At 39.1% G+C, this 1,153,433-nt stretch overlaps 2 protein-coding genes and 2 long non-coding RNA genes across 24 annotated transcripts; 3 read left to right on the top strand and 1 right to left on the bottom strand.

The window, feature by feature from the left end:
* The first annotated feature begins 188,507 nt into the window (after nucleotides 1–188,507).
* Nucleotides 188,508–512,614, top strand: NLGN1 (neuroligin 1). Of its 8 annotated transcripts, none has more exons than XM_064720775.1 (8): nucleotides 188,508–188,525; nucleotides 214,856–215,661; nucleotides 216,121–216,180; nucleotides 310,541–310,600; nucleotides 320,421–320,573; nucleotides 501,450–501,662; nucleotides 506,581–507,370; nucleotides 508,350–512,614. In XM_064720775.1, exons 2-8 carry the CDS (start codon nucleotides 215,169–215,171, stop codon nucleotides 509,170–509,172), a joined length of 2,592 nt encoding a protein of 863 aa, XP_064576845.1. In that variant the 5' UTR covers nucleotides 188,508–188,525; nucleotides 214,856–215,168; the 3' UTR covers nucleotides 509,173–512,614. The 8 variants fall into 8 exon arrangements, with proteins under 8 accessions (XP_064576845.1, XP_064576846.1, XP_064576844.1 ...); XM_064720776.1 differs by lacking the exon at nucleotides 188,508–188,525 and adding an exon at nucleotides 202,870–203,420 and having other exon boundaries at nucleotides 501,450–501,635; XM_064720774.1 differs by lacking the exon at nucleotides 188,508–188,525 and adding an exon at nucleotides 202,870–203,420.
* Nucleotides 512,615–529,584: 16,970 nt separating this feature from the next.
* Nucleotides 529,585–939,802, top strand: NAALADL2 (N-acetylated alpha-linked acidic dipeptidase like 2). Of its 7 annotated transcripts, XM_064721336.1 has the most exons (19): nucleotides 529,585–529,829; nucleotides 570,169–570,227; nucleotides 606,321–606,397; nucleotides 606,533–606,566; nucleotides 607,129–607,265; nucleotides 630,070–630,148; nucleotides 725,838–726,339; nucleotides 770,478–770,751; nucleotides 789,527–789,646; nucleotides 814,184–814,334; nucleotides 844,832–844,975; nucleotides 853,282–853,374; nucleotides 857,527–857,732; nucleotides 859,228–859,347; nucleotides 874,894–875,040; nucleotides 887,865–887,960; nucleotides 917,475–917,568; nucleotides 923,724–923,922; nucleotides 938,387–939,802. In XM_064721336.1, the coding sequence occupies exons 7-19, from the start codon at nucleotides 725,846–725,848 to the stop codon at nucleotides 938,583–938,585; spliced, it is 2,337 nt and encodes a 778-aa protein (XP_064577406.1). In that variant the 5' UTR covers nucleotides 529,585–529,829; nucleotides 570,169–570,227; nucleotides 606,321–606,397; nucleotides 606,533–606,566; nucleotides 607,129–607,265; nucleotides 630,070–630,148; nucleotides 725,838–725,845; the 3' UTR covers nucleotides 938,586–939,802. The 7 variants fall into 7 exon arrangements, with proteins under 7 accessions (XP_064577406.1, XP_064577407.1, XP_064577408.1 ...); XM_064721337.1 differs by lacking the exon at nucleotides 570,169–570,227; XM_064721338.1 differs by lacking the exon at nucleotides 606,533–606,566 and having other exon boundaries at nucleotides 606,601–607,265.
* On the bottom strand, nucleotides 541,773–545,348 carry LOC135451804 (uncharacterized). Its single transcript, XR_010441443.1, has 3 exons — nucleotides 545,230–545,348; nucleotides 544,570–544,788; nucleotides 541,773–541,869 (listed from the first exon to the last, which is right to left on the bottom strand). It is a non-coding gene; the product is annotated as an uncharacterized LOC135451804 (long non-coding RNA).
* Nucleotides 939,803–957,221: 17,419 nt separating the features above from the next.
* On the top strand, nucleotides 957,222–1,058,716 carry LOC135451803 (uncharacterized). Of its 8 annotated transcripts, none has more exons than XR_010441435.1 (10): nucleotides 957,222–957,292; nucleotides 996,056–996,204; nucleotides 1,010,113–1,010,198; nucleotides 1,010,308–1,010,520; nucleotides 1,011,917–1,011,976; nucleotides 1,024,784–1,025,107; nucleotides 1,026,900–1,027,015; nucleotides 1,044,858–1,044,968; nucleotides 1,052,370–1,052,415; nucleotides 1,057,745–1,058,716. It is a non-coding gene; the product is annotated as an uncharacterized LOC135451803 (long non-coding RNA). The 8 variants fall into 8 exon arrangements; XR_010441437.1 differs by having other exon boundaries at nucleotides 957,226–957,292; nucleotides 996,061–996,204; XR_010441439.1 differs by lacking the exon at nucleotides 1,010,308–1,010,520.
* The last annotated feature ends 94,717 nt before the right edge of the window (nucleotides 1,058,717–1,153,433 follow it).

Genomic DNA, 1,153,433 nt, shown 5'->3' with positions numbered 1-1,153,433 from the left:
CCTTTGTCCTGCCCAGCTCTACCCTTAAGAGACTGAAAACCTGTCTTGGGTGGCCTGAAGCCTCTCCAAAAAGCTTTCCAGGGAGGTCAGGTTTATGATTACTACACGACAAGATACAGACAAGAGAGTGAGAGCCTGAGCCCGACGTGTGATGTACTGAAAATATTGTGCCCTGGAGAAAAACCCATCACTGAAATATGTACCAATAACTCAAGACCCTTTAGTCAGCCTTGAAATGTGGGCCTGCTGAAGTTTAATACCAGAGAACTTGAATCAAAAGGAGAATGTCTTTTAATAACACAGTTTCTTTGCAATGTCGTTTCCCCTTATCTCCAGCCCAGACTTCAAAGCCTGGCAGCCACCTCCTGCAGTTGCAGGCTGCTGCTCCTCTTCCCTAAAGCAAGCTGCTGTGAAGCTTTAATTCTGCACAGCTTAGGAGCTTTGCAGGACTGCAAACAAATGGCAAGGGACTGGCTTTGGGAAAACCAAGAGTTTTTAGTTGGATCATCAGAATTGGACTGTATTTAAATGCAAGAGCTGTGGAGGGACTTTTTTTTTTTTTTCCCCTAGAATGAAATGCTTAAAATTTACATGTACCTGAGCTCCCTCTTTTCCCCCTTCACAAAACCTGAGAGCCTCGAGGAAGAATAATCATATGGTGCTTTCTGATTGCAGTTTATTGATGTGCTATCAGGCCTTTAATGACTGCAGTCCCAGCCCTGCTGGCATCACTGCCCTCCTCTCACAAAGGGAAAGCAAAGCATGGCAGGCACACAGGGTTATTCAGAGACAAGGAGCAAGCCATGGATGGAAGGAGGAGAGGAAACCTTTCCTTCCCTCCTCTGCCCAGCTGTAGCTGGATTGGGCCTGTTTTGCAGCAGGTGGCTTCTGAGGTTAGATAACTTAAAAGTAGCACAATCTGAATAATTGCAATCATTTTCCCAGACTGATTTGGGGAGGTTTGGGGGAAAAGAAGAGGTTTTAAAAATATGCCCACAGATGAGTCATGCTGGTTCTATAAAAGTCATCCTTGCAGGTGATCAGCACCTCCTCTGATAAAGCACTGGAGGACGATTTAAAAACTACTTCAGGGCTGCACATTGGGAAAATGAGTTACAGAGCACATTGCAGCGCAGAGCTCTGGCCCAGCCCTTCTTCTAAAGGCCAAAATAGGTGTTAGAAATAAAACCTGAGCAGGTCTGCACCCTCCCAAGAGGCTTCCTGCAGGCAGGGAAGCTCAGCCATCGCTTGATTCATCACCTGGGGCTGCTCCTCCTCCCCCTGCCAGAGGCCAAGGAGGTTGGTGAAATGGAACCTCTCCATCACACTGGACACAAGCTGTGCTGGCCCTGTTATCCCAGCAAAAGCTGGGAAAGGCTAGAGGACAGTCACAGGAAAAAAATCTTGTCCTTTAAGTCCTGCACCTGGAGGCTTATCAACCCCTATATTTGTGCTGTTTTATAAGCAATATGATATCCAGCACCTTAAAGATAATGCTGCTGACAATCTCTGAAGGGGGGGGACAAAAAAAGATGGATTTTCTTGCCACACTCTCTCTAGTAGTAGTAGTAGAAAAATAAATATGCAGTCATAACATATGTGAAGGGGGGACAGCAGATAACAAACTTGAGTGCAATTTTCTCATTTGGAAATGGCTTTTCCATAATCCCCTCTATTAAATATTACCTAACTTCTATGGATTGCTTTGAAAGTTTCAGTGAAGAGGTGAAGGAAAGCGTGCAGTGTGTCAGCTTATGGTTTGTTTGCAGACTAGGCAAATCCAGAGTTTTCAAATATATAACCTTGAGGGCCCAAAACCTGCAGAGGTGGTCTCTGATCCTCCAGGCAGCCAGGCACATGGTAAAATTTAAGTGTGTGAATACAGAAACTCAGCCAAATGCTTGCATAAAATCTCAGCACCTGCTGAAGTGTTTGATGGATGGCAGCCTTGCCACCATATTTTCAGAAGTGTTCTGGTGCCAAAAATGCAAATAAGCACCCTACTGAGATTTTCAAAAGCAATTTGGCCTAGATTCCCGACGAGATGGAGCCATTGCATATCTGAATGCTCAGCCCTTCAGAGTGAAATTTCCATTCATCTAATCAGGGTTTTGAATGCACTTAAGTGCCTGAAATTCCAAGAATTGGCATCCATTTTCACAACCACTTCCAGTATTTTTAGCAGACCTTTGTTCTGGCAGCTCCATATGGTGGCACCCTGATGCTGCCATTTCCATGCACTTCAGGTAGGTGATTCTAGGTCCAATCATGAATTGAACACACTGAAAGGAAAGTTTGGAATGACATTTATTTTTTCAGCAAACTCCTGTCCTGTTTTTAAATCGAACCTCTCTTCACAAAGTATCGTCATCATTTGATTTAGTCTTGATCTTGGTTTTGCAGAAATTTGCACCGGGCAACCATCAAGTGTGAACATGGTTCTTTTATCAAGGCTAAGAATTTAATAACAACTCTGATCTTGCTTTCTATACCTCTTACAGGAACAGTAATGGAAAAAAACCCTCAATTTTCTTTAACTTTAAAAAACCACAAATAATCCTGGTACAGTTAATTTTACACCTTTTAATCTAACACCTAAGATAATTGTGAAACAGTGTGAAATAAAAGACCATGTGCTGGAGACTAGCGGAGTAATGGAGTTGTAATCTGGGAGCTCCAGATGTGAGAGCAACTGGAAAAGGAAGAGCTGAGGCAGTGGACTGGTATTTCCATTAGCTGAAGGAGAGAATCAGGCGGTGCACAGGGAAAAGGAGCTCTGGTCAGCAGTTCTCTGGAGGATTGCTGATAGCTCCATCAGCTGTGTTTGGAGAGGTTAATTGAAACCCAAGCATCACAGAGCAGAGGAGCCAGCACGGTAGGAGATACCTCTTTTGAGAGAAGTGTGCTTTGATTAGTCTATTAATGAAAATGCCAAGAGCTTATTATTCTTCTCAATAAACATAATGCAGGGCTAAATTCCAAAGAGAGCAAACAACTGAAAAGGAAAGGAGAGATAAAAGACAATGATAGCAGAAGGACCATTATGTAAAAATAGGTACAAGCAAGATAGTTAAGCTTGTGATAATTTGGGTGGAAGGTCTGCAGTGTGTTTCACTCAGAGCAGAAAAGAGAAAGCCTGGCTAGTTCTAAGATGGATTTTACTGGGTGTATGAGTGAGATATTTGGTGAAACAAAGGTGTACAACAGCACATGACTTGAGGATGCTGGAGAGTCCTTCCAAACCCATCTTCTCATGAACTGTTAACCCAACTCTAACAGGGGAGTCTGGCACAACCTCCTTACAAACTACATTTATCACTCGAAGAGTCCTTTTCTGAGGACCTGACCTAGCATTACTAGGAGATACCCAGCAAGTAAAAAGTTTTCTGTGCTCTCTGATATGTGAAATTATAACTCTGAGCCCATCTAGTTAACATGGGGCTGAAGCAAGGAAGAGAATGGAGCTCAATCTCCACCCAATCCTTGGTCTCTGAAAGCCCCAGGCAGAGCTGTGTGCATTAAAGGAAGGAGAAGCAATCAGTTAATGAGGGAGAAAGAGAGCTCTTATCAACACCAAATAGTCTCACGACATTTGAGATGCAGCAAATGGTTTTTCCCTGCTATTCTTGAAATCCGCCCAAACCCTTTTTGTGCGAGCACTAAGAAATGAGAGTGTTGAGTCATCAGCTCAGAAAGCAGGTAACAATCTTCTCTCATCATGCTGAGTCTGTTGGGGGCTTCTCCAGTGATTAAGAAAGTAAAGGCTAAAAGAAAACAATTTTTTCTCTGCTTGACTCTTCAGAAAAATATAAGGGCAGGTCACGTAGCTCCAGGAAACAAATTTGGCATCTGAGCCAGCGCTCACTCTGTGGACACAGCAATACTGTTTAAATTTAGAGTAGGTTGGAAATAAATAAATAAATGACTGACAAGTGGAGCTTTTTTTCGTTTTTTTTAAGGGATTAGAGGAGGTTGAACATTGTCAGAGGTGGTGTTTCAGTGACAATGAGAAATGCAGAAAGAGAAAGTAAATAACTGCCGCTGGCAGGAAGAAAATTTCCACAGGGAGCTGATCCGCATGATGAGAATTACATGAACTGTAGCAGAATTCAAGGGGCTACTAAGCTGCAGTAAAAAACATAATAAAGTGACCTGGCAATCAGATGAAAGTGAAACCAGCCCAGGTAGCCACAGTGAAGGTCAAGCAAGCAGCAAACTTAAATGGAGACTCAGGGGAAAATTCAGAGGCAGCAACTCAGAGGAATTAGGTAGCAAAGGAGCCCAAAATGCAGTACCTAGAGTAAGAGCTGTATTCTGGTGAGAATACAGACTTCAGTAACAGAATTCAGTAACATCTTCAGATAAGAAACAGGTAAATGATGATGCTGTTACTTTCTGGATGTTTCTCATCCCTATTGACTGGTATTTCAAGGAGAATTGAAAAGAGAAAGTAAAAATAAGCAATTGATGGATTTTCTGTTGAGGACTTAACTCACAATGGGCAGCCTCACAAGAGGGAGCATTCCCTGGAAAACTTTTTGCTGCACAAATTCCCTTTAAACTAAAACCAAAAAAGGTGTTTATTCCTGAAGGCATCTTTGAAGACCTTCCTCTCTGGGAAGAAAGGAGAGAATAAGGTCCTGCTGCCTGAGGATCAGCCCTGTGACATCCTCCTTGCTCTGACCTTGGGAATGGAAAAGCCCCCACACAAAGCAGATCAGGCCCTGCTGGATGGAGCTTACCTTGGCTCCTGCTGAACACCCAGCACTAACAGCCAGAACAAAGCTTTCCCTGCAGAAAGGAGCTGCAGAGCATGTGAGAGAGTGAATCATGTGTCCTTTCATCTATTGAGAACTTCGGCGTGATACCCCCACCTTTTCCTTTTCTTTGCATGCAGGAAAGGAGTCATCCCTTCTGCCACTTCTATCTATAAATAAAGTTAAATTGCTGAGTGCTAAAAAAACATAAAAAAATTAAAAGGAAAGCAAAGTTTGGTCAGCCTGGATTTCAAGCAGGATGTGTCATACCCAACACTCAGGGCATGTTTGAGTATCAGCTTAAAGAGCACCACTTTGCAAAACTCTGGAATGCCCCCCAGGAGTTCTTGTCTATTATAAAGTCCTCTCAACTGTTTTTCAGCTCAAAAATCTGAATGAAGCTATGCCTTGAAAGCAGCTCTGTAGTGCATTGCAATAACAAGCAGGAAAAACCCATCAAAATGTTTCTTTAATGCCCCTGGTATCCTTCAGGAAGTGTTTGTGCTGAAACCTGTCTGTAGTAAATGCTTTCCCTCCACTTAAAAAGTAGACAACAAAAGAGTGAGATCTGTAAATGCAAGCATCATGCTGTGAATCATGTGGTAGCTTTTGCTCACCTTTATAGTATGAGGAGTCTAATAAACCCCTCTGGCCACACTTTCTCCTCTTAAGTAGCATCATGTGCCATCAGCATGGGACTACAGCAAGAGAAAGACAAACTTGGTGTGTGTAAAGCAGCAGAAATTACCCCAGTGAAATCACTTAATAGAATAACTGCCTGTCAGTGCTGGCAGCCTTGGCTGGGGTCTGAGTAGCTGCAGGTCTGACCAGCAAACATCTTTTATGGCAAATGAGATAAGCCTTGTGCCAGGGTAATTCTGGGTGGATGAGGTTTATGGCATTTCCCAGATGAGGGGCAGACTGTGACATTCTTTCTCAAATTGCTTTCCAATACCCAAATGTCCCCTTGATTTAAATGGGACTGGTTCTTTTTGAGAAAGGTGGGGGGGCAAGAGAAAATTCTCTGCTTTTTAAACCTCTAACTTCACATCATACCAACACTGGTATGTGTGTGTGTATAAAGCACATAATTAACTCTACGTTGTATGTCTCCATAGCTGAGGTGGCAGAATTGCCTTGAATATTAAGTGCTGATATGGATTAGTAAGATCTTCTTTAGCCCTGAAATGTTTTTGTCAAAAAAATCTGATCAGGACAAGAATTTGGATCGCACATTTGCATCTTCAAATGAAAAAGAAGACAGAAAGGAATGTTGGTTCTATTAAAAAAAAAAAAACAAAGATATTCTTTTATCTTCTTAAAGTATATTGTAAGTCTGGAGATGAAGTTTGTCTTGATAAAGTTTTTAATTTAGTTTGTGTGTGACAGAAGTAAGATGGAGTCATATTTCTAGCTTAAAGAAAATTTTGGAATACTTTTAAAGAAGCAAAATTGGCCAAGTCTGTCAGCACCATAGAGATGCTATCCTCAGCAGCAGAGCAGCTCTGGCTCTGTGTAATTCCCTTTGTCTTTTGCTCTTTGGTCCTGTTTGAACCACATGGTCCTGTTCCTCCAAATTCATTTACAGAGTAGGACAATTTTGGAAAATACAAAAGATAACCCTATTTCAAAGTTTCTTCTCTTCCTGATACTCTTCAGAGTTGTACAACTGTGACAGAAGAACCTTACCTCTAAAAGCTCTGTGTCATACCCAAAGAGAGAATTGTGGACTCCATTATTCCTTTCAAATTGCACTTTCACTGGGGCTTTTAGAAAGGCCAGGAGTTTATTCTGCAGCCAGCACCCAACCCACTGTCTGTTTGCACTTGTAGCTCCCTCAAGTGCACTGAAGTGCAGTGCCCACAGCAGTAACAGATATTTCACCCTCCCAAAGATGCCACTTCTATCAGCCCACACATCAATAACCCAGGCTCTTGGTCATCCAAAGCCAACAGCACAGGGCTTCAGGAGAGAGCTGCAGAGAAGCAGCTGTGCTTCCCAGGGGATGTCTGACCCCTCTCCTGCCTCCCAGCCATGCAGACACTCGGTGAGCTCCCGTTTTGGGGAAGCACTGAGCACCTTCCCCTCCCACAGCCCTGTGGGTTCAGGCGCTTAGCGCCGGTCCAGCAGCTGCTCTCTGGAGCTGAAGGAGACAGAGCTTCCTCAAATACCCAGCTAATGTTTCCTCCTTGCTAGGGGTTGCTAAGTAGCAGTTTTTGTCAACCTCCAATCTAAGAATATAAATCCTGTGATTTGCTAAGACACTCCTGACGAGGAAATGGCTCCGATCCCCTGAGCACGGAGAACTCCAACCCGGTTATTGCTGGGGAGAAAGCATTAACATTAGCATGCACAATCTGGGCAGGAGGAGAGGCTTCTTCCTCATATTTTCAGGAGAATAATTTAGGAATTGCATTAAAACAGTCTAGTCTACATGCAAATTTGATTTTTGACCTTTTGTGCTAATCAACAGCCATGCTGCTAAAAAGCTGTGTACATTATTGCAGAAAGTATGGAGTGGAATTAACTAATATACATTGCATGTGGCTGTAGCAGAATTGAAGGTTATTTCACATACTTCCCTACACAGGGATCAAGATCTGAATCATCAGAAATGCTTCAAGGAGCAATTATTACCTCTTGATGGAGATCCTGGTGGAATGTGTAGTATACTATGGGTATTAAATATAGTGGATAGTTTTGGTGGTTATATGGACAAGGGATATGATACATTAGACTATAAATATTTGAGAAAATTGCATGTTAAATGATTTAAAATAAACTGGGTACTGTTAAATAATTAGGACTACTTAAAAAAAGTATCTAAACCTCATTTGATCTCAGCTCCTGATGCATTTCACGGGGTGTTTCTGGACATGGGAGGAGCAGCATTGAAGTACCCACCTAAAAGCACAGCATCATTCCCACACAGAGGATTCTGCCACCACACATCACACACCAAAAAGAGATTTTTATAATGGTGCTTCTTATAAAATCCATGACAATATTCCTCAGTTCTTTCCCCAGATTGTTTTGTTTTTTCTTCCATGGTAGGACTGAAAGGTGCCTTCTGGTCTAGGAAATGAAATAAAAATACCATAGACTGTGTTTTTTTTCATATTCATTTTCTGTAGAGGAAGGTCAGGTGAGGACAAACTGGAGGAGTGAGGAGGATGGGGAGACTTCTCTGGCCAAAGAGAGAAGGGCCCTGAGAAACTCACCAACCCTCCTCATCCAGAAGGGATTCTGGAGATCACCCTTGAGCCATCCCAGCCTCTAAGCAAGTTGGTGCACCTGAAAATATTGGCAGTTTTCTAGTTACAGACCTTTCCAGTGTTTTTGTTTCTGAAGCCCACAGTCAGTGAGCACTGCTGGGCAGGCAGGCAGAGATTCAGCCATCTCTGGCCATGGGTAAATTCCATGAGGATCTGGAATAGCAAAATGAAGATAATTTCCAGTGTCACATTTCAGCTGTAAGAGAAGCCACTTGGTTTTGGGGGAAATAAAAAAGGGACTGAAATGGGTTCCAGAGCTAAAGAGACCAAACCAACCCACCCAGCTCTAACAGAGTTTTGGAAATCCAGACTTTGCAACCTTCTGCATCTTAACAGAATGCAGCTTAAGTTTTGCTGATGCATAAGATAAGGCATGTTCTTCCCATCCATGCACTTTTCAGTGCTGATCATCCAAAGCATTAGGAACTCCACCCTTCAGAACACATCATCCAGATCTTTTAGCCGCAAAAGGAGCTGGTGTGTTGTTCCCTGAATTCTTGAGGTTTAATTTCCTACAGATTTGTGCTTCTGCCATCAGCAGCACCAGCACAGCCCCAGGTTTCCTGCACGTCCTGCCTGATCTGCATGTGCCAGCTGTGTCCAGCTGTGTCCAGCTGTGAGTGCTGCTGTCACCCCTGTGTGTCCCTGGCTGGGTCTGCCCCCACCCCAGCAAGGACAGATGCTCAGAGCACTTGCACAAAGCACCTTTGTGTAGGGAGCTGGACCAGCTCTGCCCTCCCTTCCCTTCCCCTGCAGAAAATAAACCTAGATTGAATGTCAGTGTCACTTCTCACAAAGGAGTGCTCTGTTTGCAGGGAGCTCTGCTTTTAAGATGCCAGGCTGTGTGGTCACAGTGACAAATGGAGAACCCCACTCAGCGCTCTCCAGACTTACCCTGACATAAATCAAAGCAAGTGGACCTGATATTTCCCTTGCAGCATATTCTGCTGCTGATGGATTCCCAATTTCGTGACAAACTGCATTGCACACTTGGACTTCGATGTGTATCTGCTCCTTTTCCTTGGCAATAGGAAAACTTTGAAGCCAATTCAGACCTTACACTCCAGCAGAACTTGGACTAAAATTGGACAGATATTTGTTGCAGAATAGGAAGGGTATTTAAAAGAACATGTTCGTGAGATGCCTGGTATTTCACACCCACTGATAGAATAGGATTTAACTCCTATTTTTAATTTCACCTATGAGAGATTCAGACCTGCAGTTTGAATGCTCTCAGTACCACACTGACAGAGAACTAAATGTGTGGCTTGTGATTTTTTTTTTTTTGGTGGGCACTATGATTTTAGATTTTAGATTTTTATTAGATCTGAATAGATAAGTTGAGTAAACACTACAGACTTGGCTGACTTCACCTAAAACTGTTCTGACTTACCTCAACATCAAGTGAAGGACAAGGAGCTGTATCTGCTCTGCCTGAGAGGGCTCTCAGGACAGCCCTGATATACATATGTATTTTTTCTTTGCCTTTGGTACCATTTAAATCCCAGAAATTTCAGTGATCCCAGAACCTGTTCTCTGAAAAAAATTAAATTGAAGCAATTCTTTTAACTGATAGATTTTTGTAAAAAAAAATATTTGAAAGCAGAACTGGCTCTAGTCTGTCTGCTTTAGAATTGACTAAACATCTATAGGACTGGGATCTTTTATCCTTCCTTTTTCTTACCTTCTTCCTTTTTGTTATTGGAACAAGAGGAGTAAGAAAGGAGCTGGTGACACTTTCAGAATCATTCAGTGATTTATGAACACAAACTGAGTTTCAGTGCAACACTTGCACACTTTTGTTGCTTATGTTCTCCTGAAAGTCTCACCCTTGCTGTAAATTGAGGGAGTTTTATTTTATGCTCCTTTTAATGCCAGTACTTTTGTCCCAGGGAATTCTCCACAGTCCCATCAGCAAGTAAATGGAAGACAGGGATTTTACAACTTTCATGATAGATAAGTCCTCATTTTCTCTCTTTGAACAAGCTCAAAGCTCCTGCCAGAAATACATGGGTGGCCTGCAACTTGCAAAACATGATTTAGAGTTGTACTGGTTTTCTAAAGCTAAACAAGAATGACCAAAACAGGTGTGCTTGGGTTACCTTCTTGCACAGTTTTATGGTGAACAATAGGTTTCCTAATTCCTATTTGTGTTTTAGAAGGAGATTTTATTTTCTTCTTTTCTCCAAAGATGCAGCCTGTCTCCTTTTGGAAGTTGGGCAGGGTTAGGGCCATCTCACCTGCGGTTTGCAGGAATTGGGCAGCCCCTCAGCCTTTTGGTCAGCTACACTCAGTTTGTCTGGCAAACTTTGTAGAGGCTTTCCAAAATCTGACCTGGAAAATGTACTTTTCCCTTCGTGTTTCTCAATCACCAGCTCAGAGCCAAGTGTTATCAGGGACAGCTCTGCTCCAGATCAGCAGGTTAATGACATGGAGAAATGTCTTTTATCCCCCTGCCAAAATGTCATGCCCATTCCTCTTGAAACAAGGGCACGGTCACCAGAACCTGGGCATCTGTTTAGCCCAGGAGAGGCTGCTGGAGTTCACTGGGATGGGAGGTGACAACAAGATAAAGCTCACTCTGGGGTGAGCTTGTCTTCTCCAGGCTGAAGGAAGCCTGGCTCTCTGCTCCTATCCCTGGCTCTCTGTTCCCATCCCTGGCTCCCTGTTCCCATCCCTGGCTCTCTGCTCCCATCCCTGCAGCTCAGGTGTCTCAGAGGTGCTGGTCAGCCCAGCAGAGCTCTCAGAAGGGAAAGGTGAAGGCTCTGCTGCAGGGTGACCATCAGTGGTCACAGATATCCATGGGGCTGGGAGTGAGTTTGGCTCTCCCTGCCGCCACAGCACACTGCAAACCTGCCTTTGAACAAAAGATTGGTTGCAATAATGAGATTCAGTAACACAAATGTGGCGCTTCACGGGTAAAAAATGTGTTTATGGGGACTTGCAGTGTGAAGTCTGTGCTCTGCCTCAGAATTCATTTGATTACCTAAAATCATGGACAATCACAGAGCAAATCTCAGATGACAGTTTTCCCTCCAGAAGTGCAGAAATGTCTGAAGCTCAAGCTTCAGGCTCTCTCAGCCTCCTTTTAAGACACAATCACAAACAAAGAGCACACAGTGCTCAAGACATCTGCTGTTACCTGTGAATAGGTGCTGCATGTAATCAGGGTGCTCTTTAGCAAAGTTTTTATTTGCCTCCTTTATTTTGTCAGCCTTGTCTCCTTTCTCAAATGGTGTGTACATAACCGAAAAAGATACTTCTCTCTTGAAGGCTTCTTGAGCTGCAGCCTAAAAAAGGCAAGGAAATGATACATTTCTCATTGGGTAATGGCTAGTTAAAAAAACCACCAAAAAAACCCCTACATTCTCTGATGATATTTTCCCTTTAATAATTGCACAGTCATGCAAAGATAACATATTTTGGTCCTGAATATTAATTAGAGAGGAATTTAAATTAGTTCCAGAAAACACTGCCTATCTATACTCAGAAAATCAATTTAATGGGGAAAGAACATTTGTAAACAGTTTTCAGTGCAGCGAGCCTCTGTCTTCAATGAGGAGAAAAGTATTAGCTAAATTATCTCCTAGATGAAAAGAAAGAGTGATTCCATGCTCTTTGAAGGTCACAGCTTTCATCTGAGGGCTTTATTCAGTCCTTGGGAGCTGGTTAAAAAACACTAAGCATTCATATTACCCCTTGGGTTGGCACGAATCAGACACTGTGCCTATACGGAATATTAGTCTTAAAATATTGCATTTAAGCACCGTTTGCATTAAGAGTAAAATTCACTCCTGTGCAGAGGGCAACACGGAGCTTATGAACCTTCTCATCCCTGAGAAATGACTCAGATGATGCATTGTGCTGGGCTGGTGCAGAGAGGTGGATTTCACACTCGGTGGGCCCCAGTGGTGCTGGAGCTGCCAGGAGGAGCTGCCAGCCTGGGAACAGCCTTGCTTGGCATTTTTACCCACCAGAGCAAGGGAGGCTGAGCTGCAGCTCCTCCTGGGCTGGGGTTTGGGTCAGAGCATGTCCAGCTCTGCCTTGGCTGCATCTCCTGCTGTCTTAGGTTGGAAATTGTGTGTATTCAATTCCCATCTGTCAGAGGTGGGGCAGTTATCTCTGTTCATTGGGCAGTTTTCTTTATCTCTTCCACACCCAGTTCTCCCTCCCGGAGACCTCTTCTGTCCATGGGGCATTAATTATAAATTATCTTCTGTCCATGGCCAGTGAGTGTCCCTGCATGGCTGATCCAATCCCATCATCCCATGGGGAGATGCTCCACCCAGGGGAGGAGCCAAGCATTCCTAGCTGGATACAATCTGAGGTTTGGGACAGCACAGCAGCCTTTGCCCCCTGCATTCCCAGAGGAGCAGCTTTGTGCTGCCCTGCACTCCCAGAGGAGCAGCTTTGTTCTGCCCTGCATTGCCAGAGGAGCAGCTTTGTGCTGCCTGCATTCCCAGAGGAGCAGCTTTGTGCTGCCCTGCATTGCCAGAGGAGCCCAGGCCCATCTGCAGCAGCCCTGGAGCTGCAGAGGAAAACTCCCCCCTTGTGCAGGATCCCTGCTGCAGCAGAGCCACAGCTGGCACTGCAGGAGGGCTGAGCCCCCATGGGATGGGGCTGGGACACCACCCTGACACACAGGGGGTCAGGTGTGCTCTGACTCTGGCAGTGGTTTCTTTTCTTGTCTGTACTATTGCATTTGTGTTTTTAATTTTCCTAGTAAGGAACTGTTATTCCTGCTTCCATATCTCAGCACTATCACAGAGTTAAGAGGGATGGTCAGGCAGGCATGGGAGGAACGGATATCTGCATTTCAACGGGAGGTATGGATCTCCCAGGTCCCCTGGGGTGATTCACAGAGGGTGTCACTCTGGGACCAGCTCTGTGTGTTGTTGACAAACCCTCGTTTTTGCTCTGCAGTCTATCCCCAACCTGGGTAAAATTTTCCAAGGCACAGTGTGGCTCCATGAGTCATCCCTTCAGCTGATGACTGCTCCCACCACCCCAGGATGGGAGGCTGGGAGTGCCAATTAGTTAAGTTTCCATGTCCTTCTTTCTAATGGCTTTAGACAACAGGGCTCTGATAAGGATTTATGCCAGTTTGTTTCCATCCTGTTGATTGGTATGGGGCATGCAGAAGTGCTGTTACAGTTGGTTTGAGTAGATTTTAGGATAGGCTGCCACACGTGCACCCTGAGTGCTCTTAACACTGATTACTCTGCCTGGATCTCGAGGGTACCACTGGGGATTTGTTTATATTTTGGATTTCTATATTTAGCCAGCACATTATCCTGCGTTTATTGGAATGGCAGCAGTCTAGAGTGGCCAGTTTAGCCCTGGAGAATTAACAAGCCTCAAATGTGTGTAATAGTATCATGGCCACCCGGGGCAATAATGACATTCCACCTAGGTGAGGAGAACATCCAGCTTTCCATGGGCAGAATTGTGTTATCCATGGTTAATGCCACAGATCTGGAGGTATCAGACCAGAAAATAACAAGTGTGTCCTCTTGCCAAGAGCTTGGGGGACACACAAGGGGATCTGTTCCCATTCCTGCCTGTGGTGAACTTACCAGTCTGCACTGATTGACAGGAAAGTGATTTTAATTTTCTTATTTCTGTGGGTTTTAAATATCTTGTTGTTCAGGGCCTTTAGAGGATCATGTAGCAAACAATGCTACCAATCTGACTTCCTAAGATACATTTTAAAACAAACTTTTCCAAGTTTTTCTGAATTTCACGTGTAAATTTAGACATGGAATTAGGTCAGCCTAATTTTGTGTGAGATGCTGGGTATTCTGCTTATTCTCTGTAGGCTGGCAGCCCTTTCCTAATCCAGATTGATGTGAGCATGTGAGTGTGGGTTTGGGTGTATGCACACGTTTCAGGTTTAAAATAGGTGGAGTGAGGGAGCGAGGTGGAGAAGTGAGGCTGGACCAGGCAAGCTCTGCAGTCTGCAAAGTTCACTTTTGGGTTTACCATCCTCAAGATCACTTCAAGGTCACACTTTGGGATCTCTGCATTGCCTGGTACCTGTGGCTGCTCTGCGCACCAAATAGGGAGTAGCTCTGAGGGCAATAATGGTGAAATGTCAGCCAATGAAGAAAAGAACGGATTGATCATTTCTGGTCAATGCTGTTACTGAAGGCATTCTTCTTATTATTACCCAAGAGCATTTTCCCCCCAGGCTACTGACTCTGGACATAGACAGTATTTGTTTTACAATCTTCTTGGATTTTTATGGGGGTAAAGCCTTTAAAGATATAAAAACCTTCAGCCCATAAAAACTTTGGAGGAGAAAACTTTATATGAGGAAATCCCAGAGGATTTTTCTGCTCACGCCTTTATGTACTGAAATCTGTCACTGTGGATGAGTATCTGGCAGCATGTCCAGGAAGCAGAGATGCCTCCAGAACATTTGCCGTGCTGTGCACATGTCACTCAAGATACAGACACGCCAAGGAGAGGATTGGAAGGGCTCAATGGACTTCCAGGAATTCCTTGCAGAGAGGGTTGGGCAGCTGTTTTTTCCCTGTTTTCATGTGTTTTGGTGTCCTTGCATCAGAACAGGCCTTTCTACACTGTCCTGTCAGGTGCAAGAAGGAGGATGTTGCTTTTCTGGCCTCAGGATGGAGGGAGTGTGAGGCTCTCGTGAGTGTGGGGGCAGCTGCTAAACTGACAAAATGGTAAAGAAAGATGATTTTTTTTTTTTTTTTGCATATCTTGCAACTGAGCTCTGCAGCGAGTCTCATCACATGGAGCTACACTCCAGCCCTTATTCTAGAAAAATTAGAAAACATGAAATCCTTGAGGTGATCTTAAAACATACAGAAGAGCTCCTCTAGCAAGGTACAATGATGAATGTAAGGGCTGTGACTGACACGAGGCCACTGAATGTGCTTTACTTCAGCAGTGGACAGAATCTATTTCTCCAGCAAAGATGCAAAAAGTTGCTTTAAAAGAGTCTGCAGAGTAACCTGGTGATGTGGAAGATTTCTTTTTGTAGTTATGGGACTGACTCATGCTCTGCTGTGTCAGGAGGTTTATATCCCTGTTTTGGAAGTGTGGGGAATCAGAGAAGTTCTGCAGAGAAGCCATATGGAGACAAAGTGTCTCAAGGGGTATTTATATTGTCAGCACTTCTATTAAAATACCAATTAATTCCTTCACGAAGCACAAGCTTGAGGGATGCCTCAGTTACAGGTTTGAGGCACGTACTTTGCTATAGTGAAAAATAAAAAGCCAAAAGATATTCTTAAACAGCAAACTTCGTTTTGATCGAGGTTTTAAACCCATATTTGACCCAGAACTGTCTCATACTCTTCTCTGAACCTCTTGGCTCTGCAATATCCAAGGGTTTCTTCCCTGTGAGGGTTGTGAGGTCCTGGCACAGGTTGCCCAGAGGAGCTGTGGCTGCCCCATCCCTGGAATTGTCCAAGGCCAGATTGGATGGGGCTTGGAGCAACCTGGGATAGTGGAAGGGAGTGGAATGAGGTTGGATTTAAAGTCCTTTCCAACCCAAACCAGTCTATAATTCTGTGACTCAACACTCACTAAAATTCTGTTAAGAACTCATAAAATGAATAGGTGCATGCACGAGAAAAGAACCTTCCCTGTGCCAGCTTCTGATGGCAAATGATGTAACTGCTTCAATATTTTTATGAAGCTCTTGCCATTTTGCATTAGAGCAGACATAGAAGAAAAATGGCACTGTAGTGAAAAAGTCTTCATAACAGTGAGAGTAGCTTTCCCTGCCACAGTTCCTAACCTTAATCCTCTTTAACTACAGAAAGGTTTAATTTGGAAAATCCAATTATCTTGACATCTAGAATTAGCCAAAAATTTAGATATCTTTCTAGTGCCTTATCTTGCAGCTGCAGTGCATACTCAGTCCCTGTCTCATTTACAGTACAGCAGGAACTGATGCTTTTATTGATGATTTTTATTAATGCAATGGTATCAGACAGGGTAAAGCCATTAGCCTCTTCTATGAACTGCTTCCACTCCTAGGCTGGTGGTTAGAATTATGGGTGCACTGCAGTGCAACCTATGTGCTTTTCTCTATATCTTTCCAACCATAAAAAAGTCTCTGGCAGTCCTGCCACTAAGTCTGGGGCTGTTGTGATACGAATATCTTCTCAACAGCATGATCCTCTTACATAATTTTTATTTTATATTTTTTTCTGTGGGAGAAAAAATAAGCAGCCGGAATGCCAGAGCACATCCCTTTCTCAATATGTTTATGGTATTAATAAATCATGTATTGCACAATAGAAGAGAACTTTCTGCTTATCTGCCTTGTAATGCCTCCCCATTAATGTAGGTCACATCAAATATCAGCTTATTTGGGGTTTTAAGTTATTAAGGTATTTAAGTCTCTGCGAGTTAGTTTGGATGCAGTGTGTTTTGAAAGGGGATTTGAGGAGCAGATCTGTGTCTTCCCAAAGGCAGAGGTGCTGCAGATGGGTTACCTAAGGCTTCAAGGCCTGCTTGATGCTCTAATAAAGGATCTCTTTATGTTTGGGAAGAAAGGAAATCCATGTTTTATATCCTTTCAAAGAGCCATTAAAGAATAATCCTGGAATGCGCAGCGTATGGGAAGGCTGGAGGCTGCTCTGGAAACTCCTTGCCTGTGGTGTCTCTGAACAGGCCAATTATCCTCTACGTGAAGCCAGTGTCCAAAACCTGAGTTTTTAACCAGTTTTGTTAACAATGTTCCTTTTTAAAAGATATTTTTGTAGTGAGGAATACCCCAATTCCAGTGAGGCAATTCCCTGTGGCTGCTCTGGAAGAAGCCTTTTGCCATTCCAAGTCCCCAGCTGGTGTTGGGACAGTTCTGCAGGGCTCCTGCTAGGGAGGTCACAGCTCAAACAGCATACTGTTTTTGTGAAAAAGAAATAAATTATAAACTGTGCTCAGCTGAACAGCTTTGGCAGCCTGGGCTCAGATATCTGAACTCAGACAGGCAGAGCCAAAGGTGGAGCATCACTGAGTGATTTAGGGAGATGCAGTCAGCATCCCCTGGCCAACATCTGGATGCTGCATCCATCAGGAGGTTCAGGGAGAGACAGGAGTGAGCCTGGCAAGGGAATACTCCTGGGAGAAAGATGGGATATTTGCTGTAAGGGGTTTTCAGGGCTTTTAGCCTGAGGAGGAGGGAAAAAAGAGAAAAGAAGAAAAGGAAGCTAGAATACAGAAACTAACTGAAGGAGATGCCAGTGCTTCCCAGCACAGAGCTCAATATCTTTTGGGAACTTAAATGTGAGGAGATGAATCAGACAGCCTGAGACGGTGACTGATGTGGTTAGCCTGTCAAATGGACAGCGCTGCTCAGAGGGTCAGTGGAAAATCATGCCTGAGTCATTGCAATAGCAAACTACTTGGTGTGCCTAAATGGCTGGTAATTTAGTAGAAGCCGAGTTGACTGTGTATAGAGATGTTTCTGAAAAGTGCTCTGTCTGTTTTTGCACGGTGTGCTCTGCAGTTCTTCAGAGCAGGTGTGCAGGCAGAGCCACATCACCAGTAATGATCCCAGGAGCAGCACACGGTCCTGCCCGCAGCTTCATTTCCCAGAGAAAGGGGCAGGTACACAAAGAAAGGGAAGGGGATAATGGATGTGCAACTTCTGAAGGACCTTTGCAATTCAAGGGAACAACGAGGGCCTGAGAACAGCACAAAATGGGTGGGGTTTTGCACTCGTTTTTCAGCTTTCCTTTGTAAATCTTAAAGCTCTGCTTTGCAGCCAGTAAAAACTAGAATTAATGGAAAATTCTGCTTTTGAAATATGTGCATTACTTTTGAGCTGCCCTGTGGGTTTTTTAAATGGTCTAGAGTTTTGCTGACCAGGTTGTTCCTGTTGAGCATCCTTAAGACATGATTTATAGGTCCCTGTTAACAATTACAATCCTAATTGGGTTGATAATTTGTTTAATATTGGGATTTCAACAGCTAGCGACTACAGCAAGGTATGTGTTGCCTATTTCATTTAGCTAGTGTTAAATAAATCCATCTCTCCTCAAATCAGAGACAATTAATCCATCTGCTCTAATAGTTGTGACATTTAAACTCATACCTTCTCTTAGCATTATGATTCAAGCAGTATTTATTCTATCATTAATGATTTAGTACCAGAAAAGTGGAAGTAGGGAGAAAAATATGTGGAAGTAGATATTATTAAAGAAGAAAGGATGCAAGGAAACTGTTTAATTCCTTGGTTTTGTACATGTAGAATTGTTTCTGAAATGGAAATATCAGCAGTAACAGCAGCAGGGAAAAGCTCCCAAATCAGTATCAATATGATAGAAACTCTGTTATGTTATTTTATTTGCCTTCTCAATCCAGTTTTCAATTACTCCATATTTTTACTACCGTACCTGAGAGCAGAATGATGCTGATTTTCTGCAGCTGAGAGTTATGTCTTACAATGAGTGTATTCCAAAGGCAGACTGGTCTGAATCCCTGAAATGGCACATATGGGAAGGGGCCCATCCTGTCCTGACAAAATTTTATTAATTTTAATTTTAACAAGTTGCTTCAGTCATGATGCAATGGGACATAGGAAATCCACAAACTGGTCAGAAGCTGCACTGAGATCATCTGGACACCAGTGAGATGTTCTTTAGAACAAACTGATCTTCCTGCTTAAGGGAAAAAATTGTTTTTTGTTCCAATGACCAGGGTAAGAAATAATTGTGTCCAAATTTACCACCAGGAAATTGAAAGTTCAGTGCTTCAAGGCAAGAGTTGGCCTTCAATATGGCCATGGATACAGAAGAGGGAGGATTACCTGTTAGTGTTTGTGAGGAGCTGTAAGGGAAATGTTCTCTCTTTTCTGGCATGAGAAGATTCAAAATGAATTCTTAAAGCAGCAACAAGCTCCACAGACCTCTGGGACAATACAGACCCAGGCACACCACACAGACACCAAATTCTGCCAGTGCACCCAAGAGCCACTGACCTTACACAGATTTCCCCCCGATTTGATTAAAGAAGAGACTTTGCTGCAGTGAAGAGTGGCACAGCATGAGCTGCTAAAATAGCTTCAAGAACTAATGAGAAATAGGTTTTCTAAGTGATATGATGGCCAGGCTGCCCAGAGAGGCTGCCTGTCAGCTCCTATCAGTCATTCCATCAGGAGGATTGCAAAACATCCCTGCTGCTGCTGCTGCCAGCTTGGAAAGCTCCTGCTCCATGGCAGGGCAGGGTCAGGTGTGAGCACCCAGCGCTGCTGGCAGGCCTGGGCACCAGCTGGGGCTGCACAGGAGGCCCTGGCTACTTTCCTTCTGCACATCCTTGCCTGGGATGTTCACCCTGAAGGTGTGAGATGAGGCTGAGCTCTACAGGAGCTGACAGGTGCTTGGCTGCCTTCAGGGCTGGGCTTTATTTGCTTTTTTTGGGTGCTTTTTTGCTTTTTTATTTGCTTTTTTTGCTTTTTTGCGTGCTTTTTTGGCTGCCTGCAGCAGCCCAGGATTTGGGGTGGAAGCACCTGGTGTTCACAACAGTGACCAGAGTCCAAAGCAAAGCTCTGAAAGTACCCAGACCTCCACGAGCTGCTGGAAGCTTTCTCTGTGGTGCTGAGTTTAGCTGACAGAAATATTCAAGTTGCATTTTCTGCATGCTAAGAGCAGCTCTGTGGTGGCTGCAGTCTTGCCCAGAACACTGGGGTAGAACAGGAATTAAAGCTAAAAGCCCAGTTTACTCCAATGCAAATTAAAGGCCTTCACTTGAGCTGCAGCAAATACTTGCTGGCTACATCCTGGAATTAAGTTTTTTGAGTACAGATGGCTATGGAAGCGTGCAGATATCAGCACACAAGCTTTGAAATGCTTTCCTGGGGTTCTGTTAGTTTCTGCAACATATGCCCGGCTGGCGCAATGGCATTTAGTGTAAGGCTTTGGCTAGGTGGGATTGACTCTGGATCTAAGTGCACAGTGGATGCTACAGCTCAGCTTTTAGCATACAATAGGCCACATTGTTCTCACAATGGAATAATGAAAATAATTAGATTTGTAATGTGCTAATGAGTTAAGACTGAGATATTTATAAATGAGGTAATAATTTACGCTAAAATGGGAGTGCCAGATGTTGGTCAGGCTGTGACTTTCAAGGTTTTGACCCTCTTTGTCAACACTGGGCTATTTTTGACATTGTCAGAACATATGGGTGTGGTATATTTTCATTCACAGAATTAAACATCCAGCTCATATTGCACAGTTTTTAGCCAGTGGGATTGTTTGCCAAGGTGTGAGTAAAACTGGACAGTCTGGAGAGGGATTCTTTCTGTGGGATGAAACATTACAAGCCTACTGTTTGTTTTGTTGTTACCAGCTGAGAAATTGCATTGCAGACAAGAAATGCTGGGGAGCTTACATGACTATAGTAATAAGTAAGTTTAAACTTTGTCTTTCTGCTACCTCTCTGAGGATATTTGCTATAATACATTTAGTTTTTCCATTATTATTTATTGCGGTGAACTCTATTTAATTAATGTGTTTTTAATCTAACAGCCAATAGACAAATCATCCAGTGCATATCTCTAGTGGGTTATGAAAAGAAACCCATTCATTTGATGATATGTCAACTTAGAAAGTATATTATTCAATCCACAGAATAAAATATTTGAACAGAGAAAAAGGCCCAGCTTACTGAATAATATTATCCATTGCAAATTACTTTTCCACCACTCATTGGCATTATACCTTTGTCTTAGAGTAGAATGGAAGTTGGGTATTAATATTCAAACCCAACACAGGGCATTGGGTATTACATATCACTGTACAGAAGATCCAGAAATAGATGATTTACTTTAAAGGGGACAATCAAAGAAAGCTAATCAAAAAGCTAATCAGAAAGAATATTTAAAGTTGCCTTGATCATGATCCATTGGTACATATACAGGGAGAAGGTAGGATGTGCTAAAGGATCTTTAAGCTTTCAGAAATTAATGCATAATATAAGTTGATGGAAATTTTAATTGAATGAGTAAGGTCCCAGTTCATAAAATGGGGCAACACAGGGTAAAAAACCTGTAACAAATAATCTATTAGGTGGTCAATGGTAAATATTCTGTTCCTAAACTGTTAGAATGGGCATTGGGTAACTTCCTCAAAACCAGTTTCTGATTTCCTCTTGTGGCACCAATGCAGGAAAGCAGGGGTGCAATTCTGTGGGGGTTTTATGGAGAAAGTCAGATAATTCATTAGTATGAGTTCATGTGGCCTTAAAAATTTAGCAGAACAAACCTTGCAATGTTCCCAAGAGGAGCTACACAGTCACAAGGAACAGGTTAGTGTCAAAGAAGAAGAAATATATAAAAGTTGATAACGAAAGAGAAAGTAGAATGTTTTAAGAATGGTTTAAAGAAAGAGGACTCCTGGCAGTTGATGACAGGGGATAGGAGAAGTTCAAAGGAAAGGATAAACCCCATATCAGGAGAAGAAAACCAGAGGAGATACAAGATAAAGACTGCTCTGAGCATGAGGAATAGATCAGGAGAGAAAACACAGTGATTTAGAAGTGGGATAAATATTAAAGAGCTTTGCAGTTGAGAATTAAGGTCTCGAATTTTTTGCAGTAAAGATGCCAACTGAAGGATTCAAATGGTCTGTACAATATTTTGAAGCCATGACAGAAGTAGAAGTCTTTTCCAGCAGTTAAAAGAATCATGATATGAAGAAACAAAAGTAGTCAATGCCATGCCAGAAGGTTTTATACCTGACCCACTGATCAAAGCAAAGAGTGACGTATTTAATCTAAAAATCTTTCTTCACAGAAGGAAAAAACAAACCATCCTGTCCCCCATCTATTCCCTTTTCCTTGGAAAATGTTGCTCATGGTTGTGAGCCAGTGCTGGGGCAGAGGAGTAGTTAGCACGAAGCGTGTGCATCAATAGCTGTTGCTTTGGTTACAAAGGCACATGAGCATGTATAGTTGTGACAAGTTATTTTCAGCTTTTACACCATGAAATAGAGAGAATATTAATAATAAAAAAAAAGAGATTATGCTACCTCTGCTCAGTCTCTCTGTGGTGGAAAGTCCCAGTGTGGTGTCACATGCTGCATCATCCTGATAATTGCTGCTGTGTGCTCTGATGACATTGGAGTGAGCCCTGGTGCTGAGTGCATTGAATTCAGTGCACTGAGAGGGGAAAGGTTGCTGCTGGGAGGGGAAATGCTGCTGCTGGTGCTGGGGATGTGTCTGCAGGAGCTGAGTGGGAGCAGCACTGGGGCCCCAGCTGCCTCTCTTGTGTGTGTCAGCATCTCGGTGAATCCCTCACGGAGCCCACGCGCACAAAAGGCACAAAAATCTCAGAGCAAAAAGCCCAGTGCAGCAGGGGATCAAACAAATGGTTTGATCTCTGCTGACATTTCAAAGCTTCTGCAGTCGGAGATGGCAGCGGCTTGGGAGGAAGGCAGGGGGTGGGAGTGGAGCACGAACACCAAGGTGGTGCCTCTGGTGCCACAGGGGCCTGGCTGGGCCCACATAGGAAGAGAAATGAGCAGTGAGATCTGGAGCTCTGAAAGTGTTCATGAGCCAGAGTCCTACCACTGCCCTTTGGGCCTTGCTGTTTAGCAGATGGTGGTAATGGCTGGAAGCAGTTCAGCTCCCCCTTTAACTTCTGGTTCATTCCCACCTTAGGCCAACCACAGCTTCTGGTTTAGACTCTGCATGGAGGCGCTGGGGTGAATCTTGTCCTTCACACCGCTTTTCCAGCCCTGCTGCATAGCAGGATGGCCTGAACCCCTGGGGGAGAGGACAGCTATGACAGCTTCTCCTTTAAAGGGTTATTCTTTGAAGCTTCATATCCATGACATCAAGAAGGGAAGTCAATGGATACCACTGTAAAGAGACAAAAAAAGACATTCCATTTGAAGAAATGACCCCTTCACGAAATGTGTTTGTGAACTCAGGATTTTAAATGAGTCTGACCCAGTGGGGAAAAAAAATCAAACTGTTCTGTACAGAAGAAATTCTCTGCTGGAAAGTATATACAAAAGTTCACAGGCACTGCAAACACTAGCCCAGTGGGTAATTCTCTGAATGAGATGCACTTTGCACTCACAGCAGTACTGAAATTCAGCAGCTCCTGAGACTCAGATTTATTCCATTTTTACCAATAAGAGTGTAACTAATAATAGTTTAAAAAAGGAAGATTTTGCCATTTGAGGGAAGATTTAAAAAATCACATTCTGATTTTTATTACTCTGGCTTATGTCAGACATATTTTGCACCACTTCATATGAAGTAGAGATGTAACAGATGTCGTCACAGATTGAGCCAAAATAAATGGGATCAGAATCAAACCCTGCAATTTTGTTCCTAGAATCCTTAAATTCTTTGTATGGAAAAAGAGAACCTGAGGACCAGGTCCATTTTGGGAGGCAGGAGGGTTTTCCACCACCTGAGGCCCAAATGCTGCATTCCCTCTGGGGATGGAGGCTGGGTCTTCACTGGTGGTGCCAAAATCCTGTAGAAATGAGCCTTTCCAAATAAAGGATATTACCCCAAAATTTGCTCCTGAGGAAGGAGTAGAAACTCAAGTAGAAGGAAGTACCCTTCAACTTGAATTTGTGCTGATGGGGCTGAACAGCCGTCTTAAGTAAGTATCACTCAAGACACGAGTCGCATTAAAGTCAATGGTCTACTCCTCACATCAGTAATCTTGGTAGAGTGGGGTCTTGCCTACTCATCCTTCACAGAGCACGGCAGGTTCCTCTGAGACTATTTGTTACAGCCATTTTTTTGCTCCCCTTCCAGTTGAGGAGTTTGGAAAGGTGTCAGAGGATTAGTACCATGCAAATTGTGAGAGGAAAGTGTCACTAAGGTAGGAAGACTTCACAAAAAAATAGCTTAGGGGGCTATACAGTATCTGGAATTAAATTTTATGGCACTCCATAAAATTGAAGTATGAGTCAAGGGTTAACAACCTTGAGTTTTGCCCTTAAAATTAGTCCAAGAAAATCTACTTCGTTATAAATACGGCGGCACTGTATCGTGTCCTGTTGATTGATATGCCCAAGAGCTACCTTTGTCGGCAGTCTTTTAAGCAGCAATCCTTCATTTTGATCTTAATAGTGAGATAAGCACCTCCTTCCTCATTGGGCTATCAATTTTTAGCTGCCAATACAGATGGATGGGGTGGCTTGTTGCACACACGGTGCCTCCCGTTGTGATGAATGTATAGTCAGCAATCAGGGCCCTCCTCGTGACAAAAGCAGAATAAATGAGTGTGCAGGGAGGGAAGGATGCTTATAGCAATATTTAATGCAGGTGATGTTAGAAGAGTGCAACATGCGTTTTTTTTACCAAAAGATTACACATAACTCTTAGTCTTTGTCCAGCCTTAAGACAAACGTTGGTAAATTTTTTAAACCATCTGCCAAAAAGTGACATTTTATTTTAATAACTTCTCAGTATTTTGCTCTGAGGAAATATTTAATGGGTACTATACAATATCTTAGTCTGGCTTTTCTCTTTTTTTTCCCTTTGAAGTATTTGGGAATGAAATATCTTACATTTAAGTACATTCTTTCTAGGACAGCATTAATGTGTGCAGTACTCTGTATCTTGGCAGCGTTGGAATACCACTTGTCTATGGCAATCTCAGACATAGCTCACCTTTGATTAAACTATAGCTTAAAACCCACCCCAAAATAAAAGTAATAACCTAATTGAGTATGCTTTAGTACTCTCACTGTCTCTGACAATCATTGCATTTCTCTTTCTAGGCTGTAGGATATTAAAAAAGTATTGTGCAAAGGATATTAATGCAGAGTCTTAACAGACTTTAGAAAATCAGTTTGCTTTTATGGCTGCCTCTCTACACTGCTCTCTCTTTTCTCTTCTCTTTCCTTTCCTCTAGAGATTCCAAATCCAATTAAATGTGACTAGATGTAATTCCAAATTGTCGCTTTAGTCAATTAAACATATAATAATCTTGTGTACCTAATTACTAGCTCCAAAAGTTTATTTGTTGATGTAGTGCTATCAATGTGTACTTCTGCATGTTCCCCTTATCATTGCCTATATATTAATTGTGGTTTGACATTACTGTAAATTGAATTTGAAATTTCCCCCTAGTTAAAAGTCTCTCACAAACAGTAATCCCAATCCGGTTGTAATACCCTTTCAGAATGTACTTTCCAAGGCTGTATTATGTTCTTAATGAGATATAACCAAAAATACACGGATTTAACAATAAACATTTCAAAACAGGCCCAGTATCAGGGGGTAACATATTGTTACAAACAGGAACTAAATCTTCCCTTAGATGTTCTCATACAGCTCCCACTAATTTCACTGGGAGAAAAGCAATTCAGTAGAAATCCATGGATTTTTGCATAAGGACTGGATTTAGCCATAAGCTTTATCCAATGCTCATTCAAATCATTGGCAGGAATCCTCCTGACTGTGCTAGAACAAAGAGCAGCTTCTAATTGAACATCGTCAGCCCAGCCGGCACAGGGTGAACAAAGGAGAAAATCCTCATTGCCTTGGAAATAATTGGCAAACTGCTCATGGGCTCCAAGTGGTTTAATCTCAGGAATGACATATGGACCCTGTGGATGAAGCAGAGGAGGTGAGCAAAGCACCCGGCGTTGCCTGCTTGAGCTGGTGGTGGTTTTGAGGAAAGACCTTCAGTGTGTCCTGAGCTGCAAACAAGAAATAAACCTGCAGCACAGTATGAGGGAAGACTGAATGGATGTGTGCTGTAATTCCATGCCTTTGATCCACTGCAAAGCTTCCAGCTCCCATGGCAGTGCCAGTGGCTGATCCACAGCTCTGTACATGTGTGGTGGTTGCTCCTGCAGCCATCCTAACAGAAATAAGGGGGTTGCAATCCGAATATAAGCCAGTCTGAAACACTGAAACTTTGTGTGTTTTTGCAGTCAGAAGCCATATGCAAATGGTCATTTATAATGTGGGATCCCATAGTTGTGTTGCCTTCTTGACTGCTGTCATTCCAAAGGTTAAAACTCTCAGGTCCTTAACCCTGAGCCAAGGCTTGCTTCTCCAGCCTGGCACTGCTTCCAGAGGTGCACAGAGCTCTGGACAAACCTGGCATCAATCCTTGGACAAGTTGCTTCATCTTTTGCTGTTTGTCAGCATCAGCTGTGAAATCCAGACGCTCATATTTGACTGATTTACTGATTTGGTGTGTGAGTCCCCCTGGCTCCATCGTTTGCTAATCTTTCACAGTCTGCACAGCACAAAGTCGCTCTGATCATGGCAGAAGTCTCCAGGCATTGCTGCACTCCAGACAAATGCCTTTTCTCTTTATTCTTTCCTTCTTAATTTGCCCTTGTTTAAACAACCAGAAGCACGCTCACATTCCTGGTGTTGTGATTAGTTTTTCAACATCTGCTGTTATCCCTGGCAGGTTGCCCCTGTACTGCCCTGCCTGGTATCAGGAGGGGTGAGGAACACACACAAAACCCCTCTGAGCCTCCTGGTGCCCCCATCCCACTCTTGCTTCTCAGTTCCTTGGTCACAGGGAGCACAACACACAGGTCAGGACCAATGCTTGCTACTGTGACCTCAGGGCTTATAAAGGAAAATTCCACTACGTAGAAAAATTCCATTTATTAGGAAAAGAAATTTCAATTTCTTTTGAAAAAAGAAACACAAGGATTAAAGCTGTATGTGTATGGCCTGTGTCCATCCCCAAATGCACTCAAGTAAGAGACTTTTTGTTGAAGGTCTTCAAGGCTCAGTGCACAGAATCAAAGTGAACTGTGAGATAGGGAATTATGAATTTCCAGAGGCAGGGACACAGGTGGAATTACACTGTCTGAATATGATTACAGGGCTGGGCACTGAAAAATACTTAGGGACCTAAACACTCAAAACCCAAAGGACCACTTGAGAAGTTCAGGAAAGTTAAAAGCCTGTCTCCCACTGAAATACATAAAGGCTTAAAGCACTGAGCTGGGGTCCTGATTCCCGGTGAATTGAACACCTCTCCATATGGCCCATGGAAATCCAGGCAGCAAAGATTTCCACTGAGAGACTGATGAGCCTGTGAGACACTCTGAAATCAGATTTTACTTAAGGAAATACTATTTATGAAATTATAATTTATGATCATCAAACAGTGACCCAACTCTGAACATTTTGAAAAAAGAAATCTCCCAGTACATGGACTGATATTCCAGAATGAGGGACAAATCCCTGCCCCATCACAAATCAATATAATATATTAAATGTTATGTGTAATGTTATGCAGTAGGATCAGCTGCTCTGTCATGTGGGGATTTTGGACAAGTAATGTTGATCAGCAGCAGACCTCACTCTTTGTACCTTGAGAGTGACTAAACGAGAGTTCAACTGAGCACAAGGAGCATAAGGTACAAAAGAATGGGAAAATCGCTCCTATTTAGACCATGTAATGCATCTTTCTGCATGAAATGCCATATTTCTTTTCTTTTTTTCCCAGCATTTAAAGATAGAGGGATTAATCTCTAAAGAACAAAAATATGAGCTTTCTTCTTACTTCTGACACAAGCACTTCATTGATATTCAGAAATATTTGCCTCGTATTTACAGAACCATCCACCACTAAATTTGAAATCCGTAAAATGTGACTGAATAAGAACTGAAGCAGTTTTGACAACATAGCTTTAGGAACACCTTAGGAGATGTCATAAAATAAAGGGAAACTTTCTTCTCTCAAGATATGAGGCATGATATTCTGTGTTTTTTCACTATTTGCCAGTTCAGGGCAATGTGAGCTTCCACACCATCACCAAACCCAAGGAGGTGATGTGGCAAGCCTGGATGCAAAGGTGCTCTGCAATCTCTGCTCCATGTGGCCACTTGGTGGTGCAGAATAATAAGAGATATTTCTCTGAGTGCTGGAGAGGAGCAGAGCAGGGATCCTGAACCATCCCTCACCCATCTCCAGGCAGGCACAGGACCAGAGCAGAGGCCAAGGCAACTCTTGGTGCGTGACAGCTGCTGACACCAACAGCCCCTGCCCAGCCAAAGCCTTGCCACGCAGGTCTGTGACAGGAAAATGGATGGTGGGGCTGTAGGAATACACAGAATTTTCTGGAATGCACCAAAGTGTTCCCCTTCCAAAGAAGACAAGGAGTTAGCGTTGCTGTTGCTAAATGTTTGTGTGTTCATTTCCCGTGGTAAACATTGGGAAATTCACGGGGACAGGACTCAAGGTCAGCTCCTCAATCCTTGGCTGCTCCCCTTGAGCTGCAGAGAAAGGAGAGGAGCCCAGAAGGGGAGAGGAGGATTTCTCTGCAGATGGCAGAGCCTCAGGAATAATCACAGCCTATGCACATTAGAGTAACTTTCACTCTCCTGTGCTGCCCAGCCCTAATTGCTGCTAAAACCAAGAGGCTGATAAATGGCTGAGAATTACCTGAGCATCTCCTTCAAGTGAGCTCACCTGGACCTGCAGGCAGTGGTGCTAACAGAGGGCCACAGCCACTGCACTGTGGGGTTAGTCCTGTGCAGATCTCTTTGGAAAGGGTAAGTATAGCTCTGTTTTTTCAGTTTAACAGCAACTTTAATATTCAGCTCTGATGCAGACACCTGGGCATTAAGAGATCTCTAATACAATAGCACTGAGCCTGAGATATAAGATGTGAAATAAGATATAGCTCTCTTCTGGATGACCTTGCTTATTTTCTTCTGAGATTAGAAAAGGAAAGTGATGTTTATTACTGAAATAAGCAGAAAGTAGTAATTTTAATGCAATTATGCTGTTTGAAATGTGTACAAAATAATAACACTTAATTTTAAAAGACCTTCTTATATTCTAATTACATGTAACCTCATTACTTTGATGGCATGGAGACATTTGGAAACCATTACATGAGAAAAGATAGAATACTGAGCAGGTATGAAATTGCAACTGTCTGGTTTGGCTTGTGTGTAGACTAGCCCCAAAATGGGGAAAAACGTTATCATATGTGTTCAATATTTGGATGTTGCTAATTCCTGCAGAGGACTGACTAGAAGTTCCTTTCGAACATTTCACTTATGAGCCTTAAATGCATTGGGAAAGTGCTATGAAACACTTCTGTCCTGCCAAGCCCTCCCAGGCTGGTGATGGGTATACTTGCTGTCTGTGCTGGTGTTTGAGTTGTTAGCCCATTGCTAGAAAGCAGAAATATTTCATATGAGGAAAATGACCCCTGCATTTAGAAAAGATTTATTGTATTTTTTATTCTCTGTCCCAGCTTTCTGCATGGTATTGAGATTGCTCTGCAATGATAAAAATTGTTTCTCATTTAATGGCAAGTGCCACTTAAGGACACAGAAGCTGCTTTTCAAACGTGAGCTGGGAGAGGCACAGGGAAGTCAGGAGCCTTTTAAAATGACAGGGGATGATCAGAACAACATCTCCCTAAACCCAGTGAGACTGGGATCTCCATGGCCTGGCAGGAAACAAGCACTGAGGGTGGGTGTGAGGGACAGAGCCCAGGAGGAGTGGGAGGAACCTGTGCCAGTGTTGGCTGCACAGTGGAGCCTTTTGGGAAAGGGATGGGATGGGATGAGCTGCTGGTGCCAGAGATGCAGTGAAGCATCCAGAGGGACACGGTCCATGCCTGTTCTGGACTTGCTCTGCTCCCTGAGTTAGGGACAGACCTTGAGCTGTCAAAGGTTGGGTTTATTCTGGTTTATTGTGGAAACACTAGGATTGATATTTTCCTCTTGCCCCTGATGGGATCCTGTCTGATCAAGCTGCTGTTTGACAGTTTCAGGTGATAAAGAAGAATATGTGTGGCACAGAGATGATGTTTGGTAAATTTTAGACATGGACTAATGTTATATGTTGGTGTAATAAAAAATAATAGGCCATGTGCTCTTTCCTTTGTGCTTTGACTGATCCCAGAGCTGCTTCCCTGGGCCGAGCTTATGAAGGGCTCCCAGAAGTGCTGCACTTCTGAGGATGGAAGTCACAAACCATCAGAAGATCTTGGACTTTCCACATGGGGAAGACCAGGTCCAATTTCATTCATTTTCCCATTTCATTCTTAGTCCTGGGTCATGTGTCCATGTGGCACTGGGTTTTGGGATCAGGGCTCTGCAGCCCTGGGTGATCTCTGAGCCAGCAGCTCCTGGAATAATGGTGTAAATGAGCCCTCCCCAGCTGTGGGAGCACCCCCTGCCCATCCCTGTCCTTGTGGGTGAGCCCTGAGGGATTCTCTGGGATCACTGGGGGGTTCTGTTGCTATGACAACAGATGTGTTTGGTTTTCTTACTAGAACTGGGTTTTTTAAATATTATTTTTTCAGTTTAGAAAAAGTGAAACAATTAGGACAGAGACAGAAGATAAACTTTGCTGTTTTCCCAAGAGGAGGCAGGATGCACAGGCAGGGAGCAGGGTGGCAGGTGTGGGCAGGAGGCAGGCAGCTGCTATCCCCAACCCCAAGGATTTACACATCTTTCCTTAGCACAACTGTGTGCCTCATAAAACAAACCCAGGCATAAAAACGAACCCAAATAATTCACCTTGCTTTCTCACACTGCCTTTTCAAGCCTGACTAAAAGGGGACACAGACCTGAACCCTTACAGAGGGATGAGGTGTACAGCTTGCAGAGCTGGCTTGCTTTTCAGCTGATGGAATTGTATAGATTATGTGATTTTTAATTTTTTTTTTCTAACCAGAATGTCAAAAAGCTGAGTCAGCCATCCCACAGCTATTAAGATCCTAAAACTTCTTCCTCCTTACGGATTGCTTACCCCTACTCTGTGCAGTCAGATGAAGATGAGTTGTTTGTTCTGGCAGAGGGACAGACAGTCTGTTTTCCCCTACATGTATACAACTAATTTCAAGTCACTGGTGTTCCAACTGGTGATAAAAGAGCTATCTTAAGCTTTTCACAGAACACAGTGACACTGTTAAATCAGCACAGCATTTTGATTAGCAGAGAGATGAGAGCTATACAGCTTAATGAGAAAAAGGGGCAAAATGCCTTTGGTACTTGGGGGTTTAGACCTCTAGTTTTAAAGGGAATAGGTGCCTGTATTTTTCTGTAAGTTGCACATTTTCACCTTGCTGCTGATCCAGGGCTATTCAGTGTCAGCAATAGCCTGCACTGTTTGAGTAAGGAAGAAAAATTGCTCCCATGTCTTGCTGCTCATCTGGTTAGACCTTTCCTTGTGGATGTGTAGCAAGCAGCTGTGAGAGCACAGCCCATGGGCTTGGGGACCTGAAGGACACACAGGCTCTGCTAACTCCTCCTCCAGGAGCTTTGAGGCTCCCCTTGTGGTACATGCTCATTTTCTGGGACTCTCATCCTTGCAAGTCGGGTTGGGTGGTGTCTGTTCTGTCCTTAGACACAGCAGGGACCTCTGAGGCTCTTCTGTGGCACATACCCTGGCACAGACGTGTCCCTCATCTCATCTTTCCCTGGGCAGCTGGGAATTATTCAGGTTGGAAAGGGCCTCTGAGATCACTGAGACCAACCTTTGACTGATCCCCACCTTGTCATGCAGAGCATGGCACTGAGTGCCACATCCAGCCATTAAACACCTCCAGGAATGGTGTCCTTACATTGCCAGGAAGGTCAGGCTCTCCTTGGCCTTCTCCAAGAGCATTTTCTTGGTTTTAAGACAGAAATGAGCCCAGGACCCTTTCCAGAACCTTCCATTCTGGTGTCTGAGGGGTTTTTGATCAGCTGTGAGAATGTCCCTTGGCAAGACACTCCCAGTTGCTGCTGTTGGAGGCTGATCCTACAGCTCAATGCCTCAAATTTCCTGGTAATTCCAGTCCAAATTTATACACAACACAATTATCCCCACTTGTTCAAGGACCAAGGTAGTCTTTCCACTGAAATGGGTTTTCTCCCTGCTGAGATTTAAATCTTCACTGTGTTTGTCCAGAGCAGTCTTCCAACATGAGAGATACCAAAAAAAGGGGAAAAATATTTACCAAGTGGCACCTTAGGGGATGTGGTTGCAGCTCTTTGGAATTGTTTGCAGATGCTGTGACCCCACAGTGCTGTTTTGGGACTGCCTTGTGCCAAAGTGCCTTAGGCTGCAGTCTGCATGGGGCATCACATCCCTGTGCTATCCCAGAGGGATCCCCGAGCAGCTGACAAAACTCAGAATACATGCAGATATCAGTCTTTGCATTAATTCGGACCCTCTTGCATTGAGGCTCCTTTCTGTGCTTATTCTCCTGGTCCTGGGCTGTGTGAGTGAAAACTGCACTCAGAGAACTTTGAGAGAGGCTTAAATTACAGCTGATCCCTCTCTAACCTCTGACTTTCTCTGAACCAGAGAATTCAGCCTGGCATGTCTTCAGAGACAAAAATCTCAGGGGATCTCAGCTTGATGGGTAGGCTGAGTCAAATGTGATTATCTGTGGTGTTTGTGCCAAGTTGAGCTGCTCCCAGCCAGGCACTGCTGCTCACACCTCCTTGTGTGACCGTGTTCACAGGGGTTTTTGGATGAGGGAAGAAATGAGGATTTGATTCCATGTTTCAGAAGGCTTGATTTATTATTTTATGATATATATTACACTAAAACTATACTGAAAGAATAGAAGAAATGATTTCATCAGAAGGCTAGCTAAGAATAGCAAAGGAAAGAATGATAACAAAGGCTCTGTCTCAGACTCTCTGTCTGAGCCAGATGACTGTGATTGGCCATTAATTAGAAACATCCAACATGAGCCAATCACAGATGCACCTGTTGCATTCCACAGCAGCAGATAATCATTGTTTACATTTTGTTCCTGAGGCCTCTCAGCTTCTCAGGAGGAAATATCCCAAGGAAAGGATTTTCCATAAAAGATGTCTACGACACCCTTGCACTGCCCTGGGGGTGCTCCTGTGCAGGAACTCAAAATCCACATGGGGGGTGAGAAGGCAATGGATGCCCAACAGCAGGAAAAGGAATAGAATGACCAGTTTGTCATTGAAAAAAAGGCAGGCAGAAATAGCTGCATCAAGGGAAATACAGGCTGGGTATTAGGAAAAAGTTTTTTATGGAAAGAGTGATAAAGTTCTGGAATGGCTGCCCAGGAAGGTGGGAGTCACCATCCCTGGATGTGGCACTGGGTGCCAGGGTTTAGTTGAAGTGCTGGGGCATGGTTTGGACTTGATGATCTTGAAGGTCTCTTCCAACCTCGTGATTCTGTGAATTCTGTAAATAATGGCTGATGCTACCAATGCCCAGGTTTGTATTTACGGAAGGGTGACTGAGTGTCCCCATGGGCTGTCTGCGATGAGCAGAGCACACTCTGCACCATGAGCAGGGTTTGACTGAGCCCAGTGACTCCAGAGAGATGACAGAAGTGGTGCTAAGCTTAGTTTAACACAATCTGCAGAAGCAGCTCTGCACAGTTGCTATAACACTATGTTAAACTAGGCTAAACTCTGAGTACTGCTACAGTCACTGCTTTTGGAACCACGCTGGAGTCAGTCTGTCAGAGTGTTCCTCTCCTTTACAAAATACATCATCTCCTTGAAAATCATCTAGTTTCCTGAAAGCTACTCAATGTGGGGAAAAAAGGCTGACAGTGTTCCCTCCTGCCTGCTGATGTAGTAAATTTACTGATTCCTTATCTGCAGTGACACCAAGCACAAATTTATATTCATTTTTGAAATCATATTTATGAACAGCTTCTCTGTTCACATCATCGTCTCAAATATGCCCATGTATTTGTATTACTTCTCAAGAAAGCTCAGTCTTTGAAAGCATATTTTGAAAAAAACCCCATTTATTATTGTGACTATTTTTAAACATCATCAACCTGACTTAAAGGGAAAATCCTCCTTTCCTTCCCAGCACCCCAAACAAATCCCCTTTTTCACTTTATCTGTTGGGACACTGGTGAATTTGGGGGTTTGGAAGTATCCCAGGCAGGACTCCCCACCTGTCACAAAGCAACACATGATCCTAACAGAGCTCTGAAACATCTGGCTGGGCTGTGAGCCTCACCTGTTGATAATTCAGTAGATGACAATTTCTCTCTGAATCAGCACGCCAACAAGATTTCAGGAAGAAGGGACATTTCCCAGATCTCCTTTTACATCTCACTGATAAAAATCACAACACTTTGTCACAGACATCTTTTATAAAAAATCCTTTCCTTAGGATTTTTCCTCCTGAGAAGCTAAGAGCCTCAGGGACAAAATGTAAACAATGATTATCTGCTGCTGTGGAATGCAACAAGTAAATCTTTGATTAGCCCATGTTGGTTATTTCTAATTAATGGCCAGTCACAGCCCAGCTGGCTTGGGCAGAGAGTCTCAGCCACAAACCTTTGTTATCATTTTTGCTATTCTATTCTTAGCCAGCCTTCTGATGAAATCCTTTCTTCTATTCTTTTAGTATAGTTTTAATGTAATATATATATCATAAAATAATAAATCAAGCCTTGTGAAACAAGGAGTCAGATCCTCATCTCTTCCCTCATCCTAAGACCCCTGTGAACACTGTCACAACACTTTATTCTCTTTCAACAGAATGTTTCTCTTCCTTGGCTTGGAAGCAGCTTTGTCTGAATAGTGAGCTGTGTTTTGAGATTAAAGAACAAAGGTTGGGTGGGTTTGTGGTCAGGGGAAATATTCCAGATGTATCTGAAATTGCATTTCTTAAGAAATTTAGAAGAAGTGTTTTGTATTTCTTGCTTTGGAGGTGATTTCTTCTGCCTGTACTATGGAGTGAAAGCCAGGGGAGATTGCTTTGGCATAATCTCCATGTGTGTCCTGCTGAAGGAAAAGTGCTTGTCCTGGAGCCTTTGGCTGAAGTCCCGCATGGAAAATGGAAGTTCATCTTCCCAAATCCTCTCTGCAAATCTGCTCGTCTGCCTGGATCAAGTCTCCTTCCTCTTGCTGTGCTGTTCTGCTGCTGTTTTAGTGGCTCCAGAGCTGCACCACCAGCATCCATCCTAGAGGATGAGCAAAGTGACCCCTTCAGTCTCTGTCCAATTCACACTGGCTGCTCTGCCATTAGTTACCTAATGATTTGTGAAACATTTTGTGATATACCTTGTGGTCTTCAGCTGAAAGTCCCTTGTAAGTGTCTAACGTTAGCAGTAATGGTGATACATAGCAAGTCACTGCTGCTTTTCCTCATGCATTCCTCTTTCATTTAAGCATCTGAGGTGGTTAAAAACTTCTGTTGCATGGTGAAACTTTGAGGGTTTTTTGGCAGCAGCAGTGGAAGCACACAAGCAGAGCTTCCTCTTGCAGGCTTTCCTCCTGCCAGCAGTTCCCATTCACACCAGCAATCTCTTCAGCTGCACACAGCTAAATTTTGCAGCATAACACAGTGTACCCTGAGATCTTGATTATTTTTTTTTCTCTCTCTTTTTTTTCCCCCTCTCTCTCCACCCTCGATTTGGAGCACATCTGAGCATCTGCCCAGGGTTTCAGGGAAACCAGGGAGAGGAAGGTGCTTGTGTGGGTGTAACTTTTATGCAGCACAGCTCTGGGACCTGATCAGGGCTCACACCAGTGCCCAAGAACGAGTGAATGCTCCTACAAGCATTTGCCTGATCACAACTAGGGATGTAATTAGGATTATTCATGTTATGACAACCAGGAGGATTTGATCATGTGCACAAAGCCAGCCCAAAACCCCCACTGATTCTGGAAATGCCTGGATCTAGGATGACAGCCTCACTACTGAGAGCTGGAATGAAAGGGATGGAGAGAATCCATTCAAGAGCCACCAGCAGTGTGATTTGCAGCTTCAGAATCTCTCTATAAGCACCAAGAGCAAGCAGCTTGATGTATGTGATTCTGGAGAGAGGCTGGGTTCAGAATAATGCTCCTTTTAAGGGCAAGAAACAAATAAGTTCATATTTTTATTTCTTAAATCATTAAAATCTCCCGATTGTCACAGTTCAAGACACATCCTGTATGTACTTATTTAAGACATATTGTATGTACTTATTCTATACAACTCTTAAATGATTAAAAGCTCCTGATAGTCACAGTTCAAGACACATACTGTATGTATTTATTCTATACAGCTCCCCATTGTCTCAAATGCAATGTGGGCTCTTTCTCTTGACAGCTGTGACATAGGAACAAGCATTATTCAGATTTTTATTGAGGTTATATTATAAATGCAATTTCATTAGGGTTTTGTGTATTGCTCCAAGGGAAAAAAAAATCCTGTGGTAATATTTTATATTGCTTTTAGCTTGTAGTAATCAAAACTGCTGCAGCACAACTTGATTGTAAGCCCTGCCTCTGCAAACAAGAGTGGCAGGTGCCTGACCCATCTACCTGGAGAAACTGTGCATCTGGAATGTATTTAATGTTAACTTGGAAGACTCTGAAACACTTTCTGCACAAGTGATAGGCTCTACGTGGGTGGACCTTGGCATGTTTCTTAGACCTTAACTTTAATAGATGCAGCTCCAGGTGTAACAAATTACAGGCTTTAAGTCAATATCAGGAAAGATGAAAGGGTAAAAATAGAAGCTGAGCAGTTAGATTGGCAGGCAGGGTGGCCTTTTGATGGGAGCAAGGGGAGGGCAGGAGTGACAGCTCCTTCTACATCCAATTAGTTCCACCTGTGGGATCTCCAGAAAGGGACTGCATTCTCAGGTCAGCAGCACTTCTGGTCCTCGGAAAAAAGATAAACAGATGGTGTTCTAACATGCAAAGTTTAGTGTTTATAATTTCATACATGCTTTAAAAAGTACTTAATGATAGATTAGGACTTCAGCAAAGAGATTAGCACTACATTCTGATACAATGAAAGCCTGCCAACCAGCTATTGTTTCCTCAGTGAGAGTTTTGAATATCGTGGTAACATAAAGAACTACTGCCTTTATGATTTCAGTATATTAATAATCACAGACCTAATCATTTTCCTAACCAAATCATCATTCATCTTGAAATTCTGATATAAGTGTAGATGCAAACACATTCAGTTATGAATTCTCATTTATGAGAACACACAGAACATTTTAGAAGACCAACACCTGTCTCTTCTCTGTGTATCCAGCACTTGTGACCTGCATGCCTGTAGCCTTCAGATGGAGATTTTAAAATAAGTTAAAACCTAAAAGTACCTCCAAGATGCCACAGACCTGTGAATCACATGAACTGTGCAGGTTTCCTCCAAGGCACACAGGAGAAGGCCTGAAGCTCTGAATGGTTACATTTGCATGTGCCAGTGATTGGATAAATAAGGATATTTCTGTTTTGGCACAGTAAACTTTGTCTGAGCAGAGCTGCTCTGTGCCTTGGAGATTCAGTCCTGCTGAAGACCACCCTGACCTGGTGTGGCATCTCAGAATTGTGCTTTCAACATGTGAAAAAGATGCTCAGAAGACTGCATGGAGAGAAAGCATCACCCTGCTGGGGAGAAGGCGTGTGTGTGTGTGTGGAGAATCAGTGACAAATGAGCTCATAACTTCAGGCATTACTGGAGGAAGCACAGAACTTACTGACTGGGGGCACATCTGAACACTCCACTAATACACAATGCAAGAAACAGCACAGGATGTTAAAAATTAGTTGCTCTTAATGAGGGAATGAATCACTCTCAGCAGTAATGAAAAGGGAATGCCAACAGCAAATACTGCAGCTCTCGGCCAAGGATGGTTTAGATGTGAGGTTTGGGCAATATTGATGGTCACCAAATCTAAATGACCAAAACATGAAATAATATCTGCATTTAATAACTTGGCCAAACCAGTAATACTTTATGCAGATGACAACTGGTACTTCTGCAAGCTGTTTCAAAGGAGATTATTGCTGCTGTAAACTGTAGTCACCACTTGATAATGATAATATTGATTTTTTTATTATTATTTTTTTTAATTTTACCCCTCCTCTCCAAGTTATGGCTTCTACAGCAGATAAGCAATAGCACTATGAGGGGACAAATTAAAAAATCAATGATTCCTTGGTAGTTTGCAACACATTTTCTGTAAGACTTTGAGCAGGATGTGCTGGGATAGGCTTATCATAAATATAGAATTGTGGCAGATTTTCATAGGATTAGATATCAGCTCTCCATTTTTCCATCTTTATTTTTTTTTACTTGTCTCAAAGAGCTCAACTGCTTGTCTCAATCTATAACTTCTATACTCAAAAATAATATAGCCTGTCCTAACAGCCTGAGCAAACAGCAGAAGGCTACCTTTGACTCCTGGTGTTAGGATTGATTTTGCTACACTCTCTGAAGCCTATGGACTAGAAACAATTTCTGCTGTGTTCCTGCTTTCTCACAAAGTGCCCTTTGCTGTGCCGAGGCTGCTCCAGACCAGTGGCCTTTGTGCAGAGCAGGGCTCATCTCATGCCAGGTGTGCACCAAAACTGAGGAGCTGCCACTCTGGCTCTTAAATCCTACTCTGATGTGCTTCAGGTGATTTTGGTGAAAAGGCAATAAAAGCAAAAACCAAAAAAGAATGGAAAGAGGAAGCAAAGGATTGTACAAACAAAGGTTAAGAGGAAAATCCCAGTTCCAGGAAGTTTTCCTTCAAACAGGAGCAGATGGTGGACCCATCTGGCCAGGCAGAAATATGCCAGGCTGGGCACACTGAGAATGGGCCCATGCTCCAAGATCCACCTCCAGCCATGAGCATCTTGATACTGGGCTGGTTAATCCAGTAATTAATTAGGAGGGCTGAGTGTCAAGAGTGAGGCTCAAAAGGAGAATTGGGAAGGGAAGAAGGTGCTGGACACATCATTTGCAGCATAGTCAGGGCAATGTCTTTATGAGCTTTGTGCCATGAGCAGAAACATCTTTGGTCTTTTGACTCATGTGCCTTTCACGGGAGCTTCATGTAAAAAATAAAATATATATTTTCTACAGAAAACATCTGGAAATGCTCTGAAAAGCTCTTATTTTGCCCTGAGAAAACTTTAATCCCAGCAAAACTGCAAATAAAGTCACTACATCTGAAGATTAAAACTTGTGTTCTTGCCAGGTTTCGCCCTCATCTGTCAAATGACTGGGCTAAAGTAAACTTGAAATAGATTTTCATTTATTTTTCATCTTCACTGTAATCCAAAGACTGCCCTGTTAAAAGCCTTTCGTAAATCATTTGGTCAGTTTTTCTCAACAAAACCGTCTTTAAGTAATGCTGTAGATCAGCCTTTTTTTGAGGTTTTCATTTTTTCATCTTGACAGCTTCTCTTAAAAATAATACAGGGTTTGTCCTATTATCTTTTCTCAAACTGTGAGGAGAGGGGAAGAAAGCTTCAACTCCCTCCCCAGCACAGCAATTGGAGTATGCAAATCAAAGAAACATCACTTTGCAGTTTTCTTGCCAAGTTTTCCTTTGAGCCTCACTGCCCAGTGTCAGGAGAACAGGTGAGTCAAGAAACCTGGATTGCTGCATCAAAACTGGATGATGGAAATCACACTGCCTTTTTTCTAAGGTGCACAGTCTCTGTCTCACTCCTTCCCAAATGCAGCTGGGGTTTAACTCTAATCTGGCTGACCTGAAGAATTGTCTCTGCTATGATCCACCACATCATTTGTGTTTGGCCTTTGCAGGCCAAGAAAAAGTCAATGATGATTTTATAGATGAAACAAGTGAAAAAATGCACTTCACTACTCGATCAGATAAACTCATTTTTCTTATTAGAGCTGTGAGTAAAAGCTGGCTGGTTTGTGGAAGTTATTTCCTTATAAGAGTAGCAGACTTTTCTTTTTTCTAGTTATCCTAGTTTCCTGAGATGCTGTGAGGTTTAATAGTCGAGGCTAATTGACTGTTAGAGAGGAATTAGAGGATTTATCAGAATAAAACTGCATTTTTAGCACAGCCTGTGCTGCTGCAGGGGTGGGTGTGCGTTTCAGGATGCACATCCACGTGCTGCTGGCACGAGGAACTGCACCAATGCAGGCACTGAGCTCTTCCTCACCACCCCAAAGACAATGTGAGTGCAAGAAATGAGTCAGGAGCATTCAGCAGGGCCATGTCTGCAGCTGCTCTAGACTAACACAGTGCCCTTATCTCCAGTGAGCACTGTCAATCAGTGCAGCTGCTGATCCAGCCCCAGTATTCTCATGGATGGACCTGACAAATCCTGTGTAATTACACTGAACTTCAACTTTCTTCTTTTTCCTTGTTTCATCTCTGTGGCAGGCAGATTACTGTGTGCTGTGTAGTTCTAGTCTTACATCTGTTGGAGTCTGCTCTGATCCCAAGGGCAGGTTTGAGAGTTCAGCTCTCAAACCAGAGACAGCCAAATTCCTGAACCCCACAGACAGCAGTCAGGAATCAACGTCATTGTATTCTTCTGCAATTTGCATGTGCAGCAATGTTGAAATTTTCTTTAAATTTTATTTGAGGCCCTCATGGCTGTACACTTGTTTATAGCCAACTTTGTGTCCTAAACCATTTCTCTTCCCAGTGCTTTTGTGGGGAATTAAGAGGGATGTGTTTTGGAGACACAAAACTTCTCAGCATCCTTCCTCTGTGTGGGTGTTAACCAAAGATGGTGTCTTGAAGAGAGGAAACCCTCCCTGTTGAAACTGTAAGTGCTGCAAAGTGATGGAAATATTTTGTTGGCTTGTGAGAGCAGAAAAATTGCCAGAGGACAAGAGTGAGGTGGTTTTGGTGCTGGTGGGGATTGGCAGCTAAAGGGAGAAGTGGATGAGGGGAGCCCCATGAGGGAGGCAGGGCCTTTCTCCCAGGCTTGATTTCAGCCTCTTGGTGCCTGGACAATGTCAGGACCATTGGTCCATGGGGAGTTTTCTTTCTGTTGCCCCCAAATGCCTCTCTGGGACTGTGCCCATCCTGCTCTGTACTTGTATGGATGTTTTCCCCTGGTCGCTGAAGGAGGGAGTGCCCTTCCCTCCCTGCCCTGGCCACTGCTTTTAAAGAAGTGATATGAAAAACCAGATAACATCTGGATTATAGAGAGAAAAGCTGGAGGACAAAGGGGGCAGGATTGGTTGGCAGATGTATCTACAAGAGGAGCTGCATGGAACACTGCTTATCCAGGCAAATTTGGCAGAGTCCTGAATGAGAGTCTGGTAATCTGATAAATCACTAGGAATCCCTTTTAATATAATCATCATCCCTGAACAAAACAGAAAAGCTTCTACCAGACCTGGGTGGATGAAGGAAGAGGACCAAATCCTCTCACACTGAAGACGGATGCTTGAATTGTCTTTGTGCAGTTGGATTTTTTTTTTTTCTTTTTGCACAACCCATCAGAAATGAATGCAGTTATGACATCTATGGGCAAGGACTGTCAGTGCACAGAAAAAACCATCTCATGATGTTTTCATATTTAAACAGACAGGAAGGGAGGAAGTGTGGGCTCCCAAAAAAGGTTTCTCACAACGCCTTTTCTCTGTCAGTAAAGTGAAATATAACTGCCATGCTAAAAGGTTTTGCAGCAGCAATTTGCTTTGAATTGCAAGCATAAGATAAATGTGCCATACAGGCCTCGATTCCTGAGCTGTGAAGGTGGTAAAAAGGAGAATGTTCTCTGGTCCAGAACAAAAAGATATTTAGAAATATCTTGCTTCAAAGCTCCCAAAACATCTTAGCACAAGTGGAGATACTCTGCATTTCCTGTCTTGTTCTCATAATGTGTTGCCCTCTTGTTTTCCTGCTGTGCCACCAAACTTCCCAGCACCATTAGCACTGCTGTCATGTTCAGTGTTGTCAGACTTTTATTTCCACAAGGAGCTGTATGTCTTCCAGGTTTTTTTTTTTTCCCCTAAAATGTGCATTTTCTTAATAGTATCCCACCACAAATTGTGCAGATAAAAGTTTTTGCAGAGTAGCATCATCAAAGTTAAGGGGAATGTAGCCTTTTACTACAAAGGGGAAAATTTCAGCCCATAAAATAAGAACCATGTCAGTGATATGTCAGCCTGGAAATAACACAAGTCAGGGCTGAGAATCAGAATCCAGAGCATCCAATGATGCTCATTTAAAAAGTAATAAAAAATTGAAGTACATAGAAATATTTGAAATGCTGCACGAGAAGGAATTATTTCTTTAAGAGAATTTCTAGTTTATATTATCCAGAGCATCTCAATGGAATAGCTCTATATTAATAATATCTCATCTATTATGTATATTGCAATATGCCTGATACAATGGCTGAAGAAATTTGGTGCTGCTAATTCTTCTCTTTCTTTTTATTCCCTTTTCTGAAGGGGTAAAAAGATGAGGAGAGTCATTTAGAGCAAAGTATACATTTCACTACAGACTTCCCACAGATTAGGAATATCAGTCATTGCATTTCTTGTTTTTATATTTCAGCCTAAAAATCTCTGTTTTTCTAGAGCTCTTCTATTCTGCCTCCATTTTAATGCCCACTGACTGCACTGTATCATCACATCATTGCATTATTTATTTTTGATTATTTAATATTTCACTAGAATTCCATTCTCAAGTTACTTTAATATAGTCCTATTTTAAAGGTGCCAAACGAGGAAGCTGGGAATGCAGAAGTAGCTGACTATTGAATTTTCAGTCTGAAATTCTGAATAATCTGGGTTAAAGGGTCCTGGCTGATCCAGTCTATAATACACTGACCAAGATCAGATGTCTTTTGAGATGTCTTTTCTTCTGACAGATAGTGCACAAAGCTTGATCACTGTTAATTATTTTAGACCTTTTGTAAGTGTTTGAAAAGTCACTGGGAAAAATGCAGAGGATTTAGAAGTAAATCTGTGAACCTTCATCTGTTTTAGGCTTTTCCCCCCACTGTGCCTCCATAAGAGATTCCCTCTGTTAACTCATCACCAAAGCAATCGTGTACTGCTTAACAGAGGTGCTATTTTCTACTTCATGTGTCTCCCTATGAATTGTGCAGGAGGCATTAGAGAGCCCTGCCTTCCACTGAACACATGAAAAGGCAGAGCAGGAAAAAGCTTTGCAGATTTATGGCATTCTCTGTGCATAGGGAGGGAGGGAATTGGCATGCTGTGGAGCAGAGTCTGCAAGGACACAGGGAAATCTCTGCTAACCCCCAAAGATCTTAAATAGCTCCTTAAAACACTCCTCATTACCATGAACATATTTCCCAGGCATATTTTCCAGAGGTAATACTGAAGAAACATGTCATAAAACCTGCTGCTTCTTCTTCCTCCCCTCAACCCTTACATCCACAATTTCCAGATCAAGGGAAGGAGGACAGGGAGTGAGGTCCAGGGTAGGAGGCAGCTCACAAACATCCTTCCAGGTGGCACTTCCCAGTGCACCTCCACCACCTGCTCTGGGCTTCCCAAGGCAGGAGAGCAATCCCATGGGATGGAGGTGTCCCTTTCCAGCCCATGGTGAGCAGCCTCTCTCTCCTGCTGATTCCCAGAGGAGTCCCGAGTGTGCTATGGGCATCAGGTGATGGAAAAAACATCTTTCCCATAGAAAGGTTCTGTTTGGTTTTCCCAGGTGCAGACAGCAAGGCTCTCAATGCAGATTTACTTTATCTTGCTTGAAGGGTGAAAAAGTGAGATTAAAAAAAACCACAAAACCCATAAGGGGATATAAAATCTCATTGAAAAAGTTTATGTTGTGACGGATCTCCATCTTCAGTTGTCTCAGAGTTCAGCATGGCTCTCTCCAATTTCCAGTAAAACTGAGTGTTAATGATTGCTGAGCTGTGCATGTGAGGCACCAAAACCAATGTTTTTGTTTTCCCATGTCTGTCCTGTGGCTCTCTGGGTGTCTCTGTGCCTGGCCTCTGCAGAGCAGGTGGAACTGGGGACTGTTCTGCTGAAATGCTGTGCTCTGCTTCAAGGCTGTTTTCATCTGGGGCAGAAGTCTTGCTTGGAGGGTAAAAAAATGAGATAAACAACAACAACAAAAAAACCTATAAGGAGATTTAAAACCTCATTAAAAATTTCATATGTTTTGAAGAATCTCCATCTTCAGTTGTCCCAGAGTTCAGTATGGCTCTGTCCAATTTCCAGTAAAACTGGGTGTTGATGATTGCTGAGCTGTGCATGTGAGACACCCAGGGCTGTTTTCCCATTTCCTGTGGCTCTCTGGGTGTCTCTGTGCCTGGCCTCTGCAGAGCACAGGTGGAACTGGGGACTGTTCTGCTGAAATGCTGCAAGGGACTGCTCTGCTTCAAGGCTGTTTTCATCTGGGGCAGAAATTTCAACCACTGACATTATTAGGCTGAGCAACATAAGGCCTGAGCACTAATCTGAGGTTTCTTAGTCAGTTCTTGACTTCTCAGACCTTCACTGTTTTGCCATCTGCTATAATTGAAAATTGCCTTCTGCAACCAAAGGGAAAATCTAATTTCTCAGCAAGCCATATGGGGTTATTAAGATCATTAAACCCTGGTATGCCATAATGCCTGGGCCAAAAGGACCACAGGGCACGTAAATATCGTGTGATTCATTTTATACCTTCAGACTGAGAGTTAGGAATTATTTTGATGGCTATGTTATGATGAAAAGTGCTGGTCAGGTAGGCTGCAGCAAATGTTGCTTGGTGAGGTCAGTCCATGGCAGGTTTGCTCAGAACTGTGATGGATGAGAAGTGGTTTTAATAGTTTTTGATCACAAAGGGTAAATCTTTTGCATCAGCCTGACAAATGATCAGCCAGTGTCCTCAATCGTATCAGTGATGCTAAAGGCAGCCTTGAATATTAAGAAATCAGAGAAGACAATTTCCACTTTTTAGGAGGATCCAGACTTGGCTTCACATCTAGGACCTAAAACTGATGATATAGTTTGGACTCCCTTTCTTAAGAATAGGAAAGCTGTTCCCCTACAGATGCCTATTTATGAACACTTTAAAACTGAGTTCCTTAATTTTTTGTTCTATTTTCTGTTTCTGTAGATGTGGTATTTCACAAGATTTCTCTCTAGCAAAACCCACTACTGTGTATTTGATACAACTGTTGGGGAGAATATTAAAGCTGATTTTTTGTTAATAGGGCTTCCAAAATGAATGCAGGAGCTGTGAAATTTACATGAAATTAAAGAAAGAATAGCTCAGTAAATGCAAATAAATGCAGGAACAAATATTTTAATTTGGATTCATGATTAACGCCAAAGGATTACCAGCAAACCATTACAATGTGGTGATGACATAAAAACTCAATGGGAATAAAAATTCTATATGCACTAGTTAACTGATGGCAGGAAGCTATTTTTAGCAGGATAGCTCAGACTAATTTAATCTATTCTTTTTAAAAAAAAACAAAGCAATTGATTGTATTTCAGGTTTTGTCTATGTTAATTACGTCTCAGAATATTTTTTACTGGTATAGTATTGTATCGGTTCCTTCATTATAAAATGCTCCCTACTATGATCAATAGATTTCTTCCCATTCTTCAAGTTTTTAAATGAATTTTATTGAAAATAGGCATTAGTGATTGCCATTTGTCCTTGTGCTGTGTAACTAAAGGAGTTAAGAACAAATTGCTATGATTATATCCAAGAATTACAGATAAAGAAAGAGTGAAAAATGCTTCCCTCCTTCAGTTTTCCAGTGATCTCCATCTGACTGCATTTATTTTCTCACTGTGTCAGGGGTTTCTGTTTCAAGACAATAGAAACCAAAGCAGGTCTGGATAGGCTTTAGTTTCTGTAGCACTGGGGTCATCTTATCTTACCATTTTGAAATCAAGATAAATCAAATGAGTTAAAAAAGGTATTTCCTCTTCTATTTTACCTGTCCAAATGGCTTTTGCATTTTAGTGTTCTTGGAAGTCGTAATTAGAATAAAAGAGCAATACTTATAATTTTCCTCAAAACTGGGAGTCCACTCAAACTTTATAGGAGTTTTTTTTTTTTCCTTTTCTTTGGAAACCATGAAAAAGCATGGTTGGTTTTTAATTTGCACAATTTGCATTTCTTCTGAAGTTTTTGTTGCTTTCTAACTACTCCTGAGCACTGAGGCTGCCATCCCAGAATGGTACTTGGGAGTGGTCTGAAGGATGCTCACCCACAACATGTGCAGGTAGGAATGGCTTTCCAAGGAAGAACTGTTGGGAAAGGGATGGGAGCTGAGGGCCTTGGCACTGAGTCAGGATGCTCAGACATGCCATGTGTAGGTAAATGAACCTGCATGGTTTACATTTCCACCCCTCACGTTATCCCTCCCCTCTGCCAGAGCCTCCTGTGCCTCCTCTTCTGCTGTGGCTGCACTCATTTGAGATTTCTGCATGAAGGAACCCTCACCCTGCACTAATTGCAGTGTCCATCTTAATCCATCTCAAACGTGGGGAAAAAACGAGCAGAGGCCTCAGTAATGAAGTGTTTGCTGGCATGACGTGCACACAGAAATGATTGTTGTGCCTGATTGCTAATTAAAGGCAGCACAAACCCAGCGAAATCCCAACTCATCTGAAACTAATGGGATTTTTATCTCCACCATGTGCAAGTTTTGTTTCTGGCTTCTCTATGCACTGCTGGTAGTGCTGGTCTTTGATGTGGAGCACAAGTGAGCCCATGAGGGATTATGCAATGGAAATAATTTGAAGCCATCCCTGACCTAATCTGGCTTGAAGGAGATGAAGTGCTCATAATATTGTTACTGTCATATGAGGCTGGGCATGTTTGTATGTGCCTAACTTCAGTCTTAAGTGTGCCATGAACTATGGATGTGCCTTCCCTGCAATATCCTTCCCCTCTGCATTGTCAGAGCAGTGATGTATAAATGGCTGTTGTGGCTGAGTGTCTCAAATTCTGAGAATCAGTCCAATCTAAGCACCAGTGCCATGGGAAAGTTGTGTTTTATTGATCCCTCTTTTCTCATTATTAGACTGAGTCCTCCTGCACAAGATTTATTCATAGGCTTTGCTTAATTTTTGCTTTCAGCCTAACAGTGTGTCAAATCAATATTTATTTTCACCTGTGTGAATGATTCCTAGCAATACCAGGCTTCCCCAGTTTCCAAGAAGCAGATTAGAAGCTCTGCCTCAATATCAGGGGCAATAGTAGAAACATCATCTGGAGATGTCTTCAAGGGATCATCTGCTGCAATGCCTTTAGAGCAAGGCTGTACAAGAAACAAAACCACTATAAATTGATATTATAAGGCACCATTTCTTAGCTAGAAGCACTTTTTGTAACTGATAAATGGAGAAAACTGAAGTAAAATATACCCTGGCTTTAACCAAAGTTAACTACAGAAATCAGTGCAAATATATTGGAACATAACACAAAATATGGTGTGATCTTCCCAGGAGAGACAGACAAGAAAGCAGAGAATACACTAAAACCTTAAAAGAACTGTTGGGGAAAGATACAATTTCTTTCTTATTTTCAAAAATTCAGGCTCAACTTCAGGCTCCCCAAATCTGTCTGTCTTCAGGTCAAGGTTGAAGGGGAAGTCGGAGCTGTTTCCTTAGTTCAGTAAAGCACTGGTGAACCCTGCCTTGGTCCCACAGGTGGGAAGGCAGAGAATGGAACAAGGCAAAGAAAGCAGAAAATCTCCTCCTCATTTAATGGGAGGACTTGTCCTTCCAGCAAACTGCTGCAGAAATAAAAAGGATGAGATCAAACATCTTTCCTCTTTCTTGAGCTGTACAGAATTTAACAGAGAGAAACACTATATTTTCTGTTGAAAAAAATACTCTTTTCCTGATAGATAAATCACCTGCTGTTCACCACAGCTGGTGGCTTTCTCATTAAATAATGTTCTATTTAATAATGTGCATCATTAGACTTAGATAATCCAGAACTTCTTAAAATTTCAGGGAGCTCCCAGCCCTGGCAGAGTGGGCAGGGCCACTTTCAGTCCTCAAATCTGTTTTATCGATCTGCAGGCGACCTGATTTCGTATTGCCAGAAAGTAGTAAAAATTAACTTTTAGTTCTTGAGAGAATTCAGCCCTAAGAAAATAGATTAAGTCTAAGAGCCCTGTCTTTAAGGACAATAACCATATAGTGCTGCTAATGGAAATGCAATTGAAGGCCCTTTGCTTGGGTAAGCATCCCTAACAGGATTGTTTAGTGTGCAATGATTTTGTCTGACTAAGTGACTTCACTGCAAATCAGCTTCAAAAGTAGATTTCTAATGAAGATTAACAAAGCAATATTTATCTGGGCTGTGTGCTTAAACTCCTGGATCCTGCTGAGGACCTGGAGCCTGGGGTGGGTGAAGGCAGCCTCTCCTTTAGAATTATTGCCAAGGGGTTCTCTCTTGGGTCTGCTTTGCTCCTCACCACAGCTTTGAAGTGTTGAAAGTGGGAGGAGGAGCATCTGGCCTGTTTGTCCAGCTCCTCATCCCTAACAAATTTATTTATAATAATTACTTTCTTGTGCCTCTCTAGCTGGAATCCAGTGGTTGATCTTTAGGAGGTACAATGTCAGCTCAGCGGGTTGAGATCTCTTTAGATGATTAAATCTGTCAGGAAGAAAAAGCTCTTCAATATATGCATTTTCCTCCTTGTGTGTGGTCCTTATAAACTGAGAAGGGTGGGAGATTCATACCCACACTTGGCACCTACAGAGCTAACCCTTTATTTAAGATTTTTGTCCATTGGTCAGCTCAATCCTTTACAGGCAACAAGGGTCATTCTAGGAAGTGTCTCCCCAGCTCAGGTGTGAGAAATGTTTTTGATTTCCCATCCCTTATCTGCTGAGTGAAGTTACACTGTGTATATAATAACACCTATATTTTTGAGATTTTCTATCATCTTGTTATCAGTAGAAGTTATAAATCAGAATATTCATCACTTTTAACTCTGCTCATGGTACCATATATATCTGCTGAAGTGTCTCTGTGGATAAGGCAGGCTATATGAAGCTAAAAGACCCAGAGAATTATGTTCACATCAGTGAACATAAAAGTATCATCAAGTTTTTCTGTAATAACACTTTTCAGCTGAATTGGCCATGCTGTGACCTCTGTTAAATTTATGGGAATGAGAGATTTGAGGCTTCTCCCTGGACTTTCAAGTTCTTGAATGATTGTGAGAAGAAAAGAATCATTTAGGGATCCCTTCAGTATAAAGTGCTGCAATTCAGAGTTTCCTCAAGCCTTGGTGCTGATATGAAGAGTTATGTTTAGACCTGAGTAACCCTTCAGTTATCTCTGACAAAAACCAAGACATGAGTCTCTCTGAACCATATCTGGGCAGATAAGGATTCAGAAAATATGTATAAATACAGTGGAGATTGGGCTCTGTCAAGCCTTCCCTGAGACATCTCAGAGTAAGAGTTCAAAGAAACTAATAATAACTCAATCTTTAATCTCCCAAAATCACAGTAATATTTTTACAGGGATGCACCCATGTTTGCAACCATCTCAGCTCTACACTTTTCATATCCCAATCCCTCTCCTGGTTTCTGTGTAGCATTTCCACAGTGATCCAATGCATTTGAAAGATATCACTCCACACTTGTTCCATACAAACAACAGCAACATGCATCCAAAGTAAAATTCAGCTTAGTTTTGTAGCAATGGTTCTTTCTGCAGTAAGCAGAAAATTCATGGACATACAAAGTATCCCTGGTGTAAGTGAAATGCACAATTCTGCTCACTGCTGCAAGGTTTTTTGGTAGCAATGCAGACAGCACTGGAAAAAGCTTTTGCTGGTGAGCCACCTCTGCACAGCTCCATTTCCCTGATGGAGAGGATGCTTTGTGTGTTTGTGTTTCACCACCCAACACTGCATTTTCCTGGCCCTTCTCATGAAAGGACTTGGCAATGCAGCAGGGGAAGGAGAGTTCTTCCCTGGCATTGTCCGGTCTGACACTGAGTATTGAGTCTGCGTGAGTGATTTTGGTGGGTGAGGCCATAAAGCACCTGAGGAAACTCATCTGGGGAAGTTCCCAGGGCAGGAATTAGGAAGGAGAGAGGAAGCTGGGTTTGGCAGCATGGGAGGTGTGGAGGAGAGCTGTGGAAGGACTCAAATCTGAGTTTCAAAGGGGAAGATAAAAAGGGAATTTCCTAAGGATCCAAAGGAGCTTCTGTAGCTACAGACTGTTACCCTGGGAAACCTCGCTGGACTGAGAGCAAGGGAGGAGGAAAGGCTGTGCCATGCACAGACATAATGAGCAGGGATGAGATTTGGCTGCAATTTCCATGTTTCACCTGGCAGAACCAAACTTTCTTTATCCTGCTGTAGTCTGCTGTCCAGCAGCACTAACTTTGAAGTTTAAAAGTGCTGTTGGTGTTTTGGAGTGCTTTGAGCAGAAGGTAAGAACATCTCCATCACAGTCCTCTGAACACCTTAAGGTCTTGTCACAATTTAGGTGTGGGCTTGGAGATTTTGTGCCATTGAGGGTTTCTTTTCCCAGAGTTATGTTACAAAATTTATTTTAATTCCAAACTGGGACATTTGCAGCTATGTCTTGCTTAGGACTTTTGGTCTGCAGAAATCTTGCCAAAATCTTAAAGTTTATGGAGGCCATGAAATTGAAGCAAACAGCTTTAACATTTGAAGCTTTACAGCCAATTTGGGGTTAATAACTTGAAATCTAACATTTTATATCCTTTACCATAGCTAGCAAACCTAGCAGCATTTTTAACTTTCAGACTTAGTCTACTTGAGAGTAGTCCATAAGTGCAGTGTTAAGGAATATCTTTTCAAGAAATAATTTAATTTTAAAAAGGGGGTTTTGATACAGCTGGAGGTCACTGTGTAAGTTCTGTGTACACACATCCTTTAGAAGACTGCTGCAGACCCTTTAGAAGAGCATTCAAAGAGTTACCCAGTGTATAAATGAAATGGAAGGAATGAAAGAACTACCTGGAATTTTTGCATTAGTGGTGAATGACTCTCATTATGTTTAACTTTCACTGATAAAGGAGGTTCCTCTTGCAGTATTAGGACTCTAAAAATACACTGCTGAAACCACAGTTGTGTAAACACCTGTGATAAATACTTTCTCAAAGGTCACAGAACAAGCCTGTAACCCTGTGACCTCAGCATAGATTTGTTGTGGTATTATGGCTTGCATTTTGGCAGCAGCAGGCAAGGCAATTTCATGAGTAAGGATCTCACAGTCATTAGTTAATAAGAAAGAGAGGAAAGGATCTCTCAAACCCACCATGGCTGTGGTGGAAGCCCAGTGGAAATGCTGATCATTAAGGCAGCTCTAGATAATTTTCCCTAGTGTGTAATTTGCAAGACTAAAATTAGAGCTGTGGTGATGTGTACATTGACACATTGGAGGTTTTTTCACTGAAACCAAGGTGAAAGGCTCAAAGGTCAGAAAGTGGCCATGGAAACAGTTTACTGATCAGTGCTATGGGTTTGGTGTTGCTCAACTCAGTACAGGTTGCCCTAAGTAGATGTGCCAATGGATATCCATCTCTTGGCTATCCATCTGTATCTACATTTTGATAGCGAAATCATCTCGGGAAAACAAGCAAATTTGGTCAAATGGTGTGTGGCAATGGGATTCTTTGGCAACTTCCATAAGATCACTTTCCCCTGCCTGGCTGAAAGGCTTAAGAGCCAGTTTGAATCCAACAAAAACCTGCCAGCCTTGCTGGAGCTGCCTGCTTTCCTTATCCTTCGGTATTTTTCTGTTAGCAAAGGAATGTTTAATCATGCCTCTCTGTTTTAAAGATAACTGTGTGGCTTTCCCCTGGAGTGATTTTTAAAGTGGTTAATCAGAGGGACAAACCTGAAAAGGCAAGAAATATTTAATTAGTGCCTTTTCTTCTACCAGCCAGCAGTCCTAACCAGATGCCTTCAGTTCAGAGCCATCCAAGTAATCAGCCTGGTAACGTCACTGCATCTCACATCAGGCACCTGGCAAGGCCAACACTGACTGCATCCCAGAAAATGTCTGCTGAGGAAGGCTACTCCTGAAAATTACTTTCAAAACCTGAGAGTGAGCTTCACACAGGGCTGAAAACAAACCTGAGCTGGTAATCCAGCCCTTACAACAACTAGGCACTATTATCAAAAATCCTGCAGGAAACCAGCATAATGAAGAATTAGTTATTGGGGGTTTTGTTTCAGTGGAGAGAGGAAAAAAAAATGTCAGTAAGGAGAATAAAGAGTGTGAGGGATTTCTCTCAGTGATGTGATTTCATGCAGCACAGCTTTCCAGCTTCTATTCAAAGTCACACTGACATCTTGGTATGCAATTTCAGTCAGCAGATCAGGAATTGTATATAAACCCTCTGTCTTTATTCTTAATGAGATTTGTGTAAATAACTTGCTAGAAAACATGTTGAAAACATATAATTCACTCCTAAATGTGAATGCAGATGGCAGGTAAGAGGAGCTGAATTTACTAACCTTCCTGCAGTGTGCTGTGCAATGGATAATTCAAATATATACCTATGATATTTTTGGCATATTAGCTGCTCTATGCAGAGCTAGCACTGGCTTTTGCAATAATGATGGGTGTGCAGGACACACACATTTACTATCTTGGGCACATTATTAGTTACACAGGCTGGCTGGGAGCCAGCTATACCTCAGATATGTTTTAAGTTATGAGAAATGAACCTTATTTCTATCAGAAAGCCATTGCTTTCCAGAAAAGCATGGATCTGGAGAGTGCTGACTTGGGCATGTGGGGTCCCCAGGCTGCTTGCTCTCAGTGGGGCTCAGCCTGCCCTCCACACATGGTCCTGGGCTTTATCTCCATTCCTGTCTGTGTCTACGCCTAAATTCCCCTTTCAGCTACAACCAGCAGGACCCAGAGGCAAATGGAAGGGATTTGGTGACCGGGTGGGGTTACCAAACCAATGTTAGAGAAGTTCAAAACCAAATTTTATGCTCCCCAAAGGCTGACAGGTTTTACCTATCTATCACTGTTCTAGCCTTTTTTTGGAACCAAGAGCTCTCTGCAAAAATGAGATTTCCAGTGCCCACCAAATTCAGAGGATATAGCATTTTAGTCTGTGCTCATTTCTAGGTGGATGCTGCTTTATAAAAATAAACTTGACGTGAATCTCTCCCTCCCACAGGAGCTAACGATGTTCCCTGCAGCACTCCTAAGCCCAAGTCATTCCTGTTTTATTGGCCCAACTTCAGACAAAGGTTTTCCCTCCCTCCCCCTGCAAACTTTGAAGCCTTTCTCATATAGTAAATATTTTGCTTTAGAAGCATTAAATCAGGAACAAAGATATTAGGAAAATATCTGCTCGACTTCAGCTTAATCTGTGTGCTGAGCTGTAAATCTCTGCCTCTTGTTACCAATCCCTATTTCATGGACAATTCCTGTTATATCAATTTTATCAGGGTAAGAGGAGTGAACTTCTTTGACTATAGAAGCAAAAAAAAGAAAACCAAAATACCCCAAGCTCTAATGAAACATATATTGTGCAATCAATATACTACTGTCGTTTCTGAGGAAGTTTATATTCTGTACAACAGACCAAAATCTCCTTTATAGATTGCCCTTGCAAGAAAGAATTTGTCAGTCCATCCAAGATGCAACCAAGGCAAGAATGGTGTAAATATTCTCCATGTGAGAACCAAACAAGCAGACAAAAGTCAAAAATGAGACCAGGGCATCCCCTTGATAGGGTTTGTAGTTCAAAAATGCCTCTTGGACTCTGCAACAGGAGCATCAGTGTGTTGATAGTGCTCACAGGAGGAGCTGGCCAAAATGAATGGGTTTTTTTAGAGGCAACTGTCAGCTGGTGTGATGTGAGTATATTGTAGCAAGATTCTGAGAGCTGTCATGATTGCTTGGAAAAAGCAATATAATTTCAGGCCAACTAATTTAATCCTTTTGATGCCAAGAGATTTGCTCCTGCTAAGTCCAAACACAGAGATATCTCACCAGCACTTTTATTAAGGCAAACTATGTGAAAGGTTCACTCCATTTTGATGGACAGATTATTAGGGAAAAGCAATAATTTGTTGAAGTCCTATTTTCATGCCAGTTCTGGGGATGATATTAAAGTTAGCTTCAAGGCCAGCTCTCACCAGCTCAGGATGGTGTGGATTTGGTAAACTCCACCAAGAATCCTCTCAGCAGTGTTGTCGGTATTAGAAACACAGCACATATCCATGCCTCAGGAATAAACAGAAATAAAGCTCTTCCCTAAAGTAACCTAACCAGAATTCATTCCCCCCTACTTTTTATTGTTTGGTTCACCTCTGTAAAGCTTTTCAGCATTTATATTCATTTCGCACTGTCAAAAGCTGAACAGAAGTAAGATAACAAATGGTTCTGGTAGCAGCTGTCACCACCTACTGTCTGTGTATGCCTGTGTGAGTCTCTAAATGGAAATAAAGTACTTTAATAACACATTTTCTCTAAACTGTCCTCATGGATAAAGTTACTCTCAAATCAGTCCATGAACACTTTCCAATTCGGTGCCCACTTCAGGCTGCATCTCTGTCTCTCCTCTGCAGCCTGGGTAGGTATGCAGCACTGTGATTTAAAGACATTTCAGATGAAAAATACTTTACCAGCACACCTTCTCTGGCTGCTGCTTGTTGTGGTGTTTGAGCCTTCTCCCAGCGTGCCTAATTTTGTGCCTATAAATTAACCTGCCTGCCTATTGCATTTTATATATTTTTTTTTGTTTTTGCTCCCTTGGCTCAAGGCAGGAGGTGTCCAGAGCCACAAATTACACACGGGGTGCTGTGCCCTCCCTGCTCCTGCAGATCCCTTCCAGGAGCAGGTGGCAGCTGGGAGGATAAATCCCTCCAATTTCTGAGGGCCCTGAACAGAGCAGAAACTCCATTTCAAGGTGAGCTCTCAGGTGCTGCTTTCCACGGAGAGAGGTGAGGCAGCACCACAATTTGTGTTTGTCTGTCCTCAGGTATCACAGTGCCTGCAGGAGGGGCAGGGAGCTGTGGCGTTCAGGTGCCCTGCAGGATTTTTGGCTTGGAAAAAAGCTCTTTTTGGGTCCAGCCAGCAGAGACATGACATGCCCTGATCACTCATGGTGGTCGCTTTGGAGCCAATCTCTTTCATGCCTCCCCCAAGGTTGTTCTAAATATATAATTTCTCTTTTCTCTCTCATTTTTTCCCTCCCTTATGTACTGAGCAATCTAGCACACAGTCCTTGCCTGTGTTTCTTGGTGATTGCAAAACCTGTGGTTTGCATCTGCTTAGGTCAATGAGGCTTTTGGTTGTAAGTGACAAGTGGTGGGTGATTATTTTTCATCAAGTATCCTGCTTAACATTTGCGAAGCATGGAGAAAATGCTTGGTGCTTTTTGAGCCCCTGTCACCTCCAGGTAAATAATTTAAAAGCATGTGAAGAAGCCAATTAGTGTTAATTAGAAATTGACTGATCTTCTTTGGCATCAAAATTATTGGGAAATATGGCTTGTCCTTTCTGGAATACAGATTTTGCTCTTGTACACACACATGAGTGAGGAAAGATGTTGTTTTATGGTCAACTTGTAGTATTCCTTTGAGGAAAAAAGCACTTTATAAGCCATATATGTAAGAGCAGTTCAGGCAAGAGCAGGAGCATGAATCCTTACTGACACAATGCAGTTTCTCAGCTTTATTTCACAGTGATGGGCATGCTGGAAATGTCTGCAAGATTAATAGATTCAAATTCAGTGATCAGAAAATGGGAGCATGTCCAAATGGATCATTACAACAGATCCCCACTTTATCTGTTGCACAAGCCAGGTTTGAGCCATCTGTAAGCTTCAGCCTGCCCTAAAATCTTCTGCAGCTATAAAAGACAATAAGTATCAGTAGGGGAAAAAAAAAATCAATTTCTTGGCTTTGCAGCCTAAAATATAGTGATGGGACTATAGGGAGAGAAAAACTGCTGATTTTTTTTCCTTATTTTTCTTTTTTTAAGCAAGTGAAATGAGTAGGCTGTATTTAGGAAACAACTTTTTTTTTTTATTAGAAGTTTAAAGAATATTTCTGGAGAGTAAAGTCAGCATCTCCCACTCAGGCTTTGGGGAGGCAGGGTCACTTTTGATGGAAGTTTCTAGTTTTGATGGAAGTTTCTAGAAATGATCTTATCATCAGCACAGTTTCATCTGTGCTGATGATAAGATCATTTCTGAATCTGATTTTTAGCTGCAGAAAGTGGATTCTCAAAATCAATTTATTGCCTTTAATGTGCTCTCCCTTGAGGATTTTCATGGTGTTGGGCGGTGTCTGGTCACTGCAAGGCTCCTTCAGTGAGAGAGGGCAGGGAAACTCTACAAAGTTAGTCCCAATTTCTACCCTTTTTTTCCCATTGGATGGCCAGGAATTCCAGTCTGTGTGGTGCAAAAGGAGGGGAATACAGCTTGATTTATTATTTTATGATATATATTACATTAAAACTGTACTAAAAGAATAGAAGAAAAGGTTTCATCAGAAGGCTAGCTAAGAATAGGAAAGAATGATAACAAAAGCTTCTGTATCCAACAGAGAGTCCAAGCCAGCTGACTGTGATTGGCCATTAATTAGAAACAACCACATGAGCCCAATCACAGATGCACCTGTTGCATTCCACAGCAGCAGATAACCATTGTTTGCATTTTGTTCCTGAGGCCTCTCAGCTTCTCAGGAGGCAAAATCCTAAGGAAAGGATTTTCCATAAAAGATGTCTGCGACAATGGAGATGTTCCAGCCTGTGGAAAATGCTGGGATACCTCCCCAACATTGGTTGATATGAATATTGATATGAATACCTGGTGGATCCATCAGGCTCCCTTTGCTCACACATGGGAAATGTTTCAAGCGTTTCCTGCCTCAGAAATTCCACACCAAAAGCTGTGTGCACACGTGCTCTGGGCTTCCCCCTGTGCACAGCAGCCTGGAACCTTTCTCATTCATTTTCAAATCACAGGGCAGGATTACTTGCAGAACAACGGGGTCTGAAATATAAATCTGGACAGGTTTTAAACAGGCTGATGGTTCTGAAGTTTGTTATGCTGTCTGATATTAGGAGATTAGTGTGAGACAAGATCTTTTGATCCTCAGAAAGGTTTAATGTTATTTTGTGTCTAAGCTGTTAATAATTGTCTAGAGGTCTTATAGAGATACGTACATTATGTGGTTTCCACTGAGGTTTTAAGCTACAGAGTGATTTCTCATACCCTTCCAGATGTTCAAGTCCTATTTCCCTACATTCCAACAGATGGATGCCAAAAATTTAGGGAAATTTGCAGTGTTTCTCAATGTGGTGTATTTATAATATTCTCTATTACAGAAAAGTGAAGACTTTGTCCTAATTTCTGCAGTTATTTTCCTCACCAGCAACACAAAGCACTTAATTCTTAAGCCTTAGCAGTGAGAGTTCTCCAAGGGAGCATTATTTTTTCCTCTCTCAGGCCAACTTTAATGAAGCTGACTAAGTCCCTCCTGATTAATTGAATGGTAGCTAAGTAGTGCAGAAATAGTGAGAAACCACCAATTCTTCTCCTGATAACTCTGCCTTCCTGATGTCAGTGGTAATCAGCAGCATGCTGTCCAACATATAAAAGCTCTAAATTAAACAAGCATTTCTATTTTCATTTCTAATAAATTTGCTTTGGTTTTTTTCTTCCCAATCCTATAATTTTAGTGCTAGATGTTCAGAAATGCCTGTTATTTGAATGTTTGCAAAACAACATGATCTAAAGAATGATAATATGACATGAATACATAGATTGATCTAGGAAAGACATTTTGGATTAAAGAAGAGCCAAGAGCTGCATGATATTTGCAACATTTAAGTTAGCACTTGCTTTAGGGGTATTATTCAAATTTAATGCAATGCACACATTTTTCTGGATCAGGATCTCTCACTCAAAATTTTGCAATGTCAGACTAAAGGCCTAATTTCCTCAAGTCTGAAAGATCTCTGGAAATATTTTGCACCAGCAACCATAACTTTGAATTTCCTGACCTCTGAGCTTATTTCATGTCGTGTGTCTCTTCACCCCCACAAAATGCAGAGAAGTTTTTGTTTATTTCTTCAGAAAACATTGAGCAAAACAACCACAGCTCCAATCCAGCAGCTCAAGTTTGCTGCTTTTCTCTGCACCATCTCCAATTTGTCTCCATCTGAACAAAGAGGCAAATTGCAGACAATACAAAGTAAACCAACAAAAAATACAGAGGTTTAGAAAACCTGGCCTGGGAGGAAATACTAAGAGCACTGAATTTATTTAATTCAGAGAAGGCTGAAAAGAGATCTGCTAAGAGGTTGCAGAGAGAATGGGGTGGCTAATTGCCCTTCATGTCAAATAAGGATACAAAACCATCATGGGCTGTTTTGCAGCATGAAAGATGGGGAGAAATTCTCTACCAGTTTGCTGATACAGAGAAGTCTGTCTCACTGGAGGTTTTTAGAAAAGTGCAGAAGTGTCTTTCAGGGATGTTCTGTGTTTTGCTCCAGAGGAGAGCTGGATTAGGAGACTGCTGAGAAACCCCAGCCCCACAATTCTGTGATTCCCCAACCACTCTGTCCACAATTCCAGGAAGAAATTCTATAATCTCCAGCTATTCTCTCACCACCTTTTCATCTCCTCTTTGGAGGAGTCAAGTCCTTCTTTCTTCTCAAGTGACAACTGTTTTTGTCCCCATCACAGCTCATTTCTTCATGTAAGGGGGGAAAAAAGCACTGGGAAAGGGTGACAATTTCTGACCTCACTCACTCACTGCTATAATATTTATTGCTTTAAAATAAAGTGCCTTCAGTATGGCGAAGAAAAAAGAAAAAAATAGAAATAGGATATTTGCTTGCCAGCTGAAAACCTTTAACATTTCACAAATTCTTTTGAATTAAGTTTGGCAGTACAGTGCTGAAACAAGTGTAGTTGGACCCCTTTTCAGGATGTCAAGTGCAGAGCTGAAGTGATTGGGGTCAGAGTGGAGATAAAACATTAGAGAGAGTCCAGAGAGTGCAGCTTGCAAGTTCTCTATTCTCATCACCAGCCATATTCCTGTAAAGTAGAAAGTGGCTCTTATTTTTTTTTTCCTTTTTTGTTTTATTTTATTTGAGAGGCAGACACTGGCCTTTAAAAATCCTTACAGCTACTAAGGGGTTTTTTGCATCATGTATTGTGGAAAAAGTCAAGCCCTCATCTGCACAGTAAATGTTAGCAGCCAGGTTAATTGTGAGGATATAGGGCATCTTTCAAGGTTTATAAGACAGCTGAGCTCTTGGAGATATTGTTTGCACAATGCTCTAAATGCTGCCTCTTTGAAAGCAGCCCTTGGCTGCAGAGTGCTACTATTTAACAGGTCTAACACTGCTAAAAATCGAGACACTGATGCCATTATTAAATTTCATGCTGCACACAAGCAAACAGTTTATCATAGTCTGTTCCCAGCATTTGTAATCCAATTTTTGTTATCTTACATTGTTTAAAAAAGAGGGAGAGGGAGAGAAAGATACCGTGCATCAATCTGATAAAAATGTTTAAATAACTGGTACTTTTTTGTGATTATGTTGGTTTTATAGCAGCATTATGGAAACACGACAGGGTAACTAAAATCTGATTACGTCTAAGTCCTTGCCCATTATGTGATTATTATGAACCATGACTTCTGCTGGCACATTATGAATTACATGGTCATAATACAAGGGATTTCCAATATAATTAACTGAGATTAGCAGCACTGGAGAAATCTGGGAATAATGATACAACTTTGAACAATCAGTTTTACTGTAAGTGCTGCTGGCTCTGGCTTCCAGGAAACAGGAGGCTGGTGGCTGGAGCAGTGACCCACCTGCTGGGCTTTCCTGCACCTCCTTTCTCTTCCCTCCCCTCTGTGAAATTAATTGCAACCTTGCCAGGGTGGTAGGTGCTCACTCTTTTACTCTTTTCTTCTCATATTATACTGATAAAACTCCAGCCTAGATGAGATATTTTGAATAAAGTCAAAGGTCTGTGGATCCCTCCTTTAGGGGGCTCAGCCTGAAACTGGAAAGGACTCTGCTTTTGAAATCTGAGAAATAACTACTTATCAAAGAACAGGACTGCTTGAGACAGCTCAGGTTTGAGTACTTAGAGGCAGAAAGTCATGAAAATCACAGATTAGTTTCAAAGATCATTGCCAAAGTCGTATTATTCCTTGAGTATCTCAGGCAACCAAGAAACCTTTTCTCACAAAACCTCAGCTCTTGGATTCTTGGCTGCTGGAGACAAAGCCATCTGAATCCAAAGGGGGCTGCTCTCTATGGGAAGGGAAAGGATTTAGACCCAGCAGCCATATTCTGGCTGTAGAGGGAAAAGGGAAACAGAGGGCATGATGGAAATACTGTAGGGAAAAAAAAAAAAAGGCTAAACTGGACTTTTGTTTAACCAAAGGATTAAACATTTGGTGCACTGCTGTGTGGACAGCTGGGGCAGAGTGGGAACTTCCCTGGATATTGAGATATTGTTTGTCCCTGATAGAGCTTGGATTAAAAAATAGAGCATTTATTTTTCACTTGGTGTCCTTTTGATTTCCCCTATCATAAATACAATAAGAAACCTAGAGAAAAATAAAAACATTACCTGAGATTTTTTGGTTCAGCCCGGTGCCCTCCTCCTTCTGCTATTTATGAACAGCTCTAAATTTTGGGACTTCTCACGCAATTGCATGCCATAGACATCTTTTTGTGAAAATCATTTCTTAGGATTTTCTTTCTTTTCTGAGAAGCTGAGGCCTCAGAAACAAAATGTAAACAATGGTTATCTGCTGCTGTGGAATGCATTAGGTAGATTTTTGATTGGCCTATCTTGGATCTTTACAATTAATGGCCAACCACAGACCATTTAGCTAGGGCTCTCTGTCTGAGCCATAGATCTTTGTTATTCATTCTATTTATTCTTAGCCAGTCTTCTGAGAAGAAATCTTCCTTTCTATTCTTTAGTATAGTCTTAATGTGACATATATCATAATATATATTCAGACCAACTCTGCTTCTATTTCCGTTCGTTTTGACACAGCAATATGAAGTAGAAGTCTTGGGAATATCCACTTGCCAGTTTCTAATGGTGTTTCTTCTTTTGTCCTAGCTTGTTTTTCATTGTTTTCCGATTTCTGTTCAGGGTTTGCTCTGTCTGCACCATTTCTTTTGTTGTTTTTCTTTCTGTTTCCCTGCCTTCTTCCGTGACTGAAAGAAAAATAGTGAGAAATGAGGGGATAATTGTGTGATTTAAGGTAATTTCAGCAGACTTTTTTCAGCGATGTGCTGAGCAATCACAACCCCCATTGAGTTCAGTGGGGATGGAAAACCACGGGCCCTTCCCAGACAGTGCTGTGCTCTTGTCAGAATAGAGCTCCAAGGAATCATATTTATAGCAAGCTATTTTGAATGGCAGCACTAAAGCAGCTGGAGAAGGCTAATGTACTTGAATCTGGCAGCAATTTTACCTGTTTGCAAGACATTCAATCCCTTTTTAAAACAAACCATAGCACAGCCTAAAGATTGGAAGCTGCGTTTTCCAGTCCTGGCTTCAGCACTGGGTAATTTAGGAAATTCTGATTTATCTTGACTGTGCAGTGGAGACTCCAGGCAGCACAGCCCCAGCTGAGGGTGAAAAAACCTTTAAAACCTTGCGTTTTAAGTTTTTCTGTTCTGTTTTGATATGCACCTTTAGCTTTATATTAAGTATCACTAGGATCTTTTCACAGGGTGGTGAAGACAAAACAATCCCATTCTAGCTGGAGATTGTCAAGGACAATCTCTTCAAACTTCAGGCCCAAAGCATGAACAGTGTGAGAAGAGGAGGGTGGGCAAGCAAGCAAGGAGAATGAAACTTCATAACTTGAAGCTATTAATTGGACAGTTAACTTCTAGATGCAAATGGACTAAAACTTATAAAAATGTGAGATCTTATAAAATTGTGACCAAACCCTCATTTGCTTCCTTCTTGGAGCCATCCAGGCAGAGACAGGACTGTGGCCTTTGAAGGTAGTTCAATAAATATCCACATTTATAACTCTTAGCTCCATCCAGCCTCTGTTCCAGCTCCTTGAGGCATCAAGGGGATGAGCCCTGGTGATCTTGGTGCCAAGCCAAGGACATGGACATGGGCATGGCTGAGATCATGGGCAGGACTTTCTCAGCCTCCTGGGTGGGCTCCTCTGAGGCTCTGATGGAAGTCTGGAAAATGAGTCTGCATTATAGCAGATATAAGTTTGCAGGAGTTTCCCCTCAGAGCAGCCACACAGCACTGAGGAGCCTTTTGAGGAGAATTAGTGGATTTTCCTCCTTTTCCAGCCAGAATGCTGCCAAAGGCAAAGCTCTGCATCTGGTGGGGGGCTGATACCAGTGTGAGTGGAAATTGGCTGGACCAAACTGAATTTTAAAATAATTTACCACAGAATAAAACAAAAGAGGACAAACTGTGAAATGCAGACCAAGGGTTCTTTGGTCACTTGCAGACATTTCTCTGATGGATCAGAGAAGTGACCTTTGCTGTATCAAGTGGATTTACACTGTTCCTGTTATATCTTTAGCTATTCAAGCTGATTAGCTTTGAGCTGTTCAATGGATGCACATTGTATTAGGCAGCCTTACTTTAACCACTATCTCAATGAAAAAACCCAAACCCATGTCCAGGGCAAAGCTTTTAGAAAATCATTATCTTTATCAGTTTAATATTTTCCCAAGGCTCATGTTAAAATATCTGGTTTTTATTTTGCAAGTTTACTGTAAGTTTGCTGTAAAATGCTTCCAATGAATCACTAGGCAGGGGAATATATCTATTGACAATTCAGTGCTGTAGTAGAAGGAAACTACTCTAAATTTGGGAGCTCTCAGGAATGATTTTCCTGATCTATGATAAGCAAATTCAGCTTTCTGCAAATCTGAGGGTTAATCTTTGCTAAGAGATGTATGAACCTGGCATCACCAGCTACACCAGACAAGTGTTTTTTTGGGTCTATCACTGAGGAAATCTCGTCTCTCAAAATGGAGAGGCTTACATGGAAAAAATATCTGCATGCAAAAGGAAAATAACATAATTTGTCTTCGAAAATCTTCTGGTTTTGTCTCTTAATTTTCCAATCTATCTAACAAAACCTTCTTGGGGAGAGTGGCCTGCCTACTAGATAATGTAAACTTACTATGTGCATAATTTTATGAACCCTATTACTTATGCTTTTTGTTCTGTATCTGGTTTGATTCTGCTTTCAACACCTTTTCCTATTATCTCACATCAGATTAGGGAAGAACCTGCTGATAAATCACACTGGCATTTCAGCTGGCACCTAGTTGTTAAATTCTTTGCCAGTTCTTTGATGAGCCCTTTTTTCTTCCGAATTTAAACTTTGATTTCAACCAAAAAAAGCTTCTGGCCTTGCAGATGTGAAGGGAAACCTTTCTAAATACCAAAGGCTGCAGTGCTTTCTTCCTGAATCTCCATACAGCAAGGCAGAACCTTTCAGCATTGATTGGAGTGGAGTGACAGGAGAGAGGAATTTCTTTCTTTCAGTAGTTCCCAGAGGGGATTAAGCTGCTTTGAAACTGGACCATTCCATTGTTGTTCCCAGCTCTTTGGGACGTGAATTCTGGGGGGGCTGTGCTGCAGAATAAAGTCTGTTTTACCAACCTCAGCAGAAGCTGTCAGCAGACAACACAAGCTGCTGTTTCTGGGGGTCACACTTGCCTGTCACGGCAGAGATTTGAAGCCATTAATTGGACAGTTATCTGTTATATGGAGGAAGAGGTAAATGGAAGGAGGGATTCCCTCTGGAATCATACTGCTGGATCATACCCTGCCATGATTTGTAGGTCTGGGGAGGCTGGGAAGCCAAAAGGGGACTTTGAGTACATTTCTTACTCTGAAACACATTCCTTACCCCAACCGAGTGGCAGCACTCCAAGGAGAGCCATGATCCAACTTGGAATGCACCCCATAAAATGCCCTGCTAGAGCTCAGAGACAAATCAGTCAGTGGGGAGAGCAGTAATTCTCCCTCCCCCAGCCCTGACCAGAGCTGGCAGGGATTGCTGGTGCCAATGTTTGGGTTTGTTTTCCCTTCCCCTGCAGCACGAGCAGGAGCTGCCTTGCTTGGGGTGGCCTGGCTGGACCTCCAGTGCTTCCCCAGTCCCCAGGGGCCCATCTGTGCTTTGTGCTCTGCTGTGAATGTCCAGTGCTGCTCAGCTCCTTGGGGATGGCATCACAGCGTTTCTCATCCCCAGTTATAGATGCATAATGAGATGATTGGCTCTCGCAATTAAAATATAACTATTGTGTGAATATTAAGAAAAGCTTTAGTGATGTATAGTTATGTTACTGTAGTTTAGAAGTGCTCTGTTCTCCCCATAGTTCTCTTTTCCCCTCCTGTATTGTTGTCTAGGAGAGGTAAAAAGGAGGCTGCACATGTTCCTTGCATGGGGCAGTGGGAATGGAAAAGCTTGGGGGTGCTTAGGGGGTGGGCATGGCAACACCTGACCTCCAGTCCAGTTACAAGAAAGCAGTTTCCACTGATAAATGGCAAAGAAGAGCTGACTGACAGACTTTTGGAAGGGCCAGGGCTGGCTGATGCAACCCCCAGGGGTATAAAAAACAGAACATGAACTGGGCACAAGGGGCAGTTCCCAGCGCTGCAGCTTTTTCCTTATGGAGTCCTTGTTGTATTTTTGTTAAGGTTTAATAAACCTCTTTAAATTCTCAAAGTGAGCAGCTGTTGCTCACACCTGCAGGGCTGTGTCTGCAGCACAGGTGCATTTTGTGCAAAGGTTCCCCATCTGTCTGCAGCTGTGTTGCCCACACCCCAGCATGGCCAATTCCCCCTGCCCAAGGTGTGTGACAGCTCCCACCTTGGTGGAGTGCTCAGGCAAGGATGGGACTTTTCCAGAAAGTTAAAGCAGCTGAAGTCTTTCATCTCTAACAGCCCCTTTCTCCCAAAAGGCTGTTTGAAACCACAGGGCAGTCATTGCCACAGTCCATTTCAGACCAACTCCTTGGAACGGGCAAAACTGCGTCTGAAACTGGAGCAGGAGCAGGGAAATGGCCCCACTGGTGCTCGTGTTATCCCACTCCCTCAGTGTCCTCCAGGACAGAAACACAGAGCTCGAACAAAACACATCCAAAGCCCCACAACACACAGGTCGTTAGCTGCCCTCCTCCATAATAATTTCACTTATATTGAATTCCAGATATCCTGATCCATCTCTAAAGGTGAGGATCGTCCCGTTTTATCACTTAAAAATGAAGGAAGATTTATCTGAATTAGATTTACAGGCAGACTTTCTGAATGAGCATGTGCTCTGACAACAGCTATGCTGAGATCTGAACTGGAGATTTTTCCAGTCCATCTTTCAGCGGGATGACTTTTTAAGCACTTCCTTTACTGCTGAATACCACAAAGGCTCAGACAATCTATTGATGATGAAGGTCAGCACCTCCTTAGCAGCCCATAAAGTGAGTCTCTCACAATCAGGTTTCAGACTTTTTAAGATTCTAGCCATTTCTTTAGGCAATGAAGCAACCTACTTCTTTTATCTTGCTATTTTTATTGTTTGAAAGCCTGAGTCACATCTGATCTTTTTTATTTTTAGTTTTCTTTTGGGGGAAAAAAAATCCAACCCTTAATGTATCTTTTTTTTTTTTTTTTTTTTGTTCAGTAGTCTTGTTTCTTTGTGATAGACATAAGTAATGGCTCATTCACTGCAAATTCAGGACTCCTTACATTTTTCTTGCTGTGATAAGGGCACACTTGCCATTATTAGAGCTGAATTGTCCACGTTGCTGCAGTAAAGGTTTTGTCAGCACTTCCACTCTAAACACTATTTTTACTCACTGTATTTAACTGGTTTATAAAAAAGCCCCCCAATAAATTCGGCTCTGGGCTGAAATTTGGCAAGGTTAATCGTGGTCTTTTCATAGTAGTTTGCTGGGTTTTAACCATATTAACCTAAATGTTATTTGAGGCTGAAACTTCTGTATCAATTGTTCATGTGGTGCTGAGCAGAAAAAGCACTAAACTCATTAGGCTATAAAGAGAAATATTAAACTATGTTAATAATTACTGTTCACAGCTACCAGATAGCTCACTAGGCACCCATGCAAAGACAGTAAGCTGAGAGTCAGGGTTAAGCTTAGGCTTAATATTCAAATTAAGACAACTCCGAATCCGTCTGTTGCTCACAATAGCTTGTGGTAGTTAACTAAAGTGGAGGGTAAATGTGACAGAACCAGAATGTAAGAAGCAAATCCTGGCTAAAACACCTATGGTGTCTGTGAGGATAACATGAAAAATGAAGTGGGAAATACAATTAAAATAAGGGAGAGAAGTTTCCACCAGGGGTGTTAATAATGTGGCTGTCATTGGCTTCTTGCACAGTGCTCCAGTGCAGGAGGGAAAGGGAGCATGGAGATCGTGTAATGTGTGCAGGAATCCATGGTGCCCCTATGAAATACTTGGGCACTGTTTAGGCAAAAATAGGAAAATAGATAAATCCCTCTTCCTGCTAGCATTGGATCATCTTGAATAGTAATGTGTTTGTTTCCTTCCTCTGAATTTTTTCCCTTTTCCCCCCACTATGTTTTATCTGGCTTATCATTCCTTGAAGGAAGGATGCAGCCAGCCATGGTCCTGCAGGGCTGTCCTGATTTTAAAAACGGGATTTAAGAGTCTGCTTCTTCCAGCTGCCCTTCTCTCCCAGTGCTGCAGCTCCTGGTGCATTTCTGTGCTAATTACAGCAGCTCATGGCAAACAGATTCACTAAAGTACCTGGGATCCCAGTTAATCCATTTCATTTGCACTGAAGAAAGATGAAATGTATACTGACCCAGGATGGCAGCCATGGGAGAAAGGGAAAACCAGGAAACTTCTCCTTCTCTGCCCAAAACCCATCACCTGCATTTCTTTGGCTTGCTGGCTTAGACAAGGCTGCATGTTTGGGCACATGGCTGCCAATCTTCAACCAGCACCAAGACAATATTTTTAAGCTTTAAGAAAGTTGAAACCAGGACAGGCAGCATCTTTAGAAGTTCTAGTACTCACTGAAATGGGTGAGCCAATCTCACAAAATGGCTAAATAAAGCTCTTTAATATTTTCAATTTCCTTGGAGCCTCTTCCCCTGCATGTATTCTTTAAAGTGTTATTTTAAAACTTCTGCTGTGATGCTCAGTAATATAAACTGCCAACAATTTAACACAAAATTAGGCACCTCAATTAACTATTTATTGCTGTGGAGATGCTCAAGGATCTTACTAACAAGTTGTTTGAATAAAATTAGAGCTGTAAAAGGACAGTAGGCTAACAACTACAATTATAATTCAAACCCAAGAGGAACCAGCACGTCTCAGGACAGTGAGGCAAAGCAAACACAAGAAACAACACCAGTGATTACAACCTGGAGGAAGGAAAAGGAAGATTCAGCATGGATATGTGGTTGGTAACTGGTGTGACTAGGGAGAAATAAAGAGAGGAAAATTGAGGATGTTCTCTGCGTATGTTTTTCAGGCACTGTGTCTTCCTTACACTCCCTCCTAGGGATGCACTTCCTGTAAAAGTGTGGGAGAAAAACGCCGGGAGACAAAAGAGGCAGCAGGGAGAGCACTCCAGCCCCTGCAGTGATGTCATCCCAATCCCATTAGCACAAACCCCGCTTTGTCAATTAGGGAAAAAAGGTCAGCGCTGCCTCTGCCGGGATGTGAACGCTCCCTGCCTGCATCCAGAGGGAGCACAGCAGCTCAGTTCCATGGCTGAAGGGCCACGGAGAGGAGAGAGGGAGAGGAAAATGGAAATTTTAAAATGGGGAAGGATTTTACGGTAGGCTCCTGAAAAGTGGAGTTGTGAGAACGAGTAATTGCGAGGATGTGTGTGCGTGTGTGCCTAAGGTACAAACAGAGCTGTGAGCTTAGGGTAATTCCTAAATGAAAAGAAATACAAAGATTGGTCCTACCAGTGAGACTCTGTGCTGAAAAAACCTGAGATTTCTTTTCTATATTATTTTTTTTTGGGGGTACTGCAATATTTCCTAATTCTGTTGGGAAGACAAGAAAGCAATTTTTGAAGAGATTACAAAGCAAACGTCCAAGTGTCCTACTTGCTCTCGTTCTGAAGGAGATGAAGAACTATTGATTTTCTGAAAGATTGCTTTGAAATGGTGGGAGCTGAGTACTTGTAAGGAAGGAGTGCAGAGGGGCAGAGCCTGGTTTAGGAGGGTTGCTGCAGACTGTGCTGTGGGCTTGATTAGGTCTGCCCACACGCTATTAAGGAGGCTGAATCTCACAAGTGCTCTGGGCAGCCCTGCCTCCGGGATGAGCAGGAATTCAATGAGAGCTCACAGAGCAGAGAGGGCTCTCTTCACATCCCTGTGGGAGGGAGGGAGGGAGGCAGCCCTAGGAAAGCCCAAACCTCAGGGAGGTGTTTCCACGCCTTGTGCAGTGCAGCAAACGCAGCAGCTGCCAGATCTTGGCAGGGAAGGTGCCTCCCTCCTTGCATGGCCAGCACTGGGCTCAGACACACAGAACCAGAGGGCTGGGCTGGGCACAGCTCCCTGTCCTGCCCCAGGGCCTGACCAACAGCTCACCCTGAGCAGCCCCAGGTGCTGCTCACCACCCCATGAAGGGTGTCCCCTGCCTGTCCCCTGCCTGTCCCCTCAGCTTGGCTCATTAACCCTCATTAATTGAGAAAAGATGTGTGAAAACCCTCGTTAATTGAGGTGTGTGAGGTTAGAGCTGCCATTTTAGCTGTTTCTGCTCACCAAATGCAAACCACCACCACTGAATCTTGTGAGGTTTTGTATAGTAAAAAGTTAGCTGTACCAGCCAAGCTCCTGGCTAGGACCACCCTGTCGCAGACATCTTTTTCACTAAAAATCCTTTCTTTAAGATTTTCCCTTCTGCGAAGCTGAGGCCCCAGAAAAAGAATGTAAACAATGGTTATCTGCTGCTGTGGAATGCAACAGGTAGATTTTTGATTGGGCCATCTTGAATGTTTATAATTAATGACTAATAAAAGATGGAGCTATCTCGGACAGAGTCTGAGAGTGCTGCCTTTGTTATCATTCTATTCTTTTCTATTCTTAACTAGCTTTTGAAGAAACCTTTTCTTGTTCTATTTCTTTTTAGTATAGTTATAATGTAATATATATATATATATATATATCATAAAATAATAAATCAAGCCTTCTGAACATAAAGTCAACATTCTCATCTCTTGCCTCATCCAAGAACCCCTGTGAACACGGTCACACCACCCTATCAGAACAAAGGCAATTTTGGTGGAGGTACTTCCTTCTGGTTACACTTTGGATGGTGCTGGGGTGTACAGAAACTTGGCAAATCGATAAAAAAACAAAATAAAATCAAAACAAGGGTGTGTAGTGATAGGACAAGGGGGAATGACTCAAACTGAAAGAGAGTAGGTTTAGATTAGATATTGGGAAAAAAGATTCTGTATTGTGAGGGTGGTGAGACCCTGGAGCAGGTTTCCCAGAGAAGTTGTGGGTGCCCCATCCATGGAAATCTTCATGGCCAGGCTGGATGGAGGAACCTGGTCCAGTGCAAGGTGTCCCTGCCCATCCCATGGCAGGAGGGCTGGAGCCAGATGAGATTTAAGGTCCCTTCCCAGGCAGGCCATTCCATAATTCTGTGATAAATCTTCAGTCAATAATTTTATTGGAAAGTAAGAAATCTCATATCTTCCTATAACAAAATAGGAAATAATAACAAAATAATAATAACAATAATATTTTTATTAACAATAATATTGTTATTATAAAAATATTATTGTTATTATAACAATAATAACAAAACCCACAAAAACTCCCCAAATCAAAGTCAATCAAAAGAAGCAACAGGGAGAAAAGGAAAGCATGAGAGTGGGAAGAAGGAAAGGAAGCCAGCAAGTAAGGCACTGAGAAACTAAAGGAAAGTTTAAAAAAGGCCATCATATCAAGATGCAAAGTGAATTTTAGTGGGCAGAGGGTCTATCTTCCTTCTGAATGCACTTCATATTGCTCCACTTTCCCAAAGGAGGAATCTCCCTGGATAGATGTCATCAATGGCATTTCTATTTCTCATCTTTTATTGTTGCAGCCTTTATTTCTTTGGTGCTGCTGTTCTTTATGACTGCTCTATCTGATTTCCAATGTAAGAGCAATAAATGGAAGAAAAAGTGTAAAAGGCTAGCAGGGTACAATGCAGGGTGAGGGAGAAAGGGAGCAGAATGGGTTCTGGCGGGTCCCTACTGCTCTTGTCTTAATAAGGATGCTCATGCCAAAGGGATCCATGGAAAACACATCCTGACTGAGAAATCAGAAACCTCACAGAGCTAGTCCAGGTCATCCCATGGTATGAATTGACATTGATCTGTCCCAAAAATGTTAGCAAGTCCGAAAAAGGTGGCAACAAATGAACTTTATGTCTACAAAGGAGCTGCTATGATCAGAAATTTATCTTTTCCAAGAGGACCATTCAAAACACCACACCTTTATCCCTCAGCAAACAAAACTAAGTTCTCTTTTGCCAAGTTAGCTACTGAATTTCTATGACCTCAGCAACACAATTTGTCTTGAAGCTTCTACTCAGATGACCCTTAAAAGCAGTAGTGAAATTGTTCTGCTTGGGTTATGGAGCTAATAAAGGCTCTGAGAACTGGTGGGAGGGCACTGGAGCATTCATGCATATGAAATCCCATGCACAGCTATAACCTGGGAATTCTCTGATGCCCTGGAAGGAAATGCAGAACTCCTGGTGCTTAATTCTTTTGAATCTTCAGAACTGTTTCTCATCTCTTGTATCTCTGTGAATGATGGTTAAACAGGACGTTTATTAAAAACCCCAAATAAAATGAGGTGGAGGGGTTTATTTCCAAACAAAGAAGCCTTTTTTGTCACCTACAACAAGTTGCCTTAACAGTTACTGCTCCCTGAAGGTAGAGGCTCACCTGGAGCCTAGAGCTGAGTTTATTGAGTGTGTTACATAAACAGCAATGAAAACTCTAGGGAGAAACTTTTCTGGTGGCAGTAAAATCTGTTGAAATAGCCAAAGCATCATCATCAGGGACTAATCTGGCTTGGAGCCTGCTTGATTAAAAATGAGAGACAATAATTTTCTTATGGCTCTGTAATTCAATTGAATAACTTGGTTTGTTATCTAATCCTACTTTGTCATACAGAATGATCTGTATGTTGAAAGCCCTGCTCAGGCATAAACTAATTAATTTTCATGGCAGGACCAGCCCTGTGAAGTGCTGTGCTTCCACAACCTAAGAGGAATTGAGGAAGTGCAATAACTCACGGGGTGAGGTTGAATTTCACATTAGATATGTAATTAAATCTGATGAGTCCCACTGGGGGGCAGAGATGGTAAGCAGAGATATTAAATGAGTTAGCCATGGCTGTGCATCCGTCCCTCTTTGGCTCCTGGCTCCCAGCACAGTGGTGGCAGCTCCCCCTGACCCATCCCCTGGACCCTTCCTCATCCCACCCCATCTGCCTCCTGTCCATGGCACAGCTTACACTCAGAATTTCTGCTGTAATGCTGGACAGAATGAGGAAAATTCAGGGGTCAGAATGTATGGCAAAACATTTGGAAAGTTCATCTATGTACTTCTTTACTTCATTAGCTACTTTAGCAGGCACTCAAGTTCTCCTTATTCCATTTCTCACAGTGTGAAATAATGAACTTTGAACACTCACAGGCAGAAAAGGCCTGAGAGGAAGGAGAAAGAGAAAGGTGGAAAGATAAAATGCTTACATGACACCAGGTAAAGCACATGTCAGTAATTTGGGGATTATATTAATTAAAGAGATATTTTAATACTTTCCAAAGTCATCATTACAAACCTAGAAAATGTAGAGTTAGGGTTTCAGGATTTTTTTAACCTGTGTAATACGACTCTGCATTCTACCCTAATTGCTTTGTAATTTGACATGCAAGGGTTTAATATGGCAGCTGAGGCAAATCCAGCAACAACTGGGAGCTGAAGCACAGAAAAGAGCTCCTGACAGGCAGAGCTTCAATTCAGCAACTCTGCACAGGCAATGGAGCTGTAACATAAAAGTTAGCAGGAAAGAAAAGGTGCTGAAAAAGGCCTGGCTAAAATAGCTCAGATTAATATTCAAGGCAGTTCTTTGACAGCTTTTAGCTTCTTAATATGGCTTTTGCTTTTAATTTCTTCTTTTTAGCTTGGTGTCTTCATCTTCCAGTGTAATCCCCGTGAATGTTTATTACCTCTGCTGCATTTTTTTTTTGGTCAATGTGGGTTTTAACCTTGAAGTGGTGCAAGAATAGTAGGGAAGTTTTTCTTCCCTTGATAAGCAGAAAGGTACACGGCACAAGTTCTGTGGGCACAAATTTCTCATTCAGGGTGTATGAGCTGGTCTTTGCCATGGCTTTATGCAATGACACAAATCTGCAAGAGCAGTGACAGCCAAGGGGAATCCAGTGATGGTTGTGAGACACTGACAAAAAAAAACACCAACCAAACAAAAAAAACCAAAACAAAAGAAAATCAGATCCAAAAGCTGATCCTAGCATGTTTTTGTTGATTTTATTAAATGTGTGGTTGGTTCTTGCTTTTATTTTCGAAAAATTACACTGGGACTGGAGCCAGTGCTGTCACAGACTAATGCTGATTGTGTAGCCCATGCTTTTGTAACCTCTAAGTTACACTACTCTAATGTTTTATTTTATGACCTTCCTGAGAAAATTCTGCAAAGCTCCAATGGATGCAAGGCACTGCACCCTGAATACTAACTTGTGCTAAGGTGACCGAGCAGCTTCCAGCAGCTGAGCAAGAGCTGCAGCCGTTCCTTTTATCCAGCTGCTTTTGCCAGGAGAAACCTGAAGAGTTTGGTGTGGCTACACCTGGGCTTTGCCATGAGTAGAGATTTTCCAAGGTGTTCTCTTAGCTCTGAAATGAAGAATTAAATTGGAGCAGGGGTTTACAACTGCTGCTTTGTCCTGAGTAAAGGTCACTTTTGGTCGGTAACAGAATCTACTGAATTATCAGGTACATTCAGATTTGCGATGTGGATGATGGTCCTTTGCTTTTTTGGATCATCTGTTGTAAGTCTCCCTGGGAACTGTTTTTCTGAAGGCCTTACAAGATGGCTATGAAAGACTGAGGGACATCATTTATTCCTGTTGGGTTTAAGTTATGTGTAAAGCTCGAGTTCAAAATTATTTAAAATTGTTTTTAGCCAATATCAACCTGTCCATGAAAGAGCCAACAGGAACCAAAGTGTCAGATATCCTCCACAAACCTGAGAGTAAGGAAATGGGGTGAGGATGGTCTCAAATGCCTTTGGGGTTGCCAAAATCTGTGTTTGCTCAGGGCCCAGTGTGTGGCTGCTGCAATTCCTGTCACCTCTCTCTGTATAAATCAAAAAGCAGAAGGGGAGGATGCTGGATTTGCACCTTGCTCCAAACCTATCTGCTGGCCACACCAAGACAAACACTCTGAGGTGTCAGCCTGTGAGTTCATCAGCTCCTACCCAAAGGCAGAAATGTCTTTTTAAATACCAGAAGCATGGAGATGCTCTTGTACACCTGCACACCTGTGAAGTACCTTTCCCCCTTTTTGATGCTCTTGTTTTACTGTCTTGATGTTGACCAACCCTGAAGTGTTCATTGTGAGAAAACAAAAATACAAACCAAAACTAACCAGCATTTTCTGCTGTCAGAGTGAGTCTGGCTTGCAGAAAACAGTAAATTCCAGGATTTTCATTTGTGAGGCAAAGCAAAGCCATTAAAGCTTTAACCCTCAGTTATTCCCAGCAAAGCCATCCCACCATTTCAGAGGATGCTGGAATTAAGCTAATAAATAAGAGAAAAAACAATTCCAGTGCAGAAAGCTAAAGGCAGGGACTTTGATCAGAGCTTGCTTTGCATCCTGGCTTCTGTGAATTCTTGCTGCAGCTGCAAGAGCAGCTGCATTATTTTCACCATCAATCTGAGCAGTGCCATGTAATAGCCTCGTTACAGAGGGACTAAAGAGCTAACAGAATCCCGAAGTCGTCAGACTTTTTATGAAATTTACATTCAGAAATACCATATTTAAGCTATTTTTCAATGTTTGAATTTAAATGGGCACAATTGGAGTTGATTTTTGTTTTGTTTCCCAACTGGTAGTTACTACATTGAGCGAGTGTTGCTCGAGGTCACAGCCCTGCAAATGCACAAATGCAGCATCTGAATTCCATAGTGAGGAGACTCAGAGTGGCATAACATTAAACATGCAAACAAGGAGCTACAGAGAGAGAGAGAGAGGGAGAGCTTGTATTTACAAGGAGGAAATGTGGAATTCAGCAAAACATTTTACATACATTGAATTTTCTGCAGATTCTTTCAAAACAGCAATGATATGCAGAATTTTCTCATTTTTGGCCTCGCTTACCCCTTCAAATGGTTGTTAAGAGCCCTAATGACTTTGTTAGAGCAAAGATAAACTAATGCAAAACACTTCAAAAGACTCACTTTTACATGTGGCCAGAGATTGCCCAATAAAGTTTGTCAGTGGTCACATTTGAATACTATTATCACAGGATTTCTCTATTTCCAATATAATTTTGCAAGCTTAGGAATGGATATTCTGGCAATATTAACACTTTGCACAGATGAAATTAATGACCTTTTAAGGCTTAGGCACCATAAAGGGACCATATCTAATCAAAAACTTGATTTAAACTTGATTTTTAAAACTTGATTAGAATGTAACACATGACAATATTGTAACTCCTGAAAAAAGTACAAGTACCAAGGTTTGATCACCCTGAAATACAAACAGGGCTCCTTTCCTTTAGCAGGCTGCTTACAACTCAGCTTCCACAAGGTATGCAATTAGATGACAATCTCAATGATATTTTATTTCAGTGGTACTATAAAATAATTTCTCTAGTCCTCATGTCTGCAGGAAAGAGCTTGGAAATGTAACTCAGGTATTGAGTAAAGGCTCAGGAAATAAAAGGAAAGAAGTCAAAGAATGCATTTATATAAAAACCCTCATTTTATCTAGTTAGATGTCCCTGGTTGACTGAAGATGTTTAATGTTTCAGGTTAGAAGTACTGAATGACAGAGGGAGCTTTTCGCTGGTTAGGTACTGTAATAAGAGAAATTTCTTTTTTTCATTCTAATTATAATTTACATGCACCTTTCTGGTAGGTGTGGGCAGATCAAATCATTTCTGTGCCTCATGGAGCCAGTAAGACTTCCCTTCTTTTCAGCTCAGCATGGATCAACTTACTAATATTTGTGAAACACAAAGGAATTAGAATGATGAATGCCCTATAAATAAATAAATGTATCTCCATTCATTAGCCAGAAAAGCTCTGTTTTGTTTCAAGAATTGATTTCTGAAAATGCTTTACCATGTATTTTATCAGCAAACAAGATGACATTAAGTGGCAATATGTTAAAATTAGTTGCCTTTCATTCTTTTAACTTTACTGGAAAAAAGTTACATTTTCTTTTCAGATTGTATTTCCCCAAGTATAAAACAGATGCATTTGGATAAATAGATTTGAAACATATTATTAAATTAAATGAAGAAAAGGAAGCATAATGAAATAAAATCAAAGTATCTGAAAAAAAATTCTTTTCACAGGCCTGCAGTAGAAATCTAATGTTCCTTCTCTACTTTATGCTGGCATTGAGATGACAGGTATTCTATCATCTTTCAAAGTACCATCTGAGATGCCTCTTGTGATCTGAACAAGAATGGGTGTCCATTCAGGAGAACCAATTTCAAAATCCAGTTACATGTATTAAATCCATTTCTATGTGGAGCACACTGTTTGTGCTTAGTACATTTATTACCATTATTACAATAAAATTAAATAGTGCCATCTGAGATCAAGTTCCTGCTGTGGTTCTCCATATTCATCGCACCAGACGTTTTAAAGCCGAGGGAAGAAGCCTCCTTTGAGGTGAAATGGGGATACAGAGATCAGGCACAGAGAAATGAGCCCCTTCAGGGACAGCAGCAGACCCATGGCAGAGCAGCTCCTCCCTTCCAGGGTTCCTGCAGCTGCTTCCCTCAATCCCATTTGAATCCATCCCAAGCCAGCTCAGCACGATTGTTGTGACCATCTCCAGGGATGTCCCCACTGGGGGAGCATTTGGGAAGGGAACCCCTGGCTCAGTCCAAGCCCTTGGGTGTCCTGGAAGGACACAGGAGTGAGCACACCAGGATTGCATGGCTGTCCCTGGGGCACTCACAGAATCACAGAATCACCAGGTTGGAAGAGACCTTCAAGACCATTGAGTCCCACCCATCCCCAACATCTCAACCCTGGCACTCAGTGCCACATCCAGCCTTGTTTTAAACATCTCCAGGGATGGTGACTCCACCACCCCCTGGGCAGACAATTCCACAACTTTATCACTCTTTCAGTAAAAATTTTCTCCTGATATCCAACCCGTGTTTCCCTTGGCACAGCTTGAGGCTGTGTGCTCTGGTTCTGTCATCTGGAGAAAGAGCCCAGCCCCACCTGGCTACAGCCACCTTCATTCCTAAATGCTTTACACCCTGTCCCAGACCAGGCATGCCAGCTCAGCTCCTCCTCAACTCCTTGGCAACACTTTCAGCTCAATATTTGAAAAGAGGAAAAAAACAACCTGCTGGAAGGTGTCTTATTTTATATACCAGAAGGGAATATCCATGTCCTGACAACCTTTCTTGTACCACTTGTGTTTCAAACCTTTCCTTCCCATCCTGGAGCACTGGAGAAGGTATATCCATGCTCATCAGGACCTGAGCTCCACTAATGTATGTGGTTAAAAAAAAAAATCTATTTGTGGTTAAAATCTATGTGGTTAAAAAAAAAAAAAAAAAACAAAGATATTTTAGAAAAGTGTTTTGAGTAAAGTCCTTATTCCTTTTCTAGGAGACAAAATTGCTGAATGTACTTAAATCAGAGCAACTTGATAATAATAATTTCTAAAGAAATTCTGGTAATGCATTTCAAAAATGCAATAGATTATGAAGTCCCTGGTGCTTCTAACCCAGACAGATAAACCTTGTAACTGCAGGCCACAAAACAGAGCTGATGGAGGAAAACATGCTGGAGTTATGTTCACACCTTGGAGCACTGCAAGGGCTCAACAAGCATTTCAGAGCAGAGTGGGAAATGGCATAAACACCCCAGACAGCAGTCCCACCCCTGTGCCAGGCATTCCTCTTAGGCACTGAGGACTAAAGAATCCCACAACCAGGAGGAGACAAATGAATAAGAAACACAAAGTGAAATCAGCACAATTAATCAAGTAACTGAGACACAAAACCTTGAGACACAACAAATGTGCCGTCTTGCTAAAAATGTTGTTTTGCAGATAAGTGAATAAATTTACTTCCAAGCCAGGCTTTTTTTATTTTATATTTTTTTCCCCCAGTAGCTTTAGCCTTATTGCTTCCACTGCACATTTGCTTCCCCAGGTACAGCTTAGATATGGCATCTAATTTCCCTGCTGTAGCTGTAGCTGTACAGTTGAGGTGAGAGCTAGAGGAATGAATCATTGCATCCTGCCCATGCTTGCTGATCTTCTGCCTCTAAATGCAGAGCAAAAAACTGTGGGGAAAAAGAGAGCAGGGCTAAAATAACAGAAGGGGGAAAGAAGTATAATGGAAATGCCTCAGGACTCAGTAAAGAGGGGAGAAGCACTCAAGATCTGAGGAGGCAATAGATGAATAAGAGGAGATGATAGAGTGTGAATTGTGTGGTTGGATGATGTGTAGAGCTAATGAAACTGAATTTCCTGAGCCACTGTAGCTGGGCTCTCACATTGCCTGATAGTGTGATCTCTGATCGAGCATTTCCCTGCAGTTGGAGAATTCCCAGTGTCTCTCCCTTGTGTGGTTTCTGTTTAGAGGGTTGTTCATGGTTCAATAATTAGAAGATAGGATCCAGGGAGATGCAGATAAACAAATAATTAAGCCTTTTTCCTCAGGAAAAAAAAAAAGAAAAAAAAAAAGGAAAAAAAAGGAAAAAAAGATTAACATGTTGTGGTTACAATGAAATGGGATTGGAAGGAAAATGCAAAATGGCAACAAAATTGGAGTAAAGAAGAAGGCTCTTCACCTAAATCTTCAAAGCTGTGCTTTGAAATGACTAAATGGGAGAGGGAAATGACTAATGACTAAATGACTAATGGGAGAAAGAAAAAACCTCTGGTTGGAGGCACTGGAGAGTGGCTGAGACAATCACTGTTGCCTGAGCAGAGATGGCTCAGATGGAAAGAGATTGCTTCTGTGCGATGGAAAGAAACCAGGGATTTTGGTCAGGTAGAAAAGAGGAAGAAACTCATTGCTGTGCCTGGAAACGGCTGAGGCTGGGCTGTAAATTGGGGTGAGGTGGAACAACTGAGGAGCTGCTCCCCCATGAGTGCCCACTCCCTTAAATAGGAAGGCATAATGTTTATAGTGGGCCCTGGCTCTGTAAAGGGTAACAAATGTGAAATCATTATAAACTTGGTTGAGGTTACTGCTGTAAACCTGCTGGCTGGCAATCGAGATCTGATCAATTCTTTTAAAACATTTTAGCTGTGTGCTCATTAATAGAATGGAAATGTGGAACAAAAAGAGGAATGAGAATTGCAAAAGGTGAAGTAATTAGCAGGTTTATTGTAGGCACTGTCAGGTTTCTCATGTCCCCTGATTTAAGTTAAAAAAAGAAAATAAAAAGTACCAGCACAGATGCATTACTCATAACATGTATTCAAAGTTGCTAGTCCAAACAGCATAATTTTTAAGTCTAAGCATTCCCTATACAGCAATGTTAGAGCTGAATGCTTTTTATGGATGCACTTCATTCGTAGAGTTGTGTGATTATGCATGTGGGATCTGATTCACAGAATTTCTTCTTTCTTCCTTGATAAGGAAGGTAAGAAAAAGCCTAAAAAGGTTTGTGCTGTTTAAAAATACTCATGAAACATAAAACTTCAGGTTTGGAAAAGCCACAGAAGGAAGAAAAAATTGAGTTTCTGTATCTTTTGAAATTTCTACTGTGCAAAGAGTTGTAGTGTTTAAGGCTCATAAAATAGATTAAGAATCCAGTGACACACAAGGGTGGGTTTTTTTCCTCTGCTCTCTATTTGGTGATATATCAATAGGTCTTCTAGGCAGGAGAAAAGTCTTGCTGACTGCATCAAAGATTCCTCACTAGGAACAGACCTTAAAAGAAAAAAAGTAAGACTACTTGAAAAACGTTCTCCAGGTAATTTTAGCAGAGATTTTGCTTCTTCCCTAAAAATTTGTAGCCCTGCAACAAATCTATTTTTTTTCCTGAAAAACAAGCATGAAAAAAAGAAGTAGTTGTGTTTGGTTTAAATTTGAGTTGTCTGAAAAACAGGCTGCAGTTTTCTGTGTGAGACACAGCCCAGGTAGGAAGCACAAATTAAATAAAAGCACACGAAGTGTTGAGACCGCACTGCTCAAGAGAAATCAAAATTAAATTCTCAAATCAAATTGTGGGATCTCAGCACTCAGACTGAGTGCCGAGCCACGAGACACCCTTGGGCTCGGAGTCCTGGAATGTTGCCCGAAGTGTCTGTGCTGGACTTTGATCCTACACAGGAGACGAACCTGTATGAGGATAGGAGATTTCACCGGGTGAATGGTGAGGGATTGTTAATTAGAGGGTGAGACACAGGTTTAGGATTCTGTACAGGGGGTTTAGAGAAGTAAGATGGAGGAATTGGGGCGTGTCCTGTCTTCTTCTTCTTCTTCTTTCCTCCATCTTCTGTGGTGATGGTGGCACTTTGGGATGGTCATTACTAAAAGTGCACGACAATAAGAATAAAAGGTATTGGGAAAAATGTAAATATTGTACACGTAACTTTGGGTATAAAGATAGGTGACTGTCGGAGGGCGAGACAGTGTGCTCATGGCTGGCTGCTGAGCAGACCTCTGTCGGGCGAAAGAAAATCTTTAGATAAACAATTAATAAACTTAGAGACGAAAGAAGAACTGAAGCCTTTCTCATCCTTTGATACGCGGGCTGCCCAAGGCCACTCCAGGCCTTTCCAGGCCGTCCAAACAGCCGAAAACCGGACACAAAATGTTCTGCTTTTCAATTCCAAAACGCCAAGTCTTAAATACCTCAATTTCTAAAAATTCCAGGCAGTCCAAGGTGGTCAGGGGAGGGCTTTGGAGAGAGGTTGGGAGAAGCAGCAGAACGTTGACCTCCAGCATGGATGGGAACATTGCCCTCCCAACCTTTGGGTGGGAGCTCTCACAGCCCTGGGTGAGGTGGCTCCTTCATGTCCCTCAGAGAGCACAAGAACAAATAAGCATTGGCATCACGTGCTCTTGCAGATCATTTCTAGTCAAAAGCTGGGCTGCTTTTGACTGCTTACTTACTGAAATTCTGTCTTTTATTGCTCTGGGATAACTACAGGGCTCCTCCTCAAAGGCTAAGGTGAGTTTGGCATCATCACCTGGGGAGGCTCTGGAAGTAAACAGTAAAGGACAACAGGAAAATCCAGTGACTGGGAATTGGAGATACGATGTACTGGACAGGGAAGGTCACAAATGTTTCCTACCAATCTGTCTGTGTTTATATCACAGCGTTTCCTGCTGCTGGCTGGTTCACTTTCCCTAGGTGATTTCAAGCAGGCACTTGTTACAGACCATACACCAGCAGCAGCTTGTGTTTGGGCTTGGAACCATCTGAAAAGCTCCTGTTAAACCCTCAGGGAGGCAGTTACCTCTAGTAGCTGTGCCCTTCATAAAGCAAAAGCATTATTGGTAGATTTGCATGTTCCCATATCCCATAACTCTGAGTAAGTGGCATATTTATAGCATCTATCATAGCATTAAGAACAGGTTTCTGCCATGCTGTAGTGATGGAGAACATTTTGTGGCACCCTGGAATTGAATTCCCCTGTTCTGAACATTCCCCCTGGCTTTGGATACCTCCATGCTTACTTCCTGGAAAACACATTAATTTTGGAGGCTCATTTGTTTTAATGCCTTCAGCTGCCCATGTCATTCCTGGGAAAGGATGGAGCTGTGATACGTTGGCACATTAGTGCAAAAATCAGGATAATGCAGGACCTAGGTGGAAGCAAGGAGTGTCACTAACACTTGGGTCAGTGAAGAGGAGCCTGAGGAAAAACAAGTTTTGTTGTCTGCAGGATTTTAAAAATTAATGATAAAAAAGATCAACAGAAAGTTGAAGGAATTTAGTCCTGAATGTAACCAGGATTTTGCTGCTTCCCTGGCTGCAATTTTAAAACAAATTACTTTTAATATTACCTAGATATTAATGTTTTAGATTGGGTACTTTTCATGCTCTAAAACTGCTTTTTATAAATGAATGGGTGCAGGCCCAATCCCACTGAGGTCAATTGGAAGATTCCAAATAAATCTTTCCTTCTCCTCCTTCCATTACTATGCAGCCTCTAAGAGGCCTGACACTGGTCTGGGCTTTTATCTTAAGATAATCCAGAAGACAATTTTCCTATGGGAAGAAACCATGTAATTTGTGGGTGGTACTTAGAGGGATGTTACCCAGGTAAAAACACTTATCTTTAATTTAGAGCCCAATTTTCAGGCATGCTGAACACAATTCTACCTGAAGTTAAATATAGACTTGGGTGGTCAATACTTTGGGAAAACCAGAGCCATAATTTTTAACATATCTCATTTTGTCTCAGGCTTGTATTGGCCAGAATTATGTTTAAAGTGGTTTGGAAGTGCAATTTCAATGTGTTCTATCTGTAAGTATTGCAACAAAATAAAGTGGTATATGATGGTAAAGTATGTTTTATTTATTTCTTCACTTCGTGCCTGTGAGTATCTGACTTTCATTAAAGTAATTTTTAACTGGACCTCAAACTTTATATAACTACAACCATCTTTCTTCCCAACAAGAATATAGTAGCTCTTTGGTAGGATATGCCATAAAAAATTAGAAGATGAGCTGTAAAATACTTTGGGAAATATTGATTTTTCTTTTGTTTGTTCATGTTCTGGGTGGTGAACTGGATAAATACTGCTATGGCTTGGTTCAAAATTCTGTTGTACCTCTGAACTTGGAGTATGATCTAGGGCAAATGTTTATTGGATAAATCCCTGAGCCTTTGTCCTGTACCTTTGGGTTCTGAGCTCCAAAGGTCTGGTGGTAATCATAACTACTTTGAGAACAGTCTTTAATGCTCTTTAAATGCAATTTTTATAAGTACTTTTTGACATGCTTTAACTGCAGCGTCTCACATTATTTTCCAAGATGTTTTAAGAAATCAGAAATGATTTCTGGTATTTGAAACCAAGCTTGAAATTGTGCTGAAAACAGTTCTCACAGAGACTTTTCAGCTGAATTAATTACAATACAATCAAGCTGTGGCATGTGGGACAAGAAACATCTGGTGCTAACCTTGGCTGATCTTCCTGTAGATTGCATTCATTAGTCTGAATAGTTTTCTCCATGTTTTGATCTAATAATTTTGCCCTTTTTCAATTTATGTACTTCTGATGGCTTTGGCCATCTTGACAAAACAAATCCCACACTTGGGTCAAGGACTCTGGAACCATCAGCTTTCAGTGATAAATTACTCCTGGACTCATTATATGTTTATTGTCTAAAGGTCCTTGTAATAGGGATTCTGTTTTGCACATTAAAATTGTACATCATTAGCTTTCTAAATTCCAGCTGAAACTATTACATCTTTCTCCATGAAGATAACTTGAAACAGTTCAACAAAAGACATAAGAAATCAAGCTGTACTCTTCTTTTCTTTGTCTTCTTGTTTTGTTACCCATATATGCATATATGTACTGAGGAAATTTAATGGCTAAATAGCATCAAGTAAATTCTGCCTTTTTAAAAGCAAATTTAAAAATCATCACTCTGTGATGCTGAACCAACAAAAGAACATTGGGAAAAGTCCACATGTGCCCAAGACCTACATTTCCTCTTTTATTGTTGGCTGCCCTGTGCATCAGCAAAATGTCACCTCTGCAATTTGGTAGTGCTCTCTGTCCACACTGGACAAAGCATGAGAAAATCTGCAAACAAAAGCCAGACAGCTTTAGATACTATCTTCTGAGTGCCAAAGTACTTCTGGTGTTCTAAATTTTATAAACTTACAGTTCTCAAACTTAGACAATCTGAAAATTGAAAACAAAGACGATTTAATCATGCACATAAACATACTAACCATCAACTTTCTAACAAAATAAGAAGGCCTGAAATTTGCTGGAAGAATTATTTTCAGTTGATACTGCCACTCAGACAGTGAGGAGCAGCTTCATTGTACTGTTCTTGTCTTCTGAAACTGCACTTTTGTGTCCACTTCTGAAGCATGAAACCATCTCGAGTTGGGCAGGCTCCAGCTGCAGCATGGACAGCCACTTTCCAAAGGGGAAATCCTATGAAATGGGCCCATTTGGGATGTGTCCCTTGCCTCCCTGCTTTCCTCATGCATGGCAGGTTTACAGCACAGGGAATTATTCATGGCAGGAGGAGCCCAGCTCTGGGATCCCGGTGCCGGATCCATTCACTCCTTGTGTGGTTCCACTGCTCACCTGCTGCTCCTCCCTTTCTTCCCTGGCACAAAACCCAGCAGCTGGGCTTCTGCAGGGCCACCAATTTTTAATGGAAGAGGTTCAAAAAGCCTATAACAAATATTACAACCTATTGGCAATAGTTATCACGTGGAACATTCCTCTGGCTTTCTAGAGGCAATTGGAAAGGGAGGGATTTTGGCTTTGTATAGAAAATCTATACAAATGTTGCCTCCTCTGCCAAAGAATTATTTTTTTTTCTTAGATCTTCAGATCTTAAATTTCTGTCTACCCAGATTTATGACACACTGTATTTATTGTAAATTATAGGGGTTTTGCTTAGTTGCAGGTAGCTACAGGGTTTCAACAATGAGTAAAAGTTTATTATTGATGCACTGCTTAAATAAGGTAAAAAAGTTCATAAAATCCCTTTGACCTTCAGGGAATCCACAAATACAGCAAACTTGTTTTACATGTGGTTTTATAGATACCAGGGGCATATGCATTTTAAATTATACAGTCAGTCCAGGAGATGACTGGTTTTCCCTGCCTTTCATATACATCCATACATATATTAAGGATCTTCTGAACCCATAAAGAAATATTTCTACTTAATAAACATGGGCCTGATTCTCTCAGTTTCACTGGTGTAATTTCACTGACTGTCAGTGAACTAGTGCTGCATCAGGTCTATGGAAATGATGAAGCCAGCACTTCTGCTGATCACAGTGTGTAGCCTAGAGATATGAGGGAGACTTTACTTAAAAGTCTCATGGCAGTTGCATTAAATCCTGGTGCAAAACTGAGAGTTAACATTGTAAAAAATGTGTATTATAAATAGTTTATGAAGAGCATTTTTTTCACTATTTCAGCTACTGGTATTCAAGGCTTCATATAATTTGTGAGTTTCAACATAAAATTCCCAAATATGGTGTTAATATTTCCCTGGGGATTTTATGTATTTATGTATATGAAGCCTGTTTTCTTTAGCTGTATTTGAAAGCCATTTCACAGTACAATGAGGTCCTAATTTTTATAGCCAATCAAAGCTGTGCCTTCCATGTAATCAGCTCTTTCCTTGTACAGCAGAACAAAGCAATGCCCTATGAAAAATTAAGTTGTATTTATTTTTTATATAGTACTCAGAATATTAGGCATATGAATCACAAAAACCTGAATCTAATTAAATTATCAGTTCCTACAGCAAGTTCTGCATCTTTTACAAATACATTTGTAATTGTGTTAAACATATCCCTGCCTAGGAATTCCCCAAGCTAAAGCTTTTGATGTTGCCTGCTAAACTCTTAGTGAAAATTACAACAATCCAAATACTAACAGGGCAACTGAAACCACTCTGTTGGTTAAGCAACAACAGTATTTTTAAATGATGAATTCTGACTCTCAAAGTCTTGCTCCTATCTGCCTACCAAGTATTTGCAAACATGGCAGGGTTTTCTGCTCTCACTGGGCTCTGTCTGGCACAGAACTGTGCAGCAACAGGGAACAAACTCATCAAAAACCCGTGCAGGTTTTTATGTGTGCTTGTCAGCCTGCATTTTTTTGCCTAGGCCAGCGGGATTTGGTGTTAAGGAGGTGTTTGGAAGCTGAAGAGCTCGTTCTCCAAGCCCATTAATCGTGGCTGGATGTGCAGCAGGTCTCACACAGCTCCTCACCTGTGCTGCTCTCCGGGCTGTGTCCTGCACTTGGACTTCCCTCCTGGTGTCCAGGAGAACTCTGCACCCTAACAAAGCTACCCACCTGGCACTGTCCCAACACTGATTTTTAAAGTCTAAATGGAGAAGGGAAATCTCTTCCAAAGCTCCTGCTCTCTCATTTTCCCCCTGGCTAAACCTCAGACCTAAGTTCAACAGCATTCCTATCTTTAGTTCTGTGTTCAGCTTTGCCGTTTCCTTCCCTTTGCAGTCTTGAGCCAATGGCAGGAGAGGTCCAGCTCCAGAAGAAAAGAAAAAAAACATCTTTGTTAATTTCAAATTCTTGAAGTCATTCCCTTTGTACTCAGATAAAATTTCTGAATGGAAAATACATTCCAGTCATAGATATAACATGAACATAAAACCTGGTGAGTAACAGCAGCAAATAATCCTCAGACAAACATGCAGGTCATGCCTGCACAATAAATGATGCTGATTCAGGTCCCATCAAGACAGTAAAAAAAGGCTTCATTTATATAAATAATTGCCTTACAAAATATATCATATAAAGCTATTTATCTTGAAAAAAAAAATTATGTTAAGGTTTGGAGAGTTCTTCTCTCTTTCCAATCATCTTAATATAGCAAAAGTTAAGCTGCTCTTAAGTTAAGCTTAAAAGTTAAGCTGTCTGCACTGAAATGGAATTTTCACGTGTCAAGGAATTTTATATGTGCACACAAAGGTCATAGTCAGGTCACAAACACTGTGGCATATAAAGTGATACAGGTGAGATTAAGTTTATTATTCTCATATTCTCATAAATGATACTGGCCTACTGAATTACTCATATTTAGCTGAGACATAGAAACCAGTGGTAGCTCTGCAAGTGATGGTAACTTAGTTGATAATTTGAACACACCCTCAAAGAACATTTTGCTGCAAATGTAGTTTGGGTTCTAATTTAAGGGTTGCCCTCAGCAATGTTTTGTCTGCTGGCAAAACTTTGAATATGAGCTTGATGTTACTGTTAATTTGATTTGCCTGGTTTCTCAGAGGGTGTGAACTAAAGCTGAACTTACTATTACTCATCAGTGGCTAACACAAGCACTTTACAACAAATAGACTAACTCCACTTGAGCACATTTCAGGGATTTCCTTTGTGTATTCAGAAAGGACAGGCAAATTATTTCAAAATTAAACATGTAGAATGACCCAGTTTATTGCAGCTTAAATAACTGTGGAGCACATCCTTGAGCAATCCCAGATCCATAGAAAAAGACATTGCCTGCAAGGGTGCAATAATGCTGAAGGCTGGCCAAGCTGGGCTAATTCAAGAGGAGTAAAGTGAGTGCAGCTCTCTTGCTTTTCTCTGTAGTAAAACACAGCCCCACGTGCCCGTGGTCACACAAAAAGTCTGTGATGGGGCATGAAAGTAAATCTGCAGCTTAGTCCCTCTGTAGCATCCTAACCACTGAAAAAGAGGAGCCAGCAAAAAAAAAAAAACAGAGTAGAGAAAGCAAGTAGAGAATAAAGGAACTTCCCTAGTTATCCTCTCACTTTTTATGTCTTTTATGTTTTGAAGGCCTAACAAAAATTTTTCCTTGTAGCATAGTTATTTTCTACACGAAATAATCTGATACCACACTTATCTGCAATTTTAGAAGCTTTCATCTACCACATTCATATCTAGCAATTGTTAGAACGATGATTTTATCAGTTGCCAATATTTGTTCATTCAGCACGCAGCGGAAAGTAATCTTAGCTCAAAGAGTTTTTAAAAATACGAGTTAGCGCCTGAAATGCATGAAATAAAGTTCAGTATAATTAATATAGTAAAAGTCTCAGTCACCAAAAGGAAATTGCAGGGTGTGGGTGTCTTGCTGCTACCTGTTGCCTAGCAATGCTGCATACGTGTGGCACAAGATTGATAGATATCACCCACTCAGATCGCTGCATTCAGACCTTCACCGCCGCCCTGGCACCGGGAAAAACTGCCAGGAGGAGACACAGAAATAACAGATGGCAGCAGCGGCCTCACACAGTCCCTTTTTCTCATTGTCCATCACTGTACTGCTCAAAAGATCAGGGATGTTCGATTTTATCGAGTCTGCGTTTTGCTTTGTGTAAATGTGCGCTTCTGTATCAATAAATATATATATATATATATTAAACTTTCTTCCTAGCTAGGTGTATCTGGGTCGTGCAAAGTGCAGGCAATGATATCCTGAAATTAAAATGGCAATTCAGTTTTATAATTTTTAGTGACTCACACTGCATTACCTTTAAGTAGGATGAACAAAAATTTCTCAGATATTATAGATAATTATAATGTTATTACAGCATTCCTGATAGCAAATGCTAAAGTTAAGAATAAGATGCAACACAGCATTTTAGGCAACTCATACCTTCTCAAAATACACTTTTTACTAAAATTTTCCATGATCCACTTGGCTTCAAAGTCAGCTTTTTTTCTGAGAAATCTTTCTGTGGAATTAGTTCTGCCATTTTTGAACCGAGTCAGGAGGCTCCATATGTTCTATTTTAAATTCTGGACTTGCATAATTCCAACAAATGACTAAAGATAGAAGCTTCAGACCTGACAGGTTTTATAATACTCATTAAAGGAAGAAAATAATCTTGGTTTGAAGAAAATTACTTGAGTTTTTAAAAATAATGGCATCCAAAACAATTTTCTGCACACGCACAAGTAGAATCTGAAGATGGTTTTCAGGCCAAAATGCTTTTATATGAGAAGTCCTGCTCTTAACTATTAAAAATCATTACACTTGAGAGCCTTTTTTGTTTAGCCCCATCCATTAATAGGGATTAATTAAAATAATACAAAGCACCAGAAAAAATCTAATTATAAAAAGCCCAAACAATCGGTCCAATAGAGCATGAAGTGAGCAGCCATCTGTTGAACAGTCCTGCTTGCTAAGAGCTCAACATCCATCTTAGTCATGAAAAACAGAGGAACTAACAACACAGAAACCAAGGAGGGCTTGGTAAATAACAACAAGTGAGACAAGTGAAATAAATGGGAATTACAGTTGATCCTAATGCCCAGAAAATGTGGAGATTGCTTTCCTGGGGAACACAACAGCCAACCATTGATGGATGATGAAGAGAGTGAGAGTTCCAGCCCAGACTTGCAAAATTCACTGGGTAATATGGAGAGGGATAGGATGGGATGGGATGGGATGGGATATAAAGCATCAGATAGCTTCTACCCTCAGCCTGTAGTGTTAGACTTGCACTAAGCCTGTTAATGCCTCCATATGACTGACAAATATCTGCTTTTCAGCTCATTTTAGGGTGAAAACGCTTTTTGTGCTCACAAGGATTATCTCCATTGCATCCTGGTTTTGCTCACGTTTGGTGGTGTTCAAAGCACTTGGAGAAGATTTTCAGAAGTTATCAAGTGACTTAAAACCCACAAGTAGCAGAGAGCTGCCTCCCAGCCAGCTCCTGAAACACCCACACAGCAGTTGCTGCTCACCACACTCAACTCCCACACCCAGTTTGGGACTTGGGGTCGCTTACACTGAGCCTAAGACCCAAACAAGGCAGGTGCAAGAAAAGTTATTTAGAGCTAATTAACAGCAAATTTTAAAAGGAGAGGTGTTCAGGGGGCTCCACCTGAGCCAGCTGGGGTGGTGGACTGCAGCTCCCCTTGTGAGGATCAGAAGCCCAGCAGTGCTGTTGCAGGTAGGTAGTTACGCTGCATTTTTTGAGTGAAAATTACTAGTTATCTCTCTATTTTCTTTTTAAAACATAGCAAGAGGAAGAATTTGTTGTTTTATTGCCTGTTATGTACCCTTCACAGTTAAAGTGGCTGAAAAAATTGAAGATTTTGTTTGTTTGCACGTGTTGTGAGTGGTTCTGGATTGTACCTTTGAGCATGGGGCTTTGACCACAAGGGAAAATGAGGAGGGCTTGTCCTCTTTAGTGAGACATCCAAGCTTTGTGGCAGGGCATGCAAACTCATGGGCTTGTGCAGAGAGCACACAGGAGAGCTGGAAAGCTGAAAAGGAAGGGGAGTTGTTGTATTCCCTACCCTATTTTTAGCTAATACTGTTATAATACAAAATGTTTTCTGCAGACGTGAGAGCGGTTTTAGAAACAGTAAAACACAGGATTACAAAACTATGAAGAATGGGGATTAGGGCTCTAATGAGAAGATTTTGCTGACTTTTCTGTGGTGTTTCCTGACCTTGACATGACATTTGTGCTTTTTTTATCATTAATATGCATCTTCTTGGCAGCTGATGATAAAAAAAATTATGGCTTTTTTTTTTTCTTTTTATGTAACAAAGGAGAAAGTATTTCTTTTTGCTTATGGCTAAGGGAGCAAGCCTGGTTTTCTCTCCCACAGCAATGTGGGTATCCTGAGAAAGCTGGGAGGCTCTGTAAGAGCAGGTGCCATTACTCTTAACCTCTCTGTGGGTCTGCCACTATTACCAGGCAGAATTCTAGCTTGGAGTTATTATTCCCCTCAAATGCTGTGATAGCATTTGCTTTGAGAAGAAGTGAGGCAAGGGAATGGAGCAGCCCAGTCTCACTTCAGCCTGTTCCAAGGTACCCACGTTCCTGGCTGGAGGAGCGCGGGGTTTTCAGCTCCGTCCTGATGACAGGGAAGCCTTTTCTCCACTCAGAGCGTGGAAAGGTGCCAAGAGCAGCCCCATTATTTGGCAGGCAGGAGGTAACCTTACAGTAAACAGCTGTCAACTTCACAGTCTGGCTGAATTTTAATAGCTCAGAGACTAAAGAGAGTTATGGCTGTGTCTGACCCCACGGGGTCTGGGCTGAATTACTCCGGGCTGCACTGGAGCTATCACATTAGGGTCAGGTGACTTGTCTATATAAATTCCTCAAACGTGCCATTAAAATGTCAGTTCTTAACTTAGCTGGAGCTATAAAGCACTTCAGCACAGTTTAAATCTCTGATCTCGAATAAAACAATCAAAACAGAATAAAAAGGATATTGTGTGGCTGGAGGCTATGTCACTTTTAGCCAAGTGCAGGTGGATGCCATTGCTCCTGAGCATTTTTGGTGAGGTTTAGTCCAGGTAAAACAATGTATTGTTTCATAGAAAGCATAAAGAATGTACCTTTCTAACTTCTCTCCAGTGTGTCGATCCCTTGCCTGTTCATTAAAATATAAGAAGGATTCCCATACACACAAAATATGGACAACTACTTAAAAAAAAAAATCTCTATTTTAAGAGAAATACTCATGGAGAATATTAGGGCTCTTAGAATATTGATAGAGATTGGTAAGCAGGAAGGACCTTTAAAATTGGAAAGCAGAAAGTAACTTTTAAATCAAGCTTGTGGCAAGTGCTAGTCTGAATCACAGCCTGGAAAAAGGGGGGAAAAAGTCCCCAAACACACCATTTGGAGCAGATTGTGCTGAAGCAGTGATTTATAACCATTTCTTAAGCATAAAGAAAAAATAGTTAGGTCTGTACTGTAATTCTGCAGTTAGGCAAGTACCTTCAGTTGTGGAGTAGCACATGAACTCACCTATCTGTCAGTGACAGCAGACAATTAAAGCAGTAATTTAATTGGGGATTGTGGAGCAAAGAGTGCTGGGAAGAATATTGATACCTTAATAAAGGCTCACGCTGTGGTAATGGGTCCTGGTGGTAATGTGCAGCATGATGAACTAGGGTTTTGATTTGAGGAAAGTTATACAGAGATGCAGAACAAGTGAAAAATTACAAGTCACAGGTGACTGGCTACGTGTGGTGTCAGAATCAGGCTGCACCTGGCTCCTGAATGCACACCTGCACCATAGTGCTGCTTTTCTTACACTTTGCAGTGAGGCTGTGCATTTTCTAACAGTGATCTGCACACCAGAGCACTGTCTGTCACAGAAGGTGAGGGCAGATATACTCTCCTCTACTTATGTTTTAAGCTCTAATCTTTATATTATTCTGATACTCCTGCTCCCTAGGAGTCAGAAATCCTCCAGCACTTCTTCAAAAAAAAAATTATCCTGCAGTGCTGATGAGTACTTCTTCAAAATGGATGCTGTTTGGAAGATAAACTTGTGCCCTGCAGAGAAGATAAAATGTAGATTTATTGAAGCAAACAACAACAAAAAGCTGTATATTGCAGTTTGAGTCCTTTTTATATTTTAGGATCTATAAAATCAGGCTCCTTGCCCTTTATACAGTGAGTCAAGCAGGAAAAAACATTGAAAGTTTTCTTGATTACCCATCTTTTATGTCCCCTATAGACAATCATATATTTGTGTGATTTGAAGAGAACCATCATATTTCTTTAATAAAAACAAGGCAGAGATATAAAATTCCTCTTAATGCCTTATCAATAACAGTTTTCTTTTGATATCAATGTGAGTTCATTTTCTCAATACCCCACCAAAGTCATGGAGGCACCTTCAGTACTCCAAGTTGATTTCTAGAGGCTTGGAGCTCTTAGGACTGGATTTATTGCCTCTGATAAAATGCAGGTGAAACAGGCTTTGTGCAGAAGAAAGTTTCCTGCAGCAAAGCAGGAGGATTGAGAAGGGGTACCCATGGAAAATGCAGAGCAGCTCCTCCATAGCCAATCCTGGCTGAAAGCAGCACTATTATAGCTGCACTCCCATATGTTTAAGCACAGCATTCCTACTTCCAAGAAACTACTTAGACTTCAGGTGTCCTTGTTCCTTTCCGAGCTGGATCCAAATTCCTCCCTGTGCTGCCCTGAGTGGAGCTACGATGAGCCTCAGTGTTGTGTGGGGTTTGTTCTGCTAAACTGGGTGTGATAAATCACAGGCAAATCACGACACTGAACACGCCAGCGTTAGTTGGAAGCTCAAATATTGAGAGCTTAGCTTACTTATTGCCATGGCAATCACCATTAAAATTATTTTTAGCTTATATTAAAGGTAAAAAAAAAAGAAAAAGGAAAAAATCAAAAAGCATTTGAAATGTGAAGTACAAAGACTTTAATTTAAAAAAACCCCATTCTGTATCCCTTCAGTGAGGGGACCTTTTATTAGTGAGCCCTGGGTCTGACAATTTTGGATGATTAAATTTTATATTAAGTGTCTTCTTGGGGACAAGAAGAAAAAAAAAGAAAAGTGCAGCTAGGCTGGAGTTGCTGCTGGTCATGGTCTGATCTTGTTTTTATGAAACAACTGATCATAACCTGAGCATGATGCAATATCTCTGCCTTGGATAACTCTGGTGGCCCCTTGCTGCCTCCTCCTATCTCTCAAACACAGAAGTGAGCAACAGGTATTTTAATGCACCAGAGTGCTGTCGTTTAATTAATAGTTCTTTTTTAGAGAGGCCAACAATATTTGTCAATGTTTTTTTCTGCTAGGCATTTCACTTTTTCATTCCAAGCTCACAAAAGAAAGATGGCACCCCCAAAAGTATTGCGTAATAATTTATTTCAAAATATAAAAGTAATTAAAAACATCTCTGCATTCCTTGTTACAGTGTCTGTGAAATGTACAGTCTAAAAGGCATGATAAAAGAGAACTCTCTTACTAGGGATGTCATAGGGGATGGTGAATAGATACAGGTAATTACTATTTCAAATGTCTAATGACCTTTTCACTAAAGCACAATGAACTTCTATCATGCTCTGCTGCTCTTGGTAGAATATGTGATCTTCATGCATACAGATGCACAAAAAAGTCCTTGATTTCCTCATAGAGCAGCCTAATTCAAGAACTTGCACTGTGGTTACTATTTCTCCCCAGATGTTGGAGTGGGATGTTTGAGAAATAAATGCCTTAAGTCAGTGTTGCTCAGACTGTGGCCAGAATTTGCAATGCCTGGTGTTTCTGCATCATCTGTGCTGAAACACGGTGAGAATTGATGGATGCCAGCATAAAGTGTAAGGCAGACATGGGTGGCAGAGGCAGATCAACAGGGACATTTGCACCAGTGCAATTCTCTGCTCTTATGAGGAGACACAAAACAGTGACAGGTGCAGCATCTGCCAAATTGAGTTGTTTGTAGTGTGGCAGCCAGGAATATACCTCAGTTTGCTCAACAACAAAAAGCGTTTAAATAAAAAAAAAGTAGCATTCAAAAGAAGATCAAAAATACCTAATTACCATTCAAACAATAAGCTACAATACTGAAATGTTTCATTATAAAACGAACAATAAAACTTCTGTGGTTTGTGTTTAGGGACAACCTGGAAAATCAAGAGTTCTGAGACAGAAAAATCAAACATATTGAAGGCTTTTGTGCTCCAATTCTAGGGGAAATGACAGTGCCTATTGTTGCTGTCTGTGTTGTGAAGATGTAAGTCTGATGATTAGGAGGCAGCAGTCCCTGCCAAATAATATTAGAGCGCTTTTTTATACAGAAGTATCAGAACTACTCAGATGCTTCTGATCACGCCATTTCTCACTGCTTTCAGGTCTGGGCTAAGTGGGAAATAGAAAGGTGGAGTCAAAATATCCTGTCAAAGTAGAACACTTTTCCTTGCTGCTTACATTAATCACAATATATGGAGGCTCAACAGCTTGACCATGACTCAGGTGTGTGGGAGAATTGGGTAGAATCACATCAGATTAGTAAGTGGTTCCTTCATTCTGGCTGGTGCTGTATTCATGCTGGAATGCACTGCAACTATAATGCTTTTCATTTACAAAAAAAAAACTTCTCTGACTGTCACAGTTCAGTCTTAGAAAAGAGTGGGGGGAAAACTCAAAGGATTTCTCACCTACTCACAGAGAAATTTTGCTCATTAGCCTTTGATTATTGCAGAGTGCAGTGAGAACAAAAAAGCCTCAGCATAAGCCATTTTTTTGGCAAATGCAGAAGTACATAATTTCCTGTTTTAAATGCATGAAGCCAAATTTGAACCACTTTGAGTATTTATATTGAGAAGGGGAAGGCAAAAGGTGTCTTGGCTGAATGGCTCCACTTTAACCTTCTGTGCTGGAGAACTATCTATAAAGGTGGTGAGTTCTGGACAAAAGGATTAATTGAGTTAATAACCTGAACAGTGAGGTAAAGAGTAATTTACAGTCATAGCTGGTGTGGAAGCCCTGTTGTTTCTTTAATTGTGGTATTGACTGGCATTGCACTGCCATAAATTGTTCTGCAAGAATATACGTACACAAGCTTGAAAGTTTAGTCTGTTGTGATTGAGACAAAAAAAGACCCTACTTTCAGAACTTCACTGGTCTGTAAAATAGCTAAAACATTTTCCAGGGATGAGAAAGATGGTGTGATTTGATACACATTTTTAAAAAGAATATTGAAGTTATACTTCCATTTAATTGAGCCATTAATCCTAGAAAATTGGCTCCCACATGTAACCTGAAACCATACCACATTCTTCTACTTATTTTCTGATATCACCAACTGAACATAGATCACAGAAAATAAATCTGCTTTCTTGTTCAAAATATGAGCAATTTCAAGAGAAAGCACCAAGTGGAAGAGAAACCTGAAGGAAAAAAAGAAAAAACAGTAACTGCAACAGATAAATAAAATGCCTGCCTCTGACTAATAAACCGAGAACCTGAGTACTGTGCTTGACAATAATATAGGAACTATAATTTGGCTCACAAACCTCTCAAGAAGCAGTAAAAACTGGTATGTGTTTTCTCTAGGAGATGCTGGGTATGTTGTTGACCTCATCATTCTAAGATGTTTCTTCTGTGGATATTCAGAGCACACAGCACTTCATCTGAAATGCCTTGTTCTGATTGCTGGAGTGTTACACAGCTATTTTCTTGTACAATTGAAGCTATGCAGGAACCAAAGCACAGATCCCAAGCACAAAGTGCTGAAGGGTCCTGGGGAAGGAGTCAGACAATAAAATGTGTGCTGCAAATGCTGAGTGGGGCAGTGGAATGTGGCCTGTTGTCCTTCTGCTAATACCCCCCAGGCCATCTGTAAGTGGCCTTTAAGAACCACCTGTCATTTAGGCAATGGATAGCTCACTAATTAGCAGGATAGCCACCAGACCATGCTGCTGGACTGGCATTTTCTGCTCATGCTGGTGTGCAGAAAATACACAACTCTTGGGTTTCCAACTGCAGGGAAATTCTTTGCAGAAAGCAGAGTGCTAGGAGCTTTTCTCATAAAACAAGGTACAGACATTGACAAGCCAACATCCCAATAACTGAGTTTTAGGGCTGAGAGCTGGAGGTTTTGGTGTTCCAAGCAGAGTTTTAGCTTGCAGCCTTTAGGGATGCTGCCAGTGAGCAGCGTGGTGCAGCCCAGTGTTGGTCAGGCTGGCAGCAGGGCCAGCTGAGGAAGGAAACCTTGTGGTGGTGCTGGAAACAAAATTGGTTCTTTCACTGCATTCTAATGACCTACATAATTTTGCTTGGCACATGACTTGCCTTGGATCCACTCAGTTGCTCCTGATCTTGGCCAAATCTCAGATCCTTTCATTGTCTCCCACGGCTTTGATTCTCCTTTGTCATTTCTCACTGGCAAGGGATGGGTTTCTTTCCTGCTCATTTAATGCTAGATAAGGAAAGGTATTCAGGCACCTAAATCTGAAGAAAGAATGAGTGTGTTTGCAATTCTGGCACCTAGTTTTTCTGTTATGAACCAGAAAAATTTCCTTACTTGTGGTGAAATTGTCTGCCTTTCAGAAGGAGGCACCTCCATTGATTTGATTGTTAGTTAAGGTCATTTAAACCACATTAAAATATATGTGCATTCACTGATTTAGTGTGCTGTGAATTGCCCTAGGGTTTCAGGACTCACTCTTTAACTGATGGACATCTGGGAAATTTCCTTTACCTTTCAAAGAAGCCATGTCAATTTATATTAGCAGGAGATTTGGTCTTTAATTATTTTCATAATAGAATATCAGCTCTGAATACAAAGGTCCATAAATATCATCAGTAGGTGGGGGTGGGATGCCCAAAGAGGTTTGAATTGTCCTTTCCTGTCTATATCTCTTTATGCAGAAGAATTTCACTAAATATTTCCCTAAATGTGCATGGAAAATTTGAGCAGCAGATAGAATCTATAGTGGAAAGACAGTTGTGGATTTTCATGCAGAATTGATGACTAGTTATGGGAGGCAGAATTACCAACTCTAGAGAACACAGATGTTAACTGGCATAATGCCCTCTTGATGCAAATAAATACATTAGATGCTATAAAAGATTTTAAAACAGGAGAGCTCATCTTGGCAGGAGATATATTTGCTGGATTTGTGCTATTCATTTTGTTTTATAGAATTGCTGTGGGTTTGGAATAGACTATTTGAGGAGCTTCTAAATGCACCAGTGGAATGAGACTTTAAATTCTTTTTATTTCTGATGTTTTGTAAAGGGAAAAAAACATGCTTAATTTGTGCACAGACACTTCACCTCCCCCAGTACCCCAAAGTGTCTGAGCCACAGGCCTGGTAAATGAAGCAGTGACTTTATCCCAGAGTGGTGGAAGGCTGGACAACTGTTCAAGCATGCAGGGTTCTTGGTGTGGATGGAGCACTGCAGAAGGGAGTGCTCCCTTCCCATTCAGAAGCTGGGCTATTTTCATTCTCCCTCCATCATTAATATTCCTTATGAGCAAAATATCTCTGTTATCCCCATCAAGTTTTTACCACCTGTCACTCAAACTCTTGCTTTGGTTCCCATGTGATTGTTTGAATTTCTTCCAAGTAAGACCTGGCAGAATATAATGTGACCCAGCTCCTCCTAGAGATCTTTTTTTTTCTGACAAAAATACAGGAGGTTTTTTGTAAGTCCATCTTTGTATTCTTTTATAAGCTGGGGAATGTGGGCATCTATAAAGGGCAACCGATTTGAAGGTCAAAAATCTGTTTACAACTGTGGGGAAGCATAGCCAGGGTAGTTTAAGGAGTGCTATATGTGCTGTTTGCAGTGGATTTTTGTTCTATATTATTTTTATGAAGACAGTGAAAAGGACCCACACCTCAACTGCCCAGTTCTGTCCCAGGGTATGAGAGCAAGCCCAGAGAGAGGGGACTGGAGGAGGTGGACACTGCTTTGATTTGTGGCAGCATTTTCAGTCTTTGAGCCTTGCCATTCACTGGGATGAGTACAGCAAAAGGCAGTAGGGTTTTTCCCTCTCTCCTAAGTGGCTGTCACACTCCATAGCAGCTGCTCTTACATCTTGCAGTAATTTTTTTTCCAGGACAGGTCCCTTTTAACTTCCTGATCTCATTTGTCATTTTTCAAGCGATTTGAAGCATTTTGCCACCTCCTATTGTCCCTCCTGTTTCCCCTGATGTTGGTAGGTTTTTCTTTTTGTTCCATGCTGTTGTTTTATGAAGCCTTTGTCTCCTAATAGTTGTCTGTCTCCAATACCTGCTACTGTGAGCTCCCTTTACTACTGTCTGCCTTTCTGTGTCACATCAATCTTGCAATGTGACAGATGCAAATCTGTCTAAAATAACCTGTGCATGATGCATGCAACCTGAAAATAAACATTTATTTCAGTGTCAGGTGCATCATACCTGCAAATAACCTCATTTATCTAGACACATTTATTTTAATGCCTATTGTATAAATACCAGTATCTCAGCATACTCTACAATACCATCTGCCACTTGCTCTTCTATTATGCATAATTTAATATAGTCCTACATTACTCCAAGTTTTTATGTTGCTGGGTTCATGCATAGCTACAGCCTACCACAAGGATGGAAGTGTGGTGTGGAGATTACAGAAAATATTACACTGAGGTTTAGGTGGGGCTTTTGGGCTGGAGGATGTTAATGCAGACAAGGTATCTGACACTTGCAGTTGCACAATGTGGCTTGGTGCAGTATTTTTCCATACTTGTTTTGAATCTTCTCAGTAACTTTTAAATAACCAAAGGTAAATTGACAGAATTTTATGATAATACAGGTATATCCCCACTTACTGATTTTCCAGCTCTCCCCAAGCTAGACAACTGAAATAGTGTGTTCAGGTGAATTAAACTATGACTTCCTGGATTGCTGGAGTGATTCTGTGAACCATTATCACTGACAGGGCACTAAAATGCCTACATTTGATCACACTGTTAATGTCTGGCTCTTGAAGAAGCCAATATACATAGCAAGGAGATAGAGCAAGTTGTGTGGTAAGCTGTCATTAACTGGAATTAATTTCTCCTGCTACCACAACTTGGTTAAACTTTTGAAGCCTGAGGTCACTTGTGCCTTTGTTTCACACCCCAGGACATGCTGGGGTGTTTCCATTAACTCCAGATTGTTCAAAACACAGTTATGCCATATTAGCACTCTGAATAATAAGAATTTACAACAGCTAAATCTTGGTGCCTGCTTCCAAGGAAAGCACTGAGTATCCCAAATCCAGCCTCTAACCATGAGCTTTTTGGGTTGCTGAATGCCCTTCCTCTGGCATATTGTTGCTCCTCCAGAAGTTCTCCAAGACATTTTAGAACCTGGGAATTGGATATCGGGTAGATCGTGTGGTCTAAAAATAAGGTGAATCTAGTGACAGGACAGGAGGACAGAGCCTCAAGCTGTGCCAGGAGAGGTTCAGGTTGGACATTAGGAAAGATTCCTTCATGGAAAGGGTTGTTGAGCGTTGGAATGGGCTGTCCAGGGAGGTGGAGTCTCCATTCCTGGAGTCTCCATTCCTGGAGGTGTTCATGAAAGGACTGGGTGTGGCACTTGGAGCCAAAGTTTTATGGATAAGGTGGTGATCGGTCAAAGGTTGGTTGACTTGATTATCTTGGAGGTCTTTTCCAGCCTAAATGATTCTATGATTCTAAATTAAATCAGTTCCTGCTGACTTGAATCCCTCTAATTTCTTTTCATACCATTTTACCTCTCTGCTGGTTCTGGTGTCATGTTCCAAGGCCAGAGCTAAAATCCAAGAGCTTCACTGAGGACAGGACTGCCATGAGCTGCAGCAGAGCATAGAGCTCTCCCAAGAATTCCCACCCCAGAGCTCACCAGCTGGCTCTTCATGGCTGGGCTTTTCAGCAGAACTTGTGCTCAGCCAACCTCCATCAATTCTGAAGCACTTTGTGCTTGATCACTGGTAATTTTTCATGTTTAAGATAAAGCAGTTCTCATTGCCCCCACTTTGCAATCAAAAAAGTGATGTTTAGAGGAATTTGAGAGCACTTGTGCTTTTTTTTCCATCAGTATTACAAGGAACTGTATTGTTGAAGCAGTGGCCAAAGTCTGCTCCTGTTTTTGATAAAGAAAGGGCTGATTTGATACAAAAAAAACCCAGTCTGTGGAATTAGGAAGTAAGACTTCAGGATTCCTATCCTCATTGACCTCAGCAGAGCTTTTCAAGACTCCATTAGTAAGTATGAATCTGAGAAATGCGTTAGCAAATTCAGTGCCAGCTAAGCAGTGGGTAGGTTTGGCTGATCTTAGAGCCCTGATCTTATTAGAGAGAAGCTGTATATATTGAGCAGATTTTTCAGACCAGAGTGTGAAAACTCTGGATATTAAGGTGCTCAGTTGTGAATTACACTTGGCTCTGCTGCTGTCCTAAATGGTTATTTTTTTCCTTTGTTGTGATCCAGAGTCCCATGTTTCTTTTCCTCTCAGCTCTATAGTGGATTTTAGGGATAATATGGAGAGTGTACAGAAAGAAAAATGGTGCCAGTATACAAACTTGAATTATGGGTGTGTCTGCAGTGTTTTAGCACAGCTGTTGAACCAGGATATTTCTTGAGGAACATGGTGTGGAACAGAACAAATATCAGCTTAACTGGAACAATATTCATATAAATGCAGATAGTGCGAAGTAGTGTAATGGTTGCTTCCATACATGCTGAACTCCTCTTTCCCCCCCTCCATATTTAAGTGTGATTTTTGGACATGATGCATAGTATTTCAACTGAAGTAAGAAAATGCCATGCTTTTGTATACTTAGCTACAAGTTAGAATCTTTTAATGCTCAAAATGACTCTGTACAGTATTGATGAAAGCTTAAGTGAAACTGCATGAAGCGTTGTAACTATAATGAAGAATCAGAAATTACACATAAAATTAAAAAAGAATGGCAAGCTGATGTTCCTTATTGTTTTATCCCTTCCTTTTTATTTCTAAATTTTGGTCTTGAAATTACACTGAGCCTACTCCCAAAAGGCAGAAAACTAAGATTGTGTGCACAAGGAACATGAATGGACTGTGCTGGAATGTCCTTTTGTGGGTCTATATTGCTTACTGAATACTTGTATCACCTCTGCATGATCATCATACTTCTCACAGTACAGAAGAAGAGAAAACTAAAGCAAGATTTTCAGTGTATTTGTGTTTGCTTTGAAGCGATGCCACAATATGCTCTCATTTCCAAGGGAGTGACGTTTTGTAGATACTTTCTATTTATATTCTGATTTTTTGTTAAATAACTCAGGCAGAAGAGCTGGGCTAAGGCATTTAACACCATGTTCCTCATGGTCTTTCAGGTGGCAGAGGAGGGTGTGACTGGTGTGCATTGCAGAAGTCACACTCACAGGTTTTGCATAGTCAAGGGCAGGATCTCTCTGAATTTTTCAAAATTGTTGAGTATTTACCAATCTCAAAAAAAATGGAATTTTTTTCTGGCTTTGATAATTCACTTAATTGGAGGTTGCAGCTTGTTTTCTACAGGAATATGAATCTCATTTTACTTAAAATAGAAAGAAATTTGTTCTTCTCCTACCTTTTTTTTTTTTTTTTTGATAGGGTGCTTGACTACTGTATACCCCTAATGGGAAAATATTTTGCTTAAGTTCTATTTTTATCTCCTGTTTGTTTATTTTTAATTACTACTTCAATATCCTGGGATTCACCATCGATCTTCATCTGCCTACACAATTATCCCTAGCTTGCTGAAGGGTTTGTTTATTTTTGAAGTTATATGAGTTATATGTGCTCTGTTAAGGTTATTTGTGAGTGTGTCTAAGTACTGGTACCAGGAAGATTCTGATTTACAGGGAGGAAAGATAAATTGATGTTACTGGTGTAATGAGGGTGTAACTCAAAGAGAAGATGTCTGAATGCTGTTGCTGTCTTGGGGTGATTTTCCTTCTAACAGCCTCTTGGGGAAGTGCACATCATGGAGTGAGATGTTCCTGCCCCAAGGTTACCTAGGGAACACTGTAACATAAAATGTGGGAGGTTAATGCCTTTAAGAGTGTTTTAAATGCACCAAAGTTCTTTGCACAGCAACTCCCACTAGCTCGAGAAGTATTTCATAAATTTATGAAAATGAATCTGCAACTTCGCAGGAAGAGACAGTTCTTACTTCTCACCTTTCTGGAGGGTCTACTCTGTGTAGGTTTTGCATTATCACTTAAAAATGAATTCCACCATTTTGTTTTAAGTTAATGAAACCCTATCTTTGATCAGTAGATCAGTATATTTCAGCTGATGTAACCTAAGGTTCTGTCCCAAAATTAATTTTTCTCCATCTGCAAAGAAATTACTTTTCCTCTATAACCAAATAGGGAAAGCATTTTCTGTCCCAGTTAAGGCAATATTGGCAGCAAAACTCTGTACTTTTCTTCAGCTCTAAATGTAGTTGATATATTTCTTCCTAACTTTTAAATGCATAAAAATGTTCAAGACTGAATGGGGCTCTGAGGAACCTGGCCTAGTGGAAAGTGTCCCTGCCCATGGTGGAGGGATTGGGTGTGGATGATCCTTGGCATTCCTTTCTACCCAAACCAATCTAATTCCATGATGTATAAATTTGTCTGGTGTTGAAAAGGGTTAAATATGTGCCTCAGATAGGATGATCTGTGGCTCACAAGGGGACTCCTGCACCCAGTGGCTCTCCCTGACAGCTGGTGCCATTGCCCTTGGGTTCATATTTGCAATGTATTTACTGGAAGCAACTTTAGTCTGTAAATATTGGACATTTCCCATGCAGGTACAGGAAAATGACTTTACTCAGATTAAAAAAAACAAAAAAAAACAATTCAAGTGAAATTTTAACTTGCAACCAATACCCATGGCCAAAGCTAAGAAACCAGGGTGTAACCATGATGATGCTCCAATGGTGTTTAACAGGTTATAGGTTTGTGCTGGGGTACACGTGAGTGTTGACCCAAACCTGGATGAATTTACACAGTTTATAACACTGTTGAGACTCCCTAAAAACCTCTGTGGGTTGAGGTCTCCTGTTATATGGGTGTCCTGTCTGTTTTCCAGGGGATCTGCTCCTTCTCATTCCCACCATCAGGAGAATGTGTGGGGTGCCTACCACAGCCTTGGGGTGGGGAAAGGCTGGAGGCTGTCAGGGAGCTGTGCTCTGTAGGGAGGTGTGTGCTCCTGACAGCACTGCAGTAATAAATGGTAACTTCAGGTTTGTGATCAGCCTGAAAGCTGCTCTGAATCTCTCCCATATATTTGCTTTCCAAAACTGAGACCATTTCTAAAAGGCCTGACAAAGAATGTTGATCATTGAATCATCCTGTAAAATTTGAGAGAACTGTAATTATAAGCAGTAGGGAAAATCTATAGAAAAGAGATAATTTCCCATTAAATTCAACGGGGCAGTTGTCAGCTGATATAAATCAATGAGTTTATTGATTCAGTGGAGCCTGTTTGCACAATATAAGGGTTCAGCCCCACTGGGTTTGGGAACAGATTCCGTAGAACCCATTTCGTGTCGATTATATTCATTTTTATTCTGTTCAATATGACTAATGACTGCTGTTCCCTCAGTGTGAATGGACCAAAGGGCTCCTGTCAGAGCCTTCTGCTGGAGTGACTCACCCCGGAGAGTGAGGAGCAGTGACAGATCCTGCAGCTGAGCGGGGAGGGCCGCGGGGATTTGTTGTCAGGAGCGGCATCACACGTGCAGGAGAATCAAGAGTCTGCCAAGTGAACCCTGAGTTGGGTTCTCCTCCCTCTCTGTGCTGTGTGCTGCCACAGAGCTCCAGTCTCACTGCAGGCTGTAAAAGGTCCGTGTGCTGGGCAATTAATCTAAATTATGTGTGCATTTTTGAATGTGTCACACTGCATCGTTTGAACCGTCGTACAAACAATGACTGCAGTTCAGGTGGAGTTCACTCCCAAAGCTTCCACTGGCCCTAAGTAAAGAACCTTTAATTTTGTAAAAGAAACAGTGGTACAGACCCCTTTATTGTCTCTAGCACATGAAGCCTGAAACAATTGCAGCTTACTCTATAAATCCATTTCTCCTCATTCTCCGCAATCCTCAGATTTCCTTATGCTCCCCTGACTCAGGGGAAATATTCATTAGGAAAGCACGTACATTTTCCCTAAATATATCAAGTTTGAATTGCTGAAGCTGGTGGCTGGCTCCCTTCCACACAGTTTGTTGGGAATTTTTAAAAGAAAATGCAACAGCTGATCATGCAACTAATCCAGATTTTCATTCTTTCATCCTAAGTGAGGAAAAAAAGTGCTGACAGCTGAAGTGCCTCCCTTAATTCCCTTCTGCAGTATATTATTGTGGGGCACGATGGTTTCTGCCCTGTGCTGTGCTGCTTTGGGCTGTGCTGAAGGGGTGCACAGCACTTTAAAAGCCATTCACTCTCCCAGGGCATGAGCTCTGTGCCTGAGGGAGTGTTTGACACTCGTCCCTTGGAGCAGCAGTGCTGGAGGGTGGGAGAAGGAGGAGATGGAGGGTTGGGGTTTGCTCAGGTTGGTCCTTGCACATCACTGAAGGACAGACTAAGGTGCTGTAATCTCCTTTGAGCCACGTGCAGTGAGCTTCCACCCCACATCAGCATTTCTGATTGATTGATATCGATGCTTCAGGTTTTAGCTTTTCTATTTTTCAGATTCTATTCTGCTTTAGTGTGTAAGTCTAGGCTTCTTATTAGGTGATGGTGAGCTCTGTTCACAGAGCAGGCAGACAAAACAATTCCTTTTCTAGCTGGGACCCAAGGACAGCCAATCCAAATCTCAGGCCCAAGAGCATAAACAATGGTGGACTGAAGAGAGAAAACAAGCAGGATGGGTCTTCATGGGCTAAATCTGTAATTGGACAATTAGCTCCAATATGTAAATGGACCAAAACTTATAAAAGTGTGAGACCCCCTGACCTGTTGTCCATTTTGTGGCCATTTTGGGTTGCATTGCTCAAGGTGGATCTATTTGAGGCCTCTTAATAAACCCCTACTTTATTCTTTAGCTCTGTCTAGTCTCTGTTCTAGGTCAGCCTTCACAAGGCATCAATATATCAGCCTTTAATTTTCTACATTTTTCTCTTTCTTTTTCATCTTTTACTTAGAAATATGTACATTTTCTTCAATTCAAATGGAATTTAACTTCTCTTTCAGTCAGAGCTATTTCCCAGGTGAAAAAAACCAAAGATGGGGAACCTGGTGGTACAAGGTGGCTCAGAGTTGTGGGTGATTTTGCATCTGCAAAAACACCATCAAGCAGATTTAAGGCTGCTGACACACCTGTGAATGGCTCGTGATTGAGAACACCTTGCTCTTGGGTGCTTGGGCTCAGGATAAAAGGCACAGGGTGCCTGTGGTAACAAGGATTTTGGGTTCCCATTTGTTGCCAGACAGGCTCTGAATGGTTCTTTTTTCCGCCCCGTGCTGTGTTAACTGCGGTGAACAGCTGAGCTCAAGTGTTGCTGTTCTAATTCTTTCTTCAGCAGCGTTTTCCCACTCCTTTACTGTCTATATTACCCTCTTGCAGTTGTCCTTCCTTCCTTCCATCAGATCTCATAGTTAACAACAAGAAACTAGAGTGCACAGAGGTTTGTTTCCCCCACTGTGGGAGGCAGAGCACCCTTCCCTTTCCCCCGAAACACAAATCCTCCAACTCCAGCAGTTAAACCGCAATCCAGAGCACTAACATTTGGATTTGGAAGAATTTTACATGCACAGATGGGGCTCCACAAGGTGCAAAGCTGTGAAGAATGTTGTAAATTGTCGAGTCAGGTTAAATTTAAAAAGTGAAAAGGGGAGGAAAAAAGCAAAACTGAGTGAAATGAAGAAAGAGACTCCAGATGTGGGTCGGATGGGATCTGACTGTGTTCCAAAGTTTCTTCAAGGCAAGCAGGGAAAAGTCAAGTCTTCAGGCGATGTTTTTTGAGAGCTCCAGAGGGAATGAATTAGGGACTGTGTTTTGGAGGCACATCTGCCCAGGAGATTCATCTGTCAGGGAAAGCTGGAGGCTCATCACACCAAAGCTCCTTCCCACCTGTGCTGAGGTGATGCCTGGGTGCTGGCTTGTGCCCAGACTGAAGCAGGGGAGCAGGCAGGTACCAGGGAAGGCAGGGATGCTGCCAGGGCCTGCAGACCATGCTGGGCTTTGTAGGGTCATGACTGGCAGGGCAGGAATGACTCTGCTCCCCACTGATGGGTGTGAGCCAGCACCTCTGCCATGAGGGTGGTACCCAAGGACTGGGCAGGTTCTAGGCTGCTCCTGAAATGAAGGGAGCTGAGGGTTCACCCCTTGCTTTTTCCACAGCTCTGTGTCCTGAATGAAGGTGAAAGTAATTGGTAGTCTGTCCCTCACATCCCTCTTTAATACTGCAGTAATTCCATTTTAACCAAGCTGTGTACTTTTATCTTCCTAAGGGATCTCAAACAAGCTTTTAATTTTCAGCAAAACCTTTGCAGATCACCTCTAAGATCAGGGTCGGAGCTCATTTTTTTTTGGTGTCGTGCCTGAGGGAGATGGATTGGGAGGGGTTGTGGTCTGGGAGATTTCAGGAGGGCTCCTCATGAGTTGGGTGGTTGAAGATGGTGCAAAGCACAAAACTTGGTGGAAAGTGTAGCTCTGTTCACGCAGTGAGTTCAGAAACTACTGAAACATGGTTGTAATGAAGCAATATTGTAAGAAAAATAAGGAACAATGGGTCATGCCATGGACCTGGTTTTCCTCTCAAGCTAGGAAACTTGGTGGACTTGTTTAGTTTCATGACAGCACAGATGAGAATTTATTTCTTCCCTTCCTTCCTCCTGCTGCTGCACTTTTATCTCACAGGTTGGCACATTGTGCACACCTCAGAGCTTGCCTTGGCTCTGGGCTTGGTTTTTGGTGTCCTTTAGTGGAAGCCATAATCCACTCTGCACTGGGGTTACAGCTCCTGCAGGAAACCCCAGCATCCCTCCCAAGCCCCTCTGTCCTGTCATCTGGTGGAGTCTGGGAAGACAACAAATGTAAATAGGAAGTGAATCACCAAGCTCTCAGAGAGATGTGAGGTTAGGATATAACAACAAAACAACCCCCTCCTCCCCAAACCCCCACCCTACCAAAGAGAAATCCCAAACAAACTAAAACCCTGGAAGAAAACTCCAAAAACATTTTGGTTGGTGATGTACAGGGGGAGAATATGGTGTTATAAATGTAACTGTGACTCAGGCAACAGAAGCGGCAAGAATTATGTAGAGCAGAAGAGATTTTAAGTTGGAAAAATGTGATTGAGTTAAGAGGAAGAAAAATTTAGGCTGCATCTCATGAGAAAATAGACTAATTGTGAAATCCTCTACTACACTTAGATCTGGGCCCCTTGGGAAATAATGGAAAAGAGTGTTTCTTGGCAGTAGAAGCCCCTAGACAAAACAGCAGTTCTTTAGGAATAGGTTATGCATAGCTGCAATATAGTTCATCAGCAGCAACCCCATTCCTGCACCAACAGGAAAGAAGCAGCTAATTTATCAGTGATAACTTTTGTGTTTCACTGCTTCCAAAGACACTGTGGTTGCTGACAGATGTGTTTGGGTGCAGAGGTGATTTTACAAAGCGAGAATTTATCTAATAGGAACAGGTCTAAAACTAATGGTTCATTTTGCATAGGCTGCCCAGCAGTAACAGATAGGAACAGCTGTTTGCTTCTACTCTTCAAATCTGCTAGATTTGAACTATTAAATGAAAGGCAAAATAAAATGTGAGGTATTTCTTTAAACCATTCAGTCCTCCAGGGAAGGATTTGCAAATGCACACTTATTTATCATATTGAAGCTTTCCTGTTGCTTAAAAATATCTATTTTCTTGAGACACCTTATTGAAAAAGTGCCTCAGTGCTTTTCATCATCCACTGTAACTTGTTTTCAAAGCAAAAGAATATGTGCCTTGAAAATAGTTGTTCGCAGTACTGTTTGGCAAGCTTCAAAATGCACCTAAGGTTTAAAATTAAAAATACTAATCAAGAGCATGAAATGCAATTTCACAATTTGAAATGATGTTTCAAACTCTCCTGCCCATCCTAAATTTGTCACCTGTCTCAGGCTGCTGCCATTTCTATGACAGCAACCAGAGCAGCTCAGAGGCTGCCTGTGCCTTCTACTGTGGGGGAATGAGGTTGGCTTTGCCCCCAGTGTCAGCTGAGACTTTCCACCCTCAAAAGATCCAGGGCTGGATGGTATCCCCAAGCTCCCTGTGTTTGACTTTGGCTTTTAGGCTGGTTTGAGCTGGAATTCTTCTTAATGCTCTTTATCTTGGTTTTCCATCAGTGGCATTTTGATGTTTTTGCATGAGCTCGAGCTAGGAGTAGATTCCATTTTCTCCTCTGTCCTCATTCTTCCACCCTTGCTCTCTGGGCTTATCAGCACAGTTGGTGTCAGCTGTAGCTTTTATCTCTACCTATCCTTGAGCCAGCTCAACTTACCAGGCCAAGGGGAAAAAAAAAAAAAGAAACCCCTACAAAAAGATGAATAATTTTATGCTGGGTTTGGGAATGGAATTGAGAAGACCAAATGATGCCAGTGCTGGGCAAGGTATGGGCAGAGCATGGTGAGCATGGGAGGAAGGTGAGGAATAAGAACTGCTCCTTTCAGCAGCAGAGAAGCAGAATTACATAGCTGATATTGGAGGGACAGACCTTTAGGAACAGCTCAATGACAATACCAAAATTCTCACATTTTTTATTTTTTAATCAAGAAATGATCTATATAGAAATAAAGAAATGTTGCAATACATACATAGAAACCTGCTCATATATCCTATTCATTTGAGAAACAAGAAACTTGTCACTGAATTAACATGTAAATATACATATTATATTCACATTAAATAAGTGGATTTATGATATTTAGTTTTGTTAAGGAGCTTTTGATGTACAATTTTTGCCCAGAGTACAGACAGGACAGCGTATCTGCTGTTGTAGCAGCCAAAGGAAGGACAGATACTGACTGATTGTAATTAAATGTATTTTAGTGTGTTGCCTAGTATGTATTACTTAATTTATGCCTGTTTCACACCATTGCAGTTATGCCTGCAACAGAATAAAAATGAAATCTAAATTTTCCAGCACTTCATATTAAATATATTTCCATTCAAAAAAAAAATCCCCAACACGTAGCAAAGCTGTAACTATGTGTAAGGTATGAAAAGAAATGTCAAAAATTTGTTCTTTCTGGCTATGATTTATTATTTGTTTGTTTCCCCTAGTGAAATAGCAGGAAAAATATGAGAAAGAGACTGAGAAATGGCAGGTTACCCATTCTTTTTTCTTTACAGCTATTAAGAAGAATTTGAACTGTCAAAGTTTACTGAAATATGTCTGTGCATATTCAGCTTGAATGATATGCAACACAAAAAGTACTTTTTCAGGTAGACAGTCCACCTCTGTTGCCAAACTGTGTAATTTTAGATCATGAAACACCACCATCGCAGCAGGTTAAATAATGCTGCAGGTCATATCTACATTCCAACAGTTTGCTCAGTGTAGGAGGGTTGGTATAGTCAAGTTGAATTAGAAAAACAAAAGCAAAATTGCCATGTGCTTGATCCAAAGCCTATTGAAGCTTACAGGAATCTCTCAGCTGGCTTCTTTACTTCTGTAAGTTATCTGTTATTAGGACTGAATCAAACTTGGTTTCTTCATGCTTAGCAAAATTGGGTTTTCAGTGTCATTAACAAGGTGGAAAACAAGCTGGTGAGACAGCATCATTTTTCCTCTTGAAAACCTGAGTACTTGCTTTAGAATTCTCATTAATTTCTTGTGCAATTAAGTGTTTACATGCAAAGATAAACCATGTCTAGTCTTTATGGCATATCTCAATCATAATGCTGAAATTAGGGAAGACAGTTCTCATAAGCTGGTGGTTCTCTGTGGTGAAGACTATCCTGTGTAAAACAGCTGGCTAAAGGGCATAATTAATTTAATGCACAACAATTGTTGCTCACTGTCTAATTATTTCAGGTTCATCTTGATCTGCTTTGAAAATGTTATGCATTTTAACATAGAAGAATTCAAAATTTTATAAGCAGTGGCAAAAAGTACTTATTGCTTGCTTTCATTACTTTTTAATAGGAATATGTGGCCACAGGACAGCTGCAAATATAAAAAATACTTTATGGATAATCTTTCATGAAGTAACTCTTGAAAGTAAACTGTAATAATGCAAACAATTTTAAAACAGCTTTGAAGCAAGTGATTTCTTCCATCATGGTTCATCCTCATAATCTTCTTCAAGTATTTAGAGAGTCAATTGCTCTTAATTTTAGATTGTTATTAAATTAAGTGGTGATGATGACTGTGGGTAGGATGTCTTTTACTGTCTAGAGTGTCACAGTAGAGTGTAATAGTCCTAGATTTGAAATGTTTTCATCCTATTAAATGGCTGTGTTAAGTTATCATGGAAAATGAGCACCTAATTTATTTTAATCTTTCATATTCTGTGAGCTGTTTTTCTTCCTAAGTGTTTTTGAGTCACAAATGAAAATCAAAATCTGCTGTTGATGCTTACTTTGCAGTTATATCAAGAAGACCTTTATCTAGAGCTGACAAAACCCAGCTTTCCTTAAAGTTTCTTTATCTCAGAAAGACAACATAATCTATACACTCTAGTTCTGTGTATGTTCTTGTAAATCTCTGAATATAAACCTTTCTGTAGGCAGTTCTTTACATATGTCTGTCAAATAGAATTCGTGTTCTGCTCACACAGAGATCTCCATTTTTGTGCCATTTATTCATCATGTGCCTCCTGGCTGTGTAACCTGTGTGTAAATTACTAACAATTATTGACTATTTGATAATTTTGGTGATATTAGTGCTGTTTGTAGGCTAGACACCTTCTGTCTTGAATTAGAGCCTATAAATGTTACAGGAGCAGAAACAATTGTATAATTTTTCCTTGCAGCCTATGTTCCTTCTTAGACCATGCTTAGCTGATTTTGTTATATATCTTACATAAGTGTGCAACCCTGCAATGGAAGAGATTCACATCCCCACCCTCCAGTGTGGTATGAGGCAAACCAGGTACATCACCTGCACCATCCTCTGATCAAAACACCAGCATGTGCTGTAGCTTCATTTTAGGAGCACTGCAACCTGAGCCTCCTTTCATTGTGAAAGAAAATCAATCCTTCATACATGAAAACAGTTAGTAATGGTCTTTCTTGAGCTTAGCTTAGACTGAATTATTCATGACTGAGTTATCCATGGTGAACATTACCTGTGCAGCACACTGCCTGAATCTCTTGTTTATTTTCATTGGCGTGATTTACTTTAACAAGGACTGCAGGACCAGGTTGTGCATTTGCTGGACATGAAACTATTTTCTATTGAGATTTTTCTTTCTGTTTGATTTTTTTATTTTTCCTCCCCCTCCCTCCTGGTGGTGTGTTTGTTGTGATGGGTGGTTTTTTTTTTTTTTGTTTAGGGCCCCAGCAAGGGGTCCCAAAGAGAATGTTAGTGCTTTTGAATCTCGATGGCTCCCCGTTGGCATGCCATCTGCAGATGCTCATGTAGAGTATGTTTTAAGCAGCAAACACCTGGGGTGCTGTATTAAAAAATGCTCAGCATTTCAAAATCCTGGTGATGGAGAGTGATATGCTCTTGATATGCCTCTTGCTGTTAGAACTATAAGCTGGATCCTGCTAAGTCCTAATGCCTCCTGTTGGAGTGAATGATAGCAGAGAATACTTAGGACTTGAGAGATGCATGACTTTTCAGGTGTATTAAAAGGAGTTTAACTAACTATGTCAAAACTCTTCTTTTATTTAGACACAGTCATTTTACACTCATCTCCTCTGCTGTCTTTTTGAAGGACTACTGTAATAGCCCTTGAGCAAGGGGATGAGCAGGAGTTGCTACCAGGCCTTTAGACTCATATGACACTCCTTATTTTAGTGATTCGAGTTTGAAAACACTCAAGCCATGTCATTTTATGGTGAAAAAAAATTTCAGCAGAATGGACTGATTTTTGATGGATGTATTCCCAGGAGCTAAGCTGAGGCTCATGGAGGACAGAGAGCACGATTAGACACAGCCAGCACAGCTCCACCAAGGGCAAGTCTTGCCTGCCTGATCTCGTGGATTGATGGAATAACTACACCAATGGACAAGGGAAGAGCTGCAGGTGCCGTCTGTCTCTGATAAGGCCTTTGACATGGTACCCACAACAACCTAAATGAGACACAGAGGAATTTGATGGGAGGACTGTTGGGTTGGATGGTTGAATCCAGAGGGTTCAGTTTCATCAGTTTCATCAGTGTCTGGATGGGCACCAGTGATGTGTGGTGTGTTTCAGATCTGTACTGGGACCAGCAGTGTTTAATATCCTCACCAGTGACCCTGACAGTGACTCACCCTCAGTGAGATGCAGGTGACACCAAGCTGGGTGGTGTGATTGGCACACCTGAGGGACAGGATGCCATCCAGAGGGACCTGGGCAAGCTCCAGGAGCAGCCCTGTGAAACTCATGCAGTTTAACAAGGCAAGGTGCTGCACCTGAGTTGGGGCAATCCCTGGTATCCATACAAGGTGTGGGATGAAGGGATTGAGAAAATACTCACAGAGAAGGACCTGTGGGTACTGTAGGATGAAAAGCTGCATGTGAGCTGTCACTTTTAGCCCAGACATAAAAAAAATTCTTTAGAATGAGGGTGGTGAGGCACTGACACAGGTTGCCCAGAGAAGCTGTGGCTGCCCAATCCCTGGAAACATTCAAGACCAGGTTGGATGGGTCTCTGAGCAACCTGCTCTAGTGGAAGACGTCCCTGCTCATTGCATACATGACTTCTAAAGGCCTCTTCCAACACAAACCACTCTATGATTCTCCAGCAGTAAAAAGTAAAAAACACCTGCAAAGAGCCCTAAAAACATGGGGTGTGTATAAAAACAACAAAAGATACAATTATCTAACATGATTTTTATATCCCACTTAATGGCCCAAAATGGTAAAAATGAAGTCTGTATGTATTGAAGTAATTTTCAGATTAATTCAGAGAGAAGTAAATACAATTTGGGTCATGTTGCTTTTCATGACCCTAAAACCCCATTCAAATAAGCACTATGGATTTTAAAGATCTACCATGTCTTTGTTGATGTATTATTGATCGTGGTTAGTCAGCAGTTCAGCTCTTGCTGTTCAAGACTGCCCAAGGCACTAAGATCACTTGTTAGCAGATTATATTGCTCAGGTTTATTTTCTCTGCTAGATTTATTTTCTTTCTTAAGGTATTTTGGTTCCTAAAAATTATGAACTGCCTTCTTGTTTAATTTTAACCAATGATAATATGGTTAATGTGCTGTCGATACTTGTGAGGAAATGCCTTTGTCCTTTTTTTTTCAGTCACATCTAAAGTTCATTACCTGTGTAGGTTAAATTTCACATGCTTTACAACTCAATTGATAGGAAATATAGTGGACAGAGGTCTTTGTGATAAATATGGCAAATTTCCCCTCTAGAGTAAGTGTTGTGACTGCAGCTCCTGAGACTGATGCAAAATGGATCATATATTTGGTTGGTTTTAGGGGTATTTTCCATCTAGAATATTTGTGTGAATCTAAAAAGATCAAAGTAAGGTATTGGAAAGTTTTGGTGATGGTTTTCTGTTTTGTTGTTTTGTTTTATTAAAATGTTTTGTTTTGCTGGTTTTCTTTGAGTTTGTGATTTTGGTATATTGGCTGACAGTTTGCTGCTTATAACTTCACGGCTGTTGGCTTGTGGAGGTTGTTTTTTGGATCAAAATATTCTCTTTTAATGAGGCTGTGTGATCTCTATTCTATTGTTGTTGTACTAATTAACTTTGAGTGTTTTGAGCATTTTTCAGGGATGTCATTTGAGTTTTTCTTCTAAAAACCACCCATTATTTTAATAAGTGAAATTGCATGTACTGAAATAATTCAACTCTTATGCAGAATTAAACCAGGCAGTTGTTATTATTTGAGTTACCAACTCTAGGGGTAAATACAGCCCCTGAAATGTTGGCAGCCCCAGTACCTGCTTGTGCTAGTAAACAATAGGTGCAAGTAGCAAAGCAGTGGGTAGACAATCTGTGATAATATATGCAGTAGTCTTCTTTTTCTTTTATAAATCACAATTTAAGTGCTTGGATAACGTGGTATCTCAGCAACAACTTGACAAGAGACATATAATACACTCTCAGAGAATAGAAAAAACATCATTTGTCACCAATAAAGGTGTTTAGCATTCTGATCCTTCCAACATAAATTAATTTGCAGTTATACTAGCAGTGTTTTTACATATGTATCTGGCATTTGCATCAAACTACTTCCAGTCCTTAGGAGCACTGGCTGCTTTTCTGAGTATTAACTGTTCAGGATGTGGGTACAGGTTAATGTACTGCATGCCTTAGGATCAGCTCTGGTTTCTCTGTTACACAGTGCATTTAGTCTTCAGGGGATTAAACATGTTCTTCATGAATAAAAATGAATATTTATTAAATGTTGTATCAGGATATACTTACTCATACAGAAAATTCAATATATTACTTGAATGGTGTACAGGAATCTGAAGAAAACTCAGGGAAGCTTTTTATTCCAGTAGAAATTTTGTGGATTTATGTATTTTTTTACTGTTTTAAGACTTGGGTGTGCACTTTGAAAATGGGTTTAAGATTTAAGAAAAACATATTTCTAAGTAGTCATCCTTTTCAACGGGTGACAGATTTAGAAGATAAAGCATTGCAGACTTTGTTCCCAAATGTACCTTGGCGTATGTGACAGATAAAGAAAGTTACAGAACCAGGCAATTGTTTCAGCTTGGTAGATGATTGCAACTTTTGCAAAGAACAACTTTTTAGGAAAAAACCCTCAAACATGAAAGCAAAGTAAATGTTATTTGCTGTCTTTAGTATTCATGGGCTGTACAATAACGATTGATCGTTACTGGGTATTGTTTCTGAAGCTTTGTGAAGATAAAAAATGCTAGGTCTGGTGGTTTGATAAAAAAATTTAAACATTTACCACAAAAAAATGCTATTGTTTTCTCACATCTGTAGCAGTATTTATAACTGCATTGTGTTTTAAGGGGATGGGAAAGAGAATGAAAAAATGAAATAGAATTAGTTCAAGGCCTAGACCCTTCTTTGCTGAGGTCCTACATATGTTTTTGACACTTAAAACAAAGGATGGCAATAGGAGATATATTTCAAAACAAGCACAGAGACTGACTCTATTAAAGCCATACCTGCTGTTAGCCTCAACAGTTCTTTGGGTTGAATATTTTTAGTCTGATTCTATGCCAATTTACTTGTATTATTTTCAAGCTGTGTAACCAATGTTTCAGCAGACCATCATGAATTGACATATTCCTTTTTAATTATAACCTCTTTTAAGTTTCTAGGTGTTTACATTGATTGTGTAGCCTTGTGAAATCAGCAGCAGCACCAAAGCTGGGTTCTGAGGGTAACAAGCAGCAGCTGTAATAAACACACTCTGCAGACAGAAATGGGAACATGCTGGTGGGGGATATATGAATCCTTGTTCAACTGTGACATGTGGTTATCAAGATGCAGAATGAAATAATTTTGCACGTAGAATCCAGCAAGTAAAGATGGAGGGGGAAAATGTCTGATTTTTGTGGTGGCTGCTCCCTGGCTGTCCTGTGTGCTGCTCTCCCCCAGGTGCTGAGGTGTAGCAGAAAAGGACAAGGGCAATCAGTTTAATTGCTGTGGTTTGTTCACCTGACATCTCTGCAATTATAAAATATAATCCTGGCTGAGGGATGTTTGCCTCTTGCTGCATGGTTTATATGAATAGATGTGAACTTACTGCAGACTAGGCCAGGCAGGCCTTGTGTAGCTCAAGGCAGGAGGCATTGCTGTCACAGGCACCAGGCCTGCAGCGGCTTTACATCTAGAACTGGTGAGGGAACTGTAAAATCATCCCAGATCGGGTACAAAACACATTTCCCATCTTTGTCCCATGTCTTGCTCAACTATGAAGGAAAAAGGGCTGCTGGAAGACTTCTTTTGAGGTACTGCCTTTGCTGTTTCTGTAGGGGCAAGTCAGAAAGGAAACAAAACCATTAAATGAGGTTAATGACACCTATAAGAGCATTGCTAGGGAATAGATGTGACTGTGGAATGCACAGGAGTTTTATGGTACCCCTCCCTGTCCTATGGGATGCAGTAGGGATTGTGTGGAGCACTGGGCCACAGAGCTCTCATCCTCTCATGTTAGAGACACAACTTGAATGTCAAAAGTAATAAAAGAATTATGTAAATGAATTATTATAAATGCATCTTATGAGAATTGTTTCTCCATTTTGGTTATGTGATTCAATAGGAAAGAGATAATCCTTTGTGGAGCCTTGTGGAGAGCCTGGGATCTGATTCATCCCTGCTCCTTTAGATAATTCACTAGTTCCACTTATTTGAGATTTGAATCAACCTTTAGGGCTGGCCCTTCCAGTTTGAATTGAGAGGGGTGTGAGGTGAGCAGGCTCATGGTTTAGGGTTCTTGTTAGGTGCATAAAGCTAGCCAAGAGCAGAGCTGAGCAAGCTAAGAATAAACTCCAGAGCTTGGCTTGGGCAACTGCTGGAGCATCAGCCACACTTGGAAACAGCATCAACAGATTGAAGGGGTTTGGCCTTCAAAACTGCAACAGATTGAAGGAGTTTGGCTTGGGAAAACTGTAGGAGCAGGAGCAGCAGTTTGTGAGACAGCCTGGCTTATGCAAATGTAGAAATGGCAGCAGCAGGTTCTGATGGGATGTGTTGCTGGGGTATCTCCAAAAATTTTTAAACTGGCTGCTCATGTAATACCAGGGCCCTATCACCTATATGCTCAATTTATCACTGCATCTTGGAACTTCTCCATCAGAGTAGTAGAAAGCAAATGTTATCCTGCCATATAAGAGAGAGAAAAAGCAAACCCACTCAGCTTATTATTTACAGACCTATCTCACTGCTTCCAACTCTATCCATAATAGATAATGAATAAATTGGTTCACAAGCAACTGTTTAAGTACTTGGAGTTAAACAACATACTGAATGATGCTCAGTCTGGATTTCATTCTCATTATTTCACTGTCATTGCACTAAGAAATTGTTGGAGATGTTTTCTCAGCCATGGATCAAAGTCTGTTTTTGGGTGCAGCGTTTATTCCTCTGTCAAAGTCCCTTTTGACATGACCTGCCATTTCCACATGCACAAATTCATTTGAAATCAGTTCCAATAAAAGTAGAAGACAATTGTTTTCAGTCACATTTGCCTCCCAGGACTCAGATGGATTGCATTAGCAATGAACAGTCACGTATGCAATATATTACTGAGAAGTCTTGTAGCTGGGTACCATATTGGCCATTACATGTTCATTAAAAGCTGTTGAGCATGTTAATGGCAAGATACAGTTCTTCGTGGTTAAAACACATGGAGTGGAGCAAAATGTTGATTAAAATTGAAAGCAAGTCTGAAATCAGAACCTTCTCTCTTACCAACAGCATCTTGCCTTTAATTTCTTCATATGTTTCTGGACATAGAAACAGATATCCAGGAACAGCATCAGTGGAATTCTGTTGTAGAAAGCAAAAAATCTAGGAGGAAGGAGAGATTTGAGTGAGAATGAGGTGCTCCAGTATACCCATAGAATTTCTTGTTCTCACCAGGACATTAAAGCAATATTAAAACACCAAATATGCCACAGTTTTGCCACAAGAAAAATGTGTAGAATTGTCTTTGTGTGGTCAGGAGTATATAACTCATAGCATAAAACAGAGGCTTGACTTCTGCTGCTCATTGTTGAACCATTAACCAGAATCTTATTGAAGTTGAATAATAGTCAATAAGACTTCATCACAGCTCCTTAGGTCTAGTCTTAGTTTGAAGAAATTCTAGGTTTAGTATGACTCGGGTAGGCTGTGTGGCAAAACTGAAATACAGCTCAGAAGTACAGACTGGAGGGCTGAAGATTCAGGTGATATTCCCGGTTTCACCAAAACCTTGAGAAGTAGTTTTCCTCTCTTGCTCTTTTTCCCCTCTTTTTCAGTGAGGACTACAGGTTTATGAAACATTATTTAAATAATGTTAGATGCTTAGACTACTATTTCCCATTGTCTGTCTGAATACTGTTGTGGGAACCCAGTGGATGGGTGGCAGTAAGGGTGGAAATAGCTGGAATTTAGCCTGTGTGCATTTATCCATGATTTCTGAGATGAAGGATGGACATTGATACGTCACAACTCTCAATTTTTGTTTAGATGTGTATACATATAGGATTAATTCTAAGGATTAGGAATTCTGGTCAAAAGTTAAAAAAATTGTACTTAAAATACATGTGTTGCATTTCCTTCTTCTCCCTTTCCTTCACACACATCTGTCAAATGAGATGCAGATGCATTGCTATTAGATTTAATTTCTATCTCTTAAAAAAAATAAGGCTGTGATTGCAGTGCAGGAAACTTGGAAAAGGAAAAAAAAAGAAAGAAATGCCCTTGCAGATTCCTTTTAACTTGTGTTTGTACATCCTCTGGCTTCCTTAGGTCCAGACTCAGGTTAACTTGGTGGCTGTACTCAGTAAAGGGCATGGGAGGAATCCATCTCCCTCCTTCTGGACAGAACAGCTGATTCTGTGCCAAGAAGGAAATTAATTCTTCTAATACAAGGCAACAACAAATTATGGTTTCCAGCCACAGAAAGTAGAAGGGAAGGGAGAGGTGTGCCTCTGAAGAGCCATGTTTCTTGGGATTGTGATTGTATGGTGTTTCTGGGGGCTGTTCCTGCCAGTGAAACAGAGTCCTCCCTCTCCAGGGTGGGTGTTTGGGGCTGCAGCTGAGCCATAAAGAGATCAGACTGCTGCACAAGAGCCACGTGTCACAGCAGAAGCTTTACTTGAAAAAAATACCCAGGGCCAGGTCTCTGTGCTTAAATACTCTGAACTCCTTTTGTTTGGTTTTGTTCTGTTTTTATTTTTAGGGAGGGGTGTGGGGTTTTTGATGTTGTTGATTTTATTTTTCTCCCCCAAGGAACAGGCATAGAATTGTTTTTAATCTATCTGTGACTTGGGTCTGGATAGGAGCACACGTGTGTACATACCTGAAGAAGGAAAAGGGTCAGATTTGAACAGTAAGAACAGGGGTTTTGTAAATTCATCTTTATTTTGCTGATGGAAAGCAGTAGTACCTGGTGTGTCAGAGTTAAAAATAAAAATGGAGATGTCTGTTGATCTGTTGTACCTTATGGACTGTGGTGATACTGAAAGGACAAAACCATGATGGTTTTTGGTTTTTTTTAGCTTCATTTCTCTCCTTTGAATTCTCAGACTAATTCAATAATACCTACATGATTTGTAGGTTTGTGCTTTTCTCTGTTCTGTCTCTTTTTGTGTCTGTCACTGAAATATATATGCAACTGTAATGGATTTCAGTACAGAATGTGTATCACACCTCTTGCTTTGTATTTTTATTCAGTGGCCTGTCTGTTTAGGCATCCTGGGAAAGATTCCTTCTTACAGACATCTATACCTGTTTGTTCTCTGAGCCTCCATAATGAATCTGGTTTTGTGCTATCTAGAATTAATATGAATTGTAAAACAGCTTTGTCAGTTCCTCTTATTTACTTTCCTTGGATTTGTTATATTTTGCCTTTGATGTAATAAATTTCATAAGCTTAAACACCTTAAAAGTTCATTTCAGGGAGTTTATCAGCAGAACATGAATATCCTCTATTTTTACCTAAGTTACCCAGTCAGCTGTGTGCTCTATCTTTATGCTTCTGTACTTGTATTCTCTCTCCAGTGCTGAAAGGATAGTATTTATATACCAGTAATTAATTAATGCTTAAGTGTTCTTATTGAAATATTTGGTTTGTAAGGGATAGTGGAGTATTTCAGTCATGGATGCAGATGAAATCAAGCACAAAAAAGGTCTAGGTTTTTGCTCAAAACCTATTCTGAAAATGGATTCTGTTATTCTGAGGAATCCTCATGAAAGGCTCTCCAGCAGGTGCAATATCTTGTGGAGGCATTTCCTCTCACTCTGGGTTGGCTAGCAGGAAAGACAGAATGGAATAATTGGCCAGAAGTCATGCCGAAAAGAACTAAGTGGGCAGGTTGTCACTCAAAAATATTTGTTGAGTTACCAATTCTCTTTCAGGTAAAGAGAGGTTATTTTAGCTTTTTTAGAATGATGCCCCAAGTAACAGGGATAATGTATTTCATGCAGGAATTTTTTAGTAATAAAAGGAAGGTTTCTTCTCCATTGGCTGAAGTTGAATTCTTGAGCATTTCTTTCCATAGCATCCCATGCTTTAAGCAGTGCTTCTTTTCTCTACCATCTTTCTTCTTTAAAAAGTCTGGCCAATAAGGAGCATGTGCTCTAAAACCAGACTCTGAAAATACGATAACAGGGCTTTGCTGGCAACAAAAAAGTGGGAGATATGGAGAAATGGGAATTGATTGTGAAACAATCCTTTGATGTTGGGGAAGTGAAACGCCTCTTCCAGCAGCAGTAAAAGATGGACATCTGATGACATGCTTTTGTGTCTTAGAACATTTCCTCATGAAATGGCTTTCTCAAGAACAGCACAGTCCCACTGAACATTGCAGTGGCTGTAGAGACTGGGTTTTGGCGTCAGTACTAGATTTTTTCCCTCATTGTCCATGCCTTTGTGAGAAGCTCATGGTTCTTTTTTGAGTTTTGTGCTTTTTGCATACCGAAGTTTAAAACCAAGAACAGAAGGTCAAGAAAGTTGTGTTTCAGTGGATATGAAAGTTGTGTTTCTAGTCTGTATTCCCTCAAGAAGACTAGTGCTTGGAGACATATCTGGAATTTTCATATCACACTGCTAAAATATAATTCATTACTTTAGGAGACCCATCCAGACCATATCTTCATTGAGGATTAGCCACTCATTAGTATAAAAATAAACTTAAATCTTTCTTGATTTGGGAAAGATCCTGGGTTTAAGGGGTTTGTGGAATGGATTTTCAGGAATGATTTCTACACAGACAATTCAATGCAAGGAGATTCCAAATTTCTGTGCAAACTCCTGTCTCCTGAAAACTAGACAAAATATACAAAGGAAAATCTTAAGAGAAAGGGAAAATCCTATTCTGCTTTCCTAACATTTGAACTATATTATTAAAAATGTATGAACTCCCTGAATACAAATCATTTGCTGAAGGAAGGATGACAAGTCAAAGTTCTGACTCTCATCTTCCAATATTTTTTTACATACAAGGTTTATAGGAAGAAGTAAAAACTTTTATTATCCTGAATGAAACAGTTGAAAACAGCAGGCAAGGATTTTGGACCTTCAAATCCATACTTGCACAGTTATGAATTGAATGTGCTGGAGAGCAATGGGCAAAGGGCTTGGAAATTTGCTGACATTCATCTCCAGTTGCAGATTATTTAAAAGGCAGGAAAATTGGCCAAACAGATTCAAAGAGAAGGCTTCACCAATGAAGAGCTAATTCCACATGCTTGTCTGGTATCCCTGAAAAGAAGTTGTCTCCCTTGGCTTCTGCTGGCTGGAAAAACACATTACCGCAAGAGCTGACATAATGAAAACATCTTCCTGACATGGTTTCAACTTTGTCTTTTGCTGTGAAACATGGAGCAATAGTTGCATGCTTAGATCAGGGGAGCCTGTGTATTAATCAGCTTGGGTTTGTGGTTAGCAGCATATGCTTTCCCTCTGGAACAAAAGCCCTTGGGAGCAGTGTGTCAGCAGAGGCTGTTTCTGAGGCAGGTTTTAAGGTGAGGTTATTTCACGTACAGAATAAAGATTGAGCCTTAGAAATGCAGCAACTGAAAATGGCTGGATAATGTTTAGTGCTTGAAAATACTTCATAGCACCAAGTATTGAAAAGGTGGGGTGTTTTTCTTGTTTCTTTCATCTCTGGTGCCATGAATAAAGAGACTATATAGAAACAATGGCAGCTTTTTTTAGTTTTGCCTTTGACATCAGTGGAAGGAACATTGGGCCTTTTGGCAGAGAATAGACTTTAAATCTTGCAAGAGACCATATCACAATTACCTTTCCAAATGGAAAAGTACAGCTTGGGTTCTGTAACAGAAACAGGCATGGATTGTAGGCTATGCTTTATTCCTTTGATTCCAGATATCAAACAAATTAAAGCTGGCTTTAACAACTCCATCACCCTTGCTGGTACTTCTATTATAAAAGAGATGCTTTCCTCTGTTAAGCTCCTGTCAATTACCATTTCTCTTTAAAAATAAAAAAATCGTGGAAAACAGTTGATAGCCCACAAATATATGGCCATCGAATTGCTGAGGTAACTAATGTCAAAGACATCTAAAGCTAAGAATTGGTGTTAATCTACTTTTTGATGTGGTTATAGATTGAATAATAATTTATGTTGACCTGCTTTCCCAACACCTCATATTTATAAAGATTATAAATAAATTGTGGCTGAGCATAGAAGTAAATTAAGTGTTCAGATGCAGTGACTTTAGAATGTATTTATGGAATTAACTTCCTCTTTGATATACGTGTGCCAATGTTTCATGAACTGTAGGCAGTTCCCCTCCCTACACATTTGTCAGGACATGACCTCCAATCTTGCAAGTTTATTTTCTTCACAAAACCTTCCTTCCTCATAGCTGTTATGACACCATCCATATAAAATCTGAAAAAAGTTTTCATCTCTGTTTCCTTCTCTGTAAGGCCAGAGGAAAAAAAGCAAAGATTTCTGGACCTCGTTGTGACGTGCAGAGTCATTTGCTGGGGGAGCTCATGCTGGTTTCTGTTATGCTGGTGAGTTTTGTGAAGGAGGATGTTTTCCATTATACACCAGCTTGATGGCAGTAATATATTTAGCATAAAATCTCAGGATTTTTTTTTTTTCCCAGCAGCCCAATTGCAGCAAAACCAGAACACATAGATGGTGGTAGATTTTTATGAGACTTTACATGCCATAATATTTTGGAATAGAGGTTACAAAAGGGACAAAGGAACACATCCCTGCATGGACCACGAGTGCTTCTCTCTGAACAGGGGTCTGCCACTTGCTCTTCTCTCTCTTTAAGGAAAGAGGAGTGAAAAAGTGGGTCTTGCTATAGGACAACATGGATGGTTTTAAACTGAAGGAGAGTAATTTTAGATTAGGTAAAAAGAAATGTTTTACGATGATGAAACACTGGAGCAGGTTTCCCAGAGAGGCTGGGGCTGCTGCATCCCTGGAAATGTCCAAGGCCAGGCTGGATGGGGCTTGGAGCAACCTGGGATGGTGGAAGGTGGCCCTGCCCATGACAGGGGTGGGACTGGATGATTTTTACAAGTCCCTTCCAACTCCCCCTGTTCTATTTTATTAACTCCTCAGTCATGGCTGCTATAACCTTCTACTTGATCTATCACAACTTTCTAGATCTGATGCCCCACTCACTCTGAACCTGAGAATGTGATTCATTTAAACTTTTAAAGAGAGATAATAGCAATGTAAATAAATTTTACAGTAGCTCATAATGCTTTTAATAGCATGAATGTTGATAGAGTTTTTCTACAAAGTCCCAAGGCACTATATACAGCTGCACTATTAAAATAGGAAAAGTCATAAAATATAGAAGGCTTATGTGGCAACAAAAGGATCTTAATCCTGTGTGAATCTGTGAAGTGCAGGTCAGGATCTTAGGCATTATCTTCAGGCTAAGCTTTAAATCACAGGTGTATGAATAAAATATTTGTTGTTGCTTTTGTGAATCGAGGCTAGGACTTAAAAGCATTTATTTTCACTAACAATCTCTGTACTCAAGCCATTAAATAGGCAGCTATTAGTCATAAATTATTTCAAAAATCTCTAGTGCAGAGTTTGAAAGAGGGTTTGCCCAGAAAATTGAAGCAAGATCAGAAGTTTGAACAATGGTCTGGCCTTAACTGGATGTTACAGGGTGTTCAAGAAGGCTCCATTCCATGGTACCCAGTTGTGTCTGAAACTTCATGCAGGTTTTCTTCATGACTGTAGTTAAAGATGCATTTTTTCCTTTTATTTCCAAACCTTTTCAGCTTCTCCCTTTCCATTCTACATCTGCTGGAGCACGTCCTGTGTTAGTGCCTGAATATCTGATTTAGCAGCCAGCACAAGATCTATCCCCAGAATTTTTAATACGTACCAAGTATTTGACTTAGTGTAGTAGATCCTTGATGAAATATGCTGGAATATTGATAGAAAAGAGATAAATCTTATTTGGAAAGGTCAGGCAAAAAAAAAGAGTGTGTTACTTTGAACTCCATCATTTGGCAGATGCAATCTTGGGAAAAGGAGGGAGGGGGACAGGCAAAAGGAATTTAATGGATTAAAGATATTAGGACTTCTTGGATCAGATGGGACTGTTTAACTTCTATCAAGGACAGCAGACAAATGGTCTGTAGAGATGTGGAGCCATTACTCATCAGGTGTAACAAGCTAGCAGAAGGTGGATGAAAACAGACTAGAAAACAGAGAAAAAACCAAATGCAGTGTCTGTCTTCAGAAATTATGCAGCTCAGCCTCAGCTGTCAAAAAAAGGGGAAGAAATAATTAAAGCACTCTGAAGTAACTCTAACATTGCAGAGAGATACATAACTGCTGGTGTGGGTTTACTGAGACCACATCACATTGAATGAGTCTAATTTTCTTTTACAACCGAGCAGCTTCTTTTGTGGTCAGGTAAGGAGCTGTAGGTGTTAGAGACTGACAGGGCTTTGCTGAGGCTGGCCTGCTTTCATGGCATTCTCACAAGGCAGGCAGGGAAATGCTGGAGCTGTGCTTAATGGAGTGCAAGACCAGCTGTATTAATGCACTCAGAGACCTTAGCAAGAGTTCACCTCAAAGTGGGGGACAACTTGTCTCCAAAGACAGAGGTAGGAGTTATGTTGGGTCATGAACCGAGCAAGCCAAGGCTTTGATGAGCAAGATTCACAGTTAACTCTTGCAGGTACAAGTAATTGCCCTGGTAAAAGCTTGGTTCAATATCTACTGTTTAATTTTGTGTACTGCACGTGGAGCAGGATGCAGAGCAGCAGCAGGAGTGACCAGAGCCTCGAGAACAAGATGTACAATGACTGACTGATGGACACAAACCAGACCTTAGAGGATGGAGGAATACAGAGTTTCTGAAAACTTTAAGGATCTTGTAGGATAGAAGGGTTTAAGCTGTTTTCTGTATTGCAGGTGATAGGGCAGATTGCAAGGAGCATCAGCTCCAGCAAAAAATATTCAGACTAGATAATAAAAAAAAATTATCTGTCAAATGTGTAATGATGCAGAGTTTTCTGAGGTGGTCTGTAAAGCGTCATTAGACATCTTTAATTAGCCAAACATTTATCTAATGCAATGTAAAGTTATTTGAGCCTTCCTTAAGACAAGGAGATACACTGGATGACCTTTCTGAGTCCATTTTTTGCCCATTTTACTGTGATTCTATTAATTACTTTATTTACTAACATAATTTTCCTCACATTTTGTTAGAGACTGGTAACAAATTTTCCAATTCATCATACTATCCTATGAGCTGGCAGTGATATCTCTCTGCTAAAGCATTTACAAAATGCAAAATGAGTAAATAGTCTTTTAATGAAATGTATCTATGAAATGTAGGCCATTTCCTCTCAGAATTGAATTAAGCATTACAAGTGATCAATAACTAGATTTCTGCATCTACTGAAAAGCTCTGCTGTAGAGTTATATAAATAGTTCAGAGTAAGAGAATATGGCTGATATTTTATCACTGTGCCTCTGGAAATGTCCAAAATCTGCTGGCTGTCTTAAAAGATGTGTGGCTGGATAGACTGATCCTCTTTCATCTCTAGGCTACTGGGTCAGCTTTAGCTTAACCCCAGAATTTTGGGTCATGTCTTTTATCACAGGGTACCAGAGACCTCTGCAAAAATCTGAAGAATTCTGGGCAGATTTCTGAGGCTGTGGCAAGTATTCATCATCCCTTTTAAAAGCACTGAATCAAAATCTGCAAGAATTAAGGCATGTAATTGGATGTATCAGAACAAAAGCAGCTTGACTCTAGATACTGTGAGCCTGCTCTGCTTTGACTTTAGTGCTCTTCCCCCAAGCTGGGTTTGAACACTTAGTTGTGGACATGTGTCAAGTGACTGTGCTGTTCCTGGTGCTGTGTGTCCTTTACATACAAGAAAATCCCTTCAGAAGAGAATAGCCGTGTGCCACTGGTCCCTACAAGTGTCAACTCAATATCCAAACACAAACTTCCCTAAACAGGGAAGTGCATCATTTTCTGTAATGAAAAGCTTCTTGAAAAGATGAATCCACTTTGTCTGGTTTGAGGTAGACATTGTGTGTCATAAATGGAAATATTTTCTATTTCAAAGCTTCCCATTCAATCAGAGGAAGCTTTAAAAAGTTACTTATTTGTTAGTTAATTGAGAGTCAGAAATCTGCCTGCTATGAATATAATGGGAACCTAATATCCATCAATGTGACCAGTAGAGACAGATATTCCTCCTTTCTTTAGGTTATACATACTTTTAGATTTTAAAACGCTTTTATTGCAGTACTATTCAGATTTTAACACTCATGTGTTTCTCACTGGCCTCTTCTTCAACTTTTAGTCTTAGTGAGCTGTGTGTTCCACAGTGTAAACAGGGTCTGTTTCATCTACTGCTATTTATGTGGTTGTTTTCATATTCCATTTCTTGCTGTCAAAGTTGCTTATTGTGCTGAAAGGACCCTGTTTCAGTTCTCCCAGCTCCATAATGTTCTCACATCTCGTACTTTTTCTAAAAGGGGCAGGTGAGGTCAGAGTGACTTGGTGGGGAAGGAAGGACAAAAGGTGTTTGGTGACAGGATCTGTGTCCATTTCAGCTTTGTGTAAGCTTTGTACTTAATGGCAGTGCAGGATTTCAAGACTGTGGATGCAGTTGCCCTCTTCCTTTAAAACAGCTTCAGAAAACTTCATCTTCTCATCCCCTTACTCCTCACTCACCAGTGAGCAGGGCATGAGCTCTCAGAGACCTTTCTTGCCCTATTGAGAGCACTGTGCTTAACTAAGTTTTCCAGGCTTCTGTTCATTGTTTCCACCTGACCTGCACAGTTGTCTCTTCAATTGCTTCATGGTGTATACCAGGGTGTTTTAAGCTACCTGACTATTAAGGGCTGTCTATATTTTGCTACAGTGCTTCTCATTTTCCTTTCTGTTTTGTCGCTGTTATAACTGGAAGCCGTAATTAACCACGTACTTCACATGTGTTACCTGTTACCAAGGCAATATTGTCTTTAAATCTGAGGAGGTGGATTTGCTTTCTTTATATCCCAAGTGCTCTATTCTGATTTCAGATTTGCACCTGCTTAGCAACAAGGCGTGTTTGAGGGGCCAGCTGTAACTTTGGCTTAAAAGTACAGCTGAGTCGAGATGTGATTATCCCTAAAAACACCAAAGCTCAGGCTCTAAGTATTTAGCAGTACATCTGTATATTAGAATTATATTAGACTCTTAGACCCCAGTGGGGTCTATTTCTTTCTCAAAAAAACTTATTTGTTTTGCATACAAAACTGTAAGTGTTGGCCTTTGCATGGAGTAACCATATTGTTATGATTTATGGTTAGTGGGGTGATCTATATATATTTATATATAAGTTTATTTAGATATATATTAAAATTTATTTATATTTATATTACAGTGTGTAAGAAATCCCCATTCCTGCTATAGTCTAAGTGGCTGAAACATGTAACATGTTTTACCTGGTGGAGTGTAAAAGAGAGGTAAACATTCCTTTCCCATCACCTCCCAATATTTTTTTTAGTGTAGGGAATTCTTTCTTCGTTGCATTGTGTCCATCTGCTATTTGCTGCCAGGCATCCCAGCACATGCACAGTTATACCAATAAGTTGCCCTCCACCTTATCTTATGCTGAAGGGCCCTTCTGGCTTCTCTAGTTCTCTACTTTGAGGTATTTAACTAAACTCTTCTGTGCCAGGGAGAAATTCTGCACAGATGAAAAGCAGACTGTAGAAGGACATAATAATTATACCAGCAGAAAAATGTCAGCAGACTAATGTAGGTCCCCTATAGGGGTTTGAATCATCTTATGAAAAGTGAAGCCATTAAATAAAACAAAATGTTAGAGATTTTGTTGGGAGTGACAGAAACAGCAAAATGTTCTTCCTGCTGTATCTCTGACGTTCAGCAATTTTTGGCTGAGTGAAAACAGCAGGCTATCTTTCTGAGTTAGCAGAGCTCAGATGTATATAAAGGTTTCTTAAGGAGAAAAATGTGAACCATGCCCTGGCAGAAGTACTTGTTGGGTATTTTATCATAAATTTTTAAAAAATAAAATAATCTGCAGCACAATCCTGGGAACAAATGAACTCAGAGGAGCTGCAGAATCTTGCCAGAATCATCTGGTCTTTTGCCTTTGAATGCAGACTCAATTAAATCTCAGAATTACAAGGCCAATCTATGTAGTTTTGTTAATGGGGGAGAAAATAAAATAATCAAGTGCTGGGAAAATACCTAGTGATGTGTGACCCCCCCTAATTCTTACAGAATTAGTATTCATGGTTTTACTGTGTTTATCCAAACTTACTGTTTATAACTCCTTTATTAATAGTCTTTTGAAACACTCCTGACATTGCCCATGTTCCACTGAAGGAGAAATGGAGGCTCTGTTCACAGAATTTCTGTGAATAGGCTCTTGCTATTTGAAGAGGAAAAGACATATTCTTTGACAAGTGTGCAAAGAGGAAAAAAAAAATCTGTCTGTGAGTGGGAGTCCAGTTTTTTTCCCCTGTATCTCACTGAAAGACTGTAAGAAAGGATTCTTGCATTACATCAACCACAAATGACATGAGAATTTTTTAAAGTTACTTCTGAAGCTGATACCCAGGAGAATTGTTCATGCAGAAGATATTTTTAAATTTTCAAAGAAAAGTCAGAGTGTAACTCTCGTTTCATTCTCAGACTTCCTTTTTAATCTGTCCTGTCTCTGCTAGGTCTAATGATCTAGATGAGCCTTTTCTGTCCTTTTGTCCTTCCTTCCTAATGCAGTGTTAATTCACTGACAATAAAGCCTTTGATGCTGAGGTCTGTGTAAGGCAGGTGTTCCTTCACCCTATGCCAGGTAGCACCAGCTCTCAGAGGGATTTTTCCAGAGAACACAATAGCTTGAGGAGAAACTGCTGGTTGACCCTTTGGAGCATGTACTGTGTGAGCTCTTAAATCCAAGCTGTTAATGGTGAGGATGTAAAAACTCTTGGAGCACTGACAGTGCCAGGCTATCTCACAAGAGCTGCCATTCAACACAGTAATTAGGAGTTGTTAGTTAGGGTCATTATTTACTGCAGCTGTAATTAAACTGTGGCTGCAAGGGTGCACCACAGGGTTGATGGTGAGAGGTGGATTTGAAGGACTGATAGAAGGTGGGCCAGTGCTCAGTCTGTGAGACTGTGCAGGAGAAACCAGTGGCCAATTTTGTGGAAAACACAGCCTCGTTTCTACCTTGAGGTTTTTCCTGGACATTTGGTTGTCTTTGGAAATGACTTCATTTGTGCTGTGATACCCTACTGGTAGAACCCATGAGGCTTGAGCAAAGAGAACCCAAGATCTGTTCTGGCTTAGCTATCAGTACTTGGCTCTTTACAAGCTTTGTGTTTTCCCATCTCTTATTTGCAGCACGAGGTGGTTTCTGCATGCTGAACTAACAGAGTTTGGATCTGAAATATCTTTATGGCAGTGACTAATGCAGGAGCCAGAAAGCACCATTTGGTCTGAAGGTCCCACAATCAGCCACAGCCTCATCTCAGCCATGTTTGTGTCATGTAGTAGAATTCCACCAAAGCAAATGGTTTTATTCTGAGTCTTATACAATGTAATTGAAATCAGGCTCTGTCTCAAAGCATACAGAATTGACATTAAAAAAAGCAAAGAACCAGAACTATACATTTTTAAATTAAGCAGAAGATGCAATGTAGCAAATACAATCACCAGCTCCTTGGTGACAAAATGACATCTTAAAGAACCTTACAGCATCTTAACTGACCTCAAACCCACACACTTGCAGTAAGTTAAAACCTGAAAATCAACAGCTCAGAGTGGCCTTACCCATTCTTTCTTTTTGAAAGAAGGCTCAAGAGACATAAAGACCATGTGGTTTTCGTTGTCTGCTCAGGGATGTGACAGCTTCAGGTATCTTCCAGTTCCCATAAAAATAAATGAGAATAATATGGTTGGTGTTTGAATGCATGGCCTAGGTAGGACCCTGCTGCAAGAGCAGTTCAGCAATGCAGGGGAGTGAAACAGATTTTCCTATGCCTGGGCTGGAAGGTGTTCCAATTACAAACTACATTTAGCAGAATACAGCTAAATAAAAATTGCCTACGTCATATACTGCAGCTAGATATATTCCTGAAGTGCTTTAAATTAAAAAGCCTTTACGATTCTAAACAACCCATATGTCTGTCAAAGCTGTCATTGTGCTGCAGCAAGTAAAGAAAACAAAACTTAATTTGTGATGAAGCTTCCCCTGGCTGAAAGCACAAGTCTTCCCCATCCTCTGCTCACTCTGCAGCTCGCTCTCTCTGACTCCTCATAAAATGCTTTGCATTTCTTTTTGAATCACGTCAAGTTAATTTTATGGCAAACAATCTCTGTTTTCTGAAACACAGAGAAGAAATATAATTATTGCTGGGTGGAGGGTGAAGGAGAGTTGGAAGCAAACTGAACAGGATGCTGGTAATTGTTTTTTGGGCACTGGTGCTGGGAAGATTCCAGCCACCTAAGCAAAAAATATCTCAAACATGTAATTAATTATAAATGGGCAGCTTTGTAGTGTAATTCCAAGATCAGAAGGAGAAAGAAACTTCCTACTATCAAAAATAATAACAAAAATCCCCCAACAAACATTACTCAGCAGATGGTAATTTTGGTAAATAATCCACTGTTTTGCTCATTATCATATGTAAGTAAAGAAATGTTCCCTTGCTTTAGTTTTCCAAGGTGAGATTTTAGGATGTTGAACTTTGACCTCATTCTGTTCCTACTTTGACCTCATTCTGTGATCAGTGAGGAGTTTGTTATAGGGACAATCTGCTGAGGCCAAATCAACACATTGGCAGCTCTTACCCAAAGGTGTGATCCTCACACCAACATGCTGTTCTTGTTCCTGTAAATCCATCCATCCAGTCAGTTCAGCTCTACTTGCCTGTGTGGAGGCAACACACGGCTCAGGACTGACTGAAATACCCACTCTGCTTCCTTTGCTCGTGGAGACAGTTTTTAACTTGTTTGTTTTGGTGTTCCTCATGTACAATTGTTTTCAATTACTTTTGATGTAAGTGGCACTACAGGCAAGCGAGGCTGGCAAGATTTGGTCCTCATTGCAAACATTTCACACTTGTAATCATCTAAATTGCCTTGTGAAATTGTTCATTAGATAAAAATTAATAAATCCTATAAACGAAATCCAACACACCGTTAGACTGTTGACATTAAATTTGGCATAAAAAAACATAGTTGTAAATGAGTCATCTGAGTACACATTGATTTGGGGCCAAACCTTGACGTCCTTGAACAAATTTTAAACCACTGTTTACTCTGGAAAGTCTATTGACTGGGAGGGAAAACAGTGGTCTAAGTTGTAGCAAGAAGAGTTGTTGGTGAAGATTTAATTTTTATATGAAAACATCCCCCTGCTCTGTCTGGATGAGAATGGACTTCATTTTCTTGATTCTGACTATCAAAAAAAAAACAACTCAGCGTGTAAAATAGCAACATTAGAGTGATTTCTGTGCAAAACTTCCTGTCTGGGACCTTGGAGAGACAGTGTTTGGTAGGGTGATATGGCACTGAAACTGGCTGATGGTGCAAAATTAGTGGGTAGCACTCAGCACTGTAATTATTTTTTGTTCTCCCATTTGAGAAACCCAGAGGATTCAGGTTGGCATTGCAGGTCACCACTGGCTGTGTTTTCCCCCACCAAATATTTCAAGTTTTTATGCACATATACCTACTAATGTTCTATTGGACCCTAGGGTTGCTTCAAGCTGTAGTTGGTAAGAAAGATAGGGAACTAAACTAAAAGTAAATAATTAATTGGAATAGTAATGAGAGGAAAATACTTTCCTCATTCATTACAGGATGAAACCCAAATAACACTTTTCAAATCGATGGAGCTACTTCACAATCATATCAGCAGCTTTGAAAACTCAGCTTGGCCTCAAGCTTTGGGGTTTTGTCGTCACTGTGGGGAAAAAAATGGCTGTGAGTTGTCTTGGATGAATTAAAAAAAGGTTAGAAAGTGAGTGGTTCTGTAAACATAATTTTAGTCTATCGACAGATGGGAGAAATTGCGAACAGGTTGTAAAAGTATAAGCTCAAGCATTATTAATATTGTACTGTTGCTGAGCCAACTCGTAGAGGAACTGAAAAAAACGTCCCATTGGTTAAGTAATCACTACACATATGCTTTTGGAGATTAATACTTGGGAGTTTTCAAAGCTTTTATATGTGACAGTTCTGCTAAAAGGATAAAACTGCAAAAATGCACTGGTAGCAAGTTTAAAGCATTAATAGTGATGTCAGATGCACTTTAAGGATAATCACGACTCTTTTACATCCAGTAGACCTCGTAGCCTCAGATATGGAAATCAGACTTTTGACAACCAAAAAGGTTTGAGAAAGTGGGAAAGGACCAAAGAATGTTGTATAGTATTTTCAACTCTGGTAGCTATTTCATGCTTTGGTTTTGAGTGCTCTGTTCTGTGCTACACACAAGTCCTACTGGTGATCTTAAAACTGGTTGAATAATTACTGTGGCTTTATCCCTTTCCTGTCATGGTGACTGAATTTTTAGGATCACCTTTATTTTTCATTTTCTTTTAAGCTTTATTACAATAAAGTACTAAAATATTTCAATAATCACAATTAGATGTAACTTAGAGTCTCAAAAACTACCTCCCTGGAAGATACATCAAATTTGTGTTTGGGGTAGGAACATTGAGATTTACTTACATTTGCATGATTTACCCATGTGCATAATTCTAGATAGAATTTGGAGGTGTGACAAGACGTGCAGATGTAGAAAATCAGTTTCCTATCCACAAGATCTTCTATAGCTTTGGAATACCTTTATTCCATGCTACAGTCACTGCTGGGCAGCTGAACTCTTCCATGATTAATGAAGAAGGGGACAAAGCTTAGCTACTGGCCAGTTTGAGTTTTAAGATATGTGATTTGAAAATCACCATGCAAAAGGAGGTTTATTTTGAGTGAGATCAAATTTGGCCTCGATTTAAGTTTGTTTATTAACAAACTTGAGTCCTTTGTGGGAACCAGATGGGGAAATCACCAACACCTCACAAGCTCACACCCCCTGCTTGAACACTCGTGGTGTCAAGCTGTGCTCGTAGAGATCTGTCAGATGAGAACATATTTTACTGTTTCACCAAATATAAATGTATTAAAATATAACAGTAAAAATCTGGGGTCTTATTTTGATTGTTAATGACTAGTGCTGACTGGGGCTACTCAGGAAACTCTCTGGGTACAGAGGTGCCTGCAGTTGTGATGGAAACTGGGTCAAAATTATCAGCTTTTAAAAATCCCCTGAAATGTCTATTTGCCTTACTGGCAAAATATTAATCTGTGAGGTTTGTTTCTGGATATCTGGATTCAATGCCTGAAACCTGTAGTGGGAGACTGCAGAGTCCTGATTACATAGGAGGCAAATCAGGCCCACAAGAAGCCTTTTCCTTTTTCTCCCCTTACTGTACCTAAAATTTCAGACGGAAATTTAACTTGTGACACAATTGACCTAAGGACAATATTATTGTTTAATATGATTATGGGTTGCACAAGTCTAAAGAGTTATATTTCATATGTGAATGTGTCCACTTTGAACCCTAATGCTTATCTGGGAAATAAGAGCAAATGCTAGATCTGTGAATTAAGGAAAAAAAGACAAATTCGCTCAGAAAGCCCCAGGATCTCAGCAGTAGAATATTTGCAATTTCTTTATTTTAATGCTTCCATTTATTATTTTCCTACTATTCAGTAAAGGCCCCTTCACACGTACAGAAGGAAGAAAATGTTCTCACACTGTTAAAACAGTGGCCACTAAATACAGAAATATCTTTTTATAGTATGTCAAATGTATTCCATTATATTGATAGAACAATATTTCAATCGTTATTTGAAGTTCCCTATAAAGTTGCTCAAGAGGTTGATTTAACTCTTGAAAAAAACTTTGATATTAAAAATAATCACAGAATGGATTGTAGTAATTCAAATAAGATTTTTAATTTTCTGCCCTAGTAATATATTTCTTGAAATTTTAACACCTCAGTATTTCATCCATTCTATTACTCTAGATGCATCTTTGATTCCATTCAAGGGAAAAAAACATGGAATATGTTTGGAATCAAACCTGCTTCTACTGGAATCATTATAAGATTTTTTTTTTAGAGATTAGTATGGATTATTCAAAGAAGGTGAAGTAAATATTTATAGTCAAAAGGAAAAAAAGGGAAAATGAAAACTGAAGTTTAAGCACTTCAAGAAACTGCTGGGCATTGTTTCTGGGCTAAGCTGTCCCTCCATTTTCCGCTATTTACTGTCAGATGGTCTTCAGCTGCCCAGAACCCTTGAAAATCAAGCCATTTTCACAGAGTCCAAAGTATGAAATTGCACTCCTTTTAATATATATGCCAATAACTTATTGATATTTAATATGCATACTTATGTACCTCTTACTAATGTAACTCCTGCTGTTATGGAACTTTAAGCTACAATCATGTAGTGACTAAGTAACTAATCCAAAAAGAAAACATGAAGGTCTTATTCTCTGTCTCAAAATTCCCAGGCATCTGCACTTTGCTTTCCCTCTAAAGGTTGTGGATGAGGATGTGAATTTTGGAGCTAAGCAAGCTGACAATTTCTTTTCAAAGTCATCCTTTCTGCAATTCATTTTCAGCCTTTTCAGTCTCCCTTGGACAGTCACAAAAGACAGCTTTATTATGCAGTTCTATTCCCCTATTTTTGTACATATCATTTTCTGTTTGTCATGTTTAGGGCACCTTCATTTCCTCTGTCTCACAGAAGCAGAGATGATTACATTAAGTGTGGAAGTCTTCTCTTTTTACTTTTGGTCAGTAAACCATAGAACTATTTTCCATTATTCTTTATACATTTTGGTGGGGTGGTTCTGGTTGAGTGTTAATGTGGCAAGACCCACGTGGTAACAAAGAACTACTATTACAAGCTGGGGAAGGGTAAACTTGTATTAATAAAGTGACTTTATGTTGTCCTTGGGAGATGTATTAGGTACTTGCTACCTTACAGCATCTTCCATATAAATCCCCAGCAAAAGATGTAGGAGTTAGAAGAGACTAGAATATGTTTTCAATCCTGTTTAATCACTGCAAGTAAAGGGAAGGTATTAGAAATACCCCTGAGGCTAATCCTGACAAATCACCCTCATTCTGAAAGGTAGAACTGATATGTGAGGCCGTGTTAAATTTCAGTTTCCATACCTTGCAGAACCTGAGTGAGGCTGGATCCACAGCCTTACACAGGGACTTTGTGAACTTGATCATCTGGATGCCCAGCTTAAAGCTCTTAAGGAATTCAGGCATTGCAGTGGTGGGGATTATGTGGATAATTTATTGGCCAGGAGGTTAAATCTGCTTCTCAAGATGGGAATGCCAAATTAACAATCACTTGAGAAACGTGTCTGACTCACCTTCCTGACACACAGAGCTCTCCCCTACAGCTCTCCTGTCCCTCTGTGTCTGCCCCAGTGCAGGGCCTCCCCTGCTGCCAGTGCTGGCTCTGAAGGGCTGATGGCTGATTTTCCTGAGCTAAAACAACTCTACAGATTGCCAGCTGAAAATCCCGTGCTGCAGAAGGTACTGTGCTGTAGGAACCGCTGCTCCCTGCTCTGTCCTTCTCTCTGGAGGTCCCCTCTGCTCACAACATCCATGGCTCCACCTGAATGTGTGGAAAAACGTGCCCACCTCTGTTTGTGGTGCCCATGTGGGGAGGGCCTGCCTTTCCCAGACACCCTCAGAGCTGTGGTAGAGGTGCTGCATCTGCCAAACCATTTTTGGGGCTTGTTCTGCTCCACCAGTGCCACACTGCAGATGGGAGCATCTGCCCTTGCTGTTGTAGCCATTCAGCAGCAGCTAAAGATGAGACTGCATATTCCAAAGTCACAAACATTGCTCCAGAGGATAAATCAAGGTCTTGTTTAATTTGAAAACAGAAACAAATCAAAGACTTTGATGCACTGGACTTTGGGGAAAGCATTCTGGTTTGGAGCCCTGTTAGTCACACTACCTGAGGACTTCAGAACTGCATCATGTTTGACAAACAGGTGCTGTCTTTGGAATCTCTACAGGATTTCCAGATGGTTCTGCATCCAACATGGCCATTGAGGAATAAAACTCTTCTTTCATTTGCACTGATTTCTCAGGTGTGGTATTTGGATTTTACTGTAAACATGTGTGTTTCATACAAGAATTGGCAAGAATCTTTCCTGGACTCAGCCTTAAATTAATCCTTGATTTTTAGAGGGTTTTTTTCTTCTTTTATTGGAGAAAATGGGTTTAAGAGAGTTTAATGCTCTTCACCTTCAGCCATCAAAATTCAAATGCACAATTTCTGGGAAGTGATTTTGATTTCCTCACTGGAAAATAGTGTGTAAATAGTCCTTCAAGAGGACATATTTCCCAGTTGAGGAATATCTAAAGAGTTTACCCTTTACATCTGTTTCTTTCCACCCTTCCACTTTGCCTAGGAAGACCTCACTGCATCTCTTGCCTTTCCCTCTCCTTGTCTCTGCCTCCTGTGCACCCAAACTTAAGACCTGTTTTGAATCTCATACTTCCCCTTGAAGTTTTTCCATCTGCTTGCACTTCGCTGGTAAACTCTCCCATTATGGGGGATAAAACAAGTTATAAATGCCACTGCCTGTAGAGTACATGTGTGATACCCCAGGCGAGCCAGGAGGTTTGCTTCCTGCCCAAGCTGGATGGATCCATATTTTGTCTCCATTGCCCAGGTTGCCATTTTGTGATTCCAAATTTGTCAAGGAGGAAAAACCCCAAACACCTTCTTTTCATTTGTTGAAATATGCAAATGATACGGGTATAAACCACTACTAGTTATGAAGATTGTGAACTTTTTATTTTGTTTTGCCTTCCTATTCTGAGTGCAAGCTTGTAAGGGGCTCACAGGAGAGACTTGTTATGGTGCTGTAAACTGGGGCTTGCTCCAGTAACCTGGTGATCTACTGACACAAGTGGCTCCCAGGGAACTTGTTTTTAAATTTAAAAAAATCTTAGAATAACCTCTCTAGAAAAGCCCTGGTAAACAAGACTGACCAATTCTGATGTAGCTTTTGCTATGCCTTCAGTGTGCAATCTGCTCCCTCTCTAGCCCTTGCTGCCTGTGTTTACATCCCTGGACTGTATATTGCTGTTTGCCTAATGAAATGCTGCTCTGGAAGATTTATGGGCACACATTAACAGAATAATTAAAGGTCTTGGAAAGTCTCCGATGAAATCTGTACCAGGTCAGGGGGGAAAAAGGAGAGAGGGGGAAGTGAGAGCTGGGAGGGGATGTGCCTGCATCCATGGCCTGTTGGGTGCCCTGGAAGTGAGAGCTGGGAGGGGATGTGCCTGCATCCCTGTCTCGTTGGGTGCCCTGTTAGTTTGGGGTGAGGGCTGCGGGCATGGGAAGCACATGGGTGGTTATCACAGCATCCTGGGGCGTGTTTGCCCTCGGGGGTGAAAGCAGCAGCGCCTGTCTGACCTTTGCTACCCAGGGCGGGAGATGGGGAGGGAGGAGCGGCGGGAGCATCAGCGGAGCGGAGCTGCGGCACCGAGCGCGTCCCGCTCCTCCTCACCGCGGGCACAGCGCGGCCAGCTTGGCGCGTCCCCATCCCCGGCGGGGCCGCGCATCCCCCGCGGGGGCGCGCACGGGCGCGCTGTGAGCGCGCAGGTGCCGCGGGGAGCGGAGCGCGGCTCCACCGCAGCGGCGGATGGATGGATAGACGGATGGATGGATGTGGATGGCTGCGAGGCATCCCGCCATCCCATTTGTGCTCTCCTCCCTGCTTTTTGGGTTTTGGTTTTGGTTGGTTGTTGTTTTTGCTTTTTCCCCCCCCTTCAAAATCTCCCTGGGAATTTTGATTTGCAGGGTTTTCTTCGCCTCTCTCTCTCTCCTTCCTGCTGAGGATACGTTTTGCTTGCCAAGTTTGTAGTGACACCTCTCAGATTCCCCCGCTCCCGGCTTTTTGGATCTGTTACAGTGCCCGGTTGTATATAGACGTACTGTATTTTTTTTGCCTTTTTTTTTTTTTTTTAATTTTTACAAGAACATGGGAATTCTTTGGGAAGCTAATGGATGCTGAGGAGGACGATCCTAAAAAAAAAAAATCTCCTTTTAATCTGTAAATGAGGTGTACGAAGAAATTCCTAAATTCAGCCATCAATTTAGCTCCATGTTAAGCACCTCGAAGTATTTATGATTGCAGAGCAGGTGCAAACAAGGATTAGAAATAAGGTAAGGGAGCTATTTCTGTCTTTGAGGCAGCAGCATTTGCTCAGGGTTATCAGCAGCTTTTCTTTTTTTTTTCCTTCTGTAGAAATCTGAGCTGATTTATTTGCATTTTCAGTGCTGTTCTCCCGTCCTTCCGAGTCATTTCTAATACGTCTGCGTGATTTCCATCACTAAAACATACGTTCCTTCTCCCTGGCTGCTCAGGATTTGGGAGTTTCTTGACTGTGCACATGTCTTGGCTGTTATTCTGTAACTGCTTAAAACCACCAATCCTCTGTTTAAAATTATTTCTTGCCTTGCACTTTCTCTACCCGGCAGGATTCATGAAAAAGAACCCACCAAAGCCATAAAAAATTGCAACACAAAAGCTTTTTTTTTTTTTTTTTTTTTAAGATTTGCCTTTAAAAAGGAGAGAGAAGTAGTTAAAATTCCCTGAGGGAAAACCGGGGCGGGCTGGGGGTGGTGGTATATAATAATCAGGTTCTCCCTCTAAAAGCGAATGAACTCTCCTCCCTGCTGCCTCCCCCTCACCGGCAGAGTGATTTCTGAGCCTGATTTCTGCCCGTGTCGGGGCTCCCCGGGCTCCTGGGATGCACGGGGGCAGAAATTCCCGCTGGGAAGGAGGGACGGATCCCCTGCTTCCCTCCGGGATGCTGCAGGCTGCTCTCTGTCAGCACGCTTTGCTAATTTTTGTTTTATCAGCTCCATTTAGGGATATAAATGGCACGAGCAAGGGTATCAATTACCAGCTAACGGCGGCGATAGCCCGTGTTTTATGGGATTTAATGATTTCTCTTGTTTTGAAAAAGCTCTTGTGACGCTAACAATAAAGAACTCCATAAATCATCTAAATGAATCGTGCTCCAGCAAAGGCAATTTTTAGTCTTCTGCTGGGTATCTCCTGGTCCCGATAATTAATATTGCGTTAATAGTTGTGAGCGTGTTTGTGCTAATAAAGGTGCCATGACTAAAAAGTGGCTCTCTTGCCGAGGGTCCCACGTTTAGTGAAGTCCCACGGAGTGCCTGAGCTGTGGTGGCTCAGCTGTGCTGTCCTCTCCTCTGGAATCAGATCAGGTGATGGGAAGTGAGCAGGGTGTGTGAGCCTACCTGTGTGGGGAAGGGACACCTTCCCTGGCACTGCCGAGAGTGAAGCCCATGAACAGCCTGCTCCAGTCAGGCTGAAAGCAGGAGGTAATCATCACGTAGGCCTTCTGATTACATGTTTTGATTAAAAGACAAGGAAATGAAGTTGTTGATTTTTTTCTTCTTTTTTTTTTCCTTTTAATTTTGCTTATTTTATCATCAGCATTTTAAACCCTCTTAAAAACAAGCAGGAGCTGTGGATATCAATCCTACAGCAGAGTAGAGCAGTGTTCCTGCAGTGCTGTGAGGAAAGCTCCTCTTTCATGTTATCCTTTTCTGTTGCTTTATTTCCACCTTCTTCTGCTTTCATGAACACATATTTTTTTCAGCTGTTATTTACAGCCAAGCTGTACTGAAAGGGCTGGAATAAAACAAGGCTGATCTCCTTATGAAGCAAAATGTGCTATGAGAAAAGGACTCAAGTTTGGCGATTTTAACAGAATTTTAAAGCCACAGAGTTCGTATTTACCTGAGTTCTTTTTCCACTGTCTTTAGCATGGTCTGCAGCTGGTGATGCAAACCCATCTGTAATTATGTATTTCACCTATGTAGCTCACTGTGTTCAGTCAGAGACACACTTAAAGCTGCCCATAAATTCTTCACTGTGCAAAAAACAATCAGAGGTTGAACAGGTGCTGGTTCAGTTCACCACACCTTTGTGTCAATAGTTGCTGGGCATAATACCATTCTATAGATATGCTTACCATTCTATAGATATGCTGAGTCTGCCAGAAATTGTTGCCATGGTTTTATTTTGTTCAGTCTGGTAAGATTGAACTTCTTGTGGCTGCTGAGTAGGCATTTGAGTGAAGTTAATGGAACCAAATCTGAGAAGTTATTTCATGAAATGTATGTAGATTTTAGTGCTTTCTCTGAGCTCCTCTGAATGGGGAGTTTTATTACCATGAAATAGTTCAGAGATGCTGAGTTCAATCCTACTCTCCTTATTCAAGCACAAATTTTCGTAGCCTTCATGAATCTATACATAAAGATGTTTTCAATAAGAATTTCTGACTGTGCAATCAGGCAATTTAGATGGGAACTTTGATGCCAGTGTTTCTTATTTAAAGTTAATTTGCCAGGGTTAGGAAGTTTGCTGTTTATCTCCATAAGCTGGAAAGGGTCAAGAAGTGTTTCCTGTGGTGTCATTGGTAGAGCTTCTGTCATTCCTTCTTTGCCAAGGAACAGCCACTCAATGAGAACAGACTCACATTTGAGCTTTTAAAATGTCTTTCCTCTGAGCATCAGGAACATTTAGAGAATTGAATTGGTGACTCACTAGATGGGTTGTCTGCATCCCTCGTTACTGTTCATTATCGTTTGTATTGTGTGTGTATTTGAGCATAATCTAGCTCTTGAAGTGACAGGTCATTGCTTGAATAAGTTCTTTGTTTATTTTCCTGTTTGCTTTTCTATTTGAATGTGCTTGTCCCCATACACTGCAATAATGATAATTCCTTAAGCAGCAGTGGGTTTCAAGCAAATGCTTGGATTCATGGGTCAGCAGTGATTCGTGACTGTTGGATCCTAGTGCTGATCAAGGTGTATGGCAAATCAAATCTGCAACCATAATATCTGGGAGAGATGCCATACACTTCCTATTTACTTCTTGCTGTTAAATTAGCCTTGGGATATTTTTTTTCAGGTGGTAAACAGCATTTATAGAACTCTTGTACTTTAATCCATAGGATGAGAGTCTGTAATTTTGCAATGGGAAATCAGAGATAAGAGTCTTTCAAAGAAGAAAGTCCATGCAGTTACTAATGGCACAGTTTGATCCCACTTCAATTTTTACTTGAAATCTCCTGGTGATTTTCAGCAGTGAGGAGCTATCCAAATCCTAATTATTTCTGATGGAAAGCACCTGAAATAGGAGTAATCTGGGACTGTGCAGTGGTTCAGTAGTCAGTGTAAGTAGCGGACCTGTGGCCTTTGTAAGTCTCTTCCAGGCTGTAGCCAGCAGACAGGTATGAAACTTCTACAAAAGTTGCAAATGTTTTTGTCGAAGAAGAATGAATGGGCAAAGAAATAAAATGTTTGCTACCTGGCAGAAATAAGCTTCACTGAAAGAAAGAGAGGTATGCATGACAAAGTTTTTCTACTTTTGGCAATGGTTTTGTGAGTTCCATGAGTGGTATGGGATGTCAAATGCTCATTTAGTGGTTGTGGAGATGCTGGCCACCAGCCTGGCCTCTGTCACAGACCTCCAGGTGATGACCCCTCCACTCTTTGGAGCAGTGGGACACTGTGGGCACCTGCACAGTCAGACCCCTTCAGTCTGGGTGTCCTGCTGGCTGTGTGATCCACACTGTGATGGGCAGGAGGTGCAGAGCACACAGCTGGGATGTGTGGCTGGACTCTGTTACTTCTGCAATCCCATTAGAGTCAGCAAGACGAGCTTTGTAAAGTTGTGACCATTCCATGTGGAGTTTGTCTTGGTTTAGAAACTCCAAAACTGACAAAAACTGATTTCCCAGAGATTTGTGTCTGCTAGAGTCAAACCCTTCCCCAGTTAAAAGTCTGATGAGGGCTTTTTCTCTTTCTTGCGCCCAGTAATGTGCTGCAGCTGCTCTTTTATTTATTTTTCTTTTAAGAGAAGTTGACTGAAGCATTCAGAGTCTTGCAGAGCTCCTTGTACCTGTTCTGTCACTTATCTGTCAGCAAATTTGCATGCTTCTCTGAGAGTTTGGAATGCATCAACAGCTGATTAAGAGATGTGTAGAAGTGCACACAAAGCCTGGTTGTGTACATCTTGCTGAGTTAGAAAACCAGAATAAAACTTCAAGCTTGCATAGGATGTGCATTTTCTCATGTAAAAAGTTGGAAAACTCTGTTTCACTCATATCAAAACTTCTCAGTGAACAGCATAAGAGTTTGCTGTTGCTGACATCTGGAGAGATTTCTCCCGGGCTCCATGTTTTGGTGGACCAAGCTTTAAGTTCAACATCTGTCTGGGGAGGTCCATGTGGGGAAGAGGAGTAATTGCCAGAAATCTGCTGTATATCCAGTTAAGGCTATATCTTTGCATAAATAGGATTAAATATTCGCAAGAGACCAATTTTAGTTGTGGAAAATACCAGATTGTTTTGATACTAGATGTGAGGTTGATTTCTCCACATTTCTGGGAAACAGCAATACCTGTGCAAGAGTCCTGTGGGCTGTAGAACCTTTCACAGAGTCAGAAAGAAGAATGAAATTATTTGAAGACTTTCTAGATTTTTAAGCATGTGTCTACCTCAAGTATATTTCCAAAATGAATTTTTGTATTTTTATCAACATGAACTGTAGCTTTATCAACATGAATCTGGACTGTGGTTTGGGGGAGGTTTTCTTATGTATTTTCTCTGTGGAGGAAGGGGCTGGTCAAGTAACCTGCACAGTAGGAAGAAGAGGATGGAAAAGATGAGGGGACTGAAAATAGTGAGAATGAAGCTAGAAAGAAGTGCCAGAAAAGATGATATATTGAATTTTCTAATGATAAATTGCTACTAATTGAGCATAATAGTAGGAACTGGTTAGCTGTATTGTTAATCAGCTTACTAACTTCACATACTATGCAGAGGGGAGAAACACTTCTATCTGTGGATTCCAGTAAAATAATATAAACCCAACTATGTTTTCCAGAGCCTTAGTAACAGAACTGCAATTAGCATAACATTTCCAAGGACTGGGATAAATAAATACCAGATGTGCTTATTTATTTATTTAGGATTTGAACCATTTCCTATCAAGAGGAACTTTATTATTCACAGGAAGGAAAAGAGGGAGAGTGAATTGTTCCTCTGAAGTGGATGGGAGACTTTCCATCCCAGTTGCCATAAAACAGCGCAGGGGTTTTCTGAATTTTGAAATATGAATTGCTGTAGAAATTTTGTTAATATTTTGTAGAGTTATTTTTCAGCATTTGGTATGGTGGAAGTTTGTCTTAAGGAAATAGGGATATACTTATAGGTATTTATTTTTGACTTCAGCCTTTTAGTTTACTCAACAACTATTCAGAATTGGCTTCTCTGTTGTTTTTGGTAAAACATCACCTCTGGCTGAGACATATTTGAATTTATGAAAAAAAACCCCAAACTCCTGAACTCAGAAAAATTTGGACTGGCGCCATTTGAACATATTTATTAGAAAATTAAAAGCAGATGAAGTTTTACTGAAAGACATAGCCATTTATATCGCAGTAAAATGAAAATTAGCTATTACTAAGTTATAGATGAGTTATAGAGTTCTGAGGTTTTATTAAGTATTGTTTCCATCCCTTGTACAACCAGGAAGTTCTGCCAAAATCATCACCTTCTTGTGCAAGACAATGCACAGGAAGGTGATGAAAATAGAAATACTTCTTGTGTTCCAAGGAATTTAGGCTTCACTGAGTTCTTTTCACATGATTTACCACAGTTTCACTGAGTCTGGGTGTTCACAACATGGGAAAGCGCCGTAAATTGTGGGAGAACTGGAAAATTGTGTGAAAGTACTGTGGTCAGAAAGATAAATAGAGCATGCTCAGGGAAATAAACATCTGGAGACACTTCTGAAAAGAAAATCCTCAAATATTTGAGAACTTTTCTCATTTTTGGTAGGCTCAGTAAAAGCAAAAGTAATTATATATGTAGATATATACTTGCACAATGCTTTATGGTAGTGCAAAATTACAACAGAAATGATGTGTGGTCTGATTCAAATTTCAGTGTGAATACACAGAGATTGCAGCGCTGTTATTGGAGTTAATAGGTACAACAAAAGGTTCAGCAAGTGTGTGGAGAAATCGCATTTAATTTAATCACACAATGGCTTTGTCAATTTTTCTGTCTTTAATGAATTAATGGGAAATGCATGGTTAACACTACTTTTCTCTGCTATATAATTTGCTTGTTCTCAAAAAAATCCAAATATAAAAATGGAGATTGACTTTTTTCCTCTGTTTGGCACATTTTAGCCTATGTAGAGACAAATACCACTTGGCAAGGGAAAGCCTTAGCACAGATTGACCAGTACTGAACTACAAACATTGCTTTAAAGAGGCTATTAAAGAAAACGAGATTTTCTATTGTTTTGGAACATATGCTGCAACTAACATTTAAGAGCAGGGCAATTTTTAGAGTATGCAAACCCTGCTGACTTCATTGCTCTTTGTTTCACATCCATCATTTTGCACTCTTGTAACTCTTGATGTTTTTGAAGCTTGTTGCTGAGGCCAAACTTGACACATAACTTTCTATATTTTAGTAATTCACTAGAATAATGAGGAGCAAGATCACTACCCAAACATAAATTTTCTGGCACTTGGAACCTTAATGAAGACCTTGAAGGGTGCCACAGCTTTCCTTTTTGATTGTTTAGCAACATTTTACATCACCATCATTCTTGTATCTTTTTTTTTGGTCCTTTTTTTTCCTATTTTTCTTTTTCCCCCTTTCACCATATCCATTTCACCAAGGGATGCAGAGGCTTTGCTTTCCATATTCTACCCAGTTTTTAGGGCTGAGATGCAGCAATGATGCTGTGCCAGATTTCTGCAGCAGCCCCATGTCCAAGGCTTCAGCTGCTGCATGTCCACAAGGAAGAAACACTGGGAGCACTTTCACTCCCATTCCTTTGCTTGGCACTTACATTAAAATGAATTCCAGCGCTCAATCTATTTTGTTTTCCCATCCATAAATTGAACTGCTACCCTGAGATGCGGTGAGGATTAATGAATGCTTGGAAAGCTCGCTGCAGATGGAAAAAATACAGTGCTGCCTCCTCAAATCATTATGTACAACACTGCATAGTTCAAAAGTTGGGAGAATTTGTATAAAGGCTCTGGCAGATGAAGCAAGAAAATATTAAACCTCCTATTAATGGGGGAGCCACAGGTCTGTCTTCATTTGGCATGTCTTCGTGGTTCAGACACCTGCAGAGCAAAGAATGATCCCCTCTTGAGAGCCTGCCCTTTGAAATGATCTTTGAGAATGAGGAGAGTTTGACGTGGGGAAATTGTGTTGGACCCTGATGGATGCTGTTCAGCTCTTGTGAAGCAGCACTGTTTAACTCTTTTCAAGCATGTTTTTCCAAAAATAACAAAGCATCCCTATGTATGTGGGTCTGGCCAGTCATGAAATGACTATTTCTTAAACAAAATAATTTTATTCTAAACCTACATTATATTTGCGAAAACGATCAGCATTTGTGATGAGTTAGAATCCAGTTAGGTTTTTTCAACCTTTTGTTAAAAGGTACTTAAAATTTCATTTTCTCCTTGGATATAAACATATTTTACTGAGAATTATAACTTCCTAGGCAGAAATTTATATGTGCAATTTTTTCACATTTTAAAAATAGCTCTGAATAATAAGGAAAATGTAATGAAAATTGTGACACAACTTTAACTACCATAGAACAATGATAACATCTGTGATGCCAACTATTGTACCTCTTCTCCATATTTTATGTATTATGGTCAGAAATTCAGAGAAATACTAACTGCAGTACTACAGTGACTTAGTGACACTGGGTGAAAATTCTAGTAGAACTAAAAAATTGTAAACACTGAGTGAAAATTCTAGTAGAACTGAAAAATACCTAAACACCAAGATGTGTAATTCCAAGCACAAAAAGTTATGCTTGGTGTTAGTGCAGCAAGCTACTTGACATTTGGCTGATAATATACTTGAGCTGCTGTCTCACTTTAATTCAGAAAATATTTGATATTTTGAATATTCAGGCTGGTTCTTAAAGCAGTGGGTTGTGTTGGGTTTAGATGTGTCACATGATGATACCATAGTGAGTGGTGTGGAGCTTTCAGAGCTCTCTGAAGACAATTTCACTAAAGCTAGGTATGAAAATAAATGATTTTGCAGACTATCAAAGCCAGTCTTTCTTAATTCTGAGTCTGAACAATCAGGTTCCAAATGGAATGCAGACAGCAAGGTCTGTAAAAGCTGGAGAGCCTCGTTGGTTCAGCACCAGAGGGAGCCGCTTGCCCAGCTCTTGGCCATGTCAAGCTCAAAGGGAAGAATCGATAAAATGGAAAAAAAAAAAAAAAGAAAAGAAGGTAACTTGTTAAACACTGTCCACACATGAAAAATAACATTTGAAAATTGAAGCTCTGCTTGGTGTGCTCATCTTTCTCCAAAATCTGATTTATTTTTTTTTTTTGATTGAGTACTCCTAATGTATTACATTCAAATTCTAATCTAGCCATCTTTTTCCCAGGTTGTTGTCAGAAAATTATTCTGTGGCTCATGGATAGGATACTATAAAAAATTATGATTTTCAATGACAACTGTAACTTTGAATCTCTCTTTGCTATAATAATGTAAATAAAATGTTTGCAAATGTAACCCTTCCATTTGTATTCTTAGCTGGTGTAGTGTAATACCTGGTAGGAATACAGATCCTGCTAATTATCCTTTGCTCAACTACCATCCCCCCTTCTTCTCCCTCTTAGTAATCCCCTACTTTATATGGCATTAATGTGTATTCTCTTAGAATACTGAGAGCTGAAATGTGATAGGACAACTCTGGTCCTTGTTTGTAAAGTGCAATTATTTAAGTATTTGTGTGCCACAGAAATTCATAGGTGCAGGGCTGAGTTGTGTAAGATGCATTTACTCCGAGTAAAAAACCTCAGAGACTACCTTTTCCCACAGCTCCCAGGAGCTGGTGCAAAGTAATCTATGTGCAAGTACAAAGGAGGAGGGAAAGGCAAAGCTACCCTTGAGACAAAAGGTGCCTTGAACATTTGGTTAACTCTGAATTGTCCAGGGTCGTGGAAGCAGCCTCTTCCTGAGCCTCATTGAACCTGAGCCTCTGAAATCCTAGCCCAAAACCTTGTCCATAGGATGCCCTTTCTCTTGTCCTCACCACCATAAAACACGACCTCTGTGCACTGAAGATGATACTCTTGAAGACAGATTTGTAGGTTCTACTCCCCCTGTAGTAAAATTCCCTTATTTACAGGCGTGCACACACAGGCAGACGCACATGCACGCAAATCCTTTCCTTTGACAGGGGATTTGCTGATAAGGCAGTATAATAGCACTAAAATCAATTCATGTGGAGCTTCAGAGTTATTAAGCTGTAGCAATTTAAGTGTGTTCAATCTGTCTGCTTAAGAGACTGCCAAGGCAGGTGCCTACTCACAGGGTATGTATGTAGGGAGTAGGTGTATGTATACACATACATACATGAATTTTTAGGATGTTTATATAAACATGTATATACAAATAGCTATTTCAAATTCCAAATTAAGAGTTGAGTTTAGCTGAGATGTTGTTGGGATTGGAGCAGCTAAGACATTTCAGTACTCATAGAGTGGTTTGGCTTTCTTTTACTTGATCAGAGAGATAAGAAAAGCCCAATTTATGAGCTACTAGGGCCTGAGTGGACACACTTCCCAGTTTCCCATTTGGATTAAATTAATAAAATTTTTCTGCAGTTCAATATTTTAGAAATTGTACTGCCAGATACAAATGGCAAATTAAATTATTTTTCGAATTCCTTCTTTGAGAAGATACAGAACAAAAGTTTGTTTCAACAACGCATTTCCCCTTTTATACATCCTGAGATGTCCCCCTTATTGTACCATTGGAAAATAAGTGTAACAGATAATTCAATTAGTTTGACTTGCAAATTGAGAATAGGGCAGCATTATGGTCCTGTAATAATGCTCAGTGTGAGATCCCTTCCTGGCTGAAACAGGATCAGGGAATGCAGGTGACAGGAGGTATTTGGACATCGACATCTTGAACTCAGGGAATGAAGTCCTTAAATGAACTCACAAAGGAAACTTGGCCAGAGCAACAAACTGACCTTAGGCACCAGTTAATTCACCCAACTGGTTCCTTTCCTTTCCAAGGTCTCCTGGAAAGTTGTTTGTGTGTCAGTATAACTTGAGCTTGCTACTGGATAAAATAGCAGCCTTAGCATCAGTAATGGAGGAGCTGCAAATTTCATTATCTTTTCAATCTTCATAAATTTCAAGAGCTAAAGTTTTCCTACTTTGAAACAAAGGAAAGATGTACTCTTTGACAGTCTTTTAAAATAGAAAAATGAAAAAGAGGCATAACCCTAAAGTCACAAGTTTTGCTCTTGGGTCTTTCAAATGCACTCTTTCACTCTGCTTGCAAGTTCTGATCCTAAATATTTGTTGGAAATGAACTAAGCAACCCAAAACAGCTGAGAGACACTCCTTAGTGTGTTCTTAATGTGATTGATTTCATGCTTTTGGTTATTGATTCAGTCTTTGCTTTCTCTTTGTTTCAAAAACCAAACACAAATAAGCAATTCATTATGATTTAGCTGGTTTCCCGAAGGACATTTGGATTGCAAGTTTCAATAAAAAGTCTTCAGTTTTATGTCAGGTCGAGTACAGTGTTCTTAAAGCACCATTTGAAACTGTCATACACATGGCACTTTCTCAAAGGCTTTTGCAAATATGTTTTCTAAGTGAGGTTATTTATCCAAGTACCTTCTCCCAGCCAGGCTTTCAAAAAGCAGGAGCTGTTGTTTGTGTCTAAGAGGAAATTATTTATTACTAAGACAAAATGACTCTGCACTAATATGATTCCCAATGCAGGGTGATGTATTAAAATCTGGAGGATTTTGATAAATTCATGGTGGAATAACAGGGCAGCAGAATGGTACTTGAAATCCAATCAGTGTAATTGTAAATTGACACACCTTGGTGGAAGTGCTCCACGCTGAGACAGAGCCTGCTTTGTGGGGTTGTCTGGGGAAAGATCTTTAGCGAGGTTATGGTTCATTCCTTGGTGGTTCACCCTAATTTAAACAGGACTGGGAATCATCTCTTTCAGCTACAGCCCAAATAGGCAGTGTGATTCAGCTCATCTGAGGTTTAGCCCAAAGTCCATTGAAATCCATGGAAAATTTCCCATTGGCACCAGTGGTCTTTGGATCACTTTTGAGTAGATCTGGCAGTGTTACATTCCCATTAAATAATGCCTTAACAATGAAAAACCCTGTGTCCCTATCTGTAGTGTTTCCTTGAAGAAACCTCACAAAGTGCTCAGGTTTTGTACTCATGTCCTGTGAGATCCATGAATACAGGTGACCACATGACAGCTAAGCCATTCAGTGAGACAAAAGGAACATTTGGAATTTGCCACACAGAGAAGACATCCAATCAAAATTTCAGACTAGATTTTAAATTTTTATTTTAATCTGGATGATTTTATGACCGTTAATAATATTTGTAGCTTCAGTATGCAAACCAAGATAAGAATAATCAAATCTCATGCTTCAGGGCATAAGCTAATCACCTGCTGGGTTTGGCATAATTGATTTAGTGCATTGTACTTGGAAGGGAGGTTCACTTTCTCTGAAACTTAGCCACCCCCAGTGAAAGCATTTAAAAGGCCAGATTTTCCTGATCCCCTTTGACAGCTCCTTTGTCTGTACAATGATGTGTAACCAGTGTCAGTGAACATTAATATTACAACCTTATTTTTTACTTCATGATTTAAAGCTGTTAGTAAGAGTTATTGCAGTTTATGTGACAGTCTACATATGTATTTAAGGGTTCCTTGACATTTTTTGCTGGTGGAAAAGATGCCAAAAGATGTAAGAAACAGACTTGCTGATAAATTTCTGAACAGTGTGTGCTGACACAGACACACATGCATTAATTCATGTGTTAAATTGCAAAATAATCTATTTATCTATCTGCCCTGGTATCTGGACATAGATAATTGGTGTGCTACTTATGAATAACTCGGAAATGTTTACAATGCTTTGCAGGCCTCAAATTAAACCAGTAATAAGTTATAATAACTATTTGATTAACTCCTTGGCAGTAGAAGTTGGATTTACCTGATGTGGAGCCTGTTTCTGGCACTGGATTCACCAGAAACCACCTGCTTGAAAGGATTAATTCTGTAATTGAATCTCTGCTGATGTTAGTGTGTTTTGTTTGCTGGCATGTGGGTGTGGAGCAGGGAAGCACAAACGTTTTCCCCTTCCAATCCCCTCAATGGAAGCAGACCATGTCTGCAGCCTCTGCACTCTAGTGAACAAAGACCAAGTCAAGACTGGTGTCTCGTTAAGGAATAAAATACAGTCTCATGCCCTTTAGCAAAATCAAATATAAAACAACAGGCAACACCATACCCTAACCAGAGTTCTCTAATATGCTCAAAACCTCCTAACTGATAAGATTCAATTCCATTGATTTTTGAGTAACTTCCGTTGAACTCTATTTGTTTTTTATTGCTAAATTAGATTTGGGGTTTCCCAGGCAGTGCAATATGTTCTTTGAAGGCTGTTTGCCCTGCAGCTCCACCAGTACATTGGATGACAAAGTTTTACTGGGTTGCTTTATGCTCTAACACTTTGATAGGCAGCAGCCTTGGCTGCTGTTAACACTTCACTTTAGCTGGGCTTTCTCTTCTAGGAATTTATGAGCACCACCCAAGTTTTTACCACTACAAATAAGTTTCAACTAAAAATAGGGCGCTGTTTTCCTCCCGGGTTCCAGGATTAAGTGTAAGTGACTAAAATTTAATGTAGCTCTATAGTTTATCCTGGAGATCAAGAGAGAGGCAACAAAGGATGCAGGAGTTCTGAGCCTTCTGAAAACACGATGCAAAGCATCTCCCTTGAAAGCCTCAGGCAGCCCTATATATATATATGTACATTTACAGAGGAGGATTGTTTTAAGCTGGGGAACAGAAAGACACAATATTGTGTTGGGATTTTGCACTGTCCTTGCAGGGCAGGAGGGTCAGGGCTAATGGTAGATCTGGAACTCCTTTAGTGCCTCAGCTGGACCTGCAGTAAATCGATACCTGTCACTGGAGGGAGGCTTGAGCTCAAAAAAGCACAGGAGTGAAGTTAAAACTTGTGTTGCAGTTTTTATTCCTTTTGCAAACAAGTCAAGACGTTGGCTGATACAGGAATAGGAAAGGAAATATTATTCTCTTAAGAAAGCAACAGTAAAAGCACAAGCAAGTTTATGATCTGAGTGAGGTCCTCATATGCAGGCCTGCAGGAAAGCCTATAGCACTGCTGAAATGTAGGCAGCAGGGGCTTTTTTTCCGGATGACCACTTTTAATATAACATTTTCATAATTTTCACACAGTGGTAATAATTTTATTGCTTTTCTTTATCTGTACCTATTACTGTTCATAGAGTAGCTGCTCAGTTCTGATAACCCAGTGGAAATGCATTCCAAGTATAACTCAACATTTGCAGAATTTCATAAAATTCACTGAATTTCCACTTCAAAGTACACTGAAACAGTTTACTATGGCTCCTAATAGACATTTTTAGGTTTAGTATTTTGATCTGAAAGCAGTTATTTCATTTCTTGGTGATTTATGTTTCTTTTCTGAAAGAAATTAGGGTTTTCAAAGTTATCAGTCCATAATTAAGATTTTACCATTTGCTAGCCCATCACTGTAGTAGCAAAATAGTGGCCTATGGGAATACAGAGAACAGCACTGGATGAAATAATCAGCCTTGCAGAGCCAGACCCAACTGCACAGGCAAGATTTTGCTCAGAATTTCAATAGTTGTTACCAGATCACACATAAATAACTTGAAAAGGAAACCTACCCCAGCCAGAAATACGTTTATCTGTAGGCGTGCTTGCACTGGTTCTTATCCAAATTTTGTCTTTATTAAGTCAGTCAATCCTTTAAACAGGACCTTTAGTTTCAAGACTGAGGCTTGGGTTTTACCCTCCTGAGGTGCAGCAGTCACAATAAAAGGTATCTGAAATGTGTGGAAGTGATAAACACAATTCCCACTGGTCACCATTGATATATTCAGGCCCTGTCCTGTGTTAAAATGAATTTATTGTGTACATCTTCAGAAGTCAAGCACTTTAAAAATAAAAAAAGCTTATAAAAATAAGCCTCAACTTGAATCTACAGCAGGCTGTTAATGATTGTGATGGTGGAGTTTCTTTCCAGTAAACCTTAGAATAAAGCGTTTTCTTGAGCTGGCTTTTTATAAAGCCTTTTGGTCTCTGCTCAGGAGCTCTCTGTTGCCTTAGAGATACTCTTGTATATTGTGTGCATGAAATAAACCCAACAGAACAGCCCAGGGATTTTGTCACAGTCAGTAAAATAACACCCAGGTCCCACCACCAATGGCTCCAGCTCCTGATGGTTTGCCAGGCTGGTTTGGACAGGGTGCATTGTAGATAAATGGAGGCATTTATGGTGTACTTTGAAGAAATTAAGGAATTAAGTATTTATTGTGAATAAATACTTAAAAAAAAAAAAAAGGTGAAATGATGGAGATTTCTCGTCTGCAGTTTTTTCATATTTTTTTCCCTCTGGGTTACATTTGCTTTGATTGAGTGGTAGAAGTTATTTTGTATTTTTCTGTATTTTGTTACCTTGGATATAATTTTCATAGTTTCATGCAGTCATAGAAATCTCCAAAGAATAAAGACATAAATCTCTATTTGATACTGCCATGATGAGGGAAATAATTTGTCATTTTCCTTAATTTTGTTTGTTTCCACTAGAACTGCTTTTAAGGAAAAAAACCCCAGCCGTGTAATTTGTGTATAAAACCCTTCCACATTATCTGTGCAGCTTCAATGATTCTAATGGCACTGCACGAATACACACAAAAGCCAAAAGCTGTCTTGCTTATTTTAGCAGTACTTTGGTACTTTTTCAGGCTATCAGACGTGATTTTGTATTTTTATTGTCATAGTTTGAGGAGTGAAGCTCACATTAATTTCCACCTTTCACCCTTAAAATCTGCTCTGCAGCAGAGCACAGATATTCTCACATTCACATTTTTTAGGTGTAAGAACTAAGATAGAGGGAGACATAGAACTGCTGAGAGTCCCAGAGAGAATATTACCTAGTGTCCCAAAGAACATATCTACCTGCAGGGATGCATTAAATATGGCATTAACTCCTCAACCCACACCGACTTCACTGCAAGTCAGCTTCAGTCCAAACTTTGCCTTTTCAATAAATTAAAAGTGAAGCTGGGAAAAATACATGCTGAAGGTTTTGACTTTGGCAGGAAAGGCTTTCATTACACAGAGTTCCTCTATAAAGTATGAGCAGCTGAAATTTGCTAGAAAGAGAAATATAAATATTCTTTACTCCTTGAAGATTTTTCTTTAGGGTTCTCCCAAGAGATAATGATTTGTGTAAGATTTCTATGACCATATCACTAATAATTTAAGTATTTCAAACATTAATAAAAAATTCCATTGATCAAATATGAAAGAAAGCTTTTTTTCTTTTTTTTTTTTTTTTTACCAGCTGTGGAAAATGTGTCAAACCTTCCAATAAAATTGCAATAGGGCATGATTCTGCAAGATGTCAGGTATCCTCAATCCTTGTATTTTCAGGAAGTATAAAGATTTTTACTATTTTTTGGAAGGCTCTGTTTTGTTTTAAAGGATCTATTACTGGTGTCTATAAGATTCTTTGCTTATAAATATTTAAGGACTATTTCAACATAGGCATGTGATTTAATGGGAGTCTTTCACACATAATTAGTCAAGTTGTAGTCCAGGTTGGATAAGTGCTACAGAAGAGTCTAAATATTGAGCAGCCAAAGCAAATCTGATTCTAATGTAAGCAGCTGCTGCAGCTCTTCCAGGAGGAATCTGCTCTTTGTTTCTCTTTGGTCTAGCATGTTTTTCTGGCTCTTTTATCCTTTTGAGTAAACAGAGTGTGTGAGAATCTGAGTGTCTAAGTGCACATGTATAATTTAATTTTTACAAGAAATTTCACTCTTCCTAGCTCAAAGTTAAATGTATGCATGTATGCAGAATCAAAGCTTTGGATTACACTCAGAAAGTGTCAGTAGTAGTCTGGCTCTGGAATGAGTTTTAATCTTCCCCTTTTATTTGACCTCACATTTATTTTGACACACAGAGATATTTTCCACTTAAAACAGGTTTGTAGTGCAAGTATCCAGCTCCTCCATTATTTCTGACTGGCTTTATTACAAGAGCTGCAGAGAATCTCTAGTTGTGTGTGCATATATGTGTTACAGTTTAAATAAATAATTGGAAGCTGGAATAAATATTGAGACAAATATACAAGCTTCTATCCCCCATATACGCACAACATAGATTCTTTGTTGATTTCTGAGGAGAATTAGGCCTCTCTTTCCATGCTCCAATATGGAACTAACAAGTCAGAGTTTTATTCAGTGCACCATGCTTCCCAAAGCAGCCCATTAACTTGAATGCAGGTTGCATTGGGGTTTCTTATCCCAGATAAGTGGTAATAGCTATTAAAAATGTGGTTGGGCCTAGGAAACACTCTTGCAAAGATAAACCCACAAAAACCTGTCTATATCATCCTGTGGAGCTCACCTTCTTTGTTGATCCTACAAGCCAACTGAGCTGACCCACCAATTATTCCTCTGGTCCTAGTGAATTCCTAGGCTGATAAATCTGTGCTAGTAACCTGTACAGAGATGAACTTTGTCCCTACAGAGATGTGATTTTAATCTATCATTTAGAAGGTATTTGTAGCCAGCTTTTTGTGCAGTGGATTATTGATGGTGCCTCTTCCTTTATGCTTGGGATGTCAAGTAAGTCAGGCAAACTCTACAGAATTTCAATGGACTGGCTCAGACCTCTCTGAGGCAGCAAATAAACTGCACAGTGGATTGTGTTTTCATATATTTTGCAAATGCTTCAGAGAAAAATAGATCACCACAGACACTGAGACATGTATATGATTCAGTCTGAAACATGGACACGCTTCCAAAAAATGCAATAAAGAGCTGTCTTTTTATTTGGAGATGTCAGGCTCCTGGAAACGTGTGAGCTACGGTGATCTGACATCAGTTACATTATGGCTGCTTCCAGACTCCTCATATTTGGGTAGTATGATTGAAGCTTTAACACAGCGTGCTCTGTACAAATGACAGTACTTTGGGCAGAACATGACAGATTTTAGCAAACAGATTAAAGGAGAGTTGAAGTGACTTTCTGCTCTTCTTGATTGTCTTTGTGTGTGTGGTCTCATCCTGTCGAAACACGTATGGAAAGATGTTACATATCATAATCTCTGGTGCAAAAATGAAAAGCATGAAAATGAGCGGAGACGGTTCTTTTCATCACATGGAAATTGCTGAAAGATGCTCTGTTGAGGATGGTCCAATCACTTTGTACTCCTCCTTATCAGTAGTGTTGAGCAGGGATATAAGTTGTGGTTCAGTTTAAACAGCATCAGTTTTGCAAGCTGATTGAGAAAAGCCATCCTGTGTGCCTGGTTTGGAAAATTAAACTTCCTAAATAATGTCTTGGTTTGCATGTGGGATCAGAAATCCATTTAAACATAAGAAACTCAGAATTTATTCCTCTGAGTCTGGGTGGTAAAAGTGCTTAATATTTCAGGTGGGATTGGTGGGAAACTTTCACTCAGGACTGTAGAAGCAACGTGTATCTTCTGGCACTGTAGTTTTTATTTTTTTATTTTTCTTACCCATGCAATAAAATTTTATTGATGCAGTGTCTATTGAAGACCTACTGCAGGGGTCCATCACAGGAAGATAAATCAAGGTTGATGTGTCTGGTGTGTTCTTCACTGGAAGGTTTTGTTCTATGGAAGCAATCATGATTATCATGTTTTTGACACCCAGGTATTGAAAACCCCAAGAAACCTTATGCTCTTGGCCACTGAGTCACCAGGGAGTTGCAGGTGATCCTGTTGCCCTCACAGTGATGTCCAAGCCATCCTGACCACGCTGGCTGGTGTGACACTGAGCCCAGGAGGCACTGTGAGGATTGTGTCTCATGTGCAGATACAAAAATGCCATCCCATTGCCTTATAGAATCAATAGTGGGATGGTGGAATTTAATATCAGTTCAAAAGCCTATAATCTCTGTAATGTCAAGACTGCAAACAGGAAAGCCATCCACTTACCAGTTGTGGTTGGAACATGGATATCACTGGAGAGGAAAATAGTGAGGCACAAACCAGATTATTTCCTCATAACTCCGAATGCTTATTAATGTTAACACTATCATTGATTATTTACCTTTTCTGTATTTAATCTCTGACCTAAAGTACTTTATAATCAGGAAGTAGGTTTTACCCATCTAATCCCCCTGGTATATCAATATGCTCAATTTAATAATATTTAGGTAATATTTCTTTACTCATTACCAGTGTAATACTAAAACCGTATTATAATTGTTAATGGCCAATTAAAGCAGATTAGGATTTTTCAACCTGAAAGATATGAAAAGAATTTCTTAGTATGGAGATTAGAAACATTTTATCATTTCAGTCAACACTTAATTTGCTTTGCTTACCTCATCATTGATTTTGAGAAATTTCATTGCTAAAAAAAAAAAAAACCCTTAAAACAAAAAAGTGAACTTCAGCAAGTTTGATACTCCAAAAAATTAATACAGAATTCCGGTTGTGCATACTTTGATAGCTCTGTTTTAGGTTTTATTCCTCAAGTGGAATAAATATTTTTTGCAAGTCCTGTGAAAAGGTTTGTGGTATGATGGATAATGCATTGTGAATAATTAGACAGTGTGAGGTTGTAAATTCCAAGCAGAACAATGCATCTCTCCCATTAGCTGTTTCTCCTGTAAAGGGCAGTGTACAATGATGGAGCAGAGCCATTCATTTTAGATACATTCCACTTGGAAGTAATCTTTCATGTGAAAGGAAAACTAGATGTATGATGGTTTACATGTCAATTAAACCATGCTAGGAATGAATGAGCAGTTTCAGAAGCTGGAAAACAAAGTTTTTCAGATGGAGAATTAGCTCTTGGCTAGAGACTAATACCTGAGCAGTGGCCTCATTATGGGCCTACCTTCCTTGGCTTCTGGCATTTAACAATGAAAATGAACGGGAAGGACTTGTCTGGTAATTAGTGTGGGTTGGGACATCTGAACTGTCCCAGCAAGAGCGTCTGAACTTTCCCAGTGTAATGAAAGAAAACTTCAAAGAAGTCATTATTCTTTCAGTTCAGTTGGTGGATTGGCTGATTGGGTTGGGGTTTTTTAAAGGATTAGCTCCCTGCTGTGGCAAATAAGTATTGAAATGCTGGAAATGCTGATTTTCAGAAAGACTCTTCAGAATGAAAGCTGCTTTTCCTTTCTATTAATCTTATTCCCATGTGTCACTAGAATGTAGAAGGTGGGGAAAACGGGGAGGAATCTGCATTATGATAGGAGTGCACTTTGACCTGCTTGTGATATCATCTCCTTTGTTGGATTGTGGAGTTTTTCATGCTGCAATGTCAATCAGCTGCCTCAAATCCATGGGTCTTTAAAATAATTGAAGTGGATGAAAATGCGCCGATTAGGACGACACTCTGGAATGGAAGGACATATTCACAAGTAGAAAGTTCTTTACTTTTAGCTGTTCTGTCAAGTCTCTTTAAAGCCACTATTTCTGTGCTTCTTGTCCAAAGAAATAATTTCCTATAAGCTGCTCCAGGTTTTTGCCTTTAGCCACAAGGACAGGCATGCTGCATTTTCCAGCGCTGGTAGCATGCCAATAAACTAATAACACAGTGTTCTTCTTAATGAGGTGGCAGTTTTCCTACCTCTGAAAATTAAGAATGCCAGTCTGCCAGCAATTTGGCATGAGGCAGTTCTGCTCATATCACTCTCTTCCAGTAGCAGCAAGAACAAAGTGTGGTTATTATCCATAAGCCCAGATCGAACTCAAAGTTCTATGTGTCATATATCTCCAGCTCATCCTCTAATCAGCAGTTAACCTATAGAGGTGAGAGAAGCCTTCCCATAAGTATTTCTGCCCAATATCACACAAGTGGCAGACAGGAATGGGAAGGACTAGACAAGAAATAAAACATTAATCACCTCCTCACCACAGCCTGTAGATATTTGAATATGTATATTATTGTGTAAGCAAAACGAAAGAGATCAGCTTATGAATTTTGAAAAATTAAACCAACCTGTACTTAGATGAATTATTTGTGCTTTTAAACTAACTAAGACTCAGAAGAAGCAGGATGCTGCAAGATGCAGCGTAAAAGTGCCAATAATTTTACATGGACCTGGTGTGCTCTTTCTGACAAAGCACCCCTTGAGTAATGACAGCAAATGCTGTGGCAAGTGAAAAGAAAATACTTGTTATTTTAAAAAATGCATGAGGTCAGAGAAGCGACTGCAAGAAATGACAGCAGATCTATGTCCTGTGTATTTTCAGTCTTTCTGCTGACTCTTGTGGAAAAATAAGTATGTGCTATTCTTTACACCAGTTAGCATTGCAGAGCCATCACATCCCCGGGAAGGGATGAGCTGATTTCTGACCTGGCTGTATTAATTAAGTCCCAAATGTAGACTCTTTATTGTAGAGGATGACACATGGACCATAAACATCTCAACTTGATGTTCAGATCTCAGGCAGATTTTTAGTGTTAAAACAAGAAAACTTAGTAAGTCAACTAAATCTCATCAGGAGTCACAGCGATGAGCATTGAACTTACTGACACCACTTACAGACTCATTTTTTCATCATATAATTACATTTTAACAGAAATTCCTTTTGGTCCTTGTCCTTGAAGTCCTGTTTGTTCATCCACAAAACAGATGCTCTTCAGTCTATGGGTAGACCAGCTCAGCACAATGAAGACTTCTTTAACTTCTGTAAGAAAGGTGGAACTTTTTAGTTCCTTCCTAATCTACCCCGACATATTAATGCTACTTAGGTATTAAAAGAAAGGGAGAGGAACTTCCCATTCAATAACTATATATATCTTTTTCCTTGTGCATTTGCCTTTTCTTTCCTCTTTCCATGCTTACACCTCTTTTTCTTCTCCTCACTGTTTAAAGAAATCTAACTGGAGATCGCGTTTTAAGGAAGTGGGACTATTTCTGAGAACACTAGAAAATTACTGCATGATTAAAAATGGGAATTTACAGTTTTGTCCACTGATAATGTTTAACTGTCCTGTCCTGCTGAGGGCTTATTTAATTTTAACAGCTGGCACTCTTTTTTATCATTGAAATCATAAACCCTTATGTAATTGACTTACATATAATTTGTATTTATTTCCTCTCACATTATTAATTTTTGGAATGTATTAGTTCTCAGTGGATTCTGCCATGTAGCTCTATACTGTGCCAAATACTCAGCATTGATTTTCATATTGACTTATATCAATTGTGCCGTTGGTGTGAAATGGATGGGAAAACACATTGAATGTATCATTCTGAATGTTTTCATTCTTCAATCTGATATTAATAATTCAGAATGTATTTAAGAGACAATATGCATTTAAATCTATGCCAAGAATTGAAAATATATTTACCACAGGCCCTTTTGACTATATTGGTTATGTTTTGGCTTATTCACTGTAATTTTTCCTTTCCCTCTCACTGTCATGTGCATTCCCTCCTTCTATCCCATCCAAAGCACTGCTACAAAAGTCTGTCCTACTCAACCCCATGACTCATCAAACAAAATCACTCAAGGCCCCAGCTGATGTACTTGTATAATCTAAATGATTCCTACTCTCTCTATTCCACCAAATACTTTCTGCCCTAGAAAAAAAAAAAAGCCATGCTCTTTGCAGCAAACTTTTTCCACACTGATGCAGCAAATCCCTAAGAATTTTCAGCCTTCATGTGAGACAGATGGGAAATTTTGTGACAATTTCAGTTACATTTGAAATGGCAGTTTTGGATGAATTCAATATGAAAATGAAATTCTGACTGAAATAGAAATTCTCTGCTTTTATTTTCAGCTTATCTTGGATTGTGTTTTCACTAGCTTTGTGTTTACAGTTCAGCTGTGTCAACTGTACTCTGTTTTCCTGCTTGCCTAACCTACTCCTCGCTGATAAGAAACATTTTTCAAATGTATATTTTATTGCATACATGCAAGGTGAACCTTACCCTCAACTCCACCCCTACAGAGCAAACTTTTCCAAATTATCTCCCCCCACTGTTATTTTTCTGTGGTTCAAATGTGTGTGGCTTTTGTCATTCCTGTGCTCTGTTTGTTGTACATAGCTCTGTGCTCATTCCCCTCCTGCCATTTCCATGTTTTTTTCTCAAAATGTAGTCATGCCAGAAATCTTTCCTTCTCAGCTGAGTGTGCCAGTAATCACTCCTCATTCAACATGTTCTGACTGTCATTCTGTGTTTTCTCTCATGTTGGTTCTTCTTGTCTCCTTCTGCATCCAGGCATTTTGGGACAGCAGGTTATATTATTCCATATTGGTAAAACACCATGTGAATATATAAACTTATATACATGATTTTCAAGAATTGTGCAGAGATGAAGAAATGATATTTTAAAATTCTTTGGGATTGATTTCAGTTTGGCATGTGTTGACTTGTGCTGCAATTGCAAATGTTTTTTTTTAAGTTGGTTGATACTTGTGTAGTTCAGATGGTGAATATCTGACAAGGAGCAGTACAAGACAAAGTGAGGCTGAGTAGTATTTGGGACAGAGAGGTGTGAAAATGATCAGTTGTGTAGGTGACACAAGCAAATGATATTATGCCAGTTGATTTTTGTTTCTTTGTGAGGTTACAGCTCTACATGAACAAGCTACTTTGCTTTTGCTGTAAAGCATATCTTTGATATTGATTTCAGAGTTGCTTTGTCTGCATCTTTTTTACCTTACTGGTATTACAATATTTTAATTTTCATGGTGGATATCTTTTAAACTAGCAAGTCTGTTGAAGTTAAGTGGACATGGTGATATTTCTGTACAATTTCGTTGTACTTTTTTCCTCACAGAAGATGTCAAGGAAAGCTTTCAAGCCATTTTTATGACTAATCCTCTGTCAATTTATCGTGCATTTCCCCACCTGCTTTTCTGATGGGTCTTAGTGTTAATGGCTGTTTGTTACCTTCCATACTTGTGCCCCAATGTCAGAGATAATTATGGTTCTGTTTTGGGAGCTGGGCATGACACTTTGGTGCAAATACTATTGCTACAGGAAAAAATGTGTTGGCAAATATCTGCTCTGAAGGATATCCACAACCACTGCCAGCACAGGATGGGAGTTTTTACCCCAGCAATGTCTTTGAGACCAACATGCCCCTGCATGGTTAAATCCATGGATTACTCATCTGATAATCACTCAGTAGTGCCATTTCCTTCTTTTTGGATGTAGCTCCAAGAGCAGAACCACGCAAACTCTGCCAGGCAGAACCCTCACAAAAATTAATGCATGGTGTTAAGGTCTGACAAGTGCAGGCCTATAGAAAGATTGATCTACAGAATTTTTATAGTCTTGAATTCTACAGAAGTGGCAATATCAGCTGTTTCTGAGATGCTTATCCATTCTCAAGATAGTGCCTTTGGAACCACTCTGACCAGGCAAATTCAGCTGTCTTTTTTTTTTTGCTTCAAATTTTCATAATTTTACCTCAAATTAGTTGAAACACAAATCCAGTTGCTTCTGAATGTAATCTTTTGAGAATAAAAATTGAGTAGAAATCTTCTTATTAGTCACATTAAAATACTTTAAGTCTGAACTGAATGTCTCCAATTCTACTCCAAATTTTTCTTGATAGTATATTATTGAAGTGCTAATATTAAGTTAACTTTCAAAAATAAGGGGGTTGATAATCAAGGTATATTTTCTGTGTGTAAATTGTAGTGCTATATTTATGTGTTGTGTCATTGGCTGATTTATGATTAAAACAGCTTTCCATTGCTCATGTATTTCCTGACTGGATTTGTTTCCTGATGTGCAGAGTCACACAGCACAGTGTACAGCTAGAGTATTTACTTTTTTTTTTTTGACAAGGTAATACAGAACATTTTCTAACTTATCTCCAGAAAATCTCAGAGATCTGACAAGATGATAGCATTTGCCTGTTTCCTCTGCCTTTTCCTCTTTAGTTATTTAGTCTCCTATCTGGTGCTGTGAGCTCCTTAGCTAAGTGCTACTTGATTGTTTAATAACTAAGGTGCTTTTCATAATGCCTATCATGCTGCCAGCAACCATGCTGTTTATTTCATTCATGCTCTGATCAATTGAGTACTAACTAATTACTATTTTGGGTTATCTCCAAAGGCTCTTTGCCTCTGCAGTACCCTCCATTAGAAAGATGCTGTATCCTGGCACTCAGTCCTGTTGAGGTGTGTTGTAACTAATTAATGGAGAGCAGTAACAAATCAATTCCTTGGTCCACAGGACCCAAGTTGTGCAGATTGCCAGCAATGCTGAACCATGCACATGAAACTGCTTTGTAGATCTTGAAAATTATTTTGGTTTCTCTTATGCTGGATATGGCATAATCCTGTTTAAAATATCTATTGTGGTGCCCTAGGCCAAACATCTCCACCAGGCCTGTGGTTAGAGGCTGTGGAAATGGCCAAGCACCCATCAGGGGTGGAGAGCACTTACTCTGCACCTGCACAGAGCAACTGCTTTCCTTTCCTCTGCATGGAGCCCAATCCACTCTTCCCCAAATCAAGCTCTCACACCAGCCTGCATTAAGTAGGGAAGAGCAGGGGATTTGCTTGAAAATTGCTCTGCTGCTCTGGGCCCAAATGTGAATATAAAACCAGCCTTTGTATTGGTATCTCTGCTGTCTTTTCTTCCCTTTCTCTTTGTGCTACTTGTAGCAAAGACAGATCTGACAGAGAGGTGGCTTTGTGATCACAAGCTTGTTAAATTTGGCTTGCTTGTTGGTCAGTTACGAGGAGCTCCCACGAAAGAAATGACTCTGAGGGAGTTTTAGATCTTGTCCTCCAAAGTGTTTCCTGGTTTTCTGCTTGCTTTTTAAAAGCTGGAAGAAAAAGCCCATTCAATTACACCCAATTCTCAGCCATTGCAGGAGGCACCTGTAACCACTAACTTCAGTGGGAATATTTGTCCTGCAAAGATGAAGCAGTAATAAAAGCAAGTTACTGGTGGAGACAACCTGAAAGGTGACCAGGGCATGCTTTTAGTGACCGCAAATGTGCCTGAGCTTCCATGGAGACAGATTGAGCATCCAGAGAAGAGCAACAGAGGTGGTGAAGATTCTAGGGCTCATGACTGATGAGAAGCAGCTCAGGGAGCTGGGGGTATTCAATCTGAAACAGACGAGGCTCAGGGGAGAACTTATCTCTCTACAACGCTCTGAAATGAGTTTGTGGTGAGGTGGGGATTGGTCTTTCCTCCCAGAAAACAAGAAACAGGACAAGATGAAATGGCTCTAGCTGTGCTAGGGGAGGTTTAGAATGGATATTAGGAAAAACACCTTCACAGAAGGGGATGTTGAGGACTGGAACAGGCTGCCCAGGGGAATGGTGGAGTCACCATCCCTAGGGGGATTTAAAAGACCTGTGAATGTGGCACCTGGGGTCATGGCTTAGTGGTGAGTTGGCAGTACTGTGTTAACAGGTGGACTTGATGATCTTAAAAGTGTTTTCCAATCTGAATGATCCTATGATTCTATGATTTATATTAATAACTGAGATTGTAAAAGGGATGTCAAAAAACAAGCTTCGAACTCTACATCTCCTTAAATGAGAAACATCAGAAATCATAATGGAATTGGGAAATGCTTTGAATTTAGTTCTTTAGAGAGGAATCTAGTGATGTTCCTTCAGGCAGTTCATAAGAGAGGCTGCTAAGAAAAGAATAACAGGGAGTGATTTACATTATCACCAAATTCAATCTTGAAGCCAGTAATTTTGGTGTCAACCTACAATTACAGGCAATCACTTCCACTTGGCTGGTTGTTTCAGTCTGTTACTGTTTACAGTGTGTTCTTACCTAATGCTCAGCATTGTGCTGAGTTGGTTCTGCTTTTGTTGCAATTAATCAGCTGTGTTATACTTTCTTCATGATGTAAAGTTGCTTCTGTGAAAAGTTATAGGCAGATGAAAATGTTTCTAGATTAAAGAAGAAAGTGGCTTTTTCAATTCTTTCCCTGCTCTCCACTGCTCATAGAGATTGTGTGTATCAGCTTGTGATCTGGGAAGATTAAAAGGGTTTCTCAATATAGGTGTGATAGCCATAGAAAATCCTGTCAGCACCTTCCACCTGGCTTGGAAATTTCTGAAAGAATTTTTGAAATACACTGCCCCAGGGCTGGAATCCCCAAGGCACATTTCACTGGGATTTCCAGGCTGTGCAGGAGCTGGAATGTGCCCCAGAGGCTCCTGGACCCACTGTGGCTGGTGGAAACCTGCTCTCCTGACAGGACAGATCCTTGGAGGAGAGGCAAAGGACATGACACATGCCAGATTTCACACTGCAGAGAACATGCCATGGGATCAGTCCTTCTGCTTCTTGTGTAGAAGCATCAGATTTGTCAGCAGATCTTTTAAAATGCTCTTTTACCAAAGGTAATTGAGTTTGAATATAACCAAGCTGTAAAATTTAGTTTCTTTAATTCTTGGCAAAAGGCTGAATCTGTTTAAACTGGTTTTCAGGTACCTTAGAGTGTGGAGATGTGACTGAATTCCCCCAGCCTTAAGAAAGCTTTCTCATATCCTCCTTTCTGGTGCTCAGAAAAAACAAGAACAGAACTTATTGGATTGCTGATGGTCCCAATTGCTCATGGATTTGTTTGCTTGCTTTGGCAGGAACATACCAGGGTTTGATGCAACAGCAACAGTTTTCTCTTGCATCCTGCAAAGATCCCAAATAGAGCTGATAGCCTGAGGCTCCTGTGAGCAAGGTCCCACCGCTCTCTTCAGCCAAACAGTGATGACAGTGACATTAATGTAATAACAGCAGTGACATTAATGTAATACCAGCAGTGACATTGATGATCATGCTAAGACTGAAATGGGACCAAGAAAATCCTAAGCAACCTGTACTGGTGAATTTAAAAATCTCAGCTGCTTTGATGTGAATAATTTCATTGCATCATTTTAAATGGTCCTGGACCAGTTTCAGCCTTGCTTTAGTTGTGCATGTCTGGAAAAGTGAGAAAATAGGTTTTAGGCTTTTCAGTGCAACAGCTTACAGACAATATTGAAGTTTTTGATAATTAATAAGAGTTCTGTGTGACACTTGATCCTCTTGTTTTCATAAGGATTTCTAGCTTTCTCAGGAACAGAAGCCTTTGTGAATTCTTGCTGTTACAGCTTTGTGTTTAAAAAAATAATCTAACCTTTTGCATAAGTTTTCTGTAAATTCTTCTCATTAGGCAAAACATTATTTGATTCATTTAACCCATCTACTTGTGTGATATGGCAGCCACTTCATTAAACATCTCAATGAGGATAAACAGAAAGCAAGCTGTCTTGCAAAACCAAGCTTTTGTGCTATGTGCTAAACTTATTAGTCTTTCCAGTTTTCCATATTAAAAGATGATTAGTACTCATAGCATAAAAATTATAGCATATAAAAAACTGAAAATGTTTTTATAGCAGGCACACACAGAGATACACTTAATTCTCACACAATGACTAAACACCTGTTAAATATCAGCTGATATTTTCACATAATTTCCTTTCTCTTAGATAAAATCTCATCTTTCTTATCCAAATCTGCAATAGTAAGTTGTGCAGTGTAGCACTATGAAAATAAGACCTTACAGCATAAATTTAGGCTGAAGAAATGAAATCTTGTAGTCAAAGAGCAGCACTCCTAAAGGAGCCATACCTACCTAGAAACTTGGGGGAGATCATAGGGCAATCATGGGGAGCTTTGCATCATGTCACTGTTGGGAATGATGGGGTCACACATTCCAGGCAGCAGCTCCTCAGAAGTGTAGGAGTTTTGTGTCTTTTACAGCCACATTTGGATGCCTGCAGTGTTTTGGTTTCCACAATCACCGCACCTGATTGGGCTACAACTCCTTGCAGAGAGATGTGTTGCTGTCTCTGGGAATATTTCTACTCTCAGTCTTGGTGTTCCTTATTTTAGGCCACAAATCTTATGAGTCTTTCTCTGCCTTGTGACAAAGGAGTGAGGACAATTTTAGGCCAGGGGAATTCAGCCTTTGAGCTGACAGAAAGTAATCAGGAAAACAGGTGAAGTGGGAGTTTTACAACTAACCCACCCTGAAACCCCTAAAAGAACATGATTTTGAAATTAAGTGTGTCACTCATACCTTGCCCACCCCTGCAGCCACCTCTGAGCTCCTTTGTGGTGTGATCACACCATGCTGAAGGTCCTTCACTCCTTGTGTCCTGTTTCAAAGCTGAACAGACATTCCAGCTCACCCTTTGATAGAAAGGTTCATTCCCTTTCTTTGATAGAAACAGAGGGTCTTCCTTACTTTGCATTTAAGGTTGTTGTGTGTCTGCAAAAGAACCTCCAAGGGTGATCATGATGGCCTTGCTTCTGGCCAGGATGCATTTCTGCATGACTTTTACTTAGATATGCACTCTCAGGTATTGATAAATTGTTATTTTCTAGAAGTGCTTGCTGACTTAGTGACAACTCTTGCTTTGATCCTGATCCTGTCACCACTGAAAGGCTGTTCCCATGTGGATGAATGATGTTCTGGAAGTATCTGGGGTTTGAGGTGCTGTATGGTGAAGGTGAGAGAATCCAGTCCCCCAGGACTGGGGCATTGCTGGGGAGATGAGAAGGACTGAAGATAAAAGAAGCTCACTGCTTTATAACATTTAAAAACAAGGTTATATTTATTCTTCACCCACACAGACCCTGTCCAGGCTGTTGTGCTCTGCTGCTTAGCTCAAGGAAAAGATTCTTCACCCTTGTATTTCTGCTGCTTTGTTTTCTTGGGTTTTGGCACCTGATTTTGTTTGGGTTTTTCTTGAGTTGGAAGAAGGAAATGGAATTAGAGAGAGATAATGAAAGCCTGTTAGGTGTGTTATTGTATTATTGAAATAGAAACACCCACTAAGTGCCTGGAAGGTGTTTTTATTTTCTATCTTTAGCACAGAAAAAGCAAACAGTTCACAACTTTTCCCAAACACAGGCCCAACTTGTGCTGGATGCTCCATTTCAGGGCTTTATCTAATCAGGACATGGAATAACAGGAAGCCTGAAAAATCATCTCCCAAAACAGTATCAAATTATCATTCTTTTCATCCCTGCAATGCCATTCAACTTTTCAGTGCAGCTCCACTGCATAGGCCTTTTTTGGCTGCAAATGTAGGCAGCTGTTGGCTTATGATACCAGAGCATAGCCAAAATTATCAGTTTGGTGGTTTCATGAGCATTGGTATTCATCCTCAATATTTTAGGAGGCATAAAGATGTATGCTGTAGTGCAAAACATAGAGGTATCTCCCCTAATTAATAGGGATTGCACTAAAAATCAGAAATCTTAACGAGTTTGGGTGAGTTTCTGTAGCCAGGCTTTTGACAACATTCTTTTACAACAAAATCTGCATAAATGTTGTGGTCCAGCAAGTAGTGGGTCTTGTCTGATTTAAAAGCAAAACTAGCAGATGTTGACACAATAACTGTAGGAAATACAGTGTCACTTAATGTATTATATATTAAATGTTGGGTTATCTTGTAATTTGAGTCTTTACTTTGTCAGTAAGGTGTGCCAGAGGCATGAGTGTGTTAGCTGGATAAAATTTGCTTTTAATAAGCTTTAAATGCTTTTGAAATTAGACATAGCCACACTTCAGGCAGAAGCTTCCCTTCTTATTTGGATTACCTGTCCTCCAGTTAAACAGTGAGTTATTTTTTGTCAAGTAAAGCAAAAAGCCTTTTGGGTATGGTAAAGGCAGAGCACATGGACCCTTTGGGTGGGTTCTGGAGTTTTTAATGTGTGCAGGGCTGTAAATGATGCACAATAAAGTAATGAATGGCACCCAGGTAGGCTGAGTGGCACATCCCTGCCAGATGGAGCCCTTTGCATTATTGGTCAATGGAGCAGGATTTCCATAAGATAAAAGGGGCTAATAAAGCACAAAGCACTCGTAGCTACCCAGTGTCTTGTGTGTGCTTACAGTGTCAGCATGAATTTTGCAGTATTAAAGACCACCTAAACATGAAAAAATTCTAAATTCTAGCTGGCTGCAAGCACGAGAGTAGATTAACTGATTAAAACAGCCCCTGAAAAAATGAACATATGGTAGTTCTCAGTCATAGTAACTTGTGACCTTACATGTTATAGAAGTTAAACATTTGTCCTTTTTCATATGCAAGTTTAAAAAAACAAGACATTTGTTCACTCCTATTTTCTCCCTTCATTCATATAAAACCTGTTAATAAATTAAAAAAAGATCACTCATTTTTCCAGCATAGGAAACCATATAATCTCTTTTTAATGTCATGTAGCTATCATTTTCATTCATTATTTATATGAGGGATAAAATAGCTGAGATTACATTAAGCTGGCTGGCAACAGAAGTTGCACTTCTAGAGCTAACCAGAGAAGATTGTAACAGAAATGAGTAAATAATGAATTTCTTCTTCATTCTTCAGTTTACATTTTATTACAGAACCTATTTTTTTCTTCATTTTATTAAACAGTTGTGATAAATTACTGTAAGAACATGCCTGTATTTTTATTTAATTTTAAAAAAGAAATGTTTTCTTTATTACCCTTGAATTATTACCTTTTAGAAAGTTGACACCTTCTTGGTCTCCCACAAGTTAAGCTCATTAATTCTCCTTTTGTTCTACCTTACAAACAGAACCAAGTCAATACTTACATGAAACAGCCCAAAGAAATGCAAGCTGAGTGTTGAATAGCATTGCCTGGCATTTTCTTATTTGGGGTGACTACCAAACACACAATCACACTGTTGGGAATTCTTTCCCAACAGCTTCAGTGTCCTTGTTCAAATCTGTTGGGGTGCTATTCCCTTGTGTTAATGTAGAAACCTCATTTGGTTCTGTACTGGTTTGCATTTCTCCTGACTTCTCCATGGCTATGTGTCCTTGTTCTTCTCTGTGGTCCTTCAGTAGGAAAAGACAGTAGATTTTTCTTCTTTTTGTTTTTAAGGCATTTTCATTCATCTAATTTTTTTTGGTGAGCCATAATTAAGGATTTTGAATTGCTTTGAATATATAAAAGCTATTTTCTGTACAGGAAAATATTGTATATATTATGACAGCAGGATTTTTGTAATTTCTCTGAGGTAGCTATGGTGAGATCATGGGATGCTTATTGTAATTTTTAGTCATGGGCAACACTTGCTGAAATCCAAGCTTTCCTCTCTTGCTGCTCTGTCCATCTACCTTGTCAGCATCATGTACACTTACCCTCAATAAATCCATCAGGAGCTGAGAACTTTTTTTGCCAATCTCAAGGACTTCTCTCCTTCTTGAGTTTGAAATTGTAGCATTCAGCATCATCAGATAAGCTGTTATTTTGATATTGGTTTTGCATAATTTTAATGATGAAATATTAATAGGTCACAGTTAATTCTTTCCATCATGACAAATGATTGCCTCCAGCAGAGCTGATCTTATGAGCGTAGAAAGCAGAGGATCTGTTCTGGTATTATTTGGACAAGTTAGCTGGCCTGTCAGTTTTGTTTGATTATCACAGCAGCCATTAAGAAGCAAATATTAAATGTCAGAAGATAACAACCCCCTAAAATGCCATGTGAAGCCAGTGCTTTTTACATGCCAACCCCTCTCTGTCTGAAAGCAATATTGGTATATAAATAGTACCTGAATGGTCATCTTGCAGATTGCATCCAACAGTAAAAAGGATTTTAATACTTTCCCTCCCCTGTAACTTTTCCCACATCAAATCTAGCCCAGTGTCCAGTCTGATGGGTTTCAGTGGCAACAGGATACCTTGTGTTCAAAGCTGATTGCTTGTGAGAATGTGTGCTTAGGATAATGAGCGTGTTTCATGGTTTAATTAAAGGGAGTGTGTAGGGAGTGCTGCTTCCTTTCCCTTGCTAAAAGTGGGGAGAGATCTTGCCTCATTTGTTCTGATCCTTGTTCCTGCTCCTCTTTGCCTCCTTCTCTCCCTGTTAGTGCAGTTTACCTCTTGTGAAGCAGGCTCTGCTCCTGGGAGGGTTGGCTGTCCTGGCTCTGAACCCCTCCTGCTGTGGTGCATCATTAACTAACAAGCACTGACACGGGGAAAGTGGAGAGAACTTTGAATTCCCAGTTTTAAGACACTGGGGAGCCCTCACTGTCCTTGGCTGAGCTGAAGCACAGTCAGGGCTTGCAGGCAAACCTCAGGGGCAGGTGGAAAAGATCAGGGGAATGAACTTTCAGGAGCTGTGGTGCTGTGTGCCATTTCACCATGGAATGTGGAATAAAAATCTGTCCTTGTGTCCGTGTCTAGCAGCATGGTGCTGGTGTGCACTTTAGTTAATTGCTTTTAGAGCATTTAATTATGCTGCTTACCAACATAATGCCATTACTGTCTCAGTGAAATTTCAGCACAGGCAGGACTTAAGGATACATATCTGCTCACAAAGCCCCAACAAATTAAAAAAATATTAGTAATAGGTTTATTGTCTAGGAGATTTCCCTAAGGAAGTGTGGGCTGTTGCTTCCACACTCTTTCTCTGCCCTAACACCATAAACAGATCGTGAGTGAATGCACCTTATACTTATTAATATTAGATTTGTGTCACCACAGATAACACATGTATATATCTCCTTCATTTATGAGTGCTCAATAGAGCATGGATCTCATTTGGAAAGGGACAATATCCTTGAGCTGGGGAGGATGAGCTGTGCGGGATGGCTGCCCTAATTATGGAGCAGCCCTCTGCTCCTCTTTGTGAACCAAATTTCACCCTGCACTGAAACTCTGACCCTCTGAGCCCCAGTCCAGGCTCTGTGGGGGCATCTTTGGTACCATTGCAATGTCCCTGGCCTTGAAAGCCACAGGAGGAGTGGTGCAGGTTTCTGGCAGTAGGAGGTCATTTCTGCACTCCTCACACCTCTTTGCAGGCAGCAGGGCAAAGGTAATGGCCCTGTCCCTGCTGCAGTGAGCTTTTTGGCTGATTCTTTTGATGTTAGAGCAGAATACATCAACTTTTAACCACGCATAATACTGCTTCATCAACAGTACTTCACTGCACTCTCCATGCTCTGTATTTGAGTATTTTATCTGCTAATTATAGTGTTCCATTATCTAATACACATGAACATGCTGTAATGAGGATTAAAACCAAATAAAAATTATAAACACCTGGGACCAGCTCCCAAAACTTTGCCACATGTAAGTCTACTTCATATATTCAATTAAAACTGTTAGTTCTCTTTTTTTTCCATCTCAACTAATATATAGGACTTGTACACTGCCATGACATGACTTTGAAGTGTTTTGCCTTTGAGAGCCAAAGCAACCTTATAATTATAGCCAGATCACTTAGTATGAACTGTGATAATAGTTTTAATAGTGTTGCCTTCGATACCTTTGTGCTATTCATCGTAGATGAGCACTTAATCCCTGGAATCTTCCACCAGTAAATTCAAGTGATTATTATTTTTTTTAAGGAGAAGTCCTACATAGTTGCTTGCTGTACAATAAGCATTTTATTATCTCCAGGCAGTTTTATTACCCCACTGTGTTTTCTGTACAGAGCCATGACCCTGTACTGGGATAGAAGCCAAAGGATGAGCAGCATGAGATATTATAATTTGGTTTTATTTGAGACCCTTTAAACAATATAATAATTTATGATAGCTAAGCTTTCCTTTGGGAGAATGTGTAGGAAACAATTTTATCTTTAACTCACTTTTAAAAACACTGGTTTGGACAAATAATTTTTTCTTAAGAGGTATGTTTGTAGGCAGCATAGCTAATTAATCTAAATATCCTTGGGTTTGTGGCATTTAGGTATAAATGAAGTTATATATCTCCTAGCAGGGATGTTGAGTGCTTTGTTTAGAAAAATGTTGGAGTCAGCACTGTTCTCTGACACGGTGTCTCGGTGCATCCGCAATATTCACATACCCAGAACCTATTTTGCTGAATCTAATTGATTCACACATTCCTCTCTGAAATTATTTAATATCTCATGTTCACAAAGATAGCAACTTTTACAGATCATTTCATTTAAAATGTAGGATTCCAGTTTATACTTGATAAGCCACAATGCTGGGAAGTGCAGCGTTTTCATGAATAATAGCTGGAGTACCTGAAACCGTTTTTTAAACAGCTTTTTTATTTATTTCTTTTTTACAAGTTTAATTGGAGTAATCTAATGCATGCACATACCATGAAAATTATATTTTGTGGCATTCAGCTTTCAAGAGGGAGCTTTTAATTTGTTTTAAACCAGGACTCTACCCTGCTGGTGGGTTGCAAATTGTTGTCTGCTGTACTTACAGATCATTCCAGCTCTTCTGTGCTCTAAATAGAAGACAAAGTGAAGCTTGAAACAAATCATCCAACTTCAGCGTGCACTGGGTTCTCTGTGCCACACTACTTCTAAATAAAGATAGGCATTCCAGGTCTGCTCACAATTGAGTTTCAAATTGGATTTCAAATTGTTGCGCCCTTCCAAAGGGAACATCAACAGGTCTTGGTTTCTCTCTTTAAACAAAAGTTTTAGGCAATTGTGATTGTTAAGAAATGGCTTTAGCCATGCATGTCTTATTTGAGTACCCATATCTATTAAATTGTGATTTCTGAATATGTAAATGGGATGTTTTTTGGCTGATTTAACATGGTTTTAATAATCTTGTTGGCCATTCAGAGGGCTATTTCTTTAATATTGGAGTTAGTCTTCAATAGTGCAATACACGATGTTTTTGCCTGTTGCAATCCTCTTGAAAAACAGTGCTGTCATATTTGAATGACTGCTCTGAGATTTCTGTCAAATGCTGTTTTCTGGCTGAAATAACCAGTGAGGTGTAGGTTTTGTCCACAAATGTTTTTAAGGAAGTGTTCAGGTCACCATCTGATTCCAGTTCTGCTGTTATCTTGTGTTAACACCTGAAGTAAAGGAGCTTGGCATTTGATTTACTTTAAATAAATGTATCCCATAGCAGTGCTTGAAGAGTAAGCATTTATTAAGCTGTTCTTATACCAAATTGTTCTTATTAAATATTAACCAAAGTTATTTTTAAACTTCTGGGATCTACATTGCGTGTTCCATGGAATAAATCTATTATCTGTCTGTAGGAAGGTAATGAGAAAGATGTGGTAAAAGTCAGATTTGCTATTCATATAATTATATCATTGTATTTTGAGCATTTATATCCTTGGAGTTGGATGTACCATGGGGAAATTTTTTTATTTTCTGTAGACTTTGGGTGTGGAAGAATAAAGAAAACCATTTAAAAATTGACACAGCTTGCCAAAAAGGGAGATGGATTAGTCTGAGAGGAGCACAGGAAACAGGGAAACTGAAGAGGTCACTGAGCAGAAAGTTGCTATGAACCTGTCAGGTGTTTTTCCTTGTAAGGCCAGAGATGCTCTACATGATGCTTTAGCATCTGTTCTGTCAGTGAACCACACATGTCACAAAAATTGTAATGGAAAACTTGAGTTGCCTCACAGCACTTGAGAACTGGCTTCCCTGCATCCTCGTGTCCTTCTGGGGTGCTCAAATAGGCAAAGATTTCATATGGAAATATTCAAAATTCCTGAAGTAAGGATGCTTCACACTGGCAAGGCCCTGAGGTGCACATTGCAACCTATGAGTGGGTGCTCCAGCTTATGCTACATCCTGCTACCTTACCCACACAGAAAAATAAAATCACAATCATAGGCACAAAGAGGCAAAATTGGCCAGTTTTATTGTACAGCTTGCTTATTTCAGTTGTGCCTAAAGATCAGCTGGGATCCTTCAGACTGGAAACATGGGGAACTCAAAGCAGCCAACAGTTCCTGAGCTGAAGTTTCACATTAATTTAGAAAAAAAGCAAATAAATGTGGGAATTGCTCCTTTTCCTTCTGCTGAGTTTTGAACACAAGCTCATCCTCAGCTGCTCTATTCTGTTATTACTGAGATGATGTGAATGAAATGATGGCAATTTTTATCAGTGCCAATGTGCCCCCGTGTTTACTGGAATTTTCTCCAGTGAAAGTACAGCTGAAAGAAAATTTCAGCTACTGAAGAACAACTTATCCACATATTGGAAATGGAGCATATTAATTGGATATGTATGAAATGAAAATTGCCTTGCAGAGAAACAGAAATCAAACCTACTATTTCCCAAGTATTAATTTCATCTGTTATTTTATTTCATCTGCAGTGATAGGGGGATGTCTTTTTTGCATTTAAAAAGCCAGAATCACTCTTTGGAGTTTCCAAATGAAAACATGCCTATCTTTTAATGTGGGTTGTTAAACTGAGACCTGAATGGCCTATTTATTTGCTTTGTCTGAGTGGAAACTGGATCTAATCTGTATGTACACCAAGGGCTCTTCCTCCCTCAATTTCTCTAAAAAACTGCAATTAAATTTGAGACATAATAGGATTAAAGCATTATATTGCATATGACATGACATTTGTGAGCAGAATTATTGGATTTTATATTCTCACTGATATTTTACTTGAATATAGAGATAAAAAAGATGACCTAATTCATCTTGTATATCTCTTTCAGGCCTATCCCTCTGTTTTATGCTTCTTATGCTTTTTCCAGTTTCATTTTAAGTCTACCATTTCCTTGGAAGATTATTTCACAGCATATTAGACCTCACTGTTAGGTGGATTTCTTTTTTTTTCCTGGTATACAGTTTTCTTATATCTTTAAAATACAGAAGGCAACAATTTTTTAATCTATTTTGAGCCTGTGGAGCATAGTAAAAGTTGTAGTGAGGCACAATTCCATGAAAAAAAATAATCAAATACAACTGAAAAATAAGTATATTTAAAGAGAATATATTAGTTAGCTTTGATTTTAGGGTAAATGAGTACTAAATACTTGGGGAAATAGATTTCTAGAATTTACTTAATTTACTTTTTTCTTTATTTCTATTTCCTAGTTTGCCTCCTGTACTGTGTTAGGGAAACTGAGGGCCACTTAGAAACTAAGGGCCACCTTCCTTCATTTGGAAAATTAGCTAATTTATTATTTTAAAAATATTTTTAGCCCCATAGCTCTGTGTTCAGGGCACCTGTGGGGCAGTAAAAATGCTGTAGATTTGGGGCTAACATGCCAGGACTGCTTCCCTTTAACCAGCCAGGATGTGCAAGAGCTGAGCCAACATGCCAGCACTCCCCTGATGAACGGGGAGGACAGAACAAAAATCTGTTGATTAAACACTCTGGCTGCGAGACGAGGTTGCAGATGCACAGATAATAAAATGATTGCATGAAGGATTTATGTGGCTTGGTGTTAGGGATGGGGTTTTTTTCCTCCCAATACAAGCAGAAATGTGTGGCTGGTGCTTTCCTCTCCTGCAGAGGTGAAAGTGAGCGGCTTTAGGGTGGAACAGGGAATCTTCACCCCCAGCCTTATCCAGGGCTCCGGGCAATGCCTTGGCACCAAATTCCTGCACATTTATCCTGCAGTTTCCATTTTGGAAGAGACCAGTGTAGAAGGAGTCCATTTGGCCAAAGGCTCAGGAAGAAGGGGCGTCCAAAAGACGCGGCAGGTCAGGAGCAGCAAAGTGAGATCCCGATCCCACCCCGTGAATCCTGCAATGAGCTGGCAGAGCTGGAGCTCCCTGTGACACTGCTCACAGGGCTTGCAAAGAGCCAGGAACACCTCTTTTGGGAACAGGGAGTACATCTCGGGAAAGCGGCGGGATTAGCCAGGATTTATGGACTTTAATCGCCTTCCAAATACCCGCTTTCAAAGGGGCGCCTTCAGATTTACCTTCCTGACAGAAAAATTATGGCCCGTGCCATGTCCCAGGGATGAAACTATAGGTAGATTTTCCACTGGTTGACAAATGAGAGTGATTTAAACCCCTGGGTTTAAGTTGAAAATATCAAGTTGAAAACGAGCAAAGAAAAAAGCAGTTGTAAATATTTAGTTCCTTTTTTTACAGAAAGACTTGAACAGAAAGACTTTGATTTCACAGCACTTCTTTTTTTTTTTTACAGAAAGACTTATAACAACAAAAGGTGATTTTCAAAACCCATGTCTTTTATTAAATATGGAGTTGGTTTTGCTTAGGCAGAAATACATACCACATGCTCATACTCATCTATCTGTATGTAACTTAACATGCAATTACTCAGAATATTAATTTTACAGTCTTAACACAATTTATATTATTTTAGTTTTAGGGTGTTAAAAATGATGAATAATATGACTTAATTCAGTATATTAACTTCCTACTCTAGTTCTGTCAACCATGTGTGATTAGGAATTTAGTTTAGATGATAACATATAAAATATAATTTTAATTAGTTGCATAAAACTGTCCTGAGAATGCTGAGATGCATTAAGAATCAATAAAAGTAAGATCATCCAAAATTTATTTTGGATTACATGCTTGTTAGTAAAAAACAAACAAACAAAAAATTTCCATCAATTTTGATGGTAATTAGGGTTTTTTTGTCATCATTTGACAGAATTTCCATGATATTCTGACATCGGAAAATGGCCATGCATGCATAGCACAGTTGTCAGAAGAGCCAAATTAGATTAAAGAGGTAGGAAATGAATTGTGCAAAGGCTGAACACCTCACGAGTACAGAGAGAACTCTGCCTAACTGCTTGATATTCCAGAGCCACTTCTTCTAAATTTTTGAATTAATAGATGACATATTTTTCCTCCTAGTTTCTTGTCATAAACTGAAAGAGGAAGCCTGCTGGCTTTTCAGCTCATAGCCATTTTTCCAACATTCAAGGAATTAATCTGAATGAGAAGATATTCTTCAGCTCATTAAGATTTGTGAGGCACTACTGGTTCAGTATAGTTTTAAATGAACATTTAAAGGATTTTAATAGGTTATCAGACATTTATATTTTAACATTATATTTTAGCATTGCTAATCACAGTATCATGTAGAAATTTAGATGTGATAATTTTTAAAACAGAACTGCTTGCAGCCTAAATTAAGTAGCATTGATTCAAAATTGATTTTCACTTTTGCTTGAGGTACAAATACTGGTAAAAGTGAATTGGGAAAGGAAATAATACCTAAACTCGTCAGAGCAATCCTCCAGCCCACATCTGCATGGTGCATATATAATTCTGTGTAATGCAAGTTCAGTGATATAAGTACCTCCTCATTACAGTGATACACGTGGTAATGAAGCATTGCATGTTGTAATGCAAACTTCCCTCCGGGGACACGAGGCTCATTTTGAAGTCTCGTATCACACCACCTCTCCAGGCTGAAATCTCTGCAGAGATGAGATGGCTTTGCTATTCCCCGGCCTCCTATAAACTATTCCAGGAGATCAGCTGGCTTTGATGTTGCAGAATTTAGTGGAGAGGCAGGGAGGTGATATTTATGCCAGTATTATACGTGACACCATGTCTGCATTTCACATTTGGGTCACTGATTAAGTGGATTTGTTCGTTGGCTCACAAAGGTGTTTCGTGTTCCAGGTGGGTGGTGGGAGAACGTGTGAGTTAATCTCCTAGAAGTGCAGGTAAGCAATCCCATAATTTGTGTACTTTACAATGATCCAGCTGAGAAACTCATCCAGGAGCATAAAAGAGCCCTGATGACAAAAAGATAAGCAGCATATGTAAGTACAATCTTAGAACAGAGCCTTTAGCATTAATAGAATATGTTGTAGGAATCTCATTAGGCTGTAACTAGAATTTACGTACTGAACAATACTGTACTAAATCTTCCCTTTAGGGACAAAAATGAAATGTAAACCTGGCTTCTTCCAGCCTTAAGATATTAAATGGAAATAATTTTATTTTTTCATCTTAGACAGCAGCCACAGCCTTTCTTTTCCTTCCTTTGCTGCCTTGACTCTTTCTGGCGCTTTGAACCCACAGTCCTTTGACCGTATTCAAACCAGTCCTCTGTGGTGCAATGTATACAAATCTGTCCAATCTTCATTTTCTGCCACCCAAAAATCTCCCTTTTCTGTGGGAAATCTTTTTTGCCAGCCATTCAATCCTCACTGATTTTCTGTCACTGGAAAACAAAATATGCTGTGAAGTTCTGGAAAATGAAGAGCTCTGCAACAAGGAGGGGACAGAAAATATTTCAAACAATAATTACTAAAAGAGGCTATTTAAGGAGCATAACTGAAATTGTGAAATGCACACATACTGCCTATGAGTTTCAGCAAACAGGAAATCAATTCCATAGTTACATTTCCAGGGTTTGCAGCAGTCTTTTGCACTACACCCATTGAATGCTCCATTTCTTTCAACTATCGAGGTTACTGAACTTCAGATACACTTCTCCTACTGCGTTTACAAATCAATTAACTCAAAAGAACAAAGCTTTTTGCCATGCTAGAGAAGTAATGCTCATTAAATTTTGGGTAAGGTGCAAAGACAATTACTTCTAAAAATGGATGAAATTAATTGCACTCTTGCTTGCTTTTGATCTTGTGCAGCTTACATTATGCTTGTTGGTTTTCTTCCCCCTCTCTTGAATGTGTCGGTGTTCTAGAGACAGATATGGTGATTTAGTGATTAAAACAATATTTTTTTAAAATAAATTTCAGTGTGCCCTGGCTGCTCTAAACATAATAAGGCTGCATCAAATAGTTATCTGAGGTTTGATCAATCCTCGCTCATCACTGTGTTATTCAGCAGAGCATTATGCAGTGTGGTCACTCTGAATCCTAACATTGATTTTTCTGTGGTACTCTTGGGGGTTTTTTGAACCTGTGATTTTGGATACCTGGTTATTTATCCCTGACTAGGGCTGTACTCAACCCGAATTTGCCTTTCATTCAGCTAATTTGGGCACAAGCACACACTGAGGGTTGGGCTCTAGGCAGCCCCATGTCTTGGCAGATGGGAGGGATGGAGATTTTGCTAATATTCCTGCAAAATGGGGTCAGGCAGCAAAGCCCAGATGACCAATGGTGATCTCTTGTTTAGTGCAGTGTGAGATCTGGAGGCAGCTGATCCATGGTCATCCATTCCAGAGACTGGGACTTGGAAGGGATGGTCTGAGAATCCAGCCTGCATTGACCTCCTCAGGCCTGTCTGTTGCCAGTCAGTCTTAGCACAGCTTTTAAATCTTAGTTTCTCCCACTCTAAAGAAACAAATACCCCTTATTTCTGGGGATTAATGAATGCTTTTGAATTTATTGTATTCATGTTAGATACTAATTAGTGTTGTAGATACAATACTCTTGCTTTGGTATGAAGTTTTGCAAAGTGGCATCCACATGTGTTGCTTGTTTAAACTTTTGTAGCACCCAGTTGATGGCTGTTCAGAAATGCATAATGACCTAGCAAGTATCTTTTTGAAAGAGCACATTTTTGTTGTTACATGGTGGTTTAATATGAATATTTATTGAAATCAAAAACACTCTTCTCAGTAATTTTTTCCCTGCAGTCGAAGTGTGGAGAAGTGGACACTTCTTGATTTAGCATATAATTATTAAAGATCAAGACAATGTCCTTTTAATTACACACAGGAAGAGGAGTAATATCACAAAACCTAGTGCTAAAAGGATAAACATTTTTCTGAGAGTGGCTGCTGTTTTCTGAGAGTGTTCCTGCAGTGAACTTCCTGCTTGATGACCAAGTGCCTGTGGTCAGTAGAAATGTTGGCTGAGTATTTAACAGGATTGTTCTTTTGCTTTGCCTGAATGTAGGCAAGGTGTAGATTTCTGTGGATACACTTGGTTATTGAAAAAAGACTTGCAGATTGTTTCTTTTCTCTCTGTGTAGTTGGGGACAGAAGCAGGAATGGGAACCTCAGTGGGTGTTGAGTGGGGAGGAAGGAAAGCTTGGGATTGCATAAAGAATATTTTCCATCTTGAGGTGCTCAGAAATGTTTGAGGACCATAGGTTGTCAGGACCACTTTTGAATCAGAGAAGAGTTTTCTAGGAAAAGAAGTAGTGTTTAATTCCTGAGTTGAAGGACAACCTGTCCTTCCCATGATCTGATTTTGGACTCAATAAATTGCTGGGGAGGTATTTTTTGTGTTTATATTATGACATTCAGTAGTTATTAAACTTTTTTTTTTTAATTGTATTCCTTTTCCTCTCATACAATTACATAAAGGAAAGGAGGAAGGAAAGCCCCAACATTTCTCCCAGTGAATTTTACACAGAAATAAGAATGTTTCAAAATAAGGAGATTTTCCTTATGAAGTGCTAATCCAGACTAATGATGAGAATTAAAATTTTTTCATTAGTCTCAGGAACCCTCCATCTACCCAAAATGTAATCATTGCAATCCAGTGAAAGATCTCAAACTACACCAGTAACTTATTTTAAGGATGGGGAAACCTAGACAAAAATGGCTGTCCCACAGAGACATAGTTTAGTAGCATTACAGTAAAATGATTATAAAATCAGAGAACTCTTAGGTTTGAGTCCAAACATTGTGTTTTAATCTATATTTGTGGTGAGGAGCTATAGATATAGGGCAAAGGCTGAATTCTCCTAATGCAGCCATTAATCATAGAGCTTCACAGATCACAGCTCCCTTTTCTCTACCAAGTGGTTTCTGCAGGCAAGTGTATTAGATGAGGATGAGGCAAATGCCTGTTGATTAAGGGCTGATCTTGGAGTTCAAGTCTTCATCACCATGTTCCTTTGCTGTATGATTGATGAAGCTCAACTATAATTAAATTTAAAGCCATAGATTTGGCAAGGAACAGTATCCATTAACTGGACTGATGTCATTTTATCTCCTGTGATTCATTAACAAGTGGCACTGTGTGTTTCCTGCAGTTTACCTTATGTCCTAGGACACTAAAGGTAATGGTAAAGGTCTTGGGACATTAGGTTTGTTTATTTTCTTAATATCAGAGATGTCAGTTTAGGTTTGACTAATTTTTGGCTGTTCACATAAGAGGCATAATGTTCTTAGAAGGTTTAGTATTCTGTTTATGATTGTTTAACATTCAGCATCAATGATTTTATTGCACAGACGTTGACATTTTACTCATTATCACTTTGGTGTTCATGCCAGGCTCTTGCAAGAAGTGTATTTTATGCCAGGTGCCAAATAACCTTTTGTCATCCTGCTGAATGAGGCACTGCTTTTGTCCTACAGTCAAAAATTACATCCAGATCTTATGAACATTAAAAAATATCCATCTTCCCTTCTGCCTTCCCCTCTGACACACACCCAATTTGGCAAGGACTAGCAGTGCTTCAGAATCCATACGTTCTGCTCAGAGTGAGAAGAGACATGCCCCTCGTTTCTTGAGATCATCTCAGGCCAATTAAAGACCTGTGTGAAGGAATAGATTTTTTTTCTGATTTATCCAACTCTTGGCTCTAAGGATGATTACCAGACTGTACAGCCATGAGGGCTGCTTAAGTAAAAAAATGTGTTAGATTCTGGGACTTGAGGAGGTCCAAGACATACGAAATTTTGCCTATAAATAGCTGTGTGCACTAAACCCACCCCTAAGGCTCCATGTGCCAGGATGTGTAGGATGATTGTTCTGAGTCATGCTTTCAAAAAGAAAAGCCAGAAAAAAAGAACATGAGACAAACCTGTAAATCCTTTAATTAATTCAAGAATTATTTATGTTAAATTATCATACATTTGCAGGATTACACATCTGCATTTTTCTTAACACACTCAACTATTTTAAACCTAGCAGCTAATTCCTAATTTGCTTTCATATATTCTTTGTAAAGGCAAAGAAAAGCTTAAGAATTCTTATGTAAACCAGATCATTCCAGTGCAATAATTTTATTACAGCAATCCATTACACAGCACTTTGGTGACAAAAGAATATATCTTGGAAAAGCAAATCTTGGAATTTGTCAAGTGTTGTGGGAGGGGGCTGTTTTCTTTCAAACCTGTTTTATAAGCTTCCCTTTCCACTTGGCTTTATTCTAAATAAAATGAAGTGGGGGAAAAAAACCTGCCCATGTATAAATCAACGTGCTCTTTTTCTCTACTTAATTCAGCCAAAGAAATGACTTAAATACTCTTCTATAGTACTTTACTGCATTCCAAGAAAAAAAAATGTTATGATGCAAATACTACCATTTCTTTCTGCAATAAACCTGTCATGGGATTTGAGTTATTTGCTTGCCCTTTCAGAAAAAATAAAATAATAATAAAAAAATCAGAAGACCTTAACACAGAATGCAGCCCTGATTCATTACAAATCCCACATCCCTGTTTCTTAGCAGTTGAGCCAAGTTTAGGAAAAGCTCTCATCAAATCAGGGTATAACGTAAAGTTATGAAGCAAGGGGCTTGGCTTCTGTAAATGGCTTTACTTAGTGGAAATCAAAGGAATTAGATAAACTAAGCCCAGCTGAGGAACTGGCCATCCTAGCTGCAATAAACACTTGTGTCTTACTTTCATCTCCCACCTTTGTATTTGACATTTCCTTCTAAGTTAACTCCTTATTCCTATTTTATTTTGGGTATATATTTTGCAATTCTTCCCACAAGGACAGTTTCTCAGCTGTTTGGGTGATAGCTGTCTGTTGTCCCCAGCTCTGTCCTTCCAAGCAGAGGAATTTTTTCCAATATTCCAGTGTGACTGTGGTCACATCCAGTCATTTTCCATACAGGTATGGATCATGTGCACAGCACAGTGAATAGAAACATCCATTCCTAGATAGCAGCCATCATCTGCACCTCCTGTTTTACTCTGAGTCCTTTCCCAAGAGTGTCAGAAATTGCTGTGTGGAGGTGATCACAGACCAAAGGTGGGGCTTTATCAAATGTTTGCTGACAATCTAAATAACCAACATCTTTGACATTTGGTGCACCCCTCTGCCAGGCAAGGCAGTAACAGGCTCAATGAAGCCTGAGTTACTGAGGCATGACCTGAAACAATATTAGCTGTCCTTCATTATGCTCTGAGTTTTCGTGTTCCCCTCCTCCCAGTGTGATCGTTTTAATGGTTGTCTAAGACTTGCTCGACAACTAATGGGAAATGAACTGACTGGTAATTTCTTGCTGCGTGTCTGCTTGGCCCCATGCCAGTCTCCTGGAATGATGGTGCTAAATATAAATTTTCATTACACCTTCTTCAATTTCTGTGCTTGCTTCATGTAGTATTGTTAGATGAGCATTGTTTGGCTCTGGTCTTTTATGGCTTTTATGAACAACAATCAAGTTAATTGACACTTTGGGTATCATCACCTTTTCTTTTGACTCCTCACCATCATTTCCATGTGTTGAGTCTTAGGCAACTGTCTGCCCTCTTCAGTTTTAGAGATAGCTACAGGAATAATTGCTGTATAGCATTCCTTCTCCTTTACACCCCATCACCTTTCTTGCCTGTCAGTTTCTGGGTGTATAATTATGCCTAAAATATCTTTTGGTATTAGTTGAGATGCTTTGCACTATTTGATGTTCATTTTTCAATTTGAAAAATGAAAGTATTTTCATTTTTCAAGTATTTTTTGTTGCCTCAGGCTCTTGTTATCATTTACATAATCCTCCTGTATTCTGGATGCCTTCTACCTTTTGGTGCTGTCATTTAATCCTTGATACAGTTTTCTTCATCCTCTGCTTCTGCACACCAGCTTCAGTTCCCATTTGTGACATTCTGTAAATGTTTTATTGGAACAAGCATAGGCAGTAATATCCTTCCTTTACTGCACTTGATTTTCTGGACTCTATTTAATTCACATCAATTTTCTTATACTCACTTCTCCAAAATTTAGCCTTTATAAAGCCCATTGTTTTTCCCGTTTTTTCTTAGCACAATCTAATGAATATTTTGTTTATGCAGACATGGTTTGCTTTCTAAATCCACAAGAGGCTTCAAGGAAATGCTATCTCTTCTCAACTGTCTATTTTTATTCAAAAACCAAATAAAGTGGGTTGCACATTAGGCTCTCTCACTGTCTTAAATCAGGAAATAATATTTGTTACATGTGAACTACAGCTGAAAGTGGCAATAGCCACCTAAGGTAATTCCAGGTGATTTAAATTCACTGTAGCTTTAAATAAAAGGCAGGGTAAAACAGTAAGGAGATTTTTTAAAAATTGAAAGCAGAGTTCAGTAATAGTAGGTTAATTTTCATACATCTGTTGGGATTAGATTAGTCACTAGTACAGGAGTATTTTGTTAGGACAGAATATGGATTATTCCCAATGTGATGTGCAAGCAGCCTACTCTCATCTAGGAATATTTTGCCACAGTTGCTGGCCATAAGAAATACAGAACAGTGCTGAATTTACTCCTAACTCTCAGAACAATATCAAGTTTAGTTGCAAAGATAATTTAGTTGCAGATAATTAAAAAAAAGTTTTAGCAAGTGAGAAGTATAACTCAAGTAATAACACTGACATTTCTTTCCCACAGTTCAAATCTCCTTCTTGGTGTTGAGGTTCTGGGGGATTTTAATGGTTTATTTTTACAGCCAATGTGATGCCTTGCAGCAGGGAGAGGTGAAATTTACACTGTTGTCACTGATGATCTGTGTTTTCCTATGGTCTGCTGCACATCCCTGACAGGCCACTGAGTGTGTTCAGAGATTTGTATCTGAGATCTCTTCCGAAATTACTTTAATTTTGCAGTTTGCTCTTACAAAGTATCATGTGCTGAGTGAAAGAAAGAATGATTTTAACTTCCTTTGTGAAATGTAATGAAAGTTTGAGAACAAGACCCCTCAGAATGTGAAGTTACCATTAAATTAACAGCCTTAATGTCATTGCAGAGCAATGTTATCAGCTCTAATTCCTGAGAGAGATCCACTGTTTTGCTCAGTGAATATTTGTGTTACTGCAGTTTGATGGTTGCTGGTTCTATTATTCTTTCAGATATGCTATTTTGAGGGATTTTCCACTCAAAAATGAATATTTTGGTATAAGACAAGGCAAAAAAAGCCAACCTGACTCTAAAGAGAATATACTAAGCTCGATGCTTTTGCAGAGACAAAGGCAAAAGTGGAAGCAGGTGCTTTAGTCACTCGATGTTTGGTAGAGCTGTTTGTAGTAGCAACTTCCAAAATAATGAGGTGTCACTAAGCTCCTGCTGATATGAGAGAAGGGCAAGCTTTGCCTTCTTTCTGTAATGAGAAATCAGCCTCTTCCTGCCTCCCTCCACTTTGTATTTTTCTGCTGTCTTCAAAACATTCTGTGCCGCCAAATAATTGTTCAAAGTTATTGCCTGGGGATTTTTGTTATTTTTATCCCCCTCACCTATTTCTGTGGATAGAAAGCATATTCAGGACTCATCACCACCTGCTCCTTCCTGTAATGTCACTTCAGCTGTAAACCACCTGCAAGTGACATGGCTTTTGCTCATTACTGGTTTAGGTGGTCAATGATTTAATCACTTGACCCTCAGTAGATCAAGAATTCCATCAATGAGCTGTGAATTAACTCCTATGTGCTCTACTCAATTTCCTTCTCTGTCTGTGGAAAACACATCTTTTTAATGAGGACATAAGGCTCAGCTCTGCATATAAGGATCAGTGTTACACCATTCCTTGAAGTGTGAAAAATGGGGTTTTTTTCATAATTTCTTGTTTGCTTTGCTAGTTTTAGACATGTACTTCTAGGGAACAGTTTTAATATTTACCCCAGTGGTTGAGAGCACTGTATCTTGAACAGGAAGATGAATTTTTTCTGTGCTACAAGTGGGGACTAATACACTATTTTAGAGTAATTGGATATGATATATTGCATGTGTCCCTATGTCTACAATATCTAAGTATTTTTTACATCCTCCTAAGCTATTAAGCGAAGTATTTTACAATGAAAGAGTGTTCCACAATTTAATTACACATTTTGTACAAAATATTTCCATTTAACAGTTCCAAACTGTCTCTTCCCTTTAAGTATAACCACTTTGGCTCAGCTCCCATCCCTAACAATGGGAGTGTCACATGAAATCCCTAAGTGCTGAAATTTTTTTTTTTTAGTCTCCATTTATAAAATATGTCTTCCACTCTTTATCCTGCACTCAGTGTTTAAATTTCTGGGATGGGCTCTACAACAGTTTTCACAGTGAGAGCAATGCAGTCAGCAATAACTCTGTTTTTGCCATGGTGTCTTTGCATTCCCAGCATGGTTTGCAAATCCCAGCACCCTTGCTAGAAGCCCAATTATTTTTTTAATCTATTCTAGTTTAGCTCATTTAGCCAGATTAGGAACCCCTATTCCTGACAGCCATTCACAAGCAGGTATTTTGCTACAGAAAACTGACTTGAAAGTAGTTCTTCATACCAGGGAGGGGAAAATTGTGTGGCTAACAGTAAATATGTCCCTAAATATGAAGGTACAACTGGTTTCCATCTCACTGGTTTTGCAGATGGAAGAAAGATTTTTATTAGACTGATCCAATATCTCCAGGAGGAGAATTCTGGGTGGAAGAAGGAAAAGATCTTCATGTGCAGACAGAAAAATATCATAGAGGAGTTTTTTAAATTTATCCTCATGCATTCTTGAGTCTGGACAAAAGGAAGCTTGTGGGGACTTTATTGCTCTCCACAATTACCTGAAAGAAGGTGTAGGCAGGTGAGGGTTGGTCTCTTCTCCTGGGTAACAGAGTGAGAGGAGATGGCCTCAAGTTGTTCTGGTGGGTAAGCTTGTGTTTAGATGGAATATGAGGAAAAAGTTCTTCAACAAATGGTCTTGGAAGCATTGGAATAGGCAGATGGGATGATGGAGTCCATCTCTGGTGGAACTTAAAAGTAGATGTGGCACCTGGAGACAGGGTTTTGTGGTGGACATGGCAGTGCTGGGTTGGCAATTGGGCTCGACAGTCTTGGAGATCTTTGTCAACCTAGAGGCTTCTGTGATTCTGCAAAACAGAGCTGCCTTGGCAAATCAAGGTACTAAGGCAGTACTATGCTGTTGCTAAGCAATAACTACACAGGTTTTGTGCAATTTTCAACCTTTGGATGGGTGTTGCAGCTGGTCTGGGTCTGTTATCTCACAGAAGTCCTTATCTGGACAGTTAGTGGCAAGAGACAAGGGCAGTGAGATAACAGGAGCACTACAATTAGTATTAATTGACCTACCTCATCAAGAACACATGCCTTATGTTGTTTGTTTGACAAATCCTGGCTGCATGCTCCAGAATCGAAATGCAAACAATTTAAGGTATCACACTGCTTGGGAGGTGAAGCAATCACTCAGTTTCAGATGCTAAAAAGGTAATAAGATGGGAGGAAGGAAAATAATTAAGCAAGGAAAAGGAGATAAAGATGTGAAAATGTTTTAAGGATTAGGTTTTTGTCAATGTAAACATCTATTTCCAAATATTAAGAATATAAGGTCCTCTATAATTAGTAATGTCACAGGTTGGACTATGTCACTCTGACTTCATCCTTAGTATATATTCAGACCAGAATATGCTATTTACCTTTTCAAAACCAGCATTATGCATGTTATTACATTTGCTGATGCAATACTACAAAGTCTAACATACAACTTAGCAAATATTGAGTAAAATGGTAGTGATTCCAAAGATTATGGGCTCGCTGTAGCCAGCGGCAGGTAAAATGCACATTCAGTGGGCTTGAATTGTTTTGTGCTGTGGTTATTTGATCCAAAGGACTAATTTCAACTTCGACATCAGATAACCAGAGGGGTTTTCTTCCAGAACATGAACATCAGAAGGGCTTTATAAATCGGGCCTGGCGTGCAATTAAAGCTTTTGGAGATGCTAAGTAAACTTTCCACTTGGATGCCGAGCCGACTCCTTCTGACATCTGAGCGTGCCTTTTGTGAGGCTCATTTTTTTCAGTAGGTCAAGGGATCTAAGCCTTAAATGAAGCAGGCTCTATGAGACACAGCTTTTCATTACCAGCAGGATCATGACCTTGCAGTGTATATTGAATTTAAGTTTAATACTGTAATGGATGGGACTTGTAATAAAAATTGCTAGATGTTTTGTGGATGAGTAATAAAGAGTAGATTAGAGTACAGGACTTCAAGAGTCCATTCAAACAATACTGAATTTATACTATCTTTTGGCATTGCTTTTATGGTTTGGAAACCTTATAATAAAACTCAGGCCTTGTCCATTATTTAATTACTTTGCTGCGTTTTTTGGCACTTTCTTAGTAGCTTAATAGGTAGTTTGCATAAATGCTACCACTGTTAAATATCTGTTTGTGCAGCAAGGAAAGCAGTGGTGTTCCTTCTGTCCTAATGTATCACTTAAATGGAGATAAAATAGTGATTACACTTACTCTTTAGGACCATAGACTTGGATTTACTTGCGGTTCCTGCTACATATGTAACCATTTTGGCAGACTCATTTAGGTTTTCAGAAGATCCTGGTACTTGCTGCTACGCTTACTCTGACTTTAAGTGGAGTTTTATTTTATGGTCCTGTCATTAACCTGCTAATCCCTCACCACCTGTAAGTGTGAGCAATCCCTAGTGGAAAAAAAGAAAAAAAAGAAGAAAAGTAAGATGTTTGAAGCCTTTAAAAGGGCATTAAATGCTGTATGGGATTTTTCTTTTGTCATGATGTCCCATGTGGAGGTTCCCTGTAGATTAAAATATGAAGGTCAAGCAAACAGACTAAAAATTAAGGACCTCAGTTATTGAGTTTATTCTGGAGTACTAGTGACAAGGAAGCCTTCAGAATTGCAGAGGAGAAATGAGCTAAAAGAATTACATGGCAATACAAATTCTTCAGACATCAAAGCTCACATGCTCATAGGAGGTTTCCTTTTATGCTGGTTAAACACTTCTAAAAACCAGCAAGATCTCCTTAAAATAGGTACCACTTCCTTGAACTGTACAGATAGTTGAATCTCTTGTTTGTATTTCTATTACTAATATTATTTTGTTGTGTTCTGCACTGCATTTCGTGTCAGGGATCACACTAATGAAAATTCTTGAAGTAAATTGTTATTAATTATTACTGTAATATAGTACGTCATAAATATAATACTTCCTCAACAGTAATAGCAAACCTAAGAAAGTTAGTAACTAGCTTTGGCATGGCATGAGATCACAAAGGAGAAGGACATGTTAAGATCAGCAAGGTAAAAGGAAAAAAACTTCAAGTTTTCAGTGTAAATTCAAGCAACCATGACCTTTAAAAAGTTTTCAGAAATTTGTCTGTGCTCAGAACAGACATCCTGCAAGTATATCATAGTTCTTTATTTCACTTCTCCTCTCTCACCCTCTATCCATATACCTTTTCAGCTCTTGAAAAATGCCAGTGTAAATGTGCTGTGAAATATGTCTGCCACATAAATGTTCCTTTTCTTTTTATCCTTCATTAGGACATTGTGATTTATAATGACCGGCTGTTCCGGATTGTGTCAATGGCTCTGGAATGGTGGCATTACTCTTTGGATTGAAGCACAGGACAGGTACTGGCAATACAAAGCACATTTGGCTTGGCAAACATTGCTGAAGAATAGCTGTGTCCTCCTTTGGGATGGAGCAGTGAGACTGAAGGGGAGATTTAAGGTGTCCTTTCGGTTTTGGACTATTCCAGTAGAGTTCTTGTGTGAATATTCCAGTAGACTTTTTGTGGGAATACTGTAGCTTGTACCAGGGAAAGGCTTGGAAGAGGAAGAAGAGGGATTGTTTTGGCAACTTTCAGGTGGATATCCCCTGGAGGATTCAAAAGCTCTCCTGGGAAGGCACACTGTGCTGAAAGGAGGGAGCAGAGACCTCTCCAAGCCCCTCCATCCCTCTCCTACCTGTGTTAGGAGCAGCACAAGGCATTTAGACTTCTGCAGAGTACAGCAATGACAGGCTTGCAGATGGAGAATACTAAAAAGAAGTTTTCTTGCATTTTGGATGGAAAGGGAAAGGTAGCTGCTAGCCAATTCCACTGGTGGAGCTTCAGAGCAGCTGCTCATAACCAGCAGCACAGCCCGAGAGGTGAGGACCTCTGCAATCTGGTAGTGGCACTGCTCAGCTCCCTGCTGAAAGGACCAGAATTCTGCTTTTGGGAATCTAATCTTCCTTTTTCTGCAGCTAATTCTGTAGCTGTCATGTTTTGATGGTAATGAATTGAGATGGCAACCAGTACCTTGGTCAAAAAGGGACAGAAATGTTGAGAGGAGCCAGTTGTGATGAGTGCTGTGTGAAGGATGAGGAAGGGCTGGGTCGTTAGTGATGACTGATGCCAGAGCAGAAGCATATAAATGATATAATGAAGTCATACATTAGGGCACAATATGAAGCCCCTCTCGACCTGGGAAATGCATCACCAATCAAATTTCTTTTCTCTTGAAGGTCTTCTCTTAACCTTGCAAGGAGGGCTTGATGGGAATTTCTGTCAACTCTCCGCTTGCTTAAATGTCACTGGATGTTTTAATTTACAGGCATTATCAGCCTGGGAGTGGTAATGGTCTGGCTGTTAGTGGAAAAGAAAGCTTGTTATCAATATTAGGCTCTTTATTTGGGATCATAGGTTTCTTTGATATGGTTTACTTTAGAAGAATAATTCTGAGATATTTAGAGGAGCACAACACAAGGTCACGATGAATTTCAACACAATTATTTAATGATTTAAGACAGCAGGAGAGCCTAATGTGAAGCCCATTTTACTTTGTTTTCTTGAATAAAAATGAGCTGTTGAGAGGAGCAGGCTGAAGTTTCTGATGGCTCCTGTAAATCATCTCAGCTGTCAGTGGCACACAGCAGCTTTCAAAGGAGAATATCAGCTGCTTTTTGTACTTGTTTAACTATTAAAATAAAGTCCTGCAGGCTCTGAGTGGAAGCTGTCCTGAGGTATTTATGCGCCCTTTCATGGCTTTATCACCATCCATGCTGCCTCCCTAGGTGGATTAAAGCTAGAAGAAAAGGAATATTTTCCTTGTATTGGTTTGGCTGTCTGGTCTGTCAGGGCCAGGGGGGCTTGGCCCATACTGATATGACTGTGACACTTGATGCAGTCAGTGGCCACCTTCACTTGCCAAAAGCTTCTGACCCTGTCCCTGGGGAGCCCTGCAGAAGGGAGGCTGTGCTGGATTCTGGAGCTGGGCTGGGATTCAGATGCTGTGCAAAGGGTTCAGATTTCTGTCATAACACCTGACAGTCATTTCGTGTCTGCCTTCCTGCTCACTTGTGAAGTTTTCTGCTTCTTGATTCACTCAGTGTTTTTAGCAGTTAGCTTAGATCATTCCAAGCATCAAACTATCAGGAGAAGGCATTTGTTGCTTCTCCTCATGACTTGGACTTTTTCTGGTGGACTACTATGCTCCTTTTGATATTTTGCGTATACTGAATAACTATGTATTAAGACACAGCATCCTAACATTGTAAATACTTTGTACATTAGGTATATATATCAATATTAGTATATTTGATCTTAATGTATTATTTACCTGCTAAGTTTCACTTTATCTGCCTGTTTTTATTGCATTAAGGCCACCGACTTTAATGAAACTGGTGTCTTATTTTTGGTATGTCGCATAATCTGTGGAATTTAGTTTATTTAAAAATTGATACAGCATAAAAAACTATCTTGTACACATAATAACTTACAGTAGAAAAGGAGGTGCAAGTTTGGTGCACAGGTTCTAAATTATTTACATTTTCCATAAAAAGGATTGCAGAAAAATCCTGCTTGTAACTTTCTCCTCTGAGTTTACCATTCTTCTGTCTTCATCCCATTTTTCTTGTCTTACACAATTATGTCAATGGAACAATCAAATATTAAATCTAGATGAGGATAAGGATTTATACTTTCCATTGTAATTCACTTAATATTTTAATTTTCTGTCCTTTTAAACCAAGCATCATCTTTAAAGAGCTTTGTGGTGGATGGGCTAAGGAATCACTGAAGACATTAGGGTCTGAAACAGGAGCCTGTTTTCAGTCTGGTCATTTCATCACTACAGAGCTGAAGGGGAGAGGTTTGGGCTATGAATCACTGGAAACACCAATTTTCAACAGGAAAAACAAATATACAAAATCCGATCTTGTCTCAGTAGATGTGTTTCTTTCATTAGGAGCCAGACACCTCCAGGTGTCCTCTGCTCTCAGTTTGATTTGAGTCAAAAAACAATTTGAGAAACACATGTTGGTTGCAATAATGATTGGTCAGAGTGCCTTTTACTTGGTTTTGTGGGGTTTTTTTTGCACTCAGGAATTTTATTATGAATTTAGCAAGGTGTTTGTATAGGAAACGTGTTGCTACCTTTTTTTATTCTGCAGCTGGTAAATCTATGTACCTTCAAAAACTTGCAGTGTAGGCTAAGATACATTTTAATCCTCCTTCGCGAACAAGTTCATGAATATCTTGAAACTACCCTTCACTGTTAATGATGTAAATTTCCTAAAGAACCAATAATGAGCTGATAGGTTTCAGGGAAAAGAAGTTTTATTTACAGGGATTTGTTTAGAGAAATCTTTTTTCTGGCCAAGTCAGATCAAACATGCTGTGAGTTGCAGGAAGTTTGATCTAGGAGCTGGTTTGCTCTTTTATTTATAAAATGCTTGCTTTGGGGATGTTTCAGAAGGCAGGTGTGAGATGGAGAATTGTGTATACGTGTTGTTCAACACTGGTTTAAGATTTTTCCTTGATTTAATAAGTTATATGACATGATTTCCCTTTTTATTAACTGTCTTTTTTCTTTCACATAAAGTGTAGGTAATGTCACATCTGTATAAATCAATATAACAATGACATTATGTGTGTATATTATTATTTAAACATTGCTCTCTAGGGCATAGTTTTGTCAGTCATATTTTATAGAGAGTTTCTGTAGATTATTATCATCATTACAATCTGTACAGTGGAAAAATCCTGCAAATCCCCAATTTTTGGGTATTTTGTGGGGTGATGCTGTAGTACAGGTAAATAGTGACAGGGTCTCTAACACAATCCTATAAGCATTACAGGAAATAAAGCATGAAGAACATGCTGCTTAAAACACTGAACAAATTAATACTCTGTAGAGAACATATTAGTGCACAGAATTTTTCAAGTCATTTCCTGTGAGAGCCCCCTGTGAATTTATGCCTGGAAATGCAAAAATGTTAAAATGCATTGGTGTCTTTTGGAAGCCTGTCAAATGCACATTTTGTGCTGTCTTGAATTATTACTTGTGTGTATATTAAGCAGGCATCAAATTGTGCTTAAATCAAAGATAAATGACTGCTGGTTTGGATGGCTTTTTTCTGAGAACTGCCCAGAAAGGAGGGTGAAATTGGAAGTTGTATGCAATCACGTTTCTCCAATGTACAATGGCGTAGACCTTATAATACATAAATCTTCTTTTGGGCGCTATCTAGTTCAGAATGAATTCTCTAAATTTTCCTTCTAGTAAAATTCTTTTACAAGCCAGATGTAATTTATTCTAACATTGATTTGATGAGCAACATTTTGTAGATCTCAAATAATTTTCACCCAAAATTTTATTCATGTGCCCCAAACACAAAGAGGACAGAGATGAATAATTGTTTTCCCCCTTTCACATTGTTATCTTATTCCATCAAGGCATTGTTAGGTGAACATTGTGCCCAGGTTAGTTTAATTGCAGCAATATCTTGTACCATATATAATCCTTTCTCGTTCATGATATTTTTATGGAACCTAATACAACCTAGAACTTGTGGAAAATATTTATTATACTTGGTGTCCTCAATAATTCTGTTGTTTTAATGCACTAAAAACGTACAGATTTTTTTTTTCAAAATTTATTGATACTGTCCTAACAAATGTGAGAACTTTTAGCCACAGTTATGTTTAATCACCAATTATCATAAGCTTCTATTCCATCTTGTGGAAGCACAATCAAACCATTCCCCCTTGTCCTATCACTTGTTCAAAGTCCCTCTCCACCTCTTTTGTAGCTCATTTAGGCTCTGGAAATGGCTTTAATCTCTCCTCAGAGTTTTTCCTCCCCAGGTGAACACTCCCAGCTGTCCCAGCCTGGCTCCAGAGCAGAGGGGCTCCAACCCTCAGAGCATCTTTGTGTTTTCCTCTGGCCTCACTCCAACAGGTCCATGTCCTTTTTATATTGGGGGCCCCATCTCACTTCTTCGTTTCTTTCCATTTCAGCTTCTCACAATGCAAACCTATTTCATATAGGCCCATTGCTGACAGTATTAACTATACATATTTTTCTTTTGTTTACCATAGAATGAAAGGACTGATGGGGATGTTTGGTGTAGAAACAGAGCTGCCAGCCTGAAATGCTGAAAAGTGGTGGTTGTCAGCAACAAGCTTCAGTTACCTCCCTTAGGATGATTGCACACATCACACTGACAGGACATTTCTGCTGATGCTCAGTCTAAATATTCATGTGCTGTCCTTGGTTCTTACCAGTCCTCCCTCTGACACTCCTCATTACTTCTGGGTGTCTTTACCTTTGGAACTGCTGCTCTTTTCCATTCTCAGGGCTTTATTCCTTTCTTGATCAAAATTCTTGGCTTTCTCTTCTGGAGACAAGGCCCAACAGATTCCATATTTGCAAAACTGAGGGTTTTCAAAGCCGGTTCTAGAACCTTTGCTCCTTGACAATTTGTCCACACCCAAAACTCCAGCACCTCCCATTTTCTAAAGAATGAATGGAACATAGTGAAGAGATTGGTTAAAGGCTATAAGAATAGATAGAAAGTAACTTCAACTTTTTAACTTAATTTTTGAATTATATACAGGACTATACACCCCTTTGGTATATCTTAATTGCAAATTCAAGGGTAAAAATTCAAATAATGATGATAAGTGTCTGTCCCTGAATACATACACCTTTCATTATGAAGTAGTGCCTCTGCATGCCATTCCATGTTCTATATTTGCAAAAAACATGTCATAAGGATGACTATCTTTGGATGTCTGGAGTTGCATGAATCAGTAAATTGTTTATTTTCTCAGTGGGAGTTCACTCAGGACATTGAGGAGCTATTTCCTCCTAATTAGTTCCCTTGAGTCCTCTTATAAAAAAAACACCTTAGGCTTCAAGGAGTCTGTTTGGGGTCATTATTTTCCTGATAAATGTACTCCCCACCACTCCAGATTTCCCAGAAGGGAGACTGCAGGGTAGAAGAATGTTGTGCTGCACAATATATTCCATGATTGGTTCAAATTACTCAATTTACCCTGTATTTTCAAAAAAACCAATCCGAAATCATCAGTCAGCCACATCCTACTTCCAGTGCTGATGCCAGGCAGTCATTTTCCCTCAGAGCATCATTGAACATGAGCTCTCCTCAGCTTGTTTCTTACTTTGATGAACTGGATGGCTGCAGGGACTGTTCTGAGATTTGAGACATTTCATTTGAGATGTTGCTGGGTTGTTTCCATCGCTGATAGCTCTGTAGGAAAGGAGTGGACAACGCTGATTTTGCTCATACCAGGCAGGGATTATTGACCTGTAAAATTTACCATCATATTTTATCAAGCCACTCTGAGATGTCGTTTTGTCAGATAGGTGTGCTAATGCAAGGTGATTTATCTTGTCTAATCTTTGAAAGGTAACCCGCAATCAAACCTCAGACAATGCTGAAAGATATTGTCAGTTATGTAGTACATGCTGAAGAGACAAGAATTTTTGTTTTGGTCTTTAGATCAACAAATTTTTGCTCAAAAAGAAAACTATATCTTTCATTTTAGACTCAAATTTTAGCTGCATGTGGTGTAAATGTGTTCATTTTCACCTGTCAAAAACCCTTTCATGCTCTGTATCTTGTGATTATTACACTGTGATCATTCCTTGATGGTTGCTCACCTCTGTGATTCAGAGTTGCCAAGTTCAACCTTGTGTTTTCATTGATTCTTCTGGTGCTGAGCTGACTCTAACAGAGTTTTAGGCTGATTGAAACACTGGGCTTAGGCTCCCATGGCCTAAATCCCCCCTAAATCCCAGTGGAGCAGACTCCAGGACAGTTGGGCAGAGCAGGCATTGCCGGTGGAATTGCAGATGTGAAACTCTGGACTGCAGCAGGTGTGTTCATGGGCTCCTGCAGATGTTTGACACATATCTGTGCCTGCCCCACTGCAAAATATGGACAAACCTGCTCTGAAAATGCTGTGGAGCTGGGACTGCCCACCAGCAGCCCCAGCACCCAGCAGTGTGTAACCTGCAGGGGGCTGGGGAAGGGAGAAATGCTGCTTTGGGATGATTCTCCCTTTAACAAGGGCTGCTGCAACACCCCCTCTGCACACAAATGCCTCTTAACCCCTCCCTAACTGACATCCCCCTTGCAAGCTAACATCCCCAGTGTCAGAGAAACACTTCTGGTTTGTTTCAGTGGAAGTTTGTTTGATTGAAGCCTGAATAATAGAAATAAATCTTTCTATTGATAGGAGATGCCCCTTTTTTTAAATTCTGTCACTATGAAAGTATCATCCAGACATCTCTTAGGTTTGCAGTGTGAGCTTGCAAGCCTCCCTTGCAGTCTGAATTTCACGTGTGCAGCACAAGCCCAGCATCACTGTAAACACTGAGAACAGCTGTGAGCAGAGAAAACAAAAAGCTGGGGAAACCAGATGCCTTTCACCTTGTACACATTATTTAATACTGAACTGACCCATAACACAGCTTTAGGTGCTTTATTGTATTTGCCCACCTTAGAAAGCAGCTGGAGCAGCAGCAGCAGCCGGCTCAGGCTGTGGGGAATGCAGCCACAATTCCTGCACCCTCTACTGGCTGATGCACACACCTCGGAGGGGCTGCAGGAGGTTTTTTTCTCAGCTATAAGAATAAATTTCTCAGCTGGAACAATAACGTTTGCCAGCAAAAATTTTATAGCATCATAATTAGTAGAAATAGGAAATTTGGGTGCTGTAGTTGTCTGGAATAGGAAAGGAAGTCTGAGAAATAGAAAACTAGTGAATTCTTTCATTTGCCTGAGAAACCAGTTTTTGAGAACCACTGTGCTCACTTTCTACAGCAAGGGAATGCCAAGGTTTGGCACACAGGAGGAGACTAAGCTGTATTTTGCTAATTCTGAATTCTAGAGGTATTGTTCATTATATTCTGCAAATGCCAGATGTAAGGGGAGAAAAAGTAGTATTCTGCAATCAAGACCTAGAAATTTGAAAATTAAAATTCAAAGTCATGTCTTTCTGGGTGTGGGATTCACTTCAGCCACAGATGAGTATTACAAAGTATTTGTCTAGGTTTAACTTTCAGATGGTTGTAGCTGATCTTGCTATAAAAAACAGCTGGAGTTTCAAAGTCCACGTAGAGAGCACTCTGTGGCATGACCATGGTGTAGAGGGGATCATACACTCTCCTGGGTTATGACATCAATTAAATAATAGACTTCTAGGCTGCTGCAGTTTCTCTAATGCTGGGTTTTTTTTCTTTTGTATTTATATTTTACTTTTTCTTCCTTGTCTGACCACATGGATGACAGCTGAGGCTTCCTGTGGTTATATTGTTCCTGCCACAGCAGACAGGGGTGCTTTTGGTGTGTCCAGTGTTCCAGGGTGCCTCACCATGTAGATCTGGTGCTGTCTCATGTCTGTGTGTAGCAAGAGACACAAAGGCTCATAACCTAACATGCACCCATTAGACAGCTACAATGAAGAATTTTGATGTTGCTGCTTTGCTATTAAATCATTTGGACTGCTAGATTTTAGACAAATAGTATTATCGGGCTATAAAAACCAGCTTGCTTACACTACAGTGAGATTTTCAGAAATTACAAGTGATTTGACTTGCCTTCAGTTTATTTTCTTAAAAGGAGTTGTATTTTCAGAAGGATTATTGCCCCTCTCATTGCCAGTCAGAGATGATGCGTCTCTGGGTCCTTCAGTTCAGGAGCTCTTCAGGTGTCTTTGCCTTGGAGATCATTGGAAATTTCTGTTCTCCTTGCTTTGCCTGCATGTTCTTGCCTGTACATGTCAATTTTGTGTCATTTGTCATTGTGCAGTGAATTAGATTCCCAGACATGACAAGCTTTAAGACTTGCTAAGATAAGCAGGTGAATGTGTTATTTTCACATTGATATCATCTCCTGGACTTCCCATCACCAGTGATGCTGATTAATGCCTGCAAAATACAGGAATATGTCCTTTATCAAGTGTTGCTCTGTCTGCTCTTTATTTCCTATTCCTTATTTTGGCAGAATTTCACAAACACTCCTCATATTGATTCCTCCACATAACCAGTCAGTCCCACACAACCCTCTGGGGTGCCTGGGCTCTTTCAGACGTCTCTCAATTCCCTGCAGGAGCATGGATGGGTCAGTGCCAAGCAGCTGGGGCTGGCAGAGGCTGCCTCTTGACCTCCCTCTCCTCCCAGATTGGGAATCCCTCCATGCCTTCCCCCTTCTCCTTGGTATGGGAAGATTCTCTGCCCTGGTGATTAAAAAATCAAACTGGATTAGACAGAGTTAAAGAAAGGCAGGAGAGATAAAAGAGTTTGCTCAAGGTCTCCCCCTGCTCAGTGGCAAAGGCAGAGCAGGGCTCTGTCCCTGATCCCAGCCCAGCACCCCAACCCCAGCACACCCCAGCCTCTTTCAGATGCAGCTCACACCAAGCAGATTGGAAGTGATTTACTGCTCTTTAGGAGTGTTTTCAAATTGCATCTTTTTCAGTTGTCAGGAATTAACTGCAACTGCCTGAGTTTTAATTAATGGATCATGTTATTTGGTGCATCTGAACAGAAAATTTAGGGCACATCCTTGGCTCTTTTGGCCAGTAGCCATGATGAGAGCCAGGCTAATTATATCGGTCACCAAGTTATCGGCGCAATCCTAACTGGAGGCAAACACATGCCAAGAGAGGCTGGTAGTAAAATCATGATGTATTTCACAGTCATCTTATTACTGACTGATTTAAATAAGGGCCTAAAATGCTCTGTCAGTACAGAGAGTGTCAAGGTTCCAGCAAGTCTTAATTCACAGAGGTTCAAGCTTTCCTTGCTTATGGAAAGTGGCTGGTGAAAAAGGAAAAGGTGTGCCACAGCAAAAGCATGTGGAGAACAATTCACTGCTTATGCTTGCAAGTGCTGACAATCCAGGTCACATGCTCTTTTGTTTTTTTCTTTTTACTGAATTTAAGTATTAGGGAAGAACACTCTCTGATGAGGTTCCTCTGACTTCCATTTCATCTCATGAAGTTGGCCCATAGCTCTCTGTCATTTGCTTGCTGGGTCTAAATGAATATAAACTGCATGTAATAGTGACTAGCAGCAGCTCCATCAGGGAATGTCCCTGTGTGCTTTCAAACTCAGCACGTTGGAAGTAGAATACAGTATGTACTCAACATTAGGCTTCAACTAATTTAATTAAAAAAACTAGAAATTGGTTGCTTTTCACACAGTATGAACAGAAAACCCTTTGTCTAAGTGCTTTCCATAATTTAAAAAAACAAAGTCTAGCCCCATAGTTTCCTCTACTGGGTCACTGCAGACCAAGGTACTGCTGGATTATGGCTTCAAATAATAACTGAAATTTTGGGAAGGAACAAAGTCATAAAACTCCTCTCTAAATGTATTCCCAGCCACATAAACAAGGAAATGGATTTTATAATTAATTCAGAGTTCCCTGGCAAGCACAGTGTTGTAATGTGTTGTAATCTACTGATTAAGTTCCAGTAAGAACACTGGCAATGGCTTTTTTTATCAATATCTGTCTTTTAACAGCACCCAAAAGAACCTGAAATTCTGAATCTCAGAATAACCATGGGTGGATTGTGCTGGATCTGAGCATCCGGTCAACACTTGGAGAGGGGTGAGTCTGTAGGAACAGGGTTTGTGTCATCCTTGGGTCCTGTTTGCTTCCTCCTCTCACGTCCTCGAGCACTGTGTTTTGGAAATGCTGTACTTTACAGAAAATTGCTTTTGAGAAGTTCAGGCTGAATGGGAGTTTGAAACATTCCAGCAAAGCTTTTAATCCAGTAGGATTCTACTTCACAGAACGCTTTGCCATCCATCAGGCCACTGGTCATGGCTGTTAATTAAATGAAAATGCAAAATAAATCTACAGTGCAGAGATACAACATAGCCAATTAAACATCCCAGTGCAGGGTGCTAATGATAAAAAGCGAAAGTCACCAAGGACGACCTGTGTGATGTCAGAATACAAATCCCACCAGATTTGTGCACAAAATGCAGGGCTCGCATCGTGGGTGGGAGGAAGAGGATGGGTGTCCCTGAGCACTGAAGGCAGCAGAGGTGCTGGTGAGGCCATAGGGGATGGGAGTACTGGGGACTTGTAAGGGATAGAGGCAGCTAAAGCCAGAGCACTCAGACTAGTGCTGCTAATTTTCTTGACTCTTGATATGTGAAACTCTGACCAGTCTCAAGTGAGCCCTTTGCCACACAACAAAGAACTGTATTTTTTTTAAATGTGGTTGTTTTAGTACAAAAGAACAATACTGAAGAAAGCAAATGATAGCCATGTTTGGAGTGCCTGAAGGGCTGTCAGGGCCCTTTGTGCAGATGTCAGGGCATCTTTGTGGAGATGCTCTCTGAAGAGGGATGGCCTCTTTAAGTGGCTCTTCTTGGCAAGGTTCAACCAAATGAATGGCAATAACTCAGCAGCTACAGCTAACTACAGCAGCTCATAGGCAGGCATTATAATTTCATTAAAGATCTGGCAATCTGGGCAATCTAACGAATATAAATGCACAGAGATGAGCAATCTTTGGTTTCGTGAAATCAAAGAAAATATTTAACAAAGTTATTGGAACACACAACTTAATGAGCTATCTTGAGACAAACAAATTAATGAATATTTAGTATTTTGTGTATGTAAACAGTTCCGCCTGTTCTACCTATAAGAAAGGTTAATTTATTTTGAGAAACACAGTCTGATAAAATTTATATTTGAAAGAAAAACTTGACTGTCTTAAGCTACATATTTCAATAGCTCATGAAACTTGTGTTGCATCAAAAAACTTGCCTACCTTCAAAGCCTTGGTGCACACTTTATGTACCTCAGTGTGCATTTTACCTTGGACTGCTAGTTGGGAGCTTCTTTCTTCTTTTTAGCTTTTGATTGTATGTTTTGCTCTTTTTGGAGGTTAGTTGCTTACAATGAGGGTTGTATGAAGGGTTTCATGTTCTTAAAATAGAGAAAATGGAGCAGAGGGGAATTTTAGACTATTGCAGGATGCTGGCCTTTGAAATTTCTGTGGATTTTCAGTCCATGAAAATTTAGCTCTCTCCTCATTCTTTTAATAAATGCAGATAACAGAACCCTATCAAGACTCAGCCAAGCTAAATATTAAATAATGCCAGTCTTTAAACCAGTTTTGCATTGCCTAGATTGCAATGAAAGTGTAATTCTTTCTGACATGCAGGGTTCTGACAACAAAGTTCTAATCAATTACAGACACTTCTTCCCTTGTTTGAAATGAATCTAAACACTCTTTACACATTTATATGTAGGCATAAATGTGTGTATATCATATAATGGTTTGGATTGGAAAGCACCTTAAAGATCATGTCGTTCCAAGCTTATATAAAATATTTATATTTATATATATATAAAAGTATGTGTGCAAGCCACTTAGCTTTTACAGGCAAGGATGTCCTGGTTGTAAACTGCTGGTTGAATCAGACACTGCATGGATACAGGAATGTCATGTATTATTTTACTTTATTAGAATATAATATATTATTACCACATATGAAGGCTCAGCTATTGCTATCCCATGTCTGTATAGAGCATTTGGCCCTATACTTTGTTTTCCCAGCCAAATATCCCTTCCTGGACCTGTACAATTTTCTAGAGCCGGAGACACATCTTGTTCCCTCCCACAAGTCAGTATCCCTCTTTCTCCAGCAGTGTTTTGGGTGAGAGGAGAGCTATTGTGGCCCCTGGAGGGAAGGAGGAGGGAGAAATGTTTGAACACAGTGCAGGGAAGCAGAGTGAAAAACAGTGGAAAAGTTCTGCAAAGGGACCCCAACCTTGGGGACAGGTCAGAGCAAAAGGGGTGTGTGAATGAATTGGTATCACACATCTCTGCTGTGAGAGGGAGTTGAAGAACAACTGAACGTGCTCCACAATTTGGTGCCATTCCTGCACGAGTGGAGATGGGTTAGGACCAGATGGAGACTTGGTGGCCGAAGGTGGGATTGTTGCAAGTTGGGTGTAAATTGTCAGCTCCTGCCACCCACAGAAGGCATGGTAAAAAGATAAATGGGTTGATTTCCCCCCACAGTAAGTAGGGGATCATCTGCTTAAATGATAGTCAGAGCTCTCCAAGGAGATGTTCACGTGGTGGCTCAGGGAACCCAGGGAGGATTCTCCATCCTTCTTGAAGGAGGGAGTATAAAATTTTGCACACTTGGATTCCAGTGGCTTATCTAGTGACAAGGAGAGTGCTGTTACTTTATTTCACCTTTGTTTCTTGCTTTTCAGTATAAAGAACAACCCAAAGATAAAGCTCCTCCAGGGTTTTGTGTGGATAAAGAATGGCAGAATATCTCACCTGGTATTGCCTCTTTGGTGATAGTTTTTAGGCTGTTGGTTGATCTGTGGCTGGTGGCAAGTGATTGATTTTCATATACAAATTTCATTTCTAGTTTTGAAACTTTCTTTTCCCCATGTAGTATTCCCTTGAGACTAACATAACAACATTCATGGGATTGCCCTGTCAGCAGAGTATGTTCTGCCTTTCCCTCCTGTACCTGAGAGCTGCACGCTTTTGGTGACAGCAAAAGAGTTAAATTTCAGAGTACTGAAGGATTCTGGACTTTCCTAATTAACCATGGACTGGAACAGTTATTGAGACAGGCAAAAAATGTGCCCAGGACAGGATTATTCCAGTACACGGGAATGCCACAGGATGAATTCCTGCCATGGGCATTTAGATCCAGGTACTCAGTGGTACAGGGAGACATAAATAGCCCAGCATGGCTGGGACTGACCTTCCCTCCACTGGGATGTGCTCTCAGGTGAGGGTGTAAAAGCTTATCAAATTTTCGGGCACCTCCAGACCTTGCCTGGGGCTGTAGGCTTGAAAACATGCGTGGGTTTGCTTGCTTGGTTAGTGTCAATATTTTAACCTGAGGTGCCTGTTAGCAGAGAAAAATACAGATTTTAAACACAATGTGAAGGGAAGCCTCTCCTAAAATAACAGGAGATGTTAATGAGCTCTCTGCAAGAGGCTTAACTTGGGATGTTTTAATGTGTGATTGTGGCTGTTCTTAAAAATGAATAGACCTATCAGCATTCAAGGGCTATTCTCCTTTCCCTTCTGATCTGGCCTTCCTTTCTCCCCACATCCCCTGAGTCGTCAACTTTCATTGTCTGCTGTGATCCTAGAAAGCATGAGGGCTGGGGTCGGAGAATACTTTTATTCCTCAATTAGAAATAGAGAGAAAGCAATGAGAAATAAGTAAAAAATTTCAAGAAACAGCAAAGGGGAACAAAAAGAGTCACTTATATCCTGTGTGCAGACAGTGATGATCCGAGCAAGACAGACCATGGCTTCATCTTAAATCACACCCATGTGAAATATTTGAGTACAATCCACATCTCTCTATATAGACTAGGCACAAATTACACATTTTTGGGCACAATTTAGCAAGAGGCAGCAGCCCACCGGCACGCAGGTGCGTGCAGCATCTCCACCCTGCTCCGGCATCCCTTCGTGCCCCGGTGCTCGGGGGGTTCCGTGCTCTCCGTGCCGCTGCCCGCGGCCACCGGAGGGACCCCCCAGCCCCGCGGAGGGCCCGGGGCGTTGCGGGAGGGTCCCCCCGGAGGCCGGTCCGCCCGGGGCGGTGCGGGGCGGTGCGGGGCCGGGGCTGCCCGCGCTGTTCGCCGCGCCGCCGCTGGGGGTATCTTTGTACCATTTTTCATCCAGCAGCAATTTGGAGTGGAAACGTGTAATAGGGGAAAAAGCAGGGATCTCGGCGGTTTGAGCGAGCCGTGCATCCAGGAGCCAAAAAAGATTAACACCCCTCCGCGCCCCTCCGCGCATCTCCCGCGCCCCTCCGGGCACGGCCGCGGCTCCGCGATCGCCCGCCGGACACCGAGAGAGAGGGATTCGTCTGGAGGGCACTTTCGGATCGGGGGAGATCTATTGGATTAGTGGGATTATCTGCCTGCAGACGGAGAGAAGTAGCGTTTGATCATTTCCATTGCCTGCCTGATGGTCGGATTTACATGGAGGTGGCTCGGCACGGATGAGGCTGGATTCCGGATGGGGATTTCCAGCCCCCCCTTCCCGCGCCCCGATCCCAGGAAAGGGCAGAAAAATATATAAAAATCGGTATAATTGGGAAGTGTCCGGAGCGCTATCGGGAGCCCTCCCGCTCCCAGCGGCTGGGAGAGCCGGAGGAGGCGAATCCAGCGGATTACAGCTTCGGCTGCGATTGCGGGAAAGCGGCCGTGAACTGGTAAATACTTTGATGCTCCCGGCGTGCGGGGCGAGCCCGCGCCGGGATGGAGAGGAGGGAGGGGGCGGCCGGGCCGGGATGCAGCAGGGCGGCCGGGATGGAGGAGAGAGGAGAGAGGGATGGAGAGAGCGACCGGCGGGATGATGATGGAGCGGGGCCCCGGGCAGGGCAGGGCAAGGCGGCTGCGGGGCTGAGCCCGGGGGCGCTCTGCAGGGCCGGTTTCCCGGCCGTGTGTGCGTGTCCGCGGCCGGGGGGATGCGTGCGGGGCTGCGGGTGCGGGGCTGCGGCGGCGGCGAGCCCGAGCGGAGCCCGCCCGCCCGCGGGGATGCTGCGGGGGTGTCCGCGGGGACACCTCCATCCGCACACACGCGTTCGCGCTCGCTCACGCACGCACCCCCCGCACCCTCCGCCGCCGCCCCGGCCAACTTTTCCTCCCTCCCTCGCTCGCCCGCCGCCCCGGGGCCGCCGCCCGCCTCGGGCCGGGCGCGCAGCTCCGCGGGCGCTCCGCAGCCGCCGGTGCCTCCCGCAGCCCCCGCGGCCGGGCCTGCCGGGGGAGGGCTCCTCTCGTTTCTTCAGACATCTTCTTTCTCGCCCTGGTGCTGAGCGCTGGTTCTTCTCCTTCCCCCCCCGTCCGCCTCCCCCCCCCCATCCTCCTTTCCTGACGATCGCACTAGAGCATCATCTCTTCTTGCGAAAGGAAAATCAATTTTCAACAGGTTTAATTAAAATTAATCAGTCAAATTACTTAATATTAATTGACTTATAATTAAAGGCAGAAAGTTACCTTGGAATCAGGAGAAAGGATGTTATCTGGAATCGTTTTAACGATGCATATGGTTTCAGAGCAATTACATTCAAATAACTGTTTAAATAAAACAAACCGGAGCTTGATTATAGTGTTGTGTTCTTGCTGGTTCAGGTGACACAATCTGGACTGGCCATTTCGTTCTGTAAATTTGCTGACCTTTTGAAGGAATATCATGTTAGTTTGACACTGGGTTTGCTTTCTGGAAGGCCAGTTTGTTTTAGCTCTAACAACTATGGCATTAAAATCCACTAGTATAAAATGGAAATATGCCTTATAGAAGCTATAAATATCAAAGTAAATGTTTTTAGCACGTTTACATGTTCTGTGAATTTGAAATGAAGCAGATTTTTCTTTTTCTCAGCATAAGTGTAAGAAATTGTTTTAGGAATTATTTTTTTGCCAGCACTGCCATCCACTGTGGCAATATTTGCATTTATTCAGAGCCTTAGTGGGACAAGACCATACTGGTAAATTCAGAGATAATTCACATCCAAAGCCATGTATTTTTGGCAATGCTCACAGTAACCTTTTCATGCTCCCTTAAGACCTAGGTCGGTATTTTTGTTTGTTCGTTTTTTACAGTAGCAGCATTTTTGGTGCATCCACAGACTATTGTTATTGCTGAAAGAACAGTACTGTGAGCCTTGGGACATTTTCCCCTACTTTTCTGGGCTGGCTTAGTCGAAGCAAAGGATACTTATGAAATTGCACGTACTTTATTGCAGGCACCTGACAAGAGAAAGACCCATGCACAGTATAAATGAGCATTTAAAAATAGAGCCCATTATTCAGGGCCCTGATTTTCAAAGATCCTGATTCCCATTGACTGCACTGAGACTTGTGTGGGCTCCACAGCTGTAGCACGCAGACCACTTCTGCATCTTGGAAATTAGATTTGCAGATTGGGAGCCAAATGCTAAGTAGCCATGTTTGGGAATGGTGGTTGGGGAGGATTATTTCTTTTTTCTTCTCCCCCCCCAACTCTAATACTGGTGCAGGGTTAAAGAAGACTGCTTCTTAGTTACTTTTTGATAAATTACACCGTTTTCCTTAGGCTGTGGCCACAGATTGCAGTGATGTTGCAAAAGCAGTTTTGCAGTAAATGATTAGGAGATCCTCAGGTACCCACAAAGAGATCCCATTTATCCTGCGTGTTTCCTGCGGATCATATGCAGGCTGTGGGAAGAAAAATGAGGCTGAGGATAATCATGCTAAGTGTGCTGGGAAGCAGGATTTGGCTGAACACCTCTGTTTTGTGATTAACTGAGGTAGCAGTGAAAGCCATGAGAGTGGCTCACGCAGTTTGAGGCAGTGGGTGTAGGAGCGAGGAGAGGAGCTGCTGTCCTGATGCTGCTTTGGTTATCTTACCCCTTCTCCTAGAGTAGGGTAAGAAGATAAAATCCTGGCTGTTGATACTTAAACATCTTTCACAAAGTGGGTTTTCTCTGGATTATTTGTCTGGAGGTGGAGCAGTCTGCTGAGGAGGGTTATTTAAAGACTGGGACAGGGCTGTAGGCAGATAAATTGATTTGCAAGTGAATGGAGGAATTTGAACATGGTAATGGTGGTAGTTGTATTTTTTATCAGTTTACATTTTTAATATCCGCTGGCATGCACACCAGCATTAACCACTCTAATTGTTCAAATGGAGTCTGGGGAAAAGGGAAGAAAGCAGAGGCTTAGATGTGGTCTCAGTTTGTAATGGATTGGCTTGCCTTTCTTTATTAAAAGCAAATATACATTCCTTTGTAATAGAGATATAAAGCTGTATTACAGACCCTTGGCTAGCTCTGAATTATTTGTTTGATGTCATATTTATTATGGTTTTTTAATCACATGAAAAAGAAATTATTTAAAAATTAAATACTGGAAAAAGAAGGGCAGAAGGAGACAGACATTCTTTGAAAGCAAATAATGAAAATAAAACATTTTTTCTAGAGGTCCAGTAGAAACCTCTGTGGAATTCTTTTAATAAAGGATGGGCAGTTATCAATCTGATCCAGTAAATGATATAGTCTCTGATTAGTCCCAGATATCCCTCCATGGTAAGTATAACAGGTGATAAAATAATAGATAATGGTAAAAAATAGGTCCTGAATGATGAATAAAGGCTGTTCTAGAGGCATGTCTCCATTTCTGTAGCCCTGGTTCTGAGCTCTGCATTGTGAGGGAGCACGAGCACTCAGAGGGGATGGCTGCCCTGCTACCCAGGTGTTGCACAAGAGTTTGCATGCAAGGGAGGGAGAGGGAGTTAAGGGATGCACAAAACCAAACCAAAGCAAAAAAACCCACCTAGTGGGAAAACTTCATCATGTGTTGCATATCGAAAGCACATCCTGTACTTTTAATAACAAATAATGACATTACATTCCCCAGGATTACTATTGAACTAGCAGAATTACAGGGGGAAATAATTTTGGCTTCTTGGTGACTCAGCTGCTCATTTCTACCTGCCTCTGAAGACCCCACGTGTTTTCCAGCAGACTTTGTTTCCATAACTATTAAACTGCTCATTATTATGTTTTGTGTGCTCTCTGGGGATGGAAGGTGGCTGGTTGGCTGCTTGGTCCCATGTTGGGTTTTGCTGTGCTCCCTCTCCACCACAGCACTTCCCACTAGGAAACAAAAGGTGGAGTGAGGGAGCAGCAGCTGTGGGAAACCAGGGGGCACAGAGTCTGTGCTGTAAATATCCTCATATCCTGTAAATATCCCTGGTAACCACCAAGCCATGTAAAGAGCTGGGCTGCACACAGCAGGGTAACATGGCTTTTCCACTGCTGTGGTCAAATAAAACATGAGGCCATTAAAGGAAAAGCAATTTGAGTTCTCTTTACCCCATTTGTTGAATTCTTCTGTTTTGTCCTCATAATATTTTCTGCATAATCAGTTTTAGTGTTGCCTCTGGGTAGCCTGTTACCTTCTGCTGATGCTTGGTTAGGTCTTTTGCGCCATATTAAGGGAGAATGTAATGCTTGGAAATTAGCAACACGTGACTGTAAAATCGTAAAAGTGGTCAAGGACACTTTACAACTATTGCATTTCAAGTAACTCATATTCCTTTAACGAAGCAGAGAACTTAAATGGCAATTTAAAAAGATGTTTTCTAAATCTCCTCAATCACATCCTGCCTAGAGAAGCCATTAGCTCACTTGTTGAACTGGTTCTGGGAATTTAATGAGGGGAATATATTTATGTTGCATTTTGTACTTTTATTTAATTACATTTTGTCTGAAGCTTTTAGGTTCAATATCTGAATTTAAAGTTGTTCCTTAACTTTTGCCTTCCCAACCCTGTCCCCCAGTTTCCAAAACAGTACTTGAAAGCAGTAAAGTGTTATGTAGGCACACAGTGTCAGAAATATTCATGAGGAGAAAACGACAATTTAGTCAGGAGAAACCTTACAGATAGACTGAATATTTTGACATCCTCAAGCCTGTGCAAAACAGGCATTGTGGGATGAGGCTTTTGTTCCTTCTATGGTTTCACAATAAAGGTTTATTTCTGTGTAGAATGTGGGCCCTGGAGCAGCCACCATGGGATGCAGCTGCTGGGTCAGGGAACCCTCTGGTCACTGGAGTCGTGGTCAGTGTGACCAGGACATGACCACAGGGACACTGAGCATGGCTGCTGGAGCTGGAATGAGTCTCTTTCTCACAGACAGGGGCAGAAAATAGAGAGAGGACAAGGAGCTGAATAATAGGAGCTACACATGAAGTCAGATGGAAAGAGTAAATCTTTGTAGACGTTTAATGGTGTTATATTCTAAGCTTTTGGGAAATTTTATTTGAAATTTTTTTACAACGGTAAATATAGTCTGTGCTATATCCTATTTCTATTTCATGTGAGAGAAAAATTCCCCATCTATGGCACAACACTTTACTGCTACCATTACTGCAGACTTTATAGATCAGAGATGTGTCAGCATGTTAGCTTTAGCTGTAATGCTTTTTTTTTGTGAAACCTTATGGGCCTTGCAGCCACTTTCTCATACTGACACTCATAAAACGTTCAAGTTCTCATATTTATTATTTAATTTGCTTCCTATATAAAGCAGCAGAGCTCTTTGGTACGTGAATATGAAGCCAAAAATGACAGGCAGGCATGAATGGGACTAATGAGTTTTAATAATGCACATATTAGAAACTGTTAAAGGAAGTTTAATTAAGAAAAACAAGTTAAGCATGAAATTCATTTTGGAGCAAATGCAAGTAAAGTCACAGATGTACAGAATGCTAGATCACAGGAAACAACCTCTTCAAGCTGATAGATCCCTCTAATGCCAATATTGCACTCAAGTTGTAGTGTGCTCTCTGCAGTTGTGGAAAGCCTGGTAATACCAGTCAAGAGCACTTTCAGAGCTGAGTTAGAGATGCTGGGTTTGTGATTAACAAATTATGTTTATACGTCTGTGAATTTCCTGATGAGTTGGAACTTGATCTCAATTACCCTGATGAAATTGGGACCATCTTGACCATCTGATCAAGAACAAAAAGGCATGGGTTCATTTTTCTGCCACAAGGAAGTTTGCTGGTCTTTTTCTTAAAAAAAAAAAAAAAAATCATCTTGTTGAAGAGGTGGTTATTGATCTAGCTCTACAACAAGGGTTTTGTATGCTTGGAATTGTTACTGTATTGTATCCAGCTAGAGCAACAATTCATGGACAAATCTGAGTTCATTCAAGCATCTTTGTTTGCAGAGTTCTCCCTCAAGAAGTGGTATTATCTGTATTCCAGCTTTTTTTATCTTGAATTACTATTTCCACCAGGAAAATACAAAAGTGATATCTTTCTTATAAATCTGATATGAAAGCTTGCCTTAGGGGCTGAACTAGCATTAAAGGTAGTATTATTGTTGATATTATAGTTGTAATAAAGGTGGCAAAAAAAATCCAATTAATTTTTCTCATACGATTACCCCCAGTGAAGCAAGGGTGAGCCACAAATATATATCGGGTGAAGATCTTTGTTAACAATTCTGTAGCTAAATTTATCACCTGAAAGACACAACAAAAGCACAGTTAGTTTCAGGTGTCTCTGGGTGGGTTCTGGGCACTCTGCTGGAGTGATCAGATGAGAAGCACATGTATATTATATGAAGTATTAATCAAAGCAACTCCCACTTGACCTGATGAAATGCAATACACAGATTTTGATACTGAAGCTCTCCAATGAGAAACATCTGGGTTATTTTTTCCTCTGGGATGACCTCTGATTAACATGAGTTCAGTGGAATTTCTGCAGTAGGTCAGGGAATCTTTTTGTCCTGAAGCACAGAGCAGCCACCAACAGAATGGCCATTTGATCATTTAGCTGAATAGTTACAGTACTCAAAAGTGAGGATAATGTGTGGTCCATTTAAGAGTTAACTGTAAGCTGCTAAAAGGAATAAAGGTTCACTTCAGTGCCCATTATATTCCAAGCCAGTGCATCTGTCATTTTTAATTTAAATCTGTATTACTTAGCTGTCTAAAACTTTACACATAAGTGACAGAGTTACCCATTCTTTCTGTTATGGGTAAAATCACCATTTCGTTACCTACTTATTGTGCAAAATGTCAGACAGCTCTAGTCTGCATTAAAAAATTGTAGTCAACTTCTGCTAATACAAACAATTACTTCACATAAGAAGTAGAACTATTTTAAGAAAAATGATTTATTGATATGAGTAAATGGAAGATTATAAGACTTAACAGATCCTCTCCTCATAGGCTTAATTTGTCTGATTCAAAACAGTTTAATAGAAAATTTTGATTAGAAGTCTTCCTGTTTTGGCAAAGAAAGATGTAGAAATTTTTCAAAGTGATTTTTGATCATGAAAGTAGGAGTTAATAAGCATTAGTGAATATACCCACTAACAGCAAAGAACAAAAATTTGGTGCAGTTGAAAAATACATACCAATTTAAAGGAGTCTTATGACATCCACCCATTTAAATTCAACTTTTCACTAATTTTGAAGCACTGAATGGAATACTTTATGCTACAATATCTAAATATTATATTTTTCACAAACTAGTTATGAGGCTCAGTGGTCAAAACATCATATTAAATCTGGGTGAGGGCACTCAGGAATCAGTTTCTCTGATCTAGGAGTGATATATTTACACAACTTGTAGCATCTGGAAATCCTTTCCACTGGGTTGTTTGTGTTCCTGTGTAACATAACCCTTGTAATCTCATCCTAATGTGGGGTGGGACTGTGAGCCCGGGAAGATGATGTCTTATTCACACCTTTGTTGGCCATTTTGGCAGAGGTTCTGCATCTCAATGGGGCTGGATTTGGAGCAGCTTTGTGGAGCTACCAGATCTGTGGCTGCTCTGAGGTGGAGGGGGTGCTGGCGTGTGGGATCTGACCAAACCCCCCCAGAGCTGTACCCTTCTTACACAAATTATATATTGAATTCATATACTATCATTTCATACACCTGTTTTTTTAAATGAATGTAGTTAATTTGTTGAACTAAACCCATGCAAATCCCATCCTTTTGAGAAATTATTTAGGAAAGTATGCAAGAGCAATATCTGTTTTAGAATATTTCACAGAATGGATTGGGTTGGAAGGGCCATCTAAAGGTCATCTAAGTTTGGTAGACCTTCCCCTCCAGGCTGCTCAAAATCCCATCAACATGGCCTTTTTTTACTACTAAGTTGAGAGAAAATACAGTGTATTTGCAACTTGCTTTCCTTGCTAGCTGGAAACACAAAAGAAGAGATGGGGAATTTTGTGCTGCATCTCCTGAGGGTTTGTCTACCCATGTTGACAATTGGTGTGTCACACCAACACAATGTTCACCCTCATCTTTCCTCTAATGGTCTCTGTACCACTGTCCATGTTCCTGCTTGGCTTCATGGCATGTTTTAGGACAAGGATTTCTTCTTACAGACATGAAACATCTCTGGGCTCTTAGTTCTAAGGAGAAACTGCTGTAAGTAAAAATGGATGCAAATGTAGCTGGTTCTGCAAAACAGCACTTGTGTTTTGAAATGAAGTGGCATTGTGTGGTGTTCCAAACTCTTGCAATCACTTTGAGTATTTGTGCAACTGGGATTTACTAGCAAAGTGAAAGTGGAAAGGAGCTTTTTAGCAGGAATATCAAATCACGGAATACACCTTCAGCTGAAAAGAAAACAGCATTTTTGAGGGTTTGGGGAGATTTTTGTCTAATCAATAATAGTTGTTACGTGTGCTATGGCTGATGTATGGCCAGAAGACTTGGGTGCCACCAAAGGTTTTATTAATCCATTGGAGCTATTGATAGGTGGTACAGATCAAACCATCCCTTAAGATTTGAAGGTCTGGGCATGAGTAGCAAAGAGGAGTTGCACTGCTGCAGATTGCTGCAGATGTGACCCATTGTGGGGTGCCCTGTGTCATTGGAAATGCAAAGATGCATTGAAGCTCTCTTGGATTGTTCACTCCTCAGAATACTAAATGCTTCTCTAAAGTATTTCAGAATCTGAGCTATAAAGTAATTTGAATTCAGAAAGGAAGATAATAAAATAATAGATAGAAAAAAATCTCTGTATAGTATAGACTGTTTGAAAGAGCATGAAAGTCTTTATCAAATACCTTTTACAGTAGAATTCATTTGTGTTACCACAGGGAGCAATTGTGATCCTCAAATCAAGACAGCAGAAAAATCTGAAAAGGTTTCTCCTCCTCCTCAGATCCACATTATTTTGATGCGGAATCTTGTCCCAGATTTATCATTGCTACTCTTTAGTTTATTTGTCTGCTTCTCTCCCTGATCATTCCTGTTTATTCCTTCTCCATTTTTCCTCCACTGTTTCCTTTTCAACTGAGTCCAGATACCAAGGGAAAGTTCTATGCAGATCACCTGCAGAAATACTGGGGAGAATTTTGCCCAGCATTAACTCTCAACATGCTCCTGGCCAGCTTCCCTGCTTGCCCTTGCACCTCCTGCTCAAAATGAAATTTTGTCAGGAAAGTCTCAAAAGATTTGATAAATCTCAGTCTTTTTATTTGCGTTGAGTTTGTGGTTTTGATGTGATAGCTTCAGGGCAGCCAATGACAGGCCTGAATGTCTGACCTCTCAGTCTTGAAAATAAGCTGTTACTTAGACATTTAAAAAGAAAGGCTTGAAAAGAGCAAATCCAAAATTCAAGTTACAAATACAATGAAAATATGTTGATTGAAATTGTTGACAATTTTCTGCCCTTTATAGCCTATCCATCAATTCATGGAGGCTACTGCCCAACAGTTAATGAATTAGGAGTAGCAAACACAAAACTGAATTATATTTTTACCTTTTTAGCATCCTGTCTCAGAGTAAAACCTTATCCATGGGAGGCAAACCAGAACTGCAGATCACAGCAGAGCTGTTCAGCTGCAAACACAAACCAAAAGCAGATGGACAAGCTTAGAATTATAGCCCAGCTTTAGAATGGGCTTTGAGTTTACATTGAATTTACCATTTGAGGTATCAAAATTGTATTACAAGGTTTCTTTAGAACTGAAAACAGGTGCTAAATAGAAAATAGAGGCTAAATTAGTAGCATCTTGTTAATTTTGCACTTCAAACAAACCCAGCATCTTAAAATGAAGAAAGATGTTTTTGGCTTGGCACATCTATGCTGCATTTGTTGAACTCAGACCTTCCCCAGGCCATGTGAATTAGCTGGAAGACTACTGAGATAAAGTTCCTGCTATTTATGAGTTTGAGTTTGAGAAAGAAGAGAAAGTACATGTTTCCATTCCTGAGAGGAAAGCAAGCCCTCATGGGTTTTAAGACCCAGTGGAAAAGGCTGTGGAGATTTTTGAATACCACTAAGGAACAGGCTTCCATCTCTCCATGTGCATTGCTCAGAATGTCTGTCTGCCTACTCTGTCTTTACTATTTCTCAAGTAGTACTCTACTCCCTCCAAAATCTGAAATGCTACAAAGCAGTAATCCTCCATGAGGGGAATGTCTGCCATTCCATACAACTGTGTTAAAGTAAATGTAAACACACACATCAAGTTGGGGGAATTATGTTCTGCAGATAATTGGTGCGTTTCCAGCAAATACTGAGAATATACAGCTGGAGGATGAAGGACATAAGCCTGTTTGTTAATGCAGTTTCACAGTGAAGGTGTTAGAATTAGCAGAGAAAGAAAGGCAAAGAGAAAATTGCAGAAAAGCTTCATCTATCTCCTTATTGCCTCCTGAGATAGATTGTTCAGAGCTAAAGGAACACTAGACATGAACCAAATCTCCTGCTGTCCTATATAGCTTTTACAATCTCCTTTTTAATAACCCAAACTACAGGGTAGTCTGACTATTAGACAAGCCGTTCTTTTGAATTCTCTCCACAATGTGTATAGACATGATAAAAAAACCAATTCTCATTAAAGCTGCCAATGCTGTTTCAAAAGCAGGTGGTTTAAAATGTTTCCTATACAAAGCAAAACACATTTCTTGTGCATTACACACTGCTTAATAGGGAGTGTAAGATTATACTGCTATGTTGTGTATAACACTGCATCTTAAATAATAGGATATTGTAAGTCGTGTTGGAAATATGTTTCACATGAATATGGAAGATATAATGATATGCACTGAGCAATTTTCAGAAGTGCTGGAACACTGCCTTGTGTGACAACCTCTGAGCTAAAGTAGTTGAAAATAGCATCTGGAATTTCAGATTATAGAGTCTCTGATCCTAACTGATTATTTTTTCTAGGATATTGTTCAGTCAGCATGTGGATATATGAAAGATAAGACTCCTCCTCTCCTGTGGGAATGCTTACTGTTTATGTTATAAATTAAGGATGGTAGGAATTGAGTGCTCTCAACATGCATTTTCATTTTTCACTGAAGTCAGTCTTTTATGAGGAATGCAGGATTGATCTGACGTAAAAAATGTGATATACAGCTCCTTCCCTAAGCTGCCTTTTCATATCCTTTTCCAAACCAGTTCTGAAAAAAAACCCCAGCAACCTACAGAGGTCCAGTTGTACTTCTGTGCAAATTCAGTGTTTGCCATTCACTTCAGCAGAAGCAGACTTTGGTCCTTCATTGATGTGAACATTTCAGTCTATCTGTGAATTTCATCAGCAATCAGAAAACCACATAAAGCATGGTAATTCAGGTTATTATGAATAAGCACAGTAATTCATATTATATTTTAAAATGAACAAAACATATTTGTATGTATTATAAACTGCTTTTAATGAAATAAAATTCATTTGGGTCTTCAGTGTGCCTGCCTATCTTAATTTCTCCATCTTCTGCTTTAAGGAATAATTACTTCCTTTCTGATAAATCAACTTCTGCAAACAAGGTGAAAATTGATTATGAGCTGATTAAGTTAAATAAAATATTAACATAAACACTTACGTAATGTAGCTTGGCAGTGAATTTCTTATTCTTGAACAGGTGGATTTTTAAAATGTATTTTCTGTGAGTCCTGTTTCTCCTGAGAAGTCTCTGTAAATTCAACAGGTGATATTACAGATAATCCAGTAATCAGAGTTTCACCTGCCATTTCATGGACCCATAAACTACTGCAGTTTAACTTACATGACTCTAGCCAATATTAATGTATGTAAATAACGTGTTAAACACCTAGTTATCACTCTGCCCATATTAGCTCTTTCATACTAATGATTTATTTTCATTTTCTCCAGGATATAGACCTGCGGCTAACTGGATTTGATTTATAAGAGGGGATTCTGCAGTAAATGGCTGCTCTCTTCATATTGCTGCTATGGAAAACAGAATTGTCAATAGGATGTAGTCTGATAAATAGTGCTGAGTGAAGATGCAGCTTCAATAAGTGTGAAATCAATGGAAGATACTTACCGCATGAAAAGCCTTTTGAGATTTTTCTGACAGGCGCCTATTTAGGAAACTTGATCTGTTTCCTCCGGTCGCCCTGTTTTTACACCAGTGGATACAAATCAGATTGCTTCACTGTAGTTACACAACTAATGTGGGACCATGGCCTTTCCAAGATCCGTGTGGCTGGACTGTGTATGGAGAGCGACGGCGCTCCGCCTGCTGCACACGGGATTGAACGCCACTTTCGCTTTTTCCATACTTGGATTTTTGCTCCACGCCGCAGCTGTGTCCTCCCAAAAATTGGATGATACCAACCCAGTGGTGACCACCAACTTTGGCAAGATAAGGGGGATTAAGAAGGAACTTAACAATGAAATTTTGGGGCCCGTTATCCAGTTTCTCGGGGTTCCATACGCTGCCCCTCCAACAGGGGAACGCCGCTTTCAACCTCCTGAGCCTCCATCTCCCTGGGCAGACGTCAAAAACACCACCCAGTTTGCTCCAGTGTGTCCCCAGAACATTATAGAGGGCAGGTTGCCTGAAGTCATGCTTCCCGTGTGGTTTACTAATAACTTGGATGTAGTTTCAACCTATGTGCAAGATCAGAACGAAGACTGCCTCTATTTAAATATCTATGTCCCAACTGAGGATGGTGAGTTAATAGCAGGCAAAACAGGGAGATCTTTTTATTTTCCTGTTCTACTTTCTAACAGTATTAATTCACGTGTACTGGTAGCATGCATGGCTTTCTCTGTTTGCATGCCAGCTTACTACATGTGTGCATGCTGCTTTTCTCTGTGTGCGTTTGTCCTTGCTTTTTGATTTTTATTTTCTTTAAATTTCTTTCCTTCTTTCTGTGTACACTCATTTTTTTTCCCCCCACAGCACGTGTAATTTTTAGGTCAAAGTTGGTGCCTAATTCTCATTGCCACCCACTGACTTCTGGGAAGATGCATCAACATCTTTTCCATTGCATGTGCAGGCACAACAAGTTGAGAATCTTCCGCACCTAATAAAGCAGGTCATATTTAAGTTAGATAGTGGTGTTGCATGCTCCTACTGTCTGTGACGGAGCTCCATGTTATTTTCTAGTCTTCTATTCATTTTTCAGTCAAAAGAATATCCAAGGAATGTGCCAGAAAACCCGGCAAGAAAATTTGTAGAAAAGGAGGTATGTATAAAGTGGACAAAAAAAAAAACCAAAAAAACCGGGGGAGAGATCGAAACCTTGCAAAAGGAGAAGGAATAATACAGGTGAAAGAGACTGATTGCTGGTGCTGTGAACTGTTAGGGACTGTCTTGTCCTGGTGGAGAGGTGTTTAAAGAGAGGTCCATGTATGACAGATAAGATAACTTTTGTAAAGCCAGGATCCAAGCATCTCTGCCTGGCACTCTGTGCAGTGACAGTGCTGGCAGCTTCTCTCTTGGCCCCCAGGTTCTGGGCAATGCCTGCAGTGGTACCAGGGGATGGGATGGTGTGTGTGGATGCAGAGGAGGGAGCTCTGTGCCCTGGGATGGGCACTGCCACCACTGGAGGGGCTGGCACAGCCCACAGCTCTCCCTTCCAGAGCTATGGCATAATGGCTGAGAAGCACTATAGCAATGCAAGGCTGAGACCTGCACTGGCTTTCTCCAGGATATTCCCTGTTTTCTTGGAACAGGGTTAACTTTTCTGGAGTGTAGATGTGAAAGGTTTTTTTCTTTTTCGTTTACGCGCTTCTAAAAGTGAGCTTTGATTTCCTTTATTCTGTGATTACAGCTCTCTTTGTCAAAGCCCAAAAACTCTTAATAGGGGTGTAGGGAACTGTTAAAATATTGTGACATGGTACTTTGGGAGCTAGACTGCTTTTGGAAGCTTTGGAAACTTGGCTTCTCCCCTTTCTGTGTTAAATACTATGGAAGAGTTTGCAGATTTCTTTGTGAATATTTGCAAATTCCTCAAGCAGTTGACATGCAACAGAGAAGGTCTATTTTGGTACTGATTCAAAGGAGGCATTTGGTGCTAGTTTTGAAGTACTAATTTTGTACTATGCACGTTTATTTTTGCATAAATGATTTTCCTTTATTGTTTTCTTTAAAATAATGTGTTACCTTAGAGCTGGACTACATGTGAATTAGAATGCTTTTTGGGGTAAACAAAGAGTACTGTGGACATGCACAGTTGCCTATTAGCTGTAATCCCTTTATTTTTTATCCTGTTATTCCAAAACAAACACATTTTAGGAAAGCACATAGCAGAAAGGTTTAGAGCTGGGAAAAATTTAACACTTTAAACTCTGCATTAGTTTTTAAGGCAGTATCCAGGCTCTAAATGAGGGTGGCCTTGTTCCCAAGGCTTTAGCTCTTACAGCTCCTAACTGCTGGTTGCAGCTAGCTGTTAATTATTAATTGTTAATTGGAGTTGCTCAATGCATGCTTTTTTTGAGATGTCAAAATCCACTTTCAGTGACTTAAATCAATTTGTGTTTAAAGTGTCAGGCTTTGAGGCATCCTCTGTTTTCTGTTAGGGAATTTTTGCTTGGTGCTGTAAAAGTACAATTGGTTAAGCTGGGTTCCCAGAGCTGGAAATGAAGATAATCAGGGTACTGTGAGCAACGTCACTTCTTCACACATCATTCAAGTTAGAATAACTGCTGTCATTTATATGCATTCAATTAATGTGCAGTGCTGCAGCAGTTATTACGCAGTTCATCAAGCGTGTGTAATTAGCTGAGCAACTTTCACTTCCTATCACCCAGACGCTGATTCACAAAGTCATAAATAAAGATGCAGATCCCCATCATTGTTCTCGGAGAGCATCTTTCGTATGAGAGAGTATTAAAATAAAAATAATCAGAAAAATAGCAAAAGTCAAAGGAGGGAGAGCCCAGTAGCTGAGAAAGTCGTGCTTATTGTCCTGTGGGCCTGAAGGAGAATAAAGAGAGTTACTTGAAATTCAGTAGGTACCTTTCCACTTAGATTCACTGCACACACAGCACAATAAAAAGCCTACCTCTTGCTGTTGACAAGTGCAGAGAGCTCCTGAATACCTTCAGCTGGGCAGCTGAGATATCTGTGGTAATGTCTGTTCTCTGAGTAAATCTCACTCTACTCACCTGTGCAAAACCCGGATTTATCCTGGGCTGGGATTGCCCCCACGACCAGGGGCAAAAGGAGTTGCAGGACAAAGTTGCAGTAAAGTCACAGCAACTGAGCAGCACCCACAGCTGGGAAATGGCAAAGAAGAAAGGCCCTACACTCTTCTCTTTTGCTGGATTTTTAGGTTACAGTCATAGCATCACAGTGATGAAAATTATTGGAAGGAGAAAATCTGGAAATCAGAGGCAAACTCTTACAGCATCTTTTTAATTCATAAAGGATATGTAAGATGAAAGTGATTGAAGCAGCAACCATATGCTACCCTTACATGGGGTTTGATTCCTTCTTACCACATGAAATAGATTGAATTAAATAAATTAGTATTTATACTTAATTGTCAGCTGAGGGACATTAGAAAATTAAAAATTTTGAAGAACAGGGAGCAATCTGATTAAAATAGATGTGGAAATGAAAGGAGTTCTAGCCATGAGTCATGCTAGAGATGGTAATGAGCATTATATCCATGACCTCCTGTTGGGATTTGGATGTGCCCACTGCAGAATGATAGGCTGAAGCTGGGTGAAAAGAAATGACACAATTCAGCATGTTTTCTGCAAAACATGGAGGCATGTATTCCAGTTACTTGTCCTTCAATTTACTCATTCAAAAATAAAGAAAGGGCATCTGGTTTTGTGTCTTTCCCTTCAGGTACGTCAAGGTCAGAGGCTGCTAATTCTGTTTTGGGTATGCAGAAACTTGTGTTTGCAAGGGCTGGTTTTGGAAAATCAATGCAAAGGCATCTGCAATTCTAAATTTTAATAGATCCTGTTTATAATGTAGGTTATAGCATTTTAGTGGTTGATACTAATTACATTGTCTATTACCTGGAATTTCCTGAATTTCCTGACAAACCTTTGCAGCATTTCTAGGGATTACCTGAATAGTATTCGACTATTTGGCATTTCAGACCTCTAAATTTACCTTATAGTCAAAACACAAATATTTTACTTGTGATCCAGAATGTTTCCTAATCTCTTAGGAGGGCAAGTGCATCCTGCTTTAGCGGCATACCTGTGGTGTTTTAATATTGTATATTAATTTCTTTCCATTGCAACGGTTTGCACGAGGAATTTGCTAACTTGATGACAACTGCATAAAGAAAATTTGGAAAGGATCACTTATATGCCCACTAAAAGAACCCCCAGGTGTTGTGTGCTCTGCACTTGGGATGACAGTGTGCTCTTTCTTAGGAACCTGTACTAAATCTTTCATGCTGCCTGAAGATGCCTCAATGTGAAAATGTGGAGCTGTAGGTGGTATATCCTCAGTGTCATGGAGCCAGGCAGATGCAGTTTTGGATAAATTAGTATTTGTAGGAGATTTAGGTGTAGAATAAGGAAAGAAATCACTTGATCCTTACTTTTATGTTTAGGAATTATCGGTGGCTCAGAGACCGCCCAATATCAGTGACTTCTCCACATGTGGATTCTGTTTCTTATTCTAGTCAGGGCAGTGAATAAATTTTAAATGCGGAGACTCATGATCTGAACTACCTCATTTGAGAGTGTAGGATTAGACAGCTCTATTAATATTTATGCCTCCTAATGGGCTACTTGATTTTCAGAGCAAAGCTCCCCACACCATACTTTCTGGGTTATGGCTGTGGTTACTATGGACGCACGGGAGCAAATGTACATACACACAAATATATTCATGGAACTGAAACACAAATCACACTGCTGTAATCTCATCCTGCTTTGATCTCCCTTTGTTTTCAATAGAGAATATGTTACATCAGCTCTGTTTTGTAAGAGGCTCTGATAACCTTAGGGCTTTAAGCTTAGCAATGTGAAATATTCTTTAGAGGACTAAGCAGAAATTTCACCTGTTACCTTGTGTTTCTGTAGAGTGATTGTTCCAGTACTCCATTTAACTACAATAGAACTGTTTACTTATCATCAGATCTTGGAAATGAGCAATTAATAGAACTTGTGCAGTTCCTGTGGACTCCCTTAAATGAAGATCTTTCTCTAAACCCATTTCAGCTCTGAAATTAACCAGAAAAGGACAAGCTGAGGCCTTTAAAGTGTGTATTTCCACTGGCAAAGGTTGAGAATTTATTTTCAGTATTCCTTTTTTCTAAAGATATAATTTAGAAAATAATATCAAAGTAATGGAAGAGTAGATGGTAAATTGTCCAAAATTACTGAAATATTCCTTTCTCTACAGCCATGTGAGTGAAAAATATGAAATCTAAGGTGTAAGCCTCCATCACAGTAGACAGATCTCTGTCAAAATAAGTTATGTTTTCAGTAGACTAAAAATATGCCTTTGCAGTCCATTGCCAGAGCTCTGGGTCTCGTAAGAATGAGTTCCAAAGTTACAAAATATTCCTTTGTGTGTATTGTGGGAGACATCAATGCTTTAAAAGGGTTTATATCTTCATTAGGTGGCTTTGAAGATTCCTAACAAATTATTAGCCTTTAGTATATTTGTGTCAGTATTTGGCTGCACATATTTGAATTTTCACCCCCATCCATGCTGGGTCCTGGCTGGAGAGCCCTCATCCTTACTCCTTGTAGTATCAGCAGGCCCAAGTTTAGTCCATACTCCCTAACTCCACTGCTACTCACCAAGACACCACAACTGTTCCATTTTTCCGTTCCTTTTTGAAGCCCTGTTCATTCCTCCTCCACCACTGCAGCATTTCCTGTTATACTGGTAATACACGGAAGAGGATAATGAAGCAAACATTGTCTTGTACAGACCTTTTCATCCTTGCACAATCTAAAGCTGTTAGTGTCAGTTAGCAGCATTTTCCAAAGATGTGCAGTAGGTTTATGTCATATTTGAAATAAAATGCTTGAAACTCTGATGTACTTTCTCCAGCCCTCTTTCTGGGTGAGCCAGTGCTTGACAATAGAAGACTCTGCAGACTGTATTTTAAGGCTCCAGTCATCTTAAATGCCATCAGCACTGGTCACAGTCCCCTGTAAATGTCTGGCTGCTCGGGCTCTGGGCTCTTGCTGACCACACAGCCACGGTGCTGTCACTGCTTTGTTCATATACCTTGACAGTGCTTATAGCTCTAACAGGTCTTAAATTCTGATCTAATTCCATTCCTTGTCCATTATTTTACTGCTTGCTTTTCATTTTCTGCATCCTCCCCCACACAGGCTCTAAAATAGCACTGCTACCCTGATAATGCTAAGTCGGATAAAACTGGTTTGTGCTTCTTCCCCCGGCCTTTGTTGGCTTGGGCTGGTTTTACTCAGTAAACATCTGTGAGATGGTTTTCCTTTCAATCTGTTAGTTTCTAATTTATCAGTTAAAGCCAGAATGGATAAATCTTATAAAAAAATAACTGCATAAGTGTATTTGTACATTTTCAGGAGGAACTTTTGAGTAACTAAGATGGCTTTTGGAAAACTATTGTTTTGTGCTTGTTTTTCCCCTCCTGTATTATAGTATTATTCCTTTACTCTTCTCTGTGTTAATGCTCTTCATCTTTTTGTTTCCTTATAATACACATGGATACAAACATTTTTTGTATTCTTTGGATATTTTTAAAGCTTGAAACATGGTGCTTACATGTGTCAAACTATTCTTAAGGATCATCTCACAATGTTAATAATCTGCTTATAACTTGAATATTGCTCCAGTATAATTTCTTTTTCTTTTCTTTCCAAATTATTTTCACTCATAATTCTTTAGCCTTCTTCATTTTTACTTACTTTATGATGTCAAATTTACATGTCTTCTCCACTTTGATATGTATGGTATTAATAATTATGCTCAGCATTCAAAAATCAACTGCTTTAATGAGCTTACCGTAAATGAGATTTGGTTTTGGGATATCAAACCATTTCCTTCTGTTTTAATATTAATATCTCTTGTTTTACTTTCTCATGCTTGTAATAATGGGATTTATCCAAAGAAGGAGCAGCACTGAACAATGCAAGGCTAAGGGAAGTGGGACAAAGCTGAATTTATGCCATGTTTGCACCTCTATTCCAACACAGTGCAGGGACCAGAGTGGTCTCTGGCTGCAGCTGGAGCTTCCTCAGGGCTGCTCTTGCAGAAGTTGGAAGAGACATGGAAACGGCAAAGTCCAGGTGCTGCAGCTGATTTCCCCTTCCAGAGCTGAGCCAAAGTGTTTTGGAACATCTCAGCAGCAGCAGTAAATCATGCTGCTAATTCCTCTGCTGTGGGAATTCTGTTAATATCCCTTAGTGCCATCAGAGCAGGAATCAATCTGCCCTGGCAGAGCTTTCTGCATGCTTTTTATGAGGCTGGATTTTGACTTTCCTGTTTGTACTGGGAGTACAGTCAGCACACAGCAAGTTCAGTCATAGCAATGTGTTTGAAGGGAAAGGAAATTCCCTGGTTGAAGAACTGGGGGTTTTTTTCCAGCTGAAGAGGCTCTGTAAGTAGTTCCTTCATTGAAATATCATAGCCCTGCTGAGAATGCATCTTCTGCTGGGTGTCTGTGTTAATGAGGGTACAGCCAGTGGGTTTGACCAAAAGGACACATTTTGGAGGATACCAGAACCAGCAGGACAGTGTGTATGTTGTTGTAGGCACAATTCACATCTTCCTGCCATTGACAGTCATTTACAATTCAAGTGAGATGCTGACCTCTCCTAGAATCATTAAGTTTGGGCTATATTAGTGCCAGTAGATCAGGCCCTGCAGAGGCAAAGTATTGAGGTCTCTTGGTATGATTTAATATTTAACTAGTTTTTAAATTCTTATTTTATAATCTATTGAAAATCATAGATATATATATAGAGAGAGAGAGATAACCTCGTAAGGCAGAAATGACAGGAGAGAGGCAGCTATTTATTATTTGTATTTGTTTTCTGAAAAGCTTCCATTTGTTAAATTTCCCCCTTTTTGTAAAGGCCTTCTTTAATTATTAGCTGAAAATCAGGTATTTATGTAATTACCATAATTATATCTACATATCTAGTGTACTTGCAATTATTTCATTAAAAATTGTAATTATTATACAATTATAGGGGATAATGATGCCCTTGTAACATATTGCAGAAGCCCTAATTAAATGGTAGCATAAATGAGTTGGAAGAGATTTTGAAGTTTTGAATATTGTTTTATCAGAAATATCAGAAGTGAATCATCCACATTATGAACTGGCAGTAAAACCCCTGCAAAGTTATTTTGAGAAAATATTTCACAAAGCTTGTGGAAAAAAGATTTGTCTCTATTGCCTTTCTGTCTTCACTTTCTGTTCTCCATATTTTTACAGCAAAAACTGTCTTCAGATTTTTAATGGAAAGGTGCATTGTGTGGGAAGAAGATTGCACAGCTTGCTGAATGTTTCTAGAAGGCTCAGCCCAGAGCAAGCACAGTTTGTACTTAGACATCCTTTTTCTAAACAGAGGCAGAAACTTATCCAACAGTTGGCTGAAAATGATGAAAAACCTCCACCCAATATGAGATTTTTATTATGTGCTGAGATTCAAAGATCTCCTTATATATTGGAGTGTCCATATTTTGCACCTCCAGGTGTTGGGGAAAGAGGATAAAAAAATCCTCTTGTAGTACAGGTTCTTGTGATGCTCCAGGCACAGGAGATGGACTAAGCAGCATGGATAGAGAGGATCCCTGTGGAGCATCTCCCTTCTCTCCTGCAGAGTGGGTGGGGAATAACTGGCAAGGATAACATATGCTAGAATCTACCAAAACCTCAGGATCACAGATTTCTCACCCTTTTTTGTGTCAACCTTCTGGAGCATACAGATGATCTCTCTCCTCTTCCTTCAGCTAATTTTAGAAGTAATTTTAAATGGCAGTGGAGTTTTTCAGCTTGTTTCCTCATGCTGTGTTTCACGTCTGGCACAGGGTGCTGCTCACTGATGAGTGCACAGCCCTGACCCTGTGGCAATGAGGAGCCACCCTGACCTTGCCACCCACCTCTGTTCTGCTGGGGACAGCCCCCCAGTGATGCTGGGGGCAGGATGGGAGCCCAAACCAGCTGGGGGGGCTCCCATGCATCCCCATCTTCCATCCATGTCCATCTTCCCTCCCACCCACCAGCTGGGCTCCTCCTGCAGCCCCTGCTCCCAGCTTGGGCAGGGCAGGGACTCATCCACAATCTCCCCACTTGCTTCAGATGCAGTCAGGCAGGTTGGACAAACCTTCTGTTTAACTCACCTGATTCACTCAGCTCGGCTCAGGAGGGCTTGCAGGGTTTGCTCTAATGCAGGGATTTAAACTGCTGATTTTTAAACAAAATGGTGAGAGGGAAGCTCTGAGGAATAGGGGATCTTGGGTCAGCAATAATGTCTTGCCATGCCCGGAGCTGAAGGAAGAGATCCACCCATGGCCTGGAGAAGAGCCAGGATAAAACTTTCTGTTTATCCCACCTTGTGTCAAGGTTCCTTGCTGAGGCTGCCATGATTTTCTCGTATTTTTGGGGTGTTTTCCTGAGGATTTGCTGCCCTTTAACCCAAAGTTTTGCACCAGTCTTCTTGTCAACCTCCCTACAGTGCCCTTGCAGGAATTGTTTTTGTTTCCTGCCCACATTACTCTTCTCTCTTAATTTAATATTCTCTAGTATATAACTTTTAATGCAGTGAGCAGGGAAACAGAACCAGCTGCATGTAGCTGACCCAGTGAAAACTCATTTTCTGAGAATCCTCATTCCCAAAGCAATAGTCCTAATGAGATGGACTCAGTGGAAAGGGAATATGAAACCTGCATTTGTCTGCATATATATGTACATCTAACAGCCATAATCACATCTGAGAGCTCAAAGAAAAGCTGGTACAATTTGTCTTACTTGATTGCAAAATTGATATTGACTCATATGTTTTCATATTTATTTTAAAGTAGCAAAAAGAAATGGACTTTAAAAAAAAAAAAGACTTTATAACTGAAGGTCATGTCTACCTATGTGAGACAAACAGAAGATTTTGCACATTTACCAATCCCAAGACTGTTTTTATTAATAAGATTTTCTGTGCTCTATACAATACTTTGGATCCATGAAATATTGCTGTATATGGCTGTTGGAGAGGTAGGTTTATTTAAAGAAATTTCACAAGAAATCTCGCTGTAAACCTAGATTTTAAAATCTTAATCCTTCCCCGTTTCTCTCTGATGTTAAATGCAGATGAAGTAGCTCTCCATATGAATCAATTAATAGCTGTGCTATGTGGAACAGGAGAGCAAATTAAGTGTGTTTTCTACACTTTTCAGTCATTTACTGAGCCATTGGTTAATGAAAAATAGATTACTTTTTCTTGAAACAATGACTTCTGAAACAATAAATAATTGCTATACTTAAGAGCTGGAGCACCTGCCATCTCTATTAGATGGAGTCTCCATAGATGAGGTCTCACACAAAGGAAGAAAGAAAAGGGGCATCTATTGTTTTTTCTTTAAAGCACCATGAAACCCCTGATTAACTGCAATCCTTGCCTTGATGCATTTGCAGTTCAAGCACTGAAGGCATCACCTGGCCAGAAGCAGATTGTGATACAGGACCATGCAGAATGGGTGCTGGAGTTTTACAGAGACACCAATGATTGCTGAGGAGGTGAAATTCCACGCTCCACCCGGAATCTGGGGCTGTTGGTGCAAACCCCTCACACCCCATTCCGTGCCCATTTCATTCTGTGCTGCTCAGGTGTGACAGGGACCATTGTCCCTTGGGCTGTGAGCCAGGGACAGGCTGATTTTGTTTCTCCTCCTGACACCTTTGAAAGATGGATGCTGAGATGTGCTCAGGCAAGATGGGACGCTGGGAGACAGATGATGAGCTGGGAGCAGCAAGGAAAGGGATCTGACAGCAAAGGAGGCTCCTGACACACATGTTGAAGCAGGTGTACACTGCCAGGCACTGTGCAAACCAAGCAGAGAAATGGGATTAAAAGGCTCTTTCCCTTTAGGCAAAATAAGGTGAAGAAGAAGGCAGTGCACAATTCCACCCTGCAGTTTTTAGTGGCAGAAACTATTTTTCTCTCCAGAGTTTGCTAAGATATATTAGCTGCTGTTTTTCTGCCCAGAGCTTTGACATATTCAACTACAAGCTAGTTTGGCTGAGTATCAGCACAACAAGCAAGCAGCAGTCAAACAAGAGAGGAAGAAACAAATAACTTCTCAGAAATGCTCCATACACAGTCCATGCCTGATATTTGCACTGTGCAAGTGGCCTGGCTGTCAGCCCTCTCTGTCCAGCCACCTGTGTTAGAGGACATAGCACAAAATAAGTTTCACCTAAGGCAGAGCAAAAGCCAGCACTTAATATTGCTCCATTGAAAATAGATAAACTCAGCAGTAAGTCAGATTTTGGCCCGTTGTTTGAATTATGAATATTCTTCTAACTGCTGTCACTTCCTTGAAGAAATACAGTGGTTTCCTTGAATTTTAAGTGACTTTGGATTGAAATTCTTTGTGAGTGATTATCTGGCTCAGTGAATACTGTTGTTATCATTAGCAATTTTGGGTGTTAACCTTTTCACTGCTAAAATCTCTGAGTGCTGCCTGACACTGTCCCTGCTCTTGGGAAATAAAAAGGTTAAGAAGCTGTTGAAATGCATTCAGGAAATGTCATAATTTTCAGGCTGATGAAGGGCTAGCCTGGAAGAGAACAAAGAGCTGATAATAATAATTACAATTACTTTGTGCATGCATAGAAGACAGGTTGAAGGAGCATGGGCCACAGACAGCAGCTCATTTTTGGTTCTGCCCCCATTAGTTATGTCACATTCCTGCTTTCTCTCTCTGACCCCAGAAATGGGCTCCTTTGGTTGCACCTTTCCAGTGACTCTGGACCTCAGTAGCTTTTTCCCTTTCCCTCCCTCCTCCCCTGGCTAAGCAGCATCTGGCCCTCTCCCTCTGCTGAACTTGTGTGACTCTATTTCAAGTATAGATTTAGTTATTAAATCTGGAGATAAAGTATGGATCTGTTCCAGTAATCAGATACTACAGTGATTAGAGCCATGCAAGTACTGGGAGAGATCAATTAGATTAAATTATCAAATCATTATAAGCAAACTCTTAAAGACAAAGCAATAGAAAGTAATTTTGTGTCAGTATTTCTTTGGAGAATATTTATATTCCCTTATTGTTTGTTTGCATCTGTTTTCTTTGTGTGTGTGTTAAGATCACAGTGGCATCAAACCTCTTGCTCAGAGCTGGGCTGGAGGACAGAATGAACCAATTCTGCAATAAAGCTCTCTCTATGATGCTGGTCATAGGCTAAAACACATTATTGCTTGTACTCTGGGTGAAAAAAATACATGCACATGGTAATCTTACTTTATAAAGCAATTGGGCAGTTTCTTGGGGGAGCTCATTTCAGATCCCTGGGGTTAGGCAGAAAGCATTCTGTTCTCTCACCAGCCTTTTATCTCTCTCATCCCATTCTGTATTTATTATTTTGACTGTGTAATCTTATTTTGAATACTTTTATTGCATAAACCCAGTGTTATGAACCAGTGCCGGCTAATTCAGATAAAGGTTTGTGATTCATTCTTTAGTAGCTCGTTTTCTGGGCTCCTCTGAAAATGGTTTTCTAGTGTATAATAGCCATTTGTGTCACTTCTGAGCCTTGAAGTTGTGTTTTCTGCAGTCTGCAATGTCATCTTCTTAGCATGTATATATATAAGCTTTTCTTTATTAATCTATATTTTAGTAACTACTCCAGCTAATGCTAATATACTGCTTTCATGAGAGAATTGGCAGAATGGTATACATCAAAGGCAACAATTAGTGTATTTTCATTTGACTTGTTCAGCCTATTAGGTTGTTAAATTTTGCATAGAAAATCATTAGCATGTTTAATTTGGGAAAGAAGCTCTTGGAAGGGGAGTTGTGGATGTAAATCAATGGGTGAGGAGGCTTCCGTAAAACAGCAGCTACAGCTCTGAAATGTCAAGAAATATTTCCCATATTATTAACTGTAAATGCAAAGAGATGAAAAAAACTGCAGGATTATCACTGGCTTAGGAGTTAACAAAGATGCTTCTGATGGTTCTGTCTAATATTAAAATCTGGAGCAGATTGTATCACATCCTTTTCTCACTGAATACTGCCATAAAAGTGCAGGTTTGGAATTTCAAAATACCTGCCCTTTTCTCAGGGAAGGTGAAGGACATCTGAATCAGACTTGACATTAAATATCGCCCAGTTTTTGGGTTTTTTGCCTTCCTTAATACCAGCTGAAGAACTGTTGCACTGGGAGTCGTGTTGCAGCTGTTAAATAATGTTTTTTACAACTACAGAATTAGCTGAACTTGAAGAAGCGACAGAAAAAACCATGAAGTGCCTTTCCCCTCCATCTCTTCTGGGAATTTGGCAATTCAGAAACTGTTGTCTGGTGTTAAATAAATTTAAAAAGGTTTGGATCTTGACCAATTAAAGTCAAAGAAGAAAGGTCAGAAATTAACGCCAAAATAGAATTGAATATTCCCTCAGACAGCAGCTAATCAGTGCTTTTGTGTGGCCTGCTGTGCCAATATCTATTCAGAGGCTGGTCATTATGCCTCTGTTCTAGGAGAGTAATAATTTTGGAATCTTCACTGCCCTAAAATCAAGCAATTTACTGCCCTTTTTTTTCCCCTGTGTTTTTGTGATGTTTGCCTGATAAACATTCAGTATTAGACAAAGTGTCTTTTGGTTTTGTCCCTGCACAATTCAGGTTCAAATTTCTTTAAGTGCAGTTACTATTATTCTTTGGTGCCAAAGTACTTGATTGCCTTCATAAACCAGGAAATTTAGCAGCAAAACTGACATAAGCATCAGGATTATGTTATTGATTATTTGGAAGACAAAAAATCCATACAGTCCTTTGCATTGTGCTCCAGTGGAAAGCACCTGGAACCATGTGCACTCAGTGGGTAAATTCATGGCTACAGAAAAGTCAGCCTTGAAATTCATATCAAGTTGTATGAGATCAAGCCCGAATTCCCATTTTTAAAACATGAACCTACATAAGTTTAGAGACAGATGCACGGAATTTGAATGTTTTGTAGATTTTGAAAAATTTGCCTGAGATACATGAACATCTTTTTATTTTGTTGCTTTTTTCTCCGTTCTAATTTTCTTGATATGATTTCACATCTGTCTCATATCACAGTTTCTCCTATAATAAAAAATCTCTTTTATCTTTTTTATGTATTGTTTTCTTTTCCTGTTTCTTGCTCTCGTAGTCTTATTGTGTCTTATTTGTCTTTATTCCATGTTTCCACCTACTTTTTTTGTTTTATTTTATAAGTGTTTCCTGCTTCTTTTGGACTGCAAAATCATGAGCTAATATTTGCCATTATACACTTTATTTCTTTCTATTGAAAATGGAAAAAATAGGGTAAAGAGTGGACTTCTGCAAAGTCAAACCCACACAGAGGGAAAGAGAGAATATCGTTGTAGAGCTGAAATGAAAACATCCCATTCTTTTTATTGTGGTTGATTTTTTGGGGCTGGGCTGTTTATGATGCTCCTGGGTCACTTTTATGATCGATGTAGCTGAAAAAATGCTTCTTTTCTTTAATTCCTGCACAAATTAATCTGGCTCTTTCCTAAGTGCAAGTGTTTGTCAGTCAGCTACCCCCCATAGGGGTGCGAATCACGTCTAATCTTAGCCCATGAAATATTTGCTGCCTCCCACTTGTCTTGCTGCCTTTACAGTCTCCAAATAGGGAAAAAAAGAAAGGGCTGCTGCAGCTTTCATTAATTATTTAAGCCCTGTTATCAAACATTCCTAGAGTGCCGTAAATTTACCGGCTTTAGTACAAACTTGGAGAAAGCAAGTTCCCCGCTCTGGAGAATTTACAGTGAAGGAAAGACAAGAGAGGTGAAGATGTAAAGGCAGTGGATGTGGTGAAGTTGTGCAGAGCAGGGGAGTTTTGATAAGAAGGGATTGCCACAATCCAAGGAGTGAGGGAAGGGAGAGCAGGAGCGCCGGGTGCATGCACAGAGAGCCCGAAGAGGAGAAGGCAGCAGCAGTAAAAGCCAGCAACAAATAATGCACAGGGATTACAAGGAAAGCAAAAGGATTGACCTGATTTGTGTGTTTACCACTCAGCATCTTAGCAGTGCTCTTTCAGCTCCTGGATGTAATTGTTGGGCTCAAGGGGAGGCAGAGCTTTGGGATGGAGATGGATGTGGTTGAGATCTCTGTCCCCACCACGGGGAGCTCATGTGTGAGCTGGGTAGGGACTCCAAAAAGACACATGAACAGTGAGAAATGGCCTCTTCAGGGGAATTAGTGACACATCCAGCCCCCAGCTCAGGGCTGCCTTTGGGCCACTGCAGTTATGTCCCTCAGAGAGGCAAAGAGCAGCATCAGCTGCCCACCAAAGCTGGGTTTTAAACTCAGCCTGTATCCTCACGTAGAACCAGCACAATTTTCTTTGTTTTTCTAATATGGTTTTATTTTTAGATGCGTGAGCACAAAGAGTACAAGTGCATCTAAACAACACAGGGTAAGCAGAGGTGAACAGGGAAGACTCAGCTCACAGAAACCCACAGATGATATTTGCCAGTGACTTTGTTATGTTCCTAAGTCTTGTGTAGCACTGCTCATTGTGTGGCAGTCTGCCACTGCCCCACGTGGTGCAACTGCTGCTATGGAGATCCCTTGAAATAATGGAATATTAAAAGGTGTAATCTACAACGGAACTATCAAGCACCACATAAAAAAATGTGTTCAACTGCACATTTTTTCCTAGGGAAAAAACCCAATGTATCTGGGTGCCATACATTCACACCTGTTCTGCTCAGTGTAAAGGGCTGACCACATGGTTGGGAACTGCTCCTTTTCTAAAAAAATGCTGTTTATTGCACTGAAATGCTGCAGAGTATATTCAGATACTCAATCCATGTGTGTTTAAGGCCCTCATACAGGCATGTTCCTATGGAGAACAGTTGTGGAACCTGGGGTTTATCCAGGGATAGCTGAAGGCAGGTGTTGATTTACAGACTTGCCTGGTGGGAGCATTGCTGTTCACTGCTATAGGAGCAGGATTTGTCCCATAGTTTGTTGAAACTGGAAGGATGACTCCTGGGGATCACAAAAGTGGTTTAAAGTGGTTGTAAAATGTCTGCAAGTTTGGCTATAACGTTGCTATAAAATAGGCATAATTGTAGTCACTGCATGAATTCTGAGCAAAACAAAGATGTGTATGGTCATGTACTTTCACCCTGAGCTAAAAAGGTTTTTCTGTTGGCCTCCACTTATAGTTGCATTTATTTGCTTATTTACTGTAACTTTTTTGTCACAAGCTTTAGAAGGGAATACTTTAAGGTAGAAGAGAGAGATACATATACATCTAAGCCTGTGGACAAAAATATCAGCAAAAAACTCTACATGAGAATGACTACATAATCAGCAACTTGTACTTGTCTGTTATAACAAAATAGCATTAAAGAACAGAACGTTGAGTGTAATGTAAGTTGCAGTTCCTTCCCTGCCAGGGCAGCAATCCTCTTGAGGCTGTCATCTATTGCAACCTGAGCGATTGCTAATTGCTTTTATGAAAGCACCAGCTTCAATTATATTTTTAGTGTGTCACCTGTACAGCTTTATATTTGCATCTATTTAGAAAGGCGTTCATGCAAGGCTAAAAAAATTAGGAAGGGATCCTGCAAAACTGAGGAGGTTCAGGTTGGAATTGTGGCATTAAATAGACTGAAGGCACAGAACAAACCTGGTGTGATGATCACACCTCCTGCATGGGAAATTGGGGAAAATGCAGTGTTTTGCTGACTGCCCACACCTCCTCAGGTGTGCACCTGGCTCCACTGAAGTGCTGCCCCACCCTGATGTCCCTCACAAGTGGCTACTGAAAGTAGAAATGTCTTAACACACCTGGGGATCACAGAATCATGGAATGGTTTGGTTGGAATGGTTAAGATCACCCAGTTCCACCCCCTGCCATGGGCAGGAACAACTTCCACAATCCCAGGTTGCTCCAAACCCTGTCCAGCCTGGCCTTGGACATTTCCAGGGTTGCTTCTCTGGGCAATCTGTGCCAGGACCCAACTGCAAAAAAACCTTCTTCCTTAAATCTGACTTAAATGTTCACCTTGAGCTTTGCCACACTTCAGATTTGGACCCAGACTGTCTGGCTTGAGCCAATGCCTCCTTCAAAGAAGAGATAATTAAAATGGCTTTTATGACTTTCTCGGAGTCATCATGTCATTTGTTCTGGCAGCAGATGTGACAAAATTACTGCATTTACTTTAATTTTTCTATGTTACCTTAATGGCCCAGGATTTTTTTACAGGAGGTTTAGAGTGTGTGGCACCCAATGACAGCTGCACTAACGCCAGTGTCTGTAGGAGCATGCCTTTAAAATATCCATACTCGTTTTATGGTCTGTGGTAGGCAGCCTTGAACTGCTTTATCATTTTGCTCTCTTTTAGTGAATCAGAGTAATTCCTCACAGTAATAAAGCAGAGACCTGAATTAGCAAAAATCTGATCCCTAAGTGACCTTATCTTGCTGCCAGTCTGATGTAATCCAGATCCTGACGTGATCGTGTCCTCCTTTCATGTGAATAGTGAAAAAGTGCTCACCACTCTCATGGACTGAAGAGCTAAGTTTTCTTAACAAAAGCAAAAAACCTAACCAAACCAAAACAAAACCAAATTCTTTCAGACAATTTTCACATTGGAAATATATTCTACTACTTTCCACAATCAAAACTACTTGAAATTTTTAAATTGAATATTATTACTGATATACTACTGATATATTACTCTGTATTCTTGGATATATCTGTGTCTTTGTTAGTGGGAAAATTCTGCTCCAAATGCAGCATAGTAGATGAAAATACTGGTACCAGTTCAGGAGGCAGATGTAGGTTTTCTTTCTTTCTATTTCTTTTTTTTTTTTTTTTTCCTAAGCAGGGAGAAAGGAATTGTGTTATATATTTTTAACGAAATGGTATTGAGATTAAATAATTATAAGACAGCCTCATAGTAACCTTCTGATTACTTTGTGCCTGAGAGTTAGCCTTGTAGTAGCTGAAATCATTGGTAAAATGATGATACAGAAAATAGATGTTGTTAAAGAACCATTGTTAGATGAAGTTAAGATGAATTTTTAGGCTTTGGAAATCAAAACAAACTAAAAATAAAAAACAAGACTACATTTTCATGGATTTTCAATCCTATTAATATTTATTAAGCTTCAATTCTTTGGGTTTCTGTGTCTCAGATAGTCTGTCATGAAATAACACAGGCTTGTCTGAGACGAAAATTAGCTTGGACCCAACTGAAATCAAAGTGAACTGATTTATTTTCCTTCCTCAGACTGACAGTACTGCATAAAGCAGAAAAGCCAGAAAAACATAGTAATTAGACTTGAAAAGTCCTTGCTACTTTATACATCATGGATAGTTTTGGGAATAAAGATGCGCAAAGTTCTTAAAAAAGAAAGTAAGATGAAAAGCCCTATTTAATCTTGTATTGCTATTAAAATTTAAAAGCAATGCAACATTGAGGATTACAATCCAGCCTTCCAAAGAGCTACTGCCATGTTGTGTCAGTCTTCTTGTCCACATCCTCTACACTGTTCTGGGCAGTAACTTATGGAACTCCAGATTTTCCAGGAAAAACAAAAAATCCTCACCTGTGTGTTGCAATTGCATGGAAGGCATAATTGTTGGTGTTTTACCAGCAGTGGGGCAAACAGGTATTTCATATCAACACAAAGGCATTCTCTATTGACTGATTTCATTTATAGATCACTATACGTGTGTCTTTTAGTGGTTTCACTACAATAATTTGAGATGTGCTGGGTGAAGTACCTAACATAAATATTCAATAGTAATTTTATATATTATTTGAGAAAAAGGGGAAAAATGGGACCATTATTTTCTCTATCTGTGTAAATACTGTTAAAAAGTGTGGAAATCTACTGCTTATTTTGCATAAAGGACAATATTTGATTTAGCTGGTCGCAAAGGTTTTAGGGGTCAGGAAACAATACCCCCCTTATCTATACTGGGATCCTACCTTTAACTAAGAAAATAGGGTTTAGTTGTCTAAGATATTTTGTTGTTCTTAGTTGTCTAAGATATTTTGTTGTTCTTAGTAGTCTTCATTTCAGATATTAAATTTGACTCTCTGCCCCTCATTTAATAAAATCTCTTTTTTTCCTCCTGTAGGCCCCTTTTTCTAATGTGAAAAACAACAAGAGGAGCTTGTGAACTTAGAAAGAGTTTTGAATACAAAAGCAAACTTTTTCATATATAAAAGAGAGGGAAAAAGGCATAGCCTCTTTGTTTCTTTTCTTATCCTCTGCAGATCATATTTGAAATTACTCTGCCTAGTCATATTTCTTCTTAGACTGAAAATTTTGGTTATAAATCAAAATTAACGTTGGGGCAGAAACAGTGAAAAAAACCCAGTTGTCTTTTAAAGTGGGAAATGCAAGAGTACCATGAGCATAGGCAGCAGCAAATTGTGGTGCAAAGCTGAGGACTGGGGTGGGAAGCAGCTTCTTCTTTGAGCAATAACCATAAATGTTTGTGCTTCTGAAACAATTAAAAATTTGTGATATACAACAGCCATGGAACATACTGTGTCAATACTTAGAGCTGTATTATTTTTAACCCCTTTTTAAAAAAACAAACCAACCCAACACCTTAAATCCCAGGGTGCTTTGTGGGATCATTTTCACTCATGGCAGATCCAGAACATCTTATCCTAGTGCACTACTGTGATATTTTTGGGGTCCCCTGGATGGAGGAGGAATTGAGAACCTCCTGACTCCACATTCCTAGAAGGCTAATTTATTATGATATGATATGATATGATATGATATGATATGATATGATACGATACTATACTAAAACTATACTAAATAATAGAGAAAAGATATTTACAGAAGGTTCAACAAGATACTAATGAAAAACCTGTGACTGTCCCCAGAGTCTCAACACAGCTGGACCATGATTGGTCATTAAGTAAAAACAATTCACATGAAACCAATCAAAAACCACCTGTTGGATAAACAATCTCCAAACCACATTCCAAAGCAGCAAAATACAGGAGAAGCATATGAGATAATATTGTTTTCCTTTTTCTCTGAGTCTTCTCAGCTTCCCAGGAGAAGAATCCTGGGCAAAGAGATTTTTCCAGAAACTATGACAGTGACACACCACCTTGTGCCAGCTGGTCCCACGTGGTGTCCATGGCTCCTGTGATGGCACCCAGCTCCTCCCCAGGATCACTACAGGTACTGAAAGCAGGGATTCCTGTAGCAGCCTTGCTTTACCCATTCCCTTGTTTTTCTTATTTTTCCTCAATTCCATTTTGAGCGATTAAAACAATCCAATGCGGCTGGATTTTGTGGGCACAGCCTGGTGAAGACCTTGGAGCTGTTTGCTGAGTTAAGGCAGATCTGCACTATTTTGCCTTGCAAAGAAATTAGAGCTGTTTTTTGGAGGATCCAAGTTCCCCCATGCTCTGAAGCAAGATGTAGACGGGAGCATGTAATTATGTGACTGCAGATTGTTTCATGAGGCATTTGCATAAGGAGCCAAATTCGATTAGTTTAACTTAATTCTGGTGTTTCCTAACCTCCCGGTCTTTGACTCAGCAACCTTAATGTTATTTTAATGTAGTTTCTGGAGATTAATACAGACAAAGAGTCCCCGTAGGTCCTACAAATCTGATAAGCACATGGAAAATCTAACAGGAGATATTTCTGAGAGAGAAAAGGAAAATGCTTGCTCACATGGAAATGGTGGCTTTCAGAAAAACTCCTGCTAACCACTGCAAAAAGGGAGTGAAATCTTCATCTCTTTGAAATCAAAGGGATTTACTTTGTGATTAACACACAGAAGATATCTGCTGTAGTAGAACCAGAAGGATTTTTTAAAAGACCTTTTAAAATGACATGGTAAACTATTAAGTTCTGTAGATTTCTTAGTAGTGTTGATGGTAGAATCCCATCATGTTTCTCACTGCAGCAACTCAGTTTTTAAATATGCTTATTTGAATTATTTATATTCCAAAGGCACATTCTAGACTGTTTCCTTCAAAAAACCCATCATTTTCATGTGTTAGTTGGTGCCTGAATGGTTCTGCATGTTCACTTAAATTCTGGGTGGCGTACTGGGGGGATACTCTATAATTTCCTTACAGATTATATTAACATTGTATTAAGAAATCCACAATAAGAATTATCTACTTGATCTTCTACAACAAAACATTAGTCTGGTGTAAAGGTTTAAAGTATCAGACAGTACAGCAGTCCATGTTTTAATTAGCATTGTAGCTAATGCATGTATTGGTGCTCACGTGACATAAACATGCCAAGGGCCATAATACCTGTATTATTTTAATGCTTGTGGGGTTTCATTGTGATGTTAATTATAAATCAGGATGACAGGAGTTATGCAGATGTTATTCATATTAATCAAAGGAAAATACACTAAAAAAATTTCCTTTCTATGAGAATAGAAAATTGGAAACAATTTGCTGTTTTTGAAATTGTAGAAAAAATATATTCAGCTACCTTGCCTCTTTCCATAAGCTTTGACTTCAGCTTTGCAAGGCATTTTTAGAAATATAAAAGCTGAAATTTTCATGTAGCTTTGGCTTCAGGAGGCTTGAAAAATGACATGAAATATGGTAAGGGCTGTGATTTACAAACAAATATGTCTGGAGCATTAGTGTGACAGTGATAATCTGTCACTGCAAGGGTACAGCCTGCACTTCTCCCCAGCCCATGATGGCCCTTGGGTGTCTTCCAGCTTTGGGGATGGCGCAGAAGGGAAAGTGCACATGGTTTTCTCCCAGAGATTTTTAAATGGATCACTGCATTTTCAGGAGTCTCTGGCCTGGAGCAGGGACACCCCTGCTAAAGGGAGGTGTGACTGCATGAGTCCACGTGTGGACAGGTTTATGGCAGGGAATACTTCTCTCTCAACTTAGCCAGAGCCAGTTGCTCATATTGCAGGTTCTATTAGGCAGGAAACCCCTTTGGCTGCAAAATCTCCATCCCTTCCTCCTCTCACTCTCCCTTTCTTCCCTTCCCCTCAGCAAAAAGCACATCCCACCAGCAGAACTAGCAGTGCGACTTCAACTGCAGAGCTGCAAGAGAGAGAAAGGAGGTTAAAAGCCCTTAAAACATATGGCAAGCTTGGGCTTAATAGGGAGTAGGTGGCAATCTCCACAGGGATGCAGCATGGTTTTTTGAAGCATTTGTTTCCCAAATACCTTTTTATGATTTTTCCAGCACAGGCAGGCAGTAAGGGAGTGTAACTAGAGTATAGGCTGCGGCGTAATAGGCACCTTCTGCAAATGTGACAGTGATGAATTTGATGAAAGAGGAAGTGGCAACCAAAACAAAGACAAAAAAGTTCTGTAAGGGCTATGTAGAAATTAAATGGAGGCGCCATTTAGGGTATTACTGTAGAGCCTGCTGATACTGTTTACCTCCCTGCTGAGGTAGAAATCTTTCTCTGCTAAAAGCCTTCATAAGAGCACTGAGGATATGCCTGTGCAGCAGTGTATTACAGGACACACATCTGAGAGGAAAACTGTTAAAGCCCTCTCGTAGTTTTATTGAATTATTGCTGCCCTGAGAAAAAATACACTTTAAGAAAACCCCAGCTGTTAAACTCAGCACTTTTGGAGTGACTGTGTTTACTTCAGCATGGCATTTAAACTCAGTTTATCCCAAAATCAAACAGCAAAAGCTACAGCACTGGATGCCAGAAAAAGATTTACAGGTGTGGGTTAGTTCTCCTGCACAAGCTGGCTTTGAGGGCATTTCCTTCAGTGCAGAGAGAGCAGCTGTGGCTGACCCTGAGAGTGCTTGGACTGAGGCAGAAGCAGGGGGCTCAGCAGTGGTTCCCACCCTGCATGATCAGAGTGGGTTTCTGGAGGATGCTGAGCTCTCCAGGGCTGGCAGAGCGCCAGGGGGGTGCTGGGATCAGGCCAAATGCCAGGTTAGAGGTGGCTGAGTTGCTTGTTTACATCTCTTGCCTCCCTCCCTCCCCATTCCCTCTCTCTCTGAAACGCCTCTTATTGGTGCCGAGGCAGGATCGGGGAGCCTGGAGCATCCCGCAGCAGCTCACAGAGCACTGTGGCAATTAATGTTTCTTTCATTACACAAAAATTAAGGGCTCCCATTTCCCCACACCCTGTCCACACACAGTGTCTGTTTCTCTGGATAAAAAAGGTAGAAAAGGGACCGTGTTCCTGTAAAAAAAGTAGGTAGAAATTTCCGCCATTGTCTGGAAGCCGTCACAATATTGTGACTGCCGTGGCAGGTGAATAATGAGCCACTATGCTGGGCTTCCAGCTAAATGGGGCTTTGTCCTGGCTATGCTGCAAAGGCATCCAGAAGAATGCAGAGCAGTTTTCCAGTATACAATGAATCACTCAGTGAGGCCAAATGACACTCTCCGAGCACTCGTCCCAGATATTACAGCTGTTGAAGGAAGCTGCTTATGAAACAAGGGTAGGCTCAGTGGCTCTGTGACCTTACAGTTCCTGTGCTGTAGGAAATAGTTGGGGTAACTCTCTGCAGGAATAGAGTTGCTTTTAAACCCGCAAAGCTCTGCAAATGGAATTACTGGGGTGTTAGAAAGATGTTATGTTGGAGCCTGACCTGGCAGGATGTACTCTGAAAACACTGTAGGAGCCATTTTTATTGACTGCACAAGGTTCAGGAGAGAGAGGGCAATTTAATGCTGCAACCTGGCAAAACCAAGGGAAGATCTACCAGGAAATGGGATTTTTGCCTCGCCTCAGCCAGGATAACTATTGCAGGTGTGACACAGAGGGAGCTGTGGCAGTATTTAGATATATAAGTGGGAATTTGGGGCATTTTACAGAAATTTTAAATGGTACAGCCCTAAAACAATCTCCTGGATGGGTTTACAGGGTGGAAGGGCTCTAGGTGTTGTTTCTGTGACTGCTGTACTATGGTGAAATGCTGTAATGTAGCTATTATCCCTGGTTTTGCTGCTCCCATGGCCAGTCACTTAAGCTGTATTTCATATTGCCCTGTATAAGCTCTTGAAATGGTCTGTGAGCAGCAAGTCACTCTCATGCATTAGAGCAATGGGAATATATTATTTACAGGTTATACTTGACTTCAATTTCTGTCCATTTTTTCCCCTGAAAATTTCATGTGTTTCCAAAGTAAGTACAGGCATAGGTAAGACTGTTTCAGCTAGATTTGGGAAAAAAGGGTTTAGTATTTGACCAATTTCCACTGTGGCGTCCATTTCTTTAGTTCATGGATAATCAGTTTGTTAGTGTTTATGATCTCCATTGTTAAACTTCACTTCCATTCTAATGAATTTCTGTTAAGAGAGATTGTGTACAGTAATTCACAATATTTATGTGCCTGCATAAATCAGAAAACAGGAGATTGTACTATCAAGGGAGTTATATTTGTCCACCGCCTTTTTCATGAATAAATACTTACCTGTGAAGTAATGAGAATATGTCATTCCTATGCAGACACTTTAGGTAAAAAAAACCCCAGAATTAATGGTATAAGCCAAAATTAATGGTCATTGGTTAGGTCTGTGCTAATCACATATGAGCAGTTTCTGATAATTAGAAATTATTGTCTATGTCAGTAGCTGAGTGAGGTCTTGCACTTTGCTTCTGCCCTTGGGATTTAAACACAGTGCACCCAGCAATCCTTTCCCTTGCCTGTGCTTTGCTTGTTTGTCACAGATCAGTTTCATTTCCCTTTTACTCCTCCTACTTGGGACACAATTTTTCTGCAATCCTGTGGCCAGATTGTGATAAATTACACATGCACTCACAAACAAAAACAAAGATCAAGGTGGTACCAGCCATGAAAAATGTACCTGTGTACCCAAACTGTGGTGTGCTCCTTTCTCTGGTGTGTAAATCTGTGCCTGTTTCTGCGTGAGCTGCACAATATGAAGCTGCTCATGGTGTTCATTAGGGAAAAGGAAAGGATGCTTGGGGTACCTGCTGTCACCCTCTGCAGATTTAGGCTGTGCTGCCCACCTGGATGCTCTCCAGAGGGACACAGACATCCTCCAGGTCCTGCGTGCTCTGCCAGTCTCTGCAGATGTCCTGGACACCCTGCACTGTCTAACAGGGTGTGAGAAGTTCCTGATCAGATGTTCCTGCACTGTCTAACAGGGTGTGAGATGTTCCTGCTTCAGGTCCTGATCCATCACAGGATCCCTGTTCCTTGAGCTCTGGGACGTGGAACTGAACTTTTCAATCATTCTGCCCTCAGAGCAGTGACACAGAGTGAGCACAGATGTGAAACTGGGAGAATTTTTCCTCCTGTGTCTCAGTCCCCTCCTGTGCAGCAATCAGGAGCCTTTGGAGGCATTTCAGGTTGACTCTGCTGCTCTTTCAGCTCTGTATTGGAATAGCTTCATTACAGTCAATGGAACTATTCCATTGAGTAGCTTATTCACTGAGGTGAGAAAGAAGCTCATAATGTGGCCATAATAAAAGGCTCAATTTTGTCTTCTTTAAATGCACAAAATTCCATTGTCTCCAGCTTAAAAGGAAACAGGGATATCAGGCCTAATGCTGCCTGCCTAAATGTAATTCTACCTGATACCTCTGACCTTTATTTTTAGAACAATTCTGCTTTTAAAGGAAAGTGCAGAAATATAGGAGCATTTTTCTATTTATATAGGGAAAAAGTGAAATCACTACTTTTGTCTGGGTGCTGGAGCATGACAATGTGCCTGCCAAACTCTATGTGTAGCCTGGCCTTCAAACCAGACAGCAGAGCCTTAAATGAACAAAAGACACAACAAAAGCCTTGTTTGAAGAGTAGCAGGAGGATGTTGGGCACTGGAATTATGTTTAAGGATATCAGACTCTTTTTTTTTTTTAATGTCGTATTGAAAAGATAAGTCATATTTGAAAAGATTCAGATGGGACAGAGTTAAATCTTGGACCAAAATGATAAGGTCATCTGTAATTTTTTATATTACAAGAGGCATGGTGTGTACTGTTACAGGTATTGGCAATGCCCAAGAATTGGTGCTGGAAAGGCTGCAGGTTTCACTTTGGTGAGGATAAAGGAGCAGTTCAGCGCTGTTGTTCTCTGATGTTTAATTTTTTTTATTTTTTTTTTTTTTTTTTTTGCATTTAGTTGAGTACAGGGATAAGCTTGATGCACAGAGCCTGTTCTGGTAGCCAGGGCTGCAGTGAGGAAACAAAACACGAGATGGCAGCCGGGAGTATTCCTGGGAGTGACTGCCGGGGAAATGGGGCTGCAATTGGGTTAGAACAAATAAAACAAAAAAAAACCCAAAACAGCCTCCTCCTCTCGCCAATGGTGAGCGTGTTTAGACCGAGCCCATCTCTTATTTGACTTGTTTCTTACAGCCCTTCTCCTGGATCGGTCTTGGATGCTTTTCAAAATGATTGTACTCAGTGTTATAAAAAGCCCTGTATGCCTGATCTCGTAGCTCTACAAAAATCAATAAGCTGCTATTAAAAATGCCGAGGTACAGAGTGAGAGCCTGTGGGCACGGGCCCAGGAGCTTCCCTGGCACTGCGTGGGTGAGTCCCTTTGAGAGCAGCTTGTGGCAGGATGGGACACTTCCATCCAATTACACTTGGATTGTCTCTACCGGGAATTTCCTGTCCAGCTGTGGGGATGTGGTTCATACATCAGTCATGCCAGAATCATAATTCTGTAGTGATATCTTGGTATTCTCACAGTCTAATAGCTCTCCCTCTTGCTCATGTAGCTGCTTCATAGGCACTGTGTGGGCTAAGCCTGACATCCCTCTGCAGGGCAGTGGGCAAGCTAAACTCCATAAAGGAGAAATGCCGTTTGAAAGATGTGATGATGTAATTTTATTTTTTTTAATTGGTTATTAATTAAAATCCCTTTGTAAAAAATAAACTGCAAACCAGAATTTTCAATCTAGAATTTATAAATGAATTATTTCCACAATAATAATGCAATTTATATGGGCTTTGCTCTTTATATAATGATTGTCACATCTGTCTCACTTAACATATTGGTATATTTTACCAATATTATATTCTATTTTATTTTTGTTGGTGTTGGTTATTTTGGAATAAGCAAGCTCATTTCTCTGACAGTAAGAGATTAGAAGAAACTTTTAAATTAATTTAGGATCTTGAATCACAGATATGAACTGTAATATCTGAATGTGTTTTGATATACATTTGACAAGAAATCAAACAAATAATACATCCTAATGATGCTGAAATTTTTTAGGGCTGGGATCACTATGGATTGAATTTGAATATATCTGAGACAACATTTCACCTCTTCTATGAAGCACTAATACATGTGGACTCAACCTGGGGCTGAAATACTGCCCAGTCAGTAAGTGGCCCCCTGAGCTGAGCTTAAATTAGTGCCATCCTTGTTTCCCAGAGCTTTTGATCCACTGTATGACTTTTGGAAGGTAATTTGTAATATCTGTTTCTCCCACCTCATTGCAAGCTTAAATACTTGGTAAAATCTGCTGGGGAAATGCGATGTTTTGTGCAGTGTTGAGTCTATCTTAGCACAGCATAATAATTACTCTGCCAACATTTTAGCTAACCCTACGTGCTGAATGCTACCCCACTGTGAGTGATTCTAGTTTTCACTGTTGTCTTATTAAATCAGCCTGTAGTTTGTACCAGAGCCAACACATGACCCAGTTTACCTTCAAGATAATAAAGAGCTCCTTAGATTCCTCTCAGACTATTATCAGATCCATAGAATATCCTGTTGTTACCCTGATAATGGGAAAGCAGTCATTTGACCTAGGAGAACTTCAGGAGGAAAGAATAATATGGGCAGTCTATAGGAGCTCTGAGTCAATCAGATGACAGTCTGTTTTTTAGAACTAATTTAGTGGTTGCCAATAATATGGGACTGAGGTTCTCGTATTCCCCATAAACTCACACAAAAAAAGCTCTGGCAGCTTCCTCACCCAACTCTCTCTACTCACTGAATTCACCTGCAAGGATCTTATCTATTATTGTGTCTGTACCTTTTCATTAAATAACCCCAGAAAAGGCTTTTTTGTTGTTGGGGTTTTCTTCTTGTTAGGTTTGTTGGTTTTTTTTTTTAATTTTTTGGTGGTATTTGTGACAGAGCCATCTATCAAATACAAAGCAGCTCCAGGCCATATTCTTGTTTTGCATGAAGCCTTGGGTAGCTCCAGTGGTATCTACTTAAAGTCACCGCAAATATCTTTGCAAGTTCTTGATCCATCCATTTGCCTAATGACTGTACTGCTTAAGAGAACACAGACAGAAAATAGCTTGCTTTCACTAAAAATAATGCTGCAGTAATTAGGTGTTGTAAGTCACCTGAATGCTGTGAGAGCCATTAGGCACATGAAAGCAGAGCAATGGGAAAGCTACTTTAGAAAATCACATATAAAACATATTCAGAAGTTCTTTTCGAAAGGTATTGCAGAAAAGCATACTTTTTATACATTGAAGTAATAAGTAGTTTAGCAAATCCTTTGCAAACTTGTCAAAATGTCACATCCAGGTACTGGATTGGAAAATTAGTAACTGCTGAAGTGTGTGAGTGTTTAAAGGTGTCACTGTGTGTGGCAGGCTGGCGGATTTTAGCTCCTGGCTTTAAGGAGAGATGTTAATCATTATGGCTGATATTTAAAATGTCAGAAGACCTTAGCATGAAGATAAAGGATTTAATATGAGACTCTGCTGTGCCATGTTTCCTCATAGAGAAGGAGGATAGGCACCTGTTCCTTTTTTCATTTTTTTTTTTTTAATTTAAATTCAGTGGCACTGTAATAGCTGAAGCAGCATCCCAAAAGCAGAGTGTATGGAGGTGTGTGGTGGAGAAATGGATTGCTTGGTGTTCTTTGCTTTTTTGGTACCATCCTGTTAAATCCTTCTGTGGCTCCTGTACTGTCTCAGCAGCACCTGGGAATCACTGCACCCAGTGGCATTGGCAGGGAAGCAGGGCTGGAGGAAGGGAACCTTGATTTATCTCTTCCATCCTCACCTGCCTTCCTTCGCTTCAGCTTTGGATGAGGCTCTGAAAAAATAAAGGAAAATTTTCTTTTGCAGCAAGTTTTTTGGCAAGCATTTCAACTACCTCTTCTTAATGTTTTCTAAGAGAATACTAAGTAAGCAAAGCTGCAGAATTGCTTTGCTCCCACAGCCAGTGCTTTTAAACTACTTAGTGAGAGTGGTCTTAGTGGCTGAAGAAGTCTAAAAAAGAATAAAGAGGCAAAGTAATTTATGATTTTTGTTTTGTGTTGTTTTTCCTATTTCCTTTTATTAAAAGGCTACAAATGTACTCAGGTAGCTGAAGCTTTACATTATTTGAATTTAAGCATAGAGTTTCCTCTCTGTCTTGTTAATTCTGCCCAGTTTGCTAAAATTAAGTAGTCATATATGAATTTCTCTGTCTTGTTCACTTGGATTACCTGCTGCACTGGCACACCTGAAGGATGGTATTTGTTAAATGTTAATGACATGAAAATGATCTATAAACATTGAATAACAAACTGTAATATCCCATTAAGGAAATATTTAACCATTATGGATAAATATATCATTATATAATCATTATGTTGGTGTAAATATTTTAGTTCAGGTTCTGGTTTTTTTCCTACCAAATCTGATCAATGGTATGAACCAAGCTGTCACCAGATAAAGTTATACAAAGTCACATAAATTTTTCATTTTTAAAGATGACAGAGTTCAGAGAAAGTGTTTTGTGTACTGAGTAGCATTTTATATGCGAGGAAATAGAAGAAAAGACAAAATTTTTTGCTTTTGGCAAGGTAACACAGAGGCTTTGTGGTTGGTGTTCCAGCTTTAAAAAGAGAATGGAAGAAGATTGATGTCTTGATGAATATTAATTGATGCCTTTCCACAATTTTTCTATAAAACATGTTGTTTCCTAAAACCAGTGATGAACTTTAGGGCTGTTACCTTGGTAGTGTTGTGAAGAACTTTTGATTCCCAGTCTTTCATCAGTATTTCTAACAGAATGGGTGGTTTTGTGAAGAGAAAAATTGTGCTTGGATCGGAAAATTTGGCATCTGGGTTCACAAGGTGAATTCTATATGATTTACTTACCCAGGAGTTTCTGATGACCTGTGGATAAGTGAAAGGTCATTTTTGTCCTGTGGTCTTTTGTTTATGCTCTACAGCAGAAATTGTTGTTAGTTAATGACTTCATGGGCAGCTTCAGTGGAGAGACAATGAACAATCCCAGGATGGAGTCCCTGAATTTGAGCATTGAGCTGGGACATACCAAGGCAGCAGTGCTCCTTTTGACCTTATTCATTGAGGCAAAGGTTCTGGTGATCCAAAGCTCTGAGGCACCCAGATATTTCCACCAGGCAATGCCCTTGTCTGTCTGCTCCAGAGGGAGCAGGAGCCTTTGTTAAAGGGGATTTTCCAGTGTGTTTTAACTTGTTCCACGTGTTCTGCACAGCTTCTGCCATCACCCCCCAGCTGAGGCACCACTGCTGGGACCCTCCTGGCTGGGACCTGCAGGGTCAGGTGAAACCTGAGCTTACAGTCTCCATAAGGAATTTAGTTGTGCTTGTACCACTGTAGATGGAGGTTTTGGTTGGTTGTTTCTTCTGTTTCCTCAATGTGATGTGGAGAAGCTAAAGGCACACATTTCATTATGGAATGCTTCACTTTCAGCTGAGGCTTTTTAGGGCTCAGCCTTATAAAATTACATTTCAATGTGTTTAGCTTTCCCTGCATGCATATGCATTTCTTCCCATTGCTTCCTCAAAATAAAAGAAACCTGACATGATTCTTTCTCTCCTGACAATGTGCTGCCTGTTTCTCTCACTTTCTTCCCTCCCTGTAGCTTCTTTATCTTTTGTTCTCCCAGTCATGCCATTTACTTTCCCAGTAGCTGAGAAACAGGAGCTACAAGACATGCACTATGAAATTCTTTTACTAGAAAACTCAATGAAAAATCTCAGTGATCCTTCACAAGTTATCACACATGAAAAAATAGTGCACAGTCTTATTAAACACGGGATAAAGTACTTGGCATGTGGCAGTCAATACACTGATGGAAAAAGGTTTTTACCCAACATGAAGAAAAGTTGAATAATTAGTAACACAAAAAAGGCAAAAAGAACTTTTCCTTCCCTCAGTGATGACAGTGGATGCTCTAGGTATGAGTTGCACTTCTCAAAGAAGAGAAGACAAAGGAAAGGCAATTTCTGCTCGAGCATCGTCAGGATCAAAACATCATCTATAATTTCTTGGTGTGTAAGGCAGTTTTGACGAGCACAGATCTGACAGTCAATGGTCAGAACACATTTAATACATCTTTCATGTGCCGAAGTTAGTAGGTCTAAGGTCTCCCTGGGGTAATATGATGTAAAAGATGTTCATGGCACTAATTTACTCACAGACCATTAGCTCTCTGTAGATGCAAGACTCTATAGACCCATGTGCAAGGAGAACACCCCTAAGATCCCCATATTATACTGCAATCCTTCATTTTCTTAATGCAATTTCCTGCAGCTGTTGGTCATATGGGATGCAATGAAGAGTAGACCTCGGCAAGCCATAACTCTGAGTAATAGGTCTTCTTATTTTGCACTAAATATTTTGAGTGTTTCATTCCTTAAGCAAAGAGGGGAGATGAAATTTTAAATGTAAAAATGATTTGTTGTAGTCAGTTTTGACAAACAGTATTCTCTAGTGTTTGAGTGCTTTAAAGGAATTGGCACAGAAAAATGAAATGTGAACTCTCGTTATGGAGCTTTTTTATGGTTTTCTTGCCTCTGTTTTCCAATTTTAATAAGGTGCCTGTAAAAAATGAATAATGAAGCAATATATAAACAATGTTACAAAGGCAGCATTTCCTCATTAGGTTGAGCATCCTACTCTTTTATAGATAGATTATTTTTTTTTTAATATTCTGAAGGTAAATTTGGGATAAAATGCCAAGAATCCATAGAATGATGTGCAATGATGGAGAATTAATGTCTCACAGCAAATTGTGTTGCTGTTTGAATAGTATATCATGCAGTTTAGTGCCAGCAGATTTAACAAATGTGTCAGCCATCATTATTCAAGCATCCAAAAGGTCATCCTTCTATCCCAGCAGGGCTGTCCAGTAGCTTACAGCATGCACATAACAAAAGATGATGTGTGGGATCTCCAGCGATCTTTTTTGATCAAGAATCAATTGAAATAAGTTGCTGTTAATGTGACACTAGATATAGACAAAGTGTGATACATTTGACAGCCACTAATTACAGCAGGCAGCCAAAAGAGCTCTGTAGAGATATGGGGACAGAAATGGCTAAATTAGTAAACTGTGTTGACACAATCACTCAATATTTTTTGATGTGCAAACACAGCATATTCCCAGGTCTGTTGAACCTGACAGGCATGAGTTACTGAAACTTTATGAAAATGAAGCTGAGAATATGATTTTTTTTTTCCCAGATTTTACAATTAGAGTAGCTCAAAACTAATTATCCCAGCAAAATGGAATGAGCAAGCAGTCCCAGCAGGGGAAGCTTGCACTTGTCAGTGGTGCTGCCTGAGTTTAAAAGCAATCTCGAACAAGATGCTTTTTAACCTGAGGATGCCACCAAGAAAATGTGCCTGTTCTTTAAAGCAAATGGATCCTGACTTCTGTCCCACTCCCTCACTCCTTGTGGCGCCCAGTGGGAATGCTACATCACCTTGCTTTAGAGCAGGAATTAAAGAAATGTAAATCTGGGGTAATTGTGCCCAGCTGGATCTCAGTCCAGAGCTCGGAGCTCCCTCGGCATATGCCCTTCTTTGGGACAGTGTCCAAGAACAGCCGTGCTCAGATGCCTGGGGTGGAGACAGGGAGCTTTATTTTGTTGGGTTTTTTTCCCCCTCCTCCTTTGATGGCTTATGAAAAGTGCCAAATGATCTTGTCATGTTCCGGGTGATTCGGTGTGCGTTTCATTTGGAGCTGTGTATGCCCACAGGAGGTTAACTGGTGCCTTGTAAGATGGATCCTGATAAAAACCTAACCCAGCTGTGCTGCTGTTTTGAAACTGAATTCTGGATGAGAATCCCAGGGTGTCTTATCTTCTGCTTTGCCAGAACATTTGTGAACATTTTTTAAAATAACTCAGGGATTTTATGAGACTGAAATTGTTATTCTTCACCGCATCATGAAATTTCCCTACATTTTCTTAGCAAGCATTTTTTACAGCCTTGGACTTCTAATTGGGAAAATTGGGACTGCTTTAATGCCAGGGCTGTATTTCAGCTAATGGAAGAGCCTGACACAGCACTGAGGTCAGCACTTTCTAGTGTGTTTATCATATTGTTTTCAACCTCGGGTTGAGCTCAAATCTTCCTCATTCCCTTGGTCAGATTTGCCAAATCAAATCTGTGGGTTTTTTTCCTTTTCTCTGGAAACTGATCATGTCTCACTTTCATCTTCTGGGTGCTTGATGTCTCTCACAGGGACATAACTCCCTGTCTATTTATTAGCTTGACCCCAGCCTCACCTTGTTTTCTGTAAGCTCATTTCTGGTTCCTCTGTGTCCCATGGCCCCTAGCTCTCCCCAGAACAGAAGGGCACCCTATTCTTTCTTTATCCAAATGTTTCAATTCTTTCTTTCTGCTGCATAAACTCCCAAGCTTGTAATTTTTTAAGTGTTGTGTCCTATTCCCCATGCTGGGTGCATGCAGAGTATCATTGGGCTAATGCCTTTTCCTGTCCCTTCAATAACAGCCAGAGTTTCTTGTAAGGTTTATCACAAACTGTCTGAGGTCAGGTTTTCATCTGGTTTCATATTCCAAAATTTTTGACTAAATCCTCTCTTACTGAGCTGAGCATGAAATAGCAGCATAAATTTATTTAAGTCAGTATTGCAAAGGCTCTTCCAAAGGGTTCCTTCAGGATCAAGGTAACCCCTGAACAGCTGTGCATCATGATTCCTTGCTGAAATTCCAGTGCTTTACCAACGAAGAGGAAAGACACAGACCAGTGGTGTTAATAAAAATATAAATGGTTTTCAGCCCAACATCATGTGCGAACCAAAGCTGAGGATTGAATCACAAATTCATACTGTAAAAGATCAGAAGGAAACATCATAATCCAATTTGATTTTCTGTCCACAGACCTTCACCCAATCAATCCTGTGGTATAAAGCTGCTGTTTCTAACCTAGAAAAACCCAAGTTAATAGGCTGTGTTGCTGTTGCAGACTGAAGCCCAATTTTTTTCCTATCCTAGGAAAGGATTCTATAGTTTCTGAGGAAATTGAAAGTATCTCACTAGTTGATTGTTAAATTGTTCAACAAATTGAACATGTTTTGAGCTTGAAATGTGAGATACCCCAGAAGAAGTGGGAAAGGTGGAATGCAGATGATAGTAGTACTCTTTGACCAGGAATTTACCTTTTTCACTTATACTGAGCCAAAAGCAAGCTAAAACCTCTGCATGCACTTTCATTTCTGCATTAAATATGAGTCTGAGAAGCCTGCATTGTATTTTTCATTTCTCCCAAATGGGATATATGTAAAATGCTTTTTGCTTTCTATTTTGATGTAAAGAGCTCTTGCTATACATTTCATTTTTCTTTGCAATACAAAATAATCTCTCCATCTCTTGAAGTTTGAAGTTTTGTGGAGGTCAGGGGTAGTTTTTCCATACAAATGCTTTCCTTTGCATTGAGTGAGCTCTGACTGTGGTGTTCTCTGACATTTTCCCCTCACCACAGACTGTTCTGTATCTCTTAAAGGCACTGAGCCATTCTAGGACTGATGTGACAAGACATGACAGGAAATTCCACTGAATAAAACAAATTATACACTAGAGATGTGCTGAACTGACTGAAAACAATTTGGACACCAGGGGCAATGGAAGGTGCTGAGAAGGCTGAGAGTAATGACATTTTCTTTTGGATTGTATTTAAATTATTTTGATGCAGAACTTGATGTAAATCAGTTTGTGGATTCTTTGGGTTGTGGCCCTTCAGGTTGTGCATGTATGGATGTGAGTGCACCACATCCATTAATTAATTGTAGCCAATAATGACTCATTATGTTTAAGAGTCTTATTGGAAAATGTATATATTCAAGTCTTCAGTTTGTGCCTTGCTAAATAACATTTATGAAGAGAAAAGGGTGATGTTTGTACCCAGGTTTTAATTCACAGTGTAATCAAGCAATCACATGCTGTTGCAAAGCAAATTGTCCAACATGTGTGATGTGATCAATGGAAGGATGTTGTTGAAAGTTATTTTACTTTAAATAGTGGTAAAGAATTTCTGTCTATTAAACACAACAATGAAAGACATAGATGATGTGGGAAAGTATTTAAATACCCCCAATAGGGAATAGTAATCTAGTAAATGAATTAGGATTGTTTGTCATTTATGTCTGCCAGCTTCAACAATGAGGAAAATTTACTTGATTGGTCCTTGGCGTCTGTCAATTTTAAATCATTGTGTGTCAGCTCCTTTTGTGAGGCACTTTGTAAGTGAGACACAGGTGATGACTTATTGCCAATAAACCAGGATTGCCATTTGGGCCGTACAGTAACAAAACATAAATTTTGCTTAATGTGCCTTTAAGAATGTGAGCTGAGTGGATGCGCTGCTGGCAACGAGTAATGATTCACAGCATCAGGACGAGGATCCGTTTGTCTGTCTCATCTTGTCATGTAAATGTTCGAAGAACCCCAAGCAGCTAATGCAGCAATCTGGCAGCAGTCTGCACCGAGCTCCGTGAGCCAAAGGCTCCTGCAGCAGAGCAGGGTGTTCACGTGCAGGAGACTCTGCTTTCCCTGCTACCCTTTGGATGACAGATGTGGGAGCAGAGCAGCCTTTGTGGAGCCAGGCGATCTTGCACCCACTGGCAATCGGTCAGTGCTGCTGGGAATGGCAATGGAAAGAAAACAGAGGGGTGGAGATATTTTACACTTTATTTGAGGCATTTTCCTATGGGATGCTGAAATTAATCCCTAGAATGATAGAAATGTTTCAAGTAGCACCCAGGGAACATCATTTGAGCTTTACGCTGACACCTGTTCAGAAGGAAATGTCAGGAAAACATTTAGGCAAGAGCAGATCAAGCTTTGTGATTTGGAGTTTAATTAATGCTTGAGATTTCTGCCCTGCATCGGTAGAAATCAGCAATGACCATTAGTGAACCTGCAGAATTCCTGCCTTGAAAGTCAGGCTGGAATATTGTAATCGTTCCTGCCTTGATTTTCCTGTGTGTATTGCCAGGAAACTGTTCCTAGTAAGGCTGGGTTTACACTGGGATTTGACTTGCCAGTCTTAGTGGAATGGCTGAGTTTGATGACAGGGATCCTGTTGGGGAGGCTTTATCAGCATCAATCCAGGCTACCCATTATTACCCATTAATTCAGTGCTTTGGTATTTATTACGGTATTCCTAGACTGTTCCTTTCATATGAAATTCAGTAAAACCAACAGATTGAAATATGCTATTGCATATGGTGCTGTAATATTTAGATTTTAATTGCATTACTGAGAAAAAGTACAAACTTAAGTGCTTGTCTCGACGGAAATATGAAGTAGATTGCAACCTTGAATGAACTGCAAAACAGCTGAATAGAAGATGCTCTTGGAAAATACAGAGATACAATTATTTATGCATATGGATATATTTGCATATGCAAATTATCCTGGTAGCACCAATTATTATATCTATAGGCAGATATTCAAAGGTGTATCCTTGGAGGTCAAGGAGCAGGCCCAGGACAGCTGTAGAAGGGATGATACAACCACTTGCTGTGGTCAGTGCCAGGTGCTTCATGAACAGCACAGCTTTTTATAGCAGTGTTTTACTATCACTGATGGTCAATTAAATTAATAATTCACACATGGGTAACTTTATCCCTTATTCTTTGGTAAGAAGGAGCTCCTGGAATTTTTCCAGCCATTGAAATTGGTTTTTTTCTTTCGTAATCAGAATCATCAAAATCTGTTTATTTTGTCTTCATAACAATTTTGCATGGGGAGTACAGAGATAAATGTATTCCCAAAACACAGAGATTTATTTTTGTTAAATTGTTCAAGTTTTTGGTTTTACTTGCAGTTGAAGAATGTCAGATTTTGTGAGGTTGGTAAAAATACTGGTGCCCCTGAATGCGCCATTTCAACAGCGCTGGGCATGGTTCCCCTCCCACACGGCGTTCTGGGAATGAGCTGCTGGTTGTGAGCAGAATTCTCAGCTTTTGCAAGTCAGAAACCAGCTCCAGCCATCCACAAATGACAGAGAGATTTCTGAGCATCCTCATCAGGGAAGACAAAAAGAGAAGGGATTTGGGCTGTGCCTGCATGGGCGTATATGTGTGTGCAGTGTGAACGTCCACAGAGCGAAGAACATTGTTCCAAGTGGGTGTTTGCACTTCTCAAGGGATTTAAAATACCAGACACTGAGCACAGGAACATACTTTGTGTGCCAGGAAACAAATCTATATTAGCAACTGCAGAAAAATCAGTAGAATGTATAGGACTGATTTGATAAAAAACTCCTAAGGCAGAATGCATCTGAGAAGAATTTTCATAATTGCAAATTAGATATTGAAAATATTTTTTCCACAGACTACAAAATTTTTTTTCTGCTCCTGTAGCCATTAGATTTGTCATTAAGCTATGGAGGTTTTGCTTTGTATTAAGAGAAAGAACTTCCAAGAATGAAAGGAAGAAACAACTATTGCAAGCCAAATGGTAGAACACAAGATATTTCTTCATAGGTTCAGTAAATAACGTTTCTGTGACCAGCTACAAGCGCTCTGTATAAAGGAAATATTTAACATTTTTGCTGCCATTAGAATGTAATTTATTTGACTATGTAATGGAGGTTTTTTTCTGTTTCATGATCATCTTTTACATCAAGTCTAATTATACTTCTTCCTGGTATTGCTAAGAGCCCATGTCAGGTTCTCAGTTCATTGTCCTGAACCACTTGATTTCCTTTCCCCAAGTTTCTTTGGTATTTGAATTCTATCTGGGGGCAGCATCTGTATGCAGCTCATATTTTGGGGTTACTGAATAGCAAACAGTCATAAGGCTCTGTCCTCTAGCTCTCCAGAATTACTTTTTTAACATTTAAACAAAAGAAATAACCCCAAATGTCGATATTAATTCACAGTGGCGTTTAACACCCAATAATAAATGCCAAGTGTTAATAGTAAATCTGTGGAGACAGTGCCATGTTTTGTCATCTAAATACCTTTAACTACCACAAGGTCTTTCAATATAATTAGTAGAGAATATTGAGCCCAGCCAGAAATATAGGATTCATCATTAAATTCAGAGGCTTCTTTATCTCTGTGAGTCTAATCATGTGTGCAGACAAATTGTTAATGGCATGGGTTTTATTGCTCTTAGATTTCCTCTATTTGAAATGGAATAGCCTGCTTTGTGAGAAATAATTAGGTTTCATTGTTCTACCTGCATCAAGTCTTGTTGATAATCTTATGGTTTTAGCAATTCAGATTCAGAGAGCAGTTGGTGGTGGTGATGATATTTCATTTTAAATCACAAAGTATTGTTATTTTTCCTCCTTCCTCCTCTATATTTTCTTCCCTTTCCTGTGCCAGTAAGAGATGTAATATCACTAAATTTCAATGGCTGAATGTCAATAATTAACAAATGAAAACCATTTGGGCTTGCAATATGCAGATTTGAGAATATATCTCCTTTGGTTGACACACACTGCAATATTTTGTAGGACACCTCACCTATGCCTATGCAATCAGAAATATAAAGCCTCAAGGCAATGGCAGCCTATTACATAATAATATACAATTCTCAGTGATTTGCAAACTCATTGTTTGACCTTGTTTTTTTTGGTTGGGTGAGTTATGATTATGCTTAAGGATTAATTAGCCTTCTGGTACTTGTTCACATAGAAGAAAGAATTGCTTATCTGTAGCAAGGGTCATTTGCTGTGTCTTGAAGTCTCTGGAGAAGCCCCTCTCATGTCTCTCAGTTTTAGAAAGTCCCAGAATTAATATAAGCTGAGGTTTTATATGAAACCAAGGGACTGTGTGTCAGGGACATTTAACAGATTTGTTGCTTGTAGCTCCAGAGGAGGGATTTTGGCTCTTTTGGCATTAAGTACCAGGTCTCTTGTTGACTAATACATTTCAAAATGATTTTTAGAATGAGATTCTTGTCCCAAATGCACAGTAGGAAATAATAGCAATCTGACTGAGAAGTCACTATGAGATGCATTTCTCTGTCTACAGGGTGGAAGACTATATATCTTTTGTCCAGGTCTGCATTTCACATTTCCAAACACATTCCTAAGAGACTTCCAAAACTGTTCATTGGTATTGCATCCTCCACTGCTAGGGTGTACATCCTTCACAGTCAGCGCCCTCTGGCTAGAAGAGTTCTAAAGCCCCAGGAAAATACCTATTTTTTTTTCCTTTCTTGAGGCAAATTCTTTGAGAATTTTTAATTGTACTAATTCACCCTGTATTAGTGTGTCCTGACAGTGGCCTAACTATACCCTGTTGACCAAGTCTCAGATAAATTTTAATTTAGATCTATTGTCATCCTAAGGCCAGGACACTGCCAACACTTGTGGGAGTTATTGAAGAAGTAGCTCCAGAGGGGGGTTTTCAGTCACTAGACTTGTGGGAAGGTTTTCCCTATTTTAATGCCTGTAGTGTAAACAGACACTGACATCTACTTACAAATACTTTCATTAAGTTACAACTTCCCTGGGAAGATGGGGAACATTAAAACATCACAATGAGAGCTGTTTGTTGTGAAATATTGGGTATTGGCTGTATGAAATGCAGGACTCTGAGTGCATATGAGTGGACTTTAAAATCCCTTGCCCAGCAAGAACAGATTCTAATCTATTTTTGCAGTACAGTCCCTGTGCTCCTGAAGTGCTGCTTGTTCCATGACACAGATCCATCTCCAACCCAAGGCTCTTTGGGATCCTCAAGAGAAGTGATGTTTTGTCTGCATCTCCTCAGCTAAAGCGTGGTTGATGTGATGCCTGCACAGTGTATAATGGCCGAATCGGGACTCCTGAAATTTATACAATATTTCAGTAGATAGAGCACTCATCCAGGCTTGCAAGACTGAAACTCTGGGCTCTTTGTAGCCTGGGGGAGATCAAATCCATACCTTTCATTTCTCATTAAAGCGCCCTAGGTATGCAGCACAGAGGGCATTGTCCACTCCAGTTACATCTCTGTCATTCTGCTAAAAACCCCTGCAGGTCCTGGGGCTGAACAGACACAGTATGTCTGTGGCTCACTCACCGAGGCAGCCTGGGTCAGCAGAGATCTTGGCCCAGTTACTAATCCAAGTTCAAAGTGCCTTTGGGCAAAACACTCCGTGTAAAAATTGTGAGCAGTCTCCAGAAGAGGGCTCAGCCTCCAGCCCTCTCTTCCCGCTTGTCCTAAATAGGTGTTCTCATCCTGGACTGCAGATTGTGCTGCCCTGCTTTGGCTCCACTCACAGAGGTGTTCCATGGGGCTGTGGAGAGCAGAGAGTGCCTCTGCCTGAGGGCAGGGGGCTGCAGCATTGCAGAAATGGGGAGAAGAGGAGAGTTTGAACCCTTTTGTGCTCACAGCACTATGCAAGATTCACCTCTTTTTCTCCACAGTGTATAAAAGAGAAGTGACTCATATTGCTTCCTTCCATTATGCTGGGGTTTTTTTATAGGAATGACCCTTGCTCACTTTGTTGAAAGGAATTATTTCAGTGCATAAATGTAGTAGCAGATGATTATTTTGGGACTGGCTCTAGCAATACATGAAGTAACCACCACGCTGCCTTTCTGCATTGTTACCTATTCTCTCTGAGAGATTACTGCCTCCAAAGCTGAGATCCTTACTCCCTGTCAATCCAGAGTCAGCCAGGTTAGCCTGAACCAGCATTAAAAGTGATTTAAACTAATCTGTTTGACTTGTTATTAAACTGGCCTTGTAACACTCACCCAATCTGACAGGAGGGCTCTGCTCTGTGAAAGGCAGAGCCTCACTGAAGCAGAGGCAGCGTGGAGCAGTAACTCCTGCCAGGGTTTCAGCCTGTCTGCTGGCTCCCTAAATCATGGAGCCTGTTGGAACTCTGAGATCCTGTCTGACTCCTGCAGCCCAGAGTGAGACACCTGAGCCCACAGGGAGCTGGGATTTATGGCACTCATTGCTTCAGCATCCCCCCTGAGCTACCTGAGAGTGTGAGGTGCTGTGAATCCCTCACAGAGTGCCCAATTCCCCTTCGTGCACTGCCACAAAGCACCTCTTAAAATGCCACAAGTTGCAGCTTGGAAGCCAGTTCCTTAAATTTAAATTGTTATGTGAGCAGTGTGGAAGTGCCCAGATTTTTCTCTATATTCAGATCTTCGTTCTCTATATTCAGATCTTCATGGTTTCCTCCTCATTTAGTGCATTTATCATATAGTATTTAGTAAAAACAACGAGGGAAAGAAAAGGGCCAAACAAATAGGGCTGTTCCATCCCACCAGTATGATGGAACAGTTAAATTAATGGCTAAATCTAATTAGGAAATGAAAAATTACAGCTTGTCTGCTGCCAATACTAAAGCAAATGGACTGTGAGATAGAGCTATGGTTACACTCCAAAATTATCTTCCCATTGTTGAATCTTAAGGTGGCTTTGCTGCCTGCACTTGGAAATAAAATAATCCTAGCAATTATGGTTGGCAATTTGTGAGTGGTTTGAAATGTAGTGGCCTTTACTATAATAAATGGATTATTGTGTGTTGACAAAGTAAAGGTTTAATTAACAGTGACAGATAAAGCTATTGCATTTAAAAGCTGTTTATATTAGAAATTACCTGATAAAAAGAGGGGTTTAAGCATTCTAAATTCTCAGTTATGCATTACCATCTTGATCTGCTACCATATGTATTCAGCATTGCTTGGAATCACAGCAAGTTTTTCTGAGACAGACTATCATAATAACTGATAGATCACTGGCTTGATTTACATATTTATTATGGAGCAACTGCTTGTTTTCATCAACATAACTTAGATCTTGTGCATCCTTTGTCTAAAGTTAATTTGAAAATATTAATTTTCCAGTGACAGCTCAGTCTCCTTCCTGGTTAATCCCTTAATTTCCCATCTACCTAGGAGTGACATTTAGTGAAATGAATGAGAAATGGTAGCTTCAGGATGTCATTGTCCTTACTGACTAAGAACAAACAGGCAGCCCAAGAGAGTCTGGGTAGCTGTACAAAATATATCAATCACAAAAAACAAAAGCTAATTGCTTTCTATTTTTATTCCTTTACGTAAGAACATAACTTTAAAAATATCTCCTTCTTTGGTTTATTAATTTTCCGAAGCCTAAACCCACATATTTTTAGAAAAAATAATCCTCAAAATGAAAAAAATGTGCCATCTGTCAGAACTAGGAATGTTGTTTTACTCTGCACATTTTGTTTTCAGCATCATATTCAGCATCATCTGGATCACAGTGTCTTAATCCTTCAGCACAGGAATTTGCACAGAGGCACTCTTGGATCCCAGGGAAAATAGCTGCTGAAATATTTTAATTATTAAAAAGTGTTTGAGTTTCTCTATTTGTTAATTCCCCACTTTTCCCTAATTTTACCTATTTCTGCAATTCAAGGTAGCAAAGATGTTCAAAGGAATACAGACAAGCTGAGAAGAAGGAAATTGCTGAAAAGGAGTGGCTACTGCTTTCTGTGTTGTTGCACTTTGTATGGTAGAGCTGAATGGACAAGGTAGGGAGAAAAATAGAGGAATTACAATAAGGAGGTTAAGAAATTGGAGTATAAAAGGACAGAGAGAGGAGTGGACCAGGTAAGAAGCAAAGGATCACAGTCTTGGGGATGTTGGTAGCTGGAAGTGTTGGCAGGTACTTCACCCCTTGGCAACATGTTTAGATCTCTTAGAAATTAGAAAAGCTTTAAAAAGTCAGCTTGAATTTCCACTGCTACTCATGTCTTTGCAGATTCCTTCCAATAAGGTTATTTCTTATTTTATTTTCTGCTGGTGTGCATTAGACTTTTCTTTAAAACTGTGCTATTATTTGCACAATGCATCAACACTGGGAGTTCTGCACATTGCCTATGATGATTTACTGTGCTGCTCATTTTTATTTTACTGATGGGACCCAAATACCTAGTTTGTTTGGTAAATGGATTTTAAGAATGAAAATGAGATTTTTTTGTTTTGTTTTCATGTGCCATCAGTTTAGCACCATACATCAAGTGTGTGCTGATAGGGACAGTGAACATGATTTTAGCCTCCAGCCTGTTACTAACTTTAGTTTGGTAGAGGTTCAATCTAGTTCACTTATTTAGCTTGCCTCTGTTGCATGACTAAAGATCTAAGGGAAAAATGCTTAAAGTCCCAGCATCTGTTAATTTGAGCTATTTAAAGTACAAATGAATCAGAGGAAAGGATTTTTTAAATCCAGTTTCTTAGAGGGTTTGCTCCACTCACTGTGTGTGCCTATGTTGAAAATCACAGGAACTATTTTGAAATTACAAGTTACAAAGCAGCCATTAGAAAAATGATTTTGAGTCAACAGTTTTCATCCCTCCCATAGTACAGTAATGTGTTCCACTGGTGGGAAGGTGTAGTGGTGAGCCTGGAAATGCCTGTAAGGTATCATTCTTCCTCCCAGACAAAAACCCCGATGGCTGCTTAAAATTGTTGTATGTTGTGGATGCTACACAGGCAGTTAAAGTCTCCCTGAAAATGCACTGCTTCTGGAGTTTGTAGGCACTACAGGAAATTTAATTGAAGCAGTTTGGGTGGTGTTATAGGACATAAAATCAGAGATGTTCCTTCCTCTTATTACATACTTAAAAATATTATCTTCGAGTGTTCCCTAATAGTGTCTTATAATTTTGCCTTGGTTTTAAAAAGCAGCGTCTTTGAGTACAAATAGATGAAAATTCCCTTGGTAACTAGGGTAATTACAGAGATTTTCAATTACCAAACTGCACGTTCACTGACTTTTCATTTATATCTTTCTCTTAAAATGAAGCTGTATTACAAGATAGAGTAGATGCATCCTCTGTTTTGGCTTCTCTTCGTGTTCTTGAGAATTTGTTTTTCCTTTGGGTGCTTTTCTGTTGGCTCTCTGCTTGTTTTTTTTCCCCTAAGTGTTCCATACTGTGAGAACAAACACGCCATGACTGCATTCTCCTTATGCAACCCTAACCACTGTCTTTCACTGTATCTGTGTGATGTGGATGTTTCTTTCCATTTTGGATAAGGACATGCATTTTTATTTGTGTATGTTCACAAACACATACTCAGAATTATACATATACATTATGTTTTCTTGTCTACACAAATCTATAGCCTTGCACATTTTACAGGAGCAGAAATATACAACAAGCCCCTCCACAGTAGGTTAATGTGAGCTGAAGAAGCTGAAGTAATTGCCACAGATACACTTTCAAAATTAATGTTTTTGAGCTGCATGTATTTAGGGAATATTCTGAAATAAGAGGAGTTCCACATTAAGCCAAATGAACCGATTATGAAAATTGGAGGATAAAATAAATTTTAAATTTGCAGTGTTGGCAAACTGATGGTACCAATAAAATAAAAAAGCCAAAAATGTTGGGGGCTAAATTCAGGGATTGTGTGTAAAGCACCTTGTTATAGCCCAATCTTTTCAAAATTTACTAATGCACTTTCAAGCATGTTTTTCAATTAGCTAAATATCACAGCTGCATCTTGCACCTCAGGAAGTCAGTGTTAGCTCTGCTTCCATGCTGAGAGGCCAGAGGGCTTTGATGCAGAAGGGAAAGGAAACCAACGTGAAGCTTTAAGGCAAGACAGTTGATTGCCTTTTTTTCTTTTCTTTTTGTTTGCTACCATTCCTCCATCTTTCTCGACATGCAAATAACACCAATTTACATTAAAAATGTATGCAGATAATTTTTACTCCTGTTTATGCCACCATTAAGTGTGACTCTCTGTGATTTACCGTTGCGGTTTTAATCTCACATTAATTCGTCTGATTGTAATTATTTTTCTTTTCAATTGAAATAGAGTAGGGAGGTTTCCTGAATTTGTTACTTGCACAAATATTTCTACACTGGTTTTGATGTAAACATCTTGCTAGGGTGAGAGGGAGTGGAGGACAGAACAGCCCCATGTAACTGCACAGTTTGTTATACAGTTGAAAATCTCAGTAAGGGCATAGCCCTGGAAAAAAATTACAGCTTTCTACCTGTGTTGCAGTGGAAGAAACAATCTGTGGAAATACCGAACTACAGGATAAGGTCTTTTTTTTGGAGCAGAATTATTTAGTTAGCCTTGCTTTACTTATTTTGTAGTGGTACACAATGCCTATTTTTATTTTACTATATTTATAGTGTGCAGTTATGATTGTCTTTAAAAGCTGTGGGGTGTGAAATAGGAATATATGTATTTTTTACATTAAAGGGTTCAGAATTGCCTTTCCTGAGGAAACTGTCAGTGATGCCGGAGAATATCAAAGTCAGTGTGAAGCTGTTATGCTAAAAACTTACTTTTCATTCAATTTTTCTGCTTCTGCATTTGAAATCTTGATAAAGGTTGAAAGTTTAGAGGTGACTGATACAGTTATGAATGCAGTGACTGTTTAGCTAATTGGCAGCACTTTGAATAAAGGTACCATTTATAAATTATTCATTGATCTATATTCCATGATTAATAGGTGGAGCTTGGCTCTTCAGCCCATTGAAAAGCATATTCAAATTGTTTTAGAAAATCCGTTAACAGATGCTACTCTAACAAATTGTTATAAAACACATTATGTGTAGATATAACTGAAGCAATATATATAATTTCAGTGTTATTCAGTGTCACTGTCTTATATAATTTCTCACATCACTGTGACACTGAATAAAGTAGTTCTTTTTTTTTCCTAATGAGGAATAAACCCATATCCTATTTGTGAAATGCCAACTCCATTAAATCACTGGTGAAATTTCTACTGGCGTTACATGTTCAAGAGTACAGTTCAAATTTCAGTGCTGTAAATTTGTGTGAGTGTCCTGATGTCACTCTAAGAAAAGGTTTATGGATAAAATAATAATGTTTTGGTTAATGTGTATTAAAGTTACTTCTTCATTGCTACTCCCAAGCCACTGATTTGAAAAAAGAACTGTTTTCAGTGGTAGTACAGGTCTTGATTGTACTAATTCAAACTTTCCTCTGTCTTTTTTTGAGAAAAATCATCTTTTGTGAGTATCTCAAGCCACTACAGGCTTTCTTGCTACTCTATCAGTGGGGGATGATGTGGACAATATTTTCTGCTGTTGTCAGTCTCCATCCTTTTTCTCACAGTCACCCAGGTTCATTGCTAAAGAGGTCTCATCCTGCAGATTTGTGAACTGTACTGTCCTTTGTAGGATCCTACTGAGGAAATAATCACATCCATATGATGCAGGGATGGCAGGAGGACTGAGATCTTGGTTTGGGAAGTCGCATTGCTGTGGTTAAAGTCTGTCCAAACACACTGAGAATCCATAAGTCAGAACTATTTTGGATTATTTTCACATGAATCTTCAGTTGTCAAGGATACTGAATTAACCTATGACTCAGAGAACATGAAAATTTGGCAGTTCAAATAGTTGTACAAAGTTGTTGTATAGATTAATATATTTGAACTTTTCAAGGGTCCCACAGGTTATTGACAGGCACATTCAGGGAATTCAGAAAAACAGATGGTCAATATTTACAGGAGAGACTAAAACAAGGTGATTAGAACAACAAAAAATGTGATACAAAATTCAGGCTGCCTGTGCAAAAATGACTGTGGAGCCGGTGGGGAGAAAATCACAGTGTGCCATTGAAGCAAAAGCTCAGGCTCCTGCTGCGGCTTGGGGGTGATTACTGTTTTGAGGAGGTGGGTGCAGTGATGTGCAGCCTCCCTGCTGGACACCACTACTTTTACAGAGAGGAAATTCGTGTCATCAGCTTCACAGACAAAACCAGACATTTACCTGAGAATTCCAGAACAGCCTTGCAAAGCTGTAATACACATTGGCTGATATTTCCCCAGAATTTCTCTTCATAGCTTTCAAAAGCATCCTTGACTTGCTAAACTCATCATTGGGAGCCCACTTGCAGACCACCAGCAACCAGAGGAAGGCAGCCCATGTGGAACAACCAGTGTAGCACCTGCCAATGCATTTCCTGTAAGAAATAGTTTCTCACCCCACAACTATCACAATTCATGGATTCTCTCTCTCTTTATCTCTCTCTGTCTCCGACTCCAACATATTTCATCCCGTGCACCAAATGTCCCCAGGGAAAGTGTGGGTGAACAGAATCCTCCAGCACTAAAATGAATTCACACAGACAGTTGGTGAAAAAATATGAAAATCATATTTTCCCCAAGACAAGAACTCCATTTCCAAACTCTCTTACAAATCCTTAGGGAATGTCTACAAAATACCTTCAAGAGGCTGTGTTGGGAGAATAACTCACATCTGTTGGACACGAAACCCAGGGACTCCGCAGAGGTTTTACTGCACTTTATAATTTTGATTTCCATTAGTTTCTTGTATTCCAGAGGCAACAATTCCCTGCCTTATTCCTCTGTCCTGTTGTCCTGATCATCTGGTTTTAGTCCCTTCTGTGGACTGTCTTTTTCTGAATTCCTTAAACGGCTTAGGTGAATGTGAACAATTTGTCTTAACCCCATTCTGCTGTTCCCGTAGCAAAACTGAAAGAGAGCTTCTGTACAAGTCTCTTCTTTTTTTTTCTCACAACCACATTACCTGTCCTAATGAAACTTTCCTTGCAGCCCTTATTTCACTTAAATCCTTAGAGGGTGTTGATTAAAGAAACAATATTATCACATCCTTGGGAAGAGAGCAGTGAGCCCTTTTCCCTTCTTTCAGCACTGTGCTGTGCAAACACACATGCCTATATGAATATCTATCTATCTATCTATCTATCTATCTATCTATCTATCTATCTATCTATCTATGTATTTTCAGTGGCCAAATGGAAATGCAGGTGTTTTAAGTCCAGAACTTGTGGCTGAAAAGCTCCAGTTTTGCTTTTGTGAGTGCATTGCTATGGTGTGTGGACAAACACCAGTCACTTTCAGCTGCGTTAGTGAAAGCACTTTTTTGTTAAAATACAGAAAAAGGGTGCCCAGAAATGGCTGACACTGTGTGGGTTTGGGTACTGAAGGCATTGCTCTGCTCCAAATGCTGCAGCTGCTCACTGAAAACCTTGGGGCGTCTGTGCTGTGACTCAGCATCTCTTTTTTAGGGGTTTTAATTTCCAAAATTATGTTTATAACTCTATCAAAAAAGGGATGGTTACACAACAATCCAGTGAGTTTTCAAAGACAACAGCTAAATGCTAATTTTTAAAATGTAAGAAATATTTTTCAATAATTCATAGTGTTAAATAATGAGCTTATTTCAGGAATTTTCTTCCTGATGTAATAGGGTAAAAATTCCCTTGGTATATTCGGAGTTCTAAACACAGCAAATTTTTTATATATTTTATGAGAAATCATAACTACCTGTTATGTCTTAAAAGCAGAGCCTGGTACCTTTATACAAAAGACAGTGGCAATATGGCTCACTGGAGATTATGGGACTTTCTTCAAACCCATAGAAGTAAATTTTACTTAAAGGCAATTAGGTATTTATGAAATCAGAACTTGAATTAAGCCTCCAAAACATTCAATTTTTTCTTCATAGGATTTTTTGGAGGAAAATGGTTCATATGAGTGGGAAACTCTCTAAATTACTTAAGGTTGTCTCAAAAGTCATTCTCTGGCTTCAGTTTGAGTGTTTTGTTGGAGGTGCATTGCTAAAATAACAGCTCTATAATGTTTCATATTTCAGTTATTTCCAGGGCTCTGTTTCCAAGTTATAATGCTGGTTGGTGGGACAGAATAAGGATTTTAATTCAAAGGTTTTGTGACAACTTTTCACTATAGGTACAAGAATAATTTAATTTTGATATTAGCCAATATTTGTTAGCCAACCTTTTTAATTAGGATTTATTTTTTGCTTTTGTCCTTTTTCTGTCTGGAGCTCTCAGATGAGCAATTGCCACGTTTCTTTAGAAGGATATCATAGCAACCAAGACATGGGGAAGGCAATACATGAGAAAGCACAGTCCAGCAGTTTGTTTTAGCAGAGGTTAATCAATGGAACTGCAGCTTCGACTGCAGAGTCTGAATTCATTTCTTGTATTTGATTTTCCTTCTAGCCAGCATTACAATTTACTTTATATTAAATGACTTCTGATGAGAAGATGACTTTAACCTCTTTCCAGTCCCGTCCATTCAGTGTATTATTGTGGACTGTAGATTAAACAAAACCTACCCTGACAGAAGTAAATTTAGGCAATGTAGTTTCATTTTGTGATGCCAGAGTAACTCTTCGTTACCAAGTACCTTTCTTCATTAGTTGAACTTGATGTAATCTCCCCTGAAGTGTTTATTTTATCCTTGTATGGACCTATAAAAGATTTACAGAAGAATGAAAAATATCATTGGTACAAAAAGATATAATGAAAGCCTTTTCCAGGACTGAGGCACACAGTTTTATAATATCCAATATTCTTTTTCCTGCCTTCCTTCTCAAAGGAATTGTATTTTTTTCCTCAGATGTTTCATGGAGGCACAAGGTTGCAGGAACAGTCAGCTGGGTCTGTATTTTTTGTGTTCCCTCGTCAAACTTCAGAGTAACCTGCCCCTCTGAGGTGGCTCTTCTAATTTTTCACTAGATCAGCTGCCAACAAGATATTTTTTTAATCTCTGTACAGGATGATGATGATAGAAGTATTCTCTACATAGGACTGATAAGAAATAAATAATCTCACAAATGAAATATATAGCCTTTCCAAAAGGCAGGATTATCACTTGTGTCAAGTAATATTGGGGAAAGCAATCAATTGAGATAAAATAATCTGTGGGCCAGGAGAGGGAAGTGTATGGGACCCAGAATCACCCCTGGGCAGTCAGAGAGAAGGTGTAGGACACTTAGAACAAATTAAAAAACATGAGTAGTAGCAAGTTTGGCAGAGCAACCAGTTAAATCTCTGCTGTGAGTGGTTTTCCTCGAGGATTGTTGTTGTTCTCCATCAGTGGGAGCCCAGCTGTGGCTCCCTGGAGCTTTGCAGCCCCAGCAAAGCTGCCTGGTCTGCTCAAGGGAAGCAGAGCTGGGCTGGGGAGTGCAGAGGTTCCTGCCCTGGCTGCTGTGAGAACAGACATTTTCTGCTCCATCTTCTGCTTTGCCTTGCCATGGATTGCCAGCAGGGAAATGGAGTGGAATCCTCTCGTGTTGTGTTTGTTTCTCCCAACCCTTCCTACCTGCTCCTTCATTTCTACAGCTGTGCATTGCTGTCTTCCCCCTCTTGCTCTGCCATCACAAATTCTCTGTTTCTTTCACCCATTGACAGAGATGAATTTATTCCTTCCATTGCCTCTTGCCACTTGGCTAATATTCTACTTTTATTCACCATTTTTCTTTCTTGCCTGTGAATTTTTTTCTTTGGAGTTTTGTATCTTTTTCTTTTCTTGCCATAAGTTGGCACAGCTGCCATCTGACTTTTCTTTTGTGATGTATCTTTTTTCTCTATTCTCATGTTCTGCAGTGTGTGAAATGCACTGAACTGTGGAGTTGCCAAGAAGCATCAAACAGTGAGGAAGAGATAAAAGTATTGAACTACAAGAGTGTACTTTAAGCTCTGTGTGCTGCCTCAGACAGGACTCGTTCCCTGTTGTGCAGCTCTACTTGTGTTGTATAAGTTTTAGGACTAATTATGACATATGTTGCTCATTCAGTTTTGCTTTCTTGGGCATACAATCCAATTCCATCTGGGAGAAATGTTCTTTCTGAACACGCTTTTCACCTGTAGAGAAGCCCCAGAAAGGAAAAGAAAAGCAGTGAACCAGAACAATTTAAAATCCCAGCTTTGCAAGCAAATCCAGTAAAATCCAGTAAAATACGTTCTAATTGTCTATGCATTTTAAGACTTGACTTTAGTCAAATGCACATATTGTTAATAGTAGGATGGTAGAAGAATTTATCTTCAAGGGGTTGTTTTGTTGCTTGAGTACCACTTGCATAAATATTTCTAAAGCAAGACTTTAGAGTTTGCAGAGACTTTTCCCATCCCTGTTACACTTTAATCCTTGCTTTCTAGCCAATTTAGAAAAAGAAACCTACTACAGTTAAAGCATTGCCATCACTCTAAAAATGACTTTAACTTGTATTTACTGAAAAATTGAGAGGGAGCTTGCAATGAGGATACTTTTTTTTCTAAATTTATGAGAAGAATAATTTTAGAACTACCCATATTGCATAAAAGCAGTTTTATTTGCCTTGTATTGTTTACAAGATGCAAGGGAGGTTTAAAAGAATAAGATGCAAGGAAGTTTGAAAGGAATATCATCTAGTGTACAGTAGCAGAAGGCAGGAAATTAAATTTATTGCAGAGTTCCTCCTCTTTGTCTCTTTCCAGAGGTAAACATAAAATTTTCTACCTGTGCAAGTGAAGCTTGAAAAGTTTAAAAAAAAAAAAACAAAACCCTAACACTTCCCCCTTCATTCGTAATTCTTTTTTAGAGTGATATATGAACTGCACTAATATAGGCACTTTTAAAAATAGATATTTTATATGTAATTATTAGGAATACTCAGTTGCAAAGAACAAATGTACAGTGTTAAAAGTCATAATGTGGGTTGTGACTGTGAAAAGACAAAACTAGTGGGGTTCAAGAATGTATAGGAAACGCAGCAGTGAGATCTGAAGTATTGGCCAGGCACTGAGTGCTCCTGCCAGCCACGAGGGACAAGTCTGTGCCCTGTACTTGTGTGTTCTGGAGTGGCCTCATCAGTGATGATTTAGATGCTCTGGGCTGTTAAACAATTAGGAGGTGACAAAAGCACACCTGAGCAGGTTATTGCTTCCTGCCAGCTGAGAAACTCTGCCAAACAGAGCACCAGGGAGGAATGCTGAGGCACTTGGAAGAGTCTTTAAGTTTCCTCCTTGACTGGGTAGGGATGGCTGCAGGCTGGTGTCTCGGTGCTCAGGATGTGTCTGTCCCCCTCGGGACCCGTTCTCTCAGCTGCTGCTCCTGCACAGCTCATCCCCAGCATTCTGGTCCCAGCAGACCCACTCCCTTCCCTGTCTGCTGTGCTGTTATCTCAGCGTGTGACTCCTCTGTGCCAGCCACCTCTAGCAAGTCACTTCATTTAAAAATCACTTTTCCCACTTGGGGAAAAGAGTGGTGCCTAATTCATAAGCGCAGCGCGCAGAGTTGTTGCAAAGCAAAGTTAAATGAGGAGGTTCGTAAGAACTCACTATGCTCCATTTACTTGGCAGAAATGCATCACATTTATAAGAGAGCCCATAGTTGTAGGAGCTGAATTTGGGTAACTCAGCCCTCTAATTCTCTTGGAATAGCAGAGCATTGCTTCTTCATTTAGCAAACACTCCGCTGCTGCTGACCTCCTGGCCATTTCTTTCTCTTTCTTTCCCTCTGGGAGATTTTGTCCTCCTTCCCTTCCAGCCCAGCCCTTACCTGACCTGTGCCCCCAAGGCCAGTTCTGTTCAACAGCATTCAAGGTATGGTTTAACACTTCCTGCTGCTGCTGGAAGTGGCAGTGGGTTGGTCATGCTGCCATTTGGAACATGGCATCTCAGATGTGATTGTGTTTCATTGCTGATTGAGGTCTCCCTTTGCATCTCAGAAGTGTTTTCTGATTAGGTGCAGTTTTAAGAGTGAACTCAAGAATGGGTTGAAAAAGCTCAGTTTTTCCCAAGTTTTCCCCATGGTAATTCCCAGGAATATAAAAGATTTTTAGCTTGCCTGCCACCATTCTCTCTGGTTCTTCTTGGTTTCTGTATTTGTAGGATCATCATGGATATAGGCAGTGCAACAGGAATTTTCATTTCCAGAAGAAAGTATTATTTTCTATTCTGCACATGTTTTAATAGGTGCTGAGGCCTTGCTGAAAGTCTGCAGGGGAAGAATTTGCCTGAATAGATACAGTAACTCCACTGGTCTTTTAGATATGAACTCCAGCAAGAACAACAAAAATCCTTTTAGTTGGTTTAAGTGTCTCAAGAAACAAAGACTTGAACTTGACTTTTGTGTTCTGAAATACAAAAATGCAAATCTGCAAACAGCTTCTCACAAGTTTTTCTTTGGAAGTTGATACCCTGGGTGCATATTTATTCTTTAAACTGCAGTAGCTAGCAACAGAAGCTGTGTAGGTGTTAAGGAAAAGAAAAACAGATTACATTACAAAGCAAGATGCACACTGTTTGAATGCATCAATAATTCCCTTTTTCTTCTCTTTTTGCAGCAGTCCTGAAAAAGATGCAAATACATTCTGCAATTTAGACTTGCACTGTTTACGGCAGATGTACATTAATATAAAACCCTTTTCTTCATGCATACTTGGATGAGCCAGATTTTTTACAGAAATAATTGGGCTAATTAAAATTGAGTGAATGTTTTAATTTCCTTTAAATACAACAACATATTTTCTACCTGTATCAGCTATATGCCTTTCTTGTTTTGAAATACTGGGAAGAAGGCAGAACTGACTGCTTCACATGTAAGGAGCTAAAATTTTTCCAGCTCTTTAATATTGCTTCATTTAAAATGTCCTGTTCAATCAAAATAATCTCATCTTAGACCTTTGCCCCTGTCCCTCTCTTTATTTTAATGTGCACCTGGCATGGACATTATTTAGGTTAATGACAACCTTGGCATAGACAGTGATTTAATTTGTAGTGTTTAGTAATGAATGATTGGGCTTTAATAAGGGACAATTACCTGTCAATAGATTTCAGATTGCTATGCAGGTTGGAGACACTTGGCTTGCTTTGTGTTCTTCCTTGGGCTCGAGACATTCAGTCTTGGAAAATGCAAACTTCACCATCTCTGGTTGCTTTTTAAATGAAAACAGATTTACTCTTTAATTTCGCTTTTTCCAAAATTGTTTTGTCTTGCTCCTCTTCATAGTGGATTAAGAGGATACTCAAACATCTATTGATTTCAAGAAATACTGTATCAAATACTCATTTATATTGTGCTAGCATCTGTTTTTTCTTACAAAGTTATTCTCCCTGCCCATCTTTTCCACTTGTACTGTGTCTTTGGTTGCATCAATATCATCCAACTAACATTTCACAGCTTTCATCAGTCCTGCTCTATTCCCAGCATTATACTTAGTCTTTTTCTTCAGTATTTGCTGCTAATGATGATTACCTGAGTCCTGGTCTGTGTGGGAGTTTTCTAACTCTCATTAATGACTTTTCATCTCCGTCGAATCGTGCTGTTGGTGTTCAATAAATATGAGCAAAATAGAATTATACAAGGTCTTTTTTCCTTACTGCTTCAACAGGATGTAAATTCACCTTAAAGGGTTTGTTCATCTTGCTTGGGTTGAATGCTTGCCTGTTAAACTCAATGGAAGCTTGCCATTTTCTTATGCAGAGCTTTGATTTCCTTTGCTGTTCTCTCCATCACCCCCTTTCTTTTCAAATAAATTACCAGTGTGATTCACCCCAGCACGGTCCCTGGAAGCCCTCATTTTCCTCTTTCTCCTCTTTACTTATATTATGCTGTTCTCCTCTTCTCCAAAAGCTGTTGTGAGCTTTCCTGATCTGTGTTACTGCTCATATCAGAATACCCTCGGCTTTTCTCTGTCTTATCAATCAATTTAGCAAGACTTGAGTATCCTTCCATCAGGGTGTTCCTTTACATTGTATGTCCTGTGAACAGGGAGACTGTTTAAGAAATTATTCTGTTAAAGACAAATATCCTCCATTGAGTATCTCTAAAAGTCACTTGGATCACTGTGCAATATTGCTTAGGTTTGTGCAGGGTCCTCTGAAGAGATTAAGGCTTCACATGCAGAGACAAGGTACTTATCTCACTCACAGTGAAGTTTTGTAGCCTCTCAGTTCAGATTTACACAGTTTTCTTCTTCAGACTCCTGTCTGCATCACTGCTCAGTGAATATTCTCCTGCTAAGATCAAGATGTGTTGCTTACATTGGGGAGACAGAAGAAGACACACCAAACCAAAATATATTCTGTGACTGGGGAAAAGTAAACAACTAAACAGAAATTCTGCTTCAAGCTGCCATTGCAGCTCAGCATTTCTATTTGGATGAGAGGGAGTTTTGTACCCTGAGCATCTCTTTGAAAGGCTTCAACAAAACTGCTTCTCATCATGGCTGAAATGCCATGGATGAAAAAGCAAAAAATTGCATCAGTGCAGAATGAAGAGATGTGCAGCACCTCGGCTGGAAAGTGCTGCACAAACAGGGACTGCTCATTTTGGGACTGAGAGTTGGGAGTTTGAAAGGAATTTACAGTCCAAGGCACTGTAACTCTGGTTTTCTTTAAAAGAACTTTGATGAACTTATTTTCCCTTTTAATACTTTTGCTGTAGATATGAAAAAAGAAAAAGCCTGTTACTAAATTCTTCTCTATGGAACTGTTGCTATCTCTAGGAGCATTTTTGCAAAGAAATCTTATAAGAGAATCTTCACATTTTTCGTTGGGCTATGTAATACACGGAACCTCAGGAGATATTAAATGTGTGTCTGTGGGAGAATGCAGTGTTCCTTGCATAATTTAACCAGCATTATTACTCAGCAGCTGCCTTAAAGGAATAACAATTTCAAAGCTCTTTTGCTTGTTCTGCATTCTGTGATGTGGTGCTTTACTGCATCCTTTGCTGGTTAAATTAAAAACCTTAGGAGTCTTGAACCAGCACTACTGTTGCAGCACAAACTAGACAAGGAGAGATGAAAGCAGAGTTCTATCTGGGCCTTCAATTCAAGAAGTTACTGAATAGAAAAATGCATAGTGATATCAGAAATTATTTTTTTCTGGTAATATCACTTTATTATTCAATGCAGGTTTGTGGAAATGTATTTCTGTAAATCAAACATGATGGGTAAGAACTTAACCACGGTAGATTTCTGTTAATCATTCCTATTTTTCAGTTGATCCTTAGTAAATTAACCTTATGACAGCACTCAGTGCAGTAGAAAGCCTCCCTGAGAATCTGAAAAGCTATTACCAGGTACCTGATGATCTCTTCTCCACTGTGTGCAACAGAGTATTCAGGGAACAAAAAATATTGGACTTTTCTTCTTTCCTGTCATTTTTGATCCACTTTTAGTGGACATGGCAGAAGTGTAGAGAGTTGTGTGTGCTCGAGCTTATGTGCTCAGTTCTGTGTGTGGATTTGATGCATTTATCTGTATTTGAGGCAGGCTGGAGGTATTATGCTGTGAGATGAATAATCTGCTTAAACAGTAAAGCACCGGTAAGCAGCATTGAAAGCAATGAATGTCTTTCTTTGATGGCCATTTCCTATGTGGCCTGAATAATATTGCTAAGAACTGGCAGCCTGGCATTTCGGGCTCAGAGGAAATTTCTTCTGGTTTCGTAGGGCGAGTTTGTCAGGTATGATGTGACAACACTTCTGTAAGGAATTGAATGATTACTTTGTGCTGACAATTTGGCTGGCTATGAAAGGAGATGGTATTGACTCTAGTTTAGGTCAGTATTTTAGGTCTCTGTGGGAGCTGCTGTCTGGGTTTTAATTTTGAAGTTTAATTTACAGCAAGGCATGTTCATTCTAAGGTAGATTTTACATCAAGGCTTAGAAAAGGGAAAGAAAAAAAAAATAAGGTAGAGTTGGCATGATGGACAAACTGTACCAGCAAAATATTGCATTTGTAGAAACCTGAGGGGGAAATCCAGAGGCAGATTAGAAGAATAAGATTAAACATGGTAGAGTTGCTGAGTGAAGGAGATGGGTCAAGGTTTCTCTGCTGACAAATAGGCAGAGCTTCATGCAGAATAATTGAGCTTGAGATCAGCTGAAAGCCTGGTCATAAGGTTTGTTTTTCTACTCTGTGTGGAAACTAGGCACTAATTCCATGGGTGTTACACCTGCACAGGCGATAAATGAACCACATCTACAGAAGGTGCCAGAGTCACACCTAGTCTGGGTGGCCCAGAGCACAGGAGTGAGGATCCTGTGCTTTATTCCTTAAAGAACTGGGTGCATTAAGGCCATAAAACATTAACAAACTTAAGGAGTCTTTCCAGTCTGCTGGATAAATATGAGCAACTTTAAAACCTCCCTGTATTTGGCCTGTTAGGTTTTTGTATGATTTCTGGATCTTGGTGAAAGTGTTAAGCACTAAATAGTAGCACTGCTCTGAGGGATGTTAACAGGCTCAAGAGTTTTGTCGAGCTGAATGGCATGCTTTGTTCCTGATTACACTGCTTTGCTAGTCTTTTGCATGACTCAGTTTGCAATTGTGTGCCTTTGAGGGTGTCTGGATGATTTGAACAGTGATGAAGGTGCTATTGTAAGGAATATGTGGGAGTAGTCATCCACAGGAACATTTAAAAATATGTGTATACACACCATCTGGTGCAATGAGGTGTATTTCAAAGGCAAAATATTTGCTCTTTGGAAGTGTCTCTGAGTTAAGAATATTATTTTTTTTTCTTCAGAAAAATGCTTTGGCAATTTCTAGAAAGAAATTCTTCATTTGGGGAAGATACCTAACCAGGAGTTGGACATTTTATAGTTCATTTTCTGCACCCTCTCCATATATTCTAAAAAACTCTTTTAAAGTACCTATTCAAGAACTGGAGGGTGCTTGAAGAATAGGATCATTAAAATTTCATACAAACGTAATACCATTTAGCTATGGCTTCTTGATGTTTGTTTATACAACCAGGATCTATGTGAGCTCTCACAGAAAATGTTGAATTGATTATCCCTTTTGATGGCCTTTTCAGAGCTTTCCAGCACAGAAGACTCCAATCAGGATTCCCCTGTGTGAAGGCTTTTTGTATTCATGGCTCTACAAAACGTGCCATATTAGGCTATATGACCTTATGATTTTCTTGAATTACTGGTAAAAGTACAATGAAATTGTATAGGGCCAAGAACAGATGTTCAAAGACCCATAGTAGCAGCACCTCTAGTGAGCAATGAATATCTCACAATAACTTTCAGAGTTGTCAGCCTAGCATAGTAATGTGCACATTTAGCACATCTAAATGTGCCACTTTAATTCTGTGTAATGCTATTTTTTTATTAGAACATTGTGTGCTTCAACATTAAATGTCTCACAGAGAGATTTTTGTTGTCAACTAAAGCTGAGAGCAATCTTTTTTTTTTTTTTGGAGAAGAGTTAAAAACATGTTTTTACATAAACCAAGGTGAATGGCATGATTTTTTTTCCCCTTCCAATTTCTTTACTCACTTGGCAGCTGGTACCTGTTTTGCTCACAATCAAAGTCAACCCGAGGAGTTGCAGGTACAGATTTCATTTGCTTTGCACTTCACAATTTTTTGCCCAAAGAGTTTAATTTCTGAGTCTCCTGGAATATCTGCAGTATGCCAAGATGTATTAGAAAGCAGATAATTCTTGTAGATGATGTGAAACATTTTGCTCATTTTTAAAATCTGCCATTATTAGATGACTGGTTTTTTTTAATTACTGTAGGCATAAAGCTCCCTGTAAATGAACTGTGTAGCATAACCACATATCTTTTATTTTTCCAGACATAAACAGGAGTGCTTAGTGAATAATCATTTTTATGCATCTTTATTGATATTCTGAAAATCCTAATATAGTAATGGATGTATGCATCACTGATAGATTCAATTTCCTTATTATGCCACACTTTTTGCTACAGAGTTTTTTTTATTAGAGCTTGCCAGCTATCTTTTAAACTTAATTTTTAATGCAATGCAATCAGGATTTTTTTTTTGTTTGTTTTAGAGGCATATTTTTTGCAGTGTAGCTTTCCCTTCACCTTTTATTCAGGGTGGCTTTTCAAGTCAATCAATCTTCTCTTGTAATAATGGAATTTGTTGGGTTTCTTCCTCCTGTAAGAATTAACAACTTCAGTTATCATTTATGTTTATGGATAGGCCTTGTTGGGCATGAGCTGGTCTGCACACAGCAAATGTAACCAGGCTGTGATTATTTATACCTTCTTTAGGGATATTTGAGTAATGGCAGCATAGGATAACTCAGATATGTCCTCCACACTGATGGCATCTTGGATAATGCATTTTTTCCTCTCTATCATACATGTTAAATGCTGCTCTTTGATCTGATGATGGGCTCTGTACCACACGTTAATGATGCTGCTGTCAGATAGGACTTTAATCCATTCCAGGATGTCTGATGTGTGAATAATTTGGAGCAGTAAGGCTTTCTCTCCTCAGCCCTAGATGGGCTTGCTGTTCTGATTGGGCATATTTAGAGACTTATACACTGCAGTCATGAATCCTCCCACCAGATTCTGGTAATTCTGATTTTTGTCTAATTTCTCCACAAATTGAAGTTTTCCCTCGTTTTTGGGTGGACATCAGGCGAAGGACAACTGATTACCTTTACATCCCTCAATAATTTGATACATCGTTCAGTGACTGACTATCAGCACTTCATTTAACCTCTTAATGTTCTTAAGTTTTGGGGAAAAACTAATTCTCTCCCAATTTGTGCAGCTGGTGAGGCATGTGAGGGATTATGTGTCCTCCTGCTGGGAGGTGGATTATCAGCAGATAAAGCATTTCCAGTTGCTCCAGGGTGATGTGAGATTTCCCTATATCCAAACCAACCCCTTGCAGGGTACCTGGGGAGGCTGGAACTCTTCTCCCTCCCCGGGACCCAAAACAACCCAAAATCTCTGCAGCCTGACTTGAGGAGGGATGAAATGGAAGCTCAGCCACCCCAAGCCCTTTCTCTCCTCATATCAGAGCTGCTCCTTCTTTTTCCACAGTGGCTTTTGATTGCTTCATGACTACAGTTAAGTGATGCCAATAACTAATCCAGTTTCTCCTGTTCAAATTGCTGCTCCTGATAAAGCTTATTCCAGTGGAGTGGTTTTGCATGTCTCCTGCAGGCCCAGGAATGCCAGTGGGAAAATGAATGCGCTAAAATTATGTGAAACTTCTACTCTCTATCTAGAACAAAAATGTGTTTTGCCCAACTGGGTGCAGGATTTGGCCCAAAATCCATTACCCACGAGGTTGCAATGGCTACTCCAGTCTGTGTCATAAATCTGTTGATTATATTTCTTTGGAAAGGAATTACTGCTTTAGTCAGACATGAATCTCTCATCAGATTTTATTAGCTTTATTTACATTCCTACTTGGATTAAAAAGAGCAGTTAAATAGCATGAATTAGCAGTTTGTCAAATTTAAGTTTTCATGGGCCAATAATTTTCAGGACGAGCTGTCTTGCGCTCTGCCTTTCACACTCCCTTGCAAGAAGTTTAATTCTGACTTGTAAACAACAGCAACAGAGGGAAAACGAACAGAGACTGGCCCTTTGTGTCAGGGGTGAGCTTTTCCAGGCTGGCTGCAAAGCTCTGGAAGCAGGGGTTGGTACAGAGGGGCCCAGCCAGGCCCTCATCCCTGTCCACACCACCTCTGGCTGTAGGTGCTGGGCCCTGTGTCTAGCTCAGCAGGGCTCTGAGCTCTGGCATAACACCTGAGACTTTGTTTGGGGTTAATCAGGAATGGAGGGATGTGGTTTTACTGAAGTGTTAGCATGAACTAGCTGTAGGTGCTGGGCCCTGTGCAGTTGGCCAGAGTGATGTTGGTCCCATCAGCCACAAACACTGCTCATGCTTGGACTCTACAGGCTGTGCAAAGTGCCTCAGAGAGAAGGTTTTTAATACTAAAATAGTAATATGTGTCACCTGTATATGAAAAACCCAACCCTGCTGTCCGCCCCAGGTGTGACAGTCACTGTTGTGCAGGACAGTCTGAGCTGAAGGGACAGAAGGGCCTGTGTGACTTCGCACCTTTCTGTGTTTGTCTTTCCTCTTGTGAATTGGCAACAGGGAGATGTTAACCACTGCCCAGGTGGGGAGTGTCACACTGGTGCATTGGTGTGTGTCTAGCTCAGCAGAGCTCTGAACTCTGGCATAACATCTGAGACTTTGTTTGGGGTTAATCAGGAACGGAGGAATGTGGTTTTACTGAAGTGTTAGCGTGAACAAAGTATCCAGGTCAATGCAATTCCGGGATCAGCAGATCCTGTGGGCACTTTTTGCCCCCCGCCTTTGTTTACAAACAAAGAACAACTTCTGAGATGGCTTTCAGCCCCCAGGAGAACAAATTAACTGTTCAAACAAATGTGTTTTCCCTTCAGTTGCTAAATTGCAACCTCTCTGGTGGCAGGGAAGATCTCTTTACCCCTGGTAGTGGTAAAGATTTTTAAATGCTGAATGTTAAATACTTATTAGTTTACCTGAACTCGAGCTACCTGTGCACCTGGGAGCCCTTGGAAGGAAACATTTCACCTGAGCATTATGGCTGCAGGGACGTGCTGAGCTCCCCACAGGCCCTTGCCTGTGTTTGACCCCCTCCTTGCCTCACCTCCCACTGCCTGAGGTTTGTGCTGTGGAGAAGTTCCTTGTCCCTGCTTGACAGCTTTGTTGGAGGCTATTTCTGCCTCTGCCCTGGCAGCACCCCGTGGTGTGGGATGGCATCTTCTCAGCACTGGGGTGAGCCTGAACATAATGCACAGTGCCTGCAGGGTGCTTCACAGCAATGGAAATACTCTGCAGTCAGAATCCATTGTTGCACTTGGTGCCAGCTTTTGTCTGAGTGCCACCAGTGTTGCACACAGCTATATAACAAAGACTTGGAATTAATGATTATTTTCCATAAAAAAGGAGGGGTGACAGTACTTATTTATTTCTGTGGATGTGAGTGAAGAGATCTGCCTTTTCTGGCTGCAGTATTCTCAGTGAGGAATGAAGATGATTTGCTGTGCAGTAAGTTGAAAAACTGGCTTTGGGGAATATTGTGTAAAAACAAATCCTGACTCCTTCAACATACACACACTAAGAAAGTGTGATTATAAAAGGTGCGGGGCAGCTCTGGAAGCAGATCTGAGCTGGTACATGAGGCTTTGGAGCAGATCTCTCTTGGAATATTATCCAGGACCTTCCAACCTCAGGTTGTGCTGGTGACCTCCAGCAACCAGAAGCTGGTATTGCACAATTGCATTTATGTTCAGGTTTCTCTGTTCCTGCTTCAGCACTGCCTGTCAAAAAGCCCAGCTCCCATGCTGGGAAAATGACTGGATGGATTTGTCCTAAAGCAGGCACCAAAGCTTTTGTTCATGGGCTGGCTGTCAACAAAATGCTGAGATAAGCTGGTTGACACTGGAGTTTCTGTCCTGCAGATCAATTGCAATAAGGGTGCAGTGGCAGAATGAGAGCTTTGCACTCTCATCTGCCCCATAAATTGCTGTCTTTACATTTTCTGCTTGTCTATTTTACCGTCTTGTAAAATTTGCTGTAATCGCCATCAATTGCTCTTACTGCTTCTGGAATGTGCTGTACAACATCCAGAGTTAGGGGTTTTTAACACTGAGCATTTCTGAGGGGAGTCTGTAATGTGCACAAGGGTTTGCCCTGGTGAATCCAGTCACAGAAAGGGGGTGCAATTCTCTTAATGAGGCCAAAGTGCCCAAATTGAAGATGAGGACTGCTTAGGGAATTATAAAACAAAGTAATGCTGTTACTGCTGTTGTCATCTGTGATGCTGCTCTGCCAAAAGATTGCTGTTTTCAATAGCTGGAGGGTTTAGTGTAGATGAGGCACAAATGGAAATAAATAGGTGTGCATTTAATATCTAGATATTAGCATTGTGTTGTCTGTGTCTTTTATGTGATAGCAATCTCAATAGCTAGTAATCTCAATCTCTTTTTTTTATGAAACATCCACTTTTTGGTGTATTGCTCTCACATCTCAGTCTGTGTAGTTTTGCTACAGGGATGTGCTCATAAATGTGGACGTCCCATAAATGTGCTCAGGTTATTAATTCCTTGTATTTTTACTTCTCTGAGCAAAAGAGAACAAGGAAGTCTAGCAAAGTAAGAACATTTAGTGCCTATCAGTGATACAGAAAGAGAGCACATACACCTCCCTAGCTGGGTGATGATATCCCAGTAGCAAAAAGAGAACTACTGCCAGCTACAAGTGAAGAGGCAGAAATTAGAGCAACTGCTGAAAAATCACTGAAATTAAGGACCTGCTCGTTTAGTGTGATTGGAGCATGTAAATATTAACTCTAATGATGACAACACATAAATTGGAGTGCTCAATAAAATTTGAGCACATGAAACTGAAGTGCCACAACCTGCTTTATTGATAATTTTTAGTCATCTGCATTTAATTTGCTACACTATTTACATGTGCTTCCTGTTTGTTTCAGTAGAATTTCCATAAGGAAACCACTAGTCTTCCAAAATTCACACTTACAGGTACATATAAACAAAAAAAAAAATCTATCTGCAAGATATCCTAAACTTGGAAGATAATTAGGATTATGAAATTCTTGCATTTAACTTGTTCTATAACAGCTTCTGGCTTTGCAAAAAGATGGGAAACAGCAAGATAGTTACAAGGTAAAATATTTCTGACATAGCCAGCTTTCATTTATTAATCAATAAAGATAGTAAAGAGAGGGAAATACTTCTCAACTAGCCAAAATGTAGTTCATATAAATAGATCCTAAACCTTACAGGGTCTAATCTGCAGTGAATTTATGACTGCAAATGAAAAGTGATTGAGGTGCAAGTATCTGGGTTTTTTTAAATGACCAAATAGGGTTTGAAGTCTTTCTATGGGCCTTAATTTTTCAGAACTGAGCTTTATACACACAATATTATAATGCTACCTTTTGGTCCCTGACATTCTCTCAAGTGCAAAGGCAATAATTGAGGTGACATTTTCACTGTGAGGATTCAGCAAACAAAGAGCAAAAATATCACAAAAGTGCATCAACAATGAGAACGCTTCTTAGATCATTCAAGCAGCATCTTTAAAGACATTGTGCACTTTGTTTGGGCAGAAGCCTTTGTGTTTTTGTAAGACTTCTAGATCACAGAAATTGTTATTGAAGAAAATTTTCAATCTTAAAATTGAAAGAGTTAACTTTCCAGGTTATTTCCCTCATTAACATGCCATTCCTTTTATGAATGATAAGCCGATGTGAGTGTGAGATTGTCTGGCATGATTAGAGACTTCTTAGGTAATCTTTGTAATACAAGAATCTTTAATCTGCCTTTTAAGATTTAAAAATCCTACAAACAGGAACGCCAGTGGCAAAATTGTGTTTTAGGATTGCAAAAGGACACAAAGGCTGTGTGCCCAGGTCAGGAGGCTGAGGGGCCTGGGTGCTGCATCTTGGCCGGGTTTCCAGCAGTGGCCCTGTAACAGAGCAGCTCATCCTGGCAGATGATGAGGTTTGCTTCTATTAGCTCATGATTTAACAAAAGACAGGGAAAATCATGGGCACCTTCTGTCCTCTTGTCAAAGGCCTTGTACAGAAGGGACTTCTTACACTGAAGGAGAGATTTCTTGAGAATCCATAATTAAGTGCCAGACTGGAGTGGGCAGAGCTATGCGAATTAAAAATGAAAACTCTTTGTACAAAAGGAACTACGAAAGGATTTTTATAAATCACTGAAACTTGTTGACAAAATATGAGCACAATCCTATCCTTTTGCAAACATTCACTCATCCTATTAAATGATATTATAATACTTTGTGTACAGCAATCTCACTGATGATTGCTTTTATTAATTCAGGTTTCTCATTTATAGAGATGTAATTTTTGCTCATCCTCAAGATGTAAAGTGTTAAAAACCTTACAGCATCATGACAAACAATGAGAATTACTTGGTTTCTCCCATATCAATATTGCAGCCTTTGAAACTGCTCAGAGGTTTGCTGAAAGGTGGTGTTCTGTTCTCTTCTGCAGTACTGTTATTGCAAAATAAAGCTGCTGTCTCTTAAAAACCTAATGGAAGTATGGGATAAATAAGACAAATCACTGACCTGCTTGATCTTTAAAGAGCTGGGAAGAGGTCTGTGCAATTCAGGATGAGATTGATTGTATTTTATGCTCTCAAATACTAGGTGAAATATGTGGAAAATAATGTGACACAGGGGACTTTGGGGGTTATCTCCGTTTTCCTTCGGGCCATGCTTGAACAAAGGCAGTGGTTGCTAAACTTTGTGCGTCTCTACTATTATAAATAAAACCAAAACCCTCACAAGACTAAAACCAAAAGCAAAGAACATGTCAAACCCTTCAGATAGTACAAACAAGGCAGAAGCCTTGTGCAATCAGACTTGTAATGCCAGTCCTTGTCTGGGGGTGCAGATGTTGAGCGCGCCTGGAGTTTGTTGCCTGCTCAGTGCAGCGCTCTGTCAGCAGTGAGAACACTGAGGCTTGCCTGGAAACCCAGCAAATAAAAGGATGGAGGGAATTAACTATTCTGGAAAGGGAGAAAGCTGAAGGAGAAAAGGAGATAAAGGAGGAAGCAAATGGGAAGGTGAGAACTGCAAGAAATGCAAAGGTAAAGGATGGGAAAGGAAGAATAGAGTGGGGCTGGAAAACATGAGAGGATGCAGAGAGGTGCTGAGGAGGCAGTTGGAGGGATAAAGACAATAGAAAAGGAAGTCTATAACACATAAAAGAATTAATTTAATTTTTAAAAAGCTGGGGGAAAAGGAAAATTAGAGGAATTAAGGAATATAGGATGCATAGAATCCCTCCAGAGTCCAACATGTTTCACGTGTTCTTGGAAAAGCTCTTGATTTCATCTGCTTCAAGACAATTTAATATGTCTTGGAAGAAGCTGATAACTTTTGTGGTGACCATTTCTTGTTCAGGAAGATGTGTTCTGCCTTAGCCTGTGTGGAGACCTTAGCCAGGTCTCAGAACCCTGGGTTTGCTGCACTCATTTGATGCCCCCATGTCTTAATCCCTGGAGATTTGCAATTTGCACTTGATGTTGGCATCTGTGACTTGTGCTTGAATGGTCTAAGATGAGAGGCATTGAAAATCTATGAAATTACAGGATCATTCTCCTCTGTGCCAGGGCAGAGTAGCTTCTTGCTATGGGTTTTGTTAGAAAAGAACATGAAATATTAATTTAGCCGTATATCCTTCAATAATTTGAAAACTAAACTCACTGTAGTGGGCTCTAGATAACTTATTACCCAGTGGAAAGTAAAAAGCTGTGTTTCCTCTTCAACATTTCAGTTTCTAGTGCTGAGACCAGCTGAATGGCCTGAAACTTGCAATTCCCTTTAAAGAGTGTAATAAAACCTGTGATATAGAATATTTATCTTGGGAAAGCTTGCCTGGTTTTCATGGGGTGCAAGAACCTGAAGAATCCTTCCCTTAAAAAGCAAGAAAATTGTTCAGGATATGAGACATATTGGAATACTTAGGCCAGATTTAGAGAAGTCCTTACCAAAATATTCCTTGTTCTCATCAGGGAGGCAGAGTTCAGGGCTGATTACAGAACTGGGATGTGCCCTTTGGCACTACAGGTATTCCATGGTAACTGGCAGGGCTGGAAGCAGTAATTCTGGTTTTGGTGCATTTTGTGAGTGTGTATTTTATGCACTGCTTTGGGAAGGGACATGTTAGTAAGTAATAAGCTCTACTTTAGTACTAGAATGTTGAAAAGTGCTTTTGGGTGTCGAAAATTTATTTTTCTCATTTAAATTTTATGTTGATATTAATATTTAAACTGTATCAGCTAGCAAGAATGGTTTGAATGAACAGAATAGAAAGTCTTGTCTAACTATGGAAGACAAATGCTTCAATTTTTCCCATTTAAGGCTTTTCTGATAAACCATATTATTTTGTCATGTTGTTATACTTAGTCATTTTAATATCAAATTCAGTATAGTTTTGGCATGTGAATTTCAGTAAAAATTAAATTTATTTAACATTTCACTGTATTCAATTTCTTCAATAGCTAGTTCAATGTATGTTCAAGAACAGTAAAAAATGTATTTATAATGTATTTATTGTATTTGGGGCTGTATTTTTCTTCTTCTTCCATGAGTTGGCTAGCATTAATGTATTATATTTCATCAGATAGCTATCCAGTGCTCATAATACCTACCACAGTAAATTTTACTGTGGTGAATTTACTTATTTTTGTCAATTTACTTATTTTTGTCACATATAGCTGGAAAAATGTTAGTGTTATAGATCCTTTCATAAGTAAAAACACAATGGCCAGAGCTTGCACCTAACTGGGGAGTTTTATCAGATCTCCCATCTCTGTTCTGTCAGTCTTTCTAAAATAACTGATCTAAAGGTTAGTGAAGTCAATGAAAAGACTCCTATTGACTGCAGCGGGTTTGGTTCACTCCCTAAATGCCAGTGAATAAATGTGGACTTTGCAAGATGCCTAGAGAATTAAAAAAAAAAAAATCCTGGGAAAGATGAAAATGTGTTGCAAAGTCCTTCTCAGCAGCCCAGTCCCATGAGTTCAATTCCCATCTATATCAAAGGAGCTCCAACTCTGCTTCCTCAGTTAACCCTGCGTGGTTTTTCTCATTTCAGCTGGAAAAATGATTGACAGAAACAATCAAGAAGTGTTTGTCATCCACCTTCATTTTGGTTTAGCTGTGAACTAAAAGCAATGGGGGATTTCCACTCATGACCTTCAATTATTGCATCCTGGAATGTAAACCCCCAGCCTACAGTCATGGGCCAGGGCTCCAGTGGAAAGAGACAGTTGTGAAATTTGTTTTCCCTTATTCTTGCTTGATATTTCTTTATACATATATATATTTACACATATCCCTATATATGTGTATATATATTTTTATTTTTTTCTTAAACCATAAGCTGTGTTTGCTAGTACTGACTTTTATGTCTGGCTCTTCATTGATTAATTTTTTTTTTTTTTTTGCAAGAACTTGTCCTTGCATTTGCAAGACTTTACTTTGTTATATACCTCTCAAAAAGTGGAGGTTACCAGCAAATTCCAAGTACCTTTCCATTTTAAAGTGCTTTTAGTTTATCTTTCAAGCCTCTTACATTCTAAAAAGTCTTCTGTTCAAGTGTAGCTTCAGAGGCACTTTCTGTGAGCAGTGAACTTTTTGTGAGAAGCCACTAAACACTTGCTGAAAGCTCGTACTTTGTGTTCCAGGCTGTGCTGTTTATGGGGATTACTCTACCAACCTAAAAATATTTCCTTTTAAAAGAGCATTTAGTGCTATGAATAATGTCCCTCACATCTGGGCAATGGTCTCCTTGCTTATCTGACAAAGCAGAATTTAGCGTTGCTCTTAGTGGGGGTGTTTATTTTGTTTTCAAAACATAATTTTAATCTTTTGTGTATCTAAAGAGATATAGGGGTTTAGAGTTGAGGTTTTTGAATGTTAGGACGGTCATTAGATCATGTCCAAGTTTCTGTCCTTGCTTTCATTGTTGTCACAGATGAAATTTGGTACCAGTAATATATTTAGGTAGATACTTTATTTTTGCTGTGTATAGGGGGTGGAGGTACATGAAATCACACAGATGTTTTTCATAGAGTACGTCATCTCAATTTCCCATTTGTAAATGACTCATAAAATCAGAAATACACAATTGCCTTTTAATTTTGTACCTTAGCTGTAAATCTGGTAATGGACCCCAGCTCCTGTGTAGTGAAGGAGGAGGGTTGGGAATTATTGCCTGGCATTCGGGGAACCAGATTAGCATTAGTGAGGTATAATGCTAAAAACCAGAAATTAGATTTTGTTTCTTTCCCTAGGTAAAGAGGAAATTTAGACTGACATCTTCCTACGTATGAAAGTATAGGTAACAGCAGAGTGCTATGTTTCTATATATTTTGTAATTTTTATGTATTGTGTTTTTATGAGATCTAAAAGGTTGGAATTATATACACTGCCACAACCAGGGATGAGTATGCAACTGTGGAAAAAGCTTTTCATATAATGGGTTGAAAAACACTTGTTTTCACCAATTTTATTTAACTACTGAAAAACTGACCTTTTGAAGATAAAAAGGCAGTTATGTTCTGTTCTATGACAGGTTTTCAAACAAACTTTTGTATAGGATAAATGTAAGAATAGGTAAACAGGTAAATCCATTGTGTTTTCCTGCTGTATTGGTTTTTTTAAGTGAGTCTGGGATGTTGTTAGGACAATTGGTAAACAACGTGGATAAACTTAACACTGTCAATGCAAGAGCCATAATAATCATTTAGGATCTGCTACTCAGAATTCAATTGGAGAATATTGGATTATTTCCTACCAATAATAGGAAATATTATTCCTGATAATGTATACATATTAGCTGCATTTCATAATCTGCTGCCTATGGAACAGAATTGTGTATATGGAATATATTTTTATAGAATATCAAAGCAATCCAGCCCAGCTGCTTCTGTCATTCTGTGGTGGGCAAACACCAACAGATTTAAGGGAGAACACAAAAAAAAAATGATTGAAAGATCAAAACCTCAAAGGGTTAAAAGCAGGAGCAGACTCTATACAGCTATCATTGCTGTAGCATGAACTATTTATGATTAAAATGACATTTTGTTCTCATATGAATTCAAATGGTGAGGGGGACATTTTGCCTTAGATTCACATACAACCTGGCATGCAGTTACTTGGCTTAGATTCATATGGAAAACACTGGAAGCATCAGTTCACTCACAGATTATTTTCAAATGTATTTATACTATGTATATACAGCACTTAAGTTCATTGACTCCTGTCAGCACAAACATAATATATAAGAAAATTGCTTCACTATTATTCAATTATTACAATTATGACCTTATTACATTGAATCGGCTTTTTGCTCACTGCAGTAAATAAATAGCATTCAAGGTTTGTTTATTTTTTCCCTATGGCAGTGGAAGCATTGCCTTGTGTAAGAAGAAAAGAAAGAAGCAGAGAGCAAATAAAATATGCAGGGAAAAGGCCATTGAGAAATTTTAGTGATGTGGTAAAATGAAATGAGGGCTCATTTACTTCTGCATGGCTTTTCAAAGCTTGACTCTGTGTTTGAGGATTTGTGACTGCTATCAATTTAGCATAACTTCTCCTGGTATAGTCTTAAGGAAAAAAAAATAAGGTGAAATGCATGACTGGTAGAATATTTTAGGAAATGCAAGCTTCTACTCTTAGTTCATTGCTTTATTTCTGTACTCTTTCCTCCTTTACCTTGAAAGTTCATGAAGTGATAAATAGTTACTAAATTACAAGGTTACTTTGGCAATGATAGCCCACGATTTTTGCCTTCTGCTTGTGTAGTAGGGAAAAGAAGATAGGGTTTTATTCAAGTGTCCTTTTTCCTCTGGTCAAACTGACATCTAACTCCATGCTAAGTTAAAGCGGGAAAGAAAAAATTGTGGTTCAATTCTGTGATGTTAAACAGTTGTTCCAAATCGCAACGTGTTTTAAATTTATCTCCTTCTTTTTCCAACAAGCCTGCTAGGCCTGTTAGAAGATGCTACCATCTTTATAAACCTTGCTTTTCTAATATCTGATTGTTAGAGTGATACAGTGTTTGTCTTAGGTGAGTATCCAAAAGTGTGGATATCTATCTGAAATATTGATGAAATTCCAATTCTCCCATATGTAGATGTCATCTGTGGTCCGAGGGATTATACAACAGCTCCCATCAACCTTGGTGGTAGTGATAACAGATCCTACAGTTTTTGGATCCTGACTCATCTTGGGTTTGGTTTTAATGCTGCATAGCACAGTCTGGAGCAAAAAAAAAAAAATAAAAGAAGATCCAAATTGCACCTAAATTTAATGTGAAATTATTCATCCTTGATCAAAGCTGAAGGGAAAAACTTAAAAGCATCATCATGGTATTATAAAGTAAAATAGCAGTGAGTTAGCTCAAATAATATTGCCAAATTAATCCAAGTCAGGTATTTCATACCAAAAAAGGAAAAAAGAAGAAGAGATTCTGTTGAACAATTTATTTCCTTCCCTGATTATTTTCAGGTCTTGATCTATCTGAGCTGAAGTTTAACTTTTTTATCACAAATGCTCCAACTAGTTACATCCCAGATGGTTCAAATCTGACCTTTTAGAAGCTGAAGGAATACCTCTTAAGAGAAGACAAAATAGCCTGGTGATTCCAGATGGTATGTCATGATCACATTACCTGCTGGCTTTGTAGGAAGAGCTGGATTTCTGGCAGGAACACATCACACATGTCACTGTGCAGGCTTGGCTGAGGCACAGCCTTGGGTTAGATGTTCTGTCAGTCAGGTGGCAGAGGTAAAACAAGTGGCTGGCACAGAGAGGCGCAGGCACTGGGGAGAAGTGGCTTGTGAATATATATATATATATATATATATATATATATGACACATAGAGACTCTCATGTACACACACAGTGCTACTTTTAACAAGTTTGGCTCCTTTCTCCTACAACTGAAAGTAATCTGAGTATGTTCCCGATATGAAACATTTCCACATGGCTTTGTAGAAATAGGATAGAATAGGCCAGTAATGAGCTTATATATTTATCCTATATGAATAAAGGGATGAGTGTCACCATTGATTTGTCATTTTGCCTGGTTTCAGTAAGGGCTTTGCAGCACCAGGTAACAATTCTGGCTGTACCTGTGGTCCTGGTGGGTGTTTTTCTGGGTGGATTCTGCACCATTTTGGCCATGTCAGATAACAGAGTGGATCCACTGCACAGGGCCAGGGGAGGCTGCAAAGCTCTTGCCTGACCCTGGTAAATCCAGAGTGCAGCTCTGCAGTGGAGCTGCAGGGAAAAAGTGGGAGAAAGAAAATAGATATAACTTGAAAACTGAGAAGTTTCCACAAGTTTTTGGTATAGCAATGCTCCCAAGAAAATACAACCTTTGAGTTATGTGCTGAAATCCTAACTCCTGGAATACTTGACTTTGCAGCTTTGCCTGGAGCATGGTTTGTGTGATTGTATCAGCAAGCACTCTGAGGCAAAATAGACAACTAATTTTAGGCAGAAGCCTTTGGTGGGTCTTAATTTGAAATAGCTAACCATTTTTTGGAAAGAAAAAATTTATTTGTATCTTTGTGCATTTTCCGTGTAAAGGAGCGAAGATGGTTTTTCACCTTAGTGCAAACAAATGTGGGTACAATTTTGTATCCTGTCAATAGCTCAGCCATGTGTCTGCTCCTTTTGTGGGTTTTAGTAATGCTGTTCCTGTGAATATAAAGGCCACAAGAAAAGTCTTTGGCATTTCTTTGAATAAAAGTCTCATGTTGAGTAACATGAATTGTAAAAGTCTCAGTGCCCATTATTGTTATAACAAGCCACAAGAATCAATGCTACTGATTAATGAAATATTGCATGTTAATGAGCCATGCTCCTGTATCATGTAGAAGGTTGTATCCTTGACATATATTTAAATAAATAACATTAAGAAGAAAGAAGCCTTTAAATAAGTAAATGGTTTTAACTTAAGTCCATAAAATCAATGACAATGGAAGCTAAAGCTCTTGCTTATCTATTAATTCTGCACTATGCCTTCTCCAGGTCAGTGTTACAGCACACATGGGACAAAATACCCTTGAATGATTTTGTACAAGATTACTGCAATGGCCAGACACAGGGAGATAAGGTACAGATAGACTGATAGGCTTAACTCTGAAATGGCCTGGTTTCATGGCTTTATTTCAAACCCCTCTCAACGAGCAGTTTCTGTGTTGTTGTATCAGTGCTATAGAAACCTTTGCTTATTTGGCCATTTAATTCATAAAGAAGGCAACCTTTAAGCTGACAAGCAGCTTTAGAGCCTTTCTGGTCCCAGTACCAGGGGGAAAATATGGGCCAAAGTGTGACCCATGGTGTAAATGGGATGTGTCTTAGTGATTATGTTTGTAAAAATCAGCAAGCATTTGCTAAAAAATTCTGTTTAATAGAGGCATAAGTTTTCCTTACAAAAACACTTGTTTTTAGTTTGCTTCTATCTGTATTTGTGGCTCTTTATATATCTTCACTGCAAAACAGTTTTCCAAGAAATAACAGAAATTGCCATACTGACCTGTGTTGCATCCCACATAATATTTGGGGCCATACAGCTTTTAAATTTCATTTTTCTGTGCTTTCCTTCTGCTAATAATATTCCTCTGCTAATAATGCCCCTCCTTTATCCTTACATCTTTCCCACCTATAAGAACACCAAGCTATAGAAGTGAATTTTACTTTGTTATATTTATTGTTATTATTTATTACTGTAAACTTCTGTGGTGTAGACCCAAGCTGAAGTCCTCTGTGGAAACAGCCCTGTCTCCCATAATCATCAGTGTCATCTTTGAGGATGGCAGCTTCAGAGTTCTGGGGAGCATTGTTCTTGTGAGATGTTAGTGTGGTGAAGGGGAGAGCTCCCAGGGGTGTTTTAAATCATTTCCTTAGAGACTTTTGAAGTGCAACAGCAAGACCTTGAATTTGACTGAATATTCTGTGGGGAATTGGTGTAGAGAAAGAAAGAAAGAGGGCTGGTATGTTGTAAGCTGTTGGTATGACTGAGGAATTAAATAGCTACATTTCAAACTCATTGAAACCTTTCATTTGTATATATGTATAAAATATATATTAAAAAAGAAGTCATGGCTTAGCCAAGGGATCACAGGCATCAAGGAGTTGATGGTTTTTAAATGCTGGACCATGCCCAACATGGTGTATTTACTTTCACTGCAAAGATAATAATTTTGGAATGGAACTTACTATGAGCTTTCATTGGTGGGTGCTCTCAGAGAGCTCTTGGTATGGCAGCCCTTTGGTGTATAAAAGATGCTGGGCTTTTACTTCTTGTCATCTTGACAGTTTTTTGGCTTTTTGGTGCTATTAGAGCTCATAATTCAATATTGGTTTAGATTCCTTTCCCTCCCTCCCCCTGTTAATTGTAATTTCTAGTTAGTTTATGGAGGGGTTAACACTCACTGCCTCTGATCTTTATGTGAAAAGTATTCTAGAAGGAAATGTGACTTTGTAGATAGAGTTATATATTTCTCATTTATTTTGTAGAAAATCCATGCTATCGAACCAATAGTAAGGTTCTTGTAATAAAGAGCAAATTGAATAAAAATGAGTGTGACAGGTAATTTAATACAAGCAGGAAGGACAAAACCATTTCTTTAGTAAAATCTGTGTCACGAACCTGAATCTCCAGCCACAGTAATTGCAAGTGAAGTATTTCTATTCTGGACAACCAGCTGATGGAATGGGTACAAAAGTTGCATTGTTTCTCTGATAGTCTCAAATATCTGCCTTGGACACGTCTCTGTGCTGTTGCAAAGTGTTACATGGCATCACATTGTGATTTTAGCAGTTGAAAGGGGAGCTTTGAGGTCTCTAATCTCACCAGCCAGCTGGCATTTAGACCCTCTTTGTTTCAGCAGGGAAACAGCATCCATTTGTTTCCACTGCAAATCTGATCTACCTTGGAAGAAGAGTCTTTCAAACAGGAGATGGTTTCAGTGATCGACTTTTAAACAAATTTCTGCTCTGGCAGCTGCATTGAGAAGCCACCCATGGACGAGTTCTGCTTCTCTGTCCTGGTGCTGGTAGCACTTTTTTGGGTCCACAGGATGTCAGGTGTCAGCTCCACAGCCCATGGAGACCCTCTGGGCTGGGATGATCCACTCTGCTTTGTCAGAGAAGCACAGGGAAATTTGTGTTTTGGGGACCGTGGAGAAATGCTGAATTGCTGTGAGAGGATTATTTTTAACCTGAGAGGTTTAGCATGTCTCAGTGCACATCACATGGATTACTGCTCTACTGCAAACAGCACTGTGGTGTTGGACTGGCCCTAAAAGGATCAACAGCAATGCTGTCATTACCCCACACCTGAGTGAGGAATTTTGCTGTCTGGATGGGAAATTGGTAACAGGGAACAACCAGGCAAGATCCTCCCTTAACACAGCAGTGAGGAAAAATCCCTTAATCATGATGGACTGGATAAATACAGAGCCAGGTTTGATTTTTGCTGGTTTAGGAACAGCTACATTGTAATTGACTTTTATAAGCTCTATAGAGTGACAGGGGAATAAATAAGAGGAGTAAGAATCTACAGTTACACTGTTTTATTTTTTAGGGCAAGCAATATTAGTGACCCATTAACATTTTGTATTCTATGAGAGCTTCAGCTTTCCCTTTCTGAAAAAGATATTAAAAATCCATTGTAACCATGCCATGAAATCACCAGGAGTCACAAGAAAATAGGAGTAGGTTTGATGGGGTTAAAAGAATAAACATTTATTCCTTAAAATAGATATACTTTACAGTGACATATAAAAGGACTCATAAGATGCAAGGCGTAGATATAACTTTCCTAGAACCTTGGATAGGACTTTGAAAATCAGCTTAAAGGATAAGATTAAAAAAAAGAAAAGGAAATGACCATACAACTTTGGGATCCCCACAGGGAACTTTTGTTTGAAGATGGTTTACCAACTATAATGATGAATTGAAAGTTAATCGTCAATTGCCAGGATAAAGTGTTCTGAACCATAATGATAAAGACCTGGATTTAATTCCCAATATCTTGATTCCTTTCCTTATCTGTCTGTGCTTACCCTTTCAGGGAACTGAGCAAACAATACTCTCATGTGCTCTGGCAAGGGTAGTGTAACACTGCTTAGGATGGGACTTCAAAAGAGGCCGCAGCACACACAGATTAACCACTGAGATTTCCCTAAGGGGGCAGGAAATTGCAAAATACAGAACCAGAATCGTAAGTGTGGTGAGATTTGGATTGAAGTGGGACTGAGGCATGGAAATATAGGTGAAAGAATATTCTATTGACATAGTAAAATGTAATTGAAAGCAAATAGAGAAGGATTAAAATGCTTTAAAATTTAAAATGGTTGTAAAGACACTGACAGACATTTGGAAAGGTTCAAGTGGAAAGAGAAGGAGAAAGGAGTGGGAAGAATGCAGTATTCAAAATTACTATCTCTGTTCATTATTAGACCCTCTAGCAGAGATTTGTCTTGCCTTTATAGGATATGGGAAATAAAGGGGATATATTAATTGTTTTTTTTTGATGCATCCCTTTTAACATACAGTTTTCAGAAAAACTGGAGGTTTTGCTTTATTTTTCTTCCCACTGTAGTGACACTTAGAGAATCAAAAACATTACAGTAGCTTTTTCTCAGCATACCTAGTAAAATACATTTCAGCCAGTTAGCAGGAAAGGAAACCCCAAAAGCTCTTTTATCCTAGGTGTTACCAAAAGTGTATAGGTGCTAACAGAGGGATTTCTCCAGGACCAAAGTGTGAGAGACTGAGGCCAAGTCTGAACGAGAGGAAAGCCTCCCCTTTTGCAGTATCACCTGTACCACCTTTGCATTTAGATACAGGTGCAGGTCTTGGTTTGCTCAGGCAACTCTGAGAATTTTTTTTGTCAGTTTAGCAGTATATTGAGCTTAGAATATGCTTTCTAGATGCTCCACAGGTTCTCAAAATTAAATCCTAGAGCTGGCAGGTGAGAGCATAGATAAAAGAGGGACATACAAGTGTGTGAGCATGGTGCTGTCCCCAGGGCAAGGCACATCCATGGCAGAGCCACCCTCTGCTTCCTCTTGGCCCAAGAACCTGCAGCTCCCAGCAGGCTGTGGCTGTATTTAGTCACAGAATATTAAAATATTTTGGGCTGGAAGGGACCTTGAAGGTGACCTTCCACCAGCCCAGGGAGGAGCAGCACTCTGGTGTGTGCCCAATGCACAGCAGCAGATGTTACCCATGGAGGGCTGTGCAGTGACTGCATCTATTGACACAGAGCAAGGTGAGTCTGTGCTGATGTCTCTGGCTAAAACCAAGTGGGAAGGCGCCGTTGTGTTGTCTGAAGGGAGATGAAGCAGTACAAGTAGCAGCTGGGATGTTTACCTTTTCAAAGTGATCATAATTTTCCATTTGGGGAGTAGGAAATGTAGTACTTAGAATAACTTGAAATATTTCAGTTGTCAAAAGATTCATAGAATTTAAGCCACACAGATGAAGAAAGCAATTAACAGCAGAGAAAAAAAAGACAAAGGGCATCCACTTCCAGTGAATGTGAAAAAACTTAGTTTGCACTGTTTTTTTATAATAAAGAGGCTTAATTATGAGGCTTTGTGAGAAAGCATTTAGACTATTGTTTCTTCCTGAGGTCTGTCTTGTATTTCTTGGTTAATCACGAAGTTACTTTTCCCAAGGTCACCAAAAAAAATACAGAAAATGTCAAAGCTTACCATAAATGACTGAAAAGAAATGTATTCACTTGTGTTTCTTAGAAGAAAGGACTTAGCAAAAACAAGAATAAGAAAAAATATACTACATAATAACACTGCTGTAATATTTTGGTCCAGGAAGATAGAGAAAAGGATGTTGAACACTTTTCCCAGAAACAGAATTATTTAAAACTGATCACTGATGACCTGAACATTTTTTTTCTTTAATTTTTTTCTTTTTTTTTTTTTTTTGCAAAATGGTGCACAAATAAACAGCATAGCATTAACCTTCTTAAGGTTTGGGGTTTTTTTTTGCAAATCAGGCAGATGGTGGGTATAATGATCTCACTTTTCAGTGCTCAGAATGTGTGCAGGCTTGGTGAAGAGGAATGCACAGTGACGTGAGAGATTTTTAAACCACTTCTGCCACACTTTTATGTGGCCTCGAGCAAACCATTTCATCACTCACCTATTTTCCATTCTCCAGATGGAAATGCAAAAACATTGGTACCTCAGAGGTGAGTTGTGTTGTAAAGTCATTCATTTCTAAGATATACTCACACACACAGGAGTGCTGTAAGAACAGCAATAAATACAAGAAATGTTGAAGCCAGAAAAGAATTGAGGCTCAAAAGGCAGGGAAAACAAGAGTGCAAAACTCACTTCTGGGCCTCTGAAAATTCCTCCTATGGTTCTAGCTCAGATCTCAGAAGTCCCCGAGTCTATATAAGCCCATACATTGCATTTAGTATTAAATTTGCACAGTACTTGAATCTTTGACTTTATTTCCCCCTGCTCAGCCTTTAAATGCTGCCCAAAGCTTCTGTTTCTGACCACTCAGGGAGAATTATGCTTAAGTCACCTTGGTTCAGTACTTAGATATATTTCCCTCCTGCTATTCCACTTTCATCATGTGATGCCAGTATGTTCTGGGTAATCTCAAGCAGTTTACTGGCATACATGTTTATTTTCTCATTTCTGTTACATATCTGTTCAGTTTCCTGTTTTCTGAACTCTAGAAATTAATTTTAGCATGGTTGTATCATGTCTTGCATTCACAGAACCTGACTCATTTCTGGTGCCATCTGTTGCACACTTGGAATCTTTGCATTGTACTGCCTGAAATCTGATAGTCAGAAACAGCCGCATTATTTCCATACTGCCTCATATGTACTTATCAGGCCCAGAGGCCTGCCAGGTAGTGTTAGATTTCCTTTTCTTGTACAAAAGTCATGGTACCACTCTGCTTTTTGAAATGCTTATGGAGTTTTTTTCTCTAACTTTGTTATTGTGTGTAGACTTAATAACAAGGCATTAATTACAGCAACGTTTTTGACAACTTTTTAATGCAAAATTCAAAATAATGGCTTGCAAAGGGCATAGCTCAATATTTTTAGGAGAAGGCTTTCAATCCCAAATGGGGTTAAATGCAGAACTTAAAAAGAAACTTGGTTATTGCAATGCTATGTTCACTGTGTTAACAGAATTTATCAAATATTCATGGGGTAATGGGTTCCCTTCTTTCAAATGTGGAATTTTCTCTTTTGCTTTGCTGCAGAAGAGCAGTGCATCTTGCATGGCTTCCTGACATTATTTGTACAAAGATGTGTGGTAGCAGTGGAGGGTTTCCCAGTCCAATGGGACTTATATGGGTGATTGGAACAGGATTCTTATTTGTCTTTGCAAGTCACCATTACACCTGACAGAGCTGGGGTTTCCTGAAGATGGCTGAATACCTCCTGCCATGGCAAGCAGGCAGTGAATTCCTTGTTTTACTTTCATTTATTTCACTTGTTGTAGAATCACAGAACCACTTTGTCTGTAATAACTTGAATTGTTCTAAATCCAGTTCAGTTTTAAGCGCAGAAATCTCAAGGAATTCTGGCAATCTTCTTTTTAATATATATTCCCTCCAAACAAACAGCACAAAGCTGCCTGATGTACATTTCTCAGCTTTATTCCAAATCCCCTAATAAAACAAGGAGCACGAGTCCTGCCCCGCTGCTCCAGGAACTCTGAGCCTCAAGGAGCTGGGTTTTACACTAAACCAAATTCTGTATAAAGGACATCCAGCCTTAGCCTTTCTCCTAACAAAGAGCACAGGAAAATCCCATTTTGACCGTGCTCATCCTGCTGCTGGAAGAACTGTTGGGAGCAGGCAGCGAGTGGTCAATCCCTTTTCCTCCTGCAGACACCTCTAACCACTGCCTAGGGAAAGGATAAGCCACATCCAGTTGTACTCTTATTCCCATTTCTTCTTCCATCCTCCTCTTGTGACCTCTGTTAATCCCTTTGATCCTCCAAAGCCAAAGGAAACCTACATCTAAAGTTTCTCTTATCCTTTAACTCTTCCAAAAATAAAATGTTGCGGCAGCTTCTGAGAAATGCTTTTAATATATGCTTAAGTGCCTGTGATATTCCTGCAATGATCTCAGACATCTGAGTGCTGTGAGAACTACTTATTTTTAATAGCAAAATATTGACCTAGGACTGTGGGGTGTGTTTCAGAAAACAGGAAAACAGGAATTCATCCTTTTACAAAAGGCTACCAAAGGCTTATGAGCCACGTGATTTCCACTTAGCCTTGTAAAGTAGGGCATAACTGCAACTTGCTTTTGTAATGTGGCCTTGTACTGGCTTTCTGCCTTTCTCATTTTTAGAAAAGACTGTATTTATATTTGTTTGGGGGCATTTTACATAATCAGGGAGTCATGGATTGCTAAAATGGATCTGGAGTTGTAAATGCAACTCCAGGGTTTCAGGGCACGGGGCTGAGTGTCAGATTTAGCACTAGACACAAAATTTCTGTGATTCTCCTTCATTATGTCAATCACTGTTGGTAACAAGTAAATAATCTTGTAGCACATTCCTAATATTCATCCAAGTGTGTTTTTCATGTTTTTTTTTATTTTTCTAAAAGAATCATATTTCCAAAGTTGCCAGTGTAACTGCAGTTTTCCTTTCACAGATGCTAATTAACCTTTGACTAACTTAAGTATCAGTAGGTGTGGGAATTTTTCATACATTTAAATTAATGGTGATTTTATTCTCATGCATTTGCCCACTTGAAGAGCTTACTCTGCTATCAGAAAAGGGAAATGATTTTATATAGCTTGAAATATTAACTTGCTTTTGATAGCACGTCCTAAAGTTTAATTAGCTCTTTTGGAATTTTTTTCTAGGTTGCCTAGGATTCTGCTGCTATGCAGTGGCTTAATCTCTGCCTCTGCAAAGTATTTAAGAAAAAAGTGTGGTTAAGGTATAATTTTACAACTTTACATTTATTTTTTTAGAGAGGTCTACACTGAGCTTTAGGCACCATAATGCATAATTATTAACCTAACTGAAAAGCACCAGCATTGGTAAAATAATTAAAAGGAATCAGCTGGCAAGTCTCTACAGACTGTATCTGTTCTCTCCTTTTCCTCAAAGTACATTTTAAGGCTTCTCTGAATTGTCTTCTCTGAAGTGTTTTCAGAAGATCCTGTTCATGTAAGCAGGATGAAGTCAATGATGCTCACAGGAGTTACTTGTGTATTTAAAGCTGCTCAAATGCTTATGTCTTAAATGTTTTGCCACACTATTACTGTAGCCTTGATTTCCCATCTGTACAACCTGCCTTAGGTACATGAGGTGATTTTCATTTCCTCATTTTACTTTCTATGAGAAACTGCTCAAAGAAATGCCTCCTTTGAGCCCGAGTTGTACTGTTTTGAAAAGTTTGTTTTCTTTATAAATTGAAGACAAAAAAATCAACAGTTTTAAAACAGCTTGATGGCTTATGATGGTAATAAAACATACTTTCTCTTAATTTTCAACAGTTCAGTCTTCTATATTAGCAAATAAGCAAGTATGTGATCATTATGGCATAATGTTCTTCTGCCTAGTACCATTTTAGGAGCTGAGATTTGCCTCTGATTACAATCTCAACTTCTTTTTCTACTCATTAGCACTATTAGTCACCCAATTAGTCACCTGATTATCTTAAATTAATGCTATCAATAGATATGTTTTCAGATTTGAGTTTGAAACGTTGTATTTCTGGCGACGCGCTGTGATAATTATTCAAATGTCTTTGTTAGATGGAGGATGACTTGATGCAAAGTGCCCTCATTTTCCTGCCTTGCACTGAAAGCAAGGAAATCCAAAGGCTTTTGATTCTACCAGAATTGTTCTGCACAATTTTGCTCACAACAATTTGAGAGGGAAGCTTTATTGATTTGTACCAGGCAGTGATTCAAGCGATCAGTGTTGTTCAGTGCCTGATCAGGATGGACACGAGGAGGAATTTCTTTAGAGAAAGGAATGGGTGTCCCAGGGAGGTGGTGGAGTCACCATCCCTGGAGGTATTTAAGGAAAGACTGGGCATGGATTCAGTGCCATGGTCTGACAGGAGGGTGTTTAGTCAAAGGTTGGACTTGACCATCTCAGGGGTCTTTTCCACCTGAATTATTTCTGTGATTCTGTCATGAGCAGATGCAGTCACATCCCTGCCCTTTTCCCTTCCTCATTCTGCCCACCCTGCCTGCCCCCCACGTTTCCTCCTGACACAAAACCAGGTACACCCAGGTTTACAGGACCCAGAGGAGAGAGCACACATGTGCTGCAGGATGCCTGAACGATTCCCATCACTCAGAGCCTGGTTTATTGGAGCTGCTGTTTTGTCTGCAGCAGGGCCTGCCCCGTGCCATGCCAGTCACAGGCGACTTTTATGGAAAATCCTTTCCTTAGGATTTTTCCTCCTGACAAGCTGAGAGGCCTCAGGAACAAAATGTAAACAATGATTATCTGCTGCTGTGGAATGCAACAGGTAAATCTGTGATTGGTTTCATGTGGTTGTTTCTAACTGATGGCCAATCACAGTGGGCTTGCTTAGACTCTCTGTTTGAGACACAAGCCTTTGTTATCATTCTTTTCTATTCTTAGCTAGCCTTCTGATGAAGCCTTTTCTTCTATTATTTTAGTGTAGCTTTAATGTAATATATATAATAAAATAATAAATCAAGCCTTCTGAAACGTGGAGTCAGATGCTCGTCTCTTCCCTCATCCAAGACCCTCTGTGAACACCGTCACACCATGCCATGGTTTTTGTGTTCTAAAAAATGTTAAATTGGGAAAATCTGTTACATTCAATATTTGCCCCCTTAGAGGATATCTTATTTCTGTGTTCCATCAACCAAAATCATGAGAGCAGTGAGGAAGATGGAGCTGTTAATGTTGGCATCCATTCTTCTGGGAAGACATTTGTGTTTTAAGAGTGATTTCTATGTTATACAGCTTACTAGTCTAGTAAGAAACTTGGATACATATTTACAGACATTCATTGTGACTCATCAAGTAAATCACACTCATTTTCCAAATTAGTACTGTATGCCTATCAAATGTGTGCTTTCCAGACAGCTGTGGTCCATTAAATATATAATTTTCTTCTTAAGAAAATTAAAATTCAAAGTTGAAATGAAACTTTGGGGAAAATTTTTAGCAAAATTAAATTGGAGTGTTTTTTCAAGGGAGAAATTTTATTAGGGGGATATAAAAGGACAGGTTATCTTGGCCTGAGCAAGTGGGTGTAACAAGACAGATGTAAATGTAACCTCTTGCTGCCAAAGTGATGTAGGTTTCTAGATATTTTGTTTCCCTTTCATAGGTAATGTTATTTTTACTTTGAAGGATGATGGGAGAGGAGGATCTTTATTTCAAGCTTGAAACCCAAAATAGACTCTGCAGTTTAATATTTGACATAATAGATATGACAGATGCAACTAGTTGGAAGACTTTAAATGTTCTGTGAATTTTGCATATGACACACACTGATTTGAATCACCCATCTGTGCTTTCAATGACGTGCACTAATTGCTCAAAACAATAGAATATCAGACTATTATATAGGTGTGATGCTACACAATGCACTCATTTTAATGAGAGCTTATATTCAGTCCATCCTGTCTGCATGAAATGAACTGCACAGAAAGAAATTAACAATGAATTAACTAATTTTATGGAACTATAGAATTGATTGTGGCAAGTAATGAAATTGGAGGGATCTGCAGTGATGTGGGCTGTATTGTCTGTATGGTCTGTGCTTGCTAAAATCTCTTATCAAGGTGGTCCTTGCTTATATAGCTCACATGTGGGGAGCTACATTTAGAGTTTATAGTTTGGATGTGTCACAGTAGTGCTAATGAAGTGAGAATGCATTCTGGTCACATTGGGACATAAATTTCATTGCTCACCAGTGGTTCCAGTGGAAGGCCCAGGGGAGGGCACCTAAGAAAACAAAGGATTCACTGACACTGCTGAGAATGATGTATTTCATTGCAGCATTTATTACATTCTTTGAGTAGTTGTAAGCCAGTTCTTGTGGTGTTTGTGTCAGCTCCTCACTGTTACAACCACCAGTGGAATTTTGGGTTGTGTGTGTGTCATTCAGAGCAGAGGAGGGCCAGCTCAGGTGGGATTTGCACCGATGTCAGTCACACACCTGGTTTTGGGAAGCAGCCTCTTGCAAGGAAGGGCTGCAGCTGGCTGGAATCCAGAGCCAGTGGAAATCTGCCAAAGCTGCTCTTGCACTGGGGTCATGCAGTGGGTTGGGATGGAGTCAGAGGGTGAAGTGATGGGGAAGGAGAGTGGCCAGGGAAGAACCCTGAAACTCCTGTGAGAGCAGCTCAGCAGGCAAACACTGCAACCTCATCCAAACCCACAGTGAATTGTGACTTTATGCAAAAATGCTTTTAATTTACAAACAGTGCTAATTGCAAAGCTAGTTGATTGCTTTATGTTGAAATATAAAACAACTCTAATTTTTCACGCTTTCTGACAATACAAAACTATTAAATTTCTTCCATTAAATGGACCATTTCATTCATGTTTGTCCATTTCTACAAACCATGTGGAAGCAGACAAAAGTCTTTGTCTATTCTGCAAACCTTTCAACACAAAGAGACTTACTGAATGCTATTGATCAGTAATGCTGGCTGGCGTGTTTTCCAGGAAACCAGGTTTCACCAATAAAAGACAAGTAAACACAGTTTATTATTTATTTTTGGGGAGCTGATGTCAGTAAAAGGTTCCTTTTCTTTTGATTTCAAATATTCTGTCTGCATCTAGTCTTCCTCCAGCACATATACATAAACTGTGCAAAGAAAATCCCAGGAGAAAGAGAATTATTTTTTTAACTCTCACTTTTGCAAAAATATGTGGAAGCCATCTATGCCCACATACATTTCCAAAACTTTCTCCTACATTTAAATCACAATGTTAATATACTCTCAGTGCATGTATATCTCTGAAGGCATGAGTTAAAAGCTCTCAGAAACAATTGAAGTTAATTGGATTGTTCCCATTTGTCTACATTAAATACCCTGCATTTACAGTTCAGTTAATAATCCCTTAGCTAAAGAGCTGGAATGAATCTGTCTAACACTGCCAAACATTATTGAATCCACAATGCTAACAAACTAACTAATTGTACAGGAAAACTGTACATTTTGAATTCTGCCTCCTACTATGGAAATTACTGATTACTGCAGTGGAAGTGAAAATGAGAACCAAGATTGCTTTTGCTTATGGACCCAACAATCTTTGCTGCCCCATAGGAACAGGCCAGCACTGTCTGTTACAGGAATAACCCTCTCTACCCTCAGTGGTTTTGGTAGTTTGATAATCTAAAGTACAGTCCTGGTGCCAGTAGTTGGCTGTGTTTGCTGTAGGCATTCATTGTGCCCAGCAGGATGGAGATTGGGTACTCTGCTATTTTATTCACTGACTTTGGTTGACTTGGGAAAGGCTCATAAAGACTGTTTGCTCAAAAAGTCTCAAAAATATACCTCACAGATTATTTTTTTTTTTTTACATTCTAAATAGAAGATGCCATTGGCCACTCTAGAGAAATCAACCTTAACAATTAAGGAGTTGACAATTAACTCACTAAAGGGTTAAAGTGGTTATAAGTACCTGCTGTGTGTGTAGTCTTTGCAAAATGCCCTGTTTAATTTAGCTAGTGGTTTTGTTACCAAAAGGACTTATGCATGAAACCTTGGACCATCAATGTAATTTAGTAGTGCATACTCTTTATTTCATTTATCAGTATTTGATAGGCAAAAGAAAGTACATTTTTCCCCACTAGTCAGCTTGAAACTCCTGGTAACTGTGCCCCTACTGTGATCCCAAGCAAGCTGACTTCCAGAAGGAAAATAAACAAAAACAGAAGTGAGAGTACCTTTTGTCCAACGCTGAGAAATGTTATGCCTTTATCTGCTCTGCATTTTGTTGCTTTCCTCCAGAGAGCAGGGTTATTGTGAGCAGATAAAGAATTAGAAATGTCATATTGTCCCAAACCTGTCAGCTCTCACCTAAGTGGCTGTTGTGAAAATGGAAGCAAGGGCTACTCTGACATTTTGCTTTTAAATTTGCTATGCTTTTTGTAAATAATATATTGTACTTCTAGACTTGACATTTTTTAGATCTGTTTCATTTTGATGATCATTTTCTATTCACCAGCTTCTCTGTTAAGATACTCAATTATTAAACAGGAAGCATGAAGGCAAAGTTTCTACCAGAAGGGTTTGGAGCCTTCTGTCCATATAGGAGTCGACAGGAGCTGTGTAAATAAAACCCAGTAAAACTGGTCCCAAGTATCACTGCCTGTCTGGAGTTCTGCTGGATTAGAAGTGATGTGCTGATTTCCTTTCATGCTCCATTCAGTATAAGGACTTATTTTTCTATTCTTTTGGGAATCCTTAATATAACATGCAGAGCAAGTCAACTGTACTTTCAAAACAGGTACTGTGCTAACACTGAAAACATGTCAAAATGAAAATGATTTTCCTTATGACAAGTATTTGATCCCACTAATCTTCAAGTGCTGGCTGTGCTGTTCTGGTTTTGTGACTGCTTCATTGCTGAGATGTTTTGAGATCTCCTGCCTAAAATTATGCTCTTCTAAAAATACAGAATGTAAATATGAGAGGATAAGTGGGGCCAGGCACTTTCCTTCTGACAGCCTTTTGCATAAATGCTGTCCCCTCAGCTCTCCCATCACCATTTCTCAGAGCTATGCACTTTGATTCTGTCAAAAGGTGTGGTAATGAGAGCAGATATAATTATGTTTCTAAAAGCTGGTCACCACAGTCCAAATAAAGAAAAGCTTAAAGAAAGCTTTGAAAGCATCAAATAGCAGAGAAACATTTGACTTAAAGTATCTTATATTCTTTCTAAGATCTAAGTTAATGGAAAGACTGTGGTTCTGAACACCAGGTTATTAGTATCAGTATTAATTTCTTTAATGTATTTCTGTTTCAGTGTTGCTCAGAGCTTCAGAAGTGTAGGAAGAAATCCCTGTGTCAAAAGGCACATAGGAAAGCCTGCTTGTTTATATATGTACACGTATATTTATGTAGCCATATATAACTAAAAGGAAATCCTTCACCTTACAGGAAGAAACTGTGTTGGGTGAACGTTTTTCAAAGCATTTGGACATGACTGTACATGCAAATATAGGAAATTTATCAGAAGTGTTATTTCTGCCCTTGAGATCAGAGGAGACCAGCAAGGTCCTCAGCCCTGTGACTTAGGACCAGCATCAGCATTAGGCTGGGAAATTCTGGCTCCTGCTGGAGACATTCCTTGACATTTGGTAACAGAGGGTGCAGTTCTGCCCAGTTTAACCTGCTGGGAATGACTCAGAATACATGACCTCCACTGTGGTTTCTTGCTATAGAATCAGATTTTCTTTATGCTATTCAGAATGTGGCCAGAAATGCAGTGATTCAGAGCCAGCACAAGGGCATTGAAAGGGTGATCCATAAGAGCTTTACCTCTAAACTCCCTGCCCCTCTGTCTCCTGAGCATTTGTGAGGACAGGGTTGGATTACAGTCAGCTGTACAAGACAAGATGCTTCTCCCCTTTGCCACTTTTTAGAAGAAATTCAGCCCTGTGAGGTAGCTGGATTCCTTTGATAGTGGCTCCCTCAGAAAATGGAGAAAATGAGACTTGCATATCACCCCTGATGTCTGTGTTTGCAGGAGTGTGAGTTTCTAGATGTAAAACATTGCACAGGTTGCAGTGAGTTACACAGAGCTCCAAGCATGTGCCTTGAAACCAGATGACATGAAGTGCACTGGGAAGAGGGGTGGGAGAACTTATTTCATTCCAAACTCTGTATGAAAATATTATGCACAATTAACTTCATTTTCTCTGCAATGTTCAATTACATGGTTACATGAAGACCAATTTTGTTCTGCTATTTGGGTGTTTGAAACTGGGCCTTGGGAGAGCTGGACTGTATGCTCAGCTGTGCCATAAACAAACCCATGGAGCTGCTGCAACACCAGCCCTGGCAGTTAGCAGAATTAGTCAGGAAAAAGGTTTTTCCAGTCCCTAGCAAAGGAAATGACTTGTGTAGGAATCTCAAAGTGATCTCACCTGTCGAGACTGCTGTTCTGGGATCTTTTCTTTGCAGAGAGAGATTTGGGGACAAGATTAGAAAATTTATTTATTCAGTTGTTTTGGGCTGAGAACAGAAGGCAACAATGAAATAAAAGTGAAATAATATTTTAATGTTATTTTTGTATGTAAGTATATATTTATTTTGTATTTATTTTTCGTAGTGTAGCTTATTGCTGTAGGTGACCCACCCAACCCATCTGAATCAACAAAAATTCCCCCAAAAAGCAGAAAAAAAAGACAGAACAAACCTTACCAGTTGATTACCTAAATTGATGGGGTTTTTTTCACTTGTGTCTTTGTATGTCCTTATATAAAGGATGCACTGTCTGCACTTATTATACTTATTACAACAATGCTGGAGAGATCTTCAAGGGAAAGTGAAGATTAATGTTGATATGTTAATGGCAGTTGTAAGTCTTCCTTTGGGAACTGAAAATTTGGATCTGAAGGTTACAGATCTTTAGTTCTATTGCATGAGCTAAATATGATCAATTTTTATAAGCTGGTAGTCTAAAACAAGTTCATATCTTCTTTAAAATTAGGAAGCAATTTGATTATGAGAGCTGTGGAAAATGAATGCAGAATTTTATTTGTATGTACACAGACTAAGAAGCAATGCATTTCTAAAAAGACAATTTAATTTCATTGCAGAGCTTTGCAGTGTGTTCAAGAGATTGAAATTCTATTTGTTGATTAGATTTATCCACAGAATAACTGAGGGAAGTTAGAAATTTGGGATGCTCCTGTCTGTTTATCTTTTACTCCTGAGCTGACCTTCTGGCCCAGATGCAAATTGAGCAGTTCTGTTAATGGTAGTGAATCTGTCTTAATATTATTGGATTTAGCCTGTTGACTTCAGAGAACTTACTCAGAGGCTTAAAGTTAAGCATGTCCGTAAGTCTTCATTAGGTCTGGATTGTGGTCATTACCTGTAGAGAGGGAGAACTGATTCATGATCTCAAAGCTCAGGTGGTGGCACAGCCATGCAATGCTGCATTCAATTCCTTACAGCAGAGTGTCACCCTGAGTAGGAGCGTCTGTAAAGCAACATGAATTATTAATGCAAACAGAATGGTGAAATCTGTGTGAACTTGTGACATAAGCATGTGAGGTGGCACTGGAGTTGTAAATGCTGATGTTAATGCCAATATAACAGCTTGCAATTTCCATTTTCCATGTCTCTCACCCACCCATCCCTCAGCTCTGCAGCACTCCAGCTGCACTGCTCCTGGCCAAAGGCATGGGCTTTGCTTCTCTCTGCCAACCTAGGCCAGCAGAGTCTTGATCCCTTTGAAACATTCCTTTTCTCATGTCTAGTTCTGGTGGGTGGGACACCCACTCCTTTTTCCTGAGTGTCTGCTCCTTTCCTTACTTCCACTGGGATAAAAAAGTGAATAAGTGTCTTTCCTCTTTCCCCTCTGTAGCAAATTATTTTTCCACTGGCTAGAGCCAAAGCTGGAGTGTCTCAGAAATTAGGATGTGTAGAATAACTCCCAGGGTTTTGGCTCTTCCATGGAATAGCCTCCTGTCCTAGAATTCTCTCCTGTGCTAGATGCTAGATGATGTAGAGGCATGAGCTGTGTGCTCACCCCAAGCCTGTCAGGATCACCCAAACATCCCCAGGGCTGACCTTGTCCCCTCTGTGTGTGGGGGCACCTCACCCACCCACCTGCACCTATCCTGCTTTCCCTGGAATGCTGCATGCCTCCCCATCATGGAACCAAAACCCCTGGAAATGGAACTGGATTTATGGAGTGACCTGTTTTGAAGGGAATGGGATTTACCAAGGGCCTGTTCCCAGGACATGTGAACATAAAGTGCCTGAGCCTCTGAGAATGCAGAGAATTTCAGCCTGCATCTAAAACAGGAAGCAGAAGTGAAACTCTCCCTATGTTCCCAGATTCTAATCTTATTTAAATTCACACATATCTAGCATGCAGTAATGAAACTCCTTCAGATTTAAGGGAAATCAAGATCCAGCCAGTGTGATTAATCTTGTGAATAAAAAGGTTTGGGATTAGATATTCTTTCTGTGTGACACTTCAGCAATATGCTGTTATAAAAGACACAGCAGGAGTTAGTCTTGAAGTGTCAGAATAGCTTCTTTAGTGACAAAGCATTTATACATGTAAATTTTCAAAGAAAGTTGGCAACCCTTTTGTGGGTTCAATTTGTACCTGTCACTCACTCGCAGATGCAAATTTGAGTTACTTGCAGCTCTAATTACAGAGCTTGATTGTCATCGCAAATCAGGTAGTGAGATGTGAAACTACTGAGGCTTGTGCCATCATTTGTTGTTAAAACATGAATGCAAATGTTGCCATCAAAAAGCAAAGTCGGCCAGGGCTTTGCCCTGCTGATAAGTATGAATATTACAAATAAGTGCAATATGGAAATAAAAGGAATTTAATGAGTTGGGGGGGGTGTGTGAATAACAAGGAAAGCAGTGAGTGTGTGGTGAAATCAGGATAGTAAAAAGAAAAATAAAAAAGAAATCAAAAGATTGTTTTGTCTGTTGCAGCAAAGTACAACAAAAGGAGAATTTTTTTAAGTGTTTCTTAGACCCAGCTGCCTTTTGTACCTTCCAAATTTATCTTCTCTAAGGAATCCTTGTTCTTTTATTTTTGCTGAGAGCTTTCTAATTTTCAAGTGAAAGAAGATGACTTTATAAAATTATTCATCAGATAACTATTGTGCTGTAACTTTCTCTTCTGTCATCACATATATGAACATGTAGAGAGAGTTATATTTCCATCTCAACATATACAAATTTGATTTTTCTTCACAGAAAATGTTGAGGTGTGAAGATTGTTAATTATAACCTGTCATTAATTTCTTTGAAATTAAAAACTAGATATAGGTGCAACATATTATTGTGCCTGAGCTAATATCTGCTAGACAGCGGGAATTCAGTACAAGTTTGTGGGGTTTTTTAGTTGGAGAATCTATTGGACAAAAATGATGGTAGAAATAACAAAGAATTGATTATTTTATATTTGGAACCAAAGGTAGAGTCTAAAAAGATGAGGTAATTTCACTTCACGGATTTTCAATGCTTAATTAAGAAATGGGCTAATGAAGAAGAAATAGCAGTAGCTGGCTGGGGACACATTGCGCAGTGTTGCAACCTGGTGAATTTTTCTACAAGTATAATTTCAGCAGTCAGCCTCAGCCTTGTCTCTCCCCCTTTCCATCCAGCAGAGACACCTTACCTCAAAGAATAATTATTGCTATGGTGATTTCTAAATTACTGGATCCATGGAGCTTACTTAACCTGATGTAAAAGGTCCTTTTTTCTTCCCCACTTTCCTCATTATTGAAGGAGAACATTTTGGCCCGAACAATGGCTGTATACATCAGCCCTGATTTATTAAGTTTAGAGGATTTGCACTGTTGTTTAACAAAATGGTGTCAACTTGCAGCATGACTCTATTTGATGATGAATAGCTTTCCCAGGCCAAAGAGCTAATGGCACCCAGAGCTTCCCTGCCTCCCGCACTCCCGCGGCCCGAAAGGCCACGGATAATTTCTGCCGAATCCAGCCCATAAAGAGAGAATTTATAATCAGCTTTAATGTATTTGGGAGCTAAAGTACCTTAGTCCTTCATCAAAGGAAATGATAAAAACCAGAATTAATATGGCTGGATTTAATTATTTCTGAGAGCGTAATTACTCTTGAGCTAACTGGACAGGAGGTGTGTTATTTCTCTTACTTTGAGCAGAGGAAAGGCATTTACAAATCACCATCAGGATCTAAAAATGCATCATGTTAGTGCCTCAGCACTGATTGCAATACAAACAGAATAAATATTTGAATAATAATTTAAATAATGCAAGAACTATTTTTAAATTAAGCAAGTATAGGCTTGGTTAGGAGTGCCTCTTGCTCTCAGAGTTTCTTCAGCTTTTGTAGCAAGACTATTCCTTGCCTTTAGGAAACATAAAATGCAGTAATCACTTTCCCCCCTTTTTAAAGTGACTTAGGGGTCTAATTTCCCATTAACATTAATGAGACTTATGGGTATGTACCAACATGAGACTAAACCTTAGAGAGCCTTTTGATAAGTAAATCATCTTTGCATCAGCATTTTAGAGGCTTTAGCATCCTCTTTTTTCCCCATTAGTTATGGTACCTGATTACTTGGTTGATATTTAATATTTATTACATAAACTTTAGCTAAAATTTAGGCTGGCATAGTAAGGCAGCATTAGATGTTTGAAGGCTTGTGAGTTAAGCATAGTAAAATCCTTTTTTTTTATTATGGATGCCCATTTTTGAAAGTGAAATGCTCAAAAAGTAAAATTAATTGGGCCTTCACAAAAGGTAAAGAGAAGGCTGGAGTAGAACAACAGTGAAAAGTAACTGAGGACAAAAGACTTCTGGCAATCATAGTTTTGTAAAATATTCCTTTTTGTTTCATTGTCTCATAGTCCATGGTGTCTTAGTATCAATATTCTTAAAATTAGTTTCTGTTACCTGAAAAGAATATTAAAATGATGAAAGAACCCTAAAATATCATATATTGAATGAACAGTTGGTGCTAAAGAAATAAACCTAGTTGGGGGATACATTTAATTTACAAAATCATAAGCTATCTGTAGAATATTAATTGAAAGCTGCAGGAAATATCTAAGAATTATACACTTACTAAGCAATTTTAGTTCTGATTTATTTTTACTTAAAAAGGCTATTGCTGCTACATTTTGCAGGTTCTTGCGATAAGATTTTTATTCTGTTTATCTGCTTCTGATTTCAGAGTATTTTCCTGTGTGAGGACTCAAAACATCAATCTTGCTTTATGATCATCCAGACACAGCGAGGCTGTTAGTCAGAGTAATCAGTTATCTGGAGAATCAGAAGCAAAAGCCATTTCTTACTGATTTTAGAATGAGAGTTATTGCTGAAAGGGGTGGAATTCTAATCCAGAGCTTCTCTTAATACCACTTTCATGACTTCGGAAAGTGTCTTCAGCATCTGAACATGGAGCAGGCAGCACAGATCATAACAGGGCTCAGTACTTGAAACAAGGAGTTCAGCTACTCCTGAACCCCTTGATTTTGCCCTTTCAGACAGCCCAGAAATTAAAAAAAATATAAATTAATCTTCACAGCACCTTTTTGTGTTTAGATAAAATATGAGGAGTTCACACCTGCTACGTGAGGGCCAAACTCTGCTTTGGTCCCTTGGACTCAGAGCATTGCAGTTCCAAGAGGCAGAAAACCTCTCTGAAGATGCAATAGATGATATTTGCAGGCCAGAGTGAACCTGTGGGAGAAATAATCTCTCATCTGTTTCCCAGGCCCTGTGAATGGTGCCTGGTGGCTCTGCCACGTGTCTCCACAGGGATGAGCCCTCCTGCTCGGGGGATGAGGGGAGCAGAGCCCTTGGATTGTGAAACAGAGCTACAGCTGTATTAAAAAACATGTTTAATTTATGACAGCTTAAAAATAGGTCAGCCCCTTTGCAAAAAGGAATTGTCAAGCACTGGAACAGGCTGCCCAGGGAAGTGGTTGAGTCACCATCCCTGGAGGTATGTAAAAGATGTGTGACTGTGGCTCCTGGGGACATGGCTTGGTGGCTGCCTTGGCAGTGCTGGGTTAATGCCTGAGCTGGATCTTAAGGGTCTTTTCCAACCTTAACAATTCTATGATTTTAAGAAACATGGATGGTCCAATTTTTTTTTTTTTTTTAGTGTTTTTCAGAGAATTTCAGAACTGCATAAACATGATAAATATCCAGGTCATTTTTAAAGCTAGCCCCAGTCATGCTTTACTACATTATAAAATCAGAAATGGTATGAGACTAGACATTTACTTTGAGATGGTTGATGCACTTTGTAATTGAAGTTGAGATCTGGAACCATGATCTACACAAAATACCTGCCAAAAGCCAGCTATTAAAGAATTGTAACATACACAATCTTGGTTTCATCTAGAAAATAAATTGCCCATCTCTATGCAAGTGGTTTGGAGAAATGTGTGTTGTTTGGCTTTCCAGATGTCACTTTGTACCTTTCTGGTGACTTTTAAAATTCAAAATATGAGAAGCTACTAAGAACGTGTGTGTGTGTGTATATATAAATACATATAACCTTGCCTGTGTCAGCATCTCCATTCTTAAGTATACAGCTCTCACCATTCTTAAATTAACCCTTCCTTTTCTCTATGCTGAAAACCCATCCTGAAAATATTGTCATTCTTTGCTTAGAGTTTTTATTCTTCTGATTTTACTCTTTTAGAAGTAAATTTGTTATGGTATGAAAATGCTAGGCAGAGAGGTATTTCAATGTGTGTGTTTGGATCAGGACACATTATTCAGATACCAAATATTGCAAAGATTATACCCAGGACTTGTAGGAGGAAAAACCTGCATCACCAAGGCTTTCAACTGAAGAGAGTGATTGTTTCAGGTGTGATTATAAAAATGCTTGTGTTTTCTTTATGATGTATAATTCTAGTGTTCTGTATTTAGAATGAGTTAAAAACTATACTCCTGACTGATGCAGGAATTAAGGTACTGAGCTTTGGCTTTCAATAATACAGTCCAGTTCCTACATTCACAGTTAAAGTCTCATGGTACTTCATGGTTTTTTTTTCTGTTTCTTAAACCCATGCACCTGGTAAAAGCATTTTATGATTTTTTTTTTAAAAATGCATCACTCAAATACATGGTACTTTGCCTATAAAAGACAAGTTTAATGCTGAATAACTAATATCCTGTAAAATAACAGAGAGCTTTTTAAATACAAATGTTTTAATACTCCACAGTGCTTAGATTTAATGCATGTCTCTTGCCTACATCTACTGCAAATATCAACACATACTGTTCATCTCTTTTTTGTTGTTGTTTTTGTCTATTGCTATTTTATGCATGAGGAAGTTCTTGTTTTCTACTCTGTGCTTGGCTGGCTTTTTCTTTTTTTGTTACTTAGCCCTGTGTTTCTACTGATTGCTTTTTCGCATGCAAATTACAGAATGTCATGGAAATGAGAGAGCTCTGAAAAAAAAGGAAAGATAATGCTGAGTTCCAACTGTCTTTTGTTTGTGCGTAAGTGTGTAAAATATATGACATGGAAATATTTTCAGAATGGCCTTTGACTTTCCTTCTGGTGTATATTTTTATTTCTCAGTAAGACAGTGGGCGTTTTTCCCATTGGAAAACATGATAAATCTATAAATACTTGTTAATAATACAGGTGTTGGGCATAAAGGAATTTTGTCTCATCATCCTTTCATGGAGATAAGGAATTATGAACCTGGGTGCTTTGCCCAAGCTAAAATTTCAATTCAATGCAACTTTTTTGCATGAAACTAACTCTGGCCCATTGAAATCAATGGCAAAAGTCATTGTCTTCAGTTGGTCTGGGATTTCACTCTTGTTTCTGGTTTACATATGGATTTTCATGTTTCTTTACAAATATCTCAGCAGGTAGTCAAAGGTTTCAAGGATATCTACAGTTCTATTTAAAAGAGAATGTGATGAATGTGTCAAAAAACCCCAAAATTAAACCTGTGCTTATCTTTATATAAAGCATGAGCTTAAATGGTTGAATTTAGAAACGTGAATTAGCATTTGACAGAAAATATTGTTTTAACCAACTGTCAAGCCTTTTATTAACCACCTTATTGCATCAAGTGCAAGAGGTAATTTGGCAGTTCTTGTCTCCACTATTCCTAATAACAGCAACAGGAAAAAAACCAATTAAATGAAGTGGATAACTACAGTCTATGGCGGGGTATGCTTTTAGTAAACAAGCTTTAATTCTTCATTTAAAAACAATAAAGCACTGGGCACTCTCAGCTTCTTTGCTGGATGTTTCTAATAGCCATACCCCTGAGGGAAGGTTTTGCTGTAATGTTTGAAAAACTTAATGAAAAATGGGTTGTTATAAACTAAGATTTCCCTCCCTGAAAATGTTTTTCTTGAGACGTCCGTGGGAATTTAATATTCACTGTTTTTTTCCTCAGTCTTGTATATTCTTGAATTGTCTTTTTTCCTCCATTTTCTCCGTTCTTAATCCTAGGTCCCCTTACAAAGAAACAGACAGATGATTTAGGTGATAATGACGGTGCTGAAGATGAAGGTATTTTTTGCCGCCAAACTGATTTGCATGACAAGGATCCCTGAAAATCTTTTTTCTCCCCTCTTTTTTTGACTTCTTGTCTTCTTTTGAAGAGTTTTTTTGTTTTTTTAATTCCCATTTTTGATGTGTTTTGTCTTCTTGCTTGTTGTTATACATATATATTTTTAATTTTTTAAAAGAAAGAATGTTGTTAAGTTCTACGTTTTGATACAAAACAGTAACAATATTTAAAAAGGAGGGTTTTTGTTTTCTTGAAATGGACTTTTGATATGTTGCATCCCACCTTTTGACTGAATTTTGTCCATACTCTTTAAACTAACACTCTTTTAAAGTTTCTCTGTACACCTTTTTGCATGTTTTCTAACCCTATGTATTTCACCAAGTACAAAGATGTTTCTTTTTTTTTTTTTCACTGACTGATCTCAGTTTGATAAACATAGAAAATATTGTGTTTATAAAAGGAAAAAATTCAGAACATTCTTTAAAAGTGTCTCTTAAGCAACAGAACTTCCCCAAATGCCAACCCATCTGCATTTAGGCTGCAATGAAAAATATTTAATATTAAAGGCTACCCCACCTCCCTCCAGAAGGGAGGCAGCATTGCCTGCTGGTGAAGCTCTGTGGAGCTAAACTAAAACTAAAAAAAACCCTCACCACGTCTGTTTTCTGCAAGCATACAAAGATGTTGATCTACTTGAGCTGACCCTTAGAAAACCCTATTACCAAGTAAAATCAAAACTTTGAAATGTCAAGCATATTATTCTGTTCATAAATTATGTCTGTTGATCATGAAGCTATGCAGATTTGATATTTTTTCAGGGCTATGAAAATGGTAACAAGGGGCTCTTTTCCTGAGCAGTCTCATCCCTTCAGGTAGATGTGCTTCAGAGTTCTGAATCTTAAACACACACTTGGAGTGGTTTATGGTCAATGAGTAAAACAAATTACCATATAGGACTGGTAGAGTTGCTGCTTGCTTCTCTCTTAATATTTGGGGTCGCAGGGGGAAGTTGGCCAGATGAAAATTCACTTGTAGGCTGAAAGGTTCTTTACTAAGAAATTTTTCATCACAGATAACATCAACTACTTAAACAGAAGCACAGAGTCTTTCCAGAAAAGATTAAGGAAGGCAAATTTGAGCATTTAACTTCTTACCCAATAATTGAACACAGATTTTGTCACAATTTTATGACTGTTTTATGATCCTTTACTGGATCTGTATGTTAAGCATACGAATGAAAGCCCACCAGCTGGGCCAAAATTTGCTAGATTTGATGGTTTTGATAAATTGGAAATCTCCTTTGAAAGCTCTCCTGTGGTGGTTTAAGCCAGCAGGCAGCTAAACAGCACAGAGCCAGTCACTCCTCCCTGGGGGAGAAAACTGGGGAAGGAAATATAAAAGTAAAATTATTAATTGAGATAAAGACAGTTTAATATGACAGAAATGAAATTAAATAATAGCAGTAATCGTGATAAGACAATGAGGATATGCCAAACATGTGGTGCACAGAGCAACTGCTCACAGCCCCTGGCTTAGATGTTCAGCAGCTCCTGAGCAGTGACCCCCAGCCAGCTTCCCCCCAGGTTCCATGCTGAGCATGAGGCCATGGAATGTGGAATATCTGGAATTTCCCTTTGGCCTGGTGGGCTCAGCTGTCCTGGCTCTGTCCCCTCCTAACCTCTCATGCCCCCCCCCCAGTTTATTTGCTGGGGGGTGAGGAGCTGAAAAGTCCTTGCCTTAGTGTGAGCACTGCTCAGCAACCACTGAATATCAACATAATTCTCACCCTGAGTGCACAAATTAACTCTATCCCAGCTGAAATCAGGCCACACAGAGCTAACTATGACAATTCAGATCCTCCTAGCTCTGTGAAATCAGGACATTTGTACACAAGTCCAGGACAGAAGGTTGCAAGGGCCATTCCTATGAAATCTCAAAAATAAGTGATAGTGAGTTAGCTATTACAAAAATGACTGAATATCAACATTATTCTCACCCTGAGTGCACAAATTAACCCTATCCCAGCTGAAATCAGGCCACAGACTATTCAGAGCTAATTATGACAATTCAGATCCTCCTGGCTTTATGGAGTCAGGACATTTGTACACAAGTCAATGACAGAATATTGCAAGGAGCATTCTTATGAAATCTCAAATATCTGCAATACTGAGTTAGCCATTACAAGAATGACAGTCTTGTTTTAACAACATGTTTTAAGAAACCATTTGAAATTTGGGCTATTCACCCAGTGGGCCTTAATAGCTCTCCTAAATTGCTGTATAATTGCCAAGACAGATGCTAATAACATCAGGTTTGTGGAGTCCTTCTCTGCAGAGAAGAGACTCCTCAGTTTACTGAAATTCAGGAGAGAGTGGTTGCTGTCAGAAAGTGCTGGAGTAGGCAGGCTCAGATGAGAGAAGGGATCTCAGTCTGCTGAGAACAAGTGTCCATGTCAGGGAAAACCTGTCTCCTGCTCTGACAATTGCAGGAGGGAGAAGAAGGGCTGTAAGAACACAGCACTCAAACTAGAGGGGAAGAAGCACATTTACAACACTAATAAATCTCTGTAATTTATAGGACTGGGATTAATTTTCTCTGGCGTACAAGTGACAGTTTTGTTCTCCTTTCTGTGCCAATAGAAGAGTGCAGGCAGTAATTAGACTTTTACTGCTTCCGAGAGGCACAGAGAGACAAGGAAAATTTAAATTTTTATGATCACCAGACACTCAAGACTGCTGGGGTGTCTGCTGGGTTGATAGAAGCCCTCTCTGCTGAGACCATGCATTTCCCAGGGGAGGAGCAGGATCAGGTGTCCTGCGTTTTTGTGAACTCCTGCATTTTTGTGAACCTGTCTTTTGTGAAACTCCAGCACCTGTTGCATGTGCAGAACTGAAGAGTTCACAAACTCAGTCATGTGTTTGGGTATGAGTAGCAGGAAAGAGAGAGGCCAAGCAAAAGCTCACCTTAGCTGGCTAGTTTTCTGCCAAGCTGTCCTTCAAAGCCTTCCCTCTTTCTAGTATGGTAGATTTTAGGCAGTGTAAAATCCTTCAAATAGCTGTAGAAAAAATAAAATAAATGCTAAACTGAATGAATGATGAAAGTGGAGCATTTGGGAGAATGGGCTGTACATAGTGCAAAACAACGGATATCAGATATCTATACAGTCCATGCTATATAAACAAGGCCCAGTGATTTCTAAAATGCCCAGGATGGTCTCTACATCAAAAAATCCTAAGATCTCATGTCATTTATTGTATTATATCTTTCTGAACAAAGATCTTCCATAGCAGCTTCTTGTAGCAAACATCTGGAGAGCATTTTGTGTTGTGCCACTCAAATATCTGAGCTTGATTAGAAGATTTCCCTTTAAAATCCAATAATCCTACTTCCATCAGCTGCTGCATGCCACTGCCACAGTGTTGTGGTCCAAACCTTGCCAGCACAGGCACTGGAGTCAGCAATCAAACTTGGATCTCTGGTATGTGCTGCAACCAGTAGACCAGGCTTAATTAGATCATTTTTCATTTTTGTTTTCAAAAGACCCAAAGGCAGTAGTGCACATTACCAGCTAATGATCTGCAAATTTGCTGTTTAAAAAATGAAGGTGTTTTCAAATTCTATAAGTGTGAAAAGTCAGAAATCACATAAATGCCTTTTTTCCTCCAGTCTGGATGCATTATTCTTTCTGTTTAACCCTTTCATTTCTGCACTTCTATTGCTTACCTGTTTTCGGTAAATATTGAACAACTTGAGCAGGCACCAAAACCAAAAGTGGCAAAAGGATTTGCAACCAGTGAGCACTGGGGCTTTCCCTTTTTGTAGCAGTGGTGGATTTGCCCATTTGCTGACCTGCAGGTATGCAATATCTAGTGTAGATGCAAGATTTGCCTTCAAATTGCTCAGCAGTTACACAAAGTGCACCTTCCCCAGTCTGGAAACAAGGCTTAGTTTTAAAAAGTAAAATATTTTAATCTTACTGTCTTCTCTCAATCTTAATTTTGGTCAGGTAATAATTTTAATTGGCAAAAATTTAATAAATAGCAAAAATCAGTGGTTCTTATGCACCCTTAGTTCCTATCCACTAAAATTCTAAGCATGACCTAAAATATGGCAACACAAACCATTAACCAGCCAATGTACTCTGGGATCAGAGCTGGACTTCTAAGCAGTGAGTGTTGCATGAAATATCCATGAAGGATTGCTCACAAATGAATTCTCATCCCCTGCTCTATCACACACACCTTGCCTGGCACATCAACCTGCAAATCTTAAATCCTTATTTAGTCCCCAGAGCTGCTTGAGCATCTCTCAGTTTTTAATGCATTCAGCCTCACAGCATCCCCCTGCAGTACAGGAACGCTGCTCTTCCATTTTTAGAAAGGAAGAGCGCAGATGCCAAGTGTGAGGAAGGCAGACACCAAGGCTGTTGCTGAGAGCACATGCCTCACAAGCGGGGCCTGCACTGCAGCTGATGGATGCTTCTGCTCTTCCCTCCTCCCTCTCAATTTCTCCTGTGGAAAAGGAGACAGATTAGGAGCAGATGCTGCTGTTTGCTCACAGGCTGTAACTGTGATGATTCTGATAATTTAGTCTGGTGCTCTGTCTTGTATGGGCTATTGGACTTTGTTGACAGAAGGACGTTCTTGGTCCAGAGCAAGTTTTAAATCAAAAAAGCCAAAAACCAACTCAAATTTTAAGTTGCTAATGATGCAGAATTTGTCTACAGATCCCCCCTTATGCTTAACAGCCTGCAGTGCCATTGGTGTGAAGGAGCACATTGCAGAGTTGAGGCTCTCCACAGCCCCCTATCGCTCCATTGCTCCTAAAATACTCTGGGATGCCAAGTTTGGCATTTTATCTGCCTGTCATGGTAAGAAGAAGGGGGAGCAGCACTCTGTCTGTCTGGCACTGGTTGCATGTTTTTGGACTTGGGAGATCAGCAAACAGCAGAACACATTTGTCTGTCCTTCAAAGCAATCACATGCTCCAGCCTTGAAATTACAGTTTCAAATGGTTTCTTAAAACATATTGTTAAAATGAGAGCCAGCCAGGCTAGGGCAGCACAGATCTGACCACTTTGGGTGGTTATTGACTGATGCACATAGCCAAATTAATGATTCCTGTTCCCCCTGTCACCCATTCATGTTAGCTTCCTGATTTCCTCTCCAAAGCACAGCTTCCAGTGCCACTTGCACATTAAATTGTGCTGATTATATTTTCCCTTTATGCACAGACACTCTGTTCAAGTTGTGTCAAATTTTTGTGGTGATGTTATTAATACTTGAAAACATGCATGATAAAATCCTGACAGACCTTTAATTTAAGTACCTCTTTAGGGCTTCATTTCACTTTCAGCACTGCCAAGCATTGCTTGTACAGTGAAGAGTCTGTCAGCTTTTGCAGTTCTAATCATCTTTTAATAATTTAAAATGAGTGCTTACCTGGCTATTGAGGTCCTACTCTAATGGGAATCTGCTCCAGATGTTTACCTGTAAAAGTTTTGGCCTTTTTCATGCTAGGATAACGTTTGTATAGTCCTCCATCAGGATCTCAAATAATTTTCAGGTGAAGGTAGTTAAGGGTTTGAGAGTGCACAAAATGATCCCCTGGTTTGACAGGCAGGAAAATAAACAAAGGGAGAGAATTCTATTTGTCAGAAGCCTGATGGATGCAGGCTGTATTTTAAAATAGAAAACATATTGGAAACTCCTCACAGAAGCTCAATAGTTACTTTGATAATCTCAGGATTCTAGTTTTATATCTCATTTTAAAAACATGGCATTAATGGATGTTTAAATATTAGGACTGAGTGCACTAGTTTATTAAATGGTAGTGCATCTATAAGGCATCTTATGGATTCAAACTGAAAGGTCAAATGTTGTTAAAAGGCTTTAAAATTATTAGGAGTAGCAATGATTGGTACCATGCTCTACTTAAATATTTTCTACAGAAGGTTATGGAAGAGTTACACACATATCCACATAGCATCCTATGGAGGGCACACACAGGTTTTGCACTCACCAATCTGAAAGTTTTCCACTGTTCTAGTTTTTTTTTCACATTCAAAACCCAAGATTTACTTAACAATCTGCATCAAGCTGTCACAGTTTTTTCATGCCATCTAGAAAAGCAATGCTTGTGACATCAGTGCTAAAGTAATTATCTTTTTGTGTGAAGTTGTCTCAAGGTAGGCTTTTTTTCCTTTCCCATTTTGGTTTTCCAATGCAAATTATGCTTGTTAAGTCACATGGCCAATTCACAGCAGTTTTGAATGACTGAAGCTATAATTATGTTTTGTTATATATGACAATTGTGACTGATATTCACAGTCAGACCTGGTTCCCTGTTGTGTAATGTAACAAACATAGAATAAAAGTCAGCCCCATTCCTAAATTGTCTGTAACACAATTAAGATGAGACATAAAAAGTAGATGCAACAAACATTAGAAAGGTACAGAAGAGAATGAATAATAGAAATAACTACAAGAAAATTAATGTATATGTAATATAAATAAGGTTATTCTCTGCTGTACAGTAAGAACTACTTAGATGTTTTATGAACTAGCAATTTAAAGCCAAACAAATCACAGCACTCAAAAATGATCTTATGAGTGACTGAAACCAGAACTGAGTTGAATTTGAGAAGGATTTTTAACAGTGCTATCCTTGCATATGTCTTTGAAAAGATGAATGTGTCTGTTTTTAATTAAACCAACACTTAATAAAAGGCAACAAAATTGCAGAACACAACTAAATTAAATCAGTCTATAAATCTACCCTTGGCAGAAATGCCACATTTACATCTAAAGTCTTCAGGTTCAGAATAAGGTACAAACACAAATAACTGTTAATCTTCATCCATGAATAACTATAAATCTGCATATGAAAGTGTAACTACAGTGTCCTGAGATCACTCCAGTACGTGCATATAAAGGACTGCAGGAAAAGAAAAAAAGGATTTATCATTTATGGTCAGGTTTTGAAAAGTACCTGAGTACCAAAAATATCAATTATTTACTTCATTGAGTTGGATACTTAGCTTCAATAATCAATTTGAAAAGTGCATCTTTCTGCCACTTTTGTACTAATACACAAAGTGTTCTCCTCACAGAGTATTATCTTAATTCTTCCTCCAGTTTAGTTTTAAAGGTGAGAGTTTTCATGGAGGAACATTTTAAGGTAGGAATCAATTCTTGATTAAAATTCTTGATTTTTTGCTCTTCCTTCAATCTTATCATTTAATAACCTCAGCTGCTAATAACATATGTACTTAAGCAACACCCTCCCAGCTGAATATTTGCACCTTTCAAATACTCCTGGCTGTAGACTGCAACTGATATGAAACCTCTGACCAAAATGCAGTGATCTTTCTTTTTCCCAGGAAAACCTTTGTATGATCCATAGCCCAAAGTGCCACCAGCCTCAGCTGAATGCTGCATACCCTGGCTGATGTCCCCAGCAATAGATCCCTGCCCAAGACACTCAGAGGCAGAGTTTTCCTCTTGTGGGAGGGATTCCTCTTATGACTGATGGTTTTGGCAAAGCAGCGTGAGGAAAATTCATTCTGCATGTCATTTGCTCTGACACGGCACAGAGGCAGAGCTGAAAACTGGCCTTCCTTTATCTATCTGATCTGTAATCTTTACAAGGATATTAGTAGTAGAAAATAACAGTATTGTAGAGACAGAAATTACTCAAATAATAACTTCCTTATATATGAGATTTTTATTCATGAATGTGTGCTTCCTTTCTCTGATAAAGGACTCTCATTCTTTTCTAAATATTCCAATATTATTTTCCAGATATACAGGCCAGTGATACCAACATTTCATTGCTGTTCACAGTTGGTGCTCTGTAATTCTATGTAATTTTAATTAAAGAAGAATTCTGAGACAGTTTCCCCCTGTGTTACCATCAAGCATACAATTAACTGTGTACAATTTCTGCTGGGAGCAGTCACACAGTGATTTCAGATTTATAATTTATTATTGCTTCCATATTTGTATCAAAAAAAAAAAAAAGGACAGCATAGACTAAGAACAAGCACCTACTAGAAACAGCATATGAATTTGGAAAGAATTTTTTTCAGTGTAGATTTTAAGCCTGAGAAGCTCATAACTCCATCCTATGGATAGTGAAGATAAATAATCTCTGTAGCTTTACACTCGGAAAGTTGTATGTTGTAAAGCCCTCACTAAAAGCACAATCAAGGAGAGCAATACAAGCAATTTCATGCACAACCTTTCATCATCTTTTTGGTCTTGAATAAGTGATTTTTCTAGTACTTCCAATATTGAAGGTCCAATTTCTGATCTTGACTGTTCTGGCATTTTCTTCAAATCAGAATCAATATCAAAGTAATAGTAGCAGTTGGCTTTTTATAAACAGAAACATCTGTGCTGCTGTTTTTCAACTCATTCCAAAAGCAGGGTTTTTAGTGAAGCTGCCCCCACCTGCTCCTTCAGAAACAATTCCAACAGTTCTGCAGAGAGCTCCCTTGAAAGCTTCTAAACTAAGATCCTCCCAAATCAAAGGAATAAACAATACATCTGAGGTTTCTTCAAATGCTGAAGGAAGCAATCAGAGAAGTTACTTGAATACTGTCATAATGACAAAAAAAGTGGTTTTGAATCAGAATGTTCAGAACAGTTCAGCACTGGGAAATTTTCCTATGCTGTCTTGCTATTGGCTTTTTTGGTTTTGAGGGACTGTTATGGCATATTATGATTTGGGTGGTGGAGGAGACTCAGGCACCCAGTAAATCAGAACAAAATGCAATTTAATCAGATGTAAGAGTTTAAATTTACCCCTAAGTTGATTTATTTCCTGTCCAACAGAAAACCCTCAACTTTTTAAAACATATCAGCCCATACTAACTGTTTTCGATTGATACTCAGGAGCAATTCTCCTCAAGAGCAGTAACACTGTTCATATATTCAGAATTTTATTCTGAGTAGATGCATCCGTTTGCAAATAGGACTGTTGAGGGGTGGAGGGATACCTAAATCAAACTCAAAACACTATGACAATATCTAATTTTTTTGTCAGAGAGAATGGCAGAGCTTCTATCATTTTAAAACTGTTCCCTGCCTTTGATGTCACTTTTGATAGCCTTGCATTTTTTTGTTTGAATGCAGGATGGGGATTTTTCAGTATTGTTTCAGGCAGTTATTTTTTCAAATATTCAGTCCTTTTCATGATTTAGGAAACTAAGAAGTACCCAAGAACTTTAAACTTCAGGATATTCTGAAATTATCAATAATCTTAATTCAAGATCTAATTGCTAAACAACTTTCAAGTACTTTTTGAACTCAAACTGCAGACCCATGCAAAGACAGCTTTTGTACATGACTTTTACAAATTAAGGGAGTGGAAGAAATCAACACTTTATGTAGGAGCAGAAATCTTGTTTATCTTAATATGTTGGACTTCTCTTAACTAAGATAACAGAAAGTTGCACTGAGCTTTAGAAGTGTTCAGCCAAAATGAGCTCACTCTTATGTTACACAAGACACCCAATTCAGCAGGGTCAGAATCAGAGCAATGCCTCACTGCATTTGAGCAAATGTGTTACCATTTTCAGTTCCTTTCTGCTTTTCAGAGTGTTTAAAAAAAAAACTTTTAGTTATGAGCAAGCCACAAAGGAACACTTGCTCCCACCTGCCCATTTCCTTATGTAAAAGATGTTGCTTGAGAAACACTTGGACAAAAAAATAACCTCACTAAAAAAAAAAAAAAAAATTAAAAAAAATTTAAAATATTGCATGTATCTTCTTTGGTGCTTTCTTGAGATAAAATGTGTCTTAATATTTTTTCCAGACATTCGGGACAGTGGGGGACCTAAGCCTGTCATGGTGTATATTCACGGAGGGTCCTACATGGAAGGCACTGGAAATTTATATGATGGCAGTGTTCTAGCAAGTTATGGGAATGTGATAGTCATCACAGTCAACTATCGCCTTGGGGTGCTTGGTAAGAAGCTTTCAGCTTTCCACTAATCCCTGCTATCTGCAATGCAATTCATATTATATGTGAGAATGTACTTTAAAGGAAAAAAAAAAGCAGAAGAGAGGCATCAAGTATTTTTAAATTTTCTGTGTCAAATATAAGGTTTGTATGCTGGGGATGGGATATAAAGACATTGCAGGTATTTTCTGGAAGAGCCTGCTGTCATGCTGCATGAAACAGGTGTTCCCATTGCTGAGCTGTCCAGGCAGAAGAGTTTCTCTCTTTTATTTCCTTTTTTTCTTTTTCTACTTTTTTTTTGTTTGTTTCTGTGAATAACCCTGATGTTTTAATTCATAGATAGGTAAATTAATTTTTTAAGAACTTTTAAGCCATAGAGGGTAGAGTTTGCTTGTGGAATGGAAGAGACTAACTTTTAATTACCACAATTTTTTTATGCTTTGAAAAAGTGAAGGATGCTATGAAAACATCATTTTACCTGTTTGTTTTGAGCTTCATTGTGGTTTTGAGAAGTGGTATGGGTGTCATTCAAATACATCCAGTATTTCTTTTCCAGGTAATGAATTAGAGAATGAGAAAAAGTTACTTTTGATTGTTTCAAATACATTCAATAGAATGTGCTCGTGCTGTTGGTAGAGGTGTTTGGTCTCTTTCTGTTACCTTCTATTTATGGTAAAAAAAGCCTACTCTGCTATTTTTTCAGAATAGTCACATGCATGATAAAGCTCTTGAGACAACATGATTGTTAGGGGGTTCTTTTGCATATTCTACCAAAATATTGCATGCTAAGACTCCTGAGAGCAGGAGCTGGGTCCTGGGATATGATGGAGATCAGAACAGTAACTTCAGAATACTGACATAGGGGTATTCCCTGGAACATCTGTAACAGCAGGGAATTTATTCTGAACACCAGTCAATTTTATTTTCAAGTGTCTGCTACTCTGCTTTACTTTTGGATTGTTGGTTTTTGTCATTTCCCTGTTCTTGGTGTTTTGAATTTGGTCAGCTCAGTCCCCAAGTGGATTGGTTCTGCTTTGCTCATCTGGGTAATTGTCCTCCAACAATTTCATTTTTGTTAGAAATTCTTATCCTGATTTCTTAACTTCAGGGGAAGGGAATGAATTTTAACTTTAGATTTTGAATTTCTTCTACTGTGATTGTGTTTGACAAGGGACTGAATAATTTCCAGAGAGATCATAATGATTGTTGTCCGGATTTATTTCCTTCGTACTGGAGGTTTCATTTGTGGTGTAACACTTTAAGTAAGGAAGTTCTGGTATTTTGTATGGTTTTATTCCTCCTGTTTTCTAATTATGTGGTGATTTAAAGTCGTGGACACATATTAGTGCAGCAGTTAATAATCTGCTACCTGTGCCTCTAATCAACATTTCAGTTTTGCACCAGTGCCTGTCTTTGATGTCTCCAACAATATTTCTCTTTATTATATGCCAGTATAAAAGAAAGTATCTATTTTCTGAAAGGGTTGTTTATTTTTGTCTATTATTTAGTCTGATTCCTAAGTCATTAGTGATTGCAGTGTTTAAAAGGGCTAGTTGCTTGAAAGATGAAAATTAATATACTTTTGTTGATGATAATGATTTTTGCACTTGTAAATTAACACTGATCACTTAGGCAACCCACAGTTACCATCTCATCAGCTTAGAGGATTTCATTTTTGTTTGTATCTTTGTGATTCTTTGGGCTTCATGGTCTTTACTGAGCCTCAAGGGTCAAAGAGTTGATTTTATTTTAAGTGGGACCTATTACTATAAAACCTCTAAAATTCACAGCAGAATCCAGTGATTGGTATGAATACATGATATGATGTTCTGCAAACCTTGTAACGGGTTTTGGAGTTTCCTTAGTAAAACCAATGCTGTTTATGTAGAAGTCATACAAATCTACTGTATTTGGTGCAATGCCTATCTGTCATGTAGTAAATTAATAATGATGATATATGATTAAATAGGTAGTGGAGAAACAGAGCAACAATCAGAAAAGAAAGTTTGAGCAGTTTAAATTTTTCCTGCCTTTCCTTGTTTTCTTATCTACAGATACCATCAGAGTAGGACTGTGCAGAATCACAGTAGATATCAGCTTTTAACTTTTTGATATTTTGAAGCTCTTGTTCCTCCTTGTTCCAGCAGAATGTTACCCTTTGCAGTTACATTCAGATATGGATTTACAAAAGCACAGGGAAAAAATTCTCATCTTCCCTTTCCTGGTCATATCCCACAAGGTGAGAGGTCCAGCTCCACTGAATGTTTCCTGTGGGATACCTGGATATCCCTTCACCACTGTGTGAAATGCCTGGCTTTGCAGGCAGAAGGAAAATTTAAGGAATTATTAATCACATGAGAAGATGTAGGGATGAAATAAGGTCTGTCTTCTCCCTTACACATGACCTTTATTGATCTGGTTTCTTGTATCAGACTTTTGTGGATAGATGTCTTTATATAGGTGATCTCTGTGAGTCCTCTGCCATCATTTCACCAAGGTGTTGACTTTTCTTAAACAAATAATCTGATAAATCATTATCATTCAATAAATGTTTAGAGCTGAAATAGTAACATCATCATCCAGACTTGGGGGCTGGGGATGTATTTTGGTATCAGGTTCCTCACAGTATTACTATTAAGTCCACAGTAGACAGCTTCAGATTATTTAGACAGTTCAGATTATTTTCCTGTTTATTCTGAGTTGAAAGATCCCTTGTTTTATGGACTAATTTTTTATGGACTGTGTTTTTTGGAGATGAAAGATTTACTTCTAAATAAAATGTTAGAAAATGCTTAAAAGTGAAATCCATTTAGTAAAGAGAAAGCAGTAATAAAAATTAAAGAGTGATGGAGCAAGTGCATCTAAAATAAAACTAAAATCCAAAACCAAAAAAAAATAGCAAAATATACTAACCAAATAATCCAACAAAAACCCAAAGCCCTCACAAGGGCTTGTTCCCTGGTCCAATTTTGACTTTGAAACAAGTCTGAGGATGAAAGTTTGTTAGAAATTGTCGTTGGATAAAGAAGATGGAAAAGAGAAGTTCTTGCCCTGGGAAATTGGAGACTACTGAATAAGAAATCATTGGAACCACACTATGTCTTCTTTAGATTCTTTCTGAATGCAAGTCTTGTGCAAGCAATTTCACCAGGAAGGCCAGTGCAGAAGCAGTCTAACAGCCTTGAAGGACAGTGCAGATACATCTTTATGGCTTCCTTTTGGGAAAGAACACATATGAAGACAAGTTTGGTTTTTAAACTCAGCTGATAGGAGATGGCAAATGTTTACTCAATCTATGTCCACCTGGTAAAAAGCAGGGGCATTTTATTTAATTTTCATTAAGAAGATGGAAAAGATTTATAAAAGGAGTCTATTCAACATCCAGGAAAGATCATGATGGACAGATTTAATACTGCCAATGCTATTTTCTGTGTTCTTTCTTATGAAAGGTTTATTTAGAGAAGGAGAATGCTTTGGGTCACCATTGGCTACTACTGCTTTCAATTTCAACAGTGGAGAGAAAGGAGAGAGCTCTTTTATGCTAACTGGGAATTTGTTTCTTCATTTCATTAATTTATACTCTTTGTTCTTGGTTATCTTTAAGCCACAGGACTTTAATAGAACTTTAACAGAAAAAAAAGCATTTGTATTGAAGCTCACAAACTGAACAGGGAGCAGAAATAATGACTTAGAGAAACCTCTAGTTTGAGCACTGCTTTAAATGTCTCATTTTTTCCTCTTTAAGAGGCAGTGGTTGTCCCTACAGAAACAGTAAATTGTCATTCCAAGGGTCTGGATCAAAGGTGGTAATAAATAAAAAGGAAAAATGGTATGTATTTTGTATTTTCTGTAAGGCATTCATAATGTCTGCCTTGGGAAGGCAAACATCCTAAACTTTTAGACCAAAATTCATGTCAAAATGGAAGCAAACCCATGAGTGAGATTGTCCTCCTTATGCCTTCTTTAATTATATGAAATTTTCCCTTTTGAGGGGGATGTAGGAACCTTTACTGTCATTAAGCTTTGCATTTGTACTGTCTCCCTCTAGTTTGAGAATATTGTCTGGGATTACTGACTAGAAAACACTTATCCAGGTGTTCCACCACTCCAATTTTTTTTTTCCAGTTGGTACTTTTAATGCTGCAAGTAAAGTCACTGCAGCAGGCTGAAAGCTCTGATAGCATTACTCAGTACATTATTTCCCAAATAACTGCACTGAAATCAATGGGGCTCTTCAGTGCAGGGCATCCCCTTGTGACAGAGCCTGGTTGCCCATAATTTGAAGTGATGTGATGGAGAACAAGGGTACTGGAAAGGTATTTGCTCCTCCTGCACAGAACTGCTTCTGAGAATTAGGATTCTGATGTGTTTTCCAGCCCAAAATTCCATTTTTCAGTAGTGTGTTGTGTGAGCCAGCTGTGCTGGGCTGCAGCATTCATGCCAAATAAAACACACATTGGTGACAGAAAACAGAACAAAGAGAAAAGCACTGTCACAAAAGCCTTTTCTTAACTTTTTTAGTGACTGTTGCAGCTTTATGGATAAATTAGTGACAGAGTGAGAATTATTATGCCATAAAATATTTTGCTGCTGTGTGTCTGGATACATTAGGAAAACACCTCAGCTTTGAACTTGCTGCTGTGCAGAGTGATGCCAACCAACAACCTCTGATTGTCCAAAGAGGTTCATGAAACACAAGGGCACAGCCCTGCAGTGAGTGCTGGGCAGCCTCTGCCAAGCCCAGAACTCTGCCCTCATCCATCCTGCTCTCAGCAAGCAGCTGCACACTCCCAACAGGCCAGGAAAAATAAGGCACAACCTTTCCTTTATGAGCAAGTTTATGTGCATCAGCACTATGGCAGTTCCAGGATGCAGCCTGGTGAAACCTTTCATGAGGTGAAGAATTATCAGCTGGCCATTTGCAGGTCACAGAGATGAGAATATATTCTAATGAAAGCTGCTTCAGTGCAACTTGGAAATACCTGCCTATTTCAGGGGTCTAATTCCATTGGGATTGACTAGAAGGTACTGTCTTGTTTTGTTTTAATACTTTTATCTTTTTTAATATAGTATCATACCATCATTTTTTGCCCATTGCGTTCAAACTAGATCTGCTTTTTTCACTGTTACTCTGATTTGTCAAATTTATTAATTTGATTTGCCCTAATTTTGGTAATGATTTACTTTGTATAGTCTCCATCACAGACTTTGGATGGGTTTTTTTACTGCCTTGCTCTTTATTTTGACAGCATGGTAACAATACTGAAAATATTAAAAAGAGGACTAAAATATTATTAAAAATAATGTATAAAAGTTAGATATTAAACTTTCAGAAATTGCTTCATATGACATTAAAAAGCTTTGGTTAACTTTATAAAGGTACTGTGATGAACTAGCGTTTTGTTTCACTTGAGTATTTCTGCAAAGAGAGCCTATTATGTTCTTTTTCTGCAACCTGGAGACTTGTGTCTCCTGAGGAGAAGCCTTTTCACTTCAGTAAAAGTAAGCATCTCATGGCATAGTGGCTATTCAGTGAAAGTAACAGTGCAATAAGAAGGTTTATGTTAGTTAGATATCAAAGGAGATAAAAAATGTACAAAGACTCTTTTTCCTGCATTTCTTAGACTGTGGGGTTTTCTTTTATAGTTCACAATTTAATATCCAGTAAAAGTGGGAAAATGTTTGATCATTAGCTTTGGTGACAAGCACATCCATTATCTTTTTATGAAACCTTAAAGGTACTGTCAGGAGATGGCATTTTATTCCAGCCTTGCTGCACCTCTAAAGGGTCTCTGATGAGCCTCTTCTCTATTATCCATTTCCAAAGATGTTTGAGTAAAAGTGATAGATGAGCAGAAGATTATATGTTATTGGCTAATTAAAAGTACATTACATTGAAAGTAAAGATGGAAAATTAATAGCAAAACACATCAAAATGTGCAGTCAAAAATCATTCAAGTTTCCTGAAGTGCAAGAACATGCAGGGAATGTTAATCCACAAATACTTTTAGGGATCCCTGGCAGCTTTATAACAGTTTTCCTTTAGATATAAATGAAATTTTAATATTTTAGGATTGCAGAGTAGAGAAGGTGTCCAGAAGGCCTGATCTGATCCCACCTTAGCCTGAGGCATCACAGAGTCTTGGTATGAAGCCCTCCAAATGAATTTGATTCTAGATAAATAGAAGGAGTTAAGATAGAGAGAGTACTGCAGTTATCTATTCCCCCTGGTGCTGTACTTCACAAGAGCTGATTTACACATCCTTAGAATTCTAAAAATGTATTAGACAATTCTTATTTAATCTAGCAGGTAACCTCAGGGCAGCCCAGTTTGCAGGAGGCCCAAGCACAGCTCATCTAGATTTGCAGTGTCCTAATTTCATAGGTCCATTAATAGAATTAGCATTCAAATCTCAGACCTGCTGTCATTAATGATATTTCAGTGGGTTTTTTTTGGTGATTTAGAGCCAGCCAAAGGGAGGTGGGGAGCAGAGAAAGGGAGATTTCCACACTTGGGTCTGCACCACCAAAATGACAAAATGGATGTGAGATAAACAATGGGTTATGGAGTAGAGATCTTTAAAGGGTCAACTGCAAAGCACAGCAGGCAAGATATTTATGAAATGGGAACCCTGAATAAATAGTGCACTCTTGAAATGAACCATTTATTTTCTATTTGTGCTTTTTCTAGCACAGCCAATTGACATTATCCACCTGCTTGGATAGATGCATGCACACACCAGTTCTCTATTTTTTAGGACACAAAGACATAATTTTATTTGCCATTGAATAGGTTTCTATCTTGGTACAGGTACATTTTAAATAACATGTTTACTCTGATGTTCTAGACATCTTTTTGGGTAAACAGAAAAATAACAAATAAACTTTTAAACTATTCATTTTGGCATAAGAACAGTTTGTGTCATTTCTGTCAAGAAAAATTACTTTTTGCTAAGATAAACTTCCTTCATCAATATTTAATCATATAATAAAATTATCCCAGTTTTTCTAAATAGCAGATTTATCTTTGAGAGCCGAATAAACTTCAGCATGATAATATTTGCAAAATAGGAAGGAGAAATATCTCACTGAAGACAACTTATAAATACCTCACAGCCTCAGAAAAAAAAATCAAAATCTTTGAGACCCTATTATCCTACATGATGTTATTTGTAATTTTTATCATTTAGCTATGTGTAACTACCTTCTCTTTGCTCCAAGTAATATCTGACCAAGTTACTTTCGCAATATTCTGTTTTTCAACCCAAGCAGGGAGACATTAGGAAATTCTCTGCAGCCAAGTCAGGTCTGTGCCCAGCCTTGGTGGGTCAGCAACCCTGCACTCCTGAGTTTTATGCAGCTGTAATTCATGCCCAGAAAAACAGGTGAATGAAAATTCTTTCACCATTTATGATAGAAGTAGTGGGACAAGTAGATAGAATATTTCTAAATTCCCAGTTGACGGCATTTAATTACATATATTAAAATAGTTTTCTGAAGCTTAAATTAAGCACTTCTGTATACTGTGGGGCTTTGGAAGCAATAGATAACTTGACAGGGATTTCCATTGCAAATATTGCTCTCATTTTTCACACATTTCAATTGCATAAAATTTCTCATTTTATGGGTTTTTTCGTGTGCAAATTAGTTTACATATATGGGTACTAGATCAAATATTATTCTGATATTTTCTTGATGTAGTACCTCGTGATATTTTTGAGTCAGTTGAACAAGATCTGTATTTTAAGGTTGTAGCAGCACTTTTTAATGGTTAAAAAGAGTAATGTGAACAATAGATCTAAAGGTGCAAAACTCTCTTGGCAGCAGTACTGGCAAGAGAGAGAGTCCTAAATTTTTTCTTCTATTTAATCTGTGATCTGTGTGTAAATGCCTGACTCAGCCAACCTAGAAAATACTACAGTAAAAATGTTGCAATTTGCATTACCTTCTAATGGAGAATATATAGAAGACTGTTGTTTGATACTGATTTCTTATTTCCCAAGATGTACTGGCAAATAAATATTATTTTGGCAAAAACTGCATTTGAATACATCATTGTATGAAAAACTGCTGTATGAAGGTCTCTGAAAGGCCAGAGGAAATGTTGTATATTGGTGAATATCCCTTGTTAAGCAAAGTATGAAAATTGCCTTCCAGCAAATATAAATGCTAGCTACTAATGCATTTGTAAAAGTAGTTTGAATATGTCTTGTGTTGTATATGTTGCAAGCTAAAAATATTTTTGAGAAAAGAAAGATCACTTATACTTTAATTAAGAATTTGAAATATATCCTCCATGTTTCAGGGGGTTTATTGCTTGAGAAATAAATCTTACTGGCATTTTTCATTGTTCTGCAGTAATTTCTCACTATTTTTTCAAGATCCTAATGAAATAGAATGAAAGAAATTTGAGCAACCTTTGTATGGGAGACTCACTACATATTCAAGAATCCTACTAATTTAAAAAATAATTTTAGCTGTATTTTTTTTGTCAGATCTTGTAATTTTTTTAAATGAAATATCCCTTAGTCATCATAATTTGTTCATTTTCTCAAGGCTTTCCACCAGAATTTTGGTTGAGTGATCTTAAATTGCCATAGGTATGCTGACAAATTTCTTTACTATTTATTTTCCTATTGAAGAAATATTCACTATTGAAGAGTCAATTGTTCAGTACAGAAGCACAAAATATTAAAAGAAAGGAGGTAGAGCACCATATAGCTCCAAATAATTTCAAAAATATTAGGCAAACATATCCCTAATCTGTTTTGTTTGCTTAGGTTCCAACATCCAATGAGTTTGGTAAGCACTTATTTGTGACATCTCACTGCTTCCAACAGGAAACACATGGAGAAATGAATTTCCTCCCAAAATTTTTGTTCCCATCTCTACTTGTTGGTGTAGTTTATCACCCGTTAATTGCTTTGCTTCTCTGACTGAAATTTTGCTTTCAGCTGCAGGAAAATGCTGTGTCTCCACTGGAGATGGGTTTGCATTTCATCTGTGAGCCTTTGCTGCAGCAGTGACACCATGGGGTGTCCTTCCCTGGGCCCCCTGTGTGCTGGGGGGCCAAAGGCCATGTGCTCTCAGCTACCCATGAACCACACTAATGACCCTGGAAAATGCACTCCTGAGCACCCTGGGGATGTTGTAATTACTCACTTCGTTATTACGTGCCTCTTGAAAAATGTTCTCTAAATATTTTCCCTTTGCCATTATATAGTTCTTAACAAGGATGGCTAACTTATGGTGGACTGGAAGGGAAATGTTCACATTAAGAGGAATATTAACTTTCTTTCCACCATTTTTTTCTGATCATTTACTTCTCCTATGGGGAAAATTGAAAGAATTGGGTTTGCTCAGCTTTCAGCTCTGAACCCTTCAGAGTGACCTAATTGTGGCCTCCCACCACCCGAAGGAGCTGCAAAAATGGAGAGGGACTTTTGACAAGGGCCTGGAATGAGAGAACAAGGGGGAATGGCCTCAAACTGAAAGTAGATTTATATCAGATACCAGAAAAAAAATTCTGCCTTGTGAGGGTGGTGAGGCCCTGGCACAGGGAGAAGCTGTGGATGCCCCTGGATCCCTGGAAGTGTCCAAGGCCAGGTTGGATGGGGCTTGGAGCAACCTGGGATGGTGGAAGTTGTCCCTGCCCATGGCAGAGGATGGAACTAAATGATATTTTAGACTCATTCCAACTCAAACCATTCTATGATTCTGTTACTTAAAATTTTCTCTTTTGATATTTCATGGGTTTGCACATCCTTTATGTTTAAAGCTTAGAGCCCCTCTCTACCATTATTGAGTTTCTCCTGTTGTACCTGATAGCTGATTGGATGCACATTGTTTGGATTTTGATTATCATTAGGTTCTTGAATTGTTATTAAAGATAACTTAAAGGTACTCACTATTTCATAAAGGTACTCACTATTTCATCTATTTTCTTTCTGATAACAAAGAAATCACTTGACAACTTCCTTCCTAGCACAGAGCTTTTCTAATGTGGGTTCCCTCCAGCTAAAGAGGTGCTTTTAAAAAGTTATTGAAAAATACAAGATATAACCTGCATTTTCCAGCAACCACATAATTCAGCATCTGTGGAAGTGCCTGAATTTCATCCTTGCAGTTTTTCTAGGTAGATGCTGTAGAAGTAGTGATCACAATTTTAGGTTTAAGGTTCCATTCTTAAATTGCTTTAAAACAATGCACACATTTCTTTTCCTTACCCCATCATAAGCGCATAATGTTGCTTTTTTATCCTTTGAAAGTTCTATATAGTTGTTGGCTGGTTTCTTTTTATAAATATTTCATAAGTAGTGTTTTGATCTCTGGTTCAAATTCAGTCATGGCAGCAGATGTTCTTGTTGATAGGTTTCTTTTGAAAGTGCTGTGTACAGACAAATTTACAAACAGGAGTGTATTCAGTAGGTGTTGTGGAACTGATAATATTGAAAAAGTATTATGAAGAATAAATTCTCCGTTTTAACCTTTTTTTTTCTTTTCTTGAGACGTGCAAAATATGAACAAAAAATATCATTGCTTGGCTATGATCAAAGATCATTGCTTGGCTAGTGTATCAAAGATGCAGCTGAGGATTAGAAAAAAGTCTGGATCATCTTAAAACATTGAAAAAAGCCCTTGTCTTGCAGAAAATGTTGTCTTGCAACCAGATCCAGCCCCAGGCTATCACAGAGCAGGTCCTCTTGCAAGGTGGAGGTGAGCAGCTGTCATTAGGAGCCATCAGCTTTGCTAGAACCTGATCTATTCTTACCAGGACAAAGCCCAAACAGGAAATATTATGTTTGTACAGACAATGTTTGGCATCTGTAGAAGAACAGCCTGGTGCAGTGTCTGTGAAGGAGGTGCAGGTTTTTATTCTGCTGCCTGGAGCACCAAGGAAAGCTGGCTCCATGTGTTTGTTTCTGTCTCTTACTCCCATTCTTGCAGGCACCTCTGTGGCTCAGCACTCCTGGAGTCTGCACCGTTCCAAAAGACTCTGAACAAATTCTGGGTATTGCATTCAGAGTGTGTGAGCCTTGCTCTGCTTTTATATGGTTCCCTTACAACATTCCAACAAAACAATTTTGAAAAATGAGCCCGAGAGGGTTTATTTCCCATTAATGACTGAATGCTGGCATTTGGATGATGGAAATAGATATGTTCCTTTGTGTGAGTGTACAGATGAGAGCTTTTGTCATGAGATTGTGCTTTTCATTTACATGAGCTCTTCCTTTTCTGCTGCTAAAACTTTGTAGTCCTTTAAAAGCTTTTCCTATCACATTCTCTGCAGTTTCTCAGTGTTTCCTCCCAGGAGACCTCTATGATTTAGGTAAAGATAATCAATCTTGCTGAAAGAAACAAAATTACTTGTGGTGATCAATGTGTGCCAGCAGTTAGCTGTTAAAGTCATCCTGCAAAGTTGCAGAACCCAGCAGAAACATATTCAGAACCTGCTTCTTAACTTCTCCCTGCCAAGCCAGCAAGATGCAAAAAGCCAAAGGGAATGAAAACAAGCATGTGAAGGTGTGTGGCTTTCACTGGCTTCAATGAGAGTTTATAGAGAATGAGGAAGATTTAAAAAAACAAACTCAGACCATTGGTGGCATCCAGCAAAAGGACAAGTGGGCACCATGTATAGAGGAAAGTCCAAAAATAAAAACCTTGTTTATTCTGAGGGTGGCCAGATGCTGGATCAGGTTGCCCAGGGAGGCTGGGGAGTCTCCAGTGCACAGAGCTACTCAAACCCTGAGTAACCTGGTTGACTTGACCCTGGCCCAGCAGGGCAGGTGATGAACTGAAGTCCCCACAGGTCCCAGCTGTGATTCTGTGATGGTGAGGCAGAGCAGTGGGTCCTGAGTACTGTGAGGAGCAGATTAATCATTCTCTAGACATCTACCTGGTCTTTTAACAACTGATTTTATTTTATATGTCTTTACTTATCTTTTTTTTAACACCTGAATATCTTATTAAACCTTCTCTCTGCATAGTCTGGGCTGGCCTGAAAACGAATTAGCCCATTATATTTGTATTAGGAAAAAAAAAACCTTTTCGGCAAAGCAATAACCACGCTACTACCTATTTTTTGATGTATGATCTACTCACATGAGCTCAGATTTCAGCCCTGGCTCATGGGCACAGGAGGGATTATTTATTCCACCCTCCCAATGGAGAAAACTGGCTCTGTTTTGACAGCCTGGCAGTGAGAGATAATGATCTGTCTCCTGCAAACTTAACCAGGCTTATGCCCAGAGCAGAGATGCAGAAACATTTTCACACCTAAGCCTTCCCAGGCCTTTAGGTAAGCCCTGCCCTCACTGCAGCATCAGCCAGGACTTGAGCAGGAGGAAGGAGGTGGGTAGGAATCAAATGGTCACAGGCTGGATCATGCCAGGGCTTATGCTGGAGCTTTCTCTGCTGGAATTTGGGTTTTCAGGAATGGAGCTCCTGATTTTAAGGAATCCTAAAGATTGCCTGCCTCCAAAGTTATAAGACAATGGAAGACTACATTTTCTCTCCCTTGTCTTTTTTTTCCTCTTAGGAAAGGATCCAGTGCAAGCTGGATGTTGGCTTGTTTGGCTTGGTGCCATTTATTTAGGTTCAGCACCCATCCACCTGCATCCCGTTTTTCTGTGTTTTTGTCATGCCCGGGTGTTTTTTCTCTGCTGTCACTCATCTCACTGTTCCTTTTCCAGACAATTTGGCAATTCCTGAGGACATTTTGTTTCACATCTCTTGATGCATATTGAGAAATCACATTTTGATAAAGACCAATTCCTTAAGTAAAATTTGCCTGGGCTATGGATGAATGCATTGCTTAGGGTACACTAGTGAAATTCTAAAACCTTACTTTTTGGAAGGTGATCATACACTAAAAGCAGAAAAAAAGGGGAAAAAATTAAATTTCCAATTACAGCTAATAGCTTGCTGCAATTGACATGAATGAAGCAGATTGAAGGTACTTTTAAAAGCAGCTTCTCAACAAATCCAAGTAGTGAAAAGCTTTGGAATGAAGCAGTTGCAAAAACGAGGTTAAATATCCTGTGCTTAACAACTTGCAGAACCCAGAAATCTGTTTTAGAGACGTCTTTGGGGATTTCTCTGTAAGAATACAACTGATAAATGGGTTTGTTTTCACTTGAGAGTGTTTACATATATCTGATATTGTTTGCGGCATCTCCTTAAAAAAATCCTCCCTCCCAAAATTTTAGTTTTAAAAGACTACAAAAAAATATAACCCAATGCTAGTGACAAACCTTATTATTTCATTGTCTTTTCCATATTATCAACTCTTTAAACAGCAGCATTTCTAAGGTGAATCCAACAAGTTGAAGTACTTTTTCTGAAAGCTGAAAATGTATTTTGTATATTAAGTCACTCATTTTTCAGAAGGAATATTATAGTAGTTTTAAAGATGGAAGAGTTTTAAAAGAAGCAAAGAGCTTGTTATAGTATGATAGGTAAAGAAGTAAAGATGAGTCACCAAAAGAGGGCTTTCTGAACATTTTTTATATTTATATTTCTCAGCACTGTGTAAAGCACAGATGAAAGGTTAAGAGAGTAATAAACAAAGCTGAAATGTGATTTGGATGGGTAAGCTGCACTTTGATCTTCAGACTATAAAACACTGCTACCTGGGTCAGAACTAACACCCAGCAGGACAAACAATCACTTGTTTGCTGTGCTATAAAATTCACAATTCCTTTTTCTATGCCATACTAGCAAGCATTCTTTGGCACTAAAGGATGGAAAGAGGGAATGTAGGAGTTTTAGCAATTTGTGTAATTTAAAACAACCTTAAACATGTGCTAAAGTTTTCTTTGAAGTTCTGTGATCTTTAACAAGTGGCACTATAGGAATGGATTTGCAACAAATACTGAGCAACTTTAAAGATCTTAAAAATACTAACAATATATTAAGTATTTTAAAACCAGGAATGAAATTGTAGATTAAGTGAAAAAGATCAAAATCAGTGCTGCTCTTATTTCAGTTAGACAAGACTGCATTTCCTACTGCACCAACCTGATCTGCCTTATGATTCCACAGAAACATTGAATATCCTGAGCTGGAAGGGACCCACAAGGATCATCAAAATCCAACTCCTGGTCCTGCTCAGGACAGCCCCAACTTCCACTTTCTCCTCCTCATTCATTCCTTCAGGAAGATGTCTATTTCTTTTTAAGTTTCTTGGTTTCTCTGGTATTTTCCAAGCACAATTTGTGCTCTCAGATGTGAAGCTGTGCCATTCCTGTCCTGGGACGGCTCAGAAAGAGGTGGAGCTGTGGCACTGGGGATGTGGTTGGGTGGTGAACGCAGCAGGGTTAATGGTTGGACCTGATGATCCTGGAGGTCTTTTCCAACCTTAAATATTTTGTGATTTTCATGTTGCCCCACAGTCTCACATCAGCCTGAAGGTGAGAAGAGTCTGATGTACAATAAAGTCTATCTCAGCAGCAGGGTAGACAGAAAAAGTACAGCAGGAAAGCTGGACCCTTTAAAAAACATCGGTTTGATGTGTCCTTTCTTTTGGTGTGCCTGGCCTTTGTTGCTAAAATAGTTATTGTGGGTTTATAGCCTCTGTGATTTCTGTTGGTCCTGGTTAACTATAAATATGAGTAGTTCTGCTGATTGCAGTTAGGTTGGTTACATGGATAAAATTAACATGGAATAGATTTTTATCCAGTCTGACTCTTCGAGAATACAGCAAAGAAAATAGTGAAGGTTTCCTCTGAAGAAAACTGGGAAAATAAATATTTTCCCCTTGGAATCTCAGTGCAGGAAAAAGTGTGATTTCCACTTGACCGATATTTGGCTGATGTATCAATTGTGTAATAAATATTAGTAATTGTAAGGACACTTATTCTTGTTTATCTTAAGCCATTTTGGCATTTTACTGGATCACAATAGTATTATTTTTTTTAAAGTAAACCAAACCCAAATATTGAAAACAACTTTTATTTTCCAATGAGAACTACCTCATACTGACCTTTTTATGTACAATAGAGTCACGCTATTATTACATACTGTGAATAGGGTTATCACAAATGCATAGATTGTGCTTAAAAGTGCAACCATATCTTTTAATTATGTCCTTGATTCTAGCAAATTTCAGGCAATAAAAACCTCATTAATTTTAATAGTGTTGGATCAAGCCCCATATTTATAATGTGATGTAATTGTCCACTGCATTCCTGACATCTGGCAATAAAATTCTTCATCATAAAGCACTAGATTATATTTATTGGTGCAGGATTAGCCATCAGGCAATGGTTAGTCAGGAACAAAAAGCTATTCAGAGAATTCCTTCATTAATGATTAGGAAATTGAGTCAGAATATATATTTATTTATATTTATTTAAAATTTACATTCCTCCTGTCACAATGATAACAACCTAAAGCAGACACAAGCTGTTGTTCTTGACAGAACAACTTCATTTCAATCTGTTAAAGGTTGAAGGATATGCATATTTATTCTTTTTTTTTTCTCTCTTTAGAGATTTCCACCACTGAAAATTTGGCTAGCAGGAAAGAATTGATATGCCATAAGTTTGAGCTGGCATGTTGTATCACAATGCTGGGGTATCAAGCCTTTCTGGCTTGATTTATCTGGTAAAAAATAAGATTTTTTGTGTCCTTTACAATTATTTCCAAGCAGAAGGGACAATACTGGAAATACCCAGATTTCTAAAACTACTCCGGATTACAGAAATCCCACTGCATGCTATTTATCTGTTTGTTAATTATACCTGACTAATTAATTAATGACTTTCTCTTTGATTCATTATGAAGAGATTGATGGAGCTTTCGACTCCGAGACTTCCAATACTGTATCTATGTACAGTCCAAATATTTGTTTCCTGGGATGCAACAGGGAGATTAAGGTAATTTATCTCATCCCACACTTTTCATCTCCATGGCATTTGTTTTGTCCCTCAGCCAGGGAACACTGGCCTGGCTGTGCTCAGCTGAGTGGAGCCTAGGAAGGGAACAATTATTGCCCACTTCTCCCTGGTTTTACACCAAAGAGCAGGGGGTGGTGGCATTTTCCCTTCCCTTGATCCCCCAGCCAGTCCAAGGCACTTTACACCAGTGAGTAAACAACACTTAGAGCTGTTGTAGCACCACACACCCTCAGGGATTCCATTCCTTCTTGTCAAGGAGCTCGAGAGCTCTGAGAATTGTGTGACACACAGGGAAGTCAATAAAGGACCTGTGTCACTCTGAAAGCCAGAATTTACTCTACCCTTACATCTAGTATTAGAGGAGAGATCAGAGATCTGACATCATGATCCGTTTGGTTTTCAGGAAGCTTAACCTCTTGTTCTTCACATTAAAAAAAACTAAATCAAATATCACAGCAAGTCATGTATTGTCCCCGCTCTGCTGAATAACTCATCAAAGTCTTTAAAAAGTAAATAATGATGGTTGGAAAAAGTGACTTGATGACTTATTTAATCAGTTTAACCTGTTGTAAGTTTTTATGGGACTGACCTTTTCTTGCTACTTTTTTCAGACTCTATATTTGCATCTGATTTGTATTAACGGAAAACGGACAAAGCAAATTTGCAATTGAGTAGTTTTTACAGAGAGTCCTGTTTCTGTACAGCTTTTGGCAATATTTTCAGAAACTGACTATGCCAGTATTTCCATTTTTGTTTGAGAGGATAATTTTATTGTAATGCATAAGGCTATCTAAAAATTTACCAGTAAAGTAAGTAGCCAAAGTGATATGCTTGAGTGATGGAGCAGAGGGAATAGAACAGTAATAATGGAATTATTCTTTAATTTAGCTTAGATTCATTGTTGTTTCTGAGCTATTTGGTTCCTAAAGACAAACAGAGGGAGGTGAGTGTAACAGGGCTGTATATACATGACACTCAATGGCAGATGTGGCTTTGATGTCATTCGTTTTGGTTTGAAAGTGTGGTGTTTCTTTCAATGCCTCCTTCTCTTCCTCTCATCTCAACCATTTTTAGCTCTCCTTTTTGATTACAGAAGATCTGTACCTGAGAAGAAAGGTTCTTCCACCCCCATCAGCATCAGTTCAGTAAATCTAGGTGTCATCTGCCTAACAGCATAATGAGCAGTAATAACTCATAATGACCATAATGAGCACTAGCAGCTGAACATGTCAAATATACTGGAAAAAAGAATAGTTCCCTATGGGACTCCAGCCTCCTCAAAGTGAGGTACAAAGTGCTCCTGCAGTTAGCTGTGAACTACTGAACTGCAGTGCAACCACAGCTTGTTCCAAAAGATCATTTCTAGAGGGAGACAGCTTTTGTTGACATTTTTTGACATTATATTCATGCTAAAGTTAGACTTCTCAGATGATTTTGAAGCAAAACAGCTGTTTAAATTTCTAACCAAACCTGAAGGACAAGTTCTTTTCATCAGGGCAAAGCCACAGTGCAGATCTCACACTGGGCACAGGGCAGGACATTGATTAAGGTGGGACCAAATTTTGTGAGAGCAGCTGGGGCATTTCAGGTAAAATGTGACCCAGTGTATTACTGGGTAACTCTGTGTGTATAACACAACCAGGTTTTGGGGGTAACTGCAATCAGGTAGGCTGTCTAGCATTCCCACCAGTGTTTGCAGCTACAGATGTCCCAAATTATTTTACTTGATTTATCCTCCACAAAAGTTTGTTGATTTTGCAGTTCTCATATTTTAGGCCTCTGGGAATATTCTGACATTCTGTATGAGGGGGTTTTTTTTATTGGGCTTTTGGGGTGGTTTTTTTGCTTGATTTTGCTGATGCACCCAGGAAAATATTTCTATATTTACTTGGAAAATTAAACTGCTACAGATATCATCATGCTTCCCTTGATACTGGCAGATGCTCTGTGCAGGAAATGGTATCAGTAGCACTATTTTCTTGTAAAATGAGCTTTTATACCTCTGTAAAAATTCAGCCATATTTTGATCCATTCTATTTGAATCTTTATGTGTGAAAATTTCTATATGAGACGATGAAAATAAAATGAAGCACACAGCTTTCAATCCCATGATTAACAGTGAGAGAAACTGTAGGAAACAATGGGATGTGTTATCAAGTGTATCTTCAAACAGATTTTGGGCATCAAAGATGTTGCTGAAATAAGGCTGTTGCCTAAAATTGATGCAATGTTCTTTAGCTGAAGTACTCATCAAGTTTTTAAGTGCATGCATATTTTTCTCAGTGAGTGGTCCAGTTTGTTTCACCTCAGTTAATTGCAGTCATGGGGATACGTTTGCCACATCAGAGCCTGAGAGGCTGAGAGTATCAATATTTGTCAAACAACAGGGAAAAATAAGGAAATATAGGGAAATATGAAAAATTGTTGCTTTACTAATCAGCAAGAAAAGCGAGCCCAAATGTCATCATCTCCTCAACAGTCAGTGTGATGTGGTACCAAATATAGACAGCTACATGCACCCTGAGCCACTGCCTGCACTGGGTTTGGAAAACATCTTTCATGAGACCTGTGTGGGTGGAGATTTCTTCAAGGAATGACAGTCTATTGTTCCTGTAATGGGAAAAACTATGGCTGATCTCAAAACCATTTTTTTGTTTTGTTTTTGTTTAGCTCATTGTTTAGCCCTGAATTCATTCCAACAGGGCAATCCCACAGGGATAATGACCAAATCCCTGAAAACATTGGCCCAAATGAGCCAGGTTGATCAGCATCCCACTGGTCCAAATATCTCATGAGCTGGACTCATAATTCCTGGGTATTATTTTGCAAGTCCCTCAGCCAACAAGAAGATAACACATAATTTTCAGGAGATGGGGACTATTAAAGAAAAAGCATTTTTAGTCTTTCAGTCAGTCAGAAAGGGATGTCTTTTAGAATTGTAATTGATTTATAATTAAACTTATTATTTTTAGAAGAAGTATAGGTTAATCCATAATACAAATAAGGTACTTTAGGTGAAATAATCTATTTTTGGAGGATTGAAATGTTTGCTATGATTTTTTTAACCCCTTCACAAGTAGCCATCTGCTTCAAAGCAGTTTTTCACACACTCTTGATCCTGACCAGGAAAGGATTTCTTATAATAGTGTCCTATTTCTGAAGCATACACGGACTAGGAATGCATAAAAGTGAAAAGGGTTTTAAGGGATTAGTAAAAATGGATAAATTGGGTTCCTAGCTACAACCAAGTTTTGCTTTGTGCCTTTAAATGATTACTTGAAATGTGAAAAATCCATCCTACAGTAGCTAGTGACCAGTCTCTGAAATATCAGTTCTTTACAAGTCATTGCCAATGGACAAGTGTCAGTAGGAAAGAAATCCCCAGCAGTCTGAGTTTTTGTATTTTTGCCTTGAATTCTTAGGTTGGCAATGCCCTGCTCAGACTTCTCTTCATCTCTAGGTCACTATTAGAATATATGGATCTGAAATGTAAAATTTTTTTTCACCTTCAGCCTGTTGTAAACCAGATATAAATCATATAAATTTATGTCCACTTTTCCCCCAGGAACTTAGGAGAGAAAAAAGATTCCAATTGTTATTAAATTGTCCTGGCAACACCAAATCTAATGGTATCACTTGGCCTATGAAGCACCATGAAAAAGTTTTGGTGAATCAGAAAGTCCTTTCTTGCTTACTTGAATGGAAAACTTCAAATTCTGGGCATTACTTTGCTTTTAACTATAAAGGAAATAAAATAATACAAAATTAAATGCTGAATGGAGTCAGCTGAAAAGCAGAGTTCTGTAATCCAGGTGATGCAGAAATCCAATGAAACCTGGATGAGTCAGGCCTTAAAAATAAATGTGAGTAGCAGCCTATTAGGGCAGCAAAACTGGCTCGCAATCAGCCATATTAGGATTTTATCCTTGGTCCTATTAACTTTTGCAGATACTATTTGACTTCCTCTCCTTTTATTTTTATTCACCTTTCTGAGGCAAAAAAGGGTAAATTAGGGATTCTGTTAAAGACAGATTTTACAAGAAAAAAAATTTCTGCTGACCCTGTTCATTGTGAGGCAAAACCCATAATTTTTGTTTGTAAGTTGTTTTTATAAACTGGGAGGATTTGGGGCAAAAGAGTGTTGGTTTTGGGTTTGTGTTTATTTTGTGTTGCTTTTGCCTCTGGCTTTTCTTGTGTTCCATGACAGTGCTCAGGATAAATATGCAGGCTAAAAGGATAACTTTCCTTCTGACTCATAAAAATGCTTGAGTAAATTACTCTTTTTAGGTTTTATGATGCTACAGAATATACCAAGTGGCTGTAATATTTTTCCTTGGGATTTTGAGGGGTTTTACTTGTTTCTTTGTTTGCTTGCAGTGTTTTTGGTTAGATTTTTTGGTTTGTGGGGATTTTTTTCTGTTTTCCTTTGTTGTTGTTGGTTGTTTTTGTCTTAAGGGGAAAATTCTGAATAGATGTTTTTTTCACTTCCTTTCTCCATTTGTTCCTCTTTGATGTTAGTTTTTAGTAATTTGTAAAAGAACAGCATATGAAGAATGGTAGCAAGAATTTTAATGCCATTCCTTATTTATAATTAAGAAAAAAATGGGAATATATTTCCTTGTGTATGTCATTTATAACAGCTTGGGCAATTTTCTGGTGTGCTGCTGACTGATTACCTTTGGGGATATGAACTCTGCACATGCCCTAGTCAGACTCCAAACTTCCTTTTTTGAGTTTTTTGACTCTGTCTCACCACTTACCCTCTCTCTTGAGCCATATTAAGGGTTTCCAGCAGTGAAACCTTGACTGAAGTGCTATTACCACTGAAATATAATTGTGCATGACAGTGGGTTGCTACCACCTACTGCTGCTCACAAGGCTGAGCTGACAGGAATGAAGTTTTCTGGCAACAGGCATCTGCCAATTTGTATCATGACACTGTGAGCGCTGGTCACTGGAGTCACCTGAAAAAGCCTAGCAGCTAATGGCAGGGAAGACCTTGGGCTACCTGACATTATGGAGAGCTCAAAAGGAAATAAGTCTGCTTGGGTCATGGCCCTGATGAGAAGGGTTCTGCTGTGGAATGAGGCCTTTGTCGGGGTCAAGCCATTTGTTGGTGAGGGGAGACTCGGACACTCAATATGAATGATCAGCAAGTTCCATTTATTTGAGAGAGCATCAGACACTGATACAGCGAGCAATAAGCTTATGAATACTCTGTAAGCCAAGCGATCTATTGGTTAAACTTTACCATCAACTCTTCCTCATTCCTTTGGGCCTACATTCCCTATTTCCCACGTCTCTCTGTCCACTTGTTATCATACCCAGATAGGCCCAAGGACACGCTATCTTGCAGGTGCAGTACTTGGAATTAGCCACGGCCTTGTACTTTCCCAGTGTCTAGTCAGCTAAATTCCCAACAGGGTTCCCCTTTTTTCGTACAGCAGAGTGTTCAAGAGAGCCTGAGCTGCACAGAAGAGTGTTGTGTTTGGGAAAGCTGTTATATCCCAGCATACATCTAAACTCTAAAGAATTGTATCTCCTACTTTGTGCTGAAGTAGCCACATCTTGTGCTTTTCATTTCCCTGCCAGATTTGCTTTCTGAGTGAGGAAACTCCTTTTTCTGGCAGGAAATGTGGGTGCAGTTTCTGTCAGAGCAGCAGAGCCTTTCCCAGCCCAGCACCTCATCCCTGTCCCTGCTGCAGGATGTGCCTGGTGACTGCTCAGGAGCTATGGCAACCCTCTCTCACATCCCCCTCAGCCTGCTTTTTGCACATTTGTGTTTGTACAGACCTGGGAAAGTGCCCCAGCCCACCCCACTCATGGCTGCTCCATGGGCTGGCTCCTTGTGGGATTTCTGGGGCTTTCACAGAGACCTGGCAATCCTTGGATAACCATGGAGTGAAGGAATTCTGATCCTCTTTTCCATCACAATGAAATGGAATTTATTACCTTACCCCATTGTTGTTCCTCTAAAAATCCCTGTAATAACAGTGAATAATTCTCTGGTTTGAAGTCTCCCAAGAGAAAAAGAAAGCTTCTTTAACAGTCCTTTCTGGTTTTGAAAGGAGAGCCTTCATAAGCACTTGCAGGCACCTGACTTGGAACTTTGCCCTTCCAGGAATGATCTGGTACAAATGCATAACCCCAACTGTTTATATTTTCCTCAAAAAAATAAAATCAAATCTTTCATATCCAGACCTGTCAAACTAAATGACCTGGTCATAAACCTCACTTTCTTGACCCATATAATTGTAAATTCACCCCCTCTCCTAGCCTGATAATATGTTCCCATATCCAGTTTTTATTATTCTGAGAGTTCTATCTCTGCTTTACCTGAAAGAGATACAAAAATTTTCTCGTAGCAGACTGGACTTTTTCAAGATTTTGCACATCTCTTCATCCTTTTTCTGATTAGGAAATTTTACTGCACTTACTTGTCTCAAATTACTGTCTGGTATGAAAGGCCTAAAGCAAAAATGGACTTTCATAGTTAGATATATATATAGCTAGGAAATATCACAGAAATTGTGCTAAAAATCAAGAAGTTATTATTCACTTCCTTAAAGCATATTAAGATCATGGACACTTATTTTTGCCCCTATAGATTAGTACTGCTCCCTCACAAACTCCTGAAATCAATCCCTAGATGCTCAATCATGGCTTGTGAATAGCTCAATCTAAGTTTCATGGGGTTTTTTTTCCAAAAGAATATACTGCCCCAAAATTACATCTAAAAGGCATAATTTCTGAAAGAAATGTGAGGTAACTAGCACTTCAGCAAATGGCAAAAATGAAATATAGATTTGCATGAAGGTGAGCTGTAAACAAGGTGATTTCATTATTTTCTTTGCATATTTCTTTAATATAAAAATAGTAATTAGAAGAACATATTAATTTTTATTAACTTTTTGAGCACCCAAGGCCACCTTCCTTTTTCTCCATCTACTCATCATGAAATATCTCCAACAGGGCATCTTGAATACAAGACATAGAATACAGTTTTAAAAAAAAATCTCTGTATTTTTTTTCCCCACTTCTTTCAGAATTATTTCTAAGAATGATAAGGGCACACCATCCTCACTATGGAGGCAATAAATGGTTCCATATCAAACACAAAAGGAAGAACTTTCTTTGTAATGCAGAAGGAATAAGAGTTGGTTTCGTTTTGCTTCCTATCCACTTCTTGTTTAAAAAAGATTGTAGTATAATTTATTCTTCTGTAGAATAGAAAATTGTTACTTATAATAAATTTTTATAAAGCTGTCATCATTCATTACTATTTATAAAGTGTTTTGAGATCCCCAGAGAGCTGTATCCTGTAAGTGAATTTTCACTCCCTCTACAACCAAAAAATATTAATAGTTATTAATACTATTTAAAAATTTCCTTGATCACCTGAATTGGAATAGTCTATATTCTTTTTAATTTAAAAGTTTTCATCTTTGCATTCTAAAGGCTGGATAAAGCAACAGTGCTTGTAATTTCATTTTTTGGGGTATATCCACAAATTCAAAAAGGGAAAAAAACCATTTAATTCTCCTTCTAGGATCTTCATTATGCCAAATAACAATACCCTTGGACTGAACCACTGCAGTTGTTACAAAAACTTAGCCTTTGTTATACAGAGATTTGTTTTTAAATACTGCCATTTAAACAGGCATTCAGGGTATTCCACTTTCCTTTTTCCCTCTGGCTGTTTCTTTCAATAGGCTCTGTTTTTTATCATGGGTTATCCTACTGTAAACACACAACTTTAATTTCCAAGGGCATTTTCCTTCCTGACTCCTATGGTAATCCTCAACCTGCACACTATTGGTTTTCATTTCCTTTCAAATGTCAACTTTAAACCCTTAAGTATTGAGTCCAAATTAATATTTTATATGGACTCCTTATTCATCACATGCAGTAAATTGTCTGGAATAGATCATTTATGTAATGCTGGACATTTCTCTACAACAATAACTCTGGAAAAAATATTCTCCCATCTTGCTTGGTCTCTGCTCCAATAGCAATTTAGAAATGGTTAAAATAAGGTTAAGAAAAGCCCTTTGACAAAACTTTCCTGCCACTTTGGGAGCAAAGTGTGGTCTGTAAAATTCTAATTGTTAGGGATCATGTTGACTTCATGCTTTTTCTCTCTCAGTTTGAATACACTGATGGAAGGTCTCGAGTTACTAACCCTGGAGATTGGTTATTTATTCTGAGACTGGTTCCTGATCAAGAAATCACAGTAAAACCTTCCATGAAGCATCTTCTCTCCTGCAAGTGAACTGATCTTGAGTGACTTTGCTTAAAGGGAAAATGTAATTATGAACGACAACAAAAATCAACAACCAAATGTTTGTCCATCCATTTTGTTTTAGTATGGACACTTGGGCAGCTGGAAACAGAAAACACAACTGGGTGAATGCCACAGGCAGTGGGTTATGCATTCACACACCTAGCCAGGATCTATGCAGGGTAATTAAGAGATTTGGAAGGTTTTGTTCTGATTAGTATTGATATCAACACTTCACAATTAAATTTGAAAATTAAAGAAGAGTCCAGTAATACTCAAATATTACAGTAATATTTATTGGCTTTAAGGCTTACTTTCTATAGAAAAAAAAATATTTCCTCAGTGTCCTGTAAAGATTTTTCTGTGCTTCCTACAACCTGAAGTTTAGTACAGATTTTATTTTAATCAAATTGTCCCTGAAAATTCAAATTATTCTTCCATCATTGAAGACCTGTTGTCAATATGCCACCAGAATGCATAACAGGAAAATAAATCCCCAGCTGCTAGATTTTGAAATAAGATATTCTGAAGTTTTCCTGTGAGAGGTTAGAGGATTCTAACCTGAGTGCAGTGTTTAGCTGTGCAGTGGGCTGGAATTTGGAAAGGATGAAAGGATGGGTACTGTGCAGCCAGTTGGCTCCTGTGTCTGGTTGTGAGTAGTTTCAATCACTTTTTTATAATTCAATGAACAAATCTGTCTACAAAAAAAATGTCTTGAACTTTTCTCCATTCTGTTCCATGGAGCTGGTATTGAAAGGGAACTATGGAAAACTTGTCCCAATACTGGTCTTATTCATTGCTGTGGTCATTTGTGGGAGCTTTTTCTTCTGGAATTTTTGTCTGTTTGATACCAGCATGGCTGGGCTGTTGGGGTGTTTTAAACAATCACATTAGCTCTGCCTTTATCTGTGGACCGCACATCTCAGCCTAAATCAAAGAGAAGCTCTGGTGGACAAGAGCCAAAAGGAAGAATAGATGGAGAAAATAACAGCAGGTGAGTATTATAATAACTGTATCATCTTTTACACAGTACAATTATAATAAATTACTAATACATAGGATTTTAAACAAAAGAATTCACAGCATAGGTCAATCTGACCTATAGTAGGAAGGTAGACTGACCTATAGTAGGAAGGTAGACTGCCAAATTTAATTTTGAATGGACAAAGAGCATTTGAGTGTTGGTCAGGAATTCCCATAAACCCCCAATTTTAATTGTGAATTCACATGAAGAACATCTTTGTCTCTCAGTTGACAAAATACAATTAGTTACTAAATTAATGACTGTAAGTGGCCCTTGGTGCAGTGGTTTGCTTGACATGGTGGTGTTTGGTCAACAGTTGAACTTGATGGTATTTGAGGTCTTTTCCAATTTAACTGATTCTGTGACATTTGTCTGACAGCTAATAGATGCACACAATGGCAATTTGCTTAGTAGATTATAATTTACTGTGATTTTTTAAATTCAGAATGTGATCTTCCATTGTATTTAATCTACTTGCTCATGAATGACAAATTTCTTTCCTCAAGGGCAGTCCCTTATTATAATAAAATGCTTTTATCAAAATTGTAACATGAAGAGAACACCTAAAACTGCAAGAATTTTAAATTCTAGAATTTAGCTATTTGTTGTTCATTCTTAGAAAAATACATTTTTTAAAATAACCACATTTCACTCCAAATACAGAATGGACTTTATAACTGCCTTGACTCTTCAGATCTCTCTTTACATGATATATAACATAGGAAATTATTTCTTTTACTTCTCAGAACAATATGACAGGGAAATACAGTGCAGCTTATTTCTTTTAATCCTTGGGAAAGTGTTCTGGCAGGGAAGAGTTTACAATATTCACATCACACAAGAGTGTCTGCTGATTTTGCATGTTCAGCTTGAAAAAACCAAGGGGAGACTCTTGGAGATGTTACCTGGCAAAAGTGGTAATTAGTTGTTACCTGGTAAAGAATGGTAATTCTTTCAGCTGAAGTCAAGAGTGGCAAGTGGATAAATCTCACCTTTGCTGCCTCAGTTTACTTGGTTTTGGAACACATGGATTTCAGGCTGGGGGCTTTGCTGATGAAAAAAAAAAAAAAAAGAGTTAAAAACAGAAAACAGAGTCTTCCTAGCTGAAAACTGAAAATCTAAGGAAGTTCTGCAAGCACTTACAAATGCAGCAGTGAGGAAGTGGTTTGTATGGAAAACCTGCTGGCATAGCAGGTGCCCACTGGGAAGTAAAAAGAACTCATTTCATGGCAGTGCTTTACCACAAACTGCCTGGCTGTCACAAGATGAGCAGCCAGTTTGCCCTCTTTAGTCCAGATGACACCACCAGGTTTAAAATGGCATGAAGCAGAGTGTTTTACTTCCAACAGGGTGCTCTAACCTACAGGAAGAAATATTCCATTTCTTCACAAAGAAAGCACTTAGAAAACAAATAGAAAAGAGGTGATATTCTCACTTTGTGCTTCACTTGGGCCCTAGCTTGAATAGGCTGGAAGGGATGTGCTTTGTGAAAACAGTGTATTAGAGAAGATAAAATCATTTGAAGAAATGTCATCTGGGACTTCATGTAGAAGAAAAAGCGATGGCACAATCCTGTCTTTCCTTCCTAGGGATGTTTTCTATGACGTGAAAGGGGAAGCAGAGCTGTCCCCAAAGGTCATGGAAAGCAAAAGGAAATATTTTCTTAATGAAAAGGGCAGTGTTTTTCTTAAATTCTCCTTCACTGGCCTGATTTTATATGAAGCAACTCTGAGTACCAAATAGTAAAAGTAGCATCTCAGGAAGATCTTATTTGATGTGAAATATTTGCCTCTTCTTTAACAACAAAGTCCTGCAAATGTTAAATCTTTTGGCAAAATTGTACCTAATTCAACATTATATAACACAATAAAATCATTCTAAAAGTGGAAAGTATGAAATATATAATTTTCCCTTGGCTAAAACAAGAAAAGCAGCTCCTTTTGCCTCAACAGGGGGTATGTGCTGTCTCAGAGAATTTGTTTCTAGTAACTGTGAACATATTGCAGAATCAGAGAACAGGAGCAAAAAATGATTTATTCTGTCCTCTGATCTCATTTTTCACATTCATATATATTAACACTAGAACTTTCAGCTTTTAACACACATAATGATGAATTTCAAGAGTATAACACTTAATTCAACATATTGGTGCATCTGTTGAAGCTTAGTCTAAATGTTATTTTTATGAGTAGCACTAAATTCAGTGTCTCAATATCTATAGGAACTAGACTTATTAATATCCAAGGGGAAATCATAAGAAGCAGATGCAAACTGATATTTTGGTTTCTTCTAACAACATGAACTGAGCTTTATCAGCATGTTTAAACAAGCCAAAGCCTTGTTTTGATAAGCATTATTATATTTTCATAAACGTGTCTAATTTAATTATGCTAACATCAGGAAATCATGTAACCACTGTAACTGAATCAGTGCTGGAAATCAGCTTTACTATGCTAGGACTAAAGACAGAAGAAACTGAAAAATCCAAACTGGGGACAAGAGTTTAAATTCTGACTTTTAATCCACTATGATTGAGGTCGCTTTTACTTGGAAAATTCTCAGAATCAAAGAGCACTTTGGGTGTAAACACCTTTCCTTGGCCTTATTGCTGTCACAATAATATGTCATCACAGGGCATTCTACAAAACCTTTATGCAGTTTGTTCTTGACTACACAACATTTTGGCAGAGAGTGCAGCCAAAGTCACACCTCACAATCTCTTTGAACAGGCACATCTTGCCACTGACACCGCCAGAAACCCTCAGGTCACCTTCAGATGCACTTCATTGGGGCTGTGCAAACTCATTTGTCTAAAATGCTGTGAAGCTCATTTATCTAAATGAAGGAGTTTCTTTAAGCATGACAGTGGGAGAGGAGGGATGGCTTGTAGTCTTTGTTTGTTTTACTTTACTCTCATCCCTCCTATTATCTCATCCTGTAACCTTGGTTAAGTCCATTAACCTCTTTATGGCTCTGTGTCATTTCCCATGTGTTGTCCTTTTAGTCTGAGTCACTTAGAGCAGGTCTGAACACTCAGCACAGGCTCACCAGGGCCCTTAATGCCTCTGCAGGAGAAACTGCAAATAATTGAAGTAACCTATCAACACCCAATGCAGAGCTACCCAACCATCCATGCCATTTAATTTTCAATCTAGTTAATGTTTTAATTGCTTTACTCCCTCTCTTCTGCTCAGTGTTGTCACTGTGGACGTGGGAATATTCAGCTTTGTTCCTGCACCAAGCCACCAAGTGCTCTGGTGAGGATTGAACACAGGGCAGAGGTGAGGTGGGACTTGATGGGAACAAGGTGACATTGCCAGGGTGAAGAATATTCCCTAGAGAAAGGCTTCACATTTCTGACAATTGAACAAAGCTTCACATTTCTGGCAACTGAACAGTGGGAATTTCTCCATGTTGGGTATTTGTAACCTTGCCTTTCAAAGAGGTCAAAAATCATCAAGGCAATGATGTCAAAAATCATCAGACCCAACCATTGGGTCCCCAAATTCTACAATGGAGCATGTGGCCATTTGAAACAGCAATTCTAATCTTACAAATTTCCCTGCTCCATTCTGTCCTGAGTGGTTGTTTCCACCTCCTCTAACAAACCATCATAGTAAGTAATTTGATGCACTTCATGATTTTTATCAGATTTTTTTATGGATAAAGGAGTTCTTTTCATGCTTTTCTGAATTAAGACATGCATTTTAATTAAGATTGAGAATTAGTGATTTCTGTGTCTTTTTAGGTTTAATTTTCCATTTTTTAACCTTTTATGCTACTATTTCTTGATATTAATATTCATAACACAACGTTCTGTTTTAATTACCTCCTCCTTTCACTATCTCGCCTCTGTATGCATGGCTTAAACATGTAAATAAAAAGTTATTATAGGAAATCTAAAGAAAGAAATTAAGAAAGGCATTGTCGGATTTGTTTTTAGTTCTGTGTTCTTTATTAGGTGGTTTGTTGTTCTATTGGTTTTCTTTCCTTTGGCTTGGATATGTGCTATTTCCTTTAAATAGTTCATCTTTTTATTAAGTTAGTGAGGAAACTGTCCATATCTTACAGCACTGGATAAGGATAAACTCTACCCTGTTCACCTTGTTCAGACTAAGAGATTCGTCTCACTTTGTCTCAGTATCCTAACATGATCTTTCTGATTTTATTAATAGTTCATAAAACCCAAATTTATTTGCAGGGGAAGGCCCAGATATCTTCTTGGGGTCATTTCATAGACAGAGGTCCAGGGTATGCCTTTAAATCCAGGCTTATCATCTCTTTTGTTGAGGTTTTTATTTCTACAAAACTTTGTAAATCACTGCTTGAGATTTCCAGTGTTTATGTGCATGTTTGCACTTTTCAGTGTAAATTGGTACCTCCCCAGTCAAAGCAATCTCTTGCAATGATGAATTACAGGAGCACTTTGAGAATACAGCTTCAAAGGCTTTGTGCGCTTCCTCTGTTGAATGAGAACAGGCATCTCCCTGCCTAGAAACACTTAGGTAAATTGTAGTAAATTAATTTAATGTAGACTAATATCATACCCAGATTAATTGATTGGTTATATTTGAAATTGATTATTTCTCCCCATTTAAAGTCTGGAAGATTTGGTGGAAAAGATCTAGCAACTTTGGAATGGTTATATGGAGTATTTCAATTTTCAAATCCCTGTTTCTCATACCCAGACATTCATATTTTGAAGGGCAGGTTCACTGGTACAGTCCATTTAGCCCCAGTTAGATAGTGACTGAGGCCACAGAGTAAGTACAGAAGATTGGAGTTCATTTCTGTCTCATTTACTCTGCTCCTGCCACAAATATATCTCATGTAATGGCCTTACCCAGAAGCAAGAATTTTAAAACTTTTTAGAATTTCTGACCTCCGGGCTTTTTTTCTTCTAAGATAGTATAAAATATTTATAGCAACTGCCAATATGAAAAAAGAAAAAGTGTGGATCATTCCTAGCTCTGTTCATACAAAGTTGAGAGCCACTCTTCCAAGCAGAAACACAACTGTTCATCTTTATATCATATTACAAATAAGTCAGCTTTGGTAGCTTCATTCTTTATTCCAGCTCAGCTCCATTCCTGAAGACAAAAAGGACTTTCCATCCTATTTTTGTCCTTCTCTAAAGTGCACCCAGAGCCCATGAGCTCCTTGAGCCTCGGTGGCAGTGGTGCTTGGTGCAGAGCTCCCAAATATTCAGGGTGAGCTCTTGGGGTTGCCAGGACAGCTCCTTGTCCCCCTGACAGCCCTGCAGCTTCCAGGATTTTCGTCTTTTACTGCAGCGTGTGTTAAATTTTAGCAAACAAATAGAAGGTCTTCAAGCTGCTTACTGTTTAAATATTTCATCATTTTCTCCCCCCTCATAAATATAGATGTAGTCTAAGTGTGGAGAAAATAGAAAAATCAGCAGGTGTAATATTCTGCCCAAGTCAGTGGAACTGCTTTATGGCACCTGGGCTTCCTTTGTAACCTTTATTACATTATGGTGCTCTACAGCACACTATTAGAGTAAATCTGGTCTCTGGTTGCAGGTTCATCCTGCTTTTTCACTGAGGTTTCTTTTTTTTTTTTTGTACTTTCTTGACTAAATTGAAATATAACAAAGAGCTTTTAGGAAACCACACTGCTAATAAAGTACATGGTAGTTCATGAAAAAATGATCTACTCTCCTGCCAGCAGATTATGGTTTGAGTGGAAAAACAGGAGCAAGCCTGAAGGAGAGCCCTGACTGGGCTTTTAAGACTTTCATTTCACAACTGCAGGATCTGTGCTAATGTCCCAGTGTGGGCAGTGCTCACCCTGGCATTGGCATGTCAGCATTTTAATTCTGATGCCCATGGATTGCCATAACCCAGTGCAATTGGAGTGTTAACAATGCTTGCTTGTTCCTTTTTGAATTCCAGTTTCAAGGAGTCAACCAGCTTGCAACTAATGTGAAATATTTATTGCACTGAGTTTTGAATCATTCCACTTTATTAATAAAAATCTCTTGTGGTGCTGTAGCTGTATAATATGTCAATACTTTAGAAGCCAAACTTAATTTCTCTAAAGGTTGTCAAGAGAAGTTAGATACAAATGGTTCTCTGTATCTCTCTCTACACTAGCATTAGCACAATTTTGACTTTGTAATAGTTGTCTTGAATTTTCTCAATAACCAAAATGTATTTATATATTTTGATAATACATTTAGCATACATGGCCCACTGTGGTTCTGGGGTGATGGTATGCATGAAAGCTGTCCCACTGAATTTCTGCTTGTTTATGCTGGAAAAATATTTTCCATTATGTTCCTCTATGGCAACAACAAGTTGGTTCAAAATGTGAAAAAAAATACTTGAGTTATTCTGCATTTTCATCTTTATTATGGTAACTGCTCAAATATTTAGATCAATTTTAAGAATCTCTTCCTCCCTCACATACTTCATAATTTTCTCCCATCTTAATCAAATCTGCCAGCCCTTGATTTTATATTCTCTGGTTTCCTTGAGGCCCTACTTTTATTTTAAATCTATTGCTATTATCCCTTTTCCCCACATTTGCTGTAATAATATCCTTTAACATTGCCTAAATAGCTGCATTCACTTTTGCTTTGAAACACATTGTTTTGAGTTTGCCATCAGTTTTTAGAAAGCTGAGTTTTGCCATTTTTGGTGTCTTATTTTGAGCATAGAGGAAAATGCTCTTAAGCAGTTGACAATTATATTTCATTATTTTAATGTGGATTGAGAATCTACTAAGTCTCTTTATTTTTTCCCTGCTTAGCTCTTTCTCCAAAGCTATTTGATTCATAATATTTTAATCTTTATGCAATTAGTGGTTTTAACGAAAAAGGCCAGGTGAATTGTCCTTACTCAGGAGCAGTAATCTTTTCCAGAAAGGACTGAATGTAGTTCAGGTTGAGAAAGAAAGGAAATGAAGGAAGGAGATGGTAGCCTTTCCAATCAAATCTGTTTTCCTCAGGACCCTGACCTGCCACTGCAGCCCTAATACATTTTTTTGAGGTAGGAGACCTTCTCCTGTAATTTCCAAAGTTCCACTTTGTTTCCAGCAGTGAATTTCCAGACCTTGACCTCTCAGATGTAGCTCTTCCACAGTTGTACAATTGTCTTTGTGCATATCACAGTCAGGTTTTTGATGTACCCCTTCAACACACCCCCTGGGACTTTTGATGCTGTGTAGCAAATGATAACAGGGACCTTATCATTTGTTCGGCTGTAGTGTGCACCCACAAGCATTCCAGACCTTCTGCTTCTCTTATTTAGGGTCCATAAGTCAAATAGAACCTTCTTTTAAACAGTTCTCCCATGGCAAAATACAATGGGATCACAGAGTGCTATGGGATCTTCTGATTGTGTCCTTCTTCTCTGGACTCCTTCCAAGTAGATTCGGCACAGAAGTGGCAGCCTCAAAACAATTGGTTTTCTGTAATTTGGGCTCATGTTAGCTAGGAAAACAGTTATTCAAGAAGGAGTCTAGCAGTGCCTATTTTATGGGATGCCAAAGCATCCCCATGGAGGAGTTTTTTATAAATGGTGACCTGGAAAAAACTTTCAGCCCAACCGATGTAATCTTAGATAACATCAGTCACTCACAGGAAGATCTCTAAGAGCCCAAGCTTCATTAGTTATTACAATCACAGAAATACCTCACAAAGAATATTATTATGCCTCCCTGTTGCCCCACAGCCCTCTCCAAAGACTTATTTTAACATCACTTCTGCAATTATATTTTTCCCACCGAGTTTCAGTGGTGCCAGCCTGGTTACAGCTGTGTTCAAGAGGCAATTCCAATGGTGCTCCTTCATTTCTCAGGCATCTCATGGGGAGATTGTCTTTCCAAATTCCAGTGTCCTGGGTATATTCTGTTCTCAAGATCTCATTTAGGCCAAAATTAATGCTTCTTATGCTCTTTTTTAAAAATTATTTTTCATTTTCCCATGTTTATGTTTCCAGAGAAGCTTCTGGCTGCAGTGAACCCCCTCACTTTCCCCTGAGTGTTTATCCTTGCAAGTCTCACTCACTGCTCTGTTGCTGCCATTTGGGAGTCCAGGTGTTTTTAGGATGTGCTGGTGCTGTGCATGTGTCCTGTACATTTCCTTCTGTTCCACAGTGAGGATGTGAAAAGTTTATTGACCCCAACTCCTTCTCAGGAGCCATGGTAATAAGTAAAATATTTTCACTTTGCTGTTTTGTTTTGTTGGGTTTTCTTGTTTGTTTGTTTGTTTGTTTTGTTTTTCTTTACTGTCGCAGATCTTATTTAGGTTGAAATTAGGAGGTTTTGGGAGCTTTAGGGATGCTTTTGGGAAAGCATCATGTAAATTCCTTTAGAGTTAAATTCAGTGAGAGCCATGCTGGGCTGGCACAGAAACCAGGACAAGTAAAACTGTGTTAGTACAGCTCTGTCTGAGTTAAGTAGCTTTGCTGAACAGCAGGGCAGAGGAGGCTGATCAGAGGACTGTGCTAATTCAGTTAAATCCTTTTCCATTTTGGAGATGTCACATTTAGAGCTCGTGTATTTCTGTGTAGTGCTGTATTTTCTCATGCAAACATACCCTGATAAATCTTTCAATTCTAAGGTCAGTGACCCATTCATGGATGAAACCACATTTTTTTCCTCAGCTAAAGCATCCAGATAGCATTGTACAGAACAAAACACAAAGTGCTGAAGCCAGGCCCAAGGGCACCACTTTAGCTGATGTCTATTATGTATGTACATGTGTGAAGGTACGTATCATGCAATGACAGGCTTTTAGAGGCTTCTAATCTACATTTTCCTTAGCCCAGAAATATATGAATAGGAGCCTGACTTCATTTTCTGAATCCAAAAAGCACATATCTTTATCCTATGCTTTTAAGCATCCTTTCATTTGTGCTCATTTGCAGTCTGTTACAATTTTTCAAGAGTTGTGTGCATACATTTCAGAGTAGAATGGTGGCTTTTATTTTTGCCTGGACTATTTTCTCCTCCACATTCCAGAACAACTGCTCATGTGGCAGGAGGGCACAGATATATCTCCATGGATCTAGATAATCTGTGCTTATGAAAGGTATTCAAAATGTTTCTCAATTATTTTCTTTTTCTATACTGTTTCCTGTACAATCCTTTTTTGTGCACCTGGGAAAGTGTTGAAGCCTTTATGTTTCACCCTCAATATGAGAAATCTTCCAATGAACAGAGTGTTCATTTTGAGGGAGGAATGGTTCTTACTGCAGCTTCTGTTCAAATCCCAAATGCAGGTGTATGATCATGGCAAGGATTTGTGTTTGTTTCTCTGCCTGGGTGTTTTTAATGTTTTAACAGCTGAAAATCAGATTGCTTTCAATTTTCGCTTTCTGAATCCCACATAAGCAAAGGGATTTATTTTTCTTGATTGCTTAATTAAATAGGATGTTCACTGTAGAAACTGAAATATTCCAAATTCTTAACAGCTTAGAAAGCTTTTAGAAAACTTGTGATTTGATGTGAATAGAGTCAAACAGAGGAAACTTACTTTCTTTAACAAAATTCAATTTGGAGGGCTGTTAAGGACTAATTAACTAAATTAATTGATATTGGTTTCACTGAAGCAGATGATGATAACAGTTGTGTGTCTTGCAGTCCTGCCACTCTTATTCCTGTGATGCCAGAAGAGCTTGTGGGATTTTTTAACCAGAGAGATAATAAAGCAAAACAAGTCTTTGAAACTATTTACTTACTTTACAACATGTCGCTGCCAAGCTTGCACAAACCACAGAAAACTTGTCTGCTTTTGTCTCGCCCAGCTTCAGCAGCACAGATGTAAAATTTAAAATTATTTTAAAATTATTCTGAGGGTGGTTTGGTAGGGCCACATCAGCTATTACTGAGCTGTGCTTCTGCAGGAGTAATTCTTGAAGGTACATTTGGAAGATTAAATGTTAAAAAAATAAATTATACTGCAGCAATTCTGCAGACATGGAGAGATAGATTTACTGAGGACTATACCAGATAATTCTTTGAGAGTGTTAAAGGAAGGAAAGTGTTGATGGTTACTTTGTGAAGTAAGATCCCTTGGGAATGGTGTAGGGATGCACTTCCCTTAGTAAGGTGCTGGAGTTTGAATTAGAACTGACTGAAGCCACTATTCTTAAATGTATTTGCACACACACACACATGCACACAAATATAAAAACCAGAAACCAACCTGTTAACAGTCAGAGAACTAAAGCAATACAATTCCCTCCTACATCTCTTCTTTTTATCTCAGTTTTATCCATAAGGTTGGTAAAAGTATCTGTTGGTTTTTTTTTTTTCTTATGACAACAGTATTTCCTGGATGTTTTGAATTGCTTTTGCTAATAGCTGCCTAGATTCCCTCCATGCTTTCCCTTTTCTTTCATCCTTTCTCAACTCAACCTTTTTCTCCATTGTCTCCTCCCTCATACTCTGCTTTTTGAGCTCTTGGCTACAAATACAAGATTCAAAGGGCAAATCCATTAAAAGAAATGGCAGTGCCTTTATGGCTCTCTCAGAAAAGAAGGAATGGATGTTTCCCCTCCTCCCACTCGAGTGATTTACCTGGGAAGCTGACAGATCATTTGCACAAATACACCTTACACTTCCCATGGTTGATGAAGGCAGGGGTGGCAGAAAGGTTTCAGGATGTACCCCACTAAATGTGAGAATTGCAGAAGCCCTTAATTCCTTCAAAAGAATGTCCATTAAATAAGCAAACAGACAAATAAATGCCTTTAGTTAGGTGACTGCCTTTTCTGCTTCCTGCTCCTGGAGTTTGGCTTCATGCAGTGGACAGGAGCCTGGAGTAAATTTCCAGCTGAAGAAAGAGTTGTCTTCAGCTTTTCCAAGAAGCCCCCAGCAAAAGCATCTACCTTGCAGAAATAATTTTCTTCTGATGTGTTTTTCCTTTATTTACTAGTGGCCAGTGCTAAAGCCTTGGGCAACCTCTAGGTTTTTGGTTTTTTCACTTTCTGAACACCTCCCACAGCTTCAGTTTTTTCTGTTGTTCCTGTTGGGCCTTTGATGATTTGTGCACTGCCATTGCAGCTGGGAAGTTCCAGAGACTCTGAAGCTGCTTTTTCCTGTGGGGTTGTTTAAAAAAATTGCCAATCAAAAATAATCTCAATCAAAAATATTTTATTTCACACATCAGTCAGAAAAAAATAGGCATGATCATGATCATAAAGGTGGAGCACAAAAATAATTATTTATAGGGGCTTTCTCTACTGCAAATTCTGACCTTGTAATATGTTACACCAAAGTGATCATGCTAAAAATTACTCATATTATAAACATGATAATCTCTTGCCAGCACTGAAGTTTGAGTTCCAGCCTGATTTTATGCTTTGCTGGGGTCTCTAAGAAGCCTCAGCATTGTCATTTTTGCATACCTGCTCTGCTATACTTTTGGTCTGCCTATAAATCTATACAACCATGACACCATGAATATACTTTAAATTGCTTTTACCTGAGCTGAATCTCAAGGATTTTCCTGGAGCAGAGGCAATATTTACCCTAGGTACTATTTCTAGTGTTTTTACTGCAAAGAATTGGTTTTAATTTTGAACACAACTTGCTCTATCAGCTCAGTGTAGTAAACTGAATGTTTCATGAGTCTCTGCACTGATACTGACAATGTATTTTGCAATAAGGTTCTGCACCTTGTTACATGCCAGCCTGGCTGCTCACTATTTCATAGCAATCACTTTTTAGAATTGGTAAATCTTCATGCAGAAAGAGGAAAATACAGTCAACATTCCAGTAATTGTTGTTTCTCACTGCATAGGGGGATTTACAAACAGCGCAACAGCGTTGAAGGTAAAATTATTTTTAGATGCTCTGCTGCAAGTTCAAGCAAGCTCTGGCCTAAAATCTATCAACTGGAAGGTCAGGCAATGGTTTATGAATGTAATAGAGCTTCAGTTGTAAAAATCTGCTGCAGGAATCAGAGGCAGAGATGGAGGGATTCATCCAAGAGCTGCACTAAAAATGCAATCCAGCCTGCAGCTATTATTCTTAAAGAGGGAGACATAACCCAGCCCTGACATCCAGACTATTACACCTAGCAAAACTAGTTTATTTTTGAAGCAGTTTATTAATTAAGTCAGAAATAACTGAGAGGGGGAAAAGGAAGATATTTTCTGCAGGAAATTAAAGTAGCAATATAAACAAGTTCTGAACACTCTATTTATTTCCAATTAATGAAATTTAATTTGAAAGATAGGATGAGCTTCCAATCCATGATTCTTATAGTATGTTGTCTGGAAACAGAATTCATTTTAATTAGTAATAAAAAGTATTTAAAATGTTCTAGTGTCAAACCCCCATAAATTTGGGAATGTATTCAGAAAACAAGGATGGCACTGCTTTTTAAAAAGACTATGCTGAAGATTTTTAGTAATGTTAATAATAAAAACACAGATGGATCATATATCCCTAGGTTTTTAAGATCCTCCTAATATCTGCAGCAGTTGTAAACCTACTCCCATTGTTGTTACATCATGGAAATGTTAAATTTTAATCTTCTTTCCAGCAACCTTTGCAGGTCCCTTCCAGTTTTTCTATCACTTTCTGCTACAGGAAAGTTCTTGGGCCTAGCAGAATAATTTAAGATAATCCTCTAGGGAGAAGCAATATTAATTACCTGGTTGCATCTGCCCATTACACAATTAAGTCTGTGCCTAACAGGAGACACTTTCTAAACCCCACGGACTCTGTCAGGCACCAGGGGCCATCAAAGAGTTTCTCAACCTGTGTTTTCAGTCCCTGGAGCTCAGATTCGCCTCATTTTTCACAACAGCCTGCACTGACTCAAAAATCAAACATCCCAAAAATCGTTTCCAAGCTTTAGCCTTCCCATATGGCACAACATGGCATTACCAAGTGCACCACGGGAGAGCTCTAATGGCTCCTGATGCACAACATCCCAATTAAGTGCCACAATGAAAGCAGCAATTTCAGCTTGTTTAATAACAGACTTTGCCCAAGCAAGTCTTTGCTTCAAAGAATCTTTTAATAAATGTGAAGTAAAGCTTGAAAGGAGGAAAAAGCTAAACAGAACTATAGTTGCTTTGTTACAGATGGTTAAAGTGGAGAATTGTTGGCTTAAAAATGAAGCTTTTAGTAATTGAAGAGTCTCTCCAGAGACACCCCGTGGTGTTGCACACACACACACATGAACCAGCCCTGGGATCTGCACACTTGTCTAATTCACATTCCTTGATTGTTTAGAAAAAACCATTCTTGAAACAACAACAATAAAATGGTTTATATTTATATTTCATTGTCTTGTACTGCATCACAGAACTCTTCAGACGTGGTGGGGTTTTATTACATGGCAAGCAAGCTGAAAGCAAAAACTTTCTGTGGAAAATCAAGCACAGTTTTATTCGGAAATTACAATTCTTGCTGTCATCTCACAACTAAGACCTACTTATTCTTCTGAATAGACAGGTCTACTGTGCACAGTAGTTCCCCTCTTAAAATCTGCATTTGCAATTAACTGCAGAATTGACATAAGGTGGTAGCAGGCCTAATTTTTCTTACTAAAGTACTTTTTGATAGTGATTTTTTGTATGCACATACACGTTCCTAAGAGATAACTCTGCTCTTCTTTCCATGAGATCATTCCTTAATTACTTTCACACAGCTGAATAACAGAAGCATAGCAACAATAGATCAAGAAAAGACATTAAAGATATTCTCTATAAAATAGTTCCTTTCTAATGGATGGTACTGGGGAGCCCATGGAATGTGGCAATAATAAGAGCTAATTTACATTTGGCATAATTTAGAGGCCAGAAATTAAAAATATTCTTTATAAAATAGTTCCTTTCTAATGGATGGTACTGGGGAGCTCATGGAATGTGGCAGTAATAAGAGCTAATTTACATTTGGCATAATTTAGAGGCCAGAACAGCAGCCAGGAGATCTGTCTGGGCAATATGACAAGATGTGCCCACCTACCTTAGCAGCCCCCTTTCCTCTCTGACCTCAGCTGTGTGCACATAACATGGTCCACAATATACATTTCTATTTCTGTGGACATTCTGGGAGAGATCCCTAGACTTCTGCCTTCTCTAGAGAGAGCTGAGAAATTCCAGGACAAACAGGGAAGGCAGAAATGAATTTGTAGCAGCAGCATGGTGATTACTGAAAGGATGTCCTAGTGTGGGAAAGCACATTTTCATTTTCTCAGTGTTGATTTCAGTTGCTGATAACATGGAAAAATGGTGCTTCTTTTTCACCACAGTCCATCTAAACAGCTAAAGTAATAATTCTACATTACCTGAGCTCCATAGCATCCTTGTGGAAAGAATTGATATAATACTGTGCATATACTTACAGTGAAGCACCATGGGTCAAAGCTAAATGATTAAAAATTGGTGTTCACAAACTATATGAGGACCTCAGAGAGATTTAAATGAACTCTGTGCAGTTCTTTGCCATAGAATCAGGTTGCAGTGTTAAAGGCCAAAAAGCATCCCAGAAAAAGGAGTGGGAAAGATGCTGGAAAAGCAGTGATTAGTCACTGCAGCAGGTACAGGATTAGCAGAGAGAGAGAAAAGGGGTCATTTATGAGGAGCACCTGTAGCTCTGACCTTACAAAGGCACTTGCTGGTGCTAAAACTACCTGAATATTATCTTTAAAATGCACCTTCCAAGAAAATGTAAATCTGGTGTGGGAATGCTGTGTGAGACCAGGCTCCTTTGCTGATTTTTTGTAAGCCTGGGCTACATCTGCTTAATGGTTAAAGGATTACATTTAATTAAGCTTAAATTGGGACCTGTAGTAGTTTCATCTTTAGCTGCAAATGAGTATCACTTCTTGTCCTTGTGCTCCAATATGGAATGGTAAATCCTTTCTGTTTGACTGTTTTATAGTTTGGATTGTAATAAAATATCTCATAGGCAATAATTGGTGGGTAAACTGGGGAAGGTCACACAATTTATGGGATAACTATAACTTCTGGAAATGGGAAAAACCTCCATCAGACTGCATGCAGACCACCCAGTTTACCAACACGAGATGCTGATATAAATGCTTATGCTTGAGGCAATTTCCAGTCCCAGCTGTTCTGAAATGGGCTCAGCACAAGGGGAAATCCTGATTCTCACCATTTCCGTGAGTTAAATCACAGTGCTGGGCTGTGGTAAGGGTTATTCTTTTACTTTCTGAATTTCTGCTATTATAATTGCAGGTCTGCTGTTCTGCCTGGCATAAAATGAAAACATTTAAAAGAGACTTTATAATGTTTCAGCTCTTCCTTTGGATTCTTTATGTGCTTTGTGGCACTAGAAGATATTTTTCACTTCTGTATTTCAGTGTTTAAAAAATCAGGATGATACATGAGAGAAACAAACACTGTTCAGTTCCTTTCCTATTCTGAAACTAGCTGCATTGACTTAAGACTGTGTTGCTTTTCAAAAACTTCTGCATTTTAAAGCAGTGTTCAAAGTCTGAACTTTTATGAATGCCTACACTTAAAAGGACTTTTCTATTTTAAAGCATTTGTGTGATGGATTTGTAAGGGAAATATTGACATAATGCTGTTAATAAAAATGACATCAAAATCCTAATAGTGACAGAGGTGCAGAAATCCTGTCCTTGTGCCTCACTGGTTAAAATTACTTCTTCAGCACTGCAGGCTCTGGCACAGAGCTCCCTCTGCTAATTGTTATGATGGTACCCCTTGCTAAAGGATCTCCACTAACAAGCTATGGATGTGCCTCTTTCTCCCCCAGGAGTCTGTTAAGTTATTTGAGAAGGAATAAAAAGTCTCTCTCAACATAGGAATTATCACTGAAAATATTCAATAGGAAAAAAAGCTGTAATTGTGGGTTTGCAATGGCAGCATGTAGATATGAAACCCTTGCAGTAAGTGTGGGATAAGAAACAGCAAAGGAAGAAAAATAACATATAGACAGATCTTTGCCAGGACAATCATGCTGGCTGTCAGTGAGACAAATTTGTTTTACTGTATGTTTTTACTGGTTTGGGGTTTTTTTAGTATTTTAGCACCTGTTTTTTACTTAAATCTACTTCTACTTACAAGAGCAATGAAGCTGATGAAGGGTCTGGAGCACAAGTCTAATCAGGAGCAGCTGGGAGAAAAGGAGGCTAGGAGAGACCTTCTCAATCTCTTTAATTTTCTGATAGAAGTTGTCACCAGCTGGGGCTCAGGCTCTGCTCCCAAGGGACAGCTCCGGAGGAAACAGCCTCCAATGGCACCAAAGGGAATTTTAGATGGGCTGTCAGGAAAAATTTCTTCACCAAAAATGTTGTTAAGCACAGGAACAGGCTTACCCAGGGAAGTGGTGGAGTCACCAGCCTTGGAGGTATTTACAAGACGTGTGAAGGTGGCACCTGGGGACATGGTTTAGTTGTGGGACTCAGATCTCAAACAGCTTTCCCACCCAAATAATTCTGTGATTCCACATATCTTCTGTCTATCCAGAAATTTTCCTCTGTTGACTTGAGGCTTTAATCCCCATTCTCTATTGTCCTCACTGCTGTTTACATTATTTATGTTTTCTTTGCTCAGGAAAGGAATCAGACAACACAGCTTAATAGAGTAAATATGTTACCACACTGTGATACGCTGGTAAATGTATAAGGTGCATCTCAGCACTATAATGGATGAGGAAGGCAGGATATGCAATAAAAATTTTACAGCGGGGAAGTTGTGTTTACTGACCTGTATAAGCTTCAGGGATTTCATGCTACAAGTGTGGCAATAGATTTGTTTTGTGGCGCACGGACCGCTCCAACTCGGAATCAATACAAGAGGGGTGGGGTGGCACTCTGGCATGGACTGGATTAAGCCATCCCAGCAATCAGATTTACATTCATAAAAGTTTTGTTCTGTGCTTTAATGTCAGATGGTAATATAAATGATTATGAAAAGTACAGGGGGCTGCACAGCCCTCTGCGAATGGAGGGATCTCTCTCGTTCCAGCCGCTGCACGCGGCGTGTGCAGCAAGAGCTCTCGTTCCAAGTGCATCCATTGGAAACTGGAGAGCCCCAAGGCACTGAGCACTACAAGAGCCACTGGTGGATTTGCATATCCATCTCCATTACCAGGGAGCCAAGGGCTAGGTTCTGTCAGACAGAGCAAGGTGTGAGTCATATCCCCACTAAATGGATTGCTCAAGGAGCACGTCATCTTTGAGAACTCCTCTTATAACTCTCAATTATGCCATTAAATGTCCACAGTAGTCCACAGATGTAGTCTCACTTCTTGGAATATCCAGTTTCAACAAGAAATGAGAGGTGAGGGCTTTATACACCTGCAGTGAAGCAGAGCAGGATTTGATCTGTAATCTCAGGGTGAATACACTCACTGCAGAACAGGTGGAGCTGTTTTTGCCTGTCTAAGGCTGAGAATCCCCTCATCATCACCATCTTCTCTCCTAGCAAAGGCTAGTGAGCTGAGCTTGCTGCTCTGGAGAGTCCAGAAGCTATTTTTACCAAGGGATTCCTGCAGTCTCACAGAAATCTTTGCCCTCTTCACCTCAACTCTCATTTGGCACAGGCAAAGCTGATTTTCCAGGGCTAAGCACTGCTTTGTTGCTCATTTTTCATCTGTGCTAGAAAGTTACCAATTTAGCTAGAGAGCATAATGAGGTCTGGCAAAGATCTTCACAATGACACCTGTCTCACCACTAATTAAATTACCCTGTCAATGATGGAATTTGGGGCTTCTTTCTGGGGCAACTAGATCCTGTAGTTATCAGCCCTGGCAAAGCAAAAATGGAGGAGATGAGACTTTCCCCACCCTTGCTCCTTTTTTGTTGTACTGGCTTGCATTTATGGAATAGAAACATCCAAGGAGGCTGAGATTGATGACCTCTAAAGCACTAAGATGCTGGCAAGAAGATTTATAGGACAGTTTGTCAATTATATGAAGTTAAACAACACAACAAACAGAGTGGAGATGAACACAACACAGCTCCTGACATAAAAAGGAAATTGTGTGAAAAAAATCTTGCATCTTGCTCTCCCAGGATTCAAAAAGGTCTTTACATCTGTTGCCTGCATGTGTGTGTGGCCTTTGCAGCCAAGAAGAGGCTCTGCATCTGCTCCAAAGGCTGGATCCCCCCTGAAAATGCTGCCCCAGCTCTGGCAGATGGAAACCAGCCCTCAGCTCCTGCACAGATGTTGGCTCTGGGGCTGGCTCTCCCATAGCTCAGGAGGATGGACCTCTCCTCCCAGCACAATTGTGTCCACTGTGCTGGAGATGCCAAAATATTCCAATTTTTTCTGCTGAGTTTCCTGTTTTCCCTTCTCTGACCAACCTCCTTCACTCATATTGGCTGAGATGTGTGCAGGAGCCTGCTCTGAGGTGAATGAATTCTTCATTTTGAATCTTCAGCAGCACATTCTTTTAGAGGGCATACACATATATAACATGGATAATATTTTGAGTTTGCTTTTCTACAAAGTTATGTACTCACCAGTCTGTTAAATGAAAGCAAAGCGGTATCAGATAACTTACCACAAAGATAATATAAGATTTAAATAACTAACCACAAAGCTCTGGTTACATGAAATTATTACAGGAAAGTTAGAAAAAGGTTTATTAAAGCCATTAATTGCTATAAAGATTTCCTGCTTTTTATCTCATGGCACCTTTGTTGTGTGTACACAGTGCTAAAGAGGTTCCTCTCAAAGAGGGCGTGTTGTTTTTAAGACACAAAACTTGAAAGATGAAAAAGATGTAATATCACATTTCTTCCAAAGTGATGGGTTTTTATGCTTTGAATTTTTTTTTTATCCAAAGAGAAAAGAAAAATGAAATTAAATGAGAGATTATGTGGAAGGGATAGAAAAGAGAAAGAAGGGGATCCACTTAGAGCAAGGGGAAATGAGATAAAAATATCAAGAGGGTGCCTCAGATCAGATGTGATCATGACTATGTGCATTTCTAAATTCCTAAATTTTAATTATAGTCAGAACTGCTTTAATATCAGATGAGGTTTTCTAAAGAATGCAAACACATCTAGTCTTGCAAATAATTTGAGTTTGTGGTGCAACTGGTGTCTGTGAAATATGAACATAGATTTCATATGAGTGTAATTTTAAAGAAAGGATTGAATAAAAGTAGAATTACTCCACATAACCCAACACCATCCAAATCCCAATAATTTGGAAGTTGTGGCAAATGGCTTTGTAATAGAAACATGGACTGGCTGCAGAAGTCACGAGTCCCTGTGGATTCATGTGAGCCAAAACTTGTTAATTCTGTTTGCCATGCACTGTGCACTGAAGGCAGTATGCCTTCACTTACAAGTTTCAGCCCTACTTTAAAAAGTAGTGAGTACAGTACATGCTCAGACATGAGCCCTAAAAGCTGTGTAGCTATTTTATAACTAACTTTCAGCACTTCATCTTTGGAATTTTGTGCTGGATACCGAGAAACTAAGTGGTACCCATGTTACCTGCTGGGACAATTTTAGTGTAAAATGTGTACTTAAAATGTGCTGAGACTCACATGAGGAAGTGCTGCAAGCATTAGGATTCCCAAACAAATCTCATATGTATTAATTAAGATCTCTTTTTAAAGTGGTCTGGCTTGAAGAGAGAGAGCATCTACCTGTATTTTCTCCTGCATGAAACAGCAGTAGTGACAATTTAGACTCCACGTGAGGGAAAAACCAGTTCGATTCAATTCCAACCAATTCAGAGTATAATTCTTTTGATTTTATGGCTAATATTGCATTCTCATGCATTCAGCTCACCAATCCAAATGACTATATATCTATTTATGAAGGGAAAAGCATCCATACAGGGAGGCTTCCCTATCATTGGAAATTGCTCCCACCAGTGTGTACTGGATCTGGGCTTAAAACTGATGAACCATTTACTTCAGAGAAGATTAAACCACTGGGTTCAGAGAACCTGCTATCTTCCTCAGAGCTTGCATAACTTAGCTGATATGGAGAAGTTGCTTTTTATCACAGAGTTGTGTGTCTGCAAGGGGATGGTTGGTCTGACAAATTTTACTCTGGCCTCCACAAAAGCAATAACAACTCCCAGGTGCTCTCCAGCTCCTGAAGGTGGAATATATGGGATGCTCCAAAGGTTTCGTGAGGTGGTGGGTGTGTAAATTGCTGGGTATGATGCTGGATCAAATGGAACGAGTATTAGTTAATTAGTTAATATTAGTTAACATGCAAGTAGCAATATGAGTGGAATAATTAGATTCCTTTCTTTTACACTGGAAGCATTAGTCTTCTGGGAAGCTTGTAACTGCAGCAGCAAGGTTATCTCATGCTATCTCTGGATTAATGCACAGGTGTTTACTTAAAAAAAGCTTCAGAGACAAAGAAAAATGGAAAAGGCCTCACTTACAGAAACAAGCGCAAATTAAGATCAAATTTGGTGACTCATATGAAAGTTATCTTAAATAACACAGCAGGAAGACATTAGTCTACAAGAAATAATTGTTTGGGCCATTACAAGCACCAACAGTGCCCCTGCCCAGCTCTAAATCGAGCAGTTTATCTTCATTATCAGCCAACACAGAATTGACTGGACTGAAACCAAATCCCCATTAACCTCTCCTGTAATGTGTCTTCCAACACAGACCCACAGCTCCTCAGACCACACAGAAACCTGCTCACAAGGCAAACAGCCCTCCCCATATTTGATAAGCTGTAATTCAGCAGCTGAAGGAATTTCTCTCCCCTCAGTGTACAGAAACAACAGGAAGCAGTAATGCCCACAGAGCACTGAAATCAATTACTTATTCACATATTTGGTATATTTGTTACTTCCACCACACCTTTTTTTTTTTTTTTTTTTTTTTTTTTGAATCATTATTCATCCAGGACATAAAATCTCCAAAATACATGACACCTTTTTTTCCCCCTTCTAAAAAGCTTAATAACAGTGTTAATCTTCTGGGGGCTTTTTAAATTTAAGCTGCCAAAGATAAAAATTAATGAGGTGTGAAGAGATGCAGTCTTTTGCATCTGTCTATCAACAACTTAAATATGGGAAAAGAAAATAATCTACTTGAATAGCATCTGATTGTGGGCTTTATTTTGATTCCTATCTTTGGTTCTGAGAGGCACTTAGTGCATAGAGAAAGAGAGCACTTAATATCTGGCAAGACCAGCCCGTGTGTGTCAGTGGCTCACAGAGCATTAATTTTCAAGGACAAAAATCAGAAAGAAATGTTGCTAGGAATGTTTCTTTGAAAGTTCCAGCAGAAAGCAGATGCAGAGGAGCAGGGTGGCGCCCAGGGACAGGTGCCATGGCCTGAGATGCAAGTGCTGGCAGCTCCTGTGGGACCTGACACTGGAGCTGTTTGCTCTGCTTTGTGTCTCAGTTGGATCTGGTTTTAATTGCTGCTACAGATTAAGGGTTCAACCTGAATCAGCAAACAGCTATGTGTTGGTCTGAACTGTAAAAGGTCTCTGACAATTCCCAGTGTTCCTCTCCAAATGGTGAAATTCTCTAGGCCGAAAACTTTCTTTTTAGAGATATTATTTTCCTTTGAATAGTCATTGTTAAGATGCAGTAAAGAGCATTCTGGATTTTCATTCTTTTGCCTCTGGAGCTTTGTAAAAATCCTGAAACATGTTGGAGCTACTGTTTTGGGGCTTCTTTTTAATTCTGTATTTATACATGAAGCACATTATTCATCCTTACATTGCACCAAACCCCTCAATTTTAATTAACTTCTTTAAGGACTTCAGTCTGTACCCACTGACATTAATTAAGACATTTTAGCTATCAGTCACTGCATTTGCCTGGGGCCAGAATCAGCCAGGGGAAGAGTTACCCATTGAAACATCTGAAGCCAGGAAGATGAGCCTGAACTTCCCCCTGCCTTGCAAACACAGCTGCTGGGCTCAGGGCTCTCCCTCTGCAGCACCTGAGTCTGATCTGGTGAGAAGCATCCTTTAAAAGGTGCTGAACTGGTGCCCAGAGGCTGTGGGGGACTTTTAGGGCTGTGGCTCCTTAGCCCTTCCAGTCAGTGGGGCTCACTTTGAGGGCTGCACCATTAATATTTGCTGGCTGTGCCCCAGCTGCTTTCCCTGTCTCTGCTGCCCTTCCAGGGATCTGTTGTGCTTTCCTGGCTGCAGGGGAGGATGCTCAGGTAGAAAATGTGTCCTGTGAGCCTGGCAGAAGGTGTGGGAGAGGAGCCTGGTTTAACAGTTAAAGCCTTTACCTGAGAAAGATTAAACTAAGTTTTGGTCTGAGCTTATTGTAGTAACTGTGGGCTAAAAAGCCATTGGGCTAAATGATTTCCAAATGGACTGAATGATTTCTAAATGGACTAAATTTCTGATGATGGAGAGAAGAGCTTGTGGATCCCTGGTGGAGATGGAGCAGTTTGAGCACAGAATTGGATTTACTGCCTGGATTTACTGCAATGTAAGTAACCAGTGGTTTTTCTTCATTGATTTTTTGGTGGAGGTGGTGGAAGTTCAGCTGAGCCTTTCATAGCTCTGACTCCAATGTGTGTTGTGTTTTGGGTGTTCTTTCCTGCCTCAGCATTGGCACAGTGTTTTTGGGGAGGGCTGTGGTTAGTTTTAGAGTTTGCCTCCCTTTCTCAGGGCCAGATGGAATGTTTGCCTTGCCAAACTAAGAGATTGGAAGCTTCGTGTGCATGTGTAAATAAGTCACTTTTGAGAAGTGAGCAAAGCAGTCTGTCCTCTTAGGGAATTTAATAAAGGTAATAAGTATTTCAAATGCACTCTTAATTTTACCTGTAGAAAAAAAGGCCAATAAAGTAGTATTTACCCTAGGCAGCAGCAATAATTGTTTTAACTCTTTGTCCAGCTCTTTTCTGCCACATAACAAAGATAAAGCTCATAATTTCTATTATTTAATTACTTTTATTTTATTTTAAAATCCACATTTTTAAACAGGCTTGTAACTTTCTTGAACTGAGCTCAGCAGCAGTTGTTTAAGTGTATAAAGATTGCAAATATTTTTTGTAAGTGTCTTTAGAAAGTGATGCCTATTTTGGAAAACACTGAGAACTTTATCTACTGCATATGGTGGATGTCACAGCTAGCTGTTTTTTAAAAGTTGAAATTATTCTGTGGTTATTGTTTATATCCTGTGTTCATTACCAGAGTAGCTGTTTCTTTAAAGCAAGGCCAGTTGAATTGAGCAAGAGAGCAGAATAAAGTTGAAGTCTGTACTAATTTTGTCCAACAGCCATTAATCAAATGCACTTGGAAACAAATAGTGCCCTGATTTACTTATGCAGTATTATGCTGATGTAATTGCATCAAATTTTGAGGAGGTTCTCTCATTTACACCAGTGTGAGTAAAAAGGAAAAGCAGGTCTTGGATCTACCTAGCAAAATGCAGCTGGTTTGCCAGGAAGGCTGGATCATATCACACAGCCACTGTGCCTCTAGCTGCTGTGCTTACCACCAGCAGCTCAAAGAGAATTATTTAATCCTTGTTTGCATAATAACTTCTGATAAATAATTCAAGAACGTATGGCCTAAAGTTTTTTTAAGGCAGTGCCTGAGGGAGAAACATGATTCTGTTCCAGTTTTAACAAGGAACCAGGAACCCCAGCAGAGTTGTTAGAGCCCTATTCAGGCTCCTTGGACATGTTTTGGTGTAAAAGGTACAGTGAAATGCAGAAGAGGACTTCAAGATATTTCATGGGGAGTTGTCACAGGAGGAAACACACCTCTGTGCAAACAAATATTGTGTGCTTGTAGTGGGAGAAGTAGCAGCAGGCTGGAAGGTCCCTCTTTAGTAACAGCACTTAATGGTGTAATTAAATCAAATGTCTGGAGAGTGGTGTTCTGCAAAAGGAATTTTTAAAATTATATTTTTTATGCTTTTTACAACAAGGTGCTTAATCCTGGCTTGCTGTCAGTAAGTGCTTCAAATTGGCTTCTCTCCTTTCTTCTCCCCTCTCTCTGCTTATCTTTATAATGTTGAAGTGATCCTGATTAAGGAATGAAAATGTTATCATCTTTGGCTTCTCCTCGCCTTCATATTTTGTATTTGGGGGAAATTATTTATTTATGGGATGAAACCAATTCTGTTAACAAACATAATAACTTGAATTTATCTCTGTCAGATGGAGTCTGATACTGCAGTGAGGTTTGCTCGGAGTTAATAAGTTGCTGAATGTGAATAAGGAGGGCAAATGTGGTCCTTACATCATTGATCTGTAAGGGGAAAAATAGTAATTATTATCCCTGAGAGCCCAGGGGATATCATGGCTGTTTGAAAGCTATTTGTTCTCAGTCTGTCGTGGGTTTTGACATCAATACCTACAGTGCCCCATAGAAATCTCATATTTAATAATTTCAGTATCAACAGGTGCTTGTTTGGATTTTATGCAGTCTTGTTTGTTTTCAGCCAATTCTCTGACCTGATTTTTGTTTGGTTTGTGTTGTAGGGGAGTTTTATTTGACCATACTCTTCCACCTGTGTTTGCTTCTCTGTATAAAAGATATAAAAATCAGTAAAGCTGATGTTCACCTTCGTAACAGTTGGATCCATAAAAATTCACCTGCACCAATTTACTTGAAGTTTTCAACTCCTTAACAAGTGCAACAGTGTGGTCATTTCCATACTGTTGTTCTGTGTAGGGAGTTCTGATTTATATTTTGGTTATCTCAAAGGTTTTCGTAAAGATGGATGTTAATGAAACATCTTAACGAACAAATTATTACTTTTATACTCATGATATATATTTTTTGTAGAAATTAATGCTGGATGAACTTTTGATTGACTTTCTATCCCATACTAATTTTAATATAATACAGAAAAAGTGACTTACCACTGATGTTTTATGGTTTAGTAGAAAAAGCAGGATTCTTGGGAATGTGCTGTTTGTTTTTATCTGATGCTGATAAATGCCCTGGATGTTTTGAGAGCTTTTTAGTCTTTGTTAGGGTGCCTGATTTTCATGAACTTTGAATGGAAGTGAGCAATTTGGCAATAAAGTAGTTGCTCTTGCAGAAGGCTCAGAAATGAAAAAAGTGCAAATCTGGCAGAAGGACAAAGTGGAATGTGACTGTAGTAATTGTTCAAAGGTTTTGCCAGGCTCTTCCAGGCAGGCTGCTAAATGCAAGTGCAGATGACAGCTGTGTATCTCCAGGTGAGGTTGATTCTGTTTGAAAAATTGGTTTTGTTCTATGTAGGCAGTTTGGCTGTTTGAATTCCAAAAAGGAGAAACCTTATGTGTACCATGCTTTATGTTCAGCTTTTTCCTCTGTGTTTATCTGCAGAATTCCCATTGAGACTCTTGTGTTACAATGTTCCCTGGAAAATCCTTTGGTATCTCATGCTGTGCTTCTCTCAAATCTGAGGTGTAACAATACCAGTTTAATCTCTCCATCTGTTGATGGCAGAAGATCAATGCTGTAAAATCGTGTGTTCATATAAACCTCTGGTGTGTTTTGCTTGGCATTTGCATTATTTCTATCTCTCTGATTATGAAAAGGGAGTCTGCCATAGGATCTGGTTATGCCTGTAAGTAATTTTACAGCCTTGTTCTTTCTGCAGCCTTGATCAGTTAGATATTTTACCTATATTTCATGTTAAGGATTAGGGAATACCACTGAGTTTGGGAACTAGATGTCTCCTAGCTCCTTAATAAAATAGAGTATACATTGGGGAAAAGAGCACATTAGGGAAAAAAGCACATCGACTGCTTAGGCATTGTTGTTATGTATAGAAAACATGTTTTATTCTGTAGAAAATTCTTCCTTGGTTACTTGGAAACTAGACTGTATCTTACAGAGTTTGTATATTAAGAACCAACACTTTGTGCATAACTAGATTGATAGCCATGGCTTTGCCCCTGTACTTTGTTCACAGTTTTGAGACCCATTTTTGTAGAGGTAACTCAACAACAGGAAAGCACATGAGATGGTTGAAAGAGAAATACAGGAACTGGTTGTCTTTGTTGGCTTTGCTGTTTAGGGCAGGGGGAAAAAGTTTGTTTCAGTTTCTTGTTTTTTTGGTTTTTGTTTTTTTAATGTAGACCTTAACATTAAAACGTACTCCTGTTCTGTCAGTTTCAATGACTTGCAATTCCCTTGTCCATTACACAAGTGTTGAGCTTACCTGAGGTATCATTTTAACTCATGTTTTAATGACTCCAAGGACTTTTGTCTCCTGGTTCTCATTTGTGTTCATTTTACTCTGGTTTAGCAATAAGCTAAGAATGGGCCCATAGCCAGTTACTCTCTGGCTCAAGTGGCATCTGGAACTCCTGGCTGATGTTTGTCGTCCAAAGCCATGTTCGTGTCCAAAAAAATTATCTCACATTAGAAAGGAAGGCTGCAATTTAATAGAAATTCCAAGAGCAATTAGGGATAGCTGGCTTTAACTGTACAGTTACAGTTGTAGGATAAGCATTTGTAATTTTTCCATGAATAACTGCTAGGCACAGGTTATTGTGAAGCCCTATTGAGACACACACTCTCAAGGGATTGATGTTGTCTACAGGTTCCAGCTGCTGAATTTGGATAGCAGACTTCTCCTCAGTCTCAGCTGTAAGAATAAAAGAAAGCCCTCCCCATAGAATAGAAAATACTGGAGTGGCAAGAGTTAAAATATTGTGGTGAGCTTACAAATCAAACATTGATTGCAATTTGAAAGTCAGATTATATTGTATCATTTGCATCTGCAGTATTTCCAGAACTGGCAAATGACAATGCCCAGTTGTTTTTTATTTCAAGTGAATATTCTTTACTCTCATTTCTGTGAACTTTCTACCCAGGAGGTTATGCAATGGAAATGCTGCTCTTCCCTGCTCAAACCCCGGGTGGAATGTGCATCTCGCCCTTCAGAAATGATGTTTGTATATATGTATATAGCTTAAGACAGCTAAGGCTGTCTAAATAAATAAACAAAAGAATACTTTTAACATCTTCCATAGAAATTCTGCATTACAGGCAGCTGCAACCTATTCATGGCCCACAGGGATGGTTTTAGTCAGAGAAAACAAACACTCCTGAGCAAACACTATAAAGTATATATGTTTGAAGCTCTGTCTGACACCACAAAAGTTTTGTTACTGTATTCACACCTTTTACTACTCTAAAGAAAATGAGAAATAAACTCAATTTAACTTAACCATTAAAGAAATTGAGGAACAGTAAAATCTGGTTTTATGGTATTTTGTCTTTTTTTTCCCCACTTCCTGCACTGCTTTACTTGAATTGATTGTGTTTAAGTTCATCTGGGACTGCAGCTGATTATAGAGAATAACTTGTTGCTTATTTTCTGGTTAGCTACATAGGTTTGTGTGAATTGCTTGGGTCACTTCCCTGTTTTAGAATAAACGGACTCTGTTCTCTGAATGTGGGTGTACTTTTAAATAAAATTAGATCAACTTACCATGTGCAAAGGTGAAATTAATAAAGGGATACATTCAGACAATTTTAGTTGTCCCTGTTCGTTGCAATGGAGCAACTTCTTTAAGTGTCCATTGTGAGCTGGGAGAAAATTTGGTATTTCTGGGCCTGGCCAGCACTTGCACTGCCCTGCATCACCACTGCTCAGCTCAACAGCCTCTGAGCAGTGCCTGGGGAAGGAAAAACCTCAGAGTTAACACTGTTTATCATGTTGTGTACAGCTGTAATGAAGATCTTGTCTTCTGATCACTTATGCAAGTGAGTAATTTTATTCACACCAGTGAACCCCGTGACTTCGGGGAGGCTGCTCACAGTGGTTTGCCAGCTCGAGGCTGCTGGGTGTAAATTATGGCTGCTGGATGTTTTATAATTATGTATTTTTAATTAAATATTGCATATCAAAAAATAAATTATATTTCTCTAGAGCCAAAGAATAACATCATACATAACATTACTTGGATGAAGGGGCAGGGGTTGCAGGAAGAGCTGTCATCGTATTTTCTGAGTGACATCGATTTGTGTGGCTAACATTTCAGTAATAAACCCCAAAATGTAAATCTGTAGCTTGCTGTGAAGGGATGTTCTACAGTTTCAATGAACACTGCAGGATTTGCTCATAAATATTCATTAAACAGGGCTTTGCTGAAAATGAAACTTAAGTACTTAAGGTAATGGAATAAAAGTAGTTGAGAAGCTCTTTTAGGCATGTTCAAAAACAGGGATAGGCAAGAGAAAAGTTAAGTAGCATGAAGTTTGACTTGCTTTTTTGTGCTGAAAGAAGTTAAAAGCACTATAGAGTCAATGGCAGTGAAATACCTTGTCCTACTGTTAGTGAAGCCACATTAGCTTTTGAGGGAAATGCTGTGGAACTTCTGCCTCCTTGGACCTGTGCTCAGTTACATACTTCCATGGCATTATTGTGCCAGGATTTTTGCTTTTTTACATCAAGAATACAATACATGTGATTGTGTATAATACATGATCATTGTGAAGGCCATTAGCAAGGTTGTCTACACTCAAAACAGCAAGGTTTTGTTTACTTGTAATATTTTCTTTTTAATTAAGACCCCCAGAAAGAGTATAATTTTTGTTTTTGTGTCTCAGAGTGTGCTGCATATTTAACCAGATGGCATTTCTGGAAGTTTTGACAGGATCCTGAGATAGCCATGGCTTTGAATTGTAAGTGCCAGCTCTGTTTCCTTAAAATAAGGGAATTGTCAGCTGCTGCTGGGCTGCTGATCTCCAGAGATTGGCTTTCTTAGAAAGGAGTGACTTTTGAAATGGGGAGAACTTTGCAGGATGAGACAAATGCAAATAAAAGCTGAGAAGGGCAAGTTTCTTTGCTGTGCCCTAGAATAAGGAGATTTTTTCCTTTCTCATATCCAGTTTTCAGTGGCTTCATATATTGAAGCTGTGCAAAAATTTAGTTTCCCAGGTGAGCATTTGTCCCCCAAGAGCTGACACTGGTTCTGCTCTCTGCTTGTCTTGGATATCCCAGTGCCTTGAGTTGTTGGTGCCTCCTGTGCTTTTCCTGCATTTTGTGCTCCAGAATGTCTCCAAGCTGAGAAATCCCCTATTCATTGCAGTGTGATAACCTGAAAGATGATGGAAAGGACAGGTTTTTAACACAATTTAAATCTGGACTTTTTTAGAGCTGACTCCCCTAAATTGCAGGAGCACCAGAACAGGTGTCAGAGCTGGTTGGCACTGAGGGTCTTCTGCTGCCAAATCAACCTCATGGATACCCTCACCCTGCTTGGGAAAGGTGTGAGGGAGCTGAGTCTTGAAGAAAATATTTTTGGACAAATACGTGGCATCCCCATGGCTGAACTGAGACATTTTCCCCTGCTTCTCTCAAGTGAAAAGCTGTCTGCTGAAAGAACAGGTGGAGTCGGTGTTTCCTCTAACATTTCATCAAGTTGGCATTGCTGCAGTGTTGCATTTAATCCATTCCTGATGCCTTCATAGCTGGTTTAGTCTGTGTTTAGATAAAGGATGCACATGTTGTGTCATGCTGTCTGGAGATAGAAAAGGAAATACTCATCTTCCATATAACGAAAAAAAATACAGAATTCTGTATCTATTAGACCATTACTGCTCAACTTTGACACAAACTATGAGTAAATAATATATATTTGCATACCATGTAACTCTTTAATTATTTAAGATGCTGCCTTGGCTAAAAACTCTACGTAAATCTAATTAAATGTTGCAAGGCAAAGTGATTCTTATTCTTAGTTTAACAAGAAAAAAAGAAATTAATAGGGACTATATTTCAGCAAAACTTCTATTACTGAATTTGCTGTATTTTAAAAATAATTGCCAGAGAAAACAGCTTTAAAAAAAAAAAAAGGAAAACCACCTCCTGTTTAAATCTCACTGACTTTTTTGCTGCCCAAGCAAAAAAAGGTGAGGGCTGAAAAATCGAGGGCAGACACAGCTCTTCCCTGATGACAGCTCTTGGTGGTTTTGCTATTGCTCAGCCCAGGCAGAGACTTCCTGTGTGCAGCAGCTCTCACAAACAGCATGGAAGTGGTGGGAGAGGACCTGAGGTCGTGGAGCATTGCTCCTGGTAGGGATTATTAAAATATCTGTCTTGAGACCTGATGGCAGCTGGCTTGGCAGAAAGAGACTGTGTTGATGGGTTTCCCTCTTATTCCACACCAGTGTCTACATAATAGAACTGAACTTTAATTTTTGTAAAGTTTCTCTAAGTTTTTAGTTCTCTCTCAATCTCTTTGCATTCCGTGCAAACTCATATTGCTAAATAGTCATGACAAATTTCTCTTCCTTTAAATATTACAGTGTCTGTGCCAAATTCTCTTTTTCTCTCTGTATATATCTCCTGCAAAAACTCCTAAGGGAGGGGCTGGGGGGGACTCATGAGGATTTATACTCTTGGGACAAAGACTAACAGATGCAGTATTTTGAATCCTTAATTACTAATCCATGCTGTGTCAGTTTCTACTGCCCTTTGGAATTTTGATGCCATCATTTTGAAACAATCGCAGGTGTTGTAATTATGAGAATAAATTGATGCAGGTAGTTCATCCTTTTCCTGTCCCTCAAAACAAGAGTATTATTGATTTTTGAAGTCTTCATTTGAGAGTTACTGAATTTTGAAGTCCTCCTCAGTGCTCTGTTTACCTGCAGAGCTGCCATTTCAGCTTGCTTGTTGACTGTAGCATCCTAACTAAACTTTCTAAATTGCCATTCTCAGCTGAAGATGTATCACAGGATTGAGCAAACGACCTTTACGGTGCAATAACATCCTTTAGCCATCAGGAATTAGTGTGCTGCATCTATCACTGCTGCAGGCCTTGAGGTGTGTGCCTGGCTCTGTAGTGCCATTCCTGTAATAATGTTATAGCCTGGAGAGAGACACCTCTCCCTTCAGTGCAGCTGCCACTGAAATTGGTACTCTTGTTTCAGCATTGTTATCACCACTGTGTTTTATGTAGGTGATCAAAAAACAAAATGGATTTTTGAACTATTATTGACCTAATTGTTACTATTTTTTTTCCCCCAAGTTCATTCTTACCCTGGTTGTTACCCTGTGAATAATCTTTTGCTTAGATTAAGCAAGAGAGCTAAAGACTTGAGAACTTACTGTGAGGCTTTGCACAAATAATTAAAACACTCTATAAACTGCTGTACACAACAGGATATTTTGGTGCTCTAAAAATTTACCTCTAAATTGGAAAGAGAAATATGTACTAGTTGCTTCAAAGAACAATTAGGGGTTTTTAATAACACACTCGCAAAACTTTACATGCTGTAACTAATAAAATGGAATTTAGTTTACTAAGTACTTGTAAATGAAAGACAAAGCTTTTATCTGCAGCAATTTACAATGTATACAGTAACATAAGACAATGATTCACAATGAGAACTTCAAAGTGTCTGATTTAGGCTTCTAATTTTCAAGTCAAGAGTATTTAGCATTCACAAATGAAAGTGTTAGTTTGTGTAGATTGATCTTGTAAGCTAATTAAGGTACACAACCCTAGGATGATATTGGCCATCTTGTGGCTGTCAGTTGTTCTTTAGTAGAAGTGTGATCCTGGCAAGGAATACTGAAATGGATGTTATGCCTCACCTGGGAAAGCACCTTTAAAATATGGACTAATTTTAAGGGAAGGGAAGTGACAGAATGCTTCAAGGTCCGACCATTGAGGAGAGAAACTAGAAATACTGCATTGGTGTTTGTCATAAATGCCCAGCTGAAACCAATTGGAAGGAACTGATCCATTCTGGGAGTTAGCTCAGATGGTGACAGCGCATCCTCTGTCACCAAGGGCAGCACAAAAGGCAGAGAAGGCACTTTTGAAGGCAGAGACTGTTGCTGAGCTTTGTGAAGAGGAGTGGTAAAAATGTCCCAGAAAATAAGGAGAGCTGCTCTCTCAATGCCTGCAGGGTGCCCATCTCATTGTCCTCAGGGTGACAGCCACACGTGGGTAGGACAAACATTCCCTTGCCCTCTGTTCTTTTCCCACTGCACTTACACAGCCCAGTTTATACAAATTCTTCAGTATAATCATTATCTTTGTGATAACTGTGCTTCTGCACTCTTGGGTGTGCTTCAGGAGTTGTTACAGCTCTAGCTATGTAGGTTTCTGAAATTCAGTTCCTCTTAGAGATCCCTGTTGTTCCAGTCACCTCCGTTACCATACCCACAGCTGACTTGCTGGAGTCTCAATTTAAATCAGAATTTGTGAGGTGTTTCAGTGAGTTTACATCAAATCTCGTAGCTCAGGACTTGCATATCCATAGGATTTGAGGTCCTGCATTTCTGAAAAGGAAAAGCTGGTTCTTTCACTTTGCAGTGACTCTTTTTTTCTCAGTAATTTGTGCAATCTTTGAGCCTGAAGGAAGAGAGACTAAGAATAAAGTACACCTGTGGATTCATCACAGAGCCCGAGCAGTCAGAAGCAGTGAGAAACATCAAAGAACAGTCTTATTTACATTTAAAGCTAATTTGAGGACAGTTAAACTGCTGGTGACATTCCTGGTGTGTTTACTTGAATCTGAAATGTAGCTGTTCCTTAGTTTGAGAACACACTGAGTGTGACTGAGTGTGGGCATTGGCAGCATTGTGATTTGCTTTCAAGCAAAAGGGAAAAATGAACAAAGAAAGAGCGAGTCACCTTAAAAATGGGAGAGTGACAGGAGAAAAACGTGGACAAGTATCTCTAGCAATAGAAAAAAGTCAGGGAGGGTATGTCACTGAGAATAATATTATATTTTTATTTCCACGTAAGAATAAGAACACCATTGGAAAGTTGGAACACCCATTGCAAGGGACTGGAAACTCTTTTGGCTAAAAGAAGGCTGAGCTTAGTGCTCTGCGGCTTCTCACAAAAGTGTAAAACATTTGTGTTTTGCTCAATTCCAGTTGTGTTTTGTTTGGGAACCAGGTGTGGGAAGAGAAGACCTCATGCATCTCACTGATTTTAGAAGCATTATTTTGTGTGTCTGTAAGAAGGCACGTGCCAGAGCTATCAAACCCTGAAACAGAAATTATATTGACCTGAAATCAGCTCCCACATGAGACTGTCTGATGGTGCAATATGGAGGGCTCTGGCGGAAGAACCTGACCAGGAGATGCTGCATTTGCAGCCCCTTTCCGTTTCTAATGTTGCCATTCAGCAATGAGGAAGCTGGAGCTGTTGCAGCTATTAAGTGTACCTCTTACAGCCATTCTGTGAAATTCTTCTGAAAAATGGAAAAATATATAGAACTAATAACTAAAAATCTTTTAGCAATCTGGGCAACAAAACAGCAATACAGGAGTTATTTTTTATTATTTCAAATTTATTTGTGGGGTAGCAGCTCAGACATATTGCCTAATAGAATTCTAATGTTTGGGTTCAGAAGTAAATACTAATTAGCAAGGTGGGATAACTCTGTGCACCTCTCCTCCTCCTTTTGCTATGAGGAGGATGAAATGGAGTAGCTCTTAATGTGTTCTCATCCAATTACATTTGGCTAAAATTATTCATTGATCACTAATCACTGGCAGTTGTTTACACAAAACAGTGCTCGTGTGCAGCATGCAGCATATTGAGGATTATTGCTATAATAGGAGCTAATCAATGAAAACCACTTGTGACTCTCTTAATGAGGTGTTAGTGAAAGGGTTGGGTTTTTGTTTTTTGTTTACTGCAGCAATAGATTTTTCAAACCAGTCAGAGCTCTTTGCATCCAGAAGGAAACTGGTTTTCAGCATTAGATCACAGGCACCATTTTTCTCTTTCTCTCTAATAATATTAAAGTTGAAAAACGATTATTCCGGTCCCCCTTTATTAAACAAGCTATTACAAAGCAAGTGAAGGATTTCTGCACCTTCAATTTTCCACCTAATAATAGTAAAGTATTTTCATTGTTGCCTTGACAATATTAATGCTATTTTTTTTCCCCAATGCCTAAAGCAAGGAGTCTCGCCATTTTCTTTGCCAGGTTGAAACAAATTGTGGCTGTAAACTTTAATATTAAAGACAGGTTTCTTTACTGGTTTTCACTATGATTGGTTAATTTACAAGCTTGATATTCACCAGTAGACGAGATGTAGAAGCTAACTAAATCTTCACAATGGTCTTTGGATTATTCTTAATAATACCAATATTTTGCACTGAAAAATATCTTAATTCTAGAACTCCTAGGTAGCCTAAAATAAGCATATGTCAGATATTAGGCATTTAGGTAGATTTAATGTCATTGGCCTACATCTTTTCTAGTTTATCAAGCCATGGTGCTGCCTTAGAGCTTCAGAAACACTCGCTCTGGTATTTTTGCAGGTGCTGTGTTCTCAAAGATCTGCTGATTTATTAGAGAACAGTGCATTCAGCACCCCTAAAAATAGATGGACAAAGTTTTGACTTCAGAGAACGTTCCTTTTTGCAATCAGGAATGGGATGCAGAAATAGCCCTGCTCAGGCTGCAGCTCACTCAGCTCCACCTCCAAACAGTGAGAAATCCAAGATGGAATGCTCTTCACTGGAAGATCCTTGAGTTAATTCTTTTTAATTATTTATGCTGAAAATATTCCAAGTGCAACAGGAAGCTGAAAAGTTCTTATATTATGCAGATTCAATGAGACTTTGGGGACAGCCATTAATATTTGCATGCTGGATAGTTTGGTTTGCTGCTTCAATTATCTGAAGCTTGATCACTGTGTGTAATCATAATTTGTTCATAAAACTACCCAGGCCTGTCAGCAGAGTGCCTGAAATTAAGGTTCTTCTGCTTGTGCAGAGCTTATGAAAAATTGAATGGCAGTTCATTTTCACAAAACATGACAAACATAAAAGAAATTATGAATTAATTTTAAACCCTGCTTAGCAGAGTCTTATCAATTTGATGGAACCCTTTGTCTTAGAGAAGTCTGGCATTAGAGCTGATAGGCTTAATTAGTATCAAGCATCTCAAAATGACTGTGACTGACAGGTTAGATCATTTGGTGTCCTCCCCCAGCCTCCCTGTGAATTGCAGTCTGAAATCTCACAGTTTGCATTAGGGAAGCTGGCTAACATAACTTTCACACCTTTACATCAAATTAAACACACGACAATGCTTCTTCTGCAACAAAGGCTGGCACAACCCACCAAATCAAAGATAAATAAAGACACATTTCCTGCTGTGGAGTCTCTTTAGATGCAAGATTACAGTGTCTTGCTGTGGGAAAATACTTTGGTTTGAATGTGAGCATCGTGGTTTTGGTTAGCTCTTGGAAAAATTAACCCATCTGACATAATAAATCAAATAGGCTTCAATTAGGTTTCTGGACATCTCCAATAAGCACTTTGGAGGAAACATAAATTGGAGTTTTTAAATTAAAATTCTGTCTCCTGTCAGTAGGATTTAAAAGCAGTAGGTACCTTACCCAGGTATTCTTCAAATAATTATCTGCCTGGATTATGCTGAGGTAGGGGTGTCCTTAGTGCGAAAATAAGGATTTGAGTCCCAAATATTTGGATAAAAGGTATTAACAGATATTATCTGTCTCCTAGAGAAAGGAGAGAAAAGGTAGAATGATAATAATTCTTAGGGATGTTAGAAGTGATTGTCTGGATTCTCCTCTTCTCTCATTTAATTAATTGTAATTAATTGCACCAATTTCCTTGTGGTAATTCCTGGACTGTGGTGAAGTAACAGGAGCATTATTAGACACATAGAATGATAGAATTACCTTAAAATCTTTGCATTTCTCCTATCCCTACGTATTTTAGCAATATCTAGAAAAGGATTAAGCTATACAGAAAATATTCCATAAACTAGTGCTTAGGGAAAAGTTATTAAAGCTTAGTTAAATTTGGACTGTAAAATCTTAAATGTAACTATGTGGTAGTCAAACTGTACTTGAGTTTTGGGTATTGATCAGTTAATCACAGTGGTGTTGAACCCGTGGTCTGTGATATGTTTTGAATCCTTCAGTAAAGACATTTCCATTTTTTTCGATATTTTCTGGACTTTCAGCCAGGTTCAGCTATGCTTCATCATCTTTGCTCCTACTGGCATTTAACTCCCATTGGAGTTACTGGGATAATTTGCTGAGGAAAGAGGACAAGTTTAGACCTATTTCATGTATTTCTTTTTCATGTGCAAAGAGAGGGAGAAAGAATGAAATTGCCCTCAAGTATCTGAAAGGAGAAATAAGGTAATATTTTTTTTCCTCAGCTCTCTAAAATGATTTTTTCTTCTTTTTCTTTTTCTTTTTTTTCCATTTTTTTCCATGAGTCTTCTGGCTCTCAGTGTCTCAGATTGCCTTAAGTTCACATTGCTCTGGTATAAATGGATGGGGTTTATACTCCTGCAGGAGCCAGGACTTTGAACAAAGTGTGATCATGTTTAGGATTGCATTGAGGAGACGTCTCAAAATTTGTTCTGCTATCCTGAGCTTTCCATAAAAAATGTCTTTACCACCTTGCCAGGGCATTAATACACCTCAAATAAGCAACTTTTCTGCATTCCAGGTTGATTTTTAACCTACTTCATATCAGTTTTGACAATTCTGGGCTGTATCTAGTTTTCCTCTCACTATTAAAGTGAATATATTGTAAACTGAGGAGAAAAATCTATTTAGAGAGGGCTGGATTCTTTCAGGACAAGAACATTTTTATGCTGGTAGCTGTGATCTCCCCAGAGGAACCTTGGCTTAACTCTAAACTCAGTTGTCACTGCTAGTCTTCATTTCTCATCATTTCCAGAATTACTGTACTGTAAAAGTAATTTCTGAAATATCATTACTGATTAAGACAAAGTTTTTTCTTTTTATATCCTATAGCTTAGGGAGCCTTGGTATGTCTAAGAGACATGTTTGTGTCAGGAGAAAAATGGTCTTTTACTTCCATTTCAGATTTAATAGCAACTAAAAGCATTTATTCATTACGCAGCTACCAGCACACAAGAGTCTTTCCTATATATATTGTTGGTAATGAGAAAACTGCTTTTTAAATTTTTTTAAATAATGAAATGACAAGAAATGCAGCTAATGAGGCACAACTTGGCAAATCAGTAGTGAGTTCTAGTTCGGCCCATGTGCTGCTCACTGGTGAAGCGTTGTCCTCATCCCATGCCTTTCATTTCCAGCAGCAGGGCAGGGATGGGTCCTGAGTGTGTTCTCATACCCTGAATCTTTGAAAATTTGCTACTCTGCAAATTTCAGGGCTTTTTTTTTTTTTTTTTGCCTTTGTACATGAAAAACTGCTAGGATCATATGTTAGCACTAACTTCTTTATTTCTCTCAGGCCTATGAAATAAAGAAGTTGAAATTTGCACAGCTATCATTCAGGAATATTTCTTTTATTGTGGAAAATTTCATACCTGCTTACACAAGCTCCCTTGTTGGAACTTGGTGGAGATGTTTTTTTTCCTTTAGGGAAAGATTGGATTTGACTGTATTTGTAGCTTTCCTTTATTCACCAGAATTACCCTGCTAAAAGCAGTTTGTTTTTGCTGCATCTCAGCAGTGTAAATGACATGCTTCAGAGCAGTAGTGGGCACTCCAGCGTGGTCAGCCTGATGTTTATTAGGATTTTTATATGATCTTGAGTGGCATGTGATTAAAGGGATGATTTTGAAGTTTCACACTGCGGCTCTGTTAATGCACTTGGCATTTTTCAAGTGGCACTAGTGCAGGAGTCATGGAGTGGTTCTCGATGCCCCCAACCCAGCAAACCTCTAATGAGGAGCCCTTTTCCCTCCAACTGTTGCTATATGTAGTTCAACTTTTTAAAGGAAAATAGAGGACTTGATGATAGCTTCATGTTCAGCCACAAAAACTGGGTTCTCCAGTGCTGTCTTGAGTTTCCTTCCTGCCTTTTAGCACTCCTGGATGTCAGACAGGAGATGTGCTAACCCAAACCTCCCCTCGGATTATTTACTTGGCTTTCTGAGTCCTACACACACAAGTGTGCTAAAGTCATACTCCTAAAGATGTCTGCCAGCCTTGGCCTCAGTGGGAACGTTCCCTTCCAATCTCTAAATTGTCAATTTGTCCTGGAAGTGGAGCTTCTGTGCTAAACAACAGGGAGTAGGAGAGGGCAGGACAATTGCGCAGAGCAGGAGACTTGAAGCACCTGGCAAATATTTGGCTGTGCAGTTCTTCCCACAGGAACATAATCAGCTCCCATCTCCCACCATCTGGAAGAGTGAGCATTTTTGCCAGCAGAGGAACTTGCTCTGCAGTCCCCATCCTGCCTGCCTTCTGTTCTTTTCTCCACAAAGAGAGTTTTTTTTCCCTTTCTTACTTCACAGGCTGGTCCAGAATCCCACGTGAGGCAGTAAATGGAGGTGGCAGTATTGTGGGATGGATATTTCTTATTTTGTCAAAAATATAGAAAGAAAAAAAAGGAAAGAAGTTACATTCTGCTCAAGCTTTTTCAAGGTTTGAGAGTGTTCAATGTGATGACCTGTTGAAAATAATGGTCAACATTAGCTTTGGAATGAAGCTGTGCTTTTTGCTATTCCAAACCATACCTGAATAGCTTCCAAATGATTTGGTAGAGTTTCATGGATAGAGATGAAACAGAATGGGGTGCAGTAGCTTGGGGGTTATTTTGTTTTGTTTTCCCATCATCCCATGGCCAGAATTTCTATGCAGTGGAGATTCTGGTTCTGTTTGAAGCCGTTCTTGTTCATGTGTCAGAGAGGTGGGCTGTGTGTAATACAGGCATTAGTGAGCTGCATCAATGCATCTTGAATTCTGCTGAGCTGTTGCTGTCAGTGATCAGACAAGTGCCTTGTCTTTCAACTCAGAGTTGATTAGAGGTGTTAGTCCTGCAGTATTAGTTTTGAGACTTCCTTGTGTCATATAATTGGTGTTTCATTAAGTTCAAGGTTTCTTAAAATGTATTTAAAGAGATGAAAGTAACTTATAATTTTAGATGTTATTGATGGAGTATGGTGAACACACTTAAAAGTTTTTTATTCTGTCCCTCAGTTTAGGTGGGTTCTTTATGTAACCAGCAGATTCTGGTTATTGTCGTGATGTTACAATGTGTGTGTTTACAAAGTGTGTGTAAATGCACGACCCCAGGCTGTGTTTGTTGCAGGGGCAGGGCTGCAGGTTCTGTTCATGGCTGCAAGACATCTTCTCCCTTCTGCTTACACAGCTGGGACCAGGGAAAGGCCATGAGGATCATCAGGAAGGTGTTAAATGTGCTCATGGTTTAGCCTGTAGCCTGAAATGGGTGCTCTTGGCTCCTTTTCAGCACCCAGGCTGGTTAAGTGAATATCAGGGCTGAAGATGGGAATGGGAACCTCAGAGTTAATGTCACAGCAGCCCTGAGAAGTCAGGTCAGGAGCAAAACCCTGGGTTTACTGCCAGGGCCAGTTAAACAAGGTCTGAAGGATGTGATGCACTGTAGCAAACTAAGGGGGGAAAATTAAGTTATTTAACAGCATTTAATTAAAATGCTTCCCATAATAACAATGCATGCATCTTTAATGATCTTGAAAACCGTTTCCATCGCTTGTTCTTCATTTTGAATACCAGTTCTTACAGAATTTTCATCTACAGGACTTAGAATATGTGATAATCAACAACTGCTCAGATGCTCAAAGTTGGTGTTAAAATATTAATATTAACAAATCAAACAGTCTTTTCTTAAAAATAAAAAAGGGACACTTACTCCAGAGCAAAGCTCAATTGAAGCAATGTGATTCCTCCTTGTCCTTTTGTCCATAAATAATGGATTTTTAAAAAATGTAAGGACAACTTTGTGAATTGTTAAGGGTAAGAAATATTCAAAGATTCAAATAAAGTATTATTTAAAGTAGTTAATCAGATGTTTGTTCTGGGGATTTTTCTTTCTAGCCTTCACTCTTTCATTGCTCTCAATGTGCCATTTAGTTCTTAGGGAGGATTATTTCATTTTCAGAGTAGTGTAGGGGAGAACTAAATCACTTCTGATTGAGTATCTACCAAAGAAATCCTGGGCAAGTCAGACACTTCTTATTTGTATTATTTCCCCTTCATAGGGAGGACAGATGTGGACCTCTGAGAGGGGACTGGAAATCAGTAAAAGAATAAAACCAGCAGATGCTCAAATTGTCAAGCTGAAGTGGCTAAATCTTGAAAGTGTAACACTTGCAATCCCAAAGTCAACACAATCTGCCAGAGAAGCTGATGGTTTAAGTGTTCATTTGTCCTGTACCAGAAGAAAATAAAGGGGGATGGAAGGCAGTTAGTTATTAATTTATTATTCTGGAGTTTGAGGCAGTCCATGCACCTATCCAAGTCACAATGTCCTGAAGTTCTTTCTTATTGGCTCTGAACACAGGTTTTATATATGTCTTTGTGCACGTGTGATTTTGGGTTGTTGTGTTGTTTTTAACCTCCCTTGCTGGAGTGATGAAGCTGGGACACGTTGGAGTGCCCGTGGGAAGTGAAGCTGAGGCCTGTTTTACAATCACGGTCCTGAAAATCAAACACCCAACGCTCCTCTGGGCCTGCTTCCCGCCCACCAGCTGCTCTGCACCTCCTTTGAGCCATGCAGAGCATCTCCTGCTCATCTCTCCTCACAAAACAGGGGAGGAAAATTGCTGCAGGATCAGTGTGAGCCAGCCAGGGCTGCTGCTGCAGGGATCCCTCTCTGCTGAGCTGTGCCCGTTCCATGGCAGCCTCCAGCACTGGATTCACATGACCAGAGACAAAAAATGGCTGTTAAACTTGCCTTTTTTCTCTTTTAAAAGCAATTGTTGTAAAATATTTTGCAAGCAAAGTGATGCTGGTTAACCAATACTTGTCTAACTCAAAGCCTTTTAATACTTACCTTTCTTTAAGGAAAAATTATTTTGATGAACTGTCCTTGGGCAGTTAGCCTGGACTTGTAAGTTTTACATCTTATTTATATAACAGAAATTTCAGATGCAAAAATAATAACTTACACTGAGTCACTGAGTTATAATTTTAAGTAATTAATGGACATGGATATGTAACTTGGAGATCAGTTTCCATCTTCTTCCCTAGTTTTGAAAACCTCTGACTGGTGTATTCCAGAACTCACAAGTTTGTCTTCATTGAAATAACTGTCAGAAAATTTTGTAAGGCAGTTTCTGATGCAGAAATCTGAAGCAGGGCAATGAGAATGGGTGGTGGAAGTGGCAGAAATTGCCACAGTGGATTTCAAAGCCTGCATGGCAGGTTTACAAAAGGAGAGGTGATGGCATTAATAACATTTTGCATTACTGCATCAATTACCTGATTCACTGTGCCACTGAAGAATAGGATCTAATAAATTCCATCTCTTCCTGTTGAAGCATATTAGCCATCCCTTTGATAGAGGTTTTAATTTGCAGAGAGATGAAATGCTGTTTGACCCAAGTGCTTGCTGAATACAAACCAATGACAAACATATATGCATCATCTAACTGCAGTTTTCAAAAATCTTTTCAGCAAAAACCTTCAGTGCAATCATTTGATGCCTCCAGTTTGAATCACAGGATGTAAAAATTCGTATTCACATTCTAAAAGCTACAACTAAGCAGCTAAGATTTTCTTTTCTCTGCCTCTTGGATTCAGGTTGAGACAGGAAATACCAAGTGTTCACCTTAAAAAACGAGCATAGTGACCACTGCATGTCTTTTTTAAAAATAAAATTAAGTTGGTAAACTGAGGAGGACATTTTCAAAGAAGAGTCAAGTTTAGTTATTTGAATTTACTGTAGCTATTGTTATCATGGAATCATTTCTATGATAAGGGACAAATTTTTCTGGAAAGATATTAATGCACTGAAGTTCAGTAGGAGTTTATAGCTCTGTGTAAAGAGCAAAATGTGTGTTGAAGAATGGTTCAGAATGAGCCTCTTTGGCACTTACCTGAGAAATCTGATTTTTAGTGTACCTGTGTGCTGGAATGGAAATGATCTGACCCCCTAGCCTGAGCCATCCAATATAATATATGCAAGGATGTTACACTTCGTGGTCCTTTTACTTGAATAAAAGTTTTAATTATAAATCAGAGAAAAATATAAATATTGCTAAAATAACTTTCTGAATTCCATTCAGTCCCAGGAACAATCACCAAAGAATTTGATTAAAAGAGTCAGAGCTGTGCTAACGGCAGTTTTCTCCAGTGTGGTAAAGCCTTTATTAAAATTCCAATTAAAATTCACCAAGAGGAAGGCTGCTGTTTGTGCCTCTTGTCCTGGGAGCCACAGGCATGTCTGTCCACCAGAAAGGATTTTTTGCTTGTTAATTGCATTCACATTTTGTACCATTAATGTATAGCAAGGTATAGAAGCAGGATTAGGGCTGGAGGGTTCCTGGATAAATTGTTGGTTCCTGTAATGGTGTTTGGACTACTTGTATACAAGGGCAGGTTAATGTATTTAATAGGAATTTTTGCCCTTTGGTATGGGAAAGGATTAAAATAAATAAGAGTAGATTATAAAAGAGAACTTTTGCTGTAGATAAAAGTGAACCTTCTATTTTGGTGACAACTTTACATGTACTTGAATTGTTTGTAAAGGATATTCTCACTTTGAATTACCCTATAAACACTAATGAAACCAGGCTGTATTTTGTTGAGATTCATGCAAAGTTGATATTTGAGGAAGCTGACTGTGAGGTACTGTTATGGAAAAGCAGTGAGGCTGTAATTTTTAAGGGTGTACAAGGGTTTTTAAGGGTGGAAATGCTGCCAGTGGATGCTGGTCACAAAGCTCTGTCCAAGGCTGGCTGGAGAGAGGTGTAGGAGAGGCTGCCAGAGAAATACCCTCATCCTAAATAGTAATATCAGGGATTTCTTTCTAATGTACTGCCCTCAAAACCAAGGGGATGAGGAGTATTATTGCAGCCCTGTAGAGTTTGCTCATCTGAATGTTCATATGATATTAATAATAAGGAATGTTAAACTCATAACTCCTGCTTTAAGTTTGAGGATACAACATTTCACTTGGAAACTCAAATTGTTGTCTAGCACCCCTCAGGAAGATGTACCTTAGGACAGGAATAGAATATCTTCTTCCCAATTGCAGAGGGGCCCTTTACAGGAGAATTGAGTGACAGGGCAAGGGGGAGTGGGTTCAAACTGAGAGGGGGCAAGTTTGGATCAGATATTAGGAAAAATATCTTCCTGTGATGGTGGTGAGGCACTGGCATAGGCTGCCCAGAGATGATGTGGATGACCCATCCCTGAAATGCCCAAGGACAAGTTGGAGCAACCTGGTCTAGTAAAGGTGTCCTTGTCCATGGGAAGGAGTGGGAACTGTACAATCTTTAATGTCCTTTCCAACCCGGCCGTTCTGTGATTATATGACTTGTTTTCCCACAAATCTACTTGTCTGTAGCAGATCTGAATGGCCCCAGGACTGGATGGGAAGGTTAATGAAAGCTAATTTTCCAAAAGGAACCACTGTAGGTTTGGCAACTACCAAACTTCTCAATGCCCATCATGGCTTGGATATTAACAAGCCACATCATTAGGGATGTCAGCCCAGGAAGCTCTTTCAGGTGGTGGCACCTAAAACTTTGAGCAGGTCATGGGGATCTGGACATTTTGACCCTGCTGCTTTTTGGTGATTGCTGTGGCACATTCTGTGTGACCAGAGGTTCAGAGCTGTCCTTGGTGGCCGTGACCCATCCTGTCCTGGAGGCCAGAGCCACCCCAGTTCCACCAGCCCAGAGAATCCCACACTGAGGAGAGGCGATGCCCTGACACCCCAGTGATATTCCTGCTCCTTGCTGTGACTAATTGCACAAACCCTGTGCTGGCTCTGATGAAGTTTACAGCACACTCTACACAGAGCTTGCTGTAGGTGGCAACGGGAGGATTTGCTGAGCTCACAGGTTTGTGAAGTGTGGCACCGACACAGCTTAAGGCTCCATCAGTTCTAGTTCTGCCATTAAGCATTGCCCCAGTCTGCACAATGAATATGGATGACACCCGAGAAGGTTATGCTAATTAGTCTGGTTGAAGTCATTCCGTGGCTCAGATTGCGTAAATTAATATTTTTAACTCTCATTTTAATGGGAGGAGTAATTGAAAGCAACTCTATAACCAGAACATTGTAAAAAGCTATTGCTAGCATGTAGACATGGCTCTAGATGATGATGATGCTAATAAAGAGGGGATAACATGTTTTCCTAAATATCTTTCTCAAAAAATATGCATATTAAATCTAATACATATATTTCAGGATTTAATTTCTATGTATTTATTCTACTACTGTACTAGTAAAAGATTCAAATTTTCTACCATATTTATAAATCACAATGTTATAAGCACTAATTTTTTTAGAAAAACTATTGACTCTTTTTAGTGTTGAAATTAGGTCTTTTAGAGTGATAGGTGCAGACCAAATTAATTTCAAGTTTTCTTTTTCTGTTTCAGTGTAGGTGATCTGCTCAACTGAGCCAATTCTATCTGCATGTTAGAAACTACCATGAGTGTGTTTGCTTCTGAGATATTTATATACCCTGCTTTTTCTGCAGTATCATGTGAAAGACCCTGGTTAACTTTGTTTGCTTCACAGAGATGCTATTATGCCTTTTGTATAATGCTATGCTTATGTATTTCTGTTAGAGGATTTTGGAATTTCTAGTCATCTCTTCTATAATTTCTGGGGTGGAAGAAAAAAGTCCTAAGTCCTCCTCCATCCCACTTAGGAAGCCCCTTAAACACTGAAATTTCCAAGGTTGTTGTTAAAGATGGAAAAATACTTCTACTTTTACATAAAATTTTGGAGGGCACAGCATTGCTTAAAAGAATTTAAATGGAACAAAGAAAAGTAGGTTAAAATGAAATCTGCAATTATTTTGTGCTATTCTCCATGATTTCATTCATCAAAACACTGAGACCTAAATGTGCATCAAGACCCCACTGTCATAAGGAACCTCAGGTCTAGGACAGCAGGTATGCCAGGACATATTTGAATATCTTTGGAAATGTGTGCAGCACATTGAGACAAACTTCTACATTATTTATGAGTGATGGGACTAATGATGGAGCAACTGAAGTTTCATGTAAAGTTGCGCGAAAAGAATTTTGCAATTTATGAATTATTTGGCCAATTTGTGCTACAGCATCATCACTGAATTGCCACCTAAGGGAGCTCTATTGAGGGTTCAGGTACGTGTGCCTTAACCCACACGTCCTTGTGAACGCTCAGAAAGAGGTTTTGAAAAGAATTCAAAATCTTGGTAAGACAAAATGTGAAATCAAATGTGAACTTTGATTTTCATCTTTTTATCTCTGGCTTTTGACATGTTTTCCCTTGGCTTAAACTGTTGTTTCAAGGGCAGTGGTTATGTGTTTTTTCTGTGTGAATGTTTGTGTGGAAAAATGTCTGCTGGGTTAACAGACAACCTGCATAGTCTGACACACAAGTGTTTATCTCTGTATGAGGCAATCCAGCAGGATTTTTTTTTTAAAAGCACAAATTTTCCCAGTTTTGTTTTGGCTTTGGTAAATGGCTTGCTTGCATTGAATTTCTAATTAAGCTTGGGTTTATATTGAGAGATTATTTCCAATAATGCATCTCAGATAAACAGGTGACAGCAAACCACAGACAAATCCATCATGAATTCTGGCATTATCAATCACTTTTAGCTAATGCCAAAATCTCCAGAGACAAGCATTTAACTCTGTTCAATGTGTTACTGTATGTCAATTGTTGATAGAGAGTTTTTTTTAATGATCTTGGATGTGTCATGCTCCACTTAGAATTCTCTAGTGTTTCCACTGATAAATGCTGAGGCATAACTGTCATTTGCATGAACAGAAGCTGTAATTATAAATGTACTTATGGTCTGTGCTGAAGTCAGGAATGCAAAGAAGGGTGTTTGCTAATGTAGAAATATAAATAATGGTTACTAATGTTCACTGCTTAGCATGGAAATTATATTTCTAATCATTTGAGATGCATTTGGTTTTTTTAAAAAAATAGTATTAGGAGGCTTGATTTCTAATATTTGTTATTTTGCAGTTGGTGATCATATAAATAAGTTTGGTTAGAGTTGTGTGTCCAATTATGAAATTTAAAAAAAAGGGTGAGAATTAACTTGGCTAATTTAAGATTTAAGTTTAATGAAGGCCATTTGAGAAGCATCTGTAGCACCTCAGAGCTGTATCCTCAATTTTTTTTTTATTTATCTTCTTTGAACTCATAGTTGAGGAAAGATTCCATTGCTCTCAAAACATGAAGCAGTTTTTGACCTAATCAGAAGCTGCTGTTTGCTGGCAGGGAGGCACTGGGTTTCAGTTCAGTTTATGTTCACTTGGAAAGGAAATACTTGAGTTCTTCTCAACTACCAAAGCACGGAGGCACTGGGATGGCTGCAGGAGATGAGGAGATGCTCTGAGCTGTCTCTCCTGCCCTGAGGAGCAGCTGAGCTGTGATGCTGCCCCAGAGGAAGGTGTGGAGCTGCATTTTGCTGGCATCATTCAAGGGATTTTCCAGACTGGAGCAGCCCTTTAGCTGCTCCAGAGGCTTCAGAAACACCCCCAGGCCACCAAGACTCAAAAGTGCTTCTCTTTCTTAATTACTGGAGGAGTAGGAGTGCTGATGGTTCTGGTCATGATGCAGAAAGATACCAAGAACTAAGATATTCACCAAAACTTTTGCAATCCAATTTCCCTCACAATCATCTCATTAATGTCCTTTTACTGAAGACAGATAATTCCATATAATTTGTAATTAATACTATCAAGATAAAATGATTTTCCAATGAAAAATATTTTCCTTGAGTTAAGTTTGATGAAATGAATGAGTAGTGATGCTATTTGTCTGTTGATTTTTATTTTTAGCATTAATTCATATTATCTTCTTCTATATCAACTGTGCTTTGGCAGTATGTGAGTTTGTCATCTTTGGATGACAGCAGATGCATTTTGGGGGCTCTTTTTAAAAATGTTTGATTTCCTAGATCAGTAGATTAAAAGTCATGAAATAGTTTCAGTGTGTTACGCATTGGATCAATTCTATGGCCAGTAATTTAGACTCTGTAGAATAAAGCTCTGTGGGTAAATTACTATAATAAAAGACAAAAACTAAAAGGGCTTTTTTAATTTTTTAAGTGATTACAGTAAACAAAGGTCATGTAAAAACTTTTAAACATATTTTAGCAAAAAACTTGTTCATAGGCTTTTTTTAAAGTTAAAAATTACTTTTTAATGGCAGTCAATGTTGTTTAAATTGCTTCAAATGCTGAGTACAGAATTTCTTCACTTTTGCTGGGATTATCTTACCCAACCATTCAGCACATATATATTAACTATAAATTTATCTTTGGTGCATAGATTCTATATTAAATATGCTATTCATAAGCAGAGGAGACTGAGGGTCATTTTAGTTAGGAATAAGGAACTGAATTCCCAAAATAAGAAGTACTGCTAGAATCCTATTTCCAGCTCTCTGAAACTTTGCCTGAGAAGTTGTTGCTAAGGAACACCATGAAGTGTGCAGCTGCTCCAGAGCAGCTCCTCCTTTACCCTTCCTGACACCTTCAAAATGTAAAAGAAGATTCTGGGTTTTACCAATATTTTTAATAGTTGTCTGTGTCTTTACTGGATTTTTTTAAGGAATGGACAGAGAAATGCTGGATGTTGTACAGATGAATAAATTACAGCCCCTTTAGAAACATGGGGGTTGTATTGTCACTTTTGTTTAAAAATCAGGTTTTGTGACTCAGATTGTTGGAACAATTCCTCTGAACCAAAAAAATTCCATTTCCAGCTTCCAAAATCCATTCTTATTGGTTTGATGCATGAGCTGGAAGAACAATTGATTGACACCAAGATCGGCAGGCAAAGATTGAGCTAATAGAATCAGATTAATGGGAACATATGGTAATTACAACTGTGAAAAAACAACTTAGAATTTATAATGTTGCCTTGGGGCACATAATCAGATGTGTTATCAATGAATAATTAGAGTTGATAAAAATCATCTGGTATGTATAGGATTGCTGTGCATAGTTACAGATGTGTGTTAAATGAAAGATTTATTGGAAGTTTCCTGCCTGAAATATGCGTGACATGTAAACACATTGTTTGTGATAACAAAAAAATCAAATCAATTCCTGCCGAATACTTCGTGGCAGAAGATCAAAGTTTATGTATGCTCGTCATTAATATTCCATAAAAGATTAATTTCATGCCCTTTATTGCATTATATTAATCACTTTCCCTAATATGTGTGTTAAATGAATATTCCTGTAACAGCTGGCAAAATACTGGTATGTTAATAATGGAAGTAAAAAAATAACTTTATGGATAGGAAAACCTCTGCAACAGATTAAAAAAAGTAGTAAGTGACAAAATAGAAATAGGAAATACCTACCACATAAAACTAGAAATTCAGTTCCTGAGGAAAAGTGGTTCTGAAGAGCCAATGGTTTGAGAAGTTCAGATCTTTTTGCATCCAATATTCCCATTCCTCCAGTATAAAGTAGGGGCTCATAACACTTTCAGAAGTACAGTGGAAGATACAGAGAATTTTGTATGTGTGTGTGTGTATATATATTTTTGTTCATATAAAGCCAGCTTTGCCCTGAAATGGTGAGAGATAAAATCTAGGAAAAAGGGAGGCAATGACTAGAGAGTTCCCCATTTTAACAGCAGACAAATTGCTGTTAGTTATTCTCCAAACTTATTTAGGAAAAAAAAATGTAGTTTATTTGTTTTCTTTTGATGTTTCTCTGACCGGAAAACAAAAAAGGACTTGTCTTAGGAATCCCTATGCAAAAACATGGTATTAGTGTTTGCGCAAGGGCTGTCCATAAGAAGGTCTAGGACTGGGGTCTTGCTTGAGTTTGCTGTCCATATAGACTCAGGTGTTGAGCTAAACTCAAGTACTGAGCTAAATTCAGGTACTGTAGCTAAACTCCTGAGAAATTCTTTTACTAAAGTGAGCAATAAAGGCTTTAATGTCATTACTGTAATGCAGCTGGGACTGGAACTGGACTCCTGCAGCTTTCAGAAAGATATGCAAATGATCCTAAGCCTACCTTCAGCATCATTCCCATAATCTTAAGGAATACGAGTCTTTAGCTTCCAAATATATCTTAGCCTTTAATTATATGCAAAATTCTGGGAATGTGAGACCCAGAATTCAGTCCTTCAAGACTGCTGTATCTCAGGTTTTTGTAACTACTTCTTAGGACTCTTTGTCAGTCCTAAAGCTTGAATCTTCCCCTGCCAGGCTCTGGGTGTTCTCTGGCATGGCAATGCCACTGTCCCATCACAGGACTATCCTCTAACAATTACTGAGGTTTTATTGGTCCTGAAGTGATCAAGTAGAAAGATGCAGAATTCAAGGATGTCCAGACAGAATCAGTGGTACATATAGTTCCTGTATGAAATCTCCTAAGTTTTTGAGTGCAAATGGAAAAAAAAAAAGAAGAGGAAACTTTGAATTTAAAAATCAGCTGAACTCATGCTCTTGTAATTCCACACAGTCTTGTTTTCATGTAAGGGTATGCACAAATTCTGGTAGTGAATCTCATTTGGCAGAGGCAATCGTGTTCTAGTACAGGGATCAACAACATTAAAATAATAATTGACTTGACTAAACAACTGTGCTATTTAGAGCTGTCCACTGCCTTGCATTAAGTGCATAGTTTATTTTATTTTTAAATTTAAGGTCTCAACAAGGTGAAAACCACAAGTCCTTCATTTTTCATGCTCCCATCATATCTTCTGCTGTAAATTTTGTTCTGTTCTCAGAGTCTGCATTGAAACGTGTCTGGAAAAAAATATTCCTTGAGACAGTTGAAAACCCTTTTTTGTTTCTACCTGTTGTGATAGCTACATCAAAAAAAAAAAAAAGAAAATTTTTGCTTCCATGGAAATTTGAATTCTACATTTAATGACAATTTTTTTGGCTTTCAAAATCCTGTGATATTGGCGGTGATAATGCCGTTGTTTACTCCATTGGCTACTTGATTAAGCCTCATTTTAATCATAGTTAGAGCCATATTCACCTCTTCAAAATAATGTCATTATGATTTAAACCAGGAATTAGTAAACAACTCACAGCTGTTGTGCAAAATGTTTGTATAGTAATGCATATTCATGAATATTTCATACAATAATGCTTATTAATCTGATTTTTGCAGAGAAACAACTAAATGATACTTTATAACTTGATGTTTGGCAACTAATGCAGTTTGTTTTCTGGTGGTGTCAGTGATGTATGAATCTCCCTACATTTACTTCATCACTAAAGATCACAAAAAGCAGCTTTGCAGAATCTAAATATCACCGAGGAAAATGTTGGTGTTTTTTTTTTTTTTTGTGCTTGGTATGGAGGGGCTAAAGAACCAGGGTGGCAAACTGTGGAATATGTCCCCTAGGGGTTCATTTCTCTTCCCAAACAGAGCAGAAGCTCCCAAACTCTTCCCATGGAATCTGCTCTTGGTTTCAAGCAGGGGAGATACCAGTAGTTGGAAGCAATCTGTTCTTAGAGCCAATGAAGCAGATTTTCTTTCCTAATGTATAAATTCAAAGATGTAACCTGATCTGTCCTCTTTTGAGGAGGTTACACCAGATGATTTCCAGGACGTGCAAATCTAAATCATTCTTTTTTATCAAAATTTCATCTCTGCTGTTTAGACTGTTATTTGCCTCATGTCCATGTAAGATATGGACATTTTTTTTTTACCCTTTCATCTTTTCAGCCACATTTTGCATATTTAGATGTTGCTGCTCTGGCTCCTCTTGGTGTGATCCCATTTTAACAATAAATATCTTCTTGGAGTCTGTTTGCTTAGAGGATGTTTTCCAAACCTGTGGTTGAACTGTGCCTTCTGAGGAGTGCTCAGGTTGTGTGGGCTGTGTTGCAGCAATGGAATTCATGGGATGGGATGGAAATCTCAGCTTGTTTTTCCTACAGCCTTAGCCATATAACCCATTATGATTTCTATTTTGTCTGATACACCTGAGGTATATTTATGATTCATTGTAGTTCTGACATTTGGGGACTTTTTTGCAACAGTGGAGGTCCAACCAACCCTCTGGTATCTTGTGTATGTGCAGGTGGTTATTTTTGCTGAAAGTGTACAAATTTATGGCTTGTCCTGGAATTATGTTCTGCTGTTTCCTTCTCTGAGACTTAAACTGTATTTCTTCATCTTGGTCCTGAAAGCATAAAGTGTGATTGAGAGAATATAATTTCTGAAGTCAGAATATGAAATTAAAACTTCCCTTCTCACCTGCAAGATATGATTGACTTTTGAATTGAAATAGCCTTGCTCAATATACTTTTTCAAATGCTTGTAGGTAGTTTTATAATTTTGATTACTTGAAAATCAATAAAGTGAAGCAGCCTAAAGTCAATGGTTCACATGTTCTGCTCTTTCTTGAAAAAGAAAAAAGTTTAGGTTTACTGAACACTTAGTGTTTAGTAACTTTGCCTTTCTTTCCCAAGCTCCCAGAGGATATGGATCCAATTAGGTTCTCACAGTGTGTTTTCTCTCAAGTGGCAGCTGAGAAACATTTGGAATCCTTGACTTAAAAGAATTGTTGATCTGGCATAAAGTTAGACAGCTGAGATGATGGGTTTTATTTTATTTTTCTGGGGGAGCTTGATTGTGAACACCAGCACCTTCAAGATTTTTTTCAGTGCTGTTATCAGCTTTGAGGGGGAACAGGACCATTATATAAATGAATTTAATTTAGGTATAACTAGATTTTGTGGGGTGGTCACTAAGCAAAAGCTGTTATGCAGGTAATGAAGACTTCCTTGGTACTAGTTTTGTTACTAATTTCATTTAGGGCAACTTCAATGAACTTTGAAAGGAAGAAAGCTTTTCCTTGAGAAGTTTCTGCTTAATCCTTGCTTAACTAGGGATCCTGTCCTGGAAGGAATCAGGCTGATTTTTTAAATTTTTTTAATTTTTTTAAAATCACAATAATTAGATAGAGGAATGTTGCATTTCATGCTGAGGCTATATGTCAGGTTTCACTGAAGTCTATAAAATCCTGTAAATTTTCAACGGGTATAGAAGAAAAGGAACTTCAGCTTGAATAGTTAGGTTTATATAAAAGCCCCTAAAAGAGGTAAGCAAGCAGAAAGGAGGAGTGATGTGCCTAAATTGGAGCATCATTTAGGCTTTTTAAGAAGTTTTTGGGCAGCATGAGCTCTCAAGTTAGGTCACCATATGGACTGTACATCCTATACCTCTGAAGAGCATAAGGCAAATCCCCACCCAACTAGCTATGTTTATTGATTTGGGTTTGCAGGCTGGCACAAAGTCAAATCTGAATTAGAAAGTCCCTTCATCACTGACTTTATGCTCCTGGTACACTTCAGGCTGTGTTGTGCTGATACCCAACAGCTCCTGATGGCACTCCTGCAGAATCTTTCAGTAGCTTTTTTAGTGTAATAATTTTGTTATCTAGAACAGCCTGTCTGTAGGTTCCCAGTTGGTTTGTGTGACTTTAGTGGTGGTCTCTTGTCCCTTTTTCCAGCTGTAAAAAACAGGATTTTATCCATACCATGTAGAGAGAGAAACTGCATTTGGTGATATCTCTCTAGTCATTGGTAGTGTCTCTGTATCATGGAACAAATTAATTGTTCTCATCTAGTTATTAACCAACCCATTTTGTTGGAATTTGAAATGCAGGGAACTCTCAGAACTTTGGGCCTGTAAGCCAAAGCTTAGAAATAAACACAGAATTTCATTTGAGACCTTGGAAAAGGCTTCCAAACTTAGGTGCTAGAAGCAAGAATGTTGATTCACAGTTTAAAGCAGAGATGTATTAGGCTAGGTAGAAGAAAGTTTAGAGTTTTAGAGTACAATGCTTTAAGTTTGTGTGTAATAACAATTAGCCAAGAAAGCTTACACTGTAGCATGAGTCCATAAGATGAAATATTTAAAGATTGGATCAAAACCATAAGCATCCTTATTGGCATTGTTTTATTGGTTAATAAATCCTTAAAAAGTCTTGTAACTGGAGTTCTTGTGACCTTCTGAGCCATGCAGTGAAGATGTGAGCTGAACTCGCCCTTCCTGCCTATGTAGAAGACAAGAAAAATAAATCACATCATCTAAAGCAACTCAGATGTCCCATCTCTAATTCATTCAAAATTCCTTCACAAATCCTCACACCATTTAAGCATTAGCTGATGGGTTGTGGTGCAGGGTTTGTTTTGCTCAGCTTTGTTAACCTCTCCTGTAGCTCTGTGCAGGCTGCCATCAGCTCTAGGAAGGGTGCATGCCCTTGTCAAGTGTTTAAAAAGCTTTTCCTTTTCACTTTACTGATGGAAGTGTTATGAATTTGGGTTTGGATCAAAAAGTTACTAGTCTCAATGTTAAAGATCCTTAATGTTTTCGTTTTTCAATAATCTATAGCGTTGCTCTCCTCTTTTGCCTTACTTTTCCTATTTAAAAGATTGGAAACTCTAAATAAAATTAGGTGCCGTTTTTGCCCCCTGAATTTTAATTGAAATAGCTAACAAACTTGTGGTCATAGCATTCCACTTGTAGTGCTGCAAGGCAGTGTTATAAACGAGAAAAATTGTGCTTAGTTCTGGTGTTTGATAATCTTTATGAAAAGTCACCACCAAGACTGGTGAATATAGATTGGAATTAGAGGGCCTAGGATTGCTTACAAATGAAGAATATAAACTATTAAACCTTTTTCTTCTTTCCTTCGACCCATTAATGTTGGCAAGGTCAATGAAATTCATTCATGTTTCCATCCTTGCAAAACTTGTACACAGTACAATGAGTCCATTTAGTAATTGAATAGCCAAGCTATGCACATTATGGCTTATACTCTTACTTCATAAACTCTTCTTTCCATTTTCATAATTACTTCTTTTGCCTTACAATTTTCTAGTCTCTTCCTTATATATACATAGCTGGAAATAAGTGCATTCTTTGTGTTGCAGTTATGCTGCTGCTCTGTAAAGAGGGAATAATACTTTTAATGTGTCATGTGCTGCTGCATCTTTCCAGCAATCATTTGGAAGGGAAAAATGCTCATCTGTAGTTACAGAATATCATTATGGACAGTTTGGACTTGCAGTATGTATCTTCCTCCCTAGTGAAAAAAGCGTCTTAGCTGATTTTTCTATGCTTTTCACTTTTTTTTTTTAAGTGAGTCAATTACAATGAATAATTGTAAAGCTTCATAGAACACGAGACTCTCCAGGCTCAATGGATTAATGGTCCTTTTCTTTTTTTCTTGGGTTTTTATTTTTAAAATGTCAATAAGTAGGAGACATCTTACAGCTGCTTTTGGTGTCACCAAGGAAAACTCAACATTTTTATGGTGTGTGACTTATATACAGTGAAAAGGTGACAAAAGGTGGAAAGTTTGAGTTGTGTGACAGCTGTACCTTAAAGATCCAATGAATAATTCCCATTAAAAGTGTTTATGGGTGGTTAGCTATTTCGAAATTTAGTCAAATATTAAAACAATTTTAAAAACCCCAAAACTATACCTATTTCCATATAGAACTTCAAGCAATTATGGCCCACATACACGTACTGTTTGATTGCAACAAAATCCAATATAACAGGGTCATCAGCAACACCCCTTAGAGAAGCCAGTCTATCATACATAAACCTGTTATTCTCTGAGTATATTCTTTGGCTTGTGTAGCTTTTTTCTGAAGTCTGTTGTAGTATCTTTTGGTCAGTAGATGGTGCAGCAGGTTACAAACATGTTGATTTTCCTATGCGACATAATTTTGAGCAGTACTTGAATTAATAATGTAAAGTTATTGTTAGGACATGTTTAATTTATATTAGTAAATTCAGATGAAATTCATTAGACTTTAAGTGTGATGAGTTACTTTTGAAATTCATAAATAATGCCTGAGAGTAGCATTGGACATAAATTGGCAAATTCACAGCATCATAAGGAAATGTGGATAAAGTGAATGGGAATGTCCAATAAAGTGGATAGATGCTACCTTACTGATATACAGAATATGGATTTGTTAAATTTCTCTGGAGAGACATTTGTCTAGAGGAAACTTGGATTAGCAATCATTGCTACTGGCATGAATTGTATCAAGCTCTGCAGGGAGTTATACCAAAATGACTCCAGTTTATGTCCCCCTGTAAGCACAGCCCTGTCAGTCACATACTTTGGTTAGCTTGGAAGAGAAGGAAGTTAGTTCATCTGTTATCTAACACCAACCCAAGCCATCCTATGACTCTGTGTTGAAGAGCACTGCAGTGAGATGCTGCTGCTTGATTGAATCTCAAATTACATGAAAAGGCCCTTATGCTGTACTCAAGCATGAACTCAAGAACTTGCAAGTCAGTTTGGTGTTTAAGAATCAAACACATCATTTAGAGTCTACTGAAGTTCGGCGTCTCAGCCTTGTTAATTAAAGCTTTGTTCTCCAGCAGCCACATCTGTACTCAGGCAGCTTTTCATCTCCTCGAGTGCAGGGGAGCAGAGCTGCCTGTAAGATGTGTGATGTACTCAGCAGAGTTGGAGTTTTCTTTATTTGGGCTGTCACAGGCTGGGATGTGACACCAGGACAGTTTTCTGCTGTAGACACCACTCTGGGATGTGCAGGCTGTGACGGTGTTCACAGGGGTTTTCAGGTGAGGGAAGAGATTAAAATGTTGACTCTATGTTCAGAAGGCTTGTTTTTTTTATTTTATTATATATATTACATTAAAACTATATTAAAACAATAGAAGGAAAAGTTTCATCTCAGAAGGCTAGCTAAGCTAAGAATAGAATAGAAAAGAATGAAAACAAAGGCAGCTGGCTCATAGAGAGAGAGAGAGAGCCAGCTCTGCCATGACTGGTCACTAAATCTAAACATCTACATGAGACCAATCACAGATCCACCTGTTGCATTCCACAGCAGCAGATAACTATTGTTTACATTTTGTTTCTGAGGCTTCAGCTTCTCAGAAGGGAAAAAATATTAAGAGAGGATTTTCACAAAAAGATGTCTATGACAGGAGGCATTTCTTTCCTCTCTGCAGCAAGGCAGACATGGAGATGGAACACCACTTGGCAGGGGGCTTTCTTTTTTTTGTAATAGTTTTGGCTCAGAGGAAGCTTTTTCTGCTAGACAAATTTGCATGACAGACCTTAGGGCCAAGAAAAATAATTGTTTCTGTGTAACATCAAAAAATACCAGTGGATAAATGCAGCCAAGAGTTCATTGTGCCCACGTGCTGCACATTCCGTGTAGTCAAATGTAAAGCACAAAGCTCTAAAAGCCCCCTGAAAATATCATACGGCCCAGACTTTCCTTCTTTAAATAGCAATAAGGTGTGTATCAGCAAACCTACCTGCTGAATGCTGCACATGTTTCTGAACTGCTTCCTGTAACACAATACAGCAACAAATTCTCCTCTGCCAGATTTCTGAATTGCTTATTAGTTAAAATGTTTATGTTTAGTGAAACACACAATTAAAAAATTGAATCTGTGTGAGCTAAGGCTCAGCTTCATCCATTTTTCTAGTTTTTCTGAATGAAAATTTATGAACTTATTGATGAATTATTGTCTTTTTCCTTCACGTAATCAATTTTGTGCCAAAAGACCATTGCAGAAATCACCAGATCCAGTTTGTATTGAAATGAACCTCAATTTTCTAATTAATTCCTGTGAAATTGCATCAGTTCTAAACTACTACTAAAATATGAGGTCTATTGCTGCCTCCCCCCTTTTAAGAAAAAGAGCATTACAGGTGACTTTACATCTCTTTTTGTGACATGGTGGAATAATCAAAATTTAAAGCTGCAAGGTCAAATGTCTTTTCCTGACTCTGTTACTGCTCAGTTTGATGCAGTAGAGGAACACAGATGCTTGAGCTGCAAAATTGCTGGGGTTTCATTATATAACTGCAGCATATTAACAGGAAGCCATTAAATACAATTTATGTGTGAATAGCCCAATTGGTAGGCACATTGGCTCCATTGTGTGAGGGATTAAATAAATGTAATACTTTCCCATTATTATTCACTGAATAGCTTTTATTTTTTATTAAGTTTGGGTTAAAATGTGTGTGGTCATGTTGTTAGAGTGACATGTCTGTTTCCTTAAAAAATGAGTCTATACTGAAACAAAGTGTGCTGTAAATTTTATAGTGCTATTAGTACAATTTTAGCTTTTTTTTTTTACTATTGCCCCTACCCTGTACATTTGCATTCTGCTGAGTAGTTTGCATGTTTGCAATTTTGACCTAATAAATTGTGTGGCTGTTGAGGAAAATGAGTCTTTTGTAAATACTTTCACAAATCTCTAAATGTGCACTTGGAAAACTTAGAAATCATGGAAATATCTCAGTTTCCAAGTAGAGAGAAACATGAATAAGAATTGTTTCATGAGTTTAAAATTTTCTCAGCAACATGCCAGAGGGCCATCACTGGCATCACATTCCATGTCATAGCCGTTTTTAGGAGCTGGATTCTAAATTGCATATTTTTCAATTTATGCCCATTTTCTCTGCCTTTGTCCCATTTCCTACTCTATAATTTACACCAACATTTGTCATCTCTGTTTCTGATCCAGGGCCTTTGCTAAATATACTTACACTGAGTAAACGAAGCAATCTCTGAATTGTGCTTTTTTCTTTGGTGGGTTGGCAGGGGCACTCTCTGTAGCATTAACTGAATGACTTTCTTTGGCAAGGTGTTTGTGGCAGTTATTAATCTTGTTTTGTTGTCACTGTCATCTCAGGATCCTGACATAAATTACTGTATTTTCATTCCCTTGAAGGAAAGCATGGGAGTATGTCTCAGACATCTTTTTATGGAAAATCCTTTCCTTAGGATTTTTCCTCCTGAGAAGCTGAGAAGCCTCAGGAACAAAATGTAAACAATGATTATCTGCTGCTGTGGAATGCAACAGGTGGATCTTTGATTAGCCCATGTTGGATGTTTGTAATTAATGACCAATCACAGTCAGCTGGTTCAGACAGAGTCTGAGGCAGCTGCCTTTGTTATCATTCTTTCTGATTCTATTCTTAGCTTAGCCAGCCTTCTGAGATGAAACCTTTTCTTCTATTCTTTTAGTACAGTTTTAATATAATATATATCATAAAATAATAAATCAAGCCTTCTGAAATATGGAGTCAGATCCTTGTCTCTTCCCTCATCCAAGAACCCCTGTGAACACCGTCACAGGGATACGTTCTAACAAATACAACTTTTGAAATGGTCATTCCCATGTAAAAAATGTTCAGATTTCTAGCAGAAGGTTAGCCCAATCAAAGGAAATATTGGTTTTTAAAGCAGAAATGCTGTGTTCTGGAGACTGTGGGTGTACAAACAGTAAGAGCTGCTGCTCACAGTGGAGGCACAGAGAGCTGGCACAGGTCATTGCCACACAGCTCTGCTCAAGCATCCTCCCCTTTCTGCTCAGGCTCCTTCTCCTGGTTTTGCGGGTTTTTAGTAGGAATTTTCAAGCACGAACCTCTCCTCTGGGCTTGGCTGAATTGCTGTTTCTGGCCTCACACCAGGTCCTGATGCAGGTCCAGGTCTAGCAGACACTGAAGGTTGTTATGATCCTTCTGCCTGGCAGATGTCCCCCCTTCTCCACATCTAATAACAATTCCTCATTAGCATTTCAGTGGAGCTCAAGCTGAAAATGTGAAGTAGCATTCTCACAGAGAGCAGTACTAAAAAAAAATATTGTTTTCATTCTCCTTCAGCTCTGGAAATAACAGTGTAGACACATAATGCAGCATTGCTTAAAATAAGTGTAAAAATCTTGAGAGGCTTCATATCTATAATCAAATCTGCAGGCTGTTTCTTCATAATTATCTGGTATTTTACTAGTTTCTGATGCTTTATATGCCACATCTGAATATATATGTTCTTGAGCCATCTTGCATAGATAATAGAATTTGATATGAATAGATTTCTTTTTACATTTACAGTCTTGTTAGAAAATTCTGCTTGTAGTTGATACATGTTCTACTTTACATTTTAAGGACTATTTTGGTGAATAAGCCCTTTTGAAGGATCAGAAAATTGGCACATGTCCTTTTCCTCATGTTATATTTCCTTGTAGGGCATGGAAGGAATGGAACTGGAAAAACAGAAAGATCATCACTAGGGAAAAAAATAAAATAACCAGAAGAACAGTCTCACAATCCTCAATGTCTTTATCATTTTCAGTATTTCAAATCCTCTATCACAAAATAGCCAAAAGGTTGACTTAAAGCTGTGTTTATATTCATTGATTGGTGGTCACTTCAGAGCATTTGTGAAGGTAAAACTGTGGTAGGCTTTCTTGATGCACATCTTTGACAAAAGATTTATAGTTTATGGGGTTTTTTTCCTTTGTTTGTGGGTTTATTTTGCTAAATGTGGTCACTTACTTGTGGACTGTATCAAAGAAACTCCCTTTTAACTTGTCTCAGCCAGTAATCTTTAAATAATTTTGGTCCTTCATTTATCCCTAACAAGCACAAAAGGAAAAGACAGAAAAAATTCCAAATGGCAGGGGGAAAAAAAGAGCATTGAGCACATATTACATTAACTCTAACATTTGATGGGTCTTCAAGATGTAATATTTTGGCAATATTTTATTGTCTAATGGCTGCCAAAACATTTTGGCCTCTTCATGGTCACTGCCAATAAAAACAACAGAAGTTCAATAAAATGTTCTTCACATTCTTTAATTGGGCTAAGAAGTAAAATCATGATAGCTTTGATTGCTTCCACTTTCTCTTTGTTGCTGTGGTTTCTGTTGGAGTCTGGTCAGTAAGGGAAGAGATGATGTGCAAAGGATGCCTTCTGAACCTCAGCCAGGCACATTACCCAAAATATTTTGATCTTCCAACAAGCCTTAAACTAAAGCCAAGATTCAACTGAGTAAATTCGCATTGCCTTCATGAAAATTAGCACATGCATTCTGCAGGTTTCATTCCAAGTGGATTCTTCAGCATTCTGCTGGCACAGAGCTCCTTAAGTTATCCCTGGTACAATCTACCCTTGGAATCAAGTGAAGGTTTTAAGGTGTCTTTTTTTCACTGATCAAGTCAATTAGCAATTTTATCATTCAAAATTAGCTGTATTCCTGATTCCCTCTGTAAAAAAAACTTGTGGCTGAAATAAAATTTACATATTTTTATATTTTTACCAAATTTTAAACGTTTTAGTGAGGGGACAAAAAAGAAAAAAAAAGACTGGCTCCATTTTGTTGCAAGAATTTCTAGTGTCCTTTAGAAAAGAAAAGTGCACCAAATAGATTTTTTGTTTCTTTTTTGTTATATATATATATTTATATAAACTGATATATTTTTATATTTATCAGTATAAATTTTACCTTTGCAGACTGGTTAAAACAGCCCTTACTCTTCAATCTGTCTGAGGTATTTAATACCATAGTTCAGATAATATTTTCAATGTAGATGTTTACTCCATGGTATATTCTTCTTCCCAAAGTTACAATCAGATCTGCTTTAACAAGGAAACCTGTTATAGTAGCTATGTGAGGAAATCCATACAAACTTGTAAAGGATTAATTTTACATCAGCATCCATGCCATATTCTGACATAAATGTTAATTGGAATGCTGCAGCTGATTTTAAGTGACCGTGAATATGCTGCACAGTAGAGTGACTTTCACCTTAATTTTAGTGATCAAATTAAATTCATTGACTATTTAAGCACTGCTCCCCCATCCAATCACTGCCTGAGCCTGAATCTAAGGGGCAGAAAAAACAGCTGCAGAAATCTGGGTAGGAAAATGGATTCAGATGTGGTGACTTGGAAGACTTAGTTTGTGCAGGGAGTTGGAGTTCCATTGAAAAGATAAATGGGTTGGTAATTTATGCAATAGCTTTAATTATTGAAAACAAGAGCCAGATTCTCTGCTGCCTGAGCATCTAACTGTGCAGGAGCTTGGATTTTCATAAGGTATCTAACCAAGTTAGGGACGTAATTCCCTATAAAATCAGTGTCTGTAACCTGTTCAGCTGCCTTTTAAGCGTCCCAATTCCTTCCTGTTTACCTTTGAAGCTGCTCCTGGGGTCCAAATCCTGTAATTCACTTAAGGAAACTGTGGTAGGTGTCTGTTCATGTTGGTAAAGGACTTGGATTGTTGTTCCAGATCAGCTGCAAAAGCTTCCATTGTGCCAAAGCAAACAGATCAGTCACAGTTTCCTGATTTTTGTATGCTGCACAACACAAAGGATGGTGTGCACTTGGTGCTGCAAAGGAGCCCAGTTCGATAAAAATTGTATCAGTTTAATCAATAGTAATGTTTTCTCTGACTAAAACATGCTCATAAGTGTTGTTTTGAAAGAACAGGCCTTAGCAAAGTCTCTGCCTTTTAAGAGCCTGGGTCTTGTTGGCCTCGTGCATATTTAAGTATCTATTGCATCTTCTGCCTGCCTGTATTAACATACCATGGGTTGTTCCTGGAAAAACCACTGCAGAAAGATGCTGTTTCTGGGAACAGGGTTACAGAGCTGGTAATGTTGATTGGTGACTAATTAGTGTCATTCCCAGAAGTATTATCTCAGGAGGAATTTCCGAGAAGGGACTGACAGCGTGGCGTGTGTTGGTATATGGCAAAGTCACCCCAGTGTTTTGTTCCCCCTCCCATAATACAAAGTTAGGGCTGTGACAAATGGCAGTCATGAAGTTGTGTTTTTTCCCTAACCATAATTAGCTAAAGCATAGCTCTGCTCCCTTCATTTCAGCCCTTTATCATATTTTGTGCTTTTGTTACAGGAAAAACACCATGAAGCAGAGCACTGATGGGTTTAGTTGGCTGTCTCTGCATTATTTCTGTGCATGCAGAATTAGGAATTATTAAATAGGCTGTGGACATTTGCGTGTCTAATTTACAAAAATATCTACTCGTACATGGAAGGACTGGTCTTGTGACAACTCTAATGAGTCCATGATGGATGAAAATATCTTAGGATAATTAGTGGAAGAATCTAAGCAAATAAAATGTAAAGAATAAATATCAAAAGATCAGGCAAGCAAAACCAGCATGGCTAAGGAAAGGAACAGTAATGAATGATGTTCCAAAATACAGTATAATTCCTAGTTGGTTGGAAAAGAAAATCCAGAAGATGGTCTGGACTTTGTCAGAGGTCAACTTCCTTAGTTAAGAAGTGATAGTAATGTTGCTGCCAGTGGCAATTGTGAATTGTGTGTTTTTGGGTTCTTGGACAAACTACTTTGGATATCCAAATCCATTTTTGTCTTATTCAGAAGCCATCTCTTGTAGGATGTTGTGTAATTTCAGCTCATGGTCTTCATTTGAAGGTTCTGTTGATGCAGCCATGCTAACATAGGTTTAATTCCAAAACATGTGCTGTTCATCTGCTCTTCCCTAAGGACTTTTGAAGATATGGCCATTTGGATCAGCTGTGGATATGATTTATTTATCTGTTTGCTTATTGGCAAGGTATAAAATGAGCAAATCCAGATAGACTGGATACAATTTACACAGCCCAGAGCCAACTCCCCTCCTCCAAGCAAATTTTTTAAGATATCTTAACATGTTTAGATGACTGGGATAAAATGCAATGTCAAATGTGTTTTGCGAGTACCTCTGTATTTAAACTCAAAGTCTAGGTGTTCATAAGTTAAAGTACCTGAGTCCAATATTGTTGTGAAGGCACAGGTTTCAAGGGCATGGGATAATGATTCAGGGTTCCAGGGTATTAAATCTGGTTTTACCATTAGTTTGTTGAATAGTGTTTGGTTGAAAAACTCATAATTTAATTTTGCCTCAGTGTGCCTGAGAATTTAGACTGAAATGTTCATTGCATGCAAAGATAAATAGATCCTCAGCATCTCTGTATTTGTGTCCCTCACCTGAGGGTCTCTTTAACCACCAGCAACCTTGGCAGAGCACATCATGATCACAGAAGTTTTCCCCCCTTGCAAGGACACAACCTAAGTGATGAGCTGACTTAGCCAAATTTTTGAGCAGGTAGCAATGGCACTGAAACTTTTTAAAAGAATGGAGCTAGCCTTCTGTCCTCAGCCATTTGCTGTGGAAAGTAACGAAATAAAACAGTGAAAACGGTTGTGGAGAATCAGCCTGGGTTGTGTGCAGCCTTTGCATTTCAATTGCCACGAGGCCTTCTGCAGTCTCCCCAGTTATCACTTGTGCACATGTTCAGCCTCTGCTGCCTGCCAGCAGCACTTCAGTCAGTTGTGCACAGGATTTTCTCCTGAATCAATCCATTCTGAGCTGGTAGTAGAGCTACTGATGTATTTTAATGAATTCTGTTTCACATTTTCCCATTTATACTGCAGTTTATATACTGTCCTTAGAGATTTTGGTATTCATCTTATCCGGCTTCAGAAGAGTGCTGGAGAATCTGGTAAATGACAGCTGCTGTGTTTTTAAATTTTACTGTAAGGTTTCAGCAAGATAATGTTGCAAGAGTGCAGAGGTTTGGGCTTGAGTTTCTTTCTTTTTGTTCTGCTTTGGTTTGGGTTTTTTTATCTTTTTTTTTTTTTTTAAACCAAAGCCTAGGACAACTTATTCTGTTGTTTAGCAAGTACCAACACGTGTATAAATGTCTAACAATGCTCAAACCAATAAGCGACATGCTTCATGTTACATCAAGTGTAAAGGTCATTTTTCCAGTGAAATAGTTGATTTTAGGATAAATGCAGTGAAGGTAGCACCATGACTCATGAAGTTTATGGTCTGCAGTGGTGCAGCCAACCGAGTTTTGAAATGAGTTGCCTTTCTTAGCTCCATCACTTACAGAAAAGCTCCTGGAACTTTGTTCAGACCCCTAGTTTTATTGCCAGCTGGTGTTTATTAAAGACTACTTATTCTTGTGCTTTAGTTTTTCACTTCCCCCGCCAGTATTTATTCCTTTCTTCCTGTCTTCAACCCACAGTGTGTTATATTTATAAAATAGGTCACTGGCAATTTTTAAGAAAATGTCCTGTATAGATTAGGGAACAGATTGATAAACTGCAAATTGCAATAACAGCACAGGACCTCCAAAGAAGGAGAGTCTCCCTTACAGCAACTGAATATTTGGTTATTTCACTCTGGAAGACAGAACCAGTGACACAATTAATATTATAAAATCTTAGTGAAGCTTCTAACTTCAAATTTGCCATGACATTGTGCAGGAAACAGTGATGCACCATGCTGCAAGGTCTAGATATGCTCTAATTCCTCTGTGGCATACGTCCCAGTAAGAGCCCTTCTGCTTCAGATCTATAGCTTGACAGGGAACCGTGTCAATGCCGAAGCTTTCTCCTCATTTCTTTGTTTTCTTGCAAAAAAGCTTCTTGGTTTTACATTTTCTTTGATTTGTTCAAGAAAAACAGTTTTCTTTTAAATTCTGCAGAAGGTCTCAGATGAGGGAATATTTTCCTTTATGGCTTTTGAATAACAAGTTTCCCTGATTTAACCCACAGAGAGCAGTCTTGTGTCTGTGAACGCTCAAGTTCCCTCAGTAATTTGTGTTTCTCCACTATTAAACCTTCCTCTTCCTAAGCTGCAGGAGTTTCACACCTTTGCCCAGGCCAGGGGTAATCTTGGGGCTTGTAAATTTGAAGTTTGAAAGACACAGCTAATAATTTCATCACTTGTATAGCTCATTAGTTATTAAAATGCTATTTTCTATGTGTATTTTCTCATCCTGCCTATGTCCAATCAGTGTAATTGAAACTGGCTCTCCTGAAAGTGCCACGTGGGAGGATGTGATCAGTTTAAGAGCAAGAGACAGATTGGAAATACCGTCATGGGCTTACTTCAAATTAAAACACACAGGGTAAAAATCAGATCAGGACCAAAATCCCAGCATTTTGCATCTGGCCATCCCCATGGTAAAAAAAAAGAGTTATCCTCAAAACCAGAATTTTAATAAAAATTTCTTCATATTGGCTTGTGTTAAGCATGGACACTCCTTATTTTGGTTGTTCTCCATTTATTATGACAGTATTTACATATTCTTAAAGTTGATTTGCCACTTAGGAAAATATTAAATGGGCAGATTTGGGACTGAAATAGTTTCCATGTAGAAGATGGACAATACAGGCAGAAGTGCTATTCCCACTGTTCTGGCAGGTGTTTCCAGAAGCATCAATCCCTGCTGGTGAAGGGGTCTGGGTGTCTGCATCAGGTTCATTTGGAAGTTTGGTGACATTTGGTGGCAATATCTGTTGCACCTGAATGGGCAATTCTTCTCCATTGACCATGGAACTAGTTGTATTTTGTGCTTAGTGTTCAAAGGTGTCTTTCTTCTCAGAAACAGCAAAACAATACAGTTCTTTATTTTGGAGCTGATGCTTATTTCCCAAAGAGCCTGTGAAGAGGCTGGGTTAGGGATTATCTCTGAATTTCCTGAGATTCTGAGTTTTTCTGAGGTTTTCAGGGCTCCTGGTCCTGGTTTCCTGATGTAGCAAAGTCTCACATATCCAGGGGAATGCCTGAGGGAAAGGGACAGTAGCATGAGTAGTCAGGGATAAGCAAAAGGAAGATTTTACATAATAAAATGATCTGTAATGTATCACATTTTGGAAAAAAAAAAGCCCTGCAGGCATTTAAAAATTTTTTAAAAAGCAGATGAGTTTGTGAAGGATCGTAATATCTTTAAATAGTAACAAGGGGAGCTGAACAGGGGAAAGCTGCGTGTACCTCTCATCCTCTGCAGCATCATGTAACTGCAGGGCCTTGAGAGAAGATACCTGGGGATATCTCCAAGATATTTACTATAAATCTGAAAATTACTTGCTCATTTTAACAAAAAGCTTCATCTTAGAGGCTTATGGTTGAAGGATCAAAGCAATCTCTGTTTTTCTTTTACCCAGAATATCTGTGGGTTTTTTTCTCCTGTACACCTCTCCACGTACAGTCACAATTTGAGGGATGCTCTTAAAACACATATTTTTTAGGAATTTCTCTCTGGTTTTGTGGTGGAGTCAGTATTCGTCTTGTACTGGATTACTCCAGGAACAGACAGAGATAAAATGACAAAGTAGAGTTTGAGGTTTTTCTTTTTTTCCCCTAATGAAAAGAATAGAGAATAATGAATCACTGCATGATAAACTTCCTTAGGAAATCAGTTTTCACTCTTGTTGGTTTCCTTCTTATCAGACAAGGTAGGATTTGCAGTTTGCTTCACAGCCATGCAGATATTTTAAAGGAAACTATTCTGGGATGAATAATTTTACTCTCCTTAAATGATTTACTCTATTTAATGAAACTGCAGCTTCTCTTTGTCCCTTCCTATCCCTAAAATGTTGAGATGGATCATTATCACAGCAGGGAGGCTCCCTGACATTCCCAAACACATTATCCCAGACATATCCTGGCCTGTTGCTTTGTCTACTCCCTAGGAATAATTGGTGTGTCTTTCAGAAGAGTGTGTATGTGTTTTGTATTAAATTTGTATAATGTATGAGAGAATATTTAAAGTATTACATAGTACAATGTGATTTTTATACTACATATCATTGCATTATATTTTTAATTTTATATTTCATACTATAAATGCTAGCAGTAAGGTGTTTTTCTTAGCAGAAGCCTGGTGGTCTCTCTCTGCTCAGCACACACTGGGTTTTCTGTGTATGAGGCTGGATTTGCCTCCTGTTTGTGGTCACTGGGTCTGGAATTCCTTTATCAGCACCACATTGGGGGTCTTGCCACTGATGGACTCAGGCTTTCATTTCCAGCTGCCTCCTAGAAGATGAATAAAAGCAGTTCTTTAAAGTACTCTTCCATTCCCCTTTATCAGCCCAACTCTAGACAACACATGCAACAGGGACACAAATAATCATCTTGCTTTTTAAGCTCTCTGCCTTCTATTGCTCAAGTTTAAATAGTGGAAGTTACCAACTTGCTACCTCCTATCTGTTCCCTAATGAAGGCCAGAGGGAATTAACCCTAATCATTTGTTTCTTTCCTGGAAGCAAATGAACTTGTTATCAGTGAGGGGGTTCTGGTCCTTACCAGCAAGAATGAACTTCAGAAAATTGCCACTTGACGTTCTGCCCTCACAACCAGAAATTGAAGTTGAAGCCCCAAGAGCAAAAAGTTTAATAATGCAGCAAGTCTGTCAAGCAATTGAATTTAAGTAATGCTATAATGCAAAACACTAGTTGCTAATTACTACAAGGAAGGAACTTTTCAACAGTTTGTTATTATACTGTGGCAATATTATGAGATTGGCTTGGTCCTGCAATATAAAATGCTGATTTCAAATTGATTTTAACAAATGAAGCGAGCAGAAAGCCTGTTTTGACTCCTGAAAGTCAATACTTTTAGAAAGTATAAACTTTTAGCTCTTTAATAATAAATACAACAAAAATGATGAATAGTTTTTATGACACATGTACACTGTGGTTCTAAGTAAGGTTGAGCTCAGGTTGTGTTCCAAAATCCCAGCTGATTCTGCTTGCACAATGTGTGCAAAAACCAACCCCCAAGTAAATGTGATACAGAAGGATGGTTAAAAGGTGAAGCTGAGAATCATAATTAAACAAATTTAACTCATGAAATTAAAGGAATTGTTTGAGTTTGAGTGTCTTCTGTAACCAAGACCGCTTTTGTTTAAACCATGCCAACCAGTTGCATTTGAAGAACTCTTTTTGGCTAACATACTCAATATTTTTTTCTGTGCTTCAGTTTTTGAAGTGTTTATTGTGCTAAAAGTCTCAAACAATTGCAATATAAAAATAAATGTCCATAACATTGAGACGTGATGTTAGTGGATTCTCAGAGTGAGAGGGGAAGGTGGAAACAAGACACAGCTTAAGAGGCAGAGTAGCAACAAAGCAACAAGTAAAAGAAATCAAGTTATTAAATGGAGTGGGAGAATGGAAGTTGGAGAGCCAGGAGGTCAGGTTATATTGCTTTCCTCAGAGCAAGGATGAATAACAGTACTGCAGACAGGCAAGGTAACACTGCACTATTGATGCTAAGGAAAGGAGGAATGGAAAGATAATGTGAACCAGAAGAATAAAATATGAAAACAGACTTGACCATTAATTCATGAGAACAGTTTCTATTCTTGAAATCAGTTCTGGCTTTTTAGAGTTAGAAAATTTAACTCTCTTGATATGGGGCAGGAGCACAAACAGTTTAAAAGGACCAGACGCTGAGAAAGCCCAGATTTACAATTTTCATTTTCCAACACCTCTACAAAATGGTTTCCTTCCCTTTCTGGAGAGCACCACCTGTGCTAGACAGTTTTTCAAAATGATCCCAGGCAGCCCTGCCATAAGATGGCAATTTTGTCTCTAATTTCCAGCTGTATGCTCTTATTAAGATGTTACTTGGTTTTCCCACAAAACAACTGCTGACAATACCAGCTGGGAAAAGTGGGGCATGAATGCTGTTAAGCCTTTTCTCTTGTCTTTTTGGCATGAGATAATTTGCTCAGTGCACTAATTTGCAACAAGGTAAGACACAGCTTTCAGTCAATAGGGTCAGTTCTGAAGCTTAGAGCAACATTTTTTCTTTTGTTCCTCAGAAAATTGTCGGTTCTGTCTGGGGACTTCATTAGGGGAGCAACAGGATTCTTTCTGCCAGTTCTTCAGCAAGAAGGGAACCTCATTACCAATTTTTAATATGAAAAATTAAGGGATAAGTTTGAATAACAAAAAATTGAAGAGCCGTGTGAAAGCTCAGCCTTCCAATGTGGTACACAGCCTCGTGCAAGATATGGCTGAGTGGTTATTGCAGTGTCTCTATTAATGAAAAATGTGATTTATTATGGTCTTACAGATACGGTGTGGATATAAAATTATAGATGTTATCAATTTTACATATGTGAGTATGAGCACATACATAGTCTTGATGATCTGAGACTGCTATAGCAAGTATGGAGTCAAGTATATATTACACATGTTACAAAAGTCTCATCCACCTTCAGGAGGACTAACAGTAGAATAAAATACAATAAAATACCCCAGATACAGATTAGGCATCATCCTGTGTGTGGGTGACTTCCTGTTCTGGAAAAAACCTCTTTTAGTTAGGAAAGGCCTTCCTACTTCTGTATCTGAAAAGCAGTAAGCACATTCTGGTAATTAAGGTAATGTAAAAATCAATGTACTAATTATTGGGTTTTCCCCCATCACTATATACACTAATAGTGAAATTCAAACTAAACCATATTCTAATTCAGTAAACTGTTTTGGCTGCATCCATGTGTATATTAGCTGTACGTTTTCAAAAGGTTCTAATCCTGTAGAAGCCACTTGAGCAGATGAAAGGCAATTTTAGTGCAAGAGATTTAGGAATACAGATGCTTCTGGCAATGCACAGTTGCTTTCTAGAAGAGAGTAAAGAGACACAAGGCACTGAGTTTGAGAATGTGGCCATGCCAGTAAATGTTTGATGCTTGTGCAGGATCTTCTGAAGTCATTGTGTGTACAGGTTTGCTCCTGTGAGGTGGCAGAGTGAATTTCCAAGATCAAGACTTGCAGGAAAAGGCACTTCCTTGTGTTTTCTGGTATTCAATACAAACCATGGCTTTACAAGACTGAAGAGTGGGTTTTTTTCACTTCTTCAAAAGACATGGCTAAAACCACCAGACTAAAATGAGAATTAAAAGAAAAGAAAAACAAACTAGGAGACAAGATGACCACATTAAAGAAAAATTTTATAATGGCTCCACAGTAATTAAGTCTGACTCTGGTTAAAAATAATTTTAAAATATTATCACTGCTTTGGTATGAGTGTGTTGTTAGGAGTAAGCCACTAGCCACAGAATCATTTAAGACAAACAGGACCTGCAAAAGTCTCTTTTTTTCCAGTGTTGTGCCAAAACGGGGCTGCCATCAAAGTTTGAGGCTGCTCAGATTCTTGTCTGGGTGGTTGTGTAAACATCCAGCAATGGGATTTCTTCAAGGTCCCTTAGGGTGTTATGTGACATCACAAAGCTTTAGAGAAGGTATGTTATGTGATGCATGCAAAATTCTCAGTAAATTGGACCATTAAATCGATTAACCACTTCTTTCCATAGTGTAGTTTTATACAGGTTTTAATGTTAGTGATTTTCATTGCTTATTAATGTAAAAAAATAAAATAAATCTCATTACCTGATATCATGTGCAGCAGATGCAGGTTTCCAATTTGCTCTCCATGCTTTAGACTGAATTTGAGCTTTGTTTTCCATGAAGGTTTGGACCTTACTTCCCAACCACAAATAAATCTCCATTCTCTGTCCTGCCTCCAACCTCTCCATTTCCTCAAAGCTACTGCACATCTTCCTCCACTCTTAAAAAAGAAATAACAATATTTATCCCTGAATTTTCTGTAATCAAATGACAAACTGAAGTCCTTATATTCTCTGTAGGGGTATATATTAATATATATCACTTGATGCTCTCTTTTTTTCTCTATCAAAAAAGTGTCTCCCAGCACATTAATGTATTAAAACCTTACCATTGTGAACTGCAATATGCTGTAAACTTAGGGAAGTCTCAGCTTCATCAAATGACAATTTTTTATTGTCCTTTTGTATGTGAAACTGATAAAATTAATAAGAAATGAACTTCCATTATACTTCAGAAATGCCAGGTCCTTAAGGGAATGTTTTGATGGTGTAAGTTTTTTTAATAACAATTGCATTAAACCCCACTTACTGTTTCCTGTTTTTGTACATTACACTTCATTATTTGCTGATTGACACTTTGAGTTGTTTCTATTCTCCTCCTGCTTAATTACATTCAGTCTCTTTGTCATTCTGCTATAATTTCATGGCCATGCTAATGAAAGTATTGGGACTGTGGATTGATTTATGTGGAGTCTTATCTTTTGGTAATTTAGAGGCTGTTAACAAAAAAAAAAACTTCAAAATTTGCAATTGAAGACTAATTTCTATCTAATTAATTAAAAGACAAATCCTGGTACTTCCATTATTAAAAAACTCCGAAGTTTTGAGCTCTTTGGTTTCAAGATCTGCAGATGCAGACCAGACATATCCTGTGAAATGCATCCAACTCCCACCTTGGATAGAGATGCACAGCTGGGGGCTACTAAGTATATTTTTAAAAATGTGAGGAAAGTGAAATACAATTTTCCAAATATGGAAAAGAAGAGGAAAAGTTTCAAAAAGTGGATTGAGGCATCTGCCTATGGCTGCTTTATACAGTGTGTATGAACCTCCTACTGTCTGAGTGGCATATGGAAAGTCTAGCTGTAGTCCCTAAAATAAAATCCTGGATTTTTCCCTTAGAAGCCATAGCTGTAGTAGTCATTCTAGCAAGAAACTTGTAGAACATTTTGCAAAGTAACTCACAGTGAACTTTTTTAGTCTGTTGGAGGGTTTTTGTTAGTTGTGGGATTTTTTTTCCAGTTCTGGAAGGAATTATGTCCTTTACTGGTTGTCTTACTGCCTCCATATCGTGTATTACCTTGTGCAGATGCAACTCTAGTTACAGGATTGCAAGATCAAAATCCAGCCTTGAACTTGAATTTTTTTATTAGTGGCTGTGTCAGACATTATATTGAGCTTGCCTTCTTTTAAAAAATAATATATTTCACATGCATATTTGACTCCTACTACTTCAAATTAATTCTCTGGTATAAATAGCAAACCAGCCAAATAGGACCAAAGAGGGAAGTAAGAAGAAAAATTAATTATTACTGATCCATTAATGATTTGTAAACATCAGTCTGCCTCACAATGTTTGAGCTATGCATTGCTGGAGGCTGGGTGAGGATTTTGGGGCAGTGTGACAAAGGAGCCTTTGGGATTCTCTGGCCAGACTTAGAGACCAGATTTTTGGTTTTACCCACAGTGCTTGGTTGGTTTTGTGTGTTTGGTTTTGTTTGGTGTCATTTTATAAGTGCATTAGGTGTGCTGCTTTTCAAGACTCTTTCAAGGGCAGTAAAACTCACATTGTATTCTTGCACCAAATCTGTGTATTTGTACAAGCTGTTAAAAGGATCACAGCCAGTATCTGCTTTTATTTATCTTGTTGTAAATCCAGAACAATTTAGTAGTTACTTCTTTGAAAGTCATGAAAAGAGAGTTTGACCCTGGCAGTCTTTGTCCAAAGGAAGCAGAGTTCAAGTGTCCAAGATCAATGGTTTTTGTTGCTTTGGGTTTTTTCCACACTGTTTCAGATCCAGGGCAGTATGCCAGTAGTAAAACTGTACTAGTATCAGGGATTGTTTGTTTCTTGATGTTTAATAATAGACAAATACCTACAATCATAAGCATGGCATTTTTAGATTGCTGTGTGTGTCCTAGGATTTCAGACATCTTCATGACTTCAACAATCATTAAATTATGCTTTTCTATGGGTGAGGAAAACATGTCATGTAATTTTACAAATGGGGAAATGGAAGTAGAATGAGAGAGTCAAAAGTGTCAGTGGCAATTCAGGGAGTAGAAAGTGACCTATTTAATTCAATTAATTGATCCTCAGGTTGAGAGAGGTGATCCTGCCCCTCTGCTCTGGTGAGACCCCACCTCCAGTGCTGCACCCAGCTCTGGGGCCCCCAGTGCAAGAGAGATGTGCACTCATTAAATGGGGTCAGACAAGGGATAGGGAAATGCTCTGAGGGCTGGAGCACCTCTGCTATGGAGAGAGGCTGAGAGAACTGGAATTGCTCTGCCTGGACAAGAGGGAGACCTCATTGTGGCCTTTTGATATATTACAGGAGCTTGTAAGAAGCATGGAAAAGAGACTTTGCCAAGTACAGACAGGACAAGGGGCAATGGTTTTAAGCTGAATGAGGCAAGATTTATACTGGGCATTAGGGAGACATTTTTTACAATGATGGTGGTGGAACAAGTTGTCCAGAGAAGCTGTGGATCCTCATCATTGGAAGTGTTCTGTTATTTCACGAACATTGTAATTTTAGTCATGAGATACAGGTTAGTTTGGTGCTGAATCTCCTCACAGATTAGCTGCGCAGTGAATGTCTGGCTGCACTGAATTGCTTGTTATTCCTAATTTCCCCCATTGTAAGAGAAAAGAGCTGAGCAAGGCAAGTGCACTGAGTGTACCTTTGCATGCAGGTACCTGCACACAGTGAATGGAAATATTTATTATATATACATATATATGTATTAGAAAGAGAAGATCAAAGTGCCAAAAGTAAAGGAACATGCCATTGCCTAATAGGTAACTTTAGATGGAATTCTATGGGTTTGAGAATTAATTGCTCCATATACCAAAAGCATAGAAGGTAATATTAAATATTCACTTGAAACATTGTTCTGTGCTTGAGCAGTAACTGAGGTGCAATATATGCATGTATGCAGTGACTTTGCATTAACCAATACTGAATAATGTGCTTTACAGTCTACATGCTTGAATAGCAAGATGCTTTGAATTTATATAGGACTCTCAGTACAAAACCCTGAAATACTTTTGAAATAGGCCTAAACATTGGCATCCCTGCATCCCAGTTGGAAAATTGCAGAACAGAGATTGAACTGTGTTAACAAAAAGCGGGTGATTATTTGGTGTGGAATGCATAACCTGACTGCTGAGACATTAGAAAAATTTCTGGTATTCTAGATGGATGAGTGTTTCTATCCCCTCTGTATATTTTTTTTTCTATTTTTAAGAATTAAATATTTTTTTTATACAGAAAAGCGCTGCAATTTTCCTGAGTTTCTTCAGCAACACATTTTATTCATTTGGTCACTGATGGCTTGAGATTTTGACTTTTATTAAGAAAAACATTTTTGGGGAGCAGATACTCCTTTTATGACATTTCTGGTGGGTATTAGTAGCTGCTGAGACTCATGCTAAATTGTAAATTTGGCTGAACTGTCTCTTTAAATGCAAACTCTTTGCCTGTTCAGGAGGTGTTGGAGAAGTTCTCACTGGGGACGTGCTGTGACCTTGGTGTTGTGTGCCATTTGTGCATCATTAAAAGGTTGTAATGAAGCTCTGCCACACACAGATTGTAAAAGGTCAAGCAGAAAGTTGGGAGCCAATGAGGTTGGGAAGAAAAATTGTGCTAGCAGCAGAGGTTGAGGGATTCATTATATTGATGCTATGGGGTTTTCAGCAGAGTAATAACTGAGTTAGCAATAGAATGTAAATCTTCTCAACCACTTAGTCTGAACCTGCTTCTTCTTGATTTGTGGGGATATATTTTCACTAGAGTGCAGGAAAAGTCATTATGCTTTCAAGAAAGCCACTGGAACTAGTTAATGCATTGTAGGTAAAAAGACAGAAGATAAACAGAACTGGATGTGGCTCATCTGTAAAAACAGGGTATTGGTGACAGAAACAGAAGGATTGTACCAAACAAAAACATTTACAGAAATAATTGGAGTTGCTGCACTGGATAATTGTAGGTTTGCAGGTTTTGGCTGGCAGGTTCTGTCATATATATGTAGAATGTTGGGATAATAACTATAAAAGTTGCTTTTTTGGTTCATAGCATAGGAAGGGGCAGTGGCCTTGCAGAATCATATTTACATGGGAAGGTATCATTCAGTTCCACAGACTTCATCATTTCCTGTTTCTCAGAAAAACAGCCCCAAGCTCATCAGAGCAACACTTAACAGACTGTGTAACTTCCTTGCATTATAATTGACTTGAAATTAATAACATAGAAGAATAAATCCAAATTGCAACTGCTATGCCTTTAAAAAAATGTGAGTAACGAAACTATAAATTATATGGAACAATTTTGCTTTCCAGTTCTCTGGATATACTGAATCAAATCCTGGTGTGATTTGTCAAAGTCTGGACATAGGCAAAAAGTCATATGAAAGGCTGTGGGGCTGTTGTATTTTTAGTCTTGCATACAGGACTTTCCTCAATTGGTTTGTAAAATTAGATAAATTTGGATACATATGGAAAACAAAGTAACTTTTAATTGTTTACCATGTTATCAACTTGATTTTCTAGGAAGTGGTTTCTTTAACATGAAAGGCACTAACCTGGCATGACCAATCTAAGGCATTATGTGTTAATTACTTAAAGATTCTCAGTTGGGGGAAGTAAAAAGCCAAATATATTTATTTCTAATCCATCATTTACGGAAGTCATCAAGAGCCTTTCTTTGGCTTTCAGTGACCAGAGCCTGCAATGTTCCCAGCCTGTCCTCCAAAGTCTTTGCATTTCATCCAAATATTTATTAATTTGTATATATTATTTAGGGAATTAGTTCCCAAAAGAGGAAAAGTGTACAAAAGCTGCTATCACCCTCACTGTTATTCACATGGAGGCTCATAATTTTCTGTACTTGGATGGTAGAGGAAGGATCAAGCTCATTGCTCCTGAATGGCCGTAGCAAACATAAACATCAACGTTCATCACTTTTTATTCCTTGCAGGTGGTCTAGTAGCTAATCTAATGTGTCAATTACAGCCAGCTTTGAAAAAAGATACTCAAAGTATCTGCAAGACAAAAAAAAAAGTGACTAAGCCAGGTTATTTGGCATTCAGTCAGCTTCCATCAGATCACTGTAAATTACCCGTCACATTATTCCATTGCTGAACATGCTTTGTTTCAACATCCCCAGCTAAACAGTTACATATTGTGTACCTTTCTTCTGTCACACTTTCACACTTGCCATGCAGCTCTGTTTTGTTCTAGAAAATACCATCTCTCCACAAACTGTGATTAAAGAGCTCAAAGCGGTTTTCAAAGCAAGCTTTAATCAATATTGGAGGTTTATTCTTTTGTGCATTGATTATTATGCTAAGGTGTTTAATTAATCAACAGATGTTATTTTAATAGAGAAAACATTACTGAAGAAGTGATAATGGAAAATTACAGACTTCTCTATTTTATTTTTTTTTTTACCAGCTTGAAGATTTCTTTTAACACTGGCCTGCCAATCCTATGAACTTGAGACAGTCCTGCTCATCCAATATTATCCCTTTTGGAGGCTTTTATCTGTTTAGTCTCAAGATTCATCATAAATAGTGTCTGAGAATTTCAACAATCTCAAATAACTGAGAATTTAAATCTTTATTCAGTATTTCTCTCAAATATGGAAGGAACTCATATCTTGGCATGGCTCCTCTTCCTTAACAGTATTACAAAATCAAATCCCTGAAGTTCTTTGCAGTGCTGTTGAGCCCTTTCTGTGCATTTGGATCATGTTTCAAAGACACCCAGTTTGCAGGTATTTCAAGTGCAGTCTCAAGAACCAGGCTCCCTGAGGTTGTCTGATTCATTCTTTTGTACCCAAGAGGATCAACCATACTGCTGTCATTCCTGACAGCTGTCAACCTCACTTCTAGGGAGAAGATGTATATACCTCTCCTTATCTTTAGATTTTTTTTTTCCTATTTATTAGCCAAAATCTTTCTTGCTTCACTTATTCCTGGTACTGCCTTCCATGAAAGAGGGATTAAATGAATGAGTCATTTACATATTATCAAATCTCTTCTATATCATCTTCCTTAACATTAAAGCTTAAACATTTCACATTGTTTCTTGTCACTACTGCTGCTCCTTAAATAATTCTCCCTCCTTTAATTCCTGTTTGGAAGGTGGTGTCCAAAAGCAGAGGCAGCTCTCTAGCTGAAGCCTTTCCAGTGCTTATCAGAGCACAAAGGATCATTCTGCTTGTCCTAGAGGTACTAACTTCTGTTTTGTGCATCTTGTTTTCTGAAAAGGCTTCTGCAGAACAAGTGAGTGTTGGATAAAGACCAAGCTGCAGATCCATTCAGGGCAGGGAGGGCACTGATGCCACTGTGTCACCTCATGCCTGCTGCTCCCCTGTCATTGTCATTGCAAATCTGTTTGGTTCTAAAGCTGCAGAGTCTCAAACTCTGTCCCGCAGCTAAAATGCATTGTTTTTGTTGGGGTTTTTTTTTGTTTGGTTTTTTTTTTTTTTTCATTTTAACCCAAATCTAGTACAGGCAGTATTAATTATCTGCAAATGCTTTCTTTGAAACTTTCAATGTGGCATTTTAGCATCCAGTTGGGCTGCCAAGGGTTAAGAGTCTGGACTATGCCAACAAAACCAGCATATCCAGGTAGAGGCTTCATTAGTTCTACCCTGCTTGCTCTGACCTCCCTGTTTAGGATCTGTAAAGCATGAAAGGAATACAAGGCTGTAGAGAAGTAAAAAATGAAGGAATTACGAGTTGCCTGTCGCTCTGTGCATTCACATAAAACTTCTGTTGAGTAAGTAGGACCTTCTTGTCTCATTTTCTTTCTAAACCAGAATTTTACTTGGTTAAGGCTGGTTGTTTGGAAAACTTAGTTGCGTTGAAGAACGTATATGGCACTGTGATAATATTGTCTACTTATATTCACTTCTCAAAATGTCCAGTGCATTAGGTAATAAGGCTTTCAGTTCTGTGTATCAATTCTCTTTTGCTGGCATGTTGTAAATGTTTTGCTAATTAGAATCAGTTAAGATACATGAAACATTATGTCATTATTCCCATTACAGCATCATTCTTTCAGGGAGTTATCTCTGCTATTGACAGTGCAATTATTTCACTGCTGGAGAGTGCAACATGTATGAAAAACAAGATAAGTTATCAAAAATAGCACCTTCAGAATAAAAATGAATAATGAATACATGTGCCTTGAATTGTGTAGAATACATATAATCTGTTTTCTCACAATCACTGGAAACTAAAAACTACTTTTTGATTCCTTTTTTCCCCCCTCTTATTTAAAATATTATTTGTACCCAAATAAAAATACTTGGCATGTATATTTAGAGAAACCTTAAGTACAAACTTGTTTTTGAGACAGAAACATTTGTTTGGGTTCAGTAATCAGAGAACATTGGGTTTGAAACTGCAGATGATTTCTTTTCCTAGGGTTCTTTATAAGATGGAGATTTGCAATACCTTTGGTTTGGAAAATGCAGTTTCCTTTGTTCTCCATGAAAACAGATGCAATCAGAATTTTTTAGGATGCAAAAGCATTGTTCTCACAGTAACTTTATACTTCTAAATTTAGGTCAATATTTTGGGATAGACATTATGAAGGTGGTACTGACCAGATTGGCCAAAATATGGACTGTTTTCTCAGACCATTTTTGGCATAGCAACTGTGGCTAGGATTAAATTTAGCATAGTGGCCCAAAAGGAATACTATTCAGATGAATTATATGGCAGAATTTTTATCTATTCTGAGTTCTCCATTTTGAATCATATGTGATATTTTGTAGTTGTTTTTGCTTTTCAAAAACGTATCTTATTATTTTCAGCAACAACTTCTGCTGGGGATTGTGAGTCTTGGAAAATGACTGAGCTTCAGTTGAGGCCAATTTTTGCAACAGTACATTAATGAAGCTTGAAAAAAGTCTCCATTTTCATGTTGAACCATATAATAGAGTTAGCACTTCAGTGCCCAAATTATGTAAGTGCCAGAGAAAGGGAGGAATCAAGAGCCCTACTCCCAAAGCAGTGGGATTAAACAGGCTGCAGATCATACTGGGAATCTGTGCTTGTGCTCCTTCTATTATTAGGCAGAAAATTCCTTCCTGTAGGGCATTGTTAATGAGCCAATAACTTGTGGAGTTACTCATTATCTCTCCCATCACACTGGTGCTCCTCGGGTTACCCACCTTCCGCGCCCGGCCCGTCCGCGTTTCTGCTGAGAGAGTCAAAAGGGAATAATGGTGTTACATTTAATGGAATTTGACAGCTTTACCTTCACTAGCTCTGGCTGTGGCCTTCAGGAGATCACTGAGCTTTAAGAACATCCACTTCTTCTGGACAGTCTGTGTGTGCCTGTGAAAGTCTCCTGGAGATTTTTTCGTGGTGTTGAAGGATAAAGCTCTTAGCTGCAAGTACTCACGCTAGCCAAGTGCCTCACCTAACCCCTGTTTAGTGGGGGGCTATTGCAGATGGATGTTTTTATTTATGGCAGCTTGTCATCACTCTTATTGAGATTTAACGGTGTATTGCTGTGAGATGGGGTCATCAGGCCACTTATTAACTTGCCCGGCAGGAAAATAAAAATGCCTTTTGGGCCCCATTGGCAATATTTCTTGAGTACCTGCTATTTAATCACCTTCCTGATCTGTCTGGGATGTCAGTTATCTGCACTGTGTATTTTATTGAAGTGTATAGAATGAGATGTGATAATGATTTCTATATTCATAGTAATGAAGTAGTACCTTCCCCACGGTATCTGAAATTACTGTGGCTCCACAGCATCAGGGATACTTATGACATCAAAACCCAAGTTGCTGTTTTTTATACCTTTGCTGCTGGCACTAAATTTCTACATGGTTACTCAACCAATTAAACCTGGTTTATTACTTTTAATTACCTGTCTAGTTTACTTTGTTTTCTAATATATCAAACCAGGCTAGAATATTTTATACATGGTTACTACTTTGCTAACAGGCAAGGTACCTACATGCCACATTATTTGCACACAGTTAATGCTGCCTCTGAGAAGAGCATTATGAGAGGTGGGAAGGACATTTTTAAAATATCATTTCAAGGATCATAGACCCAAATTGTGACTCTTCTTAGAGTTTCAAGTGCAGCCCAGTCTGTAAATAGCAATATTTGCAAAACCCCACACTGACATCTGAGAAATCACATTCTTTTCCTTGAAGCTATTATAGGGGAATCATTTGGCACTTATTTTCTTGCTGAATTCACAGCAAAAATAGTTAAGTAAGAGGGTGCTTTTCTCAGAGTTGTGTACTTACTTCTGACAGTCTTGCTGATTGGAGAAGGCACGTGAACACCAAGAAAAGACAGACCAAGTGGAGTGTGCAGAGCCCCATGGATGTGTGCTGAGTTATTTCTCACAGCTTCTCCACCTCCCTCTTCTCTTCATCTTCAGCTCATGGCCAGTGTATATCCAAAAGTTGTCTAGGACTTCTCTTCTGGAACTCTGATAGAAATGTCCAATTTGTATTTCCTTTACATTAATGAAAATATATTAATTTCCTAGGCAAACCTCAGGATGAATTCTTTCTTCATAGCCTGGATGACTTTGCAGTTGTCACAACAGCTGATTCCTTCTTTTTCTTCCTCTTTCTCTTCTTTTAGACTCCTTTTCAGGAAGCTGTTCTTTGAAGCCATCCTGCTTTCTGTGAGGGTTTTTTGCAGCTATATGTCCTGTTTGCTTTCTTTTTTCCCAGCATGAGTCATCTTTGATTGGTTTTATTTGCAACACGCTTAAAAAAACATGTTCTGTGCTGTTGAATCAAAACCTTATCCATCATCCTGTCATCTGTCCAAACTAACACCCCAGCAATGCCAGAGATCTTACGTGACTGTTCAGTTTTAAACTAAATTCATCATATCTAAAAGAGAATTCCCTCACCCATTTCTATTCCTTCCTGGTGAAGATGAATAGCACTGTATTCTGCCTCTAAAAGAGCATTTAAAATTACTTGTAAGACTTTTAAATAATAACCCTACAAGTGAGAGGGCAGCACTTAACTCTATGGAAAGGTTTCTAGAATATTTTTTTTCTCTCTTGTTCTCCTTTGTTTTATTCCCTTGTTGATTATAACCAAGACTTCCAATTCTTTGGGGAAAATCTGGCTGCACAGAGCTAATCAGTCTGGGGTTTTTAAACAAAGTAGAGAAAGTAAGTTAGAATATACTAATGAGTCTGCATGAAACTATAGAAAATGATTAATCATTGGAGAGCTATTGAAACTAAAGCCTTACTGTGTAGGATTTCAACGACAAACTGAAGCTGAAAGTCAAGTGAAATATGTTCCTTTAATTTTCAGTTGCCCACAGATTTTATGTGTGTGCTTGCTGTAAGACAAAGAGACACCATATAATTCCTCCTTATTGCATGGGAAAACCTTCAGCTGAATCCTGCAGGGTGGTGTGAGCCTTGCTCCCAGACCTGCTGATGCTCTTCAGTGTGGCTTGAGCTTGAACTAACAGGGCTTGCATCCTTGGAGAGCTCTGTTTTGGCACGTTCTCTCCTAGTTTTCAGTAAGATCACTAAGAAATCACGGCCTCGGTGGTTTCAGAGAAAATATTTCACAAAATCGCTTGCGGAGCGTTCAAGGCAAAGAGCCAGGGAGTCTGCAGAGATAAGTTCCCATCCTGACAGATGATGCCTTTTTAGAGTGGGTTTGCATTGTTCCCGTGCACCCTCAGTACACAGCACTGGGGAGCCTGCAGCAATCTCACACAGAGCCGTGGTTACAGCCGAGCTTCAATATTTCACAGAATCTGCTGAGAAAATGGGAGTGGGGGAATAATTTGCAATTTGGGGCACTCAGGTATAAACTGTGCTCTCTTCTGTGACTGACAGAGCTCAAGATGATAAAACTTTTTCTGAACTCTAAGAAACACAAGATTATATGCCTGTTCACATATGTACAGCTGCTTTCTTAGTGCTGTGCAGCAAAATGTCACGAAGAATGTACCAACATGTTGGTGCAATGACCTGTAACAGTAAGAAGTCCCAGAACTGGCAACCAGCAGCCTTCAGAAAGCTCTAAGCTGTCAGTTGCAACTTTTAGGCAGCAAATTTCCCAGTAAATAGACTATTAATCAATTTAGACAGCAGGAAATGTGACTGATCAGAGCAAAGACTGGCATCTTGATCAAAATACACATTTTATTTACTTAATTTCATTGGTGATGTGAGCTAATTTGAGCTGAGGTAGAGCCTCTTAATTTGAAATGTTTTGAGCACAGAGTTTGTAGGAGCCAAAGAAACTTCTGTTTGATGGCTCTTCATGGATTTGCTTATCTTGAAGTGAATGGGGAAAAAACCCCAACCTGTTTATTTGTTTATTAGTATTCAGACTTGCAGACTGCTTAAGGCTGTGGGTATATTGGTCTTTCCAAAGCAGAAACACTTCCTTTTTTTTTATGATCCCAACATAAAGGCCTTAATAAAGACATTTTGGTTACACTTCTAGTGCTTTACCTGAAAAATAAACCTTCAGGATTATTAGCCTGGTATCATTAGGAACAAAACCAATCCCTTTTAAAAGCAAATTGAAAGGTACTTTGCAGGAACAAACAGGATTCTGCTGTGTTTTCTGGGTAATAGGCACTATTTCTTTTATTGTGCTTTATGAGCAGCAAGACACAAAACTTGGAACATTTTGAACATGCTGTTGAGGGACGGGGGCAGATGAGGAGCAGGGCAGAGAGGTTTGGGAGGATTTGTGTCTGCTGTGCTGCAGGGATGTGGTTGGAAGCAGCGCCTGCTCTGTGCTTTATCAAGCTCTGGGGCAGGCTGCCTGCAGAAATGCCTCCTTCCAGTTTGTCCCCTCTCTGCAGTGTGTCCAACCCCAATGTGCAGAGCTCTGCAACAGGTTCCAGCTGCAGGCACAGCAGTGCAGAGCCTGAGAAAATGATAAACATCCAAACCCTGCTCCTCAGGTGAAATCCCAATGCCACTGGATTAATGAGATCTATGTTTTAAATTCAGGTTTATGATTTAATAAGTAAATATCTTAGTTTCTGAATAGGGTAAAATTACAATAAACCTTATTTGCTAGCCACACCATAGACTTGGGCAGCTGAAGATATCAAATTTCCTTTTTATTAAATAACTAGCCCAGTATCCAGGTGTATTGTAAGTGCAGAAGGACCTTATCCTGCAGGTGTTTCTGCTAATTTCATGCACTAATTGAGCAATGAGGCCTATACAGATCCTCTACTGTATTCAATGTAATAGAGTGGGAAGTGGAGAAAAGAAGCAATCCAGCTCCTCCTACCCCTTATTGCTCAGCTCATGTATTTCATATGGCAGCACGTGAGTTCTCAAAACTTTTGGAGAAGCATCTGCCTGCTGGGCACTGAAGTCAACTGGGACATTAATATTTTGATGTAATTACTAATCCCTTCTGCTTCCTCCAGGAAGGATTTGTCTCATGGCTGTGCCAAAGCAACTTATTTCAAATTTGTGACACACACTAAGCATGTGTGTTTTCTCTTTTATTTATGATTCATACGTTGCTCTGTCTCCCAGCTTACTGCTGTCCTAATGTCTCTTTCAAACTGCACTGTTCTAAATTACAGGAATGAAATAATCAGTTGCTTTAGGACTCATCATTTGAATGATAATATAATGAATGAATAAAACAGATGATAAAATATAGGTTTAAATGAGTGGGACTACATATTGTTCTTTCTCTCTATAAAGTGCTCAGAAAGGTTTTCCATTCCTGACTTGCAGCCTCCAGTGAATCTTTGCTACTTTGGTCCTCTGTTCATGATTTTAACAGGTACCTATGGTAATAACCCTGCGCATGACTCCTGTATGGAGCTTTTATGATTTTTATTGTTCCAATTCAAGCAATTTAGCTTTATTTCCAATGGGTCCAAAAGAAAGTTCACCTCTGCTTTCTCTCTTCACCATCTTGAAACTTCAAATTGTTGGGAACAGCCTCGCATTTGTGAGTGAATTCTTTCATGGATATTCTCATCATAAGAGCACTTGGTATTACTATAGAAATATTATCTCCATTGAGGCTCATCTCCTTGAAATATTTTCTCATTTTCTAAACACTGAAGACAAGGTAAACTGCACTGCCTAAAAGAAAACACTACAGCAATTCAAGGTTATTGTTCTAGTTATCATTAGGGAGTTTCTCATGAGTTGGTATTTGGATTTCTTTAATGAAAATCAATGAGTGATTTTAAAGCATTTTCAGAACTTATTAGCTGCAGTGTAACCTGGTTGGAAACTGCAGTGATGCTGGTATGAGCAGACTAAATGTAATTTAGGAGTAAACTGCAAATTTATTTGCTTTAGTTCAATAATGCCAATCTATTCCCATTACTTTATGCTGACATGTAGGAAGAATACAGGGTAAACCAATGCTGTTTACCCCCTTCTCACATCTAAAGAGGTTGCTCAGGGGTCACTCTTTTCTTTTCCTGCAGCAAGATTTCCAGTGTCTACAGCTCTTCTCACTCAGGAGTGCAGTGGCAGCCTTGCAGCGAGGAAAGGGGAAATAAATGTACATTTACTTAAATGGTACATGTTAACCCCTTAACCCTTCTATATGTAAATTTTTAGGTGTTGCCCAGTTACTGTAATGTTATGATGTAGAAATGCCAATGCATGAGGCACGTGGCCCTGTAAATGGTTTCTGTGTGTTTTCCTGCTCTCCTCTTTGTTGTTGTGGTTGAGGTTTCTTTGTACCCAGGTAACCTCACATTTCACAGGAGTGCCTTTTAAATTAAGTGAGATGAGGATCAGTGGTCTCCTACTTTGGGGCCAATTTTGCTGGTTCATCTGCTAAATTGTGCCTTTCTAACTTGGCAAAATCACTTTAATTCCAGTTAAACTATTTCATGTTATTAGTGACCTCACAATGTGCTATCCTGGTTATACAGGATAAGGTTAAGACTTTTCTCTCTGAGCTAGCTCATTGAATTAAGGGGCAGATTCCGAGCCACTGGAAAGTGGCATAATAAAAATTGATCTTAGGGGAGCTCTGCTCCTTTGCATCGAGTGAGGACATAGCCCTTCCTAAATCTTAATTCTGATTTTTTTTTTTCATTAGCTGTGTTATTGTAAGATAGCTATTACATGCATCTAGCTGCTAGTGCCATGGAAAGCCTACAGTGTACTACAAATCAGAAGCGAGCAGAGGCTTTAATTTAGTCAGAGACAAGCTTTGAAGGCAGTCAAAGAGCCACTGATGGAGTTCAAATGCTCTTTGTCCTGCAAAAATAAAGAGCCCATTTGTTCTGCCTTTTTACATTAGCATCTTTTACCTTGCTGGAGGAAAAGCAGGAAGAACTGTAATCCTAGCACTTGGGGTATTTTTTTTAAAGAAAGGGAATATTGAACTCATAGGCCTTACTAAAGCTTTAGCTATATGAAAAATATGTTTGCATATTTTTATTAATATATAGCACAGGATGGATAGTTTGTGCCCCACTGTTGGGTGGTAACTATTTTTTCTCTCTTATTTTCTTTTTATTTCTGCCACCACAACACAACCACAGCAATGTAGTGCCAGGACAGAGGTTGCCAGCAGAAGATTGAGGTTGGAGATGTGCTGGGCACAACCCTCCACACTGGGCTGGGGCTGCTTGACTGTCAAAAATTCTGTGATAGCAGTTCTTGCTTCCTGAGGAGGACAGTAATTATCAAGAATACTTGATCCTATGACAAATGCAGCAGGCTAAGTTGCTTCTTAAATGATAAAAAACATTTTGAGTTTTAAACTACTTTTAGCCCTTGTTTTGTTCTTTTTGGATCTGTTAATTCCTGTGCGATTGCAAGGATCTCTCTGTGTTAAAATGAACACATTCTTTCCCATTCTACATCCTACTTCTGCACCTAATAAAACCCAGTATCAGGCAAGCACCTTCCCCACCACCCTCATCAAATGTTCCATTAATTTGGAAAGTGATTGGGAGATTTTAATTCCTTTCTCTTCTGCTTTGAGAACAGGAAATAGTTTGTGTGCCACTCTTGCTCTCCACAGCACTGTCTGATAGCAGTTTCTCACCCTATTCTCTTTGCAAATTACTTTTATTCCCAGCAGGATTCACAGATGGTGAAGTCTCTCTGCTTTTCCCAGTGAATAGATGCAGTTTAATCTGTACAGCATCCAGCAGAAGACAATGCCTTCATCATCAGCTCCACCTTTAGCCCATGGAATAACATTTATAGCCCTGTGGTGTTCAGTGCTTTTCAAGAGTCCTCTTTGAGCTGATTAAACCTGTTGCAAAGCTCAAGAGGCAAATTAAGTTCAATCATTATCTGTTCACTTGTCTTAGCCACCTATTTCTTGAGGAAATTGTCTTTTCTGTTGAAAAGACATACATTCTTACATATATAGGTATTCCTATATATATATATTCTATATTTTATGTACGAATGAGTGGATTTTTTTCACTAAAAGATACTTTCAGAGTAGATTTAAATAATAGATGCCATATTTACTAGCACTGAGACTGAAAATAGAAGGGTAAAAAAAGTTCTCAACTAAGAGAAATTTTAAAATGTAAAAAGAGTTGCTGTGGCCAAAGTTAAGACAACAAAATGTCATTCCATCAATACATAGTGCTAAAGACTGTTAGTGGTATTTAATACTACAAGTTCTTCCTAGAATCTTAATTTTTCTCAGCATCTCATAATGCAGTAAAACAGGATATTGTCATCATGCACTCAGTCCGGAAGGAACTGAGAATATGGTAGTGCTTTGATTACTTGAATTGTCAAATTACCCAAAATTTATTCAGTTCTAAGGTTTTTTGGCATAAAAATTTCTTGCTGACTTCAACAGCATTTCCCTGTATTAAACAGCCAGAGTGCCCTTACTCTGTTAACTGCAGCAAAGCTTCTCTTTTGTGAGTCCATTTTGGAAAAAGCATAAATTATTCTAAAAGGCTGCTCAACACATTTATTTAAGGTGTGATTTTATAATTCATATAGAAGAAAAGCACTCTGATTTTCATAGACCAAAGGTTTGGAAAAGGGTATCTATTGCTTTCAAGTAGAAAACACTATACCAAACTCAAATGTACTTCTTGAGAATTCCAGCTTGAAGGAGAACCGATTTCTGGAATTTATAATCTCTCATGTTTGCAAAATGTGCAAAATCAAATATAGTAAACTGTGGCAATATTTGAGCTATGCATAGTGTCTACCTTAAGAAAAACAGGTTAAAAACTGGAATATGATAAACAGGTAGCAATAACTCGTATACCTTTAGTGCCACCTATATGCAAGGAATGGTGCAAGGAAGTTGCAGCCCATTCCTGGAAAGTGTGTTGGTTGAATGTCAGTAACATTCACCACCAAAGTAATAGCAAATAAATTTATTAAATGGGAAGGTGCCAACTTAGTAATAAGTTATTGTCTTCTAGTGTAATGACATGAAGTTATTTTCTGTGGTGAAGAGCACTTCCAATTATTACACCAAGGCACAGCATTAGCTTTCTATTATGTTGCCTTGAATCTGAGGTCCTTGTGTTAAGGTTTTGAGGCTGCCTTCAACTTTTTAAAAGAAAACTTGAAAATCAAGCCTAAAAATAATCACAACAGTTGTTGCATAAATGCTAGTTGGCTTATCAAATTTTGATTTATCATGGGGCATTTGAGCTGGCTTTTATTGCATTTGTTGCATCTGATTTTTCATTTAATTTTGTATTCATCCCTTGCAAGATTTAAATCTCTGCACTTTGCTATTGGAGTTCCTTTTTTTTACTTTCTAAGATCACCTAATAACTGAAAGATGCTGAGTGAAATCTTGCTTGGTCCTGCTTTTAAAATGGTACACACAAACCATCAGGCTTTTACAGGGAGTGGGTTTCACCAGCAGAGGTACCTGGTTGAGTGATTTTATTTTATATTCAAGTAGCAAGAACAAGTTGATAACCCTGCCTATGCCACCTGCATGTAAAGCCACAAAACTGCAAGCCCTGACATGAATTTTTTTGCTGTCTTACTCAAAGCTAGGAAATACTTATACCATTTCTCCAGAGACAGCAGGAGGGGGAACCACACAGTCCTGCCAAAGACAAGTGATTCAGACTATTGATAAAACAATTAAATTGGTGTTTTCATATTTCAGGGTCTTTACCACTCTATATTACTATTAATGGGTTTGAATTCAACCACCACACGCTGTAGAAAATCCTGTATTTTAGTAATATAGTTTGAAATTTGGTCCTTGTTCAGAGCCATAAGAGTTGTGTAGGATTTTTCATGCAAATCACATGACACAATAATTTTTGGAGCAGATGCAGAACCGAGGATGTGGGTAGGTCGGGGTGTGTCAGAAGAGCAGCAGTGTTTGAAATGGTTGTGAGATCCATTGTCTCTGGTCCCTCTGTGGCTGTTGGACAAGAAATACAGATATCCACTGTAAGAATGTTACGCTATTAAGGCTGCAAACTAAGGGGAGTATGTTTGTAAGAAGTCTGAATATAAATGGCAACTATTGAAGGGTTACTGATGTACCCTGTACCATTGCTTTCTTCCCCTCTAGAGAAAAAGAGAAATTCAGTGCAGATATTAAACCTTATTAAAACTTCCTCAATCCTACAGGCTTACCTGGTATTTCAGCTTCACATTGGGGCAGTCCAAATCATATTAGGATTTCTTTCCTCTGTGCACTCATAGATTTAGAAATAAAAACCTAACCAAACAACCCTGGGGATAGAAAAATGCCAGTGACCTCACTAGGGTCAGGATTTCAGCTCTGGGATTTAGACACCGAAGTGACTGCTCTGTCTAGGAGCTCAGGCTGGAATGTTCCTCAACCCTTCCTCAACCCTTCCTTGAGATGATGCATTCAGCTCTGCTCAGATTATCACCTTCAGTGTCTAACAATCAAATTTCTTTTGAGAATAATGAGACAAGGAAGCATCTTACAATGTTGATTGCCAACCTGCAAAGAAACTCCTTATTTAAAATTGAAAAGATTATAATAAATGTTCAGACTTTTAAAGGAAGACTTTAAACACATCAGTGATGATTAAGTGTTGTTTAAGTTATCCTGTAATTTAAGGGGATTTTTTATGACAGGTCTGAAATAGATCTCGAGTAGGCCATAGAAAAAGAATACCATTCCTTTAAAAAAACCAATAGCTTTCAAGGCCCAGGATGGCCTCTGTGCTGAGATTAATAAAGCTTGACAATACATTCTGAATGCAAGCAATGACTTCTATTACAAGGGGAAAAATGAAAAAGCTGCTATTACTGACACAGTCAATAGATTGCACCTCAGTGTATACTGTACTTTCTACATTTTTAATATAAATGTGTTCAGTTTCAGAGGCGGGAGTGTTATCAGCATTCATTTTACTTGAGGCAATAATGTGAGAAGTTGTGTCTTGTGTAATAAATAAATAACCTGTCTTTAAAACCATTTACTCAGATTGCTTTTCCCAAATGCTTATTTAGAGGTGCTCTGGAAGGTGTCATATACCAAGACAGCCATGTTATAAAGAATTTATTAAATGCATTTTCTTTATTTCACACATAATCTAATTGATCATGGGGCACTTTTTGCTGATTTTAGAAGCAGTATAAATGCAGTGTGATGGTGGGATGGTGTGGTGAGTTGTAAAATGTGATTTGAGTCTCCCCCATTTCTCAGAGGTTCTTGGTGGTTAAGAAGAGCTTCCAGTAGAGGCCAGAACATTTTCCATCATTTAGAGAATTGCTTCTCTTGAAATTTCAGACTTATCTTTTTCTTTCATCATGTTATTTTGGACTTGAAGCAGCAGAAGAAATTGTCTTTTCTCTATAAATATACATATTCAGATCCTCATAATCTCTGTAGCACCCACTCACACTAAGAAACTATTTTCTCCCTGTAAATGGATCACATTAAATGGCACTTAAGTATAAAATCAGACAGTGAGTTAATTCATGCTTTGTGCCGTCTCTTCTCTGTCTGTGTTGGCACATACATTCATGTGAACAAATCCTTTCCAATCTCTTTAGAGGGTTAGGAAATTAAATATATATTACAGAGGTAGCTCAGACAAACATGAAAATGAGGAATAATCAGCAAAATTTGAAGTAATATCTAATACCGAAGGAGGTGTTTTGCACTCATCTGATGTCTGACCATAACTGATTTTTCATTTTTTTCCCTTGCATAATCTGAACAATAGGTCTGATATATCTCTAATGCCTATTTTACATCAGCACAAATGTGCTGATTTCATTGGAGTAGCCCTTGATTTATGCTGTTGTAAAGAAAGGAGAATCAAGCTGTAAAGATAGGAGGGAGGGAAAGCATAACTGTCCTGGATGTCCAGAGAGTCTAAGTACAAAATAGAGTGAGATTTATCTGGAGTGGCTCAGGGGTTGTAGGCAGTGTAATAGGCTATAACAGAGCACAGGAAATTTAGGGAAGAACAGGGTTTACTGTTCTGTGGCTCAGCCATCTGTGGCTCAAGGTGAAAGTTCCTCTGGTTAACAGAGAGACACATTTGTGGCTGTAGTTAAAAGGAACAGGTGGAGGTGAAGATGTACCATTTATGCATTCCTAGTTCTCTGCTCTCTCAGTGCTAGACCCGTTTTGTAGCTCAGAAAAAATCTCCTTCTGAGACTTCCCACTTCAAAGGGTGGATTTTGGAGTTAAATCTAAAAGTTTGTTCTTTATTCAGCAAAGAAAATCTCTTTTCAGTAGTACCAGGTGCTCTGCATAAAGTCTTCTACAATGCTTTCTTTAGGTCATACAAGGAAACTTAATTTAGAAATATTACAGAAGACAAAACTTCTCATTTTCTGTCTTAGAAATCAGCATGGATCTGATTACTTTTGACTGTGATTCCAGGTTATCTACCTAATTTGTCTACAGTATTATTACCAACATGTGTTTTCCCATGAGGAACATATTAATTTGGTTGTTGCCCTGGGGAAATCTAAACAAAAACACCAAAAAAAAAATTTACTACAAGAATGCATTTTCATAAAAAGGGATGCCATATACACAATAAATGACAGGCTTGTGTTTAGAAGAGTGGCAAAATCAAAGGATTTTCAGCCTGCACTTTCCAATATAAATTGCTCATTTCAAAACATAATGTTCTGCATAATTAGATCACATAGTTTGAGCATCTGGCCTATCAGTCTGTGAAGTGATGTGGTAAAATCTGGGGGTGGCAGGAGCTACAATGAACAACAGTGATGCCCACCTATGGAGCATGGGCTGGCCAGAGTCACTCTGCATTTCCCAGTTCCTGCTGGACAGGGCTGTGTTGGCTCTCCTGCTGCCCTTTCCCACCTCTCCTCTCTGTGCAGCTCCATTGCCCTGAACTGGAGCAGGGGTGATTTCTCCCTCCCCTGGCAGGGTGGCAGTGAAAGGAGCCAGCCCTGAGCTGCAATTATCCATTGCCCACTCATTCCAGCAGAAGCTCAGTCGTGTAAGGAATGACAGCTCCTCCAGCTGGAGGTAACGTGACGGAGGAAATGGGCTCTGTGAATCACACCAGGGATGCACACAGGAAGATTATTTTAATTTCTAATTTAGCAAGTACGTCAGACCATCAGACCTGAGACTGCTTCCAGCTACTTCCACAGAGGGAGGACAATGCAAGAAAATTCCTTAGCAAATCCTCCCATGCTGCCCTCGCTGCTGTCCCTTTTTTCTTTCCATTTCCTCTGGGTGTAATGAGTAAGCAGCCAGAAGCTTAATTGTGATAGATTGGGTGCAGCACAAAGTTAAATATTGTAAAAGAACATTGAGACGTTGATTGTTAGCACATTTTTCAAACACTTTGTAAAGGTACAGAAGGTGTTGTATAAAGATGATTTACATGGATAAAAATTTACTCTCCAGTTTCTTCAGCAGACATATCATGATAAAACATCATGGTTGTTTTAAAATACAGCTGTATGAATCCAACTTTGGATTGATTATGTTGAAAAAAGATTTTGGAAATGTGAATTTTTTGAAGAGAGATATACCATAAATATAGTTGTTGTTTTCATTAAATTCCTGTAGTTTGTGGGTGCAGTTCTGTCACCAATGACTGAACTTCAGTAAAACTGAGAAGTGACTTTCAAGTATTATTGCAAATCCCTTAGTCTCTTGGAAGCAAAGTGTAAATGAAGAGCCTGGGTAGCTTCTGCTATACCAGAGAACCAGATAATCAAAGATATTGAGCTTTTTGAAGTATAGATCTATTTCTTCATATTTTAAAGAAAAAAGCTCTTTTGAAAATGTGATTTTTAGCAAAAAGCAGGGTGATGGTTTAACACTCTACTGGATTCTGCCAGCATGCAGGCTCAGAGAAAATTGTTGCTTATCTAATTCTACATACCCTGAAAGCAAGTTTGAAAAATAGGAGTCATTGAGTAATATCTTTACTGGTGCCATAAATCAGAGACTTATTTGCATACAAATGAAAATTCAAACCAAAGTGCAGAAAAAAGTAACACTGCCCTAACAGTTAGGGATCAACATTAAAATATGAACCCAAGTTTCCACCCCTGAAGTAAAGCAGAAATCAGACAGGATCTTCTGTTGGGAAATATCTTCTATGTACTTGTTGTTGGGATTTTGGTTTGTTTGTTGTTTTAATTCTGAACACATTCACAGACGGATGAAATTATTCACTGGTCTTTGACATAAGGCTTGTAAACAATTCATTAAAATCTTATCACTGATAGCATCAAAAATACATGAAATATTCAGTAGATAAATCACAACAACAAGTTGTGGTTGTAACCTGTAGCAATGCTAATCAGAAATGTGTGCTCAGGTGTGGGGAACAGCACTTTGGAGAAGATGGAAGTGAACTCTGTGCTTTCTATCAGCCAGGTTTTTTCAGTGTTGTTCAAAAGAAACAGTGATGAATTCTGAAACAATAAAATCAAGGCTCATCATAGAATTATATTGGCCTTCTTAGGAGAAAACACAGTGAAATGGAACAAGGTGAAAAAAAAAACCCAAACCAACACATTAAAACTCTAACAAATTCTGAGACAAATTTGTAGGGTCAATACAGGAGCACAAATACACAAGTGGCCATTTTAGAATCGGAATACTAAATGAAATTTAAGCTACAGTGGTCAAGGCAACACCACCTAATTAAAGGTCTAAAGACTGAGTTCCACCTACAGGGAATAGATGAAACAGCTTCCAGATGAAACAGACTGGGAGGCTGCAAATGAGAGATGTAATTTTTATTAAAAGAAACACAGCAATTTTCCCTATGGTAAGGTCAGGAGATGAAAAAGGACTATGTGCAAAGTTTTTAGAAATAGAATGTATTATTTAGAACAGTCCCTCCCTTTAATTTTTCAGTCTCTGGATGAGATTGGAACTTTAATTACACATTTGCTTCTTTCAGGGAAGACTTCTCTCTGGGCTCATTTTTTTTTTACCTTAGCTCATTTTGGTAGTCTTTAAGCACCCCTGTAGTCCAGTTAACTTTTTGCCTACTTAAGTACGTGCTACTGAATCTTAAAGATGACTGAATCTGGATGAAAGCTGATTATAAGTGTATAATAAAATCTGTATACACAGATATAAAGTCTATTTTGATGTAAAGGCTAATTTTACAGAAATCAAAGAACAGTGGATTTTAAAATTATTTTAATGATTTGCATATTGAGTAGATTTGTTGGTAACTGTATCATTACTGCTTTAAATTGCATCTCCATTACAAAACCTATTCTTATATATGTAGGTCATCATAGCAAATCCAATGAAATTGGTTTTATGTGGTCCTGTTTATTTTGTCTCAGGTGACACAGTTCATTGGTGGCACCATGCTCTGTCCCTATTGTAGACTGGGCAAAGATAATGTCAGTGATTTAAAGGCTGCAGGGTTTCTCAAGAGAAATAAAAATTAAAAATCTGAACAATAGATTTTCTTTGGTTGGTCAAGACAAACCACCTCTGGTCCCCTCCTCCAAGAAAAATTATGTAAGCTCTGGGCTCTTTATATTCAGCTAGAATCCAGTTAGAATTCAATGAGAAAAAAAATTATTAATACCAGAACTTATCACAGAATCACAGAACAGTTTGGGTTGGAAGGGACTCTTAAAAATCACCTTGTTCCACCCCCTGGAGGAATGGGAGTGGATGAAGATGTTACAAAATTAAAAAGCCTCAGTTTACCCTAAACTAGGCTGTGAGGTGTGAACAATGTATCAAAATTTGAGGGTAAATAGGTCTTTTTTCCAGAATTGTGCATATAGTCTTCAAGTTTTGCTAACAGGATTATCTTAAATTCAGGCCACTCTGAGGGGTGTTTAAGGGAGCTGCTGTTGATATCTTGGTGGATCTGATGTGCAATTTAGGGATGAGAGTAATTCTGCAGTTGGTCAAACATTTACCATAGGGTACAGGCATTGTGTAAATTAGTATTCTGTGCCTTCATAGAAAGACTTGCTAGAATACAAATGGGCTGATTGTGACAGTCTCATTCTTCCCAGTTCATCATTTTCTGCATCTCAGTAGAGAAATGTGCTTCACTAGGTTAAGAATTCTTTTTTGAAGAATCCTAGGGAGAAATTAATAGAGGACATGAACACTGTTTGAGGTGCATTCATTTGGCCAGACGAGAATACTCCTAAGTATTTGATTGTAAGATGCATAAAGTGTAATATAGAGTTTGTTACATCCCTCATCTCTGGGATGGAACAGAAAATCTGTTTACAAAACTAGTTAATTGCAAATGCAGTCTAAAACTGTTACAGATTTCTTATTAATATTACTACTAATAAAAGAAAGCATATATATAATTGTAAAAAAATTAGTCTACATTCAGCATGAGGTGTGTAAAACCATTTGTTCATTAAAGATAAATTACATTTAACACTGAAATAGCTGCACGTCCCCCAACAAAGAGCTAAAATATTTCCACACGTCATGTACATTATCCAAAGTGATCAACATAAGTGCTACGTGCAGGGAGGATGCCAGGCAATGGGATCAGCAAGTAATTAAAGGTGGCATTTTATAGGTGGCATTATACAGAATTAGGTATCTGTTACAATTTCAGTTGTGAAATATTTGAGTCAAATGTAGTGTGGAAAACAGAACTTCAGTGAACACGAAATGATTCATTTCTCATGGAACGCCACAAACAAAAAGCTTTAAAGAATATCACATGAGCCTTGTTCTATTGTGATTAGAGATAAACACAAAGAAAGCTGATTGGTTTTGTCAATCTCTAAAAGAAACAAAAAAATAGCCCTTTTTTTTTTTTTGCATTTCCATATATCAGATAGAAATTTACTTACATTTCCATATATATTTTATTTGTACAAGGAATTCCTGTGAGCTACAAGTGTTTTCTTTGTGTCCATGCCAAATTGTGTGGATGTGCTTAACAAACTGAGGTCATCCATGCCACAGTTGTTACAAGCTATTAAAACTCAGAGTTAAATGCTCAGAGCGCTCATTTTGCAATTGGCAGAAATGCCGTGGGCTGATAAGTACTGGTGATTGTCAGCACTTAAAAAAATAAAGAACAGGTGTACCAATAATGTGGAGTTAATTTAGGTAAGTGTACATTTTAATGCCAAAATGTTGGAGGGAAGAGCAGTTGTCAGAGAATTCTTGACCATTCCTTGTAGCTTCACAAAACAGACCAGCTACTAAGCAAGTGGAAACAATAAAAAATCATCATCCTTTTTTTCTGTTCACCAAATCTTGAGTGGTCTCTTCAGTGGGCTAATCATGCCTGACTGAGATTTTTGAAGTGGCAGGACAGATTGCACTGCTAAGTTAATGAAGAACTCTGAGATTTGACATATTTATTTCCTCTGACAAATAGCAAGTGTTTATGGTGCTTGCCTTGGTTTTGAGCCATTACAGATGCAGCAGAGATGTAGGAATAACTTCACTCAAAAATTATGATTTTTTTCCTGGGAATAACACAATCATCCTATCAATCAGAAAAAAAATTTTCCTTCAAGTGCAGTAAATAAATAAGCAATAGTATTATTAAGTTGACAAAAAAGAAATAGGAAAAAAGGAGCATAAACTTCTTAGGAAGTGAAAGAAAGCAGAAGGTTAAGACCTGGGCTATGGTCTAGGAGAGGTTTGTAATTGCGTTGTTGTCTGGGTGTTGACTGGCTGATTGAACAGCCTTGGAGGTGTTCACAAGCTGTCAGGCCAGGGAATTGGAGTTAATGGACAGCTAATATCATGATTGAATGGCAAAAGTGGAGGCTGATCTCTTTGAGGATGGAAAATCAATAGTCTATTAGATTTGTCAGGCTGACAGGGAAAGAAAAGAGTGAAAGTCTGCTGTATTTACTTGCATTATGGGGGCTGCTCTAATTAAGCACCCACCTTGAGACAGAGGGGGACCTGTGGAATTGAAGTAGTAATGAGATTCAGGCTTGAAGTAAATGCAGTAACTGCAGTGTAAGGCATGCTGACAGACAATTAAATCTCTTTATCAATGCTGCTTCTTTCCAGAAATAAAATCTCATATGGCAGCTGTAAAATAAGCCTGAGCCTGGTATGATCATAAATCTTGCATCAGCTCATGGTTGTGCACCTTATTGTTCACGTTGGTTTGGTGTTGGCTTCACAAAAATTGTAGATGAGCTTTCTAAATGCAAGTTTCTGCTCCTGTGAGTGTGTATCTTGCTTAGAATGACTCTGCATCAGAGCTGCACTGGTGCACTCCCAGCAGCTGATACCAACTGTGGCTTGCTGATAGCACAGCGTATCTGGGGACATGCCAGCCAGCTCAGTGGCACAGGGCACCTCCCAGTCCCCTTCCCTCTCCCTTCTTGCCATCAGGAGGGAGCTAATCTGACTGTTTCCATCGGCATGTGCATATCTCCTCCAAACCTGAGAGCAAATGTAATGCTTCTGACACAGGGAACGTTAGGATGTGCCCACATTCACTGGAGCTCAGTGCTGCATGAAATTGCTGATTTCGATTAAACCTGAGATTTTCAGATGGCTCACACATGTGCAAATGTATAGTGTCATTATTTTTGTTATCTCTTTCCTAATCAGAGGTTGAGTAGATGAAAGGTTTTAGCCACAGTATTTCTTGTGGGAGAACATTTTATTCTGCAGTAAGCAGTGGCAATTCTACCCGTGTTTGCTGTTCTTCTCCCAGCATTTCAACTTGGCACCTCTGGAGGGTCAGGTGAGTGCTCAGAGACTGATGGGCACTGCTATGCATAATTTTTTGGCAGGCAGGTTTATAGGGAAAGAAACTCCTTTATCTTGCCCGACCTCCTTGCTCTATAGCCACCATTGGCTGTAGCAGATTAGAGTCAAACTGTTGCATGCTCAGTGGGTATTATACATAGTTAATTGCAATTGGAAATTGATAATATATAATTTGGGTTCCTAATACCTTCAGCCTGCCATTTTGATTAGGCTCTATCAGTTGCTGAGGGCTCCAAATGTCCAATCAAGGGTTCTATGGGCACAAATCTGGAACCAGAGATTTTCCTCAGACTTTTGCAGTCACTTGTGAGACAATTTGCCAACACTTGACAAAACTTGTTCAACCAAGGTTTTACACTGAGTGATTACTTTGTCAGAACTCTTCTAAGTGGTAGCATACAGTAAATTCCTGAGTAGATTCACAGGCAGGACCATGCTGATTATTGCACTATGTTGTGTTTCTGTGAGCACATCGTTCATGTAGAACCAGGAAAACTTTCTATAAATAAGGTCATTGCTGCCTTTGTTTTGGTTGTTGTATTTGTCACCCTTTCAAAATGAAAAGCGAATTCTTCTACCCTGCTCTATGTTTCTGTTATTGTGCCAATAGTGTAATATTTATAAGAATATTAATTTAGATAATTTTGTATATCTAAAGAGGTAGAGGAGCTTTTTGTAAGGGATAAACCTGTGTATATGAGCCAGCTGTCTCTTTCACAAATGTATGTGTTCTTTGTAGCTGAATGCTCCTCTGATTGCTTTCCCTTCATTATAGATTCAGCTTAATTTGAATTTACTAAATTATTTCTGCTATTTACTATACCTTATTCTACTTTACATCCATTTAAAGATCAAGTGGTTCTTTGTCTCAAAATTCATTTTGCTTTGATAATTATTTCTAAATTTACTTCTATTATCGCATTGGTTATATTAAGTTTAATATTGAAATATTAGGACTTAGCTCCCTTCAGTCTGGATTCAACACAGGTTCAGAGGGGTTGGCTGAAAGATATTCATATCTTCACAAGAAAATGCCTTGTCATTTGATCTCCTTTTCATAAGGATTTTATTATAGATTGTGGTGATTGTGCTTTAAAATGCATTACATAGGTGCATGTCATATAAGAAGAACACCATCTGATTTTGAAATGTATATTGAAGGTGTTTCTTGCAGTATTCCATCAGCTTGTTTCTTTTAGTAGGTTAAATAAATGACAGGGGACAGAGGGGTTTAAAATGAATACCTGGTACAACCTTCCTTCACATCTGCAGTGAATGAAACCAGAACAGAATAAAAACAGGTGTCAGTACAATGACCTTGATTTAATACTTGGGGAACGTTTGTAGAGCATTAAAAGTTCACAAGATGTCATGATTAGGAACCAATTGACTCACGGGAGGATAAAGAGCAATTGCTTGACTCTGAAAGAGTTTGACATTTTCTGGTGTGTTGTGAGTGTCTCGCTGAGGAGGCTGGGTCTGCTGGGAACCCAGGGCTCTGAGACACTTTTTGGCACTGGTCAGCATTTCATTAAGCCAAGGTTTAAAGGAGCACAGATTTAAGTTCAGGTCTTACTGCAGAGAGCTGTAATATATTTTGGATACTGCTGACTCATCTCCTCGCTGAACAGAAGCTGATCAATGCGTTGTTGCCGCGTCATTTGAAATATAAAACAAGAATTTGGTGCAGTGTGGGATTAGATTTTATTGTTAAAAAATCAAGGTTCATCAGTCTGAGTCTGATGCCTTCTCTAAAGAGAGAAATTTTGAGCCTGCACTGGTATCAGCACATCTTGATAAGAGACTGTGGTCTCCATGCAAAAAATTAATACTTTAAATCATAATTGTGCACAGTAGAACAGCAAGGATGACTCCCCATAGAAGGCATAGGGCTGCCACACAGTTACATATTCTTTAGTCTGAAATGGGCAGAAATTGAAAATAAATAAAGGACTTCACCAAAGTCCAACAGTTCCCTGAAATTATCACATTGAAGTGTATTATATGAAATAAATAAACATACACTGTAAGAGCCAAACAGATGAGCTTTCCCTGGAGGCAGCAAGGCTCAGGACATCTTTTTAATGGGGAGAGTTAGTAAAGAGAAGTCAGAGACCCTCATGGACAGCAGCACTGAGAGCCTGGCAGCAGCTGCCCCTTATTTATACTGCAGCCTTGCTCTTTTTGCTTATCTCAGTTTGGCACTTGAGAACTTTGGAGTGGAGAGAAGCTCCCTGGTGCATTCGTATTGATGCTGGCAAGAGGCTGGCAGAACACATCCATTTCAAATGCAATACTGATTTTTTGGCAGCCTGGCTGAAATCTGATCCATTGCAATACATATATGATTGTGGGCTAGTGCAAATGTGGCCTTGTAAATCATTCTTTTGACGTACTGGTGTGTCAGTGATATTTCTTAACATTCCAATTTTCAGTCTCTGCAGTTCAGAATTAAACACTGCTGGGGCAGGGGAACTGTGGTAGTGCTTAAGAGGAATTCAGAAAAGCAGATCTTCCATTGCTTTGATAAAGTAGCTAATACTTGCTATTTATTTAGGATACACCTTTAAAATCAGGAAAAATTAGGGTAATATTGAAGAACCTCTAACTTATACTTCTCAAAGTTTTAAAACTGTTTTGGCTTTTATTAACTAGCAATCCCTTGGCAATCTTCAGTAAGGTGGTTTTGATTTTGTCTTTGCTTGCAACTAACGTCATAAAAGTGATAAATGTGAACAAGCTCTACCTGATCATTCTATCATTTTAAACAAGAGAACAAATATAAATTAAAAGGTTTTCCATTTCAAACGCTGGTCTCTTTGGAATTGGTTTTCACTTCAGTCCTTGCTAAGCCATCACTAAGGCTGAGCAGCACCACAGGAAGGTATCACACAGTCCAAAGCAGAGACTGTTTAAACAGGCCAGAGCAAAAGTCTTCCTCTTGCTTCACTACTTTTCAGACAACATACACAGGTTTTAGTTTCTATATTTGCTCTTCCTGATGCCCAGGAATGTGTTTTGTTATGTGCTTTTATTTCTTTTTTCCCCCAAACTCCTAGATCATTATTATCTGTTGACATTTTTAAAGTCTCACTTTTAGATTTAGATCTCAGGAGTACTGATGAGTGCAGGTCAGATGTGGTTGTAAATAATGCCAAGAATTTCCATTGCCAGTACTTGGAAGAATTGAAGTAATAAAAAAGATCAGGCTGTGAGTGACAACTTAAAACCTTACTCACTAGACTGAAAAGGTTATAAACTTCCAATTTAATTGCATATACTCCAAAAATTTAGAGCAGAATATAGAGAATTCCAGTAGCTCTATAAATACTTGACTGAGCTGTTCAGGCCTATTTTTCTGATGCTACATTCATTGCAACTATAAATTTAAACTAGACTGTGTCAAAGGAACAATTACAGTTTGTCACAAAAGGGAAAATTTAAGCCCATGTCCTTTTCTTTATAAATTATTAGACATATAAAATATATTATTTCCCCCCTTAAATTTTAAATTCATTTAATGTTAAGTTCACTGCCATCTGGATACATGGTTTTATACACTTCTCAGGAGGGACTTACTCAGCTAAATTTTTGGTTCATTTCAAACAAAAAAATCTTTATAAAAGAAGTTCCCACTGTCTGCAGAGAGAGACATCCTGAGCATTCTGACCAATCTGTGTTTAGGATCATAAATCACATTCCATTACGCATATTAGAAAACAAATTGTTCTTTTCTGAATGTACTTTCTGGAATATTAGACATGTGTCAGCATAATGGAGCTAAATCTTCAGTGGATATACTGTGTGTGAAATGGATCCAATTTTTGTTTAAGGAAGGAGGAAGTTTAACATTCCCTTTGCACAGGACATTCTGCATTGCAATTTATTAGCATTGCAATCATAGGGGCTGGACTTTTTCCAGCTGCATTCATCTGACCTTGGATTTGGGTTCAGACAGTCCATCCTCCCCAGTGTTTTGAGTGGTTTTGTGCTCTCTGCATCTTTCAAACATACAATATATATTTGTATAGGTTGTGAAAACAATACCTGAAAGCATTTTGCCACGTATGCTAAAGTAATGGAAATAGTTTATTTCATTGCTTTCCCAAAGGCTTCTTTTGATATTGCACATGCTTGTGTTATCTTTAGAGTGTAGCCTTAATAAATGCTTTATCTTTGGCAGTAATGTGCAGAGCATAAGTGGTATTGGCCTTGGAGGGATTTTTGACTTAATTTGCTGGATGCAAAGCCTCTGTTTCCAATAATTTATTATGTTTCAAAACCATCTCAGGGAATACAAAATGTGCACCTGAGGCTAGCTTTTATTTATTTCCAATCATTTTTGAACCTGTGCTGTTTTCTGGCATGAAAAAGTATATATCAGTTCACCTTTTTTTCTGTCCCTCCCCCTTAACCTGAATATTTAAAGCACAAATAAAATCAATATGATCATATATTGATTTGTACAACATCTTTTGTGTGCTTCAAAGTGCATAGCAAAATTAGAAATCGTGTTAAACTCCAAAAATAATTTGATGGCAGATTATGCTAAGTATTTAATCACTCCAAAAAACCCCAATCCTAACAAATACCTTGGCTGATTCTCTCATACCAAAATTGATTCTCTTGTACTGGATTTTAGACTCTGTAAAGTATATATTAAAGAGCTTAACTAGTAAATTAGAAGACAAGATAACTGCAGTGCAGATAAATGAACATTGCATAGAGAATTTTAACCAGATTTTTGCCTAATTATTTATTCTCTACTGTGTAGTAAAAATGAACAAAACTGACTCCATGGAAATATAGGATTTTGAATGATTGTTTTTATATAACTGGGAGCAGAGGGTGCATATCTGCATTAATTTGCATCTCATGTATAAGTTTCAAGGTATTTTTGGCAGAGTTCATCATTTATTAGACTTTTCTTCAGTGCTTGGTCTATGAGGAGCATTGTCTTGATTGGGAACCCAGCCCTCTCAGTTGGGACTTAAAAGAGAAAAGAAAGGAGCACAATTCTTCTATAAATATGAGAACTGAAATAATTGCTCACATTCCTGCACAGTGGAAGCCTCCTCACTCACTGACCAGAGTTACTGTCCAGCTTTGGTCATTTTTCTACCCAGCTGGACAAATGGGGCAAAAACCCAGGTGAAAAAGCAATGCTGTAAATCTCCTTTATCACCTGCTATGAAAGCTAAAGCTCCAGCCTGCAGAATGGATGGGCTTTGCTTCCCGTGCCTAAGTCACCCTCCTGGAATGGATGGCACTCCTGAGGGACATAGATCTCAGCGGGAGCCTCGCTCCTCACAGGCCCTCCAGAGAGATTTACGGGGCACCCTGTGCTCCCCCAGGACACCTGGGCCACCAAAGCACACCAGGATCCCTGCACTAAGGCCCCATGGCAGCTCCTCCAGGTTATTTGTGCAATCCATTCATCTACAGACAGGGCAAGACAAAGGTGGAGATGTCCCAGCGGTGCCAAAGGGCTGTGGGTGAAGGCCGTGAGCAAGGAGAGATCCCACAGTGCAGGACAAACAGAGATGCTGAGCCAGGCTGATAGTGGAGCCCTGGAAAATGTTAAAGGTAGATTCTGAAAATGTTAGGCTTTGTGTTTTCTCAGATCACTGCACCTGCATTTTTGGGATTCATAAAATTAGAGGGTTTTGAGAAAGTGGTAAAAAAGACAGGCCTCAGACAGCAGATTTGTGAACATTGCTCATACAGCAAAAAGTTTTCTAAGTAGAGCACATGTGAGAAATAGAAAAATAAGCCTCTGTAATTTGCCCTTATCGGTTGCAACAGGTTTATTTAATGTATATCTTTAGAAGGTTAGTATGAATGAGTCTCTGTGCTTTGTCTCTCATAAACGAGACATTGTGTTAGAAAATAAGTCCCTATTGTGTTAACTACCGTTATGTGTGTTTCATATGATTGGATAGAATTATTGTCAATATGTTTTGCTCTATGTGTGATTGGCTGAAACTTAGGCTGAGATGGCTTTATGCTACCCTGTATTGTGACGTTTCCTCAGCATTCCATTTGAATCAGCGAGCTGTAAACATGTCCTGTCTCCATTGTCCTAACAATGTACTGAGACTGATGTGTGAAATAAACAGCTCACGACACTGATTCAGAGTGTCCCGTTCCCCTTTGTGGCTGTATATAGCTTGCTGACGGCACTGCGTAAGCAGTATGATAAATTATATAATTGTTAGATGTGATGATTGTTTAGTAATTAAATATAATTATATAACCATAAGAAAAATAATGAGAAACTATGTTGGAAATTTAAGGGGGGGCTATGCTTGGCTGAAATCTATGTATACAATAGAACAATATAAGTTTAATAATTAACATGAAAGTTATATAACGATAGAACATAAAAACATGATCATATCGAATGTATGGTCAGAGTCAGATTTGGGTGGAAACTACCCCTGATTCCCAGAGCTCTTAATGAAAAGCACCGCGTATAATCGCTTATGTGATTATGTGTTTCTGAACGCTAACAATACTGGGAATGAAAACCTCCAGAGCTCTGGAAATCAGAAGAGAAATGCTGTTAGGAGCTCAGGGGGCAAGCAGTGTTTGCCACAGTCCAAAAAGCTACACCAAGATTGGAGAGAGGAACAGCCAGGAAGGGCAGAGAAGGACAGGAAAATTCTCTCCTAAAGCTACTTTCCATGTGTTCTCAGTCTAATCCCTTTGAATTTTCTCTGTCCTAAGGAGTCAATTATTCTGGTTCTTATTTTAATGATATTTTGCCTTTTTAATTTTAAGAGACTGCCTGTCTTCTCTGTGAACCCACTGTAAGGCAAAGATCTAGGCAGATTTACCTCAAAGCCTCAGCCAAGTTAAAGTCCTATTACAAGCCATTGAAGTGATTTAATTTTATTACCTGAGGACACTTTTTCTGAGGAAAGTTAGTACATGCTGCAGTGCTCTGCTGAGTCTGGGTATCCTTCTTCTTCAGCCCTCTCTGAGCCCTTGGTAGGCAAACACCATGGCTACAGCTCTAATACACACTGATATTTAAACTGCAGTGTAAGGATAGAAGATTTTAAAATATTGATTTGGATTCATCTGCTTAGGTGACCTCTGGCATGGATATCATATTTAGCTGTGAACTTTGCCTTTTACTTCTTTTTAATACAAAGAACTCAAACTATTCTGATTTTTTTTTTTTTTTGGTAGCATAAGCCTCATCTGGCACTACTTGGTACAAAAAAGCTCAACATCAGAGAAACAAAGTGTAGATTTTTTTCCTCCCAACTCCTATCAGAATGAACACTAGGACCAAAGGCTCTTATTGAAAATAATTCCTTAAATAATCACTTACCTTGAAGGCATTTGATCTGTATGATCTGAATGCAACTGCTGATAACTTCAGAGAAATAGAAAACTGTGTTAAAAATCACTTTCTCTTGGGGACTGGAATCCTGTCCGTCACATGGCGGATTAGAGGCTTGGCAGCTCGCCAGCCCATCAGACAGCACGTAAATTCTTTGATGCCAATTGCATTAGCTTTCCTCTACTAATGTGTTGTAGAGCTTGGAAAATAAAAGAATGAAGGTCAACATGCCAGCGTGTACCCCTGGTCCAGCAAGGGCTGCTTTTAATGTGCAGGAGAATGAAAAAGCTTCAGAGCTCGAGCTGCAGGCTCTGTGACCTTCTCCTGTGCCCAAGGGCCTGAGATTTTTGTCCTCAAGTCCTGAGTGCAACGAGTGGCTGTCCCAGGATGCAATTTGCTCTGAAATTCCCAAATGGACACAGTTTGCCTTCAACCATGATGGCCTGTTATTTATGTGCAGCTGCTGTGGGCTGTGAACCCGGTGCTGAACTCTGCTCTGGCGCTCACGGTTCTGTTCACTGGGAGGACCAGAGCGGGCAGGAATCAGCTCAGCTCAGAGGGAAAAAGCCAGATTTTGTGACTGATTTGAGCACCAGACAAAACCCTGCTCTATGTGCATCTTCTTCCCCAGGGCTCCTGCTGGAGCTGTGTTGCAGAGACGGATGGCAGGCCTGTGTGCTGCTGCCTTGCTCTCATCCCAGCACAGCAGAGACACTGCACAGGTGATGGATGAGCAGGGCTGCTGCTGTGCTTGCAGGGTAATTAATTGCTACACCCTCCTTTCCCCCTCAGAAACGGGGAGGAAGGACCCAACCACTCCCAAATGCATCTGAAGGATGACGCTTGCTGGGAGGTGAAGCTTGTGTGTTGGAGCAAAATCTGTGTTAAACCTGAGAAATTACTGACCTAGGTGTATCTAATAATCAAAAAATAATCAGTTTTATTATTTTCAGTGGAAATCCTGCCACAAAAATTGTTAAAGCCCTCTGTGACCGTGTTCACAGGGGTCCCAGGATGAGGGAAGAGATGAGGAACTGACTCCATGTTTCAGAAGGCTGATTTATTATTTTATTATATATTATATATTATATTAAAACTATACTAAAGAATAGAAGAAAGGATTTCATCAGAAGGCTAGCTAAGAGTAAAAAAAGAATGAATAACAAAGTCTTGTGTCACGGACAGAGTCTGAGCCAGCTGACTGTGATTGGCCATTAATTAGAAACAACCACATGAGACCAATCACGGATGCACCTGTTGCATTCCACAGCAGCAGATAATCATGGTTTGCCTTTTGTTCCTGAGGCATCTCAGCTTCTCAGGAGGAAAAATCTCAAGGAAAGGGTTTTTCAGAAAATATCATGGCTACAGCCCTCCAGTTTAATCTCCATCCTACCCAGGGTACACCTAAGAGATTTACACCCCTTTCTTACTCCTCACCCTTCACCATGTTGTATTTTTCCCACTGTGTGTGCTTTGGGTGGCTCAGAAGGCTCCTGCCCCACTGCTGACATGGTGCCACAGCCCTTCAGTTCACACTTTGCTGCTGAGAAGGAGAAAACTGTGACTCCCTGGGTAGCAGCTGGCACAGGGATTGGCATCAGTCAGCTTGTGAAACTGGGAGATTGACACTGAAACCTGCCTTGTGCCTAGTGAAGAGCTAGAGGAGGATAAAACTGGAAAGAAAGAAAGCTCTTTTGTATGGAATGACAAAAAAAAAAAAGGTTATATTTGTTATATTGGACTTAAGCTGTTTTTGGTCCAAAGATGGAAGGGTTTTTTTTTAACCTCTGGTTTTTCAGTGTTATGCTGTAATAACCTCATTAGGAAGACAGGCTGTAAAGTGGGGAGCAATTTGTAATATTTCTCCATGACTGTTATGTGATCAATTTGCCCTTCAAGCTTGAAGTGAGTTTGGTTTTAAGTCATTAAAGGGGGACAGACCTCTCAAAGCAAGGGAACTCTGCTGTACTTCCCTTCCCTCACTCACACTGATGATAATTGAAGCTCATAAACCAGAGGCAAGGGCAACACTGCAACAGCTACCCTTGACAAGCTTGTAAGCTTTTAAGAAAACTCTCATTGCTTGTCAAAACCAGGGCTTGATTACACCATGTTATCTGACATGGAGTGAAGAAAAGCTGCATTACTTTGCTGGGCTAAAAATGGGAACAACAAGATTATGTATGAACAACAAAGGAAGAGCGTATTTTGATAATAAATGAATGGGACAGATGATGGATGATGAGGAGATTAAAGTGAAAGAAATATTGGAGTAATTTTTAATTGCCTAATTTTATCCCTTTTGAATGAGAAAACATATATTTCATGACTTCAGTGGTGGTGAAATGTAGACTGTATATAAAACAGGGATTTGGCATGAGGTTAAATCCTTAGGTATCTACAAATCTGGTTCTCACTTTTGCTCTAAGATGTACTAATAATATCAAGAGAAGGAAATATTTCCTTTCTGTAGGTCTTGGAGGTGTTTTGATCAGTGCCAAGATGAGTCATGCACCTTTGGATGACTGATTTTGCTTTGTACATCCTGCCCAGGTCTTCTGTAACCATCCAAATATTCTTCTCATTTACAGGGCCTCTGGCTTTTCAAGGTTCATACTGAAAAAGTAATAATATGACCTTGGATGTGCTATAGGATAATTGCAGAATCTTGGTCATATAAATCACAAGTAAATTTATAGGATTCATACAGGGTATTCTGGTACATAACACCCTTTTCCTTCTGGCTTCTCTTCACCTGAAGTTTTTAAAGTAGTCTAGTAATGGTTTTTCATTTTTGCTTTTAAGCAACTAGTATGAAAATTTGCAGAATTTAACCAGATTAGGTTTTTTTGTTCCAATATTATTTGAGGTACTGATTTGGGAGAGTATTCACAGATTCCTGTAAACAGATTGGTGTTTCTATGTAAAGTATAGACAGAGAAATTAGAATTCCCCTTTTTTGATATTTGTGATGGAAAAATGTTTTTTTCCAGTTGTTTTAATAATTTTTATGCCTTGTGTGTGACAGAACCAACAGCAGATTTTTCTCAGGCTAAGCTAAGAGGGGAAATTGGACTGACTTTTAATCAAAATATTAATCCAGAAGAGAAAAGAGGTTTTGCTTACATTGTCTTAAAAATGCAATCTGTGAAAAAAAAAATTGCCTACATATTTTGGCACATGGATTTGAAGACTAAACTACGGAGAGGTAGCTTTGCTTCACCAATGGCTGTTTCTGAGTCCATGTATCAATTCCTCTTATTTCACCTTTCAAGCAAGTTCAGTAAATAAGATGAAAAATTTAGTTTTGTGTCTTCTAGTTTTGTATGTGTTGCACTGAGGAGGATGGAAGGAGAAGCCATGCCAGTCTGTCATACTAGTTTTCCTTATTTTGACTCATATTACAATAGTAAATGATCTTCTAAAAATTAAATATAATTTTTCAATTCAGTTTTTTTCTGCAATTTTCTCTTCTTTATTTCACACTTTCTCACTGAGGATGTGGTCACATAATTCATTGATTTCTAGAGTGGCTTAAAGGAAGGGATGTAAACATTCATGAAGATGGCAGGAACAAATGTAGACAGGTTACAATTTTCTAATTATTTTGCCATAAATGGAGGTTTTTATGATCCACATTAGGAGATTTGTCTCTCAGGTCCCAAACTTCTCACTGGTCGTCATTGCTAGGCTACATTTCACAAACCTCTTTGTTTTAACTAATTCATGTTCAGTTCTTACTGAAGGGGTAAAAACTTTTAGACAAGTAGAAGGAAGTAGCCAGAAGCAAGATCTCTCTATTTTTTGGGAAGTAAACAGATTTATCCCTCTTAAAGTAGTGATTAGTAAATCCCTCAACATTTAACTCCCCTCTGGCTAATGTAATAAAATTACCGTTTATCCCAAACCAGAAATGTGACAATAAAAATGTTTCTCATAGTGACACTGAAGTCATTAAGCATTTTTTTTCTATAAGAAAGAATAGCTGAGCTAAAAATCCTACAAATATACAATAGCACTTGGATTATTTGGAAAGATACAGGCTCAGTTCAAGTAAAATAACATTCCCTTGTACACATGAACACCTAAAAGATGCCTTAGTTTATAGGATATTTTATTGCTGGTGTTTTTTGTCGAGTTGGAGACGGTAGAAATAATGAATATGAGATGCCAGGGAGCAGAGATGCTCTGAAGCTACAATGAAAATAGAACTTAACAATGACAAGGGAATTTAAGAGGTGGTTTAAGGGCACTGGAGGTCAGGGGCTGAGGGGAATTGGGGATGCTCCCACAAGGTGACCAAAATGAGGGTACAAATGAGGGAAAGGGAAATAGGAAGGTGAATGAGAGGGTGGACTGTGTAGGTGACAAGGGGACAAGAGGAATTGTTTACATTTCAGCAGAAATCTAACAGAAATTCAGCAGAAAATGCAGGGGAGCAGAAAGAGTTTCCCTGGTAGAGTAAATGATGCTTTGGAGGCTGCGAGGAGCCCCTGGAGAGCTCCCTGCCTTTCACTGCCACTGAATATCTGCAAAGCTCCTGTCAGATTGTCCTGTTCTTCTCCCAACCCTGAAAATTTCCTTACTGGCTTCATGAAGTGGCTGTTTCATGGGTATGTACAGGGCATGTGTGGTGTATATATAAAGTGAATTCCCCATTTCAACTATCAGATGCCTCCCTGAACCTATTTCTCAACTTTTTCATCCTGCTTGCTGCTTTCACACCAGTACCTGAATGATCCATGCAGATTGGAGACTGGGAAAAGGATGGATTTGAGCTTTTTCTTTTTTGTTTTTTCTGGTGGGAGGAGAGATAGAGTGGGGGGAAGAGGAACTGTGCAAATAATTAAGGCAAAATATTACAAAACCAGCATCAATTCCAGGCATCTTAATTTAAGTGCCTGGCTTCATATTTAGACAGCTCTTATTCCCACTGACTTTACTGCCAACTTTATCTGCAGACCAGCATTTCTGTGAAGAGGAGACTGTTCCTCAGAGCTTGAGAATGGGATATATTTTATAGTTTGGAACCTGGATTTACAGGTTTGCTCAAGAACACTAACCTCTCCACTATAAGAAACACAGAGTTTCTTTCTCTTCAAGGGCTCAATCTTACAGGAGGCTGAACATTATTGACATTAAACTCGTGGAGTTCAAGCTTACATAATCAAAGTACACAACACTCTGAAGGATTGAGCTGTAAGCACAGAATTCACCAGCCTAATGCATTTGGAAACACTTTGCTTTGCATATAGAGGGTATGATCACACATCAGACACCTGGCAATTTTGATGATCCTGTTTTCAATAGAATAACATTGCATACTCTATCACCAGAAGAGTAATAAATGAGAACACTGAACAGAAGTGCCAAAAGGAATTCTTAATATCATTTTTATGAACATCTGTCATTTGTTTAAGTATAAAGAAAAATGAGCTTATGCTGAATGAAAAATCAGTTCTAAAATGGAGATTATCAGTACCTTTTGCAAAATATTCTTATTTTTATTGAGCATTTTACTGTATGCATGAGAATTCCAAGCATTATTTTTATGGCTCTGCACAGCCTCCATTGCCCATTCTTGGTGTAGACCTGAGAGGAGCTGGCTTACACGTAAGGACAAAAAGAGGTGTAATGAATCATGAAACAAGCCTGTTTTATTCAATAAGACATTGTCTGAGCTTTCTTTCCACATGAAGAACTGGCCATTCAAACAGAAATGACCTGCAGAATTTTTGCATAGAAAGGAAGCTAAATTCATTGGGGCATATACGGTAATAATTCTGTTGTTTCACTATACTATGAGATTAAATTAAACAATACTAGCATTTGGAAACTTCCCTAGTACACAGAACAATGAAGTATTTTCCCCTGAAAATGTCATTGATTCCTTTCTCCAGTAATTTTTTGCAGTTCAGTAACTGCAAGACCTTTGTTTTCAAGACAAATGCAAGCAGAGGTGTCTGGCACAATGCAGAATAAAGGCTTTAAAGGTTTTCTCAGGAAAGCAAGGTCCAACCTTACCTGTGCTTTACCACAAATAAAATGCTGCACATGGGCAACAGGTAAGAGATGCCACCAGCACACCATGTGATATCTGACACGAGCTGCTAAATGGAATTTCTGTAGTTCAGGTATCACCTTCAGCCAGGGAGGAGATGAAAAAAAGCTGATTGCACTTAATAACATTTGTGGGCATCAGTGTTACCATGCTACCTATAAATTCTTGGCCTTTGTTGTGCTGTGTGCTCTGAGTCTCAGGATGACACTGGAGATGTCATTATTTAAGAGGCTGATGAATAGAGTAATGACATTTTTTCCTTTTTATTTTTATTTGCTACAATTAGTGTGTGTGGAATAGGTCTTAGTGGGAGGAAGGGAATTTTGGGATTTGAAATTCTTGTACACCTAAAGGTAGTCTTTGGGCTTTTTGTCTTTTTTTGATCAATAATATGAAACTATGAAGCACTTACTTACAAAAAGCTTTTCTTCCTTCATACCTTTGCACATCCCAGCTTTAGAGGACTGCACAGATTTTTCCATTTAGCCATTCCACACAACAGGTCTGGCAGTTCAATGAGCACCTTTCCCTTTCTTCTCTCTGTGCTCAATGATGCCTCTGGTTGATTAATTTTAGAATAAAGCATTCCTAGAAGAGCTCTTCCAGAGAGGGTTTTCTGTGGGCGTCTGTTCTTTACATCCAGGGCAAGATGGTCCCTGCATGGCCAGGCAGGCTGTGCAGCTCAGTGCATGGGAACTTTGATTTTTACAGTCTTTTAACTTCTGGATGTGACTCCTTCACGCAGGAAACACTTGCTGCAAGTCAAAGTGCAACAAGCGATCAAGTCAAATTAAAACTCGAAACAAAAACGGGGAATGAAAGAATCTTTCTTCCACCCCAGAGTAGAACAGTGGCACATCAAGGCCTGACCTTAAAGCTTTCACCATTAGGATTCTTTAATAGAGCAAGGAAATGAGTAACTGAGGAAGGGAGGAAAAAAGAGAGAACTGCAACCCACAATAGTCCTTTGACTCTTTTTTGCTGCTGGAGGAGTCAATGCTGGACATGCTGCTGCCTCTCTCCTCCCTTTTATGCACTTTACTGGGTCTGATCTTTTGCCTTTTTTTTCTCTTTTTTTTTAATGTGTGGTTAGTCATTTTCATTATGAAAGGTCAGTCTACTTTTCTGCTGGAACTTGAATGTTGTCCACATTTTTTCCCAAATGTCATTACATCGGCTAACATTTTTATCACCAATTATGACAAGATTTTGTAGCATTTCTAGCACACATCTTTAGAACACATTCTGTCTGAAGAGTTCTTCCTTTTGTAATTAAAAATGACCTGGCTACATACTAAATGCTAAAATATTGTGAAATGCTAATGGCTGGCTTCAAGGTTTGAGAACCTTCTGTTCCCTGTAAATTATGCAAAATGTGAGTTTGAGGTCTTTGAAAAATGTCTTTTCCCCCATGTTCATAAATTTCTGTTAATTTAAATGGATAAGGTCAGTCAGTTTGTCTGGAAGACCATTTAAGAATAAATGTTTCTGAAAACTTAGTTCCTTAATCTGTCACTATCAGGCTCTGCACAGCCCTGATGCATGTTGCTTTTCTTGCTTTTCATATTGACTGATTCCCCCCATTCCTGCATTTCTTTCCCCAGAGTATTTTTATAATTATAGAATCAGTCACTAGCTGAGAAAAAATTGACCCAGGATGTGTAGCTGGGTGGGGGATGAAGCTTGAGCTCCCTCCTGACACTGCTGCTGTCTCTGAAGCCAACCTGTGGGACACCTTTTATTTTCCCCTTGTCTGCCCCAGCTTTGTTCCCTGCAGATGGAGTTAACAGGCATCTCAGAGCACTTGGCACCTCCCGATGGAAAATATTCATTTGTTGCTATCGGTGAATTTTAGCAGTTCTCAATTCATAGCCATTTAAACCACTTGGAAAACTGTTAATTGCATTTCGGCTCTTCCACGCATCCTCCTCCTCCTCCTCCTTCCATCTGCTGCAGTTTTCTCCCACCTTTCCCTATCACCTCTTCCTCTGCTGAAGGTAGAGCTCAGACATTCCTGCCTGTGTCCTGTGCTTCCCTGCTCTCTGCCTCTGGGAATGCTGATATCTCATTTAATTATTTTCTTTTTTCCTTCTCTTGGTAGTTTTAGGCCCAAAGTGAATAGAACAGTGAGGTTGGTCCCTCTGTGGTGTCCCTGGGCCCTTTGGAGCTGGGATCTTGCACCCACAGGTGGGAACCACATGGTGGAAAGGTCCCACTCATCACCAAGCCCAAGATGACTCTGTGAAATCACTAATTACAAAAACCTCCCACATTTAACAGTTTTTTACATAACAACCATCAAAGTTTGCACTGCACTGGCTATTCTGAGGACATGGTAAATAACCAAAGTGGTGTTGTATCAGATAATCCAGAAATTATATCAACTTTCTGAAGGAAAAATGAGATTTTTTTTCTCCCCTCACCTATTTTAATGGAACATACGGTGGCAGAGATTTTATTTTTCCAAGTTCAGTTGGACTTTTTCTTACTATTAAAAGCCAAGCCAGGTGTCTGGTTTGAAATGCACTTACCAGTTATAGGGACACTTTGAGTTGCTAAGTACATATAATGGAAAGAAATGAGAGAGGGGAGCTAATCAGAAATTTTTCAGCAGAATGCTTTTTCCTGGAAAATGGTGTTTCAAGGAAACTCAGTGGTTTAATGGAATTTCTTCAAGGTTTCAATATGAACTTCAGCAAAAAAAGATAGACTGTGACATTGCAGGACTTCTCTGTGCTGCTCTTGTCATGACATCATATCCAAGAGAACAACTGAAATACTTGGATCTACTTCTAAAGTCATTTCAAAGACAACTGGTTTTTTTTATTATTGATTGCAAGGCATCAAAATGCTCCATTGTAAACTAAACCAGGATGTGTTTCAGTCTAGCAAAAAATGATGTGTTTTAACCAATGCTGGGTGGCAGATATGTCTTCGCTGGCTCAAAAGTAAAATAACACAGAATCATGGAATGGTTTGGGTTGGAAGGAACCTTAAAGCTCAACCAGTTCCAGCTCCCTTCCATGGGTGAGGGCATCTTTCACTATCCCAGGCTGCTCCAAGCCCCACCCAAGCTGGCCTTGAGCACTTCCAGGGATGGGGCAGCCACAACTCTTGTGCTATAAATGACTTTATCTCTCATTGTGAAAGCACAGTAACATGAACAAAGACTAGAAAAGACAGCATCAAAATATATGTTAAAAGGAATTTAATTTTAATTCCAAAATTTTCTAAAATAACAAAGCATTGTTTTGTCAAAACCTGGAATTTTTGTAAAGTTGTTTTTTTTTTAAACATTAGGATTCTGAGAAATTACCATTTTTCATTTTGAAAAACAAGTTGATGGGTAATTTCCAAGAAATGCCTTCCTGGGAGGAGAGACTGGCTGGGGCAGCTTTCTGTTCCATCCTGGTCTGCAGCAGGAGCTCTGGCTCAGGCTCCATTGCTGATTCAGGCAGCATTTAGGAACTCTCACATCACTGACTTACCTCTTTAACTTCAGACACTTTACTATGAAAGATGGTTGCACAATTTGCCATATGTAATTTTTAAACCTAATTTAAGTAAATTCTGTATGACTTCTCATCAAAGCACTTTCAATTTAATTTTTTTTTTCTTTTAGGACTGGTTTAATTAAATTTAACATAAGTCAATTCATATTGATTGAAATTACCTTAAATGAGTTTGGCTTGAGCCCAAATAACAGAGTCTTTTGCACCTGTTTTAACTTAAATTGGTTTAATTTTATACCAACAGTTCTACTGTTGCCACCCATAAGTGGCAGCCAGCACACAGAAAGCTCCCACTTCTGGGCTCTTATGAAGTACCAAGTAGAGAAACAATCTGAGATTACCTACATGCACTCATCTCTCAATGGCATCATTTGTAGAGTAAATTATCATTTAATTTGTATAAGCTTCTGAGAAACCTATCAATGCCATGTCTTTGAGCTTCCATTCTTCATCACTAATTTTGCTATATATTATACTATGGAATAAATGGTAATTTATATATTATTTCTTTTTTATACACCAGCTTTTATTGTGACTCATTAAAGCTCATACTTGCTGCTTTAGTATTCTAGTGTTCTGACATGGACATGCTTTCCTTTCTTTATATAATTTTAATGATAAATACCAAATTAATGCAAAGTGGGCTAAACTCAAAGCAGGAAAAACAGGGGAATTCTCTGTGATGAGCAAAGACAGCAGTAAAGGTGTGATCCTCCTTTTGCCAAAATTTTCTCCCTAATTCCAGAGCTCTCAAAAACAAGTAGAAACTGCCACTGAGTGTCATCTGAACTTTCCCTTCTGGCCCTTAAAATGTTATTTAGCAGAAAGGCAGGTAAAGCTGTGTTTGGGACCAGGAGCAGGGTTTTGCTAATGTAATCATAAGTCCACCAAGTGTGCAGGTAAATATTGGAGCTAATTCTCTTCTCACATCACTATAAACTTGGAGAGATCAAGTGAAATAGAAAATATTAGCTCGGGATTTTCTCCTATGTGGGTTGTAGGTGTGATGGGTTTGTTGCTAGAAGAGAATAAGCTGGCCTCCCTGTCTGCCTATAACCTATAGAGAGGAGTAGGAGTAAAACTGAGGTGTAAAATAGCTGCAGAGGTGAGAAGCAGATGTTCTTACCCTGTTCACAAACAGGGCAGGTGTTTGACAGGACTGTGCAGGACAGGCTCACCTGGGTACCTTATTACCACCATAAAGTGGAGAAGACATCTAGAAGCTTAGTAATTTCCAATGTAAGTAATTTTTTTTTTTTTGGTGTATTTCAGAGGAGGAAAGACAGTTTATTTCATTTTTACTTTTACCCATTTTTTCTCCTCAGACTCTTTACTACAGAACTAATTTTCTGGTGCAGAGCTGTGACCGATGTAACCCAGTGTGCGTGAGCCATACAAATTACCAGGAAAGGAAAATAATGCATAAATATCTATTGCAATGTAAATATTACTGTTTAGAAAATGTTTGACCCTTTCTAATACAGGAGGCCACACCACATTATATCAGACCGTGCTCTGTCATGTTGCAACATGAGATGAAGTAACAAGAAGTGACATGAACCTTTGTAAAATGCCACAGTGCAGTAACCCATTTTTAATGCTGTCACTATAAACCATGGGAGCAGGTAGAAACAAATCAAACATAACATCTGAACGGGAAAATATTGTTAAAATTACCTAGAGCCTTCAGTTAATATCTGACTGTCAGGCCATCTCTGGCTGAGGTATCAATTCACACCAAGGGATCGTGCGGGTTTGTGACGAGAGCCATTGTGAATCTCATTACAGGGATTGTCACTTCAGCCTTATTTATCAGCACCTCACACAGCATCATGGTTGAGTAAACAAGATGAGTTTTGTCTTGGTAATTTTCTTGAATAACAGTCCCACAGGCCCACCTCACCTCCCTTCCCAGGTCAAGAGGAGTGAATAACAGAGGGCTGATTGAGCATTCCAGAGCCATGCTCACCAGTTCACCTTGCGGTACTTTTACTCCCTCTGCTCTCAAGTTTTTCTCCTCCTAAACTGCCCCAAAACACATTCCTGCTGGGATGAGAAGGCTTTGCCTGGCTCTGCTTTACTACACTTCCCTGAAGAGCAGCAGCATCCAGCATTTATGGCCCTGACATTTCAGCAGTCCTTGGGCCTCTCCTGCAAACCAATCTCGCACTAGATGCCAAATTATATCCAAAAAGGAAAAGCAGTGCATTTCTCATGAATTTTATAGGGCACTGTGGAATTAAACTGGACAACCAATTTAAGAGTGTAGAGACTGATTCACCAGCATTACTGCTGAGGAATCAAGTAGCAGATTCATTGAATCTGGTGGTTTGGACATAAATAATGTTTAAGGCAATTAACTATGGATTTCAGGCTTGTCCTAAGGACTTTATCAAACTGCAATTTTGCAGCACAAAGGAGGTTTTTTGAGTTCATGCATGGAAATAAAAATTCCAGTGTCACAATGAGATTCTTTGGTGTATGTTATGCAGCAAGCAGGTCTTGATGACACCACCCTTAATGTGTATGAATAAGCACTATCATAATAAAAGTGATTCTTCTAGTGACACTGGTAAAAACTGCAAAATATTAGGGATTTCTCTTCCATGTGACCTTTCTCTTGAAGTTTTTCTTCTCTTAATGTTCTCCCCACTGAAAGAAAGGTGATAGCAGTGGAGGATATTCAACAACAAACAGGTGAATCTTGAAATCTGATCCAGTATCAGACTCTTGGGATTTTTCCCAATTTAAGGAATTTTTCACAAGCACATATAGGTAGGGAAATTTCCCACAGCTCTCAGCTTTCTAAGGGATGCTGGCCTAATAAACCAGTGATGTAACCTGAGACACGTTGGGGGAGACTTCTGTCCTGTTAAACAGCACAAGAAATTAAGCACAGGCTGGAGCAAGGGAGGTTCCAAGCAGATGTAAGGGAAAACATTCAAAATGAGGGTGATCGAACATTGGAACAAGTTGCCCAGGGATGTTTTATAGTTTCCATCCTTAGAGGTATGAAAACCAACCAGATTAAGCCCTGGGCAATCTGACCCAACTTACGAGTTGGGTTCACTTCTACCCTAAATCATTCTGTGACTCTCAGCCAGCAGTTTCACACTGAGCAGCATTTGGTGACCTCCCCTTTCCCACTGCTTTGATACAAAGACTGACTTCAAGGGGTTACATGCATTTTATTTAGGGATAGAGGATGAATATGAACTGCAGATCCAGAAGAATCACATGCTATTGGTTCATCCACTACATATTTCCTGATATGAATGCTCCTAAATGTACCGTAAAGATATTCAAAATCGTATTAATTCTTCATGTTATCTTAACATCTGGTCTGAAATTGTAAAGACATATTCTTTTTGGTTCATTATTATTATGTGTACACTGTGAAAGAATTGAGGACTAGCCCAGCTTGCTGCAGGTCATCAGATTTCCTCTTTGACCTTGTCAAAGGTATCATCTCATCTGTTTGTGTTCAAGACTGCTTAAAAGCCTAAACCTATCCTGCACAAAATAAATATAGGAGGGAAACTCTTAAGAAATGTTCTTTATTCTAAGCCCAATGGGCTATCTTTATTCAATAGAGCTAAGTATTTGACCAGTTTTGCAATAAATAGAAGCTGAAATGTAATTTACCAGCTCTTCATGAATTGTTTATTCATACCCACCCTCGGGATATTCTAGTACTATTGAATTACTCAGTATGATGTTGACAACTAGTTTATTTTTTTTTTTCTTCTAATTTCTGCAGCGTGCTGTTATTAGGTATTTAGATCTGAGAACTAATTACTGGGGACATGTGAGAATTTTGCAAAAAAAAAAAGGCTGTAGACAAGTTAAATAAACCAGGACAAATTCTACCCTGAATTATAATGGTGCAGCCCAACTCATGACAGCAGAAAGACAGAATACAGGCAATTAACTATTACTGCAAAATTATTTTTCCATCTGTGACATTGCTTTCTAGATCTCCTAAAAATACACCAGGGTTGGGGGGATTGGTGTGTTTTTCTCCTCTGTTGATGTGGTGATACAATAAACTTCTCTAATAAGGAAGGAAAAAGCATGGGTTAAAAATCTCTTGGCACAAAATGATTTTTCAGGAGGTTAATAGGGAGTGCTATTTACTTTGTCAAAACAATTTCAAGTACAGCTGCATTCCCAACCCCTTGTACAGGACAGAACAAACCCATGATTTCACCAAGGCTTCAGAACAATGAGTTAGTTTGGTGAAGATCCTGGTCCCCTGGACTACAGGGAGATTAATAAAGGGTTTCACTGGGACAAAAACCTCTGCCTAAACAGAGGGGCTGAAAAAACCCTACCAAACATAGTCCATTAAAATAAAAAAGATGTTCTTTTAAAAGGGGGAGGGCACTAATTAACTGAAAACCATAGCGGCTTTGGTGTTTGACGTGGAAAGATGTAGGTGTGAATTTCAGAATAGGCAGAACGTGCTTGCAGCAACAAAAGGTACAAAGGTGAGGAGGGGTATGAAATATGAAGAAGAGAGAAGACTTACGTGCTTATTTTCAGTTTATTTTGTGACAGTCAGTGTTGAGAGACTTGGCAGGTTAAAAATAACATTCTTATTTTGTTACAATTTTAACTTGCAGCATTCCTTTTTCAGAAACAGTGACAGCACTAATTACTTAATTTCCTTAAATATTTATGCTCTAGAATAGTGTAATACTTTATTAAAGGGTTAAAATTAAGGATGATTTTGTGTGCTTTTCAAAAGCAAGGCCCTCTAGTACACAAACAAAGGTAAATTATAAAATGAATATTCTCATGGCATCAGAGCCTCTATATTGCCTATGCCCTACATACTGCAATGCTAAAAAAAATAACCACCCTCATTTTGTGTATCAGGATACCAAGATCTGTATTGTGCTGTATATTTCCCATAGTGGCACACATTACATTACTGGAGTTCTCTCTGATCCTTCCCTCCCTGTCAGAGTTGTAGAATAAACTGAAATATCCATGTGATGCACGAATCACAGAGGGAGCTCTGAAAACTCGAGCAACAGCCATCATTCACTTGTGGCGCTTAAAAAATTTTCATCCTTGAAATGAAAAATCCTCCACCTGAAAAAAACAAACTTGAGAGGGAAGGACCAGGTCCAGCTCCTAAAGCTCCCCATGTAAATAAATGATGGACAATGCTGAGCTGAGCCCCTCTGTGGCACTGCCTGACCCCCAGGCAGGCTCAGGGGATGTTTGCTCACATCCAGCGAGGCCAGGGTTAACAGCAGGGATTTTTATTTCAAAGAAATGCAGTTGTTCTGGCATGATGTGGGCAGGCCCTCATCAGAGAGCTCTGTCACAGCTGCTCTCTGTGCCACCCCATCTCTGTCTCCTGGCGAGTCCCACAGCACCGGGGCTCCTCTCACAGCTGCTCCCTGGTGAGGGTGAGGCCTGCTCAGCTCTGCGCATGGAGGAAGCTGCACTGGGGATCCCAGCTCAGCCTTTGCCCACCGACGTGACCCAGAGCTGCTTCCCTTCCTCTCCCTTTGCCAGAGGCACCTTTGGTCACTCAGGTGTCCCTGTCAGGCTGTGGCACTGCTGGGGACATGCTGGCGCCAGGCCCTGTCAGGGTGGGCAGGGTATTAAAGCCCTACAGCTCTTCTGGTTCCCAAACTGCTGCCTTTGTGTCCATGCCATGCATCTCCTTGCACATCAGCTGTGTTAACAACAGGCACTTTTCCTGCTGTTTATTCCAATATTTAATGAATTGCTCTGCTTTGTGTGGAGTTCTGTGACGGTGTTCACAGGGGTTCTAGGATGAGGGAAGAGATGAGGATCTGACTCCATGTTTCAGAGGGCTTGATTTATTATTTTATAATATATATTACATTAAAGCTATACTAAAATAGTAGAAGAAAAGGTTTCATCAGAAAGCTACCTAAGAATAGAATAGGAAAGAATGATAACAAAGGTTTGTGGCTCGGGCTCTCTGTCCGAGCCTGCTGATTGTGACTGGCCATTAATTAGAAACAACCAACATGGGCTAATCAAAGATCCACCTGTTGCATTCCACAGCAGCAGATAACCATTGTTTACATTTTGTTCCTGAGGCCTCTTAGCTTCTCAGGAGCAAAAATCCTAAGAAAAGGATTTTCCATAAAAGATGTCTGTGACAGAGCTCTCCTCATGACGCTGCCCAGAGGTTCCTCGGTTACTCCATCACAAATCTCCTGCTTCGTTGCATTCTGCTGCACTGATTGGATCCCACTTCTGCTCAGATTCCTAATCCCAGTTATTTTTATAGTCAAATGGCAAAGTGTGGAGGTTTTTCTTCTGGAGCTTTGAGCTGGTAGTCCAGAAGGGCACAGCTCTGCCTCTGGAATTCAAGTTTTAAACAAAGCAGAGAGTTTTACAGATGAATTACAGAGTGTGAGAGCAAGCAAAGCTGTCACAAGTCTTAGTAGCCACGATTAACTTGTCTGTTCATTATGAAACATCAATATTAATATTTTATTCACCCATAACTTCAAAGCATGAAAGGCAGCCTAACAAAAAAAGACTAAACATCTTTCACATCTCTGCTGTCTCGCTCTGATTGCCCACCAAGAAGTGGCAGTGTGTCTTTGGGACATCAGTCTAGGATTCAGCAAGTCTCTTGGCACTCCAGGAGTCAGAAAGCTCTCCTTGGTCCTCAGCAGGTGCCAGCAGTGAAGCCTGTATCCCTTTCAAGTTTCAGATGACATGGTACACAGCTCTGAAGTTCAGGCTGTGGAGTAATGCAGATCTGGCCGGAAGGGAACCATCATATTCATCATTACAGCTTTAGAACTCCTCTCACCCTTCAGAGCTGTTGTCCTCTATGAAATGCAAAGTGCCTTTGAGAAAGCATCATTTATTAATAAGATATATTCTTTTAGATTTTGGCAGGTTCCATTCCAAAAAAAGGCCCTGTGTGTCCTTATGTAATGAAACACTGCACAATTCATGTCTCACCTCCTGCCAGTGCTTTAGAAATAGGTGGAAATGAGTAATTACCCATAAATGGTAGCATTCCTCCATTACTTACAGAGAGTATTTGGCAGGGAGCATTTAGGCTTAAATGTTTTTTTAAAAGGTAATACCATTCATGGACTTGTCATGTTCAGAACTTTAACGTGTCCCTTAAACTACTCAACCAATTTATTACAAAATTACTCCTTTTTTTTTAAGTTAGCTCTTTTTACTTCTGTTGCTCTGTCTAATACATATTTAAATCACTATTATTAAGTTCTTTGTATATGCCAGGGCATCAGAATATAGAAATAAAGATTGCTCTGAGTGGTAGTTTAAAAGAAAAAAAGGTTATGCAGTTATTTTTCATGTAATAACGTTGTGGAAGCCTCTGTTTTAGAGATCTCCTCTCTTCCACAGTGACCTCATATGCAGCCACTGGCCTGGGATAATGTAACTATAAATTTCATAAAGCTGCATTCAAGCTGCAGTCACAGATTTGGGAATTGATTTCTTCTGATGGTCTCAAAAAGCTGGACTTTTCAGGAAGAGTGAAGAGTAATTTATATTATCTTAGCTTTACCTTTTAGAAGTGTGTTAGATGCTGGTGTTCTAGTTATAGAGTTAGAAGAAAATGTAGCTTAATACTTAAAAGAAATATATTTATAATTTTTCTACATTTCTCAAAGATGCATCAGATTTTTATATAACCTCTTGTAATATAAACTAATATGCTACAATTCAGCTAAAAAAAAATAACATTGTGCTTGTGCCAACGCAGCTGAAATGTCACTGAGCAATGGTGTCGTTCAAAGCCCAAATCACCAGTGCAGTGCAAATATTGTGGGGTTAAGTAGCAGTTCATTTAGTTTTGCAGCCCTAATTTTGTTCAGGCAGAGGATGCCTCTCAGTTTGCATTTCCATTTTCTACAGGATGTACACATGGCAGTTTTGTGAAATGAAGGACAAGAACAGGGCTCTTGCTTGATGGATTCTGGAAGCTGTAAGAGCACCTTCCTTAATTTCTGTGGGCACTGAACCAAAAGGCTGCAATGCACTGCATTGCAAAACTGCCACAGGGAAACTTTTTTGTTTTAAAATATATAATGAGACCATATAGGTGTGCTAGTGGAGTTTTGAGTCTTCTCATCTTAGTAGGGTGTGGGTATAAGTAAGGGAGTTCTCTGCTTCCTGTCAGAATGCATAGAAAAAGTATTTGAAACTGGTGTAGTTTGAACTATTTTCTGCAGTTAGTACTCAAAATAAATAATCCTCACTAACTTGGTGGAAATGACTGATTGCTCCCCAAGCACCACTTTGTATTTGGAACATGGACTCTTGCTGGTGTGCTTAAAACAGCACAAACAACCCTTTGCTGTAGAACTTCAGCTAGGCATTAATCACACAAGAGTTTTACCACTAAATGTTTTGGTATTGATTAATAGGCTGGAATTTGAAAGTTTTAAAACGCTCTCTGAATGTCCACACAGTGCATGTCTGGGCACATGGGCAGTGCTCTGAGCTCAGGTTTCAGTGCCCCTCCCATTAACTCTCATTAAAGAGCTCCCCACCTTCCTTTCTTCCAGGACCTAAAGTGACTGCAACAGATTTCACATTCAGAAATAAGTCTGATAGGCACGATAATAGAAGCCCCTTGATTTAGTATGTTAGATATGAACATAAAAGACATCCATAATGAAAAACATGGATTTGGGGGGGCTGAAGGAGAATGTCCTTCATGGGCTGGGAACTAAATGATCCCATTTGCTCTCCGACTGATGAGCTCCAGCAGTGACAATTATCAGGGTTGTTCCTGACATGAGTCCCCTGCCCCTTTCCTTCCTGAAGCAGCAGATCAAGATGAGTTTCCCCATGTGTTGCTCCAGTTCCTGAGCTGGTGGGTGACCTTAGCCAGCAGTGTGGTGTGTTTGGGCAGAGGCTGTGCCTCCCCCATCCTGCAAGCCTGCCCTGCATTCCCTTCCCTTGGGTCACCAGATGTGAGTCAGTGTTCCCTCCTGGAAGAGTCTACAGGAGTTACTGAAACTTCCTAAAAAATCTGTGATAAGGCTTGGCTGGAAGGAAATAAACAAAATCCCAAGTGCCATGAAGCCCAGTGAGCTGTGCTGTTTCTCAGGGACAGGGGAAAGCCCAGGTGGAGCTTGGCTGGTGGCTGGGCTGATGAGGCCGAGAGCATCCGTCAGGGAAAGGGGGTGAGGACAGAGGACCAATTCACAAGAAATTTCCACAAAAGCAGTGGATATTTTAAAATGTCAGGAGAGAGAGGACATTTCCATTAAAAACAGGATTCTAACATTTAAAATAACTATCCCTGCCATAGTCCTCAGCAGAAGATCAAAGCACCATCACTTTAACATCAAAAAACATATTCAGCTTTTTCTTTTTTTTTTCTTTCTTTTTTTTTCCCCAGTGAAAAACACCCCTTGGTGCATGCAGGGTTGTTTTCCTTTTTTTTATTCCTCTCCAAAAGACTCAGACATTCAGACTCTAGGATAGAGGCTGTTCCCATCCCTTTTTTTCAAAAGTTGTTTGACAGCTGATCCTGGGAGGATCTCTCAATATATTATATTATTATATTATATTATATTATATTATATTATATTATATTATATTATATTATATTATATTATATTATATTATATTATATTATATTATATTATATTATATTATATTATATTATATTATATTATATTATATTATATTATCGAATTTATTCTAATTTAATATAATATTTATTATAAGCTGCAATATTTGGAATTTTGAAGCTGAATTTTAGCCTTTGAGGAGGGAGAGTATTCAATGACATGAATCTTTTAAACTGCAGTGGTGTAAGAGATTACTTCAGCAATTTGCCACAGACCATTTTTCAAAGAGACAATGAGGCATTTGTGAGCAATATATGGCAGGAATAAGCTTCAATTTTTTCATGCAACAATTTTGGAAGAAACACTGTTATGTATATGCAGTTTACATGGTACTTAAAATAGCTCAGCCAACCTACAAGGGTATAAAGTCAATTTTTCAAATATAAATCTCAATTTCAGGTCAAGCTGGAAAAAGAAAATAAAGCAATTTAGAAATACCACTCACATTTTTTTTCTCTGAATTTGTAAGCTTGTGTGTAGCTGAAAGCCAAGCTAAATTCTGGGCTACTTTAAGGAATTTGTTCTAACCCATCTGGTATACAAACACTGCCATTTAGTGTCTTTTCAGCATTTTCCACAAGGTCAGAGTTGCAGCTAAGACTATTTTTCTAAGCTAAATTTTCAGTGTAAAGTCTATATGAAAAAGAGTAAAAACAGGAAAGAAAAAAAATCCATGTGAAATTTCTTGTAAACCGCCTGTACTGCTGGGATACCTCCCTGAATTTATCCATCATCAGACTGACCAGAACAGCTTTTACTAAACAGAGATTTGTATGTGGTAGAACTAAACACATCCAGGTAAGGGGAGCTTCAGTGCAAAAAATCAGATAGATTCTTCTAAAATTTAAAATTTTTGGAGGTTACTGATTGACAAATATTATGCAGATGCTTCATAGCAATCACAATGCTTAATTTATATTCCAGAGGCACACATTTGTTCACCATGATTTTCAATGTCTAAGCTATAATGAGTGTTTTGATGATGCAAATGGCATCCAGATCTATTCTATTCTATTCCATTTTGTTCTGTTCTAAAATTCTGCAAATGATGATGTTTGGATTTGTGGGGGAAAAAAAAAAAGTTTAAATTGCTTTGTGTTCTCACTCTGTTCACTGCTGATGTAAAACACTGTGTGGTGCAGCATCAGCATGGACTGCAGATGAAACAGAGGAAAATGAAGTTAGCAGTGTTTTCCCTTCTTCAGGGAAGATCTGTGGTGGTAAATATAGTGCCAATAGGAGAAAAGCCACCATGTTAAGCCACCTCATAATAATGGCTTCTTCATTCATTACTAAACCAACTGTTCTGCCCCTTGCTGTCACAGCAGAAGGGAAATTTCAGCTACCAGGGCCCACAACATCTTTATCTGTTTTCTGTCTTTGCCCAGACCCAAATGACACAGTGACAGCCCCTGGTGCTGGGGACTGAAAGTTTCAGCACCCATCCAGTTCTCCCTGTCACTTCAAAGATATGGGCTAAGCAATTTCTTGTTATGGCTGAGGTGAAGTTCTGAAAAATAAATTACTGGAGAGGTAGAGCAAATTCATTTTGCTTACAGATAAGTATTTTAAAAACTAAGCTATTGCAAGAGCAGTGATCGGCTTCCTCCAGCTTACTCTGGAAGTGGAAGAAATGCACAAGCATGTTTTTGGATCTTAAAGCTGTCCAGGCAGCCCAGCTCATTTTCCTGTAGTGCAGAACATCCTGCTGTAAGTGCTATATATACACATCACTGCAGTGATTAGACTGGCTCAGGTTATTTTAATTCCAGTATATTCACCTTCCACTACACCAGATCTAACTGAACGCTTTATGATGGACAAATGGAAGTCAAAATATTCAAGGAAAGCACAACTTTTTAAAATTTTGAGCTATAAAAATAAATTTTAAAATCTGTCCAATTTCATTTCTGAAAGTTTTCAGCTTTCTGTTTTTATTTTGCTGCTGAAATCCTAAAAATCTGCCAGGCATGCTGCTGACCCTGCTCAAATCACACTTTTCTGTGTGCAAACTTTTATTTTTAAGAAAAAGCAATATCAGCTGGAGAGAAATCACCTATTAGTCTGTGAAAAGTGAGGTTCAGTATTTATAAAGACATGCACCCTTTGTAGATTCAGATGGAGAAATTTTCAGTGTGCCCGGCAACCTGCTCCAGATGTGGAACTGAGAACTGAGGCTCCTTGAGGTCCTTTCACTGAGTTCATTTGGAAGAGGAAGGGACTGAATATTTCCTCCCACAGCTTTGTTGATAAAACTGAAATCAAAACTTGTCAGTTGCTCTTGAATGTTGTTTGATGTTTTCCTACTGAACTTTGCCTGTTCCCATTTGTTTCAGACAGACTGCTGAGACTAATAAGGGACTTTGAGAAACCTGGAATTTTCTCCTTTAGGCTCATATGTGAGCTTTCTTTACATTTAGGAAAAGTGAGTTAGAAAATATCCCACCCACATCCTGTTTTGTGCTGCATCAATCCCTTGTGCCTAAATTATTCAATATATTTTTTGTAAGGATGGGCCCTTTCATTTTTTTAATCTTTATCTGCTTTTGTAGCTTTTCCAGCATGGGAAATCAGTCTATAACAGCAAAACCCACACTGGTTATTTTTCTCATGTGTTCCTAAACACATTAATGTTTGTCTGTGATTTTCGTATCTCTACAAACTCTGTATTATTTTGCTTGTTTTCCCTTTTATATGTGCCTGGCTATATCAGTTGCAGGTGTGTTATCAATTATAAAAGTGTTTAAGACTACAGAAGCACATTTTTATCCTTTTCCTCCCCTCTCACCTGTTATACCTCATTCCCATTAATCCAACAGCCATCTCTTTTCTTCTCAAGTCCCTCACAAGTCTGAGCTGCCTCTCAAAGACCTTCCTTCTACTCTGAGGAGACATTTGGGCACAGCCCCATAGCACGAGTGTCCTCTGTCCATCCTCCTGGGATGTCCTTTGGAATGGAGAGCTTTAGGAACAGGAAATGTGGGCTCACAATTGGCTGTTTTCCACCTCTGTGTCTCAAATTACTCCTTGGCAAACTTCCACAAGGTTCAGACCTTACCAAAGCAGATCTGTATCCCAGACTGCATTTCCAATGTGCTCTCATGAGGAATCAAATAATCCTTAGTTGATGCAATGCATCATCACAACAGTGTCAAGCAAGAAAAAATGTTCTTTAAGCAGCTTTCTATCATACATGTTGTTAAAATGAGATTGTAGTGATGCAATGGAAAATATTCATGGTGAGTTCTCTGTATATCATTGAAATCATTATTAATGCAGGGTGATGTCATTTATTGTAATCTAAGACACAATAATTCAGGTTCCAGCCCAAGTTGTTGAAAGCTATTCCATTTTACCCAGATAATTTTGTTGCTTTTATTTATTTAGTGCTACTATTGTATTTTATTTTTTCAGTCAAGTCTTACAAGCAACAAAGAAAAAAAGAACAAGACAGAGTGCTTTTTATATTTGCAACTACAGTATGAGAGTATTTTTCTTGTCAAACCTGAGTTGAAAATTGAACCAAAGGAAACTTTTAGTTTGGGTTGCTAAAGAAACAAGGCTTAAGTGATTATGCTGTCTGCTGTTTTTATTGTGCTGCCTCCTGTCTGCTTTCCCATGCCAGTAGCTTGTTAATCTGCTGGGCAATTTCAAACAAATATGACTGGAGGTAAAGCTCTAAAAATGTGTTAGGTATGTGCATGCCTTATGAAAGTGAGAAGATAGGGCAGGAAGATAAAGCTTAAAGCCCTAACTGAGGGGAAAATGGCCCTGTGAATTTAACCCCTTCACCAGGTCTCACAGAAGGGCAGGTTTCATAATTCCTGCTATTCTTTTGAAGTATAAACATAAAAGAAGAGTTCCTCAATTGACATTTCCTGAGTGTACTGTCCACAGCTATTAATTTTATAGTGTCTAGCTGCCTGCCAAAGGTTCATTCAAAGCATTTGCTTTGAAATCCAATTCCATTATTGATGACCAAAACACCAGTGCATGGAGCCCATGGAACATTCTGTCTGTCACAACAAATCACTAAGTGACCCTCTTGAAAATACCTTTAATGAAGGAGTTCATGTGTAGTTGCCATCTCCTCACATGTTGGCTCCTTTCTATTTTGACCTGGATCAGAAGTTTGAAAAATAAAGTTTTTCATCATGTACAATATAAGTTTAAGTAGTTTTGGTCTTTTTACTGGACTGGTATTTTTCTTTTTTGACAATAAATCTGGGCATAGATTTCATCTGGATCTTGAACCAAAGATTCATAATCCAAGGAGCTGTTTATTATTCTTCTTATTATTATAGGTTTCCAAATTAAAAACTGAAGCGGGGTACAAATGTGCATTTTTCTCCCTGTGGTATTTTTCACATAGGTGTTCTCAGTTGTATTAAAAACATTAAAAAATGGAAGACAGTTTTTTTAGATTTAAAAAAAGGCAGGAAATCTAAGTAGCATCTCTATACTGGGCATGCAGTGACCTGGGTGGTTTAATATCTGTGGGATATAGAGTTGATATTCAGCATTTTTTGAGTAGCAGCAGCAAATTACATCATATCTGCAAGCTCAAAGTTGTGTGTATTGGTTTCATGTTCTTTTCTTGAAAAGGAATTAATTTTAGTTGTTTATTTTAGTTCGGGCTTTACAAGGAACTTTTAAAAATCCACAAGGCTCTTAATTGCACTCAATAAATGACTCATTCATTCAGTATTAATTCATACATAGTATATCAACCTCTAATTTCTGTTTGATTTTAATTATAATACTCCTTGGGCTTATTTCCTCACAACTTTAAAAGTGACATTTGCATTAACTTAATAACCTTTAGAAAATAAATGAGAAAGCAGCAATGCCTTTAATAAATGTTGTTCATAAAGTACCATTGTAACAGGATGCTTAATTAGAAATATTGTGTGGTCAAAATGAGAACAGAAATGAAGGAGACAGAGAATGTTTCCTTGCTGGTAGCAACATCTTGAATAGTCACAGTAATGCTAATAATTCTTGCTATAGCTACCCAGACATGCTGCAGGATTTTCAGTAATATTTGCAGTTTCCTAACTTATAAATGCAGGAATTGGTGAATGTGTCAAAAATATCAAGTGCAGTGGTTTATTGTTGGTCCTGTATTCACTGGGGGAGGCAAAGATGTAGTTAATGAACTTTATGGTACTTTGCCAATGTCTTGGCCATCTTTTATGGATGGGAATTTCCTTAGAAACATCATTATCTGGGGATTTTTAATTTTTTTTAATAAGAAAGCAGTGCAGAAGCCTGGTTTATTTGCCAGGTAATATTCATGTTTCATAGTGATTTGGGCATAAAGTACGTATTACTTTCACAAATGGGCTTCCTAGGTGAGTATTTCTTAATGAGATTTAATGAAGACATTGAATCAGGAGGAGAAGAGCATTTAGCATTTGGGAGCAGAGCAGTGACAAAGATGAAATAGCAAAAGGAAAAGAAGTGCTGACGAGTGAAGGATTTGATAAATGAGAGCTTGAGATCAGCACATCTGACAAGAGAATGGGGAAGGAATCAAAATGTAGTTTTACAGAGTTCTTGTTCAGTTGCTGAGGTGCACTACACTAAATGTTTATTTATGGATCCATTTTTCCCCCATTTATTTCCCTGTGTTTGGATTTACTCATTCAATCAGATAAATCTGCTTGCACATAATAAATGGAAGATAATCTCTGTGTGAATTGCTTTAGTGAACTCTGTGGGGGGATAGCACTTAATTGTAACAAATGAAATAAAACTGACATAAAAGACAGCAATCACTTCAAAGTAAACACACTATCCTAAGCAACTTCTGTGGCTTTAAAGTGAAGGATAACTTCTACAAGGTGTTGGTTTTAATTGGTTCTTTGGGAGATTTCTTTATAAATTTCTTATAAATTATAAATTAATTTACATTTAAATGCCTCCATTCGCTGCTGAGTTAGCCCAGAACTTGAAAAACAGCAATATCATGTTCTTAGAAGTGTCGCTGACTCTGCTAATGATTAGAATATTTCCTGAGCCATCCCGCTCTTTACTGCTTTGTAAAATTTCTAGGCCAAATGTTTAGGTCCCAGTGAGCACCATAACATACTGCTGATGGCTTAATTCAGGATCTGTAGTGCTGCTTGACTCAACTGGGTGGAAGAAACATAAAGAAAAAAAGCTCAAGCTCAGCATTTTATCAAAGAGAAGTGTCAAAAGAAGAGAAATATTTACATTACTGAAGTGTTCCTCCAGCTTAATGGCCATACATAAAATACAAAAATAACCAAGAATATGTAATTAAACAGGAATAAAGTGTATAAATTAATTTTGATGTTCTTTTTCACATTGTATGTCTAGTCACTGAGATTTTGAAAAATTAATCTTGTAAATAAATCCCAATGACTACAAATAGCGAGGCAAACAGGGGAGAGTCACATCTATCTCCTTCCCCATCTTTTTAATCTGAAAGATTGGAAAAATCAAAGATCTCTTTCCCTTTTTTTTAATTATAGTCTGTGATCCAAAGCAGGGAAAAGTATTTGCTGCTGCACACAGACAGCTCCATTCATGCTTTCAGGAGGTGCCTTGTTCTCCACAGACCACAAAATAGAAATACATTTATTTAGCTGAGACGTTCAAATGGAAATGCCAGCCAATATTAGTGAAGTAAATCTAAGCAAAGATAGATTTTGTGCAGAAGTGGCTTATGAAAGGAAAACCAAACCACCTGCAGCAAGCCATGCTGAATAACAGAAAAATATTGATGCCTCAGTGTAAGAGCAAAAAGGTTAAAAATCCAAGAAAAGACATAATGTGTTTATATGATCTCAAATTTCTATTTATGTTGAAGAGGAAGCTTTGTGACCAGCTCTGTTACAGCAGCCTCAGACAGCTCAGGACTGTGTGCTATTCCCTTCTTCCTCCAGAATTGGAAAATCCTGCCACAAGATACTGAAGCCAGGATGGACTGCGATACTTTAAACTGTTGGGGGTTTTTAATATGTGGTCAGAATGAAGTGTAGGGAAAAGACTTTTTTTTATTACAGAAAGGCTTTGCAGATAAAATTATTTAATTAGTGGGAATGTAAAATATTCAGGTGTTCCATATGGGAAAAAAATTAACTTTGAAAAAAAAAGAGAAAATACTTTATTTGCCAAAAGAAAATGTAGCCACAACTGAAGTCAGTCTTCAAGGTGGCTCCCTCTATGTGCTCTGAGGGTACTCACCCTATGGCAATTAATGAGGGAGATGGGATTTCTCTGCAGAATTTTGTTATTTCCTTTGAAAATGCAATCAATCATGAGCAGTGCAGAAGTTCCAGTATTGAGCAGATGCTCTGTACAGAGTTATATAAATGAGGCTTGTCCACTTGAGAGGTTTCTGTATATGTTCCCTCTATTTTCCTATAGAAGGTGGTTAGAGTCTCCAAAGTAAATATGCCTCTGGTGAATAATCTGGATACATTTGGTCTCAGACCCTAAAGCTCTATCTTTACACTTTAAATCAAAATTGTAGTGGTGAACCATGATAAAACCTAATGAATGGACTGTAGGGAAAAGACTTTTTGTTTACAGAAAGTCTTTGCAGATAAAATTATTTAATTAGCGGGAATGTAAAGCATTCTAGGTGTTCCATCTGGAAAAAAATTAACTTCAGAAAAAAAGAGAAAATACTTTATTTGCCACTTTGTATTGTACTTGCCATGGCCACTGTGTTTGCACAGCCAACTAGTGTAGGATAAAACAATCAAAATGAAAAAGTATTTAGAAAGAAAGTAATTTTTTCTGGTTTTCCTACATTTATTTCATGAAATACTACTACAATATAACTGCCAACATTTGTGTTTATTGAAACCCCTATTTATTTCCAGATATGGGACCTCATTACGCTAATAGTATACTATTATGTAAATGTATTTTCTATAAATGTCTAGTATCTGTAAGTAGTTTAGTCTCAATGTCCCTAATGTAATATATCAAACAATAACTCATTTGTCAAAGAGAGACAGTTCATTAGTATTCAGCAATCATTTGGACAGAATAAAACAGCAACAGTATAAAAATTGATGTTGCGAAACTTAACAAATGAGGGAATAAGGAAAGTGTGATTCAGGAAATTGCAGGCCTGCCCTCAAGGGCCATTTTTAGGTCACTTGTCTGCATTTTAATATTACATCTGTTTTACAGAAAGTCTCCAAGTTATTAGGTTGGGAGGGAAGCCAATTTGCAACCGTGACATCAATATCCAGGGGGTTCAATAAATGGGAACATAACAACACTTGGGACAGAGTCTGGGTGAAAAGGTGTCACACTGCCAACTGTGGCATTGCAACTCAGTTTTGCAATTAAATTATTGAATCATATAAACCTTAACTTTTAACGTTTAAATATTGGGAGATGTGCTTTTGAAATCTCTTACCTTTTGAGACAAGAAAGAAGTGTGTGTGTGTATGACCTAAATTATGGCACTTTGTGCATTAACTTTAAAATTCAGTCACTGCATGGATACATCCAGGTGTGGTTTATCTACTTGTGGGTAAGCTGGATGAGATGCCAGCTCCACAATTTGATGTTAGCCTCTCTGCACAGCTGTCAGGCATGTGCTATTCTCTGTTTCTTGCATGGTGTTCTGTTTCTTCTCAGATCAGTAATTTCTGTTGTTCTCACGTGTGTGGGTCTGTCTTAACACTGGTTTGCATCACCTGATTTGTAGAGATACAGAACTTTCGCTGGCCCAGTTAAGTGAAGCACTTACAAGGGATTTCAAATTATCTGGAAGCACCTGGTCTATCCTTACCACTGTAAGGGTTGCTTGAATATGAGTCTCCTTTACATGGAGAGTTTGAAGGATGCTCTGTGTGGCCTTTAAATACCTTACTTGGCAAAGTTGCACCTTCCTCTCTAACTCACAGAAAATGTCAGCAGCAGATTTTGTGGATCTGTTTGTATTTCTCCATAATGTTCATCTCAGGTCAGAGAACAGCACTGGTGGAGTGAGTACTGTTCTACTCTTTAGTTGTTTTTGCTCCAATCATTGTATTAAAAAGAAATGGGCATATTCTAAAGCAATCCATTGGTTTTGAGATGGGATTTGTGCATGTTACTTTTAATTTGGTTTTTGACCTTAAAATAAATGAGCCAGATAGGTGCTCAGGTACTGAGAAGTGGATTTCCTGTAGGCTTAATCCAGGCCTCTATTGTCAGGCTTATTCATGAGGATGTATCTGTTCATTTGATTCAATATTCTGTTCCCCTGTTATTTTTCCTTCCAAAAGCACTGTAACCTCCATTCATCAAGTCTAAGATTAACCATCTATGGCTTTTCCAAAAATACCAAGAGCTACACAGTTGCTTTTGAATCAGAATTAGAATAAAACCTTCTTATAATGCTTTCTCTTTTATATTCAGCACCCTCATTTCCATCTTTCACAGCTAAATCAGGTTATTTAGATTACAGCAAGGTCTGAACCAACTCAGAAGAAAAAAAATTATCTACAGAGCCTATTTACATTTCTTTAATGAAACACTACGTTGGCTTTGTATAAAAAAGATTTTTTTTAAGACAAAAACCTGAATGTGATAAGCATAATACTATTGTGAGGTAAAGATAAGCCTAAGACTGAAGCTAGTTTTTGAAGAAAAGAAAAAAGATTGTTCAGAGCATGTGGATGACAGTTAATTGCCATGTCAGTGGTCACTTTAAATAACACAGAGAAGGGAATAATTCCACTGTGGTATTTAAGGCACTGACCACACCACAAATCACCTTCCCCATCTCAAAGTGCAGCTGTGATAACAGATGTAAACACTGGGCTTGTTCTGTGTTTTCCAAGCACAAAATAATCTGATAATTTATTTTTTTTAACTATTATTATTTTACAAAAACATGGAAGTTACCCCCAAATCTGAATCAACAGCATTTCATTGGTTGGTAGATAGTAGCCAAAATATGGCCCATTGATTTTCTCTCTAGCAACAATAATTTCCTTTCCATATGGAACACCTACAGAATGAATTTAAATAAAGCTGTCACTCTTTTTTATAATAAGGGACTATTATCTGTCTGTGCATAAAGAAGGGAATCCTCCAGCTTAAGTCTGTGTTTTTGCAGCCTCTACTCTCATGATGGGAAAGACGTGCCTGCCCAGCCAATCTCCAAACCCAGGGAAAAAAAATTGCAATTTGATGCAGCCCATTCTTTTAATGGTGCAGTAATTGACAGAGGAGGAGGTTTCCAATATTGTGAGAATGTGACATGAAAATATCTGATACATGAGAAATAACCTGCCATTCCTGAGGTAGTTTAAAACCCAGGCATTGAGAACAGATGCTATCTAGTGACACTCTTTTCAAAGCATCATCTCTGCTGACAGGCTGCTGTGCTGCTTTGGTGAGCAAACAAGAAGTGTTACAAGTGCAGCTGATGAGCAGGCACAGATTGTGCAGCCATGAGACTGAAGCAGGATTTATCTCTGGGTTAATACAATGCTGAAATATTAAAATCTAGCCTCATAAGTACCTGTTGGAGATGTAATGAGTCATTCATCAGCAATCTGCTAATGACTGACTGCAGATATCAGGTGTGGATTTACAGGAGCCCTAGGATAGCCATGCTAATGATGGGGTTTTTAGTTATTATAACCTGTAATGTTTCTTAAGGGCAATTTTGGAGTCTGCATTATCTCTTGTTACTGTCATTTTAGAACTTCTGGGGGCTTGAGCTTGTTTTTTCTTCCTTTCAAAGGACCTCGATGTAAGTGTCTTAAAACAACCTCAAAGATTTCTGCAAACACATGTTGTTAATGATATGTACATCATTTTATACCAGTAGACATCAAAATAATCCTCAGCAGAGACAATTGTAATCCTCATCTCTTATGTGGGAATGGTGAGACTTGGAGCTGTGATCTGCCTGAGGCTCAGGGGAGAGGATGCAGCTGACAAACCAGGAGAGGTTTTCCACCTGCTGCTAGAGAGATGCTGTGTATCCAAACATGCTCAGGCAGGGCTCTGGAACTGCTGCTTATTTCTCAGTCATGGGCTAATTGAAACAACAGACAAGAGGAAAATCCAAATTCAATCCATGTATAGTTATGCAGACAGCTTGCACGTGTTACACTAGGTAGGAATTTAGCCCTAGTTTGACTATTGATAAAAACACAGTCCAAACTCAGAAATATGTATTTGCCTCCTCTTCTGAATGATTTGTCTTACCTTCCAATAAGGAGATTAATATATATGCCAGATTTTGGGAGGAGTTCTTTGCACTGTGTTTCTGAAGCTGCTTGTGCAGTCATGTTGTGTGACCAGTTCAGAGCTGCTGTAAAAGCCACAGCTGCCTTTAACCCCAGGGATTATTGCTTACTCACACAAAAATATGCACAAATATATGGTCTATGTGTTTGTGTCTATCACAAAACAAGGCACACAGAACTGAAGACCAAGCAGGAGCTACCAGGTTATAATGATAGGGAAAAAATCACTGGTTAAAACAGAACTAAAACACAGCCTGGAGGTGCCTCTGGTAACATTTTTGACCTTCCTCTAATTGGATCCAAACACTGAAGCCTTTGCTTGATTCTTCAGAAGAATTTTTACCAGTCCTTCTCTTAAAGTTTACCAAGCCAGGAAGATAAGGAGGTGAAAGAAATACCCACACACCAAATCCTCAGTTTATTTGTGCTTTGGCATCATTACCTGTCAATACAATTAATGTGATGTCCTTGGTGCTTTACAGTGTCAATATGAAGGCAGGCTTAGACAGAATGATTCTTCAGATATTTTATATATGAAAACTTGAAAATATCAGCTTACTTAACAACAAAATAGTTTGCCTTAAAACAAAAAAAAAAGAAAATAAAAAAAGGCACCAAAAAAACTCAACAAAAAGGTAACTGGTAGTTAAAGTGTCCAGAAACTGTCCCAAACTAGGACAGCATTCTATAACCTCCAAGGCCTTTTGGAGCTCCCCAGCTGCTGGCAGACAGCAGTGCCAGCCAGACACAGAATGTGCCTCTCCACCTTCAATAACAAATAATTCTCCTACAGAGCCAGCAAAGTTCTACCAATTGCTGCTGTAGATTAATGCAGAGGGAGAGTAAATAGGGCCTGATGGTCCAGCAGATGAAGGCAGAAGGCCCAAAGTGATAAACTGCACTTCTGGCATGGGAATAATTCAGTCACCCTAATCAGGCACTGTGCATGCAGAGTTATCCATGCTCAGCACCATCCCCTCAGCTGGAAGTCCATAGAAAGATTATTTACAGTGAATAAGACTTCCAAGTTGTTCATGTTTACAGACTTCCATCTGATAGAGCTCAGTGCATTACCAGCCTCCAACTTTCCAGATCTTGAATTTCCTGGCTGGTGAACTATTAAAATGCAGATTAACTAAACTTCAAACAGATTTATTGCAGATGGCTCCTGCAAAATCCTTTTGGATTACCTGCCTCCGGACATCATTTCCTAGTCTGTAGGGGTTCATTAAGGACAGATTTAAATGAGTTAGCTGGGAAAAGGCCAGCAGGAAGAGTATGTTGAAAATTATTCATATTATTATGCTTGATCTAGTGATATAGATTTACCTTTTAGGAATATTTCAAGTTTCTCATTTGCAGTAATGAATAAGGCATGCAAGCGTGCCTCGTGGATCGTGGTGTTGTTTAGGAGTGCATTTCATAACCTCTGAGTTATTTGTGGCAAGGAAAGTCACCCGTGCTGAGGGTGCAGAGAGGAACAACAGCCTCAGTGCACGTCCCTCCAGTTCTCAGCTGCAGCAGCTCCATCTCCCTCTGAGCAGAGCCTTCAGATTCCAAACATGGCCATGGAGCATTTTGCTTTGTTTCTGTCCTCTAACCCGTTTCAAAATAAAATTAGCCTGGGGGTTATAAAAACAAAAATAGCAATGTTTAGACTTACATGATTCACTAATTGTGCTGCCATTTGGTTCTTGCAAATTGCCTCCAAAGCTCTGAAGTTTTTCTTTTTTTTTTTTTTTTTTTTGGAGATGTAGTTAATCTAAATTTATGCAGGAGCACTGTAATGACTTCTCCTTCAGACTATGAGGGGTTTTTAATCACTTTCAACATTTAGCCCCTGATTGGGCAAAGCACTTAAATCTAAGCACTTGGGTGCTCCAGCTCCTCGCTGAATTGGGACTGAGGACTAAATGCTGAATTCTTGGCTGCCTCAGGTTTTTAAAGAAGCTGGATGTGCAGCCCTGTGAACAGGCATAATTTTGAGGCTATTTAGCAGATGGGGACTAAACTGGGGCTCTGGATGTGTCTGGCAGTACCAATGGAGCAGCAGAATCCAGGATCTCTCTAGTGGTCTCAGGTACCTCCCTGCTTGTGCCACTTAAATGGCACCATCCAGCCTCTAGATTTTATTCTGTACTTACACAGGCTAAATACTGATAATATGAGCTATATAATACTGATAATATGAGCTAATACAGTGCTCATAAGTTGTTTGAAACCACTTTCCACTTCAGATCTCTAAATGTCTTATTCATTACCACAAATTAAAAACTTAAGAGTATTTTGACAGTGTCAAGAGCTCAGTCCAAATACTCCACATGGCATCTTGATCCAGCTCACTTTGACTTCAGTGGGTACAGAAAACAGTTTGGAAGTTCCATCTATTTCCAAGCTGGAGCAATGTGTTCCATTGCCAAAAAAGCTGCCAAGCACTGAGGAGTGTTAAGGGCTTTGGGCTGACTTGTGCATGAGCTGGCTATAGTCTAACAGATACAGTTCAGATATTGAACCCTGGCCTCCAGTGATGAAAATTCAGTGTGTTAAGAGTGACAGCAGCTTGCTCTTCTGACTAGAGCTGACCCTCACACCTGCTTCAGCAGTTTTGTATTCAGTCTCTGTGTGCTCAAAACCAAATTTCCTACCACGTTTCCATCTAAAATGTGCTCCTTCACTGCTGCAAACAGATGTTTTTGCAGCTACGCTTGTGCAGGTTAACAACCACAGTAGTAAAGTGCATGTGGGTTTTAGATTTTATCCCCTTGAGCTCTCATAAATGCTCTTTTCAGGCTCTAATGGCATTGCTGATGTGTGTGTGCAGGTGTCAGTTGTGTTGAAGTATTCTTGCAGGCATTCATGGCTGCACAGGATTGATGAACATGGCAACTGGGGGTTGAATAGCAGGTGCTGAAAAACTACCTCTTTTTCTTCCAGGTTTTAGTTTTCTAGAGCTCTTTGACTGCAGAACTATTCAATTGTATTTCAAATACAGCTTTCTTTTTTATTTTTATTTGTGGCATTATAAGCATAACTTTCATTATCACAGTTTTAATCTGTCAAGGATTTTACCTAGCCATCCAACAACAACAACAACTACAAAAAGTTTCATTAGAGGTATTTTCAATAATGTATTTTTAATCCTGAATGGTTGCAAATAGGAGTTCTTTGCCAAATTCTGACTGGTAAACAGCACGGATGCTTCATATGCTTCTGTAGCCACTCTCAAAAGATGCTGCCAAAGTACATAATGCATCAAAGTTTGCACTGAAAAAGGAAAATCAATCAGGTCAGATACTGTTTCAGCCTGAAGCTTGTTTGGATGTTTTCTTACTTTCTGAAAAGGTTGGGAGCCATTTCCTCTCCTGGTTTGGGAAAACTTGCAGGACTGATCCCTGCTCTAATGGTTATGTGACCCCTGGAGGATATCTGTTTTACTTTCAGTGAATGAAGAGCAGTAGATATATAAATGTCAGTAGGAATGGACAAGAGCTACTAATCAGAGTTAAATCTGGCCTGGCTGTGTAATGGGTTGTCAATTTTGCTGTCCCCAGAAAAAAAAAGGTAGGCATGAAGGGGAGTTTTCCTAGAGGGCAGTTCATGACAGAAAATGCAAAATTCTTCAGAAAAGCCTGACCCTTGCTTCTAAAGCTTTATTGAAATCACATCGACATCCTTTATAAAAAATTCCTTTTTCCAGAGAGCCATTCAGAGGATCTGAAGCATATTGTGCACTCACGTTCCAGGTTCTCTAACCTTCTGCAGTAATTGGCAGCTAGCCTGCTTCAGGAGGAAATTTATAAAGCACAGAAAGTCTCCCATATGCTGCCCTTTTAAGGAAAGTCTTCTCATTACTGGAAAGCATGAGCACAGTGATGGTAAAGTACTGTAGGGATCATTTATCAGTCACACTATCAGCAAAGCTGCAGAAACACAGAACTAGAGAAATTAGACAGCAAAAAGCTCTATTTCTGTCATCTTCATCTCCCTATTTTCACCAACACAAAAAATTTCTGGTGCTTTGTGTCTCTTAGTTTCCAGATTTCCATTCAATGAAGTATGGCATCATTTCTCACATTTTTTAGCAGTTGTCATAGCCAAGTGTACTTACTTCTTGTCCTTATTTTGGTGCTATCATGTCTAGGGGTAACCTTATGTGGTAACCTGAATAATTCATACTGAAATGTACCTGCTGTCTCTGGGGTGGCTTTGACCAAACTATATTCATTTTACCTTGTGTTGTTTACCCAGTTTTTAATCTTTTCTGAACACTCTCCCTTTGAGCAACTTATCATTTTCCCTTCTCTTGTGAGCTTATTCCCATTTGTTATTCCTTTGTGTTCCAGATAAGAAAGACACACTGTGACACCTGTGTTGTGTAGCACCTTTCAGATGCTAAGCAAGAGCTGAGCTCATTTGCAGAAGGATCACTTTAGGCTGCTCTGTGGCAATGCAAACCTGTGATGGATTTAACTGGGGTGGAAGTGAAGAAATCTGAGATGTTGTTATCCCATCTTCTCCCATTTCTTCAGAGGTTTAGCAGTCTTCACTTTTTTCTGAAGCTAAGCTTTCTTCATCGTGTTTTTATACTCTCTGCCTCAGTTTTATTGCTGCTGTGTTCACAAACCCCTTTCCTTTTTAGTCTTATTGGTTAATTTAACTGATCCTCTTCCCCATTACTTGTTGGGGTTTTAAATGAGGCGCTGACCCCATTTTTTGTGGTGTTCACTTCAACACCCTATCACCAATGTGATCCCCAAAATCAAGAGCTCATTTGCTGTGAACTTTTGAAATCTTCCGGTCATGAAGGAGCTGTCTGATGAGAGAAGCAGACAATCATAAGCAAGGGACAAAATTCAATAAACAGCATCCAATAATCTCAGACAAATACAACTGTCAGCTCTGTGCTGATGAATCTCAGACGTGTTCCCAGCTTCTCGATTTCCCCTTCCTGACTCTCAGCACTCTAATTATTGGCAGAGTGAGGTTGTTACTTTATCTTTCCAGCTTCTTTCTATTCCTAACAAAAATATAAATGCATTCCCAGTCTTCTAATATTTCTTTTGTTTCAGATTATTCTTCTCACTAAATAGTTGCAGTATTCTTTCCATTTAATGAAATGGTTTCAGCTTTCTCTCCTGTTTAATGAGTTGGAAAATTAGCATTGAATGAGAATAGTCCATGGCTTTGGTCTGTAGTTTAGGAAATCTGTGAGAAGGAAAGGAAACGCTTGCAAAGGCTGTCTGCAAACTCAGGAATGGTCTTCATGTTGCTTTTTCTTTAGCGTATATGTAAAGAGCTTGGTAAATGAAAACAGACTCAGCTCAGCAGAAGGCAATGCTGTTGAAATGCTCAAGTTTTTTTTCCTCAGACTATTGTTTTTCAACAGTAGTTTTATCTCTTTTCATTAAGAGATTTGAAATTTTTTTTCTCAACTTTACTTACATTTTTCTTCAAATGTGCCTATAATTATGGCTAACAATCTCTAAGATCTCAGACAGTTTTATTTAATTTACTTAACCACACATAGATTTTTGCATTCTGGCTCTTTTGTTGTTCTTAATAAAGAGCTAATATGCCAGTATGAGGTGGCCATTAGTGTTGTATTGTGTCCTGCTAAGTGATGAGATTTTGATTTTCTAATCTACACTGGTGTCTAAAGGTCACTGCAACAGCTCAGCTCCCCAGCACCACAAGAATCCGTGTTTTATGGATAAGTCCATTACATGGAGCCACACGTGGGATGAACAGGCAGCACAAGGAGGCTTTATCAGCCTTCAGCCCCCAAGGGCTGTGCACAACACAGGAAAATCCAATTAGAGCCACAGGGAGTTTTTCAATCTCTTAATCGGCATTGCAGCACTGCAGATGGATATTATTGCCCACTACTTAAACTTTATTACTCCATTTTTCTGTCTGTAGCCCTTCTCCCTGCCAACCCACCTTGAAGAGACGGCAGGCTCAGCCATATAAAACTTTTTATGACCTTGGCATCTGCACTGTTTTGTCGCATGAAAGATAAGTACAACTGTGACAGAGGAGCCCTGCAAGGATTAAAGCTAAATTCACCAGTGCAGGCTGCTCTGCCTCCCAGTGTGGAGAGCCTCACCTGCCCTTGGTGACAGAATGTGCAGGACCAACCTCTTTTTGAGGCTAATGCCTTCCAAAGGAGAGGCAGGATGATTTGGGATGAGGGAGCAGGTGCTGGCTGCATTCGAGCCCTGGTTTGCACAGAGGTGCAGATTCATTGTGTGACCTTGCATTGAGTCACTTGACTTCCAGTGTTTCAGCCGTGCTGTAAAATTGACTAAAAGCAGGACTTAAACCAGGCACTGCATCCTGGGTAAATAATAGGCTCAGGGAAAACATATAGGAGGAGGGGATTATGTTTTTGTCTTAAAATACCTTTCCTGACAGAGGGGGTGGGTTTGCCATGGATGAATAATCCGTTAGCATAAATTACTGTTATTTTCAGTGTTAGCTTACCAGGTATATGTATCAAAGAGTGATACAGTCTGCTTGATTTTATGGTACATTAACTTTGCCAGAACGCATTTATTATATTTAAAACCTACTAGGTACCTGCAGTGGGAACAAAGATTGCGTAATTATTTTTTCTTTAGCTTGTGGGAAACCAAATGCTTTGAATATAAAAGATTCTAGGGGTGAAAAGTTCATTCAGTTCACCCCCCCATAGGGAGAGTAGAGACAAAAAGAATCTGATTACTAATTTGAAAACAGATGAAAGGGACCAATATAGTGATGAAATAACTGCTACTTCCATTGCTACCCTTTGTGTTATTTGAAACGGTAAATAGATGCAGTAATTGAGCTGTGAAGAAAATTTTGTATTATTTTATAATAAGCATCTTCCCCAATCAATTAATCACTTTGGAATAGCTTCAGGTTTTGATTTCAGAACCTCTATGTGAGATTTTCTTGCAACAGCAACAAAGAGTAGGAAATGTCCCAACGTGCAGTCCCTGTTTTAAATGAGGGATGCTGAGTCTATGAAATTAATGGAAATATCTTCATTAAATTCATGGGCTTTGCTGCTTCAGAAAACAATAATTTGCTCTGGAAAGCATTGCAAAATCCCCATGAGCAAATTCACAGGTAAGGATTTCCATTTTGCAAGGCTTTCTGATACAGGTCTTGGATGTGTTCATTCTTACACTCCAGCTTAATTACTTCATTATCTGATCTCTCATCATTAATGAAATAACTGTGCCTCCTTATTCTCTCTGGTTTGTACACGGGTCAATACCTGCTCTGGGTGGGGAGAGAGTGTCTGTGTGGATACTGTGGTGTGCAGAAGGCTCTCTGATCTTCATTTGTCAACAATGAACAATAATGAAATCCACTGATCCTGATATATAAGTATGTATATATTACAAAAAAAGAAAAAAAATCACTCTGTATTTTGAAAGCAGAGAACACCTTCCTAGTTCTACAACTCGTCCTATGCTTTGAACAGAAAAGGGATTCAAATTATACATATTTAAAATGTAAGAAGCCTGGAGATCTCAAGCAGCAGCAAGATTTTACCTGTCCAGCCACAGAATTTTTTCAGCCAACAGATTTTTTTAGTGCATTAAGCCTTTTCCCCATTTTCTGTATCTATTTTGGCATAGCTCTGGGAAGAGGGACAAAGGTAGAAGGAAGCATAAACTCTCCTACATGGCCTGTTCCCAGCAGCTATCAGGCAGTGATTTACAGTATTAAAGTAAATATTTTTCATAGCTTGCACAGCAGTGTTTGTGTTTAGCCACTTTTAGTGTGAGATATAACACATTGTTGACTGTGATGAATCCACACTGGGAAACAATAGCTTGGGCAAAGCACAGCGGTATTTAAAAAGGCTTTAGAATGAAGCAGCAAATACAGAATTGGAAAAGTATGGAGAAGATTGGGAAAAAGAAATCAGTTCAAGGTTAGATTAGATCCACCCTCACAGAGACTGTCATAGCTGGGCATTGAGTTATTGACAGCAGAAGGGAGCACAGTATTCCAGCCACTGAAATGCTTTTAAGTGTCTTCCATAATGCTGCTAGCCTTCCAAACCTACAGAAAATAATTGCAATTTTGAGAAAAAAGGATACAGCAGAAGTTCTGATTTCCATCCTAGAAAGACATATGTTGTCTCAAACTACTGAGACTAATTCTAAATATTTAGGGACTTATTCTATGGGGGTTTTAAAATCACATGTGATTTTGCCATTAGAACAAGCAAAATGATTCATATGTTCTTTGCATTTGACTGATGGATCATTGAAAAGCAAAAACCATGTGGCACCTTTTGTTCTGATGGAGGAGAACAGCAGTGGCACACAAAATAACACGAAATGAAATGGCAAATCATTGAGCCACTCCCTTTGTACAGTCTGCAGTCAAGCCATCATTGCTGTTCCCAGAAGTTAAATGAAAAGAGGCGAACTTTCCTTTTTCAGTACTCTCTCCTGAGTAAAGCACAAGAACACAAGTACTTTAACTGTCAAGTGATGATCTGCACTGGTGACTACAAATACAAAGGTTTGCACATGTTAACATGCTAAAGTTATGTTAGAAGCTGGGAAATCATATAAAGATTAATCAAGGCAGCACATCACCTCATTGTATCCCACTGATCCTCCCCTGAAAACAGCTGGTATTTTGCTAGAAGTTCTCTGCCAGAAATGGGACGTGATTCAATATTGCAGCATCAGAGATGCCTTTGTTAACTGCAGCAATCCTCAGAGTCAGCAGAATTACTGTTGAGTATAAATACATTTTCTGACAAATCTCAAGCAGGCTAAGAATGCAATCCCTTGCAATCAGCAGATGTGCTTTACATTCAGTAACTTCATCAGGATGTTGCTTTAGATTGATGGTAATTACTGATGTGTCATTTGGGGTGTGTTGTTGAGCAAAGTCCATTAAAACTCAATTTGTTTCATCAGTTAGCACCCAGCTTGCATTATGCAGTATGTTCAAAGAACATTCCCATTGGAGTTGTGAAGGTGGACATGAGGCTGGGAAAAAAATCTTCAAAATGCAATGGCACAATAATTCTGGTTTTCATGGCTGTGGTCTACCAGATCCTATTTCTGGCCTTGTAATTCAGAGCCAGGTTCTACTCCTTCTTCCATTACAGCTTTCCTCTACAAACTTTGTCTATCACTCCTCTCTTTGTGCTGTTTCCTTCTTCCTATAAATTGAGTATTGCTATTAACCTATTATTCAAGGTGAGGATAAAAACATAACGTTCTGTAAACCATCCTGATTTCCAGAGCAATTCAGGGCAATGTTTAAAATGTCATAGAAGAAAGAACAGTAATAGACCATTTCTATTTTGTTCCCTCAACCTTCTCCCTTAAGGAGCAGATCGTGACTGAAATCAAAGATCTTGGGACTTGGGTCTGGCTGTGCCATATGGAAATGTCTGACTGAGAGGAGGGAGAGGTGGCAGGTGTTGTGCAAGAGCAGCTCCAGGAGAACACAGTGTCCTCTATCTGGCTACTGCAGCATTTTGGAATTTTCTTTTTTTTTTTTTAAGATTATGATGCTGCAACAGCATTGGCAGAAATCTGCTCCTCTTAGTCTACTGAAAAGCTGTGAATTTAATTGGTTTAATAAGCCCTATTTTAATGCTGTTTTATCTTCCCAACTTCTCCTTTCCACATGTTGATTCTCTTCCTTTACACAAACCCTAAGAACACTTTCTGTTACTTCTCTCATACAGTCAAGCACAGGACTATGGTGAGGTTTTAAGCCTTTTACAGTAACAAACATCTAAAATCACCTGTTAATACTTACTGTCTGCAGTCTTTATTTTCAGATGAGATTGTCTTTAGTCCTATGAGTTCATACCTCCTACCTTCAATTCAAGGACCTGAATGAGATTTCCATCCTGTTTCCACAACTAATGACATTTCTTGGATGGGAGTAATATATTTTCCCATTGTAAATAACACAGATAGCACTGTGCTGTCCGTGCAAAAAATACTGGGTTTAGTGACAAGCTTTGAATACTTAACAAAATCCCTTGAAGGCCCAAATTCCGTGACTTTTCTCCCCTTGAGTGTCTCTTCCTGTGCAATTAAGGAGGCTGTTTTCAGTTACTTAAGAGAAATAAGTGGAGGAGAATAGAGCCCTAAGAAATGAACATTAGTTATCCCAAAAGGGACCTAGTGAGAATTGAAGCTTAAAAGGGTCTACACAGTTTAATTCATGTACCATCTGTTTTTGGGAAAATTAGCACAGATTAGATTTTCTAACTCATCTGAGGCTAAGAAAGTGCCTTTAGAACCTGTAGTATTTGCTTAAGTATTAAAAACAAATTAGCACCATTTTAGTTACTGTGTGAATCCTGTGCCTATCAGCTCCCTTTGGAGTAAGCCAGAAGAATTGTAACAGCAGAATACCAAAGTGATGCCTCTCAGCCAGCCCCTCCTTGTCATAATGTTCCTTAGCTGCTTTATGGAAATGTTTGACATTCCTGTGCTCTTCTGAGCACTGTTTTGTTAGATGTGACCATTCTGTATAAATCCAGTTATTGCTCAGGGCTGAGAATCTGCTCACTGTGACCTCTGACTGGTGTTCCTGCTCTCAGTTTGGCTGTAAGGGGGTGTTGTAAGCTTAAAGACATCTGATTTAATGCAAAAGAAACAGAAAAATATAACTCAAAGACTGTGTAATTGTATTGTATTAAAGAATTACATTATAATTATAGGATAGCTTTCAAAAAAGGAAAAAAGGGTTACATTTTAAAATACATGACAGAAACATGCAATAATTTAGGTTTTCCTGGTTCAGTTATCCCCACTTTGCCACTGACCAGATTTCTGTGTTCTGATGGCCAACAGGTGGACCAGCCCTGCTGAATGAGGCTGTTGTGATACTCTCCAAGTAGGCACTATTGAACACCAGGCTTCCTGCTGTGGACCAAATATAGGGGCAGTAAATGCAAAGTTAGCATCTTTAACAGTGTATTTACCTCAGCTGGACTCCGTTTTTCTTCCACTCTATTTGTTGCAAAAATCTTTAAATGTAGGGCAGTCTCAGTTATTGTGGGTTGGATGTACACACATTTTTCTTTTCAGAGAATTCGAGGCTCTTACTTCAGCTTCCAGTCATCTCACATACTGAATCATGTCACATGCTCAATTCTGTGAAACATCAATTATTTTATGCTACCCATTAAATATTACTTAGTTGAGACACTTTGTTGATGCTGTATGTTTGATGCTGTGCCTATGAGTGTAGTTAATCATGTGTTGATTTTACATATCTCAAAAGATGAAAGGGCTGGAATTACACCCTTGGTTTGAACAGGCAAGTTTTCTTGACTTGACTAGAATTGGATTTAGCAGAGCAATGACCCTGGTCCATCATTTTCAGATGAAGTTGGGGTATTGCACAGGACACTCCCTGCAGAGTAGGAGGACAGGATGCAACATCCAACAGAAAACTGGAGCTCTGCATTTAGTTGAGGTTGCAATAGCCTTTCAAAGAATGTTCCAATTGTAATCAGAGTAAAAATGTGAGCAAATAAAGATTTTAGGTTGGTACTGCAAACAGAGTAGGTGCTCTTGTGCTAGTACTGGTTTGGGGAATGGAATTTCAGTTGGTGAAACCTGGATATCAACACACTGATAGAACCAGTCTGTGTGTGCCCAAGTGTTGAAGCATTTTCTACTAATACCGCAAAATAAAGGTATTCCAGCTTTGCTTTTGTGGTACCAAGGAGTGAAACTCAAAAGGACTACAAGGCTTGTTCTTCTGCTACTCCAGAAACCCACTGGGAGTTAATCGGCGATTTTTCACAGGCGACATCTAATCTATAAGTATAAATTACTTTTCACTCCTATTATGCCTTAATTGAAGAGCACCAATGTGAGACTGCAATAGATGGAGCTTCAGTAATTCTAGCCTCAATTAACTTTGTGTGGATTTGAGCCTTTTTTCCTTCCTTTTCCATGGACTAAGGATAATTCTCTGACATCTTGTATTTATTGAAATTATTGCTAGAAAAGTTGGGGGATATGCATGTGATGAGGGATTCTATAAGATAATTCTGAAGACATAGGCAGGAGTTGTGTGTATGATTTATAAATGAATACATATCTTTTATGTCCTACTGTTTTGTTTAACAGCTGTACCATCAGCAGTAGCCAAATCCCTCAGGATTCTGCTGGGGAGGAAGAGTTTAATAGCAATCATCTTTTGGGTAAATGGCAGTTACCATCTCTGTAACAGCTACCCTCATCCCATCCTTGACTTTTCTTCAGCTCCCTGCCTTTAAGACACAAAATGTGCGTTGCAGCAAAGTAAAATCACAGTGAAGAAATAAAACACCTTGCTGTCTGGAATAGGAAATTCAGACACAGCAGAAAGCAAAGAATTATTCTAGGAGAGGCAGGATCCTGTGTAGGAAGAGAACAGGCATATGGTGATGCAGTTAATTCTTAGTTCCTTCATATTTTACCAGAAGTGATATATATTTACCAGAAAATTAGATTTGATGCCTCTATCTGGGCATATATGCTCTTACAAATGTTTCTGGTGTTCAGCTAATAGCAGTGAAAACAGCATAAGAATCCCACTAGCACAAGCCTGTGGATTAAAGTAGTTGTTTACAACACATTTTTGTTACAGACCTCCCCAAGTTTTCCCTCGTGGCTCAGATAGTCAAAAAAGCATGTTTCTGCTTGCTTTTAATTGGTTTGCACCTCTGAGAGATCTTTTGCCACTGATAAAAAGCCCAGAGACTCTGAGAGGTCAGCAGGTATGAAGTGGAAAGCCTGCTATGGTTTTTAGCTTTCTCACTGTTGGCCAAAGTCCTTTTCTCTAAATAAGAATATTCGCAGCGCCCCTGGTGCTGCAGCAGGGCAGGTGCGGGGTGGTGGCACAGGTAGGACAGGGAGTTTGTCACCCCCCGAGCAGATGGACAGGTTGTTATCACTGGGGTAAAGACATTGCCACGTGTTCCTGAGGATTTGCTAAGTAATAAATGGAGAATGTACCCCAAATTTACTTCAAGGAGCATGGTGAACACAGAGAGAAATCCACATGAATAACAGAGCTCCAAGAATGATGCTGATGCTGCTTAAATAGGATTAAGCTTTGCAAAGAGAGAAGGGAAAAGGAAAGGTGGAGGAAGAGAGAAAGAAGGAAGATAGAAAAGTTTTATTTCTCAGGCTTTCTCAAAACTTATTAAAATTCCCAGTACTGTCTTCACTGAGCAAGCCACACAAGTCAGATCTTGATTATTTAAATCTGATGTGTTGTTTAACTCACACATTCAAAAGCAAGGCAGGATTTTGGTGACCTCTACCTGTATTCTACTGTTCATAAAACTTTCCTGAACTGAATCTTATCTCAACAGTCACACATTTCAATGGCCTCGGGTTGTGATTTAAGAATGCAGGCAATGACATACTGAATGGAGTTCTTCATAAATTGGTCCAATGGTTAATCTTTTCTATTTATTTTCAAATATGGACATTTGAGTTCACAGTAAATTAGCACCATAATTTCTCAGTTCTGATTGAAAGACTGTGCTTCCAAATAGCTGCTAGGCTTCTAACTAGTGATTTGCATATGCAGTTTTACATGAAAACTTCTAACTTCCTTTTCATCAGCTCATGGAAAATATATTAGCATTGATTGGACCCTCATTGCAAATCTCAATCCTGGGAAGAAAAATCAAAAATTATGGTGCTGTCCCTCTAAAGTATGAATTTTCCCTTCTAGTGAAATTAAACCCATCCTTTCTCTCAATTACCACACAGTCAAAATTCTGAGAAACTGCTTGGTATTATTGGGGGAAAAAAGCATTAATATGGAGCCAGAGTGACCATTATAAAGTAAAGATGATTTCCAGGCTCAAGTCAGAAAAAATGTTCTCTGGCATGTAATAATCAATTAAAATATATTACCTAAAAGATGTGATCTGCATGCAGTTCTAAGTAGCTGCACATATCACACAGCTTATTACACAGAAAAAAATTCTCAGATATTTTGAGTAGAAAGATCTTTAAGTCCTATATGGGCCATCTTCAAATAAAGAACTCATTTTGCCCGAATCTTGAATGAAAATGGAAAGCAGAGTTTCATGGGGTCAGTTTTCATCTTTAAAACCTTGCACATTAAGAACATTGATATTTGTTAGCTATCCTCTATAAAATCTCTTCTGGGTTTGTAGCTGCTGCCTTGAGTTGTATCATCTAAAGTGAAAATTTATGGAATATTTCATGAAAGGCCAGCATATCTCAATGGCTGAGCTTGCTGCTGGAAATGGGGGTGCTGAGAGACCATAGGAGAGGGCAGATTTTTGGTGCAATGAGCTGTGGGCTGCTTCATTTTGCATATTGCACTACTTGAAGTAAGTGGGACTGGAACAGCTGTGCACTCAATCCTGGTGAAGATAAAAATCCCTCCCTCGGGGCATTGCTTTCTTCTGCCAAGTAGGACAATCAAGTGTTGGATTTGGCTGTGGACTCTTCTGTTCTCTCATGTAGCCCTTCCTTTCCGTTTGGGCTTCGGCTGAACATTTCGAAAGGATCAGTCCTTGTTTGATTTTTCGTATTCCACACATTATCCTGTAAGATTTTGGTTTGTCCAGGCTGTCTTTCAGGGATGATTTTATTTATATTTTTGTAAAAGTTCTCAGATTTTATAAGAGCACTGCTAGTGAATTACTCAGTAATATAATGTTCATTTCCTGTGAAGACTATATGCAACTTACAAATACTTTTAACCAAAACTTTAGTTGCCCTAGAGCATGACCCAGCCATATACCATAGCTTTGATTTTTACCTTGTGGAAGGCATTTAAGAAGACATTCTTTGATAGCGGTAGAATTTCTTGTGTTTTTTTCCAAAATAAGAATATTTATAGATATTGCTATTTTCTGTAGCAAACCCCACCTTTTTTCCTTGTATTTTCCAAAGAAAAGAACACATTCAAATCAAAGGTGTTCCAGCTGCCTCTTGTGTCCACCCATGCTATAATGTCATTCATCAGCTCTTAAGGCTCACTTCTCCTTTCTAATATGTGTCAGCACATATCACTTAAAATCTTGTAGAATTAGTATCTGCAGCTGTATTTCTGAGCCTGGGCTCACCTCCTCCTTTTCATTTTGCTTTTACAGCGAATCCAGAAATCTGTATTAAAGATCTCAGCTCGTGGACTGGCCCCATTGCTTATAGAGCTCTCAAAGCGTCTCTGGGATTGTTATCAGCCTTTCCTTTGACTTCAGTAAAGATCATCAGCAATAAGTTGCTGCAGAGCTGATCTCCCCTGTGGCTGTGCTGTGCTTGGAGCAGGGCTGGCAGGCAGAGATCCCCTTGGATCCCTGATCCCTCTGCCAAAGCCTGCCCCACACCACAACCCCCTGTGCAGCCACGGGATGGGCACAGGACAAGGCTGAAATATCGATATCATGCACGCAGAAAATACCCAGAATGTGAGAGCCTCCCCACAGCTGTCCCAACATGACAGAAAAGGCAGAGTGGGATAGAAGCATTGACAATGGGAAGGAGAGGCAGATACAGATTTTTCAAAGCACTCTCAGACTCCTATCATCTCTTTACTGAAACTTAAAGGCAGAGTCACCCTCTTCTCACAGCCTTCAAGGAATGATGGATTTATAATGTGTTTCAACATCTACAGGATGCTTGGAATTGTAGAATCGTAGAATGGATTGTGTCAGACCTTAAAGATTATCCAGTCCAACTCCCTGCCATGGGCAGGGAAACCTTCCACCTATCCCAGGTTGCTCCAAGTCCCTTCCAACCTGGCCTTGGACAATTCCAGAGATGGGGCAGCCACAGCTTCTCTGTGCCAGGCCCTCACCACCCTCACAGGCAAGAATTTCTTCAGATATCCACTGATTTTGTAGGCTCCAGTGACTTCACTACTATTAATTCAAAGGATTTAGTGCCCTGGGAGGGATGTTTAAAATTGCAACAGTAGACCAATGCTGAAATAGCTCATCAGAGTTCATAGAACATCACACACTTTCTTCCTTGCATACTGAAAAAAATGCCAAATTATATATTGGCAAGCTTGTGCATTTACTGATTCAACCCTGTAAATTGTTTACTTTGGTGGAATGGTTGGGAGTTTCTGAAGGCTGACTGCTGGGGCAGCAGCACTGACCAAGGAAGTCACCATCCCTGGAGGGATTTAAAAGAGTGTAGATGTGGCACTTGGGGACATGGGTTAGTGGCTGGCTTGGCAGTGCTGGGTTAATGGTCCCAAAGATCTTTTCCAACTTAAATGATTCCACAATTCTGTGATTCCTGGGTCTGAAACAGCCAGGAAAGGCTGCATCATGATGCAGCATGGTACTACACACATTTCATGGAGTTAAGCTAAAATCTTGAACTTCTGAAATCATTAATCTCATTACTGATATGTATGTGGCAGAAAGCTACAGGAGCAGACAAGAACTTTGCTAATGCTGCAATCACTTTTCTGTATATGAAATGCATTTCACACAAAACACCTGCTTGAGCAGCACTTTCAGAACACTGGCTTGTCTCATTCTCAGGCAGAGGTACGCTGCAGATGTCTGTAGAGGAATGAATGTTTTTCATGCACAGAATAGTTCATATTCTCCTACATTTTTCTTATGGGAGTTCCTAGTCCTTTTAGCCACCTTATCCCCTATCCATGACTAAAATAAGCCATTAAAATTAGGAAGTGCTGGTCAGCAAAGCAAGGAGCAGTATCCTCTGCTTCATGAATATCATATGCACATTAATGCTCACAGTGCTGCTGCCCATGTAAATCATTCAGATTACTTAGCTGATGTGAATTCTAGAGAGATGGCTAAGATGAAAACAAATGTGCTCTTTAAGTTTAACCATCTCTCTTAAAATTTGTTTATCTTGCTCACATTCCTATAGTTTAAAGGGCAGTGGAAAATTTCAGTACCTGGCAATTACCATTCAATATTAATAGAAGGTGTTGAACTAAAGTCCTAAGCAATGAATCCAGAGGGAATACAAATTCTTTCCTCAAAAACTGCTCTGTATTCTTCCACTACGCATTGGTGCATTTATACTTGTGCAATCTAACATTTGCTTTTAACAAAATTAAAGCTGGCATTTGGCTGCACAGGGAATTGTAACTGGAAACCTAGCTAAATTATTATAACACTTGCCTAAACAGGTGGGTAATATTAAAGCCTGAAATGTTACTGCTTTCAGAGACACAACTCTTGGAAAAAGCCCTTTACACGTCAGACCAGCTTCTATATGCTCTTGTGCTTCATTTTTAGAGTAGCATTTGTTGTTGCATATTTTCTCACAGGCAGATATTTTTCTGTGTGTGTTGTGCCCAGCAAGACATTCTGCCCCTGACTTCCATCCAGCCACGAAGGTCACTGGGCCATCAAGCACTCACAGGGACAGAACTCATTAGAGGCATGGTTTGGGTCTCCTGTGATGAGAAATGGCACTTTCATACCCACCAGCCTGCACCTGGCCTCTCACTGCATCACTGGCTTGTGGCAGTCCCTTACATTAGGAAAAAAATCTGTCTTGGCCTCCCTCTCTGCATTAATTTGAATTTTCAAATTAGGCCAAAGCTTAAAATAATTCAAGCTACATAAGGTTTTCAGTTAATATTTTAAGTTTCCCAAGTCCATTATTTTATTTACTCTTCAAAAATGCTGGAATCATATTAGAAAAAGATTCATCTGAATGGCAAGCAGAAATAATTACCCAGGCAGGTAAGCCTATAAAGCATTAAAATTTGTCTTAATACAAAATAGAGGGCTTGGTTGTGGCAGTCTGCATATTTGTCTAACAGACATGTAACAGAGAAATTGTCCAAATGAGCTTAATAAATCTCTTTCTTATACTCACAAAAGACCACATACTCACTTCCATAATTCTATTAGAGTCTGCTCCTCTGGAGGAGATAAAAGAAGAGATAACCTCTCCATTCAGAATATAAAATAGCAATTGTTCAGCTGATGATTGGAATATTTCCAGTAGAAGGACTTAATTATGGAACAAAATTAGCTCAATCTGACCTTTTTAGAGAATAATGCAAAACTAAGTTTTTTGCAAATGTCTTCCTGGAATAACTGAAATAAGAAATAATTTACTTCCCTCTTTTTACAAGAGCAAAAGGTGGCAGAATATGATAGCAGTGTTCTTGGTGAGATGACAATCCAAAGATAATAATAAGACAGTATGTGCAGAAAGAGATAATATATTTTAATAGACTAGCTGATACAGTTTAAAAACAGAGAAGCTTTCAGACACACAAGACCTTTGCAGCAAGAGCAGGTTTCCCTCAGTGACTCAAAATTGCAAGCTTAATAACTAGATGGTGTAATGGTTGTGTCATAGGACTGCACCAAAATGTGTGGTATCTATATCCATTACACACTGAAAGCTCCTCTTGGGATAAAGACAAAACCTATTGTTCCAATCTCTGCTTTATCTCTGTGATAAATAGGAATAAGTACCTGCACCCACAGACCAACAGGCTGGGGATGATGCTGGTGTTAAAGCATTTCCCTCCAGGTGTTTAGTTCCATGCATTTATCTGTATTGAGGCACTCCTCACTTGGAAAAGAAGAAAAAAAAAAACCCACAAACTGGAAAGCAAAACCTTATCTGTTTTATCAGTTCCATCTCTGATTTCATGACATTCTGAATGCTCCTAAGCCATGCTGATACCACTGCATACAAGAAAAAAAGGCATGAACAGGTGGTGATATTAACAGGCTTCTTATGGTTCTGAAAAATGAGATAGAAATGTTTCATGTCATGAAAGTCAACATCAATCATCATCCATCTTGTGCAGATATGGAAATCAGCCAGTGTGGTTCTTGCTGAGGAGGTGTGAGATATTTCTTTTGCATCAGAGCTGTTGCTCTGGACACAAGTCATAATTTGTTTAATATAGATGAATGAGGAGAATAATACTAACACTGCCTTCCTTCCTTTTTTTTTTTAATTTTTATTAAACTGAAAGCTCCCCCTCCTGGCACATTCCCTGAACTGAATGCAGGGTTCCTGACATCTACTTTTAGCAAGAGATTCATGAAGATTCTTTAAAAGTGGTATATTTATAGTCTCCCAAGGATTACCTATTTCCCTATCCAGCTATGAGACTTGATATGATTTGACACCAGGGGTTTGCCCTAAGGCTTTGTCTGTAATTTTAATCTGTTGCTTTTCCAGGCAAAGACTTATGGTTTCTACTTTGTTGCATATCATACAGAGTAAAGAAAACAACTTTTTCAGAAAGTTTGAGTGTTAACATTTCTGTTCAGAGTGATCAGTGTAGCTCAGCTATAATCACACCATCTAATTTCCTAATAAATGCCTTGGCATAATTCTGAGAAATCTCCTGGATCTCTTGGAAGCAATGCTGCAGCTCTGCTGAGGGCAGATCCTGACCAGGCTCAGGGAATCTGAAAGCCAGAGAAAGCAAAAAGCAAAGAGGGACTATGTGTTTATGTCACAGTTTTGGTAAGTGCTGTGACTGCTCCCTTCTCATTGCTGCCTGTGCTAGGGACTGCCAGTCCCTCTGATCCCCTGAATCAGTGCTGGCACTTCTGTGCTTAATGTGATGAACTGATTTCTCACTGAATTTCCACAGCCATACACTTAGGCAAAGAAAGGGGAAGGCTTTCCCAGCGTGTACAGCCACATTTATGAGATCCTGTAGCTCCCATAAATGCCTACATTTTAATTTTGTTCCAGCCCCTGGTACCATCCCTCAGCTCCAAGCAGGCTGGCAAAGGCAGTGACACTGGTTAGGGAGCTTTCATTAGATTTGCCATCGTATTCAAAGACATCATCTCCCCGTGTCCTTAAAAATTATTTATGGAGACAGCATTTTACTGGAGCATGAAGCCAAGAAAGAATGTTCCTGTGCATGCAGGATTGTGCTGGGGCAATGCTTTCACACAGCCATGCTCACCAACCCTCTGGCCACACAGAGCAAACTGAAGGAATGTGAAGCAGAGTAAAATAACATCATAATGATCTCAACTCAGTGCTGAGCTGTAACAGTAAAGTGAGAATGAATGAATAAATGAATGAATTCATTATGTCTTCCTTTCCTAGGCTTCTCCTGAATACCAAGGGGTTATTTTCTACAATGGTAGTGGTGCTACTTGCTCTTTATGCAGTTAGGTAATAAACATGGCAGGTTTCAGTTGTAGAAGAGTGGTTATTTTAAAGTCTAGCATAGAGTAACAATTCACTACAGATACAATGAATGAAGTATGTCGATTAGACTTGGTACATTAGGTCTGGAAGTGGGAGAATTGCTGGCCTGGCACCTTATGCCACTTTCCTCTTCCCTCTCTGTGGTTACAAAAATCAGGATTGTGACCTACACAAACAAAGCTGCTCGCCCTAAATGAAGCAGAGCTCAGCTGCTGGGGCAGGGAGGCCAACGAGCTTCCAGTGCCATTTACAGCAAAGAAGGGCTGTCAGTAGAAATGTCTCTATGCATAGGGCAGAACATCAAATGCAAGCTTGCCATTTGGAGCCAAATCAGAGTAATAATAAAGTAAAAAGTGACACATTCATTATATCCATGAATATAAGTACACACATGCACCTATCTGTATTCTTTTTAAATCCTTGCTATATAGATATATATACGCGTGTCTTCTTAGTAATGTCTTAAAAGCTGCTTTTATTGTCATAATGAAAGAGTAGGACTCCTTTGAGAGCCATTTGTCTGCAAAACTACTGTAAACTTCCTCTGAGTAGGCTGTCTGCACTCAAGAGAGTTGAATCAGTAGAACTTTGACGAGACTAGAAGACCCACTGATATCTAATTAATGTGGAAATAATTGTTGTAATCGTTGCATTTCTCTACAAAGCATGTACTGAAAAGCAGTTACACGATTTAGTGAGCATCAAATCAGTTTGATATGCAAATGGAGATATGGACTACTTCATAATGCCGGTGGTATTTAAACATTTGTTTATTAAGCTGAGAAAATTCAAAATGTCAACAAATGGGGTCCAAAAGCGATGTCTTTTATCAACAGACACTTTCTTCAGAGTTTTTACTGTACATTTTACTGTGCTCTCCAGATTACCCCCGAGCTCCTACCTTTTTGGTTTTAAGGGATCATGGAAACATTGACTTCATCCATTTAATGTAGATTCAATTAACTCAGGTTAATGGTTATGGCATGGAGCTCAGGGAGCTGAGAGCTGCTCCCATTGTTCAGCTTGTGACATAAGCTGCATTTTTGGGTGGAGAAAAAAGTAAATGACAATGAGTTGCCAGGGCAGGACCAAAGAATCTACAGGGAAATGGATTCACTGCATCTCAAGCATGTGCAAAGCTGCATCCAAGTACAGAAAAGCAACACAGACTTGATCAAATAATGTACAGAAAAACTGCATCTTATCTGTCTCCTAAACTTCTACTCTTAAAATCAGTACAATCAACAAAAAGTCCTTGGGAGGACCTTTTCAGATCCAGATGAGTGTTTTGCCTGGGATGTATCTTTGCTGCATATATTTATCATGGCCAAAAGAGTGGATATCAAATATATTTTATTTCAGGAGAAGGGTAAAATTACAAATTGTTCCCAGGGACTATGGAAAAGTATGTAGTTGCGTGATATTTAATAGCATATACTTGTGAAATCTTGGAAGATTTTAACAGGATCACTCAGAAGAACCCTTGCTAACCCCTTCTCTTTTCATTTACTTTTACAGGATTTCTGAGCACTGGGGACCAAGCAGCAAAAGGAAACTATGGCCTCCTTGATCTAATTCAAGCTTTGCGATGGACTAGTGAAAATATTGGGTTCTTTGGTGGTGACCCATTAAGAATAACTGTTTTTGGATCTGGGGCAGGCGGTTCATGCGTCAATCTGTTGACTTTATCCCATTATTCTGAAGGTAACCGTTGGAGCAATTCAACCAAAGGTATTATACAGGTTGCAAATTTTGACAATTTTGGTGTCTGCATGCCACCACCATTAGTACTATGTGATGTTCTGTATATTCTCTTTGTTTCTATGAACTGTTGAGTTCAGCTCAGTATTAAGAAACTTTTTAAAGGCTGTACAAACCTCCTTCTCCCTCAGCTCTTCTGTGCATGTTTAAATTTTGGGTCACTTTCTTCTTTTTCCTAGGGAGCTTTGTAGAAACACTTTATAGCAGACATCTGAACGGCATTTTTCTTGGTGCATCATTTTTGTCTCTTTTCTTTCCTACCTAAGGGTGTCTTTTTTGGAAAATCAGTCAGTCATGCTCACAGTAGATGAGGTCATCTATATTCAGACAGTTGTGAAAGGCGTGTTTAGTTTCTCCTGAGGAGCAGAATTTAAAGAAAACTAAAATGACAGAGTTTCTCTTTTCAGGCTAACAGCTGAATTGCTTAAAACTATTATTTTGTGTGAAGGAAACAATAACTAGTTCAGAAATCTTTTGTCTGAAACTGCATGGACTTCACTTGCTGTCATCTAATAAAAGAATGGTTGAAAGTTTTGCATGCATGATCCAAAATTGTCAAAGCATCCAAGTTGCAAATGGACTTCCTTCTATATGTTTTTTCCTATTCCATAACTAACACCTTTTCTCTCTAGTTGAGGCAGGTGGCAGGGAATCAAAATCATGCTGTTTGAGGCACCTAACTTATTCTTTCTATGATTTCTGCACCACAGTTTCACACAGTGTCTCTCATTTGCATGGCTATTGCTTATTGATCATGTTACTTTTGTCTAACTGTTTTCACATATTTTTATCTGTATTACTTTTATCAGGGACATCACACCGTGCCCTGTGCATTTAATCCTCCACTAATTTATATTGCTGTATCTCCATGGGGGACTAATTGGCTGGTCATAAAAACATAATTCTGCTGACATTAAAAGAGCTGCATTTCCCCAAAGTCATGTTACAAAGACCACTGAGGTCAATAGAAGTGAGAGATTCTTTAGACCATGCCATTATGCTTTTTTAAATGAGAGAAAAATATAACTTCTACAAGAAGAGTCAAGTGGAAAATAAGACTGTGGTCTAAATTTAAGTCTATTTTCACAATTTGATTTTTAGTGTAATCTTTTCTTCTTCCATAACTACCTAAACCTACATAGGAGATATTTAAAAGAAGATGCTTGTAAAATCAAGATGTAAGCATTACCTCACTGCACTGTGACCTGAGGGTGTCAGTGCACCATCTTCTTTCATCAGAGCTCTAAAAACCAACTTTCTCATTAAGGACTGACTCCAGGTTGAATGAGGACACCTGGTTTATCTTCCCCTAACTCTTTACTTTGTGTTAAAATCAATCTTCTTGGTGTAACATGACATCAATGCAAAATGCCACATTGACAATATTTGGACAGTCATGTGTTGCCTCTCATCAGCAAATGATACCTTGCCATATCCCAACACATGGCCAGAATTAAGCCAGGACCAGACCAGAATTTATTTGGGGAAAACTGAGGCACTTTGATGCCAACACAGCAGATCAAGGCATTTTAGAGGGGTCTGAAGAAGGTTCAGTAAAAGTAAATTTTTGAGGATTTCTTTTAGAAGCAAACTCATGCTTTGATGAAATTTGGATTAAACAGAACAACTCACCACACTCCCACGTTATGTTTCATTTGGAGGTGGTTAGATCTGCCATTAAAAAAAAAAATGAAAGAAAAAAGAAAATATAAACTGGTCAGGTTCAAAGAAGTAGTTATTTCTTAACATTTCCAAATCTCATTTTGTTTTATGTTGTTCCACATTTACATATGAAAGGTGGAGAAGGACATTTTACAAAAGCATGCAGTGATAGGACGAGGGGGAAGGGCTTCAAACTGCCAGAGGGCAGGGTTAGATCAGATATTATGAGGAAATTCTTCCCTCTGAGGATGGGGAGGCCCTGGCACAGGGTGCCCAGAAAAGCTGAGGCTGCCCCTGGATCCCTGGAAGTGTCCAGGACCAGTTTGGATGGGGCTTGGAGCAACCTGGGGTAGTGGAAAGTGTCCCTGCCCATGGCAGGGGGTGGAACTGGATGAACTTCAAGGTCCCTTCCAACCCAAACCTTTCTGGGATTCTGTGATTATCAACCAATCTCTCTCATAAGATGTAAATTCAGAAGCTCTCTTTGCTTCTGTCATGTCCCTCTGAAAGATTCCCTTGGCAGTGAGAGGAAGAATTCAGCCTATTTCAAGGTGGAGCTGTTCACAGCCTCCCACCTGCAAGTGGGCAGAGCAGCACCCATCTTCACAAAGTGCTCTCAAAATACAGATGAATATATGCAAATTATTATTATTTACTGTGGTGAGAATCTGAATAAGGGTCACAAAGCACTGTGGCCCATTGAACATTTAAATCTTCTTTCCATCAGTCTGAAGCCCATGAGCAACAACAACAACAATAATAATAATAATAATGCACATTATCATATAAAAATGTAGTTCTCCATCCTGTGAGGTACAAATTTCTGCCACGAATTCTGTGACAGAATGAAAATAATTTTTCGTACTGTTCATTTTTCACCAAATGGTTTGAGTGGAGGAATAGCTCTGTCAGCATTCTTCAGCACAAGGAGGGAATTTTGGTTTCATTTCCTCAGATGGTTTTATGGCCAAAGGACTTGACCACTTTTACTTAATCCAGCATCTGATGTTTATGTAGCACTTAGTAAGCCACAGTGTTTGTATCAGCATTTTCTTACACATAGCTTACACTTTCTGTCGTTGTTCAGACATATTTAATAAAGTAATAAAGTTAGATTTATACAATATGCAAAAACCCACACACATTATGAATTATCATGAAATACATCATGGTGAAAATTCAGCTTTGTCATTTAGCTACATTTATTACAATGCCTGGATCCTCTGTGGTAATTCTACTGACTTTGAGCTGATTTATACTAGCTCAATATCTGACCTTATAAACATGCAAATATATTTTAGCTGTTTATAGCTCAAGTTCATTCTTATTTTTACTCATATCTTGCAAGAAAATATTGTCTTGGATATGAGTTTTCATAAGTTTAAGAAAGGGCCTGAGTTTATACATTTCAGTCTCTATATCTACCTAATTTGAAGAATTTTTTTTTTTATTGGGACCTAATACAATGATTTAAATCTTTGAATGATTTAAAATTCCTGAGGAGCTTGTAAAATGTTTCCTGCCAGCAACAGATTCCAACTTATTTTTGAATGTACAGGGTCTGGTGCTGCAACAGAAGCTATAAAAGCATTTCTGATTTGATTTAGAGGCTAGGGAGGGATTTTTATCAATAGAAATATGTTGCTTATCAATGCAAAAGCCGTCTTGTGGATAATTGGAATAAATTTCTGAGGTAAGCTGAGAGCCCTGACTCCAGTTCCTCTGGTGGGAGCATCCAGCTATTCATCAAGCATTGGAGAAAGATTCCTGGTGGAACTGAGTGAGGCCAGGTGTCACTTTCAGTCCCTAAGTGACTGCACCAGAGATTGTGGAATGGCTCCAGGTGCCCATTAGCACCAGTAAAACAAAATTTTGACCCATCTATCTTAAATCAGCATAATTTTTGAACACTATAAACCATTTTGTATTACCCAGAGTGACCTATAGGAGGTAGGGTCCAGTATAAAATATTTTCCAGTAGTTTGTGCAAAAGTTGTGATACTGAAATGAATTTATGTGAAAATGAAAAAAAACCAAACTCCTCACAAAACAGCAGAAAGGCCATCATTACCTAAATACTGTCTAAATATCTATTAAATACCACCTAAATTACCTAAATATAGTTTCTGAGCAATATTTTACACAAGGTTCAGACTTCTTCTCTCTTTCAGAACCCAAAGTACCCTCCTTAAATGGAGTGGAAAAACACAAAGGAAGCACAAGAAATCAAAGCAAGGATGGAGTTCTGATTACATTGAAGCCAATAGCAAAATAATTGTATTAATTCACTGACTACAAGAGGGTGAGGCTATCATCCAGGACATGTTTTAAAAATCATTACAGAAGGGAGAGGAAAACATAAATTTTAATGCATTTTGTTATTTCTTTGGGTAGAATTCCTGGTCCAGGATGATACTTAAATCAGCATAAATTCAAGTTAAATGCACTGAAGACTTAGTGATTTACTGCAGGTTTATATGCAGTGCCAGATCATTCTCTCTCCCTTAACTGAATACCTGAACATATGTTTAAATATCTGAATTACAAAGCTAAACAGTGTAAAATACATCATTTCCCTTTTTATGTAAGTGTGATCAATATAAACCTGCCTTAAAAAAGCTCCTTACAAGAAAAGATTTTGACTTAGACACTTCTAAATTTAATAGCTGCCTGGTACCTTCTCATCTATTACTCCAGAATATAAACTTTTGCAGTGATACGCAATTTAAAAGCACTGCACCTGTCAAACCAAGTTCAATTCCAAAGAAAACATTTGAAAGTGTAATAGATTAATTTTACACGTAGTTCTATGCATGCATGCTGATGATGGCTTGAACAATACCAAAAACTTCAACCCATTTCAGAGACTTGATGGTTTTTACTCCAACCTATATGGTGCTTTAATTTTAGGAATTTTTTTTTAACCTGATAGTTTTGTCCTACAGAAGGTAATGCCACTCCTTTTTCTTTCTGAGTTTCTTTTGAAAATCTGGAGTGTATTGAGGGAGAATCATTTGCTTTAGCACATATTGCATTTATTTTTTGCACATTACCTGTAGGTACAACAGCAGTCAGATCTCACCACCCCTTATATTTAAGTACTATTAAGATTCAGGTATCTCTTCTGTTAAAGTTTTCTATTGTTTCAAAGACCACCTTTGAATCTTTCAAAGTCTGTGGCTGTTTCAAGGTCGCTTCAGTAGTTTTCAAATATTTCTCCCCACAGGACTTTTTCAAAGAGCAATAGCTCAAAGTGGAACAGCTCTCTCCAGCTGGGCAGTAAGCTTTCAGCCCGCAAAATACGCCAGGATGTTGGCTACAAAAGTTGGTTGCAACATGTCAGACACTGTAGAACTGGTGGAATGTCTGCAGAAGAAGCCTTACAGAGAACTTGTCGACCAGGACATCCAACCAGCAAGATACCACATAGCCTTTGGACCAGTCATCGACGGCGACGTGATACCAGACGACCCTCAGATCCTGATGGAGCAGGGAGAGTTCCTCAACTATGACATCATGCTGGGAGTTAACCAAGGGGAAGGGCTGAAGTTTGTTGAAAACATTGTGGATAGCGAAGATGGCATATCAGCCAGCGATTTTGACTTTGCCGTTTCTAATTTCGTCGACAACTTATACGGATACCCCGAAGGCAAAGATATCTTGAGGGAAACTATTAAATTTATGTACACAGACTGGGCAGACCGGCACAACCCCGAGACCAGAAGGAAAACACTGCTGGCTTTGTTCACTGATCACCAGTGGGTTGCACCAGCAGTGGCCACAGCTGATCTTCACTCGAATTTTGGATCGCCTACGTACTTCTATGCCTTCTACCATCATTGCCAGACAGATCAGGTACCTGCATGGGCAGATGCAGCCCATGGAGATGAGGTTCCTTACGTCCTAGGAATCCCCATGATTGGTCCTACTGAGTTATTTCCTTGTAATTTCTCCAAAAATGATGTCATGCTAAGTGCAGTGGTGATGACGTACTGGACAAACTTTGCAAAAACTGGGTGAGTACCAGATAATGAATGGTCTTGTAGGCAAACTTTGGATGGAATGGTGCTTTCCATTTGTTATTTCCCTTGGGAGTTCCTCTGTACTTGTAGGATGAATAAGAGATTAGGAATTGAGTTGGATATTTATGTTTACTGTAATGTCGCTTGGCTCACTTACATGTTTTTGGAAAAAGAGGGGAAAAATATCTTTGCAGACTTTCTGTGAGGAAATTTTAAAATATATACAAAACTAATTAAGGAAACTCTGGAAAAGTGTAAAACTAAGCATTTAACATCTGTGTAGAGATAAAATCAGCTGCATTAGTACCTGCCTTTACCCTACCACTGATACTTTCCTTCCATGAGATAGAAAATGACATAAATAATGCTTTGAATATAATACAGCTTATTTTAGTAGCACATTTTGTCTTAAATTCTCACTTCTGACCATAAAAAATGTGGCTTCAAACTTGGAAAGTTTTGCCATTTTCATTAGCTCTTTTTTTTCACTGGAATTCAAAAACCTTTGTTACATTTGCCTACTTATTTTTGATTATGCATTGCAGTGAGTTGTGCTCTGCCTTGATCCTTCCCCTCTGGAAGGCCACAGATGATTCACAGGAACAGAAATGCAGAGCTGTACGAACTTTATGCTGCTAAAAACAATAAAAAAATCTTAATGTTTTCTCTGGTGTCTCACAGACATTTGGCCACATCACCACACCCCAGGCAATCTTCCTTCAGCAGCAAAAGATTTCACTGTGAGACACCAATATTTTGGAGAACGAGGAAAGTTGCTGAAGTCTGTGTAAAAGAAGGATTCTTTTGCATAATGCTGTTTCTAATCAATATTATTAAGGCCTCTAATTTTAGGGAATAGCCCTCTACTCCGTCGAAAGGCAGTCTTAAACGTTTAGTATAAAATCTTAATTATGTTAATTTTACAATTCCATTTGAAATGCTTTGTAACATTGGAGATATCTTTTTCTTTCAGTGACCCAAATCAACCAGTGCCGCAAGACACAAAATTCATCCACACAAAACCAAATCGTTTTGAAGAAGTAGCATGGACCAGATATTCTCAAAAAGACCAACTGTATCTTCACATTGGATTAAAACCACGAGTTAAAGAACACTATAGGGCCAATAAAGTGAACCTTTGGTTGGAACTGGTACCTCATCTGCACAATCTTAACGACATTTCACAGTATACCTCTACCACAACTAAAGTGCCATCGACTGATAATACTTTCAGACCCACAAGGAAAAATTCTGTTTCAGTTACTTCAGCCTTTCCTACAGCCAAACAAGACGATCCCAAACAGCAGCCAAGCCCATTTTCAGTGGATCAAAGGGACTACTCAACAGAGTTGAGCGTTACCATCGCAGTTGGCGCATCTTTGCTGTTCCTGAACATTTTGGCCTTTGCAGCGTTGTACTACAAAAAGGACAAGAGGAGACATGATGTCCACAGGAGATGTAGCCCACAACGTACCACTACCAATGATCTCACCCATGCACAAGAAGAGGAGATAATGTCCCTCCAAATGAAGCACACTGACTTGGATCATGAATGTGAGTCCATCCATCCACATGAGGTGGTTCTCAGGACCGCCTGTCCCCCAGACTACACGCTAGCTATGAGGAGGTCTCCTGATGATATCCCCTTAATGACACCCAACACCATCACAATGATCCCCAACACTATACCAGGGATTCAGCCCCTACACACATTCAACACATTTACTGGAGGACAGAACAATACTCTGCCCCATCCTCATCCCCACCCCCATTCACACTCAACAACCAGGGTATAGCCAGACAAGACGAAACAAACTTTTATTTTTTGATGGATTACAGTAGGTGATATTACTGAAGATTACTTGGCTTTCAACCTACAAGACTCTTACTATTTAAATATGGAGGAATATTATGTGAATATACATATCAAGAACATTTGGGGTTTTGAAAAAAATGAATTGTACATATATCAAATGAACTTAAGAAACAAACAAAACAAAAGAAAAAAAGAAACTAAAAACAAAAAACCCAACTGTTTGCAATTGCTTGAAGCAGTTGTCCTGAATGATACTTTTTCATTCACATTCAAGTATTAATTTTTTGAAGATTTAAGTTACATAATGGAATTAGGCATGTGCAACACAAACAGGAAAGAACTATGACTGAAAATTTTAAAAACCTATAAATATGCACAAGGGACACACTAATGGAATGTCAGATAATTTTCACCAATTTTTATTTGGACCTGTTTTCTTGTGTAGACCATATTTACATATTTGAATAAGTACACAAAGCACCAATGCTGTTAAGGCCTTAGAAAGGGGCTCATGCTGAAATCTGCCAGTCAGAGAAGTTTTACAGCCTGGCAGGTACAACATTATCACATAAGTGCTGTCAGTATAAAAGTTGTGGGAATAAAGGAAACTGGATATTTTTAGCACGATGTGCATGATAATTTATATGCTTGGTGGCTGTGCTGCTGATTAAGCCGTAATTAAAATTCTTCTCATCCCATTGGAGTTTTTAATAGAAGCTTTCTCCATCAATTGGCACAACCTAAGGAAGTTTTTTAAAGGGGCAAAAGTAATCACAGTAAAATATTTCATGGTAGCTTCTGAAAAAGAAGGGATTGCAACAGTTCTTAAAGGTATTTATGGCATTCTAGGTATCAGTGGTGGACCCTCACTGATATGAATCCCAGACAAAAAATTGTATACTATTCATGTTCTTTTTCCTTTCCACCTATATAATTTCTGACTTTGAAATAACTATAACTTTAATGGAATCTCCTTTGATGAAAGATTTATAATTTGCTGTGATTTAGTTTCAGAGTATTTTGTTCAAATTGATGAGGTAAAGTGTGTCCAAAAATTTAATTGCAATGACATTTTGCCATTTAAAATTGCCCCAATATTTCTGCTCTGATTACACCTTTCAGTTTATTGTTTCAACTCATGTTGCATGTTTTAAAGTTTACTTATAATACTTTAATATAATGTTAATTCCCTTTTTGCTATACATTAGCTTTGTCATTCCAATTAATTCTCTAGACCAGATGGCAAGAGTGTAGAAAAAGAGGGTATATGAGAACGGGGAGAGAGCCAACAACTGGAAATTTAAAAATCTGGATACTACATATGTTTGTGTGATTTGAAGTGAATGTTCTAAAATCACAAGAAATTTTTCATTCCCCTGTTGCTTTCCAGTAATTCTATACCACGGTCCTTTCAAAACGTTTGTATATGTAATCAGATGTACATTTATATAAAAGAAATAATTGAGATGGACTTAAGAGCACATCCCTGATAAATACTTTCTCTCTTACCTGTACTATATTTCTATTAGACTAAAGTTATGTGATTTTTTTTTACATTTTTTCAAATTACTAGCAATTTTGATAGTTTGTAAGATAATGCGAAGAACTTTCTCTGACAAACTAACTGCAGTAACAGAAACATTTCTTTTCAGTTACTCTTTTTCAAGAATGAAAGCTTATTACACACAAAAATTGTATACTACTTGATGGAAAATTACTTTGTATTTCTTGGCCATATTACTGGTCACTGAGTGAAATAAAGATAATCTGGATAACGAATATTATTCCAATGTTAAGAGACCTGATCTTTGCTCATTAAAGAGCTAAAATGTTTATTGCTGTTTTGTCATTTTTTAATGAAGTAATGGTAACTGTCTCAAATAAAGAGTAATATCTTAAGACCAGTCTGGTTTTTGAAGACATGAGGGTGCCTTCTACAATTAATAAAACTGCATATTTATAGGCCAGCCCCATCATAGCTATTTCTTACAGAAATATTGACATTGTGACTGTCATCACATGTAAATCTCCTCCAGATTTCAGAAATGAGTTAAAAATGAAATACTGATACCAAAAAAAAAGGCAAGGAACAGGCCAAATTGAAATAAATCTGCAATAGTCCATGATGAGAACAAAAAAAAAATCACCTGGGTTTTTTGGGTGATTGAACTTTTATTATAAAGGATTGCTGTGAAGTTTAAAGTATGTTTGCTAACATCGAGCATAGACATTAAAAATAAAGATGAAACCAAAATAAATACTGCAATTTCAGTTATTTTACATCCCTATTTAACAAAAAAAACCCAAAAAAGACACAAAAACAAAACCAAAAACCCAAACATGTACTTAGTACTTGTTACAGTCCCCAGTTTTAAATCAAGGTCTTTTTGTAGAAGCATAAAAAATAGTCTTCAAAATCCAGGGCGGTCTGTGTGCAATTTCTGCCTGATGTGGTTGTGCTTTTAGACTGTGACCTGCCAATGTAAACCAATAAAAAGAATTGTCTGCCATCTGATAATTATTGTTTAATAAGAAGATTGTATTTTGCTATGTTGATGAAACAAAAGAAAAAAAATACAAAAATATTGATGGCCATAAAACAAGATATTAATGAAATATGATTTTATGTGCTTTTCTTAACTTTATCAAAACCAAAATAACTTTCTACTATAGTTTCTTTGTGGCCATATATCTATATATCTCTATATATACAGTATCTGGTAATTGTTTACTTTTATTAGTTACAAAATAAATGATTTAGGTAAACCAAGCATGACACTACACTTTATTTCTGTCAGCCAATAGTATTTAAAATGTGAAACATGAAGGCAACAACACAAATTTTGTCACTCCTGTTTGGGAAAAAAAAAAGTCCATTCCTGTGATGCAGATACTGTGAATGATATTTTAGTGGCTACTTTATACTGACATTACAGCAGCTGGCTTTCCAAAAGTAAGATGGTGTCCCACGTTTTAACACAACATTGAGAAAGAGCAAGAGATGTTTTAAAGCTGAAATGAAAAGATAAGAATTGGTTTTGGAATATCTTCATGTGCTTCATGGAATATAAGTTTGTTATTTTCAAGATATTTTATCTATTTTATTTGTTTATCATGGTAGCATACACAAAAGCAAAATTGAGTGTAATATTTAATTTCTTGTATCATCCTTGGACCAGATTTCCAATAAAATTAGGATATCAGTCAGTCTTTGGAAGTTCAGTAAAAATATAAAGAGCCTGCATTTATTGATTTCACACTTTTGTAAATATGTTTGCAGACCTTTTTAAGAAAATGTATTCTACCATTTTGAGAAAAAAAAATAACAATGGAATCATTGTCTCGTTTATCTATTGAAATTACAGGCAATATAATGTGCTGTGCTGACATTTCTAGGAGAAATAAAACCGATAAAAAACGCATTTTGCTCAATGGTATCTCAGTTGGTTGTTCCTGGTGTTCTCCTCCCACGGAAGACTTGCAAGGCATGGATGAACCTCCTGGATAAAATCCTTCATAGGAAAATGCAGTTATTTTTGTTGTCTGTACTAAACATGGATTCCTGTGTCACAAGTCTTTAATTATTGGATGTTTTTGTTGCTCACAGCCCCTGAAAACCGGATGAATAGAGGTCTAACAAATAAACAAGTTACAGTTTTAAAGACACCACTGCACAGAAGATGCTGGAGTTTCTGTTGCAAACATCACTAGGAGATGAAACAGCTGACTTCATAGGAAGCTGTCAAACATCATGGTATTCCTTTGATGTTTGGAAGTTGTTGCTTTTTCCCTGTGATGTTAGTTTAAAACATTGGCCTTTCCCCCCACCTTTTTTCTAGTACTGAACAGTTACAGATGGTCGCTTTTTAATGTAAGCGAACGTTAGATAATTTAATTATTATTGTGAAAATGTGCTTCCAAATAAATTAGATTAATGGGAAATTCCCTTCAGAGGTTTTGTTATTTTTCATTCAAAGCTTTTGTCAAAATATCTGTTGCAGCAGTTCTGGTTGGTTTTTTTTTTCCCCTTCAGTCTGCAAGCTAAGGGACTTTCTTCAAATAACATTAAAAATCTCCTTTTCTATTTGAAATAATAACACTATAAGATTAAGATGCCCTCCTGAGGCCTCCAAGTAAATATGAACAATATGAAACATGGCAAATGAGCTTTTACTCTAAACATTCTTATTTGATTACATTCTGGCACATCAATACATTTGTATGCAGACCAAAAAATTAGCAGCATTTGATAAGGTGCTCACGAGAACTTTGCAGCAGAATCGATGAGTTCATCACCAGCCATGCACAAATTCCCTTTTCTCTTAAGTTCTGTTCATGCCACTGTATAATCAATTTCTTATATACAGGTTCAGTAAAACCTTAACTTTGTGAAATGGGAAATTGTTAGAACAAGATAATGAACTTTATCTGGTGGAAAATGTTTAGAAAAAAACCTGTTGAGAGCCACCTAGGAGGTGTAGATTTTTATATGCAACCTGGCTTCGTTCCTTTTTGTTGATATTATAATTCTCAGTAATTTGTACACCTGGGAAACTATCATTTCTGTAATAAGCTTTAGTTTTGAAAAAGAATGTGAGTATTGTATGTAAATCATGGATTAAAACCTGAGTTTCATGACCCTTTGGCACTGGGATGAATGAAAAACCTCATAGAAGTGCAACAAATTTGTACAAGCAAATTTTATACAGTCTCTTGAAATTTATTTTGTTTTCAATTGAAGATAAAAGTACCATCACAGCAGTAGAAACTGTGTATTTGTTTCAGAAAATGCCTTCTTGTGTATATATGCATTGTCTGCACATGCATACCCACATGCAGCCAATAAAGGAGATTCCAAAGCATGAGACTAACCAGGGAATTTTACCTTTTGGCACCACTCAGAGGTGTGGAGGTAAGGTGTGCCCCTCATTCTGCATTCTCCAGTGTCACAGAGCAGCTGATAAGATGATGGCAATGTTTTCAGCTCCAGCTGAATTAGGATTTATTGTGGCACCATTTTAATCAATGAAGCCCTGGCAATTGACACCAGCTATCGATCTGCTTCCGGACCTTTAATGTTCATCACGGCTCATCTCATTGTCCAGTTTTGCATATCTTCCCATGCACAGGAACACCCACTCACAGAAATTATTACAAGCATCACTCTACTGATTTATGAGCACTTCCAGGCTTTAAAACGTGCTTTTCAATATGCTTATGGATATTTGCGTGTAAGGCTAAAATTCAGGGGAAAAAAAGTCTAATATATTAAAAAAACCAAACCCTGAGGTTACATGGATGCAAAGAAAAGATAAGTACCAGTTTGCAGCCTTAGCATGCTGTAGTAACTTTTATGTTAAAGTCTATATATAGAAAGGAACATTCAGTTCTTCCTGATCCTCAAATCTATATGTTGACCTATATGTCAAAGACAATGACACTTTACAGCAGTTGGAAGTCTGCTCTGTTCTTCTCCATTCTGGAAGGGAAGAGACAGACAACTGGGCCACATGTTGCTATAAATTCAGGACAGATTTTCTCTGTCATCTGAATTTTCCCCTCTCAATGTCAGCAAGGCAACAGCATCTGTGAGCTGAGCTTTATAATGATGCCTTAAAAAAAAAAAAAATGGAGTTTTTGAGCCTATAGGGATACACAGGCTTTTTGCTTTACAGCTATATGAGTTAGCAACTTTTTTTCAAATGGAAGTTGATACTGCTGGCACTCAGACGTGATAATACCAGAGCTCAGTTAACAAAAGGTTGGTGAAAGACTCTATGAGCTGATAACACTTCAATTGCATTATTAAAAATACAAAAAAAGGGAAAAGATTTCATCTAGTGATTTTGTTCAGTTAGTGGGGAACTCAGGGAGCCTCACTGGACCTCCTGGGCAAAAAGGATAGAAAAGGAAATTCTGGGATTGCAAAGCAATTGTGGGTCAGACCCTGTGCAATACACTTGATTTATACACTTGATAAATTTTCCGTGGAAAAAAATGAGGAGTAGGGCAGAACCTTGTGGCCCAAGGCAGTTTGGGAGGGTGAGGTGTACCTGTTTCATCCACTGGTTTGTAGAAACAACTTCAGCAGTAATTTTAGGCAATTAAGACTATACAAAGGGTTCCAGAAATAATGCTTGGTTCATCTGACACCACATGCATTTTCAGAAAAAGCCATGCAATATTTCATTGATTGATGACAAATGTATGGTTGCGTAGTGTTGGTTTTTCTACATTTCATAAGGTTTCTCCTACACAGAGGTGATATTCAGCTGAACTAATGAATAAATTTTGCTTTTATTTGCATAGAAGTCTAGAGCAGTTTCATGAAAAGTGAAAAGTGGGACCTTCACTATGGTAAATAACACTCAAAACCAATTACTCTTGGTCAGCTAGTAGAGATTCCCTTGTTCAATCCCGTGCTGATTTTTTTCTTTAGCATCCATCCATTTGCCATAAATATATTTGTCTCTCCCCAGTTATTAACTGGAATAGGTGTACCCTGCTCTCCACAGAAGATGAAGATTACAGGAACCATTGGTTTCCTCTTCACTCTCCAAGAGCAGAAAATGTAATAGAAGACAAATAACAAGCCAGGGTTTGGGGGCTGGGATTTGGGTTTTGAGTTTGTTTTGTTTTAGTTTGGTTTTTCTTTCTTTTAGGCTATTTTGAGTATCTTGATTCTCTGAAGGCTGACCAGAACCAGCAAGAAATACAACATTTATTGCTGCAGCCAGGAACCTTTTGGGGCATTTTTCTTTTGCCTTGTCCAGGAGGAAAGAGCAGGGTTAAATTCATGAAAAGAGATTTCTCTGGAAAAGCACTCCCAGCTGTACTTCTGAGATACACCACGGAAACATGAAAACACTCACAGATTTTGCTGTGTTTGACAGAAGAAGAAACATAAAATTTAATACAATACTGATAATAATGACATATCTGAGATGATTTTTTTTTTTAATACAAGTAATACTTTTTCAACAATACGGTTTATCTGAAGTCTAAAAGGGCTTGTTGGTTACTAGAATTTACACTGTATTGTAATACTGCATGTGAATTCCCCTTTGTTGAATTCGTACTTGTCCTGGCTTCATTCTGCATTTCAGTTTCATTTTAAAACTAGAATCTCTCTGTTTTTTATTGAGTTGGTGTTGCTGTATGGACTATTGCTAGGTGCAATTTGCTGTCCCTAATTCATTTATCATTTACTTCAATGTCATAATCCTTTCATTTATGAATTTATTTTTTCTTGCTTCTTTACAGGTTTTGTTAGGTTTTGTTAGGTTTTTAAAAAATTGTCTCTTGTGTGATAAGTGCAATTTTGTTCTTCATCCCCTCTCAAATTGCTTCTACTGTCTCACACAAATGCAAATATTTGAAATAATTTAAATGTTTTCTTCACTTTATCAGTGTTCTTCTTCCTTCAGGTGAGAATTTTGCTTTAAATTGTTTTTCTTGTAGTTGCGTATCTATCCAGGGATATTAATTTATCAACTCCCAGCTACAAGGATTGCTGCTCAGGGTGGGAATGGAAATCCAGGCTGCTCTACCAGCAGAGGCAAGGCCAGCCTCTTGTGGCTAGGCACAAGAATGCCATCATCCAATAATGACAGGCATGTGCCAGGGAGTTATCCACCACACACAGATGGCAATTTTTGCCTTTGAAAGATGCCACAGGTGGAATTTCACAGGGAGCTTGGAGCTAAGGCAAGTGTGGGCGTCCAGACACGAGCACAGCCTCATAACTCAACTGCTTGCTAGATAAAGAAGCTTAAAAATGAACACCTTGCAGCTCATGGCCACACTTCAGACAAGTGCTGCTGGATTTCTGGGGCTGTGCAGGCTCTCAGAGCTTTGTTCTCAAGTGGGTTTTGTGGCAGTGCCTTTGTGCCACAGCTGCTCCATGGAGCTGAGCCCTGCAGGAAACAGCCAAACCTCTGCTGACTGCGCCTGGGAAAGATGAGCCCCTCTCCTTGCAGGAGGAACAAAACACAGATGGGCAGCATCAAACACAATTTTCTACTCATTTTTAACTTGGAACAGCCCTTTGCTTCCCTTCTGAAGGGAGCAGGAGGGTTGAAGTTGTGGGTATGACTGTAGGAGGTGTTTTTGCTGTGGGTCTGTACTGGATATTGAAGGTTATCAGTAAGAATTTCTTCCTTCCTAAACCAAACCACCAGTGTTAAGTGCCTAGTGGAGGAATTTTAGTATTGGATAAATCAGTTTACTGGTTATCTGTTTTTCCTTGTTGCCTAAGAGAGAACAAAAAGGAGATGAACAAATTTACTATCGTTTCTGTCTTTCAGGTACACTTAACTATGAAAGCCTGACACGAGCAGATATTTATACATACACATATGTTATTAACCATCATTATTTTTTTAGTTGCATCAGACTAGATCAACTGATCAATTCTGATCAGTTTAGATCAGAATCACAACTTTTGGTACCCAGTTTTTATTTCATTACAGTAGGATACTTCCTTTATTTTATTACAGTGAAATACTTACTTCCTCAGGCTGAGGAAGTAACACCAGTAGTAAGATCAGAACTGAATGGCATGAGGTAGTGAAAAATCCTCACTAAAAAGACTTTATAGTGCAGAAACTTTATGATATTAAGCATAGTTATGACTGGGGGAAGATGCACATGGTTTCTATAGCATGGAATGCATTTCAGAGTGAATTCTGCCTTTGGATGGTTAGATGGCTGGAGCTGTTCTTATTTCTTCTATCTTTATAAATGGCTCCAAAATGAGATAGATGCATCCAAGATCAGGCACAGTGATGAGGTTTACAACAATTGCCAGCTCCACAATGCCTCATTCCCTGTGATACTGCTTTGTGAGTGAGTTAGCAAAGTGGAAATGCAGAACAGAGAAATGCCGTAGGGGAGAGAAAGCAGGGAAGAGGAGCTGGAGGAGAAACACCCGCCCAGAGCAGTGAATTTTGGAGATCAAACCACTACTGAGCAGTCTGGCACACCAGCAGAAATGGGGCTTCTTGCAGGATTTGGTGAGACTGCTGTGTTTTGCCAGTTTGAGCTTCTTTGATCAAATGGGCTGATTCTCCTCAGAAGTTAGTGTGAGTTTAGACACATTTAACACACAATAGCTGTACTCAACAAAAAGGACTGGCTGCCTGCTCTGGTGCAAGGGAGTCCTTATTTTATGCAGTCAGACATCCCACTTTCTCCTAGTTTTGAGAGTGTTTGCAGGCTTCAAACCTTTGTCTAAGGACTACCAGAGATGATAGGAACAGCAAGTGTTCACAAGTGAAAAGGATGAGATTTGTATTTTCAAAAACTGCCCCAAAGCACATGGGGCTTTATTAGCTGTAAGCAGCATAATAAATTATTTCTGTCATCTTAGCAGCCCCCAGTAACACTGTCACAGTGAGTGGCACTATTTTAACCTGTGTTGAGCATGAAAATATACAATAGCTGCATTGATGTCACGCATTTGCAGAAGGGTTTACATGAGTATTTTTAGACTTCTGTGTGGTCTCTGACATTCATGTGACAAGCACTTAGGACCACAAGATTTATAAAAACGTACTTTAGAGCAATACTACATATAAATCATTGTAAACTTATTTTACCAGAGAGAGAACTGATTGTCCTGTAAATCATTAGTGCCATTAAGAGAGCTATGCAGAATATGATCACTTATGTCTTAGAGAGGAGCTACATGAATGCCTTGGCTGCATTTGTTCAAGCCTCTGAAGCTCATGCTGTGTGTTGCAATCAGATTAACTGAAAAGCTCAAAACAAACAGAATAAACCACATAAAGCTGATAGCAATATTTGCCCCACGCTGAGGTCAAAGAGGTGTAAATCCTGACAGGTATTGATGGTTTCATTGCTTATGAAGCTACTAAACATCATCCATTTAGAGGAGAGATCAATAGGAAAAGCACCAGCTGAAGGGGACTACCTGTGGTGCAATCAGCAGCAAGTGCATGTCCATCCATGTCCATCCTGTTGATGTGTAAGGCTTCTGTAAAGCTGCTTTCTCAGATTAGAAGTCAAAGCTAGAAAATTATGAAATTCAGATAACAGCTGTGAGCATTCCTTGGACTCATTGACTCCAAGATTTTCAACAAACACTCATTTATTTGAATAATTTGCCAAGAAGTTGCCATTTTGTTAACCCAGATACTGGGCATAGCAGACTTTGGTTTGCAGTAGAGGTGTTTGGGTTGGTAAGATTAAACATGGCTCACATCTGATCAGCAGCAAATAACCCTTTTCAATATTGTGACCATTACCTATGTGTCTTTACCTTGAATCCTGCAATTTCAGAGGAGGAGAGCAAAGGAGCCTGTGCAGAACACTTACCTGGATATTAGCTGTTTGACTTTCACAAAGTTAATGAAGAGCACTTCTGGGAAATGGGACATGTCTTGTCTTTCATCCTTGACAACAGGAATTTCCCTGCTGGCATTCAGACAGCTCCTGCAATTAGATTTGCATTAATATCTACTCTGGTTTCCATCTCCATTCTTATAGGTACATGCTAATGAAAAAAGAAATCCTGAATGTTCTTGTTCAACTTCTGAGTGTAAAAATATCTTTGCCTGGCTGATGTTAATGACACACAACCCTGGGATGTTGTGAGGCTGTTGCACAGGTACACTCCAACTTGGTGACTGGAATGCAGCTGCTCTGCACAAGCACTGTGAAGTTTAAAAAAACCTTCCAGCTTTACACCACAAACATTGCAGCTTCCATAGCTCCTCCAGCTGTCTGGACAGTGCCAAAGTCCCACTGAAAAACCAAGAAAGGCCATCAAAAGGCAGCTGGAAAGCATCTCTGTGCAGGTTGGTATGGATAGGTGGTCACAGCCTTCCACAGGGAATTTATAGGCAATGGACTGAAACGCAGCAGGAGAGAGCAACCAAGATGCTTATTTCAGGTTTTATCACTGCCATGATGGTAATGGAGCTAGGTCTGTGCTCTGGTGTGCGAAGGAAATAGAAACAGCAAATCAAATCTTGGAAAAAAATCTTAAGGAAAAAACAAGCAAATATTTTCTGAGTTTAAAATGTTAATCTGAGCTGTTGGCTCGCTGGTGACCTTAACTCCCACAGCTGTTACCTCACAGCAGACCTTCTGTGGTTTTGCTGCACACTAGGTGACAGCAGCTTAAATCTTCAGCTGTTTGTTTCCAAAGTAGAGCAGATCTGCAGCTTCTTCATAGTTGACATAAATCAGCTTGTGAAGGTGGCTTCATAATTTCTGTGATCTGTCCACAATCCCCCAGGTAGGTGCTGAGTTTATTTTTTCATGGGTGTTCATCCTGGGTTTGTGTTGCAATGGTCAGAACCTGGCTGTGGGTGGTGAAAACTGATCATATGATAAGGAGCTGAACTTGGAATTTGCAGGCTGCAAACCTTTCACACCCCATCTAGCAAGCTGTGCTATAGATTATGTTTTTCCCATAATGTGAAACTATTTTAGGAGGGGATCAACAACAGATGCACAGAAAGAAAAGTCTCATTAAAAGTCAAAGAGAAAGAAGTGCCCTAATAGTTTTACCAATCATTTATTTATTGGTTTAGGAAAAAAACAATTCATATTTTCTTTGGTCAAATTTAGTAATATATAGAAAAACAGTCCACATTTTTCAAAATGTTCACAAAATTACATTGCAATTATTATTTTGAATGAACTAGTTTTATTTCACATGTTTTCACCAAGAAAAAGGAAAGATAGCGATAAAGCAGCATGATTTGTAGCCTGCACTGAGCATTTACCCCATGCAAGCCTGAGATGCCTACCAACAAGATAAATCCTCCAACAGCTACAAGCTTGTTCAGCTGCAACACAAGCAAGTGGAGAGCTGCTCTGGGTCAAATTGGCAGGGAGGCATCCTGTTCCAAAATCTGGATTTTCTGCCCTGTGGTGGTGCCTGAGAGCTGGGCAGCAGTGGCAAGGGGACAGTGGTACTGAGATTTTTAACCTGCAGTCAATGGCAGATGAGGGACAGAAGGCACAGACCCATTTTGTCACTATCAGCAACTGCAGCTCCTCTCCATGCAGTCCCTCTCACTTATCTTGGACAGATCTCTAACAGCATGAGCTTGTGCCCCATTAGGCAAGAGTTAAAACCTGCAATTAAAAATACTAACATTTAATTTCAGAAAGTGGAGGCAGGCCAGAATAACCCAGAGCAGACAGCAGGGTCAACAGCAGGCAGGGTCTGTAAATTGACTCTGTCTGGCATGAGCAAACTTAGGTAAGTGCTGATTAGGCAGGTCCTGTGCCTTTTGTGGAAACAAATTCAGGCTGCAGCTCCCATACACAGCACAGCTGATGATGGGTTGTTACTTAAAGGTCTGGGAAAGCAGCTTTCAGATCCTGAGCTTGTCAGAAAAAAACAGCAGGAGGGTGCAGGAATAATGAAAACAAATGTACACTGAGAACTGGGTGGGTAACAAAGGTGCAGAAGTCAACAGTGTGACGTGCCCCAAAAGGTAAAGCAGGAAACTGCAAAGTCAAAGCTGAACCAGGACACCCAAACAGCTTCTTTCTGTTCATTACTTGCTGTGCTTAGGTCCTGACAGGGCAAACAACATAAATTATGCTTTTCTTCCCCTGTGCAGGGGGGCACAGCTTTAAGATGCTTCCTCTCCTTGGAGAAAGAGGCTGCAAAATTGCCTGGGCTGGTGGAGCTGGTTGGAAGGAGAAGGGAAAGCAGCAGTGGTGCTGTTACAGTGCAGGGAGCCTGCAGTCCATTGACAAGTGGCATCAGCAGCTGGAGCAGAGCTGATCTGCAGCACAAATAGATGGTGGTGGGTGTTCAGGCTATTCCTGTAAGCCCTAATGACCACAAAGCATTTTCCTTCTATTCAGTATGAAGATGGTTTTCAGACAGCACTTAATGATTCACTTCCCTTATAAATGAATAGAGGAAAACATCCTTTAATCAACAAAACCCTCTCAGTGCTGTTGATAACAGGTTTTTTCGGAGGTGTTTAAAAAAAAGTCTCATTTCCAGCTGTCTCATATGCACAATTCTCAAAATAGCTGAGAATTTGGAAGCCATTTTATGTATTTTTAGGTTTTAGAGAACTTTATGACTACACTCATGAGCACTAAGACTAATTCTTATTGTTGTTATTTAATTTCTGGCAGTAGGTACTAATTAAAAAAACAAAAAAGGAACTGTAGAAAACTACTATAGTTATTGCTTGACCTGCTCTGCAAAAGGTAGCTGCTGTAATTTTACAAGCAGCTCCAGCTGCAGCTGTTTATCTAATGAGCTTTGGAAGACCAACTCTCCCATCCTGACAGCTCCAAGAAACACAGAAACATGGCAAGAAGTGGCATTGATGTTTTAATAAGTGACATTCTTTCCTCCGAGTCAGCATGAATGAAACGTGTTGGAAGAGTGGTGGAGGCACTGGGAGACCACTTTAATTAAAGCTTAAAGCCAGCACCTATCTTTGTGCTAAGAGTGAGAGACTCTCCAATGCACAGATGATAAATAAGTGTCAGTGGTCGCAGACTGCAGGGAACCTACAGAAGACAGAGGCATTTTGTGGCAGAAGAGAGTCTGCCACAAAGTGGGGTCCTTGTTATACATGTGAGCTGTATAAATGCTGTTGGATATTTCTGCTTTGCATAAGCTAGGTCTAAACAGAGCATTTCAGATCCCTTGAACAGGAGTCCTGTGGTAGCCCTGGACCTTCATCCAGGAGTTCTCTGCCAGTCCATAGGATGCTGCTGCTCCAGTCTAGTGCAGGGTAAGGCTCACATCCCTACAGCACTGTACCACAACCTCCTGCTGTTGTCACCTTCATGGTTCAGCCTCTAGCCAAGTCACTTTAGTGGTCTCAGTGTCTTGCTGTCAACAGCTTAACCCTAGAAAAATGTGCATATTCAGGTTTGGGCAAGGAGGAATCACAAATTGGAATTAAAGCTGAGCTTCCCATTTGGCTTTGTTCTGATGCACAGCCATTTCCAGAGTACAGTTAAAAATAAAATGACCTCTTTCTTTTCCGTGCTGCTGTCATGATTGTCATTCCCCAGCAGATGCCCTAACTTCCCCCTGCACCCCGCTGGCTCTGCTGCCCCTGTTGTCTCTCAGTCCAAAGAGTTTCTGAACAAGAGACAGGCTTTTATGGAGCCTGGCAAAGCTTCAGAAGGGAAAAGGAAAAAATCAATACGGCTTCAAAGCCAAGTCTTTGCTTCAGTGATTATGACACTTGCCCTTTCCTCACTAGTGGGAAAAACAACAAGGACACTTACACCAGCAATGGAAATAGAATGAACAACAACAGAGAGACCTTCCAGGTTTCTTGTAAAGGGAAATAACTTTATAGTCATTGTCCCTGTTTGGTGACATCAAAAGCAGGTATAGGGTGTTAGGCGGTGCAGCCTGGGAATGAAGTGGAAAGTAACACAAAGTCAAAGAGAAGAGCTGAAGGAATCTGGATCAAGAGATAATGGACTCTGCTGAAGAAACGGGAAGAAAAGACATGACACAAAGGTCAGGTCCATCGTGGCACAATCAAATCTCTTATAAAATGTCACCTGCAAAGGTGGGCCATAACAGTGAAAGGACCTTCCAATAAGTTTTACACCATTTGACAGCTCTGCAGCAACTGAAAATGGTGACAGACCCTCACACTTTGCTAATGAACAGATTCTCAATAGAGTTGAGCAGGTCAGAAATTTTCTAACAGAAGCTGAAAATGCCAATTAAGGAAATTAATGTTTCTGCAAAATCAAAACAACTCTAAAAGACTCCCACTGATTTTTTTAAGAGGATTTGAAAAAATATAAACTAAATGTAACTCTCAGAAGTCTCCTTCAATTATTTTTCATATTCAAATTTTTATAATTTGTTTCCAATTCCTTTTGTTTCAAAACTATACGCGTGTTCCAAGTTCTTAATTGCATTCTGGTCTGACTATGCAACTTCTTAGCTGGTTTTCCAAGCTGTTTTGTTCTGATGTTTCTATTTCTGTGCCATTCCTCACATATAACTTTGTGGACCTCTTTCTTTTGGAACTCAATGCATTGTTTCGATAGACTTTGTGTAAATGTTTGAAAATACTCTTTTGTCAAGGCAATTTTCCTTAAGTGAAGCTGTGCCTTCAGCTGCAGCTGCCACTGGATTTGTTGGAGATTTTGGCCTGTGCAGGGGATAATTTGCAGGACCTCCAAATTCCCTTTGCTGGGAGGGACCCCGGGCCAGCTGCTGTTGTTGCAGTCATGTCAGGGAGCAGCTCCATCCCTGGTGAAGCCCAGAGCAGATTTCTGAGGATTTCTACATGGATAGTGTGGCAGGGCAGTCATGAACTCATTGCTCTCACCCCTGTACTTGTGCTTGGGCGAGAGTTCTGCAGCTACAAGAATCAATGAAAATGTATTGATTTCTCCTCACCATCATAAAGCTTGTCTACTCCTATCTCCAGTCTGCAAGCTGAGAAAGGAGACTGTAAAACTACCATTGTCTTACACTTTTTCTCCTTTTTCTTCCCCCATCCTGTGTTTGCCCAGGAGACCAAGATTTGAGTCTGACAGAGCCACCTGGTAACTGCATGACAGCAGCCAGCTCTGTTAACACTCAGGTTGTGAAAATAGCTGCTTTTGAAGCTTTCTAAGGAAGGAGAAGGGCAGAGTGGGATTGCCCAAAAGGCAAAAGTTGAGTGACTTTTCTGGCTCTACTCATCTCTCTACAAGCAACAGCAGTCAAGGAGATGTAATGTGAGTGAATAGGTCAGTGCACCTCTGGATATTCCAGATTCACATAAAATTGCTTTTTCAGAGTAATTTCAGCTCCCTCTGCTTGATGTTTGCTGTTCTAGGAAGAAGATAGGTAGCCCTCATTCATCTGAAGGACATGGAATGTCCACAACTGTTAAAAACTGTCTCAGTGGTAAAAGAGAAAATGTATTTTCAATAATATTTATTTTCACAGAAGCTGTGACTAAAGGCATGCCTGTCAAAAAATGAGTGGGCAGGTGTCTCTTTCTGGTGCTCACACAGACTGCCTGGGCAGTTTGGCTTTTGACACCCAGCTGTTCCAACTGAGAAAACTTCCAGCTACACAATTTTTATTAAAATAGGTGCAGTATGGCAGGTAAAACTGTAATGGCTGTCAGATATGTGTAAACACTGAATAAATTACCAACTACATAGCTGTTATTATCAATATTGAAATCTGCATTGAAATTTTGTGTTATTTAAGGCATAACATTTGAGTAGCTATTGCTTTCTGCTCTGCCAACAGAGTGAGGCAGACCCAGTGAAAACCAAAAAAATGCAATGTGATTTATCTGCCACAGCACTGTTTGTGACTTTCCCTACCCTCATGGCTTCAATAATTCCCATAACTCTTATTCACACTGCTGGGGCTGTTGCATGCAGGGTGTTGAGCCACACTCAGAGTAGTGTGAGCAGGGTCTGCAGATGAGGACAGGGGAAAGGAGAGGGAAAACTCCTCTGTGGGTGGCTGGGAAGAGCAGTGCTGGGGTCCCCAGCCAGGGGTCCTCTGGGCTGTCTCTCATGTGCAGCAATGGTGAGGATGAAGAGAAGAATGATGATTTTCCTTGTACACCTTCCCACTATTTTTATATGCTTTTTTTCTCAGTGGGATCAAACTCCCTCTTGGATGCTCCTCTTTGTGGCATGATTACAGCTGAGTGCAGTAATTAGGGAAATTGTTGCACATTGGCCATTAACCTCCTGTGCCCACGTGTTATTGGCTAATATTTCAGTGTTTAAAATACTAATAGTACAGAGTACACAAACACTGCTTTGTTGTTTCAGTTGTCTCTGACACAAACTAGCACCTACACAACGAGGAATGAAAAGGCTGGGGGAAAGGGCTGATTTTCACACCAGTGCTAATGGCTTCCCATGAGAACCTGCCATATAAAATTATTGGGGTTTGCAGGTGCACGGCCACGGGAACAATTAAACAAAGCTGTGAGAACAACAATGGCAACACAGCTGCTGTGGAAGAGTCCAGAGCTTAAAAGAGCTGCAAAGAGCAGCCCCTGAGCACTGGGGCACCTGAGGCACAGCACAGCCCAGGCCAAATTCAGCTTCAGCACAAGCTAATGGGGATGTTTTAGTGCTCAGTGTCTCATCCCAGCTTCAGATGTGAACCCAAGCCTTGCAATAATGTAGAACATAAAAATATACATCTGAGCATCTTTTGCATCAAAATATACGTCTGAGCCAATCTACACTTTGGGTTTTGTTCTAGAATGGTGTTTATTCAGAGAGTGTAATCCTTCCTAAACAAACACACACAAACTCACATCTCTCCTCTCCCTGTAGCCCACAGATCACAACGTAAATCATGCTGAAGTACAGAAAATAAGCCCAATCAAGCTGGTGAAATGACCCAGATTGGAGATATGAAGGCCTCTAAATTAAGAGAGCTCTGCTGCAGACCCCCAGGCTATTAAAGCTCATGACTGTTTGCTCCAGCATCACAGTTGCTATGGCAATTCATATAGACAAACCCAGTAACCTGTCAGGATCCAACCAGGTAAAAAGCTAGGACTTAAATTATATTCAGAAATAAACAGGAAGCTGATATAGATGCCAAAGAACCTATATACTGTATTCTCTTTGTCTAATACCATTTCACAGGCAGGCAGTGCATTCTGTACAAGCTGCACATTCCCAATGCTTTTGAACACTTCCACCACACAGAGCACATTGCAGCAACTCTGACTTGTGGGAAAAAAATAAAATCAAAAAACTCTTGTAAAGAAACTGGGAACAGACAAAAAGTTCTTAAACAGACCCAGACAATGCCTACTTGGAGGCTACTCTAAAAAAAAGGCAGATGGTGTCTTATTAGGAGAGAGAAGAGATATTTTTCAGGTTCTTTGACATGATGCTGAGACGAAACCTAGGTACCTTGCAAATGACAAATCTCTAACAGCAGGGAGACAAGCATGTGGCTGTGATGGGATCTGCTGTATTTTAGAGATGTCAGGCTGGACCTTGTTTCCATTTAATTAGTGAATCCATCTTGTTCATGTTCCTAGTACTATAGCACCTTAAATTGCATTATAATATGCTTCTCAGTAGAAAAGGCATTGAGGGAAAAAAAACCCTCAAAACCACAAAAGAATTGTCAGGAGCTGCTTTTACACAATTTCATAAACTTAGTTTTGTCATCTCCAGTAATGAATTCAGTGACATAAGTAAGGGATTTACCAAATAGAGACCACAGCTTTATCACATTGAAACTTTCTTGTCACTCACAAACAGACTCACAAACTTTATAAAATGCAGAATATCACCTCAAACAACAGATAAAACAGATATCTAAAGATGCATTTCTGAGAAGGACTTTCCTTATTCCTTTTTGCTCACCTGGAGGTGCAAATGACTGAAAATGGGCTGCAGATACTCCCTTCCCTCCCTCACCACGCAGTCAGAGACCTTCTAGATGGGCCAAACCAGAAACACTGTGACCCTCACAAGGCTGTGACATCAGAGATGTTCCTTTGTGGGGCACTACCAAGGTAGCAGCAGTCAGTTTTACATTAGGAAAAATGAAAAACACCGCTGTGAGCATGGAAGCCTGTCAACTGTCAGAACAGGAATCACAGAAAAGACCTTTAAGATCATTGAATCCAACCATTGCTCCAGCACTGCCATGCCCACCACCAAACCATGTCCCCAAGTGCCACATCTCCACGTCTTTTCAATACTTCCAGGGGCTGTACCAAGGATTTGACCAAACCAATATTAGAGTTAACACTGCCTGCCACCACTGCAGGGAAGAAGGGGCTGTGTCTCCTGTCAGGGACAGCTCCTCTCTCCTAAAGAATGCACTGGCACAGCTCTGTACTGTAACATTTCATTCCTTGCCCTGCCTGCACATCTCCCTTCTCGGGGAGCTGTGGACACACCAAGTAAATCAAAGTGATAAGAATTTATGAAACCCAAAGCAGCCCTGGATTTTGGAATGACAACATGATTGTATATGGGTACCAATAAAAGGCAAAGGTTCCCTGAAGCCACAGGCTATGAAGTGGAGTAGAGCAATGTGATTAAGAGAGAGTTAAGAGGTATTAAACTTTGAAGGAAAAGGCATTCCACAGTGACATGTTAATAGATCCCAGGAAAGATTTGTTAATGGACTAAAAATTGAGAGGCTCTTTGCAGGCAGCACTAAGTAAAAAATAAATCACAGTTTCTCCATGGGGGAGGTTCACTGAGAACTGGGAAAAGGCAGGAAAACACCCAGGGTACACCCAGGGCTGCCTGGCTGGGGCTTGGAGGCCTGGACACAGGGACACAGGGCTGCTTCCAGTGGTGCTGTAACACAGCTCTGCACAGCCACACCTGGTTCATGTCTTCCTTCCCATCACACTGAGCACATGAGTGAATGAAATCTTATTATTTGGGTCTACGAAGGTGGTTAGGGATGCAGTGATCTCCTGAAAACTTCTTCTGGGGTGTGAAAAACAAGATATAGCTAAATAGTAGCTAATTTTCAATTAAAAGACACTGCAGTTGGGCAATAGCTGAAAAATGAAATACGATCTCATCAAAGTCTGAGCCTTGTAAGGACACTGAGCCCAGTAAAAAACTTCATCTGGCTGGTATGAGATACTAAAATTTCCTGATAGCAACCCAAAAGCAATCGTAATCAGGGTGGAAAAAAGGGCAGTAAACTGTTTGTCTTGGCCCGATCTTCTTTCTCCTTTCCAAGCTGACATATTGGAAGCAACAAAAGTGACAATATTTCAGAGCACACTCCTCTCTGAAAGGCAGAGAGCTCCAGAACATGTAATATTGTCTCTCCTTGATAATGAAAGGCTGATTTATTCTTGCTCCATTATAATAAAAGGCATCACATATTTTGTGACATATTGAAATCAGTGGGGAACCTTTACCTTTTACCCGTGGGGCAATTTCACTTCTCCATAGCCTTGTTCAGATGCACCTGAGATTTTTAGACTTTCTAACACAAACTCTAACCTGCATTTCACAGGCAATGCAAAAGTGGCTGCAGGAACTTTGGATGTGGCTTTGGAGAGGACTGGATGTAAATGCACAGTTGTTATTGCACCATCAAACACAGCTTTTTTCTGCAAAAAAGGCAATCCTGTATTATTTGACGACAGGGAATGGTGTACATGGTGACAAAAATTAACAAAACAGTTGCCTAAATTCTGTTTTGGACTTTTTTTTTTCAGACTTGAGGCCCATCAGGAGGCTAAAGATGAGCACCAAACAAGCATCAGCTGATGCTTTAGTCACTCCTTGTGTGTTCAAGCCCTGGGTCAGTCCCAGCCCTTTCCTGCCCAGGTGTTTTTCTTTTGGAATCCCAAACCCAGGCTGAGCCCTGGTGACGCAGGTTCCTTCAGCTAACAGCAGCCAGGAGTTTTGCATTTGGGAGTTCATGAACTACATAAAGTTGTCAAAGGGCATCAATGTTTGCAGCTGGGACTGTACTCCCACAAGTCTCTGCTGAAAGAAACTTCAAGAAAGAGGGGGAAAAGCAGAGCTGTGGGATAGCAAGGGAAGATGGGTGCAGTTCTTGCACTCTGACTACAGTTGCAAAGCAGGTTTGGAGGGAAGGCTGAAAGGAGCGAGACATCCAGGACATCTTCAGTCTGTGGGGAAGAGCTTTTCCCATCAATGGAGGTGAGTGTCTGAGTATCTTAAAGGGAATGGAATTTATATGGTTGTTTTGCAGGTACTGCTGAATGGATGTGTTTGAAGGTGGGGATAAACCAGGGGAGTTAGAGGGAGTACAGCTATGGAGGTGTACCCACTCATTGTGCCTTTCAGACAGCAAAGCAATATGAAAAGTACCAAGTGAGGATTCAGAACTGTTTGGGAGAAATATTTGGTTTTTTTTAAAAAGTCCTACATCCTTCTCATAAAGTCCTACATGGTAGAAGAATGCCAAACTGTTGATTTTCTTGGAATGCTTATGATCCTAATTACTTTGTTGATTCAATGCCTGTATTATATGTGGGTTTTGCTCTAACTTTTTGTTACCACTTGTTTTTACTATACATCGCACTAAAATTGAATCTGTGTGAGATGGAACTGTCCTAGGGCTTTTTGTTGCTTTAAGTCATAGGAGGTTTTTTTAGACTATTTTCATACTAATAACTGCTTAGCTTTTCCTTCTGGCTTTTGTTTTCCATGAGGAATACCCACCCTCTCCTTGTGGAAGAGGGGGAATGACATATTTGTTTGGGAATTTTTGATTATTTTTATTTCAGATTTATTTGTTAACTGAGAACAGTCCTCCTTATATCTACTTTCTGGTGAGCACAGTAAATCATGAAATTATGTATTTATCATCCCTTTTTATTTTTAAAGGTATAATAGAAGGAAAAGTCATTTAGCAAATCGGGTACAAAACTAAGATCTATGTTTTAGGAGCTGCAGGGGAGTTGGAAGAAAATTGGCTCTTATGATGAAGCACTATTCAGTCCATCACACATGTGAAGTACAATTTTGCCCCTGAGGTGAAGAAATGGGTGATTTTTCCCTTTGTATATCACCTTAGAATCTGGAGGATTTTCCTTGTGTGCATTACTGTGCCACGTGACAGTGCTTCTTGCACTTACATTTGGGATATGCTGAGAATGGCAGGACAAATATGTGTCTACTTGCAGAGTGAGGCAGGTAGAGGAAATAGGGTCAGCACTGTCCCCAATTCTGCTTCCCCCCAACAGCTGCTTCTCACAATGGAAGAATGGGGGTTTTATTTTTTGGTTTTGTTCTGGATCTGTTCTAATACTATTTTCTCTTGATAGAGAATTAATAAAACTCAGTGGTTTAATTTCAAACAGGTTTGAATTAACCTGTCTGTATGCACAGGAGCAACCCAGAGGCTCTGAGCTTTGTGTACACCTTGTCTAAGCTATTAGGAAGCCATCAGCACTTCCATAGCATCCCAACATTGCCTGGGCTTTAGGGCTATGTCTGTGGTTAGGGCTGCCTCATGCTCCTTAGCAGTGACTTCAAGGTAGGCTAAATTAGCCATTAAATTATAAACTCAGAGACTAAGTGAGCTCTGGTTATTTGAAAGAGTGTATTGCTATAAACTATCAATAAATATATCCTAAGAGCTGGTAGTGGGTGCATGGTGGGCAGAGGTTCAGCAAGCCAAATTTTCAGTATCCTTGGAGTAATGTTCAGCTTTGGAGGGCATGGAGAGCAGGAGGAAGGGGGGATGTGCTGCAACAACACCTTTCCAGTATTTCCCTTCTTTCACGTACAGCTTATTACCTTTAGTGTCACTGTGATGCATGAGAGTGACTGTGAGTGATGTTGATTATGTGCTGTGGGAAGGATGGAGTTTGAATTCTCCTCTTTGACTTTCCAGCACTTCATTCTGGTACAGAGTAAGATTATTTTCTTGCCTTTTCCTGTTCCTCTTCAGAGCACTCCAAGAATACTAACAGCGTTCTTGTTCTGTGCTTTGCCGAGCACGGGGCTGTGAAATCCAGCTGGCACTTGCACAGAGATTCATATGGAGAACTGTCCTGGCTTCCTCCTCTTAACCCTCTAGGAGGCCAGTCACTCTATTTTTTAAGATATAAATTAATAAAATAAAACAAAAATGCCAGAATAGAATGTAGAAACTGCTGTTACATCTGACTGATGTGTTAAGACTGCAGCTTGAAGACAGAGTGCAAATAATGTAAAAATGCTAGTACTGTAAGAGAGAGAGCAAGGTTTGGAGAGAAGGAAAAATAATTTAAAGAATATTCTAAGCAAAAGTGCCAGAAGGAAGTTGTACATATTTCAGAGAGACAGATTGGGCAAAGAAGCCTGGCAAAGCAAATCCTTGTAGCAAAGCTGTTAAAGTGGCATTGTCTTAGAGCAGTGAAAATCTGCACTCTGCATTTCTCTGCATGAGTTAACCTGACCCCCAGCCATTGTTTCCTACAGGAGTGGAATAACTTGATAGGCAGCAGGAGGCAAAATTATTTCAAGTCTTTTGGCATTGCTTCCTGTAACCAAAAAAGTAAACATGGACATCAGCATGTAAACAGGATGCTCAGCTGTAAGTTAGAGCAAGATGTAGCTTGTTCTACATTCAGCTTTTCTAAAAATAATTCTGCTTTAGTAAATAAGACATTCTGTATGTGTATCCTGCTTCAACACATTTCAGATTGCCGTCAACAAACTGTAGGGTTTTAGTAGAAGGTGTTTGCTAAATAATAAGTAAGGCAAACTGGATTTACTAAATCAGACCTTCTCTGTTTTTGTTGCTAAACTTCTGTATGGAATATGCTTTTCTGTATTTAGATAAATGCTGCTAGGGATTTACTGTTCTATTTGTGAATGTGGCTGTTCTTGCAAAGCAGTCTTAGTCCTGAGATACTGGGAAAACCAGGAGGTGGGTGTTCTACTTCTAGCGCTGCATTACTCTGTTTTTCAGCCTTTTATTTTTTTTTTTGGAAGATGTGTTTTGGCAAGCAAGACCATTTTCTTAACCAGATTTTTTTTTTTTTTTAGTTTTGCTGCTGGCAAAAATGTGAGCTCTTTGGTTTCTAGATAAAAAACTGCTGCAGTTTCTGTCGGAGGTCATAATTTGGACATGTAGAGCTGCATGTCATAAAATAAACCATAGTCCCGCAGCATTCTGGGTTGACTAGGTACAGGGAAACTGTAGCTCTATGGGGGACCTGACAGCAGCCTTCCTGTGCCTTTGAGCAAGTTAACAAGAAACAGAGCCAGGGTCTTACAGCACTGTATGGCAGGAAGCTGAGAAGCAAAGGACATAAAGTGAAATCACAGAGGTTTACATTGAATTTAAGGGAAAAACTTTTTCATTGTTAGGCTAGTCAAGCAGGTTTTGCCCAGTGAAGTTGTGGAGCCTCCAACTGTGGAGATTTTTCAAAATCTGGTTGAATAAAGCTCTGGGCTGCTGTGGCAGACACCAGTTTTGGATCATAATCTAATTGAGGTTTTATGTCAAAATCTGATGCACCTGTATAAACTTCTTTTTGACCTACAAAGATATAGGAGAGGGCAATGCGATCTATAGCCTGGGAGATTTCTTCTCTTGACTTTCCAGCGGAGATGGTCTTCTTAACATTAGATATGGAGCAAGAATACAGTAGGAGCAGTGCAACAGGGTGACTTCCTGACTCCTCAAATAACAGACCCAGATTACATAAATTACACTTGAAAATTTCCAAAATACAGTTGTCATTAGATTATTGGAAGGTAAGCCAGATATAACCTGGCAATAAAGGTTGGAAATAGAGCAAATAATCCACCTTTTTCCCTATCTAGATACAACACATTTTATAATGTGCTGCAGATGTAGTGTCTGGTATTAGCAGTGAGTGATGGTGTTTGGAGGGTGAATTCAAAGCTTTTAAGGACAGTTGGAAATACAAGGAAAGTGTTAATGGAAAAAGGGTAGTTACCTCTGGCTTGGACTTTTCCTCCCTCCACCCGTACACATCCTGTGTTATACTGCAGTTATCAAACAGCTGCTTACTGTACCTGTTTGCCTCTAACCCTTTAGCTTCAGAGGCACTCCAGAGAAATGTGATTAGGCACAAATCAGTGGGTTAGGAAGACTTATTTCCTTCCTTTTCAGAAGTGTGTGCACATCATTGCAGACAATGTACTCTAGAGCTTTAAGTGGTCAGTCTCATCACAGGTAGGCAGTGAGATCAGGTGAACAGGCTCCTTGGTATGGGTTTATGTCACCTGCGATCTTGGTGTAATGTGCACCTTGTCTGCACCAAGAAGTAGATACATCTGAGGAGTGGGTGATTTCCCGCTTCTAGAAATGTAAGTGCTGCACTTGCCCCTATAGCAGAGATTTTGTGGATTTAAATATCCAGATGGTGGTACTTGGCAAAAGTCATATCTTACACGGTTTAATTCACGCTGCAGTTGTTCATTTTGATGCTGGAGATGACTTCAGAGTAGAAAGTGTTTAAGATGAAAATGTTTGTCCCAGGCCATTTCTATTTCAAGTCTATGAATAAAAAGAGGAAAGGGGCTGAAAGGAGAAGCTGCTGGCTGTTAATGGTGGTCTGCTGGTGTGACTATTTTAAGTGAAAAGACCATTGAAAACAATGATGATGCTTTCAGTGCAGAATATCTCATTTTAAAAAGCCAGACAGTTTTTAGAATTGCTCTGGACACATGCCATCTTCACCTTAAGCACCATCCTCCTGGCTGCTAAAGAGCATTGTATTAGTAGTTTAAAACTGGATGCTGTAGATGTTGGGGAATGCATTTAATGTGGGGGTACAAGCTGCAGGTTGAGCTGAGGCAAGAGGCTGTGAACTGAGGGCATGGGGACCTGTGGTACAGCCAGGTGAGGGACAGGGACATGGCAGGAGCTGAGGATCCCTGGAATTTCCCACCCAGAGACTGGAAGGGGATAAAAGCCCAGAGGTTCCTTTGTTTTCCATCCCTTCTTGGAGGCACCAGCCCAACCTGTTGTTTGGTTATTGCACCATGATTAAAATGTTTTAAGGACCTGCATGTGTGTGACTTTGCTATGGGAAACCTGGGGTTGAGCTGATGAGGAAACTTGATCTGACTTTGAGTGTAGCTGAGAAAGGGCCTCAGCTCCAGCTGAGATGGTGAGAGCGACTCCTGGATGGTGGGACAGGGAAGTTTCCTTAGCCACAAATATCAAACACTCCGGTGCTGAATTGTTTTCTCTGCATGCTATGGAAAACACTTTAGTGAGGATATTCTTCAAACAGTCCTGACTTTTGCAAAAGATGACAAGAAATCCCCACAACCACACAGTGTGAAACTGTCCAGGAAGAGGCAAAGGCCAGAAAACCCTCTGCGAGTGTTATGCAGTACTTTCTTCAAGCTTTATATTCTAAGGATTTTGTTCTCTGGCTGGGTGGAGCTCTGAGCAGTGCTCCAAGGGGATGACATGGAGCCTTCAGTATGAAAACTGGCATGTGCCTTGCAACTGAAAATGAAGGCAGATTTTTGATATGCCAATTCCAGGTTCAGGGTGCTCTGATGGCTCAGCAGCTTCTGAGGGAGCGTCTTCACTTAGCAGTGTAATGCCAAAAAACAGTGCTGGATTCATTTTATTTATTATTCATTTTATGGAGTAATTTTCCCTCACTGTATAGAAGAAAATCAAATGTGGCACTACAAAGGAGGCTGGTGATGCTGTGTGTTCTGTTGGTTAGTTGGAAAAGATGCTAAAGCCAGTATAAACTCAATGTGAGTTAATGAGTGTAACTATTTGTTTTCGACACTTATGCTCTAACAGAGCATTCATGCTATCCTAACAAGCTAAGTTGCGATGAAAATTGTTATTTGCATCTCAAATTTTGCTAGTCAGAGCCACTGGAGCTCTGCATGAAAGGCAAGGAAGGTCAAACTGCACGAAGCTTAATGTGCCATCTGAATTCCAGGTACTACCTGGAAAGGAATGAAGATGTCTGAGGGAAAAGGGTGTATTGCTCTAAAACATTTAAAGTGCAAAAGAAAACAGGCTGTACTCTGCTATCCTTAAAATACAAGAGGTAAAACCCATAAATATAGGCTGTATTTTTATGGGCAAGAACAGTGTGTTTCTTGGTCTGTTGCACAGTCAGCCTTTTGCCATACTAATTCCAAAAATCATAAACATCCATAGTTTCAAGCTGGTTGCTGAAGTTACCCACTAAATCTTTATACAAAAATTTAAGCAGTAAAAAAACCAATACAAACTATAGCAGCTTCTTCCCAAATTCTCCTCTAATGACACTGTGGTTCTAATAATGTGATTAGACTTTCTTACCCCAGCTAGGGGTGCTGCTAAACCAAGTTGAAATACCCATCTTGCTGGGATTACCCTTCAGGCACTATTTAAATGATGCACCAGCAAATACATCGACTTTAACTTGACATTTGTTGTCCTTGCTGCTTTCCCCTACTAGTTCTGTAAGACACTGAATTTTTCCCTTGGAGTCATGAGTAGTGTTTAAGGAAAAAGAAATCTGTCTTTATTCTCAGAAATGACATTTTTGTTGATGAGCCATCCATTTTCTTTCACTTATGAACTTTAAATTGTATGCTGCTTTGACAGCATTTTTACTCATGGAAGTATCCAGCTACACCATCACACTTCAAAAAAATTCCAACTGTTCAGAGCCAAATTGTTGTCTTGCTCCATGCACTGATGCTTGGTATGAAAGTGAACCAGAGCAGTGAAAAGCTATTTATTACATGATGGCATCTTCAGGCCTGTGTTAGTCTGAAAAGGTATTTTATTCTACTGACATTGCTACCTTAGCAGTCTGCAAGTTATGTTTTGCTTAAAAACTTAATCACCCTTAGTTTTAAAAGTTTTGGCCATGGGAATTAAAACTATTACCAATCCCAAAATACCAACTAAAATGAGAATAAAGGAAAATACTAAGTGCTGAAGCAGTGCTGCCTCTCACATGGCTTTTCTTGGACCCCTTCTGTCCAGAATTAAAAAAAGGCAATATTTTCCTATACATTTGGCACGTATTTCTCTGTACCAGTCTCTTTGTTATGGATCCTGACTGGAATTAAAGCCCATGCACTGACAGAAGTAGTGTGAAGAGATCAAGTGGGGTTCAATCATGTGTTTTCTGTTTTCTTGTAAATTGCAATAGCAGAAGTATGTTTGAAATTAGAAGGTTAAATAACATACTCTTTACAGTAGCTGCATTAGGACAAGTGAATCAGGTATAAGATGTGCCATAAATAAAGTGTAAGCCCTGGACAAACAAAACCCCAATTTATCCACTTTAATCTATATTAGGTGTTTTACTGGCTTGAGTTTGCTTTTGCTATATGCAACAAATGGGCAGCACTGACAGGTGCAGGTAAGATTTTGATGAAATTCTGGTGCCCTCTTAGGTTTTCAATTATCTTTTAGTGTTTGCACTACTTGACTCCCTTTGCTGGAGTTTGCTGGGTGTCTGGGAAACAGGGAAGAATTACAGCCACCAAATTAGAGAACAAGCTTTACTGTATGGATTTCATAGCAGCTCATGAGAATGTTTTTCCTGTAGAGCTGAAGTGTGACAGGATTAACACCCATCCTCTGAAGCTACCTTTGAATCAGCAGTGAGCTGCCTTCTGTTCCTGTACCTTGTGTAGTCTCTTATGTCAATGCAAAGGACATGAAACCAGTGTTGTAGCGTATTTTAACTTTTTTAAAGAAGCTTAGGTTGGATCACAAGACCAGGTATGGATTTAAATGCAAGTTCCATGAATGCTCTTCTTTAGAGGACTTGAGTGTAGCAGAACCTGCTTTGCTGTGGGTGCAAGGCAGAAAATACCGGGGAAACAGCAAAGAGGGTACAGCCCTGGGGTGTTCTCCAGGCTTTTTAGGTATTTCAGTCTGAATTATGGCAGGCACCGGCCTCCTGGCAGCGAGAGAATCAGGAATGTGTGAACTCCTTCAGGTTTCAGCAGGTGCAAGGAAACAACCCCAGTGCAGCGGGATGGACCATCCCTGCTGTGGGTAGTGCTGCTCTGTGAATCAGTAAAAACTGTCCTGGAATGGAAATAAGTGATGACCCATCAGTCTTCACTTGGATCTGTGCTGAAAGTAACTCCACCGTGGACTTACAATGTGAGCAATAAGGCAGATTTCAGTGCCTGTGCTCAGCACTGCACTGACAATAGGATGCAGCATGAGCTGAGTGGCAGCTTCCCACCAGATGCACCAAGGCTTCAGTCTGACTCTGTCAGCACTCCTAGAGTGTGGTTTTGCTCTAATTACCATTTTTAAAATATTTCAGTTTTTTACACACTGGTTCCCTGGAGAGGTAAAACTCAAATGTCCTTGATTCTATTGATTTCTGTGAAAATTGTAACATCATTTTATCAGGTTTTGATTTAATTAGTCTGCTTCAGGGAGAGAATTATCATAGCATGTATAGCCCCTATTTAAGTGTACCCAGAATTGTATAATAGTGAAGTTTGTGCCAAACAAACAGCTGGGCTCTGTCTGGAAAAGCTTATATTCTGGTGGCACAAACAAAAATACACGATAAATACAAACACAGAACAGCATGTGGCCATTGCAGTTGGTAGTAAATGGAAAGAAATTAAGTTCTTCTGTTTCTGTGATGTTTTTCTGCTAAGTGCCTCAGAATTATAACAACTTGTTATTGTTTCTTTGTATGGACTATCTCTTGACACACTCCCCTTCCAAACAGAGCTTTTGTTCCAATACTTGTTCCAATATTCATCAGATTTCTTCTTATAACTTGCACCTTCTTTCCTTGTTTAAGACTCTCCTGATAATTTTGCTTCCAAGTTAAAGTATCTCTCCATCACTGGTGGTTCCATATGGTCACTCAATTCATACAGTTAATTTAATTAGGTTTCTCTACGGTGAAGCACTGCACGGGCATAAGCTCTAGTGTCTCTCCTGATTGATGACTGGGCAAAAGCCCTCACTCATGGGGACTTATATTGGAATGTGGCTTTAAATATTTACATACTTAAAACCACTTGAAAGCTACATTAAAAAAGCAATGTTATACATTTCTTTAAAAAACAGTTGTAAGGAGGTGCCTACAAGCTAGTGAGGTTTACATTTAATGTAATGAAAAAAAATCTGATTTATTTATAAACAAGACTAAAATATCTGCCCTCTTAAATATTTTCTTATTTTTCTGACAGCAAACTTGGGAGGAATCCTTTCCACAACAGTGGAACTTTTTTTTTTTTTGGTGTCTTGTCAGAGATAAGGTGACTGTGTGGAAAAACAATGATGATAGAGATCTGTAATTACTTGTGACTGATGAGCATATCTGACACTGTTTCCTGGTATGCACTGATAATTCTCTGAGGTAAGAGGGAAATAGACAACTTCCTTTGCTGGCAGTAGATATTTTATGTTCAGGATGCTGCTTGTGGTGAGGTTTTGGGCACGATTGCTACACCACAGCGTGAAAATATTAGGAAAAACAATGCGTGTCTGGGGAGCATCTGTTAAATGTTTCTGTCTTTCAGGTTGGTACAGTATGAATAAAGAGAAAATGAGTCCTGGGAGACAGAGAGCTCTTTCAGATGTCAGTCCTCCAATTAACTCTGTAAGGGCACACCAGAGCATCTCTGGGTAAAGGCCATCTGTCTTTTTCTCTTAATATGAATGGTGGCAATATAATTATTTTGAGTGGTGAAAGAAGATTCTCTCTTGGGAGAAATTTGTCTTGATTCAAAAGTACTGATTTATGCAAAGTCAGAACTGGACCCTGTAGCAGCTTTATTTTAAGCTGAACATTTAAAATGTGTATGATGTTTTAAAGTTTCTGAGAAGTTTTTGAAATGTGAACTAGTCTAAATTATGCAGAGGTCTTGGAGCTGAGCTAACTACAAGCAAGCTTTCAAATCTACTACTAACCCTCAAAACTACCTCTACCTGAATGGCTTAAATGAAATACTGTGCTCTGGAAGGCGAAGAGAATAATATTTAGCTCAACTGCACTTTATCCTGTGCTTCTCAAAATGATCAGTTGCAGGACAATCATTAAAATCACAGGCTATACGTTACTGTCTTTGGAAGCAAATGATACACTGCAAGATTTGTGGGTCTTTGTCTTCTATCACAGCAAATCGAATGTGTCTGTGTCAGCAGGGGTTCTTTTTAGATTGTTCCTTATTTTGCTAGACCTGCTACTTTTAAACAAAATGTTTTGAGTTAATAAAGAACAAAAATGCTGATGTTTATGGTGGTTTAAGAATTGCTGTTTGGTTTAAGTCTCTTTTCTTGCTAAGTGCTGGCTATAATGCGGCTCCAGATGAAATCAACCAGTAATTAGGGGTTGCCTCCTCTTTATCTTCTCCACAATCTTCAGCAGTTACCTCTTTTGTTCAAAAACAACTGGAAGTCAGGTTATGTGAAGAAACCCCGGGATGAGTTAAACGATCAAGACCCAGAAAAGCCTGGAGCACTGCAGCCTGTAGTGTTCCTCCTCCATTTGGAACAAATTACCCATCCCAGCTTCAGACCTCAGTGGGGGAGAATATAAATTGGTTTTTATTTAGTCTTAATGTTGTGTTCGCCGTCCTACCTGCGCTCAGAGTATTTGCTGTAAGTGTGAGCCCTGCAGGTTGCCAAAGGGCCACTTGCAATGCTCTGTCTTCTGCTCCTGCTCCAGTTTTGCTGTTTTAGACATCCTGGAGTAGAAGCCTAAACAGGGCATAGAGCATCAGAGGGAGAAACCTGGAGAGGGGGCAGGGAAGTCTGGGAAATAACAATGCATGTATTTCATGGTTAAAAGGTGTAAGAGGATCTGAAAGTGTCAGGCTTTGGTGAAAAAAATGGGTAGTTAAAAAAGAGGATATATGCTATAAACAAGATTAAAGGAAATTAAATTGGAGGATTAAAGCTTAGCTTCTCTACCTGTTCTCATTTTCTGTTTCAATTCACAAAAACCTCCTAAAATCCACCGGTGATTATTCTTTAAATAATGAAAAAAGCAAGAAGCATGTGTTCTCCATAATCTGTGGCTATAGTCTTTATCATAGAAACTGTTTCTCTTGTGGAACGACTTTGGGTGTTTACAAGGGATGTTGATTATATTCACACTCATCTCTTGAATGAGTGGGTCTGGGATTCTCTGAGTGCTGTGTCCAGCTCTGGGGCCCCCAACACAATGATGCTTTTGACCTGCTGGAGTGAGTCCTACAAAGATGATCAGAGACCTGGAGCGTCTTTCCAATGGACTCGGGCAAAGTGGGGGTTGTACAGCCTGAAAAGGTTCTAGGAGACATTAAAGCCCCTTACAGTACCAAGACTTTGAGGAACTATGTCCTGCTGCTTAAGGATACAGCTTTATTGAGTGGGAGGGGAAATGTGGGGAGAATCCACTGCAGGAAAGCTTTGATAGGAAACAGGACTTCCATCTCATTTCAATATGATAGATTTCAAAGTTTAAAGAAAATGCGATTAAGTAGGGAGTCATTTCCTTTACAGAAAGAATAATAATGCTCTAGTTTAAGCTTGGACAAAAATTAGAATTTCCTGCTTCTGCTAGTTATTCTCTGTAAGGCATGAATCAAGGGATAGAAAAATTTCAGGTGTACTACAGAACTCCAAAAGAAATTAAGCTTTGCATCACTATGCACTACTTAAACAGTACTTGAACATGAATCAGACCAATTCTTCCACTTGTGTAAAGCATGTGTGCTTAAAGGCCATTTTAAGTGAGGTATTTCACTGCCTATGGGATGATGAATAATAATGGCTTGTCTAAGTATGTTGCATTCCTCCTTGTTTAGTTGCCCTTTCCTAAGTACTTGGGGAAGCCATGGTAGCCATTCTAGGCCTAATTTTGTTATCTTCTCACTTTCTTAAAACTGTAGAACTGTGCACTCTTGTCCTCTGGATCAGAGTACTTGATTGTAGGAGGGTAGAAACATTCCCTGAGCTAACCAGGAGTTACCTCAGGAAGTGCAGTGAGGCAGTTCAGCTCTTAGGATACCTGATACAGGAACATCAGCTCCAACGAGTTCCCATGATCCATTTAATGTCTTCATTCTTTGGAAGCTACTGCTATTAGCAGACTTTATAGGTAGGTAACGCTCATTTTTGTTGCTTTGTAGTGTTATTTTTCCAAATTCATTATTTAAAAGGTCATTTTCCAAGGTTGCTAGGTCTGAAATGACTGTTCTTGGCAGCAGCTCCAACTGTCTCTTCATTTCATTAATTTTCTTGCTGAATCGTGGATTTGTTCTGTAAAATACATATATCCAATTAATTTTTCAGTATAAAAGGCAGAGACTGCCCATAAAAAGGAATTTTAGTCTTTCAAACTGCATTTAGCAGATGGTTTTAAAGGTATTTAATTTCTTGTTTCCTCAAGTGGGGCTTCTGTTATTTAAATGTGTGGTGCCTTTAGCCTGTGTAAAGAAGCAGGACTTGACATTCCAGGCATGCCTACCAGTCCTCTTGGTCTCAGAATCTTCCTTGATTAAAAGCTGCGGGAATGGCCGATAAGGGGCAGGACTGTAGGTCCCTTTCAGACATTTAAAATGACAGTTTTAATGCTCTCCTTCTCCTGCACTGGAATAAATAGTCCTGCCAACTACATTGATCAGTGTCCTCCAGCAAGGGAGAGGACATCACCCTTCAAAGTGTCAGTTCACCAGCGTGGCAACCAGGTAGGATCTTTCTTATATGGGTCATAGGCTGAACTCTCTTAAAAATTAGATTTTTCTGTTAGTTAATCGAATACAACCCAAAAACTCAGCATCAAACCCAGCAAGGATTAAGGGAACCACGAGGTGGCAGTTCTGCTGCACAGAATGCCTCAAGCTCAATCACTTTGCAGGCTGGTAAAAAATACAAAAAGAGACAAACAAACCAACCCAACTTTCACCTATAGAAGGAAAGTAAACTTTTTCTTATAAACAGACATTTAAACTCAGGATTTAAAACCATCATGTGGATTCCTTTCAACCTAACCAGGAGCTGGGCTTCGATGATCCTTGTGAGTCTCTTCCAACCCAAGTTATTCTATGCTAGACTTTCCATAAAACAACTCAGAAACTGCCTTATCCAGGATCTCAAGTCAATGAAATCTCTTTAAACTTAATATTCCATTTTCCCATGTTTCCATGGTCATTTCCAAACTATCAGATTTTTTTTTTTTTTAATAAGGAATGGTGTGCACCAATTCTGGTGTTCTAGGGATGTAGAGTTTTCATGCACTGTTTCCTTTCAGGAAAGTTTTAGGGAAGGTTTTAAGTTTATACTTGATTATCTCGCATGTCCTTTTCTAGACAGGTCACAGTAAGTTTTTGCAAAAGGTAACTGCTTGGAGGCTTGTTTTTCTTCATAGTGTAAATCTATTTCAGTTTCCCTGAATGTTGGGGCACCACTCGATTTTTTTTTGTTGTTGTGGTTTTTTTTTTTCCTTGTGACTTACTTCTAGAGTGTGTGGTTGTGATTCAGTACAAAAAAAAGCCTTGCCAGTTGTCTAAAACTTTTCCCTTTGGTTGCAGCTCTGTACCGTGGTAAGCAAATGTTCTCTGCCTGTGATCTTAGATGATCTTTTGCCAATCCTTGGTAAAAATGTTGGGGGGAAGGGAGGAATTCTTGCAACAGCAGCAGCAAGACAAGGGTTTGGGCAGCAAAGCTAGCCTGGCTTTAGCTAAAAGTTAATGGAATTTTGTATTTGACTGACTGTTGGCTATTGCTTAGTAATTAGGAGACCTGTCCAGGAATTTCTAAGATGCAGCAGAGTCAGGAGACTGCAAACAGCTTTCTTAACAAACTCCTCATGAGTTTGTAGCCCTGTGTGAAAGCATGTGGAGTCATGGCTGGTGCACTTTGCATTTAGAGATGATTTCTCTGCTGCAGTATCAGCTCACACTTGTGCCAAGCTTGGGACTATCCAGAAGCAGTTCACAGCTGAAGCAGGGAAATGTGGAACTGTGGTGGTGTCAGATCTGTTTTAAACTTCAGCCTCAGCCCTTCTCACGGAATGGGCATGACTGGCTTAAGCTACACAGCACAAAATCTCAAGTCTGGAGTGATGAACAAAACCAGTCTATAGCCGTGGCTTGTACCTGGGGGTGGTATAGAAAAGAGAAGAATGTAGGAAGGAGCAGAGTTATAACATGTTATTGCAGGAGATGAAAAAATTGTGAATAAAAACTGATGAATCATGCTTTGGGCGAATGCATTTGTGCACCTACAAGCCTGACAGATTTCTTTGGGCATGAAAAGTACACCTCCAGCTGCAGCTGTTTTACTTCTGCTTAATGTTGGAAAAAGTACTTTATTAATGAGGATTGTAGACTAGTTCACCTGCTCTGTAGTGACCACATTGCTCTGTTTTTTCTTAAAATTGTTTTCAGAGCTATGGCAGTCCAGCCAGACTTTCCCATTAATACTTTATTAGCAGAAATCAGTTCTGTTATAGATGCTTGGAATTTGCTTTTCTGTCTGCTTATATGTGCACCATATGCCTGGAAGACTTCTGGAAGACTTTGTTTTCTGCCTTTTCTGCAGCAGCTGCTGGGCTAAGATGCCTTTATTCCAATAGTAGTTTTTATTCAGTATTCAGTAGGGAAAACATTTTAAAGGTACTTTTTTTTTTTTCCTTTCATAAGCGTCTTTCTGGGAAACGTGGCTGGACATATTTCTGCTTAAAATGAACATTTCTATCACTAATTCCCTTAAACAATACTAACCCTGACTTCAGAGAGTGAAATTTACCAGTCTGATGCTTTTCCTGCCTTTGTTGAACAGCTGAGCCCTGTACCTTGTGCGGTAGCATCCGGGATTACAGGACAAATTGTAGATTTAGGGACAGAATTAACAGCAAAACGCTTCCAAGCAGAACTAAGTCATTAATCTGGGTCGGGGAAATTTGTTTTACTAAGGAGGCAGTATTGTAATGGCAGTGCATTCGAGATCAAAGTTTACCTGTTAAGAGGCTTTGTGCGAGCAGTGTAATTGCAGCAGTTCAGACTGTAGGTACAGAACTGCGCTCTGGTGTGGCTCGATCCTTCAGGGTTTGGTTTCAGTGTGCTCGGATATTCAGGGATGTTCAGGGATCCACAGGGATAACCTGGATGCGGATCCTGCCTGGCCAGGGGTGAGCTCAGCTCCTCTCATCTCCCCTCCCAGCTCCGGGGCTGTGACCTGTACAAGCACAAAAAGCTGCACATCAGAAATTATCCCCCCACAAAAGATGTAAAACAAAGCTTGAACACCACCATTATCTGCTAAATGGTGCAAAAGGCTGAGAGACTTTGGGCTGTTCAGCCTGGAGATGAGAAAACTCCAAGGGAACCTCAGAGCCCTTCTAGTTAAAGGGGCTAACAGAGGCGTTTTGACAAGGGATGGATTGATATGATGGAGAATACCCTCTCTCCACCAAAAGCTAGACTTAGATTAGATAAATGATAGAAACTCTTCCCTGTGCGGGCGGTGAGACCCTGCCACAGGTTGCGCACAGAAGCCGTGGCTGCCCCATCCCTGGCAGTGCTCGATGCCGGGCTGGACAGAGCCTTGCGCGCCCTGCTCTAGTGGAAGGTGTCCCTGCCCGCTACACAAGAGTTGTAACAAGATGCTCTTCACAACCCAAACATTCCGCGGTCCCCTGAACGCCCTCCCCTCTGTCCCGTCCCGGCGGGGCCCGGCGGCTCCGGCGCGGCCCCGCGGGCGCTCCCCGGGGTGGCCCCTCACGGCCGGGGCCGGGCGCGCTCCGCTTTACGGCTGCTGAAAACTCCCTGGGCGGGCCGGGCCGGGCCGTGCGGCGCCGGGCACCGCGCGGGGCAGCGCAGGTACCGCCGGGCACAGCGCGGGTACCACCGGGTACAGGCATTTACCGCCAGGGACCGCGCAGGGCAGCGTAGGTAACGCCGAGCACCGCGCAGGGCACGCGGGTGCCGCCGGGCACAGCGTGGGTACCGCGGGGCAGCGCAGGTAACGCCGGCTCGGGCGGACCGGGGCGGGCGGGACACCCGGGCTCCTCACCCCGACCCCGCGGAGGAGAGCTCGGTCAGCTCCGTGCGTGTTGTTTTTTTTCTAAAAGTAACTCAGAACTTGGGGAAATGAAGGGATCCGCGGCTGCTCCTGCGGGGCTCCGGGCTGCAGCCGGTTTGGGGTAGGACAGGTAAATTTACTGTGCGGACCGTCCCGCACAGCCCGGGAGCTCCCGCTCTCTCTCCATCCCTGGTTCCCACTGCCCGCGGGGAGCCGCTCCGTGTTCTGCTCTTTGCTTTCTGTTCGCTCAGAAACGGGATACCAGCGTGGTGGCTTTCGCTTGAGTTTACAAACTGAATGGTGTGTTTACTAAATATTGAAACAGACCCCCAAAACACAGTGAGCTGTGTCACGGGTTGGAAGCTTTCTGCAAGGCGTGAGCGCAGTCGGGAGGATGGCAGGACGCGCTCCCCTCGGGGTTTGGGGGTGCTCAGGGTACCAGAAACGCAGCCGGGAAATTTCACAACTTTCAGTCTAGGACAGCATTGTCATTGTCGCTGTTCTGTGTGATCCTCGGTGTCTTGGTTTCTGCATCCATGCAGAGCTCTTGACTTCGGCAGGTGTTCGTCTCCTGTAACTGAGACGGCCTCAAAATTGTAATTAAAATAAACTCCGTAACGAGCGTGGAGTTGACACTTGCAAAACAGCACTCGAGGCATCTCGCTGACTTCAGCTGAAACTTGCGGAATTGTTGCTGAGTCATCAGGACAGAAATATTCGGGGAAGAAATAAAGAATTTAGATTTTTAACCCTGATATGAACGGCCTGTTTCATGTTGGCTTATTTATTACTCGGTACATATTTCTTGCATTTACAGGCAAATTTATTTGTTCAGTGGTTAGCATATGGAAAGCATTAGATGACTGGAACTGTAACGATGCCAGTCCTGTATATCAAGCAATAACTGTATTTATTTTTAGAATTTTAATCTAAAGAGCTCTTGTATGAGTCCCAGTACATCCATAACACAGCATTTATCTCTGCTATCATCAAAATACTAAAGAGTGTCTCCTGAATTTTGGTCATGGATCACATTCCTAGTAGATGTCTTAACTGTATGATAATCTACCATAAAGTTAATCACCTGAAACAAGCCTAAGAGTGATCTTTTGTAGCTTACCTTCAGCAGTTTTTTTTCTGCTGGAATTTTTTAATTAAAAACCCTAGAGCTATGCACACAACATTTTCTTTAAAAAATTATCCCGCAGAAACACACTTTTTTCCAAGTTTCATCAGGTATTTCTTGGTTTTAGTGTCTATCTGAAATTAGTTTTTTTACGCATCCTTAACATTTGTTACTAACAAGTCACGTTGTTTGATGATGAAGCAATTCTTCTGTTTGTGATAATGGAAAACTGTGGTTTTTTTTGCATTGAAGAGTTGAGTCCAGGTTGTTTATCTGGAGCAGAAAATAAGGTTTAAGTGGGAAGAAAGTCAGAATTGTCTAAGTTAATAGAAGGATGCTCGTGGTTCACATGCATGTCACAAGCTGCAGTTTTTGGTAGCAGCTCCCGTAGTCATGCTGGATCATATGACTTCCCGCTCTGTTAATCCTCATAGCTGAAGTCTTTGCTTGTCACTGCTGTGGTATATACCTGCATTATTTTTTCCCCCTTTTTAAATAACCTCAGGGTATGAACACAAACCAGACAAAAATAGACCTTCAAAGTGGTTTATCTCCCCCTTAATAAACAGATTTATTTCAGAAGTTCTTTGTGATTCGTATGTAATCCTCTAGGGAACGTGTGCTGTAGATCTTCATTATAGCAGTCTGTCAAACAAACATTTGCAAATCCTCAGACTTTTTCAGTGGCTCTAGATCTTCTACTCTAAACTTAATTTTGTTGGCAAGGCCAGCATTCCTGCAGTATAGAATTGCCTAAACTCTTCTTGGGAAGTGTTATGCTTTCTCATTTTGTTTGGTTTCGTTTTCTTCTTTTCCAGTCCTCTCCTCCCCTGTGATGTTTGCTTTGGTGTTTAGACACATGCATTATAAATATGTTTATAAATGAGTTCATTAGGAGTATGCAATGTAATATGAGGACATAATTGATAGATGGCTCTAAATTAAAACTTAGTGGAACTGGGATCCTGTTTGGCATTTTTGTGCAGATCATACTTTGGTTTGCAATTAATCCAGCTGTGAAATAGGCCTTGTGTGCAGCTGTGGGATCCTGAGCAGATAGTAATGTAGAAATTGCTTCTGCTAAGTAACTCAGTGTTCTGACTGGGAAAGGAGTGTCTAGCCAGGTGAGGGTCAGTCTCTTCTCCTAAATGACAAGGAAAAGGACAAGAAGAAACTGCTTATGCCTGGGGGTGTTTAGATTGGATGTTGGAAAAGAAATCCTTCACAGAAAAAGGCTGTTGAGCACTGGAACAATCTGCTCAGGAGAGTGGTGGAGTTCTCATCCCTGGAGGAATTAAGAGGATGTGTAAATGTGACACTTGGGGACACTGTTTAGTGCTGGGTTAATGGTTGGACTCGATGTTCTTGGAGGCCTTTTCCAGCCTAGGAGGTTCTGTGATTCTATCATCAGTTGAAAACAAAGCATTGTGTTCTCAAAGACTTGGCACCATGTGCACCACAGCACTTTGTTCCTCCTCAGGCGTCATCTCTTGGGTCTGTCAGAGTGCCTGGTTAATGCTGCTGTGCAGGGAAGCAGCAAAGGTCACTGTTCATCCTCCAGTACCTGCACAGTTTCAAAAAAATAATAATCAAGTGCACCTGTCACAGCCCAGGCTGAGTGCAGAAAGGGGTTGTTTTCTCTCAGCCATCTTCTCGCCATGGGAGCTGTTGGTCAGTTGGGATCTAGCAGGGAAAAATAGCAAGACTGCATATCTGAAAACATAATCGAGGAGGCAGATGAAGGTTCACCAACACTGCTTCTTCTGGCTTCTTGTACAAATGTGTTTATAATTCTTGTGGATATCTTAGGCACAGAATAGGAACAGGAACCGAATAAAAATGTGAATATGCTGTTATTTATTACTGATCTGTTACTTGTGTTGAAAATCGATGATACAGCACTATTGACTTGGGTTGTTGACCTCAGTAAGCCTTGATGTTGAATTCAGGCTGGTTAACTCTATACACTGCTAAGTACATCAGTCCACCTTTAGCCACAGCCAAATGATTCAGCAGTCACACAGTTGTTTTGGGTTTTCTGCTTGAAAATCAGAGGGATGTGTCTCCCAAACATGTGTGGGGAGGGGGATATATGCAACAGGGAAGTTGAATTGGTAAATTGTTGGGTCTGTTGTTTAGTTTTCTCTGGATTGCTTTTTAGCTTCTCAGTTAGCTGTTTTCCATGTAAATACAGATTAATTTGAGAGAACGTGTGGAAAAGCTCCAGTATGACCCAATCTCTATGTGACTGGGCAGGAAATGTACTGTGTCTTTCATTTGGCATTAGTGAGATCACACCAAGAATCTTCTGTCAAGTTTGGGTGTTCATACTTCAAGCAGGATAGAGTCAAAGAGACTTCAGAGAAGAACTCTAAGAATGAAAATAAGGGCTGAAAATTTCTCCTGAGGGAGAAATTCTAAGAGCTCAATATGTTAAATATTATCAAAGAGAAAGGAGGGGAGGGACTTGATTGCAGTGTTAAAGCATGTGCCTTGTGAACTGAAATTCTGTGATGAAGCAGAAAATGATGGGATATCAAGATCCTGTGGCTAACATATGAGCCAGACACATTTGCAGTAGAAATAAGAACTGCATCTTCAACAAGAGGGTAATTTATTGCACATAATGGTAGGGTATTCATCAAAGGACAATTTTAATTCAAATACTGTATTATTCCTTTAAGATGTACCTAAGTAAAACTTAATTGAGGGCATATGTCCATTTGCTATACAAGTCACAGCAGATGATCAAAGTATTTTTCCTGTATCTAAATACTTGCATCTACATAAAAAGACAATCATAAAATATGGTTAGCCCAGGAGACTGTTGAAATTAGAACAGAACTGGTGGATTAACTGAAGACTTTTAGATGTCTAAAATGCCTGGAAATGATGAATCACAGAATAGTTAGAGTTGGGAGAGATGTCTGGAAATCCTATAGTCCAACCCCCAAAACAAAGAATTCTTAAACAAGAATTTGTTTTAACTGTACTGAAGGTTGAAAAATTGGGCTGGCTAACAATTCTTTAGCAATGCAAAGATGTCATTACACTCAATTTCTGCATTAGGAGGTCTTGGCCACTTTAAATACTAAATTAATACACCAGTTGCTAAGATTCCTTACAGGTTTTATGAAAGTGCTGTGGAAATTAAGGAGGTTGAAGTTCAGAAAGAAAGGTGAAATTAAAAAAAAAAAAAAAAACCACAAAAACCTGCTGTCATTAAGTTTCATAGAAGAGAACACTTGGGCTGCTATAGAAAATTGCTGGATACAACAGGGTGGTAGCAGAGCATACTGTGTGTGTGTGGGAATTATTGGAGGGTTTGCAAGGAGGGATTTGTAGATCCTGCAGAGATTTGGGGGAAATCTGTGTTATAATGCATTATCTCCTGCAGTGAAGAGCCAGCAGGAATGTTCTGAGGTTTTTCCTGTGCTCAGTTTTACATGCCTTTAGCAGTCAATGCTTTCAGGTCTTAGGCTTAGTGGAATTGTAGGCAGCTGTGCTGGTTTTGCTGGGGATAGAGTTAATTTTCTTCCTAGTAGCTGGAACAGGGCTCTGCTTTGGATTTGTGCTGGAAATGGTGTTGATAATAAAGGGATGTTTTGGTTAGCTCTGAGTAGTGCTTGCACAGAACCAAGGCCTTCTCGGCTCCTCACCCCACCTGTGAGAGGGCTGGGGATGCACAAGGAGTTGGAAGGGTCAGAGTTGGAATATCTGATCCCACTGACCCTGGGAATATTCCAGACTAAGTGGGGTTGTGCTCAGAATAAAGCAGGGAAGCAGAAAAGGGGGACATTTGGAGTGATGGCATGTGCTTTCCCAAGTCATTTTTAGGTGTGATGGATCCAGGCTTTCTTGAGGTTGTCCATGGGGAGTGGGGAACAAATTCCATGTTTGGTTTTGCTTTCATGCACAGCTTTTACTTCACCTGTTAAATGGGTTTATCTCAGCCCGTGGCTTTTCTCAATTTTCTGATTTTCTCCCTCTTCTCACAGTGGGAGAGTGGCTGTGTGGGGCTGGGTTGGACCCCCTTGCTGGGGGTTAAACTGTGACAGCAGCATGAGGAGAAATAAAAGAATGGAACGTCAAAATAGCAAACCTCCCTTTGACACAGTTTGACAGGACGAGCAGAAGTCAAGCTGCAGCACAAGTCAAATAAGATATGCCTGTCTTGTATAAACTCTTCAGCTTTATGGAGAACATGTCAGGAATCAGCCTTCAATATGATGAGAGATCATCAAAATAAATGGAAAGGGCCAAGCTAAGAGCACATCACTCAGTGAAACCAGTCTTTTTTTCTTAAATCCCAGAGGATACTGAAGCAATGACCAGGGGATTGATTAGGGAGCGGGGTTTGGTGAACCAAATCATGTATATGATGAGGACCAGCTGGTTATAAAACTGCAGCAAATTACAGCAGGAAAAGTCTGCAGCTGGAAGGATTTTTGAGTGTCTGAAGGTGATTGTGCTTCTTGTCTCAAGGGATTATGTGCAAGTATCCAGAAAGTTTCATGATACGTGCTGAAGAGAGGGCTGGATATTTGTTGTATTGCTCAACGTAAGTGTTGGAAAAAGCTGAAAAAGTGGAGGTTTTGGGGCTCAGTCCGCAAATTTTAAGCCACTTATTTTGATTGCACATTTCCTTACAAATGTTTAACAGCTTAGAAACAGCTGGATGATGGATGATTCTGAAGGCTGCAATTACAGAAAAACCTGCAGCAGTGAGTGTGCAAGACAGAGATGTTTGACCATGTGTTGTTTTACTAATAGCAGAAACTAATTCATAGGTGAATTCATACTTTCCTTCAGGACTGTTTTTAGTTATTATTCTTTTTAGGCATTTATTTTTATGTTCCAAGTAGTTCTATAAAAGTTCTGCATTTATTTTGTATTTCTGTTCGTGTTGGAGATGACATAAATTTGTTTTAAGCTTTGTCTTTGCAATTGTGGTAAAAATTTAACTTTTATAAAACTTAAGATTTTTTCTTTGTGCACTGACTTAGGCTGTTAATATGTGTGATATAAGGTGTCACGGGCCAAGTTTGTGGTTTAAAAAGAGTAACTGTAGTAAAACTGTAATGTAGAGTGATGGGTGAAAAAAATTTTTAAAAAGCTAATTATTTGCAGAAAACCATGTGTATACTGGCAATTTCCAAGTAGACTTGGGTGTATTTATCTGCCCATTATAGTTCTTATTTTACAGATGAATATGCTAAGTGCTATTCAGAATTATTTGGCCATATGTTCCTGTTTTTATGGAACTTCATTTTGCGGGCTCTTTATATAAATAAAGTTTTCTCTTCATGATGGAGTATACTAAGAGGAAGAGAAAAGAATGTTATTTCAAATGTTATACCTTTTGCAGAAGAGCAGATGGTGTTTGTATGTGGGGCTTCGAGGAAGTTTTTACACTTTGAAACTACTGCTTTATTCCAGGTTGTCTAAGAGAAATGTGGTTTTAGCTCCTGTGGAGCATCCCAGGTTGTGTCACAGCTGATGTCAGTTCAGGTTGTGTCACAGCTGATGTCCGTGTGTTCTAAAGCCAGCAGAGATGTGGGTTACACTGACCCTTTGTCACCGTGTTTGTATAATGCGGATTGTTCCCAAGTGCAGGCAGAAGTTGCTTGCCTAAAGTTTATTTTGTGCAGTACTTTGGTAAGAGCGGTCCTGAGTGAGGTGACACAATGATTTTGAGTTTCTGCATTATTATTTGTACCTTTTCTGACTTGACTCTTCCAGTTTTCAAATTGCAGCTTTGGAAGCTGTTGGGGATCAGTCCCCTGTGACACAGGTGAGCTCCTTCAGCACCTTTGGACAGCTCACCACCACCACCACAGCTGGTTCTCTGCAGTCAATTTGATGCTTCATTGGCACTAAATGTGATCCAAAATCCCCTGGGAAAAAAACAGTAGGCAGATGATGAATTTTCCTAGTTGTCTTTTAATGTGAAATTTGAAATACACTGGTCATGCCAATCGTGAGAAAAAATGAACTTGTTAGTAAAGTCTCAGAGGAACTTTTAGGTGGGTGCTGCAGGCTGCATTGACACATTAAATTATTAAACATGACTTTTTACAAATGTGTTCCAAGACATTTACATCTATGAATCACAAACATCACGCTGGGTGAGACTAAAGGCAGGGATTTATGTTGTTTTGCTGTCCACATTAGTTAATTGTTTTTCACTATTCCCTTGCTTAGTTGTGGGGATTTTTATGACAATATTTGGGCACAGTAAGAAGCGTATTTTCCTCGTGGTGATTTGCTTCAAATAACTTTGTTTTAGTACTACTTTGGTAGGAACAAATCTGTATGGGCTCTGGCACAGAAATAATCTCTTGCATGAATATTTGAAATGTAATTAGGGAGCAGCAAAAAATACTGAACTGCTGTAGATGCACACCTTGTATCTACAACAAATAAAGCATTATGTTGGGGGCTTAGAGAATTTTGTAATCTTCCTGTTGACACTGCAGTTGTTGTGAGAGCCACTGCTGCCTGAAGGAGCTCCCTGTGAGGGGGAAACTGAAACCTTGGGGGTCACCTGTGTACAAAAATGAAATTTTTGTGCACTATGCCTCTGGCTGTAGCCTCTGTCTGAGGCTGAGCTATGGAAGCCCAATAAGATATTATGGATTTACTCATTTAGAGGACTCTGACAATACCTGTGGACGAAAGTAATGGCTTGATCAGGCTCTTGCTTCCTTTAACTATTAAAGGAAGTTGTGCCTTCATCCCCATTCTGTAAGAGAGCCACTGCAGCCATGCATTAAGGGGGAAAAACTTAAAAGTGTTGATTAGACAGGGAAGATACTTACATGATGACAGAAACATGCCTCTGGAATTTTTATTTCAGTAGTGAGACATTGCATTTCTGCATAGTTTTACTGTATCAACTGAGAATAAAGCCTATTCGATATTATTTAAGTAAGTGCTTCCACAAGAGAGGCAGTGCTGGGATGCTCAAAGCCTGGTCTTGTTTTCAGACCCAAGTGTTGGCCCAAGATGATGTGTGAGCATGTGCTCAGCATGTTCAGTGCTCTGTGGTTATTCAGCCTCTCTGAGCTGCAGATAAGTATGCAGAAGTATCCAGGCTTCTCCTGGGATGGAATGGGAACAAATGCAAAGATATTTTTAAGTCAAAGTGAATTCTTGTTTTCTTACCAGCTAATCACATGTATTAGATGCTTGATGAGTTTCTGCTGTCTGAAAAACAGATACAACATGTCTGGCACAAGCCAGATGGTTTGATTTTTGTCTTCATGGAAGGAGTAGGAAAAAATGCATGTAGAGAGCAAAGAGGCTGTGGAGAATGGGGTGCTTCCAGGGAAAAATAAAAATTACTTCTCTATCCTGATCAATTACTAGACTATGCAGTTTTAATAAAGAGCTTTTCTTGATTGCCAAGTTGTGGTTTCTTTTCACTTGCTTCATCCACCTACTTGTAATGCTTTGAAAATGACTATTTTGGGATGTGTTCTCTTGCTTTCATCCTTAGTCAAAAAAGGCTTTTTTCCCCTCATGTTTCCTAACAGCTGTTTTTCATAAGTGTGTGTGTGGATAAATACTAATTTCCCCTGTGGTCTAGCTGGCTTTTCTGCACTGTTAATACTCCACCACAGCAAAAAGTGATTCTGTATCCACTCTTCATTCTTGGTGTGTTTTGTATGCCAGCAATTAAGTGTAGATTTTGAAGTTGAGTGGATGGTTAACTCTGAAAGTGTAAATTCACTCACTTTGCATGTGTATTTTACATGGGTTTCACTGTCTAACCACTTCTTGAGAACTCTTCAGTTTTTCTAGAGCAAAACATGTCTGCTCTGCAGGAGAAGAAACAAAACCAAAAGAGATTTCAACTATTTTTTTAAAATTTAATTAATGTGAATGTTCAAAGATCCAGCAGTTCAGAACCAGAAAGTCCCAGGAACAAAAATATTCCTGGAATGTGTGTTCCAAGGTAGGATAATTCTATGGCACAAGTGTGGAGTTTTAGCTTTGTTTGTTTGTTTGGGTTTTTGATCAAGTTGTTGTTTTGCTTTTACTTTTTGTTTGTAAAATGAAGCATCTGTTGCTTTTTTCTTTTGAGCAATGTCAAGATGGTTCTTGCAAATAAGAATTACTGATGTACTTTTGAGTACAGGGAACTGAAATGAAATACGTATTTTCATATATGTAGCAGTTATACACGGATGTACGGAGACAATAAAGAGTTTATTTATTTATGTACAATCTTGGTCAGCTAGGCTTGTGGCCTCTGAGTTTGTAAATAGTTTCCAGAAAGGCTGTAGAGAATAGTTATGGGAATTTTTCTGAGTAACTATTCTAAGAGGGATCTGAGGTGTATTAAAGGAAGTGTGCATTTCTTAGGAAACAGCAAGTTTGAAGAATTATGGAATTGTTATTTCAAGTTATGTGCCAGTAACCTGAGACAGTCTCCCTTTTGAAAGAAGTTTTGGTTTTCTCTTGCACGCTCCGTGATTGAAATGTGTTTGTTTTCTGGCTGCTGACAGATCAGGGCTTGCTGGAGCTGTCCGTGTGTCAGAGCAGAGGGACTGACAGCCCCTGGCAGGGTGGGGTGAAACTCTGGTGTTCCCCAGCCTTCCTTCCACTAAAAGACCTGTGTTCCAATACTTGAAAGGAATGGAAAAAGCATTAGTAAATATCAAATTATAGTTGAATTGTTGTGAGTAAAATGCTTGCTCTTGTTGCTACGTCCTAAGGTAGAATTTTTGTTTGCTGTATTTTGCCCATCGATGAGAAACTTGAAAAAACTTAATCTTGTGAGAAACAGAAGTGTGTTTTTGAAACAAAGTACTGATGTGTAAGGACTACTTTGTGCTCTTTGTTTTTCTTTGTTTTTTCCTTATAGAATAAGATATCTTTCTAGATCTAAATTCTTCTAATCTCTGAAGTGGCAAAGCCTCAGTAATTTTCTCCTTTTTCTAGCAGATACTCTGTGTGATTCAGTTTTGAAGTCAAATTCCTTCTGTGTTTAATGGAGACATTTGTTTTTCTTTATGTTGCTTGAAAGGAGTTATGACCCTTCCTAGAAAGATGAGATAGAAGTGTTACCAAAAAAAGAAAAAAATTTTCTTGACCTTTAGTGCATATTTTTTTTAAGTATTGGTTCAAAAGTCTGAATATCCCTGATGTCCTAAGGAGGCATAAAAGTGTCAGTGTAAGAAATGTATCAAAGTAATTTGGTTTTTCAGGATTGAAATAAATGTGATTTAAAGGGAAACTGTCAAGATACTTAGATCTTAAACTACTTTTGTGGGAATTTGATTTTTATTCTGTTAGAAGCTTGCATTTACACTGTTGGTTCTAGAATAAATTAAGTAAAAGCTGTAGAGAAACTTCAAAGATTATTATTACAGTGCTCTGTAGGGAATATTAATCCATTTATTGTTTATCTCTTGCCTTGGAGGAATTCCTTGTAGAAACTTTTACTCAATTATCTTGTGCAGTGTGCAATGTTCTTACCTGCTATGTGAATGTTGAAATGATTGACTGCTGGCTGACACAAAATTCTACTGGTTTGTGAGGAAAAGTGGCGTGGCAAAGAACAGAATTTTCTTTGAAACTGTGTAGAGGAAATTGCCTTGCAGTGATATGAGATGTGCCTCACAATCTGCCTTAAAATGCACACTGACCCTTTTTCTGATATTGAGTGGAAACTTGGGCAGATATTTCTCAAATAAAAAGCAATCTGGAAATGGATTAAACCTGAATAATTATTCACTGATGGGAATCTAGATATAGGAGCTTCTGTATGCACCCAGAAGTTCCTGAATGTACAGAAGCTAATATAAATATTACCTCAGTCTTTCCTGGTAATCTTTTCTCAATCTAGGCTTTGCTTAAAACCTAATTTCTGACAGTCTATAGGCACTGACTATAACTTGCAGGCCAGTGTGTGTGATTTCTGTTTCAGAGCATTTTTTTAACCCTGGCATACTAATCAGATTCTGCAGAGCTCTCTGCTGTATTTTGTCAGTTATTGCAGCAGGTTAAAAATTAAAAGGAAGGGCCAATGGAAACTAATTTAATCAGGAGCACTTTGTGCAGAGTCAGTACTGAATGTGGTTTATCAGGGCTTTGTAATAAGAACACCACTATGAAGTAAAGAGGGATTCAGTGTTTATCTAAGATTCTGTTAAGATGAAAGAATTCTAGATCTTTTCCAGGGAACATTTTTGAAGACTTGTTATTTTTGTGGTATTTGTGTTTTCATATCCTCAGTTGGCTGTGTGAGGTGGACTGGACAGCAGGTTAGACTTGAGCAAAATAAATATACACAGCCTAAAGTATGCAAGATTTTGCAATCAATGTAATGAAGCTAAACTGCTGGGGAGTTGTGTGGGTTTTTCTTTCTAAGATTGGTTTTACCTTCATGAACTCTATATTAATATTGGATTTTTTTTTAAAATACCTTTCTACTAAAGTATATGCTGAAATTGTTTTCATTGATAACTTAGTGTCTTTCTAGGCAATATTTATTCCTCATCCTCAGCCACTAACCTTTGTTTCTTTAATTTAGGCTTCTTCTGACATTGTTTTAAGCCCCATTTTCCAGGGATGGGGATGTTTGGTGTGTTAGAAAAAATAAAAGACTTTACCTGGAGCTTGTACTGATCCAAAAAGCGCTGAAATATCTGAGGTGCTTGGCTTTTGTAGTGATTGCTTTAATCAAGCTAATTTGGGGACAATGAAGTTTAGATCTCTGGATTTACAGGTGACTTACCCAGTGCTTAAGCCAGGGCTCTTGCTCAGCAAAGCATTAATATTGGCGATTATCTGCTTTCTTCTGCTAATTCAACAAATTAATGAAGAACGTTTGCTGAAATCTCACAGACTTCACTTCCTTGTGAGGAGATAATTGCTTTTTTTTTTATGAATAAAGATCTGCAGTCGCTGGCAAACTCAGATGACTGTAAATGCTGCACAAATGGCTGGAACAAAATCTGGAATAGTCAGGGTTGTCCATTTAGTGCTGGGCTGACTTTGGCTGGCTGAAGGTCAAGAGCTGAAGGAGCAGCCCCAATTCTCACATGTTCAGGGCCCCTTCCACAAGTTCCTTGTGCATTTTAGGGTGACCTGAGAGCTGTATTTGGATTTTTACAGTGACACTGCCACACCAATGTGACAGCACAAAACTTATGTTGCCCTGCATCAGCAGACATCAAAGAAATCTTTTTATTTGATAGTAAAAGATGCTCTGAGGAGGAGAAAGTGGATTCTTTGTCTTGTTGGACAGATAGAATATCATATGCAGAATAGATTGTTGTACAATAATGAGTACCTAAGAAAAGTCTGAGTTTTTCAAACATGTTGCCACAGGGCAAAGCAGGGGTGGGATATGGTTAAAAAAAATCCAGTAAAGGAAGCTGGAACACATTTATATTGCATTCTTTGCTTCCAGAGTAGCTTTCTTTATTGGATTCCTTATGTATAAGTAACAAAGATTCATGAATAGTTTATTTGAATTTGATTTTTTCCTGATCTATGCATGAGTTTATTCGCTTTAGGCAGGTGCATAAAGATTCAAGGCTGTTTTTTTGCTAAAATTCAGCTCCTAGTACTACATCAAATTTTGTTTCCTTTTAACTAGCAGAGGTTGCCAGAGTGCTGTAGCTGCTTACAGCTGTAATTCATGTCTGTTCCAGACGTGTCAGCTGTTGGACTTCAGTGGGACCTGAGGTCAGACTTGATGCAAATTTGGTTGTTTTTAAGAGAATTAATTTGGTGGAAAGAAATGCATGGAAAGACCTGAGCATTTTGCAGTGATGTATTTAGAAATTCAGCCTAGACTACTGCAACTCAGTTGTGTCCTTTTTTGTTTTGTGTTGTCCCTCCATCACATGATATGCTTTGACTGGCACGAGTGGTCACTAACAGAGCTAAATTAGCGTTAATCAGCTTATGGAGCAAGTCCAGTTGGAGAGGTGAATAAAAAAATGTAAAACCCAAGCCCCAAATAACCCTGCTTAAAAAGGAACTTATAAAAGCATATTTATGTATTACTGAAATATATATTCTCCAACCTAGTTCTGAGTTAATTGAGAAAAAATATATTTTAGGGTCAGAATTTTATCTGGGAAGGAAGTTCTATAGTTCTGCAGACTCTGTATGGTGAGAGCAGCATTGCACCTCCATGGAGAGGGGCAGGATGGATGCTGCTCAGCTGAACTCCTTACCTGCTGCAGCTTCCCCTGGGCATGGAGTTCCCTGGGCTCTCTGCTGATTCCGTGGTGTTGCTGGATGTGTTAATGGAGCAGCAGATGTTAAAAGCAACTTTCCATGGGTTGTAAGCCAGGAATCGCATAACTAGGAGCTCTGTCAAAGCCTGGAATAGGCTCTTGGGGAGCTCCTGAACATTATCTGTTGTTCTCTGGACTGTGTAGCTGCTGGAAATGCAGTTGTGAACTGAAGGGAAATTGTCTCACTTGAAGAATGGAAGGCTTTTTTGTTATTTGGGGTTTGCTTTTTAACTATTGTTATGTTTTTAAAACTTTTTGCATAAATATTTTCTGTCCACAATGAAAATGTCTAGAATATATTTGAACACAAGTGGGAATGAGCTTTGATTTTGAAGACTTGGTCACTATTAAAATACAGCCACTGTTCCCCTGTATGGCCTTATTTAATGCTACTTTTCTTTCCTGTGCTTTCAGTTCCCTGCCTATAAAATGAGTGGTGTTATGCTGTCTTTCTAATGATGTTTCAGAAAATGCAAGAAGAAGCAGTGAATTAGATCTGAGTTAATAGTTTTATATAGTCATAAGATTTTAGAAACCTTACTATGTCACTCTAGTTATCAGCCAAAATTTTAATCTTTTTTGACTGAATGATGAAGCTTATTTTCAGTGGCAGTCTTGCCATGTATTTCATTCTTGACACAGTTGTTAGCATAATAAACACTTGAAAATACTTGAAAAGTTGAAAAAGAGGCAAGATAACTAAATGTGAGCTTGTTTCTCTCCGCACTCAGGTCAGTGATGGCTTCTTTGTACTGAATATGGATGGTTTGAGTAGGAAGGCTAAAAATGGATAATTAAGAAGGCAGTGGCATGTTTTGTCAGATTGTTTTATTACCTTTTGGGCTGTATCCAGTAGTGAAAACCTCATATTGTCTCCAGCTTTGTTTGAACTGTGGTTTCTGGTGGATGATGATGCCTTGTGTGGTGACTGATGCAGCCTTTGATGTGTTCTTCACCTTCCCCTCGCCATTCCCTTCCTGCACAAACTCTGACTGGGAGAGCAGCAATAGAAAAATCCTTCCTGATAATGAGGAAAGCGCTGCAGATATTCACAGTGTGTCATGTACAATTCCTGGCTCAGAGTTGCTGGGGGGACAGGTATTTTTAGTCAGAGAATTGTCACAAAATGGATCTTCTGGCAGGAGGATGCATTTGGTTCACCACCAAAGGCAGAACAACTTAATAGCGCATGTTTGGATCTGTTCATGTTCAGTCAGATATTTGTGTTCTGGACACTCTCATTGTGAACAGAGGGTATTTGGAGTGAAAAATTAAACAAAAAGCCCCTAAGAAATAGGAAGTGTTGTTCCAGGATGATCACTGGGAGGAGCTGTTCATTACAGTTTTTATGCATTAAATCAGTGGCAAAGGAATAATGAGAGAGTGGGAAGGTGATGTGGAGGCAAAGAAACTTAGTTATGAGTGGGGAATACTCTTAGTAGAAAGGGATCAGTGGTTAAAAAAGAAATAAATTGAAGGAGCAGTGACCTCAAGGGAAAATACCAATTCACTAAAGTTTTGAACTTCTCTTGTATATTAACTATTAAAGCAGAAGTGAAGTTGGGCCACATCATTCCTGGTGGGAATGCACTGAGCAGGTAGCAGTTGTCCAGCTGGCCTTTAATGCACTGGAGAGCCCATGAGTTCCAAATGAGGGGAGAACTGTTCCTGCCATTGGAATACTGAGATGATCTTTGTCAGTAATCCTGTTACAGAGGTAACCCACCTCACAGAGACAGTTTGTGTTTGAATCCTTATATGATTGAGTGAAAGGGGAAAAATCTTTGTAAAAATTCTTCACCACTATCTCCATAATCTCTACTTGGGTGAGCATCAGCCAAGTGAGAAAATGAAAAATTATAACCTGCCAAGCATCACTGGCAGACTGAAATGAAAAAATTGCAAGTTAATAACAGTGATGCCTCCAAAAATTGTGCTGGCCAATTTAACATTGCTTTATCCAAGGTCACATCTTGCAACTGATTATTTTTAGCAATTTGCAGATGAGGATTTTCTACCTTTATTATGGGAAGTGAAGATCAGGGAAACACCAAGTACAGTTTTAAAATTCAAAGTTATCAATCTCTTCATATCAAAAGTAAGTCATGTTCCCTGCTTGTTTGCTTAAGACTGGGCACAGAAATTTTTTCCACTGTAATGAAATGGGACATTTATGCTATGCTCTGTGACAGTGATGAAGTCAGTGTGACATGAAAACTCAGAGTGGAGTGAGGTTGGTTAAAGAATTGAAAGCAGGAAAAATTAGAATTTGCCTGAGTTTGTTCTGGAGCATTCTTGGTAGTGTTTATGTGACAACTTTGACATAATAGTGTTAAAAGAGATTGTTGCCTGTTTTTGAGGTTAAAGGATTGTGAACCTATTGCAGGCAAGTACACAAGACAATTAGTATAAGCTGTGTCCTGTGAAATGACCAAGGCCCCTTAGTGGAATGTAAGGTGTGAAAACCATTAGTGAACTGGAGCAGCATTTAATTTCCTCCAGTACAATCCACACCATCATTTTAATATTACAGGGTAAACCTTGGTACAACATTTGCAGAGCATTGTCACACTGTCACTTGTTTAAAAAACACCATTCTTCAACAACTGGAATGTATCATTGGTGTGTGGAAACTCCTGCCCTAGGCTTGCAGTGCTAGGGGAAACCCTCTGCTGTTTTCATGTGGTTCTGTGGTCCTTTTAATGAAGGATATGCAACATCCTCATATGGTGAGTGTACACAGCAGTTCTAGGGAGATTTTGTGGTCTGGTGGTTCAGAAATCTTGGCTGTGGGTAATTGTTTGTCACCCACTCAGTGGTTGCAGTGCAGAAAAGATTGCAGCACTTCTGGCTGGCATGGAAAGTGAAGGGCGTTTGTTGGAAGACTGATGAACCATTGTTTTTGTGACTGCCCTGATTTTTAACCAAAAAGGTCTTACCTGTCATTAAAATAACAAAATTACCTGAGTGGCTCACTCAAGCACTCCCCAGTAGCATTTATTTTTGTTCCTATGTGAGCTGTTTTGTTAGCTGGAGCTGTTCTGTGTTAAGAGAGGGGATAAACGTGCAGAAGGTGCCCCTGGTGTTTGTTCAGGAGCCTGGGTGAAGCCTCAGCCTCCAGAACCGAGTTTGCTGAGCACATGCTCAGTACAAACAGGAGCTGAATTCCCAGCTGTATTTTCAGCTCTGTGTGGAAGTTCCCTGTTAGATCACTCACGTCCTGCCAGCCTTCTGAGATCTGACAAGATTGCAGCTTGAACTGTTTAATTTTTCTTGCTGTCATGCGATGCATCGCAGTGAGTTAGCTCAATAGCCCTAATCTCATGCTTACTGCAATGAAGCTGGGAATGTAGCCATCAATACTTATTTCAGTAACAAAGCAAAATGAAATATTTTTTTGACAACTTCTGTCCATTTCATTATCTCCTTTTTAATCACAAAACTGTCTCATACAGTTTTCATACTTCCTTAAACTTTGTAGCCTGTCGGCTTTCATATACATCCGGCTGATGCCAGCATCTCTCTCCTCTCCCAAACAAGGTTCCATCCATGCATTAGGTTAATCTGTTGCATTCCTGCAGCAGAAGGAAGCTAATTCTTTCCTGATGTGTCCAGCCACCTCTAGAGTTAGGAACAAAAATTTCAGGGAGTAGAAGACTTCAAACAGATGTTTTATTGCCTTGCCTTTTTTTTCTTATTCAAAAGTAATCTTGTTTAAGGATATTTGCAATGAAAGCAAAATTGAGAAGCTTTAGTTTTGCCATTCTTTAGCATCACTCAGTCATGCCAGATTCTGACAGGGTGTGCTCTGTCCCAGGCCAGACAGAGCTGCAGTTCCTGCTTTATGCTCACATTCAAAGTGGAATTTCCTCACTGAACTCTGTGATATTTCCCCACTTATATTAAGGCTACTTTCTGCTTCTGCACGAAAGTGTCTGTGTGTAATCTCTGTAAGTATACATGCCCTTTCCACCATTTTTAGAGAAACAGAGTGGAGATTAAACTGAGTTTTTTCTGTAAAACACTCGGTTTTCTAGGGTAATAGTTTTCTTTTAATGTTGCAGACATTGAGAGAAACAAATAGGTAGGAAGAAGAAGAAAAAAAAACAGAGGATAGAGAAGATAAATACACACAGCTAGGCATGAGTTTTTCTTCACACCCTCTGGGACAGAACTGTATGAATTTCCCTCTATTTACAGCAGCAGTGTTGGTTTAGATGCTTTGTTCTGTGTCTGCTCCCCAGGAGTTAAATATCAGGGCACAACTTTGTTTTTACTTACATACAGCCAGCTCTGGGGATGCACGGCCCTCTGGATGGAGGAGAGACATCCACTGTGACATGCAGTTGTAAAATTGCAGTTCTTTGCTGGCTGAGAGGGGTGCAGCGAGCTGTTCTCAAAACCAGGCCATTTTTCCTCGCTCTTGTGAAAAGCTAGAGCTTGACTCTCTCATTTTTGCTTTTCAGGAAGCTTAATGCTTTTGGGCTGTCTCCAGCCAAATGCTGATAATAGGCTCTATAAGGGAACTTTCTATGCAGTGATTCTTTCAGCAAAGAAATTGCACATAGCAAAGGTGGAACTGACCAAGAGAAAGGGAAGGTTAAAGCAAGCATTTAGACTTCTTTTTAAAGAGCTAGTCTGAGTAGATTAAGGCCCCTTGAACACACATTAACTATTTAAAATAGAATGGCAAAGCTGCACCTTTTTTCCTGCCGAAATCCTCTAGAATATTGTTCATCTATTGACGAACACTTATTTTAAAGTCTTTTTCTGTGGCAGGTATTTATGTATGAGGCTTGACTTGTAGTTGTGCAAGAAATGAAAACTGTTCATTTTAATTGACTTTCCTGACCTTAAAGGAAATGTAGATACTTGGCAGACCACTGCATTTTGTTTTCTTCTGAAAACATTTTTAAGGTAATGCACCTTGTTTTTATAATTTGGGAAGTATTTTTCCAGTGGGCCTGTTTCTTTCGTAGTCTGACAGTGAAATGATGGCAGAGATTTAAAATAGATACCCCCTTTGAAGCTTGTATGCTGATTATTAAAGTGTGTGGAAAGGAGTTCTCTGACCCATTTCAAAATAATTCTTTTGCCCACACAGAGCATAATGCATTCTGATGACACTCATAATTGCAGTGCTTCCAGAGTAATTACCCTGGTAGTTCATTTTTGTATTGTTGGAATTCATATTTGTGTGTTATGTTTAATTGAAATCTGCATGCTTTGATCTGTGCACATGGGGAAATACTCATTGGGTTTACCTGACAGCAAATGTGTATTTACTTGGCAGGTCAGCAAACATCTGGGTGTCTTGCAGACAAATGCATTTTTATCTCACCTGTGTGTGACGCTACATCCCTGTGCAGCTGCATTTTCCCAAGTTACAGCCAGCCCACGTAATGGTGGATACTGGCTGCTCAGGTGTTTATCCAACATATCAGTTTCCAAAGTTTGGAATTGTGACAGCAATCAGTTCATGGTCAGATTTTGGCCTCTGTCCTCAGATTCATTTGCTGATGTTGCCTCTCTATAGTTACTTGTTACCGCTTTGTACCAGCTGAGGTTCTTCCAGCGAAAAAGGAAATGAGTCTCCTAATTTTGAATTTTTGCCACTCCTCACTGAGCTGTGATGGAGCTTTCTCTGTCTTTTTGCAAAGAGGTGCTTGAATTTTTTGTATGTAACTGAAAGCACCTGGTTATGAAGTGCTAAAGCCTAAAGAAGGAAGGACAGCTCTGGACAGGATCAAGAGTAAAGATAATGTGGTGGTGCTTTGACACAGAATGCGAAGGCAGATTTGGGAGTAGAAATAAATAAATAAAACCGATAAAAAAGTTCAAACAGTGATGCCTGTGTGGGTGTGATTTGCCTGTGTTAAAGTCAGGCTTGTAAGTCAAAACTAAAATAAACACAGCTTTCCCTGTAATAGACTTGGGTATTCTAGAAAGTCTTTTTAATAGAGTTCATATTGTATTTTGGGGTTAAATTACCCCAATAAAAATAATTCCTCCATGTGCTTTCTGGATATGAAATTTAATCAGACTGTCTTGGAAAGAGGCCTGGGACTAACATGAGCATTTCCTTAATGTGATGTCTGCACATTTTCACAAGAGGAGTAAAGGTCAGTCCCCTGTTGGATGGGAAAGAGCTTCCTAAAGCATGTTGGCAACACTAGATTTTTCTGCGTTTTCTTCACAGTGATGATGTCAGGAAGGTTAAATTTAAATTCACAACCAAAAATAGTACCTAGAGTGTAAAACAATTGCTACATTAGCAGTTATTCAGTGATTGTAAGTCAAAATAGGGCTGGTTGTCGAGGAATTCTTAGTGGAGATCAGTGTTATCATCTGACCTTATTTTTTTAATCTTCTAAAAGCCTTCTGCTTTACAGTTCTAATGGTATAAAGGAGTGAAGGTTTTCTTGTATGAGCAGATCTGAGGACTGGAGTGAAGCTGCAGCTTGTACATCCAGTGGGTGGTCACTGGAGAGGAGCTCTTTTTGGTTATTACCAAAATGCTGAACTAGCCAGTCATCCAAACCTGTTCATGTCCATCTTTTTAGGGTGTAAATATTTTAAAGGCAGTGTTTCTTACAGCAATGCATTCTGGGGGCTTTTTTTTTGTGTTCAGGATAAAAATGCATGTGACCTTGGTTTAGGAAAAGTACAAGAACAAATTCCTTTCAATAAAAGCACATCTGAAAAGTTAAACAAAAAAATCCTTTTCTACGGATTAAGCCTGGTGCTTCTCTCCTCCCTTTTAAACATTTAAACACACTTTACATGATGCTTAAGCTTTTAAGTCAAAGTTATGAGGTGCTTTAGCCAGGCTTGAGCCTGAGAACAAGACCCAAACCAGGACAATAACAAAGTGACACAAAGATTGACTCCACCGTGCTTGCTGGATGAAGTGAAAACTGCTGAAATATAATTCCTATATCCTGGGATTTCACTGCCTGCTGGAACTAATCTCATTAACTTAAAACCACCTGAGGCTTAAGAGACATATACACTGCTGTGAGAAATTATATTTATCTCATCCTAGGGGGAAATCCTTTCCCTCCCCCGGCTTACCTTACTTTTGACTTTGTCATTGGTGAATTACCAGGTCATTTCTCCCCCATGGGAAAGTCGTCATAGCTCACAGCTATGCAATTACTGTATCTGAAGTTCACTGCTGTATGAATGCTGAGATCACTGTTCGAGGGTTTTCTTCTTAAATCATTTCCTAGGGAAAACAAAGACTGGAAAAATAATAGGTTAGCAGTTTACTTAAATAAAGTTCCTCCAGAGGTACAGGAAAAGATTCCAGAACTAAAAACACAAGTATAAGGCAAAGAGGTTACTGAAAGCCATGAAGGTGTTTATTGCCTTTGTAAACCAAACACTGAGTTTTCTTTAACCATTAAAGTTTAAGAGATTGGTGGCCTCTGATAAGTGGTAATTGGATGCAGAAATTTCCAATATGAGGTTGCAGTTTGAATCCCATGAGTGTAGCCAGGGAGAGTTCTGGAGTTGAGTGGTTGATTGCTGCACTCCAGTTTGGATTGAGAATAGATCCCAAATCTGCATTCAGTATTAAATCCAGCCAGTAGAAATACTCTGTTTGACATAGGAGGATTTTGGATAAGGCTTTTACTGATAATCTTGATGGACTTTGCAGCAAGGCAAAACGACCTTGTTCAAGTGTCTTTCAATGTGTGTCTACTCCTGAAAAAAAAAATGAATAAATCAATTTTGGGTTATCCATTAAACAGCTCTAATATAAGTGATATTAAGAAAAAAAAGTAACGTAAAGACAGAGTGACTCTGAAAACCAAATCCTGAAGGCCTGATCTCTGAGGTGGATTGCAGAAAGCCTTTTGCAGTGGAAGCTCTTTGTGGTGAGCCTGGCCCTTGGGTGCTGCTCCCTTGGAGGGGGAGTTTGTGCTGTGGAAGTTACTGTCAGTGAAATGGAGGTGCCACCTTCTGTGGCTAAGAGAAATGACCACTGAGCCAAACCACATGTCATTTTTGTGAAACCCAGCTCAAAAGGTGATTTGTGGATTTGAATCATGGGTCTGTCAAAGTTCAGTGTTTGCAGTGGTTTATTTGCCCTAAGTGGCCATTTCCCAGCCAGCCATTTGAATTGTTCTGTGTTGATAATGTGTGTATGGGGACAACAATAGATGCAGTTGCAATTGCAGACCAATTACAGTAATTAAAAATGATAATATAAGCCTCTGTTTCTCTTTCATCTGCATGGGATGAAAGTAATGTGGTTTGTTGATGGCAATGCCCCATTAATCCTCTGTTAATGTCCTATATTTAAGGACCTACAATGAAGTGTGTATGAGCAAGTACTGAAGTGCATTAATGTCTCTGGATTAGGAGTCCTTGTAATTATGGTGCTAATTATGTGTTGTTGTGATCTTGTCTAGATGTAGGTGAATTTGGTCAAGTGTTTTTGTTTAATTTTGTCAAGTAATGAATAAATCAGTGAGGTTACACATGGCCGTTGCTATTGTGTTGTTAAGAATAGAGTCTGTAGGGGTGAATGGTTGCTGAACTCTGGTGTACATTCCCTTTTCAGTCCTGCATAAATGGGTATAGCATATTCCAGTTTATTTAGTGATGGACAGGCCGTTAGCTCTTAAAATAGCCAAGGAATAGGAACCTGACACCTTGAATGATTTATGTGTTTTCTTTGTAAGCTTGTTTCTGTTTTGTAACCTTTAAAATGTGAGTTTTATGAACGATATCATTAAAATTTATACTCCCTCTAGTATGTGATGTTAGTCATTATTGCTCTGCTGTGCCTCCAGATCACCTGTCTGAATTACAAAGCAACCTTCCTTGGAGCTAAATAATAATTTTTTTTCCAAATGTGTGCTGACTTCATTATTTTTCATTGGTACTCCCTTACCAGAGCAGAGGCCAGAATCTGGCCTTTCCAGCCTTCCATCCAACTGGGAAAGGTTACTAGGAGTAACTGTATATTTTTAGGAATGAAATATGAGGGGTCGTTTAACTTAAGAGATCTGATATCAATCAGAAGAAACTTCCAGAGAATTTGTTTTGAAGTGTACTCTATTTTCTCTTTGGTAGCTGAGATTGATATGCTTGGGAGGTGATTTAATATTGTGCTGGGCTTTGTTACGCTAATTTAAAAGAGTTTCAGCAAAGAGTGAATCTCAGAGGGAAAAAACGCTGATACTGAAAGTGAATCACAGTCCTTGATTCCATCAGTTGAGACTCTTAAAGATCTTATATACCAGGAAAGATTCTGTAAAAGGTTTCAAAGTTACACCTTTATTCTGCATCCTCAAATTGAAGGTGCCAGAAGGGTTTTTTCTGGAAACCTCCACAATACTCAAAAGGTTTTGGGTGTTTTATTTAACTAATTAATTTAGTGAGAAATGGAAGATTTGCTGAGCTGTGGATTACTCCCCTGGTTCTCTGAAGGCTGTCAGGCAAACTGCTCTGTAACTTATGAAGATCACCCATCTCTCTCTTCTTTCGGGAAGTAAATGATGTTTATTCAATGTTTATGTTGTATATTGTCTAGCAGATTATGGTGTAGAGTAATCAACTGTGAATTTCCCAAGCATGACTTACTAGGCAGCTTTCATCCAGAGGTGCGATGGAATTGTTTTCTGATGAGTATGAGAGCGGATGTTTTAGTTTTTTCAAATCAAGCCTGTTTGCCTGGAATCAGATCATTGAGTCCAACCATTAACCCAAGGCTTCCCAATCCCCCACAAGCCCGTGTCCCCCAGTGCCACATCCTGTAAATACCTCTGGCCATGGGGGTGCCAGGGTGTGACACACCTTACAGTGAAAAAATTTATTATAATGGCCAGTCTAAAACATGCCCTGGCACAGTTTATGGCAGTTTCCTCTTGTCCTTTTGCTTGGGAGACGAACCCCACCTGCCCCAGCTTCCATTCAGGTGTTTGTAGAGAGTGATGAGATTCTTTTTCTCCTGGTTGTACACCTTCAACTCCCTCAGCTGCCCCTCAAAGGACTTGTTCTCTGTGCCTTCACCAGCTTCATCTTTCAGAAGATGCTGGAGCATGCAAAAGAGCTGGGATTCAGGCTTCTTGTAGCAATGCCTGTATGGTTTTTTTGTGTGTGTGTTTGTTTTTCTTACAAAACCTTATCATTGTAATACAAATGATTTACTGATGTTAACAGAGGATAAAATACTAATTTCAGTGCAGCCTGAGGCTACCATGATCTATTCAGTGCTGTCATCTAGTTTCATTGAAGGATATGTGATATAGCACTAGAAAACGAGATTGAACAAGAGAAAATGTGTTACTGTTGGAAAACATAAGAATGGATTATGTCAGATAAGAGTTGTGCCAGAATAAGTGTGCTCAAGCACTGGATCCTCAAGCCAGTGGCCTTTTCCTGAAATAGGTGGTATCATGTTGCCTGTTCTTACAGTTATTGAAATTCCTTGTCTGCTTCTGTTCCCAGAATGATTATTCTCTCAGTATTTGCCAGGCAACTCCCCTGTCATGTTGCAGATTTCCTATTTATTTTTGTAATAAAGGAAATGTGAGCGTCAGAGGTTCCTGCATTGAACACTTCCAGCAGCCTAATTCCTAGAGCTGGAAGGAAAGCTCTGTGAGTTTGCACTCCTGATATCAACTGAGGTCTGTTTCAAGATTCTTGTCCTCACCACATGCACTGCAACTAGACTTTGATTAAAATAATGCTATCAGGTTGAAGTTTAATTTGCTCTATGCTAATTATACGTATTTTAAATTGTGAGTGGACTCCATACATAAATGTCAGTGAGATGGTGAAGGAGGTGGAAAGAAGAGCTGTGACGGTGATTAGAGGAGGCTGAGTTGAGTTTTTCATGGGATTAATGCTTTCCAAATTGGAGAATATAAGATTGAAAGTGAAGGGCACAGTCCTTGTTGAGGGAAAGTGGTGGAGTGATCCTAATGCAGAATCTCATTAAAGCAACTGTCAGGATTCCTCTATTTTACCATCACCTCCCCTTTTCTATAAGAGTCAGCTGTCGTTTGGAGTGAGCATACTGCCAAAGAGGCATTTACAAATAAATGAAAAATGTCACAATTGATTTTGCTCCTTTCAGAGGACTCCGTGTCAGCTTTGTCACAAACCCTTTGTTATTCTCTCTTCCAGATCTCTTGTCTGGACTTTGGAAATAACTTTGGTTCTTGGATTCCTTCTGTTGACCCGGGGTAAGCTCCCTGGATTATGACTTTTTATTAACATTTGTGCAACAGTTAAATAACATTGACTTTTCAGTGCTGTGAAAGATGAAATGCTAGAAGTTCTTACCAATTACCTTATGAGAGTGTATAGAGGCTGCATAATACAATCCACGCTTGAAAATACCACTAAAAACCAGATTTATTTTGTAGCTTCTCTTAAAGAAGTATTTGCACGTTATGGTAATTACTTTGCAAAATGTTGTGTGTCATGGTAGTAGCCACATAAAATATGAATAGCTATGTGGTTTTATTTGTTTCTAAAGAATATGTACTTCTAAGGTTGATAGTGTTATTTTCTTCCATATTTGTAATTTCTCACTCTCACTGTATGTTAGATGGTTATAGTGCATTTTTCTGCTTGTGAGGAGATCAAAGGTTGTTTTTCTTATGTACTTGCTGGCTGGATAAGTGAAATGATGGGCAATAGCAGTCTACCTCTTTTAATGCAAAAGCGTTACCATAAGATGGGATATCTGTTGAAAAGTCATTATAAGAAATAGTTGAGTTGGTTTAGATATGAAGTACCTAAACTACAACTGCATCTGAAAAAACTCGCTTAGTTATTTTTTCCTTGCACTTCAGTATTTGAGATTGCAATCAAAAATACAGTGTTTTACTAAAATTGCTGTGAAAGAAACTTCATTAACATCCAGAAAAATACCCATGATCTTTTACATAGGAGTTGAAGATTTCTAAAGACAGACCTAGTGCTACATTAAAGACTAAATTTTGTTCTTGCATTTTCTGTGACATTCAGGAAATGTAACCTGCAAATAGTAATAGGATGAGATATTACCACTTTCCACTAACTTCAACAAACTCACACCATATAGAAATAATTGGTTTGTGCTGGTTTTTTATTTCTAAAGGGATTCTTCAGCAACAGTTCATGTATTTTGCCATTTGGCAAACAGCCAAAAATCCCTCTTTCAATGCATTTTTTTTCATAGCATATGAAAGAACTTGCTGCATTTTATCGCTGTTGCTATTGTCAGATTCTTAAAAACAAGAGACCTGAAGAAAATCACTTTGCTGTCACTTTTGTACTCCAGAAACTCCTAAGAAGTTGGGGCAGTATTGGATTCTGTAAGGAAAACAAGAACAGTTTATGGAGTCACCTGCCCTGTGTGCAGGTTTTGCCTCTTTCCCTTTTTCCCCTGGGATTTTAATGTAGTTTGATGGGCTCTACTTTAGCACTGCAGAACTCTGCTTTCCTTGCTGTGTGCATATTTGTCTGCTGTTTAAGCATTTTGAATGCATTATATTTCATACCTGGTTTTGCTGTTCTGATATACCTGTTGCTTAATTAGAATGAAATGTGTTTAATTGTTCTGAAAGAAAGTTTTAAATGAATATTTGAAATAACTGTTGAATTTCCTCAAAGTTCAGACCTTTTCTTCTTTTATTAGAAATCAAAACTTGTTAACTGGAACTTCCAAAGAGCACCCTTAATTTGTACTTTGGACAGTTTTGTTTACATGGTGGTTTGTGGCACAGCTCTTTAGGGCAGTGTCTAATACTGTGTTTTTAGCAGTGGGCTGCCCAACATTGCTGTTCTTCTATTAGTATTAGAAAAAGGAAAAAAAAAAATCTAAGATATGAATCTATAAGGACAGAAAATGAGTTCTGGCAGCGTGGAAGATGATGACACAGTCTCAAGGAATGAACTAGACAGTTCAAGTCTGTTATTTTTGTGTAATTAATTATTACAGTAAGCAGAGATGGAAGGAAGGAAAACTAGGGGGAAAATAAAGAGCTCATCATTATCAGCTCTATTTGTTTCCCTCTCGTTTGAATTAGTAAATTGTTTTGAGGTAATCTAAATGAAAATCTGTAGTATTTCACATCTAAATGAGGCATGCACTTAGGAATAAAGCAGTGCTACAAAGGCCAGTCCAGATCTCTCCCAAAATGCCTTGGAACAAAAATGTTTAAATATGACTTGGCTGATTTGCAGAAGTTTAGAGTTCCACTCACCATATTTTCACTCAGCCACATTTGATCATATTACTGATGGTGATGTGTCCCAGCTTCTGAGAGCTGAGCATACTCTGTGCAGATGTAAATATCTGTGCCCCAGCTGTTGGCATGTATGGGAATTAATTCCATGTTTTTGTCTGAATCTCATATGAGATTGCTCTTGAGTGCTGGGTGTCCCTACAAGCAGTGGATGAAATGTTATGGCTGGCAACATTGCCATGAGTTAGAAAATAACTTTAGTGGGAGATTGTCTAAGATCTACATCCAGCAAATAGCAAAAACAGATTAATAAAACAGAGATGTGTGAACAGCAGCACTGCTTGTTCAGTTCACTGAGGAACTTGCAGGTTGGGAATGAGCCTAGGAGGAGCCAAAGGGATATGCAGAGCTTTTGTTCCTGTGAGAATCCTTCATGGAAGTGAACCAAAGGCAGTTCTGTGCTGCTAATATAGGTTTCCCGTAAGCTTCTTTTCAGCCAGGAGGAAAGGAGTAAGGAAGTGCTCTGAGAACTGTATCTTTCTGCATCAGTTTTTATTCTGAAACTGCAAGTTTAAATGTTGGATCTGTTAAGATTTAATTTCTGCTGATGGTGGCCGTTCTGTTCCCCAATGCTCCCCCAGTAATGAGACTCTGCTGTTTGTGCTGACAGTTGTTCAGCTCCTGGACTCAGGATATTCTTTCACTGTACCTTCATACACAGATGTCTCTTCCTTTTTAATTTAATAGAGGTATCTTTCTAAGTCATGGGGATGCTGATCTCATTTCAGCAGGATGAATCACAGACCCTTCCCAGTTCCTAAATGCACAACTTGTGGAATAAGACAGCTTTTCTGTATAGGAAAAAAATTAATTGACGAAGAGAGTTGTGTGAGGGAAGTAAGGGATGATAACCAAATAGGGAAAGATAAGATTTGGAGGAGTTACTATTAATGAGTTTGTCAATTAAGTTATTACAATTTCACTTTTAGAAGATCTACTTAAAAAATCCTGAAGATAGTTCCTAGTTCAAAACAATCCAGTTTTTGCACCACATTATTTTTTTAATTAAATTCCATATTATTCCATTGACTGTAGAGAGGTCACTCATACAACAAACAAATTGTTCCTCATGTCTTTGTATCTGAGGCTCTGCTCTGTGCTGCTGCCCCCTTTTAACTGTTATAAAACACTTATTATCCAGCTGGTGTCCTCTGAAGTGTTTTGTGTTGTTGCTTTATAAATTGCAGGTGATGTAATAGAACTCACAGCAGAAAGGACATGTGGAGAAGACAATGCTAACAAACAATTTGCAGCTCCTCATTGCCATGGCTGAATGAGTTAGTTTTAGGTAATTTGCTATTCAAACAGGAATAATGAGGTTAAATGTGTTTTACTCCTTTTTATTGTGGCACAATGGTCAAGCCTGAACCACTTAATTTGAAGGGGTTGGACAAGGCAAAGAAAATTGCTAATCATGTGCTTAATTGATCATTCTCTCACGATTGCCTGTAGCTGTAACTGTTAACGACGGTGGGAGATTAACCATCAGAAAATCAGTGAGACCATACAGGAACGTACCATGGAGCAGCTTAGTGCTGAAATGGTTCAATTGCTGCCAGCGCAGCAGAGCCAAGGCAGGGGATGAAGCTCTCATGCTGAACCCTAGAAACTGAGTTTTTGGTCAAAACCTGACTTGAAATGCGTGTGGTGTGATCATCTCTGCATAGTCTATTTGGAGGGGCAGGGAAGTACATTTCACTATATTTCCTGGGGTCATTATTTTAGCAAGAGCATCTTGGGAATGTTTTCAGCACAGAAAAGCATTTGCAGGACCTAATGCATTTTGAGCTTTTTCTATGAAACTGTAGTATTTGCTTCAGAAACAAATAATGATAATTACAGCTGGGTTAGTGGTTTGGTTTCTTTTCTTTTTAACATTTCCTAGAACAGAAGTGTTTGAAATCCTATTCAGAATTGGTTTCCAAGTTCATATGCCTGCATATAGATTGGAATTACTGTAAGGAAAAATCAATGAATTGCCATTGTGTTAATAGTATTGGCTCTATTTGATAAGTATGTCCTTGGGCATTTCTCAGAGTTGTAGCTGTAATTTATGGATGTTGATTACAATTCCTGTGTTTCTTCTGTAGCTCTAGAAAGAGGTTATGCAAACTTGTCAGCTGTGACAGTGGCCTCCAGTGGAGTGTTGGTTTTGCACAGTGTCTTCATATAAAGGAAACAAATACAGCCTTCCTTCCCCCACCATCTGTTGTTAGGGGTATTCCTTTATTTTCTTCTGTTTTGGGAAGAATTTGGCATACTGTTCTTGAATTAAGTATAATAATTAAGATTTTTAGCATTTGTAGAAGCTTGACTCGCATGCAGGAGGTCGATTGAGACAGCCTGACACGCCATACTAAAATGATACATTAGTAGAGCAATGTTTTCATTAACAGAAATGTGTTGCTGTTCAAAGTTGATTCTCTCTGTAGGGTGCCATAAAGTAATTAGAAGACCATAACATGATCCTTCAGTATTGTATTAATTCCTTAGAGGGATGAATTCATCTTTTCTGACTGCAGTAGTGCATGACTGGCCGTGGAAATGCCACTGAATTATGAAATCATCTGTAAAACAAAGAACAGTTTTTCTAGAGGAGCATGTTTATTTTACAGAACTCGTAAAAGGCTCATGCTTTTAGTGATTTTTGCTTGTAGCAAACTGGAAGTGAAAGTATTTATCTTAAAATTAAAAATCAACATGGAACGCTGTGTACTTTGCCTTGAAGAAAACTGCATGTAAAATATTTGTCTTCTATGAGGACTGAAGACTATTGGAAGATTTCTGCCAAGACAAGAAGAATCTCTTGTTACAGGTGATGATTTTTTGCAGCTGGTGTAAACTAATCAGTGATGGCTGCATACTGTAAATGCAAAGAATGAGGATTTTGTGCAGTTTTCTTTATCTCAGCAGAGAGCTGAGTTTGTATAGTGAGACCATGTTAAAAATTAGCCTTGATTGGGCTTTTCTTTGATTTTTATTTGTTAATTGACCAATGCTCTAAGCATGAGTTTGTAATAGAGGCTTGTGTTGGCTGGAAGGGGAGGGATGCTGACCATGCACTGCACAGATTGGAAAAGACTGGAAATACTTAATGGATTTGATCAGAAAAGATTCTGTGTGCAGCCCTTCTTAGCTGACATGTTGCCCTGCTTACAGCAGGAATTCCAAAACCCACAAGGACATTGTTTTACCATCTTTTTATTATTCCCCTGTAGAACATCTTTCTGATGGTGCTGTGAAGTGTGTTGCAATTGAGAGGTTCTTTCCAGCCCACCAGACTTGTTTGTTTCTGCTGTGTTTCAGTTTGTACTCAGCATTAATCCTTCCTGTACTTATGTTTTCAGCTGCAGTGCTGGCAGTGGCCCTTGCTGCCATATCCCAAAATAAAGCCCTTTTCTTTAAGAAATTACATTGAGGTCTAGTTTGCTATGGCAAAGGCTTTGGGAATGTGCAACAAAAATTCAGAAGTGTAATTAAGGAAGCATTGACTTTAAGGCCTGCCTTGACTGTTTCACTCAGGTCAATAATTCAGTGATTTTGCAGAGGCTGCATGCCTTAGCACAAAGAAAGGCATGAGTGGTTCCATATGTGCAAATTAGAACCAATGACTCTCTTGTATGACACATGAAGGAAGACTTTAGTTTCAAGCAGGGGAGCGTAATCACTGTTTCTTGGTTGCTAAATATCCAGTGTGCAAAACCAAATTTTTAGTGAATGTATAGATCATTATTTCTCACATGACTGTTGAAAAACGAAAGAAAAACAGAAGCTGCAATAGATGCTTCACATCTTGCTGTAGTTCAGGGCAGAGGTGCAATATTTAGCATCCTTGTGGTTTTCTCAGTATACTTAATTATTCTTTAGGACTGTGCTGTTCTAATTATAGCACTTCTGAGTTCAAAAAGAGTGTTTCATATAGCCTTAAGGCCTATGAAGGAGATAATCTTCTTGGGAGTTCTGACATTTGTTTTAATGGAAGCAGGATCAAGCACAAATGCTAGGCTGCAGTGACATTTAAATATGATCAGCAATACTGATCAGTGATCAGGAAATCGAGCTGTTCCAGCTGCTTACTTAAGAGACTCCTTTATGTAACATATTGTCAATTGTAAGGGTTTTTAAATATTTTCTTAGAAAGAATATGGCTCTCCCTCTATGAATAAACCACCCTGTCCTGGTGATGTGGATGACAAGGCTCTGATGGATTTCAGCAACATTATGAATCTCACCTGCTGGAAATGGAGTTTATATGCATGGATACAGAACTGCTCAAAGCAAAATGTTTTACCATCCTCGGATGAACACTTTCAGTGCTCCAAGGCATCTCAGTGTGTTAGGGAAGGGAGCTCATCTCCACACAGATGAATGTTTTGCAGTGGTTTTATTAGCATAAAAAGATGAAGCCAGAACCAAGAAATGGAACAATTTTTGATTGAAAAAAATCATCCCAGCCCCTCTCCCCAAACAAAACACCTGACAGGAAATAAATGATATTGTAATTAAAGTAACAGGTTTCAGCTTCAGCAGGGAGAATGTCCAATAGTTTTCTATATCTAAGCTCACCTCTTCATTTATCCATTAGTTGTCGTCTTCTTAATACACAGAAAAATCTGTCTCACAGGTACATGTTGAGGTATGAGTAGAAATAAAATAAAGGCTGGGGCAGAACTGAATCCTCTGGCAGAGATGTGGCAGCTGAGGGGGGATGTGGCATTTTGTATTTTAGTTGTGAATAGTTGGGTGGTTCTGCAATGTTTGTAGGAATACATTTGCAATAAGAAGTGGGAGCGCCGTCTTTGATAGCTTTCATAGTGGTATTAGTTCCTTCAACCCAACAGAAGCAGCCTGATATCTTTCTTTTTCCTGTTGTTTCTCATTTGGTTTTTCCTATACTGAATGGATATATTCAGAATCAGCTGAAGCTTGACAAATGCAGCTGTGAAGACTTGTCTTCAAGCTATACTGCAGACTTTTCTCTCGCCTTTCTTTGCTCCAAGAAATACCTGTTCAACTGTTTTTATAGTATTTTTATGATAGGCATTTCAGATACCTACTGCTGGATAAATAAAACTGCCTTCCTAGCTTCAGGAGGCGGGGATGTTTTTTCATTTGTTTCTCAAAATTTGTTGCAGTGCAGAATGTAGTTGGATGTCATAGTAAAGAAGATGGCCTGGCATGGAAATGAGAACATAATTAAAATTATTTTTTCTTTTCCCAGGATTTGGAACAAAATGTTGCTTAAACCTTTTTCTTAGAGGTATTACACCTAACAAGTTCTCTTGAGAGAGATGGGGGTAGAGCAGCAGAGCTATCAACAAAAATACGGAACGGCTGCGTTCCCTGGGGTTTGCTTAAGTTTCAAAGTAGATAGGAACTGTGAAGAAATATAATGCAATCTGCTAAAGAAACTGCAGTATAACTCCAGTGGCCTCAGACACAGTAATGTACCAGTGTACATTATTAAAGATCTCGTATTAACCTGAAAAATAGGTAGCAACATAAAACACTCCAAAGTTGCTTAGTTTACATTTGTCCTTGATGCATCGTGTCCAATGCCTTGTGCTGTGGAGATCAATTTATGCTGTAAATGCTGTGGAGTGAAAATCAGGTGTTTCTACCTGCTGTGGGAGGGGCCCTGTGAACTTTCTCTGGGCTTCCTGTGTTAGATTTTGACATGCTAAGTTCAGAATGACCACTGAGCTAAAACAGCAGTCAAATGATGCTATGTTCTTGGTCTTCATTTAATGGCAAGCTGAGGTTTACCAAGACATTGAAGTCCCTTGTGGTGTGGGATTTTCTGTCCTTGCCCACATGAATTTACCTGATGGAGTCATAACAGTGATGGTGTAGGATTTGAAGCACACTAAGTAATTCTTGAGTGTTTCAAATGTTTGGGTTTTTTTTTTTTTGGTTTTTTTTTTTTTGTTTTTTTTTATAATCTGGAATGCTTGTTAATCCATGCAATATTTGTTTTATTATAATCTGTTCTCAGAATTAGTGAATGCTTTCCATACAGAATCAGCAGTAATGGTTTTGCAGAGCTTTTTACTTCTGAAATTCCCACTGATAAGTAGCAGTGCTTTTGTTTATTGTTTTGAGGAGGAGCTTGGCACTGGGTTCATAGTGAAAAGTGTGCTTGAATTTGAGCAAATCAATGCTTTCCAAGACTGACATTGATTTTTTTGAGAAATCCCATTGAGTTACAGTCTTCATTGTTCTCCATTCACATACACTTGAAAATCTGGAATCAGGTTATTGGTGTCTGACATACTGGACAGCTGTGAGAGCTGTAACTTGCGAAAACAGATCTGCATCTTAACAGAAGGAACACTGAAGATAAGAGAAAATTTCAAATTTTGTGTCAAAGCTCTTGTGGCTTTGAAGTTCAATAAAAGTGAACTGTAGAAGCAAACTGTTACTAAATAGAATCTCTTGCATCTTAAACATTCTCATTAAGGTGTTGGTTTTCATTTTCCACAGAAGTCCACATAGCCAATGTGCTGATATTGCCGCTCTGGGTGTTAATTAACTTGTGGCTCTAATGTAATGGGAGTTGCACAGTTTATTTGAATGAAGCTGTTGATTTATTTGGTGTTGCTTTCCCGTGACAGAGCTCTGGGAGATTTCTGTGGGAGATGCAGCTGGTGTGTGATGGATGTGGTGAGACTGTGCTGCAGAGAGGTGGCTGATGGGCAGGGCCCAGCCCGGAGCTTTCTGGAGAGATGCACTCCTGATTCTGCCAACTGCACTTCCCTGGCTTTGCTGGGAGTGTTATTCTGGATGCTTTGCTCTGGGAGGTTTCTCTTTTTCTCACAATCAGCACATTCACTTTTTTCCACTACACTCTCATATCCCTCGTGTTTGTAATTATCATTTCAAAATCACTGCCTGTCCTTCGTTCTGCATAATCTGTGCTTGTTTGCATTCCAGCAGCACACCTGTACTGCAAATGCAACACCAATTAATAGTCTTTTCAGTAGTTTAAAATAAATACTGTCCATGTATGGGCTTATTCTCAAACCATAATATATTCAGTATTTTTTATTTGACAGGCCTTGAGTTCTAAGAGCTGGATTTAGCAAAAGTTTGAAACTCTGTTTAGGCTGAGTAAGCAGATATCTTTGTCTAATCAGTTAAACACACCATGCTTCTTTTTAGCTCTCTACAGGAGTAAAGAATTAAAAAAGTTAAGCAGTGAATAAATATCTCAAAAAGATACTTATTTTTCCTTTAAATGTGCTTCACCGGGAAAAATATTCTTAATCTACAGTTTTCCTCTTTGCTCTTAGGTTATCAAGTCATATGTGCATACAAATTTCAAAAGCAAATTTGAAATCACTGAAAATATTTTGCTGCCTTTTGCTTTCAGCTTTACTGTACTGCTTTTTTTTCCTCTCTTAAACCTGATAATCTAAAATAATTGCAGTAATGAAGTAAGGGATAAGGTAAAGGCAAATTATAGTTAAATACTTGAAAGTAATAAAAGCTCTTTATGGCTTGAAATTTGCTTTTGAAGTTTTCAGAGCCATCTAATTTTCTCAATAAGATGTCTCTGCAGTGTATAAAAAAATCAGGACTATTTATCTTTTCTGAGGAGGAGTAAAGTATGACTTAACCCAAGAATTCATGTAGAGAATAGCATATAGAAGCATGTTGATACCAATAACATAACGAAAAAGAGGAGTCTTTTTTGTTGGCAGAAGGCATCAGGCTAAGGGCAGCAAAATAAAGGACATATTTTCAGGTCAATTCTTTTGTTAAGGACTTCCTTTGAATGTTAACTCAGGTTTTCTGATCCAAGAAAAACTTCTGGTAATATGATTTAAGTATTGTCTTGGCCTCTTGCTCTCATGCTTGGTTAGATCATCTCTGAGCATGAGGAAGATGATGAGAATTTACAGAGATGTGGCTCTCCCTGAGAGCTGTGAAACAGGGAATTGTCCAAAGCTGCTGTGCTGGAAGTTAATGAATATATAACCCTGTAAGTAATTCTGACTGTATGAGGGCAGTGTCACCTTGGTTCCAAAAACTGGTTGGTCTTTAAGCACCTTTGGTGTCCCAGCTGTGTGCTTGTGTGACAAAAGTACAGTGTCTGTACTTTGATTTCAGAACATGCAGCCGATTTTGTAACTTCAGACAAAGCCTAGTCCCTGCACTTGAAATTTTTCAAATCTATCAGTTTTTTTCTTTCCTTTTTTAAGAAAAAAAAAGTATTACAGTATGTACTGTAGCTGATTTCTGAAGAAAGTACTTCTCAGCCCCCCCCCATGAAAACTCTTGACAAGACTCTTAAATTGCATCTTCTCTGTTATCAGTCAAAACTGATGGATGAGATGCAATGTTATGACTTGACAAGCTTAAGTACAAAATTATTGATCTCTGAGCTGCAGCAGAACTCCTAAGGATAATCTCTCAGTATATATTTGGCATTGAGTAGTATTCAACACTTGTTGCTTTTGCTGCACGTTATTTCTTTTTGGATAATTTAGCCAGTTTCCAGAACTTCTTTGACAGCTGTGTTTCTTTGAGTTTCCTTTGGCATGGGAGAAAATTTGGGGCCAAATTTTTGCCTCAGAACTGATATCAAGTAATAATTGTCTTTTGAAATTGAGAGGATTTACCAAATGCTTGAAATTTAGGGATAAGCTGGAAATTCAACCTATGTACTGAGTGCATGGAATAAATGTGTTCACTAGTTTTGTGAGTCTGAAGGTCACAGCTATAGACAGATCCAAACCAGTAATTACTAATTTGTAATTTGCTGTTGATTTGAATATTGAAATCAAGGTTTTATATCACTGTGAGATGTGATCTAGCTCAGCCAGATGCATGTGGGCTCAATGAAGAAATTGCTGAGTTTAATTCTTTGGCCTGTGCAATGTAGAAGGTCAGTCTGGGTGATGACAGTTGCCCCCTAAAATGCTGGTTGTCAAAAAGGAAGAGGGATGCATTTGAAAAAGCATGAAACAGGGCTTGTTAGAAATAAAGTGTCAATAGATAATATGGAGTAAGCAGATAATTGTCAATTTATGCAATTAGAATTTTTTTAGAATGAATTGATGAAAAAATTGCTGGCTTCATGAAGCATAAAGAAACATTAGTTTGTTACTGAACAAAAACACCCAACCTTTTTTAAGTTTAACCCATACATGAAGTTGGCTGTTACAGTTCTGTGAGATTTGCAGAACTGAGGGACTGTCTCTGTCCTTCCATCCAGATTTAATATACAAAACAGGACTCCATGTATGCAGCTTTTGTTTGAGCTCCAGTGTGCTTAAATAATCTGGTGGCCTGGGGAAGAGGAAAATTGATGGGATTAGGAGAAGGAAGGTTGAGGAATCTGGAAACAGGCTCCCAAACACACACCACAAAGCCTGAGTGTGCCTGTGTGCACACCTGCACTTGGTTTGTTTTATGCATTGCTGCACCTGAGTGGAGTCAAGTGGCAGTAAAAGGAACCTTACTTTATATTGGCCACTTATTTTCCACTTATTTTGAACTTAGAACCTATGTGGTAATCAGCCTTAGCTAAGGAAAACTCAATTAGATTGTTAGCAATATTAGAGTTTCACAAAAAATGCTGAAATCAAGAAAATTGTCAGTGTCCCAGTTGTCTTGATCAGGAAGAAATCATTTCATCTAAGTGTAAATGCAAATGCCATTAAATCAAATGGATATTCTTTAACATGGGGAATATTTGTCTTACTTTCTGGCTGTTTTCCCTATTCCCCTTTGTTGATGCAGGAGAACTGTACTGCTTGTGTGAAAGGACTTTGCTGCTTCTCTTCTCCCTCAAAATACCCATACCCAGAACAGGGAGTGACCTAGGAAACTAATTTTGTGCTTGGTTAGTAACCTTGAATAACAGTTTAACTTTAGATGGCCTGGGAGTTTAGATTATGCTTTAAGAATATTTTAACTTTTTAATTAATGACACAGTTCTGCTGTTTGGCTTAAAAACTGATCTTTGTCCAGTTCCTTTCCATGGAGCTCCATGTGGGAATCAGCTATCTGCTCAAAAACAAGCTTACAGAAGTACTGCCTTGATTTCTGTAAGAAATATTCTGGGTTACCTGTCATGAACCCTAATCCCCTTAAAACACATCAGAATTTAGTGGTGACTCTTCCCATACCTGGAAATATTTAAACAGGGACCCATAGGAAGATTGAACAGAGTAAAGCAAATAGAATTTGGTTTAAGAATTCATCCCTTTTTGTCCTACATATCTAATTCATTTTTCTCAAACGCTGTTCATATTGTGTTGCATATTAATTGCATATTCTATGTTCTTTATTCATAATATACCACTGATAATAACAGAAAATTAAATTTTTAATTCCCAATGATACCTTAATTTAATGTTCCAGTTACTTCTCTTCTTTAACTAATCTTCTGTCCTCTGAACAAATTTGATTAAAATCATTACATTTATTAAGAAGAAATGGGCTAAAATGTATCACTTTGGTCCCACAGGGTATTAAAAATTCCTTTCTAAAGTGTGTCTTTTGGTGGATGGCAGATTTTAGGCAAAGAAATGGCTGATTAAAGCTCAGAAATCACTAGGATATTGAAAAGTGGAAGAAATTACTTGCTTTAGTTACTGCTTTCTCATTTCACAGGTAACCCATTCCTTCTTACTCTTGTCTCCTGATGCTGTGGTAATTATGAATTTGTGAGATTTGGGGTAGGATGCAGGACACAGAGGAGAGATAGCAGACTCATATCTTTGCTGGTGCTGTTTTTTGGGGGACTTTGCAGGCAGATGCTGAGGAAAACTCTCCGAGCTCTGTTCCTGAGTCAGTGTCAGGATCTGTAGGGTGGGACAATGCAGCCCTTGGACGTGTGTGTTTGTACCAGGCAAAAATCTGCAGTTGGTGTTTACATTTAGATGTCTTGTAATTTGTAACTTTATGCTGATTTTGTTGCTTTGGTTTGGATTAAAGTGTTAGTGGTTTAACCTTCTTAGTTTTCTGTTGAATTACGTGATTATTGTGGCCCCTTTGATGTTATGCATATCTGTGTAATTAGGATGTTGTAATCTTCTTTCTTGGTCTCTGATAGTTAATAACACCTCCTTAGGAGGTCTGATACAATGCTGTTAACTGGTTGGGTAGGGAGGAGTTCACTTATCAGTGAACAGAATTTAAGCATAGGTCCTTTTCCAAACCAGCAATATGAAGAAATGCTTTTGAAATACTTGCATTTATTTTTGTGGCTGTCCCTCTCAGTTCTCACTGTATGGCTGATTAACTGCATTCAAAACACGATTTGCTGCCTGCATAGTGACAGAACTTTTTTGAAAATGTGAGTTAATGAAATTTAATGCTGTCTGTGCTGGCTTTTTTAGGTCCTTTGAGCACCCATTAAGTAGGTTAGCTGCTCACTTGTGAAGCTCTTTCAGCTGTGAATTAGAAAGCATCTGCCTTTACTGTATGCACTGTCGTCTCATAGTCATTCTAATTTTCTCATATTCATTTCTAATTTTATCTCCTTCTGCTCCCTGGGCCTTAATTCTGCAAATTCAGTATATTAATTTTGTGATGCCGCAAATTACATTTTGTGATACACCTTCCACCATCCCTGGTTGCTCCAAGCCCTATCAAAGCTGGCCTTGGACACTTCTGGGGATGGAGCAGCTTCTCTGGGCACCCTGTGCCAGAGCCTACCCACCCTCACAGAAAAGAATTTTTTCCTCATGTCTAATGTAGATCTACTATCTTTCAGTTTGAAGATGTATTGCAAACTAATAACATTTCTAGGGACTTCATTATCTTCCATATCAGACAATGAACTGATTGCAATTAAAACAACTTCCCCATCCAGTCTAAACTACAAAAACAGAAACAAGGATTTGGAAGCTTTAAAAATTCAGCTTGAAATGTTTGAGTTGCACATGTGACTTAAATTACTGCATCATGTCTGGGCTACTCTACTTGGGCATTGCAAGAATTTTAAATTAGAGCATGCTGCATGTTAGCAGAAAAGCTGGAACCACAGGTGAAACAAATGTTGGAGTTCTAATGGAAATTTTGAGTTCTTTCAATTTCCTTATCTGTCTGGTGTTGCTGCATTCATTCTTACATAATTAAGTAGCTTATAGTGATATCATGTATATTAATGTAGGAAATTATTTAGATTAGTGCTTGATACTCTTGTAGGCTGTGCTTCACACAAATCAGCCTTGAGGATGTGAAGACAGTCTTTCACAATTTTCTCCAGGAAAACAGTTGTTTTCACAGCTTTGTTAACATAACTATAAAGCTTTGTGCACCCTGTGCTAAATTTTGGCATGAAACTTCTCACCATAGGAGAATATACAACTTTTTAACACCTGATGTAACACTTTCCCCCTCTGTGCTTGAAAGTTGAAAAATGGAGCTTGGCAGACTTACAGTATAATATGTGTGTTAGAACATGATTCTCAGGCCATGTGTGTGTGTTTGTCTGTTTAAAATGTTGGGAGTGATGGAAACAATTTACTTATGTGTGGAAAAACCACATAGTGGATATTAAAAGAGTGAGTCTTGGGAAAGTCTGAAAGAATAGGGAGCCACAGGCGAATAACTGGCTTAACACCAGGAAATGTGCACTGAAAAGGAGGGATTTAGCAATTGAGGATGGGATTATCACATGATGAGTTGCAGCTGGATCAGGAGAAGCACTGACACTGAAGCTAAGCCTGGTTCCTCAGAGCCTGTCAGAGGGTAGAGGAAGGGAAGCAGAACGTGTTGGCTGAAGTTCTGGATGAGTTTTGTTGCAGCCCAGGCGTGCAATCCGGATGCCCTGTGTTTGGGGGCAGGCTGTGGTTTGTTTCCAGGATGGATTCTGCACTCCCAGACTGGGTTTACCTGGAGTGTAGCTGCTGTCTGGCATGTCCAGCATTACCCAGGTGTGAGAGAGGCTCCAGCTGCACCCGTGTGCCGCCCATGGGCTGCTGTGGCAGTGCTGGGGTGATGCTGGTGTTACTGCCTGGGCCAGCAGAGGCTTTGCTGTGGGTGAGGGTGGGTCAGGTGTGAGTTAGAGCCATAATTCACAGCAGATGCTGATGCCTCAGGTTTTAGCTTTTATATTTTTCAATTTCTGTACTGCTTTAGTGTGCAGGTCTGGGTTTCATATGAGGGGATGCTGAGCTCTGTGCACAGAGCAGGTAGACAAAACAATTCCTGCTCCAGCTGGGGACCAAGGACAAATGATCCAAATCTCAAGCCCAAGTGCACAAACACCGTGGGCTGAAGGGAGGATAACAAGAAGGATGGGACTTCATAACCTAAAGCTGGAATTGGACAATTAACTCTAATATGCAAATGGACCAGAACTTACAAAAGTGTAAGACCCCATGAGCAGTCATCCATTTTTGTGACCATTTTGGGTTCATTTTTGGTGCAGCCCTGGCTGGCCTCTTGTGCTGCCCAAGATGGATCTATTGAAGCTCCCTAATAAATCCCTACTTTATTCTTTAGCTCCATCTAGTCTCATAAGTCAGCCTTCACAAGGCATCAATGCAGGTCCCAGTTCTGCACTGAAATCCGAGCAGGAGGAAACTCCCCCACCCACGGCCATTGAGCTGGGGACACTCATGGCACGGAGAGGGAACAAAAAGAGCTCTGTGTGGGTCCCTGCATCCCCCTGGGCATTAATTTGTAGCCAATTACCCATTACATGCTTCATGCCCTTCTTTCATTTCTTCTTCAAAACTATCTGTTTGGATGAGTGTGGGTGTGCAAATGAGGTTTTGATCTCCTTCTTTCTCTGCAGAAGTAACTTCTGATGCCAGATTTTGTAAAACTTGTTTTTGTTCATGCTGAGATACCTGCATGCCAATATCCTTCTCGAAAGAATATTTTCTTAACAAGCCCTGATAATGGAAGTACCTGTAAAGGGTGTCTGCCTACATCAGTGTCATTAGAACTTGGATTAAGGGGGGAAAAAATACAAACCACTTTTAAACTTAGATTTCAGACCATGAAATGAAAAGACTTGAATTTCTTACTTTTGGCAGGGAGGGAGTTTTAACAGTAATATAATATTCTGATCTTGAGAACAGAGATGCTTCAATATAAATTGGAACCAATGTTCCCCTATTGAGTGTAGAATTTGAGTGTTTCAAAAGAATTATTTTTTTGACTGTATTCTTAAATTGCACTTTTCAGGTTCAGTTTTTTATTCTTCATAGAACTAAATTTATTTTTATTCTTGAAAGCAAGAGTCACATCACCTTTTATACAGCCTCATGGATTTTGATGATAATTTTCATATGAAAATCAATGGTAACTATTAAAAGTCTATTAATGAATATAAATTAGTTCATATTTCTAAACTACTGCTGAATTGACAAGTGGTTTATGATTTTTGGTAATGAAGGCTGGGTGCCACTATATGATCAGAGTCCAGGTGTTCAAAGCAAGGAAACCAATGTATGGGGCTGAGTGCTGCCTGCCTCACATACATCCTCAGGAAAAACCTACCAAATCCCAAAGAATCTTGAGGTTGCCTTAAATTTTGGTGTTTAAGAAGGAGGTCATGTGTATATTGCATGAGATAGTTTTTTTTTTTTTGTGCTCCTCTTATTTATTTTTAATTTCCAGGTTCATTTTTTTAAACCTTGCAAACACAAATTTGAGATATGAAGATACTAAATAAAATCATATCACTCCATAATTTGGAGTCCAAAGAAAAATGCCCTCTTATAGTGACAAAGCTGCCGGAATATGAAGAGTTGATGGCCTTTTCCCTTTGGCATGCTTTGCATTTAAAAAAAGAGGAAAAAAAAGATGGTTTAATTGGAACACTTGGCAGACAAGGTTTAAATTAGAGAGAAGTGCGATTCTTTTGTCAGTCTCTGTAACCTTGTAGTTTCATAAATTAACTGTTCTTAAGTACTAATGACCTGGGAAAGGCAGATGTTGTATCCAGCTGTTAAATGGCTTTTTAATGCTTCCTTTTTTATAGAGACAGTTAATTCCAGGGTAAAGCCTAAAACCATTTCAGGAAAGAAATTTCTAATGTAGTCCTCAGATGACTAACAGGAGTAATAGTAGTAAGTAAAAATGATGAACATCTGATGCTAACCACTGAATTTGAGCCATCCCCCTATCCAGAGGTGACAGGAGCTCTGTGTTGGGAAGGAGGAAAGGAAAGCTGGGGCTGGGGACACCCAGAGCTTTTGTGCCTTGGGCTCTTCAGCAGGAGAATTGAGCACTGTGAAACTCGAGTTCATTCTGAGTCCTGTGTGTGATTTTGGGCACCACAAAATAAGAGAGACAGAGTTACCAGAGCGTGTCCAAAGGGGCTGTGAAGATGGTGCAGGGTCTGAAGGAGGATACCAGGAGTGGCTGAGGTCACTTGGTCTGTTCATCCTGGAGACTGTGGTCAGACCTCATCAGGGTCTGGAGCTTCCTCATGAGGGGAAGAGGAGGGGCAGGCACTGATCCCTTTGCTCTGGTGATTGGAGCTGAGTCAGGGAAGGTTTAGGTTGAATATTACAGAAAGGTTTTTCACCCAGAGGGTGGTTGGGCACTGAACAGGCTCCCAGGGAAGTGGTCACAGCCCCAAGCCTGACAGAGTTCAAGAAACGTTTGGCAAATCCTCTCAGGCCCAGGGTGAGATTCCTGGGGTGTCTGTGCAGGGCCAGGAGTTGGACTCTGTGATCCTTGAGGGTCCCTTCCAACTCAGGATATTCTGATTCTATAATTAACTAAATTTACCAGCTTGCAAGGTGACTGAATGCTCTTTCACTGTCTCACCAGGGTCTCATCCTCACCGTGCTCACAACTCTGAGCTGTTCCTATTGCTCCTGTTTCCTTCTACAGGTTGGAAGCGCCTGGATGGAGCTCTGAGCAGCCTGGTCCAGTGGAAGGTGTCCCTGCCATGGCAGATGAGCTTTAAGGTCCCTTCCAACCCAAGCCATTCTGCGATTCTCTGACTAAAAGCATGGAAATGCATTATACTGAACTACTGTAGAGCTATTACGCTTAAAAATGGTCTTTTTTCCCACTTAGACATTTTTATTTTTTGGTGTGTTACTAATGGGCCAGCAAAGAGAAAAAAGCTGCAAATCTTTGGTCTTAAGTTTAGTCTGTGGCAGATTGCAGGCACAGCAGATTTGAAATCTTTACATCAGTACCACAGTTTTGTAACTAGTTTTAAGTACACTGTACCAACTTTGTCACTAATAAAAGTAAAGGTATGTTTTTACACTGCTTTCCTCTCATACTGGCTTCTTCCTATCCTAGTGTCACATCATCCACTTGACATATTTTCATAATATTCATGTTATTTTTTTAGTCTGTCTTCTTTTATATTCCTCCTAATTGTGTCAGAAAGCAATCATAAAAATGATTTATTTTTACTCCATATGGAAGTTCATGGGTATTCAGAAAGATTATATGAGGGTTTTAGTGCTGACTTCATTAGCTGTGATCCTGTTCTTAGTCAAATCCTCGCTGGGAGAACCAGTAAAATAACGTCAGAGGATTTTTGTGTGTGTGGAATTACGTAATTTGTTTTGTAATTACAATGAATACAGAAACAGGAAAAAAAACCCTTTTTCATTAATTATTAGACAGGAAAACAAAACATTTAATCTTTTAAAAAGTTCTACGTTGTGGGGGAGCATTGGGAATGATGCCATGTCAAATATTTATCCATCCCTTCCGGACAAAGTGTTGTGTGAGGTAAGAAAGAAAATGCAGTTAGAACAGCAGAAAACATTTCTGGCCACATTACACATTGATCATTCTTACAGGGAGGGGAAAAACATGTGCCCTGCATTACTTAAAGGTGCTGGGAAGTAGGATGGAGCTTAATTCTGTTACGGGAACGAATCATTTTGCCCTTCCTGTAGCAGGTCAGTGTTTTTGCAGCTGCTTTTTTGTCCCTGAATATAGTGGGCTTATGTGGCTGTCACTGGAAACTCGATGGTTACCAATAATACAGTTTTGTGTTTGTCAGTCCTGGGAAAATGTGGAGCAGAGCTGAGCAGAGAGGTTTCCTTTGCTGAGAAGGGACCTCTGAGGGATCCTCATGGGTGGAGGTGTCCTTGGACTGGAGGAGAAGTGTGTTTCTGCCCTGCTCAATGAAACAAATTGAATCGTTCAGTGTTTGAAAATAAATAAAAAAAACCCCATGGTTTGAATATTCAGGGCCTTGGAAATCACATGGAAAGTCTGCATTTCTGCTGGTGTCCCGTGTTCCTGGCAGTCTGAAGAGAGGAGTTGGGAATGTTTAGCGTGCAGTGATCAATGTACCTGAGCCATGCAAGTGATTTTTTGACTGATGTCCGTGTGTGCAGAGCTGGTGTGCAGGCTCTGTTGGTGTCAGGTTGGAGTCCCCAAGGAACGTTTCATGGTCCTCCTGTCCCTGTCAGTCAGAGTGTCTCAACCTTTTCCTGACCTGGCATTTTAGCCTGCAACTCGCTTCAAGGAATAAAGGAATGAATACAAATGCAGCTGTGTGAAAACAAGAGTGCAGCATGGTTATCCCTTACAATAAATACACTGGGTTGATTAATTCTCTTGACAGTTTCCTTATGCCACTGACCAGAATAACATTGCTCTTATCTGTGTGTGTTGCTTCATCAAGCTTATCTCGTATCAGGCAGTTCAACTCTGCCTAAATATTCTTGATGCTTATGGTTGCATTCAGAATTACTTTTGCAAATCAGTTAGAAACAATGACCTGTTTACCCAGGGGTAAGATGAAAATCTCCTGGACTTATTTAAATTTAAAAAAAAAGTTGGATAATGAAGTATACATTAACAAGTGAGTGGTATCAAAAGCTATCAGACTTCTGAGCTGTGTCTGTCTGTTCCTGTTATCAACTACAGTAAAAGATTTGTAGACCTTAAAAGAGGGTGTTTTATTCACCAGGTAAGTCAGGTTCATTTCTGATTTAAACTGGGGCTCTGCTTGATATCACCCACCTGGGAATTCTTCTATAGACAGGAGCAGCCTCACATTCACAAATCCTGATCCTCATGGAATCCTGTTCTGGTGGGAGATATTCCTGCCCATGGCTGGGTTTTGGAACTCCATGAGCTCCAAGGACCCTTCCAGCCCAACCAGCTGTAAGCTCTTTGCTTTCATTTGGAGGGAAAGGCCTCTGAAATGATCTTATACTAAATATTACTGTGTGAATTATTTGCTTTGTGGATTTTTTTTTTCTCTCCAGTGACATTAATCCAGTTTTAAGCATGTGAAACTTGTGTGAAATTGCAGCAGTTTTACCCAGTTTGCTGTGAAAAAGTCTCGTATCAGGAGGAAAGCAGGAGGCTGTGGATGCTTTGTGGTTGTGATATAGACTTGTACTTAGCTGCAATGAGAAAAGCTTTTAAGCAGTATTTAATTTTGAGCACAATAATCCTTGTGGTTGTCAGTGAAACTAAATACAAATTATTCACCTGCCTAATGTCTAGTATATTTGGAGTGGTGTTTGTAAAGGGTTGTGTAATACCCAGCTCCATCCAGTTTTGTCAGACCATACTTCTTTGTCCCATCATCTATAATTGAATATTAAAAATAGAATTTCTGATATGCCGAAGGCTGGAAAAAATAGGCAAAGTCATTGTGTAGGTCTGAGGAAAATACTGTGAAAGCTTCATGTTGAAAGATGGAATCTTGGAAAGGTTCTCTCTTGATTTCCTAAACCCATCTCTATTTTGCTAATCTATAATATATATATATATATAGATATATCTGGGTGGGATCTATATGCAGTGGACTTCTGTGCCAGAATTTCTTGTTCTTGTGTGGTGGTCCAGCCCTCATCTTGCTGAGGTGAAGTTTTGTATCACTGTGCTGGGTCTGTGCCTTGCTCCTTGAGTCGTCTGCTTTTGTTAGCAGTGTTCCTGGCAGATGCTTTTCTTTCAACTGAAGAAAGATGGTACTTGTGAATATTTATGCTGCTTTTTGGTCTCAAAACCATGGCCATCGCCAGGGCTGCCCTGATTGCTTGCTATCAAGTGACTGTCAGTGCATGCTGAAGCCAAGTGGCTGAAATAAAGCAAGTCAAAAAAACAAAACCAAAAAGCAGAAACACAAAACAAAAACAAAAAAAACCCAAATAACCAATAACAAAAAAGCCCAACCCAGTAAAAAACCCCCAATACCGCAGAAAAAAGTATTTCTGGTAATGTGAAATTCATTCATTCACCATCTCTCAAAACCTGGATCTTACCTGGTTGAGTGCTGCAGACGTACTGGTATGTACTAAATGTGCTTTATTCAGCTGTTGAATTATTTAGAACTTGCTGTAGGATGAGCTAAATGTTTTAAATTGCCCTATGTCAAGGGGAATTCAGAGAACTGACCTATGTGAAAGGAATTTGTGCAAAAGCCAAAAATTTGATAGAAGTCTCTCTAAACACCCTCAAAATCTGCAAGTGTTCTCTGAATTGACTGGTTTCCTTAAGAACTCTGCTGAATATTCCTTGTGAAGATGTAACAAAATGACTTTACTGTTCCTCAGTTTAAATTTTAGAGTAATAATAGCAATAAAAACAAAAGAACAAACCCAACCCTCAAAAGAAACCTGCCAAAAAAAACCCATATTAATCTTTGATTTGAACACAGTATTTCAGACAAACAGCCTATTACTTGGCCTTTCCTAGTTGCTGTATTTGTCCATCACAGAGGTTATTGTTCTTCAACCATAATGTTCTATGGAGCTTGCAAAAGAAACTGTCTGCAAAGAAAAATATTTTTAAAGAAAAAATATGTAAATACAACCAGTTCTGAGAAGGCTCAAAGGGTACAACTGGTTGTTCCTCAAGCAATGACCATAAACTTTGGCTTTTCAGTGTAACATTGCTTCCACATAAAAACAATTTACCTTGGCAGTGCCTGATTAAATCTGTTTACATCAAGGAACTTGTAATTTTCTTGTGGTGATGGTATTGAAGTCACTGTTCTTTTCTCTGCTGCTCTGCAGTTCTTTGGAGGAGAACTATTTAAATAAAAGGCATAATACTCATTTCATGAGGAGTTGCATCAAAAATGAAAGTACTACCGTGCTGGTGGAGGGCTATATTGAAAGGCATCAAATAAAATTTATATTGGAGGAACTGTCAGTGAAAAGGGTAATTAATCAAGATCCTTGCTCATCCTATTTTTTATTTTTGTCTCTATTAGAATCCTATGAACATGACAATAGATGTATTCTTCTGATTAATGACCAATCTGTGCAATTGATCCAGCAGATTCAGTTACTACTCATGATTGGCTTTCTGTCTATTAAAATATTGCTATTCATTTTCTATTCAAAGACCTAAATATTTCAGATCTTCTAAGATTTCAAGGGCTTTGGGGAAGTAAATGGCTTTGTATGTTGTAGTGGCTAAAGAAAAAGTAAAAAATGAGGAAAAATCCAAGACTAATAAAAAACCCATAAGACATATGTATGTATATATATCTCACATAAATATATACTAGAAATGTATAGATAAATATACTACAAATACATATTTTTATGTACATTAAAATTATACACAGTCTCTTCAGAGCAGTTGGGCACTATTGTGTGCACCACAATATATTAAGGTTATCTCTGACTCTGTTATTTATTTTATTCCTGATGTGAATTTGACACTTTAGCATCATAAAACACTCACATACTTTGCAGGATGAATTTACAGGTTGTGCAGTTTGCCTCACCACCCTCTTCCTTTGTTACTCCCAAGCTGGTAATACCAATCTCTCAAGATTTTCATTTAAGTTTTTGAGTTGTTCATAGTTGGTCAATAAATGATCTAAGTTGTGTGTCAAAAGAGAAGATTCTCACCAGACCCTGGAGTGTTGAAGCTGATGGGACTCTGGCAGGGATGGTAATTGCAGAGAGTGACAGGCACTTTTCTCTGCTGGCCCCTCGCTGTGGCTTCTCTAAAACACTGGACATGCTGTATAAGACTTTTTTTCTCCCATAAAGTTATTTTTTAGCATTTAAGAAGCTATGTAGTTATCTTTTTGAACTAGTGTGAATGTCAGTCCACTGCTAGGCTGTTATTCAAAAATAACGATCAGAGAAAATCAGTTATTAAAACGATGAGGGTGCAGATGTGCAGGCAGATAAAAGGTGCAGGTGCCCCTCATTGTTCCTGCTCTCTGGAACTCCTTATGCAAATCTGGGTGTTGCACTCTGAGCTGGGCTGCAGAAAGCTTGTGGAAACTGTGCTGCTGACTCCAATGGAATAAAGTTAGTGATTATAGCTCCATGTAGGAAATCTTTTTCTTTTAGTGCTGTTTGAGTGAGCTTCTAGCATTCCTGATTCTCAGCAGAGTATTAGGCCAGTAGGTTGATTTCTACTCCCATAAACCACTCAGAGTTTACACTTTGCTTTAAAATATGCGGTCTCCATATCTCATTTCATCTCATAGGAAACAAATGGAATTTAATACATTACCACCTATGACTTTTTTTTTCCCCAGTTTTCTCTTTAAATTACGTTTTCTCTTTTAATTTCCACATTAGCTTTCTCTTTTATGTAGTAATTGAGTCTTCTTCAGATTAAAAGGGGGAAAAATCATTGAGGAGCATGTTTCAGAGACTCAAAAAAAGATAATTTGTAAAATTGGATTATTTAATAAAACTCTGGATGATTTCTGGTAGGGTTTTGGCTCTTTAACATAGTGCCATTCATAAAGAGTTGACAAAGAGGTGACAAAGGCTGGAAGATTTTGTAGGGTAAAGGGTCAAAACTCTGGCCTGTCCTTACAGAAGGACAGATCTGTTCTAGCTGCAATCCTGATCATACTGGAGCTCAGTAACTCATCTCCTTAACTGCAGTTCATGTTTGTTAATGACCTGCAGTCAGCCTGAACATAACTCCTCAGTGCCTGATTAGTAGAACATTTAAACTTAAGAGAACATGGCATTAAGCATCTTCTGGACAGGTGGGCCATACATTTTTGGGTGACTGGGAAAATTTCAAAGCAGATAAAGAGATGCTGTAGGTGAGCACCATCACCTGTGCTTGTGCAAAGTGTGATCAGTCCAGAGGGGTGGCACAGGAGAGGATCAAAACTGTTCATACCTCAGGTAATTAGGAAGTAATTTGTTTAATTTAGATTTAGTAATATCATCATGTTCATAAATAAAATAATTTCAGTGTGGCAAAGCCCACCAGTGACTGGTTGGATTATTTTCTAATTTTAATTTTCTATTATAAAATAACTCAATATCAGACTTTATGTCAGTGTGCTTATGCTCCTTGGTTTGTAGGTGTGACATGTGAATATAGGAACCCCCTGCAAGAGCCTTGGTGGGGGAGGTTGGATTGGATGACATCCACAAGTCCCTTTCAACCTTAAAGATTCTGTGATTCAAATTAATAAAACAAAAACTGCATACAAGAAGGCCAAAGTGGTTTTGGTGGTTCTTTGTTTGTTTTGGAGGATTTTTTTGTTGTTTTTGTCTGTGGTTTGTTTGGCTTTGCTTTTTTAATAATTAGGTGAAGGAAATTATTTTTCTCCAGAGTTGCCTGTATAATAACCCTTGTGGTTAAATAAAGTATAATTGGCCTATGGATCTGTAGATAGTAGTAATCATTGTAACTGTTAGCCTAAAGGAGATGCATTTGGCCTTATGCGTGTGTTATTAATGGGGCAATGTTATGTAGGGTTGTTGGGAAAATCAGTGTTGAAATGCAGTTGCTCTGGACATTAATATCATTAGAACAAAGTAATGCTTCTGCTTGGTAGTGGCAGATGACCCGTGGCAAAGGAAAAGCTCCTGACTTGCAGAGAAGAGAGTGCTGTGGGGTAAGGTGTGCCTCTGCTGAAAGGCCGGGCAGTGGGAGTGAAAAAACCCTGTGAATAATTGACTCCTGTATCCAGGGATACAGGAGTAGGGAAAGGGACAGTGAAAAAGACATTGTGCAGTGACACTCTGACACTGATTTTCATAAATCTCCAGTTGTTAGTTGATGAAATGTTTTATTTGCACACCAGGACTGCTGTTGTGTGTGCTCTGGCAGCACTGGATGTTTGTTGTGGTTGGTGGTGAGGGAATGCTGAGAGCTCAGGATTTAGCAAAGCAAGTGTTGGGTACCACACAAGGGACAATGTTGATTCTGGTGCTGCTTTAGAGTTTCAGAGTAGCATCAATTTACTGTCTCATTGGGCTCCATCTTCCTGGTGTGTTAGACTAATGCAGCTTGTAGCTGCCTGATGGATAGATGGAACCAGGAATATCTCCCAAGTCTCCATTCTGCCACTTAAAAGCTTAAGGTGTAAAAATATATTGCTGACTTGCCCAACTTGTGCCATTGTGGGGCATTCAATTATGGATCTATGAGGCTGGCTTGGTGTTTTTCATTTTCTAAACTTCCATCCAGTTATTCATTCTGGGACAGATTCAAAGTGTGGTGTTCTGGAAATTGTGTGTCCCTTCTCTGTTAAACTCTGTTGAACTGCTGTTAAGAAGCCTCAAAGGGAATTAAAAATAACTGAGGTGAATCACATCACCCAGGCTGTGTTACCTGCTGCCTCCTGCTCTCAGGATGATGAGAACTTTGGGTGAAGCCTGCTGATTTAATGGTGATCATTTTCTGTGTGGTCATTGAAACAACTGATCAAAGTTTTGTGGTACAGTACATGTTTTCTGCATGTATTAAGGTTATTTGAATTGGTGGTGATTATTTGGAAATTTCAACAACACAGTGTTGGGTTTCCAGCTTGGGAGTGCTTCAGTGGCTGCTTGGCTTTTCTCTGCTTCTTGCCCAGGGTTGTGAAATCCAGATGTGCTTGGTTGGGCAGTGGGGGACAGGGCCAGCACTGAAAGGAAATGGAGCCAGTGGGGTCAGCAGGACTGAGGGCCAGTACAGTGCTTTTCAAGTCTAAACTGGTTAAAACTGTTGGTAGGTTTAACATTATGGCTTCCTTGAACCCCACATGTTATTTCTAAAGGTTTAAGATCCTCCTTTTATGTAATAGGGTATAAATACCCTCTTTTTCTTCCTGCTGGTGCTGCTGAATTTATAACTTTTTTGCTAGGACAGATAATAATTAACTTGGGTGCTGTTTGTACACGGGGCAGGAAACACCTGACATGCTGCCAGGTTTGCTTTGGCTGCCCAGGAAAACCAAACAAAATCTCTGGAGAGAAAACCAATTGGTCGCTGCCAGTGTCTGAGGGTTCACCCAAGTTTAAAGCAAAACCCTTGCTGTTGGGTTTTGTGTTGAGGGGACCTTCCTCCAGGCAGAGGATGAGGAGAAGCAGTGTCAGAGCACTGGCTCACATCTGGCAGGCAGATGTGTGACCCCAGTGGGAAAAGCTGTGGCTGCACTTTCAGGGGGCAGCAGGAGAGGCTGTTCCCACTTGCTACGTAGAACTGAGTCTTGGTTTGTATTTTAGTGGACTCAGTATCCTCTGAAATATTTAGGAAGTGCATTGCATTGTATTAGTCACTCTGCAGGTGTGATGCTTACAAAGATTTATCTGAAGCCTCCTTTATTCAGTGTCCCATCTGTATGGATCTTCCAGTGTTTTGCAGAGAGGGCATGCAATTATAAAGCCTGTTTGTAGGTTGGGAATTCCCAAACCTTGGACCTAGTCACCACTCCTGGGGATACGATTTGTGTTCTGCAGGGGCAGGGACAGCAGCTCAGGGCTCTGTGTTACACCTGGCAAGTTTTTGGGAGTCGTGCAAAAGCTTCCTGCCCATTCACAGGTTGGTGCATGGGGCTGCCAGGCTGTGCCTGCCCATGTACAGGTCCTGGAGGGCCATTCCAGAATCCCATTTTTCTCACACACTGTTGAATTGTGGTTTGTGTGTCACCAGATGCATGAGGAACCTCACAGGGGTTGGTGGTGAGGGATGTGAACCTCTCTAGGTACTCCAATACCAATGAAGGCATATTATTTTCTAGCTAAAACTTGGGGTTTTTTCCCTTGAATATATCTGGTATTAAGTAATATTGGTGGAAGGTGGTGTAGATAGATGTACCCTGTATCTCTCTAAATCTGTCTTTAATCTTGTCTAAAACCATATGCTTGGCAGCTTAAGAGCCATAAGTAGGGGATGCAAATGTGAAACATCAGGGATGTTTATGTGGAGTGCTGAGGCGTGATTCATACTGAAATAATTTTATGTTGTGTATTCCTAGCTAAATATTAGCAGAATTCATATGACTACCAGAACTTGATAATGTGTGAAAACCGTGACAAAACCACTTGAGATGCACTTTAGTTACATCTCAAGGAAAAGGTTAGAGAAGACTCATACATCGCTGCAAGAAATAAAATGCATAATACAGTAAATTTATTTTAATATGTGAAAAGAAGAAGCAAAAGCAAATAAAACCCATTAGAAGCAGTTGAAAAATGTTTGTTGTGGGAATGTTTTGTTTAGAATTGTCTACATTTATCTTCTCATTTTGTCCCTTCATTTTCCCCTTTAGAAGCTTTCTTCTAGAATTATCTAGAAAGCTTTCTTGCAAGGCTTTTCTTTATCCTTGAAAGGCAAACACTTGCCATTCTTCCCCTTAAGCAGATTTTTGTTTAGTTGCAATGTAACTTACAGCAGCATTGGAGCAGAGTTTATGGCAGGGGAAAACAAGTACTGAGCAGTTACTGGGGAACCCATCAATGGCAGGGAGATCTCTTGCAAAATTAATGGGTTTCACTTCAGTCATGGCTTAATTAACATGCAGATTACTTCTACTGGTACTACTATCAAAGCAAGTAGGCACCGTACAGTCAGTCATCAGTTATTCAGTTTTTCTCTTTTTTAAAATCTATTTCATGTTCCTCCTTAATCCATGTTGCCTTACATTCCTTTAAAAATGCAGTACATATGTGATACATATATGTACAAATAACCATAAATCCATATTAGTGAACAGAAGCTAAATTTGTCTGCTTACCTTCTTTGGAGTGGCACTTTGGGATTCTTTGTAGTGGGTGTACAAAGCACTGGCACTGCTTCCCTTGGTGTGAAGATTTGGCTGCACTTGGAGCTGTGTTCTGTGTCACTGAAAGTGGTAAGGGCTAATTGTTTCTATGGGTTGTTTCCCAAATGGTAAAATAATGTCAGTACTGTTCCCAAGAACAGTACTGACAAGAAACTTGGTAATTTCAAAAGAAAAAAAAAAGAGTGACAATGAGAAGAAAAGTCATGTAGGGCAATATATGGTTTGTCAAACCGCTATGGAATTACAGGAATGGACAGACAAAAAAATATTTGAAATAAATTTATTTATATTTATCTGATACCTGAATTTAGAAGCTAATGAGAAGCTTATTTTACTTTATGAAGAGTGGCTTGCATCAGCTCTCGCTATCTCCTGTGTTATTTTTCCCAGTGTTGATATTCCTGTTAATCTTTGTCAGCTTTCCCAGCTCCCTTAAATCTCTTTTTTGTGGGCTTGCTTGAAGCAGAGAGGTAGACTAATATCCTGCTCCCTGAGGTTTACTTCTGGCTGCTTCTGCTGGAAGGGAGAGGTTAGAGATGGAGCCTGCTTAATGTATTTGTAGTTGTTCTTTGAGATGATTACTGCTTGAGTTGACTGGAAGTTTGAATCCCAAACTTCCTTTAAAAAAAAGGGGTAAATGGTGGTTGATGACTTAAGGCTGTTTTTGTTCTGTAGCTGGTGGAAACCTGAAAGACTTAATGTTTGTGACATGAATTTCCACTTTCTTTTACTTGTTAGCTTTCTATACAAGCAGCAGATTATGAAAACATACATTTTAAAAAGCGGTGAAATGGTTTTAAATGGCTCCTAAAGTGTTTCTTTTTTAAAGACAAACTATCTTTATATGTTTATAAAGTCTTTTGCAATAGGAGAGGGATGCGTGATTCTTCGGGCTTTTTCTCTGCAGAAGAGCTAAGCAAGCTTTTATTCAAATGAAGAGATTGCTATTGAAATCTGTTTAAAGATAAAATCAGAAGTAACTCTGACATGCTAGCTAAATTTTGTAGGGCTGTTTGCCACTCTTAAAAGTGTGCTACAGAGACACACACATAAATAGGAGAAGAAAGTGGTAAAGGAATGGGAAATAGAAACCTGCAGGCTTTCTTATTAGCTAAAGCTGAAAAATACAAGTCCCAGTTTTTATTCTTTTTCTTCTTATTTTTATTTTCCCCTCTAAAACCAGAATTTCTAGACAAGAATCCACACTGAGCGGCTGACAGACAGCAGTCTGAGAAGTTAGCACTGAAGCAAACAAATACTTTTCTGTATCCTACAATGCTGTGATTTCTGTTTTAATAAAGAAAAAAGTCTCATTATTTGAACATTCATGTGATAATCTGTAGTGTAAAAAGTGCGCAGGTTCAGCTGGTTTGTGTTTTGTGGTTATTTTTCTTTGTTGTTGTTTTTCGGAGTGTCCAGTATTTCCCAGTTTATGTATTCAGCACAAGTTTTTCAAAGCAGTGTAAGTAGAAACAGAACTTTAGGGGCTGTACAAGTGCACAGACTATTTGTTTTACAGATGGACAAAGAAGAATCTGCCACATTGACAAATGGATCTCGAATTTCCTGAGTTAGCTGTAAAGATGTGTGTAGCGTGACTCGGACTAAAGATGTTCTAACAAGTTGGACTGACTGGTGTGAATGTTTTTTGTGATGGCTCCACTAAGTTCAGCATCTCTGCATTATTTATAGCCATCTGCTTGATGTGTTGAAGGCTCTGGCTCAATTAGATTACCTTTTAGCAGGAACAGCTCTCAGGAACAGTGCAAACAGGCATGTGTCTGGCTGCTGCAGAATAAATAAGGAAGTAAATAAAGTCAGCGGGGGGCTCTTTAACTGCTTTACTTATGGAGTAAAAAGGACACACAAAGAAAATATTTTAGGACCAAATATGTGATGACCTTTGCCTCTACAGTGAGAAAAAGGGATGTTAAGTAATGGAATTATCCATGTATTTTTAAAGGATTACAAAAAAGCCCAAAACGAAATCCAACAAACTAATGAGTTGGAAATGCCTCTGAGCTGCTGAACTTTCAAAAATCTACATTTCCGTTTTGTAGGATGGAGTTATTTATGAACTTCACTGAGGGGAGATGTGGAAGTGATATTTGAAACAAGGTATTTAAAGAGACCAGCCAAGAATGATGGAAATCACACCATACTGTGCTGCTGTGACCAGAAAGTCCTTCAGTCCTATTTCAATCTGTTTCTAACAGCAGCACTACAAGAACAGCATTCCCCTTCTGCTTGATCTGGTTTGGAGAAAAATTCTGCTCTCAAATGAGTCATTTCACTGTGGAAATAGGGGATGAGTGAGGGATATAGCATTGACTCCCTCTTAATTGTGGGTGGAGAAAGGGAAAGAACATTCCTGATGCTTTTAGAGAACTGTAAACAAGAGTGTGCAGCCCCAGAATTCTCAGTAATCGGGGTGAGATTGAGAGGCAAAACAGCCTTTGAGCTTTTCTGCTTTTCACAGCAGGGGTGAAAGTGAAAAGATGAGCAGGATCTTCTGGAGGTCAGCAGTGATGTAAGATCGAGGAGAGCTCAGGCATTCATCCATCCTTGCAAAATTAACCCCTATCAGTAATGCCAAATGAGAATGTTAATGAAGAGATGTGAATGGATGGTGATAGTGTTGGCATGCAAGAGAAATGGTGAGGAGTAGGCTTGGAAGCTTTTTATTGTGTTCCCACCAAAAACCTGCACCTGGGTGTAGGAATGCCTGTGTCAGCTGTTCCTGAGAGCCAGCACCTCAAGGGTGATGTGAAAACTTTAAATTCCACAGTCAGAGACAAAAATTGCTCTGGGAAGACTGTGGAAACTTAGTGGAAAAGCACAGGTCAGTATAGTCCTAATTTTTTAATTGTTGTTTTTTTCTGTTGAATTTTAACTTTTCTTACCTGCTCAAGAAAATAGTGTACTAAGAGTCAGCATTATTAGCTTTGACACAATGGAACAATTTCAGTAGTTGGGAGCTTTTTTGCATGTTGATTAGTATTGGAATAAATACCATGACATCACACTGTTACAGATTAGTGTTTGTTTATGGGAAAAATATTAGAAGGATGTGGAATTCTGCATCCACAGAGGTGAAGAGAAGCTGTCCACTCGAAGGACCATGACTGACTGGAGCATACACATCAGTAACACTCCTACTTGTAATTGTGTAATTTGCATTTTAGCATCTGCCTCTTCCTTAATTGGACAAATTAGAACCAATACAAATTATTATGACAATGACAGTAATTACAGATTGATAAATTAGAGGAACAAAGATGGTGCAAATAATTTGTTCTCGGTCTGCAGTTGTATGGAAATACTGCCATTTCTTCATCCTCTGGAAGTTGTTTTTCACTTTCAAGCTGCTTCTTGATATTTTAAAATCAGCCTGTTATTATCTTAGCATGACATTTGGCCTGCAGTTCCCAGCTAGGGATGGAAAAGGCTATCATTGGGCCTCACTGCACAAAATAGCTGGGCAGAACATTTCTGTACACAGGCACTGTTATTCTCACCTTTTGAAGAGCAATTTCTTTTGATGACTTGGAGAATATTTGACCTTCAAAGTAAAAGCTGCAGGCAGTACAATGTGCCTTTGTAGTAGTTGTGTAGAGGGTTGAATTTTGTGTGTGTGTGTATCCTGCTTGTTAGTTTTGAGAACAATCTCTTCACTTTTCTGTAAATTGCAGTGATCATTGTTGACCTGGTTAGTCCCATTCAGGCTTAGAACTGAATTACCAATAGTTGAGAACAGGTAATATTTAAGGAAACATCTTTTCTTGAAAAGCTCCTGGAATTCTTAAAAGCCTCCTCAGCTATATATGAGAAAATTTGGTTTCTTCTATTTTCTACATAAATTACTTTCTGTTTTCTGTGTAAGTGATTTTCTTTTTACCCCAGGGAAAAAACCCTCTCTTGTTGTCTCTCAGCTTCAAGCTAAAGGATGAAAGAATGTGATGTGTGGATGGAAAACCTGTCCCCAAAGTACCTCTCCCCCAAACACCTGCAGCCTTTTGCACACCTGCCAACTAACTACCCATCATATAACCTTTCTTCCTGAGTGTGAGAATGACTTGGGAGGCTGCTCAGTAGAGGTCTTAGCTCTTCTAGAACTGTTCTCATTTATTTTATCTATCAGAGGAGCTTTTAAGAATGATTTCAAGGGAATATGTGTGCATATATATATGTGTATACATAATATATATGTTTATGTTATTCTTAAATTTAATCTGGAACTTGTGCTTCCAACTTGAGCAAATTTTAAAAAATTTTGCAGAAATTTTTAACAAATTATATGTCTTCTGGAATGCTGTAGCACAAATAAACATTGCCAGCAATTGAAGATCACACAGTTAGCAAAGAAGGAATTGTTTTCCTGTTGAAAAGATTTTTGCATTAGCATTCAAAGATTTTGCTGAAAGAATAACTATTTAAGCTTTCCTCTGTCCACTGTTCTGTCAACTGTTGAGATTATTGATGTGTTCTGTAATTTTGACCAGAACATCCAAGACATGGGACTGACAGAATTCAAGTGTTGCTTGTGCACACCAAGGTGAGAGATTTGCTTTCATATTGAGGCAATAACTGGTTTCTTACTTGGGACCAAAGTATTTTCTAAAAAGAGCTATCTATTGAGGCATGAGAGTATTGATTACAAAAAGTTAGGGCAGAAAGTTCATGCTGAATAGTGATTGGTTATTGTGGAACACTTGTCTGTATTAATATCTACTGTGTTCAGTTAATATCTTCAATTTAATAAGGTTTAAATTTCAAATGTAATCAAAACAATGCAGTTCATCTTAGCATTGCCTTTTCTGTCTGAATACTGTATGCTAACAAATAATATAGTATTGGTTAGTGACTTTTCCAAAACTCAGTAAGTTTTGCTAGATTTGTATCAGCATAAATAAGCATTTTTCCCTCTCCATTGAAGAGACTGGTCTCTTTCATTCATCATAATCTAGTTTTTCACCTTTCTCTTTATGTTTTCCCAATTTGATATATCTGTAGGAGACTGGGGCAAGAGGCTCAAAGCTGCATTTTCTGGAGCACGTGTCTGGCTTGCTGTGATGTGTGGGTACATCTGTGGACAAGGAGCTGAATTAGTGATGTGCATTATTTGTATTGGTTTATGGAGCACTGCTGCACTCTGTGGACAAGCAGAGTGGATAATCTGGTGTCTGTTAATGCACTGTGGGTTTGGATGTGCTGCTCACTTAAATGCAGAAATCCCTTCAGCTCTGCTTTTCATTGTGGGAATAAATGGATCAGGCTAATCAACAGGTTAGGAGAGCTGATCTTTGTAGCAGCTGGGCAACAAATTCCTGAAAAGCACTGCTGGTTTTACCCAGTCCCTCCTGAATTATTTCATGTATTATTTTTATTTCCAGTAAATTATGTATAAGCAGAGGACCACAAACACTTGTTAGAAGAGTGCTGGGATCGTTCCCCTCTGCTCACATATGGACTTGATGAGAGCCCAATATTCCAAAGTACTGGATGTGCTCCTTTCCTTGGATGGGGTTAGGATTCTTGTTAACTTCTATAGGATCAGGGACTGTAAGAGCAGGTAACCACACACAGTTGTTTACTGCTAAATAAAACATGTGTAAATTCTTCCCTAGTACAGAAAAATCTATTTTCATGTGGCCTTGTCTTTGAAAATGACACTTTACAGAGGATGAGGAAGGGAATGGGATAGGATACTCTGTGCTGTAAACTCAGCTTAAAAATCTGAGCAATAGTGTCTTTCACAGGTGTTAGACTGTGTTTAGTCAGAGACGACACAATTCACAAGTAAGACAATACTAGAATTTCTTGGATATTACTTGCTTAGAATAATTTTTAAGGCTTTTGTTCTGCTGTGTCGTTTTTTCATGCGAGACATCATTTAATTTGTAAAACACTAGGATGGTATTTATAGAACAAAGTCTCTTAACCTGAAGTCTGGTGATATATTGGTATTTAAAGCAGTGATAATGCTGTTAGTGAGGAGCTTTAATTGCATGATTATAGACCAACAAAATTAGGCACAGCGACGTGCAGTCATGATAACCCAGTGATACACTAAATTTATAGATAAGACTGCCTTTCTCTACATCCCTATACTGTCAACATACAGAAATGTTCCTAAAAGCATGTACTTAAGGGAATTTGGGGCTTGCTCCTGCACACCCAGCCAGTTTGGTGACAGGCTGTATGGATTTCATTGATAAGGTTCAGTGTCTCAAAGGTGGCTATTCACCTGATGCCCTTGGAAATTGTCCCTCTGTGTGCAAATTTCTTACCTTCAAAATGGCAATCTTGGAGGATACTGTGTGAAATCCATCAGGGGTCCAAGGTACACAAGGATTATTTTATGGGATCCCAGCTGTACCTGCAGAGTTGGCTTCACTCATGAGCTGCACTGGGAACCCCCCCAGCCATCTGTTTTGCAACCCATTCTGAAAAAACACCATAGCAAAGCACTCAGATTGCCTGTTAATGGAAGACTGAAGTTTATGATGACAGGTCAGCTTGTAAACATGGATTTACTGTTCTCTTTTACTGTATGTCTATGCTAATCCATAGTTACATGCTATAAACTCAGACCTCCTATGAAATTCTACATGCAAATCAGACATTATTTTGTGTTTTCGTGGTAGGGGTGTTTTTGGGATGTGATCTTTGGGATGTATGAGTTAGCAGGAGGTGTATGTGACAGGAATGGTACTGATTATAACTGCCCCTTTTCTTCAGTGAAGTGTTACACAGTCCATGGCACTGACTGCTCTGGAGCAACATCCTCGTTTTGTGCGAGGACGAGGCAAAATGTGTCTTATTACAGAGAGTGTGCTCAGCAGCACAGTTGGGAATGATTAAATGCAGCTCAGAACAACATCTTTGCTCATGACACAGTGATTCAGCACTTCGTGTTTCTGAGCAAGGAACAGGGCTGCAGCCATCCCCTAATTGCTGTCAGCCTGGTGTACAAGCAGTGTTTTCTGCTTGGGCCCTGTGCTCTGCCCATCCTCTGCACTCTCATCCTCCTAGTTAAACCATGGCAAGTTAACTTGCAGAGGTGTTACACCCTGGAGATAACAGCTGAATAGCATCATTCATTAAAACAAAACAAAACAACCTATATGGTCTCTGCTGCTTTTCATTTTGAAATGGGAAAATGATCTTGGCACAGGGCATTTCCTGGGGATTAATGACTGGCTGGGGTTAATGGCCCTTGGCTTCGCTGTGGGCCATCAACTCCTCCCTGCTGGTCATTAATCTGCAGGAAATGCCCTGTGCCAAGATCATTATTGTTGTATTTGGGTTCTTTGAGAGCTGAATTCGGGAACCCACACTGCTCTAATGTGGCAGAGCCTGCTGGGTGTTCTTACATTTAGGCCTTACATATTTATTTTTTTTTATTTTTTTCCTGAGCTTATCTGAATGGAAAGTTTTCCTGAGTTTCTCTTAATGGAAAGTGTCTGTAATGCTTGAGGTCCTTTGAAAATATTTCACTGAGCAGCAAGCAAGGTAATGGTAAACTTTGTGGTGAAAATAAAAGTTCTGTGTAGTGAAAATTTTTGAAAAGGTCGTGTACTTGGGGGCAGTCTGTGCATTTTAGCCTGGTCTAGAGAAATAGGCAGAGCACTGGACTTGGCATGAGAGCCTGCCAGGGAATGCAGGACTCAGGGTGTGCACAAGCTGTAAACCCCTTCTTAAAGCTGAGATGGTTCCCATTTTTAAGATTTTTTTCTCTACTGGAAAATCAGGAATAAGAAGAGATAAACTGATTTTTTCCTCTACCACCCGCCAGCTGTGTGCAAAAAGTGGGGTTCTGTTCGTTCTCCCCAAATGACTTCAAGTTCAGAATGCACAATGTTTTTTATATAGATTTTATGTAATAAGGTCATGATGTCTTCTTGTACTCCATGCTGAATTGGTTTAGGGTTGAATACAAAATTACAGAATTTAAGAAAAAATTCCTTTGAGTGGGTCAGTTTAGTGTTGTGGCCTGGAAATGTCAACTCATGACTACTGGCATATTTCTTTATTTTAAAAAATATGTTAAAAAAAATCAAACCACACAAAACCACCACCCCCATACCAGCTACCATTCTTCTATTAATTAAACTGTTTGATCATATTAGGTCATATTAGAAGTAAGGTTATGAAGAAGTGAAGCTCATGCAGCACATGGTAAATGCAATTTTGAGGGACTCAGCTGGTGAGTAAAGTTGAAAATGTGCATTCATCTGACATTCTTAGATGACTGTTTTTGTGTCAGTGAATTAATGAATTCACTGAAAAGAGTAAAAAATCAATGTTGTGCCCTGATTTTTTTTTTTTTTTTCCTTCTTAGATGCTTTTTTCCCTTGCTCCTTCCTTTCTCTCAGGTAGGTCTGTGAAGTGTCCTGCTCTTTCCTTCAGGGGCTTTGCAAGCAGGCAGCCTGGTGCTGTCCTCCTCCCCATCCTCAGATGTACCACTCTGTGAAGCTGCCTTGGGTCAACAGGAAGCCTTCAAAATGTGCATTTCTGATCTTGAAAATGCCACAGTGTGCGTGAGGTTTGAAGACAGCTGCAAGCTTAGTAGAGACTGTCACATCTCTGTAGACTTTTTGATGGATTTAGTAGAATTTTGGCAAGGAGAAGGAAAGATGTTTCATCAGGAGAAAAGGTCCTGGCTCAGGTCTACATCAAGACTTTCACAGATCTTCAGATTAAGTGGGAGATTTGGATTTTTTGGGATGAAAGTATATTCATAACCCAGTTCTTGTGTCTGCAAGTCAAGGATTATTTCCGCTGTTGTGGAAGGAACACTCTGAAGTCATTCTCTGTAGTAGTGATTATGAATTGTCAGTCTGAAAGTTTTACCTAGAAAATGTGATGTGACAAGAAATAAGGATTACTAATATTTTATAAGTAAACAATACTCTAATAGCAGCCTTTTTATTTCAGATGGAATGGTAATTCCTACTCTGACAATAACCCTGTAACAAGGAGAAGACAGCTTGCCATTACTAGCTTTCCATGTGCTTTTAAAAATAGATTTTCATGTTCTGTCACTTACCCACTGAACATCAGAGATGATGTAGGTAAGTCAGGAAGTTGATATTGTTGTCAATGCGTTTGAGATACTCTGTTAGTGAAAGCAAAGAAAAATGCAGTGAATAGCAGGGGAGAAATTAGAACCCTGCCTTTGTTTGCCTGACCTAGGAAGATGTGAAGGAATGAGGGGGAAAAAAATGATTGTGAAGAAACCTTGTTTAAATTCCAGAGTATTTTTTTTTTTTTGCTACTAGTCTGGTAAAGCCATCTTTTATTGTTGTCAGACTATACACTTTAAGCAGAAAACATCTTGTTGATAGACATGCATTTATTTGGCAAACCTCTGCCTACTTTCTCACCAAAACCATGGGTTTTTTTCCTTTGGGTGAAGGGACAGGAGAAGGGCAGTAATTAATGAGAAATGAATTTTCCAGCTGCTTGTTTCTCTGTGCCCAGCCTTGGTAAGGATTGGTCACAATGGATCCCTGGTACCCAGAAGTGGAGATCCCCTTTTGGCTGTGCTGGCCTCATTGAGGGATGAGCATCAGTCCTGATGACTTGTATATGTGTAAATAATTTCCTAAAGTACACACAAAGATAAACCAGGCATTGGATCTGTGCTGGCTTTGACTGGGGTAGAGTTAATTTCCTTCACAATGCATAGTATTGTTGTTGTTGTCAGACATACCCAACTATTTACTTTGGTTGTATCAGGATGTGAAATAAAAGTTGTTTTTGTTGGTTTTGTGCTCTTCAGATCACTGGCTTTACAAAAGGTTAACCAGCTAACAGTTACTGTCTACTCAGAGATAGAACCAGGGCTGAAGAGTTCAGTATGATCTTAGTCTCAGGTAGGAGTCAGAGCTGTCTTTACTGTATGCTTAAAAAAACTGACAGAAATTGAGTAAAAGTTAATTAAAACCATTGTGGACTGCAGACAACATTTCCATTAAAATTAATTTTAAATGGAGAATTCCAAAGCAGATTTGCTGGAGCTAGAGCCATCAGGATCCTGATGAAGCTGAGTAGTTAGGATGGTCAGATGTACGCAGCAGAATGCCAATATTTGATTGTTATATACCATACACTGTTGTTTTGTGTCTGTTTCCAGAAATTATCCCAGTTTTATCTTACTGTGATGTTCTACTAGCTGCCCTAATGTTTACAGTGCAGTATTTAGAGCATTGCAAAAAATATGGAAGCAGAATGATGTCCATATTTTATCTACTGCATGTAATATTCATTCCAAAGAAGGAAGATTTTGGTAGCTGCAATTTTTCATTGTAAAAATTAATGTGTGCTTGTGTACATTTCTCAGCCAGATTTTAGATAGTATTTGTCTTTGCTTCTCATTTTCATACCTGCCAAACATTTGAGTGTATTATCCCAAGAAAGAGATGGAGCCTGTGATACGGATTATTAATTGTAGAAAAGTAAGTAGCTGTCAGTAACACTTTAAAAACTTGTTAGCCAGATACTTGTCTATATGTATGTGTTGCTTAAGTTTTGTTGGCTTCAGCAGAAATTTATCATTCTCTTTGAAATGTGGAACATCTTAGAGGAAAGACAGACTCGTAGCATTTGCAAACCCCAAGACACCAGGAGAACTCAGTTTGCAGTCATAAAGAGAAGCAGTCATACCCAAGAGACCTCACTGCTGGACTGAGAAAAATGTTTGCCAATCAGCAATATATAATGAATAATGAACAATATTTGCCATCTCCCTGAAAGTGGGGCATTGCAATACAAGTTATACAGCTGTTATTGTTTAATTGCAGCTGGATTAATAAAATGTAATTTTTGCAGCCCATTTGCAATTTACCACTGGGGAATAGATTTTATTACCACTTTGGGTGTCTCTTAGTTAATAATTTGTGCCTTTTGAGCATCAGTGTTTGGCTTCAAATCCCAGATACAAGTTTATTAAAAATTGTAATAGTTTTTAGAGACTATAAAATGAAATGAAGTGCACAAAATGTGCTTTCCAGTGCATGAGTTTAAAATAATTTTTTTACTTGACTAATTTCAGTGTTTCCAGGACTTAAAAGTATTGAATTTAAATAATTGTTAAATTTTAATTTGCTAGACATACAATACTATTTTCAATAGATAATTTATATTTGTTATTAATTAAAGATTCAGAATGGCACTGAAGATGTGGTCATAATATGTAATTTTTAAAACTTGCCTAGTGTTTATGCGAAGCAGTGGCAATGCAGAGAAACTGGGCTGATGTTTGAAGTCAGAAACAAGAACAAGACAGTAGTTAAATGATCTGATTTACAGCATTAGGCTGACCTGGTCAAAAATAATTGACAAGCCTTTTGGAGATAAACTGGGCCTTGCTGTTGGTCGAATGGGATCTCCTGTTAAAGTCACGGGTAAATCAGTTCTTGGCTGATTTCCCTTTGCTTATCACTGGCAGATTCTCTAAGCAAGTGTCAGAGATGCAAAGCTGCCTCTGGATGAAAACTCTTCTCCACAAATTCCCTGGGACAACTGGAGCAATTTCTCAGTTACCTGTGAAAAGCAGCACTGCTCCAGGCTCTGCTCCACATGCTTGCCATCCCCATCCACCAGTTACTCCCATTTTATTCTTCTGAAAGAGAAACAAAACCCGCTCTCATTTTTGGGATGTGGCACCTTTGCTTCCCCTTTGGTTATTTTCAAGTTTTAAGCTGGTGGTACTCAAAGATGAGAAGGTGCCTTGGTGTTGCTGATTGATGCTGTGAATGTGCTGCTCTTTCTGCTGTTCTCCAGGCAGTCTGTCTCAGTAGATACAAGTAAAATTGGGATGGAAAACGTTGAAAATCTTCTTTTCTACAAGTGGGACAAGGTTTTTTGACTCTGGTTAAACAAGCATGGCACCTGGTGATTCCAGTCTTGTTTTAGAGCACAGTATTATAACTCAGTTGGTTAAATGGAGTAAATATTGCTAGAATGAAATGGAAAATAAACTGTTCTACTACTAGCATTTAAAGGAGCCTACTGAAAGCATGTTTACTGTTCTCTGTGTTAAAGTAAAAAACAAAAAAAAGCTCAGGTAAACATTTGGCAAAAGATTTCCAGAACCCTTAATCCAAATTCAGTCAGCATCAGGGGGAAGGCTGAAGGGGAGGAGACTTAGAAAATGTGATAGTCTGCAATATTCAGGGAAACTCAATTTCAGAATTAGATTTTTGCCAGAAAATTGATTCTGTTCCTCGTTCCAGCAGTGCTTACAGCACAGGTGAGTTAAGTGTGTGCAGCAGCCAACCCCACTTTACATAAAAGGTGTGCTGTGATCTTGCAGTGGATGTCCAGCACTTGCACATAATTACAGGTAACTGACCCTACCTTTTAAAAACTGCTGATATTTATCATGATTATCTGAGCAGAGAAATGGAAAAGCAGCTTTGCTGTAGTGTGGCCAGCCATTTTTTAGGTTGAATATATGCCTGTTACTCCTTCATCCTTTAAGATTTTACTCTGAATATTGAAATTGGTCTGTGCCAGGGAAACCCTCTCCCATCTTTAGCTTATTCCATTTTAATCCAAAGTAATGGGTCACAGGACAGGATTAACACAGCCCTTCAGTGGATGAATGTACAATTTAGAGCAAGACTAAGGTGAGAATAGAGAAAGGTGGAGAGCTTGCCCTAAGCAAACATGAAATGTACTGCCTCTCCTACCTCTGATAAATCCTCTTATCTCTGAGCATGGTGGGGAAGGAAGGGATAAAAGATGAACCTATCCCTCACTGAAATAGGAATTTGCTTAAAGGTGAGAGCAGAGTAAAAGGAGCTATGTTAAACTTGAACTGTAATTGCTGCATCTGTGTCAGGGTTTGAAGGATCATGCACTGCACAAAGCTTCAATAGAAGAGCGGTCCAGCTGTAGTCTTGCTTTTTTTGTTCCTATTTTCCTTGCTGTGTGATGGGTGAGCTTGCCTGGATTACTTTACATGTGGTGATAGTACTTCTGTGAAAGGAAGTTTTGTTTTTTTAGATCGTTAAGGAATTTGATCTTGAAAACTAAAACTTAGCAATAAATATGAGCTTGCTGTATCTCTTGCCAGAAAATTTTGCCTGAATTTCATATTTGAAAGAGTCAGAGTGAAACAGGGAATGACCCAACCTTCAGACATTTCCACATGTCATATGATTGTCAGTAAAACAAGATTTGCCTCGTATGGGCACTTGCTATTAAAGCTTTACCATGGGAATCCTGGCTGAACCTGGGTTTCTGTTAGACAGCTTGACACATGACTTTCTTGGCACTCACAAAAAATCTATAAGGTTTGACTTTTAATCACAGGAGGTAGTACAGACAGATGCTCACTGTTTGTGTTCAGTAATACCCAAGTGGAAAAGCTGTTGCAAGATCTCCTGTGAATTAATTTTCCCTGGTAATTAATTGTCTGAAAACCTGAGGGGGTAAGCTGGGAGAAGTTCTTCATGAGTATTGCAGCCCCTGAAGGAGAAGGTTAAAGTGTAGAAAGTGCATGAAGCTGCTGACTCTTGTTTGTGCCTCCTGAAAATTCTCCCATCTCTTTATTTTCACAGCCACATGAAGATCAAGGGTACTGATTTAAAGCATGATAGTAATTTGGATTTGCTCGTGGTGTTAGCAGTCAGATGTGTATTTTTATCACCTTGAGGCACTGAGGAAATTGGCTGTGAGCATTTATATTAAATATTGTTCTGGCTCCGCGTTTTCCGGTGCGTTCGTGGCCATGGCATTACACACCCTTGGTGAATACAGAGATGCTTATGAAGTGTTAAAGCTGAGTGTATTTAATTTCATGTCAAGAAGGACTCCCTGCCATAGTGTTCAGCTGAGCCATTGTGAATAACTGTCAGTCTCAACACTGACATAAAGCACTTCTCTGTGTGTGTGTGATGTGAGTTTTTAAGGATTCAAAGCCATTTTTTGTTGGTGTATTTTAAAATTCTACAACAACTGGGCTTTCAGCTCTTCACAACGTGCAGAGCAGTTTGTGGTTCTTTGGGCTTGCTAAAGTGGCCTTCAGTTTGGGGGTGTGGACATCTTCAGACCTTAACAGTTCCATTAATATGTTTCAAAATTGATATATCCAAAATAAGTGTATCTGTTTATTCCAAAATCATATGCTAATCTTCTTTCATATTAATTTCTTGTGTCACCGTCAATGCTCAAATATATGTGAACAACTTTTTCATAAAAACCTTTTATATTAATAGTGTTTTGTAATAGTAAAGCCAGTAGCAAAATAAAATCCAGGAAATTATTTGGCCACAATTAAATGGAAGGGAAAAGTACATCCCGATGACAAAATTGAATTCTTGTTTAAAAATGGGGTAGAAGTTTGCCAGTCTTCAGGAAGCACAAAATGCCATTAACCAGCATTTAGTCACTTACTAATACTGGATGTGATTTCTAATTGCTTCTATACTTTGTCATTGTTCAACACAATCAAATCAAATTGGCCAGAAAATTTTTCTTGGATCGTCACAGTCCATGACTATGTTTTTACTGTTATTGTTCCAGCTTCTTTTTCATCAGCCCAACCTTTACTGCTTCGTTAAGTCTAAAATTAGACTTTGACAATCAGCCTATTTTATTGGAATTATGAAAAGAAAGAAATATACATGGCAAAGTTGAAGGGGAGGCTCCAGTATCATATTTTATTTCATGCTTAGCAGTTCCTTGAGAGTTATCAAAGTCAGGGATCCTTTATTTGTAATTAAGTACTCCTCACTTTAAAATCATGACTAATAAATGTCAAGTGCAAGAAGAGGCGCTATTATTCAGTGAAGGTCCTTGGATGTTTTAGGGTGAAAATGTGTAGGCATGAAGGTTGTTAATTTTTAAAATGTTGTAGGGGTGGTTTCATTACAAAATCCTAAAGTTAACCACTTCAGATAAAGCTCAAAAATCATTGAAACATTTGGGGAGCTCTTATACGACAGGAAGCTCTTGACATTTATGGTAATTAAAAGTGAAGGTATCTATTAAATACTTAAGTTATTCATATAAACACCAGGCTGGCGTGCAACTGTAAGAGTTTATATATCTTAATTAAAACTGGTCAGAACTGTTCAGTGAATCTGTTTTCTGTGTTTGGTGGTGGCTGGGGTTTTATGTTTTAATGAGACCCAAAAGCTTTGAGGAAACATTGACATAAATGCTTTGGGAGTCACCTGGAATGAGATTTATTATCTTGCGATTGGCAGATCCAGTTTGGTTCCTGCAAGGCAAGGATTGGCAGTGCCTGGAGCATCTCTGTGAGCCAGGCTGAGAGAGCTGGGGGTGTTCAGCCTGGAGAAGAAAAGGCTCAAGGGGCTCCAAGAGAGCTGGAGAAGGGCATGGAGTGATGGACAAGAATGAATAGCGTCAGACTGAAAGAGAGCAGGTTTAGATTGGATATTAAGGAGAAATTCTTGACTGTGAGGAAGGTGAGACCCTGGCACTGATTGCCCAGAGCAGCTGTGGCTGCCCCATCCCTGGAATCATCCAGGGCCAGGTTGGACAGGGCTTGGAGCAGCCTGGGACAGTGGAGGGTGTCCCTGCCCATGGCAGGTAGAATGAAGTGAGCTTTAAGGTCTCTTCTAGCCCAGAACATCCTGTGATTCTCTGATGATTCTCTCTCTCTTGTCTTGTATCTTGTAGTCTGTTTTGGCATGTGTTTTGTGGTTGTGTTTTTTGGTGGGTTTTTTTCTGTGTTTTTGTTTCTAGTGAAGAATAGGAAAATACAAATCTTTCATTTCTCTGTGGAGTAGTCCAGTTGATCTTGGCCACAGTGACCTGGCTGATTTTCCTGATCCTGACTTAAAAGCATTAATTCATGTTTTAGGATTTAGGAGAATCTAGAAAGAACTGTATTTAGATATTTGGATATTTAATTTTTGGAAAGTTACTGTTTCTACTGGGCAGCATCAGCAAAACGTTAGTTCCCAGTAGCGTTTCAAAAGTTATAGGAATTAGGTCTAACCTATAGAGAAAAACATTATTGTCACCGTTTATTTGATAGTAAATCCCTTTTAATAAAACTTGCAGACTGCACCCAAAACATATTTCTGTCTATTCTTGCCTATTACTATAACATCTGGGGGCTTTTCTGTCAGACAGTGAAATAATTCTGTCTCTAGGATGGGCTTTTTTTTTTTTTTTAAATTCCTCTTCTTAAAGGAAAAAACAATGCATTTGGATTGTGCCACAATTAAGGATGCACCAAAACCAATCTGCTTGAGCTAAGGTGTAACACTGAGCACTGTTGTGGAGTAATAGCTCTGTTACTGAGAGCTATAGGACAGCACAGCCATAGGAATAGCATGGTAATTGGAAGGCATTTTCTTGCCAGAGATAAAAGGCTCCCCTGGAAAATGGTGAAATCTCTTCCCAGTTTGTAGTTTTTTCGCACTGGACAGTCCTTTTGGTGGTGATGGAAAGATCCAGAATAAAATACTGGATAGCAGATTGGCACTTCATTACAACCTCTTAAAAACAGAAACAGTAACAAATTACTTTTTGGATGCCATATTAATTCAGCTGAGAAATATTTACATACTTTGAAGGCTGTAAGAGAAACGTATTTCAATGCATTTCAGAAGAGATTTTGAGCATGCTGTGTTCAAATTTGATAAATGTGCCACTCTATTCAATTTGCAAATGCCAGTCTCTTCAATGTACTTTTTCATGCATTAGGTTTTTAATACTTACTTTTCCACACGTGCCCTGGAGAAAAGCATGCAATCCACTGTTACTCTGAGGTAAACTGGATTTCAGTGTAGTCTGTTTCAAATTAAATGAAATTGTTTATTAGTTTTGCAGTTCTGGAGAGCAGAGGCACCCTTGGGTTTTCACTGAGCTGATGAGGGATATGTTAGCCTATACATCCAAAGAGGACTGATGCTAATTGGGCTTTTCACTTTGATAAAGTCCTTGGTTTCAATGATGATACACAGGTTGGCTGCATCTTTTAATTAACAAAAAAAAATTAAATTCCTCTGCTGGAATTCCCTAACTGGTGAGTGGTTTCGATATGCAAGTATGCTCTTTTGTGGTAAGCCATTTTATTGAATCCTCTACCAATCCAAAATTGTAACAAATTCTATTTCAAACTGTGATATTTTTAATATTTTCTTTTTTATCTTTCCATTGTTTCTAGGGTTTACAGTCTGCCGTACAATGGCAGAGCCCTGGATATGGAATATGTGGCTGTACATATTTTGCAGATCTGTGCAGTGCAGTTGAGTTACATTCAGTGCTTGAGCAGCACGTGATTTTCCTCCTGGCAGCATTCAGTTTGCTGTGGAATAAAATGCTGTGTGCCTAGCAATGGCTGTGTGATTCAGGGTGTGATACTTGTACAGCCTCTAAACATCAGGCAGTAAAGACAGAGAGGATTCCAGTGCTGAAGCTCCTTTATCAAATTCTGGTAACTGCATTTGTGCTTGTTGCAACTGCTAAGATGCTGTTTAATTGAATCTGAGTCTCAGAAATTCAGTTACTCTGGTTTTGTCTAATAACAGAGAGTGTGGGTGGAAAAAAAAAGGCAAAACAACCCAAACTGTGCTGTGATGTGGATACTTCTGGGTGGTGTGAGTGCCCAGGTGCATTTCTTTGCTCAGCATTGCAGTAGGACTGTCATAACTATACAGATAAATTCAAAAGGCATAAAATCTGATACATCTCAGTTGCCTCCTCTTAAAAACATCAGCAAGATGGTTTTAGTCTTCATGATTAACTTAATATCAAAGAAGTATAACTTAATAAATGCCTGGGATACCCGTAATCCTCTATATTTCTCATATGACAGCTGGGATTTCTATCCAGATTCTTTACTGGCTGAGTAATTTCCATATACATTTCTGTAGTGCTTTGCCTGAGGGTGAGGATAGCCAAATGTCAGCAAAAACATGAGGTTATGTTCAAATGATCTCAGTCATGCAAGTCCTGGATACTTCCCTTCAAGGGAAAATAAGGCCATAATGAAGAATTTCAGAGCGTGTTTTTTGAGAGCCATGAAATTAATGAAATCTGCTTAAACCCAGAAACACTGGGCACTTGACTTTTGTGGAAGTTCTGGCAGGCTGGCAATGCAAAGATCACATTCCCATGGTCACAGAGATGATGTGATGTGTGCCCCATGCACGAACATTTAATGTCAGAACAATCAAATATGCAGCAGGTGTGGGCTGTAGTGGAATGATCTCATTTGGCACAGAGCTTGGATAATGTGTAGGAGAGTAGGAGATGGATGGGATAAGAGCATGCTGGAGTAATACCTTCCATTTGCTGGAGCTTAATTTAGTTGAGGAGATGAGCAGCGCTTTTAAAAGAAGTTTGTTGCATTCATGTTGTTTTATTTGTTATTCTTTAATATCAGTTACAGCTTCATTCAGTGAGAACTGAGTAGTGTGACCCTGTCTTTCAGCTTTTTTCTGGTTTTATGTAACCTGGAAGAAACAGTTTAGAAGGTTCAGCACGTTGACTCAGCTCTTCATGAGAGCTTAATAGACCCTGAGCAGGAACCTGTGCTAGAAGCTTAATATAAATATTTTATGGAGAAATGGAGTATTATTTTAAGGGCAGAAGTTGGTTAAACAGCATCAGCAGTTTCAAACTATAGAAAGCAGACAGTGAACTGCACTGTTTACAGTGATAATTGTAGGAAGGTGTGGGGTGTGAATCTAGAGTTGAAGACGATGCTGTGTCACTGTGTTCAGACACAACCATCTGCTCGTGGTGCTGGTTTACCCCATCTTGTTGCACATAAGTTCTGTGCAGTCTGTTTTACCTGGAGCACAGGATTAGTCTCAGTTGAAGTTTTTTTCCATGGGGCTGGTTAGCTATATTTAGCCGTCATCATCGCTCTTGCAGTGGGCTTTAACTTCCAAGTTGTTTTTGTTTCCTCATGTCCTTCATATTTCTCTTTTCCTCCATGTCCTCGCCCACGGTTCTCTTTCCCCTCTAATGCTTAAGAATCCCATTTAGAAACACTTCATCCATCTTTGATATTGATTCAGCTTTCTGTGGTGTATGTGTGTTAAATATAAGATGGTAGAGTTTTTCTTCTGGTTCAGTAGGCTCTCTTCAAGCTTTTATGCAACTGGGTGACATTTCCTGTTTCTTTTTCTCACTGGAGAGTACTGATAATGTAAGTAAAGAACTAGACAACTGCACTATCTATTTTACCTCCACTTAAATCAATTTAGAGCACAAAATTATAATAATAGAAACATCTGTGTTTAAAATTGATGGCTGTTCAGTGCTCGACTCTGCAGTATTATTCCTTGAAAAAATTTTTTTATTGTTCAGTTTACTAGGAAGGCTGAATAATCAGCCATGCAATGCCCCCAGAGTTGACCAGCGCCTCTCAGTGAGCCTGAGACCAAGAGATGTGTGTAAAAACGCTCTTCTGGTTATCTATAAAAGAGCAAGACCACAAGTAGTTTGCATTCACTAAGGATGAGGGATGCACAGCTTGTTAGGATGATGCCTGTGTGCTTCCAGAGGAGCAAGAGAAATCAGTGGTTTGGAGTATTTTAGTAAGACTTTTGGGGAACAGTGCTGACCACGAGTCTAACTGCTCTCTGGGTCCCTTTTCTTCACCCTTTCCATGTTTTCTCTGCTGCTTCTCCCCAGCCCTTCTTGTCCCAGTTGCTGCGCTGTGAACTCCATTTGCCCTAAATCAGGGGAAATGTGCTGTGGTGAGATTTCTTGTTTGGTGTTGGTGAATTAATGAAATCACATTTCAGAGATCTGTAGAAACATCTGCCCCTGGATTGAGAAGTTTGGAATTTTAACCCACAGGGTCAAAATCTGGCAGTTGGAGGCGTTTGGAGCCAGATGCCAGGCAGTGATAGTTCAGCACTCCAGCTATGGACTGAACTGGCTGCCATGGAAGCTGGAGAAAATAACTACTTTATTCCACTCTTTTCCATTCTGTCTTCTTGCCAGTTCTTCCTTTAGTGTCCAGTGTTCAGAACCTGTGTTGCTAGTTTATTTTATTAGTTTTTTGGGTAAGATTTTGAGCTCAACTCCTAATAGTGTGCATTTTTCTCTGTCTAGCAGAATAAATCCAAGAGGATGGAGGAGAAACATGTAATTAATAGTAAGAATCACTGAACTTTGGGCAGAGGGTGAATCATATGGGAGTTGCATTGGTGCTGCAACTGAAAGTTTTAAGGCCTAAATACCTATTTTAAATGAGTGATTTATCTTTACTCTCCATACTTATTTCTACCCTTCAAAAGGTGCAAAGAATCCGTTATCCTTCCTTGCCACAATGAATAAAGTTATTTCTGTGCTGGAAATAAATAGGCAATCACCAGAGCTGGAGACAATTTTTCTTCTGGGTGGGTGATTTTCAAGTAATTAACTAATTCAGTCATATGCAGAATACTGTTCTTAAAAGCCTTCTGAATTTTGTGTGTGCTGGCGAGGTTTTCTGTACATGAACCTTGAAACAAATTTCAAAGCTATCAATTTTCATAGCCACATTTGTCAGTTTGGCAGCAGTTCATTCTGAGCTTGATGCTAAGCATGATTATTGTAAGTTATTAACTATGCTTACTGTAAATCACCTGAATCTGCCCAGCTCTGCTGGCAAGGTGATGTGAGGCTCAGAGTGGTGCTGGTACATGTATTTATGACATATGCTACTGTTCAGAAATTACCTTTATCTTCAGGTTTTCAGGAAAAGGGATATAATTTGGTAGTGAGGATAATTTTAGCAGTATTCCTGTCTTGTGAAGAAAATTACTGAGCATCTGGAGTTCCTAATATTTTATTTTTTATCCTTCAAAAACGAGCTGTTTCTGTTCTCTGATCCTTAAAATCAATCCCTCAGCTGAAAAACATGTTGAAATAACAGGTTACTCTTGGCATTTAGAGTAATGTTTGGAGGCTGCAGTGGGAGTCTGGCACTTTTTGCATTTGGTTGCTGCCTGCGAACAAGCCCATCTCTCTCTCAGCCCAGCCTCTGTCCCAAAATGCTTAAATTGAAATTTAATGGTAGTGGGTGTAGCTGGAGAAGCACAAGTCAAGGTGTGATGGTTTGAATTTGAATTTTAATAGGCAAAAAAAAAAAAAAAAAAAAAGAAAAAAAAAGGATGGGGGAAGAAGGTAGGTGTGACCTTCCTGCAGGAATATGTCATGGCCCAGGGTGTGGAGTGCAGTCCCTGGCCAGGGGCTGCAGGACCCAGCTCCCACAGCTGCCTCCTGTGCCTGCAGAAGGTGAAATCACACGTGCAGTGCATGTTAGTGGCCCCTGGAGGGTTTTCTATTGATCTGTGTCTTAATAATGCATAATAGGCAATCAGGGCTTTCCTGATCTTTTCAGAGACGCGCTGTCAGCGAGAGTTGTAGATCACCCTGCTGCTGGTGGCGGTGTCTGACCTGCCCTCCACAGCATCTCAGCAGCTTCCACTTCCATTGGGACTGCTCCTGACTCACCCAGCAGAGTCAGGCTTGGCCTTTGGAGCAGTTACAAGTCATCATTCCATGGCCTTTCAACGAGGCAAGATAGATCTGCCACTGGTTAGAGAAATTATTTCAGACTAGAATAGGTACAGGTATTAGGATTATTGTGTTTTGTTTTGTTTCTGCAGGCATGAACAAGAACGTTGGTTTTGCATTATTTGCCAATTTATCTGTTCTGCCTTGTTTGGGCTTTGCTCTCCTTTTGAAGATCATTCTTTTGTAGAATGGCTTAGGATGGGATTTTTGCTTTAGATGCTCAGCTAAGTGGGGTTTTGCAATTCTCATGTTGCCTCTGTCCCACTTATTGGAACATTGACTTTCAGCAATGCATAGTCTTAAATCAATAGGATCTTTATTGTTACTTACTGGTGACATAACTAAGTTTAGCAGCAAACTGCAAGCATACATTAGTGCGGCGTAGAAAGCAAGAAAATGAGATTTCAGAATTATATGTTGTTGCTGGACACCATCTGCAATACTTGTCTTCTGGACTACTGGAATTCATAATCACTGCTGTAAAATAGATCTTTTACCCTTGGCCTTTGAGAGTATTTAACAGCACAAGCTAATAGAAATTGGTGTAATTGTGTTACCACTGTGTGTAAGTACTCATTGTGCAAACCCATTCTGATTTGCATTTGACAACATCAGAAGTTAATTGGATTACCAAAATAATGCAACAGTGACAATGGCAGAAAATTCAGTTTATAGCACTAGTGTAAGTCTGTTTGTATCATCCCATGGCTACTCCCTTTTTTTTTTACCCTTTTTTATTTTTTCCCTAGGAAAGGCAGAGTCGTGACTTCTGCCTGTGTTGGTTCCTTAATAATAAAAAAAAGCAAAAGCTAGTGGGGCGAAAACTCACTTAATTTGCTCAAGAAGTAGGAGAATTGCAGGCTATTTTGGATATTTTGAGTACAATGTTTAATGTTTTATTTATATGTAGCATAATAAATATGCTGACCAATAATAAGTCAGCAAAACTCAGTGTAGCTGAACTGTTCAAAATGAATCAGCTCCTATTTTTCCCTCTAACCTTGGACAGATGGCAGGCTGCTAGTGCTGTGGCTGACCTGGTGGAGATCCCTAAACCAGGATTATCTAAGGAGGATGAAGATCAGAAGGTGCCAATGGATGGAGGCTGAGAATTCCAGAGATTGTCTGGGCAGGGGAGGACCTGGCATGTAGATGCCGCATCCATGGCGTGTCCTAGCCATGAAATTCCAGGCAGAATCAGGTCTGGCACCTTCTCTGCTGGTGAATCCCGTTGGATTGAGTGCTCCTGATCCTGAGCAGTGAGGAGGAGGAGGGTCAGCCCTGCTGAGGCTATCTCAGGAAGGTTTTAGAGGGGAAGAAGAGGCTCTTATCCCTGTGCAACCCCTTGGTGAAAACACAACATGCGTTAACTGTGGTGTCTCCTGAAGGGAGCACAATTTAGGGCTGGGCAGGAATACCCAACTGTTGCAGTAAGGTAGAAAAATTATGAAAGAAAGGCCTCATAAAAACAGGCCTGCTGTGTTAGATCAGTGGCCTGTCATGTCTTTTAAGTGAAGGTTGCACTTTGCAAGTTCTCATGTAAAAACGATCCTGGTGTGAACAGTTCGTTAACATAACAATCTATTCTTGAGTGAAAAACAACTAGCACCTGCATAAAATCTATCCCATGAGAATCAATTGAGAAAATATTTAACCAATTTAAGAATAGAGAAATTTGATGGACAAGGAAAATTCCTTTTACTAACCAGTGGAGTGATTGGCAAAAAAGGTATTAACCAACTGGAGTCACACACGAGGTCTGTAAAACTGTATAAAAAAGGAGAATATGCAATAAAAAAAGGCCTTTGATACATTGCTCAGTGTGTCATTTCTGTCCTTCTCTGCAAAGACACCCAGCATAATTCAGGATAAGTGTCCTGAGTGCAGTCAGCTTTCATTAGCACCCAGCTCTGAGCTGCTGCTGTGTGTGATGTGCCTGGAGGAACGTTTTGGCTATTGCTTGGTGCATCTCTACACCAAAAAACCATTTTATTAGACAAAAATGTATCCTGTCACTGTATTCATTGTTGGCACGGGGCTGAATCTCCTTGTCCTGGCCTCACACACCCTCTGTGATTCCCTGGACACAGGAGGAGGTTTTGAACTTGCTGGGTGCTAAAGTCACCTTTCCCCATGGAGCCCCTGAGTTCTCCCATCCCAGCCAGGGCAGAACTGGAGGATGGAGGATGAAGATTGCACAGTGATGAGCACATTTCACACAGCAGCTCAGCCATTGCTGATGGGCCAAGAATTATCTTAATTTTTGGAATTTGGCTGGTTGTGTGCTGGGGCAAGATGGGAATGTGTGGCTTAGTTTTTTCTCCTTACTTAAAAAAAAAAAAAAACCCTTGGACCCCACAATGTTTCTGTTTAAAAAAATATGTATATATATATATATATATATATATATATAAAATTTCCAGTTTATGAAGTCTGCTGATATAAGGAATTTAATAAAAACGCTGGCAGATGATTATCTATAGTCATGCTATATAAACCTGGTTTTGGTGAGGTCTAGATCTTAGCCGTAGCAAAATACAAATTATTAGATGAAAATAGTTATAAAGTCTGGAAATTGACTTTTTGCTACTTTTTTATGATTTAATCTATTTATATGGAGAGACATACCTTCTTTTTCAACTGGGATGCATCTTGATGAGAATACAAGTAAAAATAAAATGTACATTATCTGTATTTTTTGTATGCTGTGGGAGAAAACACAAACCCTTTTGAAGATGAACCTGTTGTCTTTGTTCTCCCACTGAGAAATCTGCGTTCCCTCTCATTTGCTTTATTCCTTGTGCCTGAATCCCCTGAGCATGTGAACCTTCCTTTTCCTTAAAGGAGAGAAGCTTAAAGATGAAATGTGTTGTGTGTGCCCACTAAACCTGATAAACTGATACTCCTTTCCTGATATAATTTCAGCGGGCGTAAGGGACATATTCCCAAACCTGTTAAAATCAACAGAAGTTCTGCAAACTTCAGTGCGTTTTGGACCAGGCTGGAAGTGAAATGTGTCACCGAGTTTATCGCGGCGAGTTATTTTCTTCTCCTGCAGAATGTTTCCTTCCCTTGGTCATCTTGTGTTATGCACTTGCTGCTTTGAAACGCTGCAGTGGGGCTTCTTCTCAGTCTGGGGTGGCCCAAGCCAGCAGATATTTCTTTTATCTCGGTATCAAAGAGCAGAATGTGGCTTTAACATTGACAAGAAGCACTTGGAGACAAAGAGTGACCTTTTGAAAGTGATGAAAAGGAGACCCCAGGGAATCCCATTAGGAGCAGGGAAGGTAGATAACAGCTCCTTCCCCCCAACAAAGGTACAACATTCTGCTTATTCTCAGGGGACTTTGTAACTGAAGCCTGTGCCTTTGGCCTTTCCTTTCAGTTCAAAGCAGCCATCTGTGTCCTTTAATTTGAGTGGTAGATATTCAGTTATTTTTATCTGAATATATAAAGGCAAACTGTTGGAGTCCTTATCTCAAAGACAAAGCAAAAGCCCAACACAAGGTCTGTGTTTCTCCTCATGGTTCTCCCAGCCCATTGCTGAGGCCCAGAGGTGCAGAGTGGATGCCCCAGGTGCTGCCAGGGCTGGTGGCAGCATTGACATTTGTCATTGATGCCCAGCTGGCCCCTGGCACTGCTCAGAGCAGTGTATCCATCAAACTGCACGTGCTGCTGAGATCTCATTGATTTTTCTTGTGCATATAATACAAATACTTACTGCTCTGCCCCTGATATAAGATGTGAGAACTACTTTGTCCAGATGCTTTCTGGAAGGTTCGGATGAAAGAAATAAGAAGAGGTGAGATAAAACAACCCAGTCTAACAGTGTTATTCCTCCATAGAAGCATTTAATTGTATTTTCCTCAGTGTTTGTTTCTGTTTTAATTGGCCAGAAATTCCTGACTGTGAAATTGCGGGATGCTTGGACGTACTTCCTTCTTTTCCAGCTCAATCTAGCATATGTTTAGGTCTTTTAAATTAATCCCAAAATGATAAAATAGAAAACCATGTATCCTTTAGATATGAGCTGGCCATTTTCAGTAGCAGGACTGGAGATTTGTTGTATTTACTTGGACTGATTAAGAAAGTGTGAGTTCCAGGAGGCTTTACATGAAAATTAGGAAGACACAATAATTTCTCTGTCATGCCGTGGCTCAAGAACTTGATGGTGATCATGAGAAATATTCACCTGTTCTGTTTACTCAGAGTTCCTGATTCAGAGCTTACAGATGTGGCAATTTGGAATTTAGGGTTAGAATTTTATAAATATTACTGAAGCTACCCCTAACTTTCAGTCTTCTAGTAAATTGTGAAAACACAAGGGAAGGAGATCCTTTCCATATTACCTGTTTGATCTGATTGCAAGTCAGAGATCTTGTTGTACAAATACCAAGAATTAGATCAGTGATAAAATAGCATTATTTGGATAACATTTCATCATATATATTTCATATATAAATATTATTAAAAATAGTAATAAAACTGCATTTTCTTTGGTTTGAGGGTAGTGATTTCAGATTACTGAAGTGTAGCAGGTCATAAAGTTGATACTTTTCTTTCTTCACCAAGATGCAAGGATTTGTGCAGTAATTTTGCTTTCAGGTTCTGTGTCCAAACTTGAGATTGAGAAAGTCCTCTTTTCCGAGGTTAAAAAATGCTGCAGGAAAATTATGGTTTCCTTTAAATTCTTCTTTTCATCATCCAGTGTAACGGGTGCATATTATTGCCAACACGGGATTGTGCAGAAATTGAAAAGATAAATTTGGATGGAAGGTTTTTCTGAAATACTTTCCTTCATTGAGAGAGTGGGAGAAATCTATGGTAGTTATCAAAATTTACTGCAATCATGCTTCTGTGTTTTATGTGTCTCAAAAGAAGAAAAGTAAATGAAAGGAGTCAAAAAGGATCTTTGAAAACTGTTGAAAATCTTTGCTCTCAGTGATGCCTTGACTATTGTTTTAATTTGCTTTAGTTCTATGGTAGATCATAACAGTGGGTGAGTAATTTACAGAAGCAACAAAGCCATCCCATTACTTCTTGGAAATAACAGAAATGAGCTTTTATGCTTAAACAAAGACAGTTTAATTGCAGCCAGCTCTGCTGCAAAACAGTAGAAAAAAGTCAATGCAAGAAATACTTGTTTTTCTGGGGTCTTAAAGTGGCACATAGCTCTGTGTCCTCTACCTGCAGCTGGATGTGCAAATTGCTCTTTTAATGAAGATATTTTGAATGGTGATCCTGATAACAGGGAATATGGGGGAGAAGCTTCTCTGCCTGCCTGATGCTGATTTGTGAACTGTCTGCTTTTCCAAAGGCTGGGATGGCTGCACAGCTGGCTTGGGTTCATGCTTCAGGCCACTGAAGGTGTTTTCTTGGCAGGGGTGAGAGTGCCAGAAATCATATCTGTTGTTGTACTCCCTGGAGGGTTTTCACATCGCACAGCAGCCACCTGACCACACGGCTGTGTCTGCTCAGAGCAGGCTGCCTGGGCAAGGAGCACATCAGGGGGGACAGCAAGGAAGGGATACCTGGTGCTGATGTGTTTGAAAAGTGACTGTCACCAGCTGGAGCCTTCCTGATCCTGGCAATGTGCATTCCTAGAAAGCAACCGAAGGGGATCCTGGCTGCTGCCAATAAGTATCAGCTGCCTTTTAAACTTTGCCCTGAACCTTCTCCTTGAATGCACTCTGTCTGTGTAATATTTAACTAGCAGGGTGGACTGACTGGCTGAAATTTTTAAATTGCCTGAGATGTCAATGCAGATAGCTTTAAGAAATTAAAAAAAAAAAAAAAAGAAGAAAAAAGCTTATTTGGTTGCTCTGGTACTCTCCAATATTTACTTCTGCATCACAGTTATTGACAGGTCCTATTTTGGGCCATGGGCTGCTCTCCTTCCACAGAGGGCAGAGAAGGGAGAGATGTTCTCTGCAGGGGTGGGTGAACTGAGCATATTTTGGTGAGGTGCTGGTCACAAGGGTTTGCTAGACGAGAAATCTTCAAAGTCTTGGGACAGCAGATGATGACATTAGTTGGAATTAGTACCTGTGTGCAACACTGAGCAATCTTGGACTGAGACAATCTCCCTGCAGGAGGCAGAGCTCTGCATCTCACAGGGGGCACTTTGCACTTGGAAGGCTTGGAAATTGAAAATGCTCCCCTTTCCTGGGGATTCAGGGAGCTGCGTTTGGGAGTTTACCTCCCTAAAGAACTGAGGATGAAAGTCTGTAACTCTGCTGCTTGGCTCTTGTCCCTTATCTCTGGTTTCCCTGAGTACTGCAGAGCCTGAGTGTGTATCCAGACCTGTTGCAGACCTGCAGCAACCCCAAGGTTACACACAATGTTTTCTTCCACTTGTGTGGATATCTCCTCTACAGTGGTAGGTTTGAAAGACCACTCTAACCCCTCTTTCTACCTGTCAGCCTTTCAAGGGAAACTCTTTTGGTTTCCCCACAGAACATGTGAGATGTCTCAGTGTCAATACTGCACAACAGGACAGCGAGTGTAAATAAGATGATGGGAATAGGAGCAGTTTCTGTAGTGTGTCCTTAGGAATCAGCAGACCTACTGATACCTCAAGAACCATTAATTCTTGATTGGGGCATGCTGAGCTTATCAGAGGAGCCATCTGCCACCTCATTCTGTGTGTATTTATTTATTTATTAGTAAGGTGAATCCTGACGCCTCACATGGAAAAATTGTAAGGGGAATCATGTTTTTTATTCAGCTTCCTGCAGAAGATCTTACAAAAAAAAAAAAAAAAAAGAGAATGGTTTAACTTCTCTTGTTGACTGTTTCTCCTGATACTCTGCATCATGTTGTATTCCCTTTTATACTGTGTTCACTGACTGGTTTCTGACTAATATGTCTTGATATTTGCTACTTGAAGTGACATACAAAGAAGCTGTCATCACCAGCTGTGCAGAAGACATCGGAGAAAACCAACACTAAGTACTAAGAAGGAAATGAAAATGTCTTTTCTGCCCTGCTAAATTTGACTTGTGGTGCTGGTTTTTTTTGCCATCTTTCTCACTTGGCTCAACATGCTTGGCTAGTCTGAAAGAGAAACACTTTGCTGGCTGCCTCTTGCATGATCTCCAGGTGCAGGGGCCAATGCCCAGATTCCTGCAATGCAGAAATAAGTCAGCTGATTACATTTTTCATGTCTTTTTGAAACCTGTGATCTGCAGGCTCTCCTCAGATTTAAGGCATATCAGGATAGGTAACTTCTGTGTCTGAATGGTTTAGATTGGAAAATAGATGTTCAGCACCGATCAGGAATAATTTACTGATCTCTTAAGAGGGGAGAATAGGAAGTAAGCTATTACCATAAAAAAATTTTACTGCAATTTTCCTCTGCATAAGCTTAAATTCTGTGTAGAGAGGTTGTCAATTAGTGTGCAGATTTTTTTAATTGGCTATAATAAAAAGCTAATTGGTGTTTTGCTTAAAGAGTGAATTAAGAAAGTGTTGCTATAGAAACTTTACATGTGTATAGTGCTGCTCTACATAACAGTAGATATAATAGTCTAATGACCTTTCTGAGCCAGCTGTAAAGTCAAAGAAAATGTGTTAAATTCAGGCTGGCTGCAGAGATCATTAAGGGGTTTGTGACTTCACCCATTTCATTGCCAGAAAGTGTCTCTGGCATTGTCTCATATAATGTTTCTCTTGACTCATGTCAAACCATATAACAAATGCTGGTCTCAAAAGACCTGAACTTTTGTAAAATCCAAGCGCTCCAATTGTGAATGTGTAAACTGATCTGTAATCTGTCAAGCGTGAAATGTACTACTGGGATAAATTCATTTTCATAATCTGAGAAAATGTGATGATGGATCGGAAGTGGCAACATCTAATCCGAGAGCTGTTGTATCCTTGTGTCCCTCCTTCCTCTCCCTGCCCTCTCTACCCACTGAATTCTGAGCCTCATGTGAAACACAGGAATTACAGTTTTAAGTGAAATGGGATTTCTGCTCTAATTTGCAATATTCTCTCCTAGCAAGAAATACTTACTATCTCAAATATAAACTTTGTTGAGGAGAGAACAATTTCTTCAGGATTTGTGTACAAGAATATTTTTCCTCAAGCTTCCCTACAGAAATTACTTCAGAGTCATTATCTGTACCTTTGCTAGCTGCATAAAAGTTATATATAGGTGGCATGGATGAGCACAGTCATTACTGCCAAGGAAGGTGGTCACTAATGAAATAAATGGCTCTGGCTGGGGAAACTGAAACATGACCTTTTATTTTCAGTTCCCTGAATCTTATTGTTACTATGTCAACAAATTGTTTTGCTCCTTTTAAACTGTATATCTAGAAGGTGTAGGGGCGTGAGAGCCTGCAATTATTAGTCATGGGGACTGAAAAAAAACTTAGTGTTCTGCATGTCCAAATGTGAGAGACAGGACAAAGCTATAATCTGTTGATGTTTTGTGGAATCATTCACTGTGGTTTTTTTTTTCCCAGTGATTTTCAACTAAATAAACAAAACCTTCATTCTGTATCTGCTAAATTTGCCCCTGCAGTTGTTCTTTAAACTGGAAGAACACAACCGTGTTTGAGTGATTAGTGTGTGATTTGACTTTTTTTCCCCCCCTCGCTTCTTCTCTTCTCCAGTAGATGCTTAAAAAAAAAAAAATCAGTCTTCTAAGTGGGTGAATTTAGGAGAATCTCTCAGAATTCAGTGGAATTATACAGACAGCTTCTTTCTGTACCTCTGGGTCAGGACTGAGGAGTGTCATAACTTAGCAGCTATTCTTCCCTTGATACACATATGTAAGCCCTATTAGTGTTAATGCCTTTTTGAAATGCTCCCCTCATATATTCAATATCTACTACTGTGTCCAAACTCTGAAGCCTTATGAGTTGCATGGCATGTGACTGTCTCTAGAGCTTAATAGAAAGTTGGATTTAATCTCATAGTTCATCTTTTGAGCAGTAAAACTGTAAAAAAGATAAAATGTTGTAATGTGAAGCTTTTATCTGAGACCTGTGAGCAAATAAGATTTTTTTGCTGGTCCAGGGAAAAGACTGGGGTTTTTTTTTGTGTTTTTCGTCTTCCTTTTGTCTTGTCCAGTCAGACCATGAATGGAAGATGTACTTAGAGGGGCTGTATAGTCTAGAGGTGTTCTTTTGCAGAGGAGTAGTGCAATGTTGTATTGTCAAGGAAATGTGATTTTTGGAACCCAGTAAATCCATCCTTCATTTTAAATTTTTGCTGCTTTGCTGCAGTTCATTTTCAACGCCTTTTTGAAGAGGGGTTTCTGAGGGACACACCATGATTTTTCTTTAGGACTGGTATTTTTCTCTTAGTTTTACTTGGCTGTATGAAGCTCTGAGCATCCCAATCTAACATTTCCATTTCTGTTCTAATGGTAAAAGAAGTAAAATTTGTATTAAATCCAAGTGTCTGGGAGATGGAACTCCTGCTGGTTCAGTGTGCTGTTTGTTCATTTGGGTTAGTGCTGGTTGAGGTGCTATGAAATGGAGTAATGGAGGAGCTGGGTGGGTTCTGCATTCTGGACATTGACAAGAAGTCACAGAATCAGAGGCTGGAAAAGACCTCTGAGGTCCAACACCAGACCTTGGCTCTGGGTGCCACAGTCTTTCCTTCAACAGTCACAGTGCATTTTTATTTTTTAATTTTTTAAATTACTCCTTTACTGATATGGTTTTGTTTACAGAAAATCATGACAAAAATTGGTCCCTATTGGTCGTTTTCCCTCTTTGTTTTATAATTTATGGAGTGCAGCAATGGAAGCTTGCTTATTAGTGGAGCAATCTGTGGAATCTTTAGAATAAGCCTCGATTAGGACTGAATTTCAGTGATATGCACAGAGACTGTTTAAATATGTACTGAACTACCTCGTTTTGCTTAAGGAAGGAACACATTGACAACTGAATTTCATTAAAGAAGGAGGGAGATTTATATGGGTGATAATGAGGTTGCTGCTGGGAAATATGTGAGATATTGAAATGATCATAATATCAGTGTTGTTTGTTTTTTGTAATGAGAACAATTCCTGTTTACTGATGGATAACAAAGGCAATTGTTTGTTGGTCAGTGTTTTGTAGTATAGCAGAAGTGCCACCACAAATTCCTTGCTGAGGAGTCATGAGTCTTCATGAAACAGACCTTGCTGGATACAAGGACATTGATTTTAACGTTTTAGGCAGATATTTTGTTTCTCTAAGTAAGAAAAATATTTCCTAAGTACCATCGTGCTTCGAAATATGTTCTACTTTGCTGCAGTGTCAGGAAAATGCATCTTCTGTTTATATTTACAATTTGCATCATTGCAAATGATGAGTTTTCTGTTTCAATGAGTGGTATTATAAAATGTGATGTATCCCTCTTTTGCAGAGAATTAGTGTGGAGGCCAGACTGAAAATATGCCTTCGTGACAAAGTCTCTACAAAGCTGATCCCATCTTGGCTTTAAGGTAAATGAAAAAAACCTCTTCTAACTTTTCTTCTCATCATGGTTGGTATTCAACAAATATGGAACAAATGTGAGGATATCATGTGCTCAGAATAAAAAGGTATTTTAAGGAATTTAACTACAAAACTTAAAGTTTAGTCAAAATAAAGTGTAAGCATAAGCCAGTAATTTGAGTATGGCTTCAGTAATTAAAAGAAATGACAGTGGCATGAAGGCTTATGTGTCTTACATACTGCCTTGGTAACTGTCTGGTTTTGTCTGAAAATTGAATATGCATATGAAGGAGAGATCATTGTAATTGAATGGAAAATATGAAATTAAAAAGGCAACTAAGTATAAATAATTGAAAATCAGGTTGCAGCTCTGAGCTTCTGCATGTCGGGAGCTCAGTTGCAAACAAAATTGGTAGAATGGTAATTCACATTTTTCTTCCTCTTAATTTTCGTTTCATGGTACCATACTCCTGGTATAGAGAGCAAGGCAGTGAAAATGATGAAGGGGTAATTAAATATCTGTAGGAAAGTAAAAGCCAAACCAGAGACTAATTTTCAGCACTCTACAGCTTTCATTATATATGTATATGCTTTGATTTCTCATGTATATGGAAAATGTATCCTCTAACTGCATATTTTTAGCCTTTCTCCTCCAGAATTGTTTAACTTGCTGTGGCAAGCTTGTTTTGTTTGTGAAATCATTGCAGAAAAGAATTCTTTTAAAAACTTTATGAACAGTTGTTTACCTGTGAGTACAGCTAAGTATTCTTAATCTCAACTAAGTGTTCTTTATCATGGTTTTACCTGATTTGAACGTTTAATATGTCTTGTTCATTCACTGAAATCACTCAGAATGGGTAATTTTCAGTGTTTGGAACTTCTTGATTCTATATGCCCTGCTGTGTCTGTGGATGAAGGCATTTTCATTGCCCAGCTCTGTTTGGGCTGCAGGTCTGCTCTGCTGGTGCCTGAGAGGAATTGAACCTGGGGCTTGAGAATTACAGAGAGACAGGTGCTCCAGAGGTGGAGTGTTTTTGCACTGGTACTCAGGACTGGATCAGCACCTCCAGTGGCTGAAGTTCTGCTTTGTTTCCCTGGAATAAGTTAAAGATAGCACAGTTCTGCTTCTGAGATAATTGGTTTTTATTTATCTTGACATGGTTTAGAACAGCACTTGGTCATGGTGAATGCCATTCTTCTGGGTTTAAAAAACTGTCACCTGTTGCTTTATTTTTTAGAAATTCAAAGGGCACTTAGTGCTGTCAGCATGAGATCATCATTGTCTAATAATATTATATGTCTATTACTGTTAACTTTTAACAGATCCCTCTTCCTAATGCAATCATGCTGAACTTTTCACTACAAAGTAATTATCTGAGTTGTGTGAATTGGCTAAAACCTATCAGCTGTTAAAACCCAGAATGTTGCTTCTGCTTGGAAAGAAAGTCGTGTTGTTTAACTTCCCCCTCCCCTTCGTCCATCTCTGAGAGTGGGAGCCTGTGTGAGGGAGAAAAGAAAAGGAGCCTGATGGTGCTTAATGGCTGATGAATAAAGCCAAGGATGCAGGAATGGTTGCCTGGCAACCTGGCAGGATGGGCTGAGGTCCCTTGTCACTGCACAGGAGTTGACACTGGCTCATCTCTTGAGCTCATGAAGAAGGATTTCTGAGGGTTTGCACACTTTATCCTCAATATGCATCGTGGCTGGGTTAGATCTGTATCTTTTGTGTTTTGTCTCTGTGTATTTCACACCTCTGAAAAGAAACACGAGGGGAATAGAAGCAAATCAAGCATTTTACTTAAAGGAGGAAAACGTGTGCTTCCTGTGCCATGCTTTATTGTGCTTTCAGGATGAGAGCTGTGTCTAGAAAGAGGTTTGCCTAAAATTGAGAGCTCTTAGACCTAATTCCATGTAAAGTTCTGTTTTCTTAGTCTGAGAGTCCTCTGAAAATTATCATTAGTGCTAAAAGATAATGAGCTGGAGTTTGTGTTGTAATTGCAGCCCTGAGAAGAAGCCTTTTTGTGGTTAAACACGGCTCTGAAGAGACACATCTGCTTTTTTCCCTTCTTACACAGAAATAATGTCAGACTGAGAGCACAGTGAGGATTCTGACAGACTTGACCTTGTACAAGTTATTGTTAAACAATTCAAATGGATTTTGAACACAGGTGTCACACGAGGGGTGGATCTCTCTCTGTGCTGCAGGAGGGGTGTAGGTGGGTGATGTTTCCTTAGGGATGTGGTGTTAATTTGATGTTCCCTAGAAGACTTTTGGGAAAGTACATGGACATTACCCCATGAATGTTGTTGTCATCAAGTGAACATTGATCCAGTAACTATTTTCCTTTTATATGGAGATAATAATTAAGGAAAAAGGTGCAACTGGCTTTCAGAGGCTGCATAATCCAGTGTATTTTGAACATTTCAAGTAATTTTCTTTGCTCTTCTGTTTCTCAGAAACAACTTTGGTGCCTAATAATGAGGTCAAAGCTGTAGGAAGCAGATTGGGTTCTTGTTTTGAACGATTGGACAAAAGATCTACCTGGCATTTTTTTGCCCATTTCTCACACCAGGCAAAAGGGAGGTTAAAGAGTGTGTATATCTACAATTGTATCATCTTGGGGATTCTTAAACAAAAAAAATCAAACACCTCTCTCTTACTGGCAAGAGCACTTGTCATTTGCCAAATGCTTGCTGCACTTTTTTCTTGTTGAGTTCAAGCTTTTTGTTAATAGTTGTTCCTACAGCTGAAACTGTAGAGCATTTTGGCATAGTGTGTAACCTGACCAGCTGTCAAAAAACACTGTTTGCATGGAAATGTATTGATGGAATTTGCAAAGAAATCTATTAAATTTACTGTGGGCTTTGTAATTATCAGACTTGGAATAATAATCTGATTTTTATCAGCACTTTCATGTAACTTTTTTTGGTGTACAATCCATTCTCTTTCTCTGTCCCCAAGCAAACACACAGAGGCCAGACAGCAGCTGTGTGGAACTGCTTCCTTGTAACTGGAGATCCTCAGAAAATCAGGTGAAAGGTTTGAAAAGTTTCAGTGTGGACAGCCAAAGCCTTGAGGCCATTGTCATTAACAAAATGGTCTTTCTCCTTCCTTCTCTTGCAGGCTGCAGCATCTGACTTACTATTTATCTTTTTAATGGTTTATACTTGTATTACAAGCCCTGAGTTTGCTACAGGGTATTGAGAAATGTTTCCTAGCTCATGATGATTCATAGGAAAGTTTGGACAAACTGCTCTGGACTGGTAACTTGTATTCTTTAGGGCAGCCTTGGTCTGGGGCAAGATTGCTCTTTCTCATCATCTGCACGTGTGATTGTCTGTGGATAGAATTGTATTAACCCAAATTTAACCACTAGCATGGAGGGAGCTGCAGCTGCACTGGTGTTACAGAAACTTTGGACCCAAAGCCTCTAAGCTGAGCTTTAATCTGCTGTGTCAATGAAGGAAAAGAATAAAATTTTAAGATGAATCTGTGTTCATGTCCAAGGTGACCAAATTGCTGGCTGCTTACTCCCCTATAGCAGATTCTAAGATAGCAAAATACCTTAAAAATACTTATAATTGAGCCAAGAAAATAAGTAAGCTTCTTTTTTTTCATTTTTAACTGTGGGCAGTTTGTATTATTCTCTGTCTGTACAACACATTTCTGTTGAATAAAGCACATCCAACTTCTGCCATGTTACCAGAAATGTTCTTTTACTTGCAATTCAAATGGAATAATTTTACACTTTGAATCCTTTTTGTCCATCATGTTGTAAGGAATGTGAGGGGAGTATATTAAATTCTTTCAGCATTCCATTGAAATGCCTGTTGCTGTCTTAAGAAATTTCAGTATTACTGATCTGTTAAAACATTGGTTTCATTGAAATGTTGGTTAAGGAAACTTACACTATGATTCTTCAAATCAGCCAGTTTTGATACTTTTAACTTAGTTTTGCAAGGATTTTAATCTTCTTTTACTGACCCATATTGTAGTAATTTCTGTTGGACTGTTTAATTTCTTATGGAACTGAAACACAGAAAGTCATGGAAAGTTCAACCCAGAGCAGACAAGAATTAAAAGATTTTACTTTTTTGTGTGTACCATAAGCACTTTATGAAAGTGAGATTCTGATTTCTTTTCTTAATTATGGACACAAAATTAACTTTTCATCGTACATTTTGGCTTCTATGATGTTTTGTGTTACATAATATCCTGTCCATTTGAGACATGGAGACAATTTATTGGTTAAAGCATATAATACAACAGAAAAAAAAAAGGGTCATGGTTGATGCATTTTAGATCTAATTTCCTATGTTGCTTCTGTATTTAAAAAATCCATGTGAAAATATAGGAAGCAATGCAATAACTGCATACAAGCAAATACCAAGCCAACAGCTGTGTTTTCTAAGAGTACAGCACTGCCACTGGAATTGGGAAAAATAAAACTTTATTGTGAATTTGAGGAGAAATGGAAAACAGTGCTAATCTAAAAATAATTTTTCTTTTTTTCCCCTCAGTTGGGGAGAATAAGATTTTGCTGCCTTTACTCTCTCTGGAAAAATAAGCTCCTTCTGTTTTTTAGCAGTACTGCAAAGCTGATTCAGAGATGCAAACAGCAATGAAGAGTGTTATTCCACACTAGAAAGGCTTTGTATGGGGAGTTACTTATAGTAAATAATTAATCTAACAACTAGTTTGGAAAAAAGGAGGAATTTATTGTGTCTGGAGCACAGCTTGGATGCAGAGATGGTGCTGGGCCAGATCCTCAGCCTGGCTTTGTACAGTCCCAGTGCCTGCCCATCTGATCCTGCAGCCTGGTGGTTAAAAGCCAATGGAATGTGCTTTTCTGCAGGCTGAGGGGCTGTTTGCAGGTGTGATGTGCGAGGCTGTCCCTGGGAGGAGGAGATGGGGCTGGGGCTGTGCTGAGCTGACAGAGCAGCTGGGTCAGGGAGCCTGTGCTCCCCCTGCAGCCTGCCGGCAGCACGGAAAGCTGCCTGTGCCCCTGCAGGGGCTGATTTGCAGTTTTTATGGAGCGGGAAATACTGGAGACCTTCCTACTGTGGTGATGCCATGATGATTTTTTGCCTTTTCTTTTATATAAACCTCTTAAGTATTCTCAGTACCCTTAGCGTCCATTCTTGTAATTCCTTAAATCTGCTATTTTTTGCATAGTTCTGCTATTCTGTTAGGCTAGAAGACCAAACATCCCAAAGACCTCACAGCTGGAGGCCAGGAAACGCTAATCTACCTTAAAAAACCAAGATCCCCTCTAAAACACATCCTGTAAACTAGGATTAAACCCATCTGGGGGGAGTATTTTGGGATAGGAAGTTGTCATGCTATTCATTCAAGCCTCTCATTAGGGCATCGTTGTCAGATAAGCTAATTTGCAAAATCTGTAAAATTGTATCTATGTGTGTGCATTTTGGCATGTTCCACCTTGGCAAATTGTTGCACCATGAAAATCCTTATTAAATGCCCAGGTAAAACCCCTTTATCCCTTAACTGTGTCTGGCTCTTAATTTTAGAATCAAAGGAAAGGCATCAGTGGGGCCAGTGAAGGGAATGGCTTACCTGAGCTTTGTTAGGAAACAACCACACCTGGCACAAGAGGGCAGCAAGTCTGCTGGCTAGAAAATAATTAACTGGCTGTGGGAATATCAGCTCAGAGGTGCTTCTGGTCAGTTTGTGCCCTCATTTGTCCATAGATGTGACAAAAGTGTTTTTCAGAGACCCTGTTTAGCCTGGTGGATGGTGTGTCAGGGCAGAGTTTGGTTGCTTTGCTCCATTCTGGAGGGATTCAGGCTCTGCTTGATGGGATGTGTGGATGGCAGGAGCTGCCTGTCCTGCTGTACAGGGCAGTCCCACACTGTGGGGTCCTTTGTCGCATATTTTTGCTTCTCTGTAGGATATACATAGCTATATATCTTTATTTATATATATATATGTGTGTGTGTGTGTTTTACAGCTCTCCTGTTGTAGCAATCTTTAGTGATTGAAGATTGACTCAAAAGATTCTTCCTGGCTCTTCTGTATTTGCTGGGGTAGAAGATATTTCAGCATTCAAGTCTTCGTTGGCTTGAAAATCCATCTCCATGTTAAATGACTGTATTTCATAGAGTAAATTTGTTCTAAAAGCTTACATATGTGCCTGGAATGCAAGCTGACCTACTTAAACTACAGCCCTTCCCAGCTGTGCTAGATGGATCTAGATGTGTGTTCATCTTGCCAAAATCCAAACCCTTTTTTGAAGAGGTGCTTTTTCTAAAAGAGGAAGGATAAAATGGTGATTTTTTTTTCCTATTTAGAGCTGATCAGCTTTGATTTCCTGTATTAGGTTTCTAGACTTTGTGCTTCCTAATGTGATCTTAGAATAGTAAGATTTACTTCTTAGTTGTGCAAGATGGAGTTAGTGTTAGCATTTATAATGTGAGCTCTCTTGCTGACAAACTTTCTTCATTCCCTCACTCTTCCATTCTCCCTTTTCTTAAGCTGCTTACTTTTTCATGCAATTTTTCCTTTGCTTTCAGTAATAACTACAAGGTTCATCAAAAGTAAAGGTGGCAGAAATAAATTGTGAAGAGATTTTTCAGCCAAACAAACAGCATCTTTAAAAAGCTCTGGTTTAATTCACTGTTTTACAAAATAATCAAGTGGATCAAAGGACAGGGGGATTGTTATTATATTTTGTATACTCTGCATTACTATAATTTATAGCCTCAGATTTAAAGATACAATCTTCTGTGCACCAGACTTTATTGAAGTTGGAGTTTAATTAATATAGGAGTTTGCTGAATACAGAAAAAAACAAATTTGAAGGAAACAGGAGAAACTAATCCTTCTTTTTCCCGACCTTCTGCAAACCACCTTCACAGTAATGTGTCTGCAGCTTTGGCTTCTGTGCACTCATCCTTCAGCTGCTCAAGTCTGAAGCTGCTGAAGCTTGAGTTATTTATTTTCTACAGGCCTATATTTTCATTAACTAGGAAGTATAAAACATTAAAAGTGAATCAGGAGGCCATTGCTGATTTTGATTGCTAACTTTTTTTTTTTTGAGGTTTGGTTGCTAATGCTCTTGGAGTGAAAACTGAGGAGCAGGAACTGATTAGAAAATGGAATTTAAAGGAACTTCAAAAATGGCATTTTGACAAAGCACCTGTTTTCTGTGGAGGGAAAAATACTTCTGTGAGGAAAATGGTCTTGTTTCAGCCTTCCAAATCAGGATTTTGAGAGGGAAGAAGGAGAAATGTTGAGTTTTCTTATGGTCATAAAAGGTAAAACAGGTCACATTGTGTTACATTGTCAATCATGTCAGGACTGTTAAGTCTCAGAGAGACAGAACAGTTACCCATAATTCAGGTATTGTGAAAATAATGTATGCATTGTTAACAAAACAACAAAAAATAATGAATTCTTTTTTCTGCATACTAATAAATTCCCTTGGCATATGATTTTCTCACTCAGCAAGGGATTAGGGAGAGCTTGAACAACATGCCAGTCATTTTGCTGGATATGCTTCTGAAAAAGGAGACTGCTCCTCTGTGCAACCTTCTCTGGGATCTGGAAGATCTAAATCTTAATTCTGTTCAGTCCACATCAGTGAGTTGCAGGTCAGAGTGGTGTTTTGGTCTTTTCTGGTCCCTTTAGTAATTACCTATTATTAATGCTTAGAAATAAATGGGAACAGATATATTTTGTTTATCACTAAGTTTCAAAGAGGTGATGCTTGCATCTCTGTGAAGTTTTATCCCACAGCATCCTTGCAACTGGTGAAAAAGCACAATTAGAGTTGGAAATAAAATGATGGAGTAAGTCTTCCCTGGGCTTTGCTCACTGCTCAGTGCTGTCTGTGCAAGGTCCCTGCTGTTGGCACTCACTCTTTTTTTTAGTGCATCATTTGCATTGAAAACCTTTTTCAATGTAGGTTTTGAGGCTGATTCTCCTTTCCTTTGTGTTTAGTCCATTTTAATTGTGGAATAAAGTATTTTTCCTTCCCATCTCCTGTTTTAATTGAGGTTGTAGCCTAAACAACTGCTTGTAATTTAGAGGCCAACCAAATAATGCTGTTCCTTTTGCTGTGCTATTTTTCATGTGATAAATGAAATAGCCATGTTGCTCTTAAAAACAAACAAACAACCAGCACTAACAACAAGAAAATCCAAGCACCAACAATATGCAAACATCAGAATCTGTGCCCCTCTGGTTAGTGAGGCAGACAGGATTGGCACTGTCCCTTTGCTCCCAGCCCTCCTGCCATTGCTGAAGGTGAAATATTTGTTATTATCATCTTGTCAAAACTGTCAGCCCATGGTGCCAGACTGGTGGTCAGTGCAAGAAACTTTACTGGCTGCTTCTGTCCTGTGATGCACTTTAAAACACATGATTAACAAGGAGCAAGTGTTCACAGAGCCTGGATCGAAATCATCTTAGCAATTGTGTAAAGGAACTCTGCATAGTCACAGTTCTTACGTGTCAGTTCTGGATATTATTTTTATTATCTCTGCAATTTCACGTGTAATAATTGTGCCTCATTATTCATGTTTTGGAAACATTGGGACAATATTCTTTAGAAAAAATCAAACCCCAAAATGTGTATTTCTGTTCCTTTGTGGAGTATCTAGTGTAACAAACCATGTTACCAGTAAAGAGCGACAGCAGCAGTGTTAACTGTGGGTGATATTGCTTTCTTTGCATTAATTCCATAAAAATCCAATATTCTTGAGTAAAAGTGAGAGTCTTAAGCCTTTGGGCCAGCGCTTAAAGGAAACCTTGGCTTTTCTGAAGGCTTTCAGTTGTGAGGGCCTCTAGCTTTGCAGACCTACTCTAAGAAGATTGGGACAAAATTCATATTCTCTGCCAATTCTCAGCACTATTGGTGGAGTGTTCTCTGTTTCCAGTGACATGGAATTTAGGCTTACAGTCAAGTCATCCATGGTGTCAGCAGGGTAATGCAGAGATCTGCTTGCCATGACTTGATGCACAGCATAACCAAATTTTCTCTTTTTCAGCCCTGATCACTGCAATCATCAAATTACATTTCTGTTCTCTTTCTGTCAGATGCACTCTTTAGACTAAGAAATATTGTATTTGATGTGCAGTAAATACATAGAATCGCTTTCTTTTTTTTTTCTTTCTGGGAGCAGAACAAAGCCACTGCATTTTCACACTTGGGTGTTTCTGGAGAGGATGAGTGAATTAAGAGTTCCTCCTTTGGAAAACACTCCATTTAAATCATTGCACACAGCTGAGCACAACAAACAGTTCTAGGAGAACATAAAAGCAAGAAAGCCACTTCTCACCATCAGTCATTGTTGAGAGAGGGAGTGTGAAAAATCTTGAGTTTCCGTCCTTTTTGCGCTATTCCCACTTGTAGTCCTCATTTCAAGGGAAGAAGTATTTTCAGTACTATCACTCTCATCTCTTGAATTCTTAAAAATATTTAAGAGTTAACAGAAGGTGATGTGAGAAAATGCTAGAACTGTAACTACAAAATCCTTCTGTAGGTGCTAAAAGCCTAAAATCAAAACCTTACTCTTGAAGGAAGTGCTGGTACTCAGTAGCTAAGGAGAGGAGTTATTTATATAGCCTTAGACTTCCATTTTCTTTGGAATGAGTAGCTCTCCTTATGGGGGTGGAGGGACACCTCATGGAGTACAGCAGTGAGGGTAAAAAGTAATCATTGTGATTTTTTCCATGCTTAGAAGTAATACCAACATAGGTTATTTAAGGATTTCTCTTTCAAGAGTTGGACAGTTTGGGTTTGGAGAGGACAGAAATGCTTTAGATGTTTCTGTCATCAGTTAATTATCGAATATATTTTACATTGCAGTGCAGAAAGTCACTGATAAATAAGCTTGCTTTTCTTAAGCATATATTAAAAATAGAGCAACCCACACGTGTTTGTTTATAGAAGCTCAGTACCAAATCTTTGACTTAGCCAAGTTTGGTGGTCAAGGAGAAGTTTCTGAATGTGCTCCTCTGCTGTCTCCAGGAATGGATTGTGCAACTTAGGTATCTCTTTTCTTAATAGGGACCTGGTTGAAAAGCATGAATAGAGTCTTTAATAAAGGCTCAGTGTCTCTTCTTGCACTCTTGTTGTCCAGTAGCTGTCCTAACAGAAGCTTTCAGGAAAGACCACTTTGGTTTTTCCCTCTTGAAGTAAACACAAAGCCGCCAAAGTTCTTACTTACTCTTTTCTTTGCACACCAAAATAACTTCATTTAGTCTTGGTCCTTAAGCAGAGGAAGCTGCACTAGAACTGAAAACCTCCACCCACTGAACGGATGTTTCAGTGGAATGTTTCACTGGCACTTTCCACGGAAAACTCAGTGATTTAATTCAAAGATGATGTTCAGCATGGGAGCTGGAAGTCAGGGAGCAGCTGGGGAGATTCCCCAGGTGTCTGCTGGGATCTCACCCCTTGCACTGACCCTGAGCTGGCCAGGGGCAGCTTCAGCTCGCTGGCAGTAAATGACAGCAGGATGCACGAGCCTGGTGAATTGTAGGAACCACTGACTGCAGATTTTGGGCCAGGAGCTGATTATGGGGCAGTATGTAGCAATAGCTCAGCTTGCTGAGAGAAATAAAATAATAAAAGGCCTAATTTCACACCCAATTATATTTTTCTTCACTCTTTGTTTTCTTGGTAAAGAGTCTTTTCTGGCTGTGGAGCAGTCGAATTAACCCAACTAATGTAATAATCAGACAAGAATAAAGCATGAGCATTTACTTGTAAACGCCTTCATTTCTGTGAACCAAGTGAAAACTTCTTTTGGAATTTACTGCTCTGATGAGTGAGGTTTGGGGGATGTCTGATTTACCTTCTATAGCAAAACTCAGGGCATAAATATCTTCTACTTCAGTTTATGTGATGCTTACCTTGAGGGGTGGGGATGTTCTTACTCCTTAATGAGATTTTTGTTTGAATTAGCATAGCTTGTTTCAGAAATTTTACTTGAAAAGTACGCTTTACCTAGCCTGAATTATCTTGAAAAGCCCATCTTCTAGTTTTTACCCTCTGTATTTCTGTTTCAATACTTTAAAAAGAAAAAGAAGAAAAAACCAACACATTTTAGTTTTAAAAACAGACTTAATTGCTTCTGGATTACAAAACTTTTCTAACGCAATTGATTAGACCATTTTGAGTGTAATCCAGATGGAGATTAACATGGGGAGAGCTAATTACCTCTTTTAAATTGCAGTTTTTTGTTCCTTTAAAATAACGCTGTGTCTTCTCTTTGATTTTTGTCATTGGCAGTTGCAAATGTAAATGTTGAAATAAAACTAACTTTGAAGGCAGAGAGACAGGTGTGCTTTTTCAACAAATTGATTACAAATGTATCAGACACCTGTTGTTTGATTTACGTGGCAGAAAAGAGCAAATATTTTCTTGTAACTCAGTTGGGAGTGTGGCTGGATAAGATTATCTCCTTGTGCTGGAGAGGGAGGATAAGACAAGCAAAACAACCTTTTGTTTTGTTTAGAAGCCCTTTATGTTAAACAATCAACACAATATTGAAATTGCAGTGTTGAAGGAGAGCATTTTCCTTGGGGATAATCCTTGGGAAAGGCAGGGGAAGGGTGGGTTGGGTTTGAGGTTCTTTGCAAAGATTTTGCCAAGGAGCTCTGCATGGGCAGCATTTATTGTTCTCTTCGGTGGAGAGCTGCAAAGTTCCCATCCCAGACACTGGTTTGATAGTTAACATGTAGATTTCCTGCAAAATGCAAATTCAAAGGTTCTTTAAAAGCAGTTCCTAACTTTCTGTGGTCTTTGGCATTTTGTCCCCAACACCTGCCACGAACCAGAGCAACGCTTCGTCTTGCAACCTGTGTGAAAGTGAAAGGAGAGGGTGGGGAGCGAAGGAGCAGGAGAGCCAAGAGGAGACAAAGCAGCCTTGCCCGAAGCACATGTTAATCAAAGCAGATCAAAGGATATGATGTCAGTTTATAGAGAAACAGGTCAGGCAGGCCCAGGTAGCTCAGGAAGCAGGATACTGATTATTCCCAGAAGAAAGTCAGGTATAGGGTTACCGCGCCGCGGTGGAAAGTCAGGAGGTCAGAACTGGCACAGCAGCCACGTCCCCCGGCTGGAACAGCTCAGGGAGTTCATAATTCAGTGGAAATGGGGGAGAACGAGCCCAGTGCAGCGAGTGCAGCCCAGCCAGGTAAGCACACGTGGAATGCTGTGCTGTCGGGAGCTCTGGGGCATCCTTGCCCTGCGTGTGGGAGCTTGTTCTGCTGCCGGCTGTGCTGCGTGTCCACGCGAGGGGACTTGTCCTTGCATGTGTTTGGGGAAAGGAGGAAATCCACATCACTCATCTCTGCAATGCATTATTTAAAATAACCCACTGCTTGCGTTTAGGAGGGCAAGGAAAGGTCTGATAAGATCGTGTAAGCATTTGGCGCTGTACTGTCAATAAGGTTGCTTTAAATTTAAGGTGATCTGTGGGTGATGAGGTTACTGTTCTGTAGATTCGTTAAACCTTCTGCAAATGCTTTTTGGGTAGGAAGTGCTTTGCACAACTACTTTGCACAAATTTCCTGCCTGTTGCATGTGAGCAGGGCATGGCAGATGCAGGGAGATGAAGGATGTTGTTTCTGTTTAGCATTCGTGCCTTATTTCAGCTTGTTGCCTTTGTGGTTTTTTTTCCTTTTGTGGGTTGTGCTGAGGTTACACCAACACATGCATGCAAAATAGCCCTTGTGGGCACTTGTGTGACTAACTGTAAGAACAGAGTATTCTGTCCTAGGTGTTTTAAATTTTCAGTAGAATCCTGAACGCAACACTTCATAAATCTTGCTTAGTCCTTCTTTTGCAACATTAATGTCAAGTTTTTGCTTTGAGAAAGAATGTTTTCCCAGTAGCCCTTTTTTCTTTCAACAGGCTGTTTTAACATCCCAGAAAATATTATCATCCTGGGGAATTATTCCATTATTTTATCTTCTTAGCATTCAGTGGGTTTTTTCCCCTGACATTCAGCCAGTGCTTTTCTTTTGCTTGACTTTACCAGTTTCTTCCTGGCCTCTTTCTCATGCTCTGCATACAAGGGATATAGCTTTGTGTCTGTTTTGTGTTTTGCAAGAATCCTTAAACCATTGTAAAATTTTCAAAAGGTTTTCTGAGAGCTGAAGTGGTAACTTTCTAGTCAGTGACAAGATGTGTTATTATTTTTCCCTTGAAGTTATTCTTTATATGCATGCATGCATGTAATCCAGGGTTTCAAATGTGTGTCTCAGATTTCCATATTTTGTAGGGAATAACTCCATCAATGCTGGAGCAGGTTTAGTTCACAGAGAACTTCTATTCCACTGCCTTTTTCTGTCTCTCTCTTTTTTTTTGGTGTTAATAATTATGTAGGAACGATCCAGAAAATACATGGCAGCAAATTAGATTTTGATCCATATTTTAATATTGAGTAAAGCAGCAGGAATATTCAATGCTGTACAGGTCTAAATGCCATTTCAGGCATGGTAATGAAAGAATTGGTATTGTTTCTTCCTCTCTTCATTCAGGACCCAACTTGTGGTTATGGGGATTTGCTGCTCAGAAGATTGTTCAGTCTAACTCCAGTCTTAGTTTTTGTGCTGTACATGAGGAGCTATTTCACTTCTGCCAATATAATCTATGAATAAAACTGATGGAAAATATTTTCAAGCACGTTATATTTTATACAGGTCTTTTGGGAACTATGATTGTGATTCTGGCCTAATTTGTGCCTTTTCTCTATTAGCCTAAGTGAGCTTATTCAAATGGAATTCCTCTTGATTTGCACTAATGGAAATGGGACAAGAATTAGGGCTGCACAGTAATTATGGCTTAAAAATATATATATATATTCTGTGTGTGCATGCATGCAAACACACATGCACACCCTCAGTGTCATTTTTTCAGTTGCCATCAACCTTATTTCCATGTGTGCTTGTTTTTAGAAACCGTCCCAAATAATTGGTGATTCAACTGGCATTTTTTAAGGAAAGAAAGGTGCAAAGATTAACATTACTCAAGATACCTGTCAAAACCACTGCTAGTGAGACAACTTGGGTTCCTTTTCATGTTATTTATTTTTAGAGAACTTTGAGGCTTGTGTGAATTACTAAAGGTGCCAGATTGACAGCCCTGGAGGCTGGCTTCACTTATTCATTAGCAAAAGAGATACGGCCTGGGCAGCAGGTGCACAAACCTTCTTGCTCTGCTGTACCCATGGCTTCAGTTCTGCTGTGAAAAAAACCCCTGTTTTTGAGAATCCAGGGTTTCAGTCCTGCTCCCTTCTTGCCTCTCCCTGCAGCATTTCCTTCTAATGGTGTTGTGATGATTAGGCTGGAGCCCTAAAGACCACGCAGAGCCCTTTATTTGATTTCCCCCAGCAGCCGTCAGATGGGGAAGGAGGCTCGGGGCTTACATAAGTCAGTAATTCTCGCCATCTGGTCAATCAGTAAATGTAAGGTCACTCTGCCGTCACAGCAGTTTTGTTTTGCACCAAGTACAGTAAGCCCAGAGGATAAATTAACTCTTGGTTCTGTTCTGTTGTTGCTTTGGTGCTGCTGGCAGTGGTTCAGCGCCCCGTTCCCGCAGCCGGGGTGTGACAAGTGAAAAGAGCAAAGCTCTGAACAATGGGGCTGTGCCTGCCAGCCGTGGGTTGATTCCTGGTTCAGGCAGTGCACTGAGAGCCCTTCAGAAATGCACTGAAACTCACCAGGAGTACCTTGTACTTTTGTGGTGGTTTGGGTTTTTTCCTTCTTTTGTCGTTGTTGGGTTTTTCGCTTTTAGAATCAAGATCCGTTCCCTTCACACGAGTTGTTGTTTTCAGTCTTCCCATGAATTAAGTACTGTTTACTGGAGAATGTGACAGTATAAGCCCCACAAGATGCAATTACTGTAAATTTTAATTTGATGACATTGTACATGAGTTGTAATTGATTTTACACTGTATTGTGTTGCTAGATGATGGTAGCAGCTTTGCTGGCTTGCTAAGTGTGTGTAATCCATGCTTGCCTCTGGCCCACAGAGGAGAGAGCTGAACTGAGAAGTTCAAGTTAATGCAGCTTGTTCTTCTGGTTCTTGAGAGGCACAAGTAAGTGAGCAAGAATGAGGGGAGTCATATAAGCATTATTAATAAAACATCATAGAAAATTTGGATTTTCTTCAGGGCTCTCTTATGTGCTGTTTATTAATGTAACTTAAACATTTTTAAAACTGGTTTCATTATACATATATATATTTAATATAAACATATTATTAAACAGCTGCATTATTTCTAAAAGCAGTTCCCAGCAAGTTCAGATTCCCTCTGTAATTAATCTGGGCTTTGGATGAGCTCCGAGTGTGTGCTCCTTAGGGTTTGTTCTTGTGTTCTGATGTTGATTTTTAGATCAATATATATGTAGTTTCATGAAATATTTACAGACCAGGTCTGAAAGAAGCAGCTACTACTTTTTGCTGAGAGAGGTGATAGGAAAATATCAAGAGCCTACATAAAGATCCTGGCATGCTTGCATGGAGCACAGGGAATTGAGAAGGCAATGCCCCAGAAAGCAAATTTCAGTCTCAAATGGCTTTCTTGCTTCTTGGCTGCCATGTCTACCCAGCTTCCTAGGCTACATGAACAATTTCCTTTCAGGTTTGTGTTTTTGAGCAGGGCTCTAAATAATGCTAATGAATGCTGTAATCAGTTGCAGTTATTAACTGGGGGTTCTCTAACAAAAGGTGGCAATTCTGAAGGTGCATTGTCAAAGTGCTTCCTCTCTCCCCTTGCTGTTGGATGACCTCAGCCCTGCAAGTCGAGGTTTTCTCTCTGGACAGTTACTGACAGAACATCACCAGGTCCCTTTTTGGCTCTTTTTGAATGATAATAGCAAGGGTTTCCTGTGACAGCATTTCTTGCACAGCTTGGCTCTATTCCCCAACCAGGTACAGTAACAATAGGTAATTTAAAATAATTCGTTTTATTGCTGCCTCCTGTAGATTTTTGACTTTCATTTCAAAGTGGTGAATCTAGAAAGCTGGAGAAGTATGTTCTGATCACTATCCTGGTGCTGTGAAAAATACAAGATTTAAATAGTCCCGCAGAGCCATCAGCAGCTGGAACAGCACTGAGCACTCTTTTTTCTTCAGCTGAAGTCATTTGAACGTTTTCAGGGTGCTTTTAACTCTTTTTTCACAGGAATACCTGGGCTTTTTTAGCTTTCATTTCCCAGTTCATATGTGCTCACAAATCAGGAGTTGAGATTTTAGTTTTACATAAATATTATCACTAATATAAGCATATTAAATCTGAGAAAACTGCATAAATTGAAGCATGATAAGAGGGAATCTGTCTGCAATGGTGAGAATTGACCACAAAACTGGATATCAAGCCCAAGACTTTCAGCTCCAATCTGCTTGGTATTATTGTTGTTTTGCTGTCACAATCCTTTCCAGTTCTTAAAGGTGTGTTGCAGGTGATTGCATCCTAATATGTGTGCCTGAAAATGAAACAAGATAGCAACATCTTGCTGCAATAAATAAAACTGAAATTGAAAACATAGTAGATGTACAGCAAAAGGATTATGTTTGCAAAGTGTTTGAAAACTTTTCCTCATAAAGCTGCTTTAGCCTTTGAAATGCTACCAAATGTAGGAATGAGCCCTTGTCAGCAGTAGGGTCTGTCCCATTCAGTGTTTGCCACGCTAGGGAAGTGATCCAAGGGAAGTTGTTGGTTTTTCCCCCAATACACCATTGTTCAGTGTGTGTGGTAAGGGTTATGTTTGTTTTGGCTGCTCCTGCACCTCTTTTTCTGAAAGTCAGTCACTTACTGGAGAAAAGCAAAGAGCGGAGGTTGGCGCGGGGGGAATATCAATGTGGGCTGAGCAGCTCAAATGAAGGAAACCTGGTGTTATGTAAACTTCTTATGCAGATATGAGCTAGTTCATAAACTAAAGAGTGCTCTGCATTCATAGCAGGCCCTGACAAACTCTCTTTTTTCCTCCTTCTTCAAGTACTGGAAGTTTTCTGGAAGTGGTTGGAAATTTTTCCATCTCTATACAGGGATTTCATTCCATAGTCCTAGTGGAAAAGGTGGTGAGAGGTTTTATTTTATTTGTCTTTTTCCTTTTCTTGAAAAAACAGCATCTCATCAGCACAGTGGAGCAGTGTCCTAAATGCTATCGTGTCTTGCAGTGAGTTCTTGAGATGTGTTTTTTAAAGATGAGTGAGGTTGGGTTTTTGTTGCAATATCATTTTGATCCAGGTCTTCAGAATTTTTTTTTTCCGTGAGTGTTTGATTTGTGTTGGGGAGTTTATTTGGTTGGTTCTGTTTCCCCCCTGCCCCCCTCAAGGCCTAGTCTCTTAATTAGTCTCCTGGTTATGTGATATTTAGAACTGAGACTAATAATTGCAAAACTGCTCATTTTGCGTTTAGTCAGCAATCAGAGAAGCAAGAAGGATTGACTTCATGCACATCAGGCAAGTAGCTGGAAATCATTGCAAACCAACAATGAACTTCAGAGAGATTTATCATCTTCCCTCTTAGAAAAATGCATGTTCTGTGCAATGTTGGGGCTTTTCACTCAAATTTTGAAATTCTGGGGTTTTTAGAGTCCATTGTTGTGTTTCAGTTGGTGGAGAGCCACAGGTACCTCTGGGCCTGCCTGGTGCCAAGTGTCAGCTCTCTTGGAGTGTTGCTGCAGCTGCTTCTGCCTTTTTCCAGTTTCATGTTTCTGGTTGAATTTTGGACATATCCTGAAGCTCTCTCAGCATTCAGAAGAACAAAAAGCATAAGCTAAAGGTAACTTAAATTCATCCCTGTAGAAACAGTTACAGAAAGTGGAGCTGTGCTTTTTAGCCCAAATGTTACTCTGAATCCATAGCGTTAGACATGATAGCTGGCTTTGTCAATTTATATATATATTCATCTTTTTCTTCAAGTAGTGCTTTTAAAAGTGGCATTTCTGCTGTCTGTGTATGCTCAGATTTTCTGTGCCCTCATAACACAATTAAGTTTACCACATTTTATTCCTGCTAGCCTTGCAAAGAGGGACTGAGTCAGACTGTATTTGTTCTTGTGCCTCATCAGCAGAAATGTTTACCAACTTTCTAGTTTTGCTTTATTTGTGAAAATGCAGTGAATGGGGTTACACTGGTATCAGGAGTGTTTAATTTGGTTTGTGTTGGTATTAGCCTTGATTGAGGCACGAGCATGAAATAATGCAGTTACTCTTCCACTGCCCAGGGATGAGTTTATAGGGCTGATAGGAAATACATCTCTTTTCACTTATAAACCAAGTCTGTTTGACCTGATAGTTACAGAAAACCCAAGCCATGGGATGGTTGTGCAGGATTGTTGTTTCTCCATCCTTATGGAAGTGCAGTTGTCCTTGATCAACTCTGCTCTCTTTCTTCTCTGCTGTCTGCATGCCTTGGGTAGAGGAAGGCATAGGCAGACTCTTGGGGTTATAAATACACAGCCATTCCCATATGGCAGTAAATTTAATTTAGATTACCATATATTGCTCCAGTGACTCTGGGACCTGGCACTCCCTCCATGGAGGAAAGGCACTGTGAGCTCTGAGGGACTGAAATTCAGTTCTCTGGCACTTCATGGGCATCGTGGCCACCTCCTGTAAACTGGAGAACAGCTTAACCAGCAGATAATTATATAAACCCTGTCCTCTGCATGCCTGAACAACAAACATGCCTGTTTGTAACTCCTGCTTTTCTGATACAGAGAATTCTTTCCTAGTTACTGTTTCTATTCTTACCAGATTACATGTAAAAAGCATAAAATCCTTTATATTATCCATAAACATAATAACAAATGCTACACTATATAACTTAGACTTAGTCAATAATTCTAGACTTAGCCTGAGGGGCTGAAGAGAAAATTATTCCTGTTACAAATTTTAATTATGCCATAAACTCTGGGAAATAGCTATTGATCTTCAGCATCTGGCATCAGAAATGTCGCCTGCTTTTTCTGGTTATTTAGTTTGTCAGTAGCATTGTCATACAGGATAAAAATAAAAAATGTCACAGGAGATGAAGATGCACCATATGCAAATGAGAATATTTTGGTTTGTTTATGTACTAAAAATATTTTATTGCTGAAGAGTTTTTTGTTTCTTACCAGATTTTTTTAGCTATCTCCAGAGAAATTTGCATTTGAGATGCAAGAAAGCAAATTCTAATTCTATCAAAGACTCTTTCTCACCATGGGATGCTGTAATGTGTACAGTGTGTTTCTTGTCTTAGAGGTACATTTAAAATTGGAATTCAATTAACTTCTCTGTTGTGGAAGAATTATAATTTCAAGGGCCAGATGAGACAATGGCTGGAACCTTATTTCTGCATTTGTTTTCTTAAACCAGGGCTGTTAGATGATGACTATTAGTGTGAAAATTTTAAGTCAGACTTAAAATAGTAACCTAGAAATTCTGATCTGCTCTGAAATCAGTGGCTCTGTGGAGCAGTGAGCTCTTACTCAGATGTTGGAGAGGAGAAGGAAAAGCTTTTAGGAAGTTGGAATTTTGAAGCAGGATGTACTGAGAACAGAACTAGAAATGCAGACCACGCTTCTAATCCACATTAGGCCTAGAGCCAAGTGTGTTATTTGGTGGTTGGTCTGCATGTATGTGATCCATGAGGTTTGCTGCTAGGTGATCCCCCAAAACCAGTTTCATTTGACTGGAAATACAGGCTGTACTCCAGTGAAACTCCAGTGCAGGTGTCCTTGTAGGCAGGGTAACATAAAGCTCCTTTCTTTTCCCATATCCAGAATGGTCTTTGAGGAGGCACTGCTTTGAGGCAGATGAGATGCAGTTTTCCCTGGCCAGGAGAATTGGAGCTACAAAGGGGAAAATGGGTTGGAGAGCTCCAAAGAACTGGCCCTTGGAAAGACAATGGAGGGCAGCTCACCATGGACACAGAAATAACAGAATCTCTGAGTGCTGAGCAGGTGCCTGGGGGGCCAAAAGCACTTTGTGCTTTCCCTCCAAGTGTCTGAAGCAAGGAGGGAATTGTGTGGGAATGTGAGAGAAACGAGTGCTACTGGCTCAGTGCAGAGATACAGTGAACCCAGTCTTAGTGCCAAGCATTGCTATTAAAGGGAAGGATGTTTGTAAAGCTGTACCACAGGATTAGAAGGAGCTGTGTGAAGGAGACTCCCAAGAGCTCCCCTGAGAAATACTGTACTTGTCTCCCAGTTAGAGCAAGGGATGGGAGCACCTCTGTCCCTTCCTGCTTGGTAGTTTTACATAAATTTTTGCCTTTTTTTCTTCACCCTGTGGCGAGCCATGTGTTATGATACACGGCATCTGAAGTTTCTCGAACTTTGTGCACATGACTGTGACCTCTTACAGAAGAAGTAAACTCAGCAAACTAGGACAAAGCTGACTTCAGAGGGGCAGCTTGTGGTGGCTGCTGCCAGCTCTCCAGCAGGAAATTTCTCCCTCTAAGAGTATCTGCCAGTGGCGAATTGATGCTCAGACCCTCCTGGCTGACTTTACTCAGCCTGGCTTTGAACAAAAGGGACAGAAACAAATACCACTGAGGCTTGCAGGCATTTGAGGTGGCCAAGCTGACAGGTTGCACTCCAGCAGGTAAACGGAAGCCTATTAAGAGCACACAGAGACAAAATGTGTTGTGTGAGCGTCAGGTGTTTTTTGGGATGGACCTCGGCGAGGCAGACAGCTGTGGCTGCTTCAAGGACACGGAGCAGCCGTGTGGTTTCTGAAGGATTTCTGTGGCAAGTTCTGACTTAAATGTTTTCATGTAGAACTGAATGTCTAAATCAAAGCTTGCATCTGCGTTCACGTTACAGAGCAGGACCAAGGTGGCATCTCCATCTGACTGCAGAGCCCTCTCAGCAAAATGTAAAACACTGCACCATCCCCAATTTTGTGTTCTCTGAAGAGCCCTAGCAGAACTTGAATAATACTTTTTTGTCTGCTTTCATTTTCTAAAAAGAGTGAAATGTGTGCAGTTTTCACAGGGAAAAGGAACCATAGAAATGCCTAGTTCTCTCTAAAAGCTTCCAACAGCTTCTGAACCCAGACCTGCAGTTACCCTTTAGCCATTTATTTAGGCCTTGTACTCCAGGAAAGTTCTGCCATTTATGTGTTCTACCATTTATTTTGGTGACAAAGAGAAGCTCAATACCTTGAAAATGTGAGCTCTAATTTTTATATACCTGGATTTTTCTGTCTGTTGTTTCTAGCTGGCAGGTCAGATTAGTACTGCTGCCGTACGCAGGAACTTAAAATTCATGTTGGTGTGTCACTGCAGTTACTCCACTCCAGCCACCACACCAGAAAACTATTAGCTTTCAGTTAATGATAACAGAAAATGTTTTATAATAAACTGTGAAATAACATAATCGTCTGCAAAAAGTGTAAAGATTTTATATTGAAAAGCAATTAAATTTTGGGGAGATTTTTGTTTGTTTGTTTCTTCTTAACAAATTGTAAGACATGCAATTAATTGGCTTTTGCTTTGGAGGGAATTTGTGCTTGGTATAGCATGGTGTCTGCTCTAAGAATAAATGTCTGCCACTGAATTTTGGGATGTTTACATGCAAGGAGAGGCCCTTTTTGACAGGCAGAGAGTAAAGTGGAAGCTTGCACCCATTAAATCTCAGTGTCGTGTTGTACTCTGGAGACAAAGCCACAGATGGGCTAAGAAAGAAGGACTTCCCTCAATTTTTGGTTGAACAGCAGATTTTCTCTGTTGGCTTGGGTTGCCCCTTGTGCAGATAACTTGCTTCACATTTCCCCTCAAGCCTCATTTGAGATCAGCAGCAGGAGCTGCCCGTGCTCTGCAGGCAGCACAGGGTTAAACTCTGTCAATAGCTCTCAAGTGCCTTTATCTAAGAAGGTAAATACCATATCGATATCCCAAGGACTACTGACAAGTGCCTTTGTGGCTTTAATTGGCTCAATTCTAGCAGTGGAGGAGAGTGTTCAAATGAAATGGAAAAAACCCAAGGTCTCCTGTGCAAAAGGTGGGGTTTGAACGAGCTGAGCTAAAAATCAAGAGGATGTGTAAAGCTCCGTGAAGGATAGGAAGTGAAAGGTTGGGCAAGAATGAGGAGCAAAATGAGTGTGATAATTTGCCCAGCAAACATTTGTGCTGCAGTTGTGGTCAGTTAGGATGCCAGGCAGCACCAGCCACTTCCCTTTGCACTGACAGAAGCCTCAAGTCAGGGAGGAGGAGGTTTCCATCTTCCCCAGGGTGTTCCTTGTTTCAGGACAGACTTTGCCAACACCCACTTGGCCATCCATCCCAAACGCCGTGGGCGCTGTGCTAATCATAGGGTTATAAACCAGGCTGGAATGTGAGCTGGATGTAATTTTGTGTGTTCCCTCCATGCTGTGCCAAGTGGAAGATCCAGGGCAGGTTTCTGGCCGAGGGAGGGATTGGTTCCTTCAGTGCCCAGTGGACAGCAGTGAGGTGAACACTTCTTTTTATCTTGTGCTTTAAAGTTCAGTGTCAGTCTAAATAGCTCTAAGCACACTCCAGAGGTGATCCAGAAGTGAAAGGTTCCCTGTAATCACTTCAGTGTTGTTTCTTTTTCTGCTTTATGGCATTTCCAGCTCCTTTTATAATGCAAATACCTGTTTGCTTTGTATATGAATTCTCGAGTATTTACAGGGATTATTTTGGGAGGGTTTTGTAGGTTGGTTTGTTTTTCCTTTTTTTTTCTTTTCTTTTTTTTAATGAGGATGGAGGTTTATATAGTATAATGATTTGGTATTTGTTTGACTCATGGAAATGCTAAGTACTATAAGATTTCAAACATTTTGGGGAAAAAAAATCCAGCCCCCTAAATTTACTTTAATCAAATATTATCCCAAACACAGTCTTTCTTAAGTGTGAAAGCTGAAATTTGGCTTGGAAATGCAGTGTATTGTTTTGCTTATTCTGGTATCATTGCATTTTGTATTTTTAAAGTAAGCTGTATCCTGCAGTGTTGGATATCTTGGAGTCAGCAAACAGCAGGTGCTGACATCTGGCTCTGCTGAAGGTGGCTCTTTACATCCTTGAGGGACATCTCTGGGGCTCATCAACCAGTGTGCCCCTCACCACTGCACTCTTCACATCCTTCAGGGACATCTCTGGGGTCCATAGACCAGTCTGCCATCCATCACTGTACTCTCCAGCTGAAGATGAGGGATTCCAGGTTACACATCTGGAAATCCTGTCCCAGCCTTGCCTGGTGGTGCAGGCACAGGAGTTCATTGATCTGTGACCTGAAATCCATCTTGGAGGCACTGGGAGCCTGGTGGTGGGTGGGAATGTGAGCATGCACAGGCACCCAGGGATCTGGCTTTGCCTGCAGCCATTTCCCAGGAATCAGGAGCGCCCAGAACCTCGCAGAGATCAGGGCAGAGACAAATGAGCAGAGCAGCGAGGGAGGGTTGTACGACGCTTGGTGCACGTGTTCTGTGGTTGCACACACAGGGGCAGTGGTTAAAGTTCACCATTGTTCATACACTTATCTTACTACTGAATTCACCTTTAAAAAACTTCGGGTTCATGTCTTTTCCCTTTCCAATACACGGTTGTACTCCTAACCTAGGAAGTTATTGGTACATCCACAGGCAATAATCATATTATTTCTCCAGGCATCCACCTTGCTCAACAAACCTTTCCTGAACAGAGTCTGCAAAGGTGGAAAAGGTGTTTTTATTTCTTTAAATCTACACAAAAGCAAGGGAAAAATCAAACTGATTCTGAGACCAAAAGGAGTCTTAGTGTCTAGATAGATGTAGCCTCAGGGTATTGTGTTCCCTGGTTTCTTTTATTTATGTAAAATTGTAGCTTTGTTTCTATCTATTGCTTTGTCTTTAATGCCAACCAAAAGGAAACATTTTGCTGGATTTAAGGTTTGTGTCCCAGTTCTGCAGCGTGGATGATTCCTGCTGTGCTCCAAATGAGTGAGGATAAGGTCCAGTAAAACCTGGCTTTTGTCTCTTTGTCAGCTGTTGGGTTTAAGAAACTTGGATTGTTCTTTTTTTTCTTTTTTTCCCCTCTGAGTTTGGTGTCAGCTGCAGCCATTTGAACTGGATTGCATCTTTTATTGCAATTACAGCAAAGCTAAAAGATGCAGGAAAGAAAAATCACCTTCATATTTCAAAAGAGATGTTTTTTAACAAAAGTTAAAAAAGAATGGGTTTTCTGTTTATTCAGAAACAGATGTTTTTTAAAACCAAATCATGAGCTTGTACTCAGATTTAATTTATTGTTTAATTTTGTACCAGTCTTTAGAAAATAAACTGCCTTGGGAGCAAGTGAACTGGAGTTTTCTATATGCTGAAGTCTTGGAACGAGGCTTCTTTCAGCAGAGTTCAGCATCCCAGGAAAAGAAACAAAATTGCTGATGAAGCAGGCTCATGTATATAGATATTTGTCAGGGTTTTAAAAATGCAGCAACCTCAGTTTGCAGCACAACTCTGGTAAAGTTTGAGTAATTGAGTTCAGTCCAAATGAAATCTCAGTCTTCAAAACTCAGGCTTATAAAAAGTAGAGTTTGTGTTGTTTTCTCTTTTCTTTTTTTTTTTATTTTGGCTGTGGGACTCTGGCTGTGTTCAGGCATTTCATCCTCCCTGCCTCTGAGTGCAGACAGGTCCTAAATGGAGGCAATGAAACCCAGCTGGTAACTTCAAATTATTTCTGACCAGATGTGAAATAGCCCACTGAAATTTTGTGATGGTCATCTTCTTTTCCTTCATGGAAATTCTTAGCTGATAAGCAAACACAAATCTTTGAGAATGAGGGCTTGAACTGAATCCAGGCTTTAAAACTTCTCCTGACTTGCAGTAATATGCTTCAACAGATTACAGGCATTATAAGCACAAATATACGTGTTTGTTTTTGCTAAGTTTTTGCTAAATCTTTTTAACAAGTTTGTCCTGACAATCACAGTCTATTTGAATTCTTCCTCTGGAAGACTGCAGTAAAATTGTCTGCATTTCATTTAATTCACTTTATCTTGTTTGTATTTCTCATTCAGATTGGAAGAGGGAGTACCCAGTCCACCCACTGACCCATGTCTGCCTTTCCAGGGAAAGTTGATTGTATATATTAAAAAAAAGGTCATGTTTATCCTATTGGAGTGCTTCTGTTCGACAGGCTGTTTACAGCAATCATTTCTTCTTGTTTTCTCTTTTTTATGGTATATATGGGCTAAAAGTTATAATTGGCCGTATTTTCTGTTTTATCTTGGTTTGACTTTGGTATTTGTTTTGGGAAGTGAACGTTGAGGTCTTTGAATAGGCACATCTGTTGTGAAGATGGAAAACTGATAGAGGCATGATTGCTTACTGTAATAGGAGAAAATTAAAATCCTGTATTCCACGGAGCAGAGTAGGAGCAGAATGCTGAGAAAGCCCATTTGAAAAAGCAGAATTTTAAATGTTCCTGGGTTGTTCAGTTATCGTTTGAAAACCCCGTAACCATGAGGCATTGCAGCCATTTTAAATTACTAGTGTATAAATGTTTAAATTATGCCAAGTATAAAGATAAGCATTTCTATTATACTTCTGAATTTGGAGATCATCAGTAACTTCCTATTCTTCATAAAGTTCAATTTCATGCAAGAGTAACTGATGTTTTCAGCTGCACTCAGTGATGCTGGGGCTCTGCAGAGCTGTTGGGTGTTGAGGGAGAAGGATCCAAAGAGAAATAATTTAGAATAGTCTATGGTTGATTTACTAAGGTCATTGTGACAGCATATCCATATCATGTTATTAAACACAAACATTATCATATTAGTCATTTTGTGTACAATTATAACGGTATAATTACTCTATTTTATATACTCAGCTTTGTCCCCATTAGCTTTTAGTCTTAAATCATTAAAGGCAGATTTTAACTTCCATATGAATATGAATGCACTTTTTACTTAATAAGGTCAGTCTTTTTTTTAAAAAAACCTCAACATCCTGCAGATGTTGCCTTTACCCATTATTAAAGTTTCCCTTTTTCCAATCAAAACTTAATTTTTCTAGACAGTTTGTCTTTTTATAATCAACTGTAATTAGGACATAGTGAAAATGTGTTTATAGCTACTATATTAGTGCTATTTGAAATTATTGTCTTCTTTCCCATAATGAATCAAATTTCTAATGATTCTTCCTGCTTACTAATTTGCATTGCTGCCTGGCTGCCTTGCATTTAATCAGAGAATAAACTGCTGATAGATCACCAGGAATCTGTCAGGAGCACCAGTGTAGCAGTGTGAGTGCTGCCAGGGTATGCAATACCTGGAGATGATGGGCTCAGTCCTTTGGGGGTTTCACTCCTGGTCAGAAACTCAATGACTGGAATCTCAAAACCTTCATGAGAAGATGCAGTAACGCAGATCTGTAATGGGACTTTGTGCTTATCTAGGAACCCCCTGTTTTCTGCCTGGCCTAGAATGCTGCTCTCGTCCTGCTGTCCACCAGTAAGCAGCAGAAATGTGTTTATTTTGGTGGGAAGTGTTACAGAAGTGCCTGGTTTTGTGCTGCTGTTGGTTTCCATTCCACTGCATTAACAGAGGGCTCTGCCTTGAGCTGGACTGCTCTGCATGGTTAACTGCAAAAATGGCATTTGCAGCTAGTGCTGAAAAAACCCAGCTGGGAGCTGGGCACTTCCTTTGGTAAGGACTTCCTACTTACAGAAATAGTACAGAACACAGAATAGTTTGTGGGTATTAAATATTAGACAAAAGACCCATAATGAAGTGCTGTATTCTTAACTTCCTTCCTGTGCTTATATTGCCAAAATCCTGGTCCAGTGGAAGATGTCCCTACCCATGGCAGGGAGTTTGGAATCTAGATGATCTTTCAACATTTCTTCCAACCCAAAACCATTCTACAGTTCCATGATTCTATGATTAATAATGATTCATGCATTAAAATGCTAAATAAATTGTGTTAAAATTATTTATATTTTTGGTAGAAGCCCAGAGACTGCACAGAAGTTAGAGGGATTGTTCAGTCTTTATCCAGTACAGTAGTTAAACCCGAATTTAAAACAATCATTGGTCATTAATCTTGGAAAAGACAATTAAAATTCTGATAGAAGCAACAATAAAATGTTTTTTTCTGGAGTAAGGATTCCCATCCTCTCTGGACATTTCTGATAAAGAATGAAAGGCCTAATGAATGTGGAGAAAACAGAAAGAAGAAAAATTGATGGTAACTAAGGTTTCTGTGTGATTGCATGGCATTTGCTGTCCAGTTGGGCTCTTATAGCTGTGAAACATGGTGAACTATAAATATTTGGAACAGTCTGAAGTTTCCAAGTTCAATACTGTAAGGAAAAAAATATTAAGAGCTGCTAATCCTTATTTGGCTGGTTTGTTTTCCAGAATGGAATACTTGGGGGAGAAGAGATTGTGGCATTCAAATGATCATAATAGAACCATGGAGAGGTTTGGGTTGGAAGGGACCTGAAAGGTCATCTCGCACCTTCCCCCAGGCCAGGCTGCTCCAAGCCCTGTCCAGTGTGGCTTTGAACGCTTCCCTCCATCCCCACCCAGGCCAGGGAATAAAGAATTTGACTGTTTCCACCCATGTGGTTTTACCCTCTTAACCAAGTGTTAGACAGTGGGATGAAAAATGACTCCTTTGCTGTTTCCATTGTTGCACGTATCACACACATGGCAAAGCCTTAGCTTGTCATTATTTCTTACAGTTTAATCTTGCTCTTGGCAATATCAGGGTGTAAAAATTATGAAAGCATGTTGCATTCTTACTCTTCAATATATTTTTTCCATTTTTTTCTAGCAGATCCTGAACACTATTTGAAGTTTGAAATATGTTTTTTAAATGTGTCTGGTAGGAATGTTGGTGTGTCCTTTCCTTCCTAACTTTTGAGCCAGCCTGGCTGTTTGTTGTGTTGGAGGGGGGAAAGAGAGAGGGGACTTTGCCAAAGAAGCTTCATAACCTGGTTATAGAGATGATTGTTCTACACTGCCTGCATTAGGGGAGTGTTAAACACTCATTAGGGCTCTGAAGTGTTCTTCATTATGAACCTGGCTGCAGCTGGCATTCAACTTTTATGTTCTATGTTTTGATACAGTAATAAAAGTGTAAATTACAACTGGGAAGATTCTAAGAGCAGGAATAACAAACAAAATAGTATTATACAGTTCCTTTCCCAGGTAAAATATTTTTGTTCTCTTTCCCTGTTCAGAGAGAGAAGCTAATCCTACCCAAGGCACTTTGGAAAGTGCTCACAGAAGAGATTATTCCACAGGGACTCGACTTGCAGTTACAGCTCAGAGCTAATGTGACACCATATATTAAAGTGCTGTAGCTCCACTGAGCTGCAGCCCAGTGGCACCTGTCTGTGGCAAGGACAGGTGCGTGATTGAGAGGATTTTTTTTCTAAATCTGAGCCTCAGGTGACACATCTGGATCCTAACAGGGATGTCAGTGATCTGTTGTCACATTAGTAATGCACCAGGGCCCTGGAGCCCTGCTCCATGTGTCCCTGCAGGATCCACACTCCTCACACTGCCAGGGTGTTGCACATTTGTGGCTGGATTGGAACCCAGTGAGTCTGGGAAAATGAAAACCCTTTTCTCACCCTCCTCCAGTTTTTCCTCTTGAGTCGTGTTTCGTGTCAGGTTCAAGATTATTTCAGCTTCTGTAAGTACTGTAAGGAGTGAACTGCTCTCTGTTATTTTTAACAATGCAGGGATCTGCTAAGCCTCCTAAAACACAGCCAGTGCTGACATACACCTTGTAAATGTAAAGTTACTACAAACCCTACCATCTCAAGGCTGTTTTTATTCCAACACCTACTTGCCTGTTCAAAGGTCACTGTGGGCTGTGCCTCTCTTGAGAAAAGTGTTTCGTGCTGGGTACACAACATTACACAGAGTTTTATTCAAGAGGTGCTGATAACAGACTTGATTTGCTGGTTTGCTGGATGCTGGATCATGTTTCCTGCTTTGCAGGCCCTTCACAGTAGAAATTGGTCTCATTTACTTCAATTTAAATGTTAATGATCCTCTTTTTCTGAAAGCAAAGGGAAATATGCACAATCACTCTGGAAATAGAGATATATTCTCCTGACAGTCCCAGTACTAACTTTTTTTATAAAAATCCCTTCAAATACTTGTTTTACTACTTGGCATTAAACTATTTCTTATGTAGAAAACTTTTGAAAGTCATGGATCAGAGTTGAAGATTCCAGACCCAATTTGACAATATATGAAGACAGTAACATGAATAAAAATTGTTTGCTTTTGTTGTTGTCACGTTCTTTTTCTAGCTCTGTAGTAGTAGTAGTTATAGAAACTCCCAAGTGCTTTACAAATTTTGGGTGTGGAAATGTCAATATTTTATCAAACATTCAGTGAACTTTTATCATCTGCTTTATTTTGAAAACTTTATCCACCTGGGTTTATATAATAGCACGTTTTAGAACCCGTACTTAAAATATGTGCAAAATCTGCTTAAAACCCATGTGCCACTACAGCAGTAAGCAATGCTGAGCTGGATTTCCAGCTAAATGTGTACTTGGAGCAGAATCAGGTGTGTGTGGCACAAACTGGTGGGTAGAGGAGAAGAAATGTGTGGTTCCAGAGGTGGTGCTGGAAGGGAATGATAATGGGTACCAGGGGTGTTTTAAAATCTTCACAGCAGGCTGGACAGGCTCTCTACATTAACAGAGCTGATGAGAAATTAAGGATTGTGTTCTTTAAAGTATTGAGGAAAATGCTGCTTTTCTATTCCAGGTTACTGTTAGTGCCTCCTCTTTTCTTTCCCTTTTCCTTTTTCTCCCCTCTCCCCCAGAAAATACAGTGAGGGTCAGTTTGTGGTCTGCAGATCTGCAATCTCAACATCCATTTCCAATCTCAACATCCTTATATCCATGTAATGAAGAACAGAAAAGTTATCAAGGAATCACGATGAATAAATTTAGATGAATGTTAATATGAAAACAAACTATTTACCCTGTCAGGGTGCTCCTGTGCCTTTCATGTCTCTCCCAGTTTTTATGTTGCAACTTCATGTTTATTTTGCAAGGCAGAGGGAGGATTTTCCCTCTCTCTGATGAAGTGGTTTGTAAAGTTAGGTCATTTCAAGTTGTGTGCTAATTCACTAAACACTTTCATGTGTACCGCTTCATATACAGGAAATGCTTTGAGCATTTTAACCTAAGAAAATACATCTGTTTTCTTTTAAAATGGAAGCTGGTTCTGTTTATAGTAGCAGCTGAGGTTGCCATTAATTTTATTTTGTTGTTCAAATATTCTTAATAGGCAAAGGTGCCTATAGCAGCTATAATTACATCATTGCATTTGCTGCTTGAAATATTGTTTATTGGCTTTGGATTAGGTGTCTTAATTACTTGATTGCTGTATTTTGGATTTGGATAAATGTCTCTTCATTTTTGTGGCATTCCAAGTATGATTAATATCTGCAAAACATATTGAAGTCATTAGGCTTTAATGTTCAAAATTGTACTTTTTTTTTGTCAAGATGGAAGAAAGTGTCAATAAGAAAATAATTTTCATTTCAAATGAGTGCTCATAAATATGTAAAAATCAAAAAGCAATGAATTGTTTTTATGAATTTTAATGGCTGGCATGGTGCTGCATTATGCTGAGAGAATGAGTGGCATAAATTACAGTAGTCTATTAATTCATATAATTTCTGTAACTCATTTCATATGTGCTGGTTGTGCCTGTGTGCAGCCTAGACAAGCTGTTGTCGCACACATTGTGAATCTTTTCCCACAACATTGAAACTCATCCACACTAAGCTGGAATGTGGTGGCAATTTCAATATCACTGATCAAAGCTGTAGCACTTCTTTGTAGAGCTCGAGGACGGGAGGTTTCTCTGTCTGCTGAGTGGTGTAAGAGAAAGGATTTAGCAAGTACTGAGGCATTTTAATGCTGTGTTGGCATTACTGTGGTTTCCTGGTGCCTTTTAGCTACATCAAATTATTCACTAAGTTAAATAAATGTTAATGTAGAAGTAATTTATACAGCCTTACCTTTCGGTAACATTTCATTCTGCATCTCCCTTGCTGAAAGGGATGTAGGTAAAGGAGAAGTTGACAAAGTGGTATTAATGCTGTGTATAGTTAGTTATTCTACATCTGTGCTAGGGGTGGAGTATTGCACATGGTAACAGGGTGAATTAGGGGATGATACAAAGTGTGGAATGATTTTAATAGACACCAGCAGACAGGAATTCAGAGTCTTCCTCTAAAAACTCTGATTTTTTTTTTTAGAGAGTGAATCATGGTATTCAGGGCAGAGCAGGATGGTGGGTATAGGAAGGCAGGTGTTAAATGGAAAGGTCACAGTTGTATCTGTTATTAAAAAATAAATGATAAATCCTCATTCAAGAGAGGCTGTGGATTCAGAAGCAGTCAGTAGGATTGGGAAGCCCCACGTGCTGAGCTGGGCTGGGGGTGGTGATGGGCTCGGCCTCAGAGAGTTCCTGCAGCGCTGCAGAAGGAGCAGGTTCAAAGCTCAGAGCAGAGCCCTGCTGAGCTCCAGCTGCAGAGGGGGCAGCAGCTGGAATGAGGCAGCGACTCAGAGCTGGCAGAGGTGTTTGCAGCCTGGTGGCCACACACCCGCAGTCACTGGGTCCATCCAGGGATTTCTGAGGGTAATAAAGAAAAAAACCTGTCAGCCTGAGTTTGCTGTGCTGGAGAGAAAACTGACTGAACTGGTAGGAGAAAACTTGCAGGGTCAGTAAACTGGGAAACCACCTAGAGCCGGAGTGCCCAGACCCATCCTCAGTGAGATTTGCAGGAAGATGAATTACTAATAACTGATTGGATGCTAGAGTACTTCCCTACCAACACTTTAATTAACTGCAATTAAAATTGTCAGTTTGGATTGAACTTGGTACTGACGGCTTCCCGCAAAGTTTTATCACTTTGTAAAGGTACTGTGCCTTTTTGATTAAAAAAATAACTTCCTGTGAAAAAAGAAAGACCAGAAAAATTCTTTGTCCAGCTGCTTTTTATTTTATCTATCTTTAATGTGAAAATTAACCTTTGAAAGGTATCCAACTTTTGCAGAAAGCAGAAGCTCCATTCTCTGGTGTATTCAAATATGCACAAATGGACACTGCAGAGCAGGGAGCTGGAAATCAAACATCCTGTCACAGCTATAAAAGGTTATCACACTCTGTTGTACAAGACCTTTGCAGAAGTTATTTTATTAAAGTATTAACTCAAGACAGTATTTAAGATTATTCCTAACTTCAAAGGTAGTTAAAATAATATATTAGAAATTGAGTCTAAGGGCTGATCTATGGGTTTAAATCATTAAGTTGCTGAAATCAGAAGTCTCAACAAGTTCACTAACTTGAGTTATCCCCGAAGATAAACCTCAATAATTTTTTACAGCTGTGAGAAAATGCAGTCTGTGCTTTTTGGTTGATTTAAATAAATCAAAATTATGTCCCCCCAAAAATATTCCTTTTGGAGAAAAGGTCTTCATTTCCCTCCCCTCCTTCCTGTGCAATTCAGTGTTGGACAGCACCACAGGAACATTTCCAGCAGTGGAAGTCACATGTACATGCAAGGCTGGTTCAGTTGGTAGCAGGCAGTGTGAAGGTCCCAGGTTACTCAGTGTTTGTGTACGTGTCTCCATTTCACATGACATGATGACAACATGCCTCTCAAACCAAGTTTGTTTCACTGGAATTCAAATTCACGTGGTGCAGGAAGCTGTGGTGCCCAGGAGCAATGCTGGTGCATAACCAACTGCAAATATTTTCCAAGTGTAATTATTCTTTCTTTTAGATATGTTCATAGAGAAATGTGTCTTTCACTTTAGAAAAACCTCCAGCGTTCTGTTGACCGTACAAAAATAGCTGAGTTCTCATTCTAGATGTCCATTCAGTAAAGACAGAAGTCAGTGGCCTAAAGGCATTTGTTTATTCCTGCAGCAATTTTCAAGATATGCCCTTGATTCTTTAATGTGTCTTCTCCCAGGATTCTAGCTCACTCCTTAAAACAGGTCTTCCTCCTTGTCCTCTTAATTTCCTTTATTCAAATTGTAAGCCATAGAAAAATAGCAAACACACAAAAGAGTCATATAAAACAAATCTAGGAAGAAAATTTGTTCATAAATGGAAAACTTAAATAGATTTTAGAAGTGATACTATTATTTTCATTACATTTGTGCCTATTTTTGTTTCCTGAAATAGCTGGGACTAATATCAGAGGTTACATGCAGTATGAGTAGACTTGTGGGGTTTGTTTTTAGGAAAGGGAAAGCTCTGCAGCTTGGAGATAAAATATAATGTAGTAGTTGCTAAGGTAACTGTATGCTTTTGTGGATAGTGGAACAAATTAGGTGAGCAAAACATCTGTAAATTGTCAATAGTAGGTTAGAGCAGCCCTCAGCTGCTGAGTTTGACCTCTTTGAACTTTGGCCAGGGAAGCCAAGGCACGAGGAGGAGGATGAGGATGATCCTGTAGTGCTCCCACTGTTGTCCCCTCCCTGAGAATCAGAGGTTGGTGCTGAGCCTTCAAAGGGGCTGTGAGCCTGGCTGGTGTGTGAGGATGGAAGCTGTTTGCTGTGTTTCCTCTGGGAGGATGGGATGGGTGTGCTGGGCAGCTGCCATGGATGGTCCGTGGCTGCAGGGAGAGCTCTGAGTGATGCTGCTCCAAGGGATGGCACCCAAGGGCTCTCACACCTGCTGCCCTGAGCCTGCAGCAGGGCTGGCCACTGCTCCTTTCCAGCTTATCCTGGAGGTGATTCCTGATCGAGTGCACTCCTACAAAAGAAACAGGGTTGGTCCCTTTGAAGGCCGAGCAATCCCACCCCAACACATCCTGTATTCTCACAGCAGCTGAGTGTGTGTGTGCAATTAATTCCCTTTGCTGGAGCTCACAGCCTGGCAGCTGCTTTCTGGATTAACCAGCTACCTCTGCCAACTGCTGGTGACCACCAGGGCATGTTTTGAACAGGTCTGAAACATGAATTTTACAGAGTGAAAGCCTGATGCTGTTATGTGATTACTTTAAAGAGCGATGGCTCTTTAAAGTCCAAATGTGGCCTGCATCTACAGAGAGGTAGATAAGATTTTATTTGGGAGGAGAAGCTTGCTGAATTTCTGGCATTCTAGAGGTTAAAGACTAACAATGAGAGCAGTAAAAATAGCAGATACCTTAATGGCTCCATATCCTTTCACAATAAAAATTACTGTCCTCATTGCCATTCATAGCAGGGATTATTTTCCCAGGAGAGTGTCATACAGGCCAGGTATGTCTAGATATCAATGATTTTATGTGCCCATATTTCTGAGCATCCATTTCTGGGCAGAAAAAAAATAATTAAATTTCCTTATCCTTGACTTCCTGTTGTTTGGTAGTTTCCTCCCGCTATCAGAAGTTTTGAGTAAGCTGTAGCTCCAGCACCAAACACAGACCATGGTTGGCCACGTGAAGCAACTTTTCCATGTGAAACTAGGGCCAGTACATACCTGTAGAGCTGCACCTCTTTTGGCTTAGATTTAGCCCAGCTGGAACACAAAATATCTTTACTTGGTAGATCAGACACAGTAGTGGGTCAGATTCACAGTTAAAATAAAAAGAGTACAGAGTTACTTAATTTTAAGTCCGTAATTGGTATTTACCAATTAGCCGTGAGTAACCAGTTGAAGGATTTTGTTTGGCTTGTTACAGTTTTGATTCCCAGTTGAAAACACAAATGTAGCTTCTAATTTTCTAGAGGGTTTAGTTGGTTGGTGTTTTTTTGGGTTTTGTTGTTTGCTTTTGGGTTTTTTTCCCCTCCATGAAAACTCCTGCAATTGCTCTTACTTGAATAATTTTAATGAGTGATTTTTTCAGCACGTGGAAATTTTTGCTATTCGGTTTTGTGTTTAATTGTGTAAATTAATCTTCAAAATAAGACTTTTTTGCTGTAGGACATTACTTGTTGAGTCTGCCTAATCAGTTTAGGAGGCTGGAATAAATAAAAATGAACTTTGAATTGGGAAATGAGGCATAGACAGCACTACGTGGAGTTTGGGTTTGCTGGTCTGCACACAGTATCTAAAATATTCTGCAGAGTGCAGCTCCATAGACAGGAAGAAATATATTTTAGAATTAGGTAGGGAGCATTTTGTACAGAATTATTTGGTCTTTGACTATAGACTGTCCAGATGAATGAAATCTATTTGTCCCAGCTCAGAAATCTCCTCTATTTCATTCCTTCTAGCTCAGTGATTACCAGAATCTCATTTTGGAGACACTTTCAAATCCAACCACCTGTGCTCGGAGTTGGACCAGGGGATTCTTAAAGGTTTTATAAAAGCTACAATTACACTGGTCTGACATTGCTTGCATCCTTCCCAGGGTGTTTTCCACTTCACCTAACCAACTTTCTGTCCCTCTTCAAGCTACTTGCAGTCAGAATTGCTTTTTACAGTGAGACTTAGGCCACAGAAGGAGGAGTAAGTTATTAGTGTGGGGCCTCATGCAGCCTCATCATTTTTCATCCTCATTTTCCCAAAAGTGAGAAGAGGAGATGCTGAAAGCTTTCCCTTGGAGGGCAGGGCTTTGGACACTCTATTAAAAATACAGGCAGATACAGGAACAAAACCCAGTATCCTGCATTTCTTATGTTTTGGGTTTTTTAGGTGGTAAATGCTAATTATATGCACTTCAAAATTGCACATCCTGTGTCTCTGTGCTTTGTAGCACACACTTCCAAACAGCATTATCAGAGCGGGGAGATAAACGTAGCCATAAAATATGCATCTTTATAAATATATTATTGTTTGCTCTCTCTTTTAAAACACATTTATCTGGAGAATTTACTTGCATGACATCTCTCTTCTCCCTCTTCAGTGAGAACATTGATTTCTCTCCTCTCTAGGCCTCCCTCAAAAGTGATGATTTTCTTTCTATGCAGTCCCTGCTTCCCCCAGTCGTTTTGCTGTTCAGAATTTCTCAGTTTCTTTCTGGAGATCTCTTAGTTACCATGAGCTTTTGGTTATTCTACAACTCCAGCAAGGTGTTGAGAGGGTAAATGGTGTCAGCTCATGGCAAACACCAACACCTGCATAAGTTCTGGCACCTTTTGGAAGAATGGTGATTATTTCTCAGAAGAAATCTCAAAGATTTCATGAAAGTGTTCTTCTTCTTCTTTTCTTCTTTGGCTCTGCCAGGAATATCCAGACTACCAATAGCTGTCAATCTGAAACAAATGTGGGTCCTATCCATAAACCACACTTTTGACCCATGAAACAAAATGGATGATTTTACATATTAAAAAAAAATCCTCTCTATGGACAACCAATTTTATTCAGAAGAATTGGATTAAAATAATAATTCCCTTTTTTTTTTCAGCCCTAAAGTCTGTTTGCAATCTGTCAGTGGGAGAAGTGAAGGAGTTGACCAAACATTGGAGTTTAAACATGATAACTAAAACTAATACTCTGGTTTTCATCCACTTTGTTGGATCAAGGAAATAAAACAGGTGGAGCAAACCCACCACCACTGAAAGTGTGACAGAAAGATCTTATACTGCGGTGATAAATATAAAATACGTGGGTGTAGGATGGATGGAACAGGGAATTTTTTCCATGCCTGATGACAAGGGGCTGCTCTAGTGAGGAGAAAGTGTGACAGAGGTGTGTATCCCTCCTTGTGTGTGCAGTTCCTAAAACTGCAGCAAGGTGTTGGATCTCTGTCTGGTTTGGTTTTCCCATGTAGAAGGTCTCAACTTCTCAAGTCTTTGACATTCTTGGGATCAGGCAGAGTTCTTGTATGCAGAAAGTAAAAAAAAAGGGAAATAAAAAAAAAAATCCTCATAACCATTGACATGATAATCATAGTGACAAATAGAAAAAAATATAATTTCTAAGAGAATTCAGACCAATGGTGAATTTTTATCATAAAGACAATCATGGCTGGTTTTGACAGACGATAAAAATAAATTCAACAGGCAATTTTGTGTTGCTATCCAATGGAACAAATTCTGGGGAAAAAAACCCTCAGCCTATTATTTCTCTTTGTGAAATTCTTAACAGTAATTATAGTTACAAGGATTTTGATGCAGTGATAAATGTACAATGGACCTTAATACATTTGTCCAGGGCATTCAGCTGGCTGAATACTGCATATGTCACTGAAATACACCTCTAATGTGAGGCAACTTTCGTACAATGAGAAAGTGAAGTTTTCTTTCTGATCTATAGAAAAGCAGTGTGGTATTTTGTGTGGTTCTTACAAATAAGAACATAATACTGGAGGAAGAACTTCTTTCTAATATGGGCAGTGGGCAGGATTTCAGAGGATTTAACAGTAACTGTGTCATTTCACACTTAGCTATGTTAGATGTTTTCTAACAAAACATTTTAGATGGAGCCATAGAATTCTTGAAAGGTTGAAGCATGAGGAAAGTTAATTTGTGCTTGAATATAATGTCCTGAAAAAGGGATGCCCTTGATGTCTAAATTGGCTGCTAGTTAGTTTTAGATTCAAGTGCATAAACTCCTTCTCTCTTCATAAAGGAGTTGGGAGGCATTAAAAGCAGTTCTGTTTCTGGAGTGATAGAAGTACAGTGCATTCCTTGGAATAATCAGTTCATGGGAATAATGTGGCTGTGCTGAATTATTTACAGGCTGGTATTCTCAGTCAGAGATAAACTGCTAAGATACATTTTAAAACAGCCAATAACTTGTGCTAATAATAAATGACATAACTGAAATAATTGTCCAGAAGATGTTAAGTGTTTGCAAACAAAGCTTTGCCCTTCTTTACCACACCTTATGAATTGGAATCTGGAGCTGGATTCAGGTGGACATGTGCTTTGAATGCTAGAGTGGAGTGTTTGAGAATAAGCTCTTGCAGAGTGATTGTTATTGTGGGCACGTGTGAAGATTTGTGATGCAAATGTGTGGAGTGTGGGGCTGAGATTAGAATCAAACCCATGACTAAAAGGCCAAAAGCTGAGATACTGCAGATCCAAGGGTCATGAACCTGCTGTCTTATGGGCTTTTATTTGCTTACAGTCCTGGGATTTTAAAGCTGTTCTCATACCTCTGAATCACTGCCTGGGAGGCTGAAAGGATGGAGCTAAATGTGGAGCAGGGCAGGACTGCAAGGCCTTTGGGGAGTCAGGGATGACAGATTTAAGATGCAACTGTGGTGCTGCTTGTGTTAATGTCAGTGTATTGCTATATTGTGGGGTAGGTATGAAGCTCAAAGAGGTTTTGGTTGATAGAAGTCCAACAGATTTGATGGGCAGGGATTGTTGCTGTTAGGATACCCAGCTCACACACTGCATGAACAACTGGCTGTACAAAGGGAATAGCTTTTTTTAAGAAAAAAAATCCAGTGGATAATTTAAAGTAGGATAAAAGGATGTGTTATTATTTAAAATGCTTTACTAAGTTCAGGATCTTCTCTCATTGCTAAAAATTCAGAGAAGCCCTTTTGACCTTCCACTGTTCAACAGCTGTCAGTGGCAGAGCCATTACATTCATAAGCAGTTTTGCAGTGCATCTCACAATACATCACCTATTTATATTAATACCTTTGTGCCCCAACCTGAGTCACAGCTCTTTTCCAGTTAAACATTCACTTATGGGTGGCCTAGAGAAAAGTTAATGAAATGCAGATTTCATTAGCTGCAGTGGAACGTGTAATTTGACTACTGAAATGAATGCTCTTGCTCACTTAAACCCACACCTCTGGCCACAGGAATTGAATGTGTTTGATCTCTGAGAGTGCTCCAGGAGGAGAATTGGCTGATGGATTGGAGGGGGCATCCTGAGCTGGGTGGGGCTGTGGGTACCCGGTGAGAAGAGCACCTGCGTGGGTGCTCAGATCCCTTCCCTCTTTCTGCTCTGGTCCTTGGGACTGGGTCACACAGAATCACAGAATGGTTTGGGTTGGAAAGGAGCTTAAAGATCATCTTATTCCAGCCCCCTGCCATGGGCAGGGACACCTTCCACTAGAGCAGGTTGTTCAAACTCCCTGCAGGTGAAAGCTCACATTGGGCATTGTCTGAGTGTGCTGATCCCAGCAGGGCCCACCTGGGCACACAAAGTTAGGGTCAGCTGAACACAGGGGCTGCAAAACAGCATTTAAAGGGCTTAGAGAGAAAGCAAGGTCTGACTGGTTTTGGTTTTCCTTTACAAAATGTTTAAGACTTAACTGAATGTGGCCTTCTGGCAGGAATAGCTTCATTCATCACTGTTTAAATACAGGTAAGCAATAGTTGTATTGTAGAATGTGTTCTTTTGTAGCATTATTTTTTTATTTTTCTCTGGACAATAGAGATCTTCAAAGATGCATCTAAGCCCATGTGGCAATCCTTACTCATTTGTCTTTTATGTTTCTACATCCCAATGAAAAGAGGCTTGAGACATAAATCAGTGTTCTGTCTCCTTCTGACTTGCCTTTAGGTTTGTGCATTTTTAGTCTATTTAGTCCGTTTTAATGACATGGATTCGTGTGGTGAGGCTCTTTGTAGGTACAATGTTTTTGTGTTTGGCATTAGCCATGGACAATGTGCTATTTGCAGAGGAAAAGGAGCCCAACAGCAGGTGGAGCAATGAACTATTTACAGCACTGGATTGTGATATCACGTGTGCTTCCTTATTTTGTACTTGCTCCTTCTCCTTTTCCTCACTTCATTCAGATCAATTGTCAAACATCTGCCTGTCAAAAAAAAAAAAAAGGCTGCCTTTCTATTTGGAAGATTAATTGGGTTATTTCAGTCACAGGAAAGTTGCCAGCTCGTGTAAAAATGGGAGGAGAGGGGACACAAATCCTAACAGCTATTGATTAATAACAGATGTATACTCAACAGGATGGAAGATAAACTGCTCTTTCCAGGGGTTTGATGGATAGGTGTTTGCTTCTCAGTTTCCTGGGGAACACTGCAGGCTCCTCTCTAGGGCTGCTGAGGGTGTTACCTAATGAATTTCCATTTATTGCATGATAGTGAGCATTGATCAGGTTTCTGCTGCCAGTCAGGCTCCTGCTGCTGCCTCTGCCAGCCTTCCTCCAGTAGCAAATAACAGTTTCCAAAGATTGTTTTTCCCTCTTTCTTTTCTTTTCTGTGATTCCTTTCTGCTGTTAAGGACTGACTTGAAATGTACATTCCTAGAAAAGATCAAATCCTAGAAAAATCAGCCCAAAGAGCATGCTGTCTTTATCAATTACTTTGTTTAATGTGTAAAGTGTCCAGCAGAGTGTATAATCCAGTGTTTTGGTCAATTAGTAAATCAATATAATCCAAAGCAGATTTATAAACTGCACAGAGACAACCTGGGGAACGGGGTCTTTAACGCCGATAGCATCAGCCAGCATGTCACAAGTTATAATGACAAAAGGACTGGGAAGAGAGTAACTAAATGCTGGATTTCTTTGTAATGCCAGTGTGAATAAAAGGCTGCCCTACAGCAGGCCAGGATGCTTTTTCCTCACATTGTGTTTCATACACAATGTGAGGAAAAAGCATCCTGGCCTGCTGTAGGGCTTTTGTGCCTCTGTGTGTGTTAGCTGTGTGAGGATAGATGGCTACAGGGACAACATAAAGAAGCAAAAGAGGTTGGCAGAGGAAGTGGTAGGGAACTTCATGAAACAGTAATTCCTAATCTACTTGCAGAGGTCTCCTAAAGTGCTGCAAATGCTCCCTGCACATCACGCACCATAGAAATGGTTCAGATTTTTGTTCTCCTCTCTCATTTGCATTATGCTTTTTTGTGTTGTAAAATTAATGGTTGATGTTTTGCACAGATTTGAGCTGTGTTGGTGTGTGGATGAAATCTGGATTTATTTTTAAAGATTCCCTGTCACCTTTTATCCCTGCAAGTGTCCTCGTATTTCTCTTGAATTTCACATTGGGAATCATACACAGCTGCATTTCAGTCCTGCTACAGAATTACTCATGTGAAGGCCACAGCACTTGCAGTTTACTGAGCTATCAAGAACTGTGTACTCCTGTCCAGCTGGAACTTATCTTTTTGGTGGGTTGACAGGAATTTTTCTGGTTGTTATCAACAGCAGTCAAAATAAAATTAATCTTCCTCTGCCCAGAGAAAGTACTGGGCTTTTTTGGTTTGGTGAGCATCCCCAGCAAGACCTAGTAGTATACCCCTTCATATTGAAAAAATGTTTGAAGGACAGATTTTATCCAGCTAGCAAACAAGTGTTTGAAATCCAGCTCTTTACCCTTTACTGTGGGTTGTGTGTGGCATTTTTGCTTCATCTTTTTGTAGTTTTTTGCTGTTACACACATGAAAACTCTGCTGCTGGGTCACTGCACCCCAGAGGACAGGCATTAAAAAAAGCATGTGCTCAACCTCTAGTTGAATTTTTGACCAAAATCCCACCAGCATCACTTCTGGCAATTGTCTTTCACCAGGTATTGCTACAGCAGGTGGATTGCAATGCTCTCTAACTGAAGGGTGCCTGAATAAAGGGAAAAGACCACAGCACAGTGTGAAGGTGAATCTGTTATATGATAAATTATACTTTTTGTCTTTCATCACAGAAGCCAAATTAAAATTTCATTCAGATTGGTATTAGTTTCTAAATTTTAGCAGCTGTATGCTGAAGAAAATGCCTGCAAGCAGAGAGAAGTTAATTTAATGAAATATTTGAACACATTCCTTATCCTCCCCATGATGCCCCTTAGATGTGTGTACTGGGCACTTGTTGCTGGGAATGGACTTCCCTTCTGCTGCCATTGACAAGTTGGCTGGAGTACTATAACCATCAAATTCCTGAAAATTTCCTCTTAGTGAAAGTTAAAACCTTCTCCTTACATGTGGAAGTTATATATGGAATTATGTTTAATCAGTTGTTTCAATTTCTGACACATCACAACCTGTGTGGGATTTTATAGAATCATTTAGGCTGGCAAAGGCCTCTAAAGCCATCAAGTCCAGCCATTAGCCCAGCACAGCCAAGTCCACACTAAACCACGTCCCTGAGTGTCATAATGCTGCCACATACAGCAGGATACCATTTGAAAGAATCTCCTTTTTACCTGGAAGCTGAGGAAATAATGGTTGTCAGAGTTGAGTCACAGAGGTAAATATTAATGAAAGATCTCCTGTAAGCCATTGTGAAGCCTCCTTGGAAATTCAGTCATATTTCCCTCATTAGCTGGAAGCTCTTTTGTCATTTGTGCAGTAACTTGCACTTCTGGAGGAATGTAGCTTTTTTCAGTGACAGTTTAAAGGAATCTCTGTGTCATTTGGTCTTCTGTAACTCCTTTCTTAAGGATATATCTCTCTCAGACAGTTTCCAAATTCTGAACTATATTTATGGTATATTAGTCACACGTATCATCATATTTTAGAAAACACTATGGATATTCTAAAACTTCTGTGCAATTTCCATACATGTACAGAGAAGCAGCATTATTTGTGTACAGAGAAAATCATTGGTTTACTCACCTTGTGTTTGGATGCCTCCTGACATCTTTTGTGTAAGAGCATCCTCCTGGCTGGTGCCTCCAGCCTCTGCTGGATCTGCTGCCAGTCCTTGAGGTTCTCTGCACTGCTTTTCTCCTCCTCAGCACAACCGTACCTGCACTTTGAAGTTCCACCGTGTTAACCCAAGACATTGTCTTCTGATCTCTTACAAAAAAAATAATAATGGAAGTACAAAGGTCTTCCTGATTGCAGCTCCCCAGGCTGAACCACCTGCTCGCTGCAGTTACCCCAGGCTTTCCATCACTGGGATTTTCCCATACCACTGCACTTCAAAGGAAAGATATTAAATGTTGCTCTGTTCTAATGATTAATTGTAACATTGTATAATGCAGTTGCTGGCTTTTCTTGTCTTGCTCAGAGCTTCATGTAACTTTGCCTGTTAATTAGTTTAGAAGTTTTTATTTGATTCGAGTTTTTGAGAAAATGCCAAGGTAACAAAGGCCAAGTAAGCGTTTTCATCTGGTTTGAAAAAAATTCTGTCCTGAATTTGACTGGTTTCTAAAGGGATTAATGTTTTTTAATTTTTTTTTTAAATTATTATCCTGTGAGATGTCTTGTAACAAATAATCAACAGTATGTCTTCTGCTTTTTGGCAAATGTAAGCAGTTGCTCACAGTTCAAACTTTCCTTCAGGATGCTTAACCAAAATGCACTTTGTGGAGGTGTAGGACTGGACCTCTAAGGGTTCCTTCCAACCCAAACTGTTCTGTGATTCTGTTCTGTCTGTATCCCTGACCCTTTGTTTTATTCACACATGATAAGGGACAACCTCTAAGCTTTGAAAAGTAAGGTGTTGTGGTTTTTTTCACTCTGCAACATTCAAAACAGAACTGTATTATAGACCTGTATTATTTGATTGGTATAAGTAAACACAGAATATAAAAAATGAAGGGTGACGATAACAATATAGAATGAAAGCAGCAGAAAAATTACAAAAACCCCCAAACCCTATCACTGTTAGCAAGTAAAACTCCACTTGAAAACTTTTGTGGGGTTTTACATCCTAAAATCTCATTCTAAGAGGATTAATTAGAGATAAGATCAGCCATAGAATAATTGTGTGCAGACCTCAGTCCGTCTGACTGCACATGTGCCTTTCATTCACCCCTCACCAAGAAATGGGTCCAACTTTCCCTTAGTCATAGCAAATTTAGATTTTAGAGATAATTTTTCCACCATTCAAGAGAAGGGACTTACTGGTGAAATGCAAGAAGAAATCCAGACTTAGATTATAATCTTCATTGCCACTAAATGCCATAAATATATGAACAAAAGATTAATGGGCAGTTTTAATAAATCTGCGGTGGAACTTTATATCAAAAATAACATGAACCTGAGTGCTGAATAACAAAGAACTGACAATTCTTGAGGTTTTTTTCTTATGGTACTTATATTTTGATTTTAATTCTTCTGTCAAAAATCTACATCCCAAACCCAGCAGGAACTAGGTCAGATTTGCAATTTCTTTCCAAGCTGATGATGTGTAGTATCCTTTAAATATTGCAGGAGTGGCACAGTAAACCTGAGCTGCCTGAGCACCTCCTCACTGGTGGGAGATTTGTAGAAGATTTTGGTGTGTGACTTGATGAGCTTTCACTTTCCTCTCTGTTTTTGTCAGTATGGAGTCTTTCTTGTTTGAGTAACTTCATTACTCTCTTTGTGACAAATTAAATTAAGAATTTTTGCCCATGCCAGGCTTCTAATGGTGTCTAAAAATAATTTCAAGACCAACAGCATAATGTCTTTCCGTAATTGTTAAATATGAGTCAACTGACAAGGCTAAAATAAGAATCAGGCCAATTAAACCTCTCTTTGAGGATAGTGGTGCCTGTAATTAGAGATGCTCAGGAAATGTTTCTCCCTGGCTCCCCACCAGTCCCCCCATCCTTTTTCTCCCACAGGATGATGGAATTGAAGGCAGAGAGCACCCACCTCGAGCATTTTAGTGCTCACATGGGAGTCTTCAGCAGCTTCTCCAGAATTTTGAAAGCTTTTAGCGAGGTTTTTAGCGTGCATTTCTGAGAAATGTCTTGTCTTTTTCTTAAAGAACCAACCAGTGCTTTCTGAAAAAAAAAAAAAAAAAATCTCAAAAATAATGCACTGTTTGTGGTGGTGGAGAGAGGATGTTAAATTCTCCATTCAGACAATGGAAGAACTGTGATTTCAAAGTGTGGCAATAACAATGCTGCAGGACTTCTGCTCTATTGTCTCAGCAGTTTGTGGGAGCTTTATTTTAAAAATAGAGGGATTTACCTCTTTCAGAATGGTTTATTTCTCATTAACTGGTGAGAAATTACATTATGAACTTCACTGTGGGTGAACCATAATCTTCACCTGCAGCTCAAGGTGGAACACACAGTTTAACTTGAAGTCAGGAGGCTACTTAAAATAGAGAAAATAAAGTAAATAAATGAAATAGAGAACCTGAGAAAACTGTGTGTGGCAAGAGGGAGATGCCTGCAAGGCACTTCTGTTCTGTGTGATCCTCAGTTCACCAACTTTTTCTAATAGGTAAAACTCTATTGCATGCCACAAGGTGGTTGTAAAAAATTAGTTGTTATTCTTTTAAAATATATCTACTTTATAATCTGGTTTCTCGCAACAGCAGGCACTTGTTTTAGTGAGACTTCAAATGAATGCAGATTCATAAAATGCAGATTATGACCACCAAGGAGATATTTCTTCCTCTTTACCAGGTTTTTCCATCCTTCGCTGTTTGCATCCTTTATCTAACCAATTTCTACCTTAAGGACTGTAATTTTCTCTCTACATGGAGAATTGCAAACCTTGTCCATTTCGAAGATGTTTGGCTTTTGTCTATTTTGGTGTTGCTTCCTTTCATCCTGACTTTGTGATCCCTAAGGTGTGTGTTTTAAAACTCTGAATATGATGCTGAAGGTAGGAAATAATATGGCTTTGTCTTCAAAAATAAATTCCTATTTGTGAAGTGTTGAAGCTTGCACTGAGAATTTGTCAGTTCTCTTTGTTCAGCAGTGGGCACGTGGTTCAGTTGTATAATGTAAATTTAACAGTATTTTTTTGTCTAAAGCAACTTTGCACTGACTTTTCTCAGTGTGAACAGATTCCAAAGTCTTCAAGGTTTTGTTGGTCCCAGACTTGTATGTCACAGCAGTTTCTAGTGTCTTGAATGTGGCTTAATTGGCTCCCAGATGTGAGAACAAAATGGACCCTTTTTCATTTATCTGTAGAGGACATGGGCATGTGCAATTACATCGTTGGAATGTATTGATTTGAAACCCTATAGACTTTTTTTTATCAGGGTTTTCTTTTTACCATCAGCAGGAATTCTGTATGGAATGTGCTGGGAATCTGGTGGATATGTGTATTTCTATTCACTCAGAGGTCCAAAACCCAGTGTGACATTGTCTTTGCAGTAAATTGTTTTTTCCCTGGATTCTCTGCATTACAGGCTGAGGAGTTGGAATAAAACCTGGTGCTCTCAGCAGCAGTGCCTGCATGCTACATTCTCATCTATTGATAATTTTTTTTAGCATGGAACCTAAATAAGGGCAACGCCTTACAAAGGTTGCAAAATAAAAAAGAAGGGTCTTTTGGTATGACTAAGTTAGTGCCTCTAAAGTTTATTTTAAATGGGTTTCTCAGCATTTGTATGCTTTTTTTCTTTAAACTCCTGTTCCATATATCCTCAATTTAATTGCTAATGTAAAATTTAGCTCTGGGGACAATTTTTAACAGCCATCATGAGCAAGAATGTCATTCCTGAAGTGGTACCTGATATTACTGTCTTTTCACGGTGGCATTAGTAAAATAGTCTTAATGGGGCAAATATATTTGCAACTCAATATCCCCTTTACCCAATCAGCTGCTACTAAAATTCTCCTTACATGTTTGACTCTTCTTGCCTTAATGAAAATTCACAGGAACACAGGAGAGGTGAGTGGTAGTGATACAAAATAATAGGTGCCATCAGGCACAAGTGTGTTTTATGAGCTTGTGTCACACAAAGCCTTGGGAAATCACAAATTATGTTTATCTTCTACATGCACAGAAGCAATCTGCAATTTTCTAGTCTTCAAGGTATCTGCAAGTGGGTCTGTCTGTTCTTGCTGGTTCAGTCTGAGCTAAGAAATATATCAGTAACCCTCTAGACTTTGCAGAGTTACTTTGGATGGATAGAGTTGTATGAAATTTCTTGTTGAGACATGAAAGCAGATGAAATTCAGGTGGTTTTACTCTTTAGGGCGATGTGAATTTCTTACTAGTTCAGGAAAAGTAAGTGAAAGGACTAGTCAGAGTGTCACAGAAGTGATTAAATTGTTCTTCCAGGTTCTGCTGATATAGTAAGGGAAGGAAACCATAGTTTCAGAAAGAAAGTAAAGCCCAATTACCTCTGAGTAAAACTGGCAATTTATTTTTTTTCCTCTTTCCCCAAGGGCAAAGTGTTAGAACCATGTTCTGTAGAATGGATCTGTCAAGAAAAAGACAAAAAAAAAAAGAAAAAAAGAAAAAAAGATGGGTTAAAATATTCAATTTGGTTATATGAGGCTTAATTACAGCATTATATTAGATGCTTGCCAGCATTGGGAGCAACATTCCCCCATGCCCCCTCTCACCTCTGCAACTCAGGAACCTGCAGAGAACAATATCCCATTACTTTCAATTGCAGTTTCATCTTCTAGTTATGGATATGGTGCAATTCTTTCACTTAAAGGAGTTTTTGTTCACTTTCTATTTCACATTTCATCTCACAGAGGGGTGATCACAGTGCAGTAGTGTCGAGGGTGCATTTGGTGAGCTTTGCAGGTATCAGAAGTATTTTTGAGATTTTTCAGGTTAGTTACCAGCTCTGGAATTCTGAGCAAGGAAACAGAAGGAAAACCACGCAGCAATGAGTAATTTGCCATTTCCCAATAACCTTCCAAGCAGAACTGAGTGGGTTTTGCATGGCTTTCACAATTGCTTTGAAGAGCATTCAAATGCACCTCTCATGTTGAAACAGCCTTGTACTGAGGTTTCCCACACAGCAGCCAGTGGTGTGTCCTAAGCAGTCCTCTGCAGGGCATTCCCAGACTCACATGTGAGAATTTTGTGTTTGAACTGCTCCCGTTCCTTCCATGCAGCTGCCAAACCAGTTGTTTTAGCTATTGGCTTTCCCTTTTAATCTTTGCTGCCTTGGTTACTCACGTGTGCTAAAGAATGAATGTTATTAACTCGGATGATGACAGGAGCAATGAACACAAACTTGTTTAAACTGGGCATGTAATTTGAAAATTTCAAGAGGACTCTTCAAGTGGGAGCAAGTTCTTCACCAGCAGTGTTGTAGATTCTGTTAGCTCCTCAATCCTTATTTGAAAGTAGCATTTCTATATTTTCTTCTCAATCCTGTGTCAGAGAAAGGCTCCTCTGAATTGATATAAATTTATTACAAATAGGGAAACAGGAGGGACTATGAAATATGTGGCATCTGCCTTGGGACAATGCTGTGGAGGGATGCAGTCACTGTTCAGTTCAGGAGGATCTGCTCAATAAATACTGCAAGTTTCCCTATGAGCTATAGCCCACAAAAAATTCCCAGTGGAAATGTGAGACCTGTCATATAAGACCAACTGACACGATGGTTTTGCACATTATAATGCCACAGGACAAGGGCAGGAGAAATAAAAAACATGGACATGATGCTGCTTCTTTTCAATAGAAGCACATTATTAACTAGTATTCCAGTTGTCCTAGGAATGGATTGTGATGAGGAAGGACAAAGTAGAAACATCAGTTCTCTTTGCCACTCTTTAGACACACATTTCATCCCCATGGCATTGACCATATCTATATAGTTTGAAGTCTAATTCTTAATGAAAAATCCCTTAGGCTCCCTGCACCTGTGGGAAGGTTTCTCATTATGTTCTGCAGGGCTTAATTTTCCATGCAGGGCTGATCATGTTTTTAGTTCACAGAGAAAAAAAATAAAAACCTTACTGATGAGAGATGGTGGAGAAAAAAAGACTGCTGGTGAAAATACACTGAGCAAAGGCTATCAGTGCTTGTTTAGGAAAGCAGACAGTGTGAAAGACACAAGAAAGTGTGTCTGAAATGGCAAAGGAAGTTGCCATTCGTTTGAATGTTATTGAAGGGCTTTCTACCCTCTTAGTCCTCTCACCGTCTTGGTGCTTGGGAGGCTTCTTGTCTTCCCATTTGGAAACCAGTGTAGTAGACATGGTCCTTTCTGCATGCTTTTGAGGGATGGGAGAAGCTTTTTTTTAGTTTGAGGGGTGGCAAAGGATAAGCTTACCATTATTTTCTTATTTTCAGTATCTTTTCTCTAATTGCATTTGTGATTGACTTTGGCTCAGCTGCCTTCAGTGATGATTGGATAGAACTACTAGGGTAGGAACCCAAATCTAAGGATCTCAGAACTGAAAATACTTGATAATTCCTTTTGGGTTTGATGAGACTCTCCTTACAGTCTCTTTCTCTTAATTAACTTAGGTTGAATGATGAGATTACTTTAACATTCTTTAAAAACCACCATAAAATAACAGACTTTGGAGTAGTTATCACAGAAGAAAAGGAGAAATGCAGCAATAACAGTAATTCCTATCGTATTATTTTTTAAAATCTGTTAATTAATTTGAAGCATTGGACACAATTTTGCAAAGCTTAGGTATTAAATGGAGAACTTGTCCCTTGAAAATTAATCTTGGTGAATAGTAAGAGTAGTAAAAAAAAGAAATTTAGTACCACCTCTGGACACAGAGATAAAAAGAATAAGGCCAAGGTAGTCAGTTCTTGATTTCTACTGTGTTATACTAAGAATGAGACAGAGTTTAAGTGCAATTTAACAATAATTAATCTTAAATAAATACATAATGGCAGCATAATCAATGCAAATCTACGTAAATGGGAGTCACGGTGAATTAGAATGTAGTACTACTGAATGGACTGCTCAAGATTTCATTAACTAGAAAGACTAAAGAACCTGTTTACTAAGAGAAATACCCTTTTTCCTAGACCAGTTGCTTTAGGTTGTTAATTTGAGAAGCTGATCATTTTGCACCATTAATCATAATAATTAGAGACAGATTTAGTGAGCTTTAGTGCAGTTCTCAGCTAGATTAATAGTTGTGTAATCCAGTATTTATTAATATAAATGAAGTAAATTAGAAGCATGACATTATAAAGAGGAGGAAGAAACTTCAGGAACTTTCCTGGATCGTTCCAAAACTCCATTAATTTACAATGACAGGTTGTTCAGTAGTTTGCTTTGTTTTGTTTCAGTCTCTTTTTCCTCCTGCAATAATAATGCTGCCATTCACACTGGTAGGAATGTGTGTAATGATCTCTCAACCATATTTACAGTTCCTGAGTATCCACAGATTTTGTTATTTGGGTGGAGATGGGAGTAGGGAACTTAGCAGCCATGGGAAGTTGTTCTTTGTGATGAATACATATTCTTATCAGCGAGATCGTGTTCTTCATTCCCCTGGAGGCTGTGAGGCAGGATTGCCAGCAGGGTTTGGTGTGCCAGCAGGCTCCCACCCCGTGTGGTGGCAGCAGTCTGTGTGTGAGCGTTGCCATGCAGGGGTTTCAAACACGGAATCCATGGACAGCGCTGTCTCCTGCTGCTGCTGCTCTCAGGTAGGGAGGAGGGAGGGTTCCTTCTGCTGCCTCTGGCTCTGCTTCGCTTCAGAGAGGAGTTGGGAGTGATGGAGTGGATGTGGAGGAGAGAGGTTTTTCCCAGCTCTGAATTTCTCATTCCTTTCCCAAGGCAGGAGCCTTCGGGAGTCTGTGTTTTCCCACTCTGGGGTTCACAGGCTGGTTTGTAACAAATTGTTCCACTGGTGCTGACCTCTCCCTGAGGTTCTGCTATGGGTCAGGGGGTCTGTGAGTGCTCCTTATTGAATTTGTGTGCTGAAGCACCTCCTTTTTGAGCCATGTATGTAGTTAAAGGGGAAAACCTCAGGTTTATTTAGGCATCAGTTTCTCATTATAAACCTCATGTTTCAACACTTCAGAAATGAGAGGTTCTCCTGATGGCCTGCTTGAGCCTTGTTGATTCCATTCCATCTTCTCTGTTTTAAAATTACTTTTTAAAAATGAGGAAGAAAATAATGAGTGGGTTTAAAGACTCCTGGTAGCTAAAAACATCCGTAAATTAAAAATCTCCATGGGCATTTAGCAACTGGAGGAAATCTGCATGTTTGTTCATTTGTTTTCTTATGTTCTCCACCAAAACCCACTAACAAAACTAACCCACGGGTTCCCAAGAGTTACCAGCATTTTCTTCCCAAGAGACTTTTGAAAATATCTCCTCTTTCCCCCTGAAATGGAAGGCTTGTTTTTAACAGGGCAGTTCTTGACCTTCTTTCACCTTTTTGTTTTGGATACACCGGCTTAGCTTTGTAGTGAAAATCACATTGCAAATCTAGTCACGGAAAACTTCAGGGCTCCCTGTGAGCAAAGCACCGGTTGCTGTATTCCTGTATTTTGAGCAGCAGCTCCTCACAATGCAAAGCACCAGACAGCAGTTGTGAAGAAGGTAATTTCCTGTCCAATCCAGGCTCCAGGTTACAAACCACCTGACAAAAAGATCATGCAGAAGTAGTTGTGGGACATGTGCTCGGCCGTCACTCCGGTTATTCCACAGCCGCTTTGCAGCGAGCAAGTTGAGAAATAGGACCTGCTTTGCAGTGGGAGCTCCTTAGGGTAGGTGGTTTCAGTTTTGCCTCCCTTGATTTGACTAAGACAAGCCTGTTTGCATGTGGGAAGGGAGTTCTCTTGGAGCGTGCCTTCACATGCAGTTTCTCATACGTTTTTGGATCATCTTAAAAGAAATCTATACCTGTAGTTGACCTACTTAATCTATGCAATTATGCCACTTTGCTTGGGTGTATGCACATCATGTTCTTGTCTCTGTATTTTTTTCCCCCCCAGTTTTTGGCAGTCATTTTAGTCCTTGTTAAAAATACCATTTGGTTGTTAATGGGAACTTGAGATGAGTATTTCTATTGTTAAAATTACTGGCCAGAAGAATGGAGACAGGAACCAGACAGTGCTTTGCAAAATCACGGCCCATTCACTGCTTTCTCAGAAATCCTGCTGGATTCATTTAGGTGTTTTAATAGCGATGAGTAAGGCAACTGGATCCCTGCTGAAAGCAAGTGAAATGTCAGGGATTGTTTGTTCTAGTTAAAAATGCAACCATTTCCCAACAGAGCTTGATGCTGCAACATCTCTTTATCTATGAATCTGCTAAGAGATTTCCAAGAGCTGATGGGTATCTTGTGCCTAATTGTCATCTTTTGTGTGATGCCAAATTTACTCATGTGTTCCTTCCTTCCTGGCTGTATTATAATGTTCTTTAATGCTCGGGAGTGTGCAGCCTACATAAATTAAATATTTCTGAGTCAAATTGTTTGTGACTGGGGTGTATGTAGAGAGGACTCGGCCCTGTAAAACCCTTTTTGCTCTGTGATCCAGCAGAACTTGCTAACCAGCTAAAATTGAGGGATATAAGTAGTTTTCCTGGATACTCTGAGTCATTTGGTGTTTCTTTCTGCCTTAGTGCTGGTACTCTTAACATACTGTGTTATCTGTTCCTTAATCAATATAATTAAACATCAGCAAATCTCTTTAATCAGGCTTTAATTTAACTTAATCAGACTTAGTTTTGTCTAAATTTACTCTTCTCAGTTGTGGGGAAATGCTTACTAACACAGGAAAGAATGACACTTTACTTGCCTCATGTTATTAAGGCTTTACACTGACCTCACTGTGGTAGTGGAACAACAAGAAATGATTACAGATAAAATTAAAATTAAATGCAGAAGTTTTTAACCTAGACATAGTAAACTATTAGCAATATTAACATATGCAGATTACTGTACAGCATCTGATACTATGACACTTTTGAACCTGATGTTTTGCTTTACATTTTTCTTGTAAATGTTGCTTTTGTAGAGTTGCTCTAATAAATTCTTCCCTGTGTGTTCCAAAGTATTGCCTTGCCCCTTGGCTATCGTAGGGAAACAGCTGTGATTTAAGACATCAGCTCTGCTATTAACATCAAGTGGCTGCATAGCAGCCATGAATCATCTTTATGGATGTGTTCTGACTAAATCATAGGACTCATTAGGTGTGGATGGATGGATATCTGAGAAAGTGATATAGGTAATAGGCTGTCTTCTAAGATAATGAAAAAGTTTTCACCTTCACTTTTCTTTATATTCTTGCGTTGGAAATGGTGGCTTCAATGCAAAGCTTGCAAACGTGCAGCTGACAATGAGTCTATCCCTGTAAATCCATGCACAGAGGGCTGATTCATGTGGTTGAATGGTGATTACTCACAACTGGGACTTGTGTAGCAGAGTATTTTATCAGACAAGAGCAAATTAAGTTTGGGTTCTTTTTTCAAGCTGGAAGTTCTCTGGCCTCTGATGGCCAAGAAGGGGGAAGGTGGGGTGAGGTCCTGGAATGAATTTCACAGGAATGTGCAGGAAACAAATCTTCCAAATTTCTGTTTTGCCAAAACAGCCATTTAAATAGCAAGCATTCCTTCTACACATGGCCTCTGTAGGGAGAGTATTTAATCTTTCCTGTATAATTTATTTATTTCAATGAAATTATTTTATTCTTCTACAGAAGAAGCAAACAAGGAAATTGCCTCTTGGCCAAGTCATATCTCTTAACCCAAAAAATATTCAACCCCCCAAATGAGCTGGGTTAATCTGCTCTTCTTGATAATGTTTTGCTATAATCAGACTTTTCATAGTTGCTCTCTAAATACTAATTTTTTTTGATCAAGCTTTCAATTTATTTGCTGCAAAGAATGGTTATTTAACAACAAAAACCCACACAAAAAATAGTGTGAACATTAACTGCCCCAAGACACGAACTCATTAGAAGTACACAGTCAGATTGATTGGACTGATAGTGATGGTGATGATAATAATAATTGCATTACAGCAGTGCCTTAGGATCCTAGCTGTAAATGAGGTTCTCATTCTTGTAGGTACAAAACTAAGATCCTTTCCAGCTCAAGAGGAAGTGAAATGAGAAGCAGTGAAAGCTGGAATACAAATCTTCCCTTCCTTTTTGTTTACTAAAGAAATTAAAAAAAATAATAACTCAGTCCTGCCAAGTCCACCAATATCCCAAATTCTGTTTTTTAGCACCTTCAAAATAAGCAAAACATCTGTTGAACATTTATATAAAACACTGCCATACAGGAATATAGCATATTCTCCTCTCTGTTTGTGGTAAGCAGTTAATAAAAAGTGAAGTAATGAATGATGCAGGTTCCAACTGCAGTAATGCAGGTAGTGGTGGTAATAAGCAGGGAGCACAAATGCCTGTTTGAAGGATGAATTGAGGTTTGTACCAAGCTATTGCTTTTACAGTCAAGCAGATGTCATGGGCTTGCTTTACAGGGTATTATGATATATGAAACCAAAGGCTTCTGAGCAGTAAAAATTACTCCTGTCAATTCATCTTTGTGTATGGCACTTTGATATATCATTCACAGCTTAATTATATTGTCATAGTCAAGAGATAAAAACAAAAGTCAGGCTCACTCTTGCTTAAACCTCTCTCTGAAATAATGCTCATGGGTGAAGGGGGAAGAAATCTATAAGATCTATATAAAATTCCACTATAATGTATTGTGCCATCAATAACAGGTCCCTTCCAACCAGTTGCACATGGTGCAGTTGGGGAGATTTCCATCAGCTCCCACTCACTATGCAGGAGCACAAACAGCCAACAAACACCAGAGATCCATGGGGAAAAGCCAGAGTGGGAATTGTCCTTTGGACAAGCCTTGCAGTGGCTGGGGAGTGGGATGTGCTGAACCACACTGGAATTAGGGCAGTGGAACCATGACAAAATCTCTGCTGTGTGTTTGTGTGTCTGGCTGTGAGAGGTGTGTCTGATAATCCATCTGGGAGTGCCTGGCTGTCCTGACATGGAGACTGTCACCTGTCTCCAGATGAAACTCTAGGTTGGAGGCACCCAGGGCTCCCTCAGCTGCCATCCCTGCCCAAAGGACTGGAGGGGATGAAGAGTTTTTCAGACCTCGAGCTGGGCTCAGTTTGTTACCAAGGAGATGTATGGTTTTTTGGGTTTGCCTGTTAACTGGCAGGTTACACATGAAAAAACAAACTCTGTAATCAAAATAAATTGCACTATGTTGTTTAGGCATGCAGCTTCTGAGGTTTAATTGCTATCAACTGCATTGATGAAAGCAAAACCCAAAGGAGTATTTTCTGTGTTCTCAGACTTGTGTTACTCTTTGTATATTTTACCTTCATCTAACAAGTTCCTCTTGTGTGAAGCTGTTGGTTGAAGTGAATTGCATATGGATTCCTAACAGAGATCTACACTTCATCCAGAAAATCAGTGCAGTTAAATTAGGTTGAAATTTTTCAAGGTGCTTTGTTTGGCATGTTGCTCCTGCACCTCGTGTTTCTGGATGATGCTGTAATGCATATACAAATTAAATATGATGTTAATGATTACTGCCAGGTGCTGCAAAAAAAAAAAAAAGTAATTTAAATTACTAGACAAGTAAATGTAAATTAAGATAAGGGTGCTTAAACAGTTTATTGTATTATTTGCTGCCCATGTTTTATATACATTATTTCAAACGATGGGTTGAGGCATGCACCTAATTTATTTAATGACTTCCTGCTGTAGCTGTGCTTTTGGCCATGGGTGGCTTTCAGAGTGACAGCTTGGAAGGCAGCGAAAGGTTCTTTATCTTTTAGCTCCAAGATGGGAAGTCAAAGGTGTGGACAGGCAGAGGTGCTGGTGATGAGGCAGAGTGGTGGCTGCTCTATAAAAATGGCTAATGAGGAGGGTTTTTATTGCAAGTGATCACTCTCAAGCACTGTGGAATTTTTTCTGTGGATGCAAAGGTAGGGCTGCTCCCATATTCATCTGCCTGGGGATGTGGCACATGCTGACGGCACAATTTAGATATACGTGAGCAAGTAGATTAATGAAGCATCAGGAAGAAGTTCAGACATAAAATCTTCTGTACTTACTTTGCCACTAAAAGATTAGATTGGCTGTCATAAATTAGTAATCTGAGCCTTCTAACTGTACCAATTTGGTGCCTCTGCCTTTCTCTTAACTAGTTTAATGAAATTGTGCTTGCTTGCCTAACTAGGCAAGCAAGCACAATTTATATTAAAGAATCCATGTAATAAAACAATAGAAAAGAAAGAAAACCGTACATGGTTCCCTGGCTACCTGGATGTAAAGAAATAGGTTGGAATCTGATGTTTGCAGATACTTGCGTTGCTAAAAAAATATAAATCTTTCCATGTATGCAAAGTGCTTATATAATTTATGTAAACAGTTTTCCCCCCACAATTTTACATGTTTGGGGAAAAAACCCAAAACGTTTGGTATGCTATAATTTTGTAAGAATGCTGCAAAAAATGATGGAGTGCTACAAGTTGCTGTAGAGTGCATGGCACATCTATATGTGAGAAAATTTTAGGAAAACTTCTGATCAAAGTCAGAAAATAAAACTTCAGCTTTCAAACAATGCAATTTCAACATTCTAGGAAAATGAGGATTTTCTTTCTTCCCCCTGTTGAGGCCCCAGTTTGAATGAAGTCTCTGTGCCCTGATACTTAATGTGCAATTTGAGGCCCTTGCCCTGGGTGGAAATCCTGTTGTTATTTAGCAATAACCTGCTGCCCCTGAGGCACAGTGTCAATTCATGAACAATGTATTTAGTGATGTGTTCTGGGTGCACTAAATAAGAATTTGATTTTCCATTAAAGACTCGTTGAGAACAGCTATCTTTCTGAAGAGCTTTTCACATCTGTTCTTATCTTACTATTTTAATTGTCTGGAGCTGTATCTGTGTGCCAAGATTCCTTTTTCTTTTCTGTAATAAATTCCTTTATGATGCTGCTGAACGCTGTTGTTGATGTGGAATTGCCTGGCTTCACTTGGTGATTCTAATGCCTTTTGGGTGAGATTTGTCCATCTGATTGAGACTTAATAAAATCAGTAAATGTCTCCTTTATAGTGTGTGGGTAATTTGCTTTTTAAAAAGGAAGAGGTGGAGTCCAATGCTCTGTAGTGATGGTTGGCATAGAAATATTGTTGTTCCTTTAGAAAAGCATTCACTGGGCAGGAGACCAGAAGCAACAGTTTAGCTGTTATTAATCTCTGGAATATTTAGGCTTCTCTTTTTGGCATGATTTGCTAATAGAGTGTTTCGCCTGAGTAACCAATGTCTTCTGAAGGAAAAAATAAACAGATTTGTTTATCTGTAGCAGCTTGTTGTGATTTTTCACTTTCTTTCTCTGTTCTCTGTTTGTATTTATTATATTTTTGTATGCAATGTATAAATATTGATATCTTGGAGAATAATTTTTACAAATAATCTTTTTCTAATATAGTTGTCTGTGTCCTTTTTTTTTTTTTTGCCAGATGATATTTTGCTGCTTAGCAGAATCCTCAGACTTTCCTTTTGTAGTATAAATTACACCACAGATATGCAATTTTAAAAAACAATTATTTTCCAGGCAGTTATGGGTATGGTATTCTTAAAGCAATGCAGGGAACCTGGAAGCTCCGAAGCCGGTGAGAATGCAAGTGTAGCTCTTGGTGGTGAAACAGAGTTAATGCTCTAGAGATGTCTGAAAGGGGGGTGTCTGTGTGTCTGTCTGTCTCTTCAAGGTGCTGATTCCAGCAGTTGGTCCTTGGTTTTTCCCTTGTTACCCCATAATGACAATTCTGCCTGCCCTGGTGAAGCCCAGCTTATGTCCCACACTGGAAGCTTTGCCAATTCTCCCTGGGGAGGAAATTGAACACGTGGAGATCTCCTTGACACTTTTCTCAGCTGTTCTCAGGAGTGAAAAGTAAAAGGCTGGATGGATTGGGGTAGGAGGGGCAGTATATTAGCTACAGGTGAAGGAATTTGGAGGCTAATTCAGCTTCCAAGAAGTGATCTAATCTCTCTGTACTGCTCCCTTGCTACACTGACTTCTGCAGGTTTGTCTAGTCCTGTGTGGGAAAATAATTCCAGATGTCTCCATACATGTAAGTTAATAATTAAATAATTCTGTAAAATGTTGCTGTTCCTATTCTATGTCGAAAGTTTTTAGTAGTGGCTGGTTTTTAATTTTGTTCTGTAGGTGAACTTAGTATATGATCATGTCAAGCTACTTGTTGAAAGTCCTATTGATTTCCTTAGCATTCCTGCCAGTTTCTAAATGTTAGTGTTAATCTTTTTGATAGTAGGAGCTCCTTGCTTTGCACCTTCCTAGACTTGCTCAGGTAAGAGTAAGATAAATTCCTCAAGTATTAAGATGGGTTTATGTGTTACTGCAAAAGTAATGGATTTGGTTACTCTGATGATGAATGAAGTGTTTCTCCTACTGTACATAGTTTCAGCAGAAAAGATTAGAACTGGACTAAGCTATAAGTCACTGCTGTTAAATATTTCTGTGAAGATAATGCAGGTTCTTGACTTGCTGATTTATTTGGTAGGGAATCTGGACTCATTACTGAGTTTGCCCTGAAAGTTTCCTGTGAGCAAATAATCTCTCTTAATTTGCCTTTTCTAGAGAAAATGAAAAATAATAAACTTCTCTTGGATAGAACCTGATATTTAGCAATATTTTCAGATCTTGAGAAGAAAATAGATTTTTGTTGTCTGCATACAGTTTTAAATTACTGTGCTTGTAAATTACTGTGGGATTGCTACAGTAAATTACTGCCCTATAAAATGCTGCTTCTCAGTGGCCCAGGAAGATTTTTTTAGTGTACATGCCACACTTAAAAGATACTGTAACATAAATCAAATCTATTTGAAAGGTATTATTAGGTTTTGTGTACTCCTTACTGAATAGTAGTGTATCCTTAGCAATGATTATTCATAAATCCCACAATTATTCAAAGAATAGCTGCACGATTAGAGCAGCATTGGCTGTGTTATCCTGTGTTATTACAACAGTATGGAAGCATTTTAATAATAACAAGGGATTTAATTGGTATAAAGACTTATTTGTGGAATGCTAAACACTTTGGTAAGCAAGGCATTTGAATTGTACATTACAGGCACCCGGAGTATTATCAGCTAATTAGGAACTGAAAGGGCATATGTAGTGTTAGCAGAGGCTGTTCAACTTCTGCACAGTTGTATTTCAGTATTAAAATGGCTGGAACAATGATTATAAGTTTTATGTGACTTTAAGTATGGTTTATTACCTTCTGTGAACAGTTTCTAAAACATACTTTTAAGCAGTTTTCAGGGAGCAGTGCACAATTAAATTTTTCAGTGGAGGTGCTGATCTACAGCTAAAATATATTGTTGAAGTGTTTGCATGGTAATAGAATGGCACGAATATTAGATTTGTTTCTCGGAAAAGCTGTTTGTTTATCAACAGCTGTATTTTGTCAGGTGGTGGGAAACTATGAATTTAAGTTGATTGGTCCAGGTAAAGGAGGAGAAGCATTAATAGGAGTTGGGTACCGTGGGGAGTTCTTCATAATTAACCTGCCAGTTTTAAATTCCGTCTGTAACATACTAATCAAATGCTTTTGACAGTTTAAGCTTTATTGTCACCTTTAAACCTCCACAGAAGGAGGATTTCCTCTGAAATCTGGCTGTTCCTTGCCTAGCTGTTAATTATGCCTAGTGACATATCCTCTAGTTTCTCCTTCCTTTCAGGCCGCTGTTGTCTGCAGACTTGTTTTGCTTCTAGACTATAGTATTTTATCCTCTCTCTTTGCTGTTTCTCATTTTTCGTTGAAATTCTTGGCAGAAATGGTGGCTCACACAAGTATTTTATCTTTTGTTCAAACCTTTGGTTGTTTATGACCAGTCAGCTGTCAAAACCCTGTGTCTGCTGGTGAGCTACAAAGTTATCCTCGCTGGAGGCCGAGTTTATTTGTCTAAGGAATTAAATATGTTATCATATAGGTGTGGTGTTGTTGAAAGTAGCTAAAAATAGGTTATTAATGCTTCACAGAGGAGGAAGATTGTTGGTAAACAGGCTAAGGTGGATTGTTATTTTGTGAATAAATAGCTTTTTCTTTGCTTTGTGTGAGGCTCAGAGGGGGCTGTCCAGCCAGGGTGGCACAGGGGTGACGCAGAGGCCTTGTCCTTTCAGCAGTGCAGAAGGGACACCTGTGAACCAGCTGGCTGGAGAGATGTGCTCCACTCTCTTTCCACTCAGAACTTGGCTTGCTGGAGCCAGCTCCCTAAAATCAGACTCCAGGTGTGCCCAAGGATGATTATTAAGGAGGCAGAGGGGAGAGCACATCCCTTGTCCCTGCTTCCCAAGTCAGATGTGGCTTTTTGGGAAAGGCTCCAAAATCTCTGAGGGTCTGAAAAGCTGTGGCATTGCACCAGGGTTGATGGCTGGGGTTGAAATCCTGCACTGATGTGGTTTTTTTTTTGTTCAAAAAGGGCTTTCTCCATCAGAGCTTGGGCACGGCTGGTGCCTCAGTACCCTGTTGAGGAGCTTGAGCCTCACATTAAAATGTGCATTTACCCTAAATTAAGTAGATATTAATGTAACAGACTGGTGATGTCCTCCAGTAGGTTTATTGTACCTTTAAATCAAACAAATTAATTCCAAATGGCCGAATTCCCTCTTGCTGTGCTGCTGGCAGATTTGTCATTTGTTTATTTACTGGTTTGTCTGAGAGCAGTGTCAGGAGCCCCTGAATGCCCCTTGCCTCACCCAAAAAACTCTTCACTTATTAACACAAGCTGGAATGCATAAGGTGCTTATGGGGGGAAGTATTTCACAAGTACAGCTGAAGGTAAAGGCCTGGCAGTGGGATCTTGTGAATCCTTTCCCAGGCAGACCTGGCAGGGAAAGGATCTCACCCATTTAATGTCTGGGTTTTTTTGCTCTTCCAGCTGTTGGAGCACCAGCCTTGCAGGGCATTGGGATACAATTTGCTTATCTAATATCTGTAATTAATGTGTGAGCACCGTAGCCTTGTGAAGATGGAAAATGATGAACAGCAATAAGGCGTTTCATTTCTGTTATGTATTGTACTCTCCAGGCAGATTATTGTTAACCCCAGATGTTTTATGGCTTTTTGATAATAGCACAGGGTGTTTTATTCTGGATATTAATTGGAGTTACATTTTCTAATGTAGAAGTTCATTCTGTCCTTCATTAAATAAGCTAAAATTGCACTATTTGTCAGTTTATGGTTCTAACCGCTCTTTATTTTTTAAGAGTTGTGTAGGAGGGAAATCAGATTTATTGTCCTGTATGCTGCTAGTCTGGGACAGGTAGAATTAGCGGGAAGAAACATTCAATCTCACAGCTCAGCATAAAGCTAGAAAATAACTCCAAGACCAGTGATTTTTTTTCCTGTTTTGGTTGAAGAATCTATTAAATGGAAGTACATGAGAGAGTTTTAAAAGAAATTGATTTCCTTACTAACAATGTTTTCTTGCCTGAATAAGAGTTTAATCATATTGGTGGGAAACAAAATTGATGAACATTTAACATCAGACGGTACAGAAATAGTGATTAGAAACCATTTGCCTACAGCTTAGAAGACAAAAATTCAGATTAAGCACAACTGAAACATTAATTTAATCTAATTCTGTTGAAGTCGTGGGGAAAAATCTGCTGCTGCAAAATTAATCTTACTCTTCATTTCCAGTTATGAAAAGAGTGAAATAATGTCAGTATGATTCCAGTTTAAAAGTCATCAATATACATTCTTGTCCTTTGTGCCTGATGCAAGCCTACCTCTCATTTAGGAAATGTCCTCCTCCTCCTGTCACGTTGCTTGCTTTCTGCCATTCCTTATCAACAAAATTGTCTAGATTTAGCTTCCCAAAGCCAAGAAAGTGAGAGCCCAGCAGTCACAAGCCTGCTTAGAAGAGAATTTAACAAAAGACAAAAAAAGGATCTCAGCTTCTTTACCAGGCTTGAGCAGGGAAATAACCGTGGCCTTGGACCTGTTTCCTGAAAGAAATGCTAAAACAACCCCAAAAAACCCCAAAACAAAACAAAAAACTCACCTCAGTTTGTGCACAGTTATTTTGCTTTCCAGCATACAAATAGTTTGGACTTGAACTCAGGTTGCTTTTCCCCCTCATCCCTTTCCCACTGATCTCCATAAATCATGGTCACAGGAATCATCTGGAGGGTATGTCTCTCCTGCTGGTGCTTCTGTGTGTTGTACAACTACTTCACTACTCACTCTTCTGGTAAAGGAAGTGCTTTGAGGTTTTGTTGGGTTTTTTTTTTTTAGACAGCCTTGTCCACTGAATCAAACACTTCCTAGATAGGAAGGGCACTCTCATTTAATAAATAATTCATTTCTAATTCTGTTCCTGGCTTCCAAAAATAACAAAACTTTAATTAGTTCAGTCTCCAAGCTCAAGTTCTCTTCCTGGCTCCTTCAATGTGCAGCACCAAAGCTGTTGGCTCAGATTCCACTGTGGTCCTTCCGAAACTGTTAGGAGGCACCCTAACAGAGTTTGGCCACTAATTACTGACCTTTCCTAGGAGAAGTCCAAGGAGACGTGGTGTCTGATAAAGCCCATGAAAATGGATTTGTATTTCTGCTGCTAGGAAGACCAAATATTACAGTTAAACCCTTGTACTTCTGTCAGCACCAGGGATCAGGCTGGTTGGTTGATCCCTCTTCCCAACTTGTAATTAGTGAGCAATAAACTACTTCCATTTAGGCCAGATTGACTGAGGTAGGCAGGTTTTTATCTATTATTTCAATTCCTCACTGCCAGTCCCAGTTCAGCAGCTCCTGCTTGTGTGCATCTGGGCTGAGCCTCCTGTGCTTGTACCCAGAATTGCTGACTTGCAGAGAAAAACATCATTTGCTGGAGTTTTACAAACTCCATCATTTGACTGTGTCATCCTCCTAACACCTAATTTTTGTTCATTTAGGAGCTTGTTCTGGGGTGTTTTGGGTAAGGATTGCCATGAAGCCTTAAAATTTAAGTGGTCCAATTTGTGATGGCTTTGTGGTGAGAGCTGGAGTGTCACCTCAAGTTAGATGCACATAAGCCTTGGTGTAGCCTCTCAAAGGGTGTGTGTTTTCTATGGAGAGCAGTTCTGGTGCTGTAGAAAGTTCTCTGTGTGGCACAGCCCTTGTTTGCTTTAGGGTGTGGAGCCATCCCCGAGGTGAGGGCAGCGGGTGCGGGTTACACACAGCCCACACACGAGGCCTGCCCCGTTCTGTCGCCTTGCAGGACACAGGAGCTGTCCATGCTTGCAAAATTAGAAGGTTTTCAGCTTGGCTGAAGTGGGACAGGGCTTTGCTGACACCCCTGGCTTGGTTCCCTTGGTTCCAGGAGGTCCTTGGGTGGCACAGGGGTCTGTGGCAGCTCTGTCACCATCATGGCCTGGTCGGTGTCTCCATTGGTGTTTGCAGGCTGATGTGGGATTTCTGCAGGTCAGGCTGGGGGGAAGATTGTTGTGCCTACGTTCACAGATGCTTTTACAAGTAAAAGCCAAGCAACACCAGCAGTTTTAGCAGGGCTGGCTTTTTACAGACCCGGTGCTGTTGTGTTTGTGTGGGAGTTGCATGACAGCAGCAGTGGTGCACAGGCAGTAATGCAGGTCTGAGATGTGCTGTAGCTCACTAATTCCAAGGCTTTCTGTTGGTGACATCTGTCATCCTGTTCAACAGGGGATCTTTATTGTGTATCTGGTTTGGTGCTTGGTGATTTAAATCCATGGCTGTCTTACTGGCTGAAAAAGCTGTGTCACATAATGCCATCCAATAACTTTACCCAAATGTATGCTTTTATTTTTTTTTTAAGACACATTTTTAAACACAAACCAAATATATAGCTATAATACAGCAGTGCAGTTATTCATTGGATTGCATTTATTGCATAATTCCTTTAAAGGGAAACTAATTATTTGCTTGTTCTCACCCACCAAAAAGTATCAATTAGCATGCCAGACTAATTAATCTTCTCTAAAAGGTAACAATCAAATACAGCACATTTCCTCCCATAGGAAGACAGTACTTGTAAAGGTCACCATTTAGCTGTGCACCTCCTTTTATTGCACTTTCTCAAAAAAAAGAGGGGGGGGAGGAGGGGTTGAATGATGAGAACTCAGTTCTCTCTAATGCTTAATAAACTTAACCTTTAGCATGGTATTGAACTTGATGATCCTGCATGAAAGAGGAGTGCATGCTGCTTTAGAGGCATTTGTGCTGACTGTTAGTTAATCATTTTTATTTGCTTTATGGATACGACATGGAATATTTATTAAAATTCTTCAGAGCATAGTAAATATGAAGAGAAGTTAAAGCAGCAGAGGAAGAAGGATGGTTCCTAGGAGAAGAGGGGGTGTGTGGGTACAAGTGACTGTAGGGGATGCATGTTGACTACAAAAAGATCTCCTGAGCAGTCATCCTGCTGTCTGATTCTGGATATAACTTCTTGAGGTGCAGATAGTGAAAAGTATGTAATTTATACTGAGTTTTTTGCCTACATTTCTCCACTGTAATAAACAGTTAAAAATTTTTGTCATAATTGAAAAGAAACATTGAATATTTTCTGCCTGCATGGTCATATTAGAAAGTGTGTGGGAAAACAATCATTTTGAAAAGGAAAAAAAAGGGAATAAAAATATAATACTTTGCAAAGGGGTATTCTCAAAGCCCATCAAATGCGAAGCTTTCAAATTTCATCTCTGCTCAGGCATCATTTATTGCTGCATTGTAAGGAGTTAAGTATCTTTCCTCAAGCAGACTATAATTCTTCATCATACATGGTATGCTAAGTTGCTTTAGGAGGTAACTAGAGAATGAATTTCTTTTACTGCTGATCCCAAAGTAGTGCCCAGAAATTCATAGGTTCCATAAGCATTTCTAAAGATCCATTAAAGTCATCCTAACCATGATGGATGGCAGGATGCTCTGGTTTACGTCATGCTCCTCATCTGTACTAAAATTAAGCTCTTGTTTCCTTAATTGAATATTAAATTTATTTTATTCCTCAGCAGACTAGACTTTCAGCAAGTATAAATCTCACTTTTATTTGCAACAGGTGCTAATCTCACTCAAAATGCACACCCATACTGTGACTCTTTTCCCAAGAGATTTAAGCACCTTTGCCACACGGTGCTGATTGTACCATAAATGGGATCTCTGTGGATTGAACTGAAATGTGGAAACCTGAGTTCCTGCTGGCAGGCTGGCTGTCTGTGCAATATTAGGGATTAGGGTTCTGCAGACAGTTCCTCAGGGCTGGATCATCACTTGGAACTGAGAAGAACATAAAAAGTATGAAATAACTTTTTCTCATCTCTTGCTTGTGTGTTTTTCTCAGAGAAGGCAAAGCCAGGTGCTGCTCAGAAAGCAGAGAAAAGGCACTGGAGGTGACAAGTGTGTTTACCAGGCAGGGATGGAACTAGGACACGACAAAGATAATAAATCCCCTACAATTTTGTGCCGTTTCTGCTCTACCTCTGGTTTCAGATCAATTTTTGTCTTTTTCCCAACTTGTTTTTCTTTTCTGTGGTGTTGGTATGTGTAGCAATCAACATGCTAGATCCAGAATGTGTGCTCACTGCTCAGGGATCCGTGCCAGCTTCCAGCATCATTCTTTTTTGGCCCCTTTGGGCTGGGAAGTGAGGGCAGGGCTGGTGCCAGCAGTGAGCAGGAGCCCTTTGTGCCCTCAGTGATGCAGCAAAGCCAGTCACTGCACCAAGAGCTACAACAGCTCCCACCAGCAGCCCTTTGAAGATGCCCCACCTCTGAACTTGTTTTAGGGATGTCATTCATCTGTAATATTTGGCTTGTCAGTCAGTGCCAGCCTTCCCAGATAATGTGAAGTGGGGCTGGAAAGGCTCCTTCACGTTGAAGGCTCTTCAGTCACTGACAGTTTTGGTACAGAAAACATCCATCAGCGTCACTAGTGGGAGGAAGCTGTGCTGTCTCTGTCAAATTCCTGTGCTCCTGATTAGTGGATTTTGTTGTTGTTGTTGTGTTCATATTCTCCCCCAGGAAACCCACAGGATCACTTGTCTGACACTCTATTGGCTTCCAGGGACATAATGTATAGCTTATTCCAAAGCTGTGAAGCCTGATGTTTGCTCTCCAGGAACAGCAAGTGTCTTCAGAAGTCAGAAAACCTCAGCCCAAAAGCAGCTATTTCCCTGAGAAATACATGTACAAAACTTTTGCTTCCTTGGGTGCACCTTTATAGATGAAGTAAAATGTGCTGGCAATTGGTGCTTTAATTTTTGTGTGGGCAGCTGTTACATTTATATAAGTATCACTCCTTTTGAAGAATTGCTAGGAGATATAAAAGTTTAAGTTCTCTGCTGGAACATAATTCTGGCTTCTGTAAAAGCCTTGCATCTCCTTTCCTGTCAGTGTGCTTTGCCTGTCACATGCTTGAGCTTGTCTTGCTGCTCCTCTTACAAATTCAGCTCTTCTGCTGAGAGCAAGGAGTCAATTTCTAACAGAATAAATTTAAAATAAAACAAAAGCAAAATGCAAAGCTTCCTTTAGTTGAGCTTTTCCATAGAAACAGGGAGGATAAATGGTAATGACTGTCTTCAGTGAGGTCATCTGTCAAACAACCCATTAAACAGATTTATTATTTCTGAACAACAAAAATAAGTGACTTGTTCTGGGTGTGTTAAGTGTGAAACCTTCTGTATTAAAAGGAGATCTAGAGGTTTAGTGTTGAGGTTGCCTCCATTAACTAATAAGGCAATTTTATTGAACGTTTGAAAGAGTTAAAATGTTAATTGTGATGCTTGAAATGTTGGGTTTTGCCTACTAGATATTGGATATTCAGTTAGGTGGCTGTATAATAAATATAGAACGTGTGTTATTATACTTGGTGTAACTCACCATGTCCAGGATTTCTATAAAAGGACTTATGTTTTTTGCTAGAAAAAGGGCATTTTCAGAGGGAAAACTCTGTAAAATATGAAGAATTTCTTTGGTACTTTGTAATAAGGAGAGGTAAAGCTGTTTGCATGCAGAATGTCCTTTCTCATCTGCTGCAAGTATTTTATACACCTCTGGCTGTAAGATCAACAATACCTTTCCATGGCTTGCTACTTCTGTGAATAATCAGGGAACAGTCTCTTTTGCAATGGATTTGATTTGATAAGATTTGGTACTGGAATGATATTACAGCTTGCAAATATTTCAGTCAGCTTTAATATAAATTCTTATACTACGCTAGAATGAAGCCACAGTCTGAAATAATTTTACATCATGAGCAGTTTTAAATGAAAGTACTTGCAGATTATTTCCATCACATAAGTGCAGGAAAGAATCTGTTTCTGCCTAAATAATATTTAAGTCCATTACCTTAGGAGAAAACAGTCATTTCAAGCTTTAGCACCTGAGTGGTGCTGAATTTCAGTGATGGTGATAGGGATGGTTATCAAAGTGCTGCCTTCTCAGGAGAATCCCTGCTCCAAACAAAGCTTGGCAACCTCACTGACAGGTCCACTAACACAGGCTGATGAAGGCTGATGATGCAGCAGTTGGCTTGCCCAGCTTTTGGAAGCGGATATAAATTTATTTAAATACACTTTTGTATGTATATATGTGCACACACCTATATCTGATATATATACACATATATATATTTATAAATTTTTAAACATGCAATATCCTTTTTTGCAAAGGTGGCCACAGTGTCTTGGTGCTTTTGAAATCACAACCCAAATTGCTGCCTTTGGGGGATTCAGGGGTCTGGGAGCTTCCCTTCTCCTGCTGCTCCTGCAGTGCAGAACAGCCCAGTTTGGAACAGCTTCCCTCTGTGTTGCCTTGCAGATCTGATGTGTTTTGTTTTTATAGGTCAGATGATTTTTGAGTGAAAGAAGTGCTGGGCAAATACCAATCCTTTAAATATCTTGGGACTGATGCTGCCAGTGTTCAGAGGGAGTTGACTGAATCGTGATTATAGTCATTAAAAAATGAGCAAACAGTGCAGCCCCCAGTTATAAAATTACCTGAATTCATGTGAACATGTCTGAGTTGAGATGAAAAAAGATAATACTTGTGTGTGTATGTTTGAGTCTTTGTTGCTATGGAATTAAATAAGGTTATTGGCCTCAGGATCTTTGGTTTGCATTGAATCGCTGAATTTTGAGACTGGGCTTTTTGCCTGAGTAGGTCAAGGAAAATAAATGTCTATTTACATTCACAAATTTTTAAATGTCATTTGGTTTATGTAACATTCACTGGGAGAAAAACAATACTTTTGTTCTTAGGGTTATTTCTTTGTTTTCTTCTGTGAAAACTGAATCCTTAGAAAAAAAATTCAGCATACAGCATTAACAATATCCTGGTTTCCAGGCTCTTTCTTTTAACATTTACTGTTGGCTTCTGCAGAAACATTTCATGCATGTTCTAGAAAGTTGCCTTTAAACTTGGTGAAATGATAGCCCTGAAAGGATTTAGTGTGGTGCAGGGCTGCCAGCTAACTTGGGCTGCAGCAATAGCAAATTTCATCTCTCCAAGGCTTCTGTTCCATGGGGTTGTTACTGGAACAAGAACTGAACAAATACTAAGCCATGACACGTGTGGAGAAACTTAATTTGGCAGTGCAGTTTTGATTTTACAGTTGGCTCTGAAAATGTGGCATTTTTAACTTGTCTGAAATCTTTGGGCCAGGTCTTCAGGTATTAATCTACATTTTGTCTCTGCCCATTGTTTCTGAAGTGTTGAGTCACCTTTGTGGGGTGCTGAGTAAGGAATGGCAGATTTGGCATATTTTGGGTGGTTTGGTTGTGTGAGCAGCCCCTGTCTGTACCCAGCCCTCACTTCACAGCAGACCCTGGAGCTGCTCTGCGTGTGCCTGCAGTAAATGGCCCTGTAAACCTGATTTAGCACCTCAGCGTGGGGCTGGGAGCTGTAACCTTGGTGCTCTGCTCCCCAGGGACACAGGAGCAGGTTTTAGCAGACAGCACTAAACTGCTCCTCACATTCTGCTGTAGGATCACTGCTTTTATGTCACCAGAGCTGTTGTATCTCTGAAGTACCTGAATTTTTAAAATCAAAGATAAAGATGTACCTACGGCACTTCTGTTGTTAAATTTCTTTATGGTAGCTAAACCAAGCCATGTTTTCAGTACTTTAGTGGAAACAGAAAAACACTGTTTTTCCTTTATTTATCCTAGACCTCCGGCTGCCTGAAATTCAGTCCATTGAGTCGAATTTTCTTGCAGAATAGAGATTAGTAACATAGTATGATTGATAGGATCAAAATCAGATGTTTTAGTGTACTCAAACCTATGTTTGTATACAGGGAAAAAAAGCCACAAAACTTTCAAGTGTCTGCCAGCATGTAAAATTACTTGTCAGTGTAACATATGCATATGTATTTTGTTGAGATATAGTAGGTGCACATGAAATCTGCCACAAAACTTGTGGGTTTTAGAATGTTTAACTTTTCATCACTCTCTACAGATGGATATGTAGCAGCTTCAGGTTTGTAATATATAATATATATGTATTGTGTAATAATAGAAGTATGAAAGTTCTGTGATACTCTCAACAATGTATTTTTAAAAATATACTTTTGTTTTTCATTAAAGTGTATGGAAATTCTTAGACTTCTGCTAATGATCCCAGTATTTTGCAGTGTTTGAAAATTAGATTTTAAGCCAGAATAGGGGCTTATTTTAGTTCCCTAAATTGAATAACCTTTACATTTTCAAAACTCTTTAGAGTGGTATTAGCTACTCAGATTCCATATTAGAAAAAAACCCCCACACTCAAGAAAAAAGCTGCTACTGACTTGAACGTGTCCTGAATTATTCAAAGGTAAAAGACTGAAAGAAAATACTTTTTCTCATGTTTATCATCTTTACATCATAAGTATCTTTTTAAGATAAGATGTGAACAAATCTGTAATAGTGCATCTAAATTGTAGGAGATGTCTTCTTAGTTCATGCCAGATCAACACAAAGTTCTTACTTTAATAACAAAATGACAGGTAGAGAAGATTTTTTTTTTCTTTTCTGTTTTGTCTAAACTCATTTTTGTGAGTTTCTTGGACCATTTTTCATCAGAACCAAGGTTGGGGAGGAAATGATATGTTGGTATATTAAAGTATAAGGCATGTTTATACATTTTGACTTTAGAGGTCCATGTTGTTCACAGAAAATGTAGGGGGTTTTTATATTCAGAATAAAAGTGCTGACAAAGGGTTGAGTAGTCAGACATTAAGTAATCTCAGACCTCTCAGGAGTCTGTGTGAATACTGAATGTTATTAGTTTGGGCATGTGGAAATCTCAAACCTGCAAATTTCTTCTTGGACTGGTGACACTTGGGAGAGAGGTTGGTTTGGTTTTGTTTGTACAAGAGCACAGTGCTTTATGAAATCCATCTGCTGGATCAGCACAAATTTCAAGCTCTGGATCTGTAGACATATTGCCAAGAAATGCAACCTGTGTTGCTGAAATATTCCCTTTCATGCAAGTGGATATGGGTTTATTACTCCAGCAGCTCTTTTGAAGAGGGTCAGCCAGATCAATTGAAAAATATCTGTATAAAGTTAAAAAGGCACATGCAGATATATAAATCTCATGTCTATTTTCCTTAACCCTTTCACTCCTAATTAATAAAGTGAAGGACTAATGAGATCTTTTGTGATTTTAGTGCCTCGGCAGGTTCTGGTTGTTGGTTCATTGTTAACATGGGCAATTCAGGAATCATTATGAAGTAATTCTTGGATATGAGATGCAGGAATGTCTCAGCTTTCCTCCCAGGGCTTTGCAGGAATTCTTGGATGAACATGTGGCACTAAAAGTTCATAGTGTAGCCACAGTCCTGTTTGTATCAGTTACAAAGGGGGGTGCTGCTGCTCTTATTTGCCAATTAAAACCGAATTTGTCTGTTTTTCTGCAGTATGACAAGGGAAACTAGAGGAGATCTAATACTCTTCTAGTCTGAACATTTGACCAAGTAACTGCTAAAATGTCAAATGCTATTCAGGCATGTTCTGCAGGAATATGGCATTTTTGGATGTTTGTGTTAATGCATTGTAAATGTTAACAAAAATAATCATGATGAGCTATTGAAATTTCTTGTACACAAATAAAAAAAAAAGTCAGAGTAATGCAAGTAACTATAATACTTTAAAAGAATTTTAAAGGTTGGTTTTAATATTAATATTAGCAGGGTCTTTAAAAAAAAAGTTTTAAACAAGTGTCTCTTTGCGCTGCGCTGTGTCCCTTTAAATTCTGAGCCTCTCTGTTGGGGTACTGCTCCTTCTCCTTCTAAACATGGTGCTGCCTTCATTGTGCTTCATCTCACTGTGCCACCTCTGACCATTAATGCAAATTGGAGGCCAGATAAGAGTTGCTCTGGATTTAAATTGGTGCAAATCACAGCAGAATCTGTCTCCAGTTCATATTAATGACTGCAAGTGGGAGAAGCTGCCTGAACAGAGAGGAGGCTCTAATGAGACCATGTTCCTTCACCCGTAGCCATATCTCTGCCACCTAATCTCTTTTCTGGACTGTCGAATCAAGCTCATTTAATTGTATTTTCAGTTAAAATCTGCAAAGTACAAATATGGGAATAAACAAGGAATCATGTTTGCATGTTCAAGTGTCTTTCTCTTTAAATTCAGTGCTTACATTTTTCTTGATAATTGCACTGGAATTGTTCTGTGCATGCATGGCTGCTCCAGGGGGTGGGGGAAGGATTTTTAGTCCTGCTTCTTGGAGCACCTGGGGCATTGCAGGAGCCCACAGTCACTTGGGCCTTTTCCTCTAGAGGAAGTTCAGATAAAAACCAAGAGAATATTTGTTTGTCCGTGGCTGCTGTTAATAGCAGAGTGAGATTTCTGTGCTAAGGCACTGTCTGTCAGCAAAGCAAACACAGCGTGTTGTGATGTTTGTGTGCCTGACTAAGGGCAGTATTTATTTCATCCTTGGAGAGCTTGCATGGAGGACAGAATTCCCACTGTGTCAGAAAGGATCTGCAGCAGATACCCTAAACTCCCTTTTTGATAAAGTACCTTTTGTCAGCAAGTGTGTATGTTGAAAATTAGCAGTTCCTTCAGCACCAAAACCTTGACATTGAATATAATTGAGGAGGTTAGTGTCGGCGTGTTCCTAAGTATTACCTGTCATTTGAAATATGACAGTGCTGTAACTGCAGGACCTTGGGGACTTCACTGCTCTGGCACTGCCATCTGACTGCCTGGGAGTCTGAGACAGCTTCCGAGCACTTCGACCCTGAGATAATTAACATGGCCCTGGAGGCTTCTGCCTTTTGCTTTTCTGCACTTGTTGTTTAATAAGATGTTTGTTGCTCTGCTTGTCTTTGCTGCAGTGGTGTGCCATTAGGGACACAAGGTCCTTCACATGCTGTCTCAGTTAGTGGGTTTAGGTAATGCTGTCTGGGCAGCCATTCCTTTCAATTCCAGCAAATTAAAATATTATCATCAATTAGCCAGCTATGCCGGGTGGCTCGCTCTGTTTCTGAGGGGATGCACGTATTTGTGGTGTGTGAAAGCAAGGTGACATGGAGGGAGAATATTATACAACTCAATTGCCAGGGAAAAAATCAGGTTTTAAGCAATGTCAAATGCTAAAATGATATCATAGGATGCAGAGATGAAAGGCAGCACACAGCTCTTCAGAGGAGGGAGGGGTGGTTGCTGTCTGGGAGGTGCAGCCTTGGGGTGGAAGGTTATCAGCTGTCTGTGGTCAGAGAGACAGTTGTTTTAATCACTTGCATTAATCAAGATCATGATGGTTTGGTCCATAAAGTCTTTTTGGTGTTCTACTGAAAGAAAAACATGTTTTTAAGGAGAAAAGAAAGAAAGAAAAAACCTGAAAAGTTTGGAGCGTCTTTGTGTAGAAAAGCTGAGCACAACTGGTTTTACTTTTCCACTCTGTGAAACAATGTTTTAAAGGGTTGTGAAAAATTCAGCTATGTTGCTCCAGAGAGATTCACACTAATACTTTGACAGCTCCCGTGGCTAAGTTGCTTTTTAAGTGCTGGTAGAACTCAAAGCAACGTTAAATCTAAATAATCAACTCCAGTGGATGGCATGGTTGAGCCAGGGTGCTCCCACAAAAGGGCATTTTTTGCCACAACAAAAGCTTCACAAAGTCATCTTGTTTCTAGGGAATTGTCTGTTTGAAGGAGAAAAAAAACCTTAAGATAGTCTCCTTCAGTAGATAGTCTTCCTTTATTTCTTTTAAGCAGTTGTCCTGTTTTGTGTGTGTTTATTTCTGAAGGAAACAATAAATGAGCATAACCTGGAATGTGCAACGTGAGAGAGCCATAGTTATAGCATTTAGCTTTTCATTTCTTCTTGTAAGAACAAATGGAACTGGAAACTAGTCTGTCTTGCTTGTGGAGAGTATAATTTATAAATTAGAACTGTGAAACAGTGCCAGATAGTATTGAACAATGAGTTTGGCTGTTTTAGAGGAATGCTTTGAGTGGAGAAGCTTGGAAAATGCCATCAGATGAAGTTGCAGATATTGAAAAGATTAATTTATACACCACAATCCACCCATAAGGACTCACAGTACAATAACATCTTTCTAGTTCCTTAGTGTATTATTTCCACTGTCATGCTAATACAGAGTGAAAGAGGGAAATAGAGCAGTTTTCTTCTAATAATCCAGCATTAGTTCAGGAGTTAAAGCCAAGATGACTGAAAGCTACAATATTCTAAAGACTCATTCTCCAGTTCCTTTACATTATGAATATAAATATCTTCTCAGTTATAGACATTAGGCTTTCATTGTATAGCCCACCATTAGGCATAAAGCCTATGAGAAAGCTGCCTGCATTAGGCTATTGAAAGAGCACTGATTTACAGCTCTTCTGTAACCTCACTTTGCAAATATTAAGGAAATAGTAAAGGAAAAAGGTATTGAGAATTCTACATAAATACATTCATCTTTGACTTTCATGTAGGAGTTTGGCTGACATAGACCTTTTTTTTTTCTCTAAAAGACAAGTCCAACATTTGTTGTTGAGTCATAACCTGGCAGAAAGATCACAGGAGTATATGAACTATTCCTAGTTGATCCTTTTCTCCCTTAGAAAACCCTGTTATTGGAGGGGAAGAATTATTTTCTCAGTAATTATAATGAAGTGCAGGATGTTGATCAACTCTGGCTTATAGTAATTCTAGATAGAAGACCAAGGCCAGCAAGAGATGTGATCCAAAACCTCGCTGGAGTGGCTGGGGCTGTTCCTTGGGTCACAGCCAGCAGGGCCTCTCCAGTCACTGCTGCTTTCATTCTGCCTTGGCCTCTGCTCTGAGGCTGCAGGATTTTGTATGGGAATTGTGGAGATAAATATTGGAGGATGTCAGAAGGCTTCCAGTGGTGGTAAGAAGCATACTCTACACATAAATATCCTTTTTAACAAAGCCATTTAACTTTTATTTATCAGAAGCCTGTGAAGTTCTGTCAATTTTCCTAGTGAATGGTAGAAAATAGGTAGAATTAAGTGAGTAAAATTAACAGTAATAAAGTTAGGGGAGCATGAAATTAAAAAAGTGATTGCAGTAATAAGGTATAAAAGTTTTTCAGGAAAAATAAAACCCTTCTGACTTGGTGAAAAACAGTATTAGTACTACTTATTAAAGAAGAATATATTTAGGTGATCAAAATTACATCAATGAAGTCTTCATACTTTTTGGTTTTACCTACTCTATTCTATTTGATTATCTCAAATTAATGTACTTTACAACTGCTAATCAATTTGTTCTTCTCATTTTAATGATAGGTAAGTATTACCAGCTTGATTTTGAAAAAGAAAAAAAGATTGAAACTGAGACTTGTAAGTGGAAAGAATCCATTAAAAAAGCTGTAGTTTCAGATTCTTGAAGGTGTGTAGCTCAAAAAAAGGTACAGAGCTCAGTATTTGCTGATACCTTCATGTAGCATTCAGGTGCTTCAGTCTGCAAGTTTATGCAGTGGCAACTCAGTTCAAAATATGTATGCAGCCCCTGGAACAGCAGCTCATTGCTCCAAGGGAGAACGTTGTACCAAGAATGAAGGAAATAATTATTTCTGCCTTTTTTCTCTTTTGCCTCACAAATTTTCATATGCTCTTCACAAATTTCTCCAACAAGGGAATGGAAGAGGAGTGAGTGTGAAGGAACATGAGTGAGGAGGAACACTCCGGTTACACATTGCAATATCATCATTATTCTAAGAGATGGATTTGGATTTCCATTGTCTTGGTAATGGAGGCTCTGTTGAATTGCTGAGATGATGGACTTAGGGTAAGAGAGAAGTGGACAGACTGAGGGAGATGATCTTCTCCAGACAGCATTTGGCATAGCTCAGTTTTCTCTTTACAAGGTCTTGCATGTGAATCCCGCCTTGACAGATTTGTCCACATCCTCCCTCTCCACAAATTTTCAAGTTTAGAAGTGCAAGGATCAATAAAGCCCACTAAAATCTCAGTGTAAGACTGAACAGCAAGAACATTGTAGTTTGTGCTACACAAACACAATGTTATGACAGTGTGATACAGATGTGATTAATACCATTTCACCAAAATAATATATTTGAATAAATGTTGAGATTCTTTCTCCCAAAGATCTTCATTGAAACACAGATCCTCGAAAATTTAGAGAGAAGAGATATTCAAAGGAATGTCATTTTAATACACTTTTCACAGCAATAATACTTCCTGGCAAATTGGTAATCAGGTTCCTGTGAGATGCTTTGCTTTCACAGCTCTCCAGTGGGTTGATTCTTTAGGTGTTAAATAGCTCTAACAGGCCTGGATAATCTGAAAACCTGGATAAGGTCAGAATGGGGAATGACTGCTGGAGACATATCTTATTCACAAAACACGCATTTAGTTCTCTGAGTTCTTTTCAATTCATCTTTTCATCTCTGTTTTAGTTTCACATCTTCTATAGAAATGTCAGCGCATTATTACATTTTTTATTATTATTATTACTGAGCTTTGCAGAGCCGATCTTTGTTATTTTCTTGATTCTTGCCCTTTTAATAACCTTTAAATACAGGTCCACTTCTTGCTGGCAGAGCAGCTACTTTGCCGTGAGGGTTTGAAAAGGGACTCTTGTAGAAAGAAGAGTGTGTGCTGGGAAGCGTTAAATTTCCCTGTGTGTTATTATCTGAGTCACATCAGCTCAGTGGCACATTAAGTAATGGGCTGTCATGGTCTGTTGTTATGGAACAGTTCCCATGAACCAGCGTTGGGTGTATCTTATGTAACAAGCCTATCTTTAGGCTGATGTACAGCATTTCACATCCAGCGCCGGGCAGGGATGGAGCTGATGTTTCCTTTCTGCCTCTGTCTGTGTTTTTTTAATGCCCACAAGTAGCACGTGGAAAGTGGAGGCTGTTGCATTTTCTGCCTGCTAAAAGGAGATAACGTTTCTTCAAATAGCTGTGTTCTGGAAAGCAGAAAAGATTCTGGATCTATGATTTAAATGCTGTAGCCTGCTGCCGTGCGAGAGAGAATTTGTCCTGTGGCACAAAAAAGTGCATCTGGGGAGAGGTTGTTTCAGTTTTGGTGACATTTTTAAGACTCGCTTCAGGGCCCAGATCAGATGTTTCTTAGATACCTATTGGCAAATGCCTCGTTTTTGATAGAATTGTTTAGGCTGGAAAAGACATTTTTAATATTATCAAGTCCAACCATTAACCCAGCACTGCCAAGGTCACCACGAATCCGTGTCCCTAAGAGCCACATCTATGTTTCATTTAAATCCCTTTAGGGCTGGCACTGCACCACTTCCCTGGGCAGCCTGTTCCAGTGCTTAACAGCCCTTTCCATGCAGAAATTTTTCATATATCCCATTTGTACCTCCTGGCATGACTTGAGGCCATTTCCTTTTGTCCTGCTGTTTGTGACTTGGGAGAAGAGACCAGCACTCACCTGGCTCCTTCCAGGTGCCTGCAGAGTGAGGTCTCTGAGCCTCCTTGTCTCCAGGCTGAGCTCCTTTCCCAGCTCCCTCAGCCCCTCCTGGTGCTCCAGACCCTTCCCCAGCTCTGCTCCCTTCTCTGGACACACTCCAGCCCCTCCATGTCCGTCTTTGAGTAAATGGCCCAAAACTGAACACAGGATTTGTGCACTGGAGCTGCTCACCTCAGCAGCGGAGAAATATCACACTCGCAGGGTGACCTTTGAGGAAAATCACTAATTTCTTTGTTTAGAGTGCAGAGGGCACAGGTGTCACACAGCAGTTGGTGGTAAATGGAGTGTATTATTTCTATATCAGTGTCACACTGTCAGAAAGTGGCACTTTGTTAAGATAATGTGACCTTTAGAATAATCTTTTAGTCTTCTCTTCTTTCTCTGGTACTGTGAATCTCTACTTTTAATTCTTAATGTTTCTTGATGAAGTAGAAATAACACAAAATTCAGTTATTCATGTTCTTTCCTTTCAGCTATATTAGATGTCTTTTTCATAAATGGCATAGGTGCCATTTTATCCATGAAAAGCTTCTGTTTGCTGACTGTAAAATGTACATCTGTTCTAAAATGTAAGTTTGGTAAGCATTTACATATTTTATAAAGGAAAGAAACTGATACAAGAATTGGGATCAGCTGCTTTCCAATGGTTTCTGTGGGGAAAGAAGTGGATCAAAAAATGCTCTGTGAGCTTTGTGCTAGGTTGTCTGTTGCACAAACAGAAAGCCGCAATGGTGGAGGCATTATTATTTAAAAGGGAAAATATGAGACTAGGTTAGATAATAACAATTTGAATATTAGCAATGCTACCTGCTAGTGGGGTTTTTTTTGCATTAAGTTCTCAATATATTTTTTGAAGAGATTCCCCAGCTTCAAAATTTTCCTTCTCAGTCTGATCATCCTTATTAAGCACTTGTTGAATTCAGAGGTTCAGCTTGGTCTCTTTCCCATCTCTCTTGGAGCTGCTCTGTGAAATATGAGTCATACAATACACTCTGGGTCAAGGAAACAGGATTCCCTGCTTCCACAAATATGTCCCAGTTTTAGAAACGAAGTTTGGTGATTTTTTTTTTGTTTCTTTGTTTATTTGTTTCACCAAAAATGTGGGTGAAAGCTTTCTATCCTACAAAGCTGGTTTCCAACAATTGCTGCTCTTTGCTTTCATGTCATGAAGCCTGTGGTCATAGAAAAAGATCCTGCTACTCAGAATAGGAACTGGAGGTCTGCTTGTTTATTTTTAAACCTCAGTATTGTCATTTGAGTAAAAATACCGTAGCAAAATACAGCTCAGTAGCTTCATGTGCATATTTTTTAAATTGAAGAAATGTAGATTTTTTTTTTCCCTGGAGACAAAAACATTTTTAGAATAGAGGCTGCCTGTTAAAAAAAACACAGACATATAGCAGTGTTACAGCAATTTGTTTGTTCTAATTGTACAAAAGTCCTTAAAAGTATGTGAAAGTATGCACTTAAATACCATTCTGAATTATCCTTGAATTTCCATATAAAATCTCAGCATTGTTGCTGTACTTGGATAACTGAATAAAAATCAGTGCTGATACAACAAATGTAACATATATTAATATTTCTAAGAAAAAGAAGGAAATCCTTCTTTATTTTGTTTGTGCTTAAAGATTGAAAGTTGGATTCTGCGCTTAACAGCAACATCAGCCTTGTGTTACTTGGAATGAAAAAATAACTTGTTAATGGCAATATTTAGCAAGAATTCAGAGAGGTAGGAATTTAGTTTCTAAGATCGGTTCCATTTTGAAAGTGTGGAGAGTTATAAAAAAGTTGTATGGGGATTACTTTTGATACGTTTTTTTAAAATGATACATTTCTATTTTTTGAATCAGAAACCTTGATTTTGAATTTTTTTCCAAAGGATGGTTCATCATACAATCCACCTGAAATAAAACCCAATTTTTCATAATATTTTTGTATGACTGTTACTATTAGCAAACTTCCAGATCTTCCAAGTTGTTAGAAAAAAAAAAAGCAAAAAAAAACCCCCAAAAAATCCCAACCTACTGCTGCTTGTGTTTCCTACTATGGATGCATTACAGGACTTTGAAAACTGCTGGAGAAGAAGAAAGCACAAATAAGGAGAACATCTCCCCATAAACTTTTATAATAGTATTTTAAGCAGATACTAGACAGATTGTAGACGTGTCAGGTTTGTTAAAGCTAATACTTCAGCTCAGGGAACCCATTTGGCACTTGAAGTAAATCTCCCAGATGGAACAATATCATTAAAAATTAATTGTATAACCACTGGACCTGTCTTTAAAGACTTTTGAACTGCTGAGGCTTTCTAATCAGATATTGTTGCTCCAGTTCACCAGTGAAGCGAATCCGATGACTTTTCCGGCCTGTGGCCTACTTCTGTTAATGAAATTACAATTTATTCACTTCAACATACAGGCTGTAAAACTAATCTCCTGCTTGACACATTATTCTCTTCCACGTGTTTAACTTCTCTTCACAGAACCAAAAAAACCAATATATGGTAAATCAGAAGGGACACATCAATCAAATTGGCACCGTTTAAAAGCCAATTAGAGTTGGGGACGGTGGTGTTTGATGCTGAGCCTGGCTCTTCCCTGGCCTGCCCTGTCTGTGTGAGTTATATCAGGCATGTCTGGCCTCTTATTCTTTGTAGGATCTTCAGCATTCAAGGGAGCTTTTAAATAACCCAACTTTTTATTTTTTTAAGGAGCTTGTTTAGTACTTTTGTCTTCTGTTCTTCTATCTGAGCTTTCTCATGGCTACTTACCACTATTCACTGCCGTGATGTAACTTTTGGATGATAAATGTTCATCAGAAAACTTAACAGCACTTTCATTTGCACCGCATCTGTTGCAGTTGATGGTGGACAAAACAGACCAGCTGGCTCTTGCTTTACTTTCTGCCCCTTTTCTGAGGCAAACTCAGTCAATTTGGTGCTCAATATTGGGCAGGGGTGCCTTGAGGCAGCCACTGAGCTGCTGCTGTAGGCATGGCCTTGTCCCACTGGACACCTGGATCTACCATGTCTGTCTTTATATTGATATAAATGTGGACATCTCCTTTAGGTAAAGCTCTTACACTTCAGATTGTTTTTGTTTTTGGGTTTTTTTTGTTTTTTTTTTTTCTGGAGGACAGAGCAAGTTGTTTCTGAGATGGCTGTCCTTCTAGCAAGAGCTTCCCTCAGCTTGTTCCTCACACATATGCACATATATATATAAATCACTACTTACACTTTGTTACTCAGATATTGTGACTCTTAAAGCCATTTGACCTTTCCATAAGGAAAAAATAACACCCTTCTATGACAAAATTAAAGTATTATGTATAAACTTGTATTATTTTGGAGTAATTTCACAAGCATTAATTCTACCTTATACCAAACACTCCTTTTTTTCTGCCCATATCTTAATGTCTCACTAGAAGACATCCTATAATGCCAGCAGGGGCTGGAACGTGCTGAGTCTAAGTGACAATTTGCTGATTATTCAAATTCATTTGCATTAGCTTCCTTACACTTTTATGCCTTAATTTATGCCCACAATGCAAATGTTGATGCATCACTGATGTAATTTCACATTCTTTAAGTTAGGATGACTCAGCACCACTGATTTGAAATGCCAATCAAACCTTGTGTACCTCAGTGTTTATCTCATCATCTTCAGCCTCTTTGTCACAGAAATTCCTTGTTTAAAACATGAAGCTTCCATAAGAGCTTTCAGGAGAGCCTTTTTTCTCTTTCAGCCTTCATAGGTGTTATGTAGACAACACAACATTAGGCTGTCTGTTTTTTTTGTTGTTGTTGCTTTTTTCTTCACTGCTCTTCTCTCATCTTCATTCAGTTGCTCAGTTCAACTCTGATATCTCATCTCTATTGTGCTGCTCCATGTCCATGGGGTTCTGTGCTTCTGCATGAAATGAAGAATTAATGAGTAGCATTTCTTCATTGCTTTCTCACTTCAGAAGTATCAGAATTCTGCATAGGAGCAAGAGCAGATGTGTGTGTCTATCTTTCTGACCTCTTTATACCTGCAAAATGAAAGATAAGTTTTCTTTTTTGGTGTTGCCGTTATTTTCTTGTCTACAAGGAAAACTTATACTTTATCATGCTAATTTTTATTCTTTCCATCTTAAATGTTGTGTTAGGAGTAAAACATGGTATAGAACTTCTTGTTTATTACTCTTTCCAGCTGCAGAATATCAGTGCCTATGCAACAAAAGCTACTGCACTGCAATTAAAAGATCAGCCTGAACATTGTTAATTCCCTCCCTCTTTCTGTGGGTTTTTTTTGGGGTGGGGAGGGAGTTTTGGAAACATGTTCTAGGAGCTGTAATTAAATTATTACCTGCTGTATCACCATCTGCTTACATGATTTTGAAGTGTTTCTAACCTGTGTGTGTGTTCACTTCATGGCTTCAAGGAAGTGCCAGAAAAGCAGTGAATGTACTCAGCAGATGGACTGAGGGACTCACACCCTCCAAGCAGTCAGTCTTGATTGTTCTGGGCATAATTAAGCTTATTTTATCTAAATCTAATTATTTAGTTCCAAAACATGGCAAAAATGTTTTTATTTTCAATAGTGAAATATTCCATATGGGATGAAGACCTACTCCAGATCATTGCTGTGGATAAACATTACTATTAGAATATTCCTGGTAAGATCATGTAAGGTCATGATTGTTTTCAATTTAGCTCAATACTTGTATCATCTTTTAAAAGATTTAACTCAATCCTTGCACTCTACAGCATGCTGCAGGTAAATATTAAAAAATAACTAGATCTGGATGCTCATAGTAGAAAAAAGTGCCAAAAAGTGGGATTTGGATCTCAATGCTTAAATACTTCAGCTGTGTGTTTGCTTTCAACCCTTAATGGTATTTCATTCAAAGCAATTAGAATGGTCAGAAGATTAAGGTTGGAGTGTGTTGTCCAGCAAAAAGCCAGGTATCATTTTAATTTAGAGAAGAAATCTGCAGATGGGAAATCTTCATGGAAGAAGGACAGTAAGATCTGGCTCTAGTCGGATAGTAGAAGAGCATTCTGCCCAGCCTCAGTAGGTTATTAGAGTGTGTTTATAGTGTTCATGGACATCTTTGGAAATATCCATGGGATCCAGGTGTGGTGGTGAGTGGCTTATAGTTTGTCGGGATGTTGCTCCAGAGCCCCCACCCCTACCAGGGAGCCCTGCTGATTGTGCTGCTCTTGGCTTACAAAAAACCAGAACTTCTGGCCAACAAACTGGCTTTGAGCTCATCTCAGTCCAGAACTGTTCTTTATCATTTATTAAAATAGTGCCAGTAAATAGTGAGATATGTTGATGATCACCAGTTTGAGTTTGAACAAACAATGAGGCAAACTAGAAAACAACCACCGTTATTGTCTCGTAATTCAGGGTATGTTGTGGGATGGAAAGCTGCTGCTGGCTCAGTTCTGCTGGACTCAGAGCTCAGTCTGGGGTAGCTGACCAAACTGATTTCCTTTATACTGATGGGAGTTAAGCAGCCTCTGCAGCCTACAGGAGGAGTTCATTGTGTCAAGACGAAGGAAGTGATGATCCTCTCAAACACCTGCAGGCTGGGAATTCCATCGACTGTTGCATTCATTAGTAATCTTAACACTTTCACATCATGACTCAGGTCTGATGGGCTCATTAAATGGGAGTCCTTTCAGGTTTTATTCAGCTGTGTGAAGCCTAAGTTGTGATAGGGCTCTAAGAAGATTTTGCTTACAACCATTTAATGTAAGTTTTCCAATTTTTTACTCATGTTGCAGTAATTTTGACCTTGGTAAACCAGATTCAAACTATCTTCAAAGGCATTTAAGTAGCTTTTTCCAGTGCTGTATTCAAAAACTCTTAAGTTAATACTCTCTCTACATTTCATTCCCTATATATTTATTTTTCTGGTTCTCATTAATTTAATAAGATTGCAGTCCTCCTTTGCTCTTTTTCTGGGAGATTGCTCTGCTGGATAAATCCATTTTAACTTTGACGGCTTGTGCTAGAGGTGCATCCTCATAGGTATCTACTCAAATAAAAGTGCCCAGGGTATTCTCCTTTTTCCATAAACAAAATTCCCAATACAATCAGTAAAATTACTGGTTTTGATTATCTGCATCTCTAATAACAAAGCCATCTCTTTACTTCAATGATAGCTACTTCAATGATACATGAAAGGGCTTTAGAACAGTGCTGTTTTTGTTTTTCAAATCACCCAGCAGCTTAACAACCAGCTTGGATATAAAATTCAGTTCTCCAATTGTTTGTAGTAGTCTGCACTAGGTAGGAAAGTTTATGGGCATTTAGCCAACTGCCTTTTTAGATGTTGCATCCACCTGTTTTGACATTAATCCATAAAAATAAACTCCATATGTAGCCCAGGAAATGGTCTTTGTGGGTCCCAAGTTACAATGGCAATAATTAAAATGATTGCTTTCATGTCCCAGATGGTGACTGTGGTAGATAATTGTATTCTCTGCAATTATTTTGGACTAAGTTTAGCAGAGGAAGGTAAAAATCCGGTGTGGTTTTGAGACACCACGCAATATTTTATTGGTTTCACTGAAGGCTTAATTATTTCCAGGATCTGAAAGTAAGAGAAAAATGGAAATGAATTACAGGTCCAAAAGAGATTTATGAAGTATTTATGTGTTACTTACATAGAGATGTGGCACAGTGGTCACTGTAGGGTTACTGTCTTCACATTCGATGTTGTGGGCTTTGGGCATGGCCTTGTAATGGTTCTATTTGAGAATTTTGTAAAAAAGTCTGAAAATGGGTAATGGAACTTGCAGCTTTTGGCCGTATTCAGACCAAGCCCTTTGTAACGTGTGGCAGAGCAGCTACAGCCTTTGTATCTGGGTGAAGCAGAGTCATGGCTTGATATTTTTAAAAGAGATTGGAAAATTGAGTAATTAACTAACATCCTGATAGCCAATGGCATGTTATGCAGTTGTAATGATTTTATTTGTGTTATAACAACCCTGGTCGTTTCAGGCTGTGTTTTGGTAATATAAATATTTTGTGATAGAGCAGTGCTTTGTGACTCCCCAAGTTCTGCATTTTCATGCCATTTGCCTAACATTTGGTCTCAAAACAGCTTTACTTTTAAGTGCTATTGAAGATCATTTATTTTTAATAATGCCCCGGTTCATAAATAAATTACAAAAGCTATGAGACATGCTTAATATAGTTCACTGTGTTTCTAAATACCCTTAATACATAAAGAAATTACAGGTATGTCCTATATGTAAAATACAGAGAATTCTGTGAGTTTGCTGTTGGGAAAAAAAAAAAAAGAAGAGCATTAAGATTTTCAGTCTTGAATTTCTGTTAATGTATGAACTGTTTTCTAATGTCATTTCTTGATTCATTTTAATTATAAATTTAGTCACTCTAAATTTTTCATGAGCTTGGGTGACTTTGCACTAGAGACTGATTTGCCTCTTTCCTTGCTGTAAATCATGAAAAGCACTGTACTATGAAGCTCAGTGGGAGACATTTCCCTGTAAAAAAAGTAGTAGAGATAAAGGAAGTGCTGCTGCTTTTTTGATTTGCAAGTCCTTATCCTCTTCCTCATGGGCATCTTCTGACTTCTCTTTTTTTTTCCCCCCCCTTAGCTTAGAATTAGGTCATGTATAAAAAAAGCTGATTAAGTTGTTTTGTGAGGGAAATATTCCCACTAAAACCCCAAATTTAATAAAAATGCACATTTTTAGTGAGGAATTGTTTATTTCTAAGAGAAATAATTAACATGTAAGGTAAAGCAGAGCATGCTCAGTTTTGAATGACATTTCTGGGGAAACTGAAAAATTTCATTTTCATTTCTTCAAGTCAAAAAAAAAATACAGATCCTTGTGGAGTTTAGAATCTTTATCCCTATTTTTATATTTATTTATTTTTTAAAATTTGTATTTCAAAAGGGAAGAAAGGCAGAAGAGACCAAGGCCATACTGAGAGTCACTATAGTGGTCTAGACAATTTCCCAGGGGCCCGCAGAGAGACAGAAGCTGCATATGAATGATGGTTGATTATACATTTGTTTATTTTATGAAGTCTTCTCTTCTTCCTTCAAGGAGACATCTAAGTATTGTAGGTAGAAAAAAGAAGGCAGGCAATTGGACTGTAATTCATATTTTGAATCAAAATTATCTGTATAATGTTGAAAATACTCATATAGTACTTTGCAGAATTTAATAGTTTGTATTATTGAGCGTCACTAATAGCGTGTTTGTTTCTTGGGATTCCTTTTCAGAGTCAGCTGTGGATAATATTTTCATGAATATTGCCAGGTTATGTTCTTTGGAAATTAGCTTATTGATTCCCTTCAATTGAAGGGTGACTTTTTGAGTCACTGGTCTCTTACTGATTCCTGGCTCCACACAGACAGTGTGAGCTGGTGACTGAGATTAAAATTAGGCTGGGAATAAAATCAATAAAAACCTTGATAACTTTGAAATTTCCACAAAACTCTCGAACCAAGTGTTTTTAAAATGAAGTTGTCTGAGGTAGCGCAGGTTTCCTTTTGTTTGTGTCCCTGGAATGATGCAGCAGATGAAGCCCAAGCTAGGAAGCAATTAAATGCATTAAGTGCCAGATGAAGGAAGGAAAGCCTGAATCCAGATGGTTTTCCTGCCTCAGGCTGAAGGGTTCAGGGAACAGAACCTCTTAAAAGGAGAAGTCTGCCTGGTCAAGACCAGGTCCTGCTGTCCTGCTCAGCCTTGCTCTAAGTCCAGCTGTACTCACCCAAACCTGCAGTGAGTCCTGGTGGGAGTTCTTGAGTTTCCATCCTACTCCAACCCAGCTGCAGTTACTGAAGGGTTTTTTGGACATGTAGGGTAGCAGTAGCAGGGCATTGTGCCAGAAGCATCTGTGACACAGAACCTTATTTGTGTGTTTATTCTGTGCTTTCTAACATAAAGCTGCTCCTGAGAAAGAAGTTTTGTCCACGTTTTGGTGATGTGGGAATTGCGTCAAAGGCTGCAACAAATACGAGACAAATAAATGAAATGCTTCATTTATCAGTAATTCAGCAAACCTGCATCATTCCTGTGCTTCAAGGGTTACAAGTCAAGCAGTTTTTAGCAGGCTGCTAATCTGCTGTGCTTGCTCTATAGTTATAGTTGCTTGCTGTCCCAGGAGTTTCCAGCAAATGCTCATACAATCTGATTAACATGGTTCACATACAAAGGGCGCTGGCCTGGGGACTACCACGTCTCATTAATGGAAATGAATTTTTCATGCCATGGCTGCTATGTCTGTGTGTTAAGACTTTTCATTTCTTTTTCCAATTCTGTCTCTTTTCTGTATTGTATTTTTTTTTAGGCAAAAATGTCTGTATGAATTTTAACAACTGGTTATATTACAGGTCTGAGAGTTTTTATTTTTGCATACTGATGCTATTTTTACTAAGAAACAGATGTATTGGCAGCAGAGGAAAGAAAGGGAGTGCAGTGGCATACATTTGTGTTTATATTGAACCCTTTAGCTCTGATTGAATGCTTGATGAGTTCAGCTTAAGAATGAGGTGACTTGATCTGTTCTTGGCAGCAGTCCTGCTTTGTGTGGGAGGTTGGAGCAGGTGACCCTGTGAGGTCCCTGCCAGCCAACATTTTCATGATTCTGTGAATTGTCAACTTTTCAGAGTAACTTTCCAGAATTAATTCCAGTATTGTAATTGATGTATCATCCCATTTTTAAAGAGGCTGTAACAAGTTCTGCTATGACATGAATATGGACATGTTCTGGTTTATAGCTGAAAGCAGGGACAGAAGGTTTAGTCTTCTCCTAGCACTGTTCCTTGGGGTATTTTGGATTAATGGTGCTTTTAAAAGAAAATTGGAGAGGAAGCAATTGTACATATTAAGCCAGTAAGCAAAGTATGCTCTGTGACTGATCATCCACAACTGCTTTCCTGTGGCATTTGTTATTTAACATTTTTTGCTGTCAGCAGATTGTCATTTTCTGATTGCCGTTACTTTGTTGGAAGGTCCCAAACATCACTGGCTGTCGTGTCCAGGGTGTGTACCTGGGCCTCCAGCATCTCCCAGGATCATCAGCCCACATTTATCTGATGGTATAGAGTTGAATTAGCAGAAACCATCAGCCCTTCTGTTGATGCACTGTTCCCACTTTAGCAGGGAATTGCTGCAATACCTCTAAGCATCAGTTACATGGTTTATAGCCTTCTTCAGCTCAGTGTGCTAAGCTATATGTTTCTTGAATATGTCCTCTTTGTTCTTGTCATAATGCACACTTTGCTTCTCTTCAACTGCTAATGCCTCTAAATCAAAAGTTCTACAGCATCAACATTTTAAGTTGTAATAGCTATGCACAGCCCTGGCCAAGTATAAAGAAGGTTTATGAGAAGTTTTTCCTCTGCAGTCGCTGATCTGTTTTTCTTAGATTATAAGGTGTGTATCATGCTCTTCTCTAAGTGGTCAAGAAGTGTTATGGTTGCTTTTTAAGAAATTATTCCTTGAGAAATATGTATAGACTAACAGTATTAATAAGCTCAGTCTACTGGCAGTCTGTGATAAGTTGTGCATAGATGGAAGTTTGACTGTCAACTTGAGTGTGTCAAAAATGACCAGATCAGGCTGAGACTGAAAATTAAGGTAGTCTTTAGGATAATGGACTTATCCAGTTTATTTCTTGCAATGCCCTCATCTCCATACAGCAGAGCAAGGCTGAGAGATGTCCCTAAATAATGATTGGGAGACCATCAGAGAGAGGCTGAAGATTAAACCACAGGCTAAGCAGCTGTGTCTGTTCTCCCAAGGATGTGGTCACGCTTGGGTAGGACTTGGCTGAAAACATCATCAGATCTGGCTGCTTTTGTGGCTTAGTTCCACAAGGGCTTAAGTGAGAGTGTGAAATTCTTCTGGAGAGCTACTGACAGCACATCCATTGCTGATATGTGAATCTCTACGTGTAGATGTAGTTCATCACAGATCTTAAACCTGTGGCAGAACTGCCAGAAGATGGGTGTGCAGAAGAAATGCAGAAAGAAGAAGGGGTGCTTCCTGTAATTTTTATCCTCAGGAATCCACTGAGGATTCCTTTGTTGACCTGAACTAACACATCTCAGATTTTCTTTGTAAGAGAAATCATAAGCTCATTTCAGCGTGTAGACATTGGCGGACTCAGGATGCTGAATGTCACACCATATTGACTATGTGTGAAAAAACATGTTCTGATAAATTCACAGGAATTGTATACCATGCAAAATTACACCTCCAGGCAGACTCAAATGACCAAACTCTGACATTTCTCAAACTTGACAGCTTATTTCAGAGGAGATTTAGGAAAAAAAAGGTCAAAGGACACCAAACATATTACTGCTCTACTCCGCCTATAGCTATAGCAACACTAAATCTTCTGATATTACATCTTGGGGCAAATGAAGGCTTTCTCATTTAGGCCCTAGAAGCAGGAGTAAACAAGGCTTAGGAAGAACAGCTGGGGGAGATGGTGTTTGGAGAAAAGGAGGCTTAGGGGAGACCTTATCTTCTCTACAGCTTCCTGAAAGGAGATTCAGCCAGGTGGGGTCGGTCTTTTCTCTCAGGCAACAAGTGGTGAGACAGGAAGAATTAATTGGCTTTAAGCTGCACCAGAGAGGGTTTAGATTGGATGCAAGGAATCTTTCTGCACTGAAAGCCGTGGCGCAGCTGCCCAGGGCAGTGGTGGAGTCACCACCCCTGGATGTATTTAAAACCTGTGTGACTGTGGCACTTGGGGACACGGTGTAGAGGTGGCCTTGGCAGTGCTGGGTGAATGGCTGGAGTGAGTGACCTTAAAGGTCTTTTCCAATGTAACCAAGGTTGTGATTCTGACACTGTATGGATCATACGCAGGGTTGTCACAGCCTGATGGCTCCAGCAACGTCCCCTGGCCTTGCCAGGAGCAGTCTCGGGGCTGATGATGCTCTGAATTGCCTCCTGTCAGGAGCCTGGGCTGTCCCTGCGCCTCACAGGTGTGCAGGGGACACCAGTGTGCTTTACAAACACGGGCTCATCTCAGGTTGCCATGGCAACACCACTCCGTGTACTTGAGCTTTAACATTTGAGAGTTCACCCAGAAAATAAATTTGGCGTGATTATGAAGTACACTTGCTTGTTTTCTGAATTCTTTGGATACAGATCGTTGGAAAGAGCAGAAAAGTATGTTATTGCCTCACTGTTTTCTGCCATAAACCATGCACAGAATCATTAAAGCTGTCATCTATCAAAATATAGTAAAATTCCAATAAAGCTAAATTGTAAATGTTGCCATCTTCAGCTCCATAATATATTATTTTTAAGGGCTCCCTGTCATTGTTGAACTTGATAAAACTGAGTAAAACCCCACTGAGCAAGAAATGAGAAAAAAAATCTAGAAAATGTAGTCTTGAAGTAAGGATTTAATTTTTTTATACAAGTACTGACCTATTTTTCTACAGCAAGTTGGAATAGCGCAGGATGGTGACAGCAGGAACATTTTCATGTGTGTCTATCAGTATTTTGAATATATCATTTAAAGTCTGGTTTTATCAAAAAAATTACTCTTGACATGAGACATTAGGGCTTCATATTTCCTCTGTATCTCTCATTTCCATGTGAAATATTGCTAATAGGAAGATTAGGAAGATTTGTCTTCTGTAAGCAGCTAAGTCTGAGAAATTGATCCCAAACTCTGAAAACTGGAGCACTTGGAACAGATTGCATGCAAAGAGTGTGGAGTCTCCTTCACTGGAGGTGCCCCAGAACCATCTGGGTGCAATCTTGTGCTGTGTCCTCTGGGGTGACCCTGCTGGGGCAGCAAGGTTGGACCAGTTTTAGATAAAATTGTATCCCAAAAGGTCCAGAGTCATCAGCTTGTTTGTGGGTTGTGGTTTCTTTTTTTGGTTGGTTTAGTTTGGTTGTTTTTCTTTCCCTTAAACAGAATGTGTTAATATTTTCACTGCAAGGTTTTTCACTGATTGTTTAAAATCAGGAATGGAGTTGATGCCTATGATGAGGCCACATTCCTGTTTTTCTTGTTTGTAGCTCATCCATAAAAGTGACCTTTTGAGTTTGGTTTTCTTTTGTTTGTTTTTGTTGTTAGTTGGCTGGTTTGTTATGATGGGGTTTTTTGTGGTTTTTTTTTCTTCTGGTTTGTGTTTTTTTTCATTCTTTCCAAGATATGGGTTGAAACCACACAGTATTTTGCAATGTTGCTTTGCATCTTTTGAAGTATAGCAGACTTCCACTAGCACATTTTATTACAATGTAGTAGCTTGTAAATGTACAATTTCCAAATTTTCAAAGTTAAAATTATTTAATTTTTAAAATAATAATTTAAATAGGATTGACTGTAATTAAAGAGAAAAAAAGTTTGAAAAATATCAAAGTGAAATGTTCCCAATCTAAAGATGGGCAATGTAAAAATTTCCGAAGCAGAAATGAGTCATATAAAATTAACTTTCTTAAGAACTGCTATGGCCTGTTAGTGCAGCTATTGCTGTCAGCATTTTCAAGTTAAACACCATTCACAATGATTTTCTTTCACATCAAATTCAACTATAAGCTTAAATGCAAATGCCCCAATAATAGTTTTTGTCCTGGTAAAGCTTTGTATTTTATTTCTTTCAGAGGTAATTATAATGTCTGGGGGAATGAAATGAAAAATATATAATTGATAAAACCTTGAAGTTGGAAAAACATATTTGTGCAGGCAGACTGGGTATCAGGTTAGTGTACAGAGAGTCTTTGTGAGGAAAAATGGGAAAAGGGAAAGACTGGCATTTTGGAAGAAGAGCTTTGGGTGGGATGGGCAGGAGCTCAGGCAGGGTTTTGTGTAGGTAAATGGTGGGGATGTGGTTTGGGCAGGCGGTGGGCAATTGAACAGAGATGTGGGACAGAATTTCTTCCCCTTACACCCAGTTTAAGAACAAAGTGTAAACACACATACACAACACATCCCAACTAGCCCTGGAAGTCCTGATTGTCCATCTACTTCTTGGCTTTTAGAAACAATGAAATCCTACTCAATGCCCTTCTCAAGGAGAAAGATCTGAGTGTTGATTGCAGTGGAAAAATGAGTGATTAATTCATGAACTAAGAAACTGGAGTGTGTGTGTTTGTGTGTCTTCTCTCTCCTTGTTTGGCGTTGTCATCCTGATGCTTGCAAATGAGCAAAAAGGAGTGAACAGTGAGAGAACTGAGCTGTTCCCACCCTAATGGGAGAAGAGAGCTGTCCTGGAAGCAAAGCAAAGGCAGCAGCACAGCACATCCCACAAGGAATGCACAGGCTCTACCAGAGCCATTTATAGTGATCTGATTACACCACAGTATTAATAAACCCCCTCGGCAGACTCTGCATCTATCACAGGTGCTGTTAGCTCCTATAAAGTCAGTAAATATATCTTGAGTTTTGTTTCAGGCAAATACGCGTTTGTAAACTAAACATGTTTGAGAATGGGAAAAATCTGTGTTAGTAATACATGCCCAGCATATTAGAGACCAGCTAAGGCTGCCTTTTGTTACCTGGTCTACTGTGGAAGAAGGAGCTTTCTGCAATCTTTCTGTGAGTCCCAGAAATTCAGAGATTCTAAAAAGGCAGCAGGCAAATATATCCATGTACCTGTGCACATCTGGATGGCCCAGGATATTACAGCTCAGGTGCTGATGCATTTGTTTGTAGGCAGATTAATTCCTGTTCCAGCTGGGCATCATCCTGCACAAGTCTTATCAATCAGGGTGCACCACAGACCCTGTTCCTGTCATGTGCTCATCCTTTGTGGGGATATCAATGGTATCTTGGTCCACATGGCTGTGTTATAATGAAGTCAATGAGAGATTTTGAAGAGGTTAGATACTCTATCATTTATCTGTGCCAAAAAGGACTTAATAATGAAGAGACAACTTTAGATTCAACTTAGCTGTGTTTTACAGACCTTTCTCCAGTCTGATCTCTCTGTTGTTTCTGCTACAACACTGCTCAGTCTTTCAGGTTGCACTCATCTTCCGTGAAATGTGAACAACTGGTGAGTTTTGTCATTTGTTTTTATCTGCTGGCTCTATGCAGTGACAAGGTCCTTAACTGTCCTGCTGCAACTGAACTGCTTGCCAAGCCCATATCCCAAAGGTGAGGGAAGGGAGAAATCATTACTGCACAGAATTAAGGCAGCGGTGATGGAAATATCACATTATTATTTTTGAATTACAGAGCAGTGTAACGTTGCTGTTGACAAGGACATAATAATCTCTTCTGCAAACAAGTTTTGTCAGGGATTTATAACTCTGAAGAAATTTGTCTAGGCCTGAAACTTGGCATCATGTCATTTAACAAAGTACTAATTTGTTGTCATACATACTTTTAAGCCTTGCAAGTGTAGAGGGTGTTGAGCTCCATGATAAGCACAGCTGTTGGCCCTTTAAACAGGTGATATTCCATCTACTTTGGGGTTTCCCAGGCACAAAAAGATTACAAGGACTTAGAGGAAAAGCACTCCATATAGAAGATATTGAGAAGAAAATAAAAAGGAAAGACCCCTTCATAATGAGATGATACAACAGCCCTGGAATTTTGGATTTATGACTGTACAAAGAGGCCCCAATGCCTTTAGGAGCATTCCTGGGTGAATTTTGCCTTTTCAGTGGCCTGAGAAGGGCTCTCTGTGGGCAGCCCATTAACACTTGCCAACACTTCCTGCTGGGCATGAGCCTGCTAATTGTCTCAGCTATTTATGAGCTGCGTTTAACAACTACAGCACCAGTCACAAACAATTTACAGTGCTATGCTCATATTGCTTTTTCCTTGTTGGTTTCATAAAATGTTCATGTAAACTCACTTTCCTGTTATGGAGGTATTGGAGGGTGACCTCTAATGAAGATCATATTCTATAGTTTCCAAAAGCTTTGCTGGTAAGGGATTGAAGCAGGGAAAGTTGTCAAGAAAAGTTTCTGGTGGTTCCATAACAAGATGTTCCTATCAGGCAGGATGTAAATGTGTTATTTTTAAGGTCAAAGCACAGGCAGAGAGTTTTGAAATGGGCTCGTTAAGGCAACAACAATCTGATAAAGCTGACTCTCCTGATTTCTCGTGTGTAGTTAATTGAAAGGATATTCAGCTTTGGTTTGATACCTCTCTATAAACATTCTCCCCACAAATCAGTGGAAGTATAGAAATGTACATCAGCTTTATTGGTCATCAGCTTGGCTCTGTCCAGTATTCCAGAGTTTATGATCCCCTTTGCTGTCCCTATAGAGTGGCTTTAAAGCTCACTTGGTGCATATTCAGACTTCTGGCATTTTGCAGTTACTCTTTTATCTTCATAATAAAGCATGTATTTAACAACAATTAAATGTTGAAACAGCTTGCTGGCAGATGGGGTGAATTTTCTATCTCCTGAAGTTTTCAAAAATGTCTTTCAAAAATATGTTCATTTTATGGTCTGTGTTATAGAGAAGTCTGAACTAGAGTATTGTAGTGTTTTTTTCTTGACTTCATTTTTTCCTGTATTTCTATTGTCTTTTTCTTTCACAATTCACTATTACTGTGAATATGTAGTGTTTTCTTTCTCCTTGCAGTTCCAAGCCAAAACTACATTTAATAAATAATGTTTAAGTTCTGCCTACTTCCCTAACTAGCTAAATATCAAATACTAAATAGAACAGGTAATACAAATTGGATGGCACAAATGATCTGTGCCTTAAGAACCAGGAGACCCTTTGTAAAATTACTTTTGGAATGGTTAAATGTAGTGCAGGCCCTGATCTCAGATACTTCAAGGTGAGTTGTGCTGGGTCCATAGAGTGGAACAATGAGCTTAGAAATATTAGTGGGAAAAGTGAATTTAACAACTGCAGCTACTCTTGCATTCTTTGCATTCTTTAACTAAAGGACGTGTGTTGCTAATAAGATCCCATACTCCAAAGACTGGTCTCAAATATAAAACTGAATTGAATATTGATTTTTTTATTTTAGGTCATTTAGCTGCTTGCGTGTTTGTTGGTTTGTTTGTTTTTTTGTTTTTTTTTCCTGAAGTGAGGAAACTGGTTTTGGTGCTCCGAATGAAAATTGAATTGCTGAGATGTTAAGCTGTGGAAAGGGGTTACTACTCATTTGCATAATAACCATTTCAAGAAATTTCATATGAATTTTTATTATGCATTTATATGTAGATTTAAATAACCTTTATTAATACACTCCATTGAACAATAACACAATTTTTTTCGTATCATAAATACAGGGAAAACTTAACTACCACAGATAGGCAATGGTCAACATTTATAAGCTCAGCAAGATTAATATTTGCCATGAAACTCCATCTGAAAAACTTCCTTAATTCTGGTTTATGGCTAGTACTGTAGTAATCTGCCAAGGGTTTACCTATTTGCCTAAACCAGTTTGTTAAATGACTTCAGAATTCTAGAGCCAAAATTACCTGTTTATGAAATGCAGTGATGATTTGCTTTGCTTTAAAGGACAAAACATCAGTCTTTAATTTCTAATAAAAAGCGATATTAAGTGGAGTTGGAAAGATGAGGTTGTTGGGCAGGTGATATTACCTAGCAATGATCTCTGTCACTGATGGTTTGCAAGTTAATCCTTCCACTAACAGAAGAGGAGACAGAGTGAAAGGGCAGATAAATAGCTTGAAAATGAGTTATCTCAATTTTCCAAAGAATATTAATACATGGTTTGATGTCCCCTTGGCGCTTGGCAGGGAGCTCAGTACAGCAGGCATCCTTTCTGGGGCTGGCATTATTACATATCTTCCTGAACAACCTGGATGGAGAGGCAGAGTGCTCCCTTGGGAGATCTCCAGGTCATTCACAACCATGGGGATTGTGAAGTTCAGAGGATTTTTCACAAACCTGAGGGCTGGGCTAACAAACTCCACAGAGAGCAGCCACAGCAGCTTTGCAGGTGTTGGACTTTACAGCCATTTGTGGACTCTGCTGGAATTTAAAGACTAAATTTTCAGTCGTTATTTAAATAAATTATGCAGGCTTTCATGCTAATTTAGGAGGCTTTAGCTCAGCTCACTCTAAACTCTGTTGCTCCCACATCCTCTGGAAGGGTTTGGGCTGCAGGGGGAGAATTGATTTGCAAAGGGACTGGGATGGTGACTTGGAACATGTGGGGTCTCTTGGCTGTTCCCTGGCTGCCTGACAGTTATAGGTGAGGGATATTTATATGGCTGTAGGGGGAAAATAGGCGCTGTAAATTGGTATTGTATAGAGGCAGATAGCCTTTCAGGGGACAATAGGCTGTTTCATTATATTGGAGCTTGCAAGCAGTTTGCTCTCTTCAGAGAGCTTCAAAAAGCTGAATTCCACTTTGCCATTACAGTGGGTTCCTCTGTTATGTGGTAATGTTATTTGGAGGTGAATCTTAGGGAGTGAAAACGCCTGAAAACATAAAAATGAAGTGGTAATGTAGTGTTGTAGGTGTCAGTCTAGTGTTCATCACTATGAGAGGTTTCATATCTTTATCTTCATTTTATTCTAATTGAGAAGTGAGTCTGATGTTTGAAAAGCCCTAAATTACAGATGCGTATGTGTTGAAATGGCTATTGTCAGAGTGTGGGGGAAAAGGCACCCTGTTGTTGCAGTCTGTCAAAGATGATTTGTTGAAAATTGACTTTGAGTGTTTGTACTGGAGGTCAGAGTTCCCTGTAGAGGGCTTCTACTTCATAGAAATATCTAGAAGTGCCACAGTTATGCCTTGCTATTAAAAGAATTATTTTGTTACAAATACTTACCTGGAAATGCTTTTGATTCATTAAAATGGGAAAAATAAGTGGAGCAAAACAGCTGGGACAATTTCTAAGTAAATTCATCAGTCATTCCAGAACTATGCATTTAAAATACCTATAAATAATAGAATGCTCCATCTAAATGGAAGCCTTTTATTGATATGTAAGTACAGTGTCACCCTGAAGTTTCTTTTTTAATTTATCATTTCCATGTGTTTAGAATCAGATCAGGCAATTCATATTATTTCCAGCTTTTCAACTTTATTTTAGCAGCATTATTTTGTATGGTGTGTGAAATGAAATTGTTGCACACAGTTGTTAAGCTTTAAAATTACTTTCAGGTAACAAATAATTGTTTTGGAAACTCTGAGCCTTCACTCAATTTTTTAATATTATCTTGAGGACTGACAAAATAATTGGATAATTTCAGTGCTTTGCCATTGGCACTTTTAAATTCCTTTTATTCATATTGTTACAATATATTTCCCATGATGATGTTTATGGGACTGCTGATCTGACAAAAGAGAGGACAGTGGAAATGGGGAGAATGAAATACTGAGAACCCAGTTTTTGGGCTTTATTATCTGTTTCATTCTTTCAGGTTTACAAAGAATAAATAAATTATTTAGGTGTGCATATAGAAACAAACATTTCGGTTTTAAATTTTGTTTTAATAGATAAAAAGATGGCCTATCACAAAGTGAATGCAGACCAGAGAGCACAGGGGCACTCTCCATACCTGGACAACGATGAGCTCCAAGCCACAGCATTGGACCTGGAGTGGGACATGGAGAAAGAGCTGGAGGAGCCTGGCTTTGACCATTTCCGACTGGACAGCGCAGCCCAGCACCACCTGGGCAACTCACAGAGCCCTGACCTCGACCTGGAGCCCATCCAGCCTTCCTCTTCCCCAAAGGGGAGATTCCAGAGGCTCCAGGAAGACCCTGACTACATCTCCCACTACACCAGACAGGCGCCAAAGAGCAACCGCTGCAGCTTTTTTCGAATACTGAAAGTATTTTGCACTGCTTTGATTTTATTTATTTTTGGAATTGTGATAGGATATTATGCACGCAAGAAATGCCCTTCTCCCCCAACATCTCAAGAACCAAATAATCCTCAGATCTACCATGAAATTCTCAAGGAAATCAAAGCTGAAAATATTCAACGGATTTACAGGTACGTACCTTGGCAGGTTTTTTGTCTAAATGCTCTCAGGTGCCACTGTTAAGTCTTCACCTGATTTTTTTAATGTGGAATCTTACTTACAAACCCTGACTTTTTTTTTAATGTTCAATTTTATAATGACACTTGGGAGATGTTCATAAGCGTGTACAAAATTCATTTTTTAATAATGCAAATTTGTGCTAATCATAATATGTTTTGCTTTATTAATGTTCTATTGCTAAATATATTATTATCTTTAATGTAAATGAATTGAAAAACACAGATAATTAAAATTGAATGAAAATACAGACAATAGAGCAGCTGTCCTAGATCCAGCTGAGTTCCAAATAACACTATTGAAAAGCAAGGTTGATATGATGTTTTGTAATATTTGGTGCTTTAAAAAAATCCCTATCTAATTTTTGTCACAAAAGTGAACTCTGGTTTTTTTTGGGGTTTTTTTTCCTCTATATGGTAAATTAAACCTTTATTCTCTATGGGTTTAGGATGGAAAAATTGACCTTTGCACTCTGAAAGATGGTGATTTGTTTTTGTTGTTTTTTTTTCTTTATTACCTGTTTTAAGAATGTAAGTTTTTTTAAAATACCTGGGTTTGATTTTATTAGTTTTTCAATGTGGAACCCTTTCACTTCTTTGACAGTCTATATAACATGTTTGTGTCAGAGTATAATCACTTTTCTGTAACAGTGAGTGTGAAAGAAAATAGGTTTTCCTGCCAACTTTTGAAAGTTACTTCTATATGGGGAGGAGAGATGAGCTTATTTTTGGCTTCTGGAATGCACAGTTCCTTTTTCATGATAAAGGTAATGAATTGCAGATTTTTTGATCATTATCAATTCAGAAGCATCAGAACTCCCATACCTGAAGTTGGAAAAGATTGTTGTCATGGTCATCCAAAGAGATGTTACTGAGTAGATCAGAAATACACCAGAAGTAACCACATGGGTGTTCTAATAATATTTGTATTTTATCATAATTACTTAGCCAAGTCTTAAATCCCGTGGGTAATAGCATGTTTTGAGCCAACACTGTTTTTAAATGCAAGAGAAAAAATAAATGGGAAGGGTTTCATGTCAGTTTTCATGTACTGAACTGATTCTACTTCATACAAATCTAATTATTTTTACAATGGGATAGGGTTTAGGTCATGAAAAATGTTGATTTTTTAATGTAAGAAGATAATTTCTTTGCCTTTCAGAGAGTAAATAGAACTGAGTTCTGTCATTAGGTTTCGTCACAACTAAAGTATTGGAGTGAGCTAAGCCCTAAGATTGGGTATTACACAAATTACAGCAAATTGCTGACATGTCTGTCAGACTTAGGATAATACTTCAGTCTTTGGGGACTGGGAATCTCTTGCCATTCTACTGTTTCAAAGGGTGGTTTAAAACCATTCCTTTTCAAACCCTTTATCAGTTGACAAATGATTTCAGCTTGCTATTAAGACACTAGTGAGAATCTGGATTTTGGGTAAAATGAATTATATAAATACTTTGAAACTTAAAAAACTTCACTAGTTGCCATCCTGTAACATAATTTTTAATACTTGTTTGGGGTTTTTTTACCTTTTTAATAGTATGAATTCAGTAAAAGCCGTCAAATATTAATTCAGCTACCTATCAATTCTGTATATGAATATATAATCAATGCTTTTAGTATGCTGTATTACCCACATGGTTTTCCTAACCCAGCATTTTGGTCTGAGACAGCTTTTATCCCGTGTTGTGTTCATTGCTATCCCTCAACATCTGTTTAGCCGGAGTCAGAGGGACTGCAATGAAACATGTGTGTGTGTGGGAATAAAATTGGGAGGACGATGGGAATAAAAATTGGGGAAAATTTGGGAAAAAATAGGGAAAGAATTGGGGGAAAATGGGAATAAAATGGGAGAAAAAAGGGGGGAAAATTCCCTTATGTGGACTTTGCCCTACCCACAATTTCCTTATTTGGGTGTAGCCCCGCCCACATTTCCTTATTTGGGATTTAGCCATGCCCACATTTCCTTATTTGGATTTAGCTCTGCCCAGACTTCCTTATTTGAGATTTAACCATTCCCACATTTCCTTATTTGGTATTTAGCCACACCCATATTTCCTTATTTGGGCTTGGCCCTGCCCACATTCCCTTATTTGAGATTTAGCCTCACCCACTTTTCCTTATTTGGGAAAAAGAAGAATAAAATAAGAGGAAAATGGGAATAAATTTGGGAGGAAAATGGGAATAAAAATTGGGAAAAAATCAGAATTAAAATTGGGAAAAAATTTGAATGAAATGATGAAAATATAGGAATAAATTCGTGGGGGGGGATATGAGGGAAAATTGGGGAAAAGATGGGATTTTTGGCGGGAAGAAAATGGATTTTTCTGAGAAAAAAGGAGTTTCTGGATGGGTAGAATGTGGAAAAAGTTGGGGGAAAACTGGGAAAAAATGGGGAAAATTTTGTAAGAAACAGGGAAAATATTGAGGAAAAATGAGGGGGAAAATGGGGGGAAATTGGAATAAAATGCAAAGAATTTGGGGGGGGAAATGGAGAAAAAACATATGTTGCTGGGGTAAAAGGAAAAAAAAAAGCCCAAACCTGACAAAATCAATATATGTTATTTGAAAACTTCCTTCAATAAAATACTTTGAGTTACGAGGAATAAGTGGCAGCTGCTTAGCTTGCAATTTCTAAATGTTACTGAGCATGACATTAATTTAATTTTCGTTGTTTACTCCTTAGATCAGGCTCAGATGGTATGGGAGTTTGCCAACAGTCCTGTGAAGGAATTAGGAGGGAAAAATCCAAACTGTTTAAGAGGCACAGAAATGCCAATCATGGTGCTGGAGCAGACATCACCTTAATGTGCTTGAAGGTCTGGGGTGGGAGCTTTCAGTTGGGGTGAAATCTGTTTGTGGTGGATGAAGCTTTGAGGATTTAATCCTTTGCGCTTCTAATGAGGTGGCAGAAGTGCTCCAGGGAACTTGTGTTGGGTTTGTTTGGATTAGGACTGGATTCTCTGTGAGTTGAATGAAGCCTGACAATCCCTGTTAGGAGTCAAAGTGGTTGAGTCTCCATCCCTGGAGGGATTTAAACGATGTGTAGATGTGGCATTTAGGAACATGATTTAGTCACCTTGCCACTCAGCTGCTGGCTTAATGGTTGGACTCAATCTTAGAGGTATTCATGTTTCCAATTTAAACATTTCTGTGATGGTGTAGGATATCTGCAGTTTGTGTTCATGGGTTGCTGAATTGGGATATTAAGGTTCTCCACTGGAGGCTCCTCCTGGTGGGCTCCTCTTTTGTCAGTGCCATCCTGGCTGTCTGCATCATCCCAGCCCCATGTTAAGGTTGTTTGGTGGGGTTTTTTTGTTTGTTTGGTTGGTTTTGTTTTGTTTTGGTTTTGTTTTTTTCCCCAGCAGACATACTAGAAATCATTAGATAAGAAAACTCAGTGTGTTGGCTTTTATTCCTTCAACTTTGCACCTTGTTCCCTTCGAAATGGGAATGCTACAGGATTTCTGTGCAATTCAGCACAGTTGTAATTACTGGTTTTTGGCCAAGTTGCTTAATCAATGGTACAGCCTAAATCAACATTATCTCTGTGAGCCTTTTTGGACACCTCTCCCCACCCCCTGTGAGGAGGTGCTTGCATTGTTCACAATAAAAGGCAGAAATCAGTTCATTCCTGATGTTTCAGAGGTTTCAAGATGAGTTGTCAGAGGTGCCTGAAGGGGAAAAGTAATTGCCACAAGAAAAATGAAGAGCTTTTCCTCACCTAGCATGCCGCATTTTAAACTGGGACAAAAAAGAAAAAAGGGACCAATATTCTTAACAGGATTCAAACAATTCAAGAGTTTAAATACTACATTTGTTCAGATATATATTTTTGAAGATAAACAATCTGCTCCACAGTACAGGCAGATTCAGATCTGGTAAAATCACTCTCGATTCTGCAGACATCTCTGGGCTGATGGGAATCCAGTAATTACATCTGTTTGTGCCATGAGTGTAACTTTTCACAGTGCTCTTCTGGAAGACATATGACAAAATTTAAGTTCAAGGTAGGTGTAACTTGTCTCCAGAAGGCCTTCAGGGTGGGTATGAAAAGGACATAAATCCTACATCCAAAAGAGGAGGAAGTTGAAACACAGAATCTACTTTTTTAAAATGACACTCAGATTTCTGCTATCACTTAAGTGCTTTTGAAAATTCTTCTGGTTTTTTTTTCTTTCTCACTCTGTATGATGTATATAAAGTATTTCAATTTAATTGCTCCAAAACCAAATCAAAATGAAACAATCTTATTTTATTTGGAAAATGTGGGGCTATCATAATTTTTAGGAGGTATTAATTTTGGGTCTGGCTTCTGTAAATTAAATGGGTAAACAAAGATTGGTGTTGAATAGTAAGAATAAAAGAAAGAGGCAGTTGTGTTGATGCCAGTGATAACACTGGCTGTGCATTATTTATCAGATTAGCTGATTGCTCTTGTATTTTTAAAATTCTTGTAGCCTTATTGAGCTTTACTCATAATTTCTTTCCAAAATTGTACATCTTGGCTGATATCAGATCCACAGGTTTTTTAGATAATCTTCCCATGATTAAAACTGGGATGGGGGCACAGAGGGAAGCATCTTTGGTTTGCTCTCCAGCCAGTCTACAGAGAAGCTCCTACATTTCAACTCTGCTTTTCATCCTGTGTATTCTCACTCAAATGCTCCCTTCACTATCATGTTTTCCCCCCTGGAGCAACAGGGAGGTTTAAATCCCTTCATAATACATCCAGTTGTAACTAACTGTCCTTCAGAGGCATATCTGTTCCTTATTCCAGCTGGTGATATCACCTGCAGGATCTCCCAAATCCATCTCTGGCAAGAATTGATTTGTCACTGGTGCCTGCTGCCATCCATAACTTCAGCTTAATTCTTCAAAGGGCTTTGGGAAGAGCAGGCAGCAGCTGCTCTCCTGTGTGTCATGGCCAAGGAATAAAAGTGCCAGTGCAGTGAGAAAAGGACTTTCACTTGTTTCTTTTTCTCTTTTTTTTTCAAAGTGAAGTGAGAAGCTTCCGTATCCAAGTGTTTCTTGTTCCCTGATCAGTTGTAATCAGTGATGTTAAAACCTTGGGGCTTCAAATCTTTTTCCCAGGTAAAGCCTGTGAAATACATACCTGAGGAGCAGAGAGAGCCTGGAACTTCTAGGATAATTGGAGTTTTGGAGACTTGGACTAAATGAAATTTACAGGCTGGTGCTTGGTGAATTGCCTTTTTCCAGGAATGAGGGATCCCTGCAGGAGCAGAACCTCCTTGGGAAGGCTGTGAGGAAAGGGGTGCTCTGGTCACTGCCTCTCTGGGTAGAGACACATTTAGTGCCCACTCCTATTAACAGCTACAGCTAATTAACAGCTACAACCTCTCCATGGCTGCTGGGAGCAGTGACCTAGCCTAGCTCACTTCACTCATGACCAGTTTTGTCCCCTGTACACAAATTTTGGTTTTTGTCACACCAACAGCTGAAAAGAACATTGAAAAAAAGGAATGGGAACTTATCCTGTTTCCTCCTGGATATCAGTTTTAGGTGTTTCTTGTGTTGCTATCAAAAATGCAAGCATTCAATCTAGTTAGGCTCACTCTGAAGCCAGGCCTGCTTCGTCTTTGGGAATGGATGTTGGTGCATTCCCAGGTAACCAGGAGCTGAGTGAGCTCCCTAGATCCATTTAATTCCCACTGTGGAATCGCTTGGGACTCTCTTCATTCACATGATAATTTTGGATGTGTATTTATAAAGTACAAAGTCCTTTTTGAAAGGAGATGAGAGTAATATCAGACAAGGGAAAGTTCCCACTTTTTCCCCTGCCACCTCCCCATTGAAGAATGGCTCTGGGAGCATGGGGAGGTGGCTTTTGTGGAAGAAAGATGCCCTGTGTGACCCAAGTGCTATCTGTGGAACAGAGACTTGATAAATTTAGGCTTCAGATACCCACTTATGTCAAGTATGATTTCTTTTTAAACCAAAAAATAGGTTATATTTGTACTTCAGAGGTGTTAATAGAAAGGCTTGTCTGTTTTATAGTTTTCCTTGGTTTCATTATTTTAAAAATTTTATTTCTTTTTCTTTAGATGAAAAAAGGATACAATATATAGATATAATGCATGAGAAGGATGTGTAAGTTTGAGCCTGTTAGGGTCAGCTGCAGCATAAGCTTATAATATTCCTTTTCCTTTTTGAAGAAATGCCTTAGGTTATGGTTTACTTACATTGAAAGGACGTGTTTCAAGTCCACCTTGTGTTTTCACTGAGAAAAATTTTTGTTTTCTGTTGATTATTTTTTTTAACAGTATCCATCAAAATATATCGATTTTTAGATGTTTGATTTGGGAAATAATATACAGTAAAATCTGATTTTTTGTATTGTAACTGTATCCTTTGTAAATTAAGTACATAGTGTTGCCTAAAGTAATTTTCCTAAACAATGCATGTTTGATTTCCTAAGCAATTAGTGTGATATGTTAATGAATTAGAATCAATAAACTATATTATGCCACATCAGCATAATAAGTAAAGTCCCTTGATAAATTTACTGTCTGTCACAGCTTAGATGAATGGCATTAGTCCTGCTGCTGTACAGTGCCTCATGTTTTCCATGAGAAAGTGAGACTGGTTTTTGGTAGGCTATAAAGTATAAATGAATTTTGCTCTGATCACTTATTTTTGAATTGCATAATCTTACTAATTTTAAAGATTACCTTGCTGGAATTGCCTCAGAGTCCTCACAAGAGGAGTGTAGTTAGGGTTTAGAGAGAGAACCAATTTCCATGGCCATTAGCTATGAGCTGCTTTACCATCACTGCCTAAAGTGTGGGGCAATTTAGTCCCAATTAGAACAGCAATTCTGAGTGGTGACAAGTGCTGCTTTCCCTAATAGATGATGAAATGAGCTGTGCCAACGTGGCTCAGGGAGTAATTTGCTTTTTGAAGGTCTGGCATTCCACATTCCTGCCTGTTTGAGGTAACAGAGGGATTGAGGAGGGCCTGATGATGCCTTGGATCCTTCTGTCAGCTGGGCTGCCCTGGGACATCTTGCTCTCCCCTTTGTCTGGAGGTGTCTGGTGCTGTTTGATGCTCAGATTTTCAAGGGAGCATTTCTGTTTCAGGGACAATCTGGAATGGATGGTGAAACATCTATGGATTTTAAAAATCCATCCATTTTAAGAAACTTTTGGTGAGTGATAGGCTCTGTACTTGACTTTACCTGAAAGACAGAAATACTTGACTGGAGATTTCTGAGCAGCTCTGACACTAATGCTGGCTAAAAGGCAGCATTTAGAAGCTAAAAAGTTATTTATGTTGCCATCTATCATTTTTATAGATTGAACCAAGCCACATTTTTCCTAACAGAAAGAACCTGAAGGAATAAAAGCCACACAGCCTGCTGAGATGACAACCAGTTTTCATTGTAGGCCAGGTGCTTCCATTTGGTAAATACCACAGGGTGAAGAAATTGAACAAAGTTGTCTTTCATTGTCCAGTCCTTGAAATTCAGTTCAAGGAGGATCAGCAATTTTGGCTGGAGGTCCCAGGGATGTGTTTATAACAATACTGAGGAACAAACCTTGCAGAACCCCCATAACAATTTAATAGTGACACATGGACTGCCTGAACAATGCAGGGGTTTCTCCTGTCTCTGCTCTGAACTCCCCAGCGTTACTGTGTGCTCTGAGGGTGGATTTGTCCTCAGAGGAGGTGGTGGCAGAGGGCATTCAGAGAATCCCTGCAATTCCTGAGGCACCAAGCCCTGGCAGGTTGCTGTTTAGGATGCATCTCTCATCAGCACGGTGTGAGACTGAACTCCATGGGTACTCCTGAGCTCCAGCCTTTCAGTGGGATCTGCAGTTCCATGGTAGGCACTGCAACAATAAGCAATTAGTTTCCTGCCTCTACACATAAATCAAATTAACAAAGCCCCGAGGGGAAGGAGTTTTCTCAGCCCTTTCTTGGAGGTGCTTTGACAAGCAGTTCCCTGCCATCAGCACCTATGACAGCTATTTGCTGGAAGCCTGATAAGCCAGACTGTTGCTGAATTTAACTAACTGCAATTTGCTGTACTGCATTAAGTTACTGTTCATGCAGAATTTGTAACTGAAGGTTGCTGGGGAACATTGCTCAGGATCGATCAGGGATAATGAAATTGATATTGTCTGAATAATAATCAATTTTAATGGTGGTATTCTGCAGTAGTCTTGTGTTAAGGGGCTTCTATTCTCAGTTCAATTCTCTTTGAAAGCTGATGAGTTTCTGGAATGAAACAAATATGGATTGCATTGCAAAGTTGAGGCTTTCCCTGGCAATATTGGAACTTGTGGAGTGTAAGACTTTTCAAAATTAAAGAAGTTGGCTTTTTTTAATTTCTACAGTACTGTTCATGGACAAGAAGTTAAATAATGCCTCCTGCTAATTTCTCTCAGTCTCAGTTATGGGTGATCTTTAAATATACATTTTCAAGTCTCATCCTTCATAAAGGCGGGTGTTTCCTTTCTCATCTTTCAGGTAAGCTAATGTAGCCTTTGGACACATCCAGTTGCCACAAATTTACGTATGTTCCTGTACAAGTTAAAATACCAACTCATACTCTTCTTAGTTTATGAGTGTTTCTTCAAGGCTGAAATGGCTGTAATTTTCCAGTAAGATGGAATTTTCTCTTTCCACTCTTTTTTTCCTTTCTAGGGAAACATGAAAGTTGAAAAGTGACTTGAAATGTCACTATCAAAACAGAATGTTCGAATAGCTCAGAAGCAAAATTGTTTGGAAATCTTTTTTCTTGGAGACCTCATGATTTTTGTTCCTGTTTGGGGAATTTGGGGGGTGTGTGCTGACAGTTCCTCACAGAGCAATGTCTGGTCCTTGACCAGCTTAATGTTTTTATTTCTCATTTGTGAAAATTTGTTATTTAACAGAGTAGAGAAGATAACAGAAACAAAAATGAGCATTGCAAATAACACTTTAAGATCTTATTTGTTTTACTTTTTTTAATGGGTGCTCAATCTTAATTAGCCATCTGGCAAATTAATTGGGTTGTGTGAGGCTTCAAGAGAAAGGTCACTGTTGCTGAAAGGGTCAGGACCCCATCACAGATTGATTTCTCTCCAGGAAATTTGTGAAATCTCTGCAGAGATAAGTTTGCAATAATTGTTGTAGTTTACTTAGATCTGGGTCTAGAGAAAGAAAGTGATTTGGAATGTCTTTCCTGTGGAAGTTGGGACATGGCTGCAGATCCTAGTCCTCTCTTGTGATACAGAACTGATGAAATGGCCAGAATTTCAGAGCACATTACCTTGCCTCAGCAGTCAGAACTGGTGTGATGCTCCAGACAATGTCACATCTTGCTGCTGCTTCAGGTGAGTAACTGAAGCCCCCAGACTGGAGAAGGCCAGGGCTTGATCAAAACTGGGAGAGGTGAGACAGTGAGAAGAAGGATCAATAGCTGAGAATGTGTAAGGAGCCCATGGACATGTCAGTGTGCCTTTGATGGACATTGCTCTCTCTGTTCCAGCAGAGAGCTCAGATATTCACAGTTACACTTGTGGTCAGGCTGGAAGGTGTTCCCAGTGCTTCTGGACTCTGTTTGCTGTCCATGGCTCTGTGAGCCAGGGCTGATGCAGTGCAGATTGAGAGCATTTAATTATTGAAATAGTTGGCTGAGTGCTCTTTGTGAGTAAAAGGTGGTAGCTCTGGGAAGTCACTTGTTTTATGGTCATTTGTTAGTAATTGTTATTGAATGCTTTCATTTTCAATAAATGCCAGCCTGGCTGATGGACCTTGTGATGTGCATTGTTAAATAAATAGGCAGGCTTCAAAAAAGGCCATACAGGTCATGAACAAAGTTTCTGTTCCCTGTCAACTATTTAGGGAACGAAGCAAGGAGCTGAATTATTCATAACATGGTTAGTGCAAGGCAAATGGAACCTGCTGCTGTGTTGCTAGCAGTGCAAATAGTGACCTCAAATATATAAAAATGGTTTTCTTCTGTATTATAACGCCTGTTTTTCTTTACTAATATTTCTGGAGACTATTTAAGAAAATTAAACCCTGTGGCCAAAAAAAAAAAAAAAAAAAAAGATAAATCTGCATGGGTTTTTCAGGATCCTAGCAGGAAATATTGTTTCTAAATTATTCAGTGTATGTGATAAGAAGATAGATAAGGCATGGTGTTAATACAGGTATTCATTTTGTTCTTGTGGAAAATGTGTGGTCTTTTTTTTTAATTATTAACTTTTGTAAAGGCTTTTTTCTTACAGTCAGAAACATATCTATTTGTATAGCTGTCCACTTCTATATGGGGCTTTGTGCCTGTGTGAGTACATAGGTGTAATTTTGCATAATAGCTGAAGTTCTGTGCTTTACCCAGCACTTCTCAAAGCTGTCATATATTCCAGTGCCTGGCACCACTTCTCCCTGTGGCTGTGGCTGAAGCCTGATTGCCTTCTAATCCCAGGGCCACAAGGACTCCTTGTGTTCATAGCTCCTTTGAAGGGATCAAAACTCAAAGTACCATGATGGCTGTGTTATAAATGCCCAGAGAGTTATTAAGGACACAGGCCTTACATATAAATACAGCTTGGGGGGCTTATCTCATTCATATCAACACAAGTGTTATATAGAATGTGAGATGAAGTTAGTTGATTGCAGTGCAGCACTATTTCCACATAAAAAAAAAGATACCTGGGGGAGAATCCAGCATTAAATTACAAGTAGAAGTACACAGAACAGAAAAGCTGATGAATGGAACCAACTCCTTTATGGCTTTGTTCTGTTGGTGGATATTCTTTAGCCAAACTGTCCTAGGGTTCAACACAAGGCAAAATATGTCTGTGGCATAGAAAAGGTGAGATGACTTAATGATTTCTGGTTTTTTCCCCCCTGATCTCTGTGTTTCATCAGTCTTTTCAGAGCTTGTATTGAAGCATACCAAGATGAATAAACTTTTTGAATTAATGCTTTTTCCCCCTTTGTTCTTGAGCTGGTTTTGCTAGGATGCCTGAGAGGGCTTGATATTAAAGTCTGTCCTGATTAACAGACTGAGCTAAACCAGAGGATTTGGGCTCTGGTGGCTGCAGGAGCTGGGGTGGAGCTGGGTGCTGTCACAGAGCTCCTGAAAGGCACAGGGAGCTGTTCATGGCACAGTGAACAGGCTGGGCATTAGCTGCGATTTGCAGCTCTTTGCTAGCAAAACTTTTTCTTTTCTTTTCTTTTCTTTTTTTTTTTTTTTTTTTTTTTTCTTTTTCTTTTTCTTTTTCTTTTTCTTTTCTTTCTTTGTTCTTTTCTTTTTCTTTTTTTTTTCTTTTTCTTTTTCTTTTCTTTTCTTTCTCTTTTCTTTTTCTCTTTTCTTTTTCTTTTTCTTTTTTTTCTTTTCTTTTTTTCTTTTTTTTTTTTTTTTTTTTTTAAGAAGCAGACTCAGTTAAAACAAAAATCATTTGGTATTATTCTAGAAATACAAAGCTAAATAAATTAAATCCTCCTTTAGTCTTGTGGATTTGGAAATTGGTTTTACATGCTTGTGTTGCATCCTGCCTGGATTAATCTAACTCCCTTTTTCCAGTTTTTGCCAGCACTGCTGCCTCAGCAGCCGTGTACAGATCACAGATTCCTGAGGAGGAATGAGGCTCATGGAGGGCTGGGTCTCTCTTCTGTCTCTCTTATTTCCTCCTGACTCAGTGTGTCTTGACATTAAAAAGGTTTCTCTGTGTGGGAAACAGTTAATCAGATCAGGATGAGTCATAGCAGGATTAAATGTTGGCGGTAGGATTGGATCCCTTCCCCTCAGTTAACGTAATTAAGACTGACATTAAAGATCAAATTATCCTGTATCAGATTAGGTCTAAGTGAGAAACCCTTTGGTGGCATTCCTGCACAGTGCTGGCCCTGCCTTGCTGAGGAGGCTTGAGGTCCCCAAGGTGCCTCCAGAGCTCTGGGTCTCCTTGCTGGAAGGTTCCTCTTGCAAAAGCAAAACTGGCTTTGGGGGAATGTTGGAATTTTTCCAGCAGGAGTGTGGAGTTGTATGTACCAAATCTAAACGCTTTGCTGCTTGGCTGCCTTTCCTGCACTGCCTCAGGGAAACCCCAGGGTTCTCCCAGGGCATCTCAGCTGAGCTGGGCCCAGCAAAGGGTGTGATGGCACCAACATCTTCTGACCTCTGGGGGACTTCATGCGATCCCCCTTTGCTCCTGTGTTTGGTTTCCCCAGGACAGGGGAATCTCTTTGAGATCTGGTCCCATTTGCATCCTTGTAGACAAGAGCAGCTCCTGCAGCACATGTTAGCGCACACACAATCACCAGCTTGAAGAGACCTTCCAGATTATTGTGTCCAACCCAGCCCTAACACCTCAACTAGACCATGGCATCCAGTGCCACATCCAGCCTTTTTTTAAACACATCCAGAGATGGTTAGCATAGAAGGATATTCTCTAATGGTTGCCTTACAAACTTGCTCCAACTTTCTATTATCCTTCAAAGAATTCAGAATGTTTGCGCAGAATTTTGGTTATCGAATAACTCAGTCTGCCCCAAAAGAATTAACTGCAGCATTAGTTATATACTGGATCTCCTGGTACATAAAGACATTTTAACACTTTTTATTTATTGTGTGTTAGACACTGGTTGCTGGCTGCATTATATTATGTGACTCAGTTCAGCAGAGGTAGAAAACAGATTTATCTAAAGATGAGTGTTAAGTATTTGTTATGTGCTGTTGTGCCACTCATGAAGAGTGACTTTGGGACAAGAATGGTGATATTCCATCAGTAACTGAAGATCTATTACCCCAAAGTAAAAAGAGGTTTTTTTTCCAGGATGAGAGGAAAGCAATTTCATACATAGAGGGATGGCAATAATTGCAATAAGGTTTCCTGTAGCCACACACAAATAGTTTCAGGTTTTTATGCCAGATTGTGATACAGGAAGTAAATAGTACTTCATAAAAGTAGTAAAAAGATAACTTAAAAGAAAAAATGTGACCTTAGCAAGAATTGCTGGGGCAGCTATTCCAGAAGCATCAAAAGTATATTGTATTCTGTTTGTAATCCTTTAGATAGATGAGTTGATAGTAATAGAGAATTAGTGTTCCTTGCCAGACGGTTAGGAGATGTCTTTATGGTTTTTTATTGTGTTACAAACAATGTATTTACTTCTCCTCAGCTGTAAACATTATTGAAGTGTGTCAGAAAAATCTCTTATTTTATTTTGCCCACACCAGCGTTTGAAACCTTGGAAGGATTTGTGTGTGCTCAAGATTGGTTTGTTGTTATTAGAGCTGGGAGGGAGCTGATGGATCTCTGTTAGCATGGGTTTGAGACAGTGTTTGAGCCACCCTGGGAATATGTGAGAATACAGTAAAATCAAATGTTTTTTAGTTACAGCTTTACTTGAACACTAGCTCTGTGAGAGAGCACATTCTACTGGATGTGGAAAATTACAGTGAGTACTTGCAATGATCTCTGGTTTTATGGAATGGAGGAGTCCTGGTTTGATCTTGAAGGCAATGTAACAAAGTTTTCAGTTGCTTTTCCCTGTGTGCCAGAAGAATTTTATACCCACTGGAAATATTGTCTCTCACCAGCCTTGAATACACACAGATGTTAAAGTACAGCATCACAAAGTAGTTATCTCTTTAGCTGAAAGTCTGAATTTTCAGAGAAAGTATAATTATTTAGAGAAAATGAAGATGGAATGAAGACAAGAAAAGCTCTTTGATGATATTCAATTTGCCTTTCAGAGTGTGCATTTTATAATAATGTTTTGATTTAATCAAATTAATTATCTGTATTTTATTTTTCCTTAAAAAAAAGAACAAAAAATCTAAACAAAAGACAGACATGAATTATTACACTAATATTATTATGCACTGGGAATCAAAAAGCCTGAGCTAATGCTGTTTAGACCCTTCTTTAAAGAAATAATCAAATACATTAAATTAATTTTTCCATGAATATCATGTGAAATTTTTCTCGTCTTATATTAGCAGATCTCACCAGAAGGGACTAGTTGACTAAATATAGATTCAGTACTTCAGTAATTTAAAAATTCAGTAAAATACTATGGTTCCAGTCAGAAAGAACTCAAAAAAAAAACCTAATAAAAATAATTTGAAATTAAAGTGAGTTATAAGTATCATTTTTAAGCAGTATGTTGATAGTCATGGAACTGGAGCTCTGTTTCTTAGAGGAGGATAAAGCCACATGATGAGCTAAGGCAGTTTGTATTCTTTTTTAAATGCTCCTGAACTGTTCTTCCTGGTTTTGCCACTGAAAGGAGCCCCTTTGTAATGGTCTAGTTGTATGACTAATTATTTAACTAATTAAGTCCTCTTTCAGATCATATTTAAAAATTTTTCATTAGTCTTTTTTCAGGATGCCTAGTATGCACTTATTTTCCTGAATTTTCCAGAATTCTTCTGAGTTTGTAACTTAGCTCCTTTATTTAAATTTCCATTATTTATAGTTAACAGTGGGAATATTTCAATATTTTAACTTTGTTAGGTGAGATGTCTAGCATGTCTTTGCACTCTTGAAGAATATGGAATAACACACTGATTTATTTTTTTAAACTCATATATAAATAAAATAATCCTGATTGTCCATAGTTTCTCAGAGACAAGCCCCAGCGTGATTGAGTTAGCTTATTTATAGCATTGATAGGCACTTGTTTTTTGAAATCTTTTTTCAAATTAGTGCCTGTGTGGTACAGAGGGACCAGAATAACTAAAGATCATGAATGTATGGATTTTAAAAATCTGGTTTATCAGGTGTCTAGGCTTGGAGCTCTCTGGGGTATTGAGTGGTTTTATTTGCTCTCTGTACAGTGGCTGGTCTACTGGAGCCTTGTTGCAAGCCACTAAAATGTCAATAACCAGTAGTAACACTGCCTTTGTTTTCCTAAAAATTAATGCCTGCCTGTGTTGCTTATGCTCCTCAATTTTGAATGCAGCCTTTGCCATAATTGTAGAAAATGAGAAAATTGTGAGCACAGAGTTGGAGAGAGGGTGAAGCCTCCGCTGCTAAGGAAACCTTAATTGTTGAAGTTCAAGTTAAAAGGGTGAATATTCAGAATTGGATCAGACTGCAACCTCCTAGAACTTACTGCGAATGCCATTTAAAAATGATTGGGCACTTCAGTTTAATTTGCTTGAAGGTGAAGAGCTTATGAGACATATTTGAACCCAGAAATAATTCTGACAGCTAATTTTTACATGCATGAAGAAGAAATTTTATAGTGGAAACCTTGACTTTTAGCGCTGTAGAGCTGTCATAAAGGCCCTAATGATTTCTGACTTAATTACGTGTCTGAACACTTAGGTTGATCTGCATTCACTACCCTTTAGAGATTCATGTCCAAGTACCAAATACTGGATGCAGTCTTTGGCTGTGAAACCTGCTTTGCTTTACCTCTCAGCCTGCCCAGCTCTGCTGAGATCTAGCAGACAGATTCTGTTCTTGTTGGTAGTTTACATCCCGTTTTAGCCTCCACTCACGCCTCCCTAATTTATAAATAAACTGCACAAGCACGTCAGACCTCACTTGCTGCTTGTGCAAAACGTTCTGGGGCAACTGTTAGGAAAAGCCCATCTGTATTTGTAACAACACCCTCTGTGTGCCCATCGGTGTGTTGGGTTCCCAAAATGTTTTTGCAGCCCTTGGGACCCACAGTGGGTTATTGAGGAGGAAAAGAGGAGCTGGACCATCAGCAGTGCTGGGCTGGAGGGATGCTGCAGCAGCTGAGCTGCCTCCTTGTGCCTCTTGTTTCTTATCTCAGTCCTAGGCTGAGATAAGAAACAAAAGAAAGTCTGGCCACATAGGATAGGGGGTTGTGAAAACAAAATGGTGAAGGAGTCATTAGTAGAAAGAGACTTGTTCTGACTTGGTATAAACCAGCTGCTTTAATAGTTAAGAAGTGTGAAATAAAAAAAGTTCAGCATCCAAGGGCTTCAGTCACGTTTATGAAAGATTGTTACCCTTTGGCTACAGTTAATTCCATTTTAAATATGTTTATTTTCACTTAGAAAGTTCAGCTGGAGTTTGGATTGCTTCCCTGCTGAAGATAATTTGATTTCAGATTGCTGCAGTTTAGATGTACATAGACAGAAGAAAAATTCTTCCATAAAAGCTGCACTGTATGTAAATCACCCTGTACAGGCAAAGAGTTTGGTGCTAAGATGCCACTTACGTGTTAGGAGTGAATGATGTATGGGTTTGAGATGATATTTTAGGATTCTGCTGCCCATGCCTGTTTTTTAATAGCTCGTGTGTCATCCAGCTGGCACATACTGTGTCTGTGTGTGAAAGTCAATGTTAAAGTTAAAAGAACTTAATGAAACTGAATTTTCAGACAGAAGCATGTTGTAACATTACAATTTTTTGTGTCAGACATGCTAAATCTCATCTCAGTTCTCCTTGGCTTGGCAGAAATGTCAGTCCCAGACTGCACCGAGCCTGTTTGGGTATGATGCATTATTTGCTGATGCCGTTTTCTTGTTTACACAAGTGGATTTGCATGGCTTGGTGCTCCAAATATTGGACTACTGAAAACCACCTGCATCTGCTGAGGTATTGAGACCAAAGCTCTGGAGGCTGGCCAGGTTTCTGCAGTGCTTTTGCTTACGTGGTTGACAGTAACATCTGGTAACGCAGATGTTGAGTTCTGGAGAGCCATAATTATTCTGAGAGCAGGGAGAAGTTGTCACACATAGTTATTATCATGCTACTATCACAGGTATTAGTATCAAAGAGATCATTTTGTTCTTTGCTGACAGCATATGTTTTCTCAGCTTTGGAGATGTGCTAGTTTGATGCCATGGAATATGCAGAAGAAAAATTATCTTCGGGTTTTTAAGCAGTTTGAAGGTTAAAGAAGACCAAAGAGGCTGTAAATGCAAAATATTTTGTTTCTTCAGAAAACCAGTTTCCCCGAAACTGTAATTGCTGCCAGAATATGTTTCACACTGTGCCCTGGAGCTCCTCATAAATAAGTGGGATGAGGGAATAAGGGAAGTGCCTTAGCTCTGAGCATCTCAGGTGTGTTAGGGTTTTGGTTTAACTTTGGTTTGGTTTTGGGTTCTTTTGGGTTATTTGTAAGTTTGTGTTTTTAAACCCCAGACACATTTTCAGGCACAGGAATATTGGAAGGGATGAGACAGCTGAGATGTTGGGAATTTTTGTATTTACAGAGGTATTACAGAACTAATATTTGAATCTCTACTAGGAGAGAGATTTAAAGTCTGCTAACAAAATAATTCTTGAAAATTTAATTCAGTTGGTCAGCTTGATATCAAGAATTAATCTCTTTTTTTTAAGACATACCTTTAACTGAAACAGCAAACAATTGTTACTTTTTGATTTATTATTTTTACAGTAAATACTGAGTTTTTATCTAAAAGCTTTATATTTGAACATCTGCACACATGGAACTGTGCCTCTTGTTAAATCCTTCCAGTCAGTTTGATACACAGTACAAAGTTTATGTTTGCAGTAGTGACATGTAAAAATTACTTAGCCAACACAAGTTTCTAATGTGGTTAGAAACAAAAGTTTACATGAGACCAATGAGACGTGTTCAAAAATCTCTGCCCTATCTAGGACAAGTTTTTTTATCTTACATTGCATATGAGAGGTGTGAAAAGAATTTGAGTAAGAGGGACCAAATGAGTAGGAGTCCCAGGCTAAGAATGTGAAGAGCCATGAAGTTGTCTTAATGTGTTATTCTGCACAGTCTAAATCTGAAATTAGTAGAAGGAATTTTATAATAATGTGTATTTTTTCAGCATTAGAAATGGGTGGATTTTTCTCTTTAAAACACAACTTTGTTCAAATTTGACTAAAAATGAGGATTCTTTATTTGAACATCTGAAGTTACTTTAAATTGTTCTGGTATTTTCCAAATTCATTAGTGCTCCTGTTGGCATAGCTCTGCAAGTGCTCAGGCAGCCCAGAGGAGAGTGAGATCACAAACAGGCCATCGTGGAGTTGTTTCTCACATTGCCTTAATGTGCTGCCCAGACGTTTGCTCTTCTCACTTTTGTCCTCAGTTCACATTTACATTTGAGGCTGTGCTTAGCCCTGGAAGAGCACGGGGAGCTGCTGACTGTGCTTGGCAATCACCAAAATGACAGAACACTCTTTGTCACCTGGGGTCATAGCTATGTTTAGGTGGTTTAACCAAGCCCTCTCTGGTTCCTTGCTTTTACACAGTAGTGCCTGTACACTGCTCTGCTTTCTACTCACTTTGTGGTCCTCACACGGCCATTTCTTCCTTCACGTGCCACCATTTCCCAGGCTAAGTCATTTTTGTGGGTTCAAATTGACTTTGGTGGCAGCAGTTATTTTGCCCCGTGTTGCATAGGAATGGTTACCCTGAGACACAGATTTTGTAACTCAGATACGGTTTGTTGGTGCAACAAGCATAAGCGATTTAGCGTCGTTTTCTGCCCTCTGGTTTTACTGCTGCTGGATGAAAAGGGCTGTTTGCTTTTATTCTCGTGTTTTATTTGTTGAGCACCATGTCTTTGAACTGTACTCACACAGTGCACTAGGTCAGTGTTTAGTTTCAGATGCTTCTCAGTTTCCCTCGTGTAACTGCATCAGTCACAAAAAACTCGGGTCATTTTGGCATCTTCCACAGAATGTTTTTCCCAGGATTGTGTTACTCTGTGTCACCAAGGGAATTCCCATGCCGCCGTGCTAGCTGACATGCCAACACCCTTCTGCCTTGGTCCTTCCAGGTGTTTCCTACCAGCTTTTTCTCCTGGAAAAACTGGTGGCCAATTCTCACTCCTTTCCAGAAAAGAACAGTTACTTGTGATCCCGACCTTGCTGCTGGACATCACCATGGGAAAATCTGATTTAGAAAAGAACCAGAGCTCATCAGAGCTTTGTTCTGGCATGTACTTAGTGTCTTACTGATGACTTTCAAAGTAAAGCAGGAGCTCCTTCTCTGTAAACTTTTCTGTGTGTGCCAGAGACCATTGGAGAGCTGTTTTTACAGAGTGGATTTTGCCGGCCTTGCTGCAGCGGGTCTGCACATTTATCAGTTAGCTTTCCTCAGGGGTATAATTGCCAGATGCTCTCTGATGCTCATTAAACTGGAATCAACATCCCTGTAAAATCCATAAAGATGGACTGCAATGCTCCTACTTCAAACAGGTAAACAAACCCTATTGTCAGCACTAAGAACTGCAGTGGCTGCAGCAGCACAGGAGGTATCTCCATTGCAGTGGGCTTCTGTGGGGGAAAAGAACCCCAAAATAGTGAGGAAAATTTAAGATTTCCAAGCTAACAATATTTTTTCCTACTTCTGTACTCATAACACTTCACACTTACATCACATTGATGATGCAGAATATTAAATTCCAGAAAACATGAATTTATATTTTCAACAGCAGCAATACATTGGATACAATGGTAAATTCTGCCCAGTGAGCATTAGTCTTGGTGTTATGTATAAGAGTACTATGTATTATATATTTCATTATATATTATACTTGTAATTTCTGTTTCAGTTAAGGAAACTGGGTTCTGAGGGTGTGATAGCAGAGCAAGCTCTCTTCAAGCCAATTTTTCACTTTCCTCATTGAAAAAATGTTCTGATTTCAGACAAAAATTGGTGAAGAATCTTAAAGCTTAAAATATAACACAAGGTTAAATTGTGTCAACAGGAAACACTTTTGAAATATTGTACTTTTCACATGAGAAATTAAGAAAATATTGAAATGTGTATTTCATAATTTAACTCTGCCATATTTTGTAAAAGGCATGGACTGCAACCCACAGCCCTGTTAATTAATTAAAAACAGCAGCAACAAAAAGGCAAGAAGGTAAACAGGAGACCTTTTCAGCATCATCTGAGTTTTCCCAGTTAAGACTTAGCCCTGCTTCTGAAGATCAATAAGCTTCACAGATCAGGCATGTAATTGAAACTGCCTCCTGTTCTGTGCCAGTGCCAAATGCAGCTGAGCATTCTCTGGGAACTCACAGTCAATAATTACAGCTCACCTAATGGTTGTATTGTGCCTTGAGGTGTTTCTGACTCTTCTACAAAAAATAAATCTGGGTTGGTTTTTTTTTTTGGTCAGGAAAATGCATATTTTCATTAAGCACCTAAACACATAATTCCTTCTTAAATGTTGCCTAGCTGCTCTTCACAATATTTTTATTAAAGGAGAGGGGAAAAAAAAGCTTTCATCCATCATTTTTGTGATACTTTGGCATGAATTGGATGTTTAATTGGGTGGAGAGGGCAAAGAACACAAGTTTCTGGTGGTGGCAGATGTGACATCTCCTGGCCACCTGCAGTGGCCTTTGCACCATTTTCAGCAGCACTGACCAGGCCACTGAAGCCTTGGAGATGCTTCCTTCACACAAGGAAGTTTTTTCCCTTGTAGACTCCAATATTGGTTTTCAGTCACACAAAACCTTTTCATTTTTGTTGAATCTTTCAGAGCCAAACCTGGACTTAGCCTGGGTGCTGATGGAAGCTGTTGGTCCATGTAGCTCTTGCAATTATTTATTTCCAGAACTTAGTTATTTCAGGCGTTATTAATGATACTGGTGTAGCTATTTCCCTCTGCTTTCGCTTGAATTGCAAATCATGTAGAACCATAATTTAATACAGAACTTTATTTAATGAAACAAACCTTTTTTAATCGCTGACCTGTACTGTGCTATTCCTTTAATAAGCAGCTGTTCCCTTTTGAATTTTTAGTGATTGGTTTATTACTGCTTATTTTAAAAAGATAGCAAATATGTCTTCATATTCTATTTAAACTCAGCTTAAATTCAAACAGACTACTTAAAAAGCAGATGAGAAGTTACTGCATATTCAGCTCATGCAGTGAGTGCACAAAGTCCAAGAGACTGCTTGTTTTGACAGAAATAACCATTAGACACTCATTTGAAATTTTCTTTAAACTATTTCCTTTTATCAATACACATCAGATTTTTGTGGATTTCAGAGGGACTTGATTTTTCTTTCCAGTTGATAACGTAATTGCTAAACTACCTTTGGTGATCAATAAACCTGAAAATGAGAAATCTTTTCTCTCCTTTTCCTGCCTTTAGCCACATTGACGTTATTAATTAAAAAAAAACGAAACAAACAAAAAAACAAACCAAAAAACCAAACTAACCCAGACAAAAGCAAAAAAAATTAATGAATCAGTTGTATTCACGTGAATAACGTGGAAAATTATCAGCGGAACACATGTATAATAATCCGTTGATGTGCTGTCATTGTATTATGGAAATTTGAACTTTACATGGTGGGGATAACACCTGGCTGGGTTGTTGCATATCCTCTTCCACTTTTAATCCTTACCTCCTTGTATGAGTGTATATAAGAATATTATTTTCTTCTGGTTTTAGTGTTAATACCACTTTAAATGAGTACTTTAAATTTTTTTTTCCCAATTTCTAATCAGTGGTATTGAATGTGTCATATTGGCAGCTTTAGAAAATGACAGCCTCTGTTAAAGCTCTCTGAAAATGTTTATTCCAGGTAACATTCTTGCTTTTCTCTGGAAGATCTCTTAGTCACCAGGAGGGTTTTGGTAATTTTTTTCCCCTGCTTCTTGACTGACTTCTGATGATGCTTTTGTGAACTTCGTGGGCAACAAAAGTAATTTTATGCTGAATTGAGAGAGCCATGCTTTTTTACAACTTTTTGATTGCATACTTATATTCCTAAATTCTTATTTCACTCTAAGTTTACTCTGGAGCAATTATTAACACTTTTGGTAGACTTTGTGAATACAGTGTGGGGTTTTGGGTGCTTTTTTTTTTTTTTTTTTCTTCCAGGTGTGTTTTTCAGTTTGTGTTCAGGCAATGCTGAACTGAAATGAGGAGCACTGGAACTCACCTGTTAAAATGGTAACAGATGTTGATTGTTCAGCTCCTCTTGGATCTCCTGGGTTTGGAAGTTGGAGTCTGGATTTTGCTGGAGTGTCTGACAGGACTCTAATTGCACCAAGTCCAAGAATAAGGACTGTGTGTGTCAGAGTGATTGACCTTGATTTCCAAGTGATTCTGGGATTGAGTGGAAACAATGGTTTTCCATTATTTTTCTGCTTGGGGAAAAGCTGATAGAAATTTTGAAAAATGACATTTTGGAGGGTAAAAGACCTTTTAAATAATACTCAGTTGTTATTTCCATTTCAATTTTTGACTGAAATTGAGGCTTTTTGCCCACCTTTTGCATCTGTACTGACTGACTCACGCATTCTGAGTGCATAAAATTCGCTGGCTCATAATTTGTATTTAGTGAAAAGGTCACAGTGGAAATCTTCATATGAAAGGAAGAAAAGTTTTGTTTCTCCTGGCTGCAGAGTCCTTGGGCTTGCTCAGCTGCAGTTTTTTGTATCTGTGGTGGCAATGTGCTGTCAGCAGAGGTGTCATAAAAAGTGAGGCCAAACCTGTCAGACACACACGTTGAGGATATATCTGCCTTTGAAACTATCAGTCTGGAGGAGGCTGATAAGACAACCAAAAGTAATCTTGACTTGAGAAAAGAGAGAGAGAATAGCAGGATTTAAGCTGATAGGGGAGAGGTGAGGTAAACAAGAAAGGAAAGCTTGGGGATGACAGGTTTGTACTTTTGGTGTTAATAAATAACATCCCACCTCACACAGCAACGTCTCTCCTGGTAATCCATAGTGGCATCCCAGGAGCCCAGTCTGCTCCTGTGTGGCCTTGTCCCTGCTGGTGGCTTTTTGTCCTGCTGCCAGCCTGCTCTTTGGGAAAGGGAATCCAGGAGTGGGAATTTGGGCCACCCTCTTGCTGCCTCACCCTGAGTGTAGGGTCCCTGCCTTTCCAAAGGGAAGAGATGCCACAAGACAGGCTGATCACATCCTGCAAACCAAACTATTGTTGATAAGTCCTGATCGGTCCCTGACTTGGTTCAGACTGTCCAGCCCTAGAGCTCGGGGCATAGTTTGAGTCACAGCTGTTGGCACAGTGATGTGTGTGACCCCTGCACCAGGATCTCCAAAAATCAGGATTTTCTTGGCTGCTTCCTTGCAGATCCTCCACCTCCATAATGGCTTGGACTTGTGATGCTCACCTGTGGTTGGGGTTTTGGGCAGGGCATGAGATTATTTTATTTTACTAATTGATTTTTATATTTTCCTCCCTATTTCTTACTTGGTGCTCAGAGTATTTCTCTTACATTTCCATTTACTGGGTAGTGATGAGTCACTGTCTAGTGCTGTCCTATCACACCTGTTAAAAAATTACACCTGTTTCTTGTAGATAAGGCAAGAAACAAATTACTCTGAGGTGCCTTTCTCTGACACTTCATTTGTCTTCCAGACTGTGCAAGGGTAGTTACCTTCATGCCAAAATTAATTATGGGCAGCTCTGGAATTCTTAATCTGTCAGAAGCAACAGGAGAAGAAAACATTTTATTCAGTTCCGGAGACTGGGTGAATAAGAAAGAGATGGAGTTTTCCAGACATAAATAGAAGCTTTCTCACTCCTATTTTCAGCTGATTCTGAGTTCTCACTGAAGTTGTAATAATTTTTTGCTTTCATCAAAATCGCTTTCCTGTGTCTTAAATTAGCAGGAACATGCTATAGCAGATGGCTGAAGAGTTAAACCATTTTTCCTTTTCCTGCAGTAACAATGCTTACAGCAGAGCTGTGCACTCCTTTGCTTGCCCTCTGTTTCAAGAAAGAAATGCCTTTTGAAAGAATAAATCTTGCATTGGCTGGCTATCACCTCCTAATCTAAAGACTGTAACTGGTAACTACATAAATTACTGTTATATTCTCAGCACAGTTTCAATTGAATGGCTTTATTCCTCATAAAACCACTGCTGTATGGCTTTTCCACCAGGAACGGTGTGTGAGGGACTTCTCGCTGTGTCCTCATGCTGCTGGCCCAAATATCCCTCCAGTCCCAGTGCAGACAGTAACTTCAAGCTGTATTTATTTGTTTGGAATGAGTCAAGAGCCACAGGAAGGGTTGTGGCTTTCCCTGCTCGTTCCCCTGCGAGTGCCACATGATGTGCCCTCCATCTGGTGGCAAAGAGAAGGACTGAGAATGCATTTACAGGGTGAAGTAAAAGCCTTTCACTGACTGTTGATTTAACAAGGTAATATCCCTGCAGTCAGAAATTAAATTGTTAGCCTAGGGGTTTTCCAGAATAGGCTTGTTTAGAATAGTTTTCTTTATATTATAGTGAGCAAGAGAGGTTTATCCATCTCTTATTATATCCTTCTCCTCCCCTCAGTGTAAATCAAAGGAGGGTGTCATGGTTTGACCCTGGCACAGAGCCAGTGCCCCCATGAAAATGCCCCACCCTGGTGTCTGCTGTGAGATGTGACCAGGAATAAGCAAAACAGGCTCCAACTTAAACATAAATAACACTTTATTACCTAAAACTACAGGAAAAAATAGGAAAGACTATAAGGAAAAGAGAAAAAAAATTGAAAACCTTACAAAAACCACTTTTCCTCCTCCCCACTCCCTGACTTCCCAATCCAATACATTCTCTCAAAAATACCAACTGCCCAGTCCGGCACGACACTTTAGTATACTCAAACATCAGTTCATGAAGAGGGAAAGGAGTCCTTCTTGTTCCATAGGCTTCTCGTGGAGACACACTGAGACCCTCGTGTGCTTCCCTGTCACTCCGGCACCGCCCGGAAAGTCCATTTGCCGTTTGTGACACGTTCCTTCCATGCTCAGTGCTCTCACCACCGAGACATGGCCAGAGCTGCTTTTAGGGTGGTCTTTCAAGGATGCCTTGTCTCACTCCAAAAAGGCACAGTCTCTGCTTTTGGGACAACTGTCCCCCCCATATATTTCCAACCCCCTGGGGCCGGGGGGTCCTCACAAATGAACCCTCCTGGTTTTGAGGCACTGCCTCCCCCTAAATGCAGTCTGTGTCACAGGAACAACTGAGTCCATGGCTACAAGAAAAGTCCAGCTAAAAGGCCACTCCAAATCATCTCTCCCCATCCAATCATCTCCACAATCTCCGGGCCAAAGTCTTTATCTCATATCATCTCTCATCTCCCTTCTTATTCAGCTTCGAGGAGGATTAGCATTTTTGTAAGGCCCCAATCATGCAAGAAAGGGTTAAAAGTTTTCAGTCTCTGTCTGTCGGACGGCTCCCACGCACGCTGCCCACACGCTGCCGCTGCGGCCGGGCAGTCCTCCCCCCCTTCTCGCTGGCTGCTCTCCTGCTCTCCTGGGGGGGGGGTGGCTGGCTGCCCGATGTCTCTTGGGGCTCCCCCACCCTTCCATCCTCGAAGCCCCCTCAACACCATCTCTGTCCAGACCCCCAGGCCTCACCGCATGGCTGGCCCCTCCCCCGCCCAGCAGCAGCGGGCCGGGCGAGGGAGAGAGGTCTGAACTCCTCGGCCGCGATGTCCAAAAAGAGGAAATGCCAGGGCAGTGCCCTGCTTTTAACCCCTGTGTATTCTCGGAGGTGTGTCCAAACCCCACTGGCTACACCAGGTGTCAGTATGAAACTCAAAACCTTCATTGGTTTGACCACAGCTTCCCAGAATTCCCACTCCTTCCGGGTCAAACCATGACAATCCACCCTTCACCTCCGAGAATACACTTTCTAAAATTATCAACAGGACTACAAAACACTTCTACACAACAATACCTTAGATTCACTATGACTATTTATCTACCTTAACTTAGTACATGCTTTCCTTATTCTTCTTGGTCTCATCTCACAGCTTTACCTCATCATTCTCCCGTGATTCGATTTCCCGGTCAGGGAACCAAAAAATGTCATGGTTTGAGCCTGGCACAGAGCCAGTGCCCCCATGAAAATGCCCCACCCTGGTGTCTGCTGTGAGATGTGACCAGGAATAAGCAAAACAGGCTCCAACTTAAACATAAATAACACTTTATTACCTAAAACTACAGGAAAAAATAGGAAAGACTATAAGGAAAAGAGAAAAAAAATTGAAAACCTTACAAAAACCACTTTTCCTCCTCCCCACTCCCTGACTTCCCAATCCAATACATTCTCTCAAAAATACCAACTGCCCAGTCCGGCACGACACTTTAGTATACTCAAACATCAGTTCATGAAGAGGGAAAGGAGTCCTTCTTGTTCCATAGGCTTCTCGTGGAGACACACTGAGACCCTCGTGTGCTTCCCTGTCACTCCGGCACCGCCCGGAAAGTCCATTTGCCGTTTGTGACACGTTCCTTCCATGCTCAGTGCTCTCACCACCGAGACATGGCCAGAGCTGCTTTTAGGGTGGTCTTTCAAGGATGCCTTGTCTCACTCCAAAAAGGCACAGTCTCTGCTTTTGGGACAACTGTCCCCCCCATATATTTCCAACCCCCTGGGGCCGGGGGGTCCTCACAAATGAACCCTCCTGGTTTTGAGGCACTGCCTCCCCCTAAATGCAGTCTGTGTCACAGGAACAACTGAGTCCATGGCTACAAGAAAAGTCCAGCTAAAAGGCCACTCCAAATCATCTCTCCCCATCCAATCATCTCCACAATCTCCGGGCCAAAGTCTTTATCTCATATCATCTCTCATCTCCCTTCTTATTCAGCTTCGAGGAGGATTAGCATTTTTGTAAGGCCCCAATCATGCAAGAAAGGGTTAAAAGTTTTCAGTCTCTGTCTGTCGGACGGCTCCCACGCACGCTGCCCACACGCTGCCGCTGCGGCCGGGCAGTCCTCCCCCCCTTCTCGCTGGCTGCTCTCCTGCTCTCCTGGGGGGGGGGTGGCTGGCTGCCCGATGTCTCTTGGGGCTCCCCCACCCTTCCATCCTCGAAGCCCCCTCAACACCATCTCTGTCCAGACCCCCAGGCCTCACCGCATGGCTGGCCCCTCCCCCGCCCAGCAGCAGCGGGCCGGGCGAGGGAGAGAGGTCTGAACTCCTCGGCCGCGATGTCCAAAAAGAGGAAATGCCAGGGCAGTGCCCTGCTTTTAACCCCTGTGTATTCTCGGAGGTGTGTCCAAACCCCACTGGCTACACCAGGTGTCAGTATGAAACTCAAAACCTTCATTGGTTTGACCACAGCTTCCCAGAATTCCCACTCCTTCCGGGTCAAACCATGACAGAGGGTTTGGCTCAGGGTTTGCAGTGCTCCAGACACCTTTGGTTTTCTCTTCTCTTTACAGAAACACATATCCTGTGGTGTGGCATGGAGCAGCACTCCAGGAACCATGAGGTGTAGGGGAATAAAATATTATTCCAAATACTGCTTTTATTTTCACTGAGCTCACATGCCCAGACCTGAGGAGTGTGGCGGTGTTCACAGGGGTCTGAGGAAGAGGGAAGAGACGTAGATCTGATTCCATGTTACAGAAGGCTTGATTTATTATTTTATTATATATATTACATTAAAACTATACTAAAAAGAATAGAAGGAAAAGTTTCATCTCAGAAGGCTGGCTAAGCTAAGAATAGAAAGGCAAGAATGATAACAAAGGCAGCTGCCTCAGACTCTCTGTCCAAGTCAGCTCTGCTGTGATGGCCATTAATTACAAACATCCACATGAGACCAATCCCAGATGCACCTGTTGCATTCCACAGCAGCAGAAAACCATTGTTTACATTTTGTTCCTGAGGCCTCTCAGCTCCTCAGGAGGAAAAAATCCTAAGGAAAGATTTTTAATGAAAAGATGTCTGCCACAGAGGAGTGCAGCCATTCCTGGCAGCATCCAAAGCCCTGTGTGTATTTAATGTCTCTTGTGGCTCTGTGCTCTGAGGTGCCACCAGGAAAGGGACCCCAAAGGCAGCAGAGCTGGGTGGCAGTGGGTGACACTGCTGCTGGGACCCTGCTGTGGTGGCCCCAGAGCTGCTCATCACTGGCAGAGCAGGCAAGCATCCTCACCATGGCCCTGTGAGACTGCCTCACCACCTTAGTTTTTGTTTTTAATCCTGCACAAAGCAGTATTGTCAACACCACAAGGCAAAATGATTCATCTGCTTTCTATTGTTACTTGCTCAAGCAGTGAAAGTAATTATATCTAAATAGAAATACTTTTTAATTTGTTATCTGACTGCTGAGTGTTCTGGGTTCATTTCTGTTATGGTCTCTTTTGTAATCCTAACAGCTAAAATATTTTTTAATAGAAGCTGAAAATCTGACACTGCCACAGTATTCCAGGAGCTAAGACTTGAGAGTAAATGCAAAACAGATTTGCATGGCTGGAAACTTCTTATTTGTTGCTGTAGGCACTTCTATAGGAATTTGGGAATAAAGCTGGGGGAAAAGGCTCCACTGTGAACCATGCATGACATTTCAAGTACTATTTGCTTGTCTGAGTAATATCCTATAAAAATCTTGCTGATAGTTGGTCACATTACATGGATATGCCTAAAATGAGACTTGGTAATGCACAATGGGATCTTAGCAGCATGTTGTGCCTTTTGCTTCCTCTTCTCTTCTCCAGCTTCTGTTTCTGAAATTGCTTTATTTTGTATAAAAAGTTGTATTTTATATGTTTGAAGCACTGACTGGACCTTTTTTGGGGATGTACTAAACTCGTGCTGGGTATTGTAAGGAATAAAAGCATTGATATAGTCAGGGATCCCAAAACCCTTCTGAATGTTTCAGTTACCAATTCTTCCTGAGTGTGCCTGGACTAGGAGCTGGAAAAAAGTACAGTGTTAAAATTCTTGTGTTATTGATAGTCTCCCACTCTCAAAAAAAAGAAATTATGTATTGACTCCTTGTGATTATATGTGTGATGCCACATTAACAATGCACTCATTAGCTGACAAGTGCAACCTTTCATTTTATTAATGTTTCTAATGATAGAGTTAGCAGGAATGATCTGATAATGCAACCTCTTATATGAAATCTTTGATTGGATGTGAGTAATCAGATTAAGTTCACCTATTGGTGTATTTCAGGCTCTTTAAAGCTTTTTATGTAAGGGGCTTCTATGGTTTTGGGTGTATTTGTCTTTTTTTAGTTATGTAAGGAAGATGTCTAAAAATTCAGTAGTTTTCTACGGCTTGAGTCTGCTTAGAAGAAAATATATTGTACATCAGTGATCCGTCTGGTTTTGGAGTAAGGGCAAAATACTGGTTAGGTTGCTTAATATACTTTTGTACATTAATGGTTCATAAATATATTTTTGGTAGAAACTAGTGTCTCTGAATGGATCACTTCCTGTAAATACTGCAAAGGAATTACAGTTGGTTTTGCATTAGAATATTTTTGAAGCATATGGCAATAATGCTGTAATTTCTGGAAGCATTTGATGGGGTTTTGTACTGTGAATATCTCTGTCACATTACACAACTGATGAGTGTAAAGATAGCATGTAAAATGACTTTGATTAATTTAAACTTTACCCTTTGTGTGGTACCATAACTTTGGGGGCTTCAGTACGGGGGCACAGCTTTGCTGTGTAATTAACCCAGAGAGACAGAGTTCAATGTATGGGAGGTGATCCTGTAATTTTGTCATGTTACGAGCTTACATTAAGTTTTTGACCTTGTTAGATATTGGATTTTTTTTTTTTTTAATTTGATTAAAAAAAAATTTCTGAAAATTCCTCTGTAATCATCTATCAGCAGCTGAGAAGCTGCTGTGGGCGTCTCTGCCAGGCTGTGGTGAATGAGGCTGGAGCAGCCTGGGGTAGCTGAGTCTCCTGGGGTTTGAGCTGCAGCTGGCGGGAGACAAGTGGAGCTGCAGCTACAAGTGTTCAGGGGCAGGGACAGCAGGTTGTGTTCCAGACATCTTGCTGTCATCCAGGGCTGCATTGAAATCTTCTGGTGTTCTGCAATCTGCCTCAAACAGGAAAACAGCAGCAGCAGATGAGGCAGGTGTCAGGCTCCTTCCAGTCCCAGCAGCTGATGCTGTGTGCACACACATGTGCATGGGTTACCTGTTATTCCTGGGCGAATAATTTATGTATATTCTACGTATCCCCATGACTTCTGAACTAAGAAAATGCAGTTGTGAAAATTTGTTTTTACAAATGTTCATGTAAGAGACCTGCACATTTGTAGGAACAAAAGTAGGTATTTTCCTTTTATATGTTCATGTAAGAGACCTGCACATTTGTAGGAGCAAAAGTAGGTATTTTCCTCTTGCAGTCAGTCTGGTTTGGGGTTTCTCCTTAATCTGGCAGCATGTGCAAACCTGTATGTTAGCAGCCATTGTTTCATGCATGATTGTTCTGGAATACAAATGGATAGAAACAGGGTGCCTTTGACTGCCTTTAAATGCAGGTTTTGCCTTTTCATTTGCCAATGCAGATGTATCTCTGTATTTTAAAAGCAGATCTTGGCTATTGGAAACTGATTCAATTTTAGGATATCATCTACTTCATTACACACAGACCACTTGGTCTCATTTCGTGTCTCCTGGCTATTTACTGAGTTTTTAACCTGGTTGCTGGAGTCCTGCAGTTTATTTTATCTTATTAATAGCTGTGCTTTACAAAGGTCAGGCCCATTCAGCTAGAAGGTTTTGATGTGCTGGTTTCATTTCAGGAAATAGAATAGCCACTGCCTGCTGTGCATGCCCCAAAAATCCTGGAAGATGAGTGATGTTAGATTACAATTAGTCTTAGGGAGCAGACTTGCTACACAAAAATGTTTTTCTATCTGGTGGATTAGCTCAATTAACAAATATCTAGTGTTTAAATTGTGTAAATAATCCCCCCAGACTGTCCGGGTGAGGTGGGTTTTCTGTTCCATCAGCAGAGCTGAGCAAACAGGAATTCTCAGATGGAGGCAGAGGGGTAGGGAAGGGCTTGGGACAAGGATCCTTTTAGGGGGCTGAATTTATTGGGTAGTTTGCAGTACTGATAAGGCAGCAGATATTGGAAGGAAGAGCATTTAGGCTCTTGAGACTTAGGGCTGAGATCTTAGTGAGCAGAAGAGGATGAACCATTTGGGGAGTGTTTTGTCCTTAGAAATGCCTGATGCTATGGAGTTGCCAGTGTCCCACGGGAAAATGTTCTAACTGAGGAGGAAATAATCTCAACTGTACTTAAGTCTTTAATAAAACTCCTACGTAGGTGACCTAATTTTCAGTGCTCATCATTTTTAATTCAAGATTTTATTTATTTATATGTCTAAATATGGATCTGAGATTCTAATGTTAATCATCCATTAAAAAAAGTAAAAAGAAATCCTGGCTGTGGATAATGTGATTAATTCAGTCTTTCCAGTTGCTGAGAGGTAGACTAAATGCATAGCTAGAGAGGGTAATTTTGTTGATGATTTAAGAAATGCATCCTAGCAATGTAGTGTATAGTAAGCTATAAAGCTGTTGTTGTCTTCATATAAATATGTCATTAAATCACATTTCCTAATATTAGTGGCCAAGGTGAACAGAAGATGATGCAGAGCAAGATTATTCTCATTTTCCATCTCTGAGCTCTTTAAATGTTCACATCTGCCTTGCATAACAGAATTTACAAAATCTTATAATGACTTCACCCCAAAAAACCCTATCAATCCAAACCTTAAATCAGCTGATATTTGATTCTCCAAATGAAAGGTGCTGTGTTACACATGAGGACTATGAGTAATACTCTTAATTAAAATTTAGGACCTGATTATTGATGTAGAAAAAGATTTTACCCAAATTACACAAATTTGTACCTCGTGCTAGCCTAGAGAGCAAACCTGTGGGCACAGACTGCCAAGTCACCTCAAGTGACATCACTTTTATCTAAAACTTTCAAATCTGAGTACAAGGTGGGAAAACACTTCCAGCAGCCAGGCTACTCCTCTCCCCACTCACCATCTGGATATTGTGAGTAAATTATTTTTATAAGCCAATGCTTCTGGAGTGTTTCTCTGGTGATATGCAGGATGAAAGGCTGGGGGAGGCATACGTGGTCCAGCTCCCCTGTCAAGCTGAATTCTTTCTTTCTTTCTCCACTCAAGGTGTGTTTGGCTCATCAGTCATTTTTTCAGTCCCAAGGCTCAAATGCATTATGTTATTTGTTTGCTGATCCTGTCAGCCTAGCACACAGAGGAGTGTGTTATAGGGGAATAGTGGGCTGGAGCTGACAAGGGACTTTTCAGGAGTGAAATGTGGTAATGCAGGAGAGCAGATGTGAGGCCATCAAAGGCTGGGGTCACCAGAGCACACCTGCAGTGAGAAGGGGAGGATGGTGAGGAGAAGTGGTAGAAAAGCTCCCATGAATGGAAAAAAAATGTGTGTGACATGAGGTGACCCTCCTCCACACCCACATCCCAAAGCAAATCACAAAACCTCAGAAAGAAGAGAAGGTACAGGCAGGGTTTGACAGTCTTGACATAGCAGAGTTCACTGAGGAAGATGCAGAAGAAAACTTTATCCTAATTCACAGTGACTGGCACATACTTGGGTGACTGGAGCCTTTTGCACTCTGTGTGTACCCAGACTCTGCATTGATGCAGCATTTCCACTGATTGCTAAGGAAATTTGCTGTTTCAAAAGTCTGTAGAAAAGATGATCCCACATGCAATTCCAAAGAGAAGCTTAAGTATTCTAGCTTTCCTAAATCCTGTTGGTGCTCTGGAAGATATTGCTTACATAAATATCATAGCTAATATTGTATTTTGTTGACAAGACTATTAACTTCACCAAAAATATGCTTAACATCTTCCCTTGTGCTCTCTGTTACAATGATTTAAAAAAAAAGAAAAAGTTTCTAAGGCTTAACCACATGTGATACTTGTTTAATTGGAGATCAGATTTAATAAAATACACTATTTGTATCATTCAGTATTGCATGCATTTCCAAATTGTATTTTCTTCAGTGGCAAGACTCACAATAATGCACTTGTCCTCCTTTGTACCTTCTAACATACCCCAAGTTGCTCGGGTCTCATAGTGGTGTTGCTTGTAGAGTGAAGTTTTAATGCCAAGTAATTTGCTGAAGCATCCAACCAAAATTCAGAAGTGAGTGCTGTCCTAATTGTCCTTGCGTCCGCTCTGGAAGAAACTGAAGAAGTTGATCTAAATGTAGGCATCTGTATTTTAAAATGAGCTTCCTTGTGTATGGTTTTAATTGTGGTTGGGGCAGAGCTTGCAGGGGTGAGGTGTGTCAGCTCTGTGGCCGTGGAATTCTGGACACTGCTTGTGGGGATGTTTGCAGCCAGCAGAAAATGTGCAGAAAGAAAAGCCTGCAATGATTCCTCATTAAACAGAACAACTACTTCAAAATAACACCCACGTATGGATTTGCACTTGTACAATTCCAATCAGCTCATTAAAGTAAATGTGTGCAAAATCCAGAACGGGCTGTTTCAGTGTGCTGCTCTCAGGAAGAAATGCACAGGAACTGTTGAGTCTTTTGCAGTCCTGTTTTTCTCTTTCTGGCAGAATTCTGCCTGCAGTGAAAGTGCCAGGGAATAGGCACAATATGGGCTGTAAATCTGAACCACTTTGGGGGTGAGTGGAAGGAGAAGTTGAAGAAGGGACACCATGTCCATTAGGCTGCAGTGAAACACTCACTGGGCTCCTGCATTTGCTAAGTAAGGTAGATTTGTTTTCTGAAGGTTTCCAACAAAACACAAAAAATTCAATTTATCTTCAGTTTTTCCAAAACACATTCTTTACAGATACCTCTGATGTAGTGTCTGTTGCTTCAGGTATAGCTACAATTTTCCATTTTTTTTTCTTTATTTTTTCCCCTGTTCATACAGTTTGGATTGTGGCTACACTGCAGAAGTTGTGGTTTGATGGTTTTTTGTCCCCTGCTTAAAAAGTCTGATGCTGCTCTGATTCAGCTTGATTGAATATATTTAGACTTTGAACTCCTTACTGTTTTTTTTTTCATTGTGATATTTATCCTTTTTATATGCCAGTGAGTGTGTCATATGTGTTAATGTCACAGATTTTTAAGAAACATGGGGGTGAAATGTTGTGTCTGCATAGTCCACGTAGGTAGTTTGTTACCAAGAATATGAGTAGTCATGTCATGCTAATAACAAATAGACCATCTGCCTCCCACAATTCCTCCAGCTACTTGATAGTTTAATAGATGACTTTGTCCTCTTAGTAGATGTAAGAAGCAGTGGAGATAATTTGACTTTTTTTTTCTGCAGTAGAGATAACTTGACTGTGTTCTGTATATGAGTACCTAGTAAAAACCTGCTTAACTGATCAATATCTGAATCTTGTTTTGTGTTGTCTGTCTGTGACTTCTTAACAAGAGCAAACTCAGACTCATATTTGCAGAAAGTGAGACGAAAAAAATGTACAGAAGTTTTCTGTTGTTATATAACAATTCTGCTTTTATTTTTTTGTTGTTTTTCTCCCCAAAGATTTAATTGACCTTGCAGCTTTGGACTAGAGCACTTTTACTGTTTAGCAACAGCCAGTCCACTCTGGCCTTTGGGTTGAACCATCATGGCATTACAATATCCATTTCTCCTGGCAGTTCAGGTGATTGTGCATCAAATTGTGCTGAATTAGGGGACATTTTTCAACCTGGATTCCAATTCCTGAGCATCTGCATATTGCTGTTGTCTTGGTCTTTTATTTGTGCTCTGTTCACTTAAAAACAGACTTTGAAATTTTTGTTAGATCATAAGAGAGGCTAAATGTGAGTTAGACCGTGTAAGTATTACTCCTTGAAACCAGCACCTGCTGTTCTGGGGACACTTTGTGGGGTTTATTTTATTTTTAGCTAGAGAAGAACCAGAAGTCTGAGGAAAGTCTGCAATGGACAAGGAAATGTGGTTAAATTTGGGGGCTTTGGGGGCAGTGAGGTACTCTTGGACATGCCACTGTCAACAGGGAATGTTGCATACAAAATGTGCCCAAGGAAGAGGTGGAGAAGGAGCAGATCAGGTCCTTTCCTATCACTTTTCTAGAAATCTCAACCCTGGAAGGGACAGAAAGGACCTTTTTGTGTGGACCTGAAGTGGACTGTGCAGATGGTTTCAAGAGATTTTCTGTACCGTGAGCAAACCTACTGGATTCTCATTGCCAATGGAGTGATGATTTTGGAATCCAAACCTCTGATCAGTCCCAGACTTGACATCAGTAGAGGCTTAGAACTGACCAAGCAAATACTTTGAATTTTGCCTACTTTAACAAGTTTATCCTTCTATTTTCCACACTGGTGTACAATGAAATCGGGTGTGGGGCAGATAGAACAATTCTGGAAGTCTAGCATTTAAGCTTAGTTGTCTTTCAGGGAACTTTTTCATTTGGGGTGGGGGGCAGGTGAATGCATTTTAAACAGTGGATTCTCAGCACTTTGAAAGCCTGATCTGTTTTATAAGTCCATGGAGATGTATTCAGGACCATTCCCTCCTGAAGCAAATGAGTGATGAAATGATGAGACCCCTTTGAGGTCAGCAGAGCTGAAGGAGTCGATGAACTCACTGCAGAGGTACAGAGTTGAAATCAAAATAAAGGACAGCAGAAGGATAATAATTGAATTTTATGGAGGCAGACGATAATTGGATAGTAATCCTTCATTTTCAGTGCAAATGGCATATTCAGAATGGCCTTTTGTCGGATTTCTGCTTCAAGAGGAGTGGGGACAGGCTGGAAAGGGGCCAGACGAGGTGAAGGAAGGCAGTTGGAGATATCAGGAGCAGAAGCTCTTAGGAAATGGATGAAAAGACTGAGGAAATTTGATTTTAAGAGAAGATCAGTTGAGGGAAGGCCATGAAAGCAATCCTTATACATGTAAAAAAACTTGCAGAGAGAAGAAGAAAAGTCTGTTCTCAGCATGAGTGGGGGGAAAGGAGAAAATGCAGCGTATCTAAATACAGCAGGGTGATTATTTAGGATGGACAAGAGGTTTATATCTTTGGAAAAGGGCAGGAAAACAAATGCCTGGAGTGGCAGTGGGGTGAGCTGAGCCTGCCTCAAACCAAATGATCTCCTGTGGCCTCTTCCCAAGCCTGTCTTTATAAGATTTTATGCTTGCTCCTTTGGAGAGAGCTTTTAGTTTATCCACAAGCAGTTGGATTTGTGGTGCAGTGTAAATAACTTCAGGACAGTGTTTTGGTTATCAGTGCTGATTTCCTCAGCTGTATATTAGAACTGAAGGGTCACTTGGAAGCTGTCAGTGTTTTCAGATAAAAACAAATGCATCTCAAACACAGTTCAGCTGGTGAGATGGAGATTATCAGAACTAAGCCATGTGATATGGCATTTGTGATAACACTCTGCTTACATAAGCATGTGGAGATGGTATTTTAGCTTTTCTCCTTCTTTTTCCTTTTAATTTGCAGTTTTCATTTTAACCAATACGTTCTACTGAACTTTTAAATATTTTTGTAAAATATCCAAGCTGACATATCAGCTAGGAATCTTTGCAGTTCTGTTAGAATTGCATTGGTAAATTAACATATGCTGATAAGAAAATGAGGCTGATAACAGGAAGGTTACATGGCATCATCTTGTGGCTGCCTTAGGTTTTCCTGTATATAAGGTTAACTTCTTGAAATTAATGAAAGGAATCAAAGTTTTTTAGATTCTTTTCAAATTCTAAAAATTAAACATTTATTTAGGGATTTATCTAATTCAATCTTTAAATAATAGGTAGTTTTTCTAAGCATTGCTAAGTTGTTCTGGTTTTAAGTTGTTGTGGTTTTAGTTGGGTTTTTTTTTTTTTTTGGGATTTTATTTGTTTTGTAGGGTTTTTTGTTTGTTTGTTTTGTGGTCTTTTGTTGGGTTTTGTGGTTTGGTTTTTTTGAGGTTAGCATGCCCTCTTTAATTCCTCATTGTCCTTTGAGAATTGGGGAATTATTTAAAAGTTAAATCATACAGTTCCAATAAAGATGTTCAATGCCATCAGAATGACACATTCAGTGTAATTACTTCAGAGTTCACAGTGTAATCTAATGATTGGCCATTGAAAGGAATAAAATACTGCCAGTTGAGCAGTATTGAGATTTTTTTTTTTCATCTGCAGATTTCCTGTATAAAAAGCAAGGTTTCAAGTTTTTGGTGGTTTTTTTGATCAATAGGTTTTCTGTATAGAAAAAGACCCATCCAGTGCTATTCACATCCACACAGAAATGGTCTCTTGCTAGAAGTAAACCTAATTGTCTCCGACAGTAAAAGGAACCACTTGGACTTGATTATGCAGCTGGTCACATTTTATTGAGACACTGACATATTCCCTGTGGTCTGGGAAGAAAAGGAGATGATCTGGTTGTGAAGTTTTGCTGGGTCAGTGCTCTGCAGTGAATGCAGGGTTATATGCAAGCATTTCAAGGTGAGGGATTGTCTTTCCCCCGTCCTCCTTCCGCTGTGGCTCGACATCGCCCTCGGCGCTGTAACCTGCTGCAAAATGCAGGGCACAGCTGCGTGGGGCTGCTGCTCCCCTTCCATTAGGAGAAAATAGAGTAAAACTCTCCATTAAATAATCAGATCTGTAAGCTTTGAATAAAATTATCTATTCCCTTTGCTGTATATAAAACAGAGGCTAAGATACCCTCGTATGCCCAAAATAAAGGTTTAGGTTAAAGCATGCAGCTTATTTAAAATGTTTTAGATGGAATTTTACAAAGATACAGTTTGTGATGTTATGCAGGCACACTATCATCTGTACCATAGAGGAAAACCTGTCTCTTGTGACTGAAATTTAACAACTGTGAAAGTTAATAAGAAAACTGTAGTTATGGGCATGTTACTGATTGTGAAAGAATTGAGAGATCATCTTTCAAAGATGTTCCTTTAATAATAATGAAAAACTTACAAACCCTAATGAAGCGAATTAAGAACTATTTAAAGGGGGTGCAGCTCCTTTAAAAAAGAATACAATCTCTATGAGCAGATAAATACTGATTTCAGAGTTCTTTCAATAATAATAAAAAAGGTTTCCTTTGTAGGTATCTTCATTGTGTACATATTTTGAAAGAATTTTTTTTTACCAACAGCCCATCTGTTGAAAGCCATTTTTTGTAGTAAATAGAATAAATGTGTGAGGAGTAGATCAGTCCAGTTTGTGGTAAGCATTTGAAGTTTTGTGTTAGGGACAAGCAAGGTCTCCTGGCTTTGCTAAAAGGAAAGTGTGTCATTCTTGTAACCAAAGGGAGCAGTGGAACATGGCAGTGACTTCTTTAGAGCTGAAGTGCACAGTGTAAAAGTTATTTTCTCTCTCTTCTTTCCGTGGAATTTAGTCTTAGGATCTGATAAAATAGTCCATTTGATGGACTGGAGCTGTCATTCTCCATGTTAAAGGTTCTGTGGTTAATTTACTGTTCTTAAAGTGGATAGTGATAACCATCTGTGTGTTGTTTGGGGTTTTTTATGTTGTTGAGGTTTGTTTGTTTGTTTGTTTCTTTGATAACTGAAGCCACAAGTGTAAATAGCCAGTCTGGTTTCTGTTCCTAGCTGTGTCTCTGCCTACCTGTTCCCCCTTGAGTGATTTCCTTATCTCATATTGGCCCTCTAATGTTCTGAAGTATTTGGAAGATTTGGATGCTGGCTAAATGTCACATAAAAAGCTTTGGAAGGCTCACCTATGGCCAGTTCATGACTTTGCAATGTTTAGTGTAGGGGAACAAAGAATTGCTTGTTTTCCAATAAACTCTGGAGTCAGAGAGTGAATCAGTCATTTTTCAATGCCTTCCACCATCTGCCTTGAATGCAAGTTTGTCTTGGATCATGGTGTTGGAAAGTGAGATTTGAACTGTCCCCATGAGTTTTATTTAAAAGGTACAAAGGCATTTGACTGATGTGATGGGTAGGAGCAATAAACTTGGTAGCCCTGTAGTGAAAAAGCATAAATGTGCAAAACAGCGAAGCTTGGGAGCCAGCAGGGGCTGAGATCTGAGAGTGTTCTTCGATCCCATGGCAAAGAACCTCTCAGGAAAATGAGAGGTTTGCCCTGGAGCAGTTCTGCATGAATTTATACCATGATAGGAGAAGATACAGATGGTCAGGTACCCCTGTGAAAGTCTAATACCCAGGTGGACTTAAACACAGTGCAAAAATGCTATAAAGTTTTGTTTAAAAGTATTTCTCTGTTTTCTCTTAGTATGACTTTCTAGAGAGAGAGCATGACCCTTTTATTGGAAATACCTGAAAGCCACAGTACACATAATGTTTTTTAAAAAATAAAAATTACAAAAAGTGTTTTTTTGCTAGAGAACTGAACGACCAAATCTAGAGCTGGCATTCTGTTTTCTGACATTCCTTATTTTTTATTATTTCATGAATTGAATTTATTCTGTGTCTGTGAGAATAAAAGCTGCCATGAATCACAGTCCTTTTTGTTAAAAGCCTGAATTGTACTTCTTTATGTTAAAGCATGTTAAAATGTATATTGTAAAATATGTAAAATCTTGGGTGCAGATCTGTAAATATTCCCTTAGACAGCAAAAGCAGTAAGTTGTTACCCAAGAACAAGCAAGGGTTAATTGTATTATTATCATTATTATTATTAGTGTTATTATTATTATTATTGAAATATGCCCAGAGTATCCAGAATGTATGAAGACTGATGGTAGATGTGACAGAGGACATTTCATAGCATTTTTCTGCAGCAGGTGCAGGTGATCTTGTAGTGTAACCTGAAGAACCTGAGGTGCTTCAGGATCCTGCATGCACCTCTTTGCACTGTGAGCATGTTTCTCTCACCTCCTGGTAAATATTTATCCTCTCTTGGATCTGAATTTATTTATTTCTGTATTTTGGGAGCAGCAAATTTGTGGCCATCAGTTCAGACCATGGGAAATCCAAACAGGCAGGTTGGAGACCAGCCCAGAGGAGTGCCCTAATTAACAGGAACATGTAATTAAAATTGAAGCAGATGTGGCTTGGGCAGGTGGTATTTCCTGAGCGTTTCCTGTGTGTGCACACAGTGTGTGATGGACACAAATAACTCCTCTTTCTGCAAGTGTGGGAAATGCTGCTGGTGCATCTGCTGAGCAGTTGGTGTGTGTGGGTACCACAGCTCGGCTCTTAATGGACTGAAACGAGCTCTGAAATCCTCAACATATGAAAACATCTTTAAAACTCAGCCTGGACAAAGTTTGAGGTTTAAAAAAAAAAAATATATATTTGCATGAGAGGCTATAAATGTAATAACCCCATGTGATGCATTTCCTGCATTCTTCTGTGATTATCTGCTGCTAGTTACTGTTGGGAGCATCATGTTAGACAAGAGAACACTTTGATCTGATGCAGCTTTACAAAATATGAGCAGTCATTGCAACTCACAGGATCTGAGAGCAGCTACTCAGCTGAAAAATCAATCTGTAAAAATTCCAAAATGGCATTTGTTGTTAGCTCTTACCTAAAAAGTTGCTTTATGAACAATTTCGGTGAACTGGAAGAGAACAGTGGAAATTTACAGTCAAAATATGGGAATAAGGCACTTTAACATGTAACTCTGCAAAACTGGAATTCAGATTATTTTTTCTTAGTAGGCCAGGAAGTGTAGGCAGTTCCCCATGCTCAGTACAGGTGGTAAATCTGAAAAGAAAAAAACTAACCAAACCAACCACAATGAAGTTTTACGTATTTGTGGGGAATTTTGATCCCTGTAGATCTTTCAGATTGAATCTGTAGAATCCTTCTGCAATTCCAATTCTTTTTCTTGGGGTTTTATAGCAATTTAATAGGATTATCTGAGAAATAATTGTGTTTTACAGTTAAATTATTCCATCTCTTGGTTGTTAGAGCGACCTGTTGTAATTTTTCAGTATCTGTTGAGTGGTGGTTCAGTGTCCCAGCTGGCTTGTTTGCAATACCTTGTTCTCTCCTTTGGCAAGCTGTGTCAAAAAATGCTGTTCTAGCAAATGACTTTCCATTAAGGCACGGCAGGTCTGTGTTCCCCATGGTTACCAAATTGAAAATGAAATTTGTATATTTTGTGTGTGTGTTCATTTATCTTCTGTAATCTTCTGGTGAAGAACAGCCTTTTGATGCTGCAGAGGCTGCAGAACACCTGGCATTATAACAGATGTATTTTTGACATATTTAAAATTATTATTCTAGGTTAAGGACTTTGAATCTTCAATAGTGGTGATGTTTTCATCACATGAAAGTGGGAAATCTCTACCTTATACAAGTGAAATCTGGTGAACTTTCTAGGTTTTAAGTGCAATTTTGCCTGGTTTTTTTTTTTCTGGAAGCCTTTTGAGATGGAGAAGAATGCTCAAGAATGAGTTTATGTCCTGTTCTGACATACATTAGTTCCATACTGATCTGTATTAGAAAGTAAAGGTCAGGAATTTATGGAAATCTCTGAGAGCATCCTATAAAGGCACAGGAGTGTTCAGACTGGCATTTTCACATTTATTAGTGTTGATTCTGACTTGAGACCAAATCTTCAGTCTGTGGTGGCTCCACTTCGCTAGATTATGTAAATTTACAGCAACAGAGATGTGCCCATAAACTTTGTTGTTATTCCCATTGAATAAACCTGAAAAAATGCCTGAATAAAGTATCTTCTTAATGTGACCAAAGGGAGTCAAAAATTTGGCTGAAGTTCTCAGAGGCAGTGTTGTAAATGGAAATTGGCAATTGCATTGGTTTTGGTTCTTTTGAGCATGCAGTGGCTTGGGAGAACATCCTCACCCCGAGGGGCTGCTCCTCCCCACTGCTGAAATCCACTCTGGGAATCTCTGAGCCCTGTAAATTCTAGGAATTAAATAATTTGAGCATTTGGAAAGAAGAACTGTGAAGTGCATGTGAAGTATTGATACTCTTCCAGGCTGAACTGCTAAACTTGATAATTTTCTGGATTTGACTGGGTTTAGGAAATACTGGTTTTGTGTATTTTACTTGTTATGCAATTAGTATGTGAAAAAAAAATAATGAGTTCAGTTTCCTCTGACTTTAAGTTCATGCAGTCAGCATCAAAGGCAAATGCAAGTCAGCTATTGTAATAAGTCTGGGAAGAAAAAAAATCTTTCTGGTGTTTTTCATAAGATTTATCAAAGTAGTCTAATATGTGCTGATTTATTGTAAAATAATGTATGCTCATAATTTGCAATTTGATTTTAACATGCTATAAAGACATTATGGTGTAAATAGTGAGTGGGATAATTTCTGTAACTTAATCAGAAATGTTGTCACAAAAGTTTCAAAGACATGCTGATTTAATTATGAAGGGGAAAGTTACTTCTATTAGTAAGGGAGCAATTTGCTTATTGTATCTTCCTCTTTCAATGCTTAATTCCTTTTATTGTGACTGAATACTTCTGGTTACAATGTGCCATAACCCTATTGGCCTGGGATAAGTTTCTTTAATTATTTATTCTAATAATGTTTCTATCACCTGAGGGAAATGCAGCTATTCCATTAATGATTGTGTTAATCAAACAACTTTCTGTATTTCTGCACTGCCCAAGTTTATGTCATTACATTAGCAGGCACAGGAGATGAAATTGGAAACTTGTAATATACTGCAGATTGGATTAAGTCATCTGTGTGGTCTAGACTGCTCGAAGACTTATTTTAGATAATTTAAAAACATTAAATCTGCAAGACAGTTATTGTTCCTGACAGGATCCCTGAAGTCCCAACATAAGGCCAGTGTTGTTGTAAAGATTTTGAACTTTGTGTGTGAACAGCCTTGCTGGAGCAATGCAGCCAGGGATACAACATATTGCTTTGAATAAATATATTTTATAAAAAACAAATTTATACATAGATTTGTCTGTTTAAAAAAAAAAACTTTTGCATGTTGGAATAATCATTCTGCCCATATAATGTGATGATGGGCATTAGGCATTTCAATGGAGTAGGTAATTTTTGAGCCATTTCTAGATGTAATAGGTGTTATAATTTTACTTTCTGCCCTTTTAAGGCCTTGATGCTGTCTCGGCAGTAAATGTTCATTTTTCAAACTTTCAGCACAAGATGAGTGGAGAAGGGAGCCCTTGTGCTTGGCTTCCATCATAAGCTTTGTTTGCTGGGCTCTCCTGGGGCAGGGCAGACCCTTCTAGAAGCAGAGCCAGAACCTTTAGCCAGGAGCTTCCCACCTGCAGCACTGCAGCTGGTTTTGGATATTCCAGGGGTACTTGGAAAGCACCTGGTGGGATTCTCAGATACCTGTTGCTTGCTTAAAAATACTATACATTATTCAACTGTTTATTTTTTGATGTGTGCAAGACAGCCAGGGTGTTTTTTTTAAGTTCTGTTGGAGACCTTAAAGTAGTTAGGTTTAGTGGCCTTTTTTGTGAAGAGAAGGTTGTGGACAAGGCTTTCAGGCAGTGTCACTATCTCTTCACTCTGTGCTTGGAAATCACACATCTGTGGTCCTTAATCTTCTTTTCACTCCTGAGAGCTTTGTAGACACACAAAAAAACCTCCAAAAATCCAACTTGACAGAATTCAGCAAATATTCCATAAGCTTTTTGTGCTGCACGTGGGTAGTGCTTTTTATTTGAGTAATGAATTTTATTCCTGTCCTTTGCTTACATGACTGCTTGTCTGCATAAGTAGGGGAAACCTTCAGTTGCTCCTTCAGCAATCCCATGCTCTGAAGTTATCATGGCAATAATTTCAGCATCTGGAATCCTTTGGCATGTGCTGGGGAGGAGGGTGGTCCTTTGGTGCCTTCATCCTGTGGCCCCTGTGCCAGCCACTGTTGAAGGTGATGCCAGCCCAGACCAACCCGAGTTCCCACTGACCCATCAGTGGATACTGCCAAAATAATTCCCACGTTTGCCTCTTCTGCTGGCCAAGCTGGCGGCTCAGGTAATCCTTCAGTGCAGGTAGGAAATGTGAAGAACCTGCTGACAGTGAGCACATCATTTGGGGGAATGATTCCATTCTGCTTAGTAAATTTGCTTTCCTTGATGAATTTAAGCCAAACATGTAATTATAACTATATAATTACAACGAATTTTCAGCATCATGGCTTCTCTGACATCCTTGAGATGTTACTTCGGATTGGCTTCTCCATGTTTAAAGATTGGTTAAATTTATGCTATTTTATAAATTTGATAAGCAAATGATGTGTGAATTTTGAAACAGTTACTGTGATAATTTCTGTTGGATTCTTTATTTCATTTGGATATGCTTCCTATACATACATTTTTTTCTTATTTTTATTTCCCAAAAAAGCAGTTGCCTTTTTCTCATACTTAGTAAGAAAATGGGAAAGTTGTATGGTTTTTTTGCATGTGTGATGATATGTTTTTAATAAAGTCCTGCAGTGGTGCATACTAACCTACAAGAGTCCTGATTGGGAAATAAACTAAACTTTACTTGTGTGGTTTTTTTTTTCAGAGATTTGTTAGAGTTCCCCAGAGGAGATGATGATGCAGACCTTGCAGTGAAAATCCAGGGTCAGTGGCGTTCCCAAGGCCTGGAGGATGTCCGGCTGGTGAATTACTCCGTTCTGCTTGACCTCCCAGGCCCCGCTTCAAACACAGTCACTCTGCAGAGCAGCGGGGAATGCTTTTATCCAAGTGGACAGCAGTGCAGCACAGACCCCAAAACACTTCACAGCCCAGACCTCCTGTACTCCTACGCAGCTTATTCTGCCAAAGGAACTCTTGAGGTAACGTGGCCATTTGTCTCTGTCACTTATGGTGAAATAGAGTTAGGAAACAACAGATTTTACTGAGCCTGACTGGAAAATTACACAGAGAATCACAGAGTTATTTAGGTAGGAAAAGACCTCTAAGATCATCAAATCCAATTGAAAATATGCTGAAATGCCCAGCCTTAAAATAAGCATATTTATGTGAATTATGATGTGGCCAATCGTACTTATCTTAATTAACCTTAAAACCTTATGTCTATGAATATTTCATAGGAGATAGATATAGATATACACTCACATATATCTATGTGAATCTAATTACACAGTGTCTTTAATTTTTTAAGTATCTGTTTATGAATTGGCACATTTTGCTTGTGTGTAAAAATCTGGTAGCTGTGTCTAGAGTTTCACTTTATCCTTGCTGATGTATGAGTGCTTCTGGTTTGAGGGATGCTTGTAGGAAGGATGAGACTGGTGGGAGTGCTGGGCTAATACCTGGAGCCTCTGAATTATGGTTGTGGATCTCACATAGTTTCTTCTGTGACAATTCAGTTGACATATCTGCTCTGTTTCCTCTTGAAAACACCGATTTGTGGTTTTATCTTACTGCAGTTACTCTAGGAAGTTTTGTCAGCAAAAAGATTCTACCTATTTGGATTTGTTACTTGCCAAGTGAAATAAGATCTTGGATTATCTTGTTTTTTCCTGTGTACTGTCTTCCCCGTCTGTTTTCCTTGAGCTTCTGACTAAATATTTTGAGACTGCACAAAGGAGCCATCATTTCTGTTTAGCTTCCTAGCTGAGATAGTGTAAATCTTAAAAAATATTTCTGAAATTCAAAAATTGCAATTTCACTGCTAATTGCATTATTGTTATCTTCCTCCTTTCAAAAATACTGTATTATTCCACTGATGCTGGGGGTTTTTATCTTGTTTTCTGTCTTATTTAAAAGACATGTTTGTTCATGGCTTAGAACACTTACAGACTGTAAATGAACAGATTGTGGACATCTTAATATTTAAACATGTCTCCTCTCCAGGCTGAGTCTTGTCATCCTCGTTCTGGGGCTCTGTCCACTTAAAATTTGTTGCTGAGAAGCAAAATGAAGTAGGCAAGAAGAGGTCCTAACTTGCATGATACATGCTTTAACATGTAATAATGAATGTGATTGCCTTCTCATATCACTTAAAAAACTCCATATTTAATATTATTTTCTCATTGTAACTTAGTAAGAGTACCTGTAATCAGAGAGAAGAATGGTTGTGACCTTTGAGGTTTTATTTCATGAATGTCAATGCGGTGCTAACAAATTCATCAGATTGAAGGAAATCCAATGTTCCGGGAAAAACCGCTGCTGTTATTCCCAGCAGCACGGGCTCCACTCTCCATTATGTTCCAGGGCAGTTTGCTTTTTTGAGTTCAGCAGAAATGAGGACCACACACACCATCCTCATCACAAGGGCTAGACCTTGGCTTTGGCAAAACTCCAGCTCTGCACTGGAGCCAAAGAATGACTCTCTGCATGGTTTTACATCAATTCTTTGAGATACCTCAGCACCATTACAAAACTTGAGATGTGTTCTTCTGTTCTTCAAAAAATCTACCTGAAATGTCCTTGGATGTAGAGTTTTTGCCCAAAAGGGAGATTTCCCTATTTGTTTAGGCTATAGGTAAATTGGCACTATCTAACCTTCCTGACTTTCAATCCTACACACTAATCTCTACTATTTAAACTAATGGAAGTAGAAAAACTTTAAATGAGAAGTAGCAGGTGGTGGCTGTTGCTGGGCTCAGCCATCAGAAAGTGACTTGATTGCTTGCAGTGGAACTACAAGTCGCGTATTTTGGATATCCTGCAGTGGTTTGTGATTGCAAAATCACGAGGGTTTTCCTGTGAACAGGTATTTTTATAACAGCTACTCATAACGTGAATAATTTTCTTTCAAATGTGGCACATCCTTAGCAGAAAATTCCTATTATGTGTCACTTAATCAGGCTGAATTGCTAATACTGCCTGGATGCTGCTGCTTCATTGTATCTCATTTGTCTGTTTGGTTTGCTAGAAGTTGAAGCAAATAAAACCATTAAGCTATTGCAGTCTGGCTACCAGCAGAGCTACAGCTCCACTTTGATGTTGACAAGGTTATTTGTAGAACAGCAAGACTCATTTTCTTTGACCACCTGTCATGTCCATTCATCATACGGCCATTGTATATGAGCCATCCAATTTGTGCTTTCTGGTAACAGTCTAAACAGCATTTGTGAGTAAAAATGTGAGCATTTGTGATCTGAAATCTACTTCAAAAACCTACTTAGTGCCATTGTGATGGATGGTGCACTTTACTAGTTCTCTATATTTCATTGGACTGTGAAAAGGTGACAGTGTTTACCCATCATAGTGACAGGCAGGGCAGCTTACAGTTCTGGAGAGGGCTGTCGAGTCACTTTTGAAATAGATATTGCAGCAGTTATGTAAATAATATATTGTAGGCTAGGTCAGCCTAAGGAAAGAATGACATACCTGAAATATATTTTTATTAAAACTTAAATATCAGCCACCTTTTATAGAGCTTAAACCTTTTGTCTGCTTGATAAAAACAGGAAAGCTGCTCTGGCCAGCAGAGTGCACATATAAATGGAAATTACATTGCTTCAAATTTATGCATTAAAGCAAAATGCATTGTCAGACAGTATCCAGCCAGTCTCCAAGTGAGGGTGGTGTGGTGAATCCGAATGTGCTGCTCCTGCCTCCTGCAGCTTTGGGATCCAGGAGCTGTGGGGATGCTCTGTCCCTGGGGAGTGGAGGGGGCTGAGATGGGGAACATGACCAGGAGCTGATGAGAGAGGGCTCAAACCCCCAAAATCTGGTGTCCCCTTTCAGTTCCACTTTAGTAAATGGTGTCAGTAGCCCATGTGTGACAGGGGTGTGGTGATCCCTGAGTGGACCAGAGGAGAATATATTCTCCTTTGGGGTATATTTGGGCTTGCAGGAGCCTGGGTGGCACTCAGGGCACTGAACAGTTGGTTTCAATCAGTTCTGCTGAGTGCAGCAGCTTCTGGAACAAACACATGTCCACAATGTTTGTCTGCTCTCTCCACTGTTTCTTTAGAAACTGGAAATAGTCCTAGCAGATGTAATGGTTGGTGTGTGGGAATAACGTTCAAGGACGGCCTAATTAAAGCAAAATGTAAATGGTATTTGCTTTGTATTCATGCATTTTCTGAAATTCTGTTTGTGTGACCTGAAGTTTTCCCCACTTTCCTTTCACCTTCTCTCTTTACTTTACAGAAGTGTTAAGGAACTTTTGGCAATCCTAAGTCTGCTTTCATACTTTGAACTGAGATATTTGGTGTCCTCTGTTGTATGGCATTGTCTCATGATTCACTACTCTGCCTCTTTGGGAATAATGCACCAAATGCCTGTTGGTTCTTTTGCTGCCCCTCTCTTCTGGTTTGGGGTTCATTTCCACCCTCGTGGATGTTCTCAGCAAGCCCAGCAACACATCCTGTTTAATTCCTGGAGCTTTCATGTACTGAAAGGACTGTTTTGGTTCAGGAGCCAGGAGAGGAAGCACGAGTAGAAGTACTGGCATGTTCCTGGAATGGAGATGCACATGCAGGCAGGGATTATTTGAGGGGTTATGGACAGAAATGAATTGTGCTCATCTCCAAGGCAGTTCTCCCAACACCTGACTGTATCTGTTTTGTATTTTGGCCGCTGCTCTGTCCCCTGACTGCTTTGACTCCTCTGTTGTGTCACCTCACTTCCCTGCCATCATCCACACTCCCAGTTCCTACTGATTTCTCTGTTGCTGACCTGAGGCATTTATACCAATCAGCCAGGGATACCTTTGATGAGTTTTGGAGGGGCTGCAGGGAGCAGACAAGTGGGAATGCTGCCTGCCTGCCTCTACCCACACCATGCAGAAGAGATTCTCTGCATCTGCTGGTCACGTCTCAGTCTGCTCCGGTTCGTTTGTTTTGGTGACATTTTCTCAGCTAAATGAGAGCCCACCGCAGAGATTAATGCAACCTGAAGCAATCTGGGATGTACAAGCCCATCTGTTAAGCTCACTCAGTCATCTTCCCATCATTCTTCAATCTTGGCAAGAGGGGAATAAGGGAAGCAGGACTCTGATTTGGCTGTCAGATCCTCTTTCACAAGGAAGGGAGTTTGCCCACTTCTTATCCAGTATCCCATTTCCTTATGGCTGTCTTTTCCCATTCATCCCCTCTTCCCCCAGGTTCTTTGCAGGAAGATGGGAGTCTTCCTTTCCTCTACTTCCTGTTCCTCTAACCTTTCCCACTCCTGCCAGGAGTGTGCCCTACAGTCCCACTTGTGTGTCCTACAGTTCCCTCCCCTCCCTGCTCAGGTTTACAGCCCAGTTCTGGCAGCTCTCTTTATTTCCAGCTCCGCACCAAAAGGTCTGGAATTCCTCTGGAGGGGACAGAGCATCAGGAAGTCCTTGACCCTAAAGCTTGCTTCCATTTGATTCGGTTTCATTGTGCTGGAAATGTGATTAGTGCACCCTTATTATCTTTTCTCTTCCCTCCAGCTAATCAGTGGTAATTTCCTTAACCATATTTCAGAATTAAGATTGGTGTCAGCGGGTTGGTTTTAGAAAATTTTAAAACCTTCCCAGGTTATTTTTATCCCCAGGCGGAATTTCTAAATGAGCCTTCTGCAGCATGCTCACTAGCACATCTTGAATTCCAAAGGCAGAGAGTGCCTTTAATTTAGATTAAATAATCGCAGCATCTCTTCCTAAGTCTTTCAGTCATTTTTGATGGCACATTGGTGCAAAATACCAGGCTAGAGGGAATCTTGATGCATGTGTGCATTTAATTCTTTTAGGCATGCCAAATTTAGTTCATTATTATCTTTATTAGCATTTTTAAAGATTTCTTCTCTGAAGAGACATGCACTAGCTAAAATGAATCCCTAGCAACTGAAATCAGTTTTGCAGATGGTTAGGGCTATAGGTTGAATAACACATACACACAAATGAGAAGAATCATGTGATTTTTTTTGGTAACATTTAGAAGTTTTAGTGCAGCTTTATTTATCTTTTATTTATAGAAGAGTTTCTCCGAAACCTCTTCCACAAATAATCATAATTTAGACCACTGCTCTGCATACCAAGTAGGCACAGCAATTTTCCAAGACAATCTCACTAAGAATATGGATTTTAGAATAGACTTGACCTTTAAGCAGAAAACAACATTCAACATTAACTACAGCATAGCTGCCACTCCGTTATAATTACATATAGAAAGCTGTGAAATGCAATGTGAAGGTTATATAATTTAAAATTGCAGGCGAGGGCTCCAAAAGCGATCATTGAAGAGATGTCCTGCAGAACATCCTGTCAGTTTTCTGGCATATATCACATAACCATTAATAAATAAAGTTGTACAGTTCTCTAAAAATAATAGTAGTTCATCGTGCTCAAAGCCCATATTAATATTGCTGGGAGATTTTTGTGTCATTGAAGGCAGGGTTTCAAAGATGCAAATGCTGCTGCTGCAGAGCCTTTTGCTGTTTTATAATTGCAAGGCAACGCTGTCCTGATGTTTTACTAATAAAATGTTAGTAATGGCATTTTAGTAATCATACCATTAATAATAAATAAAATTTTTTAAATTATGAAAAAGCAAAAGGTGAGGCATCTTGGTATCTCGAGACATAACAGATCACTGAGCACTTCCATGCCACTGCACAGAATCAGCTGAAGGCATTTCTTAGTAAAGCCTCTGTACAATATTAGAGAGGGAGCAATGTTGAACCATAACAATTATTTATATTCCAACTACATGGTAAAAACTAACGGGTGCAAACCCTGAGGGCTTAGCAAGAGTATTTGGTGCCTGTTTTAGGTTTTAGTGCAAGCAGAATTCCTATTGAAATAAATGAGAATTACATCATTTCTAAGCAGAGTTAATTTTGTCTGTTAGCAGTCAGTGTGAGAGAATAGCAGTGAAATTTGTGCAATTCATGGGTCTCCAAGGAGGGTTTTTCTCTTTAATCCTTATGGTATAATCAGGGCCACTGAGTTGGCATCACCTCTGCACTCCAGTGGATACCTGGGCTGGTGCCCACCCAGTCAGGCTTTTTTTCAATCCCACTCTTTATTAAGGGTATAATACAAATGTATTCAGGCCAAGTGGAAACCTTTCTGCCAAATCCCAAGTCATGTTTTTCTTAGGAAGTGCCATCTTCTCTCTCTCTGTAACTTCTTCTTCACCATCTTAGTAAATATGAACCTACCAATAACATACCTGGGCTTTCTTCTGTGTTTAAGTTTGTAAAGGTAAACTTACTCAGAGGAGGAATTTTCAAGTAAAAAGCTTCTTGTGTTCTAAGCTCTTGGGATTGGGTTTTGGGGATCTTTTTCTTTTAAATTTCTCCAGTATTCTGGAGGTTTAAAACTGCCTCAAAGGAATCCTGCTTACACTGTAAAAAACAAAAATTTCCTTCAACAGAGGGACTATTAAGTAAATATCAGCTTTTAAAAAATTTCTATTATGACAAAAACATAAGAAACAGTTATAACTGATACAAGAACAAGAACAAAATATTTTTGTATTTGTATAATACTCAATCCTTGTCCCTACAACTACTTACCTAACTTTATTGTTTAAAAAAATGAAGTTTCATGCATGAACAATAAAGAACTGCTTTAAATGCTGCTCAGTTCTCTGGTAGTTATGAGTGACTGTAAAATACAATATTGATTAAACTATTGCTGCTTCTCATTTTTTTTTTAAGTTAGTTTTTCAGGAAGAGAAGCAAGTCCTAAAATCTTTTCAGGAACATTAGCAATAGAAAAGCTTCTGTAGTTGAAGGCAGATTCCATTTTAGTGAGCATAAACGTTGTGTGAACATGGGCACAGGACTGTGACCCTGGCAGGCTCTGGCATCAGGCATCCATGACAATATGGGTTACAATTGCTGTAACCAAATTGTTTTTTAAAGGGCAAAAAAAAATATCAGTCTTCTGCCATACTTCACTTGATTCTTTTTTAAATTGGAGGAAAAAAAAATCTAAATATGGTGGTGCCTTGTGAATTAGAGCTGGCAGCTGAAAATAATCAGCAGCAGTTTTTTAATTTTCAATGCACTGTGATAAATCTTACCAGGTAAAGCCTCAGCAGTGTTTTATCTTAGGAGTTGTCTCTGCCTACCAGTACAACTACTACAGTCAGCATTGGACAATATTTTGTCAAAATCTTAAAACTTACTTTCTTCAAATGTAGGAATATGAGTTCATTGCATGTTTTTCTGTGGGAGCCTCTATCTCATTGTTAAAATATTTTTTAATATTTTGAAATGAAAGTAGCACCGAAAATTCAAAACAAATTTAAAGATTTCTTATCTCTGTGATAGGATGTGGTGATATAAAGGCCAAATATCTTCTAAGATGAGCACATGAAAGAGTGGGAATAAGTTCTCACTTAAAAAAAAAGAAATAAGGATCCTTGGGAGGTTTCAAATGTAACCTAAACTAGGGATAAAGCTGTCATTTTAAGAATAATTTGGTGAGAACTGCAGTGTGCCTGACTTCTTTGTTAAAAAACTTTGGTATTAAAGAGCAAAGGATGTACCTCTCTGGAGAGTGCTTTGAGGAATGCTCTAAATCTGGACACAGCCTTGGTAGTAGGAAAGACCAAAAAAAGAAGAAGATGACTCTCAGAGAAAATCCTTTGAAGCAAATACCTTTTGAAACCTTTCAGAGCAGGTTGGAAAAAAAATTCTGCTGTGATACAGCTGGTTGAAATATATATATATAAGAACTGAATTCTTAAAAATGCGAAGAAGAATAAAAAGCTAAAAAAAAAACCAAAAAAGATCCAGGCAGTAGCCATTGGCAAGTGTAGGTTTGGTATCCAGGTGCTGTTGGCAGAAGTGCATTGACTGTGTATGGAAACTGTCAAAATGCCAGAGCCTCTTCACTGGCTGGACTAAAATGTCCTGAGAAAAAGCTTTTGTTCAGAAATTCCCTTTTAAATCTGTTTGGAAATACAGCATTTAAACCTCTACCTACTGACTGCAATCCCAGGAGAGAAGTATCTCTTTTAAAATAAATAAATAAAAAATACTGCAAAGTAAATAAAGCTGAAAATGCATTGGTCTTCCCTCTTAGACATCGCTAGGTTTTTATTCTGTCTGATGTGCTGTCTCTCCCACTAAATATAAATAAATCTCATGTCTAACCTCATGAAATGAATATTAGTTACCGTGTTTATCTCGTTAATTTAGAGGGCCTTAATGTGAATTAATTCCGAGCTCTATCAGTTTTATTCTCACAATTATTTCTGGTGTTCCTGAGCTCTGCAGTTCAAAGGGAAGGTGCCTCATCCATCACCAGGCTGTGACTGGCCCAAGAGCAGGTGTGTGTGAGAAAGAAGGTGCTTCAAGGAATTGATCTTCCTTCCCCTGAGTTATGTTACCATATAGAGTTAGTCCTGTCTGCTGCAGGATTCACTGCCTCCCTCTGGTGCCTCGAAGGGGCACAAAGGTGAATAAGGATGGAGGAGGTCTGGCAGTGGCTAAAACAAAGGGAGAGCAAAGCTGCTCAATATGCAAGAAAGGTCCTGCTGCCTTCTCACCCAAGAGGGATGTATCTCCTGCTGCAGGTCAGGGCGTGCCAGGCACAAGCTTCACCTGGGGGATGTTTTAGGGAATGAATTAGGAGGAAAATTCTAGAAATTTTACGTTGCTGGAAAAAGAATTAACGCATCCGTTTCCTAACAAAACATTTGATTCAAGAAGATTTTATCGTGTTTTTGTCCTTGTTGCCCATTTACCACTAAATCTTATATGTCTTGAGGCTAAAGTAGAACATTATAATCATGTAGAGTCACAAACTGAAATCTAGGATGAGAAATTATATCAGTATGGACAGTGTTAGGCTCAGGATTTTGAGGATAATATCGGTTATCCTAGATATTAGGATTTTGAGGATAATATCCTTTGAATTGAGGTTTTTCCCTGATGATCTCACTGCTGCTGTAGGGTTTCTCCATCTGAAGTAAACTTCCACAACTGTTCCATCTTCTCTGCAGACTCTGTAGATAAATTGTTGACAATGTTCATGGGGTAGGTACCAAAAATGTTGAGGCAGTTGAAGAAATATGCAGGGAACCCTCTCAGCAGAAGGTAAAAGTGGTGGACATGGCTAATGGTGACTGTTGTGGGTTCTTTATTTTCTGTATTGAATTGAGTCTCTTGTGTTTATTAAAGTCAAGAAAAGGCACCAGTGACTGCAGGAAGATGGATCATTAGGGAAGTCTGTGCTGGAATCAGAGTTATAGAGCACACACACACTGAGCTCCCTGTTTCTGGTTTCTTTTTGTTGATTGTTCAGGATCCAGGGCAGGAAGGCTCAGAAGAGGTGAAGACAGGGAATTGAGCTCAGATTTCTGTGGTAACTGATAGTTCTCTAACAATGTCCCTGACTGCTTTTATTGGGAATTGAGCCATCAGATGGCATTGCTGCAATAACACTGAGTGCTCTGTGCTGCTGTGAGAGAGGCTGACCTGGATTCCAGGCTGTGTGGAAGATGAGGGAAGCTCTGTCCAGCTCCAGGGCTCTGGATGGGCTGCGCTGATGGCAAAGCTTTTGCTTTAAGCAATAAAATCAATTGTGATGGCAGGCAGGTTGCTCTTTCCTCCCATCAATCTGTCGAGATTACAGAGTCTCTTCAGACTTTCTCATATGTTTTAGATGATGTAAAAATTTTTCCAGCTTTTCTCTTGAGGTGCAGCTGTACAAGATGAGGCTTACTGGAAACCCCTTTCAAAAGAATCGGGTTCTGTCCTTTGCATGGGATTTCCTCTTTTTCTCCAGGTTTTTCCATCCCTGCTGTGGGAGCACATGAACAAGTTCTCAAATCTCTATGGGGTCTCTGCCACACTTAAGAGATGAACGTTCAAAATACCTATGTGAAATTTGGCACAGTTCAGGAGAACATTCACTCTAATCTTTGGAAACACATGGGATAAAGGTGAACTACTAATTTTGCTATAGGCAAAAGTTTCAAAATGAAAGTTAGCTGTTTCTGAAAGAAAAGCCAAATGGAGCTGCCATGTGAAACCTTTACATTACTGGGCAATGTAGGATGCACATCAACTCCAAAATCTTGAGTGCAGTTTTAAAAGCAAAATTTGAAAGCCTGAAACAGAAAAGAACTTTTTCTTCCCTGTACAATTTTCTTATCTGTGAGACAGGAATGACACACTATATGTTTCTTGTAAAATAAGTCTGCTTCTAAAATGTTAGGTGGCTGAAAACCAGAAAAATATTCTTTTTTAATCACAGAGGAGAGCTGTTCTCAGGAACAGCTGTATTTCTATATCTAGATGCTTGTCCTGGTCAATCATTTGGGCCACTTGAATCTGATATTACTCAGGCACATTTGGTGTTTTTATTGGAGTCCTTTTCTTGTCATCTGAATATATTTTTAGAACTTATTTTTCCCAGTCCTTTTTCTACAGATGTAATTTAGAGACCTATAAATCTGTGCAATGACTCAAAACAACAGAATTCACAGGAGATGGAAAAGATGTCATTTTCCTTTTCACAACTGCATATTTGCTTCTGAAAATTGTTTGCTCAAATGCTGCTTTAACTCTCAGATTTGTGTTTGCATCATTACGTGGTTGGCCATCTCCCTGATTATGTTGAAGTGGATGATGTTTGGCCAAGAAAGGGCTGTAAGTAGTTTGTGAAAGATCATTTATTGTAATCCAGAAAACAAGAGTTCTCCCCACCAATTTTGAAAGTTCAAGTGTTCTCTGCATGCAGTGGATGACCTCCCCTTATACATATGAATGAATGTTTTTCTCTTTGAGGTAGATATCTGTTGTATTGTTATATATGTCTGGAATGTCCCTTTGGTCACTTTGGGTCCCCTGTCCTGGCTGTGTCACCTCCCAGGCACTCCCAGCTTACTTGGAGCAGGGAAAGCAGAAAAGGCCTTGGCTCTGTGCAAGCCCTGTTCAATAATAATAATAATAATAATAATAATAATAATAATAATAATAATAATAATAATAATAATAATAATCTCCATTATCACCCCTGCATTCAGCACAAATCCAAAACACAGCCCCATAACAGCACTGTGAAGAAAATTAATTCTGCCCCAGCCAAAACCAGCACAGTTCTGAATCATGAATTCCAGCTTGGAAGACTGAAAATGGTAAGCTGTTTTCTGGACATTTTGTTTTGATGCAGCCAAACTGACTCAATTGGACAAAGCTGAAGCACCTGTCTCTAAAGAAACTGAAATATCAAATGCATTCTAAGTTATAAAATTAAATATATTGGTTATACTTAGCTTCCAAAGCACATGCAGTGTTTCAGTCCTGTTGTACACATCCTGTCTGTGGTGGTGTTTGCATTCACAGGTTGTTCTTACAAGCTGATGTTTCAGTCAGGAGATGATTTTACTTCTCTGGGTGTGTGGGTACAGCTCCTGTAGCTCACCTGAGCCTCTGAGCAGGTGGAGGGAGCTCCCCCAGCTCACTTTGGTCCCTCTCCTGCCACAGCTGTCCTGCAGGGCCTGGGTGTGGATTAGACACTTTTAGACATTTTAGACACTTCTGTGAGCTCCAAGCTTCTTCTCTAAAGGCTTAATGCCTGTACCTGCTCTAGGAGGGAATGCCTGGTTTTAATTAGGTGTGGTATAAATGACTGGAGGACATTCTGCAGCCTCCGGATGTCTTGTGTTCATTCCCTGTGTTTCACAGAAGCCGAGGAAATTTCCACCAAGCCTTGAGAATTTGCTGAGTTCAGACACAATGGGAATGGATTCTGACATAAACCCCTTTCACTGAAAATTTCAAGGCCAAGTTTAAATCACACCATTATAATTTCCTGTGTACATATGTAGCTTATGATTTATTTTTTTTTAAGATACCACATCACAGCTGAGTAATTCTGTTTTGTTTAGTTTATCCTCAGTCTATGTAATTTGTAAATGTATATTTGCATGAATAATTACCTCTGAATAAGCTAAACCAAGCAAGCTGGCAAATACAGATTACTCTTTTTTCTTAGGAAAGTATGAGCAATGTGACTTTATGCTTTGGGGACTAATGCTACTAAATAGCCTTGCAGTTAACTCTTAAAAAGAGGGGGATATGAATAGTATTAAACACATAGAAAAAAGAATAATTAGGATATAAAATTTTGTCACTAGTGAAGTGTACAATCAGCACTGCTTACTGAAAGTTTGAAATAATATTTCTGATAGTATTTTAGGCATCTAATGATCTTGTGTCCTTCAATTTTTTTGTAACAAAAGACATTGTTTTTAGAGATTCTAAAATAAGTAAATGTCAGTTTAATGTGTCTGAAAATAACAATATTTTATGTCAAAAACTCAAAATGCTAGATTTGTATGTATTATGTAAAATAGAGTAAGAAAGTTAGAAAGAAAAAAGAAAATATGAAGAAAACCTACTCTGATATGTTGTTTGGATATCTTGCTGGACATCATGAGTTAAGAAGTAATATTTAAACACTAGTTTTGCCTTTTGGGAAACATAAAGAGTATGACTGGAAACAGAGTTGGGGGTTATGAAAACTAAAATAAGAATAAAGAAAGTGGAAAAAAAAAAAAAGAGAACTGAATCGTATCAGTTCAGATTTATTTGGGGCTCTGTAACCATGAAATACAGAAGAGCTCTTTTCTGTAGGCCATAAAAAGGCTTCGATCTTGATTCTGTCTCCCTCGGAGTTGGGAGGGAAAAAGTCTTGCAATAAACTGTAAGAAGCAGGGAAGCAAACAAGTTTAACCTCAGTGTCTTTCCAGAAATGGTCCTGCAACAGCAGAGGGAAGCTGTGGGAGCAGCTGCTCCTGTGTGATGGGGTTTGAGAGCTGGACAGGCAGGACCAGGGGAAGGCTGAACATGAAATGTGTCTGTGGCTGAACTCTGTCTGCAAGGCCAGGCTCCATCCAGCTGAGGTTAAGGGACATCTCCTTTTTCTCTTGTTTTAGAATAAATTACAGCTTTAGCTGTCACTGTAATGCAGCATGCAATTTTATGTAATAAAACCTAGACACAAGAACCCTTTCTGACTGTAAGCTGGCACTGTGAGTCATATTGTATTGAAATGCTCCAGAATTCTATTGTGGGAGCAGGAATACTGAAGCAAAGAAAGGAAAGCCTCTGTAAAGTGCTGGCAACCATGAGGAAAAGATGTCATGAATCAGTTTGAGGAGCAGGGCTTGTAGGTAAAACATATAGCAAGACTGAAGTTCTCTGATGTAAATCTTCCCTGACATTGTTGGTCAGCAGCACCTCTTAGTCTTGTAACAGAGAAAATTAATCTTCAGTTAATCCCGATATATAATTATTTACTTTTTGGGCTCAGACAGTCTCTGACACTTTTCTTGTCTGGAGCCAAGGCAAGAAAACTTTGCCACTTTTCTTGCCTGGAACCAAGTTGAAGGAAAAAGGTTGAAAGACAACTTTGGATATTAACATTTCTGTAGAAATACAGTAAGTATATAAAAGATAACCGTGGATGGGTATGTTGTCTCTGGTGTGCTCAGCAGGACCCTGGTGGTGGCAATCACAGCTGTGGCTCCCTGATTATTGAAGGAAGCTTTTGGCTGGAATGGGAACAGCTCTGGTCAGAAAGCAAAACAGAGTTTACACCAACAAAGGATTTGGCACAGCTCCCTTATCTCCCCTTCTCTTTCTTCCTTTTCTCTAATTTTAAAGATCAGCTAGTTTTATATTTGCAGCTTTCTTCACGTTTGTTGATGTCCAGCTTTGATCTACAACCAGCTTGAGTTTACTTTTATGCACTGCTGAATGCTGCCTTCAGCCTCAATTTCAGAGCTGTGCAAATAAATTATAGCGATGTGTTTAATTAAAGTTCGTCTCATGTCCTGATTGCAGACTGTTGCCTTCTCAGATACAATTTGCAAATATATTTTGGAGTTTTATTTTAGGCAGGATGACTAGTTGAAGGTTATTTAATTGTGATTGATTGTGCATGGGATGTTTCTGCTGCCTTTATTTTGTGAAAATAGTAGCTGAATGCTGAAGGACAAATGAAGGGCATTTGTAGTGAAATGTAGTGAGTCTGAACAGTTACAGAACTGAGTGTTCATGCTTTTAGAATTACATATGTGTGTTTTGGAGAAATTGCCTTAATTCTAAGGAATGTACAATATTTATTAACATTAAATATTTAGTTTTATTCAATAGTTGGAGTTTCTTTAGGGAATCTATTTCTGAAACCTTTTGGTGGGTAGGCAGGAATTGTGAATATGAAAATATGAGGAATATGAGCGTGACTGTGTCATTTTCATGCCTGCAGCTTCCACGGGCGTGAGATCCCCCATAGTTTGTGCAGAATCCATTCATTAATATGGGTCAGGAGCTTGGTATTTGGTAAAATTCATTCATCATTTGAGGTTGCTGAACTATGGCACTACCAACAGGTAGCATGAAGAGGAGAAGACTTTTCACCACAGCCATTTTGTGGTGAACATTTCATTTCATTTCAGCACAGCCATGCTGCTTTGGGTTTGTTTTCTGCCAAGCTTTTAGGAGCTCAGTTTAAGAGCTGCTTTCTTATCTGCACTGACTGCATCCTTATTTTGGTGGTCAGAAACATCCCTTCCTGGGTGTGCCACCTTTGAGTTTTGTGTTGGACTTTTTGGGTTTTTTTCCCCTCAGTTGTTTCTTCCCTGAATCTTTTTTTGCTGCCTTGTGGGTAAATCAGCTACAATCTGTCTCTCAGGCAGTGGTTTGGGTACAGATATATAATGCTGTTATTAAATCCTTCTCCTCAGTCAAGTGGACTAGTGAGAATGTGATAAGGCAAACATAATTCTGTTATTATTTCTGTTATTATTTTCAATCTATTTATCTTATTCTTTTTAATTGCCTCAGAATTTGCAAGAAAGCAAGGTTTAAAAATAGTGTCCAGAATCTTCAAGACTCCAGCCACCACCTGCTTCATATACTTATTAGTATTTTTCCTTTGCAAGACCTTTGTCCTCAGTGTCATCCATGACTGGATGAAGTATACTCTTTTTTTTCTGTTTCATTTTAGAGATAAGTAGAAGAAATTAGTTAAAAGTCCCTGACTTTCTTGATTGTTGCATTTTCAGAGTATTTGTCTTTTCTGTTTTGGAGGAGATTCTGTTAGAATTTTTAAGATGGAATGTTTACAACTCACTGAGCATCATCTTGGGACTTAGAAAACTAATAAGTTGCCTAACATAAAATAATTACTTTTCCTAAAAATGTTTGTTTTATTACCTACCCCTACTTCATTTCATGCATGGGGGAATACTACTGAACTCCACAATGCACATCACAATTTGCTCTAAATAGTCATATCTTTCAAACAGCGTAGCTTGAAATGATTGGAGGAGTAAGTACCTCATTCAGATGGATAAAACAACTCATTCTTTAGCAGTTTCCCAGTTTTAGGGTAAGAGGATTTACTGTGGCATAGCTAAACCAAGTAGACAAGTGCTCTTTTTCGGCACCTGATAAAAGGATGAGTCCTCTTTTGTTTTTGAGCAGAATTATCCTACCACAGGAAAGCAGTTTATCAAATATGAGTAGTTGGGGGTGGGGTGTTTCACTTTTCAGAAAGCTGGTACGTGTAAAATGAGGATTATGTCATGTTGTAGGCATTTCTAAAAACAGAAATGAGAAATAATAGGAAATTTAATCTTTATTATTTTTGGAGCTTTTAGAAATGTTGTGACTAAAACGGGCCTTCATGCATCATAAATGGTCTGTCAGCTTTTGAATGGATTGTTAGGAAGGTAGAATGTCTGGATTCAATAGGATTCTCCACCATTATTTTGAGGTTGTATTTTTTCAATATTTAATTTTATATTAGAATTTAGGGTCCCAATTAGTTGAGCCACAGTCCACTAAATAAAACCAAAACTAACTACTCTGAACTATATTGCTGTACTGTATTCAATGAGGTTTTATTAATACTGCAAATTATTTTGCTTTTTATTACAAATTTTACTTAAATGTATGGGTGCAGAATAGAGGAAGGGCTAAGAATAATTTGCATAACTGTTTTTATAATTTCATGCATACCTATTACTTTCTGCATTGTATTGCCAAAATGTTACAACTTTGTTCTAAACTCTTCCAGTGAATTATTGACTTCATTTGGCCAGAGATGAGCCATGTGTATTTTTACTTAGGGGAAGATTTAATTCAATTTTTGTTCATCATTTTAGCTGGAGTTAGAGGTGGTATAAGCTATTCAGACCTCTGGGTACCAGGCTAGAGATGCTTTTTCCAGAATGTGATAACCTTTGACCTTTGACATATCTGTATTGCATGTGGAAGATGTGTGATGAAGCCCATGAAACTCTGTTCTATCACACCCAGCTGCTCCTTCATTATGCAATTTCTTACACATACTCTCAATGCATGAATGTACTTAATAGCTTTGGCACTGGGGCCAACTTTTAAAATTTGAAGCAAAGCACATGGTTTGCAGAGTCTTTGGGGCAGCAGGGAGTCAACTTCTGTTTTCCACATAATTAAAAAATGAGCTGTGCTTTTTCAGGGCCTTTTTCTGTCTCTGTCTTGTTGGGCACGTGTTTCCTGGGAAAGACCAGCGAGCCTCTCTTGAAGATGCAGTTTGCATCCATAAATTAACTAAGAACATCCAAGGGCAGTTGCTGAACACATTAATAATTGTGCAAACATGTAGTTTTGTTGTTTACAGAGCAGTGGATAGCACCCTGGAGAAGCAGAGAGCCAAAGGGATGTGCAGAGCAGCAGCACATGAATGTAGATGGGCAGGGAGCTCATTTCCACACAGGCATCCTGCAGAAGCAAATGATCTTCATGATCTTCATGTTTGGGTATTGATTTTGCCTCAGGAAAAGTCAGTGTGCTTCCTCTCATACAAATAATGACAGCCCTGATTTTTGCTTTGGAGAATAGGTGAGGAAGGCATTGGGTCCAATAGGATTAGAGAGAGGAATCCCTAAAAATCAACCTAGATACAACCTCCCATAACCTCTCAAGCCACAGGATTTCTGAGACACCAATAACCATTGTAGCTAATGACATATGTGTAGGTGCAAATTAAAATGAAGATAACAGCTACAGAAAGAGGTAAAAAAATTGTGAACTTAAGCACCCTGGTAAATACCCTTTCCATATCTGAGGTTAGTTAATTCTTTAAAACTGAAGGCATGAAATTAGCTAAAGCATAAAATACCTTTCCCTAGTATGAAGTCTTTACTTGATTTTATCCTACTTTTCAAATACTTGAAAAAATTATATTGGCTAAATAGTTTTCTAGTTCTTTAGAGATGAAAACCCCCATCTATTTCAGAAGCAACAGTGAAGTGCAAGCTTTCCTGTTCTACATTTCGTTACTAGGTGTTAAATCTGATGTTTTCCTAGTCAGGAGTGTCTTATAACTTTGGCTGGCCTTTCCACATACTTGGTTTGTACAGCACTGATGACATATTGCAGACTTGGAAACTTTTCTGAAGCATTTATAAAGACAGGAATCTTGGCAAAGTTTTTGTATGGTTTCAGCTTGAATGTTGAGATGCAAACTCACACAGATACAGTTTTTTTAAGGGTAAATACTTTCCTAAAATACCCATGTTCAGGAATCTACTAAAATTTCACACATCCTACACATCCAGAACAACTGTTGCTAGAATTTAAACAGTTTGTGTAGGGATACCCAAAAGCAGAACTGTTGCCTTTGGCAATGAATCCATACTTAAGTTACAAAACTGAACTGAAAGAGAAAACTTTTCCATCTTGTACTGCTCCTCTTATTTTAATTTTTAAACACTTATGTAATATTCTTGTGTTTTCTTGTACATGTGTTTTATGTGAGCACTGGGTACAGATTTAGAGGTTCCAGAATGTCCTCAATGATGTCCTGAGAGGTTCATAACATTCTAAAATAGTAATGTACAAGACTGATTATCCTCTTACTTTGTTTGCACCAGAATTTATTGCTGCAAATGTGTGAGAAAAATGCCGTTGGTCATTCCTAAATTATATATTTTTAAAAAATACTTGAAAACTCATCTTGAAATATTTTCCATTACTGCCAGTGCTTGACATTTAAAAATAACTTAGAACTTGTTCTATATTTTCTTGCAGAGTCCTAACGGAAGAGCTGAAAATCTCCATGTTCTAAACGCTTTTAGATCGAAGTGATTCTAAATAATTTTTAAAATATGTATTAATAGAAATCATCAGAGCATAGTCTGTTATCACTGCATTTATCTGAGTGTAATGCTTGGATAACTGATGGATTAAAATAAAATACTTCAGTAGTTAGGTAAGATTGCTGAGGAGTCACAAAATAAAACTGTGTATTGGTGGAGTTTGTGCTACCTGTGTATTTTCAGAAGTGACCAGTAAAATCAATCATTTCCTGAAATACTTTACGAGACTCTGATTATTTTTAAGAAAATACACAGAAGTGAATTAGTATCCTTTAAACAGTTTTAAATAAATTCCTGTAGCTAATGAGAGGAATGTCTTATCAGAATTTCTTACAATCACTGGGAAAAAAGGAGGGGATAGTTTAACATAGTGTATGAATTGTGAATTAAAACCACAAAAAATTATCTGTCAGATTGGACTTTCAAGATCTTTGCTATTAGAAGTTGGGGTGAGGCAATTGCAGGGCTCTGCTCATATGCTTGTGCAAACAGCTTTGTTTCCATGCAAGGAGCACTCCCAGTGATGTGTGGCTGTAACTGTAGCCTGAATTTTTTCTCCTCTTTGCAGGCAGAGCTTGTTGATGTCCAGTATGGGACCATGGAAGACCTGATCCGGATTCAAGCCATCACAAACGTGACCAAAAAAATTGCACTTTTGAAGCTTGGACAATCACCTTTGCTTTATAAGGTTAGTTACACATCAGCTGAATTATTCATTTGGTGGGTTGGTGTTTTTTTGCCTGTTTTTTTTTCTGTTTCAAAGTACAAAAACAAAGAGTTTCGTATTTTGCCCAATAAGTCAGGACTTGTTGACGTTCAAGTTCTTCCTCAGTACTCACCACTGTCACTCTGAAGTGCCTTTTATGTGTTAAGAGTTGTTTATTTTTCTGTATATCTTGCAGTGCCCCAGTACTCAGCTGTATTTTCTCTGGGTGTACTAGAAGCCTTTTGACAAACAATAAAATCACTGAAAGAACTGATAAAGCAGGAGGGATTCTGTCTGGAGAGGGTGTACATGGGTGCACGTATATCCATCCTCTCCAACCCCAGCTCTGGCAGAGAGCACAGAGCAGGAGCTCATTAATCCACTTTTGCACTAAACATAATAAACCACTCAACATGTAAACCACATTTAAACTCTAAACATCCAGTAAGTGCCTTCTGTTACAAATATCTTATAAACAAAATTGCTGGTTTGACTTTCAGAAAATACAGAAAGTGTAGTAGCTCAGTAAATGCTTAAGCAATTCATTCCCAATTCACAAAAGCAATTATAAAAGAGCAGTGACTCCAGATCTTGCAGTTAAGCAAATCGGGACCTGCTCTGTTGGCCACAGAAAGCTCAGCCAGGACTTCAATACAGATTCAAAAAATAACCACTTAATGTTTTTTTTTCTATAGGAATAAGATTTGTCTCAATAAAAATGCCATTTTCAACTGAGTAGCTTTAGCTGTTTGTTTAAATTATTTAGATGCAATTTAATTACGCCTGCGAAAGGTCAGTTGTCATTGCTGGGGCTCGGTTGTTGCCCATCATTTCCAGCAATAGATCTGATCCTGCATTTCACTGCTGACAAAGCCAATGAAACAGCAATCAGGGCTCATAAAGCAGGGATTTGATAAAGATGTAAAGTTTGCTGTAGCAGCACTGTCTGTGAGATGGACTTTTTACCAATTTGTGTTCCTGTGTACACTCACTGTGTCTGAATTACCGAGCAGCCTGAAGGAGAAGAGAGAATCAGAAGGTGCTGAGGACAAGGCACATCTCAGGAGCTTTTTTTTTGTGTGGATTGGCTGTAGCCTGGTCCCAAATTGGGCTGTTAAATGGCTGAGGTGCATCAGCTGCATTTCTGGTGCTCCAAAAGAATCAGCTTTGCACATTCAGAGTATGTTACACAGCACAAACCAAAATGTGGTGTGATCAGGAGATTGACTCAAATGTGTGCTCAGGGTCTGAGGTAAAATTGCAACCACCCAAACCTGCTTTCCATGTTCTCCTCACAGAAGGTTTGCCATTTTTCTTGAGTCTCTAAACTACCCTTTTCTAGAATATAATTTGTGTCTCTTTGGCAGTGGAATAATTGTAAGCTTTACTTTGCTTGTAACTATCAGTAAAGGTGTATAAAGATTATCAGAAGTAGATTCTCCTTTTCTAAGGAATATTTGATGTGAAATATTGCCTTAAACTGCAAGTCCTGCTGGTTTAAATGAGCCCAGTATCTCTCTGCTGAATCCACTCTTTGTATCTTTTTCTCTCTCCTAATGTTTATGTTTCTGTACTTACTGAGTCTCACATTTCTGTTCCAGCTGATACTTCCCTCTCCCTATATTTTCCTTATCTCTGCCTTCCATGTGCTTGGTTTTACATCGCATTAAAACAGGCCACTAGTTCATAAGAGAGCTGTGGCTATATAAACATATATACTTAGTGAGTTTCTTTCCACTTTTTGTATTTAACTTGTATTTTTCATGTTAATTTCCTTTAATTTTTTCATTATTATTACTTTATATTATGCAAGTATCTCACTCTGGATTTGAGTCTTATTATTATAGACCCTGCACTGAGGTTCCATCTTCATAACAGTTTCTAATTATGTCTCTATTTTTCAGTTGTATCTCCTTTGCACAGTTATGCTTTTTGTCTCTCTCTCTTTACTGCTGTTTTTTGTGTGTTTTTTTTTTCTATTTTCCCCTTTCGTGTATTTAATTTAACTTTTAAAAAATGTTTGATTGTTCTTTTTCTCTCTGCTGAGTTCTTTGGAAAAAAACCTGAAAGAAATAATAAACTACTGCTGGCAGAAAAAAAAATCACCATGAAAACTGAACAACATTTCTTTTGTTTTTACATCATATTAAGAGAAAGGATGTGCTGGTAGAAAAGAGTTTCATGTTCAAGGGGCTAATTTACAGAACTCAGTCCAAGTGATGGAAATTTGAATATTTGGAAATATAGTTATATAAATGGCAGTATTTTTGCAGTGTAGATTTCGTTTATAGAGATTGGATAAGGTACAAAATTGGGGGAGGATTAAGGTTGAAAATAATTTGGAGCTTGTACTTTCAGTCTTTCAGGCTGTGCCCATCTCTCATATTTAGACACTGAAAACAACAGAGTTAAGAGCTTGGAATAATTTGAAATTGGAATGTACAGGGAATTTGGAGTAGGCAGAAAAGCCTGAAGTTAATGTGCTGTTAAAATATGCAGTTTAGTCTTAAACATGAGTAATTCTGATTAAATTCCATAAGGTTCATAAATTTAAGCTGCTTTGTGAGAATGAGATTTGCAGAAATCTGACCTGGAGTTATTTTTGCAATTGGATATGATTTTCAGATTTCACTGGGAGTGTTGTGTTTCTGTTCCACTGGATCAGAGCCTGGTTTCTGGTCAGGATGAGAGGGGCAGCAGCCCTGGCAGTGGCACCTGCCCAGAGCCACAGAGACACATCCTGATCCCTTGAGCTGGACCTTTTCAAACAAAGAATGTGTTACCTCAGCCACATCATAAATTACAGCTGTAAGGAGAAAGAACATGGACCCTACCTTTATAGCAGGGTATCCACAAGAGCAGTGACTCTGGGGAGGGAAAAAAACCAAAACAAAATAAAAACCCAAGTAGTTTACATTGCTATGATTAAAAAAAAAGGAAAGATAAAAATGTGTTATGTATTTTATATATATAAAAATTAAAATATCAGAGGGGAGCAGGGGCTTGAGAAGGGGTTTTCACCATTTTTGGTGCACTAAGATCAGTTAGTGAGCAAGACTCTGTTATAGATTAATATGAAGAATGAGGGAAAAGGAAAGGTAGAAATGTGAAAGGAGTAGGCAAGAGTATTGCAAAGGCAAAATCCTTTTCAAATGCAGCTGAAAGGTTCAGGAATTTACTACCCCCAGCACCTGGAGTGGCAATTTCCTATAGCGGGACAGACTGAGGCAGGGGGCTGAGCTGTGGGGAGCCCTCGTGGGACAGGGAACTGGGCACAACCAAGACTTTTTGGTCTCATTAGCCACAATAATTCACAGTGCTGGAAAACTGGCAGGAGGAAAGAATTCAAACTGTTTCAACAGCTCCTGAAGGGATCTTGTGACTAGTCTGAGGCATTTGTAAGATCTGGATTGCTGCTGAATAAAGAGGGGGCTGGATTAAGGAAGAAGAAAAGTTTTCTTAAACAGGGAGCTGAAATGAGACAAATACAGAAGCGAGGGAATTGCCATGAAAAGCACACATTTTCTCACACCTTGAGATTGAAGGTGTCTGTCTCCTGGTGCCCTGGCTAGAAGGAAAATTTGTGTTTTGGTGGAGCTCTGGTTATTTGGGTCACTGGTGAGGTTGAGTAGCCAGTCAAGGAGGTCAGAGCAGCCTCCTGGTGTCCTTGAAGCAGGAGGATCTATAAATGTGGCTGCTGAAAGATGGGGAAGTTTATTACCAGTGATTAAGCAAATCTCTCATGTGGTGTAGAGCACCTTCTTGAGAAAGAGCACCTTGAGCTGCCCACTGTGTTTGTAGGCAACTTACTCTAATTGTGCAAAATGTGTGGTGGCAGAGATTGGCAAAAGCACCTTGGTATCACCCAGCCCCTGTGCCCTGGAGCCCATCTGAGTGTGTGCCACTGCTCTGAGCACGCTGAGGAAACCAGAGGAGGCTTTTTCAGGGTGAACTGCACAGTGGTTTCAATATCCAGCCTCTGGAAATGTCATTACCAAATTCAATTTTTGAAAAATGTTGTGTGTCTTGATCATGATTTAATCTTTAGGGGTTGCAATTCGTGAAAAAACCATAATTTTTGTCTTAAATTAACTTTTAATAGAGTAACAAAAGCCCTGAAGGCCAAACCACTTCATCTTTTAAATGTTCACATATTAACATTTTTTCCACATCCATTAAATGAAGATGTTGTTCTACTGTGTAAATATCTGTATTTATTTTAATAATTTACTGCCTTCATAAATATTCATAAAATTGCTTTTTAACTGTCATAAAGTTTAGGAATGTGGAGACTTGGATTTTTATGCAGAGGTTATTGGCAGGCCCTTACAGATAAGGGTCTGCTAAATAGAAAATATTAAAGATTCCCAGAATAAAGGTAATTTGCAAAAGGGCTTCAGTTTAACAACTGTGTTAATTTTAAATAAGTTTACTTTAGAAAAAGTAATTTCACTTTTCTACAATGTCTACATTGTTTATTTCCTTGTTCCCTCTGGTAATTTTTATGGCTAGCACATACAATTGTGAAGATGATAGTTTGCATTGTAAATCTCCATTTAACGAGGACCCTCCCTTTCCTTCCATCCCTTCCTCCCTCCCTAGAGATACACAAATATATGTGTGTATTTTTATATACATATATACAGTGTGTGCATATAAAGATACAAATAAAAACTATAGTAAAACCCCAAACATTTTAAAGGGAACATAAACACTTGATATGCATTTCATTATAAAGGACACTGGGGCTTTGGTTGGGTTTTTTTGTGACCTTTTTTGGATGGTAGATTTTTTTTTGAAGGCTCCTAAAGTCTTGGTATTATATACACACATTTCCCCATATGAGCGCTATGGGACTTTTAATGATATTATATCCCTTCCTAAAGCCCTTCTCAAAAAGTCAAGCCACAGATATAGGCAGCATAAATAAAAATTATAGAAACATGTAAAACTATACCTGGGGATCTGGACCTGAAGGGATTATCTAGTAATGTCCACTGGATGTTACAGCATCCTGTTTTTCCGGTTTTCTTTAATTAATCATCCTCTTAAAATCTCATCTCAGTTACCAGAATACTGAGTTTCTTTTGATAGTCTAAACTGAATTCAGGTTGATTTAGCAAATTGTTGGTGCAGAGTTTGCTAAGTAGCCAGTTTGTATTTGTACAGGGTATGCTAGTTCTTATTTTGTCTTGAAGGAAGCACTAGTGGCTTTGTGATCCTTTTTCCTTAGCCTTTGTCTCCCCCGAATTTATCAGAGATTCTCTTCTTTGAGTTAGTTGCTTTTATTCTTTATCCTTTTTCACTTCCCCCAAGGCCTAGATTTAGTGTACTCGTGGTCTTAACCTTCCCCATCCTCAAACAGCCTCTTTAATCTGTGAGATATCACACAGTCCAAAGAATGGTCCCATTGCATTTCTTCTCTACATCCTACATAAGCAAATTCAACCTAAGCCTTCTAAAAACCTGAATAATAATAATAATAATAATAATAATAATAATAATAATAATAAAGTACCAAAAAGGTGTTCATATAATTGAGGATTCACACTCATCAGTCCTGTGTTTTGAATGATTCTTTCTGAATCTCTTTCTGATTTTTGATTCATGGAATTCTGCAGAAGCTATTTTGCACTTTAGTGAATATTGAAGAATGTTATGTTTGTTTCAAAGACCATTGGCCTTTCTTCATCAGAAAGTGAGACATTTAAGACAATGGTAGACACAGTTCTCAGTTATATTCCTCTTGCTCTGACTGATAGCAATGCTTTCATGTTCCTTTTGAACAGAAGGAGCAAACCATAATAGTTAGTTGGAGAAGCCTGGAGACACCCTGCCTCCATATCATAAATCTGATCTGGGTTGGCTGGATGAAGAAATGCACCCTAGCCCACTGGGGAAATGTACCAGAGTTAAAAAACAAAGTCTCTCTGCACAGGTTTATGACCTAATGCTTTATCCTGAAGTCATATTTTAATTCTTTATTGGTAAACTTAGTTTAAACTGGGTGAAAATTATTGAAAGTACCAATTATGATGCATTTCCCCCTCAGTGTGAGGTACTGTGGGAAAGAAAATCAAGAAGTTCTACCGACTTGAGAAATCTATAGTTGATGACTAAAGACCAGTCACATAGGAAGTCCCAAACGGTGTTTTTGTATTTCTGATTGGAGCCAACTCACACTGAGCTCCTGTGTTCAGTTCCTAGAAGGCTGTTAGTTTCCACAGTAATTTTTAGCTGAGCATGTCAATTTTCCTCCAACTTCATCCAGCATTTGAAGGATGATGTACTGTGACCTGTGCCACCTAAAAGTGAAACAGAGCCAGTGCAGTTATAAATCCAATCTGTATCTGTCCACATGAGTATGAAATAGTTGACAAAAATTTGCTCTCTTATCCCCTTAGTCAAGTGCACTGCAGTAAATTAAAGAGGGAATTCTCACTCCACATTTTACAGTAGAAATGGGGAAAAGTAATTTGCCCTTGTAAGCAGTAAGAAGAATATAAGGGTGGGGTAGGGGAAGAGCAATGGATGTCTGGAAGGAAGCATAATTACAGCACAACTTGTCAATATTCTCGAGTAATTAACATTTTGTTTGCATCAGTAAAAGGCCTTCTGGTTATTAATAATTTCCTTTTTGCTTACAAACCCCTGGATTTGATTGCAGGGAAGGAGATGTGTGCTATTAGCAGAGTAAACAAGGGGAAATGTAAGTTAGTGACCAAAAGTAGGTATTGATTATTCTGCATTTCTGATGCCACACAATTTTCCCTGAATGTTTTGAGAAGGCACTGCTGGTTTGCAGACCTGTGTTCCCAGCTGTTGTTCCTATTCTCTCTTTCTCTTCTGTGTCAATACAGAAATTTCTGAAGTCCTGCTGGTGAATCAAACACTGAATTCTTCCTGATTTGACTCAGTGCATAGTCCTGTTCCTTTTAGTAACCCTAAATACTTATATTTCTCTTGGGGAAGTGATTCTAAATATTCATATACTCAATTGGCTGTTTAATTGCACATTTGCTGCATGTATTGAATGTATCCTTTGAAAAATTAGTCCAGCTCCCATAATGGATTGCTCTTTCCTGAGGGGAAAGTGTTATAGGAGATCTTCTCCTTTTAGTGCAATAAAATTGAGTGAGACACTAAGTGGCTTCCATTCAAACATGGACAATGGCTGACTCATAAAGAATTCATTGTGGGGTCTTCTGAAGCCCTTGTCTGATTTTAGAGGTGTGAAACTCAAGCATAATTTTCTGTTCTATCAAGCCCTTAAAAAGTGAGTAGTAAATGCACTCATCCAATTTACTGTGTGAGTGCTATGTCCTGATAAATGGTGCAAAGTCAAGTGAAATGGATTTGCTGTGAGGCAGCTGTTCAGAAGCAGAGCTGAGCAAAGACATCCAGATAGATATTTCCTCAGCTTGTACCCTGGATCCGCACATGATCAGCTACCTGTGTGCAGGGCAATGGGAAACACCACTTTGTCTTTCATTCAAACAATCCAAACCTTTTCCATTTGCTCTTCCTGCACAGCACTTGGTCACACTTCTGCTTGTGCTCCTGGCCCTTCTTTTGTTGCTTGTGTGGGGAATTATTTTTCCTACCCTAGCTGCAAATTGAGCTGCTCTTTTGCATTAATTGAGCTTGGATTTCACAAAAGGGCCATTGACAGACAAATTATCTGGGTCTTTTCCCAGCTCATGTGTTTCCAGCACATTTCAACAACAGCTGAGAAAGGAGAGAAGTAAAATTGAAGATCCATGAGCTTTGAGGAGGGATGAGGAGTGAATGGATAAAATCTTATCCTGCCAGGACAGATCTGCCTGACTTTGGGTTCTTTCAAAGTGTCAGCCACTGGACTGGGTGAAGCAATGCCAGAAATCTTCAGAACTTCCCCTTCCAACAGCTTTGCAGAGGAGAGACAGAGACCAGCATGGTATATCCTGCTTGTATTTGATATTTTCTGGAATAGTGATCAGAGGAAAAGGTCATCTTTTTCAGACAACGAGTGTTATATAAGTACTGCCCTCATTCAGTAGTGGGTTTGACTTGGATGGCATGTTCTGTATGGCTGGTTTCTTATTTTATTAAGGAGAAGTTATGATTCTTCTCTTACATTTTATGCTCTTTTAAGTCTTTTCTCCTCATTTCAGAATGCTTCATAGCAATCAGTTTATTTACATATCTGTGAACTGAGAAACTGGGTTGAAAGGTATCAAGAGTCACTATTCTTGAGTAAAGTATTTATGTAAAACATGATTTAGGAGATTACAGAAGTAAGCAGTTCTACTCCTAGAATCAGTATTTTATTTCATAAACCAGGATGTCACAGATTACTCAACTGAAGAATGATTTTCATGCCTTGTGGCTCTTAAGGATAACCTTGATTTGATTTTTGCATTGGTTCTGTGCTTTAAAGACTCAACTCTGAGAACTTCACAAAATCAACACTTGTGATTTCTGCATGAAAATGTGAATTCTACCTTTCAAATACACCTGGATTTTGTCATGTGATCAGAACTTTGACTAGAAACATGGACATGCTGGATGCTGAGATCCAACTTTTAAATTTGCATCCATGAAATGAGGGATATATATTTATATTTCATATTCTATAATAACCAGCCTATGGAAATTTTTTATTATTTTCCCTGGGATTACTTGGATTGCTCCTTTCAGATTGTAGCTGGATTTTGTGAAGCATAGATGGCTAAAATATGTAACTGCATGTCCTCCCTGGAGAGGGAAGAGGTGGCTTTTAGCATTAAATTTTTTAATTTTCTCTTTGACTGCATAATGCCATGGAACACCAAAGTCAAAATTTCAGTCTTAGCCATTTGGACCTCTTGATGCCTGTGCATTAATTTGAAAACAAAAACACCAAGTCCATCATTACAAATATAATTGGCACCCTCTTTGCAAGTACAGCAATAACCACTTGGAATATTTTGTTTTGATTGCCAAAACATTAAACTAACCTTCTGTGCAGAAGGCAATTCTACCACAGTGAACATATTTTCACTTAACAGGAGAAGATTGTGCATTTCAATATGAGAACTCAGGCATTTTAATTTCCTCCTTAGGTCTCAGTGAATAATTCACAAACAACATGTGCAACGAAGTTAGACTTATGTTGTTTTCTCTTGATCTAGGCCTAACAAAATGGCAGCTTCCTTTATAAGTTATCCTGCTACATTCTCATGTTTTAAAGTGAGTTTGGTTTTTGTATTTGGCTTCTGGGGGTTTTTCTTGGTGCTTTTTTGTTTATTTTTAGTATTGAACATACTCTTCTAAAAGCAGTTCTCCGTATTTGGAGTTGTACTCATTCAAGGTAATTTTTTTTGTTGGTTTTTGGTTTGGGTTTTTGTGTTTTAATTGGTTTTTTTAAGTGTGGATTGGGATGCTTTTTGATATATAGGTTGTTGCAAATAAAAGGATTCTTGAACTTGTTTATGGTCATAGGTGAAGAAAACAAAAATCACATGATCACAGTCACTGGAACCTTAAGGAAAAAAGTTGGGGACTACTTTCCTTGATTGACTTAAGGTGCAAATTTTCATTATTTGTTTCAAATTTCACATGACTTGTACACTTCAGATTTCTCCAAGAATCAGTCTCTCTTAATCAGATAAAACACCCCTAGCCAAAAAACCCCAAACTCTCACAAAGCTGCCCAGGAAAGCCTTGTAATTGTGAATAATCACAGAATGTTCATGGGGTGAGATCTGTCAGGGCAGCTCAGTTATGTGGAGATACAGGTAATATTTCAGATGGAGGACAGTGTTTGCATTTTGTGGTGCTGGAGGAGTGCCTGCACTGACAGCTGAACCTGTTATTTACCTTTTCCCACTGTCAGTTATTATGCAGGCACAAGAATTCTCAGCACACAGCCTCAGAGGTGACCTTGAGGTGACCTAGAGAGACCTCCCTTGCAATAAGATGGAAGCATATATTTCACTTCTGAGTCAATCTTGGTTTTCCCTGGAGTGGGAATTGACTATATTGCCTCTTATATCAGTATTCAGTTATATGTGATGGGTTTATGTTATAAAACGTCCACTGGGGAACTGACCTGACAACTCATTTCAGTCAGGCCTCCACTGTAATCTCAGAGGAAAAATGATAACATTTAATCCACTTAACCACCTGGGCATGTCCTGTTCCTGTTCTCATATTAGAGTGTATAAGGAAAAAAGGCAAGGCCAAATCTGCTGGTTGAGACCATTCTTGGATTACAGACTGAGGAAATCTTTATGAGACATTAGAGTTTAATTAGTCTGGAGCATCTGTGTAGAAATTACTGTCCCTTACCATGGTAAAGTATTGCAATGTTCCTTAAAAAAGGGGTACAAGGAGGGCATTTGGAATCTATTAGGAGAGCTGGGATCTGGGCTCCTCTTCCTGCCTAAGAACAGTCCCAATCCAAGCAGAATTTATTTTTTTTCTTGGTTTGGAATACCTGAGAGAAGTCCAAGTATATTGCTTACACAGTGCTTCACACCTGACGTTAGTGGAAGCATCTTTAAAATATGATGTTTGCTCTGTTCAGCAAAGTGGGGCTGGAAATTAAATACTCATTACAGAGTATTTAATTTAAATTTCATTCCTTTTCAGTGTAATGTTATTCTTTAAAAAGTAGCCAATTAGGAAAGGTTAAGATAATAGTATTAAAAAAATGTATGTGAAACTACCATACACAGAAATCTGTTTTGCTGTGGCATTTGTACATACAATAGAATATGTTTGCAAATGCCTTTTGTTTCCATATATGCTTTTTCAGAAGAAAATTGAGCTCTTTGGAAGTGCAAAATGAATCTTTAAAAAGTGTAATATTTTAATGAGTTATTAATTTAAAGGATAATTCACTAATTTTTATTATTTGCAAGTATACCTGACTGAATGAACTTTGATGTGCACACTGTACAGATTCACTGAAAGTTGCAAGGACAAAATCTGGCATTGTCACTCAATGTGCGTTATTTTCTTTGAAGGTGAAGTCATTTCAAGGCATACAGAAACTTCAGAAAACAAGATTTGCTTCTGACCTGCCAACAGTGCAGAATTGTTCAATACTTGGTGATACCAGTGGTAACAGGGGAAGAGTAGCTTAAATTGCCTATTTCTCCCTTTTTCTGTTCTCTAGCAAACAGAATAAAACTACAAATATGTTATTTAGTTTCAAGAAAACCTAAGTTTTCATATCCAAATTAGCTTGATTGTTAATACAAGAGATTCTTTTTTCTCAGTAAAGAGCTCAGCTTGATGCAGTGAGGTTTCCAGGAGAATATAGAAAAACATCACTATATGTTAAAGCACATTAAAACTGCCTTTTTTAATATAAAAACCATACTTAAGTGTGTTGCACAGTAGATTTTACAGAACAATTCCCCTTCAGCAGAAGTAGCCATGGGTGGTGTTTGATCAGGTAAAATCTCACATGACAACAAGGTCACGGCCACCACATGGCACCTGCATTGTTGAGATGCTGTCACCATGAGCTGTCGTGGTGAAGTGCACACAAGTCTCTCATCCAGACTGATCAGCTGCTTAGTCTTCTGTCAAGAAGTTCTTATTGACCAGAAAAATCTCTGCTCCTTTCTTTCACTGTGAGAACATCGTGTAAGAAATGCAAGAAATGCCCTCTGTCAGCCTGATATCCTTCCTTGGCACAGCCTGTGCTTAAGGGAAGAGGATGGGTTGCAAAGCAAGAAGGAAATAATATTTTTTCCCCTGGTATTCTTGGAAATTGCAATCATAGGTGTCTTGACTCGCTGAAGTGGAGGATATGTCTGGAGCAATTTAATTATAATCATGACTGTTCTGTGAAATGGGATATTTCAGTTCTGAGTCTGTTTATCTCTGCAATAGCTTTTGGTGATGGGGTCCTCTATGTGGATGCTTAAAACATTTCTTGATATAGAATTGGACATTGGAAAGCAGGTATATAAAACTCTTCTAATGCTTTACCATTTATTGTGAGGGGAAAAAAAAAAAAGATATACAAAATATTCCAGCTTCAATCTAAATCTGAACAGCACAGAGTAATTGATGTAATTCTGAAGGTACCACCTGCATGCTAAATATTTGTCTTCACCCTTTAGGGTATTAGAAAGAGATTTTTTTTTTTCTTGGTCTCAAGATTAATGGATAGTGTGATGAATTCTTAACAAATCTGTGCTCTTTAAAAAACATCCAAACAAATTTTAAGCTTTTATTCTATTCCTGAATTAAGCTAGTTGGTGTCTCATGGTCAAGGTGTGTTACATGATGATTTGTTTAACCTCTGAAGATGTCTGTAAATAATGGGGGAAAAAATGTGTTTAACATTACTATAATCCTGTTCTCTGATTAAACTTGAATAGAAAAAAAAGCCCAACCCAACAGAAAACATTGCCCCTAAAAAGAGTGTTTTCTAGAAAATTTCTCTTATTTTGTTGCAGAAAAGATCTTCTATGGTAAGCCTGGAACTTAACATCAATGACTGTGAGATGAAATTGATATAAATATTTCTAAGACAGCCTTCAAACTGTTGTTTTCTAATAATCAAAGATTGTCATACTGGTAGCAAAGAGTTGTTCAGGTTTTACTTTCAGTAAAAGTAAGTCAGTATCTTCATGGAATGGAACAGATCATTCTCCTCAGAAATCTTGTGTGAACGGACAGTTTAGTAGATGTTGGCAAAAACTCAAAAAGGTAAATTTGATTTTAAAACCCCTGTCATCCTGCTCTAAGTATCTTAACTGTGTAAGCCCTTGTTGGAAAGATGAGTATTAATTAGTTTCTGTTTAAATCGTGTCTATCTCTACAATTAGCTGTCTTTGTGTACTTTCTCTATTTTAGGATTAACCTTTAGTATTTGCTATCAAAGAGAATCTTAACAATTATATGTATATTAATTTTCCATCCCCTGAGAGAACTAGGTTCATACACAGTGAATCACAGAATAATTTAGGTGGGAAAAGACCTTTAAGATCCTCAGGTTCCTTCCCCAAACCCACCACTAAACCATGTCCCCAAGTGCCACATCCACACATCTTTTATATCCCTACAGGGATGGTGACTCCACAACTTCTGGGCAGCCTTTCCCAGTGCTTGGTAACCCTTTTGGTGAAGAATTTTTCCTGATATCTAATTGAAACTTGCCTGGTGCAATTTGAGGCACTTTCCTCTCATCTAGTCACTTGTTATTTGAGAGAGGAGACCAACAAATAAAGGTCAGGAAGCCTGACTTTGAGTTTCTTACCAATTAAGGGTTATTGACATTGAGGGTGCTGCTTTGGTGTGAAGCTGATGCAGTTAAATGCAGGCTTAGGCACGAGGATTTCAGTAACTACCAATTTTCTAAACAGAATGGATAGAGATGCATTTTCCATTAAAAAGTGATGCAAAAGTAAACTTGCCCTGTAACCCTGAACTGGCTTCCTTTTCACCTTTTTAGTTAGAGGCAATAGAAAGTACAAAATTAGTCACCACTGTCAGTTGACAAAGAGAAGAAATTTATGGCTGAGAACAGAAATTTCTGTTTGTAGAGTTTTTTCACTCTGTCTCTTTTGCAAACTTATTGCAAGAGAAAATGCTTTTTGTGAACTTGGGAACTTGGAAATATTCCTTGATTTTCTATAGATTTCTGTCCTGGGCTAAACACCAGGGCCTGTGATTGTGGTCTTCATTCTGTGTCAGCCCATTAATTGATTACTTTGACCATGCATTCATTTCTGTAGTGTAACTTGGTGTTGAGATAGAGCTTTTATTTGGGTTTTTAGGTTGGAGGCTTTTGGGTTGGCATTTGTTTGATTTTTGTTGGTTCTCAGTTTGTTGGTTTTTTTCCCCCAGAGTGAAGTTGTATATTCTTTAAAGACTTTTTCTGCAAGTTCTGTCTTAGGAGTTACAGTGCTGTAACAGATGTTGATTGATCATGAGTTTTATTGTATTTCTTTTTCATTCATCTTCTAACTGCAGTATTCTGTTTGTCATTTAGAAAGTTTAGTGGAGTTCTAGGAGCTGTAAGTGGTGCTAAATCTTTTCTGTGGGCCCATCCGAGGGAACTGTGTTTTTAATGTACAAGGCTTCAAAAGATATTTTCTTTTGGTCTTTCCTTTCCTTCCTGAAAAAATTGTCAGAGAAAGACAGAAATAATGTGCTGTCAATGACCTAGTTGAGAAGAGTGACAGAGCAAGGGTTTTACTACCACATCTTTCTTAACCACCCTTGTATGACCTTGTTTTGTTATTGGGGTCTTCCTTTCCTAATCACTGCATGGAAAAAAATCTCAGTGACAGCAAGTTGGACCTATTTTTCACATTTTATATTTTTCAATTTATTTTTTAAGACAGGGGAAGGACATAATTTTGGATTGATGTTTTGGAACTAATTGTAGACTGGTGTTACTGAAGAGGAGCTGGGGGTTGTTGGTTTGGCTTTTTTTTTTTTTTTCCCCTCTATCTGCTGGTGAATGAATGACTTTGTAGTGCTTTGTGACTGCCAAACTAATCCAGCTGCCTTCCCTGTTCTCATCAAGTGCTTCAACCTTGGACCTCCTTCATGTAGCTCTTTCTACTATTTCATTTTGGTGAAATGGGCTATTTAGTAGGTCACAGGAGGAGGCAGAGCTCTGTTTTACTGATGTGCTGAGTGGAAAGCAGTGAAAGAGAAAGGACCTAGGAAGACACAAAAGCTGCACATGTTGGCTTTTTCAGCTGTTGTATCTTTTGTGTAGATTGCCCGCAGTTGTGCTGTACCAGGGTTATATATTAAGTGGTGCTTCAGTTTATTACATATTCCACTTTAAACCTTGATGTTCAGTAGGAAAGATGCATTCATGATATGGCCTGTGTAGCACAGTTCATGAATAAGTTCTTGTGGAAAAAAAAAATCTAGTTTCTGAAATGTCAATGAGGAAAGAAAATCAAGACTAGCCTAATTTTTAATTTTGGAATTTTTTGGGGAGCTTAAGAGTGGAAATCACTACTGATAATTTATAAAGAACTTTTATTGCTAAGGTTTGTAATAACTTCTTTAATATTTATAGTTCTTGAAATGACTTTATGCACTGGGGCACATTCTTTACGATCATTTCTTTTATCACTCCTAGTTTGTGACTGTTGTTCTAATAAGGAAGATAAATAAGTTCATTCTGAGTATTGATTTACTTAAAGGCATGCTAACCAAGTAGTTAAACACTGCTCTTTTCCATAAATGAAGCTAAAATATTCATTAACCAATTAATAATATTCAGTTTTCCTAGTTGATATATAGAGATGCCTGAGGCATACATATAGCACACTCTATATCTTTATATGTTCTACTTGGAAACATAAAATTAAATAAAATGTAAATTTTAAAATACATAATGATGTTATGCAATCTCAAAAGAGACTGTTATATTACATCTAAGGCATTATTTTAAAAGCATGAAACCTGGATGCAATGTAATAGACCAGGAAAGAGTTGAGCAGGGAGTATGTTTTGTACTTAACAAAAATCCAAAGCAAAAGCCTAGAATTTTCCAGTTCTATTAATTGGAAAAGAGTTGTGAGAATAATAAAATAAATGAATAAGTATTGGTTTTGCACAGATCCAGTGAAGGCAGCTATTGTTTTAACAATCTAACAATTGGGGGACAGCAAATGTGCCTTAATTATAGATCTCTGACTGCTGTGTGGGTTCTGAGAGCATCTGCTGATGCCTTGGTGGATCCCCTACAACAGCTGCATTCTTGGAGCTGGAAAAGTCATAATCCTACTTTTATCTTGGAGATGGAAGGATGGCTTGGGCTGTTTTCATTTCAACACTGCTAACTTCCAGTGTTGGTACTGGAAAATAGTGATTCCAGGTACCCCAAGGATATTTACATTTTAGTTGAGAAAAGACCATAGAGAGAATCAAAGGTTATGAGTTTACCCTGCATATGAGGCACAGTGAGGGATGTTTATACAAATTAGGGATTTCCCTTGCTCTCTGCTCATCTTCTCCCTTATTCTTGCTGATATTTCATGGGGGGTTGGAATGAGATGAGCTTTAAGATCCCTCCCAAGCCAGACCATCCTGTGATCCCATGACTGGGGTATCTGCAGACTGGGAGCCTGGTGCTGGAGCCCAGAGTGAGAAGAAAAATATTGCAGAGTTGAGAGCTCCAGAGATTGGGAGCAGGTGCCCCAAATGTTTGTGGTGAGCAGAGTGGCTGCAGGCACAGGGGAGCTGCAGCCATCCCCAGGGGGATACTGCTTTTTGTGGGCTTTGTGCCCTGAACAAGGTGCAGAAGGGTGAGGGGAACCTGAAATTGTGGCTTTCTGGGGAAGAAATGCCCTGTGCTGGGAATAATGTTTGAAAATCCAATCTGCTGATCTTAATTTTTCTAGTGGTAGGAAAACAAATAAATAAGAAAAAAGAAAAAAAAAATAGTTAGGGGACATTGTCAGATTTGACTTTGATCTGTGACTCTGTTGGCAGTTCAGTGGATTTTGGATTAAAAGTTGGGTAGAATGCATAAAATCCAAAAAGGGTCTAATCAGTTTATTCTTGATGATTTAGCAAGATTATAATTATATCTTTGTGTAATTGTTTTTTGTATGATGGATCTTCAGCTTTATTCTCTCTGTAATAGAGTCTAAACATAGACTGGAATAACCATAAACATAATCAGAAACAACAGTTTCAGTGTGAGCAGGGAAATGCTATTGGCTTTCTGGAGGTTGCTCATCTGGACATTCATACAGCCTGTTTCTTTTTAATGTTTACTGAATATTTAATGATACTTATTATGCATACAGAGTTCCTCTACATGCTTATTTAGAACTGAGTAGTATTTCCTGAAGATGTAGGAATGCAATAGCAATATGAAAGGCTTTGTATTATATACTCATCAAATAATAGAGCTTTTTTTTTCTGGACTGTAAGCAATTCAATTATTTTGTTTCTGAAATAAATTAAGTAAAGCTTATTGAGTCCAATCAGCCCTTGTTTCTAGGGAATTGTAGTTCAATTTCATTTTTAATTAGATTGAACATTGTGAATTTCTTAGCAGTGGTAAGCAAGATCTGGCAATAAAATATGCACTCAATTTGTATTAAAAGTTGCTAAAATCTAGTACAGGGAACTGGCAGTATATCTGGCTTATGTTTAATTGTCCAAATATCCTATTGTGAAAAATTCCATTTTTAAAAACTGCTGATGTGTAACAAATTACTTTTCTTTGATAAAACTGTATAGAAGATGAGCAGGCAGCAAACAGGCAAAAGTATGGGACAGAACATTGAGTTCTTGATAAGCTTAATAGCACATGTAGGAGCTGGATGTTAAATTTTTTTCTGTGCAAGGATTACAGAATTGAACCTAGATGATTTTTGGTTTGGAGGAGAAGTCTCCAAAGGTTTTTCCTCAACTGCCACAGCTGTCCAGTGTGTGGATTTCCAGTCAAACCAGCACACAACAAGCTTGTGACCAGTGTTCATTGAGAAGTCTACTGTCCTTGAATAGCATTAGTGGCAGAGAAATGTACTTAAAAATATAATGGATGGTAAACTGATGGGCAAAGTAACTCTTACTCATCACTGCCATGCAGCCCCATTGCTCAAAGGCAGATTTTTGTGATTAACATTGTAGATTTTCTTACCCTTCCCTTCTGCTTTTCTTCCCAAGAAATACAAAAGGAGACTCTCTCTTCCCTAGAAATAATTTTCTAGATATTAAAAAAAAGGACAAAATTTTGAAAATTAAGGATTGTGAAAGCCAATTTTAGTCTGGAAAGCAATTACAGAAAATGTCTTAAAAGATCTTAGATATGCTTGTCGGATTCTTTCCACAAATAAATGCACTTCATGTTGTCATTTCTCTGGTAGTAACTACATCAAAGTCTTAAGGTCTTGACATGACACAGAGCAACTCTTTGATTTTGTATTGTTCCTATATATGTCACTGTATGGCAGGAAGAGTTTGATAAATTCTTTTGCAATATGTTTTCCCCCTTCTAAGACCTTTATGGCAATAGCCTGTCATTTATGAGACCACTGTGTATGCATTTATAGCTGTTGGAAGTTTTATGCAGCTTAATCCCTTTCCCAGCCCTGTTTGTTCAATATAACAATGATGCCATTCCTCAGGCAAGGACAGTGTTTGAGCTGGAAAGGAAAGATGTGTTTCTTTTTATGGTCCCCATTAAACTGGCTGCATCCTCCATCCTTTTTACAGCCTTAGCACAGCACCTTGAGGGTTGATCAGCAAAAGCCAAAACCTCTTCAGACAGAGTTTTGCCACCAAATTCCTTCGAACATCCTTCAATGTTTGCGATGGAGAATCTTGGAGCATGATTAAACATCAAGTGCAATGCCAAAAATACTATGTGAAACCAAAACATTACTTTGTTAAAAACTTGCAATTTGGAAGAGTGGTATATAGATGTAGATATGTGTATTTAAGTGGGTTTTTTCCACCTTGAGTTTTGTTTGTGTTACCAAGCCCTTTCCAAATGCTCTGTATTACAGTAGATAATAGGTAGTAAAAGATAGCAGCATCTGATTATACTCACAGCATCTAAACCTGACTTTTCTATCCAGTCTGCTGCAGAAATAAAAAGATATTGTGTCAGTGAGGTCTTTCAACATGTTTAAATGTACCATTGCTCTTGCTTAATAATTTTACATACTGCCAATTAGTCATATGAGATGGGACATCCTTTCAGAGCATCATGATTTTAATTGTGACTTCAGCAGAAAAGAGTAATTAATAACTATTAACCTGTCCAGTAAAGCTGTGTCTCAGATTAATGAACCATGTCTTTCACATGTTGCAGTATGAATTGAAAAATGCAGCAGTTAAAAACTGATTACTGTTATTTGTCTAATTAATACTGTTATTTGTCTAATTAATGCTGATCTTTGCACTGAAGTATAATGACAATAGGAGATTTTTTAAAACATTAATATATTTGATTTTACTCTGAATAACATGTATTCGGTACAAACATGTATTTTTTAATGTATTTTTGATAAACTTTTTTTTTTTAGTGATTAGTTTTTCTTCATTTTTGTTTCCATGCTACATATATATTATGGCTTTGACTATAAAATTCCGCATGCATTTTTTTGAGGTTTACCTGGAAGGGACGGAGAAAAGGGGATCACAATTATATAGAGATATAAACAGGATGTTGTTTCTTATTTTATGAATGTGTTATGTCCATGATTTGCTTTGTTAGCACTGATTGGACTTGTAATAAACAGTGAGATTGTGAATCTGCCTTTAGGAAGAGATTTGGCCTCAAGTTACATGGAGGAGGTTCTATGTTAGAGTAACAACATGATCCCAAATTAACTTTGCTGTCAGTAGCTGCCACTTAAAGGCCTTGGTTGTCTAATGAGCTGTGATGTCATTAACACTTAGGCAGCCATTGTGTAAAGTACAATCTTTGCAATTTTGTGTGCAGCTTTAGGGAGATTTAAGTAGTGTAAACTGCCATTTTAAGTGTTAAAAAAAAAAAATCTCCTTTAAGACTGTGTAAGTGCTTGTAGCCAAAGCATGTTTTATGTCTTTATTTAGGGTACTGTTATTTTGCCAGACACAGACATATTTTTGATATAGAAAAACCTTCAAAGACCTCTGAGAAGTTTCAGTGAACAGCCTAATATTATCCATTAGTGTGATTATCTGTGTACAGGAGTGAGGATACATTTTCAATAGTGTGATATCCATTCACATAAGTGACTTTTGAAGATGAGAACTACATTTTTAGGCACTTTTGACTTCAGAAATCAAGGTGTGCTTGAAGGGCTTTTTGAAATGTAGACTTTTTAAATGTGCTATCATAGTACATGATACATACCAAGATAGAAGAGAACTCTTAAATACTGTTGTGCAGCTAATTTATATTGTTTCATTTACTATTATGTAAGGATTGAAAGAGTTGAAAGCAGAATTAGATAAGAAAATGCCACTGGATTTCTATTGACCCTAATAACAGTAGGGACCCTATAGTAAAATGAAGAGATCAGGATCATTTTTTTTTTCCTAGCACTAAAATTTGATTTGAAAATCTCTCTACAAGTGGTGGAATGTGTTTGGAAGTTGCTGTATTTTAAATCAAATTTTCCAGACACACTGCTGCTTGTTTTGAGTAAGAATGGAACCTTCTATGATGGCAAAGTCACTTGCTATATAGAATTATAAGCCAATGTATCTTGTACTGAGCTGCTTTAGCTTAAATAATGTATCAGTCAATAAAAGAACAGGTTGTTCTATGGATTTGTGAACGGGTTTTTCACAGCTCTGTTTCTTGAAGCTGAATTCTGTGGTGTCTAATCTGTGGAGAAGTTTCTGTATTCCTTTACATCTGCCACTCTGTCTCTTGATTTCTTCCATGTTTTTTTCCCTCTTCCATTAAGGAATAAGCTGTTCAGTTTTTATTAATGCCTTCTCAGTCATGTATTCACAGCATCTGCCCCTTGTCTGCTCAAGATCCCATTTTCATTAAACTTGCAGGGAATATACTGAGATATTTCCTCCTGTGAAATAAGTTTCCTGTGCCAACTAATCAGCAGCTCAGTCATTTCTGTGGATCAGCACACATAAATGGACAAGCTTAGAAAGTGGACTTAGGCAATATTCGCAATAATAGGGCTGGTGTTGTACCTCATAAAGCACAAACTGCACTGCTGGTACTGTTAACACCATGAGGGGGAGAATTGTTTGTGCAATGGGTTCTCAGAAGGTTTGTCCATATTTTGGGACTGCTTGCAAATATGGTGAGAAGAATTGCTAATAATGCTATTTGAATATGTAATTAGCAGGTTGATATAACCCACAGTTACTTGCATCATTTTTTTTTCTGTTTTCCTGGTACATTCATAAGCATTGTTAACCATCACTCTTAGGAATCATGCATTGCTACTTTCTAAATTATTTGTGGCAGAACTGTTGCTGATAATCAAAAAATGGGAGGGAAAAGATGCCGTGTTTATTTAATTATCTTTAAGCATTGGGGTCTTGCTGGATCAGAGGTTCTAGAAACAGGATCTAAGCTGTTCAGATGCAGTGAGAGAATAGTGTAGGAAACCCTCTGTTCTCATGGTTGCTGTAATCCTGGTGAGACCAAAGTGTGATGTGATTTTCTGCTCTCTGCCCATGAAAGGACAGCTTAAACTTGAGCCCAGATGTGGCTCCCATGCACAGAATATCTCAGTAGAGCTGCTTCAGTCATGCTTTATTTTCAGCTGGAAAGAGAGGGTGCTGCTGGAGCACTCCGTGCCTCAGTGTGCATGTTTGTAATTTTCTGGAGCTCTGGGGTTAGCAGGTAACCTTGCCTCTGTAGCCCCTGGAAAATAATGAAGGCTGATTACCTGATTGGTTTTGTGCTGTGTGGTGCTTACAAGGTGCAAGGATGGTCTCAGCTGAGAAGAGAGCAGGGACAAGATCTTCAGAGAGTCTGACTTTGTACACAGGTGGAAGATAACAAATAGAGCTTGAGGCCAGTACCTGCTGCACTGCTTATCACCAGTCACTGATGGGCAGCTTTTATGCATGATGCTGGAGATTCACAGAGGCTGCAGTCTGTGCTCTTTGGTAGGTTTTGTGTTCAGATCATTAATATAAGCCCTAATTAAGTGTTCATTCAGGTGCACACTGGCCTCAGGTGAGCTAAAACACATTAAAGCCACCTGTGAAAGGCCCCTGCTTCTTGTTGCTTCTTTTCTTTTTCCTCAGCAAATAGTCATGCTCAGATTGCTTATTTTGGACCCAGTATCTGCCAGTAGGTTTGTGGCCAAAGTCCCACAGTAAAGTTTGTCTGAAATGTGGAACAGAGAGCTGTTACCAGTGTGGCAGTGCAAAAGGGAAATGTTTCCTCTGCCACATCTCAGAGAAGGTGCAGTTAAAATGGAGAAGCAGCTTTGAGTTTTCCCCTTGGAGCCAAACTGAGTTCTACAGACTGTTGCAGTCTGTCTCTTCACTGCTTCAGCCATATCATCTTTAAAAGGCAATTTAATGGTGCCTGGTGGTGTGTGGAGTTTACAGACCTAAACTGTCCCCAGGTACACGACAGGGCCTTTGGTGAAGCAGCAGGTGTCTCACATTAGATTAAATTGAGTCCAGAATGTTTTATGGGGTGATTTGATATACTGAATTGGAACAGTCACATTTTTTAAGGTAACTCCAAAAAGTGAGGACTTAAGCAGCCATAAAAAACAAAAGGGTTAACAGTGAGCACCAGCATCTGTTTTCAAGGGTTCTCTGTTTCCAGTTTGTTCTGAGATGTTTATGGCTTTGGGAGAGGGACAATACATACATCCAAAATCATAAGGAGCAGATTTTTCTGTTGGATTGTTTTGCAATCTAAAATAATCCATTCATTTGAATAGATGTGCACTGGTTTACCTGAAGGAATTAATCTACAATCTTCTGCCTTGTAAAAAAATATGCAGAACTTTCTTTGGCTTCTTTGTGCTTGGACAATTTATGTCTGGTAAAGTGTTTACGTATTTAAGATGAAAATGGAATCAACAATGCACATTTATTGTTGATATAGTTGTGCTGTCACTGTTGTAAAGTTAAAAAGCAGCAATTATAGCTGAAATCTGAAAGCTGTTTTGTAATTTCACGTGTGACACAACTTCTTACTAGAGATTGTAGCCATGGCAGCAGTGCTTGCTGCACTTTGTGAATAGCAGACGTGTAGTTACTTTCTCCCACTAAAACTGAGGAATTTAATAGTTTTCGTTTGTTTTTTTTTTAAAGTGCAAAGTTTTTAAAACTCTTTAAAAGAAAAAATAATATGTATTTCCTGTTTTGTGTGCTACTAAATAAACCAGGGATTAATAAAAAGATACTGGATATGGAGGCAGGAAAAGGCAATAATTATTTTAAATCCTGCCTGTTACATCATTTAGCTATGATGAGTCCCTAGTTCTCCCACCCTAGTTTTTGTGCAATCAAATCCTGTCTGAATATCTGAATAAAAACATGAATTGAAAACAGAAAAAAAACATAATAAATGAACCTACCATTTGGGCAATCCCTTTTCCTGCATTACATTTAAGGTCTGGAATATATTTTTTGCATCTGAGCTAATCACCTCTCATTCTCCTGCTCACCTGACTAGAGTTCTCTCAAAGAATCCCTTTGATCTGTGGATTGCTTGTTTGTGTAAGATAGGTAGGATTAAGTGACTCACAGGTTCAACTTGCATCTGCTTATCTGAATTCAAGATATCTGAATGCAAGATGAGTGTCAAGGTCTTGGCAAAGCACAGTATTAGATATATTTACTTACAGAAATCGCAAATAGTACTTTGCTATTTTTAGCATATTGCAAATACTAGGCTGCTATTTTTATATTTTTTCTGTCTTAGCTGTTGAGTAAAACAGAACTGAACACCAAATGAGGCTCAGACTGAATGCCATTTATTCATGTAATTTACATACTTGTAAAGCCACAAAGAACTGTGCATAAACATTCCTTAATACCAGCAGCTAGGAGATAAATTGAAAATTATATACATGCACAAGAAGAAAAAGAAGGTTCTAAAATGTAGAAGGAAGAAGACAATTGAACTGAGAAACAGAGGAGTAGTAAAAAGTCCTCAGGTTCCTGTGAAATCAGAGTTGTGTAGAAACATCAGATACCTGCAGTCATTCCTCAGACCATTTGGAGACCTTTGGAAAGTCATCAGTAGGGCAGCCCAGTGAATAGTAAGATAATTCTTAAATACCTGAATTACTTCTGTCTGAAAAATTAATATAGCTTTGTATCACTGAGCTTTGTATCAATTCCAAATATGCAGAGCATTACACAGAAAGGTCATCTCATTTCATGGGGGTATTTGCCACATTACAATTTGATTTTGGCCATATCAGAATCAAATCCTCTTTATTTTTCACTTCTCTATGAAAGAAACAACTGAGGTTTTCCAGAAAAGCTGCTGCAGTTTATGGTACTTGGATGCTTTTGTCCTTGACTTTGGGGAAGTTTGCTTGATATTCCGGCCCAGATCTGTGGATATTTGGAAACTAATTGTCAGTTCCAGCTCAAACTTTGTTGTTATAATGAGACAAAATAAAACCTATTTGTCTGACAGGAGGCAGATCCAAACATTTGAGTAAGATAGACTGGAGTGTTAAATTTAATTTTATTTTTTTAATGTTCTGTAAACTTCTGTTTTCTCTCTTAACTGTAGAGTAAATGTGTCCAGAAATCCTGATGCCAGTGCAGGCAAACGTTCAGTGTGTGCTGTGTCCTTGAAGAGGTAAACTAAGCAAGAACATCTTACAGATAATAACATGGAAAATAGGGAAGGTCAACTCAAGATGGTTTAGTGACATTATTTTCAAAACTGAGGCATTTTCAGGGTGGTGTTTATATCATAGGAAAACCTGTTAAGGTGCTAGAAGCACTTTGGCAGTGCAGCTTGGCACAGAGCAATCTGTGGTGAGAACGTGGTGCATGGGAAAGCCTCCGTCTCAGCAGTATTTAAAAAAATGTTGTTTTTTGAGTCTGCTGTTGTTAATGGTCACCTGTGTTTCTTTGTCCCCTCAGCTTTCTCTGCTGGAAGGTGCAGGGTTTGGTGGTGTTCTCGTTTACACTGATCCTTGTGACTTGCCAAAGACTGCAGACCTTGCTGACAAAGCCTTTATGGTCTCCTTGAACAGCGGGGGAGATCCATCCACACCTGGTTATGCCAGCATTGGTAAGTACTGGTCAGGGCATTTTAATTCTCTGCAGATTGTAAAAATGGGAGTTAAAACACTAAACCAAATCTTGATGGCAAGAGAGGCTCTGAGTTAGGAAATACTGTGTAATACAGCAGGGCTTAAAGGATGGAATCCAGTCTCAAAAGTGCTTTAAATTCTTGGCACAAAGTCTGCACTCTCAATAGTTTATTGTGTTTTGTATTTGAGTATTCACACACCGAACCATTATTACTACCTGTTTTTTCTTATCCCATGAACAAAAGCCAAGACTGAAGTACTGATCCAGGATCTGTCCCCACTGAAAGAATTATTCCCTTCATTCTGTCTTCCTCTTTCATAGTAACAGAAATTAAAATATTTGGTCACAAGGTACAAGTGAAATATAATTAGATATTTATATTTTTAAAGTATTAAGAGAAAATAATGTTTATAGTATCTGTATGCTACTATCACTTGAATAGGGTGTGTTCATTTAGCCTTGCCTAGACAGATTTGGTTATTAATTATGCTTCTCTAAATACATGTATTTTTGAAAGGTGGGAAATACAGATTTGATTTCAAGGAACAACATGGTCTCAAGGGACAACATCATCTTATATAATTTTATGTGGGATGTTTTTGAAGCAATGTTAACAATAAATAGAAGCAGCAGCATATTTGACTTGTATGTGCTGCTTAAATCTCCATTCTGGCAGTTCAGTGAGTGTGTGTTCTGCTTCTCTGCAGCTTTTTCAGCTTTACAGCCCTTTTTACTATCTAACTATTTGGAAATGTATTAAGCAGCAGTCTATGATTTTGTGACAAGGCTTCATCAAGAATATTTTGTCCGGTTACTGGCTCAGACATCTAAAGTTTGACTTGAATTGGCACTAAATCAACTGAGGCAACGTGGAGATACGTCATGCCTAGAATGGCAGAAAATAGAAATATTTGCCTGGTTGTCAAAGAAGGGTGTTAGCTATTCACAGCATGAATGCCTTGACAGCTCAGTGGGAAAGAAATTGCACATTTTCTCAGTGTCTCAGTGTACCTGACCCAGTGTTCTTAAAAGTGCCCTGGGAGCTACAGAGGTAAATATAACACTCTTCAAGCTTTATTCTTGCTCATTTCATGGAGCTATTTGAAAAACAGTTTGTGGTGTCTCTGTCTGGCTGACTCCTTAATGTTTTATTTACCCTACATGAAAAGTAAAGCTAATTAAAACAGATACACCAACATGAAGATGCCACTTCAGTTTTTAAACCTTATGTGTTAGTTTTCTGTCAGTAAATTATCTCATCTGCAGTGTGCATTCCAATCTCCAGTTTGGGAAAGAGAGGCTTAATTATAGGGACAGTGGTGTTACAAGTGCATTGATGGTTTCTGGTAGAAGCCTTAGTGTGGCTTGTCTGCGGTTTGAAATTTCTGAGCAACATTCATAGACAGAAGCAGGTTATCATGCTTAAGATCATTGTTATTTTGATCATTGAGTGCCATGATGAGCTGGGAAGAGCTCACAGGAATACTTGAGAAAACCCTTTTTATTTTTTTATGGTTTTGTCACTGGAAGGTAGATCAGATGGAAGTAATTCCAGTGTTTCTGATGATGATTTTGCTTCTCTGGAGACTGTGAATTAACTTGCTTAGAGGTAGCTCATGCCTGGGACAGCCGCAAACGCATCTGGAGTTCAGGCTTTTCCCTGGGGGATGCACTTGGATGTACAGTGGTTAAACTGCCTTGTGTGGGATAAAAGAGCCAGAGAACCCGGGCTGCCCCTTTCACTTTGATTCACAGACTGTAATAAGCACTACAAGAGATTTTATTGGAAGCTCCTGCCTAAGTTATTGGCATATCTTTGACACCATCTGCACTTCACACTTTGCCAGAAGAACTGTTACTATCACAAGCTCGAGGCTGCTCCTAGCAGCATTCTCCCTTTTACTGGGAAATTCCTGGTAGGATGAGTGATCCAAAGCTAGTCTTGTACTTGGTGAATGAAAGGTAGGAAACTTGGATTTTCTTGCTGCTGCCTTTGTTTCTCCTGTTCTTTTAGTCTGAAGACAAATTTCTCAGTGGTATCAGAGTACTGGAATGCTTCAGTGTTTTCCTAGAAAAAAAAGTCTTCAGGAAACTGTATAATTTACAGGTCTTTTCTCAAAGTTGACAACATTTTAAAATGGGATTTATGTAATAGTTCTGAGAGAATTTTGGAGTTCTCATGAGGTTTCGGCTCACATTTTCTGTTTCATGAAGATTAAATGCTGCAGTTCTGCATATGAATCATCTTGAATGTATAGAAATAGCTGGAGGATGGGTTTGAGATGCCAGCTACCTACGAGCAGAATGATTTTATTGATCTCTGTTTAACAAAGGGGAAAAAGTAATGATGAGAAGGGGAAGTGAACAGCACTTATTTGAAAGTTTCTGCAGCTCTGTTTCATAATTTAATTCTTCTGTTCTTAAGACTCTTCCAATCCTAAGTCCTATCAGTCCTGAAACAATCATAGAATCCTTTGTGAGCATCATTTCTCTCTTTGTGATTCTGACTGCTAAAGACAAGTGTCCTTCATTTTTAAAAATCTTTCTTCTGTGTTCCTGTTTTTGAAATGAAATAGATCCAGGGGGTGGAACTCAAAGAAGTAATCATGCAGGATTAAGAAACTTCCTGAGGAAATAAGAGACTTGTGTAGCAAAAATTGTCTTGAAAATAAAGTTTAGAAGAATAGTGTAAAACTTGAGTGCTTTCCCATCTAGTTTTCTTTTTCCATTTTGACTTTTTGACTGCTGCACTTCCTTTCACCCACCTTCATCTGACAGACACATATTAGATTTCTCCATTGCTAGACTTCAGAGCTGTTTCAAATCAAATTTGTTTCCACACAGGAAATGGCTCAGTAAACAAAAATATGGATAGAATCCATTTGTCAATCCTACTATGTAAATAGAAAAGTGGCATTGTGATAAGCACTAAGAACCCTGCCCATGAGATAAGGTGCCTCATAATGGAATCCCTATCTGTGCAGAGGGGGAATAGAAATTATTTCATGAAGAGTTCAGATGGCATCATAGAAAAGACTGTGAGCTTTTAAATGCTGAAATATAACAGCTGTAAAATACAATCTTATGGTATCAGCTGGAGTTTGAAGTGTAATGTTGTTTTAGGGAATTGTTATGCAGAGGTTATAGCAGTAAGGAAAAAGGGGTGTGTTTGGAAGTCATGCATGGTTCAGGTTATGGTTAACCGCTGGTCATGTGAGCCATATCACAGGAATTTGGGTGAAAAAATCAGTGACACGGGAAATGTGACACTGGAAATCCCTGGAACTGAATAGTGCACATTCTTCAGACAGAAGAATTGACATGAGCTTTCCTCAAACACTGCTGATAGGATTTGATCTCAGAGGCAGGGACAAGGAAGGCAAGGAATTGTTGAGGATTTGATCCACTGCAGGACACAGCTGAGGCCATCAGCAAAGCCAGTGATGCCTCTGGAAGTGTATTTAAGAAGGGACAAGGTTGCTGGACAGGCAGGGGAGTGAAACTGAGCCTGGAAAAGGGCAGGGTCACAGTTCTGTTCTAATCTTTTTGGGTTTGTTCCTCACTATCCAAATCTATTTTACCTGACAGTTGCTGACACTGTTTTGCCTGTGGTGGTAATTGATAAGTGATCTCTCTGTCTTTATCCTGATCAGTGATCTTTTCCATCTTACTTTCCTCTTACCCTGAAATATAGGGATAATGAGAGTGTAGCTGGGTAGGGTCTGGAGGCTGTCCAAGGTTTACCCACCACACTCAGTTCAACAAAATTTAAACCCCCAATATTCATCATAAAAACCCTGTGGCATTTACCTTTTTAGAAATGTGCCATTCTTTAATTGGGCTTAGCCAGTTCTCCTACAGCAACCACAGGGAACTGCTGCCACTGCTTGGAGTGTGGGTAAGTGGTGCTTGCTGGCATTGAAATGTGTCCCTGCTCATTTTTTAGTCATTCCTGTGATTCTGTAGCTTTGGTGTGCCCTGCCTGATGCCTGAGTTTGTCCTTTCTGTCCTTCACTTCATGATATTTTACTCCTCTGAAGCCAGCAGCTGAGCAGAAGTTAGCTGGAGAATAGAACATTGTGTAATGGTTTTAACCATGCATATGCAACATATGTTCTAAAATGGTTTGTTATAAATCATTATGACTTTTTACAAGATGTCCTCAGCCCTGGTTTGTCTGTTCTTTTTGAGAACAAAACACAGTCACAATAATATATTTTCTGTGCTTGCCTCTGTGGCTGTGGAAATTATTCTGAGAATATTTTTTTTCTTTTTCAAAATTTGTGTTTGCTTTCTGCTAGCAGCATTGGATAAATTAAATACAAAGATAATTTGTTGTAACATGACTGTCTACAGTCAGGCTTCTGTGCACTGTGCTTTGATTTTCCTTGAGGGCAGACTGAAGCTGAGGAGAAAGAAAAGCTAAAGTTTGATATTACAATTAGGTGTGTGCATATATGTTTACATGTACTCTTGATTTTATTTTGGACCTACTACATAATTTCAGTGGTTGCCATAAAAATTGCAGAGTTTATCAGACCGACTACACTGCTTCATCTGATATACTGTGTTATTTTCTGTATGAACAAAAATCAGTGCTAATGCAATAGAGAGGCAAGTCTTTGGAAAACACTGGCCTTTGAACAGTGAATGCAACAGGTAATAATTTCAGCAGATTTTCAATAATATCTGTAGCATCAGTGGTTCAAGAGGTGTCTAAATCCATGATCTGCCTCTTGAGATTTTTCAGGATGTAATAAAGCAAGTAAGCTTCTATGTAAGTATCAAATTACATACTCTGAGATTTTGGGATTTGTGGGGTTTTTTAGCTTTTTCTCCTGTCTGGCTTTCAGTTAGGTTTGCATGTATTTAAAACTGAGAGACTTAGTTGGACATTGAGATATTTTAGGCTCACAAGTTTGAGTGTGTGGACCTCTGTATTGCATATCAGATATCACTTTATCTTCTACTAAGCTGTCTATATTTTTTTTCTTGGAAGCAAATTTGAGTTCAAAGCATTATGATTTTATTAATTAGAGTATTAGAAGGAGAGAGGAGAAATCACTGGCAATGATACTGGAATAGCTTGCTAGCACTGTTTTTATCATTTGACTTTTGCAAATGCCGTCATGAAACATATGGTCAAAACTTTCCCCAGTTTCAAGCAGAAAGTTATTAAAAATTTGAATTTATAAGAGAAATGGAATGTAAAAGTGTTGAAGACCAGATTATTTGAAAACAACAAATCAGCACTTCCTATGCTGCAAAATTAGCTCAGTGGAAAACATAATGACTAAATTCTTCCTGATGCCTTATAAGTTGCAGAGGACTTCTCAATGTTTTCAGCATTTCAGACTGTTTCAAACTACTACTAAACAGCTGTGACTCACTACAGAATGTTTTCCAGTAGAGCTGCTTTTTCTCTCATCCAGCAAAAATAACATTTTAAATGGAGTCCAGATTAGACTTTTGAAGCTACCCAACTCACAAGTGCATTTGGAATATTTGAATCTTTTGTGCAGTCATGATTGCAATGAATCCTTGCATAGCATTACTGACATACTTCAGCCCAGCATAATTAGTGCAAGGGAGCTGATTTATTCTGTGCTCACAAAACAGCAAACATCACTGCATGGCAGTGCACCCAGCTGGTGCCTTGGAACCTGCTCCTGCAGAGTCTGCTTGAAATCAGTTGTCTTTGCACAGATTTGGGATGGGAGGCTCCTTTTTATGGACCATGTGCTCTGTGGCCGCTTCTTTGCTGCTTGACACCCTTCTCTGGCATTACTGCGTTTTTCTCCTGTTTTTGTAGGCTCCAAAACTCTGATTGTAGTATTATAGTAGAATAACCTCAGTGTGCTATGCCTATCTTCCCTCTGTTTCTAATAGCTGAGTCTAATCATCACCTTCTTCCATTGCAGGTGAGATATTATACATTCTAAAAAAAAATAATACTTCTCAGGATTTAAGATTCTATCCAAATAAGACTGTTAAGACAGTGCAGATTTAAAACTGGGAGTTAATTTTTCAATGAAAGGTTAAGTTCAATTAAAACAAATGCTGGGTGGCAAAATGTGCATTTTGTGGTTTACTAGATGTTAATTTAGTTTTGTACACAGAAAGATGATTTTGAAAAGAGGTTAATTTATTTTTAATTTTTTTAAAAAACTGAATTTTTCTATGTCAAAGTTGGTAAAATATCAGGAAGAGGTAAAAGTTATGTGGTTGAACAATGTGACCGTTTTGTACCCAACTCACTGTAAGTTTTGTGTCTTTTTCTAATTGATTTTGTATGTACCAAGCAAGTTTTGGAAGAAGACTGTGTTTTATTCAAGCATGCTGCTAATATGACTTGTCAGAGAAAAAGATAGTCATTTCTGGTAGATTATTATCTATACATAATTATTAAAGGTGCTGTAATTGCCAGAAACACGACTGTCTCAAAGTGCAAACTCTGGTCAGATTCAACATTAATTCTGTCCAAAAGGGAAAAATGTCAGAACCAAAATAAATAGCCCTCACAGAAAGAGAAAAAAAAATATATATATACACATAAAGATTTTTATATATATATATGGAATTGTATTTCTTATAAAGCTTGCCTATCTTTCTCATACATTTGTAAGTTTGTGAGTGTCTGTATAACCATGGTATTTTGGTATTTTATCCTCCCTCCTGTGCTGAAGTTGGGATACCACAATGCAACTCGGATGTTGCAGCCAGCACCTGCAAGTGCACCTGCTCAGTAGCAACAGCACCATAAAGTAAGCTGCCTGATTGTTTAAGCAATTAAAGATATAATTACTTTTATAATTGAATTTTTTTCCTGGTGCTGTTTGAATACTTAAAGCCAGACTAAACCAAACCATCTTTAACGTGACTTGGTCTCTGTTCCAGCCCACTGCTTTTCCATATCCAGCAGCTGCATAAAAAAGATAATAGCACCTCTTCCTACTTTCAGACAGGTAGGAACTCCCCCCAAAAGAAAACCTAATCATCTTGAAATGGAGATGTGGAAAATATTCCATCGTTGCATAAATGAGTACTATCATATTATATAGTATTCATCTGCAGAGCTCTGAAAGACATGAGTAATTCAATGAGTTTGGGTTTGGCCAATTTTCCAAAGCATTTGGATTTTACTTTTCAAAGATAGTTCTGTTTTTTTTGGGGGGGGGGGAGTTGGTTTTTTTGGTTTTTTTAGACTTGCACTGTTTTCCTTTCAGAGACAGAAAAATGCTCTGCCCAGGAGAACTGGTGTGGAAAGGAAAGAGGAAGGGGTTGATTTCACTGACAGTGTTCTCCAGGGTGTAGTGGATCATGGAGTGCCTGGGATATCCCTAATCCCACTGTCAGTAAAGGAGTTTCAGGATAAATGATTTTGATAAACCTGAGACTTTGAGAACTGTTTCAGTTTCAATTAAGAAAAGCATTTGCACAAAGTGTAACTTCCAATATTTTTTATATAGTAATTTTACATAGCTGACAGGTGGGTCTATTGAGTTAATGAAACAAAAAAAAGAGTGAAGCCCCTTGGGTTATTTAAAACCTCATTGATGTCATAGATCTTTTAGAATAATAATATAATGATTTGCATATTTATTTAAAATATTGTGCTATAGGGACCACCCTTTACAAAATATATAATGAACAAATTAGGCAGCTTGTGCTGCCTAACTAGGAGGGAATTTTTTCCTCTTCTAGCAGATTTCAGCTGAAGCTGACACGTGGTGACAGTCTATTCCTTTCTGGTGTAATGCTCATAACAAAGAGACTAAATTTAGAATAGCTGGCTTACTCATGTTTTAAAATGCCTAGGTTTGTTGGGGTTTTTTTCTTGATTTCCAAGCATCAGTGGCCTTTCAGCTAGTTCACTTAGTGATTTCTGCCCCAAGCCTAGTTTAATCCATGACTGCAAGGGATTTTCAGCGCTATTTTGCATACTTTGGAAGAACTGAACCACACATTGCCAAGCCTTTTGCAGTTACAACGTGGGCAGTGCTGATTTTTCTATGGTAATTTTTGTATAAAATCCATTTTCCTTACTGTAGTAGCAAATTAGGTGTAAAGGTGAGGTAAAACTAAGAGTTCATTCCCTTCTAGGTTACTCGGTTCCCTCCCAAAACTGCTGCAATAGATAGGACTTTGAGTTCTGCTGGTTAGAGCCAAAATATTTCTCTGGGCCAGTAGTGGAATGTGCTGCTCACTGAAAAATGAGATAAAACACCTGGCATGGACTTTCTTGGGGAATATTTCTCAAGCTCCCCTGAAAGGGAATACAGGCTTTGCAAGGATGGCATGAGTGGAAAATGTCTTGAGTTAACATCAGGTGACTTGTGCAAGGAGAGTTGTATAAATGTTATCTGGGCCATTTCATTGAAGTGTCTTTGGGTTTGTTTTTTTGGGGTTTTTTTCTTTTTTTTTTAAAGAGGTGGGGTATATGGCATGAAATTCAGTAGTACCAAAAAATATAGGTACTAAACAACTATCGCTGTGTTTGATTAATTTTACTTTGGAGTCATCTTAGATCATTAGATGCTCTTACCTCTTCTTTATATTAGTATTCTGGTTTTGAAGTGAAAGCATTACTTTTGAGCATCAGGATACCAGAGGAAGTGTCCTGCCTCAAAGAACAGCTTGGCTGCTGTCTAATACATAAATTAAAAAAATTAATAAATTCCAAAACAGAACACAAATGAGGAAGACATGCATGGATTTTAAGGAGATGTCATAACTGCATCATTCATGTTTTTTTATGTAATTCTTGTTTTTTAATACAGCACACCAAAGCCTCAAAGCCAGGTAAAGAGCTGTGCTGAAAGGACTTAGGCAGGAGCAATAGTCTGGTCATCAATGCTTTCCAGAAGTTACAACTTCAGTCTTATTTTTTGAGTTTCTGGCAATTTCATCTTAAACAAAATACATCTGTGTTTCTAGAGTCTGGGTTTATCCTCTGATTTACCCAAAGGACCTGTAATTGTGAACTCTGAAGCCCTAATTTAGGAATCAGTGCTTTAAGATAAGATTTAGCTACATCTCTCATTTGCTTTGTAAGATGAAAAGTTGAATTGCAAATCTTGTAATAGATTTACAAATCCTAAAGCATATGTAGAAATACTGCAAGAGGCTTACAAATTGTAGCATAAATCTTGATAAAGTAATTTTTAGCTACACAGATCTATACTCATTTCTAAGTTAAAATTTCTGTGATCCTGGCAGAGATCATTCTTGAATTTTAATGTCTTTCCAGTTTTGGGGTCAGGTTCTTTCTGCTTTGTTTCTACAGGACTTTTGTTTATAAAAGTACTTTGTCTCAATTGCTCCTTCAACTTCATGGAATAAAAAAGAATTTAGACAGGAGTTTCCATTCATAGAAGCTGGTACAAAAACTGTTCCCTGATGGTTCTTTTATAGCAGAAAAGGACAACTGAAACTTGCAGGAAAGTGCTGTGATTTTGTAGGATGTTCCTCTCCTGGCGTGCACACCTCACCATGGGTCATCTTGTGAACAGAAATCTTCATGTCTTGCCTTGCCTTAGGATGAATAAAATCCTGTCTTTCATTTTCCATTGTTATTTTCTTGTTGAATATTTGAGTCCTGTGAACACCAGATTTACTGTTGGGTGGACAGACCCTGGAGCAGATTGCACAGACATTTTGCTTCCCAGAGAAAATTCCCAAAAAGCTGCTCCTGAGCTGCTTCACCTGACCCTGCTTTGGGCAGGCTGGGCTGGGGGCTCTCCAGAGGTCCTCTCCAACCTGAGCTGGGATTCTGTGTCAGGAACACAGATTTTGAATAAATTCAGCCTGACAGCTGTATTTTTGCTGACACACGTATTAGGATGAAGTCACAGTGTGAGATCTGGGTGGCCTAAAAGAGCCTGGGAACTGTGACACAAAGTCAGAAACCCCAGAGCTGTTACACCATAAAATGTTCTCCCTTACAGCCCAGCTGGTCAGTGCACTCTGTGTGCAGCACTTGTGGAAAAGGTGTCTGTGGGACTGGAAAGGAAACAAATTACTGGGCTAAATACAAGAAGCACAGCCTGAACTGCACAGTTTTCTCCACAGTTCAATTCTGACCCAAAACATTAATCAACAGAATGAGATGTTCATTTTAACTAAAACTCAGCTTCTCTTTTTGTTTCCCTTTCTTTTGAATCAACTATTATATTGTATTATTTGAATCAACTGTTATTATCAGCTGTGCTGTATGATTAATTTCCTGATCTTCACTCTTGATCCAGAGTTTCAGGACTTCAGTCTTTGTGAGGACAAAGAAGGAGGTGCTTTGTGTGTTGGTGGTATGCAGCCATTTAAATTAAAATAGGGGATACCTTCTGTGACTCCTGTTGTAATTGGCAGGGGAAGAAGTGACTGATTCACCTGATTTAACATGTCCATCTAATGCAATTACAACAATGGCAAGTGTTCATTTGTGTCCCAATCTAAAGGATAAAAATAGCAGTAATTGTCAGAAGGGGAGGAAGCAGTGAATGTTTTGTGTGCTTTAACTTTAAAGAGAGAATTGGATGGATGAAATGTGGGTACTTTTGTTGTTACAGCCTCTACATTGCAGGCTTTAAAGAAGATTTTTTGCACAGTGCTGTGCAATGAGGAAGATGACAGGATCAAATCTCATTTTAGGGCTTTCATTAAGTGGTTCCTGACATGTGAGAAATACATTAGTCAGTTCTCTGACATACTCTGCAACTCTTAATGATATTGGTTTTTTTCCCTTACTTTAAGGGATGGTCTTGAGAGTTCATAAGCAGTTTTTGAGAGTGCTGAAGGCGGCACAGCATCGTCTGTTCAGATTCATCACTTGGGTTTTCTGAGATGTGAGATTGCTTGTGTATCAATGTCTATCAGTTGTGCATGTCAGGATCTGCAGATGCACAAATATTTACAGCTACTTTGCTTAAAGTGATTCTGATAGCCCAGCAAAGCTGAGCTATTATAGCTGAGCTAATGCGCTGATATCCCAGTAAGTGGGTGTGATAAGAAGGCAGGTATCCTCATATTAATTGGTTTTTACTTGCTGAACATGACTTTGCAGTACCCAGATTCCCTGTGTTCCAGCAGGACTCCAGTCACCTACTGCTTGTTCACTGAAGAATTAAATTGTTGGAATTATTGTTTCTTAGTCTCTTAAAAAAGCTTCTAAAGGCTAATGGATAACCTGCATAGCAAATTGATGTGCATTTTATATACAGTTTATCTAGGAAGCTTTGCAAGTAAAGAAAAAAACCTATTTTGGACATTTATTGACTTTTTAATGTCATTTTTTTTGACAACTTTAATGCTTAATTATTGGTTGTCACATGTTTAAGGAACAAATGTTTAGATTTTGAATTCTTGAACAGAAGAGATATTACTACTCCTGTTTTCTGAGTTGTGCAGGGAAATGCACAGAGCTAAAATCCCAACTGTAAAGTTGGTTGAAGAGACACACACTGAATTCTGTGTTCATTCATTTTGCCCACTGGAATATTCTGCTTTTGTTTTGCACTCGCTTTGGTTTATTTGCTGTGTGAATGTAATGACATGAGTGCATTTTAGTGGAAATTGCAATAATAAAGTTTTGTGTGAATAATTAAAACAAAATTTTAAAAATTATCTTAAAATAGAGATTTTTCCAAACCTGTTTAGACACAATCCTGAGTAATGTGCTTGGGAGAGACCCTGCTTGAGCAGGGAAGTTGGACTAGATGAGTTTGGATGGATCCTTTCCAACCTCACAATTTCTGTCATTCTTTGAAGGTAAATGAGTTGTAAGCGATGTCCTCATGACCCAGATATCATTACAAATTTATTCATTTTAGCTTACAAAAAATATTTATAGAGGAGAAAGGTTTAATATTTTAGTAATTATTATAATAGAAATTGCCTCAAACTCAAACTTGTTTTGTATCTGTCATTTGTGACGCTGAATTTAAACTCTTTTTGAAAGTCTTATCCTGCCAGAGGGGGGAAAAAAAAAAAGAAAAGAATAAAGCAGAGGGAATAAAAGAAATGAATGTTTAAATAAATCCCCATAAAACATCCAGATACAGACCTGAGGCGCTGATGTGTCCTGGACTAGATTTTGATGTGAGCATGTTTCTGTTCCAAATATAAAAACATGGATTTCCCTTTAGCTAAAAGCTGATGGATTTTTTCATATATCCAGTTTTAAATAAGGTAGAAGAAAGTCTTTGGCCTTAAACTTCAGTGATGAAAAGGATGGTTTATTTTTAGCCTCTACTGAACTGCATTAGCAGAATTTACCAAGCAATATTTGTTATGATTTAAGGCTTGAAGAAGCACTTTTGCAGCTGAATTACCTTCTTGTTCTAACTGTAATTGTGCCCATCCATTGCATTTCTGACTGGGTGTAGGTGCTAATTTGAGTACTGGAGCCTGTGGTGATTTGAGTGTGAGACCAATTAGAAGCACAAATGGGTAATTAGTGCTCCAGTATGCTTAGGCAGTGTAAGCAATCTCACCTAGTTCTGTTTCAGGTTCTCCCTTCCTTGGTGCTGTCCTTTGTCTCAGATGTAGAAATCACTTCTGGAGGGAGTGTATTGGAGGAAATGCATATTGCAGCTTCTAATATTTCCTTCTGATATTGCCTTCCAGTGTTGCTAGATAATGATGCTCCAGTTGTTGTGGAGTGCTTCCCAAAAAATGCTGATGACTCTTCAGTCCATTGGTCTGATTGAGGCTGGTGGCTGTGCAGCATCTTGCATGTGCAATTTGCAAAAACTAAGCTTTATTCAGTAAATTGTCCTCAACCAGAGACTGTGAATGTTCTAATTGCAGAGACTGACTTGCTCATCCAGAAAAGAAGTTCAGTTCTCAGGGCATCTCTGAACTGACTTGAGCTAAAGAGAGGAAGGAAATGCCTGACTCCTGTGGAAGGAGAGCTTCAGTTGTTTCAGAAATGTCAGGGCTGAGAATATCATCAGGCCAGTGACTTCTGTGCCCCACTGATGGTGTGCTTTTCTTATGCTTCCATCAGTCATTTTCTTTGAATTGTCATCTGGTGTCTTATTTTTGTGTTGATAAAGAAAACAATAATGCTCCCACTGTTAAATACTTGCTATAGATTACATCCTCCCCACCTTTTTTCAGTTCCTTTGTTACATTTTACCCATCTGCTGGAATTTTTAGTCTGGGGGCTTGCAATTGGAACAATAGTCCAACTGAGACTTTGTGTGCTTGAATAACTGAGCTGTGAATGTACCTCATGTAGGGTATTCACACTGCTTATTCAGGATGAAAACTTATTTGTGTGTATGTGAGGCTACAGCAGCCAATTTTGCTTAGAAAACAGGTATTATATTATTGGATACTTCTTTTATTTTCGTTATTACTATTTAAAAGATGCCCTTCAAAAACTTGTCCACATATTTTTGGGTTTGCTTAGATTTAATAAAAGAGTAGAGCTAGTGGGTGAACTAGTTGTACAGGATATTATTAATACTGGAAATCTACTGGAAAACTTGATAATTAATGAGTGCTTTTAAATGCATTTACAGCTCAGTCATGACAATGGTACATGTTACAGCATGTCAGGGACATGTCTTTTAATATATTTGTACCAACATAGTATTGACAACTCGACTTCTTTTCTTCCTCACTGTAATCTTTGCTGCCCTTTACTACTTTGCTTGAAAGGAAACAAATTGGCTCTTTCAAATCTCTACACATTCTATCCAGGAAGCTAAATCAAATGTTAATTTTATATTTATAATTTTATTGCCTTCTGTTAAACTTTTTTTTTTTTTTTAGGCAGAAATTCCCAATTAGAAGGGCTGAGGTGCCAGAAGTCCTTTTAGTTGGTCTGATATGTTCAAGCCCTTATGTACTCACTGGAAAACTTGAGGTGCATTTTCTAAAAGCCCAAATACTGGAGAGTGAAGTCTTGTGCTCCAAATTGACATGAGAGTAAATGCTCCTTCTTCCAAATCATGGCTGAAAAAACAACTGTGTTATATATAAAGAGTGTTTGCAAAGGTTATCATATTTCATAAAAAATGAAAAGGAGTAACTTCTTAGTCAACAAAGATTAATTTATGGAGTAAAAATTTTAGGAAGCACCTGCCATTCCTTTTTTGGGATAAAAATAATGGAGGGGTTCCTAGAACTGGAGATACAGGCTAAAGTTCTGGGCATTTTAAAGTTTTTAGGCTTTTGCTGTTGACTTGAGAAGTCTGAATTTTGTTGGAATTTTCCACCTCTGAATTGCTGCAAGGTCAAGTTAATAGAGATAAAAAATGTCACATCTGTGTAGCTGGTGCAACAGCATTTCAGAACATGATTTGAAGTTGGGTGTTTTGGAATTAATTCAATTTGCCAATGCATGTCCACACATCCTTCTCCACTGTCATTATCTCTGCTTATATTATTTTCTCTATTACCATACAAGGCCTGTCTTCCCTTTGGATTAGATATTATTTTCTGTGAAGATTTAGTAAAATCCCACTAAAATACAGAGGGAGCTCATTCTTTTCCCTTTGAGGAAGTTGTTGATATAGACACTGCAACAGCTATATTTGATTATTATTTTTTAGTCTAATGCTCAAACACTATTTTGTCTACATCTGAGTGATTTTTGATGCACACATATTTCACCATTAGCAGTGTAGAATATTTTGCACTGTATCCATCCATCCATCCATCCATCCATCCATCCATCCATCCATCCATCCCTTGGTGAGGCTTGCAGTATTTACTTCAGGAAGGGACAGTGATTTGTAAGACCTGGCTAAACTCCTTTGGATCTCGTTAGCAGCTCTAAATTAGCCTCTCTCTGAGCAAGCAAAATTCAAGCTGAATTTCTCCCGTCCTTATTCTGCTTTCTTGTTTGTGTTTAAAACTTCTTCCTGTGACCATTAGGAAGACATGAGGGACAGCAGGGTCATTTTTGCCTGTCATTATGAACATTTTGCTATTTATTGTCCCTTGCTTGGTATTGATTGCAGACTAAGCCCCACAGTTGTTTGAAAGACAATCTTCAGCTGGGAATAGGAGAATTCCCTGTGGAACTGGCCAGCTTTCCCTGCTATTCCTGCTACTTTGATCTACATTTGCTTTTATATTCAATGACTATTATTTCTTTTTTAAAGAAATAATACTATTAATACTATCCTAGAGGTGAACTACTATCCAAATACATATATTTATTATGAATGAAAAGACATTTTTGTAACGTTAAACAGTTTTTTCTAATACAAGAGCAGTAATTATTTTGTTAATCTCAGTCAAACTGGTATTTTACACTTGTGCAGAAAATCTCTCTCAATTTTTTTTTTAATTGTAGGTTTTTATTCAGATATGCTGAACTCAGATGAGAATATTATTCCTCCCTCAGAGAGGGAATATTATAGCTGGTGGTGGGGCTGTGCTGGTGCAAGATAAACTCAGTCCTTTGCTTTAGGAAGGAGCAGATGTAGAGATCCCCATCTCACATTTTGGGCAGTGTTTGAACACTTTGCCATGTTCCTGTTTATCCACTGGAACTGGGTTTACCTGTTAACTATTTATTAAGAACCCTGCCTGTTTATGAGAAGGGTGTTTATAGCTCCTGACCACATAAGGAGTAGTGATGGTTTTAGTCTGTAATAATTTTGATGTATGAGAAACATTCCTTATCTCCCAGGAATGAAAAAAAATATCAGCAGCATTTTTATTTTCTATTAATTAATAATTGTGTTAATTAATAAGTGCAGAGTGAATGCTTCAGTGTCTTCTGAGTGTTTGAATTTTAGAACATACTGTCTGGTGAAGATCTTTTAAAAACATCAAATGATGTCTGTATTAACTTATATTTTATTCAAATCCTTTATATTTCAGTAGCATTACTTTGGAAAAAACCCAGAAAACAGCAACTGTGTGGTAATTCATCCTAATAATGAGCACAGATAACTTAGGAAAGTATTTTAGCATTGCACATTAGCACTTGATTGCTTGAAATCCTGCTTGAAAATCACACATAGATTTAGTGTGAGTAATACCAATATGTCACTATGCACAGTACTGCAAAACAATTAACAGCTCCAGCTTTACTCAGTGAAGCTGCCAATTGAAAGCAACCTGAAAAGAAGTTGGATTTTGGAAGTACCTAACATATTTATTGTTGTAATATAATTCACTGTAGTTAATAGTTTGAGAAGTATAGTGGAGTTCTTGCCTGACAATCAACCACAGAGTAATTACATGCATATGGAGCACCATATAAAGATATTTAACTCAAGGTTTTGAAATATGATTAGCAGCTCAGCATCATTTTTAGAAAGTAATTTTTTATGTTCTTATTTCATTGAAGGTTAAAATACTTATTGAAAAGAAACATTCTTTGAAATATTTTAGGCTAAACAACATACTTTCAGTTGTGTTTTTAGTATCTTGACCTGAGAAAGTTAATTTGAACATTTCCTCAGTACGCCACAAGCAGGTGTAAAGTGGCTGCAGTAAAATTTTGATAGTTTACAGTAATAAATGATCTGATCCTGTGACTGTGAACATACATTCAGGTTAAATGGGTCTTCTAACACAAGATAGTGCAGTAATACCTGGAAAAGAAGCATTGACTGTCTTAATGCATAATAGAATGTTTTTATTTGGGATCAGATGTTCAGCAAGAGTTATCTTTAGAATTTATGTGCCATTGAGTCCCTCTGAAGTAAGCAAGAGATGAGTAATTATTGAGAGACTTTGGGTGAAACTGAGAGCCTGACAGCCTCTCAGTAGGAGAACAGAGGGAAAAAATCTTCCTGTGAGGTAAATTAGGAAAACATTTCTTATGCGACATGTTAGAAACCATAGCTATTACAGGAGGTTATGTAATCTTATTTTTATTTATTTAAAGAAAAGTTCCTTCTAAATGGAACGCATGGCAAAGGGGAAGGTGACTATTACACTGTTTAAGGTAGGTCTGGATGATTTGTCTTTGAAGTGAAATGAATTGGAAACTTGCATTGCTTTTGAAATCTTGAATTCCTTTCCTGCAGGTGCTTACCATTGTAAAGGCTTTGACAACAATTTCTACCATCATTACTTGAATAAAATGCTTTTAAGAGAGCTTTTAGATTAGACTTTGAACTGGAAAAGGCATAAATATATAGAAACGTGTCTTTTGGCAGTATGTTTTCTATTAGCCAGCCTGTCAAATAACTAAGCTTGGCTCAGCTCTGGTTAAAAAAACTTACTTAAAAACTCATTCATATGATTCTAGAGGGTGAAAATCCATTAATTTTAATAAAGGATCTAGCTGCAGATCCAGATTCTGTACTGGAAATTCATTGGGTCTTGATTATCATTGATGCTTCTGAATGAATTTTACTAGAATTTTGTATTTTAAGCAAATAACTCCAGGTTATTAATTGTGGGTGTGTTCCATATATATTGGCTGCATGTGCCACTGTGGAATCCTCTGGTGTAGCTTTCACTGTTCTTTTAAAATCTATACAGACAGGAAGCACCACAGCTGGAAGAATCCTTGGTGTAGAACTTCATGGAGCAACACTTGAGCTAATGAGGGGTTTGTATTTATAGAAGTTGCTCTGAAGAGGCACTCAGAGGTTCAGAAATTAGTCTTAATTATTTCAGACTCTTGATTATTCAATGGACTATGTGCTTTTCTGATCTGAGGAAATTTCCAGCTGTCTGCTTCCAGCTCTGATTCAGGTAGTTGGCTGTTGCAAGTGTCAAGTTATCTGATCATAATAAAAATATATAATATATAATATTAAAAATTGAAATAGTTTCTGGCTGGTTGTGCAAAAGGTGCCATCTGTGTATCTCAGTGTGTTTGGGGTTAAGAAATGAGTTAGGGAGGATGCACTATAGAATTTCTTATCTTGCAGGAATTCTTCCACATCAGTTTTGTCCTTCAGGAGCTGCCCTGGGTATGGAGTTAAATAACAGTTTCATTTTCTCCATTGTCTCAATGAATTCCCTTTGAAAATACTTCAGGGGAAGCAGAACCTTTGTCTGCTGAGGTTCCTAATGTAAGTTCCGTGCACACTAAATGTGGCCAATACTTGTCAAAAAACCCCCACAAATTTATTCCAGAATCTCTGAGGAACATTGTGAAAAAGATTTTAAGAAGCTTTTGATCTAAGTGGAATGACTTCATAATTAATCAGCCCTTGGCATGAGATGTGTGTCCTTCATAGAACACATTTTGAGTTACAGCTTGAAAAATGTGATTCCATGCAGAGCCTAAAGAGCTCATCGATATAAAGGACTTCAAGTAAAGGATTGGAAAAAACCCACAACAATAATTGAGTTATATTGGTGGTTACTTATAGAGATTTGTGTTGTGTTGATTTTCGAGGAACGGAAGAAAATTGTTTCAATTTATTATTCAGTTGCCAGAATACAGGGAAGCAGCACTTATTAGCAGGTTTCCAAGCAGTGGTAGAAAAATACCACATTTCATAGAGGAAACACATTTAAGCTAGAGGTTAACTAGCAAAGTTTGAAATATTTACTTACTTAGAGTAGGAGACAGGAAAGTATTGAATAAATTTAAAAGAAAGTATAATTAAACCAATTAATCTAAGGTAATACCTTATTCTGCTCAATAAGCTCTGATGGGAAAATTATTAAACAAATTTGCATATGTAGGAAAAAATCTAATTTTGTCATTAAATTATATAGGTTTAGAGATACATGAAGTTTCATCAATACAAGTCTAATACTATCTAATTATATGTATAACAGCATTCTGTAAGGAAGATAAATAATAGCCTGTAGCAAATTTGTATTAATATATGAAATAATTTGGGTGATTGATTGTTTCAGGTTTCCTTTTTCTGTGTTTTCTCTGAGCCCATTAACACTTTCCAGGAGTCCGTGCCACTTTTTCTACTCCTACTCATAAGCAGGATTGGATTTTTGTGAGAAATGAATCAAGTTAAGAGACTGGGTTTTTTTAAAGAAGTACTTTCTTTAATTTTTGTCAAATCAGTGCAAGCATCAGTCCTTTATACATGTGTGTCCACTTATTTAAATGTATTTATCATCTTCTCAGCAGCTGCCTTCACTCAGCCCTGGTGACTGTGACTGTCAGGAAAGTAATGGAATATATTTCAATATTCCTCAGTATTCCCTCTCTGTGCTTCTGAGCACAGATTCTGAGCTACAATTTCAGTTCATTTTAGAGATAATCAGGACTCTGAATTGCTTAACCAGATTAAACTGAAATTGAAGAAAATTTAATTTCAATTAAAATAGAATTGTAGCAAAGCAATAGCTCACACTTTTTCATGTAGTAAATTTTTGCTTGTTTCACAGCAGTTAATTCCTTTGCCTCATAATTATTGTATTGCTCTTTGTGCAAAAGCCACAAATGAAGTAAAAGCACAGTAGAAAATATCAACTCTACTTACAGCCTAAAATAGTATTTTTGCCCTGTGGTCTGTTATTACTTAAATATTAGACTTGTTTACTGCAGTTGAAGTGCAGGCAATGAAATTGGTGGCCTGATATTGTAAAGGGGTACTTGAATTTTTGCATTATAATGAGCAGTGATGGACAACTGCACTGCAAAGCCACTTCTGTCTCCCTGACTGAAGTGCCCTCATGCACCAGGTTTGAGAATGAAGTGTTGACTGCATGGGAAAATCATATTTGATCTTTGAGTGGCTTTAAATATTTATTTCTGAGCAGAAAACAGATACTTGAGGGCAAATTTCAACTTTCTTACAGCGCTATTGACAGGAAATAGTTTATTATAAAGCTGCAAATGCTAGTTTGCAGTCTTGCATGAAATACAGTACCTGTGACAATAAAGAATGGTGCTACATGGTGTAGAGGCAATCACAACATGAATCATCTGTCACTTCAGCAAAACAGTGCCAATTGAATTTACAAATGTGGCATCTATTTATTTCTACCAGCACTGAGAAGGAGACGAAATGAAATGGAAGTGATGATTACTTGTGACACATTCCTTTTATGAAAATAACTTCTTTAACTCATGTTGTTGCAACAGACCATGTGTTCTTTTTATTTGTGTTTCTTTCAGTGAACCATATTTCTGTGAATTTATTGGGGGTTTTACCTATCAATATGATTGAGTTTTGAGCATCTGCTACCTACAATAGAGCTGTGGTGGTGGCTCACCAAATACTTTGACAATTCAGGTCTATGTCTGTACATCTGGCCAGACATACCAAGTCATCTTGATAGATGTGGATGCTGTGGATCTTTGAAACCTTGAGATCCCATTCTTCAGAGACAGATGTAGACTTTGGGGATGTCAGAGGAGAATAAATTTTAATAGTAAACTATTAAAAGGGAGGATGTTTATTAGAACTCTCCACATGCATGAAGTTGTCAAGATACCACCACTGCAAAAATCTGTAACTTTGATGAATAAATGAAACAAAGAATGTTGTGCTTGATACTAACCTTCAGAATAAGCTGGTCCTCTCCTTGATAGAGTATTTTGCACATAGTTTGATTTGTGGATCTTCCGTGGGCCTGCATGTTTTTAAAGAGCCAAGTCCTCTGCAGTTTCAGCTTGTGAAAACAATTTACTTGCTGCAAACTCTTTGCTAGTACTTATTGTGTTTCACTAGCACACTTTTTATATCAGCCTAGAAAATGAGAGTTGTGTCCAGTGGTTTAGCTAAGGTGCAATTGCTATGAAGGGCAAGATTTGCTTAGGCATTTTTGTCCTTGTAGATTTTATGTTGTTCTAGGTATCATTTAAATTTCATTAAACGTCAGGGTAACGATCAAAATGAAACCATTGATTTCTGCAGACTGCTCTTTTGGGATTCTTCTGACCTATGCTCTTCGTAGAAATAGGAAAAAAATAGGGGAATGGATTTCCTGCTGTGGCTGTGACCTGAGTGAGCTCTGCACATTTAACACTGTGGGAAGGAACAAAGGATGGTTCCATGTCCTTTGGATCCTGTGGCAAGACCTGAGCTGGGAAGGAAATATTCATTTCCTCCCAGAAAAAAACCTTCATGACACTTCTAAAATTAATTTTAAGTAACAATTCAAATTACAATATACTTATTTTCTGCTGAATTTTTACTGGCTATAATTTGCAATAATCTCCACTGTGTTTATAGAAATGTTGTTCTTATTATTTAATTTGAAAAATAATCCTAAGTAGCATTTTTTAAAAAGTATGTGTTGGAATTTATGTTTATCACTGACTCATAATTTATAACATGTCCCGAAATGCAATATTCTGAGATGCTGCTGCTGCTCTACCCTTCTTCAACAAGAAATTATTTCTTTCAAGCATTACCTTATTTTCTGTTTTCTTACAAATTTTCTTTGCTTCTGATTTTCCTGACTCAAATTGTCCTTGAATTTCAGGGAGTTCAACCTAAACGTTAACCAGCTCCTCAACTCTGTGATTTGAGCAAAATGATTAATTTTTCATGCTCATCTCAGGTTACACAAACTCATTTGAGGATGCAAAGCTCCTTACAAGAGATGGTTCAGAAATCATTTAGGGCCAAGGGCTCCATTTGGAGTTTGGAATGAATATTCACAGAAAATGTGCTGTTGTGCACAAAATAAAATCCAGTTCTCCTGGGTGTTTGTAATCTCCTTCTGAAGCTGAATCCAGCAGTAGCACGAGTCAGCATGAACATAATAAAACATTGCAAACACATGAGCAAGTTATTAAGTAAATTAAATACCAGTGTTTGTGTATCTCTGAGGAGTGCTGCAAATAGATTATGGTTTGTTTGTCTCTGCTCTGTAATCCAAGAAATAAACCAAGATGTGTTACAAGGATTTCCACAGATTCAGAATTTAAGGAATTTCTGAGCATAGCTTTTTCTCCTCTCTACACCATCAAAAGGATTAATGGGGGTCTTGAGAGCACCTGTATCTTCATTTCAGGAAACTGTCATTTGAGATTGATTTACCAGGTTATTTCTTTTTCTTCAGTAATTTTAATCAAATTATTACTGGTACATGACCACATATATCTACTTTATCTGATCTTGAGTGTTGAAGGATTAATAAAGATGAACTGAGGATTTGGAACACTTCCATTACAATCTGGCTTTTTAAACCACTGATTCTTCACTGTATTTCTTTTGATTGGGTGAAAGCCCTTTAGAACAAAATAAAAGCAGATAGAATTTTTTTTAACTTCTTGTATGCCTTTGATACATGTAGTCAAAATTTAATGTGAAAATTAGCATCACTGCAGTTTCAATTGCATGCTCTACCAAAACAAAGCTAAATGATATTAACATATTTAACATTGCTAGACATGCATTATTAGTAGATTTATCTTCTTTTACAAAATTTTTGACATTAATATCATGCAAGTAAAATTAGCACTGCAGCTTCTTTAAACTGCTAAAACAGCAGATGCATATTAATTATTTATCATTTTCAGGCAGAATATTAGAGGCTTTTTGTTTTTAAATGGTTTTCTTGAAGTATGCTATAATTATTTTTAAAAACTAGAGAAAAATCATAATATAAAAATTTTACTTTTTTTTTTTTTTAATCTGTAAGAGCCTTTTGAATTGGTGTGCATATCTAAGTGTCATCCTGTGTCTGGCAATGTCTTTGGGTCCTAGAGGACATGGGTGTCCCCTGGAATTGTGGCTTGGGAATGGAAGGCTTTGGGTTGAATTGGAGGAATTCCTGCCATGCCTTCCATATCCTCATCCCAGCTCACCTCTTACTCTGCTCATTTATTTAAGAGCACTGATTTTCTAAGTGTGCTGATCTGGTTCATAATATGGCTCCTGAAACAACTGTGCTGGCACAATTAAACTGTGCTGAAGCCAAAATGTGGCTTTTAATGGTTACAGACAAATCTGGAAGCATGCATCAGAGGTGGTTATTACTTTAAGAAAAGCATCCTGTACCACAGATAACATATGCAATTTTATTTCATGTTGTCCTCCAAATATGTACAGACAGCATGTGATTGTGAGTCATTGCAGTGTTCACTACATGCTGTAAACAAAATAATTGTCATCCTAAACCTGTCACTTTTGGTGTTTTCTTGCAGATTTTCTATCTCCATTCCATTGCTGGCAGAGCACTATAGGGCTTTTATTATTTTTAATAACAATAAATCTCATTATTGTGAGTAAACAGGAATCTATGCTTGTTCATAATCAGTATAAGGATGGTATATGTTACCTGATGTGTGTTCTGGCAGCTGCACACCTATTTTGCATAAAGCAAGACCCTTATTTTACTATATTTAGTCTCCATCATCACTGGAGGAAAGGAACTGTATCAGTGTTTCATTTCCATGTTTGTTGTTTGTTCCATCTGTGGTGGCCATCACCAAGGTTTAGTTCATGAAGGACGGAGCTCCAAGACCAGCCTGTCAATGTGCCAGAAGTTCCTTATTTCTTGAAGTGGTTGACAGAAAGCATAATTCATGCAGGAGGTGCTGTGTGCCCTCTTGGCTCTGTGACTCCATGGTCCCACTCCATTGCAGGATACTCCTGCTTGGCTGCCTGGATCAGGAGGGAGAGAATTTTATTTTTTTTTTTTTCCAATGGAACTGATAACAAATTCCATAATGTGCTTGCCACTTGAATTTAAAATATTCTGTAATATATCAGTTTTAAAATCCACCTGTGCCAAGCTTAGTCCATCAGTTTGATTTGTGTTCCCTCCTGCAGACACAAACACACACAAGCTTCCCTCCAGACTTCAGTTTAGCATCCTATATCTAATTTTCTGGGAGCAGCAAACAGGTACATTTCACACACAGGCTTGCAGGTATAGGATTCCTGAAGTAGTATTCCCTAAAATAAAGATTAAAGAAAAGAAAGTCCAAATATGTGACTGGTTCTTGAAAATTTGGATTGTGTAGTTAGAGCAATAGCTTCAAGTAGTTCTGCTGAGCTCCATTGGATTAATACCTCTGCATATTTTAGGAAAGTAAAAGATATCAAATTATTATCCAAATTAGGATTTGGATAGAATGGTTCCAGCAGTTTGTGGTCATCTTTTTTACATGCCTGATGGTTCTGAGTGTTTCCAGTCTTTTCAGCATTGATTATTTCTGCACGCCTCCCTTACAGTGAGTACCTTTATCTTGAATTTAATGACAGTAGAAGGTGCTAAGCAGATGTTCTGCTATCAAGGATAGAATCCAAAATTAAATACTAAAGTACTGAATATGCTGGTTTGAATTCACTATGGATGGCAAGCAATAAGTTGTGCAGAAGTCTAAATATATGACTAAATATATTGAATTTTTTAAAATAAGCTTATTTTTAAAGCATCAAGGGATATTTATTTTTGTCTTACAACCCATAAGACTTCTGTCAACCCTTTTAAAAATCCACCACCACTTTTAAAATGGTGGGCAGTGTTGTTTGTTTTTGTTTTGTTTTTGTTTTATCACATGGCCAAACCTGCTGTCTGTTAGTGGAGAGTTTCTTTCACTTCAGTAGTGAGACAGGCATTTGTTAGCACAGAAAAACCTGAGAATTGTCTTGTCCTTTATTTCCTGTTACATTCCATTGTTAGTAGAACATAAAAACATGTTTTAGCTATTTGAAATATGTTGAAGAAATGCTTTTTCCTTTTTATGACTTAGTGGTTACACAATTGTAGGATACTTAAAAAGGAAAAAATTTTACTTCATATCAGTTGGTGTGGAAATGTTACATAATATTGCTCTATTTTGGCCACTTCTATGTAATTTTAATTATCAGCCACTACAACGAGCTAAGTGGAAAGGGGGATTCAAAATGGGGAGAGCATTGGGAAAAGTTGTTTGGTTTTCTTTTTATTCTTGACATTTTATTAAATATTCTCAGAAAGGAGCAGGGAAATTAGTGAGATGATTTTGCGTCAGTGTGTCAGAGCAGTTTTGCTTTTACACAATACATGCGTTGCTTTTTATTCTGTATATGTTAAAAAGAAACAAGAGTGACAGTATTTTTAAAGTACATTAAGTAGGCATTAAGACAAGAGTGATTTGCAGTGAGAGAGAGGGGAGTGATATTTTTTTTGTCTTTCATGGTGGTTAAACACATTTCCTTGTGAGGGAGGGAAAAAGATGACAGCAAGTTCTGGAGGGTTTGGGTTTTTCTGTATTAGCTATAGAATATTTAGGTTTATTTTTAAGGACAGCAGAAATCTGTTTAAAGAGACAGTCGTGAGTAGTACATACACAGATTTGCATCCACTCTGTTGACAAAATGTTATGTAAACAGAATAGAATGAATATACTCTGTAAAGCAAGCCAGTATTTCTGTAGGATTCTGGTTTTCTCTGTGTATTAGTTATGTATGATTATTATTTGGGGAGTTTTTCACAGGTGATGTGGTATCTTCAGTTTTTTTTTTAAACCTTTTGGTAGCTCCTAAAGTCATGAGAATGAGATTTTTTTTAAAAGGTGTTTTTAAAGAATTACTTTTAACTATCTGCAATGCTAAGACCAAAGTGAAAAGTTGTTTTTTAGATCCTTCCTGAGAACTCTCAGTAGCTTGTTTCTCTTCGAGGTGATGCTCACTGCCTCTCAGTTCTGGATTTTCTGTAAATGTGCATAAACCTTTCACAGGCACAGCCATCCTCCTCACCCATGTCTCCAATCACTACATAGTTCTGAGCATCCCCTGTCCATTTGTGGCCATGCATCCTGAAATGCAAAAGCTGCCACACAAAGCTGTTGTGATTCATCATCTCATGCTCCATTGCCTGTAAAGCTGCTTTAAAATCTTCTGGCTGTTGTTAAAATCCCTGGTTGCAGAATTTCAAAGTTCTTTTTTTCTTTTTCTACAGAATAGAAGCAAATGTTTTTATCTTCCTCCATATTTCTACCAGTGGCTAGTGAAGCAAAGCACTTCAAAACAGGCATATGTTCCAGTTGCAATTCTAGTGGATAATTCATGGAGAAGTGAATAAAGACATAGCAGAAAACTGCTTGTTGCCAGTTCTACTCTGTAGGCTCCTGTTCCAGATTCTGCTTCTCTTGAGTAACTTTTTTTCTGTGCCAGTTATTTTTTGCTTTTCCTTGCTGGTATTTGAAAGTCTGAAGTTATGGTCTTCTCCTTGGCACTAATAAAATCCATTCTTTCTTCCATTTTAAACATCTTGGACTGTTCAGCACTGTTTTTGTTAGAGGAAGAGGTCTCTGTTTGACTTAATATGCAGGAAAACCTTTATGTGACTTTGGTGAGCAGTTGGGGAATGCTTTCCCAGAATTTCCTTTTCACAACTGCTTGCAGAACAGCACCAGTTTTTCTGGGTCAGTATTCTGACTGTATCCACTTTCAGCAAGAGATTACAGCTAGAATGAGGTTATTTTTTCAATGATAAAATTTAAGAAGGCAAAAAATATGTCAGTGACTTTGCGAGGTGTAGCAGGTGGGTCTAGCAGAGGTTAAATGGGATGTGGAGGCTTAATTGAAGGTTGGTTTTTTGAGTTAAAAATGGACACGGGGACAGCACTGCAAGCTGCTGCAGATGACGATTTAATCAAGTAGCTGTGATGAGCAGTGGTGGTGTGAGCTCAGTACCCAGAGCCTTCCTGTTGCAGGTGCTGCACAGCTCCTTGCAGCTTCCATCTTTGGTTAGATGAAAGCCAGGAAAACCACAGATAACCTTATTTTTCAGATAAATAGAAACATATCATTGTGACTGGCTGCAAGACAACCAGTGGGAGCTAACAGCTGTTGAATGTTACCAACAAAGGTGGAGGGAAGCTGGGTACAAGTTCAAAGCACAAATAACATAAATGTCTGCAACATGTAGTTTATACATCTTTGGGTTTGTCATGCTTAATACAAGATCAAGTGCTGACAAAGGGCAGTGCAGAATGTGCACTGGGAATGAATAAATGTCAGAATGCCTCTTTCACAGGAATGCATTGCACTAGCTGTTCACTTCTGGAACTGAGTGACAAAACCATCTTGTTTGACCAAATGCACAACTATTCTGTCTTTTATGCTTTAATTTATTCCCATCACGAGCTGGGAAGTCCTGCTTGGAGTGTCTATTTTCAGCATAAAACTGTTTGTCAAATTTCTATTAAGCTTAAGGTGAAAAATTAATGAGCCATTCACTTCAGATATTTCAAAACTAATACTGCTGTATTATTAATGCAGCAGAAAGTCAAAGACGTGGGTACGTACAATTATTGCTTGGTGTTCACTCAGACTACTTTTTGCTCTCTGTATTTTTGGGGGAAAATCATTAAAGCAGTGTTTTAGGTCATAGAAGGAATTATTTTGATGAATTCTGTCAGTAAGCTTTTTAGACAGTTTTAGTTGTTAACTTTTTGTTTTATCTGATCCTGGCAGAAGGTGCCTTGAATAAACACATATTGATGAAATATAATGTTCTTTCCAATCTGTCTTTGAATCTGGAATTTAAACAAAAGTGAACAGAAAGGTGATTCATATAACACAGAACTTAGAGAAATGCAAATAAAAGACTATTCACATAATACTGAGGAAGATGTTGGTGAAGCAATATTTTTGGGCTAGAGAAGTATGACATTGTGACTAAAACTCTGGTTTTTTTGGTCTTGAGAAAGTGACTGACATGATGATAAAATTGTACTTTTGCTCAGAACTGAGTAGGGTATAGTGGACAGGTGTTACTATTAAATTCAGAAATCCCAGAGCATGTTGGCAGTACCAGTAATTTAAGTGTTGGAGAACTGTGAAATGCTGGGCTGGGGGAGTGTCCCAGGCTGACCAGTGTGGAAACTGGTGCCCAAGGTTTATGCTTGCATTGAAAAAGAAAACGTAAACCATAGTCACTGCAGAAGCAGAAATTCAGGCCTTGCTTTCTGTGCAGAAACTTTCTAAAGATTGCTTCTTTTTTTGTGCTCCTAAAATTAACTTAATAGTTGATTACCGTATTTTCTTCCTCACTTTACAGTAAGTTCTCCAGGGACTTTCCAAAATTAATAGTGGTTCTAGGCCTGGCTCAGTTACATTGTTAGACTTGCACAGAAGAAGAAATTCTGCTTCTTGGAAGAGTTTCATGCTATAAAACTAAATTTTATTAGAAGCAAAATGGCAAATTTAAATTATCCTTCAAGCATTTGTTTTCCCACAGATGCTGAAGGGTTTGGCATCCCGCAGACAAAGTCCCAGCAAGAATCCCCAAGTTCTTTCAGTGTGTTGGTTTCTTTCTGAAGTTACTCTGCTCTGTTTCACTCTCACTACAGCACCAAACCCAGGAGTATTTTAAACCTGAATGATTAGGCTTTAAATAGCAGCCCTGAAAATCTCCAAGTTTTTAAATGTACACTGGAGAGATTGGTCTTGGATGGTTCACTTTTGAAATCTGGTCATGGTGCACATTGCTTTCCTCAGCCTCCTTAACAAGCGGCAATTAATAAACGCCTGGCAGAGGGAAGGGAACTTTGGTTGTTGTTTTTTCTTTTTTTTATTTTTTTAAGGCATTTTTTAGTATTAATTCCAATTGTGGTTTTTTCTCTGTTAGAAGTTCGTCAAGTTTAGTTACTAGAGGATTTTATAGATTTTAGTTCTGGCAAAGATGTCAGGAGATCATCTAATGTAGCACCTTCCCTAAGGGAGGGCATCAGCCATATCTGCATCATTCCTGACAGATGTTTGCTCACACTTTTCTCTAAAAAGATTTCAGTTTAAGAGGATTTTATCATCTGCCTAGGCAAGTCTTTATGAATTCCTCCTATTAGAAAGTTTTTCTTCCAGGTAAATCTGCCCAGATAACTTAAAAATCTGCCTTTCTATATAGATTCTTTTTTCTTTTTCTCCTTTACTTCAAACTCTGTCTTCTATTGTGAAATGATTCATTTTTAAATATGGAGGGGTTTCTTGTGTAAGTTCTTGAAAGTGAAGTGTTATCTTGAAGTGTATCTTTCACAGGTTATTCAGGTGTGAAGCTCAAGTTGGAGTAACTGGAGAAAGGAGAGATTTTTCTCATCTGAAACGTTTTGAGCTTCATTGGCGCTGTAATACAGGCTGAAGATTGACAAACACTGGAAAGAAAATAATGTCTCAATTGCACATCTCTGATGGACTTTTTGGGATTCTTCTTGAGTGCAGAAACACTCTCAAAGCTTGACCAAACTGATTTTGCTGTCACTTCACTGATGTGACAACTTCAAGAGATTTTTAACCCAGACCAACTTTGATGAGACAAAGCTTTTTTTAAAGTTATATTTTGAACCAGCTTTACCTATCCACCTAAAAATTTGTCTGATTCTTTCAAACTGTGCACTGATCATCTTGCCATTGAGTATTAAAGATGAAAAACACCTTTTGTTTTTCCATGATGAAATGATACAGATTTGGTCAATTTTTTCATTAGGATTAAAGGTGTACTATAAAAAGTTTAAGAAATTTCTAGTACAAAAAAACCTAAAAAGAATTTAGAATGTGTCTAGGCTTCTTGCTTTCTTTATATTGTGTTTCAGTAACAGTCCTGGTAGTAGTTTCATAGAAATTTCTTTGAAACCTGCTGCTGGTTGCTGATGACTTCCTCCCCTCGTGCCTGCAGTCCCACAGAATTTAAAGGATGCTTTTGGGTAGTAAAGAACTCGATGTTGACAGGAAATACAGAGTTTGTTTCACAGAGGTCTCAGGGAGAGGCCTTGTATTCTGAATCTCTGGTTGAAGGTTTGGACATGGTTCAGGAGGGGCAGGGACACTGTGAGGTTGTGTTAGAGCTGTGCCCTGCCCAGGCTGTCAACCTCCCCTCCTTTTCCATGGTGGGGTTTTCATCTCCCAGAAGTGTTCCTGCTTTCCATGGGAAGAGGTGATCCCCATATACATGTGAAATAACTAAGGAAACAGCTGTTTTTTCCTAAGTGTTTCAGAGCATTGGTGTGTGCAAAGTTAGGTTTTTATTTTTCCCCACAGTTCTGTCAGTTGGTCTCCCAAAATATCTCATTATCTCATCAGAAACCTTTCCATGATCAAGTGTTAGACAGGCAGGTGTATGTAAACTCACTTTTTTTTTCTGTTAAAGGGAGATTTTAGTACTTTGCATGAAACTGCTGATATTGAGAGGTTTGTGCTATGTCTGCTTAAGATGTTTCAGCTGTAAATGAAGTATTCTGATGTTTTCTGATCCATACCTTTCTCCACTCAGTGTGTCTGTTTAGTACCTTCTTTTTCCATACCTCCTTCAGCTGTTCAGTTTTTACTTGAATTTGAAAGTTATCGCTGATCAGTACTTCCATTTTTCAACAGTTCCTTTAACTACACACCAGTTTAATTTGTTGTGTTTAATTCACAATCTACTCTCTGCTCAGACTCATTTAACAGTTTCTTTCTTGTGGAACTATTGCCCAGATACCATAATACATACATGTAATTTTGTAGTACATGTTCTTGAAGAAGCTTTTAAATTTCTTTTTTCAGTATTATAAGCACAAAACAACAGCTGCTTATCTAAATCAGTTGTTTTAACTTGTGTGATAGAGATTTGCATTTTTGTGTTCGGTTTATGAAGGATGAAAATCTAATTTTCATTTACTAAATTGCTCTTCCCTTTCTGTCATTTAAGATGGAAGCTACAGGCAGAATCGACTGAACCTCACAACACTGTTGGTACAACCAATTTCTGCACTGCTTGCCAGAAAACTTGTTTCCATACCTGAGGACACTGCCCAAAGAGACAGGTGTACACCCCTCCACCTGCCAGCTGCAGGTAATGCTTTTCAAATCCACTTCACCTTTGGGATGTTCCTCTCAGACTCCAAATCCAATGTCTACAACTACACAACTAAGGTTTAGCTGATTCTGGGTGTGTTTTGCTTAGATGCTTTCTAGAAGAGGCTATGAACAGTCTAAAAATTCTGCTCCTAAAATCTGATAGATGGAGGCTGTGGTTTAAAAAAAATAGTAGAAGGCATTGAGCACTAATTCTTAATGTTGACTTAAAACCTCCTCTGTGTAGATGCCATAAGTAGGGAGGTTTGTTAGTGCTGCAGTATGGTTGTACTCCTAATAATGTGATTTTAACATTAAGACATCAGCAACTATATTATTCTGTGAGGCTTTTTTTTCTGTTTCTGGAATAATAACACTTAAATTCTAAATGTGTTCCTTAATTTACATATGCTATAGAACAAACAGTGTATTGTTACCTGAACCCTCAGGCAGCTTTTTCTCCCAGTTTCCACCAGGAAAACAGGCATCATGATAAGAACAAAAGACCTTGAGTAGAGCCAGATGAATGCATTCAGAATATCTCCCTAGAAATAATGCCATTAGCAAAGTCAAACAGATTATTGCTTGAAAAAGCTTATTGCTGATATAGGTTAATATAGATGCTACAGTCTTCCAGCACAGTGTTTCACCAGAAGAACATCTTCCAGAGAACATTCTAGATTAGGTGCATGTTTAGACAGTAATTCTTAAATAAACAGTCTTCATTTTTGTTTTTTACCTGTGCATCTTTCTCCAGAAAAAAAAATGGTTTATTTTCATTACAAGGCCCATTTAAATGAATTGATTTGAAACTGTGGTCTTGGAAAGGAGGAGGCAAATTAATTTAGCCACTGTGTCCTGTGCTGCACACAGTGATGATAACAGGAAAAACAAATTTTAAGGGCAACCAATGTAGTATCATGTGCTGTATCCCTTGTTTATTGCTTTTGGAAAGTTATTGTGGAATAGGAGGACAATACAACAAGTCATAAAAAAGGTTGATTAATTTTATGACTTGTGTTAGCATTTGTAGTTATACATACTAAAAAAGAAAGCAGAAAACCTCATGCTTCATGGCTTAAGCTGTTGTGGTTCGGCAGGACAATTGTTCTCCATGAATGGTTGACTAGATTTTTTAAAAATGAACTTTTAATTTTAAAAATTATTGTCCTCACAACCAGTAGAAAAGGGGAAAAGGCCATTTTGGAAGGAGCAAGGGCTTCACCATTCCAGGTAGGCTGCATGAAGCTTGTTAGTATTGAAGGATTTTCCAACAGCTGAAGTGCCTGGAGCAAAGCCTGAATTTGGGCTGGAAAATGACACTCATTTTAGAAAGATAAAAGGCTGCACAACGTCTGTTTCTCATAAAGCTTTATCTGGAGGCTGCAGGGCAGAATCACCCTAAAGGGCAGCTTACTCTACTTTTTCTGTGACAGGTGTGGCACGTCTGTTTTATTTCCCTGAGAAGACAGGAAATCTGTGGGAGGAGAATTTCTGGAAAGAAAGAATATTCCAAGCCAGAAATCTAGAGAGAGCCAGTCCATGACTGGTTTTCTCTGGGTAAAACACAACAGCTTGTGTGTGATTTCATGTAAAGCTTCTGAACCACAGTAAATAAAAAAATCTTTATTTATTAAAAAAATAGGGACTAGAAGAAGAAGCCTTGTATAATTCTGTAATGCATTATAATATATTTTTCCCTGAATTAATGTGAAGCTGTTGATGTTCTGGAGCACAGAGTGTGCTGTTGTTCCCCAGCAGCCTTAATGGAAGAGATAACAGCCTGGTCTTATGATAAGAAATGGTATAGAACTATTTAATACTAGTAATAGCTAAAGAGATAATGCTGAGGACAGCAATGCATTAGAGAAGAGCAAAGGTTGAATTTGCAGTCTTCCTGTTGATTTGAAGAAGCTTGAGAGAGAGATTTCACTTCTGACGTGGGACTCATCATTTATCTGTCAAAAGAGGTGAATGAGCAATTCAGAAGATTGGTTGGCTTGAAATTTGTTAGGATAAAATGATCATCATTCTCTCATCATTATGTTTCAAAAAGCTGAACAGCAGATTCATCAGTAATGATTAAACATTTATATATAGTTTTCTCACATTGCTGCTTTTTTTCCCTTAGCCTTGCAGTTTTCAAGAGACAAAATGTGACAGAGGGAGTGGGAGGATGGAGGCAAACATCCCACACAGATTGAATGCTCAGGACCTACAAAGCAAATAGTGGGAATTGAAGTCAGCTGTTAATTTAGTGGTAGATGAAGTCAGTAATTAGATTTGCTTTTTGTTTGGTATGGTACATTATTGTTAATCCTCATTAATCTGAAATTCTGTGCTCCCATGAACTTTTTCCTAAAGATAGGCAATTAGAAGGAATTTCAGAGTGAACTTCTTTAGAGAAACTGTAAACTTTTGAAGCTTCTTTTTTTTTTTACAAAATCTCACTAGGATATTTGCTGGAACATTGTGAAGGTTGTTGTAAAACTAAAGCACTCCTATAAACATAAATGAGGGAAGTCTTGCTGTGTACTGCCTTTGTTGCTGTTAAGTTTCCCACTATTTGGGAGATTGCAGTAATGTACAAATTACCCTTTTTCAATTAAACTCTTGAGCATTTAATGTAAATCTATCTAATGGCAATTAATATACAAAGTGGTTTTTGACACTAATGACCATATACTTTGGTTTGAATGGAAATCCTGGAAGCCTGCTATTTAAACACATCACAGAGTTATGGCTGTAATTTTCCCCCTTGGTTTTAAGTGTCAGTTTTCATACTCAACCGGATAAATGTCTGAAAAGAGAGAAGGTGAGAAAGATCCAGGATTTCAGCAGTGATCAGTCTCCAGGTGTCTGGGGCTCATCCTGTTCTGTGGCTCATCCTATTCTTCCATTCTTCTCCACATTTATGTTGCTGGTCACTCTTGGAGGGACTGGATGGTCACTTGGTGTGACCTGGTATGGCAGCTCAGTTGGCAGGAAGTGTAAATGCAATGACCTCACTTAAACATCCCACTTCTTACCACCTGCTGATGCCTTCTCCTGTGCAATAGGTGTAATTTTTTTATGCTTTCACTTCTAAAATTATAAAGGCAAGGCATGAATAGTTTAAGTAACCTGAATGATATCAAACACTGTGTGAATAATAGAGCCAGGTACACAAAGACTCCCAGCATTCTGCTGCAGACAGTAAAATTACTCAGATCAAAATGCTTTTCTAGGTAGAATCTTTTGATCTTTTGTAACCTTTTTTTAGTCTACAAAATACAGTCACTGATCAATAGTGAATCATCACAGTGACTGCAGTGCAGAGCTCTGTTGTAGGCTGCAAACAAATCTACCTCCTCTGACAAAATGGGTGAGTGGAACAGATAACCAGAACTGACTGGTACTGGAAAGGTTTGCAGCACAACACAATGAATTTTTATGAGACTTTGAACATCTATTTTATGTAGTTCCACGTGTCAGATGTTCATTATACTGAGTTTATAGTCAACTCTGATCATGTGAAATTTGAATCATTAATTATACAAAAGGAATAATTGGAAGAGTCTGTTGCTTTCCATATTATACGATTCTCATCCAAGATAAATAAAGTTCTCTGCCAAGTGCTGCACTAGTGCAAATCAAGCCTGTCTTCTTTTCATTCAGAGGAAGGGCATGGAGTGATAAAGTGAATGTCTCCTCCTGTTAAACTACAGCCTTGTGATAATATTATATGTGTTTCTCCTTCATAGTTTGCTACCTGTCAGAGAAAATAAAGACTCCCATATTTAATAAACTCTGGCTGGGCCATCTCACACTGTGATATCAATATGCAAACAATACCATAATTTCTGGGTACTTGGACTATGCTAAGCATGAATCCAAGGAAGCAAATAGAGAGAGATGCCAGCAGACTGTGTGGCAGTGCATGTCACTGTATCTATCAAATCTGGAGTCATTGTACACAACAGTAGAAATAGAACAAAGTTCTGCAGATGTCTCTTACTGGCATTTCAAAAAGGAACAAGTTAAATAGGGAGCTCTGATATAGATATATGAAAAGTTACAGACATTTATTCCAATACTCTCAGATTTTCTTTTCATGGTCACTTTAAATTCTGTTCCTTTTTTAAACAGAAGTCCATGAGAAGAATTAAGCATGAACAGTGTGAAGCATTTTTATGTATCTTCCCTCTACTCCCAGCTGAAGCCTAGAGAGTTTTTCTACCAGAATTGTAAATGATCAAGATATATTTTCAGAATTCTCTTCTGCTCCAGTGTTTTCCTGTGTGATGCTTTGCTTTTGATTGCTATAAAGCAGGTAAAGAATGAAAGTAGTGTGAGGTTATGAAATTCAACTCTACCATCAGAAGCATTTTCAACTCTCTTTGATGTTGACTGTGACACATTTATTCTGTATCACATTAGGCCATCCTAGTTTAGAGCCTTCTTAAAGGACTTTATTCTAGGCATTTCTTATTTCAAAAACTCTTCATCTGAAGAGTTTTATTTCTGGATTTCTCATTGTAGGTCAAAAAAGATGATCAAATACCAAGGCGTTTATTCATTAAGCTCTTCATACTAAGATTAGATTTGGAGACTCAAGATCTCTGAGTATTTGTTCGAAAAGGAGAATATGTTAGTAGGTAACATAGTTGATTAATCAAATAGAGATTTATTAAGGAAAAATATTAGAGATATCAGATTTATATGGTGTATTTTTTATACACAAAAAAAAAAGTGAAGGTTTTTCATTACAAGGACATCTGGCTAGGAGTTCTGACACATTCCTGTACAAATAGTTTTATACCTCAACAATACCGCACATTTCATAGACTCAGTATTGATTTTTGCATATGTTATTTTATAGTATCACACAATATTTTTCTGAGATAATATACATTGCTAAGTATTTACTATTTTATATTTATACACTTTTCTTTGTATGCCATGTTGCATGTAGTGTTTTTTGTAAGTGCTGCTGTTACATAAATGTGTGATGATTATATTTCTTCACTTAAAGTTCTGTGTTTGAACTTGAAAAATGATATAAAATATATGGTAAGTAAGATTTTGCACTCAAACTGACATGATCTGTCAAGTGCAGTTTTATGCTGATTACTTCAGCTCAATTAGTGTCCTCAAGTCATGTGAGCATGGATGTTTGATGATATTTGAAATCTCTAGTTCAGTTGTGATTTCAGACAGGTTCACATTTATTCAGGTGTTGATTTCAACAGGAACTATCTCAAAAACTGCCTTACTGCATTACTTGAAGTTATTTAATGTACTTTATTTCAGCTATTACTTGAACTTATTTTATGTACTTTATTTCAGCTATTTCAGTCTACTGAAATAGCTTTGGGTTTTATGATCCAAGAGTTATTCTGTTGAAATCCTAAATTCAGTTAATACTTAATTTTTCTATACTTCAGTTAAGTGTGCATGTAGAGAAATTTTTTCAGTGATTAGCAAAAATCTTGTCAAATGAATTCAATTTTTCAAACCTGAGTTCCTAAAGATGCTTTTTAAAATCCAGTACTCAAATGCTCAGAAAACTGTCTGATGATAGGTGTTTAGCATGATCAGGATTCAAGAATTTAACCAACATGTTTGAAAATTAAACTGAAACTTATACTCCTCTATACATGAGCTTGGGATAAAATTAAAAGAAAAAAAGAAAAAAAATAAAAAATTAAACAAGCCTAACTTATGTTCTTTTAACATAACTACTGCAAATAGGTTTTTCACATCTGAAGTACTAAAATTGTCCATCAAATGAGAGGAAAAATAGCCATGGATTTCTAAAAATAACTATGTAAATGTCAGAGGAGAAGGTAGTCATTTGGTATGAGACAATTTAAAAGTTTCAGGTCAGAAAAGAAACTAAAAAAAAAAAAAAAAAGATAACAGTAAATATGTTTGTGTTCTTCTATCCCAGAAGCAGCTTTTAGCTTACATAAAGACAGTGTATCCTGAATAATGTTAAGGTAAAGTCTCCTCAAAGCTTCCCAGGGAATATAGGGAAAAAAAAAAAAAAAAAAAGAGAAAGTTGTCAAGATCCTTAAAATACAGTGTTAGGACAAGAGGTTTGTTGTCAGAACTGTTTAGAGGGGATTAAATTTTGTTTCTGCTGTATACTCCAAAGAGCAGTTTCAGCCTTTTCATCTGGTGCTCTAAGCCTTTAAGCCCAAGTCACTCTAAGCTGACTACTGTGTTACATGACTATTAACTGGAGTATCTGATTTGAGAATATGGGCATTGCCAGAAGTTAATTTTCTGTGTCTTTATTGTCAGTTAGAGACTGGATAGCTGATGTTGATTAAGGAAAAACAGTGAAGTCAGTTGTCTTCAAAAGGATTTATTGTCTTTTTGTCTGAGAAGAGGCCTAAAGGAACAAACATCTAAAGTGTTGTAGGAAAAGGAAAGGAAATCAGTTTTGACTTTAAAATACTTTTTTTAAGAAGAGTAAATTGGCTCTAGAATGGTTGTAGGTGAGAAACAGCAGCAAGAAGTAACTTGCATAATTGAGGTTAAATTTAAGCTGCTTAATCAACATAGATGGCTTGAGCTGTTTTCACTTGTTTTAAAAGACCCTTTGGGAATCCTTTGGACTATTTTTTTAATGATTTTTTTTTAAATTCTAAAATAATATCTGTGGATTTATTGAACAAAAAAATTAATTTACATGGCATTAGTAATAATTTTAAAATACAGTAACTTACATCAGAAGAGCAAAGTTAATTATGTGACAAATAAAATTATTAACGTGCTGTGACTGATTGTTGCAAAGTCATGTGCCAGGGTTATTTTTAATTAACTGCTTGGTTTGCATTTACACTGGTTTGTTCAAGCAAAACCAGAACTGTCATAGAGAAGACACATCTGTTGATAACTGAAGAGGTTTTGTCTGAATAAAAAATAGCATAACTATTGTTAATTCATTTTTTAAACAAACACTAGCAGTTCACTTTTTTTTTTTTAATACCAATGAAGACAAGTGAATTAAAATATATTGTATTTTATTTTAAGAACATTTTGAAGTAAATTTACATGCATGAACCAGCAAATGAACCCTGAAGAACAGTAACCATGTGTTGTTTCTGTTTCACATGTTGCAGTAAACTCCCCACTTGCATATTCTGTGCACCTCAGGAAACAAAGCCTGGGAAGAAACTGTTAGAAATAGATCCATGGGAGGATAATGGGCTGGGACATGGAGAGCAAAATGATCTGTGGAGTGTTTTAATTGTGGTCTGTGGCAGTAGGGATATGGACATGGAAGGAATTGTGTCCCAAGGATGCTTCAGGAACAGTTCTGCCACAGGGGTGGAGCATTCATGGATGGAGGAGAATCCCCTGCTCAGCCACTGCTCATTGTCACACTGCTGCTGCTTTTTGAGTTCAAGCAGTGTAAGACATTTTCATTTCTCTTGGATAGAAGTTATGGCCTTGCAGATGAGCTGTATGTTAACACATCCTGTTTTCATATTTGGAAGGTGTCAGCAGCTCCCCATGGTTGGTTGTTTGGTTTCCACTGTCACGAACTGCAGGAACTCCTGTGGTAACTGTGTGCCACCTTATTTTAATCTATTTAAACTCGATATTTGCTCTACTCTGGCTTTGTTCTCTGCTACAGTCTCAAATGGCATTGCAGTACTGGGAAGTTCCTTACATTTTAGGCGCTTTTGAAATCGTTCTGCCTTTGTGTTTGCACCATTTCCTCATCTGATGCCAGCTAGGCCAAAACCCCTGGCTTCTGTTGGCACATGTTCACAAGAGCATCACCAAAGGCTGTGCTGGCAAAGCTGTGGGGAGGTCTGACTGCTCCCATCTGATTTAACACAGGGCTTTTCTCCAGAAGAAAATGTAATATAAGCCAGGTATAATTTTGTGAATGTTATTGATAGATTGACCTAGGTGAAGGATTATGTGAGAAAAACCTGTGAAGTTTAAGGCAAATTTTTTTATCACGGAGTTATGTAAATCCTACTCTTATAAATTTTCTTTTTCTGTTGTATTCTGGCAGCATTTAGTGAGTGAATTCAATGATCTTTTAACTCAAGGAGTAAAGATTCCATCTTTGAGATTCCATCTTTTGAGATTCCATCTTTGAATCATGCTGCTAAAATAGGTCAAGAAAATAATGTCGTATTTTGTGTTTTAATCTGTGGTTCCTATTCAGGTTTTTTTTTTTTAACCCCATTTTAAATTCTTTTTTTTAATGTGTGTGAAATTTATCTCTTTGGCCTGTACATTTCTTGGCTGGGTAAATAAGTTCAACATTTTCTCTTTTTTTTCATCTTTTAACAGGCAAAAAAACAATCAGTCTGACCATTCAGTCTGTCACAACTTTCAAGACAATTTCTAATGTCATTGGATATCTAAAAGGAGCTGTATTTCCTGGTAAGTTTCCCTTTGTCATTTGTATTGATTATTTGTTTCACAATGGGTGGGAGTCATAGCTGGGATCAGGATACTATTTTGCCAGATAATTCACTATTACAGAGGAGAAAAAAAGACTTTTTTGTACTCATTTTGTGATTTGTGACAAGACAGAATATGAGGGTTACATAGAGAATGATCTGAAGGGGATATTGTAGTTACAAAAAGCATATTTTTACACAAGCAGCAGGTGTTGCACATGCAGCACAGAGAGTATCAGTAGTTTGTACAAGCAGCTGTTTAATGGTTTTAATTTTAATATGGTTTTAACACTTGCTGCAGCCTTATTTTGTGTCTCAATCATGCCTTAAGCTAGTTTTATGCAAACTATGAATAATAATTACGGTTCTCTATGTGTGATGGTTGAACAATGGAACTCTAAATGCAACTGGGACATAAAGCACAACCTCCCTCTGTCCTTTGATGGTGTACAGAAATAATGTTATCATCAGGATATCATAAGATCATTTGGAGATTATTTTGTTAGTTAGTGAATTTACCTTAAGGATGGAGGTTTTCTGCAACATGAATGAATGCTGTTGCTGATTATTTCAATAGTGCAAACAATTCCTAGTGTGCAGATGATGCACAAACAGCATCATATTTGCCTTAATGCTCTTATATTAGATTGTGAAGAAAGGATGGAAATTTATTTACAGTCCCTTAGGGGATAGGCCAGTCATTTCATATTTTAAGTAATGGAATGAAGGAGGTGGAGAAAATTTTATTCCTGTTGGTGAAATAACAACTCAGTTTTGTGCATGCAGAACTGTATACTTCTCACCAGACTTTTGGCTTGTTTAAAGCAACAGAGGAAACAATTAGCACAGTGAATTTAATTTCTATGAAGGATTTTATTTCCTTAATGAATTTGAAGTTACCAGTCTGCTATTATTAATGTTTTGCAAATAGCTGTCATGGAGTTGGAAAGGCAGAAACTGCCATGTTTAGACATTCCATCTCCTGAATTTTGAAACAGAGGCAAGAAAAAGAATAAAAAGTGTGCTTCAGTTTCTGCTTAACAGGTCTTCTATCTCCTCTGTACCTGAACCTTTCATCTTATTATTACATTTTTAATCAAAACTACTTTTTGGAGGTTTGCCAGTATGTGCTGAACTTCAGGTATCCAAGGAGATTTTAAAAAGTGAAATCAGCAGCAGTGCCCAGATGGCAGCAGTTTGGATGTCTGGCTCAACAAGAGCCATAACAACTGTCTTCTAGTGAAGGCACAAGTTAAATGTCTAATGCTCTGTAATATTTTGTACACAATCAATGTTGAACCTTTTTTTCTCTCTCCACTCTTCCTGGTTGACACTACAGTCATTCCTCCTCAACTGCTTTGAATCTGGATATTTTCATGGCATTGATTCTCTGTCATTTTGATGGGGTTTTGCTCATTTCATACACATGAAATATTCACCTTTATGTTCACAGAAGTGCAGAAAGAAGACAAAATTTATCTTTAGTGCTTAATGAAAGACTGCAGAGCATCACCAAGGGTGGAATTTATTACATTTTGCTTAAAGACCACCAAACACACACATAGAGACAAGCACATCTCTGTAATGCTGATGTTAGCTGGCATTTGATCTGAGGAGTAAGAACGAGCATCTGAAGTGTAACTAAGATGTTAAAATCATTAGGAGTAGATGAAATGTGATAGTTGGTGGCATTTTAAAAACCAAAAAACGTAACACTGATTTTATAGCTCTGTTGGACATGGTTGAAGATGGGATGTATAACAAGAAAAGATAAAGAGAGTCTTTTTAATGCTAAATGCCTGTTGTCCAGCCCATCCCTAACCTGAACACTGTCCTGTTTATCACCTTCAAGTATATCTGATGGGTATTTTTTCCTCTATCTCCAGTCCTTTCTCTTTTTTTCATTTTTGCCATGTTGTTCTGAGAAAGGACAGCTGCTGCCTCTGCAAGCATGACCATCCTTTCTCCTCTGCTTTTTCTGCAGTCATTTGCTTTAGGGTTCTGCCTCTGTTTGAGGGAGAGATGTGCAAAGATGAAGAATTTCAAAGGAGGCACCAGCTGTTATGTTTTGCCCCTGCTCATTCAGCTGCCATCTCCAGCAGCAAGTTGATACTTCCTTCTCAATTAAAATATCCTGTATTATTTTAATAAGGTGTCTCTCCTCTCACATGGTCTGTTCACAGGCTAAACAGAAATTATTACACAGGCAAGCACTGATCCTGCCTGATCCCCCTGTGTTAGTGGCACTTCCATTAATGACCTAGAGGCGTGTAAGGCCATTCATTTTGGTTCCTAATTCCTGTCATTTAATGAGTTGAAAATCCTATGTTTTTTTCATTGTCAGTGCAACCTATAATTAAGCGTATCATGGTGCAACACACAAGATGCAAAATTATATGATTTAGATTTCATTTTGTTACATTAAATTATTATGTAAATCTAGGTTGACACTTTGCATATCTGTTTTTAGAAAGGAATTCTCATTTCCATACCTACACACCCCTAAAGCTGATTGAAAATATTGTATTACAGGTACATAAAAAATCATCTCTTTGTAAAGCATTTTTGATTCTTTATTAAACAACATGTTCAAATATTTTGTTGAACAATGCTGATGAAACTCCAGTTTGATAGAGAATGCTTTTTTAATCAAAGTGTTTTATTAATATTCTTCCCAGGCAGCAGTCACTGCAAAACATACTGAGTAGATATTTTAATTTTAATTTTATGAGCAAATACAAGATGTGGGCAATGTGCAGTAATCTGTTGCTGCATTGTGATGAACTGACAGCAGGTGAATGAGTTCACATGGTTAAAGAAAGAAAAAGAAAACTTTTCCACTTTTTGGAACCCAAATGACACTCAGGAGTTGCCGTGGGTCTGGCATCACTGTTTTCACTGCTGGTAACTGTTCTTATGTTTTCTATTGATATCCTGAAATAGGAAAAAAAAAACCACCTTTAAATGTCTCGATCTGGGCCAGATGGAGACTTTACAAAATATCAGAGCAAAACCAGTAAACAATCCTTCAAAGAGGGTTGTGAATTCATCTCACCCAGAAGGTCTAATAGTTTAATAGCTCAGTCAGAATAACTCTGCTTGGACTTCTTGACCGGCCTCAGTCACACCAGTCAGTCATGTTATTTAATGTGATATATCCCATCAGTGGTTGTGGGGTAAAATAAGGGGGTTTTTCTCCCTTATGAGTGGTATTAGGGTTACATATAATGCCTTGAGAGATGAAGATTGAATTTTATTTCTCTGGAAAAAAAAGTGTGGTTTTTTTTTTGGTTTGTTTTTTTTTTTTTTTTTTTTTTTCAGTGAGTAACCATAGGCATATTTTTTATTTCAGGCTGAAACTTCTTGCTTTTCATTCTATAAAATGCTTTCTTCCAGCATTAACACAGCTGCTGGTGTGACTTACCTTATCTGTATCATTCATTATCTCTATCCCTCTGTCATGTCTCCTCTCCAAACCTGCAGTCCAGGTATTTTAATGTCTCCTTCCACATAAGGCTAAATCCTGATCATCTCTAATCTGCTTGCCGGCTGCTCCACTGCTGTTTCTGCCATGTCTTTTTTGAGATAGGGTGGTGAGCACTGAACACAGTCTTCCAGGTGAGGGAGTACTAATACTTTGTGTATTTTCTTTGTTTCCTGCTGCACTGCCACCCCTTTTGGTTTTTTGGTTTTTGGTTGGTCTGTCTGTTGGTTTGGATTTTTTTGGGTGCTGAGGTTTATTGAGGATCATCTCCTGCTTATTATTTTGTGGTTTTTTCATAACACTCTGCTGTGAGCATGATTGTCTATAAAAAATGGTTTATATCAGATCTATAAGGAGAGCAATAAGCGAACAAGAAAGGCAAAGGTGTGGGGATTATTTTTGGAAACTGTATACATGTGTTTATCCACTAGTTCATTTTTAAGTAGCACTCACAGTTTTGTGTATAATTGTTGTATGATTGTCTTGCATGTCATCACATACTTTTTTGTTGACAGCTTTGTGTTGTGTTAATGACATTACACACTACTAATACAGTTAATTTTCAGGGTTGTTTGGAATTCTTTTAATTTGAGTATCCAGAAAAAAAAATAAAAATTGTTTTTTGGGTTTTTTTATTCCTAATTTCAGACAGATACGTCATCATTGGCAGCCACCACAGCAGTTTGCAGGGCTATGGTGGGCAAGGCTGGGCCAGCAGCACTGCTGTGACCACAGCCCTGCTCCAGGCCCTGATGGCAGAGGTGAGGAGGGGCTGGAGGCCTGACAGGACCCTGCTCTTCTGCTCGTGGGGAGGAACAGCCCTGGGCAACGTGGGCTCCTACGAGTGGGCTGAGGTAAAGCTGCTCTCACTGCAGGGAGGGTTCCTTCTGCTGAAAATATGAAATTACCACGTGGAAATTGTGGCTCACCAGCTGCCCTCTGAGGTCTGTCTGTGTCATGCATGTGCTGCACAGCCAACCCAGGGAAAACATCTCTTGAGGCATTCCTGGGGTAATGAGGGCCAGGATGCTGCCATGGCTGTGGAGGTGGCACATACAGCACCCTTGGGAGCTGCTTTCCCTCCCTGGTGCAGCACAGCTCTGTAAAAGGGCATTGACAGGGTTTGACAGAGCGAGGAAAACCTCAAAAAACAGCACAGGCACAGAAAGAGCTTAGAAAGCTTTTTCACCTTCTTGAGTGTTTAATATTTAATAATTTTTCATCGATAGGCTTAGTGTGGAGAGAAGTGAATGAAGAGAGAAAGAAGAGAACCATGCTATGGTTTACATGAATTAAACAAACCTAGCAGTCTCTCCATGGCTAGTGCTGATTCACTTCTCACAGGTCTGTGCTGAGGAGTTGGGCACAATCCCAGACAATTCCTTGGGCTCTTACTTTGAACAGAATGGGAATCAGCTGGTGAAAGAAAATACCTCAAAAAGTATTGATGATCATACATGGCTAAAGTAGACTTCAGGTCATAAATTAAAGGAATTGCTATGCCTCTAGGCAGAGAATTTCATGGCTGCTTTTCCAGCTCTAATGGTTCAATGAATTAAAACAGTAGATAAAATAAAGGGTTAATTGCTTTTTACCGTGCATAAGAAGCAGCCAACCCTCATTGAAATTTCATACTTCCAACATGATTATTCTTCAGAAACAAGAGGGGGTGAAAAAATCAAATTGAAAAGATCCAGGCTGGAAGCAAAATTTGTTTAGTTCCACTTCAAGTCAGCTTTGCATCAGATGTAATTGCGTTACACCCCTTCTGTTCAATATAAAGAGCCACTTCATGCAAAGAGGAACTCATTACTGAGAAGGCAAAGGGGATCCTTTTAAAAAAGAGATAATAATTGAAACAGTTTGTACATGCTATTTTTGTAGTCTAAAAAATAATAAAATGAAAACACTGGGAAAGTTATGCAATTCGAATCTGAGTTTGGTCTCTGAATGTTTGAGTCCATTTAACTGTTGATAATGATTGCTTTTGAAGTTTGTCTTCTGTAAGGCATAAGTTTAAAAGGCCGTCGTGTTGTTTCACAGTGTGTAATGTTTTCATTTTTGGCCTTACAAGTGTAGTAATTTTTAATTCCTCCCAGACCTGTTTGCATTTTCTTTAGATGATGTGTGAAATGGAATTATAGCTTTTGCTATATAGCGAAATAGCACTGAGATATCCTTTGAAGTTTCCAAGAGCATATTGTGAGAAGCAGTAGTTAACTAATACTTGGGGAATCACAGAGCATGGAAATGTAGGGTGCAGTTTTCCCCTAGAAGCAGCCAAAAGAACAAAAACAGCCTTAATTATAATGATGCAGGGTAGTAACCGTTTTTCTGCTTGTGTTGTAGGATCTCAGGAGCGTTCTTCAAAGAAATGTTGTGGCCTACATCAGCCTCCATAATCCAGTCACAGGCAACTCAACCTTACGGCCCGTGGCATCCCCTTCTCTTCAGCAGCTGGCAGCAGAGGTTAGAAATAAAATATTTAGTTTCACTTGTAGTTTATGAGGTTCCATAGTTAAGATCAGTTGGCATTACACAGCAGTCGGTGGTTATTTCATTTAAGAATTTTAGCCTCACAAATACACATGAACTGGTTTGTTTTTTTTAAAGTAAGCAGGGTAAATTTTATTTTAAAAAATAATGGATTGAGAAGTTGGAAGGAATAGCTTGTTTCACCTGTTTGTTAGACCAAGTCTGACCATACTTGCATGCCCTACAGCTTTTTTACCTTTTGGCAGCTTTAAAGCAACATATTTGTTATTCTTCAGCACAGAGCACATTTTTCTCATCCTAATCAGGTCTTTCCAGACTGTTTCTCAGTTTGCATTTAAACCTGTATATTTAGCAGATGTAACATGACACACAGGGAGAGTGTTGCTCCTACCATAATAAATCCTGTCTGAAGTGAGTATGTCAGGTGCAGTGCTCAGCCATGCCTGCTCAGCTCATCTGGAGTCAGAATATTCCACGTCTGTAAGGGCACAGAGGCCTTCAACTCATGACCCCACTGCTACTCCTGGGCTTTCTGAATTTATCAATATTTTACATGAATGGAAAATAGTGTAAGGCACCTTCTAAATTACAAAACCAGTGTGAAGTGGCATGCATAAAATGGAGTTCAATTTCACTTCCATAAATTATATTTTTAGATTTTTTTTTTCTGTACGTTTGCCAAATGAATAGTTATTCTGATGTTTATTTGACTTGCCTCTGAAGCATTTGGTAAAAAACACTACTCAAAGCTGTATCTTGGATTGAATGCAGTTTAAGACTGATCTGGCTTGGCAATTGTTCAACTAAGTTAGTAAAATGATATCAGTAAATTGCTTCTTAGCAATGTCTTAACCACTTCTCCTGTTCAGTGTTTAAGTGGTAATTTCCTCATGGAAAGAATTTATTATTTATGATTTATTCTCTGTAAGTATTATGAAAAATGTGAGGCAACATCATTTCAGAGAAAAAAAGCTTCCATTTGTGGAAAATTATTTATATATGTGAGTCTGCAGGTGTTATGGATATGTCAATTCAAATTTTGTTATCACTTTTAGCTATTGTATTTGCAAGAAATACCATCCTGAAAAGTTGCTAGCCTTTTGCTAACCTAGTGGTGTTGGCAATTCTATCTCCATTAAAACAACTATTTGCCATTTAAGGGAGTAAGTTTATTATTATCCTTGAGCTATTTGTTTTTTTCTCATTTTCTTTCTTTGTCTCTACAACGCAATCTGTGGCAGTGATCTGAAAACTAAATTGTCTGGAGCTTTGCAGCAGTCTCTTTATTATCTATTTATCACTTTATTAAGACTCAATTTTTTTTATCCTAATAAAAGCCATATTATTATGAGCATTACATTCAAGCCCTCTGTTTTGAAAAGGAAACAAACTTCTGCTTTATTTCTATGGTGTTAAATAATATTTTGTAATTCTTGTAATAGCAGTTGTGTTCTGTTCAGCAGTATGGAAGGAACCCCACTTAGCAGCCTTGCCTTGCACCTGTTAATTAATAAAACATGACTAGAATGTCTTTTTTTTTTAAGTCCCAGTAAACACCTTCCATCTCACTTCTGATTCTTTAATTTTGAGAGTGCATCCCTTCTGCATGTTTATCCTAAAGCCCCCTTTAAAAAGTAAAGGATAAAATGCATGTGAGCATTTTATCTGTATGGCTTTCCTTTCTGTAGGATATTAGTATTTGTAATTAAAATAACTGTCATACAGTTTGTGACATTAAAAAGATTTATAGGAATTATGGCTTCCAAATGCTGGCTAGATTTCTAAATTCATATCAAATTACTGACAGTGATGGAGCAGCCAAGCACAGATCCTTGTGTGCTCCCATGTGTGCTCACAGTTTGCCATGTGTCCAGGAGATTTTCTCTGGAAGACTGATCTGCTTATAAAGAATATTGATATTACTTCCAGCACTTGCCAGGAAGACAATGTAATTACAGATTACCTGTAAGTTATGACACTGCAAATGGGCTGAGATGTGACTTTCTGGAGCTCATCTCATCTTGAAGAAATTGTGAGTCTGTTCACATGAGATTCTTGCTACCAGGTGCAAGTTGCAGAGCTTAAAAATTCTAATGAGAGAAGAGGATAATTTTAATTTTTGTGAGCTCTGAATATAGGTTAGAACAGGAAAAAAGGTGAAAGATAAATTTAGAATTAATGATATCAGTCCATTTTAAAATTAAAAGATAGATTAGCCTGTTTTTTAGTTGGATAGAAGTTTTCCATAATTTGTGAAGACATGGAAGGTCCTGAATTGTGCCTATGGATTCAATGGTAGAACTCATAATTTAATTCCATTTTTAGCCCACAACAAAAGAAGCTGTCAGGGATTATTTTTCCTTCTACTGCTAAACAGTGTTGTAACATTGTTTGCAAGTAAAGGAGACTGAAATCTCACCATTTTTTGGGTTTTGTTCAGTGCTCACTGTAGTGCTAAAGTTGTGTGTGAAAGAGAGGGAGAATGTATTCCTAGGGAAAATTAATTTATGTTAGAAAAGCCTACAGAGAATAAATGCTAGGATCCTAGGGATAACAATGAAAAACTGTAGTTTGTCCTGTGAAAGAGAACTCAAGTAATAATCACACTAAATGCAGAGCACTCTGTGGATGCTGCAAGGAGCATAATTTAAAGGGAACTGTGGGAAAATAGCAAACTAAGATGGGCCAATACACACAGCAGTGTTTGCTTTCTGTCTTGTTTTTTTAAAATAAAATTAAATATTGGACAATTGCTAATCACTGCAGCTTCCACAATATCTTTTACCCCTTAAATTCTGGAAAAATAAGAAAAGAAGTTTTAGCTGAAATATTATTTGTACGAATTTTCTAACATCAACAGTGAAAAGAAGAATCAGGAAACTTAATAACTTGTCTGCTATGTGAGGTCTGGCAATCAGAGAATAGAGTAAGTGCTTGGCTAATTAACAGAGACCATGTTTCTTAAAAAATGTTTTGTATAAAGGGATTATATCTTCATATTAGTTGCAGGTTTCAAGAGGGACCTATATAAGCAGTCTGCAAACAATAATTTTATACGCCTGTCTGTGGGATTCTGGTTGAAACACCAAATTACACGAAGAAGCGAATTTAAATATTTGGATTAATTAGGCAAAGAGGAACTCAAACAGTTCTGAGACCTTGACATATTTAATTCCAATATTTTTTATATAACTAATTAGTGTCCACATTAACAAGAGGGAAGTACTGCCAAGTTATATTTTTGTCTACTGTTATTTTGCACAGAAAATGATGGTTAATTCGCTTGCTCAGTGGGTGAATCAGCATTTGTTGGCAGAGTGTCATTGGTAAATTGGGTTTGTTCAAGCTGGGATTCATTCTCTGTAAATAAGGCCATTAATGATTTTTTCTATAATGGACATGTCACAAAGAAAAAAAAAGTTATCATGAACCATAAATTCATTGCTGTTGTCTTTTAACTGATTGTGTGACCATCAGACTCCGGGTCTGCTGTTACAGCTGAGCCCAACAGAACTTACTGCTCCTGTCTCCCAAGGAAAGGAGTGATTTAAAGCTATTGATGAACGAGTTGATCATTAAAAATGACTGTGCCAAGTATTGTTCCATGCTATATATCAGTATTTGTTTCCACTAATGGAGTAAAAGGCATAAAACATCTCTACATTTACAGGTGGTGTTATTGACAGAAAGTTCTTTTTTCTTTATGAAGTAGAGCCAAAGATAAACTTCTGCATAGATGTTACTATCATTATTTCTTGATTAAAAGAAAAAATCTTACATTAATGTCAGCATCAATTCTTTTCTTCCAGCTTTATGTGTTTCTCATTTTTTAATACTGTCAGCATTAATAGTGAATCTCCTAGTGTCATATCAGTAGCTGTAAATAAGAAAAAATATGATTATTTGAATTGCTTGTTCTATGCCTTATAATAGAAGACTGTTGCTTCCCTGTGAGCTTTCAGTCTTTACCTATTATCACTTTTAGTGTGAGATTTGATTGCTGGTGTTGCTTTTTATATATGTGTTGAGAGCAAAGAAAAATCTCTTTGAGAATCAGAAGTTTATGCTGCAAACTTCTATCTCAGGAATTTCTAACTGTGTTAGAATAATGCTGTTAATATAATTGGCAATAGTACATTGCCAGTTCTATTAAATTTATTAAGATGCTGCTTCTCCAGTGTGAAAAGTTTCATTTAATGAGGGATTTGATTTGCAGGAGGTTTTTTTGTATCTTCTGACCACTTTTTCCTTTTCATAAAATCCTGCTTTCTCCTCTGTTACATATTTTTTCGCTCTTTGAAATTGAATAATTTTATTACATTAATGCCAATTCAGACAGTGAGTAATTTAACCTACTCATATATTATGATGTTATAAAAATACTGTTACTGTTAAATGTGGAGAAAAGAGTTTGTTAGCATAGCATAATGTAATAATGAACCAGTTTTCCAGCTGTGTTCTTACTGGAGAACAATTCCTTTGTTCCTGTTGACTCAGGCTTTCTGATTCCATGTCCTTCCTTGTATTTACATAGATCTCTAATAGAGGTGTAAATGATGTATATTTTTAGAAAGGTTTTCTTGGTTTGAAATGTAAATGTCTATTTTAATAGCCCTTGTGGATGAAACTGAATAAATCTGAATATTTTATTACATTCAGGTGTGGTGCTGGAGTAGGTAATTCCTTTTCTGCTGCAAAAATGGGGTTTGGTTCAAGTTTTCTATTGTCCAATTGAGTTATTATTGAGTCTCATATAATGAGCTGTACCATGTAAGGGGACTGTTTTTTCCCTTCCAGACACTTTAGCCAGACTACAGTATTAGAAAAATTAACTTCACTTCTGTCTAAATATTCTGTTTAATTTCATCTTGATTATTTCCCTTCAGAACTGACTTTTTCATGATAATAGAAAGATGTTTTCTTGGTGATAGAAAAACCTTTCATGTAGAGAGTTTAAAAGTAAACTTTTAGTTCTTACAAAAGAAGATAGATTGAGAGCTCTGGATATTATAAAGTTTCTACATAAACAGAAATCATTGAAAAGTTTCTCTTGATGTTTCATCGTTATTAACTGTGTTGCTGAATGAAATTAAATTGACTGTGGCTATAAGCTGTACTACACAAACAGCCCATGGGAAAGAAATTCACATGCAAAAATTAGGTGTATGGCCAAATAACCAGAAAGAAAGCACCTTTAAATCAGAATTGATCGGAAATTAATATAAACTGAAATGTGTAATGTATAAACAGTCTGTTTAATGTTTTTTGATCCAAAACAGCTGCAGCCATGGGCTTTAGTTGTGCATGTCACAGGAAAAGAATCAAAATCTTGTGCAGCATGATTAACTCTTTAATCTGCAGATCCTTACTGGAAAAAAAAGCACCTGGGTAGTGAAAAGCAGACCATTTGTTTGTTATAAATGAAAAGGTGACCTATTTTCAGTAATGCCATGTATATTTAACCTTGCCAGAAATATCAGTGTGGCTTTTCTAAGTGTGCTGAACCTCGCTCCTGGCAGGGAGAAGGTTCCAGGTGCTCTTTGACACATTCTGCTCCCCCTGTCTCAGTGTGCCTTGGAAGTGTGATGGACTGTTCTGTGGACAAGCATGGAGATGTTTGTTTTTACATGATGTGCCTCTCTTTTATGTTGTAAAATTGTGAGCTGTTTCATCGAGTATTCGTAGAGTATTTCATATTTCACTGAGCAGCTTACAGAATTCAGAGGAGTGGGAAGAACTGAAGGCTTGTAGAAACCTGGGAAGGTGTGGGGGGTTTGGTTTGAGTGGGGGTTTTTTGTCATTTCTTTTTGGTTTTTTGTTTTGGTTTGGGCCTTTTTTAAGCTGTTTTTTCCCAGGAAGAGTAGAAGTACCTCTGTAGAATGGTAAACCAGTCAATGAGGTGAAAATATTGACCTGAGCTCCAGTGGGTGCAGTGAAGAGTGGAATTCCTACTCATGCTGAGAGATTTTGAGGTTGGAAGTTCTCTTTCAACACGGACCCTTGTCATGCTTGGAGGACTCCTACACGTCTTCTAGGGTTCAGGTTTAAAAATCAACTCAAAATTATGGTGATTGGCATATTTTTGTTGCATAAATTTGTCCCCCCTTTAATTTCAGTGTTGTCGCAGTAACAGTTCTTACATGTGGAAACGAAAGCTTGATTGCTTTAAGGCTGTTAATTGAACTTCTGTGTCTCTTGTTTAGGCATACTTATATAAGAAATACTCAAATTTAGGAAGGGAAAAAAAAAGAAATCCCCAAACACCTCACCTGGTTTATGTCACTCATCAAAAGGAAAAAAAAATCTTACAATTTTAACTTAGGCATATTTATTGGCAAGAAGTTAGAATTCCTTTGATGAATTCTTTGAAGCCAGGTGTGAGGAAAATCATTCCAAATCCATTTAAAACTGTGATATTTTGAATAATTACAAGCATAAACTTGAACTGTTGTGGGATTTGCCTGGTTGGTTTATTCGTCATCTGTTTACCACAAGCAGATTCTGGTGATGATGGTTTGTCTAGTGTAAAAAAAGGGAGACTTTTGGGACACCATAAACAGGGAATGTGAAATTTCAAAAGCAATTTCAAGCCAATTTAATATATGTGGAAAATACATGTATTTTCCAAATTATTCCTAAGGTTTTAATTAGTAACATAGTTGAGATGGATTTTTATTTATTGAGTCAAAAAGCCACTATTCCCATAGTATTACTCCTGTCTTGAAGGGCACACAGAATGGGACTTCACGGAATAGAACAGAGAAAATTTTAAAGCAGATAATCTCAGATGTCAGGAAAAGCCAAAATGCAAGAAATAGTTTTCTTGGAGGTTCTGCAAAAAGCTTTCTTTTGGCAGCTAAAGGTCACACAGCTCCAACCTTTGTCTCCTGGCAGAGCATTGAAAGGGATTTCAAAACTTCTTTTGTAGCCTTCTATTTTAACACTTTAAATGCTTTAAGTTTTCTTTCAAAAGGAGTTTAGGAGAGCTGCTGGATCCTCTGTTTTGTAACTCAACATCCTTTTCTTGATTAGATAATTATTCTATAATTACTTAAAAAAAGGCTTAATGCTGTACCTTCAACAGGTAATTCAGCACTAGAAGGGAGAATTCTATCCATACAATTATTTGCATATGCAATTATAGCAGTGAGGCCAGAGATACAAACTGTGGCAGGTGGAGTGCACAGAGAAAGATTTAATATTGAGGAAAAAATGAGCTCATATTTATGGGATTCAATAGCTTTAGCCCATTAAAATATATTGGGTTGTGAAGTAATTTTTTTCCACACTGCTGACTAGAATCTGCACCTTTGAGAATTCATGTAGATGCTGTATTATTTAGTATTCTCAGAAATATATATATATGTAGCATTCATTAGTCTTCCTTACCAGAGTAAATAGATTTAGATAGCACTTTACAGGATATGTCAATTTGTTTTCTCAATTTGTGCAGTGCAAACATTTCTCCCTTACAGACTGTGTAAGCATTGTTTCAGAAAGTTCAATTTTATTGCATCAAAATTAACTTTTAAAGATTGGAATTTGGAGGATGAAACCTGAAATACAGTGTTATAGATACTTAGATTATATTGTGCAGTAGTTAGAAGCTATCAGTTGTCTGTATTGTAGAACTCTGCTAATCAGTTCTGAAATAAAATTAATTATCAGCCTTTCTTTATGCCCTTGCTTTCTATGAAAAAGCAGGGACATATCCCTGAAAACTTATTAATAAAAATCCAGATTTCTTTAACAAAATTTAAATGTCTTTTTAGTCTTGTATACTTGACAGTACATAGAAATTACAGTATCCCTGTTCAATGCTTTGCTTCTGTTTTGGAAAGATCTCAGATAATAATCCTAATTTTCAGAGCACAAAGAAACACATCATTTAGATGTATGATGAGTTTTGGGTGATAGCTGGCTACTGTGTGTTTTGTTGATCAAATTCATGTTAGAATCCATGTTTTAACCAGGTTCTGGTTAAAATGTGGTTAAAACCACATTTTATTTAAGTAGCTGAAGTTCTTCTCCCAAGCCCTTATATTTCATGGTTCTTGAAACCAAGTTCAAGTGAGCTTCTATGGAAACCAGAAGGAAAAAGTCATTTGTCCATATGGCTTTCCCTTCTCTAGGGTTTTCTCTTCTCCTTTTCCCACTGCTATTGTTTTGCTGTACAGAGGCAGGAACACTTTCTTGTGGTTTAAGTAGATAAAAGTTGGAAGAATCCAGTCAGGAAAAGAGTATTACAGTACCCCACTGCTGTAAAAATAAAATCATTTGACATCTTTTGGATCATTTAATTTATCTCTCAGTGGAGCCTAGAGACCTGCATTTGTGGTGCTGACACACTTTAATAAATCTGCTTTGTGATTATCTTCCTGAAAAATTCAATTTCTACAGATACTTGATATCTTAAGTGCAAATACTGTTATTATACCATTTGCTCAATTCCCATTGAAGTCCAGAAGAGGTTTTTTATGTGAAAAATATGATGGTGGTTTATTGACCTTCATGGTCTGTATGCAGTGGTGGGAGTGACTTTCATTTCAAAGACTGAAAAATAGGTTTTGTGTGTGGCTTGAAGGGGGTGATTTGTTCATGCATAGTTGCCATTAAGAAGTTTCAGTGCCAGACTGCAGGTTTCAGGGCAAGGTAAAGCTTTGTCAGCAATAAATTTCTCTGGCCTTGTTCCAGGCTGGTGCCATGAGGGAAGATTTGCCATAGTTACCCATGTCTCATTAGAGTTCTTCAAAGAATCACTGATTTTCGGTGTTCTGTGCCATAAAAAAGTTTCTCCATTTGTGTCTATTACAACTGAAATTTGGTCTTTGATTACAGTAATAAAGTCTGAGATTTTGATGGCAAATTTCTCCCCCACTTTAAAAAACCTGGCTGTTGCACTGGCTATACCATGGTTCTGTGTTTGTGTCCCCTCTTGGCTGGATAATGTGGTGTTGGGGTCTGTCCTGCCTCTGTGTGCATTGTTAGAGATGGGCAGGATCATTCCACAGGATTCTTGGATCCCTTAAAAGAGCTGGTATTGTATTGGATATTGGGAATACATGTGGAGGAGCAGAGAATATGAGACATGCAATATACAGAACAAGGATAAATGATTTTCTTTCGTTTTTTCCTAGTGAAACACATGAGTTTAAGTTGTGTTCATAACCAGCAGATTGAAGATCTCAGCATGGTGGGAGAAACCCTTGCATGGGAAAGGGTGGCAGACAGCTGACCTCTGCAGAAATCTGCTTTTCTGGGTCAGCTTGATGATGAAGCTCATGGGGGTGTCTGCTGAGCTGATTTGCACTTTGGCAAGTGCTGGTGTTTGGGAAGTGGTGCTGGCAAACATTTCTGGTAGAAATCCCACATATCTGAGTTCTCTGTAGCTCAGAAAACATGACATGGGAGTGCTGATGGTTGGGAAAATGTAAATTACAGTAGTCACAAACTGTAGTAAAATCGAGTAGTTAGAAACTAGTAAATTAGAGTAATCACAAACTGTAGTAAAATAGACTAGTTACAAACTGTAGTAAATTAGAGTAGTTACAAACTATTGTAAATTAGAGCAGTTACAAACTGTAGTAAATTAGAGTAGTTACCAACTATAGTATCCAAGTTACACCCAGCTGTGGGCCTAATTTCTGCCATTAAGTGCTGCCATACAAACACAGCAAGAAAAAGCTTGAGCACCATGAAGTCCAGGAGAGTTTTAATTTTTGCATTACCAAAACACAGATTGACTTCATCCTTCAGTTACAAATGCAAATAGTCAAAAATCATTTGTATTCAAAATTAGATCAAAATGAGGAGGTTACAGAAGGAAGCTCTAAAGGAAAAAGCACCTGAAGTTTTGAGTGTTGGGTGTGGAGACAGGTTCCCTCTTGATACAGTGTTTTCTGGGTTGTCCATCATAATGGAATACAATTTTAAGCAGTTTCCTGAAATTTATCTTCAATAAATGTGACTCACTGAATAGTGAGGCTGAGCCTGTGGCCATGGAAATTCAGTCTTTAAAGTCACTTAAAAATTTTGGAGAGTTTGCCTTTTCCAGTGGTGCTGAAAAAATATGGAAGAAGTTCTAATGTATTATTTTCTGGGGTAAGTGGATACTTTGGAGAAGCACAGCTACCAAAGGTGTGTGCAACAGTTTCTCAATTATTTTTTTTAAACTTCTTATTTTTAAGGCACTGAGATACTTGGAACTGCTGATGGCATTCCCACTGCAGTCTTGCCACTTATATAATTCATGCTATATAATTTCAGCTTTAAATATTTGATTGCTCTCAAATTCTCTTATCAAATGGGAACATACTTGCTTGATTTTTACCTTCCTTAAAAAAGCCATTAAAATTCCTAGCAGTTTGTGCTGAGTGCTGGCAACAGGTACATTTGACTCAATGAGGCATGGGACTTCAATTTGGTTATAGGAAGGATAAATGTAATTCAGAATCATGTAACAAGCATCAGGAATCAGAGAAAGACTGTCAGTAGATAAAGTTAAATGTAGAAAAAGTGCAGGATAGAAAATTAAATTTACACTATATAATTTTTTACTACCTTGCTTTTGTATTTCCTACCAGTTTGATGTAACTTTTGCATCTAAAATGTGATTTAGTCCTGTGAGGTACCATTTATTTTAAAGACTTTATTCTGATAGTTATGGTTTTTTTTTTTTAAATAAGACAAATATTTAAAAGTATGCAAATACTTCTTAACAGAAACCAAAGCCTTGAACAAGAATTACAGGATTAAGTTTGTCTCATGTTTTTCTAGCTGTAAGCTAAATAAAAAATAACTCCATTTTGCAAAGTAGTATAACATACAGCAATATATTTAAATTTTCTGTTCCAAGCACAGATATTTCTCCATGCATTATTTATAACCACTGGTATTGTAATTTCCCACTTTTTTAGGAAGTCACCATTGAAATGCAAAAATTGCTTCACATTCACACAATTTTGAAAGGTACAACTGGAGTTTTATTTTCAGCAGGTTATGTTTTGTAGGTAAACTGACTTTTCCTTGGTTCAGTAGAAATCTGAATACAACGTCAGAACTGGGTCTTGGCTAATCTTGGTTGGACCTGACCTTTTGAAAGTATTGTGTTTGCCACCATTTTCAGTTTCTTCTTCCCCTCTGGGTGAAAAAGCCTTCTCTGTCATGCAGAATACCTGCAGGCTTTTTGAAAGAGCAGTTCTTTTAAAGCCATGATGTTTGTCTAAAAGGCAGGTTTTGTCTTGTGAAAATGCAGTTCTACCTTCCTGCACAGCCTAAAAAAACTGTTTACTCTTGGAATTTCCAGTTGTTGTGCTTTTGTGTATGAAAACACAGAGTAATTTGGTGGTGGGGGGATTTAGATTGTCTAATGGGGATCCCTGGGGTTGTAGTGATTTGTTTGAGAATCACCTGCAGTGTCCACGAGTATCAGAGGGATTCAGATGATGCTGAATTCCTTGTCCCTGATGACTTTCAGTAAACACAACTCTTGAGGGAGTTGTTTCTCCCTGGTGACAAGTTCCTCCCAATGGAATATGTGTGTGTGTGCAGGGAACATCTCTCACTTCACTGTGGTAGTTCTGAAGAATCCAAACCAGGGGCAATTTCTGAGATTTAAATTTCTCTTTTCTGTGATTTTGCAGTGCTACAGAATTTAGCCAGTCTTCATGTTACCCTTAAAGGTAATTAAATAATGTCAAGATTTTAGATATTTTCAGTAAGGCTTCATACATGTTTAAATGAAAATATGTGTAAGTGGGAAGGAAAAATTGCTAAGGAAGTAAGGAACCAACATTTTATTCATTTTTAATTAATCACTTCAATCTTAATGTAACATTAATTAAATGCAGCAAGGTTTAGTCACTCTACCTCATAAGATTTCATGGTGTAGCTTTAATCAGGTAATCAAATGATCACATTGTATAAATAGGCAAATACATCACATCAGTGGTGTGTAACATTCTGGCTATTTAAACCACAACTACTTTCCATCTATAGCATATTAATTATCACCACCACATTTAGCTTTTCTTTTCCTAAACAGGGAAAGAATGAATGAATGAATATAATTTAGAATTATTTTTATGCACATACTTGAATCATGTCAGTTTGATAAGGCTCAAAATTGGGGAAATGCTGTGCATTTAATTATTATGTAGTTGTTTTGCTCTATGCTATTGAGCAATACAGAAATGTTGGATACCTTGCTTGCCTTTAGTTGGTTTGAAAAGCACTTTGAGGTCTGTAGGGCAAAATGCCCTTTTAAATCTCCCTAATAATTTCTGAAAGAGCTGATTTGCATCAATAGCAATATGTATAATCAATCAATAAAGACAGAGCAGAACAGGATGTTTATAGCCAAACCTGATAGTCAGCTGGGAGAAAACAGAGAAGTGTGTTTGCCATAGAATTGATGCAATTCCTAGAAGCTCCATGGTTTTTTTTAATAGCCTTTGGCAGCCATCTATTAATATTTTTTTAAGAACCATCAAACCTTCTGCCTCTAATGATGTGTTTGCTATAGTGTGGCAGGTGTGTATAGATGAGAGACACAGACCTGAGAGCCCTTTCTCTGGCCTTTATTGCTTGTTGGTGTTGATTCACATATTTATAGTTATAAATATGTTAATCTCTTGATTTCTGCATTTTTACAAGGTCTGTGATGAATTAAATAAATTCTTTGGTTCTTCCTTTGGACAATCTTACTTGCTCTAGATGGTCTCTCATACCTCAGGTCCTTAATTGCACCAGTCCCTGACGCAGGTACTGATTCAGCTCAGAAATAGAGATCAATTATTCATGAAGAATAAGCCTCCTTGTTGTAGCTCTGAAGCTGGGAGCACTGACATACTGTGAGAATAACTGTTCATTCTTTACTGGCCTTATTGAAAGCTCCATAGATGTTTTAATCCATTTTCAAAAGGTGGTAATGTTTTATCTGAAGCTGGAGTCAAGTAAAGAAAAGTAGTAACCAGAACTAACTAATGAGTTCTGCAGCAAAGTCCCACTTGATTACACTTCAGATGTGTCAGATTTGTTTTAGGACACTAACTCAAATTAAATGCATTTGATTTGCCATATGGTACTCTTCATTTTCTCAAATTTGTAATGTAAACCTGTAAGATGGTGCTGACACCCAAAATGAGCTCCAGAGAAATAAAATCAGTGCATGTCAGTGCATGTGAATCCTTGCACTGACACCAAGCACTCCTTGATTCCTGGCTCACCAGGGGCTTGGTTTGGCTCTGGGCTTAAGGAAGGGTTTGACTGACATGGTGGAGCCCAGCCTGAGCAGCTGAGTGCTCTAAATACAGCCAGTTTGTCTTTTTCCTATAAAGCTAACCAGCTGAAGAAATACAGTTTGGCTGCTCTTCAAATGGCAGTTAGTTGTGTGTTGTTAATAGTTTATTCTAGTTACATTTTAAAAGATTTTTTTATTATTTTTGTTAGTTTTATTAATATTAGAGCATTAATATTCTTTTAGTCTGGGGAAACATTTCATTTGCTTAATGAATGCAAAACACACTATATGAACTTTGCAGTTGTTGCCAATGCTGGTGTTGTAGAGTCTGCCTTACAATAAAAACAGATTGGAAGAGCACAGCATCTTGCATGTAAAGCATTCTCCTGTATTGGTGCTGGGTTAAATATTTATTGTTGGGCTTGTGTGTGAGAACAGTGCAAGTGGAATAAAGCAGTTAAACTCTTAAAATGCTGTACTATTGAATTGAACATTCCTGTCATAAAAATATTAATCCTATACTGTCAAGGATGGTGATAAAAACCCCCAAACCACCATATTTTATGGTCCCCTTAATCAAAGCTGTAAACATTTCATATATAAACTTTCATGCATAAGAAAAACTAAATTTCATGGTTGCTGTAGGAAGGCATCTCTTCAGCTCCTGGTAGGCTAGTAGAAATGGGGTTTGGTGGATATTCAGAATTAAGTGTCAAAAGCTGTATTTCACAATTTCACGTCATTCAGTGAGCCTTTAAACATTAAAGGAAGAACAGAACAGGCTACTCATCACTTATGAAACTTGACCAGCTGTGGTGGGCAGTGTGAAGTGAGGAGATCTGATCTATGCTGCCGTGTAGAACACTGGGTGATCCTTAAATGCCTTGTAATTCCTGGAAGGAGCAGTGGATCTTGTACACAGATCTATGCACAAAATCATATCATAACCATGGTTTTTTGCCTGGATGTGTGCTGTGCAGTGGGTTTGAGTGGGAGAGACTGTAGGAGATACAGTTGTGATTATTAAAACACCTTTTCCAATGAATTTGTTGTGTGGGTTTTTACCGTTTTGGACAGGCCTTGAACAACTGTGGCTATATGTAAGAATGGCAGGAGCAGAAATGCTTAACAGATTAAAAAAAAGGAGTAATACAACCACCTCTCAAAATTACTTATGAAATGGAAGCTATTTCTTGAAGGTATTTTAAAATAATTTTCTGTGAGACTCTGCAGCCTTTATTTAAACTGTGTAATATGCAATTGCATTATTCACAGCACCAAAATGAAACTGTGAAGTAATAATTATGCTAATTTTGAAATAGGGAAATACCAAGATTTGTCTCTGTCTAACATTTTCCTGATAACCTTGGAGACTTTAATATACAGAATTTGCTGTATTTTTGTGTTAAAGTAGAACCAATTTTAGGCTATTCTTCTAGAAAGCCTGTAATTTTGTTGGTAGAGGTGAGGAAGTTATGTTATACTATATAAACTGTTAGCTAAATGCAAATAATCTCCAGTACTTCAACTTCCTAATATTCTTGAAAAGAAACCTGAGTAGCTTATTTGCTGTAATAGATGTTGAAAGCCTTTATGCCTACTGTTTATTAAGTGTTTAATTACCTGGTAGATTTAAAAGCTACACAAGTATGTGACACTCCGTCTGGGCTTGATTTCCAGTTTCCATATTTATTACATCTCTGTTGCTAAGATTTCACCATTAAATAGGTACGTGAAGGAAATACAAAGATTTCCCTGACTAGAATTGTTTTAAGAAACCTACACAGAAAATATGTATTATTTACACATAAAATGTGTACTGAGTATCTTTAGCCTTTTAATTTTTTTTTTCTCTTAAGCCCTACTTTGTTGGAAATTCTTTACACTGCCAGCATTTCACAGACATATCTTAGATTGAATATGATAATCCCATTCAGCTTTTTGTTGTGGCAGAGCATGCTATCAACTGAATAAAAAATGATTCCTTAGGAGCCATTAAAGATCTCAAAATCTTCCAAAAGGCACCACCATGAGGCCTTCTAATCTGCTGGCCAGCATGAGGCATTCCATGTGCCTTCATTCTTCTTCCTGCCACTTCAGATAAGAATTTCTTTGTCCTCTGAAAGACTCAGCCATGTTGCAGCAAAACTTCACTCTCTGCCATGTTAAAGTTGCTTCAACCCAAAGAGTGCTGTTTAAATGAGGTATTGCTACAAGTCTTCAAGAGCCTGACTGCAAATAATTAAGTAGAGATTTGATTTGTGTTTGGTTTTTTTCAGAGCCAGAGCTTCAACTGTGTGGAAAAGGCAAGATGTCCAGGATACAATGTGAGTTCTGTGCAGATACAGGGAGATGCAGATTATTTCATCAACCACCTCGGAGTACCTGCCACACAGTTTTCCTATGAGGACATCAAAGCATCAGAGGTAACTGTTACTAAAAATGGACAAAATGAAAGTAGCAGGAAGATAGAACTGTGTTTTCTCAGGTTATCGTGTGTTGTAGTGGAAATTTATCTCCTCTAAGTGTGTTTTTTTAGGTCTTCAGAGGAATTTTTTCTTGTCACTTAGCAGCTATTCCGCATAGTTTTCATTCAAGATCTGTGTATATACAGTCTACAGACCACGAGAAAGAATCTGCAAAATTCTGTATATCAAAATAGTGAGTATTTCCCAGCAACATTTACAATATGAACATTGAAGGTTCCCTTGGCTATTGTCTACTTTAATCCAGAGTTATTCTTCATGTTCCGTTAACCTTGTGAATATGCATTTTTGTCTCTCAGAATGACTCATCAATGTAATTAAAATCATAAATGACAATATTTCTATATTTATTTAAACATGACACTCTAAATTTGGTTCTTTGTTAAAAATTCAGCTTTTGTCCTTCTTGAAAATTCATTTCCTAGAAATAAACTTGGTAAGTGTAATCTGCAGTCTTAAAGCAGACATACTGCACTTCTCAGACTGTAGGAGACCTTGACCCCATGAGGTCTGTTTTATGTGAGAAATAAATCTGCTTGGCACAATGTGTAAATTTCTCTTGGCAAGAGGATGGAATTTTTCCCTAAAAGTGAAGTCACACAGAATGATTAAATTTGGATTATTTGCTGTATCTTTGTTATTTATTGTCCAGGTTGTTAACAGTCCTCCAGGAGATAAGCTCATTGTCTCTCCTATGTTTTATCAAACAAGCAATCTGTTTATCCTTTACTGTTTATTGCCATTGTTTATTGTGAGTTCTGTTTATTGACAGATATTTATAAGGCAGATAAATTATTCTGTGTTGACAGCCATATTAATAAACATTGTGAGAATTTCTGTTAGGCGGGTTAGGGGCTGATAAAAATCTGTTGGTTTGCAGGGAGGGATTTTTGCTTGTTTGTTTCCATCCAGCTTTTTTAACTACGCCTCAACTTTGTCAGCTTTGTTGCAAAACAAGATTTGGGCAAACAGGTTCAGAAATGGACTGTTCTGATGTGCTTTTGTGGGTTTTCATTTTGTGAGGTTGGTTTCCTTTTCTGTCTCTCCCACTGCTGTGACCTCCTCAGGAATCACTCTTCCTTTGGAATATCCATCACTTGTTTATTTTACCCACCTGTCAGCCAGCGTGCAGTGTCAGGTAAAACTGATGCTGTTGCACAGCTGGAAAAACCTGGTTTGGAGTTAAAAAGCCCAAGACCTGTGCTTGTATTCTTCCTCCAGAGCAGCAGCTCCAGGTCAGCTTTAGAAATGCATTTCTTCCCCAGTCGGAGAGATGCCAGTCCGCAGAGAGAAGGTTGTAAAAACCTTCCATTGACAGCAACCTGAGGAGTAAATATGAGCAAATAAAAGCTGTGAGAGGAAACATTCAGGCCAGAAGAGTGAGTAAAACTGTCTGGCTTGGAATTACGTAATACAGTGAACCACAGCCTCGGGGAGGTTAAATCTGCCTGGCAAATGCCCGTGGTGGGGTCTGTGAGCCTGGAAAGTGCATTCTGAGAACTCAGCCACTGCTGTAAAAATGCACTGGGTGAAACGCAGCCCATTTATTCACCAGCAGAAAATATGCAGCATTTTAGTCTCAAAGTAAGTAAACTTGGAAGAATTTCTCAAGTGGAAAAAATCATAATATTGCCCCAGTTTCCAAGGATTCTCTTGCATTTGCTGAAGAAAGCTTTCCTCACCTCCTTACCTCTGCTGTGCTGGGTTTTCCATCGCATGAGGGTCACATTCTGATTAGTAATATGTTAGGAGACAAGCTGATCAGATTTTCCTAATACTGCTGATTATTTTGCTTTCAGTATGAGTTATGCAATTCAAGGGAATGATTAGTGTGTATCCAAGTGACTATGTAGTGTCTCCAGAGAGAGACCAAAGTGTTGATTTCAAATCAGAGTTTCTCTGCTACTGAACGCCGTGATTGGTCTATTAGTCCTCACCTCAGCAGAGAATAGTATTAGAAACATATTCAGTTACATTTACAGCAACAAGGAAGAGTAATATAAACTAAGAGAGCTGGTAAGTCAAAGACTTGTCTTAGCCACTCTGTGTGCTGCATAAAAGCTGGATATCAGTCAAATTACTTCATTGTATGAGCATTGGTATGTCAGAAATAGCTGCATGGCACAGGTGAGTAGATTCTGATTTTCTTTCCCTGTGTGTGGACTATTTCTGTGCTCTTGAAAATATTAGTCCTGTTTATATAACAGTGTATTTTCACACCCAAATATGGTGTAACAGGTATAACACATACATGTCCCCCATAATGAGAAAATACATGCATGTTACAGACAAACAGACATGTTCATCAGCTCTGCTTGGGGTCAGATATAAATTCCTCTCTTGTGATATTTTAACTTTGTAAACAAAATAATCGTATTTACATGACTGAAGCTCAGCTCTTGGTTGCCTGATTGTAAATTATTAATAACTCTAAAAACACTGGATTTGGTGGTGTATGACCTCAGGGATGTGCACTCAGTTTCTGTTTGGATTCATGGTGGTTCTCATTTTTGAATGGATGCAAATGGATTGTGTGCCTGCCCTATCACTTAGAGCTCACCTTGTTTCTCAGACTTCTCTCCCTTAGTTCCTTAAGATTTGCATTGTTTTTCTTTTTGTATGAGCATCATCTTGGTAATTTTCCATTTTCGTTTTCCTCTTGATGGAGCACCTTAAAGTGTACTTTGCTCTGCTAGACTCAACATTCTGATGGCTTTTTTTATTTCATGAAAGGGGACAGGGAAAAGTAGTTTTTAAAAGATCTGTGTTTGGGTAGTACTGGGCTTCTTCCCCGAAGGGAAAAGCTCCAACCCCCTAGTTACAAGTTAATTTATTTTGATTCCTTCTTTCCTAGCACAGTTTATAGCACAGCTGCTGAAGTCCTGGAGCACAAGTAATCACAGAGACGGAGAAAAAGAGCCTTGCTGTGGCTGCCTAATGTTTGGGTAGTAGAGAAAATATAAACTGGTTTTTCCATAGTTTCAGTCACAGATTTGACTTTTTCTCCAGCATTGTAACTCAAACATCATTGAACTGTTCAGCATTTTGAGTTCCATCACTTACAAACTTCAGCTGATACAGGTGTATTTTGAGCTTTTTTCAAGATGGAAATTAATTGGCTATTACCATCCATTTCTGTGTCATTGCAGTCTACAGTTTCAGGAGGAATCCATTTTTTAAAATTATAGTTGGATGATTTCCTATGTTATCTGCATATTATTCATCCTTAGTGCATCCTGTTACAGAATGATTCCTGTCTGATAAAACAGAATCTTAAATCCCCTCCGTGATAATGTAGTAGTTTACATACACATTAGCATTATTTGTTTGGGGAAAAAAACTGCTGCACATGCACATTATTAAAAAATAACAACAACTTGCTCCTTTTCTCTTTTTTTTAAATATTTATTGATGGACACATAATCATCATGCAACATTTCATAGTAGATGTCCACGTTTGGGTATGCAGGACTCACAGAACATTTACTTTTACACCTAGATCATAAAAGTTGTTTTCCGTATCTTCACTCAAACTTAAGTACAGGCAAGAAGTATAAAAATTACCTGTCACATTATTCACAGGCTAGACCAAGGTAGTGTAATACCATGGACCACTAAGCTAATTTAGAAGAAAAATGAAAAGAGGTTTCTTTATAGAAGGCATTTGTATGTAATATATGTAGAAGAGTTTAGAATTTTGACAGTTTGAGATTGTATCCTCTTTAGAGAGAATGCATAATGATTTTTATTTCTGTTGAAATATGCATAACTTTCTGAAGGTAACTTTCAACTTTCATTAGGGCCCTTAAAAGTGATTTTCACCCACACTGGTGTAAAACAGAGGGCACTAAATCTTAACTCTTCAGTGAATGTGGCTTCTCAGTGGTTGTTACCATCCTCCCTCCCACCCTGTCCTGCCCTCTTTTCTTCCTTTTTATCAAACTTTGGGGAAACTTACTGCAGTTTCTTGATTTCAGTGTTTACATGCTTAGACTGACACATCATGCACTTCTCTCAAAAGAGCTCAAAAAGTTTCCAAGATTTCTTTGTTATGAGAAAAGGAACAGAGGAACCATCCTTGATGGAGAGAACTTAGGGTCTAGTTTACAGAAGAATAACTCTCATGTTGCAAGCTGCTTTTGTCTCTTTGATGTGCTGATGTTGGTGTAGAGGGAGGGCTCAGGCAGCTTGGAGTGCTGTTGAGTGCATCTCCCTTGTATCTGTTCCAAAGTGAGAAGGAGCCTCAAACACATTTCATTTTAAATGCATCTATATGTATAATCAATGTGGCTTTGTGGAAAGAAATAAAGTCTGTGGTGTAGTTTCATCTCCACAAATACAACCTTGTACCTGTGTGTGCATGTTGAAAGCAAACCTGAGTAGTCTGACCTGTGGTATTCTTTATTTTTAGCTGCTTTTGTATCAGTCATATAATCACTGCTCAAACAGTTCCAGTGCTTAAAGTCAATCCATTTGTATTTTCTGAAGCTCTGGAGCTCTGTGTTCTTAATGCAGTTACTCACCATCTTGAATCACAGCATTAATCCATTGTTGCTCCATATCCAGATGATTTTCTCCTTTACTTCTGGTGTGTCCTCCTTCAGTCCCTTTCCATCCAGGAAAGAGTCAGTGCAGCCATGACATTTTGAGATTTCTGACTGCATGGATTATCTACAGCTGACCAGGCCCTTCTGGTAAATGTCCTGCTGTTTATCTGACATTATTATTTGTGTCCTCCTTGATTAAGTGTCACCCGGTACCAATTAATTTATCAAAGCCAAGTATATTTATCAAGAAATTCCATCAGAGCATCATTTTCTTGGAGGGATCAGACCAGGCCATATGCAAAGACACGAGGTGCTTAATTCAGCCTTAATTCAGCTCAGCAGAGAACTTCAGGACCTGTGGCATTGCTGTGAATGTCCTTGGAAGAGATTTAGTCTGAAACTATAATTCCAGGGAGATTCCTGCCCCAAACAGAAGCCTTATTTCTCCTCTTACATTTAGTCTAGGAGGGAGTTTGCACAACAGCAGTGTGTTGCTGTGATGATCTGTGATTTGGTAGCTTTTCCATCTGGAAATACAGCTCTGCATGGCTCCCCCTCACTCCCTGTTTTAATTCTCTTTTCTCCCTGGTACACGTTAAATTTTTTAAGGAAATAACACAGCTGGTAGTTGCCCATGGGGAGTTACTGGAGATGTTCCATGCCTGTATGAAAGAATCAAAGTACCAGTGTGCTTGGTATACCAGAAAGTCTTTGCAAAGGAGCAAATGTGTATCAGCCTCAGGATGGTTGCTTGGGAACCCAGGATTCCCTTTTCTGAGCTGCCTCTGGAGAGTTTGGTGCTGTTGCACTTGCTGCTGAGAGAGTTTATTAACTGTGAGTGGAACTTCAAGGGCAGCCAGGTGTGGCAGTGGGAGCTGGTTGTGTCAGGGGTTGTGAAGAGGTTTCATTTGTGTTTCTGGACAAGCAGGGAGCTGCCAGTGTGGAACAAGGAATAGTTCCAGGAATCCCCAGCAGGTTTTCTGGGTCTACCTGAGTGTCCAAACCACAGCTGCCTTCCTGACTCAGGGATTATGCTGGCTTTATAATAACTGTGCTTCTGTTTATTCAGACTGATTTTTTCCTGACCAATGTGTTTTTTCTGTCTCTAGCATAAATTAGTGTTTTCTAATTTCTCAGTTCAGTCAGGGGTTAGTGTAGTACTCACCAATAATTCATTAATTCATTAGTCCATCTGTTCATTTGGAAGCTAATTGAGTTGAATTTGGTAGTGAGAGCATGGTGAAATTGTTAAGGTTAATGACTCGGTGTTTTACAAGACAAAATGCATTTGATGTTCAATTGATTGCTTGAGTTGTTTTATTGAATAATATGAATATTTAGCTATTTAATTTCATGGAAGAGCATCTTTGTTATTGCACTAATGCTAGTGAAACTGATGACGTCCTCATCAGTTTGGATACATTACTCTGCTCCAAAAAATTCTCTCTGGCCTCACAAATCCCAGTGCTTTGATGTCCCAAACATCACACAGTGCATCCAGAAGGGGAAAATTCTTTATGTAAACTTGCCTTATGGTATCAAAATCACACAGCTTCTTTAGCATTCATTCACACTGCATGAGTACATGTTGTTTCTGTGAGCTCTGTCCTTGCAGATTCTCTCAGAGGCTCCTCAGTGCCTTGGAATTGACTGAGGATTGTTGGAAGGCAGTGGAAGAAAGAGATGGGAGTTAACAGGATCAATGGAATATGGGGAAATGTGAAAAATTTGTTTAGGCACCAATTAATTGCTTCTGTTTGAAGCATCTAGTTACTGAAAATATTATCTAAGGACAGATGTCACTGAATTCTCTCTTCTCTCTGGAGAACTAAATGGCCTGTTGCACTCATGGTAATGTTTTACCACTGTCCTTCTGAGTGGCTGCATTCAACTGACCAACTAAAAATCTTCTGGGAGAATATCTGGAATAAGTGTCAAAACTTCTTTTGTGACAGTAGATATTACTAGTATAGCATTCAGTTTTGTCTTTTGGGGGAAAAAATCAAGATCACTGGACAATCAAACAGCTGTGGTTTGGGTCAGTAATGCATTCTCACTGATAAAATTTGCAATATTTGATATATCTTATCATGGACATTGAAGAACTGGTTAATTAGGCTTCTGATAAATACTGTCTTGAAGACATTATTATTCTAAGCAAAACACAATTTTTATTCTTACTGCAAGGTGGTGAGCCTCCCACCTACACAACATCTGTCTAGTGTCTAACATTAGAAATCTTCATTCAGTGTAATTAAATTTTTTTTTTTGAGCACTAAAATTTAAAGAGGGAAATAGGAAGCATTGAGTCAGGAAATAAAAGCATTGATAATATTTGATTGTGAAAGACATTGTCAATGGGATTCATGACTTCCAGCAAGACATGGAAGTCCTGGAGTGATCTTCCTGGAACTTCATGTTTCTGCTTAATTTGAATGCTCACAATTGATCATGAAATGTTACAAAATGTGCTTGCACCCTTCACATAACACATCCAAGAAAAGCTGTTCTCTCTTAGATGTACTGAATCTTACTGAGCCTCCTGTTTCTAAGTTGTGAAACTTTGGGGCGATCCTGTGTGAGGTTCCAGGTTTCTGACTTGGGCCACTCCTACCTAAACTGCTGATTCTGCTTTCGGTGTAAAAAGCACAAGGGAAAACTGCAGAGGAATAAAGCCAGGCAAGTATCCTGACATCCTAAAAGTTTCTTTCTTTGTGCTGCAGTTTGTGAGTTTATAGCTTTACAGTGATTATTTCAATTCACTTACTAACATAAGGAAGAAAACATTAAATTAAAAGAGATGAGAGAAATGTACTTATATTCCTTTCCTTATGACTGTTGGCTGGGTTTTTTCTGGCTGCAGTTGAGTTGAATAATAAAATAACTTGTGCAGCAGTGATTCCAATTCTGCCTCTCCTGTATTCTTGTGCAGTCTTGTTTGGCAGGCCTTGCTCATTTTGTCCAGCATTGGGTAGCTTTGCAAGGTCACTGCACATCTTTACCAGAATATTCACACAGAAAATAGATGTGCTTTTGTTTCTTTTCTAAAAGGTCTTCAGTAAACTGAAATGCTGAAAATACAGAAGAAAAGACTCTTGTCAGAATCTCCTTCTGACAAGCCTGTTTTCCAGAGTTGGGGCATTCTCACTTTGAAGGCGTGTTAGGTGGTGGCAATTGCAGAGCTTTGCTTTATAAAAATAATTTATGGACCTATTTTATGTGTTTTGCATCAGTGAAACAAACTTTTACTTTATTTTATAATCCTTGGTGGATTTGGGAGGTGATATTTAATTAGATATCTAGAGCATTTGCTAGAAAGGGTAAAGCCAGCCTGCTAGTGAGATAGAGATGCAGAAAATCTCTTCTACAATGTATTTGCAGCCCTATGGGCCTTTATTAGTGAGAAATCCTATATCCCTGTTATTATTTCATCAATTCAATTTGAACCACACTTTGGCTTCTGTCTGTTCTATTCTACATAATCTACTTTTTCAGTAAATCTGCTTCAGTCTGCAGTACCCTCCCAAAGTAAAAGTAATCCAGATAGATGATGATAAGCCATATTTTAGTCTATAGGATACCTTTTCCATTTCTCTCTTTTTGATCCTTCTTACAGTCAAACCTCTTGTTCAATCACCCTGCCAGGCAGTAAAAAAAATAAAAGGGGGAAGAGATGGCCTTTTAGCCTAGGTGAGGTGAAACAGCTCTGTCACAAAGAAATTCAATTGAATATTTTCTGCCAGGACACCGTATGCCAATTGCTTGACTTAGGGAAAATGGAAGAAGGAATTAGTGAGAGCCTGCAGTGCAGATTTCAGAGGTGTTTTTGTTCTTCTCACTGCTCCCTCTTTATCTTTTCTCCTGGCAGGGCTTTCTCCATCACACTATGACAATTTTTTGGCACTGGTGTTGAATACAGATGCAGGCAAGTCCTGATGCAGTCGTGAAGCCTCTGGGTTCCTGGGTGATAGTTCTGGGCACTGCACAGATTCAGAGTGTGCCTTGTGTGACTTCACCCCCCCAGCTGAACCTGTGCCCAGGTAGATTGGGAAGAGCTGCAGTGTCTACTTTGTGTTTCAGTGGCCAGACAATGCACATTTCTGTGGATCCCTCAGTTTTCTGCAAGTCTGCTTTTTGTGGTGTTGTACTACAAACAGGCAGAAAGAGTGAAACAGGTTCATAGCTCATGGAACACACACAGGATGTATTTATTTATACTGGACAGGTAACAGAGCATGGTGTCAGTCCTGATGCAGCAAAAGCAACCCCTAAATTCTCACCTTCTAGACATTTTTCTTTGGTCTGTATGAAGAAAATAAGCATTTTTTTCTTGGTTTACATCCTTCTTTTGTGTATTTGCCTTGCAGGCTTTAGCAGTGTGAGATTAACACATTGATACCTCTTGCCCACCTGTACAAATTTCAGAAGGATTTCTGCTCTCACTTGCTTCCTCTCTGTTTTTACCTTTCCAGGTGCTTTCTTTTGTCTCCTGTGCAATATAAAATTGGTGCCATGAATATTGTGAAGTGTTGAAGGCCTGAGTATGGACAATTCTGACAAATGTTAATAAGGGTGGAGTCAAACTGGATAAAGAACTTTAGTCTAAAGTTTTTTTTTTCCAGATTGAGCATCTTTGTTGCTGAGTGGAGAAACCTCCACTGCCTGTTAGTTTCAAAACAAACAGACAACCAAAAAGCCTCCCCTCACCTCTCCCCACCCCCAGAAAAATTATTTCTGGAGATATTTGTGTATTATTCATGATAATAATAATAATATCTGTATATTTATGTATTATTCACAATAATAATAATTCCTTCTGTTAAGAACAGAAGGAGGTCTTCTTGTAAAAGCTGGGGAACATTCAGCAGGCAAGAAAAATCAGTTTGAGTGTGGAATGAGAGCATATTAAGGAGTTATTACCTACATAATTTGGGTACATAAATTCACAATTTCTCCAACTGGTAATTTTACAGTTTCTCAAGTAATAGTCAAGAAAACAGAATCTCTTCTCAATTCAGCTAATTAAAAAAAATCACATGTATTTACAGAAATAATTCCAGTTTTAAGACAATGTGTGGCAAAATTTGATATTTTAATTTTTTTTAATTTAAAAACAGCAAAATTGATCTCTAAAGCATGTCTTGGTATTTACTGTTTTTCATTAAATCACCAGAAGTGCTGTGGGATTTTATTTGTGATTTAAAATGCATTGGTTGAAAGTTGGCATATAAATTGAAGGTATAAGACAGTACACAAGGGATGGTGAATTTAGTACCTTTAGATGGTGAAACATTTTGTTCACTTAATTAGTTAAGGAAGGATAAGTTAAGTTAGAAAAATGAGTGTAGAAAATCAGAAGTGAATTTTAGTGCAAGTGTCCATCATAAATAAGCAAGAGTAAGCCAGATTTGGGGTTTTAAGAGATTTTAGCCTGCATTTTCGATCTCCATTTAATTGATTCATAAATCAATTAATTACTGTCACAAGACCCGAGGGCAGCAGGAAATTGGGTTCAAATTAAAAAGAAAAGGAGGCAATTTGTTTTAAGATTGAAAGCTGAATGTTCAATCGAAGTTTAATCAGAAGTGACCCATTATTTGAAAAGTAGAACATCAATGTCGTTCTAATTTCACAGAATGCTTCATTAAATGAGTATTGAAAATACCAGGTTAACTGATCATTCCAAGAGGAACACGAGACAAAGGAAACTCATTTCCAAATACGTGTCATGCTTGTTTGTTTCTCTTCTGAAGAGTTCATAGAGATACCAAATAATTTCATTGGGAATTCAAGGATTATTGGGGTGATCCTTTGTAGATTATAAATTTTATTTGATAAAACTTATAACTTCATATCAGAAGATAAAATCTTTTTAATCCTTTTGGATAGCCATGAACTTAAAGAAAAATTAACAGAATGTGATGAAAGCCAAAGGTGAAAATTTTCAAAGCACTAGTGGAAGTTGAGCCTCCTAAATTTTTGGATGTTTCACAGTGGTCTGACCTTGAAAAGGTTTTTCCATGATTTGATACCATCTCCAGAGCATTCACAATGCATTGAAGACTCTGCCCCCTGAAGAAGGTGAGGGTGATGCTGCTGCCTGGCTGGGGCAGAGGTGATGATTTGTGTTTAGGAGGTGAGTGTGGGAGAGAATGAGGACAACAACTGCAGCTGCAGCTCCTACTGTGGCTGAAAAGCATAATAGAATAATGCATAAAGGAATTTGGTTTAATATTTTTGGATTAGCAAGTCTTTCTCTTGGTGTGCATTTACTAGAAATTTGCTTAGCAAATTACTGTTCAAAAAAATCCAAAATACAACACTCAGTTGTTGTGAGCCTGGTGAAACAACAACAGAGAAGTGTGATTCAGTTTCCAGCTCATGGAAGGTGTTGCTCTTGCTCTTAAATGCTGAGAGGTGCTCTTGGAACATCATCTGGACCTTCTGTCTGCCATGTGCTCCCTGGGCTTGTGTTAGTTGGGAAGCTCATGCAGCTTTCTCTAGTGAGCACAGTACTTGAAAAACAGCAAAAGGCCAAGGAAACAAAGCTGGCCTTTCTAGTTGTTCTTTATAGAGGAGCTTGTTATGAGGGGGAAAAAAAGGAAAAAAAGCAGTCACAGCTGTTTTAAACATTTGCTTTTACAAGTGCACAGCAGGATGATTTCAGATGTCAGCAAGTTATTTCAAACAGCAATTCTCTTCAAGATCTTTGCAAGCAGGGACTTGATTCCTTCATGAGCAAAACAACTCGTCACTCGTGATGTCCAGGTTGTTTTGGTTCATTTGTTGATCGTTGCCTGTGTAAGCTGAGATCTTCCAAAGGCAGAGGCTGCTGGTTCACCTGGCCCAGGTGGGGTCTGGAGTGGGGTGAGCAGTGCATCCCTGCTTTCCAGGGAGGATCCACCAAACTTTAGATTCTAAAGATATTTGTCTGGGTGGAGCAATAATCTGACCTTGTGTAGCAAATTTAATTTGGTAATCACTCCCTTCCCTGACTCTCAGTGAGATACTCAGGAGTGAATATAAATGATGCAACTCTCTTTAAGTTATTGATTGCATTTATGTGACTGATGATGAGCAGCATTGGCACCACCACAGCAGAATGAGGGTGTTCCTCAGCAGCCCCCCAGTCAAGTGGCACAGCTCTGTAAACTGCTGTGCAAACTTGAAACAAAGATGAATAGTTATGAGTTAATGCTGAAGTATGTATTTAATCTTTGTAATAAATGACTGTGCATCTTCTGCCAGAGATCTAAAAAAAAAATTCTGAAAGAAAAAATTACTTCATTTATTTTTGTGATGTTTCTGTGACAAGTTATGCAACACACAGATGCATCACTGGTCACAAAAATTTATATGATGCAATGCTAATTATATATATAATTTTTTTTAAGAAAGTGGTGGGAGTTTGCTACCAGAAATAATCTCCTAGAAATGCATGGAAACACTGATAGAATATTGATCACGAAGGCATTAATTTATAGAAAAATTCAACAAGCAAATTTACCAGCAATGTAATGGAATTCCTGCTTTAGGCAACTGGGCACCTTTGAGGCTTAGAGGTTTGTTTCATATTGGTTTGCCTTTTTTTCCAGTCCACTCCTTGTTATTGGTTTCTTGTTTCCTTGTGACTACAAATGTGCAAATAATGTCTTTTTTTTAGAGTACAAGAAGAGATGAACATTCTGTACAAACAATATATTAGATTGTTTGGTATTAATAGACTGGTTAATGTAAAGTATATAATTTTAGGGAGTTGACAAAAAGTTCCTTATTGTGTAGATGGTATCACTGGATAGAGAAGCAGGATGGTTGGAGAAGATAAAAGAGTATTCCCTCATTATTGTGGTTACATTTGTCCTGAAGACTTAAATCATAACTTAGTTAATAAAGTGTCTGATTGCTACTTAGCTCAGAATAAAGCTGTGTGGATATATATATTTTTTTTTTCTCCTGGTAGGCAAAATTTTTAGCTGCTGTGGGAAGCATAATTACAGAGACAACTGCCATTCCAGAAATAAAGTCATAAGACTTAGTGTTTTCTTGCCTTTTTCGGGGGCTTGGAATCAGTCAGTGAGATCAGTGAAATAAGTGTCATAATCATCAAAATTTAATAAAGATTGGAAAGATTTCTCAATCTATCAGAAAAATTCAATAACCAATTGAAAGACAAAATCAATGTGGAATCCTAAAAAGCCCCTTTCTTCTTTCTCACAGAATTCCAGCTTTCTCTCTGAAGCTCTTTTTCCTGTACCTGCAACAAAAACTGAAGAGCTGGATCCCTCCTTCAGCCTGCACGAGACCATTGCAAAGGTAAGAGAAATGGAGATCTCATTTATACATAATTTCCTCTTAAATTTGCTAATAATTTTTAAATAAATTCTATTTCCCTGTTAAACCTTTCAATATAGTTAGAAATTTTGAAGTTGTTTTCACTGGGATCCACGTTGGGAATATTCTTTCCATTGGTCACCTTGTGTGATCAAAGCAGTTCCCCGTGCAAATGCTTCATTTGAAACTATAACTTTTTATTCTTATTTTTCACTGCATGTCACTCACAATCTGCTTTGCTTGTATGGCCACTCAGGCTGATAGAAAAGCTTGTGTTGATTTGAAGCCCTTCATCACCATTAGGGAAATAGGATTTTAGTGTTTCCAAGGAGGTGACAGGCAGGTTCTCTTCCGGAAGCAAATGGAATGAAAAGTATGCAAGTGTAATGAAGAGACTGCTGGACTGTTGGTACATGAAATTCACATTTTGACCACAGATAAGGTGCAGCACAAGAATGTTCACTTGTGGCATTTTCTAACAGGATCATACTGGTCTGTTCCTTTGAAGCATGGAAGGGATATAGATTCCCATTTACCTGTGTTTAGTCCCATTAATTTTCTAATACAGGGAACACTCTTTCAAATTGGCAGTGCAGTGATATCCGTAACTTTGGTCGTTTCTTTCTCTGTAATCTTTCTACAAATGAAAAACTGTGTTTTGTTGCATGCTACCTCTGCCAATTTTATTTTAATCTTCCTCCATGGTGTCTGCAAATGAGCTTGGCTTTGTTTGTTTGTTTTTGTTTTGGGGCTTTTTGTTTGTTTTTCTTGGGGGTTTTTTGCATGCCAAGATAACACAACGTATCTAAATTAACATGAAGGTTTCAAACTCTTAAAATCCCAAAGATTTTTGGGATTTTAAAGATTTTGAATCAGTAGAATAGCACTGTGAACAGAATGTCTGTGTGGCAGAGTTTTATCAGAGGCATTTCTAACAGCATATTATTCCTGGTGTAGGTATTTCAACAGAGTACATTCATATTCCTGTGTTATTCCTACTGTATTGAGCCCTTTTGGGAATCAGATCATTCTGGAAAAAGTTGTGCCTGGGCATGCCAATAGCTTCTGCATTGAGGCATCTCTACATCTCTGCATTCCATTGAGGTATTTTCTGTTTTCATTTAGAAATTGCCTCCGTGTGGAGACAGAGGATTTGGCAGAATTGTTTGAGCAGCAGAGACACAATATTACTCCAGTCAGAGTCACAGCACCTAAAGTGTTAAAGAGTTTGTTTGGTGTGTGCAGAACTCATCTCATTGAGCAAACAGAAGTCTGATGCATCTGAAAATATCTCATATCCTAGAAAACCCTTTGTCCTTGCAAGGCCCAGGCAGATACATGGCAGCCTTCCCCCACGTCACTGTGTGGAGTGCAGTCTGGAAATTTCTCCTATATGCTCTGATTTTCATCACTAAAATGTTGCACCAAAATTTGGAGTGTCCGTTTTCACAGGTAATTTCTCCAGCTTTCTTCAGTGATGTATTCTGTCCAATATGATTTTTAAAATTCCTCTCTTCAGTTGCACGTGCCAGACTTTGCCATCACTTCTCAGTCTCTTCATCAAAGGCACAAGTTCTGCACAGACCAGCAGAACTCTCACGTCTCTTTGGAGGTGAATTACATTATGATTTTGTTCTTTTAAAAATGAATTATTCAAGCCCCCAGTTAACAAGCAGGAATGTGGACTGGGGTAGGTGACAGATGCTGGGTGTGGTTAACAAAGCAGAACAGGTCTCAGTGTGTGAAGTGAGGACCAAGGTGGGGGCCTGATCAATATCCACATTTCAGTCTACTCTTGATACTGAATTTTTACATGTGGAGTTTGACCTTGTTGTGAATCTGTCAGAAATGTCTGGGCTACCATTTGTGTGCCCTGCCACACATGAAAAAATGGATTTTGGGTTGAGAAATTCCACCATGACTTGGGGCATCTCTTAATTTTTCTCTGTCCTCCCACACTGGCAGCAATTCCAGTTTTTCTTTCAGAGCTCTCATCTGCCCCAAGGTGCATAGGTGCACTGTAATGTGCCAGCTGCTCTAGTCACTCCCAAAGTTAAATAATTTGCCTTTTTTTCTCACCAACATCTCATATACTGGCTCTGAGAACCTTACTGGTATTTATGGTTTGATGGTATTTGAGATGTTCAAAGCACAACTCTACTGTCTGTGGTGACACTGTGAATACAAACAAAACCCAAACTTTGTGTTTTCCTGCAAAGCAGCACAGGCACCCATATTTCACAGGAATGGTTTGATTTAGCACATATTCTCTTAAGCACACAAGTGAGACTCTTTGTTTTACCTTTAGCCTTTGTGCATGAAAGAACATATAATCCAGTTCAAGCAGAGGGTAAATACAAACCTGCTGAAAACTCCTTCTACCAATGGGTGTTTTATTCTGTGGCTTTTATTGTCAGCAGCAATAAAAGCAAGAGCAAATCTGGTGATATAACCTGATACAGTAACTTTGTGATTCTAACTAGTAATTAATTCTGTTAATTGTGGTGAATAGGAAAGTAACAACATTCAAAAGGAGAAAAAGAAAGCTGTCTGGGGATTTTCTCAGCATTAGATATGAGAGAAGTGACTTTTCTGCTAAAGACATGAGGTTTTCTGACAGACAGTCACACTGTGTTTGCCAGACAGCATATTCTGTATCTGCTCCAGCCTAGTTAGGGAGATATGCTTGGAATTTTTCAGTAGTTCTTTGTTCCTAAAAGCAAGTAGCCTCAAGGACTCTTGCACTTTATACTTGAACTCTGATGGATAAAGACTAGGTAATAAAAATAAGCTGAAATTGCAGAACCCCTGGTAAAAATTTGATGAACCAGCTGTACCATGCAACACAGCTCTACTTGGTTAAGTCAGGTATTAAAAAACAGCTCTATTGCCCTACCCTCTGAAATTTTCCATATCTTTTCTGCTGATATGCTAATATGCTTCCTTCAAAAATGGAAGAATTATTACAGGACAGAACTAATTACATTTCCTCCTGTGACATATATTCATGAGGTTGTGGGAAGATGTCAAGGCTCTGTTATTACAAGATTTTTTCTGAGCTTTTTTTTTTTTTTTTTTTGGGTCACTGGGATGTAATGCTTTCAGCTTAGAGAACACTCACAACTATGAAAATACCAGAACAACCAGGAGCTGTGGTTTCAGTGAATAAGAGAAAAATCAACAAAAAAATATAGCAGCCATTAGTAGCATGGCATGTGGAGAAACCATCCCCGTGGATTGTTTGTGAACATTCTTACCTGTTCAGTTCTCTGACTGAAAACAGAAAATTGTTTCTACATTCCTTAAATATTTTTGATATTGCAACAAGACTGTATGTTCTTTAAAAAAGTTATCATTGGCTTCTGTCAAAATGTTTATTGCTCTTCGAAACCATTAGTTCCTGAAGTCCTCTGTTAGACCTAAATTGTACTTGGCTACTCTCAAGCTTTGTCTGCAAATGTCAGTAAAAGGAAAAAAAAGCATTGCATCATTTTTCAAACTAGAGTCAGAGTTTAAGTGAAGGAAGCAAATGTGTCAGCTCTGTCTGATCCAATCAAACCACAGGATAAACACATAAGCTGATGCATAATGTATCATCCTAAATCTTAGGATGGGAAGCCAAGATTGATGCTGTTTGTACATCTCATGGAACACCCTTTTTACTGCAAATTACAGCAATCTGAATAAGCAAAAGAGGATAGGTAGGAGTGAGAGGAAGCATTGTTTAATCCCTATTTTAGATACGAGAAAATAAAATAGTATGAGTCAAAAGTGGTACTTACAGTAACTGAGTAACTACTTCATTTCCTCACCTGAATACAGAATGAACTTGAAAAATCTGATTTGTTTGACACTGTAGACAAAGACTGGAACATTTCAAAGCTGGAGCAAGATTTCTGAAGGTGCAATATGACAAATATTTGGGATTTGCTGAAATTTCAGCTGCTGGCTGTGACCAGCTGAACATTTTTTCTTCTCTGTGCTGAGGCCACATGTGTGCCTGTGTTAATGGGAGTCACCTGCCTTGGAAAGAAGTTCCATTTCCCCCAGCAATTCCTTCCTTTGCCATGCCTTGTTTTGGTTTAGATCTGACTGCAGCTCTATCTGCATTGGTGACAGGCTCTCAGCAAAGATGTCTGTGACAGGTGTCTTATTTTTTTGTGGAGGTTTTGTCTCCTGGTTGGTGATCATGACTGTACAAAGAAGCTACTGTATATTTATTGCACTAGTCAAAAGATTGTTTTCAGTTTGCTTTTTACTGTGTAATGAGAAAAATCTATTGTACATCCTTTGCTTTTATTTCAAAAATTTAAGTTGCTATAAGGGATGTCAAACAATTGGACAAGCGCATGCATTTTTTAAGGAAAGTCAATACATATGTTTATAGAATCAGGTAATAATTTGATTTGTATTCAACCACTGAAATCCAACAAGTTTAAATCTGAACAAACCAAAAAAAACCCAAATCTGAAGCTTGCTTCTCTAATAGGTAGGAATATGCCTGAGGCTGTTTGAATATTCCCCTGTTTCCCACTACCCCGTTCTTCACACACTTAGTTACTGAATTTATCAGACTCTAATTTTATTAATCCATTCTTTAGCACCGGAACTACCGTGGGGCATTTGTTATTGGCACACATGTATTGAATTGGTGGCTTTACAAGGAAGATGAATTTTTCTTTAAAGAAGATGCCAACATTGTAGAGGAATAGTTCCTCTGGGTACTCTAAAAGTATCTTGTCTGTTGTAGCAGCTCTCTGTAGGAGCTCTTTTCTGTCTACAGATCTTTTGACAAAGATGTCAAATCAGACAGGTCTTTCCCCAGTGCATTCCTCTTAAAACATGAAGTTTTTAACAATAATGTAGTAACTACTTTTTTCTTTCTTTTTATTTTTTTAATTTAGCGTATTCCAATTTACATTTGAGTGGATATGAGGTTCAGTCAGTGGGACTTTACTATATGCTCAAGTGACAAGGAAAGGAAATAGTTTTTCTGTGCTAAGAGTTAATCAGCTGGTTTTGCAAACAACTTGCAGAAAGACCTGGGGAAATACAGCTGCTAAAGTGGATGTGTCTTTGTTAGTTTTAGTTTTTAGACCATAGGAATAACTTCCTTTGGGTACAGTTGTACAGTGTATTCTTGACATTTTTTTAATATTGTTCCGTTACATAGCTACGATTGCATTGCAGATGCTGAAGTTTGCAGACACTGAAGTTTGCTTCATGAGCTCAGTCCTGAATTCAAAACCAAATTTTCAAGACTTTGGGTTGTCTTAAGGAATTTTAAAATGACAGATTTCCTTAGGAGACTTAGCCCAATCCATGGTGGTTTTAATCTTGTCTTTAAATGTGGGCACCTATTTTGGTATCAAAGTGATGGCTGAACTTTTCTGCAGTAGTGCTCCTGATGCTGAGCATTTCCTGAGATTGGAGCTATCCAGAGGGGCAAGGATAGGACCAAAATTAAACATCTAGACAATGCATAAGAGCTGTGTGTCCTGGGAAAAAGCTCCTAAGAACCAACATATTACATCCTGAGCTGAGCGATGGGATGCCTGAAGGAACCTAAAAGTATAAATTAAGCACCAAATAATGTCTGCCCTTATTTAAGTTTAGCCCTTAAATCCTGGTCAAGAGCCAAAAGAAACAGCTGAAGCTTCAGATTTCAATGTGCAGCACCATGGAATTCTCTACTTGCATATTACATTGTGTGGCGCTGAGAGGAGTGGCTGGGCCTGTTTCAAACCCCTGCTCTTTGATTTCCTCATTGCAGATGTGCTGTGAAAATGTGATCTCAGTGGCAGATAATCTTTACTTGAAATTCTCGTTCTGAATGGTTTTTCAACTGGTTGTGTATGACAAACTCGATGTATTCTCAGTGATAAAAACCTTCAAGATGTTTTTGTAACATAATCCTGTGCATGAAATTGTGCTCTGCCCTTGTCCTTTATTTTCTCCTGTTCTGTCTCCTAATATGTTGATGTGCAGGCAGTTCAGCTGTGTATAACTGAAAAGCACAATTAAATGTTTTTAAATAGATCTCCTGAAATGAAGGATTGCAAAATTAGCATGAAATCTTTCTTTTCAAATACAATTGGACAACATGAAGAAATTCTGTCAAATGTAGAAGTTATGAGCCAAAATTAGTGTATACTTTAAAAAAATTTATGATGAGTCAAAAAACAACATAAATGAAGCTATTACAAAATCCCAGGAAGAACAGCTTGTTTGTAGAGCTGGTTTTGTTACCAGTGTTGTCAAAAAGAGAGCATTGCCAGTTTGCTGAGACACTCAAGTATTAAAGCCTTCAGGACTCACACGCTCAAGTACAATCCCATTTTCCATTTGAGTCCAACAGAATAGATTCAAGCTTGTTGGTTTAATGAGATTTAATTAACCAACAGGAGTGATGACCCCACCCACCAGCGGTTCCTTGGGCCAGGGGTTGGGTTTTGTCTGTAGCAAACTAACCATAAAACCAAAGCAATATCAAAGATATACCTTCCTACAGTGGAAATGGTATTTCTGTTTCATAAGCAGAGATCATCTGATGGCTGTGAAGCTATTTTTTATTTTAATACCTTCTTGTAAAACTAATGGCTAGGAGTTTCATAAATTGCAGCCTAATTCCAACCATGCACATATAATATTGATTTTAAAAGGTACAGCATCTGGATCATCTGTTGAAATAATTTTAGTTCAAAATTTAAACTAGTATTACAAAGTACTGCATTTTGTACTGCAAGTGTTTCATGACAAGAATCCAGCAGCCAGTAAATGAAAAACAACATTTCAGAAGGGTAGAAGGGAAGAAAGATAGAAGTTGCTCTGGGGTAATGGAATAGTATATTCTAGTATGCTGCAGCCTTTTCCTCATCTAAAAGTGATATGACTGTGGAAATAGAGAGAAATTTCTTCAAAATCAGATTATCAATAAAACTGTATGTCCTGAATGGTGCTTACTTTGAGAAGTCATTCATAAAAATAGTAGTTTTTTCTTAGTAATGTGATAATTCTTCAATCTCAGAGAGTGCTTGTCTTTTCCTTAGATGAAAGAATAGCCCATTTATTTTACTGCTGAGATATAGAAGTAAAAGGTGTACATGGATATTGCTGAATATTCTGACACGGTGCCAAATTCTACTTAATCTGTTCTAAATGATCACAGATAAGCAGTAAAATAATCTCCATGTTGCTACCATCAGATGTGATCCATCCACACTTGGGTGCTAACTTCTTTATAGTAATCAAACTCTGAATGGATAATATTTATTTTCTTGAGACAAAACAGTTCTAATTCCCAAATGGCCAAATAAATGGCAACACATTTGCACCTAACTGAAGTTTTTTAATTTATTCAAAGCAGTTAATTAGCAAAGTTATTCTTCTGCTGGCTTATTTGAGCTGTGTATACACACAGACTTCATGAAATTAAATACTTGGAAAAAGATATTACTGAAGATTATCTACTCAATGATATTTTCTATATTTTTATAAGAAATGTTAAATGTAACACAAGTTTGTTTTTCATTTATTTAGAGAGTACTGACAGTTGTAGGCTCTGGCAAACTGGCAGACTTTTAATCACAGCTTTCCAAAATATCCAAGGCAACAAAAAATTCCCTGCCTTCTCAATTAGCTTATTTTTGCAACATATCATGATTATAAGGGGTGTATTGCTATTTTTTAAATACCGGCTTTAAAAAACAAAGGTGAAGAAAGTGTAATTTAATTTTTTTTTTCATTTCCTCTTTAAGGTGTTTACTTGAGATACCGTTTTGAGGAATCTATTTTTAATAACTTTGTGGCATCTGACAAGGTGCCAGCATTTCTTATAATTCAGATTTCACTTTTTAAAACTACTGATTAGTGCCCTCTGTTAGATAAATGCACCTGGAGTAAACAAATGAGCCCAATAATTTGATTATAATCCTGGTTCTGTGTACTTCAGTGAAGTTCACTCTGGTTTCACCCAGTATAGGAGCCAATGGTTGACATGAAGGGTTCATATAAAAATTATTTGTCAGTCTTTTAGCTGCTCATGAAGTGTTTGAGCCTGTGAGTGCAGGTGCACTCCTGGATTTTCAGGTACAAACTGAGAGGCAGCAGCTGCAGATCCAACTCTTTATATTCCAGAACAAAATGTGTAATGTTGGCTCTGTGAATGCCAGACCTGTTGGGAATTCAATTATAAACCACATTCTGGATGCTTGGTAATCCCCCAGCACTGTGCCATACTTGAGACAGGAATTCAGTCCCAAGGCTTAAAAGGAAGCAGAGGAGCACTCTGCAGACAAAAGGCTGAATACTTAATTTATGCAGCTGAAAAACTTGATTAGACTCAGTGGAATAAGTGCTCTGCTACAGAAGTTTTAAGTGTCATTAAAAAGCAAAATTGATTGAATCAACATGGAGAAAAAGTTCCTTTTTCTTGCCTTTATTTTCACTTCAAATAAGGAGAACATTCCCTTGTATGGGCAGAGCCTGGGGGCTCAGCACACCATACCCTTTCATTTTTGGGTACTGCTCTGTCATGAGAGGATTTGGCAAAAGAGTTTTTAATTGAAAGCCTGTTTGTAATATAAGGAATTATATAAATAGTGTTATAGTAAAACAATTTATATCAGTACTTAAAATGTAGCAACTTTCACTGTTACATATCTTGTTTTTAACATAATTTATTGACCTTATCATGGAGGAACATTTTTGAAATTTAAGTTGTCAGTTCAACTTTTTTCCTGCTTTTTACAAGTGTCTCAGGAAGTGTAAACAATTCTTAAAATAACAACAACCACTTTCTTCCACCTGTCGTTGCTGCATCACTTCTGATTCCCTGCCTCTTCCCTTGCTGTCACCTGTGTCCCATCAAACCCTGAGCTGAATGCCAAGTTTTAACACCTGCTGCTGGAATTGGATTTTCAAAAGGCTTTGAAGCTAATGTAATAATTAAGATTATCAGATGTCTCCATCGGGTGAAGGTTGCTGGGTCTGTGGTTCCCCAGTTCCCCTGAGCCAGTATGGAGTGAGCAGGGTCGGGTTTGATCTGACTGAAAAGGAACCATTTGGGTTCGCTGCTGGTTTTGCTCGAGGCTTTGTTTTGTTTGCAGCTCTCAGATCTGATGTGCCATTGGAGCTTTGGTGCCTGTGGGAGGATGAGAGTGAGAAGTGCATGGGGAGCTGGCACAGGGGTTGTTCCAGTGGCAGCAGAATTCCTGCGAGGCTTTGAAATTTGAACTGAAAGGGTGTTAAAAGTGGCCTGAGGAGGATTTGCTCTTTGCATGCCAGTTCTGTGGCAAGTTGATTCCTAGATCTGCTTAAAATTCATGCCTTAAATTTAAATAGTCCTTTCTGTGTATGTTGTTGATGTTATTCCAATAGAATTGTAGAAGAACCATGGCTAAACGTACCACATAATGAGAAATTGCTGTTTGTATAAAAGAACAAAACTCAACAACTGAGGTGCTTTGTGGATGGAGTATGATTTATTTTGAACTTTGAAGGCAAACATGAGAAACAGATTACAAAGACTTTTATGAAACTCATTATTACATCTGGACTTCCTGAACTCACTGTAGAAATTCTGATTGGAATTTATAGAACATGATTAAGAGTTAATGTGTAAGGGCTGTGTGTGTAATTTTAAATTCTGATACTTATGTCTGAGCTCCAAAACTGTGATTTAGAAATAAATCTATTGCTTGTACTGGCAAAGTGCTCAGGAAAAATCAAAAACTAATCAAAACTTTATTTAGGTTTTATTGGTAAGATTTACATATATGTTATGGTTTGTATAAATCTGTTGTGGGGTTTGTAAATAGGCTTTCATATTAGTAAATCCATTTGGACAATATTTGCTGAAAACCTAAGGGATATGCATTACTTGGCATTTAGGGAAGTATATGCTTTAGGGAAATTCCTAAAAATGCTTTTCTGTTTCAGTTCTGGCAACCTTTATGGTGAGTTATTGAAAACTGAGCTCTGTGAAAGCAGATTTGCATCTCCCACTTTTATTAGGGAACCACTGGTTTTATTTACCACTAATAAACTGGTTTCATGATGCAGCTTTAGTGTTGCTCAGTATCTAAAGAAAAATTAGTTCCTGTGCTGTGTGTTTAAGAAAGCTCCTTTTCAGAGTTAAATCAAACACAAATCTAGCCAAGCTCGACTTGCAGCATGGTTTGCTGTTTAGTTACTCGGACTGCAGTCTTTTTGCTGTGTGCTTTTCAATTTTTGCAAACTGTGTGGCTTTCCACAAGCTGTAGTTAAATAATCACAGTTTATCTAATTGGGGAAATCGCATTAATAAATGAAAGACAAATTAGTGTAATTTTTTTTTGACAGAAAGCTGTTTGTTCGAGGGCGCATGGTTTTGGTTAGAAAGGCACCACCAGATCATTCCTTTGTGCCTGATGATCTGGCTATAGAAAGAGATTGCACTATACAGACATTTAAAGGTTTTTGCTCTCCCATTCAAGACAAGGGCTGTCACCAGGAGGACAGAGCTGGTGGAAGGGCTGGAGCACAGCAGCAGCTGAGAGCTTTGGAGTTATCTTGTTGGGATAAAAGGAGGCTGAAGGGCAGGCTCCAGTGACGGGACTGAGGGAATGGTGCTGAGCTGTGCCAGGGCAGGTTAGAGTGGATATTAGAAAGCATTTCTTTACCAGGAGGGTGGTCAGACTTTGGAAGAGGCTTCCTAGAGGGGTGCTCGCTCCCCCAAGCCTGGCAGTGTTTAAAAGGCTTCTGTGCTGTGCCCTCAACAACATTCTGCAGCCTGGTCAGCCTTGGGGTGGCCAGGCAGTCACAGAATGATCCTTGCAGGTCCTTCCCAACAATTCCAAAAAATTCCAGTCTGAAACAATCCCATTCTGCTCCCTGTGGACACCTTCTGCCAGCCTTTTTCTTTAACACTATTCACAAGCCTGGAAAGGCCTGACAATGAGTTTTACACCAGCTCTGTGAAGTCTCATGGTTTATAATCTGGTTAGCCAGCACGTTTTTAATAATTGACTTTGGAAATTCACCTGTTCCAAATATCAGCACTAAGATTATACAAAGCAAAAGGATTGAACTCTTAGTGAGAAAAAAATTTTGTGAATCTGCTTCATCACTAGCTTTTACTTAAAATGGCAGCAAATAGAAATGCAGTTAGTGTGCCATGCCATGTCAGAGGTCTCATGCCATGGCATGAGAGGAAAGCACAGTGCTGCAAAATTCCTGCAATTCCTGCATTCCTCTGCAGCTGGTTCATGGGAACTTCCTTCTGATCCTACAGCAGTGCTCTGCCCTCAATCAACACTCTTATCTTGGCATAAAAACTAATAATTCATGTAGTCTCCAGTATTAACAGTAGCCATTCCTAACAGCTCTATTGTAATATAAAAAGTGCAACATGATAATGAATAAAAGATTATAAAATTATATGGGCACATTAAGACAGGTATGTGTGGTGGAATGGAAGATCTGATATGAGGAGCTGTTTAGCAACTGTTGCAAATACAATAAAAGCAGGGCTGCATGAAAGAACATGAGTGTGTCTTTACCATATGACTGGAAAGGAAGGATTAAATTTGAATTTAAATGAACACAGCCTGCAGAATATCCTGAGTTAAATCACGAGAATTTTGGAATCAATAATTTTCACATAGCAAAGAAATGCTTTAAGATTGAATATCTGGTCTCCCTGGTCAGTTCAAATTTGAATACTATTTATCTTTGGTGAAACTGTGATCCGAGAAAAAGTACTTCTCAGCTAGGAAAGGAGCACATAATGAGAAATATGTGGTGGAATAATTGACTGAACCCCTCCTTACAGCACAGTTTGATTCTGGGGTAATTGCAAGGCAAGGTTGGGCCTTTACATAAATATCATCTTTTTTTAAAGTGATGAAGAAAATGGGCCCACAGAAAGATTCTGTCTCAACTGACATGAGCAATATTCTTCTGAACTTGGAGTTCCAGCCAGTGCATTGCTTTTGATTGACATTTCTAAGGGAAATTTTAAGCTTTTTTCTTCATTTTTTCTTGAGATAAACTGAACAAACTTGCAGCTGACAGGATCTCATATGAGATCCTAATGAGGCAAAGAGAATGAAACATTTCTTTTTATGCTGAAGTGCCAAAACTGTAATGACATTGTATCATGGTTTTCAAAAAAATCCAAAGATAAAAAATCTTGCTTGTAACTCAATAGATATTTTGCATAATGTAGTGGACTGAATGCTGAATGTTCAGGAAACGAGTTAATCAAAACTCCTCTGTCTCATCTCTTTTTTCCTTTTTCATGAAGTTGGGAAACTTCCATTGTGTTCCCTTCCTCTTGCAGGAAGAAAATCTCTGTCCAGAGTAAAATCTCACAAGAGAGGAGAGAACTAATAATTTGGCAATATGGAATTATTTCTAATTGTGTTCTAAGTAACAATTTTTTTTTCCAGATAAAGTATGCTAAAGTGTTCATCTAAACCAGCCTATCTCAGAAACTCTGTGTTCTAAATGCTTCATGTATATCACTTCATTTTAAAATGAGCATTATCCTAAATTAGTAAGTTATTTGCTGCTCCAAACAGCACTACTATATCAATGAAACCCACATTAAAAAATAGTTAAATGTGAGAAAAGCTAAATAGTCCAAATGCAAAGTAGATTTTACTAAAGTATCAAATTTTTGTAAAAAAATAATATTAGGAATTTCACTTACTTCAAAACATCCTTCACTGAAAAAAAATTGATTCAACTAAATAAAATCGATTATTGAAATTTTCTTTTCGAAATTTCCCATTTTGTCTTGTTATGTAAACAATCATGATTGTTCTTTTTTCCACTAAGAATTTTGCTATATTTCTTTGAAAAGCTCCTCTTCTGTAGATTTTCTAGGCACAGTAAATTGCTGGTATGTTTTTCTGGTGGACTTTTAGGAGCAGAGATCAATACTTGCAAATTCATACAAAGTTTTTGGAAATAGCAAGCCCTTAGAAAATCTTACATTGCATAAAGTTGTTTCCCAGTATATTCTAATTTGGATCAGAAACCAAAGCAAGGAAGTGAGAGTCATGGTGAGGAGCACAAAAAAAGGAAATGTGTGGGTTTGATCAGTACGTTCCATTTTTTCTTTTTTCCCCCTGCTTGTAGTTCAGCTATGTTCTTTTATTCTGTTCTAGCATTTGAAGGGGAGAAAAAGAAGCAGAAATGATAGCAAGAATTTTGTATTTTTTCGGTATTGGGTTCTCAGTTGTCTTCTATAGAGTTATTTTATCCACTAGCCCAGTCCTGGGTTGGGGATAATTTTGCCACACAGTAGGAAATTATTAAACAAACCTAGGGGGCATGCAGCTGGGTGGGTTTTCGGTTTTGGTCTTTTTTTAGATGTCATCAAGAAACATTTTTTAAAGGTTTGTAATCTCTTTCTTCATCTTTTATCATGTTCATTGTGTTGCTGTTGGAAGCAGGATGATTCTGTTTGATGCTTGTGCTTTCTTTGCCTTAGTTACTATTAGGGCTTACATCTAAATTAAAGATAATTATGAGCATATATGAAATTAAAAACTTGCATTGAATCAGGAATGAATACATCCTTAGTGTATCACTCAGAAAAGCTGTGACATATGCTGCTGAAATATGTTTCATTTAATTAAAAACCTTCAAGTTTTGTACATTTCTGCTTGAATTGCTTCACTGATGTAGATCATAGAAGTAGAGCTGGTCTTGTGGGAATACTGTGGGAACAACAAAAACTACTTCTTTGTCTTAAAATACACCCTTTACTTGTCATGACTTTCTGGTGTCTCATTGAAAGGTATTTATATTTTCATGCCTTTTATCTTATTTAAGAAAAGGGGATTTCAGTGGAACATCTTAAAGCTCTAGAGCTTTTATAAGGAAAGGACATAATTGGCTGAATTACCACTGTCACAGTCCTCAGTGCAGTACAGCATTAATCTACAAACCTTGGCAGTGATCATTGGCTGGATATACATCCTAAACACACCAGGAAAGGCAATTCATTATTACACAAGAATTTGACTAAAATTGCTGGAAACTGAATCTCCAGATTCATGTTTGAGGAACCTACACAGCACTTCAGGTGTTACAACCTGGTTGTGCTGCTCCCTTTTTCTATGCTTGCCTACAGCATCTCAAAGCAGCTGTAAATGTCTGTGACACTGCAGGACATCTCCTCTGTCAGGCCAGGCTGGGCTAAGGGTGCCTTGTAAGCAGAACTCTCAAAAAGCTGCTGATGAGCATTTTCCATATTCTTATTCTCCTTTATTTCTTCCTTCTCGCATATTGTCAGGTGTAATCAGCTAAAGGTGTGTAAATTGCTTTGAGAGGACTGAGATATATAATACCTTGCATGATCATGTTTGTCTTCAGGATATTGCTTGCAAGTTGTGTTCCAGACCATCAGATAGTCTCACCTTAATTTTTAAACAGCAACTTCAAAGGAACATAATGGAGAACCCTTCTCCAATATAGCCCTGCACTGTCAAATATTATTTTAATTGAATTTCCCTTTAAACAGCTTCAGGTGTAAATTTAATTTCTCTGTAAACAGTTTAAAGTGTAAGCTTGCTTTTGCTTTTTTTAAAATTTTTTTATTTTAATTTTTATTTGAGGTATGTTTGTCCACAGTCTTTTTCAGGTACCCCATGCATTTCTGTTGGAGGCTGTTGGCAGGGTATTAACCTGAGGAGAGCTCTACTTCAGAGCTCAGCTTTTTCTCCATCTGAGCACAGGTCTTGTGTGTCACTCACAGGAGAAATATGGAAGCAGTCATGAAAAATTGGAAAGTAAACAGAAAGAAATACACTCGTTTGATTTACAGGCTGACACTTGTCATTTTCATGAGGAGGCAAAGAAAACAGTGAATTTCCAAAGGTTGTAAGAGTTGAACAGAGTACTTTTTAAAAATTTCTATGCTCAGCTTGGACAGTTCCCTAAAATTTTGTAGAAACTATAGTAAACACATCCTTGTAATTATGTTATTTCTACCAACTTTTGAGTTTTATTTTGAACTTGTGAAGCAATATAACCTTTTTGGAGGGCAACTAACCAATGTTTTTCCAACATGATTTTGAGTACTTATTGATTCATTGAAATATTGAAATCTTTCTTAATTAGAAGCAAAAAAAAAAAAGTTTATTCTTCTCATTTATTTCTTCTCATTCTTTGCATGAGCATTTCAAAGCTACTTGAACTTAAGCTAATTAATTCATTAGTAAAGTTCTATGAACTTCTAATTTTTGGATGTATGTTTTTTCTGTATTTTCTGAAAAACAGAACAAATCATTGGTGAGTATATATACTGTTGTAAAATCCTGCAGTCTCCTCTGATCCATAATTGTATTTCTTGGACTATTTTTATCATAATTTCCTTAGTTGAAGTGGACTTTCAAGCTTCCATTCTTGTATGACTGGGTAGGTAATAAAATTATTGAAGTGTGACTTGGAGAATGAGCAACTAATAACGTTAAATTTACTGTCTGCTCCAATAATTGTGGTTTTCAAAGTATCTCAAAAGGCAGTCTGGGAATCTTGCTTTTAGTGTCCATGTAAGGCAATACTTGAGATGATCTTGAGCCATGTGGTTTTAATAGGAAGATTTTTAATGTTAAGAAAGAAGTTCTTTCTCACTTTCAGTGTGGTTGGTTTAGTCCACTGAGTTGTGTTGCTTTTCTTGCTAGTCTTAGTGATTTTAATTCACAGAAAGTAATGAAGGAAAAAATGCAAACCACATCCTTTACACTGCTAAACAACCACAGTAATATGTTTAGAAAATGTATTGAGCTGCCTAATCCAAAGCTCATGGAAACTGAATGCAGGTTGATAGCAGTGGGATTTAATTAGGCTTGGCTGACTTTTTTTAACCCTTGTGTGTTAAATAGATCACTTTTCCTGAGAAGCAGATAGTGAGAGAAGGGTTGGCAATACCAGAGCTAAGGGCCAAGGCTGCCTGGTGTCCACTCACATCTTGGAACAATAATTACTTTTGAAAGGTTATTTCAAAGCTCAGCATCCATTTTCAGAGGGACTGGTGGCACTGGCAGATAAGCAGTGTGGGATCTTGCTGACTCCATCCATTTCAGTGACCAGCTGTATTTAGTACCTGGGGTGGAGAAACATTCTCCAGTTAACATCCCCAGCAATACAAAAGGATTATTTTTAGTGAACTAAAACACAAAATTAATTCCAGATTTTTTGTTGGTTTTTTTTCAAGTCAAGTTCCAGTCACACTGAGCAGTAAGACACAAGACTCTGATAAGAGTTCTGCTGACCTTCAGCGTTGAGAATAATGCTTGTAGGTAGTGCAGATGGCCACACTTGGGTGTTTTATTTGCATTCGTCTAGACAGACTTTGTGACATGCTGCTGACTTTCTCTCCCCTCAAATGTGAATTCAGAATGAAAATAAAATACCATGGATGAGATACTGTGAACCATTATGATAACTCATACTAATTGAAGTTAGATTTCAGGATTTATGAATTATCTCTGCTCATTAGATTAAGCTAAAGAACTTTGAGGTCATTTAGTCCATTCGTGCTGGTACAATATACTGACTTCCTTTCTTCCTAGGTTGTATTTAACTACGAAGAGAAAAGTCTTGTGCTGCTTTATTTGATGAGCTGTTCCACAATCCAAAATGACTTCTCACAAAGTTTTTTCCTTCTCTTGTTCAATTGAAATAGTTTTCCCTTAATTACATCACTTTTGGTTGTTTCTTTTAATTTTTCCTTGGAAACTCGAATTTCCTGTCACTACTGTGTTCTGAATTTCTTTAGTAAAAAAATTCTTTATTTTGAGATCAAAGAATTCTGATATACATTAGCACTTTAATTATAAGCTACAGAATGATAACTGAATGAATAGGGTGAAGGCTTTTTTAGACTAGCAGGGCTGACAATTAGAAAGGCTTTTGCATGACTTGCAGCACAGCCTATTCTTTTTTTTTTTTTTTTTTTGTTAAATATAGCTATTATTGTAAATGAAGATTAATAATCCCTAATAGCTACTGGGCTCTTTTAATGTAATATTCTTCACAAATAAACCCCTCAGCTTAGATGGTACTGGTGCCCCCCTTCACATCCCCTCTTTTGCAAATGTCATTTGTTACTTAAGCAGAGTAAGCAGAAAATTAACTCTGTTTTCAGTCAAGTTTAACCTCTGTCTCAGGGGCATGAGGGTTTTGTGCAGAGAATTGCTGGAGGACTGGAGGTAAAATAAATACTAACAAATCAGCATAATAGAGTGGTCTAATCTAATATTGTGTCTGGAGTCTGCTGTTCTTGGAATGGAGAATTTAAACATTTGGGAATGGGCAGACACAGTGATGCCTCCAGACTCCCTTGGGACAGTGACCCTCAGCAGGACCCAGCTGGCAGTGCTTAAAAACTGCCAGATTTAGCATCCTGTCCAGTTTCCCTGGTTCAAATATCTTGAGAGGTCAGTATTGGTAAAGTGAAATGGAGTTTAAGTGGTGTTAGGAAACTTGGAGTTACTTGTTACTCACTCATTTTGCCTGATGACTGAAATCTAAAATCTGCCATTTTCTAAAATTTGTCTGTAAGTAAAAACTATTTTTTTTCTTTAAACACAGTGTTAAATATGCATTCTGATCAATTCCTCATTCCAAAAACATCCCATATAATTATTATTGGATGAAACTTGGATGAATATATTGTTCATTAGGGTTCAGAATCTTGCAGCATTATCCTATACCCAAAAGATGAGAACAGTTCCTGGAAGGCTTTTTAGTTTTTCTGAAAATACAAGTGAAAAACTCGTAAAATGTGTTTTTGATGCATGATGTAGACATAGTGCAATATCTTCTAGAATTTTCACTCTGATATCAAAATTCTTTTGAAGATTATTTTTATTGAGTTTAAGGCTATTCGGAGTACATCAAATGCCTTTCCAAATGCTCAGAGTACATACACATTGCCTTTCTACTGGCTGGGGGAGGGGGAATGCTCAGATTCTAGAAAGTCTTCATTTATTTTAAAATATGAAAAATAATATTATGTAATTGCATCTGTCTTCAGTTTTAACATATGGAAGAGCTTTGAGATGAGTTTTTCTCTGATCTGTGAATGGAAGTGCACTTACACACATGCATGCCTGTATCACTTTGGATGCTCCCACTAATTTAATTGTTCACTCTGGGTCAGTGCCATATTCCACAGCACTTTTTTCAGTTTGGGGCAAATTATGTCAAATTTAGAATTCTACATAATATGGGGGAAGTTATGTTGAATGCACAGATTACAATATGCTAAAGGATGTTTTAGGATTCTGATACATTTTTATTCTAGAGAATCCTTTTAATTCCATCCTTTTTTTCCCTGACCTCATGATCAAACCATTTCTCTGCATTGTAATTGTCTCTTATCTTGACATATTTGCCTTGCAAGTCTTTTTTCCTCCTGTAATCCATCTACAGTGTTATATCAAAATGATGTTCCTCAGCTGTCCTTTTAATCTTCTCCTCTTCCAGACATTGCCCAGGCTCCTGTTGATGGTCTGCAGCAAATTCCAACTTGAATTTTTTCTAAATAGTTTGCTTGCTAAATATTCCAGACTCCATCTGTTTCACTCTCCAGACTCCTCAAATACTTCCTTTTCATCTTACCTTTCACTACAATGATCACATCTTCACTCTTGTTGTCCTTGCACACCCTTGTTGTCCTTCTGTTTGGAAAACCAGTATATTAAGTATTTTAAGTATTGTATTACTGCAGTATTGTAAGATTATATTCTGTTAAAATGTTCTTCTCTGTGTAATATTTGCTGTTTCCATCAGATCATGCTGCTTTGTCCCTTTAACACAGAACCCACCTAAGGATACAGTAGAGTGAAATGGCCATCATAATTTAATGATTTTAGTAACAGGTGTATGATTATGGACCCAGATGTGCCAATAAATCTCAATTTTACCTTCAGATACTTTGATTTTTACAGCTAGGGCTCCTTATGAATTTCAAGGGCCATTCTATGACCTGAGTTTCCTTTCTCTGTTTATATAAATACTCTGTAATGGGAAAGATTATTTATTTTGTCTTCAATCATTGTTTTTCAGGGACAAGTTAGAAAGATGAGAGAGTTTCTTTTTCAGGTGAAATGGCTGTCTCAGGAACATGCCAGCTAATTATAAAATACTTCAGCAAGTTCATCAAACTGACCTGGGATTTCCTAAGACTCAAAGGGTTTGTCAGACTTGGCATTTCCCCCAAGCCTGAGGGGAGGTTGCTCAGCCCAAACACATTCATCTTTAATTAATGTTTTCTTTTTAAAATAAAACAAGCAACCTTACCCCACCTTTGTTTGTGAAGTTATACTGTTTAATTATAGATCTCCTTTTGAGGTTCAAATTTCAAATTATTACTGTAAGTCAACTGATTACTTCTTGTTTTAGTTACATTGAAAATTAAATGTTCTGATACCAAAAACTGGTGGGAAAAAATTCACAGAAATTCCAGCTTTGAGTTCTGATACTTGTAAGAAGCTTAAATACATTTTTGGCTTGGTAAATCCCATGCAAGTAAATCCGAGAGCAGAATCTAACCCTAATTGAAGTAATTGCCTAAGAAGGAAATTGAGGCTGTTTGTGGAAGCTGCAGCAGATACTGGTGTCTGGGGTAGCCCCAGTGAATTCTCCCCTGAGGTGGAATGTGCCTTTGATGTTGATGGGTCTTTTCTGTGAGCTCTGTGCTGCAGCAGGAGGCATTTTCAGCCTCCCTGGGATGCTCAGCGCTGTGGGTCACTGGTGTCTCTCCCTCAGGGCCCGTCTGTCGTGTTTAATGAACTGTCACTGCTCCAGTCCTGACTGATTAGAGCGACCTGAGGGGAAAAATTCGTTGTACCTTTGCTTCAAGAGATGGCAAGAGAGAAAAGAGCAGTGTTTTCTCTGTATAACTATTAAATATCCCAGCTTTTCTGAGTTTGAGAGGATAGCGAGACTTTAATATGTAATGTCATTAATCTTTCCATAATGCTTGTTCTGTTGAGTATGCTGAATTGACTGTCCAAGTTTGACAAGTTCCTCAAGGAACTATTTCCTCAACCCATCGTGGATGATTTTCTTTAGTTGTTTCAACTCCTAAATTCTGTTTCTTTCTTTCTTTCATTGTCCCTGGTTTGCCCTAAATTCTGTCTAAGGACTGGCTGCTGCCTAGCATATATTCTTCTTTCAGTATGGCCACTTAGAAGACATAATTGCAAATAAAATTTGGGCTATTCAGAGGCTCCTCTAATAGCATTTCCTCATCCTCATCTCACAATCTCCACAGTCAGGTCTGATTCATTTTGAAGGTCATGCAATGCAAAATTTAAGAATGGTGGTATATTAATGCATCTTAGTCCTGATATTGTGATCATTAATGTTGAAAAAATGTATAAATGAAATTGAGATAGATGAAAAAAAGTAGAAAAAATGTATTGTCACAATAATGGAAGAAAAATAATAATGAACATCAAGGAGAATGACTGTTCGGTGCTGAAGCAGATTATATGCATTATTTTAATTAAGAGTGCTTAATAGTACATATGGTTTCCCTTGAATAATAATTGCATGCTGATGAAGTATGATTAGAGACTTTTTTTTTCGGAGTTCAATTAAATCAAATCCATTTCTGTAAAAGGAGAGTGATTAAAAAGATGATATCAAGGTCTAAACTGAAGGCTGTGGCTGAAGCTTCCTATTGCAGATTTCTTTATTATCACTCTCCTCTGATGACTATTATCTAGTTTTTAACAATGCCACAAGTTTCTGACTGAGTCCTGCAGATTGAGCAGAAGAAGTGGCTTTACAGATCAAATGGAAACTTGGGAAGTCCTTGGATGTCCTTGGATGTGTGATCCTGGGGTTGTTTCCAGCCTGGGAAGACTCTTGGTTCATGCCTGTGTCTTGAAGCATGTCAGGAGATTATCTGTGATTATCAGGGCTCTGAGACAACACACTGTTTTCTGGGCTGATCTGTTTCTGTGTAGTGCTTGTGAACCTGGGTGATTAAATGCAGACTTGCACTGCTGTTTCTTTTCTCTCTAAGTCATTTCTGTCTGCCTTGGAAGGCTCCGAGACCAGCAGGGCCCAGCCAACTGTCTGGCAACTGTTAACAGAATTATCAATTATCTTCTGCAGTCCCATCATCTTGGGCTTTGATTATCCTGTGAGGAAGGAGGGCTGCTGGTGCTGACATCCTGATTGGTGCCCTAAACACACGCACGAGGCAGGGGAAGGGAATGATGCTCATTATCTGCGAGCAAACGCAGGGAAGGCTGTCCAGTAGAATGGGAGATTGTGGTGTCCAGGCTCTTAATCACAGCCTGGTTTGTGTTTCATACCAGTCCACAGCAATCTGCACTGATGCCTCCTGTCTGTTATTCTGAGGGGACTTTTACTTTCTTTGCTTCAAACTTCCCTTTATAACAAGGAAAAAATGCATCTTTTTGTGCTTAAGCGTGTGCACTGATAGCTAACTGCATGTTTTACCCTGCAAATAGCTCTATTACACATGCAAATAAAGAAAATTTTGGTTTAAGGTAATTAACATCTGTCCAAGATGCAATTTCTGTACATGATCATTGTCATTGGAGATCTTTCACTCTGATCTATGGAGATAAATTTTGCTTCATATTTCATTATATATTTCTCTTTGTATCAGAACAGTAGGTAAATCTGTTTCTTCAGGACTGTGTGTAGCCAGCTTTAGGCAGCTAAAAATCCTTTTTTCAAAAGGATCCAGCACTGCTTCCCTCTCCTTTTCCTCACCTGAAGAGGGGCAGGGAATGAAAGAATCTAAGAGGTCATTTCCAGTGCAGTGATGGTACCTGGGTTTATGGGAATGCCATGTGCAAATCATTCTGCCTTAAAGCAAACTTTTCAGTATTTGTCCTCCTCAGAGACCACCGGAGCAACTGGACTTTAACACTGGAGCTAAAAGAGAATTAAGACTAGAGCAAATTTTTAAATTCTCTGTAAGAAATCCAGCATGAGGGTTTGTGAAGATTTAAAGATTGGTATTTTCATGGTGTGGCCTCCTTAGCCACAGCTCAAGAAGTGCAGAAGTCCATTCTGCTGCATCCTTTTGCATGCTCATAGCCATGCACACTGGGGAAAAGTCTAATTCTTTTTCCTAAGATTTTAATCTAGTGTCCCTTTAGAAGTTAATTCAACACTGTCTTTGCATTCAGATACCATGAGAATTTGACATGCATAAATATTAAATAGATTAGAAAATCATCATTTTGAGATTATTGCTGCTTACGTTTATGTGCTCCACAGTTGACTCCATGGCTTGCTGTGTAAGCAGCAGCCCTGTGCAGACAGAAAGTGGCTCTGCCTCAGCTCCAAACAAACTGGGTTGAGCTCAGGTTCATGTGCACAGTGCCAAGCCTAACTCAATAAAGGCATTATCTTGGAAAGGAGTTCAGCATCCCTATTCTCTGCCCCTGCAGAAACAAGAGCCTGAGAACTGCCAAAAATGGGCCGGGCTCTGACTGTGTGAGGAGCAGCAGGATGGGGATAGAAGGTAGGAGTGGAAAGAAACTCTGGAGAGTATCTAGGAGTTATAACCCAGGGCATAGGGAATCAATCCTCACTATAAATTAATGCAATTTAAAATAATTTTAGTAGAATTTTATAAAATCCTGAGTTGGAAGTGATCTACAAGGATCATCAAAGTCCAACTCCTGGGACAATCCCATCAATCACACATGATATTAGAAAATTCACATAAAAGCATTTAGATACACAAAAAATATCAACAATCTCCATATATTTATATATGTAATCTGAAAAGCAGTAATTTCTATAAGTACACAAAAAGCAAAGCAGAGATAAGTACGAGTTTCTTTTTGTGCAAGAAACTGAATGTAGTGGGATCAATGATCACTCCCAGCTGTGAATGAAATCCATACAAAATATAATTTAATTGTTCTAAGTGCTGTGTATTACTAAATTGGCCAATAAATTAGATCTTAAGCAAATTATTCACTTAAGAGGATACTTTTGACCTTAATTTATCAGTGCCTCAGAACCTCATCATGAATCATGCAGAAAACATAGTGTATGATCATGTAAATAGAGATCTGTATTCCAGAGCCAGCCCAAGCTACCACAGTCCTGGATTATCTAAATATGGAATTTTGGGGATTCCTAGTGCTGTGTACCACCCTAATACAAACAGTCAAGTGCTGCTTGCTGTGCACAGGATACCTGAAGAGAGGGAAAGTCCATGTTTTATTTGCAATCACTTTTATTTCCTAATCAATAGTTTCTGTGCTAAGAGTAAATAAAACAATATTAAATTATTTGGAGGTGAGGGAGGGGGGCGTTGAAATGAAATGTTTAATATTTGCAAGAAGTCCCACTTTCCTTGTTCAGAAATTGGTATTTCTGATGAATTGCTGTGCTCTGGTTCACCTCCTGTAGCACAGACTCTCCATAGTCCTTTCTCAGAGAGCCCTCTACTGTCCTAAAATACAGCATGTGCCATTCAGTGTGTGATACCCAAAATACCATTTGATCTGAGGTGCGAATACATCCCCTTGTGCCAAGGTAGATTTCAATAAGGGAAAAAAGAAAACAACCCAAAAAACAAACAACAAACACATGGTGTTACTGAATATTTAAGAAATCTGAATTTTTGAAGTTTGACAACTTCAGTGCAAAATGAACATGTTTATGGGCAGATTTCTGTTTCTCTGCCTAACCATGGGAATGTGGTTTTCAGAGACATAGAGGCTCAAAGAACTGGTTGTTTTCTCATGTTCCTGCCTCTGATTTTTCTTGTGTGAATCAGTTAATTTTTTTGAAAGGTGATGAATATAAAAAAAACCCCTGCTGTGTAGACTGATTTTGCAGGAAATTTTTCCACAGTAAATTAAGATCCCACTATTAAAAATGCTCATTAATTTATCATGAGTCTCACGACTGCTGCCATTCGTCTGGTAACACTAGGTGCTGAAATTTTTATTGCCAGCGAATCAGAGATTTCATTTAAATAGACTCAATTTCTCATGTTTAATTAAGGAAGTTGAGTGGATAGGGGGAACCAGAAGCAGCATATTCATGAAATTTGCCTGTATTAATAAAAATATTTCTTCAGTTTTGCACGGTGGAGAAGGTGAGGAAGGCTGATTGGTTTAACATTTGAGATTACTAATACTGTGTTTCTGAGAGGGGATCTTAATATATGCAGATATTCATTCCTTATTTACATGGGTGTGGAGGCTGAAGCTGTTGTTTATAGTTGGTTTAATGTCAGAAGATCTCAGCAGGTCACTCTGCTCATCAGTGTGTGTGGGAAGAGAGACCCTTGATGCAAAAGATGAACACCTGAGATTAAACAGTGCAACAGCCAGTCACCAAAGTTAAACCTTTCCTCTCACCTTAAGGAAGGAACAAGAGGAAAAAACTTGTTATTTTCAACACAGTGTCACTGATTCCTCTAACAGCACAGAATTCTGCCATGTTCCTTCCCCATCCATGAATCCCAGGGGTGATGTATGAAGGGAGAAGTGCCAGGTGTGAGGGCAAATGTGAGTTGAAAAAAATACTGCTGATATCAGAGGAAGGTGAGGCTCAGAGCTGGATTCCCAAGGATTGTTTGGGTCTGTAGCCCGCAGGCTTAGGGATGGGTAATGTTGAGTTTGTAGCTGAGAATCTGCACAGATTTACCACGCTACCAGGTCACATTGCCTCTCCTCTCACATGGTTTGTCGTGGTTTGGGTGGATAAGCTGCCACATGTGTGCTGCTTTCCTCTGGAAGTGCACAGATGTCAGTAAAGTGTGGTTAACATGCATAGAATAAAATTTAAAAAGTGTGTTGCAGAGGCATAGGGCTTGAAATGCAGAGGAGTTGGTGCTGCACAACTCAGGTTTCAAGCATCTGAGCCTAATTGTTTCCAGCAGGTAAAACTGGAGTACAGCACTGCTGAAGACATTGTTTACAGAAGGATAAACATGGCAGTTTACCTGATTTTTTAAGTTATGTTGTTTGTAACCTGGCATATGAAGAGATCTGAGATGTCTGTTTAGATTTTAACACTCCTAATGTAACTAAAAATGTCCTAAAGGCTCAGCACTTCCACCCACTGAGGTTGGTATGGCACAGTTTCAAATTCCACTGAACAAAAAAACAAAAAAAAAAACCCCAAGATTGGTGTGTAAACTTCTGTGTCAAAGAAATTCCTGCACGCTGGTGTTTATTCTAGCAGATTGATCTCTCTCACGCATAATATTTTCATATCTTCATATCCACTAATGCTTTAATTATATGCTTTATATATGCTTTAAATATGCTTTAATTTTATTCCTCTGTGGCAGAATGGAGGATGGGTGGCTGTGCCTGCCTTGTCAGAAAAACCAGCCAGCACCTGAGGCATGTCCCTGCAAGGCAGGCTCAGGAGCAGCAGGCCCCCAAAGCAGAACTGAATTGTGCAACAGAGACTCTGTGGAGCCCTTCACATTTATCTAGCCTGGGCTTAAAGTATTCATATTTTTAAAAAAAAATTAAATTTGGGTGCCAGGAGATATCCTTTATGCTGCTAGTAGGCAGCTTGGATGTTTGAGGAAGAAAGTTGTGTTTTGAACACTGGGTTTAACTCCCTGAGAAAACAGCTGTGACATACAAAAAACCCCAACCTGTGATGAATCCCCCCGAACTCCACTTTATTTCATTTCCGTATTTGCATTGTAAAACAGCTAAACTGGTAATGTATGTTTATAATTTATATAGAGGAACATATTGTGTGCATTTAATCCAGGTATTTTTTTTATGTCACAGTCTTTTAGAAAGTGTTGTGGATCCATCTGATGTTCCTGAAAATTGGATTTTATAGTCAAATTAGGTTCATAGATAGGTAGAATTGCAAGAATGCATAGTTCCTGAAGGAATAGTTTGTAAAACTCTGGAAGAGAAAAAGCCTACAATGTCACTTGGAAATGTCACATGATAATGAATCATCTTTAACACCAGCATTTTTTTTAAGTTTGTGATTTTTCCTTTTATCTTTTGGGTCCTACACAGTGTCAGAGAAGTAAAAGCAGGGACAGCAATTATTTCCTTCCTACAAAGATGTTTATGCCTTTATGTAAAAGACCTTGAAATAATGTTACTTTGCTATAAAGCTGTTTTAAATATTCAGATTTGTTTTGCAGTATGCATTCAATTACAGAATGGTTTGAGTTGGAAGGGACCTTAAAACTCATCTTTGAGCTTTGCCATGGGCAGGGACACCTTCCACTGTCCCAGGTGGCTCCAAGCCCTGTCCAACCTGGCCTTGGACATTTCCAGGGATCCAGGGGCAGCCACAGCTTCTCTGGGCAACTCTGCCTCCCCACCCCCATAGAGAACAAATAAGTACAACTCTACAATTATTGTTACATTTTACATTAGTACTTATTTTTTAAGTAATTGGAAGTTCATCAAATAAATTTTCATTTACTGAAAAACACCTTTCTCACAGCTGAGTGCATTGTTAGTCATTATTTTTCCTTTTTAAAATAGAAAGAAAATCATTATGGGATGAATTAGCATTTGAACTCTTAAGATCTTTTCTTAGACTTGATAATTGTATAAATGTTACATCACTTATTGTGTATTGTACGTGTATTATGTGTAAATGCTGTTTGAGAAGTTGTCATTAGTGTTTTAACCACTTCAGTATGGGAATAGAATCAATCATGCTGCTTTAGCTTTTTACTGCATGAGAAAATTGTTGTCTTTACTCTTAGCTAAATTATTCTTGCATTTAATAATTCAGTAGTCAGTCTGATGCATTTTTCACCTGGGAAAAGGGGGCCAAAGCTTGTCTTTATTTTCCATGTATATTCAGTGTTGCGCTCGGGGGAATGGTATATCCAAAAATAAGACTATAAATAAGAAATCAGTAGCCTTTTCTGTCTTGCTGCTTTATGTGGGTTTGATATATGCTCCTGCAGCATTATTACTTACTCTGTTCAAATCAATGCTCTGAGCTTTCCTTTACATGATTGATTCCTTCCAGATTAGCCCACGAAGTACGTGATTTAATAAACACCACTGCTACCTGTTTGCTAACACACAGATGTCTGCAGTGCTACACAGAGACTGTAAAATTTCTAAAAGTGCTTCAGTCAGTCATAAGATTTGGATGGTATCACTTTATTTAAGTAGGAAAAAGAAAACAGATTTGGTCTGCTGTAGTGGAAAGCAAACTAAAATTCCTTGGAAGAAACAGAAATAAGGCAAGAATTCATTAAAATGAAGGCAGATTCTGCAGGAGATAATGATATAAAGGAAAGTTGCTTACTAGGGTATTGTCCTCGTTAAATGACACTTTCCTGCTTCACAAAAGAAGCATTTTTCCCTTGCTTTTGTGTTCTTAAAAATTGTGGTAGCAGATTGTAAACTATCAGCAACAACATTACAACTGCTGATGTCACTTCCTACAATACCTATGGATATGTATTTTTATTACCATTTAGTGAAAGTTTTAGCAGAAATGGGCTGTCAAGGAAGAATTTAAATGTTCTGTAGTGCTGTCCTGGGGTTCAGTGGGCCCAGGTAGAATACCTGGTTTTTATTAGGACGTTATTTCAGTGTCACAGTTGCTTATCTGTAACAGCTCACAGGGTGCTCATGTTCTGGCCAGTATCTCTTGCAAGAGTTCCATGCAGGACATGGAAGGATTTTTTGTGTCATTTGGATATTTAGAACCAGATTTTTTACAGTTGCTTCTGGCTGGATTATATGGACCTGGTATAGGTGCAGTCTGCCCTTACATTTTCATTTTTTGTCTTTCCATAATACCTCTGTGATATCTCTGAGTGCTTTTTTAGTGCTTTCTTTTTAGTGCTTTCCAGGCAATTTTTGTGTATAATTACTAATAGATAATGTAATGGCCTTTGAGCATTAATGGCCTGAGGATCTGAAAAGTTTCTTCATAAGAAGTTACTGTGTAATACTTTTACACAGCTGTCCAGACATAGTATTTTTTATCTTTGAATTCACTCTTAGTTCTTTGTTTTTCCTGATAATGGCCTGACACATAACATTATTCCTCTCTACATTTTCTCTCTCTATATAAGGCAGGGTTTTTTACCTTCATGCCTTCTGTGATATTGTTTTCTGTGGAGGTAAATGTCCATAGCTTCCCATCTGTGCTCAGATGTGGGCTGCAGTCTGATACACACCATATTCCCTCAGTCTCTGTACCCAAACCAGTCTGTGGCCAGGTCATTTCTTCTGTGCTTTCTGAGAAATGTGAGGTTCTATTAATCTTTCTCCAGGAAACTTGTATTTCTGATATTACCCTGCTTTCATCCACTTTCCTGGGAGATGGTTTTCCTTTTCAATTGCTGTACTATTGTTTTTAATATTACTGAGGCTTGTTGTCTTTTCCAGCTACTTTCTATTGTAAAATTAAAATGCTACTTTTGGCACAGAAACTATCATATTGCTTTTGAAGGATAGATATTATTATTGCTCCCCCAACACCTTGGGAGGAATTGTACAATATGATTCTATTCAGTCCACATTTTTATCAACATGGTCACCATCACCTGCAGCCATCATTCCATTTTTAGAGAACAGCCTTACAGGTATTTTTTCCCTTTTTGCAATATCAATATATGAAGAAGATGGATGAAAGTTTCTTGCATGTTTTTGTCAGTGTGTTTTTATAACTCCCACGAACAGTGATGGACTTGGCAGCCTGGAGACTGAAATCCTCTGTTTAATCACAGCTAGGTGTAGTTCAGCAGAAAGATGTATTTCTATACACAGCCCCTGTAGCATGTCTAAGCCTTGAGCTGGGGAACTGACCTTCTGTAAACAGCAAAAAGCTCTCAGGCCTCTCAGCCCCTGCCTTATCTGGGAGCTGTTGAAAAAGAAGCATTCATGCCATTGAGTTTTTGTGACAGGTGCTGACATCTAGTCTGGAGTGGGCTGAGAGCTCTCTTTGGGAAATTTCTTTCCCTGAGTTCCTGAGAGAAAGCAGTGTTCTGTCCAGCCTGGGAGTTGTACATCTGCGTGCATCGAGTTGTCACATAACACTTCTAAAGGCAGTGGCTTCTCAGGCCAGCTTGCATTTAGCCCTAGGCTTGATCCTCTCATCATTAATGTCTGTGATTCTTTATTTTCGTTGTGAAAACTCTCAAAATCCAGTAGCTGAGACCAGAGAACTAAGTAAAACTGTACACTTCATTCCCATGTTTAGAATATTGAGATATTTTATTTGAAAACAAAGCAAAAATGTCCTCCAGAGAATCCTGCAACATTCTGAGCCCAGAGAAGACACACTGCACAGAATTGTTGTGTTGGTCATAAATTGTATTCTCTGAACATTTTGTAGTGATGTACAGAAAAGCAATGGTCCTGGTCATATTCCTTTTCATAAATTTGTACTTATTTCCCTGAAAATCCAATGTAATGAAAAAACGTGCTATTCCAGAAGAAGTGCTCGCTATTAAATCTGCTGGAAATAATTTGACTGGGTTTTGGGTCTTTTTGTATTTTTCAGCTAACAGGACAAGTGACTTTGCAAATTGCCACTGCTCCAGTTTTGCCGTTTAATGCCCTCGACATCGCGTTAGAAGTTCAGAACAGTCTGAAAGGTAATTTTCATTAGAGGAATATTGTTCTCCATTATTACAGGGGGGGAAAGGCATCATCTAATCCCTGATACATATTTTCAATACTTGAATAATAGCCAGTGATTTTACTAGTTAAATAGGGCCATTATAGAATGCTGAATAAAACCCAGTTTTGGTGCTAAAGAAAGCCACACAGTTTTTAGATTTCTTCTGACGTTACTTTGTCAATTAAGCAGTACAGGTTACCTGCAGTGTCCTAAGACCTTTGAAAAATATTTCTGTTTATAGGTTTATGAAACTCTCAAGTTGATCTGTTAAATAGACAAGTCATTTATATGAAATCACACCCAAACTTCACATATCCTTCAGCAGATTGCGAGATCATATCTCAAATGTAAAAACTTTTTGCAGTCTTCAGGTGCTACCCCTGCATTTCATTCACTCCCTACACTGTAAAGCACCACTTTTCTGTAACACATACTCATAGAAGTATGATACCTTTGCTTTAATCTTTGCCATCCATCATTGTGAAGATGTAGGAGTCAGGAGGCAAGTATTGGTCTGGAACCAGTGAGCATCTAAAAAGACAAGTAATTTTAACTCTGTTGTGCCCCATAAACATTGGTTTAGTTCAGCCTAAACACAGCAGGGGATGATCATCAAATGAAGTGTGGCTCAGCTGGTGTTCCTTCAACTGAACATGAGATATCTTCTATTGTTCTTCCTTTTTCTTTATTTTGAGTAACAGGAAACGTTGATTTAAACTGACTTTTTTTCCCTCAACTTCAGTTAGATCATTTATCTCTACCACTTCAGGGGAGCGAAAATTATTTCCTAGGCTGTAGGGCCAGCAGGATAAATTTTCTCCCAGCTGCTCACTTTGGAGTTTTGTTTAATGATTTTTCTCATGGCTTTCATGTCTTGTCTGTCTCTGACTTGTATAAAAGAACAGTTTATGTTCGTTTTGGAAAACATTAAGACAATGGTCCTTTTTCAGTTACTTAAATGAGAAGTTGTAGGTTTTTTATGTGGCTCATGGGTTTATTCATTCTTCAAAAGATTTTGTGTTGAACAAACTTTCCAGTTCAAAGTTGGAATGTCTTAGTAAGCTGTTTCCTTCTCCAACTCAATGCAAACTGTAAATGTAGAAAAGATGAAGGTAAATCTGCTTGACATGTAAAATAATTGTTCATTAGGCTTAATTTTGTGCCTCTGGGATCTGGTTCAGCCAATTCCTTGAACACAGCCACTGGCTGAGAGGGAGAGCCTCATGAAGACAAATTGAGGGTGGATGAGATTTTCTGGTTTTCCAGAAGTGCAAGAGCTGTGATTTAAAGCTCTTTTGCTGACTCAGTGTCAGCTGTGTGTGGCTTCTTATCAGTTAGGCCCTTTCTTCTCCCAGAATGGATGTTTTACAGATGTTACTGCAGCTGAAGTACTTGGGGTGATAATACTAGGCAGCACTAGCAGAAGTTTAAAATAATCTGGTTTACAATAAGTCATTCCCAGGGAAGTCTGCTTGACTTTCCACAGCCCTGTCTCTACCCATACATTTCAAAACATCAGCCTAAACTCTCTGTTCTTAGAAAAAATCAATAGAGAAACCTATCTCTCTCATTTACTTGATGGCTGTATGCTCATTACCTACAGCTATCTGCTGCTCTTCAGCTTGGCATCATTTTACCTGCTTGACTGTATTTCTCTGATCATTTTGGGTGCTTTTCAGAATTACTCTCTCCCCCTGTCTGTAATGTTGGGAAAATTTCACTCTTTACTGTTCCTACCCTTTATTCTTGACTGCAGCAGAGGTGAAAAATGCAACAAATCTGTATCTAAGGGAGAAAAATCTCTTTTGTCATGACACACTGGCATCTTGTCTTCAGTATCCATTCAGGGTTATTATGTATTAGTACCTTTTTTCAGCCTTTAAAAGACAGTCATGGAAAAAGGCATTTTCTATGGATAAAGATTTAGTTCTGAAGGGCAAGGATGAGCATCTATTCTGTGTTAGAAGGCCTTAAGTTTCAGCAGTTCTGTACAAAGTCATTGGTAACTTCATAGTGTCATAGAATGGTTTGGGTTGGAAGGGCCCTTTTTAAGGTCACCTAGTCCAGTGCAGTGAGCAGGGAGATCTTCCAGTAGATCAAGATGCTCAGAGCCTCATCCAAGCTGGCACTGAATGTTTCCAGGATGGGGCACCCCAGTGTTCCACCATCCTCATTGTAAAAAATCTCTTCCTTACACCTAGCCTAAATCTAATCTTTTGGTTTAAAACCCTTACCCCTTGTCCTATTTCAAAAGTTTATCCCAAATTTTCTTACAAATCCCTCTTTCAGTATTAACAGAGCACCATGAAGTCTCCCTGGAGCCTGCCCTTCTCCAGGCTCCTCTCTTGACATGCACACAGTAAAATGTCACAACATTCCTCTTTAACACAACTTCTTTGCAAAAAGGCCTGGAGCAGCACCAGATGAGTTTACTTGGGCTACAGCAGTCATGGCAGCAAAACTGAAGCTGATGGCAGCATATCCTTTGCACTGTGGATGTCTGTGGATTTGTGGTTCTGCCCCTTTAGGGTGCTTCTTACAAAGCTTTCCCATTCAGATTTTCTACTGCCTGGTCTGTTATCCTATTTTACAGAGCATGAAGAATTTTCCTAGTGAATACAGCAGCACATGATAGCTGAATCAGAATTTGCAAGCTAATCAAAACCTGAAGCAATTTCCCTTCTCTCTTACATGCAAACACATGTTCACATATATGGTAAACAAGCATCATGCCTTAAAATGCTGATTTATCTGTGCTCCATTTCCTATAAGTACTCACAGGCAAGTATTTTCATAACAGAGGGCACAAACAGAATTTAAAACTGTTCAACCTCTAGCTGTGCTTTTCATAAGAGCAATCAGTTACAGGGGAAAGGCTATTGTATTCAGTGTCTGTAAAAATATCTGTTTGGTGTAACTTGTTTCTGAATAGGATCCAGTTGCATTTAGCAAATGCAATGAAATTCAACAGTGTAATTCCCTGATCAAGGGTGCACATGCTCTTGAGTCACTGTACTGTGTTTGCAATTTTATTTTTGTAGCAACTAAACAACTAGCTTGGATGATTCATCATGATTCACATTGGAGACAAAAGGACAAAGAATACAAAATAAAATAATGTGGCATTGTTTTCTCTTAAACAAGGTAATAGTTGTGCTTGATTTTTCTCTGTAAAAGCATCACAAGGTGCTTAAGACATTATTAGTTAATGCAGGGTTTTCTTGAAGAATCATTTGCCCTTCCATTCCCATCTTCTCAGCCTGAGAAAAGCATAAATCAGTTTCCCTTGGTGGTGCAGTTCAGAGTGTGGTGATGCCTGTTCTGGCCTTGGCTGGCTGAGGTAACACTGCCCATCCTTGCAGCTTTTGTACTGAAGCACTGAAAAAGGGCCTGGGTGTGTTTTCTAACAAGTGCTGGTTTAGAGTGTAAAACAGAGTTGGTTTAAGGGCTGTGGAGAACAGGTGAGAGCATTTACAGGATTTTTGTGTTTAAAGGGTGGTCTGGTTGGCTTCATTTCCAAATACAGAAAGATGGATTTTCCCTGTATCTCACTTTCCCTAATGAAAAGGCAAAGCTGACATTTGCAATTGTTTATATAAGATTCAGAATAATAAGTTTTATGTTACTTGGAATACAAAGTGCTTTGCTGAAACCAAAGGATTCTTTCTTACAGGGTGGATTTAAACATTTCCATATGGACACAAGTCCCAGGGTAAGGTGTGCACGGTGCCTGCATTACATACATGGGAATGGGAAGTTCTTCAGCTGCACAGGATGTTTGCCAAAGATTTGGAAATTAAGGATAATGATATTTTGCAAATACCTTAAATGTAGCAAGCTTATATGCTTGAAGAATATTTTTATGAGGCATCAACCTAACTTGATCAGAATTTCAATTAGTTCAGACTCAGAGAGTTTCCAACCCTTTATATCAAGATGCCAGCACACCTGTTATCCATTCTGCTTAGGGAAAGGTGGATTAGTCAGGTGTCATTAGCAAAGGAACCTTGTCCCAAACCAGGGCAGACATAAACCATCTTCTCTCACTCCTGTTCCCCCAGGGAGCTTCTGTTCATTGCTGAAATTCATCTTGATCTCTCAGGAAATCTGACAGTTTCTCTCACGCCAGCATCTTGTCTCTCCGTGTATTCCGGATCATTTCATGTTTTGCTAGATTGGAATGTGCCAGTCAGCTGAATGACAGGAGTATATGGGATCTATGAACTCATTTTACTTTGCTGGAATGTGTCCAATAGCCAGTCTCTTTTTCTATATGAGAGAGCGAATATGTTATATTCAGGCATTTCCTTGGATTTCTTAGTTATACCTGTTGGCTTTTCCATCCCTATTATGTGCTCGCCTTTCAGACTCCAACCATGAATAATATGAGGAATGGGTTGGTGTTTGTCCTGATTTTAACTAGAGTAGAGTTATTTTTCTTCCTAGTAGCTGGTACTGTGTTGTGGCTTTAGGATGAGATGAAGGTTGGTAACTCACTGATGTTTCTGTTGTTCAGTAGTGCTTACCCTGAGGATTTTCCAGTTTCCCATATTTTCCCAGAGAGGAGTTAGAGGAAGCTGGGAGGGAGCATGGCCAGGACAGCTGACCTGAACTGGCCACAGGGGTATTTCATACCAGAGAAATCAGGCTCAGTTTAAGCTGAGGTGTCCAAGGAGGCTGATTGATGCTGGGGCCAGGCTGAACGTGGTCAGCCCAATACAATTGCTCATCACTTGTCTGTGTTGGGTTTTATGTCTCTCTTTTGGTTTCCTCTCTTTTTGATGCTATATTATTACTGTTGTTATTATGATCATCATCATTATATATCAATTATCAAACTGTTCTAATTTCAGCCCATTGGTTTTAACTTTTTGATTCTCTCCCCATTCCATCAGGGAGGCCAGTGGGTGTGAGTGAGCAGCTGCATAGTACTTGCCAGCTAAGGTTAAACCATGTCAATGTTCCCCAATTACTATTTGTGATTTTTCTGTGTGTATCTTAGACAAGGAAGTTGAAAATTCATTGAACTTGAGTCCTGAACCACTTTCTTGGCTTAATTATCTCAGTCACTAAGGCACAGAACTCCCTGAGGTTTGCACATTCAGGTAGAGATGAGACAGCTCCTAGAGCTGCATGGTTTGTGTTGATTAAGGCATTATATGAAAGATCTAAGCATAGTTGGATTTCTTGTCAATAGGTGAAGCGAATCTTGGCCTTAAAGATAATTTCTGCATCCTGGAAATGTTTGTGCTGACTGATACTGCTTTTGACTTTCTATCAGGTTCAGGCTCTGCTTTCTCTCTCCCTGTGCTTGTAAAGATGAAGGCAGTCCATGCACACACTGGGAAAGGAGCCACACTCTTCACCTGCACTGCAGGTGGGAGGAGGCTGCGCATTCACAGTGCTCAAATTCACATTTCTCTTTCTGGACTATGAACAGGGAAATACTGAAATTGTGGTGTGCTCCTAGGTGATGCAGGCTTTTATTCTTTTGCTGTCTGAGTGGGGTTGCTAACAAAGCAATAGTTAACACTCCAAGTTAAAAAGTTTTGAAAATATTGACTGGATTAGAATATGCATTAGGATATCAATTAAAGTTGGCTCATTGGCATATGACTTAAGTGATTAAGAGGAGCAATTTCACATAACCCTCTACAATTGCTGTTAACCTCTAAGATTCTAAAATGTTGAATCAAATTCAATTAAACTGTGCATATTAAAATATTCTATATAGCAGTCATTATGGAATCCAAGCACAAGCTTTCAGGCTTAAGAGCAACAGCATCAAATGGCATTGAATAAATTCAGTCTCAGAAGGAAATGTTGTAGCTCTTGATTTATAACCATTGCTTCCTGCATGCCTGTTTTTCCAATGCTAGATTTTAAGCTGTACCCCAAAAATCATTCCTCACAGCTTATTAGATCTTAAAGCATCAGAGCCCAAATTGATCTTTGAAGAGCAGATCAGAGGTTACACGGAGTGATCTATGGCTTCCCTTGACCCCTTCGTGCTGCTCACAGGGGAAGGAGAGGCTCAGACTTTAATTGGACTATTAATTTTGACTTGGAAGCAAGAGTAATAAGTGTTGTGTGAATCAGTGGTGACTGTCTTGCTGTCCCTGCTGCCAGGTGATGAAGCAGGCGTCCCTCAGCTGCTGGCGGTGGCGTCGCGGCTCAGGGACACGGCGGAGCTGTTCCAGTCGGATGAGATGCGCCCGGCCAATGACCCCCAGGAGCGAGCCCCCGTCAGAGTCAGGATGCTCAATGATGTGCTGCAGGGCTTGGAGAAAAGCTTCCTGCTTCAGCAAGCTCCTCCAGGACTTTACAGGTACAGTACACGGTGTTCCACACGCTCTGCAGCTGGGCTAAAACGGTGTTCACCGCTGCTTGGTTCGCAGAGCTGTCTTTTAAAAGAAGACGTCAGTGAGTACCCAGAATTAAAGCTATATTTTTCCTATCACGTCCTTTCTGCAGAAAACATTAATTCACTACAACTCAAGGGGTCATTAGAATGCAGCACTGTAGCACTTCTGTCATGACATTGCTGCTAACAAGACGTATGGTGTGATGGCAGCCCAGGCAGCGTGGCAGAAACGTGTGTCAGATGGTACAGGAAGCTTTCAGAAGGAGAAAATATTTTGAAGTCTAATACTGCTTGACAAGCTCCACCTATATTTTATTTAAAACTTTGTACAGTTCATTGAAGATTCAGAATTATACAAGATACTGTGTAGCATTATTTAACATATTTAATTATATAGCAGCGTTCTTGGATGCATTTCAGCGAGTTAAAGGCAGTACATCCCAGTTAATGAGGAGGCCTGAGTCAGTTACTGCTCATAACATCTCGTCTCTGCTTGGAATTGCTCTCTGATATGTATTCAGCTGCACTACCCAGGTTGGTTTTAAGATGTCGTAGTCATCCCATCTTTTACTTTCTAAGAAGTCTGCAGGTCTCTATCTCTTACCAGAACCATCTAAAGCAGCAAAACTGCACTTTGATTTCAGTTGATGGGAAAAATTACCCAGTGTCTCGTGCAAGTGAATGTGTAAAAGTGAACATCAAAGAGACAAGTGGTAGAGGTGAGGAAGGAAAGCAGAAAGCTCCAGCCACAGGAGGGATTCTTCCAGTTATTAGCAATGGTACTAAACAAATGCAGTCATCTTTTAACAGAAGCAAAGGGGAAAAAAAGCAAGGTAGTTATGGGGAGCTCAAAAGTGTCAGTGAATAAAAGCCCTACAGCTGTAATAACGAAAATAGAATAATTATATTTGGGGAGAGGCTAATTTACTTCCTTCCTGCTGTGACTGGATTTGTAACATAAAGAAATAAGCCAAAATGGGATTAGATAAAGTCTAATATTCCAGGTTTAGCAGTGCTGTCTGTCTTGTCTGAACTGGTATGGTGTTGCAAAGGAGCCAAAAACCTGTTTAATAGTAATGTAATATTTATGTGTTGCATTGCAACAGCAACATTCAACATTTTTGAATCTGGCCCAGCTCTTTATTTGTAAAAATAAATTATGTCAAAATTTAAGATTATAAGGAGAGGGTTTTTGACATCTTCTAATATTTCAGTTCTTGCAGCACTTGCATTATTAAGTTTATTTACCAAAATGTAATTACTAGATATGCAAACATAAAGTAACAAATTTTTCACTGCTTTCCACAGTACTTTAGTACAGACCAAAAGTATTTTCACACTGGCATAGTAGACACTGTGGAAGTGAAAATGTTGTACTTGCTGCCCTCCAATTTAATTAAATTTGATACACGATTTAACAGTACAGGATTTCAAAGACTAGGAGGAAACATTGGCTTTGGCTTTACTCTGAATAAATTTACCTGACATCATCTGGAATATACAACAGCAAAGGACACCTTGTGTGTCATCATTTAGATGTTCATTTAAAAAGAATGCAACCTTTGTTCAGTGCCAAGGTGTGTAATTGTTACCTTTAATGGCAAATCTACACAGATAAACAGAACCAAGGACACTGTTAGGGTGCTGATGTCCTTTGCTGCCATTTAAAATCTGAAGAATTAAATTCAAAAATTTAAAAATTATTTAAAAAATAAAAAGCATCTAAGTCTTGTTTAGATTATTTTTCATTTTTTAGGGATTGAAAGTCCTTCTGTTAATTGATGAAGTTATGTGAATATGTTTTGTATTCTGAAGATATAATTGTGTCCTGAGAACACTAGAAATACTTGAAAAGCCTAATAGACTTTTTTTTTTTTTGCTTGTAAAACTTAAAGCTTATTCTTTTTGTCATTTTATAAAGAAAACAAACCAAAAACTCAGTCTCACAACCAGGACCTTGTATGCCATGTTTCATCCCAGTCAGAAGATTGATAGGCAAGTTATAAACCCCTGAAATAGTGGTTTATAATGGAAATGCTGGCAGCCCTTTAACTATAGCAGCACAAGCAGTACAGCAATAAATACTGTGCTTCATCTGTAAACAGAAATTTAGGATGCAGTTTGCAGCCTTGACCTTCAGGCTCCAACTGTGTTTAGATCATTAAGATTCCATAAATACTGTAATTTACAGCCTTCTGGAGGAAGAATTTGTGTGCACAGTAAAGGACGTATTCTTCATGAAAAAATGATTGCTTCCTGTATACCCATTTGGACTCATATTCTCAACCTCAATCAAAGCACTTGACAAATTTGCTGAAGTTTTAGGCATCATTTTTAGCCTTGTGTTTGTCCTAATTCACAGCTCTCTGGATCTATACTGTGTTTTCTGTCCTAGAACTTGAATTTAAAAGAAAGGTGCTTTTTTTCTTTATTGCAAGAGCGTTGTAACCTTCCTGTGCTTCTCCACTACAGGGGAACTGATACATCTTTTATAAATCTTTTTTTTCTATAGTTTGCACACACATTCCCCTAGCTTTAGTCTTTCACTGTATGTAGGTCCTTAAAAAAATAAATGCCTCATTCCAGTCAATGTCATAGGGCAATATTTGGGCATAATTGATACGTTTTGCATCTATAATGAGAAGTAATATAATCAGACTTACTAGAAGAATTCAAATTACTATTTTTTTAATAATTGGATTATAATATATATATATATATATATATATGACTAAATTTCAGTAATCATGATTGACATTGGCAGGTTGTTCAGTACAGTAAATGCTGTAGTTTTGATGCTCGTTCCTCTTACCTGAACTTCCTGACATTGAACTGCAAATTTGACAACAGCACGTTCCCCATGGTCTCTATTTCCAGCTGAGCTGGAAATACACAAGTACAGCTTTAATCAGGGTATTTTAGTCTTATCCAGAAATTTAGGCAGAATGAAAAATAATAGGTTGAGGAATATCCTGCTTTGCAAAAGTTACCCTGGGACTTGATTTGGGGTTAGGAGAAAATTGCTGAGTTTTGTTGTACCTGAAGTATTTCTTTGATTCCCAGTGGTAACCCTGGGTAGATTTTCGATTTTCAGAACAACTTTCTAGGCATAAAATAGGATTGCTGTTGGTATTTTTCATTTATTTCTCTTTGTTTCTCATAGCATAATCATAATACTGATAATTATTTGGATTTATAATTTGCCATTATTTTAATGGAATAATCAGTAGAAATCTGTTTCTCACCTTTAGCCATTTCTTGCTTTCCACTCTCTCAATGTATACTTGTATGGAACATTTCTGTGTGATTTCTGATAATCATATTTTGCTACTAAAGGTAATAATCATAGATTACACAGCAGTGATATCTACAAGGTAAATGTAAGAACAGAGGCTTTGTTCCTTTAGGCACCGGGGGAAAAAACCAATTGAAGCATATTGTCCTCTCCATGAGATGATCAGCCTCACCAAAGCCATAAAAAATTCAATAAATATTGATCATGCCATGCTTTTGCATGCTTTTCCCTCTACAGAAACACTGACCAAAACACTGACACCAATATCAGGGTAGGGATAGCAACACAGTGTGGATCTTCCTGGTGTCCAGAAACACTGAGTTAAAATCTTGTGTTTGCCTGGGCTCAGTAAGAGGGTTCTCCCTGTTTATTGTATATTTTGTTGTGCTTATATTTGCTGATTCCCACAGCTTCTGCCAGCTGTCAGTCTGATGTATCTGTCAGGTCTGTGTGTGCACTCCTTAGGTACTCACTGAGATCCTCTCCCTGTGTTGGAGGGCAGAGCTCTTTAGTGCACAATAATATTGAAAAAAAAATGAGATAACAAAGCAAACTTCATGGAGTATCAGGCATGGAACACTCAGTGCAGGGAGATCTCCAGTCTCAGTGAGACTATCACACTTCTTCAGCTCCAGGTCTAACTTTCAGGTATGCTGTTGATACCAGATGAATCCTGTAGTAACCATGCAGAATTTTCCTAGAATCCCCTGGGATGCTCCCCCAAAATTTTCAAACTTAAGAGAGTCATTAAAATCACAGTTTGTGTCTTCAGTATTTAAAATTAAAGCCAAAAAGAGGTGTAGAAGGGCTCAGGCTGTCATTTCTGCTCCTGTTAGGTGCATTTTATTCCTAATAGACCCTTGCCTAAGGATCAGGTATGTCCTGACTGACAGTTCTCTTAACAGTTTTATAAAAAAGTCAAAGTCAACATGTGTAAAATCTTTCTTTTAAATGTTTTATCTTAGCATGTTTTACCTGTCGATTAAGGCTCTATGCATCTGCCACCACCATTTATAGAATTTTTACAGGGATGGTTGTGTTTTGTCTAATAGATGTAATTGAGTGAATTGAGTAATAAGTAGGTGAAAAGCAAGGATTTTGAAAGCAATCTGTGTCTTCAGCAAAGACCTCCAGCAGTTTTTATTGCTCATTTGTATCAGTTTAAGTTCTTCCTTTTGCTTCTTTTCATCACAGATACCCAAGTGTGACATTAACACTTCATTGGGCTAAAGAATTACAACAAATGGGTGCATTTTAATGTGCTGAACAAAATACTGGCAGTAGGCAAAGATAGGTTGTGCAGCTTGAATTTGTCATAATGAAATGAAAGAACAGTCAAAAGGTGTTTTCAGTATCATTCAAAAAAGGCAACTTGCACTGAACTCGTGCCACTCAAGTGTGTGTTGTTCACCAGAACAAATATTTTCCTTTCAGACTGAGATTTGTAATGTACATTCCTGACGTGTATATTCCACAGGATTTATTTCTGCTTTGCTGGTGAACTGCAGCAGATTCTCAGGTTACAAAATACACATGCCCTAAGAGTCTAGTTTCCAGAGATATGTTTAGTAGGAAAATTAAAGAGCTTATTATATCTCCACGTGTAAACAATCTGCTCATTGGATTTACAGAGGATGAGCATTAAAGATGCAAATATCCTGCTAATCTTAAAGAGTAACATGGGTAAACATGGAGTGCAATGTCACCTGCAAAATAAAACAAAGCCCCAGCCCAGAGCTTCTACCCAAGACAGTAGTTCTGTCTCGTTGTATAAATTCTGGAGATTGCTTTTTTCATTTTGAATTCTTCATTTATGACTCCAAGTAGAAAACCTTCCTGTCTCCTTTGTAGTAATATTTGAGATGTTTTTTGACTGACCTGAACCAAATGCATGGAGTATTTTTATTGTTCTGCTTTGTATTATGTGGAACAGAGAATGATTTGATACGGTGTCAATGATCCTTAGTGTGGGAAATACTGAAATAATTCGTGTTTTGCTGGCAGCAGTAGATAATGTTCTGTCTCTATTATCTGCCATGTGCAATTTGTAAATACAATGCTAGAATTATGTTGGGGGAGAAGAAAAGAATGTAGAATAGTGTACCTCAGATTTTCCCATTCAGTCAGAATAAATGAATTTCTGTCTTCCAACACAGCAATGATTTCCTTCCTGACTTTTGACCCCTGTATTTTGCATCTTTCAAAATTTGCAACTCCTTTTCTTCTGTGATTTTTTTCATGGCTTATAAATGGAGTTGTGAACAGTGGCATTTCTTGTTTCCCTAATCCTTCTCTGGTGTTTCTCAGTTCTGCAGTTGTTGTTCAGCTCCCTTCTCTCTGATAAGCATTTGTCCAAATGTACTTTTTACACCCAAAATGCCTTCCCATTTTCTTCTGCCTTATTCCTTTGAACTTTACAGTGTCTGAGCAGTGTGATTGTGGTCTCTGCAGTTGTAAGCAGGGAGCAGCACATTTATCCAAGCACACACCAGTAGCATTTAGTAGGCTGATAATGCTCTTACAAATTCCTGCTATGGTTATTATTTTTCTCATGACTGATAATGATGCTGAGTTATGCCCTTTCTTAATACTGAGGAGATGCAATAACGTGAGTGATAGTCATACTCAAAACACCTGATCCATCTGAGGTGCAATTGAGATGTTTTTGCCTTTGGAATCACTGATACAAGTAACGGCCACGAATTAATGACTGTATTTGTTGTCTTGTAAATTTTTACTATTTAAAGAGCATTTGCTGCATAAATACTACTGAATTAGCCATCTGCAGAGCTGTAATTATGGCAGACTTTAAAGCTTATTTAAACAGGGAACATGAAAATCTTTCCATTACACCTGCAAAAGCAGAAAACCTCTGTAATCAGGGATTATGTCATGGCTTGAAAACAGATTTCTCACTTCTCTGATATGAAGGGAAACCTGGGTTTACATGTATTAATTTATTTTTCCTCTATGTACTTAACATGAATTTTCTTGCATCTTTTTAATTAGATTGATTTGTATACTTGCAGAGTTCTCAATGTACAATACATCAGACCCATTATGTTTGTGATCCAGTAAATATTATATTGTAATTTAACCCAGCATTAGTTGTCCTGAAGACAAGACTGTGTCCAGGAAATAATATTCCTCATGCTTCCCATGAATGTGCATAGTCTTGGCCTTGCAAAAAAAGAAAAAAAAAGGCTTGATATTTTTTTGTGAAATTTATTTATTTTAATATGTGTCCTTAGTGGATGTTTTAGCCCATTTCACAGCAGTTGTTGTGCTGACTGTGAAAGCCCTGGCACAGCTGTTCTGTGAGCTCAGTGCAGAGCTCTCATGCCAACCTCCAGCAACTCTTGTGGTTAGCATGCAACTCCTCTCCATGTCCCTTGCTGGCAGATCTTGCTTGGTCTGCACTTATGGTGCTAAATAGGGCAAGAATATTTAGTTCCAGAAAAAAAAAATAATCTGCTGTGATCTCAGGAAGCTATACAAAGTATTAGATTCTGAATAATTTATTAAATCTGACAGAAACTTAATATTTTATACATTATTTTATATTTATTATAAACAGTAGGACTGGTAACATTTTTTAGATCCGAGAAATATCTGAATCCACATTTTTGATCATGACAGATAAGAACCACTCATATATGAGTGGCTATATTTCAACCATATATGGTTGAAATATTAGCCAAGAACACTTCTGGACTATAGTACAAAAATAAATGGAATTCATTGGGAAAATAGTTAATATGCAATATTCCCCCACTAAGATATTACCCAGGCAGTAGAGCTCGGAAATGTGTTGATGAGATCATTAACAGGAAAATTACCTTAACTGGGACTTAAAAGAAGTGTTAATTTTGTTTGTGTACCTGCCACTGCAGGTAATAATGATATAACTTTGGGCATTTCTTTAAAGATGCATTATGTATTATGACATACTCTTTAATCCCTCGTTAACTCTAATGATATTGACCTGTGGTGATGCTCTCATGTCACGTGGCTCAGAGTTATTTAGGGACATAAACCCAGTCAGGATCAGAGCTGGAGATCAAGGTCAAGCCAGTTCCTGCATTGAGCACTGGACACTGCCTGCTGCTTTGGTTGGGAATGGGATTCCTCCTCAGGAAGAGGATGTTTTACATGATTTCTAAATAAAAAGCTCTATGAAGTCATCAGAATATCAGCTGTGAGCCATTTGGAAATAATTTTATTAATTCACTTCCCTCAAGTTCTTCAAAATAGTAGCACATCTGCTTTGAATTGGAGTGTTTCAGACTGAGACATCCTTAAAAGACAGATAGTTTCCTCCAAATCATCCACACAAGCATATGTTTCTTTCACTTGAAAAGCAAGTGTAGCATAAATCATTCAGAGAACAACATGCTTACATTTGTTACCAACAATGTAGCTACATTATTTGAAATTTAACAAAGAATATTTCATAGCAGTTGCTGCCAGCAAATAACATTTTAAAATACAGTTGTATCAATTTTGTTCAATGCATCATCAGTCTTTTAAGTATAAATGTAAGTCATTGTTCTGAGAAATGACAGAAAAAGTGCTGGTGGATTTTCAAGGAATTTTTACATCTCCATGGGGTATACATCATTCTCCATCAGTTGCATACAGGCTTTGGAAGCTCTGTGGCAAAGATTCTGATAGTGGGTTCTGTGGCTTCTTCAGGAATTTCTGCATGAAGTTGCTTAATTAATTTCTGTGAAACCCTAGAGAAAATTCTGCCTAATTAGAGGATTGCTCTTTCGTAGTGATAAATGGTGACTTGCAGCTTCTGAAGAACAAATGCATCCTATTTGTATCTTTTTATTTCACTTCTGTGAAGTCTTGCTGTACTGTTGAAGCTCTAGATTGGATTCTCCTTACCTACTGATCTTGTTTACTCCAAAGCAAGAAAGAAATCAGCTCCTAAACCCAGCAAATTTTCACCAAGAGAAAACCTGTGAGTGCCTGGTAATGTTGATGTTAAGCACTGGCAAATTTCAGGCTTATTGTACTCAAACTCAGTCTTTAAGCTAGTCAGGCTTCTTAGCACCATTATTTTTACTTGAGGCTCTTCCAGAACATCAGTCCTTTTATGATCTGCTACTTCCATTTATTCATGGTTATTATATATTACACTAGACACCGTTTGCTGTCAAAAGTCACAAAAATTAGGAAGTGATGTAATTATTGTTTATTTAACAAAAGTGAAAAAGTTTGGCTACAGCTTGTCAAAGACTTTGTATTCCCTTTATTTTTCAGCCATTGCAGAACACTGTCCTATTATCAGAAAATCAAGCTTAGAATTGTTAGCTTTATGTCAGTCTTCTCTGTTGGCAGAAGACATTTAATTATCAAAAGAATAGTTTCCTTACACATTTCAGAACAGAAATGAAAGTGAATGTTCTCTGTGAATGTTAAATTTTGGTGATAAAAAAGTCCTCCATCAACCTCTCTTGGATTAAATTCTTTAATAGAACTTTTGCTTTCTCTTTGGGATTCTGGATGCTCATACATGGGCTTTGGAATCTGGTATTGGTGCTCTCAAGGCCCTCACAAAGACTTAAAGTTGTCAAGGTGCATCAAGCTGAAACTTAGGCTAGAGTTAGGGTTAGGTTAGGCTTTAGTGGTCCTTCAGTGAGAGATTAGTGTGTTTCATCCCTTCCCTTTAAAAAGTACTGCAGTCAAAGAGAACTGTAGGGAAATAAAAGATAATGTATCTTTTTGGCCAGTTTGGATTCTCTTTTTCCCTTTGTTTATTTGGCAGGCAGTCAAGCCAAGCATTGAGACACTTCACAGAGCTGCCAAAATCAGGATTAATTTTTTAAAGAAACCCTACTTAAAACTGACCTCTCAGAAATGTACTCAAACCTGGGATAATTACCTCCTTGTGGTCCCATGTCCCAACAGGATTCTGTTCATGCCCACTTACCACAACCTCCATTTGCCATAATTGACTCAATTAGAGGTGTCCTAATGCCTGTCTTTTATGCAAGATAAATTTGTGTCTAGCAGGGAGAGTGTGTCTGGTTTACCACTGTCTCATAATGATACCTTTGAAATGCCTTTCAGTTGGTTATGCTTTATTTGGGTTTGATATCTCGATTACCTGCAGCTTATCAACTGCTGATAACATGCAGATAGATCCCTTTCAGGCAGGCATTCCCCTCTGAGTGTTCATGATTTTAAATACATCACTTTCTGCAATATAGATTGGTGGAACCATCTGCAGCCTGTAAGGAGAGCACTAAGGGAAGGCAGCTGATGGCTCTGAAAAAGGAGAGGGTGTGTAGGAAACAAAAGTTGGGAACAAGGAATTACAAACAGGGGGTCCTTAAAAATGACATGTTGGGTTTGTGGGGACTTAGGGCAGTGAAGGAGAGGTGACATTTACAGCAGAGTTGGGTGCCACATCCCCATGTTCCCTGGCCATGTGTGAGTTGTTCCATCCCATGGCCCCAGCGACTTCCAGCATTTAATCCAGCAGGGAATGAGCATTTTAGGGAAAAAAAGAGGGTTCCTCTGGATCAACTCTAATGACATGTAATGACACTTCACCAGGGCATGTATCTCCTCCTGATAAAAGCTAATCTTACATGGCCAGCAGCTATAATTTTAGAATTATAAACCTTCTGCCACAATGCTGCTGTGAAATAAAATAGGTAAGATAACAAAACTGCACGTGGGTGTCAAAAAGATTTAAAAAACAAGAGAGGAAAGGAGAGCAGCCATTGGAGATCAAAAGATAAGGATCCCAGAGGAAGGAAGGAAATTCTGCATGTTCACTGCAAAATTTTCTGAGGTGCAAATTTGTATAAAAAAACCAGTATAAATCTTCTTGTGTTGTTTCCAGAGAAGATCATGTGATATTTTTATGTCCTACAATGAATAACCACTGTGTGGAAGTCCTAACATGTAAATATTGTTATGACAGTGCATTTACTTATTTACCAAGGTAATCATATTTTATGTCTTACAAACATGAATGAAAACAGACTTCTAAATGTAAGAAAAGAGCATTCAAAATTGAACAGTATCAGGAGAAAGGGAAATTCTGAGAATCCTTGTTCTGGTGTGCTTTTTTATATTTTCTTTTTTTCCCTGGAGAGTACAAGAAAAAACAAATCAGGGAATTACAAAATTGAGTTTGTGAGGATGCTGAAGTCATAACACATTGTGTTATAACTGGAACAGACAGAGGCTGCCCACAGCATTTATCTCTAAACAATTTTACTGTGATTCCACCGAGAAAACCTGCACTCATTTCATGTGGGACACTAGACTTACCATCATGTCCTAATGATTTAATAATTACTTTTCAAAATCTCAAACGTGGGCTGTTAGATGGGAGTCTGTTTGTAAGTGCCTGAATAATTCATCTTGTGTTGCACATTACCTACAGACAAAATTTTCTTGTAAGCTAAAAAATCGTTTTTCATGACAAGAATAATGTGGTAATCTTGTTTCATCTTGTACTGTCCAGTTGCTCTAATATTGAAGTTGTGTTAAAGTCAATATATTTCTAGTGTGATCTGTCTTTCAAGAATTTGTGAAATTCCTTCTGGTCTGGTGAGTGTGACTGTGCCTCTTTATTTGTGGTTATGCAGAACAGAATTTAATGGCATTATTTTGGTCAGGAATGCTTCTGTTCCCAGGCCTGCCAAGGATTTATAAAAGTTGTAGTAGAGGCTCTCTTTATCGTTTCTTTACTTTTCTAAGGCTGTTTTTTTTTTTTTTTGGTTTTTTTTTTGTTGTTTTTTTTGTTTTTTTTTTTTTGTGGCCCTTTTATCTCTTTCAGTGGTACTGCCTGAAGTTATTAATTGAGTTTCCTACCTCAGTGTTCCACTTTTCAGGTCACTGGGATGTGTCATAGAAACAGGCCCATTAGGATGAATGATGTGTGTTGTAATTTCATCAGCATCATCAATAATTTATTGCAGTTTTCTGTTTAGGAGTCTCTTTTTTGTTTGGTGGGGGTCAGGCTGACTGTGTGAATTTTATTCATAAGATAAAATAGTTAAAGATGAAGGTAGATATTTAAGCAATTAGGTCAGAGGCTGGAGTTGTTGTTTCAGAGGTGTAGGCTACAAAACCAATTTGTGTTAAGGAATGTTTAAGTAATTGAATTTCACAGTGTAAATTAAAGTCTCTTGCTATCATTCTGCATGTTGTGGGCACATGGTGATACCTTGTGCCAATGAAATGGCTGGGGTTTGTTTTTCAGTCCGTGTGTAATCTTTAATGAAAACACTTTTCTGACTTGTAAAGGCTTGGAAGTAATAAACTGAACTGACCATTTTTTTCATTTGATGAAGCTTCAGCAGAGATAAGAAGTAAACTTGTATAAATTGACTCTCATGAACATGCATAAAGAGAGAAATCATTTTGTGCAACAAAGGGGTGGCATGGCTTGCCAAGCAAAGATAAGTAATTGGAAAATACAAGATCCCAGTGAGAACTCACAGCAGAAAAGTTGAAAAAAAAAGGTGCTTTATTATGTTACTTATTAGTATTTGCATGCATAAAAATATAAATTAGGTTCTGCTGTACTATGTAATCAGCTATTCTGAAGTCATATTACTATTTCAGAACTTAAGATATTATTTTAAAATTACGACAGTAGACTGCTTGTCTCATTCATCAAACAACTAAGCTCTCATCAGACAATAATTTGCCCTGCATTCAGGTGGGGTGGGATAACAATTCTTGTTTTTACTTGGATCACATGCCTGTGTATTTACTGGGGAACCACCAGTAAATACAGTGATTCCAAAATCACATCAGTAGATTTAAACTGTGTTAACACCCTTGCATATCAGGGTAAATGTTCTTTTTTAGCTTATGTGCCTTGTTTAGGGCCCCTTTGATGATGGGACATGAGGTCTGTTCCTGTTCACCACAAACATTGTCTCAGCAGTCCCAAATGTTCAGACCATCCTCTCTTTAGAGTTGATTCTGGCACTGAGTCAGTGTTGCTCTGCTGATGGTTGCTGATAAGTTGACCTAAAGGAATAGAGGGATCCTAACACAGATCAGGCAACAGTGTTGTAGGCATTTGGAGTAGAATTCCAGCTCAGTCAAACTCTCCCAGCCACCAGCAAACAGATCTCTCCTGAGGGTAGAAAGAAATGTGATTAGCAGTGTCCTTGCTGTTGGAGGTGTTTGAGGGGCTGTGAGCAGCCTTCTTTCTCCCTGTGAACTCCAGGAACTACAGAGGAGAGTTCTTCAAAAGCCTGGCTCTGCTTGCACTGATCTCAGCAGGAGTCCCTGAACTGAGGGAGCAAACTCAATCCCTCCTTTGAAAAATGCAGTATTTCCCATAGCACAGCCTATCCTTAGAAACAGACCAACCAAGAATTTATCTGGCTCTCAACATACACAGTTTTATTTACTGTGTCACAGAGGCTGCTTTGGGACAGTCTTGAGTCACCTTTGAGTATGAGCTGCACCACAGACAGGGAGCAGTAGCATCAGCTCCAGCTAAGGGGATGGTTCTGAGGCTGTTCAGTGCAAGCTGAGGATGCTGTTGCCACATCTGTTTCTGCCTTCTTGATGGGGCTTTCTGTCCCCACTGAGCTCTTCTTGCTCATACTCCTCACCTGTTTCTGTCTAAATAGTCTGTGGCAGTGATGACCTATTGTTTAAACTGTCCTGCTGCTGCAGTGTTGGATTCCAACCCTTTCCCTTCTCTGTTTAAATCTCTAATGCATTGCACTGCAGACCCCTTGAACTGTCTGGATGTATTGCTGTCAGGGGATGAAAAACTCATCATTCCCTCTGCACACTGCTGGCTTTGGGTGTATACCCAATATTGGGGGGTAAAAACAGAGACTGAAAAATTGCCTCGTGAGGACAGAAGTTATGTTATATCTTGGAAAAAAATGACCTCTTATTCAAAACATTTTTTAAAGGTGGAAAACATGGCAAAAGATTGTGGATGTTCTGTGGTGTCATTTATTGGTCTGCTTTGTTACCTTTCCCCCAGGCAGAGTTGCACTTAGGTGATTCATAGAATAAGATGCACTTCTGTGTTCATCTGTCTTCTGTAAATAAACTTGGCAGTTTTATTACTAATTTGGAGTTGCCATTTGGCCTGTTCTGTCATGCCATTAGGTTGCTAACAAAGTGTGGGAGCTGTCCTGTTTCTTGCTGTGTTCTCCACACAGCTTCTCCCTGCCCTGAACACCTGTCCTGTATTTAAGGAGAAGGTCCTGCACCAAATTACTGTAGCTTTCCTGTTTCAAATTTCCTTCACTTCTGTTTGCAATCAAAGGAGCTCCTGGGTGGAGGTTTATGATGTTTATGTGCTCTTCTAATTAGTATAATGATTACACCTGGTTTTGGATAACATTTATAGCCTGCTTCAAAGAGCCCCATTAAAATCACTGACTAGCTTTGAATTCTGAGCCTTCCCCACCTCATACAAATTACATTTCCAAGGGATCACACAATACTCTTGCATCTGTTTTTCTACAAACCATTAAAAGTTTTTGCAGATATTACTGGAAAACACAGTTTTTGTTTCACAAGGGTTTAGCTGTGTGTGCTGTTTCTTTCCTCTAGTGTGGGACATTAAAGGTGGGTTACTCTTGTTCTGAAACCACAAAGGATTATTGATGAAATAAAGTCTCTGCTGAAGGCAAGGAGAGTTTTACCAGTGGCGTCAATGCAGCTGGAATTTCACCTCTGAAGAGTGAAATAAATAATGTGAGCAGATAGGAAAAACAAAAACAAACCTATGCAGAGGATTCACAGCAGTAACCAAACTCTTTTTAGAGGGGAATAAATGGAATTCATCTGAGACACAAAATCCTTCATGAGGGGTGTGATAGGTCTAGGCTTATGCTTTTGAATAAAAATTTGAATGGTCAGAGAGGAATGTGAGACTTCTTTGATGGATTTAGTAACTGCTCCAATGTAAGTACATGTAGTTCAGTGAATAAATTCAGTTTATAGAGGCATAATAAATATGCATTTGTTTCTCAATCTGCCATGGGTCAGCTTTACTGTGCATAAAATGTATCATCTGTAAGCTGTGGCTGATACTTGCAGGGTTTCTTGATGGCATCTGATGGATTCTTTTTGAGTAAAAATTTTACCATTCTCTGCATTGTTCTCTTTCAGAAATATTCTTTACAGACTGGATGACAGGACCAGCCAGTTTTCAGTGCTGCTGGAGGCACTGGAGCACTGCAAACTACATCAGTCAAATGAGACTGTTCAGGCAGCTTTGTCAGAGGTGCTGAACAGCATCAATTCAGCTCAGGTTTACTTCAAAGCGGGACTTGATGTGTTTGAGACTGCCTTAGCTGGAAAGAAATGAGAGGATTCTCTGCATTCTAAGACATTTGTTTACAACTCTCTAAACAGAAGTTCAACTTGGACCAGAATTGTTCTGAGGATCAAACCTTTCTCAGCCTTCAGCTGGCGCTTAAAGGTACTGCAACACATTGTTTAAGAAATGTAAAACAGTATTTTGCACTGTTCACAATATATCTCAAATGCCTGTTCCTGAATGTATAAAACCTAAAGAGAAGGGAGTAACACTTCAGAGATGATTTTTGGAAGGACATCTGCTGTATTTTTGTATGTGAAATGTGTTTTTATGACTGAGAGCTCAATCATGCGAAGTACCAAGCACGTCCTGCGATGTGCTGAAGCCCTGGTTCTGAGACACCCCAGATGTGCAGCCAGGGGAGATTTCCTCTGTCAGAAAAACCTGACTCAAGTTTCTAAATGTTTTCAGCAAGCTCATCTTCTTCCTTACTCCATTCAGAGTAAGGAAGGATGTGGTGTTTCCATGGGTATCCAACACCGGAGTGGAAATGCACAGAACACCTTCAAGGGTGCAATCCAACACCTTTACTCCTGTGGAACAATAAATACCTCAGTTCTGAGAATACAGATAAACTTCGATTCTTCCATTTCTGTATGAAAATAAAGAGTTGTTTTCTCTGATGTTTCTTGGAGAGGAAATTTTTGTGATGATTTCAAATTATTTGAAAAGTGTGAATCGGTAATTACACTTGCACAAAAATACTTTGAATGTTTATGTTAAATGAAAGAACTGCCTAGTTTTTATAAGGCTAGAGGCCTCAAAAATTTTCACCAAACATTACCAAAAAATCCCACTTCAAGGTCTCTAAACTTCCAGAGAGCTGTAAATAAAAGCAGGGCCTCCAAGTCCTGGGAAAAATTTTGGGATTCCATCACTCTTGGCCACACCACCCACTATTCCAGGCTGGATTGTTCCATCAGGCCTCACATTTAGGACCTGGGTCATTGTCAGAAAAGCACAAGGCAAACATACATCCATTCCGTGCTGTAGAACCAGGAATTCAAGTATGGAGGCACAAGCTGGTGAAGCACATGGCAGAGCTAAAATGCAAATCTGCTTTTCCATTGGTAGAAGGCGCTAATGACACCATTGCCTGTTGGCCAAAGTAATCTGTGTGTGAAAGGATCAGGAGGTTCAGTGTCCTCTGAGGGGATGCTATACCCATTTGAGAACTGCAGGTCTTAATAATATAAACAGTTGAAATTGTTAAGCCCTATTTGGGCTTTACAGTCTCAAATTATTCTAGGTTCAGAGCTTAAATAATTAATTTTTTATAGATACTTAGAATTTAAATATAATTTATTTAATGGAAATATTAAATGTATTGTTATCCAGTTTGCCATGTAAACATTACAAGAACATTTCAGGTTGGAATAAAAATGGAAAAAGTGTCTGTATTAATGTTTAAAAATTGCCTTCAGGAAAATTTCTGTGCACAATTTGGTGAATTTTTTTTTAAAGTTCACATAGCAAGAAATGAGCTGTTTACAGATCTGGGTTTCTGTTTCTAAAGTCCTTACAAAGGGGTCTCTCCAAGCAATGGCCCAGGACTGGGTACACACAGCTGTGCTGTTGTTAAATTTCTTCATAAGTTATGGTTGAGCAGAGGCAGAGCTGTTGTACAGCAGCCTCTGCAGTGGGAATTCATATTTTTTCAGCACCAGTCAGTGGGACTGCCTAGACTCAGACATCATTATCTCCTGGCTTTCCTTGCCATCTGAACAGCAAAGCTGATGATGATCTTTGCAGAGAGAATTTGACTTCTGGAGAGTAATATTGTTTATGATGCAGGTTCACCCCTTGTCAGCATCGTTTTTATTATTATAAGATTTAAGTGGTTGGAATATTTGAATTTGAATTGTATGTTTATTTTGGGGAGTTGGGAATGTACTGTGCATGTTACAATTGAATTGCATTTGTGACAGGGACCACTCTTCTGACAGCTCATTAAGTGACTTAATTTCTTTAGAGTGCTGCCTCACTGTGGAATTTTTGATGGGATTCAGTGATAAAGGGTCAGGTTAGGAGACCAAAAGAGAGGTTAACACCTTTGGTAACTCTGCCAAGTGAATCTAATAACTCTACCATTTAATAACTGCTTCCTCATCCTTACAATGTTCCACCAAACCCACCTCTAATGCAACCAAAGTGTACTCAGCAAAATCAGTGAAATCTGGTGGAAGCAATATCTCTCATGGATGATTTCTCAACCCTGTAATTCCAAAATAAAATATTTATCTTGTTTTCTCACTAATGTCCTCCTGTAACCACTTCTAAACTAACAGACTTAAAGTGCTCTGCTGGAAAAGCACTGCTGTTGTAAATGTCTGTCTATTCTAGACACAATCAGATGTTCTTGTTGGTGAGATGAATCAGATGAGCTATTTAGGGACTTAAATGCATTGATTTTAATGTCATCTCACACTTGTAGATCTTTTGAAGGCTTTTATTTCAATGTTCAGATCTTACATATAAGTGAATGCTCAATGATAATATTTGTACCATTATAGCTTTGGAAAAAAAGCACTTTTGAGCCATATCCTTCCATTGATTTTCAAATCCTATCTATTGACTTCAAGGAATTTACAGCAAGTTAAGGTCCTAAGTATCCAGTGAGCTTCTAACATAGAGTTTTTGCCCAAACAGCTGTGAAACGTCAGCTAAAGGAAGGTGTTAGTAAATCATAGCAGCTTACCCAGATTGACTTCATTCCTGTGTTGTACTGGAATAAACAGAGCACCCTTAAAGGCGGAATACATTTGTAAATTGCCTGAATGATACTAAAAATGTGTTAGCTTTTCAGCAGCATCAACTGCCAGAGACAGTATAACAAATGCATTGATTGCTCCTTAATCTAGAGTCATGCTCACAGTGACCAGAAAATCCCTGCAGCCTGCAATATTTGTATGTTGAGACAGTTGATAATAAAAAGCCAATAAGGTTTTATTAGTATGTATTTTAAAGAGTCCATAAAAAAGCTAAAGCACAATCAAGGCAGATGAATAAAAAGTACATGGGAGCTGGGTTTTGAGTACTAACCTTAAAAAAGGCAGTGAATTGTTTTTATCATCCAAGAAAAATAGTAGCTGTGTTAATATGCAAACACACAAATGCCTTATATCTTCAGAAGGTTGTGCAAACATTAATTTGCTTGCAGTGATATGATACATCAAGATAAACATGTAAATAATTACATGAGAAAAATAGCAAACTCTTTTCACTGCCTCCCTTCCCTTTTAGGAAAGGATTTCAGTCTATAGATGTGAAAGGAGGCACTGCAGCTGACCTCAGTTCTTGCAGCAGTAGGTGGGGAGAGGTTAAATCTCAGGTATTGCAGAAGGAACCACTGGAGGTCATTTATTCCAACCTCCCTGCTCAAGCAGGGTCACCTAAAAACAGCCTCCCAGGAGGGGCTGTGCTCAGGTTACTGCTGAATAACTCCAGGGATGGAGATTCCTCAACCTTTCTGGGCAATCTGTGCCACCCTCACAGAGAAAGTGTTTCATTATTCCATAGAAACAGTTCCTCCAAAATTCTCTCTGTATTTCTGAGTTGTTACATTCATGTAATCATTTTCCTTGTAAACATTCAAAAGGTAGCCATCATTTCATCTAGCAAAAACTCTCAGACACCATCTCTAGGATTTCACAGGTATAATATGTTGGAAAGTTTGTATGAGGAGATTTTTCCTTCAAGCCATAAAGTATTTTTTTAAGCCATAGAAATGAATGTCTTTATCTTTTGAGGTCTTTTGTACAGTCCCTGGTCCCCAGTCACAGGATTTCTCTATACTTGAGGAGGTTGTCACCTCATCAGCACACATGTGGCTATAAATGCATGTACTGTACCCAGACTTTGGGGTCTCACTGTGCTTGTGTTGAGTGGAAAGGAAGGCAAGATAATTGCATGACTCATTCTGGCTTTCAAAGCTGATAAATGCTATAGAAGTGTCTGGTCTGTGTTCTCCAAGGGGCAGTTCAGATTTCCCTGGCAGGCCCTGTGCTGGGAGCAGGGATCTGTGGCACTCAGAAGTGGCACCTCTGTGTGGCTGTCCCAGCAAACCAGCTCAGTGTGGGAGATGTTCTTCCCCTTTGCCACTCAGTAACATTTCAGCAGTGTCACACCATCCCAGAAGAGTGGGTGATACGAAAAACAATCTCATTTCAACATGCCTGGGACCTGAGTTTGGAAAACAGTTTGCCTTGTACTATTAGAGTTCAAAACAAAGTAAGGCGTTGTGTTTTGGAGCTCTGAATCTACACAATTTGAGACAGGGTTTCCAGTAACACAAGTAAATGTCTGAAATATAGAATACAAACATAATTGTGGTCTATTACATGTTACTATAATGTTAAAAATTACTTGGATAACAAGTAACCCTCTGGCTGTTTTTTCTCCTTCTAACACCATCTTCTCCAATCCCCTCCATTCATCTTCTCTCACATCTTTTTTGCAATGTGGTGATTTTTCCCATCCCTCACCACCTTTTTCTCGGTCACTCCCACTAGTTTTCTGTTTCTATTCTGCTTCCTTATCACTTCTTAAGCTCCCCTTTAATTCATCAACCACCCCCTCAAGTTAATTCCCCTTTTTTCTCTCTCTGATCTCAGTCATGCCTTTTGTTCCCCATTCAGTTCTCAACTCACCTCCCTCAAGTTTCAATTATTATTCCTGGAACAGCTGACCATAATAAAGAGCTGAAAGTGGTGGAAAAGTCCTGCTCAGATCCGATGGATAAAGTGTAAGGAGACATCATCTGTTAAATTCAAAGTATTCACTTCTGAGTACATGTAAGCAGCAGGTTTTCAGTTATAGCTTGACTGAATGGAAACAGCCTTTTTTTTCCTATCTTCTTTCTCTCTAATGTCTGGACCAGGAAATTCCCTCAAAAGTAGCAGTGTAGAAAGGTGATAATCTTGAAAGTTTTGAAATAAACCTTTGAAGTTTATTTGAATTCAATTCTGAAGTTGGATGAATAAGAAATTATAGACAAAGAATCAGAATTGGTACTACCTGTTCTACAAAATAAAACAGGCAATATCTAAGCACAGAAATTCTCTGATCTTGCAGGAGCCAACCAGCATTCTCTCCATGTTGGCTAAATACCAAACTTCTGTGTGTAATTCTGCTGTCCTACATTGTTTTACATTGTTAAGGATGGCAAGGACTAAAGGCACATGCACAAACCTGTACTTGAACGTGCACATTTGAGCCTCGGAAGTGCCTAAGAATAATGAATACTCATTTGGGAAACAAAGGCTTTTAAAATATCTAAATTAGACTGCATGTTTACTAAAACTATGGTGCTGTTAAGCCTTTGTTTTTTCCTAATTATAATCCCACTGCTGCTGGTTATTTCTACTCTTGCTCATACAGACTTGTCATAACTGGAGAAAATGTACACCTGTATGGATTTGCAAAAGAGATTATGTTGCACCTCAGTCTTACTGACCTTACTGGACTGTTTTTTCCAACAGGGTTGACTTCACCATAATAACTTACCAGGGTACTATTCCACAGAACCAAGGTTAGAAGAATTTGGCCACTATTCATGGAATTTCCCACAAGATTTGGTATCAGAAGATCAATTATTTCAGTTTAGTCTATTTTTTTTAATCTCTCAACATAGATTAATTCAAGCAAGAATGTATTTCTTTTTTTTTAATGGGGAGGAGTCTCTTGGTAAGCGTTAAGTAAGCCCACAGGGCAGAATATGAATGTGTATGTACAAGTGATATAATCTAAAATTAACTTTGTACCTATTATGAATGTTGGATTAACGCAGACATACTTTTATAAATTTCACAGGTTGGAATTAATACAAGGGCTTAATTTAAGAAATTTAATCAGAATAAAGGTGTGGAACAACAGTTTTGCTGTGTAAATGTATTGTGTGCTTCCTCATCTGCCTAATCCATTTGGCTAAAAAAAAATATGGTTTTATCTAAGCTGCTTCTCTTTGATTTATTTTCCAGCAAGCCTTTGGAAATGAAGTCTTGGTCTTTCTTTTAAATGTGTGCTGCCTTTAATGTTTATGGAACACTTCTCAAGTGTTCAGACAGTGTAACACCACCTCATCTGGATTACTTGATAGGATTGAGTGGAATTTCAAAGCATGGTCTTTGGAAGAAAGTCCTTTCCTGAATGTTACTATATATGCTATTATATACTAGAGTGGCTGCCTTTACCATGCAGAGCTGTAGGTGTGCCATGTGATGCTTTGCAGCACTAAGTGAAGAGAATTTTTATTTTTTCAGTCGTTTTCAGTCAAGGCCTGTTAATTTTCTGCCATTTGAGGCTGTACTCCCCTGACCATGCTGGTGACAGAGCAGTGCAATACCCAGGGCTCTTAGCACAGGAACGTGGTATGTTGAGGGTTTGTCTGAGCTCTCAGTGCATTTCCAGTTTTTAATTAATGTCCCTCGTAGCCCCACTTTGTTCTTGTGCAGCTCAGTCCTGATAGCAGTGTGAGTGACCCCAAGAAGAGGTGGACAGGTCTGACTTTCTGGTGAACTTGCTACAGAAACTGCTGATGCCTCTATCCTTAAAAAGGTAAATAAAATACTTCCCAAATATTTGGTGTTTTCAGCCTGTACACTGAGGATTCTGATATAGTTTTGGATACTGCTTGTTTTTTTTTTGGTGCAGTCTTATTTCTTGTTCTCAGCAGCTGAAACTTCTTGTATGAATCCACTAGAGGGGAAATAAGAAAATCCTTAATATTTTATACTTAGAGCAAATAAGATGAACACAAATTCCCTGTGTTTTCCATTTGCAGTTCACATGACTTAATATGCAACATACTCTTATCACACATGCTGTGATTTGGAATTCTGAGACAAATAGGAAGTGAAAGTGATTCCCTATCCAGAGGAACTGTATTAAATTCAGGGAACGTTTCACATCCAAGCATCTTCACTGCAGTGTGAGCAAGCACAGGTTAAGACACTTGAAACAGATACTTTTGGGGGTTTTAGCAAGGTATGGAAAATAATATTCTTGTGTGTAAGGGCAGATTTTAGCATTGCATTCATACCCAGGGGTGTGGTAATGTATTGTGAGTCCTCATTGCTGTACCTGTGAGATTAATGCTCAGGTGCTGTTATCAGTGTCCGTGCTGGTCTCAACACAAACTGGTTTTCTTTTAGTCAGTAGCACCTTGCAGAGTTTACCTACTCAGATGGAATATGCAAGTATTTCTGCCTTTTGTATGCAAAAGAGCAGCTGTCAAGTTGTGTTACCTTTATCAAGCCTTGACACAGAATTTGAGATACCTGAGTGATGACTCAGTCATTCCATCTACTTCTGCGTTTTCATGTAGTAAAATCACGTTGCCAAAAATGATAGCTAGTCAATGCAGAATATTAAGTAACTACTTTTTTTTTTTTTGACAATGAAATAATAGAAACTTGATGCAGTGATTTCTGGAAACCAATAAATATCATGTTCTGTGGAAATGTGCAATGAAAGGTTGATTTTTATAACACTTTATAGAATGTTGAGTCTGAATAAAACAGCTTATTTGCAAAATTAGTTTACTTTGTATCAATTTGTATTTTTATAACATAGTGCAATAAAAAGAGAATGTTGGCCATTAATGTAAGTAGATTCTACATACTTTGATTAAGAAGCACATTTTATTTGTTTGTGCTCTGAATATGATTTTTGGAGTTTGTGAGAGTGTTTGTACAGAAGGCACTGTGGGCTGGAATTCAATAAGAGGCGTTTTGTGAAAGCAGAGTGAATTAGACAATGTCTTTTTGCATACTTATACTGTTGCCAGAAATTAAACTGGAATATGAAGATGTGTATAATGTACATTGCACTGAATGGCTTAGAATTATATTCATTTGCTTTTTTGTTTGCTTTTCTTTCTTATTTATAATTGGTTCTGCCAGTAAGCTGTAGCATATGCCTCTCAAGCTGCTGATGCAGTAATGGAGATCCCAGGGCATTAAAGCATAATGGGAAGAAAGAAAAAGGCAAGGAAGGAAAAAAATTAAAAAATAGCTAAACAGAACCTCAGAAGCAGGGATGTGATGAAGAAGCTGGGATGAAATATGTAATACTGAAATGTGTAATCAGAAATGAGCTGGTATATTCCAGACTGGAATAGGGCATCCAGAGAAACAAGGACAAAAAAAAAAAAAAAAAAGAAGATTGCCATCTGCATCTACCCCAAACATGTTGACATTTCTAACACTAATTCTGTGTTTTTCCTCTGAATAATAAAAGACCTGAGTGCAGGAATTCGCAGGGGTGGATTTGTCTCCAGCTGGGGTGACAGGCAGGTGTTTCTCAGCGTGGGACTGTGTATGAAAGATGGTCAAATTATGTGAGTAAGTTTCCACATATGTCATGTGTCACTGCTTTTCCTGAAGTGAAAGATCACTGCTTTAACAGAAATGAGGAAGCAGAACTATGCTGGGAGACCTTGATGTGCAGGTGTTACTTATACAGTGAGTGTGAAAAATTAGAGAATACCCCCACGCATGAAGTTCACTTTTTCAAATTCTAGGAGGATGACCCTCTAATGAGCACTGACTGAGTTCACTTTCAGGACTGTGCCATTCATAAAGCACTTGTCATGCTCTCCTAGCACAACATAATCAGGGCCCTGTGAGTGAGCAATAGCCTTGTACTCATAGCAAGGAAATTTATTATCCTGTAGGTAAAATGACAACTTCATTATCATTCACTATTATAAAATAGCAGGGAGAGTAGCAGTTGAAATAAAAAGGCATCTTTTAAAATAATTCTTTTTACTGTAAGAAAATCCAATACATAAATTCGTGTCATGTAACATTTTTATTAATTTATGAAGAATTTAACTTGCTGTTCCATGGCACACTTCACTGATACTTCATTCTTAGATTTAGTGGTAACAATTTGCAGTGACTGGTTGCAATATTGTGGGGTTTTATCAAACCTGCTTTGTACCTCCTAACTGTGCAATTTTGGATTGGCAGAATTCTGCCTCACTTACTTTGCTGGCCATCCAAGGAATTGGTTCTAGGCTGTGCAATTTGATGCAGCTTTGTAAACTGGCTGCAGGTACTTAGTCCTGGTCACAATGCAAGGCAAAATGTTTGACAGATGATTCATTTCTCATGTGTTTTGCTCCTATTTGCATGAAGCCTTCACCATCCATGTGCCATTACCAACTGGTCAGGATAAGACAAACTCTTTCTTGTCAGAATGATTATATTTACCCAACTTTTCTGTCATCTATTAGCATTTCTGAGAAAAAAGCTTTTTCAGAATACATTAATTTGCTTCACATTGCATGTGCTGATGCCTGTCACTTCAAAATTTTATAATAAATGAAAATAAATTACTGACCATGATGGGTAACTGACTAAGTAGACATAGAACAGGTGACCCTGGTGGTGGTTAGATTGTCCTCCCCAGTACTGGGAGTGTTGGAATTACTAGTGGTAACTGGGAAGGAGAGCTAAGTACATTGGGAAAGAGAAACCACAAACCATCAGATTTACAGGGCAAGAATGGGAGCAGCAGGAAGTTGAGAGGGCTAATGGAACTTTTTTGTTTGTTTCCATCATAATATTTTAGTAAGTTTTTAAAATTGCTTTTCTGCACCAGTTTTCTTTGCAGAGAGTTATGGCCAGGCCTCAGCCAACACTCCAGGGATCTCCAGTCCAGCCCATGTAAGGAACTATTTCCAAGTTTGTAATTACTTTAATAAAATCTCTTAAGAGGGGGCACTGGCTACTGCTGCAAGGCAATCCTTTTTGGAGAAACTCATGTCAGAGAAGGTGTTTGTCATTCCAATACTATTAGGAATCAATAATGAGTAATCAATATAATGAAGGCTAAGGCAGAAAGTTGTTCTGACTCTCTAAGTAAATTTATGAGGGGAAAACTCATTCTTGTAAATTTTACATGAAAATAAATTGCTGTGTTGCCTGATTGCCCTGGGGGCTCTCAGCTGGTCAGTGTCACAGCAGCCTTATGACCTTGAGAGGTTTTCTATTTTCCTCTCCCTTTGTTAAGGCAAAGGGAGATTGCTAAGAAAGGGAAATGCAGGGATGGTTGGGGGTTCCTGCAGTCCAGCAGAGAACTCTGACTGCTGGACTCTCTCTTATGCCTTTGTCAAAGACAGAGATTTTTTGCCAAGACAGATTTCTCTAGTCAGAGAACAGTTATATACTGGAGGGGTTTTGTGGGTTTTTTTTCCAAGAGGATGTAAAAAGACTTAAGAATTCTCTCCCTGACCAATTGTATGACACTTTGGATAAATCTTTATATGCAATAATACTCAAGGACCTAAGTAATACATCATATTTAATCTGACCCTGCATAAATCATTTATTCATGATATATCATTCATAACTTGATTCATTGACTCATCTTTAGACAAGACAAGGTCAGTAGAAAAAAATGATTAAGCTTTTTGCCTGCAGGAGGAAGAAGCTTAAACAACAAATTCATCTTCACATCTGACCTCATGAAACTTGACAGTGAAGATTTTAAAAATAGAAGTAGACTTAAAAAGCCAAGTTTTACCCCCAATTACACTAGTTTAAAGTCACAGTCACTCCACTTGCAATAGAGCAAATGGGAAAAGGCTCTACAGGGCAGCAGAATCACTCTGGAGTTTGTACCATCAATTTAACTCTGAAAGAGGGCACTTGGATTTCTAAAGTTGAAAATCATGTGCCTGAATATTTTAATGGATCAAAGATGGCAAGTCAGACTCTGTACCCATTCAAATGGGTAAATCTGGTAAGATGGCATGAAATTTCAGAGCAATCAGAGCCCCCTAGCAGGCTGGACCACACAGATTCCTTGATTTACAGTTAGTTAATGTTTTTGCCTCTGTTACCATTGGAATTTCCTTTCACTGTACCTGAAGTGTCCTTGAGAGCAGCACTTTTAGGACAGGTCACTGTTTGGTTAAATAGCACAAGATGCAAGAGTATTTCATTTCCCAGCAGGGTACCCATGGTCCCAGCAGCATCTGATACCTGCCAAGGCTTTCCTCAGAAAAGAGAACAAAATCTTCCTCATGATCTATTGCAGCCCTGGCAACATTTGTCGTGGAATAATAATTATAAGAGGAAATACTGCCCCACTCCAGGTAAGGTAAAACAGATCCTTCAAACAAATTTATATTTTTCCATGTGCTTAAGTGTCCTCAGGACACAGCATTATTCAAGTAAGTGTCTATGCCTTTATTCTTAAATTAAGCAAACTAAAGCAATTTGTCAAAATTGATCCTGATTCCATTTGGTAGAATTTTCGGCTTCTTTGCAGTTCTCAGAGTGATTGAGGGCCTTTAGCAACATGTGAAACTGAAAAACACATGCAGGCTGCTAATGCAGTGAAACCTTTGGAATTCTTTTGCTTTTAAGTAACAGAGATGGGAATGTTTAACTGTGAAAGTAGCTGAAATCAGTATTTTATATATCAATGTGCCTGCATGTATATGCAAGCAAAAACAAATTATGCTTTAGAAAAGAAATAGACTTTAAGGTAGCTGGCAGAGGTTTGTTCTCAGAGGGGTTTGGTGAGGCTTCACTTTGGCTTTTTAGATTTCAGACTCTTTTATTACAGAGTAGCCCACAAAATGTTATGATTATGAGTGGGAGCTGCAGACTCCTTGAGCAGTGTGTTTCCCCTACATACCCATCTAGAAAGCTGTGCTAAATAACCTAGAGCTGTTTGCACATCTCCAGTGCTCAGCAGCCTTTAAAATGTCTCATTTCTTTGCTCTCTGATTGTGCTTTAGACAATAGCATAAATCAGAAATACATTAGCTCAGGGCATGCAGTGTTGTTTTCTTATATCACAGCTCTCAAAAGGAACATGAGCTGTATTTTCTTATAGCTTATATTTTCTTATTTTAATCAATTTAATACTTTTAAAGATAAATTCGACCTACTGACTAATATAACTACACCACACACACACACAAAATATTATGTTTCTGTTTCATTTAAATTCTTGTGCCCTGCCAGTGATGATTACCTCTACACATAGTGACCCTAAAGGAAGAGTAGGGCAGTGGCTCCCAGTACTGACACAATCATTTAGCAATTCCTTAAGAATGTGGGATAAAAGAGCAACACACTGATTTGGCCACAGCAGGAAATAGCCAGCAGGACTCACTCTTGAAGAAAAAGCAGTTTCTCTGAAGCCTTGAGCCTTAGATTTGAATGCTGTGTGTCTTCCTGCATGATGGTCCCTTTGTATAGATCCTAGACTTATCCTGAATTCTGCTTTGTTTCAAGCAGGAGAGACAAATAATTGGCTCAAAGTTAGGCTGTTTGTTTCTCTGTGTGGAAACTTGTTATGCATAGATTTCTCTTCTGGTGTCATTGAAATTCCTGCAAAAGATTCCTAATAGGTTCCAAGGACATTGTGGATAGACACTGTTCTAGCGACACCTTCCCTTGTTTCTTTTTCTCTTTTTCCCCCATTCAAATGAAGTGTTACAGTGATATTATTATCCAGCTTGAATGAAATTCCTGATAAAACTCCATTGGGCTTGCCTGAATAAAACATTTCTGTAATATTGTCTAGTTAAACTTTACTATTATCTCATTATTACTTTCTCCAGCCTAAAGCCTTTCCTTGTGATATTCTTTTTGTCAGTGCCTGGGAATGTCTTGGTGAAGCAAGGCTGTATTACCTTAGCAAATGTGTGTCTACATTCCAGTTCATTCATATTTTATCCATTGCAGAATATTCTTATTGTGCTCCCTTTCTCCCTGATAAAAATATTTCACTAACTAAAATTAGTTAATATGTGCTTTTTTTCCGTGGTAGGACTTTTAGACCAAAGTCCTGTTTGCTTAGAATTGAAAACATTATGCTCCCTAAAAAATTACCCTTCAACTTGATACATTTTCTTAGTTGTACACACTTAGCTGTGTATTTATTTTATATTAAAAACACATTCCAAATTGAGCAAATGCCTCTGCTGATAACCCCAGCCCAGAGATGCATGATGGTTCAAATTCAGGTCTTTTCTGTTGTATTTGACACATAGAGCAAATCAGTTTTACAGGTCAGTATTAAATTTATATAAAGCCAGAACCAAACACATGTATTAATTGGTCTGGGTTTAAAAAAAAAAAAAAAGGAAAGAAATTATTATTGATTCCCTCTTTCACATTGCATCTTTTGAATGAGTAGACCCATGCTATAAAGATGGGAATATATCAATCACCATGTCTGGCTGTATTTCCCAATTGCTGTTAAGAACAAAAACTATTAATACTAAAACATGGTGCTCAACGAATAAGGTCAAATTCATTCTGCAGCTGTAGTGACAATATAATTAATGAGAGATCTGTATATAGCAAGAAAGGAGAATATTGACCCATTAATACACATTTAAAATCAAAGACAATTTATCTCCTGGCAATTCTAGCACGTGTTGAATGTTTCAAGATTTTTTTTCCCCTCTAAATGAAGGACAGAAAAGCCATTTAAAAACTAAAACTGGTTAAATCTATCAATGATACTTGAAAGTCTGAAACTTGGGCAGCATCATATGTCAAAGCAGAACAGGAAGAGCACAGAGGGATAATTTCTGGAGCAGCTGGAAGGAACAAAGATCTGTTCAGAATTTCAGGCAGGGTAAGTGCTTTATCCTGTGCAGTCAGTATTATTTCTCCAATGTATGTGTGGGGAATGGTGAGTTCTTTGTACAAAGCTGTTAGAAAGATATGTTTAGTGCCACAGCCTGGTTAGGTGGCTGATGCCAGGATGGTGCAGGCAAAAGCACCTTGTTATGCCTCTCTCTAGGCATAATTTGTGTAAAAATTTAGTTTTAAGATTTTGTGCAAAAAATAAATTTAAATAATTTAAGCTCTGCAAATTAAATGGAAATCAAGGATCTAAATTCTTTCCCTGGTTGTGAAAGTTCCTGGCTAAACAAACAGAACTCAGTTTTCTAAAGGGGTCAAGATAATCTCAGATTAAAAATATTATTAAATTGCATGCATGAATACATAATCTTATGTTGTGTGAGGGAAGATGGGTAAAGCAATATCTGTGTGAGCAACTAAGTCCAGTAATTAGCTTTCTTTCCATTTGGCAACAAATAGCTGTGCAGTAATATCAGAAGAACATTACTGAAACTAATTTTCAGTAATGTGACTCCTTGATATTACAAATGCATGAAACCCATTAAATAAAGTTAATTGAATTTTAAAAGGCCACTTACAGCTCACACATCAGGTAGTTTTCTGTACCACATCATCAGAAATATTTCTTTGTGAGCGAAAAGCAGAACAAAAACAGAGCAACAAAACCCAAACAACTCCCCCTCTTCCCTAGACTGATTAAACTCTACTCCCAAATGTCCTGCTCTTGATCTGCTGGCACTTCTTGTTGGACAAGTCTGTTCCTGACCCCAGTTACACAAAGAAGTGGCATTTCATAGGAGTGTAGGAGAAAAGGATTCTCATGTCAAATAAGCAGATCTGGGAAAAAAAAAATCTCACTGTCTCTGTAGTGTCAATAAGAAATTAGAGAGGGATGAAACAGAACCTGATGAAAGTCAAACCATAACCTCATCCTGCAGAGAGATGTGAAGGCAGTCAGTATTCTACACTGGAACATTGGCTGGTGAGGTTCAGGAGCAGCCTTGGAGTTGCTGTTCCACACAGGGGAAGAGCTGAGCAGATGTTTGTGCAGAGCTGGGGTTCACAGAAGAGCCACCCATGGCACAGTGAAAGTGAACACTGAATTCTGAGCTGCTGCACCTCACCTGGCCCGTGGGAGAAACACAAAGCCCTAAAATACTCTGGGTTGGAAGGAATGAACAAGGATCATCAAAGAGTCCTGGCCTGTGGACAGCCCCAAGAACCCCACAACTGCCCTTGTGGGAGGGAAGATGGGAAACCTTTCTTCTGCCCTAGGGAAAGGCCAGCTCATCACTGGTGTCATTATTATCAATTCTTCCCCAAGATCTTGGCTCGGCTGTCAGTCTTGCCAGTGCCCTTGGATTTCAGGAGCTGGGTCAGCATTGTCACAAACCCACAGAATCACAACTTAACCCAAATAGCTGCTTTTTAAAGGAAATCCTTTGGGAGCCACAAACCAGTTAAAGATGCAATCATTCTTGGGCTGCAAAGGAGATGAGAAAAATTAATAATCAAAGCTGCATAATGAGCAGAATGGCAGCTTATTTATGGAGGGTGCATTTTCATCTCCAGCAAGTGAGGAAGAAATGACTTCTGCGAATACAAATGAGGAAAATAAAATACCTCAAGATCTTTAGGAGGAAATTTTGACTTATCAGATAATGAGCTCGCTTTTAGTGATGAGAATGATAATGATTCCATTACTAATACTGATAACAATAACAATGGCTGTGTGTAAGCTTAGCAACATCAAATGGTTTGCATCTGGTGAAAGGAGAAATTGTTAATATAAAAATAAGAAAGACATGAAAAGATAGGTTTTTTTCTTTTTGGAAGCAGCGTGGACACAAAGCCTAACAGTAATAATAAATTACATGAAAAAAAATATATATAAAATTTTTTGCTGTTATTATAATTTGCAGAAGCTAGAATAAAATTGTCAGGTTTAGGAAACTTGAATTCAAGCCCATGCTACTCCCCTCCTTGAGACTGAGTGCCATGATAAATAGTCAGATGACCAGAAAGGTGATTAGATGTGCCAGGTTTCAATAGCCTCATCACTTGGGGCTGTCTGGAGGGAGGAAAAGAAAACAAACAAACAAAAAAGCCCCAAACACAGACTAAAGACAGTGTTCTTGGTTTTCTAGCACTGAGAACTTCCTGCTTCTTGAGGATGATCCAATGACAGTTCTTGCAGCCCATCCAGACGGAAACGTGACCCACTTTCCCTTGACAGCAACAGAGCCTTCTCATAGGCACCAGTAGGTGTTGGAATGAAACCAAAATTATCAAGAAGATTGATAATGACTGAAGTAATTGGGTTAGTTGATTATCAAATACACACCTTTAACTGTTTCATAAATCACAAACTGCCAGATTGAGCCTCAAGGGAATGTTCTACAGAGTCAACATGAGAACTTATGTTGATACAGAGAATATTATCATCTGCTGACATTTACCTTCCATCCCCTTATCTAAAATCATGCCTCTATTAATTCATAATCTATGATAAGTGAAATATACATCAGAGGACTACACTAGGTAATAAACCCTGCATTGTAATTTCCAGCCAAGGCAGTCGAAGCTACAGTTTTAATGAAGTTCCACTTCCCACTTGGAACTCTGCAGGGAGGGAGTCAGTGATCCCAGTGGCCTTTAATGACAGCACTTCCTCCTTTGATCACAGAACCCCACCTCATGCCTCACTTGTAGTTCTCACCAGTAGCATTCAGAGAAGAGATTAATTGAGTTAAACAGGGGCTAAAAAGAGTGTTAATTCCCTGGAATCTTCAGCTGCTGCCTTCTGTCACCATGGCTGCAAGAATGCCTTGCCCATTATGTGAGTACTGAGTTACTTATTGAGGGAATTTGGTCCTTGGTGAGCAGCTTCTAGGCAAGTCAGGGCTGGCTGGTGAAATAACACAAGTGTAGGACAATTTTTTAAAATGAAAAAAGCCTAACCAAACTACAAACCAGGTCAGGTTGTGTGGGTTTTTTTCTTAATCCTTCTCTTTGTTTGTTCATCCTGGAAGACTGAAAGCAAATTTAAAAAAAAGAGACCAAGGCATGGCAGAAAAGTGGTATTTTCCTGCACTAAGTGTTTTCAGCTGCTCTCAAGACATGCTTTGTGTCAATTGTACTTAATATTATACAGCTGTTCTAAGTGGTAGACTATTAAAAACCCCTCTGATTTCTCTTTGTTGTAGTTCCAAGATTTCCTGTCCTGAAGGAAATTGGTTTGGATAGAAATGTGGAAAAAGTAGTCTAACAGTTCAAAGGATTTTTTCCAGAAAAGTAGTCACACTTTTGAAGTAGAATTTCCTGTGAGTGGAAATAAAATTCTTCCTTCTTTTAGTTAAAATATTGGATGGATTCATTGTCAGCCAGTGGGTAAAGGTTAGTTGTTACAGTGAGCTTGGTTATCTGGCCCAAAGCATAGCTAAATCTCATCTGAGCCTTTCCTTCACAGTCACAGCATCAGGACACTCTCACTACATCTCTGCACTTGGGGATTTTTGGGGGTGGGTTAGCCTTGAGCTCTGGTCAAACCTCCATCCCTGCTCACCCGGGACGGTGTGGGATCAGAGAACTATGGAATATCCTGAGCTGGAAGGGGCCACAAGGATCAAATCTGCCTCTGGCTCTGCAGAGAACCCCAGGAATCAGAGACACCCTGGGCCTGAGAGGATTATCCAAACATTCCTTGGGTTCTGTCAGGCTTGGGGCTGTGACCACTTCCCTGGGGAGCTGTTCCAGTGCCCAACCACCCTCTGGGTGAAAAACCTTTTCCCAATATCCAGCCTAAGCCTTCCCTGACACCACTTCAGGTCACTCCCTCAGGTCCTGTCACTGGCCACCAGAGAGCAGAGATCAGTGCCTGTCCCTCCTCTTCCCCTCGTGAGGGAGCTGCAGAGGGAGATTACCTAAGTGTGATTGTCACACACAAAACAGACTCAACTTGAGGAAAATTAATATATTACTAATTAAAACAGAATTGGATAGTGAGAGGCAATGGCAAAAATGGAAACAACACTTTCCTCTCAGCCCTTATTTTGCAGACAACTCCCACCTCCTGTCTTGCCTGTGGACACAGTGATGGGGATTGGGGCCTGAACTCTGAATCATTGAATGGTCAGTGGCAGCAGAGCTTTGAGAAATACACAGTGACTCTTGCAGTTGTATTTCTGTGTTTTCTAAATGAGCTCTAATTTTGATCACAATCTCTTTAGCTGGGAATGGATCTTTCTTCTAAAGAGCATCTATGTGGGTTGATTTCCATAAGAGGGGTAAATAGTTTTGCCTAATTTGACCTGTAAATGGAGAAAGAAAGGATTGACCAACGTATCAGTGAATAAAGAGACTGTGACTACATGAAATATATAGGAGAGCTTTTAAAAACTTACTTTGATTAATAACTTTTATAAATTTTAGCAAGGCAGTACCAAATGCAGCTATGATTTATCAATATTTAACTGTGAGACAGATACGCCATACGTAATCAATAACAACAGACAACTAGGATTCTGAGGTAATTAAGAGAATGGCAGTGGATGGCAAATGGCTCTAATAGCCTCACGAGAGAGCTCTAATGATGATAATGGTAATGGGCAGCTGTAGCAAAGAGCTCAGTATTCAGTCACAAAAAAAGGCCCAGTTGTGGCCATCACTCCCATAGTTGTGACAAGCATTCCCAAATCCTGGAGCTGTCCCAGCCCACTGTGGCCACACCAGGCCCTGCTGTTGGTCCTCAGTGTCCCACAGCTCACGGCTCCAAACACATCTTTGTTCTGAAGATGGTCATTGCTTCCATAGCAGCTCTTTGTAGGGGGATAGAATATAAGTAAATAAAGGTAGTATAGAAAGTAATCTTACCCACTAAAGAGTTGCAGCTGGGTTAATTATTAAAGATGAGGAGCAGGCCTGACTTTAACAGGCCGCAGCTGTAGCCAATAAGAAGAAGAGTGTTATGAAAGAGTGGATTGGTTGGTTGAGGGGAACTGGAGTCAGTTCGTTACTGCAAGGCCAAGGAAGAGTCAGTGGTTGGAGGAGCTGCCTACGAGAAACATCAAGAAGGTATGAAACTCTTGCACTAAGGAGAAAATTATATGAAGCCTTTACAATGCAATGACAACAGCTTTTTCCTAACAGTGAGGGGATTTAATGCTGATCTGCTTCTGCTGGTCCCACCTTGGTATTTTTCTGAGGTTTCTTTCATCCCCTCATGAGTCCATAACCTCTGGCTTTGTCTTCTCTGTTCCTCAGTTTTCTAGGCTGACAGCTCACTGTGCTGAGGTACTTTCCTAGTACAGAGATTTTTTTTGTTTCTTTGGGAAACTACTTTCCTGAAACCACCTTCCATATTTTCCCATTTCAGTGTTCCATATTGACATTTGAATTTCATATTCCAAAGGCAATGTTCCTTTCAAACAGTTCCTTTCCCTCTCATTCTGCAGCTGTCCTAACGATGCTGTTCCTGCATTATTTTTCCTATGTGCTATTTATTGTGTTAAATCAGCCATTTGTTAGTTCAGCAGTTCTGCTGTGGTTTGTAGATATTCCCGGGCCTTAAAATTATGCAAAATCAGCAATTTGGTTAGTTCCTGTCTCACCACAAGTAATGCCAAATGTATTTTCAAAGGGTTGGCAAAAATTACACCAAGGCCCATCTTGTCTTTAATGATCCCCTCTCTGCTGCTCTGAGACAATATTATGTTAAGGCCTGTGCAGCTCATTGGTTCCCTTCACCTGAAATAGCAAATTATGAGGGAGCCTATCAGCTTGCCTTGGCTCACTGGTTCCCTTCCCCTGCTATGGAAAAATGTCTGTGCTGATTTTTGGATTTCCCCTTGCATGGCCTCCAACAGGAGAGCACTTAAAGAGAGTTCACTGGCAAATCCCTCCAATTAGAAAAATCATTTTAGCCTTATTGATCAACAGGAATTTAGCTGCGGAGCTTGAAAATGGTTCTTTATCCTCTGTGATATAATTTTGGGGGTTTTCCCCTAGGAATATGTTAGTTTTACAATACTTTTTTTAACAAATGGCAAAAAATCATGCCTGTACCCACAGTTTCTGATTCTATTGCACACACTTATAGTATTGTATGCTGGCATGCTGTAATGGCATATTTAGATGGAAAAACAATTAAAATGTACTTTATGTTTTAGCTGATACAGTTACTTTTTGAGATACTCAGAGGGGAAAAAGCTATAAAAAGCTAGATACAAATTCATCTGTAATTGCTAACTTGGAGAACTCTGCTATTTTTGTAAAAAATTCAGCCATTGTTGGGCACAGAATATACATGTAAATTTACTCCTGATATGGTCTTGCCATTCTTGCCAAAGAAATGGTAAGCTTAGTCTTTAAACAAGATGTTATTGGTTTTGAGGTATATTTTTGTTACATAAACATGCATTCAAGGTGGCCAAAGTAACTGTAATTTCAACCAGAATCTAATTTTTTTTTTGTCTTTCAAAGCTCTTGGAATACTTTGTCCATTGAGCAGAGGGTTTTTCAGAATAAGGCCTGGGGAAGATTGGCACATCGTTACTTTCTATGCACTTTACTGTTCTTGTAATGAACCTGTTCTACCCAACTCATGAGTACCAAACTGATTTCTATACTTATCATAGAAACGGCAATAAACTAGCTCATATTTTGCAGTTTGAGATAGTTAACTTGCTCGGAATACATTTTATTATGAGGAAAGCATAGCCTGAACAATTTATAGATTAATAGCAACTGAAAAAAGTTGGTTGTGGTTTAAATGAAGAATGTGTCAGTCCTGCTAAGAAGTAGCACACTTTTACTATGAGGTGGGAAATAAGATATTTGTGAAGAAACTGTGTATGTGCACCAAATATTAAATTTTGAAAAATTGCTTTATTTTAACATTTTAACAGGCCTATTTTAACATTAAGCATAAACTAGGGCAGGTTGTTTCAAGAAATTTATTGTCTACATTGAAAGATACTGGACAAACTAAATCTCCCTTATACAGCTTAGCGATATCCTGTTTCACTTTAGATACCATTTTAAATACCCAGTGAGTCATTTGTAATAAATAAGTGTGTGGGGAGTAAAACCATTCCTGGCTGGTAGCTTGGAAGCATGCCATGGGTTTTGCCACTGGAGATATGATGCTGCAGTGTTCTGTAGTGAAATCTCTGATTGAGCTCCCTATCAAAGAGTGCATCAGTAAATCAAAATCACATCGTGCTTACAAAATCTATTTTACTGAAAACGCTGCAGGATTCAAATGATCAGATTATAAAACATCCAGGTGCTGTGTGGGCTTGTGGGTGACACTCCTTTATCAGCAGCAGGTGATGTCCCCAGCTTTAACAGCAGGATACCTGCAGCACTTAGGGCATGCATCACTCAGGTTTGCTTTCCAAACTGTGCTGTGGAAACAGCTCCAAGAGAAACAAAACAAAATCTTTTGTTTATATGAAAAATGAGACAAAATAAGGTGTTTTTATGAAAAAACAAAGTAAAATAAGGTGTTTATATGCCACTGGGTAAAGGGTGGGTGTCCTTGGACTTCTGCCTTGTAAGGATGGATTGATTGATGGGGTTTCTTTCTGACAGAAAGACACAGCAGCCCAAAATGGCACCAAATACTCTTAGGATTTTCCTCCTGTGACAATCTGGTATCAGGGATCTGCTGCTTCCCTGTGCTGGGGGTTTTGCCTGTGAAGGGCTACAGTGCAGTCCCACAGTTTCTGATAAAAACTGGAGAATTATTGCTAATTAGAATTAAAGCAGTTCACAGACATAGCCTATTTTTTTCTAAAAATGTTTGAAGGATTTGTTGTTCTGTGTCCCTCAGTGAAATGTATTTGGCAGAAAGACATTTGAACCTGCAGATATGCATGTCTGTAATTTGTGTGTGTCTGCCTCTATATATTTATTTTTTTATATATATATATAAACATGAACATCTAGTGCTTTATTTTGGGATTTTTGTTTTCATGATAATACAGACCTTGAAAAAGCCTGTGAAACCTTTTGAAGTGTTTTTAGGAAGTTTCCAACAAATTTATTACAGATTCTTTAATACATTTACATTTTAACATCCCATTAAAGCCTAATTATTTGGAACAACCAAAGAAGAAAACTCAGAATTAAGAGCAGGGAATGTTTACAGCTCTGATATAAAATGTTTGCTATTTTTATGTAGTTATTTACAGCTCTGTTGTGGCTGAATTAATGAGTTAATTTATTACCTGTATATGAGTATTTATTGTTGGTGTCATTATCATGTAACTGTAATTTTAATTAATTCCTTGACAGTGTGTCTGTGATTTCTGTGTGGAACATTAAATGTCAAATTGGTTTTCTTTGTTGCCTCATTTGTAAGTATTAAAGTATTTATGTACAGTACAAAGAAATTAGTAACAATTACTGTAAGAGATCTATTCATATGCTAAATGCAAGCAGACTGCAAAAAACCCACCCTGTAGAAGTTTGAGTACTTTGGATTTTTGACAAGTTAGATTGAGCATAGAACATGTTCAAATGCAAAAAAAATAACACATGTATCATTGCTGGATGTGTGTCTATTTAATGGTTTCTTTGATTTTTGAAGAGTACATTATAAAAGGATACTTTTTAGAGTGACACTGTGGCAGAGCTGGGCAGCTGCTGTCGCATTATTGGGGTTTAAGTGATTTTGTACCCTCCTTGTTTTTATACTTATATTAGTGAGAATCAGCTCTTCAGACTGAGTTTATCAAGAGTCCTCACTTTCTAATTATTTTCAGAGTAAAAATATTATATGGGATCCTCAAAACCTGAACATATAAATCAGATTTTTTTTTTTTTTCATTTTAAGTACATGTTCAGAGTTTTCCTGCTTTGGTGTCATCTCAACCTTTCATTTGCAGATTAAACAGGTGACTGAACTTTTTTTTTTTTTTGTATAAGCCTTTATTTTCTTTTAGTTATAGTATTTTTTTGATCCAGGAGCCTTACAGATCAAGATGCTGATATTTTATGAAGTCACCATACTGATGTTGGTACTATATTACAGTGTATGGCTAAAAAGAATCCATTGTTAAAGGGAATAATAAAAAATTTCTTTGAGTTCAGATATCTTCTAAGATTAATGCAGTCATATAAATAATTAAAAAATAATAATGGATTAATGTAAATGAAGAGTGTTGAGTCCACAAAGTCTCCATGCAGTTACTGCAAGAGCTGATTCCAGTGTAACTAAACACTGAAGTATTTATTTCGTTTTTCAAAACTTTTTTTCAAAATCTGAGCCACAGCTCTTTCAGGACTTGCTTATCAAGTGGCAAGTTTAATCTACGTGGGTGTAATAAATCCTCACATTTGAGCTTCCATGAATTCGGACTGGTTTGACCTGGAGCACAACATTATGGTAGGGCTCAGTTCCCCTCCAGAGCAGGGAGCCTGCAGGGGAAACACAGATCTGCCCTAAAGAGCTTCCAGTCTAAGTAGACCTGACAAATAATAGGAGGAAAGAGCTGTTATTCATATTCTCTTCTTACACCTGGAAAACTGATTCATAGAAGATGTTATGAAAAGCCCATAAAAGTCAGGAAAAGGCTCCCAGTGACTCCAGTGGATCTATGATGTTATATCAGCCAAGCACTTAGGAACACTCTTAAATGATTGTCTCACTCTGAGGCCTGTTCCACACCAGGTTTGCAGAATAGGCTGGAAACTGTACTTGGTGCCAGTGCTGGATGGATTACCCACAATTGCTGTAATTTTGCCAAACAGTAAATCTATTTATGGCGGCTATTCAGCCTTTCAGCAGTTAGACAATCCCATATGTATGGGAACACGCACCTTGCATCTCAGTTAAAGCTCCCAGATCTGATTTGTAGCCTATGAAAATCAATTCTGTTCTTGAGCAGACTTTGCCTGGTGACCCCAGGGAATTTTAATCATTGATACAAGAATTCCAAAATTGATCTAATGTTTAAGAAAGACTTTCTTCCCTGCTACCACAGAAAATATTTGGTTTCTATCAGCCTCAGCAATGTCTTACTCATTCTCTCAGAGTAATGCACAGTGAAGGAGGTCATAATCTGGGGCATCTGAAATATCAGTGGTGGTGAGTCTTGCATGCAGCTGCCAAGGGCAGGTTTCTCCCCACCAGTGCACTCTTCAAATCTCCCTTGCAGGGTCTGGATTCCGGTTCCTTACTGATGGCACCAAGAGCTCAGCCTGTGCTGGGCTACAGACTGTGCAAGGAGGGAAATGGAAAATCATCTAAGGAGTGGGAGAGAAACTACTAAAATTGAGGTGGTAGCAAACCATTAAAGAGAGGCTAGCCTGGTCCAGCATGCCAGAACATCAAACTCATGTGCTGTTATGGTGGGATTTATTAGCAGCACAAAATGTTATTAATTGTGCAAGGAGACACACACCCCATCCTCCTTGTCCCACAATGTTTATCACCTCATATTTTCATTTGGCCAGATGAGAATGGTCTGCAGTAGAGAATTGTGTTTCCAAGGCACCAGTCATATTTGTGGTTTTGGCTAGAGATAGCTCTAGGAATGAGAAAGAAAAGGAAATAGAGGTCAAAATGTCATTCTCACAGGGCAAGGGCATGGCTGATGTTTTGGCAGCCTTGGTGACTGAACGGGGGAAGAAAAGAGAGAATAGCAAAAAGCAAGCCAGGGCCACTGGCTCAGATGGATTCAGAGCACTCTGCTCTGTTACAAATAATGAGAAACTGTTGGAGAAAGAGCTACATGGTGGACAATGGAGGGGAGCAAAAGTGTCCTTGCACTTGGTCAACCTCAAGAGCTCTGTGATAGCTTCACCACCAAGCTGAGAAGATTTAACATTGAAATAATTCACCTGGCCTTCAAAAATCTTCTGTGTCTCCAAAATATTGTGTAGGGGAGAAAATTAATTTAATACAAAGTCTTTAGTAAAGTTAGCAGCAAATATTTAACTACCCACATAAGGCAGGAAATTGCAAGTTTAAGACTCTATCTCTGGACTGTATCTTAGGACTCTGTATGTTGTTTTAGATCACAAGTGACACCAAACCTGAGTGATCTGCAGTGTGTAAGCACAGCTGGTTGCATTCCAGGTGCAATCTCAGCCAGGACTTGGAATAGAAGAGGACTATTGAGGATTTTTGGGACTCTTGGGTTTGAAGGACTGTTGGGATATTGAGGACTATTGGAACTGGATCCAGTCAGATCAGTTCATCCAACTGAACTATTATTATAATGTTAAATGTTTTTGTTAAATGTCCAAAGCAGATATTGTCTCCTTGGATGTCCAGCAACTCTTTAAGAAAATCTTCATCTTTTATATGATGCTCAAGAGTAAACACTGCAAACTTTATTTACTTAAAGATTTTTTTTGTTATTGGAGACAGACCAGTGGCAATGCACAGGCAAGCATTTTCAGTTTTACAGTAGGTAACTAAGAGTCTTTAATGCTCTTGTTTTGAAAGGAGCATTGGTGTTCTTCTTTTTTTACAGGATGGGAATTTAGCCTCAGTTCATACTGGGTGTTTCTCCATGCCCTGATCACTGTAGTTGGTCAGAACACCTGCAGCCAAAAGCTCTTTTAACTTGTCTTGGCAACTGTGATTTGCATGTTTCTCTGTTTCTGGCATGATTGTTCATTTTGCTGTGTCTTTGAAGTTTATTTAGGCTTGCTGTTAAAAAAAAGTGTGATTTTCCCTTTTCCAAATGCTTTATTTTCTCATTGACTGACAAAAACCTTCCTTAGTTGTCAATGTTCATTAAAAATCCTTGTCTCTTATTCTGGACTTGGATAAACATTTGTGAGTTCTGGCTTTTTTTGCTTTCCTGCAGCTCACGCAATTCTCAAAACATGCCATAATGTTCAGTGGCAATGATAAACCTTTTGCTTCTCACTCTCTGAGGAGGAGCTGGATGAAAGCCCTGTGAACTTGTCTGATTTTTATGGGTGCTGCTGGTATTTAAGGAATCATTTCTGCATTCGAACAGAAAATGCCTCAGCTCTTTCCTGTTGTGAGTCTGTTTGGCAGGATGCAACCTCTGGGACCCAGGAAAAAAAGGTGCTTTAAGGTTTGAATATTGCTCAATGCAGAGTCACCAAATCTACCCAAGCTTATCTGCATTGCAAACAGCCATTGATAACCACTCGTGCTAATAACGTGGAATATTGGGCTGCTAAAGAAAATGCAGCAGAGGCTGGAAACTTCCAACCCTACCAGTTTAGAGACTATCCCTGTTTTCTGTGGGACAAAAGCCATCTGTAAAGGTGGAAAAAAAACCAAAACAAAACACTTTCTATTGACATTAGATTAATAAGAGCTGGAAAATACTGACTGACATTTTTGGATGTGAGGAAGTTTGTAGATTCAGAGGAGAGCTGTGTGTTTCATCCTGGGGGGTTCTGGCATGGAACAAGCCCTGTGATGCAGCAGAGGACCCGCAGGGTGGGATGCAGCTCCCGAGGGAGGTCCAGGCTGTGTGGGCTCTCCTGGGAGGCTGGGGAAGGCTCCCGAGGAGTGTGCAACAACCAACAGTGCCATCTTGTGAGCACAGCCCAGCCTGCACGGCCAGGAGGGAGCTCAGCAGCGATAAAACACAATTTCTGTGCTGCTGCCTTTTGGGAGGGTCCAGCCTTTCTGAGCAGCTGTTCAAAACGGCAGGATCAGGGATTGTCTCCTCACATGTACAGACTCCCGTGCTGGCCACATCCCCTGAGCTTGTAGCCAGGGTCAGCTGGTAGTTTATCCCTCTGGTAGTTTATCCTGTACATCAATACCTGCTATTAAATACAGTAGTTCATAGCAGTACCTTGCCTCCTTCCATCCCCTGTGACCTTTCTTCCTTGCTTTCTTATTGTCATTCAACAAGTAAGAGCATGCAAATCCACCATGAAAGGCATCGTGGCAAATAATAGTCAATCCTACTTTATAAAGAATGATTTATGATATTATTTCTGTTACTCGTTATTGGCTCCATTCCTTGAGATGATGAAGGACCTATCTTTATTAACCTCAGCTAGCTGAAAACATTTCATCTATGAGGTTTTTTTTGAAGAAATGCATCTTGGTAACTCATGATGGAAGGCATCTGCGCTGACCCCTCAGCGCTGCTGTGACTTTCAATATATTATACTTAATAACTGATAAACATCCTTAGCCAGAAACAGAATCCTGCACTGCAGCTTGATTACATCTGCAAAGAGCAGTGATTGCCCTGACTATTTGAATACAAAAACAGTGAGTGATGGCAAGCAAACACAATCTGTTCAAAGCCCTGCTGATGAAATGCTTTCAGTGCTCAAACCAAGGGTTTGTCATTTTTCCAGGGTGGCGTGTGCTGCCCCCAGTGATTGCAGCAGTTGTCCCTAATCTGTGTGGGGAGATAGTGAATACAGGGGCAGTTTCCTCTGGAGCATGCAGCCAAACTTCTCAAAGTTAAAGCGGGGCAAAAATGGCCTCATAAATGATTGCTGGAACAATGCAGTCAAGAGGAACAGCCGCTGTGGATTTCTCCATGCCAAGGCTGGATGTTGCCTGGAAGATAATTTTTGGACAAATGTAACTATTGTGCTCAAGCAGAATGATTGTGAGTAAAGACCTACCATGACGCACTGCTGTTATTTGCTTTTAAACCCATTTTAAAGAACTAATTGGTACCACTAAATTTGTTTTTAGGGAAAAATCCTTAGTCGGGAACAAAGGTATTATAAAATTTAAAGTAAAAGGCTGAAGCCTTTGATAAGAAATTTATTTCTGCCTTTGTTCCATTAGTAGCCTCTGTGTTTTGAGGGCTTCTGTGAGTCTTACTGATATTGATTTGATGCTCTGGGTCTGCAGCAGGTCAGACTAGATGGATCTCTTGTAGATATCACCTAGGAGGCCACAGCTTCCAGAGTGCAGCATTCGACTTCAAAGGGTTACTAGAATTTTAATGGGTAGATGTTACAATAGCAGGTTTTTGTGGGATAGCCAGTCTTCCTCCTTACAGGTCTCATTAGTTTAAAGGAAAATAGTTAGGAAAAAAACAAACCAAACCAAACCCAAAAAATCTAACCCAAATCAAACCAAACCAAAAGAACCTATTCAATTATTTCAGATGTCTTCACCATTTTTCTTATGACAGGACATTGTTACAGCACTGTTGTGTTCTGATGTAGAAAGCAAAGACTTTTCTTTGTTAGTGCATAATTGATTTATATACAAACACATACATATACAGTATATATTGCTGATGCAATACCCAAAGGAAAGAGAGTAGCAAAACAGACATTTTGGTGTGTTTGTTGTCAGGAAATGTCGTGATTCATCTTTCATGAGCATCTGCAAATATGCATCTGCCAACTCTATTTTACTAAAAGCTTGTTCTCAGCCAAACATATTCTCACCCTAAGAGTACAACATTTTTGATTGACAAGTAGAAAAGGATTAATGATTGCTTGAATGTCTCTACACATTCCCACACTCCCATTTTCTGCTGCACAATAGGAACAAGGACCATGATTCACTCTCACGGGCACATGGTAGGAATAACTTTGCTGTTTTCCCAGTTCTGTACACATCCTTTTGAAGTGGCACAGGGGGAGCAAACAAGGCCTTAGAGGATGAAGAGTAGGGCCCACCCTCAGTGGTTAGCTGTGCTTAAAAATTTACTTAATTTAATGGTAATTCCAGAGCATTGCATTCTAATCTGCATGAGGCACTACAAATGAAATTAAATTTATGGAAGTTGGTGTCACTCTTGCTCTGCTATTAAGAGGGTCTATGGCAGTCCAACAGTTAAAACTCTGGTAATTATCCGGGCTCATCAGGCAACACAGTTTCCTGTCTCTCTGATTTCATTCAGCTCTTGCTCTCACACCAAGAAACAAAATTTCCATTATAGATGTGCAATGAAATTGCAACCAATGTTTTTACAGGCTGAACACAAAAATTGCACTGGAGCATTAAACTAAAGTTTGATCTCTTCTAATAAAGATATACTTTGCTGTTCTGTGACTACCCTTCAGTTTGAGACTAAATATTGCAGAGCACATGAAGCTGCTCCTGAGCTTCCTGACAGTTCTGAGCCAGTCTGTTGGTTTTCATTAGGGGCAGAGGAGAGCAGGGAGAGGAACTGTGCTTGTTTATTTTGGCAAATGGAGTTGTCAATATCTTCTGAAATCAGCAAACAGTAAGGCCAAACTGGGGACATGAAACTTCATCTAAGAACATTGAAGTAAATTTGTCCTATGATTAGGATTAAAGGTCAGGCATTTTAACACAGAGTGCTCCTCTCTAATCTTTAACTACAGGTCATTTCAATATACAAGTGAAACCATGTCCTCCAAATTGCAACTAAATGTGGATAACATGACAACATAGTTTGCCATGAGGATTATTTTTAGGAACTGTGAATGATAAAGCACAGTAAGATCAATTATTTCCAAGTATCATTTTGTAGTGTGAGAAATTAGACTAAACAAAAACAAAACCCAAAAAGCTGTGTTCCAAGAGTATTTGTTGACTTTTCCTTCTCCATCCTTAGTGGTAAATTGACAGCATTTCATTAGTTTTTATTGTGTTTCCTTCCTCAACAGCTCCATTTCTAACTCAATCTTCTTTGAGCTGGAGAAAAAAGTTGATTAACCTCATCTTGTTTAATGTTTAATTGTATTTTTATCTTCTCTCTAAAGGTAGCAAACTTACCAGTAGAATGTTTCGGGGTGTGTAAATTCCTTGTTGCTGTCCACAAAAGACATTTAGAATGATTGTCTCCTTTTTACTCTTAGGGGATTTTTTTGAGTGTTCTCTTCATTGACCTAGATGAAAAGGAAATACTCAGAACAACACAAAAAGAACAAAACTCTGGGTGGTTCATTTCTTTCCTAATGTGGGGTGAATTTCTGAATGTGCTTTCTGTGCTGGAAATGCAAAAACCTGTTATGGCTAACTCCTCCCCAACCTGCTGCCCACCCCTCTGGGGTGCAGATTAGAGACATGGTCTCCTGTATAAAAAGGATAAGTGAGTTAATAAAAAATAAAGTACATAGGAGGCCGGAGTAAATGGAGCATGTAATTTTTTCATGAACTGGTCTCTTAAGTTTCATTTTGCAAGGCATCATGATTTTCTACATATTTATGAAAATATGAGAGAGTGAACTCGATGCTTAATGTGTAATCTACTTAGCAATTTTAAGTAAGGCTGTATCTTGCTTTCCCTGTCAGAAAACCCAGAATCTTCTGCAGGCACCACCACAAATGATAGCAAGATCTGTTATGAGTTTCTGTGATACTGCAAACCTTCCTCCAGAGCCACTTTCTTGCAGAACCATGTGCCAGTTTGTGCTCTTTGGTAACATGCAAGCAAAAACATTGTCAAACTGATTCTCAAGTATGGAATGTGATGAAGAATAAAAGTTGCTTAAGATTGATATCATTGCACACATATAAAATAAAGTACAACTCTTAAGAAAGACAGATAAATATAAAGTTTTGAAAAAGTTATGAGATAGAAGTGTTGGGTTTTTTCCTAACATCCAAATGGTGTTTTCAATCTTGAAAGCTCTAAAGCAGTTTATAAAGATAATTAGGCATAAATGTCCCCATTTCACAGCTGTGCAAACAGAGGGAAACAGTTCTGTAACCTACTTACCAAAATCTTACAGAGGTAAGCAAATCTTGAGCCACCAGATTGCAAGCACTGGTTCGTTAACATTGCTTTTTTTGTGCCTGCTTCTTTGTAGCTAAATTAATTAATATTGATATATCAAAGCAGCCAAAGTAGACCTAGATCTCAAGCTGGTAAGATGACCTGTTTCATTTCTGTCTCAAGTTACATTTCTTTGATAAGACATCAGCTTCAGAACAATTCAATATATTTCAGTTCTGTGCCTGGTTGCAGGCTTTGAATTCCACTGATATTTCCAGTTTCATGCCTGGGAAGTTGTAGAGCAAGAGGTACCTGCCTGTAGCACTGTGAGAGCATCACAGCCAGGAATGGTGCAAGGAACCATCCAGGTGCTACCCCAAGCAGCAGCTGCAGGAAAGGTGCTTGCACAAACGCAGGATTTGCAGTTTCCAAAGCACACAGGCTCCTGCTTTAGCAACATCTCCATGACAACTGCTTTATAATTCATGCCACATAATATATAATTTTGCTGTTAAAAAAAAAAAAAGGCTCTGCCAACATACAACATACTAACAAGGCCACATTCTTGAAAATTAAATGAACCTGAAAGAATTTTTAGCAATCAATTAACCATTAAATAAAGCTTAAGGGACATTAGACAGTAAGAATGACAGTATTTATAGCGTTGATGTGATCATGAAATCTCATTCTCTGCTTCTCCACCATTCTCACCATTTCAAATCCCTATAATTGATACTGATGCAATGTTTCAGTCAATAGCTATAAAAAGGAATAAGGAGCACGAAATGGCTCTTTGTCATTTAATGAGTAAATACAATCCCACTGAGCTTTGTATTCCAGAATTTTTTGCTAATCAGTCTTGTTTTAACTGAAGGAGTGAACTGTCTGAGGTATATCAACAGGTTTGGGGATTGGTAAACAATAGAATGATAGCTAAGATAGTGGAAAAAGTGTGTTCTAATGCAGTGCAGAGAATTAAGACTATTAAAATGCCTTTCCCAGTTATTGCTTCAATGCCAAGGTAACCAATCTAACAAAACTGCTGCTGTAAGATTAATAGACATTCTGAAAGGTACGAAATGCAGTCTAGGTTTGGTTCTGTAAATTTAACAGGATCAAGGTATAGATAAATTGTGAGAGGCAGAAACAGAAACCAAGTTTTTCCTGCCTATCTCCAACTTTAGGAGGCAGAAGAAGGAAACAAGGGTAACAGGGGAAAGCATGTTATGTTCAATGGATTTTGGGCATCCCATTAGTTGTTCTGGTTTAATTAACATCTTGTTTTTAACTGGCAATTTTATTTTAAGTATCAAGTCTAAGAAATGCTGGGATGCAGGCCTTGACTCTTTCACAGCATAAAAAGGAGATATGAACCCATCATAAAAATGTTCTGTTGCTTTTATGCTGGCATTGTGTGTTGTAATGTATAGAATATGTATTGATTTCAGAACTGAGGAACAGAAATTACCAAGATATCAATAGGAAGGAATTATCAAATGACAAATTACTTTTGTTAGGTTATAAAATTCTGTTAAAGAAGCACCAAGGCAAAGAAACACGTTCTGGAATGAGAAACACAAGTCCAAAATACAAGGATCTCCTCCTGAGACAAGTTACTGACTCAACTTTACAGGTTTTAGCTACCAAAAAGACAAGCTTAACTCCCCAGTGAGACCTAATTCAGAAAAAATTACTTTACTGGCCAACTGACAGCAGCTGTGCAGACCTAATCCCAAAGCAGGGTGTGCTTAAATCAGAAACACATGATGATTTTGACTGTTTTCTGAGTATCTTCCCTTACTGCCTTTCCTCCAGTGGCTGAGAGGAGAAATGAACTAAAACTTCCAGCAGCAGTTCAAAACAGGGCTGATGTTTCACCCTTTTTGCAGAGTTCCAGGTATGCAGTTTTATTTTGAGATTTATGTGACTCTGGAGCAGAATTTACATTGCTTGGTTTACAGAGAGGTGGAATTTTGGCGCTCAAACCTAAGGAATTGAGGCAATTCTTTATTTCATTTGTTCAGAGGTACATACTGATGTATATTGTGGGGTTTTATTTGTATTGACTCTCATGTTCCACAATTGCTGGGGCCTGTGCTTCTGCAGAACACTCAGAATTCACCAGCGGGGGAGTGGAAGAAGGAGAACATCTTGTACAGCATAAGGACAGTTTAATTTTCCACAGCTAAAAATGATGAAAACTCCCAGTAGGATTGAGCTGCATTTTTCTTTTAAAGAACAACAAAAAATTAAGCTACTCTTGGTAGATTCTGTAAGGTCCCTAGTCTAACTTCTGCTTTCTGTTTGAGCAGCAGGTCACATTAGAAATATTTAAATAAAGATGGAAGGAAGCAGTTGCACACAAATATTGATGCCAGTGCAAGAGCAAAGATCAGGTAGCAGCTTGTTGTTAATTCCAGCCAGAGTATCTGAATGAGGTTGGCCCTCAGGAAACTTCTCAGTAATAGCCCTGTGAATTAGGGAACTCTTTTCTGGTTTAATTATGTTGACCACTGACAAATATTTCCTTTTTTTCTGACCATGTCATTCCATCTGTCACTTATTCCCCTAACCCTGTGTATTTACTCCTTTCCTTCTGTCTGTAATCCATATAGCTCTGGAATATTTTTTCCCTTGTAGATGAAGTATTTGCTCTGTCAATTCTTCATTTTTTCTCCTTCTTTGGAGACCTATTGCTGTGTTGAACCATCCTCCTACATCCCTGTCTGCAGCTCTCATCCTCTTCTTAGACTTCTATAGTCTGCTGCTGAGCATGCTGATATTTGGGTCTTGTACAATGCTAAGAATATCAATGTTCAATAAATATCAGTATGGGAAAGGCGCAGTTGCTATAAGAGAAATAAATAGCTCAGGAAAAAAAATCAAGATACTGCTGCCTCTGCAACAGCCACTGGCTGCAGTGACTGTAAAATGTAACTAAGAACTAAATTGTCAGTTTTGGTGTGTGCTAAGGAAACCAAGCAATGTCACACATGCAGATGTTTACTTTCTATTATCCTGGCAACCCCCGGTATATAGATCCTTGTGGTGCAATGTAAATTCCTTTCAAGATGACATTTAAGAGGAACTTAATCTGTGTAGAGCACTAACAAACTGAGGCACAGCGGATTTATTCATTTAAGAGAATTATTCATTTAATTTTTGCCATTTAGTATTTATATTCATTTACCATTCATTTATTCCCTTCATTTTTATTCATTTATTCATTTATCAAATATTCATTTTAATGGTTTTCATTATCACTATAGTAACTGTAGGGACAGATTTGCAATAATTTTATTCCTTAAATAGGTTTAGTCTTGGAAAACCTATAGAAGATGGTAGGGCCACTTGCTTGTCAGGTTCATTCCCTTTTCTCAGAAGTGTTTGTCTCTTTACTCCCCTTGTTTCTTTGCAGCTCTCATAATTTCTCTTAAATTCCTTTCTATGTTTTATGACAACAGCTTAGCTCAGTGATATTAGACCAAATGCTTGACTGATGTGAAGTACTGAAACCTGAGTGTGTTACTCAGTGCTTTGGACACTGATTTAGTCTGCTTGTTTCCCCATAAATTTTTCTTTTATTTTCCCTGTAGAGTGGCATTTCCTCAAAAATTTACCTCTTATTTCCTTTTAATGCCAGTTCCATTTCTATGTAAATGAGCCCCCTGCAAGCCAGGGAACAATGACCTTCTAAGGAGCAATTGTTTTGAACTACAGCAGAAGAAAGCCTGAATCTCTGAAAACAGTGGGTTCTGTGTATGAATTTCCATTGCAGCACTGAGAATTCAGGTCCTCTGGTTTTTTTCTTCAAAAAAATAATTCTCTAACGTGAAAACAGTGGAGGAGTAATATCTTTCAACTTCACGAAGCATCAGATTGTCCTTTTGATGGAAACAACTGGATCATCTGATACCTTTTGTACAGGGCCAGTGCTTTTGAGTTGGAATTCTTGTTCTTTTGTTATAGACTGATCAGTGCTTATGCAGTTGAGTCCTGGAAGTTTGTAACCAGTCACCTAAAAGGATATTTTCCCATGTGTAGTGAAACTTTATACTGGGGAGCAGGATATTCACAGATGAACCCAGCTTGCTCTTGGTGAGGGATTAAGTTGTTTGTGGTTTTTAACCTTCCATCCTCAGTGAGCCTCAAAGTCCTAGAAAACACTTCTGTGACTCCCTTAGTGCTCCTTTGCATCACAGCTTCAAACCAGTGTCAGGATCTTGTCTTCACATCAAAACCTTTTCTCCCTTAATCAAACACTGCATTTGAAACTTAAATTCAATTTTAATTAGACCACCCTAAATTCAAGCCATTTCCATCATTTCATCTTTAACAGCCTGTCTGTGCTCTGAGTTTTGTCAGGAACTTCGGTGCTGTGTCAACAACAGAAACACAGCTGAATACTTTCTGATTGGTTAGTTAGTAACTATATTTAGCACTTGCATTTTTTAATTATTACTATTTATATCACCAGAATAAAAAGAAAACCCCTATCCTTGTAGAAAGCATCATGAACTGGGTATTCCCTATAATTCTATATTAAGTAAACCAAACTGCTTCAGATATTTACATTCAGAAGTTTATCTTTGTTGCCAGAAGAGCTAGAAGTAATTTTCTTTACAATGAGATCTTAAGTTTGTAGAGTGTGTCGTGACTCTGCAGGAAAAACTCTTCATACCCTGACTTGAGGCTGCAACTCTAATTTTGAGAACCATTGCTCTGGAGGCTTTTTATCAGCTCCAAAAATGTCTTATCTCTGGTTGCTTTTAACTGCATAATAAGAGGTCATTTGAAAGAGGTAATGTCTTCTTAAGGGTTTGTAATCTAAAGCCCACAGTTGTCAATGAACATTCATTGACTTCAGGGACTCTGAATCAGGTATTTATTCATAATATGTGGTGTTGGCTTAGTAATTTTAGTAGTATTAAGATATGAGAAATGGACTGCCTATTAAAGCTGGACAGAAATATTCTGGCGGCATTTAATTTGTCAGATAAGGCCTTGAAATTCCTGTGAATGTAAATATTTTTCAACAGTCTCTTTAAACAACCTCTGCCTGAGGAAGCAATCCTTTTCCCAGCTCACCTGTCCAGTTCCTCGCAGCTCCTGAGGATTCCTGTAGCCCTGGAGAGAAGTCCCAGGGCTTTTGGAGAGCTGCAGCTCCAGCTGTGGTGTCACAGCCTGCAGGAGCCTTGGGCTCCTCTTCCTGAGGCTGATTTCTCAGGGTGAACATGGAATTTTAGGCCCAGACACAGCATAAAACATCATTAACATAAATGTCTGTTCTTGTTTGCACTCCAAATAATGTTCTTCAAAGTATTAGAACTTCCTAAAAAGGTTGTGTATTTTTAAAAAAATCAGTCAAGGAAATTTGCTTGGAAAATAATAATCAAAGTGTACATTCAATTAAGAGGAGACATAGTTTTTACTTTCTTTCATCTCATCTTCTCATGCAGTGTTTGAATGTGCTTTATATTTGAGAGTTTCACTGCCCTCCCCCTCAGCAGAGAGTGAAGTCAGTGGGAAGAGATCTGATGTGTGCTTTACCCCTCTGGTGTGTGCATGTATGTTTTTTCATTAAATCTGAACATTAACCTGATGGCCTTTAGGCACAATACTTTCTGAAAAACTTAGGTGTGCTGATTATTGCTTGCTTTCCAACTCCAGATCCTCTTGCAAACACTTCAGGGACCTCATTAAATTCTGCAGCTGTATTACCCTCCTTCTTTATTAACTTTCTTCAAATATCCTGCCGTGGTCTAATGTCTTCTCTTGTCAGCCTCACTCCACTTCATACACCTGAAGGAGACTTTATTGTTCTTATTTCCTTGCTCTGAAAACTTCATTCATAGCCAGTTTTTACCTCTCAGGATATTTTTTTTAGCTCATCCCTCCATTGTATCAGCCTTTGTAGTCCCTTGATAAAACTCTGTGATTTTTAGGCATGACATGCATTTTTAAATCATTGTTTTAATTTCCTGATTTAACTCTAAATAGGGCAAGAAGTACAGCTGAAACATATCTGGTCTTGTAACTTTTTCCTTTGTCCTAAAAAAAAAAAAAAAAAGAAAAAAGGAGAACTTACAATAACATGAAGAAATAGTCTCAAAACCTGGAGAAATCTTTACTTTTAGGAAGCTGTTAGTCCAGTGAGTGAACAGGTAGCTACAAAAGGCAGCCCAATTCACTGGTGTATCCTAAAAGTTGGAGCCACAGCCACTCTCTGCCTCTTGAGCCTGGCCCCGAGGGCTTTGCTTCAATTCCCCCCATTCCTGCTCCCACTCCAGGCTCTTCTCACCTCCATGGCAAACACTCCTATTGCAAGAAAGGTGAAAGATGCTTTTGTGAGGGATTTCTACCTGTTATATCCAGGCCTACCCACATATTGACCTCTCCACAGAGACAAATCTCATCTTTAACTTGTTTTACCAGTTTCAAGAGACTTGGTTTTACACATTTCACTGACCATTACTGCTTCACACTATTTCCAATCTCTTTTTGTTAGAGAAAAACACTTATCTCTGTGTCACTCTCAGCAATAAATGAAGATGTAAACACATTTCAGTAAAATTAGGGATACTGGAAAAATTAATATTAAACTTCTCTTCATTAAAACTTGGGAATTATATAGACAGGAAAATTATTTCAAGAAAGCAGTATAGTAAAGGGATGTAACAATTACCTCATGCAGAGCCAGCTCAAGTCAGCATTTTAAAGAAGTCTATATGTCTGCTTGCAAGTACTTGTGATGCTCAGTGCAATCTGTTAAACCAAGTCAACTGGGCAAGACTAATGCCAAATCAATTGCAGTCACTAATGTCTCATACAAATACAGAGCAAAAATATTCTTAGTTGAGCATAACATTCAGTGCAGGCAGCAATACATTCATAATCTGAGCTTCTCAAGTTAAATAGTCTGGTGAAGTACAAGGGAGAATTTACCACGTGTTAGGAATTTCCAGTGCTAGTGTTCCCAAAATTTTCTTATTATTCTAGTTTTATGGTTCATTTCCTTATGGTTGCTAGTGTTCCTACCATGTTGAAATGGAACCTGGGTCATTGATGAATATTCAGTGACTCACTGGTCTAACAGATCTTCATTCTAATCACTTAAAAACTGTTCCTGTTGATTTCAGAAAATTTCTTGAATAAATCAGAATTAATTATGGGATGCAGAACTCAGTTTCTCAAATGATTTGAGGGGGTTTGTTAGGAAAAAAATTGATTCAAACCTGCTGAAATTACTCCTGCCTACAGAGAGGTATCAGTGTGATTGTGTTTTCACAGATTGATAAAGAGATCAAGGGAAATGCTTTGCTCTAGGATTTCCTTAGATCAGTTCATGGGACAATTCCAGCTGCCCTGTGTTGTACTTCACCACCAGTGTGTCCTCAGCAGTCTGAGATGCAATGATGGCACCAGCTCTGTGTTCCTTACCTCTGGATCTGAGCTTTCAACATTAAAACTTGACCATACAATCATGGGATCAATCAAGACCACCTAATTCCAGCCCCTGCCATGGGCAGGGACACTTTCCACTCGCCCAGGTTGCTCCGAGCCCTGTCCAACCTGGCCTTGAACAATTCCAGGGATGGAGCAGCCACAGCTTCTCTGAGCAGCCTGTGCCAGGGCCTCACCACCCTCACAGAGAAGAATTTCTTCCTAATAGTTAATCTAAATTTACCCTCTTTCAGTTCAAATCAAATTCCCCTTATCCTTTCACTACATGCCCAAGAAAGATCCTTCCAAACCCTTTCTTTTGCAGAATATCCATGAAGAGATACACTATTTTAAAATGCAGAAGATGTATAATTGTTACAAATTATATCAGTTGGAGAATTTGATGCTCATTTTGGCTGCCTGTGCTGGTCACACTGACCACACAATGTGCCCCATCCTGGCTGTGGGAACTCCAAGGCCAAGAGCCATGCAGGCAGGAAACCTGCAAAACTCACAGCACTTAGCTGCAGCCTGTGCTTACAGCTGGCTGTTTTCTTGTCACAGCCCTGCTCATTCAGGGATGTGTGCACACAGAATTCAGGCACTGGGGATGCATGACTTGGAAAGCACTCTCAGAAATCAGACTGAAAACTTGTTTTCTTCAGAGCTGGTTGTTTGTTTGTTTGTTGACAGGGAGTGAGCACAAAGGGTGAGGGCTGGGGCTGGCTTCAGGCAAGGGCAGAGCTAAAGGAGAGGCCAGGCTGGGGCTGTCTGCTGTGTCAGCTCACAGGGAAAATAGGGATTGCAGTGCAGGGCCAAGGCAGTGACACCTGCTGAAACTGCTGCTGCTCCTGAGAAGGGCTTGCACAATTTGATACTATATATTCCTGCAGTAATTGGTGAAAGAGAATGAAAAGAACCTCTAAACCCACCCCTTAGGGTACAAAATAAGATGTTTCAATCTTTTTCATGGCAAGAATAGAAAGCAGAGTTAACATTCTTTTTCAACAACTCATCTTTACTCTCCCAGGATCCTGGGAAAACACCTGCTGAGAATCCTAGAACTCCCAAAAGATGCTGTACAGAACTGACATCCTTTTCAGCTGTAGGTCCCGGGAAGGTTTTTTTCCACATCAGAAAATATATTTTGTTGAAGGAATATTTGAAATTTTTCAGAATTGCTTAGTTGTTAAAAAAAAGCCAAACCTAAAAGTGGTGTGGGAGATGGAGAGGGGGATAACATTTCAACACCTTTTTACTAAGCCTAAACCACACCGTCATTATTTACACATATGATTATTTTGATGTTTGTTAGTTCTGCTGTGTTTTACTCAGGATTTTCCTGTATAAATAACTCCGTAAATGTGCACCATAACACAAACGTTGTGATGTATGTTTATTTATAAGCTCTCAGAAGTTATAAAATATACTCTGAGTTACTTCTGTATGTGTTTATATCTGTATCTTTGAACTTGCTCTACTGTAAGCTAAAGGTCAGTGGCCCTCTGTCCCCGTGTCCCTGGCAGGAAGGTTGGCCCTGTGGTTTGGGTGACCTCAATCTGTCAGCTCCATCTCAGAAAATGTGTGAGAGTGTGTTTAACTCATCCCCTGGCATTGCTCAGTGTGCAAGTTCTGGGCTCTCCAACAGCCTGTCAGGAATTCAGCTGATGCTACGTGAGAATCTCAGAAAGAAAGAGAGAAATGTTGGGCAAAACATTTTGTGTTTAGTGAGAGGCATTTCCTGACAGAACTCTGCTGTGGTGAAAATGTTTTCCATTCTGGTTCTGCTTCTTAAAAAAAAACCCTAAATTTGCCACCAACTGCTGCATAGTAAATGGATGTAAATTGTAGTTTGCATCAGAGCAGGCTGTGACACAGCAATATCTTTGTTCCCAGGGAGCAGAGGAGCTGTGGCCAGAGCAGAGTTTGCTCAGACCCCAAGTAATGAGGGTGGCTTTGTCACTGCTGATCAACAGATTTGCTGAGCTCCAAAATTCTGGCAGTGAAAGAAAGCAAAATCTTAACACCTCCCCAATTACTGTGATTCTTATCTTCATTTTTGTAAGATATGATTGTCCTGCACTATTGAGTTCTTTTATTTGTTGGTTGTCAATACAGATTCTGCCCATTATTGTTATGGCAGCTCTCTTCCCTTTAATGTCAATGTAAAGAAGAACAGCTTTTCTGAAGTCAAGGAAATTAAACATTTTGTTTTATCAATGCAAGTCAAAAAAAGGATCAAGCCCTGTATTTGTTTTATTCCTAGCCTTGCTTCCAGCAGCATTTTAGATGCAGTAAATACCATTAAAAAATACAAAAATCCATGTTCCAACATTTCAAACATATGAGACAGCAGCAAAATACAGATTTCTTAGTTTCTTTGTATCTCAGTGTGTATAGAAAATTAGTACAGAGCTCCAGAAAGGTATGAAAGAGCCCTACCCAGGGAGCAAGTGCACAGTGCCAGGCAATTGGTGTTGTACTGTGCCCTATTTTCACAGACAAACAATTTCTGCCACCATAAAATGCATGAAAGTTCAGAAATTTCAAGAGTCCCTGTGGTGCTGTGAGTTTTCTTCTTCTTCTGTTGTTTGTGGTGTTCTTAGTTTCTCCTAACTGATGCAGGCGTAAACCACTTTTTTTTCCTGAATGTTTCATTGTCTGAGAAGAATTTCTTTGAATTTCATCATGATCATACTAAAGGAGGTGCTACCTGTTCCCGTTTTCAGTTTCTCAAGGGGTCAAGACCATTTGCTCCTCAGGTACCCAGAGACAGGGTATTTGGGACAGTTAAGAAGAAAAGTTAAACAAAAAACCTCTCACCATATTCCACAGGCTTTGTGCCTCAGATTTCTATGTGTAAATGTAGCTTTGTAGCTTTAATATAAGAATTAATAATTTTCACAAATAAGCAGTATAATGTAAGGCCAAGTATACAATATATATAAATGTAATACCTTTCTATTGTAAGATTTCTCACTTCTAGAAAATAATACAGGGATTAGTGGGGAGGAAAAAAAGATGCCATTTCAGCCGCTGATACTGTTTTTTTCTCCTCCTAGTCACAACAGTAAATCTAGTTCCCAGAAAGCTCAATCACATCTGGCACTGCACACGTGCCAAAGAGCAGAGCAAAATCTTTCCTGCACATGGATCTACTGAGATCTGTGAACAGAGCACAACTGAGTTTATGGAAGAATTTATGGCAGCTTTAAAGTAAGTGCCTCCTTAACAAGTGCTCTGGAGTGCCATTCTCAGTTCTGGGTGTGCTGTCAGAAATCTGTCAGGTGTCCAAGGCCTGGGCTGGGTATAGTCACTAAAAACAGCTAGATCCAAGTTTATCCTAAGTGCTGGACAAACACAGGATAAATCTGCAATAACTAAAATTCCCTCTCCTCTACAACTTCATCCCTCAAAGCAGAACCATAAGGAAATGTTGGGAATGAAGTAAGCTCAGTAAGCCTTGCTGTCATCCACAGCAATGCCTTTACACCTAAGCAGTCATTCCTGCATTGCTGACAAACCCTTTTTCCATTTTAGCTTTGGCTTAAAAGTAAAATATGATGAGGTTTTTTTAAAACATTTTGGTTGTTGTAGTAAATTCCATACTCCTAGTCCTAATAGGTGCTGGCTTGTGACTGGAGCAATTTAATCCCTGGATGTTCTCCTTAAGCTCTTGTCTTTGCCTAAAGGTGAAGATTTCAGTATGGTGCATGCCAGTGCTGAGCTGTGTGCTAACCCAGCTCCTCCTGCCCAGTGTGTTACATAAATAAAGTAAGACTTAGAGTCCCCAATCCTTTAGCAGGTGACAGCACAAATCCTTTGAAAATCCTTTTCTAGCTTGTGGTAATGTGTTATGTTTTATGATGAATCCACTCAGGACTTTGCCAACGGCTTTGAGGGGAAGGACAAGGTATGAATAGAGAAAAGACTGGAGATTTTTGGGGGCATTATTAGATGGGCCTTCCAGAAAATTCAGAGTCAGAGAGGCTCAGGGCCAAGAGCTGCTGTCACTGTGTGCAGGTTGGAGAGGGCAGCACTTCCTTCAGGGATGATGCACATCCCACCTCTGCTGTCAGGACAGTGCAGAGACTGTGCTGGGAATCAGCTGAGCTCAACACAGCAGAAGGGCTTTGTCTAGATTAAAATCAAATCTGCTCTTCAGGTCTGCATCGATCTTCTTCCAAAATCTGTTATTTACAAGCTACATATAGGGAAAAGTCACATTCACTCAGAGAGGAAACTTCCCAGTAGAAGTTCAAAATGTTTGTAAGAACACCATGTTATCAAAACCATGTTTTCAAAACCATGTTTTCATGCTCTAACCAAGACTTGGCTCAACTTCACCTTGCTGAGTGGGATGTTTTTGTTGTTTCCTGGCAACCCCCCAAAAATGTAATGAATAAATACCTAGTCAGGAGTCCAGAATGAGCAAGATTCGCAGCTGCATTTCTCCAGCAGTAAAATCTTGGTACTAAAGTATGATGTACTCAGTTTGTTGCATTTTGTCTTGTTTTTCGTAGGTAAGTCTTTAATAGTTAACACCTAAGTATTCACAGCATGGTAATAGGGTTCAAGACAGATATAGAGAAATACAAGAAAAATGTGTATGTTGGTATATGCTTTAAATGAACTCAAAAATCTCTCTATCATCCTGATATCCCTTATATCATCCTGCTAATGTGCTGGCAAGCCATGCAGATGGGCCTCAGTACTTTAATTTTTGTATCAAGAGTAATTTGATTTTAGAACGAGCAAAAACCTACACAGTTATGTAAATCCTTTGTTGTTACAGTTGGGAGATCCAGCCAGATTTATTTCTTCCCCAAAACTTCATCTTTAAGGAGATTTCTTGAGCGACAGTGGAAGGGAGATGAGGAGATCAGCAATCCTCCATGAGGAGCATTGGTTTTCCTTCTGGAAATCTTTACAGTGATGTTCACACGTGACCAAGTAGAACCATTGCCTCCTGGGTGCCAGACTGCACCTCTTTAACCAGCCTGCAAAATTAGCTGATGATAAATTCAATTATTTTACTTTCTCCCATGCCATGGTGGTGGGAATGTTTCAGTTCCTTAATACATGCTCCAACCTGAATCTTAAATTAACATAAAAACTATCCATTTCCTTCCCACCTGTATACAAGCACATAAAGGAAAACAGTATTGAGCTGTCCATTAATGGCTTTTGCTCTTTGCTGTGTGCTGTGATAACCAATTGCTCCAGTGGCACAGGAGGAGGGACTTTGGGACAATTTTTACAGGGATTTATGGAGGGATGGAGAATTTTTGCAACAATTTTCAGCAGAAATTCAACACTTTTTCATAAATATTACACTGAAAAAAATTCTAGAAAGCCTTGCAGGACTAATTTTTTTTTTTTTAGCTTAGGAAGGTATTTAGGGCATAGAATGGGAAGAATTTTATTTTTTTTTAATATGTGTGATCCAAAGAGATTTCAATATCCTATTTGATCTGAGAACAATTTTCTTTCTTTTCAATTAGTCACTACCAAAGTCATAGTTGATTAATAAAACTGGAGCTGCAAAAATGCAAGCAATTAGCACCAATAGTGCCGTGTGCCTCAGTACATGGCAAACATACATTTTATCTTGCCTTTTACCCATTAAATGGTTCCTCTCTCAGATAAGCCCTGCTAATCTAATGACCTGCTAGATCACACAGTGAATCAGAGGGAGAGCTGTGGAAACAAGTTTAAGGGCATGAAGCTACAAATACTCTTGACTATGAGTAACTTTACTCTTGGGAGTATTTCAATTAACTCGAGGAGGGATTGTGGAGGGTAATAAGCTCTGAACTTCATGGAAAGTGTTCTCAGGACTGATCCCCAAGCATATTCAATTGCAGTCTTCACATAAAATCACATAAATCTGTAGTCAGGGACTTTTAATAAACATATTTTATACCGTAAATTACTTTCTGAGGAGGATTTTTAGAGGTATAATTTTACAGCATTGACCTCCAATAGACTCATAAAATTCTATCATGTTAAATGTATATTTAATGGCTTTAAACATTTTATATTAGTGAGGCAGTGGGCCTGGAGGACTCTAGTACTGCAACAACCTATTGCATCAGTGGATATTTAGAGAGATTTAAAAAATGCAGATTATTGACTTTATTATTGATGCAGAGGAGCCACTATATCTTATCAGGCAATTAAATGCCCTTTCATAAAGGGCTCATTGCATGGAGACTGAATTTATGGAAATGATGAAACTTAATGGCTCCAAAGGAGTCGTTACATCCGGTCTGAAACCCTTTTTGGGATATTCATATTTATTTTAATATTCATGCTTGTAGTAATGAGAAATTAAGGAATTTTGTAGTAAATTACAAATATAAGTAGGTAGATATAGAGGTTGCTATATTAATTTGAGTAAATCCTAAAAAGAAATGTACTTGCAGCATTTCTTCCTGCCTTTAAAGGTACAGAGTCAAACCAGCCCAGTGAAAAGAGATTGCTGTATTTTGATAGCTTTTGTAAATCCAGGATGTGCCAGGTCAAAATTTACAATTTTAATTTTCATTTCTACATTTGATTTACGAACACTTACCCACACTTCATTCCTCTCTACTAGGGCTGTAATTTTGCACAGATTATTCTGACATGTATTTTATAGCTAATGAAGGATTTTGGATGTATCCACATACAATATGGCATTGAACCTGGAAATTGCTCTGCTGTCTTCACTTGAGTCCCTTTATAAATTCAGTCCTAAATTCAGCCTTCCAGTGAGGTCTCTCTGGCTGGCAGTTTTTTCAGCTAAGTATGTGCATTATCCAGAAAGGCTCTCAGAGATTTAATTTATTTTTTTCAAAGACCTGGATATTCAAAGTTATTTGATATTGGATACAAAGGAGTAGAAAATATGAGAAGTACACCACAAGAATGCTAGATTTTTGCAGGGTTTTGTTTCCTACTTGGGGTAACACATCCCCCTTCTGGAAATGAAACTGTCCCCATGTTGAAAATTGCCACATCATAAAAACCCTGTGTTTGCACTCTCATGTGCTGAATGCACCCAAGGAGTGGTTTCGAGGTCATCTATTCTGAATTTTACTGTAGCCCCATTCAGTCTTTGCTCTCCCATCTCTTCTTACTTGGCAAGAGAGGAAAATTCAGGGAATATCATATTGCAATACCCTGTGTAGTCCCTGGGGAGAGAAAATGTTCAAATTGACTGTGTAGATGTAGAATTTAAATAAACACTTGCTGATTTTCTTGAACTTCAAAACCGGCCTTTTCCTTTGTCTGAGATTGGCAAAATGCAAGCACAGGATTTCACTGTGCACAGTTTTGTCCCTATTTTCAACAATTTTTTTCTTAAATATCCTGAGTATTCTTTACTGTCCTATAGTAAAGCCAGATTTACCCATTTTACCTGTGTTACCAAGATACCCTGAGATTTTTGTGACCTTTTAGAATTTCCCAGGTCTTTTATCCCAGATGCTGAGGCATAGATGCCTGTGTACATCCTGTTAGATTTGGAGCAAAACAAGAAAAAATCACTAAACAGAGACAGTGCTTCATTAGCCACTAATTTAAGGCAGTGCTTAAGATCACAGTTAACTTTAGGAATCTCTTTAGTTTCTGTTCAAGTCAAAGATGAGATTTATTGTTAACCTGAAGAATCTTTTCTACTTACAGGCTTCTCTGAGTAAGGTCCTTTGTAGAATAATAATTAAACCAGAAATTTTTAAGAAGTCTTTTTTCATCTTTGACTCACTTTCTTACTGCAGGGCTATTTATAAGATAATGCTATCATTTAAAAGAGGTAGTTTCCCTGTTGTTGCTGTGAAGAAACTTTGCAGAGTAGCAAAATTATTTCAGGTCCTTGAAATGTTTGGTTTTGACTCTTTCATTTTCATGTTTTTGGTGGGTTTTTGTTGTTGTTGCTGGCTTTTTTGGTGGGTTATTTTTGTTTGTTTGATTTGTTTTGTTTTTTTGTAATAGAAAATGCTCCAGTGCTATAAAATAAATTCTTTTGTAGAAGGAGACTATAGAAAAGTCCCTGAAGTGCTTCACTTTGAGGAGCTTTGTTCATCAAGGTAGAGAGAGGGCTTTCTAAGCCACAAGCATTGTAATTACCTGGCTTTGCTCTCTTTGAAATCAGTGGCAAAACTCTTGTAGGCTGCAGACGCAGCAAGAGTGAAAGGAACTGCTTCCCTTTGGTTTATTGTTCCATTTTCTGATTAACATCTTAAGCTGCATTTTGATCATGCAGCTCCCACTGTCAGGGAATGCATGATGGTCCTTTGTTGGTCTTCTGAGGGAACAACAGCTCATCTTGATGCTCAGCCAAGGCATCTCTCATTTACTGTCCCTCTCAGTTACTGTGTGAGAATGCAGCACAGCCCTGGCTCAGTGTCCCCACTTCATCTGGTGGCTTGTCACAAGAGCTTTTAGACCTCTTTCCTTTCACCACCCAGCAATGAATTTTTTTTCTGCACAAAATGTGTTTTTAACATTTCATGCTGAATAAGTTTAACAGGTCAGATTCAAAGTAAGATTGCTATCATTGAAAAAGTTACTCTGCAGAGTTTAGCCACAGTGACTGTGCAGAAGAGGTATTCTTAGCCTGCAGAAAGTGTTGTGTCATTTAACTCTCCCAGAGGTCAATGTCAGAAAATAAAGACTACATCATGTTACCTAACATTTGTTGCAACGAGAACTATGAACAAGTGCTGAAGTCTAGTTTACATATATCCATTTGACTATGGAACTGAGCCATTTTGGCATTTATTTCTTTTCATTTTCCTAAACAGATGGTTTTGTTCCCACCATGCAATTTTTCCCCCACCACTGTTTTCTTCTCATCGAGCTTTCATTAGCTTTTGTTCTCCACGCATTATTCAGGCAAGTGTGCTGCACATAGTCCAGGATTGCAATTAAACAGAAGTGGGGTAAATAAATGGCAGATCTGTGCTTAAGCTTCTGCCAGAGAGAATGGTGGATAGGTGCAGGGGTCCATTCTTTCTGCTACGTTCTATGACTCTGTTATGTGTGGGTATTAAATAGAGAGGAGCAATATTTCTCTCTGTTTCCGTCCCCTTTCTCTTCTACCTGTGGCACACAACATCCATCAGTCTCACAAAGGCAATGTCACATGTTTAGTTATTGCTGCCAGAAGTAATACAAAATCAGATTTGGCTGACATGTAAAAAGCAAAGCCTTCTTTATGGCAGGTCAATAAAAGTCACCAACAAAAAAAATCTGTGGACTTTTAATGGAGTAAAAGCACTAATGAATAGGCATTAATTGAAAATTAGGGCATGGAAAACAGAAAAGAGGTAAGACAAATCAATTGCTATACCTATAAGCCTGAGTTGACAATAAACCAGCAGCAATACCAGCAAGATGCATTGGACCAAAATAATCACAGGTGAAAAGAGAGGGAAGTTAGGTGTGAATAAATTAGTTTAGCAAAGGCCTACAAACACTAAACAATTCCACAACTGAACATGAGTGGAGTAACTGTACAAAAGGATTGGAAAGACTATAAAACAGAATTTAAGATCTATGTCCTGTCTCTGTTAGGAGATATGATGATTGACTGTGGGAGCATAAAGAAACAAAAACCATGGTGGCTCTTTCCTTGGGCATAATAGGGTCTGTGCCTGTGTTAATTTTATAATCTCCTGTGAAACCTGGGAGTCTCAGTTCCCTCTTGTGCTGAGCACAGATGGTGCACACTGCAGCTCCACGTTCAGCAGATGGACACGTGGGCATGGAAGGTGATGCAGAGGAGAAAGTTTGATCTCAGTAACCTTGCTGTCAGGTGATTTCATTTGTGATGTGAGTGGGGAGAATTTACTGAGTAACTCTGTGCTTCAGCTCTCCTCTTTACAATGATAAATTATTTTTCCTTTGTGTTGAAAACCATATTCAGGAACTGTACTTCTGCATTCTCTTAAGTTCCTGAAGAGCCCTAAATATTTTGTTGGCTCTTCCTGACAAATTAGAGACAGACACTGGTCAACTCATGACTGAACAGGAAAGAGGATCTTTAGGAAAGAGTTACAAGGTCATTTACAAAATCTTGGCTGTTGTTTTTCAATTTTCTGACACATAAAAACTGGTTATTATTACCCAGATAATGAACTACTTCTGCCATTTTTGCTCCAAGCACTGCTGCTTGTTTAACCTGCACTGTCTGTGCCCAAGTGTGCATGCCAGTTCACCAAGGATGCTGTGCCTTTGTGGTTGCTGCAGAGCAGCCAGAATTCCTTTCAGTTTGGAATTTTTCAGCATGAAATTACAATCATATTCCTGCTCTCCACTGGCATCAGCAAAACCCATTAACTGTGATAACAGGACTGATTTTGTTCTTTTTAGGCATTTATTAAGAGCTAAGTATCTTGATAAAGCAGAATATGCTGCAAGTTGACAGCAGAACTGAAGCATTCTGGAGAATGCTCCTGCCATCCATCCTCCTTCCCTGGTGGTGATGGATGTGCACCATGAAGAGATTAAATCATGTGCTTCACTCGAGTAATAAAATGCTCTGTGCACTTTCTCAGTAGTCAGATTGTTGATTCTGATCAAGTGGAGGACTTGGCTGATCTTGGGATTCAGCTGATAAGAAAGTGGAAATATTTGAAACTCAGAATTGACTGCCAACTAACTACATCATTTCATGCATTCATCTATAATGGTTAAAATATTGTGTTCTTAAATTTATTGCTGCTCTTTGCAATAAAGAGCAGTCTCTGAATTTAAATAGTTGGATTGATTTTTTTTCTCTTAATTTCCCAAGGCACAGGAGCTCTTCTGTCATAGTAACTACTCCTGGCTCACACCTGGGGCCAAGGCACAGCTGTGGGACAATGCAGTGCCACACTCAGAGCACTGTCTTTGCACTGCTGTGAAACCTCCAGATTCCAGCTGATGTATCAGGGCAGAATTAACACATGGAAAAATCCCAGATTCAAATTTCAGGTGCATATCAGCAAATATTTTTCTAGAATAGTTAATATGGTTTTTGTCTGATCTGAAGCTATTTGATAATTCAGGTTGACTCCTGTTTAATTAAAATCTATCTAATTATGCTGCTTGTTTTGTGGGATGAAATTTACACTCCCATTTCCCAGAATTCCCAAATTGCTAAATGAAGCTTCAATATCATATTCTAGGTACAGCTTTTTACTCTTTCAGAGGAACCTGTCCAACTTATTGTAATGGAGTGAGCTGGTGCATCAGAAACTAGGAATCTCATTTTCTACCTTGGTAGCAAGGAGTCTTTATAGCTGTTCAGTCTTGCCTCCTCTTTGTGACTGCCATGCTTAGTGGAATTTCTTCTACAGGAAGAATTGAGCCTGACCCCAGTGTGTCTGCAGTAACTGAGATATGTAACAGCATAATGGTCAGGGGCATGCACCTGCAGAAGAGGCCTTGTGAGTTTATGTCCTCTCAGGAAAAGGAATGCTCTTAACAACTGTTCTGGAATTTATTGTGCAGTTTAACAGAGAAAAAGAAAAAAAAAAGTAGCCTTAAAAGCCTCAGCTATTATCAAGTAAAATACAGATATAAGCATTAACTACTGCAATTATTACCTATTGTAATGCCCAAGTTTCAGGTATCTCTTCCCTTTATTCTGTTGGTTTTTTTTTTGTCTCAAGAATGTAGAAAGCAGCTGATTGCTGAAAGTAGAAGGGAATTAGCCTTTGATTCAGAGCAATTTACACACATGTTCTTCCATATAGAACTGCTATTTTAGCATTTTACTCTTTTAGGTAAAATTTTGCTGTATTCTAAAATAAGCAAAGTCCAAAACTATATGGCATTGCACAGAAGGACTCAGAGTAATCAATGTATGGATTAAGCAACACTGCCAATTAATCTATAAGTTTGGAATGACTTGGCAAATGTTTTCAGTATCATTCAAGAAAGAATATGGGGCCCTGAAGTTTTCTTAAAGGAATTCTATATTTTTCTAAGTATGCATGCAGCAGTTTGCTAATCCATGTCCTTGCTTTGCTCTAAATACCTAAAAACTGCATTTCTGAGTTATGTTCAGGTGACCTGGGTATGATCAGATACTGCCAAAGGTTCCAGGTTTGCTATCACTGGGGGTTAGGTAATTCAAGAGCATGCTTGATTCAATACATTTTAATTAGCACTGGGAAACAAGTATACAGTATAGTGCATTGGTAGATGATAATGTACAAGTGCATTTTTATGTGATGAAGAGAATGTTCTGCTTTATTCTGAGATCTATTCCATAGGGCAGTTGGTATGAACTTGGTTTAAAATGGCTGTAAAAGCCCTGGAGGCTCCGTTCTCCTCAAACCAGTGGAGTTGGTGATGGGGAATAGAACCTGATAGGTCAGGAAAATAGCAGGAATCACTTGTCTGTCTTAGCAAGGAGACAAGTTGCTGAGATTTACATGTAAGGATGAGAAACTCCTTTCAAAACTTTTCTTTACAACGCTGCAGTTTGGGAAATACATAACAATGAAAGCATGTTTACTTTGTGTGGAATTCATGTCATGATGAGGATAATAAGACCCTCCAAGGCAATAATTGCTTCACTGTAGGGTGCTTCTGCATCTCAAATTGCTCAGCATCTGGGTTTTAAATCATTTGTGTTCCTGGTGGGTAAAGCTGCCAGGCAGACAAGTAGCATTTTTAAACTTACACAGCACGACCATGGCATGTGTGCATTTAAGGCTGAGCTTATTATCATCAGGAACTGTTACTTACACCATAGAGACAGACACCAAATAGATTCTGTATGATACAATATTAATAAATTCTTTTCATTCACAAGGAAACCAGCTTATGTTAGAGATGTGGTTTGGGTATTTCAGCAGACTGTCCAGCAGGAAGGCTTTGTCTGCTGAGCTCAGGAAATGTGCAGTAAATTCCACAACTTATCTGTGCTGTGCTGACTGCCACCAAATGCCATGCTGAAGATCATGTTATGAGCAGGAGGAGGCTTTGCTGTATTCCTGGAGAATTATGATATTAACATGTAAAGTAGACCTCAGCTTGGCCATTCTGCCTGCAGGAACCACTGGAACCGAACCTGTGCTTCATTTTTACTGGGGGAGGATTGGACTGGTGACAAATATTCTGCCTCTGATGTGTCCTTCTCCACTGCAGCTTCTAAATGATTTCATGCAGAGCATTCTTCCAGTCCTAACCTGAGTATGTTATGGGGCATATGGGGATCAGTTGTTGTGGTGCTGATTTTTGAAAATCCTGATTCTAAAAGAGCACCCTGAGGTGGCTGTTTGGTGGTGGCTGGAAGTCCAACTTGAAACAGCTGATCTGCACCTTAACTATCTGAGTTACTGAGGTGTGGGCAGCAGTGAGACTTGCTCTGTCCATGCTCTGTCCATCTCAAGTTATGGCTTAACACCTTGTGTTCATGTGTTGATATCCCCAGCTCCCAGTGTTGGTGTTTTGGGAAGGTTTTCAAGTCCTGCTCCTGCCTACATCCATCACGTCCCTGGGACAGGCCAGCCTCGTGTGCTGCTGTCTGTGCAGGCTGTGGGTCTCAAATGCAATGCCAATCTACCTCTCCTGAAGCTGTGGCTCTGGAGAGACCCTGGCAAAGCTGTGATGTGCCTGACATTTCTTTTTGGCTCCAGTGGCAGCTGCTTTGAGGTTGTTTTGGGGTGGAGGTGTTTTTTGGGGGGAGGGGTTTTTGGGTTTTGTTTGTTTGCTTTTTCTTCTTCTTTTTTCTTTTCTCCCACCCCCAGGTTATTTTAACCTTGGATCAATTCCCTGATCTGATTCACTTCACAGTCACACAAATAGTTGTGCTGGCACAACAGAGGGAGAAGCAAGAATTAGCAGAAGGAGCAGTGGCTGCACACAGCAGCTCTTGTACAGGGAAAAGACCACATTAAAGTCCTCTCTACTGTGTCCATTTGAAGTGCCTTCATTTAGTGTCTGTTGCAGGAGCTTTTTTTTTGTTGTAGATTTTCCTCTCTTTGTTGCTACACAGGTTTTTTTTCCCCAGTACAAGAAGTTGTTTCAACTCTGCCAGTACCTATCTGCCACCTCGTTAGTTGTCTGCTGACTACTGAAGCTCTTAGGCAAGAAGCAAAAATCTCTGTAGACTTCTAAGCCACGTTAGCAGGCAACTGGAAATTAGCACGAAGATAAACATTACCTGATCTTCAAAAGACAAAAAGAGTAATCATTTTCTTGTTAACCACACAATTCTGGCTCGAAAGCTTCTGGCAGTCACACATGCAGAGTGATTAGGGATACCCACTCCATGAGGGGATTTTCCCCTCTCCACTCAGGAAAGGAGGTTTGCCAAGCCAGCCTCTGCCAGTGCTTGGTGCTTTCATGCTTATCTGCTTTCTACAAGGTGGTGTGAATTGCTTGATAATCTTGAAGGTGTTTATGATTGTGGTCTGTGGTTTGGTTCTTTGTTCACAGGCTTCTTTTTTTCCCCCCCTTTTTTCATGAAGGGAGATTGAATCACTTGGAAGGTGATTCTGCTTTCTAATGTCAGGCTTCTCCATGTCAGTATTCAGTCATGGCATAAACTTCTCAGTGTACCTGTAATCATCGTTTTTTAATTCTCATACTCAGTTTTGGGAAAGGAGAGAATTAGTCATAAGAAATGAAAATTTTTTACTTTTATGTTTGCTTGATTTCAGAAAAAGGTTCACGGTTGGGTCCTGACTTTTCTTGAGCCAGTAGCACCTTCAATCATCTCTTATAACGCTACAAAGTGAACACAGTAATCTGCCTTTCTTCTTCTTTCATTTGAGAGTGATACAATGAAGTGGAAGATGTACATGCACCTGAACTTATGACAAAATGGTCTAGTAGAACACAGATCTGCTGAAAACTTCAGCATTCCTATTGTTTTTTGTTGCCTTCTGCTTTGACAATATTTGGATTCTGGACAGGATGGGGGTTGCTTGGTAGCTGTGAGATAAAAAAATTAATAATTGTGCTAATGCTAATAATAATGGTATAATTTTAATGAAAAGAAGAGAGAGAAATAACACCTGACATTTGCTCACCTCTCCCTGACCAATACCCAGCCAGTCCTGAGCAGCTGTCGATGGCTTCTGGCCAAGTGCCCCTTGCTTATACACAGATTTTGTGTGGTTTGGAATATCCCTTTGGCCAGTCCCAGTCAGCTGGCCTGGCCATGCTCCCTAAATCCCTCTTGTCCCCCTGCTCACTGTCAGAGCATGGGAAACTGGAAAGTCCAGGACTTGGGGTAAGCATGGCTCAGCAATAACTCCAACATCAGTGCATTATCAGCATCATCCTCACCCCAAACTCCAAACACTGCCTGTACCAGCTGCTAAGAAGAGAATTTACTTTATTCCAGCCCAAACCAGGGCACATCTGAACTGTGCTTAGAACTGTAATTGAATTGGGCTCTTAGAAATAGCTGCAAGGGTGAGGAAAGTGTTCAGAACCTTGCTCTGTGCCAGCCTAGAGCAGAGAAGCTTTTGTTTGTTTCTGGAGCATGGAGATGCCTTTCTGTTACTTCATGTCCATTAATGTGTTCACCAGGAAACCTGAAATCAGAGCTGTAGGAAGTATTTTACTTACCCTTTGGCACAAAATGATAACTTTGAGCAAAGGGGACTTTCATTCAGCCAGATGCAGGAGATTACAGACGTGTACCTGAAGGCAGAGGAGATTGAGTTCTGAAAGGTAAATACCACACAAAAGAGTGCTACAGTCTCCACCAGTTTAGGAAAGTGTCTAGAGACTTTATTCTGCTTTTACCCATATAGGTCTAAGGAAATTAATCAATAAGCAAGGACACAGGGTGAAAACATATGGTCTTTGATATTTAATAAATGGATTAACAGAGTCCACCGCTTAATATTCAGCCTCTGCCTTAGGAGTATAAATTAATAAGCATTAGGTTCTCTTTAATGAGGAATTTTCCCTTTTAAAACCTGAATGAATTATCAAAAAGAGCTCTGGCAGAATTTCAAAGACATTTTCTGACCTTCTAGTATTCTGGCCTGCATGAATTTTTAACAAGATGCTATATATCTGGAAGGCCTATTAGAATTTGTCTGCAGGAAATCTATCTGCCCTGCAGCCCCTCACCCTCTTTTTTTCTTTTCTTCTTTCTTTCATTCCTTTTTTTTTTTTTGGATAATCAGACAACTAAAGCAGAAAAAGGAAATATATCTGTAATAGCAAGGGAATGTTTAATTTATGGAAATAAAGTTATAAAAAAAGAGCCCTTATTCAAGTTAATAAAATTCCATGCATGGTTTTTAAATATTAATCATGGCTGGCAAAAATCCTTTATTTATTGTGCAACTTTCATTTATATTCGTTTTTGTATAGTATCAACAATGTAAAGTGTTCCAAGATCTGTTTGAAAATGCATATTTTAAAGTGCATAACATGCATAACTTGCAATTGAATGCACATGGCTATGCTTTTTTTGCTGGTTTCTATCCCAGAAAACCTTTAAGAACTCTTCCTGGCATCTGAGACCGTTCAGAAAATAAATATAACAGACCAAAGCAGATGTTTTAAGTATTTGTAGATTGATTTTCAGCACAATGAAGAAAGTTTATTGTCATTACTTGCTTAATTTTTTTTATTTTTTAAAGGTTTGCTCTGTGACATTTTGAAAAGGCAGAACATTGTGTTTCATGAAAGGTTTTAGTTATCTATGCAAATTTTTACTGATGATGTTTTGAATTCTAAATGCCACTTCAGAGAAAAAAACTGTATCTGTTAATATAAATGGAACTGTTTCACTTTTTGGCATCGCAGCATCAGCTGGTCCCACAGGCAGGGCAGGCTGTGGGTGGGGTATTGCTCTGAATTCCTGGAGCAGATTCCATGCAGCCACTTCTGCTCAGTGCCATGAATTAGACCCTTCCTCCTGGAGCTACCTGGGGGCTTCACCTTGCCCACCTGGGAGCTGCAGGATGGAAAACACCTGGGAGCAGCCCTTGCTCCCAGACATGGGTGATGTGCCCCGTGATCCCCACGTGGATCAGTGCCTGTGTGAACCAGGCCAGAAACAGCCATTAGGTTTTAGTAAACAGATTATTAGAAAGTGGTTCCCTTTATCTTGTTAAGAATGGCAGGAACCACTAATAGGATTTCCATGCCGCTATTTCTTTTATTCCACTAGTTTCAGGGGAAAGTTCCAGTCTGAGTTAATCCTTTTGTGCAAAATACCTCCCCTGGATAAACCCACAGGAACTATTGCAGTTGGTGGAATTGTGCATCAGTTGGACCTGAGCCACTGACTGAGCATAAAACTGGGAAATTCAGAGCCTGGTTCACACATTCAAATGCTAACTGGTCCCTTGGGTCTGGAGTTCACTGACATTCCCTGCCCTGGCTCTTGATTAGGACCACACAAGAGCAGAAAATGATGCTGAAACACATGGCTTAATAGGAGCTGGTTAATTATTTGCTCATATTGCTTTGTCAGGACAGCTTAGCCCTGGAACAACTCCACTGTGGCTGATTTTCAATAAGGCAGCATTGAGCTGACACAGAAATTTTTTTTTCTTTGATAGGACAAGGAGTAATGGTTTAAATTCAAGGTGGGTCCATTTAGGTTAAAGATAAGAAAGATTTTTACAGTGAGGGTGGTGAAGCAATATCACAGGTTTCCCAAAGAGATGGTAGATGCCCCATTCCTGGGAATGTTCAAGGTCGGGTTGGACAGGGCTCTGAGAAGTCCCTACTCCTTGAAGGGGTTTGGATTAGACAGCCTCTGAATGGTCCCTTCCAGCTTGAGCTATTCTGTTATTCCAGAATTTCTTTGCAGGGCGAGAAAGTTTTAAGGATGTGTTGATTTAATAAGGCCTGCAAGAGCTTGTGGCAGTACTTTTCTGCCCACGTCAGACATTTGCAAGGACACAAGCAAAGCTGGGTGTATCAGTGTTACCAGAGGGCAGCCAGGGACTGTATCCCTGTTGTACCTTTCACCTTGTTGCCATTGGTTCTGCCTCTTTTTCATGTCCAATTCTGCACATGCAACAGGCAGCCTTTCTGAGCTCATTGCCCACAGGCAGGCAGCCTGACAGGTCCCTCCCAATTCCCTGTGGAGGGATGACAGGGGAGTGGGATGTCACTGTCTTCAAAATGTTTTCCACTAGAGCGACAGGCGATTCCTGGCATGCAAAAGTGACTCTCGTGGGGGACATTTATGGTTTGTTTTTGTTTTTTTTTTTTTGTTGGGAACTCATGGGTGCAATAAGAAAAAGACAATTGGACTGACAGGTGAGAGCTGCACAGTAACAGGGTAGGGAAACCAGAGAGGATAAGAAAAAAGTCTCAGGCAGATGGGTGGCAGAAGCCCCAAGGGTGAGTAACAATGCAAAGGGAAGATCCCTGTCTTAGACTTCTTTAGCTAAACCTGTGGTTGTGTTTTTTAAAGATGTATCACTTGCTGTTTCTTTGCTAAGAAGAAAAATAAGAAATAAGTTGGAGATCTTATAAGAAAATAAGAAGTGCTTTGGCACAGGCTCCACATTCAATATCTAAAGGGTCCATCAAGTTGAATAATGCTTGTACTCCAGTGTTTGTTGTGCAGGGCTGTTGTACAGCCTAACACTGCCCAGAGAGACTGGCAGCAAACCTTTGCAGAACTCATGCCAGAGCTGGGATATGCTGTGGTCTGGAGGGGTCCTGTGTTCAGTGCAGAGAAACAAGGGAACAGAGTTTGTTTGGACACCAGACTCCCCAAAACACCCCACCTTGGAGTGATGTTGTGCAATCAACATGATCAGTTCTAGTAATAAAGGTTCCCACAGGTCACCTTTTTTGACCTCTTTATTTCATTTTCAAATGTCCTCATGCTGCAGAGTTACAGCATCAGTGTGCATGAGGAGATGAACATGCTAACAGTAGAACTGAAGGCAGGATCAATCAGTATGTCCTGGTTTCATCCCAGTGAAGTCTGTCAGGGAAAATAATGATGAGATTTTGAAAGACACCTGGAGATGTTAATCACCCAAATGCCATCAACAGTGCTTGAAAATTACTTCTACATGCCTCAATTTAAATAAAGGGATTGTCAATATCTACTCAATTAAGCTGGGTCTCCCTGATGGTGCTATTGACCACAAGGGAAGGGAGTGTGCTATATTGATGATAAATGGTGAAATAATTAACAAACTGTTGTTCTTCAGACAAACTATTATATTTCCCCAGAGAGAAAGAAGTATGGGACTTTTTTTTTTATGGAAGTACTTTCTGAGCATGGTATCAGTGGGTTAGAAATGAGAAAAAGGGATAATTCTGTGAACCATCATGCTTATCTTTAAGGACATTAAAAGAAAAATAAACTGTGCCTTACATCTGCAAGCTGCATAGGACTACATTTTCAAATTAATTTTTTTTCTCAATAAGCCACTGTACTTGCAAGGACTAATTTGCATTTAATGATTTAAATGAACAGGAATCTGCTCAGATGGCAGAGCATACACCAAAAGGAACTGGGGAGTAGAGAGCATTGACATTTGTATACAACATTTCTCAGAGGAAGCCAAGTCTATAGCTGAGCAGACACAAAATTAAAATAATGTTTTCAGGTGGCCAGTGCAGCTGCTGCCCTTGAATTTGCCTCTGCCTTTGCCCTCTCTGCTGATTTCCTAGCATTTCTCTATATGGCACGACTTCTGATTTATGCCATGTAACCGAGAGCCCAAATGGTCCTTCTGAAGCTTAATGTGACTATGTGGTGGCACGTTTGAAAGAGTAAATGAGGCCAGGTGGAACAAAGAAACCTGCTCTGTATCTCTTGTCTCAGCTGCTCTTTCTGCAGGGCAGTGGGAAGGAGCTTTTCCTGAGAGCAACTTGAGAAGTCCAAGGTGGAGCAGCTTGGGCAGCAGCACCCACCAGGAATTAGAGCTTCCTTCAGCGAGACTGAGTGCAAGAGAAGGAGCCAGTGCTGCATGGCAAAGACAGAAGGAGGTTTGTTTTACCATAATTTGACTTTTCAGGAGTCTCAATCTCCTGTGCTGGCAGCTGTCCTCTTGGGGATAAAGGTGAAGCTTCAGCTGCTTCTTTAGGGGGGTCACACAGCAGTGCCCCAGAGCCTCCTGTACACAGCGCAGAAGGGCTCAGTAGGTTTTGTACAATGAAGAGCTCACAAAAGTGCATTCAAACAGCTGTAATTACCAAAAAAGCACTTATAGTGCAAAGACTTACGAAAAAAGTTCATGTAAAACATCCAAGGGAGTACAAGACAGATTTCTGTGTCTAGTTTATTATTATTAGTAATGTTAGTTACAACAGTAGTTATTGTATTTCCTACTTTATTTCTGTGTCCCATCCTAGGCCATAGCATGGCATCTGGAGATGTTTAAGGAAAGATTGGATGTGGCACTTGGTACCATGGTCTGGTTGACAAGGGGATGTTTGGTCATAGTTGGACTCAAAGATCTCAGAGGTCTTTTCCAGCCTCATTGGTTCTATGATCTCTGCTCATTTATTGCTGCCTGGTGTGTTTCTCTGATGGGTTTTGTCTGATTCATCTGTCCATGCAATCCTAAGCATCTGTAATGGATTTACCTTGGTGGAAAAGAGAAAATGCCTATTTAAATGTTCACTGAGAAATAATATTTGGGGGAAGGGTTAATTTTGTCTGTTAGGATGACTCTTATATCATCTGAAGATGCAATGCACTTTATAGATTTAAAATTAACGATGTATTATATGAATGCTACAGGAAATTAGGTATACCTGAAGGGAGTTGGCTGCCCTGTATAAATAAGGTTGCATTAACTATGCATGAAAAACCAAAACAAATTAGCAATAATTGGATATCTGTGTTCTTTGTGCATGTAGTAAGAAGAAACAGCAATTTTGTGGTAGGAGAGAGACTGGGAATTAAAACTTACTTCTCATTTTGACTCAGTATGTGTTAACTGGGAATCCATTGAATGTCCCTCAGACAGTGCAAGTCACAATCCTCCCTGCATTTTTCAACCTCTCCATCTGCAGGATAATTGAGTACTATGATTTTTTGGGGTTTTTTTCCTCTCTCCACAAATAATGATTTGAATTTCAAAAGGTTTTGCTTTGAAACTGCTATCACCCTCTTTGTTTTTGCTTTTTTGCATATGTTCCATGATTTTGCTGGCAGGGAAATTCATAAGCAGCAAGTTTTAACTAATTAGAGAATATTAATAGAGGATAAATTTCAAATTCATATATATGGCATTTCACACTATCTATTCTAAGTCATATGCTCTCCTCTCATGAACTAATAATGTACTGTGTAATTTATGAGGTATGTCAAATGGGCTACTTCACAGATTTTAAATATCAGCTCATAAATTGTGAATAATCATATTCACAAATATTATTTCTAGAAATTAATTAAAATTAATAATAGATCTGTATACTAATTGTTGACCTCTGGTGGCAAAGACTCTGTATATGGAAGAGGAAACCATTTTTCTCAATGATTTTCTGCACAATTGCTCTAATAGACAATCTGACTAGAGACTGGAATAGCAAGGCTTAAATTAGGTATTGAATATCAAGCACTGGGCAAGGTAGGAAATGGAATTGTTTGTTATCCACTGTGATGACGAGAATCTCACTTCTATAAATTTAGTTCCAGCAGTCAACTGCATTGAAGAAACACTAAATTTTCCATGGAAACATAACTGCTTCCTGGAGCACAGCAGCACAACAGCTCCATGCTACTTAGACAAACACAGAAATTCACATATAAATAACTGCACATGGTCTCTCGCCTAAGTAAATCAATATATGACTGTGTAAATCCTTGAGATTTTTGAAAATTCTGGCCTTGACCAAAAAACCACCCCAAGATTAAAAGTATACTTGTATATGTTTTCCATCTGAAAACTTAGATATAATTTGAAGATTGGTCTTCTATATCAGAAAACAGTTTTCTTCAGGAAATTGGTTTGCTGCTTTACTAAAAGAGTTTAGGCTGCCTTGCCAGGAGGAGCCCTGTTTTTCAGTTTTGTGCAAGGAGTGCCATTTGCATCAAGAGAAACGAAACTATTCCCTTGGCTAAGAATTACCTCTGTGATATGAATCAATGGAGCAGGGTTTATAGCTTTGTTTATATCAAGCACATGATGGGATTGAAAAATAGAACTAGACTCTTCTTGCCAAAGACTTTTTATCATCAAAGAGGTTAAATGTGTGGGTGACAGAAAGCATGTTTGCAGGTTCTTGGAGCCAACTTCAGCCTGTCCATGCTTTGTTTCCCTTATCTCTAAAATGGGAGCAAAATAGATATTGTGCTGTTTCAAAAGAGTGGGAGGAATGGCTCTGAATTTGTGAGTTATGTGCAGATGCTTTGGTGACTGGAGGTTGAAAGTACAAAGTTCTGCAGAGTTGGTTTCTTGCTCCCTTCATGCCCAGGGGAAGGTGTCCAGGCTTGGGTCTGCTTCTCCGTTAATTTCTCTATTTATCTTCCTTTGAGCTATCCGTGGAAGCTTTCCCCCCACTGTCTGTTCATTTTCTGACCCTAAAATATGTCTAGGCAGGTGATTTTTGCACTCTGTGTGGTCTGTAAGCTTCACCTATGCTTGAACATCTTTCCTTATGAATTCTCTTTCATTCAGTGTAAATCCACCCCTGATTGCCCTGGTGTCAGGGGTGGTTTTCCACTGGATTAAGAACCTGTGTGAGTTTCCCTAACAACTTGCAGGGCAGCTTTCAGGAGACAGCAGTGGTTGATATAATCCTCAGAAAGAGGTGGAAAAGGGTGAAAAAGGGTTCCTGTGTGTCTCAGCCCCTGCTCCCCTGCAGCCCCTCTGCAAAATGGTGGCATGGGAAGGTGAAAGCAGCTGAAACATTCCCATGAAACAGAGCCAGATCCTGATCTGAGCAGGAGGATTTTTGCATGCGGAAGTGGGATTGTGAGGAGGAAAAGATGGAATCTGAAGGCACGCCATAGACATTTATAACCTGGATACAGAGATGCAAATAGAGAAAAAATATTAACCTGCACTGCTGTTTTAGTCTCTTTGTGCTGTAAGGAGAATTCATTGCTCCCCTGGAACTGAAAGGAGTTCTCAGCACCCCCAATTGAGTTGAACTGGTCTCTAATAATATTTATTGATCACAGATTTCCTTGATAGTGGCCATTAACATCCTTCAGTAATAGCAAAAAAATCTTTGGTATTTTTCAGAATTAACCAGAGGATGCACCTTGTCTATTATTATGGATATATGGATTGGCTACCCAGCTATTTGGCTTTAGGGTTTTTTTAAGGATTGTATAGGTCAGCTGGTAAATGCACTTTGTTAATTTTAGGAAATGAACATATAGCTCAATATTTTTTCCTTTATTTGGTTGCAAAACAAACGGTGCTTTTTGTTTGTTTCTTTTGTCTTTTGTCTTTCTTTTCCTTTTTTTTTTTTTAACAGAAAAGCCCTGGGGACCCAGTGAACAAATAAATTATATATTTTTTCTAGTACTGCATAGTTTTATTATGTTTATAATTTGTTAGTCATTCTGTTTCTTACCAGAAGTAGCTGTTGTTTCAGGATTACACAAAATCTACTGGGGATAGAGAAATGAGATATTTACAGAAGCAGACATATTTCTTCAGTTTCTTTACTGGATTAAAGAAGAAAAATGGTGGAATGCACAGGAAAATGAAAAGAAATGCTTATTTTTTCGTGAGATAATATGTTAACACTATTCAGTTATGTGTATTTATCTCCAATCTTTACGACTCAAAAGATTTGAGTATAATAAAACTCTGGTGCACCAAAACCAAGAGGTAATAAAAACCCCCATTGTTCTAATTTAATGTATTTGACAAATTACCTCAAAACCAAAAAGTTGCTTCTTTTATTGTTTTTTTCCAATGCAGAAAGAGCCCATAACCTTATCAGATTACAATTCCTTAGCATTGCATACTTTATGATTAAAATAGTCTGTGAATCACTTGGGTTTTTAGGTTCAGAATACAATTCAACCTGATTTCTGTTACACCAGGGCTAAGCAGGGACAAAGGCTTCATTTTTCAAGACTTTCTATCTGAATTCAAATGAGACTTCATCTGGTGTCCTGCCCATTTGTGTGGGTGCACGTAAGTGATTTTACTCTTTGGTGTAGGTTGTTCTGTAATATCTTAATTGGAAAACATCAGTGAAAACATTAGTCCCCTCATTTCTTGTAAGAGTTTATTTACTCCCTAACAAATGATTCCTCAAGGTTAAGTTTAAAGAAATTAACATGGGCAGACTAAGAGAAAAGAAAAAAAAAATTACTGTGAAACCTCCATTATCTGTAAAGAATCTGCATCAAGTTTGTCCTTGTCCTCCATTATTTGTTTGATTAAAAAGAAAAAAAAAACAAACCAACAAACAAAAGAGAAGTTAACTTTTAAAATTGACACTCAAGCTTACAAATTATTTTTAAAATTGTTCCACTAAATTAAAAAAGACTTGGGATAGGAAGGGACACACATGAGGGGTAATCAAAAATCTGCAGAACTTACATGGAACTGTGACAATGACAGCGGTGTAGAAAATGCAGTCACCACTGAAATGGCTGAAATTTGGTGACTGCAGTTTGCACACAGAGAATTGAAAAACAGCTGGCAACATTTCAGTACCCCACATAGGCTTGTGCATTCTGACATGGGTTTGCAACAAACTTTGGCCTATATTAAATCTGACATATCAGATGCCTCAATGACTTAAGAAAACAGGTTTTTAACCTAAATAGAGATGTAAGAGCATCTAAAAATATCCCTATTGAATGAACTGTCAAACTTAAAATCAAGACCAGATGAAGTCAATCAGCAGGTTAACTGTTTAATTAAAAGCTTTCTTTAGTGGTTTCATATGTATCTTGCTAATTTGTCCAGTTTTCATGTTTTTCTCCTGTGCGCTGGCTATTAGGCTGCACAAATTGAAAGACTTTTCTGCCTATGCAGGTCACATGCAGGGTTGTGGTCAAAATACATCTTTTGTCCGGTCCACTCTTTTGGGATGTTCAAAGTAGCTATTCACACCAAGGTAATTGGCAGAACCATGTTTCTGCACAGCCCTTAGATTTGTGCATGGCTTATAAATAACAAGTAGCTGAATGAAAAAAAAATTTCAAAATAACTACTTTGAATCAGGTTGAATAAAGTATCAGTTGCCTAAAATAGACATCTTCCTAGTGTGACCAGGGAAAAAACATAATAATAATGAAAACTTCTGAAAATAGCTCTTATCTGAGCTGTTTAGACATGGGTAGCACTCATGACATTGTTCACAGAGAATTTTGTGTGACTGCAGTCACTTCACATCCTAATATAATAGTCCTTGATCCTCTGTTTCTCCTGAAGTGTGTGACAGTCTACCTTGCAGGGCACTTGCTAGAGAGGAGGAAAGAAAAAGATAAACCAGGCACACCAGTGGATGCTTCCCATCTTTCTGGTGTGGTTGTAGCTGAACCTGTGACTCCAGAAGAAAGAGGATGAGAGGGGCAGTGTAGATGAGGAGTTCTGCAATGTACAATCATTTGACTTCATGTTTTTGTTCCCTGGGGTTGCCAAACCTCTCTTGAAGAGTTAGGTTTGAAGAAAATTGAAAGAACTGTCATTTCTTTGTCCTACCCTGTTGCCTGTTGGATGACTTCTTAGTTTGGTTAAGTTCCTGAAAGCTAAAAGTCACTTAGAGAGACAATTTCTGTCAAGGACATGCTTAATCAGCTGCACTCAGGTAGGAGGTAACAGCATCTCTCTCTTGGGCTTTGTAGTAACTCTTCGTGTAGGTAAGCAACATGGTGCACTGGCTGCTTAAAAGTGTCTCTTGTGTTTGAAGCAAACTCCATGGGCTCTGAGCTGTGTTCAGAGTTACTTTGATAAATGCATATCTTAAATTTTCTCAGCCAGAGAAAAGTTTTTAAAACTGGCAGACCACTTTCCCCAAGCCAGTGAAAGTTTCATGTCATTTGCCTCTCCGATTTCCATTTTTTTCCACATCCAAGGTAAAAGAATAAAGCCTATTATACTTCAAGAAATGTATTTTGATTCCTTTTATGTTGTCTTCTTTAAATATGATGTTCTATGACAGTATTACTGTAAATCTGAGAGTGATTCTCTTCCCTTTGAAGCTCAGACCTATTCTTCATTTTAATGTGTCTACCAGCTTCACGTGGCCCGCTCTGCCAGGTTCCTGTGAAGATGCAGTGCATCTGCTTTTGTGAACTCTGTCATCTTCTTCTCAAATGTAGAGCTGAATACTTCCTGTTCTTGGACTCTTTAGAGTTCAGTTCACAAATTTGTGCTTTTTTCTTTTTTTTTTTTTATTTTGTTTCCTTTTTCATTAAATTTTTTTTTCTATGCTATGGGTGTCTAGAATTCCATAGTCATAACAAGTGTTAGAGAGTAAGTTTCACATGCAAATAATGGCCTTTTCAGTGGTAAGTGGTTCAATTGCCAGTGTAAAAATAGACACTTCCTCATACCTTTGTGCTGTTTATTATTCTATATTAGCATCTGTGAAGTGCTGTTTAATGCTCTTAGTGGTGTGCGTGGCTCAGGAGCACAATGAGCCAGCTCGGGCTGACAGACCTCGCTGTCCTTTCAGCTGAGAAGCCAGGGCTTGGTGCAATATCCCTGAAAGAAGCAATCAGTGGATTTACAGAACAACACAGCACACTGACTTTTACTGCCTGTCCCCAAAACATAATATTAAATTATGTGTTAAAAAGGATATTAGGGGCATGGCTTTGGAAGAATCCAGCTTGTGTCCCGTCCGAATTAGCATATAGATGAGCTGGAGTCTCAGATGAAGCACAACCTAGATGAGTTTTCTAGCACTTTGCTGCTTTGCACATTATCTCTGTCGAAATACAGCTTTGTCAGTACAGCCTTACACACACACACATTTTTGGAGATGTTGCACAGGCAGCAAGGAGAGCAGCAGCAGCCACAAGGGACAGCATTCACCTCTGCTCCCATGCTTCCTGTGCCTTATCAAAACAGACCTGACACACGTGTATGCAGCCCTGCACCATCCAAAATGCTTTCCCAGCAAGACAAATCTGTAGGGCTGAGTTCCTCCTGTTGTCCCCTGGAACAGCATTTAACCATTCCTATCATAGAAACTGTGAAGTGCAAAATTTTGAAAACTTTGGTAGAATTTCAAGTGTCCTCAGTCACACAACTTCTACAAGTTCAGCTAGGACATTATTCTATATACCAGTAACCTAGGGTCTGGGTATGACCTGGAAAATATTGGATAAAAACTCCTTCCAGTTAAACATGAGTGAAACCTAAAGACTTATTTATGAAAACAGTAATTTTGTGTTTGCAGAATAAAAATAAATAGCATGGTTTGGAATTAGGTCTTGCATTACTGACAGAACCTAGAAAAGGGTTTTTTGGGCAAAACAACAATTGTCCTTTGGAGAGCTTAAACCTGAACTGTACCTGGCAAAGCCTGTAAAGAATGACATATGGCCCCTTTTCTTCGTTGCAAGGTGCTGCCAGCCTTGATTGTGCATTTTAAGGAGTAAAGGAGAAATGTGCACCTCTCTGTGAATTTTTGACGTAATGCTAACATCAGTGGGCAGTGATGGCTCTTCAGTGCAACTGGCATCAATAGAAAGAGCTCCTCCTCTAATGAAGCATTTGTTCCCCAATTTATTTGGTAGCTGGAGAGAACAGAACATTTTGTACTCCAGTGGGATCATTATTCAATGGAAATTGAAAATAGGAAAGGGCTTTTGCAGAAAGGCCTTCTCTTACCTGGCTGTTGCATGTTCTCTAGCAGGCCAGGTATAAGCAAAAAGTCCTCCCCACATGGAATAGTGAAGCCTGGGTGCTACCCAGAAAAGAGATTTAAGTGAGGAGTAATTATTTTTCTAAGCACTGTTGGCAGGAAGAAAGCTTTATTACTAGCTTCACATCATCACAATAAGAGTTTGAAAAGAATTATTAAGTTATTGATGGCAGTGTAATGAATTATTAATACAAGCAGTTTACAAAAATGAATGTTTACTTATGTTTGAAGTTCTTCTCTTTGAGAACGTGGGTAAATAAAATACCTATGTAGATTCAAGACTAAACCTGAGGGATCTGTTAAGGTATTAGTGCAGACCACTAGGATTGTTTGCAAGAGTCTTACTGAAGTCAGAACTTAGACTGTGTTGGTAGAGGAAAATCTATTTTATTGCAATTACTTTACTTTGTTTACACCAGGGAGGTAAATTTAACTTTGTAGCCATCATTTGCTTCCTTGCAAAATATATTGTCAGGTAAAGAAAGACTAGTGATTTCTGCCTTTCTCTTTTACTTAAAATTTACAAACAAAACAAGGAATGGAAAGAGCCAGGTTGTTTTTTGGGTCTCTTTTTGCATTTAAAAAAATATTTATTTATCACACCTTTCATCAAGGATCTAAAATGAGGCTGAGAACGGATTCATGTCAATGAAGCTGCATTTTGCTACCACATATTTCTCCACAGAGAGTCCAGTTGGCTCAAAAAAATGACTGTGCTTCTTAACAGTTGTAGCAGCATAACATTCAAAATAGAATTAAAATCCTATGACTTTTCTTATATCATACTACAAGGCTTGTAAAGGGCAAAATACCAGGGAGGTTCTCAAGAAAGACTGTTTGAGATTCCTTATTGCTAATCTCTTATTGCTAATTTTGACTGAGCAGGACTTGTCATCTTCCTGGCAGATATTTGAACATCCACCCAAGAAAGGTGGGATATCTGTATGGGAATTACCATTGGAGAGGAGTTACATCAAATTCTCTGAATCACTGAGAATGTTGGTGGAATGAGAATAATGGACATTCCTACCCTGTGAGGTTTTGATTTTTTTTTTTTAATAGTCAGTTCAGTCTGTGATCCTTGAAGGTATTTAAGTGACTAAAAAGTAGTTCAGAGCAATATATTTCACTCACTTGTAAACTTACTTAGATATGGTGAGGGGCAAGTAGAAGCAGACTGAAGGTGAGAAAACAGTATGTATTACCCATACAAATGTGGACAAAGAACAAACCTGTCTTTTATGTCTCTCTAAAAATATAAAATCTTGAAAGGATTTGAGTTATTGCTATTTTCAGCTGTCTTTTTTCTTTTGTTTTTCCAGAAGCACATAGCTGAATTCTGTGTATGTAGAAAATATGTCTCTGATTAGGTAAATGCTCTTAAAAAATATTGGGTGGTGTGAGGACAAAAATAGCAGAAATTAGCAGAAATTTATGAATTTGTTTAAGTGGGTGAGTGAGGTCCTCCTCTGACCAGTGCCTGCTGCACTGACATGTTTTCTCTGAATTCTAATAGAGAGTTTTTGTGCACTTTTCCATATATAGTTTGCCCTGTAGGTATAAGAAGGTGTTTGTTCCACAAGAAACAATAGCAACCAGAAGTGGAAATTACTGCCAGCTCATCAGATGCAATTGAATAATAATGAAAGCTAATGCAAGACAACATTCAAGGTTATTTTTAAATCTTTGTAAAGGTCAATGTATTCAATGGTATTCAATTCCAACTGCTGAAAGAGTTGCTGTGTTTAAATATGATGCCCTTGTTTAGGAAATAAAAGATCCTTACTAGGAAGGGTAAACAGGACAAAGCTCTATCTGTGTCTTCTTATCACATAATTTAGGGAAACAATTTCAGAAGTATTATTTTGATGATGACTTTCAGTCTTCAGAACCTGTGTACTTTTTCCTCCATCTCAAGTTGCAAAGTTCATTAATAGATAAAGAGCAAGGTGCCTCCTTTGTGGACCTTCTCTACTGAAAAAAGCAAAAAACAATCTCATGCCCCTGACTGGTGGAACCTCAGGAAGCTCTGGAGATGTCGTTAGGCAATCATTTGGCCACTGTAAAAATATTACCATGTAAATTTTGTAATGTTTATTGCTTTTTGTAGTCATGACTTCTGCCTTCCTTTTGTTATTGTGCTTGTAGCAGGAGAAAAAGACCCCAGAGCTCAGAACTGGAGAACTAAGGAATAAAAGGAGAGGAAAAACAGAGAAACTAAAACACCACAGTGGTGGTGTTGACTTTAGGCAGCTAAAGGTGTCTGCAACACCCCCTTGATGTTGCTAATTGTTGAAGAATATTAAAATTTTGCTTCACAATGTCACATCAAAAATGCTGCCAGGGAAGTTTAGAGAGAGGAAATGCCAGCATGGAGCCTTGGGTAAATGCAGAGTCCCTTCCCTGTGTGCAGGAGCTCTGAGGCTCTCAGCATCTGTATCAATGGCAGGAACTGTGGGACAGTAAAGAAAATGAGGTATTTTCTGATCATACAGACAAAAACCAGAGAGGCAGAGGAAGGCACAGGAGTATAGATATGGGAATCCATAGACTTTAATTTTAGAAATATTTATCCCCAAGTTAATGATATCTTTTTATTTTTTAATTAATGTAATGCTGGAGCCATGATCCCTAGGATTTATGAGATAGAAAAATTATCCTGGAAATATCAAGCTTTTGACCTATTCAGATGTTCATATTCTCTGTCAATGTATGTTGGAAATTCATACAGAATTTCACGTTGTTTACTTGCAACTCTATTTGTTAAAGGCTGAGAAAAATCATGGCAAAGGTAACTTAAAAATGTTAGACCAGATAATTCACAAATGTTATAAGTTTAACAAAGCTCCTTTTGTATAGGAAAAATGTTTTTACATAAAGATTTAACATGTCTTTATAATGTAACACAAGCAAAGCAATGTAATAGATGATTCCTAGAGACAGCTTTGTATAAATATTTACCAGATCCTTTTTTTCCAATGATAGATAGGTGATGAAATGCTTTTGGATTTGGGGACCTTAAGAGTATCTAAGTAGCTCTATTCATACAAATGCTGCTCTCTAACATTCAAATGAACCATCTGGATAAAGGTTAAGGGCAGAGAGACACAATTCAAGGGCAGGTAACAGCTGGATGGTGATGGCCATATCAGGACTGCCATTTTTTTCCCAGCCCTGTCTGGGGAATTGTTCAGAGTGCAGATTGAAGGAAAAGAGGAGCTAAAGGAAGAGGGTTCAGAAACAATCAGCAGAAACAAAAAGCAGCACAGAGGAGGCTACTCAGGGAAGAGTGTTACTTCAGTGATGTCTGCTAATGTGTGCATTGGACTGTGCTGTGCTTTTCTTTAACTGTGTGGGTGTGGCAAAGAAAACCTTTTTTGTTGTTTTTTAAAATTTATTCCTGACAGCTGTTAGATGAATGTGGAGGTGTGCAGTTTGAGCAGCAATGCACAGACACCAGAGCTGCATTTGCTTTAGGAGATTTAGAGCCATATTAATGGCTGTGTCTGGGAACTGCTGCTGGAAGGGATGCTGAGTGTGCCACCTTCTGCCACGCAGAGCTGAAGTGGAGAAGAGAGTGCTAGAGACTGTTTGAAAGCTGATGTGATTTCATTGGTTTCAACAATATTATTATCACCAATTAACTCAAGTCCAAAGAGAATTTGTACAGCATTTTTTATGTATTCCTCTGCAGGTTTCTTCCCATATCAAGTACAGCATTTTGAAAAAACACCATCATGTCCTTAGAACTTACCAGTAAAGAGAAAATGTTTACAACTTGTCTCTGAACAGCACTGCATGGATGATGGAACGCTTCTGAAAGAATATCTGTGAAGGAAATAAACCCATTAATTGAACAGAATTACTGCTCGCCAAAGCTACATGTTTGAGAGGTCTCTACAGTATTCAAATAACTATTGAACCATTTGGCACATCCCTAATAAAAACCTTTATCCATTAGCCCCATTGGTGCATGCTTAGGCAAATTAACTCTTTTATATGTAGATCTAAAGAAAATGGTGTGTTATAATTAAATGATTCTTTTGGGGGCAGTAAACCTCTCTTCAAACAGCTTGGATATTAGTGCAGTCGTTTTTCTTTCAGCCCTACTAATCACAGCAAATTTAGCTTGCACAGCCAGAGTCAGGGTGCATGTTACAGGACATTCTGGCAATGGTGATGAACAGATCCCACAAGAGCTGGTGTTTGCTTTATAAGAGGATTCTATCTGAAGTTAATGTAAATGTATCTGGATCCTTGCTGTTCATGGAATCGTGTGGCTGTTTAAGATGTCTGGTACTTGAGATATGTGTAGGTCACAGCCCACCCCACAGAAGACCATTGTATGGCTGACTTTGGGTTTGAATGGAAGATCTAGAGGACAAATGGCAACTGGAGCCATCACATTTAAAAACAGAATCCTCCCTCCTCCGAGTCACTCAATCTGTTCACCCCAGTTTCTAAATTGTTTGAAACTTATTTGACTTAGGCGACCTTTTGAATGCTCCTTCTGGTGGCAAGGGCACCAGATACTGAATCATAATGGAGCAGACCCATAGTTACCTTGATGAATATTTAGGTCAGGATTTCCTGCCATGGCTATCAATGGCTGGGCTCTGATATTTTGAACTGTACTTCATTTACTGCAAGTGCTGAATATCTGTTTTTCTGAAAACTAGGCTCTATGGACGTGCCCTGTTCTGGTTTTTAGTTGTAAAGCTAAACACTCCACGTTTAAATGCTGTAATCTCCTGAGACAACACAAAGCTGCTTTCAAAAAACACAAGTGTATGTGTTAGACTTTAGATTTTTGTCTAGGATATAGAAGGCAGTTTTTATATTATTATCAAATTCAGTCTTGGATTTCCACATATCTACTGGATATCTACTGGAATTACCAGGATGAAAGATTTATTCATACCTCTTTTTCTTTGCTGTTTATATTTTCTACTGTCAGGCTTTGAGTGTGCTCCTGCTGAGGGGGACAGGTGATTGCTTTCAAATAGTTCCAGTGCTGTTGGTTGGTGTGGCTGCATCTAGCACAAGCCCCTGTTGGCAACTACATCATTTTATTGGCAATGAGGATCTATTATTGGTTTATGTTGGTGGGTTTTTTTTGGTTTTGTTTTTATTTTGTTTTGTTTTGGTTTTTTTTGAGGAAAAGAACTTACAGAGACTGCAAATTTTCTGGTTTGCTTTAAGCTCCAGCTCTGCCTGCATCTTTATGTTCTTCTGGGGAATGGTGGACTCCTGTGCCAGCCACTGTCATCACACAAATATCACTTTCCCCTGGGCTTTCTGAAGTACCTGGTGCCTTGGAACATCCAGATACATTTGAAATACTTCACTATCTGATGCCTGAGGTCAATAGTTTGGATGTTGTAAAAGTAGAATCATTAAAATAGGACTTGTATTTGTATGGAATTATAGGTAGGATTAGCAGCAAGATGATTCAAATGTTATGGACACTGCAGTTTTCAATTGCAAGAAGCAAAGCACTTTTTCTTTTTTTTTCAGATTGTGTGCTGCAGGAAATAAAAGGGCAAGCAGTTTATCTCACAGGCCCATGAGCTGCCTTCAGTTTGCACATGCAGCTTACATTGGTGGGAGTCCCAGTGTATTCCGAGGACTCCGTCCAAACAAATATCTTAAGGGGAAGTGTTCAAATATGAGCCATCCAATTTGTTTGCTGTTCTAAACTGAAAATTAGCAGACTTAAAATGTCTAAATTCAGCATGCACATGGATCTGTCAGGCCTCACCACCTTCACAGGGAAGAAGCCATTTCCCTTTGTGCTATCACCAAAGTCTTTGTCAAAAGCTCCTCTCTGGCTCTCTTGCATCTCCCTTTGGGTATTGGAAGGTGCTAAAAGCTTCTCCCAGAGCCTTCTCCTCTCCAGGTGAACAAAGCCAGCTCTCCCAGCCTGTCTCCATAGCAGAGGTGTCCCAGGCCTCAGAGCAGCTGATGTTTCTGTGTTCATTTACATTTTGCCACTGTAGAATGTTTTTAGATTTTTATTCCCACCTGAGGAGAGGATGATGTTGCCTTTACTCCTTGTCAGGCACTGATTAACACTGTGCACTGGTTTTATTTCAGTCTGACTGGGCTTTCCAAAGGTGCTAAGAGACATAAGTTCCAAGAATACATCACTCCTTTCTTCTTTCTTCTTTCAAGAAAACAAGGTGAGTCCTTTCTCACTGATTCCACGAGATGAAAATTTATCCGTTACAAATTTGGAGAAGCACAGAAATGTCAGAAACATCATTGTTCCTCCATGATTGTTTGTTTCAGCGCTCTGTGTTTGTGGGGGTCTCCAGTTCACTCCCAGGGAAGTGCAGCTGTGATTCAGAGCAGTTTCCTCAGCTCTCAGCACCGGGGTTGTTTAACCTTGAGGCTGCTGTGCTGTATCAGTGGTGATGCCTCATGTGCAAATGTGCTGCTTTGAAATGCAGAGCCTGCACCTCCTGTGTCCTACCTTGCAGACTGCACTCCGTTTTCTGGAAGGTGAAGCATTATTTTCCACATCTCTCCTGGGATGTATCGAGAGCCTACTGAATTCTGTAAAGACTTGGGATTTAGTTTGCTTACCAGTCTCTAGCTATTATCAGATAGCAAAGGAAATACATAATGTAGCACACAGAAAAGAAATGATGGTTCAGCATTATGTAAAAATCACTGCTGTTCCACTTATTTGGCATGTTCTTTGAATGCCAGAAAAGGTCTTTTGGCATCTTAAGTTAATCTCATGTTTCCTGGTAGTGGGTGATGTCAGGAATCACAGATGCCAAATTCTAGGGTCACAGGTCTGACCTGAGAATGAGCAATTTCAGACCCAAGGGAGGCTAGAAACGTTTGGGTTATACAGAAGCAGAAAATACTTTGTTTTTTCCTTTTTCCTTTTTTTCCCTTTTTTCTTTTTTCCTTTTCTCATCTCATCAAAGAAATAGTGACCAAATTCTCATGGAAATTCATATCTCAGGCTCAGGCAGTGGCCAGGCTTTATCACTTCACAGTTCACATTGCTCCAACTGATGACAATGAGCCACAGCAGTTTTAATGTTCTTATAGTGACTTCTGTCTGAAAAGCAAGAAGCAGCTCTTGTTAATCTGGCTGGAAATTTTCTGAAGGCCTTTGCCTCTATTCAAAGAGAAGGTTCATTGAAACTGAAGCATGTGGAAAAATCCCACTGAACCTTTGACAAATTTCTCATGTTAGCTAGGTTTTGGGTCCTTGAAGCTATTACATTCCCTACCAGGTACTCCCCAGCTCTCTGCTTTCCTAGTGCCATTGATGCTTACTGGGGAATAATTATTGCACTGGTGGGGAAAGAGGGACTGAACTCTTTAAAAAAATCTCTTCTGCAGTTCATAAAAGTAAAAAGTAGTTCGTAACCTGCTTTCACCTTGACACCCCCAAAATTTTGCAACACATTTATTCTAAATACGAAATTTTTCATATGGGGGGGTTATTCGGGCTCAGCTTTAACTTTCTGCCCTAATTACAAAGCCACTTTGTTGACTTCCAATAGACTTTTTACTTATAAGCATTTTTCAGGGTAATTAAAGTGTGTAAGTAATTCAGCTGGTCCTGTACATATTCTTATTTACAATGTAATTAGGACCACTGCAAGAAGAGTGCCGGCAATTAGTGATTTAATCCTAGTGAAGAATGCTTTGAGTTTCAAGTTTGGCTTTTTTGCTTTTAATCCTTCCACACCTCCCTCTCTAAGAATGATGGTTAAAAAACCCACAACATGTTTAAGATTATCTAAAGGAGAAAATTCCAGTTTGGGGAGCACAATTGCTTTATATTTGAAATGAAATATTTTTTTTTCTCTCTGCTGAGTGGATGAATTTGTTTTTTTTCTCCACTAAGCTGTGTCACCTTGTCTTTCAACAGGTACTTGTGATTTCTGGGTTCCTCTTCTGACTTAGACATTGATTCACTGTCTGGCCTTAGGTAATGTATTATCACACTTTCAAATTTATGTGCCTGTAGCTACATTCGGATACTAAAATAAGTGACTTAAGAACTGTCAAAAAGCAAGTAATTTATGGAGTTGTGTAACAACAGAATGCAACCCCTGTTCTGCAAAAGTTAAGGATATTTAATTTTATACTGATTAGTGCTGTTCACTTAAACATTTGCATAACAGGTCATAGGTAGGGGGATTTGGTACCTAATTTAAAGCATCAGATTTTGAATGTTATGTCACTTTGCCTTCATGTGAAATATTTCATTTTAAGCCATGTCTCTGATTCCACAATTATCTTTTTCCATATTAGCCCAATAACCAGCAATTACAATGTCAGTTGAGTATGTGTGAGTAGAGAAAAACTGATTACTTAATGAAATGATGCTATGACAGCTGTTTGTAAGAAAAAGGAAACAAAGGCTTATGAAAGGTTCTTCAATGAAAAATGCACAAACATTTAGGTTGCACTTAATTCTCTTTAATTAATAACCTTTTGGGAAAAAAGGACACCTGTAGTAAATACCCTTCTCCACAGATCCCTTGCTTGGACACTAACAAAGCAATAAGTGAGATGTCAAAAATTCTCCTGCTAAAAAAAACCCCAGTGCATGCATTTCTGACATTTCCATAGCAGGGAAGGAGAATTAGAATATGTATGCATTTATATATAGGTGGCTTGCAAGTGACTTTAGTTGTATCCTGAAGGTAAATAAGTGCTGGAGACCAAAGGTGCTGGTGTGGACAGGCAGGATAAGTTTCAGAAGCAAATCCTTCTGGGATGGAAATAATGATCACTCCTGTGTGAACAACTTGCAGCCATTCCACCTGTGATGTACCCATTAAAATACAAGCACCTTGGACTGCAAATTACATATATGCCCTCCTGTACTTGACATCCCCTTTGCTCCCTTGGTTCATTTTCAAGAATAGCTCAGACTTTTCCCAGCTTCAGTCCAAAATTAATTTATACCTTAAAATTATTAGAAATTTTTTTCTTAAAAAATACATGACTGGATTTAATACTATGTTTTGTGATATAGGTTAAATGCAGTTTCCTGGTTTCCTGCACATTTAAAATTATGACCCTTTGTTTTAAATTGCTTATGATGTTTAATAAGCAAATTAAGACCCACTTCAACTCTAATTAAAGCTCAGTGGAAATGCAAAAGGGTAATGGACACAGGACAGGCAATCATCTGAAAATTAAAGAAGTGGTGTTTTGAAGAAAATGTTTATGACAGATTTTATTTTTAGAAGACAGATGCAATTCTTTCTGTTTCATCAGTTATCAAGAATTTTAATAATTAGGTGCAGTATAATTAACCATTAAGTGAAGAAAATTGTATTTTCATTCCTTGGTTTTAATATTTATTTACTGTAAGAAAAAGTTGTATCTTTATTTTAAATTACTCCAGTAGTGCTTATTTACATTCCTGAGCATGAGTGAATTTTGCAAACCTCAATATTACATTTTTGCTGTTTTGTATGATCTTAATTCCAGCTCCTGTCATAGAAATCCTCTTAGGTTGGATTCAGACTTATGTTATGTCTTTGTGCATTTGGCCAGACCAGCCTGGCTGGAATCCACCTGGCTTCATTTGGCTTGTGCCAGTCCCAATAGCTGGGTGTCAGGCCCCTCTAGCTTTTCATAATGTGCTTTTTTGGCAGTTCTAGATGGTTCTGAATCCTGGGCTTACTGCTGCTCGTGCCCTTGGATTATTACCCATGCATCTTTCTCTCTATTTCCTTTTTTTTTCCGCCCCTCTTTTTTACCCCTTTTGTCCTAACTTTTTCACTGACTGTATGATTACAGTACAAACATGGTGAAACACAGTAGGATGGATTTGCTGCTGGTGTGGTTTCAAAAGGTTCTGTTATTTGTGAATTTGGCTTGTGCAGAAACAAAGAAAACAAACAAAAACCTGACTTATCGCCTGTATGTTATATGGAGAGTCTTTTTTGGTGTATTTAAATAATAGGAAGATAGTAAGGTTTCAGATGCAGTTTGGTTTCTAAGGATCCTTCCCAGATAGGAGGTTTTCCAACAAATTAGGCCAAATTCTCTCTGTGCTGCTGAAGATTTCAGATGTTGGTGGGTTTTTTTTTTTTTTGTTTTGCTTGGTTTTTGTGTAATTTTTTGTTGTTTGTTTTTTGTTGTTTTGGAGGTGGTGTTTTTTTTAAAATCAGATGTGTTTTTCTCTTTACATGAAGTATATGATGCAGTGAATGACAGGAATACTTTTGCAAGGCATTTGTGTGACTGCACATTAAACAAGAATCTTCTAGCACTCCCTTATCATCAGTATGGTTTCAAAGAAATGATTATATTTTATTGGAGAGTGGGACAAATAATGAAAAAATCCACCATTGTTAAGGACAAAAAGCAGGATATTCTTGGGGGAAAAAACATCCCCAGCTCCTAAACATTACATGATTAACAAGTAAAAAAAAAAAAGATTTGTTAATAAAATAAAATTTATAAGTTCAAGTTAATGCAAAGCTCTTTCTTGAAATAACTTGATGAGTCTTATTTAACCCAGTTTTAGTAACTGCATTTCTTGTCAAACAAGTCAAGAAGGATCTGACAGTTATTAATAATGTGAAAGTTTTGTTTAAATAAACAGGAGGAATTAATGTGAAGTGCATACACAATTCTGATTGACTTCCTTTTGCTGAAGTTTGTTCACTAAGAATTTTGCTGTGATTCAAGACCAATGCTTTCAGTTTGTCTTATGTTGCAGAAAAGTTGTATTCAGCAGATGGAAGGGCTCTGATGAATGCAGCACTTAGTTTTTCTGCTATCCAATAAAGCTGCAATGACACTGTGTGAATCTGGGAGCTCTCATAATCTGTGAGAAGTCAGGAGAAATTGTATTACAGTAATTGACTTCAGTAGGATCGAGACTTCCTCTAACAATTCCACGGGGCTTTCAGTAGTTTTGCAGTCTATTTTAAGGTATGTGCACACTGGTGGAAGTAGTGCTTCTAATCAAAATGAGCTATATTTTATTCAGACCTTGGAGACCAAGTAGGTAGAGCTAATTGGCTTATAACTGACCTGCTTAAAGGATGTCAAAATTGGCTGTTGGCTGTTCCTTTATAACATTAGTTTGATTGACTAAGAGTCTGGCAGCAAGATATGAAATATTATGAACCCAATTCATTAAAATTGTCCCCATTTTAGATCATTACATATTTTCAGAACAAATGGAACATACTTGCAATATAAAAGAAATATGGATCTGTAAATTACTAACCCGTCAGCCACCTCCTTCTCCTTCTGTTCCCCTCCCCAGAATAACAAACTCCAGTTGATCACATGAAAATAAGGGGAGAACAGTGGGGCATACGTTTTTCTCATGGTACTATGCAAAATAAGTGACTTTAAAAAAAAAGAAGAGTATTCTGAGCTTGACTTGCTTCTAAGTTATTTGGTTGCCTGTCATGCAAGGACTCAGCTCCAGAGCAGTGTGCATGCAGAGCTATCATTACATCAGAATTCTGCCTCCCTCTCATTGGGGAGGATTTTGTTCTTTTGGATAATAGTTTTATTTCACCTTTTTTAAATCACTGACTTTTACTCTGCTAGGGTCACAGCTGCTGTTCCTCAGGTGACTGATCTCACCCTGGTGTTGGTAGGATTCAGTTCTGAATGTGGCATGAGCAGGGAGGCTGAGATGAAAGGTGCATGTGCTGTTTGCAGGCTGAAGAAACTGCTCTCTAGCTGTGGGAGGATGGGGAATCGGGAAGTTGCAGTGTCTGGCATGGACATTTTTGTACATTTGTATTTCATCCCAGCTTTTAAACTGCCCTATCAGCATAAATGGAGGACCTACAGGATTATTTTAGTTAAAGATTTAGTAAAGATTAGTGCTGAAACTTGGTGCTGGGGTGTTAGCCCACCTGCTCACCCCTGGGGGTTGCACTCTTGCCAAGGGCTGTTCTCTGAATGTGGGAGGAGGTGGGGTTCTGCTCATCATTCATTTGCAGGTGGTGATTATGCTGGAAATCATCTCATGGAAGTTTGCTTTGGGCCACATTCCAGCTGCTGCATTTTCCAATGTCCTTGGCTGTCTCCTCTCCTCAGGTCCTTGGCTCCATCCTTCCCAAGCAGGCTCACTCAGCTCTGCTGGGCATGGGCAGGGTGTGTGCTACAGTGCCTTCAGGAGGTGAAGGTGCAGCAATCTGTCCTTCAGCCAAAGGCTTCTGGTTTTTTCCTGCAGAATTATGGTGCAGCCAGAGCTAAAATTGCATTAGGGCACGTCTGTTTGCTGCCTACATCTCTTACACACAACGTGAACGAATTATGGTGGTGCTGTTCCATGTGAATGTGAGTTGTGCATCTTATCCAAGCCTTTGGAGTTGTTCATTAATATAGATTGTTGTTTGTTCAATTTGGCAAAGCTCAGAAAATCCTACAGGGGCCAAAAGCAACTGAAATCCTCATTACCTCTAACAGCAAATGATGCATTCATCATCTTTAAGCTGAAAAACACAGTCCCTTTTTCTTTCTTTATGCACAAAATAGCTTTTTCAGGTTCTGAACTTGAGAACAGGAGGCTCAACATAATGAGAGCCAGTCTTCTGAAAGAGGCAACATGCTAGGGAGGATTTGCCTTTTATGCTTTTGCTTTACTCTCTTTTGCTAAAATTACATTGCAATTCTAAGCATCGCAAGTTTCAGGGATGATGCTTGATATTCATCTCTGTTCCTTAACAAACACTTTGAAAGTTCCTAAGTTGAGGATATCATTCTTTCTTTGCAACATGCCTCTTCTACAGCCCTTACCCCTGGCATGAAGTAAAATCTCAGTCATGCTCCACTCCCATCCTCCATATTTCAAATCTTGGTACCTAGATGGAAGTCTTGGTACAGTAGAAGTCTGGCACTCACTGCAAAAGCTTTGTAAATAAATGAGGAAAAAATAACACAACTAAAATAATGAAGTCTCTTGACATTACCTGTGGTAAGTCCAAAAGCTTGTTTCTTGTGCTCCATTTTCTGAGTTGAAAGGTTTTCCTATTTTCTATGGTGTTTGGGTAAATTTTAAAAGAAAGCCACAGCAGCCAGCATGAAGCAGAGTTTATTTTAAAGGAGAAATTATCTCCTGCTCTCCTTCACACTACAGCTGGGACTTGCTTTCCCCTTGACTTTGGCTTGGAGGAAACTTTTCCCTGAGCCTTGCAGCCAGGCTCTGGGGGACAAGGGGAGAGGCTTTGATAGATGGAGATGAGCAGGCATTTCAGACTGCACATCCTGGTGCCTAAAATAGCTGTAATTATGAAAGCAACATGGTTCACTAGAGCAACATGTGATTGTAAGGGTGTTCTCAGTTCTGTCTAGTACATTCTTTAACAAAGCTGAACCATACTGTCTCCCTGTATTTCATCCAGCCTTTCCAGTGCTTTGTTCTCCTGCTGAAAATTTAGATTCTTTTGTCATCTGATCCCTCTTTTACATTGTTAACAGGGGGACGCTACTGGGTACATGATAGAAAGGGCAGTGACTTGTCTCCAGTGTTCCTTCTGTCCATCTGAAGTACTGGTGTACAACTGCTTCCCCCATGTCAAATTTATGTTGTTTTCCATTATTCTCACAGACTGAAGACAAAAAAATCAGATCAATGCATCTGTTTGAATTTTATCATTCCTGGAACCATTCTTAATTATTTGAGGCCTTGATATTAATAATCATTTCACAATATTTCTCTTGTCTAATCCCTGTCTACCTCTTTCCCTTTCAAATTTTGCTGAAAGCTAATTTAGTTTTTTCTTCCCACCTTTTCTCCAGCACTCTGTACATCCTACCTTAACTGGATTGTCCTCTTTTCATCTGTCTTATGTATTTATGGTTGGAATAGATCCTTTGCTGCACATTAAATCCTTTGGTGCTCCCAAGCCAGCCTTGGCTGTGTGAATTTAATGAGGGTTGTGTGGTGGTTGGTGTTGTAAGTTATCTTAGCCTGCTTTTTCAAGTGTCTGCTGTTGGACTGGTTTATCATTTTCCTGATGTGGTGGTGGATGAGGGTGCCCCAAAGAGCAGGGATTTCCTTCTCTGAAGGCTGTGGCTCACCTGGTGAGGGCTGCACTGCTTCCCTCCAGGTCTGCATTTAGGTGCCAACGTGGGACATTTGTAGTGGGAACCATTGTCAGGGAAAGGTTTATGTCCCCTGAGCTTCTTCAGGGTGCAGGGAGGAACAGGAATGAAACTGGAATCATATTTTAGAGCTGTGAGTAGTCTATCCCTTTTAGAGATGAAGGAGAGGTTATGAGCAGTGAGGGTTGTGATCCTGCCAGTCCCTGTACAGCTGCTCTCAGTGCAGGCTGTGAGCAGCATTGCCCCTCCTGAGGAGGAGCTGAGCTTCTTCTGCAGTCATGGAAATTGTTCCTACTTGCAAACTGTGGAGGAAGATCAGAACTGAAATTTGAAATTTTATTAATCATCAGGTAATCAAACCTAAATTGGAAAATCCAGGAGTGTAGTCAGGCGTGGCAAGAATCTAATTACACATCTTCTCACAGCTTAGAATAAAATCCCCATAGGATAATTGAAATTTTTTTCTTTACCTGTATATGTTCTTAAATTCAACTAAACTGGCAACACATCAAAACAAGTCCTTTCAGGTATTCTGCTGGAGTCCTTGACTGTCCCTTGTAAAACACGCCACACTGCTGGGGCACAAGTAATTACCAATGTGCTCTGTGACTCCTCGTGCACATCTTGAAGGTAATTCAGGAGCCTTCTGTGTGATAATGAGGTTCAGTATCTCAGCTTCAGCCAGCCCATTGTCAGAATGACATCTGGTTTTAGTAACTGGTGGTAAGAGATGATGTGAGGCACTGTACAGCTTTCTTCTCACTGTTCTCAGGTGTAACAAATATCCACAGCTCCCAGATTTATAGGGCAGCTGTGATCAGATAATTTACAACAAAAAGTGCTGTCCTTTCACCTATGTTTTCCTTCAATGTCCTCTAACAGTATCATGAGAGACTGTAGTTACAGTAACACAGTATTTTTAAGCTTTTAAAATGCTTTATCCTTAGTTGAGATATAGGACACTGTATTGATTTATCACATTATAATATTACTGGGCAGTTTAGGTCTGAATATGGAGCTGATAAAATATTGGACAAAAACACTGGTGCAATCTGGGTGATTCCAATGCAGATACTGAGCTAATGTGAAAACTTGCTGGGTACTGTGTGCCTTTTTCTGGGGTGCAAATGATGGAATGAGACTTCAGGTTTTTGGGGAAAAAGCATTTTTTTATCTGAGATACCGTTCATAGATTGCATAAAGTGATTGTGGTTCAGTGGGAACTCCTGGTTGTCATCAGTTTTAGTGAAAAGTGTGCAGAATGTCCCTGAAAAGTGCTCTGGAGTGGGAGTCCAGGGTCTGTCCCTCACCCTGCCATGGACCTGTGAGCACACACAGAATGCTCCAGCTCTCTGTGACCCAGGGTCACCCCTGCTCAGTAAAGAGCACCCACCATCCCAGGGAGTGTTTTGGGACCTCTCATGGTTTCACAGGTTGTCAAATGGTCACCAAAGATCTGATCTTTCAGACAATATTGAATTTTTCCTTAATCTCAGTTTCAGTGGTGTTTTAAAGCCTGCTTTCATTGTTTTTCAAACCATACTTTACACTGCTGTTCCTTTTTCATGTTTCCTTTTATCCTCCTACCTGACAGGAGGGATATGTGGGAGACAGTTTTATCTGCACACAGTACTCTTGTCCATTGAACTAAGCAACCAAGAGAGGCAATAAATAGGCATTTAAAGAGATTCTTGGAATTTTCTAAAGACAATATAGTGGTGATAGGTTAGTTTTGTGATTTCTGATTTTGTACAGTACATACTTTGGTCCTTCTGTGCCCACTCTCCCTTTCCTCTCAGTCTTCTGCATGCTTCTCCTAAAAGCAAAGTTATTTTCAAAGCTGCTATGACACCACAAGCTGTCCTTTGTGAATACATGGTGCTAGTTATTCAGTCCCTACATGAAGAATTTGGGGTTTTCCGCTCTGCTCTCTGTGCCCTCATTTGGGTGAGATTTGGATACTTAGGTCCTGCTATACCCTATGGGATGATATTTTGTTTGCTCAGGATTTTGTTGGGATTCACCATGCTTTTTCTTTGTTTTTTCTTTTTTTTTAAAGACAGTTTGTTCTTTTTACTCTACTGAAATTATCTGGAAAGTCTCAACATAATTACATTCAGCAGAGGTGGGGACATGAAGAGGACACCTGTACAGCTTTTTCTGCTTTTCCTTTCAGGATGGAGACTTGTCTCCTCTCATGTCAGTGAGCCAAACTCTACTTTAGACAAAATGAAACCCCAAGGTCAACTGAATGTGAATTTTTGGTGTCAGACATCAGACACAGCACTGCAAAGGCTGATTTCTAGAATCCATATGGCATTATGAGAATATTTCACTGAAGTGTTCAGTCTTAGTGTTGTGGACACAGAGGTTTTGATAAACTCAAATGACAGATCCCCTTCTAAAATAATCTGGTGTGACAACCTGCTCAGTGTGAGCCACTAGAATTTGATAAATTTTCCTTTTATCAACCAGCATAATTTTTAATTGAGCTAGAAAAGAGGATTTTTCAAGGCATCAAATTATGAAGCCCAATTGTATGCCCAATTTAATAGTCAATTATCCACACAAAATATCTGTTCTTTACATCTAAACATAAAAGATGGATGTATTTAAAATCTGAATATTGTTCTGCCTTTGCCTGAAGAACTCTTTAGGATCAGGAACCCACCCACTCCTCACTTTTATTTTATATATGAAACTGCAGGAGAGATTTTCCTAATATTCCAATTTGTCAGAAAAATTTGTACAGCCCAGGTATGGTGCTACAGGAATAGCACCTGTATCTTGAAGTATAGAATCTTTCTTTGTGTTTCTATTACTACACCATGCTTATATTTCCATTTTCATCTCTCAAGGACAATCCATTTTACAGGCATGCCAGCAGCTTGAAGTATTTTGGAGAAAAGAATGGTTATAAAATTTCTGGTGGAAAATTCTAATGCAGCTATAGTTCCTTCACTACTGAAGCCAAAATACCATTTTAGAGGGATTTGAAAAGAGTAGTATGTTATTTCACTGGCTAGATGTAGAATAGTGCTGTGGATAAATCATCACTCCACTGTTGGGTATGGCTTGGCACGACCAGGGCTTGGCACTCTGGGGTGCAATAATTTCCTCAGGAGAAGGTGGCAAGGAGCACAGCACCCACAAATCTGTCCTGACACAGCAGAGGCAAAAGCAGGCAGAGTTAGGGGACATCCTCTGGTTCCATTTGCCCTTTTCTAAGCATCTGTCCCACTAATTTCAGGGTCAGATTGAGATGGATGTGGGAAATTGCTACAATGCAGTGTCTACAATAAGAATATTCAGCTTTTCTTTTTTTTTTTTTTTAATTCTGTTAACCAATTATTGAGAATTCATCTCATTTGATAATTACTATGAGTTGAATACACCAATAGGGATATTTTATTCCAATGCAGGTGTTATCTCTGCTTAGCTTTGACTCACCTTTAAAATATCTATAATTAGATTTGGAAAGAGAGTCTTTCATTCTTAAACTTACTGAAAAAAATGGCATTTTGCTGTACTTCATAGAATAGTAAGACCAATTAAATTCTTCAAGATAATGGTGTTCTGAACTTGCATCTATTTTTGGAACATTAATTATATTCTGCAATGCTTCCTGTGAAAAATCAGAGACAGATACGAGCATTAGTATGTGTTAATTAAATCTGAGTTAATATTTTTGGTCAGGGCTCTGCAGTAAATACATAGATGTGTTTACTGGTTAATATTTCTTGTATTTGTATCCTAGTTGTATTTTTCTATTAGTTAAATGGCACATATTGGTTTTTGTACATACTAGAAAGGCTTGATTCAAACAGGTCAAAGTTCATTTCTGACCAGGTTATCCAAGATCAAACTCTGCTTTACACAGAGCAGGAAAAATATGTAGTGGCAATAAAGACAGTCTCTTTTTCAGAAATGTTAAACTGAAGGTCTTGTTTGTCTGCAATTTTTCATGAAGCTTTGCTGGTTTGTTTGGGTTTTGTTTTAAGCCAAACCTCTAAAACTCTCAGTTTTCATCCCAAACTAAATACACTGCTAGATTGGCCTTTTTTATCCTAAATGCTGCTGAAATTCTTCATCTTCATTTCTTTTTGTAAACCTAATTCACAAGTAGGTTTCCTTTTGCAGCACTTGCACCAAGTAAGTCGACGAGGTTTTATATTTGTGCTCTTCATTTCCATTTTTATAAGGACATCATGGAAACCATAGTGTCAGCTGGGAAGCTGAGCATATAGATGAGACTGTGAGCATGAAATATTCATGCTACATCTCCCTGAAAGCCTTGCATTGATGTAGAAGGGCTTGTTTTCCTTCCCTTTCCCTCATCCCCCATTATTTTACACTGAAAAATTGGCATCATCTCAAAAAAAAGTGGGTCAGGAAGACGCAGGACATGTGAGTCTTTCTGTTCTTCTGCAGGGCATCGCTTCCAGCAGCTATGGGAGGAGAAGCTCCTGAAAACCTCTTTTTTTTAGTCTCATGCTCCTGCCCTGTGTTTCAGGAGGAGGCAGCTCAATGGTACTTGCTGCCCTTCACCTGCTCATTTAATCTCCTCTATGTTTTCAGACTGAAATCTTTTCAAAATTTGTCTTGAAGTGATTTGTTGCAAAAAAATACAGTTCTGTTTGCTTCTGTGATATTCAGCTATTTCAGTCGGAAATTCTCATGAAAATGTTAACATTTTGCAAACTCTTGTGCTAGGTAATACTGAAATTTTTTCAGGGATAAATTTATTAACATTTTAAAAAGTAAATCAGACTTGAAACTAAGGATATTCCATTTAGAAATTATAATAATGGAAATATGTGTCTTTCTTCATTCTCCTGACATTCTTTAAAAATCAGTGTTCTTGGTGACTAATATGTGAATGTGTGCTAGAACATTTTTTTCCCACTGGAAATAAATTAGTCAATTTTTTTTTACCAGGTTTATTTATTTCTTTATGGATTCTTGTGAGCATATTCTGGAATTATAATCCTAGTGGGCTTATATTTGACACAATGAGTGGGAATATTTTGATTTATAACACAGAAATTCATTCAGATTCCCATAATTTGTGAAAAATCTCACTGTTTTCAGAGAATCCAATTAATATGTTGCCTGAAAGACCTCTAGATCTAACTACTGTAGGCAACTCAATTTTTAAGCTATTCTTCCAAATAAGCAAACCAGGTTTTCTTTTACTAGTACTGTGCAGAGCAAAAATAATGAACAAATATAATGATACTAATATACAGATATAATTATATATACTAATATTATATATTGTATTTATATATATATTATATAACTATATTGTTAATTAATAATTTACTAATAATATTATTAGTTCATATTAATAACAATATAATACCCAAATTATATAATAACTGAATCATTATTCTAATAACTAAATATATAATTATATTTATAATTACAATTATATATTCATATTATATATAATATATGCTATATATTATATATATAAATTTTATATACTAATATGCAAATATAATTATATATATGTTTATATATATTATATAATTTAAAATAGTGAAGTAATTGGGTAAAAAGGAGGTTCCATTATAGGCATTTTTGGCAGAATTTGAAAACTTGGGTTTTCTTGCGACTCACATGTCCTTTTTCCTCTTGTGTTTGTTAGATGCTGTCTGTCATTATTTATGAATATGTGGAAGTGTGCCACTGAGTTACACAACCTCTTAGTAGAAGCAGTCCAGAATTTTCCATTATCTGTTGTTCACTGGAAAACTTGGGACTTAAAATTGGTTATGTCTGATTTCTCAGAAGTAAACTCACCCTAAGATTAAGAGGAGTAGTTTTTTCATGTTTAAAAGCCCCAGTGTCAGGGGCTGCCCAAACACCCAATGTGGTAAAGCAAGGGGCACAGGATGAGCAGTGACATTGGTGCATCAGGGTGTGAGCTGTGCAAAAACTTCTGCTTTTCTGGTATTTGCTGATGGCCCAAGATTTATAAAAGAGATAAAAGTTATAAAAGAGATCAGCTTTCTGCAGTGTCTACCATAATATTCCTGCTCTGTGCATGCCTTTTTGTCATTTGTCTGTTTGCAAGAAGAGAATATCTCTGAAACTGTTGGTTATTACTACTGATACTCATATTTGGAAATCTGCCTTACTCCTATGTTAGTTTTCTAATGCTGTGGTCCTAAAGCTAATTTGGTAGAGCTTACAAGCTGTTTGAACCACATTGAGTCTTGCCTCGTTTTTTCACAGTCACATTTGAAATGATCTGTCAAATAATCAAATAGTGCTCACATTAGACCTTAGAGGAGAATAATCTGCACAAACTGTGCAGTTACTGATTGCCATCCCCTCACCTCCAAATAATAAATAATTTACAGCTATCACGTGTTCCTTCTACAGTTGAGCATAGAGGCAAAAAAAGAAACCATCTTCATTTCATCATTAGCTTAATCAAGGCAGTGTATCAGTAACCTGCAGTGAAACTGATTGCTGAGGAGCAGGGGGAGTTGATGGCTGAGTAACAAATGAGTTTTTGAACCTTAGGCCTTTTAAATTTTAGTCAATTTTAACTGAAGTTCCTGAAAACTCTTAAGTTCTTTTTTTTAGAAGTTACAATATTTTGAAAAGACTACATGAGAAAACAGTTTCGAAAATACTCAAACAGCATAATTTCCTTGTTCCTTTTCTTTGTTTTTTCCAGGGTGAAACTTGATTTCTTGAGCCTTGCAGGAAAGGGTAACCTTCAAATCCAGCATCTTTGACTGGCAAGGGGCTGCAGACCCTCAAGGCCTTTTCTTGGCTGCCCAGCATGGAGGCAGCAATTTCAGAGTGCTGCTTTTTGTAACAAAATCTCCGGGTCTGCAGCTTTTCACCATGGAGTTGAGAGCTAAAATTCAACATCTGAGTAAAGCCAAAGCTTCTGGATTGAAGCTGAAGCCAAGGAGCATGAGCCAGGGAAACCAGACCCAGAGTCCCAGACACCAAAACCACAGGGATGTGGAACTTTAGTCTCCCAACCAGCCAGGTGATCATGGCTGTTCTTGCAGAATTCAAAAAACAAATTCTCATAAACAAAATCTGAATGATAATGACAGATTTTTTTGTTTGTTTGGGAGTTATATGGCTATTTGTGGTTCAGAGGCACAAAAGAGACAATAACAGAACCTCTTCATGGGTCTATAAATGTGTTCACTATCCAAGCAACTTCAGAGTCATGGTTTTTATCTGAATTTTGCCCTTAAATACTTTGCTTCTGAATGATGAAAATAGTGGGTAACTGCACTCTTCTCTTGGAATTGCCCCCTTTCTCTTTCTTCTATAATAATCTATTTTCCCTCCTTCTTCCAGACACCCTGTGGCCATTTTTGTTCTTCTGTCTATCTCCAGGCTTATTTTTTTAATATTTTTTTTACTTTCTAGAGTTTTAAAGCCCTCAGGTTAAAAAAGATGAAGAAGGCAGATCTGAAATGCTCAAGAGAGTTCACAGCCTGTAAAAAGAGCAGTGAAAATCAAAATTGGGGAAAAAATTACAGAAAAGCACAATGCACAGGACCTAGAGGTTTAAAGAAGGCTTAAAAAGAGACTTTCAAAAACAAATTTTCCCTTTGAGAAATACTCCATCAGAATGTTTCAGCTTCTTTTATCTCCTGTGTCTTCTGTGAGTTATGTTTTAACACTGAAATAGTCCCTTGAGCATATATAAACTCAAAATGAACAGAGAACTAACTAGAGATGCAGGATTCTCTTTTGTTCTTTAGATGCTCGGGTTCTTGGTTATTTTTTCCTCACTGGGATGGATATGCTGGATTTTTCTAGTTTAGGATACAGGTAATTCTGGAGTACTGGGTGGCAGCTTTTATTTTCCATGACTGAGCTAATTCCTTGCAGGTGTTTTGATGCTTTTTGGCTTTTCTCAGCATCAAGGCATGACCATTTGCCTCATGTTTTTTAAAGCCAATACTATAAGATATAAGAGCTCATCAAGATATTAACAGTTTAATAGTGTCAAAATAGCTGAAGGATTTTGGGGGACAAGCTGCTAGGAATGACAATGACAATCTCTAAAATTATGAAATAAAGTTACAGAAATATGAAATATATTGACTAAAGATAGGCATATTTTCAGTGGCATGAGAGATAGACCAGTCAGGAGTAAATTTTGGGCTGCTTTACTTTTCCTAAGATCCCATTAGGCCAGATTCTGACCTAAATCAGATAAATATCAAATCAGAGTGGAGCAGCAGAAATGAACCAGTCTATAGCAATTGAAAGAGAGATAAGAATGAAAGATGTTGATGTCACTGTAGCTGCAACTGAAACAACTCATTTCAGACTAAATAAAACATTAATACCTTCATGCTTTTCTCTATTTCATGGAATGCTCCAATTAAGAGTTTGAGTATCCCCGGGTAGATTTCAGTGCAGAAATTTGTTTGGAAAAGGGTCCACTGAGGATTATGTGCTAAGTTATCTAACAAAGAATAAAGTGAGTCAGTGTCTCATATGGATTACTGCCTTGCTGAACCTGCTGCTGTATTTGGTGAGGTGTGAACAAAGACTGCCTTGATAGAGATAATCTTGTTTAACCGTGTTAAAACACTGAGAGAGGATTGCAGCTGGTGGATAGACTGAGGGAGGCTGCTGGAGTGAGGAGACATGTGGGCACTTTTAATTATAGGAGTTGGGATGCCCTACCTGTGAGGGAAGGCTTTAGTATGAAATTCAGTCTGAGAGTTTCTGGCCTTTACAAATGTTCTCAGTACTTTTGTGTTCACAGAAGTGATTTATGATTATTTTTATTGCTGGTTGGATTACAGATAATGTAAAGGCCCTGCAGATACATAGAAGCTTAGAATCAGGGATTTATTGTTGGGTGTTCAAATAATGTCTGGATGGACCTTGAATTCAGAGCTGGTCCTGCAAATAAGCCCAGGTAAGATTGTATTTATATATAAATTTAAAATAGTGCCATTCTAAAACCACAAGAAAATATCTCTTATTTTCTTCTTTACTTAGGAAGACTGTAAAACAAAAAGGCAGTGGTAAAATGCCATGGCTGAAAAAATGCTGAGGAGATGACAGAATGACCCTGATAAATCCCCTTTCCTAGTTGCTGGATAGAGGTTCCCTAAACACAATCTCGTTTAATGGGGTAGGAAGCACTGGATCCCTCAGAGTGCAGGAAATAGGAAATCACAATTATTTATTGGGTCAAACACTTGATTTGCATTCAAATAGGGGTGAAAGAAACCCCATTGCTCTGTCTTTCTGACTTATTGAAGGCTGAAGTTTTTATTTATGAAGGTTTTAAAGCTCTCATCAATCTGAGCAGCCGGGGTGTGCTGGTGAGGGCAGTTCTGGGGCTCTCCTGCACCCTGCCAGGCTGGGTACCACACACCCCTCTGGCTGCACCTCTCACCACATCCATGGTCTCAGAGCGACCATCAAGATATTCTGTATGAACAGGCAGAAATTCTAGGCAGAAGACAGAGAACAGAATCTCCTCACAGATTTATTTTATTGGAGAAGTAGCTCACACTCTCACGTTGGGTTTGAATTCCTGCTATCACTTTTCTCAGAATTTCTTCACCAAAATGATGTCTGTGTACTTTAATATTTCCAAAAGGAGACATTAGTGCACAAGGCAGTCAGAGGAGATGGGAAGGCAGATTTCCCTGGAGTGTAAATGAAACCTCAGAGCTGGGAGATGACTTTTGCTATGGTGAGAGTTATTTTCCCACCCTTTAAGCACACCAGCCCTGGAGCTGACACAGCCTCAGTTCTGGCAGTGAAGATCAGCTCTGTAAATTGAGCACAGAATCCCTGAAAGTCACAAAGCCAGACAATCCTCCCAATATTGCACTCAGGTGTGAGAGTTTAAAGCCACGTTGCTCAGGAAGGTAGAATCAAAATGCTTTTCTGCAAAATTACATTGATTCTCCATGCTACATTCTGATGAACTTCAATAATTTTTTCCCCCTCCAGTGATCACTGATTAATCTAAAAAACTGTGAAATTAAGTTGTTTGAACCAGGAATTAAAAATTTCCAGCAATTAAAAACAAAGAAACAAACCAAAACAGCCACCAGCATTAGAAATTGATTAATCATGACAACAACTGAGATGCTGAAATTAGTTGTCCTTGTTCCAAAGGGTTTGTAACTAGTATGATGTTTTTGAAGCTATTAAATGATAGTTAAGCTGTGTTATTATTTGTAAAGCAGCTACTTTTGTATCCTGAGCCCACTGAGTAAATGTTTTGCACAGCAGGAGACTGTAACATAGCAAGCCTAATCATTGTCATTTTACTGTACAAGAGGTAATTTTAGAAAATTATTCCTTAAATTATAAGATTCAAACAAAGTCAAGGCTCTCCAGCTGGGAACTTTTTTATTTTCTGTCATTGAAAAGTGTCTTTCTTCTAAATACTGTGAATCTTGGACAGATTCACTACAACTGGTCTAAATATAGTAAAGGAAATTTAAAATTTTGCATATTTAGTAGTCTTTCTCTTAGTTAATGTAAGTATAATGAGTTGTCCATAGAGAGAGCACTGGGCACACAATGGATCTGATTCCCTCCTGAATTCCTCTGGCTCGGCTCCAGAACATCTGTGCTGCAATTGATAACACAGCACTGCTGTGTCTTTAAACAATGTGAGAAAGAATCAGATGAGGGGAATCTAACATTTGGATTAAGGATTTGCTAATACTTATATATTTCTAGCAGTCTGGACATTAATCAGCACCCCCAGATATGCAGATGAAATCTGTTCTACTTCTGCTACACAGCTTTTGGAGGGTTGCAGTATAATACATTTCAGAAGCTTTTAGAGTGTGACCCACCACAAGCTCCTCATTTTCCTGTGCAGTGTTTTGCAGTGTGTGCTCTTATAAAGAATATATTCCAGTTTTGTGCAGTTTTCTGCAGTACCATTACCTAATTTTTTTCCTAAATGAATTGCATAAAATTTTCATTTACCTCCTAGTTCATTCAGATAATTTAAAATATTTTTCCCCTTTTATATACTGACTTTAACTTTCACCCTGATCAAAATGTCACCTCTATCTGGTATCAGATTTTCTATCTGGTTGTATTTCCAGATTACAAAAAAAATTTATTCAAAATACATGCCTAGTTCTGAGGTTCCAACATTTGCCCTTCTGTTGGCATTTTTCCCTCTCTGCAGTCGATGTCAATGCATTGCTAATTTTGATGTGATAGCATTTTACACTCGCATTTCCGATTGCAATGCAAAGTGCAAGGCAGCAAGAATTAGGCCTGCAATGCCCTGGGAGTCTCATGACAGTCAGGAGCTGATGAAATTTGAATTCCACCCCATCTCCTCAATTCGCTTTGCACAGGGCATTCCTTTCAAACACTGTTGGTGTGGGTCAGGTCTGTCTCATTCCCCAAGGCAGCATCTCCAGCATCAGCTGGTGAACCTGACATGAAACTCAAGGAGTCACATGAGAAACACAGACAAATAATTTAGGCTGCTATTAAACGGCAAGATTTTCCCATTTTTATTTTTATTTTTATTTTTATTTTCCCCTTGCTGGCTTGCACCTGGTTATCAGAGTAGTCTAGAGGTGATCACTGCTCTAACCAGCAGGGGTGTGTGAATCTCCCTGTTGCCATCATCTCCCCAGTCCTGGATCACTGAAGATTGACACCCCAGGCAAGGAACAACTTTGGGAAAAGGCTGCATGCAAAACAATGCAGCTGTGCACAGGGAACGGTGTGGCAGAGAGGCAGGAGGGATCAAACAACTACCAGAGTTGCTAGAGGGGAGAGTTTAATGACAAGTTACTGTGACATTTATGACCAGATCGATTATGAAGACTGAAAAAATCTATGGTATATTTCCAGGGTATTGCTGTAGAGCCATCTGATACAGGGGTTGCCATGGCAAGTACAGATTTTCTATTAACCAGGAAGGTGAATAGTCTCATAAAAACCATGGAAGTTGTTAGTGAATAAATTGCATATGGGAAGCACCTCTATTGATCCCTATGGAAATTTAATATTTTCAAACAAAGCTGTAAAGTCTTTTCCTTGGTTATTTTTAAAAAACAGTCTGGGGTACTGTCAAAAGCAAATGCACCATTTCTGGTATTCCCCATGTCTTGAATGACAGCCTAGACAGATTGGAAAATCAGCACTCAGCTAAAAATACTAGTGTGGAGGCAGCAGGGTAAGAAAGTAAGTTACTGAATATTGTTAAATAGGTCTGTCTCTACAGCTTTGATACTTGATAAGGTTAAGATCTTCATCATCACAACCTGAGAACTAAAACAAATATACTTGCACTGTTTAATACTTGATTATCTAATTTGTGACAAACATTTCAGGAGACCTGTAAGACCAGGAAAAAGCATTATTGTCAATGCAAATTGGATAAACTGAGCAAAGGAAATCTCCTCAAGGATCTATATTTCACCCCATCCCCACAGTGTTGTATGCACATAGAAAATTTAACCACACAGAAACAATCCAAGGGTAGAAGGAACAGGTTGTCCAGAGAATTTTTGGTTGCCCCATCCCTGGAAGTGTCCATGGCCAGGCTGGACAGGACTTGGAGCAAACTGGGATAGTGGAAGGTGTGGCAGGGGAATGGAATAAGATAATCTTTTAATGCCTTTAAGGATTCTGTGATTCTATACTTCTGTGGGAGGATAAACTCTGAGGTGTCTTTCTCAGGCCCAGACATGCGGACACCGAACTTGCTGTGAGGTGTTGGTTATAGCAGAATGGCAGGAACATTCCTGTGCTTTTGCCATCTTCTCTCTAACAAGCACAGTGCTGTTGGCTTTTACAGCAATTTTGGTGTGCAGCAGAACAATACAGTTGTTACTAGCAGTAGAACAATGAAGTTGTTACTAAATGCGCTGCTTTCACTGTTTCTCACTGAGTATAAATTGATCAGTAATTGTTGAGCTTGGGAAAGTCTAGATGAATACAGAAAATTTACTGATATTTCACCGGGCAACTGTCTTGTTTGGTGGCAAGCATTTGTGCAAAGGGTCAGGCCAGATGCTGACAGTCCAGCAGGAAATGTGTTGCAGCTGTGGATGCATTCACTGATGTGACAGAGTATGTTCTTTACATAAAAGAAGGCAAAATCATCAGTTGTGTCCCACTGATCTGTTTCTCATTCAGGCCAGAGCATGTCTGCTTTGACTTCTCTTCCCTGTCTCTGATCCTGGCAGCTCTGCCTCTCTGGCCACTCCGTGTGTGGTTGCTCAGGCAGGATAACAGCTCAGAAACAAGGCTGGCTATGGTGGCCGTGCAGCCTTAGTGAGCTCTGCCTGTCCAGCAGGATGAATCCAAGCACTTGGACTCACAGCTTTCTCTTATCTGCAGCAGGTAATTTCTTGTTCACTACACCAGCTGTATTTTTGTTAGCAATCATCTTCAGTCCTACACATCCTTATTAACAATTTATTTTGCCCATATGCTAAGAATCTGCTCTAATAATTAACAACGTTGTGTATCCATTTAGCACCATATCTTTTTAAATGCAGTATGTTCCTATTTCCTAGTCCACATATCTTCCCCCAAGCAATACCACAGGTGCTTCCTTTAGACCTCTGTTTTCCTTTGAACTACAGTGGTTCAGCTCATTAGCCTGTCTCACTTCTTATCAGTCACACTTGCTTCTCATTACTCTGGTTGCAGAGCTACCATAATTAGATTTTATATTTTTAGGCATTCATAACACTGCTTTAGTGTACACTGTGCTATCAGAAGCGTTTTAGAAAAACCATAAGACCAAACTAATTAAGATGTTCCACAGAGGCTTTTTAAAGGAGAGTTGCTGTTGCTGCTGACTTGGTGAATTCAGGCACACACAGCTGTGGGGCCAGTGGGCTGACAGGGGAGGTCACTCAGATCTCCTGCCTGTGCAGCTCACAGGACCCCACCCCACAGCTTTTGCTTCCAGGCCATTATCTCTGATGTCTCTTAGGAGAAGATACGCTACATTTGGCTTTAAAGACTTGGGGTTTTTCCCTAAGTTTACATTTTCACTCCTGGAAGTTCTCCCCTCTTGCCAAAAGCAGTGCAGATATCTTGAGCACCTAACTTTTTTCAGGTAACCCAAATACTTCTCAGAAACTGCAAACAGAATGTCCTCATCCTATTCACAGATTGTGCTCGTTGTATTCTCTATTATTTTGTAGTCTCCTGCATGGGATTTTCTTTCTGTGTTCGTTTCCTTTCCTGAACAGCTGCATTTTCCTCCTCCTATGAGCTGCTGCTCTCTTGCTCTTCTGGAATGGCTTAGATGGGCTGAGACCGTTTCCACTCTTATATAGGAGCATCTGTAGATAGATGGACCTTGGTGACAGTAAGGGAAATGGGTCTGGAAGGCACCTGCAAGGCTCTGCATACCTGTAAAAATAATAATAATAATTCGTGGAATTATTGCTGCTTCTGTTTTAAAATGGGGCTTTTTGCAGGGGCATTTGCCACATACTCAGCAGTATCTCTGGAGATGTAACTTATTCTTTAGTCTCTATATAGAATGGGATATTTTTAGGTGGGAGCAATTTTGTACACAGGAAGCTTTAAGTTTCCTTCCTTTACTGAAATATTTTCTGTGTTGAAGAGAATCTGAGCTATTGAATTTCACTGGTTCCTAAAATAACATGCACAGATGTATTTACAGTTATTTTTTAACTTAATTTGTATAACTATGCTGCAAATATTCCATGTGAAACAAGAAAAATGACCTGGTGTTGTAGTAGGTTGCTCATTTCCCTGGAAACCCAGCTTCTAACATGAAGCTTACTTGGAAATTAGTTACAACAGGTGTAATCACTCTCCATCCTTCATCTCATTTATGCAGTCTCTGCTAGCAGTAGAAATCTTTACTTTGGGGAGGCAGAAAACTGTATTCTACCAACATAATCACATTCTTCTGTCATTCAGACACTTATTTTAGAATTAGCCAAAAAAATTAAAGATCTATTTTACAATAATAAAAACTCAATTACTGGAATCTCTAAAGGGAGCAAGTAGCAGTAAATATGAAACAAATATATAAGTATTTAAAAATAACTACTGCAGTGCAAATTTACATAAATAACTATTGTTCTTTCAGGATCCAAAGCAGTATAGTTCCTTGCTTTTCCAATAGAGTGCTTGCTGCTGGGTTTTCATAACTATTTATTATTATTGTTGTTGTTGGTTGTTGTTGCTATTGTTGCTGCTGTTGTTGTTGTTGTTTTATTTATATTAATTGTGGAAAGTATTGGCTTTTGAAAACCTTCTTGAAATTTCTTACACCTGTATTATATCATGTTTTACACTAGAATTTTCAAGGCCATCTTTATAAGGGACTTGGAGGCCACAGATTCACTAAGGGACACTGGATTTGTTCTGTTTAGTGGAACAGAAACTCCAGACCCAAGGGCTTTGGGATATCACACCTTGATATATGTAAATATATACACAAACTGCAGCATTGTTTCCATCTGCTGAAGTACTTTGCATCCTTGAGCAGTATTTGTTTTATGCTTCTACAAGGGTGTTGTGCCAGTGGACTCTGACAATTCAGCCTGTTTGTCCTGTAAATTTAACTGGGAGAGGCCCCAAGCCCTGCAGGGTTGGGCAGTGTCCCCTGCTCACATGGGGCTCACCCCTTCCTGGGCTCTCAGGCAAGTTGCATTTGCTCCTTTCTCTCATTGTCCTCTCTTCATAGAAAGTGAAGGTCTCTTTTTTTTACAATCAGATGGTTTGCTTTGTCTAGCCTAAGTAAGAGCTTGCATTGTTATTTCTGCCTTAATAGCTCAGCAGAGGTTTCAGTCTATTTAAAGATTCTTGTAATGATTTTAGTGGTTTTTATGTGTATACAGCAGGGATTTATTGATGTATGAAAGCCAATATTAAGTGTCAAAGACATGAAATAAGAAATGTGCCCATGTATGCAGGCTTTGTGTATAAACCTACAACCCATAATCAGTTGTTAATGATGTTGATTTTTCTTTTTCTTTCGTGCCATAGGAAGCATTTCAGAGAGGCTTTGGAGCCTCACTGGATCCAGCTGTGCCTTGTGCACTCATTGTTCATGAGCTGGTGATGACAGGAGATATCAATACAGCACCACAGAGTTTGGGTCAGGGTCTGTGTGCTGGTTCTGGCTTCAGCTGAATTCCCCTCAATTGTTTTCTGGTTTTTACAGTCTTTCTCCCTGTATAAGTTGTTAGTTCTTTGTTTATACTGAGACCATTGTCTTCTCTAAAGCACTTTTTTCTAAAAATATTCTGCTGCTTTAACTTCATAGTCCCCCATCCTCACTGGGGACCAGCTTCTGTCCTGCTGAGACAGGAGGGAGCAGGTGGCACTCATCCTAGAGGAGATGTGATCTACTACAAGCAGGAAAAATACAATAAAAAAGACAAATTAGGGTTGTATAAAAAAGCAATGCAATAATTATAGCAAACTGATAGTTGGCATTATCAGCATAGGCTGGAGTGTCTTTTGTTACCTTTTTGTTTATCTCTGGAGCACTGGTCCAGCAGTTTGCTGGAATATGGTGTGAGTTGCTTTGCCCACAGGAGAGGAGGAGGTGTTGAAACAACATGGCTTCTGCAAGGCTGTAATTTGGATATCAGAGCAGAAAATGGAGCTGCAGCTGGCATGTTCAGGATGTTCAGGACAATTAAGAAACGTGGCTCTTCATTTACATCCTTGCTGCACTGTTAGACAGCCCCCAGGAAAAGCAATTCTGCATTTCTGTATCTGGATTTTGAAAGAGGAGATGGGAATGAAAGCTGTTATCCCTCTGTAAAGTGTAAAGCCATCCTTTACAGGAAGCCATCCTGTAAAGCTGTAAAGTGCAGCCATCCTTTCTGATGCAAGGAAAAATTATTGGTGAATAGCAAATGAACCTTAACAAGAAATATCCATTGTAGGGTAAGAGGAAATAGAGAGCTCAGAGGTTCTGGTATGAACACATACTTTTCAAGCAGATTAAAATCACTGAAGGAACATTTCACTCTTCTCCTGGCAAATGAACTGTCTAACCAATAAGGTGTTGTGTTCATTTTTTCTTTCCTATGCAGGGAAAAAACAGTGGAAATTCTTATGGCCAGGTCTGTCCTCTGACTTAACAAACCCCAGATGAGATTCAGAGGACTCAACAGCTTATTCCATACCCAGTGGTCAGGAGAAATCCAGACCCTCTGTCATGGTGCCCCTGGTAGATGGGAGGAGCACACCCCACAATCTTTGCTCTGAGGTTGTTCAGAATTGAGACCTGCTCCTTTCAACATCTTTCTGGTTCACATCCAGAATTTTGTCCCTCCAAAAACAAGGCACAGCAGAGGTTTAGGCAGATCTTGCCCTGAGTGCATGTTGGCTCTTCAGCACAGAGGTGCTCGCTCCCAGGCCAGCAGCTCACACCTAACCTTAGAGGGTATTCCTTCTCATACAGCAGAATATTCCTATTGAAAATCCATGGGAAATAAACAAGAAATGAGAATAATTCAATCCCACCCTGCTGCATCAACCCAGGATGACAAACAGTGTTATCAGAGCAGCAGTTCCCTTTCCCTTTCCCAAGGCAGGTAATGGCAGAGCAGCACAGGGCAGGTCTGTCTCACTAAGGAGCCTGTCACAGTTCTCACTCAGCAGCTGGAAAATAGTACCTATGTACTATAAATAAATATCAGCAGCTGGAAAATAGTACCTGTGTGCTGTATATAAATATAGGCATGTGCATGTAACCATTTACCAGGACTCTACTTGCAAAGTTTTGTTTTGCCTCATTTCTTGAACACACTTTTTTGGAGTGCAGAATCATACAGAAAATCTTTTCAAGATCTCCCTCAGTTCTAGGTCAGCAGTGCTACAGAAACCCTCCTTAGGCCTAAACCATTTATAATATATCAAATATGTGTAAGTTCTGTAGACAGAAAATACCTTATTTCCATAGTATTTTCTGGAAACATACTGAAAAGTCACTTAAAGAATTAATTGAGCCAGAACTCACATGCAAAAAAATGTGCTTCCTTCTCTGCATTACAAGAAAGCAATTAGTGAACACTGGAGGCAACAGCTTTTGCTAATCAAAAGAGCTGAGTCTAACTTCTGTCTGCTTAAACAATTCTGTTTTGAAAGGAAAGGGAAAACCAGACATACTACTGGACCATCAATTAAACTGAAAACATGCAATGCAATGCAATTAATTCTTTTAAAAGCAAGAATTTTTCATTCATAGTGCAAATGTGCTAGGAAAATGATATGGCTAATAGTCTTTGAACATTGCTTTATGTGAATAACTTTCAAGATTCAATCTTTCAAGTTCATGTCTGTTGGTAGTGAAATATTTTTTGTTTAAATGCTTCTAGAACATTGACATCACATTTTCACCACCCTTTTCCATTTTGATCTCACTATTGATAGGGTGTTCCATCTTTGCTTTGCTCTTCATGCTCCATAAGGAGAATCTGGTAAACTTTAAACTGAGGCTTGAGGGTAAACAGGTCTTTTACAGTTATCACTGCATTTGGCTGAATAAATATTGTCCTTTTTTAATTCCTTCCCTCTCATTTTTTTTCTTTTACTGTTGTGACTTTATAAGACATAAGGAAAATTCAAATTAACTTACTATTTTAAAACATAGTTAGTATTTTTCATGTTGCAGACAACAGGCCCTACAGCTTGTCCTGACAGTTTTATTTCCAGCCATAATAGCTCTGATTTAATCTTTAAAGGAAACATCCCTACACAGGATTTGTTATTATTCATTTATACATTAGTATTGAGGGGAAAACTCTCCTGGAATTTGGTGATATCCAAACAAAATTCTTGACTTTGCCACAGATTTCTTGCTTGTTGAGCTTGTACACCTGAGATAAGTCCTTTGATGATATAAATGTTACACAGTTGTAATAGTTATTCCTCTATTGTTGTTTCTATCAGAGCAGTCAAAATCCCAAAGAATTTAAAATTTTTATTTCCCTACAGTCTTTTGACAAAGCTTTGTCTCCAGCTGAATACAGAGAGCTTGGTTGTTTGACAGATGAATTTTAAGGGCAGGTGAGTATTTTTCATGGCTGGTTCATCACTATGAACCAACCATTATATTGACAGGCTAATAGAAGATGGCCTTTAATGATCATTTTAGTCTTGGGGTGAAGTCATGAATTCAAAGAATTCTTTAAGTCCTGTCTTGTCCTATTCCTATCTCTGTCTAAAGTAACCTATCATAGACTCTGCCAATGTTCAGTGAAAGAGGGAGATGCAGCAGCCAAAAAACCTTCAGGTTATTTTCCTGTGGTCTCCACAAGGATAGAGTTTAGAGAGAAAAGAATGTATAATCTAATGTTTTGCCTGGGATGTGATGTCTGCTTTCCAGATTATCAAAATGTCACTGGTATATTTTTCCAGTCTGTTTTCTCTTTCTAATTAAGTTCCTGTCTCCCTGTCATGCTCCCACCCCCCACTACCATTTTTATTCATCTCCCTCTCAAAGGTACCAAAGGAACAGGCCAGTTCTCCTCCTGCTGTGCAGTTAAAAAACTCAAGATAGTGTTAAATTGACATGGGCTGTGCTGCTCTGCCAATCTCTGAAATGTCATTGCCTGGGCAGCCTGCTGGGCTCAGCTCAGCACCATGGTGCCAAGACTGCTAATAACAAAAGATAAAGGTTAATGAAGGAGGGAGAGGATGGAGGATGTGTTATTATCCAAAATCAAGTTGTCTGCTTTCTATCTGTAAGGTTTGCTCAAGGCCTAAGGTTTTGATTTTCAATTCTTTGTTTTTCCCCCTTAGCGGTGTTTTTATTTAGTTCATAGGGTAAATCACAGTGGGCTCACAGGACCCACTCCAGTGTCTTTCTTTCAGCATGGTGTCCTTGACTTCTCCAGTAGTCCTTGAGGTTATGAGTGAGTTATCCTCATCTGGCCCTGTATGATTGCAAGGCATAACCATGGATTTCTGCAATAAATGATGTCCTTTGTGGCTTTAGAGGTCCCTGTTTCTAGAAGCAAGAGGCTGAGCATGCCCAGGGCCCTGCTCTGTCAGTGGAGCTGCCTCTTGTCCCTCCCAGTGCAAAATGTTCCCGTGCCCTGGCTCTGCTTTCTGTGTGTTTGTTGTGTGAGGGTCTTGTCACTACAGGGTTATTTCTCTGTTAATGTTGGGTGGTTGCTCAGTATTTCTGCCTGTTGAGCTCCGTCAGAAAGCTGTGCTGCTGTGAACAGCCTGTGTGCAGTGTAGGGCTGACTGGAAGAGAAAGAAAAGCCAAAGGCCACTAGACTCACATTTTCTCTCCATCTACCAGTGCACAGGAGCTCCATTGCAGCTCTGACACACCAGGATGTTGCTCCCACCCTCTGTTGCTGACCCTCTCCCTCCTGCCATGCCCTTGTGAGCTGTCAGACCTGGTGTTTGTGTATTTGTTCCCACACCAGCCCTACTCACACACAATTCCTTCATCCCAATACCCTCTGTGCTCTGTGGCACGATGCTCTGAGCTTGGACTGCAGCTGGCTCCTGCTTCTGCCTTGTGTCTCTGATAGTGACCCAACCTTTCTGCACACAGGAAGCAGATCTGCCCTTATTCTCCACCTTCTGCATCTGCTTTTGTCACTGCAGTCACACCTGGCTTTAGGATTTTTGTGGGTCTGTACATCTCAAGCCCATGAATTGTTTTTTTATGGTGAATTTGCAGTGTTAGGATATTACTGGCACACAACTCCATAACTTTCAACTGCAGCTGAGATGGAGGCAGTTAAGTGTCTGTCCTAGGGTGAATTTTTATTTTTAGAATTATGAAAAATAACTTACTTTACAAAGGTAAGGATGTGTCTTACCTCTCATTCCACCTTTCTTTAGTAACCCCCTGAAAAGCAGACAGGGAGGCTGACAGAAAAATTCTCCACAGCAACAAATAACAGGTTGGAATCTGACAGCTAGAAAATATTCTTAGCTGCAAGTCATGCTTATGGTAGCAGAGAAGTCTGAAAAAGTCCACTTTTTTACTTGTTGAAAAGCTGGTCCCAACTTAGGTGATTGCTGTAGTTATTGCTTTTTTCTCCCCCCTCTTACTGTAAACTGTTTTGCAAATTATTTTACTGATTTTTAAAAATGTCATATCACAATGGAAACAGTTTAAATTTGTGTGAAGCCAGGATAAAAATGTATAAATGGATGTGCATATCAGTGCAGGAACTCACTCATCACTGTATCCATACAGATTTACCTATAGATATACATTAGAGAGAGACCCGAAAGACCAGGTCTTGTTTGTTAAGCTTTATTAAACTGGAAGTCCCCAAAATTAAAAACAAGAGCTGTCACAACTGGAACAAACGAAATGGTTCCCAGAATTTGCTGCTCTAGGATGTTATCCTTTGACATTTGAAAAATGACAGAAATTTATAGTAGTTGCTACCTATTTATAAAATGGGTGGGAGGGAGGTGGGAGGAAAGGAGATTATTGTTTTAATCGTCCATTGCTATCACTACATTAACAATGGAGAAAAGTGTTTAAAGAAAAAGAAAACAATGCATCTTACCTGAAGAGTAGCAGGAACTTGCTGTTTGTTTCTTGATTTTGAGTTTTTTTTAAATTAAATTCTGTATACTTGGGCAAAATACCAAAACAAATTTCAAATTCAGCAGTTACAGGCATTCTACATCTCTCAGTTAAGGCAATGGAAATCCTTCCATTGACAACCCCTGTGCATTGCACTGTGCTGGAGGCAGAATACACAATAAGAGGGAAAACCTAATCTAAGTATTATGAGTAGATACACCCAAGTGTTGCATAAAATGATTTTGTAGAGCATTATGCAATGTAGTAAAAATGTATGACAGTAAAATATGACTAGGGCTGCTGTATAGAAACACCATAGAAATAAAATAGTTTAGAGCAGGATAAAAGAAATAGAACTACTGACAAGAAAGTAGAATTTTGGGGTAAGAAAGAAAAAACCATGATAAGCTGAGTTTCTTGTTGAAAATAATTTAATATACAGCTTTATATTTTCAGTTATAAAGGGTACTGTTTTAGAGCCTTCTTCAAAGAAATCCACCAGTGAGACTAACTCAAAGGAACTTTGGAACAGAAGAGCAAAACTCCCTTGAAGGCAGGGAGCAAGATCTCTGATTTGCTTTGGAGAAGCTGAAGGAACAAAACTCGTGCAGAGATCCCTCCCATTCCCTTAATTTTCATCGAGCTTTTTCCCAGGCTGCTCAGAAGGTGATTCCCTGGGGCACACCTTGCCAGCCCCCATTATCAGCTGGGGCGGGTCGAGCTCTGGCCCTGCTCAGGGATGGGGAATTTGTCAAACAGGGAGCGTGTGCTGATGAGTGTGCACACATCCCACGCCCTGCGTGCCACATCAGGCATTTAACTGTTCTGATTGTGCTCCTCTAAACTCCTCACAGCCTGCTCAATAGCTGCTGCTCTCATTTACATAAACACTGGGAGTTTGCTTGTGCTGGTGCTGTGTCCCAGTTGCAGCTTCTCAGCTGAAAAATTAAAGGCAGGAGGAAAGAAAATTCCCTTCTCCCTCTCAAAGGCCTATCCATGGGGACATCAGTTCCTACAGAGGCTGCTGTGTTTTGTCAGACCCTAAAAAGGGCCACATGCATGGCCCTGTGGCACCTGTACATGAGGCTCATGGCTCAGAGAAGTGATTCATCTGATTTTCATTTTTTTGCTCTAACCCTTTTGAGGAAAGTGGTGAGAGAGGGGATCAAGTCTCTGGTTTTTGATCAGGGACAAGCTCAGTTTCAGGCATATTTGAAAAATTAAGATTCTACTTCCTTTATTGTATCTGTTTAGAACGCCAAAGAGAAATTATGTTCCACTGATGTTCAGTGTCTCTAATTGTAATTAAATGTCTGACAGTGAACAACTGAATTTGTACTCATAACTAAAGAAAAAAGTTTGCTATTTCAGCTGCCTGTTTTTCATTAAGCTGACAGAATAAGAGGCATCACAAGGAAAAAGCATCTCTTCTACTTATGGGAAATAAATCTTGATTTCTTTTAAATATTATTTAAATGAGACCCTTCTGGCCATATCCATCCCTGCTCTCATTCTAACCAGCAGTTTCAAAAGCTGAGTGAATGACTATAGTCCCTTGTTTTTATGAGCTGCAGTTAAAAATCCATGAGTTTCTTGATAGAAATGGTGCCTTTTGAAGCTATTCATGAATTGCCTTTTTTTCCCTAGGTTATAGGAGCCACTGAATTAATCCAGAAATTCAGAATCCACATCCATTTCTATCATCATTGCTGGGTTTGCTTAAGTTTAATAATTTCCTTGTCAGCTTCTTTTGTCTACTTTAATATGATTTTTATTTACTCTGTAGCAGCAAATACCCAGAACACCTATATTTGATTGAAACTTTACCATCTGTGATCTTCATATGTGTGGGACGTGTCTGGTAAATCCAAGTGTAACACTTTCCTGTTTTGCTCTGGCTGCAGATGGGAATTCCTTTTTGATGAGCATTGATTTTCCCAAGGTGCTGTAGGATCATAGCCCTGCAAGGTACCCTTGGTGTCCTCCAAATGTGAGTCCTCAGTGTTCTCCAAATACATACCCCTGACTCAAGGCAGCTTTCCTTGAGATTTTTTTTTCCCCCTACATTTTAAAGAGAACTGAACAGATCTTACAAAAAGTTTTGGTGGAAATTTCCTGACATTTATCCCAATTACAGTCCAATATCTATTACTTAACTGGCAAGAAAATTAGATTCCTAGAAAAACCTGCTGTGTCTCTTTTTTTTTTTATGTGAGGCTAAAGGTCGAGAGCAAAATGGCTTTTCTTGCACATGATGTGTGTGTAGGGTGGGTGGATCTGGGTGTGCAGAGGCTGGAACCAAAATGTGGGAAAATCCCATGCACAGGCACTGGGTCTGCCAGGATGGGTGCAGATACCAGCTCTTCACCCAGAATTTATCCCACACTGTTTCCACTCCTCTTGCACATCAGTGGGTGCAAACTACTACCCTTATGAATCTTGTTAGCTGTATTAACTAAAACCAGACCAGATCCTAGTGCCTAGTGGTAGAATTCTGTGTCTGGGATTGTCAGCCTGAAGCTGGAGATGGGAATTATGCTTTTTTAGACAGGGTTGGGAGTGATTTTGGAGGATTTAGGTGAATCTTCACTTTGTTCTGCCTGTTAATATGGTTAATTTGATGAGTCAATGGAGGTGTATCCTACCCATCTCCTGCAGAGTTTTGCTTTATTGTCCTTGATAGCACTAAAACTGGATAGTAATTTTGGTGAACTTCTTTACTATGTAGGTATCTATGTACTGAGTGCTATTGCTGAAACAAAAGTAAGGAAAATGTAAGGACTTTTGAAAGAATCAAGGGAAGAATTCAAAATATTCTCAGAATATATTAAAAAATATAATTAGGAAAGGGAATATGTAGTTGTCTTCCTCCCAGAAAATACATTGCACTGCAGGAGATTTATGGCAGTCATTGGGTTCAAAAGTCTGAGATGAATCCTTTCAGGTACCTGTGGATATCTGTAGGAGAAAACCTCCTCACCCTCCAGTGAGAGGAAGGTGAAAGGACCAGGATGCTGAGATCACAGGCTGTATAATCAGCACCTTCATAATGAGAACCTTTACAGATCCTTTGATGATGCTATAGAATGAACATCCATCATATTGCATGCACACATTCTTGGGGAGAGAAGGGAGTCTGAGAAGGAAAAAAGTACAAGTTTTAATTTAAAAACCACAAATTTTGCATTTTAAGAGCTCTAGTTGATTTTCAAGTGTTCTGTGGAATTTGACATATGGTTTTATTAGGTTAGCACAATTATCCTGGAACCACTTATGGACAGCACTGACAAATGCAGCTCTTGGGAATGTGATTATGAGAAGACACTCAATGTTTCTCAAGTGTTGTCTTTAGTAGTACTTGAGCAATTGACTTTGCAGAGTAATGAGACATCATCTCCAGACTATCAAGATTTAGCCAAGTAATTATTTCTTGAGCTCTAGTTCTGTACAAATATTTAGAGGCTTTTGCAGTGCAGTCACATTTGAATTTTAAGGGATGCTCCATGACTGTAGCTGCACAGGGATGGGTTTATTTATGCGGGATTTTTCAGGCAGATGTTGGAGCACTTCAGCAGGCAGATGTGATGTTTGTTTGGTTGAAGTGCCAAGCTGGCCAGGAGCCCTGTGGCTGCAGCAGAGCTGTTTTGAGTTCTGGATAATTCACTCTGCCTTTCCACAGGCTTTGGGAGCTGGGGCTCAGTGCCCTGCTTAGGGGGCTCAGCTCTGGAGCTCTCTTGTGCCCAGCAGGCTGGGAATGTGAGGAGTTTACACCAGACACCATGTGGGCTTAGCCTGTATCTCCTTCTCTTCCCCATGGCCTAATCCAAATCCCAGTGGAGTGAAAAGGTGGTTCCCCATTTATTTCATTGGTCTTTCAATCAGAACCTGGTAGAAGAAGAAATTCACCAGGACTAGGATGTCCAGGCACTCACACCGCTGAGCTTAGGGTGTTTGTCCTTACTGTGTCACATTTCTCTGATGTTTTCTTCCTTGATATAAGATTTTATGTTTCCCATCATTACAGCAACTGCAATTACCACTTCATTTCAAGTATTTTGCCCATGACTTGTTTTAATCTGTTTAAGCTGCTTACCTACCAATGGCTAATAAATTCTGAATGTGCAGTCAGTTTTTACCAAATCTAAAATGGCAGAAGTTATCTCAGAATCACTGAGTCTCTAAAACTTGTAATAATAATAATAATAGTAGTAGTAGTAATAGTAATAATAATAATAATAAGCCAAGGCAGGTGAGAAACAGAATATGTAAACTTAGTGTTTATATGTGACAGAACAGGGGCAATAGGATCTTAGTTTCCTGTGACTGAAGAGTCAATATAAAATTCATGTTAAAAAAAAGAGAACCGATGAGGATTTATTCAACATGGAGTAAGCCAAAAGCAGACACTGTTACTTTTGCTTTACAAAAGTCCCTTAATTTGTACATTATCAAGATTTGAGACTGACTTTTGCAGGACATTAATATGGAATAGGGTGCAACTTGGGCTGTTTGCCTTATTTAATACATTTGCTGAAATATCTACATATTTCAGTACAAATTCTTCTGATAACTTTATTAAATATGTAGATAATGAAAAGTGTGTTAGGGCCATGAGCAGTCAAAAAAATTATGCCCAAACTTCTAGAAAGTTCACCTTGTATTATTCTATCCATCTTGTTTAATGGCTGAGGCTGATGGGGCCAAACAACAGGATTATTTTGCTTTAAGCATTTAATTTTGAAATTTTTTTCCATAAAAAAGCAAGACATAATTGAAATCATAACAACCTAGATCAAGGAGCTCTGACCTGACACTCAGGCAGAGTTGGAGTTGGTGAAATCCCCAGCAGGGCACCCTTGGTCCAGCAGCACAAGGCTGCAGCTCATCCCACCAACCCACGGTGAGCTCCAGCAATCTCAGCCTAACTCAGAAAAGCCCTGGAAGGGATATCCCAGTGCTAACCACAGGAGTCAACCACTGCTCTGAATCAAGAGCAGTGTGACAAACTCTTGCCTGGAGTTAATGTTTATGGCTGGTTTTATAAGCTGCTGGAAAGCAGGACGTATTGCTACACCCTGAAATATAATGGTGCCTCTGACTGGTGCTATAATAAACTGCAGAGCCTCCTCCCAACCTTTTGGATTAAGTAATAAAAGAAAATGATTAAGAGTGAAATCCCATCATTTATCTTTTGTTGAATAAAACACTTTTTTTTTTTCTATCCCAGCTCGCTAACAGCGACAGCCATGAAAATGAATGATTTGGCTTCACCCAAAATGATGGATAATCCTGCTGGAAGAGCATGACAATGATAGACAGACATCTTCTGAAGGAGAAGGTAATAGAAAAGACTGACACTTTGATAGGCACCATGATGAACAAGGCCTGGGGGGCCGTGAGTTAATAGGTTAATAGAAGTGCTCCGGCTCTCCCAGCCCCTTCTATCTCTGTGCTCCTTTTAGAGCTCCTTGGGCAGCAAAATTACATTGGGAACACTGGGAGGAGAGATGCATTTTGTAATTCACCAATGTGCTTTTTTGTGTACTCCTTAATGCTGTGGTGAAATTAGAATTAAACTGCTTCCTTAAGTGAGGTGTAGGGAAAGCCCACCCTGCCCAAACCTCATCAGAGCTTTGCTTTCACCTCTTCCATCTCTCAGACTCTGCTTGCAGGTAATACAATGTCCTGAGGGTATTGCACATGTTGAATTTAGTCACCTGGGAAATGGATTGATGGTGAGCCACATTCTGACATGAACTAAACCAGAATTTAGCCCAAGTAGTTTTATTGATGTCAACAAAATATGTGCCTGGTTTCTGGTCACCTACAAACAGAAATATTTGAATGTCAGGAAAATAAAGAAGTAAGATTTATTCAAATTATTTTTAATTTCTCATAGCTTTCTTATTTATTTCCATTTTTGTCTTTCATAAAACTGTAATTTTTTTCTGATAACACAAAATAACATTTATCAATGTGTATTTCATTACTTTTTTTACTTTTTTTTTCCTTATTAATGTCTGTTTGAAGAGGTTAAGACTTTGCAAACTCCACCATCTTGGCTAGCAATTAAGCTAACATATGCTTTACAAGCTTTTTATGTCTTTTGCATTATGGGATATTTTGGTTTGAGCTAAGAGTTTCTTACTCAGTTTTTGCAACCAACTACAAGAACAGGTCTTGACATGAATGGCTTGTACAATTTTACAGTTAGATTATCAATATAAGTCAGGCTAACATGAGAAGAGTAACATAAGTGAGTAATGAGGTAAATAAACAGAAGAAATATAGTGTCAATAAGGAAGCTTTACAACTAAAGGAATTTAAGCCAATATATTTCAGAGCAGGAGAACGTGATGCACAGTTGGCAAAGTCTCTGTGAGACTATAATGAAGAGTCATAATGAAATACTTGTCTCTGTTACTACTAAGAAATAATATATGGCTCACTCTGTGGGCTGGTGGAGGACAGATCAGCTCCCTGACATGCTGCATTAACTGGGACATACAAAATCCTTCTCTGTATTTATCTTTTCCCCTGCTTATTTATTTTTAATGCTCCTGGACATGGATTGTCAACATGTCTGCCTGCAGACGCCACATTTCTGTATAACTTTAAAAGGATTCATGTAATCCAAATAAGCTTGAGGGGTGTATTCTGTAAGCACATGACAAATGCCTTTATTGATAGACTTGTAGTCTGGCTTCAGGACACAGCTGATATAAAATATACAGTACATGTTGAAAAGAACCTTTTAATTAGTATATCTAAGCTTTTTATTTGACTGAAAATATGTTTAACTCATCTACCAGTTTTTATTGACTTTCTTACTTAAGTGTTTTCATTAGGTGTATCTATTACTTTCTCTTCATGTACAGGGGCATTTCTGTTTCTGTAGGATGTAACAGGGGTGTTATGCTGTTATTAAAACAATGCAGAGTTACTACATCAGGTGTAACCCCAGGTTTAGTGCAGACCAAGCTGGTTTACATCACTCTCAGGTATTACTTGGCTTTCTAGTACATGACTGCAGGCTGCTAAGCAGGAGCACTGTGTGGCAATTTCATATGATAGAACAAGATCTTTCAGAATTACAAATCCCATTACCCTGCTGGCCTCTGGCCTGACCCCCCTACACCAAGCCACAGGTTATAGGAATGTTAAAACTAGGTCAAAACAATGTCAGAACAGAATAATTCACAGCATAAAGTGTGTCCTGGTGCAGAGAGTGTGAGGGCACACTACAGACCAGGAAGGGTGGCTAAATTGATCTCTGTGCTTTTGAAAGTTATTCTGGTCCCAGACAGTGAGGATGAAGCACACAGCAGATTATGAGGTTCAATCTGTTTTATTTCTTCTCACAGGATATTGCATATATTTTTACTCTGTGATTATTATGAATTAATCAATAGTGCCTGTGGATGGTACCACAATTAAAAGCCTCTTCTCCAGGGAATTTACACAAATAGAACTGAGGACACAACAACAGTGTGTGCTCCATAAAGAGAACACACAACAAAGTGCCCAGACAGGTACAGTGATTACAAAAGAGGTGATCCAGGACTGAACCTCATGGGTATCAACCCTGCCTCATTTTCTCTCTAGCAATGAGCTGGTTAATTCTGTCTTTCATTTATAGAACTTTAAAATGTTCATTTCAAGGGGCTATGCAAGCTTGTGTTATTTTATATTAACTAATGATCCATGGAGAAGACAAGACATCCATCTTTCTGGAGCAAGTCACTCCATGATTTTGTACCTTAGCCTTCTCATCTGTAGAATCTAAAGAATGACTCTGAGTTTGCTCTGTAAAATGCCTGAAAGATGCAGAGGAGGAGGAGGAGGATGCCACACTTCTGCAGTGTCAGCACGGATGCCCTGGTACACAACTCACTGCTGTGGTACATGGGAGATGAAGAAAAATTTGATTTCAGCTTGCTGCCCTTTCAGCATGTGCAGGCAGTGACAGTCCTGGCAGGGCCATCACAGTCCCTGTCTCACTGGCAAGGGATGGAAATGGAGGGGCTGAACCAGCCCTGGGATTTACTGCTGACAGAAATGTGGAGCTCAGATGTACTTCTGGCTTTATGCAGATCCTCAGGGCTGTGGTGCATTACATGGACAACTTCAATTGCAGACTGATTTAGAGCTTATGCTTTTTGTGCTATTTTTAGCCTAATAGGTTCATGACTGAGCCTTGTATCTATAAAGACAATTCAAGTAATAACAGTAATAAGCTGTAGATATCTGTGTTTTAACAGCATACTGGCTGCACAACCCATTGGTACTTGAAAACAGAAATGCTTTTGAAATAAAACCCACTACACCTTTAGTCCAGCACAATTCCCAGATCACAGATTGTCCATCTCTTTCATTTTTAGTATGCCCTCAATGTCAATTACCTTTTTAGTTTACTGCTTTTCCCCCAGAAAAACAGTTGACATTAAGCTGTGTTCTAAAAGAACAAGCTGATCTGAATGTTAAATTAATACATATCTATGCATGCACATATATCTATTTTCACTGCGAGGCACATATTTCAAATGTATCAAAAGATTTTGTCATTTACGTATGAAAATTAATTCATAAATCTTTTTTGTATTTACAGCAGCCCTGGCAGAGTTTATCAAAAATGAGCTGCCTTACAGAACTATCAATGGATTAATAAAAAGAATCTGATCTAATATTCATGACACAGGAGACAAATGTAAACGGTCAGGCAACTTCATCTTTTTATTCTTGGAGAAATGTTGTTTTTTTCATAACTTTTCCTTGTAGGTTTTGTTTTCTCATTTCATAACTGCTTTAACAAAAGAACTGTGCCATCAATTTTGCTAGATTGCATTATTCATGTGTAGGTAATACACACCAAATTCAATGCACAAAGGAAAGAAATACAAAAGAACATTCTATATTATTATTCATATAAACCCAAGAAAACTTCCAAAATCATGCTGTCCTATTATATTTATGACCCAATAATATTCTTTAGCTGTGTAGTTCTTAATGTCCAAACACATCTTGCTGCCCTGTTGCTCGGAGGAAATCATGGTATCTATTTGTTTATCCTGATTACCTTTACAACTTGATTTTGCTTTGAGACCCAGGCAGCCAATAACTAATTTGGGGAAAGGATCATTCTTACACTCAGGTCTGTGACCTGAGCTGCTGATTGCAATGGAAGCTATTAGCCCATTCCAGAGGAATGTGAAAATGAAATCTTTTGTTAGGATCGCACTCATGCTGGACTCTCCAGACCCTTTTTGAAGGCCATTTTTGTGCTGATGGTATTAACTTTGGGATGATCCTGGAATGAGGTTTCCTTAGGTTCTCCTAGAAGCAGGCCTGCCTGATCCAAAGGGTCTGCTCAGCTTCCTGCTCTTATTTACCTGTCAGCCTGCTCATTCCCTGCTGGACCTGGCTTAGGGGGAACCCAGCAGTGCTGGGTTAATGATTGGGCTCAATGATCTTAAAGGCCTTGCCCAACCTTCACGTTTCTTTTTCTAACCTTCCTTAATTATATTTCTGAGAAACCTCCCAGTCTCACCTAGCTGGGTGCTTGGGAATTTATTGAAATCTTTGTTTGACTACTGCATAATTCACAGGAGGGTGCTCAATAATTTCTGGGCCAGAGTCTCCTCTGGTGGAAAAGGGTGTGGATGTCAGGCAGGCAGCTCTCCTGCCCCAGAGTGGCCATCTCAGAGTCACTGCTGCTCTTGGACTATGGGAGATGCAGCATTCAGCTTTTTGGTCTGCTCAGGTGGTGTTACCTTGCATTCAAAAGCAATTAGAGTCCTCAATATTGCACACATACCATTTACTTACTTTCTAATTTAGTACTATACTGAGGACAAATTACTTTCCAACAGAAAATGTCAATGGTTCCATAGCAACCAGAGGTACCTGAGAGCTTTCCTTTCATGTTAAATCCCATTATAAGAGCATCAAGCCTGGTGCTTTATGCCTCATGTTGGTGTGAGAGAGTGGCTGCTGCATCCAAGCAGCAGAGCCAGTCCCTGGAATCTGCTCCTTGCACGTGCTGGAACCAAAATCTAAGTGCCATCATCTTGTTCTGTCAGAGGTTGGGTGCTTTATTTTAATTAACTTCAACAATTGCTTCAACAGACAGAAGGTTGTTTTAAATGGGTTTCATCATCACATCTTTTATTTTCTGGAATGGCTTGATTTCGTGCTCAGAAAGTGTGAAATGAGAAGTTACTGCAAAAAAATCAGTCAATATTAACAACCTTCCAGCTGCTTTCCTCCTGAAAAAAATGGTAACCAATGCTTCAGTCTGACCCAACACAGACTATTGGAGAGGCAAAAATAATCTGATTTTTGTTTCTTATGGTTGTCAAATGCATTGTGCCCTGTAGACTGTTTTTGCCATGAACTGAGCAAAGACTATCTGCATGGGTTTTAAAACTGGGATTCTCCTGGGGAAAAGCCAGCTCCTGCTTGAGCAGCCTTACCCTGGGGCTGTGCACTGGTGCAGAAGGCAGGGAAAGCAGAAAGAGATGGGAAACCATTCCACTGTGAGATGGTGACAGGTGATTCCTTTTGTTCCTGCAGTACCTGGGATGCACAATGACACGAGGTTATATCTGCCTCAGCTATTGCCTCAAGATAAACATTAATTTTCAGTGATTTCTCCAGTTTTATAGTTCACTCTCCAACTGCTGTGTGCAGGTTGCTTGGCCTCATTAGGCCCAGCACTATGTGAGTTTGTATTTTTCTCCCCAGAAAAAGGAGTGCATTTGGAGACTTGTCCCTGAGCAGGTGCTGAAGTTCAACTCAGCACCCAAATGATCTGCAAATATGCAAGCAGCAAAAACATAGGAGCTTGCAAATGCTTTATATTGGTGGTATACATACTTTTTTCTCAGCTCTTAATACAAATTAACTGTTTAGTTAGGATTTTATTGACTGGCTGTTTCAGTAGTGAGGAAGTTTTGGGGTCAATTTAATGAAAAAAAAAGGGACTGACTTCTGGCTTTGCTTCTTTGGTCAAAAATGAGTTATGGTCTCAATAAATCAGAACACAAAGTAAGAAATTTGTCTTTGTTGAGCTTTGTATGTGGAAAGAAATGAGCTTCTGCTGATGTGGGATTTGGTAAAATTAAATATGCCTGCTGGGAAAAGCTGTTATTGGATATTATAAGAAAAGATTGATTTCAAAAAGCTCAGACTGTTGTATGAACAATCACTGAAATCAGTATTTTTATACAGCAAAGGCATAAAAATTCCAATGAAACAATGAGTCACAGTTTCTTCATAGAAACAGGATTCCAAAATATCTTGAGAAGAATGAGGCAGGTGCCCCAGGGTTGGCATAGTGATGAGCTTTCCTCTTGCTGTACACCTGAACAAATGAACAAACTAAATGTGCACATTGCTCAGCATGGCTACACCTTCTGTTGCCTTTTCTGCCATCTTTTTCAGTGCTTTTTTTGTGAACATGATTTTATTATCCTAAATGAAAAGCATATTTCATACCATATCTGGACTCTTCCTAAAACTTTAATTTCCTTACCTTCAGCTTTACACAGCTTATAAAAGATAATTGGGCTGCACTTGGGCAGACCCTGTGCACTTGGATGTGCAGAAAATTATTTTCCCCAAATAAAGCACCTCACAGCAGACAGGCTGTGTTGTCATGTTGTTTGAACTTTGATTGTGTTCTGAATAATCCTGAAGTGATCCCTAATTTTTTTTTTTTTTGTTTATCTGAGTCAGATTTGGGGGGTTACTCATTTGCTTTCACTTAATTGTGTTGTTGGCCATGTGAGGGATAAAACCAAGCATTTAAGTCTTTGACTGGCAGCTGTGCTTAGCTAGAAGTGCAGCTATAGCTTATAAAAGTAGACTAAGGGTCTTTTAAAAATGTTTTATCTGTCATGTTTGTATGTCACACATCACTTCATTTTTTATAAGCTCAGAATTATACTTGTGAACTGTGACTCATAATCCATAAGAAATATATATAGGTATTTAAGATTTCTAACAGAAATGAAGCATGACAGTTGCAGAACTAAAGCTGATTCTTGTAAGAATAATAAATCCATGGAAATCATAGAAACACAGATCATTGCACAGATAGAGACCAATATAACAAACCAATAAGCATAAGGATGCCCAAGGAGAAAAGTGATTATGAAAAATAACAAAGAACTTATGCTGGTCCAAATCCGTAAGAAAGAGAACAAAAGAAAGTAAGTATGAAAATTGACTTGAATATTGGTACTTTGGCAGAAAAAATAATTCCCCCAGGCAGCTGTCCATCTGGTGCCCAGTTTGTGTCACACAAACCAAGGTCATCCTAACAAATGTGTGACATATTCATGGCTAACAGGATTTGTTACCTGCATTGTTTGTTATGTTTATTTAATTGACTGTTTTCCATTAAAATTAAGCTGTGATTTCATAAGCTTCAGAATTTGTTCTGCTTCTACAAATTCCCCACCTTCCCTCCCAGTAATTTTGTATTTTAACCAATTATGGCAGGAAAAGCTGAAGTATTCATGTTTCTAAAGAGTCTTAGGAAGTGGTAATTAATTGTGTGACCACCTTCAAAGTCTGCATTAGGCTGCTGGGGAGCAGGGTATTTATTTGGTCATCTCTTCAGCTCTTGGGATATTAGAAAAATACCATTATTATCATAATATCAAATGCAAAACCAAGGCTCTGTCATAGCCATTATATGTTCAACTGAGTTATCTTTCTCCTCCTCCCTTTCTAGATCACTCCAAGATATGATTTGCTGAAAATGTATGCATGCTTTTCAGGTAAGGAGGCAATGCTTTTTTCCAGTACTATGGGAAAAAAATTGTAATGTGTGGGTTGCTTATACAGCTTGCTCTGCAGGTTGGTCTATTGGGCTCTAAATCTGACCTATTATTTTTGCTTCCTTCAGTACATTGGCTTGCATTTAATGCCTCATCTCTTTTCCCTCATGATTTCAATGGCAAAATTTGCTCAGTTTTCATTATGGTAAAAATTCCTTTAAGGTTATGGATAAAAACAGAATTTAAAGTAGTGTGGTGATATTAAAGTCTCTAACCGTTACAGATGAATAGCAGAATGCTGGGAATGTTCCTGCTATCTGTGCTGCAGGAAAGAAAAAAAAGGATATGTACAAAGTGGAGGTACAAGAAGGTTTTGGAGGGCAGAGAAAATGCTTTCCAGTGGGAGATTTCTGTTGAGCTTATAAAAAAAGAAAGTTAAGCCTGTATAAACACCTTTCTGTGAAGAAAACATGAAATACTACAGGATTCTTTAATCTACCGAAGAAACATATAGCAAGAACCAGTAGCTGGGAGCTAAAGCAAAACAATTTCAAATTAGAAATAAAGCACTGCTGTTTTCCCTCTGTTTCACAGAGATGGTAATTAAACTTTGGGGCAGGCTAACTTGCAGTAGAAAATGGTAGGCGTCATCTCTGGGGACTTTCAAACATAGTCTATATACTTTCTGAAAGTTATTTTTTGCCTGAACACAAGTAATGGGGGGCTCAATATCAGAGGTAATTGGATGGAATATAAGCATCTGAAACAAAAACTCAGTGTAGATGAACTAATCTCTTCTCCTGGCCTTAAATGTATGAAAATATAGATTACATTACTGCAATGTGTTTGTTTCCTACACCTAATTGGTTTTCTTTCAAGACTCAAAAATCTTTAGTCACTGCAGCTTGCATCACTAACCTTTACGAATTCAAAACAATGCTCTTTACTGCTTGCTGAATTGTCACATACTATATGTCTCTAAATCCATCTGAATGTGCAATTTCCAACTCCTGATTAGCACCAGGAGCCCAGTCAAGGATGACAGAACAGCATCCAATTCTGTTGATCTCTACTGCAATTACAACAGTCAAAAGCTGCATAAGGGCCATCCTACAGCTTAAGTCTTTTCAGAAAAAACTGCTTGAAAACCTCTTATATCACAGGGATTATTGATGGGAATAGGGTGATTGACAGGAAATTTTCAAAACCAGAAACCTTTCTAAGATGAATTACAGCACAAATACATAACCCACAGAGAATGGAGTGACTTCAGTGTCAATTCCTGTGGACAGATTCCCCACAATCACTGGGTAGAAAGTGCCACCAGACACTTGCAATAGTTCCAAACCCAGAGCAAGATGCTTTCCTGTTTCCAAGGACACAGTGATTTAAATGTTCCCTATTCTCCCTGAGCAAGTCAGAAATTGCACTGGGTTGGATGTGTGACAGTGAGTGCTCAGACAAATTGGTGGGGTGGGGTTAAGCCATAAACTGTATCCAAAATGCCCTATCAAGGAACTCAGAGGATTATTTTCTGAGGAGTGTCAGCTACTGTTGCAGTGCTGATTTAATACAAAAATGTGTGCACCTACTCTGCCCTAATCCCCATTCTTCCTTTTTATGTCTTGGTGAGTTCCTCCAGCAGCTCTTCCTACCAGAATGTGATTCCACTCTTTCAAACACTTTTTTGCTTGATTCACTTTGTCTCATAGAGTATTTATCTTCTTCCTATTTCTGATTGCCACTGATGTCCTTTCTCCTAGAAGATATATTCATCTATTCATATATTCACTATTTTTTCAGATTTTATTTATATCAGGTCGGTAGAAAAATATAATAAATTGCTGTGACTCAGGAGTGCTCAGAGGAATAAATTGTCCAAGACTTTTAATAAAACTATGCTGTCTTCTAAGCCAGGGTCTTTGTAAACAAAGGCATTACACCAGAATAAAACTTTCCTAAGCTCTGATGCCAGGTCTTGAGGATGCCATGCTTTGGTTACTCCAAACTTGAATATGAATAGATCATTGGCAATTGGCTTTTCCCAAACCCTGTCTGTAAGGAAGTTTTCATGGTCAGTGCTGCTATCAGCCCTAACTCCATGCACTCCTGATCCAGAGTTTGTCCCAGTCAGGACAAAGTGAAGAAGAAGGAACTCCCACAGAAGTGCCAGTGGTGCTTTACTTCCTCCAAAACACTTCTCCTTGAAAAGTAGAGCTGTAAAAAAAAATTAAAAACTAAATCAATCAATCCTGACTAATCTAAACCTTCAATCCCAAATCAGTCCACTTTGTGGATGTGACCTGGCAGCTGGTGGGACTCCTGAAGTTCAGAGCAAGTGTCCCAGCTATTTTACATGTTTTAAGTAGGGAATAGATAGTTCACCTGAGAGTACAGCTAATGCTATTTTTTTTAAACTCTTCATTAATTTGAATTCTAACTCACACATCTTGTTGTCAATTGAATGCATTATCTCCTTTTCCCATCACATGCTATTATATAGGTACTTCTTGGGTAAGAAATTGTCTCTATTAGCATTTCTGTCATGCAGAACAAGCGTTCTGTCAGTGTTGGCAGCTCTTTTTTACTACAGGTCTCAAATGTGAATTGAATTTTATATAAATTTCATGCTGTGACTTAAATTATCTCCCTTGAAGAATGACTACCTGTAACGCTCCTTTTAGTGGAGAGTCCTCAAAGAATCCCAACTATGGGACTTGGTAGCGGAGTTAAAAATCAAGAAGGGGATTTTAGGTGAAAGAACATTTTATCCAAAGCATTTGTCACAGTAATTTCAGCTGTTTCCATCATAAGGAGGAGGTCTTGCTATGATTTTTTAGAGTTCCAGGTATTTCTGATGTTCTACATTACTAAATATCAGTTCCCAGGTGTGAAACTTGGCACTAAGTTGTTAAATCCTTCTGCTTCTGAAAGCTGCTTCAAAATATCCTTCAAATGTAAGGAAGGATAATTTTGGAAATCCAATCAGCAACACATATGGTGTGCTGACTGTATTTTTTATATCTCATATGCCTGCAGAAGACATGGGAGAAGCCCGAGAGGATCTTACATGGATTCTTAGTGCTGCCCAGGATTTCCCTCACAGAGAATTGGTGGCGTCACCCTTTAATAGTTTTGTTACCTGAAATCCCTCTTTTGAAAATTAACAAAGGCAAATAACTTCTGTCTCCTCCTTCCTGTAGAGGAGGGAAACTGGAAAAGCAGTTGCAGGTGAGTGCACTAGGAAATGATATGATAGGAGCACTTTGCAAAACGTTTTTTAAAAAGCTTTTATCATGTTAACTGGTGCAGCACCCAGCACAGAGTTGCAATCATGTTCCCTGTTAAAGAGAATTGACTTAATTCATTTTCATGTTGTGACCTGCAACAGTTTAATTTACCTGAGAGCATTCTTCCTGTCAATACAGGCTGGATGGAAACATGATAACTTCAGCTTATGTTAAGTGTCTGATTTGTGATGCAGTTTACCTCTGCAACGACTGCACTGTTCAAATTAATTAATACCAGATCATTATCTTTAGATGGCAGGCAGATGTTGAGGTTATGGTGTTTGTGAACCTTAAGCCTGTCTTTTTTTCTGTACAGATAACCAGCAGTTGCTATATAAATTGGAGAGCCAAGGTCTAGGCCTTCTGGCAGTCAATTGGTTTTGTAATTATCTTAGTAATAGTTCTCAATTATTATTCAGTAAAGGTCATCTTTTCTCTGCTAATGGGTCACGGCACCCCCTCGGGATCCAGAGATGGGCCAGTTCTCCTTTTTATCATGTAAATGACTTGCCATCTGTGTGCCACCCAGGTTCATCCAAGGCAGTTCTGAAAACACTGACTGTTAATATCAAAGCTGCAGACTCTGGCAGGATTGTAGAATTGGTTTAAAATATTTTTAAAGATGGGCTGTATTTCCTGAAATTTTCAAGACTCTATTAAATGCTGTGGACAGCTTAGTGGCAATTGTCTTCAAGTAATACAATGATTAAAAATGCAAACTTTTATTGTAACTAGTGGCATTTTTAGTTAAAAAACCCTGATACCCTTTTTTCCAGCCCATGCCTGCCTTCATTTGTGTCCCATTGTATTTACTTCTGCTATGTGATTGCCTGGGGGAAGTTAAATACCAACTATAGTTATTACAGTTGCACAAAACTTCTTTATTCCCTTCTCTAGATCATGTTTACATTGCAGGCTGTGCTGAAAGTGAATAAAATGAAAAAGTCATCATTTGTTTCTACTCTATTGTAATAGCCATGCTGTAATTGGTGCTGTTTCATATAAAATTACCATATAAATTGTGCCATCCAAAGCTGCAACAGAAAGAGCAAGAGTATTTACAATAAATGGCAAATCCCTGTTAATTATTGATAGCCTAATAAACACACCATTATAATTCAGTCTTATTATTCATTATTAATAAAAACTCTTATTTACTATTCATTGTGTAAGGATCAATTATGATTAACTATTCTAAAAATGAATGGTCCACATGCATGTTTCTATTTTCAGGGACTTTTCCATTGAGGGAAAAGCTTTCTGTATTGAAAGGCTCTGTCCAACAGGACAGAGCTCTGCTATGAGCTCTGTCAGAGGCAGTTAATGATTTTAATGTTAATAATTTTAATGTTTCTTTGGAGGTCATCACTTGGCCCAAAGATGGTTGACTTTTGACCTAGGATGTTCTTGGCCATGAGGGCACACAGTAGTTTACCTTCAATAGCAATGAAGCTTTGCTTCACTAAAGTAAAGAAGTAAAGCTTTGCTTTACTGCTTAGTAATGTCAGGGACCTCTTTTTAAAATAAACTCTGCCAAAAATTCATTGATGCATCATCATAAATCTTGGTGGCTTCAAAGCTTAATTTTGCTGGGGAAGGAGGCTGAATTCCAGGCATTAGAGTGACAATGTGTCCTTGTGTGGATCTGCAGAGTGTCGTGTGAATGAAGATTTCTCCAGAAATGATCAATTTATTGAGCCTTTGGCCTTATAATACATTTTATGTAGATGCTACCAGCCCAGCCTTTCTAGACTGCATTGCCAGAGTCAAGACTTTTACCTTCTGGTGTTGGTAGTGTCACTGCTGGCTGTAGGAAGGACAGGACTAGAAGTATTCACAAGAAGTATACCCTTTTCCTACCAGGCTTTTGATTTTCTGACATCTCTTCCAAGCATAACTCAACTGGCAATTGCCACTAAGAAATAGCACTAGAGAATATTGATTTCTTACAATGCAGACCAAATGCCTTTCTTCTTTGTTTCAGTTTTTATGCTTCTGAGCAGACTTTGGCTGATATTTTACTTTGTCCCTTATTTCAGGTTTTTGATGCACAGGTAACTCCACCATAGCCCCTGTTAGATGTTAAATGCTGCAAATTCCATCTGAGATGCACTGAGACAAGAAGTCACTGCCCACCAGTGCTCCTGGGATGTGCCACACAAGGAAGTGCCTTGAAGTTTTCACAGGACATGAATAAGGGGCAGGAGGACGATCACTGCATGCCAAAGTGAGTCTTTCCTTCAGATCTGACTGGATTTCACGCTGATTTATCAGTGCACTGTCTGCAGGCAGCATTCTTGAGTTATCCAGAGTTTCTTGGCACAGAGGAGTTTCTGCATATGCAGTTTTTGTTTGACAAGGGTTCTCCACTGTCTTTCCCCAACTGCCCACTTCAGAATCCAAAATATCTGTAAAATGCTCTGTATTTTTCCATGATGTGCCAGTTCTCACCAGCTGTGATTTTCCAATAGAGTGATGCACTATAAGGCAGCCAACTGACTTGTAAAAGGATATGAGTTTGTGTGCCAAGGAGTTTAGCATAATGTTTCAACTGCAAATATAAAACACAAAGTCAGAAGAGAAGAAATTCAAAAGTATATAAATATGATATGTATAAATATTTTTTATTTTGTTTCAAATTTTATTTTACTCTGCTGTGTACATGGCATCTGAGACACACTGAACATTTTTAGCACATAAGAAGTAATTCACTTAGTTTATGGACACAAAGCAGTGTATAAACCATGTAGCTCAATAAATGCTTTGTTTCCAATTCTTATGTGCATGACATATCTGGAATTATTCCAGAAATTCATATCAAGGTAAGTCCTGCCAGCAGAATGAAGCTACAACAGAAGCTTTGGGTAACTGGTGGCACCTTTACCAGCAGTGCAGGGGGAATGTGCTTTAGCACCATGCCTGTGCCTCGTGTTCACACCTCTCCTCAAGGCCATACCAAAGTGCCACTGCTTAACCAGTGTCCCCATTGCCCAGGGGAGCTGTCTCACAGGCTGGGCTGCACAAGTCACACCTTCCTATTGAGGTGTTGACACATCTTAAATAAGAGCAGAATTTGCTCTCTCTTTAACTGGTCAGTGGCCCTTTGCACGGTGTTCTTGGGCAGCTCTCCCAGCTCCTCCTGAGGTAATTAAATATTGATCTTGCCCCTTTTGCAGATGAAAATGCTCATGCTGTGTTTCAAGAAAGGATCACTTTTTCATGGTGTCATGGTTCAACCCCAGCCAGCAATTCAGTTTCACAGATCTGCTGCTCCCCAGTGGGGCTGAGGAGAGAACCAGAAAAGTGACAGCCAGAAAACACGTGGGTTGAGATAAAGACACTTCAGTAGGGAAAATAATAACACAGAGTGCAAAGCAAAGCATGGAATTCATTGCTCACTTCCCATGTCCAGGCAGGTGTGCAGCCATCCCCAAAAAGCCAGGTTCCATCACCCCATCAGGGATGGGACACCCTTGGGTCACTTGGGGTGCCCTGTCCCAAATCCCTGTGCCCCCAGCCCCCTTGCTGCTGGAGGGGATGAGGAGCAGAAAAGGCCCTGGCAGTGTAAGTTCTGCTCAGCCATAGCTAAAACATCCCTGTGCTATCAACACTTTCCAAAACACAGCCCCACGTTAGCTCTATGAGGAAAATTATCTCTATCCCAGGCAAAAGCAGCGCACTCTGTTACTCTAGTTGATATAATTTTCTAATTAAGGTATAATTAATGTATAATGCAGTAGAAATACTAGGTGGGAGTGAAATTGTGACCATCTACTGTTATTGGAAATGTTCTATGAGCCCCATTATGCCATTGTACAATTATGCTCTAAATGTCAGTGATGTGAGGAGCACAAACAAGAAGTCGCTGTTATTAGACATGCTTTTATTATGCAGCCTAACTGAGAGCAATATTGTGTTTAAGAATAAGCAGGGAAGTAAAATATGAGGGATTTTGATCACAGAGAAATCAGTTTTACCATGTGCTGTAAATATTACTGGGGCAGCAGCATGCCTACTTTTCAGAAGCCAGAAAAGGAACAAAACAAAGGCAGGAATATCATGAATTGTAATTTGCTGCAAATGCAACCGATTCAACGTATTTAGTATTTTTTTTTCATTTTTTCTTTGTTTTGTTTTGTTTTCAAGTACGGTAATATACATATTTTGATCACTTTGCTGGAACCTCAAAACATGGAAATACAGCACCAATGAGACTTGAAAGCTCCATCAAATGCCTGCTGAAAAGTGTCTGTTGCTGGCACAACTGCAAGAGCTTTTGCTATTTTTTCAACCAACATTTGCAGCATTTCCCACCTAGTGCAGAAAATGGTGGCTGCTTGCATAAACATATATTTAAGTCTTAAAAGAGCCAACTTTGAAGTTAGTCCAAGTGTTGGTGTTTACAGAGGAGCGGCTGTGTCAGGAGAGAAGCAGCCTGTTCATCAGCTCTCTGTGGCAAATCTGCCCTTGAATTCAGCAAAACAAGAGTTAAACTTTCATTCCTCTTGCAGCTGAAATACAGCTCTGGTGCAGTGCACTCCTGCACCATCCTCCTCCTTGCCTTCTGTGTATGGTATAATTATCAGATTCATTATAATAACTCTTGCATGTAAGTATTGTACTTACCCGAGGGCAGCCTGGGAGATTTTACATTTGCAAGCCTCATTTTGTTCTTCTGTAATAAAACTCTACGCTGAACATAGGGTGGCACCAGGCAAACATCAAAATGTTTAATATTTAGTAGATAAAGGATGAAGACTATGATATGTTCTTGCAGAGAAATGAAGACTGGTAGATTGAAGGCAGCTAAATTATTAAGCCAAATACATAATTATTTGGCATTCTAATGACTAGATATTCAATGAATATTTTCTTATTTATCAGATTAAACAATAATTAAATTGGTCCTCATAACAGGGGAATGAGACAAAGGTTTTTCTTTAATTTTACATTCCCACTTAAAGTTTTCATTTAAGCAGATTTTGATAACCTGGGAATGCAGAACTGTGCAATCTGTGGGAAAATAGCAGCACCAAGGAAGTTATATTTTAGATTTTTACAACACAGATATGTTCAATAACCAGGTCAGCTTTCCTAGGAGAAAAGAAAGCAAATAAACACAGCCTCCCACCCAAACTTAATTTGATGCAGATGAATGAAATGTCAGCAGACTTTTGGCCCTAAGTGGAAAGGGGAACAATGAAAGGCAGGTTTTTTGTTGAGAGATAATTTTTTGTTGTTTTACACTTCTGAGATTTGAAGCCTGCCTGAAAAAAATTGGAACTCAAATATAGGTCTTTGTTTTTAAAATTTTGTTTTTCATTTATGTGAACACAGGAAGCTTGGGAATATCTCATTTTATTGCTTTTGTGATTATAGAAAAGAAAAATCTGTAACTTTATGTGCTGTATTCCTGTGCCATATACTAGATTAATAGCAGCAGAAGATCATTATCCAGGCTAAATTTTAACCCATTCTCAGTGCAGTCCTTTGGGCCTGTCTCACTGGGGATTCTCCTATAATGTATAACATTCATTTGGGTCTAAACCTCTGGTTTTAATGGTGGTGTCTCCCTGAACCATGGGCTGTAGAGTGCTGAATACCAAACATTGTTCCGTACACCCTGATGTGAAATATTTCCCTTTCTGGTAGCTGTGCCACATAATAAGTGTTCAGAAAACACATGGATGAGGTGCTTAGCAAATGGTTCTGTGGTGGATTGGTCCTGTAAGGTTGATTTTCTAATTTCCATAGTGGCAAGGAATCAAACTAATCCCCGTTAGTGCTGGCAGTGTGGAAGTGCCTCCAGCAGCCAGTGCAAGGCACTGAGGATGGAAACAGCAAAAAGCCTTAAAATGCTTCTCTAACCCTGAAATGAGCTCATCCACTGCCCCAAGCCTTTCTAGGGAGGCAGGTACCCCCAGCACTTGGCACCTTGGATGCCATGGCTGGCTGCACTCGCTGGGGGAGCTTCATAACACTGACAAATGGCCTGGGGGGTTCCTTAACCAAGAGCAAGAATGATAGCAGAGCTAATGCACACTCCCCAACACTCTGCACTGTATTTTGGGGTTTTTAGTGGTGTAGCCAAAGTGTAAAAATGGATGCAGGGCTTTTAAAGCTTCCCAATAAAGAGAAAACATTGTTAGAAGCCATGGAAGCTGCATATCCACTGGCACAGCAGCTAATGCAGTTTGCTTCTCCAGTAGTGCCCTCAAGTACCTTTAGATATTCATATATAAAATGTAAGTACATAACCTGCTGTAAAAAGCTACAGCAGTGCCCTTGGCAAGCTTCCCTGGCCTGTGGTAATTAAATGTGGAACACAAACACAGCTCCAAAATTGACCTCACTAAACGTCCAGCTTTTTCTCATACAAATGCTGTGAGATTTATCCATGCTAATAAGAGTATTTGTTGTGTCTTGATGGAGATTTTTGACTTTGTAACCTAATCAGAGCTCACTAGGCAAAAAAGAAAAAAAGAAAAAAAAAAAAGAAGATATTTTTCCCATCAATTCTAAGAAGGATTTAGGTCCATACACAGCCCTGCCAGCCTCCAATTCCAGACTGCTGCTGGAGGTGAGTAAACCAGAAGGATCAGCTTGTTCTGGATGGAAATGTGTCTACAGCAAAGGCCAGCTTGGAAACACAGCTTTGTGTTTCAGCCAAAAATCAGAGAGAAATGGTCACAGCTGAAATGTTACATCAGGCTCACAGCAAACCACACAACTGCTTAGGAAGGCATGACTTCAAATCTGTTCTTTTCAGGTAAAATTGTGAATGCTCCTGTGTCATTCTCATGAGTGTCATGGTTCCCACAAATACCATATATACAAAGGGGAAAAATAGAAACATCTGCCTTTTTAATATGCTTTCAAAATGTCTTGAGATAATTTTGTGATTGGGGGTTTTTAGGCATTCACCTATGCTTTTAATGCAATTATGAGATTTATGCTGTTAGATCACCCTCTTTGTCTGTCCATACCAAATGGCTCATAGTAAGCTAGTCAGAAATGTTTATTAGAAATGGCTTGTGCTAGAATTATGAGTTCTCTTTTTTTTTTTCTGGAATTATAGAAGTTCTGATAAAAACTTTAGAGCAGCTAGATTGCTGCTGTCCAGGAGGACTTTACTAAGAAGATTATTGAGAAGAGGAAAACCAGATCCAACAAATAATCAACTCAGGTCTGGAGAAATAAGATTCAAGTAGCATTTCTGCAGACAGAGTTTTGGCACATAAGCAGAGAAAGAAAATACAATTATAAATTACAAAAATTGCTGGCTAAGAAAATGAGCAATTTGATACAGATTTACTGTTTAAAAATTGAGGTGCAATATTTGTAGTTAAACATTTATATAAATGAAAGCTGTGTGTATATTTCTGTACAAATGATGAAGGTGACCCTGATTTAGTTCATTAAAAAAAAAATGGAACATTTAAATATGTAAATGATAGATGAGCTAAGTTTAGGGAGGGTTATCATAAATGTCTGTTATCTTTGAACATGAACATATGCTCACTATGCTAATTCTGTAGCATCCTTAGATCAAATGCTGGCATATTTCAGTGTTGTGCATTGCTTTAAATTTTGACTTCAGATTTCATAATTTTCTTTATTTTAAGGTTATATTAAGGGGTTTTTTTGTTCCAGTCACCAAATGCCAAATTAAGAAGGACCATCTGGAGGAAGAAATTTTCCTGTGTTCCTCTGTTAGCCTTGAGAAGTTGCATCTTGCTGGACACTGCACTGAAAACTGTCCAGAAGAATATGAGACCAGAACCTGATAACTCCATAATTCATAAGTAAACTTAATGTCTTAAAAAGGATAAACTTTATTGAAATTCTCCTTAAAAATGCATGCCTTTGAAATTGCTAAGATCAGAGCCCCAAATTTTTAAACAGACTGGTGGCTCAAGTTTTCTGGTGTCTGTATGTACTTGAAGTTTTGTTTTAAGAGATTATATTTGTCACAAAAGAAAACCATGATTTCATGTATGGAAAGAAATTCCTCAGTTCCTAATTGTCCAAGAAACATTCCTGTGGGTTTATTCCTGAAAACTTACAGAAACAGACTTTTTGATACAATGAGGGGATGAAGTTTGACTGCTGTTTTAGAAATCTCATTACCATTTTTAGGTTTTTTCTTTAAACTGAAGATGATAGCAGTTTATATGTTCATTTCAAACATGGCCCACAAAATATTTTCCTATTAATTCAAGCTCTTGCATCTCTGTTTTGTGCCCCCCGCCAAGAGCTCTTTTGTTAAGGTGTAAATATGTCCCTAAAATAATGAAAGTGCCATTATCACCCTTTCATTCATTTAGGTGCCCAGGAAGGGAACTGCAAAGGCATTTAGCTAAAAGCATCTTTTTAGTATAAAGAGATAACATTAACACAAGGATCTCTGCAGATCATTAGTTTGGTTCTTTAATGTGTTCTCCCTTGAATTTTGTTTACCAGAATACAGGTGAGATAAATGGCATACACATCTGGGAAGAGGCACTGGAAGTTTTCACTCGTTGCTCACCTCTCTCTCTTGGCACTGGGCTGATCCACAGAGTGAGTATTCATTAAATCCTTTTCTCCAAGCTGAGGAACAGCCCTCTCTGTGTCCTGTATGGCTGAATCCCAGCAGAGGAGAGCAGGTCACTTAGTGTAAGTGACATTGTAAAACTGCTGCCTTGTGTCTGAAGAATAAAAACCACAGGAGGTTCTACATATTGTAGCACAGATCCTGAAATTCTTTATTTTTTACAGAGCAGACAGATGGGGTTTTTTTGCCCCATTCACACTCTGTTCCCACACGGCTCTTGGAATGTTCCACAAAACCTCCAATGATACATTGTGGGAACTGGTAAAAAACCTGGAACAATGTTGTGAAAAGATATCAAAATATTTCACTTCAGAAGAAATGTTCTGACTCTTTGTACTTTTTCAGATGATGGTATTTTGGCCTTTTGGAAAAAAAGGTCTAAAATATTTGCTCTTTGAATGAAATGACAAATAGGGATTTTATGTGTGTAAGTATCCATTGCTTTCCTAGGTAAACTGTCCTGATGGCTGCCTATCTGTGATAAATTCCTTTGAATTTGAGTTTTTTAGCATTAGCTTCTAGCCATTGCATGAAATTAAACAATATTCAAACCTTTATACCAACCATAAAAATGAACACTAGTCTGAAAATTTTACAAGAGGAGTTTGCAAAGTCAGTCAGGCTACTGCTTATTGTGGCAGTGTTTCAGATCTTAAAGCATTTACAGTAATTTTGGTGTCCGAGACAATGGTTATCAGGAATTATGGTGAAGTGTGGACTTTTAGAGCAGTCTTGCCACCAACCCGTGTGCAAATGAAATAAAACAAATAAGCCTCAGCATTTCCAATTAAGAATCTCAACTCTGGTGTTTTGTTGTCCTCTAAAACAATTTGGTAAAGCCTCTCTAGCACAAGGTTGGGTTTTTTCAGTCAACTAAGAGCCAGCCAATGTTCTTGGACTCAGGTTGTACTCCAGTCTTGGGTGTTTTAAGGATGTAAAGAAAGCAGAGGGAAATTTCAGGGAAATGACTTGGCATTTTTCCATTATTGCTAATAGGATTAGAAAAGTGATGAATTGTCACTGGAGGTTTTGATATCTCCTAATAAAGAAGACAATCTGCAAGCAATACTTGCAAGCAGCTGTTGCTGTTTATGGTGCAATTCTGTTTGGCTGGCAGTTTCTTTGATTTCCAGCACTCAGAACCTTCACTGCCTTTTTTCCAGGCTGAGCCATCCAGGTTTGCCATCCTGCCTGGATCCAGCAGCTGCAGGAGCCACAAAGTTGGGATGGATGTCCACTTTTAATAAGAAGGAAAAAAACAAAGCAGGAAGGAGGATTGTTACAGGTTTTTAGTCTCAAATGCTTTTTAAACTGATCAAGCTATTTGGGTGACACCTGTCCAGGTGATTGTCCCCAAGCTGAGGGTCAGTCTGTGAGGGAAGGGTTCAGTTGTGTTATTTTATTATCTCTGAACACAGTGTACACAACTTTGCCCCTGGTTTACTCGTGATGTAACACTTACATAATTAACTCAATAATGTGGCTGCATGTCCAAAATTTTTAAAATTTCTTACAAAACCAGAATTTAATGAGATTTTAATGATTTTTGTTGTCATATTTTGTTCACTGATGAAAGATATGATGAGAAGGAGGAGATTTATACCTTTTCACTGTCTGTGAGAAAGAAGTGAACTAATGTACATATACTTGGACAAAACCTTTTGAATTACATCTTTCTTGGTTAAAACAGCAAAAATCTAGCACACAAAATCCCTGACATTTATGAAAATAAGCATAATATATTGAATTTTCTTGACCCAATGCCACTGTGGGACATGTTTCAAAATGTTCAAAGCATTTCATTAGAAAAATTTTTAAGACACTCCAAATTTTATTTTAATTTTAAGCTAACTAGGTAATAGTGTTTGCAGAGAAAAGTTTTCCTATGAAATAATTATTTTGAGGTTTTAATAATAAATATAGGTTATTTAATATATTACCTCACAGCAGTGTGAGGCTGGGAAATTTCCTTCCATTTATTCCTTATTTTTAAAAAGTGATGTGAATGTGATGATATTCAAAAAGTCAGAGAATTTCTTCTAATAACAGAGTGTGTTATTATTCAGTGGAAGTATCAAGAAAATGGGTTTTCTCACAAAAACCAAAACTAAACAGTAAATAAAGGACATTTAAAAACATTTGTCTGTGGACAATCAAGTGGTTTTGGTGTTTAAACTGCACTGACAGTCCTTGTCCAAATAACAAAGGGTGAATGTTTAGACATCACCTAACCTATTGAAATAAATTGGAAGTACCCTATAAAGAAAGAAGAATTGACATTTTATGTTGCTAACACTCCCTTAACACCGGGGAGTGTGTCCTGATATGAATCAATCCTTTGATAAAGACAGAACACAAAAAATTCAAAAAGCAACTCATATTAGCAGAATAATTTAAAGACATTTATAGCCCATTTTCACTGCCACATTGTGCCAGAAGAGCAAAGCAGCAGAAGTGATATATAGATCATTGATTTTTATCCCTTTCAGAGCAGCCCTTCTTAGTATTTTTAATGAAACATTAAATGATTGTAATGTAAACTGTAACAGAATGGCACCGTTTTACACTTTCTTAATTGGATGCTAATATCCATGTCAGTATTTGCATGAAAAATGGTGTACTAAGCCAAAATATCAAGGTTTTTAAAACTCATAATCATTCTTCTGCTGATACCATCTGTCAGCTTAATCTTCACCTCCCAGAATTCAACGAAGAGGGTGCCTTCAGGGGAAGGAAAAGAGAAAAAAAATTACAGTTATGAAAGTGCAGTAAATTGAGTTTAAACCATGGGTCTGAAATCCCATTTGATTGTATAGGGATCATTAGTTATTAATTGTCAAAGTTGGAAAATTATTAGGAATTGCTGTTGGGACACTGTCAGTCATCATCTCTGGAGCAGCTGTGGGGAGGGGATGGAGATGGATTGGAGAAGGGGTGGATATGGGATGGAGATGGGATGGAGAAGGGGTGGATGTGGGATGGAGATGGGATGCTGAGCAGTGCAGATGCATGGCTGGCACAGCAAAGCCCTGAGGAGGAGTCTGTACATTGAACATTTCAGATCTGTGCCTTTAACTGGCTCCCCACATTTCATACAAATTTTCTGAATTATTTGTCTTATGCTTGCTTATCTGTGATTCCAGAATGACTTGAAGTGATCTGACTGAGCAAATTTCCCAGAATCAGAGTCCTTAGACTGACATTCTGGTAAGTTAATAGCAGAAGACTCTTTCAGAATACTTTTAAAAATCCTTATTTTTCTTTTCTCTTTCTTCCTCCCCACTCTTTATTCAGAAGCAATTGCAGATTACCACAGGGAGGGAAGTGTCTCATATATTTCCTTGTAAGTTGTTTTAAACCTCAAGTAGTTTATCCTATTTCCATTTATTAATACAAGACAGAGTGTAAAGTACACAGAGACACAACACATATTCATTTAGCAGTGACAGGTTAACCAGGCTTTCTAAAGAATATTAGACTCTGTTCAGTCAGTGCCATTCTCCAAGTCTTTCTTTGGTCCATTGTGGGGAATCTGAATGAGGAATTAAACTCCCCTATCAGATAATAATCATTCATTCTGATGAGAGAGAATTTCCATAATTTGTCTGCCAAGGTGAAATTCCACACAGGGCAGAGGAGCAGCCAGAGGCAGGGAATCCGCTTCAGCTGGCACGAGTCTATTGAAGCCTCAGACAACACAAAGGCTCCAGGTTGCTCCTTCCAAAAAGACTTTTTTACTGCAGGACATGGAATCACCTCCCTTCTGGAGAAGTTAATTGTGGTTACACCAAAGGCCAAATTAATTTCATCATCAGCTTACAAATCAAAGTTGGGTCAATAAGGACCTACATACTACTTCAAATAATAAAATCCCTAATAAGGAGAGGAATTATTTGCCCTCCCTTTGAAGTATTTCTCTTGGGAAATGAAATGGAGAAGGGCAGAAAATGACACCACCATCTATTTTATAAATTCTCAGTGTCTTTTCACATTCATAAGCCTTTAAGCCAGAGCTTCTTGGCTTTTCATGTTTTTTCAAAGGTGACTTGAAACTGTTTTTTGTGAGCATGCTCATCTTACTTTTGGCTTTCACCTACACATTTCTCTAGAAGTCCACTTTTAACTCAGAACCTGGCAAGTAATTTAGCACTTATTTATTGAAACATGTGCATGAGCCTTAAAACCACCAGACAGTTGCAGCACAAACATCTGTCTTTTCAAAAGATAACACCCTGTCAAAATGGCCCAGAGCAAAATCCCTTGCCTTGGTTTGAAGTAGAAGCAGCAGCAGCAGCTACAGTAGTTAGAGAGCAAGTATTTTTGGAAAGATGACAGCTGGGTTGTCAGACATTAATGCTGAGTTACACAATGCTTGTATGCTACAGCAGAGATGTAATAAGCAATTATTCTTACATTATCATATATGGGGCTGCCAAAGTAGTGTCTGAGAGGCAAGATAAAGGGCTCGAGGTCTGCACTGGTTCCATTGATGCTGGGGGGTTTCCATCAAATGGAGTTAAGTCTATTTTCAGTCTTGTCATCTGAAGAAGTATCAGCTTAAACATCTGTCATGGCAAAGAGATATCAACAAATGGCATCTCCAAGGCAGAATTATCCCCAGCATGAGAGAAGCAGGCGAGCTGGTTACTGTAACTGCTGCTGATCAGAATTTAGCTTCTTCATCAGCAGATTTAGTACAGAGAGTAAAATCATATTTACTTAATCTTCAGCGTTGGAACTCTCGACAAATTTCATTGTATTTCACATATGTCATTTTTACACAGCACTGTTAAAAAGATCACTGCAGTCTTCAAAGAAAGTAAGAGGTCTCTGGGTAGTATTTATTTAGATCTTTTCTCATCTGGAAAGAGAAAATAAAAGAACTCCAGTCAGGGAGAAGGATGAGCAAACATATTGAATAGCTCCTTTGTCAAAGAAAACAGCCAAGCAAGCCTAGGGCTGGAAAACAAATGACTGGGGGTGATATGGCACAGGTCTGTGCAATTATAAATAAAGAAATTAGGAGAAAGGAATTGCTCTCTGTTTCTCAAAATAGAAGAACAAAAGGACAGCAAATGGGCTGTTGGGGTTACAGGATCCAAACTACCACAAGGTCATTTTCCAACATCCAGTTTAATGATCCATTTAGTTAGACTAGCTAAACAACTAGTCAAAATCATGGCTATGAGCCAGAAATATATTTGAGGTTAAAACTCCAGCAGCAGAATTGATGGAAGGAAAAAACTCCATTGAGGACTTAGTAGATGTAATTTCTGCCTCAGTTGCAAAGTCTTACCCTTGTAATTTCTCCCTTGGTATGCACTGCTGGAGAGTGGCTGATGGCCCAAAGCAGACCTGACGTGGATCTTCTCCTGCTCTAAATCACAAGGCTGGAAATTTAACTCCTTCCAGTTGTCAGGAACCCACTGAAGTCAGGTGACCCATGCAGATTTATTCTTTTAGATTATTTATTTATTTATGTACTTGTAACTATCAGTAAAAAGAAAATATCTTAGGAAAACTATAAACAGAAAAGTTATAAGAGAAGTTATTCAAAAGTTTTTTCATTACCTTAAAATGACAACTGTTAGAAATTTTATTTGAAATAATTGTGTGGTTTTCCAAAAATCGTCATTCAACAGCTGCTCCATCTCAGCTCCTGGCAAAGGTGATAAGCACAGTTCTCCAGACATGACTTTGCTAAATCAAGGCAGGGTGTTATTTTCAGTCAGATTCCTCAAAAAAGATTTTTAGCCTCATCTCACACTTCTGGTTTCTTAGATTTCAGCTCAGATTAAGCAGTAACTCATCCAGAAAACACATGAAAATAGTGGAATCCAACACAATTAAATAAATTCACAGTCAAGTCATGTTAAGAAAGCTCAGTGTGTTTCCTCTTCCACTTGGGACCATGCAACACCCAACTGCCCAGCTGGTTTTGGGAAGAATGGCAGGCTTCAAGCACAATGGCAACTAAGCAGAAGCATTACTTAGACTATCAACTGATATGTCATCTGAAGACAGTTTTATGTGGTATAGATAGATTCAGTAATTATGTCACTGAGAGTCACTAAATATCGATTCTCATGTTAAACAGGATCTGCTTCCCCTTTCATTTTGGAGAGACTAAAACCTGTGAGATTCTGCTCCACATCCACTTTTCCAAGCTGAGAGAGAACTCTGTGCATGGGTGTCTGTCCAGCTGTGGAATTCTAGTTGTGGATAGAATTCCTGATACCTCTGTTCCAGCACACCTGTGTTCCAGCTGGGCTCTGGCTTCATCCTTCCTCTGCCTGACCCACAGCTGGGCTGGCAGCAGTGCCAAATACACATTTAAGGGAGCCTCTAATGAATCCCCACTGAAATTCCATCAGCTGTGCAAAGTACATTGATTAAATGCTACTTGCCACACAGGTAAATGTTTTCTGGGGTGTGCATTTGTTGGTAAGAAAAATTGACTAGCAGGGTACCTGAAATTCATTCACAGCATCTATTCATAGCACATAGACACATTCTGCAATTATAGTCACTATTAAGGAAAATCAACAAAAGGCTACAGCATTATCTGAGCTTCTCCAGCAATTTCCTCTCACAAATTAGGCATGCCTTACTTTTTCTTTTGTTGTCCAAGGAAGTATTATTTGTATAATGTTCCACTGTGCTTTAAATAGTTTTCCAGAGCATTTCTCAGATGAATTAAAAATAAAGTTACCTGCAATTGAACTACTGTTATTCCTTTGTTGCCTCAGATTCTCAGTTTCAGATGTGCCAGGGTTAAAAAAAGTCCTCTCTAACTCTCACAAAGCCCTCCAGGGAGTCCCTGTCACATTTAATCTTTCCCTGTCTCCCTGTTTCTCAGGGTGGCTTCTGAATAACAGCAGTTTTGTCTATTTTGTTTGCTCTTTCTCTTACACACACCCAGTTGAAGAAAAGTAATTGAAACTATGGCATCTCACCTTGCAGTATCTTGTGTAGTTTGAACCGAGATGTGTCTAGAGATCAAATTTCTGCTTATCAAGTGCATAAATGGGATCCAAAGCCTGGAGACATCACTGAACTCTGCAGGAGTTCACTTGCTGAGCAGGTGTTCATGGCCCACCACAGGAAGAGAGATTTGGGGTAGAAATAGCTTTTCACCTCTACAAACTGAGGAGCTTTTTGCTGCAATTTGCACCTCTGGACCTCCCAGTGACACCCAGGTTGCTCTGAATGAGTCTGGCAGCGCGGGCTGAGCACAGCAGTGAGCCATCAAACAGCTCCGTGTCTCCCGCCTGGCTTTTGCTGTGAAACGCAAACTGGTGATGCTGCAGGAGCTCTGTGTTTGCTACACTTGAGCCACTCTCAAGTGGTTGCATCTCTTTCCATGCCATGGTGCACACACTTCTGACTCACCATCAGGAAATTCTTCCCATTTCCTACACAACTGACGATTTCCTTTCAGTTATGCAATTTATTTTTTTTTTAAGTAGAAGCTTGATTTTCTTTTTATGTTAGTTTATACAAATAAAACAATCACCAGTGTTAAGCAACCTCCTTTAGAAATGAAGCAGAAATGGGCTGGTCAGGCCTCATCAGACAAACAGTCTTCTTTTGAGATAAACCACCCTATTTCCCAGAAATGGAAGTCTCATGGAAATCATCCCTGCATCTGGAAACAGCCAGGATTCACTAAGCATCTAGTCTGCCTTCCACAAAGGGGGAATCTTTGCATCAACAATTGTCTAATTTGAGGGTTTTTTTATAAAACTGCTATGTTGGATGGAACAATTTTGGACCTTGAGCATTGTCAAAGAATTCTGTTCCCTAAATATCTCCAGTGCAGAGCTGCTCTTGTTTGTAATCGTGTGTGCTTACATCCTCTCCTTGCTTTTCTATTGACAGAGACATTTAAAACCTTAAAGCTGATTTTTTTTTTAAATTAAATACTTACATGTTAGGCTTCTGAAAGTCTCTTCTAGGGATTTATGCTTTAAGTTCATTCTCAAAACCTCATTCTTATTAAACTATAGTGATATTGGGATATTAAAACATTAATTCTGTGAGGATTTTTACTACTCCCATTTTCTTTCAGAACCTCACAAATTATCATTTTGTTATTATGCTCTTGTGGAAACCTATTCTTGGTGTGAATGATAAGACAGGTGTTTGTCATTTTGAAGACTGGTAAAGGTATTTTAAGGCAGTACTTAGCAGCATAAATTTAGTGTTCTCTAATAATCTACCTGAAATGTTCAAGAATATTTTCTATGCAATTATGAAAATAGACTAGAGAAATTATACACATTCTCAGGACTGGATTACATTTTTATATTTTATCACAGAGTAGTTAATTTCTGGCTACTTCTTGCAGGACCTAACCCCATTTGCTGGCTCTTTCCAGAGGCAGGACTTTGGTACAAATGACACAGACAGGTAAATTACAGTGGCATCAGTGCTCCAAGAAGATCTTTGGATGTTTGTCCCAAGGCTTGGGATCACTTTGTGGTGGGAGGTTAGTGGCTCCAGAGGGGGAAAATAAAAGAACCACAGTGAAACACCAGCCAGAAATGGTACTTCAGGGATGGAAATGCTCTCATGCTCCACCTCTGACTGCTGCACTTCACATTTTCTGCAGCACATTTTCTTCTGCTTTTGCCCGGCTCGTTTTGTGTTTTACTGCACCCAGTGAAACAGGTTGGAGTGCTTCCCTCACAAAATCACAATGAAGCAGCCACACAGCCTTGCTGTCAAATACATTTTGTTAATTTTCCCTTCATTTGATCTCTCCTATTTGCACCATGTTTCACAGTTCTTTGTATTCCTGTTCTAAGTATTTCCTCTGCAAACCTGGCCTTAAAATATCTGCTGGCTGCATTCCCTGCCTTATGCTTTAGCCAAGCTACGTCTAAATTACCTTAAATTTCTTTTTTATCTCATGTAAATGCTTACAATTCTTTGGCTAGGTTTTTTGGGGGGTGTTGCCACTCCTCTCCCCACCAGGGCCCTCTCTCCCATCAGCAATGGATTTGTGGCACTGAGATGTCCAAGGGCAGCTGCTGGATCTCACCCTGAGGATTCCTGCTGAGCTTCTCTTGTGGAAGAGCTGGCATAGACAGGAAGAAAAGCTGCTTTTAAGGTATGCTAAGATAAAAGTGAGCAGCAGCAGCTCTGTGAGAAACTCCAGGGTTGCCCTTGCTGCCCTAGGATAGTTGACTGTAAACATATTTTGTCTGGATGCCCATTTTTATTTTAGGCATTCCTTAGAATTGGGCCTCTTTTTTATAAGAGATAATTTCTTGTTAAAGTTGGTCTTTGATCTCCAAGTGGAGGTTTGGGAACAAGTACAATTTGAAATATTTCTTAACAGCAGAAATTATAATAGTAGTTGTGTTGCCTTTTTTAAAGTAAGTTTTGTCTCTGCTAGTGAATATCTGCAATTTGCGCTATTGTTCCTCAGATGAAAGTGTGGGGTTTTTTTACAATGAAGAATTCTACTATCATAGAATTGGAGAGCTCTTTGGGTAAATAAACCTCCTTTAATCTCTTTAGCCTTTCACTTGGATCATTTATCCACTATAGATCTAATAATTGAGATGAAACCCATACAATGTTTTATTCTTTAAACTGACAATGTGGCCAACATAAACAGCTGGCCTTTTTCCTTCTTTCACATCTATTTTGTGACAGGGGTGGTAGCCAAATGCCACAGCCCACTGTCCTGATGTCACTAAGGCAAATGAGGCAATGACCTGGCTTTCTTTGTCCAGCTGTAAATTTTTAGAAGGTTTGGGAAGATTTATCTTCTCAGGGGGGCTATGAATTTTCATTTCCATTAAAATTTATTCCAAAAAATGTCCACAAGTCACTTTTAAACACAGAAGTTTTGCGTTTGTTTTTTTGTTTTTTTTTTTAACTGCATAACTGCAGCTGTTTTCTGCCTGAGAACCTGGGTTAGCACGTGGTGTGAAATAATGCTACATGCATTTCAGAAAGTCAAAAGCCCAAATATTGTTGCTGTGCAGCAGAAGTGATGGGGTTCTTGAGAACATGAGTGGTGAGCAGTTACTCAGATTAATACCAGGATGTCTGCAGCCCACTAAAGAGCATTGGCAATCACTCAGACACCTGAGGACTGCACAGGGAGGACTTTCACAGCAGAAAATTATCAGATCTTTTGCTGAAAATACATAACATTTCTGGGAATAAATGAAGATCAGAGTCCTGCTTGGTATACTCAGGATCTAACTAACAAAGAAGATTAAATGTGAGTGGGAGATGCATGACTTGAGATCAAATCAGTGGAAACACACACAAGAAAGTGAAGGAGAAACTGGTGAAATGTGTAAAAAGATGGATTGGGAAGTGGATTTGAGCTCTTCAAAAGTTGAGGTCTTGAGGTCTTCAAAAGTTATTTCACAGACACGTCCTCTTCATTGAAGATTACTTGATGTTGCTGGGGTCCCTCTGTGCAGTGTGGCACTCACTGCTCTGCCTCAGTAAAGAGGTGGGTGGCAAAATCAGGACTCAATCCCCAATCCCTGTGCCTGGACACACCTGAGGGAGCCTTGTAACCAGGATTTGTTCCAGGGGCTGCAGAAGGAGGAAAGGGTCCAAACCCACATTCCTCCATCAGCCCAGGTGCAATTAAGTGGCCTTTCTGCATTTGCAGTTCCCTGTGTCTCAATAGATAGTAGTTAATAGTTTTAATTATCTGCAACCAGATAATTAATTCTGATGGGCATCTTGATAGGAACAACTTGTCATGGCACAAGGCTTCATAAAGTTGACAGTGGCTCTCTAGGCAGCAACTGCTTTTGATGGAAGATCTCCAAACTGCTTAAGGTATGTTTGAAATATTAAAATAGAAATGGTTGCTTTGTTTCCTGGCTGGCTCCAGCTTGAGCATTAGGTCACATCAAAGTCAAAGTGCATTTTTAATGATCAGTGCTAGCTGGGGTGCTGAGCCTTGAGGAATGGTGTGGGAAAGCGGAGATCAGGACTAAATTGGCTTCTCTTTAGGATGCTGGAAAGAGAAAGGCAAGCAGGAATGACCAGGGAGTGGCAATGATAATGTTCCATAGTCACTTTTCAGTGTATCTCCATCAGAAACAGAAACAAAATTACTTCATTGACACTAAACAGATAATCCAGCATCCACGCCTGGATTATTATAAAAAATAGTAATAAGAAATATAATAATAAAAAGATATGTGTGTAAAAACTAATATTATTCACAATGTCTAGTTGGACTTCAGATCATTATTTTATTATATCCAAGTTTGAGGTTAATATCCTTAATTGACCATGATTTCTTTCATCCAACAGCTTGGCAAATGACACAATGGCAAGTCTTGGATAATTAAATAAATATTTATAATTTAATTCCCAGCATTTCTCCATTCCACTGTTCCAAATGACCTTTAAAAAACACATTTTCAAGGGAATTATAACTTTCTTTGTGTAATGAGTAATGCAATATTAAGCATATACCTCAGCTCTTGAATTATGGCTTTATCTTTGATGTTAGTGATCAAATACTCATTGCCTTGATTATTGAAATAATTAGATATTTTATAATTTTCTTGAAAAGCTCAGAAGTAAAGTGCCAAACCCCTTGAAGGGCTGTTCAATATTTAGTTTACTGTCAGCAGAAGAATCATTGGGCAGGAGGATACTGCAACAGAGGGAAAAAAGTATTTGTTGCGGGAAGTCTCAGATTTTCAAAGTGAGCGCTTTACAACCTTTGCTGTGTTGCTTCTTGCAAAAAAAAAAAAAAAAACCAAAACCTGGAGTCCAGACCCACACCTGAGGATACCTATCACAACTGCAGGAGCATTAAAGGAAGCAGAGCCATCCCTTACCCAGCTCAAGGCTCTGCTCAAGCATCCATTCTGCTCTGACTTAAGTGGTGTTTAAAGACAATAACATGAAGAAAATCTGCATTTCACCCTTGCAGAAGAGGTGATGCAAAGCTTCTATTTTAATGCACAAAAATAGAATTAAAGATCATATATAATTAGAACTGGATATGTAAATTCCTCAGGGTATTTTTAAGAACATCAAATAATGGCACCAATGAAATTCCAAATGTTTTTAAGGTTATAATTTACCAGTGGCATGAAAAGAAAAAATAGTATTTAGATCTTTGTTATGCTTAATCATTTCAAGCTTTCTGACTGCTGTGAGGATGTCGGGGAACATTAGAATAAAATCAGCTCGATGCTCATGCATAATGTGCAAGAAGTTTTTTGTTTGCTATAATTTCTACTCTTTCATACTAATTGTCATCAGCAGAGGATGCAGGCTGTAGTTGTCTTGCTAAATATAAATATAGCTACAGTATTTTTTGTTCAATTTATTCATTTATCTCACCCTGGGTGTATACAGCATGTAAAATGTATCTCTCAAGAAAGATAAAGAGAGTATTTCAGAGTGTGTGCACTGTAGAAAAGAGAGGTGTAGAATGTATGAGTGCTTTTTATTTTTATTGAGAAACAAAATATGAGAGTGATTGCCATCCCTTTCTGCCACAGATTTTGGTTATGGCTCCATGCTCCAGATGCTTATGGAAGTGTGCAGAAATATATTCTCAAAAAATGTCAGACATGGCTTGACTTAAATATTAATGCTTTAAAATTTCAATCATTTTAAGTATTATCTATTTTAAAAAAAAGAGTTCAAAAATGCTTCACAATAAAACACTGTTATACCTATATATCACTCTAACTAACACTTTATGTACATAAGTTCACAATGAGATTAAATGTTTGATTTCACCATCCTGAACTACTCCATTATAATGAATAATATTGAGTTAAAAACACAATGGTTTTTTTTTAAACTTAAGTGTTTGAGGTGCTTTTATGAACATATGAACAGTTAAGTAATTTCTGAAGAAAAATATGTACTTATCCAAAATCAAGCACTGCATTTTCAAGAGGGTTTTCTTTTTCCTTTGCACTGGATCAGAAATAGAAAGATTGCAGCTGTTACAAAGTAGTCAAGGAGAAAAAGGATTACTGAGGGCATTAAAAGCAGGCAAGTGTTTTAATTTTCATTTTGGTTTTGCTACCCTTCAAACTAAGAGATGACTTCACTGTTTGCTTTCCTTCAAGAATGCAAGATTTTACAGAGAAGCTTGCAGTAATGAATATGAGCAAGAAACAGAGAGGCAGAAATATTCTGCTTGAAACAGACAATTAAACATGTGACTGTTCAAATGGGGAGATGTGAGTTAGCAGAATCCTAAGCAGAAATTCTATATATTTTTGTATTACTTCACACAACAAGATGTAACCTTTATAGTTCTCCAAGTGTTTAGAAAGCTGGATGCACAGTTCTAGAACAGACTTTGTCCTAGAGAAACTGCTGAGCACAGATTTTATATTGTTGTATTAATGCATTTTATTTACTGTGAAATGTTCACATTATTGAATCCTATTTTTCTCACAGCTGGTCATACTGTGGAAAGCAAACCATCCAGTTTAAATAAATAAAACAATACCATTGTACTGGTAAGTCAGAAGATAGCAATTCTGTGTAATGGAAATGCAAATACAAATGCAATTTTTATTTCATGGATAAATGGAACTTGCAAAAAGGAGGTGCAATGTTTTTCCCCTCTTTTGTTCATCTCATCATTAGGTCACACACTAACCCATCCTTCATTCACCATATTCCATAGGTTTTGGTGCACTTCAAAAGGGTTTATGAACATTTCTCTTCTGATCTAGTAGCTTGGTGAGCAGAGGTTGAGGGACTGAATTACCCAAGGTCTTCAAAAGTTATTTCACAGACACATCCTCTTCACTGAAGATTACTTGAGATAATAGCTGTTTGCCTCTGGGTCTCCTTTTCCTGTTGCAGAGTATTCTCAGCACAATGTCCTTTTAGGCAGCTCTCAGCACTCCAAACAATAAGCTGCTGACTCTGTCCTCCCTCTATTTTTGCACACATTAATTTAAGAACAAATGTAAAAACAGTCTTAAATTGCCAATAAAAATTCTTATTGCCATATTCTTTTAAGTGGTCTAAAAGATGGTGAATATTTTACTGATGTTGTTTCTTTGTTGTTGTTGTTGTTGTTGCTATTTTTTCCCTACAAACACAATGAAGTTTAGAAAGGTGTGGCTTTATGAGAGTCATGATTGCAAAGTTAAAGGTGGGTAGAGAGAGAACATAATTAATTGAAGGCTCTGCTGGGCAGATTCTCAGAACAACAATGCCATGCAGAGTGAGGAAGTGAAAGCCTGGGTTTATTGTTTTTCACATTAATCCTCCTCTAGTACTTGTAATATGTGCATTGTCCTTGAGGAGAGGGGGCTGTGCACAGAACATTCCCCACCTCGTCTGCAGCTCTGAGACGTGGGAGACTCACTCAGAGAGCAGCTGCTTTTCTTGGGGCTTATCCAAGGCAACTGGAGCTGTGAAGCTTTTGAGGATCACCTTTCACATTAAATCTGTTTTCTTCAGGAAATAAATTCTCACTTCAGCATGGCCTGTGCTATATAAGTATACAAATCAAGAAGTGTTTCTGATTGAAAGGGCACAAAGAGATTGCTCCAGGCTACTAATACCATCCTTGTGTGAAACAAAGAGAGATAACCAAGAGAGGGCTCAAAAGTGATAATATACACACAAAAATGTGCTATTTTTTCCAAAACAGCACACCTTCATCACCACTAGCTCAGATTCTTTATGTTTTAGTGACACTTACAAAAGTTCCTGCTAAAAGATGTAAAAGCAGGATTCAGTACCTGTGTTAAAGCTGCAGTATTGGAAAATAAGCTGATGAAGAGCTCAAAGATCTGGATGAGAATGGAAAAATGTTTTTGTTTCAATACAAAATTAATGCTGCAATATAAGAAAAAAATTCAAACTATCTTCTAACCAAGGACTTTTATGCTCCTATCCTCAATATCTTTGAATCTGAACCTCATTTTATCTTCTAGCTAAGTCTGATTCAATTCCCCTCTAAAGGACAGAAAAACTTTCCATTCATTTCAGTGTGGGCTAAGTGAGGTGTCATGGACAAGGTGAAACAGATAAATGAGCATTTACAGAATCAGATATGAGCATTCCTGAGTCACAAAGGGATGATATGGTAATATATAGTACCCAATGGAAATGCTGAGCACCTGGAGAATGATTTTCATGAGGATGTGTCTTACCTTCCAGTTGGGATTGTCCCCTCTGAGGTCATAATTCAGTAAATACAGCCACACCTGCCTTACACAAACTCCCCCTCAGCAAAACAGTGATGAAATGGCCCCACATAAAGTGGGGTACCTGAGTCTGTGCTGGCTTCTGCACTGCAGAATAAAGCCTGAACCATTTCTACATCCTCTTGACCCAGGAGAATATCTACATATCTGAAAGATTATTTTAAAATTCAGTTTGTCCTCTATATTCTATAAAGGTATTTCTTTAATTCAGCATGGTAGAACCAACTATGTAATAAGGCACTTCTCCTTTCATACTTTTTATATAGTGCTTTCCTGAGCTGTAGGTAAAAAGGTCATGATCTGCAGGAGATAAGGGTAGCAGATTGTCCAGTAATATGGATCATTTTTCTTGCCTGTCTGGAATTCTTATTGCAGTGCTAGATCCTCCACAGAGCAAAGAAAATGACAGGGAAAGCATCGACAGCATTCTCCAGCGCCTGCTGAGGTCCTTAGCCTTTAAATATTTCAGGCAGCATCTCTGATTCAGAATGAAAATGGACAAATGAAAACATGAACTGAGTTCTTCAGGATGGGAGTTGCGGGAAGAGCCAGAGATGAGATTTATCAGGGTATGGAATGGGTTTCTAGTGGAAAGTTATGGCAAATTAGCCTGAATATAGTACTCAGATATATGGCAGGAAGCAATTCCAGAGAGTTATGGCAATAAGCAAAGTAGCCTGCAGGTCTTTTTCATCTGGACAGTTTGGGAATGAGTCTGTGATTGGTTTCCCTCATGGCACAGTCTGCAGCTGGTAAGCAAGGAGAGGAAAAAAGTCAATATTATTTTTTTTTTAAGTGTTCCCATTATTTTGCTCTTTGGCCAATACTCATTACTGTGTAAGTCAAGTTTCCCACTTACTGCACAGCACCTTGGAAACAATTTTGATTGTAGAAACAACCAATAGTCTCTTGGAGGTGGTGGCAGGAAAGTAGGGCAGAATCAGGAGGGAAAGACCAAAACTGCTCATCTCATCACTCCCCCCCGCCCCTTTTATAAGAGCACTCAGCTCAAGAGGATGTTTTTTTTCAGGCCATGTTCAATCTGCTGCAGTTTCAAAAGTCTCAAGTGATAGGGAATATTTTCTCACCATTTACTGGGAAGTTGGAGTGTGTCAGCTCCTACTAATAAATATCTGGTTTGATGGTGACATTTACAAGTCTCCTGCTCCTCTGAGCTCAGTGCACAAGTTAACAGCTCACATCCCAAAGTCAGCTCCTTAATTATCTTGTCCTTCCCCCGAAGATTTGTCAGGAATTCCTCTGATGATGCCCCAGACAGATATGGTACCAGTGAAGCAGCTTTTGCCTTCAGCAGGACTTTCTGGATTCTTGAGGACACCTGACATGGCAGGAGGAAGTGACTCAGGTGGATTTCAGTGCCTGTTCCTCCAACTCCCACAAGGTTTTCCTAAAAATGCATTTGCTTGACTGCTACTCCACTTTTTCATCACACATTCAACAGAAAGAAGCAAAATCTTCCCTTGAACAATGTTCTGTATTATTGAAGGCAGTTTGGGGAAAAGATCTTGTATCTAGGACAGGGTAGAATATAAATTAACATGGAAAGGACGAGAGGAAGTTTAACACAGTGTATGGAATCCAGGATTTTTTTCATAATTTAATTCTTGCCTCTTAAAGAGACATAGATTCTTTCTCCTTCTTCACAGATTTTCCACTGAAAATTTTTTAGTAGCAGTCACAAGGCAGGGAGAGAAGAGACCAGAAGATCCTGTGGCTCTTTAATTGTACCTATTCTTCTGTCTCCTTCATGAAATATTATAGGGAACAAATAAATATAAATTTCACACTTGTGGAATGATGCCTTCTTTATATGCAGAAATTAATTATAAATCCTTCCAAAGTAAATCCTTATGATCTCATCAAATTACTGTATTAAAAATCATCATAAAAATATCTTTCCATGTGAGACTCTCAAATATATGAAATGTAAATTAACTCTCAGAAAAGCAGCCTGAATGAATGCATTAAGCCTATTCCGTGGGTGGTTATACAGACACTTTGAACATTTTTTGTTCATATCTTCAATCACCTAAAGTGGCAAAACAGTAAAACCCTCAAGCCCTCCATCTGATTTGCTGCAACTATGGCACAGAAATCAGACAGGAAACTTTGGAACAAAAATACTCAGGGATTTCATTAAAATATTTTATTCCTGAGCACCTGAAGTAAAAAAAAAAAAAAAAAAAAAAAAAAGATTCCACAAAAGACTCAATATGTTGTTTGGCCAAATAACTGTTTAGAGGATAGATGCAAAAGGGAGCATCTCTATTTATCCTGAGAATCCAGCATACATAAAATCAAGGTGAAAAAATATCTATTAACACAAATCCACAATAGTACCAAAGTGTCTGAAAGTCTGAAAATGCACTTTCCTAGAAGATTTAATACTTTATCTAAAGGTAGGCAGGTATTTCAGACAGAAGCCTGTCGGTGTTTTCATTAGCTTAAATGATGGAAGATGTACTCATGTAAAATTTACAGTGTACATTAAACCATCAAGGGTGACAACATTCTTGAAGCCAGGATGAAGATTCAAAATGATCTTGATAAATTGGAAAGATGGTCAAGATTCAAGGAGATGACATTGGGCAAGTGGCAATGTCCTGCTCAGGATCACAAGGGAAGGGCAGAGCTGAAGTGCCTGTGAACAGTGCAGGGCTGTGCACATCCCATCTTGCTCCTTGGTAACACCACTGCCACATACAAAACATGGGAGGTTTTTATTCTTTGGTACTTGGCACTGATGAAAGTCTCATCCAGAGGATATCACTCAGGACTAAAGTATCTTGAGAAAAAACAAAACAAAACAAAAAACCTAAACAAAAAATTGTAGAAAAATTGGTAGGAGTTGAGAAGCATCAACCACAGGAGTTTTAACAAACATCTCTGCATAAAGACAGAATAAGTTGCATCTTCCATTTGTTCTTTTGTTTCCAAAAAAGAGAGAGAGAAAAGAAGATTATGAGAGACGGAATAATTACAATTTTGATAGTAAGGGTACATTTTTAATCTATACTCCATAAAATATCTAAAGATGCAACTGAGGACAAACCAACCCCAAAAGGCTGAAGACTGTGATCAGTTTATTTTGCTTAGGAAATATATAAAATGAGTTTAAAACCAAAGAGCCACAAGTGCAAGATAAAAACTGTACTCAGTCCTTGCTCAAGACCTTGTTCTGTACCTTTTATTACTTCTGAGAAACACTATGGCACTTGTGCAGAGCAACAAAGGAGGAAAACAGTGGAGCTGACATTAAACATACATTAGTCTCCACTTCAAATTTCCAAAAAATTATCTGCATTATTCACCAGGTTTGACAGTTGCCACAATACAAAAACAAAGACTATTATTTCCTTTTTGTGACTCAACCTACAAAACCTCTCTCATTACTGAGGACAAGACACCAGAATTAAAATTGCATCCACCCTCAAACAAGCAGCTCCACAAAATTCTCTCCAGCTGTTCTTTCCCACACTTCTGGCACACAGTGCAGGCTAAGAGCTTTTAGATGCTGAATCTCATGTAATGCTGTTAACAGCAATAAATATCTCTGCTGACATATTCTAAGGAGTTTTCAGTTAATAGTTAATAAAGGCAAGCAGTAAGTATTAGATTTGAAAAAAATTGCTTGAGCTAACATTCCAAGGTGGAGTTTTATTTCATTTTTCAAACATGTCTGATTTGTATATTTAACAGTGGCATTGACTAAAGACTGGAGAACTTGTATCCTCAGTGGTGGAAATGTAAATGGTATTCATTTTTAGATCTAAGCAAATTAAAGTGCATAATTCCTATGGGCTCTCATAATTAGATATTTAAGGTGGATTTTGGAGCAAAATGTTAAGCACAGAACTGCTTTAGTAGCTGTCATAACCACTGAGTGCTAAGGCAAAAGGTATTCAAAGACAAAGATAGCATTTAGGAATTTTGGTCTTAATGAAAAGCTTTGGAATTGATAACCTAAGCACTGTTCCTCTGGAAATATCCCTGTCTTCTGGTGGAATTTTTGAAAACCCTTTCCTGGGTGTCTCAGTGGTTTATACAGTGCCTGTTTGGGCTGAGCAACACCAAATTCTTTGTTAATTAATCTTTTCAAACACATCCTTTAAACATGGAATGAGTATTTGCAGCCTTGGTTTTGCTGAGCATTAACTCCAAGCAAGTGACATGCTGTTGGTATGAAAAGGCAAGACTGAGAAGCTGTTCTCCAGAAAATAAGAAAATTCTGAAGAGGAAGGAGAATACCAGGGAGTGACTCTAGCTAGGATCACAGATTTTTGCCTAGAAAAATTAAATAATGGGAAGTTATGGGGGAAGGTCAAAGAATAAGTGACTACATGGCAAAAGAGAGTAAAAACACAGGACACATTAAGCTGCCTTCTGAAATATCCTTCCTGCTTCTTCTGCCCAGAAAAAAGCTATAGTTTAACCAGAAATTAAACTTCTGTCACTTACATGCCTCTTGCCACAAGTGCAAGCAATATTTATCTGCACATGCTGATATTTTATCCTGCCTGAGCCATTCATTACCTTCATTAGCAGGACACTGCCAGAAGTACAAAAATGCAAGGTATTCAGCCTATTATTCAGCTTTCTTCCTCAGAGTAAGGGTCTGTGTGTTATTTAATGTCTGATCCCAGTCCCTGGTGCAGCCTGGCCCATGCTGCTATCTCAGCTGCTGGGGGTCAGCGATGGCATTTCCTGAAAGGAATTTCTGCTCAGTTTGGATATGGATGAAAATTTTCCACAGATCAAGCACTGAAAATGCCTTAAAGAACTAGAAATGCCTCTTCTGAGCTTTCCTTGCCTACATTTGTCCTCTTTCCTTCTCTTATTCCTGTTCCTTTTGCTTTTCTGTTGTCTCTCACAGCCACAGAGCTGGATGATCTCCCATGGCAGGCACAGGCTCTGAGCAAAGCACGCTGAATATTGCAGTGCCTCTATTGAAATGACTCCTAGTAACCAGAAAAATACACCTAAAGAATGTCATTGAAGCATCTGTTGTTCCTCCCTGGATCACTGTAGAGTAAAGCTGATCATAATACTGGGCTCCTTCATAGCAATATTTGTGGGGAAGGCACATATTAAAAAGAAAAGCAGATATTTTGAAATGAAAACACAATAAACATTAAAACAATCAAAGAAACAATAAACTATTTTCTCACAAAAACAGTTTGGGGAACACATTTCTTGGAAGCCTCCCTGTGTTAGTCAAGCTTTTCCTGAAAGGAGGCTTTGAACAAGGTACAACAATCCTGCTTCATTTCAAAGTTTTCTGTATAGAACACACATCACTTGGTCTTGTTAAAGGGTCTAATTCAGCAAGAAAGAAAGTGAGGCCAAGAAGAATGGTAAACAACTCCTTTCACACCAGGTACTGAAATAGAGAATAGATTCTGCTGTTGAAGTAGATAACAATTCCCCCCATGAGTTGTACCCAAATATTTTTGCCTTGAAGGAGAGCATTTTTGGAAGCAATTACAGAATATTGCAGTTACTCACTCTTCCAACTCCAGCTTACGCTGCTCCCTGCAGGTTTCCTGTTTACTCAAGGCCTCTGAGGACTCATTTCTCTTGTCAGCAGGAGTTAAAGACACTTAAGAAGAACAGAAAATCTCAACCTTTGCAAGCCAACCTCATTTGCCTCTCAACCAAAGTTTGCCCAGACCTTTTGGCCTAAATCCCAGTGCAGCACCTCTAGCATGGAAACTCATGCCAGGCAAAGAGAAATCCTTCATATCAGCACCCTAGAAATCCTTACCCTTATTGAACCGGATGTCCTTAAAAGAGCTTTGTTCCCCAAATAGCCTACTCCATCTCGGATAGGAACTCCGAACATTTGGGAAGTGCAGTAGGCTGTTCTTTGGAAGGTTGTATCCCACAAACTTGTTTTTCTTGAATCTTGCCTGAAAATGCCATGTCACCATTCAAGAATCTTTCTGTGGAGCTGATCACATTAAATTCTTCCCAAAACTTCTGCTGTTTCCTTCCTCTTGCTCCTATTCTTTAGCTGTCACTTGCTGTCTCTCTTGTTCCTGGCTTTGTGGCAACCATGCACCAGTGACCTCTTGGGGTTTTCTTGGTGATGTTATCTCACTGTCATTTAATTTTGGCTTTTGAAGTACATACCTTAGATTTGATAAAATCTCAGAGCAGCCAGTGTTTTGGGAGCAGAGCTCACTGGGTAGGGTTTGGGTCTTAAAAGACCTGGGTTCCTCCCATCTCCAGACCACACTCACTCAGCAGCCATGGATAAGTAATATCTTCACATATTTGGCATTAATTTTCAAACTTTTTTTAGATTAACATAATTCATTCCCATGTGCTTGTATAGAACCTGCTATAACATGGCTCTGATTTCCCTTGAGTTTGCTGATGTATGAAGGAATATCTACATTTCAGAGGGGAGATAAAGGCTGAAATCAGTAGAACAAATGGCAGTTCTTATTAGACAGTGGTAAAATTGAATCTCGTATTATACACTTATTTCTTAACTAGTTCTTTCTTTAAGGCCTTGTCAAAAATTATCTCCTATTGTAGTGCACAGAGAAAATCTAGCAAATAACCCCAGTTTTTTGAAACTAGAAGAAGCAGGAAGCATTAAAAAAAGAAGTGATGTATGTTGAGACAAGGAACCAAGTTCATTTGCTTAGTCTTGGAAGAGTGCAATGATGTTCTTCCAGTTTTAGAGATTATTTACTTTCTGAAATATGTTTTAGAGAGTGTATTATGGTTATATCCACAATTGGCCTCAGAGAGGGACACGTACTTGGAGCTTGTTCAGAGTAATTTAATCAATCTTATACAAAAAAGCAACAGCCAACCATTATGGCCCAAGTCAATACTAAAATGATTTCCCAAAACTCATTTCAAAGTCACTTCCAGGAATCAACTGGTAGCTTCAAAACACTGAGGCTCAACGATAAATTTAATTTTCTCTAAAGTCTGTAATTGAGCTTTTTTGAAATAAAAATTATGGTTTGCTGCCATGTCCTTTAATAAAATACTGTTCTTTGGGTGGCATGTCATTGTGTTCCTGGTAACTCCTCATTTTTTAACGTCAATCAATATAGTTGGTATGGTTGGTAGGTACCACCTCATAGTGACAAGAAATACTAACACAGCTCATTTTGCAGAAAACAAACACATGGCATATATTTAATCTGCCTGCCTGCCTACCAGATGGAGAAAAGAAGGGCCAAGACACTGATGGAGTAACTGTTTAATCACATCAGCTCGGTGGCTTATTTATAAACACAAACAAGTCCACTTGCACCTTTGGGAACCCACCATGTTTTCTCTCAGCTCCTGAAGGTTCATGGTGGTTAATATTCTACTTACAGATGAGACAGGTATGTGATATGATCATGACATAACAAAGAAATAACATCTTTGTGACTGCTGGCTCACCTGGATACCTGTATCATAACTACTTGAGAGCTAAACTGTTCCATTTCATGCACTTAGGATACCTCTGATTAATTTAAAAATTAAAAAACAAAGACAATTTTTTTTGTCTGTTTTCCTAATTTTCCTGGGGTTCATTTAGACAAAAAAAAAATAGAATCATATGGAAATATCAATATAAATATTATACCAAAAATAAGCTGCAAATTTAAAAGAAAACAATTACCTTTAGATCTACTTACCCAAGCACCTGATGCATTTTCTATTGCATATCTGTTTAATAAGCTTGGTTTTCAATAAAAATGATAATTTAAGCAGAATTTGGGGGGCTGGTGGAGAAAGCACCAGGTGAGGTTCTGTGGGCTTTGCTTTGCATGCAGGAAGACCTGACCATCATCGTTGCTGCTTCTGGCCTAAAATCCAAGAGCCAATGAATCACAGTGATGGTGCTGCTGCCAAGTCAATTAGCAGCACATAACCCAGAAGAAAGAATTAATTATCAAAAATTCACCTTCTGCCTTGACATCTGTGGATCCTTCTATTGGGTCATTTGCCTGTGCTGGACTCTTTGGGTGTGTCACTCAAATAACTTCATCTGGATTCAGAAATCTACTTAGATCTACTTAGAAACAAAGCCTTTGGCTCTCTTAAATTTCTTAACTTGGATACTTTGGCTGAAATAGACTCAGGGTATGTAAGGATTTGACACCAAGTTTTCCCTTCCATAGCTATGGATTTGTGGGGCAGGAGGTTACTGGGAACAAGTGAGCAGCTCCAGAATCTTGCTTGGACCTCTGAGACCTCTCAATTCCTTTCTCCAACCTCCAGAAAGAAATTATCCAGTGCTCTAATCCTGTGATCTTGATAAAGGCAAATGATAATGACTTTTACTATACACAGAGCCACAAGATTTTTTTCCCTTTAAAATAAGCTTTTTTTGTTGTTGTTGTTCTTTATGCATTTTGTACAAAACTCCCTATGGTGAGCTCAAGCAAAGTGAGGAGCAAGCAGGATGTGCAAGGGTTCTGTCCCCTCTCAGATTCAATAAATGGATCTGTAACAGATGGCTAATCACAAAGATAACTGTTAACCAATCCTAGTAATGCTCAGCTCTTCCAGAGACATCATGGAGGGGAATTCTGGCACACTGTGTTCCAGCACTGCCACTGAAGTGAGCCAAACATACTCTGCCCTAGGCTGGTGCAGAGATTGAAAAAACGGAATATCTGATGTCCTGGTGGCTTATTTTGATTCTCTCTGACTGCAACCCTTTATCAGCCGTGGAGCTTTATTCAGGAGCAGCAAGGGCTGATTAATTGGATTTTCTTGGCAGGTAACCTTTCTTACTCTGCCAATTAGTCCAGTAGAAAAAAAAGGGCTGCTGATCTCCTGTGAGAAGAAACACCCAAGTGATCAAAGACTGGATTCCCTCTCCCAGCACTCCTGGCAGTGACTGCGTGTGATGCATATGTGGGCACACTGCTCATGCACCATAAATGGGCACATTATTGGGTTTTTCATTCATCTGGAAGTTAAGTGTGAGTGATGGAGGTCCTGGATACTCATAAATATGGAACAGATGCCCAATATAATCAAATTTAGCCTGAAAAATTCTGGCTGAAGAAGTGAAACTTGTGTGGTAAAGGGATACAAAAATCTTAAAAGTGTGTGCTGTGCTGGACAGGCCAGTGCTTTTCTCTGTGCTCTCTGGCCAATTAGTCTTAAACCCTTTCCTGCAGCTCCCTGTGTGCCATAAGAGAGTTTCCCCTCTCCTTCCCCTTTTCCTGCTCCCACAGCTTCTGATCTATTTACAGAGAGTGAAGTACAGATGGGCACCCTCTTGGGCAGACAGGGATGCTGACTGTGGGCTGCACCTTCCTGGAGGAGCAGAGCAGCCCTTGGATGGCTGCACAGAAGGTGTGGTGTCACACTGTGTGTGGCAGGAGCTGAGGGCTGCTGGGGCTGGATCACACTCCCAGGAACATCCACATCTCCCCAGATGGTTCTGTTCTGGGTGGCTCACATCCCTCTAACCCTTCCCAGTAAATCCCTTCAGTCAGTGACTTCTGCATCAGGAAGAGTTGGAGCTGTTTTGAGGGAGCCAAGGCACATTTGAAGTAAAGGAAAAGATTCTTACTGTCCATGTTCCTGAGCTCTGGACCTGGGTCAGCCATAGGTGTCCCCCTTTCAGCCCTGCATGGCACAGCTGATAAATAGGAATCCTTCTCTCCACCAAGAGGCTGTTCATTGACGTGCTGCCTGCCCCAGGGAGCAAATCTGAGCCATCCAATTTGTCCACCTCACTGCACAGAGAACCCTGTGCCCTGATACAGTTTTGTGCTCATTCCTGGCAGCTGGGCTCTCAAAGGCAGGAGCTGCAGAGAATAAACCAGTGACTGGCTCTGGCTGAGCCCAACATCAAGGAGAGGAGCTGTGCTTTGGATTCTCCCTGGCTGATCTTCAGCTAATGTAAATCAACTTGATTCTGCTGGCATCAGTGGAAATGAGCTGATTCAGGCCATTTATAGTTTCTTCTTGTTTACTTACTGCATCCTAATGACTGCCAGGCACAAAAACACCTGACTGAGGACATTAGACACAAAGGCTTTATACCCTTAATGCTTTGTTCAGTTAAGACTAACAAAGACGAGGACTTTACCTTCTGATGAGAGAGCCAGGCCCCTGAACACTTAGCACTAATAAGGTGCTTTTCAGTTTCTAAGTGCTTTACAAACATTAATTAATTATTCCTTTCAACAACACTTGGTTATTTTCAGTTACTCGAGTGCATGTTTACCGAGTTAGCTCCATTGGTGCACAGCACATTGTTGGCAGCAGGCAGGAGCATAAATTGATCTATAACCACATGCTGTAATTTGCAGCAGATTTGCTTCACCAAACACCATCAGTGCAGCTCCAGAAGCAGCTTGGAGGAGTGACCACTCCTCCCCGTGTCCTATGGTGGGGATAACCTTTACCTTCCCTGCTACACTGAGCAGAAACAGAGAATCTGTTCGCTGCACAATTTAACTAATTCCATGGAAACATATGTCAAATGGGAGCTTCACACAGCTGCAAGAAAGTAGCAACAAATGTTGTATGTGTCACAAAGAAATGCCCATTACATACAGAAATGACACAGAGAATAGGCAGATTGCTGGTTAGTGAGGTTGCCAGGGTGAGGCAGCAGAATTTCCTGCCTGCAACAGTTATTAAAGATACAAAATACTCCTCATCTCTATTGGAAAGCTAACAACAGCTAAAGAAAAAAAAATAATCTAACCCAAAAATTAGCCAACCAACCAACAAACCAAAAAAAAGAAGCATGACATACTACCCTACCCCTAACATGGCCAAGTTTCACTGGAAAGGAAGATGACCAGAAGGCAGGAGCTGGAGTCACATCCTCACCTCAGAATGAGGGTGGTGAAACAGTAGAACAGGTTGCCCAGAGAGGTGGTGGTGGTTGCCCCATCCCTGGAAAAGCCAGCTTGAGCAGGGCTCTGAGCAGCCTGATGTAGGGGAAGGTGCCCCTGCTCATTGCACGGAGCTGAACTAGAAGACCTTGAAAGGTCCTTCCACCCCAAACCATTCTATGATTCCACAATTCTCTGAATCAATAATTCAATGACCCCTGCTCTGTTCAGGTCACACCAAAGATGTGACCCACATCTTGGCTTTCTAGAAGAGCAACCTTAGCAACTTGAGGTCTCATTTATTTTCCTGTCCCTGTTTCTCTCTCCCCTTTACACCACATACCAAAGGAAAGAAATGCTTTCTGCCAAAGTGCTGTCTGGACCAGTGTGTTTCCACAGGAAATGAGGATTTCTGTGATCTGTGACAGATAATTTTAACTGTTACCACGAGCAATACTTCTGCAATAGAAAACAAGGTCTTGGGAAGTCTTAAGAAATCACTTTTTAATTAGACACACCCACAATTCTGCCAGGGAACAGACTTCTGACATAAAATACTGAAAATATCAAGCTGCTCATAACTATCAGCAGAAACCAGGCACAACCTTCTGCTGTGTCTCCTGCCCAGGTGCTGGTTAGTGAGGGGCTGGTACATGGTAGCAGAGCACCAAATGCTGCATGCACCCAAATCTCATTTCATGGAGCATTCAGAGCACACTGCCTGCTGCCAGCACTAAGGGGGCTCCAGCTGTTTCCTTTGGCTTTCTTCAAACTCTCTCTGCTCTGGGCAATCAGGGACATGGCTTAGCATCATGTACACCACAGGAATCAAAACTGCAGAGTCAGGAACTAAATCTCTCAGTATCAATAACCTGCACCCCAGGAGGGATAAGGAACACCAAATGGTAAAGCTCTGAGACATACAGCCTAATCAATTAGCCATCTTTCACCTTGTTCATATTTGAAGTGTTTTGTCTGCAGGTGGAGCTGTGCTGGCACACACTGGAATGTACTGTAGGTCTCTAAACAGAAAGATGTATTGGCAAATAGACTTTTTTGCCTGTATACCTGTAACCATACCTGGGCTTTTGCAAACACTGCTGTTTTCTCACAGCTCTGCTCAGCAAATCTTGCAGCTGCATGAAAGGCCTGAGTCTGGTTACTGAGCATTATCGTCAACATGGGTGTTTACAGCTCTCAGCATCCCTCCTGAAAGAATCTCACTGTAAGTAATACACAAGTATTTACTGGAACCAGGAAGAAAAATTCAGTCTATTTTCAGTCTGAATAGCTTAAACTGGGCTCTGGGATTCTTTGATGCTTTGGCTGGGAAGAAAACAAAATCCCCTCCTGCTGATGAGTTCTAATTCGCCTCCATCTATGCTGGGTACAAAGAAATGGTGAGGTAATCAGACACACTTCTGTGTCTGCTCTGCAAATACACCCAGCCCTCATTTGAGAAAATGGCACATTGCACACTGATGCAAATAAAAGATTTGGGATTATATTCACTCATCCCAAAACAAATGCAAAAATTATTTCTTTCCTGTAGTGTTGAGAGACAAGAGTCATTTTAGTTAATGAAATACAAATATCTCTATCTATGGAAATACGATGTAATTTTAACCTTTAAAATGTTCTCCTTCTGATATATAATTATCTTTCTACTTCTGACTTCAGGGGGTTGCATGCAGTCACAATTTTTCTTCATGTTAGCATATAGTGCAGAAAACAAAATGTGACATGTTCTAAAGGATATCTTTTCATTGCTTATAGACACATACATATCAATATAATTTTGCATTGATCCTCTGTAAAATATTTATCTTAAAGGTACAAAGATTACAGTAATACCACGAGACCTCAGTGTAAATGTGATAGTACCACAGATGTAGGATAAGTAGCTTTTTGCTGCAAATACATTGAGAAAGACACAAAGAGCACCAACCAGTGTAGAAGCTGTATAAAATCCTTCCTCCAAGGAAGGGACTCACCAGGGTAGTGTTTGTGGGTCATCTCTTCTGGTAACTATTCCCCATTGCTAGCCAGAACTAGAACTTCTAGAGCAAGGTGCCAGATCTCTATGATAAATGTGGAATTAGATATGTACAGTCAAAATACCTTTCCAGTATTCAGGAAAATATGTGGCTCATGCTGTGAAATGAAGCATGAGGGAGTTTTATTGCTTTCTGAAATCAGGATTAACAGCCCCTAGTCCCAAACTCATTTTAAATACTTCACCTATGGATGTTCTCTTTATTCTAAATATCCCCAAGTTTCAGACTTTTGCTGTGCTTTTGGTCCCTGCCACACTCCTGGCAACACGAAACACCAACTAATTTAACACATATCAAAATTATTTTTCTCCACCTTTTGAGTTCACTGAGTATTACCTACCCCCACATGAGAAACGCAGCCAATTAATACAGTCTCCATAGCAATGACTTGTACAAAAGCATCCAAGCCCAACAGCAATTTTCAACAATATAAACCTGTGATTTCTTTATGCCATGGAAAATTTCTTTCACCTTTTTATTCCTATGTAGGAACCAAGAGATAACTTCTACTTGCCTCTTATGATTTTTGTAGGAAAACAGAGCAGGAAAGAGGAACATAAGAAACATGTTCACTCTTGCACTTCTCCAAATGTGGGTGTTGGATGTGTTTGTAGCATAACTCGTTGCAGCCGATTGGCACCAAGCCCTGACACGCTCCCTGTCTAATAAAATGTGTTTCTCTTGATATCAAATTCTAATCAGGGCAACTTGCTTGATATACTATAAATGTAAAATATGTTAAACATCCTAGACATTGAATATGTGAAAAGGATCATTATTCACAGGCTCCTAATCAAAGCTTTGTTTCGTGTCATTATCTGTTTGGTTTTACATGATTCCTGCTTGCTTGAGTGAAAATGTCTGGTGTTGGAAATTGTCACATTTCTCTCAGAGAAGCAAGATAAGGAGCAGTGCTGCATTCAGAAAAGCCCAGGCATAAAGACTTGCTTGTTTGTTTGTTTTTTCTTCTGGAGAACTCTGCGCTGTTTGCTAGGTTGTAAATTATTGATTTATTTGGTGATTTACTTTGCAGCAAATTGAAGTCATATGCAAGCTAAATACAGTTTTACTTAAGTTAATTATGATGATGGGGACTATAAAACTTCAGAAATAGACAATTGCATTTACTTGACATGTGCACTATAAGCCAGAAGATATCTCTCTTCCACTCTACTATAGAGTAAATGTAACTTAAACTACATTTATTTCATTAATAGCTGCAACATCTGTGCCTGTAAAAGTTTTTAGGTGCTATGAAAACAATGGCATGGAAATATTTTAGGCTCTTTTGGTTTCCCTGTAGGGAGAGATCACCCCCACAATGATGTGGCCACAGAGGTTCTAAACCAACAATGGGGATGGGGACACCATGACCTCCCCACCTTTTTTCACTGAAAGCCAAAGTATAATTAGTATTTTCCATGTGAAACACTCACTGAACTACCTTTCTTTTTCTGCCCTTGATGGGGCCACAGATGTTCCTCAGAAAAACAGATTTGGAAGGTATGAACATCTGGATGGAAGAACTGGAAGCTTGGCATGAACTGGTAAGAGTGTGGAGCGTGGGCTGCAGCGCGCAGAGATCTCACCTGCACCTCACTGGAGACACAGGCAGTGCCTGGAGTTTCAGAGAGAAAGGAGTTTGACTTTTGGTATGGATTTTCTAGAAATACAAATACACCACAGCAGGTGTACAAGTGTACAAGTGACTGTTGCCAAGTGACTGCACACAGAGCAGGATGCAGACAATCTGAAGGGATGTCCAAGTTCTGTCCCAGAGGCACAACAGATTTTGGGGTGCTGGCTACCAATTGAGGAATGCTACAGCTCATGTTTAAGCTGACCAGGCAGGATACTTATGGCAGTATAAATCTGAAAATCCCAATCCAGCTGTCTCTACTCTGTCCTGTGAAATCCATGCTGTGTGGGTGTCCTGCCTGCTCAGATTCCAGGTGCAAACACCTGTACTGTGGAACAAATGATATTCCAAAGCTCTCATCAGGGCTCAGTGCAGGAATGGGGCTGCTATCAGTGAGAGCCAGAACTCCAGAATACACAGCATCCCATTCCTACACTCCAGACCAGGCTCACAGGAGAAGTCTGGGTGCCTTGAGATCCTCTCTCCAGGATTCTGGACCCTCTCCATGAAACTGAGCACCTGAAAGCCCTGACTGATCTGAAAGGAGATCCTTCCCACCCAGAGCCCTTGCTTAATGAAATCAGCATTCCAGTCAGCTCCATCACTAGAAAAAGCAGCTGCAGTATGCAGGGAACATATTCTGTTTTCCCAGCTCCATGTGCTAGCATTTTGCAAATGAAATTTTCTCTGACTTTTAGGCTTTATGAAATCTTGAAATTAAAATGAAATATAATTGTCAGGAAATGGAAAGTACTACTTTTTGGCCAGCTCTATTTGTACATATAAAACATCCTAGATGTCCCAAAGTGTCTTTCATGCCATCTTGAATTATATCCTTTTTTTTTTTTATTGAGATCTCCAAAGCCAGCTGCTTAGGGGTTTTCAATGCCCAAAATCCCACTCATTATTTCATTTGACACTCAGATCCCTTGAGCAGCACTGAAAAATTACTAAACCTTAATATCTGAGCGAGACTTCCAAACAACAGCTACAATGAAGAAACTGGTCTTGGCACTAAAAACCAATGAATATGTAAGACAAATTGTATCTGGAGAGAGCAAACACATTAAAACAGCCTACCAGTAGCATCTTTCAAAAGATATCTAATGTAAGATGCATACTCTTCAATAGCTCAAGGGGCTTATAGTCAATAAATTTAACAGGTTGCAAAAAAAAAGTCAAAGCTAAAGTACAGTATGTAAATGGAAGCTGGAGTGCACTCTTCTTTTCAACCTTAGGACAGAGTTAATAGAGGGGAAATGACAAAATACATAAAAAGGAATACACAGGATTTGACAGAGTATGTTTTTTTCTTTTAACTTCAAGGCAAACTACCAGACTATTTTGGTTTACAGATAAATCAAACAAAGAACTTTTATCAGTTTGCATAAAAGTCTCATTTTCAGCACTGGAAAGATTAGGCTTCAGAGCCTTATTCTGTATGTGTATGAGGGGGATTACAAGGGAAGTGGTGAAAGTAATGACCTTGCCAGGGATTAGCTTCCACAATTGTATGGTAAAATAGTTGTGTTTTCTATGCTTATGGATTAAGATATTCATTGACAGTTTCTGCAAACTAGTGAAATTCACAGACATTTTCAGTGATAGGGTGGTGACAGTAGCAGTATCTGACAGCCTGACATTACCCAGGGTGTTGTGATGCTCAGGCCAGGGAGCTGGACCCTCAGCCTTGCCAGATTTGTTTGCAGTGGCTCAGTGTTTGTGTGACAAAAAGGGTTTCCTTTTGGAATTCCCTTTATTTTACAGTTGCATGGTCATGCTAAATGCAAATGTATTGGACCCATTTGGTACTTTTTGCTTTTCAAGAGCTACACCTGACTACTCCCAGCTGACCTAAGAGCACTTAGGGGTGGCCTTTTACTGAGTTACCCCACACACTGACAGCTACACTTGGTTAAGCTGTCAGAAAACTGAAGTAGCTGGACCATTCCCACTGAGATCCTCTTTCTTCAATGTTTCTTATTTTTTCTAAAAAAAAAAATATTTTCTGTTTCTAAAAAACTCTTAGGAAGAAGATAGGAACTACACATGTGGGGCAATCAAGACAAGCCCAGTCTCTGCTCTGACTAAATGGTGACTCTTTGGATTGAAAGCTGCTGCTCTGAGGAAGGCAGAGCAGAAAATGCTGGGGAGGCTCTTGAAGCCCAAGCCAATATATCAATACAGAAAACAACAGGCAGAAAGCCCCTCTGAGTGGCTCAATGTTTCTGAAGACTCTCCAGCTAGCTTAATCTTCCCAAGGAAGTTGAAAATAAATTCACCAGAAATGGCCAGCTGCTTGTCTCTGCACCTGTAAAGTGTAAAACATTTTCTGTTTGTCCTGATTCTATCATTTAACTTTGCAGATATATTGGAACGTATTTATCAGGCAGGACAGTGAAAGAAGAGGTTCACTTTGTTTACTTGCTCAGAGTAATCTCTATGGTAAAATAACTGCATAGAGGAGTAAAGACAATTTTGTTCATGAGAGAAACATTCCCATGAGGGACAGCACAGCATAAACTTGGTATGTTTGCCTCAAGCAGTCCCAGCTCACTGTGGTTGGGTTCTCCACACAAAGCAAAGCACAGTCTTATGGCAAAGAAATGAAGGCTTATACCAGCCTATAAATATTTTCTTGCATTAGCAGAATTAGTTAATATATAATTATGTTCAGCAGAAAAATATTTCAAAGTCCTAGTCTCTGACTACCTGAATCATTTCTCCTACAAATGCAACATGTCAAGATTTTTCTTGGATAATATTGTCTGTCAAAACTATTAAGCTGTGTGAAATAGTGCCTGGGCTTCTGCTCTCATTTCATGACAATGGAAAGTGAGATAAGCAGAGAGAAAAAAGAACTGGACCTGGGTGGAGGGTTTTTGGAAGCATAGCACAAAAATGGTTCTAGATAGGTCCATGTAAGGTAGACACCAAAACTGATGATTAAGTCTTCATAATCACAGTGATGGGTATTTGTAGTCCCAGTGTGCAATCTCTGGGTTATCCCTGGACAGCAGAGTGTCCCTGCAGTGCAACAGGGGTGTAGCCACATTTTATGTAAAGCAGTCACACTTCCAATGGCAGCAGTCTGCCTTCAGAAGCACAGAGCACACAGTTCAAGCTGTAAAATTCATTCAGAAAACTGGAAAAAACCAAGGAGGTTAACCTCTGCTGAACTCAGTGCTGCTTGAAATGGTTTAAAAACAAGGCTCTGTTTGCCCAGAAGTTTTGTAGTGGTTGAGAGACAAAAACTCTGAGCTTCAGCTTGGACTGTGCATGCCAATAATTGGCAAAAAATGAGCTGTCTAGCCCTGGTCAAGGGAGAGGTTCTGGGACATGCACAGGGTATGAATGATGAGCTCTCAATATGGAAGTGTTGGGAACTAATCACCCAGGGAACATAACAGGCTAATCAGAAAGTCCAATAGAAATAGACATCTTTCAATGGACATAAAACAATCCCTTTCATGCAGCTGAGCTGAGAAATCTTTATCTCATGTAGGTAATGAAAAATACACATCCACTGTGATAGATGTAGTTCTGCATATAGTTAGAAATTCACTTTTTCTTATAATTACCTTTTCTGTCTGTTCATTCTTCATTTCTTTAACGTAGTCATCCAGTGGACATTTTCATGAAGACAACCTTAAGAGCAGAGATCTCACTGTTTTCTAAAGAGAAAACAAAAGGTTTTTAAGTGCTATATTTACCATACTAAATCCCCAGGTGGTTACATCCACAACCTAATTGCACTGGCTGATTTTAGCAGGCAAAAGCAAAAGGCAAAGATATTCTCTATATCCACAAACTGGGAAATAGATAGGAGGATGCTGTGCTTCCAGAAGGCATTATAAAAGGGGAAAAGATTAAATGCTTTTTCTTTTCTTTTCTGATATTTAAAAGACATAGAGGAAACACTTCTTTTTCTTTTAGTGCACTTTTACCAAGGGGTTTTTCTTCCAATGGTTAGGGACCCGTGAGAGCTGCTTTTGAAATCATGGTGGCAATTTCATATTCTAGAAGGAATCTGAACATGTTGTCCTGTGTTCCAGAATATATCAACTTGCATACTACTTAACATTAAATAAAACCAGGCTTACTACACTTTTAAACCAAGAAACTTTAAAAACTCTGCATTATTTTATATAAATTCATTTACTTGTCTAATCTATCTAATTCAGTAAAGAAACAATGTTTAATATATGGTCATAATAGTTTCTTCATGCCATACCAATCACAATTTCTAATTATAGTTGGGCAAACAGCATTTGAAGTACATGCAATCTGTCTTTGCTTTGTCTGACCTTTGCCTTTCAGTGACCTGAAAAAAATGTCAATTATTAAACCAAATTATTTAAAAGGTAGTATTCACTTAGACAGAAAACTACCTCTCAGACAAATGGTATCATATAGAGTAAGCAAGGTTAGATGGAGACAGGATATTTAAAACGAGGTAATAAGAATCATTTTAGAATCAATAAGGTCAAGAAAGACCTCCTAGATTATCAAGTTCATTGAGTTCTTATCTTTTTGAAGAAATATATAAATGTTAAGTTGATGGTAGAAGTACAAACAAACTTGCCTTGTCTTTTCTTACAAAGTGGATTCCAGTGCCTGTAAATATAAATTTGGAGCACACGCTCAATTCCGATGGCCAGAATGGCAACAATGATGAGCTACAGGAAGACAAAGCTGCCAACGTAGGCAGAGTCCCACTTTGGTGGGGAATATTGAGCAGTCTCTTGAGCTATTTATACATCTGGCAAACTTTGAGGAAAGTACTGGAACAAACCTCCTGCCTCCCAGGCCCACCACCAACACCACAGCCTGGCCAGACCCTGAGCAAGCAGCAATTGTTTGAAGGGCTGTAGCACGCAGCTGCCCCTCACTGAGGACCCAAGACAAGCATTTTTATCTCCTGGAGCCCAAAGGTGTTCAGCACCATGGCATGGAGATGGCTTTACACTATCTCACAAGTGACTGCATCCAGACCTGCTCTCAGTGAGCTGCTCACAGGGCTGTGAGTCTGCATCACCCTCTCTCCATCAAACCCACACACTGAGGAGGCCATAAAATCCACTCAGCCTAGGAGGTTTGTCTTATCAGCTCACAAGAATTGAAGCTCTGCAGGTCAAATCTTGATTCTAAATTGGCTTGAAGTACCTTTGAAAGTATAAAATTATGAGAGAGCTCAGCATCATCATTACCATTAGCAGCCACCCCTGAAAATGCTCCAGAAACGATGCCGAGTGTTCCTTGGAAGGAAGTCAGAGAGATATTGCAATTACCAACTATGTTATATCATTTAAGTATATATTTAGCTTAATTGTGGTAAAACTTGATAGTATTCTGTTGATTTCATAATTACTAGAAAAACTGCAAAATAAAACACATGTCTAGGGGGACTGGGAATTTGATGTGGTTTATAATCAACAACATTGTTCACAATGACAGATCTGAGTATACAGAAATTATTTCACATTGCAGCACTGGTGCTAACACTTGCTTTTCCACTTGCTTTTCATTACCATTGCAAAGTAGTTTTCCTAGACAGTGCTTATTTTAGTCATGGCAGAAACTAATGAATTTTTCAGACTTGTGTCTGGGTTTTATTATACTCCTATACAATCTTTTATTATACTCCTACAAAATCCGGTTTTTATGTATTGTACTATCAAAGAGTGGGCTGAGTATGCCCTTACTTCCCTCTGAATCTTTTTTACAACTTTATAATTCAGAAATTTAAACTTCTCTTGACCCATTATGAACCACTCACCCCTGAGTCTGACCTTTCTTCTCCCTCTGGGTCACTGTGAAAATTATTGGAACTCCAGGGGCACCCAAAGCATCTATTCTTTGGCCCTGTTGTACTAAACAATGTAAAAACAAGGCTGTAAACAGTCCCACTCTCAAGAGCCTGCAGCCTGGCATGTTTACAGGACAGATTTTAGCAAAGTAAAGAAATGGCTGAGCTAATTCCTTTTAAGCTAACATTGGTATCTCTAGTCTGTACTAGAATGTAAGCACAATCTATGTCGTTAAAACAAAGGAGCTAAGTAAATGATAGGAAAAGGGAAACTCATAATTCCTCCCTGCACACAGCTGACATGAGCATGGGTATTCACAGCAAGAGACCCAGCAGAGGAGAAAAGGGATTTTGTGTGAGCAGCTGTCAGTTTGAACATCATTTTACCCTTTCTCAAAATTTGTCCTTTGAAGAGGCATGAACACCACTGGGGTGATTCCCAGCCCTGCTAGACCAGAGCTGCTGGGGAACCTCTCCATAAGGTGAATCCTGTGGCTGCCCTGGTGCACAGGGAGGGGTCCAGCATGTATTGGTTGGCTTTGTGCTGTTGTGTAGAGGAATCTAAAGACATACAGAAATGTGAGAGGGAAACAGTTTGGTTGGTTGATACAGCCAGGCACCAGCAGCCAACAGACTCTAAACCCTACTCCCTATTTCTTCTGCTGCTTTCACTCAGTCAGTTCATTTTGCTCCATGGATTGATTTCCTTATTGGCAAAAAGACTGAAAAAAGGTCTTTCTTACCTCTTCCTTCTTCCTGTTGTACCCTGTAGTGTCTGTGGAGGGAAAGATATTGTGGATGTGAAATGTGTGGTTGCTTTTGTGGACACAGGGGTCTCCTGTTACTGGTTAGGTGGAGCCAGTCTTCCCCTACATCATGAATGCTGAGCAGGCAGATCCCAACACAAAAGTTGCCTGATATGAAGCTGTGGAGAGGGCAGACTTAAGAGAAATATTTTCTGTATGCTCTAAATTTGCTTTTTCTCCCTTGTAGAGATAAGGTTTGATTGAGCACCACTTAATGCAGAGCAGAAGAAGGAAAGATATTGTAGAAAGGTAGACATTGTGGTGAAGAAGAACTCTAGAAAATTAAGTGCAATTGAAACAGTAAGAACAGTAGAAAATCAAGACTTTCACATGAGTTAAACAATGGGGGCTGTCTCTCTTATCATCTGTTGCTTCAGATAAGTACTCCTTACCTACTCCATGCTCCTCTCACAGCCTCACACATCTAAGGTCCTGGCTGGCTTTTTAGTAACACTACAACAGGAGCAATGGAAAGGCAATAATGCTGGTATTTGATGTTGCAAACAGCAAATTCAGTTAAAGCATTTATTTAATTTGAGAGTGGATAACCCTCCCAACTGAGAGCCCCACAGTGATTGTTTGAGACATGTCAAACAGTGTGTATTTCAGAATACCAGAGGAAAAGCCAGCCATGGGAGTAGTTCCCAGATGAAAGATGGTCACTGCTATAATTGGTCCAGATCTGCTTCAGAGCAGGTTTAGATATCCAGCAGTGCCCCTGATCACTCCAAACAGACAGGGATGCAGCTGAGGAGAGGAGCACAGTGAGACTCACCTGCTGTAGCTTCAGGTTGAAATCTGCCAAATACCTAATAAACATGCACAAACCTACTGTGCAGCTTGTGCCAGCTCTGGGGAGAAGAGCAGAAATCATGTGGAGAAGGACATAAAGGAACATCAAACAATCCCATAAGAAGCCAAATTTTACTTTCAGTGTTTGTGGCAGTGATCTTCATGTGAAGATCCGTGCTGAACTAATTCACTAATTCATCATTCATAAAGAATGATGAGCACCTTACTACAGGCTAAGGTAATGTAACAACACAGACAACATTGCAGACCTCAGCTAATTTCAAATTATATAAAAATTTTGTCATCTGCATGCTTTAAAATCATACTTCAAGAAGCTTAATAGAAAATTATAGCCTGCTTTTTAGAAGCATAACCTATAATTTATTTTTCATTAACTGCTCAAGTTCAATTTTGATACTGTAAAGCTAAATGCATTTTTAAGCTTTTACTTTCATCAATCATTTGATTTTTTTTTCTGACACGTGGCATATCTTATTCAATGGTATTGGCTGCTCTGTTTTTAAATAATATTCTGTTTTCTAGAATACCAGGAGGATTGTATTTAGACATCTTTAAAAAATGTAGTGACAGCAATTTCAATCAAAAAATGAGAGAAAAAAATACAATGAATAACAGCAACTGAAATAAGTTAGAAACAAGGAAGGAAAAAGCAGTATTGGAATACTTTGGTTTCATTCCTACTGAAGTTTGTAATGTTGTGGAAGACTTATGAGAGCCTTGTATACAAGTTAATACTGCAGTAGATCGCCATTGCCATCTCCTGGTAAATAAACCATATAACTGTATTCTAGATATTTTTCTAAACAGTCATATATTGTACAACTGTTGAGAGATTACACCATAAATAGGCAATAAAGGATTTAGGGTATTTATTGTGAGACTATCATTGCATTTTTATTCTTTGCTCACGTAAGACCTTTATAAAGAACTGCATTACAGTTGATAAATGCTGGTAGTTGTTCCAATGCACTCTTTATGCTGAAAAGAAATACTGCTAGTTATGACTCTGTAAATTAAGGTGAGACAATGGGTTTTGTTGTGATTGAAACAAATAGCAGAGCTGCTTAAGGAAAACTCCCCACAACCAAAACAAATATCCACTCAGAGAGAAGGTGTTAGTCCCCAGTGTGCTGTGATAGAACTGTGACACAGCAGCTAACAAAAAAAAATGTTCACCAGCACCAAGCCATGGCACCCAGAGACAGTAGGGACAACAGCAGAGACAACAGCAAGCTGTCATTTCACTTTCTGGTATTTATAATCTTTTTATTTTCTTACCTCTGTCATCATCCTTCCTGCTGTCCTTTCCCATTGTGTCACTGTCATATTTTCTGAAAAATCCCTTCACCAGGATTTCTTCTCCTGAGAAGCCTCAGAGAAAAATGAAAACAATAATTATCTGATTCACTTCTCCTGTGTTTTGCTGCTTTGGAATGTGGATTGGAGATTGTTTATCCAACAGGTGGTTCTTTGATTGGTTTCATGTGAATTGCTTTTACGTAATAACCAATCACTGCCAGCTGTGTCAGGACTCTGGAGAGAGTCACAGGTTTTTCATTAGTATCTTGTTAAGCCTTCTGTAAGTATCCTTACTCTATTGTTTAGTATAGTTCTAGTATATAATTCTTTAATGTAATATAATATCATAAAATAATAAATTAGCCTTCTAAGAACGTGGAGTCAGATTCCTCATTTCCTTCCTGCACAGGGTACCCTGAAAATACAACACCATTGCACTCCCTGTCTGCCACAGCTGCTGGTTGCATGTCTGTGTGCAGGTCCCTGTGTTTGTCCTGACACAGCACATCCTGTCCTGCAGAAAGGGGAGCAGCAGGAGCAGCCCCTGCCAGCAGAGCTCTGTGTCACACCAGAGCCAGCAGATTCTCACCTTCTCCATCACGTGGGGAAGGAGAATGAGATGTGTGTACAACTCATTACCCTTCGGAGCAGAGAGCAGCGCTCGATGTGATGCTGAGCCTTGATAAATCATCCTTTCAATCAAATCAGTAAACAGAGGGAAATGCTGTCTAACTGGCAATAAATTTCAGGCAAGTTCAGCAAGGAGTGACAGATCAGTCAAAAGGCTGTGCCTGGCTCTGTTTGTGTATTGCTTTTGCATTGCTTCTTTCTGCATCAGGGAAAGTGAATTCCCTCCCTTGGAGCTGCGTTGGCTGCCAGCATTGCCAATTAATGTGACAGGGAACAACCCCTGCAACAAGTGTCTGCTTTTTGCCATGCAAGCAAAAGAAATATTTGCAATATTCTGGAAGAAACTAGGGCTGAAGGCTTTCTGACTACACCTTCTGAATTCAGAGCTGCATCATGAAAAGCATCTACTTAAGAGCAGCCTTTGCAGTGGTGACAATTCAGTTTGAATCTTCCAGCTCAGCACCCACACAGCCAGGACTGTGGTGATGGGGTCAGTCACAAACACTGGGAAAAAGGAGGACAAATGCAGGCAAGTGCAATGGCATTTTAGAGCTGCCATAGTGTCAGAAGGAGTAGAGATTAACTGCAGCTCAGCAAGAGCTGTGGAAAGTTGCTGGCTGTGGCTATTTGGAAGGAAAAGAGCTTTGGAACAAAAGTGAGAACAGTGTCTTGAGGGACTTCTATTTCTCATCAAACCATTTCCCTCATGAGGGGACACAGAGCTGGTCTTGGACTCACAAAGGCATTTAGAAACCAGAGTCTATGGCAGGTTACACTTAATGATCATAATAGCTATTAAAGCCAAAAGGGACTGGAAAACACAAGCTTAATTATTTGACTATCCCAAGGGATCCAGAATCAACACACAATACTAATAGTATCTCCAGTCATTGTTATTAGATTATGCCTAGAAACTTTTCCCTGAAGCAACACTGTAATTATGTATTTATTAATTTATCTTTATTTGCTTTAGCTTCTCCAGTCATTAGAAAAATGCATGCTTTCCACTGCAAAGAAATTCAAAACAAAGTAATTTCATTGAGGAAATGGGTAAAAACAACTGAACTCTAAAACAGAGTAGAACTCAAGAATTCATGGCTTTCCTTGGAATTTACAAGGGAAAAAAATTCCACCTGCATTAGGGAAAAGTAGAAGGCAGATGAAAATTAGAAGCTGAGATACATTTCCCTTTCTACAGAGAGTGCCAGTCAGATCTGCAGCAGAAATTAAATCAAGGAGCTGTTCATTCTAAGAGCCTCTGTCTATTCAAGGAAATCTGGCTTTCAAACAAGACAGAACAAAAATGAGACAGCAATGCCATTCCCATTGCTCTCTCCATACCAGGTACCAGGTTTCCATAAGAACATGGCAGATTGTGCTTCTGATGCCTCCCATGCCCTGCAGGATCCAGAGGTGAAAGTCAGAGTGCAGGATCTTCGCATTCATTCCTCAATCTACTCCTTCCTAAGAAAAATTGTTTTACAATATCCATCAGACACTAACAAACATCCCAGGCAGGGATAGCATGAGTTGGCAAACTTTAGACACAAACCATGAAGGTTCAGTGACTCTAAGGCTATCCAGGCATCAAGAAATGAGAGAAACTCTATGATCTTTTTGTAATGGTTTTAAGCTCTCAATATCCAGAGATAGAAAAAAATTTTATGCAAGTTTTTTGCACAACATAAGTGAAGGCTGCAAGACTGAACTCCCCCTTTCTCTTGAGAGTGCATTTTCAATAAATGTGCTTAAAATATTTTCCTTCATGAAAAAGAGGGGGCAGCAAGAGGGGACAGGAACAAAGCAATATGTCAAAGATTTGATGAAACACAGCTCATTGCTGACTGTCCATCTTATCCTCCTGTGCCACATTTTTGAGGATTGGGAGTTTACAAATAGCACTGCATCTTTTCCTTAGCACGCATGGGTGAGAAGACAAAGAGTCAAGCTTATACATTCCAAAAGAAGAACTATTTTTAGGATAGATGAGTCAGAGGTACATTCAAGAAATGCAGAAAAATTTGTCTTCCTAGAACTGAGTATACTATCTAACAGGACCTATATAGCAGGATTATACTCCATGGCTTACAAGAGTATTGATCTGTGTGTACTCCTCAGTGGTGTTACATTCATTTTAGCATTGATCTCTCTTTCATTACACCACTGCATCATGCACTCTCAGTGTCATCTCAGTGCTCCTCTAAAATCTGACTGTCTTCTGCTGCTGTCAAGATGTACAGATGCATTGTGCAGCTTCCAATTCAAAATATCAGTTTCAAAGTCTTATTCTCATACAGGCACTCCTCACCTTTTAAAATAATACTAAGGACCTACCATCCCTTAATCCTCCAAAACAAGTTAAACACAGAATAAAGAAGACATTGGCAAGTGCTTTTTCTTCAGAGATTTTTTTACTCTGTGCATTGTTTGTGTTACCTTTCAAAGAAGCTTGAAAATACCATTTCTTTTCCTCACAGCTCCTTTCTATTCCATTTGGAAAACATTGATTTTCCTTCCCCCTGTGATTCTTATGCAGCACAAGTAAACATGGCTCTGTTTAATATATGTCCAAGTCTGTGCAATGCCATCAAATTCACTGTAGCTTTGGGAGAGAAACCAGTCACTTTGTTGGCTTCTAGCTTTGCTCCAATGCAAAACACCACAATTCTTGCACAATGTCCAGAGAGGTTACTGGTTTTGTTAATTTGCTTATGCATGCTTTATTCTTCAAAGCACATGACTGGGCACCAAGAACTCATAAATTCTGACGTCAGTTTGAATAACAGTCACAATTACAGAGAGACAAGGATACGTGGATCAAAACTCATGGCACAAAATGTGCAAATACATGAGCAAAAAGCCTTTTTACCTAATGGAATACCAAAATAATATACATGATCTTGAGCATATCACTTAAGCTTCTGCACCATGCTTTGATTACTGCACCCCTGGTGTAAGCTAGAGATGAGTCTGTTGTCTTCAGGCTGGTAAAGATGAGGACAAAAACCTTAGAAAACCTACTACAACTCCCTGCAGGAATTTTCTCCTTCCCTGCTGAGTGTGCCTTCAAGATTGTGTGCTGTTTTGCCAGCTCCCACCATATTCTGTTATTCTGGGCAAAAATATCTTATCTTGCAGCTATCTAATTATGCCAGCCTGGGGAGCAAGTGCACAGCATCTCAACATTGGTACCTTGGCTATTCCATAATAACAACCCTCAGCTTCACTGTGTGATGTCTGTGTCCTACCCTTCACACCTCTGAAACTGGTATCCTATTTGCCTGTCTGAGTGGAGAAAAACCACTTTGTTCTTCCCTTGCATGTAGGTTGCAACAGATGAGAACAAGCTGGGAAAAACACCTGTTGTTTTAATCTTCATGATTTCCCAGTTTTTCCTCCAGAAAGTCCCCTTTTCTGCCTTCACACAGCTCCTGCTTTCTCTTGTCAGTATTTCACTGACAACCTATGTTCTTGTAGCCTTTTTCCTACATTAACAGTAATGCCATATTTTATTGCTGCAAGTATAACCCTCAGCACTTTAGCTCCTGCACCACAGGCCCCAATCCAGTGTTTAAAGATGGGAATCCTTCCAAGAACATCCTTAGGCACTGGCACTGGATCAGACACTCTGGGCAAGGATGGATTTCTCATATCCCTAAGTTAACTTCTGAAAGAAAACGCTCTATCCAGTGGGAGAGTTACTTACCAATGTAATATTTTATGCATTGAGCTCCAGAGTGTTGCAAGATGACTTTAAGTATCACAGCAGACAGAGTAATTTCACATAATGAGCTAGTTCTTTAAACTGTTACCTCACTTAACACTGAACCAATTAATCAGGACAAGGGAAAAAAAAGTACTGCTTGTGCACTGCTGTACCACAATGCATTACTGCTCCCAGCTCAAAGTCCTTTTCTCACAAAGATTACATCTCAAGAACCCAGAGCGCTTTTACTTGCTTGCACTGCCCTTTTCTAATTGCTCACAATAGGAGCTGACAGGCAAGCAGTCAGAGAGACATTGTTTCCACAGAAATTGCATATAAAAGATTCAGCAGCTGTGTAAATACATCATTTTTAGGAAGTGGACCTTCCTTTAGAAGTATGGAGATGTAACACTGTTCTGAAATTACAATAACTGCAAAAACACTGTTTCAGCTTCACCAGTCACTGCTGTGGGCATGGGCTGGCCAGAAGAAACATTGTCCTGAGCAAAGGAAAACAGACTGGATCCAAAACTACTGCTTTTTAATACAATCAGTGGCATTTGAGGGATTCATCCAATATTTTGTTATTTATTATATACATATTTTGTTATGGTATTTGTTGAAAAAGCATCCTGTGTAGGGACTAAGACTTGTTCTGGCTGGTGTGATCAGCATTCAGATACCAGGGCTGTGAATGTCAACCTTATGTCAACCAACTTGTTCCTTTCTCTTGGAGAGGAAAGCATCCTTTTCTCCATGTTGTGTCATAAAGATGGTGTAATTGGGGAGGAGAAAAAGAAGGGGGATGTCATTTCACAAATGATTCAGTTACAGTCATTCTTCTCTCCCCACTTATTTCACTGAATATCTGACAATCAAGAAAGGTGCAATTATCTAAAGTAAGGAAACTGCAATATTAACAGAAATGGTATTTTACTGCAGTGATTAAGCATGGGATTTCAAGGGCTTATTTGTCAATGTGTTGCTTACATGTTACAGGTCATCTCTGAAAATCAGTCGAGAATGACAGTGATTAATGAGATCCTGCCTCTGAGGGAGATATTGCAGGTGAAAAGAAACAAAAGTAGAACAGACAAGTGGCAAGGGCCAATGAGACAAACTCTTAATTGTAACCACCATGAACTAAGTGACAGGGGGTTATAGGACTGTGTGAGATGCAGAAAAATGTTTGGGGAATTTATATCCTTTTGTTTTGGAACAGAGAAAGAAAGTGGCCAGTTTATATGGTTGCCATAGTAATGTAAACTGTTATTTTAAATACTTAAATATACTCAAAGTATTTCTAATGCTGGGATAAATTGCATAGCCAGGGCTCTAAGCAGCAGTGTATTGTTCCAAGAGGTCCTTCCTTGCTCATTGCCCTTTGAAATTTTTAGGAAGTTTGCTGAAGAAATGTAACCACCTCTTTTTCTTTAGCCCACAGCTTGTCTCTGTCTCAACTTTTCTGCACTCCTTTCACTTTTTAGTCTTCCTCCATTTTACTTTTACTACCTCTTGTTCTCCAGCTTAATCCATGGATATTTTACTCCCTTGGCCCCACTATTCTCTTTCAGATTCATGAAGTAAACTTTGCCTTTACTTTCACAGCCCCCTGCACCCTGACATCAGAATGACTTTCAAAAAGCAATTCATTAGCAGATCTCATAATAATAACTCTCAGTCAAGAATGACTAATTGTAAAGGACTGCCTTGATGGACACAGCAACCCCCTCCACAACCAGAATCAGTGGCTGGTGCAATGAAATCCCAACCCTGTGTTTAGATATGTGACACTCTAACAGACATTTAAATAACATTAATTTACTAATTTCCTAATCTTCCACTCCAGCATTCAGTCAGACAAGGTTCTGACAGAAGGTAGGCACATGCAGATGAAAGGATGAGGGAAATGGGGATGGTAAAGGCAGAATGAAATGTAAAGTAAACCTTTCATAACTTCCAAAGTGCCCTCCCTCAAAGGCAAATTGCTGCTGGTTGCTCTGCCCTCCACACTGTCCCAGGCAGTTCAACTTCCAGACATCACTATTGCAGCCCCACAATTTTTAGTTGGCCAGAACTATTTCAGATTGTGGGAGATTATCCTATGTCCATTAGGTCTGAGATGATTATTCAATAGATGAAAGCTGAAAAATACTTAGATTACCAAAAAAGCCAAACAACACTGCAGAAAAATGTGGAATAATCCAAAGGCTGCAGGCACCAGAAGCAAAGGGAAAGATCCTTCCTTTTCCCAAAAAACCAGGAGTCTGGTCTTTCCTTACTCAGTTGGTTATATATGTGCAAATGAGAAGTCAAATTATCGGAATTTCCTAGTTATATAACTAATTTTAAAAAGGAAGCATTTAATCCCATGATAACTGCATCCCATCCCTTTGTTTCTCGCCTCTGCCCACCCACTTGGAGTGGTGCAGCATAGCTCAAAATTCAGCAGTGTGCTGAGACAGCACATCAGGGACAGGCACACACCCACCCTGGCATGGTCAGAGCACCAAGTGCTCAGAGTCTTCACCTCCAGTGCTGCAGGGTCAGGGCTGGTTTGGGAAAGGGATTGAAACCAAACAAGGACAATGTTACAGTGCCCACTGCTCCTGCCATTTTTAATGTGCTGCTGTCATTTTCGTTATAAACTTATATTTTCTGGGTTTATAATTCAGTCGTTAAAAAAATTGCTGAGAGCTAAATATTAGCAAGCATCTCTGCTTCCCAAAAGAATGAAGAATTTCCAGAGTGCAGGGAGAGAGAGGGAGTCTCAGATTCTGCTTATTTCAGTGAGAAAGCGATTCCAGCATAAGCAGGGCTCTACTAACATGGAACTTTTGCCAGAAACTGTATAATATGGCACAAGGCTGTGACCACACTCTAAAGCTACAAGCACAAGGCACTTCAGTGGAATCCATGGGACTAATTCATAATTTCAGACTTCTCCCCAGATGTCAGACAGGATCCTTACTCTCTGCCTTACATCTGTTCTGAAGCACAAAAACAATTTGTGGTATTATTTTGAGTATATCTCACTGTTGCTACCTGAAATAGACCCCCCAGTTGTTTGATGCTACCATGTGGGCAAGCAGGAAGATTATGCTCTGGAATTTTGATGCTCTTTAACAGCCCTGGCAGAACCCAAGGCAGCAGCCAGGAAAACCAACAGGACTCCAAGCTTTCCTGTGTCAGCTCCCTGTGACAGTTCCTACCTCCACTCAGAGATCTCTGAGATGGGGTGTTCCATATGAACTGAGAGGTGAGAAATGAGCAGCAATAGCAAAGGGCTCTCATATGAAAGTATCAAGCATTGTTAGAAAGTTGGAGACAGATGGAATGGCCTCCAGTTTTATTTTCCTCACTTTTTTTTTTAACTCTAAAAATCAGTTAGAAAATGTCTCATATATATATATATGTATATTTATATGTGTGAATATATATGTATATATATGTGTATATATATATATATGGCAAGTATATATCAATATATATGTCACTAGTGTGACCTTCCTGTGACATCCACACTGTACTGCAATAAAAATGGTGACATGGAAAAGTAATGTGTAGGAAAATTATTAGAAAGACAGCATTAAAGAATATCAGCATCTCACACCTATACTCTCTCATCCCTTACAGCTCAGTGATCTCAGCTGCATGAACAGCTCTCATAAAGTTAACATTCTTAAAACAGAATTATTTTAGATGCTCTATTTTATCTGCTGCTTTTAAATGCAAAGTTATTTGATAAAACAACAAAAGAGGCATTTACTAAGAAAAATATTATTGTTAAAAAATGCAGACCATAATTTCATTCCAGACGCTGTCTCTTTAAAGATCTAAGTGGTGTATACAAGTCTTTGTTGTGTGATGCAGTGGTTACCATGGTAATTTTTTTTTTTTTAAAGTTTAGTGAAGACAGTGCAGTCAAAAACATAAATAGCCTGAGCCCCTGGCAGGGTAAATTGTACAATGGCATTCTAGAATAAATTCATATGGCTTTTTTTTGTTGTTGTTTCTGAAAGCATATATTAGAGACTAATAATTCTTTGTAAAGAAAAAATACTTCACTTTTCTTAGGACTGCAATTATATTTGATTATAATTCTTAACTGTACCTGCTCCAGGATGATACTAAATTCTATAGCCCTTCATGTGCCCATTATCTATGGTTCCTCAAAGACAGTGATCCAAGCTAGTGGGTGTGGGAGAGTTTCCTGGAGTGCTACCTGGTTAGAAGGGTTTTAAGTTTTTCAGGAACACCACCAGAGAGATTTGTATCACACCATCAGAGAGATTTATATTTGCCAGCAAAATCAAAAATGTATCCTGGAATAACTAATTGAGCTGCAGACCTGTGGAGAACTCATATTTATATATATATAAATATCTACATGCCAACCTGGGAGCCAGGAAATTCGTTTATACCTTGTTTAGGAAAAGAAAGGCAATATTTTTAAAACTAAAATTGTTTGCCAGAATTGTTTGGTAGCAATACTGTTGTACAGGACCTGGGCAAAAACTACAGACAATGTAATATCTTTCCTCCAGCATGCAATCAGGAAAGACTCCAAGAACAGGGCAGACTGATGAAATACATCACCTGTGTGCTCCCCTTCCTCCAGGCCTTTGCAGTTCACAGACATCCAGGGCCAGACACAGTTTCAGCAATCTCAGTGGATTCATTTTCCATGAGTTTGTCCTTGAAGTCCAGTGACCTTTTGCTTTACACAGCATCCTGGGGCAAAAAGTCAGATTTAAGCTACCAGGCTGAGTTTTACCAAAAGCAGACATCACTGTATTTTATAAATATAATGCTGCTTTGATGCAAGGCTAAATGTCTAATTTTGCTAATGATTCTGTGCCCAGCAGTAATGTGTGATATGTGGTTAAAGATAGTTTTAAAATGCTTGAGCAAGATGAACAGAGGGAGTTAGTAAAAGGGCATTTTGAGTCCTGTGGTATTTGGAGCTGCTTCTCCAGGGTACCAGCTATGGCATCTCCCCAGCTCACTTCTGGAATAATTTGGAAAAATACCTCTCAACAAAACTGGCAAGCTGGAACTGCTCCTTCTCAGTGCTCCTGCTTTGTCATGGGCAGAGATTCCTACTTGGAATTTTGCAGGGAAAGAATATTGTGTCGTGTCCTGGTTTGCTTTCTACTGGGCAAACATATGGCTTCCCCACAATGATTTTAAACTCATTAGGAGGAATCTGGCAAAGCAACAGATGTTTAACTAGCCAACAAAAGTCATATTCCTGGAGGAATTTCTAATAATTATATCACATCAAGTCCTCCACATATCTTTTCACCCAGTACAAATTAGTGCAGCTCTGTTGATAAAAGGAAATGGTGCCAGTTAGAACCACTTGAAAATCTAACCTCTCAAATTCACAATAGGGTATGTCTATTAAACAATTTGAAAGTAAGAGATCTTTTAATACTAAATAGCTGAATTTCTATGCAAGCCATGTGAAATACTGGAGTACAGGAATTTTTTTTGTCTTTGTAGAGTCTTTATCCCTCATGGTTTTTTTTTAGGAAATGGGCCAGTACAGGAAAACTAACTACCCCCTGTTTTATGAGAAGAATAACACATTCCTTCCAACTGTCCTTATTAATTTATAAACAGCTATGATCCTAGGTTGTTCTGGTCATTCAAATTTATGATCAAAATAAAATTACTCTCAATAGACAGAAAAAAATGCCTCTTCTCTAAAAGTTCATAACGAGTGATAAGCATTCACTGGACCATAATTATATCTTTCTATTTTTCCTATGCTGCTTCAGGTTTTAATTTTTTTTAATATCACCATTTTAATTAAGCTTTAATCTTCACAGCACTAAACTAAATTAAAGGGATCTTTATAGTGTTGCTTTGGTAACTAACAGAAGGGGTAAAATTACCTTATCTGTTTGTTCACCATGTTGCTGCTGTAAACATCCCAGCTACGGTCTTTAATTTGCTCATTTTCACTAGGAAAAAAAAGAAAAGGACATGTGACACTGCAAACAGTTATCACTGCTGGAACAGTCCTCTAGCAGGATCTCACTGTGATTGTCATGGACAAACATGGAGTTGGGAACTCTTTCCTCCAGGAGATTAAATACAAACTAATTAGGCAAGACACAAAGCAGGCAGAGAAAACTGAAAGCAGCAGTGCCCTTTACAGAAATTCCCACCTCCTTGCCCTTCTGTCTGGTCCCCTTTATTTCCTTCAACAATCTGCAGCACATTAAAAGTTAAACATAAACTTCTTATGATTTTCCCATGGTTTCCCGCAGATAATTAGCGACCAATCTTCAGAACACACCTGCCATGTACCTGCCATGTCATTGTCCCATTCTATATCTCTGTAAAACACCAAACAACAAATTGAGTTGTCCAAGACTGTCAGCTAAACACAATCCTACATCACAGCACTGTAACAGAAACATGCTGAAGGTGTGAGAGCACACTCGACCGTGAACAGCCTGGACAGCTTAGGTTGTGCAATAAGAGAAAGGGGGAGAAAATGGTTAGACCTTTCTTTTAAAACTGAGATAGCACAGATCAAAACAAGAGCAAGTTCTTGTTATTATCTAATCTTGTTATTATGTAACAGAAGAAAGAATAATTTTTAAGATTACTTTTAAAAAAGAATACTTTTATATGATTTCAGAGTTCTACATGTCTGTTTCTCTTCTTGAATGTTTCTCGGTTGGATTGTTTCACCCTCAGCAAGGGACTGATGCTCATTTCCATTCAAACAACCCCACAGACACTGGCTATAGTGGCCTGAAATGCAGTTTAACCTAAGTTTTGGGAGCCCTCTAGGCTGAGGTTGAATGAACAGCTTTCCTAAAAGGCAGAGCCCATGTATGTATCAGCACCACCCAAAGACATAGCAGGACCTCTCACACCTGTGCAGGGGAGCTTTCCTGAGCCCAGGAAATAAACCACCACCAAAGCCTTTTTAATTACAAATCATCCCTCCAAATAATCTTTTGCTATTAACTGTATTTCTCAACTTAGCAGGTTTTTAGGGAGACTTGATTATTTACAAAGTGAGCCTTGATTATTTACAGGTGAACCCCTGGCACAGGGTGCCCAGAGGAGCTGTGGCTGCCCCTGGATCCCTGCAGGTGTCCAAGGCCAGGCTGGACAGGGCTTGGAGCACCCTAGGATAGAGGAAGGTGTCCCTGCCCATGGGTTGGAACAGAACGATCCCTAAGGTCCCTTCTATCCCAAACTATTCCATGGTTCTATGAGTATGGAAAACCTTTGTGCCTACACAGCTGATTCCCAGCAGCTTTGGAATCCCATAGACAGATTGACTCCAGAGCTAATTTCCCCTTCAATTTGGCTGTCCATGTGCATTTTCCAGGGTTCTCAGTAAAGCACTTAGAGCCCCAAGTCCATCATTATCATTAGCAGTGAGGTCAAATGTTGAAAGTTTAGCTGGTTTGGTTTTTTTTTTTAAGAAAAGAAATTCATGTAGCAAAAAGGGTTTAACATGTGCAGCACTCTACAACAAAGCTGTTCTACAGATCTGATTGCAACTTGCTTTGTATTTTCAACTCATTTTCAATTTTCAGCTAAATAAACACAAAACATGAAAGCCACTAAAACTAAGGCAGATAATAAAGTGCTGTCAAGCTGTGATAAAGTCAGTCTTCACCAAAGATCCATCTTCTCCCACTGAGAGATCCTAAATTTGAGGCTGAACTAAGAATGACAGAACAGACAGCCCTGAAAAACAAAAGTTTTCACTTGGTAAGATTTCCTTATTTTCTGATTTTGATGGACAACAAATTGTTGAAAGTTACAACTAATTTAGAAACATGAGAAAAATGACAAAAAATAGAAGGTATCAAATAAAAAACCGTAAGAACTGTCAAGAAAGACAAAAATGACATTTTATTTTGCATCACCTTTTCTGTGTCCTGGAAAAACCTTTTTCATCAAGTCATGTGTGTTAAATATCTTTGGTCTTTCTTTAGTAATCCATAGAAAAACAGATTCTTAAAGTAAGCTTAAATGTAGGTCTCATAGCAATTAAATATGACTAATTATGAGATAGAACTTCTATCATTTGATATTCACTGAGAGAACTTTTCCCCAGAGCATTTTACCCAACATATCCTCCTTAGAATCATACAAACAGATGAGCTGTATTGATCTCACTAAGAACAGCCTGAACCTTTTTCTTATATAATGCATTTTTTCCCCCCAAGAATATTTGAATGTAGGGAATATTTAGGTACCACCTAAGCAAATTAAAATTGCTCTGTTCAACAAACAAAATATTTCAAAAAACTACCTGTGTCAGTAATCATGCCACTGGCTGTTTGCTGATTGCTAATTGTTGCCATCATGTTCATCACACAGGGAAAAAAATGCCCCTGTAAGAATCCTGTGAACACTAAGGCTGATCTCCATGCGTCAGGGTAAAGCAGCTGCCAGAAATCAGTCAGATCAGAGCTGAGAGTGCAGTCAAGCTTCTTGTGTACACTTAGCAAATATAATTATTTAGAACCTAGGGGTGCTTTCTCCTTGCTGTTGCTTCTATTGTGCAAACAGAAAAATGCAACCCTCCCTGAGCAGGGACCAGGCTACAGGCTGAGGGCAATATGTTAACATACCAGGAATGTGCTTTCCACAGGGAATCTAAGGAGCACCTCAGAGGTTTTAATATAATCCAAGAATTGTAAGAGCAACTGTGGCCACAGCTGGGTTCCACCTGTTTGCCTCTGTGACAGATGTTCAGGGCTCTCCAAGCCCTCAGTTAAACAGCAGCTGTACCTCAGTGAGAGAGCAGCCCACGTTCACAGCCAGGCTGCAGGAGCTGCAGGAGCTGCCTGCCCTGCCAGCCCTGCCTGCTGCAGCAATCACAGAACCCCCTCAGCATGCACAGCCCTTCCCCAAAGCCTCCCCCAGTGCCATGCCAGCAGGAATCACGCTGTGAGCCTGGCTCTCCCTGACTCAGGAGCAGAGAAACACATTTATTTATCCATGCCAGCCACAGCCTGACACTCTCTGGCAGAGCTGAATCACAGACTTTGTGCTCGTTAGGGGTTACCCTTCCCCATGTGCAGCACTCCCATCATCAGGTCCGTGCAATGGATTGGATCAGGAATCAAATTTAGCTGAAAAATGACCAGAAGACAAATCCTCAGCATGCTGAATTTAATCAGGATCCTCTCCCCACCCTGTTCACCATCTGAACAGAAGGGACAGCACAGGCTAAAAGCAGCTGAAAAGCCAAGAAGTAAATGTTTAAGTACTGCCTCAGCTAAAGTAGCTCTCCAAATATTTCTTCTTGTAGCACACTCCCAATAATTAGAGTTGCCCAGAAAAGCCAGAAAACTGACACTGGCATAGGTCTTGTATGCAGAAGATTATCTCTTCTGTAATATATACTAGCATTCTGCAGAATTTACTTGGGATTTAAAAATAGAAATGCATAGGAAAAAAATGAGATTTCATATTAATGTTTGACAGCTAGTCTGTACAGGGACAGGTCTAGTTTTTAATGAATGCCATTTTTATATATATTTATATATATTCCCCTAAAACTTGCAAAGCTGTATGTATTAAATACGAGCACTATTTATTGCTTTATCCCTAATGTTAATCCTGTATATCTGACTATTTCTTTTTCAATAATAGCAGAAAATTATTTTGTCAATTATATTGCTTTTCCTAGGCTGAAATATTAGAGACTAAAAGGGAAATTCAAGAGAATCCTATTCCCAAAGACAGACTGCACACGGGTTTATAACAAGCACTTCTAGACCATGACCAGTAAAAACATTCTCTAAAAGAAAGAGGGTGGTGGTCTGGACAATTTTTGGCTATTTGAAATCTGTTCTGCTTTTGCTGCATATTCCTAATCACATCATTTGTGCTTCTGGGAGTTTAGCCCCCATTTTCTTCTTCTTCTACCATTTCCTTTGTAACATCTATTAGTTTATTTTTAGCTTTGGTAGAGTCCCTCAACACCATGTTTTCACAATCTCTCTCCTTGCAGCTGCTGTACTGCTGGGGAGGCACTGTTAGAAACTCATCCATGACAGCTCAGTCTCAGACAACTGCTCCATGGATGTGATACTTTGCTTAGAAAATTATAATGTGATTTTCTTGGAAATAGATTTCTTCCTTGAGGTGATTGTCAGGAATGTAAGATGGTCAAAGAGCTCTCCCTTATATTTAAATAGGTTCCAGGCAGAATCACAGATTATTTTGTTGTTGCTGCAGTTATTGTTTTTGCAGTAAAGACGGAGCCATCTGTTCCTTTGAAGTGGTGCCAAATCAGTTGAAAATAATTCATTCAGGTATTCAGTGAACCACAAGAGCTGATGGTTTAAGGATTCTGGAAGGTTTCAGCAGGGAGCACCAAATGCACTTTGCCCAGTTTGGATTAGATTTCATTTAAACAGTGGGCTCTGGGTAGTTCAGGAAAGCAGTAAGTGTACACAAGAGACTTTCCTCTCTTTCCATCTCCTTCCCATATTAAACCTGCTTTAATGAGACTCAACAGCTACATATCCTGTGAACATGGCCAGCTCACACTATCCAAAGGGTAATTATAAATTATGGCCACAACTTTGGTGCAGTTCTGCATATCAGAAATCAGGCAGAATGGCCAAGACTGTCTGGTTGGTGATGGGTTTATGTCCCCAGTTTGTGCTCTTGTGGGACAGCTCTGCCCTGTGGGCCATGTCTGGTGTGAGAATCACTTTTGGGGACTTGGGCAGGACATCATGAGCAAAGAAAGGGAGGGAAGGACTACCTAGAACCAATCTGTGAGTCTGGACAAAATGATGGCTTGCTTGACAAGTCTCTGATAACACACACCACACCAGCAGCAAATGAAAATAAAAATATTCCAAGGACCTCCTGAGCCCTTAACTAACCATCCTTATTTGCAATGGTTTTCTGGTGAAACACTTGGCAAGTTGATGTTAGCTGGTGTCTGAGAGAGGATCATTTCTGAAGCATTTTCTGCTATGGGTTTTATAATGATGAAGAATTGTCTGCATAAATTTATAACTGAGTGGGTTAATTAAACATTACCCCTGGGCATCTGAACATTGAAGAATGTGTCTCTATTCTGAAAGGAACACTTAATCCTCCTCAGCCTGATGCATTCCCTGTATTATTTACTAATAAATTTTAGTTTATTTATTGCACTGGGAAAAAAACCCCAGTAGCTTAATAAGGTTTAGTTTTCTCACTTTTCAAACTCATTGGGATGTTAAATTTTAAATAATGAAAACCTATGTTGGAGCCCTCCTTTTTCCTGTAAAATATTGGAAACAACTGAACACAAACATGACTGATATTAAGCATTGTTTAAAGAAATTATGAATAAAAGAAGTAATATATTAAACCACTGTGTAACACCTTCCAAAGCTGTGACAATTGAACATTCATTACCATCTTGTTAAACAGCTATTCTACCAGTAGTTCTAGCATCACAATGCAGGACCTTAATTAGGTGATGTTTCTTTCATCCTTTATTTATTAGGTTTTCGAGCCAAAATAATAATAAAAAAAAGATTTGCGGCTCTAATAAAGTACCAGCATTGCCATATTTCTTTCATATATTAGTAATTTGTTAGTTAATATGAACCTGCATTTTCTATATTTTGCCAAGATGGGCCAAACACAACAACAGAGAGCAAATAAAAATATTTACAACATACTATATTTCCTTTGCAGCCTAATGTCATAATTAAGAAACAATTAAGTTTATGAATCAGCTTTGCACATTTGCAAGTCATGTGGATATGTGACTGACAGAAATGACAATCTTTTTGAGAGCTTTATCAGTCACAGTGTTGAAATACTGTGCTCCCCCTAGAAAAATTTCACGTTTTTGCAATGCAACAAGGTTATTTTGAGGGTTCCTTTGTCTCATGACTTTTTAGAGACAAATGACGTTTTGTCCTGGGTAGGAAACAGCTTTAAGTCTGTACCAAACTGAATTCTCACTTCACACACTGATTCATCAGATATTGAATCTAAAGCTTGTCCCTGATTGAGAACACACTGTTATTCTCTCTGCACTTTAAACAATTCCTTTTTAATTAAAAAAAAAAATCTCAAGCTGTCTCTAGACATATTTTTACTTTATCTGGTTATCTCTAAATAGACAGATTTGGGGTTGCATTGTGTGAAATAATCCTGTCAGACACAGATTAGCAGGAAGGAGGCATCAGAGAGGCAGGATGGATTCCTGGCTCCCACTGTGCCGTGGGGAGGCACTGCCAAGAGCTGCCCATGGGGAGCTGCTTTAGCTTCAGCAGGGCTTTCCTCTCCCAGCCACAGCACCAGCACGTGTTGTGCTGTGCTTCATTCAGCTGCCCTGGCTGTGCTCAATACCCACTGTCACCCTGATTTTTAAAATTTTTCTAAGCCTTCTGATGTTTATATTCTTGTAACAAATTTTCTCACACATTTTATGTAAGTAACTTATTGTTTTGCATTGTTTTATGGAGGAGGAGAAACCTGATGGACTGTTGGTTTGTCCAGTGTCATTGGAGATGTGGCACTGTCACCCTCCAATCCACTGTCACTTTTAAAAATCTATAAATGTTGGAGTCAGAAATTTAAAAATTCTCTTTTCGCCTTGGAAGAGCTGCATGTCTGCATTGTGTTATTTCCTGTCCTATAGAGGCACACTCACCTCTTCTCATTTTGTCACTGCTCTTCCTGTGGCAGGAGACCTCCTGTTCACCCAAGATACCTGTGGGAAATAGTAAAGGTAAAGAGATTTCCAGAAAGCTGTAAAAGCAGGCCTAGGAAACAGAAAGAACAGAGAGCTGGCTGTAGCTGCAAAGTCTGAAAATAGAAGTTACAATGGTATAGCAAGGACATTAAACAATAGCACTATTGGTGAGTACAATATGCTATTGGCTAGAAAATTTCTTATTACAAAAACAAAGAAATCTTCAGCTGCTGCTGCCTGTACATGAGCATTTGACATCTTTCTATTGTTTCAACCATTAAATGAGGCTGAGGCTGCAAATAAAGCTCAAGGAACTACCCCAGCAGTCCCATCCTGTTGGTGACAACAAACTCCAAACACAAAACCCATCACCCAGCACAGGAGACAAAAGGAAAAAAGAGAAATGGTGCTGATCCCACTAATCTTGAAACAAGCCATGATACCCATGGGCTGATAGCAAGGATGCTGCACAGTGGGTGAGTGTCCTGCAGCTGTAAAATACAGCAAAGTAAAGAACCTGGCCAGCACAAGAGCTCAGTGCATGCTGAAAAGTGCCTGGACTAATGCAGATTTTGTCACTATTTTAGGGCTGGTGGCTTTAGAAAGTACTGGCTGGTTGGCAGCAAATTTCTGTAACTTTTCTATATTCTTGTAACAGGAAGCTATCTGCAAAAAATATATAATTTCCTGCATTTTCCAAAAACTATATCCTTTTCCAAAAGAATTGAGAAAATATGAGTGATGTATATTTTATGTACAGTCTGCCCTCAAATGTGGAGCTTCTCTCTGGCCTAAAGTCAGGGGAAGAATGGATAGGCATCATCCATTCAGATTATGATCCCTGAGCAACCCTCCAAAAGGACATACTTGAAGGTGTTTATATAACCAGCCCTCACTGAACATTATTCAAATAACTGCTTTGATGGCGTAGGACTCATCTGTTAACAGTCCAAGCCTTCTGCATTGCAGCTATGACTGAGGGGTTATGGTGCTTTAACTTAAAATTCTGTAAGTCATTATGAGCCTCTTAATAGCAGATGGATTCCGTTCTGAACCACATCAAATTCCAGTTAAACAAGGTTGTCAGTATGATAATTTTCTAGCTGGATGTAGCATGCAATTGGCCAGAATCAGACTGTTAACAGGCATTTAGTTTCAGTTTAAATACCTAAAACAGCAAATGCTTTAATCAGGCAGCTCTCATTAATAAAAAACAGTGATTCCTTCTAAGCTGGAGTATTTATCCTGCATTCCTGTACTGTGGAAGCACTGAATGCCTACATCTTTATGTGTATTAATTGGACTTCTCTATTCATACTAATGCAATGAAAATATGCACACACCAGGCATGAGAGCTTTTTAACTGAATGGATAATTGTGCCACAGGGAAGAAGTTCATCTTGTAATTTGTGACAGTTGCACTTACACAAAGCTCCAGCAGTTCTGGAGTAGCAATGAGACCAATCATAGCTGATAAAATAATTCTGCTTGTGGAGTGCAAGCAAATACTCAAAGCAGAAATCTCATCAGCCTTTCTTGGTAGATGCATTACCTTCACATGCCTTGGGAAGTCTTAAAACAAGGTCATTGAAAATCCATGCCCTTGGAGAAGGGGTTCACAGGAAAAACTTTGGAGCAAAGGAGAGGGCGTACAGAAAAGGTGCAGGCAGAGCCAGCAGGACACGAGGCAGAGCGGTGGCACAGACCCCACACGGGTTTGAGGGGATGGTGTACAGCCGCATGCCGCACAAATGTGCCCAAAAGGCGTTCGGCCCCCAGCAGAAGGGAGCGGGCCGGAGCAGCTTTTCTGCCACACACGCGCGGAGGGAACAGCGCCGCGCTTTCCAGAGAACACGCAGGTTGATTAAGCCTTGTTGGAAACGCAGAGATAAAACAGAAGGAGAAAATAATCTTATGTGCTTTAATTTCTTACTATTTTCTCTTTTTTGCTAGAAGCTGAATCAGTGTAATAGCAAGCTTTGCTTTCCGGTTTCTAGAACAAAACGCTGACTGCCAAAACAGAGGGGTTTAGCCTTTATGAAGCTGCTGTCCTGCATTCTAAAACACTTCCAAACCTCTTTCTTTTGCTACAGGTTACCTGTTCTGAGTCCACCTCTATGTTTCACAATTGCAATTCAAAAAATATTATTTAATTAACGTCCTTCGTTTGTATTCACAGTAACTCCCATTTGTATGCACACAATTCACTCACTCCGCAGTCTATAGCTGGCAAATAACACCACTTAACAGCTGTTAAATAGGGTAATCACCTGTTGTTATCCACAGGTAGCTTTAATTCAAATGCTAATTGCTCTCAGTGCTCCACTTACAGACCTGCCCCAATGTCAGCTGCTGCCTGTGCCTCACCAGATGGATGGGAGCCTCGCACGGATCGCGCTGTCCCTCTGCAGGAAAAAGGTCTGAGTTATAAAAAACCTCGCTACCCTACAGTGCCATGAGCAAAAGAATAAAACGGCACAAAAATTAAACAGGGAAGGTCTTTCAGACAGCAAGAATTGCAACAAAAAAAAGTAATGAATAGGGAAGATGAAGAAAAGGAGTGCAAACTGGACATCAAATATTGTATGAGCTGGTGCTTCAGCCTGCTTGCAGCCACAACCAGTTAACATTCACCATTACTAAACTAGTTAGATAAAATTCAGAAACAGCTGTTACAGATGTATGTCAGCCAAAAGTGATAGGAAATGAAAGCTAAACTGCTTGAACAGGTAAGGTGTTGGTAAAAATCCCACTGGAAAAATAAAATTTCTAGCCTAGTACAGGTAAATTCCTTTTTTTTTTTTTTTTCCCATAGATATAATTCTTCACTGAAGAGATTTTATGATTTTTCTGCCTTCAGTAGAAATGCCTCAAAACTACACTGTACAACTACTTACTCCTCACAGCAAGAGGCTTCATATTATTTTTTTTCTAAAAGATCTCAAATTCACCCAGGCTCTCTGGAGGCACAGTTTCATGTTGTGCCTAATTTCATCAAACTGTGCATTGCTGCCAAAAGTGATGGTTTAATTCTGTCTCCTTTCCCCTCTTAACTCCACTGACGTGTTCCTTACCCTTTCCTCACATTAGATGTAGTCATTCCCTCTGTTTCTGGAATATGACTCACTGATCCAAAGGGAAAGTAATTTATTTGGAGGGGAGATCTATGTGTGAGAGCCCCCAGCTGGACTGGGCTAAGGAGCTGTCCTGTGCTCCTTGCTGTGTGCTGAGCTCCTGCTGCACAGCTGCAGGTTTTATTTTACCTCCCCCACTGTAAAAGGACCATTCATCCCCAATGCTATCAGATTTTCACACTGCACTGGGTGATTTTCCTGCCCTGCTCTCCAAAGGGCTGCTGTTTTTAATAGGTGAATAAAGCCCTCCATTAATGAGATGAACAGATCCTCCTTGCTCAGTTTTTACCCTTTGATCTGCTCAACTCAGATAATTCTGCTAGATGCCAGGAACCCAACACAAAAAGCACTGAAGGAAACCTGGGCAAAGGACTGCTAGCACAAGGCTACACTTCTTCCTGCAGATAAACATCATCACGGGTGAAACCTGGCTCTGAGAAACGAATCAAATCCTATAAAAGTCACATATTAGATACATCTGCAGCAAGCATTGGCACAGGTTTCAGTTTTGGTCTGAGCTCACTGTACAGATTGGAGCTCTGGCCTTGAAGAAAGGAGTTACTCAAAATTCCCAAACACAAACTTTAAATTTAAAAAACTTGTATTAGACAGTTCCACAGGACTTTGACATCTTGTGCTTATGATGAGCAGGGACAGATGAAAATCTATTAAACCCAGGTCACTTTATCTCTTGGTGTCCTGCTTTAGGGACATAATTGAAATAAACATCCTGCAGCAACAACCACTTATGTGTGAATGTTCATTTTAGCAAAGTCAATTATTTCAATCATCAAAAGGAAAGAACTGCTTGTTTGACAGTTATGACTCATTAACATACATTTCATTTTGATGAGCATTTTTTAAATTTTGGTTTGCATATTTTGCTTACAGGAAGGGAGTAAAATAAAATATTTGTAAAAGGATGCAGAGCTCATGCTTTGATGGGCTTTTATAATCTCAATGAAAAGCTGTAGGTAGGCCTGCTTTGTCAGTTTGAAAGCTATATTTTGTTTTATTCTCTTTCAGACTATGAGTAGAAAAACAAAGCTGCCAAATGTAGTTGTAAAGTAAAAAATAAAAAAGTTATATGTAAAATTCTAGGTTTAGTATAAAAATACATTGTAAAATTTATTCAATCGTGCATGAAAAAAGAAAACAAATCCAAAAAGCCAAGTAAAAATTTGAATGCTGCTCTTTTCCTATTTAAGTCAGAATCAATCCACACTTTCATTTACTTTCACTTAGAAATTGAAAATCAGTTGGTCGAATTATTTCTTTCATTTAACAATGTATGAAGAAAGAAAATAATTCAAACAACTTATGGAGGGCTTTTTTGTCACTTCTCAAGGAAAAAAAAAAAAAAACCCACATAAATTAACAAGTAACCTAATTTTCCTTCATCCCAGAGATCACAGGTCAAGGAATCATTAAGCACTTTTCATCCTGAAACAAGAGAATTGCACAGTTTACTCTTTTGCCAGCTATACCAAGAGATTAAAGATGGCTTGGTGTGAGGATATGCAGCAATGGGAAAACTTTACCCTCTGGGACTGAGCCACAGCTTTCAGCTGGCTCCTGAAGTCATAACTCCTTTTATTATGAGTCACAAAAGGCCACTGCTATCTCTTGTATCACTGCTCAAATTAGGAGCCTTACTCATTTCCTTTTTCTCCCACACTTTAAGTTCCATGATTATTATAAACACCCACTATAGTTCATTCAGGAAAGCAGCTCACCTGGAGAGCCCAATCTATCTGAAAGTTTACTGGTGCTCACTTTGATTCCAGTAACTCGCGTCATGTACATCTGACAATGATATAACAATTAAGCAACTGAAATAATTTTTGATACAACCAGACCCATATTTTGTTCCCCTAGAAGTATATAAGGGAAAGGGCACCAAATTAACTCTCAACAGGTCCCTGCAGCCTCGCTCAAGTGGCAGCAGGTTTTCAACAGCAAGGCTGCTGCAGAGAGAATTCTCTCATGTAAATTTTTGGGCCCCTTTGGGGGCACTCAGAGCCACGTTGCCTCTCCTGCAGCTATGATCTGAATCACAACCAGGTGCTAAATTTGGGTTAAATTGTTTCAGTCATTAAACCTTTGCAGCAATTTCCAAAGCCCAGAGTTTGCTAGTCTAAACACTCTTTGTAATCATGCTTTCAAGTAAAACTTCAAAAGTATCACACCATGGAGTGAGTTATGTTTAGGGGCTGGAATAAAGTGGGGAGGGGAGGAATTTTTTTTTCTTTAAATGACAGATTTTAACCTCAATTATTAATCTTCAAACATGAACAAACACTTCTAGTCCCTGAATCAATTGAGAATTTATTAACTGTCAGAGTATTAAAAGGCATACTTAATACATTTTACTGAGAGCAATTGCTGGCAAGTGCTCCTACAGTAAGACATAAGGAGACGTGAATCTGGGCATGTCTGTCAAACTTCCTGATAAATAACATATGAAGAAATCACATTTTAATCTACAGGCCCAGAATCTTCAGGGTATAAAAATATTTTAAAAATTACAATTTTTCAGACATTTAGTTTTAATATATTAATTACCATAGCTTCTTCAAAATTCTGGCATGAATTTAAAGTCTGATCCATAGAAATTATGACATTTCAGTTAATTTTGCCATGAATTAATGTGTAGTACCTCCTGATTCATCAATAGCAAAACTTCATTTCCTTTAAGTAGCATTTCTTTCTATTCCTCAGGAAAAGTTCTGAACCTATTGAAGTTAAAATACTGATGGAAATTAAATTATCCTGTGAATAAAATCAATATTGCTTTTCTCTAAGGAGGAATAAGCTGCATATTTAACATTAATCACCTGATAAATATATAAGAGATAAATATAGAAAAGTGAAAGTCAAAAATGAGACCTTTTTTCCAGCAGTAGGGACTTGATTAAATAGGTCAAGAAGTCATGAAAAATAATTACTGCTTCTTTATTTGTCATAACCACTTTTAAATGGGAATTTGTTGCCTGGTTTCCTTAAGTTACAAAAAAATGAAACACAATAATATTTGATGTTTTTTTACATTGTCCAAAAGAAATGCTCTGAACTACAAGGCTGTTAATGATTTTGAAATAAAATCAATGAGCTATAGGTTCTCTTGTACTTTTCTTACAAGAGATAATTATCATAAAAACTCATTGGAATAAAGCAGAAAGTGTTTGGGTTAGAAGTCAAGGAAGAAAATATAACCCCAATATAAAGACTGTCATAAGAATATGGTACATTTGTGTCCATGCCTGTCTTCATTAAACTCTTTGCTACAGATATAAATTGTCAGAGAATTATGAAATGTCATGTTCTTCCCTTTATAAAACAATTTGTTAATAGATTAAGATATTAACTTACTATAATAAACTATTTCAAGGATTCTTTTTCCTAGGTTCAGAGTGGCTTGTGTGGGAAAGACAAATCTCTTATGCCCCTGTCAGTCCTGCTCATTAGAATTTAATCTAAGGGAAAGGGCCCAACTGAGTTTATTTTAATTGAATGCATATTTGTGGAATAAAATTCCAAAGCCATATATCCCTCACACTTGGAGATGAAGGAAGTGCCTACCTGCACTTATCCATTTCTATGCTTAAAGTTGGAATATTCAGACACTTTAGGCTCCAGGTTTAAATGGAACCAGGGCTCATATCCTGTTGCTCTTCAGTCTCCAGTAAAGCAACTTGAAATGCTTTGTTTGAAAATCCTCTGCACAAAAAATATCTGTGAGCCACAGTGTAAATGATGATCAATTTTTTTAATAGGAACATTTGAAATGAAAGCCATTGTTTCAAAATGCAAATTCAAAGTAGATACACTAGCTTTAAATAGCAGGTTAGCTCCCGTTGAAGTTTTGTTCTGATATTACCAACAATTTTTTCTTTTTAATATTTAAAATCTTTTCTTTTGCCTTCTAGGAAAACTAATTTCAAGATGTCAGCAACTCCTATAGTGGAAGCTAAAGAAAGTTGAAATCTTTCAATGTATTCTGCAGTGAAACCAGCAGATTTCCAGGTTATATTTTACAAATATCCAAAAAGCCCAGTTGCTTTAAGAACAGAACAAAACACATGAATGTGATGTGCATGTGCTCAAAGGTAACAGGACAGCATAAAACTGACTACGATTCCATGGAACACCTTCCAAAACCTCATGGAACAGGACTTGAGGCTCATCTGCACAAATGTTAGTCCTTTTTTAACTAGAAATGGACCTTACATTTAGGTCAGAATATCCACGTTCTAATTGAATTAAAGGCCACTTTATTCTCTACATGGAGTCTTTCAAAACACTAAATGCTAACTGCCTCCACTCTCCAAAAACCCAAATAGCTCCATTTTACCTTTCTCTAGGGGAGGCTTAAGGACAGGCAAGAGTGCAAAGAACAGGTAGTTACTGAACTTGACTGTGCTTTGAGTTTAGTCCTCCTTAAATAGTTGAAATTCCACACTCAGCTGAAAAATGGTTCTCTGAAATGATCTTGCTGCACTAAAAATGACTAAACAGATATTTAGCTGGTGGAAATTTAAAAGAATTATGTCAGTTCACCACTGTAAAGTCCCATCACTATCATGGAAGCCCTTGACAGATTGCCCTCAGCAGTGTTTAACAAGGAAGCAGTCAGAAATCAATGATAGCACCAAAAAAAGTGGAGGCAATTTGTAACAATACTGAGAAATGCCATATAATGCATGTAAGGGCTATCAGTCATCATTCACTAAATGCAACAAAAGAGACATTGGGTTTTGCTTTTTTCACATACAGAAATCACACTGGAATAGAAAGAGCCATTTATACATGCTTAGAGTACAAAAGTTTAAGGTCACTAGCTTTTCCTTTGTAGCAGTCTTCTGTTAAGTCTAAATGAGGATTTGTAATTGTAAGCTTGAATAAAGTCAACATTTACCATTAAGATTACAGAGAGTTACTGCTCTATTTTGGATTAGGCTGTCATGCAAGCTATGTCAGAGCAGTTTTTTTACAACTATGATTATCACCTAGACTTATCTGGACTTATCACCCCTGCACAATTAAGATTTAAAAACCAAATCACAAAAGCCAAGACGAAGGAGTCAGAAACAGCCCCGAAAGGTTTCTGATAGCTAATCCTTTGTATTGCTCTCACTCAAATGCCTGCTATCACTTTATGCCTTTCCACATCTGAATGCAGTGAGGGAATTTAAGCCAATGCCATACACAGTGAGGATCTGCAGCACACAGAGCTCAGCCTGCCTGAATATTGTTCCTTTTGTCCCATCCCTTTGTGTGAGGAGTCAGCTCCCTCAGCTGGTGTGAGAGCTCCAGAGAGCACAGCCCATTGCATGCAGAGGGAGGCCAGGAGGTCAGGGGGTTAACATCTGCTGTAAATACCACAGGGCTTCTTGGCCTGAATTGCACAATGAGATTGCTTGATGTTTCTACACTGCACGGGCTGTGTCACCCTCTGCCTTACTGCATGACACAACTCAGAGCACAGGGGCAGGCAATAAAAGGAATAATGCACTCGCATTTTCTCACAGAAACACACTGTGGAAGCCTGCACATACAAGTAACAAGTATTCCAAACCAGCAGAATCTTAAAGCGCACCGAGTTCCAATTCTTATTCAGCCCTTCAGTCAGGTCTGAATTGTGCACTAAGATTTTATGAAGGTATATATATATATAGATAGAATCTAAAGCAACAGACTGCAAAAAAGTGCACCAAAAGATCAATTTTTGATTTAGGTATTGAGGTCACAGCCTGCTCCTATTCCATTAAAGGATGTTTTTTTACTGAGTTCAGTGGAGCAAGGGGAGGACAAACACTTCCTGCTAAATGGATGTTCACGGGCAGCCTTGGCAGCTCTTTGAACAGCTACTGGAGAGTGGCAGATCGCTGAAAGGCTCTGACCTCCCCCGCAAGCAGCTGTCAGCACAGCAACACTTGAAAGCTTTTTCATATGCTTTTCCCACATATTTGGTAAATGTGATAGAGGAAGCCCACTTAATGCTCCCCATACATGGGTTTTTATTCAGAGTGTTCATCTAAACAGAAAAGCAGAGATGCTTACTGGAAATAGTTGAAGGCTGGTTTAAATTATTCTCATTAATCACTAGTTGCCTATCCATCAATTTTGAAAATAAAAGAGAAAAAAAAAAGAGAAAGTTGCAACACTGAATTTGGAAGGACAAGCAGTAGTAAATACAACAGATAATGTTCAAAAACAGGCTGGGTGGGGGCACAGACATTGGAATGAGATTATCTACAAGGTCCCTTCCAATTCAAGCCTATCTATGATTCTGTGATTCTATGGCAATCTTTCTCCTGAAGAGGATATCAGAACCAGACAAGATCATCTAGAGCAGTGTGAAGATAGACTGTGTAATATCAGTTAACTTCAGGTCAGACTTTGGTCTCACATTTTAGATAATCTCAGTTGCACGTTATAGCCTCAGAATTATGGTTATACAGAGCTAGTGAGAAGCTGAAGATTTTCATTGCTAAAGGAGAAGTTAAATTGTACCTAACACTATTAATAACATATCACATATTCAATGTCTACACTATTTTAGTTATAAAAGCATCCTCCTCCACCTAAGGCATTAATTTTTTGTGATATAATGCTGCTTCTTTCCTGTGGGCATGGTGGATTTTTACAAAGATTGCATCTAATGGGTGAACACAAAGTGTACCATAATCATGACAGATGCCAACCCTGTGTGCCACCCACTCATTCTGTGATCTCTCACCACACCTGCATGGTACCTGCACTGCCCAAAAAACGAGACCTCATTTTCAAAACATTTAAAGAGACAGATATGAGGAGAGACAACATAGCAAGTTATATTGTTGTGTAGAATTAAATACAGGGGCTGTTCTGAAAGAGTTCACCAATTCCAGAGAATGTCCCCAAAAGGCAGTGAGAGGATAAATCACAATCTGCAACAGCCTTTAAAAATGCATCACTCCTTCTTTTTATACAAGCCTAGATAAATATAATACACTAATTTAGACACCATAACAGGAGAATTTTCCAAGTCCAAGAGATTTAAATTATTTGTATATGCACCAATAACAGCAGGTGCTTTCTGTAGCCAGACTCTTTTGTGACATCCTAATCCACTGAATCATTTTATACATGCCACAAAAGCAATTTCCCAATTATTCTAGGCAGCTTGTTAACTGTATGAGGTGTGAATGAATTTTAAATAAAGTCTAAGTCCTCACTTTGGAGCCTGATATGAAATAGTATTAAATGTCTCATTCCACATGCTGAAGGAGCAGAAAGGAAGGCTTGTAGGAAGAGAAGTATCTATCAAACAGATCTTTTAATTCTACTAGGAATTCATTGTATTACTATTGTTATGAAGAGCTATACAGAGTTGTAGGTAGAATTCTTAAACCTTAAGCAGAGAGAAATAAATTCTAAACTACCACGTTAGAACCAGCAAATGAAATATGGTCTGGCTGAACACCTAAAAGGAATTCCCAACCCAGCTTTTCCCTCTTATTTTCATCTGATCCCTATTTTCATCTACTTTTACAGAAACAGGCATCAGAATTCCACATATAAAATGGACCACTTTCTGTAATTCATCAAAGAGATGAAGGCTCTACTTTAATGTTAAAACCCTTGGGAGATTGCAGTGAAAAGCATTCCATCATAATTTCTAACAAAAAAATTCTTTGAAGTACAGTGAGTAAATATTTAGGCAGCTCAGTGGATAGGACTGTAGTTTCCTTCATATTTCCTAACATGAGTTCTTACCAATATAATTTTCAGTTCAAATTGACTTGTAGAATCTACAAATGCTTTATGTTAGTTAACTTGTAAAAACACTTTTTTCCCGATTTGAGCACATAATAACTGTTATTAGATTAGCAATGTCATGAACTTAATTTGATATTTTTAGAGGGAAGACAGACAACTTTATAAGAATCTCTGAAAATGAAGATTTTATTTTATTGGAGGAGTGCAGACTTTGATGTAGTATTTTAATAAAGACTAGAATTGTGGCAGCTAAGGGATACTATCATCAAACCGTGATGCTGTTGGCATGCAGAATTTTTTGTGTGAGAGTGAAAAAACCCCAATGACAACAAATAAAAACTCCCCAGAGCAAACATTTCAGTCTTTGGTTCCACTACTCAGGCTGTGGGTTGGGTTTGAGATGGAAAACTCGTGTGTGTGATTCACACCCTGCTCTCCACTTGACTCTCCCAGTGCATTTTCCCACAACACTGACTGCAATTACTCAACACTGCCATGGCTGCCTTGGGATCTCACCTGCAAAATTGGGTGTGACAAAGAGCATCTATCTAATTTACTGCCTTGTAACCAATAGAAATATGAAGCTAAGACTCCTGTGGACAGCAGCATGGGGATACTATGATTTAGCCTAACTTTGCTTTCAATATTTTCACTTTTTGCAGAATGTAATTACAGGGAAGAAGAAAGAACGGAAATAAATATTGATTAAGAAAATCATAGGAGAACATTTTTTTCTAGGAAAGATTAAAGAAAAAGTAACAATGTTTGAAGGTAATAAAAAAGTTGCAGATATAAATTCAGAAGAAAATATCAACTTTCCTCATAGCTGCATATGAACAAGACCAAAAAAACTGAGAAAAATTGAGTGACAGTTCAACTGCTATGAGATGCAATCCCATAGCTGAAAACAAAGTTTTAATTTTTTATGATTTTTACTTTTTAGTCACATTTAGTCATTTTGAATTAATGAAACAAGTAATGATCTTAAGCTACACAGGAAACTGAATATACTCAGTAAAATTAGAAGCAAGCTTGAAGCATCCTTTTTGCCTGAGGCAACAGAAATGATGGATGATCGTCTGAAGAATACTTTTTGCTTTCTGGACTACTAAATAAGTAATCTCATTAATCTTCTTGCAGCTTTTACCTTTTACTTCTGTAGCTGTAGCTACATAAAACCTGAGAATTTTTGGATGTTTTTTCCTTGATTTTTGGTATTGAATAACACCAGTTGGATGCAATGGGTGTTAAGACAATTGCAAAGGTCTTGTGCAATGCTAGTTTGCTGCTTCAACAAACAGTTCTAGTGCACAGTAAAAGGATAACAACACAGTACTTAACACAAACAAAACCTAAACTATAGAAAAAAACCTTTGAGATGGAACACTTCCAGCTCTGGGTTGAGCTTTACTAAAAATTCTGAAGTCAGTGAACCAACCAAAAACATCTGGTGTGACAGAAGGAAGCAGGAAACAGGGCAGGGTGAATTCAGCTTTTATCCAATTTTGTGGAACCAACACTGGGCAGGCCAAGGCAACCATTACTTCTTGTGAGCACTTTTATTCTGAAATTTAGTATTTCTAGAAATTAGGAGAACTTGATCTTGAAGTTCACCAAAGAAAAAGACTTGATTCAACCATTCAAGCCATCAGCTAAATTCCACTCCTGAAAGTCAGGTGCAGCTTCCCTGCACAAATAAGCTCACAAGCCATGAATCTTCACAATAATTTATATTCCAAAACTCACACCGAATCTGATAGACACAGTAACTTCACCAAATGGGTTCAGCCAAGATATCAAAGAGTTTCTTTTAATCAGGAAGGAGGGAAATGCCAACTACACCTTGAAGTACAGTAGAAGCCTCACCATGAAGATAAATTATTGAGGGCTTTTGGCAGCAGCAGTGATGGGCTGCACAGAATCCACAGATTTTTACATTCACAGTCACAGCTGCCTACCTGTACAGTAATCACAGCAGATGGATAATGTGCCATGTTCAGGTTTTTTAATAAACATGTCAAACATTCAACGTCCTGTTCACAGATGTACTACAATAAAATATCTTTGCTGTGATTTGAAGTTATGCTGCCTCAAAAACCAGTTTTTGCTTTAGAGAAAGAATTCTACTACTACACACACACACCTTAGCTATGACTTATTTTTGCACCTTTCCCATGTAACTCTAGAGGAAGAAGTTCAGCCCCAAGACCTCAGCCATAGTATGACACTAAGTGCTATGAAGTCCTGTGTGATTGAAGGCATTTTTCCTCAGAACATCCATTTTGCACATGCATTCATGGTCTTTAGAGACCTCACAGAACTTTTAGCAGATTCTTTATACTTCTAATCCTCTCACAGAAAACTGTGTTGGAATTTACTGAGCTTCAACAGTGTTTTTCACATTATACACACACACTGTGAGCAGCACTCTCAGCGTGAGAAAGCAAGAGCAGAGGGAAATATTCTCAATAAATTAAGTCTGTGGCAAATGCTTGAGTCTGAGGCAAACATTGAGGGTGGTGAGGCAACAGGTTGCCCAGAGAAATTATGGATGTCTCATCCCTGAAATTGTGGTCCAGTGAAAGACATCCCTGCACACAGCACAGGGGTTAGAATGAAATGATCTTTAGGTTCCCTTTCAATCCAGATCATTCTGTGCTTCCATTATTTAATCTGGAGTTCAGTGGAAGGGTCAAAATAAATCCTACAAACATTTTTATCTCAAAATTCAACATGTCTTTTTACTGTTCATAAACTTTACTCTTTGTTAACAACATGTCTTTTTACTCTTTGTAAACAGATTTTGCACAAATCCAGTCAGGATGTGAGCTGTGGGCTTGGCCAACAAAAGAGCACAAACCCTCACAAGCATAAGGGCACCAGGGGTCCCTGGCACACACAGATGTAAAGATTCTAAAACAGCTATTTAGGGCTTCTGCTTCCCTTTTGGCAGCACTGACAGTGGAGAGGCACTCTCTAAGCCAGCTGTTTCCAGCACATTTCATCAGAAACACAGGTTTCCTTAGCAACACGCCCCAAAACATCCAGGAGTCCTTCACTCCCTGTCCTTGGTAGAGCATCCTGGTAACATGAAATACAGAGCCCATCAAACACCCATGTCCCTTCTATGGAACAGTACCATAGGGTTGGGGGTTTTGGGGTTGTTTCTTAAACACAAAATAATTGGATTATTAGCTAAATGAGCAATATGTGCTCAAAAGAAATTCAGCACAAAATATCAGATTTCCGGGGAAACCTTTCTGGGGAAAAAGTGATTGCAGAGTGCAAGTTATGGTCACAGGTTTCAAAAATCTCTCAGCAATAATGACTGTTCAGAAAGCCCAAGTAATTCAGACCACCTGCATAATGAAGTAATATATCCATGATTAAAAAATATCCAAGTTTAAAGAAAGGCACAGCCACAGCAGACTCTTTAAAGTCAGTGACTCATTGAATTTAGCAGGCTCTTTTGCCTCAGTGCTGTCTTTGATAAACAGATATTCTTGCCTTTCCTGATGGCTGATACATGCCCAAGTTTGGGGTGAAATGTGCAATATGTATGTATGCACACAGTTAAATAGAATGTAATACTTCTGCTGCTCATACTCCCAGGCATGTCAGCAATAATATATAATTTCAAAACTAAATATGACAGGCTGAGGAATAGACACTTATTGGTCCAAATGGTAGAAATACCTGTGCAGAAAATTATTTGAGTCATGACTGACTGTCAGAACACAACAAAAATATCCCACAGATACCAATCCACATGCAAATTTTGTATTTTTTCTTCAAACAGGGTTGTTGGGGCACAGTGATGACCAATCTTACTTGCTCTAATGGCTTACAGCTTCTCTTCAAGTGCAGATGATTTCCCTGCACTTACATAGAAGGCTGCTCTTTTACAGCAAGTACCAATATTGCTTGAAAACACTACAGCATTTGTGAGGATAGCAAAGCACTTCTCAGACATGAAGAAATATGGAATTTTGAGAAAAATAATAGAATTTCCTATCTCCTCCTATTTTGCAAATCCATTGTGTGGATTTTTAAAATTACATTTTAAGGGGAGCTGTTGCTGGGCTGTTGCAGAGGAGCATCTGTGGGCAAACCCCCAGCACTGAAAGCACAGGCAGGTGCAGACCCAGAGCGTGTCTGCCTCAGCAGAGACACAGGTAAGAACAGAAGGAAGATCCCCCACAAGTCTCCCCTATAAGTTAGCCATGCACTTCACTCCTGAGGTTACTCTTATTTCTCATAATTGATTATGGCAGTGTCTGATGGCAGAAGAAAGAGAATACAGGAAAAAAGTCTTTCCAGGAACATATATTTGTTTTGGGTGTTTTCCCACACAAGTATTTCATTCCTCTACAGGGTATGTGAGGAGAAAAATCCCAAATTTACCTTGCATGTAAATCCCATGTAAACTGATCCTCAACTGAATCTAAAAAGCAGTTGATTTTGTGGGGTAAGAAAAGCTGCAAAGAGCTGCAATCTCAATCATCAGCTTATTAATACTACTATTTCTTTTGAGGGTTTATCTACTGAGTAGATTCACAATAGAGAATCTCAAATTCCATTAGAGAAAAAGGTATTTTTATATTCTGCAAAGGAGAGGGGAAGCTTGAAAATTACCTCACTGTAACTCAAAAACTTAGAACTCAGAAGGAATTCAGGAGATAAATGAAAATAACACAGATCTGAACACACACATAATCATTCTGAAAGCCAGCTGCATAATTTTATCACATGGAGAGCTGATAACAGAGAGGAAGAACTTCTCATACCATTTGAATAAAGCACTGTTTGGCAAGAGTTCTGCAAATATAAATACTTTATCTGCTCCCCTTCTGATAGGAATATCAGCTTGTAGGTAGGCAAGCCAGACAACATCAGCAGCTCATTCCCAGAGCTTTGTGTTTATGTATGAGTTAATTTACACTCTGGTCAAGGCTCTCTCAAAGATTTTTCTCCTATTTGACATCACTTTTTCCTGAGTTTACGAGAAAAACTGGTATGAAGACAATATGCTTCTTGTTCTTAACATGGGTTTTGCCACTGAAGCAGGGTATAGATACAGAAAAATACAGTATTTTAGGGGGAAAATAGACTGGAAACATCCTTAAATTCGTATCTCAGTATGGCTTAATCTCATTCTAAAAGTAGAGATTTGTTATAATCTGGCTTTAGTTTCAGGGAGTTCAATCTCACCCTGATTCACTTGCCATGTAAATGAAGCAGCCAATGTAGAGCTGCTGAAATTATTTTATCTAATTCCACATAGAAATATTTAAACAAAAAAAAAAAAGAAAAAAAAGAAAAGAGAGGTACTAGGATGTATTTAAGTTTCACTGTTAAAGGTAAGAGCAGAAGGAAAATGTGTGGCGATCAAAATGAGAATTCTTTGTTCACCTGTACTCTGCAAACCTCTTAACACCACATTATATTAATTAACAGCTTAGTTTCAAGACAAGGACCAATAAAAGCTATACTTCAGTTTCTGTTGTGATGTGCTGCTCATTGCTCACACAGAAATCCAGTTTATTTCGTTCCAAGAAACCATCTATTGATCATTTGTATCTTCATAGTCCCTCTCAACAAGGCCTTTTGTTATGGTCTCTAGAAAATGCAATAGTGTCACACCAAATGACTTAATTTCACACCCACTAGATAGAATGGACTTAATTCTGCCTTCATTACCAGCAAGTCAAAGCTATTTTATTGCACAGTTGGAGCTCAGGCTTCATCCTGTAATACTTTCTGTCCCTGAAGAAAGAATGATAAAGTATTCCAGAGATCACTGGTTGTACTTCAGGTTAGATTAAGAAATAATGTGCAAATCGCTGGGAGATTTATCTCTGTTTTTTGCACTGGAGAGCAGCCCCTGGTGCTGTATTGTCATTGCAAGCTGCAGATCCACATTAGTCCTGTTTGACTGGATCAAATTTTTGACTGAATGCAGGACAAGAAAAAGCCCTTGGAAAAGCACATTTCTTGGTTTCAAAGCCCTTCTGATGGATTTCAGACAGCTCCTCTCATCTACCTGGCTTGCTTTCCATGCAGCTTTGCCATAGATGGTGCCTTGCAGCTAGAGTTTGGATAAATATCAAGTAAAACTGAAATGTGTAATGGCAGGAAATGCTACTCCTCAAACCACAGTTTTTCAGATCTGCACACAGCTAGAACTTCAGTAAATTGATTATTTGGTGCTTCATCGCCAAGGCACCAAGAGTCAAGGTGCCAAACATCTTTATTCACTAGGGTTTTGTGCAAACAACAGCCTTAACATGCAGGGCTGGAAGAATGGCAAAGGAGGTGGATAAAAGAGGAAGGTTCTAGAGGAAACAGCAGCAGTCACTGCTTCTGAAGCAAATTAGAGATTTTTCTTTATCAAACATTAAATTAACTCAGTGAGGAATTATGGTAAGGCAAGAGTACAGTTGTCAAAATTAACAGAATGAAAAGGAAGAAAATAAAAGACCAAAGCAAAAAGTGGAAAATTATGAGAGGAAGGAAAAACAGCTATGAAGAATGAGGTGCAGAAGTCAGACAAGAAGGGGTAATATTCAGGCACAGTGTGGAAAGGAGAAGATGGGAGAAGTGACAGGAGAGGGAAGAGAAGAGGTCTAGTCACTGACCCAAAGCCAATTGTTTCAAAGCTGAAAAAGAGCATTTCATTTATATATATATATATATATATATACACACACATATGTATGCCCTCCAGAAAACAAAACAAGTATCTAGACAAGGGCAGAAATACTGAGTTAGGAAAGTAAAGTGACGTGAGGCCTGAAGTTCAAAATAGAAAAGAAAATTGGAATAACTTTTAAATTTTAAAATGCCAGGGAGTTACAAGTAGCTAGAGGAGAAAATCTTGAAAAAACCAAAAAAATTTATTCTGATTAATGGAAGACAAATAGATTCATCAGGTTGCCGGTGCTGCAATTGGCTCAGGCAATCCTTGAAGCAGAATGGTCAGAAGCCAGAAGGTTACATCCTGGGAGAAGACTTCTCTATATTTATGTATTTATCTCAATAGCATATATTCTCTAAACATTGTATAATGCTTAGTAAGATACACAGCAATGTGCTCTCTGTACTGCTCTGTATCAGCAACCAACATGAAGTGCTTTTGAGTAACCAAAAACTCTCTACTAAAACAATCAGATGTGAGAATTTGGATTTTACTACTTCAGAGGCAGATTTACCTCCAGTAATGTTTCTTTACTTTGGGTTGCTTTTTTTGTCTATGGTACATATTTCCTCTCCAGAACTTATAAGCTTAAAAATCTTCAAGACACATGAAACTACTCCAAGACTCTACCTATAAATTCACATTGTAATCTCAGTTATTTCTACTCCAGGCTTTAACAAAATGGTATAACAGCACATTAAAATTTTGTAGTGGTTTAATTTGGAATCCAATCTTATAACTCATATATCAAACACACAGTAGACTTTATGGAGGATACTAATTAGTTCCTAATCATGCTCTCAAAATCTTTTTTAAATTTTGTGCTTTCACAATATAGCAAGACACATCTTCCTTTCCCTAATGTTCCTGCATACTAAAGGTCAGCATTAACATTATGGAATTTCAAGCACTGAGGAAATAAGTTTGAAATATGTAGGTGGAAGTTCAGTTGCTTGCATGGCCTCATGCTTCTTTATTACAAATTCTGCTCCATCTCCTCATTTGTAATTCCCACTGAAACTTCATCTGCTACTATCAAAGGTACTGGCTGCCTGAGGTTTTCACTGCTGTTCTTCCTTTATTTTTTTTTTTTTTCTTTTCCCATGCTTATTAAGTTATAAGCACCCAAATGCACTCAGTTGGGCAAAACACAGAGGGGTCAGCACATCACAACCTCTTAGGAAATCAAAATGGGAACAAGATAAGAGAGAACTAAGAACTAATAAACATAAGCACAGGCTGGGTGGAGAATGACTGAGAGCAGCCCAGAGGAGAGAATTTGGGGGTGTTGATTGACAAGAAGCTCAACATGACCCAGCAATGTGTGTTCACAACCCTGTCCTGGGATGCACCACAAGAAACGGGACCAGCAGGTTGAGGAAAGTGATTCTCCCTCTCTATTTTGCTCTTGATAGGCCCCACCTGGAGTTCATTTATGGGATGCCCAACATAAGAAGGACAAGGACCCATCAGAGTGAGTCCAGAGGAGACCAGGGAGATGCTCAGAGGGCTGCAGCACCTCGGCCATGGAGACAGGTTGGGAGAGTTGGGGCTGCTCAGCCTGGAGAAGAGAAGGCTCTGGGGAGAGCTTTTATCACCTTCCAGTACCTAAAAGGGACCAAGAGAGCTGGAGAGGGACTTTGGACAAAAGTATGGAATGATGGGACAAGAGGAGTAGCTTTAAACTGACAGAGGGCAGGGTTAGATGGGATATGAGGAAGAAATATTTAACTGTGTTGAGACACAGGTTGCCCAGAGAGGCTGTGGCTGCCCCATCCCTGGATGTGTCCAAGGCCAGGTTGGACTAAGCTTGGAGCAACCTGGGATAGAAGAAGTTATCCCTGCCCATGGCAGGGTGTTGGAACTACATGATTTTAAGGCCCCTTTCAACCCAAACTATTCCATGAATCCATGATAAAATAATATAATAACTCTTACGAGGGCATGTTGCACTGGGTTAGTTCTCTTTGTGAATTTTACAGAAGCAAAGAAACCCCCACAGACTGGTAACCATAAATTTTGAAAGATACTGAATTTTAAATAAAATTCATTATAGGCAGGAACAATTTGTACCCATTAGGCAGATCAGCCAGTTTCTGCTGAAAGCATTACTTTCAGAAGAGATATTGAGAGCTCGGGGTGACTTTCACTTGTGGAAAATATTTGCATTTCCAACATTTTTCTTTTTGAGTCAGAATGGGCAATTTTTTGAGGTAAAGACATTCTTTCTCAATCCCAGGACAGGAAATGATCATAAGTCACTGTAAAATATGCAGACACAGACAACAATTATAATCAGCAAATGGGGATCCAGACAGGTTTATTTTTACTCACTTGCACAGTTATGGAGCAGCACAAACTGTCACTGAAGCAGTAAGTTTTGTCAAGCAACACCAGGCCACCCCTTTGTGAATTGGTGTGTGTGTGAGTTCTAGATGTGGCAGGCACAAATTATGCAAAAGCGTTTGCCATGATAAGAGAAGGATTTGATTACTGATGTTTAAATAAGGATCCCCTGAGCTGTCTCTTTTGTGTAGGAATGGTGTTAAATATTTGGCAACAGGATGACATGTCCTGCATAATTCAAGCAGTTCCTTTTGCCGGGCACACAGCACACACACGCCTGCAATTCATTAGTTCCCATCCACACTTTCCAGCAGCATTAAATATACATGTAAGATGAGCTGCTGCAGTGTCCATCAATCCCTCCTCTCCTTATTACTTACTTTATGTCTTTATCTTTGACTTGTCTTTTACTCCAGGTAACACACCAGCAGTTTTGTTTTGTGCATTTGGGAAGCAAGAGGACTCAAAAGCTCACTATTTGATCTCTTCCTCTGCCTGACTGCCTTCAGTGCTGTCACATCAGTGGGAAGCCCAGTTCATGACTCCAAAGACAGCTTCCATCCCTCTCTGCTGGCTGCAGCTTATCAGCTTTGTCTGGTCTGATCTTGTTTTATTTATCGAGAGTCAGGAGGGAGCAGGAAGATGATGGGATGGAAAAGGAGAGGCAGTGAACAGAGAGGTTGTGGATCTATTTAACGAAGACATACAATGCCTCTGTGCAGCCAGACAGGCTCTCCTTGCCTCTAACAGGAGCAGGCAGCTAAAACTGAGAGAAACTTCAGCTGATTAAGTCGCTTTAGGCCTTTATGGAAGAGTGATGAATATTACTTTTGACAGGTGCTGAAGGGGGTTAGATATAACTCGATGTGTGGAATGCCAGATTCCAACATGTAAACAAGAGTCACTGTTACTGCTATCTGTCCTCCACAGCTATGATAATTTGTTTTCACTCTAACACCACTCAAAAAATGATTTGGTAGCCACTACTGAATGACTTCAAGTTTTCATCAAGAAAGTTTACATTTTTTCATGTCAGCCTTCCCAGTCTCAAAACATTTAAAGTTACATACATCTGATCATCCTAGTGAGCTATTTTTTATTTCAAAACCAAAAAGTTCAGTTAGCCAAGCTCTCCCTGACAAAAACCCCAAACCTAAACATTCCTGTAAAAGATGAGAATAAATGAGGAGTGAATGTATGGGTAATGTAAATTCCTGTCAAGCATAAAAGCCAAGATAAGTAAAAGCATGAGATACAGAAAAGCGAGCCCTGAGGATTAGCATTACTGGAGATTTGGAAGTGTCATCAGAGGGAGTTGATATTTGTATCAGTCATTGTCTGTACAAGAGAGACAGTACAAGAGTCCTTTCCCACTGCAAATTTGACACTGACAAGCTGTCTGTAGGTTTGCCTTACAAACACATACAAAATATGCATTAATACCTGCTTTAAGAATAAAGAATGAATTTGCAAAGGCTTCTGTCCAAAGCACATTACACAACATTGTATATACATATGGCAGCACATTCTCATAGAGCTCTTAACCCACCTCTGCATTCCTCAGTTAAAAACAAAACCAAAAAAAGCCAGAAAACAGAAATTATTCTGCAAGCATTAGAAATCACAGCACAGAGAAAAGTAGCTCTACCTATATTTTCTTAATTGCAATTATTGGGAATATTGCCACCACTGGAGTAAAAAATCTAGTTAGAAAATGAGTGAAAACTGGTTACTACTATAAAGACAAAAAGTAGTATTTGCCCCACTATGCTTGGGTGGTGGAAAGGCTTTGAGTTCAAGCCAACTATTAAAACAGCAATACTCTGACAGGCCAGGGCCCAAAGAATCCTAGAGAATTGTAACAGTGTCATAGAAACAAAACATGAAGGATGCCTAATTTCCTAACTGTGAGTTTGAGGATATCCCTTCTCTATATTTTATCAGCGTCTCCAAAATAATTTAGCTTAAGGTAGTTGAGCTGGAAAATTAGTTTCAGGACAAGATGCAGAAAAAAATAATCCCTAAAAGGTGTCAGGACATGTACAAGTAGATTCTATGGTGCAAGGAATTTCTGACAAATCTTGTTAAGGTAAAAGCAAAAAGAGATTTTAAGGTTTCCTTTATCCTTCCCCAGGTGCTGTTGTATACAAAGCTCTCATGCACAAGAGCAGCACACTGGTGTCAAGAAACAAGAAACCAATGTTAAATGTTTATGCAATAAAGGGGATTTCTAACAATTAATAATTCTAATAAAAATAGTTAAATTCCAGACATGAGTCAATCATAATAAAATATTTTGATCTGCACTTTCCAAGATTAACTGTGTGGACTCAAAGATCCAGGGTGTGAGAGCAAGATCCTATGTGCATGTGTGTGTGTGTGTGCTTCTAGGACAGGATCTAAATTGCCTGAAGGTAGGGGTCCAGGTGATTTTAGGAGCTGTGGAGCACCTGAGACACCTGCACATAGCCAGCAGTGATGTCTGCAGGCAGACCTCTGCCCCTCTGGATCAGCAGCAGCAGATCCTGAGATACAGCGAGATTTGAGATGCAGTGCAGCACAGAAAAAAACCACATGCTTACCTTCAAGTGACTAAATCACAAGTGAGTGTCACTATATTTAGCACTGAGAAAGCTCTAGGGCAGTAAAAGTTCAGAGTATTACCATGGAGAAAATTGCAATTCCACACCTCCACAACCATCTGTTGTCCTGCTTTAGTTGAAACACAGCCATGCTCTGCCAAGGTGACGTGAAAACGAAATGTGCCAGGTAAGTGAACTCTGTGCTCATGATGAACAGAAAGTACACAACATATGTCATTAAATGAGGCATAACAGAGGGAGTTTTCTTAGATATACCATATTGAATCAATTTGTAACCCACAGATCCATTTACTATTCTAAATTCACGCTGCTAATTGGATCAGGAGATGAACTCACAGATAACTTCTGTTGATGAATACAATTAATAAAATGATGAAGGAATAATGTATAGTTGTCATAATTTGTGTATTGCTATTTTTCACTCAGCAACTGACTAAAACAACATATTGTTGTCTTAGATTATTGCATGGAGCAATAAAATTACTACTTCACATAAGCACTTAACAAAATACTGTATCTAGACTCTAAAGATTTAGCCAAAGTTAAAGTGGGTATTATTTTTATTTTCTTGCAGTTTCTTGCATTTATTTGCATGAACTGAATTTGTCTGGATGTTTTGTGGGGCGGCAAACATTTTGCAATAGTTTTATGCAGCACATACCAAAGACTATAGAGAATTCTTGGAAATAAATGTCCAGTTCCTGGACAGTGGATCAGTGGATCAATGTCAGAGCTCAGCATAGACAAAAGAAGAACAAAGACTCCTCAGAGAAGCCCAAGTTCCTCCAAATTCTTTGGAAAAAGGTCTTTTTAAGCACAATGCCCGTTCAGGAAGTTGCATTAGAAAACTCAACAACTGTGGATCCATTTCGAATAGGCAGTAGAATGGGATCTGAATCTCTTGTATAAAATGTCCAAAGCAGCCTATGTCTGATATTAAGATGACTAATCAAAGTAATTTCCCCTAAGGTTTTCTAAGGAATTCCTTGTTTTTCAAGTGATTTTTTCTAGAAGTTGCAAATAGATGTGTGAGAAGCAGTTCTTATCTCTGTGGCAAAATCATTCTCATGCTGTCACACTTTTGTTTTTCCTTTTGGAAATATTTACACACAATTTACCAAACTTCAACACTTTGCAAATAACCACAAGAGAAAACTCTTAATTATGACTAAATACCTAGAAAAACAAGTTCAGAGTCACAAAACCAGGAAAGTAAAACCTCTTGTATAAATTATTCTCTATGTATCATTTCTACAAAGGTTTCCATTCCTATCTGAACATCAAAGTCATTCAGTTCCCAAAGGTGTTTGAGGATATTAGATGCCTAGAAAGCTGAGGTGGGAGGAATTTGAACAGGAAACCCCCAAAGATGGCGAAGAACATTTGCTTCTTGCTTGAGACTTGTTGGTCGTCTGCTCTGAATTTCTCCTGCTCAAAGGTTACTCACTGCTACACCTCAGATGAAATCTGCCTCCACTGTGTCCACACAATGCAATATGCAGGGTTAGACAAGTAGCTAGTGATGGCTCACATGTCATGGGCCTTCCAAAAGTCCTCGTGTCCTGGGAAATGTAATATTTTGAAGAGTTGTGAACCTCTTCAAAGGTGAAGAGGGTTGGAAGAGGGCAGAAGTCTGCAAGTGTGGAACTTTAGCTTTGCTGCAGAGGTAGCAAAAAGACTGGAAAATAGAGTACTGGGCAAATTGTACTGTTTTTGACCTCAGGGAAAATATCAGATACTGATACATACTCAAAAGGAAAAAAATCTCCATTTAACTAGAGAAAGCACTACTAAACCCATACATGAAGCTATTGTGTAACTATAGAGAAAAAAATATCCTCGTGGTATTTCTCTTAACATATGAAAAGCTGAATGCTCCCCTGCAGAACTAAGCTGTCAGATTTGAAAATTAAATTTTAACACTACCTCTCCTTCAAGTGTGGACTTCTCCTTGCTAATTTTTCCTTAACCAGAAATATGTCCATCATACTTTTTGGTAGTATGATAATTGATGAAGGTGGATGAAAAATGTAAGACCTTTTCTGAAATAATAAGGTATAATGTGAATTCTGCATCCTGTTCTAAGTCCTAAAATCTGTCAGCTCTGCAGTCACAGTGAGGATGCTGATAATAGCAGTAAGATTTCAGAAGCTGCACCAAATAAGTTGTTTTGTCCAGACTTGTCTATTGCATGTAATAAGCTCAATTCTATAAAAATCAAGTCATTACTGGAACTCCAGGAGTCAGAATGACAGTGACAAACTGCTAATTAATTCTTCCTCTGAAAAATGCAGTAATAATTGGATCAGGGAGTGATATGTGCATTGAAAAGCAAATGTATCCCCATGAACCTCTTTGGCCTAAGAGGTTTTTTAATATATCCATACTGGGGGTTTGGGAGGAAAGGCAGAATAGTTCATGTGTTCATGTCCTTTTTTTAGACAAAATACAGGCTATTTTAAACAACTTGCTTTTTTCACTCTCATAAGAAAAAATGTTTACATTTGAAGGCCTATCTGAACTGTATTGAAAACTGATACTCATGATTGTAAGAACCATTTCTCTTGGAAAAACACAGTACCACTCCTAGCCTCCAAATGAAGGCAACAGATGGGCAAAAAATAAGTAAACTGTGGAGAGAAAAAAATGGCAAATGAAAAAGAAGTCGACCAAAAGAGGCATCAGTAGTTGCTTTCTCTACAACAAATCCTGTTCAATTATTGGGCCTTCTTCAGAAGCAAACTGAAAAAACTTAAAGTACCATCTATTTGCTGGTTGTTACAAATGATACTATAGGGTTTATTTGCACCATGATAGCACCATACAAGTTCTCCTTGCTCAGATATAATACATTTAATGAAACTCTAATAAAAACCTTGGGTCATCTTTTAGTTCCTTTACCCTCGTTAAAAAAAGAAAAAAAAAGGAATACCAGGGAAATGAAGAAAATCCCACAGAACCAGTTTTCAGCCGAAAGTAAAGTCCTGTCTTTCCCAAATATACCCTTACTCAATCAATTTAAGATAAACAGCGAGTACACCTTCAGGTCACTTTGTGGTGGAAGAAGCCCTATATTGTTGATGACCATAATGGACCATGTCCATCTCCAGTTCTCTCCCACATTTCCTATTCCTGTATTTCACTCAGCACCACCCTGCCAAGCTCTCCCATGATGGCAGAGCTCTCTGAGGGTGCTGACACACCTTGCACAAAATATACTAGATTTAGCAGCTCCAAGACACCCAGCACACAGCAGTGTCAGTGAACCAATGGTGCTGCAGAAGAGCTCTATTTTAATTTTATCTCCACTGCACACAGCTCAGTGCTGCTTTTTTGTGCTGTTGACCCAGCACAACGTGGTACAGACTTAGCTTTAGGGAGCCCCCATATCTTTAAGCTGAGGTTCTCAATATCCAGTTTGTTCTATCAACTACTTGATTGACAGGATTGGCTTCTCTAATATAAATCTATTTGAAATATATGCCCACTATAGCCTTAATCCTTAGCATACATTATAGCTGTTATCAGGAGAGCACAGCTCACAAAAATTACAGGGAATCTCCCATATTAGCCACCAGTTCATGGCAGCAAATACAAAATAAAAAGCAAAACAAAAATCTGTCTCATGACTCAACACAGGTCACATCCAAAGTTGGGGCCACCCTTCATCCCAAGCCAGACCACAGCTTCCAGGGCAGGACACAAAGCCAGGTCCGATTCAAGCTCCAAACAACTTGCACTATACTTTTTAATGTTTCAATAAAGCAAAGCAAAGACCTTTCAGGGAAATTCTCTCTGATCAGCACAGCAGTTCTGAGCCCCACAGTTCTGTGCATTTGCCATGTGCAAAAATCCATTTGGTCTCCAAGGGCAGGAGAAAAGGAAGATCAAAGACAAGCCCCACTACACAGATCCCAGAGGAGAATTTGTCATAATCCCGTGTTCTATCTTTTACCTTGAAGCATAGAGCAAATGAGAAAGGAAAGAAAATGATGTCTTAATACTGTATGCAATTAGCAGTCAGAGGGAACTCACCCAATAATTTTTTCCAGATATTGTATAACTTTTTGGAGGATATATTTAACCCTCTCTGCTCCACTCTGCTCATTTCATTAAATAATATTTAATTACTTTTCAAAGCCTTGATGGCAATCCATTTTGACAGCTGTGCACCCAGGACTCTTCCCCAGAAGGAGAATTTCCCTCATGCATCCATAAAACCACCACACAGTCCTGAAACCTCTTGCTGATAATGCAGAAGAGCAAAAGAAACATCTGAGGAGTAATGGGATTGCCATTTCTGATTCTCTCCTCTCCTTCCCAGATCTCTGCACTGGGTTTTGTTGAGTAAAGGGGGTTGTATTTACTCTTTGTGTGTCTGAATTCCAATCTGAGTGGAGAGCTGGCTGCAGCACAAGATCAATCACAATTATGATGCCCACACAGTCCAAGTTATGGTCTGAGCTTCAATGCCAATGAAGAATTGCTGACTTGCATCGTATTTCGAAAGAAAGAAAGGAAATTTAGAAAGGGAAGTGCAGTACCTGAATTTGAAGAACCCAGATAATTTGTGCATGCTTTATTCCTCTCAAACACCTCTGTCAATACGAGAAATCTTTGAAGACCTGTATTTTCTGTCACAAATCTTTTCATCTGAAAAAGAAAGGCACACAGTCCAAGATTGCTATTTAAAGGAGCAATGACAAAACTAGTGTGGATCAGTCAAATCACTGGATCTTCTGTGGGCAGGCATACCTGCAAAATCAACCCACCTGAGAAAGCTGTTGAGGTAGCAAAGCATTATTTTTTTCCTATTTACAATTGCTTAAGCTTCTAGTATGTTTGTACCTAGAAGGATGGTGAAAAGAGATATTATAATCACATTCTGCAATTCAATTTTGGCTGTCTTTCCACCCAGGCAAAAGACTATTAGATTAAATTTATTAAAATGGCAGGTAAAAGGTACAGAAATTCTTTATATTTCTGCAATAGGTAAACTTCAAAAGGGAAAAGATTTGAAAGCAAGTTGTAATGACCAATTATCTGAGAGAAGCAGCACTAGGGAGATGCTGGAATCAAATTGCTCATTTAAATAAGGAAAGAATAAAAAGTTGCAAGTGTGACACCAAACATGGCTGTAATGGTGTGGGGTTAATTGGATTGAAGGGAGCAGCTTGGGCTCTCCAGCGTGCTGGAGCTGACAGAGACCACAGGCAGCAAAGAGCACAGCGAAGGGAGAGGCAGGACAAAAAGGTCTAACAATGTTTAGGCTGCTGGCAATTCTAAGACAAAAGAATTCAGAGAAAAAAAAAAGAATTGGCTCTGGAAGTTTTCAGGCCAGAAGATACTTGCTATTTTAAGGTATGGCACTTCATTCCTTTAGAAATAAGTTTATTTTGTGTGTGGGTGCATCACTCATTTGGATTCTCCTCAATATTCCTAATAAAAACCCCAAATTTGTAGATTTAGAATAAATTATAATAATTTCAGATTAAGATAACAATTATAGAAGTGAGGAAAATAGATAAATATATATTTACTGACTACATCTACATATTTGAACAAAAGTAACATATCAAATACTACAATTTAACTTCACATTTCCTTGCATCAAGCTCCAGTCAGAAATACCAGAAACCTTTCAATTATAAAAAACTGGCTGAAAGGTCACCCTTTCCCCAAACTATGGCTAAATAGATTTAATCTTCTCAGACTAGTATTACAGCCAGAGCAAAGTGTTTATGATCAATTCAATTAAAATGGTAATTTCAGGGGGACTGGCAGCTCTCCTAGACTGTAAAGAGTTCTAGTTTACTTGAAATCCCATGGCACAAGGTAATAATATGGGATGTTTGCAGTTCTGTCACTGTGGTAATTTTCCATGATATTACACTGAAACACTTGCACAAATATAACTGCAGATAACACACACCAAAAAGGAGGTATAATATTTAATTTTAATGTAATTATCACATCCCACTGAAAATACACGACTGAGATCAAAAGATAATTACAATACAGACCAGTGAGAGCTCTGTTTTAATCAGAAGCAGCTCTGAATCAAAGCATTCTGCTTGCCAAAGTGAGCGCCTTGTTGGGTCAAATAAGCTCACACAGTCCCTCAGAAGAAGTCATTGGAATTACATCATTATTTTCAGCTCTTGCAGGGTTTGATAGTGTAGCAGACCCTGAAGCAAAGCTTTGCCTTTGGTTGCAATTATATAAACTTCCCAGTTTTTACCACAGGTCCTCCTGAATAGTTTTGTGATAAGCCATAAGCATAAACCAGTAAGCAATTGTTGTTACAGAGATCTATTAATAGATATTTCTCTTTTAAAAGAAAAAAAAAGAAAAAAAAAAGATAATGCTAGTCACATTCAGCACTAATGCACAGAGCATTTTAAAGGGAAAACTGCCAACTTGAAATTTCATTTCCTTCTGATTACTTCAGACATACCCAGAAGCTAACAAAAAGAGTGAAGATCTGTATTTTTGTAACATCCCCTCCTCTCCTCCTCTTTTTGGCAAAGTGCTCACAAATGTGACAATCTCTGCTCATTTCCCTGCTTTTTTGGTGGCAAACACGTTGCCATGGTGTGCTCTGAGGCTGGGCACTCACATAACACTTCCCCTGGTTTGGCAGAAAGCAGCAGAGCGAGGCAGGAGTTCTAAGGGATTGCAGTGAAGGAACAGGCACACACTCAAGGGAAAATCAAGATGATAAATGTCATCTTGCTTATTATCATTGTTCTAGGATCACCAAAAAGAACTTTCAAAAGCAGTACTAGAAAATGAGTGGGAAAGGCCCCCAATGGACAATGAGAATTTTTCAACACATCTTCTTGTAAGTAATGTGAGAGTTTAGAAGTTTTTGCATTTGGACTTCAGTGAACTAAGGAAGGAACTGGTTGAGGACTTAATCCTGATGGTGGTCAAATGACAAAACTGCAGATTCACAAACATAATTTAGTAAGTTGGAGCTCTGTCTTGCTTACACTGCAATCTCTGCTGAGACCAAAGCCTGGCTAGGTGTACCTGCCCCAGCCTTCAGCTGAATAGCTGAGAGCAGTACAGCTGCAGGAAAAAAAAAAAAACAAGCTCAGTCTGGACTGCAAAACCCTTCAGAAAAGCAAATATTTAGGTTGCTGGCTGGCACTGAAATCAGCACTGCCATGGCTGAGAGTGCAAGCCAAGGCAATGTGCTTACACACTGAATGTTCTTAGCAATACAGAATTCACATTCTGTTGGTCTTGATACACCTGCAAGCACAGTGACTGCAGAGCTCACTCAGTTGGGACAGGGAGAGGGAAAGTAAAAATGTAAAGAAATATGTGCCAATATGAGTGAAAATGTATGCAGTCAGGATAGCATGGGAATCATAGAACCTTACCCCTTTAATGGCATCAAACACTGCGGCAGTAAAAAATTTTCTGTTAAAGCTCTCAGAAATCTAACCAAGCAGTTATTGATGTAAAAGGAAAAGGCCCCACACTAACCAAAATTACTGTCTAAATCTTTTGTTAAATTCAGCAAACCTTAAAGTAGGTTCTTGCAAGTGACATTTCACAAATCATATATCTGCTTTTTTTAGGGATGACCTGTTTGAATGTTCAACAGTGACCTGAGATTGTGGGTGTGCTGTTGAGTAAAAGACAGACAGATGGGACCCTGGATGATACACAAAGTAGAACAAAGCGAAGAATTACTGTCAGGTAATATACAAAGTCCCCAGTTTAGGACAATGACTTCATGAATACAGCTCCTAAAAGCACTACTCAGCTTTCAGCAGACATTTGGCTCAAAAGATCTCTGAAACATGGAGTGTAAGAAATCAAGCTGCTTTGGATTCCTAGCACCATCATTTGTTAAGATGCAAGTGCTGAAGGAACTGAAAGACACAATGTACACCAAAGAATGGGCAACTGCAAAATGAACAGTGCAAGAGAAAAGCACAAAAAGGAAAAATGAACTTACAGTTTCTTCAGGAAGTCTGAAATATTCTCAAAGCGAAGGGTAGGCTCATTCTTACTGAAACATACCCAAAGCAGCAGATCCACATTCAACATCTGTCGAGCAGTGACAGGAATGTAGAAGTGGAGATGAAACCCTCTGGGGGACAGAAACATGAAGACAATGTTATTCTGGCACAGAAATTTGGGATGTTACGTAGTTTAAGAAGCTCAGTGTGTTGATGTGACATTTTAAGGGCTGTGGTACTTTTGTGGTGGTTGGTTTTGGCCGCTACTTTCATCTATCTGACTCAAAGCAGTTAAGTGATCCCAAAAATATTTCTGCACCTCTGTGTTCCTTCATTACAAGAGGATCTGCTGCTATTTCCATTAATACAATCCTGGATGCTGGTAAGAACACACAGCTTAGCTTCTAATCAGCTGAAAAATTACAGCAGGAAGCAAGATATTCTTAGGCAGATTATAAAATTAAAATGTTCATGTGGGAGATGCTTTTAAAGTATTTTTTTCTTCCAGAGGAAAAAGAAAATACCCTCTCTTCTGTGTAGCAGGAAGATACAGCTGTAGTTAAAAGCAGAACCTTAAGAATATTTCAGGGTTCAGATTTCTTTTTTTGTATTCAAAGAGTTTTCTTTCCTTCTGACAGTAGGTTTCTTTGCCAATTTCCTTCTTCTAGAGTTTATAATTCCCGAGGTTGCCATGCTTTCAAGTGCTGTGCTGGGTATATGGATAATTACTGCTGTTGCTATTTGGGCTTAAATATTGATAAAGCTTTGCCTGTTTTGAAGCACCCTCCATTTCTTTTACTGATTTCTCCTCACAGACCTTTATGGAAGTGCAACTTTCTACGCAGGAGCAGGGAGCTTGACAATGTAATTTCTGAGATTGTTCCATGTTTGAAAAATCACATAAACACAATCATCCAGCCTGCCTTCAGTATTCACCCAGGATTTAGAAAGTTTGCCAGCTGGAAAACAGGAAAAGACAGGAGTAGAAATGGATTGAAAAAAACAAACACTTCATAAGAAAGATTTGCCAGTATTACCCAGAGAGCACCCTCAAATCCCAGCAAAAATCCTAAAATCCAGGCAAAAATATAATAAAAAAGCGGTTTGATGGAACCATGTGGACTTAGGGGATAAAACCCAGCTAGTTAATTTGAATTCAAACCAGAATTCTCAGGGAAAAAAAGTGTTATCATTGAGTTGAGGAGCAAACATCACAGTTTCTGCTGACAGATAAGCAAGAATTGAGCAGACCTTGAGGAATGAGAAGCAAAGGAAGAGAGAAAGAGGAATTACACTGCCAGCACCAAAACCTGAGGAAGACAGCTGCCATTCAGCACAGCAGCATGGACCTGACCTTACAACACGAGCATCAAGAGACCAACAAGATGTTATCTGAATGTTTATAGTGTAGGTAAATTTCCACCTACCTAAAGTCATTAACAAAAATTTAAGAGTCAGTGCTTATCTTTTGTTAACAGCAGACTCAAAGCATCTGTAGAAAAAAATGTTTGAGTGAAGGAGCAAAAGAAAAATTTCCAGAACTACATTTCTCAACCACATATCATTTATAACCAGCCTGGCAACATTATTGTTTCAAGGCAGGCAACTTTAGAAAATATATGACCAGATACCCAAAAGCTCCTCCACTTTTAGTTTGTGCATATGGCCTTTGAGCACTATAATTTATGTTACCAGGGCTCACTTGTCCAGATGGACTTTTACAATATCCTTCTCACAGCTCTCCAGGTGTTGCAAATAAATAAAACACTTTATTTCAGGGGGATGAGAATAGAGCAGGAACCAGTGAGAGTTGCCAATGCAGATATTTTAGCAGCAGCCATTACAAAAATGTGTTGCAATATTACTATTAAGAATGCCAAGTGATTCTGTATATTTTTCAAATGTCACACATGACAAGCAAACCACAAAAACTACTTTCAGTAAACTGCTGAAATCAAGTTGACTGCTGTTAATGATACTGTCACAGTGTCAAATTCAGTAAGAGAATTTAGGGAGTTTAAGCAATAGAATGATAATTGGCCCACCTTGCTCTGTGAGACACACCGTGCCACCAATATTAGCAGCCAACAAGAAAAGTGTGAAAGATTCAGTGGATTTCTACATGAGCAAATGGCCACTCCTTCACAGAGATTCAGGAGGCAGAAGAGTCTGAGTTTGTTGCATGAATAATTTGTTGCAAACCATTTATGACCTCGAGTCTACAGCATATTAAATATTCACACATCTTGTTCAGAATGAAAAAGGCTGGGGCATGTGAGAAGGGATTCTGAATCCTCAGCAGCCTCACACAAAGTGGGCTCTGCCTGCAATCACAACTTCTCCTGGATTACTGGCAGAATATTAAACACTTTTGGCTTATTATTTGAGACAGAACTCACCTTTAATATAGGGGCTATTCTAATTACTTGAATATCCTTCCTAAAACATACTCTGGTTTTGTCTATGAAGGCTCAGACTCACAGGAATTATTTCAGAGTTGCCCAAATCTCCTTGTACATATGCCCTAAGTGACTGAATCGTTGGTGCCCTCCAAGTTTTCCAGTCCATACTGCAGTTATTAAAACAAATTCAGGAGTATTATTGAAATTAAATGTCCATACAAACAATTAATTAGGTTTTTTTTTAACTGAAAAGGCCTAGTGGTATATTAGCTGGCAGAAATGCAAATCAGAGAAGCAGCAAAACCATCAAATGCTTCACATCAAGCCCACCACACATACAGAAATAGAACCATCTGTGGCCCTTCAGATCTGTAGATCTCAAATGACTGTAATCTTATCCTGAAAATTTAGTTTTCAATGAAAGTGTGGATTTGGACAGAAATTACTTTAGAAAGGTTTAGGTAAAATTAAGAACTTACATAGAACTAAAAACTTGATCAAAAAGTCAAATGTTCAAAAGAAACTCAGTGTGTTCAAAAGTATAGGAAGAAAGTCAAAAGATGACATTCAGCCCTAAAATAAATGATTTAACAAAATTTACTAAAATTAATCTGACACATACATGTGTATCCTTCAGAGACCATAACCAATATTAACTGCCTTTGAATTCTCTACCCCTATCCCTT

Source organism: Zonotrichia leucophrys, chromosome 9 (genome assembly GCF_028769735.1).
Source record: "Zonotrichia leucophrys gambelii isolate GWCS_2022_RI chromosome 9, RI_Zleu_2.0, whole genome shotgun sequence".
NCBI classification, from domain to species: Eukaryota; Metazoa; Chordata; class Aves; order Passeriformes; family Passerellidae; genus Zonotrichia; species Zonotrichia leucophrys.
This window is presented reverse-complemented; position numbering and strand designations above follow the sequence as displayed.

Coding starts and splice junctions, on each gene's coding strand:
- NLGN1 (XM_064720775.1), top strand. CDS start 215,169: ATGGCCTTTCCAAGATCCGTGTGGCTGGACTGTGTATGGAGAGCGACG. Junction 216,181..310,540: donor GAAAATTTGTAGAAAAGGAG/GTATGTATAAAG, acceptor TCTTAATCCTAG/GTCCCCTTACAAAGAAACAG. Junction 507,371..508,349: donor ACAAACTTTGCAAAAACTGG/GTGAGTACCAGA, acceptor TTTTTCTTTCAG/TGACCCAAATCAACCAGTGC.
- NAALADL2 (XM_064721335.1), top strand. CDS start 710,880: ATGTACTCAGCAGATGGACTGAGGGACTCACACCCTCCAAGCA. Junction 726,340..770,477: donor AATATTCAACGGATTTACAG/GTACGTACCTTG, acceptor TTTTTTTTTCAG/AGATTTGTTAGAGTTCCCCA. Junction 853,375..857,526: donor AAAAGGAGCTGTATTTCCTG/GTAAGTTTCCCT, acceptor TCCTAATTTCAG/ACAGATACGTCATCATTGGC.